This window comes from Bombus affinis, chromosome 13 (assembly GCF_024516045.1).
Source record: "Bombus affinis isolate iyBomAffi1 chromosome 13, iyBomAffi1.2, whole genome shotgun sequence".
NCBI classification, from domain to species: Eukaryota; Metazoa; Arthropoda; class Insecta; order Hymenoptera; family Apidae; genus Bombus; species Bombus affinis.
In genome coordinates, this window is record NC_066356.1 from 8,568,286 (window position 1) to 9,647,455 (window position 1,079,170).

The following is a 1,079,170-nucleotide window of genomic DNA, read 5'->3' on the forward strand; positions in this document are numbered from 1 at the left end:
ATAAATATATGATTAAATATAGAGACCGTAAACCAAGTTTATTTGTAGACATTGAGGTCGAAATTAATGGTTTTCATATTGTTGCAAAATTAAAGATTCATAATATAATATTACACAGAAAAAATATAAAGATCGTCATTATTCATTGATTTGCTATTTTACACATAAAGAATATAATTTATTAAAATTACCAGTCATTTGCAAAAATAAAGAAACTTGGCACAGAAAAAAAGAAACAAAGGAAGAACATTGCAAAATGATGTCTCTCAGTGGCGTGTATAAAACGTTTTCTGTTCCTCGAGGAATGAGCATTCTCTAACACCATTAGCTCACCAGAGATGTTTATGTACCCATTCCTCGTGGCACATGGCTGCTCCAATTTTCCAAAAGTTACGGTTTTCAGCGATCGTGGAATTCAACGTTGAAGGGCATTACTGATACAGAAGGAGTTGCTGATAAGGATCACGCAGGCCTAAGAATAGCGGTACTTTCTTTTTGCTCCACTGACATCGCTCAACCCGGCCAGCTCCTGAATTTTGATTTTGTTTTGGTTCGGCGCAAATCCGTACGTTTCAAGCTTCTCGATCAAAACAATCGCAGTTTCCTATTGCAAAAGAATCATCAAGCCGCGCAGAAGCCACGATTGTAGCGCAAATATTTGTGCAAGTTTATATTTTTACGAATAAAATTTGAAAAATGGGGCCTGGACAGAAATTTATTTTACTTATCCAATATCAGAACAGATACTACACTCTGGAAATTTCATATATTTTTGTATTGTGTGCATTTTTGCATCTTCAAGTTTCCGTACAAATTGCAAAAGGTAAAGAAAAATGTATAGTGCGGAATATTACAATTATTTTAAGAATTTCCTTGGAGAGTTTACGCTTATCTATATTTTTTTCTTGCAATAGAAAGAAATTACGAAACTAAATAATTTATTTGAGATTGAAAATCTTGCGACAAGCAGAGTTGATCAGTCCAGCTTTTCAGTCAAGAGACTAATTTGCATGTAAAAAGACAAACCTAGACATTTTGGTTGTACACGTCAATTTTTGAACTATAAAAGTACGATGATTTTTTAGTTTTATTCGTTTAGAATTTGAAGGGAACCGCGTGTTCTTAGCCCTATCGTGGTTGTGGATGTTCGAGCTAACGAATGACCCTATAATAAAATTCAAATTTGATGAGCCCGCTCTTTGATTCGACAAAATGAAAGCTTCGGCGAGTCGTAAAAAGTTGTTGGCCTTACTCGGCGCACGGGCATGTTCAAAACCTTCTCCGTACGAATTGTAGCTAATATCGATATGAATATGAAATATTCAAGGCCATGGCTCTGAAGGTGACCACAAGATACAACACGAAATTTCTTCTAACTTATATCGATCCTAATTTCCTAATTTTCCTTCGAAAAATAGAAAAACGTAACTCCTAAAATCGATAAATTGTCGATAACGAGAAACGATCATCCAAATCTTTTGCAACTAGTAAATGCAAAATGGGAGGAAATAATAATATAATACTCGTCTTTCGCTGGTAAAGCGTTTCAAGGTGCGGGGTATTGTGATTTTTCGAGGGACATGAAAGTTTAAAAGAGCAAAATACCGAAATAAAACACCGTAACATTTCATGGAGTTCCCTGAGACGTTGGGTTCCGCTATCGCGCGGAAAGGGAATAAAAAATAACGGGAAATTCCGGGACAATGACGGGACCGAAGTTTAGGCGAAGAACCCAGATGAGAAGTACGATCGGTTACGTGCGTATGCTAATTCTTTACCGGCAAATCACTGGATCGATTTTGTTTTGCTGACCTGGATCTGTGAATCATGATGTCTTGGCCGACTGACAACTGATATGTCTATGAAAAAGCCTGCGTTATAGAAGAGAAGTCATTTACAGGAAAGTATTAGAAAGAGATTTTTATTCGGTTACGACTGACGTTTTTAGGAGCCAAAGTGACTAATTTCACTTTTTATAAGTTTTATAAGTTTTTATATAGTATCATTATTTAGAAAGATGGTTGGTGTTTGACTTCTTAAAAAACCAACGACATACTTTTACACGATTATCTGTTGTAAAACTATGATAAAACTATGAAATTAAAAAAATTATAATGTTTATGTTAATGGATCGACATATCGTTATGTTAAATTTATGCAGTTGATCAATGTGACTTGTAGAGTAGCGTAGTTGATACTAATTAATTCTTCAACTATAGACATTCGTGTTTTTGTCGTTAGCTCAGAGGTACGATCTTTCTGATCACCAGTTAATTATATTTATTAAATTATTACATCGTGACAATTTATCTAATCGCCCTGTGGAATTTCAGGAACAGTTACAGTACCCAAAATTCCAAAGTTTCTTCGCAAACTAAAATTTTGCGGCTTTTAAAATTAGATTCGAGTAATAAAATAAAAATTCGGATTTCTTTAACAATAAAAGACAAATGCGTGTACTCGAGAATGAATAATTTCATAGCCAGTCGCTCGAATAAAACGATCATAAGCTAAAAATTTGACGACGTATCAGATTTTCTCGAAAATTCAGCAAGAATTGATATGATTGTGTTATCAACGCGAAAATTCGTCGTGTACACGGATAATATCAAATTTCTAATCGAACCTTCTAGCCTTCGTGACATTGTTTGAATACGAATGACGCTCTTTTAAACCAGAGATACCGAGAACAATCGCAATTCGAACACGTAAGTGATCCATACTGAGGAAACGTGCGTCGCTGTATAAACACACGGGTCGTGAAGAAAGAGAAATGGCAGGAGAAAAGCCTGGGAAGGGGCAGCCGAAGCAGGTGGTGGGGAACTCGCAAAGGTGATTCACGTGTTTCCTTTTACATCTGATATTTAAATGCGACATGCACCGTTAAAATCGTCTACCCCTAAATAAGTAAACTAGAACCGACTGTCAGCTTTCTGTCCGATTTCACGCGAACGTTAATCATTAGAAACTTTTCGAACATCCGCTGGGAAACGGGACAACTCGCAAAGTGAAACAGAAAGTGTACGTCGATGTCTAAATATGCTACATCGTGAAAGTAATCGTACGCTTGTTATTAAGATCGTTTCAATAAGTGTAGAATTATTAATTTCTACTTTTTTCTTTTTTATTTTTCTTTTAAGATGACAGCAAGAATGAATAAGAGATTTTTTGAAGAATAATTATCTATTTTCTTGACTGTTTCTTGCGAGATAATTAAAACAAATAACAGGGATTTTGAAACGAACGAAATTCAAATTAAGAAATTCTATCTGAAGGTAGTCATTTCTTTGAAATAGAAATGACTAACGATTAATGTTTATTTTTTCGGAATAATCTGAACGACACAGATTTTGCAAAGAAGGCGCGTGAAAAATAAAGAAAGACAGAAGGAGAAATTGTAGAAAATTCATTTATGCAGATTGACGTAAATCGATGTAAATTAATGGATTTTCTAGAATTTCTCGTTCTTGTGTAGCGATGAATGACTAATTGATGTAATTACACTGTGGTAAATTACAATAAATGTATCAAATACATTGTGATAAATATAAAAGCAGGAAGAATTTACGTTACAATGTAAGGGATGATTCTTTGACTTCAACTGACTGACGAATGATATTTAAATTCAATCTCGATAAATGCTAGTTCCTGAAGCAAACGAAATTTCTTGCTACGTCAACAAGTAGCAATGAAAAAAGAGAAATGGCGAAATGTTGAGGAGAGAAGGATGGAGAAAGGTGAGATTGAAACAGAAGGGGCAAAAGGTGATCCACGTGTTTCGCAGATTTTTCTCCGCCATCGACTTTCAAATCTGCCCACTCGATGCGCCGTAGAATTTCGTCAAGACTTCGATTAGAATGCGAAACGGGACGTGCCTCAGTTTTATGGTTGTTTCCGCGTGATTTCGAGGAACGCGTCAACTTTCCAAATTCGTTTACCAGGAACCACGGAAAGTCCCCGATCGAATTACGAAACACGATCCATTCAATAATGCGTCGATTCAATAATGCACTCTGTTTGTTTTTTTCCTCCTTTCTTGATGTTGCAATCTTTGGAAAGTTGTACGATTAAAGGATCGATTATATCGGAATATCGAATAACATAAAAGGGAATGGTAAGAAAAATTGGAAAACAAGAATAACAAAATTATCTTGCCTTGCGTAAAAACGAAGCTATTCGATTGTGCAAAAAATTCAATTACGTAAAAAGCGCGCATCGTAATTACTTTAATCATGGATAATCGACGATCTAACATAATTAAGATGTATATTGTTGTTTCATCCATGGAGATGGATTTTAATTTGAACGAAGTTGCCGATCAAAATGAAAAATTCCAGGCTTTCAATCATTCGTGACACTCGATATTGTGGGGTTACAAACACCTGAAGAAACAGAAGATTATTTGCAGAAGGAAACTGACACCGAACGATCGGCGATCCTGTTATTTGCTGACAGTAGCAGAGGTAAAAAAAAAAATGCATTCCTCGAATTAGGACTTGGAATTGTACACATCTAGTCATCGAACGGTTTCTACAAGTCATCGTTTAACATTCCATACCCTTGCACTTGTATGTGTTAACCTATTAACCAGGTTGTCCCTTAATTGGAAAAGTATAATAGGGTTCAAAAAAGGTTAATAGACACATAGATAAATCAGGTCCTTCAGCTTTCTGAGACTCTAAGAATGGATCCGGATGTAATTAAAATATATAGTTAATACTGGCATATTTGCAACATTATTTTCACAAGTAATAATTATATTTTCTAAAGGACAAAAGATTTGAAGCGATGGGTATACAAGTTACTTCGTTCATTTACGAAGGACGATATAACAAAATAATACATACGAAAAGTATTTGTAAAAAATGTTACAATATATATTATTTAATTAGAGCAAAGTATCATAAATTTCGCACCATTTGTTAATACCTTTATACGAGGATAAAAATTTGGTATCACGTGCGAAAGGGGAATGTAGAATCTGGCAAAAATACATTTTATTGAGAAATAAAGATATGTGCAGTACCTACTGTGCGTAGTAGGTTGATCTTATACAACCTAATACGTATCTAAAAACGGAAAAGTAAGAATAAGAGTAAGAACGGAAGAATAGTCATCGGTAGATGACAAAATGATTAAAATCAATTGGTCAATTTAGAACAGATCGAAATAAAAGGAAACGGAGAAGATAACAATGAAGGATAGGAAAAGGCAACGAATAATGGATACGAGAACTATAATGGTATGCGGGATTCGGTTAAATAAAATTCAGAATCCTTCCTTCTAAGGGCGAGGTTACCGTGACAGTCTTATCGTTGTTCGCATTGTCGTCAACTAAGCTAGGTGGGGGTCCACGCGATAGCGCAGGAAGTGAAAATGTTATTCAAATTTATGGAAAACTCGTAGCCGATGCAATTTATGGTTGCCTATATCGCGGTGGAATCAGGGAAAATCTATAAACAATAAACGAATCGGAAGTCTCGGGGACGCGCTACAACTTCGCCGCCTCTTCGTTTCGTATCAATTATTTATGAATTTTCCAACGATAAGGAGAACATTGATTCTTCTCATAAAAGCATCACACATAGAACAATAAACGAGTTGAAGTCTCGGGGACGCGCTGCAACATCGTCTCCTCTTCGTTTCGTATCAATTATTTATGAATTTTCCAACGATAAGGAGAACATTGATTCTTCTCATAAAAGCATCACGCGCAGAACAATAAACGAATTGCAAGTCTCGGGGACGCGCTGCAACATCGTCGCCTCTTCGTTTTGTATCAATTATTTATGAATTTTCCAATGATAAGGGGAACATTGATGCTTCTCATGAAAGCATCACGTACAGAACTTTTCCCGCTACTTTTTCTTTCTATACTCGTGTACCTTCCCTCTCGATAAAGTCTTAAGACGGTACAAAGTGAATATCAAATATTCATAGTTCGCGATACAATCAATTCGAGACATCGTGTTGGGCGAAAATTATAATTATGTAAAGATTGTTTACGTCGAATGTCTATGTCTGGCTGGTTACAGTCAATCAAAAAAATAAATTAATTTTTGTATCGTTACTCGAGGACGAAATCAATGAATTGAAAACAGAATATGTAATTAGTAATTAGCTATAATAAATGGTTTTATCCTTGCATTAAATCAATGTTAATAAAATGTACACTATCAACAAAACTATTATTTGCCATTAATCGATATATGATTATCACTCGTCTTCATATTAAACACTAATAATATGTCCTGATTAATCTTAATATTATTAAATATTGAAATTTTGTTGTTGTTCACCTGGAGAATATATCGGGCGAATTATATCTTCGTTTAGGTAATTTGTATATCATCGATTATTCTCGACTTCTTATATCGAATTCATTCATCAAATTATCTCCTCCGTATCTCGTCCAGTGCCTCAACATTATGCAACAACGAAGAAGACCGATTCCTCCTTTCGATTGACTCTCCGATCACGCTCGATCGCTACCGTTTTTCTTCCTACTGCGCATCGTAATGGCCAAGTAACTTCTTTCCGTAACTCGCATTCCGTTACAAAGTTACTCCGTGTTGCGTGGAAGTGGAAGTGGCTCCAACCTGTCATCCTGTCGATTAGTCGATTGGCCAATCTGTGGTACATCGCATATACGACTATCTTTCTACATCCAGCGCAATTCTTATTTCTATACAACGCTCCTCTGTAGCTTCTAGTATCGTATCACTAATCACTAGAGAATCGATAGAAATTATGATTTCTCTTAAATAGATCGACGATGATTCGAAATAAATTTCAATTAAATTTTGAATGCATAATTATCTTTCTGTGCCCACAATAATTTCCAAGCAATCTGACGCACTTAATAATAATAAATATATAGATCCTCTTAGATAATTGGTAAATTATAAGGCGCAACATTTCAATCGAATTTTGAATTTTGAATAATCATTGGCGTGTCTTGTACGCGATATTTTTCAGGTGGAACGAAGCTCTTTTTTCATCACTAATCTTAGAAAATCAATAAATTGATGAATTTCATTGCGTAATCGATAGGCGATGACTGAAACATTTCGACAGAAATTTTCCTTGGCCTACAAAGTTGACAAATTTTATCTTAGATGACACGTTGTCATAGGTCGTCGGATAGTTTATTAGACTTGCTGATCCTTTCGGCTTGATTATGATTTAACACGTGTTTTTGATAATTTATACTAAATTGCGCCATGCCCTTAAAATGATGACAGGGTTAGATTGTCATAGGTCAGATGACGGCTGATTATACTTGCTAATTGTGTTTTTCGTCATGCTCGCTTCACCTTGCGACGAATCGTCAATATAGTTGTCTTCGGTACACGTGGATGTCTTCGAGCTTTTCGATTACTCAGGTATACGATCGTAAAACTTTGTTGCATCAGATCGATGCGAAAGGAAGCGTCGGCTTCCTTTGCTCGTGCCACCTTGCGCGTCAACAGACATTCAGGTGGAATTGCTTCACTTTTTTTCCCGTTGCAAAACCAAAAATAGAAATCATTTTACATAGAAAATTCATTTTCGTTACCACGAAATAAATATTTTGTGTCGTCATCAATTACACTTGTTAATTAAAATCACTTATTAACTGTACTCGTTACACTGATATTATATTACACAGATTATATTTAACAATTATTTCCCAACAAAATGCTCTTTTTATCAGATTCTATATATCTCATCATTTTATCAAATTTTTATAATCATATGAAATACCATGTGTATATTAATATACATAATTAATTACTACTAATGTTATGAGTATGTCGAGTAAGCTTTGAAATACTCCTACGAGCCTGTGTATTATAACATATCGTTTCCCCCAAATCTCTTTGATAAATTTTTCATAATGCATAGCTCTGAAAGACTGCATAATTTCCAAAAAAATTCCCAAGGAAGAGATTTAAGACTAATGTATTTTAGAGCAGACTAAATTTGACGTCTGCGAGACACGACATGACCATGACCTCGAGGATCGCCCATCACGCTCCCCGAGATCCCCGTTTTGTGTACCAACAGCCAGAGATCGAGACGGATCGAGCAACTCGTATGGATCACGATTCGAATGCATTATGTAATTGACGGCTTCCGTTTTCTTCCTCCATCATGGCTGGCCTGTCTTTGTTTTACTCGGCTCATCGCGTACATTTTTGAAAAGCAAAATAGCAGTGGGTGGTCAGCTGCTTCTGCCTTGAGAATTAAGGTTCACGCGTCTAGGATGGAGGAGGCGGAATCGTATTTGAATACGCTTTGAATCCGCTATTGGCCGTGAATGTTTCCTAGACTATTGGCAATTCGTCGATTTAAAGAGACCATAGAGAAAGGATCCATCGATCGCATGAATGCTCAACTTGCCTTTTAAAATGCCGTTTCGATGTCAGCTGATCGCTGATGTGGTTTTTTTCCACGTCCAGGCCAGTATCTAATAAAAATGGAACCATCAGAGCGACGAAGATAACCAATCAGTAATTTTTCATAATATTTTAGATTCCAATCTATCACGATGATTAGACGACATTTTTATTATTAATAATAATAATAATAATAATTCATTTACCCAGCGGAGCCTTGAAAATGAAAACCTTTTTCAAATGCAATGTACTGATAAACATACATACTGAAACCCGAAAAACCACAAATATGTTAATTTTTACAGTTTCATAGATCCTTGAGGATGCGTTGTTGTGGACTTCTAAAATTGGATGAAACAAAAGTAAAACAAGGATAGTAACAAAATAGATCAAAGGCAAAGAATAAGACGCACGTGGAATCACTGTTGGTACAGTTACTTGACCCGATACGTTTATATGAATCATTTGTGAAATTAGCGAATTTTTACGAAATATTAGCTGAAATAATTTTACTACAACTTGTAATTTCTTGTTTGACAGTGGATGTTGCCAAGTATTTCAAATACGAATTAAGGACCGGGAAAGCGGTATACGTTTAACAAAAGATTAATTTGATTAAACGATAGGGTTCTTCTGCTTTAAAATTTTTAACAAAATTCAACAATATTCGTCGCTACATTTTGAATTAATCCTCGATCATCAGACGAGAGGAAATCGCCGGAAGATGGGATGGGATCGTCAAAGAGATCTTCGAAATCAAGGTCGCAACGATACCCATCGAAAAGTAAATTTAACCACGATTGAATATTTTTATCGGCTCGCCTCTTGAAATTCTAATATGTCTCTAGGCTTTTAATCCTCTTAGTTCTCTTTCTCCCTCTTTGGATGCTTCAATAATTCAACAGCTGGCTCGAATCTTTCGCCGTTATTCCGCTCGCTAATCATCTTTCGAAGGCCGAACAATCGTCGGAAGAGTGTCAATCTCGAAGAAATTATTTCTAAGGTAAGAAAAGCAATATAGAATTGGTTTTTCCGGCTTCTATGGATATGAAGAATTTCCTGGTTGTTACTAAAACATAGACGTTGCGCCAGAACCGATACAGCATCGGAAAAAAGTGATTGAAAGCTAGGTGAACTCGGTTTAGAAGTGCTAGACGCTTGATCGTCGAGGTCATGGTCACGCGCCGGCTCATGAAAGCTGATGGACGTGACTAAAAATTATTTTCCAGTCATTGAATCGCTTTACCGGAACGAAAATCTTTGTCCACGCTCGAAATATGTTACCATTTCATCCATGATACTTCTGGTGCCTGCTTAACCGCTTATCTTACGATTCTTTGATAGCTAGTTAGTCCTTTCGAGACTAATGAAACAATACGTCTTAAAATAATTCTTGAGAAGATCGATAAATTGTTTTAATTCTTCTTATGTCACTGAGATTATTGGGTATACGATTATATGATAAATGGTGTTAAATATTATGCTTTAAATATTACATTTGACCTATTTTTTCAAACTGCTGTAAATCAGTCCAGGTTAACATATAGTCGTCACTATCGACGCTGTATACGAAAAATTCCTTTCGAGAGAGTAAAACGAGTCTTATCTATTTGCTATCGTAACGTTGTGTCAACTGCAAAATATGAGAACATTACGTATAATGTGTATTTTACTTACTTACTGAAGAATCGAAGAATTAAGCTTTTCTTACAAGCAGTCATTCCTAAAAATTCATTGATCGATCGTTCTATTAATCGGTCTTCTAATAATAATCCAGACTCAATTATAGAATATGACTTTATCAAGTTTGAACTATAATCAGCGATACGAATGTTGAATGCCATCTGTTAAAATACAAATGAAGTACACATCAACTCGAGCAGTCAATCGAAAGTGTCATTTTTCTTCCAAGATCACTATGCAAGTACTATTCGATTTTTTAAATTATAGTCGACGATAGATAGCGCAATATCGATTCATCGAAAACTTGATATGAAAGTGGCACTGCTATCGGTAGAAGCAAAAGTGTCCTATTACGCGACGTCAAGTACACGTGTAACTCCCTTGTAATCTTCTCAACTTTTTGTGTCAGCAGACGTCAAAGACGTAGCAGAAACGCTATCTATCATAAATGCACCGTCATTAACGGTTATCGGAATGTAGTCATGCGTATTTTCGGACAGGAAACCACAATATGGTTTCGTAATCAGCAATCGTTGACTTTTTGAACGCAACGCGAATATTTTCAATTCTTTTAATTCTTTCATAAGGAATGCGAAATTTTATGGCTCCGATTATTCATATTTCGACTATTCGATTATTTAGAGAAGTTCTGTCCGCTTCCGGATACGTGGAACTTCAAAAATCATATAACGATATTCAAAGTTGAGTCAACGGTAGTAAATTGTTTGAAAAGTTGTTCTACTTTTTTTCTTGATGACAAAATGACAAATTTTATATATTGTATATAGTAATCGACATGTTCTTAGTGATCTTTGAAAAAATTGGTCTTTGTAAAAAATATATTTAGAATATTATAACACTCGCTCCAACTGTAGCTACTGTCGTGTTCTAAAAAATTAAGCTTTCTTTCTTCAGAAGATATCGTAAGGGAATAAACGAGCTTGTAACTATAAAGAAAAAGGAATGATTTTATTATAATACAGAATGTTTAAAAAAACTATGGAAATTCTATTATAAACTAATACGATGAGAAAACATCTTTTGTGATGAATTTCGTTTCTGCTTAAAATGTCAATAAACCTAATTAGAATAGCAACTTCGTCTTTTAAACATAACTCGTACTTATTACGATGATCCAGACGATTGAGACGACGCGACGTTCCATTTATGGAGTTGTTTTTATCATTGTAAGGATATCAAAATGTATAAGGACTTCGATTGTTGCCCAGAAAGCTGCCGAATAGATGTCACTGGTTCGATTGCATACAATCTAACGCCGAGTATCTAATTTCCACATGTTTCGAGATAGCGACGGCAGGCTACGAAGAAAACTGCGCAGGACGGCGCGACTGTGAGAAAAAGGAGGGATGCTTCGAATATGGAGCTGTGGTGCAATTTCCCGTTTCCGTCGACCCTGTGGCGAGTTATCTACCTGCCGCCGCAAGAACGAAATCTGGTATGCATCGTATGTATACGATGACACACAGAACTCTGCTGCCTTACCTCTCTTGGAAAATATCCAGGGAAGTAATCGATTATTCAATTAAATATTTTCTTCTTATCCCACGGAATAAAATTTCTTTTTTTTAAATAGTATATAGTAATTCGGTAAACTCTTTGAAAACAAATTTATGTTTGTGATTCGATGTAACATAAAAATGCCAAGGAATATTTCAAACGAATAAATAAAGGGGAGTGACGAATCTCTGATGGGAAAATCTGGTGCAACCAAGAAAATTCAAAATAAAAATCGGAGGTTTTCTGTGATTTCACTCGTGTAATGGTATACTCCATAAAAAGAAATAAACGAAGACTTCTGTACGTATTTAACAATCTTCCTATGTGTTCACTAGTTTTTAAGATACTTAGTAAAGTAAGTTTTTTAACCCTCATTTTGAAGGCTGTTGTATCAGACGATATCTTTCCATAAGGTGTTTAAAATAAGAATAAATAACCGAAGCAGTTAAACAGTAATAAAATCGATACTTACCTAAGCATTCTAATCATAAACATAACTAAATTACATAGCACGCTTCAAGAAACTCATTACAAATTTCTATAAACACTATGATTAAAATTAACAATCATGTAATAACTTATAAATAGACGAAAAAAAAAAGAATGGAATCTAAATAGACAATTATTTTATCTACTAAATATTCCAATAAACATTCTATTTTGGACATTTCGCGTCTTGTTGCGTATTACATGTATTCTATACATTTGCACATCTTCAAATTTACCATCGACGCGTAAAAATCAGTAGTCTACTTATGAATCAGAATGTATCCATTTGAAATAGATAGAGAAGCGATCGAGGGTGTGTTACACTTACAAGGAAGTGCTCGAATCCCGAGAAGAAGAGAAATTGCTACAAATGACGAGTCTGTCGATCGAGTAAAAAGCGAAATCCCTATGAACAGGATGGAAAGAGGCGACGCGCCGGCCACTCGGACTTAGGCTAGCTGCGTAGAAAGACGTGTCTTGATAAGTAGACGACCGGGAATCGCCTTGAGGGAAAAAAGAGGATGCGGGTCGACTTGCTGAAAGCCTCGCGGCCGAGCCGATTTCCCGTTTCCATCGATCCCGATTCGTCGCGACGCTTGCGAATCGGCGTTCAGCCTTTTCCGTTGAATTATGTTGATAGCATTCATTCTCGAGCATCATCGCCGGCTTGCAACCGAGTGGAAAAACAAGTGCCATCGAGGGGGGCATCTAGACGCAACAAAAGCAAAGCAAGATATGCGAGGAATAAATAAGAGATCGAGATACCCTATAAACAATATGGATAAACCATGGCCCTTTGCAATCCTACAATCTTTTCTTTTGGTTTGTTAATTGATACGTTCACTGGTATTATAACAAAGTAGCATGTGACTATTCGTCCTTTCATTCCTATTTTGCAACGAATGATCTGACGGTAATACGCGATAATTAATTAGAATATTTTCTGCAAGCATGAGCTTCTGAGGCTTCGACGATGACATTTAGTGACACACTGAAGAAAACCAATCCAGTGTAGTGTAGTAAGGCTCCCTTATCCGAATAGAAATAATCCGAATAAAAGAAAATAAATTAATTTAATTAATTTATTGGAATATGAAAGTTGATGAAGGAAATGAACGAAAGTAGAGGTACAGTATCGATAGAGACATTCAATTAGAATGAAACAATCTGAAATGCGTAGAACGTCGCAACAAATATCGATCAAACGACACCTAGGCAACGAATACTGCTGAGGAGAGTTTTTTGTATGTCGAGGAGTCATGTTGAAATACACTTACGTGAAAACTTTCGTTTAAGAAACTAAGTACTTACGTCGGATCTTTGCTTCTGTATCGTGAGTACTAAGTTCATAAGGACGTGGCAAAATGCAGGAAGAGTGCGATATTCAAGTCACTTTGGAGAAGAAACTATCGGTTGAAACCAGGCTCGACGCTGTAGCAAGTAGTACCAATTTGTCTGAAACAGAAATTAAAAAATCGGTTAGAATCTATTCTCGTAATCACTTCGTTGGTAATATTACTTTAATTCAACGCACAGGAGAAAGTGACAAGTTGACGTGATAAAAGGAGAGGTTAACTCTCAAACATTATACCGCGAAATACAGTGGCTTGGAAAAATATATAAAATGTATAAAAATTGTATGCATGCATTATGCGTATTGTACGAAACATTTTTATAATAGTAAAGTCTGAAACCAATTTGAAGATGTATGTAGAAGTTACGAAACATTTGTTGCCATACAGCATGAATAACAGTTATTATATAATTAGCGCTAAAGACTACCTCACTACATATTGTCGTTTATTAATATAGCAAGCAACTGAACGTTCGAACATCTGGATCATCATCGCGAAGCGTATGCTTCCAATAAATATCTTCTAACTTTTATAAACACTTTTCAGATCCGTTACAAATTTGACGAATACAATCAGGATAATAGCGCCTCGTTACAGCGCTAACGAGTTTTCAAAATGTTTTATATAATATACACTTAAAAAGTTTCCAAGAGTGTCCAAATTTTTTGTGAGTCACTGTATCTCGTCCGTGGTTGCGTAGCGATTAATTACGAACCTAAATGAATGACACGTTTAGCAAATGAGCAGCACGATTCGTTAATATTCTTTAAATTTTTACCTGCACCACTACGATTCTCAGTTAGTCATATAAAGCTAAAAGCAGTTTATCTTCCAATTTAATTGTAAGAATATCGCGTTGTTTCATACTTCAGAAAATCAAATTACCAATTTTTTCAAAGATACCAGAAGATTCGTCCGTGGACTTCGAAGTTCTATCCACCTCGTCATCCGACGTTCTCACAAAAATTACCTTAGAATCGTTGAAAAGCGAAAGCACATCAGACGACCAAGCGAATAAATCAACCCTCGAATCTATACCGGAAGTCGATAACGAGGACGACTCCAATTGGCTGTCGTATTTCGATTGTAACGCGATCTTCGATGTAACCTGTGAAAATCTGTCTTATTACAATTCGACGAAAGCTGAAAAAGACAGCGACAGCGACATGGATGACACTTTGACTTTTGACGATGCTGAAGAAGGTGAATCTATGACTCTGGACGAAAACGATAGTTGTTGCACCAAGTCTTATCGCCAGCGATCGTTTGAAGATGTTTGTGAAAAGAAGCTTGACAGACTTGACCAAATGACGGATAATAACCATCCCACTGTTGTCTCCGATAAAATTTCTTTGATCGAGATAAATCGCGAACGAAATATTTGCAAGGAGACTGATCAAGATATTGCGAACAAAAATGATAAAAATGGAAATAATATCGACGGTGATTTAGAAGATCAAACGATCGATGATCGAACTAAGGAAGCAAATATAGAAATGGAAGAGTATGAAAAACGTATGGAAAATCAGAAACATGATTTTGTTCATATCAGTAACGAAGAACTGATCGAAGAATCGAACAAGACGTCAGACGGTTCACATTTTTTAAGCGACTGGGATGATGAAGACGAAAGAAATCTGGTTTATTCTTCGCCTAATGTGAATATTTCTGCTTATTTTAAATTTAGAGATAGCATGAAAGAACCTAAATTTGAAGCAACTTTGGAACAACCGACTTCCATATTTTCGAATAAAGGAAATAAAGAGCCACTGCTTTTGGAAGAAATTGTCGGAGAATCTACCGAAAACGATAAAAAGGCGACAACGAATGAAATAGAAGATCAATCTACAAAAGAACCAAAATCGGTAGAAGATTTGGTAAAAAATTTTACGGAAGATGTACGTTCAAGTCAAGGTCAGGGAATGAAGTTCGTAGAATTGGGTTCTCCGGAAGAATATTTAGAAAAATTGGCAGAGATTACGGAAGCAGATTGTCCAAAATCCGAGGAAGAAGTTCAGGAAAAGTTAAAAAAGATCGCCGAGGGGAAAGCAAAGATAGAAAATCAGAAAAACGAGGCTTTGAAGGATCTGTCTGTTGAATTTAACGAGATCGAGAAGCTTGTTGCAGAAACGAAATCTATCGAACAGTATAATAGCGAATCTGACGAAAGTCTAGACGAATCGAAGGAAGAGGATGGCATCGAGATGCCTTTGACGAAAGATCAAGTAGCTGAAAGTTTTAAGATGAAAAATACTCAAAAGGATATGGAAGACGAGGAGAAACGTCGTGCAGAATCGTTGCAAGAATGTCTGCAAGTTATTCCAAGAGACCCAGAAGAATTTATACAAGACGAAATTGAAGGGAAAGCGGAGGTAGAAAATAGAGGAAACGAGATCTTCAAGGATTTGGCGATGGAATTTAATGAGATTGGAAACCCTTTCGCGAGAGCAAACAATATTGAAAGTTTTAATAGTCAACCTAACAAAAATCCGAACGACGGTATCGAGATTTCTTTGATCGAAGAAGATCAAATAGCTGAAAGTTTTAAATTCAAAGATAACCAAAACGATGTGGAAAATGTGGCGGAACAGTGTAAAGGATTTTTAGATGAGTGTCTTCAAGGTATTCCCAGAGAAATAGGAGCTGAAGAATCTACTGAAGACAAAGGTACGTCTAAAATTGAAGAAAACGTAGGAAATATCGAGGGAAAAATTGAAGAAACTTTAGAAGATATTGTTGAAGAAAAACTTGTGGGAAATTTTAAAAATATTTCTAAAGAAAAAGTCGAACAAAAGTTTGAAGATGCTATGGAAGAAGAGACTATTAACAAAATTATTGAAGACAAAATTCCACAGAATCTGGAAAATATTGTTGAAGAAGAAAGTGTACAAAATGTTGAAAATATTACTGAGGAGAAGATTGAAACTGACGATGTTGTCGATAAATCAGGAACTTCGAAAGAAACTACTGCTGATACAAAATCAACGTCAGAAACGGCGATCAGAGGAATTGTCCAAGATATTATCGAAGACACAGAAGACTCAATTTTTTGGCAATTCTACAAACAACCGAAGAGAACGTACATAAAAGGAAAAGTTTACGATTTCGATCCCAAGAAACATGGTGTAAGGTACAGTTGCAAGAGCAATGTAATTTGTAAATGTACTTATATCGATGATTTTGCGATACGGCAATTTGATGTTTGGTGAAGTAAATGGTAATTGATCGCAGGATGACAGAGGAGTTTTTGAAGAAGCACTGCAAAATGAATAAACTGTACCAAACCCCTCATCTGAATGACGTACTCTATCTTCATTACAAAGGTTAATCATATACAAATAATTAAAAATTCCGACGTGAAAAAATGTTGAATTTTACGTCTCCACTTTATATACAAAAATTGCTATAAATGTGCAGTAAAAGGGCGCTTTATCGCGTGCTTCTCTAACAAAAATTATTAAAATTACTTTTATCGCATCATGCGTGTGTCAAAATTAATAAAATCTCTATAATGCAGAAATATATCCCTATATATAAAAGAAGAAATAAGAGAAGTCTAAATAAAGTTTTAAATATCTTCAAAAATTTTAATGTTTCTTTTACACCAGGAAGCTTTTTTCAGGTTTCTCATTCATCGAGAATCTGGAGAAATACACAGGCCTAAAATGTCTATGGCTGGAGAACAACGGTATCCGTGAGATCGCGAACCTGGAGAATCAGAGCGAGTTGAAGTGTCTTTATCTCCATAACAATTTGATCAATAAAATCGAGAATCTGGAATGGTTGACGAAGCTAGACACTTTGAACCTTTCGTACAACACTATACGAAGGATCGAGAATCTCGGTGATTCGAGTCGACGCTGGTATCCTTGATGACCTTGACCTTGACGTGCCTCTGCTTTCAGATAGCCTCAAGTTCCTGAATACTCTAAACCTGTCGCACAACTACTTACAAGATACCAATGACATTGAGCACCTCCGATTGCTGGATAGCCTCTCGGTACTGGATATTTCTCACAACAGGATAGATACCGACGAAGTCGTTAATGTGAGTCCGTTATGTTTCCTCAATCGTGTGGCTCTGGCGTCACTTCGACGGCTGCTTCAGGTGTTCATGGGACGCCAGTGATGTAATTTAATGTTTTACGAAAGTGGTCGCGCGTTTTGTAACACAAACGATCTCGAGTGGATTTTTTTTTCTTTCTTTTTTCTATATATCGGAGACACCTAGAGCAGATTGAGCAAGCAAACAGTAAACACATGGAATTTTATGACTGGTTACGTTTCGGGTGAGATTTATGAATAATGGGTTGAAGAATTTTTATCGAAAACATGAATTTAGAGTTTTTTTTAGATTTATGAGAATGAATTGTACAATTTTACACCTAGATTATGGGGACATGGAAAAATAAATGTCAAATTTTGTAATATATGTAAATTCCAGGAAAATTGATATCTGGGAACATTAATCGCGAATTTCTTTTTACATAGATTGTAGAAACATAGATCCGAAGGAAATAAATTGGAAGGCTTTCTTGTATAGATCTTGTCAAATTTCTTGTATGTATAAATTTTAAGAATTTAGCTACTTAGGGAAATAAGATATAAACTTGCTATGTAAATTTTAGAAATATCGTGCAACATAGATCTAAGAAAATAAATTGCTAATTTCTTTATTCAGATCCTAGGAGATATGAAAGAATTGCGCGTGGTATCTTTGATGGGCAACCCAATTCTAAAGAAGATCAAACTGTATCGCAAGACCATGATCTTGAAGTGTAAAAATCTCAAGTATCTAGATGACAGACCTGTATTCCCAAGAGATCGTGCCTGTGCAGAAGCTTGGTAAGTGACGATTAATTTGAACAATCATACTTGATAATGATATGTTTCTTTTAAATCGATCAGAGCTTTAAATTTAGAAATGATACAATTACTCGTACTATAATACTTTCTACGGAGGAATGAAAATATAGAGTCGATGTAGTGTAACAAGCTAACGAAACTGTTACGAAGACAGGATGCGAGGAGGACCCGAAGAAGAAGCAGCTGAGAGGAAACGCTGGATCGAGGCGGAGCAGAAGAAAATCAATGATAGCGTGCAAGGTGAGTAAAAATCGAAAGGTAGATGATGTATAGGACTTGTTTGGCTCCTGAACGAAACGGTCGCTCTCGATTTTTTCGAACTTTTTCATTTCTGCACGAAAGACGCTTTCCGAACCTTGAACACTCAGCCATCATCTTCGCGATCTTTCTTTTGAAGCTAACGACGTTTAAATATAATACATACTTGGACTTTACTAACAAAACTACATACTTTCAAGATACAATAGAAAAACTTTCCATTACTATAAAAGTAACATAACCATCGTAAATTTTAATCATGTATTTATGTAATGAAAATACAAAATCAACAAAAAGACGGAGATGATCGATTTAGCTTCTGAGGGGTTCGTCTGTAACCAATGACTTGTAAAATTAGTTTAATTGTGCAAAACGGTCAAGCACTTGATCGACGATTATAATATAATTTCATTAATTTTCTCTATTTTTCTGTTCTGTTAACTGATTTGGTAAACAAGTGGCCCAATTACATATCGCTCGACAAGATCGTATAAACTGTGATCTAGCGTAGTTGCAAACTTATCTAATCTGTTATCCATTGAATGTCTGTTTACTTGTGGACCTGCGCCCGCCCTCGAAAGCCCTGATAAACAAAAGGAAGCTGTACAAACCGGTCGGGACGTCCGAAAAGGAGGCGGAGGATAAGAAGAAGACGAAGGAGGACGAAGAAGTAGCCACGACCACGCTTGTCTGCACGAGCGACGAACTGGTAAGAACTAGTTTTGTCAAGGTCTGATACAGAATTCGTGCTTCGAATAATATCGGTCCCATCCACTATTTGATCATTCACCACGCGAAACCCCTTACGCCGGCTTGATCAACGTTCAAGCTCAACTTGGAGAAGAAGAAAAAGTCGGATGGTACCTCATCCTCCAACAGCTCGTCCGCGTCCTCGTCATCGGACGAAGAGGTGGAGAACGCCGAGGTGGAGGATGATGGAACTGCGCAAAAAGGAATCGAGAAAAGTGACGGAAGGAGGCCAATGGCGGAGGAAGGAAGAACAGCCTCCAGCGATCTTGGCAAGGAAATTTTGTTACCCTGGAAAACACAGGTACGTATACATTATATTATATATTAATAATAGTAAACTTCTGTCTTCTAACGTTCTACATTCATTGGCAATTTTTTATATTCTTGGATTGTATATTTTTTTGAAGGTCACGACACGTAAGGAGCCGAAACAGTTAGTAGAAGAGATTGAAGAAACGAAAGAATACGTGGCAGGAGACGCAGAACGGAAAAGGTTCGGGACGAAAATTTTGGACGATCAACGATGTAGCGACGATCTACCAGGTGGTTATTCTGTTGGAAGAGAACTGGCCCATTACGAGAAACTTGTCCTGGAGACGACCAACGAGACCGAAATTACTCCACCGTGCTGTAAGCAGGGGAAGAACGACGATAGTAAATTACACACCAATTCCGAATACGATTACCGCGACAAGAAACACTTGGTTGAAAGTCACAAAACGTTTCGAGGATGTTCTCCTTGCTTGAGCCCTTTCGATAGTATCAGTGAAATTTTACGAGTCACAAATCGTCATAAATTCTTACAAATCATGCTTGACATGTTCGAAATTGGTAAACAATGGATAAACCGCAAATTCATACCTATATGCTTTGTGTTTTTGTGTATTGCGTACATTCTATGCATTTTTGCGCTTCTTAATTTCCCATAAATACAGAGACATCCGAAGTTTACAAATTACCAATACAAACATATTTCCTTATGTAATCGCAATAAGTTACGTAGTAACAAAAGAAATGAAATTTTAAAAATCGTTCAATGGTTCTATTCAATGTAAAATTATAAAAGATGAATCTATAACCTACAATTTGTTAATTATCGATTCACTAATATTATTAATTACTAAGTTATTCTGCAACATAATCTTGGTGACTAATAGTAGATAATTGCTAACGTCCTATTCTCATTTTAGCTGAAGAAAAATCATTTAAGGATTCGTCGGTTTGTTGTAATATTTTGGACTGGTCGAATGGCAGAAACAAGAAAGAAGAGAATATCGTAAATAACATGAAGGATAAACCTCTGTGTAAAGATATCCTGGATAATTATCGTAGGAAAGACGAACCACATCCTTTAACTAGTCAACTGAGTAGCATCAGAGAAGACATGAAAGAGTTCTGCGCTGACGTGGATAAATTTATTGAAGACAATAAGATCGTTTTCAAAAATGGCGAAGTGAAAAGACTGTGGGGTGAGAAAGAGGAAATTAACGCTGGAATCAAATCTGATAAAGATAATGAAGAAAAAGGAAAGGATTCGTCGAATAAAGAAAAAGATTTTAAATGGTGGAACACGAAGGAGAGAAAGTTAAAAGTTAAGGAGATTTTGAAGAGTAGAGAAGAAGAAAGTAAAAGATCGAAGAACGTTAAGAAGATCGAAATTATCGAGGACGTGGCAGAAAAAATCTCTGAAGCTTCGAATAAAGAAGAAACTAAAGAAAATAAGGAAGTTTCATCTTCGCAAAGTGTTTACGATTTATTAAATCTAAAAACGTGTCCCACGATTCTATTGAGGAATGTAAAATCTTATCCTAAAAATGAAGATGCTTCTATGTTATGCGAATCTGCCAAGAAAGAAGGTAACGAAGATCGTTCCTCGGGTTTATTCAATTCTCTGTTCAACGAGCTGGAGTATAGAGATTCGAGCAATAAGCGTGAAAAAATGCCCAAGTCCATTGGTTCTCACGAATTGCTGACTTTAGAAGAAGCAGAGGAAGCTGTCGAAGAAACAGCACAGTCACCCAGTTGTACTGATATCATTCTTTCAGATCAAGAGAATTTTCAGAACAAATCTGTTCGTATAGAAATCACGGGAGCAGATCCTGTGAGTGCGACATTGCTCGATGACGACGAAGAATCAGAGAATGAATCTGTGAAGACTTTAATTAACAATTATGAAGAAATTAATGAGAAAGGAGATACAAGAACAAATATCGTAAAAGAAAATAATTCTGAATGTGTTTCTGATAGTTCAAGCGTTACTGGAGTGCAAAACAAAATGCAACAGCTAGATACCACGTTCGACGGTACTATAATATCTTCGAGCGTTGAAAAGTCTAGTCAATCTTCCAAATCGCATAAAAGATCGCGAGATTGCGAATATCTGGATGTAGTTAGCAAAAAATCCCATCTAATCGAAGAAGTGGATATTGAAAAAGACAGGGGCGATGGAAGAACGACTGGTGAAGTGTTTGAAAAGTGTAGACGGCATTTCATGAAAGAGGCAAAGAAGTTTGTACAAAAGGAATCACCTCTGATCAACCAGTGCATAGAAAGCTTGATAACAAATAGAAATTCAGAGGGAAATTGGAAGATACAGAGTAGTCAAGAGGATTTCTTAAGTTTTACAACTGCGAACTTAAACCCTGATTTTCGTTGTGGGAAAAGTTCGGTTAATTCGGAGGAGAAAATGATTTCTTCGCGTGAACAATCTCACGTGAAGCCGAAAAGCATTTCGAGCGTTCAAAATTTCGAAGATGATCGAGCAAGTAAGAAAAAATCAGATTCGTGTACTGATCGACGATCAGGTAAATGTTAATCCTCTGTCTTATAATTTCCATGCTATTTAACTTCTTATGTCCTGTGCCGCGTCAATTTTAGTCGATATTATAAAGCAAACAAAAATTAAAGTTATTAAATATAGTTATAGTTATATTAAATTATAAAGTAAAATATTTAAAAATCTCAAAACTAACTACATTTAAAAAACGATTTTATTTCAGAAATGGCATCGATTACCCAGCTTCTAAACCAATCTCATAGCTCCGAGAAGCATTCGTCAAATATATGTACTGGTCTCTACCAAGAATTTTGCAATCATTTGGATCAGATGAACAGTAAAAGGAAGCTTCTAATCGAGCCAGATTTTGTAAAAAATAGCAAGGTAATTGGCAACGAACAGACAGACGACCTTCTATCGTCAAGGGAGACCAAACAGTCGAAAGAAGAACAAACAAAACCATTGATCGAGGAGATTTCAGGAAATTCAACAAACGTAGACGAATTAGAAAAACTTGAAGAACTATCTGTTCATCTCGAAGATCTTGGAATGGACGCAGCGTTTAAGGATAAGATATTAAAGAGCATAAGTGCTCCAAAAACAGAGGAGCAGAGAAAAAGAGCAAAAATGTCGGCCGAGAAGTTGATGAAGACTTCCAGAGAAGCAATGGCAAAAGGAAAATCTTTGCTAGAACAGTCTTCCCCTGTCAGTAATCAGAAAACGGTTAGTAATGAAAACTAGTTTCAATTTTATATTCTTACCTTCGTTGATTTCTTTTCGCTTTGTTACAACAATTTGCATTTCTACATTAACGAGATAATATTAATTTTAGGATCTTGATCATAGTAGAAAATTTTTCATGAACCTGTTAGCAGAGGTTTTGGAGGAAAATAAGCATAAGGACGTTGATCCCACGAAGAGTATCGATGAAAAATCTGAATCAGGTTCAATCACCGAAACAGTTTCAGATATTTCGAAAAACACTGCCGTAAAAATAGAAGAAGCTGCAAGATTATCGTCGGTTGATAATAACAGGAGTCAGAGCAGTGAAATTCTTGATACAGGGAGAGGAAACGTCGGTAGAGCGAGGAAAAGTTTGGAAATGCAGATGGTTCAGGAAAACTGAAGGAAGATCGAAACTGAAACATACAAAGCTTCGAGAAAATGTTAATATTTAGAAAAAAGAAAATCTAAAAATAATTGACTTTTCATATACCATGAAAGAAGAAAAAAAATCGTAGACTCTGTAAGTTAAGTTGTACGACTGTATTTCTGTTACTTTGTATTCAAGTAAACGAATTATTACGTTCCAACTGTTCGAGCATCGAAAAAAAGCCACGAGTCAAAAAATCAGATTTCGATCCATCTCTAAAAAGAAAAAAGGAAATATGGTAAACGTTTCACGAGAAGAATAATCTAAATGATGGATAGCAAAGTTAGACGGACCTTCTACTACGTACACTTTATTTTTTTTTTTTGTCCACACTCACATCAATTATATAATAATAATAACGATGATGGCGGTGATCTGGTGAACCATAATTAATAGTAAGAATAATTAATCTGTAATTATGTGACAATCGGCTGCTTGCAAACGAAACAATAGTCTCCGACGTTCTTATGTTCTCGTCGTTCTCGAAGGCACCCGAATTTCAAACGAACATCCTGGCGCCCTCGCAAAGCTTGGCAAAAAGCTCGTGATACTTTTTTTATACGTTTATATAGGATGATATCGGAATGAAAATTTTTTCCTTCCGTCGCAAAATCGCGTCGAACCTTCCTCTTGTTCCTCTTGATTCATTTTTTTCCCATTTTGCCTTTTCCCTTGTATTACTCTTCTCAGACACATTTATCCGCTTTCACATCCCCACTGTTAGCATTTTGTATCTCGTTTATTTCTGTTCGACCATTCCCCTTTCCGTTCGCTTTACCTCGTAATATATGCTATACGACGTATTTTTTATTTCGCGTGCTCTTACAATTAAGGACTACCTTACTGTTCTGACTCACCGCAGGAAGTAAAGAAACGTACAGATACATTATGTTCCACTGTTTCTATAATTATTACAATAATAGATTTATAAATGTCCATTTTCCCCGTCTCAAACTCTCCCACTCATTCTACCACTTTCGTATCGATCATTTTCTCACACGACCAGACGAAATCAAACGTTCTCATACGTAATTCGTAAAATCTCTTCGTACCGTGTTTTCTTTTTTCGCTTTCACACACGCACGCATTCGGTTGTTCCCTAATTGTAAGTTATTTTTCTGAACTATACCGAGTGTCGAGGAAGTGGTTTTCGACGACCAGAGACCTGAAACAGAGATTTCACTTGAGAAAAAAAAAAACAGATCTATTTGAGTATCGACGAATATCGATTAAATAGAGATCGTAAAGATACAGATCAAATTTTATTTTATTTCTCTTTGGGAATCATCGAACGACTCTTCCTGGCCACGTTGTGTATACGTCTCTTTGGGTTTATATTTTTGCTTACTATCGTATTGTTATAGTGTAGGTTGCTGTTATTCCTGCCGCAGTTTAATTCATTATTTTAATGCATGACAGCCCTTACACGTTTACGGCTTACGTTACATTACAGAAAGAGAGTACCTTAACGTCTATACTTGTTTTTTTTTTGTTTAGTATTAAAGAGTTTTCTCGGGTTATTATTGAAAAAAGTTTTCGAGAAGCTCGCCGCTCTGAACTCTCTTTCTCTTCCCTTGAGAATTTTTCAATCCTCGTTTTTGCGATTCAGAAGCTTGATAACGGCGACTTCGTGAGAGAAAATGGGCGATCCACTTTTGTGTTTTCCTTTCTCTATGCTGTATATATTCAAAATCGAACAGCGCGATCGAATGAAAACGTAAATTGCGACGGACTCATCGCGTGGTCCGCCGAGAACACGACAGATACGACGAATTTGCAATCGCGTCGTGAAGAAACGAAGAACTCGTAACAAAAATCACCCTTGTCTGCATACATTCTTTTTCAATAAATTCTAGCATTTGAATTTCTGTTCGATACATCTGAATTTTCTTCAATAAAATTGTTAAATAAAATTTGTCGTAAATGTATCCGTAATTATTTCATAGAGCAATCGTGTTTGTTTAAAACATGAATTTGTGGGACAACAATAGAAGTTATTTTTACAACTATTAAATTTATGAAATTAATTTGAACATTCCTTGTGTACAATTAGTATGGTTGTTCTCTAGAACCAATTTTAATTTATTCAGTTTCATTTTTCATGATACTATTTCTACAATGTTGTAACCATTAATATATATCATTACATAAAGGGTAGCTTTTGCTACGAGTTTTCTAATCGAGTTTCGATAAAGGAACAGCTGGCGAACAAATTTCGAACTCCTCTCGTTCGAACGCTTATCAGTCTTCTTTGTATTCTAGTCCGAGAAAAATAACGTCGAACCCGTTGATTCTTCGCGTACTCTTGATCCCTAATTTCAGACGAGACTTCTTCGCGTGTCACTCCGTTTTTCATAATGTAAATATATAGTAGATAGATACGATATAGTGATATTTGAGATTAATTTGTACCATCGTTTGTAATACGATGAGTGAGATAAATTAAAAACGCGTTATAATAGTTGTTCTTTCCAAGCTGTCTAAGATATCTCTCGTAAGTATGACAGCAACACAACTTTCATTTTTCGCATGTTGTGTTATGATATCTTTATACCTTAACGCGATAAGGAACCAAGTACGACACGTTTTAAATCGTATTAAAGAACAACTTATCCTTTCGTTTTAACTGATTTAAAATGAATAGAAGAGAATTGTAAACTGACCAATTTCATAATCACGGTATATCGCTTCCAACTACTATAATTTAAACGGTTTGTACACTGTTCCAAGTGTAACGATCTTCCTCGCGACTTTCGTGAATGCTAATCGTCTTTACACTACAATCGTTACTTTTGTTTTCTCTTTAAAGAGGATTGTCATCGTGCGTTGGTGTCTTCGCGTCACTGCATGCGAAACGTTCAACGAAATGTTCCAGAAATAACGTTATCAAAATATAAATGCTCCGCGAAGATACGTAAGATGAACCGTTGCATCATGATTGATCACAAAACGCTAAGTATATTTGTAATCGTAAATCAAACGATGATTTAAGATATTTTGTACTGAAGATTAAGCCATTAAGAAATTCGACGATAATATTTGACGAAAGATTTCGAAGTAATACGAAAGGAAATTTTTTAATCAGGCTAACGCTACTGGTGGGCAAAATATTTGTTCATGACGATGATAGCGAATCGTATGAATTATACGTAATAATAGAGAATTGAAGAGTCTACGGTAGGAAGGCAGTTTTACTTTCCTGTAATTCCGAATAAACCAACAAAAATCGCTTAAAAATTTAGCAAACTATAAGGCAAATTATTTACTTTTATTCAAACAGCCCTAACTTGCTCTACTTTCCTTTCTGCAATTGTCTTCTTTTCGTTGCGAACGTTTCAATTGTTATCAGCAATATAATAACATTTGACAGAATGGATCGGCGCGATTGCAAATTCGATCGGCTATAGAAAAAGGAAAATTACGCCGTGCTACGTGTACGACTCGCGACGTGCCGAAGTAGATAAAAATCGTCAGATTCTCGAAAGGATATTTGTCTCAAGTGTTACGGAGAATCGGTAAAGAAAATCCGTCTCCAAGACAAATTTCATACGAAGCTTGTAAAATATTGTCAAGAGGAAGAGAAATCTGAAGAATCCCGATAAAACTGATGGCATCTCATTGTGCGAAGCAACCAATTTGTACATGGAAAAAATAAAGAAAAATAAAATAGTAAAAATCGTCGTACATTTACATATGTACGAAATATATATGTATATATGTGTATGTATATATATAAATATATATGCACATATATGCGAGTGTCTAAAGCTTGTAATAAATTAAGAAAGTAAATTCGAAGTGATCGAATTTTTCTTGTGCTTCCTATCTGTGTGTGTTTCAGCTATTTCTTTGGCCCTGTTCTTTCGTAATTCTCGTATATTCGTGAGCCCATGGTAAAATCTCGCATCGGAAACCGAAGTGAAAATGCGTAGTCGCTTGTTCTCCCGCGAGGGTCTCGAACGAAATTGTCATACAAAGTGTACTCGTCGTAGAATGTCTACAAAAGAGATACGAGAACAATTATTATGAAAAACGTTATCTTGTAAACAGTGTTAAAATCTTAAGATAAACAATGTAAGACTATTCGCAACAGTATCAATAGAAATGGATCTGACTAATAGGATGCGTAATGCTTGTTTCTTGGCCCGCCGATGGTTTTTATTTCTTTTTTTTCTTTTTTCATCCGTCTCGTCTTCAAATTTAATATTCTTCATCTCGCGTGGCTCAGGAGAGAATCTCGCGGGGCGAGGCTCTCGGATGAAGTAATAGAAAAAATCGATTCGGAGTTTGATATTAAATTTGACGACGATCCCATTTCGTCCGACCGTGTCCAGGGGGAAAAAGAATGAAACGAATCTTCGCTCAACGAGCACGCTAATTATCTCATAACTAATTCAAGGCGAAAATTCCAAAGCTTTTGCCCCTCTGCGACGGTCGGGGAATCACTTTTGCGACGCGCTACAATGAATTATAACAATCGATCGTTCATCGTGGGAGTGGCGTTTCTCGCTGGTGCACGTTCCTTGAGAAATTTCGCGATCGATTTCTCGAACACACTATGTACAGATCATCGAATGAATAGAATGCAACGTGAACATATGTGTACATGTGTATATTTAGTGTGTAGGTGTGTATATGCCAGCGGTATGCGTTTTGTATATTTGATGGATTATAGAGATGTTACGCTACGTTTTGCGTGTACACGCGGCATGGGAGGAGAAGAACGAAAAAAGAACGCAAAAGAGGAATCTTAACAGGAGTCTTTGATGACTTCAGTCTCGCATAGAAATCACGCCAGGTTCGCTCTCGATGTCGAATGCGGTTTTTGGTCGATTCGCGATTGTGATGTCTCTTTGGATTTCTACGCACAATTCTCTTTTCTCTATATTGAAAAAACTTCGAGGCGGTATACAGATACAGCTATGGCGATAGCTACGTGTACGAGAAACATTCATCAGGCAATATTCCTTAACTGCAGTTTCTGAATAAACACACTACGTCGCACGTTTTTTTATTTTTTTTTTTCTTCTAAACTTGATTAGCTACTTAATGGATAACGCCTCCGGAATGTTCGACTTTCAAAGAACCGTTTCAAGGACAGCCATCTTCCACCCACGAACTTTTCACCTTATACCGATTCTTGTCACACTCTGATACATGGATCTTTTGAGTTGCATCCATCCTCAAAAACACACAGATTTTTCCTACGAAAATCCTCTTCGTACAGCGAAGGTTCTTCCGTAGTCTCTTCATTCGCCTCTCCTTCTTCTTACATCTATGAAAACGATTCTTTCTTATGACGTATCGTATTGATGACGATGATTGACAGGGGCACCCACGAGGCTCGAAACGCGTTACAACAAGAACAAGGATCTCTCTGTCGAGTCCACGAAAAATCTACCTTAGTCGTTTTTTCTTTGTTGGCTGAAGAACAAGGTCTATTTTCCCCTACGTTCTTAAAGACGATAAAAACGCGGGAAACGCCGACTTCGTGCCTCGTGAAAACGTCGTTCACGAAGGATGATTACTCAAATGAGAGCTAGTCTAGCCGTCGATAATAATTTATTATTATTTTATTGTTGTTATTATCGTTATATAAAAAGTGATGAGAGAAATCCTTGTAACTATCTATCATTTAACAACGAAGACATCCTTCCTCTTAGTTATCTTTTTGTAAGTTTCTAGATCAATGTATATACCTTCCTTTTTGAATATATTTCCGGTTTTTTCCATTCACCTCTTGGCAAACTCACTTCCGTTTTCCATCAGCTGCCGCCATTTTTCTTTCCGCGTTCTTTGGCTATGTCCTGGCGTTTCGTTCACTTAAAACAGCGTATCACGCGTTATTTAAGTGTTCTTTTGTACATAATATACACGCACTATATATTATATTTATATATATCGTACTTTATATTCGCTCGTAATTCGAAAGAGGCAGTATTGCTAATGGCTTCTTATCGTCCATCGTAAAAGGATTTACTAAAATGAGTTCCACTAGTTTTTCCACCTCTTCCTTTTCCTTCGTTTCTCATCGTGTGTTTCGCCGCTTTTTCACGTTGAAATAGGACCCAAAAGTATTCGCCGGAGACTCTGATCGATCGAACGAACGAGAAATTAAAAGAAAAGAAAATAGGCGAGAAACGTCGAAGGAGAAAAATTATTTACGAGAGGTCGGGATGATGGCGAAGAAAAAGAAAACGAGCGGTAAAAAAATAACCAAAACGCCACGTTTCATTTTTTCCAAGTACTTTTATTCACCTTATTATGACTTCAGAAAAAAAATCTATTCCTTCACTTGTTTTCTCATGCTGTTGTTCCTGATGTCACAATCGATCCGATATATTATCACGTCTCCCCTATGCATTCGATTAACTAAACGATTCAAAACCAGCACACGCATCCTTGTCCACGGACAAGGAGACCTACCAACGGGAATAGTAAAGAAAAGAACGAAATGAATAACAAACTGCTCCACTTACACAAACCTCTGCGGTTTCTTTCATATTTTTTCCTTTCTCTAATTGGTTTATTCTTGCGTTTGTCGTTACTATGACTAGAGACTTAATAAATCGTTAATTTTGTATGACTACTCGTCGATAGTATATATATATATATATATTATATATATATAGCATAATGTGTGTATATATATATATATATAATAATAATATATATATTATATATATATTTTTTGTATTCGTACAAAGAATAAGAAACCATATTGCTTCAGTGGCTCGAGGCTTCGAAATACAAAAACGAGAAGCCTTCTCCGAGAGGCCACGGAATTACGAAATACAAAAAGCACAGATCTTGTGATTCCATTATTATTTTTTTTTTTTTTTCGTTTTATAACCCTTTTTCTTTTTAAATATTTAAGTACCCTTCTTCCTTCATTTTGAACACCGTTGCAATGCTCTACGCAGACAACTAAGGTATTTGTTCTTTTCAGAAGAAGAAAATATCTGTTTTTGTTTTAAAATTTCAAATGTCAAAACTATCGTAAAAATCGAAGGAAGAAGGCCTTCATTTCGTATTGGCGCGGAGGAAAGACTTTTTATGTTATATCTTGTTATTTTTTGCCTAATTGGTCGCTACAAGATATGGAGGCGTGTGACATAAGCGCGATTAGTCGAAAAGAGTGATATCAAAAAACCGATTATAAATGTCATCGTTTAGGAAAAGTATTTCTCGTTTATCTGTTTGTAACGCAATGGTAGAATAACGTCTTTAGAAACTCCTTAAAGACTTCTTGATAGCTCCTTTAACAGTTTTTTCTTCTTTTTTTTTTTTTAATCAGATTACATACTTGTTCTGTTAGGAAAACAATTGCTGGTTTTCGCGTTCCGGAAGCCACGCTTCCCTTACTGACTCACTCGGCCATTTTTCTTTAACAGTTGGTGATGCCAACAGGAACCGACAGTGGTTAAAATATATTCAAAGCAATTTGCATTAAACCACTAAGATCGCAATAAGTCGTACATGTTGTATAACGTCCTTGCTGATCACCAGAATATTAAATGCAAATAAGAATGCAATAAAATGTAGGAAAAAAAAAACAATGTTATATGGAAATAATGAATCCGATTAAAAACAAATGGATGTGACAGCGTGGTCACCGGAAAGCAATTGGACCGTAATCCTGCGGTACTGAACAAGTAGATTCATCGTTATCTTCTTAGATACTTATATATTAAATATTAATAATTATAAATTACAATCATTATTAATATTAATATTAAACATTATCATTAATATTATTACTTTAAATGCATACACAGTTTAAACACCTAGTTTCTTCGACAAAAACAGGACAGAGAATAGATGACAATGAAAGGAACACAACAGGTGACAGCGATTAAAAAAAAAAGATAGGAGAGGAGAAAGGGAGGAGACGATGGAGGGAAGAAAGTCGAAGAATAATAATTAAAAACACAATCGTACAAAGTGGTTGATGGAAACGATAAAAATCTTATCAGAAGAAACCGAAGAAGAGAAAAAACGAAAAGGACGGCGAGGGTGAGAGAGTTTGATTTTGCGGTCCGTAGCTTCGATCCGTGATTCTTTGGGTCCTATTTCAAAGGAACTTCTAGGACGACTGTTTCGTCGGAGAATACGTGTTTTCCTTGCACTTTCGAGGATTCTTCGGTTCTGGACCGACATAACAGAGAAAGGTGTAGGGTTCTGCTTTGATGAGAGTTAGAAGGAACTCTTCTCGGTCTCGCTGTTTTCTAACTGGAGAAACAGAGGATAGGCTATAAACTAAACGATTACACGTTACATTTAAATATTCTTTCTCTTCATACTTCATGCTGGTCCCTCGCGAGCGTGCATTAATAAATCCGCGGCGAGGCAAAGTACATTTTATTTTGTTCATTTTATTATCTCGCGTTGACGATCATTTTTTCGTTCAGCAGCATACCCTTTCATACGCGACAAACCAGATTTCGATGAAAGGTAAGCTGAAGAAACAACATAGAAATTACCGTAGAATTTTTAATCAGATTTTTATGCAGATTCTTGTTTTGATTCGCAACGGGCCGCGCCTTCGAGACCTTTCACTCATTCTTACTTCTGAACTCGTTCACTCTCTAACAATCTCCGTAACTCGAACATTCACTCAGTTCTTCAAACAAAAAGTGAAAAAAGAAAAAGACACAAGAACGTATATAAGATGGTCTCCATATAAGGTCTATACAAAATAAATAAGGATAAATCTATAAAAATTACAGATATTAATGCAAACTCGGCGATTATAGTCACAAGAAACGATGCAATCTTCGTGAATCATTTTTTTCCCATTTTCTTTAACTAGCCATCCCTTTTAAGGATAGGAAATCCACGACAAAGGAGAGTTGAAATTTGAAACGTAAAAAGAAAGAGGAGAAAACGGAAGAAAGAGAGAAAACATGATCAGAGATAGTGACTTATATGTCGAGGCTCGTGGATGACCCACTATGTACTTAATAGCAGATGCCTTTTGTTTGCGGTACTTCGCGTTTTGTGTGCAAATGTATGTATGTAGTTTTCTATGTACGTATTAATACACGTGCGTACGGTGTGCGTGTAGGTTGAATGCAATATGCGAGATTATCGTAATCTTGGTTGCTCGTCGACATACGTATATATATAATATATATATGTATATATAGTTTTGATGATCATGTTTGCTTTTGTGTCGTGCACGAGCGACCATACTTTTTTTTTCGTTCTTTTCACATCGTGTTCTCGCCTGGTACGACTTGCTTCGTGCGTGTCGAAAAGAAATGTAAAATCAACCGCCGGAGCAGCCATGTCGGCGCTTCATCGGCAGTGAACCACTTTTTTTTCTTTTTTTCTTATTCATAATAAAACGCTTCCAACAACGTAGACCTCTGGACGAGGGATGTTGTCTCGGAAATCGATTCTTATTTCAACCTTTGAATTTGGGAAGATCTTCGAGGAGACGCTATCAAGATATATAATCAACAGCACGTTCTCTTCGAAGGTTCGTCAAGTAGTCCTTGAGAAAGGGGAGGAGAAAAAGGAAGTAACGCGCACGACATCGGAGAGATATGGCTGTCAGCCTTGGTGCTTCTCTCCGTTCTGTCGTTCTTCCTTTCGCCACGCTTCTTTCTCAATTATCATCATCATTATCATCATCATCATCATCATTCGTACGTTAAAGTATATCGAATAAACGGTATACTCATATACTAGAAACGCTGATATTCACGAGTGATTTTATCCCCGACCTTGCCACGTCGCCAGGTTAAATCGACGACACGTCTCCGGTAGTCCTTTTTACCACCACAACCCAAAACGTTCTTAAATTCGCTGCCGCTACTGCCGCTATTGCCGTGGGTCTTTTTACTGCTGTTGTCTAGCGGATGTCCAAACTTTCTAATCAACGTCAACTCCGGTGAACTTGGGGAGTAATTCTCCTCCGTTGAGGACACAGACACGCCGACTTCGGTGGCTAAGTGATGATATTTAATGCTTATACTGTATGCTGATTTGCAGTTGGTTTTGTTGAGAAACGTCTTGGGATGAACCCCAAGTTAGTTCCAAATACGCAAAAACGAGTCCCATGAACCCGTCCCGACGGCCATACCATCTTCCGTAACACCAAGGCAAGAGACGCGATTATCATGACCCGCGAGAATTCCTGTAAAATAAAAATAGAATGTCTCAAAACATCCCACTTCTATAGATTCGATTCTTCTATGTAACATATGCTTACAACAATGCTTTATGATCTGCATTTGAAAGAGAAAAGGACTTTGGTCGAATAATTTGATATTATAAAATTACTAAATCTATCGTGAGTTTGCCTTACATGATATAAAATAATTCTAATTAGTGACATTTAGGCAAACAAGATAGGAACAACTAAAGAAGAATTAAATTAGAGAGAAGGGCTTAATATAAAATTTCTCTTCTCTTCTGAAGGCAATCTTGACAGTCTATAATGAGTACGTACCAGCTCGTTCCGCTTTCATAGAATCCCAAACATTGCAGTTGAAATCGTCGTAACCGGCCAGTAATAATCTACCGCTCTTGCTGAACGCTACACTGGTGATACCACAGATAATATTGTCGTGACTATACATCGCCAGTTCTTGATCTGCCCTAATGTCAAAAAGTCTGCACGTGGCGTCATCAGAACCCGTCGCGAAGGCGTATCCATTCGGGAAGAACTGAATATAATAAAATAATTCACATTAAGAACCATAGACTTTTTAAAATTTTCCTTTATAACAAAACTAGTTTTATAGAAATTTCTAGAAGAAAGAACTAATAGAAACTCCCAGCAGTTTCGCAACACTACAGGTAAGATAAATAAGATAAGATAAAATTAGCTAGAAAATTTAGCAGATTAAGCTCTTACCGTAACAGCATTTATGTCGCTCTCATGACCCGGGAAAGTTTGCTTACAAGATCCTTCACGAATGTCCCACAATTTTGCACTGGCATCACACGCACCAGATACGAATGTGCGCGTGTCTGGAGCCAAGGATAAGGACATTACATCGCCCGTGTGACCAATAAAGGAGGTACACTGTTGACCAGTTTCTATGTCCCACAGGGCACTAATTTAAAAACAATATAACATTGCGACGCAGTCGAAACATTTTTCTAGGTTACATAATTACCATTCAGAAGGAAGAAACCAAAAACTAGAAGGGAGGGGATGGATAGGATAGGATATATTTTTATTGCACGTTCACAATTCTCTTTATGATTTCGTTCTCAGGATATCTTCCTAAATAGAAGAAAGTAACACATTTTAATTCACGTGTGGTAGTATATTGTTATGCAGGTGATGCAAGTTAGGAACAGATCAATGGAATATCATAGAAAATGAAAATAAATGTTCCTTACCAAGTCATATCACCAGAACTAGTGACAATTTGACTGTCGTCATAAAATCGACAACAGGACAAATACCCAGTGTGACCTGGGAGTTCTCTGCTAACTCTTACATTGCCTTCTCTAGTTTTAAGACTATAGATGGAACAAATGTTATCCAGCCCACCGCAGGCCACGAAACTACCTGATGGTGCGTACGCGCAGGTCATTACCCACGAAGAGCGTAAAGGGATCGCGTGAACTTTGTTCGTGGTGTAGCTATCCCACACGATTAGTTTTCCATCCTGCGACGCTGATACTAAATTTCTGTCAATCAAATGGAACGACTGTAGTTTCTCTTTCATATTTAATTACCAGAAAAATTGATTGAAAATCGTTGTTCATACAGAATTATACCTCGAATCACTTCCCCAGTGCATCGCATAAATCTTGGCTAAGTGACCGCGAAGTGTGCGTCTTGTGCGCATCTGTATTCGGCCGATAGGCTCCATGCCCGACGTGGCCTGAACCAACGTCGTATCGCATGCTGCTTTCCTAGCATCCTGAAAAACAAATATAAATAACACATGAAACTTAATATAGCTATTATTTTACATACAACTTAGTGAAATAAAGTTTATACTTAAAACGCAGTTTGGAATGAACACGAATTAAAAATTTCACGTGAAAATATTTCGTTTTGACTGTATTGAAAGATCAGATGTCACAATCGGATGCGCCAAAAGGCTAATTTATGGCGTTCTATAAATTACATGTATTCCATAAACAAAATCGCTAACTCTTAAATAAATTTTAGAGTTCTAAACTCTCGAAACTGGTCTTCCCAAACGAGTGAAAAGAGGACAATGCATTTAACGACGGAAGACTAGACCGTATCCACAGCTCGGTTTAAGCATCCTAATTAACATTGTTTCGCGCTGACATAAGAAAATGACTATATGCAGCGTTCTCAGTACTGGAAGCTCACATCGAATTACTCTCGACTGTTCAATTAAGGGTCGACGAATAGTGAGAGAGTAGTCGCGATGTGTATAAATTATTGAAATACTGTTACGAGGGTATTTAAGAACGTACAGTCTATTTATTACGGGCGCTCGCCTGGCGATGCGTGTAATTTCACGCACGCACCGGAGAAGGGTGAAAGAGAGAAACAGGTGGCGAGAAGGAACAAGATAGAACGTGAGTAAGCGGGTAAGAGGAAAAGAGAGAAAGGCAGATCGAGCAAGAGAGAGAAGGAACGGTGGCGTATTGATCAGAGTGAAGCGACGGTTATGCCGCGCCCTACCACCACCACACGCTACACTACTACCACCTCTGACAATGAGTTTCACGTTTCCACCACCATACAAGTGGAGAATCCACCGATTGGCATCGACGAGTATTTTTCAAACGACAACTTTTAACTCAAGCCGATTCTTACACCGTGATCTAGGACGATCGATCACTCGATGCACTGGAAAATTATTTGTCTTTAAGAACAGATTTTTAAAGTTAGATTGGGGATGAAATTTTGAATGTAAATTAGTGATATGAGTGGGGAGTTTAGATTTCCTGTGGTTTGTTTTGAGGTAACTATTTTCTAATAGTGTTTTTATACTTTATGATGATATTCAATATTGATTCTGAAAAATTGGTAAACATTAATAACTGTTTTTACCCCCAAAATGCAGATATGGGGCTAAATAAATTGTATAAAGAAAAGGAACAAGACACGGAAGGGTAGTATTGTTTTAATAAACAATTGTGATTTTGTTTCAATCCCCTAGGGTCGAGTACAACAAAACCTAAAAAATTACTGGCTCGTTAGGGGAGAATAGGGGCCGATTGTTTAATGCCAAGTGCACTTCGAGCCGAGAGACGCCCTAGACTTTTTTTCTGTTAAGACAATACACCGCTGTTGCATGTAGAACTGTTGCTTTGTCCTCGATGTTTTAAAGATTGCCGGCAAACAAGGAGAACGTACAAAGTGCTACATGAATTTCAACTACGAACTATCCAATAGTAATCTAACTAGATCATTAGTGAATCAACGGAGGTCCATAATTGTGTAAAACGTTAAGTATTCCAGTTAAACGAAGGCTACCGCCCAATACTATCGCTAAGTCACTATCTCTTATGGTTTTCAGATAATTCATTGACAGGAAACAGTCGAGATATGAAATTCCACACCAAGTACGTGCGCTTAGTTAACATCATCAAACGAACCAGCTGTGGCCAGCAATACGAATTACATTCGTTATAATTATTTCATAGCAACTACCTAAATCTACAATTGTTCTCTCTAAGTATTTCATTTTACAGAATACCTACTACTATTCTACAGAGTAACAAGTAATTCACCCACGTTGAAAGCTGTAATTACTGGTGAATTACTTAGACAATTAACATTCCCTTTTGTTCCAGAAATTGACTTCACTTTCCACAATTACCTAGAAGAAATCTTTTTACACGACTTTACATTACACGTGAATGAAGCTAATTGTCGATGTTCAATGAAATACAGAATAACAAATGGACTTACTCGAATGGCATTTTTCAGCTTGTCAGCCTCCTGACGAAGGGTTTCAACTTCACTCATGATGCCTGTCTAATGATGCGATAAACGTGATTACCCGTTAAGGGTGGAAAAGGGTGTTTCTCGAGGAGGAGGCGGCGGAACACCTCCGACGAATATGATTCCTAAAATATGATTCTTTAGGAACGGATTAATCCTATTTCGTGCGCCTTCTCGCTCGAAGGTGGTTGGGGCCCAGTGTCACGCCGCCGACGTTTCTTTCGATGACCGATGAATATCGTCAAGTATACCACCACCAAGAACGGGACGTGTAGAAAGAAGAACTAGAAGACGATCGAATTTTCTCCTTAAAGGGGCTGCACCAGCCTTTTCCAGGCCTTCTCTCTGATCTGTTGCTGTCGCGGCTTCCGTTTCCGCCGCTACCACCAGAACCAGAGCCAGACCACCGCTGACTCTCCCGCCCCACGCGCCAGCTTCGACACCTCCTAGCGAGATCGTTGCCACCCCTGAAATCAGAGTCACACAAATTATTAGTAATAACTCTCTCCCAAGTTATTTCTTCCTTTAAAACTCAAGAACTTGACAGTAGGGATTTTTATAAATTTAATGAATTGAATATATTGCATCATGTTTATTACATGAAAAGGTAGTCAACCTAATGGTAGTTTCAAAATGAATTGCTCAACATATGGAATGGTTCATTTTTTGCAGAATTAGATGGATGGAAAATCTTACAAAATTTAACTTAAAATGACAGGATATAATATAATCATAGTTGAATAGAAGATATACTTTAAGTATATGAGAAATAGAAGATAGAATATATTCTAACTTGAGAATACATTTCTATAAACAGATTCTTCTATTAATTTTTACCTTTCACCACCAGAAAGGTTATGATATAGTATAATGGTTATTATATTTTTATTATTCTATTTTTAGCCAACCTGCCACATTCGTTGGCAGATTCGTGTCACGGTCAACATGTTTCTTTGTTTGTGCATTAATGGAGCGTCATTAATCTTCCATTGTTGGATGAAAAAGTATAGTGTTCTCAATATCAGCGAGAATCAACTCTTATTTTTCTAACTTCGATAGAAATTCCCACATCTTTTTTAACACTAGAAAAATAAAAAAATAAAAAAAACAGTTCGTGTAAAGAGTATGCGAGAACAGTGTTTTAGCGTGCTATTTATAGCTAACGAACCGATTACGTTCGAAGTAAAGTAACCTACGAACTTCTGGTAAATCTGTTTAATAATTCAAACTTCTCCCACGATGAGACCACCCTTAATACTCTAAACATATTTTCTCCAATTTTTCATCAACTTGTATTATACAACACTGTTCATTCAGTCTCACCCCCAGTCTCGCCAGTAACTTAATATTTTAAGCTACATTGAAATTTCGTGGCAACGAGCGTCCTTCACCTCCAAAAGGTCTCACAACCCGGGGAACCCGAGGGTTGTCGATCCAACGCAAGGTGTTCTCATTTTCCGGAACTGATGGAATCGTTCGGCGCATGATCAAACAGAAACGGAATATAATACTAAATGTCTTTCGAAAAAGAAAGAAAGAAAAAAAACCGAGTCTTATAAGAAGAAATAAGAAATCCTTTCACCCTCTAACAAACCTTTCAGAATATAATACCATATTCCGATAAATCGTAGAAACTATTCCATTAAAATTTCCTATTATAACCAATTCCTTCGAACGAATCTACTTTCAACTTTTAAATATTCACCAAATTCCTATAATATACGCGAAATTGGAGGAAAGAAACGCAGAAGGGCCACGACTTACCCGCTCCGTCCACCTTCCACTCCTGTCAGAGCGTCATGAATCTCGAGCAAACATAACCTCTCTGCGTGGAAGATTCGTGCAGAGGGCAAAGGGTGGTCTCTCTGAACCCGTGGTCTACCGCCAGATTGCGCCGTCGACGGAACGCCAGGAACTGTTAGGAGCCCAGCGTCCGAGTGAAAACCGGAAGAAAAAGCACTTTTCCTACTGAGAACCGGGCACACGCACGCACACGCACGAGAACCGGTCAAATGCGCGCATTGGTGGTGCTGGTTCTCTTTTCATGCCACGTTCACAGAACTGTGGTAGCGACGAATCGATGAACAGCCGTGGCTCGCCCCACTGTAGTCTGTCTCTTTCTCTCGTAAGCTTTCACCCTCTCCTTTTCTCCCTTCAACCTCTCCCTCTTCGTTATGTACGCTAGGTAAAGAGTACACACACGAACGCTGTGTGTCTTGCCGAATGATTTCAGAGAGAAGAAATGAAACGATACTCGAGACTCTAACGAATAAAAGCTGAAGGAGTTAAGATACGATGTAAACTGAACACAATCTTCGACACTGTTTCGAACCACACCCAGGGAGGACGTGGTTTCGAGAGAAGACCGCCTGGGCGGATGAAACGAGCAGAGGGAAGGGATAAGCGACGCTGGCGCCACGGCGCCCGCGTACCGGCTGACTACCGGCGTCGCCATGACGCCATTGTCGACCGTGTGACAGGTTGCCGTTGGCGGTAGCATGCTCGGAGGATCGTGTTAATCGCTGTTCAACACGATCTCAGACTTGGTATAATCGATTCAAACAGGGTGAGATTGGCGAACTGATTTTCTTGGGAAATATATACAGAATTGACGTTGCTAAATATTTGGTCATCTTGGTCTTCCAGGTAACCCTGGAACTATTTTAAGAAATACGCGTTCGCCAGTATATACATATTCAGGAAGTCATATAAGTCTGCTATCAGAGGATTCGCTGAATCGTAAGAAATCGTAAAGAAATTTTTTATTTATTTTGATTCTTCTATGATGCTGGTATTACAGAATTGTTGAGAATTAGAAAATAATTTAGAGTAGAGAGATCTTCGAAGATTTGTAAGGGAAGCCCCTTCGTATGTAGAGAGTTAAAAATTAGATAGCAGGCAATTTGATGTGTCGTCTTGAATTCGAAGCGTCATCGGCGATGCACGGCAAGTGCTACAAAATTCCATTAATCTTCAAGAGGCTGATATTACGCGTCGACTACTATCTACAAAACATACAACAACGTCTAAATAACTTATGTGAAACCAGAACACGTCTATGCAATTACAACGTTGCAACTGCGCTATGTGTACATAGCTATACGAGAGCCATTTTAATAATCTCCATGCAACTAGAACAAATATCGTGAGAATGTATAATTAATAACCCAGAATGCGTCTCGATTAAGTAAGTGTAGAAAAATCTCAAGTCCATCGATGTTCGACCTACATTCTGCTTAATCTGCCTTATCAAGGAAGAGGAGGCAGCCAACATTTTCATCTATACTCTATCTATAGTATTCGCGCGAATCGTCTGGCTTTGTCATTCTCCAGGCATTCAACTGGATGGAGGGGAGTGCTGGTAGACCTATCTAACAGAAGACTCTTCTATCATCGGGATCCCCAGGCCTTCCTACACGCGTTCCCGGATGCGCGAATGGGAGCAACAGTTGAACCACGCGGGTCAACGTCCAATACGATCTCTCCTTTTCTCTCTCTAACTCTCCCTCTTTTCTCTCCCCATCTGCTTTCGTCTCCGGCTGTATACAACAGCGTGGCTGCCAAGTACCTCACACCAAGTGTGTACTTCGAGCGAAGTCCCTGGCACGGCCCAACGGTCTTTAGAAAACGGCGAGAAAGAATGGGAGAAGCCACGAAAGGTCTAGGCGGGCGTGCAACGTGTGTCGACGATCGCCGTTGGAACGCTTGTTGGAATTGCACCTGCCAAGAGTTCGTTCCAACGAGTGCTCGTACACGCTTTGTTTCTAGCATAACCGTTCTGTGTTTGCTTATTCGTCGTGCTTCCACGTCCAAAATCATTTCTGCCAGCAAATTTCCACATAGACGAAATGTTTGTTTCATATAATACATTTGTTGTTCTCACTTATTCCTGCGAGAGTGAAATACAAAATGATTCTCTCGCTAGTAGCCTCGAAAGAAGTCGTTGATCGAACATTTGTTGCGACATCAAAGATGATACATATTGTCCGCGCCGTGTATGTGTGATCGATAGACTGCGGATTTTTATACATTTAAGAAAAATTTAGAAGTGTACAAACGCACAGAATGTACATAAAATATACAAAATCTAATTACCTATTATACTATTTGATAAGTAAAACAAATCTCTACTTAGTTTCTATTCTTTTACTTGCCTTTATAAAAATGGGAATTTGTATAAATATTCCCAATCTAGTGACTAATTTGAAATTATTTTTACTTTACATTTCGACTTTCAGTTCTCATATATGCACACTGCACACATACAGTGATTAGGTCAATGGTGGCTCCTCTTTTTGCGACCTCTAGAGAAAGAAACAGCCTGTATAAATTGTTAAGTATTTTGGAGAAGGTTGTAGAAGCGTGGAGAGTTTCGAATGGTTTTCTGTTACCATGGGGCTCGGCAAGTGAAAGCGACAAATACTTGAGGGTGCCATAAATTAAGCCCTTCCCGGTACTGCGGCTTACAGCAGAGGGTCGACTCTGTTTTGCAGCTATACAAAAAATGGGCATCCTTTGTAGAACCGCTGATTCTGACGAACATACAAAGTACAGTATAGTATAACATATTGCATGTAATTAGATTTATTATTTTGTTTATATTACGTTGTAAATATTAAAAGAGAACGAATTTGTCATTTGGAAAAATTCATTGCAGGCATACGGTTTAAGGATAGATATAAATTATATAACACCAAATTAATTCATTTAATTTTTATCCATTCTCGGTACATGTTAACCCATGAACATGAAACTTTTCCTAATAAAAGACATAAATAATCAAATAAGATGAAAAGAATAAATAATCAAAAGGATCACTCATAAAAAGGACAAACCAATATTGTTGCAGTATCTATTCTTGTTGCAGCATCTTGAATTTATTGATAGAAACTGATCGTTATAGCATTCATTCTAGCATACTTCATTATAGATATATTTCCTACAACATTTAATAATATTTTACATATGTAAGAATTTTTCATTGTATATTAAATCCTATGCGATATTTACTGCATCAAGAGAAAGAGTATTCTCTTCGTGAAGGAAAGTATTAAAAGAAAGTCTTTCTGTTGCGTAATTGAGAAATTGCAAGGAATGGTACAGTTACGTGTGAAATGTTACGATGAAACAGATACTAAGGATATTAATTACAAACTATTCTTAGATAAAGAGGCTTCGTTACCGCGGAACTGGCTGTGTCTACGGAATGATATTGTGGTATTACAGCTGATGACTGTAATTCACATCAGCACGACCTACTTTTCGACCGCGTAGAACCGGGGAGGATCAGCTTGCAGCCAGGCAGAAGTGGCTGGCTTTTAGTCACGTTAATAAACTTCTTATCAATTCACCAACGAGATCAGAAAAACAAAAGGCCGCGAATCCCTTCGAGTTCTCACGAACCTACCTATTACAAGAATAATTCGTTCCAACAAAATCACACCGATTTCTGCCGCGTAGTGTATACTACCTAAACGCGAGAAGTGAACAGAGAATTACTTTTCACGCGAGTCCTCAATTTTTGGCACGGCATCTCAGAATAGTACGTGCATAAAGAACACGTTGGTTTAAAATAAACCGTGACGCAAGCCGATCGATCTATCAATCAATCTGCAAACGGTATCGCAAAGAGAAACACTTGTTCGTTTTCTTTCGCCTAGCTTTTCCCCTTAAAAACTTCCAACAGGGGCGTACTATAATCGAACATAATTATTAAAACATTCGATTCTTACCCATCGACCATTGTTTAAGAGCATTCAACGAGCCATTGTTACGAACATACGTTTAGTAAAACTCGACTAGCAAGGAAGTAGTATCCTCGCTATTATCACCAAGTATTATACAGGAAAGAATAGAAGAAACGTTCGATTATCTACGGTTTACGAACAGTTCAGAACTACTTTAATATATCTAAATCTAGACTACGAGAATCACTTCTATGCACACATGCTGTTTTCCCAACTTTGTCGATCTCACCGTCGCATGAGAAGTGTAAAACGTGGATTGACTTTAATAAAAGAAATCACCCTTGAAACCAGCAGTCGTTCGTCCCCAGTACACCCAACCCCACAAAGACGAAGAAGGGATACCTGATGGAGGGGTTACGTGGTTCGATCGATGCCTTCTCTTAGGGAAAACATCGTCCCAAATTTATATGTGTGCGTAGATCTCTCTGTATGTAGCGAGAAAGTCTGTAAGAGATCGAGTGGATCGAGAATCCCTGCGGCTGAAACTCGACCACGGAACAACCAGCTATCCTAAATTCGTATATTTCTCGTAACTTACAGGCTATAGAGACGACTAAACATTAGCATTGTAGAGAAGAGAGGAGAGCATAGAAGGCCGACGAAACTCGAATGAGATGAAATGGGACGGAAGATACGTTGCGGACAAGCTACGGCAGGTGAATGACGTCAGAAGGCGTTCCGTGACGTCAGAAAGTAACCTGAATATGGGATTCTTCGAGTCAGGATTTTTCACTCGTTTCTAATCTTGATCTTTACTCTGGTTTAATTCAATTTTTCGTCAATTTGTTGTAGAACTTGTGTTTGACTTTCTCAGGAATACTGGTATATATGTGTATCTTTAGTTTTCTTTCAATTCAAACATGACCCTAAAAAATATAAAGAGCGTCAATTATCTGTTTTCTTTGTAGAAACCGATTCATTTCTGATGAAGTTGAATTGTATATTGTTCGAGGATTTAGTAGTTTATAAATTACTGAACTACAATCTAAGTAAACTAATAATATTTCAGAAATATGAATCATAATATCCATGTTTGTATCGAATACTTTCATGAATAATTAAACTTAACACGCAATGGTTATTTACATGCATACATTATAAAAGAAAAAAAAAAGAAATAATTATCTCTTATCTAGTATTAATTGACTTGTTTTTGAAGAAGTTGTATACATATTACTCTTGGGGATTTAATGGTACATACTTACACTTATACATACACTTAAAATTACAATAATTCTGGGTCAATATTAGATCGAAGTCCTGATAAACTGATAACATTAAAAAAAAAAAAAAAAAAAAAAACGAGGTACTTCTTTTGTGCTGAAATGAAAGACAGAACTTTCGACGATGCAAACGGTATCACAGAAATGTATATAAATACGTGTTAAGAAATTAAGCCGCAAACAGATCGTTTCGCTATTTTTACGGATCACAGTGACGTCAGAAGAAGAAGGGAGAGTAAAGCGGGCATTTGAATGTTTGGATTATCCAAGAATCCAGAAGGCTTGTGGACCAGTTCAAAGGAAACTGGACTGTTGTAAAGACAGCTACGTTTGCTTGTCCACCCTAATCTGGTTATTATCACTTAAAACTCATCTATCCTGAAAAAAATCTATTCGAATCTTATTCAAACCCTAATCTCACCTTTCACTAAACCTCTGACTAATTTACAGCGATGTGACCACGTTAATGATCTGTTACAGACACTCTCGAAAAGAAAGTTTCTTCAGAGAAATTTAATGATCGTCGAATTCCTGGAACTAACAAACTCTAGCTGGAGCTTTTAAAATCAGCAACCCTCCCTCTGATCGTTTTCCACTGACCCTCGTCCACTGAACGAACAGAAGAAGGAACAATTCATGGCGGACGAGGGGAACGCGTAACAGGACGTGACCCCGCAACGAACTCAGGTCGGAGGGGGTTGGAGGGTGCCAGGAAAGAAGGGAATTTGCTGGTAGTGTACGTCATTGGCATTACTTTCGCATTGACTAAGTACTCGGCGACCTACTAACCGTCCTGTGAAACGTGATCGTCATTAACCCCTTTGCCTCTATGAACGAGATATCTTACGTGCCTGTTTTTCAATATTTGTGACTGAATGCGGTTTCATATGAAAGAGATATATAATAGAATTTCTCTGTCAACATTATAACTTAGTCTATGTCAATATCGTTAACCCTTCTACACATGAACTAGATATCTCCAGCTGGTTTATAATATTTACAAATGGATATTGTTTTATGTAACAGAATAATGAAAGAAATTTTGTAACAACTTTTCTACACTTGCCGTCAAATAAATACTTTTACGCTATATAAAATTCTCTTTGAAGTATAATTGATGCAAGCGATATAGTGAAGTTGTGAGTTAAAACGTTAAACGGAATGAATTAAAACATTAAATCTTATACGTAAAAACACGTTAAACTTCAAGGAGCAAAAGTGGCTCAAACACTGATATGTAACATTTCTGAATATTAAGCGAAATAGTGAATTACAGTGTAAAATGTAATGTCCTTATCTCTACCGCATTGATAAACTAATATCTATTAATTGAAACAGACCTAATCGATGTTCTATCTCACTTACTTTTAAAATGTAATGGAGCAAATACATAAGTAACAAACATTCTTTAAGAGATAGATGACTGCAATTTTTCCCTCGTCAACTTATTTCTAGAACCTGTTTTCCATATTGCATGTTATACAGTCTTTTTTTAAATGCGCTGCATACAAAGAAACAATAGATTGTGAATTAACAAGTATGCCTATTCTAAACGAAAATCTCGAGTTCTTTTTCTCCCATTATATCAACTTTAACGTCTCGCCGATTTTATGACCTCGCTGTGTCTCTTCCACCAACCGTACTGCTAACCAACAAGCAAGCCACAGACCTGCTAGGTAGCATTACTGACGAGTCCATTAGCAGATCCTGGATGAAACGCACTCTCCCTTCCTTTCCTATCCCTCTCCCTCTTTCCTTCCTATTCCAACAGCGTCACCGAAATTGTTTTCAAACGAATAACATACTACATCTATATAGTATCATTAACCTTTACAGTCATTTCTGTTAATGAAAAAAACACGTAAGATATTTCGATAGATGAGCGAAAGAATTAGTAACTATTGAAAAAGATACACGCAGTATCAATAATATGTATTTACTGTATTATCTCGCTAAGGATTTTGGCTGACGCGCACGTTACGATAAGCGTTATTTTCCCCGCGTTTTAGATTGTTTGCCGTGCATTAACTTCGTGCGTAAAATGAAAATAAAATCCTTCGGAAAATTACAACGATTAAATTTGTCAGACACGTTTCCTTGGAACGAAACGTCACGCGTAGCTTATTGATCGTGATACAGTAATCGACGTCGATCGTAAATGTTTACATTTCTACGATTTCCGTGGTTATCTACCGGCTTGGTGAATCACTTGAACGTACATAATTTCTTCTCGATAGAGAGTGCAAGAGTCCGATAAAAGATATGATCGACGTCGTATCTCGCAACTGGAACGCTGTCAATTGAACCGAAGACACCACTTGTCTTCGAGACCCGCGACGACTTTATATTTCGAACCAATTAAAGACGATTAAGATAGCTCTGGTGCAGCAATTGGTCGGCCAATCGCGACGCAGTCTCCGTCTTTGCTCTGGCTTACGCGTCTCCTTTTTTTTCTTTCTCTTACTTCGTTAATATATGAGTCAACGCTAGGTTCAATCCAAAGCTTGTGCAGGGAAAATCAACAGTTTCCCTTCGAGTCTTCTCTCGCTCCCTCATTTCTCCTTTTCTCGCTCGAGAAATTACTCAGGCAATTAGACTCTGTTCTTTGTTCAAAGAGACAGACAACGTTAATTCGACCGATAAACTGATACCAGTCGACAGAAAGACACCAAACGAATTATCGCCTCGCTTTAGAAACAGAAGCAATTAGAAGAACGTCGCGAGGAATTCACGCGTTCGAAATTCCTGGCCTGGTATCGCTCCGTTTCCATACAGGACGTTATAGCAAAAGGGTAGCACGAAATTATTGGACAATAATTCAAGGTCTTCGATGCGTCCAGCGGATTGCATTTCCTTTGTCGTTCGTTTCTCTTACGTGACTCATTGCTCGAATGGAAATAACGTAATCTCTCTCTGAAAAGTATGGTAAGAAAAATAATAAAAGAGGAAAAAAGAAACGTTAAAGAAGAGAAAGAGGAACGCGACGATAACGAAGATATATTGCGTGTGATTCTGTTCGTTCGAGTCGCTTTTAAGATCGATCACCTTGAAAACGACTGCTAACGTAAATATCGCTTTCACGATTCTTAGAAACGCGACATGCTTCAAGGTTGGTCTCGAATTAAAAACAGGTGCCTGTAATTTCATTATCACTGGTTGTATAGTGGTTATTGTTCACGATGTACGTAAATTGCAACGTTTGAAACTAAATATAAAATCACAAGAATCATCCGGACGTCTAATGTTCAACCTCGAGCAATAATTAGAAAACGCACTGGATGATGAAAGTGTCATATTTTTGGAGAACACGTGTAGTCGACGAATAAAGACGGCGTCGTGTTATTTTTACCTCGTGGATTCACGTTTTTGCAAAAGTAACGCGTTCTAGATATACACTAAAGTAAATTATGTTTGTTTTCGTGAAAAACTCGTGCTCAAATGTTACGCAATATTCGGTTTACTGCTATTGTTATATCAAAAGATAACGCAAATACGCCTGCTTCGCAGTTAAATAAGTGTCAACAATGGCGTTTCACATTGACTAAATTTCGCGCCATCTTACCAATATTTCCTACACTGAATAGTAGATAATTATTTTATTATTTCCAATACCAAATCAAATTACCGATGAAAATACACGGACAGTTCACGAGTAATTATCATGTTTTTATAACAAAAAATTCATAAAATAAGGAAATATTCTATGGTAATACAATAGTTTAAATGTAAAAGCTAGTTTCATAACAAATACGACACATGCATTAATAGATAACGAAATACTGACGCTTGTACCGTGTGAATTAATGATTATTGATCCCCTATGTAAATTTGTGGTAATCTCAGATATCGTTAGTCAAGCAAAAGTTCTTACAGCAGTAATTTAGCTTGCGTAATCGTAGGCTGCTCGATGTTCAAGCTTTCGTTCTCGTTATACTTCTACGCCGTTGAAAATTCTCGAACGAGGAAAAAGCTTCGACTTAAGCAGGAAGAATCTCATTACAGCGGGAGCCGGCATTGACTCAGATGTCGAGAAGTTGTTAAATCAGGATTTACCGAAATTCCTCGCCAGTCAGCCAATGATATTCCCACTAACATTGAGATATCAGACGACCGAGCAGACGAGAGGAACGTAGTGGATGTTAAAATAACCGCGATGACGGAACAGGAAAATTTGACAGTGTAGCCTAGGCGGTCGCCATGTTGGCTATTCCGATCGAGTCGAAGGGCCACAATCAGGGCTGCATCGTTAGGATGCCATTATCGCTGCATAGAAATTGTAAAATTACAAACTATTACGAAAAAGAATGTTCGTTATTATACCTGGAGCTCCCTAACGGAGCCTACGGTTGCCTAAATTCCCGGCTCGATATATCGGCCTCTCGTATCCACGAACAGCTCCTCTCGCTCTCTCCCTCCTGCTGCGGCGGGCCTTCTTCCTAGCTTCGGCTTCTCACATCGATGACTATGCACTTTCCTTTTCACACCTCTCTGTCTCGAACCACGTCGAGAAACAGAGCGAACGCACTCTTAAGGCGATGAAGCCTCAACGACCGAGACGAGTCTGTGTTTCACTACGATTTACTGTCTCGCGACACAACCGCGACCGCCACTGCGTTTTAAGGTTAACCGTCACTGCTTGAACTCGAAGAACGGAACAGGCCACAGCTTGTACCGCGATTTGTTATGACTAGGCGAATGATACGACGTTCAGAGAGTTATTTTCATGAATAAAAACTGTACGAAGCGAGCGGAGCTGCTGTTCCTGCTACTGCTGCTTCAGGGCTCTGGCGGGCGGCAGGGCGGGGCTCCGTGCTTCGACTCTCGTAGACCCCGTATACCTCGAAGTCGCCGGTCCGCGAAAATACCCGAACGTCACGAGCGACCTCATCGGCCGTCTCCGCGCACCGCCATTTTCGAACGTGAAATACGACGATTGAGTATGTTTGGCGCCATCGACACGAAGTCACGTAAATTAAAGGAAATTGTAAGGAAAAAGAGTTTGGATCAATTTATTTGACAGATAGGATTTGTGGAAAATTATCATGTTATAGGTAGTGTGTTTTTTTTGGATCGGTATAGTGATTGGTATGAAAATTTGGATGGAGAGATTATTGGAGGGAGGCGTTCGATTAGGTGAGTTATGGTGTCCCTTAGATTTAGAAACGACAAACGTCGTTTGATTCGGTCATTTGATTTTGCGATGGAATTATTAGAACTTTGATTTGAATAAATAAGCATTTTGTTAGTGTCAATAGAAAATGAATGGTTTTATTATCTAGTATTTATATATATATTATGATATGTAACGTATTCTAGTATGTAGTCTACCAGCAATGTGATTAATATTTGTATAATTAGTCGTGAGTAATTCATCTAACAAGTAGCATTTTTCAATTTGAATTACATATGCAGCTTTGTTATATTAGAACTAAATGAAGTACAGACATTGATTGTGGTTCATATCAGTACGTGTTGATATATGCTTTGAATATTTATTCGCTTCGAATATCTTTTCGATTTTAATTTCGGATGAAGCTTTTATGTTAGAGCTACGTATGTACATATACAGGAGATACAGAGATTGACTATAGTTTATGCAAGTATATATATACGTATATATATATAATTTCGAATATCTGTTCACTAGGATAGTAAGAATTATGTCGATAAAACAGTCTAACAATGATATCGGCAGTTGGATTTCCAAGTTCGTGCGTTGAATCTTTTCTTTGATTCTGTATTTGTATTTATTGAATTTCATGTATTCAAGGCGTTATCTCACTACATGCATCATCAGTATTACAATTAATATTTGTTTTTCTAACTGTAATTTGTAACAGTTTCCTGGTTTTACCCTGTGATAATCTTTGATTTCTTCACGATGCTGCCTTTAAACGAAAGATGTCAAACTAGTCGACACTAAAATCATACTATCGATAGATGATATCGATATTCATCGAGTATTCTTAAATAGCGTTAGTTGAAAGACAAAACTGATTATGAGTTCGATTCTTAATATAAATGTTAACAAGTGTTTGTGCCAGGATAAGAAAGAAGAAGCTGGTTTGGTGGAATGGACATTGACGATGAGATCTTTGCCCAGAAGCTTGTTATCTCGACATTCTACACGTTGCTGTCCACTCATCGCTAAATTATCCAGAATTGTCATCATGATATGAAAAGGTAAGTGTTTCTCGTTGAGATATTTAAGTTACAACTATGTATTAGTTTGTTACAACGCGATGGTTCAGAACGATCTATAATTAACCTCGTGTTTGAATGTGAGCTGCATCAAAGCTTGCTGATGGTTAAACAGAAAGAGACAATGTGTGTAGTTATATCGACCGGTAAAGCGCACGAACTAAGATATGTACATAAAATGGACAATAAAATGGTCACGACAAACGTATATCTAGAAATGTTTAAATGAGAGACTATTACTGAATCTAAAAACTATGTATACAAATGATTATTGAAATGCTACACGATATAATATATACGAATAAAAATTAAATTTTTCGTTAGCATAATATATGGGAGTAATTATTAGGATTAGGAAGATACAGGTTGTTTCAGAAACATTATTACAAACATAAAAATATTGCTTTCGTAATTTTATAATCCTTCTTTTAGTATATTATTTATGAGTAATTATTAAGATTTAGTATGCAAGATGACTTAGAGAAATCGCTGTACAATATAACGTATAATATAATATAAATATAAAAATGGTGCTTCTGTAAGTATTACGAGTGTTCTTGTATAATCTTTTTCTTTAGCGTGATATTTGGGCGTAATTACTAGGGTTTAACATACAGAATCTCTTAGAAAAACTACTATACACACAAAAACCGTACTTTTCTTAATTGCTTTTCTCAATTTTTAAATGAAACAATCCAAAGACAAAACTTAGGGATTTATGAATGTATAGATAGAAGTAGAACTCTGTTTTCATTTAATAATAACGTTCATAAGTTTCTCAAGTGCTACGTAACTAGCGCAATAACCAAAGAAACAATTTGACCCGTTCTTTTGGAAGAATCCACATTATCCAGTGACATCCCTTCCTGAGTGTACATCTGACCGGATTCCAACAGAACGGGGACAATACGGTGGAGAAAGAGACGCAGGACCTTATCAATATTATCACTAGCTCGGCGAGGGGATATGATAGGGCGGTGTAATCGGGTGGTGAGTGACGTTGGTGGGGACAGCCCAACGACGCAGGCGCCGCGTACGACCCCCCTAACGTACCATCGTCGCCGGCGTCGTCTTCGTCGTCGTCGTCGTCGCCGTCGCCGAGAGAGACGTCGGCCCGTCGTGCCTCCTCGTGTTTTCAGTTCCGACCGAACGACGGCGACTAACGAAACTGCGGAAAATCCTTCCGTGAGGGAAGCTTTTACTCTTGTTTCGTTCTCCTTCCGGCGTTTTGCTCGGCACGCGGCCTCGAGATGCCTCTTCGCCGGTAGACGCACCGACTCAAAAGGTGGGAGCACGCGGGAAAGCAACAGTGTTTAGCGATACAAGCCCGTGGATACGGTGCCGGTTGTCGAAGGGAAGTTACTCTCGTTTGGAACGTTCCTTTAGTTAGAATACATCGGAGTACGCTGAGAGCACAGTGACGCAGGAGCTTCGATTTTGGACCTGCAAGGCGTGGTGGCCAGGAGAAGAATGTAGTTGTTCGAACACAGACATTCGTTTTGTACATTCGTTGGATTTTATACGTTCTGTGTAAATTATTGAAAACATGCGAGTTGCCTTGTACGAACAAAAGGAGTACATTAGAGAGAATCGATGAAACAAATAGTGGTTTCGGTGGGTAGTGTCAGTGGCCGTCGCCAACAGGTTACAAGAGCCGATGAGTATTTCGAGAAATATCGGGAGAAATCGTAAGAGGCACTCGTACGATCCGCCTGTTTATTGTTGCGGAGAATGAAGAAGAAGTATAAAAATAACTGTCCCTGAGTTCGAGCTGAAATGCACAACCGCCTGACCCCCACGAACCAAGTTATTCGATTTAGGGGAGTGTACTACGTTGCAACGTGTAATCGCGAGCAACGATCGTAGTGAATCAAAGTCGAGACCCGCGCTTTGGCATTTTCGTATTAAACGCAACTACAAATCCACCACGTGCCTTTCTCGTTGTCATTTCGACGGTTCGTTTCCCCTTCTCTTTACGATTAATCCTCGCTCCTTTCGCTTCTTTCCTAGACATACATATACACGTACAGCCATGATATCCGCGATTCTTTCGTTTCACCCGCTTCGCGTTTCCGCAACCATCGTGGAACAGGTGTCAGCGTTCGTGGAATTCGAGCATTCGTCAATGGCGTTCTACCACTGAACTCGTGGGATCGACGTCTATCGTCGTGGAGACGCACAGCACACCCAGAGAACATTTCCCGAGATACCCACTCAACAACACTTTGTGGAAATGTCCGCACAATGCGCTTCTTCGAGACGTCTACTGTTCATTCCTCCGGATGTAGAGAAGTTTGACTTCGAGCCGACGAGGTCGAAGCTTCTCCGAATTTTCAACGGAGAATCTGCCGCCGAGAAGGTGCGATCGTACGGGTCAACGTTGCTCAGACAGTTTTCCGATTTCTTCAGAGACAACCGAGTGTCGAGGTACTCGCGACACGTTGTCCTTTGGCTGTCTTAGAAAGCAATTCTAAATTAGCTAAACGAAACAACAAAGGAGAAACGAAGAAAAGTTTAGAAAAGAAAATTAATTAGGGAAAATTAGCGCGATTCGAGGAACCAAGGGAAAACGTGGATCATCGGTGAAGAAAAAGAGGGAATTTTCGTGCACAAACGCAGAACGAAATCGTCTTAGATCATTAACACGACGTTTTCCAGATTTCTGGTGCCCTGTTCTGGAATTCGTGGGAACACCATTCGTGTGGCGCGTGCTATATCAACTATAAATAGATGTTCTCTCGCGTGGATTGTACGTCTTGAGCCAGGGCAGACATCAGAGGTATATACAGCGGAACCTCGTGTCACGCACGTCGAGACGACATTTAGGCTCGACCTTCTCTTGTGTCCTTGGATCAACTGAGAGGATGAACCATATGTCACTTGCTACAGCCTGTTTCGATCTTTAGATACATCTAGGTAGACGAGTATTGGGTCCAAAAAGGAAGTCAAACGAAGACATCCAGCCTTCTCGTAAGGCGAACGTATCGACTCTGTCCACGCAGCTTCGTATGCGAATTTTGTACAACAACAACACCAAGAAACAACGATACTCTCGCGGAAGACGCAAAAGTAATTTAACGTAATAGAGGGGTGTTCCTCGAAGTAAAAGGCAAAGGCACACGCGTTACTGTTAAGTGCAACTGACATTATACTTTGTGGCCACTTTTCTTCGTTCACTATCTCCTCTCATTTTTTGTATCTACGTAAAGGAGTCTAGAAACAAAAAAAAAAAAAAAAGAAAAAAAAAGAAAAGAACATCAATTCGTCGTCCGACTAGCAACGAATCTTCTCCTTCGTTTTCTTCTCATTCTTTTCTCTAATCGTTCTTTAGGGGAAACAAAACAGGGTTTACACACTGGGAACGAATTGTGACGAACATCGCCGATATTAGCTGGTGCTTCTCTTTGTCATCGACGATCATTATGCTCAACTCGTGCTGTGCTTTTTTCTACCGTGCTTGTACGCATGCTGCGAGTGTTTTTTCAGTGCTGTAGTGTTACACGTTAATTATTAAAAGCAGGCTTAACGAGCCTTCGATCGAACGCCAAACGTCTCGTCGGCCCAGGTACCTGGGAATATTCCTGCGATGCCTGTTAGACGAGGTCACGTGGCGCCCAGGACAACGATCATCGAAACTATCATCAGGAAGTTCGATACTCACGGTGAGCCTGGGTAACATCATACGAGACAAAAACACTCGAATCAATCAATGTTAATGAATTCTTTTGAAGTAATTTGTATTTCCTGTAATAATTTCTGCAATTCGACATGAAAGATTGGAAAATATTTACATTCGTCGATCGACATATTTCGATAAATTAGAAACACTATTTCGACTCGTGATTAATTTTATATTATATTCCAAAGCAGTATTATTTTTTTATTATTTTTGAAGCAATTTCATTCATTTTAATTGAGATATCTGAAGTTCTGTCTTCGTTGACGTTGAAAATACAATCGCTTATTCTTTATCGCGAATTTTAGCAGGGACGCAATTATACAAAATCATAAGCCTCGAATAATTTATCACGTGCCATTTATATCTCGGTTAGACGTCGATACCGAGCAATTGCACAGTGGAAAATTTTCATTAAAATTAGATAACCAATTTCACGGTTTGTCATTTGTTTTCATTATCATTCGTCGTATCGATCAGATCGAAAGAGAGGAAAAAAAAAGAAACTAAAACGAGGATGTTGGAATAACGAGCGTGATAAAAAAATAAAGATCAATTTCCAACATTTGCCTTGAATAAGTACGCTTCTCCTTCGTAATATTCGTGGTCGTATAAAGTTTAATGAAAGTTTTTTAAGAGGCGCGCAACTTCCCTTCTCGGGGAAGATTAAAATAAAGTTAACAGCTCGAGGGTTGTCGTTCTAGCTGGCTAGATATAATCGAAGTTTTTAGAACTGTTCCACCTGATATGGAACGAGTAGGCATCGAGCCAGAACTCCGTTTTCAATATTATTTAAAACATCTCGGCGGAAGGCGAGGTTTTATGGAAGGGGATAGAATAGGGGATGGAATCGGTTAAATGGAGGAAAGGGGTAGTTCTGTTTCACACTAGGACAATGCATGTCACTGGCAATATCACTCGAGGTATGCCTAAAGTCCTTGCAAGGGAAGGCAAAGCTAGAGGAAACCGACAGGTTTTTCAGATGTGCGATTGATCGCGGTAAAACGAACTAGAGCGCGTATTTTCTTTCGTCTTCTCGTTGTTTACTCGTACTACCTTGCTGAAAGATTAGCTGTCTCAGAAGTCTTTATTAGAATTCCAGAATTTTATCTAGAGATCTTTATAAACTTCACCTTATCATAAGATAATGGCTTCCTAAAGTTTAATGCAGAATAAATTGTTCGTCTGTTCGTTTTCTCCTTGAAAAGTTCTATTAAATTTTATTTAGAATGCAATATGGAGTTCTAGCCTATTAATATTAATAAATCCCATTTTAGTATCGCAGACGATATACACAATTATCTTGATTGTACTTTAATGCCGATAATTTTATACTGATTACACTTTATGATCAGTCACTGCCTGTTTTATTGTTTAATATCTTTTAGTCTTCCTAACACGCATATAAAATGAATTATCTTCTAGTTGTTTTCCTTTAAAACATACCGTTGAATTTCGCGTCAGTAACGTGGAAGGTATAAGTAATTTTCTTCACGATCGGTCGTTGATATACGACCGAACACTAAACGTGCTTTCATAGCTGAGCTTGTGCGGATTAAGTGCTCGAAAGAGTCTTTAATCCTTTGCACAAAGGATCTGGCAGGCTTGCGCCGAACGATGCGGCTTTCAGCAAAATATTTTCTTCCTTCTGTCAAAAAGTGCGAAATAAATAAAAATCCATTTATTTAATTCTGAAAAAATTCAATACGCTTAATTTGTATCTTTTTTCTACATATTTTTATGGAAACATATAACCGTAAGAAAATTTCACCTACATTTTATTAGAAAAGTGGGATACGTGCAAATACTTTTTAGAATCGCTATATAGGAAATATTGAAAGTATAATACTCGTTATAAGGTTCAGTAAGTGAAACAAATCTCTGCTTAGATATTTTAATTCTATTTTACAAAATATGAATTTATTTACCTAAACATCCACCGTTTTTATCTCTTTCTACCGTTGCCTTTTTTATATCACGTTCGTTCCCCATCTTTACCGAGGAGATTTGATAAGAATTCAGATAGCAAAGTAAGTCGATGAGGTCGTGGTATCATCGCTTGTTAACAAAAGCAGCGGCTGTCGTACGGAAGGGCGGGCGGTAATAGGCATTAACGCGATAAATTCTTGGGAAACCTCTGTAACGCCAATTTATATAATAAAAAATATGTATGCCAGCCCCTTCAGGGTGGGCTTTTGTCCCAGTGGCATTGCTGCCCGTCAAGCCTTGGCTTCTAATCTGACGTCCTCTCTATAGTATGTACATCCAACCGCGTTTCGCTCATTTTTCCTCCTTTCACCCTATCTCCGCGCTCCTTATTCACCAACAAGCCATCTTTTCGATACTCTTCAACTGTCTTCTTGTATCGTAATCGAATACGACAACGGAGGACAATATATATCTTACACGCAAACACCGACAGATCGTAGAGTAGTAGCCCTTGAAAACGTTAAATAATTCCTAACCACGATGACTGCGCGATCGATGAAGCATCTATAACGCACAGGACTTCCTTAGACCAATAACGATCCACCTACGGATTTTTCTTCTCCACGCGTTAATATCTCCTAACTTTGAAAATATTAGGTTGTTGGAAAAATTCAAAGTTCTATTGATGATGAATATATTCTGTATTACATATGACGAGATTAGGAGAGAATCGCTTGTCATGAATTTTAGCTAAATATTTAAATATGTTTAGGATAACTGTTTCTAATTCAACATACTAAAATTAATTTGTTAGGAAAGTTTCGTTTTTGAACGAGATATCGGATGCTAGTTAGAATATTCAGTATAATTATAATAATTATTTCTTTTTATTTTTACTCAATTTTTGCAATAATAAAAAATTGAATAGTCGTATAAATATTATATTAACGGTTTAATCACTACTTGAACAAACTTTAGCTTGTTGTTAAAAGAATAGTTTTCTGAAAAAGTAGAGTTACATGACAGATAACCATGCAAAGAAACGAACCACGTATTATTTAACAAAATGTAAAGTCTTTTGTAACTCTAATCACGGTTTTCCTAAATTAAAGGTTTTATCGTTTGTTCTTCTTCATCATTCTTCTTCTAAGCCTCTAATTTTTGTCAGGAAATATTTCACTCCGTAATAGGAATTTCCATCTAATCCCTGTGTAAGTTTAAGATAATATATCGTTCAATAATAAAACCTCATGGTTTCACGGAAAGCAGAAAGTTCAAACGGTCACGAGATCCCATTAAAACACGTTCATTGTCAACAAATGATATACCGATATTCACAGATATACTTAATTCGGTAAATTACTATTACGAATAATCGTGTCATCAATCATGTTCAGTTGTTTATCCATGTCAAGGTCAGGCTGTTTGTCAAGCACACCCTGGATTCTGTACACGCGTGTACGATTAGGTCGAAAATGTGACACTAGGAACCTGGCACGGTTCGTTTTCGTGTATGAAACTATTAAAAGCCGACAATTAGGGCTGTGGCTGGGTTTAAATTGTACTTTAGGGTGGAATGCCGATACCGTCGTTCTTGCTTATAAATTTCATCCTTATCTTGAAATCATTTTATTTTCTTTACCCTATAATGACGATCCAACGGTTGACAAAATTGTCACGAGAAAAACGGAGAAGGGGAGGAAGCTTTATATGTATCGCAACCACAAACATCATTTTATTTATACGGAAACGGAGTATGAATTTTATGAGCCGTGTTTATTGGAGCTGTCTTAAACAACGAGCCTAAATTGCCGAATGAAATAAGCACGTAAAGATCATTGGAAGCGATAATTACATTTTTGTTGCTTTCTTTATTGTAATGTCACTTTATGGCTGGAAAGACATAAAGTAGCAAACATAAAATAGCTAGAAGTGGAAATAACACGTAAGGTAGATATATAAGAAACAAAGTATATACATATAGTTGACAAAGTTATATAGAAATCAAAGGTATAACTATTAAAGTCATATTATATTTGCTAAAAGAAAGGTTGGAAGTTTCATATTCGAAGGAGAAGAAATTTATTACTATAAAACTTTGACTACATATTTATAGCACATTTCTGAATAGTGATATGATTTTGTATCGGTTAGTGTTCTCTTGGTTTATTGAAATCATTGAAAAGTGGAGTTTCTCCTTGTTTATTTATTTATCAACAAAAGAGATTCGCTTGTAAAAAATGAAGAAGAGAAAGAAAATTATACAAGTATGAGATACTGAATGGTCTATAAAACAACAGTAAAGTGAACGCACAAGCTTGTTGCAACAACCCCTCCAATCCTGACTAGATATGATCTATGATCTCAAAAAGAACTGTCCAAGCTATGTGACATAAAAACGTGTTTTTTTTCTCCCTCTCTGAATTTTTGGGGAGGAGCGAAGGGAAAAGTAGGTCAGAGAGCTTTTCAAGGTCTGAATCTATTCGACCATGGTACGTCGCCTGCTCGATGAATCACCGATTCCATTGGAATTTATGAATTTGTACGCTTGTTGGCTTTTCCTCGTGATAATCCGCTTTTCGACTCCGTTAATCGCGAGAGGGAAACGCCAGCTAATGTCGACAAGCTGAGTCAGATTTCCACGAAATTCTTACCACTTTGGCGCCAAACGTCGACTCGAACTTTCAAACTAAATTTTTGGTGAATTCCAGCACTTGGTCGCGTGATGAAATAACCTTGCGGACGAAAGTAGTTCTCTTATTTCCTTTTCTTTGAAATCGATTTTACGTTCGTTCTGGCAAATGTTTAAATTAATACGGAGATTACAGACGAAGAATGTGTTATCAATTAATCGCATCTACCAAACTTGTCCTGTTATTTGACATTTGAAGTTAAATACATTACAGACGAAGAATGTGTTATCAATTAATCGCATCTACCAAACTTGTCCTGTTATTTGACATTTGAAGTTAAATACAAGGTTGTTCGAAAAGTTTGTAGCGTTTTTGTTACAAACATCTATTATATAATTAAAACTATCGAACAAATACTGTTTTCGTTTGGATGCAAATGAGAATGAAAGGAAAGTTTCAAGAATTTGTTAATTAAACAGTACCCAAAAAATTTTGAATCTTAAAAAAGAACTTTGTATTTTTGCTGCTGTAATAATTAGTCTTGAAGACAGCCACCAATTCCTAGTCGACTAACATTCGCATTAATAAACACCTACGCTTCTGAATATCAAATCTACTTCTTATAAACACAATTTAAACATTGGAGTCGCGTTGAATCGGCGTTTTAGTCTTTCACGACAAACAATTCGAACCTCCATGAAGAAGATAGCGGAAATTCCGGCTAGTCAACAACAGAATGCACGCGTTTCCGTGTTTCTTTCCTCTTCTTTTTATTTTTTCGCTGCTCTTTCCTGTCGTTTACGAGCGCCATACCTGTACATAATAACGAGAATACGTGTGCTGCCGCGCGATAAATTCGTGCAGAAACTTTGGGCTGTTGCCAGGATGGATATTTAAAATTCTCCGTGGTTCTCCACGAACCCTCAGCTTTTTTTCACTGCGATGGACGAAGGGAAGGCATCGCGGATGCTATGGACGTTAATGCACGGGTTCATCAAGTCGGTTGCCAATCCAACCGATTGCTATAATTACCATTGCGTCGAATGCATTATTCACGATTTGCTGTCGGGGCCGCGATTATGAATAATTTCACGTCATCGAGCGCCTTATCAGCGAATATGTCGTTGCCGGCAACTGTGTTCGTGTAACGCTTCTTGTGTGAAAATTCTTGTGTGAAATGCACCAGCCGAATACACGATTCGTTACTTAGCTTCAATTTACCGTTGCAATCGTATGCACTTTTAATTTCGTCGCAAGAATACCTTCGAGTTTTAGAACGATCCAATTCTCAAGCGTTAGGGCGTGGATGAAGGAACGTAGGGGCGCCAGGTTGGGCTAGATTATGTATGAGGGGTGAAATCTAAATTGGAGCAGAGACGATTGTGCTTAGATTCGATTGGCTGCGTTTCCACGCGTACTCTGGTATTGATAGATACGGAAATCATTAGACAGAGATTAATACAGGTGTTTGACAATGGAATTTAGGCAACTTGAAAATTGAGAAACACTTGAAACTGTGGAAGTATAGTTTAAGCGATGCCAATAACGAAACTGTTCCTTCTTTCGGTAAATATAAAGTTTATAGGGGGTAAAGGCAACCTTTAAAGTTAGTTAATTAATCACGATCGTGATGAAATCGCAATGTGAAAAAGAGGAACATCTAAATTAATCAATTTTAATATTTTCAATCTTCCAAGCGTATTTGATCATTGAATTTTTAAAGTGTATTTTCTTTACTTATTTCCCAATTATCAGAGCCGTTTCATGTAGCAAGAAGAATGTTTTCGTAATACTTAAAAAAATGTGGAAAGTATAAAGAAGAAGGACCTAAAAATAATTAAGGAACAAAGTAGCAACCTTTGCATTTTTCGTATACCCTCACGGTCGATCCTTTTTGGCTGGGTCTCGTTAACTTTTAACGAAATCCATACCCTTACTCAGTCGCCTATGCAAACAAAGGCACGCTCTAGTACATCTTGGGGCTAATTAAGCTCGTGGTTTCCGAGTAAATATTTTCATAAGACGGATCACTTAAAATTCTTTCTTAGCGAGTTAGGGCGGCAAACCGGAAGTTTCACGACATCACGGAGGATCCCGTAATCAGAACGTAAGAAGCCATCGTCGAAAATAAAACGAAGGCGAATCAGAAAGCGGGCCCAACAAATGTTCAAGAAAATTTCATCAATTTTAGTTAAATGTCGAAAGTATTTTCTCGTAAATTCATACTAATTATTGTATTGATATTTAGATAAATAATTTTCATGCTTGGTGGTACGGAGTTCTAATTTAATATGGTTTTCATAATTAGCGACGCAGAGCATGTGAACATGCATCAAATATATTGGAAATGGAACATAAAATGTCATAAAGAAATCGAATAACTGTTATTGCATCTCTCGATTCTTTAATGATAGATAATTCATTAATAGATAATATATAGAATAATGTATAATAATAAATAATGATATATGATGCATAATATATAACAATTGACAATAATATAGCCATATTATAGTAATATCATATTAGGAGGCACGAGTGTATTAATCATTCACAAACTTGAACTCAAAATACGCACGAAAGCTATTTTCAGTCACGTGAATTATATATGTATGCGCATAAGGATTGCCTAGCGTAGTTTTCCTAATAGAAAAGTCATCGTCTCAACCTCGATACCTTTTTGAGTTGAGTTGATTGTCATTTGCTTGGGAACGAATCCCTCGACACACGGTTCGAACGCCACGAACAATTCCATTTGCAATTGCAAGGCGACCCGATACTCGTGAAATAAGTGAAAATAAACTCGAACATTGTTCCCAGTTAACCCATTTGCGTACTAAGTTCTTCCGACTGGTCCCAAATATTGCCAATATGATGGTAATAGTCGTGTCTCGTTAAAGTGGCAATGAAATTTCAAAATGTTTTATACGACACGTAGAATATACACATAAAAGTTATCTATGGAAAGCGTTAAAACATATGAGATTCTTGGACGAGTTCTTGGCTCTTCATGAGAACCAAATAATGACGTATTACTACGTGATGGATGGATTATTTGTTTCTCAGGATGTTTCGTGGGAAGGAAAGCAGAGATCATTAGCATTGCGATGTTTCTTCTCGTCGACACGATTCGCGAATTTTCGATCTGTAACACGTTCCGATTCGTTCGCGAGACGATTCCTAGAAATTGATGCGATGCCATATATCTGAAGAGGTTATTTTTCATCGTCGATGTTGATCGAATCGTACATGAATCGAACACGAATCGAATGGTCTGCAATTTTCGCGGAAATCTTAATTCGTTCGTGTCGCGTGCAAAACACGCGTCTACTACGCGTGGCATCTGTGATTTAACGTAGACCACATGTGTCGCTGAAATATCTTTCGAAATTGAGTACTGGCCTAGGCACCATTCAAATTAGTGTTATAAATACGTGTGATATTTCGCTGGAAGGGGATCGTTTCGGACATTCCTACATTACTCGGAAAATTGTTTATAGCTCTTGGAATATTCGCGTCGTCTGGGTTAGTTTTTCGCGACAGATCGTTAACACTTGCTCAATGGCGCATTCTATTAATAGCCTTGCGAGCTTTGTCTTAAAACGCCTTTCGTATTATCTTTTCGATTACGAAAACAAAGAGAAGAGCTTGGTTTGACTAATTGATGTGTCTTGCAATTTTCAGTTCAAGCGATTCTCCAATGTCTGTGAAAATAATTTTAACGGTTTACCGAATGATTTTGCAGTCTTATGAAAATCTTCTTAAAATATCTTCCATATTATCCCCGTAATTTAGTAAAGAGAAAAAAGAAACAGGTATAGCTATAACCAATTATTGTTTCGTAACTTCTTGTACAAGTCTTTTTAGCACGCTTACGGTAACGATCTTAACGATTTCCTGAATTGTATTTACGTTAAATTCCACTGATCCTTTCGTAGCCTCATAAAGATTTTCTTAAGATGTCTCCTGCTTTTCTTAGGCTTATGGGGATCTTAAGACAGCTTTCATATTATTCTTCCGATTTAAAGAAGCTAAAAGGAAGGAGAAGAAGGAGATGCCAGTTTAGTCAGTCGGTGTCTTGTATTTTCAGTGCAAGCCTTTCTAGAACGCTTATGGAAATAATTACCACGGCTGGTGCAAGCGACGCGCAATTTTCGCCCCTAGGGAGTTCTTTGAGCGTCCAGCTGTGCGGTTTATTGTTTTTCATTTGCTCGATGCTGTGCAGTCGATTCGCGGGTTCTTTGAAGATATCTCCCTTCATTTTCACGACTCACTCGTCGGTGTATCTGCAACGTCGCGTTCAAATAGTCGTTTAATTGCGTCGTTTTAACCAAAATTAAACGTAGACCGTGATTTCATACAGGATATCATTCAACAATCGCCGATATGATTGCTTTTCTTAATGCGAGAATTTGCCATCGAAGAATAATACCTTCGAATTCGATAGCGCGAATCCACGCGATGAAAATAAACCATGATCGAGCTTGAAATTTCCCAGAGACCTTCATTCGATTATGGCCCAGTATCGAGGAGCCTGAGAATTCAATAATTTCCACTAAAATCTAATCCGATTTTCAAGGTATGGAAATCTATCTTCCGTGTATAATCCGCGTGTTATCCTAGAAACGAGATACCAATCTAATTTTCTTCCGACTCGAAATATTCATCAGCCACGCTGGTTAAACTTTTAAACGACTACTGCGAGCAGCGAAATAACTCGTAAAAATTGATAAATGCAATATTATCGTTAAACATAGGTATAGTGATTTAGATATTGTTTTATCGAGGCATGAAAATTGTTTCAGGATAATAGATACTTTATAGAAGCTTGCAACAAATTGCAAAATTTCTATAATTTAGAAAATAAATTATTTGAAATTCTTTTTAACAACTACGATGTTAGGAAACGCACACAAGAGTTCGCGATTTAAATTATCCGAGAAAGAGATTGCAAATGAAACGTTGTACTGGCCCAACGTTGATTCCTGATACTTGAAAAACATGCAACGTAGCACTGTGTTGTTGCTTATCAAACGTAGATATTCCTTCTTTTTATAGTATTTCCTTGCACATTTCAATATAAGAATTTCTTAGTTAGTTTTCTTAGTTTTCATGTGTACATGCAATCTGTCTTTTTTCCCCGTTAATCTTATAATCGATATTTGTATACCTATACGATAACATTGAATAGATAAATTTTGATAACCTACCCCTCAAGGAATCAAACGCGATCATTTTTAGACTTGGCAGATCTCTTCATCCGATGCCCCTAATAAGATTGATGGTTTCGAGAGTAGCTGTCGGTTTCATCCACCATGACGCAGTCCCTCGAAATATTCCAATGCGTTGAGTTACGGACCGCAAAATCTTAGATTGTCGTTCTTTCGCGGAACTTCTATTTTCTTCGGCGACACGAGGCGCAAGTGCGTTCTTGGCACGGAAGGCCTGCTGCATACTTCACCGGAATCCCCGGTGGACATCGGTTTAAAGAAACCGTGCAGAAACGATGACTAACGTCGCCAGGAGGGCCGCGAGAGCAATGAAGAAAGCAGCGCGGGAGGAAAGTTACCAAATCCTCATTCACCTCCTCGACGACGATTCCAATCTCATAATTCAATGACTCGTTCCACTTTCCTGATTTCCAAGCGGTGTATACCCATGCGTTACGCGCGCCCTGGCTAACGTAAACAAAATATCGACGCAGATTTTCCGCTTGGTCGTGCGATATTTGTTCTGTAGCAAATCGTATATTTAAGGCCCCATCGCTCTTACAAGCTTCCTTCGACCTTGTTTCTCGCCGCAAAAACCATTGAGACATATTTCAGCTTGAAAAGATTTACAACAAGTTAAGGAGACAGTCGTTTCATACGAGTGAGGTAAAATTATTGGTGAAATTTGACAAGTTACCAGCTTGTAGCATTTGTAACATTTTGGCGAAACGTTATAAAATCATAAAGCTCGATGTAAATTCAACGTAACGAAAAGATTTATAACGAATTGGGAATAAGGACGTTTTACATAATTAAACTAACGTTATTAGTTACCGGCATTAATATACATTTTAATCAGACTTTAGAATTGCTACAATTATAAAATTCAACCTGTAAGCTGTACCGACGACGAGTCATTAATAAACGAAAACAGTGGTTGATGCGTTTGTAAACAACTTGCATAAACGTTTACGTACACCCTACTAACATTATTAATTAGTAAATTAACGTTACAAGGGTTCGTTCCCAAACTTTCGTCCTTCTCACACGCTTCGACCTTATTTTGCAAACGCAATTTTCATTAAAACACTTTTGAGCACCGAAAGATCGAAACCAGGTTGGGAAACGCGAAGAAAGCTTTAAATAAAAATCTCGCAGGGATCATGTTGAGATATACACACTCTCAAAATTAGCCTGGGACTACAAACACGTCAACCTTGCTGCAACGACGTTGTAATTCAACTTCCCTGGTTCTAGCACAATATCGACAGGTTGGAGGCGCTCTTCCGCCTTTTTTCGCTTTCCTCTTTCTTATCCTCCGCGCTCTGTTGTGGCCGAAGAGAAAACCTGTTCGACCTGGGTCACAGACGGATCACGGGCCAGTTCTATGTTTATATATAGGATGTTTAAATCGAACCGCGTGAGCGGATTTAACTTTAACGCGACGACAAGGTCGCTCCAGCTTGTCACAACATTTGCTTGTGGGCTAGCGTGACTACATCGTATTTTCGGGTTTTCGGCTATAAGACGAATCGGCCGACTCGGCTTTATCGTTCAAGGACGGTTCAGTGAGATAAATCGAGAATCATCGCGGAGTGTATCGATGCAGTGGATCGGCCATATGCAAACTGTAATCCGTTCTGTTGAATGCAGCCACGAATTAACAGACGATCAACGGGGGCGATCCTGGATTCTCTTGGAAGTTTGCTTTGTTAGCTTGTTACGTATCGCTACCGAAGAAAGCTGCGCGTCTTTTCCAGTTCTTCGTCAACTTTCGCTGATGCATAGCGATTCGTGAAAGTGTCGGAATGGATTACTTAACCTTCACTCTTTCTGAATGCTTTGTGTGGTTTGTATGAGATATTCTGGAATTTTGTTACGAGTTTCCTGAGATATAAAGTATCGTGACTGGTATTGGTAAAATTTCAAAGGAATTCTAAAATGTATAGCAATTCATTAGATTTTGTATTGTGTACTGTGGTGAGTCATGGATATTACAATTGTACAGAATGATTCACATAACTTGTTCACCTCGTAAGGTATGCGTTTTATAAAGGAAAAAATGCTTTCTAGAGAAATTACACGTTATGATTCTTTTTCGTAAACAACTTATTCGTTTACGAGATATGAAGTTGTAAATTTTTTTTAATGAAATTCATAAAAGATTATCGTGATAAATATTCAAATATTTTCATGGATCATTACGCACATGATAGACTGCATAAAAAGAACATTCAACGATAAATTGTTGCGATACTTCAAGTAATATATCTCGATTGAAATGTATTAATTTGTTAAAAGGAAGTAACACGTTTAAAAGGGCGATAAATAATAATCGATTTAATAATAAATAATGTAACGTGGAGGGACATTAAAGGCGACCCCATGGAGATAAGAATAACGCTGCTTTTCTATCCATAAATACGAAACATTGATTTATAGTTGTCAGATTGGATAATTTAACATGCGTCATATGGCGTTTACCGCAACTCTAAATCCTCGTATTGTCGTGGCGGAAACAAAACTCGCAGTAAGTTCCAATTCCGTATATTTATAACCGACCGAGTGGCTATGTAAACGTGAAATGTCGTTTGTTACGATAGAATTGGTACACGGTGCCAGTTTCTGCTCTCCGATTTTATAGAAATTTCGCTAGAAATTAAGATAGCGTTCCTTAAGAACATTCTTTTGGGAAAATCGTATTTATGCTTCGCGCCATAACTTCAATAGGGAAGATTGAAAGGAAATTTTAAGATATCTGCACAATGATATTCCTTTGAAACTTTTTTACATTGACATTAATTCTTAAATCGTAGATGAACGATTGAGAATCGATGTTTCACGTTCGATTTTGGCATGCTTTCAACATTCACGATGATTGCGTCCTTTCATAAAAATTCATAATTTTTCACTGTTACTTTCTCTGCGTAAAGCAAATAGTTTTTAACCCAAAAGTATTCGTTTAACACTTTTTTCAGATTTAATTTCTTTTCTAGTTTACATTATAGCGGAAGACTTAAGAATCGATTCGTCAGAAATATTCTACAATCTCATCGATAAGCATCCCTTCTAAATCTTCTCCAATTTAAGTTCGTCCTTTTTACTTGTAAATTGTGGAACACCCCGTAACGATTGACACAACTTTTACGTAATCTGATAAACTTTCAGAATTCGCATATAGCTGTATCATTTTCAGAAACTCTCGATTAACACTTTCACTTATCACTTACTCCACGAACTTTATCTTGAAAACGATCGCAAGCATTTGTCCCCGGTTCTTGAAAACGGATGTATATCTATGCTCATGGAACAGAAGAAATCGAGGACCGTGATCAGTTTAGCGACTCGAAAAGATAAGAGAGCCGAGGCGGTCAGTATTTTGGAACAAACGGATAGCAAAGTAGTTCTCGCGGCTAAGTGACATCCTTGGCAAAGGGCCCAGCCCTGCGAGCCTGTCTCCGATGCGAACTCGGCAAGATCTATTTCTAGTTCGGCCGATAAACTCGCCACAGCGAATGAGATTCGTAAAAAGAACCCACGCGTCTCGTTTGTCCCTAGTCTATCCACGATTCGTACTTGTTTTCTCGTAGGGTTTCACGCCGCCTAATCGCGCGGTTAGATTGTACGGCCTTCTAAAACGATTCCGTTTGAAAATTCCTTTGATCGTGTCGTGATACATTCCCGGATAGCCCTGAGTCACCGGAAGTGCAAACCCACTGAAAATGATCGTGAATCCTCGCTACCGTTGCCACAAACCGAGAATTAATGAATACAATTTGCGGAATTTGATTATTTTAATATCGTACAGTTGTGAAATTCGAGAATCTTCGGCTACTGAAAGATTTGAAAACTTAAAGATCTAAAAATTCTATGCTTCTATAGTTTTCCTAAGATCCAAAACTTCAAAAGCTCAAAAGTTTCAAAGTTTGGAAATTTGAAAATTTCAAAGTTTCAAATTCGAAACTTTTAAACGTTTAGAATTAAAAAATTCCATCGTTGCATCGGAATATTAGACAGGAGATAGATAGACCAGATAGAAGACCAGAATACTGATTGTTACGATGATCGTGCAACGTCAAAAATGGAAAAAATTCTCTCTCGCGATTGCCATTGATTGATTTTTGCCTTGATTTCCTAACAAATATAAAAGCACCAAAAAATGATCGACGATTAATCTTTGTGGTCGAGCTATGCTTTGTTGCTAGTCTGATTGCGGACGGTATAGTGAAAAGGAGTATTAATCATGGTTAAACTACTGTACGCGAAGCTGCCACTTCCAACACCGCTCACTATTAGCCAGTAATTACTATCGATCAATCAGAATCACAGAACGAAGCGATATTGATTCACTAGTAAAAGAAAACTGCAAATATCGTTGTGTTAACGTTCTAATTATTTCTACGAATATGTTTGTTAAACATTTCGATGAAGTTATCTCGTGCGGAAATTAACGAGATTTTCTGATATGATAAATGAATTGAAAGTCGGATAATCGAATGCAAAGACATTTATAAACATTGTCACGTTTATACATCGAATCAGCATCATACGTGACAAATATTTAATGACAGACGAAGGACGCTTTAAGCCACGCTATTAATTAACAAATAATAGTAAAACAGCTTTTATTCGCTGCTCTCTTAGATAATCAATTCTTACGCGAGTTTTCGTAATTGCTAGCACTTTAGTCGAATTATTATGCTACGAATTTATTACCTGAGGAACGGTAGTAGCGGAGGCTGTACGAGAAAATGAAAATGAAACGGATGAATTTATATGTTAACGGGATGGGCTAAATCACTTCTTTGACACCATGGAACCAGAGTTTTAATCTTGCCTCGTATTACAAAATACGCGGTTGTTTCGCTTTGGGAAACTGCAAAATTTAACGCGCGTTATATCATACATGTTCCCTTTAAACCGTACGCGCTCGCTTTAAATTCCGAGCTACACGTTAAACAAATAAAATAACACTTGTAAATATGGAAAATTTTTCATATTTTCGATATCCGGGTCGTTGATATTAGTGAAAGCGATATTACAAAGATTTTTCTCATTTTTGATAGTTCTTTGGTAGTCCACTTAATTTCCTACTTTAAATTCTCCACTATTAAATAAATAACAGCAATAGAAAATATACATCGCTCTCCAATCGTTTAATGCCTACAACAGCATTATCACAAGAAATGTTTATCCTAGCCGAAATATTCTTCTTCGATTCTTCCACTCAATTTCTCGCGACATTTTATCCCTCTGTCCGAAACATTCAAACATACCCGTCGTTTGCTCCAACTTGTATCTATCGATTTCACAAGTTTTCTCTACCTTTTGATCCGCCTGTCCGATTCTACGAGCCATTTGCTCCTAAATAGCACGGCATTTATCCATTGCACGTGCGTCAACGCGATTCGATTCATAAGCCGACGTTGGATCACGTGCGCCGCGTTGCATCCGGAACCGATGATTTCGCCCGTCGATGTTTAAACAGGCTGTCGATGGTCACGTAATATTCGTGATAATTTCATCCGGCACATTCCCCCTGGCGTTGGTCAACAATGCCACGGGCCGCGCGTTCCTGCGCATTTTCAATTTTCCTTCATTAAACGCGACTGTCCTTCGCAGAATGCTTAAGCATCGAACGGGGACGAGACGAGGGTGAACCGATGGTAGCCGTGGCACGCGGTGCAATTCGACCGTTCTCGAGGCTGACATTTCTCTTGGATTCTGGTACGACGTCTGGTACTCTTGCGACGCACTTGAAAATCGTCGCCTTCGAATTCACGCGCCCTCGAGTCTACCCCGCCACGGGAAATTTCGACCATCGTTAGGAACCGCCATTGTACCGTGAGGGGTTGCTACACCCTAAATTCAACTCCGTCCCCCTTATTTTCGCTGTGGAATTTTCTGTCTCCTTTTTCATCCTTATAAGACAAATTTCTTTGTGTTTATTGGGATTACGCGGATCATTGTTATTTATCATGATATATAACACATAGGGTGGAACGTGTAATAACCTGAAGAAACGATGTTTCAAATGAAAGTTGGCGAGATTAGTTCTTTTGCAGGATTTTTAGAGGACGTGTTATTGTCAAGGTCAAAATCGTTTTTTAAAATGGAACTGTATTATGTATTTCTTTCTGCACGTTTAGATTTTTTGGAACATTCTGCGTGAAAAAGTATTCACGTACTACAATTTTTAAGGAAATCAACAATTCGTGAGATAATTTAAATTGAAAAGTGAGATGCTTCGTATAAAAATCTGCAATATGTCACGAATTATTGATTTTGTTGACATTGCACCTGTACGCATTGTTGGACAGAATGTTCCGAGGAATCGATCTATTAAAGAGAACAACGGAAGTTTCGTGTAAAAAATATCTAACCCGAACTCATAGAAGCAAGCAGTTGCTTTCTCAGAATTTAGCATTAACCGTGTACTTGCGTAATAAAATTGAGAAATTGACAAACTTTGATATTGATCAATTTGCTTTCTCAAATAAATGTTAATATGATCGACATCTTCTATTATTATAAATTACAAGTTCATTTTTTATTAACATACCTCAAAACTTCGGCGAATTAACTTTCATCTCATTCCGCTGCAACGGTTAAGCGTGAACATCTTCCTCGGCGTCTTCGATTTAATAACCAGCTATAATGGAACAAACGGAGTACAGATCAAAAGAACACACACAGACAGGAATTCTGAAATTGCGAAATTGCGAAGCTTCATGTACCCATTGCGACCTTCGTCCTAAATCCGGCATCAGTCTTAGAGTGTACACCATAAAATATTTTCGTACCAACCATTAAGTTTGTCTGCTGCGGATGTCGTAAGCCTCGGTTAATTCGCCTCGTTTCTAACTCAGCCATACTTTTTGGACGTTTTTCGAGTATACCTCAAAGGGGATCTTCTCGAGTAAATTTGCACGTGCAATGCTAAATCTGGCACTTGCGGCCTCTCACGCTCGCTTTCACATCTTTCGTCTGCAATACGATTTATCAAAAAATATATACATATCGTTCACAAAGAATGTTCAAAAATCTATTACAATCGTTGACAAAAATGATAACGAGGGGTTAAAATATTTTTATCAATGTCAAATTTTTAAACATCCAGTTGATCGTGCCGTCTAATCTTTAAATCTAAAGAGATGAAATTGTTCTTCAATTTTTTCACGAAGATTTTAATGTTCATTGGAGTCATGGGAATCACTATAGTTTACCGAGATGTACTATGAATCGATACTTATTTTTAGGAAAATAAGCTTGAAAGGTGCTACCGCTCGATACAGTGGCAGTCTCTTCTTCTCTCTTTGCGCGAGTCTCCAGTTCGTTGAACATTCAAGGGTTGAAAACATTTGGTAAATTTACTTCTTTAATAGTTCTCGTCAAATTTGTTTCCGTTTCCATGCACGGATATCGCGCGCGATCGCCAAAAGCCTGTACTTCGACTGTTTCGAATAACGTACAGCGCTTGTAAATACTTTGGATCGCCGGAATGTTAAGGGATGCGAAACAATCAGGGACGTCGACAGGGAATAAAGCGCGGACGTTACTTCGTGAACAAAAAACCGACTGCACATTGCACGTCGTATCGATCTGTATACTCGTATTGCTCTTTTCTTGCCCTGCTTTGCAAATTCTATTCGAACTGCTGTCTCTTTATTAAGCCATCGAGGATTAAATAATGAAATAACGCGGCAAAATTACGCGAGGTTATCAAAAATTGTAGGTAACACAGTTCTAGGTACAGTAAAATGCTACGAGAAGCATTCAGTAATCCTCTTACTTTAATTCATTTTTAATTTTATGATTCTAGAAGTTCCTGAACTACACAATGACTCGATCACGAAATTTTGATTTTTTACGAAATTGTTTAGAATGATAGAAATAAGATAAATTTCAAGGACTGAAAAAGCTGTCAATTATGTGAATGATTTAGATAACATCGTCGGAGGAAAAGTGCGAAAATACAATATGGCATTTCGTAAAAATTAAATGCTATTGCGTAGTATATGATATGATTCTAGTGGCAATTAACGTGTTCATCGATCAAATAAAAGAAGAATAATATGAAGAACCTGTATCTTCGAAAAGGATATTTTCCTTTCGATAAAACTTTTACTAAGCTCCCTACGATTAAAACGTAAAATCGCGACGCATTTCGAAAGCACCCATGATAATAACTTACTCCGTTCCGTTCTTACATGTTTATGGTTTCCTTTCAACGAAAATCGCTGAATTTTCCGACGTTCTCCTACGCGATTCCCTCCTACTGCGCCTCTTAATTTTGAAGAATCGGTGACCTATAAATACATGTACATATATTCAGAATCATTCGTTCCCGTTAGCCTGTCTATCTCTTCTCCCAGTTCTTAACAAGAAAAGTTAATTTCGGACATACTCGGAAGACATGCCAACCACGCACTCTAATGAGCCGATGAAACTTCACTGTGACCGAGGCTCTCTCGTTGTTTTCCCATTCCAACAATCTTGAATTTATTTTAAAGTACTATGTATTCCTCCCACTATCATGTCTTAACAAATATTTGATATTTTCGACACAAAAGCGTGGTACGCGTTTCTAAGAAACTATCTCGATGCCACGTGTATTCATTCCACTCCAAAATTAATATATTTTCGTCCTCTGTTTCCATATATTACATTTGTAATGATGTTAATACTATTAACATATTAGATTGAGTAATACATTGATTCACGTTAAAAAAAAAGTACATCAAATGTTACTGCCTCTGTGTAAAGTCTGTCTAATTAAAGAGTAATTTATTTATCATATTTCTCTATGAATACACAGTGGCTACTGAAATTATCGGTATATATCTTTATTTTTCGAAGAAGCGCTTTTTTTTATCAGACTCTACACGTTTCATTTTTGTAGTATCACATCTTCTTAAGTATATGAAAGTAATACTAAATATACAAGTAATACTAAGTAATACAAACTGGTGAATTATATTTCAACCTTTCGGAAGATTATTTAATTTATATTATGAACTAAATTAAAAAAGAATAATGTTCTCACTGGATGCTGCCAATTGCTATTTTTATATACGTTACAATTCATAAAGTTGATTAACTTGAACTGTAAGCGAATCATTCATGGCCGGCTCCCAGTAAATTCAGTCAGACATCGACTAATTCGTAACATCTGTTAATTAATGTCTTTCTCTTGTTCTTTGCAGATCGAAGTTTTTTAGTGGCCAACGCTCAACAGGGACTATGTCACATAATATATTGCTCGGACGGTTTCTGCCGGCTGACGGGGTTTTCGAGGGCGGAAGTGATGCAGAGGCCAGCGATCTGCGACTTCCTTCATGGGCCAATGACGTCGCCCCATGCGGTCGCAGCCCTCCGCGACGCCCTTGCCGCCGGCGTCGAAAAACATTTCGAGATCCTTTACTACAGGAAAGACGGTGAGTCATCCCACTCATCAATTTGTTCATAATTAATTGCACCGTGGAACTTGATACCTTCTAGCATATCATCGTGCCATCGATGGAATGTATAATACAGTCCTCGATATCGACTTGGTCGTAATTTTTATTCATTTCTCAAAAGAATCGAAAGCTTTCTGATTTACTAGTTCCTTTGATGTCGCTACGAGACCTCGTTCTAAGGATGAATGCTTCTCGTTCTATTTACCAAAGCCATTTTTTATTTATCAGCTCAGCAAGGCAAATAATTCATGCGAATAATTTGATCACTGGCCTTGGAATTTATTCAACGTTACAGATTTTAGAGTATTCCAATGCAAAGAATAATTTTTATTTATGCTTTCACGATCTGAGCAATATTTAGCTCTGCGAGGAATGGAAATTCACCTTGGTATATGTTTTCTGAATTAATGATTAAGAAAGTTAAACAAGTGGAATTAAACGTCTTTATTCGGATAGTAGACGAAGAGTAAAGCAATTATTAGTTACAGTGGTTATAAATATTGATGTTACGATGATACGAGGAAATGAAGAAACGAGCAACGAATTCTTCCTCGAACACGAGCGTGAACGTTATAAGATTTCGTGGAGTGCGAGCCAGGAACTTAAGGTGCAAACTGGCAATATTTCCTCAAGTTGAAGCTTCGTAGAAAACGGGATACCGGACATCCTGAATTCCTATCCGGTGTGTCGACTAGTCCCGTCTTGGCAAACCCTATTAACTTCCTACGGACATTGTTTCTTGGATCTGTACTTTTGCCAAGTGTTCTATTAGAAACGTTCTAGCATTTTCTCGATTCTTCGTTACCCGAACGAATCGATACTTGCGCTGACCTATCGTGAAAAATCTGACGAAGAACAGAGAGCACAACTAGCTTTATAAATTCTCGACCTATAGCTGCTAAGAGAAGTTCATATGTTCATTGTATCCAACATCTGACCTGTTTCATTTCAGGTATAATTAATCCCTTGTATTTCTTAGAATTTCAAAGTTACTTTTTAGAAGATGGTAAAATATTATAGTCGATGGAAATTATTTTTTGAAATTATATACTGACTCACAAAAGTTGGCGATATTGAAATATTAATTCAATGATAGGTTCTGCGTGCTTTAACTTCGCGCTGAGCAGCTGTAAAGTTCCCTTTAAAGTACTTTGCGTCAATCCTGGAAACTTCTTGTTGTCAGTGCTATTAACCGCCTCCCCTACTGACTCACTTCGTAACAATCATTACCGCTATGCTATACCACGTTTTATAACCCATTTCTTCAGCTAACTTTATCAGTTCAATAATTCCTTTTACTAGAATGTATCTCGGACTGTATGTGCGCTGATCGAACACGAAATGCTACCGATTTACGTCGTCTAAATAATGATTAAGGACACTTGTCATTTGAAGTTTCCTTTTTTTCATCGATTACAGGAGACTTGGAATTTTTTCATGCGTTATGTTTGATAACTAAAATAATTAACTTGAAATTTACTTCCTTACCGAACATCTACAAAAAATTATTTTAGAAAAATACAAGAGATAAGTTTACTTTGGTATCTTTGTGCGGAGGATCTATACCACTTTTTCAGAATCTTGCACATACATTTATGTTTCTAAAAAAATTAAGCTTTAAATAATTTGATGACAAGACTATTTCCAATTGTTTTTAAGTGATAGCCTCTCATTCCTTTGAACGAGATTTTCAATGATTTTACTCGACGGCTTTATCGACAAGAAGTAATTTACATATTTGGCTGATGATCGTGAATTTCTGGACAGGAATCGTAGCACTGGCCTTTTCGCAGGTTGTAAGAACCGTTCCGTTATTTAGAGCGGGAAAATTGAATTTATTCGCGGGTGGATGGTTGGCTGGAACTCGATTTTGCCGTAGTGTCTGACCTTAGGCGCGGCGAGATCAATAGTCACTACTGTATAATTTATCATAGTCGTGGCACGAAGTCTGTTAGGCCATCCGAATGCTCATGGTTCGGTCCCCTCGGATTTGAGATTCGAACTTTCGTATGCTATGAACCTAACCGCATTATTCTCATTTAAAAAAATTGCTTTTTTCTAATTAGAAATATCCATGTTCCTTGTTTTCCATCTTGCAATGTGACAAGATTTATGCAACCGTCGTGTCATAGAAAATTTTCCAATTTAGTAAAGTGGACTCTGCTTCTTTCAACGGTATTTTTCAAATGGCGATTTATCATCCTTTCCAAAGCAAATTTGTACGTGAAACACATCTCTAAATTTATATTATAAATCTCATAAAAAAAGAACTATTCCTCTTATTTTGTATACACCAGTTGCTTTGCAGAAAGCTGTGCGAGATTATCAAATTTAAGACATAGAGCTGACTCTGTTCTTATATTAAAATTTCGAAATATCACTTAGTCCATACCAAGAATCCAATTTTGAAAAAAATTTTCTTCTCCCTGTATTTAAATATCCAAGTCCTCTGTATCCACATTTTTTGAATATCATTAGATCTGCACATGTAAGGTGAAATTTCTAATTTAGGAAAATAAACCTGATTCCGTGCTTTCTCGTCGATATTTTATGATATATCCCAGCTACCGTTCTATGATACCTGGCAAAGAACTGGCACGTGAAAGGTCTCGAATTTTTGCGATACAACAACGAGAAAGCAACGCGAAAATAGGATACACACGTAGCCTACGTACGACGTGGCACAAAGGGAAACGAAAGAAAGGTGCTAGCGTGAAAGAGCTGAAAGGCTGAAAGTAGTCTACTCCGACCACCTGCAGCCACCTCTGGATGGTCTATTATAGTACGTCATGTTTCCACTGAATCTGCAAGTTACACGTTATGGATTTCCACGTTTGATGAAACGAACACCCATTGTTCTCTCTTATTTCGCTCGATGGAAAATCGTCAGAAATATCGATCGCGGGTTATGAAAATCAATCGTTCGTTTACACAACCTCATCGGAAGATTATATTGACCGCCGCTCTTTGACTCTGTAATGAGGTGAACGATGATGTAATGATGATGTAGAAAGATGTAGATCTCTCTGACTGTGTTGCAGTGAAGAACATAGTTCAGCTAATTACTGTAACTTTTGTATATATCGTTTTATTACAACAAACAGACGTAACAGAAATATTTTGTATAAATAAAGCTGACACGAATAATTCCTTAATATATTAAGTATCGTCGAAGATGACTTAAAAAATGTCTTAATATCGCGAATGTCTTTTTCATTTATCTTTAACAAGAAACGTTCGTTGATTCAATTTAGCGCAATGTCTTTAACAATGAGATTTTTTAATACGTTTAGGCATACTTTGCACCAGATTTTGACAATAGCCGGAATGAGTTCCATCCTGTTGCTTTTTAATTCTCTTTCGTAATTGAAGAATCGATGTCGGTGGAGACTCATAAGAGTCTCTTACCTATTGTTTCAGAAACCCTCTACAGATTTCTCAATGGGATTGAGATTAATACTCTGCGCGTGCCATTTTGGTAGAGAGAATTTGTCTGTTCCGAGCCAATTCTCTGTACTTTCCGCTGTGTATCTAGGCTCTCGATCGTGTTAGAATATAGTCATGTCTCGAGGAAACAATAGATTTTCAACTATATCTGTGTCTATATCTATCTGTAAATTGTTCTACGAAATATCTTTACATGTGTATTGATTCGTTAATACATTCTGTTCGATGCAATGATACGATCTTAGTTATACAACACGCAACAACAGTGAATCGATGAATATTTTATTGACATTCACAATTTTAAAAAGTTATTTTAAATTACTTTCAATTATTAATACCGTTACTACATACATATTTATCTTTCTTTGCAACGCAATGCTAATAGCAGTAAACGTGCTTTATAACAAGCAATAAAAACGATGAAAGATGATTTATATTGGCGGCGTGGCCTTTTTTATGGGGCTGGAAAGCTGTATTCTGGTGGTGTGAATGAAAAGGTCAAGGGTTACGAGACCAGGAAGTTCCACTCGATCCGATTAAAGATGTTCCTTGGCTGTTTCCTTTTCATTGATGTGGCGGAAATTAATGGCCATCGAGATCGGGGGCTGAAATGTCAAACCTTTATTACGCGGTTTCATGACACGGGGAAGTCTTAAATTAAAGCTTCAAGTAGCGACACCGATTGACACTGACTTCTTGCACTGCATATGGCGTTTTATGCCAATAGAAACTAAACGAAGGTTAAAGCGTATTTCACGGAAGTACAACTGAATTTCCAAGCACTTCTCCTCTTAGTTTACTGTTAATTTGTTTATCGAGATATTTCAATGTATTACGAGATTGCTAAGAAACTTGGCAATTTTCAGCTACTTTCAAGAATTCAGTAATAATAATAATTCAAGAATCAGGAATTTAATAAAAATTATACTTTCATTAGAAAAATTTAAAGTTACAATTTAAAAATTATATTCATGTCTAGATATTATTATTTCCTTCGATATAAAGGAAGTCCGGGGTAATACAGCACGTGCAATGGTTCTCACTTTGTCTGTATTTGTTCCGGACTATCTGACTATTGTGGACGTTTCTGCGGAGTCTCTTCCGGTTCCAACTACTCCCATGGACATTGTTCATCTCAGACCAATGGCGAGGAATAATCTGCTATTCTGTAGGCTTCTCTCGAGCAACGCTATTCGAGGGAACATTATATACTATTATAATGCTGAGACTCGGAACAATTTCCACCCTTGGAAAAATAGTTTTATTATGGGATTTATCTTTGAGAAGGTTCCAGTAACGCAACAATTCGTATAGAAAAAAAAAAGAAAAAAATAATTGTTTCTTAGATCCCAGAAAAGGTTGTGAGATTGCTAGAGCTTCAGAAAAGATTAAAAAGTTATTCAAAAAGATATTTCAGGGTATGGAATTTTAGATGGTTGTAAGGCTTTAGACTAATAATACGTGTTATAAACGCTTAGCGAGCTAATAATTTGAAATGGAAGTTGTAAACGCAGAATAAGTTAACTAAACCTACAGACGGAAAGGGTTAGAGATGATCTAAGATTGGGTCACACGTTCTATCGTCCTATTAATAATCCAAAGATATCTCCACAGTGGAATTTCACGTAGTAGAAATAGTATTGAATTAATATGATGTTTTGTGTTCTCATTTTTCTTGTTTTCGAATTTTCGAAGTAGATAATTCAAATACCGATATGTATATAACACGATGCGAATAAATAATATAATTTTTTAGCAAAGCGCTTGAAGAACGAAGGAATTTTATAAGTAAACAATTCAAATGTAACGAATGAATTCTTGAATTTTAAGATGGAGAATTCATACACAAATATAGAACGAAATTTCATCAATTTATTGGGGAAGCGTTTGAGGGACGATGAAGCCTATAGACCGAATTCTAGGTGACCAAGATCTCGCACGTTCCACGAGACCAGCTAAGGAAGCTATCAAGGATCCTTTAATCAAACATAGGTATAATCACCCGCGTGCAGCCCATGCGGTGAGAGTAGTTTCAAAGTCGGTGTATGATCGATTAATTTTCCATACTCTCGGAATCCGTCAAGGTTGTAGAGCCAGGACACTCAAGGTCAGCCTAGGGAAACTTTACACTCACGCTAATGCATATAGTAGCCCTCCACGATATATCGTGTCGCATTTTCATATCGACAAGTTTGTAAATTTAAACTTCACCCTACGTGAAATTCAAAGCCATTCTAAGATTTCTGGTATGTTGTGATTCTTAGATTCACGAAATTCCACGATCTTCGAGGACACCTTTTACGTAATTGTAGGAAGATCTTCTTTCTTCCGATTGACATTCAAATTCGTTATGGAAATATTTTCTTGGAGATTTTCAATCGTTTTACAACAATAGAATTCTTCCCTGACATTAGTTTTTACCACCAAAATTCTTTTCTAACGTGCCTGTGTCATTTTCATAAAATAGAATTCTTTTTTTCTTCATTTAGTATTTTTTCCTAATATGTCCATTTTACTTCTCCATTATCTTCGAATTATCCTTTATCACTAAAATTCTTTCCTTTGATATTTTCATCTGTTTACTTTCCATTAGGGTGTTTTTCTTCGCCATTCTTGAATTCTCGAGAAAAACAATTCAGACTAAAAAGAGCTTTAATCTTCTTTCGATGGAACATCAACAAACATTGCCACGAGACTGTTAACCGGTGGTTTCTCTCCGAAGAAATCATCGACTGGATGAGTATCGATATCGTTGTTGATCGGCCCCCATCAGCAGATGTGGCTATTTCGCGAGAACCTCCTCGAGAGTGCTCTCTCGCGTTGTTACGCAACCGTGCAGAGCGTGAGGACGGTGTTTGAAGCGGCTAAGAATAGCAGTGCTTGTGTTCCACCCCTTCTCTTGTTCCTGAAACGCCCACCCTCCTCCTTCCATCGTTCGTACCCCCTTTTCGTGTGTCCCCACCAGGTATACAGCGTAGTCAATGACATCACGGAAAGGCGTTCAACCTCCCCCTTCCCTGCGCCATTGGCCCACACGGCGTCGGAACGTGACGTCATTACCGACGCTTCTCCTTTTCTCTCCTTTTCACCCTCCTTTCGAACCGTTTCGCCTTCGTTTCGTCTCAGCGTTTTTCCTATCAGTATTTTTATTTCACTGTAGCTACGAAAGGTATTGGCACAGATCCCCATTTTTTTTATTAGGTTTTATGCATTCCATTCTCGTAGCATCAAATTTTTATAGCGACACGAGAGTACTATTAAATGATTCAAATATACTTGGACAATCAGAAGAAGAATCTTTAAAGAGTTGGAGTTATCTCAAAAATATTTTTTAAGATTATGAACGCCTTTCGTTGTGAAGTGACTTTGACCTAGGATCTTGTTAAAATTACCAATCACGAATGTATTAGTATAAAGCCATCATAATACATAGTCAATGGAATTTGTATAATTTATGGCACGTGTAATTATTTGTATAATTTACAATAAATAATTATTAAATTATATATCGCGTGTGATGAGTCTACTGTAATTTTTAATACGGGTATGTAATAAGAATATTACCTGCGGGCAAAATTTTATTCGAACTCTCGTGCAACATTCTTTTGCTTTGTTACCTAAACACACGTGATGCAACAGTAAATTCGTGACGTCGTACTCAGGACAGTGACACTCCGAGCGTGTTGGCTTTGCCAAAGCGTTAAGCCTCGTCTCAGAACTGGACTGTCCCGCCAGCGTAGTCTGTCCTCCGAATTTCGAAAGCTTCGCTGGGGAACCGCGGCGCCAAGAGGCCACCTAAGGTACGGGCTTGCAGTCTCTGTAACGACAGCGCGCGGACATTAGCTTCGTGCTCGATCGTTCGTGATTCTCTCACGTTTCTTTCAAATCGTGCCCTCCGAGCGTGTTCTCATTCTGTGAATAACGTTCCGATATACTTTCGAGAACCTATGTCACTGTCTCATAACTCTACCAAGTCTAAAACGTTCAAACTGTCACATACTATCAAGTATAATAATAACAATTGAATATCACAATAATAAAATAAAATATCATTTAGCTAAAGTGAAATTTTTTATATAAGAAGAGTGCAAGTGTGGATTATTATCTAGCAATTGATTATTAAATTAATATACGTGAATGATTATAAAGGAAAAGATCGAAGAATCGTGGAAATATTATTGGTTGAAGGAATTAGTATCAGAATTGTACGAGAAACGAAACTTTTTGTTTTGTTGGTCTTGCACGTGGAAACTCCGATTTCATTGGAACGATATACGCGTGAAGTGGCGAGAGAAAGCAATGAGTTGCGACGTGGAGAGCCCGGAAGAACAGCGAGAATGGATCCCCATGAAATTGTAGGTTAATTTTACTTGCTCCCGTGATTCCTCGCTCCCTCTCTCTTGTTCTGGCACCAAGGCACCAAAGTTCCCTCATTAAGAACGCTATTAGTCTGTGGGAACGAGGGTAGATTTTCATCGCGAGAACCTGAAGCACCTATGATTACCAGAAGTTTTATGAATTTTCGGCTGACCGGGTAACTCGATTGTCGTTCGCTTCCTATAGTGTGATGCTTGTTTTTTTTTTCTTGCTTCTGTGAACACGAAAGTGTGAAATAGCGATGATCGCACGATTTAGTAATTCTATAAACGAAGTTAACCACGTCAATCGTATAAAATATTTCAAAGTGAAAATATTTACTTTCAAAAAATTACGAACTTGTTTATTCGTGTAGTTACTGGATTATTTTGTTTTTATTAAAATGCGGATATTAAGATTTTGTGCTAATTTTTATTGCTGGTGATTGAGTTTCAAATGCTAGATTATTTTATTTTTAATAGTAGTTCGTTACGAATGACTGAGTTTCGAGTGCTAGAAAATTACTTTATTTTTCGAACAACCTGAGAATATGAATTTTGTATAATTGTTTCTTACCAATGATTGGGTTTCAACTACTGGAAAATTACACTATTTTTATAATGATGCGGGAATGGAAATATTGTGCGATTGCGTATTGTAAGTCATTGAATCTGCAGTGCTAGGAATATATAAAAGAGTTGTGTGTTTCCGACTACGGTTGAGAGAAGAGTGCACAATACTGCACAACCACTCAAACTTCTGGTGGACGTGACTGAATGTGTACTGGGAATGTCCGCGTAGATTTCTTGAACTCAGTGAAAAAGACTAGGAGATAGAGGACAAGAGGATGTGTGAGTGTTACGATTTATTACGTATAAAAAAAGTACTTGATAATGAGTTAACTTAATGATATTATTTAAGTTTTATTGATATTGTTTGGTTTGAGTCCTCTTGCATTATGTTGTATCATACTGAGGTCTTATTTTTGTTTTGGTATGTTTTATATTTTAGAATTATCTTCCACTTATAAGTAAATATATGTTATGTAAATGTAGACGTCTATCTAAACACAGACTTATTTCATTTGCTAAGCATTATAACTAATTCTTTGCTTTGGATATTTTACACATTTTATATATTTCTTTATATATTTTTATTTGTTATATTATATACATTTTACATTTTTAACTTTCCCATAATCACATAGATATTCACGGTCTGACAATAAAATATTAGTCCATATATTCATAAGCATATCTGGCGATGGCGTTAGTCGCAGAATTTTTTACAACGGGAGTGGCGTCAAACCATTCCTAAAGTTATTTATTTGGGAAGCGTTTTCAGGATATCTCATAATGCGAAGAAGCCCGGCCAATTGTCACGTTCCGGTGAAACGCGTTCGAAACTGCTGAACACGACGACGCGACGGAAGGAAACAATTTATACGATAAAAGATCTGACAGTCGCGGAATATTTACGGAAAAGACAAATCGAACAACTTTTCGATCTTCGACGAGATTTAGAAAGATTTCTGAAGATGGTGGCGAGATTAGATGTTTAACCAGAAAAAAGTTTTATCTGTAAAGAAGATTCTGCTCGAAGAGAACGAGAAACGGAAAGGTCAGGTTCTTCTCGCAACAAAAGGGCGGTTTCTTTCGTGGAAGGGAAAGGTCGAATTCACGGCAGTCCGTTCGATACAATCCAATCTCTGTTATTCAAAGGGATAGGAAGAATCGTGAAGATAAGAAACATCGGCGGGCAAACGTCCACCTTTCACGATAGATAGACACGATAGCCCTTCGAGATTGTATGTTTCGCGTTTCAAGAACCTTGAATGTTTTACTTCGAATCTGATATATTTTGTAACCAACCTTGACTTCCCAGAGGCGCGTAATTTTACTTCGATTCTTGTTCCTCTCATAAACTTGAATTTTAAAGTAGACTAAGTGTTTCAAGGACTGGGTGCTTAACAGTCTTGTTATAAATAAGTTTTCGTTCAGATTTTTCTGTTTCATGGAAACAGTCAACATTTACTCTTCTTTCTTTCATTCGCGAACATTCATCGGAATTAGATCCTACAGACCTTCGAGTATACAACTTCGTTCCTTTCTCTTAAAATCGAATTTTAAACCAGATTTAGTAATCTTCCTATAATTTATCGTCCGTTAAGCTGGCCCTATTTCATGAAAAAGATCATTAGTAATCTTCCTTTCGTAAGATAATCTTACTAATTTTTCTATAATTTATCTTTGGTAGGTGTGCCTCTATTTCATGAAAAAAGATCCACATTTTCCCTGCCTTCTTTCATTTGAAATAAGAAACACCATTGTAACGAAGAATAAAGCGTCTTCATCGAAACTAGACCACGTAATCCTTCAAGATCAGCAAAGTCTTATTTAAGAAACCTTGGTGGACCTGTTCCTTGATGGAGATACGTTCCCAATTGTACCTTGACATCGCGAAAATAGCTGATTCTTGTTCGTCTTTCATGCTTGCCGATCAGCTCCGTCGGATTATAGTCGCGTGCGATTAGGGTCATCCAGAGTAAACCAGGTGAACGTCTCCCTTCCCGTTGCTCCTTTGTGGACGTTTGACATTTTCCTGGGCTGGTCACGTGGCCGTTTTTGGCAAGTATATCGGACGACGGGGTTTCGCGATTCGTAAGCCCGAAAGCACACTTCGGAAAGGGAGCGGACCTCACCAAGAGGGTAGAAGAAGGAAACAGAGGAATAAACGAGGAAGAAGGAGAGAGAGAAAGCGCATGCTATTTCTGTGCATTGCTTGGCCTGCAGCACACGTTGCCACGTCACAGGGGCATTGCACTCGGTGACGTCACGAGGGCACAGCGTCATCGACCAATTGGAGGGAGCCGTTAACCCATTAACCACTCGGCTATTCGTTCCACTGCGGTATCATGACCTCCTCACTATCCACCAATCGTTTTACTAGACATCCAGTACCTCATCGTGCGATAATTTCATAAACTCGTGTGTTTCGGTCTTACGTTATTACATACATCAATCGTTTTAATTGATAGCCAGAGCCTGGTGTAGTTAGTAGGTTGTTCGAGAAATTGATATCTTTCTTATCGATCTTATCAATTTGGTGCCTATCATGGTTTTGGATGAGGAGTGGACTTGGAAGAATCTTGGACCCAACCAACGAGGGAATCGTGGAAATATGGAGCATTTTTCGAATTTGTACTATTTAAATGGGTATAAATACAGGTAGTTACAGATTCAATTATAAATAATTACAAGTTCAGTTTTTAATGGTTACATCATGTCGAAGGGGTTACCAATGGTTGCCATTCGACTTGTCGGTAATGCCACCGGAGTGAATGGTGTGACTAACAGTGCTAGAATTAATTGAAGCATTTAAATTAGAGAAACAGTTGTGTGCAGTTCAAAATTCGCAGTCTACTCCAGATATCAAATTTTCATTAAACATAGGAGATATCCGAAGAATTTATGAGTATATTATCGCTAGACTGCGGCTATTTATACAAATTGATATTTCTGTAAATGGAAAAAGATCGAATCTGAATAAAAGATTTATTTTTCCTATTAGGCACTAGACCAACTAATTTACCGTGGATATTTTATATAGTTTTGTATATCATATATATTCTGTATACTTTTAAACACAGCCTACAACTGCGTATAACGATATATCATACTTTTTCACACTAACGATATATCGCACTTCAACGCTCTGAACGACATATCCAAGATTCAAGCAAACGATGATCCAGAACATTTTTCATAAACTGTCATGATCAAGTGGAAGTATTACTATATGATATCGTCAATTGTCAATTTGGTGGATGGTGCACAAGGTCATCGTGTAAGCATGAAGTAGTCGGATCAGGAAGGGCCATGTGTAAATTAGCCGAATTAGAGTGGACTAGGTGTATTTCTGGACGCTGGGCGCACCCCGAAGGGGATGCTTATTTATAGTGACCGCACGGTAGTACGTTGAAGCAATTTTAGAAATTCATTTGGCTATTTCTTCACTACCTCGCGTCATATATTATCGATGGCTATTTCATTTTTTCTTTCCATCCAAGTCCCCGCAAATTTGCCTCATCTTCCAACCAAATTATGTTTTGTTCTATGTTGTTACAAAATAATCAAGTTAATTTACACGTTCCAATTTCAAACGTATACTTTCTCGTCGTCCCGAGCATCGGAGAATTTCTTTCGGTTCGTCGGATTCGTTTTTTTCCTCGTGTAACGTGGACAGCAGCCTCTGCTGTTGTCGCGTGGTCTAAAAATATGTATAAAGACGGAACGACCTTCGAGATTCTGTCGAGTATCGCGATTTTGTCGAACAAATCGCGCAGCAAGAAGATTCGTGATCCGAGATGTCGGCTTATCTTCCTCCTCGATGTCCACGAACAAAATTCCATCTCTTGTACCTTTTATTTTTTTATCTTGTGTTGTCGTACAGTTGACAAAGTTGACAAGTAGTGTTTAAATTAGAATTTTCTACGCAGGAACTTTATTTTTCGTGTGCCTGCTTTGATGAAGCGCCATAGGATTCTAAACGTGTGAACATTAGAAGTATCAATACGAGTTTATTAGTGTCCGCTGATCCTGAAATAGACACGGACCATCGGACTCTTTCACTCTTTGGGGCGCAGTCATCATAAAACAGTTACACATTCAGCCACTGTTACGCTACTGTTCATCATAAAGCTTCGATATGCGAATTTATTACCAACTTCGTCACTTTAAAATTCTACGGTTGAACTAGCGAACCCGTGAAAATGACGGATTTCAGATTTTCTTTTTCAACAATTACTTAAAACATACGATTGATTTCTCTCAAAGTTAATATTGATTTTTACTTAATTCTAGATAAGATTATATAGACAAATTTATTTTCATTAATATAATTTGAATTGACCCACATATACGTATACAGAACATTTAAGTACATATTACAGATCGGTAAATTCAGTGCTAATATTTCTCCCAGTCATTCCAAGGTAAAATAGAAATTTAAGGTGCCTTCCAGTGTCTCCCCGTAATAATAACCATTTCTATAAAACCGAGGGTTTATCAAAAGCCAAGAGCTTTTAAAAAAATCGATCGACCAAGTGTTTTATCCAGCAGAGGGATTATTGGTTCTTTTTTCCAAGGGAAGACGATGCAGGCTCCGCTGAAAGAGCATCGTCTGTGTCTCTCCTATGCTTCGCCTCATTCTCTCGACAAGGACGTTGCGCTGAATGAATGCAGCGTGCGTTCACCCTTGTTGTTTGCGCATCCCTTTCTCATTTCTCAGCCCTATCCTTGCCTTTCCCTCTATTTTTTTGCCACTTCTTTTTATTCCTGCCTTCGTAGAAACAGGTCTCGACTCATCTACAGCGTACTTCTCCGTCTCGTCGTTGGTTTAAAAGCCGTGGAACCACGAGGACCTAACGAGACCCCCGGACTACTCGACCGAAACAAAGCAAGTGTTCTTAGCATTGGTCGCCTAACGGCACGTGATCCTTTAAACCGCATCTTGAATTTTCATGAAGAAAAATCGTTGGCACCCCGCCATTTATTCCGCGACTTCCTATGCGCGGACTCGACGGAAGTGACGAAGAGGAGCGTTCGTTTCACGGTAAGCCGTGAAAACGAACGTTTCACGCCGTCAAACGAAGCCTTTTCTCTCAACCATCTCTCTCTCTCTCTCCTCTCTCTCTCTCTCTCATTCTCTCACTCTCTCTTGTTTACACAGGCTGACGTTTCAATTAAGTCGGAGTACCACTGGAATTTTCACTGGTTACTTGTTCCCCTTTCGACTTCTTTTCAGGTTCAATTTCTGGAATCAAGAAGGCGAACAAACAGAGCTACTCTTATGGTTTCTTACTGTCTTTTTCGGTTTCTTATATTGTTTCCTTCTTTCTTCTTGTGAGAGCTTCTACGGATGATGTTGAATTTAATGGTACAATTTGTTTAACATTCAGTGAGTTGTTTCCTTCTTTTTTTGCTCCTGCTTTGAAGCGACCTGGAACTTGAGCAAGCAAAAAGTAATGAACTCGGAACAAAGCAAGTATCCTCGTCACCTCGTCACCTCGTGTAAGTACTTCGTTCATTATAATTAAAGTTGTCATTAAAGAAGTTCGTCCCTTCGTTTGTTTATAGCTTAACGAGGTGTATCCTTCAACCAGTTGATAGTTATTTATTTGTATCTTAGGTGGAATGAACGACGACTTTTCTGTTTGTGATTGCATTGAGAACTTAATGGAAGATAAAAATCTCCAAATTCTGTGTTTCAATCAAATACGGAAATCGAGTTAATTAGAGGATTTGAATCTTAATCATCGAATCAATGTTCTATTATCGAATAATTACGCTATAGTTTGTAATTGTTATGTTGAATCATTAGTCCGGAATTGTTATGTGTTCTGTGCAGGGCCTAAATAATTAATAGAAATTTCTATATTTGTACGATCAGCTTCAACTATTCAGTATTCCAATTTCATCTTGCATAATTAATTACGAAATTAAATAGAATTAATAAAATAATTTCAGAATGGAATAATTTCCAACATCATCGTAAACTATTATGCTTTCTCCAAGCGATGGAATATTTTTTGCACCTAATACATGTAACCAACTCCTATGAAGCATCTATTATTTTAGTACATCTCTTTCACCTTAACAAAACAACATTTAAGTCACTTTAGTGAAGTTTTTTCAAAAAGGTTGCATTGATTCAACTTCCACACATTATCTCTCGCTCTTCATTCAAACGTACTTAATTAAGCTACAAAAAAGAGAGCAAAGTGTCAGGAGATTTGGGGGGTTGTTCCTTTTCAGGGTGAATTTCTGACGACGTGAAAGTTTAACAGGCGGTAGTCAGTAACGCAAGCCGTATGAAAAATGGAGCGAGAAAATGTGAAAGGCGCAACCTGGCCCGCCGAGGGCTGTTTTACACAGTGTTTCTTCCTCGCATGCTCGCATTTCAGTTGGATCTGACAAGCCAGCTGTGCGTGACCCGTCTGCGTGCGTAATTCCACAGGGACAAAGGGGAAGCGAGAGGAAAAGTGTAACAGAGAAAGAAAGCCAGCAATGGATCGATAGGACAGCTTGCTGTGACGTTGCCGAAGAAACCACACGTATTGCACATATTAGCCGCTATCTAGGCACGAGGAGCGGTTTGGCCGAACCGAGAATGTCTCTCTAATTGATCGCTGAATTTTATCATCTACCACCTGTCATTAAACGTATTCCATTTTCTCTCTCGTTAAACATCCTGAATGTGTTATCCTGTTGGATTAGCCGTGTAATCGGCTGGAATACATATAGTGATACATGACGATATTTGAGTACTTAATGTATAATTTTGTGAGTATGAAATTGTGGATATATAATTTCTAGTTTTTAAAATTTCATTAACATTAAGTGGTAGACGATTATCACGTTTATTTTGCTAAAATTTGAAAGAGATTAAAAAATGTATCGGCGTATGTTTCGTGGAGGCCATGACCATAATTGATAAAATATAAATAGACGTCTTAAAGCAGTGCTACAAGTTCCCAGTACATAGGTATACCCTTACGAAAGATTTAATGAAAAGATCAAACAGTTCCATTGATACTGTTCCAACATTGCAACCGGTTATCGAGTCTTCCAGTCGCTGCCTCACAAGGGATTATGTAATACTTCCTCGCCTGCTGCGTAGACAAACCATTATTTCTTCGCCCTTTGGAACCATCTAAAAACTACCTAAAAGCGCAACCAACTCTTAAACATCCTACTCTCAACCTGTCCTACTTAAAATAATCTTTTTCTATTCATTCGTCGGTGGTCGTATCCATAATTCTTTTTTAAATCCATTCATCCCTTAGATTTTGAATATTCTACTTTCACCCTTTTAAACGTAAAAAAGTATTTCCATTCATCCATCAATAGTCAAAGAGATGCAGCGTTTACAATTTCTAAGAATCCAGCCAACTCTTAAACATTCTCCTTGCTTGCTTCCCTATTCGCTTGAAGAAATATTCCTTTATTCACCCATTAGTATACTGATATATTCATAAAGGTTGGTTCGATATATTCATAAAGATCGAAGAGACGCTTCATCCACAGAATTTCGAAACATCCAACCAATCCTTAAACTTCATTTTCATCCATTTAAAAAAGTATCAGCTCTATTTCGAACGATCTTTCTCTATTTATTTTTTCATCGATGGTCGAAGAAGCGTCTAGAATCAAACAAGTTGAAGCTCCATCCATAATTCATGTCGTTCTCGAGCAAGTGGCCGATCACGATTTCGCAATGGCGAATCCTCACGGTACTAGACTCATCATCGTTGACGTTCCACATCGATGACGTTCAACGACGAGGATCCAGGTGGCCTGTGGCACTCTTGGCACGCTTATCCGACCGATTACGCTCACGGCGTGCCAGGGTGTGTGTTTTCCATCTCGGCACACCGGCCGGTTGCGCAAGCAGGCCTGTCCGAATCGGCAATCCGAATGCCTGGCCACGCTCTTCTGGTCGACACACGGGACACACTTTCCTTTTGTCGAGCCCTTTTGGACCGAGTCCAACGTACCTTGACTCGTAAACACACGCTGGCTAATTAGTTGCGCTCGCAGAGCTCGCGACAAAAGCCACCAAGTCGCTCGTCGTAGTCGTAGTTAATCGTGTTCTCGTGGTTACGGGCTTCCGTGACCTTGACGCTGGCCACAAATGCCGCGAAGAAGCTTTTTACACTCGTTCGATATAGGATACTCGTTCTCGTGATTGGAAACCGACCGTGATTCGCGTTTCAACCGATAGTTTGCTGCTTAGATTGGAAATCTCATGCGGATTGCGTTTTTGGATTTGGATTTTGATTTTGTGAGGTACAGTGGCTCATGGAATACTTGATATCGTTTGACATGGAATTTGAATACTTGTAATTTTTGCGAATGTGTGTTACGTGTGTTATACAAAACGCCTGAAAGTTTCATTAGCGCTGTAACAAGACACGACTGGCATGATTATACGATTTGGTCTATTAATCTGAAAATGTACGTGCATAGAGGCTACAGGATACGTACAGCATGTATTTAATAAGAAATTAGCGTACTATAGTATGGTCAATAGCTATCTTAAACATAGTTGCGAGTGTTAAAAATGATCCTATTTATATTGACAGATAAAATACTTTGCGAAATATATGTATACTTGCACTAAATACCTTGCATCTTCTGTGTACATTTTCAGATTAGTTTCAAGCACCACTAAAATCATGATAATCGAATCTCATATATGGTGTTGATGATATTTCGAAATATTTCGTATGAGGTACATGAGATATTCGTGAAGCATTTCTACAAACGTGCGAATATTTTCGTGAACCACAGTGAAATGTATATGATATACGATATCCTTATTGCTTAAAACATTCTCGAAGGACAATTTGGTTTTCCAGGAAATCAGCCGAGTCCTATTTGTGCACGTTTGCATCCCCACCCCATCAAATTATAATAGTTTGCGACGCGAATCGAACGCGTGGGAGGTTATTCCGTTGTCGAAAATCGTGGCGTTAAGATGTATCACTCCGCGTAGCGCCTATTAACTGCGTAATACTTTCATCGTCATCCTTTCACCGCTCATACCCACGCTACTATTAACTCTGTTTAATCAACGTACGTTTTTCTTCAATAATTTATGAAATATTATTGTAATTTATAACTAGACCGTGGATTTCTATGCAAATTAGTATTTTTATGGACACAACTACGAAAGTAAATTCATTCGAGATGGAGATTCATTTGAGATATCAAAAATTATAACAAGTGTCCTACTTTGGATATTTTGCAAATATTTTTATGTGTCATATGCATTCTATGCGTTCTTGCATTTCCAAATTTCACATAAACGCATAAAAATCCGCAGCCTGTCTGTCTTTTATTTATCTTAAATTATTTTTCTCTTTATCGTTTCTCTGGTTATTATAATCATTATTACTACTATTGTCATCATCGTTACAGTTCCACTAAAATTTTGTAATAATTTCAGATTTCATAATATATTCACGAAAGGGTTTTACAAGAGTTCGAATATTTGTGAGCAAATGTCTCTCCAACAAATTTCTGGATTAACAGTCAAAAAGAAATTTCTTTTTGTTTCGAGATATTAGTTAAATGTGTTGCCTTTATCATCATGTACTTCATTCCCAACATTCGTTCCTAGTTACTGACGATCACTGTAGCCAAGTACTCCATTACAAGCTTCATTCATGTCCCTGAAGGAACACTTGTCCAACAGTCGCTGTGTTTCACGTTGATTCAGAAGTCTCTTTGCACAGTGCTGCTTCTCCAAGTTATGCTATCCGCACGTGACACGTGGTGCGATAATTCCTCGAGTCGTCACGAATCCGAATGGAACATTAACAAAGTGGTGCAATCGCGTTACCCCACTTTTACCAATGTTACGTGGCTTCTGCAAAAGAATTTTCGAATTACGACTATGTTAAGCTGTAACGTTGGTTGGGAGAAATACAGTGGCCCGCAAAAGTATTCCTGCATTTCCTGCACTATTCGATATCTTTTATGAATATATCACGTGTATTATATGAAACATTTTCAGATCTCATTAGTATTATAACGACGTTTACATATTGCAATGACAACTCTCGTGATTATACGTGGAATTTTTAACGATCCTGAAAACGTACACAGAAGTTACAAGATACAAGTACAAATATATGTATATTTTACAGAGATCGCAAAAATATTTAATCATAATGATCATCAGTTTATAGCTATTTTCCATAATACAGTGTTTTCGTAGCTTCTATGTATGTGCATCTTTAGATTGGTTTCAATTTGACCAATATAATCAGGACAGGACAGTCGTGTCTCATTATGAGCATACAATATACATCCCTTTATTGATTCTATAGTTTGATTCTCGGTATTGACATCTTTTCCTGTCAGAAAATATTTCAAGCATTTAAACAACCTATCAATTTCAAAACAGCTAATCATCCACAATATTAGTAAGTCTTAGCACTCGTTAGAACCGTCTTTAATAATTATTATTATAAATATGTTTAACTATGGCAACTACGTATTCGCACTAAATTTTTTACTAAATATAGGTATGCGGTAATATGTTGCAACTTCTGTATACATATATTTTCATATTGAGTTCAATTGTTTCCAACATGATCATCGCATAACAAAAATTTGTATATATGCGTGCATTAAAAGTCCCTATGGTAAGTGTACGAATACTTTTGTGAGCCACTGTATTTGGATAGAATCCAGACGCGATTTATTCGAAGATACAAGCTTTTATTGCCCGCTGGTTGCTTCGTGGGATCCTATGACTAACTTCAAACAACACACGAGACGTTTAACGGACTTGGATTCTAATAGACGTTCGCCGAAACGTCAAACGTGGATATTTATCGCGCCAGACACCCATGTTCCCATTTAACGTGACCGATAAAGAAGCATTTCAAAAAATTGTTGCTGGAAATCAATATTTGTTGTTCCAGCAGTTATCCCGCAATGTTTCTGCTTCTAATGGACTATCGTCGCAAGATGCATGCTTGGTATTAAAACGAGAATTGTGGTATCACAGAATATAGGGCAATTGTTGTTTTAGTTCCTCAATAATTCAACATTTCATTTACTACTGATCTCTCTTGTTATTACAGCGAAAGTTTATAGCAATGGGTAGATTACAGATCTTTATGAGTTTATGGGAGATTTAAAGGTGCAAACATGTACAAAATTGTACATAATATGCAAAAATATAAAAGATATTCAAGCTGTGGTACTTGCTGTAGGTTTTAACGAGTGAAATAAATTTTTACACGTACAGATCCTATTTCCTTAATTGTGGTAATGCAAATATGCTATTGCATAAACATACGCAATCTGGTAACGAGTTTTTGTACGTAGGAACGAGAAAACTTGAAAGATCGTTTGTTTCAAAGATAGACGTATTACGTGGGCGCGAGCTAATCGGATTAATCTTTGTTTGTCACAGGCACCAAATTTCTATGCAGCGAGGTGATAGCGCTAATAAGGAGCGAGGTGGACGACATCTGCTTGCAAATTATAAATTTCGAGGATTTGAGCTCGCAGCCACCTCCGCAGCCTGCAATTCCGCCCCCAAGCCAGACCAACAACAGGCTCGTCACACGCTGTAAGTTCCAATTTTTTTCTCCCTGCCCCCTCTCTCTTTTGCCCTTCTCTCCCTTCGCCGTTTCTCATTTTCTACTTTGAATCACTTGCTTCACGGAAACCTCCATAAATTTCATGTCCAATTTGTATTCACCTTGTTGCATTTACCGCTGTATATTTTTTTCGTACCCTGTTATAGAATAGTTGGCAAATTAACGCTTAAATAACTCATTATGAAGTTTGGTACTGTATCAGGTGGTTTAAATCGTACTTGGAAATGTATCCGTTTAACATGAGAAGTATCAGAGTGATCAAACTAAACGATTCTAATAATTTTTCGTAATAATTCTATAAATTTAGAATAACGCATTTTTGTGAATTTCGATGATTTTTATTTTTTGTTTTACTTGCTTTTAGTACTATTAGTAACACTGTTAATTTTATAGCATTGCTGTTAGTTCTAGTGTTAATTTGCAATGCATTAGGTTGTAGCATATGAAATGTTCGTTTCCTTCGGTTAAACGAAACACGATTCTGGTTTTCTTCAGAGTACGTTTAATTACACGTTAGCTACTAGTGACGCATACACTGCGTCGATTCAATTATCATACTTAGCTTACTTAGTTGCTATTGTATTTTTTTATTTCAGAGGAGAAAAGAAAGCAATGAGCCGTGTATTAACATAAATATTATTATTTAAGCCATATTTTAGATAATCAAAGTATTTTCATTAAAATTATGTCTGGCTTTAGACTAGTCGTAGAGACTGACTCGAATTTCTTACGAATTTATTGCACCGTTACAACGACAATATTGAAAAACATCCAGTCGTATTTCAAACAAAAAACACGTGAAATAAAAGAGCTTTAATTGACATTCAATTTGACGTTAATGACACTCGAAATCAATAGTAGTCTTTTTCATATAATCCAATGAAAAATCTGAGACCTTCAGACGAACATTTCATACGGAACAAACTAATAGAAAACGCAATGCGTTGAACAGATAAAAATACGTTCGATAGCGCTAAAAATGTCACACCCACGCCTCTGTTTGTCCTATTTAATTCCACAGACATTCTCTTTTTCTCGCATTGCCTTCGTTGTGCAACGTCGAGGACACTAGGTCACGTAGTTAAGTGTTAACACGGGGTGTGTCCGTAGGAGCGTACTTGGAGCGCACTGTGACCTTCCTTGCCACAGACTGATGTACGAAAGGTGCTTGTAAAAATTACCACCGAGTCGCTTCATTGTCCGACAGAATTCAACGCGCCGAATTCTTTTTCTTTGCAACGACTAATTAAATTTCGCAGAGCAAGTCTCGCGCTTCTCCTTGTTTCCCTTTACTCGATTGAAACGTTAATTTCATACGATCACCGGTTACGTCGTTTCACAAACATCAAACGAAGCAGTCTGTTACTTTGTGTCTACATACAAAGATAGGAATTTCTAGTTTGTCACTTATAAAATGTTAATAACAATATTAATTCAATGGTACAAGAATCTGTACTATATTTATTTTTCGTCTGCATTCGAGGTTTCGCTATCTCGACACTTCACGAAACATTCAAAGGTAGTTGAAGAATCTCGAAAACTTTAGGAGTTGTTTCTACACCTTAACAACGTCCTGAAATTGGAACTTATCATTCCATAATAGTTTACACGATCCAAACATCGTTACACAACTTTTGATTAAGCCAAGATTAAGAAGATTCGACTTCATGGTGGCTCAAGGGTGATTTCAGGATCTTGAATAATTTAAGATTGATTTTACGCCTGGAAGAGGACTTAAGAGTGTGATTTATTCAAAGATAGCTTTACAATTTTGGATTAGGATAAAAGTAGATTCCTCGACGGTAACATTTTTCATGATAAGGATGATTCGAGGATTTTGAATAGTTTAGAATCTTGATTTTATGCCTAGAGTTAAAATTGTGATTTATCATCCTATAGACGATCCAAAGGCAGTTTGTAATGTTAAATTAATCTAAAAGTAAAGTTCTCGAGTTTCTAATGATTTAAGGGTGGTTCTTGTGTCTTAAATTAATTTAGGAAAAGGACCTACGTTCTGGGTCATTTACCAATAGAATCTACGCCCTGTAAGCAGTCCTAGAATGATTTTAGAATCTACGAAAGTATAGTATTCGTAATAAGATAGCTTCCTTACTCGTATTATTCTTGAAAAATTATTCGGTTTATTTGCTAACATTGCTGAAATTTTAGTCACATCTTGGATCTGTGTATCTGCGTAAAGTAACGCGTAAAATTAGATTGTTTATTTAAGTCTTGTATCGCAAGCGAATACTTTGATGATGGAATTATGGAGATCAACTTTACGTGTATCTTCCTCTCTTCTTTGGATGATTAAAAGCACAGGTGGTTGAATGCCGAGGAAATACAAGTGTCTTAGCTTGCCAATTTTTTCCGAGAAAAAAGTGCGCTTCTCGAATGGAATCTCGAGTGCATCCTTCACTTAATTAAATCCAGTGAAATTAATTAAAATAATTATCTTTGTAGGAGGAAGGTTTAACGTTCAGCAATCTTGCGTCGATATTTTATACTTTTAATTCTATTTATTATTAAATTAGTACTTATCGATGAGAACTATTAATTTTTAAAATATATAATTAAATACGGACTCAACCGATAATAAACACATTACGTTCGATACTTAATCATCATTATTATAAAATCTAGATAAAATGGGATGAAACATTTACATTATATGATACATCACGTGATGAAAAGATCGTGAAAAATATAGGACGAAGAATTAAGAAATAAGTTCACTACTTACGAAATTAGAACTAATTAAACATTCTTGCCTTTAGAACTGTACTAAAAACCAAGTAACAGCAATTACATACTTAGCTTTCAAAGGCTTTTTACGTAGCTAATTGTCGCGCAAATTGCAACGCGTAAAGCAGCCAGAGCGCAATCATTACTAAATCAAGGCGTCATATGTGTCCCGTGGAAGTGTCATTTTAGCTTGTGTATTCAGCGCTCGATTGTTCGAATTCCAGAAACACGAGACAAGTGCTTGTTGCTGTAACTACCTGAAACCACCCAACGCTTCTATGTAATACTGTCCACCTAATAATTTGCACGTTCCGTATTAGTAATATCAGAAGCGATTTAAAACTTCCAATGTCAATCTAAAATCACATTGTATAAAATTACATTATACTATTAGATGATAACCAATTTCGCCACTCACATTATTAATTTTGGATTCGACTCACGAATTTTTCTATCTAATTCATTGGAAAATTTTTGTTCATAGCTCTGATATTTTGGTTATTTTGTGTATTTCTACATATTACGTACATTATACGCATTCTTGTGCTTTTAATTCTACGTAAATGCATAAAAATCTGCAGTCTACCCTGCAATTTCATTAAGAATCTTAGAATCGATTCAATCGTGCAAGAGGGTGCACAAGAGGCGAACGCAATTCCTTGGAATCGTTCAGTGGCCATTAAAATCACTGACAGGAGGCAACGAAGCCACAGAGAAAAGAGGAAACGCACGTTGGACGTTTGACACGGTGTCTTGCCAAAACGTTTCGTGCTATGTTCACATATAGTTTCCTGCGGCTTTTAAACTGGAGAATCATTATTTTCTGCTGCACCGATCGGTATAAGACAGCGTCGTCGACATTCAGGGCCGGCCCGTTGGCAACTGGGCCATGTAGCACACATTCTACCACCCGACGAAGATTATTACAATCGGAGATCGAGGTCAGATTTGCCCGCATAATGAATCGTGCAACGATACCCTGCGCCACTCGCGAATTGTTCTTTCACACGTCCTTCCGCGTGTCACGTTTCGATCGCACGAAACGTACGAAGGGCACCCGCCAATCTCAGTCGATTTTCTTAATCTCTTTATTTCTTTACTGCTGGATTTCTTTTTTCTTTATTTCTTTACCCATTTTACTTTTTCTCACAGACAGGGCAGCATCGTCTTATGAGAAAAGTTTGAAGTTTTCGATCGAGAGGCTCCTTCGAATAGTCCGCCGAATCGTAATTGATCCGCTGACTCTCCTTCTCTGCCTCCACTTTTGTTATCGTCTCTGACCATGCCAGGGTTTAAGTTTTAAGCGGTAAATTCCGAATAGGAAAGCTTGCGATTAAACGAGGCGCTACGAGTTTTGCGAATTTTTCTTATCAACCTTGCACCACTTTTTCCTTCATTTATATTTCAATTTCCTTTTTCCTGTTCTCACTCGTATTGATGATAGTTTCTTTCATATGAAAATCGAGGAACTCGATGAAGAAAAATGGTAAAAAATGGTAAAAAACGGTGTTTACCAAATAGACAAGACAATTATGGGGAACGATGTACAATAATATTTATCTACAAAATTTTCTTACGGATTTCTTACGTGTAGCAATACTTCTTTATTAGAATAGTCTATTTAATCTGCAGTTTTCTTATTTATCTAGCGTTGTTTAATTTTATTTATTTAGGGGTATGTTATAGACTTCCAAATCTTTATGAGTATCTATAAATATGTTCAGGAACATATAAATTTTCTTATCAGAATATAACTGTAGCCACAATTCCCTCAATTTAAAGATCCGTTCACTTACACCATGTTTCCTCCCTGAATGCCTCAAATACAACAGTCAGAGTAGTCTTTTCTGACCGAATATCCAAACTCTAAATAAGTTCAGCAGTAACCTGAAAAGCTTACAACTGCACAAGATTGATCCACAACCTTTGGAAATGAATATTTCTTATCAATCTTGCACTACCTTTCATCAACTTGTATTTCAATTTTCCTTTTCCCATATCCGTCATCAACGATAATTTCTTTTTTAATTTTTTAGCAGAAGAACGCTTGTAACAAGTAGAGTAAACCTGTGTGTCCAAATGGCATTACCGATTCTCCGGGCAATTTCAGTGCAATTCCGAGCACACGCGCATGTACACTAGGGTATAGGAGAGGGACACGCGAAGAGGAAGAGACGCGTGGTCACGTTTTATATCTGGAAGTGTTCGCGAAACTATTTTTAGGATGACGCCGCAGAACAGTCGCTGGACGTGTGTGGCGCGCCTAACAGTTAACCCTGACCCGGTAATAAATATTATACTCCCGTATAGGAAGCTATAGACACCCCACCTGCGGGTTGATAAATCCACCCTCAACCCCCACGGGCGAATCAGCTGATGGATACAACCCTGGGAATGAAATTGATTATTAAAATGGACGTGGAGCTGTCTGTGGACGATCGAGCCACGTTTATTTCACTTTTATAATACATATAACTCGTGAAAGTACTTGAACACTTGTCGAAAACTTTTATGAATATATCATATGTACTGTGTAAAATATCGTAGAATTTCGTCCAGTGAAACATTTCCATTATATCGATATACCACGATGGGACCATTTTTAACAAATATTGCACGTTTAAAATCGCCATTTATGACGTGTATTAATTTTATACTAGATATATATTTGCAATAGATATCTTGCAACTGCTATATAGGTTTTTCAATTGGTTTCAAATTTATATTAATTATCGTAATAATCATGTCTCGTTACAGTATTAATGGAACTTCGAAAATGTTTCATGCGAAACGTACAATATATACATAGCAGGTTTCTGTGATAAATGTCACAAATATCTATGCAAACCCTTTATCAGTAGTTCGTGCGTGTCATACAAAACATTTGAAATTTTCACTGTACCGTAATGAAACCCGACTGTCATGGTTATGTTGGTAAAGTACGAAGCAAATTTGAAAATCAACATAGAAGCTACAAAATATTCAGTGCGAGTCTACATAATGAAATTTCAAAATGTTTTCTATATGAACATGCATACAATAACGTAAAAGCATAGGAAAGTTTTCCATGGTAAATGTTAGAATATAGCCGCGAGCCACTCTATGTATTTCCGTGATATTTTACTTGAAGTTTCAACGAGAATCGAAAATTGTAATCATTGCCAAACAATTTTTAATTAAATCTGATCGTACTGCGAGCGCAAGCTTTAGCGTCGATAGAAACTGCTATCGTATTTATTTCTTGCCAACCGATTAATTTTCTGTCGATTTTTCATCGACTCGTTTCCTATTACACGACCTCTTTCGTTTTTCTTTTTCCTTTCATCTCTTTTTTAATGGTTCCAAGAATTTCTTTTACTCCCTTGGTAATAGGATGAAGGATGCATTTCATTTTTTATCCAACGCATGTAACATCTAAAGACACAAGGCTGATCGTTGTTATACGCTTTATAAGAAGGACAATTATGTGAAACGACCCAATCAATCTTCGAGTTTCTTTTTCTAACGAGCTGTTATTTCGAGGGACATCGTGTGAGAAAGAGGGATGCCTTTGTCGCTGTTTAATAACGATCGATGGCCCTGAGCATCGGAGAAAATTGCACCCATCGCTTCCAATCGCAAACACCTTCCGTTTCCATGCTCTTTCTTTTTTAATCTTCGTCCTCGACAAGAGCGATGATTCTTTTATCTTCGTGTAGGATTTTAAACGGATTCTTGCGTTTCCTAAATCATTTATATTGTTCAACTGCGAGGAAAGGTAGCGGCTGTCCAACGGCCAATTTTTGACAAACTCACATAAACTGTTATAACTCACTTCCTTCGCTATATTTTATTTGAAAGCAGAAACTACGCTGCAGTTGAAAAATCTTTGAACACTTATTATTTTTAGCAAAACTTCAGCATATGATTTAGGTTATGAATTTTAAATCACACCTGTACCTTGTAATATATTGGCGCTTTCTACGTTACTTAGTTTCCTTGTCGTATAAAGTGCCAATTTAAACTGTCTTAAAACTTTCGAGCGGGAAAGTTGATCTTTTATTATTACTTTATTTATTATTGATTTTTTTTTTTTACTAGAATTTTATACTTTATTGCATTGTCGTATCCTATCAAGATGAAAAATATTCACTATTTTGCTTTTGAAACGCACAAAGGGATCCATTTTACGGTTTGTTACAGTCACTATCTTTTTTCATGGTTTTACAAATACAATATATATAGCCTATAGGAGAATCTGAAAATTCGCAATACCTTTTTCAATAGAATTCTTCGATATTTCCTTTTGAATTTTGCTAGTACCTTTTCGTTCATGTGATCGAATGTAAAGCAGTTATTGTATTTCGGTACGTGAAGTTCAACGACTCGCGCTTGGCCCAAAATCAAAAAGCTTTACGATGATCATACAGAGGCTCGTAGAATTCGTGTGCCAACGATCCAATCGTGCATATAACGATAAATCGACAGTTTCGTACCATCTGGTCCTTCTATATGATTTCTATACAGTTAGCATACCTCGTAATAATTGATGATTATTGAACTGCAAGTGAATATTGATTAGGTGTTAACATTTATTCAGATATGTTATCGAATTTAGTAAAAAATGGTGTTCGATTATATCATAAGGTACAAGAAATTTGATTGCAAGTCAAATTAATCTTTTCCCATCGAATTATCCGCATTGAAAATATTTGTTTAGTCTCGAGAATCTCTACCACCACGCCACTTGTAAGAATTCGTATGTTTTATTCTATTTTTTAAATTTGTCGCTTACTTTCTCCAATTATTACTTTTCTCAGATTTTTCTCCTCAAACTACAATTTTTCTCATAGCGTCCAGCGTATTCAAAGCGTTAATTTTCCAAGCAAAGTCATTGTCCGTGCCCTCAGTGCTCTCAGGTGTCCGTGCAACGCGATTCATGATCCTATTTCCTCTCACTCCAGCGAAAGTTTGTTTAATCCAACCGGTGACTAACTTCGTTTACGCGTAACTCACTCAAACACCCGAGTTCGATGAGAAAAATATATTGCGGAAAGTAGCACGTACAGAACAACGTTGGAAAACTTTCTCTGATAATATTGTTCCGGTAGTATTATCTTCGTTATTATGCCAGTATTATGCTCACCGGTTTGTAAAATAATCATGAATTTAATGAAATACAAGAAAATTCTAAGTAAATTGTAAAGGTCTATGCAAATTTTAAATAGAAATTTGTTTCTATAACTGTTACGACGAGTGCTTCATTCTGTATATTTTATACATTTCTGTACATTACGCAATCTGTTACGTATTAATTCAAATAATGATTGTATTTGTAAAAATCATTAATTTTATTTCAAGCATATTCCTTCGACATTATTATTTATAACGATATATCTTTGACGCTCCTGAGATAGTTAGTTAGTAGTTGTAAAATTGATTAAAAATTGATGATAGATGTAATTTACGCAATTTAAAAAAAATATAAATTGCAATATTTCTCGGATTCTATACGAAAATAGCGTGTATTAGTGCGTCTTAAAAATTAAATTTCCCATGAATGCATAAACGTCTGCAATTTAACAATAACAAACTACTAACGGTTTGATGGAAATTCTTCATCGAAACGATATGGTAATACGTGATTTTTCGCAATATATATTTTCTTCGATGCATAGCTAGCAGTTTCTACTAACAATCACTAATAAGATTCAATGACGTTGACTCGAGCAGTCGACAGGGCAAGGGCGTCCTTTCGTGCTGGCCTCTCCAGGACCGGTGTCGTTGGTCCACCAAGGGTCAGGAATCGACCGAGAACCACGACCAACTTACCTCATCGACTTGCTGACGGGACCATCCTCGACGAGGACGCCTCTGAGAACTGGTGAGTTTTCCAACTTTCGTTTAATATTTCATCGAACTTCTGCACGTTGAATCGCGGACCAAGATAGGAAAGCAAATAAGTTTATCGTACTGCTTTCATTTAATTTATGATATGCGGTACAGTTTAGGGGGAATATTAATGACAAAGAAATGGAACTTACAAGACGCGAAAAGCGCGAAGAATTTATTTCTTATTATTGAAATATCGAAGATTTCTTTCCATTTTATCTTACATTTTTCAATTGATTGTTATAGCTGCGTCAACTGCAATAATGGGCTATCAGTGAAGTTGTTAATCAATTGAAATTATACGGGTTTTTTAATTCCTGGGAAAGGTTGGCCCGTTGTACAAACATCAGCAATCGTACTGTTTAATTAGAATTTGTCAAATTATCCTTCATAGATTTATTGCCAATCTATCTATACAAGCAGTTGTTTGTTTCATTGCGATCGATCCATATGAAATTGAGCAGATTTGCGAAACACGAATATCTTTCTCTATATTTTATATGTATGTTACATGATAGATCAATGTATCTTTCACGATAGTATCAAATTGGAAGTAAGCAAAGAAAATAGTAACAAAATTATATGGAAACCGGGCTCTCTTCGGTCACAATTTCTTCGCGTAATGAATAAAATCACGACCAGATAATTAACCTGCAACAAAAAGCTGCAGGGATTGATTATCACGCAACGAAATCGCCGTCTTGTATGAAATTTCGCGAAATTTCCCAGTCGAAAAAAGAATCTCGCGTGGAATTTCACTTGTATCGTACATAATTGGTCCAGAAAATGTCTTGATTCAGAAGTTGCTGGTGAGGTTGTTCGGTAGTTGGAGTTGCGCGAGCTGATTTGTCGTACTGCGGGTGTTGTGCAGAAGCCAATTAAGAAACTGACGAAGCTGACCTAACTAAGTACACTCGGCTCGTTAATGATACAATGTATTGTTCTCGCCAGTTTCGCAGCGTAGCCGACAATGAAGCTGGCATTCGGTTGGACCTTTGTGAACACCGAATGGCCGTTTCGATATCTCGTTAACCGGTGCCGCCCCGTGTTCTCTATTCCGATAATCGATCGTCGGACAATCCGGCAAAGAACCGAGCAATAGAAATCTCAATCGTTTTATGTAGCGTTTCGCTGAATTGAATTTTCAAACGTGTCAGATATGTTCCGTGGCGACGATAGCTTTCCATGGTTTCGCTCGAACGTTGATTAGAATTTCGTAGCTCGTGGTGCTTGATATTTGCGAGCGAATTTTGGGTCGAGTGCGATTCTGTTTTAATATTCGAATGTTCCACGTACCCTTCTGGGTTGATTAAATTTTTCATACGACACATATGGTTATGGAGAGTATCTAACATGAAAATCGAATGGGCAAAAATGGTACAGGATGGGAAGAGAAAAAAGAGAAGGGAACAGAATGACGAAAGAGGGAAAAGGGAGACGAAATAGATGGAAGAGGAAAACGGAATAGCACGAGGGATGAAAAGTTAAGAGAATAGAGAAGAAAGGATAGGAAGACAAGAGGAAAGGGCAAAATGAAGGAAAATGCATAAAATAAAAGAAAGGGACAATGATGGAAGCAGTATAGAAAAGAAGAGAGGGCAAGGAAAGGAAAGCAAGAGAATACAAATTTCCCTAAGGCTTTTACAAGCTATTGGAATTTCGCTATTAGAATTTCACCATCAAGAACGCTTATTATTAATCTTTAGTTTCAGTCTTTCATAAAGGAATATTTACATTCCATTTAATAATATAGATACCTATCAATTTTTAAATTTTACTTATTTACTATGAGCTCGGTTCTTCTATTTCTTTCGCTGAAACGACTTTTTCAGCCTGTGACAGGATTAATATACTGAATATTTTAATGACTCATTTAACCAATTAATTGGGGAATTGAATTTTATAAATCTCTCATGGGGTTAGATCGTAGTGTGCGTAAATAAATAAAAGCGACGGCGAGTATATACGTCAAACACAGTTAAATGATTAGGTGTTGATATTAAAAAAAATGGACCTCGTTTGAAAGATTCGTACACGATGCCACCATCAAGGTAGACACTTCTCGACGTATAGGATCTCGTTTGGCAGCGAGGGGGAAAACATAGTAATCTGGGATGATCGAAAGCAGACACGAGATCAAATATTGGTATCCGCCCGAGTAAACAGTAGTTCCGTGTGGTACCACTGAATTGATTAAGGGTTTCGTAAACAACCCTTATCGATATCTCTGCCGCACGAATGGCTCACGAATCGTGACGCGTATTTCTTTCAACGTGAACGCCGTCTATGCAACCTCTCATCCTTCCTTCTCATCGATGGACGCGATTCGTGACAAATCGTAAATATCGCGATTCTCTTTCGAACCTCGTAAATCTTTGTCATGATGACATATTTCCGCGTGACATTTATGAAATGATAGAACTTCTGTGAATAAGGACGAGTCGATATAAAAATGTTTTCCAAGTATTTGTTACTTATTAATTCATTGCTATAATACTACAATATTATGTAGCTTGATATTACTACTTTGACAATTCTGTAGCGTTGATCTCTTAATTGGTACTCGTCAAATTGTCGATGAATATTTTATAAATACTTAATCAACTAGGAATTCGTCCTACAACCAACATAAGAAATAAAACGCTGATGGTAAAAAGTACATATACGGTAAAATTTCGCTTATCCGAACTGGGACGTTTATTCGGTCCAGTGCCATCGCAATGCCCGATTAACCGAATATGTTCCTGAAATCCTACTATCTGATTGCAGGCCATGTGACGCTTATACGAATGAATGTTTTGGCCTTAGTGTTTACAAATTTCAGCTTAGCAACATTCAGTTATATGAAAATTAACTCCCATTGTAGGAATAAATAAACAACGAAGGAAGGGAGATGCTAGTGAACTCCTATTATCCGACTGATCCTATTATCCGACACGTCTTGTTCCTCGACCGTGTTGGATAAATGGAGTTTTACTGTACTACGTCGTGTGTAAAAAATATTTATACACCATCTTATCTATTATAGCGTTTACATGCTAATTAATTACATCCAAGGAAATTTCGTAACATTTTCATATAGCTACAGACACTTTGATACTATGCAAATGAGATCTAGAAAGCTTGGTAAACAATGTTCCATTGGAAAGTAAAAGTGCAAATACTTGTTATAACAGTTACATGTCTATCACCGCGTCAATTAAGTATTATTTCTTTCGAATTGTCACGTAGAAGCAAGCACAGCGTCGTCGATTTCTATAAGTAACATTAACTTCTCGATCGAAGAAATTGCCATTTCCCCGTGTAAAAGAAACAGAACGTTTCTTTTCAAGGAATCAAGATCAACTTACCATCGCCGTTTCTCTTTATATCCTTCTTTTGTGGCTTGCTTCCTTATCTTTCGTAATCGACGAACGATCGAACATCCTTAGCTAGAAGCAATTCCGGTCTTGGCAATTGTAGCACTACAATTGCTACCGCGCCAGCAATCTCTCGGCCGATCTTTTAACAGTTATCTTTCTCCATCGATTTTATCACCGAACGCTTCTTAAACTTTCCTCGTGCCTTTCGCTGCCTCGTTCGTCAATGCAAATTTTGCTTACGAAGCGCAGCACTCGGATTTCAGTATCAAGAGGATAAATCTGCTATCGATGAATTTAGCTTGATAAATACGTTTAAAAGTCGAACATTTTCGTGACAAGCTTCCCCGGCAAGTTTCGTGACTTTTACTCTACGGAAATTTAATACGATTTGCACGTTTGCTCGATACTGCCATAGAGTAATGTTGTTGATTAAATTGATTAAATTTTCGATATCCTTGGAAAAATTGCGCTCATTTTAGGATATTTAATCTTAGTGTAAAGTATTGGTTTGGAATGTTTTCCTCGTTAAATATCTTTAACGAGGATTGATATGTCTTGAAATATTATCAGCTCGATAATGACACACGTATATAGAAATTATAAGATATTTACTACTAACGTATATTTGACAAAGAATTTGTACTTTCGAGTTATCGCGGGGAGACGCGTCAACGGAAGTCGTAAATTCCCGTTACGATTGTAATAATCGACACCACGAATAGATCGATCCCCTGATTTCCCTTAAGATAATAGGGGTGGTTGTTGGAGTATAACACTGCGATTCACAGGATTATAAAATTTTTCCCACACTTTGTACAATCACACAAATTAATAACACCGTTGATTAAGATACAGGTGACGAAGAAAGGATTATTCGTAGATGAGAGAATCCATGTATATGTTGACTTTGATTGACTAGCGAGACACTTTGAGAACCGTCGGAACTCTCGGACCTGTAGACACTGTGAGAGCTGTAGTAACTCTCGGACTTGTAGGCACTGTGAGAGGTATAGAGACTCTAAAGTTCGTTTTGATGTGATTACGGAGGTAGGATCAGTATGGGTGTGCCCTTTGAACGAAAAACGCGGATTCGTTGCTTACATTTTTAGTTTGGAAAGTGATGGCAATAATCCCCGATGCCGATTGGTTATGACCAATGTTGGGAAGGAAGATAGGAGGAAGAACCCTCCTACCAACGTAGTTCATTGGCCACATTGTTTATGAGAAAAACCAGCTTTTCCGTTAGACAACTATTTTTCCCTGTCAGGTAACTACCTGCTTTCTTCGTGATTTGCAAGAACGTACAATAGACTTAAGTACTTTCTAAGAACCAGGATTATTTGGTTATTATTATTTGATTATTTGGTTCCTGCAGATTATTTGGTTATTATTATTTGATTATTTGGTTCCTGCAGGTTATTGAGGTTCCTTCTATTGGTGCTTGGGCCCTGTATCACCACTAAATAGCCATTTTAAGGAAAAAATATGTGTTATAGGTGGTTTAACTAGAAATCTCGAGGGTTCATTAATACAAGCAACAAGTATACTATAATTAATAAATACAATAAGCATTAGATCAGCATTACAATTTTGTATTAAATATTGTTACGCCGCGCAAGACATCTGTACTCCATCCCGCGCGGCTTGACAGCCAGCGGTCTACGTGCAGTCCTTCGAACCCTCAATAGGCCCAAGGACCCACCATAAATTTGAACGTATCAAAGTCAACATATACACGGATTCTCTCATCTACGAATAATCTTTTCTTCGTTACCTGTATCTTAATCAACGGTGTTATTAATTTGTGTGATTGTACAAAGTGTGGGAAATAAATTTTATAATCCTGTGAATCGCAGTGTTATACGTAACGGGAATTTAAGACTCCCGTTGACGCGTATTCTCGCGACCGCGTCTCCCCGCGATAGCTCGAATTTACAAGTATTTTGTTATTAAGTTATCTAGAAGTATTCGAATAATTCCGTGAGCAATTGTACTTAAATAATCAAACGAGAAACCGGGCGAGAATTGGCTGTCTTGCAGGAAAAGTTACACGCGTATTTCACAGCGTTGTAGCAGCAGAGTTACGTTTATCACTGGCCGCTTCTAGGGCAAGTGAAAGAAAAATATGTTTTCGACGGTATTTCCGATAAAAGGCAGCTGGCACGGTCGCAGTTTCTCGTCCAGTACGAATCGCCAAGACAGATGAGACTTATATTTCCGGAGAACTATCGCGGAAAGAATGTCACCAGAAACAGGAAATGCGTTGCACGCTATCGATTCGAGTGATTTTAATACTTTAATTGCTTGGAGAAACCAATTTCCACCAGAGTTACCATCAGATCGATATTCATTAACCTAATTCGCTGAAAAATCTTTGAATAAGATTTTTGTTTTTCCACTTTACGGATTAAGGAAATCTTCTCGTTGTTCGTGCAAATTTTTATAGCTTACTAGTTGCTTGAAATGAACCACTTTTTCCAACTCCGTGTTCTCAATTAGTTGAAAAATCTATACGCCGCAACGTGTAATATTTCCAGAGGATACATTATGATTTATTGCCTAAATAATTTTTAATTAGGTTGCATTTATGAGTACAAACAACGTTGTAAGTATAATGTGAATTCGATTCAGCTCAATTAAAATGAATAGCTTTAACCTAGAACCATTAACATCATTTTCCACGCAATGATTTTATTTCACGACAATTTGCGGTTTGCGAAAATCATTACGTTTATAAAATACATTGACAAATTCACGGAAGAATTTTCAAGTGGCGTGGATGCTATTACGAGCGAACATTTCGTAATTAAAACGTAATTTAAGTGATCGTGTTGTATTTTATACATTTTTATCTTTCAATTTCATACGAATATGTAAAAATCCTACGTATAAACTGTAATATTTAAATATTAGACTAGGTCACGCTGGAATGATGCATTGTCTTGCAATGTCTATGTAAGACTTAACGAAAGGATGACACTGGTAGTCGGAAGCTTAACACGCAAGAGGGTTGGTGCGACATAAACAATCCCCGGAACCGCGAGGCACGACGAACGACAGAGAATAATACGATCGCAGCTGCGACCTTGGAGTCAGACAGCAACTAACGGAGACAGCGTGCACGCTGTGGTGTTCTTCTCTTCAAGGTAAAACCAGGTGTACTGTTTCGACACGCAACCACCGAGCGGAAAACGATCAGAAAGTTGCGCGGCGACGATGACGGGTACCTTGAAAATTCCGACGAACCGTGGAAAAAAGATTCGATGGCAGCCAAGGGGGCACGCGATGGTAATTTCGCAACAGCGATAGGAATCTGTTGGAAAAGAAAAGAAAAAAGAAATTGTGAGCCGACAATCTCGAGCGGGCCGATTGTCGAGAATTTCGAGGCTGGTCGGCGTGTTTATGACGGGTATCCGCCAACGATGCAAACATTTGCAGATTGACATCTGCTATATCTGGATTTTTAAAATCTTTTTCTTCTTTTACTTTTTTGAAAGTTGGAAAAAGAGTAATTTTTTGAGGACGGAATGTGGTGGTTTTCTTTGGTTGTGATTTAGGTGATATGGTGGAACCTGGTAGACCTTTGATGCAAATGGTTAATAGCTGGGTAATTAGAAGGTTTGTTCCCCGCAGGGAATAGAGGTACGTCATGAAATCGGGATTATGCTGGAATCACGCGAGTCGATCTCGATTCAGCTTTACTAATTGTCAAGATTTCCTACGTTGGATGGTTGCTACGTACACTGAGAGATACAAATAACTACAAGACTTGAAGCAATGGACACTGCGAAAAAATAAGATTCTTGAAAGCTGAAATATATAAAATATTTAAAAATTCTCTACTTTACGCTCTTGTAACGATTAAACACCGAAGTGATCCACCAATGAAGCAACAATTGCTCCAAGTTAATCATCCAGTGTACAAAGTCTGCGGTGTGCGGTTCTATTAGTCTGAAGAGGGGAGGAGGTTCCAGAGAAAAGAAAGTTTAGTCGTAGCTAGCTCCTGATTAACGGTAAGAGCTTGATTACAGCTGCAACTTTACAGTGACAAAGAGAAATGTCCCGGTTTTACTGCGCGCTTCAAGGTGAGCCCCGTTGAACACGCAACGTCGCGTCGCACAGTGCGGCATTTGAACGAGGATTCAGGACAGAAATGAAAATTCGGAGGCCGCGTTCTCACGTTGCGTCGCAACGTTTACCTTCTCCCGCTCTTAACTTGGCAAAGGTAAACATATTGGAGGATGTTAACGCCGAGAGAAATCAAAGCGGCAGATGTTAACGTTGATAGGGTGCCAACATTGGAAAATGTTAAGTTGAGATTAATATCGGGGGGAGGTTAACGTTTGAGAGTGGTTTTTATCTGACATCCTTCACTCATGGATATGAGTCGTCTAAGAGAACTTCCTTCGCGCAAGAAAAGATGTTTGAAGAGGCAAATATTCCGGGGAAGTTAAGGTTGACAGGTAAACGTTAGGAGATAAACGTGGAAGTAAAAATTAGGGGAAGGTAAACGCTGGGGAGAGGTTGATATTAACGTTGGAGGGAGGTTAAATTTGGGGGCGGTAAAACGTGGGAGGTCGGCGAACGTTGTGTCGTGATGTGGGGGACTGAGAAACGATCAGGTGACTGCGACAAGACTATTCACAGGAGGAATAGAAACGCGTTTTAACTTCTCTCCCGCAGTGTTCAAATTTTGATTTAGTACGTCAGAGAATTTACTATCGCTCGTGTTATCATCTTGTAACGGGTGAACTTACGAAGAGATAAGTACTATATTTGCTTCTCGAGAATTAAATATTAATCGCGTACTTGTCTATTGAAATTAAGGAACTAACAAAAAGCAAAGTTGGTCAGCTTGACTGCTGAGAGGCACCTATTTATCTTCGTTCGAACATAGATATATCAAGCAATTAAATTTCTGTGGCATCGAAACATTTTCCTGTAAAGAAATGAAAATCCGTTCACGTCCAATTCGAGCTGAAAATGCTCCTCGAGGTCTGTTTGAAGAGCGCGCTTCTATGCGCCGGATCTTTCAACGATCGTGAAGAGATAGAGGCATCGCGTGAATAAATAGAGGCTGTGAATGAACCTGGTTGAATAAGAATGAAAAAAGAAGGCGCGAAGGAGATGAATGAAGGCGTTGGTTTGAGCCGGAAGATTTTATCTCGCAATAAGGAGCGTGCGTGACCATAATACGAGTCGAAAGCTGCATTAAACTCGTGGCAACGTCAAAGCATATCTAACTTACATGGTGGCCTCAAGGGACATACCTGGACCGGAAATTGAGCGCAACGCAACGAGATTAATACGTATTTTAAGATACTTCCCGCAATAGGCGATGTTTCTTCTTAAAAATAATGTCAGATAGGGGAGTTGATTTCAATACTGGGAAAATCAGTGAGGTAGCTCCGATCCATTAATCGATAAAATTAATTGGCAAAATTTATTTTCACTAATAGTATTCGTAAACTTTTTACTTTAAAGAAAGATCGTGCTTTGATCAAAATAATAATCGATTATTTCTTTCAGCAATCATTTTGAAGATAAAGATGTTTCAGGGAATCGTCATTGAAAGCATTATCTTTTCGATACTAATTGCACGCAGTTTGCTCTGAGAGTAGTTAATTCTAATTAATCGTTAATCGTACATTCGATTCCTTTTCACCCAGATTTTTGACAATATTCCTAACGAACAAATAAATAAACTTTCGAAGCACCTTTAGAAGTGGAATTTGCCGATGTGTCGCGAGTTTTGATATTTCGAAACAATGTCAGCAATACGAAATTGTTAATTTATAAACAGTTAAAATCCAACACTTAGGACGATGAAATAATTCCAATAGATAATGCTACTGGAAACAATTTAAGCGAAACGAAGCGTTGCCTTTTCAGTAGGAAAAGTAATTTAGCCTAACGAAAGCTACGAGTCTCAAATGGAGAGAACCGATAATTCAAAGTATATCCGTGCCAAAGTTGACTTTTAAACCCGGAGAAAGGCTCGAAGTTGAGAGGAGTTTCTTGTTTCAAGTCGGCGACATTGTTCCATGCTCGTTTCCCGTGAATTCCAGAAGATTCGGAGGAGAGAGGGGATTCGTAGAAATCTAGGTCTTACCTCGGTCGTTTCGGAAAGTTACGATGGTTTTCATAATTGGAGACGCTTAAACGAAGCTTTTTGGTGGGATCGTTTTCGAGTTTCGGCTATAACGAGGATGGCTAAATTGGAATTAGGTAAACAGTGAAGTATAACGGCATTTAATCATCGAATGGCGGGCTGAAGCTATTCATTGCGAAGTTACGGCTATGAGAAATGTTGTACTTAGTTGTAAGTAATGTTTTTGGCGAGGCAAGATCATTCGTATCACTAAACATTAATAACCGCTATAGTTCAAGATGGAAGCCACTTGCTGGCGAGTTCAAATGGCTGAGGACCAAGCATATCTCGCGTTTAATTTATTTTATTGTTGTGGAAGACCCAGTGGCAGCGAGATGCGGTAAAATCGTTCGAACGTCCAAAGTTTATGTACTTGGACCGTTAAAACGAGCGAATTGATAGAATTCTCGGAAAATAAGCATGTGAAATCACTGTCACGACCGCATAAATTATACTCTAGCTGTGACTCAATCTTTACTGTTGGATATTGTACATATTGTTCGTATACTTTACGTTGTTCTTACATAAAAATATTTAGACACTTCATAAAAATGACTTTACACACGTACGAATATTTAATCGCTGGTAATCGATTTTGACTTTTTCACATTTTGCATAAATACGCTGCTAACAGCTTTAAAATATTAAATGTTACAAATTTTTACTGCTTCCCTTCTCTTATGAATTCTAGTTATTGCTAGAATCTTCATTCTTTCTACATCCTTTCTACGATCGAGATTTTTCTACATACTTGCACTTTTATAATATCGCTGATCCTTAGAGATTCCTTTGCCAGGTGTTTGCGTTTCTCCTATTGTTGCAATCCTGTCTTAGAAAATTCCTTCGTTGCTGAAGTTGCCCGCCGTACTGGCCCATAATAGAATTGTTTTATTCGATGTAAGAATTTTTCCAAATTATATTTATACATTTTCCGAGAAAGCTATGCAGGCCACTTTACAGCACAAAGACTAATTCAGAGTTGCAAATATACCAACTGACGATTAATTACGCAGATAATTGAAAAATTAGTGTTGTATCAATTACTGCGTTGCACCGAATTACAGCAGATATCAGCGGATCATACGCACAAGGTCTCCGGATAACAAACGCGCAAGTGTAACTTGACGACGATGTGTGATATTTCAATTACAAGTTATCCTAAAATTCGAGAACAAGAACGACAATAATTTGCTGCTAAACGGAACGTGCTAGTTTCCTATCGAGCCGCATTATGGTTGTTTTCAGAGAGGCCTTCGCGTGTTCGCACGCACTCGTCGATTTCTAAACAGCAAAAGCGTTCCATTCGGTCTGCGATTAACAAGAAATTGCGAAAGAGTATTTGCTGGGTCAAAGCAATTTTATCGACTGAACACGATTCGTCGCGTACACAAGAGGAAAGTCTCGAAATACGAATTGAAAAAATCAACGAAACTTTAAGCAGCAGTAAAACGGGAGATGTAAAAGTAGGAGGTCGAGCTCTGTGACTTTTCTATCTCGCTTTTTTCGAATTGAAGAAAGAAAAAAGAAAGTAAAGTGGGAGAGAAAAAAAAGAACCGCATAATAAAATCCATTAGAGAATGTGAGAACAATTGAATCATTAATTATTCAAAACGCTGTTGAATTAGTGTCGAGGTTCGTAGTTTTGAATTCATAAAGAATTTGCGACTATTTGCAGGGAATAGGTGCGAAAACGCGAATCGCGTTTGAACGACGCACATGCAAATGTGATTTTGCGTTGGCCCTTGGGAGCTCTTTCAACGTATTAGCGTGCTAAAATAGGATGGATAGGGTGTGGCATGCGGAGACGTGAAAAACTTGTAATTCATTAGCCATTCTTCCCTGCAAATTGGCTGCGGCTGATTAAAAACGAATATTCAACGCACACTGCAGTGATCCACGAAATACGATTAAAGAACAGAGGGGAAAAGGAAGGAAGTTATATAACAGTACAATGTTTAACCTTCGAGCAAAATGTCTGTTCGATTTTCTTGAAAACTCGAGATTTATCCGGACACAGATGTTCGAAAATTGATAAGAATCATTGTGGATACTGGAAATCGGATTATTAAATAAAACACAGCGAATTGTTATTGAAGTTACACCATTTATCGCAGAAAATGTTTTTATCTTAATAATGTTTTCTTTATTTTTCTGTGTTATTTTATACGTCACTTAAATAACTAAATGGACGCATCATGTGCGTCAATAACTCAAATGTTATTACGTAAATGTAATAGTGTAAACACGTTGCTCAATAGGGTAAACGCGTATCGATCTCACGGTATGGACGATGATCCTCAATCGTGATTTCCTCGAATTAACAGTAAATTAACGGCGAATTAACGGTACAGAGTTTGTCAAACGGAGATGCACCTGCAACGCACTGTAATGAATCATATTGAAGCAGGAACCCATGCAAATATGTACACGACAGCAATTTACCACATTTTAGACATGTAAATTCCTTGAACCCACCCAACAATAGCGTGCAAACGCCGCAAGGTAAAGTTGTGCCGATGAAAAGAGAGCGCGGCCAGCTACGACTCGGGGTTGAAAGGGGAGAGGCGAAGAAAAAAAAGCGGTAGTCCATTATGTGGATCTATTTGTATTACGAAATCACTCTGTCAACACGGCGACCGAGGAATCGATGTCAGGGTTGCCTGGTCGCAGTAAACGTCGACAAAATTCACCGTGTTTTTAACGCGATTTCGATCGCGGCTCCGACGTGGCGAGGAAATTCAGTCCTTTGCATAAAGCAAGGGTATTGAGAACTTTGAAAGGATCAAAAGAATATGAAATGAAAGGAACGTTGCTACCATTCTTTCTGTCTAAAGAAATTTCCTTTTATCCGTTTATCGAATTTCATAAAGATTATGTATAATGTACATACAATATACTGATTATCGAAATTTATTGACTTATTGATTCATTAAGGCTCGACCAATGAAATAATATGTAACGTGTGCAAACAAAATAGCTGTATATGTTGTTTTGTCAAGGTAAAAGATATTATTAGAATAATGGATACCTCGTAGAAAATCATTACACCAGTCAGAGAGATGTATAAAAAGGATTTTCGCGATTCAAAAGAGGATAGTTTATTGTAATACAAAAAATACTTCAATTTCTTCAAATTTCGTAGAGTTACACGACCTAGAAGTAGAAGTAACGACGTGAAAGACATATTGCACAAATTTGTGAAATTTTCTTTGACAGCTGCAGCTTCGAAAAAATGAACTTCAATCGTATGAATTTGTTCAAAAAGTTCTATATCAATTTTAACGTCACGGGAATCTGGCTCTTCGTGGATTAATAAAAATCCATCACAAATGATCAATTTTCACAGAGTAACGACTCTGTAAAATAATTTAAGCAAACTCTTTCTCTCAAGTAATTCTCAAAATGTCCAAAAATTCATTCTACTTTGTTGAAGAGCATCCACATTCTTAGAACATAATTAAATAATTTATACAAAAACTCTTTTTGTCAAGATAGATACTGAAAGTGCACCGTTAAGTCAAAAAATCCGACGATCTCTTTGCGAAGGCATCCACATTCTTTAAACGGAATTAAGCAATTTCTGTAAACCCTTTTTACCAAGTAATTCGCAAAATACCCAGATCTGCGCCTTTACAGCTAAAACGTCTAACAAACGTTTGACAAAGTACATCTAGATTCTCTTCAGAATTTTTTATTTGCGTTAACACGTGGGTAGACGGTCGTGACACGGCGAACAGCTATTTCATTAAACGGAATTACACGTATCCTCTTCCCAACCCTCGATAAACAAAAAATGGCGGTGGCGAGACGGTGTGGCGCTGGTCTGTTACCCAGGAAAAGGAGGTTGATTTGTTTTCCTCTCTTGATATATGCAGGCGGACGGACGTTTCGTAGCAGGAAAAGGGAAAAGAGAACGAAAGACAGTTCCGAGTGGCGCGAGGGAAATTCTCATTACGCGTTCGAAACGGTTGGAAATGTTCCAAACGAAACTACCCTGAACTTGTCCCCGCTCTAACGACGCCGATACAGGCCACTATCCGTATCTCTTCTCTCCGAATGGAGGCTTGCAATTGCTAGCAGGAAATTTTTCCAGACATCGGACCAGCCTGGTCGATACACGTACACATACGCCCGGAATTTCCGACAAATTAAACAGTCTTTCATGATTTCCGGGTTAACGCGGCTACGCTGTTTCCTCCAGCTACCGTCTGTTTCTCATGGCCAATTATCGGAGACGTACCGCTGACGTTTCGCTGGTAAATGCCTCCATCCATTTCGACTTTGCGCGCTTGAAAAACGTGCTGCTTATTCTACACTGTTTTCGAAAGTTTCGACTTTGATGGTCAGACGTAAATTGGAAAGAGTTACCAGCAGTAGTGTATCAAGGTTGCTACGAAATTTCATTCCTTGAGACGTCAACGATGCAACCAAACAAAGATAACATTGAAAAAATATGATAAATGAAGTTCTCTTATTTTCTGGCTTCTCTATTGCTTAGTAGATGTATTCTAATGTGAGAAGGTTAAAGAATATAGATTTGCTTCTTGATTACAAGTCTTACAAAAAAGTAAGCGATCGATCTTTCACGATTCGTAAAAGATGAATAATATTAGCTCGATTGTTGTGTTAATTTAACTTAATTCGTATCAATCTGCACAGTTGGGGTTATTAATGTTATTTGAGTGTTCAATAGGATGAAGCGCGTATCTAATTCCAAAACTAAATGCAAGGATAATTTGCAATCTTAATTTAAATTATAATTCAGAAATTTAAAGAATTTGAAGATATAGAGCTTGTCAATAAAATTGTAGCTCTACCAGATTAAAGAACTACAAGCGTCAACATTATTACTGCGTATTGCCTTTTAAAACTCGATTTAACAGCGTTGTAGTACTTCGTTCGACGTAATTCCGATGATCGTGAAGTAATCATTCGAAGAAATCGTCGTTGTTTGACTTATACGTAAAGTCGAAATTAAAATGCATCCTGTCGAAACTAAGAAAATGTCCGTGTACGTTTGAACGTTATCGTAGCTCGGTTCCATTAAGAAGAACGAGGTCTTACTTCGATAATCGAAGTCGACGGCCACCAAGGGTGACGTGTGTGCCTCTTCCAATTCCGAAAATGACCGGTGGCGAAAGTGTTCCGCGATAAATTGTAGAAATCCTAAGATTATGGCAATGGTCGATACGGAACAGAGGTCAGACTTGGCGAGTGAAGTGTGTCAGTGTTAGGTCAGACGTTGCCAATCGATACGAAAACTGACGAACCGCAACGCGATACACAATGGGAAACTCCGTTACCCTTGTGCATGTGAGAACTATAACGTAAACGGACTGCACTTTGTTTTGTTAACCTCCAACTGCCGTGTCAGCTCATGCAACGCGTAAAATATACTGGTAGGCGTAAGTTTCCCCAGTTTGTGGATAGTTGAGCAAGTTGCAGGTGTTGGACACTTCCATGGAGGGATGGTCCTTGCCCGGAAATTTTCGAGTCCTTATCGCGTTGCAAACGAAGGAAAGTTTTGGTAGCTGTGACGATCCTACTGTGGAAGTTTCGATATTCTTATCTGCTTCTGGAAATTCTAATTCCTTTAATACTTTGAATGTTCAGTCGGTATATTTTATAGACAGTTTAAAATACCTCGAAGAAAATGGCTTATAGAATAATACTGAAATATTAGTAATAATAATACTAGAATGGAATAATAAAATTAATAATATGACAATAGAATGATAGAAATAATAATATAACACATATCAATACATATACAATAAGCGAATGCTTATACATTTTTCTGAAATTTAATGTTTTAAAAATTTACAACATGCATATAGTATGCAAAGATATATAAAGTATCCAAAATAGAGGGTCTGATGTAATATTTGGTAGATGAATCCAATTTCTTCGTAGATCTATTATTTAGTCATCCTGGAATATTTCCTATATAATTCTGTGACCTTAGTTCGTCAAATTTAACGCATGAAAGGTAGGGAAAGACGCGAAACGATATTTTCTTGTTCACGTTATCCTTATCCACCTGAAACATCTCTTTTAGTATTATCAGAAAGAACCGAGATATTCCAGGTGATAAAGTTAAGTGGATCACCCCGTATAACAGAAAATAGAACGTGTTAATTTCTAATTAGGAGAAATTTGACCATCTAATCCTTTAAATACGCGCATATTTTCGTAAATTCCACGAATTCCATGTGTCTGCATTCCGTCGACGATTATTGTTAAGAAAGGCGCATTACGGACGATATTAGCAAGCAAAGCAACGATCGTGGCTTCCAAAAAGTAGATTTCCAAAAAGTAGAAGGCCAGTCGAATGTTTGGTCTGGACATAGAGAGATATTAACGTCGTTTAAAAAAAGAAAATTTGGGCGCCGAGGAATACGTGGAATGCATTTTGTTCCAGCTCTATAGACGATTCCAGAATCGCATTTCCTTTTAATGGAACTTCTCGGAAATATGTAGATGTAGAAAATGCATAGGATGACGTCGGTATTTATAACCATGGATAAGAAAGCTGCTCGATTATTTCGATCATATTCCTCTCTTTTTACTAGAGTAATCCAAGGGTATAAAACGGGAATCGTTTTGTAACTCGATAGTTTGGTATTCGAAGGCTAGCAATTTCGAGGGACACTTCGGACTACCCCACTTCTCCTTTCTTTGATGAAAATCGAACTTTGAGAACTACGTGCGAAGAATTCACTGGGTGATATCACTTGTATCTACTTTGAAAGATATAGCTTGGGCGATACCTAAATTATTCTATTTCAAGTATCAAAGGAAATTTTGTTCACTTTGTTCGTGGAAATAAAATTTCCTTTCTCCTACGGTAGTCCACGAAAGTGTTTCGACACTTCTACTCTTATCGTATGAAATATTTTTAAATTTCTCTGGCATCGTTCTAGACACATTTTCAGATTGCTTTCCAGTATAATCATGATAGTGGTTTCTGATCACAGTACCAATAAAGTTTCAAAATGTTTTATATAATGTCTTCTACTGTAGATGTACAAATGCTCTCGCAAGCTACTGTATGTCTTTGATAATTGTTGCATCGGTTGAAGCGATAGGAAATATTCTTTTTGGAAAAAATATTTTTAGTATCTCTTAATGGTCGATCGAGTTCAACGTGCGCTATTCATCTAATGGAACTATCCTCTATATTTCGCAGCCCACTAACATGTGGTTCACCTACAATGATGGAATCTTGGGGTCCCGGGAGGACTGGCACACCCCCGCCTGCTCTTCCACCCCCGCCAACTGGGAGCAACAATGGTGGTGCAACGTCTGCAGCAACCGCAAACGTTGCACAGCCCAGCACAACCGCGCCGATTGCCAGTCCCGAGGGGGTCAGCGATGTAAGTAAAAAAAAAAATCCTTAGGAATACCCGCAAAAACCAAAAAAGAAACGCAGAGTTTCTTATTTGTAATTATCAAAGTCATTGCTTTTTTTCTATTTACGAGAATAACCGAGTTTTGTGCATGTACGTACATTAATATATGTGAGAATAAGATATTGCTGGAATGAGAGAATAACAACATCTAGGAAACGAAGTCAAAAGCACGACAGATTCCAAGGCACGTGTAAAAACGAATCGCTTGCCGCCTCATGCAACACGAAATGCAAGGTATAGCACCATGCAAAGGTCGGCCTAATAAGCGCATACCTTGGCAGGAAGGTCGCGAACGGTCCGGCTCCTTTAGATGAAGCTTTGTAGGTTTGAAGAACAGCCAGTAGTAGTAGTAGCAGATCCATATCTCTTTTAGCTGCGATAATTCACGTTTAAAGAGTGAAATCACTCTCCAGAATTCGTCCCCTTAAAACTAGCTCACAAACGGTTACATATGGAAAATAACTTTGTTAACGAAAATTAAATGCTTTTTAACACGTTAGAAGAAAATGGAGCGAACAAATAATTTTTAAAAATGTATAAAAAAAATCATGTCGGCCTAACATTCGCTTAAACCTGCATCTAACTCTCCGTCTAAACCTTCGCCCAAACTTCCATCTGAACCTTCACCTAAATCCTTATCCTGAGTCTGATTGAAGGGGTCCAGCTGAAGATGTCTGAGTGAAGGAGCCTCAACAATATTAACAAAAGTTTTTTCTATCTGTAACTGTTCCCGAGTTAGCTTTTAAGGGTCGGAACTTTGGACGGTTACTTCATCCCTTGAATTGGAGTTGCCGCAAATAAAAAATGATACGTATCTACTATTTTTGGCTGTTCTTCAAGTCTATAAAGTTTCATCGAAATTGCTGCCAGGCCATTCACGCCACCCCTTCCCCCACTCCTGTAAGTCATACAATTGGTGCGCGTGTAGTGTCATTCGAAGCATCAGGGACGAAACCACCCATCGCGCCTACTCCTTCCATCCATTTCAATTTCACAAGCATCCCCCGGATGGTCGGAGGTAATGGACGTTGGTCGCGCCATCGAACCGAGTTAACTGAATCACCGGAACATATCGGGAATATTGTCCATTCCCACGAGCATCCTCGAATTTTAGAGACTCGTCAACGACACTTCTTCCGCATTATTTTTACATCCCATCATCCTTAAATCGTCCCCTTAATTTAAGTATTCCAATTTTTCTTAACGCTTTGTTCCAAATGTTCATGAATTTCATAATTTAAGAGTAAACTACAGTTTTTGATGACACACAGTAGAAGAAAATCATGTAACGTGCATGGTTAAATCTAAACGCTTGATGATAAAACCTGCGATATTTTGTTTCATTTATGAATTGTAATTCAGTCTCTGAGCTTTCCAACTTTCAGTACGTTACTTTTGTACTTCATTACCCTTGCATCGCTTTCTCCTTCAATTTTTGTTAACGCTAGCTTACACTGATCGCGGTTACTTGTATTTTGTAATTGAAGACTAAGTTGCTACGTAGTATCGTAACTCTTGAACGATCCTTTTTCCCGATCGTTATTAAGTCGATCGAGTTTTATGCAAAAAAGCAAATTCCCAAGTAAAATAACGCTTAAAGTAACAGTTTCTTTTATGGTGAAGTGGAAGAACTCCATAATAATGAATTTTCTAGGAAAATGATATAATATGCATATCCATTTCTGATAAAACACAAGATATATTGTCTCGTAAGTGGATAAAAATCCAATCCCTGATTTCATCAACAACATTCCCTATGTATTACTCTTACATTTCGTTATTTTTACACCATCTTCTTCTCCATTCTTCGTTAACTTTATTTTAAGTCGATCGACATTTATACATTTCGTAATTTCAAACTAGATTCCTATGTCAAACAGTTTTCTCGGCAACAAACTACAAAAACTTCATGACGAAGGAATTTCTAGAAAAATATTATGATATTCATGTTTATATCCATCACAGGCAAAGCTCGCTGCATTTTATTTCGTATACAGATTGAAAGGATCCGCATCATTTATAACAATGTTCCGGCATCGCTTCCCTCAATATCTTCCGCCATCGTGAACGAGCCTTAGCCTTAAACCATGCCCTCAACCCCGAAGTGCCCTCAGCCCCAGCCCCTCGCCGAACCCTGGGTAAATTCAGCCTGATCGCGTGCACCCGCTTCAAAACACGTCCGGTATCGATCGTGTCGCAGGAGTGTACGCGATGCTAACGATATTCCAGCCGGCTGTCACGTGAAACGGAAGTCCGAGTCAAGGGTACATAGCTTGGACTCGGTAGTAGCTGCACAAGATTCAGACTTGCAATACAACGTTATTCGTATTTTCAGCTCTTGCAAGAGTACACAACATCATATGCAATAGTACAGCAAGATAGAGTTACTTGAGTCAGTTAATTAATTATCAGTTAAGTCGTTCGAGCCAAGTTCCGACATCTTAAAACTCAATTTCGGTTTCTGGCACAAATAAAGTCAAACTTGTCCAGTATGAAATATCATAGCATTTAACGTAATAACGGAATTATGTCCTTAAATGTGTTTAAATTATTAATTAATTATCTCCACTATGAAGACACTTAAGGAATATAATTTGTTTCATTAACTCAAAAGTTATAGACTTAGGACATTAAATATACAATTTTGTACGGACTGTTATTGGTATTTTCAGGTGTCCCAAAAATCCGGAATTTGGGAGGGGGCGAACTTTTCGTCGGCTGGAGGCGCCGAAGGACCTTCTCGAAGCGTGTCGCACGCAGCCAGTTTGGATGCGATCTCGAGGAGGGCGGTGAAACCGGAAACGACGAGGGCGCCGTGTCGCAGCCTCACCTGCAGCGTTTGTAAGTAACCACACGTCCGATTTCCTCCGGTTGCTCGTTCGCTCCTTCTGTTTTTCGTATTTTTTTTTTTTTTTATCGGTATTTCGTGGATTGCCTCTTGACGTATCAGCTCGAGCTTTTTCTGTGGAACGGCGGCTTCCTTTTCTCGACAGCCGATCAGAATATTTCTTTAGGTGTTGCATTCGCTCCATAGTGTTACCCTATCGTTCTGCGAACGGAAGAGAAGCGATACCGACTTTGCTTTCCAACCACGATCTCGATGCTCGTTGTAATATGGAACGAGTAGATCGTGCGACGAAAGTCTCGACGAATCGTCGAGAGCGTACAGTTATTCATGAAAATATTCGAACACTCACAGAATTCTTTTATGAATATATTATACGTGTTTTATATGAAACATTCTTGTATACGTATATGTCATCTTTCTTAATATACATGACGATGATGGACAGGGCTAAGTTCCCATGGATGCACGCAAGTGTAAATGCAGAATATTTACGTTCTGCATTGTAAGATTTATTATAACTATCATAATCGTATTGGTGAATTTTGAAATCAGTATAGAAGTTACAAGTTATTTCCTGCAAGTATATATTTCGCAGAGATCATGAAAGTATTTATCGATTATATTATTATAAGTAATTATCGATTATATTAATAGGTATACTACGGATATTTATGTCAATTCATATTTCTATGAATAATATTAAAGAAATAGAATCGCAGCTAATATTTATTTTACCCACTAGACATTATTAAAAATATCGTACCTCGAATATCGAACATATTTTCACGGATTATGTATTCGTTCTGTGTATTTAAAAATTTTGTTATTTCTCATAAATACAAAAATCCCGCAAAAATATTTATTGAGAGGCCTCAATATTCAATGGGATATGCAATATTCATGCTTAACAGTTATTATATATTTAAAATGACCACGTACGCTGTATACTTACTTTTTTATTAAATTGCGCGATAATGCAATAATAATCATCTTTTCAATAAGTATCTTGTAATTTCTATGTACTTTTTCAGATTGGTTTCAAATATTACCAATACGACCATGATAGTCTAATCTCATTACGGTGCTAATAAAATTTCAAAGTGTCTCATGCAACATATATAACACGAACATGAAAATTTTCTGTGATAAAAGTGTTCCGATACCTTCGTGAGCTACTGTCCATTATTTCGGCTCGTCTTTTCGCTTTGGCAACAGATCAAAGTTTCCACCGAGCCTGTCTATGGTTTAAACGCCTCGAATGCGGATGTACGCGTAGCTATTGCGGCGAAATTGCAATTAACGATGTAGAACATAATACTGCCGCATGCGATGTTTCGTGTCGCGAATGTTGACAGATAGTGGCCGCGCGTGTCTCTCCGTTTGCGAGCCGAAGCTTTCACGTGACGGAATTATCGCTCCCGTTCGTCACGATGCTTCCTTACAAGAATTTATAGTCCCTACATTATCCGTGCTTCATAATTGATTATGTCTGGACAAAATAATATTAAATGTGAAATTTCAAACCTTATGACATAAGTAGGCCATAAGTATTCATCCAATTAACACCACATTAACTTACAGGTAAATTGATTAACACACAGTATACACATGCAATGACTACAAAAATATAAACCAAAACCATATTTGCATATGGTTTTATTTGCCAATGATGCTTTTTTTATTCCTTTCTATGTTTCATTTTCATAATGTCAAATTTGTATTGTAAAAATTCCATTTTCATATGAAAGCGCTACTAAAGGATACAAAATTTAATACTTTCGATGCACGAATATAATTTTTGAAGCCATTATATGTTCATAAAATTAAAATCAAAAACACAGAAGTTACTCTTTATCGATATAGAAGAGGGTAACATTTCTATGAATTCGTAATTGTTATACAAGAACAACAAATTGATCGAGACATCATAATATGTTGAAAAACTCGAGCGTGGTAAATGGACAAATACTTATGCGACCGTAAGTCAATATTACAACGAGATATCCTAAAATTTAGCGGTAGAAGTTTTATAATCAATCGAAGTAGACAATGTTAAATAATATTATCAATACGTTCTCTATTATATACATAGTTTGCTTTAAATCACCCTTAAATTGTAATAAAAAACGAAAGAAAGGTTGGATTAACGCCACTTCGCTATCTGTCAACGATCGAGAAAAGCTCGGAAGTCGAAAGATCCGCGGCGGCCGAGTAGTGCCTCGGTAAAACGACGCGAGTTGGCGCCTGTTGACCGAGTGCAACCCCCTGTTACTACCCCCGGAGTGAAGATCGGAGGAAGAGCCGCGTGTTCGTCGTCGATCATTTCCCGTTTTTTCTCCAAATTTCCTCGCGCGTGGCCCTCCGTTTCCGGATCAGGCCATCGAAACTATAAGTAAAACCCTCGATTACGAAACAAAATAGGAAAACTGTAAAATCCAAAAGTCAAACCACAGTGAACGTATTTTAGTAGCGGGCCGAGGGAGCGAACACGTCACCCTCGAACGACGGCCAGCGACAGTCGATAATCTCACGGAAGGTAAAACAGGATGGTGCAGCCTGTCTGCTACCCCTTTGGTTTTTTCTTTTTAACCGACCGAGCGCCGGACGAGTTTGCACCCCTTTTACAACTTACCAAGCGCTTGCGGCTTTTTCTTTTTTTGGTCATGAGCTTTTTCCAGAGATAACGTAACCGTTGTCCGATTGAGCTTTCATAGGCCTATTTTTTATACTGCCTCCACCATCTATATACCATTCAATTACTCGTTTACATTCTCTCTGTTATATATATATATATATGTCTCGTATACCCGTGAAGCTCTCTCTTTCTCTAACAAACGCGTCATCTTCCTATCCTATCCTTCGTCCTGCTTCTTTCATCCTCTCCTGTCTCTCTGTGTCTTTCTTTTTCTTTCGTATCTTTCTGCCGTTACTACTTACAAGACGAGCACCGTAGCATCGCTCGGTCAGCCATTTTGTACTCCCGCGTCCCGGAATGTAGTCCACCCTCGTCTGGAACAAGCTTCTGTCTAACGTGAAAGTAATCATTCTCGCGGAGGATCACGCGCGTGGTTCCATGGAGACGCGTAAGTCTTTCGTTACGAGCTCCACCGAAACCGTACGAGTACGAAAAGTGGCGAGGCGTCGTCGTCGGTGGTCGAGGGTGAACCTGGAAATACTTTTGGTCCAGATAAATCCCTGTGTTGAGAACGGGACTGTTGGGAGAATCTATCGAGTACGCAAGGCTGACCGAAGCATGGGAGACGAAATTTGTTAGTTTAACGCTTACTTGTTCGCGATGGAGCAAGACAATTGGCTGAATTATTTTCTCTACACACGGCTTCATATCATCTCGTCTCTTCTCATTCGCTACAAAATATTCGTTTAATCTCTTTCGGGGGAGAGTTTCTCTAGATATTTATGGAAACGGTCTAGGAGAGCATATCCGAAAATAAACAACAAATCACCACGATATTCATTGTAAAAATCATCAACAGAATACGATACCCATACTTCCCTTGTCTTCTGTGTATATCTAAATTACATATATATATACTAATGTTATAAATAAATATACATAATATTTGAGCGTAGCAATTATCGCATTGCCATCTTTAAAAGTAATTACACGGTCTTTTACAAACATTTAAACGATCTTTTTTTCACAGGTATGCAGCTTCTAGTGCGAATTGACTAACCCGTTAACGAACACACTGTCTTAACGCTTTTAGATCGAGATATAGGCTCGGTTCTATCGTTGGTTGGTTTTTCCATCTTTTCTTTTTTCTTTTCTTACCTACACGATACATACGGTGGCTCATCGAAGCAGTCGAATAATTATCACGGAAGACTTTAATGCATGTATCGAGTGTTATATAAAACAGTTTGAAATTTCATTAGCATTGCAACGAGACACGACTATCGTTAATCGTATTGGTACGATTTGGAATCAAAGATGGTCCTTTTGAATATTGAGCTATATTATAATAATTATGAATAATTGACTGTGTAAATAGATCCGTGATCCCTACGAACTTATATACTTGCACTGTATATCTAACAGTTTTCATGTACATCCTCAGATTTGTTTCAAAGTTTACCGATATAATCATGATAATCGTGTCTCATTGCAGTACTAATGAAACTTGGAAATATTTCGTATAAAACGAATACTATCATGAGCCACTGTGAACTCTACATTGGCCATCATTTTCTTCTTTTAGTCCATATCTTGTATTGAACCATTTGTTGGAATCGTTATTTTTGTAAAATAGTCGTCGATTTTCGAAATTATCTCTGTGTGCATCCGTATCATCACGTATTTTTACATTTTACAATTAGATTTAGTGCGTGTGGTTGTAATTGGTGTTTGTAACAGACTTGCTCAGACGAAACATCGTGCATCGATCAGCGAGTTCAATTCACGCCATATTTCTTTCCTTCAGATCTCGCTCTCCTTCTCTCTCTCTCTCTCTCTCTCTCTCTCTCTCTCTCTCCCTCTGTGTATAGTTCGTTTCATTGACGTTCGAATCGATCGATTTCTCTATTATTTTTTCTTTTACTTTATTTTCTGCGCCTCGAAAGCTTTTATAAAACAGAAGAAATTGTATTGTGCACCGAAGTTTGGCAAATTAATCGCGCGAATATACGTTAGTACGCCAGATTTGTCACGTTATCAATAAGTTTACGAGACACGTTGGATAGTTTTGATTTAATCGAGCCTGTATTTCACACGTATAGTTTTGTAACGATATAATAGGATAATGAATACGAAGTAGAGCGAAATCAGTTGCAACGTCTGACGCGTGAATTTGTGTTTCTAGCAACTAAACATTCGAAAATCTTTCCTGGTGTTGCGTCCGAAAGTGACTTGCAAAAATGGCGGACCAAAGACCGGAAGTCGCCATCCCTCAGCCAAATAGGACCCGATTCCATCAAACACAAAGTGAGTAAATCATTTGATCACTCTCTTAATTTTTCAATTAACTTCTGAAGACCATGTTCAACTTTAGAAGAAAAAGAAGGCAATTGTAATAATTCCAAAAGACGATTTCAGATCGATTGACAATGTACTGAATTTTAAAACCTCTCCTCTGTGAAACGTAGGAAATATTTCTCTCTCTCTTTTCAGTCTTCAAATGATAGAAAACAATAATAAAAATTGCAAAATTCAAATAGAGTGAAATTTCACTCACGTTGGTCTTCAAGAGTTAAAAACCAATAACACTTTTGAAGTAAATACAAATATAGTTTTTTTTGGAAAATACAATTTTCAATCTCAACCCCCATATTTCGTGTTCCAGTTTTCCTTGCAGGACAATGGATCTGCGAAATACTTCCAAGGAGCCATGCACACGTCGAACATGGGGGAAAAGGTAGCCCAGGTAAGCCACGTTTCGCCGCAAATTCCTGTGGGTTTTCTATGTCTCTTGATCATCAGCTGGTCGCACGAGTCGAAAACCGATAAAACCATATAGGATATGACGGCTTATAGGAAAGTTGGATAAAAGTCAGCCTGAAGGTACTGCGAATTTATATGCGAACCGTAATCCTCGCCTTGGAACTTTGGCGAGAAGGGAACATTCTCGCGTGATACTTTCGACTTCAAATAGAGTCACGTCATCAAAGTTTCTCTCAGGATACGTTCTGATCTCAGGGACAAGCGGAATTTTCTTGGTCGTTTCTTTCTTCCATGTCCTTTGTCCAGGACTTTTTCATTCGGAACAGACACTAGCAGATAGGTACGTCCATTGTTTGCTGGCGAAACTTTTAATTCGTCAAAGGGAGGCTCGTTTTGTTTTACTCAGAATGAAAAGATTTCTTGCAAAGAACGAAGCTAGTAAATTTCTTTCTGACGCACCGTTTCAAACGGAGTAAATATCCCAGTTTTCTCGGAGCACGTTATGGACTTCGACTATAGACGACGAAAGTGAATTTAGCTTTTAATAAGATCGAAGTGAAGTTTCCGAGTACTTGATACACACCTCAGGCGTGAATTTTATATACAAAACCATCCTAGAGGTTTCATTTGTGTTAAAAATTACTTAATAAGTTGCAAAGAGACTTGATTAACAGAGAAAACATTCGGAAGACCATTCTAGTGTTATTCGATAGATATTTGTTTGTGAGTCACTGTCCTATTCTACTGTGGCCTCGTTTGATCGACATGCACCGTCTATTTCCCAGGCGACCGCATATTTGCCCGACATATTTCATCTTATTTCACTGAAAATAGGAGATCTCCAAGCTACTGTCTTATTTTTACCGTCCGACCGTCGGTGAACCTGTCTTTTTTTTTTAAATACCCACGTCAGTGGTATTAAAACATGTTTTAAGACAAGCCATGCTCTCTGCCTGACATAAATCGGTTTATTCTACTGATTCCATAGGAAACTGAAGCATTGATCCGTTTGCTCTTTAAATGAACAGAAGATGGAGAAGCTCTTCAACTTTGGGGACATTTTATCCGAGGACGATGATGTATAATGGAGGAAGAATAATATGTAGATTATATTTGCCAAGAAATTTCGTTCACAAAGGAAAAAGACGAATTTCGATCTAGGTCATTTGGAATTCTTGACGCGTTCTGCATTACTTCGTTAGTCATGTGGAAGAACTTGTAGCGTCGTTTATTTATTCACTCTTTTGCTCTCATGAATGTCTATGATGTGGAATAAATTTTGTTGATGGAAAGAATTTATTTTTTGAAATATAAATGTTAATATTTTTTGGTGTATATGAGTTATGTGTTATTTGAGAAAATTTATAGCAGGAGCATTTCTTGAGAAAAATGCTGACCTAGTATTACTATTTATAGTTTCTAGGTCTCGAAAGAAGCACGTAGTTGTTTCGAACGAAATTCTTAGCGTTGTTGCCAATCATGTGACAGAGTAATGCAGCGTTTACCATGACACCCCGTGGTAACACAGCCCTGGCTGGCGCCAATCGGTCTACGCCGCAGTCTTGGGGGCGGGAATCCCCCGCGCTGGATTTCCACAAAATAATGCCGATTTTATGCCACCGTAATTCTTTTTTCCTTCGATGGTTCGCAGAAAAACATTTTTGCAATAAACAAAATTTCTCGTAATTTCCTTTGTAATCTACCATGTGATAACAAATCTAATTTTAAAAAAGCTCTAGGTATACAATTGTTTCCGAGAAAATTCACACCACAAACAGGCTAGAAACACGAAAGTATTAAATAAAAACGGATATAAGTGTAAAGTAATAGAAATTTTGTAATTATATCTTATTATTTGAATACCAAAGAATAGGTATATTTTATAAAAGGGAGGGAAATATTTTGGCATCCAACGCCTACTAATTAAAATTCTGAACTATCTGTAAACACTGTTAGCGAAACCAGGTGATAAATACAGGCCTAGAAATCGATACCACATTACACGACAGGTTGCCGAATAATTTATAACTCTCTCGGATGACGAGAACAGTCCACGAGTTGACTCACACTCTGGGAACAAAGATCGGAGTTCTCATCGGCGATCAAGTGTCGACTTATACTTTGCACACTCTCGTCATTGCTTTCCTCGTCGGTCGAGGATGGATGGATAGAGAAGCCACTTGATCGGTCTCGCTTAAGGGACGCCGGCCTTTAAACAATTTCCCTGTTTGAAATAGCGACGATACCTTCGTCAACATGCTTATCGACCTGTATAGGGTCAAATGTTCTGAGCTCTTCAACTCGTGGCAAATGCAGTTAGCTCGACACGCGTGTCAAATTTGTTAAATTATGAAATATTCTCTGAAAATTTCTAGATAAAACTTTACGAAATAATTTTCTTCCATAGACATCCTAAGTTCGAAAAATTTGGGAGGGACGATGTATGTAAAATTTTAGATAATTTTGTGTTGAATACTTTTCTATGGTGTAATGGGATAGACACGTGTGGATGACGTGGTTAACATCAAGTTGAAATAAATATTAACGATATATTCTTTCTTCGATGCTTTCTTCATTTTTGAGGAATTTGAGAGAGTACTTTGTACTTTGATATATGCCAAAATTCAGACAATTTCGTGTCGAAGAATACTTCTTTTAATCGTATAATAGTCAGACACGTGTTAATATAAAGTTTCGCTAGTTTCCTTTTAACCGAGTTTCTGAAAGTGCATACACAGCTACCAGACAGTTGTTCGTAATCGATACATATGACCGCAGTTACGGTACTTTTACTGCTTAACGCGATATGATGGCGCGCTGCGGCTTAAAAAGGACAATTTATCACTGATAAAAGATCATAAGGATCTGGAGGAATAGTGGGTAATTTGAAAAATGTTCAACGTTATACTCCCAAGTAGAACAATTACTTATACATATATATATGATTACTCGAAGCTTCATCTTTTTAAAGTCACAGGAATGACTTAGTACTAAAGATGACAAATTTTCTACATATATCTATCAAACTCGGAACAAACACAATTATTCTACCCTTCCAATTAGAAAAATAAAAATCAAATAAAATTAAATACACCATATATGATTCTCTATTGTCTTTCCTCAAAAAATTAAAATCGTGTTCACGTCAGGGTGATGCTCCTTTTCCAAAGAATTCACGAATACAAATCCGCTGAAACAATTCCTGTTAACAACCTGCTATACGGTGACAAATTTTACTTATAAAACTCTATTCTTCTTTTTCTCAGTATGAAACTACGATCCTCGATAACCCAGCTGCATGGTAACAAGCTCCATATTAAAAGTTATATACTCTCCTTTTTTTCCAATACAAACATTTTCAAACTATACTTCAACGTTTCAAAAATACCTACAAAATTGCAGAAATATCTACAAGTTTCTGTAAGTGGCTTTTTATTCATTCGGTTAATTTTTTTGTAGTAGCAATTTGTGGTAGCAGTGGCCGATACACGGTGTACCTTGGTTCGTAAGTGCTTCATCCTATCAGGAATGTTCTATGTGCAGACGTAGCAACCAGCCCGAATTGCATTTGGACAGGCAGTGGTTTTTCCTCGCCCCGACGTTCAATCGACCAAGCTCATCATCGTAGCCAAAGCTATTTACATCGGGCGAACTCGAAGCCGCCAATATCGATAACCGATACTGCGCCTGTTTTCTCCAGTCTCGAACAGCGTTACGACGATGTCGCGGAAATTATTACGGTGAATTAAAGACACGCCTATTGTTGCCGCTTACAAAGATATCCGATCTTGGGAATCCCTTAATAACCGTAGAAATATTTCATTGTTCGTGCAAATCATTCGTTCCTGATCGAGAAATTCAATTGACGGTTTAGGAAACTAATCATTTTGTTCTGCGATTTAGATCGAACGTTTTGTAATTGGAAAGTTGAAAATGAGCATTGTGTTTATTATTACTATTATTATTATTATTGTGTTGTTAATATTTATGGTCTTTTATCACGTCATTCTTTTCGCTAAAAAATACAAATTTTTAAAATAAAAAATCAACCATTTTTTGCATATCTATTCTGAAAGGAGTGAAGCAATGTTTGTATAAAATTCGAGGTATTTTTATTATTCTGACGATAACATTTATGGTCGTATACCATTTGACTAGTTGAATTTATAGGAGATTTTCTTCCAGTAAGGTGTAGAATATTATGTTGTCGTTAATGAATTATATCTTGTCGATTGTTCGTCTAGGAATATTTCTGATAGGGTTTGTTATAAGAATTTTCTTGTAACTTTATCCCTGGAAATTGCTTTTTAATTCGTGTAAAAGAAAACTTAAATCTAAATATTTCATGAGGAAAGTTCTAGAATTCAGCTATTTTGAATAATTGAAGCATATAATGGGATAATCATGTTCCTTCATGAGAAGCCAACCTTAAAGAGTATGTGTTATCTCTGAACCGTAAATAATTCATCACGAAATTCAAAAGGTAGATTAATTAACAACTCAGAGGTATTACCACGTAATCACACCCTCTCTGAACAAAGATAATCTCGTTAAAAACAACACGCAATATTAAATACTTTCACGAGAACGAAAAGACGGATAAAAAAGATGACTAACAAGAAAGTAGTCCGTAAATTAGCGGAGGAAGAACAGTATGCTTATTTTGAATCAACAATAAGGTAGTAGAATGAGGCTTGTGTTAATCAGACAGAAGGAATCCCTTTAAAACAATCGAGCAACTGAACGGAACGAATTCTGTGCTGAAACCAGCACGTAATATAACAAAACTGCTTCCAAAAAGCCTGGGAACAGATTCCCGATAAAGAAGGGAAAAAAGTATAAAATATTTTCACTAGAATGACGCAGAGAATCTCGATAAAATAAAACTGCAGCAAAAAGGAAGAAGATAGAAAAAAGGTAAAAAGCGATAAAGAAACAAAACCAGGGAATCGCGAAGAGGAACATCATGGTACCAGTACATAGAAAGAGAGAGAAAGAAAGAGAGAGAGAGAGAGAGAGAGAGAGAGAGAAAGTGAGAAACGAAGACAGAAACCGAAATATACCTTACGCCAGTGGTTCTCAACCTTCTATACTCCACGTACCCCCTTGTGTAGATAGATGAACCTATAGCTATGGTGTAACAACAGCAACGAAACACGTACACATATACACTAGCAAACAAAAGACAGTTTGAATATAAGTAGCATAGAAAATATCGCAATCGTATAAAATAGTACTGTATTTGACAAGATTACTGAATATACTATCATCATATCGGCGTCATGATGAAAAATATCTAACACGAAAGTTACTAATATGTACGCATACACAAGTAAATTATACTTAGCAACTTTGAACTTCCTTGTGTTCGCTATTGTACTAATACCAAATTTTATATTCATGAATTACGCGTATTACAAGAAAACAAGAATACAATTCGAACAAGGCAACAACAATTTACCAAATCTTCTAAAATAAAACTTTTAATCTCTCACGATGTAGCCCTAAAAATTTGACCGCATCTCACGTTGAGAATCCCCATTCTGTACGATACGAGGGCAAAGGACAGGCAAGTCGACGACTAGCGAAGTGAAATAGAGAACACGAACCTTCTTGATCGAACAGAGACAGACAGAGTGAAAGAAAGAAAGAGAGAGAGAGAGAGCGCGAGATAAGGATGGTGTGGAAAGAGGGGCAAGGTAGAAAGGGGGTGGCTGGCAGAGGCTCGCCGATAGAAGGCGCTATTGTCAGTGGCGCAGTATCCCCCGTCCTGCCCGGCAGGTTACACCGTTCGCCACTCCGTCCACATCGCCCCTGAAGGATCACAGAGCACATGTAAACGGTGAATAAGACTGAAAAAGGCCGGGTGGCGCGTGAACGCGTGCTTCCATCACGAGAGGGTTCATCGCGGTTCGAGCACCAAGTGGCGCGCCTTTCATCGAACAAGGGAGAAAGAGGGTTGGTACATCGAGGGGAGGGTCGAGGAAAAACAGGAGGTGAAGTCACGCAGAAGTTTATCGAGTGCTGACCGGGAATCGTTATCCCGCTTTGATCGCATTGATCGATGACACTCGAAAGGAAACGCCGCGTCGCGTCATTACGTGCTTGTTCGTTGTCAACCTCTCGAAACCACATCATCAGGACGTGAAGAGCGTTCGTTTGTCGGGTACCGGCGATCGCTCTCCGTTCGGAACACGGTCGATTGGATGTCAGGTTGAGATAGGTCGCGGCTTGTCGCGATCATCGATCGATTTCAACGAAAAAGAAACCAGGGATGGGAGACAGTCACCTACAGGGCGAAGGATACGAACAATTATGACCGCGCGCGAATGTGAACCTACGTGATGATCGTGTTGTGAATGTGCACTCTATGTTTCTTGGATCGTTGAAAAGCTCGATTTTGTCACATGAGGAGATCGAGATTTTGTCAAGGGGAAATTTGGGGAAGACACCCTCCTTGAACGATGCGTGCTTCCTTTGAAGATTTTCAAAAGATTTTATCGAAAGAGTGACTTTTAGAGTCACGATGTTCAGATAATTGTTACATAATTAACCATGCATTAATTTTATAATTTCGATAGATGGCTAGATTCTCTCGTTTGGTCGAGATGAAATTAAAAAACGGAGAAAGTAAAGAATTTAGGATTACAATAATATGTAATTACGATAATTGTAGAAGTAGTTTTGTAGATTAAATGGTTTTCGATTTTTAGGTCGTTTGGTAGTTAGGAAATTTTGAACACTGATGATTGCGTTCCGTGACATATTCGTATTCCCACGTGTTTCGAGCGTTCGCGACGCGCGTTACGAACGCGTAACGAATCGCGTTGAATCGAGAACGGTGCTGACAAAATGGCGGTAATTTTCTATTACCTTGCCCTTTGAAAGAGAGTTTACCTAGCTATACAGAGTCGGAATAACGAAAACGAAGAACCGTGTTCCAAATTACGTTCTAGGGCAGGCATTGGCAATCAATAACCGTGGATAAAGTTATCAGTGACCGTACGTGATAACGTATTATCGACGCGGTCACGTTATTCATCAAATATCAAGGATTCCATTAACCTCTTCAAACTTAGTAGCTAAAATAAACAATCAGAGTGGTCGATGTTCAACCAATATAAAAATTCACGTTCAAGCTTTCAAACACGAAAAACCCAAACTACTTCAAAGTCTTCATTTAGCTACGATACAACAGCGAGACTTCTAATTTCCAATCTCATCGTCCAGTTACCTGGCAGCCTTGATCAAAGAAACCATCGATTTAAATTCGAGGAGGGTGTCCCATCTAAATCCCAATTTGCATCCTCGTGGACAGAATTTAAAATGGCCGCGCCCACATTAAGCGGAAGACGGAAATCTGGGACACGGAAGGGAAGGAGGAGTTGAATTAGATCTCGACTGATACGGTGCTAACGAGATTGCTTAGTAGGCTGTCGCGTTCGTTGGTTATTCCAGAAGGGAAGCTCTTTAAATACACGAGGAGACACGGTGTACCGTGCCAAATGCGTCCACGGAAGGTCCACTTTCCTTTCGCGAATAAAATCGATGGTCTCCATCGGATACGTGGGCCACCTGCCAAAATATATGCCGGAAAGGAGACACCTTGGTAACCGAAACCAAATGCAACGAGGGGTGGAGAAGCCGGAAGAATGTTTCCACGTTTCTTTTGTGTCCTATCCCGACCTACAACTGTCGCATTCAGATGGTCGAATAGTGGGACGGAATCTCTTATATAAGGAACTGCACCTGGATCGGTTAGCAAGGAGTCGACTTTGATAGTTCATCGCCGACAGTGACACGAAGTAGACGCTGTCAGTCAGTGGTCAGACCGAGCTCGCGCCTGTACCGAATTCAAAAGAGTTGTTCGAAGACGATACGCTTTCTGAACTCTGTTCGATGATTGGTTATTTGTTTATAATTTTTTGGGAATAATCTTCTTAAGTGGTATACAATACTTTTAAGTAGTATTTAACAATTATTGCGTTTTGTTCGTACGTATAGATTGTGAAAAGGGTTTGCAATCCTGTAAGGCAGGATCCCGATTCATTTTTTGGACCCGCATAACGTTAGATAGGAACCGCGGCATTCCGCAGGGTTTGCAGCATAGTGTGCGTCGCAACTATCGGCTATCAATATCCACAGGTTTAACGACGAATTCTAAGAGTCGTGGATGTTTAATTGTGGGCGGTGAATTCTAATAGGTGCGAATATTATAGTTTCGAAGTTCGGAGTTCGCAGGAACGCACGTGTAGCCGATGATACGACGTCATGGTGCTTCATGGCTCGTGTAGAGTGATAAGGATGCTGTGGAAGGATCTGGCTAGTAGAAGGATGAGGAAGATGACGAACCTTCTGGTAAGAGGACCGCGATTGACTGCAGAAGCGTCAGAGGGCGAGCCTCTTAAATTGTAATTTAATAATTTCTAACATATATGTTATCATATTACGTGTTGTTTCAATTGATATTATTAGTGCGAACAAAATATGCCATCCAGTAAAGAATCCATGTGTGACGATGAGAAAGAGAGAAAGAACCTCTTTGGGTTTATTTCGTGAAAAGTGATACTGCTGAAGGTGCCAAATGTTTGAAGTGTTCTGTAATTTTAAAATTAAGTCACCGATCGAGGAAAGAGGATTCGTGATGTATTTGAAAAGTAGGCATTGTTTAGATTTAAAGTCACACTCGCAAGCATCATCACCGAGAAGAAATTCTTGCAATGTACCGAAAACAGCATCCCAGATCCACCGCAGATCCTTGACAATTACGAGAACGTAATACCAAAAAAGAAAGGCCAAAACAATTGACAATTACTTCGTTAAAGAAAATTCCATGGAAAAAATGACATCTCGAATGATTGCTAAAAATGGTTTTCGATGTTCTTTGTAAATTTACGAACTTAAAATATTTGTTTCTGAGAAATGGTTTCATGCTTCAAACTTCTTCTAATACAATAAGATCGAGAATTATTACATTCTCAGATCCTGTACAGACTAATATGAAAAATAAATTGGCAAAACTTCGAGGAGAAAATCAAATGTTCTCATTAACATTCGACGAAGGTGCATCTCGAATGGAATCAGATATACTGAAACATAGATGTGCATTATAAAGAGGAACACTTTAACCTTGATTTAGATGGAATCCGCGGTTCACGCGCTACAGAGCATTGCGCCAACGTAGTTGAAGGATGTCTGAAGAGCTTTAATCTAGATATCGAAGATGAAATTATTGATACAACGACTGATACAGCAAATATGATGGGAAAATTTGTTAGACCGATGCTTTGCTATCAACAACTTTGTTACGTACAGGGCACGCCGTAATTGAGTAAATAAAATTTGTTTCCTTATTAAATATTGTCCCCTTAAATGTATAATATAAAATGTCTAACAACCAAATCCGTACTCCCACGGGATTGAAAATAACGCGGGATTGCAACCCCTAGTTGTAAATACCTGTACTTGCTATTGAGTTTTATAATATTTTGTAATACTTTTGTCTTTGTTGGATTACATTTTTATATGGAAATTTGTTCTCTGGTTTACAAGGTTCTGAAAGTGAATTGTCTTCTAAGATTCTGCTTCTGACGTAACTCTTAAAGATGTAACAGGGCACGTAGTAGAATGATATGTTCTTAGACAGGCTGAGTTATTACGGGCAGTACGAAATTGCATAAGGTTAGCGCAAGTTTTCGAAAAATCAATAAAACGCTGCATCTCTTGTGAAACGACTCGATCTAAGTCGGCCATAGTCATTTAAAACATTTATTTTTTTAGAACATTTATTATATGTCGCTAATTCTTAGTTTATCAACTTCAATGTCGAACAACCATCGTTTCTAGCAACGACACGCAGAGAAATGAACATCTTCGTCAATTTCTACTAATACACATTCTCACAGAATTCCCTCATCATTAATCATTTTTAATTTTAGAGCTTCTAAAGTGTTAATCATTAAGTTAATCGCAATTTGATTAAAAATTATTCTTTCCTTTTGCATGACCAACTCCTGAATTTTTTCTTAGTTAATCAAACCACTAAAGGTAAATCAACTTTTCTATCAGAAAGATAATTCACCCATCAATACCACTCATCGATTAATCAAATAAGTACATTAATCAATCTTTCTATTATTCACTCGATGAAAATTCATAAACAACCTTCTACAACTAAACAAATATAGGTACACATTCATTAATAATGAAATTCTCAATGAAACTCTACAAAATAGACAGTTTGATTCATTGATCGTCTATCGATCTTCACTACTAAAAGAAAATCTTAAAAGGATTCTCAACCCTGTCGATACGTGTATGTGCTCAGATTCTTACTTTCAGACACATTATCAATCTTCTATAATCCGAGCCACGAAGTAAAATCAGTCGTGAGATGAAGTAAATTCTTTTCAATTTTGAAATACTAGAACTACCACAATCTTGTCTTGCATCGTGGCAGTGAAATAAAACATCTAAAACATTTCATACAGTATATTGAAATAAACATTTTATTTGTAGTACTTATAATTTTTCTCCTCCTCATTTTTCATTCTATTAAAATATAATAGCAACTAAAATTTCCAATTCCTCTGGTTCTCAATTCTACTTGTAAATACTAATTAATATATTCACAGTTTTTATTGTTATAAACGAAACGCTTCTAATTTCTTCCTTTCATTTTCCAATGCATTGAAATATTACAGTGACTGATAGTTTCAGTTGCCCTACTTGCAAATTCTACTCATAATGAAAACTCTTAATCACAACTCGTCATTTTTCTCATACTGCATAATCTCAGAAATATAATACAAATGTCCTGTATCCCAAGACATTAATCAACGCCAGTATAGATTAATAAATGACTTCGTTATATGGGCCGGGCTATACGATGATTTAAACTACTAAAGAGTGTTCCCGCGTTTCTTGTCTCCACATGAAATAATTTCCCCGGTTTCACGAGGTAACCAACGAAGGTCATAGCCACGAAGTGATCAATGACAGGCGTCCTTGCGTCGCAGTCGTAACCACCTAGCTATACCTTCGCTTTACGTGCGATTGCAGTTGACTGCCAGGCGCCCGCCCACTCCCTCTAACACATACACATATACACATATACACACACACACGCTTATATCTGAGTAGAAGACTGGTACTAAGTGTTACATTATTTCTCAGCTTAAATCCCACTTTCATGTGGTAAGAGCCGCGCAGAATCGAGCGTATTCGAGGGTGGCCGCGTGCACCAAGAACGCGTGCAGTGACGCGCGCGTTGTCACCACCGAAACGCAATGTCGTCCGCGAAACTTCGACGCCAGGCGTCGGACACTGTTTAAAAAAGGCTGTCTGACTGAAAAACAGTCATAATTCATTTTTTATTAACTAATTTCTGTTTCTTTTTAAGTTTTTAAATTCTTAAGGATTCTTGATTAGAATATTAGCTACCTATAAAAATTATTTGTTTTTTAACGCGTTTATATAATAGAAATAAAAATATCATTCAACGGCGGGTGTTTCTTCTTTTGTAAATTACATTATCTAAAGTGAATTTCATGGTTTTTGTAGAGGAGAATATTATATTTAAATTTCACGATAAAAAGATTACCAAAATTTCATGACAATTTCGCGTAGAGAAATATAGTGAAAAACGGACAATTTTCAAATACATTCATTTAATTATTTTACTTACTATATAATTCTGTCTCTGTGAATTGTATACAATTATAGAATTATGTAAATCATGAAAGATAATAATTATAATAGCTTGAATAGTTAAGCTTTGGACCATGTTAACCTATATAGTGTTTCTGGACTTTTTCGCGGTCAGGCAGCTGTCTTAATAAACGATCCGTCTTCCGCATACTCGCCGCGGGAAATTCGATACGTGAACGCGCGTTCCAATCCCCTTTCCATACCATCGGTTCGATTATCAGCTGAATACTCTGTTACGTGACGCAGCGTTTGCTCGAACCGCGAGGAATTCCCTTATTGGAAATGGAATACACCAGGAATTTGATTTATTTCGATATTTAATGGAAAGTTTACGATTGCATTATTTAGCATGTAATGGGCGATGAGTCATGTTTGACTTGTTCTTGCTTGCTGTGGAACGAAGGAAGGATTTGCTTTTAATACGCAGCGTAAGTTCGAAGGAATCCCTTCATTGGAAATGAAACAGAACAAGCGTTTGGTTCGATTCGTTTACTAAAAAGACTGTGTCGTGTATGACGAATGTTCAGACATGTTTGAGGGAGTTTTTTACTGGAATAGATGAGGGACTTAATACTGATTGGATACCTAACATTGTTCAGTGTAGAACGAATTATAAATAACGAGGGATGACTAGTTTGAAGAATTTCTTCACTCGAAGCGGAGTAAAGAAAGAATTCCATATCAATTTAATAAGGTACGCTTGAAAGATTTCCTTATTAAAGAGAAATTTATTTTGTAATTGACAAAGAAGAACTGATCCTTGGGAGGATTACTCGGTATAGAACGCACAATAAGTCATGTTTGAGAGATTTCCTTACTGGAAGATATTGATATTTAACGAAGAAAACTTGATTGTTGAAAGAACTGTTTAGCTTAGAACGAACAATAAATTACATTTCCCTCGTTGGAAGAATTTCCTCGTTGCAGAGCAATTTTTAACAAAGAAGGGTTGATTGTTCAAAGGACCGTTCAATATAAAAAGAGTAATAAGCTATGGCTGAGGGATTTCCTAACGAAAAGTGACAAGGAAGAAGAATTGGACACATCGACTCGATATTTAAGGAAGAAAAATTGATCACCCAGGAATCGTTATTTAATATTGGCAGAACAATAACTTATGTTTGATGGTTCCTCTTATCTGAAAGAAACTTTTGACATTTATAGAGAAGAAGATAATTGTTCAAAGAATTGTTCAGTATAAAACGAATGATACATTGTTTGAAAGATTTCCATTCTTTCCAACCAAGGAATATTAATCGTTAGAAGAATCGTCCCTCATGTAAAAAGAATCTCAATTCGTAAACAACTTAATGACTCACGTAAGTGTTTAGTTTTAAGGGGGGACAGCCTCGTGGTTCGATATCGACGAGAGATCAATAAATACCCTGTAGTAAGCCGGGTTCTCCTCAAGTGTTCCGCACGATCACTGCTCAACTCGACAATAACCGAAGCCCAAAAAACCTCGCAGCGCACGATTGTTATCGGACTCATCGAGAATCGTGCGAATGTTTCGTGGAAGTAGTTCGTGTCACGGAATTACCAGGGGATATCGTTTAAACTTGTCAAGGAATTATCCACGCGATAAGACGTATAGCGACAGAACAAGAAGAATCAGTCAATTATCGAGGGAGTTTTATTCAGTCGAGTTAATGTTCACAGTATTCTAATATATCAATGGTTTGATCAAGAATTAAATATCAAAATCGTCGAGAAGCACGAAGAACTTAGCGTTCAAATAATATTCTAACGTTTCGCTCACCGATTGGATCACTTGGATCTTGAAACTACCACGAAAATGCACAATTAATTAGTTCGTTTAAGGATAAAAATCGTTTAAGGAAAAATAACCAAAAGTATAATTCTATACGATTTACAGAAAGAAATAAGAGTTTGAAAGATACATGGAAATACAGTACTTTGGATAAATTTTCAATATTCCTAGGAAATGTCGACTAATAATAAATAGTTCCATTGATTTATTCAAGAGCAGAGATAAAGATTCTGTGAGTTTTCACTTTGTTGTTTATATAAGAAGTGAAAGAAACTGGGGGCAAGAGTCTGATTTATCTGAAAGCCGCCTGAATGCTCTAAATGAGCGATGACGACGAAAGGGTGACTGACAGTGACCAGGAGTGGTCCCAAAAAGATCGGTGGGGGGACGATAGCGAAAGGGGTACCGAGGGCGAGGCTGCTGACTCTTGTGAACTGGCGCCTCACAGTGCGATGAGCGTGGGGGCTGGCAGGGTCGACTCCCCCAGCCCCCAAGACATCAGGCTCCTCCATGATCTCGTCGAGGACCTCACCAAGGAGCAGGAGGAGAAGATTAAGCCGCGTGCTGAACAGGTGAGCCACTCCATAACGAGAATCTGCGAATTTTCCATTGATAATTACAGATTTTATTAAGGAATAATTTTCGGCTCTTTTGATTGAGGATCGCGACGATATTGTTCTTTGCGATTTATGACCACAATCACTTTATCGTTAAATTAGAATGCTTAGATTTAAATTTAGAGATACTGCGCGTCTGTTTCATTATTAGACTTTGTGAATTCTCTATTGGAATTTACTGATTTAACTGACGAATCATTTTTTTCGGTTTGTCTCGCGAAAATATTGTCTTTGGATTTTATGACTAGGCTTTTTTAACGAGCAATTTCAAATACTGTCGTATTTTTCCAGTTTCGAAGGGTACATTTATTCAGACAAATATGCACACCGATTATAAATATGATATAAATTCCCAAATTGCTTATTCTAATTCGCTCTAGCTCATACCGTAACCTAATCCGAACCTAATCCTTACTTTCGTAATCCAATGAAAGAAGTTACGTGAGTAAACTGTAAATTAGAACAGATATGCATATCTAATACATATTTTAACAGCGTTGGTGTCTAGTTATATTCTGAAATCTCTTGATGCATCCAATTTCGCGTCAAACGCCGCTGCACCTCGAGAAGAAGCTCGTTAATTCCGTATCAAACTTGCTATTGAATATTCAGCGTGAAGGTGACGCGAAGGGACTTGTAAGTTTCTCCTTCTTGTTCTCTTGTCGCCGTAAATTTAAGATCCTTTTTTGCTCCGCCAGATCGTACGAGCGCTATGTCTTGTCACATGCAGCAGGCAAAGATTTATGGCGTACGTAGCGATGAGTTCAAGGCACTGCTATTGTCATTTACTTCTTTCTTCTTAATAACGGTAAAAGTGAATAAATTGTGTTAAATCGTGACGATACTTGTCTTAACAGGATTCCTAAAACTGATATTTTTACCAATGTCGGATTAAAACTTCTCAGGTATAGAATTAACACATTCAGCGAAGAAATTAAGGACAGAGAAGCCCCCTTATAGAAAAATGAGGAGGGCATTAAAATGAGATAAATTTACGTAAATATGAAATAAAAATTATTTTGTAACAAGTGCATTTTTAAAAGGCAACCTTTTCTTTATTTTTCTTAAGGTACACGAGTGAATTGCTCGTTATAGTCGTAGAATAAAATGTATTTTTATTGAATAGCGAGCCCCCCAAAATGTCAAAGACAGGGGCTATAACTCCCATAACCTGCCGCTGTTTTTTATTACAATATTTTACATCTAAGGACTGTGTATAGACTTTTGTGATCGACTGTACATGAAAGGTTTCTATGGCAAGTGTGCAAATATTTTCGTAAGCCACTCTGTGAGTATAGCTCCCGAACGATGGCTGACAGGAAAGGGGTAGAAATAATAACTCGTACGTTCGCATTGTACCTGAATTGGGTTAGCGTTTATCGATGTTTCTGGATTCACAGCCACCCTGGCAAGGTCAGCCACGGCTGGTCGACCCAGATCGCGTGATTTATGCGTTTCAACGACGTCGACGGGACCATTGATAGGGCAAGCACCGTTGCGTTGATTTAATTTAATTGGCAGCGCATAATTTGCAATGGAAATACACAACTGAATGCACTCAGCCAATCCGTACTGCGCAAGATTTGGCGGAAAAAATAAAGACCCGATGGCGTTGCTTCGTTTTGATTCGTTCAAGGGATGAGATGTGTCCTTACTCTTTCAGGATTTCGTGGAAATATCAAGTTAATGGAAGTACTCGGTTCCTTTTCATTCGTCTTCATAAAAGAAGAAGCCAGTATTCTTGCTGAACATTGAAAGATCGTTTCTTAAGAGAAGAAGCCTTGTAAAGCGAACAGGGAAGCTTCGTGCAATTCTTGTATTTGCATTTAATCCCTCTTGCAGTAAATCGTAATACGTAATATGGTAAAATATATGAAATATCTAGTTACTTAATCACTTCACAGACGAATTTATCGAAGCCGGAGAAGGGTAAAGTTACCTTTTAGTTTTCTACATTAAAGTTTATATCTCGAATTATTTTGTCGTATCTTGACATGCCTGAAGAAGCTATCGTACAATGTCATTGCATCTTGGATTCTGTCGGGATCAATAGGATGAATTAAATAAAAATTAAACTCACGCATATGTACCAGTAACCCTTGACTGGTTAAAGTGAAATTCCTTGAGAGGAAAGTATCGTACGAAACAATTTTATTCTATGCTTTGAAATTATTTTTCCACGCAGAAAATCGCTTGTATCGCCAGTTATATGAATTGTTCAGTAATAATTGGAATAATCGTTCCAACAAGTTGCCTGTTCGGGAAGTTCTACGAACAATTGACTGTTTCCATTATTATTTCAATATTCTGCAGGTGAGCACTGCCGTGATAGGCCTCTGCGTAGGCCTTGACGTTCCATATTATGGCTGTTAAACATTCATAACTGTACTACTATTCATCATTAATTTCATACATTTCTCTCTGGCTTCAAAAGTGAAACATAAAATTCACCTAGAAGATTCTATATACAAAATTCAGGACAATACTTTTCAAAAATGGATTGAGAAATACTACATTGCAATGACAAAAGTTTGCTCTTTCCAAGTTAATCAATTCCAAATTTCAGTACACGGATTAATAAATTCTTTCTGGTGAAAGGCAAAAATGAAAAGAAGTTTTCATACGTCGTAAGCAAACATCTGTAATATTATATATACCGACTCAGAAAAGGAGGAAAAGTTCCGACAGCAAAATTCTATCTCACACGCTACTGCAAACTTCGCACTGTTCGTCGGAACAATCTTTTCTTGTTTGTACAAGATAAAACTACCCATCAAATAGAACGAGTGTTTCTAAGTGAAAAAAGTTTCGCGCGTATTTCCCGCAGCTGTCATGGTATTACCAGCGAATTAAGCTGGCAGGACGAGTAGAAAGGAGATTTCACAGTGTGCTATGAATTACTCGGAGCGATCGAGTAATTCACCTTGTTAATTGAAAGGAAAATTTAATTAAGCTAGGGAATTTCCATTCGAGTAACCGGCACAAATGCAGTAGAAATAGCTGCAGCAGCCATTCACGGCAGATTTTAATCCCGGAGAACCGCGGGATTCGTGCAATTACTCTCTATCTCGTGCTCTACAACTGAATTGGATTAATCACTCCGATTACGAGACAGAAAATAGGTAATCGTTCGGTTAGTCTAATTTCTATGAAGATAGTCGCGTTTACAAGATACTTCCAACGGTTAAACTAGCTGGAAGATGGAGAGAATTGGGTCATGATTGTGTTAGTGGACAAACATCGAGTGATCACTAGTAAATACAAGATGGAGAACAGCGTGTAAAGTGTACTTTGACTTGTTACCTATTATCGATTTACAGAAAATTCTTCTCACAGAAGACGAAGGAAGAAAATATGTACGTGATGAAACGAAATTAAAAAATTCGAAAGCGATATAACGATGTGGAATATCGATGCAATTTTCTCGAATGCGAGAGCAAAGGGAAATAAGAGCAGGAAGAAGGCAAGAAAAATAATCAGATGATCGTGGAAGTTGGATAAAAGTTGAATATCAGGATAGGAGGATGTTGATTCGATTAAAAAGAGGAAAACGTAAATGCAAGTTGGCACGTAAATTCGACGCTGCGTCCAGGATACGCGCCGATTGTACGAAAGTCGGACAACGAGAGCGATTGCCGAGAATAATAGGAGCAATATTGAGTCATTAACTGGAGAACCTAGAAAGTAGAACTCGCAAGATTTATGGGTGGACGATATGATTTGGAAATGATTCTAGTTCCAAACGATCTAAGATTATCGGCTAAATTATCTATTGGAAACTGAAGATGTTTGTTAAATATTTTATGTCAGAAAGAACGCAGGAATTTTGAAAATTATCTAAATTGTTGATTTTCCAATTATTAAGCGTAGGTGAGAAAATTTGATTAAATCTCTGAAGATGTTTAAGTTACGCACTACTTAAAATTGTTAATCGTATGGAAATATTCCTTTAAGATTTCTGAAAAGATTATTGCAAAAAGGTGGTTTGTCTCTTTTATCTTGATCATTTCGTTAACAATACAAAAACGTGAAAAGGAAACTGGAAGTAAGTGAGTAATTCGTTTGATAAAGGATCTTCGTCGCAACGTTTCTTCCTAAAGTTTCCACTATCTTTTTACGACGGCAGTGGATAAACGAAGACGTGATCCGATGCAACTAATGAACACATTTTTACCAGATCCTGAAAAAGTTTGATGGTATAGGGAGCTTACTTAAATGTCCATAGCCAGAACGGATCGTTAATCAGAGGATAAAGCAAAAAGGGTAAGCGAAACAAAGAAAAGAGAAATTGTAGCTATTAAAAGGGTCGATCACGATAAAATGACACGTTTATAAATAAAAATGTCCAAATCTTCTTATGCGAACGAACGATCAACGGTGAAAAAGAAGCAGAAACTTATCCAAGCGAAAAATCTCGTAATACTGGGAAGGATATAGAGAAGTTTGGAACACAAAACGTCACAGAATCTTCACAGCCTTAAGCAACGTCTTGAATCAACACACCGTCTCGCTATATTTTTCAACCAAGACAAAAGTCCTCGTCCAATAAAAGCTGCACGAATCTCAAACTGCGACGATACGAAGTTTCAAAATGCATATCGCTGTGATCTCTCTAGGAGAATAAAAAAGACGAAAACAGAGGAAGGAAACAAATCTAGGCCAGGCTGCGTTCGAATGAAACTCCCGGTCGAAGGAAAAGCCATCCCTTAAGGGGAAAAAAGAAAAAAAAAGCCAGGCACACTGGAGAATCCGCAATCGAGTCTCGACGAAACGATCAGAAAGTTCGATTCTCGTTGGACTCGTTCTCCGAAGTTTCACTCGCATCAACCAGATTAAAAAATGGAGTTGCTCGTATTAACATCGTATCGGCCTGTTTTACGACTTTGAAACTTGCGCATTAAGGTTGCTACATTCCAATAAAAAAATTTATGGCTCAATAAACGAACGTATCGATGTCGTAACTGAGATAACTGAACGCATTCAGGAAGGAGAAAGTCAAGAAGAATCTTCAAGTTCTCTGCTTTGTAACGTCTCGGTCCAAATACAAAGAGTCTGCCAACTACGTCTCTCCGAAACCTGGAGACGTTTTAAAGTAAATGTAGGCCAGACCGAGTGGAAAAGTGGGCGAAGCAAGTGTCTCATAAAAAGAGGGAACCAATGAAGCAAAACATTAAAAGATGAAAGGCGAGACACGATTTCAAAGCCTTTATACTTATCAACCCCTACTCACTCACGACTGCCTACTTCTAAAGAACAACGACAAGGATACTTACCGAAGTAGCTTGAATCATCATATCGAAGGTCGATCACGAAAAAGAAGAGTGAGCTAAAGGAATACCCCAGAATGAGTAACACAGCGGGCAAAGCAAGTGTCCCGTAAAAAGAGCAAACCTATAGTAATAGTAAAAAGAAAGACATAACTATGAAACATTGCCTTCGTTAATTCCCGATCATTCGCTCCTCTTCGAAGCAACTATTGGAAAAACTCGTCAACGAGGAAGAGTTAGTAAATTACCCTGCCAGAGTACCATGATAAATTGTCATATCAAAGGCCGATCATCGAAGAGAGAATTGGCCGAAAGAAATATAGGGCAGAATCGGAATATTCTTCGAAGAAACCTTCGCTTGGAACGCGTGTACGAAACGAAACGAAGCGATACGAGGGAAAAAGTAGAGAAAGACGAAGCGCGTGACTGCACAATGTGCAGTGGAATGGCAGGCGTACGGTGTCGGTCGCGCAGAATCTCGGTCGGGGCGCACAGGCGCATACGCGGCGGAACGCTCGCGGCACTGCCACGAATCAATAAGCGTAAGCACAGGTGGTGGGTCGTCGTCGGTGGCTCGGCGGCGGTGGCGGCACGGCGCGCATCAGAAAACGACGCTGACGACGTTTCCACGGTCTCGCCTCCGGGACAGGAGAGAGCAGCGCACCATTAGACACACGCTGCAGCAGGGGCAGGCAGACGACGAGAACGAGAACGAGAGCGAAGAACGACCACGACAAACAGAAGGAACAGAAACAGGAAGTGATAGCGAATAGACAAAGTTGATATACAATGTACAAGAGAGAAAGACAAGAGTTAATATAGAAGAAGATTCGTCGTTCGTGTGCATGGTGTAACGAGTTCGTGGAGTTTCGATCGAACGTATCCGGAATCTCAGGTTTGGTGACGCGTGTGCACGGGAGAACGGACAGTCGGAATGTCGGCCACAGAAGGAGTCCAAACGACCTGGAGCCGTGGACGCACCCGCCGCAGCACGTCCTCCAACCTCCCTTAATCCGATACCTGGCTTTTAGTTCGCCTGGCTGTCGATGAGAGCCTGCTAGGCAAGATGAGATACCCTGCTGCGTGCAGCTGCGCCCGAGATCATCTCGACGTTCGTTGAAAGTATCTAATCCCTTGTTTATGGATAATCGTGCGTATTAGGAAAAAGAAAGGAGCGAATGATATATAGAAGACTCTTCTATGTTACGAGGCTGTGAAACAACGAGACCCTTTGAAGATACTTCTGGTCGACTGATTATCTTGGCGTCTACGCTCCTCTTGTTTATCGGTGACGATACACGCTCGCGAATATGGACTCGCTCGTAGGCAACGTTCCCGCGTCGTCCGTCCAGTCAGACAGTCGACAGCAGAGCAACATGCGAGATTAGCGCGGGGCTTGGCCTTGTCCGAGCAACTAGTCAATTCGCGTGGAGTTAACGACCAAGACGCGTCGTCCGGTGATCCTCGTGGTTCGACGTCTCTTTGGTGAAGCGGTGGGGAAATGCGAGTGACACGGGGTCAAAGGATGCACGAACGAGACAAGTTGACCATGACGATGATGTATGATACGATCGGTGCTTGTTCGAGTGTGTTGTGAGATCGGTGGGTTCGATTATTCTACGGATGACGGGACAGAGAACGACTCCAAGCTCGATCGTGTGAATTGGTGATCTTGGGGAGTACGACGAACATTTTCGATCACGCTTGACAGGTGGGGTGACGGAAAGAGAGCTTCATCAAGTTTTGCGAGGTAAATCGATCGTCGTCAGTGGTTCCGTGATATTCGTTAGCCTTGGACCAGAGCGTGGAACGGTCCGGAAACAAGGACACCGGGTGACTGATTTTTCCCTCATCGAGAAAGATTTTTTGACACTAACGTGGTATGTTAATCTCTCGTAACGATGGAATCTCGCGCATCCGTGAAAGATTCCTCAGTATTAGCTTGTGCCAAATCTATCGAAGGCCTCTACGTTCGTAGTGGGCCCGTGTTTCGCGTGCTGTGTCGACGAACATCACGCTGCTGTAGACTTTGAAAGCTCGCGTCTTCGATACGAGTATCTGCGTTTTGTTTCCACGATCCTCCGTTTCGGGGATCCACTTGATCGGAGAGAGTCTGCTTGTCTGGGTTTTGTCGTTCGACAAAGGGCAAGAGGAAGTGTCGAGAAAAAAAGTGAAGTCGAGAAAGATTAGGACGAGGAGGAAGAGAAAGAGGAAGAAGAAGAAGAAGAAGCTTCGTTGTTTTTTTTCAGCCTTTTTCTTCTTTTTACGGTATCGTCCTTGCGCACTGCGCAATATTTCCCTGAAAGACGAGAGCAAGCTGAAAACGGGGAGGAGTGGGGAGAAGGACGGTGATAGGAGTAGAGAAAGAGACGGACGAGGGGAAGGAGGTTGAATGCTGCAAGAGAACCGAAGAGAAAGAGAAGGATAGCGTAAGGCAGAAATTAATAAGAAAAACATATATAAAAAATACAAAAAAATATCGTGTTCGAGACTGACACTTGAGAAAGTCACTTTTTCCCAACTGAGACTGTCGTCGTGTTCCATCCATTATGTATTACTAATTGCTAATTATTAATTATCGCTAAACCACGTATCTCTCGAATCTCCAAGTTCGAACATCAGAGAAAAGAGAAAGAGAGTACGCAAGAAGCAGCGGATTAAGAGTTAAGTTTAAGTCAACGACCCTTTTACATTTTATATACCGACGTTTTAAGAAAAACAAAACAAAAAAAACGAACGAACGAAACAATAAATGACTCGTCGACCTGTCCAATGATCAGCGGGGCCCGAGACGACGATGCCAGGAACAGATACGATTTTTACCGTGCTACTGTAACTTGTATATGGCTGAGAGGCCCGTCGTAATTAATATTACCAGTTAATATTACCAGTAGATCAGCGTACTTCTTCGTTGATCGCTTACAATCATACGAGCCGACGTATATATATATTATATATATAGTAAATTAAAAATACAAAAAAAAAAGGTAAAAAAAATCGAAGTCACCGTGTGAAACGCGCACACTTCCGATTGATACGCACGACATTAACGCGCACGAATTTGAAGCACAAAGAATCGGAGGATCCACGTGTTCGTCGATTAACGTGGTTCCTTTGTTAAACGTATCGCATAGAAAATAGAAATATACGTGTATCAATTAGAAGAGAGAAGAAGAAAAGAAGATCGATCGAATTTTATCAGAGGTGAAAGTCGCCGCCGTACAGAAGCATTCAAGCAGAAGCAAAAAGGAAACTATGTGTCAGTATATTGTGTGTACCCAATTGTCTTTCAAAACGTCGAAGTATTAGCCTATATTAGAAGAAACACACCTTTTGTATTTGCTCCCAGAGAGGAGCCAAAGAAATCCGTGATCCGTTATACGATCAACGACGATAGATAAAAAAGGGAGAACTATAGAGAAAACAAAAAAAGCAAGCAAACGATCAGCTGATAGCAAAGGAGCCAAGAGCCCCAGTGTTGAAATAGGTCACCGTATACTTCGCCAAAATTCAGCTGTTCAAGGAAAAACTGTCGAAGTCCCAGCCTCCGGGATTGTCCTCGAGGGAAGAGCAGATAGCACTGAGATCGGTGAAAGGTCAATTGGAGGCGGCTGGTCGGCCGACCAATCGTCTGCCGCCACCGGTGGTGATAAGGAGGAAGCAGATTCCGCTGAGGTCCGTGTCAGCCAAACAGCAAGACTCGAGTGTCGCGGAGTCTAGCGTCTCTGACGAGGGTGCTCGATCTATCAAAGAAGAATCGATCGCCCTCGGCGACGCTAGAAATTTATCCGAGTGTTCACCGCGGGAGGCAAAACCTACGGACGACCAGTCGTGGACAGAGATCGAGAAGGCACGTGTCAATCAGGAAGCTCGACGAAAGTGGGGCTTCCTGGCAAAATCAACGTCCACCAACGGCACAGCGAGGGTATTCACGGAAGCTGGAACAACTTCGACCAGTTCCTCATCCTACGAGCGCGATTTGCAGGCTTTGTCTCGACGTCCAATTGAGAACATTTCGTTGGAACTAGCTAGAAAGGAGGCTGGAACTTCGGGAGGACGTTTCGCCAGTCGAATCAGCAACAGTACATCGTCAGACTTTCAAGAGGAGAGCGAGCTGTCGTCTGAAGAGAGGGACGCGTTGATAGAGGGAGTGAGAACTCCTCTGACTGTCTGTAGAAACAGATTGACGAAGTTTGGCGCGAGAAGGAGGATCGTAGTTGCTTCTTCTACGAGGGAGCATTTCGTAGCTGGTGACCGTTTATTGGGTCTACGAGAAAATACCTCGTCCAGTTCGTCGACTGTGAAATCACCAGCGGAGGATATCCACGTAAGCGACGAGCTTTCAGTGGAGAAGGAGACCCACGGTTTATCGTCCATTAAGCCGGCCTCCGCGCCTACCACTTTATCCCTCGGTAGGAAGATTACATCGTGGACGAAGGAGGGCAAGGATCTCTTGGTAAAGTCGGTATCCTCGGCAAACACGCTCGCCCCGACGACGATGACTTGCATCAAGTCCCCTCGAGCGATGTCGGAGCATCTCTTGGGGCAACTGGAAGTCCCGGTGACACCCGCGGTGCTTGGCGCGCTGCGTGTCAAAGGTGGATCATTGAAGGAAGGGGAAAGAAGCGAAAGGGTGACCGATGTGCCGCGACAGAGATGGAGCAGCGTCAGGGTCAAGGGTGGTAGTACGAAGAGTCTCTTACTGGAGAACGGAGGGCCGCAAACCAAGCCACTGAAGGGTGCTCTCACGGCAGAGGTATTCTTAGTAGTTGATTAAGATGTTTACCGCATTAATTAAGGCACACTTCTCTTTGCCTTCTTTTAAGTAGCTCGCACAATAGAGAGCACGTGGCCGGGAAAACTCTTTATAATACCAACGTCCTCGAAAATTACTCTTCATCTTTGTTTCCTGATTCTCTTTATGCCTCTCTTCGCAAAAAGAAAGGCTCTACTTTACTAGGGTAGTTATCGTTGCGATTATTCCGATTGCTAGAAGCTTTGAAGCTTTCTGATTTACGAAACGATGTATTCCGAATGCTACAATCGTCATTTGATGTATGACAGGATCAATAATGGGTCGTTGAAGTTTGTTATTTCGAGTTTACTCATTCTAGTTGTTTTTAGTTATTTCATGTGTGATAAGATAAATATCGGGAATAACGGAGCTTCAGAACGTTTTATATTTTTGATGGAGAAGTTGTGTGAAGATCGAGAACCGCGATTCAACATCAATCATTCAGATGAGATTTCCCGCTTTATCGCTGATCGCTACTGAAAACCGCATTGCGCGAAATGAATGTTCTGTACGATGCGTATACTCTAGGATTTGCTGCTTGTTTCAAAAGAGGCCATCATCAGGGATTAGCTCTTACATACGTAAAGTTCTTTCGTTCTAAGAATACTACTATGGCTGAATACCATTCTAGGTATTGCTAGGCTAAGTATCATTCAGCGAGAAGGTTTTGTATCAGTGGTTAAAACCTGTTTCAGTCTTGCTGGTACTTCAAAGGCACACGTACACATATAGTGTCGGAATTTGTTGGTAGAAGATATTCATTCAAGAATGTATTCACCGAACACAGCGAAGCGGCTTCAATCCGCTCGTATCTACCCACATGAATAAATAATACGATTATATCCTATTCATTTTTTTTGTAAAAAATATCCTCATCATATATTGATTAAAACTGTTGTTTTAATGTAAATTTCCAAAATTAATCAATATCTGAATGATAATTACTCGACGTATATATTCAAAATGCCGCTATGACCCGGATAATCTCGGCTAAAGTCTTCATCGAATTAATCAAGCGTTTCCAGGTTGTTGCTTATGAACTTTATGGACGATTGTCAGCCAGTAGTTCAATTCGCCGAAGCCCTCTGCCATTCAACGTGTCTAATCCTCTCAAAGTTGCTTACACTTACCCTTATGCAGCTTAAAACACTCTTGGAAAAGTTGGTCGTCTTCACTTTGGATTATTCGATCATTACAAATTCGATTTTCGTTTTGATATCAGAATAAAGCTATAATTAAGTATAAAGAACGCAATTGTGTATTGCATACGCGATAGATCAAAATATATTAACTACAGGGTTGATCAAAGCTCGATTATTACACAGACAATTGATCAACTTTCAATTCGTTTGGAAATTCGGATTTTCAATTCGTACAATATAGATTCAAGACAAACAGTAGATATTAACAGGAACTGTTTGCAGGAATTATAATATAATATAATTACTCGTCGATTTAATAATTTCGTGATTTAAAATTCGTTGTAAAATTTGCAATTAAAATTAATTTGGAAACTCTAGTTAGAATCTGTAAAGTCTGTGAATTATGTTTACGCAGCCAAATGGCAGAAAAGTTCAAAAAAATATTTTAATTGGCAGAAAGGAATTGTCTTTCCCTTTAGGCTTGAATCATTCCGTCAAAGGTCCAGCGTAACTTGAGACACGTTACTTTGGTATTGGCGATGACAGAGAAAGCTTTCAGTATTTATTAATTATTGAGTTGAAACGAATGGGACGATACGTCACGATGCTGTAGAAGTGCCATCGAACTCTATTAATTGGCCTCGATAATAAAACACAGTCTTGGTTCAACAGTTCGTTGCACGCGCGTTGTTTTCTCAGGAAACACCATTGACGACTTCATTCGGCACGTCGGTTATGGCGAAGAGGATAAACACGCGTTTCCATCGGCTGCGTAGCAATGGTCGTATCGTCCGGCTATTTTCAGAACTTGTGCATGCATTCTGCTGCAATACTAACCTACTCGAAAACGTTGGAACCTTTTCACCGACGATCCGGGAAAATCTTTAATTTTTTAATTTTTGCTACCACGCGACTCAACGTAATGCGCGTTGGGGTTGTCGAATCGAGGGAATAGAAATTCTTTCTTATATCATATATTGTCTCATATTCAATATACTTGTCAGTATATCATATACATACACATAGAAACTTGTGTTTAATAGCTTTGAAGATTCTTGTTGTTAGACATTGCTCAAGTCTTTTGTTTCACACGTGTCGATCTGGAAATCATGTCATACTAGTATGCGATATAACACTACTTTGTCTTTTGTCTCACATATGTCAATTTGAAAATTATATCATATTACGTGATATGATATTGTCTCAATCTTCTGTTTCACATGTGTCGATTTGGGAATAATCCTATTATGTGATGTGACGTGTTTCATATTAGTACATTGGCATATATATTTCAACGCTAAACATGGAAAGTAAAATAAATATTAAAACATATAGAAAGCTACACTTTTCTAGAAAGGAAATCTATAAAAATAGAAATTATCATAGGCCTATCCACAGCCTACCTACAGTTTCCTATGTTAAAATTTCTTTAATGCGTTTGGATCCTTCTACTATTAGAACTTTTATAAAAAGGCAAGAGACTAGAACAAGAGCCAATTCACAGACATTTATTCGCGCCATGGTTTGTCCAATTCACCGTATTCTAGAACCAAAGATAAAAAGAGATATCTATACACCAGAGTTTCCCTCCTTTTCTGACAATTTCTCGTGAAATTATCAAGAGAAAGCAGATCTTCGATCCATGCAGAAATGACAATAATCGCACTCTAGAGAGGGGGCAGAGTGGGTGGCAATTTAATTGAACGTCAAAGGCAGGGACGCGTGCTGAGAGGCGGCGAGATGGTTGAAATTAATTTATCCGATACGCTCTTTTCTATCCCGCGGGTCGCGTGACTCGCAACGAACGCGCGAATTAATATGTCTGAAAGCCATTATGACATCCGATCGAAGACAAAACGGAGGCGCGGCGACCGGCTTGTTTTCCTCCGCTTTGAAAATGAATGCTGCAAAATCCGATCCGCAGTCACGGATACAATTAAGCAGCTCCTTCAAGCCGCTGCCTCAAGGGTGTTCCGTTTTTTTAATTAATTCGGCCTCACGCTTACCTGCTTACCTAGAAATAACGAGGTCGTTTCCTTGAGTGTCGCCCGCGACTTTTCCCCGTCGATCGTTTTCTTCCTTTCTTCTCTTTCTCTTGTCATTTTCAATTTGGTTAACCGGTACTGGGCCAACCTACTGATATTCGATTAAACGCCACTTCTGAAAGCGGACGATTTGAAATTTCTCTGAAACTACCAGTGCTACGAAATTCTGGCCTGGAAGGCTGAAATATTTCTGGAATTACTGGACTAGTGATTAAGTGTTGATATTATTGATAACTAGATATAATATTTTTTTGCAAGCGATTAAAACGAGAGATATTTGGAAAATTATTATACGCGATTCTTTTATCTATATTTTAGAAAGATGACAAAAAATTTCTAAACCTGTACAGTTGCATATTTTTTCAGAGAAATTAAAAGTGAAAAAGTGAAGTTGATCAATTTGCATTCTGGAAGCTCGATTAATCTAAAAGTTTATCGGATTTTTCCCTTGTGGTCTCGTATATTTCGTAAAAATGACTGAAACTACAGGAGATAGTAATGTTCCGAATTCCACTTCATAAAAATTCACACGTTAATTCAAGCTTCATATGTGAAAGAGTTTTTAAAACATTTGTGAGATATCATGCGTGAATTGTTCAGCATTTTCGAAGCTTTACACGACGGAGGTACCCAAGTGAATTCCGTGAACTCGACGCCACGTTTTTAGGTTAACGATCCGAGAGGGTGATGGCATATCCAACGTGTTTCTGGAAAACCGAAATTACATTTATGTTACACATGGGACGTTTCTGTCTTTCATCTGAAGATGGTGTGTACGCACAGTGAGGCCATATCTACGAATTATTGTCTATGAATATGTAACTGTTTCACCAGTTATTTGCCAGTAATTGTGTTTTATAGCATCCCCCCTCTCTCTCTCTCTCTCGACTTTTTAGCATAAAATACCATGACTTTGTGAGTTGACGAACAACACGATCAATTTCTTAACTTAAAAAAAAACATTTTATCGAGATAAAGATTCTCGTAGGCGTTTGTATATTTTGTAGAATCTTTTGACTACAGACTAACGTGATGAATGGAGGATTTCGAAACTTCAATGAAATTTCAGGGGAACGAATTTCAAACAATGGATGATTTATTGGTTGGGAGATGAAGGGAATGGTAATAATTTTTACGGGAACTTGTACAAACGCGTCACACCGACCTCCTGTGAGCTTAGTCGTATGATTAACGACGTGACGCACGCGCGACGTAGAAGATTTTTTAGGCCAGGTCGTGGCTTATTCGATGTGCCTTGAGAAACGAACGCAACTCGTAAAGAAGTCACCGAGAAAGAATCGTTAATTTCGTTACTCGTTAATCGTTAATAATTAATTAACAATGACATGTAAACGCTTATATATACACGTTTGCATTCTGATAAGATATTGTTTCCATTGTTCTGACTATTCTTCATTAGACTAATTGTTTCACGACCAAGTTGTCGTGCGTGTGTCATCAAGATAACACAATAGATTATTTCAATTAAGTGGATTAAAGATTCAGATTGATGTTTCGATAAGGAACATCGTGTTTCGTGAAAGAAATTTCCTTCCATCGACGGGAATATTGTTTATTCCATTTACCGCTAAGATAAGTCGGAAATAGATTGTTCAGCGTGGTCATAAAATGTCAATGGAATACGTTCGTTATGACCTTTTGATAGTTCACGATCGATAGATTAGTTATTAATATGGTATATTAAAGAATTGGTTAATGACTCGCAACTGTAGTATATTTCTCACGCAATGTGAATTTATATGGAATTTCTGAAAAGTACCCAAAGTATATTATACTCATAAATGTCAAGACACTGGTCGATTTGTAATAATAGGTAATATCTGAATCTGACTCAAGTGTATAATTAATAATTAATTATTAATTTTTGTTGTGGGATCATCAGATCATATATTTAAATTATATATTAAAAGACATAATACATTTTACTTTTTAGTATGCATATTTACTGCATTCTACTATTCAAATATCTACTACTCATATATTACCGCTTCTATTAACGTTAGAAATCTTTCTATCAGTTTAAAAGAATCTTCTTAATCCAATTTACAACGTAGTTCGTAAATTAAAGAATCTCGAAAATTAAGAATTTGCAGAATAACAAAATAATCCCATGAAGTTCGACGATTACAGATGTCAATTTATCAGCACATATTACCTCTTGAAAGTCAATCCAATTGTATCACAATATCCTATTACACACAGCTATCATAATCACAATGACTGAAATTATTAAAGTTCGATTCATTCGATTCATTCAATCCTGTAATAAAAATACATTTTGTTAAAACAAACATCCAGATACTTTTGATTCTTAATATACATAAGAGAGTTCTTCTAAAAAGACACCAAATTTGTTAACCACTGATAAAATCGCAAAGATACTTTTCGAAAACCCTATTTATTTTTTTCAGTCTTCGTTTAAAGAGTAAACTTGTTGTGAAATATTCTAATAATATCGTCGAGCGGAAGATGATTTCCTTCTGTCACTGATGTCAGTACGATTTAAGCTCCGAATGATTTAACCGGTTTTTGTAGAATCCGTTCTATTTCTGATTTTTACGATGCGCCTCATTACAATCCGGGCCGGATGTGAGCGTGTTAAATTAACAGCTAGCGTCTCTCACTCTTCCGATATCGTGTTCCATGGCCGATCAACATGGCCAATCAATTTTGCAAGTGCTGATCCTTATCGCATCTTCGATTTCCTGTTCTGCCGATCTTTATCGCATCTTTGATTTCCTGTTGTGCCCAGTTTCTGAATACGTTCTCAGCGTTTTATTTTTACGTGCTCTGCCTTTCATCAACGGGTGGAAACTAGCCTCCGATAATTTTCCTCGTTGTTCGTCGATTCTACAATATTTATCAGATTACGTAATTCCAAAGTGCTCTTCGAGCCAGGCAAAGTCCATCTTGAATTTTATCGACGATCGATAAAAATTTTATAGCAAGAATGGAATTTGTGAGTATATCGAATGTTGTACGAATTTTATTTATTTACTCGAAATTAACCCCGTTCCTCACGATTTTTATCGAGCAATATTCCTTCAATACCTTACTACTTTATCAAATAAAAATTTCAAATCATTTGCCTTACAACATTTTTACTAGCTCCTTAAATAAATTTCATTTCTTGTAATTTATAACTTTCTTAGCCGTAGAATATTGCAACATTATACGTATAGAATTTGTATATGCTAATCTCCAATCCAGGGAAATTTGAAATTCCAATCAGAAATCAAACTCCGTTAGGAATACAATGTATCTCTATCAAATTATGATTGTAATTCTTATTACGAGTACAATTCCATGTTACAAGACGAGGAGGACTACTATTATCGATATCTGCAGTAATTTCTTTCATCCTGATAGATTTTTGATGAAAATAAATTTTCTATGGCAGCAGACGTTCTTTATTTTCTTTTAGTCTTGATTTTTATGCAATATGTAGTGATCTGAAATCTTTGCACGGTTATGTATTTAGTATGGAATTTATGCGATCGTAAAATGCAAAATAGCCGCAGTTATTGTGTCCTGTTATGATTATCGTGATTGGAATATTAGCGTGATGTAGATTAAGATTTTACATTTGAAAGGCAATATCGATTACGTAATAAAGGGGGTGGCAAGCCAAGCATAGCAATTAAGCGCGATTTAAATGCGAGTCATCGCTGTCACGCAATAGCAATATAACGCTGTAGCAACTGGGTTAAATTGTGTTTGTCACACGTGAAACATAAAAACGGTGCGAAATGTCCACCGGTAGTCGCTACGTTAACGCTCTGCATCGAACTGGAAGAATTTAAGTTGGATGACTTATGTTCCAACTGACATTTCACATTTTCCTCCTTGCTTTTTGGGGCAAATACTTTCTACGATTGTCGGCGAGAATATCGAATTTACGTCCATCATGACTTATGTCACACGAGAATAAAGAAGAACTTTGCAACTTTGCAACTTCGCATTTAAATGCCATCGTTCTAATCTTCTTTTCTTTTCTTCGTATCTTTTCGCCCTTTCTTTGAACTTCGTATATTTAGAAATGTCATTCAAAAACGAATTAATGTTATAAGACAGGATTATAAACTTTCCAGTTAATACGTCTAAGTGTATGTATTATAATACGTATGATGGAACAGGATTATAAATTTCCTGGTTAATAAGTATACATAATATGAGACATAATTATGAAATTTCTAGTTAATACGCATAATAAGTATACGTATTATCATACATATTAAATAGAAAATTTATAACCCTGTCTCATAACATAGTTTTAAATTGCTGTATCTAATTAACATCTCTTAATTAGTAGTTATAAATTATTAATTCATTAAGGACCAAAATAATGGTGAAATTATTAATAGAGAAGCTTGTGTATATGTATATTGTTTTATATTATACATTACACAAATTTAAGAGACAAATTTTTATCTTTTCAAATTAATCCATCTACAAACTAAATATATCAATCATCGTCACCCCGCCTGCTCCATAAAAAATCTATTATCTGTAAACATCTATTTATTTCTCCATTAAAGACTCTATTATTATCATTGTTTCATGGTGGAAATATCCAGGCAAAAGATAATTATCTTCAAACATCAGATCCGTTATACATCCAACGATCAAAGAGGAAACGAACACGAAAACACATAAAATCCGCGGCGTCGTTCCACGATCAAAAAACAACATTTCCCTTGAAAATCGTGAAACGATATAAAATAATCTGTCGTGGCAGCAATAACTGGCGTCGTATTGTCGGACAATAAAACCGTGGCGCACCCCACCCCGTCGTGACATTCAGTTTCGGTTTAAGCGATCAAGGCAGATGTTTTCTGAAAGCATCTCGTCGGTTCGTTCGGTTCCGCGACGCTCGAAAACGGGCCTTCTCGCCTCTTTAGTTTTGACGCGCGTACGCGAGCGTACGGCTGCGGACGTCGATTCCAAGCTCCGCCGAAATTAGATCTTCGCGCTGGAATTCTCCTCGATCGTTTCCTCTTCTTGTTCTCCGCGTTGCTGTTTCTTCGTTTCGTTCCAAACTTTCCATCAAATTTTTATCTCGCGAAGATTTCGTCCAACGAAGTTCAAGAAAGTCAATGTCTTCCTGCAGAAAATGCAAGAATCGTGTGATTGGTTATATGTTTACCATTTGTCCATGGATCTGGTTGAAAAACTTTACACGGTGGAGTTCCTCGAAAGTTAAAGTTCTCACGGGAAAAATTTCACAAGGAAAACTACCCGAAGAAAACGCAAAAATCGCGCGTTTACTATTTGTCGATAGATCTCGTGGAGAAGCTTCGTCAAAGTCAAACCTTTCACGAAGAGAGTTGCGCGATAAAACACAAACCCTGATTGAGTTCACTATTCGTCGATCAAAGAGAATCAAATTACCAAATTTGTGCGAGTGGTCCCAAAAGTCTTCGTTGAAGAGTCAAAGTTCGCGGGAAAAAGTTTTACCGAATTTGCGCGCGTGATTCCACAAGTCTTCGTTCAAAGGACAACGTTTTCAGGAAGAGAGTTTCGCAAAGAAAATATCAGAACAGTGGTCACGTTTAGTTTCTAGACCAACAATAAGGAGAATCAAATTATCAAACCGTGCGAATAATTCCAGGAAGTTTCACTGAATGGCCGAAGCAACTGATTCTCGTCTACAATCAAATATCTCGTCAACCACCACTAGAGAACTAGCAACTTTCTTCGAAAACTTACAAGCGTGCTTCGAATTGGCCACGTTTCCGAACACAGACTCAATTTCATCAACTTCCTGCCTCCTTTCTAGTAGAATATCCAACAGATTCTTTTGTCGAGCGAATTTGAAGCTTCCCTTTCTTTCAGCTTCCTATCGATCTTCTACGATTTCCTAAGTTCGAAAAAAGATCGTGTCTATCACCAGTCACAATCGAATCGAGATTCCATTGAACTTCCATCGAAGACTTCCCGGTGTTGCCTCCATTGGGGCTTTCGAGTCTTTTGTCCCGAAGATTCAGCAACGTTCGATATGGATCCGGCGACTTAAGAGGTTCCAGCCAGCCTAACCTAAACCGAGGTATTCGCCACCACCTCCCTGCGAACCTTTTTAACGATGAATGACGCGGCTTGTCATCTTCAGTCGAACAAGAAGATCCCTCGTCGTATATCGCGATAGGGTTTCGGCCTAATTGGATTCGACTTTACAAGTACTATGGAGATAAGCCAGGCGATCTTGTTGTATCGATGAACCGATCTCGGTTGGAAACGAATCGGTGGGGAAGGTCGATCGGTGAGCCGCACACCTCGGGCCAGACACTAACCAGATACCAAGCAGACACCGGAAGTGATGGTACCAAAGAGGATGATTATTTCTGAAAACTATGTTGTTAATTGAACGTGTTAGTTTTGATTTCTCGTACGGTTTGTTAATGACTATGTGTGACAGTTGTTGAAAAGTGAAAGAAGAGGAAAGGTGCCCGTGAAGAGCGTAAGAGTGGAAGAGTGTGGAACAGGTGGTTTCTTGCTTATTTTCACTTTCGAGTTTGAAATACGCCGAGTGCTTGAGTTGGCTGGCGCCGCGGTGAAACGCGAACTGTGAGAGCGCCAACTGAGAATGACTGTGGAATTTTTTATGAAATTCTCGGCAACCATGATGCGCTCGTACTTCGCGAAAGGCAAGAAGCAGAAGTTCGGATCGACCCTGTCGACCGTGTTCGACGTTCGTATCCAATTTTCGTTATTACTCGTGATACTAATCCTAGGCTAGTTCGTTAAGTAACTGTCTCGTATTTCTTCGATTTAACACGTCCCACTTTCTTCCTCTATTTCGTGTTTCCTCCTCGATTCTTTTGATAAAAATTCCAGAGGATTTTATGATTTCGTATCGTTAGTACGTAATCGATTATGTAATCAATTTTCATTAGTATTCTTCGTATTAATTATACTCTAACTTTTTAATCCTTTTTAATCTGGATTTTTAAATAAAGGTGTTGTATTTTTTGCTAAAATCTTACGAATTACCTCTTCTTCCTGCATTTTTACGTTAAAATCCGAAAAGAGTTCACCAGTCACCGAGATTCATTCTAAAATGGATTACCTTCGAAGGTAGTGATTTATGACGTTATAGAATTTCGCTCTCAATTCTCGTGACACGGCACGTTATATTGTCGTAGATGTAAATCAACGTGTCGTACGTCTGCATGCATTTGCACAACCACTAATGTGTAATCGACGTTCGTTTCCAATTTTTATCGTATTAATTCTAATCTAATTCGTAAGTAACAATATTCCGTTTCTGTAATAATTGAACAAATTTCTTCTTCCTCGGAAATTTTGCAAATTTTCTCTTTGAAAATTTAACAAATGCTCCATTTTTTACATTTAATAAATCCCTCTCTTCCTCGAAAATAAATTTGCAAAGATATAACATATTTCCGCCTCATAACGTTTAAAAAATTCCCCCTTCTGTCTTTCTCGTGAATTATTTTTATCAAAATTCAAAAACTTTTAAAAGTTAAGATTTATGCATTTCAAGACGGGTCAACCTGAAACACAGTACTTTCTGATATTGCAAAATTTGCTGTTCGATTGCCGTAACAAGACTTGTTACATTACCATCATAGGTACACGTGCATACAACCACTAATATGGGATACCACACTTCGAGATAGATGCACAAGCATTTGTGTATTCAAGCCGAAATACAGGGTGCGTTAAATCGACCACAGCCGCCATTCTTAGTGGTGGAGCTTTCATTAAACAGACCTGTTATTTACAACGTGAACAAACGTGCCCACTGGCAACCGGAGGGATTTTAACTTTCACACTCTGACAGCAGTTTCCTTTCCACAGAGGTTGCATTATATCCCAATACGAGAACGCAAGCTGTGCTCTGTCGTTGACGCGACCTGATTTCCAACTAACTCGACCACGTGTCGATAAAGGCTTGATGAACCTTCGTATCCCTTTTTCCAGAGATGTTTTATCACTATGTTATTATTTCTTTCCTCTTTTGGATTTTTCTTTACTTAACCGTGAAAAAACTGAAAACAAAATAGGAATAAAAGAGATACCTTTTTTAGGAACTTTTATTATTTTATTATTTGTTAATATTCCTTAATACTTTGTTAAATTATGGCTTCATGATTAGTATCGTTTGATTTTCCATAGTGACAACTCTTATCTGTATTTTTAATTCGATTTGAGCAGAATTTTAGAAACTTTTATTAACCACATCGGATTCATTGTTAATTGTTAATTATTTTGCTATTTATTGCGAATATATCAGTTCACGTTATCAATCGTTATACATCTATACCTTTTTTTCGAGTATTAGTAACAACAACTGAACAGATCAACTTTTGTAGATTTTTGGAATTGTTAGTTCTGAGAATTATGGAAAGTAAGGGAGAAGTTTGTTTTTAATTTTAGTTTCAGATTTTCATCTATTGATAAATTGATCAATTGATAGATACGATTGTTTCTGGTATAGCTATTCGCGAAGAATGTTCAGGTTGAATTCCTGGTGTAGCGAACGCTTTACAATTTTGGAAGAGTGTGCTCAAAGGGGATAGCCTCTGTATTTATTAGCGGAAAACAGGTCATTTCCGCATTACTTCTAGGAATGAAGTTGTACAGGAATTTGTCAGATGATCACATATTAGCAGCTCTCGCGACATTCCGTTCTCCCAACATCGAGCGAGGGCTAAATAAGATCCGACATACCAACGATGAATAATATAGCGAATTATTTCATAAACAAGAATGACGTTATAAAACACAATATTTATGATAAAAAAAACTTCAAAATCCATTTTCTCTAAAGTTGATTGAGAAATTTTGTCACCAAATTTTTTTGTTCATATTCGCATTACTTGAAAGTTTCATTAAATTGAAAGTGTTTGACATAAAAGTGTAATATTGCTGCAAAAATTGCCTGTCATTGGAAATTTGGTAAATAAATTGCTTTATAATCAAATTTATTTTAGATGACAGAATTTTCAACAGATCCTTTGCTAGGATTGAAAAATAGATTGGTTCCAACCCTTACACAATTCTTTTTCAGTTTATTGATAACTTTTGACAGAGAAAAAATGTTGTATAGCTTACATTAGGTTGTAGAGTCACTGAATATTTCAAGAATAAAAATACGACGAAATAAATGAATTATCAGACATTTAAAAGACAATCACGACTAAGATCAATTAATGTAAATTTCACTTAAAACAATTGTTCTCTTTCCTTTCAAAGAACAAAAGCGACAAAACTTCCTGATCAATCTAATATTTTCACTTAACCTTCCTGGAAGCGAAGTAAGATGAACTCTCGGTAGTATAGACCTTACAACTATAAATTCCAAGAAAGTTCTGTCAGTAGCTAAGAATCCTGTTAGACATGGCAGTGGAATTTAATTACTGTTGGGCGAGCTGCTACGCGAAACTGTTTGAACTTTTTCATTTGGCCGGTTCGTTAAACGCTGCTATGCAACTATTATATTCGGCAGTTAGCTTTCGGTGATTCCAGGTCACAGCGTGACCTAACCAACGCCACGTAACGTGCTCTTCTTCATCTCCGCTGCTCACGTTCAATAATTTCAAGTTATCTCCCCTAACTCTAATTGATTCGGATTTTCTCGATATGCATAATGCAGGCTATAAATATTCGAATATATATTATCATATTTATTAGACAATTCTAACAAATTTTACTATATTTAATATTGAACTACTTTACGTATGTGAGTTCACTATTTACTGTTTTATATATGTCTACTATTTTAGTATTTTAATATTTGGCGCTTACTATTTTAATATGTTAACGTTTAGCACTTTAATATGTTACATATGTCGTGAATAAAATAACTGATTTTTAATAAAATAACTGGGAAATAAAAACAGTGGGTGGCAATAAATTTATACTAAATATCAGTAAGGGTCCTAATATTTATGATCGGCAGTGTATATTCGTCGAGATGTCAATTGCGCTCTAATTACTAATTAAATTTATATATGAGAGAGATGTGACGTAATCTGAGTCGATTTGAATGTTAGGATTCATCTGCTGTATACAGATTCTTGGTAAGAGAACTTGTTGGACTTCTCCGTGTATCAGGCAGCATCTGGTGCACCATATGCTCTAATTACGAAGCTGTATGTCGAGCTGTCTGCTTCGCGTGGAATTTCACTGATTGCATTCGGAAATATGTGGCCTCTCTGAAAGCAAAGTGACGTTCTTGAAATTTTTGGGACGCTTAGTACCAAGAAAATCTTCCATTATTTCTACCGAATTCCAAAGATATAGTTATAAAGATTGATGTAATCTGTAATTTGCGTGCTACATAAATATTCAATCCTTCGTGCAAATAGGTTTTCAAGACGAAAATTTATTACTAGCGATGAAGAAAACCTTCGATTATTTTTGCAGAATTTCAAGGCAATAAAAGGGAAAATATATTTGGTTCCCTGAATTAGTTGTTTACTTTCGTGTTACCTAGATATTCGGCCCTTCGTGTATCGAAGTAGGGCAGCAAACCATGCCTAAATATAGTAATGAACTAAGGATCTATCGATTCGAAGCCAAGTTCGATTCCGGCGAAGTATAATAATCTTCTAAATTGCTCGCGAGCCTTGATCATCGAAACTTTGGCACGTTAGTCTCTGACCTAATTGATTGTACCAGCTGGAAGAAATCTTAACGAACACTCGCGGGATTCGTCCTTTCTCAGACGCTTTTTCTCCATCGAGAAATCAACGAGATGGTCGCTTTTAAGATAACGAATGGACGCGCGACCAATCTGGGAAACGGTCGTGAAACAAAGTCTGATTCTGATGGTTCTTATTCTTTTGTATCGCCTAATTCTTCGCTGAGAAAATCTCCGATAGGCGCTGAACGTTCTTCCGATAGTCCGAGCCACGATATATCTGAGTCATAAAATCAGCCACGAATTGAAATAGACACATTTCGAATGTTTGGACGAATCAACGAAACGATGCTAAGCCAATTCACAGGTGTAATAAACGGAGAAATTGATTCGGTAAAATAATAAATAATAGATTGATAAATATAAAGGTATAACACTTTGGTTAAGATTACAGTTAGGGTAGAGAGTATTTCCAATATCAGAGTCAATATATTTTTCATTGGATATTGAAATAAAGATTTGTGCTTCCATTACAATTTCGCTATCTAGCTTTTCAATTTATTGGAATAGTATTATAATTAATACTTTCAGTCCTGTTTATAGATGAGACAATCTTTTTCCTGTCAAAGCTCTACAAAATCTAAATACAATTTTAACCTAAAACTTCTATATAACATTTCAAAACGCCTAAAATTCAAAAGCATAAAAATTCAGTAACGGACGTAACAAAGTTTAGAGGGATATTTTATCGTAATTTTACTATAATTTTAGAAAACGAAATTTTATTCTATAAGGGCAATGAATAAACATCGTTACTAACACGGTGAAAAGTATCTAATACAAAGTTGCGAGTAGTCATATGCAAATTTCAATTTGAAACTTTCTTTTGACCACGACTATAAGGGACTCATCGTTTCAATTTACGGTAGCCCACATCGTATTTCAGGCAACACCATCCAATATTTATAGCTCTCGATACTATCTTCGAGATGCACGTCCCGAAAAACAGCTGCAATTTCGAGATGTAATTCCACTAAGAGAAGCTGATTGCACGAAAATTCGTTCCTTGGACGAAGTCCATGGGCGTTTCCTCGTTATTTCCTAGCCAGAAGCTTGTCCACGCATTAATTTGTGCCTCGTTAGAAATAACGAACATTCTTGAACGACCTAATGACGAAGGGTCATTGAAACGAGGCTGTCGGGTCACGACCTCGCACCCAGGCATCGCGCGTGTAGAATTATACACAGGTTCTAAAGAAACACATAGGCCGGTTCACCTGGCTAGAGCAGGTAGCATGAATAAAAGATAATCCATCCGGATTTACATTTTCCCAGGTCGTCCGTGACGAACGACGACTTTCCGCTTCTCTCTGTACCTCCTCTCCTCGTTTTTCATCCCTTCGCGCCATGCTTGGCCGACTCTAGACAGACCTCGCGACTCGTAATAAGAAATCAATGAAATGTCCTGTCCGCGACATAAAGATATTTAGGTCTTCAACTAAATCCAGACAACTTTCAGACAGTCCATGGTCGGTTATCGGCTTGAAACGTTTTGCTGAAACGTCGGGCTTCTGCTGGGAACGATCGTTTATTTATAATTCTGGACACCACCGTTAATCGATACAACAGTTTGACGTATTAATCGGACGATACGTGGATCGTTTAGAATTTGTTCGAATTAAAAGGTCGATTTTCTTGAAAGAGATCAATATTTGTATTTTAGAGAAATTATTAGATCAGGTTATAAAATTATATTTTAAAGTTATGCAATCCCTTTGGAACTTGTTAAATTTGTAACCTCGGGCTCGATCTTTAGCCGGTATATCAGTCTTACGTTAATACGTATTAATATACGGATTAATATCCGACAAGGCGCGGATCCTCCAGAATGTTTCCTAATTGAAACGTTTTCGATTATAAAATTTCATTAAAACTCGTTAGTTTTACGATCTTCGGTTCGAGTATTAACCGATTCTTGGTATTAATCAAACGGTACGTGAATCTTCTAGGTCTTTTTCTAATTAAAGCATCGACTTTTTTTATCGATGGCCTTCGAAAGAAATTACTGCAGCGATTAATACAGAAAGTATCGAATACTCGTTAAATTCTGTGCTCGTTAATCGTTACCGCAGTCTGTATCGCGAATCTCCGACAACTGTTTCTAATTAGAAACGTCGACGTTCCAAATCTATCCAGTGGTGTTGAAAATGAACTGCGTATCGTGCAAATTCTTAAGAGTTTCTTAAAGTTTCAAGAATCATGGGAATGGAAAGGAAGAATAAAATACGCGGACGTTTATTAACAATATCATCTACTGAAAACGTCATCTCGAGAAGCAGCAGAGCAGAGATTCACGTGGTGTTCGAGCAACAGATCCCTGATCGGCCAGGTAAACAGAGGGGCTACGGTGGCGTGTGGCGAATAGTCGACGAGGAAGTACAAACAAACGTGGTGGAATAAACGGTTGCGCCCGGCAGCATGGAAAAATAAATGGAACGGAGCGGAGCGCCATCAGCGCCATTAGACGAGCGGGAAACGAGCCGGAGAGGAAAGCGAGGCAACGGTTGATCATCAGCAGCCTGGTGATTAGTTCCGATTAGAAAGGTGCATGGTATGCCTGCGGAAGACTTGTTATTGGCCTAGCTGAGGTCGTGAAGACAGCCGCTATTAAGGTAATAAGGCTAACCCTGCTAAGGTTGGATACTTCGAAACGTGGCCGGCCTAGGGTGTGACGACGGGGTTGCCCTAACCAATACGCCTCCTCTACATACACGTACAAGAGTACTCTCTCTGTACGTACATGCACATACAACGTACATACATACTTGTGTACACGCTCACATTTACTTCTCACTCTCTCTCTCTCTCTCTCTTGCTCTCTCTTGCTCTCTTCGTCGTCCTCCCCTTCGCCAATCGAACGCCGCCACCCTTCGCGGTCCGCATTGCATCAGTGTGAGGCTAGCACTCGACTAGGACTCTTCCGGTTCTTCCTCTCCGCGTTGTAAACAACTGATATTCCGGTATTTGGGGCAACGTTCCGTCCAGTGGATCGATATCCCCGGTTCCTCGAGTCGTCGAGCTTTCACTGGGATCGACAGTCGTTTTACCGCCGCTTTTCCGACTCGGCTCAACTCGTGGAAGCGCTCGATAAAACGTGATGGTGACGAGGATCTCGAGGGCGTGATACCTATACGGAAGAACAGGAAGCACACGAACCAATCCAGAAAGGATTTCCCATATATATATCTTTTTTTTTGTTCTATAGCATGGAATAAAGAGGCTGGATATTTGTTTATTATATAAGGACACGCACACAGAAGCAATAGGAGGAAATGTGGATCATCGACGAGTGAATTTATTTACCTGTGGTTCGCGTAATAAGTTCCGCCGGTCGCTGGTGAAAGGGCACGTGTGCCAGGTGTGTGTCAGTGGGAAGCATAGTGTGTGCCAAGTGTTTACTTATGGTCGATCGGTGGCCGTGGTTTCGTTGTAGAACCTCCACAAAGGCCGGCTTAAATGGCAGAGAGTCCAATTAGCAACTCGAAACGCTACTGTGCCAGGCAGGTTAGCTGTCCTCCGCGTGTTCCATATCACGGTTCTTCTCATTCATCCCTTTTCTTTTTCTTTTTCGGCGATCAGAAACTTTCCCCGACGAACAGTAGCAGATGATCCCTTATCAGAACTTCGTTTCGTCTTCGCCGTAAATTTTCCACTCTTTCAATCGTTCGGTTTTATTAAAACGATTACTCTGCTGGCTGAATCAGATTTCGTCGGGATTTGAACTCAACTCAACGATAAACGACGCGAGTAATTGTCACCACTCCGAATCGTGGTCCGTACGAAAAGATCAATTAATACGATAGAATTCCTATTTTCTACGTTTTTTCTGACCATTCTTTCGAGAAACGCGTTACTAACGAGCGGGGCATTCGAAATTTTTCGTACGTGAACGCTCTCTGTTAATGGATTTCATGTCGAGAAACGAGGTTAAAACGCGGCGACGCTTAAATGAGTCGGACTGCGGGGTAGAAACAAATCTTCCTTTCCACTCTGTTGAATAAAAGGAAAATGATACGGCGCAAAGTGATAGAAAAGAGCGAGCGTGGGTGGTTTATTTTTCGCGTTTCTGACCGTATTGCTATTCGACAGAAAGGAAGGAAAGTTGAAAATATAGAACGAGACAAAGGTGTTTCTGATATTGTTCGCTCGGCCATTCAGCATGGAAAATAACGCGGTATTGAAACAAACACGGGACATTTTGTTTTTCTCAACTTCTATAAACATAGCAATAACATTGCCATGTCCTTCTCCATCGAATTTTTATCAATTATTTGATAAACCAACGATCGACGCCCGTTCTTCTTTTTCGAATCTGTTTTTCGGCGAAGATATTTTCATTTCAAAAACAAATTCGCGCAAAGTCTGCCGAAACATCGTAAATTAAGAAGAACCGATGTTAAAAACTAATAATAATAATCTCCGCACTTCCTTCTGACTTATAATAATAAAAATAATCGAACGATCGAGGAAAGAGGATCGAACAGAGATAAAAATGTATCAAGTTTTCGTCTTTCGTATTCCAGAGGAGAATTATTTTCTATTTCTTCTCCTACATCTTCAATTATTCTTGTTTTCTTAATTCAATAATTTCTAGAAATTAAATCTCCTCTATTGTTTAATATTCATATGAGTTATTTAATTAAGAAAACATCAAGAAACATAGGAATAACTTTTCAAGTGAAAATTAGGAGGTGAAAAACTCAGATCTACGAAAATTGACCGTTTCTTTTCATTAAGAAGAAAGTGAAGAAAAAGAGGAACGAATGATGTATATATTCTTCCCCAATATGTTAATATGTGCTCCAGGTGCTGTCCCTTGGAAACGATATCCTCCCAGAGTACAAATTACAGTCACCTAGGATCGGCAAGTGGACCATATTACACTATTCACCCTTCAAAGCGGTTTGGGATTGGGTGATATTGCTGCTCGTATTGTATACCGCTATATTTACACCGTACGTCGCCGCCTTCGTCCTGTCGGATCCGGATTACAACAGCAGGAAGAACAAAAAGTACAGTGACGATCCCATCGTCATCATAGACTTCATAGGTGAGACACGGAATCAATGATCGATATTGGACAAGTAAGGCTACGGTTACAATGAACGCGTACTCGATATGAATTGACATTCTGACGAACTCCATATGCCAAACTCCATTAATCAAATGTATATATAGATTTTTTATGAGTGTATGCATTGCAGTCTTTAGATGTTTCATTCGTCCGAATGCCAGTTCATTCGAATACGTATCCATTGTAGCCATGGTCTAACACAAGCCGGAATTCACGTTGTCTGACCAATAGAGTCCTATTTCACTGCGCGCCCAGAAAGTTCACAGCGTTTGTGTTATACTCAGAAAAGGTCAGAGTTTACGGAATACGTAGATGTTTTCCTAATAATCTCAAAGATAGAAACACTGCGAGAGTAGTAACTTTTGAACAGTATGGTAGAATTTATTACAACGAATGTGGTCGATTGTAAAACTTTGTTACAGCATTTGCTGTGTGTATATGCGTTTAGGAATAACTCGCTTCAGATCCACGGATTAGCAGCGAATAACGTTAGCATAATAAAAATAATATCAAATCTTTTCTAGTTAATTTATATACTAAATTTCATTTAATGAGTGTAAATTAATAAACCGCGATTATTATAGCATTTAAATTTTATGAATAAAAATTTCTCGTTGCAACACACATTCGTTCTAGCATATTCTACTATATTAATAGAAATATTATCATCGAAAGTTTGAGCAAAATAGTACGAAGTTCTATATCTTTCAACTTTTGCTTTGTTCCTTGTCCATTTACTTTCGAAGAATTTTTTTATCGACTCGAGATCAAACGATGAAATATTTACCATTGTTTCTTAAATCGAATTATTATTCTTGACAAAATGTTTGATGTTTCAGTCGACGTCACTTTCATAGTGGACATCATCATAAATTTTCGCACGACTTTCGTGAATAGCAACGATGAAGTGGTGTCCCATCCTGCAAAGATAGCCGTCCATTACCTGAAGGGTTGGTTCATCATCGACCTAGTGGCCGCCATACCCTTCGACCTTTTTCTCGTTGGCTCTCACACTGACGAGGTAAGTTTCGTCGCACGCTCCACGTTTTCTGAGAATCTTCTTTCCAGGCTGAATCTGATCATCGTCAAATCACTTCCTATCAATCGACCATCCCCCCTAAGAAATTTCATTAACCTCGTGATTTAAAAAATTCCAATTATATCGAAGTAATTGCACTTCTGTTTCAGAGAATTTCCCAATTACCTAAGACAAATTTTGATGAAACGTTTGACGATAATTATGTGGTAGCAGAATTAGAAAGAAAGAATGGTAATAAGATTCACAGAAAAACTCAGAAAATGATTCATTCGGATATTGTTTGACGTTGGAGCGTTCTCAAGATGTGAAACGTCGATTGAAATAAATTTTTCCAAACAAGAATGTTAAATTTTAAACAAAAGTGATTTGACGTTAAGATCAGGTTTTCGGCTGAAGTTTCTAGAATGTCGATGTTAGCTCGTAAATATGATTAGGATGACATGCCGAGCCCAAGTTAAGTGCCCATAGGTGTGTCTTACCGGATTGGTGCTTAGTTCGTTTTCCCTTTTTTCGACGTTTCTCGGTGTTGAATGATTTCTCTTTTTTCTTTGTCGAAAGTTAGTCGATTCGACGTATATTAAATGTGCACACAATGTACGTACCGGCAAACGAGAAGGAACATTAACGGATTCTCGTTGTCTGGAACGACTCCACACAAGTTTCACATATGGTACACGTACGTTATATAGATCAAACAATATCGAGAAAGAATCGAGAAAATAAAAAAAAGAAAAAGAAAAAAAGAAAGCAAGTTTGCTCGAACAGAAAAATATAAGTCTCAATCAAATTCGAATTCACTTGAATTTTGAAAGAGGGATACAAATTGGCATTCGCGTTTTAGCATGGAAATGCTTTTTTCCTTTTTTTGTAATATAAGAAAAATATAAAAAAAAGAAAAAGATAAATTTGTAATAATAGCATTTAATTGAATTTGTACCTGTACACACACGTATGCATACACACTTGATCTATACATGTGTAAGTAAGTTTAGTTCTCTCGCTGTGAAGATTTCTGCTCTGATTGTCGAAATGTTAGATTTTTATTGTCAGTTCCTTGTCAAGATTTCTCTTCTGTATTCTTTGTCCCGTGTCTTATTATTTTCTTTTATGTTCCACCGTTTAAGTTTTTCTCAATTCAATTTTTTATCGTTTTACGTTCGAACCGTTCTGTTCTGGTTTTCTCATGATTTCTCGTGTCTTTTCTTTGCCTCTCCTCCGTGACAGGATATTAGCATATGCCTATACGCAAGATAATCTTTCTTTTTTCATTTTGTTTCCCATGGTGCTCGTTAGAAAGAAAAAGAGGAAACGATTCAGAACGCAAAATCGAGCACGTTAAAAAAAAAGAGAAATATAGAAAATAATGATGCACCTGCGAGTAATCTATATGACCCCTTTCTTCCCTGTGTTTCTTGGTGGAGGAGCAAATGTAGGGCAGTGTAATTTTAATTGCGCGTGCAGGAGAGTTTATTTCACGAGCACTTTGCGTAAGTTGAAATCAATCTAGGAGAAAGTAGCGAGAGCTTTATGTCTCGGCAAAAATCGAATAAAATACGTCGAACGATTTTTCTTTTTCCAAGATCTTCGAAGAGAGAAAATGTGAATTTTTTTATGAATGTATCAATTAAATTAATTCCCATTGTCTCAGTAATTCTTTTCCAAAAAAATAGAAGGAAAGATCAAATGTAGTCCCTTTTTTCTGTTACTTTCCTACTCTGTTTTTTAACAGAAAAAAAAAAGAATAAAATACAACAAATTAAATCACGAAATCATAAACGAACGAATTTTAACCTCAGTTTAACGTTTCCGTAGCTCGGCTTGGACAAGGACGAGGTTAGTTGACACACATACACACAGAAAAATTACTCACAGGCTGACGTTTCTTTTCCCTTCTCTTTTGTTGTTTTCTTTAATACAAACGCAGGTTTCGATTTACACACGTTTTTTTTTTACACACTAATGATTAAAGATTCACCAAACGCAAATAAGAAACACGTCTGATATTTTTTCTTGCACAGAATTTTTTTCTATACAATCAAACCCATTTTGTTCTCGATGTTCCGCCATCGACTTCCACGATCTTAACGCGTACACGTGTGTGTCCATCTTGTACACGTACATACACACACGAACACACACACATATACATGTACATGAATCACGATCAATTTACACACAAGAACCATACAAGAAGAAAATTCGACCAACTGCAACCCCACGATTTATCAAGGAAGTTAGAGCGAAGTCGATCGACATTAAAGAAAGTAAAAAAAAGAAAGGAAATAAAAGGAAGGAAAAAAAGTTAAATTCATTTTTACCATAGCTTAAGTTAGTCATGTTAGACAGACAGACAGAGAGAGAAAGAGAGAATAATCGGTGATGAAATCTTGTTTCCAGATTTTTGGAAGCATTCGTTTGCCGCGGTATAATCGTAGAAAGAAAACGAGAAATGTCGATCGACTTGCTCCCGTCCTCTGCGGCGTGAAAAATTTCTCGACGATGAACCTTGAGGGAGCGTCTGCATGTTCACAGTAAAGTATTTTGCAATGAAAAAGCGATACTGTAAATAATAATAATAATAATAAGGATAACGATAATGATCAGTGATAATTATGTATTCACGTACGATCTCTTGGTAGGAGAATCGATTTGCATCAAAGTATAAAACCGTAGCTTTCAGAGGTACTTGTTTTTGTCACCTTTTTTTTTGAGCTTAGCATATCCTTACGAGTATACAAACATTTCTGTAAAATATATATATTTTTACCAATAGTATGAAGAATGAATGAAGCGCAAAAAAAGATGAAAGATATTTTCATAATCAATGTTTCATAAAAATTATTGTATTGTATATATATATATATACACTCACATATTATATATATATACACATAATATATCCTGATTAGGTAGTTAATAGTTTTAGATGAATTATTCCTAACAAATATTGATCCTACGTTACAACGTAAAACGGTCGATTTTTCATTTCTTTCACTTCATCCAATTCTTCTCTCGATCTTTTGTCGTTATTATTCCTTTTCTCACTTTCCCCTTTTTTCACATAGTATCGTAGAGACTTTGTCTGGGTATCAATACTTGTTGAGAATAATGCAAATAGTTAGAGAGTGTTTTCTGTAGTTAGTGGACCAACGAATTTTTCCCCTGTTTTTCCTCTTTTTTTTTTTTTACCAAAAATATCGATGGTCGATTTAATCGAAATAATTCAAACATCCATTCATCGATTGTGATCTGCCTCAATTGTGTTGTATACATATTGTGGCACGAATTAGATGATACTGTATATCGGAGCTATTCAAGCCTGATCAAAGATGAAATGAGATTAGAGAAATGGCTGGCTAACAAAAGGAATCAAGAGAGCTTGCTAAAAGAGCCTCGTTATTTTCGTACGTTTCTAATAACCTGCAGGGAACGTTTGTACGTTTTATCTCGTTTATATCTGTTGCATTTCAGCTTCTCTATTTTTCTGTTCTCTCTCTTTCTCTCTCTCCCTCTGTCTCTTTCTTTTTTTTTTTTTTTTTTTTTTGAGGATACAAGGTGCAGTTGCGGAAAACCTCAATTGTTAATTTCATAGTAATTAAAATACTCTGCGTTCGCGGATAAAATGTTTGTAATAATTCACAATATCGAGAAAAACTTTAGTCAAACTATAGTAAAGTGTATAGTAGAGTAAACAAATATTTAGTTAAAATATCAAATACCTAATCATATCGAAAATATTGAAAATGTGAAACTTCCAGCGTTTAATTACGGACGTCATATTCAGTATTATCTGTTCAATCTTCTTCTCTGAACTATTTGATGTATCATTGTCATGTATCATGTAAATTATCAAGTATTATATTAAGTACCATAATGAATTGTTTTAACTATTATTCTGTGACTGCACCTTTTAATTAAATTTGTGCTTCGGGGTTGCAGAATTATCCGTGCTTACTTACAAGTGTTTCGACCGTCCCCTAATGTAACGATGTAAAAGAAACAGTGTCGAAATAGAAATGATAGCTCGTAAAGAATAATCCCAAAGAAAATCGATCTCTCGCAGTCAAATCGATTGTTCCAAAATTCACTGATATCAATAAACGGCCACACGATACACATGGTTCAGAGTACTCTTGACAGTACTTTTACGTATAACCGTATAGTGATGTACATACAATGGTTCACGAAAGTATATGACGCTCTACCATACGATAGTAAACTTTTATATCTATACAAAGGACTTTGAAATTCTGTTACCACTATAACGAGGTACGGGTATCATGATTATATTGGTGCAACTTGAAATCAATCTGGAAATGTATAAAGAAGTTATAAAATGTTTATTGCAAATATATATCAATAAAAAATAGCTATGTTAAACGTATAATAAATGTTAAATATGGTGTCACTAAATGAAAATTGAAGTTTATTTATCTAACGAATAATTGACTGTCTAAGTACTTTTATGGTGTCTACAGAATATACACTTGCAAATATTTTCTAACTTCAATATACATTTCCAGGTTTGTTTCAAATTTTACCAATATGATTATGATAGTCCTGTCTCATTATATGTAATATTAATTATAGTACATTCATAAGGTTTCTGCAAGTGTTCGAACACTTTCGTGATGTGCTGAATAATTGTTCAGTTCTTCTAGGATACCAAAATATAACCAAATACATGCTCGTCTTCTGATCAAATCGTAACTGAGAATCGTGATTTACTACCCCTAGGCCATATAGCATAGTCTAAAAAGAAATATAAAATAAGAAATTAAAGATAGACGGTTTCTAAGGGAAAAAATCACACGTATACGGAATCACACACATATACATGAATAAAGTGATATATAATACATACACAAACGCATAGAAACACGCGAAAGACGCAGAGGATCACACAGTAACACAACGAACACACCCCGAAACCGAAAGATTTTTCAGCGGGATTTTGTAACGATCGTATGTAAGCTTTTGGCGTTTTTTCTCTCTGGATTATCCATTAATCAATTCTCTCTGTTGATCTCCTATTTTTACGTTGTCGAGCTTTTCTCTACCATTTTTATTAATTGCGCTTCTGTTGCAAGCTACATAAAGAAAGTCGTACAAGCCCGGCCTAATATGATAATTTTTGTGTGTATACGTATTATTACCATTTAAAGTAATTTCCTCATTCGATGTTCTTAACAAATCTGTTTTGTATTTTACGCTTTTAATACAAAAAAGACGAGAACTCATATTCCTTGTTGTATCATGTTTTATTATAATTGTACATCTGGATATTTTTTGTACACGATAAATGATCATGTGTGTTTTCTGTCGCTTGAACGCTTCGTCTTCTTTCTACTTACGTATAATATGCCTTGTATAACGATTACCGGGTTGCTAGGAGATATTTACACGGCAAGATGTAGAAATCTTTCCTTTCTCTTTGGCTGCTGGCTCTTGGTTGATCACCGTATATTCGAAGGTTCTTGTATTTAAATTTATTTCATCCAATATCATACACTCATCGAAGTATCAGTCTTTCAATAGTCAAATTTTTGTTAAATTGTTAATTACATTTTTTATTAAAGTATCAATTTCTTCACATCATCCAGGTTTAATTAACATTCAACTTGTCGATAAAGAAATCTTATTTTTATAAATTTATTTATTACAAGAAGATAGCATAAATAATTAGAAATTTCAAAGAAAATTTAAGAAAATAGTGTATATAATAATGGTCATTCTCTTATGCATTTGATCAATATGATTTCTAAGCGACCCACATGTGGATCATATCGTAAAGTTTCGTGGAAGCTTGTAATATTGGAGTCTAGAGGGAATTAAATCTATGAATTGACTATTCATCATGATATCGTATATTGACTTTAACGAATTCCCATATTAATAAATCTGTTTCACTTCTAATAACTACTAAATTAAAGTTAGAAATGGTATAAAACTCAAATTATCCGAATTATGATAGATTATCAAATCCTCAAATTAACAAAGGATTGTTGAAGCGTTAAAGTACTGAATTCTCAAGTTAACAGATCTATGAATGTTTAAAATGCCGAATCTAGAAATTATTGAATAACTAAACTTTTAAATAGCAAAGTTTTTAGAAATGCCACATTTTATTCAGGAATTGTCAATTGTTTAGATGACTCAAACAATCGTATCTTACTATAATCATAAACCTTCATACACTATCCAAGCCATTAGCCGTCTATCATTTAACGACTACAAACATACTATCGATCATTCAGGTATTTGATTACCCAACGTTATTCCAACAATTCAAGGTACTAATTATTCGACAATAGTTTATCTAGAAGTCAGCAAGCATCCACGACGTTGAAGTCGTTTCAGAAGTGAGATAAGATCGCGTTAGGCAATAAGATGGAACACGTTGTGTGTTCGAAGCTTCCACGATGCTTCCTTTGATGCACCGGTTCGCGTGTACATCGTAATAACATTTCTCGTATTATCAATCGTTGCTATCAAACGTCCTCGGATATTCTTGGTAATCCCGAGGCCGGATAAAAGACGGCCAACTTTTTCATCTCTGGCCGATATATCGCTTAGCTCGTCCCAAGCCATAAATCGCGACCGAGTCTTCAAAGCACCGTGGCCATCCAAGCAAAACCAGAGATAATAACGTTTTAAAAATATCGCGTTGCCATCCATCATTCTGTTTCCGTTCGACCAAAACTCTAGCGTGATTGTGGCACGAGCATGACGATTTTTCGATCGCTTGTAAAAGAAAGGAAAAAATGAGGAAATGGTTCGAAGGATGTACAGAATGATTTTTATTGTTTTTCTGGCTAAATTGTTTGAATATAATTTACAGGTGAAAATGTTAAAGAGATAGGTGGTATATAGTGAAAGTCTATTTACCTGAATTTTTGGAGAGACAAATATTTGTAAAGCATAGTTTGTGTAATACGAGTCTATTGATTGTACTTTGACGTTTTATGTAATCGAAGTATACTGATTCTACTGTTTAGGATATTTATGTCGTAATATTTGTATTTGTAAAATACTTGCAAATTATTAAAAATACTTGTACTTATTGTCAAAATATTTACGTTTATATGCTGGCTGCTGCATGAAGTCTGATATGACAATTTAAGCTTTAATAGTTAATTTTAAATCAATCACGACTATGCAATATATAGAAAATAAATATAATCAAACTTCCTATTATTCTATAATACAGAATACATTGCTATACGTGTACATGTTTCAAGCTACGATCGATATTTGCTTCTAACTTTGTAACATAATATTTGCAGTAAAAAAAAAACGTCATTTTGTTTTCACCTGTAGATTATGCTGATACAATTTGGCACCGATAATGCATATAATAAAAAGTTGGACTAAAAATATTCAAGATACCCTGTATAATTGCTTCAGAATACGAATTAATTTGTTTATTATTACATTCATTGAAATAGCGTAACTATCGCCGAGCAACCCGTGCAACCAAGTACCAAGTTCGAAATTACTCGTTAGTAAAATTATTTAGACGAATGGTTCAGTTTTGGTTGGAGCGTAGTCGACTTTTGCATGATAGAATCGTTAATGAATTATCGTTCGATCGAACGATCTTTTTTCTTCGATGCGGCTAATCGAATCTCGAACCAACGACAGGTAAGAAATTCCATCGAAGAGAAAGCATGAGTATTTACTGAGTCTGTGTTGAGCAGAATGTTTGTAACGATATATGATTGTGAATGCATAATGCTACTTACAACGATCCTTACGACTGACTGTTGGCGATGTTGAATCTTGATCGTGGAAAATGATCAATGATTCGCGATGTCGATCTCGATCGATCGAAATGTTTGGTACATACATTTGTATTGATTGACGCGTATAAGAGAGGGGAGAAAAAGTAAAACAATAATCACAGATTTCGTATAAATCATCTTTTATCGTCATTAATAATAAATAATGCAGGAAATACCCATAAGTGGGAAATTTTGTATTGTTACAGACAACTTGAATAATTTTTTCGAAATTGTGAATGTTTTCTATATGTAATAAAATATGTTCACTGATATTCACAATCTTTTAATAATAAAGTTCTAGATCATCGTATTTCTAAATTAAATATCTAATTTCAGTGCATTGAAAAGTGCTACATTAACTTCGCAAATTGTTAAATACTAATATTATTTAAATTACCAAATTTAAGTTATTTATTTAATTATCAAATATAAGTATTTAAATTATCAAATTTTCAAATGGACAAATCTATAAATTACCAAATTTCCATCGTATCGAATCCGCAAATTATTAAATTACTCCCTAAATTGCAAAGGGTGTTATCATAAATCTATGAATCGTTGATTAATCACAGTGTCGCCCATAAATGATCGAATTCCCAAATTAGCAAATCCATTAATTACTGAGTTTCCAATGTACCAAATTCCCAGATCAACAGATCTATAAATCACTGAACTTTCAAAGTATCGAATCCCCAAAGTATATTTACTCAAAATACAAAGAATAATCCAAATGGAATAAATGGAGAAGTTTGTCAGCTCTGAAAACTTTGATAGATTAGCTGTAATCATGCAAGATACTTCTCTTATGTTCATTTTCTACGTATCTCCTAACTTTCGGTCTGCTTCGCAACCATGGACGAGATATCTCGCCATACAATGTTGTTCATACGATGCCACGAAATATTCCACGAGTCTGTTTTTCTGTAATTACAACTTCCGCCTTAATAAAAAAAACATACGGAATATCTCGTCTGTGGTAGCGAAGCGGTTAATGGCCTATTAGTGATTTATACGAAACTGTAATTATTGTTTCAGTTATACTCTTCACTATAACATCGATAACATCCTTATAAAATGTATTCCATCGCTCCTTATTGTATTAGCCACGATGTGTTTCGAGTGGATATTACAATTAGTAAATACTACGCCTACCATTTTTGTTTCTTTTTGTCTCTATCATAAGAAGTTTACACATAAAGTGGTATTCAATTGAACGTAACTACTTCAATAGTAAAGGTTTACAAAGTTGAGGGTAACCATTTCTGTTGAAATTGTTTTGGGAATGCAATAGACGAGACTATCTGCTCGAAAGTCAATTGAAATTTCTGCAATTTCCTTTCTCTTCGCCTCTTTGACACATATAAAAATGCAGGTTCCAATTTCTTTTTGTCTAAATAAAAGATTAGATTGAAACGAAGAAAACTTTTTTTTCTTTATGTCACTCCTTTTTTCTTGTGAAGATTAAATATTCCTGAAAAATAAAAAGAGGATATTAAGTATTGCAAAGTTTCTGGCTGACCTAAAAGTGACCGACGTCTCGATCGATCGAACTCAAGGACGACAGTCGGCGTACTAGAGATTCCTCGTAAGAACTACGGTTAAACCCATAACTCAGACTGTCAAACTGACTTTGGCGTTGTTGCAACCAAGAGAAGACCGTTCGATAAAAACCTGATTACGTGGAATGCTTATTGTTAGTCTAGAACGTCTGTATATCCAGGCCAGATCAATTATTTATTACGTTTCTATCTAGCGTTACATTTTTTATCGGGTCACTGCATTCAACCAAGATAGTGTATCTAAAATATGAAATATGCAAGCAGACTACGAATGTTTTTATATTTATGATACATGGAAAATTTATGTATACAAGAATGTATAAAATATACATAATGGGCAAAATTATAGAAAATATTTGAGTTAAAACAGTTGTTATAAATTTAAGGCTGCAAAACATAATATACAAAAATATATAAAAAGGCCAAAATAAAATACTTATCGTGAAAATTAATAGCTATATAGGTGAAACAAGAACTTCAATTTCTTTACATTCGTAGAAATAAATTATATAAACATCCACAGGTTGGTTACGTATAATACTTAAAAAGAATGAAACAGATTTCTATTTATGTGCTATATTGTTCAGTGTTCTTCTTAGTCTATGCACAAAATTAATTTATTCACATGATTCCATTGCTTGTAGCGATACGAATTCGTTCTTCAAAAGTGCTATAGAATAAAAATAAAAATTTAATATCCAGCATTAAACGCAATCACGTTTGAAAGAATTGGGTGAAATTCCAAACGCAATCCTATTGAAACGTCCGTAATGAAATTATCATGAAATTAGTATTCTTCGTGGCTGATGTTCGACTGATGGCCAAAGTCAGTTCACTTTAGCTTCGACGGAAAACTCGAGCACAGAACCAAGAGTGTCGTACGGCCGAGCGTGAGATCGACAAAGTGTGACGTGTTCTTTACAGACGACCACCTTGATAGGACTATTGAAGACTGCTCGTCTTCTGCGACTCGTCAGAGTAGCCAGGAAAATCGACAGGTATAGCGAATATGGAGCTGCGGTTTTACTTCTTTTGATGGGCACCTTCGCTCTTAGTGCTCATTGGATGGCGTGTATATGGTGAGTTTCCCGTTAAAAAATTTGAGATATTAACCCTTAGATACATAGCGTTTCTACTTGATAATATGTCACAAATTTAAGAACGTTTTTAGATGTATTATTATATCTGAAGATTACAGAGGAGAAGACGATATATCGCTTTTTTTAGCTTTCACCAATCAATTATTTTTTTTATACCTTTTACAATTTTTTTCTAGATATAGTGCAATGTCATTTTATTATTTATGTCATATCAAAATACTTTTTTTATTCATGAAATGATATTAAAGTCAGAAGATTGACGTACGTATCACGTTTTTCTTTTCTTTTTAAGAGTTGAAGAAAAGAATTTGTGAAAGAAATTAATTTTGTAGCGAAGGAAATATTATTTCTAAATTTGTAATAGATTCAAATGGAGACAAAATGATAAAAGATAGAATCGTTCTGTTGAAGGTACGCCATAGGAAACGCGGAGAGACCAACGCTGAAGAGCAAAGTCGGTTGGCTCGATATTCTGGCCAACGACACACATCAATTTTATTTTCACAACAACACCGGAGGGCCGAGTATAAGGGTGAATAAACTCATCAAACCGTAACTTTTTAACGTCGTTTCGTGGTTAACCTAATATCACGCGAAACGACCCGAACGCTCGTTTATTATTCTAGAATCGAAAATAGTTCTTCATCAATCGTTTCGACTAAAGCTCTTACCTCTGTCCATTTTTAGAGCCGCTATATCACAGCACTATATTTCACCTTTAGTAGTTTGACATCAGTGGGCTTTGGAAACGTGGCTCCAAACACGGATGCCGAGAAGATATTTACTATAATCGTTATGCTAATCGGATGTAAGTATATATCAGAATGATGTAATCGTTCCAATTAATAATTAATGTATGTACGACGAATTAACTCGGCTATACTTTGTTCCAGCTTTGATGTATGCCAGTATCTTCGGTAACGTCTCAGCGATCATTCAGAGGCTTTACAGCGGTACAGCAAGATACCATACGCAAATGCTTCGAGTTCGAGAGTTCATCAAGTTCCATCAGATCCCTAATCCGCTTCGTCAACGGTTGGAAGAGTACTTTCAACATGCTTGGACGTACACGAATGGAATCGACATGAACAGCGTTCTAAAAGGATTCCCCGAGTGCCTTCAGGCGGACATCTGTCTTCATTTGAATAGAAATCTTTTAAACAACTGTAGAGCCTTCGAGGGTGCCAGTCCTGGTTGTTTAAGGTACATAAGCTAGATATCTTTTAAAACACTATTAATGTCTTAATTAATGTATTAATATTTTTTCACCAAGGGTATACATATAGCTAGATGTTTAACAAAATGAAAAAATTAATTAATTAATATTTTCTTCCTTTTTTAATTAGGGCGTTATCATTAAAATTTAAAACAACACACGCACCACCCGGTGATACGTTAGTTCATCGAGGAGACGTGTTAACGTCCCTGTACTTCATATCGCGCGGCAGCATAGAGATATTGAAGGGCGACGTTGTGATGGCAATCCTGGCCAAGGACGACATATTCGGGGAGAATCCTTGCATATATCCGACCGTCGGCAAAGCGTCTTGCAACGTGCGTGCGTTGACGTACTGTGATCTGCACAAGATACACAGGGACGATTTACTCGACGTTTTGGCTCTTTATCCAGAGTTCTCCAATCACTTTAGCCAGAATCTCGAGATAACTTTTAATCTGAGAGATGTACGTATTGTTTACATATCCTTTTATTCATAATTGGTAATGGATAAGGGAATTTTTCCTTTTAAAATGCTTTTTAGTTTAACTCGATATCCCTTAACTATCCTGAGATACTGTAATTTAAATGGAAGATTAATTTTTAATCCTTTATTATGTCCGTCTTTGTCGCAGCTCTTTCCTGACCTAATGCAAACTGCGCATGTGTGCGCTGGTCAGTGTCAAACGCCGATACAGCGTTTGTAATCGCTAATATTCCATTCTTCCTTATTCATTAATAATATGTAAAATACAAGAACAGAATTTTGTATTTACTTCATGCTTGTAAGAGTTAATGAAGTTTCGTGTTAATTTACAGGAGGAACAGGCTGGTGTCGATCCAATATCAGCAAGGTTTCCCGTCAGTACTCCAACGGACGTCGATGTCGACGCTAGGAGATTCGCTTTCCGTCCACCAAGATACCGTCGAGGACCCGGTGGTCCTGGCACCAATCTTATCCCTACTGGTCGACAAGACTCTTTACAGGGTGATCAGGAAGACTAGTAAGAATTTTTCAATCAAAACCACACAAACAAATAAATGCTTTCTCTCGCTCAAACTCATATATTTCTCCGTTGCTATCAAAAACAGCGACAAAGGGAGTGGTCATGGAATTCTGGAGTTCAGTACCGACAAAGCCGGCCAAGACGTGACACCATTGAACCTAGAGTTCGACGAGCCAAAGCAAAGAAGCTCCACATTGAACTCCATAACCGGTGAGAAAAATCGCGTGTATTCGGTCGATCGATTCACTTTTACTCCATTTTTTCTCCATCGGAGTGGAGTAATACTCTTTCTCTGTAACTCTCTCTCTTTCTCTTGTTTGCCTCTACTTACTGTCTGAGGAATGTTGTTCTCTGCACGATAAATAGAATATTCTTAATACATATTCGAGTAAGGACTTCTGTTACGATTTACTCGGTTTCGAACGTTTGCTATACATGTGGTCGTTGGAAGATCCTTATGATTCAGGAAAGTACTTTTGAATCATTGCTTCGCAAACACCTGCCACATCGATTATCGCTTATCATTTAAAAAGTATATTTTGAGAGATATAGATACTTCTCGGAACGTTGTATATATTTATTGAGAAGCTCAGCTTGCCCCTTTATTCCTTTATTTATCTTATATACTTATTACTCGTTACACGAGTTTGGACCGCTTAGAATCTCCGAAGAGAACCGATTTTGCCGGACCGGTTAACAACGTTATTGTGGAAAGGTAATTCCGAATCTTATATAGCAGAGTGCAGTAATCGCAGTTGCCTCCAACTATACAGTAGTCCTGGAGTGGAAGCGGTGGGATGTGAATTTTTCCTTTTTACTAACACTTGATTGGAAATTGTGCAATTTTCACCCACTTTTTTCACTTGCTTTAATCACGAATAGTAACTGTGTTGAGAGAAAGAAAATTCTGCTGAAAGAGCTTATTAGTATTTTCAAGATCTTTTCCTCTCATTTATCGTTAGTAAATTCATTCTTTTATTAGAAATTCTATGAAATTAATCTGTAAATATAAAAATTTTAAAGAAACCTTATGGATGCCGAATTGTTATAGATTGCGAATGTTTATGCAAAGTACAGTATCGAAACTTAAATAAAACGTACTTTTGATATTTTATATATCTTTACATTTGTAAGTACACATCCTTGTATATTCTCGTCGTAAGTATTCGCAGTCTAGCTATAAGATATTAAAGTAATAAATTTTTCGTACATCAATTTCACGTTGTATTAGATAAAATTTTGCTAATGAAAAATAGAAACTCTTGAAAATTACAAATCTGTCCCCCTTTCCACTTCACGATCGCCAAATTACAGTTTCAATCAGATTCATCTTGATTCAATTGCTACTAGTTCGTGTTTCATAAAGATCTTCATTCCACCATAGACACTTTGTTTCTAAGATCTCGTCTCTGTAGCATAGATCATTTTATCACGAGCTTTACTCGACCGACATATTTCCTCCTTTCTTTCTACCTTTCCCTCTTTTTCTGTCCGCTAAAACATCCCCTTAGCCCAATCGCTTTGATCAACATAGTATGATCTGTAATGTGATCTTGAAGTCTGTGAAATTATAATTTTGTAGATATTCATATCATATGTATACATAACAATTTTGTAACCATACAACATTTTTGTATATATTTTAGAGAATTCTCTTGGAATGGAAGTACTCGAAATATAGATTTTTAAGATTTCAAGATCGCCAGTATTATCTTTTTTCCTTCGTTTTACGAAGCGATATTTCTTTTATGATTAATATTTAAGGTAAATAGAATACGATGTGAAATCTAGATCAAAATAAAAAACAATTATCCTTTTCTTCGATATAAGAGATGAGCTTGACGAGGGAAAATTTTGTGAAATATTTTACCTTCAAATTGTTCTAAAATTATTTTCTAAGGTATTTTTACTTTAAACATTCTACAATTATACTCTAGAACATTTCTATATCAGAAAATTCTAAAATCTTAAAAGTCGTATTCTACAATATTTTTATTTAAAACATTTTAGTTTATTTTTATGATCAATCGAGCTCGTCTCATCACATCTCGATCTAAGCAAATCAGAGGCGTTTGGGTTAAGCGTGCAGCGTTTATAAGCTTTGCGTTTGCATTTGATTCCCGAGTTCGTTAACACCTTGAAACCTGGTTGTTCAGGCATGCTAACCCATCTCAAGCGCAGCATACCGGACCTACGTCAGCACAAGATCCATCTTCAACCACTGACGAGTCACGATTACCTTGCCAAGCAGAGTAAGTATCCATTTGGCGGAGTAGACTGGCCAAGTTTTTCTAAATCGTCGCAACGGAACAGACACACAATGTTTATCTCGCAATAATCAGCTGGCGATGAACCAATGCTGAAGAAACTGGGACAGAATTGCAATTAAGTCCCTGGAAAATAACATAATTTATACAAGAGTTGTCGACCTCTTTTTTTCTCTCGCTCTTTCTCAGTTTTTTTCTTTCTCTCTTCTTCTGTGGCTCTCTGCCTATCTGTCTCCTCCTTCTGGTTCCCTTCTTTTCTCTGGAGATAAGAGGCACTTTTAGAGATTAGGAAGGCTCGTGTCTGACTTCCCGGATCGTGGTACTGATACTTCTGTGCCTGGGTTTATCCAGTGACCACGCCGTTGACGAAACCAACACGGAGAAGCTCAGCCGCCGGTGAAAGCTGCCTCAGCCAAAACGCTGTGCATCCAACCTCGACGACATCCAGTCATTATACCACGCCATCGCCACCGCAACATCCACAATCTCATGGTGCGTGGAATTGTGTTTCCATGTTTCATTCCCCGTCGTTTGTGTATTGTATCACGATCGAATGTTGCCACCTTTGCTCGTGAATCATATGTGTTTGTCATGTACGTGAGGAGACTTTTTCGAAAATTGCTGAGAAATGAAAAATAGATATTGAAGAGGTCGCATAAAAAGGTGCCCCTTAAACAAAATCGAAATTTTATCTATGAATCTCGAAATATATAAATTTATCATCGAGACATTTACATCGCACCAATATATACGAACTTCTTACATATAAACGCAGATGACACTTTTACAAAATTCTTCAAAACGTAAGACAGACAAATATTTGAATTAAAAATTGAATTTAAAAAAGGTACCGAATTAGTAGGTACACGCCTAACATCAATTAAAACTATTTTAAGATGAAATACAATTCCAAAATAATATTCGAAAGAAATAACAGAACTAACTCAAACTATCGAACTAAATTTCTCAAGTTCTAGTTGAACAGATATTTTTATCCGATTATTTCTAATTCTAGGTGACTTTCAAAGTGGACCAGGCCGGCCTGTAGAAGAGATAAACGCGAGAATAGACCAACTATCGCGACAAGTGACCTCACTGGAGCATTCTATGGGTGAGGACATCAGATTGATTTTGAATCTGCTACAACAGACGCTCAATTCATCGAGGGAAAGTTCCAGCATCGAGATGATGCCTGGAACCACCTCGGCCGGGCTGTCGAAAAGTAGTAGAGCTCCGGCATTGGTCCAACGATCGGCCAGTGAACCGCAACCGCCAACAGGTCCGCCATCGAACAATGGAAATGGAAAGCTTCAGCCTAGCACGTCTCACAGTTTGTTTAGGTGAGTGTTCGCGATTCAATTTGGTAAATTAGAAATCCTATCGTTCGCACAGTAACATGGTAAAAAGATTGATGTCTAATTATTAAAGTTAGAGAATTTATACTACATATGCAAAGTGCCTCCAAACTTTGTCGGTATATTACTATTTAGAAAATGCTTGAAGTTTAGGTTCTTTATTCTTTATCAATGTCTTTATGAATATTTGATATCTCAAAACATACCCTATTTTTATCTTAAAATTTCAAGGAGTCGCTATCTTTTTCACATGTTACCGTATTGTTCTATTGTTCGTCACAGCAGATGTAACATGTGTCTTCTCTTTCTCTTTTCTATCTTTCTTTGAATTCAAATCGACGTGGTTGGAAACGTTCGAAGTCGCGGCATCGATTATCAGGACCGTAGATAAATTTTTCTCTCTTTAAACCATTATTCTCTCTCTCTCTCTCTCTTTCTCTCTCTCTCTCTTTCTATCTTCTCTCTTTCTTCTTTTTTTCAAGTAGAAACTGATTCTGTTTTTCCTAGGAAGTAATCGATATTTTTATTCTTGGAAAGCTTTCTTTCGAAATCCCTGGATCAGTTGCATTTGATTTCGACGTCTTTTATTTTGGAAAGGTTGGACAAGTTCCGAAGGTGACCATACTCTCTCATACTCTTCTTTGAAACCCTTTTTTTGCGAGCAGTGTCGCGCAAGTAGAACCGAGGCAGGAGTATCATAATTATATTAATACAAAACATCAAGATAGAAATAAAAATTTGCATAAAAGTAACGCTGCTAGTTTTCTGCATTTACGAAAATTGTTGCTAGTTGAAACTTGTCACGTTGTGACTTTAAATAATCTCATTTCCACTCTCTTTCTCCTTATCTTCAAACTAATCTTTACCCTTGTAATTTCGATAATTTTTTACTTTTTTTTATTTGTTTTTTAATATATTGTATCAAATAGAATGAATAATTGACATCGACATTTAAATCAAGAATCATTTTGAAATACTACTTAGAATGGTCTTTCTTTTCTCTCGATCATTAGTGCCTAGATCTTTCGTTAGGTTACATATTTCTGATCGATTTCTTTGTTTAACTTGCTGAGCCTATCTTTTTGTTTTCTATCCCCTTAATTAGAATATCGATCGAGCATTCTTTCATACGACGCGTGCGTAGAGGATTTTTATTTATTCTACGGCGTAGCACGTTTTCGAAGCTTGAAGGTGAACACGCGGGGTATGTCAAGCCATGTTTCCTCGATTCGTTTGCTCGTTAACGACATCAAATTAATCACGACACCATTGTCAATTTGTTTGAAGGAAAATTTCCAAGATCATCGTTTTAGATAGAGCTTTCCATTGTACTTTTCTCTCCACACGATAGAACAAACATTTAAATAATGCTTACAGTTAGTACTAAAATACACATTTCAAAAAATCATCAATTATACACCTAAATATTTTGTCAGTAGATATTTCCAAATTGGTCCATATATTGATCTTCAATATCAAACATTAATATTGGTAGCTTTTGTAAATGTGTATAAATTTTTGTAACAAGATACACACTTGGAAGATTTTAAAAAGATTTCATTACTGTTAAGATAGAAAGATATTCCCAAATTTGTCTCAAAATATTTTCTAAAATATTAAATTTTAATATCAAACACGAATGTTTGTAGTTTTATGTAAAGATGTCTAAAATTTTCCACGAAAAAAATTCTAGTTTTCAATTCGTCTATATTATAGTAATCCACACGACACTACCACTCTTTGTACACTTTAACAGAACTTGCCTTCATAGCAATTTAAAAATATCCCATCACGATGGACAGAGGTAAGAGATTCAATATGTAGCTGATTCCCGCGAGTATGAATCGCCACTACGTAGGGCATATGTTTTCATTAGTGCACAAGCATACGTATGTTTTGCTAGTTTCTATTTAGAAAAGTGCAGTACAGTCTCGATAGTCTCAAGATGTTCCAGTTAACAGGTTAAATTCAATCTTATCTTGAGAAAAATAAACTATAATCCTGGAAACGCGGTCAGTATCTTCGAGCCATTCGTCGTAAGGTGTCTTCGCAATAAAAAAGCAAAGGAATCCAAATCTGAATCACTCGTTTCTTCCCAGAACTATCGAGATTCTACCGTATACCTTTTAGCACTAAATTCAAGACTCGTGCTCCTTTTGAACACTAGCGTACCAAGGAACGAGGAGATGGAGCCGATCAATACAGACCACGTTCCGTAGAAATATAAATTAAATAATGTCGATGTCAGATTAATCGCGAATTTATGTGTAGGAGTCCCAATCAGGCAGACTTGCGACACTGTTCGGGACACTTAGAGGAATTAGAGGCCTAACCGAATCCCTTTGTACATAAATCACGTGCTTCAAGTATATTTCGCTGCTGCTCATAGCGGACGCCAGCGGCCGCTAGTAGATCTCGATTAAAACGAATTAATTCTTTCCTTAATTTCCATCTGCAGTAGACCTCCAACGAAGGAGCCAGCGTCAACGTCCTCGGGTACGTCACGATTGACAGTCACGTCGGATAGTTCCGCCCTGGCGACGGCCCTGCAGACAGCGTTGAGAACAGCACCCACAAGGTCACAGAGCCAACCCGTCGATCTAGCCGTGCCACCACCCACACAACAAGCACATCTGCCACACGGGTGGCATAGTCAACCTGCTGCATTTAGGAGAGGAGAGTTCAGGAGTGGGTAAGTTGACAAAAATTACATTTTTCTGTCGACTACAAGGTATTAATTACAAGGTATTAAGAGTGTTTGATATCGAATATTCTAAACAATTCTCTAATTCATTTCTAAATTCCATACACTGCTCCTTCTTTAATATTTTCTCGCCTTAATCTCGCAATTAATTCGTCAGGTACAGTTCGTTCAACAAGCGTTCAGAACCGGAAGGGGACGATCCGTGGAGCTGCGTAGTGTCCGTATCGGATCGAGGAAGCTCTCAACGTCCTCGAAGCAGCGAGTCTCGAAAAGAACCAACGAACCATCGTGGTTCCACCGATCTAGCAAGTAGTCAACGTTCAGATGGCAGGCAACTTACTCGAGAGGATGGCATAGGTCAAGCGTCGGGACAACGACAAGAGTCCTCGAGGCAAACGAGCGAAGACATCTCCTGGGAATTCACGATAAACGAGGCGCCGATCGCGAGATTAGAATCGTTGGATGAACTCGACCAGGATCACGGTAGTTAAGGCCAAGGTTTCCCCTTCCTTTTTGAAGTAATTGCAGCTCGCTTACGACTGAAACGCGACGCGTTGTTGAGCAATCGACAACATAATGATTCTAATGATTCATTCGGATGGCTGTGGACTCCTTCCGTTCCCTTTTGGAGGATCTAGAAAATGTGGCGCCAGGATAGAATACGCGTCCGCCGATCGATTTTCTCCTGGTGATTCCTTTTGGCTTTGATTTGTTAATTGGAGTTGGTTTCATGTACTTCTTTTATGAAGTAACTAGATCATTTTTGATACTGTGTCGTTGAGCTTGGCAATTTGTGATTCGTCAAACTCGATTTTTGACTAGTGTTAGTGAATAATTATAACACTCTGTTAGGTTGATGCATATGAAACTTTGTTTCGTTTAAGTTTGACTTTGACGGACTTGTGGAAATATATTTTATTTTAGTGTCAATTATCAAATATATTAAAAATGAAGATATTTGATATAGTTTAAGTGTATTTAGTGTTAAGAAGATTTGTAATAAAAAGTCGTAACCTCGTTATTGGTCATCATAAATGATCAGAATGTTCGTGTTATTCTTTCATGTGAGTTTTCATTTAGAAATAAATCTATTTTCAGATTTATAACAAGATTTTTAATGAAACGTTAATCGTTGGAAAAGTATACTGAACAAAGCACATGGAAATTATTTTCAACACATTTTTTCTATTAAATTATTTCAATTAAAAAGTACTTCATATGCACAAGCCTAAGAGTTTCTTCGTTCGTTCGATCACTTATTTTTCTACTTATATTAAATCTATGTGTTTAATATTTTAAGTAGAATCTTCACGTAAGGTAGCATTTTCAGTTTCTTTCAAGCTTTTATTATACACTGCGTTACTAATCGCGAGGCATTATTATGAATGATTAGTGACTTCAGTATTATAAGCAAAGCACTATATCTATTATTACACTTGATCATTTATATGTATATGTACATTCACTTCAAGGAAAAAAGATATTTTTGCTCGTTTCTTTTCTGATTAATATCACCTATTAAGAAAACGACACCTATTCAGACACAATTTTTGCAAAATTTTCGTTGGAAAGCGACTTATTTATATTCTCTAAATATTTTCTCCAACTAGTTTGCCCAGGTTACTACAACATTGTCGATAACTTTTCGAGCGTGGAATGATTAAGAGAAAATCGATTGGCAAGCGCACAGCAATATCGTCGTGGTACAAGAAGTTTTTAAGTTTGAAAGAGCGAAAAAACGAGAGGAAAGAGTGAGAATGGAAAGCACGAGCGGCGTTTCAGAAAGCTATACACGTACATACACAAAGACAGAAGTACACATACACAGGTACATATTACATAGACGCAATTATTCCGTGGTATCGACACATTTAATCCTACCGTTGGAACGTGAACTTGCCTTCGAGGTTTCTACCCCGTATTAACGCTACATTTCCTTTGAGCAATTTTTTAATCGTGTTAATCTATATACACATTCGCATCTACACACATACACAGATACACAAATTACTATGTATTCCCCTCTTGAAGCGATGCTTTTTTGTTTTGCACGTGGAAAGTTCTCTTTCGTTACTCGATAACATCGTGAAGAAGAATAAAAGAAACGAACAGCGAGGGGAATTAAAGAAGAATTAAAAGAAATAAAATGAAAGTACAAGATAACAGGCAGAAGATCGATGTTCATAAAATAAGACGAAAAATAATGTTTAAAGATATAAAAAAATAATTAAAGGAGAAATTACAATGTGCAGCTCGTGGAGAGAGAGAGAGAGAGAAAGTTTCTTAAATTTTCGGAGTCCTTCGCGTCACGATAAATACACGTAGCTAAGTTCAAAATTAAGATTAATATCGACTGAGAGCACCTTCTTTTTTTATTGCTTATAAGCGACGTTTAAAAAATAAGATTATACGAAGAAATTAGAAGAAAGCAGCGGGGGATGATAAAAATTGCGTTAAATAAAAAAAGGGAAACATTGTGTTGCGATCTTCGGGAAATATACGTGTTTAAGTTAAATAAAAGCAAGGGCATTGTCGGGGGCGAATTACAAAATGGCTGGACAACCCATGACGAACAATTAGATATTTCGAGAGTAATAAAAGAAATACAAAAGATAATTAAATAATTAAAATACAATTCTGAGTGCCACCTACGAAGTAAAACTGCAATGTCCTTTATACAGACAACCAAAAATAAATAAATAAATAAATAAATAAATAAATAAATAAATAAATGAAACGATTAAAGAGGGAAAAAATACACACGAAGCAAGCGAAAAAGAAAACGGGGAAATTAATACGGAGAGAATTTAGATAATGACTAATATTCTTACTATTATTATTATGATTATTATTACGGTTATTATTATTATTGTTATATTATTATTATATTATAATTATATTATTGATATTATTGCCATAAACGTAGGGATGAAAACGCAAGCGCGACGGGGGAAGAGGCGAGGAAAATATAGTAAAATATACCGACGGGTATAAAAATGGTAAAGCGACTAAAAAGAAAAAAGAGAGAAAAGAAAATGACAAAAAAAAGTCTAATGAATGAACAATTGCCTGCGCAATAACGGTATATAAATTATATATATATATATACCTACATGTTATACATACACGTGCGTGTGTACGTATATACACTGAGCAATTATGCGTGCGCCTATGTCTATGCGTACACACGTTGTAAAGAAATTTTTTACAAGATATCTCGAATTAATTAATGCTCCTAAGCGTACGTTGGTTTCTCTTCCTCTCTTTTCGTTCTCGACCTCCCGAGTTTACTTTTTTCACCCCCTCCGGCGATTTATCACGCAGTGATAAGGGTGAAAAGCGATGATCGATGATCCCCGATCATCCCCGTATAAATCGTTTTCCACGCTGATCGAACTCTGATCACGATTTTCTTCGATGTTATGTTGTTAACGAAGGTGTTATGGTTCGATTATCGAATTGGTATGACCGTTGACAATAATTGGAAACTGATCTCGAATTATTTAATCTGACGAAAAAATGAGTAATAAATTATATTTTTCCAGTCAGAATAAAGCATCGATCTAAAAAAACATAAATGAACATAAATGATCGAAATTACATATCACTTCGAGTGAGTATATTAAATATTGAATTTAATTCAAAACAATATTTGAATTAATTATCGAGGAACAAAAGGAAACACCATTGAAATTAAATGAAAGTAACTAAATTTGAAAATCGAAATTTTCAAAAGAAAGTACGCATATATTAAAATTGTAAGGAATGAATGTGATAGAAAGAATGGATTGCGAGAGGTAAATTCTGAATGCGTTTGGGGGAAAGGGGAGGCTCGATCGAGGATCATCGATCACAGATCTATTCGTTCTTTGCTCAGTATTTTAGGCTGTAAATGATACCGATACATTCGATGTAACGATTAAATGACTCGTAGTTACTTTGTAACGAGAGGAGCAGCGACGCAGCGCTAATGAGAAGCAGCTTTTTAATTACAAATAGCGATTATCTTTGATTATTATTACTACCAGTAGTACACGCAGCACACGTGGATTTTCGCACTTAGGTACACGGCGAAACGATACGGATTTATTGTTCTTTAAAAAGAAAATGCAAAAAAAAAGAGAGAGAAGCAACAGATGTTCGACAAATGGTCCAGAAAAAGGGCAACAGTGATCACTTCAGAAGGAAAAAAGCAACAGTTCTCGTTCGTTTCTTTTCTAATCAACATGTTTATACGAATTAATATACACAGATTTATTATAAAAATCCTATTTTTTGAAAAAGTATGGATATAATTGAATGTTTTCAATTCTAACAACGATCATTGATTATTTTTCAAGTATCACCGAATTTTTGCTATTTTGTCACACTAGATGGGAATTTTTCTGTTTAACTTTAAACGATTTCATTCGATCGAGTGATGGACGAAGAACGACGCTTAACAAAAATTTATCCAAGTGTGTTGAACGATGAATGCACAACGATAAGTAGAATTTTATTTCTAAGGATAACCAGCCTGTCAAACGTCGAAAGTGTCTACAAGAAAAAAATGCCTGTTCATTTTCAAATCGTTTATCAATGTATCTGTCCAAGAATGAAGAGAAAACAGTAAAAATTCTCTTATGTTTCTTAGATCCGATTTTTCTTTACCAGTCGTTTATAAAAGATGCGATCGTCGACGAAATTGATGTCGCTGAAAGAGTCGGATACCAAAAAAAAAAAAAAAAAAAAAAAAAGAAACGTCCATTGCATCATCTTTAAGAATATTCCGCGAAGATTTCGTTCAAATCGCCAGAATTCACACCATACCCTTTGGAACATCGAATTTTTGCGAAGATTTTTTAGAAATATCACGAGTGAATAGCAATAATTAAAATATTTCGACGATGAAATATATAAGAGACTCGTGCTGTATATCTTTCGAAGAAATTTTTTAATTATAATGATACAACGGTGAGAAAAATCATTCGTTTTTCTGATTGCAAGATGTCAACGCGTAAATTCGCTAGCAACTCAAACTCGTTTTCTACATTTTAGTATAACGAGAGTAAGTCGTGATATTTGGAAAAATACGGCTGTATTTGTTTAGAAAACGATCGACTCAATGATGCAAAACGCGATGATTCCCAATAGAGATCCGCTCTTTCTTTTCTGACCGCAAGAATATCAAAACCGAGAGAAGCAAAAGAAGAAGAATAGGGACGATACTTGCAACAGTGTTTCATCTTTCTTCTGGCAAATTTCCAACGCAAGTTTTTGCTTTGTACTTTTTAATTCAAGCCTTTTGAGAAGAAGCTTCCAAAGTCGAAATAAATTAATAAAAAAGGCACGAAAGTTTGCGTTAGAAATTTTACGAGGAATTATCAAACCTATCCAGGCTTGACTCGAAACTTCCCCAAATTTCAATTCGAATTGAAATTCTTCAAATTCCTTAAAATCCACCATGGAATTAAACAAGTTCCACGATGTTGATCCGAGATTAAAATTCGGACGACATCGAGTTCGTTTCTCATTGAGACCATCGTAATTCCCTTCATAGACGTTTGAACTTATCGTCACTTCGTCCTTCGTCAAACCTGTTTCCTTCAGACTGAGAACGATTTTTATCGAAGAATAAGAATTTTTGGACCAGCAGTCGTCGCACGAACGTCTTCGAGTTTCTCGATTGAAAACATTGAACATTTCCGTGACGACCATTAAATGCAGCTGAGTAAGACTCGATGCAGACGAATGAATTTTGTGTCGCAGTGCACTGCATTATATGGAGAAACATACGTGTATTTTATTACATATCATATCGTGAATTTTATTACATATAATTTGACTTGAAGATCCTGGTTATCATCCCCAGAAGTTATTTACTTATTTGTTAACACTTTGACCCTCCCTTTGACTATAAAATATTCTCCTATCTCGTCGTAACCACATTTATCTTCTAATTTTTCATAATACTCCAAAAAGAAGGGTAATAACAATTTGATAATAATTTGCCGTTAGTCGTACCTCTATAGTATTGCGTAGTCGGATTTTCCTCCTAACTTCTAGTACTCCTAATTTCTAATTTCTAATAAGAGAGTAAAATATCCTCAATGGAATGTTCGGAAACGCTACAACACACGCTTACGTGGTAAATAACAAGTTTTACAAGATCGCAAGACAAACTACGTATGCCTGCATCGAATCTTACGAAACCAACACACGCATATTATACACATAAGGACACGTACACAGAAAATCATCGATAATTATAATTCCATACGTGCGTATTATAAAAGTATGTTCGTTTTTTATCGAAGCTGCCTCTCGCTTTTGAATTCTACCGCGGCCGTACCGAGACAGGGAGAGAGAGAATAAATTAGGGGAGGGATAAAAGAGTCGAAACGTTCAGAGGGTCGTTGTTCGAGATAGATTTCGTGCCAGGACCGAGTTCCAGTTTGTCACGACGTCAGCTTGTGTAACGAGATTCCGTCAGGAGTGTTTCTCGACTCTAAAACGATTTCATTAATTCAATTGATTGAATCTTCTCGAGGGAAATTTTAGAGGTAGGTTACTCGAGGGTTGATTCTATTTATCGAAAGGATTTTTAAATAATTTTGGAGACTCGAGAGCGATTGTAAAGGTTGTTGAAAGTATTTAATAGATAAATGTGGAATTTAATTTTAATTTCGTGTGCAACATACGATTTTTATGATTCACTTGTACACTTAAATATAGAAATTCATGTAATTGATATACTTTAAAGATTCAAAGGACGATATTTAGGAACATGTAGCTGAATTCGCGAAAAGTTCTCTTAGTTTGCCGCGTTAAATGAAATTTCACTCTTAACGCAGGTCGCATGATTTAATATTATTGCTTGATTCCATTTCTGAAAGAACATTACGCATTCCTAAATATCAAAACGTTACATTTATGTGGATCCCTTATACTTTTCTGTAACAGGAAAATTACAAAGAAACATTCGTGGCTATTAAATAATTGGGAAATGTAAGACTACGACGTCAGAAATTGGCAATAATTCGTTAAACTATCCGTGCCAGGTTCGCAATAATTTAGTGATAAGTGTCCCCGATGGAACATCAAATGTGATAGTGCCGAAAAAGATTCTCTAGGACCTGCCGAGTAATTTGCAGTTTTATTGCGACAATTAAAAGATAAATTGATGAAAATGATCTCGAGAAGATAATTCGAGGAACACTCGTCGCGAATGCGTCATTCGTTTGTAAAGTGGATAAGAGAATCTTAAACGAGAGATAAAGTTAAGAGCAAGAGGAATGAAATTTGAGGAAAGATAAAAAGAAGGAGAAGAAAACAAGCGTGAGAGTGAGAGAGGGACGAAACGAAATCCTACATCCGCGGTAGATGAATTTACTCGCGTTTTTTCCCAGATTATGCAATTTAAGATTGTTCTGTATATATATACATATATACATATATATATGACATAATCTTGGATCGTATCGATTATAACAGTGAGCGCACTGATTTGTAAACACGTAACAAAGAGAGAAAAAGGATTTGTTCGTGTGGGAAGGGGAGAAAGTGCGTGTGAGTGAGATAGAGAGAAAGTTAAGCGCGAATGAAATACGATGAAAGTGGGAGGGAAAAAGACGAAAGAGAGTGTATGAGAGTGAGAAAGAAACGTGTGAGAGAGAAGACACAAAATTTTTGTACCACCCCCGTAAATCAATTCCTGCTCTTCACCGAGCACCCTCCGATTAAAATAAAATTACACGAGTGTCTTTATTCTTACCCCTCATCGACAAAGATTTCATGAATACAAAAATATATGGAGAATTATGGAGAGCAATCGCTTGAAAGAAAATATCGCCTCGAATTTTTTACAGCGTAGCTCAATAAAAATGTTCGCATTCAACAAAGTGTCTTGTCTATTTCATTCTATTTCTGAAAGAAAATATTCTGACGTTCTTTTGCTCTTTTTGATTTAGTCTCCTTTGGTTTAATTGTTTTTCTATAATTAATTCTGGTCGTGCGAAAGATCATTGGACGAAGATATCCCAAAACATTTTTCACATGGAATGAAGACGAAGAAATACGATAAATCGAGTGAAAATAAAATAGGAAATTTTGTATATTTCGAGTGCAAAACGTAGAAAGTAAATTGCACGAGTTTCGTGGTAAATTGAATGAGAAAATTACAGTGGCCTTGTTTTAATCCTCGTGTCTATTGCCATTTCTTTTCTTTTTTTCTTTTTTTAAGCACGTATCTTCTTCCATCACTTCATCGTTGCCATTTCCATTTTCCTCTCGTCGTTTGGCCTCTTTCCTTCTTGAATATTAATATTCTCGATCGTTCTGCGTTTAACCTTAGTCCTTTTCCTTTCAGGCAATTCTTCTTTCTCTTCGTCGTTTCTCATGCTGGCCCTTTGTTAGCAGTGCTATGTCATCTGTTTAGAACAGTGATCGTATCTCATTTTCTTCTTATTGCCTGCCCTCTGAACATTTCCTCTCTTTAAATCCATCGTATCCGTCTTGCCTCAAACTTTTATCTGACATATTCCCATCACCTTCACTCTTACTTTACGTTTCTTCGTAAATCTCATCGAGGATTCTTGTCCTCAGCGCCCCGCTGACTTTCATTATTCCTTTTATCCCATGGCCTTGCTCAACTTGCCTCTGTTTACTTTATCAATAGCCATAATTTTAATTTGTATCTTGCGTCAGACAAAATAAAGATGATTAGAGATTTTTGTCGAGTAAAAATTCAATAATCGAAAAATTCAGAAATAAAATTGATTGAGGAATGAAAGAGAAATTAGATTAAGAAGAAATTCGTTCGAATTATCTACTCCAATTTTCTGTATGACAGACAATTTTTAATAATCTGAAATAAACATAATCATTTCCAGTTTCTGATTAATAAAATTAACTATTTTATTTTACTTTTTAGTTGTTGGTCGTCGATTCAGATACACCGGTCAATCGTTCGATAGGAAACGATATTAAAATGATAAAATTTGATGAATAATATTTAATAAAATATCTCAGAAAGTTATCGAAAGAAATTATACGAAAAGGGTGACAGGTGATGCGAGCAGGAAGTGGCGGGGATGGCCACTGTTCCGGAAGCGACGAATTCCTCGTTGTGTGTGCATGTGTGAGCGCGTATTTAGATAAGTTTTCGTATATTGCATAAAAATATGTTTATTACATATTTTCACTATGCCGACACGTACTTTTGTGCCTCACTACCCACCTGCCACGTATTATCCTACGATTTTACCTCATTCTTACTGCACCAGGGGGTGAAAACCACCCTCGATGAAAGTTTCTTCGATTTTCGCGGCGAAAACGATATGAATGCAAGAGATGACGGTTCAAGGAACAAAAATAGACATTGAAGAAGAAGTTTACACAACCGAAGAACAGGTAGATGCTGAGAAATGCGATTTGCATATTATAAATTGAGAAGAAGACGATATTTAAAGAAAGGACAAATTCATACATATAAGGTGAGACAAATAAAGTGTTACAAGCCAGTTTCTAAGGAATTACTGCAGACACGTTGATTAATACGTTAATTAATAATAACACGTTTGTTAATATTACATTGAAATATCTTCGCGTTGTTTCAAACATTTAACAAAATTCTTTTTAACACAAGATGCGATTATTCCCTTTGTTTTTCGATGCTCTGTGATAAAGGCATTTGTTTAACTGTTTAACTGTGAAAACTAAAGAAACAGAATACTTTAAATAAATGAAATACTTTATTATTCAGTTTGATGTAAGAGTTGTTCGAATAACAAAGAATCAATTAATTTAAATAAACGTGAATATTAATATGGATAAAATATAACGTGAATAATGTAATTTACTCTATTTTAATATACGTACTATACTTGCTACATTTTGCAATGATAATATAAAACAAATTAATATAATATATCAATATGGTATAGTATAATTCCCTTTTCGTCCTCGTCACAGTCCTAGAACTACGTATTCCACTCTAAAGGAATTATCACTGCTGTCCTATTTAATTTGTTTGATAAAGCAAATCGATATTTGCAATGATTTCGAAGAAGATAATTTATTGCAACACTTTATTTACTTCATTCTGTGTGTATAGAATTGCTGTTCTATCGGTTTCAGGAGAATGAAATTAGGCAATGTGCGGAGAAAATCAAGCAAATGAAATTTATACGTGTATAGTTGCTTACATTTGTATACGGCTAGAATATATTAAAAGATCACGTGAGTAGTTTTTTAAAACGATCCAAGGAGTTTCCTCTTTCACGTCGTTTTACTATTGATTCGAACATCCGTAATAATTCGTAAATTTTCCTTTTTTCTTCGTTTCCATCGATGGATTATTGTTAATTTATTGTTATATCAATTAAAACGGAGGAAAAAGGAAGGAAAACAATTGGGCCGGAAACTATGTTGTTTCCAAAGTTTCAAACGGATAGGATGCTTATTTGAAAGTGGACTTACTGTTTGATCGCACAGTTTATAGAAAGAAAATTGTATAACAAACATGTAATTTGGTAGCGAGTGTGTTTGCAAGCTTACAATACTGGAGAAGCAAAGAACTTATTGTTAGATAATATAAATGTGAAACTTAAATCTTTGATTCTGTCGAATAAAAATTATAATTTTACACGAAATGCATATTGGTTGAGTGATAATACTGATTTCTGTTGAACTGACAGCATTGTCCTTTTTTTACATAAATTTTAATTAATATTCTAATAATTTACTTGATTATCGTTATTCTATAAGGATATCTTGTTACCTTTACTTTCCATAACCACTCCTCATTTTCCCAATAGATGGCAGAACGTGATTTGTCTGAAGCGCGTTTCAAAGCAAGGGCTTCGATTTTTGCCTTCGGACGAGGCATCTACTGCCATCTATCCATGAATACTTCAAGTTGCAGTTCCGCCTTTTCCTCATAGATGGCAGTACACGGTTTGTTCGACAAACGTTACAGAACAAGTAGCTGGACTTGTGTCTTCTTTGTGTTGCTGTTTCTGTTTCTGTTTCCATTTGTCTGCCTGCAAATAAATCAAATATTGAATTTCAAAAAAACGTGTTTCAGGAATGAAATTGTGAACTTTTGTGATCGTATATTCTTATTTGAAGTTTAAGATTTCTCCTTGTATCAATTCTATTAAGATTCCTTCTAAATTAAGCAAGTGTCAGATTATAAGACATCATAACCTCCAGTGTTTGTTTGACTTAATATGTCAAGTCTTATGGAATGTCTGAAGTAAGATTTTAAATAAAAAAAATTTATTTTATCGAAGAAGAATAAATTTTGTGAATATAATATAATTATGAATACGAAAAAGGTTATAACATTTGGAAAGATCAGTAAAGATTTATCTCGGGAACAAACGAAAAATACAGAATCTGTAAGTTCTGGATTTGGTACGTTTGGTAAAAAGTCATTGGAGACTAATATAACAAAAATGAATGAAATCAAACCAGAAGACGAAGAAGAATCTCAAAATTTGAAAGAGGTTATGGGCATAACTGGCTTTGGTAAAAAGGCCAAATCCTTTGACGTACAAGAAATGTTGGAGCATATTACAAAAACTATTAATACTAACAAAGCGATGTCTGAGAAAACAAAAGCTATCGATAAAGAGACTAAAATACAATTATTAGAGGAAGCTAAAAGTAGCGATGCTGCTGATAATGGAAATACTAATGATAGCAAGGATGAAGAGGATGATTTTATTGGTCCTCCGATACCTCATGGGCTTGAGAATTCAACATTGTCAGAACGATCTACAAAAGTAAAAGATAAAGACGACGACGATGATGAAAGCGATGAAGATGACAATGAATCTGATACTGAAGAAGAATTAATGTTGAAAGACAAAGTTCCATGTAGCCATGAAGTTATAATGACTCATGGAACAAAAGCAGTAACAGCTATTGCAGCAGATCCTTCTGGAGCAAGATTAGCTTCAGGTTCTATCGATTATGATGTTTGTTTCTGGGATTTTGCTGGTATGGATTCGTCTATGAGAAGTTTCAGAACGCTACAACCTTGTGAAAATCATCCAATTAAATGTCTACAATATTCAATGACTGGTGATGTTATATTAGTCATATCAGGTTCTGCACAAGCAAAAGTTTTGGACAGAGATGGTTTTGAAAAATGCGAAACTGTGAAAGGTGATCAATATATATCAGACATGGCACGTACAAAAGGTCATACAGCAGGATTAAACAGTGGTTGTTGGCATCCATTTACAAAGGAAGAATACCTTACTTGTTCACAAGATAGTACTTGTAGAATATGGATTTTATATAGACCACGTGCTCATAAACATTTAATAAAGTGTAGAGCACAAAATGGAGTTAAAACAATACCAACTACATGTAGCTATAGCAGAGAAGGTACTGTAGTTGCCTGTGGTTGTATAGATGGTTCTATACAGATGTGGGATCATAGAAAAAATTTTGTGAATCCATCGCTGATTCAAAGGAATGCACATGCACAGGGTAGTGAGATATCAAGCTTAAGTTTCTCTTATCTTGGACAAATGCTTGCAACCAGAAGTTGCGACGATACGTTGAAGCTTTGGGATTTGAGAGCATTTAAAACACCTGTCTTTGAAGCAAACAATTTATATTCCAGATATGATACGACTGATTGCATGTTTAATCCTGATGATTCAATTCTCATTACAGGAGAATCATTGAATAGGAATCAAAATACTGGTAGAATACTATTTTATGATACAAAAACCTTTGATCTAATTAATGAAATAAGCGTAACAAACTCGCATGTTATTAAAACATTATGGCATCCAAAACTAAATCAAATATTTGTTGGTTGTGGAAATGGAATAGTTAAAGTATATTACGATTCTAAGAAGAGCTTAAGAGGAGCTAAATTGTGCGTTGTAAAAACGCATTTGAAACAAAAACACATTGAAGTAATGTCAACCCAACAGATTATTACACCACATGCACTTCCATTGTTCAGACAGGACAGGCCTAAATCTGTTCGTAAACAAATGGAAAAAGATCGTTTGGATCCTGTTAAATCAAGAAGACCAGATTTACCAATTACTTCTGGGCAGGGTGGCAGAGTTGCATCTTCTGGTGGAACGCTTAGCTCTTATGTAATTCGAAATTTGGGACTTAGTAAGAGAATAGAAGACGACCAAGATCCTCGAGAGGCTATTTTGAAATATGCAAAAGTAGCAGAAGAGAATCCATACTGGATTGCCCCAGCGTATAAGAAAACTCAACCACAAACAATATTCCAGTCAGATGAGCAAGATGGAGCGTCAAGTGCGAAAAAGCAGAAGACTTGAAGACTGTACATTGCTCTTCAGACGTGTTTATATTATTGTATATAATATTCGATGAAAACCATCTATGTAAAGTATTAATAAATAGAATACATTACGTCTAAAACCAATCTTTAGCTTAATTAATCGATTTCCTGTGCTTAATTGTATGTTTGTATGCATGCAGTGTGTACTGAAATGTTTTGAAAAGCTTCTGCTTCCTTCATATTTAATCTACACAAATTATTTATTATTGAGCAACTATATTTCTTAATATAGTAAAGTAATTTGAACGATGTTTATCATCGTGGTGTTTGTATATTTTTTCGAAACTTTATTTAGTAATCTTATTCCTTAAGATACGATATCGTACATGCTTAATACAACGTACATGCAATTTAATAATACTTTACAACAATACTTTGTGAAAATTCAAATGAAAATGTTTTCCGTTTTACAAACACCATTCTTAATTCTTTTCGGTTTTCATTTATTTGAACATTTTTATTTAACGTTTATTTTTATTTAAACGCTTCAAATTCAGTTTTTGTTAATATATTCAATTTATAGTACTTCGTTCGTTTAGTGTGGAAAGGTATTTTTCGATTAAAAATTTAGTATTATGTTGCCGAGTTAGGAACTACCAATTATTTATATCATTAAATATACTTTTTGATCGCATTGTATACGAATTACGATCAAATAATCGATTTTTAAAGTGAGGACCCAAAAACCGATAATAAAAGAAGCGAATATTTACAATATTTAATTAATCAACTAGTCTTAGCTACTTTATAATCTACAAAAAATAGACAATCTCTACACTTTTCTTTATAATTATTACAAGAGAAGAAACATACACGATTTTTTCCATAAATACCTCTAATTATCGCAATATATTGCTACATTGTTTCAACGTGATTTTCCAATCATTGGATTTATTCATGTGTAAAGAATTTTGTCGAAGGAATTTATCATTATATTAATTTTTACACAACTAGAAATAATCTTTTTAAGCTCTTAGATGTAGCACTTAGTCGGTATGATACTGGCAGAAATAATATTTGAATTCTCTCCTCGTAGTATTTTTATAACTATTAATTTTTAATCATTATCTCTTACGTTCTTCTAATGCAGGCATCCACTCCTTTGTACGATTGAATTAATATTATTAGTAAAGGTTAAAGTAAAGGTTAAATTGCAAGTTACTAATATTAATAAATCTCCTTGCATAGCGGTAACAAATTTAACAATAAAAGGGATCAAATTCTACAAATAAATTTTATAAATCACCATTTGGTTATTTTATAACTTATTCTGCAAATATTTATTTTATTGCAGTATCGATCAAAATAATATCGTTTGTCCTTCAGTTGTTAGTTTTCATGGGGAAAAAAGACTATGTGACTAAAATCGCCTAGTCCTTGCGTAGCGTTAACAGGACGGGATTAGAGAGAAAACAAAATAAAACTAATCGAGGAGGACGATTTGAATTTAGGAAGTTGTTGTTGATTGGGAAGTGAGGGTGAGTCGAGAGGTCAGAGTTAATCGAGGAGTCGAAGAGTAGAGTAGTTAGCGTTGTCGAGTTGCCTGAGTTACTAGCGTTGACGAATTGCGTAAGTTGTTAGAGAGATTGAGTTGCTTGAGAGATAGAGAGATTGAGTTGCTTGAGAGATAGAGAGATTGAGTTGCTAGCGTTGTCCAGTTACGAGAGTGATCAAATTAGAGTAAGATTGTTACATTTAGTTCCAAATTAAACAATCATCGTTTTCTGTCTAATTAATATCTGTATAACTAATTTGTTATAAAGAAATTACAAATTATAAATAGTATCAGGAAAAATTTATACCTAAATTTCCACGATACTACATTACTATTGCGGAATATTATTCGATTATTCTACAATAAGTAACATAAACTTCTAGAAATTAGAAACAGTTGTAATTTATACCTGTTAATTCGGTATAAACTCAATTAAACCGCCTCCTATTATCCTAAATAAAATAACAAAAATAAGGGGATCGATCTATTCGTGCTGTCGATTATCTAATCGTAACAGGAATTTACGACTCCTGCTGATATGTTTCCTCGCGATCGCGTCTCTCCGCAAATGGTCGAATAAAAAATAGTTTTACGGAATTATTTTATTTACTGTCATTCCATTCTTACTCGTCTCTTTATTTTCTTTTAACTCTTTCTCTCAAATATCTCAACAAATATCTTGAAGTTTCAAGACATCTAAAACGCATGTAACTTCATTGCAGTTTTTCTATTAAAACCAACAACTAAATAACATTAGAGAGAGAAGAAAGAATATTTAGTATCCGTTTACGCATACGCATGCGTTTATCCAAATGAGACACTTTCGATTGCACTTCTAATTTACTAGTTTCTGACTACTCTCCACTATCCACTCTATAATTTCTGCTTCAATACATTCATATATTCCTCTAATATATTCATATAATATATTCATCTAATTATAATTATATACAGTTTGAAACTATGTTTTTAAATCCTCGAAATTCCTGAGGTGGTATATTTGCCTATGATGACTGTAGTTGCCGGGCGCAGATGTCGGCTGTTGGAGTATTGCTAATTATTCTTCCTATTGATGCGTGGAAGGAAAATAGGACTACGGACATCGGGAATCGAGCCCGGGTCCCGAACGTTCGAAAACTAAAGCGCTAACTATGCTACCCGTAGCTAGTTATCTAGTTAGTGTCAAGTGGTGGTATTTGTTGTCGTGTGCTACCACATTCCTAATCTTCTCAATACCAACTATAAAACGGTTGATGCGGAGCAGGCCTGGGTGGTTGTTGAAAACTTTGAGCGCTATAATGACTAGCGAAAGCTTGATGAGGATGTGCAGCGTGAGCATGAGACTGCTGTAGACTCGTTGGTGGACTCGGAAGTCCAACTCTTCCTCCGCTGGAAATCGGAAGATTCCACGTTGGCGAAGAGTTTCCCTGACTCGTTTGCTGCTGTTGTTGTTGCTGAACGGGAGACACCGAGCTAATCGGTAAGTCCGCCGAAGTTAATTGCTCGGATGCTGCATTTGAGTTTCCAGAATTTGGACCCATCATGGTGACCAAGGAGTTTGGTGTTGGTGGAAGTTGATGACCAGTGGTCTGTTGATACGTTGAAGAGGAAGCTGCAGCTACTGGAGACATTTGATGGCTCATGTGAGTGCTGCTGGTTGACGATGTTGCTGGTAACAGCGAGCTGGGGTAAGTTACTGATGCTGGAAGACCGTAAGCCGGTGTGGATCCGACAGATGAGGAAAGACGAGTTGAATCGGAAGTTAATTGGTGAGACATTGTGCTATGGTGAGAAGAATAGAGCTCTGGAACTAGATAAAGAAAAAGTTATTTGGCTAGAGCCTTCGTTGGTTTCTTGATTAGGGCGCGATTATACCTAAAATCTAAATTAAAGTGATTTGAAGAACAAGAACTAAGATATTTCAAAGAAAATATAAATTCTGTATATATTATACATTTACATATCATAAATATGAATTTATAGTATATTCTTGATTTAAATTCTATTAATTACACTATCCGAACTTTTCTGAGCTCGAGTAGTGTTTTTGTAGTAAGCCATACTCCATACCTCCGTACTACATCTGCGCATCATTAGATTCCTAATGAACCCGGCTGTACAGTATATATTACATAAGTTGCATATCATTAGATCCCTTATAAAGCACTTACCGTTTTTTTATCTTTCGCAAAATGGATTACCACTATATATTTACTACCATGTTCCCACTTTGCAAACCTAATCAAGTTACCGTTAAACATTAACAAGTTAGAATCTTTACGAAACGAATAGCGGAAATTGGAACAGTTAAGAGTGTCACTGTACTTATACACTTCGACCTACATTGCAATCTGTTTAGTTTACAAAAATATTTTAATATTTACATCATTTTAATATTAATTATAGATCAAGGAGCAACATTGATTTAAAAATGCCTGATCAGCGTTTCTACATCATCCCCCACCCAAAAAAACAATAACTAAATAAATCGTACTACCTTGACTCGACGAGAATGTGCTATCAGGTAAAGCTTGTCCATGAGAATGAGGATGCGGATGACCCGGTGGGACAGCAGTTGCAGCGTGTGGATGAGGCGCAGCAGGCGGATGTAAAACATAAGATGCTGCAGGATATGCGACTGAACTGACGTAACCACCAGAAGTTGAAGATAGTTGCTTCCTCAATCTGGCCCTTCTATTGCTGAACCAAACTTGAATTCTGGCTTCAGTTAATTTGGTCCTCTGAGCTAGTTCTTCTCTGGTATAAATGTCTGGATATTGGGTTCGTTCGAATGCCCGTTCTAGTTCGTCTAATTGATGAGCTGTGAAGGTCGTCCTGCTCCTTCGTTGTTTTCTTTTTAGAGGAATTCCTGGCTCGCTCTCACAATCAGACCCGGAACTCGTTTTACCTGGAAAATAAAATGTTTTGTATTGGTTTTGTGGCAACTTTTTATTCCACCATTGAAATTGACATTTTTTAGTTCTTGACTTGAATTTAGTATCTTTTATTTTCTGTGATTCATTTTTGTTGGGACAAAGTCAAATCAATCTTTGATAGTGTAGACCACCATTGGTGAATTTATTCCATCAGTGAAGACCTTAATATGCTTTTTGGATTTTTTGTTTTGGATTTTGAACTTTTAAATAATGAAGTCAATGAAAGGTAATGAAAAAACAATTGGTACTGTAGTATCGGGGAAATTTAGGTATAACATTTTCCTGATACTATTTATAATTTATTTACAATAAATAAACTAACAGATGTTAATTAAACAGAAAACAATGGTTGTTTAACTTGAACTAATTGCAACAATCTTATTTTACTTCAATCACTCTCGCAACTCGATAACGCTAACAACTCAATCTCTCAGCAACGCTAGCAACTCACGCAACTTCACAACGCTAACAACTCTACTCTTCGATTTCTCGACTAACTCTGACCTCTCGACTCACTCTCACTTCTCGATTCACACACTCTGATCTCTCGGTCAACATTCTTTGAACCCAAATCGCTCCTCTCTATTAGCGTTATTTTTTCCTCTCTTTAATCTCATCATGTCAACGCTCCGCAAGAATTAGGTGATCTTAGTCACATAGGCTTTTTTTCCTATGTAAACTAACAACTAAAGAACAGACGACACTGTTTTGATCGATCTCTAATCAGGCTTTTTTTACGATACTACATTCGGCCATGCCTGACAATCACATCTGCCTTCAGATATGCTCATCACCACTGCTCTCATTTACATTACTAATACCAACATTCCACCACTTCATGTAGTCGGCTGTAGTGGAAGTTGTACGTGGCCCTTCGTGTTCGCCTTCTCGTTGCACTATGTAGCGGTTATTCCACATGACTTTTACCACGCGGTACGGTCCAAGGAACTTCGAATGCAGCTTTAACCCAGGACCGCCCTGCGTTGCCAGTGAACGACTCTAATGCGTCTTCAACGTCTTTGAAACTCAATAGCGATCCAATACATGCCTTTCGATAATGTTCGTCACGGTCCGGGTACACCGCTCGCGTACCTCTTTTGTATTCTCTTACGTTTTTTCTATCATCTTCATCCTCACTTTCGTCGTTGCTCTCTTCTTCCTACAATGTATTGTTTCCTTCCAGCACTGCCTGTAGCCGTGCGTGTAATTCGGATCTTCTTCCCGTGATCTTTAACCCCAAGATAGCGAGGCGCGCTCTCAACTCCTTCGTCCTCAGTTTCTCGAGGTCTTAGTTTCCATTTTGATCGCGCTCAGCTCTCTGCCCGCTCCTTAGGTCTAGCTGGTTTGTTAATTCTTCACCGCACTTCGATCCCTTTGAAGTCGATTGACCAGCGTTACACGCTTGGTTCAGCCTGGCAATCAGCACTGACCTCGCAACAGATATAGGCAAATTCAAATGTGCGATCTTTATACTAACAACTGAAGGACAGAGGACACTGTTTTGACACTAATCAGGCTTTTTTTACAATGCTACAGTACTATTACATTTTTTATTGTTACCAACGGATAAATTTCAGTAGTAATTCATGTGGGAGACTATGAAAATGTAAATGTTAACAAACTACATATACGAAAATCACACACTTTATGAAATTGAGTATGAATAACAGGCTGCAAGTATGAGAATAAAGTAAGGGTCGCGTCTAATAATTATTAATTCCGCGTGCACGTGTCACCTGCTCAGCCACGTCTCTGCAGGTGAATGCACGTCCTGGTTTATGGTTTGTTTTGCCGAGCAAGAGTTCAAAAGGAACCGCACTCCATTCCCATTCTGCTGCTTGTTTCACACTCGATTTCACGATCGACTTGTTTGCCGTTATATTACTCTATTTTATTCTTTTTTACTTCACGATTGAAATACTCTTTCATTTTGTTCTTGCTGTAAGTTGCAGTGTATACTAACGTGTATACTCCATTTACTTATTTATTTACTCGAGATAAAAGAAAATAATGTTATCTACATTTCAGAATATTATTAGGTATATGGCATATATAATATGTGCAATTCACTTATTTATTTAAAAGAACAGAAAATTGTTATCCATACTTAAAAAAAAAAATTGTAGCAGCTAACTGATGATATTTTCATGTAAAATAATTCAGAATATGTAAAGTAATACAGCAAACATGTATTTAACATTTATATTTTAAAAAATTGTAGGAAATGTTAGTGGCGATCTTTTCATACAGATTAATTTACGCATTTAGTTCACACGCATTCAAGCAATACAACAAAAGTATTAATAGAATGTGTAAAGAAAGATGTTACGAAGTAACAATATCAAAAGTGTTAATAGAATGTGTTAAGAAAGTAATCAAAAGTGTTAATAGAATGTGTAAAAAAAGATGTTACGAACCTGGAATTACCATTATCGGAGAATTAAATAGACCGCAAGCACGAGCGAGTACAAGAAATATGATTTACTACAAGGACACCGAGCAACAGCAAGAAAAGTGACGAGTGATGACTGATGACTGATGACAGTAGAAAAACACGTTCCGAGATCCTTTCCCTTCGATCGTCGAACGAAGACTGATAACAAGGATACAAATATTAACCTCGACTAAACCAAATGATTCAACCTTCTTACGACTTAATGCGCTCCATTTGATGTTAATAAATTTTCACACTTTTCATGTCAATTATTTACTCGTTAATACAGTGAGATTATTATTTAACTTTTCATCGATCATTCAGATTCACTTATTTGTTCATTAATGTATATTAATTTAGGAAAAACACTGTGATTAAATACATCGTTTTGTATTACTATTGTTCAATGTCCATTTCATTACCTGGCATTTGCTTTCACTTTAATACGACTAATTTTTTACGAAATAAATTGTTCCGCAACAGATTGCCACAAAATGAATCTTTCTACCGCTGGTTGTGTCTTTCCAACAGAATTATTCTACCGCTTCACTCTACGATATTTGCAAGTGAATCGATCAGCTCCGAACATTTCCATTCACTCAACATTTACTGCAAATGCTACGAAACAGTTCGTGTAACGATTCCATTTCCACTTACAGTTTCACCCGGGAAGTTTTAGCAATAAGAAGTGTCTCCGCAAAGCGATTAGTTCTTATTGTCGATAAAACTGGACAAAACTTTTATAGCGGCACATGGGTAAATCATGTTGTTGGTTTGCCCCTGAGTATCAAGATCGTTAAGATACACGTAATGTAATAATGTCGTAAAATAAAATAATGTCGTAAAATAAAATAATGTCGCCGCTACGTGCAACCATCGAAAAAGACGAATTTGAATTTTCCAGTTCTCCCCGACCAGTATAAATAAACAGATGCGATCGCGAGCGAAACAGTATGTACCGAGTATCTAGGAATTAGTGACCAACATCTACGAGATTGTCCGAGCTATTGTCCGGTATCTAGTTATCGAGTTATCTGCGAGCGAACATACACTATCGTCGCGGATATATTGAACGAACGTCTTTTGACAGTATTTATATTTATATTTATTTAATATATTTCAAATATATTTGACGGGTTGCAACAGCAATCTCTTGCTCTCGTTATTCTATATCATCGATCCTTAACCAATTTTCTACACTTTCTTCCACCTTGTCGCCAACATTTGAAATCTTTGAAAATAGAACGTTTTTTGTTAAAATATAAGACTCGGTTTCAAAAATCTGTACATTGAAACTGGTGTGCCGCACGACAATGCATCGAAAACTTTTATTTTTCATAAAACATTTTATTTTTAAAAATACACGTATGATTTAATACAAGGAGCTACTTATCATTTCATGTCTGAAATAATATTTATTTAGCTCTGATCGAAACTGTTACCATTGGATTTTAAAAGATTGAAATATAAAACTTTTTGTACTACATTTTAATTTTTTTTTATCATTCACTTCACGATAATGTCCATCTTTCTCTCTTTTCCTTTGTCGTTCGTTAAGTCCCCAGCATTCTTGTGGTTGGTTAAAGAAACGAAGGTCCTCGGGTGCTCGGTTGGTCGGTCGCATTTTTAGATTATCGTAGATTCATCATCGCGGAGCCGCGAAAGCAGAGACGGATGACACGCTTGTAAAAAGGAACGAGGTTGTTTCTTCCGGCGAACGGGCCGGCGAAACGTCTTGAAATCGTCGACTGGCTTTACACAGGCCGCGACTAATCGGCCGACGACGCCTGACGCCGAGACGCCCCGCGTTCATGCCCATTCGACACGGACTCTATTCCCGGACGGACCGCTTCTTCCCCTTTACTACGTCGCGTCGTCTCGTTTCTGCTATTCCGCGGGCTTCCGTGTCATTCTACACTCTATTCGCCTCTTTCCTTTTTCATCTCGTTTTGTAATTCTTTTAGTTTTACTGATATCTTTGTAAAATGGAACGTGGTTTGATATAAAGAACTGTTACAAAATGATTATCGAGGCTTTTGGAATTTTTGATAATTTGTTGAGATTATGGGATTTTAGATTAGAAACATCTGTTGGGTACTACAATCAGAAACTATAAAGTACATGATAAGTATATTTTTATAGACTTTCTGACTGATATTAGCTGACGATTTTTTATTTTTATTAATTCTATGGTTAAACCTAGAACATTGCGAAAAGGAAGATAGAAGATGTTTTCAGAATCATGTTCTGAGAAAAATGTTTCTTACTAGAGATAATCGTACAAGTGCTGTAAGTAAGATATAAGAAAATAAGGGGAGTAAGTAATACAAAGAAGCGAAACAATCTTCGGACAGAAAATTCTTATAGTTCTTCTCGTCGAGTTCTTTGAAAAAGACGCTCATTGAGCAAGCAGTTTCATTTAAAAGTAGAAATCGGACGTTTCAAATTTGCAAAATCACGACAGAAATTACATATTTCATGGAGCTAAGCGGCCACGAGCGGCTAGTAATTACCAAACTTTCGAACCCTGCATTAACCCCAAGGGGGTTGAGAGATTGCTAGTTTGCTGTTCGGCACGATCTTGCTACGTGGACCAAAAGACGTCGACCAGTACACGACACGTGTTATTTTTCCTCTTTTACGAAATACATAGTGCAACTTTATGAAAGAAAAGAACAACGCAAATTCGGAAAGAAATTCTATTTTCTTAACTGAATATAAAAATAACAACAGGTGACATGAATGTTAAAATAAATTTCCATTGGCAAATATAAGAAGTATAATATAATAATAAGCATAATAAGCGTAATAGAATGTTGAGCTCGATCAATAAAAATCAACGTGTTTAAAGTTCGATTTTTATTGTTTTTATCGTCAACGGCAACGTGTTAAAGTTCGTTCCTGCAGGTAGATTAAAAAGAAAACCAAGAAACTGTATTTTCACAGTAGTTTGACAAGTACGAGACGTTCAATGGTCGGCGCCTTTTTAGGTTTCTCACCCCCTCCGTGGCAACACGTTGTTTTTGCCCTCCTCTTTTTGTTTTAAAAGGGCACCCGACCATCTCGAGCTGATCGACTTACAAATCTACGAGCAGTTTCTTCTCGTTTTGCTCTTTCATCTTTGCCGGCAAGCATTTCCGAATGACCCCACCGATGGACCACCGTCGGCTGTAAAACTTTCATTTGTCTTGTCGCTCGGATTCGAACTACCCTTCGAAGTCGTGAGAAATTTTTAACGATGATTGTTACATTTTATCCTTATGTATTTAAGGGTTGTACAAAATACATCTAATTTGTTCCAATTTGTTCCAACTTGTTCCAACTTGTTCCAACTTGTGGAAGCTTGGTGCATACTACGCGATTAACAAAGAGGAAATTAAAAATTCGGTACTTAAAAAAGAAGAATTTTATGCCCCACATTTATCTTCCACAAAAGACACCTCTTCCACCTTTTCCAACTCGATTGTCTCATTTTTTAAAGATATTTCGAAATTATCATTAAAAAACAAATAACTGTCTATTTTCATTATTAATACATAATTACGAATTGCAAAATCAATAATTATTCTATTATTCTAAATTGAGTCGATCTCATTGCAAACAGCGCATACTTTCATCTATAATAAAGGGCATGAAAAAGTGAAAATCAAGTTCTTCGTACCTCAAACCCTTTTTATTATCCACGTATAAAAACTTCTAATCTTTTACAGACTATTTATCTTGCCAGTTATAGTTCCAAATACTAATCGTTAATATTCCAATATCTGTATGTTTTCTAATTCATCGCTGACAACATGGTTGAGTAACCAAAGCGAAAGAAAGGATGAATATTTCAAGAATCGAGAGAATTTATCCAATGGTTTCGTGCATCAGATTCCAGTATCGAGCTATCGAACGTTTCGGACGTGCACGTGGGCATGTATAGGGCGGTGAGAAAATTACAGAGCCGCGTCAGAGCTACCGACTGTTCGCGTCGGCGAACGTTAACCGGTAATTTCAAAGATCGAGAAACGCGGGCCTGATTAATGGCGCGACCATTTAATTTATTCATTCACCGTTGCAAGGAAGAACCGGACCACGAATCCTTGGTGGTCTAACGCGGCCAGCTGATGGGGCGTGCCGATGCCGCGATCCATCTTCCTTTCGACTATGTATCGTATGTTCCACTTCGCGATCCTACTCGCTCGCGGCGATTATATCGCGTTTTGCGCTGTTTCCACTTTCTTTTCTGTCTATTTCTTTATTATTCTTTCCTTTCTCTTTAAATCTTCCACGTAGGTAAAAGAAAGATAAATTCTCGCGTGATCGCGGAAGTGTTTTGTTAACATCTTCTTTTTAACGTTTCCTTTTTTTTCCTTTTTCATCCAGAGAGTTAAATGTTCGAGTAACGTATCTAAGCGTGGATTGTAATTTGTCGCTTTGATAATTTTATTTTAGCATGTAAATGCTTGTGAATTCTTGGAACTTATCATAAGTGGATCGCGACAGTAAGAGCTTTAGATATTAGAACAAAGTTCAAGAAATTGAGGAAGTCAAAATCATAATTTCTCGTTTTGATCATCTTATTCTGCCGTCTAACTTGGGAATTGTTAAATACTTTTTTTGATTGCGCCATTTTGCAAATAGCTGAGCGTAAGTTGCAATAGTATTATGTATAAGGTGAGGTGATTATAACGTGTATGTATATTTAATAATGTAACGAGTGGATGAATTTGTAATAGTCAGTTGTATTAAAATTAGTATAAGTACAAGAGATACTGTACGACACTTATAATCGTCGGTTGCTCAATTATTTATTACCGATATTTATCGCCGATTATAATTACCGATTGCTATTATGCCGATCGAAGAAAGGATAATAATAATCTTCTGGGGAACACGTTAATATATTTATATCGACGGACGTTACCACAAGAAGTTAACCTTCTTATGTAACTCGGGCTAAAGATTACAAGAAACAGCAATAACAATCTGTCCCCATTTCATTTGCCTCTAGGCCTTGTGAACTAAAAAAATCGTTAGTATTCAGAGGCACAATATTATAGGTCTCTCGCAGATTCGAATTTTCCGATAACTTTTTCTACGCTCATGTGCTACAAAAGATTGACTGTCATTTTCCCTATAATGACTAAACCAATAAATTTCTTTCAAATTTTATAAACATATGAAACAAATGTTTATCTTATACTAGGATTATCTTAATAGCTTTCTTTCGTGATTTTTGTGGGTGCCATTATCTTAAAATACATTTTTCTTTCGCATTATTCTAATGGAAACAGAAAAGACGTATATTGACATTTGTGTGTACACAATTTGTATGTGTTTTTTCAATTTTGCTGCTTTGAATGAGTAACACAACATGAATTGTGTCAGCGTATGACTAGTGAGTCAGAATGCGAGATTTTCTTGTAAAACAAGCAATAACTTAAATAACATTAACAAATAATTACATAAAATCTACCCTGACCTCCCTGAAATATGACCAAAGATATGTAAACAACTTTCCACTTTTTGGTTCATGAGTATATAATAATTTTGTATTTCAAATGGGTTCTAAAGTGATGTTGGCGTCGCAATGCCTGCAAATGGGAATATCCCACTTGAAGATTCTTAGAATCTGGAACGTGAATCCTAACTGAAACACAAACCAGTTCTTCGCGAGATAATTTTTATAACTTTATTTCACAAAATCAGGTGTACACGCGATCGAGGTGAAACATAAAATGAAGGAAAACGGCACTACACGACCGCCAAGAAATTCTTTTTTTCAAATCTTCCGCTGATGATTAAAGAGCCTCGAGAGGAAAGTTTCAGCGTCGAGTGCGAATTAACTGCGAACTACTCGCTAAGCTCCACTTTTGATCCCCTTCGGTAATTGCCTGCGTGGTAATTTTCCCTCAGTTGGAATATTACGTTGCGCAGGAAGCTGTTACCTTAATGGTCGCTTTTATCGTGGACACGTTTCTTCTTTCTTGTTTCTTTTGCCCCTCCCGTCCCACCTTCGAAACGGCGAATTTTTCGTGCGCGATCGCAAAATCTGCCGTGGAAATGTTATAAGCCGATACACCAACGATAAAATTCTACGCACGCGAGTTGCCCCGGCTAACACCGCGTTCCACTTTGTCGACAAATTGCCTCTGCTACTGGGCGTTCCTCGAGATACCACCAGTTTTCGAGATAAAACTCGAACGAGCTGAGTGAATATTAAAATCAAGTAAATTCCACCCTTCAAACTGGGAAATAGGCAATATTTATGCTTCGAGATTATTGAAATTTTGCAAGATTCGAGGTTGCGATAGTTTCAATGTATCGTATATGGAAATGAATTTTTGATTAAATGTGAATGAATTTCAAATAATCTACAGGAGAAACTAAAGGTAACAGATTTCACCCCTCGAGGTGAAAATAGGCAACTTCGATTATACACGACAGTTTCAATTTTATGAAATTTAAGCTTGTATTATTTTTATATTTAAATAGAAATTATAACTATCTAAGTAAATATAAAACACTGGAGATAAATGTCAAAATAAGAAAAATGTGTAGTTCGGAAAGGAATATTCTGCCGAAGTGACTAAATGACACCGATTGGAAGTATTATAAAATTCGAGGGTGTTTCCAGGATATCTTGGATAAATACGAAGAATAATGTCCCTGTTATTCGCGAAGAAAATTAGGGAATGCAAAAAGGGCCCGGCCGATTCAATTTCGAGGGACCTCGCGTAACGAGGGCCCCGAGGACCAAATTATGAGTCGGTGTTGTTATAATCTAATTTTGCACGGTGGCGCTGTTACGGGAATATTTGCGAGAGGCTAATTCACTGATTCACCTGGATCATCAATCTTGGTCAGACTGGCTGGGAAGAGACACCGAGTGTCCGGTGTGCTCTCGATCAAAGGAGTTTTTGCCAAAGCGATTGGAAAGGAATACACCGTGTTTAATATGCAATTTTCCTTGTCAGTGATTATCAAAGAAATTATCCAGTTCAAGACTGGAATGTGGTGAAATTATAAAAACTTGTCGAACAACCGGTAGTATGAACAATTAATTCTACTAATAATATTTCGGGATTAAAAATTCTTTCTCGTACATTGTTTCCTGAATTCATTAAAAAATACTTCGATACCTCTCAGTACTAATTTTCAAAATATTTATTAGAATCAGAAGATGATTATCTCTAATCTTTTGATCAAAATATTAACCATATAATTTCAGATACGTATTGGGCCAGGGTAGTAATTATTTGTTAAAAAATTGCATATAATGATATTTATTGCGTCTTTTATAATTATATTTGAATTAAAGAAGAGCGCAATTTTGAATTAAGAATTAGAATCAGAATTCTAAATTAATTTTTAATACAAGTGTTTTCATCAGACAATCAATTTTTTCATTTTATATAGAAGGAAGCTTAATTGAAACTTACCGTCGCGGTCGCCAAGTTTAGTTTCATCTTCGGGATCACGACCCCGGAGTAGCCTTGAGATCGCTGAGACGCTTGGAGCGCTAGTTCGATCGCAAATTCCTTCTTTTATTAATCTGTCGCGTATCTCCCACGAGAATATTCCCGGATTATCGCGTTTATACTCTTCGATCCTACTCTCTACTTCTGGCGTGGCGACTCTAGGCTTGCTGCCGCCGATCACACCAGGCCTGATGCTTCCGGTTTCTTGATACCGGTTCAAAATCTTCGAAACACAACCATGAGATACCCTTAGCTGTCTATTTGAAAACACAAACAGCAAATTAACTGTTGAATTCATCATAATCGGGTTATCAATCTTGTTATACTTTGCTTTGTCAATCGGCGTTTCGTCAACATTGCAGTTCACTCCTCCACAGTTATTCTGAAAAGTTTGATAACTCGATCGTGTAAGTCTTACATTAGTTACAAATGAAATTTAGTAGAACTTTTTTGAAATATTTCTTCGGCAAGTGGCAAAGTTAAATATCTCAAAAAAGTCACGATAAGTTAGAACAGATGAAATATTTTTTTAAAAATAGAGAAGAGTAAACGTCTCAAGGAAAAATATCTTTTTAAGTCCCAAAAGAATAGTTTGATAACCCGATTGTGTAATTTATAATTGAAAAGGTTATTGATGTTTGCACCTCGAAATCACACAGGGTCTGACTCCAGCTGCAGCCATTTCCACGATTTTTAGTCGGATATGATTTGGTAACGGTCTGCCATTTATGAAGACACCACCGAGTTGATTAACGCGTCCTTGACCTGGTATCGATCCCAAATCTGCGAAAAAGAACACATGGAATTAAGAAAACGCTTTGAGAAATCCATACTAAACTATCGTTCATAATCTATCAAATGCAATTCTAAAAAACATTAGCTGCATTAAATAAATTAGAAAAATCACATCAATAGACTGTAAATTTGTACACGTCTATATAAAGTGTAAAACGCAAAGTTATACATAAAATATCATAAATAAAATAAATAATATAAAACGTTAAAAAATACGACATTATTCTATTCAAATTTTATTTCTTCGTCCTCGATTTACCAATGTTTCAAGTGTCTCATTAGTTTCTTTCCAAGATTTCATATTATCTCGATTTTCTTTCATCTTGGTTCCGCTCATTTCAAATTCAATCACACGTCGAGCATAGACATTTCTAACAAAAGAACTGTATTCTCTCTTTCTCTCTCTCTCTCTCTCTCCCTCTCTTATCATTTTAAGACTACCAACATTGTCTCCCGAGGCAGAAAGGATTCGCGGATCGAAGGTCGATTGCAAAATCGCGGAATTCTTTTGTGTTGTTCTTGCTCACGCGAACCGGCCGAGGGAACAGTTACTCGATGCAGAATAAAGAGAAACTCGGATCTATCGTTCCGCCTTCACCTCGACGCATTTCCTGTATGTTCCATCGGCAGGGGAAACAGGACGAAAGGGGAGACGCGATAGAAAAAAGAGAGGAAACCGACGAAGAAGGAGTTGCAATGGACTAGCGCAAGCAATCACATAAATAACGATAAGGCCAATGAATCTAAAGGGTTTACGACGCACAACACTGATAGCGTGTAATTTGTCCAGTTCACCGTAATCTATGTCGCGCGATCGCGATCGGAAACAACTGCTTGCATTGCGATTTCTTTTCGTCGCGACTTTCTGACGCGTACTCTCTAACGCGCTTCATTTCTCTGACAGTTGCCTTCGATCACTTGAGACAGTCTTATTAATAAGTTAAAGCGCAAATTGCATAAAACTAGAAATATAAACAATTATTTAATTGTTCGTATATTAATGGTATACTCTGTGATATTTACAACGGCAAGTGTAACAATAGGACAATGTTTAAATTGGTAAATTCGCAACTAATTTTCGGAGAAAAAGTTTAAATGTTTTCTATAGACGTACGTTATTGACGAAAAGCTTGGAATGGTTAAGTGTTTCAATAGAAGGCGAAAATTTAAATAAAAAATCAATTTAAAATGTTAGGGAACTCTTCGGTAAAAATTTTATCAAAATAGAAAATGTTCTCATTGATATTCGTAGTACTATTATCAAATTGATAATAAAATTAGGAGTTGATTCTATGTAGATGCGATTGAGGAAGTAATTCCAAACAGTTGTCTGACCGTGAAATCTAGATCTACTTACATCAGTCAGCGAATCTTGCGCTATATTTGAATAACTAGAGTTCTCACTGAATTAGATTGAATATTCTGGTCACTTAGATCAAAGTGTTAAGAAATACACCATACATGTGTGACTCACTTTTGTGACACAGTAACGAGAGGAAAAACGAGGTGGCCGACGATGGAAGATCGTCGATGCGAGACACGAAGAAAAACGAATTATCATTATTATTGTCGTTCGTTTAATATTCCCAGATCCACTCACTTGGTAATTATCTATCTATCTAACTACAGCAGGGAGCTGACATTGGAAAAAATCTTCACACGCTCGAGTAGACACTTCGATCGTAATTACATTTTTTTGTGCTGTTGACCACATTAGCAACCACACGATTTTTATCCTTTTCAATGGAAACTTCTTGTAATATCTACATATGTATTATGGGAAACATTTCTGATAAATCATGAAGGATTCTAAGGAATCAACGCACGTCTGCGACTTTAACGACTTTTACTCTTAATTCTGACTCTGCTTAATGAATGTAAAATTGATGATACCAGTCAATGTTTCGTAAGGTAATATTTTACTGCGAACCTCTGCAAAAGTCAATTTCCCTTTTCTGCGTTTTATTGAGCAAATTTTGTTTTAAAAAAAGCTCTGAAGAATGTTTTTTTTACCAAGACTATTCGAAACATTACACTAAAGATACTGATTCATCTTTATATAAATTTCGAAATACTACTACAGCATAAATATTATTAAATATTAATAAATTTGAGGGAAAACGTTGTAGAATTTTTTTGCATTAAAATATCAAAGAAGAGTCGGAAGACACGGTTCTACAGTAAAATATTCAGTTAGCAACTTCTGACGAAACTCGACTTTTATATATTTAAAGACAATTATGTTCCTGGTAAATTTTTGAAATAAGCTGAAACTTTGAAAACAACGATAAAGTGAATTAAATTTCAAACGAATTATTACCATAATTACGAACAAAATATCGGAACAATAGAATGAAAGGAAAAGCGCATAGAGAAATAGACGAGGGTCACCTGTAAAAGGAAGCGGTCCTTTATGGATAACGAAACTCCCGATTTTCTTCGCTTTCAATTTTTTCTAGCGCGTTAGAAATTCGTGAGTTTTTCGAGGGGATGGCGAGAAATCGCATACCTGATCCTTCCAAGCGGAAAACCCACGGAAAAAGTTAATTGTTAAACAATGTTTCTAATATCGTTGATTAGAAATTTCCCACGGTGTTAGCTAAATCGGGTTACTTACGGGGGAAGAAGAGGAACTGAACCAACGAATCGACGTTCACGTAACGAACCAACGAAGAAAAACGCGCCAAGCAACCGGAAAAAAGGCGAAACGACAGTTTTGATTGCGCAGAATTGGTTGCATAAGTCGAGTTATGCATCGAGCGTACTCGACAACCGAAAAACGATGGGGATGGAAAAAACTAGTGTTCTTAATTCTTGGGCTGATTAAATCGATTTTTCATAAGTGGATTTGTTAAATTGTTTTATAGATGAATTTCAATTATTATTTAAGTTCTTTTATTATACTTTATTATTTGTACTGGTGTCTTTATTTTATAAAATTCAATGGCCAAAGAAGTTATTCTGAAAAATATACGTTCTTGCTTAATAATCAGAGGATTCGTTTTACGAATGCATCGCAACTTTTTTCTTCTATAATTCTTGCGATTTGGGAAGAGTTGAGAAAGCTGATGTTTGCTAGTAGTTAGACAAATCGAAGCCATTGTTATTCAGTGAATTTTGTTAAATCCTTCTTTAGTTGAATTTCTATTATATTCATTTATGTTGCTGCTCGATAATAAGAGATTAATTTTATAACGTGTTGAAACAGACGATGTCAGGCTCAATTTAACGTTTGCTCTTGATTGCACTTAAAGAATGTAGAATAATGTCCAGGAAATTTTCTCCACTTTTCTATTTCAAGTAAAACGGAGTTTTTAGTGCAACGAAATTCTCCGAGTTCTCTCTTAAATTTCCCCGATCACAACTTGCAATTCCAAGTCTGATAGTCCACAAATCTCGCTAACGACTCCTCTAAACATTCCAACTGTTGTTCAGTTTCAATCTTGCTGTATTTGATTGATCGAAAATCTCTATGGCCACAAATTCTGTCCAGTTAAAATGTACTTATATTTTAAACATGGAAACAGAACCTTGGAAAAATGTCAGTCCAATATTTCTCGAAGAATAATTGATGTTGAAAAATGATCCACAAACTGTTTTATAATACGGTACATTTTATTTGAGTCCTGTGAAAAGAAATTTGCAATTTAGGTTATTTTCCATAGACGTTTTTGGATAGATCAATAGTTCTTTTGGAATTTTATAGAATTCATGAGTAAGAAAGATATCCAATACAACATTTTACTAAGGAAAATTGTAAATTGAGAAATGAATTTACAGATAGCTGGAAGACAATTATAAGTAACGATGAATGCTATATCGAATGAATGATATATAGAAATTTCAATTGAAACAATTGACTGTATTCCTTTCAGAGAATTTTTCGAACAATTCAACACTTTAGTTGAAAATAAGAAGAAAATTATGAATGACGAAGGAAGCTAGCCAAATTGGAATTTGATGCGTTTATGGGAAATTGACGAGTTGATTTATCAATTCACTCGTAACTTTATTGCCATTGAAATCGTTCTTGCAATTAATTTTCAATAAAGGAAGCAGGATTTCCGAGAAATATAAATTGCCAGGGAACACCGGCTTTTACTTCTCACGGCAGCCCGCGTGTTTCAACATTCTATAAAATAATAAACGATTACCGATGGGACGTACACGTAATTGCGAAAATGCATCCGCAACATTATTAATCTCCCAGGAATGTTTAATTACACGTTACGCGCCCGCTAAACGCTTCCATTTTGCATACAAGCCGCGGGAGTACGATTCGGTGACTAATCGTTGCATGCAATTAAACACCGTGCGTAATACCAGACAGTGACAAATGATCGGCTACTGTCCAAGCAAATGACAAACAAGAATGCGAAATTCACAAACAACCTCTTCATTTGCATCCTGATGGTACATATTGTATAATACTTTTCTTTCTCGGCGCGTTTGATTGCTTTGGGCGAATAGTTTATGCATTTGTAGAAAATTTAAGACGCAAAAATATACAGAATACGTCGTAATTTGCAGAGGATACGAAATATCCAAAGTATAGTATACACTATAATATTTAATAGAAAAATGTGAAAGGAATCTCTGCTTAGATTTCCGTATTTTAATTATATTCATAAAAGCATCAAATTGCGTAAACATCTGCAGTCCAGTTATAGTTAGTTACATAGAATTCTGTATATCGATTTCTATTTTATTACAGATTACATTTCTGTTCTTTGATTAATTACAATTAATTCGAGACTCTCGTGAGATTCGAGATTGGACGCCAGGATGGTCAAATGGAATGTCAACGGCGTGGAAAAGTATGAAAATTTACGAAGCTATAAACGAGAGACGGAAAGATTATTTTTGAAAGTTTCGAGGAGAACAGCTCGTGAAGTCCTCAGCATCGGCAATTTTCTGAGCACGAAGGCCAACAATGCCGGACAAGTTTGACAGTTACACGGTCCATTTTCGATTTCTCTACACAAGCAGCCAGGGGAAGAAATCTTCTGGTGAATCCTGAACGACTTTCTAATTACCTCATAGGTAACTGACATAAACTCGAGTCACAAACACGTACAAGTTTGTAATCGACATTCAAGACAAAATAAAAGTCAGTTTTTAAAAATAATTTCAGTTTTAGTAAGAAATAAAATACAATAAAATATACTGAAGCTATGAACTTCAATTAAATATTGAACGAATTATTAATTGTGATCTTTGAACAATTCTTTTTGTTCTCATTCCGAATGAATATTATGGTAGTAAGTTCATCTTCAAAGTGTAAAGCTAAAGCCTTAATGTACGAATAATGTACAAAGAATATTCAGGCTCAGGAAGAATTATTTTAACGAAAGAAAAAAATGGGTGAAGGCGCGCAAAATCGTAAAACGACAAGTATTTCGGAGCGACGGCAAATCCGTCAAAAGATATATTTCATTATTTATGGAGGTCATTAATGGTACTGTTCCGCTTTTCTTGAGTCAGGTAAAGTTATATATCAATGCTCGTTCAAAGTGTTACAGGACATCCGAGTCCGGAAGATCTCTTTTGTGAATGGTGACATTGTTATTTACAATGCATCTCGATTGCATAATATTAATCTAACTTTGAGACGATTTTGTACATCTCAACCTCTGCACGAATCTCTTAGAAATATTGTTAATATCTTCACTCGATCATCTTTTTAAGTTACATTTCACTAAATTTTTATAATTAACTCCAATCAAAGTATGCTTCGCTAGCATCCTTAATTTTCACTTCTAAGTACTTCTTTAACGCTGGAGATCCTTTTATAATACCTCAAGGGGAATAGACGAGAAACAATTTTGAGAAAATCGTTTATCTTCTTTTGAAAATCAAACATACACAAATAATGATATTTGTTAACGAAAATAATAATCCTCGATGATTCAAGAGTTGAGATGATAAGATTCTCTTTCCTAGCCTTAGAGCATTGAATACTCGCAGCCCATGCGGTTCGTATGTACGCCAGCGCTGACGATCGTTGTGGAAGGAGTACATTTTCGGTAGACTGAACTCTGTTGATCAAAAGCTAAATTTAGTAAATATAACACAAGTTAATAATTCAGTTATGTGTGAAAAATTTCAAAACAATTATCGATACATAATCCGATATCGCATTTTCTGCTTCCTCTTATTTCTTACACAAACAACACATTTTCTTCTTGATAATTACATGTGACTGTTTGCTTAACAGGTATGTTCGGTAAACAGACAACTGTTATAACGGGGCATTATTGGCATTTGTTCGCTGCCATTACTAAGGAATGCATTTATATTTATATATATAAACGTAATAGTATTACATCTGCGTAGGTGTTCGGAAAAATTGAAAAATACATACATGCGTCCTTAGTCCATGCCGGGCTCTTACAGAAAACACATGTATATGTCCTTAGTCCACACCGATAGATGTCGCCAGACGCCTATATGCGTTCATAGCACTCTAAGGGCTAATATTAAAGGAGGTTTTCGTATTCAATAACTACCTCCAAATTTATCTTACCCGAGTTTCAGAGGAAACTGTTGATGAACCTCTTACCTTGAAAAGGGTATCCAGTAAAACAAGGTCGCATCATTGAAAAGTTTGTCGTCACCGTCATCTCAGCGCGGTCGCGCCTCGAGCCCTCTCATGAAACCCAACAAAAATTTCTTGCACCACTGTTCCTGTCTACGCAGCAGCATTCACAAAAATTAAAAACTTTCTGCATCACACGACAATAGAACGAACACAGTGTATCTCACTGAATCTCCAGTTTTTGTCCAGAATTATCACTCAAAATCCAAGTTCGTACGTATCCTCACCATCTATCAGGGTCATCCAGACACTACTATAGTCGTTCCACGGTTGGGATAGAACCAGACAGATCGGTTCTCGGATCCTGACTAGTCTTCTCAACCACTCGCCACTGGGATAACTAACGGTTGGCCACTCCCATTCGGGTTTTCTTGAAGGTAGGCGATGGTGGGGTAACTTCGTGGCCACCAGTCGGCTGATCTCAGCTCGACACCGTGGAAAACGTGCTCGGGCCGCTTTCATATCTGTTTCTCAGCAGTCGTCGACCAATCCATGCTTTCACAGGCTTTACTGGTCACGCCTTTGAAAACACGCCCAGAAACGTAACAGTGAAAATCAACGGGGAAGGACTGTGGAAACCATGCTGTCTTTCAGATCGCTGCTCCTTTTTCAGATATCTCGTGGTGGGGGTAGATTCGATGAAATGACGGCGGTTTGAACAATGTTTGGCTGATGCCAGAGGGTAGACAGAGTTTCTGTACATTTCATAGCTGGATGATTGATGGTGGGTTTTAAGGGATGTGACATTTTGGGGATAGAGATAGGTTCCTTGAGATAGAGATGGAGCTGTGAACTTGAGTGGTAATGAAATCACTGAGTGGTAATTGGTGGAAAGTGAGAATGAAAATAATTGATCAGTCAGTGATAGGGAGTGGTTTGTGGAAATCGATAGATTCGACGATGACAGTTTGGAAAATGTTCGAGGGTGGTTTTGTAAAGTGATTTATACTTACATCGTTACGGGTAAAGGAGAAGTTTTTTTAGAATAAATGAAAACCTGTAGATCCTAATCCGGTAGATCCTAATCCTAAGTCAACATAGGAACTAGAGAGTTTCCATTTCAATTTGTAGCGGCACAGGAGTCAGAGGATAATGCTAATTGAGAGCGACTCATGTTGTTATTTTGCCTCGGAACATTGACACCGCCTTGATGCATGAAAAGTAACAATAAATAAATTCCGGGCAAAACAATATCGCCGCTACATGCAACCGTCGAACAAAGACGAATTTGAATTTTCCGACTCTCCCCCGACCAGTATAAATACGCGGACGCAAGAAAAGGAGTTACAGTCAATTGTCGATCAGGTATTAACAGTTATTAACGGGTATTATACGAGTTTCACGAGTTATACGAGTTATCGAGTAATCCGCGAACGATCATACACTGTCTTTGCGAATACGTTGTACAAGCGTCTCTCGACTGTATTTATATTTATTTAATTTATTCCAAATATATTTGACGGTTTGCAACAGCAATCTCTCGTTTCCATTTTATTAATCCTTCTCCACACTATCCACCACAATTTATAAAGGGTTGAAATTTCTATGGGAACCAATAACGAACTTCTGTGAAGACCATTTTTCTTCAGGTATGTTTTTGTAGGGGTGGATTCGTCGCGCGGAACAAGGGTTACGAACACTGGATTTTTATTGGACCAAAACGTAGAACGAGTTCTAACAGAATATATTAGGTTTCTCGTATCAAGAAGAATTCTTAAATACCGAGAAAGCACATATTTTCATAGACAAAAGTTTGGAATTCTATAGCGAAAATGAGTAGTAAGTCTAATAAACGAAGAAATTCCTACGAATTTCCTGTTCCTGGCCATGTGCGAGTTCACGGATGAGAGATTAGAAGGAAAAATTTCCGAAGTCGTCGCGAGAGCTGAGCAACCCAGTCGACCGCGAACAAGTTAAGCAAGCGACGAGCGCAAATAACGCGATTCGCTTTAAGTCGTTCTCTAACCGGGGGTGTCGAGTGTTAACGCATGATCAAAGATCAACGGCTACCAACTTTCGCTTTTTAGGCCCACCATTTTTTTTGCAACCGGCGAGGAAATGACGATGCTCCGCTCGAAACAGGACGTGACACCCGATGTTCACGGTAAGAAGTTTAATTGAATCAAAAAGTCTTTCCCCTTTTTTCTCTTTTCATCATCAGACGTATAAAACGAATTCAAAGTAAGTAAACATTTACAGACTTCAAGACGAAACAATAACGATTAAATGAAAGAAATGTCATTTCTTTATTATAAAAGACATTATCCGTTTCGATTGATACTTTTACGTGGTGATTAAACTAAATCAAAATCTTCAAAATGTGAAACCAAATATCTTCAATCATCTTCCATCTCCTTATCTCAACTGATAGTTCTTAATATTTCACGATAAAACAATAATTTTGTATATAATACAATAATTTTGTATAAAAGATATCCCACTTCGTAATTTGAAATTTTGTACTCCAATTAAACTGAGTCCTCAGGGAACTTAATCCTAATCATAACACTAACCCTAACTGTAAACCTAACCTGAATGTAAACATTTTAATATCACTATCAATCTCTTTGTTCAAAGTAATGATTCCAAACAAAAGGAATCAATAAAGTAGATAAGAAATAAAAATTAGAAAATGAGAGAAATAAAGCTTTTATATAGTGAAACATACGTCTTCTGCTGGTCAAAACTATTGTATTGTACTTAGACTACATTAAAATCCCTACACATTCAATCTAAACATCTTGAACTTACCCTAAAGAGACCTATCTTTAAGTCAAATGATGGTTAACGTTTCCTTCAATTATTTCAAAGCGTAGCGTCGATTCGTTCCGTGAAAAATGTCCAACATGGACACAGTAGACTTTCAGGGAAAATTCAGGAAAAAGAGTTCATTGTTCTAGGAGGGTAGAGGAGAGGAGAGTCTTGTCCGGTCGTTGATGTGCCATCAATGTTTATTATCGTCGGTGTTTGTGCACACCGTACGTTCCGGAGCGCGAGAATGACCAAACAGAAGGCACAGCGAGCGTATTGTGAGGGGGTGGAAAAGCGGAAGAAAACTAGCTGAGGACCACCCGGTGTGGCGTCCTGGCCAAAGTAATATGGCGTTACTTTTAACAGAGTTGCCTGTTCGACGGTATCCCGCGGCGAGGACAAAACAAAATCCCTAATGTCTTCATGCTACTCATCGCGAACCATCCTCCATCGGGGATGCAGAAGAAAGAGAAAGAAGAGAGAGAAACTCTCCTCTCAACAGCCCTTGTCCAGTGCGTTGCAGCCAGTTGGTAGCTGTTCGAGGATTACCGCACCGAGAGGAACGCTGAAGATGCTCATCCAAGGTTGCGACGAGATCGTCACGGTATCGTCGGAATATCGTTGATGGCCAGAGCGTGAAGAGAGGAGAATTCAACGGGGGATGGATGAAGATGTAATTGATTTACGGGGATGCCTCTGGGCCACTTTTGCGTGTTTGTTTTCGGATTGTCAGCGGTGACAAGAGGCGTCCTTTCGAACGCCTTCCACTGTTCACCAAATTTTCGAACGCCTTCCACTGTTCACCAAATTTTCGAACGCCTTCCACTGTTCACCAAATTTTCGGACGCCTTCCACTGTTCACCAAATTTTCGGACGCCTTCCACTGTTCACCAAATTTTCGAACGAGGTATGGAGATTAGAGGTAGGGTTGAACAGGGGTGAAAGACTAGAGATCGTTCACGACCATTTGCCCTTGTTCTAGGTGTTTTGGAGGTTGAGCAACTTTTGGAGCTTGAGGACCTCGTGGAACTTCTGCAGGTTGAGCAGTTTCTCAACTAATTATTGGAAATAACAGATGCTTCTTTATTATTATATGTTATATCTGCTTTCTTTATTATTAAAGTAATTCGTATTTCTATAAATGAACATATGGAAATGGTTCGTGAATTCGTGGTTGGGAAATAAAATTAAGAAGTCAATAAAAAGTGGAGTCGATGAATCTGGTTTCTGGCTCTGATCGACCCCCCTTAACCTTAGGCCACCAGCGAAAACACAGGACTTAGGGAGTCCAAATAAAAAGTCTCTCAAATCCTTCCAGTCCAAATCTCTGTCCTAGATCATCCCATGCTGGACACCTGTCACGCCTTCTTTCTCATTGTCAAATCCTTATCGGTCGTTATCATCGCGTATAGCATCGTCCGAAAAAACCTCTGGCACCAGTGTGTAACCGATCCTGACATAATATCGTGGGCAAAAAACAGGAGGTTCGGCTGACGTAAGTGTGAAACAGCGGTGCGAGAGATACGTATCTGGTCTCATGGCTCGCCATGAAAAGGGGGCGTAGTCAGGAACCAGCAAATAAATGCAAATTGCTTGAGACCTGCGATCCGCCCACCTGACAACGAACTCAACAGCCCCGGAACACCGTTACGCCGTAAATAATCCACCCCCTTCGAGCATCGAATCCCTTCCTCTTCGTGCATTCTCGCTGCTTTTCCTCTTCCTCTTCTCCTTCGCCCTTTCCTCATGCCTCTCTTCCACAACGCCGCCAATCATCGCAAAGGGCTCGATGTGTAAATAGGCCATCGTAAATATCTGGCAAGGCGGCATAGTGGATCCACATGAAGATGCGGTTCGATGCCGGAGGCCGTAAATCATCTTGGGTTTCCGAGGTACTTCCGTGGAATCTATGATGATCTAAGAAATTGCGGTTTCCGAGCTCTCAGTATTCGTGGTTTTCGAGGCTCTTTTTGTTTGAGTGACTCGATTCCGGCTAATATTGGCGATTGTTTGCAGTCGAGGCTTTGTAAAGTGAATAGAGGAGACGGAGGGGTAAAAAGAATTTGAGGACTAAGAGAGTTAATGTGTTTGAGGTTTTTGTAGAATTATAAATTAAGAAGAAAGAAGGTAGAGGTACAAAGCAAATACCTGAATTTTAGTGGAAAATTGGGGATGCAATATATAGAGCTATTTAAGGAATGGGATAAAATACCTGAGACGAGAAAAAGTGGGAGAAAAGTGAGAAAAAATTAAAATTATTCGAGGTGATGGAGTTTCACTGAATGTACTAGATATAGTGTGTAATTCTTTCAATTATTACTCAATTATGACGTGATAATCATTTAAGGGTAACCATAGATTATAAATACAGGTAAATACAACGTATAGATTGTAAATACAGGTAAAAATATGAATGTATGAATGAATGAACAATGAAAGGTATGAAGTTTTTAGGACCCTGACAGAATTCTTAACACTTAGCCAACTGAATAAGCAGATTTTCTCTCTGTAAAAAACATCGCTGCGTAACCGAACGGGAAGATCTCATTTTTTGACTTTCGCAACGCGTTTTCCTTTTTTCTTTTTTTGTTGTTGTTGTTATTATCAGTTATTGTTTACCTAGAATTGTTGTATATAATAAAATACACCAATTTAGTGGTGTTAAAATTAATTACAAGGTTACACTATCAGTTATAACTAAATAAAGTTATAATCGAACGATACCATACTGTAAAAAAATATTAAAATCCATTATGAATATTTAATTTCACGTTCAAGTCGTGTTATTTATCTTTAATCATCCTTAATTTTACCTACGTTTAATTAAATTTAATAAAAGTTTTTAATTTTACCTACATCCTTTATATTTTTAATGTATACTTTTAATTAGAATTTTTCTATAAACAATATATGAAATCGTTAAATAAAATCATTACCGCAAAATATAATTAACTACTTAAATAATAATAATTTAGACTTCTTTGTCTTCTAAGTAGTGAATATTACTTGGAAAAATGCGCGGTGGACAGCGTATAGGTTGGTTTGTCCGAGCGCGATGGAAACGTATAGCTCGCTGTGGCGCGCGCGGTTCGCTAAGTGTTAACTACAAATCCTAATCTATAATACAAGTACATCAGAACCTTATCTATCGTTTGAAGTTAAGATTCGCTAATTTTTGATGCAACAGATATTGTTAATATCCCTCGTGTTAGAAAATATAAACTAACTTTACCATTTGTAATTCAATAAAATTTGGAAAAGGTGATTTGAAAAATTTCAGGCAAATCCTATAGGTTGATATGAAAAAAAGAAGGAGGAGACGTAATTAAAGGAGTGATATAGAGTTATAGCCTGATGTCCGAAAGATAATCGAAGGAAGAATTGGCCAGGCAAAGGTGGCTGGTTCCTTTGACCAAGCTACTCTGGCCGCTATCGAAATTTTTCACGGAACACAATAAGATCGATCTCGACACGGAGGACCACGCAGCACCTTCCAAAGGGAGTTGATTTTTTGCCAGCAAATAACCCAACTGTCGAGGATTCTTTGTCGGTCCACAAGAATGGATTTCAATGCGATTTTGACGAGGATGTTGACAGATTCGCAACAGCAGAACCGGAGGGGTTCTAGACCGTATTGTCAAGATTCTGTCGATAGTCGATTCCTCTTGCGTAAAATATTCTAAGTTGTTTTCTAAGATTTTATACCTTTATGCATTCCATTGGATATTACATATAGATTACTGAATATTAATATTTTGGTACTAATGTCACGTCCCGCGGCCCGCGCGATCCGTAACGCGAAAGTAAAATTGGTAATTTCTTTCAAGTCGACAGTTGATCGAACGTTGGGGATCTTCCCAAACATTTTTCGACATTTTTCGACATTGTTTCATTTCCGACAGATATAAATAAATGTAGCGACTCAGAGAAGTCAGCATATTAATTACCGTTCGTCTATCGAATATTATTAATTAACCGAATAAGTACCATTAGAAAAGTTATTTATCATTTTGTCAACCGAAGAATTTTATATCCGTCAGTCTATCAGTCAATTATCAATATCGAAATCGAGTAAGATTTGAATAAATCATTACATATTGTTAATTTACTTTCGAGCAACTTTAATCCTCTCCCGTGCCAGTATTCCCGCACATAGCAGGTTAGCCGAAAGTGAAACTTATTGCCAATTACATTAAACGTCAGTTAACGTCAGGTAACTAAATAGAACGTAACAACTAACACATTGTTATACATTTGTCTTATCTCGTTCAATTCTTTATCGTTGAATGTTAAACTATTTTTTATTAAAATAATAAATTATTCGTTCATTAAAATAATAAGACGTAATAATTTGTTAAATGTTGTATATGGTTCACGATATAATTCGTAAAATCTCTGATTCTATTTTAGTAAAAATAAAAATTAACAAAATCTCTCGCATTGTATCTTTGTCGAAGTTATAAAAATTCAAATGTTAACCACTCCGAAGATTTGAGATTCTTGTATCAATCATTTCACTTAAAATAATATGAATTTTTATAGGTAATTATTATTCATAAACTAAAAGACTGTGTTTCTTATCAACCAAAAATTTGAAAACAATCGATCAGTCATATCAAAATGCGTTTTCCAATAACTTCTTTCTTCGGCAAGACAAATTCGACAACAAAGGCAAACAAGCTGATCGATAAATGAAAACAGTTTACCATTTCAAAAAAGGAGTAGAGGATGAAAAAGTCGTTTCTTTAAATCCGCGACAACTAGCGACAAGAGTCGTGCCAACATCACAGCAGCAGCCCTTCAATTTTTTGCATCTTCCAGTTCCCGTCACGATAAACTAAAAGCAACCCCGTCAGAGATGTTGACGAGTGGCCAGCGGGATATCCTATAAACCAGAAAACTTCCACCGAGTCCGAGCTGGAAAAGCTTCTGAACGTTTGAGCCAGAAGGCGAGTGTAGACCGCGTTAAAACTTCTTAGACACTTCTCGTCACGGACTGCCGTGTTCATCGTCTAGAAAATTATACAAATTTCTTTTTATCGCACAATGGCGTAACAAAAATGTTTCGAAAATATTTCAAAAGATATTTAATTTGCTTAACGCGTTGACTGCCACGCCTGTTTTCAGACAAATCTCCGTCAGGCCACGCGTGCAGCAGCACCAAGCTTAGAAAAGGAATGATATGGTACAGAAAACTTGGCGTTCAATTCCTTCTGGGAATTTCTGTCGTAAATGTTTTGACGGTTTACAAAATTACAACAAGGAAGAATATAAATATTAGAATATTTAGACAATTATTAATTGCAAAATTATTAGGGATATCTGAAAATACAAAAAATCTTTGTCTTCGACGGAGTCAGCATAATATGGCCGTTCGGAAAAATGATTCCGGAAGAAGCATTAGACGCGCATGCAAATAAAAGACGTCGAATGGACCGAACAAAGGCACAGAAGAATTTAAAGAAAACAACGACTTATTGGACAAATTGTCCCGACCGACCTCAGCTATGTATAGAATGCTTTAAAATTTTACATTCAAGATCATTTTTTAATAAACCATTTTTGTATTACATTTATCATAAAGTAGTAGTCAAATAAGCGACACCCGAATATGTGTTACGTGGCCTGAACAGAAACTTTGATAACGCCCGAATACAACTGGCAATCAACATATTATTGCCAGATTGCAAAATCCTTAAAGGTAGTAGCAAAGGTAGTAGTTAAAGGTAGTAGTAAAGTTTGATATGGTAGTAAAAATAATTCTATGGATTAGGAATTAGCCTTTTTCAATATCTTTTGAATATTTCCTGTATGATATTGTGTTTAACAAATTTTCTACCTTTAATTACTCAAGTAAATGAACCTTTTTGGAAAAATTCCATTGCCTATTATTTTATGACTCAGAATTTATATTTAATTTATATTGTACATATAAATTACGAAACAACCTTACATTTATGTCTTCATTTATGAATAATTTTAATTCCATCTGTATTTTTCCTGGTATATTACCAACGAAACAATCAACCCATTAGTCACCCAACTACTAGATACGATGGACCAGATCCGTGGATTAAAGAGAAAATACTCTTTAGATTAAATCTTTAGATCCTACTAGAACCAACAATATAAAACTATTATAAGCCATGTCATTGCATCACGCCAAATGAAGTTACTGAACATTCTCAACGAGAATTGATTGTAAATATTCTAATAAATAAAAGAAAAAATCTGTATTTTGACACTTCCTTTATCAACCGTCGAATATTTGATTCTCTGTAAATTTTCTCTGTAAATATACAGGGTGGTTGGTAACTGGTGATACAAGCGGGAAGGGGGTCGATTTTCTCGAAAACAAAGCCTCAAATGAAAAATTTTTATTCTATATTTCCGACTTCTTTTTTCGCGTAGAATCACCCCCTTTCCGCTTGTACCACCAGTTACCAACCACCCTGTATAAATAAATTCTACAATATATAATCTTGTCTATAATTTTTCTATAACCATTCCATAATTTTCTATTGTAGTCATAGGACGATTTGAATCGAGAGTGATTCATATTATTGTTTTGCCTCGGAGTATCAACGCCGTTTCGATATACGAGATATAAAATTAAACAAACTTTCCAGGAACCCACCCCCCCTCCCCGCCTTCCTGACCAGTATAAATGGACGAACATGCCGTCTATAACGATCATTACAACCTAGCATTGACCAAGCGATGATTACGACGTAATATACTAACTCTGTATTCTGTACTTAGAGCAATTTTTAATATACCTGACTATCACAAGTATTCACTCGTCTCGTCATTAAATAAATCAACACATTTGATATCCACCACATTATAATTCTTTTATAGTTTCATGCAAAATCGGATATTTAATTTGAAATTGAATACCTGTTACAAATTCTCAAATGTTCTAATATTCTTCGCACGTGATCCATAACACTTGTGCTCTAAATCCAACCTAATTGCTCTTTAATTTTTCATTCTTTTATTTGTAATCACTCGTCAATCAACCCCGCTGGGGGTAACCATCCACATGCTATATTTTTATTCTCTGAGCTATAATATCTTACCAAATGTCCTACTGGACAAATTGTAAAATTTAAATAAAATAATAAAAAAAAAGAAAGAAACTCGTCAATATCCATAACATTTCTACGCCTGTGGACTTGTAGAGATCCAGCTCACAGGATTGTGCAAGTCTATACGGAAGAAAAGAAGGAAGAAAAAAAGGAAGAAAGAAAGTCACTTCCTAAACTTCCTGCGGGTCGAGTTCCAGGTGTGATCGTAAATCTAACGCAACTCGAATCGGCTATTGTGCACAAATATTTCGTCATGAAGAAGGACGAAAGAAGGCATAATGGCTATACGAAGATGGCCATAAAGTCATCATTCCTGATATACGACTCCGGGAGTCACACTCTGATCATCCAGATTCGAGATCCAACGCCAGTTTTTAACGCATTATTACCGCGTTATTACGAACAGCTCGACCTCGACGACAATCGAGAGAACCGGCCGGCGATTTATGAAATTCCTCGTGCCCAACCCGCTTGCGAAACCTAGTTGAAAACTAGCGGCGCGTTAGAGTTACGACGTAAATATTCCTCGTTAAAATTGGACCTTCCGGATTAGATTTAATACTAGAGCCACGAGAAGAGTATGAAATTTTACTACCAGACGAATCAAATATAGAAGCACATATATTTTGTAAAAATGCATCGTTTCAAATTTGTAAAATTACTATGAAACATCAAAAATTGGTAAGTATAATTTTGGTATTTATTTCATTAGAAATCAAAAAAAGTATTTAATTAGTATTTGATTAAAAGTATTTTAGGAAGTATTTAATTTTTAAAAAATCAGAAAGATACGTTGAAATGTTTCTATTTTGAAATATCGAGAGGAATTTTATATAGTAGAAATCGACAATTTCGGGAAGCACCTTCGAAATTTGGGGCTAGAGCCACTGACGATTACGAGATAAAGTTTGTATCAAAGAGAAACAAATTATCATCCATATATTTTATAAAAATGTACTACTGTACGTGAATAATTTGTAATTTGACTACTAAGGACAGGAAAGAATAAAAGTAAAATAAAATTTGTACCTTTTGCATCAAGATTATAGAAAATAAAATAATTACAAAAATATTCCCTGGATTTTATTTCTTTTCAAGTTATTCGATGTTGATGTAATAAATAACAGGTGAATGTGGTCGTTATTGATCTCCAATAGAAGTTTCGAAATGCATCGATTTGCCGGATTATCTTCGCACCATCGATTCGGTGAAATCTTCTCACACTGTTTGCTATATAGCCCGAAAAATCTGGCCTTTCTTTCGGTTTCTGTAAACCCATAATCATTGTTCGTGCTAATTACAATTTCTACGATGAATTTCTTATTCACCAGCTTCTTTTTTCACTCGTGTATTTCCTTTCTCTTGTACCTACCTTACCAGACGAATATGCAAATCGAACACTAATATGCAAACACACGATAGCAAGCTGTCTTTCTATTTAATCAATAATTCATATGAATATTTGTAAATAATTATCTTGCGAATTATACACCTTCTTGAATTTCATTTAAAAAAAGGAACAAAGCTTCCTTATGGTTTACTTTCGACCGAAATTTTCAACACGAAATGATATTTCAACAAATATAGAAAAAAGGAGAAATTAAAATTTTCTAATTTCCGAGAAAAGAGACATTTATTTCAAACGAAGAACGGACATATTATCAGAAAATAGAAAATTTTCCAATAAATAACTCTTGATCGAAATCTTTGGCGCGAAAAATAATTCGATAAATAAGGAAAAACGAAAAATTGAATTTTCTAATTTCTAAGAAAAGAAAAACGTTCTTCACAGATAAGAAGATGCTCTGGTTTCGAGCACGTGACAGGCATCCTGTCAGGACTTTGTTGCCTTGAAATGGAACATTGTGTAGGTAGTAAAATTGCATCGCAAAGTCATAAGATAGTAAACTCATAAATATTTGTCATCATCGCTCATAATTCTCATTGTTGAAGGATGCTCGGCCTCTGAAAAAAGGGGCTAGCCCTTTTCAAGTCGAATGGAAAAATCTGACAGAAGGAAAATGGCCACAACGCGACTGAAACATCACGAAGAAAAAAAAATCATGGTACCTGATCTTCTTGTCTTTTTCTCGCCATTCCATTCTGACCTCTGTATCTTCTGGAAATTTACGATTCTAATTTTTTGCTCTCGTGCTTGGCTCTTGAAACGTGGCAGCTACTATAAGTTGTTCGAACCATTTTTGTACTTTGCAAATCCTTTCAGATCTTGTTTCAAAAGAGAAATTACATTGCCGTTAAAATCGCTTAACGTTTCAGGCTTCTGTATCTCTTCTTTCTTTTTCTAAAGAACCTTATATTCTTTAATTTAAATTACCATTAACTAACGATTCAATTTTCGTGCTATTACTTATAACTAGATTATTATCTCAACTGTCCGAGAAAGAAACCCACATTAAGCATAAATAAATATAAACATCATACAAATGTTACTCGTTGTGTTTTCATTGTACAGAATAAATAAAAATATTATCTCGCAATTATCCGTCTGAAAGGGTCATAAACATGTCTAGTAAATATATCACACGCAATGTTATTCCCATTTCTATCAATCAAGATTAGTGATTGCACAAATAATGTACCAACAGCCTGAAAACATACTCATCTCTATCAACAAAAGAATCCTATTTCCAAAAAGAAAAACACCTTACACTCTGTCAAACGTTATTAACGTTGCGAGATTTGTTCAGTTCCTGTATACAGCTTCGATCCTCGTTATCGACGCTCGTTAATCAGCAATTACCACGTCACTCCCGTTACACGCCGCTCTCTGTACGAGGATAATCGACCCCGATCGAGAATAGGACGAACACCATGAAAGGAAGAAGCAATTTTACTGCAAGGATCGGGATTGTCTTCCGGCTTCGATGAAGAAAATCCGCTTACCATCTTTGCCATTTTTCTTTCCATCGTTATCGAGGCTCGTCCAAACGATCGTTAAGCGAAACATCGAGGCTGCGTGAATCGGCTTCTTCGCTGGTTCAGATCGTAGGCGTCGCCACGGATCAATCTATCGATCTATTTTCCATGAAATTCATCCGGCAGAGAATTATCGTTTCGACCGAACCGTGAGAAAGATCCTTTCGATAAAGAGTTGCTAAGTGACTGCTAGTTTTTAGCCACAAGTTTTTGCAGCCGCGTTGTAGGTGTGATAAACGGCTCCGATACGGGTTTTTCTTCAAGTGGTAATTAATTTTTTCAAATATTCCTGAATTTCGAAATTTGCTATTATTTATTATCTTTCTTCGTATCTTATCTTTATTCGATTCAGTTCTCATTTACAAAATTCGTAAAAGCAATTTCCTTTTCTGACAGGGATTCTATAATATGAAAACTGTAACGATTTGAAACTGTATCAAAATCGCAAAATATATATGAACAAATTTTCTTTGGAAGACCATAGCTTCAATATTAAGTATCAGTTAATACGATACACAAAAAGAGTGTCACAATATTGGAAACATCTTATTCTTCGACAACTCATAGTGCCTAATAAATTCCTCTGCAAGTGACTCAAAGTTAAACGAAAGAAACCTGTGCTGCAACTTGTTCTCTCTAGAATATGTTAACTATTCTGATAAGTTCTCAGGAATCAAGAAATTCAACAGTACGTAAGACGTTAATTTCTCAACGAGAACGGTTTGATAAACGGCTCGCGTCGTCGAGGAAATATGTCGAAGAATCATATACGTGACGGATTCACCGGTGAACGTTGTAGAACAGGTTAATCGAAAATTAATATCGCGTAAAGTCCGGGACGGAAATGGCCACGGGCAGGCCTTCTCTGACGATTAAACATTATTATAGCGGATAACGTAGCAATTATCGTTTTTGTCGAAGCAGCGGATACTTTGTGACGTACCGTCGTAACGCGTATCCACGGTTGCCGCAATGAAACGTTTCTTGCCCGCCGGAGAAAACAGTGAATCGCGTCAAACCGTGCACCCCGAGACGCTCGTTTAATTAGATATCACCCCAGAGTGAGCAATAAGAAAAACAAGCGTTTATTCCAACGAATGAGCGTTGTATCCAGACTACGAATTTTCATGCATTAATATAGGGATTTGAAAGTGCAAAATTACACAAAATGCACATAATATGAAAAAATATAGAAAATTCATACCCAAGGTATTTATAATAACGATATAGATAATAAAACGATTTTATATCGAGTCCGTATTTTTTTAATTACATTCTTAAAAATATGAATTTGCTTATGGATATCCACTTTAATTATATATTGCTGGCAATGAGTGGAATGCATAGAATTTTCTAATCGCAGATGTTTACTGATTTTGTCGAATGGCAGATGCGGAATGATTACGTAAATTGATGGAAATCTAGAAGAATTATTGCGTAAACCGTGTTTAATGAGCTGCATTATTCTAGCTTTATGGAGTGTGGTACTTTATACGTTTCTTTGTTAGAAATACAGAGTGGAGAATTTGGCGTTGCTCTTGCCAATTTAATAATCTTTAAATAAGAGAAAATTGGGTTGTGGAGGATTACATCTAATCGGAGGTTTACAAATAATACTGGTTTCCTAATCTTGTAAAGTCCATGATTCAAAAATATAACGTAGAATTCACTCCAATATTTGAAATCGATTTCTATCAATTTTAAAATCTCGGAATTTTAACGCACCGATCCCTATATAATACAATTCCTAATCGCATTGGAAAAAAATGTCTAACTCTATGAAGTTCACGAATGTTGCGAGATTCGAAACTCTAATGGTCCGATTTGTACGAACCTGGAAACACCGTGAAATGATCAGCTGTGACCGCTGTATTCTGAAAATATCTCCAACTCCGATCTTATAAATTTCACGACAACATTAATTTTCCAAATAGCGATTACTATCTCTAACATTCCAAATTCTATAAATTTTTTATCATAAAAAGATCCCCAGACAAAGATTCCCAACACAAAAGCTAACACTCAATGGAACATTTCGTTCAACGTTTCTGAGAGAGGGAACTCTCCGAGTTCCTCCACCCTTATTCTAATCTTAACCCCTTTTAGTCACGCCTTTTTCCTTCTGTTCCCTCCAGAATAGTCGCGTTTCCATCCAAGTCGCTCGACGGTCTGTCAACGCGTTCATATGTTTTTTTCTCCTGTCTCGCTGACTCGAAATTCCATGGACGACGCGACTCGAGCCGCGTGGAACCGCGTCGAGGAAGTTCACGGACCACCTGCTGGCGTGGTGACTTTGATCCACATTCCCGCTGGACACTCGCTGACTCGGACGTTGAGTAATCGTGTGTTACGTCACCGGTCGCGAAATTACAGCCACGATCGATCTCGCTAATCGCCAGCAACACATCGACGCGGTCATCGAGCACGAGGATACGGTCATTAGTCGAAGGAATATGTAGGCAGTTGATGAAGTATTGGGATCTTTACAGGTGATGTAAGAGGCGATTAAAGGAAATTTCTGTCGACGATAGATCGATGGAAATGCTGATACTTTTGATGAGTTTATCTTCTGGGAAGATTAATGTGTATGTGTTGTGTGTGTGTGTGTTTTTAGAGAATTACTTTTATACTGTTCTGTTATTTTTGATAGTTTAGGATGGCTTGGAATAATCTTCATCAGATACACTTTTTAGTTGTTATGATACGCTTCAAGTATTATTTTGCACCAATAGAATAAATCAGTAGTTTTTTACGATTTTAATAGAGAACTAAATAAATCAAAATGTTATTTCTTTATTATATTCTGCTAAAATTATTTTGGGATTATAATTCGGAATAGTTAAGCTTCAACATTGTAAAGCTCTTAAATCGCTTCTATTATAGTAGAGGTACATATTGATTTTTCTCATTGAGAAAATAGAACGACAAACTGTGGCACGATATGGTCGATTAATTCAAACACTGTGATTTCTTGTACGCGACGTGTCTTCTCGTGTGTCGCCTTGCATGCGTCTCCTGCTAGGCGATAAAATTGCACCGCTTAACGACCGGCGTTGATGAAGTCGCCTAAGTGAAAAAATATGCAAACGACTTTTTTCCAGGCATCGTCGAAGCCGTAAGTATTCAAAAATAGTCGATGAATAGTGTCGTTCGCTGCTGGTCTCTTCAAAAGCACCGCGGATTTAATCGTACATTTTCAATGAAAGACAATTGAAGAAATCCTTTTTTTATGATACTTCGATTTCCGATTAATACAGAAAGAAGATACTGGTATTTTAGACAGTTTTTACAAATTACAAATATATATCAAAATTTGAAATCTGCACGTACATATACATATATATATACACGTGTGTGCATAAAGTCCAAGAAACCTAAAATCTTCAAATTTCACAAATGCAAAGAAGAAAAGAGTTGAGCGTAGAAAGGACCTGGTTCCTGTCCATATAATTAAACATATAATTAATTTTACATCCAAAGTCTTTCCTTCAACGATATTCGACATATAAAAATCGAAAAATTTATTTTACGTTATCGTATATAAAATGCGAAGAAAACATAAAATTCTTTTTAGCAACAAAATAAAAATTTGAAATTTATCTTACCGCACGAAATACCAGAAGTTCTTATTCTACGGTTGAGAGAAACGATAGAATCCTGATCATGCAATATTAACATGTATTACACAGTACATTTCGCACGAGGGAAGATCATCTTTCCTAATCCGCGGAACGCACATATCTGTCTTCCGTTTACACATCCTTTTAATAATTTGGCAAGAGAGGCGCACTTGTCGCTACGATTGCGGGCGCGCAATATTGCGCGTTTCAGCGTAACAACTCACAAGAACCTTGTCTGATCATTCACAGCGAACTATTCCAAAGCGTAAAGAAACTTGAAACTCCCGTACATCAGAAAGAAACTACCCCAATTGCGAAAGCTGAGTATAAAAGACACCTGATTTCTATCCAAAAGTAATTAGCCTTACATTCAAAGCTCAATTTGAAAATATTCCATCGAACGAATGCGAAACAAAGAATGTAACTGCGAGGAGTCGAGGAGCCAGCAGCCATTACGATCGGGAATGTGAAACACTGGGACGCTAACATATGACATCCGGATCACAATGACGCCTCCCATCGCGGAATGCCGTTCATCATGTCGGGTCTCACCGCGGGTTACCACGGTAGCCACGACTTCATTCAATAACGAGATCGAGGAATTCTTTTCAGGCCCGGCTAGTCTGCCCCGTCCAGATCTATCGGACCTTAATAAGATCAAGAAAACCGAAGCGAAGAAAGAGACGAACAGAGAAAAGGATAAAGATGGGAGATGTAATTTTGTACGCACATTGTCCAGCCAGACGATGAAGGCCTCCGTTCCTGTTCTTTTTTTTTTTTTATTCCTTCCTGCCGGCTAAACGACGCGGCTTCTGTTTTTTGGAATCGTCTCAGCCGATTCTGTGTCGAAGCAACCGAGAATTTTGTTGCTCTCCTTTGATTTCGATTGAAGTTCGGGGCATCGTACTTTACGGCTACCAAGATTTGAACTTTTAATATATAATCAGGTAATCTTCAAAATTTCAAATTTCAGATTTGGGAATATTCAAATTTAAACTATACGAAGAGTTAACCTATGGTTGGACGATCTGTTTCAAAATTTACTCTTTAAACTTTACGACAATCTCTTTAAACGTTATAAGAGTGAATGTTTTCAAGTTACCAAATTGTAGCGTTGAAAGGCAAGCTTTAACTAGCTTTAACCAGTCAGCCTCGTTATCTAATTCCCTTTTCCTCGTTTTCTTATTCAGGAAGAAGAAACTCTACAGAAAGCGATCATATGCATTCCTCTCCGAACCACCTAATCAGAAACTCTTCCTTCACCCACTGAATATCCCAAATTCCAATCTTCTCCAATCACCATCACCTCCAATCTCATCCATTTCCACTCCCGTCAAGCTGACCTCGCAAACGAATAATCCGACCGAACACAACCGTCATATCCGAAGCTGGGCTGGTTGTTTGCTCGTGGTAGAAGGCGTAAGACGGTAGCCCCGCGTGCGTTTCACCGTGACGGCCGCCATTGTCCGTTCGAGTCCACACGTGGAAGTCGAGAGCGACGGACGCTCGTGTTTTCCTCGCGGCACGTTGCGTGTACGCAAACACGCACGAGACCGACCAGGTGAAACGGGCGGCCGTTTTTCGCCTCTGGATGGAAGAGGAGGAACTGGTGTGTGCTTCGAGGCAGGCGGCCGTATGATAAATGCATCCGAGCCGGCCGACATGCAGCAAATGAGGGACGCGTTCGTTCGTTCATTCCTCGTATCGTGTCGTGTATACACGCGTGCACCGTTCGTGAACGCGTTAAAGGATCCGCCGACGGCCACGGAATTATAACGCTGCCTGCCTCTTAAGCCAGAAATCCATCTTATTTTCTTACACACCATCGACTGTCATCGGCTGCGATCATCGAACGCCGCGTATTTTTTTTTATCTCTCGACAGAGACTGCTCGTTATTGCCCGTTACTCATGTTACTTTGGATCGGTTAAACAGCTACTTGTTTAGCGACTCGTTGCAGGGTAATTGAAGGGTAGTCTGGTTCAAATTGAAGCAATACGACGGAGATAAGATGGATCACAGGGATCGAGGTAATTCGAAAATTGGGAATTGGATAGGTGGCTGGAAGATGAAGTGAGTATGTGAACTCCTTTCGTTCTTATAATTCTTAAATGTATGGTCTTTCCGGCGTAATAAAATATTTGGAAAGTGAGGATTTATGATGCAACGCTTCACAAACTCACGGAGAAATAATTTTTCTTTTATTTGAAAAATGGATTAGTTGTCAAATCGATCTTTCGAACTTTCCAATACGTACATAACGCACATACGTAACATACAGGGTGTGTCAGCTTTCTCTGGCCAAACGTTGTCAAATACATCCCATAGATCAAGATAAGAAAGGAATGCGACATGAACGTATGTCATTGAAAGCATTGTTAGAGAGTTAGAACAAAAAGACGGCATGTGAAATGGATGGTAACGAAGTTGCATCACTACGGTACAAATACGATACGGTAAGTATCTATTACTATTTATATTATCCGTGAGTATTCGTAGTCAGGAGGTATCATAATGCTTCTGCAACTTCAACGACAACGAGTAATAAACGAGAATTTCAAAAGGGTAATAAAATCAATTTTTCACCGCTGCCAAACTTATATTAACAGGAATGGTGAATATTCTGAAATGTGGTTGTAGTTGAAATTGTAGAAGTATTGTGATATTTTCTGACTGCCACTAGATGTAAATATTCCTGATCTATTCGTACTTTATACCATAGTGACACACCTTCGTTGTCGCTCATTTTGTATATCGCTTTTTGTTATAACTCTTTAGCAATGCTTCCAGTCACATGTTTATGATACTTTTTTCTTATATTGATCTATGAAATGTACTGACAGCCTATGGCAGGAAAAAACTGGAACATACTGTACGTACAGTATATGAACAAAGCACGATAATTAATTGCCAACTGGCACCACTGTATGTGCATCGCATGTTTAAGATCTTAAAATTTTGCAAGTATTGTTAGCGAGGTTAACCGAGGCTTCCGTGAACACTGGCTTAATGGAAAAACAATGTCTTTAGGCTGCGTATGATGTACAATGTAGTTCAATGAAGGTTCTACTTTTTGCTCAACAAGGAGAAAGAAACCTCGTTTTATTCTTGCTTCGTTACAAAAACAATTAATAATTCTGCTTAGCGTCCGAGTTGGACGTTTCTTCGTCACAGTTCTCGTTTTTCTTCAACGTTCAATTTCGAAATTGGAATGTTTTACGCTACTACCTCGTAGCTTGGTCCGTGCGAACAAAGACAGCGGAATCCCCTAGATAATTGCGAGCTGTGTCTAATTTGAATTATGTACCGCACGTTGTCACTTACTTTGCTCCACAGCTGCGATTCGAGATAATTCGGCCAGGAAGCCTTCAATCTCTCTCTCTGTCTCTCTACGTGCAAAACGTTCTCTTAAAATCTCTCGAAAATCACAAATCATCCCAATTTCATGTAAAAGAACGAGGCCCTAAAAGAAGAAACTTTGTCCTACATTTTCAACTTAATTTCACATCTAAAGTGAGATTAAGCCAATCAGATAAATTCAATAGAATTATATATATGGTTTATAAGTAGTTTAAGAATTTCTGTACAGTCATATTTTCATAGATACATTTACCAATTAAATATTATTGATTTATCTATTAAGCATTATGAACTACTGTACTTTGAATATTTTTCATATATTTTTGCATATCATGCGCATACATTTTTCTATCTTCAAATCTGCATATCATCACAATTGCATAAAAGTCCGCAGTCTATCGATAATAATCGTTCGAACTCGATTTTCTTCGAAATCAAACCTCCGTCGTAATTTTATTATTTTCCGTGTTCTTCCATCTTTCCAATTCCATCTTTCAAAATTACAAATCCACCCTATCGTATTTCGCAGCCCTGTTTCATTTCGGTTAAACATCGCAAGGATCAAGAACTTGACGCATTTTCCCAGTCTCTCGATCTCAACTACTACTGTACTAGTAACTAAATATAATTGCGGTATTTGATACATGCTTGAAGAATCCCTGGACGTTCCAAGATGCCGAATCGAGTCGCGAATTGGCAAGAAACGTTGTTTCCCCCGCGCAGAGAGAATGATCGAAGGTGGAAGTGACGAGCGAACGTGAAAGGGGGCCATAGGGAGAGGCGAGCACAGAGAGGGGTTGATTTTTCTCATTGGCCAGGGGCGTGGGACGGTGCGGTGCCGTGTACGAGCCAAGAACGAGCCGGCTTCTTCAAGTTTTTACCGGCGACCAGAGTGACTCAGCGGCTATTTCTCATTACCAGGCCGATATTTTTGTAAAATTGGATTTTCGTGTGAGAAAGCCCGCGACCCTGACTACCCCTCCTCCAACAAACCATCGTCCTCCTTCCTCAACGACCATCTTTGAACGTGTTTCCTTCTGTAGATCATCGTTTAACCGTCCGTTGAAATTCACCTGCGACTGATGTAACAGAATTCCTTTTCCTTTTCCCTCGTTCCGTTAATAGGTTTCAATGCTTCTTTTTGTTTCCCCGCCACTTGTGAAACAATTAGGAATTTTAAACTGAGCCACTTTAGCAATCTGTGCAGTTTCGATCCGTGAACTTTACTATTTTGTTGAAAGAGAAAACGAACAGGGGAGAAATTGAATTTACTATGGATGCGAAATAGACTATTAAATTATTTTAAAGTGCAACGAAATGAACCGAGATCGAAACTGACTGAAAGTAGCAAGAACACTGGAATTTTTCATATCTGCATGAGTACTGTTTAACAACTATCGATTACGTAACAAAACGTTTGGGGCCTCTATTTTCCTTTCCACCGTGTGCTATTACTTTCTTCCTGGACAAATCGATTTTCTTTAAATATTTAACTTTCTCTTCTATTATTATCTATCTTCCTTTTTTTCTTTTAATATTTCTAGTTTCCTCGTGTGTTTTTATAACAGGATGTAATTTTCTCTAAATTCTGTATAAACGCCTCGACATTGATAAAAATCTATCGATTCGTATTCGCGAAACAATTAAGTTCGAGAGAGAAATACCAACTTTTCTTCATTACCACTTCCTTTCTCTTCGATTACCGTTAACTATATCATAGAATATCATGTAGCAAAATTTGAAAAAATGTTAAGTACACTCTTTATGTACCTTAAAAGTAACTATCTGCAATTATTTTTAATAAACTACCAGAAGAAAACAGTCGAATAGTTTAAACAATCAAGAACTCGAAAATAATTATACTTTTTAGCCAAAATAATCAATTTTATCGATTTCATAATGCGAAGATGAGCCAGCTAATATTTGTAGCGTTAAATCCACTTGCTGAGAGCGAAATTTGATACTAATTTTTCTTCGCCACTTCCTTTTCCTTTTAATATTATCGACTATATGACAGAGGAGCGTGCCGCGAAATTTCGCGATGCAAATGGCTTGTAACTGACCCACCGCAGTGTCGGACCAATTTAAGGGATCATTTCCCGACTCGGCCATACTTCACATCAGACCGTTGCGACGAGAAGAGCGAGCCACGTGATGAATTGGGGGACCACACACGCTACACACGCTGCATGTGCATCCTCCGGCTGCAATTTCGGATCGGCTTCTTGATTCACTTTCGTGCGGAACTTCGATCCGCCGCGATGCTTTGCGCGCTTTTGCCCGACGATTCCCGCGAGTTTCGAGATTAATGAGCCTTCTGGCTTCCACGTCGAACGTTCTGGCATTAATATCGAGGCTAGACGTGGATAGAATTGCAAATGAACATTTCTTCCTCGAACCATCATTTCCTTCGATTAGTTTTAAACGTTGAACTATAATCGCCATTTACGTATCGCAAGATCCGTTCGAATAGCTTCCTCCGTTTCGAAATTACAGACGCGAGAATAGAAAAGATTTTTAGAAACGAGATCCAACTAACGAAGAATCTTATTCTTTAAGGTAATTTAACGTAATCTCTCAATTATTCTCCATTGCCCTCTCTAATTCCCAATCTTTTCTTATTTAGGACCACGATGTATGTAATTAATTATAGGAGAGAGATATGTTTTGTAAAATTTAGTATTATGGTGTTTCTTTGTAGTCTCTTGTCTTAATAGGTTAATTTTAAGATTAATGGAGTTTTTGATGCAAAATGTTAATAAAAATACGAGAGGATGACACGAAAGAGACAGGATCCAAGGCAGAGAGAGAAGACGAGGTAGGAGACAAGGAAAATCAGGCTGTCGCCGCCCGGGAGCTTAATCATGCGCGCCAATTAACGTGGCGATGATTAATTTTTGTAGCGTGGTTGCTCGTTCGACACCCTCGTGGGCCTGGCTCGTCCATGCTCGATTTATTGAAATTAGCCGCGGTTCGTACAGCCGGGCGTATCCTGCAATTGAAAATTCTACGTTGTCACGAATATGACGTAGTCACGTGGGCGTTTGATTCCAACTGATCAGCCTTAATTCGGGAAACTTGTTGCTCCTATGCTGGCTTCGTGCAACATGTAATCAACTTTCCCTCAAAGTATACTCGGAATTTCATACGTAATATAACACGACGATGTACCATGATGTTTTCAATTTTAGGAAAATTGATCATGAAAATAGAATACCTGAAATATCCTCAATAAAAAATATCACTAACGTATATTACATAAATATTACCTTCAATTTTTATTGAAACTTTTCATCCTCGTTTTGGATGACTAAGTTAAATTATAGACTTCCAAAATCATTTGTCATTTGATTCCATGCAACAAACATCTTTCATATTCTTACTCAATCACACCATTGAACGTAACGATAAATCGAATTATTGAACGATTTTATTGCAGCATGAACTTTGACAGATTATCAAGAACTTATAACAACTGTCCAAAATAATAAAAAATATACAAACAATGCTATTTTAATTCGATTCCGATAAATATAAAAAATCTAACTTTACTCAACTAACGTTTATACTCGAAGCATTGTGCATTCGTATTGCGTTCTAGTTTGTTCCACGTTTTTCCTCGAAGTAGTTCATGAAAATAAGATCAAAGAAAGTCAACCAGGAGTTCACGATCGACGACGCGACGCGACGTCCGGACTTCGGTTGACCGTGACGAAAAAACGACTAGATGTTCCGACCATCCAGCATTGTAACCATCGTCGGGTTGATTGCCCGTGCCAGACAATGATTCTAAGTAGAAACTGTAAATCGACAGCCATGTACACCGTGTTTCATAAGATCGACTAAAGGAATTGTCCTCGAACGTTGTCGATTAGACGGCTTTTTTACTACGTTGCACAGTTCGTGGGAATCGTGTCGATATCCGTTACCAGCTCCACTTTGTCCATTTTCTGGGAGTAACTATACTATCTCTTATACTTATTTGAACGCGCGCTACTGCATGAACTTACTTGTCCCGCCACAAGTTCATATAAAACGTAGTTCTACTGTGTTTAATTTTTCACGATTCGCAAATTTTTAATCGCACAGTCTGAAAATAATACGATACATTATACGCGTGACAGAAATTCTTTATCCCAAAGAATATCGAATTTTTCTCGCGTTTCAGAACTAAATTTTCCTAATCGCTAGAAGCGCGCTCGATCTTTTAACGAAGAACGCGAACCACGTGCAAACATTCCAACGCTAACGTCATCTCGCTCCTCGATGCATACCGATACAGCCCATTGAGTTCGCAGCGAGCGCGCCTATGCAACGCGCTGTCGAGGAATCCTCGGAGTCCTTGAAACGCGAAGAAACCGATAATTCTGCATAGCACGAGTCACACTCTCGACTCGAACGAGGAAAAAGCTTGATGAAACGCGTCTCTCGCTATTTCTCGGATAAATATCGCGTCAAAGTTAATCGCGTTATCTATTTTCCACAGCACCGCCCTCCGACGATTTATCGATTCATTTTATATCACGTGGCGTTATATCCTTGAAGGTAACAGGGTGTCTTAACTTTTTATCTTATTTCCTTTTTTTACTGGATCTTCTGATGAAATCGTATAATGATGGCGACTGTGAAGTAAATGCGAACGAGTCTCGATGATTAAGTTCAGCAAGCGATGGCGTATACAAGAATAGTGCTGGCGAACGACGTGACTGGAAATGACCAAGGTGGAAGTGATCCACGAGTCTCGTATCCGCGCCGACGGCATTTTACGTGCGAGCTCTCGGGCGGCGGAAACTGGTTGCGACTTTTGATCAGATCTTGCTAGTCATTGATTCCTTAATATGTTGGCGATTATATGAATTCTATATGTCTTATCTATAGCATCGGCATGCTGTTACTCTATTACGATATGTTGTAACATAATACACTAGCAATCAAAAGCTTGAAATTATCCCATGTTTCTTAGGAATTCAGAATTGAAGAGAAGTGGTATAGATACGAAGAAGGAAGTGAAAATCCCCAAACATTTTGACAGTAATGTAAGACATTAAATGTATCATGAATTATTAAAAAAATAACATTTTTCGATAGTTCTCTCGTTCAGTACTTTACATCATTACTGTCTCGTTAAAAATATTGGAAGTTTTACGACTCTAACTATTTAATTTAAACGTTTCGATTAATTTCAATATCATCGGTCTGATTGACCCTCATGGCACCACTGGTCATCGACCAATGGCCACCATATCAGTCAACCTTCCTACTCTATTAGTAGTTTAATGAACAACCCCTAGATGTCGCCTGGATCTACGAAAGTAAAAATTCATAAAGAAAGTATTACTACAACTACTCTTAAATTTGCTATGAATACCTAATTAACGATTTAATAGAGTAGATATGAAGGAAGATTTTCAGAAGCCTCGATGCAGAGGAATATTCTCGTCTGAAAGTCCTGAGAGGAACAAGCCACGTCCCCTACGAACGCAGCTTGTATAAACAAGAAATTCTATCACCTTGTGATCTCGATTTCATAGAGGACGTTTCGAATCGCCCTTACTTGCGGGGGTGAAGGCTGGAAGAAGTGGAGAAGGGCGAGCTAGGTTTCGCAGCTCTCGTCTTACAAACGAAGCCGACACCCACCTGTGTCCGGCTCTCTTTGCCTTTTCCCCTTCTTTTTTTCTTACCTGTCCCTGTTCCCCTTCTTCCTGTCACGTTTTACATTCTTTCCGACGCGCGTACACAGTTCCATATGCAGCTCAAAAACGGACTTGAAATGAAGTTAACTCTTGGTGGCTTACGCGGTACGCAGTATAGGACGCCTCGATTCTGGATCTAACGATTCATAAACTTTCTGACTACTATATCGATAATTAGCAACGGCTTTCCAAAGCGATAAAATAACTATAGGATGTTGAAAGATCAAGGAACACATAAATCTTCCACGGGAAGTAATATTCTTCTATATAAAAATTTTAAAAACTTAGAAATTAGTTGGAAATTAACAGAAAGGAACCGATTCAACCGTGATATGATTATGGAGTGCTTGAAAGCTCGCGTTACGGAATCCTTCCAAAGGAAGCAATAGTTCTCCGCGTGAGGCGAATCCTCCCATTAATCCGCAGCATTCCAAATTAAAATTCTAGCGATAAGAACTGCGCAAAATGAATATATAAGGAAAGAAAGAAGTAACAAGTAAAATAGTTAAAAATAATCATAGCGTACGCGTAACAGACATGTTGGGAACTTGGCAATATACCTGCGCGTGGAAACCACACACGAACGATTATGTATAATTTTCGCGAGTCATGTATCTGATTTCAACCACCGCGCGGAGAAACTTAATACAATCATCGTGTTCGTGTTCTACTCGACGGGACTGGAAGATTTTCCGGAATCAGGACACACTGAGGAAGAAGAGACGAGACGTTTCCCCCGACTACGAAGATTTCGTAGGATCCGTTGGTCGGGCAGTTACAGCGATATTGCTGGCGTTTTTGCGCGGTGCACCGGTGTTGCAGCAGAAGCATTAAGGCGAACGAACGTGCACACAGGTTAGCTTGGGCGTCCGGAGGCGAGATTACTGATTTTGTACGCCCCGGGGCATTCATTCCACTCTAATGTCTCGCTTCCTCGTCTGTTTACACTGGGAAGGCTTCTGTTGCTCCATCGCGACGGATGAAAGTGGAATAACGGAAGGAAAAAAGGAAACGCGTATTACACACGTGTTTGCCCGTTCGCCGAGCGCGCCGAGATGAAAACCGTCTTATTTCCTTATCTCTTATTTCCACGGAATGCGCGACACGTTCTCGCGTGTCATCCACGTTCCTCGTGTTTTTGCCATTCCCGCCACACGGCAAAATCGCGATCCTGGTATGCGTCGATCGAACACGATGGAATTAGAAAGAACGCTTTAATAAAAGATTCTTTAGAGAGAGAGAGGTTGTACGGTTGAAGTCCATTTACCTGAACTTGTGGGGCTCAAATAGTTCAGATATAATTGCGGTTTACCCATTCTCTCCAATAATCGTTTTTCGTTCACATAATAGGAACTCACGTTCAAGTAAGTGGATTCAATGGATGAAAGTTCAATTAATCGAGCATTCGCTAAAATTTCTTTTCAGTAAATGAAGCAATGAGTTAAATCAATCAATGAGGCAATTATCAAATCAACCAGAATTGATAGGGTTTTTTAATTAATTAAAATTAAAATTAAATTAAAATTTCTGTTTAAATTTAAATTTAAATTTGAAATTAAAATTAAAGTTTCTGTTTAAATTTAAATTTAAAATTGAAATTAAAATTAAATTAAAGTTTCTGTTTAAATTTAAATTTAGAATTAAAATTAAATTAAATTAAATCTAAATTTAAATCTAAATTTAAGTTTAGAATTAAAATTAAATTAAAATTTCTGTTTAAATTTAAATTTAAATTTGAAATTAAAATTAAAGTTTCTGTTTAAATTTAAATTTAAAATTGAAATTAAAATTAAATTAAAGTTTCTGTTTAAATTTAAATTTAAAATTGAAATTAAAATTAAAGTTTCTGTTTAAATTTAAATTTAAAATTGAAATTAAAATTAAATTAAAGTTTCTGTTTAAATTTAAATTTAAAATTGAAATTGAAATTAAAATTAAAGTTTCTATTTAAATTTAAATTTAAAATTGAAATTAAAATTAAATTAAAATTTCTGTTTAAATTTAAATTTAAATTTGAAATTAAAATTAAAGTTTCTGTTTAAATTTAAATTTAAGTTTAAAATTAAAATTAAATTAAAATTTCTGTTTAAATTTAAATTTAAATTTAAAATTAAAATTAAATTAAAATTTCTGTTTAAATTTAAATTTAAATTTAAAATTAAAATTAAATTTAAATTTCTGTTTAAATTTAAATTTAAAATTGAAATTAAAATTAAAGTTTCTGTTTAAATTTAAATTTAAATTTAAAATTAAAATTAAACTAAAATTCCTGTTTAGATTTAAATTTGAAATTAAAATTAAATTAAAAATTCAAAAACTGAAATTAAGAAGCGCCTGTTCCAAAAAAAGAACTTTTCAAAGGTAACGTCGTATTACGAATAATTGATCATTTTCATCTCAAACTTGCTGAACTTTATGACGAGCAATTTCTCCAAAGTAGATATTACGCCACTACTTTTATCCACATGAATTCAATCAACAAGTTTCAATCTAATACACCGCCATTAAAGAATTCAAACTAAAAAGTGTCTTTTCCAACAGACGTCACACCTTACCGAAAGGATTACTGTTTCTCAAAAAAACAGGAACAGAAGAAGAATCGAGTGAAAAAAGTCCCATCAAGGAACAAGCCAACAAAGTTAATCGATACTCGTATCTCGCGCGCGTCGATTGCACGTGTCAATCAAGCTCACGAGTTCTCGTTCGGCATTATGCACGAAAATGAGAGCGGCTCTCGGCGGGCGTTGAGCGCGAAGCCTCGTTGTACGGTAAAACTAATCAAGCTTCTGGAATTAGCTCGTCCACGAACAGCGAGGAGCGAAGAAAAAAAGAAGGAAGAAATAAAATAGGAGTAAAAAAGGAGACAACAACACCGTCGAAAGAATATGAAATTTTCCCCGGGGGCACAGCGGGTCGCCGCCTTAAAAAAAGGCAGGGGCCCACAATGCGCCCCAATTTTTATTCGAACCTCTCGTTGCTCGTTTCGCCGGCCTCTACAGACTTTGTTCCTTTTTGCTTTGGACGCGAGCGCTCTCGGAATTCTTCGCTCCATGAATGAACCCCGACTTCGGCATCATTAATTAAACTTTCGGGCTACCGGTCTAGCGGTACTCAACTCGTTTTTTCTCGCCGGTTGATCGTAATACGTAGCCGCCAGTACCTTGAATTCCTATTTTACAAAGATCCTAGGAACCCTCCGATCCTCATTGAATCTTCCAAACTTCCAAGTATTGTTATACGTACTATTATACTTAGCTTCAGACGGCTATTCACCTTCAAAGGTGAGAAATCTATTTAATTCTTAATTACCCTGGTATCAGAGATGATCATAGTAGTTTGAGGTAGATTCGAGTTCTGTTGTTTCTCTGGTCTTTCATTTTAACTCGTATATTCTGTGTTTTACGTGATAAAGGCCATTGAAAGTCTGTGATGGATCAACCACGTAGTTCAACGATACTAGTGGATAATTAATATTCGAATTATGAATATGGTCAGTCAACATATGTGGCTTCAAACGTATATTAGGAAAATAGAAGTATGAACTTCGAACTATCTCGTAGACAGTTTTGATCGCGTTAAATAAGTACAAACTATGGATCATTTACGATCCAATGATACCAATCAAGGTATGCAAAATAGCTTTTGTAACCACCACATATCACACGGTGATATTAACGTTAAAATATTTCAGGGTGACACGTAGGAGTAAAAATTTCATTAATATCTGCAAAGATAACCGGCCATTGCCAAGATTCGTCATCGAATAAATAGATGCGTTGTCCATACTCTTGCCCAACTACACCAAATTTTATACTGTAGTCTCAAATTTTAAACACCGTAAAGCCATTACTAGTCAATTATTCTCAAAGGTCTACCTCCTTTTTCTCGAAGCAGTTATCATACGATTTCTAGCTATACCGTTAGGAAACAATGAAAACGAAGAGTAGAACAAGAATATGGTCGACGAAGAATAGGATAAAAATAAGTATAAGAAGAGGAGCAGAAAGGAGGAGAAGTATCGGCGTCGGCTCGATCAAGCATCGATGACTGGACAAGTTACCGCGGATGGGTATCCTGGTAGGGCCGAGAAATGGCGGCTGAGGCGACAGCATCTCCCGCCCATCTTCTTTCCTACACGCCACTGCTGCACTGGGGAGACCGTCTCAGGGCAAATTAGGTAAAAACAAAAACATCTCACCCTCCGTCTCTCTGAAAAAGAGGAGAAGAAGAAGCGGCGGTGGAGGATCGGAAAAGGCGAGAGAAGAGGTGTTGCGGGGCCCTTCGAGCCTCATTGTATGCGATAATGGGCTTGCGGTAATTAAGTCTAAGTTTGACGTTCACCGACTGTGATCCAAGCGCGAAAATCTGGCAACTGGAGGATAGTCTTTGGATGTTCCGCGCTTCCGCTCTAGCACAGTCATCGAAGGTTATGAGAATTCGTCTCACACGCCTCTGGAAGATTCTCTTCCCCTGCGTTTCAAACTTTCCTTCGCTTTTTTCTGCCTCTTCCTTGTCCTTTTTGTGCAGAGGTGTTGATTGTTTTACGCGGAGAAAAGATCTTTTTTCAACTGGCTCTTTGATTTTTTCAAAGGGATGTACATAGTTGAATAGGGGACGATCGAAAGTGCGGATTTCTATGGAACTTAAAATTAAACTTTATTTAATTGGTGACTTGCTTCACGTAATTATCAGGCAACTTTTGTAGACTTCTTCGTTGCAACAAGATCTTCAATTTCTTCAGAAGAAATTAACCTAGTTGTTGCAAGTAACATAACGGAGAACATAGTTGTGCAATGGTTTTATATTAATTTTTCGAACTCTATTAATCACGTCTTCATGTTTCTTCCTCGTGAGTGTCTTCATAGTCGACTTTATTTCTACTGGATTCCAACAACCATTAATCTTCCATTATATAGCTCGACCTTGTAACACCACAATTTACTAAATAGCGATAATTATTAGACGGAATTTCGAATAAATCCTGGATCTTTCTTTTAATTTCGATGTATCAGGTTCTTGTTAATCGAACGGGCCATTCATTGCCGAATTCGTCTTCCTTCTCTTCCCCTCGCCGTGATTTCTTCGTATGTTAAATCCGGTAGCTGATTGCGATCCGACACGGAACGATCGTAACAGCCAGATAACTCTCCGTGCACGATCGCTAAACAAATGATCCTGATCTCGACGAGCGATGCTTTTAATTAACCAGCGCCACGATGACGTGAACCCGTTACCAAGGTAACGTTATCGTATTTGCCGTTCTACTCTTTTTCTTCGGTTTTTCTTTTAACTTCGATTAAATCGTCCTCCGCGGAATAGAACCGGTAATCACCGTTTCGATACATTGTTCTGAGAATGTTCTCTCTTCTCTTTTTGCGTTTCGACGGATCGCCAGTTTGCCACGTGAAATTCAGCGAAAACTTCTTCCTTCGTTCACGATACATCAGTCACGGGGCTCGCAGGAAATACAAACAATTGCGGTATCCAAAGGAATTCTATTCCCGCGTGTGACGAATCTAAAAGGTTTCGAGTTGAACTGTATCGTTAATTCTGGAATTTCTAGAATGATAAAAATGAGCAATTTTGTTTCGTGATTTTTCACTGGAATTTTGTAGATTTACAACGGTACGTTTTTTCGATGATTCTGAATGATTCCTCGTGAAATACGTGGAAGCAAGTATTATATTGTATTCTTTCTTGCATCTTGCATTTAGGTTTCTTACATATAAATTTTATACCGTGATTGTCGGCGGTTTTACTTTAAAATGTCTCAGAATTTACGATATATCTAAAAAATTAAAATGTAAATATCAAATAAAATTTCTAACATTGTTCCGAACGAAGATAATCGCACTCTTTGACGTTTCATTAAAGTCATAACAGCCATCAATCTGGAAGCAGTTAATGGCAGCAACTCCGAAAATGAAGCTACAATTATTCCTTTTACGTGCTCCAATAAAGTTCCCAATATTATTTATCTCGATCATCACTTGAGAATAAATTTTTAATAGGAGCAGTTTGTACAAAATTAGAAGTAATTTTTCTAGCCCCGATAGAACGATCCCCGAAGCGGTTAAATTGTCACAAACGCATCCTGGTGGAGTATCAACGCTGATGGTCGATCGAGAAAACAATGAAGACCGGTCGGCTCGTTCCCGAGGTGGGTTGATTAGTCATTATCTAGATAGGTGGTGCATCATCCTGATCTTCTGCCGTGTAACAGGTAGCCAGGCGAGATCGCGGCGGACGGCCATTGTTGTGGCCGGGAAAAACTCGAATCTACCGGGGAGGAATGGAAAAAAAGACCGAGAAAGACGGAGAGAAAAAGAGGTGGCGTGGAGAGTGGCGGAAAAAGAAGAAAAAGCATAAGGAGGCCGGAGAGCTCTCGTTTGAGGTAGCCGCCGGCTCATTCACGTTTCGAAATGAGATCGTCTCCTTTCTCTCTCGTACGATCGACCCTCTCTCTTCATTCTTCTCCGCTCTTCGTCTCTTTCTTTCCAATGTTTCTCCCCTTTTTTGCCCCCCCCCCTCTGTATCACGATCCTCCTTGTTGCATATTAGAATCCGTTCCAACGCCTTCCAACCTTGAATTGCGTCACGAAGTTACGAAGAAACGAACAGACTAGGGGAGGAATTGAAATCTCCAAGCAGCTCCTGAGAATCGATGGTAATGCTATTTCTGTCCGCTTGAAGGCTCGTTTGATTCGTATCGAACATTATACGAGAGTAATATAATTCCGTGGAATTTTTGAAGACACTTCGAAGGCTTCTTTCGATAGTTGTTTTTATTTCATCAAACATATATATTATTTATAATGACGTACGCGGAATCGTACAGAAGTTTCACTTTTTCTCGGTCAAGTTCTAACTGCTATATCCCTGAATAAATTCGAATCTTCTGGAACTTTTCAAATTAGATGTACGAAGTCTCTGAGTTATAGTAGAAGTTATAGTAGAAATTTTACATGAATCTGTTTTATGTTGTGTTATACTTATATGTAGGTTGGCATTTTGTTTGATTCAAGCATGCTTCTAAAAATATTTAAGAATCTTCAGTCTGAGAAATTGAAGCCAAACTGAAAATCGAACTTGAACTTTGCTGTAAATACAATTTGCTTCTCTATTGAATCACAACTATATTTCATACCATAATATTACAAATCAAGGGGCCGATGAACGCGAAGAGTGTAATCCAATCTCCGAAGATCCAAGTTAATAAATTTCTTCTCGAAGAAATTTAGCCTACAATACCTACACCATATAATGATATTAAAAATCCAATCTTGCTTCGATTCTTCAAAAAATATCGAGGACCATGGTTTACAAAATCGGTATAACATGAAAAAGAATGGAATCGATCGTTGACAGTGAGAGAACAAAGGCGAGGGAAGCGGTTGGTCCGAGCCGGTAGCGCGTGATGGCGTCATTTCCTTGTCAGGCGTTTCCGGTGCAAATTAATTTATCAACAGCGGGCCACTCCTGCATTTCGTTGGTCGCGGCTCGTCGTTCGGCTGGACCAGCCACGAAATTACGTTGGCTTTTTTGTTCGAGGCCATCCTTAAATTAGGAGCCAATTGGTCCGCGCGCGATCGGTGCCCCGCTGATACTCTCGCTGTTCCTCCGCCGAAGAAAATTGGATTTCGTGCCTCGGTGTCCGGTCTCGGGGACGAAATCGCGGTAAGATTGATGAGCATCGTCGCCATAGGAAGCTCTAAGGAAATTTTTTCGAATCGTGTCCGCGGGAGGGGCGGACGCGCGAGTCCTCCGCGCCGGCCACGCTTTCTTGCCTGCTTCCCGCCGCTTCTCGACGCTTTTGCTTTCGTCCCCCGATGAAAACGCATCTTCGTGCTTTGTGCGTTCTTTTTGTTTCCTTTGCCGACATTAGCTTCTCACACTCTTCCCTCTTTCTGTCTACTTGAGGCCGGTGCCGTCTCTACGTTTTACGGTTTTATGATTTTCGAAGATTTTTCTGCCACCTGGTATTAAGATTCAGCAATGCTACTATAAAATATGTAGAATATATATTCGGTATAATTGTCGTATTAATTAGAACGTATTGTAGTTATAGAATTATGGTTAGAAGGATAGACATCTTTCTTCATTATCGTTGTAGCATAAGTTTTTAGGTAATGCAATGACAAAGTTGACATTTGTAGGTTCATGGAGTTGCCCTGTTATGATGTAGGTCTCTTATCTTCAGGTTACCGATAATTATCAGTGTGAGTGACTGTACATTTACTTGGAAAGATACAGAATACCTTGTTCTTAATACTCATCCCTCATTTTATGGTAAAATTTCTTCTAAGACTTCTAGGTACTTCTTTTATACATTCGATGTTGTTGACATGTTTTGTGTCAATTTAGAAGAATACACTATTGACATATATTTTAATCAATACCTGAAATGTATAATATATTATACCAATCTTTCAAGAGAGTGAAATAAATATTGCTTCGTCGCTGATTCAGATACTCCAGTAGCGTTGTTAATAATTTCTTCGAGAGGTGCAGCAAAATATTTTGTCCACTCAACGAAGAAGAGGTAAAAGGATGAAACGGAGCGCGTATGCATCAGTCAAGGCTAGATCCAGGAGAAATGACTCAATTCGCTGGTTTTCGGTCTTGTACGGATGCGTTCCGCCATTTTCACGGATGCCATCGGGTGTAAAGACCGATTCCCGCGACTATAAATAAGCAAAAGCACGTGTCGACGTCGTCGCGATCCTCACCTATTATTAGTGGCAATTAATGAGATACGCTTTCCACGGGGAATGTATCCGTGGTAACGCGCGTTCGCCTCGCCTATCTCGCCGTGGAAACTTCCTACCATCCTAATTGCACCCGCTTATGCTCCCGTCAAAGTGTATTCTCGACGTCGCGCGTCGGTCTCTCGCCTCCGGTCACCTTTCGTTTTCTGTCACCTTTTCGAGCGAGCTATCATACAGAATTAGGTGACGAAGCAAATATCGCACATATATTTCAAAGATGACGTAACTGAAACAAGCTTTTCGAGAAAAGCGGAAAACCGTTTGAACTGCTTGACTTTGAATAAAGACGCGTATAATTTTTATTTCCGACTTAAAGATTTCTTTCTTTCTTTCCTTAAAAAGCAATTTGAAAAATGTGTAATTGTAAATCTTGTAATTTTAATTGTTCTTCGTCAACAAGGATTTGCCAAGATTCTGTTGCAACCTGCTACACTGTACGTTGTTTATTCTTTTAGCAAAATGCAATCGGAATCGTGGCTTGGTCGAAGAATGGATTTCTAACCATACTCGTTGCAAGAAGATTTGTTAAATCGCATAAGAACTCTGTTCGTTCCTAAACGTCAGCACGATATCCGGCAAAAGGGAAGGAAGGATAAATGATGTCTGAATGACACTCACGAAGAAGGTATTTCGTCTGAGCCAGGGAGAAGGGTAAACATTCGCAAAAATTTAGCAAACAGATTTTTAACCTGACATTAAGATTCAGATATACTATACAATATATACCAGTTGTTATTTGGTCCTGAATTCAAATTCAAGTGCCATGTTACGCTACTGCTTTAATCCTGTTGTTACAAAACACCCACATAAATATTAAACAAATGTATCGACAACGTTAATCAGATTATCTTGTAAGTTTAGCCAATAGTAACACATAATGCCAACAGTCCTCCTTTAATACAGTCCAGGCTGTACAACAAGAATTGTCTATTATTCGTGGTTAATCCCATAATCCCTTGTGTCTGTTATGTGACCGCCCATGGTGGTTGTGGCTGCTCATTAGTCTCATGGGAATAGTGAGAAAATCAGTTACCACAACGGAATTTTCTGTATTGTCCGTGTTTAGTTGTGTTATACCTACACCATTGAAAAATTACTGATACATATTATGCAGGCCTAATTTACAAGTTGTTCCACTGTAGAGCTGTCAAATTTGTCCCTAACCAGTCCCACCTAACACACAACTCCTTTTCCAAAATTTCTTTTGCCAATGAGTAATCGTCTTGTGACTTCTAGTCATTCCTACTTCTTGACTTCTTTCTATTCTATGCTTTCAAAAATCAGTTACTTCAGTTGTAACATAAAGTAGGAGAAGATTTATGATTTTATGACTTGTCATTTAATTTTTTATAAGGGAAAGTTTAATTGTTTAAGCGAAACTTATAAATGAGAAGATTCTATCTATACTGTAGTTTAGAATTTGATATTTGCTTTTTATTGTTTAAATTTTCTTTTTTCTTTTTTCTTTTTCTGGAAAGCTACATCCTAATGTGACACAGATATAATAAAATTTGCACTTTCTTCTTCACGTACTTGTACTTTACATCCTTAACGGTTAAAGGGAAACGAGTTTACTGGTCATCTAGAGGTATTTGTATATTGTACATACATATGAAGAGTACATTTTTATATCACCATACTGTTATTAGGAAATAAACTTTCAGTAGAATCATCCACAATCGATTATAGTCGGACAAAGGAAATAAAGTGCTCGCACCCCACAAAACACAGACAACTTCACCAGACTCGAAAAACTTATCGAGAAACAATCTGAGCAAATTAACAACTTGCTGTCACTTCTCACACTCTTCATGAACAAATTCATACGCACAGAAGCAAAATAAAACCAATGCGAATAGCTCTGTGGAACGCCAACCACGTACTTGTACTTTACATCCTTAACGGTTAAAGGGAAACGAGTTTACTGGTCATCTAGAGGTATTTGTATATTGTACATACATATGAAGAGTACATTTTTATATCACCATACTGTTATTAGGAAATAAACTTTCAGTAGAATCATCCACAATCGATTATAGTCGGACAAAGGAAATAAAATGCTCGCACCCCACAAAACACAGACAACTTCACCAGACTCGAAAAACTTATCGAGAAACAATCTGAGCAAATTAACAACTTGCTGTCACTTCTCACACTCTTCATGAACAAATTCATACGCACAGAAGCAAAATAAAACCAATGCGAATAGCTCTGTGGAACGCCAACGGACTAGCTCAGCACAAATTTGAACTAGAACTATTCTTAAAACAACAGCAAATCGATGTATTGCTCATATCCGAAACCCACTTCACAGAAAAAAACTACCTCAAAATACACGGCTACAACTTCTCACTCACTCACAACTCAACACGCCAGTGGAAAGGCACACGGCGGCACCGGAATCACCATCAAATCCAGCATTAAGCACTACGAGCTTCCATCATTCCAGAAAGACTACCTTCAAGTCACAAGCGTAGCAATAGAAGACCGGTATGGTACAATTGCTTGGTATGGTACACTCGATTGCTAAGGAGAACTTCGACAGCCTATTTGACGCCCTAGGTAATAGATTCATAGCTGGAGGAGACTATAACGCCAAACATATCCAATGGGGCAGCAGACTTGTCACAGCAAGAGGCAAAAACCTCTTGAAAAGCATAACCACTAACAATCTCAACTATCTCACCACATATGAACCCACATACTGGCCCACTGACACTAACAAAATCCCCGATTTATTCGACTTCTTCATAACCAAAAATATCTCGCCCAGATAGGTCCAAATCAACTCCTCGACTGAACTCTCTTCCGACCACTTCCCCGTAATAGCAACAGTCGGTTCAGCAATAATTTAGAACCTACCTAATTGCCTTATTCACAACCAACTCACCAACCGTTTTACCGTTTAACCAACCATTTAACCGTTCGACTTCTACCTCAATCTCACTAAAAACAAAGACAGATATCGAAACTGCCACAGAATACCTAAACACGAGCATAATAAACGCCATCCGCTCCTCAACACCTACTAAGACTTCTATCAGCAAACACGAATATCCCCATTACATATTAAACAAAATTACAGAAAAACGAAGACTAAGAAGAGTATGGCAAACCCATAGAACACCGGACGACAAACGCAAGCTAAACAACGCAACCAGGAAGTTAACCAAAATCATTAAAAAATTCAAAAACGACTGTTTCCAAAAGTACCTCGTCAATTTGTCCCCCAACCTACAGTCAAAGATGAAATACACAAGTCCAGAAGCAGATATAACACAAGAGTCAACAACCACCACAACCCACTAGTCACCCAACTACTGGACACGACGGACCAGATCCGCAGACTAAAAAGAAAATACCCTCTAGATTAAATCCTTAGTTTCTACTAGAACCAACAATATAAAACTATTATAATCCATGTCATTGTATCACGCCAAATTAAGTTACTGAAAATTCTCAACGAGAATTGATTATAAATATTCTAATAAATAAATAAAAAAAAAAAGAAACTTTCAAACCGTGTTCGCATACCCTTTCGAGGACTTGATCGGCACGCGCAGGCAAACTATCATAAATTTCCGTTCACGTGATTTTTGTCACGGCCAAAAAGAATGCCGGAGATTTACTAAGGTGATTTATATGTACTTACTATATGACATGACAAGGTTAAAAACATTTTCCGTAAGTATCGACACCTCTACACTCAGCAGAAGACACTAAGAAACTTTTGTGTCTAATATATTTTAAAATAAGGTTTATAAATCCTTAGAGTGCTATGCGCGCATATACGCGTCTAGCGAAAGCTATCGGTGTGGACTAAGGACACATATGCGTTTTCCGGCACAGTTTAGCGTAGGTTAGTTTTTCAGTGGACCCCCGACCATTCTGGCGCTTATAAGGAAGAAGGGTAACGGCATAGCGCCTGGCTTGCGAAAGTGATTGTTTCGACTTTGGACGAGTGAAGAAGATTTTAGAAATAGTTTTGTCGATGTTAACGAAGTCTAGGATTGTTTATAAACTAGGCAAGTTACGTTTTATTCAATTATTTTGTGTTATAAACTAATAATAGATTGGTTCTTGATTAGGATTCTACCAAACTACGAATGAGTCACGTAAAATGAGGTTATGAGCCTAATCTGGGGATCAGCCTAAATGGGGCTTTCTATAAATTTCATCCCATTTACTTTGATCTTCAAATAATCGTTGGAAATCATCTACAAACAAAATTTGGAAAAAAAAGGTTAATGATTAACTCCTTAACCACCGATGTATACGATTGCGATTAGGATTGGGATATTATTAGGAATCTTTTTACCAGAAATAAAGTAACAATGTAAATTATAAAGCGTCGGTACAATATGATACAGAATTCTTATGATGCAAAATCAAACAATATCAAGCATGTTGCGATTCGGAGATACACTTTCTACAGTCGTAAAATCGAGCTTCGCGTTGCTTTTACTCTACCGATATCCGAATAGAAAATGAGGTTGAATTTCGTGAAGCGTAAAATTAACCTACATTCAATTCAAAGCGAAAGCAACGTCGATCAGCCAGAGAATCGACATCAGACAACAACGATGACAAACTAAAAATTCTTTGAAGTGCGAACTCAACCGAACCGTGAAAACTCGAACTTGCTCCGATCGTCGAACGAAACCTCTGAACATTCCATGATTAAGGAGATACCAACGAACTGTGTCGAACTTGATTAATCTCGAAATTTCTCATGAACACCACTGCAGCCTCGGTTGGGTTTTGTCGTCATCCTACGCTGTAAGAACTATTCATTCTTTACGATCTGTATAACGATAAAAATGTTCGAAGGGTTAACCTTGCTGCAATCCTAGAATTTTTATATTTCAACTTCACTTTGGCAAACAAAAAAGATTTCTAATGCCTCAGAAGATATTTAACAAAACGTTGAGCCGAAAAATCACAAACACCAAAAACGATTCTCCTATATTTCGCTCAAGCTCGAGCTATCTTTTTTTTTTTTTTTTTTTTAAGAAAATACGATTGCGTCGAAAATGTCCGAAGAAATGTTAAGTTAACGTTGACTGCCACAAAAATTCTCTACATCTCGTCGTGAAAACCGCGATAAATTGGAATATGCAGCAACATTGAATTTTTGTAAAACACTGTTTTTTTGAAAATGAAATTTATCTTATTTCAATCGTCCTAAAAAATTGTGTAACGTGGGCCACCGATGACCACCGTGACAATGGACGCGTTGAAGGTGGAAAAGAAATGGTGTCGCTTCTTTGCCAGAATCGATTCACCGATTTCTCGCGGCTAAAATAAACCACGGATAAGAGTTATCGTGAAGTCATACACTGACATTTATTCCCCACCTCTCGAATCGATGGAGAGCCCCACCATGAGTCCTGGAACGCGCTTGCGAGCAAGTGTGGGCGTTACGGAGGCCGGCCAAACGAACCCCACCATCGGGGGCAGTGTACGACGTGTGTGTTTCGGATCCTTGGAAATGCACCTTTTGTTCAGACTATCAGCTTTCCTGGGAAGTCACTCGATCCCCCCTTTCTCTTTGAAAATTTCCCACAAAAATGTTTAAAAAGTCGCCGAAAAGTCTACCAATGAGAGCGCCGGGATTTAAGAGTTTCTTCTAAGGAGGATACTATACATCGCAGAAATTTATGTTTGTGTAAGGGATAATCGGTGCGTTTGGTGGTTGAGTTATCTCATTATTTCATTTATTTATTTTTCATAGAGACAGAAATGAGGGTTTAATATTTCACTTAATCGTGGGACGGCTGACCATTGAAGACTATCTACGTGAGTCGTTTCTCGTCTACTACGTTAACGCTATTACGTACGATTATGATGCAATTATGCATGGGTTTCTTCGTTATTAAGAAATATATTTCTAGCATTGTTGTTTAAATTGTTTTTAAATTTTTGCTGCATATTTATGCTTCGTAACTCGAGAAACTAGGAGAATTATAAATTTACGAAGGTTACGAAAAAGAATTATATATTTACGAAAGTTATGAAAATTATACTGTGTAATGATAGATGTAGAATTGTAGAACTCTGAAGAAGTCGTGGAAATTAAATTACCAAAAAATTGTGGATATCTTCAGAGTAGTAAAATAAACAAGCTATAATCAATAATGAGATCTACAAAATCAAATCTCATTATTAATATCACATCCTTTCTTTTCGAAACATCGGAATATATCAGGAATGTTACCAATACATTCCTCTGTTCTTTTAACGCTCCTACGTGAAATAATCGAACCATAGTCGAACGCGGCTCGATATTAAAGAAAATCTAATCAAAGAGGCTCTTCTCTAGTCAAATATTAACGTTTAATTTAATACGGTAAAAACGTGTCAGTTAATTTAACTATCAAAATTTCTTTCCCCTCTACCAACAAAATGTAGAAACAAGTTACTAACTATTTCTATAATTGTATCGAATAAAATGCATCACTTTCCACGGCAAATTATCATTCCACGATCGTGATCCGTTTATAGCACAGCAGAAAACTCTAAAAAACGATCACAGTTTCCACAACGCTGATTTTCCACGGTAAGGAAATAGTACGCGTCGTGCTCAGACGTCATTGAAGTCGAGATCAAACGCGACGTACGATCACGGCGCGCTCAAAGGCACGAAATACGACTTCCTCGTTTCATGCAGAGCGTGGTCCCTTCGAAACTACTACAGAAACCGAGGAACAGGAAGAGGAAAAGGGCCACGGTTCGCACGAATCTCATAGGGTAAAGAGTTACCGATTACTGTGTACGATGCGATAAATCTCGAAAATTTCCGTGTGGTTACGGCATCTTTATCGAATCGATAAATCAAAAGTTACTTTACAAACACTTTACAAACAGTTCGTGTTCCTTGAAACTTTCATCTTTCGAAACTGTATTCTCAACTTTTCTGTTTGTTTAGAGGGATGTAATGTGAAAATTGTTCTTTCTGTATCTTTTGAATAATTCAGAATATAATATAATTCTGTCTTTGAGGTATCGCTGTATCATATTTATATTTAGGAAGGTTACAGCCGCTGTAATTAAAACTAATCCATTTCTATTAACTTTTAATTTAATTTGTCAATAAAATTTTCACCAACTTTGATAAATATCTTCTGACATAAAAAAATTCTCCGAGTCTTTAATTATCTACCTCACCTATTTTCCTTTCTATCATATAATCTTCATTTTTTCAAAGAATTTGTCAAAAATTGCAATGTAAATTCTTTTCAAAGATGTTAGAACATCTTCTAGAATTTCGTACATACATAAATGTACTCTAAAACATCCTCGAAATTTATCTTTAAAATTTCACGGTCCAAAGAAGGAAACGGAGGTAAGAGTAAAATGAATGTAATCGCATCATCTCATAAATCTGTATCAAAAATTAACAGATATTGATACAAAAAAAAGGGAAAGCTCCTACGACGGTTTAAAAGCGTCGGACGGAAAATGGAGGGAGAGGAAGGCAAAAAAAGCGAAGGAAAACTTCTGTTAGAAGAGGGCGTGTGGCGAGACAAAGAGAAAGAAAAATGTCTCGGTCCTTTCAATTTCCTTCGCGTGTACATTATTACATGTTATAATTTACGAGGTCGTAGTTTAAAAACTAAATCAACAAAAGCTAAGTAAACAAGAGCGACAATCAACTTTCACGAGTTGATGAGTTTATGGGAGTACTCGATGGTGGCCGGCGTGTGGCCGTCGTCCGACCAGAGGAAATCGGTCGTGGATTTTACAATTTCGCTCTTTCATCGTCAAGGGACTCTCTTTTCCTCTCTTCGTCGAGGTCAAGATTTCTTGCATTTTTTGATTTATTGCACCGAAGATAAAAAAAACGACTAGCTGCATGAACTTCCAAGCACGCTTCTACTGTCAGACTTTTTTCTTCTTTTTTTATAAACAAAATTTAGTTGGATTATTCAGTAATTTAGTTAATAATTAGAAGGGGAAATTTAAGGAGCGTTAAAAATGCATAAAATAGAATAAAATTTTTAATTTTGAGTGGATATTTAAAGCTCTTAATATACGCGAAAATTCTATAAATTTTTATCTATCTTCCCTTAACAAAACCTTTAACAATCGAGTTGCTAATAATAAAATATTTAAAATGTTATAAACTCCAATTCGAGTGGATATTTCGAACGTTATAGACACTTGATTGGAAATTCTACGTTTAAAGGAAGCATCCATCCGCTGTCAGACTTTTATCTATTTTCCATTTTTATAAACAAAATCGATTTGATTGAATTTTTCAGTGATTAAGGAGATTGAAAACATTTGCGATGGGATAAAATTCAATTCGAGTGGATACTTAAAATATTACACACGCGTGGCTGGGAACTTATCGAAGAAGTCAATTTGCTTGCAGATGACAGGGAAGGGAGGGATGATAAAGCGCGAGAGAAATTGAGAAAAAGCAAAGCGAGAGAAGTTAAAAGCTGTGAGAACAAGAGGACGGACCCAAGACGTGTCCCGAAGGGCAGGCAATGGAACTTTACGATCGTATTTATGGCCAATTTTATAGCTAAATTCCGTGAAATGTCTATTGTCAGTCCTCGTCTTTTTGACTTCGAGGACAACGGTTCCAGAATGAGTATGAGCTTTCCAAAATGTGCTTTATGGGATGGTCCTTTTTGGAAGTCCTACGCTACGAAGTTTTCTTAAAAAATTACGTTAAATTGTTAACTTTTCGAATGTACTTAAACGTCTAACAATATCAAAAAATTTTACATAACATTTTAATCTCAACGTTTGCAGGTTTCCAATTATAAAATCCAACAAGAATTAATACCAAAAGTGAGATTTGTTATATAAGGAATAATCTATTTGCGAACAATGAGTGGTATTATTAAAATTATGGAATGAAAAGGATCCAACTTTCATTCCAATTTTAAAACTTGTTACGCCATGCGCGTAGTAAAATCGTTTAAGGATATCCATAAATGTCGATCACGTATCGAGCCAGGGAACGAATATTGCGGTGTTCTTGATGATACTAATTATAGGGGAAAAAGAACTTAACAGTAGCTACCGGTGTTTCGGCATCCTCTAAAACCGTCTTTCGTCTTTCTTTGAAGCGTGACACGGCAGCTTTCACAGCATCCGTTTTTAACTAGCCGAATAGATCGAATCCATGAACTCTATAATCATCTATTCGTATTTTTAATCGCCATCTTAATTATTAGCGAGCTTAGGACTTCTCTTATTTCAACTTGAACGAAGAGAGACAAAGAGAGATAAACAGAAATAAAATTATATTTTCCTCGAATATTTCATATTTCGTGTTCGTACGTATACACCCGAGAAACTGAATTGAGAACTCAACAAGTAGCGAAATTGATCACAATTTTGTTCTTTTTCAAAATCAACGATAAAACATCGTATAGTAAAAATCGTACCAGAAATTGATTTATCTTGAGATAAACGTCTTGTACGTATAACAATAGGGTAATATCGTAGTGGTTAGAAATCGATTCTTCGTCCGTCCTAGCCGGTAATAAAACCTGAAAATTTGCCTTTTCTTCCGGCTATAAGATACAGCTACCGTAAGGCCAATTTTTATGATAACCAATAGTTCCCGTGTACTAATAAAATTTACGAGACCTTGCGGTGTCCCTGGCTCTTTTACGGAAGTCGCTGCTGACCTACTCTCCGCTTCGTTATTCCATTCAATGAACCTTAACTCGCAGAGGGCGACTTTTACCCTACCTTGAGGCCAATTCGTGCTTGAAAATTTCTCCAGACCAATGTGGGTTACCGGGACAATAAAATCTTCGTCGTTTTACTGTTGTAAAAGCATCTTTAAGATTTTCTGAAGAGTTTTGATTTTTCTTTTGGAGGAAAGGCCGAGGACTGAAGAATAAGGAAATAAAATTAATTAGATCATACCGTAACTGATCTGTTATTATTCTACTGTAAAATAGCTGTTTATACAAAATACAGTTATTTGAATGAGAAATTGTAATTAGTGTTTGTTTAAGCGAACTCCTGCCGACTGAATCTACATGTCAGAATATTATACGAGTGAGAAATCAAAATGAACTGCCTGTCCATTGACAAACTCATGTAAAGAGAATCTTTTTGTAGCGTATTACAAAAATAAAAATAATTACATAAATCTTATGATATATTTCATTGAAACGTGCCTGAACATATGCGAAACATCTCAAGTCACTTGATCTATAATTTTCTCTACATACTAATCTTTTATCTCAAAAATTTTTCGAAATAGAAATACTTCTACCTTTCAAGTCTTCCACCACCAACCTAATAAAATCCCAAGTAATCACTTTCGTAATTTGCTATTGTCAATCAAAATCTCAAATACCTTTATGAACCTTAATATAAATATTTTATAATACCTTTAATAAGACTTATATAAGACTTTAATAAGATTATCAAATAAGTTAACAAATTTTTCCATTCTGATTTATCAGTGAAATTCGATATATCAAACTGAACTAGTCAGAATCTGTCAAAGCAATACGTCGCCGCTTTCACCGAAAATAAACACGAAAGAAGATCATCATCGGAGTGAAAAGAGGAAAAAAAGTAGGAAACAAGAAGAAGGAAGACTGGTCCGATTTGGTGCGCGGTTTTCTGGAGGCTCGGTATTGAAATTTGTCGCGGCGTTCACGGCTATCTTTCTCCTGTACAGCTGTTTAACCAGCTGTAACGCATCACACCTCCCCTTGTGGCGGTTTTGCGGCCTCGTGCCACTGCTGGCCACCATCTACGCGGCGGAATTTTTTCACAAAAGGCACGTGTGCATCGATAATACGATGGCTGTTGCGTGACCGCCGCTTCCGTTCGGTAACCGAATGGATTTTTACTCCCAACATGCCGGAGAAAGTTTGCGTTTCGTTTTAAAACTGTTGACGTACCTGGACGAGCGTTTCGAATCCCACAATTCCCGTCTTCCTGTAATTATTTTCCTGAGAATTAATTCCATGCCATTTCTAGTCTAAATACGTAAAAACGCTCTAATAAGAAAAACGAAAAACCTATAGAAGAAATATATACGTAGGTTTTTGTATCGTATCGTATGTTTGCATCATATTCACAACAAACTAATTGAAAGCTAATCTCTAATCTAATTGTTTCAATTGTTTGAAAATTATTTCTTTGCCATTTGTAATCCGAGTGAGCGCATGAAACGCTCTAATAGTGAAAATGAAAACCGTGCGAGTGAAAATATATCATATTCGCGAACCGATTGTGAAACAATCTCCGTCAAAATGTGCGAGTTGATATTGTATTATAAATGAAACTTGGATCAGTCAAATGAAACATCAGAAACATACTTCTTCAACCTCGCCTCCAGCATCTGAACTTCTAAAACGTTTCAAATACAAAAAAAAAATGGAGGCCCGGTGCCAATTTGACGCCCACAGAAACCAGCCGTATGGCCCACCAGCGTCCTTGAAAGATTCAGGTCACGATCAGTAGGCGTGAGAAAACGAGACAGGCAAGCAAGAATTTATGTGTTTGTAACCCGTGCGAACACTGGTAGCGATCGCAGCTTAACGTGAATTCATTTTCAGGCAGCTCGTCGTGGGACACCTCCATTGTGAGCTTTAGCTAACCGTAAAAGTGGAAAGCGTCTGGAAAAAAGATATTTGGCACAATTTCCAAAAATTTAGAGCCACTGGGTCTTTGGGGCAATTTGAAGGACAAACCTTCAAAGAGAAACTAAACTGGCAGGAGCTACTACACCATAGAAAAAGAGGAATTTTCACCGATGTTCATAGTGTTCTTAGTCTGTATAGAATAGAACGTGTTCGCACTCCTCCTCCTACAGTGCGGGAATGATTTACAGGGTTCCATTGGAAGTGACCGACTTCTGTTTGGCCACGCGACCCTCTTTCCGAGATGGTAAGAGAGATCGCCACCCCCTTAAGGCGTTTGACAAATAACCTCGACGAAGAGACTCGCCCACCCGTGGTCCACTCTCGCGACCCGATTGAGATGTTTTCAAAATGTTTGGGACTGTTTGACAAGGGGCGCGTGCCGTGTCGCGCACTTCTCTCTCAAGGTCCCCAAGACCACCCCCTACAGAGATTTCTCTGAGGTGAAATTTTCTTAATTATCTTTTCACAGGTGACAGATATGTAGTTTCGACAGTAAAAGACTTTCTCCTCGAGGCATTCAAATTTCTATATTTCTATTCCGATCGTTCCATGATTTTTTCATCTCTCTATTCTTTCAATCTTTTTATGCATACAGTATCGTGCAGTTAATCGATAAGATATTGATATTTTTATGTATATTGTTCTCGAAGTTCATTCTCCATCGTCTGTTTGATTAGAAAGACAAGTACAGACTGATTAGAAAGACAGAATATATTGTTGGGTACTCCAGGCGAATAAAACACTCAATCAAATTGACACGTTGATCTTTCCTTTCATAACGTGAGCCTGAATTGTTTTTAAGGTCTAGTTTTCATCATTCCCGTGATCAAAATGACTATAAATTATACACGTTGTTGAAACCCTTTTTACGAATACGTTATTTATTTTTATTATTTATACTGAACTATGTATCTCAAAGAACAAGCGAACAAAACATTCGATCCAAGAACCCCAACTCTTCTTTTTCTTACGCGTCTCCTTTTTAAGATTCGCTTTCTATCGTTTTCGTAGCTGAAAACACAATAGAAGCAGCATAAAGAAGAAACCATTTATCCCTGATAAAATAAGGAAAAACGAGGTGTCGAGAGGCAACTATTTCGCCTGACGATTGCGATCGTTGCTCGTAAATTAGAAAGTTATTAGGCGGGCAATTGGATGTCGATTAATTTCCCCAGACAAATGAACGTATATATACGCCTCGCACGACAACCGCATAACACAGCCTCCGCCTATGGGAACATCTATACGGGTGTCAGTTGCTCCGTGAAATTCTCCATCAATCTACAAAATTATCCGACATATGGCTGCTAGAGAAGCTGCTACCTTTTTTTTGTTACGCATCTCGCGCGAGAGGTGCCACTTCCGGTCTACTATTTGAATATTCATTGGAAGCATCTCTAAACAGGCACATTTAGATTTACAGCTATTTGTACGGGGAACGTTCCCAAACTTAATTCGAATTGACTTTTAATGGTTTCACACTGATCTGTTCTTTTACTAGATAGCTTGTGCTATCCTTGTTCTCTGTTTAAATGATCAAGTACTGACCGATGGTTTATCATAATATTACAGATGCATCACTTTCTTTCTATTTCATAAAATTAGTAAAGTCTAGATAGACGGAATAAGTACGATAAAAATATCAGGCGAATCTTTAGAATTCTCTTTCATAGCCACACGTATGTTCGAAGATAAAATTCGAGAACATGAGTTGATCGAAGGAGATCAAAAATGAAAAAATAATTTCGCGAACGAATCTGAAAATATCTAATATATCACGTGCAATTTGATACGTTTACGAGCATAATTAAAAAGAATGGAATCTAAGCAGAGATTCATCTCACCTACTAAATACCATACTCCATTTTCGATGTTACATCGTTTTCGTATTCGCTTGTATATTAAATATTTAAATTGTCCACAACTGCATAAAAATCCGCAGTCTAATTCTGACAAATAATTTACTGCAAATACTGCGTATATTTTTGCAATTCATACGTTTCCACACCATTAAAATTCCCATAAATGCATAAACGCCCGCACTTATGACAGACGTCGTGTGACGTGTGTGGCAAGGAAAACGACGAAAGAGGTCGAACCTACCTGAATAAGGCTTGAAAAAACGAAAGAAGGAAAAAGAAAACGCGTGATTACAACGCCCCTTGCTTATGGGCCACGGGGTGAACTCCGTAGAGGCGCCGGTTCAAAGTTCGTGGCATACGTATGAATTATGCATTCGGTGCACAGCCTGTGTGTAATCATCCGGTGCATCATTATCCCGAGAGTTTCTGTTACGATTCCATATGGCACGAGATCTCGCCGCGATCTCGCGGAACCGATCGAAAAAAAGCTACGGATAACACGAAGTGTACCGTGCAGGCTAATTTAGAGGATGAATCGTTATGATCTTGCGGGACTTTGGATCACGCTTGATCATTGGTTACGCGAAGTCCACGGTTTCAGTGTTCGAAGAAGTGATTTCTGTTTGTTAAACGGTTGATACGGGTGAAAGCAGATTGAGATTTTCAGTATGCAGTTACGTTACAATCGATGATAATTAACTCTCGAGTTAACAAAGGCTGGAGAAGAATTATAAATTATAACGACTGTGATATTAATTTAGTAAGACTGAATATTTTGTAGGATATAGAGAAACTTCGTTTCTTCCAAATTATTAATTATAGAATTAATAATAAAATAAAATAATAGAAAGAAGATATATTTTGGGACGTTTTGTAGAGAAGATATTACTGTAGTAAAATCTAAAATCAGTTTTACGAGGAAAGATTCGTTTATATTAATTTAATTAGTTGTAAGTCGTCGAGAGGCTGAAAGAGTTAAAACCCTTGGGAAGAAATTGATGGAATTTGTTTTCGAAGAAATAGGAAAATTGCGATATAGAGAAATATGTGGAAAGGATTGTATGACAATGTTCGACTGATACCTTTTCGATTTATTTTCAGTCTTTTATTTCTTCGTTTTGACGGCTCGATATTTTGACAAGATTTCCTCGTATCATAAGGACAACAATTATGCAAGGAAGAAAGTGTGAAAGTTTGCCGAAGAAGCCAGGATTTCTGGTGCGTTGCGGATGTTTATTCGACGAGAAAACTAGAGCAAGGCTCGAAAGGGAAAATGAAGAAACTTGGAAAGGTAAATTCTACGATTTGCTCCCTTTGAAAATATAGAATTTTATCTTTACTTTTATCCTGCTTTTAGGACTGTTATCTTTGAAAGAACGTAGAAGGATTCGTAAGAAAGAGGAATTAGTATTGCAACAGGAAGATGAACATAAAGAGGAACAGGTTAGATGGTTCGGAAATATCTTTATGCAAAATATCGCAATTTTTTTAATTTACTCGAAATAGGAAACCAGAGAAGATGAAACACATTTAGTAGAAAAATCGAAAAAAGATTACAGATTTACGAAGTGGTCGAAATTGAAGATACTTCGACAGAAGAAAGAAAATAAAAAATGGCAGGAATATTTGACACGACATAAAAATTGGATCTTTTGTGCAGCTTTGATTAAACTAAAGGTAAAACATCATCTAAACAATGGTAAAGAATTATATTTTAATTTTAATGTATTTTAGGTCTCCTTATCGCGTCAAGAATGGCAGCGTACTTGTCATTTGAAGGAAAGGGCAATTATTCGGAAAAATATCCATTTGGAAAATATTTTAAAGTATTCTACGATCGTTCGTGATATAATTATTAAAAAATACTTAGTAAAATTTCGCTTCTTTTCGCAGAATTAGATGGAAATATAAAATCGACGAAGCACTGTCATCCGATTCTATAATTTTCGACAAAGTTAGTCCTTCTTTGTTGAGAAATCATTTTCCCAAGATTTTCCACGACTTCCTACGTGTAATATAAAAATTGTTTTTGATCAAATACGATAGATAATGAAGCATGAACGAGAGAGAAAGAAACAATTAAGGCTTCGACAAGAAAGATTGATAAAAATCATCACGAAGATCGCTCAAGAGATGAACAATGGTATTCGTTTGTGGAAGAAGCCAAAAGACGTGTGTTTAAAGAAAACGAAATTGAAAGAGATTAGCAGGGGAAGTTTATCAGAAATCTTTTTCGAGGAGATTCAAGGGGAGGAATCTCTAATTGCGGAGAAAACTGTTCCGGAGGATAGTGAAACGGATCGCAAGGTCGAAGATTCAGAATTAAAACTTGAAGAAGATAAAAAAGATGTTGAAGCTAAAAAAGATGCTGAAGCTAAAAAAGAGGGACATCCTTCGGAAGATGAGGGAGATTTCGAAAAATTCGTAGTAAAAGAATCCAAATCATCGATAGAACAAGTATTCGAGCAAGATACTTGCTTCTTTGCAATTCCAAGCATCGTCACTTTCGATGTAAATATTCTAAACTTATTCTCAATTGATTTACTTCTTGAATTTTTATTCTAAATTAATTAACACGTAATATATTTAATCAGGACTTCGAGGCGAATAAAAAGTATTCTCGAAAAGTGATAGTCAGAAACAAAGCAGCAAAATGGGCGTATCTGCGATTCCATAAAGTGTATACAGAAGTGTGGGAGCCTGCAGTCATCGAGGTTCCCTAATGATTAATTTATGAATTTTATAACCGAAGTCAGAAAGAATGTATTCGATAAATATTTCGAACTTAGATCGACATTATGGACGCTGCAAGGGTGAAACCTGGCCTGGACGTGATAGTCAACGTAAAATTTTCACCAGTTCACGAGGAAGAAGTGACAGCAGAAATCTCATTTCTTACTCTGAGTCCTGATTATCCCGAAACTTTTCATGAATTTCGTGTTCCAGTTCGTTGCACCCCACAAACTGCTACACCTGTTTTGGAACCTACAGAAGTCAGGTAGAAATGCAAATAAAACCCAGGATTTGAGTACACATTCAATCAATGCAGTTCTAATTTGTATTGTATTTGTATTTGTATAAGTACGATGAATAGACTGCAGATATTTATACAATTTTGTATCATTATGAACACGTTTGAAAAAATAAATTGTAAATTTCGCTTCACTCGCTAAATATTACAAGTGCTCCACTTTGGATATTTTATACATTTTTGCATATTGTCAGCATTTTGTAGATTTAAAAAATTTTAAATTTCCCAAGAATGCACGAACATCCGCAGTTTATATTAACAGGTTCCCTTCAGCTCCGATTTGGAGATACGACAACGCAAAATTCAACGAGAGAACTCTAATTATTTCCAACGATGGTAGTAAATCCTTTTCCATTGTAATTGAAGAAAGAAACGATCGTGACCATTGTTTCTTATGGCATTTCGATCAGGCGGATATACAAAGCGTAAAATCGTCCATTTCGTGCTTCAGTCAGTCTAAACGTTTAGAATATTTAACACAGATCAGCAACATCTCTGTTAAATTATGTATACCTGTTTTTAGACAAAGAAGAGACTGAACAAACAAGCGTAGAGAATACGGATGACAACAAAGATGTCTCGGTTAATCAGAAATCTGGAAAAATGTATCAAATCGAAGTACCTCCAAAATTCAAGTGTCGTTTAAAAATCACTTTTCGACCAAGATACATAGGTCTTCACCACGAAGTGTTGGAAATTTGTTTTTTGACTAAAAATAGGACACTTGGAAAATTGGTTCGTAACTCACAATGCAATTTATACGAATAGTTGAAGACTAGAAAATACAAAAATTGTCTCGTTTTTCGAGTAGAGCGTTCCAATTTGGACAGAGGTGATTGGTTATCAGATCCACTTAGATCCACCGTGTATTGATCTAGGCATCGTAATGATCGATTCTGACGTTTGTCAACAATCTTTTACTATCGTTAATAATGGTAACCTTTTTATAATCAAACGTGACTACGATATTAATTAAAGTATCAGAGTACGATTGGTATTTTAGGACGTAACAGTGTGGAAGTTTTGACGAAGACTCCAAAAAATTTGGGAAATCAAGTGTCAGTTTATCCAAAGTCGACGATCGTACAATCTGAATCGTCCTCGAAAGTTAATGTGAGATTCATACCTGAATCCAGTATCATTGATACCTCTGCACGGTACAATGAATCATCTAATTTATAATAGAAATTAATTGAAATTTATTTTAATTAATATGTCACTCACACATTCGTTTTGTATTTTTAGATTCTACGACCCAATGTCCAGCATGTTAGAATTCCCCATTCAAGTACAAATTATGTCTCAAGGACCGAGGAAACCACCGCCATTAATACTGAAAGCTCTTGCTAGTTTAACTACGTGTAGTGGTCTGATATTAGGTCAGTTATTAATTTAAAAAACGAAGAAAGAAAAGAATAAAATGCTAAAGGATTAAATGCTAAAGGATTCAAATAGATAAATAAATCTTAAAATGCACTGACCAAATCAAAAATAGCGAAATAGAGCTTGAAATTAATAAAACCAAAGTCGATGGGAAAACAGTTTAAAATAAAAATAAAATATTAGCAATAAGAGCCTAAAACTATATTGTTTATTTTGCAGAACCACCGTATGTCGAGCTGGGATATGTCCACACACACGAATCTGTCTATACAGAATTAACACTAACGAACGAATCTTTATTAATTCAAGAATACGCCTTTGTCGATTTACCTCCATCTATGGAAATACATCCAAACCATGGTTTTGGTGCCGTTCTTCCTGGAGAAACTATCAAACTTCATCTGATTTATTCTGCATGCTTAACAGACATTCCTGGAAATGAGATTGGAGAAAATGGATTGACCGGTGAACGAAGGTTTAACAGTTCTTTCGGAAAACGTAGATTCATTTTGTTGTTACGTTCACAAAGATCAATGAATGATCTCTTTTATCAGCTTTCAAGTGCAAGTAGTTACTTTGGCAGAGCTCGCTGGGTGTAAAAGACAAACGATACTGAATAAACTGAAGAATGAAATAAACACGCGATCGACGGTTCCACGGAATCGTGGACTCCCACCGCCAGTGCCTATGAACCTTAAAACTCCCAAAGTAATACGTCGAATGACTGATCGGGACGAAGATAATCTCGAAGATCAATTAAGCAATGATTCTGTGATGAACGAGAAAGATCCAGATGGTAAAAGATTATTCTACAATGCTCAGATCAATTTATAAAAATTGATACAAGTAAACTGCGGATTTGTACGTATTTATTGGAAATTCGAAGGTTCAAGAATGCACAGATACCAAAAATAAAAAATCAAGCTTTGAAATAAATTTAAAACATCTTTGGTTTCATACTATACAAAAGTATATAGAGTAACTAAAGTATAATACTGGTTGTAATATTTATAGCGATAGTAGGTGAAACAATTCTCTACTTACGTTTCAGTTTTTTAATTATATTCATAAAAATATGAATTTGCATACAAATTCGCAGTCTAGTAGTAAGAAATCGTAATTTTTATGAACGAATATTAGACAAGAAAGAAGTCACGGATCCTACGATAAAAAAATCCTATCGTTTGGATAAAAGAAAGGAGAAGAACTCGATAGAAATTTATGTGTACATTATAGACACATTTTGCGAGCTGAGCGAGCAAATTATCGAATTTCCTCCGACCCCTTGTGGTTCGTTCTCAATGGTAAAGTAGATAAACAAGTGTCAAATAAATAAATAAATAAATAAAATAAAATACACTAACCAATCAATTTTTTATAATAAACGAAATTAGGCTTCGGTGCATCTGAGGGGCTTCAACGTGGCTTCCTATCCTCATTGCACCTGCGGAATTATAAAAAATCAACGTAAAGAGTTCACAGCTCGTTACCAATTTAAGAGTTCCTCCGATAGACTCAAGATTATGCCACAGTCTGGTGTTTTACAGAGTAATGAGTTTATTGCTGTAAATTTCATGTTCAAGCCAAGGTTACCGAAAAATATGATTTTCGAAAAGGATCTTGGATTGAAAATGAACGTCGACGAGCAGGAGACGAAGACTGAAAAAATCGACGAATCGGCAAAAGAAGGTATTTTTATTAACGTTGAAACGACCAGCCAATTTCGGATGCAATTTCCATGTCAAAAAATTAAAAAATATGATTTCTACGATATTTATAAGAAAATTCAATAATTTCCAACATTTCAAAAGTACAACTGTGCTAGTAATAAATATAAAATAGAAAAATTCGCAACGAAGAAAATAATTATACTCTTCTAAAAGCGAGAAGAAAAAAGAGGAAGAAAGAAGTGGAGGAGAAGAAGGTTCCTGAAGTTGATAAAGTAACTGGCGAAATCGGCTTGTTGGAAACTTTCGAACGTTGTATTTCCACGATTTTCGTGACATGCACGATCGATTTAGAAATGAAGGATGGTACGAAACGCGATGAATTACTTTTTGTGAAATTAATTTGCCCCATTAGTAGACCGGAAATCTTGGTGTTGAACGAGGATCGCGAAATTGCCTTTGGACCAACAGCGATCGGTACATCTTCCAGAAAATTTCTCTTCGTGAAAAATATTTCCAATCAGTAAGTACCAACATAAATAAAAAACGAACGATTTCTAAAATAAGAATTTTTCGTTCTTCTCTTTTAAACAATATTTTATATTAAAAGTTCGAATGTTAAATATCAGAAGAATAATAATTTTATAAATGTTCTAAGATATATATGAGAATATTTAAGAAAATGATTTCAAAATTTGATACTCGTTTCAATTAGAAACGTGAAGATAGACGTGAGTTTATTAGATCCGTTTGGACCATTTTTCGTGCCTCCTGGAAGGACGATCGAAACTGGCTCCATCTTGAAGCTTCCAGTTACGTATCAGCCGGAAGAAAATCACGAAGATGAAGTGAGCTATCTTTAAATTGAATTTAATCCCTTATTTGATCATGGGGAGGAAAAATTAAAAAGCATTGTAGGTAGGGATTCTAATAAAATCCGTTCGTGGCGCCTTGCTTTTGAAGAGAAATGTCCATCCGTTTCCTTCTATAGTTCGCGTATCTTTGACTTTGTACCTTCCTGGGCCAGGAATTTCCCATGATGGACCTGGCCTGATAAATTCAACGTTTATATTAAAAGGATAATTCTTCGTATTCTTTGGTTTCCTTGGAGATTTTGGGTCGTAATGGCCAGGTCCTGGTTCCTTTGGATCTTTGTAACATAACGCTAGATCTTTCAACATCGCTCTGGTACCTGACACCTTAGGAAATCTATCGAAAGATTTATTTTTTGATTATTATAAAAACTAGAATATTCATTTCAGGGGAATAGAAAATATCTCACATTGCATAAATGTAAATTTTGATAATAATACCTTGGACAGGTGGTCCAACGTCCCTTAAAATAATACGATTTATGCAACAATTTGTCCATTTCTGCCGGCAACGATCTAGGCCAGTCTCCACGATCCTCCAATTTCACAGTTGCAAAATAGCCCTTGATCGTGCTTTCATCCCTTGGCCCTGAAAACAAATCGATCGATGTAGAATATTTGAAACGCGTAACATCGATCTTGAATAACCTGTGAACAAATCGTAGGGTCCTTTTTTCCCAGTAACCTTCTTCAGGTAAGTTTCAAGAGATTTTGGATGTCTCACGTCGTACCTAAAAATACAAATAATTCGTCAGTTCTAAATTTTCGTGTTCATATCTTCGTGATAGATAGACTGCGGATGTTTATGGAAATTCTTATTTGTACGAACGAGAGAAATAGGGATTTGTTTCACTTGTTAAACATTAATGCACGAACTTTTCTTCGAATGTTTTATATCTTAAGCAGAATTTTGATATATTGGAATATTTTATATTTTTACAGAATTTTTATAAATTCAGGTACTGTATATTTTTTCCATGTTATATACAATTTTATAGAATTTCTGTACATTCTAACGTCTTATACGTATTTTCATAGAATTTTTATAAATTCTATAAATTTTCTCTTAATCTGCCCTATAAATGCATAAATATCCGCAGTTGACCAATCGCTATAAGCCTTCTTTCTGTTCCAAAAATTGAATAAAATTGGAAATTACGAACAAATTGCATGGCAGCGTCCAAGGTTTCATTAGAGTACGGAATCTAGGCCGCAAACCATCGTATTCAAAAGTTGGCACGCAAGACTGTCCCTCTCGTCTTCTTTTGTCCACGTAGTAATAAGGACACTTCCTTGTATACCCTGAAACAAACAATCAAGAGCGTTAGTAAGATTTATCGAGCTACTTATATCTATAAAGAAATAATTTCGAATCATTCGCCTGGCCCAGGAGTAGTCGATGGCCAAGCAGGTTGGAAAAGGGGAACAGTTCCAAATCCAACGTCTCTTTTAACAGCCTTGCAAGCTTCGTTCAGGATGATATCAGGCCACTGGGGTATTTCGTGGGTTCCTGGGCCACGTCCTGTCTTCATCAGGTATCTCTGTGTCGCATATTTTTCTACTCTTCCTCCCATTGTCCTCGAAAATTCCTCAGACTCCAACTCCTTCTTCCAGCTGGTTTTCATTTTGAAACAAATTTTCTCTATATTAATTGCGATATAATAAGAAAAGATTTAACTCTTGTACAGGTGACCAAAACGTTCGCGATTCTTGGGCAACCAGGGTATTTCATGCAGGAATTTTGGTACATCAGATACGTAGCGATAATTTTCTTACCTCCGCGAAATTTTCAATTTTCTCATTCTGCATCGTACCAAGTACGATTTTAAGCAATCTGAACGAGAAAATTACGTAAAACTGTACTATAATCTGATCATATAGAAATGGGAAAAGCTGTCGCGAGTGGTTAAACCCATATATCTGAACCTTTATCGTCCGAGGCTTTGTTACTTAAAATTTTGTGCATAAACTTTCATTTCAAAGACGTGAATTGTCGTAAAGAAATCTACAGTGGTTTAGTGGCATGTTTATGGCAAACCATACAAAGAGCTAACTATTAATAGCATTTAATGGAAATATACCTGATGCCAGCGGATTTGTTTTTAGGAATCAAAGGGTCGTACGATCCCACTGCTATTGATGACGTTGGGTCGTTTGTGTAGAATTTTGGGTGTAATCCAATGTGTACGTCGCGTTTTGATCCGGTGCCGAATGGCGCACCAGGCTTCTTCATGCGTGGAATTAGGCATTGGCATCGCCATTTACACGTGCATCGACAAATTTTAAACGACTGCGTTTTGGTTCCACAAGACATTTTTGGTTTTTTTTTATCGATCTCCCTCAATTGCTAATTTCCAAATTTTTAACATTGATCGTCTGTGATTACAATACGACTGCGGATACACTTATGCAATACGTATTTTCATCACTAACTTTTTTGTACCTAAGCTTTTTTTGTAATTAAAAAGATTTCTCTTACGTATTATAATGAGCGCTCTACTATAATGCTATAAACTGTATTTCGTACGTTATAATGAATATTATAACGAGTACCGTACTCTGTACAGTTTATATATTTTATATATTGTGTAGGAAATTTCCAACAAGTTAGCGATAACTATCTTTTTCTGATATCTTATCTCCTTTTCTTATTGATTGTCCTCGCCTAGGAAATATTTCTTTAATTACGTATTGCGATCTTGAGCAAAGGCTTTTAATCGGGTTAAAAAGGTTAATAAAGTAAAAACACAAATTTTGAACTCTTTCTGCGATTGGAACCAAGTTCGTACGATATCTATCGATCGATGAATTCCAGAATCTGTCGCGTTTTTCAACAGAAATTCGATTACGTTTCCATCGATATAAAATTTTTGTAAATTGACGAATCTACAGGCCACGTTAGGAACAAATAATGAAAGGAATTAATTTTCGCTAGAATCAAGAATATTTCGAAGTTTCCAGTTCCAGAACGAGAACGAGATGGAGCGTAAAACTTACGGGACGAGGAGTGGTGCCATCTTATGTCTTGAAACCTCGATTTCGGGTTGCTCGTTTCGAACTTACCGACGAGAAATCCATAGAACTGAGGATGTCTGTAAGTTTAAAACAACCATTGTAAATACTTTTCCATTCCTTACTCTATAAACCTTTAACACTGCACAAAATACGTATATGATGTATGAAGATATCTTCGTTAACTTACGCTGTTAATTATCAACGGCGGATAATTAGCGAAGCTCTGCCCGTATATCTTTGTTTGATAAAATAGTTGGTCGATCAATTTCCAAAGTTTCCTATTAGAAAAGAAAAAGTACAGAAGACCGGAGAATAAATTTGGTCAGGAACTTGATAAAGGGATAATAATCCAGCACTTAACATTTATCGAGTCTTCATTGTCAACAAGAATGATGTATTTTAACTTATGCGGCCTTTATTTTCCATTCAAACAACGATTACGAGCAATTAATTAACTGGATAATTTGATTCTCAACGAACAAATAACTAAATAAAGGATGGTGCAGTTTAATGCAGAAAGAGCAATCACCACAAATGTAATTGTAATTGGATGGTGAAAACGTATGAGCCTGTTGTTTCAAGATTAATTGGAGAAGCGACGCATGAGAGGCTTCTAATTACTCCTGGTAATGCCACCACGCGACGAATTAATTGCGATCCATTATCTTTCGTCCGTATTTTATCGATTACCATTTTCATACGAGGTACTAAACAATCAAGTTTCACGTAACTCCCAAATGATCCGTGCTCTCTCTATGATCCATTGTATCCTCGCTGGATATGCATACACGGGATATGTATAACGTTTGCAAATTTATTCAATCTACACGAAACTAATCGACGACCGTGTCAACAACACTAAACGATTTTGTTCCCTTCCGGCTTATGCCACGTGAGCCGGATGTTACGCGCAGGGGATCACGAATCTTTTTGAAACTTTGCTCGCTAAAGTCGTGGATAATTAAGAGAAATATCTGTATGATCAATATAATTTTTAAATATTCGTATTTCTATGCTGCACACTTTTCATGTGTTTAGATCGCAGAAGCAGTGTTTTAATTAAATTCCTACGAGTATCTGTTACGATAAAATACTTGAAAATACAGATTCCATATTTTATAAATAATTCTTCATACTACGTAAAATATTCTTTGGAAATTCATAGATTATTCCGGCGATTCTTTCCTCTCGAGTATTTGTTCATTCTCTCTAAACTTCGCAGGAATCTTCATATTTCAATAATTTAAGTAAAGCCAATTTTCCACGAATATTCAGACTTCGATTAAAAATCCAATCTCCATTTTGAAAATAATTCTTGGTATCGTCGGACGTTACGTTTCTTTCGAAACCCGTCTATCGTGCAGTGCCATCGATTCAATCCCATTCTTCTGCAAGATACAAGAAACATATAAGAAAACAGCTCACGGCTTACAATATTGTTCTCCTAATGGTGCACCATTGTCTGGTTAGAAAAATGCTATTCTAAATCAGGAAATCGTCGACTGCAGGCGAGTATCGGATTCGAAAGGACAAGAAATGGCGATAACTTTATCCGCGCCTTTCGTTACGACTTTCAATGGCTCTATCGTGGTCAAAGGATTATCTGTTATTTTGATACGGACGCGACGAGAAATGTAATTTCGTTGTCATCTCTAATATTACATTGCACGAGTACGAGGAAAACGTTGCTGGAATCAATGAAACGAGAAAACGAGTTCCGTGATCGTTCGACGAGTTTCACACCCTCTCTGAATAAGCGACAAAAATCACACTCTGCTGAATTACCCTGGACGTTCACCTCGTCAATTTTTTTCTTCGTTTGACAGCTACTATTCCAAAGGATTAAAGGGGAGGAATTTTTTTTAATTGAAACATACTTTTTCACGTTCTTTTCCCAAACGGTGACTATTTAATTTTCTGAGTGAAATAAAGTATCGTTAAAGGTGTTTCGATATATCGTAGATTATAGCTTCTGCTTGATGATTTCTTTTATTTTTCTGAATGGTAATCTTCGAGAGTATGAAATATTTAATTCTGATAATTGTTTGTATCGCGTTATCTTTCTCAGAAGAATGTAGAATGATTATCTTCTTTCCTCAATGAATTCTCCCTTCAAGAGCTTAACACGCCGACAGTAATTAATTCTTCCTTATCTCTGTAATACCTATTCTCAGCTCTGGAAATCAAGGATTACACAGAAACGAACGGCTGCAAATAAATTGGCATGATCCTCGAATACTGGCAATTACTAAACTGTTTCCGCCGTATCTACCTATTTAACTCTACGTTTTATTCCTTTAAACAAACCAAGCGGAGAATTTAATTGTTCCGGTTCGAAATTCGAGTCAACACGTTCCACGAAGATCGAACTCGTTAATGTCTATATAATCTCGCTACTCTGAATCCTTTTGTATTAGCTTGGATGACTTGCAATAAATGCTTTGAAGCCACCAACTAGCCCCAGATTCTAGCGAAACAATTTCCTGTTGCGGATACACGACTCATGTCAGATACTTGCAAACAAAGTTGCCTTTTAAGCATTGCCACGAACTCTTCAAAGGATGCTGAAGTTAAAATTGTACGGCGTAGGTGAAGTATAGAAAATTGGATCGCAAGAATCTTTGACAACCGACGCTGTGCCGTGGATGGAAAATGCCAAATCGTAGTTCCGCGAATTCGATAAATAAGTTTCTCAAAGAAATATTTAATACCTGGCGAGAAAAAGTCTCGTGCGTAATTACAATCACGAAAAGTAGACTATTTCTATACGATGAATCTTGAAAAACTCGTATCACGCGGTAAATCTACTTGATCAATTCGTTGAATAAATTTCCTAGAAAAATATCTGGCGGGGAATAAAAAAAGGTTTCATGCGCGCTTGCCATAGAAGGAATTTAAATGATTTCCATGTATACGATGGATTTTGAAAAAAAAATGTATTATAATGAACTGGCCTGATAAATTCGACGAATAAATTAGTTATTAATTTTTGGCAAAGGAAAAAGAAAAGTCTCGCGCATAATTGTGATCAAAGGAATTTTACATTATGCCTATGCGATGGATGTTGAAAAGATTTTTATTACACAATGAGGAACTTTTGAATACAGAACTCTTTAACAAATGATATATCATTAAGCTTCGTCTGGTTTCATTAACGTTGAGAAATTGTGCAGTTGTAAAATGGTGAACTTTTGGCCGAACAGATTTCCAAGCTTTTGTTACAACTGGTGTACGATTAAGCTTCGTGTCGTTTTACCAACGTTGAGAAATTGTATAATTTTCGAATGGTGAACTTTCGAATGAAAAGTACTCCGAAGCAAGACAAACCGTGTACATTAAACTTCGTGTCATTTTATTAACGTCGAAGGATTGTTATGACACCGTGTATTATTACCGTGTATTATACCTGTATAATGGCGAACTTTTCATCGAAGAGTTTCCTTAAGACGAGACATTAAGCCTCGTATTGTTTTACCGTAATATCGAGGACCTGTTTCATCAGATGCTTCCTTTGTGAAGTTTAAACATGATATTACAATTTGCACGGTTTCTTCGCGAAAATCCAAATCTCTTATCTTGCAGAAACTCTTCAGCTAAAATAACTAAATCAAGACATTTTCAGTTATCTCTCGTTGATATGCATAGCATAAATTTTCACGCGAATTCTACTATTGTAAATCACCAGAGAAATTTCATAATGACCTGTCCCAACAAGCTAATCATCTAACGTGTACAGATTAAATTCCAGTAACCAGGGACGACTAAATTCTTTTATCTTGTTCTATTTATCTTTATGTTTCTTATCTTTTTCGTACACACCGAAACGTAACGCTCTCTTCTTCCTTTTTCTCGCCATTTCCCTCGCTGTTCCAGCACTTCCGTCTCTTTACTCCGTCGTTCAAAATAGTTTGGCATAATTTAGACACGTAGCTCGATGCGATGATGTTTCTGAAAATTTAATAAAGCACTAATGGCCAAAGCAATTTACCAAAATCGTCAACTTCGTCGAATTAAAAATCGTTGTTCAACAGCATAATATATATTTCTTTATAGAATTTGTCATTTTTCTCTCTTGAATAATGTTACAATTATAATATTCTTTATTCATTATTCGTATGCTGTATTCACGATATATAAATCACAATTTATCAATTGGAATTCTGCGCGCGTGCTATCCGATTTCCAAAGGGCTTTGTTTCTCGAATGTTTCGCGATTCGCATAAATTATCCATCGCCACGCAAGTTATAAATATATATTTATGATAATAATATGAATTTATATAAATATCACTCAAATCCTCGCCGGCTGCTTAATGTTTAATCAACACGCTGTCGAATTTCATCGGATTGATTAATTGGTATCCCTTGTCATTTTATGTTCGAAAATATTGTAGATACAAAATACCGGGTCGTGTCCATTGATTTTCCGACTTTCGTTGATGGATGTGCTCGAAGGCGACATCCCACGCCCACGAGATAAATCTCCACAAAGATCCTCCATAAAGAGGAGGAAAGGAAAAGCTGAGAGTGGAAAATCGGCGAAGGCGGAGTTTGACGACAATCTGTTACCGAACGAGGAATTGGCGATATTCGGTGGAAACCTCAAACGATCCGAGGATCGGAGCAGTTTCTCCTTTTGGAATGTCGACGAGAACATGCAGTTACTGGTCCTCGAAAGGAAGACGGTATGATAAAAATCTCATACGATTTCAATTGGAAATCTCTCTTTTATGCTTTCCATGTAAAACTTTTTCTCCTGTTGCCCATGTTCTATGTGCGCTTGTTTTATTGAAAATTTACATAGACATGACTTCGACTTGCCAGCATTTTTCATGAGCGACAGATTTGACTTTTAAAGCATCAATCAATCAAAGTTTCGTATCTACCTTTTAAAGGTTTAATCCTTTCACGAAGAACGCAGAACGATAAATTTAGAAAATAATTGTTTCTGCATTTCCGAGATTCTCTGCGTCTCTGTAATCGGATACGGGAAATACGTACCTTATATCTCGTGGATGGAGCGCGCAGATTTGTCTTCCTTCAAATCCACTGAGATGCTATAGAATAGTGAGAGAATTCGTAGGAATCGTATTTTATTATACAAACAAAAAGTATCACCGTTTGCTCATTCTTATTCTCATTCACATTGTCGGGGTTTCGGAGGTTTTTAATTTTTTTTAATTTAATAAATAATAATTTTTAATTTTTTCAAAACAGCATTTATTCGATACGTTCTACAATATAACATCGAGATAGCTCGTAGAATGTCATTAATGATTGCAAGAATATCGCAAGAATGTTAATTATTATAACCGTGGAAAAAGAACAGCGACGACGTAATTCCAAATTGAAGGGATCGATTCGTTTGCGTATCTTCGAAGATTTCTACTTTTCTTGAAGTCCCCTGCTTTTAACGTCTAATTAAAATTAAATAAATCGATAAGTTCGATGTTTCTAATTACAAAGAGTCGAATAACGCTTCAAGAATTTGTCTCTCGCGTTACAGGTGGAATTCGGTGTACGATTTCAACCTGTTAGCGAGGGAAAGGATTCAGGCGCGAAAGAAAGCACGAAAGCAACGCCAAGAGTGAAGAAAAAGGCCAACGCGAAGAAAAATGCGGACAAGCAGAAAGAAACGAACTATTGCCACGTGGCGATAGTGAAGCTTACGCTGGGAAGCTCCACATTGCTCGATTTTATAATAGTATGTTCGATGAACTAAAAAGTTGCTCATTTTTTACTTCAACAGACGCGAGCTTTGAATCGAATAGTTTGAAGATCGCAGAAGCTGGCGTATTAATCGCCCGTATTCTCGTAGAAATTACTCGGAGAATTTATCGGTGCATTTTTCTACGCGGTTCCCTACTCGATTATCGATTGCTCGTTCTTCATATGTGCAAACGCATGATCACCTTCGATTACCCTTCAAATATTCACGAACATGTGCAGAATATTATGAATATCGTTGCTTGAGAGAAGATGAAAAATTCAAAAGTCATATAAATTGCATTCTGATCATTCTTTCACAGACATTTAAAAAATTCAGGAACGCTTCAAGGGACACCTTAAAGAATAATTCATACACTCTGTAAGAAGTAAGTAAGTAAGTTTCTCAGTGTTCTTGAATTTCCTAAGATATTACCTTTTTTTCAGTTCTTTGAAGTTCCATGATTTTATGAGTCTTCGTTGTCCCCTCAGCTTTCTTAACTTGTCACGTTTTTCAAGTGTTTGCAATTGCCTGTACGTTTCACTTTGCGCGTCCATTTTCCTACTTTTTCTCTCGTTTCACATCTACTACTTCCATTCTCTTCGCATTGCTGATTCCCCATTTCCCACTTTCATTTCCCTAGCTTGCCTAATTTTCTGTTTCTTCTCTTCCATTTCCACTGGCTCCTTCTATTTCTTTATTTCTCACTTTTTACTTTCCTTCGTTCTCTACGTACCCATTCGTAACTTGTCCTGTCCGTCCAATCCTAAAAACCTTTTGAAAGTTGCCAAACTCTTCTACTTCTCCAACTCTCATTCCTTCGCTTTAATCCTACATTTTACAATTGAAACAAGAATAATTCACAGTTCGAAGGATCATCGAAGATTTAAAAATATTATTTTTATTGGCAGTGCGCAACCCTTCGGCACAATAATTCGCAATGAAACCCCGTGTTAGATATATCTTGCACAGTTTATTCGAATATTTACATGCAAACGCAGGCGTAAAAAATCGATACAATTTTATGGACGTCCTCCTATAAAATTAAACACGAAGAAAAATCATTTACATACAATCGCACTTCCTATCTGATCCAGTAGTCCGGTGCATGACTCTGCAAGACAATTTTGTCAAGCTTTCCATGGATAAAATATAACACCGCGATGACATAGAGTCGCGTATGAATTATACTACCCGTTATTTCCATGTACACGACACGCTTTTCGCTCCAACAATGATTAACACGCACATATATATGCATATACAGAGACACATTCTTTTCAATTACATTCTGATCGCACAGATCCAAGCGAATCTATAATTAATTCGAGGAGAAGGTTGTCGATCAATAGGTATGTCATTAAGCTTCGCCACAGTTCATCGTCGTTAATTAGCTAATTAATTGAGTCTTCACATTCAGAGATCAAACTACAACGAAGTTTTTATAGTCTACGTAACGATGAATGCCTTGTACGCATGAAGTTTTCGCGAGTTCTTAATGCCGACAAGATGGAATGCAGAGTTTCCTAAAATTTCTTATGGTTTAACAACGACCGTCGAATAATTTCTAAAGCTCCCTTCTAACACACCGAAGCATAATTTTGAAAATTACGGTTTCTTCTCCGCGAGATGAACATTTGTCGGATCATTCCGTAAGTAATGTCGTTGATTAATTTATGCGCTGAAGTTACAATGTGCTGTTTTAACTTAAACACGTTTATTGGAGAAGATCGCAAAGAATACTAAATTAAAATGGAAGTTCGTTTTATCGCGATAACCTTTAGTCGTATGCAGCAGAAACAACGGTAGATTACTCAGAGAATTTGGAAGACCGGTGATTTAAAAGGGGAAATTTGTTTCGTCGTGACAAAAGATAAATTCATTTATTCCAAAAAATACTTTAAAGCGCGCAAATGCAACAGAGGATTAACTTTAATTCGGTTATATTAACTTCAGTTTTCCAGAAGACGAGTTGAAACGTCACTGAAAACAATTGACTATATTATAATATTATTATTGAAGTATGAAAACCGAGAAGGTCCCACGTCTCAGCGGATAAAAATTACATTACTTGTGGAATGACGTTATGCCTAAACGTATAATGAAAATTGTATTGTAGGAATCTTCGTATCCATTAGCTAGGATCTAGAATGACGAGGAATTAAAATGGCGAAAATTTCAATTTCTACATTATGATACAATTTGCTAAAGTATAATTTATAGATCAACCGCGATTAAATTACGTAGAGAATTCACGTACAGTACTTTACGGTTAATTAGCGATTCTTTTTCCCATTGGTCGAAAATCAGTGAAGATTTTCGGTCGATAGCTAATACACTTAAATCGAATCTACAATTATCGATGTAATACCGAGATTGTGTGAACATTTTTACAGCGCATCTGTATATATCTTTTAAATTACTCCGTATAGTATATTCTTTATGGAATTTTATGCGATTGCTGAGAAAATTCGAAGCCTCTGTGACGACATAGATTATTTGTATATATAAGTATATATGTTGCATAAGCATATATGTTCTAAACATATATGTTGTAAACATATATACTTATATATATATATATATACTTATAGATGTAACTATATAATAGACAAATCAAATTACATCGTCCTGATGAGCGATTTTCTGGAAAGAATTTACCCTGCGAACTTCACGAACCTGTTTAGTTCCTATCTGTTTCATTCGTAAACACGATAATTTAAAAACTAGCGTTCGACGCGAGCGGAAGTTCTTTTGATTAATTTGCGAATTTACTTGGAATATTAGAAATTTAACAAGCTTCGCTATACCACTTCTACCGCTTCACTATAACAATCCCAAACCAGAAATGTTCGTCTAAAGACAATTGAAACAGACAATCTTCTCTGACACGTTTATACAATTCATAAACGACTGAAAAATTCTATACATCCAATTAGTCAATAATACACGTAAACAGATATGAACGATGATGTTTATGCGATTTTTGCAAACATTTGTCCACTTCGCAACGAAAAACTTGCCAATCTACCTGTATAAAACTTTCAATTAAACCTCTCGACCGACAAGCAAACGGGAATTAATCAATATCCAATTTCGAGGCTTTCGTGTCCGAGGCTTGCCAATAGAATTTACGGAATTTCTGATACGAGCAACCTTTGCATCTAAAGAAATATATCGGCCATTTCTCAAAGAAAGATTCTGGTAAAAATTCAACGCGAAAGTCTCGACCATTTCGTTGAATAATTTTTTCAAAACGAATATCACGCGCGACGAATTCCTATCTAAACTCTCACACAGCAATTCTCAGCATCCGTACACTTGAGCAATGCGACGTTTCGCTAAGTAATCGCGAAAAAATCGCGGAATATGGTTTTGAAATTCGCGCATGAGTCTTTGAAAATAATAAACGTGAATAGCAACGTCTTCCTCGGTTAGGAACTATTGGAAAACACTTTATTTCTGCTGGATTTCTTCGTGGCCTGTTCTGTAGTGCTTCTTTGGTTGGGTTTACCTGTGGAAGAGCTGCCTCGACGTGGGCCGGGCACGGCGAAATAATCAAGCCCATCTGAAAGCAAATGGGACGCAGAGGGACGAGTATTAGAGAGAAAATCCGTTGCTCGTAGAATTTCGAAGTCTCTCGTGATCGTCCGATCAACAGAGCTCCGAAAAATTTGCTATGGTTCTTGTTAAGATTTACAGTCAAAGGATTATGGGTTCTCCCAGTGGAAAAGTATCGAATGGGACTTGATCGAGATTTTTTCTTTGGAATCTTGTCTCATCCTTGGGATTTTCGATGCAGCTAATACAATCGATGGATTATCAAGCATGGATTGTGAATTCTTCTAGCTTCGCTTTTGGAATCTTGGACGATTCGAGGAAATTTTCATGGAATTAAAATGTACGTGTATCGAAGATGGATTGTGGATTCTTGTAATGGAAAGATCGATGCAAATTTTTCATTTGCGTTTTTTAACGATCCTCGGAATTATTTATACCATTGGGATAAGAACTTGGTTAATTGTTATTTAGATACTGTGCATGAATTAAATTAGGAATTTCGACTAAACTATGAAAATCAACTGCATTAAGTTAGATGGCGATACGGAGATCACAAAGACTATATTAGTTTTGCTTTAAAAGGAACAAAATGAGGCCGAGTTTAGCAACGATCAGCTGAAAACAAGCTCGCATGCTGCAACCAAAATTTGAGAAATGGATTAAAGAAAAGAAAGCATAGGAAAGAACGTGAGATAATTTAGTTGATGAGAACGTCGATGAATCAGAATTGCTCGAGGAGTGGGAACAACGTCGGTTCATGAGAGACTTATGTAAACATCGTGGATCGATAAATTCTTCAGACCTTCTGCTAGAAATTTTGCTTCAAATTCTCGTACGTAATTACATCATAATTGATCAAACTTGTAAAAATTAAACAAAAATAAAGCTTTACGTATGTACAATAAAACTTTAAATCTGACTTTTATTAAATCTACTATTAAATCATTCACATGTTACAAATAATAATAAAAATACTGAAAAACATTTGTTCGTCGTAATAATGTAACACGTAATTTTTTTCAAATTTGTTTCCAACGTAACATTGGAAACAAAAGATTCGGATTATTAAATAAAGAAGACAGAACCGACGACATTCTTCCATCCCTTTCCAACCTTCTGCCTTAATTAAAGCGTCTAATAATCAGCGAGATGCATTTAAACATCGCGAAAACGTCGTTCATTGAACTGGTCGATTTACCTAGAAGGAATCGTGCTTCTAGCCAGAGTTTCATCGTAATTATACGATATTTCGGATGCTCGTGGACAACGATGTTTGCCAAGCTGTTTATCATGGACGTATCACGGCCGGACTACGGGATGGTTGTCGGTCGAGTTTCGATACTTTGAATCCCCGAACGAGTTTCGTGTCCACCTGAATCACGCGTTTAAAACAGATTGATATTTTCTTGCACGAATAGCGCGTAATGAAATTTTGCCTCAGGAATCCACTATAAAATGGAGCATTGTTCGTTAATCCCGGTTAAATCTGTAATTTCTTCATTTCTTTTTACCACAAGAAATCATTATTTGTTAGTTCCATTAGAAAAAAAAAATAATATGTTCGAGAGAAACGTAAAGATCGAATTTAGCTGTTTCTTCGTTTTTTACTGTTTGTTAGTTAACAAATAAAACAGGAAAGCTTCAAGAGAGAAGATTGAATTTAATTCTTCTGTACTTCTTATCAAAAGGAAATAGCCTTTGAATCCGTAATTTTCTTGCTGTTTATTAAAAGGAGTCATTACCTATTAGTTTCATTATTAGGAGTGGGTAAAGCATACCTTGTGGGGTGAACGTACATTTTTCCCTCGTTCCTCATAAGAGAGGAAATTAATTATCAGTTTCATAAGAAAGAGGAAACGCCAAAAGTGAAAATAAAAATCGAATTCTTTCTCTGTATCGTTCATCAAAGGAGACGATTATTTATTAATTTTACCTGAGAAAAAATTTCTTGCCTTTCGACAAAAAATTCTATTCCACGATTAGCATGGCTGATAAAATAATAAATTTGAATTTTCAACGTTTTGTAAACCGTGTGAACTAGTTGCTTAACGAATAAGAAAAATCAAAGTGATGTTAAGTACCAAGGACGTGTTTATCGTGCTTAATGACCGGAACGTGGAGAATGTCCGATCGCGTTACGACATGCGAAAAACCGGAACGACGATTTTGTTCAATCATGTACAAGCAATTCTCTCGGAAACCAATTCACTTGTGGGCGCCCTTCTAATTTCCCGAATTCGTAAATCTTCGGTTCAGGGTCGAACACGCGTAAAATTATTTTACGGTTCGCGCAAACCACGACTGTTCGGTGTTTCGCCAAAATTCACGAGCAGTTGGCCACTCGTATATTGAATTTTACAAGCTTATCGAAAGCAGTATGAAAGCACGATAGGTAACCAAGCTTCCCAAGTGAATAAAAATGATTAGATCGAATTATTGAATTTTGAAGGAGAAAGTTTGGCAATTCGAAGCTTCAAATATATTTGTAACTTTGCAGAAATGTACAGTGGCTAGCGGAAATATCCCAACATTTACGACAAACCTTGTGAATTTTATTATATTTATATACTTTATGCGTTATACGAAACTTTCAGAAATTTCAAGCTCCTATCATCGTTGTTACATTGGCAAAATAAAAAATCTGAGCTTTCCTTTCGTATCATTCGCTGGAACAAAAATGGCTTTGTTGCTAGTGTCGCTAATACTACCAAAAATATTTGTCTTCTTTTCCTGAAGCCTTTCTCTCATTAGGTTCTTACACGCACATTGCATTTTCATAGTATCACATTTTTTATATTATTTCAATTTTAATACACGTACTTGGGCCTAATTAATCAGCAAATACAATAACATGCAACTATTTTTCACAGCCACCGTACGTTTCTACAGTTTCAAATATGACATATTTGTGATTCTTCGGATTTCGATCGTGTTTTTAATAGTACGTCGTGCTTTATACATTTCGCGAACATTCCAGTTCACTTGCTCGAGGTAGACCTGAAACTGTCTTGGAATATTCACGAAGCGTTGGAACAAAATGCAACGGCCTACCAAAGACATTTTCGCAACTCTAAGAACCACAAGTCTGAAATCTAAAAAAAGTTTGAAATATCTTTGAATGTTCGAGTTGCCGGACTTTCGGGAGTAATTTTTTCTAATCGGCGTATCGATCAAGCGAAACATTTGGGTAGAAAAGTACAGACCATTCGCGGAACAGAATCACAGCCTGGCGACCAGGGTAAACGTCTTTCGAGCCTGGAATCACGCGATTAAGCGTAGATAGTTATAGTTTTCGAAAGGTCTACCGCTTCAGAGTATGATACATATTAATCCAAAACAATCTGAAATTTAACAGTGATGTTTAAACAGTGTTTTGTTTTTTCGAGCAAACCTGTCGCTTCTTCCACGTTACGTAAAAGAGCCGAAGAAAGAAAAGAAGAAAAGAACGCCGGAATGTGTGTGCGTCGCGTAGATTTGCATGGGACCTGCGTACCTGATACTGGTCGTCCTGGTCTGGCTGAGGCTTGGATGCCGTCTTACAGGTGCTCTGTATCCTCTTCTGGACCAACAGATACACCAGCCGCCGCAGGCCGCCGATAGGAAACTCTCTCTGAAGTGTTTTGACATAAATCCGTATACGATCGGATTTATACAACTGAAACACAATATGCTAAAAATGAAATATCCGGCAACTATTGTAGCATAATATAGTAACTGTAAAGTGGATGAACTTTATCCTATTAAGCGGGAAATACGAGTTAAGTCCATGATGTTTGGGTAATAGTATCGTTATGTGTTTAGACATGTAAAATTGGCCCGGAATTATTGTTGAAATCTGTCTTTACTATTTATTTTTAATTTTATAGTTATAGAAGTTTTATGATCAAATTTATTTAACAGATTAATACAATAACTGAATATACAATAAGCCGACAATTTAATGAGAATAAAAATCTGTGTGAAAAAATTGAGCGAACATTTATGCGTGCAAAGTTTCAATAGGATTTAGAGAATATATAAGTAGATTAGGACGCGTGAGGTCAGACAGTTTGACTGCGCGTGAAAGGATCATGTTTTATGGATGCGCTGGCTCTCAAAATTTAAATAAAATGAAATGAAATTATAATCGCGTTAAGTAATATTCTGATAAAATGGAATTTATTTCAAAATCCAGTTTTATTTTTATAACATATTCTTTCATTACTTACATTTTCCTATATTTCATATTTTTTTATTCCTCCCATCATCCGTTTCGATGGAAATCTGATTTTCACTATAGCGAGGTCCTCATAATAAATTGCTGCGACTATTAACAATTTTTAACCAAGTAAATAAATAAATAAATAACGATAAACGAACAACGAAGAGTTTAATTAGACAAGAATGCTTCTGCGTCAAAATTGACAAAATACAGACTCGTCCGATCGAATAACTTAAAAAGTGTAATTTGTCATCGCTAATATTACTTAGCGTTTAAAGCGCTTTTTTTTCGTAGTAACAATGGCAAGTGACGAAGAAGTGTGTCAGGAAATTATAGATCGTTACTTGATGTTAACGTAACAGGAGGGGTAATTTTCTCGCGGCATGGGTCGTTACACACGTGAATTATTATGTTAACGAAGAGTTATTACGTCAAGAACAACGATTGCATCTGGACAATGACTATTAATTAAACGGGACACATTGCCACTCAGAAACGAAAATTGACAATGAAGAATATTAGTTAAATTTTTGTATTATTTATTGCTCTCGCAATAACACTTGGAGCAACATGTGATATCGAATAGCAATCGAACGGTACTTTTCGTAATTAAATCAGCATTATTGCAGCTGAAAAGCTCGACATCGCTTGTTTGATGAAAAAACGAGCATGGAAATTTTAATGAAAAATGCGAATGTACGTTGGGGATTTAAAAAGTAATCTAACTAAAATCGTTGTTGTTGAAGTCTGTCTATGCTATTAATTGTCAGTTTTTCAATTATTGAAATTATGTGATTAAATAACAACTTGTTCAATTAATTAATGGAATAATATATTTTAAATTACTACGTACTAGGATTACAGGGGTGAAACGTGATAATCATTGGAGACATACAAATGAAACAAAAAGGCAGTGAAAAATATCTACTTGTAAATATAATACCCTAACAAGGATAAAACATAGAAAACTACATACATTATTTCTTAATTGCTTTCCATTGATAAGCTGTGAAAGTTAGAAGAGATTCCAAACTGTTTAGCGACGGTATACCTTTCTTTGTCTTCGTAACCCCTAGAGTGAAAGAAATATAATACCATTTCATCTTCTTCAAATATTTAATCTTGCTACGATCTTTCAATTTTTATATATTTTAATCTTCTTCCCATTTTACCAAATGACGAAGATTCATAAAGTTTTAAGAAGATATCCAATTGAAACCAGAAACCATGCGTACCGTTGGCCTTATTTAATATTTTATTTAAAACTCGCGAAAGATAGAAAAATATAATTGGTTCGAGAATAACCGAAAGAAGCAGAAGCAAATAAATCAGCAGCTTTATCGTATTCAAAGTTACTCGACTCCTAGCTATTTATATGTTTCTTAAAAGGTAAAATGAAAGAATCGTAGGAAATGCATTTAATCGCTCTTGAAACTTCTTCCCAGAACTGCCGCTTAGTCATTCAAGGGTTTAATCCACCTTCCGTCTGTGAAAATAGACGAGGAAGCGCAAACACTTCTATACGCGTCTCTAATCATCTGTGTTAATTCAACGACGAAATTAAACAAAGCAGGTTAAGAAGTTACTCGAGTGCAACGAGTAGAAGGGTCGGTAAGCTGTTTTCTTTAAAGGGCTAATTTAATGAATGCGAAAGACCAACGTACCGATGTCTAGTAAAGTGTATAGTCTTGTCCACATACCTGTTAAAATAAGCCATCAGCTGAAAAGCTGTGTTGAGGTGTTTGTACGTGCCAACTTTTATGCGTGGCAAATATCCGTAGGCGGTGAGCATGTTGTCTACGAGAATTGGACCCCAGCAAATGACAAACAGCACCACCACGGCGACCAACATTTTCACCACCTATCAACATAATTTTGTTATTTGAATGCGACAGGCCCCTTCTGTTTCAATCTTTTGACAATACAACAACTCGAATAATACGAAAGACTACAAGGTGAAAAATATGGTAAATAGACTGCTGATCTTGATATGGGAAATTTGAAAGTTCAACAATGCAAAGTATTTAGTGGATAAGACAAATCTACATTTATCTTTCATTTCTTAAATTATGTTCAGAAATGAATATAAATTCGCACAAATATCCGCGCTCCAATGACGAAGTTGATACACTGTCAGTCAATTCTATATTAAAATTACCATTTCATTTAATTTCCAGATTAAATACACATTTTATCATACTCTTGAATGTTTACAAAACATAAATAACATTAGAGAGAAAGAATGTGTGTCATAGAGACTTTCTCTCAGAATATCTCAAATGAAATAGTTGAGGAATAAACATGTCGATCTGCACTGTTTGTAGAACCAGGAAAGTAATAACTTTTGGGTAATTACTGTTTTATCCTGTCTCTCCTTTTTCTTCCTGTTCGATCGAGTCACGATTCGAAGCGAACTCGCTCTTTCAAAAGTTACCAGTTCGTCCTACATTCAGACCCTTTTAGCCGCCACTTAAGACAAACGCGGGTTACCTACTTTGGATGAATTTTATTCCTCCATCGAGGTAACTTCAACAATCGATACGGCTTCTTGCCAATTGTTTTCGACCATCTTACAATCTGGTGATCAAAATCTTACAAACTTAGCGTGAATTAATCGAAGTCGATCGAGGACAGAGAGAGTCACGTTCTCATTAAATTTAATCAAATTCTCCGTTTGCACACTTTTCTGTTCGCTCCTTTCGTTCATTCAAAATTAAATAGATCTAGCGAGTAGGGACTAAGAAAAATCCTGGTATTGTATTTTCGAGCTATCGCGGCTCGATGTCCATATGTCGTGTGTAACATGTAAAGTGGTGGTCTCCGTCGGCGGAGTATAACCGTTTTTATCCTGGACGTGCTTCAGTTCCTTCCGGTCTTGCCGATCTGGAGCATTCGGCTGATTCCATAACAAATATGTGTTTGTTATCTCGAGAGCGTGCGCGTCGTCCTCCTCGCCTAAATCTTCTAGTTCTTCTTGGAATCGTCTGTATTGTTCCCACGTGTCTTCGAGTAGTGTCTCATAGGCCGTTAAAGAGGCCTTCTTATTCGGTTGGTTGGATCGTTCATATTCATCGAGCCGTTTCGATAAGAGAGTAAATCGGCCGATTTGGAAGCTTCGTTTCCGATGCAAGGAGGTAATTTTATCCATGTTCTCCATTGGTATGGCGGATTGTAAAGATAATATACCGAACGAGCTTACCTTGTGGTTGTGAGTTTAAATGTTGCTCATCGCTAGTGTGTGTCTCGTACGATGTGTAAGATGTGTCCTTGCGGAAGTTGACCCTTTAGTTGTTGGCGTGAGGTCGCGTGGATGCTCAGCAAGAAAGGCGTTCCTACCCCTCGGCCACTCGGTTGGTTGTGTGATTGAAATTGTTGGACTGCTCTGAATTGATGATTGTCCAACTGCGGCGAGAGGCTGCGTGATTGTGTTCCTCGACCAGTAGGTTATGCTTCTTGGAAGGTGACGCTCCTGACGTCACTGGCTTCGCTGTAGTGATAACGCTTTCGCGGCTGGGTTCATGTATTCACGTGGCACTGTGTGGTCACTGGTAAGTGCACTTTTCACTTTTCACTGATTCGAAGGACCATGTATTTTCGAGCTATCGCGGGGAGACGCGGTCGTTAGAATACGCGTCAACGGGAGTCGTAAATTCCCGTTACGATTAGGATAATCGACACCACGAATAGTTCGATCCCCGTATTTCGATTAGGATAATAGTGGTGATTCAGTTAGTATAACACTGTGGTTCACAAAGTTAAAGTATATATATTTCCAACACTTTATACAAGTAGTAACGCCGTTGATTAAGATACAGATAATGAAGAGAAGGATTATTCTTAGATGAGAGAGTGATGGGAGCTGTCGGACTTGTGGGCACCGCGAGAGATGATGGAAACTCTTAGAGATGTAGGAACGGTGAGAGTTGTAGGAAATGCAGGAACTCTAGGCATCGTGAAAGCCGAAGAAATACTCTCAAGTTCGTTCTGATGTGATTACGGAGGAAAGCTCGGTATGGGCGTGCCCTTTGAACGAAGAACGCGGATTCGTTGTTCTCCCTATCATATAATTACCAGTTTTTCCTGTTATAAATACCAGCTTTCTCCGTAATCTTTAAGCACGCTCAATAGACCTAATGATTTAAGTACCACATATAAACCCAAAATACTTGCAGGATTCAAGATTCCTGCAAGCTAATGAGACTCGGTTTATGGTGGGCCTTAGATTTATTGAGGGTCTCTAACGACGCTTGGGCCTTTACGGTCAGACAATAGAAGACGTCGCGCGGGCCTCTTCACGCGACGTAACAGGTATTGTAATCCTTTTTGTGGCAACCTGTTAACAGGGATCTCTTGCACAAAAATCTGCTACACAGTAATATTGATGAATTGACAAATCGAAAATTATACACAGCAATTTCATGTCACATAGAACGATCGAATGACTGATAATCTGTACAGTTTAATTTCTTTTACTACCGTAATTACTGTTATGGGAAGGGATTTCATCGACAATGTTAATTTGATACCGCAGAAGAACGTGGGTTATTTTCTTATTAAACGCGGTTCGTAATAATTCGATAAAAGAAATTATCGAATTTCGAGAAACCAGGCGAAATGCGACGTCGTTAGCATGAACGGAACGTTTATTCCATTCCGATTTGGTCCGAAAGCGCTGCTTCAGATGCATAATAATTACCATTTGAATCAGAGTGTCAGCGGTTTGCATATGCAAATTGTCTTTTATGAAACGAATGGAGAATATCGGACTTTTATGAGCGAGACAAACTTCTTGAATGATAGTTTAATTTCGCGTCGTGACTCCATAAATCTTATGAATCGATTACTTTCGATTAAAGAACATTAACGACGTTACACAAATTACTTAAATAGTTTCTCGAAATTTCGAAAGAATGTTATTTTAAAACTCTCCTCGCGTTTTCTTGAAATCATCCTTTTTAACTCAAAGTCACAAGGAATAGATGGTTACATAAAGTACATATTCGATATTTCCGACATCCTAAAGAAATATTCTGACTCTTGTTTCGCATGAATCTTTCAACGGAAGAATACTTTTTCAGAAGAATTTGACGAACGTTTACTTAATATTCTATGAATTCCTATTTTCATTCTTCGGAATAATCTTATCAAGTTCTCTAGTCGAGTGAATCTCTTTACGAGTGGATGTTTCAAGCGGATAAATATACATAGATTGGATACGATATTCGACAACAAACGTTTCCATAAATCTGATGCTCAATTACAAATCCTACCTGTCTTATCGTTCGAGATTCCTCTTCGGTCTGGTCATCCTCTCTCTGGGTACGGCGAGTACTTCTTACGCTCTGCCTCTGTGTCATTGGTATGGATTCCATATCAACGTTTGTCGGATTCAATCTGCAACATTAGTGTAACATCGTAAATATAATATAATTATTGATGATTTATTTACAATAAATGGATTGTACAGATGTTGATTAAACAGAAGAACGATGGTTGTTCAGCGTGAATTAATCACAATATAACGGACTATAATTTAGACAACTCAATAGTTAATTTGTAACTCTCGTCACAACGGATCCAACGCTCTCTCTCTCTCTCACGCGGACCACACTCTCACGACAACGCTGGTGTCACGTAAAATAAAAAGAAATTTAAAAGAAAGAAGAAAACTTTATTTTTTCCTCGTTTATACATTTATAAGACACTTCTGAGCTCTAACCGTGACCGTTCGAGACTGAGGCTCTTACAATATTTTTACTTTCTTACTACCCTGTAGGCGTACCTGACCGTTGCTACGCTTCTAGAACATTTGGTGGAAGGACCGTTAGGACATAGATGAACCTTTAGACACTTCGGCGATATACATTGTCGCGAAGGCCGCCATGTGTAATGTTCAAGTATCGGCTGTCTGGAAAATATTTAGAAGTGGTCGCCTAAGGTGACGTCAGGGTAAAAGAGTTTGGGGTTACACTGGCAACGCTATCTCGACAACGCAACTCGCACTCTCTGATTTCTCGATTCACACTCTCTGGCTTCTCCACTGACACTGACTGTTCTAGCACCCCTTTGTCTTTTCTTAGGCCCACCACGCACGTGTTCCGCAAACACTCGTGGCCAGAGTCAAGCAGGCCTTTTCTACGAAACTATTCAATTGAAGGACCGACGACACATTGATGGACCCGACGACGCCTCGGCTCTCGCGACATTGTTTATGGTTTACCCGATATCTCTTAGGCCCTTTGATCCACGATACTACATTAGGGAAAGGAAAAAAGTTCGTGATTACAATACAAAGTGCGATATATTCCACTTCTATAAATTGTTCCTCGCAGAAAGCATCTTCTCCAGCGGAAAACATCTCCCTTTGCTAAATTTCTCCCTTTCACACGTTCGAGGCATCTTTTACTTGCAAACTATTTTATTTCACTCTTTTGCTAGTGCAATTCCTTTAACCACGATCTTCCTGGCGACACAAAGGTGCTTCGTAACCAGGGAAACGCAGATCGTGCGTGTCTCTACGACCGTTCCGGAACTCAGAATTACCATACCATTCAAGCGAGCCTCTAACGTCGAATCACGAGACCGATAAACCGACACGTATAAACGTAATTCTCCGATAGACACTAAGATACCAGACAGCGAATCGAATCGTGTCGTATCTGCAATAATCGCTGTACTGGAGAGACAATACGCATTCAAGGTATCTTTAAAGAGGATATCGCGAATTATAGTGGAAGCATTCGGTTAATGACTTTAACGTTAAGCGAACGATTAGCAGTCTCGCAGAAGTCATTGAAAGAAATTGCAGTGTGAAAGAGGAGAAAATACAAAGAGAAATTATTTATTTTCTGGTGTACTTTTTTCCTTGCAGAATTGCAAATTCCAGATATAATAAACAGGTTGACAGGCCAATAAACAGTTGGTAATTTATTGAAGTAGAATTCCGTTTATACGAATTACTTCTATTTATTTAAACTCTATTCATCGGAATGACATTTTCCGCAGCTCTCAATTCAAATAGAATTCTCCTTTTATACGAACTCCGTTTATTTGGATGAAATTTTAGTTGTACAGCGTGTGATTAAAATGAAATCCTGTAGACTGAGTCTACTTATTTGAAAGTAAATGTCTATTATGTTTTACAATGAAACTTACTAGATTTGTAATAACATTGTTTTCAATAAAACAAATTGCGTTGTCAAAAACGTAAAACAAAATTACCTTTTGGCGTGTTTCTAATGAGCTCGACGGATAAAAAACGACGAACAACAACGAATTTACAGCGTTTCAATCGATAAAAGAAATTGCGATCGAAAACTAGAACTGGCAATACAACATCGCAATAGGTTAAACGCTAGACCGAGCAATTTTGTGGAACGAAACAATAGAGTTACTTTACACTGCAGCTGAATTTTCAAAAGTGGAAACTTTCCAAAGAAATTTTTTCAATTTTTCTTGCGCTTGTTCGGATGTTTTATTTAATCGCGAAGCTATTTTCATAAAAATTCTCTGACTGACATAATTGAAAATGCTCTTTGACATTTTCTGAATCATTATTATATTCAGCTCTTTTTATAAAATTTTTAATCACATTGAAACTTTGTCGTGATAATTAAATCGTTTCATTACGGTCTGCTTTCGAATATTTCTGCTGCATATAATCAGAATTTTATATTCCATTGAGATAGACATATTAATTGAAATATGACTCACTTAACAATGGCTGCTTTCTTTGGGGCACGAGAAAAGATAAACGTTATTCGATGCAGAATTTTTGTCTCGAGGATATAGAACGAAGGGAAATTATCATGCGAATTATCTACGTGGAATAAATTTTGCCGAACATTTCATCGTTTTTACAACTCTGCATAATAAATAAACTATTTAGAAATTATCTCAAGAAAATGATATTTTAACCAGAGTATATTTAAACGCTGAATCAATAGAAAAATTCAGAGGTTGTCCGTACCTCTCATTGACATATATAATAAAAGAGCGAAGATTTCTTTTTCAATGTTGTTTTCTAAGGCGTAACAGTGGTGCGTCGATATTTCGGAATCAGAAAACTTTCACAATGTTACTCTGCAAAGTGTATTTGCTTTTCTATCGCGCAGAAAATATGCGACAACTGGCACTGACGTGTATACAAACTTACAGCTGCTTTTAGACATTCAACAGATAAATTGATACACGAAACGCATAAAACAGTATGCAGATGAGAAATAAAATGGGGAAAGTTATCACAGAGTCGATCAATTTTCTATAAATTTATACAAAATTATCATTTTCATTCGTACTCGCGTTCACGTTTGTTTCATATTGAATGTTCATCGATGTTCATAAAAAGAGATTGATAAAGAGTGACATGTATAAAATTTCAAGGTCGCATGAACATTAGTCAATCCATTCCGTCATATTTTTGTATAATTGTACAAATATTTCATTATATAAAAATGTAGATAAATATTTACAATTTTATTTTACGGTTCTGATTATACACGTTTCTACGTAGTTGATTTTTAAATGAAATAAATCAAAATACGAAGCTAAATACGAATAAATCAAAAAAAGCTGACTGTGGATTTTAATGCAAGCAAATAAACCTGACGAAAAACGAATGGAAAATAAATACGAGAAAAGTAGTCTGGACATATTTGTTAAAAAATTCTAACGTATTAATAAAGAGAGAATAAAGATAAAGACTCTCTAGGTTCCGGGATAAACCTAGCGAAGAATTACATACTGCACGAATCATAAAAAGTTACTAATTTACAAAGCTAAATATGAAACCGAGAAAGGAAAACTTATTTCGATCATGAATCGCTGAATGTGAAAGTGACAGTGAATATATAATAGAACACCACAGATTAGCATTACAAAGTCAGGAATCAATCGGAGATTTCAAATTTCGACGCGTTCCATTATGGAATATGTAATAAAAGTCAGCATCGATAACGGATCCTACTGTCAGCGAATATTACGTGAATCCTAATCGGTCATCTTTGGCGGAAACGAATCCATAGAAATGAAAATCTTAAAAACTATATTTCATAGGAAGGGATAAATTTTATTAAAATCTATCGCGTTGTTCTATCCTTCTTTCCTTCTTTTATCTCTTTTTCATCAATGTGAATAAAACGTTTGAATACCGAAATACACGACTATCGTGTTATATTGTTATAAAATGACATGCAATTGGACGATTCGATGGGACAAAAATATTATGATTTTTTAATCGAATAAATGGGAAATTTAGTTAGAAACTTACGTGCGACGGGATGTCAGATGATATCGACGTTTCATAACGCGCCAAATCTCCCAACAAATAGCCGTGTAACAATAGCCCATTACGGCCAGGGGTAACACCAGAACCAGGACCAACATGTAAACCTCGTGTGCACGCCATAAAAGTCCAAATTCTGAATCGCGTACGCACCAGTAAGCAATTACCCTCAGTCCAACCTCTTTGTGCGTCTGAAACAGAATTTTACATCGAGTTTTAGTCTTATCTGAACTTGTCGGGGGAACAAACAGTTTATATAGTAATCGGAGCTCACATAATAGGGGATTACCCATTTTCCCTATTACCTGATATACTTCGGTTCAGGTAATAGAAAATCACGTTTAGATAAGCGAAATCAAGCAGCAAAAATCCAGTCAATCGGGATGTTATGTCGCGCAAGGCATTTGCACTCCATCCCGCGCTGCTTGACAGCCAACGATCTACGTGCCGTTCTTCCGACCCTTAACAGGCCCAAGGACCCACCATAAACTTGAACCATGTATTTTCGAGCTATCGCGGGGAGACGCGGTCGCGAGAAAACGCGTCAACGGGAGTCGTAAATTCCCGTTACGATTGTAATAATCGACACCACGAATAGATCGATCCCCTTATTTCGGTTGGAATAGTAGGGGTGTTTGTTTTAGTATAACACTGCGATTAACAGGGTTATAAAATTTATATAGCCAACATTTAATACACCAATGAGTTACACCGTTGCGTATGATATAAAGGGCGTAGACGAGATTTTGAGATACGATACTCTGATAAATGAAGGCCCTCGTGTTGTAATAGAAGTGGCGATTGAACAGACTGACTCTTTGCTCTCGTGCGATTACGGAGGAAAGCTCGGTGTGGCTCGCTTTCTCCGTAATTCTTAAGAGCGCATGATAAACCCAAGGACCTTTCTAAAAATCAGCCGAAAACATTTCTTAACTAGAATCAACGATATAAATTATTATAAACCATATCATTGTACCACGCCAAATGAAGTTACTGAAAATTCTCAACGAGAATTGATTGTAGATATTCTAAAAAATAAAAAAAAAAAAAAAAAGAAACACATCTAGGATTAGAAAATCTTTCCGAGCAAACAGATTGACTTAAGCAATATGTTAGAACAATGAATGTAGAAGCTTAAGTTTATGGTGGGTTCTTGGGCCTATTGAGGGTCGGAAGGACGGCAGGTAGATCATTGGCTATCAAGCTGTGCGGGATGAAGTGCAGGTGTCTTGCGCGACATGACACGGGAATTAACTAAAACCTAATTTCTATAAATTGAGTTCTACTGTGAGTTCATCTTTATGAAATGTTCGTGGATAGCGTAACGAACAATTATCGAAGGTTTCAATATGATTTCCTTAACGAATTGCGAACTACGAACTGCGAATTGCGAACTACGAACTGCGAACTATTACCGACGAACGTTCTTCTACGTTATACGTCTAATACGAATATTTATTACTACAATTATTACCTAGGCTTGCGATTATTTCCGTCGTTCGATTAGAGCAGCATCGTACGTCTTGTGTCACGTACTGCGTCGCAGTGTCGACTGTCGAGAAACAGTTGTCGATAGACGCTCGTTAATCCGACCCTCGCCCCGAGGCGGTATTTACATTATTTTTGCAGAAAGATCGTTAGCCTGGTATGCGTCGCACGGCTACATATTATTTTCGTATGAAGCATGTGCTTGTAAATATCAGTAACATTAGTTCAATTATTCACGAATTAAAAATTAAGCAAGTAACATATTTGTAATTTTCTAATTTAACTTAATAAATTTTCAATGCATGTTCATCAAATAAATGTTTAAAAGATCTTGAAGAAAACGAAGCAGGTAAAAGAAAGTCTATAAAATGAAAAGTATGAAAAGAATAATTTTGCAAAATGAATTTATATTTAATGAGCGGCGAATAAATATTATACTTTATCGTCATAATATTGTAAACAATTTTCGCTACAAAAATTATTGAAATTCATAGCATATTAATTTGAAATATTCCTTTATCCTATATCCCAACTGTATGTCAAACCATAAACCTGAATACCACAGATTCCCTTCGCAGAAAGGAACACTTTATCGAACAGGTAGTCGCTCCATGGACTCGGTCTAGCAATCGCAAGCTATGTACATACTCGTAAACGTATTCCTCATTCCAATGCTTTACGGCATCGCATAAAGACATTTTATTAAACTATTCGAAATAGGTTTAGAAACGGCGATACAATTCTTCACGGTCGTATCGTACGCCATTTTATCGTCACACTTGCCCCATTTATTTTTACTAAACACATGCATCCAAGCGTTATCTCGTGTTCCATTAACTCTTTCGTTCTTTTGTTACCCATTTTCTTTTCATAGGGAAACACAAAAATTTCATTATATAGTACAGCATATCTGGCGTATTCGTATACACGTTATACACATAATATTTTTTAATAGACTGGTTGATGGAGCAGGGACGTTCTTTTTTAACATCTTATAATCTTATATCAAATATATATAATCAGATAGTCTGTAACTTGTAAAATTACTTATATAATTATTATTATATATATGTTAAATTTTGACAATGCAAAGTATGAAATGTAGTGACAAGAATCATCGAGAAATTCAAATGAATCAGTAGTGAGACCGTTTTTTAGAATGTTAGCGATAACTCGGGTGCAAGATATCGAAGAAATAGCACGAAGCATCTCTCGACTGAAGCTGACCGAACACGCGATTTCCCGCGATTTTCCATTTCTCTTATCGATCTTTCGAACTTCTAAAAAAAATTAGCCCTTTAATGCTCCGATGCACAAATGTTTCTCGCCTTGAAACTTGAAACGAACATGAAACGAACATCAGAGTCATCATTTTGTGAATAACGTTTCCTCAGGCTGCGATCATGCTGCAATCATGCTATGTCATACATATTTGCACGAGCCAGCAATTTCTGTAAATGGAGTATCGGGGATCGAAATTGCAAAAAAATCGCTATTTGCGATTTCTGTCTAGTTTTTTACTTTGATGAACTGCATGAAAGAGCTTGGATAAAAGGGACTGATAACTGACGCTGTGACGCTGGATTTTGCAAGAAGATTGAGCTTTCCATTTTCTCGATTTTCTGCGTTTAGATAGAATTTAGTCGAGGCACGATACGTGATCAAAATTTCAAAAGAAAGTTGACTGAAATCTCACAAGTAAGTTGATCGCGATACTTGCGATCAAATTTGTTGCAGGTACCAACTCGACAATTACGATAATTTTGTACCATGTCGAGGAACAAATTCGTCGAGATAATTTAGTGGACGTTTCTATTATAAATATTAATTATAATAAACCTGCAGACGTTTATGTAATTCCATATTCTCACAGATGTGTATGTTAGAGTTATCTGACAGAATATCTGATCTGGAATCTAAAATGAAAATTAATTCTCATATTAAATTTTATAACGAAGCTTCTTCGACCCTAATTTAATATGTTCCTGTATCCTGTATAAGCACCATATAGATCTGCATTTTTTAAAATCATCATAAAGGCAGAAACGCTCACAGTCTAATTACGAGCCCTGCAACTTGTTTCAATGTACTTATTTGCAAAGAACGGTAGTTGCTACGCAGTTAAAAAGTAGCTTAGTGCGTTCAGAACGAAGCTGTATGCGGAATGTTTGTACTGCGGAATGTTTGTACTGCAGTACTTAGTTATACCACTTAAAAAACTTAGGATTTCGCCATTGAACTAAAGATCTCTAATATAAAACAGTGAGCTCATCGCAAGTGACCACGAGCAACAATGTTAATTAAACCATACTCTTTAAAAAAAAAAAATAATTCTCACCTGTGTGAAGATCATAGGAATACCGAGAAGGAATGACACCACCCAAGTTGTAATTACTATTTTGCGTGCCTGACTTATTGTGCAAGTGTACTGCGCTCGCATTGGATGAACTATAGCGTAATATCTGTAACACAAGCAAAATTTTTAATTAATTTGGCGATGTCCTATAAACACAGCAGCGTGTGATAAAATAATAGTGGCTACGCGAGATTGCATAGTAGATAAACCCATGAAGTTACATGGACAAAATCAGAATGACGAAATATTATTTGAAAATATCCCAGGAATGATATCAGATCATTCGAATTCTTCGAATTAATATTTTAAAATGCGTAATTTTCATAGATCGATATTGAGGTAAATGGTGCTGCATAAATTGACCCATAAATATTGTAAAATTCGACCAATCGCGGGGAGACGCAATCGCGAGGAAACACGTCAACGGGAGTCGTAAATTACCGTTACGATTATAATGATCGACGCCGCGAGTAGATCCATCCCCTGATTTCCGTTAAGACAATAGGGGTGGTTGAATTAATATAACTCCGTGATTTGCAGTGTTATGATTATATTTTTCTCCAACAACTTCATTTAATCACACACAATAGTAACGTCGTTGAGTATGAAGATTGCCTGGATCTTGCTCAGATTCTGACTGCCAATCTGATAGAGGAAGGCGTGTCGTAGTCGATGTGGCGATTGATCAGATCCGACTTTGACTGAATCGAATCAACAGAATCAACCGAATGACCGAATGAGGAGACGTCGGACTGCTTGACTCCGACTGTCTGACTTGAGTGGGGCTTGAACTGACGACTGACTCGTACTGACTCGAACGACTGACTGTGAGAGCCGTAGGAACTCTCCGTCGGGGCTAGAGAACCTCTTTGTCGGAACCAGAACTCTGATGTTCGTTCTGATGTGATTACGAAGGAAAGCTCGGTATGGGGGGCGTGCCATTGGAACGAAGGAAGCTGATTCGTTGTTCATACTTTTCGTTAGGAAAGGTGAGGACAAGGATCCGCGCTACCCATTGGCTAAGACGTTAACGGTTGAAGTTGGGATATGGAAGCATTCTATCGGCATGACTCGTGGGAAAATCCAGACATTTCTAGTCTATAAATGCCTGGTTTTCCCTATCATGTAATTAACAGTTTTCTCGTTATAACTACCAGCTTTCTCCGTAATCTTTAAGCACGCTCAATAGACCTAATGACTTGTTTAAGTACCACATATAAACCCAAAATACTTGCAGGATTCAAGATTCCTGCAAGCTAATGAGACTCGGTCTCATGGTAATGGTGGGCCTTAGGTTTATTAAGGGTTTCTCTAACGACGCTTGGGCCTTGACGGTCAGACATTAAGGTACGTCGCGCGGACTTTTTCACGCGACGTAACAAATATAACATAAATTGCTGTTAACAATATTCAGATTGTTGAGGTGGCCGTGAGTGAGTTATAGTTGTAGTAGTTGGGCCTGGTCCGATTGATCATGATGGCGGCAAGCAGAACGGACATGTGCACGTCGCTCCGTAGGCATAACCGAAATATCTGGGTAAATTAAAGAACTCGGGCGGAAAAGTGCACGAAAGTGAAGTTTCTAGTGCTCCGGAATGAGTGGGAATACAAGAAATAGGGGAGCTCGCTGGTATAAAAGCGAGAGAAACGATTGAAAGTGCTGTGTGTGAAAAGTGAGGTTAGGGGCAGAGCGGAGGCCATCTTGGGTCGCGAGACCGAAGCGCCACCGTGCGGGCTACCTGGGTAACCAAGGAGTGGTGGAGAGCGCCCGCGTGGAGGGCCAGTCTAAACTCCCCGCGTCGAACAGTGATAGGGACACTGCGAGTTTTAGTATCCGGTCATCAGTCATACGACTGGCGACTTTACGACGACATCGGCAAGTTATTTAGGACACGAATCGCATACACGCGGAAGGATACAGTGGGAGCATACGACGACCGGCTACGTCGAAGGACATCCATTTCAGACATACATATATATGTCGGAGATGAAAGAATACTGGAACCTTCCCTTCGGAACTTTGGGAAGACGCCTAGTGTTGTAATTTAGATTTCACCATAGCCGAATTAAGAAACTGTTGTCATTCGATTCGACTGTACTTATTTGAGATTTATGATAGTGAGCTCGGGCTCGAGGCGACAACCAGTCGCCGAACGTAGTCGCGGTCAAGGGATGAACGTTTTGTCTAACAAAGGCATGAAGTAACTCTATAGCTCTCCTTAAAAGAAATACTTAGGACGGGGCACGACGGTAAGCATTTCAACGATTTCTGTCCCGTGGCTCGCCACACGCAGACTCTATTCTTTGAGTAAGATGATTACCAGATGTCGACGCGTCTCCACAGTACATGTTCAGCTAGCCCGAGGACCCGCTATAAATCTTAAGGTCTGTTTAACTAAAGTCCTTCAAACCGACAAACAGTCCTCGTCCCAACTACGAGAAAATAGGAGAAATCTATTTTTCTCACCAACGACGCTTCCTCTTCTCGAACTTTCTCTTAAGGGCGGCTAGCACCCTTCCCTAACCACCAACATGGAAATTGACCAATTAACAGTAACGCCAATTTCCCTCACTTTCCGAATGAAGGCTTTTCTCCACGAATCCGATGATTTCGTGCCCTTGGGCACACCCATCATAGTTTTCCTCGACAGCGTTACCGTGATGGAGAACCACCAACCAGAATGTAGAAAATATCGAAAATTCATGAAAATGCCGCTCGATGAAATCCTAATTAAATTACATATGTGTTCTTAACGAGATCATCATCCTGAAGGATCTTGGACTTATACTCGCACCCGTCTTATCGTTTGCGGAGCATTATGAGCATATTACATCGTTGGCTTGGCGAGCTCTTGGTCTCATTATAAGAATGTCCACGTGACGCATGTTATCTTCATTGAGAGGATTCAACGTGGATCCGTAGGTTCTCTTTCCCACAAAATTGGAAATTTCATTCTCATCTCTTGCCATAACTACGACCAGTTGCTAACGCCCTTCGGATTAATTCCTTGTAATACCTATTATCCCTGGGAGCAACGTAGATTCACAGCTGATGCCATATTCGTATATAAAACGGTAAAGCGTTACATTAGCTGCCCAGAGGTTCTTCAGTTTGTTAAGCTTACTACTCCATCCGGGATTTACGAGAGTTTCTCAATTTTCCACGCATCGTTATGCAGAACCAGTTACGCTCCTAGTAACTGCATTAATCGCGTTTACAAACATGCTAATATACTCGTCCACCGATTACACTCCTTTTGAGAAAGAACTTGAGAAAAATGTTTGAAACCCAGTGTGTAATTCACTGATACGTCCGCGCACTATTTCTGACTTGTTATCACTACCAATGACAATTATTTATTCATTTATATTATTAATCCACCGTGACCTCAAGATACCTACAGTCAAAGATGAAATACACAAGTCCAGAAGCAGATATAATACAAGAGTCAACAACCACCACAACCCATTAGTCACCCAACTACTAGACACGACGGACCAGATCCGCAGACTAAAAAGAAAATACCCTCTAGATTAAATCCTTAGTTTCTACTAGAACCAACAATATAAAACTATTATAATCCATGTCATTGTGTCACGCCAAATTAAGTTACTGAAAATTCTCAACGAGAATTGATTGTAAATATTCTAATAAATAAAAAAAAATTTATATTATTGTATATTTTTTTTACATAAATGTAGTATCCAAATGGGTCGTTCTATTCTCGCATGCAGCTTTCTGCTTCCCAATCAAAAACTCTGTCCACTCCGCACGCTCCACACGCTCTGCCCGCTCTCCACGCTCTACACGCTCTCCTCGCTCTACCCGCTCTGCTCGCTCTACCCGCTCTGCACACTCTCCACGCTCTCGTTCTTCGGAACAGGTATCCCGAAACCCCCGTGATCAAGGTCACGCAGCCTTTTCACTTAAAGGACCCAACGGTACATTATTTACAGTTCGGCCGATACCTTAGGCCTTCTGGCCCCGGTACTACATTCGGCCATCCTGCAATAACATCTGCCCTCAGATGTGGTCTTCAATTTCGCTATCGTCGGATGCGTCGTCTTCGCCGTTGAGGACCCAAAGCTTCATGAAGTCGGCGGTCGCCGACGTGTGCGTAGGCCCCTCATGCTCCCCTACTTTCTCCACCATGTATCGGTCATTCCACATTGTTCGCAATACCCGGTACGGACCTAAAAATTTTCCCCCGAATTTTAAACCTGGGCCAAATTGAGTTCTCTTAATGGCTACCAGATCTCCCCTTAGGTACTGCTTCGCACTCTTCCGTCTTTTGTCGAAATTCCTTTTGTTTTCTTCTTGCGTCGCAGCGATCTTCCTTTTCGCGTCCTCACGTAACTCACGACGCTGTTTTTCGAAATTCACGCCCCATTCTTCTTCGATTAATCTTCTGGTTACATATCCATCGGCCTGACTACACGTTGCGGCATCTAAAATCTTACGGACTTCAATGCCCTTCTTCTGTGCGCTTCTCAACCGTGCAATCAGCCCGTCCTCACACTCAGCCACATACACAGCACCCGGCAGTGAATTTCTACTCGGGGTATCCGCGTACTCCGAGTCCGTTGGTTTTATAATACCCTCGTCTGTCCACGCCTCCATCAAATCGTCCACTTCCTTTTTCTCAGACGGCGCCAGCCGTCGCGATCTTCGTACCACGGGTTTGTCGCTTTTCAACACGATTTTCGCGGTTATCCCGACATCCCGCGTCTTCTCTGGCTTATACCCCCTAATGATATCGCGGATCGCTTCATGGTAGTGAGGTTCTTGTACGTGCGCTAACTCTTGATGTACCTGCCGGTCACTCACTGCGTCTTCGAATTCATCTACCAGCGCCATTTTAATCTTCGCCCAGGACTTCATGCATCGTTCCTGGCGTACGAAAGCTTGAGCAGAGCCCGTGAGAAGCTTCCTCGCGAAAACCACCATGTGGATGTCCGACCAGCCACACACTTCCGCCATTTCCTCGAAATCTCTTATCCACTGAGTTAAATTCGGTAGGTCATCTCCGCTAAATTTCTTTAACGAGCCTTCCACGTCTTCAAACGTTAACCCTGTGCACTTACGCTCGTCTTGGCTTCGACGTCTTCCCCCTGGAGTCGCCCGAATTTGACTATTGAGATCGTGATTCCCTGGATCGTTGCCGTCTAACCGGTCCCCAATCACGCCCATCTCATCGTCATCGTCGTCCTCTAAATCATCGTCGTCGTCGTCGTCTTCTTCTCGTGCACCGTGTTCCCGCTCTAAACGTACCGCAGCCAGCAATCGCGCTACCAGCTCGCGCTTTCTACCCGTTAATCTCAGCCGTCGTTTTCTCAGCTCGTCTTTTAACTCAGGTATTCGCATCTGAGCCACCTGCTCGTCAGTCAAATCTGCTTCTCCTGCAATGTAGTTTCTCATCGTTCCGAAATATCCCTTTCACTTGTCACTTAGCGCTCTAGATCCCGGACGAGCCCCCAAAATTTATGTAGTATCCAAATGGGTCGTTCTATTCTCGCATGCAGCTTTCTGCTTCCCAATCAAAAACTCTGTCCACTCCGCACGCTCCACACGCTCTGCCCGCTCTCCACGCTCTACACGCTCTCCTCGCTCTACCCGCTCTGCTCGCTCTACCCGCTCTGCACGCTCTCCCTTTTCCCGTTCTTCGGAACAGGTATCCCGAAACCCCCGTGATCAAGGTCACGCAGCCTTTTCACTTAAAGGACCCAATGGTACATTATTTACAGTTCGGCCGATACCTTAGGCCTTCTGGCCCCGGTACTACATAAATGAATAAATAATAAGGATATAGAACGTGTAATTTGCTTACTGATGCACTATGTTGATGACCGGAATTCGACATATTTTTCAAGCACATTTTCATGAAGCGACAGACGATTATTGTCGACTGGACTACCTGCCGAGAGGCCTGCTATAATCTTTAACCCTGTGGATTTTGTAGGAACCACGTGCCAAAAAGAAAATGAGGAAAGTGACTACGTATAAGAAGAGGAGTCGATAGAACCACTCGAAAAATCACGACGAATGCTTTCTTTTATGGTTACGGTTATTCCTTGACACTCTTCCGCGTTTACCTTCGTTTTTTTTTTCATTCCCTGCTTTCTCCTCATTTTCTTCGCTCGACGCCTATACGATTAAATGAAAAGCTTCGCGACGATCGTTCCCCTCTCTTCCACATGGCGCAGCTACGAATACAAAGTGGTTCTATATTTCTAGCCTCTCTATCAGTCAACTCTCTTGCCCACGACGTACGGTGCAAACGAATTAAACAGAATCACGCTTGCGAAAGCTACGCTTTCTTCCGTCGCTCGATAGCAGCAGCGCGTTGTACAGAATAACGTCACTTTAGTGGGCGGAACAGTGACGTGATAGTTACGTACCGAATATAAACTTCAGCCTGTTTCGTTACGAAACAAACAGCTGTACCAATGTACAATATTTCATTGAAACTTTATGAAAACTCGAGACCGAATCTGGTCAGAGCTGGAGGAGGAATATACAGCGCAGATTCTGTACTTTATTTACATATACCAAGAAATCTACTTTGGCATGAAATGGACAGATAGATGGAAGCTTCGTGAAGTTTCCACGAGATGATGCGAATAGCGTCGATCATAATAATACAATAAAATGAAATTCTCAATCACGACGCAAGGTAGTACTGTGTTTAAGAAACTGTTTTGAATAGGAAATGTTCTATAAATAATGAATTAATTTTATAAAATATTATGATTTTATATAATAAGAAGAGATGAAATTGTGACGGGGACACCATGGACAACTAGTCTATATATGTGGCTCTTTTATGTTAAAGGTTTCGCACGAAATTAAGAGTATATTTCATGCTAGTCGGATAAAAATATGTTTGATACACTTTATTAATTTTGGAATTTGGAGAATTTTATTAATAATGGAATTTTCATATCAGAGATTATACATATATATGTATTACTCCATAATCAGAAATAAAATGGGCTTTTTACATAGCCAGCGCAAAATATATTAAATAGGAAGGTACCTAATAATGTACGTCATTGAACCAGCTACATATTAGTAGTAGAAATAATCTTATCAGTTTCATCACGCAATACACTGTAGATTAGATATTGGCAATTTCTTTGAAAGATCAAAGGGTGATTCATAATTATTTACTATGCTGTTTAACATGCAATCAAACTTTCTCATCAAAAGAGACACTGTATCGATCGACAAGTATAAAAGCTAAAAAGATTTGATAAATAAATGAAAGTATAGAGTTGTTTTATTTGCGAGAAAGTAATAAATTAATATTTTCTTTTACCTAAAAATTAGAGAAGTTGGGAAATTAAACTTCTGCCAAAGTTGATGGAAATTTCTCGCGAAACGAAACTTTTATTTCACAGCAGACGACACGAAAAGCTTATCCTTATACAGGATTAAACAGTTTTCCATTTTCCATGGTGTTCTAACGGAGAATGACAGAGGTTGTTTAAAGCTGGCGTAAAAATATGACGCGAATGCTTACTCCCACGATGATATTACTTGTGGAAAATAAATATGATGACTAGTATAAAAATGATTAGAGGCGAATTCGGTTTTAATATACACCGTCAGAGAATCCACCACCAGTGAGTGTTACATTTACAATTCCAAATAATCCAAAGAAAAATCAATATCTGCGCATCTGGTTTCCAATATGGATTACCATAAAAAATTCCTGCCATTCCATTTCGATGACAACCAGTTTTATATCCCAAATAATACAGATGCCTATCTATGTCCTTCTAATATTAAAATAAAATAATCTTTTAGAGTAAAATGAGAAAAGATTAAAATCGGAAACACGACCGGAACCCGAAGGACTACAAATTATGTAGTCTACGATGAACATCGTGTAAATCGAAAAATCGTACGTCCTAACACTTTCGACGAGGAAAATATCCAACCTCGAGGACAAAAGTCATCGACAACCCTATACAACGCTATCGCCTAACAGCATCTGTCATGACCATCTACAGAGTTCCTCAGCATCCCTTATATTACCTTCAGAAATATGGACGATTCCTAGGTTTTATCTGTTTCCTTTCCATACAAAGGGCGAGATAAACAATAAGAAGCAACCGTCGATAGGCTCAACGGTGTGGAAGAAAGACAGGCGACGATAAGGCGATTCAATTTCCCCTAGAATGAAATAAATTTTAAGCATGACTGCACGTTGGGAGAAAGCTGTTGGATTACGCGTATAGGTCTATCTTATTGGGTCTTTTATGGAAAGGGAACGTGAGCTGCGAGATGAAACACCGAGAGATCGTACACAATGTGTAAATGTTATCTATCAATTTTTTCTGTCTTTTCGAGGTGACGTTTATATGTAATTTACATATATCTCGAAGTTAGTATACACTTTTATAGGTGATTTTCTTACTGCATATTTTTTATCATATCGATTACAATCATTTACTTCGATAGAAGAATATTTGTAAGAAAACATTCAAGACTTCAAAAATATCTTTAACTCGAGAAATGCACTCGTTTAATGGTTCGTCTTTTCTAGCCTTGTAAGTGATTTATCTTGACAGAGCTATAGCAGTGAAACGTAATAAAAGTAATTCTACTATCGTGGCTGACCATGAACAATCTTTACTACTTCTACCGTGTAAGATCGTTTTTTTCAGTTTAAAACACGTAGACAAGCTACTGGCGGCGAATATGTATGTATTCAAGGTAACTTTACAAACACACCTTGAAGAACCTGTTAATTTATTGATTAACCATTTCTAGCGATTACGTGACTGATTTATCTTAAAAAATGTATTAGCAGTAAAACGTGCTGCGACTAATTAAATCTACTTTCGTCTCTGACTATGAATCACCACCGTTACTTCCACTCTATAAAATTCTTATTCCTTAATTATTTTTTATTCCTAATGTTGCGTACAAATCGGAGGAATATACTTCGAGAAAAATAAATTACGTCGCCATTTTCACCAATACGATTGTATTTGATTGTATTGGAATTAATGGATTCGCAATCCTGTTATTTTTCGCACAAACCATGTAAAACCAGGAAAAAGCTCTCACGGCTTCCATTTAATCCTACGTTTTCTAGTCGTCGGACGACGGATGATTTCGCTGTTACGAAGCTTGATAAAAGTTTAATAAGACACGCGGGTAACTTTTTCGCGAAAAAGAGAACAAAAGAGAAAAAGAATCGCAATCCCTAGTGGGCCGCAATCCGATCTGAAATGAAAGGGAGAATTTATGACTGCTCGCCTGCTAACTGTCTTCGAAGGGTGTTGAAAGAAAAGGGCGAAGCAAATTCCCTGCGAATTTCCGGATGACTCGTCGAAATCCTGTATTCTTCCGCATCGAGAAATCGGAAAAGGATAAGGGAGAGAATTTTAAGATGACTTCCATACCGATTAAAATTCAACGTATATACATATGTAAATTAAATGGTAATGAGAGCGTGTTAATAATCGTATGGAATTGTGGAAATCGTGTTTCGTAACGTAAGTGACAGAGATTATGCTCGGAGATTATTTTAATGTAAATCGAGCTGCGAAATGTTATTTCAAGCATTTATCGGGTTCTCTGAGGAAAACCCGGCGATTATTTAATATTTTAGTTGGATCTAATCCAGGGCGACGTGTTGGAATTGCTATTAACATCTGTCGCGAGGTTCGATCGTCAAAGTGAAATAACATGAACGTGTATTATTCTCCCAGAAGGAAGCTAAGTGCAGAATAATTTTATTATCTTATTTTTGGCAACGTTTTTCCCATTTTACAGTATTTTTACTGGCGAGTTGTGATAAACGAGTAACAGATAGTGATACAAAAACTCGACAAATACGTTTAATTTAATTTCTAAATAGAGCATTTAAATGACAATCTCTTGAAATGATTGACATCCACGATACACTGGCCACTTGCATAAATGAAAAAGTAGAGAAAGCTAACAACGTAACAAGCATCGCATTTTGTGACTTTTTCTTGAAATTTCTTTTCAATTTGTTTGTTGTGTTATCTTCTTACGAAAAATATACTTGAAAAAAGTAAAAAGGTCTTTACAGTTTCCTAAAAACCAAACATTAATCTTGTAGCTTAATATGTTACGCCATTAAGACAGTTGCAAAAAAGTGAAGTTGACCAGTTTTACATCGGACAGGTTCATATTTGTTTATCTTTATTTTCTTCTGGAACATATTACATAGGTACAAAGAAGGAACGATAAGGGAAGGGAAGGTCGAAAAAATATGAGTTTCCGATCGATTTATCTCGCGCAACATCCAATAAAGGAACCCACCTATGCATTTTTTTCATAATCTAGGATGCTTTATCACTTTTGTGTCGACCTTCTCCACTCGTCAAACTTTCTCCTCCTATCTCCATTGTAATCATTATCGATCATTATCCACGTTGAATCTATCAATCACAAAGTACAGCCTGGTTTGCGAAATTTAATATAATTCACGCGTATCGTTAATCGCAAGAGAGAAGAATTCTCAGAATGCGAGGGCACGAAGGTCAATACGGTTTCGCGATAAAATTACACCGTGGGATGGAACGAATTTGGCTGGTCCCTCGTGAAACGAATTTTTTCGTGTTTCATAGAAAGAAAACGTACTATTCACGGGAAGCTACAGCTGTACCTAAATAAATTGAATTTAAGAGAGCTCGTTTAAGTGCGTCAATTAAACGAAACTACGCTTCTCTAGCGCACGACGACGGAGCTGCGTTAAATAATTTCCCGACATTTAATCTCTGAACAGTCGGTACCCTTTAAGATTAAAGCGCCGTGAGTTTTTTGGCGCCTGAACATTTGAAAGTAGAACAGTAAGTTGCATGGTTTTGTTAAAAAATGTGTACGTCTATATTCTGTTTAGACGAAATATATTTATATATAATAATTATATACTTCATATATATAATATAATATAATAATTATATATTAATATAATCTAATTATTATATATTAATATAATAAATATTTAGACGAAATTTTCGCGATAATTATTTTGCTTCGTTCTGACGCGATAATCTATCGATTCTAAAAATTAGATCGTGAACGTTCACGCGCTTATAAGGAATTTAAAGTTGCAAAAATGCATAGAATGCAAAACTATATAAAATAGTTATAACACGCAGTGAACCAAATCTCTGCTTTAATTGTATTCACAGAAACATGAATATGCATGAACATCTATACTCTAATAATCACTATACACTATAAAATACACTACTGCAATTAACCTAAATCAAACCACGAGATTAGTAATGTTAAGAATTAAATTAACCATTATTATTCAAATTTATCTTCGAGATTGCAGTATTATTTGCATTTTCATGTCGAATACCGTTAATTCAATGTAGTGGTAAATTAGTATTCCAAATTAATAATTAGAGGAAAGACGTCGTTTACCATTTTTCAATTTTTATTTGAACACGCGACGCGGTTTAAAAAGACGTGCAGAAAATAGGAGGAAAATACAACGGAGCCAGGGCAGGTAATAATGTCAGGTTTACCTTTCTATCGACATTGCAGTTAACGTGACGACCGAGCAAATAGCCGAGACGCTCTGCATATAATGCACCGACTTGCATAGAAACAGGCCCATCGTCCACGTGTAGGAGAACAACTTGGCCACCTGCAACAAATCCAATCGCGTCTTGTCAGGTTGAATCGTTCCAGCACCCCTCGGAACTATATTTTCCATTTTATTACACACGTAAACTACGAACGCGGTTGAACCTCTCAGGAAATACGGAAATATATTCAAAATGAAAGCGTAACATTGAAATTTTATAGGGATTTATCGCAAGGATATGAATCCGCAAAAAAGAAGAAAAAGAAAATATTGAAGCATGAAATATAGAACGACAAAAAAATGAATTCGTAAAAGTGTTTGAGCGTAAAAATTAGATCGTAATGTACAGAGAAATAACAAAAGAATAAATCTGTGAGAAACATTTAAACGTAAAATAGAGGAGAATCACAAAAGATAAGTCTGTAAAAAAGATTTAAACGTAAAATACAGAGAAATTTACGCGACAACTGTCTTGATTTTTCCTTTCAGACGCAATTTAAAGTTTCTGAAGAGAGGTCGGAAAACAATACCGGCGCAAGAACAAAAATCATGCAGAACAATGAGCGTGTGTATTGAAACGGATGAAAAAGGGTCCAGGGTGAAATAAAAGAACTCGAGGGAAACATTTTCGTCCGTCGGACGAGGCGTAGTCGCTGTTCTTCGCAAAAACGTGTTTAATCAACCCCTTTCACAGGGTTTTCTTCTTTTACTCCAAGAAGATAGACTTTATTGAAGCACGCTCTTTGAAGCCGTTAATGAGCGTGAAACGCACCTCGCCAGAAGGAAATTCCTCGTTTTAGAACCAAAATGCGTGACGGTGGACTGGTCATTTAGAGACGTTCGCCAGTCTCGCAATTACGAAAACAGTGTTCGAAAATGAAAATTGTCCCTGAATAATTATGATGGACTATGATGAACTAGAAATGTACTATCATGGTGAATAACGAGCGGTAATTCTGTTTGAACTGTGCCATTGTGTTTCTTTCACTAATTAGAAAACGAAGAATTTTCTTTTCGTTGACGTATATACATATTAAGGAATTTTTTATTCCAACGACTATTTTAACAATTGGCGAATAATTTGGCCGTTACATAGACTCGATTTTTACCAATTATTTAATTAGAAACGTTCTTAAAAATCGAGGCTCTTATTTTTAATCTTCGCAGTATAAATATACGCTTATCAGTATTCGAGGTTATACTCTAAACAATCATTGATATTCTCTTCTTGAATCTCTAGAATTAATGTTCTCACATTCTTGGAAGACGAAAATTTCGAAGAAATGAATGTTCCTTAATCTTTTGCGTTAACTAATCTTTTCGCATTTTTCATGTTATTAATGTGTCAATCCTCGGGCTGGAAAAAATAAACTTGGAACACGAACGTGTCAGTAATTTTGTTAAAACTCCCAGAGTAGAATCGTCATTGAAATTTTATGGATTAAGAACAGCAGAGGTTTTTGGCGACTCGAATGACTCTTTGTAAAGTACGCGGTTAAAAAGTTCGTCCTTTCCTTGAACTATGCATTTTTCCATGTAATTTTCAATTTAACTCTTATTGCAAATTTCACGTTTCAATCATCGGTTCAATTTCAGCGCTAAATAGATGAGTCTCGCTTTTACTTCGTTCAACTGGGAAAATTCTAATTAGTGAGCCGGCGAATCGTGGCGAAGATAAGAAGCTGATCTTCAGTTAATTACGTATTCTTCGACGTAACTTTCGTTTTAACTAATTTACTAGAAATTTCACACTTGAGTCGTCGGTAGTCCCCAGCGCTGAAACACGTGAATCTCGTTTTTACTTCACTCAACTATGAAAAGCCCAAGCAGAGAACTGGCGAATCGCGACGGAGATAAGAAAACGCAAGAAGAAGCTGATCTCAATTGCTCCAGTTGAGCTGGCGCTTAGTGCCAAGTTGTAAAATGATCCAACATCAACCGGAATTCACGAGTTGAATTAACCGACTTATTATCTAAGACCTCCTTACACGGATCGAAAGAAGCTCGTCTAAATTTTAACAAGTCAAACGAAATGATTGGATCGATCGGTTCTGATCGCTCGTCGATGGGTGACTGTCGGAAAAGTCGCTAAGTTACTTCGAAGGGAGGAAACGAAAGGAAAGGAGATACCTTTAAGTCATTTGCGAAGAAAGGGGAATTGAGAACGAAGTTTCAATGAGAGCAATCAACTCGAACAGATTACAAGGTATTTTTGGCGTAGAATAGGAGGCGGTGGTTAAAAGCACGGTTGGAAATTTCCGGCACAGTTGCAGCAACTATTTCGAAGGAATAATTAAATGCTACATAACGACCGGAGATAAAAGAACTGGCTGTCCTGTGTTGAAAAAGCTCCATGTTGAATTATATCTGACCGAGTCACGAGATACACGAGTTGCTTCGTGTCTATGATATTCCGCATGATTTAATTATGAAGCATTCGCGCAGTAAATGCATCTCTTTGCAAAATTACGTATTTCTAAAAACTTGATTAAATTATACTCGGTCATAGAGCACATGGTTTTGATTAAACTCGTTCCCATTAGAAGTGTCTTTTTTTATTGAATCTAATCTCTGTCCATCCGGGATCATCCTGGGATCAACCAGCAATTTTCTTGTCACGAGTAATCGTATTACAGACCAGCTGCGTTCAATTACCACGGTCGACTAAACTTTACATTAACTGCATTAATTACAATGAGCGTTACTACGCGCTGTAGGAATGCCTGTGCAATTCTTCATCCAGCAATCATAGCTGATTCTCTTGTTTCTGCGAATTCCTCGGTCGAAACGATCCGCAAGTAAACTCGATCTTTTTCTCAATTCTCTTTCAGTTTGATACTGAAACGGATCCAGACATCTGCTTTCGACAACTCTCTTTTATTCACACGGTCGAATGTATTGGTCGAGTAGAGAGTGTTTTAACGGAGTTAGCGAAAGCGTTTCGGTTATAGGATTCCATCCGGAATAATTAAATAAACTTCACTTTCTATGTATCGTTTAAGGTTTCAATTTGATGGTTTTAAAATACCGATGGTTTTTAAATCGTGCGTATCTATGATTATTTAAAATTGTTTACTCCAGAATATTAAAAAAATTTTCTTTAACCATTTTTCTATTCTTTCCAATCTTTCTATTCTTCCAAATCTAGGGAACAGGATAAAATATGCGGACAAACGTTTTTCTCATCTAAGGTAAATAATATGAGTCGAGAAGTATTATAAGGGTGACAAAATAGGAATTATCATTACTATCGTTATTATTATTATTACGTTTACTTTATGACTAGCCATGACTAATGATTTCGTTAATAGTACAGATTTATTCATTCAACCTCTTAACTTACGATTTATGTTCGAGAATTTTGGGCCGAAACGTAAACAAGCCATTTGTACGACTTGTGTAATACGGTGACCCGTATTATGCCTGTAATATTTACGTTCGGCCTGATCATTTACCGTAATTGTATTTGATCATTGATTGATATTTGATCATTGTAATTGATCATATACCCGTAATTGTAGGTTAAGGGATTAACGCAAACAATTCCATTATTATTGTAGTATCGTGGACAAAAAGGCTTAAGAGATATCAGGTAAACCATAAACAATGTTGTGAGAGCCGAGGCGTCGTCGGTCCTTCAATCAAATAGTTTCGTAGAAAAGGCCTGCGTGACCCTGGCCACCAGTGTTTGCAGAATACGTGTGTTGTGGGCCTAATAAAAGGCAAAGGGATGCTCGAACGGTCAGTGTCAGTGAAGAAGTCAGAGAGTGCGAATCGAGAAGTCGGAAAGTGCGAGTTGCGTTGTCGAGATAGTGTTGCTAGCGTGTCGTGAGAGTGCGGTGAGAGTGAGAGCGTCGGATCCGTTGTGACGAGAGTTGCGAATTAACTATTGAGTTGTCTAAATTATAGTGCGTTATTGTGATTAGTTCGTGTTAAACAACCATCGTTCTACTGTTTAATCAACGTCTGTGCAATCCATTTATTCTAAATAAATCATCATCAATTAATATTTATTCCCGAGAGACTCTGCTGCGGATTTCTCTCGCAAGGTTCCATGATAGCTCAAGGTACCTGATTTGCATAATTTCGGAAGTAAATCATCCAGATGCTGTACAATTCAAAGGATCTAAAAGTCTTGGCATCTGATTACGATAAGATTCAAATCTCGAATCTACTGGAATTTAGGGGTCAGAAAATCTATGCTAACTAGATTCAGAAATTTACGTGATCCGCAGCGCTATAGGATCTGAAGAATCCAAAAAACCTCAGCTTCTGATCGCCGGATATAAGGATATACAGATTCAAGCTTCGAAAGCTTCGAGCTTTGGAAATCGAAAAATCTATACTCCCGACAAACCGATTTAAATAGAAAATGCAAAAGTTATTCAAGAGTATGCGCAAGGAAAGAAAGAAGCAGAAGAATGCAAAATCATTCTATTCCGTACGTGGCTCTGTTCTCGATATAATTGAATCAAAGAAAAGTGAGATGGTTTCCCACTCGGTTTAACAACAAGTCGCTTAGCCAGTCTGCCGAAATCTTTTTAACGAAGCATTCCTATATTAAATTTCTAATGTGCTCGACTAAACAGGAGCCGGTTTAAATCGAATTAGGTGTAGACCTTCGGTCCAGCAGAAGCTCGATGGAAACGAAGTTTTAGTATAGGAATTTCATTCGTGATTTCCGATCTCCTCGAATTTTCAATTCCGTCTCCGGCGTCGAACGATGGCGTATCGAACTACAAAGCTATGGCGAAGACTTTGCAACTTTTGCCATTGCGCAACCTACTAAATGTTTAATAAGACTTTAGACTTTATCGAGGCGTGTATAACGGAGCGAGTTGCAGGAAACATACCGGCACAGTTGCGCGTCGAATAACGAAATTATTCCTGCGCTTTTGAACGCGCGTACAACCCGTTTGAATGTTCTCTACGAATACACTTCTGATTGAAACCGAACCTGCTTCGATATGTTTGAGCGTAAGAGAATTATCAATGAAACGCGACTTTAAACGACACGCAGGACGGGCATACGAACGCATCTAAGAGAAACGGGCACGTTAAAAGCTTCGGCTTTAATGAAACTGAAAAAAAAAACGCGTAATGAGAAACGCTTTGTCGCGAATATTTGTCGCGGCAATTCTGGTTTATTACGAGCAAGTGGCGGTATTAGTAAAATTGTTATAGAATGGCGGACAGTTAGTACGTTGAAAGAATAATTGAGTTCTTGTGATTGGTATTATAAAAAGTACAACAGTGGTTAGAAAAATTATCGGCATACCATTGTACGGTAGAACTCCATTTATATCAAGTTCGCGTTCATATAAATGGATCCCACAAACAGAAATTCACTTAATCGAGCATTGATTAAGACTTCGTTCAAATAAATGCGGTTTTATTTACGTATCAGTTAATCAGCTGCAAATATATTAAATTTCTTCTAATAATACTTCCATATTCTACTTTATTTTTATTTTGCCAGAGAAATTAATAATCGAATTTACCCTTCAAATTTAAGAGACAACAAAATTAGTTCGAACAGTACTACAAAACACAATCCGGGCATATCTGGACTAATATTTTAAATACGACAGTGCAATAAATAAGCTTTCATGTATCGAAAATATTTTCCATCTCGTTATAAATTGCGCTTCGGCAGCGATACAAACATCCATCTGATGCACCGTGCCGATTTCACAAGCAGCCAGTTCAATCCAATAAAGTAATTTCACTACGAAATTCCGTGTCTGACGATGAAACATTTGCGATCATTCCCAGGACAGTTGCAACGACTGACATTTAATTTATCTCGTGCCCTGCATAGTCGAGAAACAATCAATAACGACTTTAATTAGAATGTTAGTGTCGCGATTCGTTTAAGAACGAGCCGAGACGCAACTGTTTTTATACTCGCTAAATTAATGCCATCTGATAATTGCTTAATCCGCTACCGATCATCCTGCTAACGCATTAAGAACGCTCGTTAATTTCATCCACTAAATATTTGGATTCAGTTTCCAACACGTGTCATGTCATTATCAACAGGAAGCATGAAATATTGTACGAGAGGTGATTATACACAGTATGGAAATTTTGTAGACGGTAAATCATAGTTCATTATAATGACAAATGAGTAAATGCATGGTGACTGCTATAAATTAATCCAATATCTTCGACACGATTAGAGGATTAAACGATTCTGTCGACTCTTTCTTTACGTACGACACTCTAAAGACTCTCGACACAATGATTCGTCAACATCCCACGTTATATCGTATGAAAAATCGTTTCCTTCGCCTTTTTCACTTTAGTACGTTCTGAACGCAAGCCAATCCCCTTCCAAGATCGAATACACTCAACTGGTGGCTTTTCTTGATAAATCTAGTTTCTTCCCTTTGTCGACTGTTTCTTTCGCAACCTTCGCTCCAGGTTAATACGCGCCATTGTATAAATAAAACAAAAATTGGGTGACCTTGTCTGTTAATTAAAAATATTTGCAATCAAGTAATCAATTTATATCATTAACAATGTTAATAACATTTTATCAAAGATGCGTGAATATAATGCAATGAGAACCGCATGCCAACCACCAGTTTTCAATCGATTTCATTCAATAAACACTGACCAGTTACAAAACAATTCAAAACGATACACTGCCGCTAACAAAATGTTAGGATATAAAATATATCTATTTAGTAGAAACTGGATGCTTTTCGCTGCTCTCGTTTTCTGTTTAATCATTTTACTGTAAATCTGTTATTTTATCCGCTTCGTATCTGCCTTATAATATCAAATAGATATAATTAGAATTTTCCAATAAATGTAACGAGTGAAGTATCGATAATACTTATGGCCACCGTTACACATCTGCATTGTAAATTATTCTAATACTCAATTAAGTTAATCTCACGCTCATTATTCCACGTCATTATTTCATCGCGTTGTTACCTCCGTCATTAAACGTACACGGGTTGGCTAACTCACAAGAGCTAGAGATCGATATATTCGCGATGGTATGCTATGCCTTTTGTATCCTTTAAACGGACGAGCTATCCTGTTGACTGTTGCGCAATCCTGCCTGCGTGGAGCACTCGTTCGTGTAAGCAGGTTCCAGGCGGAAGAATCGACGTACAATACGGACGTCCAGGTGAATAAATAAAGGTAATGCGAGACCATCGATCAGTCGGTGCAATCTTGCAAAGCTGTTACCGGCTGAAACTCGAGATTCCCGTCACGAAATGAAAATTACATTAGTTTGTTGTTGTATCGTACGTTGTAAGTGATTTATTGGTGCATTGTAGAAAACCTATGGCTGTAAAGTAAAATGAACGTGAAAGTGATGATAAAAGCTCGGTTTAGTGGGAAACTTATAGCCACGATTCCTTGTGAATTTATTCTACGAATCAAACATATCGAAATAGAATAAAATTCTTGAAGCCTCGTACGCTTCCCGTGTACATCGTGAAAACGAACAAAACTGAGATCGAGGGGAAAAGATTTTTATGGTTTTCATGCTTGATTAAGAGGAATAAAATTGTAAAATTGAGCGAGAATTCACTTGCGAACGAAGTAGGCGAGCGAAAACCACAATGAAACAAGCAGAACACTGGCCACCGCCTATTATTTATTAATTCATTAAATGGGTTCTACGTTCTATTAGATCGCAAAATGCAAACTTTGTTACCAACTGCTATCGCGTTAGGTGATAATTAATTATTCGAACGCTCTCCTTGCAGCTTGTTCATGAAACACACGAATCCTTTGTAACGATTGATTAACCCTGTTACGATCATCGAACTTTTATATTCCAATTCTGCTTTCGTTTATATATATATATATATATATATCTACATATACGTACGTAAATTTTATGAGTGTATGCATTGTAGTGTTCGGGCGTTTCATTTATCGGAAAATGCTGCTATCTGAATGGGCATCTGGTGTAATTCACGACCTATAATCGAAGTGAAACGAGGGAAGAGGGGAAAGTAGCGCACGCCATATGATAACTCGAACACGAAATGTGGTAGCAAAGTTGACGAGCAACTTCAAGTTTGTCGTGCAACTTTTTTAAAGCTAGCTGAACGAAGTTACGTAGGCGTTATGCTGACACGGGCATGACAAAGCAGCAGGAAGTGGCTAAAAACGGATCCTCGGTTCGTAAACAACTCTCAACTAATAATAATTTCTCTTCAGCTTCGTGTTATTCGCGGTTCTTCTTTCACGAACTTATAAACTCCCCCGAGAGTCCGATCGCATCAACCACGAATTATGAAGCTATAGGATCAGAGGAAAGTTCCAAAGTAGCTGAATCATTTTGACACTACGTATCGAGCCAAAATATAGAGCTTTTAGCTCGTTGACAAGCCAATGACACGCTGTGAAATATTTGTCAATTTTTTATACGACAGAAATTGAAGAATATTTTCATACTTTAATAACACTCTTTTGAAATCATTAATCTTGTAATGCTCACGTAATTCGTGTGTACGTGTGTGCGTGTGTGTGTGTTTTAATAATCATTTATTTAGCCAGGAAACGATTATACTTAAAATAAAAAATGTATTATTGGATGACGTTTAGATAAGATATATGTGAAAGGGGACTCAAAGGGTGATATCCAAAATTCTTAAAATACTCGAAGCAAGATCCAATTCTAGATTGTAGTAACATATATATATATTTATTTATCGCGTATTCTTCGTTTGCAGATAAAAATAAAAACAGGGCGAATTTTTGCTACAATCCGATGTATCCGAAAACTATGGCCAATTTTATATTTGCCCCTTTAAATTTAAGCCTTCTTTAAAATATCTAATAAAAAAGTTTTAATTCTGTTAGGTTATAATTTATAATTATCTCCGTTTTCTCCGATCGTAGAAAAAGAAAAAAAAACAAATTTATGTAACAGCCCTATATACGCTCTAAACTTATCGTCGTTTTTATACTTTTCCATAAATTTCACTCTTACCCCTATTGTCGTTTAATGTCCTCGCGAGATCGAAAATCCTTGATAAAGTTAGCAATAAAGACTGTTAGATATCCAGGCAACTAAAGCTTTACCAGATAAATGTCCAGAAGTGAGTATTGTGGTGTGCAATCGAGCGGCGAAAATGTTCGTGAGAATTTCGAGGAGACTGGCGTCAGGTTTCGCTCGGGAAAATCCGACGCGATAACATCGGAGTTTCACTCTGGCAATTCCCTTTAACGAAGTGACGAATTTCTTATGGAGAATGAGCTCACCGACGCCGGGGCACTCTGCAAATTGCAAATTGCCTTGGTTTGTTGCCCGTGAAATTGTCGCTTTCCCTTCGAAACGTCGCGCTCTAAACTACAAACACAAATTTTTGGATCCCCAGGAGATTACCACGAATGCCATGGAAATTTTTCCACTATTTCCCCATGATACGCGACATTCTTCCGCCGCGAGTTGTACTTCAGATTCAACTTCGTCACTTTATCTTCCTGAAGTGTCATGCTTGAATTATGCAAACTTCGCTACCGCCAGAGGGAGAAAAATCTGTTCCTATCTTTAAAACAATAGCAAAGAAAATCTTACGGGACCTCTTGTGAGAATTCAATTAATGAAACGTATTTCTACGATGTTAACGCAAAATATTGACAACTCGCAGAAAAGTAGCAAACACTAGAAGCTGCTGCAATTTCATGAAATAGCGGAACGGAACAACGTCGATGTAATTTCCTGCCACGCCAGTTTTATGTATTTTGTCCTGACGACGGTAGATTGAAATTAATAATTAATTTTTGCAAAAGATATTCTATTGTATTTTCGCACTTTTTTCCGGCAATGTCATCTACATCGATCGCATGAAAAATTGTTCGTACTAATGAAAATCGTAACCCGAATCACCGGTGACTACCAAGTGGGTCAACAAGTTAGGAAGCTTGAAGTTTCGTTCTACAATTTATATGTATCTATCCAATTTCCAGCGAAATACGTATAGTAAATATATATCTGTTCGAAGGAAGATAAACGAACGCCAATTGTTAATTCGAGCGTGATAAATACATCTTCTTTCGCTTTATCGACTTCGTCACCGAAATTTATCACGACGTGTGTCGTTCATACGCTGTCATTTTACATTTCGTCATTACGAATTCTGTCACAACAACTCGCGTATTTAACCGGAAATCAAAATATTAAAATATACCGTTTCTGTCGCGCTGTAATCGCTACAAAAATGAATAGGATAAATTAGAGATGAAAATTGGAAGGATTTAAAAGCCAGTTCCGATTTTTCGAGAAAAACATGCTGAAGGCAATATATGTTCTTTCACTTGTTATATTACATTTCCCCTTTATCCATCATCCATTTGACAACGATAACAAACAAGAGATAATAACATGAAAATGCGTAATTAATCCTGCCACGCTCGATGTTACGTATACGCTAGATTGTACCGTAACAAACAAATTATTAACTAAATACACGATAAATGTACAGTCAGTCGCAAAAGTTTGCGTAGATATTATCGAATTTGAAAAGCACTCTGTATATTTATCTTCATATCAAAATGCGTATATTTTACGCTAGTATATATAGAACAGGTATATATTATAAAATAATATTTATTCTCGGCACAAAATTTCTCTGAATTCGCTCGCTATATCAACGAATTTTCAGCAGGAATTCAAAAATTGCAGAAAAATTACACTTAATTCGTAAAACTTTTGGTACGAAATTATAGGAAAAATTACGAAATTTACAGGGTATTTGTTAACAGAAATGCCGAATTACATTATAAATATTCGTTCTTCTAATTATGATCCAAGTTTTGTCCACAGTATGTATACCACGTCATCCTCGCAGAAACATCAGAGAAACTATGATTCCATTATCGATAATTGATAAAAAGAAATATATCTCTGTAATATGGAGCCTAAAACGGGTTTGGTCCTAGAAAGGTACGCTTTTTGTATCGTTAAACTTTGTACACAGGGATCGGATAAGGGAAAAGAGTTTTCGCGACGACAATTTCGAGAAGCCGCTGCGACCCCATTTGCACCGCTTGTGACTGATACGATCAAGCTCTACTTTCACGGAGAACATCGTTAGGTTACCCTCGGACAATCAATATATCACCAATATTACAAGGTTCTCAACGAAAATATGATTTGTCAATAAATATTGATAACATCGCATCGATAACACATACTGATCCTTTTAGTCGAGAACCTTGATATATCAACGATATATATTGATAGTCTGAGGGTGCCCTTATGCTATTGACTAACTCGTCTGTGGTCACACTAAGAAAACCCTTCAAACGTTCTTAAAATATCTTAATGTAGTTCACAACGACGTAATTTCCCAACAATGTTTGCACTCTAAGGCTGAATGCACACGAGCGACGTTTTACCGCGCGAACCCGCTGCGGCCATATGTCTATCTTTGTTGTTCTTAATAGGAAAACAAAGAAAGACATATGGTAGCAGCGGGTTCGGGCGGTAAAATGTCGCTCGTGTGCATCCAGCCTTAAATGGAATTTTGTGTTTGACAAAACTATTCGCTCCTTTGAGAATTCTATTAAATTCTGTCAAATCTCCAGCTAATTGTAATTCGCTCACGATCGTCGCTCAAAAAGCAAATTTGTTGCTCCTTTCAAACGCCAGTACCTATATCGCTGGTATGTGCATACCACCATATACACCGATGTTATATTGTTGACGATGGAAAGCGTTCGCACGACGAGTTTACAACGAACACAATGTAAAATCGGTATCCATCAAACACGCGTGGCGTACGTATCGCCGCGTGAAAGAAGGCAAACGGTTGGTTGCAAATTTCTGCGTTAATTAGTTTCCATAGAAATTACATTCGGTAGAGGTAAGCGTTTCAGGAGAAACAGTAAAGCGATCATGTTCAGTGGGTAAATAAAGGGACAGCAAATTACACTCTGTCCACGGGATAACTATTAACCGAGAGAAAACAATTTTAATCCCGGCAGACTACCATCGAAAAATACGAACCAACCACACATGAATAAATCCGCACCTGTGATAATTTAACTGTGTTTCTACGTTCGGAATACTCGTCGTTGTATTTATAATCCATTGAGGAAGATACAGCGAAGTTTATAATAGCGTCAGAACGAATGGATTATAAGCAAACCTCGGTTAATGCGTAAAGTTGGATATATGAATATACAACATATCATACGCTATAATGGTTAAGCTGTTTGTGTAACAGGATTCCGCATATAGTCCATCGCTTTTAACTTGTTTCTTGTAAATTTGTAACTACTAAAAATGTTCATAACGAAGTTGAGATCAGTTGTAACTCTTCTCTTTGAAGCTAACTGTCAAATTCTTCAATTTAAGCAGCCATTGAAAACTTTTACTCACAGTTGATTCAATAGCGTGATACGCGCGAGCAAGATAACCAATAAATTAATGAATAAATCTAAATATTAATTAAATCGATCTCTCGTTAAATTAAAAATTTCAATTATAAAATACTGTTTAGAGTCTTGGTTTACCCTTTGTTGCGAGTAATAAAATACTATGTACCGATAACTCTAGATGTGACTGTATTAATCAATGCTGCTACTCGATGCTTTAATTTAGTATCTCTCTATACTGTGTATCATCGTTGCTGCTATACATCGTGAAACTCTCATCGTGATAACGTTACATGTGAAAAATCACGGACGCCAGAAGACCGATCGGCAGTGGCTAAGCTCTGTCATAAATCAGATGTTCGATAATGCTTCTCAGCTGACATTTATATCGAACGAGATAACAGACGACGCAGTGACCACACGTCGATCAGAAGAGTAAAAAATTCTTCTGAAAACTGAGTGCTCTCTGCACTTGACGCTTTCCATCAACATACATACGATGCTACTTACGCGATATATTATTCAAGAATCGTCGAGAACAACGATTCAATTGTTCTACGATTTATGCGAGTCAAGTTCCAGACTATTTCATATCTTGTTGCAAAGGAACATTTTAATACGTGTAAAATAAACATTATATTATATTACTTGAAATAAAAATTTGAAAGCCAGTTTCTATTTATTATGCTTCAGAGTAGAAGAAATATATTTTTAAATCTCTAAAAGAAAAATGGAAATAAAATCTATATGATATAATTAGTTGAATATGCGAATAAACATTTTCCCATTTATTCGCTATTACGTTCAACTCAAATATCTGCTTCGCGTTAATAAAATGTTTTACATTTCATTTCAGCTCATTTCATTAAAAAAAATGTTACTTTTAATATAAGTTAAAAGTCAACGCTTCCTTTTAAATTTCTTCTTCTAAAGTTTTCCCCGCGTGTGCCTTCTTTCATACCAGACACTGATCCTCATAAATTAGAACACATTTCACACGTACAGGCAACAGATAAAACCGGCTATAAAGGAACAATTTGCACGGTACTTTGACTAAAGAAACTTCAAGAGCAACTTGTCTAAATCTTAATACTATGCATATCACGGATGCACTTGTGCACGTGCCTGCATTCGCCATAGCTTACAAGAATCAGCTTAAACTAGTAATATTTTCAGAGAAAATAATGATGTGTATGTGTGTACGTGCATGCAAAAATGTATAGACCAACTTCTTTTCAAATAAATTTGATCGCACTATTGACAAGTTTACGTGCTCCTTTCGATATTTTCGAACTCGTATACGGTCGACAACTTTACGACAACTTCCCTTTTCTAACTTCATTCATATCAGATGGAAGAAATGTGAAAGGAAAAAATTAGAATTGCAAATGAAAATAAGAAATTTCATCGGAAATAACTCGAAATTAAGTTGGAAATAAAATAAAAGAGTATTGGAAATCAGAAAGAATAACTTTTCATATTTCTTTACGAACGACTGCATGAAAAGAACCATGGAATTTAATATTTGTTTCACAATCACGTCTGTCATCGTGTGTTCTCAAGAGAATGACGAAATCTGATTTACGAAAACCCAAGACGACATGTTATTAGACATCGTCGTACGTCGACGAAAGAATCCCAATGCTTTTTATGACGTAAACGATATTTGTTCTCCTTGACGCGCGTATTTTACTTTTACGTTTGGAGTCACCGTGAGACGTTTAACTAAAAGTTACGACAAATTTCAAAGTGCAATCTCTATGGGAAAAGAAGAACGACTCTGTTAAATGGCTGTATCAAATTTACAGTCGCCACGAGACGTTTAACTAAAATTTATGATAAATTTCAAAATGCAATCTCCGAAGGAAAGAAAAGTGGCTCTGTTAGATCGCTGTAAATCAAATTTTTAACCATGAAGCGCCGTGCTGCGGCCGGATATTTTTACGAATTTTTATGCTTCTATTTGTCAAACAAACAACACAACTTGTATTACGAGATTCGAGTGATGAATTTCCTTTTTCGTGCAAATTTCACGATTGTAACCAAACAATCCCCGAAGAAAACCAAAATGCCTCTGTTGAATGGATATATCAAATTTTTTATCATAAATCATCATGTTAGCAACCTTTTACATTTGTACGACCTTTCACAGAGTTATTTGTCAGGCATTCGCAACAAAATTTGCATTGCAACACTGAAAAGACATTTCTTTTCGTACAAACGAAACGTTTGTCTTATAGAAAGCGACAAATTAAAGCGATACCCGAACGATCAGTCGTTTGTCGGTTTAAAAGAGATTGTATTCAACATATATATGTATATATATGTGACAATAACATTTCGAAGACAAATTCTCGCGCAATAACCATTCGTCGCGCGGCTAATCCGATGTTAAGATTGCCTGTAAAATAGAAATCACCGGAGTAAGAATAAATCTCTGATGTAACAAAGATATTCGTCTCTTCTAATTTTAAGATGCCACACGGAAAAAGATTGGGGCATCGAGATTCTCGGGATTTAATAAAAATTCCACGAAACTGTAGTTCCTTGTTCTGTACATGCTCATTCCCTCGATCCTCGGACAAAGAGCCGAGCATGTACGTTATTTTTGCCCATCCTCTTTTAACGAAACCCTTTTTTCACGTCACACGATCGTCATCTCGAGAGCCGTTCTAAAAAGAAAGAAAAGATTAAGTATCTTTAAAAGAACTCTACACACTGTCAGATACAAATAGAAGATCTTCTTGTCTTAGTTAGAAAGCTTTAATAATTTTCACGTTTTCGGCATTTTATATTATTAGGATAAAACGAGAGATTTATCATAAAATGACTAGAAAATAAAAAGGCTGGAACGGATTCAACTTGTATGAAATATTATGAGATCTTTTAATGTTTTTGGTCGGCAATGTATTTTAGTAACGTGTATGTCTACGGCCTGGCTATGTTGGCCTAACAAAATATTCTTGCACCATGCCAATCCACTTTCTGGAATCGATTAGTTGCAAGCTGGAGTGCAAACGAGGATAGAATATCTCATCGGCGCCCTCGAGAATTTCTGGTGTCTCTATTCTTGGTACTCCGGTTACCCTTTTGACATCGATCTCCGTTTCACGTTTCGAAACTTTCTGATGGAATGCACCCACGAAAGGTTGGAGTACGTCCCATGAAAAGCATTCGTGAATTTTTGCCCCGCTGCGCATAACCTATCGACCTACGCTTCTAGTTTCGTAATTTTCTTTATGAATATAAAGATTCCTTAATCTGCTGTGTTTACGATGCGTGTTTTTTCTTTTCTTTTGTATCGAGTTTAAAACTTTCTAGGAAAAATAATTTTAACGTTGCTGTCAAGAAACAGATGCGTAGAAAAGTCGGTAGTTTCGAGAAATTAATGGAAAATTTGGAAAAATCGCGAATTTAATGAAAAAGTTGGGAATTTTGGAAAATTTGGTAGAAAGTTCGAAAAATATAGTTCGAAAAAAGCTCGTCGTTAAGGGGACTTCCGCGTGAATTGTCTGATGTTTCAAATTTGCAAAGACAGCGCGATAAGATTAGCAAAATCCAATTCCAGCGAACGATCACCGTGTAATTTCGCCACCTACTGCCTCCTAGCGATCTATTCCTGGCAAAAAAACAGCAATATCGAACACTCACTCTCTCCAGAGGGTCACGGGTCGTCGTATTCTCCATTTTCCTTTCGACAGAATACGAATGGACTGTTATCGAAGCATCCGCGGACTTTTCCACCAGATATCCCATGGGTTTCACCCCATAGAATGCTCTAAGAAACTTACATCGCTACTAAAAATGTACGACGTGACGTAACGTGTCACGACCAATGTTTTTCACGTTGTTGAAAAATTGCATCCAAAAATTTTGCAGCAATTGGAACTTCGTAACATTCAGTTTGAGGAAAGAGTATTTAATAAGAAAAGGTCAAAAAAGAGAGAAAACGAGTAATTTTGTAAATTATTTTATAATAATCGCTGATCCGTCAGATGTGCTCGAACGAGACGGATTTTATTCAAATTAATAATCATTAAATTTCCCAAGAATCTAACGTTTAATACCTGACAGAGATGAATATATTTTCCTGTCACTGAATTTACATTTTCTCGTTTCGATATTATTTCGTCGACGCCCTTCACAATGTCTACTGTCTCGTATAATATCCTCCACTGTTATCATTTTATTGGGCACAACGACTGTCACCGAGTTTAAAGATCCCCGGGGAATCCTCTGGAGGGTAACCATTTGCAATCAAACTTTATAACCTGATCCCAGAATCCAAAACTGCTATCGAATCGTATAAGGTATTCGAGTCTTGAAAACCTTGAGGATTCTCTGACAACAAAAGACCAAATCCTCTGCTGTTTCTCTTAAAATCGTCTCCTATAAAGATGAATAAAAATACCACAAATATCGCACCACTGACAGGACAGATAATCTCTTTCGTTTGTGACGATGCTTCTCATGTGAAGATCATTGGAGAAGAACATAACAAGTCACATTTTGCATATTATCAAAATTGTCTGTATTGAAATTTAGTTTTGAAGTTAAACGCGTGTTTTTTCATCGCTCTTGAAAATTTTCAAAATATTTCTCATCGTGATATTACAGCATCGAAGATATTAACCCTTTAACCTACGATTTACGTTCGAGAATTTACGTTTAGTCCGGTCATCTACTACGGGCTATGCCCGTAATATTTACGGGTTAAAGACTCACATCCTTGGACCTAATCTTCAAGGAGTTATCTCAATTTTTAACGATACATATTTAAATTGAATTCTAATTTTCAATCATATAAAAATTCCCCTAATTAGTCATAGAGTGAGTCAATCTCGATCTTCAAATCAGCGAGTCAACAAAAATGTACTTATCATATTTGTGCTTATCTTCGTATACAAAGTTTGGCGGATCGTTTGAATTTCCCGAAGCTTTGTCAAGGCTGAAGATTGCAACGTCTCGCTTTTCAAGCCCGTGAAAGCATCCATATATCAGAATCATCTGGCTCATATGGAACTACCCTTTTGTTGCACCAACGTAATGTCTTACTTTCGCTTCCCCTCGTCAGAGTGGAAAGAATATCCCGTAAAAGACTGCATATCCTCGTCGTAAAGCTTCTGCCACTAACAAGCGAAGAATCAAATACTTATACAGAAGCACTCGACAGAAATGTCGATAAAATCGAGAAATAATTTTCTTTACGTCGAAAATCCACCTTTTTCTTAGTGTCGCGTAAAAGTTGCATAATGTCCTTAATACAGGATCTCTGTTCAAGATTTTATAATAGCAATTTTTCTTCCACGAATTACGACCTTTCGATACACGAACGCTTAACATATATACTTCTGAATCAATTTCGTGCCTTCAAGACGTATATTCAATTTTGACTCTCACTGTATATGTGTTGCTTGCGTGCGTCCCAATTTCCAAATGTTTCCTACAGTATGCGATAAAACATATCGATAAAAGTTTTCTACGAGTATTCGAATACTTTCGTAAGCGGCTAAAAAATTATTTGGAATTCCTTTGGCATCGTATTTATCCCCCAAAATATTGCTGGCTAAAACAAGTAGACTTCAGTTTGATAAAGGCAGCATGGTAATGCGTGTAACCCGCAAGCACATATATGTCACGTACATAGTGTTGTATAACAATGCCACGCTAACAAACTGCAACATACGCATGCGTGTAGAGTTGAATGTATCTACGTCTTCGTAGTGGAACAATTGTCCAATAATTCATAACGTTGCATCTCGTGGCTCGGGTGCAGCACCATTCGCGTGAAAGTAAAAACACGACCACGAGAGAAAATATTCTCTTTCGATATTTTTCCCTCTCGACCGAAATATTTCACGTGGCAACGAATTATGAAGCGTAAACGGTGGTATGAATTTTATTTTCTATTTTTTACCACCTTGGTAACAGTCTCCTGCGGTATAAATTATATTTATTCGTTTCTCTTATTTAAATATAAATCCATTTTATAAAATCCTGGTATTTCTCCTTATTTCATAAACTCTCTTTTGCTCTCCTCTGTGCACTACCTGTAAGCTTTGTACGAGAGAAAGAAAATATTCAATTAGATAGTATCGAACGCGTGCACGCATTCACAGCTGCAATTTAATTTGAATTTACATATGTATTGCATAGTTTGATCTCAAGGTACACATCGCACAGTTTGATCTAAATCTACATATAGCACAGTTTGATTTGAATCCACGTATCAACGCATACAGTGGGTTGTCTGTACGACGAGAGTAAAACACTAACATTTTCGTTGCTTCCGATGGAGTTCGTATGCGTGACAGAAGATGTTCGTTAAAATTGCATTCGATAATCCAGTTTGATCTAACAATTTCACACCTCCTGTTACATGGACTGCATTTCTTCCCTTTAAAACAAACGTAGAGATTATGAAAAATTTTGAATAAAAATATCTCTCAAATTCTATTCCATTACCATTCTTAACGTTTCTATTCAATCGATCTTCCAAAAATCGATCATTTCATTACTAGTTTTCTGATAATTCAAGTTCTATCGTTCCCCAAATTCTATTGACCACTTTTAAATCCAAAGAAGAACAGGTACTAAAATTTCGTTTGTCTATTAAAATATACAATCGACCGGCCCAATGTTATAAATTGGAAAATTTCGAAGTTCGATTTCTATGGCAAATTTCCTTTGTACGAAGCACAGCGATATAAGGACCAAGGCGAAAGTTTCGTGGCGATATTCGATTCTCTAAGGAGCAAAACTCGAACGGTGGAAACGATTCGAGCTTGAACCGTCTCTTGTTTTCAATTTTTCTACGGGCAACTGATCTTTTCTCATTCGAACGTATGAGAAAAAATTTATACGGTTACGATCACGAGGATATTTTCGCGTTTAAAGAGCAATCTACGAGGTAAATTCCGCGTTGTTACCTGCGCTCGTAGAACATAAAGAAGGCACAGGTTCGATCTAAGTACACATTAAACATAGTCATAACCGATGTATTAAACCACAAGCTTTAATACAAAGCAAGGTTAACCGAGTTAGAATTCGACGCATCTACCGTGACTAATATTTACTCGACTCTTTAACAGATAATCGATTCTAAACCCACAGGTTAATTAACGTGAGAAATTAATGAATCCTAATGCAAGATATTGTATTACCAGCACGATACTGATAAGCTTGCAAGGATGAAATAGTAATTAACGGACAGATTTCCCAGGGGAAACTTCTAATGGGAAACATTCATTCGCAACGTTAAGTCGGATAGAAACATAGAAATGATTTTAATTCAGAGTTCTTTTGGAATAATTTCATTTTCCCTTTTTATGAGTCTTAGACTGCACGCGTCGAATTATAAAATATTTATTAGTATTAGCTGATTTGTTAAAAAATCGCGAAGAGATTATAACGCAAGATTAGATGGTTTATAATTATCGTTTAAATATTATAGATTGTTATATATTGAAATTTATAGAAATTTTCAGCGTTAACCCCCTTTCCAATCTGGAAATTTCTGTTGCCATCGATCGACGACTCTAATGTTTTCACATTTGTTTCTGTTGAGTTTTGTTTCTCGAAGAGGAAAAGATTTTTCCATTTTTTATCGGTCTGATACAGAAATTGAACTTTCATAATCATGGACGGGATAAACGCTAATCATACATTGAAAATAAATTGATCATTGATCGTATGTCCTAGCACTAAACTTGAGAATTTCTTAAGAAATAGAATTGATCGACTTAATCTCCGAATGTCTTGGTATCACGTTGGTAAATTCGAATAAAAATAAGTCCGAGAAAGATTCTTTCGCAAAAGATCTAAACGGTGGCGCAAAGCTTTAAAATACGTGAAGTTTCAGATCATAAAATTCGAAATATTCGAAGCAAGATTTGAAAGTACATTAAAACTCAGGATATACGAGTTAAAGTATGTTAAGAACTGGCAAGATTAAACCATAAACTGATCGCAAAATGTCACATCCATACGCAAGTTCGACTACTCGGAAAAACACCTGGAGAAACAAGAGAATAACCGAGCAAATACGACGAGGTTTCTCCTTAATGAATCCTCAAAGCGATTTGCCAAGAACACTCCTGGCTTGTACTGGATGATGTTTGGAAATTTCCAGCGTATACGTGCATCGCGCAAGTAGTATAACACGATGTAGTTCGGACGAAATGTGTCCGCAATTCCCTCTATGGTTTAATTACTTTCGCCGAAAATCAATCCTCTATTCGTGAAATATCTATTTAATATAATTCACGAAGATACTCGCTGTCTGGCCTTTTAATAAATCTTACAATGATATTTAAATAAGAACCGCTTGTTCCATTTGGACGCACGGAAGAGTTATAACTTTGCAGAGTGAAATCCCATAATCACATAAAATATGAAGTTTTTACTAGAGAAATTAAAATAAAGGTTATATTATATAAAATGTAATTTTATGTTAATATCAAATATAACGTTTAATGTTGAGTATTTATGGAAAACGGATCGTACATTCCCTTTCCATTTAAAAAAACACGAAGAAAACCGAAATGAATTTTTAAAATTACATTTTCATCATCTCGCGGCACATAAATTGAAACTTTCAAAAAGTTTTATATTACATTAGGAAATAATGTATTTAAAGGTTGCGCCTTCTCTGTTTCTTCTATATTCTTCTGTATCTAGAAAACGCATAAAGTCTTTATAAATGGGATATTTTGAGACAACAAAGAAATTAATTTTTCAAAGGTACTGAAAGTTGCGACTTCGCGAAAGGGAATGAGAGAGAGAGAGAGAGAGAGAGAGAGAAAGAGAGAGAGTTAAAGAGGACAAACCAAGGGGAGTTCTCGTCGCAAATTGCCATAATGATCGAGTAGAAAGTAGGACGAACATCCGTGTCGTTTCTCTGCTTGCGAACAACGAATCCACAAAACGACAAGTTCGGGGCGACTTGCCTTCTAGCATCGATTTCTCACGGAACAATGATACATACGATAAATTGCCGCGTATTTGTAAGTGACGATCAGTGAATAGCAAATGAATACAGAGACAGGAAGCAAATGAGAAGCATCCTTTGCAAAGGCGACTGTCCTTCATGAGAAACATTCGTTTCAAGATATATGTAACGATCGAGAAAAAGGATGTGACCAAGAAAGTCGGCCAAAGAAGATTTTGAACCTGATTACGAAACATAGTAATTTAATGCAATTGATAAATGTTAAAATAGAATTAATTTTAATAATTGCATTTATCAATTGGAGGTAATTACCTGAATAAAATTTTGATGATCTTCCATTTGATTCATTAATATAAGTGATTTAACAATTGATGGATATCAATTTTCAATTATTTATTAATTATAATTAATCACGAAAAGGAGATTTTGGATTTGATTTATTAACCTGATAATTTCATAATCGACGAATATTAACTTCCAATTATTCCGCAATAATTTTGAATTAAATTTTAACCTTTCAATTTTCCATGAGTGCATAAACATTCGTAACGGTAGAACCAAACGAAAAGAAATTAGTTAATTAATTATCTGTAGAATCGCAGGAAAGATCTAAAAGAGGATAAAGGAAAGGAAAAACGACCACGTTTGGTTATTTTCGTGAGAACTCACAGGGTTAATGCTACTTCATATACTTTTGCAGAGCAAACGAAGTTTCCATCAGACTTCCTTATATCTTTTATCAGGGAATTCTCAAAGGTCTGAGGTTCCAACAGGCAATTGAAAGTACTCTAAAACCACCGACAGATATATTAAAGTTTTCCCATTGAAGAAGTGTGATTTCTTTTTAAAAGAAATACATCCCCGTGCGGCTATTAAATTTATATTAACCTTCGAAAGAAACATTGCTAGAAATGTCGCCAATTTAAAATATATATTTACGTGGATTGTAAAATATGTACGATCGTATTGTATCTGCAGGCTGTTAAGAGCATCAACGAAAATAAACGTTAAATTTCCGACTACATTTGCTACTTCCTGCGGTATCGATCGTCTATTGCCTTTTTGCCTACTGTCAATACAACGATTGCCTCGTTTCACGTCACCTTTAACGTCACTCCTTTTTCCTAACTACCGGCCGGCTCGTTTCCTTTTCAAACGACAAAGATTCGTATAAAATGAAGAACGCGCGCCAGATATCGTTCTCTAGCGACTGTTTCGACTGTGCATCGAATTTATACTTTCAGATGATCCGATTGCTTCTTATTTGCCTGGAAACACAGGGGAGCATGGTGTCCAAACAAAAAGTAAAACAAAAATACATTTGGCATGACGAGTTTATCGATGAAAGAGAAACCATGCTGTTTCTTTTTTTTTTACAGAACAGTTCGTTATAGACATTACGTTTCGGGCGGAAAAATACTCACGGCGAAACATTTTAGCTGTTTGTATCAACGGAAAGTCGATCTACAAAAATAACGATTTTATTTTTGACGAAACGTAGCAAGCGATTTTTCACAGAGGAACAAAAAACTTCCGCAGAGTCGTGATTTTCAAACGCTTGTCACGATGCCAGCACCGTCTGCCAAGAGGACACCGAAAACTCTGTTCCGCGAGCAACATTTAGCTTTTTAATCCAACCAGGGAAAGCGATTTTCACATTTCATCGACAATGTACATGGTCGCATTTGAAAACCTTTGAAACACCGCCGGGTTCGATCGTCAGAGAAAGTATCCAAAACATTTCATCGAACAAAGCTGTTTTATACTATTCACATAACCGGCGCGAACAATTCCCGTAAACTTGAAAATTTCCTATCGACGACGCGGTTGCACGAGGAAAAATATTTTCCATAATTCCGCTTGAACGTGTTAAAAATTTACTCTTGTGAGATTATACTGCTGATTAAATTTTTGGAATCGCTACTAAATAAGAAAAGGAGCTGGGTCCTCTTAATTTTGATCCTCGGTCTACGTTTGACGCAATAAGGAGCACGAAACATATTTAAACAGTTTGACATGAGATAACTTGACCGAAATTGTTGAACATCTATACCTTACCAATACTAATTGAAAGTTAATGGGAGAAGAGCAAATTGAACAAACTATTTTAAATTGTGAACGCTATAGAAAGCAAATTACCTTACAAAACGAAGTGTTACGCTCTCTTTCCCTACGATGTATCAAGATAAATTCGAATAGAAAAATCCTATAATCACTCGAGATATAAAACTGAAATGAAAGAGCAATAATTGTTGCTTGGAAAAGTAAAATACAATAGATTGAATGAACCATAGATTCCCAAAGTATAGTTCGCGTTAAATGTTAGTGTGAGCTGAATTTACAGATTCGTTGGAAGAGTAAATGGCGAAAAATTATCATTTTTGAAAATGATTATTACTAACCTGCCAAAGATTTTCTAATACAAATATTACTATTATAAGCAAGTAGAAATTTTTAGCTTTCTTTGGTCGATCATTGAATTTTGAATAGTCTTCGAGGAAAATCACCGAATACAGGAAGTGCACTTTCGATCGATCAATAACAGAAGGCAGAACGAACGTATCTTTGTTCGATTTGGAACAACTGACCAATAATATCCTTGGAACTTGATACGGGCACGAATAACTTTCCCCAGGAGTCTCATTCTACTTGGGAACTCGATGAGTGAAAGAAAATCTTCCCTAATGTACGAGCTTTTCTTCCGGCAACACGAAGTTCCGCGCAGTTTTAATACCCGGTAATAATAAGAAAGGACAAGTATTCCAAGTTTGTGCAGGAAAATTACGGCTGAGAAACATGAGATTCGACTTCCCTTTCGAAATCATCCGAACAAAAGGGTACGAACGATTTCACGTGAAGAATGCACGCGTAGTTCTTGAAATAAGATAAAGGTGGATGCAGAGCCTGGTACAAAGACCAAACAGCAGAATTGAAAATCGATAATATGAGTAGGATGCGAAGCATGTAAGTAGTAAAGGCCCGTGTATGGTCAGCCATTCATTCGATAAACAGCCGCGCGTGGTTTCATTCATGAATATATGGAAGGAATTTAATTTCTAAGCTATATTTACAAAGTTATTTTGCCATGGAATGCTACTGTATTTGCAAAATTATTTTACTATGTAAATAAGTTTTCTACGTTACATCCACTTCGTTATAGTCTATATTTTTAATTTACTTTATTGTTTTGTATTATGGTGACGAGCATTTAACTAGGAATATTTTGCTTTCGAATTTATCACTGACATCATTACGATCATTATTAATGATATTTTCACGCACTGACATATCGACAGACGTATTGTAAACATTAATTGTTAATAAATATTCTAAATGAGTATTCGAAGATTTCTAAAAATAAAAGTACGAAACAATGTGCAAACGGGAAACCATCATTTTATAATAGATTATCAGATTAAAACGTACTACCTAACAGATTGACTGACATCGCTGGCACACGTACCTGTTGCTCCTAGTATATTCAGGTCACCATTAAACTAGACGAAACGTCGATAAAGTGTGTACCATAAAAATGAACAGGCATCACTAACAGCTGACGACGGTTTTGTCTAGAGCAGAATTTTAATAACATCGTTTATCATTGTCGATGAAATTCAGTACATCGATCTATTATGACAAATGGCTTTTTTTATAGGCAAAAATAACTAAAATTTCTCACCTTGTTTTTTTATACCGATTTGCAATTTTTACAAGTTTCGTGAATACTTTTCTGGAGACAGTTTTACCTTCTTTAAGGTATTTACGATAACTCATGGACAATCTCAAAATCTGAAAATCATGAAAACTGGGTCGAAAGTCTGTAACTCAGATAACACAAACATAAATAACACGTTGCGCGATTAAAAATCGTCGGGTTCCGATTGGAATTCAACTTCCAACGCCCCAATGTATTTCTACGTGATTACATCGCGGATGAATGAAAATTCCCATTAAATTCCCATATCGATACTTCGATTTCCAAGGGAGAAATATTTGTGCAACCATTGAATTTTATAAATTCATGTACTCACTTTGTTTATGCCAATTCGTATCTTTATCGATTTGGTTTCATAAAACAGTTCTCGACTCAACCCGCATTCGTTTCTCATTACGTTATTTCTAATTGATCTATGTCTATGTAATTTGCTCTAGTAAATATCTAAACTCAGATAAATCCGGATAATCCACTGTAAATAATTTCATAACGCACGATATCGGATATAACGCGTATTTTATAAAACATTACATGCTTCTCAAAGGTATCGTGGATACATATGATACGAATCTCAGTCATGCGTGGGCGGTAAAGACGCGTCTAAGTTCTGGGAATATTATTCAATTAGATGACGCATTCGCGCGTAGTATCGAACATACGTGACCTACGCGACATACGAGGCAAAATATCCCTATCGAAATGCGAGGAATCCTATTTTCGCTGGAATTCATGTTGTATTTTCCTGCTAATTTCGAGGCCAGCTACACTCCGAATAATATCACCAACTACGTAATATATAAGCTCTATTGTGTCAAGCAGGTGAAAAGCTGCATCACGCATCGATGCGCTTATTCTAACATGCATCATTGAGGGACTGGTTCAAGTAGAACAGAATTATTTATCTTCGGCGAAGAATTTGTAATTTGTTTGCTAACATTTCGTTCGTTTATGTTCTCAGGAAGGAATTCTTTGACGTTTTATCGTACCTAGACTACCGTATCACGAAAGCAATCCAATTCTATTGACAGAAATTACAGTCAATTTTCTGGCCCGAGCCAGAACTACGTTCGTGCGTAATAATATCTATGAAAAGTGGTTGCTCGAAACGGGGTTACAACCAGTTCCATGGATCGACTAAAATTACGTTTCAAATGAACCCATGCGCGTATAACTTACGCCTAGCCAAGCGCAAGTTTCCGAATCGTGGATTCTAAGAAAGATAAAAGCGGAGTTTCATCTTGATGTTAAAGTTAAAACATTATAAAGATTTAACATTTCTGTGAATTTAATGATTTCAGATTCTTCCCAATTCTAATATTTCCGACGAATTTCTAACAGCTAAGCGAAACGCGATGCAACGTTCACAGCCATAGCGAAAAGTTTTATTGGATCAAAAACTGATTCGACGAAAACTCTTTGACTTTAAATTTCCTCGACTTTTCTACAGAAATCGCCTTCTTATTGCTTACGCCTAAACTCCTGTGGTAAATTTCAGAATCAGGAATTCTGAGAAGAGCGAATGCTGGAGCAATAAAGTTGTAGCTTGTTATAAAAGTTGAACCACTATAATGATGAAATATTCAACGTTTCTACAGATACGAAATATTTCATACAGTCCCAAATTTAACTACTTCTGATGAATTCCCAACGACTAAGAAAAATGTTGCAAACCATTCCCAGTCATAAAAATTTTCATGAAAAGCTAAATTAAATAAAATATTGATCATTTCTGTGGATCCAACTATCTCAAACAACTAAGTAAAATATTATATAAACATACATAAATATCGATTCTTGTTAAATCCTCTTCGCCGAACTGCTAGAAACTGCTTTTGTCTTGGAACGTGCATTTTTCTACAGAGATCGCCATTCTATCGCACGAATGTCCTTTTGCCTTCGTTGCCAGCTAACGTTCAAGACATTATGTCTTCTCCACGAGGGAAATGGGAGCCAACTGAGGAAAAGGATACCCTTTCTACCGCGAATAACGAATAAATCAGTCGTCTGCCGCGTCGTTGCTTTTATTTCGCAACCAACTGTGTCCCTTCTTCTTCTTCCTCCTCGGCCAGTAACACGAGATTAATGTAAAATATAAAACCGACCTACGAACTCGGCCAACAATATCGCGATAGATAATAATGATTGAACGCGTTGCTTTCCATGGTTCAGCGTAACCAAGAAACGCACCTTCGAGCGATGAATTAATAACGAGCACACCGTAACCTGCTTAGTTCCTTCGACGTAAAATTCTATCTTTTTTTTTTTTTTTTTTTTTTTTTTTTACTTAAAAGTGCAAGGATAATGCAAAGGTAATTAGATTCGATTAACCCGTTAAGGATTAGCGGCCAGATAAATCGTGAAATTCATGGAAAATGTAGTTTACTCATGGTGAATTAACTTGCAGACTGTTTTGTAAATCTATAAAAGAATATTATATTTTAAATTTTCACGATAGCGATATGCCACGATATCGGTGGCTTCTTGGGAGCAACCGTGTTTGCACTTTACACTTTGCACTTTGCACTTGCATTTTGCACCAACGTTTTTCGTAGACATTACAGTCTACTTCCTCGGGGTAGACTAGTTTCAGGCTTTCCCTAAAGAAATAGACTGCAAAGTGCAAACACGGTTGCTCCCGAGAAACCAACATATAGTGATATCAATAATGCTACGAATAATTTAGCTTGTTCGAGGTTAGCGAAGATAGCGATAGAAATATTATCAAGCAAACCCTTGGAATTTTTATTCGTAACCGATGTTTTTATTCCATAGCGATGTTAAGAGAAGGAGTTAATGACGTACGCTAATTGTAAACGAGCAATAAATTGAGAACACATCGTTGTCGCGAAGGTGACGTTTAACTGTAAGGTTATTAACATAAAATCTTACAATCGACGCGATCGATCACTGTAATTTAGGGGAAAAAAATATGCATTGTAATGAACAATCCATTTCTTTCTAGATGTACGTAGACTAGTGGGAAAAAACACGGTACGCAGTAACATTATGCAAACTTAATTAATTCATACGCAATCGTAAAATCGATAATAAATTATACAATAATAGGAAGCTGATGATGATACAAAATGGCCATAAACCGAAGTCCACGTCGCGGAATAAATTATTAATATACACAGGGACGAACATGTGATTTACGTGATGTTTAGAAAGTAACGCAACGAGAGGAAACGTTTTTGACGGAAATGTCAAATAATCGACTTTAAGGAAAATACCGGAATCCCATTTCGGACAGTTTACATCCCACTTTTTTAATATATTTTCTTGATAAGGTCCTGAGAACACCGCGACTTCATTTCGAGCGATAAACAACGATCGAAGGAGTCAGCTATTAACATCTTCAAAGGCTCGTCTTCCATCCGGTGGATATTTCACGAGCAGCAGCAACAAACAAACATTACTTTCATTTCGAACACATAAATCAACGAGAGAGATTCTAATTTTCTACTCAAACAAAACTGATGATCAAATAAGAAAAGCAAGAGAGTTTATGATCTGCAGAGGTCAGCAAACGAATGGGTAGTTCTATTTAGTATTTTAGAGACCTATTTGTTGCACATTTTAGTGTTCGACTAAATTCAACAAATTCTATGCAATGAAATTTCGTTTGCAGTGTAATTGCAATAAAACCTGATTGCCGAATAATGACTATCGAAATAAATCATCGAATTACTTAAAGCAGCGGATGTTATAATACATTAAAACAAAATGTTAGCAAAGATCAGTATCTCGCTAAATTTTTCCAATCGTTCCAACTGTAACAAATAAAATGATGATAATGGAACAGAAAAATAATAATGAAACAGTACAAAATATACCATTTGTTCTTAATGGTATTAAAAATGTTTATATAGTTTCGAAGAAACATCTTTTCAAGCAATTTTTTTTAATCTTTCGCAAGAATCATCGGTATTTTTGTTAGGGAAGAGTGCGTCATTTTTCTGTTGAAAAAATACGTTTGAGAAATATTCGAACGAACTAAAACCTTCGTCTGGAGCATTAGTCGATTATCTTCAAACAACCAGATGAGAAAAGAACAGATTCTCCCTAAACAGGGAACGCTGCTACTCGATCTTCATCCAAAGGAGACAAGAAACATCAGCAAGAATATGTGCCTATCGTCTGTATTCCAAGATGGTATCATTGACACTAAGAGGCTCGAATTGAGCCGATAATAGATTAAATCACGTCCCCTTGGAACGAACGACCAAGAGAAATAAATCATACGAAAGACACTGTCAACGAAACGTCACTCAACCGTCGATTCAACTCGCTAACTCACCCGAATTAACACGTTGACTGCCACAATCAATCGTGAGCCACGTTATTAAACTTTTTAGGGTGATTAAAATAACATAAACTTCGTGGACTAAAAAACGTTCGACAATGTGAACGATTTAGGTACCATTGTCAGAAGAAAATATTTTTCTAAAATTAAATATTTACAATTAGAACGTGGATTGTTATGCAATTATGAAAAATATAAAGGTAGAAAAATGCACAGAAAGCGCGTGATATGCAAAAACATATAAAAGATCCAAAATACAGTACTCTTTACAATATTTAATACGTAAAAAAAAATTCTCCCTAGGTCATACTGTTTCAAATGTTTTCGTGAAATTGAGAATTTGCATAAAAATCCGTAGTATAACCGTGGCGTGGTATATTTCAATCTGCGGCTCCCACAGCGAAATATATAAAATTCGAGCGGTAGTTAACGCGTTAAACCGTGGCCATGTATAAAGCAATAAGATGGTTTTCAAAGGGCTGCTACTGCTTTTCGTAGTGACCCCTTCGACTCTTCCCGTGGCAACCCTATTCCCTTCACGAGCAAATAGAAGTATCGTCAAGGGATCATTTTTATCTCGCGGAAGGAAATTAGCAGAGTGCGTGAAAAACGAGCAAGGGTCGAATACGAGATCTGGCAAAATGTTTCTTTGGAAAATTACTTTCGAGATCTCGCGGCGGGGACAGATTAATCTACGTACTTTTGATGCTGAAATTTAACCGACAAAGGGGACGTTCTTCAAACGATGTCCCTTATAAGCGATCGTTCCAATTAAATCCACGTTGATATTCTTGGGTCCCTGTTAGTTAAAAATTCACCTGAAAGAGACGAGACATCAAGTAGCTCCCGAGATTATATAAATTACAATGATGAAAAACCATTAGGAATTTTCTATCTTAAAAAGTAGTTAATAATTAAACTACGGATGTTTATGCAGTTATGGAAAATTGAAATATAAATACGTGTGTAATATTCCAAAACACATAAAATATTCGAATGCACTAATCATTATAAAATTTGGGAAATGAAATACATCTCCATTTAGATTCTCTGTTTCTTTAGATAGCTTCTATTTCTTTAGCGTTTATAAAAAATATGCATACACATCGGTAGTTAATAAACTCTCTTGTAGACCACAATTTCTTTCATTATCGACTTACTTCATGAAAAATGAAAAATGTGTATTCTCTAAAGCAGTAGAGAAGGTACGACTAGTCACAGTTGACCAAGTTTGTTTCACGTCGGTTAAATTCTAAACGTATGAACTATCCAGTGCAATTAAACAAGAGTTGGCAAGAGATGAATAAAGTCGCTTAAGACAAAACGTAATTGAACCGAACGATGTAAAAGAAGAGCGAACCACCTTGCCGTGTATTCGGCATTGGGCTGTTTCTCGGATACGTAATTTTAGAACTTGGCACAATTCGATTTTATTTTCATTCAGGCCAGAACGTCGCGGCGCTTTCTTGACAGCGTGATCGTGCACCATCTCGTCCAGACAACGTGTCTCGATTTCTTCCACCTTCTCGATATGAAATTTTACCATCGGTCGCTATCGTCGATATTTCAAAAGCGTTTGCTCGAAAATTCTAAAGATACGAAGATTGGCCAATATTAGCGGAGATTTCGATGAAAGAACAGCAAATTCCCGTGTACCGTTCAAACAATCATAACGTCAGAAATAAAAGAGATAGAAACGCAATGGTCAAAGAGGTATTCTCTATTCCCGTTTCCTGTAATTTTCTTCTCGAGACCCAGTTTCCGGATGCAATCAACCTCGAAGAGGAGATAGAATAATTGGTATTCACACTCGACAAAAGCTGCACTGTCGAAAACTCGCTATTCGATAAACCGCATCGGAATGTTTGCAACGGAATTCGCGATGCTTCGACAAATCAAACCTACAATTACAATTAAAACAATCGAGCATGAACGGTTTACAGCGCAACGCTTTACATGATCGAAATAATCGAGCGCTAACGGTTTACATTGCATCGTGCCAATCGCCAACTTGCATGTAGATGTTCACCGTTCAACCGACTTAACTTAGTTACCCTTGTCCTGGAGAAATGCATTTTCCAAAGGGAAATTCATTCGTCGAAAGTTCGCAGAAATTGGACGATTCGCAAGGAAAGCCAGCGACGTCAACAATATTATGACTTTGACTTTTGTTCTTTTACCGCCAGTTGCATATCGTAACTCGCATCTTTCCAAAAGAAACTCCTTCAAATACCGAGTCTCAACAAGGGATGAAGAGGTTACAAAATCAATTTGACGCGATCCCAACGAAACTGTGTCGAAATCCAATGTAATTTTAAATATATTTGTTTGGAAATAAAACAAAGAGTTAGCGTTTCTCGATGACAAGTGTAACGCTTTGCACAATGCATATGTATATCAAGATCAATGTATCATAAAGGAAACTTGTGTAACGCGTGTGCTAAATGATAAATATCAGCAAGGACAGCCTGATAATTCCATGAATTAATGCACGTTTCAAATACGAACTAATAAACTACCGACCGCAATTCCACGTTTCGGGGAACCTCGATAAATATCTGTTCTAATATTCAGTCAGGGATTATCATGCGTTTACATTGCACATTCTGATTCTATTATCGAATTAAATTCTTCAAAATATAACAAAATCGTCGTTGATAAAATTGAACATTACTTGGTAACGTGTGACCGATCTGTAGATCGCAACTACCAGCAAAATCCTGTTTGCTATACAAACTGCTGTCTATCGTCTACTTGTTGAGCTAGGATTCTTGATACAATAAAATTACACGTTCTTAAGTTTTATAAAAATCCTCTTCCACTGTTTTGTGAGCTGTTGAATAAAAATTGCCAACTGAATATTCGATAAAGAAACTCACCTTTACGGGAATGCAGAAGAGTATGAGGAGGAGATCGGCTGTTGCCAAACCACCTAGGAAGACATTAGTCGGTGTGGATGGTAAAGGTCTGAGTCTCGGGCACAGCGTCGAACCGATGATGACGACATTTCCTGAAATAAAACCATTTATTGCACCGTTTCTGCAGTTTCTCATCAAAAGTATATGATTAACACGTCACCTCAAAGCTGAACAGCTTTCACCGAAAAACAGTGGCGAATCAACTAAACGCAGTTTAATACAAATACGTGTCTACTATTTTTCATCCCTTTAATTTGAGTTACCGCGGCTAAAAAATACCTATTTACTATTTTTAGCTGTTCTTTGTCCGCGATTTTTCCGCGAAAGGGACATTTTGCAGGAAGAAAGTACGCATTTTACACGTTTACGCAAAATTTATGTAAATATATTTGTACATCACTGTGCAAAATTGCAACGCACAAGTATTAAGATAAATTCTTTGAATGATATAACACGGCATACGTTTCTATCTAATAACTGTCACGTGGACAGCAGTGACAAAATAGGAAGTCGATGATAAAATTAATCATCGTGTCGCCGCATTGAACAACAATTTTTCTAGCTAAACCACGCAACCCCGTATCTACATACTAATGACGATAACGTTGCGAATGATTCAACAACTCTTTCAAATACTTGCAACTCTAAAACACTAGATCCATTTTGTAAACATATTGTTATTTCCACTTTTCTTGATATTTTATTTAATATCGCTATCTTTTTCACAATTTTCCTGTTTCCTTCTTTACGAGATACTTCGGAAGATGGTATTTGACTATTAGAAAGGAGAAGAATCGATTTTCTGGAGCCGACTTAACAGAGGATAAAGAAACAAGACCACGAGACGGTTTTTCCGCGAGACAAAGTGCCATCTTACTCACCGACTAATCCGAGGAAAAACGTGAGGGAATAGACGACGAGAACGGGTGCCAGTTCCTCCCAGTCGAAGTGACTGAACGACTCGTTGAGATCGTAATCGATAAAATCGGTGGTATTTGTCTGGTTCGACATGGCGGCGATTAACTTCTTGACAACGATACTAGAAAGGTTGCGTTCACTTGTCCACCGCTCATCAGCACGTTTTCCATCGTGCACGCTTTTAAGCACTTTGCTCAGTTGTACTGACGATTTGCAACAGTACTCTTTCTAACGAAATCCCTCGGGAATCCGCCCTTTTCGTGTCGAGAAATCTTCTGTCGCTCGATTTTCTTCACATGCTTCCCTCGTCAACGGTTTTAGACACTGCCGCGTTGATATATTGCCATAATCTTTGCCCTGGGGGAAGAAAACAATCGAATCAATCTTGGAATTGAATTAAACTCTAGACGAGAATCAACGTTCGTGTGACATTTCATTCGCGGTGTTTTTTTCGTTTAATCGTTTTATAGTATGGAACTTTGGTTATTAAGATTGGAACTATCGATGACTAAAATATAGAACTTGTAGAAAAGTTCAACAAACAGTGTAACAAGAAATAGGACAAATTTTATAATACAGTAACAAGTAGCTTTTATATGTTGTAAGTAGCTTTTTATATGTTGCACGAGAAATCATTAAAATCTCTAAGAATGACTATCTTTTTATACAGGGTTGTTGATAACTGGTGGTACAAGCGGAAAGGGGGTGATTCTACGCAAAAAAAGAAGTCGAAAATATAGAATAAAAATTTTTCGTTCGAGGCTTTGTTTTCGAGAAAATCGACTTTGAATTTTCGCTCGGTACGCGTGCACTTCATCGCGTCTCGTTATAACGAATCTCACTGTAGATCGTTGTCTCGATGGATATTATCGCAGTTTAGGTTTGTTTTTGCCGTAACGGAAAATTTGGAATACATAATGAAATAATACGAAGTAATCGTAAAGGTTACTATTACAAAAATTGCTGAAAATGTTGCCCATTCTGCCGAACACATATTTCTGCTCTTCTAATTAAATTTCTATGAACACTTTCTAATGTATTCGATTGTTTTAAAGTATGAAAGGCTACAATAAAGTGCACGCGTACCGAGCGATAATTCAAAGTCAATTTTCTCGAAAACAAAGCCTCAAACGAAAAATTTTTATTCTATATTTTCGACTTCTTTTTTCGCGTAGAATCACCCCCTTGTACCACCGGTACAACCGGTGTACCGCTTGTACCACCAGTTACCAGCCACCCTGTATATTTAATCTATATAGCGAGCTTCCATAGAGGACTTTTGTTTCATTGTTGGCTGCTTAATACTCGATCAAAGGATAATGGAAAAGCTGAATACTGGGTGACAGCAAAATTTTGTACATCAAGTTGTAGCATAATATGATGCTAAGTTATCTTGTAACTCAACGTTGACGTACATGATCGTTTTAGATTTCGAAAAATAAAAATAGTAAGACGATCGAGTAACCAGCGGTGAAGTTAGAAACTAACTGTTAAAACAACCTGCACAAACAAATAACTCGTTGGCTGAAAGGGTCTTTAACTGGTTGAACAGAAAGCTCTGAGCTCGGTTTAGAAGCTACGAATACCACAATTAGCAGTCTCTTTAAATACACAAACCACCCTGCAATTTCGTCCACATAATGGCCATTGTGTATATATTTCCAACATAAATTGCCTACATTATTCTCCACCGCGAGATTCCACTTGCAAGCAATGTCCACGTATATTCTTCGAGAATCAAAATATAACGCAAGATTAGAAGATATCGAACACATTCAACAGAATCACAACATGAAAATCATAGTGATATAAATCAAATTTCTGACAATTTAGATCTCCTCGAATTATTTAAATTTATAGAGGATTGTAGAGAATTGGCAGTTAGAAATTTGGTATTAGAAAATTGGTATTTAAGATAATAAATAAATTAATAAATACAACTAATGTCGTCAAGACTCTCGTACTAATAAATTCAGTAATCACAGTGTGTAATCGCTGATTAGATCGCTAATAGACATTCGATAGATACCCGTAGATACTTGTAGATACTCGTCGATAACTGATCGATAAATGCTAGATAACTGCTTCCTTACAATCACGTCCGTTTATTTATACTGGTCGGGGGAGAGTCGGAAAATTCAAATTCGTCTTCGTTCGTCGGTTGCACGTAGCGGCGACATTGCTTTGCCCAGAGTTTATTTACTATTACATCGTGTGTTTCCTAACGATATTGATACTCCGAGGCGAAACAACAACATGATTTGAATTGTCCTCTAGCTGATGTGCCGTTACAAATTCTTATAAGCAGACTGCGGATTTTTATAAATATTTTTGTAAACAGAAATAAGAATGTGGCACATACACAACGATGACTTCTTTCATCTATAGAAACCCTCGGCCTATTTATAAGTATTACCTCTTTAGCTTCGTAATTAATTAAATTAAAATCTAACTCTTTGTTATAATTGTTTTCGTGACTTGAAAAAATATTAGGTCGTCACAGAAATTTCTTTCGTTTTATAAGTAAGAAACTTTTGGGACAATTTAATATTCTTTCAAGTTCTACTAGTTCTATTGGAACAAAATGGATCATACATAATTCAATAAAATAATATAAAATAAAAAATGTTGTGCATCTATTGTTTCCTTGTAAAACGAAAGAAACTTGCACCAGCCTAATACAATGAATTTCTTGTAAGAATAATCGTAAAACACAATTTCGTGAAAAACAACAGTGAACTGACTTACTGACCATTATAAAAATTTCGATTCTGTCAAATCCTACATTTTCGCATTATTATTAAAATTCTGAATTACGAGGATAATTTGTAGGTATGAAAAGAGACTCGACTTTCGAACTTTCGCACACCATAATTTCGCAAGTTTCCTGGTGACTGCATCCGGTGTAAGCTTGTGTCAAAGATTCGAGAATGAAGGGAACGGAAGTGGTGAAAATATGGAACAGAACATCCTGTGTTTTCTCAGCTTCGATTTGGTTTAAAAGGAAAGAGACAGGCGCAACGATGCTCGGGAACTTGTTTTCGAGATTTCTAGCGCGATATTAAAGCGCGATTCGAGCTTTCGCTAAAACGGAACCGCTAAAATCGTAAAATGCATCGCGTTACACAGCCATGACCTCGTTCACGAAATTCATTAAATCCGATTGGCAATCGAAATTCGTCTCCGGCGTGGAAATTTTATCTCGACGCTGCGAAACTTCCTCTAGGCGGGTATTTAAACAGTTCCTTAAACATCTTATCGATATTTTAAAAAGTTCGCCCTCTTTATCCATGCGGCTGTCTACAAAATTCAAAGAAAATTTAGACTTTTGTTAAATTACACAGTAATTTTTGCCATTTAACGAATAGCTTTACAAATTAAAGATCTCCCCTCTAATTTCATCGAATACTTCATAAAAAGATACGAATCTTCCAGAAGCAACATCGGTCGACTTCATAAATCGAAAAGTAGAAAAGGATAAGTTTACTTCAAAATTTATTTGTGCTATTTTTTTATGGAAATAAGCCAGTTTGTTCTAGGCAATTGAACACTAATCGCGTACCTGTAGAACGAAGAAATGAGAAATTTATGAAGTATACGATTGAATAGGCCTTCTAAGGTGCTCATATATCAACTATATAAAACTCAACGAATTTTCTTAAGAACTCAATAAATTTCCTTAAAAAATTAACGACGGTAAAATATTTTGCGGCAAAATCTTTTGTTTATTATTATTTTATTATTTTATTTATTATTTTATTTTATTTTATTACTTTATTATTTTATGTATATTACTATTTACGGCACAACAAGGAGATTTAATTTCTGGTATGGAAGATCAAAGGCCGATGCAATTTCTCTAAATTTGTCTTCACAGCCGAGTATCTTATTTCATCCTTATCGCCATTAGCATTCATCTCGGATGCCTGTGGACGCGCATAAAATCCTTTCTTTTGTTTATAAAATCGAACAATCAACATTACGGAGTGACAATAAAGAAGTAGTCCACACATATTTCTTTCTGATCGATACACGAGGGAGGGAGTTTTCTTGTAAAGTCAGAACAATTAATTTGTCATTAGGCCACGGATTTTTCTGCACTTATGATAAAATCGTATATAAAAAAGTCTATGAACTACATAATTAGACAGCAGATTTTTATGCAAATTCATATTTCCGAGAAATAGGGCTCCGACAGAAAATTATATTACTTGCCATGTATCGTAGGGAATACTATACTTTCAATATTTCATATATTTTTCTATGGATTTCTGTGCTATCAAATTTTCTATAAATGCGTACAAATTCGCAGTCTATATACATATAACATAGTATAATATAATACAGTATAATATGGTATAGTATAGTATAAGTATATTCGTATTTTAGCCTATTACAAAGGAGCTTATTCATGTCGCACAACGTATCTCGTACATATATATAAACATTAACACACACCAATACGCTCAATATACCCACGTACACGCTTCATTGTACTAACTTCATTTTTATTATGATTCGATTAGCGTTAATTTTCTTATTTTTGTGATCCCTTGCACAAAGTGGAATATATTTCTTACTTCCTTTCCATTTCTAATATTTCACAATTCAGGATATCCTTTTCAATAATCTTTTTACGCATAATCTTGCTGATACCGGAGCTCACAGGCACGATATGATTTAATGTTTCCTTTCTTCTCAGATTGCATAGTTGAGAATCATCTGTGTCACTTATCTTAATTCTTTCCTTCTTTTCTTCCATTATTGAATTTATGTCTTCCTGCCAGTTGTAATTCAGCAATCGTCGAATCGAATATTTTTCTTTGTCTGGCCTAGTTAGACCCATAACACACTTATGTATTGAACAACATCTTCAACGAAGCAAGTGATCTTCCACCATCCTCTATGAATATTTTAACTTCCACTCTGTTCTATATATTTTTTTGTTCGACGAGGTATCTCCTCACGTTCATTTAATTCTAACGTCTCTGCATTCTTTATTCCTTCAAGTTTCTCCTTTATTAATGTATACCAGTTGTACTTCCTTGGGTTATTTTAGTTTCCACCCAGCTCGTTCAATTTTGTTAGGCACCTCCAAGGGAATCTATTCTCATCCATTTGACATATTTTCTCAGGAAATGTTTTGATATTTATGTCTCTGATCTTTATGTGATCTTTCTATTATTACACTTTCCAGCTTTATTCTGCCTGTTTCGAAACGTACCAGATAATTAGCAGTATCCACTGGGACATTTGGTAAATGTTCCAAACAACGTGTCTGCATCTTCTCGATCGTTGCAGCTTGCTCAATTCCCCAAATATCCATATAACATGCGTATAAATATAAAACTGTAGCTGCCACTATCATATACATAATGTACGAAAGTATATAAAACGTGCCACAAGTTGGCTCATAATTTTTAATAGACGAAACAAATTTACTATACAAGTTCCATTCCTTCGGCACTCTTCATAAAAATTTGAAATTACCTAAAAATCCGCAATCCATTCATAAGCGATCATAAACAATTATAAACGATTGATTTAGTACAGCTTCCAGTGCAATACAATTTATCAATCAACGACACGTTCGATTTAATCCCCTGTATGGGTGCAAGCATGTAACCACAGTGCACTCATGGTTTAATACGCATCGGAGAGAGCTTCAATTCATCGATTCACGATCTATCGAGGCATCGCATCGGCAAACTGACAAAGGGAAACGTGACGAAGGGTTGCCAGGGTAAGATGGTCCAGATCATTTTGAAGATGGATGATACGACGAATGTTGGCAGAGAGATTCGTTAACCTGTTAATAACTTGTACTAGGCCATTTCGCGATTGTTTGTGGATTTTGACATTTCGATGTGTTTATGATACTGAACTGGTAGTTGATAGGTCGTATAAATTAGTCATCATTTGTACTCTTACGTGTTCATCTGAACACGGCTAATGTTTATGAAACAGAATCATTCGATGGATTTACTAAATATTGTTACAAATACAGTACATTTCGAATAGTTTATATACACACGTGTGTTTGTATATTGTGTACGATTTTGCGCGTTTAAACGTCCCACGAGTGTATAAACATCCACAGTATGGTCATAAAGATACGAGGATGGAATTATTCAATTATTATTAATTATTTATTGTTTGTATTTTCGATTTCACGCGATAAAGACACGTGAGATACAGAATGCAAAGTACAATTAAACACTTTAAAATTAAACGACCTACCTCGCATGTGAAATCTCTATGATTCAAGGAGAGACCGATTCAAAGTTAATGTGAATCGAAAATACAGATAATAAAAACTGTAAGACACGATTCGAGTAGCTCATACTCTCGTAACAATAATCAACTATTCAATGGATACTTTTTTACGTAGTAGTATGCCACCTTTCATTTACCGCCAAAAGATTTATGGTGAAGATTCCTGCATCCCGAAATAAAACTCGATTGACCCCGTGACCGCGTGGCCGGAGGCAAACACTCGAGAGACGAGAGAGATCACATCGCTGCTCGGTATTGATAATGGCACGAAATGTAAATTTTAGATGAGGGGCTTTCTAAAATTTACAAAGAAATATTTACGAGTCATTTCAATGACATTACAAAACTGATTTAACACGAGATATGCCACTATTCGCGAAAGCAGCGGAACTTTCCACTTGCGGGTCACTTCAACTTCAGGGTCACGAAACGACTGCTGAACAAATGTGACATTTTTTTGAGTTGCGCAACTGTCGATACCAAACAACGATGTGAATTCCTCGCAGGTGGTGACTTTTCGCGGGAGAACTTGGAGGAAGCTCGTCTCGGATAAGTACAATTATTGCTGGAAATGGGAGAAAGCTTCGAAGTTAAAGCGAAAGCTCACTGCTGTCTTTAGTCGACTATCGATTCATCATGAAAAATTATTTTCTCTCGGGAAAGTTCGCCGTTATAAATCTAGAAGTAATGGGATTCTTTCCGCTAATGAATAAAATTCTCCCATCTTCCAATATAATAAAATTCGCTGCCTCCGATTAATTCTCCTCGATTCAAGGAGACTGTATCCGGAAAATTGTGGCTCAGTTACCACGAACAATAAAAAGATGTTCGATGGAATCTATAACAAATCAACGCGAAAGCGAAGCAAATGGAAAACGAAGACGAAGCGTTTTCTTAAATTGAAGCAAACGCCTCGATTCGTAAAAGAGCTCGCCTGGAGTGTACTAAATCCTATATAATGGCCTCTAGTAAATCCTGCATAAGTATTCTAGCTGTTCTATTGAGTCGATAATGAATTCCATACTTGAAAAACGGGATAACCGAAACCCGCTTTCCTGGAAATTAAGTTATGTAGACCAATTCGCGGCTTTTTCTTGCAGACAAATTTTCAACCATTTTACTGGTTAGAACTTTGTAAAAAAACATAAAGCGCGGACTATGTGAAGGTACTACGTGAACGAGTGTGAGATCTGAATTCAGTAAGAGTAAAAGGTAAATAAATAGACGCTTAGTAATGGTTTTCTCTCTTTTCTTTTCTTTTCTACACCTTTCTCCGTTTTTCCTTCCCTTACTTTCTTCTAAATTTTCTTTTCGTCGTACCGTCCTGTCGTTCCTTTTCCGATTGAAAACTTATAAACAATCTTTTCTTCAATTTCCTTTTTTCTTTTCCTTCTGACTTCTTCACTCTTACCTTTCCCCCCGCTCTTTTCCTTCCATATGTCTTTCTTCCTTTCTATCTTTCCTTTCCATTTCCTCCAATCATTGTTAACTTCCTGCCCCTTCATCCTGTCTCTCCCGTTTTTCCCATCGAGGAAAAATAATTTCACTTTTCTTGCACGTGCAGAGAAACGTACGAACACGTTTAATTGTTTTTCCGCTCTGCTGAAAAATAATAGAAACAAAAGAATCTGACCCCCAGATACAAAACTACAATGTAGTTGAACATCTCGCTATAGCAACCTCCACAACGATCCAATCCTAAGCTAATGTATTTTTCCTGTCTCACGTCGAGCAGACTGAATTAACTCCAAAATGAATGGAGTTTCGTGTTGGATATATATATACGCGCTCATATATACGAGTTGAATTGTGAATATATATCTACTTTATATTCACCAACTTCAAAACTAAGAACACTCGAATCACAACTGCGCTAAAATAGAAAGCACAGTGAGACGTACTTGAAATCGGGTTAATTGCACGGAAGAAGACTCTGATAAAATAAAATTCCTTTTTCTGTTACTTTCGACCATCATGAAAAGTAAAAAAATACCGTTTTTAGCGTAACGGAGTGGAAACGTCCTCGCGTTTATCACGTTCTTTGCCACGATGGTCACCGCTTTGTAAATTTGTTAAAATGACTAGTAAGATGCATTTGGTAAACTAATTTCATAAATTTTCAGCAATGTCAATGACTTAGATAACATAATGAAAAAAAATGTGCGAATAGAGTATATAAGTATTTTGCAAAAATGAAATATTATACAGTGAAATGTTGCGACCATATTATACGGTAAATGTTACGCAATGAAGGTATTATAATTCGGCTATCACGGCAAAATATATAAAATTCGCGTGGCAATCAACGTGTTAAACGTATCGAAACGTGAAATCCCCCTGATTACCTCTAAAATATAACGTTCGTTATCTTATCAGACTCTTTGGCTCGGTGCTGCATTGAATTAATTTCAGAACGAATCTACATTTGCATCGCCCAATTATGCAACGCGTATAATTTTAAACAGCGGTTTGTTTCGCTAAACGATTTTATAATCAAGTAGACGTTTAACTTGTTACTTTCTCAGTGAACGCAGAACTAACCATAAAAGAAGATTGACGAGTTTCCATAAAGAATCTTTAGCAGAGGGAACAGCTTCAATTAACAACGAGAGATTGAAAAATGTAAATTCCAGCCTGATCATATCGCCCATTGAATGAAATTAGAATTAGCGCTTGATGCGCGTGATTTACAAAACAAAGATAAAACAACCAACTTAGAAAAAACCATGGTACACGCACAGGAAGCTAGGCAGGGAGTTTGTCGTTGCGGTAAACCAGATTAAAGCTGACCGCTACAATTATAACTTAGCTGCTTCTCCCACACGCGCGGATGTTACAGACAATCAAAATGTAAATGTAATTTTGAAAATGAAGATATAGATCGTGCAATCTGGCGATGCGAGCTTAACGATTCTGAAGAATCAGAATCGACGAGAAACTTGCTAATAAAACTATTGGCTTATTACAAAATAAGGTCTCGTAAGACGAAATAGCAAAATTAGAGCATTTCTTTCCGCTAATGTAGTCGTTATACATTTGATTAGAAAATTTACGTCCAATTATTATTCCTATGTGCATATATAATCGCTCTCAACAGTTTAAAACGTGCTAAGTTTTCAAAAGGAACAACGCCTTCTTTAATCGCACAGATATCTTATTTATAGTATTGAAACTGTAATTAATCATAATTAGAAATGATTATTATCATTATCGTACTCTCATTTTTCAGAAAACTATGCGAAAAAGATTCATCCAAGAAGCAGAAAGTGCTTCAAAGCTTTGGACGAGAATAATAACGTCTCGTTAAAAAATATTTTAATAAAATATTATTGTCTAATTTTTCGATATATCCTCGTGTAAGCTGAAACAAAACTTCGTTGAGGTTTCAAATGCTCGGTGAGAAGAAAAAGTTTGCACAACATTTGCTTTCTTGCGCACCATGAACAACATGATAGAATGAATATGCATTCCAATGGGCGTTCCGCATTCTCTCTGTTAATGAATTTCGGAAGCTCGATTATACGATGCTTGTTGATCGCACGAACGATCCTCGGTGATTATCGGTGCATTAGATACACGATGCAGCGTTTAGTGCGTCGAAAACACCGTGGAAAGCAAAGAAAAAGGTCACCTTTGGGAGAGGAATAAATTTTCCTTCGGAAACTTTCGTTCTTTGGATCGCAAACTATCTCGAAGTCAATTTTCTCTATCGTTTCTCCGGCGAAATTCGACAAATTACGCGAGCTAGAATATGCAAGTGATATTTTTTCAAGGATGATACTACTAAATGATATCGTATCCTGAATTTTTATCTCGTATCGGAATTTCATCAAATTCGTCATCGGTTTCGCTATCCGAAACCGAAACCGAAAAATAAAAGGTGCTTGAGGAATAGTAATTGCATTCGATCAAATAGCGTGCATGTTGCGATCGAACACGAAAGCGATTTTCTTAATCTCGATTCGAATAATGGAGTTGGACGGCGACCTTCCTAATTGAACTTTCATTGATTCCCAGAGAAATGCACCTGCACTTACATGTAATGGATACAGTAGAATTTCAGGGTTTCATCAGACAAAAGAAAGTTTAATTAACGATGCACACGTTTGAAAGCTACAGGTCCTATTCTACTTAGAGGAATCAATAGATTGATATCTTTTACCAATTAGATTCTCCTGAAAAAATTGTGCATTTGTTTCTAAACATCTACATGTGAATTCGGTGAAGTGGCAGAGTTACAAGGACCGACTGCCATGATTTCTCAACTCTTCCAAATTGTGTCTATATATCAAAATGGATATCTACTTATCAACCGTATTAAAATTATATCAATGTTTAATGTCTGCAATAGTTTTCTTTTATCATCCAAAGAAGTCGATGAAATTTATGATAAAAATGATATTTTTGTTTCTGGCTATTATTTCCTCGCGTCGATTAAAATCATTTTTCATTTTCCTGTTTCGGATAATTAACATAATTCGTGGCAGGCGTTCAGGATAGAATATTGTGAGAAATATGTAACAGTTTAAGTAATACATAATAAAGACAACTGTATAAATATTAGGCTGTATTTTCTTGAAATATGAACAGACATATAAAATTCCGAATTCCTTAGTTTATAATCATCCGATCATTTTTTTATCCTAAAAGGCACCTAAAAATAACATCTCGAAATGTAGATCTGAATGAAAAATCGAATTCAAGAAACAATAGATTCCAAGAACAATCGCAGCCGTCTGTCCTTTTTCGTATAATTCGTTTCACTAATGGTCCATAATTTCCTGCACTAACCAAACTGCATTCATCTCGCATCTCGCTTTCCATTTACCACGAATGTCGCATCTTTTGCACGAGTTAGGTTCGTGTACTAACTCGTACAGCTGAAACTTCGAAGCGATAAATTGTACGAAAAGGATGTGACAGCGAGTTGGAGCAAAACAGAGGGAAAATATACGTAGACTTATGTCAGACACGGTTCAATCTCTGCCACGAACAATCACGAAAATGACACGCGATGGAACGACAGAGCTTGCGCCAAATTTCCGGCGTTCCGTTCGACGAGCCTTTCTATATGAACTGGTTGCAAAAAACGAAGCTCGTTAACCGCGCTAATTTTAGCCTGGTGATAAAGCCTGGTGAAGAAAAGGCATTCAGCTCGCATAATAGCAACTACAAACTTTGGCCATCGAATCAGGACTACCTCGTTTTCAACGTGTTTCGGTATTTTAGTAAAATTGAGAAACGCGAGGGACACGTTGAATAGAGAATTTTTTGAAGCATCAGGTCACCATCTATCATGAGTGTAACGACTAATCATGATTCAAGGTAGAAGAAAAAAGATTTCTATAATTTTTCCAAGCCATCAAACAACAATCAGTTTGATTATGCAATTATCAAATAATTATACACGTGAGACTTCTGTAAAAAAATTTTACGCGTTAATAAAAGGTAAATTAATGGAAAAAAATGAATGGGTGATTCGTCATATATAAAAATAATTATTACCAGAGAATATAAGTGGAAATAGCAGGTAATTATGCGAAAGAAACTATAATTTCAATGGACAACTGTCTTACATTAGTAAATCAAATAGAAACGATAATTGTGGTAGTTCGATATGCGTGGATCAGGTTAATTGAAAATTGGCACGCCATTTAAAAGGTATTAGAGATAATTTTATAACAATTCGGTTGGTGTGAAGTTTTACAGGATTTTCTCGCTTAAACGCTTAATCGACACATCGTGGTCCACGTGAAACTCACACGAATTTCGATTTAACTCTGAAACTTCCTCGTCGCTAAAACGAACAATTTTCGAATCGAATTCAACTTAATTGTCTTTCATTTAACGCGTGCCCAGTTTCATTCAGAGTTTCGAATTTAAGATAGCGAATGGCATAAAGAGTTCGATGTAGTAAACGGAACAGAGATAGACGCTAAGAATTCGTTGCGAGACTACTTTAACGATGGAAACGTCTCGTGGCGACGCGTTTACTTTTGACAGAAGTTAAATTGATTCGTTAATCACTTCGTTTTAATTCGATCTCGCCTCTTTCCCATCTTTTATGTATTTACGTTAATCAAAACATTATTAAATCAAGAACTGTAATCTTTCGTTTACTGTCATTAATTTTAACGACACATTAATCAATGTTAAACCAACTTTCCACATGCGCGTGCCAATTAAAATTTCGCTGGATTAAAAATTTTGATCGTCTGCACCCTTCGTGCATTGTCACTAACTTCAACCGTGGATTGTACTGTAAATTACACTCACAGATGCCTCTACTTTTTCTTTCTCTACGAGACTAAGTTACTTAAAATTTTGCTAAGAGTAAAAATGTTAACATCCCGTGCTACAAATATTTACTCCAATTAAACCTTAAATTAGACTGGGGATGAAACGTTCCAGAAATTCTCCTAAAAGTACAGCCCACTGCCAACATTTATTTTCCCAATTCTAAAAAAATTAAACTGTCTAAAAACTGCTTACAAATCATACCAGATCACCAGTACCTAAAATACGCGAAAATACGCTTAATATTGCACACAAGCGGAGACCGTCTGTCACTAGAAGATAGATGCAAAATGAAAAGAGAAAACGGCTGGTTTCTTCGTCCTGAAGATGCGCGTCGGTGTCGATAGTGGACGGGCTTCTTGCCAAGCGAGTGCGAATTTCTTGGCTTAGAAGCGAATTTTCGATGACAAGAGTAGCCTGTTGGCGTAATGACGCCTTTTTCGACCAGTTTGATCTCAGTGTCCGACAGCCTGTGACAAATTACGAATCGATCGACAGATATAGAGGAGCTAATGACGCTGGATCCGTCGGATGGAGCAATTCGTACGTACTTTCCATCGACCGTTATCTGACGATAGTTGCGTAATTATTATAACAATTTCTAAACAGCATTTGCTTACGTTATCGATAAGAGAATTGCGCAATCCGCACCATATTAAAATCGCGTTTCCAACTTTCCTTCGTTCGCAGGCCTCGCGATACACTACAACTAGTCTGCAGATATTTATGCAAATCCGTGTTTTTATGAATACAAATAAAGAAATGCGACCTCGGCAGAAATATGTTTTACGATTGTAAATAGCGCGACGATTACGAGGAATTTATGGGATTTATGAAAATATACTTAAAGGATCAATAGCGGTCTTCTAGACTAGAAACGCGTTCAATGCATGATGCATCTGCTTGATACTATATTGACATATTGATGTATGGTATGATATTGGTAGACCGCTGATGTTTATGTAATTTCATAGTTTTACACGCATCGCTAAAGATATAGATTCTAAATAAAAATTTATCTCATTTACTCAATATCGTAATAGACGAAATACTCTAAATGTCTTAAATATCTTTCGCACGATATATATGCGTTCTGTGCATTTTGATACCTTCAAACGTCGCATAAACGCGTAAAAATCCGCGGTCTAATTATAAGCAGCGAGGCGCGGATTTGTACGCGAGTTGATTTACAAAGAGCGCGATATTCGATTCCGAACGAAGGTGATCAACGTTAATGGAAAAGGGTTAATTAAACAGCACAGAATAGCAAGAGTTAACGCGTGTAGCGCTACTTCAAAGGCTACAGAAACGAAGTACGAGAGTAGTTTTCAGACGAACTTAATTTGTCCGGCCGTTTGACCGTTCCACGATCAACATCGCCTGAAACTTCCATAACGAAGCACAATTTATGCATCTACGCCATGTGTTGGCAATAAACCAGTATTTATAGGACATGGCAGGGCCAAGTCTTGCCGTAGACCGTACGCACGTAAATTTGCAACGGTGCTTTGCGAAATAACCGTGATAAAGTCAATCATAATATTCTTCAGGGAAAAAATCTCTAGCGTGTACGCTGCTCGAAATAATTGGAAGGTTGTTCTTCCGAATCCCCTCGTTGCGTCTGCATATTCTTTTAATGTTCCTCTTCAAATCAATTTTCATCAACGAATGATATATCGATACATCAATGGTATAGAATTTCTTCGCTTCTGTTTGCTCGATTAGTAGGGAATTTGTTTACAAAAGCCATTTTTGTTCAATAGGAACAGTGTATTTGGCGAACTGGATTCGTATAAACAGATTAAAGCGTTATTGGAATTTAAACTATTGCACAAGCTAAAAGTTTGCGATCATTCTATGCTCCATCAAGATGAGAAACTTACAAGGGACGAGAGTTCCGAAAATCTTGTTGAAAATCTGTGAAAATCCATTTTTGTCTATCGTCGAAATTTTACGGTACTTCTTCTTCGTATTCTTAATTTGTATTCTTATACATAGCTGTAAATGTAATTTGCTCGAAATGCTATTATTTGGTTACTGTAAATTGCAAATGAAACGCTCGATCTCCAAACCGAAAATAAATGACAAACATTTACGCGGAATAAATTAGAGATACGACGTGGAAGAAATAAATTACAAAAAAAAAGAGATATTTATTTCGATATAAATCTTTGAAGTTTGACAATATCGTGGAGGACAGGAGATATTCCGAAATTCCAGAATACTTCGTCAAGAAAAATGTTTGAATGTTCCCAGTTCGGCCTAGTTCTGATATTTAGCTAAAAGACGATCGCACAATGGTGGAAAATACGTGTTCTTCTGATTTATGATTGCCGGACCAGGTACCACACGTGTTCAACCTACACTTACTACGCTAGATTCTATTTACGAGCCTCTGATCGACACGTGCGATCTACCTTTATACCTATCGAGTTTGCCAATAGTAATCGCGGTAAAAACGTATTCGAGAGATTCAACGATCTACAAAAAGTTTCCTGCATCTTTCATGAGACCGATTCCACGCCTTTAACAACAATTAATGACATTTCCAGTTTTTCTATCGTCGACTTCTTTTTGTATTGTCGATCGAGGTTAAAGTTTCAATACGATGATTTATTCTTCCTTTCTCCATTAACTCACAGAACCATGATCTTTCCTAATTTAATCAAAAATTTCGAAATTTCCAATTTCCATGCTATAAAATCATCTTCGTAATCCATCTCATTGTTCGATATTCCTTCGAACCGCAAATTGGTTGTTGCAGAAGTACGATAAATTATTTATCTCGTTATAAATGCTTATAAATGCTTCGGATATTGAAAAACGTTTTATGAACACGAAAATGAAACGACGAAATAGAACGATCCAACTACATAATTACAGCTTTTTGGTCTAGTATACCGTTTTATTTCAAAACGACACTTTTTAATCGACAATTTTATCTGGATATTTCTCTTCGATTACCACGTTTAATGGCCAACTAGAAATAATATTCCTAGGAATATTGAGTTCCGTTATTTGACAGATATTCGCAATAAATGATTCTCTTCCACTTCAATCAGGTATGAAACAGAACATTCCGAGAAGCCTAGTACTTTGTTACCCGAACGCAATCGTCTAACTGTTTCGAACAGTTTCAAGTAGAATCGCGCAACTCGTTAAATAAAAGCTCGTTTCCATGTCTCGATTGACGAGGGAATTGCTCTTGACTCGTCACGGGAAGCGTCGTACGCTACAGACGATAAAGCGATGCTCTCGAGCGATATATTTGCATCGATTACCGAATAACGTGATTCCTATCGGGCAGCAGCGCATCATCAACACCGTGCACACGCAATAAAGCAGGCCGATTTCAAAGTCACGTCGGAGATTTATGAAAAACGAGAGTGGCAAAGCGTGGAAATTTATTTGCCGTCCTACGAGTAAAACGCTAGCAAATAATTTACGTCTCTGCAGAGAAGCTACGCCTAGCTCGCCATATGCATTATTTTCCCATTTATCACATATTCCACGTAACCACGGCCGTTTCCCAATATTCTCTGTACTGTCCGCGTTTACGTTTCCGTAGAGGGGAGACACAAACGAATTCTCAGTACTGCGGAAGACCCAATCAAACGAGGAAGAATCGGAGGGGATGAGATACGCGCGTATTATCGAAAACGCGTAGATCGAATGTCCGTCGAGATATGCACATCGACGACCACCAGGGAATTAATTATACGATTGTGTCATGTGTCCTTGATTTGTTACGTTACGAGTAACTTAATCTATTTTCCACGTTAACCATTGCCCAGTGGAGGTTGGATAATTGGCGACGAGCATCAAATACACACCCTATTTTAATTCGTTCTATGCAAATAAAGCTGAGAAACTATTATGATAGGGATTTGTTATCTTTTAACTTGCTTCTTTCTTTCTTGCTAATCTTTCTTGGGTCTGTACAAGTTGACATGAATTTTATATTTCGACGAATATTACGAGAAGACAGATAGTTGTTAGATATTTGGAAAATAATAAACGTAAAATAAAGATGCACGAGTCAAAGCTGATCGTGCCTTCGCCGTCGGAATTAACCGAAGTGAAACAAATCTGAAGAATCACCAAGAAATTACTAACTTCTTAAGCATTATTATCTTGCTTGGAATTCTAGGTAGCGAAGAATTTTTCCGTCAATTAGTGTAATAAATGTCTCATCGCCTATGTATAACGTATCGGAGACTCGGATCATTCGAGCAACTTTAAAGTTAATTAGGCGTGGCGGAAAATTTAAAAGTAAAAATATTTTATTCTTGAGAGGATTAAGCACGAAGATTAAGCAATAGAATACAGAAATTTAGCATGGGAATGAAACCTTTTGCAGACGTTCTTTCCCATGCATCAGCTAATTTAATTAATCTGCTATAATTTCGAAATATAATTAAAATGAAACGGAATTTCCACGATTTAATACAAATAGAATATAAAGTGGTTTGATAAAATAGCAATTTAATAAATGTGATCAAAATTTTAATCGATATTTGATAAGTTTTAAAACTCGATTGAAATTGGGACAGTTTTCACGATGAGTATTGGGAAAGAACGATCAATGGAACTTTATCGAATGAATCTGGTTCGTCTGGTAATCTCTCATTGTGGTTACGGTATTCCACGTGATTAGCTGGCAAAGACAACAAAGCTACGAAGTTCGTACAGGAAACAAAACTCCGAAACAATTTCAATCACGCTTCATCCGAAGCGAACAACAATCATGAGTTTGCCAAAGAGAAACAACAATTTGTAAATATAATCAGAATGCAAATCTAGCGTGCACTAAGTTCTTAGTGTTCGACGAATTAATTTCGATATTCCACAAACTTGCAGACAGCTATAATTTTCTAATGTCTCGTACGACTGATAAGAGATAACGAAAAAGATAGTTTATACAAGATTAAACTCTGAATTGTTGTAAACAGAGCAAGTATTCATATAAGGTATAGAAAACATGCATTTATAGATAAAAAAAAAAAAAGAAAAGGAGGAGAATATTAAAATAACAAGATACGAAAAATTATTCAAACATCGATATCTAGGAAATACAAAATAGTATTAATAGGACAATGATAGGATAGAAAACGTACTACAAATTCACTCACTATATAGGATGTACGAAACTTCGTACATCCTATATAATTTTTATTAGAATAAAACTGTACTAAATTTCACTGCAAGAATACTAAAGCCTCTTTTATTATTATTTTACATGTTAAGGAATAAATGTGTTATTATACATGATAGTACATGCTTTATTTAAACAAAAATAACATTATTGTAAGGTGTATGAAGATTCTTTTGTAACTGTAAGTAGATGAATATAGAACATGATGCAATACGACATATAACAAGTGATTAAGATATATTATAGCTTTATGCTATAAAACTGGGTCATCCTGACGCAAGGATTATGAAGTAAATAAAACTGTAGTAATAATACTTTAAGAGAACATAAAAGAAATATGATATAGTAGTAGTAAAATAATATATGTATCATATTTTCTCTCCCTTTTTGATATTATCTTAAAGTGAAAAGGAAATGTAATAATAATTTATACCGTGGTGATCGCTCAAGTGTACAGAGTTTGAATGTTTTCGTCTTTTATTCCTTTCCATCTTAATCTGGAACTTACTCGACTCCACTCCATCACGCTATTTTATTTACATTCGTATAATAATATACACAAGCGTGTATCCATCAAGCGTAACTCCAATGTCAAATACGCACAAAACCCGCCCTGTTTTTCTAAAGTTCTTATTCGCGAACCGTGCCTCGAGCATTATTACACCCTTGAAAAAAAAAAAATCTTTTCTCGGCGACCTCGAGCTTCTGAGAACGCCAGATGGCTAACGCGGTTTCATGAAATTTCTCTCGTTTAGTGGTGTGAAAATAAAACGAAATCTTCGAAAAAAAGAGAATACAACATACGTTTGACGTTAAAAACTCAGGGTGTTTCATTAACTAAATTTAACACACACGACTTCTAATTGGAGATAATTCGATAGAAATCTAATGATCCTAAAGATAATTATTATATACTTACTTTATAAATTACTCTTAAAGTGTCTCGGGCCACCGATATTGTACGAGCCACTAATTAATTAAAGCAGGAAATTTCTAGCTAGATACTAATAACACGTAATCGCGAAATAATCGGTTTGGCGGTTATATCGCGAAAATTCTCAGAAATCGAAAGTAACAGCGTATATCAAATTTCACGTGTTAACATCCCCTACAGCTATTAAAAGCTTTATCCTGACATCTTGACGTTAAAATGGTCGAAAAGCTTTCACGCCATAAAAGTCAATCCACAGATATCACACTATGTAAAAATCTTTCAAGCTGAAAAACTGCGAAATTATATAGACTACGTGGTAAACAGCCAATAATGGTTACCAATAAATTATCACTAAACTGACGTCGTTCTGTCAATTCGTATTTTTGAGGATGTAATTAAAAGAGGTAGATTCTCGTTAGAAAATGTTTTTACTTATCAAGTATTATAGAATGCACTATACGTTGAATATTTTCTATGTACAGTCTGTGCTACAATTCTACACATTCTATGTACAATTCTACACTTTCATATTTCCTACAAATGCGTAAAAAACCTAACCCCAATCTAATCATCAGTAACAAGTTATGATATGAACTTTAATAGTTAATGTTTAAATTAAATGCTGATTATTTAATATAATCAAAAATGGTTCGTTTACTTTAGAAAGTACCTTGGTAAAATAGCGGAGAAAATAACTAAACGACGCTTTGACATACTGCACAACGTTGTCTGCTGTCACAGCTTGAAATCACTTACTAAATTCTTGTCGTTTATCGTTCAAGAATCACGAAAGAAAGTTCGAAATTCAATGACAATCACGTCACGATGCTTCTTCACAGAGCGGTATCTATAAACTGAAAGCCGGACGAAACCACGCGAGTGCGACCACGAAACTACCCGCCAACCCGACTTACCCCGAACGAGAGCGAAAGCTTACGAACGCCGAACGAAGACAGCCGATGCTTTTCGTAACACTCGAACCAAGCCTCGTGTGATCTGAAATTAACAAAAGAGAAATGAACAAATAAAGAACATTAATATTCGAAAATAACGATTGTCTTTGCAATGATTCTTTAAATTATCGACCATCTAAATTCCAATTGTCATTGTAATGATGAAATTCGAAATCGTTTATTATCAACTGTTTTACTAAATGTATCTGATTATTACATGATATAAGATTTTATGAAATAAATAGTTAAAGAAACGATAATTTTAAAATTTTAGTAATGTTATATATAACATTATTAAGCTAAAAATATAAATAACCCTACAATGCTACTATGTTATCAAACTACCTCCGAACTTGATACGGTTTTGGAAATATATAATTTCGAAAAACAAATACTCTCACTCCTACTTCATTTTTACCTTCCTTCCCTAATATATCCTTTCCAAAATTCACCTCAAAGGAAAAATTCGTCAAAAAACATTGACAAGAAGGATTTATAATACAATAGCGGGATTCTAATCTTAATCATGCGTTCTTAAAAAAGCAAACTATTGTTGTAAGACTTCTCACCTCATTTTTTATCACAGCGCTAAACTTTTATTTGGCAATAAATTAGCAACACGTCTCTTTTGTTTTGAAATAAGATTGTTTTCTCTTTGGAAAGATTCAGATCGGTGACCAGAGTGGAAATGGTGCAAGTGATACAAATTTCGAGGGACATTTGAAATCAGAACAGATGGCGATAGGGAGTCCGCGGTTCTAAGTTCGTAGTGAAAAATGGCCGGCGCCAACGATTGTTTCAGCATCGGGAGTACGGTGGCCTGTAAAACCTGTTACAAGGAGGAGATCGAAGGCGAGGTGTTAGCATTCGATCCACAAACTAAAATGCTAATCCTAAGTATCCTTTTCTCATAAATTCGCTTAAAGTAACATTCTTCCCGTAAACTACATGTATGCAGCGCTCATCCGTCGCTCGTTTAACATTGCCGCAGTGTAAATAACTTTCGAGCTATCTATGATAGGTTTTGTGAATTTTAACGAACGACCACTGAGGTACGTTTCGTGTTTTCACACGGGAAACGTGCAATACCGCTTGTCAATTATTTGATCATCATCTAACCAACTACACGAAGTCAGGTTAGTTTCGTCATTCAATCAACCATGCTGGATTTTCCGTTGCTTTTTATTGCTCTGCTTATATGTTCTTTAACGTATTTTCACGTTTCACACGTAAACTTTCACTTTCATTTCTCTTCATGATTTAGGAATAAAAATATTTTTACTATTATGGGAAATGTTAGAAAACCATGCTTATAACCTGAGAATTTATTTTGTAGCCAGGTGACCTTATGATTGGAATATATTTATACTATGTTTGATTTTCACATTTTGTGGTAACAATAATTCCTTAACTGACGCTTACCAGAATGTCCGTCATCCAGTGGGTCACCATCATTAAACGATGTACACATAGTAAATTTATCCTTGGTATCAGAGGTCCAAGTAAAGCGGGAAGTTAGCCCTACCACTAGCGAGCCACCACAAAGCCTTAATTTACAAAAGCTGAACAGAAGAGTACGTAATCAAATTGAAGAGAAGAAAAAACTGGTAATGGCTCTGCAGGCCGGAGTATCTCCAGAGGGACAAAAACTCTTCAGTACTATATCAAAAACCATCCCAGAAATTACGTGGAATGGACCAAATATTGTTGTATTTGATAATGTCACAATCAGACCACCATATAAAGTTGACAATGTTCATGGAAACATAGAATCTGGAGCATATAAACACGTAAAGAAAGTGGTAAGTGATTTAAAAAAGTAGAATATGACAATTTGCTATAACCTGCATGGTTTTCAATCCTACAGGTTGAAAAACACATTAAAGATACGGAAGCGTCGCAACAGGCACAACAACAGCGGGAACAACAACAACAGCAACAGAAGCAAAAAGGAGGTGCGATGCAATAAAATTTCAAAAAGGCCCTATATCAGAAATAAAGCTACCATGCTTTCACAGAAGTTCCAGTCTTTGAGGAAAAGTAGGAAATGACGATAACGAGATACTAAGAAATTAAGAAAAAAAGTCACTGCAAAACTACTACATAAGCCTATCAAGAGAACCAGCATCACAGATTAAGTTCAAATTTATTTGAATGAAAACGCATTTCACAGGAATCAAATGTGAATTGATTATCGAAATTTTAAACGAGTATCAAATGTTTTGATAATATCGTATGAGCAGCATTTTCAAAATCAATAAAACACACCATACTAAACTTTTTAGTAAAGAGCATAATATTTGACGAAGAATGCTGTTTATTGTATCTAACAAGCTGCCATACAACTTTAGGTTCTGCTGGAATTACATGTGCTCTGATGCAGGTGTGTTTTAGTTTAGTTTAACATTGTTATAAAATACGTTTAATAGTTGTTTACAGATTATTGATGTACATGATGGTAGCATAATTCGGTTGCCATGTGAATATCAACTTTTTTAAAAATACAAATCGATCGACGTGGTATAATTTAAGTCCGTATGAAACGGTTCAATATATTTTTAACTACTACACCACAAGTGGAAAAGTAACAAACGATCAACGAAAATTTTCATACGCGAAACATCCGACTTCAATACTGATTCAAATTTTACGTTCACTCGCTGATTGTAATATCATTTCTTTTTAATCGTTCATTATAGTACTGTCGATCTCTTGTAATTTGTGAACAAACAAACGAAGAGAAAAAAAAACATGATCGTCGCAATTCGTTGCAATTCATCGCGCCTGCGTCGGCACGAGACGTATTCGATCGCGATGTGACATTGTAAACTGAAAATGGATATCCCCTTGCATAAAGCAAGCCATAAAATTGTTATTTAAATGAAGACATCAAGCTTGGTTTGTGCAAGGGCAACCTATACCTGTAACGATATATTTACAGGTAATTTCATTTGCAATGATAAAATATAGAACTCGTCTCGTGCCCTTTACCTTTTGAACGCGGAAAGACAGAAGAAAAGAAAGAAAGATGATAAAAATTAATTACATAAAAAGACACAAATAAATGTAATATAAATTCTATTATTAACGTTTTACATTTATTATTCCTTGATCGGAGATTTCTACCAAAGAGACATACTATCGTGCTATATTACGCTATGTTATCTGTACTAAACAAATTTTCTATAAAAATAATCTATTCTATATTCTTTATTCTACATTTTCGTCTAATTCCTGAATCGTTTCCGCAATGTTTGCATTTCGTATAATAGCACTCAAGTCGTGTGTTACACGAGCAATACGAGCAGCGGCTTTAAATTTAATAGCTACTCGTTGCTTCTCAGTTTTCTTTTTCCACTGAAATGGCGTTAAATTATGTATTAGTATTTTATTAAAGAAGCAGAAGATGCCTTTTTTTATCACCAAAATAAGATATAAATAATAAAGTTCTTCATTGTTTCAAAAGATGTAGAAACTGCAGGATACAATTTAATAATTCGAAAAGATTTGTATACCTTTCATAATACCAACTGTTGGTATTAATTCTCTATATATTTAATTTTATTTCCATATGTTTTTTGTATTTAATATTAGAACCATATTAATAAATTTAAAAAAGGCAACATATTTATCTGATAATCTTTATTAAATAAATCTGTTGTTAATCGAATAAAAAATTCACAATAATACTTTTGAAAATATATGTGGAATTGAAAAGTAACTAGATTTGATGCGCCACCTTTCTTGAAGCGAGAAAGAGAAAGGGAGAACATCGTGGTTGAGTGTTTTGAGTGAACGTTTTGAGTTTATTGCACTATACGCGTGTTCCGCGTGTAATTTTCTATTTTTCCTAATCAAATGAAATAAGGTAATTTTAATCGATTTTATTGAGAATTGATTGAAATTTGAATTTCATAAAACAATACCCAGGCCTATACACAGAAATTACGACTAATTTCGCTTTTGAGCGGGACATTATAACAAGCGAAATTTTGATAAAATCAACTGTAAATAAGCATAGCAAAGTGTTTTAAGTTCTATCAGAATTATTTATTGAACGCTACGGGTTTATAAAGGCCGATAATAATATTTAAATAATCTTAGTGTTCGATGCGGCAAGTGTTTATCCTAACCTATTTCCAAAGTTGACAAACCAGTGACTGGAATAAATTCTCTATCGAGCATTCTCGATCTTAATATTTAAAAAAAGATTAACAATAAAAGGGTACAAGATAAAATCAATGGGGAACACAAATTATTCTTCCATATGTGCAGTTTCTACAATCTCTTTAAAAACACGTTTCGTTTGTTTACTAGTGTGATAATATTTGTGTGTGCAGTTGTTTACTTACGTTTTCATCGCGAGATGGTAAGTTTGCAATGTACTCCTTTATTTCTTCCTTTTTAGGATCTGCTATAGCTAAAACAGATACACAACCATCTACTGTTCCTAAGACTATACTCTTACCATCATAAGTGCTATCGATAGCACTCAGTTCTGCTTGAACTCTGTAGTTTGCTATAATTTCACAGTCTGATGATCTATGAATGAAATAGGTGACAGAGGTTTGCATATTTTCTTCTTAATTTAATCTTTATCTATTTACCTAAATACACGTATAGTTTTTCTTCCACTATGGTAATAAAGAACATATTCATCAGTGCGGTTGAACATAGATATTACAGTGAAAACACCCTCTGCAACTTTTGGAATATATGTTTTTACAGTAGTTCCTTTTTTCAATTCTAGGAGCTCTAAACCACCTCTAAAATATCAAAATCATTAAAACTTCTTTTTGAAATTACTTTAAATGAGAATTACCTGCTAGGTGCGTATAAAGTATATTTCCCATCTCTGCTGATATTTCCACTCCATTTGGGAATCGTACGGATAATTTTCTTTTTATTTATGTCCAAAATGGTACCTTTGTCAGATCCAATGATTCCTATCCAGTGTGGTTTATTTGGCATTGGAGTGATACATGAAATATCCTATCAAAAAATTATAAATTATATAGAATTACTTATCCTATGTATAACAAAAATGAAATACTATTTTCTTTTTCTTTTTTTTTTTTTTTACATAATATTCTTACTTTGAACCCTGGTAATTTTATTGGAATTTTACTTATTAGCGCTCCAGTATTTGCATTGTAAATGATAACACAATCCCTGTTGCCTTTATCTGCTGCTGGAGCAATCAGAAAAGAATTGTCAGAAGTCATCACAACATTTCGAAATGATGTACCTGTGTGACTTCTGACCAAATATTCCAATGTAAACGTAGTCTTTCCATCTATTAATTATGATCAATTATTAATACCTTTAAGGACCCCTAAATATTCTATCAATTAACACTATACCGGGAATAGTTCTCATAAAAAGAGTAGCAGTGATTTTCATGCTTTCCACTCCTGCAGGATTTTTCGGCCTCGAAACGGCTATAAATTTAGACGAATTTTCGACCAATGTCAGCTGCCTCACATGCTGCTGTTCCTCTTTGAACAACACCTGTTCCGTAATTCTGTTCCATATTAGTATATTACCTGATTCTGTCGATACGATATATCTGAAATAAAGAAGCATGTCAGGTTTCATGGATTAGTCGTATAATATCATTGATTTGCCCGGAAAATTCGTAGCGAAATTTGAAATATCCTATTAAAATAATACAAACTATAGAAAAGTCTGTACTCTATATGTAAATAGTATGAGATACTATTATTTTTCTTTCTTTAATCGCTTTAATATCTTCGCCGTGTCTTTCGACTGAATTATTTTATTAAGTAATCTATGCATTGTTTGCGTCAAATCAGTTTTCCATCCTTTCTGACTATAAAACATTTTAAGCAAATGTTAACCATTAGAAAATGTTTAGTTCAAAGAACTAGAAAACATACGAAGACAGTTGAACTATGTATATGTAATTAATAAAGCTGTGGAATAAGATATCAATCAGAGATCGACAATTCTTGTCGAGGCGAATTGTTTTCATCGAGACACGTGATATCGTCTTATCGAAAAATATTTCCTTATCGAGAAACGAGGCCTTTGTTATTAACGAATTCCAGACATTCCTCTATGATTATTGCACTTAATCAGTTCGCGTGAAAGCGGCATTTATCTGAATTAAATGTCTTGCCGTTTAACAGAGATTTATTACGAGCCACCTTTTTCAATCTCATAAAATGCATCGCGGTATCGAACACATTAAATCCTTGCCAAAAACGCCACGAAATTTCTGAACAAGTAATATTAACAGTTATACCAACTTTCCATCGTGAGTTATGCAGGCGTGAGTGACAATTGCTCCCAAAGGACTGTCCGCCAATTTCGAGATCAGTCTTCCTGTTTGTAAGTCCCAAATTCCTACACAGTCTCTTGTCACCGTTACTGCTAAATTACATTCTTCTGCCAAGCTTTCAACGTAATTGAAAATACTATAAGTAAAAAGGAGATCGATCCATTCTGCGATCACGATAAAACGTTAATACCTTATCATATCAATCTGCAACTCGTGTCTGTCTATTACATGAACCTGCTCGAAGATATTATTTATGTTCCATACTTTCACGCTTCTGTCGATGCTCGATGTTACGACGCTGTTCCAATTTCCAATGGTCAGCGCTTCCAGTCGAATAATCCTCGCGAAATGAGCATCCAGGATCTTCACCAATTCAGCTGTTTCAAGATTCCACACGTATAAATTTTTTCTACGAAAATAATAGCTTTTGTTTCTTTTCTTTTTTCTTTTCTATTAACGCAGTCGTTTAATTCATAGTAAAACACACCTTACACCGGCGACGGCGTAATTCTTGTTGCCACTGACCATGATCGAATTCGAGCACATCATCTTCGTGCTGATGTTTCGAACTCCGTTGGGCAATATAAGGACGTATGCGTCGCTCTTACTTTCTAAGAACCACACGATGAAACCATTGGCACTTGTGGCTAGGAGCATCTCCTCTTCCCTGTCCAATTTCAATTGCAACAAGTATTCCACATCGTCGTTGAAAGCTCTGGGCATGTCGAAAACTTTCTCCCATTGAGAGGACGTTTCATCGCTGATGTATTTCGTGACTCGATAATCTCCTTTAGTTGTACAAGCGTATAAAACTTGTTTGTTATTGGTCATTACCATAACGCTGAAGTATAGACGTTAAAGAAGAGAGTTAAGGTTGATTGGAAGAGAATTAAAAGTGATTTAATCGATGATTCACCTATGGAAATTTAAGGGTTCCAGTGATATCTTTTTTCTGTAGGTATGCAAAAGCATATTGGTGTCTTCCATGTTTCCAGACCAGAATACTATTCTATAATCATCCAGATTCGTGTGTTCCACGCCTATTTAGAGAAGCATGTATTATTTCAGGTGTTTCCATTATTTCAAAGATGGCACATTATCATTGCACTCACATAAAATTGGCCATTTGTTAGAATCCTCCGGATTCGTGTGTGTATCTAGTAGATTTCCTCGTAAGTCGAATCTACACCAACCTAATTTACCATAGACGAAGAAGAACTGATTCATCAGATGTACTCCGCACACTGGTTCCTCATTTGGAAGAGGATTATCGATAATAACGAACTCGCTCGTCAGGGTATTTAACACGACGCTCTGTTAAAGAGAAACACTTGAAATTCTTTTGTATTTTGTGACAAAGTAACTATGCGCTATTGTACCATTGATATATCATGTAAAGAAAGAAATAAAATACCAAATAATCGATTTACTTACAACTAACAGCCCTTCCGCGAGAGAATTAAATATAGTGCTATAAATTGCACGTTTTAGATACTGTCGTACGCGAGAACATTATTATTAATAAGTTACTATTAAAAACATTAAAGTGCATCCCCTTTCAAAAGTCCATGATTTACATATTTACATGAAATATCGAATCCGTATTAAGAATAGAATGCGCCCTAGGACTAGAAATACAAGAAATTTTGACAATGAAGAATTGCACAATTACATTCCCAGTTTTTAATTCTCAACTTTTTTTTCACTTCGTTTCAGGAAGGGCAAATGGATACCTGATTATTAGTGGTAAACGCAGCTGCGTATCTATTATCAGGACTGAGAACTAGGTGTTGCATAATTCCCTCAACACCAGGATTTACATCCCTTGCCATGTCGCTGGTGCTCAGATCCCAGGTGATGAATCGATTGGATATCGAGACGACGTACCGGTAATCCGACGTTAGGCAAAAGTCAAACACGGCGAATTGATGGCCCTCCAGCGAATACTGAAAGGTTTACGAGATCAGGAGAACGTTTTCGTTTAATCGGCCGGGTTTGTTCATGTACTTTTAACGGTCCTCCAGGAGTATGTAGACAATGATAAACCGGAAGCAGGGCGCAATCCTTGGCGCCGTCGTTATCACACGCTCGAAGCAACATCTTCACGTTCACGTTCCCACCAATTTCTGGCAATAATCGACCTATTAGTTGAGGTGCGAGCATATCTGGATGGGATCCCAAAATTGCACCTCCTAATCTGAGCGCATCTGCAACCAGCATAAGTTCCCTGGAGCAGAAATTGACGCTTTTGATTGAAAATCGCTAAAAATCCAATTATTTTACTTCGATTTTTCAATTCACCTGACGATATTTTGATCGTCGATGAAATTACAGGCATCTTCGAAGTCCGAAAGCACTGCTTGCAACGGACAAGAGCTTAGTTTGGCATGCAGCCACTCGTAGTTGAACAGAACGTTCTCGAACAGATCGTTGAAACGTCGTGATCTGACCAAATGGAAAGGTAGTTCACCGAACTAAAATTGGAAATATATTACCTTTCGTAGAAAGCAATTGGAGACATCAACCTGTTATACCTTTCTGAGATTGTATCTAGTGATTGTCCCATCTTTCGAGTAAAATGCCAGAGGTTGTTCCGGTACTTTTCTATCTGCCACTCCTTCTTTGTCCGCCAAATTAAACCTATAAATTCACCTTAATTACGTTAAAGTGCAGAGAAATATTTTGCAAAGTGTTTGCCAGATAAGAATACTTAAAGAATACCTTCAAGGAGATGGATCTACCTGTGTCTCTGAATTTCAGTGTATTTAAACGGCTTGGGTCGCCCACCACCCCAAATGCCAAGATAGTAATCAGCGATCATGGAATGGAAATACATGGCCATGTTCATATTTTTGAAGTATCTTTCCTTAGCGGTGTCTCTAAATTGTCTGTGGTACCAATTAAGGACACTGACACCATCAGCTTCTCTTTCGCTCAAATAATTAGGCAAATCGTTTCGTATCCTGGTCCAGAGCAAAGGTGGAATTCTTCTGACTGGTGGTAAATGATACTGATAAACGTCATCTAACACCTTGTCGTCCAAGGAGATCAGATCTTCGAGCTCAGACTCTGATAAACCTGACTTTGCAGCAGTGATGTAAGCCAGCGCATGGAATACTAGAATTTTTCCATGCTGTTTCTCTATTCTTTCAAAAAGCATCATAATACTGTCCATCACTGTGCACGTTAAATGAGTATCCGCTGGTTTAGTGTAGCTTCTCCATCTGCAAATTTCTGCAAAGACCAGCTTTACGAAGATTGGTAAGGAGCACTTGGATATAGCGTTCGCCACGAGACGCCATTGATAGTTGTTCAAGTCTCTGTGAGCTGTTTTCATCCACATCCTGTGAAAATTAGAATGTATTCGAAATATCGCTTACATTTTCATAATTCCTCTTGCTACCTTATCACTTCCATAGCAAGATCCTCGCCAAGAGCGACGACTTCGATGAAGTTCTCCTCGGTGTCTATCATCCTTCGTAGTAATTGATAATCTCGAGAGATCACCGGGTTTGATTCTTCAGCCGCGCAAGATAGAATCATCTAAAAAGTCCTCGATAATGTTAGTCGAATACCAATTGATCTGTGGCCAGTGGACTACAGGTATTTATGCAAATTCATATTTTTATTGGCGCAATCAAAAAATGGAACCTACTTAAGTTCTTCCCACCCACCAGAATATCATAGTGTGTACTTTTATATATTTTTATCCATCGTCTGCATCCTATACAGTTTTATATTTTTTAATCTCGCACGAATGAATAAACGTAGTCAGTGTGGTACCTTGCAATTCAATGGAAGTCTGGTAGGCAACCAAGATAGCTTATTTCCTTGTACTCCGGTTAATTGATCGACGCTGTCCAGGAATAGTAAAATCGGCTGCTCAGTTGTAGCTAAAGTTAGTAGATACTTAAAGTAAGCAGTCAGCGGCACCAAATCGTCAGGAATTTCATCAAAGGGTAACATGAAGTTGTAGGAGATCTACGAGGAAATATCGCCATTACAATTATTTCGTCGCTTGATATACATATATAAAATATTACAATAAAACTTCATTCGTTATGAAATTTTTTATCATTTATAAACAATATTTTAGACAAGGAGACAAAATTTTAGTCATTTATCTAGACGTGAAATTTTGATATCTCAACAAGAAGTCATAAATGGTAAAAGAAATCAAGAAAGAACCTGTTTGTTCCTCGGTAGGTTCAGATGAATGAAATTTTACTGTTACGATCATTCAGCTACTTGCTTGTTGACAAATGGAAATCAGCGTGGGTGTCAGCGCACTGCTGTCTGGTGTAGTTCCAAGGAATCGAATTATGTTGATTGGTTTTCTACCAGTGAGCCACGCGCTGCTCGTCAATCCTGCGCTCTTTGCTAACAGAGACGTTTTCCCACACCCACCTTCTCCGTACAATACCAAAGGCTTGTCACTATCACCTAACATGTACTCTTTGATTCTCTCCAATGTATCTTCTCGGCCGTAAAATACCTGAAGAATTTTTTATTTAAATCATATTATTACCCTGCAAAAGTTTTTAGTAAATTTACCTTCACAGAGTTATTACAGGCGTGCAAATGTTGCAAAATTTCTGTTATGATCTGTCCCTGTGCTGAACTGTCTTCTTTTCTCATGGCACGATCCACAAGCTTCACTATGTTTCGATAGAAATGAGTTATAAAGTGTTGAAGATACTCGCTATGGGTTTCCGTGTCCAAACCTTCTCGACCAATCCATTCTACCGTGTACCTTTAAAGAAAATGCGAGGAAAATGAATTCAAAGACGTAATTACGCTTGAGAGATAAATACCTTTGCAGGTTTGTAGTTTCGATCTTGTCCGGAAGTCTTTCGTCCCTCAAATTCGCCAGCAACTTGGAAGCCTCGTTATCTAAGCTTCTGTTAGCGATGTCTAAGAATAAATTGGCTTTCCTTAAGTTTTGTAGGTTGATGTTGTTGATGTATCGTATGTACGCCAGGCAATGGTTTTTAGTATTTTTCACGTTCAAGATACCGTTGATCACTTCCCTTTCAGTCACTGTTTGGAAATAAAAATTCAACAATTTATTTAACCATTCGATGGTTAGATTTCTTCAAATTTATGAGGGATAACGTCACAGGCCAAACTGATCGCATAATTTCACTTTCGATAAACCTATCAGTCCCCCAATGTCCAGGTACATAGTTACTAACGTTCAACAAGAGAAGTTTTATTTTCATAAATTTATTTAAGAAGGTAGGATAAATAGTTGGAAATTTAAAAAGGATGAGAAGCGAAATAATGTTTATAATTGTTATTCTCCTACGCATTTTTATTTGTGGAATTAATCAGCAGGAATTCGAGCATTAAGAAGTTAGCGTAATCTATGCTTATGTTAGACCTACCTGACATAAAATAATTGTGCATGGTATCCTTGTCAAATTTCTCGGAATTGTACAAAGACTGTGCTCCTTTACGAAATAGCTTTTGCATTTTTACCATAGTGTCCCACCAAATCGCCTGGTCCTCTTGCTGCAGCTTTGGGATCCTCTGGATTATACAAATATTCATGTAATCTAACATTTCGCCACGTTGATTGAAGGTAACGAGAACATTCCATTACTTTGTTATTAAAATTTTTCAAGATAGACGATATCGGTTGCAAGATACTCGTAGGCGGAACTGCATTACTGTCCTTTTTGTACCATTTATCCAACAGACTGACGTCCATCCCTTGACCGTCCAATTCTGTCCTCAACATTTCCAATTCCGAACTGAGGACATACGTTGGAATGGGACGATAGCCATATTTCTGTCCCAGGAACACCTTGGAAGAATTTGAAAGATATGGTTCGCGCCATATGGTTCGAAAGTTAGGATTTATGGGATCGAATTAAACTCGAAAATTATATTCTACCACGAAGTTCGGGCCCATTGAAAGTCTCTGACAATTTTCTATTTCCCTCATACAGAGTTCCGTGGTCATATGATCGTCGGTGGCTTCGTCCCTTACACCCCATCTCATGTCAACCACCTGCAATCGAATTATTTAAATGATCCTCGTTTCTTTCTCTTGTACCAGGTTCCTCGGTTTAAATTTAGAACCTATCAGACTGTGGAAAAGTTTTGGCTGTGCGCGACAGGATTCGTGCCTGGTACGATAGAAATCAATTCCCTGTTCAAGGTCGACAGATTGCATTTATGTAACACAGATTTTGACACCCTTTAGTTATATCTATGACTATTCACGAGACACGGACCTTTCGAGCATATTATACAAAAAAGAAAATACTTTCGATCTTTCTAAATTATTGTATTTGATCCAGGCTATGTAAATCTTACAATTGTTTATTTACCTGAAACTCCAATCCATGCTTTTCTCTGCAATAATCCTTCAGCTTTGGATAACACTGCGCCATTAATGTGTTTCGCTCCATCGCCGTATCTGAATCGCAATGTTGCTTATATTAAGAGAAAAAGAAAAAAGACAGAAAATAGAAGATTTACGATTAAAGTATCTCAACGTACCGGTGAAAGTGGAGCTGGTAAATATTCTGACGATTTTTGAGCTAACAGGTGGTAGGGACTTCAAGGATCCCGCGAAGATCGAGTCAATAATAGTTTCGTCCATTTTTTTGTCTTTTTAATATTCTTCTTCTTTTTCAATTTACAAAAATCATTTCTTTCGTCATGCTTGAATCTCATCAGGTTCCCAGCAACATTGCAAGGGCACTGAGATCGTACCCAGGATTTCGTTGGCATTTATAGGCTGTGAGCATATATTCTTTCACCCCTAACATTTCTACGTACACTTCACCCCCTAGCCACGTAGACCAATCAACAAATCACGTTCTGTTTCTTTCTACGAATTTGAGTGCGCTTTTTCCCACTGAACACCTGAGAAATAATAATCAGAGAGGAACGTGCGATTAATTCGACGACTTTAATTAAAGTGAACGAGAGAAAACACTTAGGCGGTTGCCAGGGGTTGTTTGCACCGTTTAAAATGTTCAACGTTCCTCATTGATTTCAAGCAAACTATGCAGTTTACGTCCTACGGCTCTGAATAAGCTAATTCTTTACGTAAAACCATTTCCATGGATATTGTCCATCGATTGATTTGTTAAACAATTAAAAATAGCGATTTTCAAATATTCCAATATTTCCCTCTCAAAAAGTTAAGAACAGCGATTTAGAGTTCGACTTGCAGTTCCGCGCTTGCATTTTTAATGGAGCAGACTTTTCTTTCTATGAAATTAAAATTAGTGGTCTTGAACGAACGTCTTTTTAAGAAACTAAATACAGTAACGTTGAATGAAAATAAAACGTTCGAGTTGCAATTTTTCGCAGGTTTTCTAATGGACCAGAGTTAGCACAACTTTCCATTGAGCAATCAAAATGGCACCACCGGACCCAGTAACGCAAATGAATACGTACAAATCGTACGTAACCATGTTGGCGGATCCAGTTTCAAAGGACGAGTTAAAATTGAAGGCCGCTCAAGAACTGTCGGAGAATTTTGAGGTATCGATTCGCCCCTATACAGTCAAATTACATATCTTTTTTTTTTTTTTTTTTTTTTCTTTAAAAAAATCTCGTTCAACATCTTTTTATTCTTGGCCACGTTAAATTATTACAGGTGATCATGTGCTCCTCGCAATATAAAACATTTCTCGAGCATATGATCAAAATTTTCTTAAAGATACTCCAAGAGGGAGAACCACATTTTATATCAGAGTACAACATCCAACAAGTGAGAAAATTGATTTTGGAAATGATACACAGATTACCTAGCAACGAGTATCTACGCCCGTACGTAAAACAGATTTTGAGTTTGATGTCGAAGTTATTGGAAACCGACAACGAGGAGAACGTTTTGGTGTGTCTGAGGATCATTATCGAACTGCATAAACAGTACAAACCGACTTTTAATCCGGAAGTAAGTACCTTTCTTTAAGATAAAAAGTTTTCCTATCAAAATTTTATCAGAGAAATTTTCACAAGGTCTTTAATTTTCTCTTTTATAGATACAATATTTTTTGCAATTCGTGAAATCGGTGTATAGCGAGTTACCAAAGAACCTGCCAAAAATATTCGAGCCTCGACCACCCTTGAGGGTAAAGGATTTGTCAGAAATAAATATAGAAGCACTTTTAAAAGAAACCTTCACGATCACTGCTATACAAAGCGAAAAAAAGGCTGCGGATGGTACTGTCGTTACTGTAAGTGACCATCAGGCGTTTTACTATCCATTAAAACGAAATAGACTGTGGTAAATACCAGGTATAAATACCTTTATAGGAGATTTCATAAATTCAACACTCGAACGGCGGAGACTGGATTCATTCTGGCTCGTGCAAATATTTTGCCTTTATTGGTTACATATTAGTTTCCTAAGTTACGTTAATATCTTTGAAATTTTTGTGCCTCGGTCTTGCTTTGGTTTCAATAGAGAAAAAGCTTTCAGTGACCTAAGAAAATCTTTAGCATGGGATTAAGATAAGAAATCATGGATATTAATGACTATTCTTGCATATTTTCCTAAAATGTAAGGAATTTGCTAATGATAAAGAATACGACTCGTTTGAACATGGCCCAAGGGATGCTGGAGAATTAAATATATTTAATTATCACACGGAGGCCATAGAAGCCCTATTAGAGTCTTATGGGAGCTCTTCATTATCGCATAAAATAAAATAGTTTCGACAACAACGATTCAGCCTCCGCCAGTCGAAGTTTGAAGATACAAAAATGTATATAACACACAGAAATATATAAAATATCCAAAACGTAGTACTCGATATAACATTTAGTAGATAAAACAAATCTCTACTTAAATTTTTCAATTATATTGACAAAAGTATAAGTTTGTATGAACAGTCACGGTCTAATCCCAAAATTAACTGTTTTCTTCCAGTACAATCTAATTCCCAAGGCGGTATTGTCGCTCAAAGTGCTTCAAGAATTACCGATCATAGTCGTACTTATGAACCAATTGTACAAACAGAACGTGCACCAGGATGTATCTGATTTCATCCCTCTCGTGATAACGACCATAACTTTGCAACCGAGTCCTCAGCATCGAGCCTCTCCTGGATTCAACAAGGAAGTGTTCGTCGATTTCATGGGTGCTCAGATTAAAACACTGTCGTTCCTAGCGTACGTCATCAGAGTTTACCAAGACGTAGTGTCTCAACACAGCTCGATATTGGTGAAAGGAATCCTAGGTTTATTCACGTTGTGTCCAATGGAAGTGGCGCATCTACGAAAAGAATTAGTAATTGCATCGAGACACATATTGGCCACGGATCTTCGGAACAAATTTATACCACATATGGAGTGTTTTTTCGACGAAGATATATTTATTGGGCGAGGCTGGACCACCCACGAATCTCTCAGACCTCTTGCATACTCGACCCTTGCGGACTTGGTTCATCATGTCAGGTTATTGTTACCATTAAGTGACGTGTCCAGAGCTGTACATCTTTATAGCAAGAATTTATTGGACCAAAGTCTTCCCACGGCCGTCCAGATGGTATCTTGCAAGCTGCTGATGAACCTAGTAGACACAGTAAGGCAAAGATCCGATGCTGAGAACAGTACTCAAGGAAGAGAACTTCTTATGAGGATTCTCTTAGTGTTCGTATTAAAATTCAAGACAATAGCGAAGATCTATATACCAATTTTGCGTAACAAGGCCAAGCAAATGACACCTCCTGGTCTAGACATCAAGACAGAGGACGTTAAACCAGCTGTTCCTGATTTGAACGAGGAGAAGGAGACTGGAAAGTCGAAATTCGGGTTTCCTTCTTCTCAAGCTATGAGCTACAACGTCGCCGATTATAGAAACTTAGTGAAAAGTTTGGTGCATGGAGCAAAAGCTATCACAGCGAACTGTATCAACAGCAAGACGGGTGAAGTGACCCAGTCTAATCAGTTTCAGACGAAAGAGACATTGGTGTATATTAAATTGGTAAAATGGGCTCTGCCAGCACTGGATATTTACACGATAGGTCCTCCAACCATCGGAGCTGTCGCGCAACAAGGCAGGCCAGCCCAATCTCAAACAATTCGAACGAGAGAAGAGAAGGAAGTGTTAGAGCTTTTTGGAAACGTTTTTACTCAGATGAATCCACAAACATTCCAGGAAATATTCTCGACTTCGATCGACTACATGGTCGAGAGGATCTTCAAGAATTGCGCATTACAGATTATCGGAAGTGCCTTTCTGTCTAGTCCCACGATATCGTCTACATTCGCAACGATATTAGTCGAGTATTTATTAGAAAGAATGGGTGACATGGGATCCAACGTGGAAAGAAGCAATTTATACTTAAGACTTTTTAAATTAGTTTTTGGTAGCGTGTCGCTTTTCCCTGCTGAGAATGAACATATGTTGAGGCCACATCTGAATCAAATCGTCAATCGAGCCATAGAATTAGCCATGTCAGCGAAAGAACCTTACAACTATTTCCTTTTGTTGAGAGCTCTTTTCAGATCTATTGGCGGTGGTTCTCATGATCTCCTATATCAAGAATTCTTACCTTTGCTTCCTAATATGTTGGAAGGTTTGAACAGACTGCAGTCTGGCTTACATAGACAACATATGAAGGACTTGTTCGTTGAACTGTGTCTGACAGTCCCTGTGAGACTCAGTTCGCTTCTACCTTATTTACCGATGTTGATGGATCCTCTAGTTTCCGCGTTGAACGGAAGTTACTGTCTAGTCAGTCAAGGACTAAGAACTCTCGAATTATGCGTGGACAATCTTCAGCCTGATTTCTTGTACGAACACATACAACCTGTACGAGCTGACTTGATGCAAGCACTCTGGAGAACACTTCATAATCCTACTGACCAAGCTCACGTGGCTTTTCGAGTACTTGGCAAATTTGGTGGTGGAAACAGGAAGATGATGATAGAACCACAGAAACTCGAATACAACGATCGTGAGACTAATTCGCCAGCTATCGTCGTCTATTTCCAAGAACCCACAAAACCGATCGATTTCCCAGTGGAAAAAGTAATCGAGACCGCGTTCAACGCCTTGAAGTCTAACAACACGGATTCGTTTTATCGTAGACAGTGTTGGGAGGTGATCAGCTGCTACCTGGCTGCGTCACTGCGACTCGATGACACCAATGCTATTCTACATAAGCTGTTTATGCATCCCAGCTTCAAGGAAGGAAAAATTTCACATCAACGAGGACCGCACTATCAATGCCCAGACACTGTCGCGAGGAACGTTCAGCAGACAGCTCTGACAGGATTGTTTGTCGCTGCAGAAATTAAAGAATTAAGACATTCTGTATTAGGTACCGTGGTATCCATCGTCAGACACTACACTATGGTAGCCATAGCGCAGCAAGCTGGTCCATTTTGTTTAACTGGAAGACAAGTTCGTATGCAAGGTCAAGATCCTCTCGTTTTGATCGATGCTCTGGCTGTCATCATGGGCCACGAAGAGAAGGAATTATACAAATCAGGACATCTAGCTCTAGTTTTAATTCTCGAAACTGCGACCAACATTCTTGGCTCCAAAGAAAGAGCCTGCCAATTACCTTTAATGGAATACCTGGCGGAAAAGATGTGTTCTTTGTGTTATGAGCGAGCCTGGTACGCAAAATTAGGAGGTTGCATCGCTATAAAGTTTCTTTTCGAAAGAATGGCGACCAAGTGGGTGCTGAATCATCTATTTGTATTCCTGAAGGCTCTCATGTTCGTGATGATGGATCTAACGGAAGAAGTCTCGAACGGTGCGATAGACATGGCGAAGGCAAATTTGGAGAAGATGCTGAGAGTCTGCGTAAACCCTGGCATACAAGATGGTAACACAGAATTAATCGAGGCTCAAAATAAGAGTCTATACGAGGTTACCCATGAGCTAGTGAGACAGGTGACTTCACCACACACTTTAGTTCGAGAACAGGCCATGTCTTCTCTGCGATTGCTCGCTGAAATACAGAATAAAACAGTCACTGAAGTAATGGAACCACACAAAGAAGTTCTGGCAGACATGATCCCACCTAAGAAACATTTACTCAGACATCAACCAGCCAACGCACAGATTGGTTTAATAGATGGAAACACGTTTTGTACCACGCTGAATCCGCGTTTATTTACGATCGATTTAACGGAGCACGACGTGTTCTTCCAAGAACTTCTAGCGCTCAGCGAGGCAGAAGACGCTAATCTGAATAAACTACCTTGTTATAAGTCTGTCTCGAACCTTATACCACTTAGAAAATCAGCTCTGAGGGCACTAGCCGCCTGTCATTATATCGTAACCTGTCGCGAAAGAATTTTCGGCGTTTTGTACAAAGCTTTGGAAAAACCGAACGCAGAACTGCAAGAGGCGGCCTTCGAGTGCATGCAAAAGTTCATAGCCGGTTTCCAGATCGACATGCAATCCGTCCACGCCATTATGCGACCTATGCTGTTAACCTTAGGCGATCATAGAAACCTCAGTCTAAACTGCGTTAAAAGACTTTCGTATTTAACGCAATTGTTTCCAAGTACGTTCAGCACTGCTCTTTGTGAACAACTGTTACAGCACTTGAAGAAGCTTTTGGAAAATCTAATTCAGGCACACAAAGGTATATCCAAGTCTGGCGAAAACGAACAAAAAATAGCCACCATTATAGGAATCTTTCATGAAATTCCTGCAGCCACTCCGATATTTATCGACATTCTCTGCAGACTCGTCTTGCAGACGGAAAAATCCTTAATGGTCGAAGTGTCCAGCCCATTTCGTATTCCTCTGATGAAATTTTTGCTACGATATCCAACAGAAACGCTCAATTTATTTTTACACGACAACAATATCAAAGATCAACAGTGGAGTAGGTACTTGGAATTCCTTATCAAACAAAAAGATGGAAAACCATTCCGTGATGTGTTACACGGTAGCACGACCAGGTTAATTACCATGCTGCTTGCACATTCTCAAACCAATTCGAACTTGAGTCACAGTGAGAAGAGCGAGCTTCAGCACCAAGCTATAAAAATCATCGCTATCCTAATAAAATTCGACGAACAGTGGTTATCGACACAAAGTCAATTGGTAGGTGCATTGAAACAAATTTGGTGCAACGACGAATATCAAGCTTTGCACAAAAAAGTCGAGAGCGTGGAATATTGCCATTGGAAAGAACCGAAACTTATTGTAAAAATTTTATTACACTATTTTCGTCACCATCCTAACGACATCGATTTGCTATTTCAATTATTGCGAGCGACTTGCGACAGATTTATTCCTGATTTCCAATTCTTACGGGACTTCTTAGAACATACAGTGGCACAAGAATATACAGTTGAGTGGAAACGAAGCGCTTTCTTCAGGTTCGTTGATCATTTCCCTACGAACAATTTGTCCCAAGAACTAAAGGCTAATGTATTACAATTGATCGTAATTCCTTGTTTCGCTGTGAGTTTCGAACGAGGCGAAGGCACGAAACTAATCGGAGGTGCACCGATGCCGTATCAAGACAATCCAGAAAACGTAGTTTCCGTGTTCATCAGCAAGATCATCGACCCGGACAATCCATTCGGTTCAGCGGACTGCGTTCGAATCTCGTTACTCCAGTTTTCCTGTCTTCTGGTCGAACAAGCTTCTCAGCATATTCACGATGTCAGTAATAAGAGACAAGGTAATAAGTTGCGAAGGTTGATGACTTTCGCGTGGCCGTGTCTTTTGGGCAAGAACTGTGTCGATCCTACAACGAGGTATCATGGTCACCTACTTTTAAGCCATATAATAGCAAAGTTCGCCATTCATAAGAGGATAGTTCTCCAAGTATTTCACAGTCTCTTGAAAGCTCATGCACTGGATGCAAGAAACGTAGTGAGACAAGCATTAGAGATTCTAACTCCAGCAATGCCCGTCAGAATGGAAGATGGTAACACGATGCTGACGCACTGGACCAAGAAGATCATCGTAGAAGAAGGACATTCCATGCAACAACTGTTCCATATTCTTCAATTAGTAGTCAGACACTATAAAGTGTACTATCCTGTCAGGCATCATTTGGTGCAGCACATAGTGAATTCCATTCAGAGGCTAGGCTTTAGTCCAACCGCTACTATAGAGCATAGGAGATTAGCCGTTGAATTAGCAGAAGTGATCATAAAATGGGAATTGCATAGAATCAAAGACGAAGCGGAGAGCAACGAATCTGGTGGAAACAAGACGATGGTGAGTTCTGTGAAACGACCTATAAGTGAAGATCCGACTGGAACCAAACGTATGACCGCTCAGACAGCGACAGGAAGTACAACTGTCCCTGTTATTTTACCTAGAATGGAACCAGGCTCTACCAAACCTATAGAAAGAGCTCACGCAGACGCTATCTTGAATTTTTTGCTTCGACTGGCCTGTCAAGTGAACGACGTTACCACGATTCATGGCAATCCAGGCGAACAACTCTCTCGACGCTGCGTGGCTCTGTTAAAAATGGCGCTAAAGCCTGACGTCTGGCCACAATCCTGTGATCTTATGTTAGGTTGGTTGGATAAGGTTTTAGCTAGCGTGGACAGCACTCAGCCCAATTATGGTAATATTTCAACAGCTTTAGAGGTCCTCACGTTTTTACTAGGTGTCATGAAAAGGGAACAGATCCTGTCAAGTTTTAAATCATTGCAACGAGGCATAGGCGCATGTATAGCGAGCAGCAATACCAAAGTCATTCGTTTGGTTCATGGATTATTATCACGTTTGATGACCATCTTCCCTGCAGAACCGACTTCTTCCACGGTCGCTTCCAAATACGAGGAACTAGACACTTTGTACACTACTGTTGGCAAATTTATCGTTGATGGTTTGGCTACGTACGAGAAGAACACCACGGCTACTCCAAGCACGTTGTTCGGAACTTTGATGATGCTTAAGGCAGCTTGCACGAATAATCCGAGTTATATAGATAGATTGATAACTCCGTTCATGAGAGTTCTTCACAGAATGGCCAAGGATCATCTGCATTCCGCTCAAGCGGATGCCAATCCAGTTGGCAGCGAATTGTTAATATTAAGCTTGGACCTCGTGAAGAATCGTGTAGTGGTGATGGGCGTGGAAATGAGGAAAACGTTCATAGGCTCGATTCTAGTCGGCTTGATCGAGAAAACTCAAGACATAAAAGTAATGAAAGCAATCACGAAGATGCTCGAAGAGTGGATGAAGAATAAAAACCCTATCGCCATGAACCAGGCGCCCAGTCTGCGAGAGAAATCAATTTTACTGGTCAAGATGATGCAGTATGTAGAGAAACGTTTCCCTGATGATCTAGAATTAAACAGGCAATTCTTAGAGCTGGTTAATTATATTTATAGAGACGAAACTCTGAAATCCTCTGAACTAACGTCGAAATTAGAGCCTGCATTTTTATCCGGTTTAAGATGCGTTCAACCTCAGATACGAGCCAAGTTTTTCGAAGTGTTCGATGGCTCGATGAGAAGACGGCTTCATGATAGACTTCTGTATATCATTTGCAGCCAAAGCTGGGACGCGATTGGTCCTCACTATTGGATCAAACAGTGCATCGAATTGCTTCTTGTCACTGCTAATTCGACCACTCAGATTCAAATGTCGAATCAGGATACCTTGTTACCGAGTATAACTTCTGTGATAAACATGGCAGACAGCGAGGAGCACAAGAACTTCATAATATACAGCTCTATAAAAGAAGAACCTCAGGACATCTCTGAAACGGCTGATGTAAAAGACGAGATTCTGGATATGGATCTATCTAACATTGATTCTACGACTGTCCCAGAGGAAATCATCACTACCGGGAAAGCAACGTTGACGCAGTTGATCGCTAAACAGGGTGAATTTATAGAGTACGCCAAGAAGATCAGAACAGAGCAATTATTATTAGCTACGGCGCAACTTTGTCACATGGATACGAATTTGGCGGAACGTGTTTGGCTGGACACTTTCCCGAGGATTTGGAGTATTTTAGACGAACATCAGCAAAGCATCTTGACAGTTGAGATCGTGCCATTTATCTGTAGCGGCACCCACGTCATCCAGAAAGATTGTCATCCAAGTGCTATAGCCACGTTCGTCGAAGCAATTTCTCACTGTAATCCACCAGTGCCTTTGCGGCCAGCTTTAATGAAGTATCTGGGCAGATCTCACAATCTCTGGCACAGGATGACACTAAGTTTGGAACAAATGGCGTTCGACAATGGGAATAATCAATTCAAAATTAAGAGAGAGACAGATTGCTACGACTTTGAACCTGATAACAGTCCCCATTCTGAGATCCTGGATTCACTGTCTGATATGTATTCCTTGTTGTGTGAAGAAGATATGTGGTCGGGACTCTGGCAGAAACACGCTCATTATAAGGAAACTTTACAAGCCACTGCGTTAGAACAACAGGGATTTTTTGAGCAAGCACAGGGTGCTTATGACGTAGCGATGACAAAATTTAAGCAGGACTATGTGTCGACACCAGCACCGTTTAAAATACAAAGGGAAGCCATGCTTTGGGAACAGCACTGGATAAGATGTGCAAAGGAGTTGAACCAATGGGACCTGTTATTGGATTATGGAAGTAAGAAGGCGGAGAAGAATCCTTTTTTGATTCTTGAAAGTTCTTGGCGTATTCCTAATTGGGCTATGATGAAGGAGGCGCTTGCTCAAGTGGAACATAATTGTCCGAAAGAGATGGCTTGGAAGGTAAAATGTATTGGGTTGGCAACTAATTGGATTGGCATTACCACCTAGTGACAAAATCCGCAATCACTTAGTTGCCAACCCAAGACTTTTAATTCATTCCATCACACATTCAAACACGCGATAATATTTCTTAGTACGTACAGTAAAATGATTTTTGAAAAATTATATATTTGCAGGTGAATCTGTACCGAGGTTTCCTAGCGATATGTAACAGCGAGGATCAGCACCTAAACGCAGTGGAACGATACGTAGAACTAGCATCTGGTTTATGTATGCGTGAATGGCGTCGATTACCTCACATCGTGAGCCACGTCCATCTACCATTGCTACAAGCAGCTCAACAGATCATGGAGCTTCAAGAAGCGATGCAGATTCACCAAGGACTATTACACGGAAGAAGCACGTCGTTGCACGATATGAAGGCTATCGTGAAAACATGGCGAAATCGATTACCCGTAATAGCCGATGACTTGAGTCATTGGTCGGACATTTTCACCTGGCGTCAACATCATTATACGTTCATCTCGAGTCACTACGATTCGCAACAAGACCAAACGACCAATCACTCGATGCTTGGTGTCCACGCTTCCGTCCAGGCAATCATTCACTTTGGCAAGATAGCCAGGAAGCATAATCTATGTGGTGTGTGTTTGGATTCTTTGTCGAAGATCTATACGATACCCAGCGTACCTATCGTCGATTGCTTCCAGAAGATCAGGCAACAGGTGAAATGTTATCTACAGATGGCTTCGGTTAGTGGTAAAAACGAGTTGCAAGAAGGGTTAGAAGTCATTGAATCAACAAATCTGCGTTACTTCACTAAAGAGATGACTGCAGAATTCTATGCTTTGAAAGGCATGCTGTTGTCACAGATAGGTAGATCAGACGACGCGAACAAAGCCTTCTCAGCTGCAGTTCAATTGCACGATACATTAGTGAAAGCTTGGGCTTTATGGGGTGATTACTTGGAGCACATCTTCACGCGTGATGCACGCCAGATTTCTATTGGAATCTCGGCGATCACTTGCTTCCTTCACGCTTGCAGACACCAGAACGAATCCAAGTCCAGGAAATATTTGGCGAAGGTTCTATGGCTGCTCACTTACGACGACGATAAATCTTCTCTGATGGAAGCCGTAGAGAAATATGCTGTAGGTGTTCCTCCGATTCAGTGGTTACCTTGGATACCTCAGTTGCTGATGTGTTTGGTTAGACACGAAGGAAACGTGATTCTAAATTTACTGAGCCAAGTTGGGAGAATGTTCCCGCAAGCTGTGTATTTCTCCATTAGAACTTTGTACCTTACATTGAAGATTGAACAACGTGAGAGGTATAAGAGCGCGGAATTGGCTGCTGGAAAGAGTCAGGAAGGAGTGGAAGGTCGTGGAGCTGCGGGAAACGTGCAGCAACAAGGAGTACCTGAAACGGGACCAATTCGAGCCACGCCGCCCATGTGGAGGTGCTCGAAGATAATGCATATGCAGAGAGATATTCATCCTACTATTTTGTCTAGCTTAGAAGGCATCGTGGACCAAGTTAGTTATATAAATTATACTCTTTCTAAACTAGCTAGTCATAGTGTTAAAACAAATGAGAAATATGTATCAAGTGACTAATACCAAATTTTGATGATTCAGATGGTCTGGTTCCGAGAAACTTGGTACGAAGAAGTCCTAAGGCAGCTAAGACAAGGTCTAGCCAAGTGTTACGCGATAGCATTCGAAAATCGTGGGGCTGTGAGCGAAGCAACCATAACTCCACACACCTTGAACTTTGTGAAGAAGCTGGTCTCTACCTTTGGCATAGGAATTGGTGAGTTCCGACACTGAGTCTTTATAACTATCTAAACTCTAGAATCTGTTAAAGAAGGATTTTTCAAATCCCAGAAAATATATCCTCCTCTCAAAATGTGAACAACACGTTCGGCTCGGCGGCTTCAGAGTCTCTGGCACGCAGAGCTCAGGCTACCGTCCAAGATCCCGTTTTCCAGAAGATGAAGGGTCAATTCAAAAGCGACTTCGACTTCACCGTACCTGGAGCGAGATTACTGCATAACCTGATCAGCAAGCTGAAGAAGTGGATCAAGATTCTCGAAGGAAAGACGAAGCAATTACCAAAGTAAGTATCATTTTGTAGAAATCTGTATTAGGTTGTGTGATAAGTTTTTTCAATGTCATATTTTGTGGAATATTATAGAAAAATGAAAAATCATTCTTGTAAAAAATAGCAAATAAATTTATTGCACAACCTAATAAATTTCACCTCTGCTCCAAAATCTAAATCTATCAACTTAATATCAAACAGGTCCTTCTTAATCGAAGAGAAATGTCGATTTCTAAGTAACTTCAGCTTGAAAACTGCCGAAGTAGAACTACCAGGCGAATTTCTCTTACCTAAACACTCTCATTATTACGTAAGGATAGCAAGATTCATGCCAAGGGTCGAAGTTGTTCAACGACATAATACAGCAGCTAGAAGATTACGAATTCGCGGACATAATGGACGTTTGTATCCTTATTTAGTTGTCAATGATGCTGGATTGGGCGATGCAAGACGCGAAGAACGTGTCCTTCAATTATTGCGAATGTTAAATCACTACCTGGCTAAACAAAAAGAAACCTCAAGGAGGTTCTTGCACTTCACCGTTCCTCGCGTGGTCGCGGTTTCACCGCAAATGCGTCTGGTCGAAGATAATCCTGCTTCCGTTTCTTTGTTAGACATTTATAAACAAGGCTGTGCAAAATTAGGTATAGAACATGATGCGCCTATAGCTAGGTATTACGATAGATTGGCCACGGTACAAGCTAGAGGTGCACAAGCAAGTCATCAGGTGCTAAGGGACATACTGAAAGAAGTGCAGACAACGATGGTTGCCAAGACAATGCTCAGAGACTGGGCGGTGAAAACGTTTCCTGGCGCAACCGACTACTGGACCTTCAGAAAAATAGTAATATTACGCGTTCCAATCAATTGAAATTTAATTTTCCTATACTAAACAAGCACTATTGGATTGTTCCATGTACTAATTGATTCATTTCTTTTTTCATTTTTACAGTTCACTCTACAACTGTCTTTGACTTGTTTCGCGGAGTACGTGCTCCATCTGACAAGATTGAACCCGGATATGATGTACGTGCATCAGGATTCTGGTCTCATCAATATTGCTTACTTTAAGTTCGATGTTGATGATACCTCTGGCGAGCTAGATGCTAATAGACCAGTTCCCTTCCGATTGACACCAAATATTCTAGAATTCCTCACCAGTACAGGTCCGTGTAATTTATATTACTTTATTGTACTTATGAAGATTATAAAATATTTGAAGAATCATTTTTAATTAGGTGTATCTGGACCACTGACTGCGAGTGCAATTGCCACAGCTCGTTGCTTAGTACAACCATCTTTCAAAGTGCATACGATTCTTCGTGCAATTTTACGAGATGAAGTAATCGCGGATCATAATAAGAAACAAGAGGATGCTGAAAATTCATCGCAAGCTCCAACAGATATGAAAGGCGAGCTTCTGATAACGATGGTCACTCGAGCAGTGAACGCGATCGTTGGAAGACTGAACTCTTTGGCCAACTTCGATGGAACCGATAGTAAAGTCAGCACGTTGGTCGCTGCAGCCAATAGTCACGATAATTTATGCAGAATGGATCCGTCTTGGCACCCATGGTTGTAATCGAGTTTTCTTAAGATCTACTTGTGCTTCCAATGCGAACAAATATAGAGAAATTGATGGATGTGGGTGATTCTCATAATTTATGCAGAACTTGTATTATTGTTTGTACTAATTCAGTTTTCTATTGCGAGAAGCAGCTACAGTCATTGATATTCTCTATACTTTGGACATCTACTACATGTGTATCATTTTCTTCGTTTTTTCCCCTTTTTTTTTAAATTGCAATCGACTAGTTTCCATATAATTTTGGTCTCAAGACATACTGTACTAAGTTGTGTAAATATTACGCTGGAATGTATGGAATTATTTGTAAAGTATATGTTCGCGATTCGCTCGGAATGATCCGATTATTACAGTTTTACATTGACTTATTTCAATCAATTTATCTTCTTGTATTACACATGTTTATATCGTGTAAAAATTCTCAATTCGAGAATGTTCCATCTGTATCATTTACTGTACATACTACTTTTAAGTGTAATTTATAGTGATTTATCAAAAAGTGTTTATAAATCTAAAGAATGAGAAAGAAAAAGAGAGAAATAAATTATCTAAAATAACTACCTTTTCTCAATTCTGTGGTAAATTCTTTACAGCCCAGTATCTATCAATTGAAAAGAGGGAAAATATCAATAAAAGAGGGAAGTTTTTATTAAATTCATGTATTTAAAAATAATTATACAATTAATATCTCACTATCTCAAAATTATTTTGAGGGTTTCAAATTGATATTTCTTAGCATACATAAATCACGCGCAGTCGCTTTTCTGCCAACCGCTGTTTGAATATCATAAAATCTTAGCAGAATATCAGTCGTGAACAATTCGGGCAATGCTTTCAGAAGGCAAGGTACCTTAAACAAACCAACAAAAATAAAAATCTCATTTTTCATTCACTGTTATAAAATAAAAAAATAAACATATATGTATGAAAACTCACCAATGTTTGTGGCATTCCCTGCAACACGATACGTGTTCTATCTTTTCCACATTGTACCATCAGACGTAAAAATTGAAGTATAAAATGAGTTTGCTGAGATACTTCACCATCTCTGCCAGCTAGAAATGTGAATATCGTAAACAATGCATTTAACGCTGAGAGCAGAGGGTCCCTCAACACAACCGCTTTTTGACCATTAGTAGAACCCTGAGCTTGTGGACTTTGCGAACCGAACATAGGTTTAGAATCTCCTGTCTCATTTAATCTTAAAATTTTGTTTGCTGGCACGCCAAGAGCGTCAAGTTCATCTGCGTCTAGATCTCGACGGACTCGTTTTTTACTGTTCCCACGAGAAGGATTAGAATTGTTGTATTCTAACGTAGAAAATATACAGTACACGCATAATTTCGCTAACACTGAGGATTGTGGTTCTACAAGTTCTTCGCTCCTGGAAGGGATTTGTTTTAAATCAATAGAGTTATCAAACTATAAATGAACATTAAAAATTGTTGTGAATATTTAAGGTAAGTAAAATTTACTGTAAAGAGTTATATAAATATTGTGGAATGATATGGTTGATGAGATCTAATGTACAGTTCTCGATGTCGAGATGAAAAATGGCGAACGCTAAATCTACTGCTTGGTCCAACTCCTCTTGATAACGATATTTCAGCACTTCTTTTACGATATTCGTCACAAACCATAAGGAACCACCAGTATTTAACAAAGATTCCAAAGATTGTGTCGCCTGGATATTTATCCATCCTCGCTGATTTATATTCCCCCACACAGTTTCTAATTGCTCCAATATAGGTTGCCTTGATATAATACTAACAAAAACGCACATATAAAGATGTAACATAAAATAGAAAATATAAAAATAAAAGCAACAACAATTAAAAAACTTTAAGACGATACCTATGAGACATTGAAAGCACCTTCGTTTTCGATTGTGTAGGGGGATGAACATCATATTGCATTTTACGAATGATTTGTGACATCAAACTCGATCTAAAATACAAATTTTAATTTTAACAATCTTAAATATCCATAAAAATGTCTCATATTTGTACTAACCGCTCCTTAAGATTTTCCTGCATTTCATCTCCAGGAAGTGGGGTTAAGAAATGTTGTACCATGTTCAGAGGTTTCAAGAGTGCATCTTGATGAGTAATACTCATATATGCACAAAGCCAAGCTGCTGCACAAACTGGTAAACAACAAGCAGTTGCACGCAAACCATCTAGAGCTCTTTTAACATCACTAGCTCCAAGGACGTCGCTCTCCCACGCACAGAGAAGCTCTTTCACAGCCCCCATAGCTGATTGACACGAGATATGCCACTTTATATTACTAGATATCAAATCCGTTTCTGGAGAATTGATTTGCGCTAACAACGCATCCACCTTTGCAGGATCGATATTCTGCAACATTTTTTGGGGCGACTTTGGTTGGTTTCGTTCGGGCATACACTCACGTACCCACTGTTCAAAAAAGGAGTCTCCTTCTCCTTCCTCTAAAACAGCCTGGAAAAATATAATGTATTAATTTATGGTAAAGTGAGTAATAAAGTCTGTAATATGTAGCATAATATGTAAGTATAATATATATACTATGTAACAATCAAAACTTACATCAGATCCATAAGTTTGCACTATAGAACACAACATAAGGAACGATATATCGAACAACATCGCTCTAGTTGCTGCAGTCTTTGGTGGAACAGATTCGCTGATTTGCTTGCTGCATTCATTGAACTTAATTAATTTGGTAACAAAAGTTTTCAGCTTTCCCTCCACTGTAGCTACCGCCAGCATCAATTCGAAGCTCTTTCCAGTCAAAACTTGGTATAACATACTAAGTAACGCTTCGTGAATCTTTGTATAATCTGCATTGAGAGTTTTCAAAATTCCAGATAAAGTTGGCTCCGCGCGTACAATTACTTTAGGAATGGAGGGCGTGGACGTAGACGATTCTAATTTCTGTAACGTCGCGGTAACGCCTTCCCTTCTGCTACTTAATTGTTTCGTTAGCTTTTCTGTGACTAAGTTGACTTTCTGCAGAGCATTTAACAAACATTCTATGCTGTTACAAGAACATGCAGTGTCCACTATGTCGAGAAGCGGAGTAAATTGGAGTAGTAATTCGAAGGCGTCTAGAATATCTTGTGAATATTCCAATTTATCGTCTCCATTTGTGTGCGCCACGTGTAATTCTTTCAAAATAAGGGGCACTTTCAGAAAAGTGAAAGCGCCCCACTGCGATTCTTTAAACGTGCTAGTAACATTGTGCAGACACATTAAACACGCACGAATTATCTCACAATACAGTCTTGCGTTTGTATAATTTTTAAGTCTTTGCACCATAAGCATTTGATTAACGAATACGGACGTCTCTGTGCTAGGGTTTAGCAACACCTGCACTGCAAACAAAGGTTGCAGGCAATGAGTTATAGATTCCATTTGTGACATTTCAGGAGATAGTGTGACACAGTCAACTTCTAAATTGCACAATTTTTTTAGAGATTCCTCTATTGGAACAGAAGACTTGAGACTACTAGTTTTTAACAGTGCTTCGATCTCTTGACACTTTTTTACAACCTCTATGTACAAATCTTTGTCGTCGTACTTAGCTAAATACATCATAGCACAAAGGAAATCAGAGCTAAGCATCTGTTTCAATATACTAGCTGGTTTGTCCATCAATTCTGTTGGTTGTGGCGTCAATGGATTGTTTTGTGGCATTTTTGTCAAAGTATGCAAATAACATTGTAACAACCAATGTACTATAGATAATACTGCAGCAGCCAAAAGGTCCTCCTCTGGTTTACCACGACAAGTTATTCCTACTTGAATAGACTCTAAAAATTCTAGAAGGCTTAAGATACAATGAGGCTTGTGAAGGGCATCGTATTTACTTATTCGTTGTAACACAGCCGCGTAGGAGACCAGCTGAAAATTTATACATGTAAATATTATTTTAAAAATATAATAACAAAATATTGATAAATGATATATACCTGAGAACTTAAAGAATGTTTCAAATACGAAAGTACTAATTGATTCGGCCCAAGTCCTACTAATGCCTGCTGTAATATACAGTCTGCTAAATTATATACATCTCCGCTAACACCTCTTGGTAAAATCTATAAATGATGAAATAAAAAATATTTCTGGAAAGTATAGATAATAAGTATTTAAGTAATTAACAGACTGCTTACAGTTTTTATATTAATACCCCATTGTAAATCACTCCAACGTTCCCTCCATGCACGTAGCAAAAGAGCTTTTAAACTACTAGTCTTACTAGTTACTTTAGTCTCCATGGCTGATGCTAGGAGGTTACACATAATTCCTCCTATTTCAACATCATCTGCAACGTTATTAGTTGTCTCTGTTGTCACAAAAATTACTTTTCATTTATTAAAATAGATATATACAAAATTATCTCAATGACTGAATGTATAACCTCAAAAACATAAAAACGTAATACATAAAAGTAATTTTTACTCGAGTAAAAGTAACTATCTAAATTATTTTACTTACCTCATTTCAGAAAATTTAATTCATTAATAAACTACCACAACTGACATATTTTCAATCCATTTTCAATCCACTTTCAGACTGCAATCCTTCTACGGCGTCCGTGATCAGCGCCATATTGTGTAGTTGTTAGAAATGACTCAGACGTGATTCGGCTTACATGAAAATAATCGATATTTGATATTTATACACTTTCATATATTTTTGTAGGTGTCAAATTATCTAGTATCCATAGACAACTTATTAAATTTACTTAGTAAAATTTTCCGTCCCTTCCAACAAAAAATACTTATGAAATATGCTTTCATTCGAGTACATCCCCTAACACGAACATCCCCCCCCCCTCACTTGTTGACTCACTTAAAATTGACAAATCTGTAAAAATCACTAACTACAATGCACGGTTATGTTTTACAATAATTACAAACATTAGGTTACACATACAAGTATTATTTGTCAGGATTTAAATCTTTGGAAGAATGGGAGTTTGTACAAGAAGAGCACTGGCATTTGATCCATTTTATGCATGGAAAGGATGGAATTTTGTAAACGTGATAGGACTTCTTATAGCAATTGGACTATTCTATTATGCTTACATTCACGTACGTGTATATTTCATAAGAAAGTTTAAAAAGATATTGAACACTGAATAGTAACTTTTTTATTATATAATATTTTACAGAAATCCTAATCCTAATAATGACGTGATCCTACATATACCTGATATTTTTACAACAAAAACACCTAAAACTGGTGATAAGTCATTATTCGCTTATGGCAAAGAGATGCTTTCTGCTTTAAATATTCCACTATCTATAATAATAAACAACGTATAAAATAGAAATAAGAAGATCAGAAGATTTGATTCTTTAGACTAAAACTTAGGTTTCAATAATTACTCAGGAAAATCCTTAAAATATTTTTTACAGATACCTGTCTATGCAAAAAGAAGTAAAACAATTATTTTCATTCCTTTTGTCTACTATAGGCAAAATTAATTTTCGATGACTGTTCTCTAATTCTGACAGATGACTTAACAATCTGCATTAAATGCGCCACGCATTTTGAGATAGCTAAATCGACCAGCCTGATGCAACATCAAAGACGACAGTATTATTGCTTCCACTTTTCACAATTTCTTGACATTATTATACAAGTACACGATTAACGTTCTGTCCTCAAGAAACAAATGTCTTACTTCCTTAAGTTCATTTATCCCAAGATGATATAAACAATAATAAATTCTAAGGTAAACATAAAAAGTGTTTGTGACATCATTACTTTTAAATTCATGAGGTTGACCAATAAATATGATAAATATTTTCCACCTCGTTTAACTTCCATTCACAAACATTCTAAACACTGAAGAGTCTGCATTTTTAGGTCTGTAAATACAATCTTCGAGCGAATTTCAAATTTCTCTCATCAAAATGTAATTTTCAATGTTCGAAATACGAGTGATACCGGTAATACGAATTTTGTCTCCACCTATCGCCTATCGCTAGTGAGAAGCTCCGTAACCAATCGCGTAGTCGTGCAGTTATAGGCCTTACGTGACGCACTTAATGCCACGCTGGCAGTTCAATTGACAATACCCGGCCGTAGATCGAGCATCTGCGGTATCCTCGAACAAAATAAACAATTCCTTGCGGTACAGGTGCACAGGAGTTGGTGTAAGATCGTACGAATTGCTCGGCATGCTCCAAGGAGCGTCGTGAGTGATCTAAGTGAAGCAAATGTTTGAGTAAAGGAGAGCAACCAGCTTCGAAAAACCGGTCTCTCTCGCTCTCTGGCTGCAGCAAGAGCCTCAGGGTGGGGCGAGGAGGCCACAAACGTCTGTCTGTCTGCGACGAGTGACAGACTCTTTTACTCCGTTAGTTGGCTGGTGCGCTTTATCGTGTTCGAGTGTAACCTCGGTGCAGTGCACAAACGGTGTTTTTCATGGGAATGTAGTGGCTGCGGTGCATTCTGTGCAATAAATACTACATACAGACACATACATACGTATACACGCAAGGTGTACGATAGCTTTGTGCCGTATAGTAATCGACAAGCGTTGTCGAGATGTCGTCGACGGATGCCACCTTGATGGATTTTCTCTTCCCACGGGAAGATGCGTTTTTAAAAGTCGACGTTAAAGACGAGCCTTTCATAGATCAGAGTTACGGCGACGACGCCATCGCGGTAAGTCTCCGATGCATGATTTTATCTCATTTTCATCATTTGGCTAGGTTTTTTCCTTAGAAGCCCGCTCGCTTTCAAACGGGTTCTTCTTTTGCTCAAAGGAAACCAGTTTCCTTTTACACGCGATCGTAACCACGATCGTAGGAATTCTTCGAAGGGATTTCGATGAACTGTATCTTCGGAGTATTTTTTGCCGAATGATCATACAGAGATAATCGTTCATCGACAGAAAAGACAAGCTGTATTAAATGACTGGTTTATTAACATCCCCTTTCCGTGTTTCTAGAATAGTTTATTCCACTCTATAATAGTTAAATACTCTGTAATAGTTCTTTATGTAATGAAAACCTTAATTCACGGAAATGGATACATCTCGTGGATTGGTTTCTGAAGGAAAATCCAAGATGTTTAATCACTAATTAACTAGAGAAGTTGAACTCTGGCGCGGCTGGTTATCGCGAATGCTAATACGTAGAATAATTCCCAAGGCTAGCGAAACCTTTTTAAACATCGACTCATGTTTTACGCAATGCTATCGGTGAATATTCAAAATATCGAGAAACCGGCACGCGCAACTGTTCACGTTTTGTTGTACAAACAGATGGGAGTATATCAAACGATAAACTTCTCAAAGACAATTTGTCTAGCCACAACTTAATCTTTCTATACTCTCTTTTTCGGCGAAATGCCAAAAAATGTGTTTACCATGAATACCGTTGTGCGAGAGGAGAAAAACTTGGACACGCTCGAAAAGCAATGGTATGCACGCTTCACCGCGATTTGTGCCACTTTCATCGCGTCTTCAATTCGCCGTTCAACTAACGAGACTACGGACTAACTATCCTTTGCTTTCATTACATTCAATTTTGCTCAACTAGCCACTAAGCGATCCGTACAGAGAGTTCAACCTCAAAGGACGACAATTCATATAATGGCACGAATGTTTACGGTAGCTGATGTAAGTTACGACCACGATTAACCAATAACTCCCGTTATTCGAGCGTTGCACACGTTCGTTCCTGTTAACATATGGAGTACGCGACCCACGTGTCAACGTGCATACGCACCTGTCGCAAGATAATTCCGGATCATCATTCTCCATCCTTTCCACTTAATGATAATTGTACTTAAAATACGCGTAACGAGATAGTATGTAACAATTAGAAGGATTATTAGAGCACGTGTAATCAGCGATCGAGTGATTTACCACATAAAAGAATCAAAATAACGATTCATCATTGGCTTTCCTTATTTGTTTCTCTTCTGAAGCTTTTCTAGGCTGGAAAGTTGCTCGATCTACAAATATAAAATACGTTTTTTTTCTGTTTTCATCGATTAATGAGAGAACGTACGTACTTGTCGTTATTACATAATCACGAGACTTTTTGTAACATATGGTATAGCCTAATGCACGTGCTGCTGCTGCAGCCGCCATATTGAAATGTCTGATACCTTCTCGATATTTAATTATGCATTCTATTTCTGCCTTACAACTCGATATAAAAACGATATTTCCTTGTGTACACAATGATTATTACGTTCGATAGATCAATTAATTCAGATGAACTTATAGAATATTTAACGTTAATTCCTTCCGCAACTGCGAGTATTTACGCAAATAGACTGTATTATGTTTTGAACTAATTTATAACGTTGCCAGAGACACAAATAAGTACTAAGTATCTTTATGCATTGAATCGGAACAAGAATGGGAACCTACTCGTCATGGCCAGCGACCTTCGAACGAGGAGTACCGTTACCTTACGGGACTTCTTGTGAATAGTCTAAAAAATTCTGGCCTCTCAATTTCGAATTAAACAATGAGACAGGAGCCACTTGCGGTATGCACAAGTGTTTCTACATTTGCGTAATTGGTTCACGTAATAACCTTACCAATTTGTGAATAAGAAGTAGTTTGTATAAACGCAAGGAAACATTTCTCGGATTTTTTCGGCTTTCGTCCAATTTTTACCTTGTTTTTTTTTTTTTTTTTATTTGGGACATAAAATCGAGATCCGCTAAATGTGAACAGGCAAGAAGGCGTCCCAGGGAAATTCAGATAAACAGAGGAACCTTTTGCGTTAGCTCACGCTTTATTTTTAAATTCTTTCAGAATGTATCACAAGATATATCCAGTATCGCGTACATTGTATAATATGTAGATCTTGTATGAAAATAATTTTGTATGACAATAAAGATCCTATCAATAAACACGTTAAGCAGTTTTTTTTTTCATATAAAATGTAGCTCGTGCACGAGGCAGAATCGGAGAATTTTCCCTTTTCTAAAATCCCGTTTCCCTTTCTATTTCCTTTTCAGTTACGATTCTAAAAGTCCACCAGCGGAATCCTAAAATTCAAGCGAACCAGTGTTCCACGCTACTCGACTATATTTACCATTCCTCATATGCTACTAGAAAACTAGGTTACCCGGCATTGGCCAAACGCTTGATTCGCGCGACAAGCGCCACGCGAACGGCCACTTTTCAAGCTTCGCTAAACCGATTAAGCTAACTTTCATCCAGACATCTAACAATAAGTGGAGCACGCATTAACAAAGTCTGTTATTTCCATCCTCAACGAGAACTTTAAGGTTCGACGCAGACGAGCGATACAACGCCGTGATTTCGCACGAGTAACGCCGTGCGAGATCGTGGACTTTTGCACATTTAGAGGAAACTTTAAAATGTACAAGATGCACATGGTTTGCAAAAATATACAAAACATCCAAAGCATAGTCCCTCTGTAATATTTAACGAACGAAGCAATTTTCTCCCATTTCTTTAACAAGAAAGTCGATTGCCTCACGACTTTGTCCTGGGAGCCGTAGAAGATCGAAACATACTACGCGATAAATTTCAATTTTTGCGAAATATTATACCGTATTTGCGCATTTTATCCTGATAGCGTTACGCAGATTATTCGCGCTGTTGAAAATTTGTCAGCCCATGGAGTCTTATTTTAATCATTCTAAAAACTCTAGCAGCATCAGCCATCGATCACAAATAGCATTCTAGGAATTAAACACTGGTAATTGTACCTGTAGAAACACAATTTCTGATATGGACCAACGATGGTCACGTTCTTATACGATTTTATACGACAGAGTTGTACGATTCGGTGCATTTACTTTTCTAATGCAATGCACATCGAATATACGGCGATCGCTATGATGTCACTTCGCTGGTATATGCCGGGTCTTATACTTCTAACGATGCAATAGACACCATCTATTCCGCTATTGAGAACACAAGGCTCTACGTAGATTATTAGACACGTGAATTGCTGCGATTTTACACGATCCGCATCGTGCAGTCTCTATACTCGCGTGCATTGCGTCATCGATAGACTGCGGGTTTTCACACATTCACAGGAAATTTGAAAGTGCAAAATTGCACAGGATGCGACTTTTTCGATTATATTCTCAAGAATATGAATTTGGGTAAAATTCTGCGGTTTAATCATTAACGTTGCAATACACACGAACGTGTCATTCAACTTTTGGAAATGCGACGATTGGCGCAATCCAGCGATACGGAATGCAATTCCACTATGGAATTCGATTACTGTGAATTATAGCCGTGTGTGTTACACAGCTAAAAAGTTAAATTTGCTGAATTGCGATGCGTCACCATGGCGAAACAGCAATGAATTTGTAGTGTATGGCTCGCTTACATCGAGCTTAAGAGCCGCCTCTGATCGTTTTATCGTGGGCAGATCCATCGGGTCAATAATCTGATCTAAATGGAACGCCATAGGCGTACAGACGAGCGCAGCTGCGATGCAACAAAGTAAAAGTACCATTAAAAACAAACTGTGAATGCATTCTTGGTTCTCTGCATGCAACATCAAATAAACTTTCGACGTTGAAAAACAAACGAAGGAGATTGGCCTGAATAAGTTATAATGTGCAGATTATACTTATATTTTATAGCGCGGAATATGACGTATAAAATCATAATTTATGCGGTATATTGAAATAAAAGTATATGTGTATTTTGCATCGTAATTTCTCTTCCTCGTTCTCCCAGTTTGAAGCAGTCATTGATATTTTCAGCTTCTTCTACTTACAAATAAAATAGCACGAGTCGCTACTTCGTTCTACCACGCATTCTACGACACACGACGCAGCTACGGATCATAAGACACGATACAATGTATGGTCTTGCCTCTCTTAAATACTTTGAATATAAGTACTACGTATTTCAAATAAGAAAGAAAACGAGCTTCGTTTATTTTACAAGATTTCACGGAGCAAAAGATCAGGATAACAATTCAGCCACGTATCTATAAAGTCCGAAAAGTATTTTCCTTGCAGCGATAATTGCAATAAAAAGAATCGCATTTTATCGTTAGAAAGCCTTCAGCAGACGTGCGGAGTATTCGGCACTGACAAACTGTGTAACTAATTTACGATCTCGCCTAACTTGCGCATCAAAATAATTTCCATTCTGTTCTCCGTTTGCTTTTCAAGGCGGAAGAATGGCCAACCAACCCGGACGACTTCCTGGACTCCATTTTCAAACTGGAGGATAATCAGTTCAATCTGATCGACAATGATCTGGACGCGATCCCGTCTTCATCGTCGGACAGCGGACTTTCAAGCGCGTTGAGTCTCTCCTGCGAGCAACAACTAAGCCCGCTTCTACCAATCGAGGAGGATCAACTAGAGATCAGCAACTCTGAAATGAGCAGTCCACAGGATGTCATGGATTTCGATTCTTTGGGCAGCCCTATTCAATCGATGGCCAGCGTGGACAGTCCTGTTAGGTCGGTGGTTAGTTCTAACATTGGATCACCTGCCACGGATGTCGCCGAGGAAATGGACGTGGAGCACACCCTCGTGGCTGTAGTGAACCCGACAAACACCTTGGCGGATGCTAACACGACCATTGTGACGGAGCAACCGGTTCTCGATTTAGGTAAGAGTAACGTGAAATTATTTTTAAGTCTGAGATATACTCAGCATTGGTTAGAGGATAATACATCTGCAGCCTGAGAAAACACACTGTGCTTCCATACTAGTACGATTACATGGGATACATAATGATATAATTGTATAAAATAATATTAACAAACAGCACACATCGTACATTGACTCATGCGTGAGTTACACGTGACCAAAGCCAGAAATCCTGTATCTGTTTTATACGAACGATAGGAATGTATTTCTTAATGAAAAAAATTATAAATAAATAAAAGAGAAATGGTCGTATTGTGCGCGCAAAGGAGGCACATAATTTCTGATTTTGGACATGCTTATCTCATGGATGAGTCAGTGGACCTCGAGTTCTATATGTGGATCGAGTGAACGTGAATGTATTTAAAATAAATCGTCAATCTTAAGATTAACGCAAAATAAGATGAACATTGTTTGCAATGATAAAAGGGAAGAAAATTGTGATTGTATGTACGAATACGGATCCAGAGCACCTAATACGTCATGCAACTACCTGGCAGAAGCTTGCTAAACTCTTAAATCAAAGTATCTCGAAAACAGTGAGCTCTGTTAGGATTTTGTGACATTGAACACGTACTACTACACCTGTGCTGTCGCAAACGCGATTTTCCCTCGTTCTCAGCATAAAAACACATTTTCTCTTCTTGTTCGTCCATTTGTGAAAGCTAAAGTCCAACAGATTCGAAACTGGCGCATGATTTGAACAGATGTTTGGACAGTTATCGGAATCAAACAAAGCGATAATATCTATTTGAAATTTACAAGCTCGATGAGATAGTGGCTCCAAAAAATATCTGATAACGTTCTGTTTCTAGGTGAAATAAGGTCACGTCGAAAATAACGAGAAATATAGCGAGAAATAAAACCCTTCGTTTCAGAAAAAGCACCGAAGCAACAACAAATTCACGTCGCATCTGCGGAAAGTAACACGATAAACGTCCGTAATATCACGTGCAATGGGAAACGGAATATCAGACAGTTGATACGCGTCACGCCAATGGGTTCTGGTAATCCAAGATCGATTCTACTGCCGGTGAGCCTGAAAGATATGAAGGAAGTACGAACTATCAAGATCATCAATGCCTCGCAAGCTAGGAATCTCAAAGGATTCAAGATCAACCAGGCTAATATCATTAATAAACCAGTTCAGGTATCTAACTTGAATCGTGGACAAAACTCGTCTACCTTCTAATTATAACTTTAGATTCTAGATCGTTATAAATTTTCTTCTTGAGAGAAATAAAAACAAAAGCTTGATCGACTTATAATTGGTAGAATCCGAATAGAACTTTTATAAACTTTCACTCTCAGACTTCAATTGCGTAATTATAGATAACTACATAAGAAGAATACAGGGGAAGAACACGATAAGCTACATTTATCATCCTTTACAGAGAATCAGTTTTAAGACCCAGCACGTCGTCGATTAATCTCATACTATAAAAATTATCCAATTTGATTTTGCATCTAAACATATATATTCGTCCATCTTCTTCGTAGCTGTAAAAATACTACTTATCATAATATTAAAATATCCTTTTAACAGCTGTATCACTGATTACTATAAAACTTTATCAACCTGAACCTGTGATTTTCATATGTTTACATTTCCTTTTTCTGCTTGATCCGCAGATGAACATCAAACAAGAAGATTCGAGCAGCGAGAAGGGTTGCAATTCGAGCGACGAGATCTCGGAGTCGGATTCTCCGTACCCGAGGCTAAAACTGAACGCCGAGGAGAAGCGTCTGCTCCAAAAAGAAGGAATCACGCTGCCTACTCATTATCCGCTGACGAAGCACGAAGAGCGCGAGCTCAAGAGGATCAGACGTAAGATTCGCAACAAGATCTCTGCGCAGGACTCGCGGAAGAGGAAAAAGGAGTACGTGGACGGATTGGAGGATCGCGTGAAGCAGTGTACCGAGGAGAACATGACGCTTCTGAAACGCATTAAGGCTCTACAGTCGCAGAATCAGAGCCTGGCCGGGCAACTAAAGAGGCTGCAGGCTCTGTTGCAAAAAGGCAACAAGAGCGCCCAGCCTGCCACTTGTCTGATGGTCTTGTTGCTCTCGTTGGCTCTTGTCGCCGTGCCGAATCTACGGCCACACTCCAATTCCAACAACGAACTCGCGCAAGAGCAGGAACAGCCAGAGAAAATGCCGCCGCTAGCGGGTAAGTTTCCTATATTTCCTTCATCTCTGACTAACGAAGAGTCGTATCGTGTCGTTATTCATACGAATTTCAAAGAATAGTGTTGCACGATGGACAAATTAAACGATTTGCATGGACAGATTTATTGAACGACGTTTTCATGAATTTTTGTATACTGTATTTTTACTTCACTTGTATATTGAACATTTTAATAAATGCAGCAGATATTTAATAACGAAAATATTGTGTAAAAATATCCTAATATTTGAGCAATTCCTAGTAATTAGGCGTGTCGATAATATTTTGTTATGGCTACTTGTACCAAGGTATTTTAAGTGGTTTGAAATCACTTTGGGAACATTTTCAAGATTTCTATTACTTTTACTCTGTCCATGAGAAAAATTCATAAAATTAGCCGCTCTCTTAAATTTAAATTGTGTAAAAATATCCTAATATTTGAGCAATTCCTAGTAATTAAGCGTGTCGATAATATTTTGTTATAGCTACTTGTACCAAGTTTGTTCAGATATTTTAAGTGGTTTTTAAATCATTTTGGGAACATTTTCAAGATTTCTATTACTTTTACTCTGTCCATGAGAAAAATTCATAAAATTAGCCGCTCTCTTAAATTTAGCTCTCTCGAATAAAACGACCCAATACCTTAAAAGGATCTTCAACGAAAAATCAATCGTGATTGTTTTTTTTTTAAATACATACCATACATGTCGATATATTTATCCTGATTCCAAGATCTTCCAAAATAATAACTGATCGAGTGCTTGGATATCATATAGATTAGAAAATTTCATGGATCTTGCGTTCGATCGATTCTACGCGCACTAGTTACCAGCTTTTATATCAAAAATAAACGTGAATGGTACCAGCATATTTGTTCGACCTTTTCGGACCGTTATATTAGCGGTTACACACAGATTGGATGGATTTGATAGCACGGGCCAGCTTGGAGAACATTGAACTCCATGAGATCGTGAAAGGCACAACCCTCTTAAATATTTGATTTTTTCCTTCGCGTTGCTTTCACGTGCTGCAGGTTTGTTGCATCTTGGCCTCGTACGGTCGACTGGCTTCTTACCGGCATGGAAAACGAAACGGCGAAGAAGAAGCTCATTCTCGTTTCTCTTCTCCCACATTCTATACTCTTCTGGCGATATCACGCTGTTTCAATGACGTCGAAAAATTCGTTCGAGAATAAAATCATTTCGCACGATTTATCTGAAAGTAGATTTGCAAATTTGTTTTCCAAAGACGCCTTTTATGTCTGTTTTAACAATGCCCTTGGCCAATGTTGCAAGCAAGGCTCATGACGAGCAAGCATTGATAATAATCGACTGACATTAATTTAAACGACGTAATTATCATAAATGATATTAATACCGATTCCTATTAATTAACAATTCGAGCACATAGAAGAAAGACGAAACGGCAAGCACGTACGAGCAAGAACTCATTATCATGAGATATTATTAAGTAACCTCAGATAATTGAATCATGTTAGGTGAATATATTTTACGTAATATCTAGTTTGTAATTATATTTGTTCGAAGCGTAAAGAGCATCTAAACAATTTTTTAAATTCTCTCTGTTTTCTTCTTTGATGCTACTGTTCTCTTTTTAATTCTTCTTTTAAATCGTTCGTTTGTGCTTGCCGATATTATTTGATTTGAATAATTCCCTCGACAAATTCATTTTTAAATTCAATTTTCAAATTCATTTTTAACGCGTGTTGCTGTATCGTCGTATGCTAGAACAGCAGAATACACTTGAAGTTACACCTCGAAAAAATAGGCAGACGATATATTATTATTATCAGCGGTATTTCAGATTACGAAACGAATTTACTTCGTATCCTTCGCTCTACGGCACACTGAAGCTATCGAGCTGATAAATTTTCGTTCGATAATCTCAAGTTCTTCTTCGAGATAATCTCGTTCTTATTCTTCTGAACAATTCGACGTCTCTTCGCTCAGGACCGTCTTACGCGATTCAAATTTTATAATAGTTATTAGTCTTGAGATTTGATTATCGCTCCTTCGATTTTTATAAAAGCTTCCCAAGTTATAATATTACTAGCTTGCTGCTAAAATTGTGAAAACTATGCGACAGAAATCTACAATCTACAACTTGCAACTTCATAAATCACTTGTATTATTACTTGTTAAATTATCATCTAAGGAAGTGTATAAAATCTTGGTCAGTTGACGAGTGCGTTTTTATCGGACATGTATGATAAATCTTGATAAAGTGACAAACACGATGATTTCGAAATCAATAGGTATGGTATCGATATTAACTGCGGAATGGTGAAACCAGAGCAGGAAATCGAGAAGTTGCTCAGCTACTTTCTAAACGAGGACGGGAAAGCTCGGATCCTTTCTCGATGCCTGAACTGCTGGTCGATCTTTCTTATTGAACTGTAATCTTCCTTTAACTACTTTCCCAACACGGCCGTTCACTCTATTGTTTTCGCTTCACATTCCATTATCTCGATTGTATCTTGGGTGTTACCTGACATTGTGTCATTTTTTCCTGTCAGATAAATTATAAAGTTCGAATAAACGAAATTCCTCTTTACGCGACTTTCGCCCGCGAATCGTTGGCGTAGTAACTCTTGATTTTTTACAGAGCATAACGAGAACCTTACGATGTCATTGACCTTCGTTAAAATTCAGAGACTAATACCTTAGGACCGTTCGCTCCTACGTGAAGTGATTCGTAACCAGTTGCTCGCTTTGATTACGAAACCAGACACAGACCGAGTTGTCTAATCATCATATTGAGGATGCAATGTTCATGGTTAACCGCGTCACAAGTTTTTATCTACTTAGCGCGAATGATAACGACAAGCTTACAAATACGATACTCGTAGTTTGAAGACAATTATGTAGAAAATCTCAAACGTGGAGTGGCGAAATTTTGGAAATTCTACTCGATCTATTTCGCCATATTTTCATTAAAATTGATCATCCTTATTTCTACACGATCGGTATCTAATTTCGCAGCTCTATTTCTATAATACTTATATTCGAACTAACATTTGTTTCAGGTCGTTCTCGAACGTTACTCTACACGAAACAGTTGATGGACGAGGAACTGCAACAATATAGCGAGGAGTTGCTGCAGGAGGTCGAGGGCCTTCTGGATCACGATTACAGCCCAACGATTCAGCCACCCCTCTACAAACGTGCTCGTATGGATACGGAACCACCGTCGAAATGCGTCTCGTCTTCCGATCACATCGGAGGGACGCTCTGCGGAAAACAGGATGTCACGATAAACCCGAACAGGAAGTACATTGAACCTCCGTTGGACGACGTTTGGCCCCCACCGAATCCAGGTGGACAGAAGAACGCCAAGGTGGTGGACAAGCTCGAGATGTTGACCAACGAGCTGAAGATTAACATCTCTGATTCGGAAGGCACGAGAACTGTTCTTGTAAAGGTGCCTCAGGAACAGTAGGAGGAGAGACAGTCTCGCTACACTATATTTTTCTATCATTTTTGTCGTGACCCTTTGCGATCCGATCTATATTTGATATGGTACTTCCTGGAGATCTTAGAGGAAAGAATCAGAGACCATGAAAAGAATGGACCACCGAAAATTCTTTGTGCGTTGTTCGAAACGATTAAAGGATTTATGAACGACTGAGACGTTAAAAACTCTTATGTCTTTAATAATAATAGGAGGCTAACGGTGAATGAAGCTGTGAATGAAAATTCCTATTTATTACCGATGATTATTGAAACTCTCGTAGGATCCTCAAAATTATTTTGAACCGTACATTCATTGTCTTCTAGTTAGCCGTATCAAACTCTCGCAAATGAGAAGTCGTGAAGGGCTCGATGCAGATTAAAGTGATCTTCTCCCAATGAGAGATGTATGTAAAGAAGAATAGAGAATTCAAGAGCTTGTTTCATACTTTTTAATTGCTTCCCTGCGTGAATATTCTCTATGGGTTAATAAGGATCCGCTCGACCAGCATGACCGAAGTAATCAGTCGGTATTTTTTAATAGTCACTCAGTTAGGAAAATTTAATTCGCGAGTCTATAGTTTTACGTTTTAAGGGTAGTTTTTCGAATTATTCTTCTAATTCTTCCTCCTATCCTCGCGTGTCTTTGATGTTAAGTCATCGAAGTCTCACCTGTAATACAACCGTGCTTTTTATTCATTGATATCTCGTGCGTAGATCATCATAAATTTCACTAATTGGATTTATTCTCATCGATCATTTCGCCAGTTACAGTCAACTGCACACCGTCATCCATCGTTTTTAGGTGATTTTTCAAGAGTTTTTATCGATTGAATGATATTTAAGATTTATCTATTTATAAGCAGAATCTATTATAAGACAGTTATTATTCATGTTGCCGATAGTAGGAGAGAAAGAAAGAGAAGTTTGTAAATAGTGATTATATTAATCGACGAAACGACACAAAAAGATATATTATTATTATTATTATTAAATATATATTATGAAAGATATATATTGTAGCTTTAACTTCACAAGATATGATTTATAACTTCGTATTACTGTACGAAAAAATGCTATTTGCGGAAGTATAGTAGATAAATTGTAAGTAACTCGTTGAGATAAACAATTTGTTTGTAATATTATACATATAAGTACAGATAAAAAGGGTGTAGCATGTATATTTCGATCCTATAAAGCGTGATAGATACGATTATTTGAAGAATAAGCTTCACCGTACACTTCTTGGGGGCTGGGGTATCGCAGTTAATAATTAATTTAATATTATATTATATGAGATGTTTACGAAATGCAAACCAGAGGTGCACTTGCTACGCGAACCGCAAATCGAACGTATTTAAATACGAAAACTGTGTGTTATCGACACCAGGTCAGAAGACTGTATTATAAGTTTAATCGTATCCCGATATATATATAAATATATATCTTGTTCTTTCTTCAAACTCTACGCATATTGTCCTCGTCCCGTTAAAAAAACAAAAGGATTAAATCCTCACGTTTCTTAATTAAGTTATTCGTGTTTATTTTATACGCGAAGCGACGTGCATATGAAATATAGATAAGCAGTGAATTGTACATAATAAATATACGAGAGTAACATTCGTTTTATAGTTCGTACTTACATTAATTTTCTCTTTATCTCCGATGAAATTGCTGGAAGAATGCAAGTATACACGTCGAACAATCAACGATGACATTCAAGAGGAAAATTCAGGCTCTTTCCTTCGTGATGTGGCGAGGTTTCACGTAACTTAAAAGTTCTATCGTTCTTCCAAAGAATTGTAATTGCATACACATATAGGGTGATAATCATCGACATCGATACCGAAGCACCGACCACGATTTTTATTTAGATAAGTTCAACGATACATTCCTACCAGTAATGTTCATTCAAAAATAGAACGATTCTATTTTTGCACGTATGTAAAAGGGTTAAAGGTATTACACTTTAAATTTCATTCAATATACGTGTAATGACATTAGAAAATAAAATGTTACATTCAGAACACTATTCTTCTTTATTTTCTTTTCTACCTCTGCAAAAAGTTTTTGAATATAAAAATCCCTTTCAGACTATCTTTATAAATGAATCTTTTAGAAAATAATTCGTATAAAGTAATCGCGTTAATTTTTTGAAAATTTATGATAAGAAGAAAAGATTAAAAATTCGCGCCATTTCATATATAGTTTATGGCCATCAGAGCGTCACGTCCAATATAATTTGTAGGAAGTATGGTCTTTAAAGTCTCTATTTTATGGCACTTTTTCCCGCCACAACCTATACCAAGTGAGATGTTTCAAAACTCAAAGAAATCTGTGACAGTTTAAGAAAATTTGTACTTGTCAAGTTTTTAACATAATTGTCAAGCAAAATGGAAGACGTAGCGAACTTGGCTGATATGTTGCCCACTTATTATACAAGATTATTTCCTTTTCACGATTATTATCGTTGGCTCAGCTATGGAAATGGTATTCTAATTATGTTAATGTTTCTGATATGTACTAACAATAATTTCTTGATTTCTGCTATTGTCAATCTGAATTAGTTTCAATCCATATCATTACTGAAATAATTATATCATTACAGTGAATGTATTTACCCATAGAGAATTCTCATTCACTCTCCAAGGTGATATCTATCTTCGTTTCCAATCGTTCAAAAGTGCAAAGGAGTTGGAGTATGAGATTAAAAGACTTCTTCCCTTTAAGATTGATATAGGCGCGGTATACAACCTCAGGTAGCTATGACAAAGTCAGTAGACGTTTAATCATTATTAAATATCCTCTTACTTTTTCTCCTTAGCCCAAAGGATCAACGCAAAGGAACAAATTTTCATCCTGTTGAAAGAGAACTGGTTTTTGACATAGATATGACTGACTATGATGATGTAAGAACATGTTGCAGCGGTGCAGATATCTGCTGCAAATGCTGGAAGTTTATGGCATTGGCTTGTAAAATTTTAGATAGTGCTTTGAGACGTAAGTATAATTAGCAAACTATTAAAAATATGTGTATGTTATCTATGCATCGAATTTCAGTGGATTTTGGATACAAACACATATTGTGGGTATTTTCTGGCAGAAGAGGTATCCATTGCTGGGTATGCGATCCCAGTGCACGCAGCCTGACTGCAACAGAACGTGGTGCAGTAGCAGAGTATTTGCAAATTGTAGAAGGTGGTGAATATATGAAGAAGAAAGTGAATTTACCTGGTGATAGAATACACCACTCCATCAAGTACGTTATTATTATATGAATTACACCCAACTTCAATTTCTTTTATATCATCATTTAAAGTAAAATTTTGTATAATATTAGACGTGCGCTGGAAATGATAGAAGCTGTTTTTGTTCCATTCTGTATAGAAGAACAAAATATATTAGGAACAGACGAAGGAATGGAAAAATTTCTGCAGATAATTTCCGATGATGAAGATAGACAAGAACTAAAAGCATTTTTTGGGCAATGCAGTTCCAGCAAGGACAGATGGGACTCATTTGTGAAATATGTTAAGAACAAGAAGACCACGGTATTTTATAATACTTATGAAACTTTAACGGGAATAGATAGAAATAATTTGATATCGAACGTGTAATTTTAGGGAGATAAAAAATGGTATCAATATCGTCATTTGATAGAAGAAGTAATGCTACAGTATGCTTATCCGAGATTAGATATAGCTGTGAGCAAAGGATTGAACCATCTTTTGAAATCTCCTTTTTGTGTTCACCCAAAAACTGGCAAAATTTGTATCCCATTCACCGTAAATGCAGTGGACAAATTCCAGTTAGACAAAGTTCCAACGCTTGCAACGTTGATCGAAGAAATAAACGAATTCGATGTGAAAGATAAGACTGAACAAGAAACGTACGACTTGAACGCGAAGAGAATAAAAGATTACAAGAAAACTAGTATTAATAAGTCATTACATATCTTTCAAGAATTTCTATGGAATCTAGAAAATGAAAGAAAAGTGCAGAGGCTCCAACAAAACGGTAAATATTCTTTTATGCTTAATATATAATCACATTTATATGTACATTCGCAAATTTTTATTTTTCAGACGTGAAGATGGAGTTTTAATTAGAATGTATTTGTACTTTTTTGTATGTATTTGTATTTTTATTTTTTAAATAAATTTATAAATAAAGTTTAAGAATAGTAATATGATTTTCGTGGTTTGATTCAATCATCGCATCAACCATTAAAAACATTAAAAAATCATTAAAACAAAAATAATAGTTTTTAAGTACAAAATTCATTCAAACTGTTCGTAGCGCTTAGCACGATGTTGCTTTTTAAGCAACAATAACAATACGCGCATTTTGTATTTTTTAATTTTGAATTCGAATAACATACCAATAGTTTCTAATGCCAAATCAGCAAAATATAACTATTTGGATATAAAATAAAAAAAGAGAGAATGCCTACAGGTGTAGTTTGCATAATAATCGGACATAGGTAAGGAAGGAAGCACAGATATGTACATATGTAGGTACATGTCATTCCTTGGTCTACGCTGAATCGATAACATTGGAAATGACGTTAAAATGGTAAGAGGATTCTAGAGCCTTCAAGTTCGAAACACTACTAAACCTGCATTGGGTGATACGTTTATTCTGTATCTGTTCTTTTATCGCATATAAAATATAATTCCTATATTCGTCCTATAATTCCTATATGCATCTTTTAATGCGCGTTTGTAAAATGTAAAAACAGCACGAAGCGTTTTAGGAAAAGATTCGATAATCTGAAATTTTCTAGAAATTTTCAAACTATTCGAATTATCAAAATATTATCTCGCTATTATGTTTTATTAATATATTTCTACTCATAAACCCTTATTATAAGTATTCGTCGTTTTATTATAATTAATCAATGTGAAATTTAATGCAATTTGAATTAAATTAGAAGTTAAACATTTATTTCGAGTACCGATATAAAAGAAAACGAATTAAAATCAATGATTAAAGTATACTTGATGACAATTCTTAGAATAATTGAAATATATCGCTATTTCTTTAAAAAGTTAATATGTATTACAAAAGTATTGGATTTATATAAATTTGATTAGGATTCACAATTATATTTTAAGTATAGAACGCGCAGGAGCGATGTTACATATAGTTTGAATGTAGAAAAGTTGCAAAATTCCTCTACACCCCTGAGAGAAGCAGTGGTACAGCATCTAACCCGGGCGATGATGTAAGCACAGTCTATCCTTCTCATCTCTACACACTCGGACATTTTCTTTCTTCCATTTCAACTTCTTCTACCCCTACCTCGAAACCTTCAAATGAATCCTGTACCTTATAACCAATTATAGCTGGCGAATATTCGTCACGATACAAATATTCCGGCCTTGTATATTTTCAAAGCCCAAAGAAACTTTTTAAAAACAGAGAAAAATGTCAAAGCCTGTTCCATTCAAATTTTCTACCTTCTATACTTGAAATCCTCAAGTTTGAATAAAAGAAAGAAATACTATAGAAGTAGCATGGAATATGTTTAAACCCTGGAAATAAAATTGTAAGCGAATAACGGATACGTAACATCCAAAAATATCAAACTTTAATTCACAGAGCGATTCATCGTTCAGGGATCCAGGGACAAAGACAAACGCTTCGGTGTCGCGCCCTATCGGTCGATCGTTCAAATATTCCGTAGATCATTACAAGTGCTTTTTCTTCGTCATACCAACGTTCATTCCCTCGTTTCTCTCTTCAATCCTTTCTTCCACGCACACAGGACGACATCGTGTTAAATATTCCTCTTCATTTTCATTATTTAATCGAATCGTGTTATTTCCTTCCTTTAAGATCGAAGAGTTCCTCGAAATTTATTCATTTTATCGTTGTTTTTTTCCCACCACGAATGGAACTTTCTGTCTCTGTTCGTTCACTTCGAAGTGGTGTTCGTTGCTTCTCTTCGTGGCTCTCCCTCTCTCACCTCAGCACGGTTCCCTGTTTGTGCTGTGTGAGGGGAACACAGAGGTAACAGGGACCGCGAGGACGAAGAGCAGTGCAGTCTCGAGCCTCGCGTCGATCGCGGAGGATTTGTCTGTTGCCTGGCTCTCTTCATGCTCGACTGCTTCTTTCCAGAGCAACGAACCGCCGGTAGGTGTGTGGTGCAGTGCCGATAATAAAACACATGAAAAGAATTTCTGCCAGAGTATGGGAACATTCTCGGGGGAGGTCGATCTATCGCGGGCAACGACAGCGTGGAACCGATGATAATAAAACGATAATATTCCTACCCTAAAGAACTCGGTCGATTTGAAAATCCCATTCGAAGAAGAATATTCGCGAGGGCATCTAACTCTGCTTTGGCATAAAAATTACGCGAATCAGAGTATCGTTCGCGAGGATAGGGTCGAGAAGTTGACGACACGGGAGCGCGATAACGATCGACTCTCCCCTGACTAGATAGAACGAATCGTCGAGACTCGGAGTCTCGTAAATGAGCGAGCAGAATCGTCATCGAGGGATCAGTCACGATTTGGGGATGTCGACGTGCGCGAGGTGGACTTTATGGCCGGCGAGAACGCGTTTTCGACGCTCTCCGACGAGTCTCGTGTGCTACCGGAAGTGTTGATGATGAACGAGCCGGATCCACGAGGTAGATCGAACTGGTGATTTCGACGAACTTCGGTGCTCCTTGAAAAGTGATTTCCGCTATCCTGCACTTCATGACATTTCGTTTCTTTTATTCCGCTTTCGTTTGCCTTCGATTCGTTGTTTCGTAAGAACAGTGAAAAAGATTCGTCGTTCCCTTTTTTCCCCCCAGAAGGCAGAAACGACTGGATATCGCGACATCGCTGATAATTGGATATTTTGGGAGACAGACCGGTGATCCGACAGGTGAGATATTTTAATAAATATCTACGTATTCGACGTTCCACGCGAGTTAATATTAACATACACTGCTGTATCGTAAGCTCTTCTTTTATTCTCTGTGCTATTCAATATCGACAGTTTTCTCGATATCTTGATAATTAATGCTCGAGGGACGTGAAATGAAATAAAAATATCGGTCCAAGTGATTAATGGAGCGGAAGCATAGCGAAACGTACATATATCGGATGATTAGTGAAAATAAATCGTTCATCGTTTACTCGATTCATTAACTGGATTCATTTAATGGATTTATTATGTCAGATGTATCTAATAACATCGAGATGCAAAGATAAAGTCCTGTTAAACGTCTCTTCGAGTTTTACGTTTTTAATCCTGGTGACACCAAGATGGCGCAATATCTCGTTGCGTGGAGAGACTACGAAGACCACGTTGGCGGATATTCAAGGGCGCAGAAGCCGTCTAGAACGAGTTCTCGTTGAAATTACTGTCAAGACGATAGAAAAATAACAACGAGACTAAAATTCGCTGGTTACGTCACCAACAACGCGTTATTCGTGGATTCGCGTTTTAAGTGGTTCTCCATTCTCAAGGTCGTCGAAAGCGAGCACGCACGTTTCACAATGATTTCGTCGGACGTTTATTTGTTATTTATCTCTTTCGTCCTATTTCTCTCGCGATAAATCAATTCCCGTAACATTGATTTTTCCATATGAAAAGAAGTTTCAAAATTCTTGCCCGATACATATCGTATCAAAGTTTACTTCACCCCCCCCCCCCCCGGTGGAATAGCGTTACGAAACGGTGAAAAATTCAGAATTTAAAAAATAAATACGCGTTTCTTCATCGGCAGGATTTCTTGGATTTCCGGTATCACACACCGAGAACGCGTACGTTCAGTTTTTCATAGGAATCAAAGGCCAATGACTACGCTGACCGTGTACGCTAACGCTGTGAAAGGTATATTATTTAATTCGTGAAAAAAGCCGGATAATCTGAACCTAGCCTGAAATTAGTTTGGTTCTCAAGAGTCTTAAATATCCTAATGGTCGCAGTTCGTTGCCTACGAGGCACAACGTTTCAAAAATCTACATCCGGCTGTAAGTCGGTGGTTCTGGTATTTCGTTGAAAACGCAGTCTCGTGTACAATCGCGATTTCGAGTTCGACGCCTAATATCGTTTCGGAATAACCGAGCGAGTGTGGATGCATTTGAAAAAAAATGGATGGCTAGAGGGGTGTAACGCGAGAGCGGCTGACAGCTGTGCGAACAGCGTGGAAGCAACCGTTTCCTTTCCCGAGCACGTTGCGGAGACACGCATGGAAAATGGAGGGGCACACAGCCAACGGCTGAATGGGTATAACGTGGACTTCATAGTCGGTTTAATGAAACGGCGTTATGCAACGCAACTACGCGAAAACGAGTACAAGGCTCGGGACGCTTGTTCATCCTCGTAGGTGGCACTGGTGACCAAATATGCAGGCGCCAAGGATCGTCCACGCTCACGCACCGAACGATTTTCATCCAGCATCTCGATAACCGACATGTATTAATTATATCGACCGCGACCGATACGCAGAAAAAACCCGATTGACTTGAATTATCGGTCTAAAAATATTTGTACGAGTTTGAGCAAAAGGTAGAAGTATTAAAAAGTTGTGGTTGGTTGAACTTTTTAAGAATAGGGTACGTAGGACTAGTTGTTTAATGTTAGCCTCGTTTGAATTGCTAATGATAGTGGATCTTAACCCGTTGATAGGAAAAGACGAGTCATGTAGTCATCTGGATTCTTTCTTTACTTATTTTCAGTCTTTTATCGTGTCGTATCACTTCCGTTACAAATAGACTATGTTTGTACCAGCGAAGATTAAAATAGAATTACTATGGGATTCGTTTGTCTTCGTAGACTTTTCATTTTAAGATTGATAGCAGCTTCCGGTTAACAAATGATGCGGGTTAAAGAGAGCCTTGACAACGATTCGATCATTTAATTACGTAGAAAATAAACTCGGTAACTTTATTTATTTAACACCAAGTTATACGTCGTTTCTGAAGAAAGTTTTTCAATCGTAAGTCATTCCTGCAAGCGATTTTGAAGCTCGTCTCTTTGATGAAAATTGCATAGAGTGCTGTTCGTATGACTATTGTTTTACTTGTAAATCTTGGGCTTTCGTAACAGTGTGAGCGCATACGTATTGTGACTACATCGGCCTTATGCGAGACAAGTCGCCGGTGACTTCAACGCCCGGTATGTCATGACGTGGGATCTGCTTCGACAGCCGTACTCCTTTTGCTATGCTCGCAATAAAATTAAATAAAATTCTCTATCTTTTGTCTCATCTATTGCCATTATTTGTATTAAATAAAAAACACTTTAAAATTTCATTAGCGACATATCAGATTGATAAAATTTGAAACAAATCAGGAAATGAAAATTCACATATACAGAAATTGCAAGACACTTACTGCAGACATATACAGGGTGGTTGGTAACTGGTGGTACAAGCGGAAAGGGGGTGATTCTACGCGAAAAAAGAAGTCGAAAATATAGAATAAACATTTTTCGTTTGAGGCTTTGTTTTCGAAAAAATCGACTTAGAAAGTGTTCATAGAAATTTAATTAGAAGAGCAGAAGTATGTGCGGCAGAATGGGCAACATTTTCAGCAATTTTTGTAATAATAAACTTTATAATTACTTCCTATTATTTCATTATGTATTCCTAATTTTCCGTTACGGCAAAAACAAAGTTAAACTGCGATAATATCCATCGAGACAACGATCTACAGTGAGATCCGTTATAACGAGACGCGATAAAGTGCACGCGTACCGAGCGAAAATTCAAAGTCGATTTTCTCGAAAACAAAGCCTCGAACGAAAAATGTTTATTCTATATTTTCGACTTCTTTTTTCGCGTAGAATCACCCCCTTTCCGCTTGTACCACCAGTTACCAATCAACCTGTATATCTATCTATAGGTGTACGACATATTAATAAATATTACAGATGATCTCACTGAATATTGAGTCTCTGTCCATATACAATGGACTGTTTAATTATCATTGTGATCTATGGGAAATAAAATCTCCCGTAATTTCTCTATAAATATTCACATCTGTTTGAAGCTTTACCAATCTAATGGCGATAGTCAGTTCCCGTTACGCTGCTAATGAAATTTCATAGAAAAGCGTGTACAAGCGGTCGATTACTTTCGCGAGTCGTTTAAGCAATTTTTCTGTTCCTCACGATCCTGTCTGTCGGTAACGGATTTTTCAAACGCGACCAACGAAAAGGTTGGAAGAAACGAATTTCCACGTGACGAAGAGAAAGTGAAAGGTAGAGTATGTTACGGCCCTGGGTTCCCAAGTGCATCAAATCGCGAGGCACGAGCCTGACTTTGCTGGTCGCGACGAGAAAAGGTGGAAAGAAGGTGGCAGAACCTCGCGGGATGTCGATCGACCAGCCTCGTAAAATCGCGCGGTTCGTGTCGTCGCGACGTCGCGTCATGTTCAATCGAAAAACATAAAGGGGTCGTGGTGCAGTGAAAATGGCGTCCGCGTGGAAGGGCTATGGTCAGGCACGGTGGTCCAGTGTGTTCGAGGTCGTTCCTGTTCCGTGCACCGGCCTCTCCTGTTGCTCGAAAAAGTGAACGTTGCGTTATGTTCGGCCACCTCCGCGAAACACCGTGTCGCTTTCTCGACACAGCTCTACTAACCAGCTCGAAAACGTTTTCCCTACATCAAAATCAAACCCTTCGACCCTTCGAATTTTTCTCCCATTTCTCCTCCCTTTTTTCTCTCTATGTCCTCCATATCACCACGCGGCAAGATGGAGACGAGTTTCTTGCGTCTGCGAATCTCACAAACCTTCAGGCGTGTCGCGTCACTTGATTTATGATTCCGTGGAACATCGACGAGAAGGTCTCGACGATATCTCATGGATCTTTGGAATGTGCGAATGGAGGACGATTTTTTTGGCATCGAGAACCTCGTTACGTAGTCTGTTTAGTGTACAGTTAGCGAATCAAAGTTTGTTTGGTCGTGAGTAGAGACGTTTAACCGGATAGAAGTACAAAGAACATCGAGTGGATGTATTAAGTAAGAAGATAGACCGGTCGTCGTGTGATTTTTCGTGTTTTGTTGCAAGTGTTCTCGCGCGAGAGACGTTTGCACGGTCGATCGTACTCATGGGAGTTCGACCCAGTTATTAATAAGACTTTCTCTTTTATTTTAGCCATGGACTGGCGGGGGATCGCACTGGCATTTTTATTGGTGAGTAAATGAAAAAGTCTTCTGATAATCTCAAGATACCCTAACAAGTATTTCGTATCGATTGCACAACCTTAATTCTTTAGATTCCTAAGCATACCCACGATGTTTATGCATTTGTATCCAGCACAGATGTATACAGATGTACAAGGATAAACATGGATACAAAAATTTGCATAATATCAAAAGCAAAGTATGTTTGTGTCACAACGTGTAGTAAATGAAACATACTTTTCAGCTTTAGTTTGTTTATCAGTATTAATCGTCATTAAGGGTTAATGTAAATGATCAAAGATACCCTTTGAATTACACGAAACGTATATACAAGTGTAACCAATGATGTAGTACGAAAATGTGAAACTTGGATACGTTTCTTCAGCGTGTGAAACAGCTGGACCGTCCAATTCGAAATGGCCTCTGAATTTCGATTTCAATTTCCATGGTAGACAACAAGTACGTGTATGATACTTTCTCTCGTATCATGCCGTACGAAAAACGAGCATGACTGGGGAGCGTAGTATGTTGGCCAGGAATGTGGGGAATTATGTAATCCTTTGTTGGTACAACGTGCCGCTAAACCGACTGTCAGGAAAACTGTGTCGAGACGGCTGCAATATTTTTTATGCCCCGCAATTTTTCACCTCGAAGTTAATTTAATGTGCGGCAATCCAGCGAAACGGCGCTATCATGTACCACCTCTTCGAGTCTCTTTAAATAATTTTACCTCGTTCACAGCTTTACATTCGACGGAAATTGGGATACAATTTTGAAAGATCGGATGTGAGATTCGGAAACAAATTTATCCTTCGGACCTTAACGCGTAATTAAACTGATATTATTCGCAGAATTTGTAGATTTGATACGTTTATGGGAAATTGAAAGATAAGATAAAAGTAAAATAAAAGACATGTAACGTATAAGAAAAGTACGGCGAAACAGATTGCTCACTCGGATCCCATTTTTTCGGCTCTGTTCGTAAAAATGTGAACTTGGAAAAATATCCTCGCTCTGACCATTAGCGAGATTTCAGTGATTAGTCAATGCAAGGATAATCTTTTCTATTGGTTGTGAAAGCTGTGTTGCATTAGTCCAATGATACGATAAATTTTCCTCTTTTTATGGAGCACGAATTTACTCAAACGAATCACTAGTATTTCGTATTGATTGCAATGATACAGTTTTTGTTTGAAACGTGTTTAACAAGCGTTACAAACTTTCCTGTTGCTCGAGCTATTCAGCGAAATGAAGGCTGCACAAGATAATTTCAGCAGATACTTGCTCTTTTTATGATAATCATAGTAAACATCCTGGCAAAATGAAGCGACGTTCTCTTGACAAAGAACTGTGGAATTGATGTCGTTAACTCATTCAAAGGTTGCAATCATGGCTCTGTGCAACGTTTAATAATCGACAAATAGCCTGGAATCTAGGAATTATACCGATTAGAACCTCAGGATTCTCAGAAGTGCACGTATAAAACTTACTAAACTTGCTAAAAAGGAAATCATATGACTATGCTGTAATGTTCCTTTATACATCTCAAGAAATCCTATATACCGTTTGATCCTTGCAGATGTCAATTTTTTAATTGCATATTAACTTTCCGAAATAAATTCTATCGTGTCATACTATTCTACTCTAACGAAGGACAAAGCCATTGTAAGTGTCTGGACTTGTAATTTTGTAAATTATAAATTTCGCAAATGTATGTGGTTTTATAAATCTTTGTAATCTTGTAAATTGCATTCGACCAAGAACCAATGTCTGTATACTTTTGATAATGTACGACTAAATAAAATAATGTCGACGTGCAAGTATAGTTCTATTTTTCCACTTGGAAATGGTCACCGATTTGAAAAGTGAACGTATAAACGTTCGCATAAAGAAAAACCTCGATCTTAGTAGAAATTGCAAGTTTGTGAGAAGAAAGCGTGTAGGTGATCGCGAAGAAATCATCGTGACACAGGAAACGCGAATTTCCAAGTGGATGCGTAAACTCGCACGACGTTCAACTGTTTGCGAGATCACGATAAACATTTGCATGCGTAGAAAAGAAGAACTTTGGATCGGGTTCGCACGAAAAAGTAGCAAAACTCTCGAGCAGATGCAAACGTTTACGGAACACTGAGCACACTCCACAAGAATACACTAAAATTTCTAACTGGCTGATCATTGCCAATGCGAACAAGTATAGCGTCAGCCAAATATGTGCACAACACGCAGAGCATAGATCTTAAGATATCCGAAAAGTCTGTCTGAAAGAAAAACGCCAAGAAAGTTTCAAGTTTAGCAGGAAGCAATAAAATGGAGGGAAAAGGAAGAAGAGAAAACCTACGGAGCGCGTTCCTGCGTAAAAATCACGCCATGCGGAGGCTGAATTTTCAAAGTTATTCGAACAACGCGATGCAAATATTTGCACGAATGTTCTGTGTGCGAGAGAAAGAGGTACGATCGCTAGAGAAACAGCCACGCCTACTTTTACTTGCTGTTCTTTTAAATATCGGCGCATGATCTCGGAGAGGTCCCTACAGCTCGTTTTCACAAACGTTTCACTGTGAAGTCGATAGGAGAACCGATACCGGAAGTGAGCCTCTAAACGCTCGCTTGCTAGCAGTTCACACGTACCAAGAAAGAGGAAGACCGAATGTGAACTTTCGGTACTGTTTAGAAAATAATTTATGCTCGTGTACTACTTAAAGCGGTTAGGAGGGGACCCTGTTCATTTTATAATACTATTTTACCGCGAACGAAAAGAATAATAAATTTTGCACCGCGTTATAAAGCTGACTAATTAAATAAAGTGGATTTAATTGAATTTAATATCCGCATAAAATTTGCCTGTAATTAAATAGACATATGGATGGATAATAAATAATAAAATTTATATAGATTCTATAAAATTTTATACCATAAGTATTATTATTCTGTTGCACATCGAAATTCATCGGAATAATTCCTTTACCATAGGAAATCCAAGTACGTAGGCTTCTAATTTAACGAACGTTGCTTCACTGAATGTATGACGAATAAACATACGCAATTTGTACTGAAGTAGGATGTATGCAAAACTCGTGTCAACGTTGTTCATAATAGAATTATTTTTACCATTTCTATCATTAAAAATAGAATTTATTTTTGTTCATTTTTATGTTTGTTTATAATACTTTTTGTAATAGTGCACGTGATTTCACATAATACAAAAACTAAGGATGCCAATGGACAATCAACCAGACTAATCGTCAGGATAAAGCAATTGGATTTCTCTGTTTATGGACACACGCTAGAGGGAACGTTATCGCACGAACGGTCAATAGAAAATCACGTTTGTTTTAGACCGAGAGAAAGTCGTCAGTGACGCGACCAAGTTTAGAACGAGGATTGCGTAAATGATTTTTCACTGATTTGTCGAATCCCGTCGTTCTACGTAACGTTGGTCGGACAAGGGCGTTCAGTTAGAAGCGAAACAAACTTCTAAATGAATCTAATCAAGAGATTCGAATGTCCAAATTCAGAATGATTATCTGGATGAGCGACAGCGACGTGTCAAAGAAGAGAGCGTGGGTGTTCCTTTTGAAATACGAAATTTCACGGAGAGCCTGCAATCTCTGGCTACACCCACGCAACATCGGCCACTTTCAAGCTTTTTTTTCTGCCACTCGCACGTCACCTTCAACAATGCTCATTTAGTATCTTAAATCTGACTTCGTTGGTCGTGTTTCGTAGCTTGCCGATTGTTTCGAAAATACTTCGTGCAATTGTACCGACAGAATTGACGCAATTAAGCAGAATTTACCTTTCGGCTAATGTATACCAGATAATTCCGCTTTGTCGACTTTATATAATTTCACGCGAATCTTTCAAACAGGCAAAGAATCTGCATAATTCTATATTTCTTATTATCAATTTACACGTTGAGAAATTTATTACCATAGATTGACTCTCTCTCTTCTATTTTTTCATTTGTATTTCCAAGGCAGAATTGGTATTTTCTTTCGAAAGACCTTCCAAACGTTGAAATTGTATAAGATAGCAGAGACGCTTCAATGAATGTCCAAGAATTTTCTCAGATTTGTTGAAAACCTACCACAGTGGCGCTAATAGCTATTCATTGTTTTCTCAATGGATTACAAATTACACGAAATTTAAATATGTTTTATATAACACGCTTGATAAGTCCGCAACAAAGTTCCTACAATTGTTCCGATACTTTCGTGAACGACTGTACGAACGAAAAATTACAGTACATTATACTCTTATATGAATCGTTTGTCCCCTGATGAGTTCAAATAAATATACGATCCTGCCTTATCTCGGAATATAGGAGTCTGCAGGAAAACCAGTCCTTTCGATAAAGATCGGAACGTATTTCAGCGAAAAGCGTGCAACGATGACGTCATTTGGATACTTATAGAGATACAACGATCGAGTAGAAGCGAATGAGTAATGTAACTTGCGTTATGCCAGCAGGATCGTACGTTGGGAGGCGTTCTCAAGGAGATCTCAACCTACGCTACATCTGCGACTACGTCGATCCGATTATCCATTGATTCACTCGATAACTTGCCTGCTTAGGGTCAATTAGAACGTATGATGATATTTTGTTGTCCTTTGATACGCGTTTCTTACAGGATCGAACGTTTCCATTAAGTGAGCGTTGAAAATGTTAGTTACAAAATCTCGGAGTGAACCGTCACGTCTAAGAACGATTATTTACCATTATTTAACATAAGAGCGAAGAGAAAGATTTGATGTCGTGTGCAATTGTGTACAATTATGCTGTAAAATTGTTCCCGACGCTCACGTGATATAGAATATTCGCTTGCTATTCAAAGGACAGGAGAAATCCTCCTTTTACCGTGAAACCAACATCCCAGGACTTCGAGTCCAAGAATAAACAGAAAATAAGACTCTGTTCTCTGGGTTCTCAATCCGGATTCCTCAAGAGTCGTAAAACAGCTTGCAAAGAGTTAGTACTGGCTGAGGGTACGTCGAGGTATAACAACAGTAGTGGCTCGGGAACTTGAATAATTAAAATAATTGGGAGTCTCGTACCGATGAATTTTAAATATACCTAGGAAATGATCGCAAGAATGATTGAAGACGCCTTGTAACGCCAAGACACCGCAAGTGTCAAGAAACGAGTTTGCCAGGAAAAAAATAAAACTTGCACGTTAATGCAGTCGAAATTCGCAAGAAAGAAAAATGTACCAGCGAAGAACCAAATTCTGCAAGAACATTCAATTCCGTTTTTCAAACCATGGAGCTACTAAATTGGATCATCGATCGCTGTAATTATTTTCAGACTAAGGTTTTTGCAACTAATTAGATATTAAGTTAGAGTTATTTCTAATGAGCTTACTGTGCCTTGTTAAACGCGTAATGGTCGTAAAGGTAAAAGGGGGACTTCTATGTACAGGCAAATTGAGATAAGGCTTGAGAGACACTGCTTTATGCAAATAATCGCAACGACCTTGAAATAACTTGCGCATTTCCATCATTTTTGTACGAAAGTCATACATGTACTTTGGAAGACGTTCATGTCGGTAAACTATAGTTACAATTATTATACTTTGTATTACCGCGAGGTTACACGGATCGTATTTCAAAGTCTCATCCTTGAAAGATAAACGTTCGCGTGGATATAGATCTGAGCTTTGTACGCCCATCGATCGACATCAGCCTCGAGGCGGATTTTTTTACGAAACTGCATTTCGCGCTGCATCCTCGCGATTATGTGTAATTGGATCAAACACGAACGTGAGTGTCTAACTGACGGCGTTGTATGAACGAGGCTTCTGCATGCGACTCCGCATATCCGTATATGGCACTCGCAGTTTTATTATCCGATAGAAACCATAGCAGAGTAACCTTCTCCACCATAACACGAGTTCTGTTCTCTGACACACCCTATCGCGAGACGAGTTGACACGAACATAATTGCGGGGTGTAAAAGATCGTGTTCGAAGATTAAGTACCTTACCTGTCAATTACATATGCATATTAGATTGACACGTATGAAACGTCGCTTCATTAAGGTTTAAATTTGGCGAGGTAATACTACTCGTTAAATCTTCTCCAATGGATAATTACCAAGAAATTAAGGAAGAAGAAATTTGCTGTAAATCGTGTTCCAAAGCACATTGACAGCCTTTCAAACCAATCTGCGTTTTTCATTTTCTAATTGAATTTCTGCAGAAATTTACAAAGTTTTAGCCGCCTCGAAGTTCTTCGGATCGCAGTAGGGAGCAAATGTCGCTAATATCGTCTGGTCCGTAGTATCGTCCAGCGGTAATATTTTAAAAGAAGAAGCATTGGCAGAAATCGGCAACGGGTCGAAGATGTGATCAAACATGTATGAAAGAAACATGTAATTTCATTTCGCATGTACGTTAGTATCTTTCCTAGAATTTACGACGCCTGTTTAAGCACATGCGAAATGGCCGCTGACTCGCTGAACCACTTTCATCGGCGCACACCGATAAGTACATTTAACAACGCCGATGTCGGTGTTTATTAGACAATTTCTCTAATGTCGTCTTCGTGTGGTATAACTTTCGACGTGAGAAACGTATCGCAAACTCTCACTTTCCATCCAAAGAACCAATTTGTATTTTATTTACTTCGTCTCTATATCCTAATATGGAATTCTAATGTAGATATATAATAGTACTATCGGTGGATCACTGCTCGAATAAAACCAGTTCAGGGTTACGTGGATCTGCCACGAAGGCATCAGACCATCGTCGGGTATACAAGAAGAAAAAGAGCTGGACGTAAGAGCTTACATCGACACGGTGCAACTTGGATCAACTCCGACAATTACACGCTCACCTAATCCATAGAGCAGTAGTTGTCCGAGTCTACTGCGTAATGTCGATACCTAAATCGGCATGGATTGGAAAATAAAAGTGTGTCGAGGGAGTAAGAGGTGTCTCGAGTGCCCTTGCCACGTTCACCGTCATCGCATCACGTCAGAGAACGTTTATTGCACTGTGGACAAGTTTTTGCACTTCTACTTCTTCCCTCTCTTTATTCTTTTTTTCCTTTTTATTATTGCAACCTTCGACTCTCGGAAGAATAACAAAATTTAGTCGGAGAAATTGGGTTTAAGAAGCCATCGGATATACTTGAATCTGTCCAGTCGCGACTAAAGAGAAGACAATTAAAATGAGACTACAGCAAGGAAGCAGAATGTAGAATAGATAAATTTGTTTCTTTGTGTTGCAAAAAGAGAGCATTGCTAAACAAGATGATCAATGTCTTGATCACCGTTATTGCATAAACATCTTGGGTCATCGGTTATACCAATTCTACTATAATGATCAGCTCTGCGAGCAATTTATCGTAACGATCAATTCTCTCGAAAGGCTTTTATTAAGGAATCAAGATTCTAAATTATCGTTGCGACAATTTTCAACAAACGTTTGCCCCTTCTTTAGTCGTCGATTATTAAAATTCATACATCGTTCGATATTGAACATCCAAGTTTCCCTTAAACTGTACACTTTTCTAAGCTATTATTCTTCGTAAAGTATTGGTCAAATTCGAAAGAATGAAACATGAATTATGGATGATGAATTGCATAAACACTGAATTATTCATGGATTGTTAATTATTGTTTAATCTTCTATAGAATGGTTTGACAACTCCCACGAATGATAAGACAGGGTGAAATATAATTATGATGCACGTAACTATGCAGACCTAATGTTTAGATACTGTTACGAGTTGCTATGTTTTATCGGATAGGGTAATTAGGAACGATCCAGACTTGCAACACGATGTTCGTCCTTTCCATTATCCAATTGGCCTTACCATATGCGTGCACGTATGGTCGCCTTTAGAGGTCTTATTTACAACCTTGCGCGACCAGCCAACAGCTCGGATTTTACTGCTCGAATTAACCATCGAGCTTCTTGTTCTTCTTATCGATCGTTTGCCGGGCTAAACAATTTTGATTACGATGCAATTTATTTCGAAGGACACGCTCGAGGAACGCTGATTATGAAATTTTCTGATATATGCCACGCTAGAGATCGCTTGCAAAAGTATTCGATCGTTTATGATTTTGAAGTTGTATTAGCACTTTGAATCAATGAGACTCAACCATCGTGATTATATCGACGAGACTTGAAACAAATTGAAAATGTACGTAGAAACTACAAGATATCTGGGGCAAGTATTATTATACACCTCGCAATTAAATATCATAATGATATTTAAACGATCGATTATTCGTATACGCTGTATACTAACTTTTTACAAAATATCCGGTTATTGCAATTAATTCGATGTAAAATTCAATGTTCCGAGTGGTTCTAATTCGTTGGCCAAGGACTGTGCGAGCACAGAGACCTTTCAAATTAAAATTCAGTACTAATAAAAAAGTTAATTGATGAGAAAAATGTAGCATTGTGCTGTGTCAGACTATCGGATGTGTTCAATTGGCACGTTTTCCACGGATCCTTGTGGCTAATAATCAAGTTTAATCGATGAGAAACGGACTCTCGTGTTTCCACGCGCCTCTGAAATCGCATGATTCATACACACTTCGAGCAATACCGGAGAGAGTCGAGCGAATCATGGTTTCAGCCTGACATTTTCGCAAGGATTTTTCAGTCGATGACGCGATCTTTGATCCGGGACTGGATTCTCGAATATGTCATTATTGAAACCTATCGATCCTTTCTTATGGCTGATCGTACGTGTCCTCAAAGCTTCTTATATCAGTCAGTGAACTTTTCCTTAATTCTTGCAATGATTATTTATCTGAATCTTGTCCTCGTTATTTGATAGGTGGATTGTCAGAAATGTTAGGAACTTTGGTAAATAAAAAAAGAACTACTGTTCGCCAAACAAAAGAGGAGATCTTATACTTCGATAAAAAGATGTTCAACGTTCCTCACGAATTTACATCACCTTATTCGTGCATTCCGATCTTTACGAAACATTTCTTTCGCGAGAAGAGAACCAACAGAACTGCTTCTGCAAAAATCTTTAAATCTTCGAACAACTTTATGCATTCTGTATATTTCTGTATCTTCAAAATTTCCCACAAATGCAAAAATATCTTCGGTCTAATCATCGCCGTCCCACGCTATCCCTTGTTCGTCTTATCTATAGGGACAAACGATTCTCTAAGGACGATCTAACGAGCATCGCTCTTCTTTTTTTCAGATCACAATAGCGAGGCACAGCACCACACAAGCGGCCCAAATACCCGAGCAGCTGCCTACATGTGAGTACATATACACACCTGTAGCGCTTTCTAATTGTCAGTGTGGCAGCGATAACTAATTAGACGGAGGGTCAATTAACCGAGAACCTCCTCTGGTCGACTTGGTGGTGGAATCGGTGGCCACCTGCCAGTGAATTGTCTCTCCCATGGAAAACGTTTCCTGTTGAATCAAACGATCAGATAAAAAAAAAAAAAAAGAAAAAAAATAGCTGGATGCTTTCCACGCGTGCGTACGCACTTTCTAAAGAGCACAATACGCGCCAGTCGACGATGACAATGATTCCAGGAACAATGACCGGTTTATGAACAGGTCTAATTAGTCTGGCAGGGAGCGGTCGTCGTCTTGATTGATCGAGATGTTCAATTAATTACGTTCGCGACTAATTACCGGCGAGCCGTTGGCGGAGAATAAGCGGACTAATTAGAGAGACGTTTTAATCTGCGCTTCGAAAAAGCATACCATCATTCGATATGATCGCGTGTAGTCAAGGATCATAGCAACGATTAGTGGCTCAATCGCTGCATCATCGCTGAAAGTCGATTTTGTCGTTTCTTGAATTTATAATTGCGTGTAATTATTTCTGATGGACTCGTAGCAGCCACTGTTAGATTCTATAAGGGCAAGTTGAAAATATCTTTATGGCATGTTTTCGCTTGTTGTGATATGGAAATGAACTCGAGAATACGTGTTTCCTTCATCTTCGTCCTGGCGACGTAAGACGCATAAAATGCGCGACGTTAATTAATTACCATTTAATTATATACATGTACGTTGTCAAATATGGTATTACGTGGAAAATGAATTACGGGTGGGCGAAAAATTCAGAAACGAGAACTTTTCTACTTTGCTATAGCTTGTAATTACTAATTACCTATTGGTAATTGACGATACATCGATAGCAACAGTTTGGCGATACAAGTTAATCGAGCTTCGAAGAATCTATCGATCGAAATCGCTGAGGCAGAGTAATAATCGAAAGAAAGGGAAAAGAATGGTCAAGAAGAGAGGCTTTCCAGACGAGCAACGACCTTCCTCGGAAGACATTGCTTTGGTGGAAGGTGAACGCAGTCGTGTGACCTACATTCTCATGTGGCGACCAGAGAAAGATCACGGAGAGAAGAGAAAGAGGCTGAGACGAGATATAAACGAGACGAAACGAGATGACGATTACAAACAGAGACGACCAGACGATTACAAACAGAGACAACCATACGATTTCCTCCTCAACATCGATGCGAATCGAAAGTCTTTGCGAACGACGGCCAAACACTTTCAGCCTTTTACCTTTTACCATCGAGTTCCGCCAGAATTTCACCGACTACCATATCGTGTCAATTTGGGGAAGAATCCTGCAAAGAATCTTCTCTCAGGGGCCAAACCGATCGATTTCTCCTTTTCTAAATTTTTCGTTCTTTCTGCAGTTTCATTATTTTCATAATTCAATTTATGACCCTTTTTATCATTCGAAATTTATTCACTGACTCTTACAATGAATACTAAATCTTAGATATTTTATATATTCTTGAATATATTGTGCATCCTATACACTTTTGCATCTTTAAATTTCCATTTTTCCATTCTATCAAAAATTATAATATTCGACACGTGTCTGTAGTTTGTACGAAGTTCGTATCGATATTCGAACAGCTGTAATGTCGATGTCAATTATGTAAAGGAATAGGAGGGTCGCCTGTGCATAAAAATGGCTGGATTTTTTCGCAACGTTCCAGTATTTTGCAATGGATCGTGTTTAAAATTCTGCATTAATCTCTGACGAAAACGTTGCATGACCTAGCTTCAGCCATGACTCACATTACACAGATAGCTTGTGACAGACTGTGAGATGATAAGATCGAAATTTGGAAATTGATTACACGCTTACGTGCAATAATATTATATTAATAATAGGCGTACAATAGATGATTTTACTTTTATTCGCTGCATGACACCATAGTTCCTCGACTATACGAAATCTACTCCTCGAATACGTAAATTTCTCCTGTCTGCGGCAGTGATTTATGAATGACTAGACAAAATATTTAGAAAAAAAGAAGAGGACTTTGAAAATCGATACGACAGAGTTGCGCGTTTTAATCTAATTTGACACGGCAAATTTTATATGTTTTTATTCAAACGACATAGTATATACACATATAAAAATTATTCATAGCGGTGATCAGGCGGTATGATCACGTAAGTATAGGCAATGTAAAAAGCGTATCTTAAAAAGTTTTAGCGAATTGAATGGAATTCCTCGGGTGTCGCGACAAGACGGGAAAAACCAGAGGAAAATTCAACCTAGTACACTTAGAAACCCACCGTAATGGATTTATGTAACGACTTCGATTACGTTGCCTCGAACGAACGATTAATGAGTCGAACCTCTTTTTACCAGCACGTCTGACGAATCGAAAGTGCCCCTCGCCACTGGCCTTTTACTTTTTATCGTTCGTTCCAGAGAACTGCGGAGAACGAGACGCATATCGAACGGCGAAACACGTACTGGTGGCGATTATTACTTTGACATTTCACAAACTACCGAGAATTGTATTATTATACATATATTTTTATATTTCTTTCGCAAACTATGCTCGTTAGATCTCGTTTCATATTATGAGATAGATTCGAAGATATATCACTCGCGATGATTAATGGGTAGCATGCACGCACAGGTCACATTCTGAAATCATTATAAATTGTAATATGATTTCTATATACTTTATTAAACAGCGCTTGCAATTAAACGATATTCAATGTTAGATAGTTAGAAACTTTTTCAAAGATGCCCTCCAGTCAAATTTCCGGCTGTTAACGAAGTAAAGCAACAACGATCTATACTACGCAGTGTTAGAGAGAAAAATGCGGACGCGATACAAGTACGCCAATTGTACACGATTCGGTTTCAGTTAAATCGAGAGTGTGGTTTCCGCGTCGCAGAGCATTGAGGGTACAGAAGCAAGCTCGAGGATTTCTCGAATACCTTGACTTTTATGGGGAAACGCGGTAAAAAGCGAGATCATCCCAAGTTCTATCCATAAATGTACAGCGTTCAGATCGGAGCACTCGTTTCGGTCGAAATGCTCTCTCTCTCGATAATTGAAGATGATCAGTTGTTTCCTTTTGAAACGTAATGTTGTTTCAATTTTAAACGAATATAGTTGCACGAATAATTAAAGCAATACATTCGATCCTCGCTAGCGTTATAATACTAAGACTCTATTCGGTTAAGCTTGTCGCGTCAGTACCAGCCGTGAAAGTGTTAATTACATTAGAGAATGACCTAAAGAAGAAATTATAGATTTATCTTGCAATTCTTCGCGAAGCGGAAAACGTCAATCTCTGCGCGACAAATGTCATTGTTCATCCGGACAGTGGACGGTTGTTTGCTCTTCCAAGAGAAACCGCGCCTCAGAGGAAAGTTGTTTTTCCCCCTAGCATAGGCTTTTGCATGCGGGCACGTTTCGTCTCTTGTCGTAAACGACTGTCGTTTGCGAGCTATTATCCTCAACGTAAAATATCCATTGTGCTACTCCCAATGAATGCTATGCTAATATTCTGAGATACGTGACACAACTTTATTTTCCTAAGCTGTAAAAATATAATTAAAGAATTCATGAATAATTTATGCACGAATGGACGATGAATGTACATAGGGAACGTGTTAATCTTCGTTTATACATGATAATGCTAATGCTGAGAATCGCGAAATTTCCCTAAGTCTTTCGTTTTCTTCGACCACGGCCTGAGAATCATTGATTTACTCGATTAACGAACGTATCGAGATTTCCTTTTGTACGTTCACTTTTCATTTCGCCCCTATCGCCCGTCCAAGGTAAACTCCAAGGCCGTGTCGATTCGCACGCGTTCATTGCGACTCGGTTAAAATCGCGACTTTCATAAAAGTGAATACGCAGAATAACTTTAAGTAGAATAATCGACAATTCGGAAGAAACTTTTTAGTTTCGAATCGATTAGTCCGAGGATATTTGTACAAATTCACATATTTTTACGAACGCAAATGGAATCTATTGAATTATCGAGTCGATCGACGAACGAGTCGTTCTAGAAATAAGTGCCAATAAAGATAACAGAGTCGTATGTTGATCAGTCCGAAGGCAATTACAGTTTTATCAAGGCAAAAAGTTAAATTAGTTATTCGTCCATCTAATTACACATCGATTAATCGAACGTCATGGTTTCTAATTTATTTTACATTAGCTCTGCGCGTGTAAGTAATCCGTACCACGGTGTTAACCATCTTCTACTTCTCAATCGAGACGCCATGAACTAGTTGTTAGTACAGCATTAGAAGATTTAAAATGACTCAGGGTATTTTTTAGAATATCCTACATCCATGTTTCTTGCGATCATCTTCTCCAGAGTGTAATGTATTCACTATTAAATTAAACGACGCGATCAGTCCTATCAGGCACATCGATTCCTATCGATGTGCACTAGCCAATTTCTCAGTCGACCTAGCAATTAGAACGTTCTTCGTGTACACAGTTCAATTAATATTCATTCCGACTATGTAAAATGTAAAGCTGTCGATTGGTTTCTAGAAAAATCCTGATGACGCGCACACCCACTTTGAAAGCTAACAATTACGGTCGATGACTTTATTCGAGATTCTTTATTCAAATGGAAACAGCGATATATCGATATTCTGTTAAGTAAATGCGAACCAACTTATTATGTAATATCTGCCTTGAAGAAGTAATAGCGCCGGAACGCCGTTATTTTTCGGACATCCTAGCACGAAAGGTCAGCAGTAAGTTCACAAAATATTCGCATTTCTGGCTTAATGTTTGTAATAATACACGCTAGTAACTGTACGTTTGGCGAATCTATAATTATGCGGCTCGACCTATGATCAAGTGGGTCGTAAATAGGAAACGAGAGGGGAGTTATAAATGATTCTGGTTAATGACGATTGCAGGATTATTAAGCGGTCAACGACGCTTCCTTCCTCGAGGTTCCGTTACTCCTGAATTTATTCCGAACGTTTCGCGTAACTTATCCTAACGAGATTCACCCGCGTGTTTTTTCTTCCACGCTGATATCGTATGATATCGGAACTCGTTTTCTATGCAACCAATGCGGTAGACTGTAATAACTTCCTCCCATTAAAATCGAATTCCTGAACGAATATGCATTACTATACATAGGCTCGCAAAAGTAATCAAGTGCCTCTAGACACATTATGAATATACGTATATTACGAAACCCGGCTATAGTGATTCTAATAGTGAAGAAATTGCAAAATATTTATAAGTCTCGATATTTACATTTAGTTGCGCATCTATTATTTTCTTATAAAATAAAAGCAACTTTTGGCACAACCTGATACTTTCGTAAGGCATCTATACTGTTGCAGTAGGAGTGCATGTTCAGACAGCTATAACGTAATTTGTAATCCAGTAGGAAAGCCATGATGGATGGATAGCGTTACTATACAATGTTGTTACACTTGAAATTTCAATCTACGTAGCACATGCTTCTTTATTTATTTAGAAAACAACGAAGTCGGGTAAATACAATTACGCGTTTTAATCCTATTCGATATTAATTGAGAACAGAAGATAAGTTACCGTTTATTGTGATTACAAATATTGGAATAATATCGGAACAAAGATCCCATGGAATAAAATTTCACCGATTATATATTTACGGATTAAAAATCCACCCTTTAAGTGCTACAAAAGAAAACGCAAGAGAGCTACAACATACTGTGGCGCGATTTAATTCTACGTGTAAAAAAAGAAACTCATAAACGTAAGCCACCTTCTACATTAACCATTGCCTACACGAGTCACGAGTTCCAAGTTTCTTCCCGATCATTATCTCCGTGAGCGTATTATACGATCGTTTGGCTGATTTTTACCTAGCGTGGAAATGTTGAATAATTTTAAAGCGGCGAAGAAAAAGTGGCTCGAGGTGAAAAAGCAGATCGGTTCGAATGGGTTTACTCGTAAAAAGAAGGCGATCGATTCGCGTCGACTGCCATAGTTCGCAGGAGGATGCAAGCTTCCGTACAAGGGACGCAATGGATCGTAACGATCGTGCGTGGATCAGCGCCGGTGGATCCTTTCGAGCTAGGCCATCGATCACGCGGCCGATCGCACGGAAGATCGCTTCTTAAGTGATTCATTGTTTTCTACTGAGTTTACTCGTGACTTATATTATAGCTTTACACTTGTCAGCCGACCTTCCTTGTTCAACTTGGACAAATAACGCTGTATGATAGGTAACGATGGGAAGAGAACACCTACGAGGGTCGAATTACGTCATCGTTGCTGCATAGTCGCGAGGAACTATGCGATGAACATCTTTTGTATAGTATCGTCAGGTTTTGTATATCCCAATCTCGATCTTATTTTGAAAAGCTTGAATACAAAGTTGAACGACGAGATTATGGATTTAATATGTTGACAAATTTTCTTAACAACGAAAAACACGACAGAATCGAAAATCCTGAAAGAACGAAACAGACTTAATGTACAGTGGCTCATAAGCAAAATGCTATTTGAACATCCAAAACAAAAATACACTGATCGTTGAAAATATTGGAATACAGCGTTGAATATATGTAAGATCGTCGGATTCTTAGAATCGAATTTTTACCTAGACCTAGATCTCAGGTAACATCGAACTAATTAACCGCCTCTACATCGATCTTCCATTAATCTCAAGCATCCTCGACTATTAAGCTCGTCGTCTGCAACCTACGCAAAGAATGGAACGCTGACCAACTAGGAAGTTATTAAAATGCCGTATTCAGCGGGCAAGAAACTGTAACAGTCGAGGTGGACAGTGATCGCGAGAGGCAAGAAAGGGCCTTGACAATGGCGGAGCGAAGAAGACAGCGGATACGGCGAATAGAAAAACCGCAAGCTAGCAGAAATATCAGAGGTCCAGGTATACCGTTTCTTTTCGTCTTGCGTATTTAAACACCGGTAACGGTATACACCTCGCGTTAGGATCCATGGACAATTCATCCGTGCCGTTTTCTTTGCTTCATCCGGACGTCGTTTGCGTAAGAATCAATTTGGCCGTGCCTAAGTCCGTTAGAAGCGTGCAAAGGTACACGCATGCTTGGCCACGTTGCTTGGCCGTTAACTTTGGATGCGCGTCGGCTTTTTCACCGCTTCCTCGATTCCCTGGCCCGATCGTGGAACGACGACGTCGAGAACGAGTTAATTAAAGTGCCAGCGGGAAAACGAGCGACCATGACGTGTAACACGAACACGATAAAACAGAAGTTGCATTGCGGATAAATTCCACAAGAATGTCTATAAAACTGTGCGAAAGAAGAATGGCTGGAATACTGGTGAAAATTAGAAATTGATTTCTTACTTCAGGGACGGAGGTTTTGGATGACACGCGTGTTTTGAGAAGAAAAACGAAGGACTTGTTTCGTCAATGGCTCCTGGAAAATGAACACAACGTCGATAATGAAACAAAAGTTCGATGACAGTGTAGATGAAAATTCGCGATTGGTTCCCTCTTTGAAAATTATTTAAGAATAAAGATTTTGAATAAAATAACGATGAAATATGTATTTTTAGAAAGAGAACAAAGAAACCGTTTCGTCCTTGAAGATCTCTCAAGAGTTAATACGATATGACATACGCTGCCACTTAAAATTGTTAGGATATCTTTTATCTTTAATAAACATGTATATAAACATTCATTATTTGATGTAGATTACGAGCTTAAAATTACAGGCATCTTTTTTTGTACAATTCTTCGTATTTTAGCCATCTTTCAATTTTAAAGCAAATACATTAATATTATACGACTTTTAATTAACACACCTTGGGTATCGTTTGTTACGCGTGTTTGTTCAGCTCGTGGCTAATTTATTCGCACATTAGTCTCACCTCGAACAAAAGGATTTTTTCGCGCGAAAACCGCCGAAGCGCGGAGGAGGACCTTGAGATCTCTCTCCGAGATGATTGGACGGAATCGACGGCATCCGTCGACGATTCACCGTGACTAGAAATAGTAATGACGTCGTTAATTAACCTAAGAAGGTGTTAAGGCTGGGATCGTCGGGTGATTCGAACTCGTGCTTCGTTATAGAGGAAATTGGAAGGCCAGGTGGATGAAGGATGTGGATGACGAACGACGATTTCCAGATATTACGCGCTTGTTACGAAGAAACGAGAATATCTCGTGTCAAGGGAAGGAGATTTAACTCCTTGTTAACTCGAGCCTTGAATCTTGCATCGGAATCGTTTTCTTTGAATGGGATTGGTGAGTCGGAGGAAGTCATCTCGAGCGAGGCATCTTTCAGAATGTGAATCTCTTCCTCCTCTTCTTTTCTTTTTTCTTTCCTCTGTTTTCTATGGAGGAATCTTGATAAGACATTTTGGAATAATATTTGAGAATTATGGGGGAAATGATGGTAAAAATAGTTTTGTTTATTTGTTCGATTTAGTGTCACTTTGTGACACTAAAACGGCGTGTCTTAATGGAAAATCGGAAGAAAAATAGTATTAGTATTTTATTTATTACGCGGATTATTGAAAATTACTTTGAAGAGACTAATGTTCCTTCGACACGAGCTACAATCTGAAGAACCGCAAGAGAAGTCAAAGGTCGTCGAAGAGTAATGTGCGAATTATGTTACCTCCTTCCCTACTGGCATTTTGGTCCTTGCGTCTTCTAACTGAATATACACATTATCTCAAGATACAATCTATAAATGAGTACATGATCATTAAGCGAATGAAAAAACGCAAGTTTTAGACGCGGAATTCGAATCTACTGTTGCGGTAAAGTAGAGTTATTTGATTCAATAGGATATTTGGGTCAAGCTACTATACGCGTATAAGTGGCCTTGTAATTTTCTAAATTTGCTTGTGAATAATCTTTATGTTTATCTGAAAACGTATCTGAAAACAGAGTATTTGATCCGGAAACAGCGAAATATGCTGTATACAAAATATACATAATATATTTTCCTTCTTTTTTATTATTGTATTATATTATACATTAATTATTATATTAAAGATTAACAGTGCCTGTTAGCGCCTGTTAGTGTCAAAATATACGAGTTTGATTATCCCATGCATAGTTTAAAATTAAATTTCAGGATGTCGAAGCTCGACTGACATAAACAATTCAACTACTTCGTTTCAAAGTCTACATAAGAGATCAATGATACCTGATTTATTGGACTGTCCGCACTGCAGGCGATGGAGTATCAAAGTTACGAGGTAAAGAAACTGTCGACAGCGAAGATAGCTCAATCAGTTCGAGTAGTTTAGCCCGGTCAACGAAAGACCAGGTCTGATCTCTGTGCCAGCCAATCCTGTGACTGATTCCTCTTCTTCCTGCAATTTATTATCATTATACACCTGTCCTGTTTAGGCCTACACCTCTATTATCTCATACATCTTGTCTCTCACTATTTTCTCTCAGCCAAAGTCCTATGGAGCATGTGCCACGATGATTCTTGCGTACTCTACGCTCTACTATGTTTAGTAATAAAAATATGGTACGTGCTGCAGGGTAAACGCAGTTTGTAGTTAGCGCAAGTATACATTATTTATTAACATACACGCAACCGCTGCCTACAGAGTGATCCATATCTTTCATCACTTTGAATATCTTTGTTACTTTTAGAAATACGAATATATTTCCTATTTAATCTCTTTCCTGTTTAATGCCAATTTACAACGTATCAGTTCGGTTGCAAAAACTAATCTCAAGCAAAATCTCGACTCTTCGCTAGTTAAAAAACCAATTTCAACGCAATGCTTATACTGCTGGGCGAGGGAAGGCAGGTAAACTCGACTGAAAAAAAGCGAAGGAAACACGAGAATCCTGAAATAGAAGATAAAAAAAACAACAGCGGCAGGATTCTCCAGACGGATACGAAGTTCGAATGGAGGATGCAACGAAGCATACCGAGGCAAGGCTGCGGGAATCAGCCAGACTGGAAAGAGCAGCAGGCGCTTTTAAAACGTTGAAGGAAGATAACGAGGGCCCGGCCAGGGCCGTACGATGGATCGATACACCGTTCGGGATAAGAATCGTTTGCGAGGAAGAAGCACGCGAGCAATCGGTGCCTTTGTGCGTGGAAAAGAATCCTGGAAAGATAAGGGGGGAGACGTTGCTCGAAAGAGTCGAAAGTGGGTCGAACGTTTTTCATCTTCGGTTGCCAGCCTGCTGGCTATTGTTGTTGCACGGTGCGCGGTTGTTGCGTATAGTTGTGGCAACAACCGCTGCTTATCCTTAATTAGAGGATATTACTCTCCCAACGATCTTACGATTCTATTGGAGTCGATCGACTCCATGGAAGCGAAATTTTCGTTGAATCAATAAAGAGTCTTAGGACAGTTGCAACAGTTGGTTGAAAACTGGACAAAGAAAGGACATCTTCGTTCGAAGGTACATACGATGAAATATTCTTTAACTTAATACCTTGTATGATAAACAAGTTAAAGTTGGTAATTGATGTATTATTAGTGATTGAGTAAATAAATTTCCTTACAAATAGTATACCCAAACTAATACCAATATCCAATTCAAACACCGTGATGTTTCTCTGATTAACGTGCAAGCAATGACCACAGGAATCACCTTTAACGGTCGTTGAACGATGATCTATGCCACGGTGTTTTCAGATTTTCGCAAGATCGATCGATACTTGGATAACCCATAACTGCATCCACGATTAAGACTTCTTTGAAACACGTGACTGTCGGATCCGTGTAAAACCAGATGACAGTCTATCGAGTCCTTTTGACCGCTTTTACATAGAACCAACAGGTCCATCTAAGAAGAAGAAGAATCTTGACCACGTGTATCTCGTATCATTAAAATCGCGAATGTTAACGGTTTCTTCTGCACATATGCTCGAAACTACTCATCGTTAATTATACACACCATTGACACCATTCTGCTATCGAGCAGATTTTCATTCTATCCGTTATTGTCAATGTTCTGTTACGTTCTGTTATCGCAATTCACTGTTTTTGAAAGTAAATTCGTCGTTTAAGATTTACGAATTTTAAGAATCCGATAAGCACATTCTTCGTTGATCTTCGCACTTCGATGCTGTATAAGTAAGCTTATGATTAAAAAGGAGTACTTTGATATAACGTAAATGAAGATGAAAAGATATTTCCTGTTTAATCGTAGGCAGACCTTAACGTTAGAAAATTAACGAGAAACTTCATATTATAAAACATTGAGAAAAAAAGAAATAAAGGATGATTTGACGTATTCGTAAAGAATTGGAAGAATACCGGTAATTCGAGTTTAAGACAGGTTTGATCGGTTATCGTAGTTATAAACGGATTTCGCGATAATGAAAAAATATTGGACAAGATGATGGCAGAGTCCGGATTTCGACGGATGTTCCCGGCAAAAACAACGACGATTCATAACGGTTCGCAGGTTCTGGTCTAAGCGCGATGACCGTGGCTACGCCCGTGGTGGTAGCCTCTTACGGTGGAGTTACGGTAATCTTCGTTACTATTCCGCACCTTGGTGCAACGAGTGGTTTCTTTCTGCGATCGTAAAGCTGCATCCACGCTTGCTATCGGCCCTCGCCAAACAAATTAGACCTCTTCTTACACGGAGATACTGGTGCAGAAGTAAAATACAGGAAAATATTCATGCGATAAAATATCCACCTAAGAGAGTAGTTGAGAGTAGTACGAGGGAAGTTCTGCGATTGGAAAATTCAGAAAAATTGGAAACTTGGCGAAAACGTAGTTGAAGCGCGACTATAGACGAAGAAAATCGTGCTTCAATTTCTAGAAGCGAAGAAAGTCGTGAATCGACTGTACGAAAACGCTTGGTTCGGCAAGTGTACACGAAGTTTAAAGCCTTCGCAACCGACGATCTTGGCTGCAGGTTTCGACGACAACCTGCCAATTTTCTTCAAGGCCAGCACGATTACTACTGCATACCGGCGGAATGGTTTCTAAGAAATCGTGGTTCCCTCGGTCGAGGATCGTTCGAATCGTGTACTCTATTCCGTGAACTAGCGATCCTGTATCGCGCCACTCTGTTCTATCCAATTTCTTTCGAATTTCCGTGGAAATCGTTTCCGCTTCTCGTTTGCTCGTAACACGGTGTACCGTATATATATGTTCTTTATATTACATGGCGCAGGGATCGTTTTTGCTCGAGTTTGACCGTTCAGTGCTTACGAGTATTACGAGCCATCATAGACCTAATGAATTAAACATGAGCATCTTTACGACCACCGAGAAATCAATTTAAATCTAAGCAAATAACTTCTGCCAAGTGGCTGTATGTAACTTTGTAACGAACCGATACGAAGTGGTTATCCAATTAAGTCACCTAATTATACCAAAGTATCGTCTAATCAGAGAGATTAATTCTTCTGCTTTTCTAATTCTTGACAAAAAGTGGACGTGAATGTGTTACTCGGATGACTGGTACTTTGGAGACAGCCATTCGGTAGTCCCTTCGTGGAAAACGAATAATCTAATCTAAGGAATAATCTCTGGCTATGAATATAATTCAGACACCAGACGATCCAGATCCTGCGGCAGGTTTTTCGATTCCAGTTACAGATATTTCAGTAAGTTCACGAATATCTTTAGGGACTGGTTCTGCTCGTTTTAAATACCGAACACGTTCGCGGCTTATGCAAGTAGAATAACAAACTCGACCTGGACACCCGTATATTTTGTATGGGGCCTCATCTCGGTCACGCTATCACTGGATTCCGTATGTTTATCTATTTATAGGAAATTTTGAAGATAACATGTTCAGGGTATTATTAATATATCGAAAAACGTAAAATAAATGACATGATACGTGTTATGATACGTATTCGGGGATGAAACAAATGCGGATAATGAACGTGAAAGAAGATTAATAAGATTCTAGATATTCTTATAATACCGAACAGTTGTCGTTTGAAAGACGAACGAGAGAGAAGAAAATGAGGTCGAAAGAACCAAAGATATTTGAACTGAAAAAGTGCCTCTGTTGCTTCGTTATGAATGTATTCATGAATCAAACAACGTTTGATGTTGGTAAATAATGTCGAGTGGATGCGATGGTTGGAAAAACACGCAAGTATAATGAAATACGGGATTGGTAGAGAGATGCATCGCAAACGAGACGGTATCGGGACAGCACGAAGACGACGTTCGAATGGTATTCGCAAGGTTAATTACGCGGAAAGCGACCGAGAGATTTATTAACTGTGCTTGATTATTCCGTGAAGTTGCCTTTCCAGCTGTTACGCCGCTCCACGGACGGATATTACGCGACCAAGTTACGAATAATTGCAACGATTATCTTCAGGGAGGAGCGTGGCAAAAGGAGAAGCTGCGACTTAACGGAAAACGGTGAGATCTAACCGGAAGAGCCGGCTCCTAATAAACATAGCATTCCGCGTGTACCAATTATGACACGCTGGTAATAGCGTCTTGGAATTTCTGTTTCCTTCTCAGAAATTTCATGCGTTTAGATGGAAAACGTAGAAAAACAGAAATTGTACTGAAAGCGATATTACGCGTAGATTAAAGATGCCCGTGCATTTACAGGAAGATTTACGTCAAACCTTCGGAAATTTCGTGTAATATTTGAACAAACTGAAAGCGTAGAAAATGAAAGTTGTATTTAAAATGTAATATTATTTGTGGACTACAGCTGTAGATTACTTGCAGACTATATGCGTAATACGTCAACATTATGCACATAATTTGACACGGTGTTGTAACAATGACCATCTAAAATCCTTCTAACGAGATTATTTAAGATGAAATCACAGCATGTTTCGAATAAAATATTAAATAAAAACGAGTAATCTGGCAATCTTAACGACAAAATTAGCAATTATCTTAGAAACATATACGATTAATAAGGGTAAAATGATGTTCCACGGTGAATTCATTATCAACAGACCATAGTAAAGGGCTCGATAAAGGATAATAAAATGGAAATTCCATTTTTATCTTGGAACTTGAAATTTATGTGGAAGTTCGATAACGAAAATTGAAGAATGAAAATCCACCCTTGCGGTCTTAGCTGAGGTATTTGCAATTTCCAGTCCCGCCAACACGTATGATCAAACCATTGTTTAACGTCTTCAGGCGGAACGACACGCATACTTGTATGCTTTGTGTGTTCAGAAAAATATATTCTCCGTTTCTATTGCTGCAACGATAAAGTTGCAAGACTCGAGAAGTTGTTGCTGGACAACAGCATCGAAGAACGACTACCCGTTTCGAATAAGTCAAAGATCGATCAAATTCTTTTAAATTATAAAGAATAATGTGCCGAAGAACGAAGTTTACGATCATCGAATCGAACGACTATAGCAAAGTCTGTTAATCGGTGAACATAACGTTGCTAGAGTTTCCGGTTGTTAGCGGGATCACGTTGCGGAGGATGCAGACGCGAGTCGCGTGCAATATGACAGTTATAACGCGAAAAGGAAGCCAATGGAAACGATTTTTACGAGTCTAACGGAATTTCCTCGCTAACTGCTCAAGAATGTGTCTACTGCTTTTTATTTTTAGCCAACTATCGCTACACATCACTGGCGCGTCATTTCTTTGAAAGAAGATAGGAATAATCTTTGAAAAGCAATAGAATTTGAAAATTGTTCGTTCGTAGTACGTATACGAAATATTGAAAAATGTATAACTTTCTGTATAGAAGGTATTTCAAGGAAGATACATTTAGAAATTTCCCCAAAAAGAACGCCATTAGTAGGTGACCAGCGGCGCGCGATATGCAAATTGCTCGCCTACTGGGCGCATCCTCTCCTAATTTCTTGGCAGACGTTCAAAATACCGTGGTTTCGTAATGCCGGAGACCGCAACGAGACGGTTCGCCGATTATGCAGATTCGCGCCTTACTGAATTTCGGCTCGTTAACCCGTTTCCTTCGCAATTATGCTCGTTGGTAAATCCAAAATCGCATTCGAAACTGCGCACTGAAGAAACGATTAGTTTGAAGTTTGAAAGAATTTTTGACACACATGTTGTGCTAATTCAACTGGAGATGTCTATATTGTTATTTATGAGAAATTCGAGACTGTAAGAATGCGTAGTAATTTTAAATAATTTAACGAATAGGACAAGCCGAAATACATATGTCGAAATAGAAAATATGAAGAACTTTTTAATAATTCGAGATTGCGAAAACGTTATGTGAATCATAGTCGTCCGTATAGGAATAAAGATATCTCAGTTATATAATATGTATTATGCTTGTGGGTATTTAGGTAATAACGTAAATGCGAATTGCAATTGCACGGGATAAATTGTGATATTAGAGGGGAATCTTTTCAAAAGAAATTACGCATTACAAAATGCTGGAAAATATTTAACCGAGCGAGATATCCAAAAGGTGGCTCGCTGGGACGCACAGTTATGCAACAGCTCTGCGACTTCCGTGCTTGAGATTTTAATGCACCGCGATGAACATGAGCGGAATAACATATCAACAACGTAATCAATCGTCGGCTGTACAACTTCCTGTCACCGCGATGAATTCACTTCGTTCCTCCTGGCCAGCCTGACACGATTAGACTGACAAAATTACTAACCTATAACTTATCAGCACCGATATATCGTTCTACTTAGTAGCGACAAGTTTGGTAACGAAGAAACAGAAACACAAATCAAGTTGTAAAAGAATATTTTGAAAATCACGAGTCAACTATTTGATAAAATTGTAAAATTCTGTAATGGTCTACAGTCTGTAATTTGTAATTTGTCGATTCATTCAGACATTTTTGAAATTCCAACTATTTGAAACACCTTGCACATATAAATAAATTTCAAAGGCTGAAGTACCAAGAGAGGTATGTAAAGAACGCGTTTCTCGTTCCCTTGTCACGCAACGCACCTTTATTCCAACGAAAGACGGAAAGAAGACGAGAGAAGAGCTCGGTACCGGAAACCGCATGATTCGCGTGTCGTTTGCAAATTGCCACTCCGTACACGCCTTTGTTTCACCTCGCGAGACCTCTAGGATGACTCAGATGTCGTAGAGGAAATGAAGTCGAGAGAAAGAGAAGGAAAAGAAGAGAAAGAAAGGGAAATCGAAGGGAGAACACGTGGTCGAGCGGTTTTTCTGCACGCTCATCCTGAGATTTACCTACGATGTGCTGTACGTGCAGGAAAGCAGGCCCTAAGGTCAAGTACCCTCTACTTCCGGCGTGACTTACACACCGAGCGCACGTGTCTCCGATTTAACATACGAACGACTCTCTCTCTCTCTCAGAGAAAAGGATTTTTGCATGTCTCTTTTTTATCTGCCTCGCAATTACATCTCGGTGTTCGTTTGAGAATTTTTATGAGATTTTTCCATTGGTGCTAGTCGATTACTATTCACCAGGTTTGTAAACAGCGTGAAAGAATACACGGCAAGCAACACTCGACGTACAATGGCTGATAAAAGTATTTGAAGATTCGTAGTCAATTCTTTTATGAATATATGTATATTGTATGTGTTATGAAGGATTGTGAAATTTTATTGGGATTTCGATGAGATACGAGTATCGTGACTACATTGGCAAAATTTTACTGCGTAGTCTGGATCTCTATGTTGTATGAAAAGATGAAGCTTCGATATCAGCTTTTAATAATCATGCATGTAATATACATATAGGAATTTTCCCTCAGAATGGTATAATTACATAAAGAAATTTGTGTACGATACGTTTCTATAACACAGAGATAAATTTTTCTCTGGTGGATTGTTTGGCTGGTTCTTTGATAATCTAGAATTACGACACTTTGTATAAGACCAAGAGGTATTGTAGTATTTAGGAGGGTCCCAGACACGTGAGACACCCTGTATGATCTTATCCAACAATGATCGAACGTGAAAATCAGATGCTTTGCCCGACGCGTTTCAATTAACGAAACAAGGAGGACGGTGATTAAGAAAGAAGTGATTAGCTCGGTCGCAGGGACATTTAAGGTTGACAACCCTTTCCCAGGCGTGCAATCGCGATGTCGTTCTCTTCGAAGATTATACAAACGTTTCCCGCCGGCAAACAGAGCCAATTAGTCGCACGCGAAAATCCACCGTTGCTCTCGTAACAGTCGGTTAGCTGAGTCAATAACAGTCACTATGTATATAGAGCGATCAGAAAGTCGAAGGAAGTATCAAACAGCGATCGAAAAAGCCGGTAAACGCGAGATTCCGAGAGGTCGTCGACCGAAAACCATCTTTGCTTCGCGCTTCCAAGTGATTTCTTTTTAGTTTTTCATCGTTGCTCCCCTGTGGCGGATCTAAGGAAAAGGACAATGGAAAAACGAGAGGATTCTGCACGCTCGGTTCATCGATTCTTTCCAGGAACGAAGAGATTCTTATTAAATTGCTGGCTCACGACTCGAGCCACTGTTCCGAGAAATATGCTCGTCGCTGCTCTTTTTTTCAACACGTTTTGAAGAAAGAAAGGAGGAAACCAGAGAGTCACTATTCGATATTGAACGTTTCGAAGAACGGAGGAGTTGAAATAGCGAATGACGCAAGTGTCAAGGATGAGGATTTTTTCGCGAAGAGAGAACGTGTATCTGCTAATTTTGATGCTTTATCACTTGATTGATTATCATAGGTGGTCTTCGGTGCTTGTTAATTTTTATAGGTTTAGAGAGTAAAAAATGAAATTTAATATATTTTATAATTTAATAGATAATTTAACGTGAATAAATAATTCTGGAATTCTGGAATTCTTATCGTAAATTTTATTTTTTAATACTAGTAACTTGTACAATTTTACTGTTATCTGTTATCAATCGTACAAGACGACTCGGATCGTCTATTATTGAAAATAATTTCGTTCTATCTTTTACCTTGTATCATTTCTTAGGTATAACTTGGCCCAGTAGTATGAAACACCCTGTAGAAAGTGTCAGGAAAAATTCTTCAACATAATTCCTTGACTTACTTAGTTATTTACTACTGTAATAGAGTTCTCGCGTGGACTCGCTATCTTTACGCTTACGTAACTTTGAATAGTACGCAAGTACACCGAACACAGTTAGGCTCCTATAATACTGATATCGAAAGCTAGAATCTTTGCAAAAGAGAAGTATAGGAAACGGATTTATGAAAATCTCAGAGTCCCTCGAGCAAATTGATGCCATTAAGTCTAATAGAATTTCATTAAATCGCCGATCTCTAATGGAAAAATTGGTCTCCTTATCTGGCATTTACCGGTCGCGTTTCCTTTCGATACTCGTCGTAGCTTGATCCTTTTATTGCTCGTCGATCAAGTCTGTTCACAGAGAGACGTTTCCTTTGGCGGATGCAACGAGTATTAAGAATTAAATTAGCCAAGATCTCATTGACTCTTTGGGTAAGAAAAAGATGCCGCGATGAGTCAAGTTCACGACTCTCTCATCATTGTTTCCCCATCGTCAAGACGATAATGCTAAACCAAAGATGATCATTGTCATTTCGTTCGCCTGGCTCCACGATGGTAATTCTCTAAACGTTAATCACTCGCGGATTAATCGCGCGATACTCTCGGTTTAAAGAGGGGAATTTATTTTTAAACGAGTTATTTCAATAACCAGCGTCACTGTGTTTTATAATAACGATGCTTTTAAAATGTCGCGTAATTTCTTCGCTTTTCACGCGTACGAATTCCGGGAAACGTGAATGTTATCCGTTTATGGAAAATTTCAAACGTTTAAAAGTGTTCGGCAATTAAAATGCGTTTATGCTCTTATCTTTTATGCATATGACTACTGGACGATTCAAGAACGTGGTTCATTCTAATTCATATTTTATGATAATTAGACTCCAAGTATTTGTGCGTATCCACGCTTGTAACAAGTACTTTATTTCAGATATTTGTAAATCTTCGATGAAGATCTATAGTCTAATGATAATTCTTTTTCGCATTAATGGGATAATGATTCGTTTAACAATTAGCTAAGTATAAAAGAGTTACTTCAGGGTGAACGCACTTAGACCTGTGTCTGATAGCAGGTCATAGAATATGTTGTTGATAAACCGCGAGATTTTCTTGGGCGAAGAAAGAAACGGTACGCTTTCCTCCTTTTCACGGCAAATCCCGTAAAAAACGGTGAACGAACTCTGCCTGCTACACGTGTAATAATATCACGATGATGTATAAAATACGATATCGATCCTCCTAGTTTATCAAGCAAATACTAATCACTGTTAATCTTTAAAAAATACAGTGCAAAGTTTGATAACTTCCTCCTATCTTAACTTCTCAGATTTACTTTCTATTATGAATATAAATGTAACGATTGTGAGCGGGAATATCGATATACGTACATCGATACCTCGTTAAACAATTACATAAACCACCTAATTAATGGGCAATTGATTATTACGCGAGTATCGTTGCCTAAAAAAGAACAGTAAATAATGTACACGCATAAGAAAAAGGAAACTCGAAAGGATTATATAGTTCAGTTTTTGTCACGCTATAATAACGATCGTTCAAGGAATGGGTGACTGTTGTTTTTAACCTGAATACGAGTCGAAAATTCATAAGAACTGGAGGTTATTAAACTCGAAGCTAGCGGCTCGCTGACCGAACAAACGTGGACCGAATTACCAATAACAAATTATCGTGCCAGACTCGTGGTATCAGACAGTCAGTGACCGAGTAGGAAGAGATCCTAATCGGACGATGTGACGCTTCGGTTGAACACGATTTGTTGCCGATGATAAAAGTGCGAACTGTTTGTAATTGATCGGCCAACAGCACCGTTATATCATTCATGCGATTTACAGTTAAACGTAGCAGAGAATTCTTTATGGAAAGTTGGCTAAAAGATTGACCGAGAAGAACCACACTGGAAATATGTAAGAACCGAAGTATCGGTCTTTACGGAGAGCTATCGATTTCTGAAAAACCACCAGTCTTGTAGCATTTATTTTTACTAGTATTTAATTTTACTGATAGATGCTTTTCGAAATTGCAAAAGGAAAAATTTGCGAATTCCATTGTCAAATTCGGGTCGATGTTACGGCACTCCACTTCTGGCTAATTCGAAACCAATTTCGTTCCTTTCACTCGCACAGCGCGCGTTAAAAAGTAGACCAAGAATTATCTAAACGTAGTGTCTAAGTATCTACCAAAAACAAGCGAAATACCAATGCTTTTGCAATTTTTCAGCAACCGCTGCGATAGCAAGCACCGTGCAGATCGAGTGTGCGAGCGAATCGATAATCGTCCACATTTCGACGGAGGGCAACACGGATTTCCATGGTCTGGTGTATCCGCGGGGGTTGTCGAAGAACAGCTCTTGCTTGCAAGAGTACAGAAGCCAACGCACCCCTATAACCTACAATCTGCCCCTCAGGTCTTGCAACACCATGCCCACCGAGCTGGTAAGTCAGCAAAATGAATACAGAAATTAATTCACAGCATCATTAAACCAATTAAGTTCCTCCTCGAAACAATTTTTCCATGTTAGAAGATTGTAAGTCAAATAAGCAATTATCATTTCTTAGGGGACTAACTAAAACAAAACTGTTTGAACTCATGAATGAATGGAATAATGAACCAATTACGTTCCTTTTTCAAACGATTTTTCAATCTTACAAGATTGTAAGTTAAATAAGCGATTATCATTTCTCGGAGGAATAAATAAAACGAAAATGTTTGAGCCAATGAATTAATGGAATAATGGACCAATTAATTTCCTTTTTGAAACAACTTTCCCATGTTAGAAGATTGTAAGTTAAATGAGCAATTGCCATCTCTCGAGAATGATTCAAACAAAATGATCGAAGAATGCGGTGCTCCACCATAGTATCCCGTAACCGACAAAAAGGCCTATGTCAAATCATCGTTACAGTGTTCCGTGCATCGAATTATGTTCTTTTCTCGTCCCAGTCAAAAACTCCGATGAGTTGACTAATCGTGACACGCGAAAGAACGCGACGCAAGTCTCTGGACGTGAAAGAAGATTACATAAGAGATCAGAGCAAAAGAAGTGGAATATGTCTACGGTATTCGAGCACGAGGAAGCTCGATCAACGATCACGATCGCTCATGCGACTCGACGTCCACGTACACTGTGCACCGGGTGAAAAAAAACTGCGGAGGCGTGAATGTACGCGCGACTACCCGACAAGAAGGGGAGCTTTCAGGCGAGAGATGAGCTTTAGCTAAAGGGGTTCGCACATGATCAATAATATTGACAACATATCGTAAATATAGATTCGCGATAATATCATCGATCCGACATCCCCAATTATTTTAGAATCAGTTGAAGCACTTGCCCGCGCAAACAGTAATACTGTCAATATTTACTTAAAAATTAACTGCCATACAATTCGATAGCTTTTAAAAGCGATAAAACTTTCTTCTCACTTGTTGAGGAAAAATTAATGTTCACCCTGTGCTATCTCTTCACTGGCAAAAGTTTCGAAGTTGAAGCGCAATGCTTTGTAAATGTCCGCATTTATTAATTAAAAATATTATACTTCGATCGCATACGATCAATACTATCGTCTATATCCCCACCACTTAACGTTATTGACGCTTGAATGGCGAAATATCCAAATTTTTATTAACGTTCAACTCCAATCCTTCGATGTGATCCACGTACGATCAGCTGTCGATACTTTGCGACATTTACAATATTATTGATCATGCGAAGAAGTGGACTTGGGAAGAATCGTGGCGTGTGGAAGGTGAGTGGCGGAAAAAAGAAAAAAGAAGGGAAGAAGGGAAATACAGAGTGGTAGAGAAGGGCTGGTTCGTGTAACGAGGGAATCGTGTGTCGAGGCGAGAGATCGCTTCCTCGCTATACCATAACTGGACCGTTATGTGACCGGACTTACGGCCTTCTTCTTACGAGCGTTGCAAGAGATACGTAGTATGCCAGCAGCAGACTAACGCTGTTACGCCTCATGTCAGCGATATACCGTGCGCATGCAAACGCGTGCTCTTGGTGTCCTTAACGGAACACTGGCTCCTTCCACCATTTGCTGATAATGAACTGGCCGATCACGATTTTCAATCCAACCAGAAGATATAAGACGCAAGATACATCTACCCACTCGCTGATTCTGACTTTTTTCGAGGTTTTTAACCGATGATTCTTTAGTTTGGTCCTCGAGTCTCTGAATTCTTAAATCCCAATCTCATTCTTGTCTTGATAAATAAAGAAATTTCTAGTGCACCGAGGGAAACTTAAATATGAAATTGAAGCAAGCAAGGTTTTACCGTAATTTCCTGAAGCCAAAGAAATTTTTAAACGATAGAAAAGCGACAAATAATTGTGTAGAGTACAGCTGGATTAAGGAGTACGCTGAGTTAAATCTTAGAGGAGCGAATTTCTTTGATCAGATATTATATAAAGGGGTCTTTACAGAACGCATAATGCACTAAAATGTGAGGTGAATTTTACCAAAAAGAAACACGTTTATAACACAGTCTCGACCAAACTATTTTGAACAGTTTCACTCTCCAGTACGCTACATGTACATCGTACATTTGCTTTCTGATGGGTTTGGTATGTTTAGCTTCATCAGTTAAAAGTAATTTGTTAAATATTCAGCGCAAGCTGGTATGAGAAAATTAGAATGTAGTTGAACGCGGAAAGAGACACGCTATAATTATCTCTTCCGTGTTCACCATTCCTGGGCGTTGCCCTGTCCAGAGACAATGGGTTCCATGCAAAATCGAGGAAAAGAAATTGACCGGTGCTCGATCGATTTACGAAATGCTTGATTCCTTAGGTTTTGCGAGCGTTGTGGTTCACCACGATACGAATCTATAGTGCTATTCGAGGGATATAAAATATTCATCGAACAGTGAAAAACCTCTCGCTCCTCGGTGCGGTCTAACATTTCACGGAACACTTGAAGCGTACTAATCGAATGTATTTACGAGATGTGATCGTAGCAAATGGCAGAACTAGTCTTTCCTTATCTGTACTCATCTTGAATCCTTTTGACTTCACAGTCGCTATTTATGCAGAGAATGATGCAAAACCTAATCCTAGTTCTTGGAAGAATTCTATGATGAATATCGATAATAGTACGAAACATTTATTTACTTTTAATTTTGCTGTGTGTTGGGCATCGTATGCTTTTAATTCAGAAAGGCTGAAATAGTTTTGCGAGTCATTTGAGTCGCTTTTCATCCAATTCTGTTTCTCTGTCAGTTAATAAATCTCTTCGATTCAACGAAAACGTAAAAGAGACATTGATACATATTGATTATACTTCGATAAAACAAGACCAAAATTGAAACACAGAAGAATTCTACATCAAGGTTAAACCCATGTATCCAGCACCATGGATCATCGGATAATAACTGCGAGGATTCTCGAGCGAATATAGCTTGGCATATTGATGATGAAAGCGCTTGGCGAAGATCGTAATCACGATCGATCTTTCGCATTTTTGGCGAAGAGAACTCTCGACAGCAGCTGATTAGTTTTGATTTATAAAGCCTGACTCTGGATAATTCAGTCTCTAAGAGAAATCTTTTTCATGAAAGAATCAGAGAGATTGGGCCAAATCGTGTCTTACTAGATAAATATCTTCTAAACAAGAATTCAGTAAAATAGACCGCCGTTCAAAAGTACCTGGACACCTAATTAAATTAAAAAGTTTTTAATTAAATTAAATTAAAAGTTTTTAATTTAATTAAATTAAAAATATTTTTAGTTTCCCTTTACGTCATAATAAAAAAACGTCTTTTTATTCTAAATCTTTTACCTCTTGCATTAATGGCGATTAAATAATTTGTTAAATCGCAAGCTGAGAATTAAGTGAATTCACGTATCCTTGACAATTTTTCAAACTTGACTTCCTCAAAGATATAAGACCTCCAGTAAAATTTTGTTATTGCTTATTTTCTTTGATGTCGTAGTATAGAATCTCTCTGGCTTCGCTTGTAGCATGAGCTCAGAACAACAAAGAGAAAGACTTTTATTTAATTGCAGTAATTTCGAAGAATCGAAATACTTGCGGACGATAGTGTACCTAAGGTATATTCTAAAAGCAGGTATGCTTGATTAAAGAGGACAAAGGTTCCGGTTAATAGTAATGTCTGTGCAGTGCACGAAGGTTTGCATAATTTAAGGGCCAGGATGCCGAAGGGAACAATTTGTCCCGTAAGAAGAATACGGCACGATCACCAAGAGCATCGAACAAGGTAAAACAGAGAGTCTTTGACCTCTCTGCTGATTCCTGGTGATCGTTGTGGGCGTTAAAGGGACTGTGGGCAGTTTCTCGACATCCTGGACGATAGTGATCCTCGTTCGCTCGCTTCCATGGATCGTAAAATAAACAGTTTTACGATACGCCGGTGCTTTTGCAAACTATTACGACCAACCATCGATATCCTATCTACTCCGCCGCTTAAAAGTACCCGAATACTTGCTTATTTTTCATAAAATGTAATTTAGTTACAAAATTACAAGTAGAAAGATTCAAGAGGATTTTATCGTTTATTAGCTTATTTTATGGCACGATAAAATTTATTTTTAAATATCGATATGCAATAAAAATATTGGTAACTCTGTAAATGTCAGGCATTATAGAGCTTCATTATTTAAGAAATTCATTATCGTCAGCACGATTTTATCCGAGGAAGTTGTCGTTAATATGTATTTTCTCAAAGTATCAAAGTACTAATTACTATTAATATATATATATAAATTCTAATTTAAAAGTACCAGAATTTCAGTTACCTTTGATTTTCGAGCAGAGATATACCTTTAATATCAAGGTGTGCTTAATGAAGTTAATGAAGATAAATATATTATTTCTTTTTCATTACGTTACATAATGGAGTGGACCAACACACAAAGAAAGAATCTTACTTGGAAGCGATTACGTAAGCAACGAATTCGTTGGCCCAGCTTGGCCATATTAGGTCGCCGTTTCGTTCCGTACCATTTCAATACTGCGTCCCGTTATCTTGCAAACACTTTGTTCCTGTAAAACCAACCTGTACATTTCTCTCTGTAAGTTACTGGAGGTTTGCTACACTTAGGATAAGCATAAATAGAATTATGGAATTATAAAATCGCACGTATCATAAGAAAATTTAAGTTATACTACGTTCTAAAAACGCCTATTGCGAACATGGTTTATACAAGTTTCTATTTAAAAGTTGCCAAGTGTCCCGTGACTTATGGACGGCAGTTAGAGGATTAACGTTGCATTTTCTATTTACGTGAAATTTCGCAAATAACCAAAGTCATATAGTCTATGAAAAAGTTACTTGCTTTATTCCGTTCAAATATTTGTTTCTGCCAACTCGGAGTCAAATTACGGAGAAGTATCAGAAAAGCTAATTTGCCTGGCCAATTTTGAGTAAAATCAAGAGGAACAGAGAGGCCAGAATCTTGCACTAGTCAATGTAACCGCGAGCGTTTCGTAAACCGATCCGTGGCAGGCTAAAACCGGCATCGGATGTTCGCACAAGCATGCAAATAACACCGTTGCCAGCTTGCGTTACTCATTAATGGCATCATATCTCTATTTGCACCGGCTTCCCTATTCCATTTATACATCTTACCGGAGCACGTACGACATTCTACAACCTCGCGGCTCGACAGAGCAACTAAATTATTCTTTTGCTGAATCAACCATCGTGAGAGAATTCATCAAGAAAAATCCGTGTTCCACTGTAAGAACATTTACCGTAATTCAGAAGATTCTATATAGACGATTAAAATATCGTTAAATTATCATTTCCTCGGATCGAAAATTTGTTATACTTTTTGTTATGCCATGTTTATGGAACTATGGTTTCTTTCTTTTTGTGAGAAATGAAATCACTTTAACCCATTTAGGGCGATTCTCGACTCACAATCCTTTTTGCTAAAAAAAATTCTATCACAGCAATGTATTTTTAACAACAACTTCTATTCTTTTTTTAATTTCCATCTTTTTTCAAAATTCTGCTTTTGACATTGTAATCCGAAAACTTGCCGTGCAGCGACCTTTTCTTTCGTCCGAATCCTACGATTTTGTCGGAAAGATTGAAATATTTACAGGGCTGTAATAAAGCACCATCTTCTTTTGAATCGCACAAATTCTCGTGTGCTACGTATTTTGATGTTAAAATTGCAATTCTTTCTGAAAAATATTTTTCAAAATAATATGCGAGTCCGTTTCCACGAGTCCGTTGACCATTCGAAAGTTCTCTCATGCATAATTCGATCTAGAAAGGAGAGTACAGTCTGGAAGGTAGCAAAAGGTCGCCATCATCCGTTTCTTTTTATGAACACGCAAAGGTCATCCTCTCTTTCGGCTACGTGTCCAGCAGGAGAGAGATCCTTAAAATGACTATGGCGAGTGGGACGATACCTTGTGGGCAGCTACAGTTGCCCACGCTACGCTCGTAAAAGTAAAAGTCTGCCGATCGATTCTTTTCTGTATATTTCCACGTATTTGCCTCTGTATTTGTCTTGTTTCGACACCAATCGCATCATTAGAATGCTGCACGCGTCTTAACTTCATTTTCGCGGGGTGAAAAGTATTTAACTAATGTACGTGGGATGTATGCAGGATGAAGAGAAAATATGCAACTGAGGAGAAATTTCCAAAATTCTATAAATTTACACACCTGATACACGTTGATTTAATATTCACTTTCACGTTTAATCTTCCACGATCTCTCTTTACCGACTGGAGTTCTGGTTTCGTAACAATTTGCATAAATCTTGTCATACAACGAGTATTTATGTTTCGGTCATTTTAGTCGATACGATTGAGACGGCAACGAGGAGAAGTTTCCAAAATTTGGCAAGTTTACGCATTTTGCGTAGACACGTGTATCACTTTCACGTTTGCAAAGATCTCTCTTCAATCATTGAATCTCTACCTTGGTTTGGCATCGATTTGCATAAACTTTGTCATGCAACGATTATTTTCACTTTTGCCATTCTGTTTGGTACCATCGAGGTTACGTTTAGCATTTTGTTAACATTAATCGCCTCATCCATATTCGTTGAAGAAGAGTATCTCGAAATCGCCAGAGGAACAATTTAAGTCGGTCAGTTGTCTTTCGAAATCGATTGCTTTCCCTGCACAAAAATGGACTTGTGCGTCTTAAACTTTCGACGACGTTACATAAACGTCTTCACTGAAATATTTTTTCATCTCGCGCTGGCTCCGCTGCACGACTTTCGATCGAACTTATACGCAGGAAATGAGCAGCTGGAATGCATCAGAATTTTGTGTCTCATTTCGTATACGAACTCGTTAAAATACTCGAACACTTGCAAATATCTTTTAGAAATTCCATTAGAACTGTTGCGAGATTCGATAATGTATCGTGATTATATTGGTATAGTTTGAATGTGAAAATATATAGATATAAAAATTGCAAGATACTTATTACGAGAATACTTAACATTTATTATATGTTTAATACGCTAATAACATTTCCTGCTGAACACTAACTTTTTACTGAATATACGCCTGCAATAAATATTCTGCTATTTCTATGTACATTTTCAGATTGGTTTAAAATTTGACAAATACAATCATGACAGTCATGCCCCATTACAGTGTTCATAATATTTCAAGACGTACGTTTACAGCGCATAGAATATAGACGTAAAAGTTTTCTATGGTAAGCGTTCAAGTGCTGTTGCGAGCCACTGCGTATTACACATGCAGTGGTTTCTTCGAATCTCTACATTAAGGTGGTTTCTTTGAACCTCTACTTTATCTTTCACTTTTTGCCAATTTTAACATCCTTAAGGGTGCAGAAGTATAGTTGAGAAGAAGCACGAGTAATTTTACGCCATGTCACGTAACGAAATTGCTCCGAATGAAATTTCACCAAGGGATAGACTGCAATTACATGCTTCACGCTCTCAAACTGAGCCAGACCGCACGGTAAAAACCGCATACTTGAAAAAAGCGAGAGGAAGCAAAGCTTGACATTACGCTCTAGTAAAGTCAAAAATCTCTCACGATTCGGAAAATCACTTACGTCCTTTTCTATAAAATCTTCGTGGATTAACTTTTTCACGCGAGTTCTCCATGGTGTATTTTTATCGTGCACAAGTACACAAGTACTTTAACGAAACTAATCGCGACACATATTGCGAAGAATTTCGCCTTCGTGTATGAAAACATCATTCACTTTGTCCTGTCGAGCGAACCTTTTTATAAATATTAATATCAGACAGGAACGAAAACTTTTGACTAAAAATGTCCAATTTTATTTGAACATCTTTCTTCCACGAGACTATTCTCAAATTTCCTACCAATAGGACGTTCTATGGAATTTTAAAATTTTATTTCCATTACTACAGCCATTAAACGGCAAGTGAAATAAATGTTTTCGTGCGCGCCGCTGACAAATCGACCGTGAATTAATCATTCATCACCCCGAATGTAATTGCCTATCAGTCTTGCTCTCTTGCAACGTAGCACCGCGATGAAAAACGTGTGCAAATGAAACTCTAAGAGACTCTAGGGACGTACGATCGAGTTCGCAAAAATACAACCTATACGTCATTGGATAAAACGACAAGGCGCTTAACAGGGGCAACAAAAGTGGTTTCGACAGCTGCAGTAAATTGTAAGATGGGTAGCTTCACCGGTATCCAGTTCTAAGTAGCCTGTTGCTACACGGCATCCTTGACGATGGCCTTGCGGATACATAGTCGCAACGAGTGTGTACGACGATATAGGGGCTCGTACACTGCGTACAGTTACCACTGTGTTACCATTAAATCGCCGGAAATTCGCATTCCGAGAATCATTGGCTGGTTAACGCCACGGACTCTCGTGCAATTCTTCATCCGTTTAATTGACACGTATAAATGCAAAACTGGTTCGTCGTGAGAGAAAAAAGAACTCTGTGGCATACGATGTGTTTCGTTTGCTAATATCAGCACTCAATTTCGCCTGGTGTCAGCCGCGTTCTAATGAAAGGTGAATTGAAATATGCGTTCGGGGCCAAAGAAAAGTATGCAGCACCAACAGTATGCAAGAGAAAATAACCGAAGATTTATGAGATGCAGCGAGAGCACGAGTAAAATTGAAATAGTTCTATGTTTCTTCTCGAACCTTTCTGTTAGTTTCTGTTTGCAACGAAGGTTGTCGAAGTCGCAAAAATAGAAAGGATTCGTCATTTCGTGTGTGCGATCACTCTCCTTCGAAAGAATTTTTTCCATTACGGAAGGATGAAAAGATCCGAGTTAACTTGTTGTACTGGGTGCGTCGACGATTTCGCTGAATCAGAAGGCAGAGTTTCCCAGACGTTCCTCGGGTAATCGTTGAGCAACATCGAGATAATGGTTTTTCATTTTCCTGTCGACGTTGCATTCGTTTAACGGAACCCATTTCCCGCTTGGCTATTCTTTGCCTCATCAATGTTCCGTATCACGCATTGTATGTAACTATATTGTGTTCGTTGAATCATTTTTGAGCCAATTGCTTTCTAAATAAATATTAAACACTTTTAAGTATATAAAATATATTACGCATAGATAATTATGATTTCAATAAAAGAAAGTAAATATGAATAAAAGACAATGTTGATATTATCACGAGCATCTGCACGTTCTCGGTAATTATAAAGTCCAAATTAACGAATGATTAGACCACGATCTTCTTCGTTCTATTGTTAGAAACGTATTTTGGAAATCGCATATAAGCGTATCTCGAGTATAGGAAATGATACAGATACCACCTGATTATTGAACGGATAGACGATGTCGAAGATGGATGTTTCATAGAAATAAATATAGTTTTATTTCTGGAACATTCTACCATTTCCAGGAAGAAGGATATCGTTAAATTCTTCGACTATCAGTTCCAAGTCTCGATCAGCTATTTCCTTCGCCACTGATAATTTCGAATGAAAAACAACCCGGTGAAGCCTGCTTTTATTGGAAAAGTTCAAGATAAATTCGTTTTCTACGTGGCAAGCGGCGCATCCTTCTGTAACCAACATTAACCGAGCAAATGTTGCCCTTGCTCGGTAGATAACACGGCTGAAGAGTATAATATCTTTCTAGTAGCTACATGTAACCACCGGTTACACAAAGAGGAATACACCATTGCCCTGCTCCAGGCCCAATTACATCGTAAAATCCGTAGCCCGCGGCTTATAAATTGCACGCGAGTTTTATACCACCAGTCTTTCTTGCTAAACGACAGTCCTCTCCTATTTCTTCGTCGATCTTGAGCCTTCAGGGTACAGCACCTCGAGAACGTCGCAAATTTGTCTATCAATCGACTTCCCGTTTTACGAGCGTCCTTAATCAGAGAAGATTTAATGCTCGAACAGTATTGTGAACTATGGAAATCTCCTTGGGACGCTATTGTTTGTTTAACGAAAGCTACAGAACTTTTTAAGTCTTTTTATCCTTTAGTAACGAAGATGTTTGCGATTATCCAGTCTGCAAAAGGTGCAAAGGATTTGCTGTGTCCAAATTCCAATAGTTTCTCATTCTTTCTCCAACCTTCCTTAATTCTGTCTTCTAACACAGAGAGTTTCTATTTTCTTGGTACGCAGCGAAGGTTACAGAGTTTGCAAGGAATGTAAAGAATTCGCTGTTTCGTCCGAGGGATGATCTTCTGGTGCATTGCGTGGTATTATCGTGAGAAAGATTGTATGTAGCTCGAGGTCCAAGGTGGACATCGCACGATTATGCGTAATTGCCAGGCATCTTCGGTACGTAAAAATTAATCGTCGACATTCACCTCTTCTTCTGAAACCTTTCGCCTCTTCTTTCCTTCCTTTGACACAGACGACAACTACTCTCTCGTCACTCCGACTTTCTACCGATGAATATCTCGATACTCGGACGATGTATTTCTATCTAACTGTTCGTCAGTCGTAACAACCGTTATATAACGTGTTATCAACAAATTCTTACAATTTCTTCCGTCTAAAATAATCCATTAAATATCGTGTTATAATGAGGCGAATTTGTATGCGCTTAAAATACGAGCCTTAAAATACAAGTGTGTAGACTCCGAAAGACAAATTCTGACGTCAACCTCGAACTTTGGAATAGCACAACGTAGGCGTAAAATTATTCATAATTCGTTAATTAGGAATCAGACTCCCATGTGAATCGGTGGTACCATTGACTTCAAGGTCAGTCGCCTGGCAACGCCGTGCAGTTAAGTGGTATAATGGCGGCCAGGCCGGATCGACAAAAAAACACCTGGGGAATTTTAATGCCGGGCAGAGCTTCTCTGTTACACCGTATTACCCTCCTAATAGAAACACCGTTACGTCACCCGTTATATTTTCTCGATGCCTTCGACACGCTCCTCCGGTTATCAGTTCGCTTTACAGCGAATAATCGACCGAAGAAAAAAAGAATGATCGCGAACGAACGACTTCTCGCGTTCATGATTGATCATTTCGATCGAGAGAAACGTTCGTGACACGTTCAACACAGGTCTCCGAGGATGAAACACCATGTTAGGGAACTTTTTCTTTCTCTGGCGGAAACAATGAGTTAATGCAAGACCTTTTGGGATGGGATGAGAACCTCTGGCAAGTGTATGCAGCGGCTGCAAGCCTTCTAGGGTCGAAGAAGAAGCTGCATATTTCTTGCCCACACAGTGGAGTGGATCAGATCGCCGGTGGTGGTAGGACGTTCGGTCAGAATGCTTCGTCAAATGGCCTATTGTTCGCAATTTCAAACCCTTTCGAGTTAAACTGGTACTCTGCTTGTTAACGCGTCCACTACCGACATCGAAACACGGCCCTTGTCGTAAAAATTATCCCAGTTGCGGTGCATTTCGAATAATAATGCACCGCGGTCCGCTTACGGCCTGAGAAGCTTGTCATGAAATATTCCTGCAGGTTGCGGTGAACTCCTGTTCGTGGGTTTTATAAAGAATCAAACAATACCGATCCACCTTCTGCTGATCGAATTTTCCATACAGAAACAAGATTAAGATCTTCCTAAGAAACAAATATAAATTACTATCCTCCATAAGACGAGTGAAATTTGCAGCTTTTTATAGTACCCGCATCCATATAAGCATGCCATAGGAAGAAAGAAGTTTTTGCAATTCTTCGAAACAATTAATTAATTACGAGTGAATGGAAAAAAGGCGTGCCCGTGAGAACCACTGACAAACACAGAGAAGAGTCGCTATGGTATTGAATCAAAGTACAGGTCCCCCAACCTCGTTGACCTCTGACTGAGGGCGAGCAGCCATATCTGCTGGCCAGTTTTTCAGACTGAGGACGCTCGGAACGCTGGCAAGGATACTGCACAACTTCGCCCAGAGACCGGTCTCTCATCGTCTCCTCTTTTGCTGAAGAGGCTCGCCATCTTTATTCCGCGTCAAGGAAGCCTTCTACTGTCTTCCCATCGAGTCTCTCTCGACGAGACGCCACAGCCTGATCCGCTGGACAATGCTGGCGCCGAGGTATCGACGACCCCGAACACCCGGAGGTCGTCGCACCACGATTATCTGGATAACCCTAAGCATCAACCAATTTCTCTGAAATGATCGGCGGTTCTATCTTCCGACCGTAACGACCAAGACTTTGCACAAGAATCATTTGCTTTAGGCTTTAGGCGAGTTTCTTAAGCTCTGGACATCTTTATTTGACGCGTTGACTGCCATGTGAGTTTTAGAAACTTCTTTTTCAGAGCCAAGGTAGATAGAAGATCAGGAAAGACAAACGTGATAAGTTCGTTCTTGTAAACTTTTCTGACTTTAAGTCGAGTCGACAAAATTGTAAAATGACGTTTGAATTTATCATTTCGAAGAACTGGTGAAAGAAACGCTGCAAATATGGAACTTAGCTTTCATTTATAGAAGAACTCGAAGACACGATTCAACGTTTGAATAGGAAATATTCTAAACTCGATCGTGCGACTCTTTATACGATTGTTCATAGAAAGTAACCAGTTGTACGATGGATCGACTTCCTGTGGACATTGAGCCACTGGATAATCACGAGGGAGGATTCCATCTAGATTTACGAGTCCTTCGTCGGACAGAATCGAACGTAAATCCCTGCCAACTCGATCACCAAGGTATATCTTAATCAACGTGTCGTTCGGCTGTCCTTCGTTGCGAGTTAGAAGGAGCTTATAATCAAGGGGATTCAATGATCTATTACAGCAATTTACGAATAGAAAAGAAAAACACGAACCTGTATATTGGTTCATTTTTTAAGGATTTCCGGTTGTCTGATTAAATATAATCTGCTGACACCGATTTTATAACAGGATGAGATTATAGGATTTGTTGAAGTTGAGGGAAGAATATATCATGGTAGATAATAAATGCCTTGCAATTTCCTTTCAAATTTTATCAATATAACCAGGATACTCGTGTCTCGTTATGACGTTAATAAAAATTAAAAATGTATCGTGTAATACATATAACGCGCTCGCCAAAGTATTTTATGATAGGTATTCAAATTACTTTGGTGGTGAAAATGGATTTAATTCTTCTACGATATAATTACAGACAAACGCGTACAAATTGCGCAACACAATGAACATTTGAGAATATCCAAGAGGAATTAAAGGCGCTATTAAATAGAAAGACAAACAGTGACGAGGTTTTTGTTACGTGCCTTTCAATTTTCCAGTATTTTCATGTGCAGCGAGACGGATGAAGCATTCGGTTAAAAAGTGAAGCAGTTGGACGCGTTCTAGAGCAAATTAAACGAGGCGTGTTCACGGTGGAGAGGAACAGAATCGTACGAGACAGGATATTAAAGAAAGAAAATGAAGGAGACTGGACGAACGAGAAGAAAGCAGGCCTAGCGACAACGTTGAAATCACTTCTCGACGTTCTGAAGTCATTAACTCGCTCTTCTACCAACAGAGAAAGAGAGAAAATTCTTCTCCACCTTGCCCTTATTTTCTTCGTTTTCTTCGTTAACCTGTCTCGTATTTACCCTTCACCTTCCGCGTTTTACACTCACGGTGCTTTCTTCTTAAAAAGAAGATGCTCGGTACGATCAGGTACAGCATCCGAAGGAAGAAGATCGCGGTACAAGATCGTATCTATCTCCCGGAAACTCTACTCGCGATTAATCTCACCGACAAGCCCGAGAACTTTCCTATGGTTGGATAATTATTCCAAGGATCCGGTTCCTTGATTCCAAGTTATAGTTTTTTCTTTACTCTTCTTAAACCATGCGAACGTACGCTAATCAGAAACTATTTCCTCTCTTGATCAGGATACTACAGCTTCCGCTAGATACCAAGGGAATTGGTATCAAAAAAGAAGAGAAAAGAAAATCAGGGGCAAGGGAATCTGGTTTCTCACTGCTTCATAGCAAACACTTCTATTTTTATAGATTTTACAGATAATACACGTAGACACTCGCACGTCTCAAATTTTTGTTCAACATATTTCACATTTTATAACAAAACTTTTTACTGAAAGCAAATATACATTTAGCCTTTAATTAATTGTGTCAAAAAACCAATGATTGTGATATCCTTACAAAACAACAGCTTCGTCATCAGAAACATTCGAGCGAGGAACGTCTATAATGAAAATTCCATAAAATCGGACGATTTTTATTCGATGATAAGTCTTTTTTATCGTATTTGTTTCACTATATTGTGAATTTCTCTTCTTCTAAATACTAAAATATACCGTTGTTTGTGAAGGCTCTCAAATGTTCTACCCTGCTATTCGATACGGAGAAACGAAAGGGGAAAAAAGGAATTGTTAGAAAGAAGCCGGTCCTCCGGATCGAAGGATACTTTAGTCGCCAGGGGGAGAACTCGATTTCTCAGAAAAGGCGAGGTCCAAGGCCATGAAGGGAGGTCAGAATAGCGATTGCTTTTTAAGCGAAATCCACCCACGACAGAATACCTGTTTTGGCCTGTCTCGCCTACACCAGCAAACATTTCGACTTTCACCTACTGATTAGAATTAATACTCTGCCGCCCAGGTGACAAGGATACAACCTTGTGCCCACAGATTCTGAAAATGACTCACCTCGCGGGAAAATATACTTTTACTTCTGAGAATCAACCGAAAAAGTTCGCTCTACCGGTCGAAAATAAATAAGAAAAATTCTTCGCGTGAAATTCAGTAATAAATTGGCAGGAATTTCATTGGATCGTTGAATACGGACTAATTCAGACTTTCCAATTTTTATTCCATGTTTTCCTTGATATAACAGCGTTTCACCGTCTAGTTGAACCGTTGGACACATGAATTTGATTCTTTCCAAATATTATAGGATTTTTAGTTTTTCAGAAATATTAGAAATTAGGGTTTCCAATGATTTCTGTCCTATATGATAAGCTTATTGATAGATAGATCTACTTACAATGGATTAAACAGGAAACGATGGTTATTTGAACTAAACTAAATACAGTAATGTGCTATAACTAAGACGACTAAATGAATAATTCACAACTTACAATGACTCGACAATTTTATACTTGATTCCTCACAACTCGACTCCTCACAACTCCATCCTCCACTCACGACTCTCACAACTCGACTCACAACTCGACTCACAACTCGACTCTCCACTTATGGCTCTTCTAACTCGACTGTTCACAACTCGACCCTTCAGGTAACGACCCGTCGGTAACGAAACTCAAGTAACGACTGGCCGTTAATTTTTATCCGCCTAACTGTTCGACTAAAGGACCGACAACACACGAATAGGCCACCCGGACCATTGAAGTTTCCAGACCCTTTTCACCTAAGAGCACTTGCACTTTTCTCGGGATACTGTTTATGGTTCATCCGATATTTCTTAGGCCATTTGTCCACGATACTACAATACGATAAAATATTTTGCAAGTTAATTAGATATGAAGGTGCCAGGCAAGCGAAATAGATAATCTTTATTGTTAAACGAGATAGCCTGCGTCAGAGGGACAGAGGCTAGTACGCGTTACGTAAGAAACGATAAAGAACCACGCGGATGATCTGGCCGTGTTTTCCAACACGCTTTTATGTCATTGCAGGTGTCACGTACGCAGCGCATTATGTTACTCTGCATTGTTACGCGTTCCACAGACACACTTCGAATTTCATTGACACACTTTTGGAAATTGCCGTTCGAGCTACGCGACTCGACGTAATCGATTAATTTCCTTTAGCTTCCTTCCAATTGAATTTTTCGCCATTTCAAATCTACATTGTTTCCTTCAACATCTAGTCTGTATTGTATCTAGCAATTGATTTACTCGATAGAAAAATGGTACGAGATCATTTTTCTTCTTCAGGATAAATACGAGAAACGACATGTAATTATCCGCAAGATTTTGTTTTGAATTTCCAAGCTTTTATGGCTACCTATAATGTCTATCTATCCTATGTATACACATCTATAAGAAAGGACTTAAATTACAAGTTCTGTTACTTGTACTACCATTTTTCCTTTAAGCCCCTCATTTACTCGTAACACGCGGAATTTCCCTCGGATGCAATGAGAAAAGAAAACTACAATTATTGGAGCTAAAGAAATGGATCGTGATATCGATGCACCAGTTTCCATCCTAGAGATCAACTCTGTTTCCGGTGCAGAGATTCCTCTTAACCTTATCATTATTTCAGGTTTAAAGAAACGAGTACTGCGAGATGCTTATCGCGGAAGAAATTATTTTTTCCATGATAAGTCCATAATTGTATGAGATCTGTTAAGAGATGGAATTATCGATAAAATATAACCAAAAATAAGGAATTGCAAACGAAATAACCGCATAATTTGTACGCGTGGGGAATACAAAAATTCTTGTCGTGTAAGCGGCATCCGTCGCTCGAAACTGCATGGTAAACATCCATCTTTTTCACATGTCGTCTATGAATGACTGTTTCTAATGCAACAAAGATCCACAGTCGGAATGAATAGCAAATATTGACAAAAGGAATTTTATCACGCATCCTACGTGGCTCCCTTCATCGTCCAACATGAATACGCAGCATGACATCATCGGCTACAGACTCGATAACGAATCTTTACGTATCTTCGTACGACTTCATGTATTTTACATACATTTTATTGGTTTAACAACCAAGGAATGCGGATTAGTAGGCATTAACAAAATCAGCATTTCCTTATCTCGAACGGCCCGCACTGACTTATTTGTCAGCCCAAAAATTTCGTATTTTCATGAACTTTGCCATATGGATGATAAATTTGTTGCTAGACAGATATTCCTCTCGTCTAGCAAATGCTGGACGAGTATACTCGACGCATTACGAATCTTTACGCATCTTCGTACGTCTTTATGTATGTTACATACATTTTATTGGTTTGGCAAGTAACGTAAACCGCGTCAGAATTATTTATAGCAGGTAACCATCTGACAGAATTGCAACTGTAGTTCTATTGACTTGATAGATGGGCGCATTCCCTCATCTCAACCCTCTCGATCCAACATTTTTTTCTATTCAGCTTCTATTCATCTTTCTTCAAGAAATTATTAACGCTAGAACAAATTCGATACTTTGTATCAGTATAAAAAATTGAGAGATCTTTTGAGTGAGATGTATACAAACCCACGAAAGTAGTGGAATATTTGTAGATACCTTTCCTGACACAAAATTTCATTAGGATGAATACATTAGCACTGCTATGAGATCTGACGATCACGATTATATTGGTACAGTTTGAAAAAGGTCTGAAAATATACACAAAAGTTAGAAGATATTTAGTGCAAATACATGTTTCATAGGGATTATAAAAAGTGTTTGTCAAATACCAATTATATCGATGATGGCTGTTCATGAACATCATCGTTTTTTGTACTTTTCAATATGGAGTTTATCAATGTGAAAGGCAAAAGACGTTGATGAAAGAGTGAAAGACAAGGCGTTTAATGATCACTACACGTCACTAACGATAAATCTTCTTAAATCGAAGAAGATGATGGGTTTGGTTGCAAAAGAAATATAAAAAAGAGGATACAAGACACTTAACGATTAATCGAGAAAGAGACGTAGTTACTCAAGCAATAAATCAAAGATCACGATCGGAGGATGTTGTCTGATTCGAATGATCAAAAATCAGCATAGTCCAAGGAAGCTAGCAAAGAGAGAAGAGTGAACAGGAAATGTTGGTGAGCGTTGAACGAACACAGTCAAGGGAATCCAGTCAGCTGGAGAGCAACGAAGATCGTGTTTACAAGGATTACAGTTCGTAGCGCGTGGCGTAAGACGTGGTGGAGTCGTAGACGCCGATGCAGCTGCAGCTGCAGTCGCAGCCTGAACTGACCGGACGTCGAACCCGAGAAATGCTCCAGCCTGCTAGATATATCGTAATAAGTAGACAAAGTAGCCCACGGGCAGGGCGAATCCCACAGAGGATGCGCTACTCGACCATTTGCATACGTCCGCAGATGAATCTCCGGATAATTCCCATTTTATCGATCTATCCTGGCCACTTGCGATTGCTTTTCCAACACCGGAGAGGACCCTTGAAAAAAGAACACGTGATTGTTATCAAGATGAAAGTGATATGATTAATGCGCGTTTGATACGTGTTATGGAATGTATCGACATAAATATTTTAAGGAAGAATTATTTAAGAAAGGTATAAATATTTGTGACTTGACGTCTTTCAGTTTTCAAGCAAATATATAACAAGTGTCCTAATACAGCCGAGCAGATTTTTGGCATGGTTACCACACGATTTTGAGTGTATTATATAGGTGTAATATTTTGTAAACCAGAACATTATTTATTGCAATATTTCTAAAAAAATTCGCAGGCCGGAAGAAACTACAAACAAGTAGTACTAGTTCTATGAAGGAAATATTAAAAAACTCGTTTCCATATAGCACCATGTGGAAATACTTCCTAAAACTATAATTCATTGCCATTAGGAAATCACTATCATAGATAGCCTAAGACTTCTCTACTGTACTATGTATTCAGTAACGATTATTCTCCATCGACAAGCATTTCGATGTGCTTAGTTAAGGATTTGTACAAAAATATTTCGCTTTTATCTGTCGAATCAAGCACAACCTTCGCGGGTTAAAATTCGCGTGCATCAGTCACACCCACGTGCATTCCAAAGATACTGAACAGCTTCCTGGTGGCTAATCGAAGGAACGAGCCACGGAAATAACAACTTCTCGTGGATGTTACGTAAATTCCGGCTAATAAGAATCTCCCGTGGGTTAGGGACGGAATTAATATCCGCCGTTGTGGGTGAATATAAATCTCTGACAAGAATCACGCTCCGGTGTTTACGTGTGCATGCTCGCGTGCATTCTCCTGGCATGCAATCTCGCCGTGTTGCTGCTGACTTTGCGCGAACCTCTTGACACCCTCGGAAAAGCGCATATCCCCATTCATAAGTAAGCAGACACTTGAAAAAAATTAAATTCACACGAACGATCATTAGGAACGATTAAAACGATTAATTCAAGAATTATTATCCCATTTGAAATTTTTGGCTATGTAAAACTTACATATTTAACGTTACAGTAATCTCATCAATTATGTACAACCAAAGTTTTTACATTCGCCACGTCCATCGATAACTCGTTTCTATCAAGCTCGATATTAATTTATATTACTAGAATTCCCTTATTACATTGATAGTTTTCGAAATGATTCTCCTCCATGATGATACTCCAAATTTCTTTGAATAAAATTTCGATTACAGTGTTATGAACACATTATTCTTTTTCAATCTTTGCAAGCAGTTTCCATCATCTTTTATCATATGCTTTTGATCGTCATTTTGTATGAATCCGACGTTTCGATCGGTCCAACTTCTTCCCTGATAATTTAAGGATACTTATTACCTTTTTCTTACGAGCATGTTCCAATATTTATAAAGCAGCCGCTTTACTCGGCGAGTTCCTTTAATCCCAGCGAAAGAAATTTGCCAGCTTGGCAGAGAATCAAATGGATAACGGAAACCGTGGAAGAACATTCGTGTTTTATACGCGTCATTAATATGCATCGGTTGCAACACAGTACACCGCATAGATTAAAGGGGGAAAGGCCAATTGTTAATCTTCAAACCGCCACTGGCTTCTTACATAAATTTTATCTTTTTTTACTGTAATCTTCACGACCATGAATACTTGCAACCTTCCTCTTTGTATTTTCTCTCGGTACGGCACCTATCAACCTGGCTGCTATAAAATTATTCTAATTGCAGGTATAGCACGCAATAAATATTGCTAGGGAGGTATTGAAACTACCGCAGGTGAGAAAGTCATAGGAACGTTAATAGTAATAATTAAGAGGCGGTGGTGATGAATCAGCTGATAGTTCGTTTGCATAAAACCCCTGGCTACCGGCGGCCCTTTCGTGCCAGGGGCCAAGAGGTATACGCATCTTGAACCTCTCGGTGTAATAAACATGCTATGCCTTCCCATAGCACCGATAACGAATTTTCTTATCGGGATCGCACCAACCATGACAGACAAGATAATGATGATAATCCTCGGTTACAACGTTTCACGTGATCAAAAATTCCTTGCGTTATACTTCTTTCAAATTATATAGTGAAACCTGTTATTAGTCACAAAGCCTGAGAAGATCGAAACATTTAAAAAATTTTAAAGTTTCCTGGACGAATAGCCTCGAGACTGACGAGGGAGTTTATCCAGACTTGAAATTAGTTTGAAAAAAATAGAAGGTTGGAAGAAAGTAGCGTACGATCTTCTAATAGCTGGGACGAATGCCATTTGTTTGAAAAATTTCATACTCATAGGCCGAGAAATGACCATGTTAATTACCATTACCGTTTACCAAATTACCATGTTAATCGCGACATAAAAGAATTAAAAAACGTTGAGTTATTTTATCATACTTGTGATAGACAGAGTCTTAAAATTATAATAATAATTAATATCAGTGTATGGGTATATCAGCCTATCACAAAGATTGATATTACGATAATTTAACATCTGAGCAATTTCCCGTACGAGAAACGTGTTCGTTGTTGGAAATTTAAAATACCAAGCAGCATTTTATCAAGCCTGCATATGAATGAACTAAATCATACTGATTCCGTGATTTCTTAAAGGATAATAACCCAGGAAGCAATCTGAGAATATCAGATATGCGTGTCTTCGAAACACCTCCGCGGTTTCACACGCAAAACGTCTTTTAGCATGCTCGGTTTCAGATTCTCGCGTTGGGTGGTCGATCACGCGGAAATAGACGTTTAATGATTCGCTTAAACTTTGACTTCGTGCAGCTAACAACAATTCCATTAATCTTTCTCTCCGATCGTCACGTTTTCTATGGAAATTATCATTTAAAATTCCAATCAAGATACAATTGCATTTCTAAATGCAAATAATTCAATGGAAAAATTCGTTTCTTGATTGTTTCTTTCCAAATGGGATGATCTTGGTCGTACAGTCTCTGACCATTGACTTGGAACCAAAAATCTTTGACGTATACGCATTATAGGTGATATAAAACATTTTGAAATTTCGGTAGCAGTATAATGAGCCCAACTCCCATGGCCATATCGGTAAAATGTGAAACCTATCTGAAAATATTATTTTTTATATATTATATATATTTTTATTTTCTTTATATTGTTGTTCTATATGTTATTAAAAATATTCAGATACTTTCCTCAGCCAATACGTGATCGCTTATAAATGTATCTATCTAGTAATAATTTGGACAGTCAGGAACAATTTATTAATATATATCCCAGTTAGAAAAGCGAAATTCTGTAAATGGTTATGCTACTCCATTGAAAGTAGTAGCATCCTCTCTCGCGTTATCCTTAACTAAAACACAATTTCCCGAGTGTCCGTCAGGGCAAATTGTAGGGAACTTATGGAGTTACATGAAGAAAAGGGATTGTAGTTGAGTGAACAGAAAGATCATCGAGGAAATCGATGCAATATCCGATAGATATACGTGACTGTGCAAGAAGGGAATGCCGTGGATGCCTTGCGGTCTGATAACTTCTCATCCAGCATCGCGACGATGGAACTCAACTCTTGTCATTCCTGTTGCCTCGTCACTTGGCCGAGGTCTTGTCTCGCGATAAACCAACGGTATACTAGGAGGATAGTTTTGAAGAATTTTTGAACCGTTAGAGCACGTAACGAGAGAACAATGCTTCATCTTCTATGCTAGAAGCGGAACGATGTATGATCGGTGCAACGGTACTTTATAATAAATTCTGACTTTGGGTCGATCTGTGCGTTTGGATTCGCGATACCACGGCTCTGCGTGTTTTACGATGGTCAAAGTGGGTGTTGCCAGCAAAGAAGACGGGTCTAACTAGGCTTCCTGTTGCCGTAAAATAGTTAACTTTGATGTTACCGAAGTACGGAAAATCTACACGAGGAGTTATCTATAACGCGAGTTTCCCTGAAGCGAAGAAATCTCGTAGCGGTTTCGAACGAAGCTTCCCATGAATAGCAGAATTCCTCTTGAACCTGTTTGTCATTCATCAAAGTATTGAATCTTCTCGAGATTCAACAAGCCAATAATTGAAATTTCTGTAATAATAAAATTAACAAATTATTCCTAGCTTTTCGATGAGTAACAAAATTTCAATCATTCCATTTACAACCTGTCACCTATCAAAATACTTGAATGTCTTCGAGATTCAGCAATACGTAAAACGATGCGAAAATGAGGGCAAATCTAATCTCATTTCCTATTACCATGAAATAGTTACCATTGGGGTCCATAAAGCGTAGAAGAAATAACCATATTACTGTTGAAGTTTCTCTAAGATGATAATGAATTCTCTGACCCTTCCACGAGTAGCAAAATTCCTTTCAACCTGTCGCCAATCAAAGTATCGGATATCGAGGAGATTGCGGAATAAGTAAAACGATGCCGAAATAATAGCACGAGACTCGTGCAAAATAATCTCTAACCCCGACTATTAGCATCAATTCTCGTGTACAGCACACGTTACACGTCCATCATGGGTGTTTGTGCAAAGGCATCGGCAGTCCGTGACCACGTTCGTTCCAAAGATCCTCTCGGCTTCTCCTTTGTTTCGTTCCTTTTCCTTTTCGTTTTCATCCATCTCCGGCCCTCCAGTATCCTTCTTCCGTCCCTATCTTCGCGGTATAAAGGCATGCACACGCAAGCAGACCCTTCTCTTCTCGCTTGTACGTGCTCGTGTATAAACGTGCGATTCCTCTAGCCTGGCAGGAGACTCGTCCGTGTAGGTGGGCTCCTCACATCGGCGACCTCGAAAACTTCAACATCCTCCTCCAGGATGTTCGCCAACCGCCTGAAACGAATTGTGAGGAGACTAAAGGCCACACCGAGTCATATATGTTAGGTTCTTTCGACAGACTTCTTTCGTCGGCCACTAATTGATGGCTCTTCCGTGATCCTTTCGTGAGAGAATGCCCGTATTCTACTCTTAACTCTTCACGCTTTACGTCCAGAGTAAATATTATCTTTGTACCTGCATCTGTTTGACTATTCACGAAAGAATCGGTAATTTCTTACGCACATAGAACAAAGTAGGGCTATTTGAATTAGAAGAATATTTGAGTCGAGTTAAGTAATTTTCCTAAGTTAAGTAATACGCTAAATTCGATTATGAACAATCTTTAGGCGACCTGCATATGAAAACAGGCTATTTGACTCGTTGTCAGTGACGCGATATACAGTGAAATAATAATATATCGTATACTTGCGTCAATAACTCGATGACCATTGCTTTTTCTACCAGAATATAAATTCGTACTCTTCAATAGCGTGTATATATTACTTCATTTCCGCGGGTTATTTTGTTGCTTATTTTATCCGCTTCGTCACAGGATTATTCGAATGATTTTCTCCTTTTGATACCTTTCTTTGATGGATATTCATTTATGCATGAATTATTATGGAATATTTTCTTACTTTTTCGTTATTCTGTTAAAGACTAGTGGTATCTCATAATATACGACAAGTTTTATTATTCAAACTTGGAGATTGAAATTAAGACTCAAGGAATTTTTAAATAGCCTTCAGGCAAGGATAACTATAAAAGAAATTTATGAAGGAAGAAATCTTCGATAAAATTACTAATAGAGATGAAGATCAATAGCGCTAAGCAGTTACGTAACGAGGATCGGGATTAATTGAAGATCGTTATGAGCTCATTCACGCAATAAGCAAGTAGATGTAACTACTCGACTATAGATACGTTGCATAAGCATTGACCTTCGATAATAAGCCTCACAATTTATGATAATAGGGATCTAAGCTTACATGGTGTTACACCATCGAACGACTGCGTTGATCTTCAACATTTTCCGCTGTATATGTATATATAATAAATATAAAAGGTATATGTACTTCCATAATTATAATCGATTATGTAATTATACTTGCCAAGAACCAATGAACTGAGACTTCGAAGAGTCTATTTACATTTAAGAAACCGCATCTACAAGCCGTAAAAAAGAAACACAGGAGAAAAACACTGAATTAAAGGTAACCGAGCATCAAGAATTTCCCATGCGGATAATACGAACAGAAGATCGCGGTTGAGGTGAATCATAGAAAAATGTACGTGAGGGAATACGAAATTGTAAAAATGCATCGCGTTCACCAGGGTGGTCTCCACCAGGAGAAGAAATACAATACTAAAAAACGATCTATCCGAGTCTTTTTACTTTCATCCGACTGAGTTAGATCCAACTAAGGATCGTGTGACAACACACGATGAGGCTGGCTTTAGGGTGTGGTGTACATGAATACCGCGAAGAAATCATGGTCATGACTGTAAATAGAGTACACGAAGGGGTCCAGGATCGGTTCTGTCCTGGCCATAAATGCGATACCCCTTCGTTGCTAGGTAGGTGTGAAACGTAAAGTCAGCGATCTGACGAGGCTCGGGCCGATGCACTGCAGATTGCGAGTATCCTTGCTGAGGTCGGACGCCGAGCTTCGTCGAAGGTCGTTGCCTGCTCGATATACACGGTGTACCTTGAGAATTTTCGCCCAGCCTCCGCACCGTACACGTTCACCTCTCTCCGTGGCACAGAAAGTGCTCAACCTCGCGGGGAAAGGCGGATATGGCAGTCCAAGTGTGTTTTTTGATGTCGTTGAAAGGATTCGTGCATATCGGGCCTTTGTCGCTTCGGTTTTCAGCGTAAAACGCAAGTTAGGTGATTTGGCAACTGGTCTTTGAAAGAATTTCCGTATTTTCTGTTTCTGTCACTCTATTTTGGGTTCCGTGCGAGTTAGAGGATCCAGAAATTGATCTCTGAAAGGATTCTTGCGTTTTATGTTTCGAACGCTTTGCTGTCTGGTTCAAAGTAGGTTGGATGATTTGGAACTGATCTTTAGGAATCTTTGAAAATATTTGTTCGGATGTGATTTGAAACGATTAGCGTATTTTTTTATTTCTGATACTGTATCTTCGAGATCTACGTTAATGGATCTAGAAATCGATCTTTGAAAGGAATCTTGTGTTCCCTGTTTCTTTCGCTTTGTTTCTGCGTTCGAGGCAAGGGAAATGATCTAGAAACTGATCTTAAGGAATGTTTGAAAAGGAATGTTTCCTGATGATTCCATCATTAGCTTATCGTATAAAATAAATACGCGATATTCGTATACAATTATACCATAAATACTCATTTTCCTTTCATTAAATAGAAAGTATTCTTCCATTATTAAAATCCATTAACATTTTAATCGACTGCTTTAGGAATTCAAGATAACTTCTTCGATTACCAATTCAGGTTTATGGAAACTGGAACATTTTATAAAATATAGTCCAGATGTTATCATAGATATTCGTTACCTATGATTATGAGAATTAATTGGATCCCTCGATTAAGTTTAATATTCTCCGCAAGATATGATCATCCTCTTTTTTTTCAACTAACTTAATCCGTTCTGTTGTCGTGATATCCGCACATTTTTATTACACTTTGTTAACGGTTTAATAATCCAGCGAGGAGAAGATAGGACGAGAAGAGGACAATTAATTCGAGGTGTGTTAATACGTTAATGACGATAATGATACCGCGTCGACAACGACAATCACGACTGCGAGTTGCTTGGAAGATCCTGTCAAGGTCGTGGTTCTTGATTTACAATGCGGCTCGGAAGCACGAGGTATCTCCTCGGCGGTGTAAACCACAATATACGTCATTCTTCCAGAATATTTTCTTCCACGATCAAATCTTCGTAATAACCTCGTAATAAATCCTCCTTGTTAATGTTCCAAGATGAGTCTGGAAAGCAACGAGACTGGTAAAGTAAAAATATTTCATAAATATTTCATATGTACGGCGAAGCACGAAAGTATTTAGACACTTGGCACAGAAAATTTTTGTGAATATGTTATGTCTATTATATACAAGATTTTAACGTTTCACTAACTCTGGAATGAAACATCATCGTGATTCTATCGATCAAATTTGAAACCAATCCAAACAAGCATATACAAGTTACGAAACAAAATTTACTTTAAACATATATTTATTAAAAAGTTAACGCATAGCATGAATAGCCATCGTAAATGTTTTAGACATACGTAAACTGGTATCTTGCAATTTTTATATATATTTGCAGACTTGTTTTAAATTGTACCAACATAATCATAACAGTCGAATCTTATAACAATGCCAATGAAATTTCAATATATATATATAATACACATAATATGTTCATGAAATTTACCTGTGAGTGTTCAAATACTCTTGTAAGGCTGTGTAGGCTGTTCCTTTTATTCCAAATCTTTCCTTTATCCTTTATAATCCGTCACTACTAGTAGCAATTTAATTTTCCACGTCGATTAACTCCTTTTGGCGCATTCATGCATGCTGGCTGCCGGATCATTACCATTAATGCAAACGATAATCGCCGCTAATGAGAGTAATTCGCAATCAAAGCTTCCTGCTACAACGACGGACAATAAGTGTAATCAAACGACCATGATGATCGTTCTTCGAGAACAGGGACAATTATCTGTGGGCGTTGTAGCTGCGATTACATGTTTGCTTAGCGGCCTCCTGTAGCCCAAGGATCAAACAAAAGAGGAACGAAGGAGCCTGAAGTTTAAAAAATTCCCAAAGCTTAAAAATAATCCCATCTTTTATGGATCGACACGATGTCAGAAACCGGCAACTTCACCAATGGAGACTTACACTCATAGTCCAGCCAGAAGTCTGTGTAAAATTTAAAGAAGGTGATGGAAACAAACGATAAAATGGTTAAAATTTTTCCGATCTTGAAACTAATATAATAACTGCCCTAATAAGACCCTTCGCATCGCAAGAACTGCTCGAGTACTTTCGTCAGCGAGTGTGAATCTTCAAATATGCTTCAACGAGAGCCTTTGAATGAAACGTGAATCAACCGAGAGAGTATCGAGAAAACTAATAAATAATCAATTTCACTTGGTCGGCGGTGCACGAAAGGGAAACGAGCTGGCCTGGCAAAGCGAAGTGGACGTGGCCGAGGGAAGAAATGACGGAGCCGCTCCTTTCTCGGCGGTATAAACGAACGAGACGAAGGAATCAGCGAAGAGAGAAGGCGAGCAGCGAGAATGGTCCGGTTTTTGCTAGCAGGGTGCAAGGACAGACGGATTGCTCACAGGACTGAAAGTCGTGGGGAACGTGATCAGCGTCACCGAAACGCTCGTAAACGAGAGAATTGCAACAGCCGGCACCGAAACCCGCCTATACGCACCGCGTTTTTGCCAAGCTTGTTTGAACAACTAACCAGACGATCATAGTATAATGGTACAGCGTAGAAACGGGGACACAGATAAACATCGCCATAATTCTACTTGATTTACTTCGTGTGTTTGTTGCCACAAAGGAGGCGCTTTGGTTCAAAGTGGTTTTGGCAAGTAGTTTAAGCTGGGATCAAAAGTGGATCAAGTCAGTTTGAAAGATTAGAGAACGTTGAAATTTACCAATGATAAATAGATTGTAAATGGTCTTACGTAAAAGTTTGGAGATGCAAGAGTGCATATAGAATACGTATAATAAGCAGAAACGTATAAAATATATGGGATTTCTAATTAGGTTTCCTTTTTTTAATAATATTCATAAAAACATGTATTTATATAATTATCTACACTCTAGCGACAATATTTAATTTAATTGGAACAATATTTAATTTGGAGTGGTTGGACAATGATCTTGGAAAGTAATTAAGGCTAGAAGTATAGGTAGACTAAGCTAGTTTGATGAGAAAAATTATACTCTTGGTAAAATCGAAGATTACCAAATTTGGAATGATATTCTATAGTTTAAGGATGATGGTATTCATAAAGCTGAATAATAAAAGATATTGTCGAAACTTTGTTATAGGACGACGGTGGTATCGAGTACTTCAACACTATAGTGGTGCAACCGCACCTGAAGTTGATCACGAACCAGGGCAGAGGTTTTCACGTGAGATGCCGATACCAAACACGAGACAAAGTAGTAACGAACGATCAAACCCACGTGGCCATGCTGCAGTCTCTACCGCTTCAGGTAACGATGCCATTTTCCTTTGAAATCCTACGATCAATGAGACGTGTTCATTCAATTATTGCTACAAGTCCTAAACCCGAGTTACATCAACGTCAAACATGATTACGGCATTCAGGATGAGCTTATTTTCTAATTTAGCGAAAGACGAGTCAGAAGAAGCTTTTTCTCTTCACCAAGCAAAAAAGTATCGAGCAATCGTGAAAGATCGGGAAACGTTGCGCAGATGAATAATAAATTGCGTTTTACGTCTCTCGACAGGCAACAGCTCCTATGCCAGGATGCACGATGAAGATCTTCAACGGAGATCCAACGAGGCATCAAGTGGCGGAAAACGTGAAGATCGGGGACCCTTTGACCTTGGTCATTAGCATCGACAAACAGGAAATGTTCGGGCTGAAGATCTCCGACTGCCTGGTGCGCGACGGCTTAGGATGGGGAGAGCAGAGACTCATAAATGACGAGGGGTAATTTTGTTTTACATATCTTTGGGAAATGTAAATGATAAATATAGCATTTAAGAGTATACGATATACATATGTTTCGATGATTCGAAATGCCTTTTTTAAAGAACTAACGTTCTGACGAATTACAACAACGTGAAACGATTATATACAATTTAGGTACATAGGATGTGAGAATGGTTAAATCGCGTGGGTTTCATCCTTCAGATGTTTAATTCATCAGAAAGATCGAATGTATAGATTCTTATGAGTATGCACTTCAGTCTTCAATAACTGTAGTTCTTTGTTATAAAATGACGAACTAAATCAACTTCCTTTGGATGCTGAACATTGAAAAGAAACGGTGACTAATATATCTTTGCCCAACGGTTCACATTTACCCATCGATGAATCAAACGAAACAAAAATTCTCTCTTCCATTTTACTTCGTTTTTCATATTTATTCCATCCGCGGAGACGTTTAATAATAGACAGGTTAGCGGACGTAAGAATAATTCTTCGACCGGTACAAATAAATTGTTCGCGTCAGAGCGTCGTATGAATTATTCAAGGGTCGGAATTCAGGGTATAAAGCGGGCCGGTTCACTGACTTCTTTTCATAAGCAAATCAGCTGATCCAACCAACAGGTTGCACGCACACTTTCCCTCTTGATTTGTTCGTGCAATTGCAGAATATTCCTAGTATTCGCCTTCTATTTTCTTATTGATCGATCTCGAAAGAACAGCCTCTGCGAAGATTATATAAGGAGAGAAAAGTATATGTTAGACATTTCTGATAGCAAATTATTCATATAATTTCAAAGTTCTGATGCAAGACCCGTTTTTCTGAGGTTTATTACCAGAAAACACTTTTCGATTTGATTCGTTCTTCTCGGCATAATGTTCCCTCCTTTTTAAGACTATAATATTCTCAGTTTAAACAATCAAATCCGCGATACTTGACAGACTAAGTTTATATAATCATCAGTTATTGTAATTAAAAGCATTTTCGGATTTAGCAAAAACTGTGTTGTTATTACAGTTGCCCAGTCGACGGTGAGATCATGGGACAATTCACGTATAACGAAGATAAGACGGAGGCAAGGGTGAACTTCCAGGCGCATAAATTCCCCTATACAGCCAGTGTCTACTATCAATGCAACGTCAGACTATGTGTAAAACACGGTGGAGGATGCAGCAACACGGTAATCAAAATTCTACCTTCCTTCTTCATAGAAATTCTCTTTCTCGTAGTTGTTGAAAGATCGTTTAGAAAGATTGGGAAGAACTACGTAATTATAACAAGTTGGGTAGGAAGAAGATCCTACGAAGAATCATTTGGAGAAAATCCAAAAGAAATCATCAATATTCCACTGTTGCAGCCACCGGCGTGTAATTTGGTATCCAGACGACGCAGGGACACTGCCGACGACAATACAGTGAAAGGTGTCGAAGGCCTGGACGGAGGAACGCCAGCTACCATCGAAGTTTATAGCGGACTATACGTGAACGAAGCCTCGGACGTTGGCTCCAAGTCAGACTTTACCGACGACGTCTTCAGAGAAAGGGTTAGTCGCATTGATATTCCTGTCCGTTACCATTTCCTGGTAAAATTCTGAAACATACGTAACTTTGTAGCTTTCGTTCGTAAGACGTGTAAGACGAAAATATAAATTATCAAGGAAAACACAGTGAAGCAATTTTTAATACATTAGACAGGATATTCAGAGGAATCTGCTAAAAAATTGAAATCAAAACGCGATAGATTCAATGAAACGCGTAATAGTACAAATGTTAGTTTGTAGAAAATTTAGAAGAAGTTTCCGAATATTTGACTTCGAATCGAAGAAGACAAACGTTTATACATTTTCTGATCCTGAGGGACTCGGCTTGTATAATTTGCAGACTATCGACGATCCCGACAACATCTGCATTTCGCAGAGGAGCTTCGCCATCGGCATCGCGATCGCGGGTCTGATCCTCATGCTGGTGGTAGTCGCGGCCATTCTAGCGCTGCTGGCCAAGAGACGACACAAGAGCATCTCGACGACGGGCTCGTCCATCTACAGCGGACCTTACACGAACACCGCATATAGTCACAGCAGCTAAGTTCATCCGAACCTCGATATCCTCGAACAAACGAGGTGATTCGAATGAAAGAATGAAAAACTTTAGCTATATGGTAGTGAAACGAGCGGCCAATCGATACTAATGTCGAGATGGAAATTTTTCCAATTATATCGGTTCTACGTCAGCCTCGGTGCATCGAGGTGTAGAGAATTTAGATGGATTAAACGAGATTTTGCTCAACTGCCGATGCTATTGTTGCTTCTTTGAAGAAATAGCTCAGAACCCTATAGGTCCGAACACGTGGTCGAATGTGCTCGATTAAGAGAGGGTGCACCACCTTAAAAATGTTTAAAAGTAAAAGTTTAACTCTAAGAATCTTCTTTGGATACTTACGATACAAAATGAAAACTCCAAATTTTTTCTTAATAATTTCCTCTCTAACTTCGTTTATGAATTTCGGAAAGGAATTTGGAAACTGCCTAAAACCTTCAAGAGAAGTACAGTAAGGTTCAATTTGTTCAAACTATTAGGGCGGTGTACCTCAAGAAATTCCTGTGTATTTTATTCAGATACGTTTCTTGCCATCCGTTTGATAACTCGTCCCAACAACTGCCCTCTCGAAATTTCCCCAATTGTAAAATTGTTCATAAGAAGCACGTGTTAGAACCTGAGCAGTTTTAGAGAAATCCTAGCCTAGCCAGAGACAACTTGAGACGAATCGACACGAAATCCTTAGGATTAACTTTAATATATACGTTATATTATTATTATTATTATTTTTATTATTATATTATATTATATTATATTATATTATATTATATTATATTATATACATATTGTATACTAGTCCGGTATACGCTGTCCTAGCTAACCTAGCAGCCGCACTAAAAACAGAAGGCGCACCATATGAATATTCTCTCTGTCTCCATTATCCTGGCAATTTAACTTAATCATCAGCGCAGAACGACTCACTCTAGCGTTTAAGGTGAAGTCGCCAGAGATACTTCTCAAGCGAATCAAACGCCCCAGTGATTTTTAACTACCGTCCTTCTTTTCCTCCTATCCCGATTTCCTAGCCAAGTATTGCATATTTCTTATCCGCATCTATGACGATTCTTTCTCAATATTTATAGCCACGGTCTTTTTATTCCTTCTTCTTTTTCCCAAATTTTGTGGCGAAGGGATAACCCCTGACTCCTGAAACTCGGTCACTTAAATTTTCAAATTCTAAGTTTGTTCCATCAGTTACCAATAGACTGTGGATTTTTATGCAAATTTATCTTTCGCTAAAAGAAATAAAAGCCAAGGAGAGAATTTTCATTTGCTAAATATTATGGATTAAGTGTTTTTACTTTCATGTAAAACGTATCGAGTCAAGGAGTAGTCCATTTATCTTACTTCTTTATAAGTACAATTAGAACTTCGTTTATATGGTCTTATCAATTATGAACAAGTAGTTCACCCATTTCTTCGCTTTCAAGCTCCTCATAAATGCATAAAGATCCACACTCTAGTTACCAGTTTGCTTCCTTTACAGAATCTTCGACTATGATCTTAACGAATATAATTTCCTCGTGACAAGCAATAAACAAATCACGAGCACTTAACCAGCTGCTGGCTAATCGATTACAGACAAGTTTCTGTGCATTCGAACGAATCGAGGCTGCTTCGAACGGGCAACTCGGCAAACTTGTATGGGATGCATCGGTTATTACGTGCTTCCGACTATGTGCTACGGTGTTTCGTGAGATTAAGTCCCGTTGCCGCGAGAACGAGGAGAAAAGAATCACGCTACATCGTCCTGTACACACCAAAGATTAAAAAGGTGTTAGAAGAAGGAGATACGCTATCGTTCATAAGTATCTGGATACTTTAGTCGATTCGTAGCAACAATATAAGAATTGCAACAAATTTCACAAACTGGCTAATAGCAAAGTAATAATTAGAGACGGCATTAGAAATTATTACAATATTTTTTCATTTACATTTGCGATATTTAAAATTATTTATATACTATCGATATTGGAGTATTAATTGTTCCAATATTTGGTAAACTTCTTTCACAGCTATCGAATCGTATGTGAATTACTCTGATTAAATAGTATGATGTTTATTAATCATGTAAAGAAAATATGCACAGCTAGAGCTATTTGGAAAGACATTTAATGCGTATCAACCTAACATAAAATTTATTTATCGTAATTTTATAATGAATCTTGTCAAATATAAGTAAATGTCCAGATACTTTTGAATGGTAGCGTATAAACCAGTGGAACGTCTCCTCGTGTCCATGACCACGGGACATCCGCATGAGCGTGGCAATAAACGAGTGCATAATCCATTATAACGCTTAAACGTAAACTAGTTTCCATTGAATCGAGGTGCTGCTCCGATAACGATACCCTCTTTTACGGGATACTTCCGACTGTTACCTAGACAATAAATAAGGATAAAATATCTATTAACGAATGACGTAATTTACGTTCAAATCGGAAGTACCTTGTATAATTGCTTCGTCTTTTCTTCGATTCTTTTACGACCAAAAGCTAATTGATGGACAAGCGTATCTCGTCGTAGAGAATCTAGTGACTCTTTGTGGAAGAAAAAGAATCGAAAAAGAAGCGAGGGTATGGCCGTTTTATTAGTCGCGTTCTTTTCTTCTTAGTTTTTAATTTGTGAGGAAAAAAAACAGAGTTACGCGGTCGCGTAAATGGGTCCAACGTGGTGGTGGGTACAGATCGTAAAATTTACATTTAAAGAGAACAGAGGGAAAGAAAAGAAAGAATGGACACGCAAACGTAACACTCGTAACCTATAAGCTATACGCAAGAAATTAAGAAAACGGACAGAAAAAAAAGTATAAAAATGTTAATTCGCTTTACATGGAACCGCTTGTTCCGACGATTGTCTCTGTACACCTACGATCGCTCATAAACTTCAGTTTGGTCAGGAACATCGTACAATAAGAATTTTTATCGTAAAATTATGTTAAACGACGGAAAGTGAAAATTTACTATCATATGAAAGTATAGCTAAAAGATTAAAGTATGGCTAGCCTCGTCTAGAATACCACGAATATGTAGCACGACAACCGACAAAAATTCATCCAAAAATACTGCGACCTACCTAAGCTGTATAAAATCTAAGAGATACGACGTTCTTACTTGCGAGATATTTAACGTTTATGAAAAAGTAATCGAAAATTCTTCGTCGCGATGTTTTACAAATGTGTTACAAAGTGCAATAATTTCGAGCGATCGGTAGTGTTAAAGAACGTCGTGGATCGAAAGCAATCGACGAATGGTATAACAAACGAGCGTTATCGTTTCGTCGTATTCGTGGCATTGGTTCATAGCGACATTGGGGATAAAAACTGCCTGTATAGAGTTCTTTTTGTAAGGATACGCGATTCTTCACTAGGTCCTGCAATGTTTCTCTGGACCCTTGTCCAAAACTTACAACGAACTTCTGTAAATAACGAAAACGTAATAAATCTTGTAACCATAAACGAACGTAGTTGATCAATACCACGGGGAAACATTCCGATTTCGCTAATAAAATTTATCCTGTCAGTTTTTTAGCGACTCATAGAGGGGAGTCACAACATTAGTCATAGGTGGAGGTAAAATATAATTTTACCGTGAAATTATGATACAGGGGATGATACCTTGCAATTGCAAAACGAATATCCTAACACAGACTTAAATGTAGAATTTATTATATTGTAAAGTAAACCTCAAGAAATATAACGATAACCTCTTCGATTCTTAAACATAATACTTCACTGAAACAATGACGAGATAAAGATCTATACTTGTATCCCTATCCTCTTTATCCTCTTGCGACACCTGCGACACTATTGGATGTAAAGAGAAAGAAAGGAAAAGTAATAGGACTATTAACGCGTCCCTTTAAGTAACAATCGACGAACACACCGATTCAAATTTCGCGTGCGATTATAATTAAATTTAATGAGAGCTGATGGTGCTCTAAAGAATATTAAAAATGGTATAACGAGCAAACACTGCGGTGATAAAAATTCTCTGAAAGAAAACTTTATTAGGGAGCAGAGAAAAGAAGCAAAGTAATAGTTTTCTTCTCCTTCCTATCGAGTGTTTATTTATGAAAATACTGCTTTCTCAAAACTATGAACTAATTATTATTCATACAGTTAAAATATTATTATTATAAAATATTTTATGAAGTATCTATGAGTATTCCACAATGCACCCAATTTGAAGAAATTATATCTTTAAATGTCAGTTATTAGAGTTTCAAATGTACCTTTTACTAATCAAATATGGCGTACTTTGTTGTCAGTTTAACGTATCTGCGCAATAGATAAATGACGCGATGCGCAAAGCACGTTCAAATAATAGGAATTATTGGAAAAAACGCGAAATGTCAATGTCATTATAGAAAATTCGCGAAAATGTCGATATTAAAATAAAAGCAAATAAAATCGAACAATTATCGAAATATGTTTCGTTAATTATCATAGTTTGATGTATGAAGCAAAAGTAAAAAAAGTAAAAAAGAAAATATTATACTATAAAAAATATTATAACAATGTAGGAAAATATTATCAAGAGAAATAAAGGGAAGTGAAAAGAAATAGAATTTCATTTCAATAATACGTGATGTGCCTCGATTGAGAATTAATAACCGTCTATTCACATCGAAAAACAATAAATCGCTATAAATTGTATTGGATTATGAGTTTAAAACAAAATGAAGATTCTTACCATTCTAAACCAATATTCTGATGTATGTTAAATTTTTCACATTTACAACGAGCTGCCGGCAGTTGCTTCCTCTTCCCAACCTGACGTCGCGTGAAATGAGGTGATTTCAAATCTTAGTTTCAAAATTCACCATCAGAGTGCGATTGCTTCAGGAACGTATCACGTTCTATCAGCGCCCGGATGCTATTCGAATTCTCCTGAAAATTTCCGTCTCTCTGTTTACATGGAAATATGACAAATCACTGTAAATTAATATACTGCGAACCATTTCTTTTTAATACTAGCTGTACCCAGAGTATAATTAGATATTTTCTTTTTAAACGACAACGATGAAAACACGAGAATTTTTGTCATCAGCCTCAAACATTCGAACAAACATAAGAATTGTCGTGATCTGTCCGCAATATGTTAATAACTGTTATTATATTAATATATATGTTAAATGTTGATAACAATTGATACAAATTTGGATTCTCATAATTTTGAAGCAATAACACGTCGTTGTATATTAAATTTTTGACGAACTCTGTAATTGCTTCCACCTTCCAATATGACACCGCGCGAAATGGTGTAATTTCAAATTTTAGTTCATATAGCTACCACAGAACGCAAATAACTCAATTACGTATTATGTTCTATTAGTACCCCGATACTGTTCTTTCTCCAAATTTATTTTTGTACAGAATTTTATAATTCGTTAAAAACTTGTTTCAAATATATATACCATTAACAGGACAATTACTTCTGACGATAATATTAATTGACTTGTTGAAAAACAGAATATGACGCTTATTCAATCCTTACTGCTGTAACCTTAACAAAAATATTAAATGTCATTCACCTGATGTAATATTTTATTCAAACTTTTATAAAACTGTTTCAATTATGAGAAACTGAATAAAGACTTCAGGGAACTCAAATATAATCTACTTGAAGAAATTTATTACTAAAAATAATGAAAAGTATACCAAAAACGAACTCGAGAAGCTACTTATTGGTAGTCGTCAAAAACCGTTGAAAGAAGTCAAATTTATTTAATGAAATGATAAAATTTTTTGTATGACTTGACAGGTAACGGAAATAAAACGAATATTAAATGATAGGAATGATTAAAAAATCTCGCAAAGTATCAAACGAGAGTGTCTTCTTTTTTATTGAATTATATATAATTCGTTTTTGGAAAATATGATATATATATGTATATAATATAACAAGAAATATAATTAGACTGACATGAGTTCTATCAAATTGTCCGGCTCTCTATGATGTTGTGCATCTTTGGGTTGGTAGTATAGCTCTTTTGTTTCCACCATACGATTCCTAATTTCATTCACCTTCTCGGTCACCTTCGTGATGCATATGCATACGAATTCTTCGATTCGTCGTAGATTTTCTTTTGTTTTTCCTCTTTTCTTCCCACACACACTCACTCACGTTTTTCTTCAATCATCTTTTCCCTATGTAACTCTTTGAGGACCAGCCTATATATATCCTACATATGCCTTTTACACATACATTTCTTTAAAATTATATACAAAATATGGAAACTCTTTTTCCACAAAATTAACGCAAATCATAAAATTTTCCATACAAAAAAGGACCAAACATTTCAAAGAAAGTTTACTCTCTCTGAGACTCAAAGAGTTAACATCATCTTGACACAGTGTTTAGCCCAATGTTATCAGTGAATACATTTGAATCATCTTCTTATTTCTTAATACATAAATATTAACATTCAACTTCTTCACAGGACAAGAAACGATCTGAAGATATCCTGTACAGAAATCTCAGTCCAAATGAAAACTCTAAATTATAATATTAAGCATAAAGGCACAGCCATCGTTTACTCTTGTTCCACGTGATATGTCGAACGTAAAAGAAACAATCAGGTGTGATCTGGAAAGAATACGAATACGCAAGTGTAGCTCGCCCGAACCTTGTTTGTAGCATTTATATTCGCAGTCAAGATCAATCGACATTTCAGATGTATTCACCATGGGACATCGCATTCCATACTCACTAATCGTGAAAAACGATCTTGCAAGATAACGATTTTTCTTTTTTGATGTGGGACATAGAGTTCACGCCAGCTAGCATCGAAAAAGATCAGCAACGAACGAATCGTCGTCTGCTCTTTATTCTGCGTCCCGCACAGTGTTCGATGAAGGAAACGATAAAGAACGATAAGAGAAAATCAAATCAAAGGATCGCCGATCTCCAATCTAACGCGCTATTTGCAGATGCGACGCACAAGAAGCGGTAGGATGAAGTTGCCAGAACTTCTTTGCGAGATTACAAAATGAAAAGCTAACTTGTGTGGCGTTTTAGCCGTAAAATTAATCAACTAATTTACTCTTCTTTTCTCAAAAATAGAAAGTTCCTATCGCTTCTCGTGGAGTACGGATAACAATTGAAAGAGTTCGATTACACTCCTCACATGGCGGAAAAACTTTAGCCGCGTGCCGGTATTTTATTGGGATCAGCTAATCGTGGCGCAGAAATTAATCAATTTTCAGGCACCCGGTTACACTTAAAGGCTAATGAGTCTTCGACGTGGCGACGCAATCAACGGAAGGTGATCAGGAAGATGCGAGGATCTCCAAACGAAAAAGCTTCGAAAAACTTTCATATGCTCATTCTTTCGTACTCATTCTCATTTTCAATTTGTTTGTTTTTTGTTTCATATTCTCTTCACCCTTCATCGTTCATCCTCTCCCACTCTCTCACACACGAATTCTTCATTTTATTCTTTTTCTTAATTCTTTCGCTATCGTCAATCTCCTTTTTTTTTATGTTGCATACAAAAATAGTAGGAAACGAACGTGAGGTTACAATGACTTTATCACCCGTTCTCTTCGTCGATCGTACATAGTTTTTAATATCCATTGAGCCCATCATCCGATAAACGAATGATTTCGTCGATTCTCTCGTTTCTTCTTCGTTCCTCTGTTTTTATCCTCTTGCATTTCTACAATAGCCCAGGCGAACTTACGAAATCACTTGTGAACAGTGCTCGATACACCTGCTGATCACATCTCTAGACTCTCAACTCTTTCTTCCACAACTTATAACACATATGTATATTAAATAAAGCAATTTATTATAAAATAAGAATGCACCGAAAGAAAACGTTCCTGCAGAACGTGTTAAGCGGAACGAATCACGAGCGTGGTGCTACAGCAGATGCATCGAGTATTCTGATAAAAGCGCATGCGAGCGAAATGAAAAATAAATAAATGTGACTATGCAATTACAATCATGACTTTGGTTCAGCTGCTCCGGTTGCACGACGTAAGCGCGACTGCCTGCAAATAACGCTCGACCATAAATTATATTATTATACACATTATGCACTTCTTTTCCTTTAATCGTATTCTCGCATCTTGTTCTCGTAATTGATTATAAAAATATCATAAAATTACGTAGACTGAATAACATTTGAAAATAATGAATTCCAATGTGGCGAATAAAATGGTGAACGTCACTTGCAAGCGGTTTCTCTCGATAATCGATATTATAATCCTGTTTCACATTTTTCCTTTCCTTCTTTTTGTTAATTATGTTTTAGAGAGATTCGTGAACTGTTTTTCTTTTTTTTTGTTGTTTTTTGTTATAGGTACAATTATCTTCATTAACCACTACGACGACTTTAGGTACGGTTAAACACTACTTTGTTGTGCGCCCATCTCTTTATAATTGAATCATTTGAATAGTTTTAATCCGTCTAATATTTATTCTGCTCAGGTCTCTCTCGTTTCCACTCTCACTTTCTCCCTCTTTTTTACTTTTTTTTTTCTTTCTGTTCTTTTTAAATCTAGAGATCTTTAGATAAATTTATCACGCTTTCTTATGAAGAAAGTAGTGCCTCTCTTTCGCGTCGCTTGGCATAGGGTAGATAAAAGGTCGCGGTGCGCGCATTTTTTTTCAATTAAATCACATAAAAAGATAGGCACACCCTTCACCTACGTCCTGAAGTACAATCACCGTAAGCGAAGCTTCTGGATGGATTCCACTTGGTATTTCTCATGCGGAGCAACGTACACGCCTTATTAAAAACTTAATAGAAATGATATTTGAAATATTGAACTTAGATTTAGCATTGTTATTGATAGTAGATCGATTAACTAAAAATGAATATTAATTGTGATATGAAGATCGTCTACGTTGATCCGCAGATGAATTTTTTCACAGACGGAGACATTATTAATTACGACGATCACGCGTCACCATCACCGCTGCCAAACTAATTACATATTACTTCTTCGTAGAATCGGGCGTGAAAAGTATATCTAATTACGTAGTTCGGATATCTATAGGATTCAGAAGCGTGCTGTGAAGCCTGGAAGACGAATCATAGTTACTGTGTGGAGCGTCTGTCGCGTTTTCATGTTCATTCCCCTCGCGAGGAAACCTTACAAAATAATACAGAATTGTCGTTAAACGTGCGCGTCTCGTATCGGCTAAAACCTTACATCAATTCCCTATTTACGGACGATCAACGGAAAAAGAGAAAGAATGACTTTCTTTTAAAGACGTATGTGAGACAGGTTCTTTTTCGTGACACTAAGCTGTGATGGTTTCGCGCTACTTAACTACTTGTGTCGAACTAGGTATATAGATCCATGTACTGAATACGTTTACATTTTCTCCTCGAGCGATACATTAACTTGTACTAAAGTAATCGTCAGAGATCAGAAGCGTTAGCGAATCTTAGAATGCAAGATATCAGGGAGACGATTATTATGCCAGAGGGAACCTTTCGAATATAAATCGCGTTTATCTCCCTGATGAAACATTTCGTTTACGCAATACTTATGTACAATAAATCACGTTGCAAGTATCATTAAATATTCGATGAAATTATGGTTACTCTCGTCTTCGAATGAAAAGAATTGAAAGCTTTCTTGGAAGAATTCACAACTCCATAAAAGGCCGATAACGTGAAAAATCTTTTCGATATAAAATTGAGGTAGCAAATAATTTCATTCCTATCCGCGAGTCACAACTGGCAGCAATATTTTTGTTCTGTTCTGTTCTGTTCTTCCTACTTCTTTCCCCTTCTCTTTTTTTTTACTTTTTCCTTTTTGTCTTTTTTTTTTTAAGATTAACGCAACTCTTTGGTGGCAGTACACAGAAGAATCAATGAGCAATGATCATTCCTGAAAGAACGTAGAGCCGATCCAGAGATTCTGACTGGACAGCGTTTGCGGTTGCTACTGTAAACGTACTCAGTAACGTGTATTATATAATACTCGTACATTAGTTTTATCGTTATTTATAATGAGGATTTCCTAGCCGGTCGAGACTGATCCGTAGACCGGGCCAGGCAATCCATGCGTATATATCTGTGTTCATTTTAAAAGTACCTTCTCTTAAAAGTAAATCTCACATTCATATAGTATCTGTAAAACCGCGATTAAAATATCTCCAGATATAATATAATATACTGTATATATAATATATAATAATTGTAATAGTTAAAATTCTGTTCAGTAACTCTGTTCGGTGTGTACCACTGGGTCTATCGTGCCCTACGCCAAAGAACAACGCACAGATTATCCTTCCTTTATGCACTCAATACATTTTCCTCTGCTTCATTTCTCTCCATTGAATATTCTGATAATTCAGATTTTTATTATATGATCGGTATGAACGAATTTCAATGTCTTCCTTTTCCTTCTTCTTTATTTTATGTTAGTTTCATCGGTCACCGCATTTTATCAAAAGAGATGTATAACATTTTCATTTTTATCTTAGGGGTGATTTTCAATCTTGTTTGTTCCTTTTTCGATTTTTGTAATAGGTGAATTTTTATATTCTAGTAGTGTGTGCTTTTTATATTTCTTTTCTCTTAAATATTTAATTAAAAGTATTATTAATATTAATAATAAGAATCATGTATGCATAGCGGTAAACCACGAGCTGCTCATTCGGTTTTTCTCAATTAGCCTGTAACGATATAATTGTCTTTTTCTTTACGTTCAGCACTGATCCTCTTCCAAAATTGGCCCGGGTACTTAATATTGTACCAGTTGGTTTCGGCGGGTGATTGTCACCTTCACAGTCCCTGAAATTAAAAGATTATTTCTGAGAGCAGCGCAGGCTTCCATTATCGATTCTCGTGATACAATGCCAGTGAATTGTTGTTGTGCAAATCAGGATTGCGTTAAACGAGTGTCGTTAATATATCATATACATATACATATATCAGCTGATCTAAAGCATACCTCCATGTATAGAGAAAATAGAGATCGCGCGATGAATTGCAAATGTATCGTATAACTGTAGCTAATATAAAACAAATATAAAGAAGAAATTTTAAAAACATGTCGCTTCTGAATCAAAAATTTACCACGATATGTTTGTTTAAATCTATGTATATAGTCCGAGAATGATTTAAGAAAAAAGAAATGAAATAAAACTTAGAAACTCGTTGTGCAACAAACGCAATATGTTTGCGTAAATAGATGAGCAAAAAGTAAATATTCCTACAGAAACCTGTGCGCGTGAGTGTGTAAGCGTACAGTGCTACAGTCATATATGCTCTGAAAATTGATGCTTCCTATTTTTTTCAACCTTGAAAAAGGTTCATATATAATATAATAATCTTCAGTGACTTGCGTATCAACAGGATACACTAAAATAGGAAGTATTTTCCAGGCACACTTTTCACACGAACAACAAATATCGACAAAGCGAAATCAACGCATGTGAAAAAGCACCTACGTTACAATGTAGATACCGTGTGTTCTTTTTGTAGTATTTTATACTGAAGTTCTGTACCTTATATCATATTGTCTTCCACAGGTTTCGCTTTTAAGGAGATACAAGAACGTGTCAAAAATTGTGTCACATTTCATTCTTCATAAGCGAAACAAAAGTAGAAAGTAACAGAACTTTCAAGCAACGTACCGAGCGAACATCTAACTAATTAATGGATAATATCGGTTCTTACCTTCTCTGATATCTTTCGGAACGTTAGACGAGAGCGACGGCATGGAAGGAGTCTGATAAAGATTGGGCCGCGCGCCTGTTGGTGGCAACGATGCTACTTTGGACCTAACGAGCAATTTGTGTTACCGCTTCCCTTTTTATTTTAACACATTTTCGATACTTTGAAGATATTAGAATAATATAATAATAAAATTAGTATACTACTTCTTCCTACATTTACAGGACACCAGTACAGCGACATTCTCTATGAATAATTGATTAACTCGTAATAAAATAATAAAGATTGATAAATTACCTCTGTTTACGAATTTTCTGATTTCTCCCATCAAACGAGGTTGGCGTACCAGCGCCTGAGGTGTTCGACGAATAAGAAGGCGGTCGGTACGGTCGTGGACAACCTTGAACAACAGGTGGTGATGGTACTGGTGCATACTGCAACCGTGGATTGGCTGGTACTGCGGGATGCATCAATCTCATATCTCCTATAATAATAAATAATCAATAAAGTAACGAAGAATACTCGATTATAATGTAACAGAAATTATACCTTGTACAATATGGACACCCTGATACATTGGCAGTGGGTAGCGTGGTTGGGGTTGTGCGCTTCTGTCCCCGCTCCCACTTCCGAACAGCTCGTGTGCTGGAGTCGGCGACCTGCTAGTTCTCTGAGAGTTACTTGGCGTTGAAGCTCGTACACCAGCAACAACCTAAGATGTCAATTGAACAATCTTCATCATTAAATTTTTCTGATTTCGTTCGATATAACTATCTCAAAAAACCCACAGGAACATTTTGTCTAAAAACGAGATTGGGAACCAGCGCAGGAGTCATATAAGTTCCAGGAGGTGCAGGTGACGTGCCATTGTGCCCGACTTGATGGCCAAATGTTCCATTGGATACCATCGTTGGTGGCGGATAGCTACCAGAGTTGACGTACATCAGTGGCATTCCAGGCATCTGTAAATTAATCGATTATAGGATTTATAGATTGATCTTAAGCTAACTGATAATATTTTTAAATTATATGTAATAATGGCTACCTGATTAGAAGTCGGAGTATTTGGTGGTGTTGGCACTCTGTACATGACAGGTGGTGGTTGAATCGTCGTTTGACCTGGCGGATAATACGTAGGTACCATATGAACTGATGGTTGATACGTGTAATCCCCTGGTGCTGGTGTTACAGCAGGCATTGAATTGTAAGGGACTGGATAACTACCCACGTAATTAGCTAAGATAGAAATAACATATTAAATAATTATCATATCGTAATTAAGAAGAATCTTGAAGAAGTTCACTTACAATTTGATTGGCTCGGAGGAGTCATAGTTTGTGCATTGAAAGAATAATTTGTCGTAAATCTCTGTTGTTGATGCAATGGCTGTCTATCACCTGGACCCTGACTGACTGAAAGTGGTGCACCAGGCGGAGGTACGAAGTACATCGTCTGTTGTGCCTACAGAAGAAGAAAACAAAAGCAAGGAATTAATATAAAGCTATATTAGAAAATATAATAAAGCCGTAAAATTAAATACCGGTACAGAATTGGGTGGTGGTTGCCAGTAATTCTGCGGCATCGTCTGCACATTTTGAACTGCTTGATTTGTAGATGGTTGCGGTTGTGGGTAAGAGTGCGGCGGCGTAGAATGGTTATCACCAGTCACGCGTTGATCGTAGATACTCATACCCATAAAATATCCGGACAATTCCGTTATCTCCGTTGTCTGCGACACTGGTCCTTGTTGCACAGGTACTGCATAATTCGCGTAAACCGAATTCTGATTAAATACATCACCCTGACCATTGTTTTGAACGTTCGCCTGATTTTGACTCGGATGAGGAGCCATCATCACAGTCTGTTGCCCCACAGAGGGTGGATAAACACCCTGATTATATGGTTCTGAGGTAGGTACGTAGGTCGTGTATGGTTGAGCTGTTTGGTTGTGATTGCAAATTTGCACTGTCGACGATGATTTGACTAGAGTTTGTTGCTGCTGCGGCTGTTGTTGTTGTTGTTGTTGTTGCGGTTGTTGCGGTTGTTGCAATGATCCTGGATTCTGTTGAGGTGGCGGTGTGAACGGTAAACTCGGTGATGTCGCCGAGTTCGTCACATGAGTCACTGCTGTTGTGTTACCACCGTTGTGTTGCTTATTAGTCTGCGATCTCTTTTTATTTTCGTTCTTTGTGTTATTTTGTGTTATTTTGGGTGGCTCGGATACTTCTATAGTCTTGCTGGGCGACATATTATTCCTTTCGTTTTCGGGCGGCAATGCAGCAGTATAAAATTTTGGTGGGTTCTCTGGATCGAAACGGTAAATCGAACCATCTGGATTGGTATACGGCTGATTCGTTTGCGGATTTATGATTATGCTACCCGGCGGTACACTTGATATACTGGTAACCGCCCACATCACCGTTTGATTATTCGATTCCGGAGAAGCGAGATCCTGACTAGATACTTGGGTATGACTGCAGGTCATGGTTGCCACAGGGGATGGCGAAGGAGACGGCGATATCGTGGCATCGCTGCGTTGGCTTTGCGATTTATAGCCGCTACTCGAAGGACTTAGTCGTGAACACATACTAGCACCTGAGTCTGCAACAGATTTAATCTCTAATTTATAGACATATTTCACGCCATAAAACTTATGCGTGTAGGGAAGGATTTAAAAAAGGATATATTCGTACAGAACTGAGCACGAACCTTGCTTCATAAGGCGAGCCCCAGCACTATGAGTGGATGTAACACTGTCCCCTCTAGAAAGCATTCCCCTGGTGTAACCACCGAAACTAAAGGACTTGGAAACAGATGGCCTCAATACGGAACCTCGACAGGATTCTCTTCCATCGAAAGATTCCCCTTTCAAGAGCTTCGTTTGTCTATTACATACGCAACACAGCCTTCTTGTTACATTAGATAAGTACAACACACAATAAAAACTATTATTACAGTATTTACCTCATCGTATGATCCGAAGGATGTAACAAACGATATCTCGCAGAAGCGTCAGAACTTTCTGAAGAAGACCAGTAAGGCCAGGAAGTAACTTCGCTACTTTCTCCACTGCTATCTTTAAATATTCTTCGTCTGGCACGTTCATACTCCTCCTCCCTTTCCTCGAAACTCTTACTCTGTCGGCAATAATCGCCAGATAATCTGTCAGGAGATTTAAAATTGAAATTGTCCTCGAACGAGCTAGAATCTCTCTTCAGAATACTTCTTCGCGGTTCTTCAGACAAAATCAGATCATCTCTGATGTGTTCCTTAAAACGAGTATTTGGAATTCGCATGTTTTTCGTTCTGGTAACTATCACGCTGGAACCAGACTGATCTACGTTATGTTCCATGCCAAAGTAGGCTGCCACGCGATGCACTAGCATTCTGTTGTAAGAGGACATGTTTGGAAACTTGTGACAGACTTTCTGCTTGTCCTTTGCGAATTCTATCAGATCTTTCTCGATTTTTAATAGCACCGTGCGATCCTTCTGGTTACGATTTATAGTTTCCGCGATGAAATGCTCCAGATCTATTCCAGTACTGTCCGTATACAATTCCGTACTACTATCTATGAAGAAAAGAAAGATTATTTCGCCTCAAGATCAAATAAATACTTGAAATAATAATAGCAGGACAGCTGCAATAAGGGATTGACTTTGCTTTCTTAATTTAAGTTTCTATATGGCGATTAGACTGCGGATTTTTGAAGATGTAAATATACAGAGTGCACCCAGTATACAAGAAATTATAATGTTTAGTACGTGTAACAAATCTTTCCTACATAGGCCCCATTTCTCTAGTTGTATTCATATAAATATCAATTTGCATAATCCGCACTCTAATAGTTACATTATATTAAAAATTGGAACACACGCACCTCGTGAGAGGCAAGGAGACGCGCTGTCAAAGCTACCCTGAGAGGAATTCTGATGCCTCAGCTTGTGCCGCGAGCTAGGTCTGCTCACGGACAAGGTATTGCCGCACTGCGTCGAACACTGGTTGTTGCAAATATTCAACGTGTTTGGTCTACGTTGTTCCATCTTCTGCTGATTGTTTTGCGCGTTTTGAGCCAGGTTGGTACTCTTTGGCGAGTGTTGCAACGCCTGCCCAGCCTTCGACGGAGACACAGGCGTCTGAAGCAAGCCGGGTCGGTCATTTTGATTGTTCTTTACGCAATTATTGCATTTTTGAATCACGTGCGAGCCTGTCATCTTGGAACGTTGGTTCTCCGACTTATTGCCGTTCGTTGGAGAGTTATTATTCTTTGGTGAGTGAATTTGGGAGGGACTAGATTGACCTGCGATCGAGATAAACTCTGTCTACCTTTACTGTAGTAACGATAAAGTCCTGTTAAAAGCTCAAATGAATGAATATTACCATTTCGTGACGGAGCTCGACAGGTAGGTGAAGTAGCTGTATTACGCATTTGCTTGGGGGATTGATTCGGGCAAAGATTACTGTTGAACATTGACTCGTTGTTATTAAGCTTCACGTTAGTGGAATTTGGCGACAGGTTGCCTACGAACTTCTTTTCACCGTCTACCGACTGAGGGCTATGTGGAGACGACGAACCGTTGTGTGGCTCCCTTGGGGGAGACGTCGACTCTCTCATAGCATGGCTCCTGACCAGCAACTTAACTTTCGTATTCGTCTAAAAAGGATTTTACGCTCGTTTTAACACGTATACTTCAGAAATAGAAACTAAAAACTGGGATCTTTTCATAGTGGGATCTTCAAACATATCAGACACGTACCCTGGTACGAAAGTTCTTGTTCTCTGAGTCTGATTTGTCAGGAGGACAGGAGGGCGAGCTGCGGTGGAGAGAATTCTGTGTAGGAGAAGAGCCGACATTCGGATTGGCATTCCCGTCTATCATATCCGACTCCGAGCTGTTCTGATATGATGTATTGGAGCCACTTATGACGAAGCCTTGCCTAGAGGATGGCAGTGAGGGCATTCCTCCTCGCACCACCACCGTGGGACTCTCAGGTCGGCTATGCGACCTGCTGCCTTTATGCACCACTATACTTGGTACTGAAACAACCAAAACGCAGTTCTGGCTACGTTCCTTCGACCTTGTTTATCAAAAAGACACCTAATCCCTGTAGATAAATTAAACGTTTCATTTAGCATCGGCTAAATCGTGTATCTTATCCAAAGTTGCTTCGTTCAGCGCGGTTTCGTACACCTCTATGTATTATATTGAAGTGCACTCGTTCACCGAGAGAAAACGGCAAGCAGACAAATTTCTTGGAAAGATTTGTCAGCCACGCGCGCGTGCTCTGTTGTCGAGTAAATCAGGATTTAGGAGGAAAAGCAATGAGGAGCAGAAAAATCGTGAGCCTGAATAACACTTACTCTCCAGGCGGGCCATGTGTTAAATGCGTCATGGGGTTACGGTGCAGGATTCTGCAACTGGTGGGTTCAAACAGGTGCAACTGGGTTAGTACGTGAATCTTTTGGGTGACGTGCAGCTCGTAGGGCTGATACAAGGAGCCAAGTCACTGCACGTCCACCTTCCAACATCGTACACTCTGTAAGCAAATACAACACAAAGGTAATGACTTATTAAAAAAAATTGGGATCCCCGTTATAATCGAGGACAAAATGGAAAGAAATAAGTATAATAAATAAGAAATTAATAAGTATTTTTATGGATTTACGAGTGATTTTCAGTTTAGTATGTTAATCAAATCTTGCTCACAAATTATCTATCACACTTTTGTGCATACAAGCGGTGTTACACGTGACAAAACTCAATCACTTTGAATTAAATAAGATTTTTATTAGAACAATACCTCCCAAAGATTAATGAACTAATTTTCGTGGATACACGAACTATCTCTTGTCTGGGAAACAGTGTGAAGCAAAATTAGCATGCGCAAGTACGGACTAACAATTAGAAACATCGTATTCTGGAGGTTCTATGTGCTAAAAGCGTATGTTCGTTGGAGTACATACGATTACTATTAAACGCGCGTACGTTCACAAATATCGTTGCTCACTGACAACAACTATGTTCTTTGATTTTGTTCAACCTGCACTTCGATTTATAAATCGTCTATCTCTGAATGGTAAAAGAAAAAAAACGATGTCAGTAAAGGGATGAATCAGCGATCTTTCTTTTTTGGTAGTAAAACCACAACCAACCTCCAGAGGCCAATCTCCATGACGATTAATTGACAAAGAGTAGGAATCATCGCGACAAAGTGACTCGAAAACACGGCTACATCTTCGTTCGAGACATCCTCTCTTTTTCTCTTCTCTCTTGACCAAACTCAACATTATTCACAGTCTTGAATCCAAGATAAACCCCGCACGATTCACTATCAGCTTATCGATCATCGTCGTCGAAATCTATTCTTCGCCTTGTACACCGATACCCTTTCACCTTTCACGATTCTTAATTTCTCTTTTTCAAAGCTTCGTGGTTACACTCGTAAAGCTCTAAAAAAAATTAATAGGAAAGATAAGGATTAAACTTTAGATCCGTCGAAGAACGGTGGAATTATTCGAATAAACTTGTGTTTCTTAAGGTGGTCGACGGTCGACGTGATAAGAATTCGGATAGGTCAGTTCCCGAGATTCTCGATAAGAGCAACGAAACGATGCGTAGAAACTTTTTCCAAAAATACCCAGACACATAAACATAAAATCGACCCGATATCACTGGCTTTTTTCTCGAAGTGGTGGCTCACGGTGCCAAATGAATTTTTCCAAACCAAATTAAGTAGCAAGGGTTAATGCGGGTTAATGATCAACTGGACGTCCAAGATCGATCAACTCGATCACTTGCGTAATCTGAATAGATCATCGAACGATTCTCTCGAGCGTTTAACTTTCATCGTGCTCTTCTCTCAACCTGTACCCTCGACACGTTAAAACTACCACTATGCGAACTAGGATTAAGAATATCCTACAGTTGCGGAATTAATTCTCGACATAGAAATGCAAAACGATCAGGACACTCGTAAACAAGTATCTCGAGATCGACCAACGAACAAGACCGCTCGATTTCCGTGCACAAGATCCATCGTAGATCGTGCCTCGCGACGACCTTCCACCCGCGATTCCCTCTCGTTTTTTTCGTACCGTAAACCGGACGCACACGTTGGCCGGGCTCCACGGCGTCTCGAAAATAGCAATACACTCTTTCTCTGTCGGCCTGTGATCCCTTCTTCGCCGCTATCTCGAGCACCAGTCGCGACAGACAACCACCGCGTCTCTTTCTTACGGTGATCCATGATCCCCCGCGAACTGAGCCACCAACACGGTCATCTTCCAGCAGGAAGAGGGTACAAACGTGGAAAGAAAAGCAAAGGGATGGAAGGGTCTGAGAAACTGTCGCTATCCAGTTGAGTCGAAAGAATGAATAGAGGGTTGACAAGAGGGAAAAGAAAGATAGACTACACACAGGAACACACGTAGAGGAGACCCGGACCAGCCACAATCTATCGTGTGCAACGGTACGTCGACACGAAACCGCTTTGCGCGAGAGACTGAGAGAGAAACGCGGCGCGGTCCCTCGAATCGCGGACTCGACGAGGAGAGCGATATCGAGAGCGCGCGAGACGGACTCTGCCAAGGGGAGGGACAGAGTAAGAGAGGTAGAGAGAACGATTCAGCCATCCAGAGAACGCTAGAGCTCGAAAGGGGATGGAAAGGGTAGAAAAAAAAAACGAATACAAGGGGAGAATTGAAAAATTCCCGACGAAGATGGGAAGGAAGGGGACATGAGAATGAAGAGCGAGGAGGAATGGTCTTGGGCAGAGCAGAGGAAGAGAGAACGAAGAGAGTCCGTGCGCCGGGCAAGTGCACGCGTGCGCGTATTTCGAGTGTACCGGGTGTCGAGTGAATCACTGTTTTACGGTGATTTTAATTATCCTACGCCGTACATTTTACGATGATATTATGATTTCTGGACCATTTCGCACAATAATTTGCCAACTAATAACGTTATCGAATTGACCAGTCATAGTTTAGAAGTTATACAGGCTTGTATTTTATAATTTTTAAAACTGTGGCCGAATAAAAATCAGTTCGTAAAATAATAGAAATCGAAATTCGTAGAATTCACGTGTAGAGTTTCATTCGTCTCGCTACCAAATTTGGTGCTGATACGCAAGCAAATTTATTAGCGTTAATGATTCGTAAGTTGTAACTTGTAAAATTCTATTAAGAGCAATATTCCAATCGCGCGAGAGAATCCTGATAATCCTAAGATCTTCCAGCCTATATTTTGGAAGTATTTCGTGTCAGCTCGAAGCTTTAAAATAGTACAGGAACATGATCTTGGTAGTGAGAGAGTAACACGTACAGAGACAACAGCTTCGTGAGAGAATCTGGGAAATTAAATTTGGAAAATTAATTTCTATACTGCTTCTATTTGATCTAGAGATTTCTGAAATAACAAGATCAGAGAAACGAAAACTTCCTATGAAAGTTGGACATTTCCTTGTTATTCCTCAACCATTCACAGAAGGTTTTCACAAACTGTTTCCGGATGCATTTTATGCAACTTGCAAACATTTACCTTTTAAGCTATAGAACGTTGATTTCGATAGAAATGATCGATGCGGTTACTGTTAATCGTTCCTGTATATGCACCGATCACACGATGGTAGAAAGTACTAGAAAGTTACAAATTGCCTTTGCAATACACACGCGAGCTTACTGATAGAGCCCAGATAGCCAATTTCATTGCAAACCTCAACTGCTTCCCTCTTCCTGTACTTTTCCGTTCGTGCCTTTTAACTCTGATCCGCTGAAAAGCTCCTCGTTGAAAAAGGACACTTTAAAGAGCTATCTGTACTCGTGGAATTTTCTTTTCTAAAATGATCTCGAGGATGCTTCTTCGATGCTGCCTATATATACTACTGGATAATTAAAATGGCAATTAAAAATAGAGAAAAATCGGAGAAACAGTTTATACAGAAACATCGATCGACCTCGGTTGTTCATCTAAAAGCCGTATTTCCATTTCCAGAAGTAAATTCATGCCTGATAATTGCAAGATATAGTAGGTGAGCTATAAAACTTTTACTACCCCATATTCGCAGGATCACGTTTCCGTGGAAACTATCATAATTTTCTAGACTATAATACGTGTCCCTGTGTGGATACGTGTGCACGTATGACTTGCTGCGAATGGTGTCTATGACCCATATAACACGCCCAAGCGTAACTAGGTCATGCACCTCTGTATCCCCTGGAATAATACAGGGTGTCCTCCTTTGAAGAAAGAACTGGGTCTCCGGTATCGGTTAAACGAAAGTAAAGAAACAAAAAGGGAAAAGAAGGTACAATACCGTCCATAAGTATTTCAGTACTCCTTGGTACACTCTCAATGTATTGCAAATATGTAAAACGTATTTGGAATGAAATTCTCTGATTAATTAATTTTGGCCTTGTACGTTATCTCAGGCAACCTACAAGTATACCTGCAATTAGCAGATGTTGATAAAAACGGTATTTATTAATAGGAAGAATGAAGCAATAATTGAAGATGAATGAAGACTGATCCTGCAGAGTCACCTGAGTTAAGTGATTTTAAATTGGGATCTTGGGCCAACTGAGACCAACTATCCACTAGTTTCTAAAAGTTTATATAAATTTCATGCGTTCGTTATTCGTCGCAAATAGACATTGAAGTTGAGTGATGCGGATACGTATATTTTTCTTCTCAGTTCCAATTTAGCAGACCATTGGGGCTCGATGCAAGAAGCAAAGAATCAAACGCTAGAAAAACGTTGTTCTATTAAAAAAAAAATTGAAAATATGACAAGGATATGAACGTTTTAATCGAATTGTACCAGCTGTTCAAATACTTATGGATGGTAATGTACGTTCCTTAGCTTCACAGGGTTACGTTGGAGCGAAGGTTAAAACATATTCTCGAGCTACTTTCAGGCTATTTGATGGCTTCCGGCACGCGACAGCCTAGGCTATTCCTCCCGATGACGCATCCTGAATCAGACCAAAGGACGTCGATGCCAGTTTATTCCGTGAGATGACGACAGAGGAGGGCTAAAAAGGCCAGAAGGTGCGTTTGGTTTACCGATCTCTTTCCCGTTGCATCCTCAAAAATGTATGCGTTGATCGATCTGAAAACGATACTTGGAAACGCCACAAAAGAGGAAGAAGATCAGTTTGCACAAATTAACCCTGCCACTATCGAAGGAACAAGCAGGGGTCGTTCGTTGAATATTTAACGGAGGTAAAAAATGCGAAACGAAAGTAGGTCGACTATTATCAGTGGAACAGAATTAATCGCGCTTCTATGCGCAAATTATTGGACCAGCACGAATGCTAATTAATCGATCATTCGAATTTCGGCTATAATACAGTCGTTGGTTCCAATATGAACGAAACTCTAAAGCCAAACTAATCATCTCCATCTTTCATTACATACATGGTTGATTCTCTGAGAGAAATGATTTAATAATAATAGTCACTAAATTTGCATAACGGTATGTCGGTGCAGAATTCTGTTTAAAAAATAGTATCATCACTTTCTTGTATCTTTCAACTTATGAAACTGTTCAATGTGGTTTCCGGATAATTCGTACAAGACTATGGTTAATACAGTTAGATAGGATGCGTCATCTGACCAACTATCTCTCTAACCACTGAAGCATCTGAAGATCGTAATGTACATACACACGTGTGATCGTTCTTGCGTAATCGTTAGAACGTTAATCAGAAAACGCGATTCCCATTCCGGAATGCAAAGTAGCAGAAAGCTTTAAAGCGTCCGAAATATGGCCTTGGATAAGAGAGAGTGTACGATCATTGTTAAAGGAAGAAAAATTTTCGCGCGCACGAGGAACCGCTCGTAAAACCCAATTCCAGGAAGTAACCTAATTCCTGCGGGAGGGATGACCCAGCCACGAGGAGGCAGCCGGAGTACGGTAGGATATTCTGCAGGAGGACGGGATATATGGGGGAGGTTAGAGGCCGCCAGGGGGGTACGTTCAGTTTAGCAATACGTGCCAGTCCGATGCACCCCTTGTTGCCATGGAAACGACCTACTCTCCCTGGACAGACGCATCGGCCACCCTCCGCGTGTTAAACATTCGAATAAGGATATCTCGCTGCTCTTTGAACCTCCCCTTTCCTGCTTCTGTCCTTTTTCGCCACAAAACTGCTCCTTCGTTAATAATCCATATCATTGCCCATTTGGGATACCGGAACTTTGGTTAAATAGTTTGACGATTCGGCAGTTTTACTTTGCAAGATCAATGATCGTAATTACCTCGCAATCAGTTATGGCTACTGTTCTACCAAAAAGATTATATCTTGCGAATTTTGCGCAACCGTTTATGTTATTGGTTTGACGATATTCTTTCAGATGGGTAGTCATTCTTCAGAGACTAATAGCGACACAGAAATTGAATTAACGCGTTCTATTTGTACCGCAGGTAAGGAGAAATCCATCGCACCATTTTATAAAACGTCAAGAAGTATTTTGGAAGTTTCGGAAGAACCAAACAGCAATATGTAAGAGTTGCGTAGAGGCAACGTTATCAGAAAACGTGTACAAAGTAAATTAGTGTTTTGTCAATGCACAAAACACGTGTTAGAATTGAGTTAGCATTGAGTCCACTATACGAATCAAAGGAACGAAAAGAATTTCTACGATTTGAGAAGAAAAACAAATTGTCATAGCGCTGTTAATGCGGAAATTTATAAAATATACAACCTACATAGAAGAAGCAACGAAAGGGATATTCTTGAAATGTGTCGAAGATATTCATTGGGGCAATTTCTTGCAACTCTGTTCGTAATCACAATGCCAGTTCAACAGAATTCAATAACGCAATTTCTTTAAAAAGATATTACGAATGAAGCGTTGGTAAATCTTTCGTGAGAAATATTATCAGACATTTTCCCAATATCGTCTCGCTCTTCTTAACTTTTCGCACAGTTTTTACAATAGCTTCTTATAGCGGTTTTTAAAATAAAAATATGCATAGGATTCTCGTGAACGATCTCCTTCATCGTTCGAGAGAAAGGCACAAAACTCGGAAGAATCTTCGATACTTCCGCATAAACAAGTTATTCCCTGGAAGTTCGAGAGAAGCTTCAGAGTCCGCGTAAATACACACGTGTCAGATTTTCCAGCATGCCGGAGGTCGGCTATCCTACGCGTGCACCGCTGCGACAGCCGATGATTCATATGGTGGAACTTCGTCAAAATTTGCCACCGTCGTTGGCAACAAGGATTTTTCATCGGATAGTAAATCACGAGTCAGCCCGGAACTTCGATTGAAGCGAGCGCTTCTTCTATAAATATCGGATCCCAGTCATCCCAGTGTCCACCGAGCTACGCTTCCGGTGTCATTTTGCATTTCTTGGAAGCTGTTAAAGTATCATCTAACTTGTTTCTGATAGAAAACCTTTTCAATCTTCAAGAGTAAAAATAAGGGATACAAATTTCCTCCGTCATGCAATTCGCCATTTTCTTCGTCTAATGAATACTTTGTCCGTTGCTCTTTAATCATCGCGAGACTCTGACAAATTTCTTTGACACGAAATTTTAACCAATACAGAGGAAGGCCGTAATATGTTTCTTTTCATGATACAGAAAAGATATGAAAATTAATGACAAAGAGACGAGAATCTTGAAAACTTTTGATTACACGGCATGCGCGTTTTACTCGCGAACCGTGAACGTTTTTGATCAATTCCTCGAGAAGAAAATCCCCCGCTTGTTTCGACTAGTTTTGACTAGAATTCATTTCGTACACCATCTATGAAAATATTTCGAGAAGATTTACGAACCAAGGAGAATTATAAATAAAGAGAACATCTCTTAACATCATACGGAAATATTTCCACTTTAAAAATATAATTACTTGTCATTATGAAACCGCTATAACAAATGCTCTGAAATCTATACACGTCACTATATGTATCTTTCGTATCTCATACCAGAAGTGCAGAAAATCTTGAGGATAAAAATCTAATTATTTTCTAAATTGTTCGTTTCAAATCCTTTATCGTTTCGTTACACTGTAGAGGTATACTAAGGTGTATAAAGCGATTAAGACTAAACGAGCTAGGATTGATCGAACGTGGTACTGGCAACGATCACGATAAAACTGATCTCCAATTCGAGTTCCGGCCACGATGCCTCGCAACCAGATGCAAAATTATCGATCGTTGCTCTTCCCGAATAGAGAGAAGTCCACGGCTGTTTCTCACATGATTTGTATCGAGGAAAAGCGAAAGCAGCTGGTGCTTGCGAACACGGAATAAATTTGTATCGCTGATTTCCTGCCACTGAATACACTAACGACCAACGTACGTACAATACTGAATCACTGTTTGCCAACTAAAAAGACAATGAAGAGTCACAGTTGGCGACGCTCGAACCTGTATTATTATTATTAGTTGTATATCCTACGGCATAAACCAACGCGTCCGATCATCTATTACGACATTAAAACGATCATTGACGTACGTGATATGTAATTTTGGCAATCTTACATATGCATACAGCACTATGCATAAGTCTTAGGTCACGTATCAAACGAAAATGTTTTGGTTTTATCAATTAATATAAAAATACTCGATGCTATCTTAAATCTGCTCTTACTTTTCAGAACGCGTTTGGTTCAATTCGAGATAATATCCCACGCGACTGAATAAAAATACATCCCACTATTTATTTCAGTAAAATCGTTTGCCTTTTCACAAAGTAACGTGAAATCGAACAGTAAAACCCAGAAATCAAGAACCACGATATAGACTTCCGGTACATCGCGAATTCCTAGAATCGTTGGAAGTTCTACGAAGATTCTCGGCGTTAAAGACTATGATATAAGAGTTTTCTATATAGAATTCGAGTCTCCTCTATTGCAGGATATAAATGAAAGACTGCTAAATATCAGACTTAGTTTCGAAAATAAACTGTTTAAATAAAACACTGTTAGTGTTTCATTTTTGACGAAATAACTTCTATAATTAATACTGGAACTACCACATCATCTTCTTTCACTCTTTTTTTTTTTTTACATTTACTAAAACCACGTAGCTTCTGAAAAAATTAATAATGGACTTTTTTATGTAATCGTGTACATTTATTTTCCCATCATATTACTCCAAGTATAATTGCGCATAACTGCATTAGCAATTGATTATTCCGATGTTGATATAGCTGAAATGCTCGTCGGTTTTCGATCGAATGCTGACAATTATCCTTAATTTTTCATAAATTGAAACACATTACGGATATTCTTAAATATACCTTCGTTTCTTTCGATAAGGAAATATTGGTACGCGTAAAGAACACGCCAAAAAAAGTGGATAAAGTGGAGCACGGAGCGAGAGGAAATTATGGGGAATCGGTTCACCGGATAAATTTTATTTAGGTCAACCCGTACAGTGGTCGACCCGGGTGCAGAGGGTTGTTGAACTCCATGACCTATATTCTAGCAAATAGGGCAGAGAATAAACGACGAAGATAGATCGAGCTCATCTGCCCCGTAAAAGTGTTTTCACACTTTTCCCTCGTCGAAGGAAAGCAAGACAGCTACGATTTTCCTCTAACTATCTCCCTCTCGCTTCTTCAACAATCGAGTCAGAGCGTGTTCTGCTGAAAGCTCGGCTGCTTGAACGCGGCATACTGAATTATTGATGCTGTTTGGAGCAACCTTGGGTAAAGATGTTGACGTCGGTAAATAGAAATAGAAAATCTTGCGAATTGTGGAGAATGTTGTTTACTCGTCGTAAAAATCAATGTCCTTTAGATTTCTTGAATATTATCGAGATACTCCGGGAAAACGACAAAGAACGTGGCAGATACGCAAATTACATATTTGCTGAGTTTTACTCTGCAAAACAAATTCTTTCTTCGAAGAAAGATTTATTCGATACTCGAAAGAGAAACATTGGACCTATTTTTATTTTACTATAGATTGGTTCCTAGAAGCTGCTGCCCGATACATCGAACAATAAGAAAAATATTAATCCTCTCTACAAATATATCTGTTAACCATTCGAAAGAAAGCAAAACTAGTAACGATTGAAATCTCGTTCCTTTTAGCGTTATAATTGAAAGATTCCAGAGATTCGCGAAGAAGAAACCCAAAGCAAAGATTGATCTCTCTAATAAAGATACAACGCAATCCAGTCTTTCTCCATAACGACGTTATAATGACTAAAACGGGCAGGATTAAGTATATTTTCGGCATCAATGAAAAAAGGGGAGAAGCAAGTGTTCTCAAGTTAATGGAGCAAAATACCGAAGACTAATCACATCGGGGGTCGGTCACTGAAAAGATAGATCCTCCTCGAGAAGAATACGGTAGACGAGCGGGCGCTCATCGTCTCGAGGAAGAGACGATAGAGGATCCAGGCACTCGTGAAAGACTCGTGAAAGCACGAGTGGCTTCCGTGTCAGTCGACCGCTATTTATAATGAAAATATTTTCACAACGACGATCATGCCCAAGCACTGGCCACGTATGTATCGACAGATATATATCTCGGCGCGCATTTAGCACCTACGTCCATCGATCTCTTCGCGTCTTTTTTCCCCTCTTCTCGGAGCTGACCAATGTCCACCGGATAAGCAATTACCATACGACGTTCAATTTTATTGCAAGCCATTTTCTACGCTAATACAAGCAGTATAAATTTCGAGGAATTACAATTCGGCGTATCCATGTCTAAGAGGAGATCAACTCGTGATGTTGATCGAAATTTAATCTATCCTCCAAATTTAGATTTTATCGGGTTTAGCTTAATCAGTCTGAATCAGAGTAAACGAGATTATCCGTTTAAGGCCTTTTTTACTCCGATAGCGTGATCTAAAAAAGAAGGACATAGGAAATTTGAATCTATAAAATTCTACTAGACGCTCTTTCGAAAGATTTAACTGAATCAAAGCTTGGAAATACCATACATGAACGTGGTCCCTCTCTCCTTATTCATTGACGAAGAATAGCGAAGAATAGCAGACAGGACAAGTTAGGAAAGCAACACGTGCCTCTAGTTGTCATAGGACATAAATTTACGGATGGACGACTGGGAAGAATGCACTGAAATTGAAAGCAGCTATAGGGAAGCGGTTTCGACTCATGCCGGATCAATACTGTTCGTATCCAGTTCCTTCTCTGTCGACGGTTGCATTTCACGTTCTTTTAACGTTTACCTTTGACTGGCTTGTATCAAAATACTCGCAGAACTTTTAGCGAAGAAGTCACGATAAAAATTTGAGCTCTCCTTTGACGAAGAAAACAATTTACGAAAGTAAATTTTCATGAAAATTTGTATTTAGACGATGAGACCTTAAATTTAAATTCATGATTTGTAGTTGAAAAAAGGATCCACTATACGGTCTATAAATGAAAAAGATTCACTGCAAGATTTCTTCTGTCAACACACAGACTAATTCGACGAAGGAGAATGTAAGAAACGAGGAAACGGAAGAGATGCACGAAGCACCCTGTTGATTCCGTTCAGCGGAGCTTCACAACAGTGTGGCAAACGTGAACTGTGTTTAACGAAGAGCCGCCAGCAAGTCGTATGTTCCCAACGAGAACTAGTCAATTTTGGCCGTGGTCCAGACCTACGTCAGGACAGTCTCTGACGCCAGCATCAATGAAAGAACGTGAAAGAGGAAGCGAGAGGGAGAGAAACTCGAGCGGTTGACAGGTTATATCTCTCTGTAGGCCTCTGGACCAAAAATAACGCGGGTGTTTTAACGCCGGAGCGATTTTCATCGAGAGAGACTCCTTGGCCATACGAACGAGATAGTCCTCATGCTATACGATCTAAGTACATCGTTCTTTTAGGATTGGATACGCTTGTTCCACCACTCCAGGTTCACGCCTTATGTCGACAAATTTTCACGCTTTCCTCGGCTCTCAAGTTTATGTCAATCTCTATATTATACCATCATCCTACGGTGATATACTATTTGTTTCTTTTCTGTTTTTTAGTGATACGGTTTCTAGCAGATAAAAGATAGCGTAAAACGTACGTGTATCCGTAAGAATAAATCGTTGAAAAAATGGTCGTTCCAATACAAAAATGAGTTTCATCAACCGGTTACTCGAACAACTACTAAGGGAGAATAATACTCTTACGGTACGTTTATATAGGAGATCGCGAAGGTTGTGCGTTCCAATGCTGCATTATTCAGGCGTTATAGAGCACTTAGATCGACTGAAGGTTCGCAGGTTCACGTGGAAGAAAGCAGATGTATCACGAGTGCACTCGACTCTGAGATAAAGCTGGCTTCACATCTGAAATTCTAAGATACCAAGGAAACAATTTAATTAACAGAACTAATAATATAATCGAAATAAATTACATGGAAAATTAATTAGCAACTGAACAATACTAAGAAATAATTTTATTAATTCAAGTTGACTCGAGGAAATTTCCAGTTTCAATTGTGAAAGAAGCTTCAGCTATAGCATCTAATCACTTGAGAAACTGACCGGTTGAAACGTTATGGACATGAATCGGTCAAGTTTCATTTATTCCTACGATATGCACAAAGACAACACAAATTGTCCTATGAAAAATTCAACAGACACGTGCGGCACACGGTCGTTGTATCTCGCGATCTAAAGGCTGAATACCATATTCACGGGTGAGTAAGAGACTTCTACAAATTCCCGGTCATTGCCCACGTATTTTCCAACGTTTATGGAATTTCCTTTCGTCATTATATATTTCTCATTAGAGAAACAGACAGAATATATAAAATTGATATATCCGGATCATTGGAATCAACGATTCAACCATTTTATATTAATCTTAATGATTTTCCCATTTGCAAATTTCCCAGGAATTTCCTTCGATTTTACACGGAGTACAACTCCATCAACTAATACTCGATCGAAAGTTTAATCTTCCAACAAGTCGTGCACGCAACCATAGAACATAAAACATGACGAATCCAGTGAACTGTAATTTATTATGCTACCATGACGTAAAAACATTCGAAACATAGAATGCCATTCGCCTTCTGTTCATTTTCCAAAACTTTTTACTGCGTCCTCACCCTCTTTCTCTTCTTCATCGACCCTGACATAGCAGAGCACTGACATTTTACGACAAAAATCTTATAAAATGTCAACCAACGGTCTTAGCCGATGTAATATCCATTTTAGGTACTGGTAGTATCAACTGAAAGAATAGACTATTGAAATTATGTATTCAAGAATTCTAAATTTGTCAAACGAAGAATAAGAATTTTCTACGGTGATTTAGAAATTAATTCAACTGCCTTCTAGGATATACAAGCGAATAAAGGACATTCAAACGATTCCAGAAAGTCGGATGAAAAATTAGGACAGTAGACCGTCCAGAATAAAGATTAAAATTGGAAATCACAGCTGTCTTTCTTAATTGAAAAATCAATTTAGCGTTTGTGTCCTCGTTAAAACGGTCATGCCACGGCGAGCAATCTCAACCAGTGAAAATGACTGCTTTTACCGAGGGAGAGATTAATGATGTAACGTGACCCTGTTCGCTTGTAGGATGACTCAGAATTCATACCCGGGGAACGATGTTCTTCGAAACAACGGCATAGTTGCGAGCTTCGTCCGGTTGCGGATACACGTGCGCACCTCACGTGATTTCATAAACTTACATAAAACTTGCATATTAACGACTTTGCACAACTTTCTTTCTAAAGTTGCATCTTTGTTGCGTCAATTCCAAGAAAGGAATAGCAACTGTTATGACTTATGTAAAATTGCTTCTCTTTGTATTGACAGGAGTTGTGAATGGATATTACATAAGACAAAAGTTCGTCGTGTGGAAACGTCATACAGTTCCTGGACATCGTGGGTGTAGAAGGATACCAAACTAACAGCTCATTAAGGGAATGGCTGTTAGATCTTTAGAGGAGCAATCTCGTTTCTTATAGAACTTTGACACGCTACCTTGCTCGAAGGCTACTGCAACTACTTTTTATCTACTCGACGAGTCTCTTATGTGTCCTGTCAGCTACTATCGAGCCATTATCAACGAGCACTGACTATTTCTATTTATGGTTCCTGTGGCAGAGCTATTTATAATTCTAAAAATAGATTTATCATTATATGTTATTTGGAAAAATTTCTCCTACTCTTGGTTTACATAAAATGCTTTTCAATATCATATTATGAATAGAAAATGATAGATAAATAGAATAAAAAGAAAATAATATTAATCCAATTTTTAGAAATTTTTTTCTATGAAACTCATTTTGATTTTGTCTCAACAAACCAGTCTAATCCTCGTTTGATAGACTTTCCTTTTTAAAAATTATTCACGTATAATAATCCAATAGCGTGAAATTGGAGGCAACATCGGAGGCCAAAGTATTCTTCTTTTTGCATTTCGTATGTTTTTACCACACATTTTAACTTCAATCAAAAAAGAAATACGACTTATTCCAGCTGCGTGTGAATCACCTTGTATATTGATAAAGTTTGGCTGTCAAACTCTGGAATATATAGAAAAAACCAATCGAGACAAAAGAGAGGCATCGATGGAGAAGACGGAGAAAGATCATCGATAATCAAAGATTCTAAGAGCTTGCGTCGATATTACGAATCATCGAGATAGGCCGAGTCCGACTGGTGAACTTGACCTTCACCTCGAGCGCGGCTACCTTCGATCGAACTTCCATGCTTGGTAGGCCGGGAATTCCCCGAAAGAAGGTTAATAGAACCTTCTTCAGTGGCACGTGTGTGATGCCACAATAAGATGGAGTGCGAGACCGAGGTTGCCGTGAGTAGCGTGACTGTGGTCGTCCGGTAGATTCGTTGAGGAGGAGCGATTCGCGTGCAGCCTGCCCGAAAATCGGCCCTCCTCTCCATCGATCCTCCCTTCGTCCCTGCTCGTAATTCGTCTTAACTCCAGGCACCGATCGATCCTGCTACAATTCGGCCCAATGGTGAAAGCATTCGGCGAATCCCGCGTGAGTCATCTCGTTTGTTCGTTTTCGCGATGACCTTGCTGGATAAACACCCATGCAATGCAACGCGGAGACTACTTATTGTTAGCCAGCTGGCAATAAGTGATTTTCATCGAAGTTTAATCCTCCATACCGATTATAACACGCGAACGTAAACTACTAAGTGACCAATGAAATAGGACGACTCATGCTCGTTCGCGGTATACGGGTATACGATACTATACATTATCGTGTATAATTCTTGTATATCGTGTAACAAACGACAACTTTGTAATTCAACAGCTCCCTACCTGAGATTGCTGTTATTAAATTTCTGGTATACACCTCTTAGTGTTCTAGGATATTCTAGGATTTTTATAGTCGTTTCTGTTTGTAAATATCCTAAACTTTGTGTATTACGATACAAGGTTTCTTTTGTTTCTGTCCTATTGCTAATTGTCTTTTCTCTTTGATCGTCTTGTTCCTATTGCCAGTGTGTTTCTTTTTCTCGAAGTGTTCTTTTATTACTGGAATTTTTTCTATCTAATGCTCTCTTGTGCACGTCTTTTTTATTATTGAAATTTCTTCTCTTTGTATTCTTAAGCCGCCTCTTGTTGTTGAAATTTCTCAAATTTTTGAAACGATCGTTGTTTCTTCCACAGAAATTCCTTTCAATGCACTTGTGACTTTTATTACGACAATTTCTTTTCTTTGCACTCTTGTATATTTTTTTATACCCCTACTATATCTTTTGTGGCTTGCACATACAGTTTTTCTTTTTTGCTGGAATCTTTTTGCTTTCAAAGTTGAAATCCTCTCTGATAAGATTGCGTAGAAAATTTCCTAAAGCTCAATCTCATAATGGAAAACTATACTCCAGCAACATATCGTCTAAGAGAAATCCAGAGGCACAACAGAATGGTGATAATCCATGAAGCGACTGAAACCGAAACGTTCGCAACGGTATCGATAATTGCTAGGAATAATTTAGAAGAAAGTAACCACCAGTGACTGATCACCGGTGATCAGATGATAGTTATTCATAGTAATTAATCGTCCAAGAGGTAGTTTATACTACATTTTAATAATATTAAGGAAATCAAAGAAAGTTTAGACAGATTCAAAGAATGCTGTGAACGTAATATTAATTAAAACATTTGACAAAATAGATTTCAAGCACATAGAAGTCTATGGAATTTAGAGTAGTATCAACGTACACCTTACTGCCTGACCAGTTTTGGACGCCACTACTTGAACGAGATCAATGCGTGACTAAGTGTCACACTGCATCAGGTTGACCTATGTCATTACAAAATTTGTATTGCCCAGGATGACAAGAAAGGTCGCTATTTTAGATTTAATAAAAACGAAAGCAGCGATCTGACTCATTCGCAATATACATTACGTAGGTATTCAATACCAGAAAGAACATTTAACGAATTGAAACTATCAGTTGGTCGATAAGTTACAAGAAAAGAAAAAGAATTATTCTCGTCGAGGTGCTACTCGACGATAATTACTTGTCGCATCGCCCCATCGATTTCGAATCCAATAAAGAGAACTCTACAAGGAGATATCACTTTTTCTCCGTGTTGAGTGGCCGCTTATAGACAAATAAATCGACTAATTAGTAGTCACTCGACCTAAAACAACGTTGTATCTGTAGTTGTTTAACGCATTATCACGAGATATTACACAGTTTGGCATGATGGAAAACGGAAAACCGTATAAATATCCCGAGGCTGCACGCAAGACGACGGAAAAAAGCCTTGTTTCTCTGGACGTGCTATGTGTTACAGGCTTTTCAAAAATAAACCTGCACCACGTGCAGCCTTGATCCTGTGCACGCAACAGTGCATACACATGTGACACGTAAGCGTAACATCGCCATACGCACATGCACTACTATCTACAGGATCGCATAGCATCGATGCATAATATTATCGGTCGATTTATGGGCAACCTTAATTAATTTATCATCCGATTTCTGATTTTCCAATTTACGGTCTTGTATCGTGCAATTCGTCCATCATAATCCATCTTCGGCTCTGTAAGTGGATGTATGCTATTATACGTGCATTGCAATGTTACTCATAGTGACATTATTTTAACATATATTAAAAACATTTCTCTTTTCAGAATTGCTATAACGAGTATAATCTTAACATAAAAAATTTTAACCGAATTAACAATGAATTAAAATTATAATATATATAGTAGTAATAGTATTATCAATCAACGGTAACGAACTTTGAAGAAGAAAGTTAAATGAGGGGTTTTTCTGCATACTGATAACAAACAGCACAGAATCCATAATTCCCGTGTGTCTATGACTCCACGATAGACATTGGAGGTAGGTTACCAGGGAACATGGAACTAAAGAGAAAGAGAGTAGCAAGGAGAGAGATAGAGAGGGAGAGAGAGTGAGAGGGGAGGCGGGGGTGAAGTCATAAAAGTAGGGCAGTAGTGCGGTAGAGCAATCAATAGAGGCCGGATCATGGTGGGGGATAGGGGGCATTAAGCCACCGTGGAATTTTGGCATTCCAGAGGAGGGAATATTTTGACTTTTAAATAGAATAAGGAACAATTTCCAACAACGTTATTTTATTTTGGTCAAATTTAGATTCCCTTGACATTTACTATCTTCCAGTTATCAAAAAACATCTATATACCTTCAGTATAAGAAGAAATCTCATAGATATTATTTTGAATGTCTGCATTTTTTTTTTTTAAAGAAGTGTAGTGATAAGAAATATTGTTTAAGAAAACGAATAAAATGCTTGACATCTAAGGGAAGTAGGGAATGCCAAACCACGTGTTATCTTCCCGCGAAAATGATCGAGTATCACGAATACATGATTAGGCGTATGTTTTAATGTAGCAGTGCCTCATTTATCGGTCTTAAATTGAAATATCCGTGAAATTGTATTAAATATCATAGTTAATAGCAATAATTTGAATAGAAGTGTTAATAAATCTTTATAATACATATTGCTTTGTTGAATTTATTTTTATATCGTGTCTTATCTCTTTTCTATGATTAGAAGATCGATGAGAAAATATCAAAGAACCTAATATCTGTCACTAAGTTAACAAACAAATGACTGACGATACATTGCATTCTCAATTTCGATTGTTTTTTTTTTCTATTGTTTGCAAAAGATACATTATAAGTTAATATTATAAATACTATACGTGTGATAATGCGTTGAATACCTGTCGATGATATGTGCCATTCGTAAAGACGATTCATAATATTATGTGTGATGTGTAAAGAGGTTATGATGCACGAAAGAACATCAAAATGAGGGATACATACAAGGTACTTCGATAACGAAGCACGACATGAAATTGTCAAACAATTTAATATATAACCGCAATATTTTTATTCTGAAATGTATACAAATTGATGGCATAATTCAGCGGAGACACCTAGTGGATTTTATAAAATGTTTCTCACCGATTAAGGTGTACGAAAATGATCGTGAAAAAATATTCTCTACCTAGGACGCGTCATATATTATCAATTGGCATACGATGAATGATGCGGAGCATTGATTAACGAATAAAGTGCTTACCTGGTTCTAAATATACGCACGACACAACTCCACCATTTCACCGATTTTTCACCGCACTCGATCGCGTATTGTTGTCCTTTGCTTTTTTTAAACGTGCACAGTTAGTTGGTAATGTAACGCTATCTATTCTTGCTTGTTCGTATTAAACGAAGCATTAGTGAAATGGCTGCACCCTCATCGTAGATGTCACTACAATGCATGGAAATATTTGAAATTTCTTGATGTAAATTAGCGCCATTCTGTAAAGATTTTGAAAATGAACTTCTTTTGCTCTTATGTACTTAATTCTGCCACAGCAATTATTGGATGATATTGAAACTGGAAGAAAGGCAAGATCTCATATGTCTTTATATCTCCTTTTCTCAACATCTGCAATTTCTTCTTCACCTAGCACAAAAAAAAAAGCTGAAATGATAATTTGTAAAGAACATAAGATTGTTTATTGGATATTAAGTTTTACAAATATTATCACACACTTGTTATGAATATTTCATTAGAGATGGCTGCCTTATATGTATTGTACAAATATAATAATTATATTTTATAATGGCTATATGTATATGTATATAAATACTTAATTATTTTATAAAGTAGCGGTGTTCTATCTATATACATACATCAGTGGCCTGTAGCTTCTTTTTTAGTCTCCGATTACCGCCGAACTTTCATACTAATCCTAACAAATTCATAAGACACTGATCGAAGAGAAGAATAGTGAACGACAATGAATAGAATGACATGTAATGATAATGACAATGATAGCAATGATCACAACGATATATCAATGGAAATGATTAAAACCAACCAGCCTCTAGCATCTTGCAATATTCATTTATCCTCAATATTTTCAGTATACATAAAAATCAATAAATAATAATTTTACATAGATAAATATATATTTTATATATATCTACTATACTTTTGTGGTAAAATATTTCTGCAGGCCTTTTTATAGGCCCGTTCCTTTCTTTTTAATTACAAAGAGCTAAATCGCCCTTTGAATCACGCAATAGTTACAAATTTTATATATATATCTAATATACAAGCGGTTCTTTTCTTATCGGTATAGCTCACATGTACTCACACAGTTCCATTGTGCCAATCTTAAAACATTTATAAAATATCTCCGATTTCGACATAAACGAAAAACATTCGAAAATTATTTAGAATTATTTTTGCTCTATTAAGCGTACAGCCACTTTGTTCGTAATATTTTCTCTATCCAAGAAAACTGTAATATTCGAGACAGGAGATGAGAATGAATCGAAATCGTGCATTGTAGCGAATACATATATCTTAATACTAGTTTGAATAACTCTCTAATCAGAGCTAAGCCGACGATAAAAGAAGTTCGCTTCGCGTTGCTCAAGATGAATGGTATACTTCCCGTCTAGCAGCAAATATTCGAGTAATATGTAATACTCTGGACGAGCCGATGATTTCTTTCGTATAATTCACGACTGGCATTGCATCACAAACAATAGAGTATCACATATTGCTTTGTACTATTTTCCATATTAGGCTTTGCCGCAACGGGAGTCTTGGTGCATTGTCCTTTACGCGTTGGACTTTTGTACAATTATGTTCAACTTTAAGAAAATACAAAAGTGCTTAAAAAGGTGGTATAGTATGGAATACTACATGAGAAATTACCTGATCGTATTTCTTCTTATATGTCTCAAGTTAGAATCATTACTTTTATCCTGCATCTCCCAAGGTCTCTCTTTTATTAATACTAAAGAGACCTGCGTATATATCGCAATAAAACATTGTAAAAAATTTATTACGTAGCAGATTCCTAACATTGGAAGGAAATATGTATTAACTATGTGTCTCGACGGATATGGTCAAAGAACTGCCGCTTTAATATCCTATGTGACAATCTGCCCGTCGTCATCGTTTCGAATATGACAGAGAAATTCGATTGTTTTCATTTCTTGCAAAGTACCTGCACTATTGCAAGTCATCAATAGCTGTGCTGTTGAAATCTATTCAAACGAAATAACATATAGTACTTACAAATAACAATTTCTAAACATTGGGTAAAAAATAGTTTGCAAAAACGACTCTAAAATTTAATTTAATTCTATTAATTAGACCGACTTACGTACCTTAACTGGACGTTAGAAACATAATGCTTATTTAAAAGTTAAACGAACTATCGAAATTTTAAATATATAAACACTATCGATACTATCGACATCTCGCTGAAAACGTATCGTGTAATCGATACATGAGATTCTTATGACAAGACGCGCGATATTCAAATTCTTAATTCTCGTATGCTATACAGCTTATTATAATACCCATACTCGATGTTCACTTGTAACCCTAAAATAATTTCTCAATGAGATCGTAATACTACATTGTTACTTTAAAAGTATACGCGTACGTTCTTCCGTAAATAGGAACAGAGTTCCTTATTAAGCTGCCAAAGCCACTGAGTATAGGTCAACATAATACAAAAATGTTTTAAGGCCATTACACAGTGTTCAAAAACGTTGAGATTTTGTATAAATGAAAAATATTTCAGCCTGTTAAATATAATTCGTCAAATTACAGGCAATGTTTAATACATTTTATAAATAATATAAAATTGGTGAAACTTCTTGATGACTTATTGTGTTTTAATCGACTAATACTAAAATAACTAACTTGAAAGTACCATACCGTATAAAACCTATTATCGAACATTGATAAAATGTTATGAAAAGCATTCTGATGGATAAAAAATAGAAAATATATTCCTACTGTCCGCCTTATGTGTAATGAACTATTAATTGTTCGATTAAGAGACTCACGTGATCTAGCCATCCTAAGCGTAAGTATGGCAGTCGACATTACTGATATATAAAACTCTCTCTTATGAGTATAAGTTACAAAATCATGGCAAAGAGCGCGTGAGTTTTTGAATGCAATACGAATTCTTTTGTTTTTCGCTTTTTTAGGCAAGATCGTTACTTTTTTTATGGTGCATATAAAAGATAATCGCGAAAGTAACCATCACTTTCTCGCGTATAAAAATTGAAAAAACATTCAAACCGTTTCTCTTCGCTGTGAATTCATTGAATTATTAATTTAACATAATCTATTCGCGTTGAAAGATCATCGATAAGAATCGAACTTACCATTCGTTCCATTTAGATTGACTTGCATACATCGTATGCACACCGTTAAAAGTCCGTAATAAAATGTTCAATTCTTTCATCAACACTTTCAAACCATACTACTCAACGTTCTTGCAAAATACAAATTCACTACAAGAATGTGGCAGTGTCAGAATACATTGGCAAGTATACTTTGCATTTTATCGTAAAAAGCAACGTTAGTACCAGAGGAAAAAGCAAATTGACTAGGAAAGAACTCGGTCTAGTCCAATATCACTGGGATTATAACTTTCAAATGAATTGTTTGAAAAATTCAATATCGAGGCCGTTCATCGGTCATCGATTATACACTGCCAATTATATTTTTTTTGCGTATAAACTTTGTCAAGAGTTTCGACGTGTAACATAATTGTTACGTCTATTTCTCAGGTACTAACATTGAGAATGTATCATTGCAGTCTATTGAATTGAGATGGCACAAGGTTTAGGAACCTTTTCTAGCACTCAAATTCAGATGCTGTTATGGCATTTAGGTCTTTCATAAGGCCTTCTAAATTAGCCATCTCTTGATTTAATTCTTCTGTGCTGTAAGAAGGCTGTAAAAAATAAAAACAAATAGTTCAGCATCTTATCTCATGATCGAATGTAATAAAAGTAGTTAAAATTCTTTTATCTTTTCTTTATAACACTATGATATAAAATTAAAAGATTACCTTTAACCGTTCAACTTCTTCCGAAGTGTGCACCGGATTCGAAACTGAGGCTAATCGATTCTTTGCTAACTGTGTAGAACTTTGTGGTTTCTTGTATGGACTTCCAGACATTGTAGGTCTTACTGTTACTTGAGAAACTAAAGAACACAACAAAAAATATCATAACACACATGCAAGATGACATAGGCTATAAAAACAATAAACGATGGGGCTCACCGCCGTGTTTTTGTTGGGCTGGTGTTGAAGGTGCAGACTGAGGTGGAGGTGCTGGCACACTAAAACTTTTCAAAGGATGTCCCTGCATCCTTTTACTACCGCTACCACCATCAACTCCACCACCTACACTTGATGGTTGATTATTATTGCTATAGTGTCCTGAAGCGTATTGAGTATTTCCACTATAGGACTGGCCACTTGTACCATATGATAATTGCTTTAAATACAAATAATTTATATGAAACAGGATTCTTTATTTAAGTGTTTATTACCAACTATATAAGAATCTTACTTGACTTTGCATTGGTTCATACGAAGTTGAAATATTACAAGAGTCTGGACTCGATTCCGGTGTTGGTTCTAAAGTAATGTGTGCTCGACTTAAACTGTATTGTGCTACAGTTCGAGGATAATTCTGTCTCACGGATGGCGTATCACTACACGACGTATGAATTGTTGGTTGTGACATGCTTGTATTTACGATCGGTGTGGCCGTCGCTATAGCTGTAACAAATTTAGTACTTTGTCATACAGCTTAAGAGATTATGTTTCATTAATATTATTGTATACAAATCAATATTATATACTATAGTCACAAAACATTACATCTCCTCGCTTAATTTTACTATTACTTACGTTGATGTAAAGATGCACTGTCAACGGGAAGTGTAATGAGTTTAGGTTTATGGCTTCCTCGACTATGTTGTCTACTCAGGGTTGAGCACTTCTCATCAGTGTTACCTAATGTTGAGTGAGTAAACATAAACCGAATACAAAAATCAGGAAAATGATAAACAAAATAGAATTTTCTTTCTAAAAAATCTTAACCGAGGTTCTAATGGCGAATAAAAAATCATTAAAACTACCTAATTATGTTAGAAATGGTATTAAATTTATTTGTATAACCATAATAAAATATATGAAGAGCTAAAAATTCAATGAAATGAATAAAATCTTGTAAGTATTGTGTTTGATGTGATGAAGTGTTTTGTTGAAAAATATTATCTTTAAAAACTTACCCATGTAACTTGGTACGTAAGTACGTTTATCCAATGAACTAGAATTTCCATGTACATTCTCTTGATTATAATCCTGGTTATTTGACCTAGGTAAGGTATTACTAGCAACACCACTAGTAGATGCCTCTCCATTTATTGAAGATTTCTCAAGAGCTTTCAATTCCATTTGATCATGATGAATCCACAAATCGGGTGGTTTAATGTTTGTTTTTTGATTTGTGTCTTTCATGTATCTACACATTACAGTTGTAATTTTTGTAAAAATAATGTCGTACAAAACATATTGTAAATATATATATAATACATACCCTTTCTTCCTATCAGGCGAATCTGGATTGCGCTTGCAACATATAACCACGATCACCACTGCTGTTCCAGTGATAAGAACAATAGAACAAGCCACAATAATGTAGATGAATATATTTGAAAGTCCACTTCCATCTGTAAATTAATTCCAATGTATAGCAGTTCTAACAGTAATGACGGTAATATTGATGATAGTGCAATCACAATGCAGTATTTACATTACCTCTCATCACTCAATTTACACTTTAAAGTACATGCTATGCTAAAAACAAAAAACTATAGAAGAATAATGTCTTACCTCGATCATGCAATTCATCATAGACATCCATACCACTGCCTAGCATAGAAATAAAAAAATATAGTAATAAGACACCGACATAACACATACGATATGAAGAGATAAAAAGATATAGTAGTCACCATAAATAGCACTATGTACGAAACACTGAACAAACTTTCGAAACTAAAAAAATCGTGTAGTGCATGATACTACATGCATATACACTTATAAGAATTAAATGCTTACTTTGAGGCGTCTTGAATGGAACAGTTGTAGAAAAAGGACCATATCCTTTTGAATTCCGTGCTTGGATTTTGAAGTAGTAGGTTGTACTTGGTTGGAGGCCCTTCACAATGCACTCAGTTTTATCTCCAACTACAGCTTCCAATAACCAATCACGATCCCATTTCGTATTATCAATTGAATAAAAAGTAATATATCCTGAGACAAATGTATGCATCATTATTATTATACACTTTATACTACTATTAAAAGTATTAATGAGTACCTGTAATTGGTCCATTTGGTTGTTTAGGAGGTTGCCAACGCACTAAAACTGAAGTTGGACGGTCTCCGATACTCTGAATCATCAGATCCCTGGGCGCGGAACTAGGTGCAGCTTCTTGAGTTTGATTCGTAACAACCATACTCCATAACGATTCTCGTTTTCCCTAAATAATTACTAAGTTATTTAAATACCCTTTTGTATAATTAGATATTCTTCGAAATAATAAATTATAAATACCTTAACAAGCTTGACTGCAAATTCATATATTGTATTGGGTTTTAAATCATTTATCATGCAATTAAGATCAGTTGCATTATGATATTTATAACGAGGGTTGCTGCTATGATGATGTGACGTATAACGTGCTACGTAATATCGATTATCCGTTACGAACTGTAATGTTATTATCTCTTTTTAATAAGGTTTCCTAATTTAGTATAGTATATTAATATAAACATTTACGTACTTGAGTTTTTGGCAAGGTTGTATCAGTCCAGTATAGTACGACTGTAGTGTCAGACAGAACAGCGGCTTTAAGACCAACAGGCGGTAGTAAAGGCACAGAAAATTCAGACACAGAACGTTCCGTAGTTCTCACGTTTGCATATGCTGGTTGACCATCGCCAGCATCATTCGTTGCTCTTAGTGATATAACATACTCAGTGATTGGTTCTAAATAGAAAAGAAAGATAATATAACATATCTAACACGTTTATGACTTCATGAAACTACAAATTTGACTATTCACCCAATTGATCTATGGTAAAAGACCGTTCTTTTCCATCAAGAAGTCGAACTTCAACATCAGGGACTCCCTTTCCCCATCCAAGTTTATATCCCTTTACTTTAATACTTTGATCTTTCGGTGGATTCCAAAAAACTTGTATATAATCAGACATTACTTTTGCTGTGAATATATAAACAAAAAATATGTTTATCATATATGAATTAAAGTTCACAGTAACATAAAAAGTTTTAAGAGCTTACTAACTTCTTAAGTTGCTGGGTGTATTTGGCACTCGGTTTTCATCAGATTCGGTTTCGTATGTTTCTATCTGTATCCATTCTGACCAAGGTCCAGTTCCATTAACGTTTAAGGCACATATACGAACTTGATAAACAACATGTTTTTCAAGTCCAGTGAGTACTCGTGAACGTTGATTTCCTTCAGTTGTTATAGTTACCGGCTGTGGACTGCGATCGTAACGACGATAACGAATTTTATAACCAGTGACAATTCCATTTTGTCCTTCGAGTGGCGGTTCCCATCTTATTATAATGCTCTAAAAACAAAAATACCAAAAAGCTATACAATGATATTCGAAAATTATTCAATGTTTTTATCTATGGAACTCTAAATATAATACGCACTGTAGGACTAACTGGTTCTACTGTAACATTGTGTGGTGGTTGAGTAGGTTGTGCACTATAAGTCCGAACTACGATATCTCTACTAAACACGCCAGGACCATTCTCGTTTACAGCCTGAACTTTAATACTATATTCCGTATAAGGCACGAGATCTACTAATTCGTGCATCGTACTAGTAGTTTCACGCGTTATGTCCTCATTGTCACCCTTTAAGTAAAATATTCAAAATTTAACATTTAATACATTATATTACGTAATTATTAACATCTTTTATTCAAAACAATATACCTCTACAAATGTAATTATGTATTTAGAAATTCTTCCATTGACTACTTGTGGCTTTTCCCAAGATAACGCAATGCTCACACTGCTTGTAGCATGTCCCTCTAAATTTAGTGGAGGTCCAGGGACATTGGCCTATTGTAATAATAAGTTTGTAATACTTTGGTCATGGAATAATACGTTTAATTTACTAGATATATTTGAAATTATAGACAGACCTCAGTAAGTGTGGTAACTTGTAATATTTCACTGGACATTCCGGACATCCCTCTTTCATTCACGGCGACTACTCGAAATTGATACGTCATACTTGGTTGTAAACCCTGTATTACTGCCTCTAATTTTTGTTGCCTATGAGTAACTCGTTCTCTGTAAGATTTTACTATTATATAGAAGACGCAAGTAAACACGAATCATAAGTACATTTATCAAGGAACTAATCGTCACCTTTGAGCACCTTCTTGTTTGTAATAAATATAGTAATTTAAAATCTCTCCATTTCTATTCTCGGGTTCTTGCCACCGTAAAGTTACGAATCTAGCAGTGACAATGACGTGACTTAAATTCCTTGGTGCTGACGGGACACTTCCTTCTATCGATTCCAAGCTGTCTGTGTCATCTACAAAATGGGATTTTGGGTCGTAAAGGGAATTAGGAAATTTAACAGATCCAGGCAGATCTGCAGGGTCATCAGAGGGACCAATGGAAAGCGGTGGATTGGGGGTAAATGCAGACATTGTGTGACCTAAAAGGGTACTTGGGTGCTGCCACGTTTTATTATACAATTGCCGATGCAATAGTAACTTTTTTTTAGGAACTGTCTTTGGGGTAGTTGATTTATGGGGATTTGCCTTTTCTGAATACATATGTTAGCATGCAACACAGTTAAAAAAGGAGGAAACACAAATGGAAAATAATTAAATTAAAATTTGTACAAAAAAAAAATAGAAATTAAATATAGTATATGTTATGCTCTCAAATAAATAAATAAAAACTAATAAATATATTAAATAAACGCAAAAATAAATTTTACTACAAAAAATTATTTAGATTGTACATATAGGAAATTGAATATAGATAATTTCAATTGCAGAACTCACTAGGCTGATTAATTGTTAAACGTGCTGCAGCTCGTACACTTCCAGCAGAATTTGTTCCTATGCATTGGAAAATTCCAGCATCTATCGGTAGTAGGCCGTTAATTCTAAGATTGTAACTAAAAAAGAAACATTTATTTCAATTTCTTATACTCTATGAATTATTTTGATCCATTTTCAGTGATAGTTAGTAAACATACCCATTCACAATTTGCCAGTATGCACTTAAGGTAATACGTTCGCCATTTTTGAGCCATGTAATTTTCGGTTCTGGCTTCCCATAAATTTCACATTCAAATTCTAAATCTTGATTTTCACTAGCTACCTTATCTTCTGGCTTTCTAATAAATCTTGGTGGAACTATATAGGTAATAAAACAATGATATAGCATCAAATAGTGTAAAATAAAATGAACATGTGGAAATACTGATAGTGAAACTAGAATACCTTGTACAATTAAATCAGCAGCTGCATCTAATGTTTCAACTTCATTTTCTGCACGACATTGATAAGAACCATCATCTATTTCTTGAACATTACTGATCACAAGACTGGAAGCAGCAACTCTACTGTACCTAAACAATTAAAAAAGAAGCTTAAAAATTCAACTTCTCCATCTTATGTACACCTTGACTGCATACCTAGATTGAAAAGATGATAAATCAATGGCAACACCATCTTTCAACCAAAGTATACTTGGTTTTGGGTAGCCATTGGCAGCACACTCAAGTGTGACTGTTGATTCTTCAATAGCTATTTGTTGTAATGGCTTAGCAATAAAGACTGGTGGAGTACTTTCTTGACCTATAGCAGCAGGTAACAAATTAATATCTGCTAGTTTATAGAGATCATGTTTAAAGATTTACACTAACCAATATCACTTGTTAGCAATCCTAATTGTGCTTTATTACTGGATCTTTGTTGTCCATAATTACTAGCATTACAGCTGTATGATCCAATATCTTGTATATTAACATCATCAATTTCTAATGCACCTGATGGCAAAATTGTCATTCTATCATCAGGCAGCAATGGATGTTCATCTTTGAACCATTGTATAGTCAATGAACTAGAAGATGTGAGAGGTGTACAACTTAAATATGCAATTTGTCCTGGATAAACCATAGTATCTTGAGGTTCTCTTTCAAATACTGGTGAACCTTTAAAACAACATTTTTTACATGATTTTGATTCACAATAACTTGAAAAGCTTATATTGGTCCTAAATACTAACTTGCAATTTTAATTGTGGCAGTTCGAGAAACAATAGCCCCAACATCATCTACAGAAGCTAAACATTGATAGCTTCCAGTCAATTCCAGACTACTGCCATAAACACTATTTATATACAAAGATCCATTAGCTAATTGAGATCTATAAAAAGAAAAAGGCATGATAAAAGAAAACCTTCATTTAAGAACAAAGTAATATCGTTTTAGACCTTAATACCCTTACCGGTAACTATCTCCAATAAAATTAATCGGTTGTCCATCGTCAGTTCTCCACTGTATACTGGGTTTTCCGAAATCACTTTTTGCTTCACAATCTAATCTAGCAGGACTTCCATGTTGAACCACTACATCTTGTGGCTCGATAGTAAAATACAATCCACCTGCATTAGCTGTTACAAGAAAATACTATTTTTAATTATAATTCTTAACGAATAAAATTAAGGATATAAATTTATTCTATCCTTTTCCTAAACTTTACCTAAATGCGCTACAAAAATTTTCTACAAAAATTGCTACAAAAATTTTGTAAAACGAAGTTTTAATGAGCATCTATCTTACCAACTAACAGAGGGATAAAGGATAACATTATAACCATAACATCATCAAGTCTCAATTGTGTTTGGTAAGTTATCTCATACGTGCGTAGGTGGATAAGTATCATAATGGTACATGTTGAAAAAATTATTAGAGGTTTAGGTATAAGAGGGGAGATACGAGTGTGTTGTAAAGTAACTGAAGAGAAGAGTGGGGATGAAGGGTCGGCAACCCTACGCAAGCACCCTTTAGCCCTTTAACGAGACACCCGAGCCGAGTGCCTAAATTCTTCTTTTTTTCCTTTCTTTTCTTTCTTTTGTGGGGCTTTGCGATCGCCCGATACCACGTATAGAACGACGACGCAGGACGATTCAACATCTTTTCTGAATAATTCTTTGTCAGAACACAGAAATAAGAAAAATCTGAAGGAGCCATTTTATGAGACGCGATGCGAATGATTTCCAGTGAATGCCTAGACCCTATTGTTTAATTCCAAGTAATCGATATGTTTACGGATTATTCCTTTTTACAGAACAAATAACAACGAACAAAAAGAATTCCTGAATAATCTCTTTATGAAGTTAAGAACGTGTAAATTCGTTGGCAGTTTATCGCGGCGTTTCAATTATTTGAAATATTGTTTAACAATGAGATATTTCGTATTAAACGGTTTTGTTTCTTTATCCACATTCATGCAGCAGACCTTAAAGATCGACACGGCCGAAGAATTCTAGTCAGCTCGTTAGAGTTCTCTCAAGAAATTCTTAAGGATCTTCTCTTTAAAAGAGTCGCATTATACGCAGATAATTGCGAAAATTTTCTCCGACCAATGATCTTTCGGTACAGGTAACTCATCTCTGGACTTTCTTATCAAGGAAAATGCGTTGAAAAAATATTAAGAAGCTCTATGAATGAAAATGTTACAAAACCCTTGTAGGCATATGGAAATAATTTTACTTAATACGCCGTTAATGTAATATTACTTCTATTTCATAATTCCAAGTATGGTCAGCTATCAATAACCCCAAGGAAAGGAGAATTCCTTATATTTATTCAAATTAATAATAGTTAGTGGTACAAAGCTAGATATTTGAAAGCAATCTTTCAATTCTTTTGGTTGTCCTAATAGTAGAAAGTAGCGATTTTTTATGTCAGAATTTCTGTAAATTATAAACAACGAATCTGATAATAACAGAGACTAAAAATAACAGTTATTCTCAGAATTTCATGAAAAATATCAAAAAGGTTTTTAACCATCTATAATGGTTATTCATAATCAAAATCATTTAAACTAAGATATGAATTCTTATACCATAACTTCTCTAATTTCGCTTATAATGGTTACGATCCCTAGTTAATAGTACACAAAATTGTCAAATATTTCTAATAGTGATCAATTCCGTATTTAGTAACATAACAAATATCAACATTATACAGTTACTTAAAAAATACTTAAAAAATAGTGAGTAACCATATCAATTTTGATAATAACTAGTTCAATCGATACTTCCATAAAATTGAGAAGCACTGTCGGTTATTGGGTTACAGTTTCACGCTCACGGTGGTCTGTCACCTTCCTGTGCAACCTTCGCGGAGGAACAAACACGTCTTCAGTGATCGACAGAAGTAATTTATATCTCTTTCATATTAAACTTCTTTCTTCGTTCAAATACTATTCGTCGCTTTTTCAATATCACGCGTCTAATGATAATTTCAATTTTTACCACCACGCTAATGTAGCAAACTTCACGTAGTCAAAAAAACCTATGGAATAGTATGAATTATTTCGTTGAATTGATCGGATCAATGCTTGCAGTTTTCGAACATAGTTCTTGAACTTTTGATATTTTTACGCTCCAAGATTAATCCCATTAATTCATAAGTGATAACATTAGGTTATTGGGGACCGTATCAATTATAGGTTATATTACTTACTTTTGGAATTTTTAATTTAATTTGATTATACTATTCTAATCATAAAAAATGTCAAATACAAAGTAAAATGAAATACTATGAATTTTAACGATTTACCATAAATTATAGTTATCTATAACTCAACGATACTACTTGAACATTAATCATTGCGAAAGTGTAAAGGTGGATGCTGAAAAGAGAAGTTTGATGAAATATAACATGTTACATATCAATCAATTCATTTAAAGTCATAGGTTACAAAAATACTAGAATTATTTTGCACAAAGTAATTATTATTCAAATATTTCGATTTTCGAACTTTTGATATTTTTGTATTTCTAGATTAATCCCATTAATCCCTATTGCGAAAGTATAAAAGTGGATGCTTCGAAGGGAATAAGAAAAAAAGAAGAAGAGAAAGGAAGGAACGTGCGAAATTTGGCGCCCGATAGCGCCACGACGGTGCATTCTCAAGGAAAATAAACCGTTCGCCGTCTGACTATTTGATTTATGAGCGCGGGCGACAACCTACCGCACGGCATACCGAAATAGATCAAGAGGAAAACCATTGCAATGCATGCGCGAGGTAAATCTGTCGCGGGAACAACCACTGCCCCTTATTTTCTATCAGACATCAGTTTATACATCTTGTTTAGTAGCATAACGGGAGCGAAAGAAATGCTAAGAATCAGACAGAAGAAGAGAGAGAAAGAAGGGAAACGAGAGTATCACGTACAATCTTACAAGTCGATGTTATCTCGAACAAGTTAGATGTATCGGATAATATCCTGAAAAAAAGGTTCACGTCATCCACGTAAGGATCATTTCGCATTGCCAACCATTTTATATTGTTTCATAGAACAATTATGACTGCGGGAGAATAACTTGAGAATGGTACTTTCCCCCTATATCCATAACCATACTGTATCTTTTAATTGAATTACCTGGTAAGAAATAATTTAACCTCGTTCTTTTTCTTGTCTTTTTTTCGATTCACAAATGCTTGAACGCATTCGTCACCTCTCATGAATTTCCGCGCGTCAATAAATCTCCTGAATTTTTTCACAGTGCAGATTAATTTGCGGAGCGAGTTCGTACGTCTGTAGAAGTTGGCAAGGGAAGGAGGGAGAATGTTGAAAAACGCGGTAAAAGTACTCGACATGTGACGAACAGACCGTGAAGGAAGGCAAGGTACATATACATCGCGTTACGACAAATCTACACAGTGACTCATAAATACTGATGAATCGGAAACGATGGGGAGAAAGATGTTGCGACCCTCCTACAGGGAAATCAATTAATCGTTTACAAAGTCGGGGTTGTCCGGTGACGTTAAGACGTATAGGTAAGCCACGGGAATCTAAGATTGATTTTTGTGAGTGATACATTTATTCCTCGAACCGGATTCTTCCATCTTTCTCTCTCGTATCTTCTTTGTACCGTGACTGTTACTTCCGTTCAAGGTGCTGTTCCACGAAACGTCAAAGAAGAATGAGAATCAAGGAAGCAATGTACTGCCTTGAAAGGATAACACACTCACATGCATACCTATACCTTAGTATAGCGGTAATAGAATTGCTACTGTATTACACGTTTGAACGAGTGTATTTTCTTTTCAAATCAAATAATCGAAACGAAGTAAATGATTAAAATTAATTATGAATTCTTTATCAAGATGAAAGAAAATATCTTAGGTAAATCACCCCATATATCAATATGCACGCATACATCGCGTGGGCGCTGACCATTAAGGTGTCGTTACGACATCAGTCGCAGAATACACACGTTTGTAAATACCACTTTACATGGATTACATTTGAACGCCTGTATATTGTACGATCCATTCCGTATTTGGGCTACCAGCGTTAGAGTGGATCTTCGTACACTGGACATACATCACGAACAAGTCCTTATATGCGAACATTGTATAAGAGAAAATGGAAAAACACAAGGAAAGATTTCCAATCCTTTTTTCACATTGGATCAATTAATATAGAGTTTCAGTTCATCGAACCGAAACTCGAGGGTTCACGACGCTAGTAAACTTCTGTTTGCATTGATCCATAATTGTTCTGCAGTTTACTGCACATCAGTATAATCGTATCTCGGGCAAAGTTAACTGGTTTATTTGAGGAACGCACCCTTTTAAGACCCCTTTCAGTGTTTGTATACTTCTCCACCATGACGAGCCGGAAATGGATCTTTATATCTAACTAGACGAACGTATGTAATGATCAAAGCAAACAAAAAGAATAATAAGGGGGATAATTCTGGCCATATTTTTATCATACGGTGCGATGGTAAAAAGAATAGGATGTTTAATTTTTTGAGTGGGTAGGTCTGCTGAGATAGATTAACATAGCGATGCTGAATGTTTAGCACATGCATTTCCTATCACGATAAAATCGTAAGGAGAGGCCTGCCGCATTGTTGGAATACTCCGCTGAAGTGTTTAAACACAAATGCTTCCAGCGGTGTAACCTCTTTAATGAATCTGTAATATAGAAGTCCGAAACTTTTATTTTCGCTTGTAGTGTACTATGCGGTAGAACAATGATCTCTGGCTCTGGCTTAAATTTCTTCCAATTCATTGTTACTTTTATCAAGGGATCTATACAGTTCTCGTAATTACGACAAGGGATGTGTCTCCATCCAGATCGTTGCAATCGGAAATACACCCCGAATCACCCCCTTATACTACCATCCTTCTCTACATCAATAATAGCCACCCGAAATGCAGTGCTTCTCAACTTTATCTTTTAAAACACTTACAAAATAAGCATTAATCGTTAGAAATACTTGTTCGCATACACACGATGATATCGTTCATACATTCGTTCGTCTTGATCGACATATAAAGTCTCGACTCTTAAATGGCTCGTTATTTAATTCGAACTTGCGCAGTGATAAATGATTTAATTAAACAACTACTTACATAATAATTCTACTTGATGAAAGTATGTTGCGCATAACAAAAACATAAACGATCTCTGTTTTGCAATTTGTAACGTTCTCTATATGCGCGGCTATGCGTGTATACGTAGGTAGATTTATAAGATTTAACAATCGTAGATTGAATTCGTAATTTTGTTACTCGTTTGACTAAAAAATTATATCAGTACCTTGCAGCTTGAAGTCTAGGCTATAAGTTTCAAGCATTTTCAAAGACATAATCTCTAATATTAAGAGATTAGCAAACAGAAAATCGCAGAATGGTTTCGTAAATATTTGCTTACTACTAGATTAGACGGGATGCAAACAGTGGTAACTGTAAAACGATACACAATGATGTTTCCCCGTTTCCATGCTCATCGATAAAACATCAGATAAGATATAATAAAATCACTTTGCACTTTTAGCTATAGAAATGAATGAAAAAGTGTTTTCATAATATATCTGCTAGTGACAACCTTATCCTCCACGGACAACTACATTTTCCCTTTCATACGTGTGAGTGTGCCAATGATTTAAATCAATTTCTAATAATAAGATATCTCAATGAAATTCACGATAAATACATTATTTCAGGTAAAAATAATATAAATTAACATACCTTCATAATAAGAACAAGTTAGACTTACCCAATACGATGAATGTCAACAAAGCCAACGGGATAGGAAGAATACGCGGCTCCATTGGGCCAGCGGGTGTCACAGACTCCGACGCGTACAAAAACCCAGTGTAGTTTCTTCACACGATTGCTGCACGAGCATACAATGTCCTGTTGAGCGAATACATGCCAATTTTTTTGACTCACCGTCGCGCATCAAACGACAGATTGAGTCTCGTATCCACAAACCTCATTTTTCCACAACACTATCGCGAATCCAACGGCAGAACATGGCTAAAAGACAACTACACACCTCCTCATTGTCTCGAGTCTACCGACGTTCTGACTAGCGCCGCCATTTCGTGGGCATCTCGCGATTACAGCGGCATCATTGAGACTTTACTGAATTAACAGGTGGTTTAAACAATCCTAAAAACTAGCTACGCTTTTTTATTATTTCTAGGGATGGAAAATCTATACGTCTATCTCTCTGTGGAAATGACTTTTAAATGTAATTTTAGTTCTTTCAAAACATTCATCGTTATTACATATTATACATCTCATTTATAATTTCCTATTTGTCACGTAAATGAAATATTAAGTAATACGAAAAATATTGTATACACTTATTTTGTATTATAATTGTGTTATAAAAATGATATTGCTGCGTGATTTTACAATTGTTTACAATAAACTATTAATATACCTTCATTTTAATTCTTATGCGAAAGGCACATGTGAAGGAGATTTAAAGATTGTAAAATTCCATTGTGTGTATCTAGAGATGACCATGTTTATGGTGGCGGTATCAAGCGTCCTTCTGATTTGAGGTTATGTTTCTGTTGTATTTAAAAGAAATACGTAAATAAACGTTCATGTAGTCGTCAAATGCATGTATTTTTACGATTTCATTGAGTTATTTTTGTAAGAAAGTTACGGTGAGTTATAAGGTTAAGAGAGAGATAGAAATTTATTTGTAATTCACGAATTTGTTAGTATTATATTTGTTACTATTCCAATTTGTCTGTAGTAAACTTATTATTTATATTATTTTTATGAAAACTACATTTAGGGCTAGTTTTTTCTAACGGTATAAACTTAAATGTTATTAAGGGAGGATTTTTCAATTGAGACAATCTAATTCTTATCATAGATATTTTAAAATCAACAAAATGTCAGGTGGCATGCTTTATGGAGGAGATGAAATTGGAGCCTTAGTATTTGACTTGGGTCATCATTCTTTAAGAGTTGGTTATGCTCAAGAAGATACCCCTAAAGCTGAAATTCCAGCAGTTATAGGTGTAGGAGAAGATGGCAATTGTACAGCAACAAAAACAGAACCAATGGATATTGATGATAAAAAGCCAGACAACAATATTACACAATCTGGGACCAAGTATTATATTGATACTACTATACTTCATGTTCCAAGAAAGAATATGGAAGTTGTAAGTTATATGAAGGATGGGATGATTGAGGATTGGGATCATTTTGAGAAGGTAATATAGAAATATAATATTCTGCAGTAAATTTCATTTTCATGTGTATAGAATATAGATATATCTGAGTATGTGTTTTAATAGGTTTTAGATTATACCTATTCCAAAGTAATTCAGTCAGATGCAGAATATCATCCAGTACTGTTTTCTGAATCTCCATGGAATGTACGCAGTAAAAGAGAAAAACTGACTGAATTAATGTTTGAGAAATATAATGTACCAGCCTATTTTCTTGTCAAAAATGCGGTTCTTGCTGCTTTTGCAAATGGTAGAGCAACTGGTATTGTAGTTGATAGTGGCGCAACACACACTTCTGCTGTACCAGTTCAAGACGGTTTTGTATTAACACAGGCAATAGTTAAATCTCCACTTGGAGGAGATTATATAAGTATGCAATGCAGACAATTTCTTCAGGTATAAATATGGTTGTAAATATTCTTTTATGATAGTGTAGAAGATGGATAACTGTATTTTCAAAATAATAACAGGACAATGACATTGACTTGTCCCCTTCTTACATGGTGGGTAGCAAAGAAGTGGTTAAAGATCACGAAAAACCAAGATGGGTAAAAAAGAAGGGATTACCTGAAGTTACTAAATCTTGGCATAATTATATGGTAAAAAAGCTTATACAGGACTTCCAAGCTACAGTGCTGCAAGTATCAGAAACTCCATATGATGAAAAAATTGTTTCTACAATTCCTGCAGTTCAATATGAATTTCCTGCTGGATATCATCAGGTAAAAATTAAGTAATATATAATTATCAAGAAAATTGAATAGTTATATATTTAATAAAACAATAAAATAAAATTTCAAGGATTTTGGAAGCGAAAGATTTCGTATACCAGAAGCACTTTTTGATCCCAGTATGGTACAAATGCGTGGTGGTATGGTTGGTAATACTATGTTAGGAGTAGGTCATATTGTTACAACTAGTGTAGGCATGTGTGATGTTGATGTAAGACCAGCACTTTATGGTAGTGTTGTTGTGACTGGTGGCAATTCATTCATTCAGGTATATATTAATAAAAAAATGTTAATTTCATATCAACAATTTTTCATAATTTTTAACATTCATATCATACAGGGCTTTCCGGAACGTTTAAACCGAGATCTTTCCATGAGAATTCCATCTAGTATGAGGTTGAAACTAATTAGCGTAAATGGTTGTGCTGAACGACGATTCGGAGCTTGGATCGGTGGATCAATTTTGGCTTCAATTGGAACTTTCCAACAAATGTGGATATCGAGCCAAGAATATGAAGAAAGCGGCAAAAGCCAAGTAGAACGAAAATGTCCTTAGATAGAAACATAAGTTATTTCTATATATCCTTTCTTAATAATATTATCAGTACTTGTACAAATATGTTTCTGATAAATGTGTTAAGTAAATAACTATAAATTGATATGTCTGACATAATTAAGTCTGGTATACAATCATGAAAGATTTGAATAATTTTTATAATATTCATTTAAGTGTATTCTAAATACTGACCTAAAACATGAATAAGTATATTTTACTTATGTTTATTACTGAAATCTGTAAAATGTGCAGTTAAACATGAAAATTTTATTCATTATTAATGCACCACATAGATGAAATAAAATGTTACAAAAAATGGTGTATAAAGAATTGTACTACGATTTTTATAAAAACTTGCAGTAAAAGGCTGTGTCTTTGAAATCTTCATGATTACTGTTGTTCCTTCACATATGTTTCCTTTTGAAATTCACTTTAATTCTAGGGACAACTCTCCCTCATAGAATACGACAGTAAAATATAGCTTTCTTTTTAAAGTTCCTCCTTCTTGTCATTATACTTAATATTCTATGGTAAAGATGTGCAAATAATGTATGATCCAAGTATATAACTTCAAAGGAGACTAGACATATTCATTAAATGACCGTTCCCGTATGGCTATATACTTCCTCTTATACGTTTTAGCAAAAAGTACTCCACAAAGCAAATATGTCATTATGCTTTTAATAATTTAGGGCAACAATTAAACGTGTTAAACATACAATGTTTCACTGTTTAAAAGTAGTTGTCCAGTAATGACGGAATGAGTCCTAAACATGGATAAAATCTAAATTGTGTGGAAACATAGTTTTTAAATGTGCAAATAATGTCATTTATTTAAAATGTGTTTATTATTATAAATCAAATATCTGAATAGATAGCTAAATACAATGAATATTAGAAATTATGTTTTCATAAATCAACTAGTTCTTAAATTTGTTGGACTTTATCCAATAAGTATTGTGAGATATGTTATATGTATTAGTTGTATTATGCTTATTATTATACCACAAATAATAATGATTTATACAAATTGGAATGATTTAAACATTGTTATGGAAATAGGGTTTGCATATTTCTAAAAATGAAGTAATCAACATTTCTTGTAAATAAAATATTTATTAGATCCTTCTTTTTATTGTTCGTAGCTCAACTTTACTAACAATTTCGCTTGCTATGTTAAAATCAGCAATTTGGATGTTCAATAGAAAGAATTTAGAGCTTTTTATTGAATTCATGTTAACAGATTACTGGAAAATAATTGAAGCTAATGTTTTTGAATACTTACAAAAATATGCATTGTATATAATTATTAATATTTAAAACTAAATTATTTGTTTTATAAATGTATTTTCCATATAAATAATATATATCCTTTCAGATACGCTAAAACCATTACCAAAGGATATCTTATTTCTATGTGTAATGCCTTATTATTTTTCTTTAGTTTACCTATTATCGAAATATTAATTACAAAGCATGAAGATTCAGATAATTTTACTATGAACTTTCCATTTGCTGCATCATATCCTATGGCTTTTTATAAATTTCCCTTGTATGAGGTACCATTACATTTCACTCGCATTACAAACATGATTTAATTGTAGTTACTGGTTTATAAATACAATTACATATATAGATTGCATATGCGTCTCAAATATTGGCAACAAGTATTTGTTGTTTGATCATGCTTGCAACTGATGGTCTAATTGCAACTGCTCTACTTCATACATGCGGACATTTTGCGGTACTTAGAAAAAATGTAAAACAACTCGATTCATACATCTATCGTGTATGTATTGTATTCTACTATATATATGTATATAATTGTAATATTATTTATTTTAAAATTATCCAATTATTGCAGATAACTAGTTTAAAGACTAATTCAAAACACATAAATGCAAATTTATACGAAATCAAAATTCAAATAATACATATAATCAAACATCATCAAGTAGTGCTTTGGTAAATAGATTTCATGTGCTTCCAAAAATTTTATTATTTCTTATTCATTTTAATATAATTCAGGTTTTGCGACAATATGGAAAAAAATTTCCATCTAATACTCTTTTTACAAGCAATGATTAGTAGTCTCCTAATTTGTTTCGTCGGATTTCAGGTTTCTGCAGTACGCATATTTATAGATTTAAAAATTGTAATAAATCATAAGCAACTTATTATATGTTATTTAATACATATTTTTGCATTACAGACGTTAATGGAACAGTCTAAAATGATTAAGTTTGCTTCTCATTTAATCGTGGCATTTTTTCAATTATTACTTTTCTGTTTTCCTGGAGACATGTTAATACGAGAGGTGGATGATATTATATAATTACATATGTATAAGAATAGATGTACTTAATTTTAAATGTAAAAGAGTTTCAGTATAAGCACAGCTGTATATTCCATACAATGGTCTCAATTAGCAACTTTTGTTAAAAATGAACTGTGTATGATCATTGCGCGTTCTCAAAGACCTAGTTATATTACAGCAGGAAAATTATACATAATGCATTTGGAAAATTTTACAGCGGTAAAAGTTTCATCACATATTTATCTAAAAAAATATGTAAAATTTTCGTTAGCATAATATTACCGAGATAATAACAATTATTTGACAATTTACATATATTTACAGATACTCAGTACTGCATTTTCATATTTTATGATGCTTCAGAGCTTCAATTCAGAATCTTAGTCTAGGAACTGGTTTGTATAGTTTTAATTTACTAATAATCAGTTGATGTATAAACATTAAATTACTAGATACTTAATAAATCGTATTCTTTACATGTATGCGCCCCATCCAAAGTACATTTGACAAAGATTATCTACATTAGTTGCTTCTAAAATCAACTGATTAGTTTGTCCCTCAACACTAAGATTTAAAGCAATATTCTCTAATTTTTTTCCATGATATCGAATTAAACCTTTGAGTCGTTGTTCTATATTCTTTATGTGTTCCACAGCCTAAAATTTCAATTTTGTATTTTATGTTCCATTTATATTAATAATTTATTACATTATTAATATATTATATTATGGCTTACTTTTTCATTTGTTTTCTCACCACCTTCACTAATATGATTCTTATTCCAGCTTACAAGTGGATCATATACAAACGGTGTTAATACACTTAATAATGTGCTACTTTGTTGTCGGAGAACTCTCATAGTTATTTCACAAGCGCGCCTAAACGGTCCCTCAATTTTTAATGGTCCCATAGCATCTACCATATTATGCGTTAAACGAAATGGTACACGTTCTGGCCATTCAAACAATTCTCCCTGATAATTGAAATATTTTTAAATTATTACAATACTTATTGTATATAAACTACTTAGTCATGTTTTGCCTTACTAGATATTAAAACAAAGAATAAATGTGAAGCATTTAAATTGTATTGAGGTTTTAATTTATGAATAAATCTCTTACATACCCTATTAAACAAACAATTAAAATCTACGTGTACACAATCTCCACATTTAGAATCAAATAATATATTTTCTCCATGACGATCTCCAAGGCCAAGAATATATCCTACCATAGACATTACTGCTGTAGTTCTAATATAGGCAGTACGTGCTTCATACCTATTATACATATATGTTTATTATTTTTTTACGTTTAAATAATATATGTTTACTTTATCTACAGAAATAATTGTGAAACGCACCACCCATATGGATCAGGAAATGTAAGACGAAACCAATCTCCGAGTACTGATGGATGACGCGGAAGAAGTTGTTGTAGAAACACCTTCTTTTTCTTCTCCAATGGATCTTTTAACGCTACAATGTAATGATCAAGTAAGAATTTTCGTACTTATCAACAATTTTTTTTACAATATAGTATTTCTACTTACAGCATAATATGCTTCTAAGTTCTCTATTCGAAATTGCAATACCTCTTTCTTTATACAAACTTATAATAATGGGTCTAAACCCAACTAAATTCGGTACCCATTCTACTAAACCGCATTCTTCATTCAGAGGTACAACGCTCTGTAATTTAAACTTACAATTAATTTAAACTTTGTAATTAAAATTTAAGCTTCTAACAGTACATTTAAAGTTATTATGTATTTACATATGTCCGTATATACAATCTTCTTTGTCGAGATTCTGGATCATTTTGAAGATATTTATTTACAATATCGTTGAATTCCATTAATCTGAAGTCTCTTCGTAAATCATCTTTTGGCTTACACATAAATAGATAATCTTTACCATCTGACCCTTTTAATGTAATACGCCGCGGTCTTTGAAGAGATGGCATAACAGCTACATTATCTTCTATTCCGGATATATGAATCCAATTTCTAAAATTTACAAAAGATTATAAACTTTTTATGATATACAGTGGTATAAGAAGAATGTCATACATACGAAGAAAATGCATTATAATTTTCTAACGACATGCCCTTAGACGGCAGATGCAGTTGCCTAAATTTGGTCGTTGGTATCATTATTGGACTAAATTCCTTGCTTGAAAGTAAACGGGGAAGATTCCGTGACAAGAGATTTACCGTAGTATTCATAACACCCTATTAAAGAATCATAAATGTATAAAAGTTTATATAAATTAGTATTTTAACTTACTTCTGGTATTGCTTTATTTGATAATTCAATTAATCGTTCCCATAATTTATGAAAATCTGTAATAAGTTTGGTCATTTCTGGCGTTTTAAGTTTAGGATGACTAAGAATTTCTTGGCAACGTCTTTGCCGTGCAGGATATGAAGACTGTAAAGAATATTCTATTAAAATTTTCTTTAATTATTAATAGGTAAAAAACTTACATTAATAACTGATGCCATCATCCATAAACTATGTTGGGGATAAGCATGAATTAGTTTTACTAATATGGTACAGATAGTCTTTTGCACCTCAAGAGAAGGATGACATATTCGTGATACAAGTTGGCTAAATGCAGTTAGCCACATGAATATTGGTAGTCTTTCATGATACACTTCTATATCATAGGGAAGAAATCATCATTTAGTTTTATTTTAATTCAATAGTTGAAATTATTACACTCACCCATAATTTTTGACATTTTTAATAATGCGTCTCGTCGAAATTTTTCTTGTTCCCCATCATTAAGACTGTCAGATCGTGATGTTGCACGCGAAGCGAAATCCAACCATATAGTCAACATTCTCGGCATAGACTGATGAATGTACTTGCAACCATATTGAAGTGACTTCCCATAGTAATTCATGGTATGCACTTGCAAATCTCTAAAAATATTGTTCATTACCTTACCCATTAGAAATAGTGTATTGTTTTGTACTTACCGTCCCCTTGAATCTTTCTCTTCATCAGACATTCTATCTATAACAGACTCATAGTACTGTGCACAAAACAGTAAACTTTTTTCCCATTCTCTCCAAACTTCAATAGCTTCTTTGTAATTTATAATATTAGCATCAGTATCTACATTAACTGTTTCATCATTATATTTCGCATATAAAAGTTTTGCCTACACAATAAATGAATATTGGTATTATTGGTTAAAAGTGGGATTTCCTATGTGCATACAACGCGTGCGGTTGCTTCATAATCCTAAACGCGAATCACACGATATCGCCATAAACACGAAAGCATGCTTCTTTATTGAGAGTTTAAGATTACGTCTTCAGATATAGATGCGTGCGTTGATTGGATGCACATAGGAAATTTTATATAAACAAACCTTTGCACATTGTTTCCTTTCTTCTAAAGATTCTCCTGCTGGCAAATTTTTGTAGTGCACAGCTGGATGAAAACAACTGGAGAAACAACGCTTTAGGGTTATAAAAGCGTCTTCTTGACAGCCCTTTTGCCAATATAATTGTGCTTGTTCTATATAAAGTTGTTGTGGAGGACAAGAATCACTAGCAGACAAAATATACATATATGCTTGTTGATGTAATCCACTCCTGAAAGAAAGGAGTAACAAAGCAAGATGATAAATATTATATATGTAGTTATAAATAATGACACTTACTTTCTTGCAATCTTTGCACTCTTAAGCCAAATCTTGCCAATTTCTTGTTTTAATACAGAATTTTCTTTGTTTTCAACTTCTCTCTGTAATTGAAGTGCCAAATCTAGTGTAGCTCTACGCATACTCAACACAAATTCTACTCCTCGTGAAGCGCGGACAAGTTGACCACGTTTTTCCCATTCTTCGAATATCATTGGTAATTTTCCTATATCAGTCAGCATAGTAGCAACTGCTTTATCAAATTCATTTAATATATGTAACCTATCCATCATAATAAGTACAGTAAAAAATAATTAGTTCAGTAAGACAATAAGATACAATAAACCGTTTTTTAGCATGAGATATAGTTTTAAATATTGATCTTACTTCATAATGTAAGAATAGCTTTGTTGATAAGCCCCTGGCCGTGACGCATCTTCTAACAATGATACCAGATTTTTTTTTAAGGATGATAAATCTGGTTTAATACCTTTTTTAAGATCCTCAAGTAATACATGTTTTATATTTTTTTGGGAAGTGTCATCAAATCTTATGAAATGAGCTAGTCTCCAAAACGGCTCGTGTTCAATCATTAATGGCTCTAACTCTGATCTGCTACTTAAGACTCCTTCAGTGATATGTTTTGCTGTAAAAGGTTGATCGAGACCAAGATAACACTGGATCATTCCTTGTAAATATGTATACTTCAAAGTTTTTTTCTGTGCCAATCTCTCATAACAGGTAGCAGCATCCTATATATTTCATGAACATTTCGAATATATGAATATATACTGATATTTAAATAAATAAATTTTATTATACCTGAAGTTGCCCATTGACTTCATGAGCTAAAACTAGTTGTTGAACTGTAGGAGTATGGTCCTGTGTAGCTAATATGCCAGATATACCATCTGGTTCATCCAGTTGTGCATATATTTTCTACATATACACAAAAAAGAAGATATAGCTAATAAACGGACTATTTTTAACCCTATATTGATACTTACAGCAAGTAATCCACCCTCCAATGCTTCTGATAATCCTTTATTAGAAGAAGCCATGTGTTGTTCTAAATACATTAGTGCTCTATGATATTCTTGAAATTGATAACATCCTTCCGCCACTACTAATGCATTTAATGTTTCACAAAAGTCTAGATTCAACATTAAAATACATATTCATTAATAATTATTATATTTTATTGTTAACAATTTAAATATAAAGAACTCACTCTTTAAAGCTTCATATTTGTGATTTCGAACCAATCGTTGTTCCCAAAGCCATCTTTGCAAATGATCTAATACTGAAAATATGATCTATTCGAAAATTATAAAAAAGATTATTAATTGAGCAGTAAAAATATCATTTTTTATATACATACCTGTGCACAACGTGTACGCCTAGTTTCTTCGGAAATTCTGGCATCATCTGCTTTTATTCTATGTCCATGTCTAAGGGGTCTATGACATGATAGTTCAGGATCAAGTGTAGGTTTTTTTCTAACATCGATAATTGTTAATATTTCCTCTCGTATTTTTGCGTGCTCTTGTGTAGTACTATTTGTTATTATATACGCTGATGAGTAAAATATAATGTATGTTTAGATTATAGTTAATAACTCATACTGCGAAAATAATATTAACAAAAATGCTTACCAACAACATGGGGCAAACAAAATGTTAATATTTTTATATCACGCTTGAGTGCTAATTTACATGCACGTAATACATTATTAAGAGATTCATCATGGATATTACTAAACATATTACAAAACCAATTATATGCCCAGTTTTCTACAGAGGAACCAGCTTCAGAACTATTTGAAAAAGAAGTTAATTGAATATAATGAATAATAATTCAATATTATAGCCCTTTTTTATTAAATATTTACCCATAAATAGGATGAGGAAACGTTTTGTCATCACTGATAGTTGCAATCTTATAATGTGAAGTTAAAAATGGGGTAATGATCTGTTTCATAGTCACTGGTAAACTATTCCATAGTTCGCTGTTTTTCCCTTGGGGCGAAATATCATATGTTCTTAAAATTTCCTAAAATTATTTACATTTGTAAAATACAAATGTATCTGTCATAGAGGAGGTCATAAGATAATGTATTACTTACTTGAATAGCAAGTGAGAAACAATCCATACTCTGACTACTTTTCTGCATTTGAAACGCCCGAACATGCTCAAAAAGTATGGCACAAGCAAATTCTTCATTCATATCAGAAATAAATTTACTGTCAACTAAAATGTAAAAGAAATTGATATAAAAACTAAATAAATAACAAATTAATGTACAATATACCTCTAGAAATAATTCTACGAGGGAGAAGACTTGGCTCAATAGCTCCTAATTCTCCTAAACATTCGCCATATAGTAGACGGATAGATTCATCTTTATGTTGACATCCGATTAATAATGTGTATAATAACTAAAAAGTTATTTATATTATAATAATTACTATATATCATTAACATATCTTTCATTTTAAGTAATAAACTCACATCAACAATCAATGGATGGATATTTGTTTCACTCAAAATCATTTCATTCAGTTGACTACGATTTTCAGCTAAAAATTTTTGTAAATACATCAAAGCTCTGATTATTACTTCGTCCGTTTCATGCGTAATTCGTTTAAGCCATAATTTTAAATTCTCTTCAAATCCTTTAGGCCTAAAATTTATACAAACGTTAATATAGTGAACTATTTAAATATTTAATATTTGGAAAAAAAATATATTTTATATACCTAGTTTGTAAAATTCGTGCTTTAATTATGCTTGAAATTTCAATAGGTACTTCAATATCATCTATAAAAAACAATTCTGCAATATGTTCTGGGCATTCTTCATTACATTTAGTAAGCAGGAACATTAGCATTGTAATTATTTTTTCTCGATACATATTTAATAACGATATTAATGAAACATATATCGTCGGTAACAATGGACCAAGTTCTTTAATAGCTATACTGAAAAATTAATACACAATTCATTATTCGTTATTTGCAAACATAATGATTTTTATTACATACTTATGAATAAATGCATTCCATGCATCACAAACAAGAGGTCTAAATCCTGGTCTTTTAAATCCTAGCGAAGTTCGTAGTGTCGCCAAAATCTTATACCTCAGCGGTGTCAAATATTGTGCACCCATATACTCCATTAGTGCAGCTAATGAAGCAAGTGCTGACTGCTGTGTATGTTCGTCCGATTTTAATCCAAGCTTTATATCAAAATTAACTAATATGCCATGTAAACGTAAATTCAAATAAGATTCCTGTAAATATTACACATGTATATTTGACTCTTTCTTGTAAAAAAACAATTAAAGATATGAACTTACAATTCCTTTATGTGTAACGTAATTTTTATCTGCATTACTATCGTAATCAGATATAATTTTTAATAATCCAACTATTTTCTTAGGAGACTCATGAAAGTTTAATATTAGTTCTTCAAATATGCCCTATTAATCACATTTATTGAAGTTATTAAAATTGAGTATTAATAATGTAGTCCAATTTGTGTATTATTTACATTACCATAAATGACTGTCTTGTTAAAAGTGATAAATTTGTCTGCGTAATTTTCGAAACTAATTTTAAACATTCCGTAGCAGTAGCAAGAGGCATATTCAGAAATGCATAACTGCAAATATACTAAACAAATATTTAAATTAAAGTGATAATTAACAACAACAAAATAAATACATTTCCTTATTAATATACATACAGGAAAATATTCTTTTAACATTTGTTTCTCATCCATACTGGTTAATTCAGCTATGTCATGCAAAAGAGTTCTTGCATTCGGCACATCAATAATAAAAGGAAGTAAAAAACAAACTGCATAATGTCCATCTTTGCATAGTAACTGACGTGATCCTTCGTATCCAATGCACTTTGCAACACGGTGTACAGATGTAGCCATATTGTAAGAATAATGTATAAAGTTATGAACTGCACATTGTATTATGAGCTAAAATAGAAAAATATACTATTGCCTGATAAAATGTAATTTTATACCTCTAATTTTAGAAAAATTTATATACCTTGAGAAAATCTTTTTTATATCTAATGTATAAAACTTTTGGAGAAATGTTTAAGAATTTAGCAATATCATGATATGCAGTAGTTGCAAAAGCTACTGCTGCTGAAGATGATGTTGAGTGCAATATAGTAATTAAAAATATATTCAAAATTTGCCTTTCAATTATAAATAATGGAACACTAAAATTGAAAATGGTTAGGAAATTATATGTATTAAACAAAATAAATATTTTTAAATATTTACTATACCATCCACAATTTCTTGCAGTAATAAGTAAAGTATCATGCAACGCATGGTTTGCATCCGTTAAAGCTTTCATAAGCGCTCGTACTATGGTATTTATAAGTGATCCAACAAATTCGTCTAAACAAACAGGTACATCATCTTCAATAGTCATAGTAAATTTTGACACGATGCCTATTTTATTCAGTAATAGTCTTTTTATTGCTGTAGTAATATTGAAACGGATTGCAGGATTTTCATCTTCTATATATAAAAACCACATTTTTGCTACTTTGTTATTGTTAAAGGACATAACGTGATTTGAAAAAGAAAGAATATTTTCAGAGATTTTCAAACGTACTGAAACAAAATTTGAAGATAATAAACTAAAATATGGACGGAGAAGATGATCGTATTCTTCCAAGATATAAGCATTAGAATTTATATTGTTTTCAGATATATCATTACAATATTTGCACTTTAATGTCCATGTTGTATTATCAGATCCTCTGTGAACAAAAATATTTTATCAAACATTTCATTGATTAATGAATAAATTATATAATAACAAATTACCTTTCGAAACTTCCACATTTTGACAAATAACAGCATATTTTACTCAATACAATTACAAGCATTTCATGAACTTTCTGTTCTTTTGAATGTAATGCAGGTTGAAGAACATATCTTGAAATACTTCCTAATTGTACTCCTTCACTCTTTAAAAGTAGTACACTATTCCTATCAATATTTACATGGTTTAACACATCTATTTCATTACTTTTATATTATAATATAATTATAATATAATATAAAACTGTTATATTATACATAAATTACTTACAATACTGCTCCTGCTGCTATCTCAGTTTGGTGACCTACTATACATGTATTTAATAGCTTTAATCGTTCCATTCCAGTACCATGTTCACATAAAGCTTCGAGACATTTTAACATTGTATCATTATCAAGAGATTTAGCAATTTCTTTTGCATGATTATTGAGTATATCCACAGGAATTTCAATATTTTGTATAAATGGTAATGTTAGTATTTTCTGAATTAAATCTTTATCTGATTCATTATGTGCTATCATATATATTAGACATTCAAAAATAATATCTTTTTGCTGATATAGCCCAGAATTTAGATTTTTTAATAATACCTTCAAAACATAATCTAACTCATGTGTATACAAATTTGTTGTTAACTGTAGTTCTTTCAACCATGATTGTAAAATATGTGAGGCTTTTAAGATATACATGGTTGTTTTAAACCTTTCCTTTTGTGTTGCAGTTATTAACTCCTTTTTTAATAAATTCCATGATTTACATATATTATTCACTGAAGCATTTGCACTAACTGTGTGTTTGATATCAATAAGTACACAGTGAATAAAAATTATAATAAAATCCTAAAATAATTTTTTCGCATTAAAATACTATAATAGTTTATGCATTGAATATACCATCACATAATTTTTATTATTACAAACCGGACAATATTCAAAATATGAAATAAATTTTTCTGTTTCGGAAAGACTACAAATCCTTGGTCTCATGATAAAATATTGCTGAATCTTGCTACACGCTACTTTTTTTATTTCTTCTACAGCATTAAGATTAGTATCTTGACCTAAACATGAATTTTTAATTTATAACATATTACAAAGAGAGAGCCAAAAATATTTATACATAATTAACTCACATTTTATTTCATTAACTGTAAAATCAATGATTTGAAAGCACAGTTCAATGCTGTTTGAAGATACTGATAAAGACTGAATAAGTTCAATAGATGCCCATAAAAATTTATTCAATTGATTCTCTGATACTTCATATAAGTTTAACCACGTAGGAAGTAACTTAATAATCTCAATAACATAGAGTATCAAATTTTCATGTTCCTTAAAATGTTTAACTCCAAATTATTGATATATATATATATATCTTAACTTACTATACAATATACTTGCCTGTTTACTAAGTAATGAAAATTTCATTAATTTTATACAAAGATTTAATGCTATAAATTTTACAATTGGAACAGATATCATCATTATATTTAATACTTTTTCAGAGAGTATTTTGTGATTCCAAACAGAAACCCCTGTCCTTTCTATAATCTGAAAAAATATAACAATCTTTATAACAATATAAAATACATTAATAAAAATTAAATAAAAATGTGTTACTTTAATTATAGATGTTTGCACTTGTGGTATATCATAGTATTTTATTGTAACAGGAAATGCTTGCAAATCCAAATTTTTTATAATATCTTTTTCTGTATGAAATTTGTTCAATACAATTGTATCTTCTTCTCTACTGATTTTGTAAAATTCTGATATTTCTAAAATTAATGATATTATTAGGTGTTGCATATATGATATCATTTTTAATATATACCTTGAAGAATGTTTATATATTCATTACTAATAGTTTCAAACATTGTAATATGATGTCTAGATAATATTCTAAGCATACAAGCTTGTATCTCTATGCTGTTGCTAAGAACTTCATTACTTAAAGGATTTCCAACTAGGTGAAACATAACACCAAACAACCAGGTGGTAAATGCTATAATTAAAGATATGTTACTTCACTGAGTTTCGTCAATGTATCCTCATTATTATTTATTAGTCATAATTGTTATACCAGTATATTGACATTTTAGCGTTTCATTTTGCATGCCATTGCTGAAAGGTGGAATTAAAACTGTTGTCAGAGTAGCTGAACTTTTAATTATTGACTCCAATAAAGAACAAAGCATTTGTTTGGCAGTTGCATTTTTTAAATCAGAAAATATTGCAATTATAGGACTATTAATGAATTTCCATACCGAATCTGCCACTGTCACATTACTAGAAAAATCATTTTCTCATTATTATCTAAAATAAAAAATTTTATATATTTTAAAAATGTTAACACAATACTTTACCTGGTACTAGTTTGAAGAATAATTGAGTTATCATGTACTTCCATATTATTAATCCGCGTTATTAATTTTCTTAGATTGTACGCAATGTATAAAAGTAAGTATTACATTATAACAAAATCAAATTATTATCAAACATTGCGTTAACCGGTAGACATTGCTCAAAACTGGTAAATATGTTCGTTTATTAAAGGCACGTTTTCAAGTAAAAATTTGGTGTTTTGATTCAGCGGTAAAATTAGACTTTTGAATTAGTATCGTTCGAATCGTTTTCATAAAAATTTGACTTTAGTGTTTATGCCAACCAAGTTTTAGGATTATGTGTTTTCATCAATATTCTGTTTTTGTCATAAAATATTAATTCCCTCTTAAAAAATATATACAACAGACTAATACCGATCCGAATTTATTATAGTGCTTTCTTCATGCTTCATTGTTATAAACATACTAATATTTGCATCGTTTAACCTAATAAACTGTTATTACACACATTCTTTCGTTACGTCCTTTAAAAATATATTAATTATAGTAAGTATAATATCTCATAATCATTAAATTTATGTCTTCTATAAAATAATAGTATATTTCATGTAACTTGACAGGTGTTAATAAAAGTATAATTTTAAGTTTAATAAAATCAGTCATGTGTTTTGTTTAAAATAAATAACATATTAAAACGAAGTGAAAACATTTATTATTAAAAAATGAGTGAAAGTGCACTAATTAATGATGTGCCTGAAAGTAATGGTGGATCAGAACAACCTGTTTACAATGGAGAAACTGAGGAACATACAAGTATATTTAGACTGATAAGCTATTCATTTAAAATAAAAGAATATTTCTTTATATTATTATTTAATTGTAACAATTTATTTGTTAGACAAATCACCTGGATGCGGAGAAGATAAAACACCTGATTCGATATGTGATAATGGAATTAAAAAAAATAATACAGCCTCTGCTGTTGCAAGTAATACTATCAATACAACTAATAGAGCTAAAAAGAGGAAGAAAGTTCCAAGAGATGCCACTGCCCCTAAGCAACCTTTAACTGGTTATTTCAGGTGTAATTCTTTTGAGTATTCTTTCAGTGTTCTTTTAGTGTTCTTTCAGTATTCAAAAATGTACAATAAAAATGAAAAATATATTTAATTATAACAGATTTTTAAATGATCGACGAGAGAAAGTAAGGGCTGAAAACCCTACTCTATCATTTGCTGAAATCACAAAACTCCTTGCTTCAGAATGGAGTACTCTACCTGCTGATCAAAAACAGCAATATTTAGATGCAGCAGAGCAGGATAAAGAACGATATAATCGTGAATTTAGTGATTATAAACAGACAGAAGCATACCGATTATTCAGCGAAAAACAATCTTCAGAAAAACAACAAGAAAATAAAAAGGAAAGAAATGGAACTGATATAAATTCAGAGCAAAATGTATGATATTTTTGTCTCAATTATCAACTGTCTCAATTTACCATATCAATTTTAACATTTAATCTTTTATTAGGATATTCAACAGGATAAAGATAATGACTTCACAGGTTTTGATATACCTATTTTTACAGAGGAATTTTTGGATCATAATAAAGGTACATGATAAATATTTTGATATTTACTCTTCATATACAAAATAATTAACTTAAAATCATCATAGATGTTTTAGAAGTATTATAAATAAATAGTAATTTTATTTACATAACTTTTATATGTGTAGCATGTGAAGCTGAGTTAAGACAATTAAGGAAAGCTACATCAGATTATGAAGCTCAGAATGCAGTGCTGCAACGACATGTAGACAGTTTGTATGCAGCTGTAAATCGTTTAGAATCTGAAACAAACCAACAACACACGACTAATCAAGCTTTACAGCGTCATTTGGATTCTCTTCGTTCACAATTAGCAAGTTGTTTTGCTTCAGTACCTCTACCAGGTTGAATTTGTATAATAATCTTCTCTACAGGATTTATTTTCCCATACATGTATTACTGTGTATTTTTTATTATTAGGGACGAACGAAGGGGCAACATTACAAAATATTGATAATTACGTTGAAAGACTTGAATCGTTACTGACTGGCAATGTCGAACAATCTTTGCGAAATGCTGTGCGTAACGCTGTATCTCGCCTTGAATTAATTGGATGACGATCGCCTCCCGGTAGTACAACTACTACATCAATAAAACACCATCGTTCAAGGCATTCGCATCGAAAATAAAAAAAGTGATTGTGTTCTTTTCTACATACTTCGTAAAATATAATTTCCTTTTTTAATTGCGTATACTCTATATTATTCATCTATATTATACATCTTGCGTATAGTTTAATAATAACGGTATATCCTTATATAACAATAATTTTCTTTCCAATATGATTTTAAAATTATGCCTTATTTTTTAAATAAATATAATTTATAAGGTATAATTGCATAGAGTTATGTATACAGATGCAATTATTCGTTTGTGTAATTTACATGTACCTAATCAATTCGTAGCATAATAAGAAAGTATCATTATGATACTCTCAGACATTTATTAATAAATTTTTTAAACTTATTAGTGATTTGTCATATTGCTTTTCATAAGATTTCGAAGCTGATTCCAGCAGTATCTGAAAGTGAATCAAAATTCGTGTATAGTTTGCATAATCAATTATTTTTCATGGTTTTCTTACCTAAAAGATGCCGCATTTGGGCGTCGATGGATTTCCAAATCATTTAAAGTATATTCAAGTTCTGGTGATAAAAATTGTACCATTTCAGTCGATATTGGTAAAATCGAACGTAAAAGTTCGAAAGTATTATGCTGATTTATTATTAGTGACTTTTTAACAGAACTAGATATTATATTATAGAACTTATCCCTGGAATTTTTAATTCTATAAATTATTGTTTAGAAGCAAATATTAAATTAGTGAAAAACAATACTTACTGTAAAGAATTATTCTCTTTGTAATATCTATTTCTAATAATATTATTTATAAAGTCAATAGTCTGTTGTTTATGTGGATGATGGTCATGAACTTTTACATAGCATCCAATAATATATGATGTACAAATTACAATAATGGATTCTACTATATGACATGCATAATTTATTTCATCTTTAAGCAGATTTTGTAAAAGTATCATTACCTGTATTAAAGATAATAAATGGTAATGGGTTTATAATTATATAAAAGATAAAATAATATATATAAATAATAATACATACTAAATAAAAATGTTTATGCATCATATTGTCATTCGAAACATTAAAAAAATTCGTCATCAAAATCTCAAATATCAAGCGTATATAATCTGCCTTTGCATCTTTAAAGCATTTTAGTAATGAATCAGATACTTTAAAAGTATTTGCATTAGTAGTTGGTATTATTAAAAATGGCATGTACTGATCAAAAAGATCTCGTATTAATACTTGAAGTGATATATCACTTTTAACATTAAGGGTTTCCATACCCAAAAGTATCATAGAAAACGTCTTCTTTCCCAAATTCTTTAAAAAATTATGTTCCACTGACAATATAGTTTTATTTAGTAATGTTCTGAATATGTTATTTGGTTGATTCTAAAAAGCAATTTAAGTTACTATAATGCACACATTCATTAATTACATAGAATAACTGCATATATTTACTTTAGAATATAACATAATGGAAGTACAGAGAATTAGTGTTCCAATGCACCTATATATCCATAAAGCCAATTCTGAATCTTTAGTTTCCTCCATAATAGGTAAAAGAATCCATTTTTCTAAATGATTGAAATACAATCTCCATTTTATATCGTACTGAATTCGTTCCTGTTCAGTCTAAAAAACATTAGTAATGAGCATCTCGAATTGCATTCTAATATATATATATATATATATATATGAATAATTGTATAAACATATTACTTTCAAAGTGCTTCTTTTCTTCATTGAATGCATTATAAACATTAAAATAGATTCATCGTTATTTTGAAATTCTTGAATATCATTAGATGTTTCAAAAATCTTTTGTATGTCTTCCAATTGTAATATATAATTTTGTAAAACTTTTATTTCATTCCTGTTTGTATCATGACCAATGATGGAACATTTTATCCATGCCTAAAATTCGAATATAATGCAAAAATTGTATTACTCAAATAATTTATTATTTAATAATCTTATTCACTAACTTGTATAATTATTGTATCAAAATTTTTTATTTCTTTCTTCAAATCTTGAATTGCTTGGTCTTGTTTAAGTATTAATGTCAAATAATGTCTTGTAATTCTGAAATGAGATTTTTATATAATATATTTTGATTATAATATAAATGTTCAATTCTATTACCTTATGTCTTTAACAATTACTGATGATGCAAAGTGCTGAAATAAAGTTGTAGCTGAATGCTTATACTTTTTTGCTGTTGCTGGATTTTTTAATGCTTCTAAAGTAAATAAAACAGCAAGTTTTGAAATATCTTCAAAGTGTACATTAGTAAGAGCAGGATCAAATACAAGTTGTCTAACTCTACTTGCAACATAACACCATAAAGCGTCCAGCATCTGTTCTACATCACCTACATATAAATGAATTAAAAAACAGATAACAAATTACAATTTTTATATGATGAAAAAATAGCGAACCTGTATTAGAAGTTTTAGCGAGGTAAATGCAGCTTTCGAAAACGTTAATTAACACTTTCATTAACGTTCCTACCATTTTATTTGAACATTCTAATAAATACCGATCTATCCATCCACTAAATAATAAATATTTTCCTAATCCAATGTTGGTGGATGACAAAATCGTACTAAATACATCAATGAAATTATTCATCATTATACGAGATATATCATCTTTGCGACAGCATATAATATTCACCTAAAAATTCAATTAAAATAACACAAAATACTAAGTCTACTGAGACCAAGTTATTATACTGTACCGTATTTATATATAAAGATGCTATATTTGCCAAGTTCAGTTTAAGATCATTATATAAAAGAAGAACAGCCAGTTTTCCTTTCCAAATTAAATTATGTTTTTTACCATTCTCATTATTATATTCTTTTGATAACGGTAAAAGATCTAACATTACTGAACACTGTAAAAAGTTAACTATAAATCTTTTGTCTATTTTCACGTACATAACTTTTGGAAGAGGATGACAATAATTGTATTCGAAACTTACAACATTTGTAGTATCAGCAGTAACAGCTAATGTTAAGAATAATGAAAGAAAATTATATAAGCCAGTTGTTGAAAATTCTTCAACTTTACCCTTGGAAAATTTAGAATAAATGCGACCTTTAATTTGATTCCAATGTTTTGTATCATTGTTATTATAATTTATACGTAAAAAGGATCCTACAACATGTAATTACGATAAAATTAATATATTTATTAATTCAATTAACTGATATAGAAACAAGACTTACCAAGTAAACGTAAGAACATTCCATAACTTGATTCCTTAATACATTCTATGTTACTAATTCTATCTTTTACTTGTTTGAGAAGATCCATAGTAGTTTTCCTAACAAAGAATTCTTTAAATTTGTGATAAAAAAATTATAAATACATAAAGCATTTACATACTTTTCAACCGACAATGTCCAAGGGCCAGATACTTGTAACAGAAATGGTTCGTCTAATCTTTTATGAAAGCAATCCCAAAGAAGAGAAATAATTGAAACTTGAGGGTGCCACCAATTAGTAACTATAGTATTTAATAAAGGTATCATAATGCATAACTCTTCATCAATTTCATCTCGTTCACCATCTTTTCCACCTTTAGAAATATATGTTTTCAAAATTCTTTCTACTTGCTCATAGTTAGGCCTGATCTTTAAAAAAAATAAATAAATAGTTAACTTTGTTTAATACAAGGAGATTTGAAAAATAAAAAGATTAAAATATAATTACCCTTGAACATTTAGATCCTAAGTATATTCCATCACTATTGTATCCATATAAAAGTGAAAGATGATGAACAATCCATAAGCAGAATAGCTCAGAATTTTTACAAAGTGTTAGAAAGTCTTTATTGTTATTAGATACATTTCTGTTCAATAATCTATTGATGCATTCATTAATATACTCCCAAAAAGACTATAAATATAAAAACAAGCAACATAAAAACAAATAAATATAAAACATCCATAAAAAATTATATATACAATACCTTTGATTTCATTCTATCAGATAAACTATCAATAAATATCTGAAGCATAAGCCATAATTCACGAATACAAGTACAATTATATGGAGTTTTCTGTTGTACTTGTGTCAAAGGCATCTAGAATGTATTGCAAAGAAAACACAGATTTAAAAGATATATTCAAATATTTAACCATAATATTTTATAAAAAAACAGTATACTTTTACCGTCTCAAATATTTTTAATGAAATATAAATTAGATCATTAATAATCATTGCTTGAACATTTTCAAATTCATCCAAATGGTTTTCAATTGAATACTGGCTATATATATCTTTTGTATACATTAATGAGATGAAGAACCACCTTAATTCAATGTGCATATGATACATATGATATTCTGGTTGTGTACACTATAATATGTGAAGCATAAAATTATAATATTAAATATCATTATATTTAAATACAATATTGTGTATATTATTGTTATCTACAAACCTGATTGCCTAATTTAGAGGGTGCATAATGGAATGTTGTATCAGGAATATTATGTATTCTTTCTAGGAAATGTTTTATTATAACGAATAATTCATTAAATTCTTCTTCAATATTTTCATTTATAACTTGCAATGATTGATAATTCCCTTTAATACTACAGATTTATATTCTTAGTATATATAACAAACAAACAAAAATAGCTTTAAAGAATAAATTATCTTACCTATTTAGATATATTCGAATATATAGAATAAATTCTGATATTATACATCTTACATAATAAAAATCTATATCATCTGCCTTCGAACTTAAAACTTGATTATGGGTCTCATGCCTACTGAGTATTTTTAATTGCATACTGTTGAAACATAAATGAGATATCAATAAGTATAATGAAATATTTTTATAATAAAATAGAACAATTCATGCAATCATACAAAAATGCTTCTTACTTCATGCATTTGTTAAAATGTTTTAGATCTAACAATGCTGTTGTAAAAGGCACAGTGTAGTTAAAAAGTTGTATATTCGTTTCTGATGAGAGACATTCATCTTGTGGATACAAAACTTTCTCCACTTCTCCTCGTGAGAATAAACCATTTTTATCTAATTCCCAATCATTAAGATTCACTTTTCCATTACAGTTGAAAGTTAAACAAAAATCCATGTGTACAGTGTTATTGAAAAAAGTATAAATTACTCAATGCAAATGTGTGCACAAATTGAAACACATATTTTTATATTTAAATCTGAGATCTAATACATAAAATATTGAGTTACATTAAGAATATTATGCACAACTTTTGCAAATTTTCTCTGTCAAATCTCAACCATGAGCAGACGCTTTTTCCTAAGTTTTGGCGGCATTTGTAACAGTGCCACCTAGATACAAATCATATGATAATGCGCGTAACTTTGAAGCAAATATTTGCAATGACCATTTTATAGTAAATTACAAATTTAAAAAACAATGTTAAACCTTCAGTCAAGGCTCGCAATAAATTGTATAAAGCTCTATTTCTCAAGCTTTCAAAGTAAGTGAATAATTTTTTACAAATGGTTCTTCAAATTTGCTAATTAATTCGAGTGTAATGTTTTGCAATTTTGAAAGTGCCTTTATTAATCGATTCCTTAACACAATTTTACGAGCCGCTTGAAGAAAAGGGAGAATTTTGTAATAGTGGAAAAATGGCTCTTCTTTCCGAGACGATGTTGGGATTGAATTTGGATACTGAGGAAAAAGATTTATTATAAAGAGTTCTTTTTTTAAGGTAAATAATTTATAATTAAGATATATGAGTACAGTTTGAGAAATCCTTAAAATTCTTTGCCTTCTCTCTTTAGTCTTTTTTTGTTCGAAGATACATTTTTCTGAGGTCATTATTAAATCTTTATAGTCATTCCAAGCTTGTTCTTGCTGTGTTTTAATTTCAACAATTTGAGTTTTACTAGCATTGGATGTTCCATAATTTACTTTCGGCTTATGATGATATTTCACTTGTTCATTTTCTCGATAGCGATTTTCTACTTTTACCAAAAATTCTTTCAGTTTTTGTGCTTTTTGCTCCATAGTTTGAGATAAAAATACACCCAACGGTCCTGACAAACAAATAGTTTACTTCTTATATATATTTTACATGTAAGCCTATATATATAAAATCTAACCCTTTAATTCATATTCGTTAAATAATTTTCGAATTTTCAAATTTAAAATACAGTTGACAGCGTGCAATGTGTAAAGGGGGAAATAACATTGTTTTAATAAAAGTTTTTCGGAACTTGTGAATTTCATAGTAGATTCTTTTAAATATTTCGGTTTATTTTTCTTTACGGAAATTGGTTTTGCTCCTTTGCAAAAAGTTGTGCTAATATTTTTCTGCTGTATTTTGCTTTTTATTTTTGCTTCGATGGTCCCCAATTTTTCTCTAATCATTCAAGAATGTTTTCAAATTATATTTATCTGTATTATTTTTTCTTTCTTAATTAGAAATTGTGTCTATAAGTATTCTCACCGTAAAAGACCTGGTCGAGTATAGGCATAGAAATTTATAATATGTGGACTTTTGCATAGATCAGATATGAATATTCGAATTTCAAAATTCATACTTATATATCTAAGAGGCCTATAAATAATCGCAATTATTGTAGGATTCTGCTTTGATTTTATGTGACCTAGAACATGAATAACACAATTTTATAATCTTAATTATTATTCTATGACATTCTATGTGTTATATAAGTAAATAGGTATACCCCACCCCAGCGAGGATAAACGTCGACACACGATCCTCCGTTAAATGGTATAATAGTGAAAGAAAAATCTTTCTCTGCGTGGGAATGTATTGGTATATTGTAGCAAACCCTTTAACAATGAATAATTAGATTCATGTAATATATTAAACAATGATCGAGGAAGTAACTTACGTTCGACCAAGTGGTACATGTCCAAAATTCACAATAGTAGGAAAGGAAAATTTGGTCGCCATTTCCGCGTAAATTTTTATTTGCGTTGTTTGATCATTGTAATAAAGTATTTTTAAAGTGTCATTATAATCTCTATTTTCATCAGGTATAAATAAAATATTCATTTTGAAAACAGATCCAGGATTGAGCCATGTTCTCTATACAATATGTACAATTTAATTTCATATGAAACATAAAAAATTAAAGAAAGAATTTCAATCCTTTTTATTCACCTGATAGATATCTTTAAACCTGAAATAATGAGTTTCCATTGGTAAAAATCGAATGGGACACGGTTTAACAAAAAAGTTCGTAATTTCTACCGTTTTCTCTTGAACTTTAAAATTTCCGAAATCAAAATTAAATTTCAATTTCGAGGGTACTACGCTTAATATGCCATTATTTGATTCCTCTCCAAATTTATGTATATTTTTTTTTTTAGTTTTATCTATACAGTATTGCGTTTGGTCAAATATATCCATATCCATTTCAGCGTAGAAAATTGGTATTATAATAATATTATTTGACCAGAGAAATCTGTTATGTGCAATGCAACAGGAAACAGCTGAAAGATAAGCATATATTAATTCGAGTAACTTACGGTAAATAATTTAATTTTCGCGCGAATGTGTCATTCACATTTCCATCTGTTTACAAAGCTTCTGATAATTTGACAGAACAAAGATAGAGTGCACTATGAGAAGATAGCTATAACTGTTTATATTTGAAGATAGAATTATTATGGATATTTTCGTAATTTTTTCATATACATGATACCGCTGTTTATTTGAAGAACAGTTGGTTCCACAATACGCTTATAATAAATTGTCGATTGCAAAAAAGGAAGTAACATCTCTAACGATACTTGTGAAGTATGACTCACACTACTATGTCAGTTTTTTACAGTTCTACAAATATGTTTTTATAAATACTTCCGTGTTTGTATAAACTGAAACAATTTACTATATATAATCATGAACGTACAAGAATTGCGTGATGGGGTATGTCTTTCTCTATTCCTTTAAATAAATGCATTTTGCTAAACAGTTCTCGAATAGATAAATTGCGAAGTTGGAGGTTATACTCATGTGTCAAACATCCGATTTGTTTCTAAATCTTTGCAATATAATAATTTTGTTAGCATTTTATTCCTCTACATTATCACGTAACTCAAACTTTAGGAACTTTAAGTTAGTATAAATTTATCGCATCATTGCATATTATAAAATTTTTGTATAGTAATTACTTTCTGGTTATTTCTTATTAAGCTTCTTAGTTTCACCTATTTGTATTATTTTTTAGAATGTAAGGGTACTGATATTATATTCTACGAGTATGATTAAAGATATAAAAATATATGATTTGAATATGTTTTGGAATAAAATATTGGTATCTTTGCAGTCTCCTTTGTTACAAGCTATATTTTTTGGAGATGTAGACGAAGTTCGAGCATTGTTATCAAGAAAGGAAGATCCAAATTGGCAGGATAGGGAACAAAGATCTCTTTTGCATGCAGCTGCATATAGGGGAGATCCAGCAATTGTAGAAGCACTTTTGTTAAATGGAGCTGTAGTAAATGCTAAAGATAAGAAATGGTTAACTCCTTTATATAGAGCTTGTTGCTCAGGGAATCCCAATGTAGTAGAAGTTTTGTTAAGCCATAAGGCAGATGTTAATATCAGGGATCGTAGTTGGCAAACTCCTTTACATGTAGCAGCAGCAAATAATGCGGTTCAATGTGTTGAGCTGATAGTGCCACATTTAATGAACATTAACGTAGCAGACAGGTTTGTATTTTCAATATTCCCTGATTAATTTATTTGAGTAGAAGTTAATCATGTACACTATAAACATTTACAGAGGTGGTAGAACAAGTTTGCATCATGCAGCTTACAATGGACATTTGGAAATGACAGAATATTTGGCTCAAATTGGTTGTGTAATAAATGCTTCTGATAGGCAAGATCGCAGGGCCTTACATTTTGCAGCATACATGGGTCATGATGGAATAGTGAGGGCACTTATAGCAAAAGGAGCAGATGTAGATGTTAAAGTAATATAAATTTTTTAACATTTTTCATTCTTGTTATTTATGTTATAAAATGTTATTTATATTTACTTGTATATTGTGAAGGATCGAGATTTGTATACTCCGTTACATGCAGCTGCAGCATCTGGCAATGTAGAATGCATGCATACATTAATTAAGTCTGGAGCAGATATTGAAGCAAAAAATGTGTATGGAAATACTCCTTTGCATATTGCATGTTTAAATGGTCATGCTGATGCAGTTACGGAATTAATTGCCAATGCAGCAAACGTTGGTGAGATGATCTTAAAATTTGTTGAAAAAATTTTTGTTTGCAATTTTTATAACAGATGATTCTTTTAATAGAAGCTGTAAATTATCGAGGACAAACGCCGTTACACGTTGCTGCTGCTAGCACTCATGGTGTTCACTGTTTAGAAGTACTTTTGAAAGCTGGTTTGAGAATAAATGTTCAGTCAGAAGATGGGCGTACACCTCTACATATGACTGCAATCCATGGTAGATTTACTCGATCAAAAAGCTTACTTGATGTTGGAGCATTGCCAGACACTAAAGATAAAAATGGAAATACCGCTTTACACGTCGCCGCTTGGTATATTACAATAACAATTTTATTTTATTCAATAATCTTTTTTCAATATTTATCTGAATCCCAACTCATGTAGGTTTGGTCATGAATGTTTAACAACAACTTTATTGGAGTATGGCGCATCCCCAGCAGCGCGCAATGCTGAACAGCGTACTGCATTGCACCTTAGTTGCTTGGCAGGTCATATCGAGGTAACGTGTTTATATATATAACTAATATACTAATATAACTAATATACTAACATTTATGTTAAATTAATTTTTTAATGATATTTACAGGTCTGTAGGAAATTATTACAAGTTGATAGCCGACGTATAGATTCAAGAGATATTCGTGGTAGAACACCATTACATTTAGCAGCATTCAAGGGATCTGTTGACTGTTTAGATTTATTGTTATCCAATGGAGCTAATTTTCGATTAACTGATAATTATAGCAGGTTAGCACTTCATCATGCTGCTAGTCAAGGTCATTATCTTTGTGTTTTTACTTTGGTTGGATTTGGAAGTGATTCTAATGCACAAGACGTAGACGGTGCAACTCCTTTGCATTTAGCTGCAGCATCAAATCCCAGAGATTCTGGTGCTCAGTAAGTATTAGATTATTTATGTGTAGTTTACTCTGTACAAGAATTTCTCTAAAAATTTAATTTATATTATCTCTACCTAGATGCGTACAGTATTTATTAAAGCACAAAGCAGATCCGCGTTTGTGCGATAAACGAGGCTTTACTGCTATTCATTACGCTGTAGCTGGAGGAAATCAGCCAGCTTTAGAAGCTTTATTAGAAGCTTGTCCACAAGGGAATCTAGCAGCGTCATCTAATTCTACAGGAAAGTCAGAACCTCCATTACCTGCATTAACACCCTTACATCTTGCTGTAAGTCTCAAGAAATTAATAGTTCAGTAACTGAAGATATAATTATTTACATTTATAGGCATACCATGGACATATTGAAATTTTAAGCTTACTACTACCATTATTTCCCAATACTAACATTAAAGAAGATACTGGTAAAACGCCACTGGATTTAGCTGCCTATAAAGGACACCAAACATGCGTTCAACTTTTATGCGTGTTTTATGGGGCTTGTGTATGGGTTCAAGATTCTATTACAAGGCGTACTCCAGTACATTGCGCAGCGGCAGCAGGTCATCTTAATTGTCTAGAACTTCTATTGGAGAATGCAGGAGATTCAAACGTAGTTAATTGTTACGATATTAAGCAGCGAACTCCTCTAACACTAGCAGTGGCAAATAGCAATCCAGAATGCGCCCAGTTACTTCTAAAATACAAAGCTGATTGTAATTTACTAGACATAAACAAGCATACACCATTATTTCGAGCAGTGGTTAAGGAACGTGATCATCAGTTAGTGGAGCTATTATTATCACACGGTGCACAAGTGGCGATACAAGATACAAATGGTAAAACGCCATTACATTTAGCTGCCGCATGTGGAAGGTTGGTTCCTTTTATCTAATTAAAAGATTTGCCAGTATTTTTATATACTCAAAATTTATTTTTTTCGTAGAGTAAAAGCATTGGCTTCTCTTGTCAAAGCTAATCCTGCTGCTGCCACTTTAAAAGATGATCAAGGATGTACAGTCCTTCATTGGGCCTGTTACAATGGAAATTCGAATTGTGTGGAATATCTGTTAGAACAAAATGTAATTGACTCATTAGAGGGTAGGTATTTTCTCGATGTTAGGTAAACGAGTATTCTTGGTTTTGAATCTAAATTATTTCGTTTTGTAAACAGGTAGTCCATTTTCGGCTGTTCATTGTGCAGTTTATCAGGGATCAGCACATTGTTTAGAATTATTAATAAATAAATTTGGGGGAAAGACTGTCGCTGCTCCGAGAGATGTTCCAGGTGGTCGGTTGCCTTTGCATATTGCAGCTAGTTCAGGATCTGTAGAATGTGCAAAACTGATTTTAAGTTCTGTTGGACCTGAATTAGCTGGGCTCGAAACTCCAGATTATTCAGGTCGAACGCCACTACTTTGTGCTGCTATTACGGGTCAATGTGCTGCTATTGGTATATTTTATTTAATTATATAAATATTGGTACTTATTTGGTGTTTCTTCTTCATGTTCATAATTTTTTCTATTGATAGAGTTATTGCTTGAATGGAAAGCTGATGTGCGTGCTGTTGATTGTAACAAAAACACAGCTCTTCACTTAGCTTGTCAAAGACGACATTCTGTTGCTGCTTCACTCTTACTAAATTTGATCAATTCACTTAATGCTAATGGTGAAAATACATCACAACAACAACAAAGCATTATTAACATGGCCAATAAACAGCGAAGAACACCATTACATCTAGCAGCAAGAAACGGCCTCGTAACGGTAAGGAAATGACTCATTGTATTTAAGTAATTGTTTTAGAATTGTAAGAACACTCATAGGAATTTATTTTCCACAGGTAACACGACGTCTGTTGCAATCGGGTGCAAGTGTCGTTGCTGTCGATGCAGAAGGACTCACACCTGCATTAGCTTGTGCTCCGAATCCGGCTGTAGCACGATGTTTAGCCACCATTCTTGCTGCACATGGTGCGTATATTAATGTTCTCAATTCTCAATTTTTAGTCCAGGATTTCTCATAAGTTATTAGTCAACCATTACCATAGGTCAAAATTGGGAAGCTGCACAACATTCACCGTCAATTCAACAAACATCAGAAGTATATTTAAATGGCAGAAGTGGCGATTCACAACACAGTTCAGATTCGGAGTTTTACTGACAGCAGGCATCACGCTTAGATCATCAAGCGTTTCAAAATTTAAACGTCGATTCAATACACGGAAATATTGATGCAGCAAGATTAATTTGGACAAGCTGTTGGTTGTTTTCAATTTTGACATAATGCTTCTATATGTAAGAGAGCCAATTTATCAGGTATGGGAAATCAGTGCTTAACAATCGTTCATCTGCAATTGTCAGCCTCTTAACAAGTAATAATGACAATACTCCCATTTTTACTATTAACATTTCGATAGAATTGCGAACTGCCAAGAGGAGTATGATAATATATATTTAAACAATGGGTAAGAGAGCAATAATATTAGGCTTAAAAGTTTATATTATTCAGTAAGTATAACTAGATATCTTATATTAATCCTAGGACGCCTAAGGTGTTAAAAGATGTAAAATCAGTCCAAAAGTGGGTCATTTTTTGTCTATATAAAAAAGGTGATATATCCTTTTATATATATAACCTAAATTTATATATATATATCCTGTTATATATATATATATATATATATATATATATATATAAATATGTGTGTGTGTATATATATATATAACAGGCGATAAATCCTGTTTTTCCTGTTTTATTCATTAAAAGACACACTTATTTACACTTTGAGCAAATGATCGAATTTAACTATTTTCAATAATACTTTTTGTTCTTTGAGACTATCTTGTTGCAACACATGACATTTTTATAATATTTTTTATAATATTTCGATTGTATGGTCTTCATATAAACTACGACTAAACCAGTTCAGATAACATGACATAATAATAAACACATGAGCTGTCACTGACATCGAAACACATATAACTACCTCTTAAGATTTATATGTAATTTATAATAGTGTTACATACAGCTTGAAAGTAAATTTTGTCACTGGTCAATTAGTTATATCACAAATACACTCAAGAGAAATTAGATTACTGGCCTCTTAGAAAAAATTTGTTGTAGGAAAACTTAAGGGTTAGAGTCTTGTGGACATTTTCTGACCCTCCCATAGGTGTCTTAGGATTAAGGGAATATACATACCTTTATTTTTGCTTCAATGTCATAATTGCATGCACATATATGCTCCTGACACTGTGGTCAACGCGTAAATGTGTCTGGTACAAAAAATGGTTTTTAGATGAAACATAGATATTCATATAATGAATTGCTGACGTAATTGATACCTCATTAAAAAAAAAGACACGATAATGCTTGCATTATCGATTTTATTGTAACGTAAGGATGCTCCATAGACTCGTAAATTTAATTCCTAAAATAAATTCCTAAGACCCGCCAGCTTACTGCTGTTACTTGCATATTTTTAATAATCAGCAATATTTATAATATAATAAAGCTTTCTATATTTTGCAATGTAATCAATTTTTCATCAATTAGAAAAAGTACAAATTGTATGAATAAAAAATGTCATAGTTTTTTAAATATGATCATGCTATCATGTTTGAAATTTAGTCAGCATAAAAGAGAAAGAAGTCTATATATTTTCGTTTACTTTACATTGAGTCAACACTGTACAGTGATTTAATTAATGTTGTCCATTGGAATTGTAATAGTCATTTTAATAGAGGATGTAGCAAGGCAGTTTTTATTATTTTACTTATTGAGACGAGTCTGAAGTGGACCATATAAAGGACATTAACCAATGAATGCATAGTCGATTAATTAACTGTATAAACATTTGCAGTTTATAAATTTATTATCTATAGAGAAGTAGATGAATTACTAGTGAAATGCTCTCTCTATCTTATGGAGGAAAGAATATTAGGTTATTGATATAAGATAAATATTGCACAGAATCTTTGCATTTATTATTTTTAATAAGTTTAACTAAGGTCTTCCATTTGTAGTACCTTTATTTAAACTGTGAAGCGATATATAAGTACATCAAGCAGATTCCGTTTCTCGAATTTTTCAGTTTGGAATTTTAAGATTAGGTACGTTATACAAGCGTTTGATGTTTTTTGTAGAAATATGTATATGTTTATAAAGAGAAATCAGCTCAACTAATAATTCAATTGCGTTCAATTGCATTTTATCATATAAAGCGCGAGCGTTTTTAATTAACAAAAAGAACTAGTACGAAAGTAATAAACAGTACCATATTAAAATGTCCTGTTGTAAATACAAAAAGCGGACTTACATTGCCTGACAAAATTTTTAATATAATAGTACAGATTAACAAAAAGAGAAGAGAAGTTTAGATATTTTCTTAGATATTTGTAGTAAAAGCCTAAACTGCCTAAACACATTGACACACGAAAATATGAAAGTAGAGCTTGTAAAAGATGATATAAGTAGTTACGGTGAAGCATCATTAATGATCCAAATGATTGATCGAGACCATGATTGAACTATCAATTAATGTAAGTCGAATGATTTCTTTTATGCGTACATCGATATATAGAGTGTCTCAGTATTCATGACACTGGTAATGTATTAAAATTTATATCGTAAAATATATATAATTTGAAGTTCATAATACTGAAACTTCAGAGATAAAAATATAAAAATTTAATTAATTTAATTTAAAAAGACGTAACAATTTCACTCTACATTTTCAGTTAATTTTTTCGTACATCAGTACCTTGCTGATTGTATCATGATTATTAAGACACCCTATATGTATGCTCTGTTAATTTTGTACTTAAGTATTCCCGTAATATTTGCATTTATCACTACCAATATTGTAACAAAAAATAGAGACGCGACAGATAATGCTGTGTCTATTTCGACCGATCAAAGAGTTTTCAAATCATATCGTGCACGGAATATGTATGTATTTTTATTGTATATATATATCGATTGCGATGATTGTTTAAACAGGTGAATGTCCAAGTGTGCGTGATACCACAGACGAGTACGTGTACTAATGCGTTGGTACGAAAATGTGGAAAACTTAGGGTGAAATAGTCAATCCAGTTTGTACGTCGTCTTTTGCGAGTCACGCAAAGATCAAATAATACGTTATTTTTCTCTTGAAAAATGTGAAAAATCATGTGCGTTGTACATATTGACAAATATTTTTTAATACATTAATCGGTATGTATATTATGAATTCTGGGAATTTCATACCGTAATATTATATTAAAATTGTGCTACAATTAAACGACTGTCTCTGATATCGTGCATTCTGTATTACGCGATCATTTGTAATCAATAAACGACATTATGTTTTATTTTTATACAATTTTCTTTTCATTTTGTAGATCCACGTCTTTTCTGTTTTCTCTGCAATATAAAAGTTCTGTTGTTATTTTTATGTTCAGAGATAGGATCACATTAGTTATTATTACGTTTCACGGATAAATCTATCGCACCGCACTGAGCCAAAAAGAACCTTTTTGCACGCGCTTACATACTAGGGGAAAAAGAAACAAAGAAAACAAAAGAAGTATCTGGAATTATCGATTGATTCTATTGATTGCCTCTAGAGCAATCTTTTAGTTACTTCCTTTTGTAACTAGCGCATCCGTATGTGGAGGGCGAGCATGAACTCACGTTGCTATCTTCAACAAGTTCAATACTTCAAACATCTTCAGCTTTATAAAAATCCATCTTATATATTATTGTTTCTTTCTTTTAATGCTTATAACCGTTTATTCTGTCATGTTCATCTAATCCAAAACATCACTTTTTGCCTCAATTCTTTGCAACAAACAACTAATCAATTAAACAGTAAATAAGAATTGCTTGAGAGATACATTTTTTATCATACAGATTTATTTCAGAAAAAGTAATTCAGTAATTAATAAATAATTTCATAGATTAAAGCATAGTTGTCCTTATCTTAATAATTTAATAGGATAAAACAAAGAATTTCTATTTACTTTTTTATTTTATTCTTATTTTTTATAAAGATGTACATCTTTCTGGTATCAAACAAATATATTAATATTAATATAGTAATTATCACAAGCGCTTAAAACTATCTTTCATTTACTTTTATAATAGAAAACAAGTGCCCTTTTATCGTCATTAAATATTGTTAAATATTCTTAACAAAATTACTTACATGACCGTTTTATTAATGTCATACAATATACTATTATAAGGCACAATTCTGTGTATGTATAGATATTATGATTTAATTGTATGTGTGTTTAAGCAAATTAAAGAAATAAGATGTCATGAGTCAATTTTTTATTATATTAGGTAAAATTGTTAGGTAAAATTCCATATTTTTCCATATATTTTGCAAAAGCAGGTGATAACTCTTTTATAGTAACTGCCATGTATTCAAACAAGGCTGCTATTATTTTATTCAATAGTTTTTGCAATTGTTCATCATTAATGGAAGATGTATCTAAATATCTAAAATTTTCTTTTATATAATTCCATACAAAATGAACTGCTTTATGTAAATACTCTGAATCAAATGAAGATTTTGTTATCAGAGCATGAGATATTTTAAATATTATAAGAAGAAAACATGAGGCATTCTTCATGTATCTTATATCATTTAAAATTTCAATAAATTGATCAACATCATATTTTATACTGTTCCCATTATTTAAAAATGCATCCTTTAATAAAGACAATAGCAAATCTTTTAACTGAGGCAATTTATCTTGAGCATTGCTATTCTCTTTGTTAAATGAATATTTATTTTCATTCTTGTCATGTGCAAATAATATGTCTACAAATTTCATTGGATCTAGTAAACTTATACCACAAATTATCAGTTCATGATTTTGCAAAGATATGGTAGGCATGTGAGTGGGAATGGCACCCAAATTATTTTCAAGTTGTAACTGTTGCTTGTTATTGATGTAACGTATAACTTCAGCATTTTCAAATATTTTATCTGTATTATTTGCAGCAGCATTCCGCTTCGCATGATTAAATTTTCTACGAAGATTTTTGGAACGTAAAGTGCTTCTATAGTTATCTAAAATGTTACCTTGTGTAGATTCAATTAAATCTGCTGCAAACTGCATATTTAGAACTGTGTTACCAAAGAACAAAATATGAGCTGTCAGAGATACTACATCTGAAAAATGAACTGTGCCATCTTCCCGATATCTATTATAGATACAGTATGCTTGATATCCTACACCAAAACCATTGATACCTAAATTACTTAATATTAATGTATTGTATGCAAATCTAGTTGCAGTGCCTATATTACTACCATTCTGAACAAGTTTAGTAATAGCAAAAGATCCACCTAAAGCTGCTATACCAATCGTACTGCCAGTTATACCTAACCATGAAGAAAATGCACCTCTATCCTCTAGTGGATTTATAGTTTCCTCATGAGAGCTTCTGTCTACTAAGTTTTGTATTGATCTACCCATTGTCCATGCACCAGTTACCCCAGAACATGCTGTTGCACCTGCAATTGTAACAACATTATTATAATTTTACTTATTTTGTTATTATGCAACAATTACTCCCAGAAGAATATATTGTATTGTTATATATATATAAATTGAAAAACACTTATGCATATGAATATAAAATACAACTTTATGTAACCTACCTAGCACAACTGGACCAATAGGTGTAAAAAGAGATGCAACTCCTAAAGCAACTCCAGTCACACCTATTACACTAGAAGCTGTATCTGCTATATTAAAAAAAGTATTTATAGGATTACATGCAGGTGAGTATACAATTTCTAACCATACTGTTGAATATTTTTCAGTAATTTCATAAGTTGTATTCGCTTGATAAAATCCATCCTTTGGAAGAACCATGGTACATGGTGGTAAAGTATTGTTTTCCTTGTAATCTGTCCAACTTTTATATACCCTGCCGTACATATCAATATACCAAATTTGTTGCTCTTTACATTGTGAATACTTTATCTTAAATATTGGTGTTGAACATATATTTATTTCATCTTCCTCTTTTAAAGTAAGATGAACTGAATTATTAACTGACGTATTTTTAGGACGGAATATTAAATTGAAAATTACTCCATAGTAAACTCCTTTTGTGTTTGATTTTTCTCCTGTCCTTGCTTTTATGTTTTCTTCTCCAAATTGAAGTATTTTGTTATATATAATATCTATAGTCTTTTCGGCTTTCTTCGAATAATAAAATGTTTCAACTAAATCATAGTTATTAGTTATTTTATCCTTATCATATAATACAACATCAGCCGTTTTATCTTCTGATGCAGGACCATAAATTGCAAACCCAATATTTTGTCTTAAATACTTATATTTATCTTCCTCATACAGTGTCCATTCCGCCAAAAGTTCATAATATTCTTGTTGCTGTATCTCAGCAATTTTCAACATTTCATCCTACAGAGAATTGAAAAAATGAAATAAATAATTCTTGTGCGCAAACAAAGATATTTAAGGAACTTATATTTTGTAATATATATTTTAATTTTATATTTTTCATTTTTAATGAAAATGACTGCGAGCATTATGTACATGTATATAATTGATATTTACCCAAACTGGATCCGTACTAGACATTGTACTCATTATAGGCGCAAAATTTTTTACAAGTACAAAATTACATAGATTTTACCTGCAACATATATTTTTAAATTACAATAAATTTTTAACTTCTCACATATTATTTTTTGATTTTGAAACAAACGAATTGGACAAAACATTAAAATCATTAATAAAATATTACAATAAAATGTAATGTGTGAATGTTTCTATTAATAATGCTTGAATGTTTTATTTTATAGCAACAAAGTAGATAAAATTCACTTACACATCAAAACTTTTGGTAATGCGTAATTCAATAGAATATGTAAATAAATTTTAAAACATAATAAACTTACTATCGATGTACTAACTGATACGAAGAAATAGGTGCCACGTCTTATATATCCTTGCATCGGTGCTTCCCCGTGTATAGAGCATGAGAATCCCAACCCTAAAATTCCCATAGTAAACTTTTACCATGTATTCAAATATACATATCTAGGTTAGCCAAATGAAAATTCACAAAATCCGTTGTACAACTCAGCTAGCCAACCTAAGAATTAAAATTTTGTTTGGACACTATGTATTATGTATATATTCTTTAGATATTAACTATTTTTCTTGTTATGCAATTAACATCCTTTATATAATATAAATATTATATATCGGCAAAAATATTATAAAATCTATTTATGTGCTTACTGTTCTCTCAGATTTACTAATAAACTGATAAACAGATAAACTGATTAATCCATTTTTAGTAATGTAACGAAATAGTTGAACAATCTGGTATTATATAATACAAAGCATTAAAAAATATTGCACATTTTCTGAATATGTGACTTACGTTGCAAATAACTAGAAAATATAAACTAAGAATATTTAACATCAGTATTATCAACAGGAAATTTAATAATGAAACTATTATATCAACATTGAATTATAGAAATAACGGATTATTTTACTAAATTTAATGCCCTTTACACAATTTTTATCCACGTAGTTCTGTTAATGTTTCAATCAATATTTAACAAATTTAAAAATCTTGCATTCTATACAATATCGTAAAAATTTAATGCGTAGTAACTATACATATATTATCTGTACATAAAAGAATTACTAATCAGATATTGAGAAATGTACCCTATAAAGACCTATTAATCTAAAAAAAAGGAACAAGTTATAAGTTATTTTTACTATGTAACAGTCGAATAGTTATTATATAATAAATGGGTATTTAATAATGTTGCGACTGTTGTCAATATTTACAATTATAAAGAACGATGTAATCTTATTGTCGTAACTCAAATAAAAAGAAACTATCCTTAATTTATTATAATATGCATTGAAAGTGCACATGTAAATAGTACATTTCTTCCCATTGCAATAATTGTAAGATTTAGAAATACAACAACATTTTTAAATGTATAATTTTTTATAATATATGTATAGGATGTAACATGACTATAGTAAGATATAATTAAGATTTTTTGTAAAATACATTACTTCTATGCAAAATGACGGAAGACCAAGCGCCCCTTGCGGGAATAAAGTAAAGATGAAATGATGGAAACATCAGAAATAGTTCTTTAGTCTGCTCTATAATACTTTTGACTTCTTTTACTTTTATCGTATCGCAACAGAAGAAAAAGTGCAATAACTTTATTATATAGTAGTGAAATTCATATTTACAACTATATAAAAGCTTGAAATCATAAAGAAACTCTGGAATCTTGAATTTCCGTGGTGGAGTCTGGTGTTTGTACTTGATCTCAGAACATTGTGCATGCGCGCCAACTAGCGACGAGAATCGACATTAGTTTTTCTGGCGAATCGATATTCTGCTCAAATATTGACTTCGCGATTGTGCGTGGTGTCACAAGCGAGTCGTGTAGTAGACGGCGATGCTCTTTTAAAAAGCGAGTTTCTTGCGAGTGATAAGTCAAGTGCTGTCGGCCGAAGAATAAATAATCGGAGTATCCTGGAGGCAGGAGATAAGGAGAATGCTGTTGGTGGCTAGCACTGTGTTTTTCGGGTTGACCCTCGGTCTCTCCCACGCGAGCATCTCAGCCCTCGAGTCGACACCGAGCTCCTTCAACAATCATGGAGGTGATTTCATTTCTCTTTTCTCGTGCCCTACATTCATCTTATTTCTTCAATTATCGTTCCTTGCTTAAAAAAATTGCTTATAACGAATTGTTTTTATTCCTATCATCGAGTCACGCATCGGTTTACGGTGTGTCGCTGATTGGAGTGATAAGCTCGCAGGTGCAATTGTTCTTTCGAGAGCACCTGCAGTCACCGAAACTGTTATGGCGAATTCATTGACTAGCCCCGATCGGTGTTGCGATACGTCTATGAAATTGTATACGATCAGTCGTGATGCTAAAAGAATAACACTTCAGCCAGATATACGGATTATATGTTACGATTCCACATATGACAGCATTAGTCACGCTTTGCGATAACAAAATAGATATGAATCAGATTGGACCCAGTCGCATCGGAAACTAGGACTTGATTAAAGTTAGACGGATGAAGTAACGTTTTACGGCGCTATCAGGCATAGGTTTTTATATAAATCTGGTATTATCTTCTTTTTAATGCATAATGATATTTTGACAGGATAAGGTCGATTATCGAACATTTATTTAGATCTAAAAAAGATAAGAAATTAATTTTGGTGTTTATGGTTAAATTTTAATTGGAATCTTAACAGTATTCGGAATTACATCTAGATATATCTCTCCATGTAAACTTAGAAAAAATTCTCGATGCTGTATAAATTATGATCTGCATTGCTCGAAAGTGGTTGCTGTAATGTTTTGTATTTTTCAACATATCTTTCGATATATTTTGTATCTCTTTGTATTTCTTTCTTACAGAATCTCATAAAATACTACAAATTATGTTTTACACATTTCAACGGTTATCTCTTCGTTTCACTACAAACGAAACTAATTCATTTTATGATGATAAGAAACTTTATGATGTTATTAAATAATTTTCGTGATGCAAAGTGCGATTTTGAAATGTACATATTGTAATAAAATGATTCTGGTAATATATTTTCTCGTCGATATTTCGTAAAATATCTTGCGTAACAACGCCAAGTATTTAATGAACTGTGTGCGACAGTGTTCTATAAAGCGACAGTGTTCAGTACACACGACCGGTCCTTTCATTTTCATGCTCGTCTTTTTATTTCTGCTAATTGTTCGACGTGTCTTGATTTGCAAATATGACTGTCTACATTGCAAGATAATTAAAAACAATCCTATTTATCTCCCGTTTATAAACATTATTGCTTAATTTCGAGCACAATAAAGTCTCGTTCCCCGTGTAATTGAATCAAAACATTTTTTGAAGCGCGGACGCCCATAAATCGACACAGACTTGTAATATTATGTATGTTCAATTGATAACGATGATTTTGATATAGATTATCAATCAATTTGCTTCAGAGAAGCTGTATGATAGGTATGATAGTAGAACGTATAATATAAGTATTTAATTGTAATATGTAACATATAATTATACATAGAGTGTTTGAAGAATGGGAATTTAAAGTTTTAAGGGCTTAGAGAATTCGTTAAGAAGAATAAATGTAAATTATTAATTATGATACAATGATGATGCTAAAAGAATAAGAATTCAAAATTTACCAAATGGAATAAAAAAATGTTTAATCAACGTGGAATATCAAATCAATTTTTTTCGCAGTACAGTGTAATTTGTACTGTTGGGTGTAAGAGGGCCTCAGTGGAAAAAGTTCTTCAGAGAAGTGTCTCTAAATGCTAGCAAGTTATGTAATTATTTTGTATATCTAGTAATGTTTCTTTAAAACAGTCTCTTTATGATTTTATTTGAGAAAAATGTAATCTTCCAAATAAAAAGGACAATCAAGTATATTTATCCAGGTTTTAGACACCAATTATCTATCTTACTTGCTACCTCCTTAGAGAGACTTAAATAAAACTTTGTTTCCCTTTTTATATAAAGCTTTTGATGTTTTATCCATTCATTTAAATACAATGCAATACCTACTTTCACGTATGTGAATCATAAATCGGTGTATACATACATTTTCAGTCATTTCTGTTTTGTTCCATATTGTCACGTTCGATATATGTATGTATATATCTTTTTTCTATTGATCGTTGTAATTTAATCACATTATTTATTATGGGCGAGGAAATTAAGCTGGCACAGATAGAGTAGCATTCTAAGTAAATGTAAAATTACATACATTATATAATACATAATTATATTGGCTGTTGTAATTGTTACAAGTACTACTACTGATTTTGAAGTATTTAATAATCGTTTAATATTTAGATGTCCAATAATTATGAAATATTTAATGATAATTTAATCTGGGATCTTTGTTGACTAAACATTTCTTATTTCCCTTGATCAGTATTATAAGACCTTTTCTTTAGATCGAGGTCCAATAGTAATTTGGTAAATATTGACACGTATAAATCGAGTAATTTGAACTTCAGAGGTACGATTTAAAACAAAGATAGGAGAATCGTTTGATTGGGAATGCATTTAACTGGGCTCTTAAAATATACCCATCGGATCGATTGGAGATGGTCACATATTCGGGAAACACAGAACGACCCTAATTTTAGCAATAAGACGTTATATGCTGTGAAACGGTATCAATACCAAACCTATATAAATATGATTCACATTGTGAATTATTTATTAATGTTCAAATTTAAAAAGCATTTTTCTTACATATCGCATATACAGGGTGGTTGGTAACTGGTGGTACAAGCGGAAAGGGGGTGATTCTACGCGAAAAAAGAAGTCGAAAATATAGAATAAAAATTTTTCGTTCGAGGCTTTGTTTTCGAGAAAATCGACTTTGAATTTTCGCTCGGTATGCGTGCACTTCATCGCGTCTCGTTATAACGAATCTCACTGTAGATCGTTTTCTTGATGGATATTATCGCAGTTTAGGTTTGTTTTTGCCGTAACGGAAAATTAGGAATACATAATGAAATAATACGAAGTAATCATAAAGTTTACTATTACAAAAATTGCTGAAAATGTTGCCCATTCTGCCGAACACATATTTCTGCTCTTCTAATTAAATTTCTATGAACACTTTCTAACGTATTCGATTGTTTTAAAGTATGAAAGTCTACAATAAAGTGCACGCGTACCGAGCGATAATTCAAAGTCGATTTTCTCGAAAACAAAGTCTCAAACGAAAAATTTTTATTCTATATTTTCGACTTCTTTTTTCGCGTAGAATCACCCCCTTTCCGCTTGTACCACCAGTTACCAACCACCCTGTATATTTCAGATGTGATACAGTTGGATCAAGTATTTCAGGAAAAGCGTAAAACTATTTGGAAGCTTACAAAGAAATTATTTGCTAGACATATAAAAAATATAAGGAAGTCAGTCTAAATATACGTGTTGTTCTCCCTCGTTTCGGTTTTACGTCAAAAGTTCATTTTCTTCAAAGTTGGTATAGGAGGGCGTGATTGGATCGAAAATCCGTTGAAGATCTTAGCGAGCTTAACTATATTAAATTTGGCCATCGTGAAAGCTTCTTGAATAATATTACCGTAGATTAAATAAGATTTATGCATTTCTTTTTCGATCTTTATCGGAATAACCGATAGACATTATGCTAGTCGAGCAAGTACACTGGAGTATGCTAGAATTAATATAATTGGTTGTGAAACCTCGTTTGTTGTAGCATGCCTTCGTTACAGCATACAATGAAATACGTGCATGTACTTAAGGGAAATCCGTTCCAGGTTAATGGTTTAAAACAAGCTTGCCATACAATATAAATAATATGAAAGTAATAAAAAGAGTATCATTAATTTATTTAAATCTTATCCGCTGTACACGTTAAATCACGAACAATTTTGTAAAAAACAGCAATCTCGAAATTTAAATCACTATGGGAAGAATTTATATGCTTTTTGTTTATATGAATATTGTAGTAGATATCTGTATAGATGAGATAAACCTCGTACGAGGTATCAAATTATTAACGAAAGAAGACATCTAGTAATAAAAAGCCTAAGCATTTTAACACTTATATGAAAGAGATAAATTACGATCGTTGTGGTATCGTTCTAATATACTCTACCGTACTATACTTCTCTGTTAGTTAGTTAAACGAATATGTTAAATTCAGCAGTTTATTAAATGAAAATTAAACAGTTACTTTCGAAAAGTGTAACGGATGAATATCAATTAAAATATTGTTTCTGTGGAACATATCGTATAAATTTTATCTAGATCCGCGGACTATGTATTTGCATCTGAAAGAGTAATTCTGGTCTGAGCGGCAAGGTGCGAAGTGTCAAACTTTCTAGAAAGCAGCAGTGAACGTAGTTTCGTTCAATTTAAGACTTTACCAGGCACTCACGTGAAATGTTAGCGATTTCGATGTAACTTTGCAAGTAGATGGAGAACCAAAAGATATTAGACTCATGTTTACGAAATATTTCACCAACAAACTTTACTTTGACTTTCTGTTAGTTCCGTACAAAGCGATAGCTTAATGGTATACTGACTACAATTTTCCACACTTTCGGCACTTCATCGTAATTTTCGCAACCTACTCCTCTGTCTTCCTAGAATTAAATTGATTTTAACGCTAATGAGAAAAGCTACGTAATAGTATCGCGCACGTTTAAGCTACTAAATATTTATTCGTTCGATATTTCAGCGATCCAGTATCCACAGTTAATGATTGTTATTAGGTTCCTAATATTTTTCAGTTCACTGTCTACTTACAAATAAATTTTTTGGAAATTTCACGACCTATTAGCTTTAGCTATGCGCGGTAAAAGTTTGAAGATAAAACTTTTTTAGAGTGGTGCTCCGACATTTCGTCGGCGCTGCTCTTAACTTTATCAAGGGTCCGATGCCACCTTGATACAAGGTGCTTTTACTAAATACCAGAAATTGCTTTGTACAATTATCACCCTCTCTAAGGTATTCATGCTTACCTTTCCATTGACTAACCACCAATCGCACGTTTATGGACAACAAACTAACTATAACACAGCCAATTATATTCAATAATGTAAATTCATCGCGAAAAACCATCGTACATGAAATGTTAGATTAATTGAATGTTGGCTTTTAATAGATTACTGTTAGCGAAATATTTTAGTGGATCGATATTACTCTGCGATAATTGGGATAAAAGAAATGCAACTTTTTCTTTCACCACCAAAGGTAATTCACCAAAGGTAAAGATGCTTAATGAAATTGAACTTGAACGATCTAGAATTATTTTTATTATCTTTATTCCGTTCATGTAAACTTAATCGCTATGCAGCGTTATAGAAAGTTGAAATTATTGGAATTTGGCATCGACTACGTTGAGATATTATCTCAAATTCGGTTACCCTCGAATACTTGAATAGTGAAAAGTACAAGAACTTGAAATATAAGAAAATTTCTATAGAAAAATTTCTACCTAAGAAAATTTTGCTAAATCTTAATGTCTTATTCCTGTATCCCCGGCTACATCATTGAATCTAAACGGGTCTGCGAGATTCCTGAAAAATTGTGCAGGCAAACTCTTAAATTCCATTTCCAGAGAAACGCAGTTTTCTATAAACAAATTTCGTCCCGCGTTTTTAATTTAATTCTACCTAACAATTGTTATTGAATAATCCTCGCTGTATGTAATCTACTTTTACATTGAATTACGAGAACAACTCTGAATGGAATTGTAACAACCACGAGAGATACCTTTGGCGGTGAATGCGTTAACCACTGCTTTTAGCTTGAAATAGTAATTCTCATCCGTTGTTCGCGGATCGGTGTTAACGTGAAACACTGATGCGTCGCAGTGGAACACCGATATGGGGCGGAATAACGGTCGGCAATTGTTGTTCTACGGTGGAAACGGTATCGAACTTATCGGTTGTCAATGGTATTCTCGACGCGATTCATTCGATCATTCTTTCATTCAATTTCATTGAAATAGACGCTCTTGTTCGTGCAATCGATAATACTAACGTAGGAAACTGAGTTTCTTTGTTTATTCTTTCGTGTTAATACGATGAGCTGCTTAAAGGGGAATAAGATGAAAAGTAATATTCGAAGAGGAAAATTACGGAGCACATTTTTGTCGAGTAAAAAAGTTGTTGTTTTGTCATTGTTAGTTGTTGGAAAGAGATTAATAAAAGTGTCCTTTTTCCGCAGTTCTTCGCTTTTAATGCTAGTGGCAGACTGCTTCATAAAGATATTTTAACTAACTTTCATAAGCTATAGGAAATAACTTAGAACCTACGAGATCTTTGTAATATGACGTGGAATAATAATCTAGATAGCATTACAAACAATTATACTTGTGAAAGAAATACAAGAAAAAATATCAAATGAATTTTTCGTTCCGTTTAAAAGTATCATCCTTTGGTTGAAACAATTATGCATGGAATTTTGAAGTATTTGACTTTTAGTAATTCACCAGCCCGACTTTTACCATGCAAATGGATATCGCGATTCCATCAAAGCCCGAAATCGAAAAATCGCCAAAGCTCGTTCGGTTTTTCGGACGATCGCGGTGAAACTATCTCTAAAAATAAAGAATTCAGGTTACATGTAGTTTAAATTCTCTGTGTAAAAGGCATTTACATATTCCGATCATCTCCAGCACTCTGACAGAACAAAAAGGAACGAAGGCCACAAGTGACAAACACGATAAGATATATTTCCCATCTCTTGCAGAAGAAGAGTTTTTAAATTCGATACGTTGTCGATTAACTCTACATTAAAATTATCTTTACATTTGACATTGGAATTCAATATATGTTTCGTCACTTTCTCAAATATTTAAAAGATATCAATGACAAGTTAAATTACCATAACAGCTAAATCAACATTGTTCGTTTTTTACAAAACAGCGGATTTACCGTTTATTTCCGAAGGACTTTCAATCTATAGATTATATTAAGATATATATGGACATATATTTCTTTCTCTTATCGACCATCAAATGACGTAAAAGTAAGAAAATCGATAAAAATAGATCTATCCATAGTGTGATTTTTATCATGTGATCTCACGTGAAGTAGTATTTAAACTACTATATTTAACGATCAACAACCACTATAAAATATGAGTATTTCAGATCAGAGGTTTATATGAACGAAAAAGTAAACAAACATTAGTTACCATTAATTAGTACACGAGGAATAATGGCCTAGTTGTTGTAAGCTCGGTAAATTATTAATCTCTTCCTGTTGGTTCTAATAAGGTAGGAATAATGAAGGCTCAAGTTTTCATGGTGCACGCACAATGATTTAAAATAATCGGCAAAGTTCTTTTTTAAATCAACGCGAAATTTTAATTAATGCATCTTGCATTGTTCGAGTTTCGAGATTCCTCGTTCTCTACCCTACGAAGCTTCCGGTCTATTTCTGTAAACCCTTATTTCTCTTTTGGACAAGCTCGTCGACAAAACAATTCCCGGGGATTAAATTGCGAAATTAAGCCACGACTTGTGATATTTTTAATTTGAAAAAAGAAGGGAAGCCTCGCTCGAATAACTAACGTTTAATATTTCTATCACGGCTTAATAATCGTGTATTATGAACATTAACGCGTAATTCTTTCTAGGATTAGTTTGACATAACCGTTGCAGCGCGGAGAAACGAGAAAATTATTTTTCAACAGAAATTTCCAACATGTGGAGCTTATAGTACTTTGAATAAGATTTATGATCAAATTATATGTTACTTACATAATATCTACGTTTCATGTAGAAGAAGGTGTCCTAATTCTTCCAGGAGCTTTTAAAGAACAATTCTTATTCGAAACGACGATTGTATATTTTGAGATTTTATTAGCACCGCAACGAGACGCTGTTGTCACGATTATATTGGTAAAGTTTCAAACGAATTTAAAAGCGTGTATAGAAATTACGAGATATTTACTGCGAAAATATATTCATTAAAAAATTAGTATACAGCATGAATCACCTTCTGAAACAGGTAACAAGTGGTCCCATCGAATATTCAAATCTATTAATATGGTGGGAAATTTGCTGTTTAATTACTTTCCTATTACGTTCCTATGCTTTAGACTCGTTTTAAACTTTACTAATACAATCAGGATAGTCAGGTCTGATTACGCTACTAATGAAATTTCAATACGTTTGATACAACATCTTATATTTGGTGTAATGTATTCATAACATTTTTACAAGTGTTCTTCAGATACTTTGAGCAACTGTATATCGGAGCTATGCTATTATTGTTTAGCTGCATCCGTGTTCGAACTACATATTTGTCTCTGCCCCCAGCTCCACGATTGGATTTGGACAGTCCTGAAAGTGGATACCATGGCCTGGTGAAGGAAAACGAAACTTTGGTCGAGGTCACGCCACAAATACGAGCTATAGGTGCCAAAGTCTGCTCCTTCCGTATAGCGAACAAGCACCATGGCGATGCACCCTTCGAGATTGTTTTGAAAGAGAAAGGAATGGCAGAGCTGAGGGCACTGAGAGTTCTGAACTGCGAGAAACGGCGTAACTACAAGTTCGATATCGAAGCTGTTGGCTGCAACGGATCGCTATCGGAAAAGTACGAACTGCATTGAATAAACTTGACATTTCGCAATCAGTGTAATTCGTTTTATCTTTTGCTCAAACTGATACGATGCGATACGTTCTATATATCTTTTATCTAGGTAGAGCAATGATACATATATATATAACGAATAGTTTAGTTTGATTAAATCCTTAAACGTAATGCGAAGCGACTTTTATGAATCGACTTTTTATTAATTTCCAAATTGCTACGCGATAACCAGCTATTTTGTAATTTCCAATATTGACGTTTCATTTCATATCACGATACGACCCGCTTTAATGATTTAATGTTTTTGGAAATGATCTTGCATAGAACTTCGTTAGTTTTCGCCTAGTTTTATACAGAGATAAATTTAATATATACTAAATACGTTTGCCCCAGCTTCCAGTATTTCTGAATTGGAACTGTTTCCTGTTGTTCTATTTTCTCATCTATCTCCACGGCGAGCTTCCGTTATATGTACGAGCCTTCGAAGCTACTCTTCTTATAAAGAGACTCGACCATACTCTTTATAATAGATTATCTAATCTTTGGATTTGATTACATCGATTTTGTTCGTAGATGTTCAACTCGAATCTTAAATTAGGTGTATATTTTATTATGTTTACTGATTATTTGAATTCTAATTACTCTCAACTATACAAATGCGTGGAGGTTGCCACTAAAGTATAGAGTATAATGACGTTTGAAGTTTGCCTTTACCTTAATTAACACTTTGACGGCCGCACATTTCGGCGTAGATCTTATTGCCAACTGCCGGTACTTCTCGCTCAGTTTAATAAAATAATTATACGAATTATCGTATAATTATGATACACTTTTGGAGAAGATCGCATCGAATCCATCATCATTACTGAATCTTTATCACATCATCTTAATTTATTTTGCACGCTTATGCATTATACGAATTCATTCATTTATTTTCTGATCGTACCATGCAGTTGTAAAAAGCGGGATTATAATCGTTTCCTGACTATTCACTTTCACTGGATCATTAGACTCACAAATTGCCGGTCTTTTCAGTGCATTTGTAAATCGTTTCGCTTCGATGGAAACACTATCAAATATAGGAATTATTTGTCTCACGCGTAAGTGCCGATTAAATTAAAAAAAAGAAGTTACGTAGACGGGACGGGGGCAGACAACAGATGGTAAAGCGAAATGACGTTTACGTAATAGCGGCGATCAAAGTGTTAAGAATAGAGATACCAGGAGTCCTAATTTAGGACGATTTCTTAAACATAAGAATATAAAAATATATTCAGCTAGTAACGCAGTAACAGATCGCATTGAGATAAAGTAGTTTATAGAAAGATAAACCTTGTTACACTATTTATCTATTTTTTACTTTGATGAAGATAAAGTTATAAATTACAAGATTCATTCTTTTTAATTATAGTTAGTATATAGTTAGTAATATTATGTATTATTATATTAAACATCATACAGTTATATTGTTAATATGTAATATTTAATCATATAACTACGTAACTAATCACATATAACAAGAAATATCTAAAAAAAACAACGTTGTTATTTTAGCGCTACGGTGCATATTACCGTGGTGGACGTGAACGAATATGCACCACAGTTTCTGCAACCGGCCTATGTCAGCACCGTGGATGAAGGTCGCCTATACGAAGAAGTTGTCCGCGTCGAAGCATCCGACAGAGATTGCACCCCGAAATTCGGTGATGTATGCAAGTATGAAATTTTGACAGCTGACCAACCATTCATCATCGACAATGAAGGAGCGATACGCAATACCGAGCCATTGGATTACGAGCGATCCCATAACTACATCTTGAGCGTGGTAGCGTATGACTGTGGTATGAAACAATCTGCACCTGCTATGGTCACCGTTAAAGTCAATCGTGTATGCGCCCCCGGTTGGAGAGGAATTCCAGAAAGGGTTGACTATGCCGCTGGCGTAGGTTCTCAACCGTTGCTTCCTTCCGCTAGACTGGATCTTTGCGACGCTCCCTGTATATTGCGTAATGTTCGAGCCACCTTAACTCTTGCTACGGACCATATAGGGAAAGGTTGTGACCGTGACACATATGGTGTACGCAGCCAACGTAAATTATGCGGCGCATCTCACGATAGCGTAGATTTATTGCCAAGTCCTGGGCCTACGACTTCCTGGACGGCATCTTTGTCTCGAGACGAAGGCAGGGAAGCGGATGAAATCTTTGAATTTGACGGCGTTGATTCTGCTGCCATTGTACCTAACGATGTGCTGGAGCATAGCCTGGCACAGAAATTCACGGTTGGAGTTTGGGTAAAACACCGACCTCGACCCAGACAAGACCCTCATGTTAAAGAACATATCTTGTGCGCTGCCGATGATCACAGTAAGTTTACGTTAACTGTTCTTAAAATATACATCGGATGAAATAGGCTTGTACCATTAAACGATCCATTGTTTGATTTGCAGAGATGAATAGACATCATTATGCCCTGTTTATTAGAAACTGCAGACTGATTTTGCTACTTAGACGTGATTTCTCAGAGGGTGATCCTAATATCTTCCGGCCTGCCGAGTGGCGTTGGAAACTTACTCAAGTGTGCGATGATAAGTGGCACCATTACGCCGTTCAAGTCGACTTCCCCCACGTGACCTTATTCGTTGATGGAGAGGAATGGCATACAGACGAGAAGAATCCGGAAGTGATCGACGACTGGCCGTTGCATCCTGCGAAAGGCGTTAACACAACTCTTGTTGTTGGTGCATGCTGGCAGGGTTCCGATAATAAGACGAAACATCATTTCCGTGGCTATCTGGCTGGACTGTCCGTGCTAGTTGGACGGAACGAGAAACCAGACGTATTGTCTTGCTTGCGTCGTTGCCAGGAAGGTATTCATGTGCCATCGATGGATCTGCTTCAACCTGGAACCCAATTGCTCACCAATTGCGATCTAACAGAGGTACGAATCGACGGAGATAATCGCACTAACGTTGAGACGCTTCTCCGTCGTATTGGTTATTCCAACTCCAGACGATTTCCTACCCCGGGTCGCCGTAATTTCCGTTTAGAAACAACGATCGTTTGCGAAGGTAGTGAAGACAATCCGCTCCCGGTACCAACTGTTCAATCGTACGTCACTGTTCTACCACCACCTCGTCCAGGTATAACTGTCAACGGGACCGGCTATGTGGCTAGGGAATACGGAGATTTTCGTCTAGGTGTACGCGTGTTCCCAGACATTCATGTCACTGCCGGTTCCGCTGCCAGATTGGATGCATGCGCAGTCAGTGTTTATCCAAGTCTTAATCCCGACCACGAAAGCTTAGGTTTACCTGGCGATGCTCTGCGTAGATTCCATTCTATCACTGCGCGTGTAGATCGCGATGGTGTTGTTCTCTCTGGCGCTGACACACCTTATAACTACGAACAATTGATACGTCTCATTATGTATACGAATCGCAAACCAGCTTACTATCTTGATCGTGTATTCAAACTGACTTGCTCCGAGCTCAGCGGTCGATTCGCTAGCAACGAATACGTGCAAACTCTCGCTGTCATTCATCCGAAAGAGAAAACTACCGCTCTTCCCCTTTCTACTCCTGATGATCCACCAATCGCCAGAATTCTAGAACCAGCACCTGGACACGTGCAACTGTCTCCTCATCACGCAGATTTGCCAGAAGAATATGCAACAGCCGCGCTTCGCGAAGGTAACAGAAGCATCGGGGGTGCAAGTGGTAATCACGCAGTTACGATTGTCGCTGCCGCTTGTATCTGTTTCTTACTCTTAATGGCGGTGGTTGGAGCAGCGAGAGTCAGGGGAGCCGCGAAGAGACGACCATCAGCCGGAGACGAGTTGGCTGCCGAAACTGAAATGGCCTGGGACGATTCTGCATTGGCTATTACCGTGAATCCAATGGAAAGGCTCACAGAACACGATTCTCATCAGCAGAGCCAGAGAGACGACGATGTCGATGACTCCGGAAGTTCAGACTCCGAAGATGGATCGTACAGAGATGACGATTTAGATAGTTCCGATTGCGAGAATGATTGTGAGCTGAGCAATGGCCGACATCGCCGACATAATTCACCTCATGATTTGGAATGGGATCATCGTGATGTTTAAACTACTATTTCTCTGCATTCACCATCCCCTTTCTTCATATGGTGATTAAGTGGAGTACTAACTCATATTGTTTGTCATTAATCCCTTCCAAAAAATCATTATTATTTCTTTTTTTATGACGCTTCGTAATGCATATAGAACGAACGTGATTCTATAACGAGGTCTGGTAAATTATAAACTATTCTAATATTTATCACTTGGAACTTTTCGAACTTGAATGCGTCTTTTAAAAGAACATATTGATATTTTCGATAATTAATCTGATATTCCTATGTATAAATACGAAAGCGTCGTATTATATCCGTCCCCATAGATGAAGACATATTGGTATCGTAAAATGTTAATACACACCAACTAGTTAGTACTCTCCTTAAAAGCCAGCAAAATTTGTAAGAGAGTGCGGGACGCTTTATCGAATAGTTAAACTCTTTCTGTCTACAACACGATTGATGTTGATAGATGAAAGATACACGTAAAAGATACTTAAGTTTACTGGGAAATTCTCGGTAAATATTGGAAATAATTAATTTATATTTGACTCTCATTACTGCTAATAATTATTATTATTATTAATATTATTATTATTACTGCTATTTTTATTATTACCATCATTATGTTTATTATCAGTAGTGGTAGGACGAGGGAACTTTTTTATACTCTTAATTATCTTCTCCTCCTTTTATTCTATTTTTATTCTATTCCACTATTACTTGTTATAAATATTTACTAACGCTAACTACTATATTATATATTGCTATTATATTCAATTATGATTTCCTTTGATACACAGGACAGCCCGATGACGTAATCTGACTGTTATCTAATTGAACATATTACTCTTCCTTATTTCTAACTTAACTCTTAACGCTCCGACTTTTAATTGCGAACATCGACCGGCAACTCCAACTTATTCTCATCATACTTCGACTCGCAAGTTTTTAAGTGTCAGATTTTAAATGCTACAATGACGTGTAAATAATACTATTAAAGTCATTCAAAACAATCTTTATTCATCTCAGAAGTAATATAATTTTGATTGCGATATTTATATTAATTATAATTGAGTAATGTGTGGAATTTTTTAAAACATTCGCATTACTTCCTTTTGCCGAACAAACAAGACACTTTTTCTTTTTTCCTTTTCGGCAACTGATTTATTATATGGAGTTTCCCATCTAAACGTTGTTCCTTATCTGTTCTGGAAGGTCTGCCATACACATTGTTGTTCCGGAAGTTACTTATGAGCTGACTTACTGATAATTTGACAACCTTATAGTGTGACAAAGCGCTTTCTCCTTTCCTTTCCTGAGAAATCTTGTAAGGTACATAAGCATTTATTACGCTTGTTTCTAGTCCCCAAAGGAACAATTTCCGCCACCGTTTCAACAATTTTCTCAGGAAACAATGTTGATGCATATTGATCGGCTTTATCTACACCATCCATATTACTCGTATAGTTTGCAATCACATTTTGTTTTGAAACTTCTTCAGTAATTATGACTCTTGACCCAAAGGTGTGATACGTGCTCGACATAGTGACAATTCGCTTGTCTTTCCAAGCAAGGAGTAACTAATTTGAATGGCGCATTGCAATTGTATTTGAATCGATAAATTTCGGATTAGAAATTCCTTGTGATATGTGTTTGCGATTTTATTATATTGTACCTGTTATGTGGCACTTAATTTGTAACAATTCCTCTGCCAGGACTAAACTTGTATGGTATCTATCTGTGTAAACGTGATATCCTGCATAGCTAGGATCGGAATGTAACAATTTGTTACACAGATGTAAAACTATTCTTGATGATATTGACAGATCTGGTTTTATAAGATCTTGCGATGTGAGTTTGCCATAGTATTGTAAAATGCCATAAACGTATGCGGATTTTGCTAGGACAAATATCCGTATTCCTCCTTTAGTAGATTATAAAACTAATCCTCCCCCTTAACTTTCACAACAGCTTCGCCTATAGAGACTTCTTTTCCGGGTACAAAATACTTTCGGAATTTCTCGTCCAAGTATTCCATGAAATTGTTTACTTTTTGAACTCTCGTTCTGATGTCTTGAGCTTTTGAAGCGTTCTCGTTCAAGTGTAACGCGCAAAAAATTTGCAAGAAACGCTTCCGGCTGAGGATCCGCTTATAGATGCGAAAATCAAAATCGTCATCGTCGCTATCTATATTTTCCTCACGAAGATAATTCATTTTTCTTCTCGACATAATTAATCATCGGCGGTGCCTGAGAGGCACGCTTGGAGCGTTAAGGGTTAAACTTTTTAACTCGATATTTGATCTCATAAGTATATATATATATATATATATCTATATATTTTTTCCATAACAATCGAGTCTTTCATATTCGACTAAACTAAGTATTTAAAAATCGTGGATGCCCAATTTATTATTAGCATGCTATCAATGAGGACAAACAATAAAAAAAATAATATATACATAGATATATATTTCTAATCGGTAGCACGTAAAATCGGGCTGAGCCTAAAGCCATCGTATGATACTTGCCCAATTTTCCACTTTATTTTTAAGTAAAAAAAAAGAAAAAAAAAAGGAAACAAAAACCTCTAATATAATTTGCACAATGTTCCTTCCTAATCAATTTACAAAAAGAAAAAAAGAAAACTCTTAGCTCTTAGTAAGGACATTGCCGCGCATCTTATGATAGTGCTTCACCATTAAGTACGGTATAATATCATATCCGTATACATGTGTGCGCATGCATATAGATTTGTATGCAATTTCATTGCGTATACAGACTGTATGAAGTACACGTGTATGTGCACGAGGAGAGAAAAAAAGAAAACATGTGTACTTGCATATACATACAGCGTCCGTTCATTATTCTGTGGTGAGGAGCGCCGTTCTCTACGGAAGAGGCAATTTATTCTTGGGGGAAAATAATGCGCAGCGATTCGACCAGCAAGGGTATCGTTTGTTATTTTTTTAAAGGATTATCGTGCAATCCTACTCGTTTCATAGGGAAACTGATTTTTATGTGCCTTTACGCGACTAGTATGTTGAATTCTACTCTATATTTTAATAGCGAACACTGGAACTGATTTCCTATCAGTATATCTCTCGCATGTTAGACGTATCTTGACGCTTGAGAACGTCTCGAAAGCAAACTGCTCTACTGTTGTTGTATTTTAAAACATTAACTGTTATAATGGCATATAGGTGTTAAGGGACAGATGCAAAGAAAAATATCGGCCATTCCTTGATGCACGATCCGTCGCGTTCATCAGAAAAAGAGAAGCATGTAACGAGGAACGTAATCGAGCGTTAAACGGAAGTATTCTGTATTCTGTTATTTGTAATAGCGAACGAGCACGGTTCGTTTGTCATTGAATGCATGCCACGTACGTGCAATGATCCGCAGGGTATTAATTATCGACGAATGATCTCGTAAATAACTGCGCATTGATACTCGCTACGAAGTAATGAAAGGATCTTGTGTATGTATTTGTGTATTTAGAATTATACCGACCGATCGAATACTTAGTACTGAAAGTTTGTGTACGGATATCTATATTCATAGAAACTATATGAACAATTTATTTTTCCAACGAGCATATCATATCATTTTTATAAGAGATTTGTCAGAAGTTTGAAAACTTTTCTTAAAAAGCTCCTACATAGCAACTCGCTATCGTGACGTTACTTGCCATAATCGCGACTTGTTTCTCTCATTTTTATTTTCCAACGAATTCCTTTTATTTTTAACCGTTTGTCTATTTGTTTGACACGTCTTGGATAAAGATACGCGTGTTATCTTTACGCGTTTGTTTCGTTTCAAAAACTCTGATCGAGGAAGAACAGAATGGCGCGTCGATTAAGTATTCAAAGTGATCGCGGAAGACATAAAAGAAGAAAGAGAAATGTAACAATGATCGACAGAAGCGAAACGGAGAAGAATGTAATATTGCTGCTGCTATTTATTTCATATGATTTTTTATCTTTTAAGAGCGTACATGCGACACACGTGTATGCGCACTTCGGATTTCCTGGCAAATTCCGCGTAAATAGACGAACCACCATGCCTCTCTCTATTCCAAATTTTAAATCTCTCATCTGATTTACAATCTCGGTTCGTAGTTGTCGGAACGCAATTATATTATTCTCAAGGATATCGATCTAAACGCATTTCACTTATGTACGGTGTAATACTCGGGGAAAAATAATTCTATTAGAAAAGAATGAACTTCCTCTCTTTATATGGGATTATACATTCTTTATATACACGAACACACACACGCTTGTCGGATATCATCAGATTTATCGTGAATCATAAAAAGAGAAAAAGAAAAAAATTTCGATTGACCGATTCCTTCTTCGATCGCACAACACAGCGCCCCACAGACCCTTTCTTCAGTCTTTTACACGGCATAAGTATAATAAAATCTGACAATTGCACAAACGAGTAAAAATGCTGGCTTTTGGAGCATTAGGAGCGCGAGAATTCGAATCGCGGTGCATTCTGTACCGGAAGTCGTTTTCGACCAAGGGTATCTGTCGACGACTGGAGTACAGAAAGGGAGCATTCTTTTGTTACCCGGTCTAACGAGCCATTTGGAGCAAGATGTAATACGTATGTGTATATCAGGAAGACTCGTTTTTCTCGGCTGCTAGCGAAGAGATTCGTAAGAGAGAACGACACCATTGCAAACCTAACTAGGCGTGTACACGACGCCTGCTCTAAAGATGTACTTAATTATATTAATTATATTATGGAGAGTAAGGGAAGAAAAAAGAGAAAAGAAAAGAATGGAACTACGCAAAACAAAAACCAACTAGATGATACTATTATATAATATATATTATACATAAAAATATATCTAAGCTGTTTGCAAATGATGATTTAAGAGATGAAAGGAAAAAGAGAGAAAAGAAAAATGAAAAACCAGAGGGAAGAAGGTATGAATTTGTAATGTACTATTGTATTTTGTAGGCAGCTAGTGTACGTATACATATGCACATGTATCCGTGTATGTATGTTTACGTATATAAATATACATACTCTTCGACATTTACACGTACCGTTCGCCTAAATAGTCTGCAGAATATTTTCAATTCAACATCGGTCCAAGGTGAAACAATTCAGGAGTATACTGTTCGCGATCGTATGAATCAAGTGTGACACTTTAAAAAGCCCGCGAATTTTTGTGTTCCTGAATAGCGAAACGCTTGATCCGAATTTGTTAGAGCACTTGGGCGCACGGCAGATAACACACGCTCTCGCCTCTAATTCGTATACAAACGTAAGTACTGTATACTCTCGATGGAAGAAGAAGGAAAAAAGGCAACAGAAATTGCGTGCATAGGTACGTGTCTATCACGTAATTGAAACACTTCAACGTTCAATAAAATACAGAGAAGGATAAAAAGAGATAAAGTAATACCAATCCTACGGTAACGTTGTAATGAATTAAATAATCAACTATACCGACTATATAGCTAGGCCGTAAGGGATGACACGTTACGGACCGACTAAATTCCCTCCCGTCGCAGATTGATTGTGTGTTAACTAATAAGGATAAGTAACGATATAGTACCGTTAAGGAATTTAATTATTAATACTGATACTATATGTACGCTAAGCACAGTTTCAAAGTCATTAAGTGACGTGAAGTACAGCTAAGGCGAGAAAGGATTGTAACACAAGTCTTAATTTAAACATGTGACACACTGAGTTACTCGGCGCGTCTGCACGCGACGCACAGAAACGTCAAATTACCTTGTTATCCTGCAACTGAGAATCGTTCGACAAGAGAATTATTAGCAATAGTATTGTACACAGAGAAACATACACATCTGCATACGTATGTATGTACACGTCATACACATTTACACCCAACATACATACATACATACATACATACATACATACATACATACATATATACATACACACGCACACACATAGTACATACAGAATACACACGCGCGGCCGCATATACACGCTGCACAGGCTAGGAAAATGAAATACTATCTATAACGACATATTATAAATAATATTAAGACGTCAACTGTATTTGTTTAATAAAGATGTACATTCGAAAAGTGGAGGGACTAACTTTACAGCCGATAGGATGTATTGGAATTTAGATACGTTGTATATTTGCTTTAGTAGTGTATATTAACTTTATTTCTCACATATTTTTATACTACTATGCTACAAATTTGATTAGATTTTATTTTGTTTTACAAAATCACGGAACGAAGCTTTCGGTGTAAAGTTATACATGTTGCAAAGTAATAATGATTGAAACCGACGATTAAAATCTATGTATAAAATACTTGAAGAATTTAATGTACTTTAATATGTCCTATAGGCTGAAAAATAGTTGATATTAATTTTTCCCTTCTTAATTTGTAGTAGATAAGAATGTTCATTTAATAGTATTTAGTAAATTGTCTTTTATTACATACGTTTAGTTTAAATAAGTTTATATACACAAAAATTAAAAAATCTAGTTTATATACATATCAAAAATCTTTACCTATTAAAGAAAATTAATCAAAATTAGTTTGTTAAATATAATTTGATATATGAACCCGTGACTATTTAAAAATCACTTGAGGAATACTTCTACTATATTCTTTGGGTTATTATAATTCATTTATTGAGTTATAAAACATCTTTATTTTGTATCATTTAAATCAAACATTTGATAAAATAAAAACATACTCTTTATAAATATCAGAATTCTTTATTTTAATATATGTATATATATATTAAATTAAAATCATTTTCAACATTAACAGCGTCGATTGTATATGTATACAAATGCTGTTACACTATGTCATTGTTTTTAATTTTCATTAAATAATTAACACATAATATCTTGCTCCATGCTCTTAATACATATCATATATTCACAATTAAATACGATAAACAAAGTGTAAATAAACTTTTTCGCGTCTATATAAATAATGGCGTACAACGAAATGTTTGCATGCCTTAAAAATCACATTATGTAATACTATCAAATTCTACTTTTAAAGTAATTCTATAATGTAATATTTGGAACTATTTGAAAAAAAAGATGGTTTTTATAACTTTTTAAAAGCGGAGATCATAACCAATTTACAGAAAATTTTCTCTTATCATTATCATTTTCATTATGGAAAATTTTATTAATATGTCGAAAATACTTTTTAGCATGAATACATCTGGGAACTCCAATATTTATTTATATTCTTTTGTGAATATTATAAAATGTTTATATTTAAGTTTCACTCTTACCCATGGTGTGAATTTATGCTGCTCCAGTTGAATATTTAAATATTTTTATTTATCGATGATATTTGATTCAAGCGGTAACGCAGCTTTTGTAAAATAATAGATTGTAACACCAGTCTTAACAATGCATAGTTTTACAATATTAAAGCCAATTTCATTACTGCACGATGAATGAATTAAGTAGTATTATTTATAAATAATATCTTATTAATTAGGCTTATGCACATTAAAAAAACATTAAAATATTCCACGGTTTTAATTAAATTTCATTAGATTTAACTAATGTCCATTTCGAACACAGCACTGTTATTTTGGAAAATGAAATATTAATAATTAAGTGAAATAGTGACTAAGGCAAGAGATAAATACCGACAAACTGATTTCAGACGTAAAATGAGTATGTATTATGTTAGTCTCTATCCGCCTGCTATGATTACCTTTACAATAAACAATATATATCGTTTTTCTCGTATCAAATGGGTGTCTCACGAAGAAATAATACTTCCAATATTTTTTACTTGATTTGTATTGCATAATGTATTTACTGCAAACAGCAGTTTTTATCTCAGTATCAGCAAACGATAATCGTTGTTTGTTCACCAGTATTGGGTGAAAATAATTTTATATTTTCTGCATTCCAATGTAACAGCGCACTTTGACATACGACATTCCATACATAAGGAATAAAGAACTCTTCTGGTTGTTCCTCTTCTACATACTTAAATTTTAGTTCTGGAAATTTCTATATAATGCACATATGACAAGTTAAATAATGCAATTGAGTAGAAACAACGTATATAATAGAAAATATATAAATAAAACCATCAATACTTATTGATTTAGATTAATTATTTAAATGGATAAAAGATAAAACATACCCTTAAACGGTCACGTGGCCATTCACTAGTACCTTGCTGAATCGTAGTTAATACCTGACTCACGCCAAGTTGTGACTGATCTTTTTGTTCCAATTTATAAGAAAAGAAATTTATGACCTGACGGATAAAATACAGTTATTTAATTTAAGAATTATAATATATATTTCTTATGTCTTATACTGGAACTTACAGAATCTATATTTTGCACAATGTCTTGAAATGCTGAATGCATCCTAAATGGTTGAAAAATATCTTTTTTATACAAAAGGGTGTATATTAAGTTCGGATTATGTGCGAGTCTATGAGTTAAACAACTATTTATGATTTCTAGTACCATTCGCAAAACTTCTTCAAGTATTGTTAAGTCTTGAATCTGAAATGAAATATGTTTAATATATACATTATTTAGCATAAATTATTTATTACAAATAACTGTAGGATCTTACCAAATCTGTATTTGCTGTTGTTCCATTAATTGTGATAGTAGTACTATCAGAAGAAATAGAAGGTTGCGTGCGTATTTTTGCTTCTAATCTAGCATGTTTCTTTGCAAGAGTTTCAAACAAACTTAGCAATCTTTGACTAACATAAGGATGTAAAGATGTGAACTGTGCTGACATATTTGCTAAAGCTGCTAAACAATTTGTGTGAAGATATTTATCCTGTAAAATATTAAAAATATATTATTGCTTAGCTTTGTATTAATTTTCTATTATATTTATATTTGCTTTTATACATGTATTTACCCTCATTTTGAACATGTTATATTGTATAGTTCTTATGACAACAAGAATTAAAAGACCTCCTAATGATATTTCACTTATTGATCTTTCTGTATACCAACCTACACCCCTAAGCATCTAAGAATTGATAATTATTATTATTAATTATTTATGATTTCATGTACTTTTGCATAGTTTTTCGAAATACTTACTATTTCATGTATCCTCTTGTTAAATGTTTCGTCTTCACTTAAAATTAGAAGGATAATAAGAGACATATAAATATGATGAGATGTATTGTTTGGAGCATGATATAATATCTGAAGTATTGGTATTACCTATACAAATATGTTAGTTAGAAATTCCATAATATATTTCAAGCTTATGACAACTTTAAATTAATAAATTAATAAGTTTATATTTACCAATAGCTGTATATCTGGTCTTCTCATGATGTCTTGTTTTATACTTGCATTCCTATGTAGCAACATGTATAATAATAATGTAACTTCATCTGTATTTGGTATCTTACATATAGTATTATACAATTTATTTAAATTAAACCTAAATGCGCATTTTGTTTGCATTGTGAAATATCCTTCTAAAAAATATATATAATTACGTCAGAATCAATTAGTAATAGAATATTGACATTTATCAATGACAGATTTTTTGTATCATTTAATATCTGAAAATTAATGTAGAAGTTCATTAAATTACTAGCCTTGCATATCAATAAATGTAAAAAGGGCATTCCTGTAAGGATTTTCAGTTGCAGTACAGTGATTTGTTAATACCAATAGGAGTAATAATGATTGACTAGCAAGAGGTGTTTCTGTGTCGCGTTTTCGTTCTTCTTCTTCAGAAGTACCATTACTTGTAACTTGTACGTTCTTTAAGCTACTACCCATGCCCATTGTAATTACATTCCATAATCCAGCTGAAATGTTCGATGTAAATATATTAATATTTGTTTTTGGCAAAAGAAGTATTTTATTCTAATACATAATGTATCGTATTATTAAACGTACCAGCTATACTAAAAACAATACTTCCTCCTGGTTGTTGTGTAAGTAAACCAGGAGGAGCATGTTCTTGCTGCACAAAATTATGCAATAAAGTACACACCATTGCTGGTGCATGTTCACTAGAATGTGAATGCATTGCTATTCTGTAGATGCAGCTGTATTCAGCTGCAGTTTGTGAAAACAATTGTACGGAAAGTAATACAAGTAAACAATTTATAGCTTCTAGATGAACCACATATGTGAACTCACTGTAAAAATGTTGTATGCAGTATATAATTTAATATAAATAATTTAATATAATATAAGTAATGAGGACATAATGTTAAATTAGTAGTATAGTGCAATATAAAAATATAATCTACTCACCACAGTGGTACATCTGTTACAATATCAATTAATGCTTCAAAAAGATCTTTTAATCTGTAAGATGAATTTGACGGTGTTGGCACTGGTAACTGTGGTGCTTCTATATGTTTTATCATTTCTTCTTCACCCACTGTTTCGATTAAATATTTCAATATACATCTCAATGCAAACAATGCATTATATGTTTGCCATGCTGATATGATTCTATAAAATATAATCAAGTATAACATGGGTAATAAAGTAATAAATTATTTTTATAATTCTAGTTATGAAATACGATAATAAAAATACCATACTTTTGATTTTGCATTGATGCCAGTAAATTACTAGCACGCATAAGAGCAACTTGTATCAGATTACCAAAATTGCCAGTACTTAAATTGTTAACAAGTAATTGCTGACATGAGGAGTCCAATCGAGAATCTAATTCTATTTGGTCATTCCTCGTAACAGGTGCTCTCATGTTGTAAGACAGAAAAGTGTTCCAAAATGGATCATTTGGAAGAATACTTTTTTTTCCACAAAACTTTTCTAAATAAACATTTTTAGATAGATCATCGTACCGACTTGGTGTTGTACCCATTGCCTTGCCTTAAATTGCTAAAAATAAAACACATATTTAATTTTCTCTACAAACATAGATTTAATAGATTAATATAACATATTTATTTATGAGATATTTTTTATTTTTATTTTAACATATCAGCAATCTGTTTTTGATAATTTCATATTATAGGTTAAATTTACTATATTTCTTGATAGATTGTATATAACTATAGTAAAGCTAACTCATAGAGAGCATCAGATCACACCAATAAAAGAAAACAAATTACAGAACAATTTCAGTCACATGAAAACACCGTATAACAACATACTTTGACAATCCACTGTCATAGAAATTGGAAAATTCAATAATAATTTCTAAATATGGGGTTTTGCTTCATATATTATCGCCTTTATGCTCCTATGTGTTTTCCGTGTCGAAATTATCATTAAATATATTTTTTGCAACACGTTTGCAGTTAATATGAATGCAATGAGTAATACGGAGAAATATAACCTCTTTACATGTCAACCGAGTATTTTACAAACATACATATAGATAAATCATCTTAGTTCAAATGAGCGCCACCTTCGTTATTCATTAAATATCATTTCAATTCGTTCAATTAGTTAAACTAATAATGACTTATAATTCATTTAATTTTATCGCGTAAAAGTGTAATCAAAAAATAAGAACACTAAAGTATGTATATATACTGCATATAACACATGGAAACAGGTTCCACATCATTAAGATGACGTATCAATATGCCGTAGCCTTAACATGATTACAACGATAATCGACTATTTGAATTTATTTTACTCGTGACGTACTTACAACAATTATATTAATGTTTATTTTATAAATACACACAATTTATTTTGACACAAACAATACGATACTTTATTATATAATTTTAACATTAAATGGAATCACTATAAAATAAAGAAGACTATTAAAAAGTAGACGTATTAGATTGAACAGAAAGTCATAATTGATACAGTTTCAACAACAAGTAAATTTTTATAAATCTTGTACGTATATAAATTACAATATTTACGTTTTCTTTAATGATTATTTTCAGAGTGAAATTTTGTCCACATTCCAACTTTACATTTTCACCATAAAATTGCCAAAATGAATCGCCATCATAAATTATTACAAACCGAAGAAATATATACAGAACTTATAGATTCAATAAAATCTGCTGTCAAAGGAATACAAGAGCAAGTTATTCCTATTAAACAATTTCTTGGTGATCACAGAAAAGAAATCATTAAACTTAGCAGGTTGGTTCGTAATTTTTTAAATTTTAAATTAAGAATAATTTTTATTTTAAACAGAGTTTAATCTGATGTCTGAAATAAATCGAAATGTAAAATAGTGATTTTTAATTATCTTTTAATTTATTTTATTCTTCTTTTATACAGGGTGTCTCGACTAACTTGATCATTCGAATAACTTCTAAACTATGCATTGTATGAAAAAATTTTTCGTTCAAAAGCTTAAAGATTTATTTCGTGTTGTGTCAAGTTGGAGATTCAATATCATCAAAGGTTTCCCTAAGACGCGGTGTTTACTTGGCAATCATTTATTAACCTACGACAGTACGATAACGAATAAAAATAGACGACTGTGATAAGGTAAAATCTATGGTATTGATAAACATAATCATATAAACACCGCTGTTGCACGGAAATATTTGATAGTATTGTATCGTCAACTTGATATTGTACAAAATAAATTTTCGAGAAATGAAGCGAAATTATTCTTTAACTATTAGATTCAAAATATAAATGCAGGGCGCAAAGTACTCCTCCGAACCATGCAACTTTTGTGTAAAAAATTTGTTCACACAACGCGTACTATAAAAGTTATCCCAGGTGATCGAGTTAGCTGAGACACCTTGGATACATGTAATAATATAAAAGACATAAAATTATAAATTCAAGAAAAACAAATAAACGCAAACACTAGAATATTTTTATTCGTAATACGGATATTGTTTTAATTTTCTAATAGAAATATAATACTTTTATTTACAAGTATAATAGTATAATATTATTATATTTTTATTGTTTTTTAATTATATATTCACTTTTCATTTTTGCAAGTAGAACGGAAAAATGGATGGACGACTCCTTAGAATTTGTACAACTGTTCTATGACAACACTTTCAAGGAACTCATAAGTATCGAACGAATATGCGAGGAATGTCTCGTACGTCTGAACACTAATTTATTAACAGCAACAAAAGGTCGTGCGCAACCACCGTCTTATTTATCTGCGAAAGAGATGAGGAAAGTTTATAAAATGTGTCGTGATGCATTCAACGAAACGAAGGAGAACGAATTATCCTGTCTCTGCACTTGGGAGAATAAACCTACATGGGATCTCGACGATACTCAAGATATCCTAATTAAACCAAAAGAAATGGCACTAACCGAATTCGACGAATATGACTTGAAGTTTATTCAAGAAATCGTTTATCTTCGAACGCGTATGTTCTCCTTACCAAAGAAACGAATTGATGTGTAGGTAAACTTTATAACCTTACAATGTTAATATTGACATTTCAGTGATTAGAAATATTTTAATCTTGATTCGTTAATTTCGTTAATGAGGACAAATAGATCTAACAGTTCCGATTGACACCTTACACACGTTTTTATAATTCGTAATGTAGTTTAACATTTTTTTAGGAAAAGCGGTCACGATATTCTTCGCGACACTGCCAATGGCAAACATCGAACGAGCATTCGATTATCGTTGAACACTGCAGACTTCCTCCAACTTCTTAAGCAGAGAGAGGTTCAGCAGGGGTTCTCTTACGAAGATGAATTATCCAAATTGAAGAGTTTGACATTCGTCGATGGAAAGTTCAAGACTAACGACACTTGGTTAAAGATTTTAGACGTTCAAGGAGTTCTGTATGGATCGTTGTGGCATTTAGCACTTTGCCCGCAAATTGAGAAAATTCTAACGAAACGTTTGGTACCAAAATTACGTTTAAATCCACGTGCCACTTTTGATTTTCTTTCGAAGATTACCAACTTTGCAAGTTTCGTACTATCGAGAACGGATTTAATAACTCTGTTGAAACACGAGAAAGATGCTATTTGGTTGAAGAGCTGGAAAAATCAGTTCATGGCGATAGACGGGAGGCACGTTGCTGCGACATTGATACAAGCTTTTTGGCGTGGTAGTTGGGTAAATATTATTTTTTTTTCTAATGATAAGCTTATATATGAAGCGCTGAATATCATGATCGTATAAGCAAATCTCTTTTATTTTTCATAAAGTAGCCTACTGCGTTTATTATCATAAACGTCTCGAGACAGAGAACAAAGTTATAACTTAATCAATCATGTCTCTAATAGGATAATATTCAAAATGCGTAGAAGGGAAACTTTTATTACGAGGGAAATTATTATCGAAAGGAATCTATTTCTAAAATAATTATAAACGAGATACTCATGTAGAAACCTATCTTACATAGTTACGCAGAAAGAAATGGCTCTCAGAGTGTCTTTACATAGCCGCGAGTCTCATGTGGTTCTTTTGGATCTCGTTAAAAGCGAAAAAAGAAATGCACCGTCGTTACCTCCGGAAAATGCTGGCCTCCTTGCAAACTACTCGAGACCTTACTCTAAAATTAAGCAACGAATTCGACTCTATAACCAAGCAGCCTCATGTAGTCTTACATCTACCATCCATCGGACATCCTAGACACTTACGCGAAGTATTCAATCCCAAGATGTTCACCATTTACCAGAACATTACGATCCTACGAATTTGTTTCGTACGCAATCCAAACGCTGAAGTGATCTATATTCTGCCCGTGAAGCCTACCGAAGATCTATTAACGATGTACAGCGACTTCATCGAGTCGATGTCACCCGACGAAGACGTTGCGAAACGAATTACTTTTATCGCTCTCTCACAAGCAGATTGTTTTAAGAATCTGCCTTTAAACGTCTCCAGGATCCTCCACTGTTCTCAAGAATCTATAAACGAGATTGAGAAGAAAATCGCTGGCAAATCGGCTTATTTCTTGCCTTACATTGTCGACGAGTGCGACATGAGATTGGCAGGTACTCTCAATGTTCCTCTACTGAGTCCCGATATGGAAATGCAACGAAAATTTCTAAACGCTTCTAACATGTCTGAAATGATCAACAGCTTTGGCCTTTCGCAGCTACCGTATAAAAGTAACATAACGGATTATGAAACACTCTGTTCGTCGTTGTCCGAGTTAATGGTACTTCATACTGAAATTAGTATGTGGTTGATCAAGTTGAATTACGGTACGGCCAGTAAACAGAGTGCAATTTTTCTAATTAATCATATTAGCGTGCCATTTATGCCGATATTGAGACGGGAACGAGAGAAACACGGCGATTATTGGATGGAGCAGCCAAGCTTGAGGGTTGAATTTCTTCAGAAAATGAGGGAACACGTACCGAAAATCATACCAAATGTGATTCGGTTGTCGAAGATGTATAGCACTTGGGTGATGTTCTACGCTCATATACAGAAATTTGGGTGTTTGCTGCAGGCTGTACCGCCGGAAAAGAGTCCCAAGACGATTATGGTTTCTTTGTTTGTTCCTGCGAAGGCGACTAAAAAGAAACCGAAATGGTTGGGGACTGCGGATAAGATAAATTTAGGTATTATATTTGACTTCGGACTTTTTATTTCATCATTTGGTTATGTAAGTGTTTATAAAACTGTACTGAAAGCTATTTTGGCGGGGAACCTTTTATTATTATATCTGCGATAGAAGCAGGTAACGAAGGGATGCTAATTAAATCTTCCAACTTAATACCGGAATTTCTCATTTTTATGCGCTGCTCTATTAAAAATCTATTTGTAATTTGTAAATTACGTATCTCAATGACAGAAGCCACACATTCGACGACTATTTACATGTTACCTCAAACTTCTTTGGATATCGACAAGATAAAACCGACGGTGAATAAGTTCGCTAGAGGTATGCAAGATAAGGGATATTTTGGTTACTTAGCCGTCGATTGCTATTGTTATTTGCGTAAGCAAGAGGAGATTCTGGTGGTATTATTATTGAACGTATTCCCTTATTACTCGTACTGCCAAAATTACATCGATTGGATGGAATTCGCGATCGGAGGATGCTATAAGTAAGTGAATAATAGCTTGTTAAATTTAAGAATGAAATATAGTAATGATAGGTATATGTATGATGTCTTTTTAATTATAAAATATTCTTTCTGAAGAGATTATAATTAAAAATTATCCTTTCATATGCATAAACAGTGATCGGGACGATGAATTTACGATCGATACTTCAATAGTGCCAGATGTGGAGAAAAGGAAATCACCTTTCTTATATATGGAAAATCCACCTCAATGGAATAACACTGCTGAAAGATACGCGATCGCAATTACTCAATTGCATCACAGTAAATTTCCAACTTATCGATGGCCAACCCTTAAAAATCTATTCGAAGAATGTGACGTATGTTTGCTCATTATCTTCTAAAAGTGAAACACTATTTGTACCTATTAATATAATTTATTAGAGTAAAATTTATGTAATATTTCATATTATAAAATATGAAATTCTTAGAAAATCGTACAAGCTGGATCATTGTCGAGGTAACTTCAGTCAATTGCGATTTATTTTATTTGCAGATTGCGTATGATAGAAAAAGACGTCAAGGATCTAGTATAATATTACACGATGGTGAAATTCGAAATTTCGGCAAGATGGTTGCTGTTAGTCCTTCTATGACCGCTACGTTAACAATGATACATCAAAATCTGACGAAATTGCATCGAATTCTGCAGAAATCGAAGACGAAGTCAGAAACGAATTTACCAGTCCTCATTGATTTCTTCTTAAAACTCTCTCTTGACTATAGGAATTTGGCTACTGACAAGTGTTTGTCACATTCTTAAATCATCGCATGTAGTAATATATAATACAATAACTTTCTAACGTGATATTTTATAATTTTCTGTTACATATCTGCATGTTTCTAAAATCAAACTTGCATTTATATCTGCTAAATAATTCGTAGATGGTAGATAATTGTCATCTTATCGATCGCATTGTAATATTTAAATTCTCATTAATTGCATCGTGCTTAACGCGAGTGAAATGCGAAAGTATTGGTTTTCAGTTTTGAAAAGTTGCCACATTCAGAAGCTATAATATAGAAATTAAATATATCAATGTAGAATTAAATATCACGTGTTAAGTTTTAATGCAGTTTGATGCATTATTTTCTCTAACTTCATGAGTTCACTGTTAAGCTATGATCCAATGTTATTCTTAGTTAAACAAGACCAAACGATACCTCCTTATGTCAACTTCATTATTGGTGGAGTGTCAGGGTAAAATATCAGTATATATTTCTTTTCTATTTAACAATTTCCAAAATCTGAACTTAATTAATCTTGCAAATTTATTTTATTTCAAACATAAACATTCTAATTGAAAGTTCATTTTATTTTGCATGTATTTCATAAACTTTTGAAACTAAGAATTAACCTAGGAATTTATTTAAATTTGAAGAAGTTTAGAGAAAATCTTGGAAATTGCTCGTCGTGTTTAAAAATTGTCTCTTATCCTATCTTTATGTAATATTGCGTGAAAGACAACGTTTCTACGACAACTACGTGATCATGCAGATGCATTGGCCAAACATGTACACATCCTTTGGATGCAACTAAGATACGAATGCAAATTTTAAAAAGTTCTTTGAGAGATACGATATGCAAAACTTTCCAACAACATGGAGTACGTGGATTCTATGTCGGTTGGACTCCGGCTATACTTCGACAATTAACATACACTACGGCAAGACTTGGTGTATATAATACGCTCTATGATTTGACCTCGTAAGAATATTTTCTTCTAAATTTAATTAAGTAGTATGTATCTATCAAGAACTTTACTTAGCGTCAATTTGACTTAACATTGAAATGGTATGAGCAGAAGTTAATAACGTGTGTTCAGATCATACGTTGGTCGTTTAAATTATCCTACAATGGTCACCATTGGAATGTTCTCTGGTATTTGTGGTGCGTTAGTTGGAACGCCGGCCGATTTAATTTATGTTCGTATGGTAGGTGATGCGCAATTACCACCTGGTGAGCATAAATTTTAACTATTTTTTATTCGTATATTAGTTAATTTAAGTATTACACGTCATTTTGCATAAAATGTATTCTAACTAGATATAAATATTTCATTTCATAAAGTTATTAATTGAATTGTTAACTTTGACAGAAGCACGACAAATATTTGATGTAATAATTTGGAATATTTTACTACAAAATCACGTACATTTTGATAGATTATCTAAGTCAAGTCAAAAAATGAACAACGGATATGCTGTTTTCCCCACAAAGATTAAAATTGCTGCGTCATAAACAACTAACTTTTATTTTTCCGTTTTCAATATTTTTAATATTTTCTGCATATTTGTTAATTATTAATATTTAACTATTTAACAAATTTTATATAAAAATTCTATCTTGGCAAAGAAATGATATTGCAGAAAAATCTCCTTATTATAGTAAAACGTTGGGAAGACATATAAATCAAAGGATAAATTTTCAGAGAAGCGGCGGAATTACAGACACGTTTTCCACGGGCTGTCGGACATTTGGAAAACAGAGGGTGTTCAGGGATTATGGAGGGGAGCTCTACCAACAATGACCAGAGGAATGATCGTGAATGGTGCACAGTTAGGAACCTATAGTAGAGCGAAAATGATGTGGAAAGATACAGGTGTATACAGGAACTTTAATAATCAACCCATTAAGGACCAAGCAGTGAAAAAGCATGAAGACTACAGGGAAGAACATAAATTAAATTTCATAGCTTTTATACAGAAGCAGTTTTAAAATTCAACATGTTGACAATCAAGTCCATGGTATCAAAATTATATTTTAATTTGGTTGTTTTTTTATATTCTTCAGGATTTTCAAAATATTCCCCGTTATGATATTAGAATATCGTAATAATTGTATCTTTTGGATTTTCAAGATCGACAGTGCTAAGATAGTTACCAACCAACAATTCTAAAACTATTCCACTATAAAGATTTCATCGTGTTTTTCCCCTGTAATTTTCATTTCATATACGATTATGAAGCGAATGGATTGCAGCTGTATTAACAACTACTTTAATCATATATGATATGAACAATAGGTTTATTCGAAGAAGGCATATTATTGTCATTCTGTTCAGCGATGTTATCTGGATTCGTGATGTCTGTGTTGTCAGTGCCTGTGGATGTAGCTAAAACTAGGTAATTGCCAGAATATTACTAAATTAATATACTTTTATCCGCAATTATTTCTCAAAGAATACAAACTTGGACCTTACCGTCGAAACCACCCGGGATCATCACTGCGATCGCTACCATAGTAAGAACCGAAGGAGTAACATCAATGTGGCGTGGATTTCTACCATACTACAGCAGAGCAGCTCCCAATGCTGTAATTACCATGGTGACACTTGATAAGTTAAGACAAATATATCGTATACTCTTTCTACCACCCATTGAGTGATATTTTTATAAAAGTTTCTTGCAAACAACAACAATAATAATAAAATCTTACACGATTTTATTTTATATATTCGTCATTTTTTTATAATAAATACTCGACTACGTTGTCATTTACAATGCAGAGAAAAAACGATAGATTTATGCAAATTGAATTCTTTCCTAGCAATATGCAGACTAATATTGCGAGCTTGAAGGTGACGCTATATTAGCATAAAATATTGCGGTGCATGCAAGAAAATATACTCTAGCATTATTTCTGAAAGTTTGTCTTATTACTAGAGAATTGTAAATAAGTAACTAAATGAATATAATTGTTTATTCATAAATATATCGATCTTGTCGTACATGCCACTTGAATATTCGTATACAATAAAAGGTTCATATACAATTAATACTCGTATACAATGCAATGCGGTACAATACAGTACGCAATTTAATATGTATACACATATATAAGAAAACAGTCATTAAAATATTTTCTGTACTTGCTATATATCTATGTTGCGTATCGTCTATACATTTTTGCAATTTGTTCATTAATGATAAACGTTAGTACTGTGTGTGGCCCTACTCTACAATATGTAGGCCAGAAACCTTTCCAAAGTGCCTTTATGCCTTCGGTTTTCGCTATCGACAATAACATCGCGATCATACCAGGTGGCTTTTCCACACCTTTCAAGTTTTGCAGTCTGAAAATTTACAGTCACAAAAATTCCTTTCAACTTGAAAATTGTCACTTTCTTTGCAACTATTTTATTATAATCGAAATAGGAACGATTGCATTGAGATTTTTCTCGAGATTTTTAAAATTTCTGCTAGGAACGCTATTAAGAAAATTAATATAGCGAATGTGAAAAGATCAATATCTAATTATTTTACCTTGTTTTAGTTATATCAAATGGCATAGAATTGAAGGTAGTAAGGAATCCAGATAACATTGACGCAGAGAAATGCAGACCAACACCCTCCGGTATATTCACTGTGAAATAAAACGTGTTTGATACTTCTATCGATATAAATTCTCCCGATATAGATAATATTTGAAGCTGATAAGTACATTTCGTGGATATTAAAAATTTTGCTTGACTGTAAGTTGCAAGTTGTGATACATTAACAACCACCGCTCGTCCCATCGTTGCTACACTGCCTCTCCAAAGAGTGGTGATTCCTTCTTCTCGAGAAATTCTTGTAAACGCGTTGAACACGTTTTTGTAATTCCTTCGTTGTTCTGCAGGAAATTGCATACATACAACATCAAGATCGATAAGAGGAAAAACTCGTTTCCCAATTATTGGGAACATTAATGATATAAGGATGAATGAAAGGGGAAAAAATTGATAGAAAAATAATATCGTACATCACGCAACTATAGAATGAAACGACGATAATAACCTTTCGGTAATCTGCCATCGGCCGTCATTCTTACGAGGGCGACTTCTGCTGGTGTACCAACAAAGGCTCCAATAGCTCCTGCTGTGGCTGCCATCAGTGACATTATACCAAAATTTGGTTTGCCCACGTACTTCTCTCTGGAAGTATTTCTCACGATTAAAGACATGTAAAGATAGAAGAAAAACATAGCTACCCGGCCGCAAATAAATTATTTTGCACTCACTTCCAATATTCATGTAATTGATTGTATATACCAAGTCTTACAGTGGTATAAGTCGCCTGTCGTACAAGACCAGCGCTAAGTCCGGAATAAAATTTCAAAATGCCCTCATTTTTGTATATGGAGGCGACGACCTTACCAACGGAAGTTTTCTCCTTTTGTATCTGAATTCGATTCTTTATTACATCCATAGGATGAACTACACATGTCGCCGCCATTCTAGCAAATTTTCGTAATAGCCGTAATAAGATTATATAAGACTATTATATGAAATAACTTTTAATCCATGATTATCAGATAAGAAAAATAACAAATATTAATCAGAAAATTTATTCATATTTTTTCTATGTATCATACACTTATGACCTAAGTTTGTGACGTAAGAAATGAGGTAAAATGTCGATAAAGAGTAATTGAATATTTGAAATTATACCAACATACCCCGAAAGGCCAGCATTTATGAAAGTAAATACTGGGGGTAAAGGCTCCTTCTTCTTCTCTTGTGGCTCTTTATCAGACATTTTCAACGTCCTTTCGATTTTCGTCTTATATTTCTCAAAAATACGTTGGCAGAATTCTTGAAGATGGTCGAAAAATTGGTAAAAATTGTGAAAATATATTTATAACGCATTAACCTAACATTTAACGTTAGAGTAACATGTACGATAATTTATCGCAAACGTGGGCCAGCGTCACTATAACAATATGACATTCGATTCCAACAGTTAGAAGTTAAAAGGGGAACTGTACAGGGCGTAAGAAAAGTATCTGGTTTGATGGGCATTTATTAAATAAATATACCACAAACTTGATCTTAACATTAAAATTCATCACGACTATATTTTCTAATTATATACAAAATAAACGAATAATCAGATATGAAATTTCGAAAGGGAAAGTTTGAATTTTCCCACCAACAATTCTACAGCGATTTCAAAGAGTTTGGACAGAAGCAAAATTAAGTATTAGAATTCTTGTTATATTGGTAAAACAGTGACAATTAACTATTTTTCTATTTTTTGTCATTACAAATAACGGATCTTATCTTCGGCGACAAATTTTTGGCATTTGCGGACCCTTTCTTTTCTTCCAGGTTTCTCAACGATCGTTTCTTCTCTCTTTTCAGGTTGTATTAAACCCATCTCTCGTTTACAGTCCTATCGGTGAAAATATCATATATTGAAATTTAAACATTTCCTACTAATTATCAAGATACAATTTTACATACCTGCACAACCTTAAGAATTGGATAAAGCGGCCTCACGCCTTTAGATTCATTTATAACTTCCTCCGCATAGTCAAGAACCTTCTGATTTTCTTTCTCAATAATTTTTGTCACGTCTGCAGCTTTTTCCTCCGCAATTTTGTCTTTTATTCTCTCCGCTATTTTTTCATTCTAAAAATGTATCAAGCATCGTTCAAATTAATGAAACCTGTCGATGAAAAATCACAGATAGCGGAGAACTCCAGGTTCAAATAAACGGAGTTCTACAATGATCTGAACGAGCTTACGAAAAATCATTTGTCTAGAAAGTGAAGTTACTAGATCGATGAAATAATCAACATCTTCTCACACTTACGATATACTTTTTTATTTCGTTCCCGTATTCCATCTTTTTATCCCAATTTTTCTTTCGTTCCTCGTCTCTGTATCTCTCGTCAGACTCGGCCCTCTTAAATCTTTGAATCGTCTCCCACGTTTTCAAATCTCTTTCCTCTTGAAGCTGCTTCGACTTTGTAGCTAACACCTCCAGTCGGAAACGTTGCACTTCCTCTCGCATTTGATCCTCGCGCTGTTTCCGTAATTTTTGTTTTTCCTGATATCGTTCCTCTTGCTCCTCCTGAGCTTTTTTCAATAGTTGCTCCTCCATATCTACCTTTCTCCTTATCGACTTCAAAACCACGCCGTACTTCTCAGCTGTTAAAATAATCAATCGTTTAATCGTGTAAATAATAAAATATACGCGTAAATTGGAATGAAATTGAAGTGCAGTTACCTATTACTTGAGATTTCTGCTCTCTTTCCTCCTCTTCCTTGCGTTTCACTGCTTTGTGAAGCTTTTGTATTCGCGTTTTAGCATTCCGATAAATTTCGTTTGCACGATCTTCGAATTCTTCTTCGCGTTTAAGCTCCAGATCGAATTGTTTCTTTTCCTCTATCGCGTCTTTAAAAAATTGCTTTAATTTTTGTTTCTTGTTTTGCAACTACGAACACATTTATATCGCATATACATTACGAAAAATAATTACCAAAGAAATATCGTATTAAATTATAAATATACATAAGTACAAGTCTTTTCTTTTAGCTATTAATTATTAAACATAAACTTATAAGGATTATTACATATTAATTATTAAAGACTGACTTGTTGCGCTTCAAATTCTTTAATATCTTGCAAGTATTTCTCCATATTTATTTGATCCTGTTTACCAGCTTCGAATATCTCTCTCTCCTTCGCTGCTTCGGCGTTCTTAGTTTCTTCGATTCTAACAACGTCGGGAAATTAAGTTACTCGGATAAAGAAAATGTTTTCTACCACGTATGTAAAGTCTCGTAAAATTTTACTGTTTCTTTAATTCGAAGGCATAATGCTTTCTTTTCTCCAACTGCTTTTCTGTTTTATGTTTCACTTCCTCTTCGTATTTTGCTAAATCCTCTTTCATTGAATTCACGTACGCTATTTCTTCCTCTTTATCTGCGTTCTTAAGAGTTTCCCGAAATTTCAGTTGAGCATCCAATTCTCTATAACACTAACGAAATAATAATTAACAATTTCAAATCTATCGTCAGTGGTGTGATATACTTCTCTGGCGAGAACTTAAAAAGAAAAAGGCAACTGGATGAAAATTGATATTTTTTACTCTGTAAATACCTCAGAAACGAGAAGACCTTGATTAATTCGTCTACACATTGGTTTCCTGTAAAGAATAAACCTTTTCGCTTGTTTTATTACTTCCTCTCTCTCTGCTGCCTTCTTTTCAGCAGCTTCTCTTACGAATCTTTCTCTTTCTTCCTCCTCACGCTTTTCTCTAGCTAAACGTTCCTCTCTTCTTCTACTCTTGATATTCTGTTACGACAGGAAACTATTTTTATAAAATCTTCCAGCCATTCTTTATAAATAATATCTTCTGGTATCGAATAATTTGATATTCGACAGATAATATCAAAGAAATAATTTATTTGACAAAAGTACCATATAAATTACTCTAGAATAAATATCTAATGGAAAAGATACCTCTTTGGTAGATGTTATTTTTTCTTCTTCCTTCTGTTCCTCCTTTTCAATTTCATTTAATTTTACATCTTCTGTTCTCTGTTCCTCCGCGAATAAACCAGCTTGATTAATTGAATTTGGCGAACTTCTTGGAGTTATTGTCTCCACAGTACTTTTTGATATCTAAATGTTTGAGTAAATTATCTTGTTACTCGAAGAATTAAATTGTACTGTTTAGTTGAACGAAAAGCTAAGAAGAAGAATAGACTGATAATAGGAAAATCACATACCTTAACACTTTTCATTGGTTTCATTTTATCCCGGTAACATAGAGTAGGTGTTGCAGCTTGAACTATTTGATTTTGAACCATAATTGTGATTTCTATAATATAATGTTAGTATTATTGCATAGTAATATAAATAAAACGACAAATGAATGAGATTGACGTAAGTTGCGCGGTTTCTTTCTTTACTGATATTGCGGATAACTTTAAACGGCGCAATCGTTGTCTTGGAAACTAAATTAGAACCAATCGATAGGATTTATGGATAGATAAAGTTAATAAAAGTCACATAATATCTTTCGTTATAGATAGAATTCTGAATGGAATGGAAAATATTTGAATGTTTCAAGTTAATAAAGTGGAACAATTGATTACATTGAAATTATACAATAATACAATATACAATATAAGAACAATAATAAATTCAATAGATATAATTGTATTTGCCTGCTAGTAAAATATTTGATATACAAGAATCACATTTTTACAATATTTTATGTTTAAAAGTTTACCATTTCATTATTATTTGCTTAAAATAATGAAAAGTAATAATCCAATAGCCTATAGATTTGTGTTTTATTATATCTATTAGGAATTAGAAGATAATATTCCTTTTACGGTAGAATGATTTTATTTAAATTTAAACGTACATATATGTGTATCAAAGTTTATGTTTCAAATTGGCTTTGCAATTTGAAACTGCTATATCGATTGTTACATCGGTAATGTAGTATACCATAAGCTAAGAACTGCAACGCACTCTAGTTTTTGAAAATGGAATATGTAAGTACATACATATGTATATGAACATGTAGTTGCGTCGCTTATTGATGATTAGTGTCAACGAACTTTTCGAGTTTATAAAGCAAATTACTGGGAACATTGAGAAAATAATTAATAATACCCGTTATTAATATAATTAATTGCTGCTATTGACTTCGAAGTAAGTAGATTATGATATACAAGTACATAAATATACATATTTATTTATATGTTTTTTAAACTTCATTTACTAGGTTATGCATATCGTATTTATACAAACATTACTTTCTCGCATTTATTAGTTATTCTTAATTATATTTAATATTATAGACTAGATATAAGGTGAGTTAATATTTGTTCTTGATGATTAGCTTCTAATATATCACTTAAAGTTAGTTTTTTCGTTCGATCATCAACCTAACATCATTTAAACTCACTAACTCTATGATTGGAAGAGTAAATAAAATTATATCAATTATTAAAAATGTATTTACATTATATGTAATAATTATATAAATAGCAGTAGTTGTGTTTCTTCTGAGTATATTTTTATTGTTGCATTTCAAATATGTAACGGAAACGTTCAATTGGCGCCAAAGCAGGAACGATATATGTACTTATCGATATGCATTCTGCTTGCGATTCTCGAAGTAAAGCGGTTAGTATAGTTCAGAGTAGTGAGCACTTTACGTTTATGACATATCGCGCGTATTTCTGTGAAAAAAATTAAAACGTTTATTCGTATTCATTGATTACTCAAACTATTATTGTGTATAATTTGATATATTGATTTACATAAAAACAAGAAAAAGAACAATATCATGGGTATGCGTTTATTTTGCGTTTAAAACGAGTCTCGAAATTTCTCATTTTACTCATTGTCACTAAGATTCGTTTTGGCTATTTGTAATTTGATTGTTATTGATTATCGTGGTATATTTCCTATACTTTTTTACAAATTTTGCAATTTCCAAGGTATAGGTAAATTTTTTATAATATTGTTAATAATATTATTCACGGGAATATTCATTTTTCAATAAAATCGAAGTAAAATTTGCTGAACATTCTTATACAATGTATGGATTAATTGTTTATTTCAGGGTACCATGCACATTTTCATTATAACTATTTGCTAATTAATAAATAATTAATTAATAATGAAATAATAGTCTAATTTTTTATTAGATTATTGTTGGTATATTTTATGTATTTTGTATTTTGCATAAAAAAGACATTCAAAAACTTTACAATCATCTATATTTCGACGAAATTATTTTACATATCTTACTTGAAATACATACATACAAATTCCGTTATAAATCGATTGATGTCATTTGTGCATCGGTAATAGTGGAAACGACACAGAAACCATAATCATCCATTATATACTGTATAAAATACTAAACACCATTTTCTTCGCTTCTTTACATATTCATTAATTTTCTTTATATTTTGCACACATTCAATAATCGATTAAATTTCAATTCAAATAATCAGATTTTATTTGACTAATGTTCAAACATTTTGTGTCTCAAGAGTTTGAAGAAACTGCCGCAAGATGGCCGCGGAGCGTGGTCGTGCACTTGTAATGACAACACGTGCTACAGCTGAGTGGCGGTCTCCTTCTCGGAAAAGTAAGTATAATCGTGTTTTAAGAGTGTTTGCCGTTTTCCTGTGCTTACCTGCCTTTCATCCATTGTTGTATCTGTCTCGTGCTCCGAATCGTGCCTCCAAGTTCCTCGGAATATGAATATACCCTGGAAATATTTCCTCATTTACTCGATGCTCGCACATGTGTGGACAATGATGCTCCTATAAATTGCAGATCGGTAAATAATCTTAATAGAGAATAATATTTATTAATAGCAGACAGTAATAATAAATGACGTACGATCGCTTGTGGGAAAACGATAGTAGTTAAGAATATAGATATTTTCGGTTAAAGTACCGCTTGAAATGGATCGTACTTTCCTTCCTTCACTAACCTAACCCTTTACACACATGTACATTTCGAAGCATCATTAAGTACATACACTATAACACGTAAAGTGTGTTTCAATACGGATAATATGGTAGATCGAAGAACATTATTTTAGTGCTGTATTTTAGTTTATGATTAATATTAAATGGCTAGTGAATATATTAATCGGAAATTGTTAACTTTGAGCTGGAACCAGGTGGAGGTGCGATTTGTTCGTATCGATTGTGATTTATGTGTCGATCGTGCGTATCGGAGCAGTGTGACATTGTTACATTTGATTAAACAGAGTGTATTGACTGTTCTTCTTTTGTTGTTCAATGATAACTATTTACTATATTTATACTATATCTGTATTTGAAGAATGTTGCTTTCTCGTGCGAAAATACGTTATTTATTTCGTATATTTTGTTCATTAATGTTAATACTGTGGTGGACTTATTATTATTATTAATTCCGTTTATATATGTAAAAGCATTGTGTTAAGAAAGGGTCAAAATATCGTATGTTAATGTCTTATATAAATAATAAAGTGGATTGCGAAAAATTATATAAGATAATTATAGATTATGATAATGATAGATAACGTATGATTGGAGTACATATCATATTACGCAATTTTGAAGTAATATTAACTTATCCAAAATATCGTAATATGTATATGATAATTATTAAGGGTTCTCAAACTGTTGAGAATCACCTTTGCAATTTCAATTTATTTAAACTGGGATTCCTATTTAAGAGAAATGAGCGCTGTAAATTTAAGAATATTAGTTAAGAGTATATTGGTATAGAAATAATATTTTTAGCAATATACGCGTATTGTAATATATTGTTGTCAATATTATATCACGAAGAATTTGCTATATTTACAATCTTAAAGAACTACGTCATTTCAGGTGAAGGCGAGTGGCGGGAAAGTAATGTTTTACTTTGACATCAGAGAGGGCTGTTAGAGTGAGTACACTATAAAGTTTTTCAATTCTTCATTGTTTTAATTCTATTTATCGTGATGTTTAAAATTCATTCGCATGACTGAATCTCAGTAGTATATTAATGTATGTATATTAACCAAAAATTATTTTCTCTATAGTATTGAATAATATTAAAATTTATGCAATGGCATCCGCATTAACAGGAGACGATATATTAATTAAAGTTAGCAATCAATAATTAATTGTTTTGTTCGATCGGAAAAAGTACTATATCTACAGATACAAAGTTGCTCCTATGAGTTTAATTACAGGAGAAGAATAATTAATCGGCGAGGGAGAGTGGGAAGAATTAATAAGTATGAAACTTTTCAATGAAATATATATTTATTAAAGATCTAGAATTTTCTTACATCTAGAGTAAATATCACAGGTACACGTTTCTCTATCACAAGATTCTCTACTCAGCTATTTTCTTGTGTTGATAAGTAATAATTATCGACGAGAATCAAAATTTCCAATTGATCGTTAAACACAAAAATTAATACAACAGGCTGAGTTAACACACACATAACAACGTTTTTAGCGCGAGAATGAATCTTTCTCAAGTCGATGTATACGCGAAATTGTGACGTAATCGACACGATGAAACATATATATAATCGACATGTCGAGTTGCCCGACTGTTCTCGCGCCAAAATGGACAAAATAAAAATATTCTCGATAAAAGTATGAAATAAACAATAGAAAATTCTAACTGTCAAGTAAATTAAAGCTCTAGCCGCTAACGCGGGCACGTCATTACGTTTCAATTAGTAAACGTACAAAATCTATCCGTAAGACGATATTACAAAAAGGAAGATATTTCGATAATCCTCCTACTTTTCGCCTCACTCCAAAGTGTCTTGAGCAAATAGAAAGTCTTAAGTCTATTTCTTTTCTTCGTCTTCGTCTTCTCGATCCTCGTTCCTTCAGGAATCTGTATTTGCACATATTACGGGAAATGATATGTTTCACCGTCGTTAATTTTAGAAGACAAGGATTCTACGAAGAGGAGCCGAAGTTTCCATTCCGTCACGACTTGCTTCGAAGGCGCGCGAATTATTCGCTCAAATCACAGACAAAATTGCAATACCGATAATGGTTTTTCGCATAATGGACTCCTCTTAAGATTCAGCCACGGTAATTTCGTTTCTCCGTGAGCGAGGGTCCGATTGCTTTCCATCGAGAACACGGTTAACCGAGTCTACGATGAGCTTTGCCCGTTGAGATCGTTCGTCCTCTTGTTTACCACGGTCTCCAGATCGGCTCGTTGGGTTTGGCAACCTGCAGAAGACCTTGATGATTCTGCGAGATGCCTTCGATGTCGATTCTAACTGGAGACGGTTGGCTGGAAGCCGGAGTGAGGGGCATCGAGTATTCGTCGGAGCTGAGCTCGCTGCTCGAAGACGGCGAAGATTGCGGCGCGGCCACGTGTATCGTTAGGGGGCCAGTTTTGTCCATGGAATTCAGCTTGTGACCCAAGTGGGTCATCAATTTGGTCCCCAAGGCAACGTCGACGCCCGGAGTGGCGGCCAGGCAGCGGCTAACCTCGTTGGCACAATGCGTATACCCGGCTCTGAATCGATCCGCGTCGATCACCGGATTCGCCGAAAGACGTTGTTGTCTTTGGAGCTTGTGAAGGTGACGCACAGTCAATTCCAGAATGTCGGCTTTTTCTAACTTGGCCACGTTCTCGCCGTCGCCGGCCAACGCTGTGACCATCAGGTCCTTCAGCTCGTCCAAGCACCGGTTGATTCGTGCTCGGCGTTTGCGTTCCAGCATAGGTTTCATCACCTGTAAATTGAAAGGAACGAACCATTATAGACGGTCGTTTGAAAAGGCGAATCTTTTAATTCGAATTGGAAGAATTACTCGTTTGGCTTGCAGTTACTCGACTCTAGTTTAACTGTATTCTAGTTCCAATGATATTCCAATAGAATAGAAAACTATTTGAGTAGATAGAACGGGCGTTGGACGAGAACCTAAGGACGCTTACCTTTCTGTATTGATAAGTCCTGGAGATCGGTTGCTCCTGTCCATCAACCATCATAATCTGTTCGTGCATCTGCATGATTGATTAATCCTTTCGTCGAGGGGTTGCTTCACACACCGATTAACTAACGTCGCACTGATTCGCTTATCGCGATATCACACTTCTTGTCCAACTAATTATTATCTCTGATGTCACACAACGAGTTTTTTTAGCAAATGATTATTCGGTCGATTCTACGGGAAAGGTATCGAAAAACTGGTATCTCCGACGCGTCTCCCGTTCGAACTTCGTGAACGATCACAGTGATTGTGGTGGCTGGTCGGGCGAGGCTGTAGTTTATATAGTCAAGGACCCATCGGCAGGGTGGGGCGAGGGGCTGCTGTCAGGGTCCCTAGTGGGAGACAGGCCTTCCGTGGGAACGGTCCGTAGAGGTTGGTTCCCAAGCAAGCACACCACCTGTAAGCGGCAGCTGCCAGACACGCGCCCACACCAAGCCATCGTCACCGTTTCTTTGTCCTCGTTGCACCTACCGTTCGAGCCCGTATTTCCTACCTCTTCTGATACTCCTCGGGTAGTCGTGCCACGGTATGCACGGCTTAACGTTCTCTTCTCTTTCTCTCCTAACTCCTTTCGGCTTGCTGTTTCACGAACGTGCGCTCATACGGAAGGACCCAGTATCCACGTCCTCTTCGTCTCTCCTGCAAGAGTAAACTATACAGCAAAAGAGAAAAAGAGAAAGAGAGCGAGACCCCTTCTCGTTCTACCTAGTCTTCCTCCTTTTTCCATTCTAGTGCCCCGAGGAGGGTATACAACTCGTGCTACGTCTTCTTATCGTAATCTCATCCTCGTCGTGCCCTCTCACCGCTCGATAGTTTTATCCTCGTCGAAGAGGAGCAGCCTGGAGGAGCGTGCTGGGCACAAGTCCGGCGTCCTCCCGATCGCAATCCCACTAGTTACACGTTACTGAATCACGGTACGTGCGTCTATGCTACCAAGTCACCGCGAAATCATAGCACCGTGGCCGGTCGCGCTCGCGCTCGCGCTCATCGTTTCCTCTCCGCCAATTGATCAATCATTTTCTGCTGCGTATTAACTTCGGTGTCGCGTGAGAGACACGCCGCGGATGCGGACACAAATGTTGCGCGATAAAACCCAGCGTTATGAAAAGGATGTGATGAATCGTTTATTACGAGTGTCGCGTGGGCGTAGCACAGAGTCTTCGTTGGCCGCCGACCGTATTACCAAATGCGACAATTAGCGCGGTCGTCTAGGCCTTCTTTAAGACCTATACCTTAATGATCGTTGCTCGAAGCGTACTTTTACATATACCATGATTATTTAGGTTCCTTTTGTCTCTGGAAGCGGTCGAACGTGTATTTTTAACGATGCGCACATTTACCTTCTGGTTTCTTCGATCGCTGACAATTTAACGCATCTTGTTCGTCATTCTTGTTGAAAATATGGTTTTAGATGGCTGATGATTTAATTTTGAATTTGTTCGAGAGAATCGTAAGGGTTGAATAATTTATGTTCGACGGTACTCTTATATTACGGTTTCTCGGTTGCTGAAAGAAGCTTACGATGTCATGTTTAATTTATATTCACTTATTTAGGAAACCGTAATCGTATTTTTCCTCGTGCAATCATTATTCGAAGAACACTTGCAAAGGAACGGTACTCTGGTTGTTTTTTCCCCGTTTTTCGTTTGCAGGAACCGCAAGCGCTGAAAATGTGTTTTTAACGATATGCTTACAAAGTCATTATCGTTTCTTGATATTAAACGCTTGACATAAAAGAGAATAAGAGCGATCAGTTTTGTTCTCGGTGCACGAATATTCTATCACGTTCGAACAAACCGAATTGTATAATGGAAAAGCGTAAGAAATTTATCTGTTTAAGCGAACATTCCATTCGTCGATCGAGACTACAGGAAATTTTCAACGACAAATGTTTTTGCGCGTTTATATAAATGATATTATGTCGACGAAATGATCTAATTTCTGCAGTCTAACGATTTTTTATTTACGCAGTATTTTTTAATCGATCGCTATCGACTATAAGCCCAAGGCTGTGTATATCGTTAGTTTCAGTATTCCATCGAACGATCACAGTTACAAAGTTCGTATCCTTTTCCGTAAGATTATTTGAAAATTATACAAATGAGTTACGAATGTGCGTGTCATTCTTCGATTCTCGGAACAATCTTTCGTTTATCGATCTCGAGAATTTCTCTGTCGGCGGTGCAATTACACGCGACGCCACGCTCGCAGAAGTGATTTTCATGCGTCAACGTATCTGCCTGCCTATGTATACGGCTCGATTTAAAGCCGCGCACGAACGAAAAGATTACAGATTTTCAGTTTGGCCAATTGATCGCCGTCGAAAATTGGTCGAAAGTAGCCCTCGGGAGGATTTGTTCGGGCCGAGGTTTAATTTCGCGAAGACGATCGTAAAATCGTCCTTCGCTTTGGATAGTCATCGTCCGGAATGAATAACTCGGCCTGCCTCACGTGTACATCCTGCCGCTTGCTGCAAGCACTTCCAGATACTAATTTCGTCCAGGCTTTTGCTGAATTATACACTTCGTACCCCCCTCCAATCTTTCTCTATCCTTCTCGGTTTGCGTGGCCATTCCTTCAATTATTCTTTTTTTCGCCTCTTTCTCCCATCTTTTGCCTCCTCGCCTCGGCTCTTTCTGCCAACTACCACGCTTATTTCTCCGCCAGTGGGGCACTTAAACATCGTTCGCACCGAATAATTACGCACGTTAGTTCCATCCTTCTTCTCCTGTCTCGGTTCTCCCTCGTCCGACCACCTTCTTCTTGCTACTGCGATTTTACGAGGCATCCTTCGTCTTCTTCTTCGTCTTCTTCTTGGTCTTCGTGTCCATACCTTCCTTGGCTTCCTCTCTTTTTCTTTTCTTCTTTTTTTCTCTTTCTTCGCTACTCCCTTCAGCCAGCCAATTGCACGTGTCCCTAACGACGCCGGCACCTCCGTAGAACTTACGCGATGCCGAGATAACGCGAAACTCCTCGCTCTCTTCTTTCTCTTATTCTTTGTTCCGCGGATGTCCAGCAGCCTTTTACCTGCTTCATTCCCTTGTCGCTCGCATCCGCGGATTCCAATTAGCTGCTGGTGCTCCGGGCAACGGTTAACGTTTTGCGGTATATACGTATATAAGTATGTAAGCAATGGACAGTTGCGTTTGAATTTCCATTTAAACGGAGAGTTTATATTTCGCCGAATACTCTGCGACGCGATTCTCACTTGGCGTAGTCCGAATTCACGATATCGAGGATTCTTTGTAATTGGAGCGTACCTGGCGAAGAATGGACTCGTTGGCTCGTCAAATTTTCTATGCACGATATTTTCATTCGAATGAAGCACGTAGAATGAGATACGATGTTGCGTTAATTTTCTTCGTAAACGTCAAGACAGATAAAAGATGACGAAGCTTTTTCCAGTCGTCGTAAAGAATTACAATAAATAATTCATAGCTGGTAATTAATGGTAATGAAATCATACTGATAGCCTGTCTTGTCCGTTGTAATACTAATCGCAAGAGTTGCATGTTGATAAATAATCTTTCAAAATTTGAAGCGATTTTTAACTCGCATAAATTACACCCGTATATTTATATCGTCTAATTATCCGCGAGAAAAATTAATCGATTTAAACAAGTCGACTGGACAACTAGCGAAGACGAATGCGCCGGTTAAATTGATCGAAACAAATTATCATTACTCGATGTGTCGCTACTACCTCGAATCTGTATAAAGTTACCCATCTCGTTTGTAAGATTGCGATTCATAATTTAACCACCCGGTAAATGAAATCTCCACGTGTAACAGTATACGTTGATTGGTTTCCCTGAGAGCGCAAAAAGTGATAATGAAAAATGTTGATTGAAGTCTTAGGGCTGTTTCATACCGATCATATTGCCGGTGTAATAAAGCAGCCAAGATTATGCGATTGAGCGCCAAAAGGCGGTAGCCGCCTATTGAAACCTAGTGGATTGTTCCGGTTAACGTTCGAGAAACGACAGTCGCACGGGATCGAGACGACACCGACGGATCGAAACGAACGAATGCGGCGCATTTCTCGCATTCCAAAACGGGGCTACCGTTATCGCAAGTGCAGTCGTTCCGACCTGAAGCGTGCGCGATCATTTGCCACTCTTTTCACTTTCTCGTTTCGTTTTTAAATTAATCGCGAGGATAAAAGTGAAAGAACTAAGTAACAGGCTCTCCCCCGTTCATTTTACATTTCGATGTATTCAGCACCTTTCGTTTTTCCTGTTTTTCATCGATGCAAAATTTCGAATAATTTCGTGAGAGATTAGCGAACGGTCGAAGTACGTTTTTTAATCGACGATTATTTTTAATGTCTCTGCTGCCACGAGGACGATTATACTTTGTAAAATGTAGCCTTATCGCCTCTGTATGTCTGTTAACGAATTTTTCGATTTACGTAATGCTCGCTTTTCGCTATCCAACCGAATAACGAAATGTCGTTTCTCTTATGTTTTTCGTACGCTTGAAAATGAATTTTCCAATCGACCTGAAACTGTTGGAATATTTATTAAAGAAAAAAAAAAAAAAAAAAAAGAATGAAAAAGTAAAATACGTCGAGCTATCGATCGTAGGATCGTACAACTATTGTTAATGATATCTGTCCCACGTGGATTATCGCGATCAACGACAACAGCGCATTAAAACGATGTCAATCGGTGGAACAAACTTAATACGGCCACGTGCCGACTCGATTTCAAGTCAGCTTCCTCTCACGTGCCGTTCATAGTTCATTGTTCGTTGTTTTTGCACGATCCGGGTGGGTAGAGAAGTTCCAACTGCGTCGGCGAATAATACAAAGTTAATTCAACGTCTCGATTAATCCACGTGGAGGATTACGCGCATTATACAATAGCTTTTAGACGATGACCGCACGTGCTGAACTCGTGTAGGTCTTACGTCAGTCATCCAACTACATATATACATATTAAGCGTAACAGAGTACGCAAGTGCAATCAATATATTCACGATGTAAGCTATCTTTTATGTCCGTATGTTTAATTTATCCTCGTAAGAATACATACGATCACTAGATTACGTTTTGCTAATATGAAGCGATCGCGACGTTTCGAATATTTCCATATACGTGCGATACTTTCGTCCAACTATAGATAAAATTGTCCATTTTTGACTTACATTCTTTTTATCCAAAACTATGGTGTTCTTTCTTTTTTTTTTTTTGGTTTAGAAAGCAAAGAAATAGAGAAACGCAGAAGATGCAGAGATACGAAGTGAATGGGAAAAGTCTAGAAAAATAGAATAGAGAAAGTATTAGAAAATGCCCATTTTTAGCTTGTATTTCTCAAAAAGAGGACTACTGATCCTGATTTATAAATAGGCACATTTAGAATATTTAATTTATATTATATTTACGTTTGCAAAAATTGAGTTAGTCGAATAAATGATAAGAAATTTGTTCGATCGATTTGTGATAAAAAGCAGGATATTCTTTTGCTTTATATATCATTGTCACGCATACAGAGTAAAACTTTCGAAGTAAAACGTATCGTTTCGGATCACGGAACACGTGCGACGTTAACAAGTTTTCTCACAGCCATGAAATTTCCCATGTTCCGTGTATACTCGCGGTTATCATTTATTCCGACGACGTGTAAGAGAAAGAGAGAGACTTATTAGCAAGTACATCAGCTGTTGCTGAACATATGTCGCCAGTCGCTTGGCTCGTGCCAACGAAATCGTGATCCCCTTCTTTTCTATCTCGAATATCAACCCCTGTGACATCGGTTCGCACGCGTCGATTTCCGGTTAGCTAATATCCGAGGGGTTTTCATAGGGGCTACCCCCACCGATAACAATTGTATACTTGTTACTGTTCCTTATGATAGTTTTTTTCCCCCTCGTGGTTCAATGTTACCTAATTCGATGTCGTTGATCGTCAAAGTATTATTTATTATTTAAATCGATGAAAATTGATGTTTATTAGAAAATTATGGCATCTTTTGCGTGCGTAAGTAAGTAACAGATGGCTGATATTTATGGAATTTCATATTTTCGACGAAGCTGAGGAAAATCCATAGTCGTATATTTTGAAGATTAATTAGGTATTTGTTCAAAGATTTTTCGGGTCTTCTGTATTTGCATGAGCAAAGAAAATGTACCTGGAACGTGTTTACTGTTAACGTTCCAGGTACATTTTCTTTGCTCATGCAAATACAGAAGACCCGAAAAATCTTTGCTCAAATTTTCTTTGCTCAAGTGTAGGAGAATTTATCCTTTGACTACCCAATGACTACCCAATGTCTGTGCGATCTGGTCGTTTCGTTACTGTTTCTCATTATATTGCCGGGTATTAACCTGGTGTCCAATAAGACCCGAAGACTGTGAGTTTGCAGATGAAAATTAATGGCTATACGTGAAGGTCCATCGTATGTTGTTAGAGTCTTAGGTTTGTATGTTATTCTTACAACTCGAGGAGTCATAAAGACTTAAAGTTCGAGGGGTTACTTTGTCCCATAAAAACCAGAGTTCTCTTTCTTGCGTTCAAAACGTGAATTCATTTGTCTCGAAGAAAATGGAATCGATATTTTTACCGTAGGGTGAAACAATGATCAAAATTCGTTCGTCAGCATCACTGGATGAAAGGAATTGTCGAAATTCTTTTGAGCGAAACATGCTCGTTTGCCGGGCTGTTCGTGTTTAGAAGAGGTAAAATTTGCATGCTGTGCCGTTAGCATCTTCTGACGCAAACACGCCGGACCTTCTGACCTACTGTTCGCTCCGAGTAACCACGAAGAACAACAAGAGGAGAAAAAAAGAAGGAGAAGTGAGAGCATTCTCACGGAATGTCGAGTTCACCTGGCGGCGTGTGCACACACCGTGTGCACTTCGCCCTATTTAAATGGCCTTTTCTGCCCTTCCTCTTTTTTAATTGAATGCTAGCTCGTGGCACGTGCTCGCAATACCCGCTCCCGACACACGTCATCACTTCCGTGTACGCACGGTGACCTCGCTCCGCTTCCGCAGGATCTTCCGGTAAAACCTGAATCGCCTAGCTTCCTCCGACCTTCCACCTCTTCGTCTTTTTTCCCCCATCAAAATAATACTAATCGCGCAACAGGATACCCCTTGTTTACTTGGAACTCGACATCCTTGAACAGCAAAGTTTCATTCTATTTTTTGGAAAATTTGTTCGTCTACGGTGTTTTTTTTTTTTTTTTTTTATAAAAGATATATACTTTGTTGTGAATTTAATAGGAATACAAAGAGAGTTTTATATTTAAATAATAAATTGCTAGACTCGGACAGGTACCAAGTAGAATCATTATTTTGTTTTTGTCAGACGAATGACGGGCAAGTGTTTGCGCTTTCAGTTTCAGGAATATTTCATAAGAAAATATGACGTGAAAATAAACGTAAAATAATATAAAGAACACGAATCGAATTGCCATTGTGCGAGAATGTGCGGACTGAATGTGATTTTAACGAGTTGTTTGAGGACTTCAGCACGTGCGTCGAGTCATCGCATAATAGCGAGGTAGAATTGCTTATTGATCGTATCAGACATCCGATGCTCGGCTGTTGAGAATTTTTGCGTGTCGTATCGTTACGCGTTTCATCCATTCAAGCTGATTTGCAAGCATCTGATCAACGTTTCTCGCCATGTCAGAGAAATTTTATGTCGAGAATATCGATTTCGAGCGATGAGTATCGATTCTTCGCAGAGAATCTTTAAATTAAATATTTCGAAACACAGAAAGGTCTCGTGCAAAAAATTGAAAAACCAGGCAGAAGATGATGTTGAGGGTGGACGAATACAAAAGATGTGCGTGAAAAATTCTACGGCGAAATCTGTACAAAAAATTAGAAAATTGTACGAAAGATAAGCTCGAATGTCTCGATACGACTATTATACAATGACTTGTATATACGAATTTTACGGTCAAATTTACACGAATAAATAATACCAACAAGTAAAAAAATATATTTAATGCATAAAGTGGAGCATTTCGATGGGCATTGCAAACGAGTCGGTGTCACGTTAGGAGTTAAAATCGATAGAGGCAGCGAACTGCTAGCTAACGTCTTGAAAGAAGGGGCACGAAGTGGCTCCGATAGGGCCCCAAAGGCGTCCATTGTGGGGTCTCATGCTGAAGATTGCGCACGTGCTCGGTTTTCCCACGCGTATAGCACGCAGCCGCCGGTCTGCGCTCAAGGGGCAGGACACCGAAGCTGAAAAGGAACGGGGCGCATTGTGTCGAGCACGGGCCTGAGACACTGGAAATTAAAGGCCTTCTCTCATCCTTCGTCTTTCTTCTTTCCACCCACGGGCAAACAATGACCAGTATAAATTGCTGGTAGTGTAGGAATAAAAAGAAACGATCTCCAGGCAGTTCCTTTTCGACCAGACTAAATTACTCCAAGGAAATCGCGTCTCGACTACTTTCTACCTGCAAATGTACCGTTTAACGCTATAAATCTATAATTCTGAATCTTTCATTTTAGGTTTATTATTTTCAAAGCACTAATGTATCACTGTTAAGTACTTTACAGTTTCGCTCGTCTAATACATAACTAACAGTAACAGTTATTTATTATTTTTATTTCATCAATGAGGCATAGAGTAATCCAGTTCTGTGATAGCGTCGAATACAAACAAGCAAGACTCGCAAAACCAGTCGAAATTGTTGTTATTTGGCTAGTTCAAATTGTCAAGAGTTTATTCACGTTCGAGATTGAGTATCTTTTAACTCGTACTGTTACCCGCGTATATCTCTTTCATCGAAGATACCTTTAGTTTGGATAATAGCAATTTTTAGTCGCTTTCTGACTCGGTGTTTGAAGCCAAAATCGCAACAATTGCGTCTAGTAACCATTTATACGGACGCACCGTGTGCGTCAGTGGGATATATCCTGTAGTTTATGCCATTACCGCTACGTGTTTCGTATAGCAAGATCTCTCGTGAGCCATTAAAAAGGAAGAATCAGGACTGGAAATCTGAGGAATCCTTTTTGGTTATTCGACGTGGCAAGCAGATTAGGATGGATTTTGCCGTTTAACGTTGATCGTGACGCAGCTTTCAGAAATGTAACCGAGGACCACCTACGCCGGATATGTCCGCAGGTATATTTGATAGACGCGGCCGTTCCTTATCCTGAAATTCCAGCAGAGCTGACTCACGGTTCTCATAATTTCTTTCGAAATTGAGACGAGAGACCCTTTAAGGAAGTCGTCGACGATGACCGAACGAAATTCGTATGCACATGTCGCGTTTCACGCTGCGTTACATGTGCGTTTCGTCCATTTAATTTCTTCGTAATTTGCGACGGCATTTATCGTTCTCTCGTGACTTCGATTGCTTGCAGACCGTGTTCCGAATGTAGTCCAACAGCAGCCATTATAAATTCCTTGCGTATAATTTCTTGCATAGTGACAATAACGCATTTTTCGATCGAGATCAATGTACAAACATGTCCACTTGGTTGAAAAATGAAAGAAGCGGAGGAAAATAAGAATCATAATTTTGCACAAATTGCGAAAGGTGAAATCTCAGCCCCGAATTTCTTATCAAGATATTCGCCATCGTTTCGTTATCAACGATAATTCTTTGAAATTTATCGTTTGTTAACCGAGCACGTTGTAATCTTCCTCTTCTGAAAATTAATCTTCCCAGTTTAAAATGAAATCTAAACTCTCGCGTGAAATTTGTAACAAATTCGTGGAACAAAATTTGAAGTTCGTCTCGTTTAGCGAATAATCGTGAGAATTTTATCGAATTTTTAAAAGCCGACACCGAGAAGAAACGTTAGATTTGAGCGTATACGCTCCGATTAAAAACATATCCTTTCGCCAGCTGAATCAACTCGCCGATAAAGTTAAAAACAGCTAATTAGATGAAATTTCCTTTCGTTATTGCACAATTTTCTTCGTTCACAGTTTAGTATTCGATCGCAACAACTCTCTCGATAAAGACGTGGTTATATCGAGAATTTAATTCGTCGCAGCAACGTTGGGAAAATTTTAAGCGTTACGTAGCTGCGATTATAACTGCGAATAAATATGGCAATTAAGAGTCCCTCGCATCTGAAATTGATTAACCGTAAATACGGTCTGACTCATCGAACGAAACCCAATTTCTCAGGTTTCCAGTTACACGTATACATCCCCCTACAGCCCTTCCTCCGCTTGGTATCACGAGACAGTACTTTGTCGACTTATTAACGAAGCGACAAGCGCGACAGCCACTTAAAAAGGCGTCGCCGAAACTCTCATGATTTCTTGTTAATCGAGCCGGAAGCTCTCGTTAAGGAGCACCGGTTAATTGCTACTGGCTCTGTCCATCGCACAAAAATATGTACCGTCCTCTCATCGATAGGGTTCGCTTCTTACAACATTATTTCTGCTTGTTCAAACGTCCCCATATATAATATACGCTGATATATTGGCTTGGCAACTAAATGCTTGTGAATTTTGTCATTAGGTGGTATTGATAAAATCCACAATCACTTAGTTGCTAATTCAATACAATCGGGAAGAAAAATTGGTGCACAGGTACCGGAGATTTAGTCCACAACGAAGTATTAGCTTGTCCGAAAAGATTCTTTCGTTTTATAAGGGAACGATAGATTTCTCTTGTTTTTTATTTGGTAGACTTTTTACAATCGATTCTCATTGAGAATTATAAGTAAATTATTTTGGCGTGGTACTATAATAGTATGTTTGATTCTAGTTGAATCTAATGGTTAAATCTACAGGGTACTGTCTTTTTAATCTGCGGATTTGATTCGTCGTGTCAAGTAATTAGGTAACTAATGAGTTTTGGTGGTGGGAACGATAGATGCGCAAGATTTTTTGCTTTATATTATTTTGTCGAATTACGTACGATCCATTTTATTTTGTTAAGATAAACGCGGCGACATCTCACAGATTTGGTTTCACGTTTGCGCGAAGGTGCACTGTTGTGAAAAACACGTTTGCGAAAGAAAGCTACTTTCCGGACGACCTAATAGAAATGGAATAAAAATGAGTCATAATTAAAAAACGTATATGGAAGTTACAAGACTCGGATGCTTCGATGATCCTTGCGAAGTGTATGCTTGCGATAAGTATCTTATAACGTCTATGTGTATTTCCAGATACGTTTGAAATTTCATCGATGCAATCACGATTGCAGCCGTGTCTCGTTAGAGTGCTGGCGAAATTTCTTCCCGCTAATTGAAATTAATATACTTTCATTTTCGTACAAACAAGTCGTATTTAACGAAAGCTTGTTGATACAACTATTTCCACTACCTGTCCACTTATCTTTGTCCCCAGCTGTATGCGTCTGTAGATGTGTACACATAAGCGTACACACGTACAACGTACGCGTACGAATGAATGGCGCTGCCGGGCGGAGAGGCACATCTCTCGTTTCTGGACTCAGAGATCTAACTACCACCTGCCTCATTTTCCCACGAGCTCCGAGAGAACCTCTCGAATACCGATGAGATAGACGAGGACGAACCTCGTGTAGGAACGAGCAACTCGAAGGACAGCGCAGTATACGAGGGAGGAAAGGGGGAGCTGGAGAGAGGGACGAAGAAAAACAGGGTCAGAGAGAAACAGGATTACCACGAGGGAGAGTTCCTCCGGTTGACGGAAGAAGAAGAAAGAGAAGAGGAAAGGGGTGGTAAAGAGGGGCAGGGACGAAGATTGCACGGTCAATTCTGCCGTGATTCTCGAATTTTTATATTTCCATCTCGTTCTCGTTTTGGCGAACGTGAAATATTTACTCCTCTTTGTGGAGACATTTAACGTAAAGCTGATCTGAGAAATAGCGACTAGCCATGCACAGTATTTTTCTCATATTTGGCATTGATTTGAGGTAGGTTTTAACGTTAGGAAAATATACAATCGGACCTAAAGTGATCGGAACAGTACCGTTAAAATCTCCGTTAGTTCGGTCAATAAATTTGGTTGCTGGTTCCTTGGTAATAGCCGGATCTTCGGCATTGTTACAACAGTTGTCCAACAGCATTCTTAGATTTTATGATCCTAATATTTTACGATGCCAAATAGCATAAGGTAGCGTTACTCGCGTCGTTATTGTTGAGTCCAGTCGACTTTATAACACCTCGCCATGATATAGTCAATAAGTGAGATGTTGATGCCAACTTTCAACTTCAACGCTTCGATGAGCTGTAGCTTCTGAAATCCGTAAACTTGGCGCGTTAATGAACGCGCCAAATAACAAGCAGGCAAACGAATTAAGTAATAAGTAGATAATAAATAAGTGAAATATGGGAAGTAAAGATGACATGATCTTGCAGAGAAAATGAAAGGGACGAAGGGTGAAAGAGACGGAGGATTACGTTGTAATGCGAGTTTCTCTGTACTGGTAAATACGAGGGAGAGACGAGTATAAGTGGTTATGGCGGTCCATTTAGTGTATGCCGGTGTATAGTGCGCGCACGCGCGAGCACGTGTGTGAAGGGCTGGGGGGAGGAGGATATGGAGAACCAAGAGGTCCTCCGAAGGCGGGCAGGTAGAACACGTGCTGGCACGAGGTGAGTCAGACTCGCGGGAATATCGAAACACGATCTCTCTCTCTCTCTCTCTCTCTCTCTCTCTCTCTCTCTCTCTCTCTCTCTCTCTCTCTCTCTCTCCCTCTCTCTCTCTTCTTCGCGCTGCTCCTTTGTCTTTGCGGATTTTTCTACAAGAAATCTCGTCTCGTGAAATACTTTCTGCGAGACACGCTCGATTCTTCTATTTTCTGCCCGTTTCATATCGTACGCATCGATGTTATCGCTATTTTGGTATAACAACCAATGCGATTGTCATAGTTAAATTTTTCAGGGTTATAACAATTACGTTGAGCGATTCAGACGCAGAACTGCGACGTATGAAGGACATACACAGATGCCAGCTATGCTTCAACGACTATTTTCCTATCTTCTTTTTCTGGTAATCGATTTTCCTCGAATATTCACGAGAGGCTTTCATACGGAATATTAAGAAATATTAGCTACAGTTGAGCGGCAGAAGGGTTTAGTATAAAAATGACAATTACAATGGCAATTACGAGAATAATTTTTGAGTTTACACTTACGTGTTATGTTTGATTTCTACACGATTGCGCTTGATAAAACTTTTACTCCCTAAAAGTATGTTGCATTTCTTTCAGAGCAACGGTTCGTTCGTAATTATCATTTTGAACCACGTTGCGTTTATCGGGTTTGCTTTCCTAATTTGGTACCGCATCAGTGTGTTGGTATTAATGTGCATCTGAGAAAGTAACGTACAACTTTTCGCGTGAGAAGACTCGGCAGATACATAATTGTCGGCTCGTTAAATGTCTGTATATAATTTATTGATAGCTGTTACGAATGTAAAACAAGCAGAGAGAGCAATAACAGTCGTAAATAACATATGTTATTTGTGCACGTGTGCACGAACTCAACTTTTGAGACTTACAATAGCATATTTAGCAAGACGATGGAAAAAGGCTAAAAGGCTTCAGAAGAAGGAAGACAGTTGTTCGATCTTTCTTCTAATAGTTTAAATTCGACTATAACGAATGTTAATTGGTAAACACTGATTAAACAATTTCTGCTTAAAATTTGTTCGTAATATCGTTTAATCGAAGCGGTGGTAACAACACGTACAGTTTTCATCGTAATAATATTTATTAATAGAATTAATCATCTCATTAATATGCACGTAACATCGTAAATTAGCACAAGCTTATTATTTATAGCATAAAATGGCACAAGTTAGTTAAATACAGTACGAGGCTTTTAAGTAATCTTAATATCGAAATAAAACAAGTTTACTTAAAATTCTAAATTATATTTCGTATAATAAAACGTACAAGTTTCATCTGTTTGTTTACGCGAATATGCACGTATGTAAATACAAAATTAGAGATTGATCGGTTCAATATGTCTAGTAATATAGCGAATATTCGTTAACACACTTTCTTCCTCGATTAATTAAAGTTTGTATCGAAATGCGATTCTGAAACAGTTCGTGTTTTCCAATTCTAGCATGTTCATCGGGTTTTCGTTTGCATGAAATCACCTTGTACGACATGAATGGCCAACAATTATGATGCTGCGTGTGTGTCACGTGTCTGGGTTGATGCCAGTAGCTGAACGGACTCGAGAAACGAGAGTTGAATTTAAGTTCATTGGAAATCGTTCGTACTGTCCTGGCTTGTAAGTAATTTGCCTAAAGTTGAGTTGATTTGTCAGTTAATTAAGATCGTTAGGTCATTTCGATTTTCCTTTACGACATAACGTCTCGTGCTCGATAATTTTTGTGTCGACGAGCTCACGAGAGGTTAACGCGTGTATTTATTCTTCCGAACGATAAAGTTGTTTCTGCCGTCTGTAATGTTCGTATAAATTGGTAGAAAATTACTCGCCTGATGATAAACATTAATTCTATATGCAATTGCTCCCCGCGTGCATGTTCCATGAACACGACATATTACGATTGCGTGTGAGATCGTTGAATCATATTCGAACGCATCGTCTATTCTTAGAATTATTTATCAATCCCGTTTACATATTACTCGGCATAATTTACAATACGATTAAATTTTCTCCACGTGCATTCTACATCCTACGATATCTTCTGCTTTTATTGTTACTGGACTGCGGATGCTTACGCAATTTATAAGAAATTTAAAGATGTAAAAATGCATAGAATGTTCTTTATAATTTTCAAATGGCAAAACAAATCTCTATTGAAATTTTAATTATTCGGTACTATTGGTAAAAGTATAGATTTGCGTAAAAGTCCGCAGACTAAGTAAATTGTATTACATTTCGACATGTGTCTATTTGATCTGTTTAGAGGGAAATTCTGGTTTGTTAAATATTTCTTTTCTTGCATGCATGAGAGACTCTGGCAACTGCACGTTTTATATCTTGTACACACGCGTATGGTTCGTTTTTACACGCTATCTATCGGTTGAAGATATCGTTTGGAAATAGCAAATGAATAATCTGAGTCATACAATTGAATTTCACGTTACGATTGATGCTTTCCAAATACTATGAAAGTTATGAAAAATACGAGATATCATCATGTTTACTAGACTTTCCCTCAACAGATAGTATCCGTTATCTATAATCTATTAGAATTGTTTCTGAAAAATAAGAAAATGGAAAATGGAAGAGTTCGTGGAACGAAAAGTAAAAAGGTAATACTTATAAAAACAAGATACTGTATTCTATTTGGTATTTTATTTAAAAAGCTTCATAATCCCATATATCTGTCCGGAAGTATGTACGTTTCATTTCCAGCTACGAACGTGACAATTTAATTCGAGCCAACATGATCTATAAACTCTGTAAACTACAGCCCAGTTTTTCTTAACTTTTCGTAGATCATTTAAGAAAAGATCACACGTGTCACACTGCTACACGCATCGATTGGAAAACACTGAACACGCGAGATGCAATATAACAGAAGACAATTAGGCAGAAACTACCGTTAGCGAACAGTTGCCGTTAACAAAACAATTTCATCAGAACGTTTACGCAAAATCGTATCTCCATTCTATCGGCTGGTTAACCGTTCGATAACGATAAAATAAGGCAATAAAGAGGTCGAAAAATGCTTTCAACAAGCTTTCCACCAGTTTTATTCGCGTAATCCTTTAATTAATGGCAGCGGTTAAGGGCATTAACGACTTCTTCGTAGCATCGGCCTCAATCACAAGCGTGTCAGGGTTAAATGGAATTTTCGCTTCGCCGCGAGTTCTTTAATTAGTTTTCGTGGAAACACCGATTCGCGTTTAAACGAGCAGATACGGAGAGGATGGGGCACAGAATCGTAAACAACCGATTTCCGGAGCGAGAAAGAAAACGCGCATGATCGGAGATCGAATCCCCGTTTCGTATTCTCGATATCGAGTTCTGTCTCCAAGGAAAAACCTCTCTAAGGGGATTTATAAACCGGCCACCTGACAGGAAGAAAGTGCCGATTATCGAAGCGGAGGCGATAATTGAATGAAACGAATGCGTATCTTATCGATGTTGCTCGGATAACTCGGCCAATTTTCTACCGAAATTAAAGCCACCACGCAGCTCTGTATACTCTACTTACGATTCTTATCAAGAGCCGTGCCGCTGGCTCCATTCTACACGGCACAATCCCGCCATAAGCGTCTGATTCGTACGAGACGTATAAATTGTTAAGATGCTCCGATTCGATCCTTTTCTGCTCGCCATTCCGCTTTCACATTCGCGTACTTGTTACACGTGCGATTTCTACTTCCTTCGGGCGGGAACATAGTTCGTTCTCTCAGGCCTGTTGAGTTTTTCTTTCTCTTTGTTTCTCGCTCTTTTTATTTCCGTCAAGAGGTTGTTCGTTTTGTAATAGTTTCAAACCAATCGGAATTGATTGACACGCGCAATAATGGAAGAAAAGCAATGGCTGGATTAACCATACTTCGTTTCCATACTAATGCCGATTTCTAAGGATGTTCTCACGTTTCGATAAAGTTGTCTCTCTTCAAGACCACTTTTTCTATCTGTGTGTTACGTATTCCTATCGATCTGCTACGATGTTTTGTAACAGGAGTTTCTATATTTTCAAGACGATACTCGGGATTTATTATCAGTATTTTACGTAGTTGATTAGAAAATAATATGACATCGAAGGTTAGAGATCTTTGGTTAGAGGAGGAGACAGCAGAGATGGTTAAACATATATGAGACGTCTAATTAAATTATTACAAAGAGCCAACAAATTTTCCTCCCGATTATGTTTCTGTTATTTCATCTTTCGTCTAAGGAGTGGCCAACCGCAATTTTAAAAAATGAAACGATGTACCAAGTTATCGTAAATTTGGATTAATTAGGCCTGCTGAGAATATACATCTTTTGTTTCGGTAATTTATTTCGAATAATAAACATCGTAGTTGCCGCGTGAATATCGAAGACGAAACGGTGTACATTATTTTCGTGAAAGTTGTAATCATATTTCTCATGCCCATGTTTAAACGAATCGGATTAATTATTGCTAATTACTTACAAAGTTCATTTATGGCCAGGTAATTGAGCATAATGAGAGGAAAATATCGTTTGTTGTGATAAAGAACGTAGGCAGAATAAAACTGGAGAGGTGACCGAGATACGAATAAATAATTAGCAATTAAGCATGCGATTAATGCTGAAGTGTGAGAGGATTCGTGAATCGCGAAGTAGAGTAACGTGTCCTTATTTGATTTGCTTCCGAAAACTTTATTTCTCGGTAAATTTAGAAATTGCGGAATTTGTAATGGGAAACGATTATTTATCACTACGTGATTTTCCGAGTTTTGTATCGGGTTGGCAACTAAGTGATTGCGGATTTTATCATTACCATCTAATGAGAAAATCCGCAATCACTTAGTTGCCAAACCAATACATTGTTTCTTTAATCTTTTGCGTTTGTTTTCGTCGATTTCACATTCGTTTGGTCGCATCCGGTCAAAACTTGCACCTGTAGCAGATCTCTTATCCGGTATACGCATTAATTACCTTTTACCTAACCGTGTAGCAAATAATTGATCGATGTCGTGCAAAGTAAAAGAAAGTTTTTTATCTTGGTTGTAGTTTATTAAAACGTCCGCTACTCTTCCGTACGTATTTCTCGAATGTTTCAATTTCGAATGTAGCTCAACCTTGACCTGGATTTTACACTTTTTAACTCATGAAATCTGCTTAATTTGGAAATGGAAGGAAGTTTGTCATGAAAGTAGCTTGTAATTATAATTATCTGCTTATGTAATCTCGTTCGACGAAATAAGTACAAGCAGATTTAATTAAGTATTAAAACTGATTAGCAGCTTGTTAAATGTACGTGCAAAACATACGCGTATACACAAGCAGAGTTCGAAACTAGTTTACGACGACATTTGTAAAAAGTAGCTTGTAAAAAACATACTTATTTGTATTTGATACAAAGATCCATCTATTTGATGATGGATACGTACGATACTTGAATAACATTTTTAACAATTTTTTTTATCGTTTTTCACTATTTTCCAATTCTCGATTCTCAAACATCATTTGTTCCCTGTTCCTCAATTTATAGAATTGATTGGTATACCCTTTAAACGTTCCAATTGCAAATTATCTACACTGTTTTGTTATAATTTATCTAATATAGAATTTAAAATCCATTTAAAACTAGACCAAATAAAAATAGAAGGTATAAAACATTCGGTTCAATTTAGATACGATCTTATTTAAATGACGAATAATAATTCAGCATAGAGCAGACTTTAAAGCGTCGACGATCCTAATTAAAATATATTACGAATATTAATCAAAATTGCCACGATTTTGCCCAAGTATAACCTCGTAAATAGCAGAGTATGATGTATAGTCTGTCATCAGAACCTCATGATCGGAGTTTACGTGTGACCGATTACAGAGTCACGTGGTACGTATGATTAATTACTTCGTTTACACCAGGAATAATTATTCTTCGTGCAATCGAGAACTTGCTTTGCGGTATGCGACGCGTTCCGCTTGTTGGCCTCACCGAACACTGTCGCGATGCATTCATTATCAGTGTATCAGCGTACTCACTCGTGTCTGGCACCGCGATACTGTAGTCTTCGATGAGTTCTGATCGATAAAGATCGATTTACTCGGTGAAATGTTTCCTCGATTATAGATAAACAAATTTTTCATAGATTTTTCATTTGTCATCTGTCGGATTTCGATCGCGTTACTAATTAAGAAGCTCTTCTTGTACTCGTTAAGTGAAGTCATTAAAATAATTACATAGTTTCTGGAAATCTACATCGGTGAAATGTCGTTCGTTTCTTGATTACTCAATCTTTGTAAATCGGTCTGCCTGGCACCGACAATGATACGAAACTGGACACGTTAAATATTACATAAATTTGAAGAAAAGATCCGCGGTTTAACGACAACTTGCAATAGAAATTGGTAAACGGTTTCTAGGTAATAATGAGAAGGATTTTTCAAAGTATTCGTAGGTTGAAAAGGATAATACGGTGGGAAGTTGCATAAAAGGACGATTATACGTCAGCTTCTCGGTACAACGAGGTTATTAATAGTCTGTCTTTTGTCGTGATAGCGCACGACGTGCTCCACATGGTGGCTTAGACGCGATTTCACGAGCGGCTCGGCACAAAGATACATTCATAATTCTTCGTTCGCCTCGTGTGAAACGTTCGGAAGGAAGAAACTCCGGTCGCTTCGTCTCGCTTCGAAACTCTGACGCATGTGTTATCGGCGCCTTTTAGATAGTCCCTTTCGAGGATCACAAAGCGTCCTTTCATTGCCTAATTAGGATGCTTTCGAAGCACTTATACGTGGCGAATGCCCCTCTTTGACACCGGTTCCCTGTCTATATTACTGTTTTCAGGCTGATTAACGGGTAGGGAAATGTGCGTTTTACGGTCGTTCAACTGCTTCCGTCCGTATTCACCGTGATCCTGTTACAAAAGGATACGATTAACGAATACGTGTTTCCGCTGAACGCGTGGAAATTCTTCTTTCAAGCCTCTAAAATAATCATGCGATCGGCTTTTCAGAAATACGGTACAACTTTGATTATTTGGTATCCCGCTGGGGCTAGCCATCCACGTGTTATCTAGCGATTAAGTTAGCAAAATTTACCAAATGTTCAGCTGGACAAAATTGTGAAATACAAATTAAATAGTAATAAAAAACAGCTAAAGAAATAAAATAGTCAAACTTGAAGATGGTATCTCGCTGAGGCTAGCCATCCACGTGTTATTTGGCTATTAAGTTAGCAAAATTTACCAAATGTCCAGCTGGACAAATTGTAAAGTACAAATTACATAATAAAAAAATTCTGATTAATCGAACTTTCATTAACATTTGCGGATATTTACGACAATTCATAGTTTTGCGAATATGATTTAAAGAATAGGACGCAGGTAGAGATATTTTATGTATACACGCTTTACGTATTTTACATAAATGTATAATCATAAAAATCAAATGTATAATCTCTCATCGTTATACACGAAATATGATCTTTTTTCGTGCGATAGAAGGTAATTATTTTAAGCTGTTCTACCAATATTTTGATATTTTAGCGAGAAAAAACTCGAATGAAGACGCAACGATTTCTAACATTCCCGACTCTCTGACATTGTAGATAAATTATTTTCGTTAGAATATTTTCGATGTTTATTAGAAAGCACGTCCCGTTACCACGAAAATGATTAACTGACATTGCCAAGAGTTGGTCCAGTCGAGATACAGGAAAGAAATACCGTTTCGTTTCGCCTAGTAGAGTCACACGAAACATCTTCATCGGTAGATACGTTGTACCATCGTGGAGTCTTGTATATCAAGAACGAATGGCATTAATCCGATAAAAAATGAAGCCATAAATGTGAATACATTTTTCGATCCAACGACCAGTTACTTACACTGAAATATTCGTCTTCAGTCGTAACTAAACTTGAGGCAAATAGAGCCATCAACGAGACTTCAATTTCGAATTTCCCCGGAGAGAATTCTTATTTTTGTAACAGTTCTTCGCTATATTGGAAATAATATTCCGTAGCGTCGACGTTGAAGAATTTTTTCCTGATTCTTTGATTACATTTCGAAGGATTCATTTTTTTAACAATTCTCACTAATTATCGCATCTTGTATAAAGTCATTATACTTGTTTTGATACTCGCGAACGGGGTTCGAACGTATTTTATTCTCGCGTCTGTTAATACTTTCTTCTTTGATTCGTAACACGAAGCCTTCAACCCCTGAAAAGAGAGACAGATAAAAGAAGGGACGGAATTTTCGTTGTATCGGGGTCAAGTTTAGAAAACGCGGAAACGGTTCGTTCATTGAATTTCGTGTCCAGCTCGTGCATTGCACGCTTCCACTGAAAGACTTCCCGAAGGGAGGGTGCTTTTAATTTCTATGGGTTCCGAGTTTTCTAACTGCCACCCTCGTGGTATGTATAGGGGTGAATTCTTCTGGTGCGTTTCAATGGGGCAGAAAGTGTGGGAACGTAGCCACGCAAGAAACGGACCGAGGAACACCCGTATGGGATCCTGTTACGTTTATGGGGGGCTCGTGCTAAGAAGCCGCATGTAGGTCGAACAAGGAAGCCACAATTTCAACGGAACGTATTACCACCAACCGGTGAATCGCGAAACATCAAATACGCATATCATAGAAATTATCAATTTTTATCGAAACTAGCAACTTTTATTCGTCGTCACATTCGGGACACAAAAGTCGTGTTTCTTTTCTATTTCTTTTGTTATGATATCGAATTTGAAAATACGTCTCCTGTATGTAGTTTGAAACGCTACGAATAAATTTTTATTGCAATCTGTAACAATAACAAAGTGCATTTAAATAGAATTTGGTATAAGAACTTTCTTTATTTCAAAATCTTAGGTCGGTTATTGCTAGCTTTGGAATTGGAAAAGAGCCAAGTTCGTGCCAAAAGATTCACGAAATGCTGTTTCTATTGTAAAGAAATTTATACGAGTATAGTCAACTAGAAGCATAAAGTTGTAGACTAAGAATACCAAAGATTTGAATAGTAGGAGTGTAAATGCTTGCCTCTATAAATTTTAATTACTGCAATTATATTTTTCCTCCCACAACAAACATTACTTCCATCCTTCGTCGTATAACAAAATTTGTCCACGTCCTTCGCTATTGCTTCGCCGAAACTATGACTATAACGGAAAATTCGTGTAATTGCGTTTGTCTGGTGATTCGGTGGTGCGAGAAAGTCTCTGTCGCATTTCAGGGGGTACGTGCAGGTAGAGGAATTAAAGCCAACATAGAAATGCACGAGTGGCAGGAACGGTACACCCGCCGCTCATTCAACAGGTAGCCGTCTAAACCCGTCAGGCATTTATTTACAACAACCCCTTGTGAAGTTGTAGATTGGAGGGGCAATTTATTGTCCCTGAAGGGTGGAATGATCGTTAGGGTCCCGGTGGAAAGAGGGATAATATTTTATCGGTATACGTGCATGTGCAAATCTCTGGAATTATCGACTTGTTACTCTTCCGATTCCTGTACACGTATTAGCATGTGTATGCCATATGTCACTGTGTATAAATATATGAAATATGGAAATGTGTTTCGTAAATTTCTTTCGTTTAATTTTTATCGCGATCAGAATTTGGAAATTTTTAATTATCTACAATAATTTCTAAGAAATAAATTCTAAGAAAAATGTCACGATTCGATCGAATTTATTTTTTTTTTTTTTTTTCAATGCGTTAATTCTACAATCTCTTCTTGAGAACTTGGAACAAAATTCGTATCTCTTCTGGTAATCTTTTAATTATAACATAGAATTTAGAAATATTTCTAAAGTAGAAAAATGTTTCTCGTCTCCCGAAAAATCCCATTTCCCTAATTATGTCATCGCTCTTGTGTACACAACTCTGCTCGTAAAAACGATTACTTTGCCCGGCCTCAGCGATCTCCTCTTACTTAATCAATGATCTGAATAATGACGCAAGCCCCGATACCTCTCGCGATTTCCTCGAGGTCTGCAGGATTTCGATCGCGATCATTATCGTTCCATTAAACAGCCAGAATCGCTCTCACGCGAGCATCGCGCACGTAGGGAACTATAATACAGGTGTAAGATGCCGTAATGCATTGCGGAGGAGCCGGGTACGTTGCACGTGGTCGACACGAGACCGGATCGTCAACCCTCGTCGCTCATTAATCTCGAATAAGCCTGAAAGCCATAAGTGGGGTGGAGAGACGTTGGGTCTCATCAACATGACGAAAAATCGACACGATCAGGAGAAGGCCAGGGTCCACGTCAGTTCGCGAGAGAGGCAGTTTAACACACCTAGTCGCGAATAAGTGTGCAAGGCGCGCATTTAGCGCCTGGAGGCTCTTTCACGATGCACGCTTATGCGAAGATATCGGCAGCTGGCCTGGAATCGTGAGAGACTCGGGCAGATGGCCTGCCCTGAAACTCCTCCACGGCGCTCGCGTGTACGTGCACACGACCACTAAGGATCCCTACACGCCTTCCTAAGGAAGGAACCACCGAGGATGTTTCCCACGGACTCCTGCAGCCTCTCATCTGCCGTATTACACACGAATGTGCCCTGGATTCTCTCCCTTCTTTCTTCTCTTTTTCTTTCTCTTTCCCCTTCCGACACCAGCTACCTTCGTTCCACCTAAGAATTCTCTGTCGTCGATATGTTAACGCGAGACCTGGGGGAAAGTTGCTACCCCTCGTCACTTAATTCCAATTTCCATCCGCGTGGATTAGTGGATTATTGGACGATTGTGTTGGAATTTATGGGACTTGTTTTAGAGTGTTTGACCTCGTTTACACCGGCGGGCGAAAGGAAGATCATAAAGTATCGCGTTGTAATTTCGTCGTATTTTTTAGGAAACGTACTTCTATTTTAAGAGAATAGGCGCAATGCGCATCCCGAAATAGACGATCGTCGCTAACATGGCAGAAGGTAGGCTTCTAGTGCAGAGTTATTAATACTCGTGCAAGTTTCTGTGTTAAATTTCCTTCTGATCGCAACTGTGAGTTATTTGTGGTTAATTGGGCGAGTTTTTTAGCGAATCGCGAGCTCGATGCCTGGCCAGCTTCGTACGTAAAAGTAGGTTGTCTCGAGTTTAAGATTTTATCAGCTTCGAGCTGTATAGGAAGCTGTTTTGATTTTTCCTGGATCACGTGGATAATTAAGGTTTTGGCGACGTTGCTGTACGTGACAATGTAAATTTCATATCTTAATTGCAGATGGATGACGAAGTATTTCGCGTCTTGTATTCTGTCGTCAGAGAAATTGACATGTTCCTGTGCATCAATTAAGAACGATAGTAGCTTATTAACAATTTGTTGCGTGATTTATTATAGGAACTTGTTTTCCATGCCGTTTAGATACTCACGCAGCAATTGATCCTGCAAATTACAAATCAGCTGAATGAACAATTTAAAAATTATAAAATTGCCAACATTAGTCGTGCAACAATTTGTCACTTGTCAATTTATTAATATTAATAATAATTATAACTGACATGTTAGAGCAATTAATACTACAATAATAATATCCATTATCAATAGTCAATCGTCAAATTACCATCATACTTACAGATATGCTTACTATCATACAAGGTTACTTATCGATATGGTAACCTGTGACTTTAAGTTGCAAAAATTTCGCTAATAATATCATAAACATAAAAGCTTCGTCAACAAAAAGACAAGCAGCTCGCAACTTGTTCCTCCTCGTTACGTTATTACCGCATGAAAAACGAAATTACACCTGGCCAAGCAATCACAATAATTACGATCATTAATTGCGACAACTACCGAATACCAATTCGATAACCTTAATCGCTGGTCATTGGTGGAACGTTGCTCGCTTGAATCTCTAATCTCGTCCGGTCGTTGTATAACCGCTGAAATAAAACGCGAAATGAAATAAATTCGCGAGGGTTGAACGTACCGAAATTAAATCGACGATCATCGATCAAAATGATCGTATTGGCAAATCCTAAGTGGCGTGGACGTTGCGCAATTCACCGATAGTACAGCCACGTTCAGATTAATTCAAGTTACATATTTGAATTCAAGTCGCTGGAGTTGGTGTAACATTCGAAAGAATGTTCAATGGGAAATGAAAGAGAAAAGTAGCAGCGTAACCGTGTAAAAAGTTAATCATAGCGATTGTAATCGCGTAAGAAAGATGTTAAGTGGCGAGCTGAAATTGAAATTAAAATGAATCAAAATTTTGAGAATTTTAATCGTGCTATAGATATTACAATTTAAAAAAAGAAGGATATCTTCCGGTTAGTTTGTTGACTAATCGGAACCAGACTCACGGGAAATTGGGCCGCGAGAAGTTCATCGAAACCTGTTGCATCGTCGCAACAGGAGTATGCTGCGGGCGTGTACTCGGCCACGCGTGAACACGTGTCGGTGCACACGCGTGGGCTCGTGCAGCCAGGAATCGCCATTAAGTGGGTGGCTAAGATTGGCTCTCGTTTACTTTCCCACTATCCTTCTTGCTCTCCTTCGTCGACAGACATTTTTTCTCTCTCTCACTCGAGCGTGCTCGCCGGTCGATCTGTCTTTCTCTTTTCCGGTATCAAATGCAAAACACAGCAGCAATTTTAACCCGTTAATCGAATCGTTCTTAACCACATGCTTCTGTAATTGTGGAATTGAAAGTTAATAAAAGCGATTAAATTCAATTAGATCGACTTTAGACTCGGTACGTGCACTTTCCATACAATTTATTTTTAATACAAGCAAAACAACGCGCGAAAAGACGGGGAATTTTTTTAATGAAGAAATTATTGTCGCGATATTGAATTTTCGGGAATAATCACGTGGCTGTTGCACTCGCAACCTGAAACCCAGATCTGCCCCGAGCAAGTAGACTGCTGCGTCTACGAAACGTTGGCGCGAAGTACAAGCGCAAGTACAAGCGCGATTATTCGTGAAAAACCGATGTCACGACGTGTTACCATCGCGTGACATCGCGAGATTGCCTGGTTAATATCTTACGATATTATGATATTTTATATCTTATGATATTATATCGATTTTATATTGATTTAAATTATTATATATTTATATATTGATTTAAACGATTGATATCATATTGATTTAATATCTTGTGATATTTTATTTATATAAAATATCGTGAAGTTTACAAGTAAATAAATAAATAAAATATAAAGGCTACATTTTAGTATTTCTACTCCGGACTAGTTCTAAAAATTGCTTTTTTAAACATGAATCTGTCCTAAGAATAAAGTAGGTTTAGCCATTAAGTGAGTGGCTAAGATTGGCTCTCGTTTACTTTCCTCTATCCTCCTTTTTCTCCTTCGCCGACAATCTCTCTCTTCCTTATTCAAGTATCTTCCTGTCTTCCTCTCGTTCAAGTGGGCGAGAAGATGCAAGGAGTGGTCGACGATTAAGAGAAACGACACGACAGCAAAAGAGACATGCAAGTGGATAGAGAAGTTGTAGGCTTCGCTCGGACGTGGCGTTTAAATGAATGACGTGCATATTTACTAAGGTTGTACCTAGTCGCTCCTGCGGTATTGGTACACGTTCATGGTTCTTCGCGAACGTCTGGTGTTCGCCTGCTAATTAATATAGAGATCGACTGGTTCCGATGATGTTTCGATGTTCGTATTTGTTGCGAGTTTGGAAGAATCTTGCAACTATCGCTACTTTTGATAAATTTCTCATGTTCAAGATCGATTACGAATTTTGAGTAAAGTTATTAACGTCGTGCGCTTTTTCTTTGACGTAAAGAAAATTTGGAACAACGTTCCTTTATGTAAATATTAATAATTGAACTGCGGACATTTATGCAAATTAATATTTTTATAAACGCTATTAAATAAATGGAACTTAAGCAAAAGTTTATTTGGCTCTTTATGCATTTCTGCACTTTATGTGCATTCTGTGCATTTCCGTATCCGTAAATTTCTCGCGCATAAGTAAAGATCCGCAGTCTAATAATAATTTAGTAACATATATATATACAAATTTTGTGTAAGCGTAGATTTTTATAATGCATTAACGTAAATCAATTTTTCTGGGGTAGAATGTAATTTAAGTAATTTCCATAATTTAAATACGTTCCATGGTAAAACTCATTAAATGTAAATAAGGAGAAATCGATCTGAAAATATGTTACTTCAAAAAATTGGTGGTAAAATATTGCATCGCGATGAAAGATTATTCATTCAGATTATCGCTGGTACATCAAAAAGAAAAAAAAGAAAAGAAAAGAAAAGAAAAGAAATTACGATAGGAAGTGAAACTCTATTTTCTCTTTTATGTCATTTCATTTGATTTGCGATATTTTCATGTATAATTTTCGGATCGATATACGTATATCTTCAAATTTCTTTTTTTATCAAAAGTTATCATTCGTTATTGTAATTAAACTGCGTTATTTACAGATCAGTAAATTAAGCTCTACGAGAAAAATTACATTTTGCTCGAAAGTTTTTAGAATCTACGTCGATTGAGTTTGAGCAAATTATTCTATTACAAAATTACAATAACATATACTTTTTTTATTTTAGTAGAAAACAATGGTGTGGTTTTAACGTGAACATCGTCTGCCATAGCGTTTTGTAAGTATCAATAAGTAAGAATGTCAAGTCTTTTAACAGACCTTGAGATATTATTCATACATCAGATCATTCTATCGTTTCATTGCTGCCTTCCATGAGTTAAGAAATAATATCCAGGGCGAGTAATATTATCGAGCAATACGATCTGTAAGCATTCAGCGATGTTAAAAACAGGTTGTAAGAAACTATAATATCGAACGTGTTGATATTTGATTAACTGGTCGCTTTCGACGATATCGAAGAATATAAAGGAAATGCGAGTGGACCAGTAGTGTCACGTACGTAGATTAAATCGATAATGGTACGTTTAAGTTGCAATAATTTTCTCGACTGTTTTCCGGGAACACTGTATCAATCCCATCGAATGTTTCCCTTGAATATTAATTAGACATTACGCAAGCACGTTCAATTCTCGATATTTTCTTATCTTTTCGATCTAAATGTCAAGTGGTATGCTCGTATAACGTAAGAAAATTCATTATATTAATTGTTAAATCGAATTTATATTTTACTCTCTTCGTCTCTCTGTGTCTCTTCAACCCGTAACGTAAATGGAATATTCGCGTAAATTGGACAAAATTCGATACTCGTCGATTTAGATTTATAAGGAATGAATTAATCAAGTAACGATAACGATTAAATTGTATTTCGTATCGGTGGCAAAGAAAAATTGCCCGTTTTAATTGCACGGCGACGAAACGCTTCTGAAAAGGAACTTTCTTTTCGTTCGCTTCGTTATTTCTTAGATCGTAGCCCTTATCTTCGTGTATGTAGTTCGATAAGTGGTTACAGCAATTAATGTGCTTTCCAAAAATAAAACACGGTACGTTCAACCAGGAAATTGCATTCTGTTCTCATTACTACAATTTACTGCTTTACACGAGAGACATCAGTGTATGACGCAAAGTTGTGATATAAGAACGAACACATGTTCGACAATCATTGATCACCTAACTTGTATCACATCGATTTCTTTCCTTATATTATTGCATATAATAGCACACAAGTGGACAATGGAACGGACGAAGGGACGTCCACAAAAAATCTGCAAATTATATCTCGTTTTGTGCACGAACAATTTGAAAAATACGATTAATCAACTTATTTAACCGATAACAATTTCACCATCAAGTTTTATATTGCTTATTATGATCCTTTATGTTGTTACAAAGGCAGGGTAATATTAGTTTACAAATTGAGTCTTGTTTTCTGCATGAACAATTTAAAGAATCGGCTATCGTTGATCAACTTATTTAACCGATACGAATTTCAGGATTGCTTTATACCGCATTTTGACGTTGTTACGAAGGAAAGTTAATATCAACTTACACATCGATAACGAGTATAAAATGTAACGTTAGGCGAATATTTCGTAGCTTCAATGTACAAGCTTCCCCGGTTTGTTACAAACTTTACCAATACGAACTAACGTTTCAAAATTATTTCCCCTAACGTACACGATAACTGGGTAAAAGAATTTTAAGTTTTTCTATCGAGAAGTTCATACGATGATAATTGATCAATTTTCACCGCTACCTATTATTTATTTTTCATTCCCATAACAGGAGCTCTCGTTCGTATTCAATTCGCCATAGCTCACGATAATCCAACATCAAGGGGAACTTCGTCCCAGCAAAAGTAATTGCACGGTACAAAGATTCCACGCCAAATGACATTATTTCGCCAATTTCTCCAAGATACGTCCTATTGTCACACCTGACGTGCCGCGATGACCCGTGGTGTACGTTGGCAGCATCGAACCACGTGGTGCGTAAACAAAAAAGCACTTAGCGAAGAGCGAGTACGGTGGCTGTTTTGAAAGGCGAGCCTGCCGTTGGAAAAAGCGCGGCAAAAGGACGCGCGTGCACGTGAGTGCACGTGGCCGTCCTTCGTTCTCCTCGCTGTGTGTAAAAGCGTAAAAGCCGGCGTGGCGGAGTATGGGGTGGCTCGTATAGAAGGGGAAGACGAGGAAGGGGAAGGGCGCGTTTACGGCGCATCCTTCGTCTTTTCTCGAGGCTCTCCCACAAGGTGACGCCGATGCCTCGAGACTGTGGGAATTCGGGACATGTGCGTGCCTACACACGCCGTGCTCGTGGTCCGCACACGAGGGGGAAATCTCGTGGTGTTTGGAAAGAGAAGAGTAACCGAGGGGAAAAAAGAAAGGGGGAAGACCGGACCTATGCTGTCCGCGGCACATCGGCCGCCATAAGGCAAGGAATCCATGGGAATATCGAGCATGTGCATCGGTCCGCTCGTGTGCTGCACGAGTTAGGGGTGGCCGGCCACCCTCCTTTCCTTTTCTTGCTTCTTTCTTCCTTTTTTTTTCTTTCTTCTTACGTTCTCCTTCCTTATATGGGATTCCGTGACCTGGTGCATTCAGGGATTTCTTAACCACGTGGCTGCATAGGGAATCAAAGTGGTGCGCGGGGTGGTTTGCCCTCGTGTTCCGCTCCCCTGTAGCTCGTGGTGGCCGCGTGTCGACTCGAGACTCGTTTCACCGATTACACCGCTGGCTTATCGATGCTCTTTATTTCGGACAGCTGCTCGTTTGCGCGCTAGTTGCGAGCGTGGTGATTTTCCCGCATTGTTTGCAGGCACTTTTTTCCTTCCCTTAACGCGTTCAGTGCCACGTGCGATCTGTATGCTACGTACAATCCACACGTCTGTGGATTATAGTATTTCATTTTTGACGTTATTGTATTACAATGGAAGCTACTGATTGTCCAATAGAATATTTTCCAGTTTATCGTTATTGGCGCTGTTTAAAACTTTGTAGCCGATGATGTACGTTTTATTAATCGTTTAAAAGTATTTAGATCGTACAGAGGATTAATTAGAATTTAGAACAAGCGTTGCTATCGCAAAATATATATTTTATTTGAAAGAAGTAAAAGTCCGGAACTGATCGAATCTGAAAATTACTTATGAAGTCTAATTAGATGAAAAATCGCCCACGTAATATTCCTCCCGTTCTTTAGCATAATTATTATTCTGTTACCATACAGACTACCGTCGGTGTTATTTTTAGAGCGTTAAATAGGACGTTGGCATTTGATCTTGAATCTCGGTCTAGCAGTTCGCAAATCTTCTCCATGTTCTGATTATCTTGGCGTGTTCTCGCGGGCCATTCGTTCTCGTTACTCGAGATACACGTAACGCTGGCGCGATTCCAAATGCCACATTTTCTCTCACTTGTCGTTTTTCCTTGGCTAAATATAATAGCGCGAGCACTTCTTATTGCAAGAACGCATGGGCGCCTCTGAACAACGCGTAACACTCGAATCAGAAGCGGAGGAATTTTGATCTGCCGCCAGAAAATTGACCTCCATCATCCTACCATTGAAATCGTTTCTACGAAGCGAAATCGCCATCCCTCGTTTATTATTATTTTCCCATGTACTATACAAACGATATATCGTGCGCGTAATGCGAATCGTTAGACGTTTCTCTCTACTTTCCGATATCGTAAAGACTCTTGAAAATGATAGTCAATTTCCTGTACTACCTCGCAAGAACTCCTATCGTTACATTTTATTGAAAATGGATTACATTATATCCAAGCACGTTGTTATACCGTTTGTGCGTCCACGTGATTTTACTTTTGCTTTTTTCATGAGTTCGTGCCAAGATCGCAAAGATCGTGAATCCACGTTGTATACGTACGTCGTAAAGTTTTAAAGATTTCTTCCGCGCGTTCAAAAGAAATCGATTTGTAGTTTCTTTGTCAGAGGAAATTTACAGAAGATCTCTTTCGAGCTGATCTTAATTCTCCTATTAGATCGTATCGATTCTAATTTCCTTGATATAGTTGTTTCATTTTAAAATAGAAGCATTTTTACGAGGCGATCGTATCCTTGACGTGTTAGGAGGAACGTAGTGTCTCTATTAGCAAGGGTATTTTTTATGACTATCCCAATTCTGCCCAGTCGTATTGATTTTTATCTTTTTCGTGGATATACACGTTTCATTCTAGAACGGTAGCATTTTTAAGAGCTAGTCGTACGCTTGACGCGTTAAAACGAAGCAGATGGTTTCCTTATCAGAGAAGAAATTTTCAGCAATCGTTGCCAGTTCTCCTATCCAGTCGTATTTTTTCTCCGCGAATGGAAACAATTACAAGCACTTCTACCAAGTTTCTCGTATTATTCCACTATATTCGATTCTTAAGGCGTTGATAACTCTCGGACGTGAGGCAACAGAACCATCTATTCCAACCGAAAGCAACAAATATCTCTTACGTTACAACTTAATAAACGGTTCGATCTTCTCAACCATGAAACACAATGCCACGCGATCGTTTCTCATCGAATTTCTTCGCCGTGCCTGACAAAACGAAAATCTCGCCCGACGTTCGTTTCTCGTTGCATCTCCTGCCTGCTGGTACCGAAGGATCGCGGCGGCCAACTTTTCATTATCCTCGAATCGACGTTTTGTAAGTGTGTTCCTATTAAACTAGAGCAGCGGATGGAGGATCGAGCCGTGATCGGTCGAGACTAACACTTATCGAGCGTTGCGCTTGTTTCCTTTCACGCGAAGTAATTGGCTGCACGAGGTCCCGATATTACGAGAGATGGCCAAGCTATAGAAGCAGAAGGATGTACGGTCATTAAGCAGGATACACTTTTTACGTTTCACTCGATACTCGTGGCCTTTCGTTACTCATCTGTGTAAGATGCTGGAGGAAGAAGGGGTTATCCGGTGTCCATTCACTGTGTTATCTCCGGCTCGACGAACGCCAGAGAACATCCAAGAACGATGGGACTTTTTTCGACGAGAATCGCCTTGCTTTTACCATCGTTGGATACTTCTGCTTCTCGTACACAGCACCTGACTGACTAGTAACATTAGCTCCGACAACTTTTCGGATTAAGTGGTCGCGCCGTTCACTGCTGCCTCCGGCTACCACGACGGAAGTAACCATTGACTTGGAAATCGTTCTTCGACGCAACAAATCACCAGCCTCGTAGCGCGCCGTTTTCTTTCTCGTTAAGGAAGTCTGTGGGAGTACTTACGACGTTCCTGGAAATATACCGATCGCTAGTTTTGTAACAGCTGTAAGACTTTTTGTCTTTCCACGTTGTCTTCTTTTTTCCTACCGTCGTCGTTCTGTTTATTTTAGATTAACGCTTTGCCGACCGGACACGCGAATTCTTACGTGCTTCGTGCGGTGTTCCGTTAGGTTGTCCGAAAAGTTTCTTTCGTTTTCTAAGGAAATAATAGAAATAATAATGTGTCTTGTTTTATATTAGTGTACGTGGAGCCTGGGGGGTGTCGGGCGAATTATAGACAAGCGGTTGAGGTACATGTGGCTAAAACAAAAGATTAGAGGCTACTTAATAATCATTGTGAATTGAGAATCCAGAGAGTGCGAATATTGAGATAGCGTTGCTAGCGTTGTCGAAAGAGTTGGATCCGTGGTGACAAATTAATTATCTAGTTGTCTTAATTATAATACGTTATAGTGATTAGTTCGCGCTAAACAACCATCGTTTCTTGTTTAATCAACATCTGTTTGATTCATTTATTATAATTAAACTAATTGTAGTAAAGATCCTACGTTAGTTTATTGAATTATGCAGGAACATAATAATGGAAATACCTAATTCAATAAAATAATATTAAACAGAAATTGTTGTTCATCTATTATCACTTTATGAAAGGAAAGAAACTTTTCGGACAACCTAATATAAAAATGGACGTACATCGAATGAAAATGTAAATCGGGACGAACTTTCCGACCGAACTTTTGAATCTTTTCAGTCGCTCGAGAAAGCTGTACGCTTGTCAGACCATTGGGTTCTCGAATTGTTAATTTAGTATTCCTACTATGTACGATAGAGCGAATTGTCAACGTTGAATTTTGTAGTCGAACCAAAAATCTTTCGATTTTTATCGTTACGTTATGTACTTGTTATGTTACGAGTGTGTGAACGCGATAAGTTTGAGACGATTTGTTTTCTCTTCCCTGAAAAGAGATCGTATTCGCTGAAATAGGAAAATGAAGACTAGTTTATACTTTCTGGTACTGCCGACGTGAATTTGCATTTTAATTTGGGTTGTGTCTTTCCTGGGATTTAATTATTGGCTGTCGGCCGTTTCCTTTATTTTATTCTCCATTTTATAGGACAACTATATAAAACCTACTTAAACAGTATGTCAATCAAATTTCAGATAGAAGGCTATAAAGGCAATTAAACAAGTTTATGAATTTCCTGGAAGATTAGAAAACGTTAACTAAGAATTTCTAAGAAAAGTGACCGGGTATTTGCGCAATTTCACTACGACGAAATGCCAGTATTTCGGACGCATTCCAGTCTCATTTAGAAAAATCTTGTCGCATCTGTGCAAGTCTTCGGATTCGTTGAAAGGAAAGTGGGATTGAAATAGACAAATTGGAGAAATTACAGGACCGCTGGTCAGACAATAAAACTGCAGGAAGTTTATCCTAACGACGTTGTCAAAGAAAGCGGGTCAGGCTCGAAGGTACTCGTAAACTCGATCAGTTTCTCTTTCGTTGGGCGGTGAATAATCGGACAGTGGAATGCATCGGAAACGTCGATAAACGATGACATCGGAACACGCAAGAAGTATTTATCGCGTAATTATTCGTTAGCGACTGTAAACGAGGTAGACGTTGCTCCAGGGTTTTTCTTTTCTCGATCGACGCTACCAAAAAGCCGCTCGACGAAGACGTTTTCGAAGCGTCTCGGGAATTATCTTGATGCAATAAATCGTCGCCTGTCACACAATTTTACATCGCAGCTACCGTATCTGCATGGGAGGTCCAGCAGATAAAATCGTTACGTTTTACATTATCTGAACGTTATCTGATCCCTGGAGCATATTAAACCAGAGAAAACGTGCGAATACATGATCGATTCGTATCATTCAAAAACAAAATGTTCAATTTTAAACCTTCCGGTGCAGGCTGCTTCGTTTTTCAATTTTCTTCGGCTGCGTTGGATAATAAATTTGTGTCGGCTGATATCTGATCGAACGTGTCTCTTAAAGTATGAATATGCTCGATCACGCTCTTTCAGGTCCACGCATTTGGTGTTTAATTTCAACTAGTTTTAGTCCTTAAGCTATTTTTTTACATTGTTTCAGGTTATTGCTATGCGATCTTGTATCTTTGTAAGCAACGAGCTATCTATGTTGAAATATTCCCATTAGCCGCGTAAGGAACATTGTATTCCAGGAATTATTAACCAACTAAAAAAGTAACTCCAAATCGTAGTCCATTTTGTATCTTCGATGGAAAGACGCCAGGAAATTTATTAATAATCGATCGAAGCAAAGTTTCCTCAAAGTCTAAAAAATATCCGAAGCCGAGAGGTTTAAATTACATTACACGCGATTTATTTGCAACGATACTCGCCATTTCTCAGTTTTACGTCAAGCGATTTATAACATAAAGATTCAGAAAGCAGAGAAAATCCCGTCGGATTTAAATGGAAAATTTCTGCGAAGTAAATCAGTACGAAAGGGGTAAAAATTCATGTATCAGCGTCTGTAATTAAAATTCACCCCTGTACGACATCTCGCGTGTAAGGTGTAGAGATTGTTTCACGATTTCGACCCACCAACCATAGTTTCCAGTTCTCAGTTATTAATTTCGCCGCGATATAAATCCCGCTTTGATTGATAGTTGCGTGACGTTTTATCCACCACGCTTTCAGTTCTCATTAGCTGTAAAAAGAACAACTGCGTTACCAGCCTGTCAAAGGTTTCACGTTGTCACGAAGTGTTGCTGTTCCCTCGTTCCCTGTAATTTCACCTATTTCCTATGCATGTTCGAATTTGCCAGCTTTTTCCTTTTCTTCGATGGTCCCTTCTGTCGCGATAGCTATCGGTGTTTCTTTGACTTCTGAAAACCAGAGATCGTTAGTAGATGATAAACCGCTTGGCGCAATGTTCTTTTCCCTCAACGTGCTCGCTTTATACAGTTTGACGATAAAGTCTTCCTTTCCAGCCGGTTAGGCGAACTGGCCAGACATTTTATTACCGAAGATACGGTCGTTTGATTAAAATGGCACATAACGAACGGTCCAAATTGTTTCCTACGTGTCACGCTAGCTGTTCGCTACTCCATAAATCGTCCTTTCACCAAAACGTAGTTAGTTTTGCTATTCGTCGAGTCACCGAGAGATTCAGGAATTGTGGGGCGTGAAATAATAAAATCGATCGATCGCTGCATGTTTGCTCGCGTTCTAGCTGTTAGACTGTCCGAAAAGTGTCTTTATTTTACAGACGCGTTTTTTGCAACGGTGCATTTTTATACAAACATGAAACGTAATCTATCCAACGTTGTGATCTTTATTTTGATAAAACAAAATGATATAAAACGGAAAATGTTGTGAAAGAAACTTTTCGGACGACCTAATACTTGTTGTTCTAGCTTCGTCTAATATCAATGTAATTAATCTAGAGACTCTGTCTTTTACATTTTCAATTATCGTTATGTGACATATGTATATTTCTATATATTTCATCTATATATTTTAATTTTTGTTTAATTTTCATTTAAAATGTTTCGTCGTATTTGCAGATATTTTATCTGCCGAAGTTATTTCAATTATTCGCGTTGTCGAAAATTTATCTCGTTTCGATCGCTTTAAAAAATTTAATAACGCGAGTCACCGATGACCACAGCGACAGTGAACGAGCTAATGATGGTCGTCGGCCGAGGAAACTGCTCCGTTGGCGGCCAAAGAAAAGGCAACACAAAGAAAAGGGCCACGTTCCGTACACGTTCCGTGCACACGCCTCGACCGAGCACCAAGATTACAATCGCGAGCAGAACGCGCCAAGGGGAACCTAGAAAGTCCGCTGGGGCAGATATTAGGTCGCCGCGCAAGTTTTGTCCTATACACAATACGATACATTCGTAAATTCGATTTACTTGCATTTTATCCAAAAGTTTCATTTCACAAGTCTATTTTACATATTTGTGATAACTTGAAAGTCTCCGACGTATGTACTAGGTTGTCCAAAAGTTTCTTTCGTTTCATAGGACGATAATAGATGAACAACGATTTTTGTTTTATATTATTTTATTTTATTATTAGGTGTGGTCGATTCCGTTCTATTTCTAATTCGATAAACTAATATTGTGCGTCTATTATTTCCTTATAAAACGAAAGAAACATTTCGGACAACCTAATGCTTACCGATGGCATCGCATATTCGTCGCTGTCTGACAACAGCATGTGCTTGTCAAGGGCTAAGATGGATCAAAGATTTTCGATAATTTGCTCCGTCAAAGTATCTACCTATCGAGTACGATATACGCGAAGACGAGCTAAAGACAGGAATGGCCGGCTAAGGAGACATACACATACAGATACGCATACACATAACCATAGTAGGTGGTCGATGACGAGGATAGGAAGAGTAATAGAGATGGAAAAAGCTAGGGTGTAAGCGGGTTACGGTGGAGCGTATAATACTCGAGCCGGCATGTCGTACACGTACACCTACACGACCTTCTTATAAATACGAGACAGTGCGTGGCGCACTTGAGAGAGAAGGTGCGTAAGTCCGCATCTGCCCGAGATTCTCACGCGCGACGCATCTGTCTCGGGTTCCCACGAGAACGGCCCTGGAGAAGCCCGTGGCCGGGAGCTGCAGTCGAGAAAGTTTCGTCCGCCGTGACCGGCCCGTCCACGTGGCCGAGGCGTGCTAAGATTCGCCACTGTCTTTCCTGTCGCTGTCTTCCCTGATCACTCCACGCACGGATTAGGGAACCAAGCGTATGTGGAATATCCTTGAATCGAGAGGATTTCGTTCTACCCCGACCACCGCCGCTCTTTTTTACGCACAAGCTTCTGATGATACGTTCCGGATCGCTCCTCTTCTTGCTTCTCGCGGCTTGATGGCCCTCTCGTTGCCTTCTATCGTTTAGGGTTTGGCAATCTCAGAGAGGAGGTTCAGATAGCGAAGAGTACGCAAGATCGTTTGCCGAGTAATATGTTTTTTTCACAGGCTAACGCATTCACCGCGTAGCCGAGCAGGAGGGACTCGTTCGGTGACGACATCGATACGCGTATCCACATCGTTCTTTCAAGAATATTCTTTAACAGTTCAACGTGTGTGCCATACGTTTTTTAACACTTTACCGACCGCTAGCGGTTAAACAGCACGTCCGATCGGCAGCTCGGGCGCCAGCTCTATTTCTGTTTAGACTCTTCAATACCATTCTTTTCGTTCATCGCGAACGAAATTGGTGTAAAACTGTGGGAGCTTACAAGGCAACGCAACTGACGCAACTGAGCAAGGTACCTTGGTATTAAATAATAAATTATTGCTCAAATAATAAGAAAGATTGTCGGTGACAAAAACCCATTAATCGGCTATCGGTCGGTAAAGTGTTAAGTAAACGGGTCACGGACATCGAACGCATTTAATTTTGAAACGAAAAATGGAATTGAACTGGGTAAGACAGAGGTTACAGCAAAGGGGTGGAAAGTTTAATAGAAGGGTGGTACGAGATCGGAGAAAATAAAGGGAAATAATTACCGATGGATATTTGTTTATTCACACTTGGAAGAAGTATTTATAGAAGAAATTAGGATTATTTACCAGATGAGTTTATAGTATTTTTCTTTATCTTTTGTTAAAGTTCGATTACAAACGAGATATTACAACCAGTCTTCTCCTAATTTGTTTGTAAAAGAATACGAAACGTAAGTAACGTTTGGTTAATAAGATCATGTTTATGTATCGTATTTCACGTTTATTTGTAATCGCGTTATCAGGAAAATAATAAGCTAGTAATTGAACCGTGTACAGCATTCCGAATGAACGTTATGTGGTCGAGATGACGATTCAAGTCTGTACTATTAAATCGAGGTAGAACACTGTACTTATCATTTTTAATTCTCGGTGAAATTGCAATTTCATTGCTATGGTATTGTCGTAACCTTTCGTTATAGTTTATATCCAGCATCGACCAAGCAGTATTGTACGTAAAATAATTCAATTGTCAGAATGGATCAGAGCAATGGTACTTTCACTCTTCGTTCCGATAAATTATCTTCTAATAGCCTATTGTTACTTCGATCGTGCTTCATACTGAAATTACTTCATTATTGCATCGGATGGTAAAAAAGTTTCTAAAAAGTTTACCTTTGGGTAATATGTTTCTATTAGTTCCGTTTAATTTTTTCCATTGCCGAGTACACGAGGGCGTAGTTGTTCTGAAAGGGAAAGTTAACGATTCCTATGCGTGGACGTGATATACGTATCATCGACGTCTTCATTTCTTTGAATTCTTTAATTTCTTCTACGTTGATACTCGACACATTTGTATAGATACGAATAATTTTGAAAGGACTGGAAACTACCAGAATACAAGAATTTTCATGCTGTTTCCCAGGTAATTTAGAAAATTAATTTCATACGTGTTCCAGGTATTCTACGTGTCCAATATTTTTTTAGGTCAGGTTTTTTAAATCTTCCCGACGACGGCCGCAGATAAACCTGGAAGATAAGTACATATTTAAATCAATATTTGTCTCCTATCTTTCTTCGTCGATAAAAATTCTCCGTGTCCCTCTTCTAGAAATACAGCGTTGCGTGAGAGCGTACGCAAGGGGCATGAATATCAAACATACCAGCAATCATGGGTCACGTTAACGTCGTATAAATTAGGAAACGAGAGAAGATAAAAGTAGTAGATTTTTTATTGTTTCCCCGGGGATGGTACAAACGTTTCTTATTCCAAATTAACCCGATACTATCCACTGTATCGTGCGTGTATCTGTTACATCGTATCCACATTTTCTTCGTTTAAATTTTAAATTGATCCAATGCAACGTTATAGAAACTTTAACCTACTATATTACCAAAGTTTCGATTATCAATATTTCGGGTGTTACATCATCTAGCAGAATTTCACATAATTTACATATGCAACTATACACGTAATGTAGAAATTTCGTACGTAATATACAGGGAGTAAAATAAAAAGGAAGAAGAAAAAAGTAGGAAAGAGAAAATAAAGGGAAGGCGTAAAAATTGTTTGAAATGATTTCGGTGGAATTACGGCGCCTTAGCATCCGAGTTACCAGCTCGTGAAAATCAGCCGGAGCCGCGTTTCGTTTCGCGGAGTATAATTTCGTGGAATATCCGGAACGATTTGTGATTTCGCAACGCGCAATTTATTCAGCTGTCACTACGCGTTACCGTTCCCGTTTTCTTCGTTCCGTCTGCTTAAGATCCCGGGGCTCCTTACGAGTTTTCGGCCGTTTTATGGCCGGCTACCGCGCTATTACGGTGTCTGGCCGAGCAGAAAGGGATCAGGTGGAGGCGCCATTACCTTCCTCCAGGGGTTGATTATTTTTACAACGTGCTCGTACGGCCAGTGCTTTTTACAGTTAACACATTGCTAGAGATAACTAACAGCGAGATAATCGAAGGTCAATGGTAATGCTGTTTTACACGCATCAAAGACGCATCCGATAAACGTTTTACCTTCTTTCGTATCGTAAGTTAAGCTGCATATTTTACATTTTTTATGGAAAACAGCTTTGCAGAGCTGTACTTGCTACATCGCAGGGTAAATGGTTATTGCTGGTTAATGGGACGTTAAAAGTATGCAGCTATAAGATTTTCATGGCTTATAGTGTACCGTCTGAGAGGAGTATAAAATGCTTATCTCTTCGACAATGTAGCAACAGGCCGTCAAATACAGCGCTGTATATCTTCGGTGTTACCGTAAGCGCAGCAATTACTAATATTTCTTTTCTATAAAAAGACGAAAGTATGTATCTTTTGCGTCTGATATCAGGCTCCTTTCGCACAGTCGAACCAATTTGATTTTTCAAAATTCGACGAGTTGTAAGGTATTAGTTGTCAGAATTAACAGATACCCTCGCATAACAGAAACAAAGTTTGCTAATAGCAATGATCAGAGGATCCACTGATTTGTGTCATCTTTGGTTTCGTTTTTGACGTTAATTACTTAATATTATTTAAATAAATTTCAATAAATTTCGCGTTATATCTTTACGTTATGGCAGATAATCTCTGTTATACAGTTCTGTTATAGTTGAATAGTTTAGGAATACGATGCTAGCGAGGGGGCACAAGGATGTCTGGAATCGTAGATTTAATTAGGAGCGTTCGTCCTTTTATTAAGAATGTGATTTTAACACGTGACTGGTTTATTTGATTCCTTCACCATGTCAGCTGTCTGTTCTTTTCGCGAGGAATGAACTCGCTTCTTTCAAGCTTTCTCTCCAGAGTCTATAGAAGTGATTTTCTTACGGCCTTTCGAAAAATACAACATGACAAGCTACATGTTTGCTACTTGTCGACGGACGTCACTTGAAAATAATTCTTTTTTTCTCGTGATTTGAATTCGTTAAAAGCATGCGGTACGTAGCGATGGAATATACATAGTTCGAGATATAAATTATTTTTTTACACCTGAAAATAAGATCAAAAAACGTGATCTTCCAACTAATTTCCAACCTAAAGCAACAGGTATTCTATGAACGTGATGTATTTTTGTAACAAAATTTACAAAGCGAGCGAACTAATTCCATCGCTTGAAATTATTTGTAAACGGCTTGTTATACGACCAACCATCAACCGCAGTGTACAATGTAATAATTGTACGTGCAGATTTTTATCATGCTGCGTTTTTATCGACATACGAAGATTGCCTTGAGTTTTATAAGTGTAGCGTGTAACATTTGACCCTGCAATTCGAAGGAGTAACGAGTACAAAACTGTTAAGGCACATGGGTTGAAAAGCCAGTAATTACCGTGATATTCTTCGTCCTCTACGTTTCGTATAATATAAAATATCGTAGCTTGAATCTGTAAAGATGGACGAATGCGGTAAAAGGATGACCAAACGTTGGTATATTCGCGTGTTAAGCGATTAAATAATATAAAACGAGACGAAGGTTTTATTAGGAATCGTTCTCATTACCAAAAAATCTTTATTAATCTCCCTTTGCTTATTATTAATTCTGAGAATACGTTTTCTTCGATATATCTTATTAATTCTCAGCGCAGAGAAAATGAAATTTCACCGAGAAATAAAATTATATCTTACGCTAATAACGTTCGTGTCTGACCGAGCAAAGAAGTAGATTCAACCGATCTTCCACTTTGAAGATTTCAGGCTCGGTATAAAATAATATTACATCGATTCTCTCGCCGGACGTTTTTAAATATTTCATTGATTTATTTTCGCATTTATTTCCATCGATTTGTCAATCATGAAACAAACGATCGATTGAGGGCTGCACGCGCACACGTGTACGCCCGATTGTTCGCTTCTTCATTCATAAAGTGAAAAGGCAACACGTTGGTGTTTTACTGAATAGAATTATGGCAGGCAAAGTGGTGCTTCGTGACTGAAAACGTTTCTTACTTCTTTTAAGTGGACGTTTCTCCGCTGGAATATTTAACGCGGAACGTGGCGTAAATTACTACGGTTCACGAATCCCGAAAGAAAGATCCTGGATCTTATCTCGTGAGGAAATATAATAGCCGTCCCTTTCAGAGCCTCCCGTCGCGATGCCGAGTTTTTCTCCGCTGTTAAAGCCCCACGAAATAGCCTGAATTAATTATGTGTGCACGAGCGAGAAATAAATTCACGTGTATGATCGATCAGATGAACCGTCTCTCTCGTATTTCCCTTCCGATTTCGTGTACAGTCCTCTGCTTCGTTTTTTCGAGATTTTATCCACACGTTGGATGTTGTTGAATATTAATAAATCACGAAACGAAATCGAAATTCTGATAGAGTTTTACCGTATGAATCGACTCGATTCAAACAGTCGATAGACTCGAGTTAATAGACTCAGTAGATGCAGTTCTACACTACTGAGAGAATCGGTTTAGATGTAATCGTAAATCGATCCACCGAATCAATTTTATTTGAATCAAGTTTTCATTAATCAGCTTAATTTTTCGATGGACTGCTATTACATGGATTTATTACATGGAATTTTATCGTGTCACAAACATAACAACTTTGCTCCTCAACTTTGCCTAATATTAGGTTGACAACTAAGTGATTGCGGGTTTTGTCAATACCACCTAATGACAAAATCCGCAACCACTTAGTTGCCAAGCCAATAAAATACGCAAGATCAAAGGTTTGATCAGCAGTTGGACTTCTCGCAAGGTGCAAAAGCGCGTTAATCAACAGCGTCGCGGCGTACGTATCGTTCGGTGGCCGCAAACGACTGTCTGCGATCCGAGTGGACCAATTACGAGGCCGTGCCTATCGACTCGATTCCAATCAACGAACGTATCGCAACGGTGCGCAGTTAATCGCGCGAAACTAGCGGGTTCGTACGAAAAACGGTAGGAGCGCGTTGTGGTAGTCGACTAGAATTCCACGGAGTCTTGGCCGCGCGACAAGAAAGCTGCCATATAAATCTAGGCTGGAACAGGCGCAAAAAGGTTGGCCGCTCGTGGCTGGTATCACTTTTATTCCACATTGCCTGGCGCGCTGTGAGACTAATCGGTGCTCGCGTCACGTGCCTAGCTCGTTTCTAGCCGTGCCGGACCGTACCGGCTTCTCTCTATGTCTTTTGCCAGTTTGCCGCTTCCGATCCTCGGTAGCTGTGATTTCTTGCCACTTTCCTAAAGGATGAATATGGCTAGCGATGGGAACAAGTATTTTACGAGCCGATTAGAACCTAACTGATAGCTTTCGAATACTAATGAGCCTGTAGTTGGATAGAAAGCAACTATGTTTTGAAGCGTTAATCGCGGATAATTCGTTTCTCAGAACAGTTTGGATTCCCGTCCCGTTTCATTGGCATAATCCGATTTTTATGCGTTTACGGAAAATTTAGAGATGTTGAAACGCATAGATTATGCAGAAGTATCGTTTTCTCGAACAAAGAGCGTGGCTATTGGTAGAGTCAAGTGTTTCGCGAGATGATTAGAATGTAACAGTTACTGCATACGATTAATCTCAATGTAGTATTTACATTTTATGTCGTCGCTAATTCTGACGTACGATTCATTGGACGATTTAGTGCTGGCAGTCACAGACAGATACGAAGTTGTACGATTATTCTATGAATAATATATGAACTCTGAAGTTCGATTCATAAATTATCTTTTTATAAGTATACATTATACGTAATATACAATATACAATATACATGTACATCGAACTCGATTCCGTAATTGATCGAATGCCACGAAATGAAATTAGTTTCCGATTAAATTCGTGAGAACATATCGAACTTAATTCATGAATGAAATATAGTGGAACCGAAGACGAGGTAAATACGTTGCTGCGACGTATTCGCGATAAGAATTGCGAGTCGTAAGAGCAGAATGAGATTTGCACCTGAACCGGACACTGCTTTTTCAGGTCTTTGTTCATTTTGCGTTGCGTAGCCAGGGTGGCTGTCAATCTGAAAAGTAAAAGGTGAAGGTAAACGGTGTGTTTCGAAAGTGACGATTTTGTAAGTAAGTAGTCGATGTCGATGATGATCTTTGCTACGTTCACTTCGTCATGGACTTCTTGCCGGAATTTCCTTTGGAAGGAAGTTGGTCACGGTCTTAGTTGAGACTTTGTTCTAAGGCTGTTTCATTTTCTAGCCTGTATTCTAACATCTATAACGATAAATTTATTTTCTAACACCTACAGCGATAAAGCAATAACGTTAATTTGTCGGGATATCTCTGCAGAGAAAAGTAAAATGTTTTTTTCACGCTGGAATAAAATTAATACGCACGATTGCGACACAAAGTCTAGCCGACTAGCTCTTAAATCATTTTGTTTTTGCTTTTCAGCCATTGTAATTACACCAACACACAAATTTGCATTCGCTCGGTCATGCAAATCATATTCCGCTATTTGTAATAATCGATAATCGGATATCTATGCGACATATTTTTATACGTATATTATATGATTCTTATACATTCTGGCGTGTGAAAATTTTCCACGAAACCGGTGAAAGGCTGGTAACTTAATAACCAATCAAATCACGAACGATAAATATTCTAAAAAATCCCGAGCTCCTTAAATAAAACGCTTCGCCTGATTCATGGAATTAATTATCCAAATAGACTATCCATATTTATCCATTTCTGAGAAATGTTCGGGTGCAAAGATCCATAGAGCGCGCATAATAAACAAAAACGTTTAGCATATCCAAGCCACATATATACATATTGTAGTATCGTGGACGAGGGGCCTGGGGGTGTCGTGCGGATTGTAAACAAGCGGTTGCTGAGTTGCGAATTATAAACAAACGGTTGCCGAGCATGTGCGTAGCGAGGCTAAGACAAAAGACAAGGGGCTGCTAGGGGACAATAAACGAATTAACAGCAGTATGAGTTGAGAAATCAGAGAGTGCGGATTGCGTTGTCGAGATAGTGTTGTTAGCGTTGTTAAGAGAGAGTTGAATTTGCATTGGCGAGGGTTGTTAATTAATTATCTAGCTGTTTTAATTATTATACGTAATTGTCTGCATATGCCCAATAGCAGCGGAGATATTTTCAATTGAATATTTAACCTTGAATATTGATAACTGTAATTGCATTGGATTTGACAGGGACCAGAGTCGACATAGCGCAAACCGATCGATGTGCGCTGTATTTGGCAGCAAATGCGGAGTATGACGCGCATCGAAACGTCGACGTATCTCCAATAGCAGCGGAGATACGTTCGACTGAATATTTAGCCTTGGATATAGAAAACTGTAATTCGATTAGATTTGTCAGGGGCCAGAGTGGACATTGCGCTGTAGTTCATGTTTAATAACCATTGTTTTCTGTTTAATTAACATCTGTTTAATCCATTCGTCATTAATAATCATAATAATTTACGATACTACATATATAATACTTTTGCCAATACTTAGAAAACGAATTTCTATGTAACCTACGAACTCTCTGGTTTCATCCGTAAAGATATAAAAATGCAGGAAATTCCTCAGCCATAAAATAGTTCTCTTTCCGATCGCTCGTATCGGTCGTCCATCGGTGCTTTCGCTTCATGAAATAAACAGTGTGTCGTTGGTAGTGGTGGCCTTTCAACGATCGTAATAGCGTCTCGATAGATGAACGTCATCAGGAAACCAGTTACGGGGGCAACCGGTAGAAACGCACGCGCGCCGTCTCAGCTCAGAAGGTGTGTTATACCTGACACGGCGAGAGCGAAGAGAGGCTATACAAACGGGCACACGTGACACGCGTGGCGTACACAGGCGCTTACACCGTGCGAGCACGTGTACGCTGGTATTTATACGGCGCTCTCTCGGGGCCGTGGGAATGAGCGGGTACCCGCGACCGTTCTGGCACGAGCGCCGCGACGAGCGTCGACTGGCGCGAAAGCGGACGCGGACAGGGACACACACAGCCCGATTACCGTTCCACGCGGCACGGAGCTAAGAACCAGCCGATCGAAACCACGCCGATATCCGCGACACGTGCTTTTCCTTCGCTCGTAAATCGCCCGGAGAAACGCTCGCTGAGAAAGTATCCCGAGAAAGGATCGAAAGAATCCGTTTCTTGTTACGTGTCGCGTTAATTTGTTTCCTTCGTAGTTGTCGGAGACGCGCTGTTGGGAGGTTTATGGGACGGCACCAGCTTGATTCGATGATTCGACGTTTGACGATAATCGCTGCTGTCGTTTGTCGGTTTCACGCAACAGCGCTATGTCCCAGACGATTTTAATGTATAGCTGTGGAATTCCATTCTGAATATCAACTATCGTCACTCTTTTAATAAGAAGATCGTCGTGATGTAGAGAAACTGTTTTATCGTATATTTTTTAATTATGTATGCATTAGAACTGTTACATAAGATAGCGTTTAGCAAGGAAATATCCGGTTAATGTTATTGTAACTATAGTTTGCTGGAAGAATGACGTGTCTAAGAAATCGCCGAGTTTACGATGCCTATGAAAGTTGATTTTCAAGCTTTTTACTACGGTGGGATTGTTGTGAGTGTTTAATAAAATTGCACTATTTAACAAGAAGAATGTTGCGATTCACGAAAATTGTTTCATCCCTCTTCCTCGCAGGGAGAATACACGTAAGCGATATTTTATTAGATATCCTCAAAGTACAATATCGATGAAATTATGCGGAAAAAAGAATTGTTTTTATCGTCCTAGTGGAATCCACGATATGTTGCACTAGGCAATCTGCTGATTCAATGGGGTTGCGTGTGTTGGGTACGTTAGCGCAACCTTTGATTATCGGTTTAGGATCACCGACAATTTTCAATATTTTTTACTTTTTCTAAAAGAAATTGAGAAACACGATCGATCTCTAATAACGAAATATAAATTAATTGCTAAGGTGCTAAGGTGTTAATTTATCTTTCATCCCTTTGCTCTTTCATCGCTACCTGTATTCTTCGTCAGAAGATGAGATGCCGGTATTCCAGAGATACCAGGGAAAGATATCAGCTCTATTGCCCGTACGAAATTATGTTTAATACTAATTCGTATAAAATGCATATAAAAGTCGTTCGATCTAGTAGACCAAACTGCGTTCATAATAATTTATAATTAACCATCACGTCCAGTTATGTCATTAAAAAAAAATCATACGCACACGTACAACCACCGATGATGAATATCATTGCAGAACCCAATCTTGAACGATTCTAACAAATATACATCGGCGTGACGATGGACATCGATTTCGGGAATTTACGAGACAGGTGTAGACACGTTGAAAAAAGACACGAATTACTGCAACAGCATATGACATCGTGCAGAGACACAGAGTATAATCAATTCGTAATAATCCAATTTCGTTATTTCGTAACCACCTTTTAATTTCGATTTCTTTTATGTCTGACCATTTGATGCATGTTCGGCAGCGGCAGGGGGGAAAACACCTTCGAACGATTGATCCGAATTACAGCAGATATTAACCGATCACGGTATTCCATCTCTCGAGCCGTGCAATCCACACGGTTTCACTCTGTAACAATTTCCGTACTGTTTCATTAAAGGACCGACAATTTTAGCCTCGTACTCTATACGACAAGGAGAACGATTTGCATGCGGGAGAGAAAGGAAAGTTCAATTTTTATAATTCGTACCTCCTCGTTTCCGTGCCGGGCAAAACATCCATTTTTGAGGTAACAACCTTATTTATTAATAGCGTTGCTCGATGGGAAATAACGCGCAAAGTGGCGGTCACGGTTAGCGCAGGTCGTGGAGAAAGTGTTAATGCAAGTGCGAATATTCCTTCAGTCAAACACACGCGTGTGAAATTTATTAAATTTTTGAAATTTATTCATCCATTCACGGGGAAAGATCATTGTACAGTGAAATTCATATGTTACGATAATATAGGACACTTTATGGTCTTGGTATTTCGTACAAGTTGTGATAATTGGAGCAATTGCCAAGGAGACGATTAATCGATCTGCTCGCAGGATTTTACACTGAAAGGAAAGGAAAAATTTGCGTCTAAGAATCTGTAAAAGAATTTGAGACTTTAGGACAGTTCGATGAGGATTAATTATAAATCAAGAATTACACGTTGTCTCCAACAATTCTCAAACGTAAAGTCAGTTGAAAAAGTGTTCGATAAATCGGACAGAAAATCCTCTTCTCCACTCTGAGAGCAGTTTATTTTCGCAAACCCTGAAGTCAAATTTATAATCGAAAAACAACGACAAATATGCCACACGACTAATAAACAAGAAAGATATTTGTTTCATGTTGTACCAATGTAATTGCGACAATCGTGTCTCATTGCGGTGCTAATTAAATTATTTTAATGAAACGTTTCCTTTAACACGCGTAATACGTTCGTAAAAGTTTCTATAAGTGTTGGAATACTTTTGAAAGAAACTGTACGTGTCTACCTAATTATAATCGAAACAGGAAGAAATTCGTGCCGAAGGTTTTTTCAGAGAATCAATAACCGGGTCAGTAGCGAATCGTTAAGGGTCGTTTCGCCTTGCATTGATAATTTTCAATCGAATATATAATTTTCCGTCGCGACAAAGATGTTCGATATATCGACGTACGCGCGTGACAGCTGCCTTATTCAGCAGAAGAATGCCGCCAAAAAAAAGAACGGCAAAACAATCAATTTTCAGGAATATTCGAAATTTCACGCGCGACCGACTTACGCGAGAGAGCATTTTTTCCCGTTTGTTCTTTTTCTCTTGTCTTTTAATATGCCGACGTTCCGATCTGCGGCGAACAACTAATTTCGCGCCCTGTACTCCGTAATCATGGCAATTACTCGGGAGAAAAAGGTTTTGTTGCGACACTGTCGATACTTTCCGATCGATTGCACTGCCTTCGATCGAAGGTCCGGTATCCGAAGAAGAAAGAAGAAAAAGACGAAAGAAGAGGACCGCCTCGGGTAGCTACGGATCGGCGATGCGAGCGTAATGAATTAATTTCGCCGATGGAAACGCCGTCGATTAAGCCGATCGACGAAAAGGAGTCTGTATAATTGATACATTTCGCGTGTCTGTCCTGTTTATCCTCTTTAAGCGTGTACAGGTTCTTTCATTATTGGTTGGCCTCGCTCGAACGAGGAAAAAATTTTGTGAGAAATATTTGAAGGGCATTGGGCCAGAAATTTGCCGACTCGTGGCTTTGAAATTGATAGGATAAAAGAAAGAATAAAAATGAAAAACGTGGCGAAATAACGCGGTGGATTGAGAAATTGGTTAGCCTGTGGTGTATAAAAGGAACATTCGGAGAAATAATATTACGCATATGCATCCACTGAAAATGGGATTAGAGCAGAAATTTGCCGACTCGTGGTTTCGAAATCGATTTGGCTAAAAATGTTTGGTAAGAAACGCAGCGAAGGAGAAATTGGCCGATCAGCGGTGTATAATAATATCGTACGTATAAATCATTCGCGTTATAGACAAGCGATTGAAAAATTGCTCCCGTTGATGGCATTTTATCGTTGATGAAACATACTGTATGCTTGGTATTTACAGTATAACGAAAATGTGGTGTGTCCAGTTTTGCTTGATGCCAGTGACATAATTGCCTTTAAGACCGTTTATCTTTCATTTTCGACTCTCACCGGTTTCTGCCGTATTAAATTCGAAATGCATTTCTCCTCGATGTAACATGCATGTGATATGAAGTAAATTAAATCGATATAATTCAGGTTCCTTTCTTTATTTTAGGATTGTTATAATTAAAGTGATACGATGGAAACGTATAACCATATAAAGTAATGTTTCTATCTTAATAAGAGTCGATACGAATTTTGTCACGGACACCTGCACGATTTTAGTAAATTGCGAAAATAAAAAGTCTATCACCTATGGTTTCGGCAGTGTAAAGTTAGGGCTGGTCCTAATGCAGAGTGATACGAAGGGTTGCCTACTCTCCAGGGATCAATCGAGAGATCTACCTAACCATTTTTTCAATTTTCCAACGTATGTCGTTTATTTTCTTCGTAATTTCGAGGTATTCAAATTTCCATAGCTACGTTCCATCTGATATTACGTTTATAAGATAACACAAGATGGCAATTTCTATATTTACTTATTTCCATTTACGCAATTAATTAATTAGTGCGTCTTTAAAATCACTATCGTCGATGTATTTCTTTTTAATTGTATTATATCCAACGAGCACTTGAAAATAAAAAGTAAGCTACTAAAAAGTTCTTTTTTGTTTCTTCCAGATACGATATTACTATGTGTTAATTGAGATTCACCGATAAGTTGCGCTGTTCTATTCTTTGACGTAACATTTGCGCTTTCGATCCCTCGTTCGGTCACTCGCGGTCTGCTGACCGTTAAATAAACATAAAATTGGATTAACCCTATCGGCGAATTATGCACCCCTGCTATTATTGTATTACCGTCTGATGCACGAGTATCAAGCATGCCGCAATCTTTTGTTAGTTTTCGGGGGTCGGTTACCCCCCAGCTCGTCACGGAAAATGATGTGAATTCATGCACCCCATGCACCTTGGTGGGCATGTGCTTGTCACATATGGGCAACACGTGTGCGTATTTTCAACAAACGAGTTTTCGTTTAATAGCTCGTATAAAATTTATTTTGTATATTCTATGTCTCAGCAGATTCGATATTTTTTTAAAATTAAGTTGCATAAAGATAATCTGACGTTAGTCCATTTTTTTTTAATTATTTAATTTGTACTTTACAATTTGTCCAGCTGGACAATTTGGTAAAGTTGGTGAACAATTGTGAACAATTTTTGTCGTGCCTTTTAAAATAATTCGTTTGAAATAACGTTAACTGGTGTGCAGTATTATAAAAATATAGTCTTCGATTTTAGCGTATTACGTGTCCTTCCTAAAATCGTTCGAAAAATAAGTTTTCTCGTAGCCTAAGAGGAACCGTTCAGTTCTGGAGATGTTACGTAATTCTGTTAAATACGCGTTAATAATATCAGTAAAATAGAAAGCAGAAATAAATGAAATAATCGTGATAGATTTGATATTTAGAGAAATTTTTATTCAGCAAGACGAGAGTCGTGAAAATGTCGAATTTCTTGATTACGTAAAAAACCTGTTCTACTTCATTCAGCGGATCCACAGGTGCGTACATTGATTAATTGCGTGAAAAAGGATAATTGAACGGGAGCGTACAAGATAAAAGGATTCTTTAATTAGCTTAAAAAAAGAAATCTGATTGTACGAATCTCTTAGAACCGTCAATTTCGTTGCTCTAACTAAATACGTGTAGTCTCTGACGACAAGTTTTTCTGATTGCGGTAGTGGTTTCTAGGAAATCGCCTATTTATTTCGTGAGAAACTAAACCCTAAAACTTCCATCAACTTCGGCAAGGGAAAGTTTTGTCCAAAAACTCCATAGAATTCTATACCATTTCCTGTCGAATTTTTCTCCCCAACGATGAATCCGAAATTCTTAAAGGATTTGTCGAATCTTTCCTCGGCAGAACGAAGGGCTGAAAAGACCCCCGAGGCTTTCTTAAACCAGTTTCAGGTATGAATAGACCCTTTCCAGTCTCCAAACCTTTGTTCGAAAATACAGCCGGTTATGAAGGGCTGACCAATTTCAAAGATCACAGGTGAATCGTTGAAACGATTGAATTTCGTCTAAAAGGGGAAACGTTTCTCGAAGTATCTTTTTACGAGATTGGTCGAAGGAGGCTTTCGTATTTTTAAGTAACGTTGCGCCATTTACATTTAATTTAGTCAGAAAATAGTTGAGAAACTTGATTCGATCAGAAGAAGTTGAAGATTCTCCAGGTATATAAAAGGTTAAGATCAAGACTTATCGCTAAGAACTTAATAATTAAAGGAAGGGAATGAATAACGAATCGGATGATTTCATGTTAGAAGTAAATTTATTTATACTCTTAATAAACTGGAAGACGGTAGGAAGTTTTGTCTGAACGACTATTAAAGCCAATATCACATCGTATACAATAACTAATCTAGTAGGTACAAATATCACAATTGCGATAAACTTTCTATCGCATTATTCAATGAATAAAAAGGTAGTACAAAAAGGAAAAAAAATAGAATATTTTTCTCTCCAACTGATCATCGAGCCAAAAAGTGTCATGAAACTTCACAATTTCATTCTTAGAGATCAGTTAAAAAACTAAATCTATTTATCACAGTTTCGATGTTATCTTATCTAAAGGCAGTCTGACGGCACGAGAGGTAGCCCCTTAAGGTCAAATATTCTCCCCAGCTCCATCTTGTAGACATCATCTTCGTCCGTTTTGATCCCCGGGAAGTTTTGATTATTTCTCGTTGAATCTTCGTGTCACTTGGACGGTACGACGGAGTATTCTCGCAGGTGGTTTCCAAAGGTCTCCAGGAATCCTCAACATCGACTTGGAAGATCGATTTTCGAGGGTTGTTCTGTCATGAGGTAGATGAACTTGATCGTACGCCGATGATGTGGTTTTTCACGCGACCTGCATCTCAGGTGTTTGATGTTGAGAGAAAGCGCGTTCCTTGTAGCACAGGTCACTGTCGGCCATGCTCAGGGTCGTCCAATAAAAGTCGCCAGCGTGGGTGTGCGCGAAATGAACGGGCACGTAGCACTGACCAGGTACAACCGGTACGACTGTCATCTGTCCGTCCAAGCAGACAGTGATGGCAGCTCCTTCCTCAGCGTCTTGAAGTTCCGCCAACAGTCGCCTCTCCAGTGCTTCGTTGGCATTATTCTGATTGTCCACCTCCTCGGTGAAGATCTCCACTTGTGGCACGGCCTTCTGGTCTTTGGCGTATTTCCCTCTGTTCGTCTTCTTCTTCAACAATCTCAAAATCGGCTTCAACACGCTTCTGACCCGTTTGCTGTTGGTGGCCGTGCTCTTGCCCGACATCTTCAGGTTGTAGAGATTATCGTTGAGCTCGTTCTCGTAGTCGAACACGTGGCTCATTGTGGCGGCGGCCATCTTGCTTCTCGTCCTTTGCTGATTCTCAACACTGAACCGGTTTTAAAGAGGAGCGCGTCCGTACGTCCGTGCGTGCACTCTCGAGACTCGGAATGAACCGTGCGGATCGGCGCGCAAATTGTACTTCGACTCGAACTTGGAATTCTCGAAAAAGCGTGTTCTTTACGAAGCTACTTCGAGAGAAAATCGAAGACAGATATACGTATGATGTTGGCTGTATGCGTGGTTTTCTCAGTTGCTTTGGAACGAAACGCTAGTGAGCGAATGATGCCTTAGACGAGCAACCCCGGACCTTATATAGGCCCCGTCGAGCAGCACGGGGTGACAGAGTGGGGAGGGCAGGTGCACTCTGGCTGTGGGAACTTGGAGAATTCGGAGCTTCCCACGTCAGGGTCCACGCCGACCATCTGCCGTTTCTTCTCCCTCCTCTGACACCCTCCGACACTAATCCAACCTACCACCCCGACCTGTGCATAGCCTCTTCACCTACCCCCGCGATCACCCCCGCTAGACCTTCGTCCTAGGTGGATCCTTCCTTTCCTTTTCGCTCTGCTCTCCGGTTTCCATCCCGAGAAGAGCAGAAGCCGCCGGGGTCCTTTTCGGCCCTTTTACTCATGCAGGATCAAAAGGGTGGATATTTTGCCCGTTTTCGGGGGAGGACCAGTTCGAACCTGTTCGCGACAGGTCTCCTCAACGTTCGAAACCAGACTAAGTATTGAGAGATGAGAAGCTGGCTAGTGGGATGACACAAGGGTAAGATACGCGTAGCTCGCTTCTCGTTTTGCTATATCGTCTTATTATTATCGTATATGAATTGTTCACAGGCCAATGTTAACTCTGCTTTTCGAAGTTTTATCAATTTTCCTCAGTTTTCTCTACTTTTTCTTCCGCGAAATTAACCTCTTCGTCAAGCGAGCAGCTCGTATCAGTCGCGTAGAGACTATGTCGACTAACTTTATAAATTAGAATACACACAGCACAGTTATAAACGCCACGTTCTTCATAATTAGAGAACCTAATTTTCTCATTTGTTACGCGAGCTCTATGCGAATTCAACCGCGCGGTTCTCTTTGGGGTTTCTAGCAGAAAGGGACCGAATTGATGGAAACGATTTCGATGATTGTTTACCCGTGGACCGAGGCTTAAGTGGAGCCATTTGCTGGAATTTCAATTGATTCGAAATGTACATACCTTTTTGGTATTTTTTTTTTTTTTACGAAGAAATTCTTTGGTTTGGAGAGGATGTGTCGATCTCGTTGGAAGATTTTTGCTCTCGAGATTCTTAATGTTGCTATTAATTTCGTTAATGGTACCATAAGGTTTTGTTACACCTATCTTAATGATGTTACATCACGCTGGGATTACCTGTAGAGACGATACGCCTTTTTAATCCCATTTTTTTCCTCGAGGTAGGAACAGCTCGTTTCTCTCGTTAACAGTCGTATCACGATTAAAGCTCCTTGAAAGATTCCAGCATTAACTTTCTTCGCTGCTCTGGATACACTGGTCTTAAAAGACGAAATCGAGTACATCACATAAGCATTCCCCTGTCGAATTATTATCTCCTTCTTACTTCATCGCTTTCAACTTTCCGCTTATTTTCAAGCTGTTATCGTGTCGGTGGAGATATCTCGTGCTTCTTGATGAATAAATAAAATTCACATGGCGTATTACAGCGCCGAATTTCCGGTAGAAATCTCCAATTCCTTCTCCGGAAGGAATTTAAATATTAATCAGAAAGAACGTTGTTGCTCTTTAAAATTCTTTTAACATGTTCCTTGTCGATTGAATTCTCATTATAACAAATACAAGAAGACTTTTCGTTCTTTAAAATCCTTACTCTCCAACAACGTATTCGCAGCATCGTTTCGCATCTTCCCGAACTATCATCGACTTTATCATATATCTAGCAATTTAAGCATAATACGAATCCGTGCATAATACGAATAAAATGCCCGAGATTCTTCTCAAAGTATACCGCTGCGTCTGTTCCTCGTCATTATCGATTTTCCATACGAACCGAATTAAAGGAATATAAAATATAGAAGGTTTGAACGTTGCTGCCTGCATCTTTTAAAGATAATCAAACTCTCTCGCGTTCTATTTTCGCGCGCAATATTTATGCCCGTCCGCGCAACGATTAATTCGTCCAATTAGATGAAACATTCGATAGGAAGGGAGTTGGATCGCGTTTACTCGGCGACGTTTAAATCAACAAGTTGGCGCAGAGGGCTGTAAGTTATAGTAATTAACGCGCGGCAATAATGTTCGTCGGCTTCCTCCATTACCCCAGCGTGCTCGAGAGATTTAGGGTCGAGCATCGAGCGTCTAGACGTAGTGAGATAGCATGGCACCCCTCAGAGTCGTTAACTACGCCTCGAGATTTGCTTTTTTGCCTCGACCAGATGAGAGCCGCGTTCCCCTTGTCTGCATCCCTGCAGCGAATCGTACACCCTCGTATACACCAGGCGTGTGTTGTGAGACTGGAATAAAAAGTACGTTTTTTTCCTCCAACCTCAGGATTCTTTTTGCTTCTCTTTTTCTTACCTAGTTCGCTGCCTCCCCTATGGATCTGTCGAATTAACAAGTTTTTCGGCAAGCAGCTTTTTTCCAACTACCTGTTCACCTTTACGAACTACCTGTTTCGTCAACCTGTTGACTCGAACGATTTTTTTAAGGGAACTAAACCTTTCGTTTCTTTCTGTTGGGAATTTATTCGTTTTTTAAATAATTCTTTCTTCGTCCCGTTGTTCGTGAAACATGAAATTATTTCCTTCTGTTTTCACCGTTGTGAAATTTATTTATTTCCAAAGTGATTTTTGTTGCAGAATTATTAGATTTTTTTTTCTTTGCTTTATTGCGTTGCTTGAAATGACACGAGTTCTAACGGCTAGTGTTTGCGGAAACAGCAATAACGTCGTTCGATATTTTCGCAATCTGGAAACTCGTGATATCACAGTGCAATGATATTAACACGTAGAATTTTCTATATTTCGCCATGAAAGTTGTAATAAATATTCGTTTCTGCAAAATATTATATTGTATTTACGTAGTTTCTTCTAACAATACCAGCCGAGTTATTTACATTGCCGAAAATTTATCTCATTCTAACAATGTACCTGCAACCTGTAACAGCGAACCTGCTAAAACAGCATTCACGTGGAGTGAAATTCCACCCATCGTTGCATTGCATTTAACGCGCTTATTAAAAGCTTATTAACATTCTGCATCGCAATTCTAAATATAAATATAACAATATAATATTTCCAACAAATGAATATTCAGAAATATTATCATCATCGATAGAATTATTTCTACGAACAAACCACCCCCTCGCTGTAATTCTACTATTGGGTTGGCAACTAAGTGATTGCGGATTTTGTCAACAACACTTAATGACAAAATCCGCAGTCACTTAGTTGCCAATAATAGCTGGTGTCTGATGGAAAATAGTAAAAATATGGTCCCTGGATATTTGGAAAATCTGACAAGCGAAGAACCGCACGAGCACAACGTTCTCCCTAAGGACCCTGTCCAGGTTGGAACGAGGGTTCCCGAAGGTCGTGGCAAATCCCGTAGGGCCCACCACGATGCACCGCTTCGTGGGGTACCGTCTGCTGCCCTCGTCGAGGACAGGTACATCAGGGGTATTTGTTTTCACTTTGCGCTCTGCAGCTACATTCCGAGGCAGGTGAAGCGAGCGTGCTCGTCAAACCTGCAGAGAGAGAGAGCACGTACCTGGCGGCAGGAAATGATTTTACTTTCATGAAGACAGCCGTGCTTTTGCTCTTCTCGAGCTATGTTCTTCGCAGTCAGTTTGTTTTCTTTTTTTTTTTTTTTTTTTTTTTTGTTTTGCTTTTTCTCTTGTTTGCGCGACCAGACATCTCTCGGTAAGTTCGTACACGAGAGGAGATTTTGCTTCGAGGCTCGATGAGAAAACAATTACAATCATAGTCCTGAGTAAGTCCTCTTTCATTCTGTGTAATTCCAAGGTGTTTCGTAGTTCGTGTGATGATAGTCGACCGCACGAAACCAAGTCATTTATTTTCATTATTTCGTCGTAAATGATTTTTCGAACGACTGAGATTCGTATATCGCGGTTCAATTTTTATCTGACCGTGTTTTACGATTTGTATAATTTCAAGGTGATTTGTTGTTGGTGTAAATTCTCTCTCTTGCATGTTATTTATTATTATTATTATTATTATTAGTTCCAGTATCTGGCCGTATAAAATTGTTCGTACGGCCGAGATTTATATTTATAAATCGAGACGAAATTGTTATCTGAACATGATTTTTCATTTCGTGTAATTTCAAACTGTTTTATTCTTCGCTTAAATTTCTCATTTGCATGAAACGCAGTTATCCAATTTCAGTATTGCGTCGTACATAATTTTTTGAACGACTCAGAAGAAGCGTACTTTCTAGATATATGTTGATTGTATTTTATTAGTACAACTGTGGCCGAAGTGTATCGTATTCTGTATAATTTCAAGGTGTTTCGCTCTTCGTTCCAATCCGTGATTTGCATAAAGCGAAGTTTTCAGTGTTATCTTCGGCATTTGGTCGTATACAATTCCCTGAACGATAAAGATACGTAAAGATACATTTCACGTGTGTTATGTTCCTACAAAAGTGTTTTATGATTGATCAAATATAACATACCAAGGTATTAATACCAAGATACCAAGATATAATCAATAAGTCTAATAGTCTTCTGTCATCCGAATTATCATCACGTGAATACGTAATCTAATTTAATAAGCATTTCGTTGTGTTTTTAATAGCAATATAAAATGTTAGCGATGTCTAAAAGTCACGTGCACGGTCTACAAATCTTTATCTCGTATCTACTGAAACACTTCAACACTAGAAAAATTACTTGGATCGTTTTGATTCGTCAACGAATTGAAACAAATGATTATTTTCTGTGAAACAGTATAATTATTTACAATTTTCTGTATTTCCTTTAAAATGATACATCGTTTCTCAGATATCACAAAAACACATTTAAAATAGAAAAATCAGGAGGAAGGAAACTCTGGTTCCTTCCCTTCCAATTTCCAACAGAATTTTTAATGAGACGACCTCGATAAGGTAATAACAGATAATTTAAGACCATCCTAATATATGGAAATATTTTACAAGTAAACTGTATAGGACGCGTAAATACCGAACAAACTGTGGAATTACGCTCTACTAATTCCCAACTAACGTTCTAATCGCGCGTCGGATATACGTTCCACGTTACGTTAAACCGATAATCGAATGTCACACTTAATCCTGAAAAATTGTTCGCCTCGCCAAGCCTTATCTCACCAAGATCTTTTATAGCTCTTTCAATCGAACCGACGTCTGTTAATGGCCGTAACACATTTTCTCGAATTTTCAAATTCTGCGTGGCGTTAAAAAAAAAAAAAAAAAAAAAGATCGAGGAAACGGCTAATTTCCCGCGGTCTGTTGCACGCGAGATGAGAAAACCGGTCGATACCTTAACAGATATAATGTTTCGTTAGGAAGAATTTGAAATGCCGCACGTCAACCAGCATCCGTCTGTCCGAGTCGTGTTTCGCGGTCCTTGAAAAATCCAGCCTTCGTCCTCGTTATTCCTTCGGATGGGCCTTATAACCGGTTCCTAATACGGTCGTCGAATCCTAATCAATTCGAGGCCGCCCCTTTCACTCTGATTTAGAATCACCAATTTAATTGCTCATACACGTACCTATGTGTACGTACACTCAGCCGCAAAAGTCTAAATGCAGCCCTTAAGTATAAAATATTATGGTAGGAACGTGTAGCTTTAAGAATTTCGCTGGCGAGATTTTTTTTTATTATTTAATTTGTAATTTATAATTTGTCCAGCTGGACATTTGCTAAATTTATATTATGAAATTTGTATAATTTATTAAATTTGCAATTAATATTAAATTTGTATAATTTGTATAACTTAATTGCTAAATAACATGTGGTTGGCTACCCTCAGCGGGATACCATCTTCAGGTTTGATTATTTTATTTCCTTAGTTATTTTTAATTATTATTTAAATGTACTTTACAATTTATCCAGCTGGACATTTAATAAATTTTTCAATTGCCAAATAACATGTGGTTGGCTACCCCCAGCGGGATACCATCTTCGAGTTTGACTATTTTATTTCTTTAGTTTTTTTTTTTATTAATATTTAATTTGTACTTTACAATTTGTTCAGCTGGTAAATGTTCATTTGGTAAATTTGTGTAACTTAATTGCTAAATAACATGTGGTTGGCTACGTCCAGCGGGATACCATCTTCGAGTTTGACTATTTTATTTCTTTAGTGAGGTCAGTGGAGTGTTTTCAATGATGAGATGTAAATTGCGTTACGATTTATTCATTTAGAATTTTACTAGGAAGGAAGAGATAAAAAGAATATAAAACACTGTGTTAGAAAAATTACATGCACCTATTATACCTACGCAAACATAATAGCTGGCATAAGCGTCGATAACGTGTTGCTGTCTTCTCGGTGTTTGGAATTTTTATCGTTTCTTCTAAAATTTAGAAATAAAAACTGTTCGATTGAAATTTGCAATTTCTGTTGCAATTTTGCTCCAAGACTTTTCCAAGTTAAACGTTTCAGTTTGACAATAATCGAATCGATACGTAAGTATAAGTAATTTCGGTTTCTTTGATAAGTCGGATATACTGATATAATATAGACTTTTCTGGCTGACTGTAGATCCGTGCAAACGTGCCACGGAAAAGCATGGTCGAACTGGTTTCCGATAAACTGAATTTTAACGATTAAAGGCAATGCGAGTTGACTCAGCCAGCAGTTTTCTTTTATCTCTGAATTAAATATTCGATGATTTATTAAAGCGCGATGAATTATTTAAGAGGTTTGTCTTTAATATTGAACGTTGGAAGGTCAACGATGACGGGTTTTATTAATAGTTTCTGGGAAGTTTGCATTATTCGTCCATAGCTTGCTACATAAAAATAATATTTTTAACTATGATGTACTCTATGGATATTATAAAAACCATATATATAAAACTTGTATAACATTTTCGTTAGGTTTCAAGAAATGAAAGATAAGAAGAATTGGTACAGAAAACTCTAAAACTTGTCCACTTGATATGTTGCAACTTTTATATTCCTCGGTCAATGATCTTTACCTTTTAAGTTACGTTTAAAGCTGCGTTAAAAAACAGCCGCGAAATGATTGTTTCAGGTAGACGGCACTCGAAGGTTGGTGATTTCCTCATCCACGATTTTTGTTCATTTAAATTTCTATTGAGATTGTCCAACTATTTCGTGGCTTCGAGTATTATTTAGAACGATTTCACGCTGACAAGCTCGTTACAAAAATTATATTCGCTACCAAAGCAGAACCATCGCCTTCACCCGAAGCGACAGAGCAATCAAAGAAACGCAACCTGAGAGAACGAAACGCAAACTAATCTATTGCTGCGTTTCGCCTTCAGCCATTATCTCGACAAGCGGCGTCGATGCATGCAGAACCGAGTGATTTCAAGCTTATTATTTAAAATGTCCGCGAAAACGTCCGCGAATAGATACAATCGGTATTCAACGAATGGCGTTTTAATCAAGATCGTGTCACTTCTCTCGCCTAATGCCACCAGCAATGTCAAAAAACGTTGGTCGGACCAAACGTTTTATCTGATCGGTATAGCGTTCTACCATGAACATTTGCATAATCTAATATCTCATGGCCTGGCTAAACCCTAGAACGGAACTATATTCGTCTGGAGCTGTCGTTTCCTTCTTCGAAAAGATCATCCTTCACGCCTCGATCCGCGCAACCAGATATCGCAGAGGATTGTTACAAAAAAAGTAACCAACTATTAAGATTTAGTTCTCTTTTTTCCGTAGGAAGAAGAATCTTTGACTTGTACGTCAGAAGCGTAACATTAGAACGAGCAGAATTAAGCAAATTTGTGAGCAGATGAAACAAGTTGTATTTTGTGGAAATTGCGGAAATGCATAAACAATTGGCGAAACAGTTTTTATCTTAGCAGTTGCTTTATCTAGTCCCACTCGATATTCTTTCATATCTAAATCAATAGATGTCGTAGAAAAGCCAGGATTGCATCCTGGAAATTGTTTCGAGCTATATCGTACACTTGAAAATTACAAAATACGACAATAGCGTGAATAAAACTGGTATCTAAGTGAATTTCTTTCTTCCTTTATTTATTTAAATTGTCTTATTTTTTAGTTAAATTTCAAATAAAACACTTAGAAGCGTTGGGAACTGCTGGTAACGAAATTGAAATAAAATTCCCACTGCAAAGGGTTAATTTCGATATAATTCGTTACATGGTATCTGGAAGTTTCATTTATCGCGTTGAATATGAAATACTCTCCGACTTATAGCTCTTTTGCTATTACAACTCACAAAGAACATGATTCAGAGGTAGAAAAATTCTTATAAAGTATCCGAAGTAAAATGCGACGATATTTGATATTTCGCATGCGTAACAAGCTTCCGTTCCATTTCGTTTAGCTGTATCGAGAAAAATACGAATTTGCATAAACATGCAGCGTCTAACCTGTCACCCATGCTGCGTTCAATCGAAAACGTAATTACAAATCTCAGAACCGTTCTTCGATCCCTTACGTCCGGTAACCCCATAAAACTGGGAATTTGCATAAACACCCGCAGTCCTAGTTATGACGGTAGCTCGGTGAGTTACATCACCGGTGAGCGCAACCGGTCGAATCAGAGTTTCAACCTCATCTCGATATCCGTCTTGGGGCGGAGGTAGGCCGATATCGCGCCTTTTCACGGGTTTTTCATTAGCATATAAATAATGGCCAAGCAAAGGGCAGATGAGTGGTGTTCTCGCGGTCTTTCGTGTAGCCTGTGCTCGTCGTGTAAAGGCAGAGAAGAAAGGGAAGCGAAGGCGAAGAAGACGACGAAGAAGCTCGGAGAAGTGGCTGGACTGAAACAGTAGTAGTGACCCCCGGGGCTGTGCAGCTCCAAACAAGAAGTCCCTTTTCTGACGTCACCGGCAGGTGCATCCAGAAGGCCATCCTTCTCTCCCCTTGGCCCAACCTCTCCTTCTCACCTTCGTCTCGTTCTCTCTCGTTCAGCCCCTTGGCTCAACCGGCCGTTGTCCTTCTCGCGCTCCACCGTGTAATCGTACTGATTTCATGATCGAGATACCAGGTTTCCCTCCACGGATTTGGTTACCTGCTTACATGACGCTCCCTGTTTACGTGTTTGTTTTACGGTGTAAAGAACGGACACTGGGCTCCTCTTGAGCCGCTCGACACGCGGCTTCGGATTAAAATAGTAGTCCGTGTACCGGTCTACCATTAGATCTGATTTTCCTTTTCGTTGAATTTGTATTTTCGGTTCCATCGGTTTATTTAGCGCACGAATCTGCACGACTTTTTGTTCCTCCAATGAAACGAGTTCTTGTCCTTTGGTTTTGTATTTTGGTTTCTCCTAGTTTGCTTAATGCTCGAACGTATGTGTTTTCCAAACGAATACATTGTTTTTCTGGTTTTTAACAGTGTTGTTTATTACGAACAGTCGCTGGCGATTATTATCTATACTTGTTGCTATATTTATTGGAATAATCATTACGGTGCATCGCAGGTTCTGATGATAAGAATACGATGAGAGAAGTAAAAGGAACGACGAGTGATGAGGCCAGGTATAATTGACCAAGGTCGTTGTAATCCCTTGAACCCGCACTCATCACATCTGTCTATTATGGTAAATTTGATTGGAAGATTGTTAAGTACCTGCTTGCTCGAATTTCTCCGCTGCATTCCTACCGAAATGATTCAAAATCTATCTTTTTCCTTAGCAAGTAAAATTCAACGAAGAAAATTGACCAATTGAAACGTGAAAGGAATAAAATGAAATCGTTTCAATGAAAATGTCTCATATCCAATATTTGCATTTAAACGCGTGGGCCTTTAATATTTGCGTTAGAATTTTCAAAGCATCGCTCTTAGGCGAAAGGTGCGTTACCAGTCGAATCATTTCGATGATCGACTAAGTAATAATCTCGAGGGTAAGGTCAGGTGGAATCTTAATGGGTTCATTAAATTTCGATGACTTTGTACTTCTGTACTTTTACCGCGTGGTAGAAATCAAATTTGTTTTTTTTTTATCTTTTTTTTCTTCAGAGCTGGAGCAGTAAGGCCCCGATCATGAAAGTCGTAATGATCTCTTACGAACGAACTACTTTTGATTATTATATACTACCAACAATGCAGCGCTTAATGATACACTTATTTGTAAAAATGCGTACCTACTCGTATTATTAGTAGACGTAATTCTATTTTATTATATTAAAAAAGAAACTCGTATATTTTTCAATCGCGATTATTATGGTGTAAAATTTAATTACAAGTCGGCGAATATTAATTTCTTTACGTATATCCCGGAACGCTATAATTTATGGTTTGTGTAAATTAAGTTTAGCTAAATATTTATCTCTCCCTTCCATATCTGTTGGTCTTCTTTCCAAGCAAATAACGTTCAACTTTTTACAACATACGCTTAAAAGCTCTGGCTTTCGGAGATTAAATAAAATTGTAACTTTCAGGAGTTCCTTGCTAGACACTTTATTGTTATTTGTTCGAAAGATGAAGATTCCGCTGCGTTCGGACCAAACGACTTAAATTCTTCACACGTTCCACTTTCCGTACATAATTTACCTTAGATATGATTCACTAAAGAATCGAAGTATGAAATGCCACATTTGTATCCACAGAATTTTATCGGAAAACAAACTCTGTTATCGAATTTCATGCGAATAATATTTACTCGCAGTTGCAGCGCCAAAATGACTGATTCGTTCGAAGCAAGTAGAGACGTATAGTTTTTGCGTGGTCGATTTAAAAAATATCTTGCGCTGCTGTTCGATCCACAGTGAATAAGAGAGCGATCCGATTAACCTGACATAATAATTTTACTCGTTAACGTAATAATTATACTCGTGTAAAATCTTTTCACTGATTTTATATAATCGGTTACGCGCGAGACTAAATTGAGAATCTGAGATAAAAATTTTGTCGTCCAAGTTCTCCTGCTGCAGAAACTCGCAAACTATGCAGATGTCCGAATTTTAAATCCTCAAAAACGTCCAGTTTTCCAGCCATCTTTGTTACTTCGATCGTACCGCAAATTCCTGAACACGACGTACAATTTTTCAGAAAATACGCACGTAATACTTGATATATTTTCGTGGCCAAATACACGACAGCGCGGCAAATGGATAAACTGGAATGGAAAAGAAGAAGAAGAAGAAGAAAAAGAAAAGACGACGAAGAAGAAGAAGAAGAAGAAGGGAAACGCAGCAGCACAAGTGGTACACGTCGTATCGATCAAAAAATTCGTCGTAATATCGTATCAGAAAGGGGAGCACGAAAAAACCAATGAAAGAAAACCGGAGACCTAAAGGGTAGGCAAAAAATGGTCCCCCGTTTTGCTCCGGGCGAAAAATAACCCGTAATACGGACTACCGTATTTCTTTTTTGTTTCTCGCTTCTACGACGCTGGTAATCGTTTTCGGCAGGTAGGCTACGGCCTTCTCAGATAGAGATCTTCGTAATTGGAATTTTATCTCTCTCCCCTTGACTTGGCCGCTGTAACGGGGTGAATTTATAGTAGCTCCACCATATTACGCTTTTTTCCTGCTTATTAAATATTTTTTTAAGGGTGCCGCTCTTTTGGTAGAAGTCTCGGTCATTAAGGCGGTTCCTTGCGCAATCCGACTGCGATTAGACGGATGGAGACTTCAACGCCTCGATCCTGTCCGCCATTGATCTTTCCGATCGCGAAACCGTGTCTTGATCGGACACTCAAATCAGAGTTTCCATTTTTACGATTTTTATTTTACGTTACGAGTATTTTTAAGATTTGATTCTTGCGGTTATCGTTATTATTAACAATTTTTTTTGTTACTATTATTTTATTTCAGCGATATTATTAACGATATTAATTTTTGCTTTACGAATGACCTAGTTTTATGACAGATTACCTCTTCAAAGTTTGTTATAGATTGGATAGTGGCAGGCGGTGAGAACGTTCGACTATCCTCAGGCACGTGCATTATCTGGTGAGTGACATAATCTTTCAAACGTCTACAATTTTTAGGATCTACAAGTTTCATACAATTTAACGAACTTAATTTGCAATTGCATTGACATACGATACAAAGTTGATCACATTATCGTGATAGCACGAAGGAAATTATTCTTCGTGTTTCTCACGACCATTCAAACTTCTAATTATTCGATGTGCCTAACTCGATCGTAGATATAATCGTACAACGCTACTCGTCGTCCAAGAACGACACAAGGATGAAACAAAAATTGGCGACCACTCTGAAGCTCGATAACAAAACAACTCGCGAACAAACTTTCTTGATCGATAAAGATCGAACGATTCCTCTAGTCACCCGCAGTTTTTCTTCGCGTCACTTTCCATATCCAAATCCTTCCTCTTTTATCGAACTCTGGCTGTCCAACGTAGAATTCTTTGTCCGCTGGACCTGTCCAGAGAATTTCCCAAGGCACAATAACAAGAACCGGCCATAGTGCTTGCCCAAACGGACCCTTTCTATCCCTTTGAAACTCTGGCAGCGGCACAGAGAAACAGGGGGATGTAATATTATTCAAAATCACGAAAATCTCCGATGGAATTTCGTTATTTTCCGAGCTATTCAGCCTCGTAGATGCATATCTTACACGCCATTGAATGGGCCACCGTACGGGGTAAGCGCGACGTTTTGTTCCCTTTCGAACCAGCTTCCTCCCCCGCGTACCGTTTCGTGGACGAAGAATCCAGGTAAAAAGGGTCAAAGCTGACACAAAGGGCACACGTGCATAGCTAGGTGTACATGTGGGCCCTTCTATTGGGCGCAATCGTGAAGGGGGAAATCGTGTTTCGATCGGGGTACGACGAATCGACTGGTTGAAAGAAGATTTCTTAGCTCGCCGACAAACGGTTTCACCGGACGAAGCAAGAAGAACGTTTGTAGCAGCGTCTTTCTCTGTCACGATATTACCTGCGTATCGTAGTTGGCTGTATGGGAAGTGGTGGAAAACTGCAAAGAAAAACTACCAAGAGTCGTGAATTTCAGCCTGGTTCAAGGGTTGCGCTTTCTTCTTGGATTTCTTCCTCTTTTCTGTCATCCAGAAAGACGCGATAAAGCCACGTAACCACGTGGTTCGTTGGCGCGAAGAAAATACGCTTTCCGCAGCTGCCGCCGACATGTGCAGCCTTTCCTCCTTCGTTTTGTGAAAAAGACCAGGTGCGATTACGCGACTCTTTGACTAAACGTGTCATACGGCTGCGATTGGAATATTTCATCAGCCTGATCGCAATATTCTTTCTTTATTTATTCCTGTTTGCCACTTGTCTATCTGATCCACTTGTCGCGTTGTTCTTGCGTCTAGAACGGTGATTCTTTTGTAGCGTCGTAACCCTTTCACAGGTGAACCCTTTCCCTTTGTGTCGCTGGCTGGTTTCCGCTAACCCTTTCGATCTTGCTTCAGGTAAAAGGGTTAAAGATTTGGGTTAGCAGATCGGTTCGAGCAGGTTAATCTTGTTAACGGTACGGCCAACGTAATATTAGGTTTGCTTGTGAAGTATGGTTTTATCATTTTTTTGTATCACGCCGAGAATATGAAAGAGGTGATTTATTTGACGTTTCTCAAATTTTATCGCCTTTTTATCGTCATATTCATGACTATGACACAAGAATTATTGCCTATAGTCCTATTGACCTTTGAAGTTTGTAGATTTTTTTAATCATACCCAATTTTAATATTATGTCTAATTAAAAAAAAAACATCTTTTCTGATTTTGTAACGTAACTATATGGACATCGATCAAAAATCCTTTACCTGTTCTTCGATTCATATCTGTTCGATTTATAAAATTAATTCCAGCCTCTAGTCGTCTCTGTATTCGATTAGATCGATATCACGCTTGTATGCTTCAATGAATTTGATTCGAAAAATCCGCACAGAAGAAAGAACTTTTAAGGACATGAAGGACCCTTCGAAGAAGTCGTAGGACCACGCTCTGCGTTCTGGCGCACGTGCATCGAAAAAACGGGGCCGTCGGTGCAGGTTCGAACCTGCACCAGGAAGAATACACTCGCTTCAAGTTGTTTCCTTTGAATGTCTCGACTTTACGCAATTCAGCGCGAAAGCTACCTTCCCCAAGCAACAAAATAGCCAGACGTGTTCGAACTTGCTCCAGTTTCTACGAGAGATCTTTCTTTTCTTGAAAAGACCGCCTCTGCTTCCTCTGGACCGTGTCTCTTCCCTTTTTGTTGGAATAACAGATACTATACGGAACACCATTATACAAATCATATTGAAAAGCTTTCCATCTGATCCGGGGAAAACTGATATCGCAGAACTACAAATACGAGAAATAGAAAGAGTTGTGGAACTTTTTAATGGATTCTATTTAAAAAATGGGCCGTGGAACTTTTTTGGAAAACGTTTTCAGGTTATAAGAATCAGTTAAAAAATTCTTCCAAATGTCCAAATTGGACAAGTTGAGAATGTAAAGAATTAAATAAAAAAAAAGAGAGAGAGAACGTTATAAGAATGTCCAGGTGGACAAATTGTAAAGTACAAATTAAATAATGATAATAATAGAAAAAGGTTATAAGTTCCGATGAGAACGGATGAAGAAAAATTCTTGGGAACAAGAGTTTTAATTCGAATAGATTTTGCAAAATACGAAGATACAAGTTTTTCTCGAAAAAGTTCTCGATTATCGCAACAAATATCGAATACGTTACTGAATAGAGAAAATTAATTGAAAGGAAATGTTATTTACGTATTATTTTTGACAGAAAAAAATGAAATTTATGTTATAATTTTCATACCTTTTATTAAATAAGGATATCACTAAAGCGATATTATATCGTTGAATAAAACTATCATCCAATAATTTGGTACCTTTATTTATAATTATATGTGCATTTTATTATATACATCTACTATATGTGTATGTTATGTGAGTATGTTTTATTTTGTTATAGGATAAAAGTGTTCCATGAGAATATTTTCTACAGAAGTTCTTAACGTAACGTTTCTTTCCATAAAAATTCCACGAGAACGAATGGATTTGTTAAATAGATAAGGTCAAACAAAGTTATTTTATGAACGACAGATAGGCTGTTTACCTCGTTCCTTGGTAAATTCCTTGACGTAACGTTGGTCTTTTGAAGATTAGTCGATAGAAATCTAATAAAATACGACGCACGTAATTAATTTGAATCTCTTTAAAATTCACAAGATATATCAAATTTGTCAATAAAATTTTCAGTGGAACGTGTAAATACGTATGAAGAATGAAAGATTCTACGTAGGGAACTCGTTAAGAGGGGGCTCGTTAATTAGAACGTAAAACGTATGCGTGGTAATAGGCCGATCGTAATTCCACGATGATTCCTTCCTTTTTTCCATCATAAAAAAACCATTCGAATCGTATTGGTCGCGTAACTCACCCTAAATTGCACACCTGGCAAAGGGTTAATGCGAATTGGCAAGTGGGTTAGTGGGTGAGCCATCTGAGAACTTAAATATTCGTTTTTATATTCCGGAACGGAGCAAGTTCGAACACGTTTCTCTGCCAGTAGGGGCAGTTAAAAAGTGAATTGTACGTCGATTGCAGGTTCGAACCTGCACGAAGAAAAGCAGGTCGTTTCGAGACGGGACTTTTTTCCTTTACACGATCTTCCGCATTCACACGCATTTATGCAGCGCGGAACAGAAACACGTTAGAACTTGCACGCAGCTATCTGCGTCACGGCTCTTATCGAGTTCGCCTATAGGAAATAGAATATTAGATAAGATTCGATGTACGTACTATTTTTGATTTTATTGATTATCGACGGTGACAAGTAAAAGTTTCTTTTTATTTAATTTCTACCTTGGAATTTGCCCAGCTGGACGTTTGCTAAATTTTTCTAACTTTATTGCTAAATAACACGTGGATGGCCATCCATCGGTTAAAAGTGTTTGCTCCTTTTCGAATTTTCTTACGTTCCATACCACTAGGTGTTATTTGTTGCTATAAAATAATAGGAGACAGTAAATAATTATCTAAGATGGAAATTCATATTTCTGAATTTCAATTATTTAATTATAAATACTCCAGTTGTGTTTAACGTGTGTTTCTATGTTCCTCAAGTAAAGGAACAAGAAAGGAGTAATAGGAGGCAGTAAATAACTATCTAAAATGGAAATTCATATTTCTGAATTACAATTATTTAATTATAAATACTCCAGTTGTGTTTAACGTGTGTTTCTATGTTCCTCAAGTAAAGGAATAAGAAAGGAATAATAGGAGGCAGTAAATAATTATCTAAAGTGGAAATTCATATTTCTGAATTTCAATTATTTAATTATAAATACTCCAGTTGTGTTTAACGTGTGTTTCTATGTTCCTCAAGTAAAGGAATAAGAAAGGAATAATAGGAGGCAGTAAATAACTATCTAAAGGGAAAATTCATATTTCTGAATTTCAATTATTTAATTATAAATACTCCAGTTGTGTTTAACGTGTGTTTCTATGTTCTTCAAGTAAAGGAATAAGAAAGGAATAATAGGAGGCAGTAAATAATTATCTAAAGTGGACATTCATATTTCTGAATTTCAATTATTTAATTATAAATACTCCAGTTGTGTTTAACGTGTGTTTCTATGTTCCTCAAGTAAAGGAATAATAGGAGGCAGTAAATAATTATCTAAAGTGGAAATTCATATTTCTGAATTTTAATTATTTAATTATAGATACTTCAGTTGTGTTTAACGTGTGTTTCTATGTTCCTCAAGTAAAGGAATAAGAAAGGAATAATAGGAGGCAGTAAATAATTATCTAAAGTGGAAATTCATATTTCTGAATTTCAATTATTTAATTATAAATACTCCAGTTGTGTTTAACGTGTGTTTCTATGTTCCTCAAGTAAAGGAATAATAGGAGGCAGTAAATAACTATCTAAAATGGAAATTCATATTTCTGAATTTCAATTATTTAATTATAAATACTCCAGTTGTGTTTAACGTGTGTTTCTATGTTCCTCAAGTAAAGGAATAATAGGAGGCAGTAAATAACTATCTAAAGTGGAAATTCATATTTCTGAATTTCAATTATTTAATTATAAATATTCCAGTTGTGTTTAACATGTGTTTCTATGTTCCTCAAGTAAAGGAATAAGAAAGGAATAATAGGAGGCAGTAAATAATTATCTAAAGTGGAAATTCATATTTCTGAATTTCAATTATTTAATTATAAATACTCCAGTTGTGTTTAACGTGTGTTTCTATGTTCCTCAAGTAAAGGAATAATAGGAGGCAGTAAATAACTATCTAAAATGGAAATTCATATTTCTGAATTTCAATTATTTAATTATAAATACTCCAGTTGTGTTTAACGTGTGTTTCTATGTTCCTCAAGTAAAGGAATAATAGGAGGCAGTAAATAACTATCTAAAGTGGAAATTCATATTTCTGAATTTCAATTATTTAATTATAAATATTCCAGTTGTGTTTAACATGTGTTTCTATGTTCCTCAAGTAAAGGAATAAGAAAGGAATAATAGGAGGCAGTAAATAATTATCTAAAGTGGACATTCATATTTCTGAATTTCAATTATTTAATTATAAATACTCCAGTTGTGTTTAACGTGCGTTTCTATGTTCCTCAAGTAAAGGAATAAGAAAGGAAAAAAAATCGCGTCGCTTTACGAATCTAAGATATGTCGTCTCTTAAGAAGCTGCGTGACAATCCAGTCACGTTTCCTTAACCGATCGGGAAAGGGCGATTTTTCGCGGTGGATTACGTCAAGCCAATACGTCTGAAGATAGCATTTCCAATCGATCTGCTTTCTTCCAATGTAACTTCCAACTTGTAGCATTTGACTCGCCACGAAACGGCACGATTTAGGCGAGAATAAGATACAGCGTGTTGAAATTCTTCCAAGACTGGACATAGATCACCCGTCTATGTGGACGGCTGTCATCCCAAGATATTCTACGACTGGAGGAAAGGATCCTGCCGGATGCAAGGGTCCTGCCGCACCGATTCAACGCAAAGTGTGACGTAGGTGTGGGAATTTCATGGAAAAGAAAAGGTTTCCAAGGGAGCGAATTCTAACTCGATCGCTCGATGCAGAGACACGTACCAAATGAATGGCGAATTTTCAATGCAACGTGTGAAACGGCCAAGAGTCTTAGTATTACGATTGATGATGTCTGTCAGGTTCTGACCGGTAGCCTACCTTTCAGAGACGATAGTCGGTTTATTTGTGACGGTTACGTCGTTTAATAATCGATGATACTGATAAAGTATTAATACGTAACGTTTTATTAAATACAAATTTATAGGTAAGAATAACTTGAAGCATTAACGTACACCACTCTATTCTCTTATATTGGGTTGGCAACTACGTGATTGCGGATTTTGTCATCAGGTGGTAATGACAAAATTAACAGGAATGAATTTCTTTTATTGCACGTTCATTCATTCAACACATACGCAATGCCTCGTGGTGTTTTCCTTTTGTCTTCTTCTCTTTCATTCCTCGTTCGCGACAGACACAGTCGGTGGTATTGGATCATTTCATGATTTTGGTATTCACGACGGACTTATGAAGCGATCAAACCTGTCCCTTAACAGCATAACGACCACATAATCGAATCAGCAAACAGGATCGTGTAAAGGGCAAATACAAACTCCATCTTATTATCAACAACTCTAACAATCCCTATTCTATCCAAATTTCATTGGCCGCATCAAAAATGTTCGAGATACGATAAACTCGGAAGTCAACATAAACTTGGTGGTGAAAACGAACCTAAAAATCCTAATACCAAACATCGGTCTGCACACGGGATCGAGAGTTTGGGCAAACGCGTTCGAGTTCCCCCGAAATCTTTTCCCGACGTCCTCGAAACGTTCACGATGGATCGTTAGATGACGAAACATCGAGCAGAAAGGCTGACAGAGGGAAAGACTCGGTCGTGCAAGCGGAGATCCGTTTCCATTTATCAGCTTCCCCATTATGCTCCTAAATAAACAGTCTCGCGAGTCTTGCACCTATGTAAACACACGGGCGGAACTGCCGATGGATCTAGCGATCCGAGATTCATTGGTGAACCCTATGAAGAAAAAAAAAGAGGTTCAAGGGGAGGGTTGTGAAAGGGACGAATAGGAAACGGAGAAAAGTGATTGTGACGGAGGGTGGGTGTTGCATTGAAGGTCGTAGAACCGTGAATCTGCCTCCAGAGCACGGATCCATTCTTAAAGGATTATCGTTATAAATTATACATTTCCCGTGTTGGGCACCCGGTGCATCCTGGCCGCCATATTGCTGGATGACCGGTAGCGGCTTAGAGATTTCTATCGTTGGATTAACGTGAACCGTGTCATCGCGGTATCCTGTCTATTCGATTTCGTCTCTGATGGAAAGAAAGGCGACTCGCGATCGACCCTTTTCGGTCCATACGTTTTTTTTTTTCTTTTTTCTTTCAGAGTGGCTATTCCATTTTTCGACCTCTCGTGGCCGGTCGCGAGGGTGGAACGCGCGTTTCCAGGGTGAAATACGATCCGCTGGCCGGCTGTTACGAATTTTTTTTCTCGCTGGATTTTAGGGTCGCGTTTTTAGGGGAGGTTTCCAAATCTCCTTTTTTTGCGGGTCTCGACGCGAGCGGTTGATTTCGTCGCCCAGATTTTTGTTAATCATATTAGGTTGTCCGGAAAGTTTCTTTCGTTCCATAAGACGATAATAGATGAACAACAATTTCCGTTTTGTATTATTTTATCGAATTAGGTGTGATCCATTTTTATTATCATGTTCGTGCATAATTCAATAAACTGATATAAAACAGAAAACATCGTGCGTCTATTATTTCCTTATAAAACGAAAGAAACATTTCGGACAACCTAATACGTACCTCGCTGCGAACGCCGATTTGTTCCTTTCTCGTCTTCATTTCTTATCTTGCCTTTATTGTGCGTTTGAATGTAGAAAATTTGGACGTTCGAAGCATCGATGATGTTTTATATTCCTCAAAGAGTATGATATAGAATAATGTGGTGGATGTTAAACGTGTTATTTCAAATGATGAATAAATCGGGACTTGATATAGTCAAGTAGTTGAATAGTTAGTATCGAGCATTCAGTAAGCATTACCTAGTATCCGTATATCGAGTGGCATTGAGCGAACGACGATTAACTCTGTATTCGATACTTAGAATAATTTTAAATACATTTGACTATATCAAGTACCGACTTATTTCATCATCTGAAATAACACGTTTAACATCCACCACAATAACACAGTGGTCAGTGTATATCATCATACGAAAGTTCATTTTCTAAGATGTAAATAAAATATATTCTCTGGTAGATTTTTTTTAAATTTTATCTCTGTGTGCTGTACTGATATCGCACGTTCTATTTGATTTAGAATTTGTTATCAAAATGGAAATAATGGAAACATATATCTATATATATACATTGTAGCTTTCAGATACGATCAATTATCTTAAATCCAAGTTGGTTTTCAGCCATAAACTTAAGATTTACTTAGGCGTATAAACAGACATCTAATCCTTGATAACAGCGCTTTTTCTATTTTTTATCGTAACGCAGTTCTCTTGCCACTTGCTCAAATCAGTTAAAGAAGAAATGTACAAGTTGAGAAACAGATATAATATACGAGCAAACAACCACCAAAAATCATTAATTACCCAACTACGGTTGACACGACGGATCAGATCCGCAGACTAAAAACACAATACCTTTTAGATTGAAGCATTAGATTCAACTGGAATCGAACATACTATAAACTAATATAATCCAAGTTACAGTACCACGCCAAAAGAATTTACTTATAATTCTCAACGAGAATTGATTGTAAATAGTCTACCAAATGAAATAAAAAGAAAGAACTTGCTCAAATTTCCTACCATACACGAAACTCTGTCGCTAATTTGCCTACCAATAAATTCAACAAAGATACGTACAGTTCTGTCTAAGAAAAATCACAATATGGAAATATCGAAAATTACAAAATCTAAAACTAACTAAACTGCGAACTTTTGGCCAGTAGCATACAAAACCCACTATCGATTTCAAAGAGCATCTATTCCTTGTATCGCGCGCATCATAGCAAATTCTCATCGTGTCCCCAAACTGAATCGATTGTACCGCGCCATTTATCGCGTATAATATAAACGATGGACGAAGTGTCGGGCCCACAGAACGCCCGACACGTCCCACAGTTCGATTCTTCCTTAACTTGGCTTATTTGAAATTTCCACCGCCTACGTGCATCCTCGGAGCATCTACACTTCTCTGCGATAATACGAAAGCCTGCAGCCGGCCATGGCCATTGACGATTCTACAAGCGAAACTTCCAGATAGGTCCATCGAGTCACAATGACTTTTCGCAAGATGAACGTAGTTTCCGCTAGATCTCTTTTTTTTTCGCTTTTCGATGGATAGAAGCGGACAATGTAAGCGCCAGAAGAAACTGTTTGATGGGTCTTTCTGGCCCCTCTGATCCTTTTCTCGAGCTGGAAGGGTCCTGTGGGCGGAGCGGTCTGCCAAGAAAAAGAGCTTGCTCGCCAAGGATCTCGGAGGTTCCTTGACCAGCGGGATAAGCAACGTTCAGAGGGGCTGAAATCGAACACGTGCAAGGGTGACTCAGAGAGCTGGTCAGACTGGGCCAGACGGGGCACCGTGATAGAGTACAGCAGGAAAGTGAAGGCCCTGTCGTAGATCCAAGCGAGAGATAGACGCTCTGATACTCGCAGAGATGCGCTCTTGTGTTTTCTACCAGATACTTCTCCACATGTTTTGGTTAACTGGGCGTTTTACCAAATGTTCAGCTGGACAAATTCTAAAGTACAAATTAAATAATAATAATAATAATAATAATATAAGAAAAATACTGAGCACAGCTACAATGCAGCGTACAATTGGTACACGTCTGATGCCTATTCTACGTGGTACTTTTTCGTCTCTTATACATCGACCTAAATGTGGATAGATTCGTTCGTTGAGATATTTGAAATTTCTCGTGCTTTTTAGCTTTCGAGCAAAGCTGTACCGCAGACGAGAAGAACAGAAGATACGTTGAGATAAGTTCAACTTTTGTTTGATGGAAGGACAGTTCACATGCGTCAACCTAATTATATTAGGTTGCTTGGAAAGTTCGTTCCGAGTTACATTTCCAACCTTTGTCCATCTTTCAGGCAACCGCAATATTCCGTCCTTACAGAAGCTGTCAGATTTTTCGAGAAACTTTTCCATACGATCTTTTACGTCGACCATATTCCTTAAAAATCGGAACGGACTTCCCAGGAAACCCAATAACGTTCTATTTTAACATGTTAATACGATTCAACCGTAACAACAAAAAGAAGAAACAGTGAAACAGCGCGGAAATATTCTTACTATTGTACCAACGCATAGAATTCTTAAAAATTGTCGTCACGAAATGAGATGACGCCGACGACGTACAATGCTGTTTTCTGCGAGTTGCTTCTTCTTCTTCCGCTTCTTCTTCTTCCGCCGTAAGGATTCCTCTGACGAATTTCCTTGTCGATTCCGCTTCTTTTCAACGCAACGAGCGGTATTCCGCGTCCATTAACGTTTCATAATACGCGATTATCCGAAAACCGATTTTCCCGGAGATAGTCGATCGTGGAAGCAGTGGAACAGCGTTACGTACCTGCAGGCTGAATTAAACGAGCCGACTGCGAGTTTTCCTTCGAGCGGAAATTCCTTTACTTCCTACGCACAGTCTGAGCGGGATAAAAAAAAAAAAGAAGAAAAGAAAGGAAAGAATAATCTCGTTGGATAAACGGCGGAAACAGAATTACGCAGGCCTCGATGACGTTGAAGCTATTGTGCAAGCTGAAATTGCTTATTCACGGCGAGCAGAAAAAGGCTCGTTCGAAGGATCGTGAAACGGAAGTGGATGATCGAGTGCCCTCGACCGCGTAATTTGTACATATTGATCAACGAACGCCGCATGAAAGAGAGTGGAACACTCGCTGAGAATTCCTCGACCAAATATTTACACGAATTTTGCACGCTTCCGCGAGATCTTGTAATTTCCGCAAATAATCCTGTGTGCTTTTAGACTTTGGGGATTTCTGACGCTTCGGGTATATTCGCGTGAAAGGTAGCGTAAGCAGAAAGTTAAAGTTGTATATTTGATAAATCGGAAGAGCTGAGAAATGACGCTGTAATTGTTTATTAACACTTTGACTGCCACGCTGAAACCACACGTTTCGCCGAGGACGTCACAGGAGTATTTTTATTATTCGAAGCATATAATGGCAAAATAATAATAAATTGACGATGTAAGACAACATTCTTCCCCGATCGACCGTTTATCTTATTGGTGGTCACCGGTGACCACCGTGGCGCCTTGGTAACAGTCGATAGCGACGTATTATAACAAGCCTTCGTTTATTTCAACAAACCATTAGCATTCGTTTTTTCGTCGCAAGCAAAACGTGCAGAATATATCGTTGGAACGTGTAGAAGATATTAGTAAACGGTATTTGCTCGTTCTGTATATAATAGCAAGGTACGTGCACACTTCTAACTTCAATTATACGATTATAAAGCAGCATTTACGATTACTTTCTAAGCTGTGTTTGTAATAATATTCGTAGATTAGCCCTCAAAGATATGGACGCAAACGCAGTGCACCGTTGGATGCAAGATTCGTTCTCATTGTTTTTTATCGATGTTCTAATAAAAATGTTTAATCGTTCAATGGGTCAGTTTTTATTTCAAAGTATCTTCTATTTATCGGTTATATTCCAAATGCCCTAACTGTCAATTGTCATACGATTTTGACAATTGTGGCCGGTCGTACATGACCAACGTGGCAGTCAAAGTGCTAAGATGCTATTTGTTAAAATTGACATCGAGATTTACGACGCTATTTAACGCTCTCGTGATTCTACGAATGCGGTTGTAAATTAGGAATTTTGCTCAAGGAACACGGTGACGTAAAAATAGTAAAAAGGGGGGCGACTAATTAGCGTGCACGCAAGATCGAGCGTTTTTGTTACATATTTTAAATTGATCACGAAAGAAACAAATGTCTGCTACAAAAAATATAATGGCGCTGGAGAAACAGTAAAAAACACGGATAATCAGAAACTAGAGTAAGCATTCTGGTTCCCAATTATCTATGGATCTTCCCGCAGTAACATGCTAGAAACGTTTTTTTACGATTCGTATAATGATACTTCTAATGTAGAAAACTTCTAATTTAAGTGGAAGAAACGTTCCCGCGCGAGATAAGAGGAACAGTGGCACCGACTCTCTTAAATCTACGATAATCATTAGGCTTGTTCGAAGCTAGAAACCTTTTATGATGGACCATGTTCCTTTTTTGTGTCCCTCTTCAGCGTTTGTAGCGTCGATGGGGCACTTGTTACGTTGGTAGATGCACGTGTTCTAATGGTGAGTTAGGGTTCCCAAGGTATACGTAGGGAGGGAAAAAAGACAAAAGTTAGCTGGTCTAGGAATAGGTTAGATTTCACGATCTCCCGCGCCACCCCAAATGATAGATGACCTGGATGATGATGAGTTACAATGCCACGAAATTGGATTCATGTTTTTCGATTTTAATAGAGATTTCTTTGAAAAAGAAAAACACAGTTAGGACGTAGTTCTTACTGTTAGTTTTTATTTTAACACTCTATATACAGGGTAGAATGCTTATCGAATGAAAGATTTTGATTTCGCGAGATTTTGACTTCAAACGAACCGTTCGTTGCTATTTTTCTACATTTTCTCTTGCAATGTCAGCCACGAGATCGAAGACTTGCAAAGTCTTCGTGAAGCTCTTTGTACAATTTAGAGGATTCTATTTCGATGATAAACTTGAGTGGACATACTTATTCCGATGCGAAGTAACAGCGTGTTATTTCATTTAAATCGCCAGCAATTTCTCCCGTACAGCAAAAACCTACACCCATTGACTCTAACCGAAGAAGCAGAGTATTTTCTATTTATTATATATTCTATCATTTAATTTGTACTTTACAATTTGTCCAGCTGAACATTCGGTAAATTTTTCTAACTTAATTGCTAAATATTAGGTTGGCAATTAAGCGACTGCGGATTTTGTCATTACCACCTAACGACAAACTCCGCAGTCGCTTAGTTGCCAACCCAATAACACGTGGATGGCTATCCCAGCAGGATACCATCTTCGAGTAAATCTATATAACTACATTTACGGTGAAATCTGCTCGTCCACGCCACTTGCGATCGTCAATCGTACGATCGGCACGACAGTAGCAGGAGAAAAAGGCGTCGCGATAAATAACGTTTAACAGCGACAAAAGGAAGGCCGAGAAAGACTGGACAATGTGGAAAGCAGCGAGTGATCTGTCGTCACGGAATATTAGGGCGGCGTTGATCTCGAAAGGGAGGTTGGCAGCGACAAAAGTGGCTCGCCGCCTCGTCTAAATGGCGACGTAAGAAGCCAAAGATAGTCAGAGAAAAGAAGACGAAGGCGGTGAGATATAAAGGGAGAGAAACTCGGCTGTCGTGTACAAGTAGAGAGCGACGAAGAAAAGAAAGGGAACGAGGCTCGAAATCGGCGTATCGGCCGATTTCAAAAGGAGAAACGTCCAAGGAAACGGACTGGTGTGTATAACGCAGCGGAACGGGTGGTCCCATTGGAGAAGTCGCGCTACACACAAGGGCTGGTGGCTTCTCTACAGCTTTGAAACGGTTCTGTTGGTCGGTGAATCGGCGTGGTTGATGGCCGCCGTGTTGCTCGTGTCCCGCGGAAATCGGCGTGACGCGATCGTCCTTTCGACGTCGCAGATTTTTTCCACCGCAGTTTTTATTCGGTCGTTCACGAACACCTTGATTCCGCGGACAATGGAATCCACGGGGAGATAAATCCTTGGAACCGAGCTTATACAGGGTGTCTCGGTATTCTTCCACAGCTTTTCGAAAATAAGAAGAAATGTTCAATATAGCGTCGTTAGCATATTCATAGACGTTTTCCTGGTTCTGCTGTTTCCATTCAATTTTAACATCCGACAAGGTTGGAAGGATAAATCGCGCGCGTTATTAACGATTTCTTCGTATGTCTTTGAAACTCAAAAAATTTGTTCGTAACGGGCGAATAGAATCTCGTTGAAAAGGATCCAAGCAATGCGACGGAGTTAAAGGGTTGTAATAAAATTAACGTTTTAATAAACAATTTATAAGGCGATAATTAAAGGCCCGTTCCATAGGAAAAAAATTTAAGACACCCTGTATATATAAAGGATACCGTGAAAAATCAAGAGAAGCAGCTGGCCTAGTAGCTTCTCGTACACTTATACACCGCGGAAAATAGCCGCGAAAATTTTGCTGCGACACCGTGTCTACCACGCCGTAGAGAATTATTTCGATCTAGAACCGTGTCTACTTAATTTCCTTATTCGATCTCTAGTGCACGCTCGTTCGAGGACGATCGGCAAGTACCAAGACGAATCGAGCCTTGTTACATCGTTACGGTTATATCGTGTCTCCGTAGGGGCTGAAATTTATCATTTTACCTTGTGTATACCGTATGGATTACCGAGGAAGAGGATGACGTTCATCCGAGAAGAGCAATTTTATTAGGTCGTCCGAAAAGTTTCTTTCGTTTTATGAGGAAATAATAGACGCACAACGCTTTTTATTTTATATTATTTTGTTCTATATTATTACTATATATAGGCTATATACTATATATATATATTACATTACTATGGTTCTATATTATATATTATTTTATTCTGTTGATAAATTTGGACTTGGTTTCACGATTGTATGAAGGTGCACTGTTGTAAAAAACACGTTTGCGAAAGAAAGACACTTTCCGGACAACCCAACAGGAACGGTTCAGGTTGATTGAATTCGACGTGGAATATTTCATTTTTTAACGCGAATTATGTTCCTCAAGTCGCTATCGTTTGTGATCGTTTCAGGGTTCTATTAGTTTCTACTGTCGTATGAATGTTTAGAGAGAAGATTAAAAAGAAAACACACCATTGACTTCACCAAAGAAATAAAATAGTCAAACTCGAAGTTGGTATCCCGTTGGGGCTAGCCATCCATCTGTTAGTTAGCAATTAAGTTAGAAAAATTTACCAAATGTCCAGCTGGATAGATTGTAAATTACAAATTAAATAATAATAATAAAAAAAATGAATTTTTTAGAAAACAAACAAATCAAGACAGATGTACTAATAGGTATCAATAATCGACAAGGAATAAATTTGTCCAAATGATAAAGTACACGAATAATACTAATTTGTTAAGAAATCTATTAGGTTGTGCGAAAAGTGTCTTTCTTTCGCAGGTATTTACAAATACCTTATATATTAGGAGATGCTGATAATTTTAAACCTGAACCATATTAAACCTGAATGATATTTTCTATTTGCACACTCAATTCTACAAACTATTCCTAATAAATTAGCAGGTGTAATTATATTATTTTTATCAATTTTGATTCTATATTTAATTCCTTTGATTAACTCAAATAACTTAAAAAATAATAAATTCTACTTCATTAATAAATTTTTATACTGATGATTTAGTAACATTTTTATTATATTAACTCGATTAGGAGGTCAAATAATCGAATATCCTCATATCAATTTAAATTTAATTTTTACCTTATTATATTTTATATATATAATTTTATCATTATATATAAGTAACATTTGAGGTTTAATTTAAAAAAAAATAAAGTTAATGAACTTGAATAAGTATATGGCTTGAAATCATATTATTCATTCAAACCTGAAACCTAATCTGTCGAACGTTGTAATCTTTGTTCTGATAGAACAAAACGGATCATACGTAATTCGATAAAATAATATAAAACGAAAAATATGCGTCCATTATTTCCTTATAAAACGAAAGAAGCTTTCCGGACAACCTGACATTTTGGAAAATATAAATAATATATCTAATGTATATAAATAATTGGGAAAATATGAAATATATTTGAAATCTGTGTTACTTAGCAATTTCCTTTCATCTTTCATTCTTCTTAACATCCCATTTTAGAAGGGAAGAAAGCTCTTTTAAATCCATTCGATGTATAAATTGATGGATTATCGAATCAACCTAAGCATCTAACTACAGGAAAAACTCGTATCAAAAGAACTCGGTAACCTCGTTGCCGAATTTAATGCTCGTGCCAACCATTGTGCAAATTCGTCGATGTTATTTTTTTTCCCCAGCCATGACACATCTCGTGTCACGCGTTTATCCATGCGTCAAAGTCCACACCTTCTCGCAAGAGCTGCGTAGACAGCGCTTAGAAATCGTATCGTTAAATATCTCCGGTGGCGCGTGAAGATTGCCGAGGTGGAACTCGTGTTTCCCAAATAGCCATTCTGTCAGCCGGTTTAGCCCCGTTTCAAACTGGCTATAATCGGCCCTTGATCTAGCCAACTCGTAGCGTAGATCCAAATCCAGGAGTAAGAGATCGTCTTTAAGGGGGTTAAGAAGCATCCCACGCATGGCCGATCTTTTATGCTCGAGTTCTTACACGGTTCTTTGGTATTTGGCAAAACGTGCAAAAGCTCTGGATCAAATGGTCGCCTGCGTCTCTGTGAAGATTTTCGTATAGAGCATTCTTAAGACGACTTAGAGTGGCTCGCTTATGATCCTCGTGCTTTGAATTACAAAATACTCTGACGGTGTATGTAAATTCGGTTGTGATTTATTCAATTCTTAAGCGCAATGGAGACGTAGAAGCTGAAGGAATAATGAAGATTTAGTGGTAGCTTGCTAGAGTTTAGATAATAAATTGTACGTTGGAGGAAAAATTATGTTGTACACCGAACGCAACGTATCGATCGAACGGAATAATATTTTACATCGAATAATAAATTGACGATGAAAAATTACGTTTTAAGCTGAATATGATGCGTGAGTTTTTGAATTATACCGAGGTGCTACTGGGACGATAACGGACATTCGTTTCTTACTATAAATTCGATATAAATTAGTTTTCCTTACTGCGCAATTGTACTACAAAAATTCGTAGAGGTATACGAATAATACAATGAATAAAACAGCTATAAATAGCTATAAATAACTATATTAAGTGATCATTACATTAAGTAGATTAATGACCGCGTGTATAGAAATAGTTCGTCCCCTTTTTTCTTTTTTATTATTCAATTTGTACTTTACAATTCGTCCAACTTAATTGCTAAATAACACGTGGATGGCTATGCTCAGCGGGATACCATCTTCGAGTAAGAAGATAATAAAAATTGACCATCTATAAGACAATTTTAAAAAAAAGATAGGCAAGTCTGTACATTTTTTAGACGCTGTCTGCACGATAAACGAATCATCCGCTGTATTTATAAAGTGCTTTCACCAGGAACAAGCAATATCGAGAGATATAGGGGGGTGAAAGGAGAGGATCGAACACCTGCACCCTCTCGTCGGACTTAGTTAGCTGTGATCCCGCGTGTGATCTTTTTTCTTGGTTGCCAGGGGCAGGTCTCCGCCCACGAGTCCGTGGGGACCCCATAGAAATCGCGCAGCGGTCCCAATTTACGGGCTCCGTGTCTTTTTTTTCTTTCTCCTTCTTCGTCTCTCCTTTCTCTTGTCTGCGCAACGCGGAAAGGACGAGGTTACCGTACGAAACTAATTTGACCGGTTCCAGGACGGGCATCAACCACCGGCCGGAAGTAGTTTTTCGAGCTTTCAGAGGTCGACGATGGTCCTGCAGCAGGTCCATAACCGCTACCAATTAGCCGTCCGCGCCGTTAAATGACGTGACTTTGCTCTATTCCTGTCATGATTTCCTAATTTCATCATCTATGTGGGTGGTACATCTGCTCACGAAACATCGTTTGAACGTTTATCGCTGAAAAGCGTTACGTATAAAGTGTATTGAAATTTCATTAACTTGGACGAGGCACGTCTTTTGTCGTCGTCGTATCCGCAACATTTCAAATCAATCGGAAAATTCGTACAGAGATATTTGTCGCTCAAATAATCCGATACATTGGCGAAACGTTTCTACGAACGCTTCATCGGGTCTGAATATTAATCCCTTAACCTATATCTACGGGCATAGCCCTTAGTACGATGTTCGGGCCAAACGTAAATATTACGGTCATAGTCCGTTGTAGATGATCGTTTTCGGCCCAAAATTCTCGAACGTAAATCGTAGGTTAAGGGATTAATAAAAGTAAAGGGAAGATCTTTTCCTACGAGATATAACTTTCTTCGTACGAATATATTCGATCAAAGCTTCATTTTCCAAGGCCACACTCAATAACGACGTTTTATTGAATATTTTAATTACATTTAATATTCTATAACTCGAAGATGGTATCCGACTGGGGGTAGCCATCCACATGTTATTTAGCAATTAAGTTAGAAAAAAGTGAAATGAAACAATAAAAAAAAAAAATACCTATATTCCATTTATCGTATTTAGTTACCCGTAGACGTGCCAATATTTTAAATGTAAGCGACAGAGCGTAGAAAAAGAAGCAGAGACAAAATTAAATGCACGCGTTCAATCGATTCGAACGCTATACTCGAGTACGTACACAGTTACGAACCAGACGAGCTGGTTTACTGGTTTGCTTCTATGAAAGAGCACGTCGACGACGCGCTATCTAAACTCCTCGACGAGATCACATGGCAACGTGTTTCGTTAACGTTCCTCCGCTGGTCGAATACTTCAATGCTCCTCTTACGTTTCGTCAAGGGTGAAATACGTTTTAGAGGGGCAAAAAGCAGCAGCGTGACGTTGTCCAGGTTAAAGTGGCGCGTTCACGCGTCTCTTGATTCGACGCACAACACTTTCTATCTAAATATAAGTGGGCCTCTGGTAAAGCGGAGCAGAGAATCTGCTTTCACTATCTTCGGCCGAGTGAGACATCGAGGTCCTTCCTGGCAAGGAGATTTTAACGCCCCAACACTTTTTATGGGCGAGATCACCTTGGGAGGTGAAGGGCGGCCTGTTTTCCAACTCAGAAAGGGCCGCGGCTTTATTGCGTGCACGCAGACGCCTTATAATGATACTCGACCGACGTTGCTCCTCCTCCACCAAAGCAATCGCTTCCAACGCATAGACTTCTGTCACCTTTCAAATTTCTCCAAGGAAAAAATCTTAGACGCTGAACAGCGCCGGAGAATGGGTCCCTTGACGACTGGATGCCTTCTAGGAATTTATATGAGTTTTAAATTGGAGGGCTGATGTGGTATTTTATCGATAGAGAATCATTTTAGGGAATATTTTTTTATACCACGAATCGCATTTGGATAGCGTAGAGAGCGATCATTGCACGAAAAATATAGGACGATGATGCAGAATATAGAAGGTTAATTTAAGTAACAATTTCTTTTAATTTAACCATACGAAATCGTAGTACTCGAAGGGTTTGAGATATCGACGATTGATTATTCATTGACAAAAAAAAGAAAAAATGAGAGAAGGACATGCATGAGACTATTAGGTTGTCCGAAAAGTTTCTTGTTTTATATTATTTTGTCGAATTACATCCGATCCATTTTGTTCTGTTGAGATGAACACCGAGACATTTCACAGACTTGGTTTCGCGTTTGTACGAAGGTGGTACACAAGGTGGTACACAAAAACACATTTGCGAAGGAAAGACACACACTCAAAATGAACGAATGCCGCATTAAAAAGGAAAGTCGAAAGTAGCCGATGGAAAATAAAAAATTCTGCCTGCTCAAATTCTGGAAAAAATTCAAAGTCGGTGAAACCGAAGGAAAGCGATCTCCAATCTGCAATTCCCGAACCCTGCACGCTTTAACGTTGCATCACTTTTTGCCAACGAAGAGCCACTCCCCGTTGACATTATCCACGATCGAAGAGACGCCTTTTTTCGGCATCGTCGCGTCAAAATGCCCGCGGCGGGCTATGCAAATAATCGAAGTCGTAGAGCGTGTGCAACCGAGGGCAAGCTCCATTTTAAGCGTATCTTTATTCGGCCAGTATTCTCCTACTTGACACCCTTGGCCTCCTTATTCCTCTTGCTTCGACGAATCTTTTACGATGCCACTTTTACAAAGCTGCATCCTCGCTCAAGCGAGAAACTTTTTCTCCATGAAAAGCCCAAGTTGCTGCATGTTCCTCAGCGTTTTTTCGCGAAGTTGCTGGTTCCTCTTGAATGGTTTTTAATCTTTCTTCGTCGTCTCTTGGTCGTTAAAAAAGTTGCTGCTACGTGTTTCTTCATGTTTCACGAAAAACTTGGTCGTCGTTCGATCTTTCTTTCGTGTTTCTTCAAGCTGCTTTCTCGTTAAAACAAGAAGAAGAAACTTTCCGTCGATGTTGTTTCTTGCCGAAGATTGTCCAGCCTTTCGATAAAAATCTGACGAGATGGATCTATCTTCTGGGCTAAATCGTTTTATTAAACCTAGTAAATTTTGGCGTACCTGGTAAATTACTAAATTACTCAACTAAATTACGTTTCACCAAATTTACTCCACCGTATCTTAGCGCTCGAACATAGCAAGTTACTAAATTACTCGCCGCTCGACTAAATCACCGACTCTCACGACTCGATTAGCACTTGCAACTGCGTGATTTACTAACTCGATAAAGTATAGATTCGTAGCTTGCAAGTACTCATTCCAAAGTTCGAAATCAACTGGCGAAGATCGAATACTTGGCAAATACCCCGAATCGACATTATACGTTACGAATAACGTTGAAACGCTGCAAGGTATATCTTGAACATTGGATTTGATTCGAATTTGTAAGTAGATACCGAGCTTGCTGCCATTACCGGTAATTATGCATTATGCGTTATCGAATGGGCAGATCGAGGTGTGGCAAGAGAAAGGTCGTTGTTAAGGGGCCGGCCTGTTTTCATTGGTGAAAAGGGCCAAGCTTCGATACTCGAGAACCACGGGAGAGGCTCGATGAGAATTATCGCGGATGATCGAGCCTAGGGGCGTCGAAAGTGACACCGCCGCCGGTCTGTTAGTAATCTGCTGATGAGACACCCTGCTTCTGCTTTCTTGTCATGGTCGTTTCGAGATTACAGGGCGGAAAAAACGGGGATTCGCAGTTAACGCCATTTTCATCTTGTTCGGCGTCTTTAGATCTTCTCTTGGCTTGTGCTTTCAGGTTGTTTGAGAGGGTTTGCCGCGGCTCAATTACGCTCCAGGATATCTATATTTGATTTTTTTATTATATGGGTATCCATTTCGTGGCCTTTTGTCATTAGATTCCAGTGGTCGATGAGGTTTGAAGAAGTTTGACGTTGTTTGACGTTAGCTGAGATTTCCGTCGATGTCAGACAATATTGAAGTTGTACTACGGATGTTTACGCGTCTGTGGAAAATTCAAGTATGCAAAATTCTACAGATACAATGTGCTCTGAAGGAAGCTCTGTTTTGCCAATACTTTATTCTTGTCAATCGTTGCTTCGCTGATGTCTTTTATGGACTGTAGTAACGTCAGATTTTATTCGTAATAGAATTTTCGTTTCAACTGCACGTTAGTTTCGATTTTTCTGACCGAAAATTGCCAATCAATTACAGATCGTGCATCCGTATTTTCTATCTGATTTAGTGTAGCGACGATGAACAATTAGTCGCTAGAAAAATAACCGCTATCTTCTTAATAGCCATTAGAAAAATCATAAAGCAAGAAATTAATTGCAAACCTGCTAGCATGAAATTTGCCTCTGCTAAGTACATAGGCACTGCTCGCTGCAATTACTGGCCAGCTTTGTTCTTTTCTACTTACGTCGTTTATCATTTCAACCGCTTAATTACTAATTACAGTCTCAAAAATATACTCCCACTTCGGATGGAACTGGTCGAAAGGAATTATCTTGGCAAGCTGAACACGAGCATCTTCCTCTCGGTACCACTTCTGCCATAGTCTTTTAAATTCCTTTCGATCTTGCTCTTTCTTTATATACCTCGAGCAATCATTTTCTCCTTGATTATGCGACACTCGATCTCCATACCTACTCCCTGCCATTTACATAACACGATCCTTAATTCCTTCACTCTGCCGTTTCTCGATAGGGAACGATGTACTTAACGCAACTTTCTGCTTCTAAACATTTTTCGCGGCCAACAAAGTACTAGATACGCATAGTGCAATCGCATTACGTATCGGCAATTTTCACGCAGACCAGACGCATAAAAGTAGCGTATTTCATCTTGAAAAGTATAAAGAGACGCGTGAAATTCTGAGTACGTTCTCTTCAGTGGACACGTTCTCTTGGCAACTGTAGTTGCGGCAAATGAAACGTTCGAAGATCGTAACGCTTATCTGTTTGGTAAATTCACAAAACGCTTCTGCCTCAAGGTGTTCTTCTACTGGCTTGGCAACTAAATGGTTGCGGATTTTGTTAACTTAGTCGCCAACTGTAACAAGAGTTGCCACGCTTATTCCATTTTCTCCTTTCCTTTCTCAGATTCTTAATTAAAATTCTTAAATTAAATTAAAATTGATAATTATTTATTGAAATTTGAAAGTACAATTGTACAGGATACGTATAACACGCGGAAATATAAAAGATATCCACTCGTTGTGATGTTTAGTGGAACGAGTCTCTGTTTGAGATCCGTTTGTTTAATTAAATCGATAAAAACGTGGAATCGCAATGTTCCGACGTGGTGTTTCGAGACGTCGAGTTTGGCCGCGGAATTTCGGTACAGCACAAAGGTTCCAAAGATTGCATATCGCTACAAAAACGCGAACGAGACTATTTGGAAAACTCCTGGTGGCAAAGAACTGGCGGCAGCTGCTTGCAGAAGCAATTGCTCTCGCGACAGATACACAATACAATCGTAAACAGCGTCAGACACGTTCTAAATAATAAAGTAGCAAGTTTCTGAGTGAAGAATCAAGGCGGCCGAGAAAGGAACGTATTGGGCAAACTTTGGTCAAGAGAACAGCGTGACGTTGGTAAGCTTTTTGCACCTCGTTCACCTTGTTGTAGTAATTTTTCCTGGAAAATGCTCGTGATGCTTGCAGGACAAGAACGACTGTTGTTAAATATTTTCGTCCACTGGCACATCTTTGTATCGAGGTGGTCAACCTATGGTGGACACCTGGGGAGAACGCGGGCGGTCTTCCAGTAGCTCGTTAGGTATCCTAACCTGGTATCCGAGCCATCCTCTTCGATTATGTCACGGTTGAAAGACACGGTTGGCAGTTTCACGCTGACAGATTCGAGATGTTTCGCAGCTATATCTTCAATCTCGCTTTTTGCAACACTTGTGTTACACGAAATATTTTGAAATTTCATTGATACCATGACCAGACACGATTATCGTAATTCTATTCATGAAATTCGAATTAGGTTCCAAGAAATGCGCGAAGGACGTACAAGAGATTTGTCACAAATCATCGGAATATTCGATTAATTCTCTTTCTATGAATTTCAATTTCTACTATATTATGCAAGTTACCAAACATAAATTTAGTATGTGGAAATTAATAGCAGAGATTTATAGCAAGTTCAGAATAGGAATATCAAGGACAAAAATGTCTGATTGTTAGCTGTCATTGATCGTCGGCATATTCGTACGATTTTTCTTTTTATAGGAATCAAGATTAAATAGCACGTCAATATTAAAATATAAATATTATAACGACGATATAAATATAATTATATAAATATCAATATTAAAATGTAAATAGCGCGTTGAAATTGGTCGATTTTGAAACACGCAACAGGTCTGATGATTCTTCTTCCACCATACGCATTCATCTTTCTAACGTAAGCTGGCAGCGCGCTGAACAATGCTCATCGGCAAATATTTTCGTCCCCGTGGACATCTCTGTGAAACTGACCACCTCGAGGCGCGCCATTCCGCAAATAGCCGAAGAATGGAACAAGTAGGTCCAAATAGATCGTTTGAAGCACGATCTGGACCATTCAGGTTCTCATCCTCAGATCGAAAGTGACCAATCCACGGCTTGCATTCTTTGCGTGCGTGTTCTTATGGTAAGAGCAGATGACTCGGTTGCAGCACCCTGTTCAGCTCTTGATTTCATTGTCAATTCACCTTCTTCTCCGATCTTCCCTATAAACTGGCATGTCAGCCTGTTTGTAGGTTGCTCCTAGGTGGGACCGATCACTTGTATCATTTGTACATGAGGGTTGCTGTCGACTTAGACTCACGGGGTTTGACGTCGATACCTTTGCACAAGGGAAATGGATCGTCTGACCTGATTGTGACAGCTTGGCACTTTTTACTTTGCGCGATTTATGATGTCCAAGTCAGGGAAGTCCTTTTCTTCGTCGCGTCTTTTTCCTTTGAGATTAAAACCAATACGATGTAGATCTTTGCCGTTAAATTTACTGGCTTCATGTTCTCCAAGTTATTGATTTGGTTGTCATCTATGGATCTCGTTTGATTCGAAAAGCTACGAGAAGATCGATCGACTGTCCATCCAGATGCTTTACAAAAGGATCCTTCGAAGTGTGGAATTTCGAGAAAACGTCTATGATAAATTACATTACACCGATTGTTTCTTATAGTCGTAGCATTAGAGACAATTAATGCGATTGACGAGCGTAAGACTTGTAAGGTTTGTTCGTAGTACAAAGCTTGCCTCGTTGATTTCTGACAGGAAAAAGCCATAAAGTATAAGCGTTAGATCAACGTTAGATAAGTATCGTAGGATCTTTACTGTAATTAGTTTGTTTATAATAAATGGATTTAACATGGTGGTTTAACGTGAACTAATCACAATAACGTATTATAATTAAGACAACTAGATAATTTGCAAGTCTCGTCACCACGGATCCAATGCTCTCTCTCACGCGGACCACACTCTGTCGACGACGCTATTCGCACTCTTTGACTTCTCAACTCACAATCTCTGACTTCTCAACTAACACTGACCATTAATTCTTCTTTGTCCCTTAACATCCCTTTGTCTTTTATCATAGTCACACCACGCACGTGGTGTTCCGCAACAGCTCGTGGCCAGGTTCACGCAAGCCTTTTCCGCCAAACTGTTCGATAGAAGGACCGACGATATATTGTTGTCGGGCCTGTCGGCACTTCGGCTTCCTCGCGACATTGTTTATAGTTTGCCCGATATCTTTTAGGCCTTTCGTCCACGATACTACAGTGTACAACCATAAAATTGATCGTTGATGTCTCTATTTAGGGGTGTCTTGAGTTAGAATGTTCCAAAACAGCGCTTTTTGTGATTTTTTTTAGAAGGGAAAGAAGGAAATGAAGTTAGTGAATTTTGAGGTATGGTTTTGTATATATTTAACGAATACAAAAAAATTTTTTTTTTAAATAAAGAAGAAAATTATAATAGATTTCTAAGCCTATTTCACGGGCGTCTTATCGCTGCAGTCTTCAATCGGCGGGAAAGATCCAGCTCGTAATTCTTGACAAAACAAAAAACCAAAAAAAGGATTAAATTATTATATATTTTTCTTCTAGGTGAACTAAACAACGAAAAATGAAAAAAATGTGAAATTAAAAATTTTGATGGGTTTAAAGAATGTGTGTTTTTTTTAAAATAAACTTTAAGGTGTTATAACAATTATTTAAATACCTTTGTTTAGTTCAGTCAGAAGAAAAATATATAGTAATTTAATCCTTTTCTAGTTTTAGAACATTCTAATTCAGGAAACCCCCTTAGTTAGTGTCTAAACGTAACAAATGTCCGTACCTATATTTTCCTACTATGGAAATAAAGTCATCCATCTACTGTCAGCCAGTCATTAAGTGGTTATCTGGAATCCTGAAATGTCCGGCTTCTAAGGAGGCATTTTAACAACGATCGCCGTAAGGAAATATGGACGTCAATGGAATATGGCGACACTCGACTAATTGGTTTTAAAGGAAGCATAACAGTCTTCGAGCAGCTGCAGCTCGCGTTACGAAAAGCCATTCAGGCGAACTTGATTTAATTATCGAATAATGAGATTTACTGCCTTTTGTAAATAACAGAAAGTCGTCGTTAGCGGTTCAATAAGTGAAACCAATGAGTCGCTTTTTTCCTTTTTCGACGTTAAGGAACAGGATACACCGAAGTTGCATACGAAGTATCTTCGCTTCGTTTCGGCCTTCGAGATTTATAGGTACCGTTTCTTCCTTATTTTCTTTATCTGTTTTACGTCCTGCAATTTAATTCGTTCATTTTTTTGCCTTGTAAATTTAATAGGATATTATTATTTTCTATAATTTCTTCTCTTTTCATACATTTCTTCTATCTTCTTCTTCGTACCTACTTCTATAACGATATATTTCGATCTTTCCCTTCTTCCTTTTTTACTTTCTTATCCGATTACTAGTTTGCAGTAGGTAGAAAGATTTAACGAATCGATTTATTCAAGAATCATTAGGCTGACACTTGCGTAGGTTCTTCTTCAATTTGTACAAAAGAGGGAACACCTCACTGACCTCACTAAACAAATAAAATAGTCAAACTCGAAGATGGATAGTCAAGTCCTCTGAGATCCTCTGAAATCCTCTGAGGGATCTTTAAATCCCCCGCAAACGCATGAAAGTTCATAATCCAATCCTTGCTAAACACCTTAAAAGTCGACCGACACTTGCCTCCACCAACCACCCCATAGGAATCCCAAAAGAGAAACCCTGGTAAACTATGGAGAAACTCGATTCTTCAACAAGTGGTTACTGGATCTCTCCTTAATTACGTGCAGCTGTTAAATCCCCAAAGGAGATGGAGGCAGCTTAGTGCAAGTAGCCCCAAGGGTAATTTATCTGGATGCTGCTAATCGATGTTTAACGCGGCAAGCGGATGAATGGCTGATTCCAGAGGAGAAATCCAGCCTGGGACGTAAATTCCAGCAGACGACAAAGAGACGTCAGAGGCCGTTGAGGGGCTGAAAAAATGAAAGAGATTTGACTGTGTCCTCCTCGTGCCCCGTTTACACCCCCGGAACGTTGGTAAACAGAAGTAGACAAGACGGGTCAGAATGCTACGGGTAACCATAACAACCACCGTGGCCTGCCACAATGGGGAGCATGCAGCACTGTTGGCCCATAGGCTCAATGGATTTTCCGCCAGATCGAGCAAACACAAGCAAACACAGGGGCGTCGTCGTTTCCTCTTCTTCTTTTCTCTCTTTCAAGTCGAAGGGAAACCGTCTTTCTCGGTTTCGTTCGTTCCATCGTCGTCGAGGACGAAGTCATTGTGCACGCTTATGAGAATCACTGACAACTATTTCGTTCGCGAACATGTGTACAGCTGGAAATCCATTTAACTGCCGATGGATAAAGAGCTGTGGGGACAAATGGCGAGTTAAACGAGCTCTTTTCTTATTTCCTTGCGCGCGCGCGTGTGTGTGTTTGTGTAAGGTTTTCTAGGTCATGGTAGGAGACTTGATTCGGGGGAAAGATGCTTTGTGTAATGATTTCGTGCGTGTGTTGGAAAATGATTGAGAAATCGATAAGGAAATGAGTGAAACGAAATTGAATAGATCGGAGTACTAGGGGGAAGGATATGAAAAGTAAAATTGGCTAGTATTGTTCTTTTCAGATACGCCATTAGCGTGAAATTCGGTCTTACGAGTGAATGGATAAACAGCATTGTTCCTACTATACTACAGTTGATTTCCGATTCTGAAATATTAAAGAGTTAGAGCTTATTAAATAACAAAATAGTGGCGTAAAGTTAACGCCAATTGTTAAGGATCAATTAAGGATTAAATCTGGAGATTCACTGGCAAGCTAAGCCGATCGAAGGAAATTTTTTTTTTTATTATTTAATTTGTATTTGACAATTTGTCCAGTTGGATATTTGGTAAATTTTCCTAACTTAATTGTTAAACAACATGTGGATGGCTACCTCCAGCAGGATACCATCTTCGAGTTTGACTATTTCATTTCTTAATTTTTTTTTTTTCTTATTATTTAATTTGTACTTCACAATTTGTCCAACTTAATTGATAAATAACATGTGGGTGGCTACCCTCAACGGGATACCATCTTCGAGTTTGACTATTTTATTTCTTTAGTTTTATTTTCTTATTATTTAATTTGTACTTCACAATTTGTCCAGCTGGACATTTGGTAGACTTTTCTAACTTAATTGTTAAATAACATGTGCAGGGCTACCCCAAGAAGGATACCATCCTCGAGTTTGACTATTTTAAAGGAAATTTTGTTCGTATTAACGTTTGCCTTCAAATCAAAGTTTCGTCCATCGTTCACAGCTAATGCGACTTATTTCACTTAAATCCAGCAGAAAAGCATCTGGACTCGCAACAAATCCATTAGCGCCCAGCGGGGCCTTAGAATCACTCGATAAAAAAGCTGGAATCATCGAGCGGAAAGGGCGAAGGGGGTCCACCTGTTGCGGCAACCCCGAGCCCCCTTCTTTCTAATCTGCCCTAAAAACACCGTAGATTCACGCATTAGCCCTGCTACCGCCGTTACACCTATCCACCGGCTCTTGGATCCCTTTTTCATTCCGGTAATATTACACGCGGTCACACCTGCGACCCTGTCGCGCACAACGGAAGCGGCTTCAGGAAAAAGATAGCGCAATCCTAAACAGAGGCGACCATTCTCGACCCACCACTCCGATTACTATAATTTTTTTCGTTAATCTTCCTTTTGTTACCTACCTCTGTCCCTCTACACGGTGTTTCAGAAAGTTGGTGTCAAATGTTAGAAGCATTTATCGAATGTCTAGCTGGACAAATTGTAAAGTACAAATTAAATAATAATAATAAAAAAAAAAGAAAATGTTAGGAGCAGTACTCACCCTTTGAGTTTCTCGTAAAGCGCGACTATTAAAACGAATGCTAATCAGAGATTCGTCTCATCTAGTGAGTTTCACAGCGAATGTTTGCATGTTACGAGTATTATATATGTTAATTACTTTAATTACTTTAAGAGAAATTCTACACCTTTTCTTTTCTCGAAGATGGTATCCTTCTGGGGGTAGTCATCCACATGTTATTTAACAATTAAGTTAGAAAAATTTACCAAATGTCCAGCTGGACATATTCTAAAGAACAAATTAAATAATAAAAAAAAAAAAAAAAACAAAAAGACTAAAGAAATAAAATAGTCAAACTCGAAGATGGTATTCCGCTGAAGATAGCCATCCATATATTATTTAGCAATAAAGTTAGAAAAATTTACCAAATGTCCAGCTGGACAAATTCTAAAGAACAAATTAAATAATAATAAAGAGAAGCCTTTTCTTTTGTATATCTGTGACCTAGAGACCGCTGTTACGAAGAGGATAGAATTTAGTGAGAAAATTGAAAATAAGGAGAGGTAAATATTATTGTGCTCTTGAATATAAACTGTGTTTTGGATTGCAAGGTCTAACAAACAAGAGAGCTATAAGTAGATTTTTATTGCTGTTTCTTGTAGCCTTCAGCTAGAACTACACATCAAAGTTGACCTTTTGGTAATGTCCCTTGCCATAAAAATATGAACATGCGCCCCATCATATTTTCTGTTGTATTGTAACACTGAAATTGCGAGGATGTGGATCAGTATACACTATTCCTGTACTTATTTCAATATATCTTTCATTGTAGCAACTTCAAATTTCCCATAAACGCATAAATGATATTTGCACTCGTTTTAACAAGGTTCTAAGACCCTTCTGCTTCTTTGGACGAGCACCGCACGACCTTGAATTTTGGCACCAACCTCCTCACACATCCTGTGCGTCTTTCTTTCTGTCCGTTCGCTTTCTTCGTTTTTTCTCCACCGTAAAAAGAACAATCATTTGGACGTCAGAACATCGTCGCAGAGCGAACGTTGCACAGTATAAGTGCCAGTGTTTTTTTGACAAAGAACTCAATGACGTTCGAGATGTCCTCTCAGCATCTCGCGCAAATCTGTAATCTCAGCATCCGGTTTCACGTTTCTCCACGAATACGACCGAGTTTCCATTGTCCTGGCGAACGAGGACTCGACAAATGACTCATGGGATCGCCCTGCAAGGTGTTTTGTTTTTTTTTATTATTATTTAATTTGTATTTTACAATTTGTCCAGCTGGACATTCGGTAAACCTGGAAGATGGTGTTGAGCAAACATGGAACGGTTACAGGTAAGGTTCCTTTTATTTGGAAGTAGTTTGCAATCAATTCTCATTGAGAATTATAAGTAAAGTTACAGGTAGTTACAAAAGAGAATTCTGCTTTAGGAAGACAGACAGAGATAGCGAGAAGGTATGTTAAAATTCGATTAAATTAAAAGCAGGATATTTCTTTTGGAATAATTTAACACAAAACATAGCACGATGAACATTGTTTATAAGTTAGAAGGTTTGTAAATTAGAAGACACAGCGTTCAAAGGCGTTTAGGGGAAATCAAACGCACGTGTATAGTAATTTATCAAATGTCCAGCTGGACAAATTGTAAAGTACGAATTAAATAATAATAATAAAAATAAGAAATGTGTACAGTATCACGATAGAACGTTCAATCAGGTTGAAAATCGAATCGAAGGTGATTCAAAGGGGGTAGTTGCGATTTTTCCAGGTTCAAATGATTGTCGCGAGTATGCAACGCGGTTTGAAATTCGAACGCAATCGGCCCGCCCGTAAATTCATCTAGAATATCCAGTTTCATCGTTAAAAACTTAAATTGGAAGAAACCTTTCCGTTCTCAAATTGCGATAGGCAGGTAAATATCACGTTACAGGGGTTATTAATCAGACGAAACCTCACATCGTAACCTCGTGAAACTCAACTCGCAATTTATCACATCGAATCCTTGTCTCTGCGTTTCCACGATCCGCCACGTTGAGGCCGCAACTTTTTATTAAAACGTGCGTTTCACTTTCAATTAAAAGTTACTCGGTATCGAGCAATATTTTTCTCAGTGTGGAATTTTCTTTTTTTTTTTTTCTGTTACTTCGAAAGGAATATTTTCTACGTTTATCTGATACAACGAGTGAGAAAATATGTTTATTTATTTTTATATATAAAGTACTGGACGATGTTCAGAGATACGAATCATATGGAATTTTAATTCTTTTATTTCTGTAACGAGGCAAGTGAACATTTATTAAAAATTATAGTTTCATAAAATGTTTCTTTACCTCTTCACGCTTTCTTGCAACTTTTGCGAAACCAGCTGTTCGTAAATCTGAGTAATTCCCTGCAAAGACAATAGAAAAAGCTATTTGCTGCGTTCGAATCTCAGGTGTGTATCGTCGAGTGGAGGTCTATGTTTCGTTCATTTGATGCAACGAGTGAGAAAATTTGTCTATTTATTTTTATGTATAAAGTACTAGTCGATGTTCTGATGGAATTTTAACTCCTTTGTTTCTATAACGATTTTGATTAAATTTATTAAAAATTATAGTTTCGTAAAATATTTCTTTACCTTTACACGCTTTCTTGCAACTTTTGCGAAACCAGCTGTTCATAAATCTGAGTAATTCCCTGCAAAGACAATGGAAAAAGCTATTTGCTGCGTTCGAATCTCAGGTGTATCACCAAGTGGAGGTCTATGTTTCGTTCATTTGATGCAACGAGTGAGAAAATTTGTCTATTTATTTTTATGTATAAAGTACTAGTCGATGTTCTGATGGAATTTTAACTCCTTTGTTTCTATAACGATTTTGATTAAATTTATTAAAAATTATAGTTTCGTAAAATGTTTCCTTACCTTTTCACGCTTCCTTGCAACTTTTGCGAAACCAGCTGTTCATAAATCTGAGTAATTCCCTGCAAAGACAATGGAAAAAGCTATTTGCTGCGTTCGAATCTCAGGTGTATCGCCAAGTGTAGGTCAGTTGAAAGAGAGGGATGATTTAATCTTTGGATTTCGGCTACAGCGATAGTTAGGCCAGCGCCGTTCTTTTTTTCCACAATTTTTTCCTCCTATCTCGCCTTTTCCCACAACGTCACGTGTTTGTGGCTGCACGTGATCGGTAGCTTTTTTCTCCATCCCCAGCGTTTTTTCCTCGCGTTTTTTTTCATCGTGAACGTGGCTGCAAGAGATTGTCTATTAATAGGCGCCAGCATGTTCCGTTCTCGATCTATGGATCTTCTTTTTTCCCTGAATTTTGGACACTGTCTGAGTAAAGAAGTATACGCACTTATGATATACTATGGTTCTAACAGGGATCAGTGACGAACAAGGTCGTGTTTTGTTACTTTACTTCCGGATTTTCGGGATTTTCGTTTTAACGAAAGATTCATCGATAAGTGAAAAATAATTTCGTAATTTTTTCCCAGTTTTTGATCACGATGAGGCAAACTTTTCTGCTTGTTATTTCCTCTGTCAAACGTATGATATACTTTGAAAACCTTCTGTTGTTAATGTTAACGTTAATGTTAATGTTAATGTAAAGTGTTATTCAAAGTTCAAGGTGTGTTCCTCTTACTGTTGGAGCCACCTGTTCATTAAAAAACTCCGCCACCTTTCCATCTTAATCTCCAAAATTCGAAATGACATCTCACATTAACTTTTGAGCGTAATAAGAATTTCTTAACGAGTTAATCGAGTATCAACTGAGATATATAGTTTGCCGGCTGATTAACTTTTTATCACGGTCAGTACGAACTTGCTATAATGGTATCGAGTTAGCGTATAATATTGGCCGTTTTAAGATGCAATTACAACGAAACACAATATCGAGTAGCGTTTCATGGCGTGAAACAGCGTAGCATGAAACAAAGTTTAATGCAATAATGATACCAGCCGGGTAACCTCGATAAAACGCAATTAGTTCCATCAGCTAATGACTATAGCCGTTTTTTTCACAATAATTTCGCACGGCTTGTAACAAGGAAGCACGAAATCTTCATCGTAATAAAAAAGAACGTGGATCTTGTTTCATCGGTATGTTTCATTCGATGGGATCGGGGTTATGCCAACGTTCTCTTTCTTATTTTCTCGCTGTTTGCTTTTACTCGTTCGCAATTCTCCATTGCCTGTATTCTCGTACGTATCGTGTATCAAAAATATAGAAATTCGATAAAATATCGATAAGAATCTGGCAAGTTACTTTGGCATTGACACTAGAACTACCGATAGTTAAACGAAGCTATTTCTACCAAAACCAGTGAAAATGACTGGTCTTTAAAAAATACCTAATAATAGAATATTTGTATATTTATTGATTTATTAGTTTCTTACAGAAGCAATTCCATGTTTTGTAGTACATTTTTGGTATTGTTAATCCATCTGGGTCCGTGATCCCTAAACGAGGGTTGACAAATTTATAAAATCGTAGAACCAGTCATTTTCACTGCTGTGGTATTTCTAGCGTTAGCATCTAGCGATCTAGCGATCGATCCGGAATTTTCCTGATAACCGATATCGTCATATCGAATGACGGTAGAAATTTGAAACACATGTGGGAAGTTGTAGAAAACGAGGAAACTGGTTAATTGGGCTTCGATAAACAGATTGCAGGACCCTTTTACACTTTGACAAGTACCAGTCATTTTCACTGGTGTTGGTATAAGTAGCCTTGATACAAAATTATTTTCGCTTTGAATACAAAAAAACAAAATAAAATTCATTATATTATTCTTTTAATTATCGTCGCGAAAGTCATTACATCATTGCGGAAAAAATATAACACGAAGTAGGAATTTTAAAATAAAATTGTAAAACCAGTCAATTTGATCGGTGTGGTAGTTCTAGTATTAAGAATACTTAGAAAACGTGAAACCTTTTAGTGGAAAACATTTTAGTATAAAAATTGACTGGATGCGTATATAATGTTTATAAAATTTAGGGAACAGAGTAATGAAAGTTAATTAATTATTTCACGCAGACATTGATTGAGGTATCTCTGAAATTGTCCAGACTTTTTGAAAGACCAGTGCAATCAAGAACTTAGGCTTCAATGTTGAGAATTGACAGAGAATTGACGTATTGGCGACAGCTGTTGTTGTATCGAGCGAATCATTGTTACGTGCCATAATCGTTAGAATTCTCTTTTATTCGCGTCTCGATCGTCCAGCAACTCGAACCTACATTTGTATAAGTATGAAATATTGAAAAAAGTTTATATTGAACTGCTAAAATACAACAAATATAGGCAACTGGGTTTGCTTAGGGAGAGGTACAATTGAATAAAATGTAAAGTGCAGGAAAATAGGAATTAAAAGAATAAGACTGAAAGCAAAGCAAAGAAAGCAAGTAGTTTTCAGTAGGCACGTACTACTGGCAATTACAAGGATTCAGTAGAAAAACTCGTAGATACTGCGACGTACGACAATAGCATTCTAATATCTCGCACAATCTTCCATTGTTTTCATACGAACACGCTCTAACAACGTCCTTAATAATCTCACTTTTCTATTGAAGCACGAAACAACGACTGTGAAGAAGAGTAAATTAAAAAATAGCAAAGAACGATAGGACACAAAGTCGACACCATGGATGGAAAAAGGGAAGTAAATTCTTTTTCCTTATTTACTAATTTCTGCTGTACAATTTGTCCAGCTGGGTATTTGCAGAATTTTTCTAACTTCATCGCCAAATAACACGTCCAGCTGGCTGCTGAAGCGAGGAAAACTCCCATAGAAAGAAGACTAAAAAGAAAACACCCTATAAAATAGTCAAACTCGAAGATGGTAACTCGCTGGGGGTAGCCATCCACGTGTTACTTAGCGATTAAGTTGGAAAAATTTATCAAATACCCATCTAGACAAATTATAAAGTAAATTAAATAATAAAAAGAAAAAAAAAAAGAAAATATAACACGTGGATGGCTACCCCTAGCGGGATACCATCTGAGACAAGTAAATTCTAATATTTTCGAAGCGAACGTTTCGTATGGTTTCTGGTAAACAGGAAGCACGAAATATCAGTGGCGAAAAGATTGGCGGGAGTCAGGCGATCGTGTTCCAACGAGACGAGTAGTCGGACGGTTAGGTGAGAGAAGCTACGATGAAAGAGGACCGGAAGTGGTCACTCGAGGCCAACGATAATTGGCCTGAGGGCAAGGCGCACTCTCGACACGCCAGTGTTCAGGCATGTGCGCAAAATTTCGACGTGGTCGAGGAAAAAAAGTGCTTCACGTCCGTAATGCGAGACACACGTGGTTGAAAGTTGAAACTGCTTCGGTTTCTCCCTTGCCCTGCCCCTTTCTCCTCGCCCTCCACAAATATACTACGCCAGACACTTGCGTCTCTTCGACCCCCTAACGACCCGAAACTGCTCTCGTTTTCCTTTTTCGTTCCACTCTTGCGCTGCAAACGAACCTTTCCGCCAGTTTTCGCTCTTTCCTGAAATATTTGCTCTCGGGCAAGAAAATAATTGGAATTTACGCGGTAATTTCTTTGGCCTACTTCGATTTCACTGTACTTCACTTCACTTCTTCGTATCTTCTTGTATTATTTTTATCCTGTGGATTTTCCACCCCTGTGAATTATATGGTATCAACGTACTTGTATTTTGTTTTTTATTATTTAATTTGTATTTTACAATTTGTCCAGCTGGACATTTGGTAAACGTAGTTGTACAATTAGAAAATAGAGAGCAGGTTTCTGAAAGAATGAAAGTACTCAAACAAACGAACGTGTATCAACGATCGAAATTCACCCTCAGTGGCATTTATTATGAGATACCCCGTGTATTATTAGCATACGTGTTTTTCTATGCACGTTTCACCAAATGTCTGTCGCAAGGTGGTAAACTAACACTCAAAGTATGTCGTATAGGTTCGTCTATATATTTGGAACAGTCGTCGAAAACATTTGGACGAAGAGTTTGAACGAAAGATCGTGTTACCAGCCAGTTTTTCGTTGTTGCCTTCTGATACGCGTTTAACAGTCATCGTGTTGGAAGCTTAGGAGGGTTGGCCCTTCCAAGCTTACCGTAATTAATGACAGCGTTAGGTGGGTGATGGTCGATGCCCCTGCTCGTCTTTTTTCGAACCTTCTTCCCTGTTCGATCGCTTTCAGCTTACAAAATTTCTTTACAAGCCTTTTTTTTCTTATTATTTAATTTGTATTTTACAATTTGTCCAGCTGGACATTCGGTAAATTTTTCTAACTTAATTGCTAAATCATTAGATTCATCTTCGAGTTTGTCTTTCTTTTATTTTATTTCTTTAGTCAGGTCAGTGAGGTATTTTCTCTGTAGTCTTCTTTTCTTTACACGTTAAAGCTAGAATTAATCTTTGAGAAATTAGAATTAATAAACAAATAAACGTACTACAAGGTTCAGTGAGTAGAGCGGATTTGGTTCAGAATTTCAGCTAAAAGTCAATGTATTTTATTCGTTAACTTTCTTTTTCATTTTTCATTCCTGCATGCACAATCCATGCAAAGATATTCCACAGACGATCCATTGTATAAAGTAGAAATAAACAATTTAGTTTCCGCGCAATTTATCAAGTTTCCTACGGTAGCCGAAGCAATTTATTAACCTTTTGTCCCGCTCATAAAGAAACGCTCTAAAATGATACTTGCTTTGTATAGTTTACCTTGATGCGAATGAAAAATGTTGAGAGTATGAAGGACGCCTAATAAAGACGATTTAAGAATGGTTCGTATCTTATAAAACAATGATTGATGAATCCATCTTTATTACAATTCTTTCTGCGTTATTTTTGTAAGTAGTACCTGTCAACGCGGATCATTAATGCTCGTTTTATGAATAACCGCGGCATGATTTGTAGCCGCTTGTATTGTAATTTCTGCAACAGAGTGCAGTGCACTTCCAATCACTTTTAGGATTTATTATAGGGGCGTACCCATCGGCTACAATCTGCAATTTCCTCCAACTCGTCGCTCGATTATGCAATGTTCATTATTTGAATTTTTATAAGGCAGGAAAGCTGCAATTTCGCTCCATTTTATCATTCATTTTTCCCCTAACTACTTGCATTACGAACGTACACATTCTACACAGATACCACATACGTATACCATATGAGCCATGCTTGTTCGATACGAAAATATTGGAACAAAAATTAGGACAATGTAAAATTGTTCTGCTGTTATACCGTTGCATAATATTCCATCACAACGTAGATCGATGAATAGTAAATTAAAAAATTCCAACGGTAAGAAGTGTACCATTGGAGGATATTCGAAAAATCTTTGAACGTGTTCAAAGTCCTGTGAATTAATTCCAATCCTATGGGACAAAAAGATAAAAATGTAACGTAAAAATATGTAAAGAGTCGAAGATAAATCGGTATAATAAAACTACTCTCATAGAAAGAAGACTAAAAGAAAGAAAACACCCCACTGATCTCAGTAAAGAAATAAAATAGTCAAATTCGAAGATGGTACCCCACTGGGGGTAGCCACCCACATATTATTTAACAATTAAGTTAGAAAAATTGATCCTGGACAAATTATAAAGTATAAATTAAATAATAAAGAAAAAACAAAAAACTAAAGAAATAAAATAGTCAAACACGAAGATAGTATCCCACTGGGGGTAGCCACCCACATATTATTTAACAATTAAGTTAGAAAAATTTACCAAATTCTAAAGTACAAACTAAATAATAATAATAATAAAAAAAGAAAATAATCAAACTGTGGTGACAACAGAAATTTCTAGATCTCTCGTCACGTTTTATTAAATCACTGGTCGCTAGAAACAAATATCCAAGCGCCCACAAAGCCAAAGTACCATCACCACTACCATTCGTAGAGAGCCAACAGAATCTTGCTCTCGAAGTAGTACTCGAAACGGCACTCGGGTGTCCATGAAGATAACCGGCATATTGCTTCAGCCTCTAAAGTGCACTCGAGCCTCTCCAAGACCTTGGTGCGCGAAGTTACAAATATTTCTATCATTCAGCCGCTTTATACAATAGCCAGTGACTAACAATAGGCCCTTAGACTCGTGAGTTTAGTGGCCCTTGGTCCTTGTATACTCTTCATAGTCGTACATTCCATCGTTTCCGATGCATTAAAATCTTGGAAACGTCGTTAAAGGTCTCGTAAGAATTTTTACGGTAGCAAGGTTACGCCTATGGCCCATTATCCACTTAGTATAGGTTTTCACGAGCCCTCCGTATATATGGGTGTGCCCTAAGTATCCCGACTAGTCTCGTTCTCTCTTCTTCATTTTCTATGGGGGTTTTTCTTTAGTTAGATTTACGATTCCTCGTGCACGTGTTCACAAAAGGATCAGAGACTCCACGGCTCGCCTCAAAAAGCGAGAGAAGGCCGTTTCAGCACGAGGGGCCGATTCTTCTCAATTTTTTTTTCTCTTCTATTTTTTTTCTTCCTCTCCACCTTTTTCTTGATGAATTGTCCGGGATACGTGGGAAGGTGAGTGTAAGGAAAAGGGCTTGCCTATGCTCGCCACGATTGTCACGGAATGCAAGAAAAATCGATACCTAAGTGGCGAGGGATCTCTTTGATCGGACGCAACGTTTCCTTCGATTGACAGCATCTTCCGACGTTAAGTGCCTTCGTATATCGTCGAACGCTCGGAAAGTTCGACGAAAACGGTGCTCTAGCGTCGTGATTCCTTTTCGCACATTTATTGGTTTTGGCACGTTCCAAGAAAGTATTCTTTCTTTTTTCTTTTTTTATTTGGGAGAATTTTACAATCAATTCTCATTGAGAATTATAAGTAAAGTATTCTGGTGCCATAACTTGAATAATACGTGTTTATCGTATGTTCGATTCTAGTTGAATCTAATGCTTAAATCTAAAGGGTAATGTCTTCTTAGCCCGCGGATCCGATGCGTCGTGTCAAGTAATTGAGTAACTACTGGGTTTTGGTGGTTGTTAATTCTTATGTTTTTACTGAATTTGCATATTTCTCCTTTAAAATTGTAGGTATCTCAAGGTCACGACTTGCTAACAAGCGACGAATAGATTCCGGTTCTTTATACAAATCCATGTTTTCACGAGTTTCGTTAAAAACCTGCGACCTAGATAGACAGCTGCCTCGTTTATTAAACATTGTACCCGGTACTGTATTTTCTTCCTTTTGTATATTTTTGCATATTATGTAAATTCTGATCATACTTTTTCATCAACGCATAAAAATCCTCCGTTTGGTGATCGATCTTGGGATGACAGCTATTTTCTTGAAGAAGCAATGTTCGATTCTTCTCCTTTTTCTGATCGGAAGTACTCGTTTCTATAATGACATGATATTATACGTTCCCGCTCAAAAATCTTACATTCTACACCTCTTATTTTTAAGGTGTATGAAACGTGATCGTCCGAACCAACCGGTTGTACTTCTATTATACTTGTAAAAAAGAAGAAAAAGACAGCGACGAATTTCTTTTGGTTCCAATTTTTGTTTCTTAAAATGTTTCCGAAATTTTCTACGAGGCTATCGATCCGTCGATCGATCTTCGTATAGTTGTGGTTCCGCTATACAATAAATATAAATCCGTAAGAAAGCGTAAATGGAAGAAGACTGAATAGCGCAATCAAAGATGGGAAATGGACTTTATCGAAACGGTGACGGAAACAAGTGAGGCGTATTCTGAACGGATCGACCCTCCTGGACGAATCCACCCTTCGAAGGGATTATTTATTCGAGTCAGAAGTGAAATTTTCAGCGAGGTTCCGCCTCCTTGCCGACTTTCCTTGCCTTTCAGCTGGCTTCCTCGCATAAAAGAAGGCGAAGTTTGACGTTCTGTAGTGACTTAATATATCTATTATCAGAGCCAATAAGCCATACGGGACACCTGGCCGCCGTGGTTCGATCCTTTTATTTCGAAAATATTTCCGTGGCCCCGAGCAAGAATAACATCTCGACGCGAAACTTTCGCCCCGTTAAACGTTCATCCTTTGAAATAATACAACACGTCCGTTCGGGTGGACGTTGCCTCGCGTGATCGAATCAATGGAAAGTCTTTAAGTTCGTTTTGCCGGGCTTAAACGGCGTCAAATAATACAATAATTGTCCCTTTTAAGAGTCAGAAAGGTACATTTTTAAGAAATTTGTCTTGCCGATGATATTGTTGCCGAAAATGGCTTGTTGAGACCCGAGTCAGTTTATCCTGGTCCCTGATTCCACCTGGATCCCATTGGCGTAGTGAATTTTCACGGTCTCTTCTAAATCGAAGCAGTCTTTCGAATCAGCAAATTTTTAAAAGCCAACAGAAAATTGTATCAAGGTTTGTTTCTCTTTCCATTTTTTTTTTTTTTTTTATTATTTAATTTGTACTTTACAATTTGTCCAGCTGGATATTTGGTAAATTTGTCTAATTTAATCGCTAAATAACATGTGGATGGCTATCCCCAGTGGGTTACCATCTTCGAGTTGTCTCTCAACTTTCACTTTATTCGTATTATGTTTTGTAATAACAACGAGCAGCATTATTAAGCAAAAATTGTTCCTCGCTTTTGATTTTATCTGTTACGTTTCTTTCTATCATTTGCGATACTTTTTATCTGTTTATCCAATAATTCGCTGTCGGTTGAAGCTAAAATTTGGTTATACAGAGGGCATACGCCACTGTTCGAAGGACGTTACAATGGAGATCCGCAGCCTAGACCACCTTTTGAAACGAATAAGTCGGAATAACTCGAAAATCGCTCCATAAATGCTGGGTTCCTCGACAATAGCAGGCTTTTTAGAAACTTGGATGCGTCGTGACTGACTAAAGGGACGTTCAAATGTATTCATCTGGCATCGCGAAAATGACACGAATGTCACTAGGAGCCAGAGTATTTTATCCTAAAACACGTCATCGTGTTGTCCTTTCTTTTCAGGTTGTTCGCTTGATTGCCAGATGATTTATGTCTCAAAAACGTAGCGTTTGTAATTATATACAGAACAGAATTTAAAGAAGATGCAACGTATCGTATAAAATTTTGTCTTTTTATTAAAAAACGTGTTTTTATCAGGTTCTACGTCTCATTTTCATAGCGTCAAATTTTTCTTCTAGACAAACTCGAACATGGTATCCCGCTGGGGGATCCACATGTTATTTAGCAATAAATAAATAAATAAAAATTTACCGAATTGTAAAGTACAAATTAAATAACAAAAGCAACATTTTTTTTTTCTTTTACCGAGAAGAAAGATTGTAATTTATAAAACAGTAATTTTCTTCCAGTTTTCAATCGTATGCTTGTTCAATAATTGTTCAACTTTTCTTTGCATTGGTAACTTGTTTCTTTTTCTTCTTTTTTTTATTATTTAATTTGTACTTTATAATTTGTTCAGCTGCACATTTGGTAGACTTTTCTAACTTTATTGCTAAATAACACGTGGATGATTACCCCCAGCAGGATACCATCTTCGAGTTTGACTATTTTATTTCTTTAGCGAGGTCACTGGGGTGGTTTCTTTTCAATCTTCTTCCTATGAGAGCGCTGGTAACTCGTATGGCTTGTAAAATTTCTTTAATAATATTAATCCAATCGTAAAAGGGGGTCCAGGTGGAAATTATTCCCTGAAAAAGCGTATTTTGTCTGGAATCTTCGTTTGTTCCATGAAAGAACTATTGGAAACGCAGGATCGGATATCTAATCCTCGGAACGCGAGGAACCGGCGCGTACCACCGAGCCCTGTTGGAAAAGGACCCGAATTCTACAGCGGCATCAAATATTTGACAATATTTTCAAAAGTTTCGAAAACGTAACCCAACACTACACCACTTTTGAGGCTAGATTAGGCCCCTGTAGACCAATGGAATTCTTTTATGCGGTGGCAAGATCCTCATGCTGCAAGATGAACAGAGAAAGACAGAATTCTTTAGGGTCGATCGTGATCCGATGATATCACGTTGCGCTTGCCGAGGGCCGCGCAACAGGTTAGATCCGCGAAAGATCATCGCGATAATCTAAATGGAAAATTGTATTGAATCAGCAGCAACATAATGAAAGCCTTCAGGTAGTTGGCTACCCGTATAATGACAGTTAATGCTCGTAATCTGAACCGTGGCAGCTATTTTTTTCGATCCTTCTAGAAACGGACCGAATGGAACGCTTATATTATTCCTCTTTTTCATCCCTTCGTCTCTCTCTTCTTCGCCGTCTGTCTTCTTCTTCTTCTTCTTCTTCCTCTCCTCTTTTTTTTTTTCGCTTTTTCAACTGCCCCTGTTCTCCTTTTTCGAGCGTTCTGTGCCACGATTGCGTGTCTTGTCATTTAATACCGCAATACCTTGGGCCCCCTTTTGTGGTCTGCGCTCGAATGTCGACCGATGAATCGCGAACACCTTTATTAATGACAGCGCTCGCTGTATTAATTTTATGTGCTCGTCGTGAACGTGTGACCAAAATGCCCGACCATTCGGATGTAAAACCGCTTTTCACTTTCTTTCCCTTTCTTTCTTTTCGCCTGATCGCTGATACTTTCCAGCCACACTTTGAACTACATTTTGATCAGATTAATATGATAATCAGCGTATTACTTTCTGGCTGGCAACGTCATCTTTTTTTGTTCTGATTGAAAGTTTGGAGATATTTCAGAGAGATCCTGCAGCGGCGATTATGTATAGACAGTTGAAGTTTATGTCGATCCAGCCACCTGGTACTTTACGTTTCTTCGATTCTTTAATTTAACTTTCTTCAGGTTTGTCAGCTTGTTTTATTATCTAGATGGGACGCGTAAATGTGTGTGTTTCTTTTTTTTTAAATATCACATGTGTAAAAGGAATATACCCGATGGAATATTTATAAATGCTTTCACTTATCAAAATTTCGTTCAGTGTTCGATATTTACGTGCTATTGCTCGGTGTTTGACGACTCTTATTTTCGCAACTACCATAACATAGGGCCGTAACATTATCCAATGGTAATGCGATCATTTTTCAGAAGTAAAGCCTTCTTTTTTCAGTAGAAATTAAGGAATTTGTTGTGCAAGTTTCGTTCGAACGCGTTGTCATGTCCAGCTGGACAAATTGTAAGGTATAAATTAAATAATAACAAAAAGAAAAACGTGTTATGGTTACGCATAGCGATCGTTCGTACGAAGGGCACGATGGATCTAGGGACACGATAGCCCTTTGGATGATCGCCATCTAGCGTTGAAGGGCCAAACCATGCACTTTAGGGAAGTTAAAAGGGCTAATAATAGATGGTGCGTGGTACTTAAAAAAAATTTGCATATAATGCAAAATAGCAGAAAGTGTAATTTAGCGACCACGTTAGACGTCTTTAATTTATGTCTGAAGAACATATGGAACAAATTCTGTGTACTAATTTATTATATAATTTGTATTTCATAATTTAGATTTTATAGTGAGAGTTATAATTTCGTTAGGTCTGTTTTACGATATGTTTCAGTGGAATATGTAATTTGTGCTTAAACATAGAAAATGTAAATTGTTGGAAGATAAATCAATGGCTCTTTACAATGATTAAAAATATTCGTTCTGTCTGAATTACGTAGAATAAAATATTCTTTAAATACATCATTTTTAGATTCAATCTTTTTTATTTTCACTTGTACAAGAATTTGTGAATTTAATACTACAAATATAGCATTTATAACATTCGTCCATTTTATTCTCAGATTCTTACGAAAGATAAATATCGTTATTCTAAAATAATTACTTTTCGATACAGTATCCTTTCGTTATGTTGTCTCCTACGCGTTAAAAACATTGGACTTCGTTTCTACCATTCTTCAATGATTCAAGCTTACAAATCGAAAGGTATTTTGAATTAAATACTACAAAGGAGTAAGGAGTGAATTGCAATGGTAAAAAATAGTTTTCCACACAATTTATTTATTGAATACAGTTACAATACATTACACCTTGAATAAAAAGCAAAAAGAATTGGAACATATATACTCGAAGATCGAACCAAAGAATGAAACACGAAAACACAACACAGCACATAATTAATGGTTAGTTAGTAATGATTACATAAAAAAGTATGAGTAAGCCTAAAAATTACGAATAAACGTGCACAAACCGTGAAAAAAAGAGACAAAAGAGGCAGAAGTACAAAACATACGAATACAAAATTTCTCGAACACGAAAAAAAAAAAAAAAAAATAGTAGAAAAAGAACAATTTCGACACACGAATTTCAATTTTACCGATCGATGGGCAGATCTCGATCGATTCTGCTTGGGTAAGTACAAATATCACAAGATATCGCTCGAGCTACAATTCCATTAATTCTATCCTAACTTAGAAAAATTATCATAATTTTAACTTTACGAATAATTATCACAGTTTCGGTTGTTATAGTTCTCTAAATAAAAGGATTATCTTTCTACAAGCTAATATTGCAATTTTCTGGAAGACGATGAAGGCAGTGAGATCACGTTGTTACAAGTTGCTGTAACAATTCCACGGTTTTCTTTAAACCACTTTCCATATCACAGTTCTTTCGTTTAGCTTACAAACTATCGCGGTTATCCCGATCGATCGCTAATATCACAGTTTCTTCGAAGCATAGTCTCTACGATTTATCACAGATCAGATATTTACGAATACAATATAAAACCTTCTGCGTAACGTATCACAATTTCTGAGATTATATTGAATATGCACTGGGCGGCCTGTGTGCTCGAATAAAATCGAGAGCTTACATCTACAACTATCTATCTTTATATGTAACTTTACTATCACAGTTTGACTCAGTCTAATAATATTTTCCAACTTGAAACATCCTTACAGCTATTATTGCAACATTTTTACTAACTTTACCTTACTAACTAAAACATTAATTCTTCTCTTAACGATCGTTAAAGCTAATACACATATCGATTAAAGCTGGTAACCAGGAGTTAAGTCAAGCGAATCTATAATCTTAACTTCTAGTGAAAGACATCGAAATATAAATGAAATTAAAGTGCAACTTAAATTCGCGTAATATAATGAAAGACCTTACTAATGGTAGATATCTATCGATCCTCGATCTGCATCGCCATCTTACAATCTTCTTGAAATTCTTCCGTCAAGTCGTCTTCTTCCTAACGGGACCCGAAGTGGCTCTTAACAGTTATACATTTTCATCGCCAGTTCCTTCAGCTCGTTTTCCAGGTTCTCGTTGCTCAGGTTGCGCAGCTCCTCGTCGACCAGCCGCATCCTGAACGCTGTCAGATCGATCTCGTTAACGCAATTCTGCCAGCCAATCTGCTCGTTTCCTCGAATGACCTCTCGACGAACCCTGCCGTATAATCCTCGAACGGCCGACAGAGCGTTCTTGATGGCGCGTCTGCCGAGCAGCCCACTGTCAATACGTCGATCAGTCATCGAACTGTTGGTTACTCTCGAAATTTGCCTCTTCATGGTGGCGCCGACACAGCAGAAAAACCGGTCGCGATTCCTGACGTTTCAGAACCAGACTGCTAACTCTCGGTGTTCTTGATCGACGGTCTTTGCGGTGTCTCGACTGTAGCCTGGTCGTGTACGTCAACGTAGATCTTCGTGTGTGTTGACTTTGGTTGTATATAGATATATAGATATATATATGTAGATGTGTATGTGTATATGTATGTATGTATGAGTACGGTATGAAGGCAATCCTCTTCTCTGTGAGTGAGAGAGGTAAAAGAAGAATGTAAAGCGAGGCGGAAATGAAATGATATGAACACGTGCATACGAATCTTTCTGGATATGATTCGCCTTTATCTCTAGAGATGTGCACGTTTTGAGTAGGTGTGATTGAGTGTGAGCTAGGATGAGGAGTGTTCCTCTTATATAGAAGGGCTGCGCATGCGCGTTCTTCGTGTCGAGGAGGGCAGAGGGTGGAGACAACGTCCTTTCGCAGAGGTACGTGCGTGGGTCCGGCTGCGCAGAAGGGCAGGTACCTTCCACCCCTTCGTTATTGTTTGTGTCGTCCACCCTTGTCGAAGAGGCGAGTAACCGCCGGTTATGTAATTTACATTTCACGCGATGCAAATGGGAATTTTTATGTGAGAATTTTGTTATTAGTCCGGCACTCATTGTTGTATAGTATTGTTTTGTCTTGCAGGGGTGGAATTATTATAAACTAGAAAGGACTAACTTCCTGGTGAAATTATCATATTTTGTCGTTTATCTTGTTATGTTAATTTTGGAATTACCAATTTTCCATTGTAATTTGTATCACGAAATCTGAAAATTACCATTATCACGCTTGACTTGGCCTTATCTAAATAACGTGTTTATACTGTTTCAATTTGAACGAACTGAAGTTAAAAATTTATAGAGAAAGGTATGTAAGTAGAAAACAAGGACAAAGCTCCTAGAAAACAGTCATGGAATATTTATAAAATTGTATAAAATATATTCCTACGTACAATTATAAACGTGCGTAAGATTCATAGAAAATATTTTGTATTTTTGATTTCTAGCATAATTTTATTTAGACAAATACCAGATAAAATTTAAAAAATATACAAACATAATTAATTAAAACATACAAATACTAGAGAAATTATATTTTCAAATATCCCTCTAAATGCGATATTCTTTGGTTGGCAATAGCGCGTCGCTTTGCGCATGCGCGAATTTAAGTTAGTAAAAATTTGTCGTGTTAGGAAAACGCGTGTCAGTTATCAGTGTTTACCCTGTTCATACGAAATCATTAAACTCTCGTCTTCTACAATCATCAAACTCTGCGAAAATAGTCGATCCACGAGAAACAGATAGAAATAAAGAAAACAGCAAAACGTCCTAGAAGAAAGACAAACAAATAAGTTTGACATTGGGAATTACTCGAAGGCATAGGTGGATTGTAACGAAGACAGCTTAAAAGAGTAAAAGAACGGCCAAGGAAAACAGAACAAGAAACGCAGGAGAACTGAGAAAGGTAAAAAGATAGAGGAGGGTGAACGATTAGCGAGGTGACGAACGAGAGCAAAAGAGAAAAGAAAGGACGGCCGTGGCGTACGCGCAGCACGAGCTGCGCACGGTACGCCAGAAAAACAAAAACCCGGCAATGAGAAGAAGCCGGGCTTAGTTAGCAGAGGAAAGTAAATCGATGGAGAGAAAAAAGGAAAAAAGAAAAGAAGCATTACGGAACCTGTGCAGGAAGATAGAACGACCCGAGCGATCATCGACAAAGAGAGACAATGGTCTAGAAGAAGACGGAAAGTAGGTGTTTTATCGTGGCATACGCTCTGCACGAGCTGCTCACCGTGTAACAGACAGAGAAGAAATTGTTAGGTAGAAAGAAATCAGACGAATAAGGACAGCGAACGAGGAAAAGGATAGAGATCGTTGAAGAAGCGTGGTAAGAATTCGTAGGAGCAAGATGGAATATTTCTGAGACGGAGAACGAAGAAAAAGGAGGAGAATATGGGTACTTGGTGGCGCACGCGCAGCACGAGCTGCGCACGGTACTATGGAAAAAGATGCAGACACGATAAAAGGAACAAGGAAAGCGGAAGGAGGATGGAAAGTATGCCGAAAGCCAAGAAGCCGGTAGAGGAAGTAGCGTCAACATAGAGGGAGCAAGAGAGAAAGGAGAGGGTGCTCGTTCCTGGCGTACGCGCAGCACGAGCTGCGCACGGTAGCACTTGGCGCATGCGCGGCACATGCCTGTACTCCGATCAGAGAAACGAGTGCGAGAGAAGCACGTGGTGAGATTGCACAGGAGGAGGAAGGAAGTTGCTTCGGCGTCAAGAAGCAACAAAGGACGGAGAACGTCGTGTGTTGAAGGTGAGTGAAAGAACTGGAATATTCTAAAGGACGAAGCGAGACGGATAGATGTAGTCGTTACATGGGGCACGTCCGTGCATCAAACTGTGAAGGAAAAAGATTCTCCACGGGAGGGAGAGAGAAACGTGTCGATTTGACGAAATGGTGGGGATAGAAGGATAACTTGTTGCACAGAAGGCCGTAATACTGCGAACTTAACCTTAGATCGAGAATGGAAAACGGAACGCGATTTCTGTTGCGGTTTATGTATTTGCTTTCATTGCGATACGTCCAGTAATTTCACGTGCACTGTATATCTTTCTTCTGTAATAATTCTGGTTATTGATGAAGCTATATACAGATAATCAGTTTTTATATAGTTTTCAATGATATTGAATTTGCGAGTAGGACAGGTTTATTGTTTCCTTGAAATTTGTTTAGGTCACAGCAGTTGAATAATGGAAACGTACAGTTTATTGGAACCACGGAACTTCGAAATTCCTCTAGAACGTATAGTAGGGATTTGAAGATAAAAATACAGCAAATAGGACAGGGCTTCTAAATTTCATGTTTTGAAAACATTTCAAAATTAGATGTTAGACACATTCTTTCTTATAAGTTTACACTTTATTAGAATTAGACTGTTTAACTGCAAACGTTTATGCATTTAGCTTAATAATATGATTTTTCAAAATTGAAAATATTATATTACTACGACAATAGAATTATTAATAATACGATTAAAAATATGTACAATTTATTTAGAATAATAGTATAATTATTCATTATTATACAAATATTATTATTATTGTACATGATTACAACTAATGTGGTCTATTTATTATTTATTTATTAGTAATAATACTATTATTTACTCGCTTACTTTTACTATATTGACCACCGCACAATCTTTACGCCTTTAAGAAAGATTATATCAAAGCGTTAGAGATGATTTAACCGTTGAAAGAGCGCGAGAAATTCGAACGTCGCGCTCATCTGCATTAAATGAACAGTCGTACGTGACGCATCTGCAAAGGGAGAAACGAGAGGATGAAAATGGCTGCAACCACGTAGAAAACGATCGATAAGAAGTGAAAATCTCCGTGAACGTGATTTACATTCCACGTAAATAGGAGGGCCCGGAGGGTTGCTCGCATTAAATGCGGCTGGCGCGAGAAAACGTCCGGCTAACGCTCCTATACACTCAAGGATGCCCGAGATAGTCCTTTTGTCTGCGTCGATCGTTTCTAACTAAATTGAGAGCTTCGGGTTACACCCGGTAACCAGAAGCTATTACCACGCTCCGATCAGATCTCGTATCTACGGAATAAGTTATAAGATGGGCCGATAGCGCGGATAATCCGATCGTTTAACTGGACCGTTTCGATCTATCGATCATTAACGCCTCGTCGATCTCCACCATCCATACGCGAATCCGTTTCCGAGGTATTTTAATCCCTGAACCTTCCGAGAACCATTTTCAGTTAACAGCCACTCGTCGCCCTCGAATTATACCGATATTTTCAACCTTTCATTTCGTTTGACGATTGATTAAAAAAGAAGAAGAAGAAGAAAAAAAGGAAAGTACACCGGATTGATTTTATCATTCCACGAGGAAAATTCTCTGCAACTTAATTTCATTTCATTTGTTGGAGTAATGTCTCAGTCTGGCTTTTTTTTTTTTTTTAGTGGTTCAAATTTAATGGGCAGATAAGACATTTTTTAAAATGGATTTTGGCGTATATTGGTGATCAATACAAAAACTTTTGATGCTAATTATAACGAAGAATCCGGTCGTGTATCGTGGATATGGCCATGTGATATGATCCTTGTTAGCGAGCTCCGAGTTTATAATGTTGAATCTTATGTACGTGGGTTGATACTTTAGTCGGACTTGTTTGGGGTGTTGTATGGAGGCTGTTGGTAATTTTGTTGATCTTGTTGAATAATAAGGATACAAAAATTGTGTTGAATTATGTTAATTCATAATTAGGTTTTATAGACTAAAATTACATAGTATCTCAACCTGTTTACTTAACCTGGGAATTCTAATTTTCAAACTATAAGCAAAGTTCAAAATCGTATTGCTTGTTCGTTTCAGTATGTTTATAACTTTTCAGATCTTTCGTTATTTATTATCACGATTTGTCTGCGTGGTATAAAGTTATTACAAAATTTCATTCACAGATTTCTCTTCGCTTAAAGTGCAACTACGTCTCACGCACATCTGTTGGATTATTTTTTTTCCCAAAGAACTCTTTTCGTGTTATATACTTATCAAATTACCAGCTCCACCCACCGAACTTTCCATTTTCATGCGCCACTTTGGTATACTTCACACTCTTACTTTGTCACCGATTGACTAAAATCACGCGATAAAGTATTTCATTAAATCGACGCTTCTTACAACGTGTTTTACAAGCTTTCACAATGTTGGTTAATTAATTATTTTTAATCTCGCCAAGGGGAGAATAAAAATCCCGTTAATACGCGTTTAAGGGGATATAACATCGTGTCAAGGTCTCGTAAGCGTGGCTAATTTGCTCTCAAGTATAATATCCATTTAAGGACGTCTTACTGTCGGATTTTCGACTATTTAAAGCATGAAATACGAAGGCACTTGTGTTGGACATCGCGAAATTCTTGAAAGTAGCCGCTTCCTCTAATGGGCAATCAGCTCGAGATGAATGGGACGAAGTTCGCGAGTGAATCGCTTGGAAAGTATGCGTACATCGCGAAGCAGAATCTCCGTATTTTATGGACTTGGAATAGGGAGACATGTAAATGTAACGTAGAGAAGTCGTGCAGCAAAGGATTCCACTAATGGTTGAATCAGTTTCAAGATGAATGGGACGCGAGGGATGGCAAAGGGGTGTACAAGGTCTTCTCCACTCGCGATATTTAGATTCCTGACCAACCGCACGCATCTGTCGGCCTTCCCCTGTCCGATATTTCCTCTCTTTCTTTCCCCCCTTTAATAGTCCAACGCACCTACGCGTTTATTTCAGTGCATGTGTACCAATGCATCTGGATGCATTCTGATGCTTTACACAATCCAAAATATTGTTGTCGACCCAATATAACCTGCTGTAACTTTATGCTCTGTAATTTTGAGTAGGAACAATTGAAAGAAATTTCATATTTCAGCTGTGAATTTATCATTGCCGTAGTTTTGGTACATATCGATTATAATTGTAATTTTACTTGTTTATGAGGAATTTTAACTGGTTGTGGTCTTTTCATTGATCAGTTCATATCATTGCGCAATCTATTACGGACTGACGCAGTCGATGAGGCACGAAATATCGTACGGCGGTAATCGATTTCCTTATTACATGTATCCGGCTATCCAGACGTCATCCGGCAGAAAATTGGAAATTCCGATGACGAACGCGTTTACGTCCGCCGTAATGCAATATGCTAATATTGGCCATAAAGTGAATATTTCGTATGAATCAGTATAATAACGCGATGGAATAGTACAGTGTTTCAGTAGAACCTTCTCTATTGGAACCAACCATCACTTTCTATCACTCTCTTCTGGTAATCGAATAACTTCATTTTCATATAAAACAAGATCATTTGCTTCTGTACTATCTTTCAAGAAGTTTAACAATTTCTTTCAATTTCTGTTCTCGTTTCTCAATTTCTCTCGCGTAAAACCTTCCTCAAATCTTCCATTATTATCAATAATCCGTTAATCTGTGCTAATTAAAATTCTACCGTAATATTCACGAATAATAAATGCCAACTATAAAACCTCTATCGTAATTAAATCCCAATTAAAAAATACGTATCGTAATTTCCCAATTAGAGCGCGTTAGCTCTGGACAAATCTGCTGACACTTTCTGACGGCAGTGTAAGCATTTCGGTATCTAGGCGATCGCTTAGGGTACACGTGGAAGCGCGTGCACGCGCACACAGCCACGCACCAGCACAGGGTAACGCGCGGGTGCGTTTTTCGAGGGTGTGTTGATCGGCTCGCTCGCTTGCCTGCCATCGGCCCCAACAGCGCCTGTATATCTCTTGGTGGCAGCTGGAGGTTTCGCGCGTGAGAACTCGGTGGCTCCGAGGTTCCCTGGTTTCTCGTCGCCACCTGTCCTCGTGCTGCTCTCTCGAGGCGACTGCCAACCCTCTTTCCTCGTCCTCCTTTTCCTTCTGCCTCTTCGCTCGCCTTCTCCTCCTCCTCCTCCTCCTCCTCCTCCTTCTCTTTCTTCTCCCCCTCCGCCTCACCCTTTGCAACCCTTCGCGAGGTAATCACGCCTCGCTATATAGGCACGAGGGGCGGAGACCGGAGAAAGTATCGGCATGTTTTGACGTTATGCTAATGCACAGCGCGTTATCTCGCTCCACGGTGCAACAGATTGTGCTACTGTGATCGTAAAACGTCGTTTCGCGTCCTGATGAGTATGCGGGATGAATGACGCCGAGGGTTTGTCGATTGCCAGTCGGTAATATTGATTAGGTGATCGAGAGAATACTCTCTTCGCAGTTTTGGTGACGATGGTAATTATCGATGTATGATGCTCCTTTTGCAAATTCCTTGTGGTAGATAGCAGAGGAGTTTTTGGACAGTTAGCTTGTTAACTTGGATTGTTTCTTAATCGAAGAGGCGTTTTTACGCAGCTTGAGTATGGTCTCCGAGACACTTTCGTAATGAGTTGGTGTTTGCTCGTGTGTCAACGATGAGACGAGAATTTTGTTCGTGTGTGGGAGAGAAAATTGTAGTTAATTATAGGTAACTTTTTATTTCGTGCTACAGTTGGAGAAAATGGGAATTTTATATTTATATCGCAAGATTATACGCGTTACGCTTCGTCTCGTTTCACTACAAAATTTCATAGTTTCTAATTTACATTATTTGAAGTCCTGTAGTATGGATATCGTTCAGCTAAATTGTACTAAAAAATCGTACTAAATCTTGATCTTGCTATCCAATTTATATTACTTTACACACGCGTATATCTTCCTTTCTATCATAGTCATTTACTATAACCTGGAGTGACGGAGAAGATTCAATTTCGTAGAACCAACAACAAAAGTCATAGAAGCAATTAGGAGAAAGAAAGAAATTTTGCTTTCAAAAAATATCATAGAAACTACTCCCAAAATTTTTCATCCGTACTAGAAGATTTTCCTAATTTATAGGACATTTCAACAAAAGTAAATACTTACTCTGACTCCAATTTTTATTTACACTTAACGTCATAAGAAAGTCCGGATATTATAAAATTCCTAAAATTTAGGAGAAAGAAAAAAAAATTCTCCAACTAGGAGAAAGAAACAAGTTTCCTGTACACGTTGAAAAAAGTATCACACGAACTCTCAAAATTTTTCATCCGTACTAGATTTTCCTAATTTATAGGATATTTCAATAAAAATAAATATCCACTCTGACTCCAATTTTTATTTACACTTGATATCATAAGAAAGTCCGGATATTATAAAATTCCCAAAAGCAATTAGGAGAAAGAAACAAGTTTCCTGTACACGTTGAAAAAAGTATCACACAAACTACTCTCAAAAGTAAAACCCTGTACACACCAGTTTCTTTCAAGCTTTTCTCCTGCTTTAGAAGATGAAACCAATTCCGTGGTGGACAATTGGAGACATTTGTCCGGATCGGCATGCATGTTTTCTCGAGTTTCACCCTGGGGTCCCGGGGCCGGGCGGGCTGAGGATCGTAAGCGTGCACGAAGCGTGGTGGTCGTGTGCGAGAAACGTGTGCGTCGTTTTTGGGCCCGTAAACCCCGTAGGTCCCCGTGCGCACCCTCCTCTCTTTCGTCGACTCTCCTTCCCAGGCCTCGTGGCTAGCACGCACCGCGACACACCGAACCAGCAGCGATCCGATCGAAAAAAAATTGGGCCTCATAACGGTCGAGACCGAGGCGCGTAGATGCTGTCAGGCAAGAGGAAGCTGCGTACTCGCGGTCAGCGTCGTTGAAACTGCCAACAAACGCAACCAGCGGAAAATTGTGCCGGCACGATGTGCTGTATCGTACAGTAATTTCGAGTCATGAGACCGTAAATTATCTGGCAATGGTGATAAGGTAAAGCTGCTGAAATAAATAAATATTGAGAGTATTAACACGTACATTGGCTCATGAAAGTATGTCTATATATAGTATGATTATATATTTTATAGATATAATTGAATCGAATATGAATATGATAGGACTGATCTTTAAGAGAAACATAAATATCGAAACGATATATATGGGTTGGCAACTAAGTGATTGCGGATTTTGTCAATACCACCTAATGACAAAATCCGCAATCACTTAGTTTCCAATAGGTTCAAAATGTTCCACGTTCCTCGTGCTGTACATGAAACAATTTGAAAGTGTGCGTGCGAGACCTCAGTTCGCATAATTAGCATATGTACAAATTATCAACGAATTAAAAAAGAAAAAATGGCATGAAATACTTTATGCAATATCTACCCGCAGTTTTTGCAACTTTCCCCTAATTTCTGGAATTTCTTTCTGGGATTCTGACACGTCATTGAGGTCAACGATAGTGGATTTAAGTGGATTTTAAAAAAAAGAGGAAAAAAAGCACGAAGAGGCGAGAGCGAGGCAACGGACCTCGTGGATCATTTCGGCAAAAGATATGGCCAAAAAAAAAAAAAAAAAAAAGGAAAAAAGAAATTAATGCCGTTTATTGTGAGCGGTACGGCTGTAATTAAGACACGACGAAGTTTTCGTGCAATGAATCGGCGCAATAAACGAGTTGCGAACGTGTGACACAGTTTCGCGATGGCGCGCGTTTTTATTCGAACCAAACGTTCGGTGTAACCTGTCCGCCTTCCTTGGGGGACCGTTGCCGCCGTTCAATCACACGCGTACCGCATACCACGTATTTATTCTTTAAAGCAGCGTCGAAACTTGAATTTTATCGTCGACTCGCAACCGACTCGACTCGCTACTATTAATATCCGTGTCTTATCGTGGGAAAGCGTACTTGGAGTGTTTTTAAAACGTTTCTCTCTTCATCTAAGGTTTCTTTTTTTCAATGAAGTGCAATTTAATTTCGTTGAATGAAAGATTCTTTATTAAAAGTCATTATATAAGTATCAAGATTGCACGATCTAAGTAATAAATCAGTGATTATTTACGATCAGGTCTTGGAATGAATATATAATCGTTATTATAGAGAGTTAACTGAATCAATTCAATATTTTAGACAGATTTATTTTAGACAATATTTTATATTGTTAAACAGATTTACATTTGTGTCTCTTTTGTTACATTGAGAGTATTAGATCTTTTAAATAAATTTATACTTCATCTATATTAGTCGGTGATAACAACTGAGCTTTTTAAAATGTTGCTTTCCTTATAAATAAAAAATAAGAGAGAGAGAGAATATTTTACATTTTTTATTAAAAGAATAAAACTCTCGATACCGTTAACACTTTGCAAACTTGAAACGCGAATTCATACTTCGTGTCTTACATACTTTATGCGGCGTCCTATAAAAATGTTAACTACTGTTGAATAAAACAGTAAAAACGACAATGTATGTTATAATATATGCTTTTACATTACATGCTTGAATAATACGAAACCAATATCAATATATTAGATATGATGTTGATCGCTCGGAAAGTTCGTTCGGATTTTTAAGGAATTTCGTCGACATAGAATATCATATCGAAATATGATTCGCTGAAATGCGTGAGAGATTCCGCAACGATGGAATATTCAAGTTGCGCGAAAGACGAAGAAAGATCGTGGAAGAAAATGGCACCTATGTAGTGGAAATGTAAATCTGAGCGAACTTTCCGAGCGATCGTTTCAATCTTTTCAAATCACGTCAAAAATATCAGGTTGCCCGAAGAGTTTCTTTCGTTTTATAAGAAAATAATAGACTAACAACAATTTCTGTTTCATACTATTTCATTGAATTATCATCCATTTCGTTCTATCTCTATTATTATGTTCCTGCATAATTCAATAAACTAATATAAAAGAAAAAACATTGTGCGTCTGCTATTTCCTCATAAAACGAAAGAAACTTTTCGGACAACCTAATACAGACTATATTTTAATTTTGTCTGAATTCGGTTCTCAAAAGCGTCAATACGTCTTCATGCGTCACGTAACGCAGCGCATTTCGATTTATATCGGGTTGGAAACTAAGTGATTGCGGGTTTTGTCATTAGCTGGTATTGGCAAAATCCGCAATCACTTAGTCGCCAACCCAATATAGCGTTCGTAGACACAGAATGTGCCGTGTTCGATAGACGAAATCGAAAAGGAAGCGTCAACGTCGGCCTTAAACGACCAACGTATCACTGGTAAGCGAGCGGGATGGTGCTTATATCAGACACGTTATATCAGACGCGTTGTATGTACATTGGATCGATAAGCATTCAGCGGCGAGAGAGCAAAGTCATTACTCCCGAGAAGATCGGGTCTTACTACTACTATTGTAGCGATGGAACTAAGTTTCCCTTCTCTATAAGCAAATATCATTCACGAGCTATAATAATTCGTCCATTCGGCTGTTGCATCCTCACAGGCTGGTTTCGAAACACAAATTTTGAAAATTCACTTGCAATACTAATAGAAATACTCATAATCTAATTATATGAGAGTTGAAGAGATGCTACTGTTTTATTGGATTCTTATAACAAATACAGAGTAAAATTCTAAAAATCTTAACGCGAATTATACTAATAGTTGAACCTCTCCATCAAATTTAGGAAAATTCTACAGAATTCCTAGACGAAGAAGAGAATTAATATCGTTTTAAGGAGAACAGCAAACTATTGAATTTCTCAAATAATCTTTACGAAACTTCTATTGAATTATAGATAATAAATTCTTATAATTTTTTAATAAGAACACAGCTCGCAGAGACACTATCGTTTCGTTGAAGTTTTCTACAAGATTTCAGAATGTTCTACGAAATAACCGGGAAGTTTAATATTTCATAGGCGGTAGAAAGGAAATTTTATAATTTCATTTTGATTTACAATTGCATACTTGTACGATACTTGATCCCATCGCTAACTACTACGTATTCCGCAGAAGTGGTACGGTCGAGATAGAGAAGAGGACACGTTCAGCGAGTATTCAACGGGCATCGCAACTCATGAGAAGCGACGTTATTCTCGTGGCGTGGCTTTGGCAGGAACACGCGATTCGTCAGGAGGGGAGACGTCTAACAAGTGACAGCTCGATACCACGGCCCGATATCCGCGTGTCGGTCGATCGTGCAGAGAAAAAGATCGTTTGCCAAGGACCGGTAGAACGAGCTCTTCTCCGGCTTCGATGCACACCACCACGTGTGCTTGCCTTGCCGCTCTTTTCTCTCCCTTGCCTCCACTTAATCGACTTAATCTCCCTTCGCTCATCGGCGAAAAAACTATGATATTTATGCTGTTAGAACGTTCCGCGGCAATCCGCGTGTCGTCGCTGCTTTAACGTTGTTGTATATTACTGGTGAAAAGTTTGAAGTCACTGTTGATGTTTGTTATTTATGAAAAAAGAAAAGAACGAATTAAAACGTAACAGAATTGTAAGTTTCTTATTTTTGACAAGTTTCTTAGAGATTTATTCACTTTGCTTCACGATCGTTTGCGTTTTATTTTCGAGCTGATCATAGAATCTTCCAATTAGAAATTATTTTAATACATCACGAGCTTCGTAGTATTTCCTCATAATTTATTTTTCACTGCTTTCGCAATTTTTGCCAATACGAAGATAGAAGATTGAAAGAACCGTTTCAAGAATAAAGTCATCGGGACATGTTTAAGAATGTTTTAGATAGCTATAAACTGATAATCGAATTGTAATTTCCATTATGTGGTTGCGACACTCGTTCGTATGTACATTTCCATTAGAAAATTCAAATTCTTTTCGCTTATCGCGTAAACCATGTGAAACTTTTGTGCGGTAGTATATGTAAGCACTTAAACTCGCTCACCGATGGACTCTCGCGATCTCGAGAAACGTCGATGAATCTCCAACGTGCAATTTACAGTTATTCAGCCGTGTCGCTACTTTTATTACGCTACCTGGCGGGTTTTCAATTTTGTTTGCCTTTCGTATACGACTTCTGCGCAACAACTTGAAAGGAAATAGTGAAATCGCGCGAAAACTGTTTGAAGCTAAAAATATTTTACTGCTTCGTTTACGTGGAAACGATTAAATCCACACTTCAGGTACAATAAAGCTATAGATCTTTTCTTCAAAGGAAGAATTCGATTTTTCCCTGCCTCGTATATTTTTTATTTTCACGCACCTTTCATTTTCATTGCTTTCGTATAAATTCTATACTTTGTAATTAACTGTCGGTAATTTAGGTGTTAAATGCACTTAAGTTCGAGTAGATTACGATAATATATGGATATTTACCGCAATACTTGCGACAATGCCGAACAAGCGACGACAGATGCGACAAATATTTTGCAACGTGCGTTTACGAACAACCGTCACGAAATCTACCGGTGTTGTTTTCGATGTAAATCAGCACCTGGCGTGCACGATTATCCGTCGTTAACGCGTTTTATATACCTGTGTTTTCCATTCCACAACAATTTTTCTAACTTTGTGTTATATGTTAAGCTGCGAAGATGAACGAGTTTTACATCTTTCACGCCTTTCCATAGGCAAATTATTTTTACGCTTTTCGCGACAATACGCTTCCCCAATTTCCTAGAATAATTATTAATGACTTCACAATACACGACGAAAACCGAGTGTTTTCCATACCACCACAATTTTTCTAATTTTGTGTTATATGTTAAGATGCGAAGATGAACGAGTTTTACATCTTTCACGCCTTTCCATAGGCAAATTATTTTTACGCTTTTCGCGACATTATGCTTCCCCAATTTCTTAGAATAATTATTGACAATACACCGCAACGAAGATCATGCGTTAATAATGAAAATAGACAATTTATAGAACCTGAGACGCGTTTATGTGACTGGAAGAATCGTTTTCGCACGTTCACCACTTTTTATCAGAATACGTCACGTACATTATACGCATTTGCTTTCTCGATTTCGTACTCGAACCATCTTGTTATTTGTTTCCAAGCATTTTATGGCCAATAATATTTTGACCGATGAAAGTGCTTACCGTCAATTAGCACGAAATATCACCTTAACGGTCACTATGGTATTCCTGTGTTACTTTCGTTTTATCTGTCAGTCTAATTAGTATTACAAATTGCCGTAATATTGGGATGGTTAATTGGCTGGTTGACGAAAATTTATCGCAGCCTTTGATGGTATTGTCATTGAGTGATTCTTGGGAATGTGGATTGTCTGGTGGCAGAGTTAAGGAGAAAGATCGAAGCTCGTGTTCTACCATTGGGATATAGATTTTTTATTTTGCTGTATAAATTTCTTAAATTACTCGTTAAGTTCGAACAAATTTTGATTTTCTGTTCGTCTTATAATTATACTTACAAATTTTGCCTACTTTTAGACATTTCGTGGTGGGGTGTCTTCTCAACACATTCGCTAATTAATTTAGAATTAATTTAAATTTGATTCCACGTTCGACAATAAAACTCAGACGATCGTCGCGTATAATAAACGTACGTTGCTCGAAAAGATATATTTTTAAAAAATACTACGTTGGACGCGTTTCCTCAGCCGCTTGCGATGCCAAGTTTAATTGTATTGGGTTGTCCGAAAAGTGTCTTTCTTTTACAGACACGTCTTTCACAACGACGCACCTTTGTACAAACACGAAACCTAATCTATCAAACGTTGTGATCTTTATTTTGATAGAACAAAATGAATCAAAATGTGTATCCATTATTTCCTTACAAGAGTAAAGAAACTTTTCGGACGACCTAATATTAAATAATTCTCTAGTATAAATACAATCTTACTCGACGAATCAATCATCGAGCCGAACTCCACGCAGCTTGTAATCTCAGAGAATTCGAATCGATTTCCGTACGAAATACGGCGTGACCAGTTTCACATTCGAAGCGGCAGATATCGCGTTAGAGAAGCGTGTGCTCGCTCGAAGCTCTAGGCGAACTGTGATTACAGCAACGAGGCATAATTTGTACGAGATACAAAAAATGCTCTTCCTCTGCCTGGCGGACATAATCGGGCCGGGTATCGCGCGTAAACGCCTTTGCCCGATTAAACGTGTATTCCTGAAACGTAGGCGTTAACCTGTTGCCTCGCTATAAATAGCCGCGAGAGAACGTTCGAACGTACTATTAAGTCGTTCAAACGATATCACCCTTCCTCCGTCTGCTCCTCCTCCTACTTTTTCTACTCGTTCTCGCAGCAACCCTTCCTTCATTCCATCGTCCGTGAATTCCGTGACGATTTAAGAAATCCGAGGCAACACGTCTGACTCGATTCTTACCGTCTCATTGGTAGGACAGCGCCGGATTTATTTATTTATTTCCTCTTCTGGGGGTTTGTCAAGTGACATTTTTCATACGTTCTATCGACGACAAATTAAGTCGTCTATATTAAAATTGTTAATTCTAATGAAAAATTCTAATTTCTTTATTATCCAAAAATAGGGATCCACGAAGAAGAATTCTTGTAGCAAGGGGTTAATCCTTCACTGTCGTGACCACGAACTAGGGTATAAATAAGAGCACACCTGGCTCGATTTTGCCATCTGAATTTATCTACGATCAGCATTGCGTCTGATTTAATTGAATCGTAAAGATTTTCTACCAGAGACCAGTTTAATTAACATTTCCTTTATGCGCAGACGGCTAGATGGCGACATTATCTCTACATCGAGCATCGAAATCTTCCAGTATATTCGTTCGCGACCAATTTTCTTTATCAAATCTTCGCGACGATCTCTTGAACACCCGTTCCGTTCTACCGATGTTACATAAGACGTTAACTGTACGATACGTACACGGTGTGCATCACTAAATGCATTGGCGCACCATTGCATTTATTATAGCATTTACATACTAATTAACAAGGTCCAAGTATATGAAATTTCGCATCATTTAATAACACAGTTGTATTACTACAAAAATTATTGGCACAGCATTGCTTTTAGTATATCATTTACATACTAATTAATTAAGCTCAAGTATATTAAATTTCGTATCATTTAGTAGCATTCGACTCGTACGACTACAAAAATTTGACGCTATCAAAATGTAACGTATATTGGCTTAAGTAATAAGGTCATTCACCTTCCCTTAAAAAACCATCTTAACCGCCACTTTGATTTTGATCTTAGTATAGTATCCGGACTGGAAAATAGAATCACACCATCTAAGGATTTCCAAGGTTTCTCAAGAGGAAAACGAGGTTCGTTTCTCACGGAAATACGACGTGGAAAATTTCGTTCCATCTGTCGATCTGTAACATCCTCAAGGATTTTGATGATATCTTTTTGAAAATTTGGCACCCTTCGCCCACCGTATGGCTCGGTCTGCGTGTATTGCATGAATTGCGTTAGGTTTGGGTTATTCTTTATTTATGTATTGTCATACAGAAAACGTAGCGTTAGCTTTGGTTCTGTACTTGTACTGCCACTCTGTATAATCACGGTCTTACGCGGATTTCAACAATTGAAAAATTCGTTGGGCAAAAGTGTTCACAAGAACCGTTCATTTCTGTGAAAAATGATCCTGATCTTTGCCCTGGATGTTATGCCCTATCCTTACTTTCATAGGAAATTTATATAAATAATTAAACAACCGATGCAACTAAATTTATCTGGTTTCTTTCTAGAAATTGTTGTATATCTTGTTATACAAAAATTGAAATACGTACATTTTGACGTTCTTCCAGAAATTTATTTAACATTCTACAAAATGCACGCACTAGTACACAGCGAGTGAACTTATTGCACAACCCAATATAACCTGATAAAGAAACGCCTCATTGAAAAATTATTATTACATATTTTACATATTACATTTCTTTTACATTTACGTATTTTGCATATTATTATTATTATTATTATAATTATTACATATTGAAAGATAAAGATACATGCCAATACCTTTTGTAGGCACCTGTAGTTCGTGACGGGACGCATCAGCTGTAACAGTGTGAAAGCGCAATTTGCCGGTGATTTTTTAAACAGCATGGTCCGGTGTTGTTCGTGCGAGTGTCGCCCTTATTGCTAATTTGTTTGCAGCCAGGATTATTCATCGGTCGTCGGTCGGACGCAGCTGGTTCGCCAGTCAATTAATTCGATTTATACATGTGCTAGCGTCGCATGCTTCTCGTCGGACAATTGTTAACACTAGAATTACCACACCAGTCAAATTGACTGGTTTTATAATTTTATTTTAAAATTCCTACTTCGTGTTATATTTTTTTCCACAATGATGTAATGACTTTCGCGACGATAACTAAGAGAATAATATAATGAATTTTATTTTGTTTTTTATGTATTCAAACTGAAAATAATTTTGTATCAAGGCTACTTATACCAACACCAGTGAAAATGACTGGTACCTGTCAAAGTGTAAAAGGGTCCTGCAATCTGTTTATCGAAGCCCAATTAACCAGTCTCCTCGTTTTCTACAACTTGCCACACGTTTTTCAAATTTTTACCGCGTATCATTCGAAATGACGATATCGGTTATCAGGAAAATTCCGGATCGATCGCTAGATTGCTAGATGCTAACGCTAGAAATACCACAGCAGTGAAAATGACTGGTTCTACGATTTTATAAATTTGTCAACCCTCGTTTAGGGATCTTGGACCCAGATGGATTAACAATACCAAAAATGTACTACATAACATGGAAGTGCTTCTGTAAGAAAGTAAGAAATCAATAAATATACAAATATTCTATTATTAGGTATTTTTTAAAGACCAGTCATTTTCTTTTAATGTCAGATATAATGTATTGTGTTGGCAACTAAGTGTTTGCGGATTTTGTCAATACCATCCAATGACAAAATCCGCAATCACTTAGTTGCCAATCCAATAGAATGTACTTGATTATTCTCTCAGCTTGGCCTAGCTCGACTTACCTTAGCTCGACCTGGTTTCACTTGGTTTGGCTTGGCTTTATTTAACTTGACCTGGACCTGAACCTGATCGGAAACTTCAACTGCGGTCAGGTTCACTTTTTTGGACGCCGCTGTCTTCTACCGAGGATCTTAATACGTTCCAACTTTCGCACGCCTAAAGAGCTCAACCTGACCCGTCGTTGTCACTCTTCAAGTCCGAAAATCCACCGCTTTCTATCGAACTTGTGGTTGCATTTTACACTTCGAACTGAAATTCTTCATAGTTGAGGTGTTGTGGCAAACACTGTTTGACAGGAATCAACAAACTAATGAATGAGCTAATCTTCAAGTAATTAGATTTTAGTGTACACACGATTTTTCCGAATTCTCTATCGACGTTTCGCAGAATTATCGTTCACGCTTGTTATTATTTATTTACAGATAATGATACGATCGAACAACAAGAACAGGATCGTTGCTTTATGGTCTTCTCATTCAGCAGATCGGATGTATCTTCGTTTCTTGAATTTCATACTAATAACGACACAATTTTTAACGAATGTAATTATTCTACAGGATACAATTCCTAACTAATGTTCTGTTTTCGTAGCTGTTAGAAATAGCTTTTACGTATTTCTAGATCGTTACGTGGATGAATGGAAAATTCCTATCGATTAATCATTGCCTTAGTAATTTGATTTTCTCAAATCAGGCTAAATGTTACGATATTATAGCAATTAATGTCGATGGCGATGTATATATATAGCAAGCATCTATTATATGTTTCAATTAATCATTCTGCTTACTTGAAAATTTCCATTTTTAGTTATACGTTATTATCTACGCTCATATCCCAGCTAAATTGAAGTTAGTCGAATTCGTGCGGACCTTCATTACTCACCTGCGATAACACGTTCGGATAATGTTTGTAGTGGAGAATTTCCGCGCGCTTAAAAGATGCAGAAGGCAAGGTAGAGAAAAAGAAACGAAGTTTAATCGCATGCTCGAATAACTTGTAATTATGTACAATGGGACGAATCTTTAATTAACACAAAGTATCGAGTTAATTGCTACGTAGTATCGAAAGTCGGTTATTATTAACGTCCATAAGAATTTGATACGTAGAATGTTCCCGGTAGCATACAGCCTTTTAATATTATAAATTTTATCTTCATGCCAGTTAAAACGTTATGCTTGTCTCGAATCGATTTACGTCATTTTCATCTGCAATTCTCTCCTTTTATTTCAAATTTCTCTTCTCTTCGCCTTTGTTGTTATTTCTTTAATAAAACGAACGAATGTTCATGTATATTTACAATTACAAATGAACAGAGCATACTCTTTATCAAATTCATCGTACTAATTAAATTTCCAATTAGTCTAACTCGTACGCGTTGTCTGTTATAATTAATCGAACGACATTAACAATCAATGGACCGCTGCTTAAACGATACGAATTTAAAACACGTGAAATTTTTAACCACAAATTTTTAATACACAGAGAAACTTTTATCGTTGCAATAAAAAGTCGGATACGTTATCGGTAACAAGGAACCCTTGTTTATTTTTTATAGTAAAAATGAAATAAAATACGAAAGGTTTATTATTCTCCATCAAACGTTTATTACTTTTAACATGGAAACAATTGCGACTGAATGAATTTTTTACTCGATTCTGGCGGCAAGTCGATTGTCAGAAACCGCACGAATACGTATCAATCTTATACGTTGGCAATTTTCGAGTATACAACGCGCGTCTCTGAATCGCTCGCGCCTTTCTTTCGTATTTCGCGAAATTACACCTCGGAATCATGAAAGTTGGGATACCGTACGGTACATAATTGAGATTGGGCTTGATTAATGAATCACTTCCCCGCCACAATGTTGCTACGTATTTCTGGCAAAGCAATAAAACGCGCAGGATGACGATCAATGGCCATTAATCGGCATGGTTCACCGTACAGCAATGCGATTTAAGCAGTTTTATAATTGCTTTGCGCAATGCTGGCTGCAAACCGATCGATCGTTTATTCTTTACGAGAACGTGTAATTTCTACGCGTTTCTTCCAGCTTCGATCCGTACGTGTCATATTGTCGATCGTACTCGTGATACATTCGAATTGGCCGCGAAATTTATTGCTAGCAACTATAGTTATTCAAACGGATAATTACATCGAAACGGTCTCGCGGCCACGCGTAATTACGGTTAATCGCGGATCATCTATTCCCTACAGAGTTACTTAGATTATTTCGCCTTAATTCTGTACAATTATATTTGTTTTTTCGCCATCGCTGAAACTCGTTGATGGCAGATTGGAAAAATTCTAATTGCACAGGCTAATTGTATGCACAGCATATTACCGGAACATCGAATAATTGCTATTGAACTATTTTATAATTAGCGCCGATATAGATTTTCGTTCTTCGGAAACGATTAGATAACGAAGCTTTTTAATACGCACGGTTCGCATAAATTCGCAAGCTTCGAGAGTAAGAGAATAAGAATTGGTTTGGGTATATCGATACATCGAATTTAGATGGGATAAGAGAAAAGAGCGATGGGCCTATGCGTAATAGTATGGTATGTTGATAACTGCTGGTGCATTTTAATTAATAAAATCTGATAATATCTTATATCATTGGAGAAAAAAGTGTATATGTGATTCAGGGTTAAATTAAGGATTTTAATTGAATTTTTTATTTCGACGCAATCGATTGCGAAGCGATAGCCTTACTTTGATAAATCTCCAGCGCTTAAGAATTTCACGTGCGCTGCAGCCATTCATTATTCAGCTTGATACACGTAAACAACTTCGATACATAGGCCAGCGCCAATTCTCCTACCAGTTTTAAACGAGATTGCTCAGAATCAGAAGTTATTAATCGATAATACAAGTAGATTCATACAAAGGACCTAAAGTACCTAATTATTCACGAATAAATCACGTCCTTTTTCACTTCCATTACCGTACTCTATTTTCCATATTTTATGCATTTCGTAGATTTTTGTATCGTTAATTTTCACAAAAATGCTCGCTGAAAATCCTCAACCGATACGCATTGTTCATTTTATCTCGTCACGATACGCGTGAAACCAGTCGGTCGCTAAATTAGTCATTAACAATTAATGGAAATCACAGCGGCCAAAGTAATTAGAGAGTCCGCGTGACATCGCGTCACGGTGATGCATCGATCAGTGAACGATGATGACCGATAATAACCCGTTGCTGGCGTCATTCCTTTCTCGTGAAATTCTTATCTAGCTCGGCTGACTCATTTGCAAATAATAACCACACGCGTAGGCACGCTCTTGTACATTCAAGTACACTCCTATTCGCAAGTATCTAGATACTTGTTTCATAGTAAACGTGACGAGTAATCTGAATACGTCAAAGAAAACTATTGTTCGATTAGAATTAGAAAGCACGTGAAAACGTATGTAGAAGTTGTATAATTTTTAGTGCGAATATACGCTTCGCTCATTCGTTAGAAAGGTACCATTTAATTAATAATTATTTTGGCACGTTTTGAAATTTTATCAGCACTATAGTAAATATTCAGTTTACTCAATTACCACCTAATGACAAAATTCGCAACTACATCCAACTACGTCTGATTGTATATTAATAAATCTTGAAAGAGTTCTGGTATACACATACGTTTCAGAGTAACTTGTACGCACTACTAGATGAAAATAATTCATCAATTTCCTCATATTCTTCTATACATAATTATTTACCATTTTGTATTAAATTTCCTATTGTAATTTTATAAAATTTCCACGCTAACATTCATCGTTGTCTTGAACTTCCAATTATGTCTACATCCAACTACATCTGATTGTATATCGATAAAGTTTGAAGGAATTCTGCAAATAATAGGAATTATTGCAAGTATACACGTGCGTTTCAGAGTAACTTGTACGCACTACTAGATGAAAATAATTCATCAATTTCCTCCTATTCTTCTATACATAATTCCTTACCATTTTGTATAAAATTTCCTATTGCAATTTCATAAAACTTCCACGCTAACGTTCATCGTTGTCTTGAACTTAACTCTCAGAAAACCCAAACTTACTTGGAAGCCCAATACTTGCAATCAGGATTCACTGAATCGAGTAAGGGAGAAGATACGTTGTATTGTTGGCAACGTATTGGTTGGCAACTAAATGATTGCGGATTTTGTCATTAGGTGGTATTGACAAAATCCGCAATCACTTAGTTGCCAACCTAATATATTGTAGTATCGTGGACGAGGGATCTGGAGGTGTCGGGCGAGTAATAAACAAGTTGAGCATGTGCGGGACTAAGACAAAAGACAAGGGTTTGCTAAGGGACGATAAACGAATTAACAGTCATTGTGAGTTGAGAAGTCATTGAGTGCGAATTAATTATCTAGTTGTCTTAATTATAATACGTTGCTATGATTAGTTCACGTTAAACAACCATCGTTTCCCGTTTAATCAACATCTGTTTAATATATTTATTATAAATAAACTAATTGTAGTAAAGGTCCTATAATTTAAACAGCAATAAAATATACACGTGCGTATTTATTTTCTTAAACGAAGAAAGACATACGCTACTGAAAAATATTGCGCTCGGTTGATAGAACGTTCGAATAATAAGACGTTCGGATGTTAGGATATTCGGACAATATGTGTCCGGATAAGAGCAGCTCTATCGTATTTCATATAAGAACATGGAACTTTTCTACGATAAATGTTGAAATATTTTCCGGAGCCAGTGTACGTATACGTATATTTCTAGCTGCGTGTCGCAATCTCGTTTTGTTGGACGATGTTTGAGGCGAGCGTAGCTGCTCGTCTACTTACAGGAGGCTTCGTTCACGCACGCCCACCGCGGCCGTGACCACGTGTTCCACACGCTTCGTCCACACGCTTCGTCCAACACGGTCGTACGCGTGCGTACGGGTGCGTGTGTGCGCGTCACGGCTCCGAGACTCGCGTCGCTCCGCACGGAGTCTCGCTCGAGTCACACCTGCTCCTTTTTCCCACGAGATCGCTTTGCCCCCCAGCCACCACTCCTTCCTCGGACGTCCTCGGCCACCCTTGGCTCCTTTCGCTCTCTGACAAGCATCGAGTCGGCCAGGGGCGGCGGAATTGACTCGTCCGTGCCGCCACACAGATTTCCTTCTTCTCTAATGTCCTCTCTCTTCGCCAGTCACGATCTTTCCACTAGTTTCATTAGCAGATCGCGAATTTTTCGCCATCTACGGGAAATTTAAAGACGCTTGGGTTATATCAGGCGAGGTGGAAGAAGAAACGAGGAAGGTCCGTTTTCCTGATTTTCCATTTCACGGCGGAAAACTGAGATCGCGCAATTGTCAGTGATCACCAGGTTGCGAATGTTCGTTCGTTTAAACTGCAGAATTGCATAAAATGCAGGCGATATGGAAAAATGTGTAGGTATCGAAAGTATAGTGATCTCTATAATATTCGAATTCTATGATAATTTGAATTTCTATAAAATACGAATTCGCGATCTATGAATTGTACATTCAGTTTCACGAAACGCGCAAGCTAAAAATTGAAACTCACAGTCGTTAAGTTGTTTTTGTCCGACGTACAGAAGAAAAGCTTGTTATTCGATGTAGCTTTCATCTGTTGAGAAACCTGAAGGCGCCGTGTGCTTCAGAATGCAGATAGATGCGCGAAAAAGGGGTCTCGTTAATTAACTTAATATATAAGCTGGTCCTCTGGTCGTTGTCGCTTTCGATCTCCCTTCCATTCGGTACACGCGGAGTATCAATGTCAGGCTGTTTTTCACAGCGTGAATATTGTGGGTCATTTGCATTAAGAATGCAAGATACGGCGGGTACAGCCTCATGCCGGTAATCGATCTGCGATTTTGTACCGCGATAAACGCCGCTCGAGATATGTCCATATCCCGCGCCTCGAATAAACGGGTCACATCCCAGCTCGTGTTATTTCTGGCCTAATAAAACGTCAATTATCGTATAATTCGAAAGAGAAGAGAGGAAGAGAGAGGGAGGGAGTATTCGCTTGATTTCTGAAGTTTCGACTAATTGAATAACGTAAAATTATATTACGAACGAGCGAAGGTCGATGTGAGAACAGAATTTTAAGCATATCGCGTTATTTTATCTTTATTTTTTTATCCACTTTCGAGATGTTACAATTTTTCAGCAAATAAAACATTCCTTTTTCTTTCAACAAACGATATAAGAATTTATTTTTCGGAAACAGGTTAGGCTGCAAGGTAGTTAAATTCAAGTGCACATTCGTGTAAAATATTTTCGCGATCGTTAAATTTAATAAAAAAGTGTTCACGGTCTAAAGAAACGTTTGACCCTAAAAGGGTCAACCAATTCGCCAGATCATTGATTACATAGAACTTTCTCACATCACTCGGTATCTGCTTTTCTCATCTTCCAACTTCGCCAATAATCGATACAAGTTTAAGAAACATCTCGGTATAGCTTGCAAGAAGAGAATTGCTTCGGTTTTGCTTATCGATTTGTGTATTAAACTTCTCGCGTCTTCCTGCGCGACTCTCCCTCTGAAGCTTCTTTATCTTCCTTTTTACCAGCGGGCTGTCAGTGATCGCGAATAAATTTCTATTGAACGGCGTAACATCGAAATCAATTTCGACAATGCCGCGATAACGTAACACGGTTGGTAATGTTCAATATTTTAGCTGAGTCACGATCGGCTGCAAGCGGTTCTCCATCCAGCAACGATGTTCTCTCGTACGCACCGACTGTTTTTTAATATTCGTACGGTACGCTGTTGGGAACTTAAAATCGTACAAATATTTGAACAACAACAAGAAAATTACATTAATTCTACAAAGTAATAATTTTATATAATATACACAGAGTGGAAATCGTATTCTTGAAAAGGCTTCACGTGAAAAAATAAAGCACGAGTATAAAATAACATCTTTCTCGTCTGATGTACAAATATTATAAGAATCACCGTGCGTCATGTGAAATTCCTGTAAACGTTCGTCAATGTTTACCATGCACACGCCCTCCAGACTCGCACTTGAAGCTCAACGCTTCTTCTTTTCCCTTTTTTATCTACCGCGTGTAGTCCCAACTTATCTACTGTTAAGTAAATTCACGTACGAAACGTAGATTCAGGGTGCGCACGACGTCGAGAGGACATTTTCTACCATTGCGATAAGAGGAGGACCGTTTTTCGTGGATACGCAGATATATCGAAGCGCGAAGTGGAAATCTGGTAATGAAAAGCTTTTTAAGCTGCTTGGGATCTTTTTAAAACACCTGCTCACCTAAGCACAATTTCTTCGCCTTTTTGTTTTTTTACAATTTAACTAAATAATTTTAAAAGAGAAACCGTAACAGTTTCGTGAAAAAAATTATCAAATTATATTATAGTTATATTATAACTGATAATTATTTTTTTATCGTTGGTATAACTTACATCGTTGGTCATTTTAATTTCCCGATCTTTTATAACCAGTCGTTTCTATTTATGCTAATTTTGATATCACGTAGATGGAGCGTAAATCCAAGCCCAGTACCGGATGTTCGAATAATAAATTCCTGATGGTCGCTAGCCTCGGCTTTAACCTTAATCATCGTCTTTTAATTACCGTCGTGAACATCGTCGTGCCGATCAAAATCGTCTTCTCCCGCGTCCATCTTTGAAATTTTAATTACAGCCCTCGCGTTATGATTAATCGAGAAACGCAGGGTGGCTTACGAGAGTTACGACGATCTGAAAATCCTGGTTACGACTTTGGCCGAGTTTCTGTCTTTAATTGCCACGATTAAAAGCTACTTAATGTAATAATAGTTTTCGGAAATATTTACTCGCGCACGTTTTTTCTCATCCTTTCGTTTTTACCAGAACGCTATCAATTTTTTTTCTTTTGACACGTTTTCTTTTTAGACAGCCAATCATCTTTTTCTTCCTATTTGGTTTCCAACAAATGTTCTACAGGTTAATTATAGCAGGGAAATTTTCTGGTCGTTCTATAATTTAAGGTTTAGAGTTTGCGTTGCGTAAGTGATTATCGAGTAATTAAAATGTTGTTAATGTCTGTGTTCCGGGGATTTGTTGCGAGTTGACGAGCGTCACGGTATCCTGGAACGATAAATCAGTTTAAGTAGCATCTATGTATGCTACACGTACTAGTTACGTAATAGAACAACCACTTTTACACTTTAATATTTTTCTAATGAATATTACACGCATAAATTCCAGAAATATTTCATCATTCTAAATAAAAATCCATATGAAAGTCACACGTTTGTATTCTTTCATTATTTATTTATAAGGCTGACGAACAATTTCCAATTTCTAAATTTTTTATTTTACATAAATGAAATATAAATACAAGAGAACATATTAGATTTTATACTATAAAAATATATATAAATACAGTATGTTAACTTTCCAAGATATTGATCAGACTATACCACCCTCGCTATACAAATCATATGCTGTGGTACAGATTGTTCGTGTTATTAGTTCCCATAATTTTTCTCCTAAACAATAAAAGAATAGGGTTTGCTGTATATAGAAAAAGGGAAGTTTTCATTGAAAAAATTGCAAAATGCACAAACATTTTTGCTCTTATGGAAAGAACATCATCCCCAATATGTAGTTTACTCTGAACCATTTATTTTTCTCCTATTTCCTTATCCTTGTTTTCTTATCGTTTAGAAAAGATACTCTGCAAACTAACAGCGTCAACATACTATACATTTTCTCGCTAAATACTCGTCAAGTATTAATTAACTACATCTACTACTATTACTATTGCTACTATCAACGAACTGGCTGCCGTATTAAGAAACATAAGAAACAATAAGTGGACAATGGTCAATTTTCAATGAAACCGAGCGTGAAGCACCGCGGACAGCGTCGATCGGTGGTCTGGAAGCGACGACCTTGGTCGGTCAGCCTGGAAACGTAAGTATACGTCCTTGGCTGAAAAATTTACGCCAACAATTAAACTACACCTTGAGCGCGGAGAACGCGTCCTGCACCTGATGCCCTTTTTTAAAAGGCCTCCTCTAGCCCTCGGTGTCCTTGACCTCTCCCCCCTTTCGTCCTTCCCTATATCCCCACGGCGGTTTCACAGCGAAAGAAATCAATGTAATTCACGCCCGCATTGCGTTAAAACGACCACTACCCACACCTGTGATCATCGAAACCGCCCATGAAAATCCCATGAAAATCTCATGTCGTCGCCGCTGTTCGCGTCAACCATCTTTTCTCAGCTTAATCATTTTTTAACATTTTTCAATCTGACTTTCAGTGGACGATGATACAAGTTTGTACGGCATCTTGTTACGGTCTATATCGTAGAGGAATTTTTTTAGAATTTTTAATCGAACAATTTTTCAAAGCGATTCTAATTTCAGTGAAATTAGTGCTTTTCAACTGGTTGTTATTTATGTGCATTATATATAACATGCGTTATTTATGTTATTTATATTGTAGTTTTATTGAGACCTTTGTTGCTCGATTTCTACTTTCGTATCATTCATTGTTTCACGAAATCTTTTCTACGAGCCTTATTTTCTGTCGATACTTAAATAATCATAATTTAATATCAGAAAGAAAATAGAAGAAACGTGCGTATGCTTGTTAGAAGATGAGTAAAACATACAGCACGGTGTGATCGTTTGTTTCTTTAGTCGATGCTTCTAGTTTCAAGCTTAAAGCTTCCACCTTAAAGCTTCAACATCGTACGATATCGGCCCTAAAATTCAATCTTTAAAGTCGAACAACTGCAAAGTTTCAAAGATTTCAACCACGTACGATATCAATGGCAATTTCTCAAGAAACTCAGTTTTGGAATATTCAACTTTCTATAATTTATATTTAGTGGGATAACGACTACTTGTAATTTTCATCGTTTCATCCACAAAATAAAATGAAAGGTTTTAAAGGAACAGGCCACTCTGGTTATTTACAACACAATGATACAGGCTGAGGGTTTAGGTTGCACAACAAAACTTCACAGACATCGACTTTACGCAGCGCTAATCTGAAAGCTTGTGTGATGGAATAAGTGACTCGATCGTTTACAGTCCCGTTTTAAAAGCATATCTCGCGACAAACTGCGAGACGCGGGTCTTTCAGTTGCAAACGAGCCGTTTATTGAAGAATCGCAGGTGCCTGTTAAAGATTTTCTTGTTTCCATCGCGACATGCTCGCCTCGACATGCATTTTTTTCCATCCTCGCATTTCAGGTGTCTTCAGCCTTCGGTGGAATGCGTATGATCGAAGTTGCAGGGATTAATTGCGTGCGTCGAGTCATTAAGCAATTATCAAGTAACAGGACATCGGCCTGGTAAATCCACGCCACGGTAATTTCCATCCGTTTCATCGTCGTTTTCCGTGTCTTATGAGATGAATTGACTTGTCTTGAATCGTAGGGAGTCGGTTCGACCGTAATTTCGTTCGATCGTTATTACCCTCTGAATTGTACGGCGAATAAATGAAGTTATAAGAATTAGGTAAAATAATGAAATTATGGCTTATACGATAAGATATAACTTTGTGTATATATATTTTTTAATCACAATAAACGGTACATGTAACAATGAAGTATGCGTTATATAAATAAGCAACGAGCACACATTATGGTAATACGGTTCGTTAACGAAGAGTTTCAAGAGTGTCTTGGATAATTTTCACACAAAATTCCTGGAAAGAAACATATTGCGGTGATACCGTACGATTACCATAAAAAAATGTGAGAGGGAAAAGAACAAGCACTTTGGGCATGGCGTGGACAAACTCGATGGATAAATTCGATAGACACATTCTTTGTACGATCAATTCTAACATCTGAATATAATATTTTAGTTAACAACTTAAAAATAAACCAGCTGAATTAACCGAGAAAAATTTGGAATTCAAGTTAACAACGATTGGGGCTAATTTAAATCAAAATTCTTTGAAAGTTGGCGAAGATACGGATGACAAGCGTGATTTTTCAGCTGAAATCCGATGGTGACTATTATAAATTGCAAGATCACGATTGTTTCAATGCGTCGAAAATTTCTATCTTTTCTTTTTTTTTTTTTTTTTTTGTCACTCGTCCGATAAAATTAATCGACGAGAATTTTATGCCGCGGCGGTATATTTTTTCGTCGGTTATTATCTTGAAAATTTGATCGGCTACCGAGTATCATCACCATTAACTTTGCGAAACAATCACGCATTTCATGGTTCGTGCGTTCACCCTTACGAGAGTGCGAGTCTCGTAATCGATTGAGAAACCGCCACGAATGCCATCTCAGGTGTTGTTTTTCCCACAAGTCATCGCACCTTTGAGAAACCATCCAATTCAGCCAGTGTCCCCGAAAAAACTGACACGTTCGTAATTCGCCAGAAGCTATTAGGGTTGTCGACCGCCATACTCCCCATCTCTCATCCACGAACTGGTTCACAGGAAACCTGTCATTTCCTAATAACTTTTTCAGTTGGCGATTATTAGGCCTTTAAGAAGTGTTTAAAGCACGTCGTTTTATCGTATCGCATTATTTTTTATTGGTTCCGATTAAAACCTAGAGATGCATGGAATAAGGAAAATAACTGGCTGGTTTATCGCGCGATATTATGCTGATATCATTCTGATCGCCGGCTTTATTATTATTATTATTATGTTTTATTATTAACGTAGCATATTAATTTATTACTTAATTTTAAAGCTACCGCGAGTTTCACTTTTGTCGGGATGTTTTTCATACAGAAAAATTCTTTTGCCATGGAAAGCTTCCATAACTTTGATCTTCAAGGAAGAATTCATTGTTTTTATTTGGTAAGAGCATTTAGTATATTCTTGTTGCGAGAAAGTTTCGTCATCGAAGGTTCTAATGTTTTAACTCATTTTATTTGAGTCTTAAGGTATATTCATTGCACGTAAGTCAAACAACAATTGTTTTCCGATTTCAGTTTATAAATTGCGAAGAAAATTTATTTTCCAAGAAATTTACATAATTCTAGTGGACTGTGATATAACAAAGAGCAGGGTAATTGAAATGTTTCCCAGATTTCTACAATCTCTGTGACTAATTTCACCATTCAATAAACTCGTTGATTACATGTTCAATTTAATTAGAAAAGTGCTTACGTAATCGGGATTCTAGTTGGTTAACGTACATTCTTTTCTCACAATCGACTCAGCCAGCGTACAATGAAATTTCTTTGAACGACACGTTCGCCATATGAAAAGAAAGAAAGAACAAGGAACGAAGTCGAAAGCAGGGAGCTGAATTGGAAAGTTTTACACACAAGCAGCCCATACATCAAAATATTTTTCTTCTTCCCATAAAAAAAAAGAACTTCATTCTTTTCTGTTGTAGCCGTCTTGGTATGGCAGAGCAAACATTCTGTTTTGCAAATCATTTTCGTTTGAATGCAGAACCGGGTGGCTTAATAACCACGTTTCACCAATGTGTTTTGATAACTTTATTTTGGCAACCGGTTAGTAGCAAAAATACAATGACACGTCATTTCGCGGGGATAGGTACATCGTTTGTTCTTCGATAATTTGTCCAACTAATTTTTCATTTATGGCCGAATGAAATTCTTATACGTCGATAGTCCCGTTTTCCATAGCTTTGCTCGATTCCACTAATTTTCTTGCTTTAATAATCTTCTTGTTTTCATGAAATCACGTGCTTGATGATTCGAATCTTTAATCGCCTTTAAGTAATCAAAGGCCACACGAGTCTCTAAGAAGCCAAGCTGATGCACTTTTTCTGAATTTCTCGGTTTCATTGTACAGGTACACGATTAATGTTCCATTCTCAAGAGAAAAATCACTTGCGCAAGTTCATTTATCACAAGAACACGGCGCAGATAATGGAAGGTCTTGTACCATACGTATGAATCAGTATTCGTATCCTCATTTTTCTCTACTGTTCAATTTAATGAACCTTCTGTCCAGCCTCTCATACGCTATCCTTACGAATCTGGTGAAAAAAATTTTCTCCGTTCCATGAACCCGTAAAACCACGTCTCCGTAAACTCGCTTAAAACACAAGCTGCGGCAACGTCTCGCCTTCAAAATAATCATTCTCCTCGCCTGTACCCCCTTCCAAAAAACTCTCACCCCGTTCGATGAAAAAGCAGCAAGCGTTCGAAGAAAACGCGGCAGACTTTTGTTGCGCGAAGCTCGAGAACCGAAGGCCCTAAAGTCCAAGAGGAAGAAGCGCTAAGAAGAAATTCGATTTCTTCGCGCACAGAACAAAACCAAAGAGAATACATACATACATACATACATACATACATACATACCGGTATAAGCGTTTCGAGTGGATGTACGTTGGAAGAAGTGGACCTCGCGGTCTCCTTACGGGGCCCCGTAGCTTACGGATCGATTTTACACGTGCAATACTTTTTGATTACTTTAGGAAGGGGGCCCGAGGTGGGGCCCCGGCGTGTCTCAGCGCCCTGGCTTTCCGTGGGCACGGAGGGGGCCCATCGACGGGGGGACTTTGCCCCCACAAGTGGCTCCCCGGTAGCGCCGTCGCGCACCTGCCGCTTATTCCCACGCCGGGACTCACGTTCGCCTCATCTTTCCTCTGTTCGTGTTTCCCGCTACCCCTCGACACCCCTTGGCCGCCTCTCTTTCTCTCTTCTTCAACTCCTCCTTCCCCCAACCTTTCTCTCTCTCTCTCTTCATCTTACTCTCTACTTATTTCCCTGTCTTTTTTTTCCATCTTGATTTTACTCTATTCCTCTCCTTTCTTCTGTTTCTTCTTGTTCTTACAGTGTACGACCCTCTCTCGTCAACGGCGGCACACGTGTGCACCACGGGCCCCTTCTACGAGGGCACGCTTATTTATTTTTAGATATTTTCGTACGGCCGCGAGATATACAACCCTGTACGCAAGCCACGAATTTCGAACGAGGTGCCGTTTCCCCCTACCCTTTGCACAGGCCACCATAATATTCCGGCGGTACGTGATCATGGGATTTGTCTGCGAGGGAATGCGAATTTGAAGAACCAACCCTACCGCGTTCCTTCGCCCATCTTCGGGCCAGTCGCGTTCTCTTTAACGCGGGAAAGTATTTAGTCGATGCACCTTGTTTCTCTGTTTGGTCTTACAGTTTTGTTTTAATCTCGTAATCTTTTTCACTTGATATAACGCCAACGAGATTGAAATATACAAATTCCAAGGTCAAGGTCCTGAGACTTTAGGGTTCAAGGATGGTTAGGCTCGGTAGAGGGGATATTTTGCTCGACGAGGAAGATTAAATTGGAGTTTAGGGAGAGACGATGGCAATTTTCTTTCTCAGAGATTTGCATAGACGTAGTTTTATTTGCCACGAGATGATAGGCGATCAATGGCGGAAGAATTTTCTTACGAAAGTTCCTATTTCGGACGATGGTTTAGTATACACTCTATTGAATTTTCTTTTCGGAATTCGTATTTGTCAGGCGATCTAATTTGCCACGTTCCAAAGTCACAGCGTGAACCAACAAAACGAAGAATCACGACACAGACAATCGACCCCGAAAGAACGATCGAATTATTCTCGACAGGAATTGTTACAATTACGCTTTCCGGTTTTGTATTATGCAGGTTATGCATATTATTCAGGTTGACGTGTTTTTGTAAGACACGTTGCACGGCGAAAAGAGAAGAAAGAGAATCGCAGGGAACACGCGAACATCGTGAGTGAAATAAAAGGACGCAGTCAGTAAAATGGATAAAGTGGAACGAGAAAACGGACACCTCGAGTCGAGGATGTCGTTCTGGTTAGGAATTCTGACGGGTTCTTTCGTCGAAGAAATCCAATACTCCGGCGACGTCTGGTCGTGGTCGAACGGTCGTTTTGTTTGACGTAGGCACCAATGCACTGATATTCGACCAGATTCCTTATGGATTACCTGTATCCATCTTCCAACAACGCAACACCGATCAGTTTTCTTTCTTACATGTTAAACACTGTGACAGGTACACGACTGTTAATACAAGCTTGTCGCAATTAAGAATGTTCAGCCTCTTTTACTTTACTTTCGGTCTTTCGTCATCTTCGAATCTTCTTGATAATCGTTAGTTGCTGTGTAGGTTGGAAATTTAGTTCTCTACCTATGAGAAAATCTTTCATCAACCTGGACAAGTAAACTCTCTGTACAGAATTGACATTGTCGGTATAGATATCGATCTTTATCACTGATTTTACTATTCTTCTTCGCAGCTGCAATCTTTCCACTCGACTTTATCGGAATTCTATAGAAAAATTCTACAAAACGTGCGAAGATATTTTACTGAATTATAAAGACAACAAATTAGATATCAATGGAATGGAATTCAAATTATTCGTCTTCTGGTTCAATCTCATCCAACGCTCTCTCTTCTTTATTGTATCTAGTTAAATAATCTTTTACGTTTATTTAATTTCTTCCAACTCTAAAGCAAATGCAATATCTGCCTGAAAACGTTTGAACGATCGAACCCATGAATCTCCAAATGCAAATACTTCCATCGACAAACACCTGCAGCTACCTAAATCTCCAACACGAACACCATTACTCACCCTCAGAAAATTAAATACAATACCTCGGTGGAAGAAATCGAATTTCCTGCAACGAACCAACGAAAACTCCGTAGGTATTTCACTATAGATCCGATCGGACACGCATCCACCCTCATTACCCTCCTACGAGCAGCCGAAAGAATCGTGTACGAGCGTTCTATTTAAGAATTCCATTGTCCACCCAGAGGGGTAGCGTGTTCCCGCCAGGAACGCGTCGAAATCGGTGTCAGGGTAGTGGAGGAATCCCGCATCACCGCTATTGTTGTTCGACAACCCCACGCGAGGGTTGCACGCCGGGACAAGTGGCATTGTGTGTTTTTTGGGGGGAGATGGGGAACATTGCACAGGTGCACAAGCCTGCGTAAAGTGCATAATGTGAATCGCTGAATGGAGGGATGGGAGTGTAAAAGGAGGGGAGACGAGGAGTTTCTGGACAAACAGGCCCCCTCCCTGTGCAGGAAAATTAGGAGCCTTTTTAGACCGAGGAAGAAAGAAGGGTGGCTGCCTGGTTTCCAGACGCTCGCGCATTTTCATCTGCGCCCTAAAATTGCCGATACGCGAGGGCAAAAAAAGGAGGACGAAAATCCTATCATACGGAGATTTTGTTCTTTTTTTTTTTTTACGAAATTCTTGAAAGGTCTGTCGAGGGTTTTGGTCGACTTTGCGTGTTTTTTTGGCGTCTAAGGAAATATTCGCTGGAAGAAATTGGGATTATTTTTAATTCGATTGGAAATTCGTAGATCTATTCGAAACTTATCGAGGTTAGAGGTATATTTGGGAAATGTTCCATTTTCCTAAAACAAGCAACATGTATATACGTAACTTGAGTTTTAAGCTTGACTATTTTATACAATTAGGCGTATTTATTCACGATAACAATATTTTGCTTAACTTCATATCCTAACCGTTTCTACCCTTTTATATAAAATCGTATCTATGTATAATCGCTGGATTTCAGAAATATGTTGCAGTTACGTTTCTAATAAACTGTTTCATAGGATATTTATTAAACATACGAGGTATATTTTAATAAGTAAAAGTAGCGCTTCGATACGACAAGCTAAAGAATATTTCATCGAATTCTTAAAACTATTAACCCGAAGAGATTTCCGGCGAAAAGGAACCGGAGCTGATCCTTTTTCATCCCTAACTTCCGATACAAAATTCTACGCTATATCGTAAGCTTGTATATTTGATATTGTATGTATTTAATATCACATAAGAGCAGGACCGTGTAATATCAACTTTCAAGTTGCACGAAGCTCACGCTTCGTCTCTAAACTCGCCGATTCTAATATCCTTCGAAAAGTATCGTGAGACGGTTCCTTCTTACGCAACTAGAGCCCTCGTGTTGAACAAAACCTCCAACGAAACGTAATCCCACTTTGACGTTCTTTTCTTATTTCTTATCTCGAGAAACTTCTAGAACGCGCTACAGAACCGTCTCATCCAACAAAATAAAATTCTACTGTGACATTCTTTTGCCATTTTCACTTCAATAGGTAATTTATCAGCAAAACTCGAACGTACCTTACAGCACCATCACATCCGACGAAACGTCGAAACAGTCTCGCGAATGCGATACCAGCTCGATCTCTCCTCCATTCTTTATTCCTTTCATAAAAAGCGTCCGAGAGGAACGTGGACGTTTTCACGAGACAAGGATTAAACTGTGTCTTCAATACCGGGGCAGATCCGGTCCCAAGGTTACCTCGTTCATGCGTAAGTGGCTGTGTCTCGAGTCGTCGAAGACAGAACCCGATAATCGGTACGGCTGCGAGGAAATTACATACCGGCGCGCGACTTGTAACAATGTATACGCTGTTCACTTGAACGGTTGATCACGATTATCGAGGTAAACACGTTGAGGCTAAAAGTGAAACGTCGTTTCACAAAGCCGATCCGTGCAGAACGACTAACCAAGATGCTCTTCTGGCATCTGCCCGCGAGCTGTGCGATGTTTTCACGCGATACGACAAGAACAGCCCTTTGCCTCTGTCCTTAGGCGTATGTCCATTTGCACGACAGGGTTATTCGAGTAATCCTAAATTTTCACGTTTGTTAATTTAATGTTGAACTTGGCGCGGAATAATCAGAATTCACGTTTGTCGAGAGACGCCGTTAGTCTTTGATATATTGGCTTGGCAACTAAGTGATTGCGGATTTTGTAATTACCACCTAATGACAAAATCCGCAATCACTTAGTTGCCAATTCAATACGAGCTATTTCATGTACAGATGGTGTAAGTCAGAAAAGTTGAGTATTGCACGATATGAGAGATAAATTGAAAATTCTGTAAGGAGTCGAGCGGACGATCCTCGCTTAATCAAGGCCACCGAGAAACTAATTAAATATACTTACGCGACACAGAACCAAGGGTAGGCTTTCGAGATATGCTCTGTTAAATCAAATGTTCAAAAGATCGACTCATACATCTTTTGCATTAGATTGTGGATTTCTATGAGCCATCGCTTAGCTCGAGTCCGATAACCCTATCTTGCCTTAAGACAGGTGTTCGTTTGAGAATCGCGAGTGACGAGTTATATTCGTTATCTTTCAGAAATTTTCTCTCGGATAGACAGTGAAGAATCATAAATTCTTTTGCGCCTATTTTCTCTAGTTTTCATTTCTAATAGTACGTTTCGTAATACATCGATGCCGGGCCGGCGAAGTCGCAAGGACCATGGCCATCGACCTTAATCCTTCCAACTAGCTAAACGTTCGTTGTTTTTGTCGCTGACTTACCAAAGAATAGCACAGGTTTTGAACGTATATAAAAAGGACACGTGCACGCGCGTGTGTATGTTAGAAAGACCTGTACTATACAACTCATGCACTTTGCAACATACGGGTACCTAATTTGGTATCCCTTGAAAGTGATTTATAAATGACATGCAAGCACGAACGATTGCTACGACAGGCACATACTGTCTGCACTATTTTACAATCTTCCATAGCACGAAACAACAATAACGTACTGACCGAAATTATCTCAACAAATATCCTAAACGTCAGACGAACTCCTGTTGTTGAAACTCCTGAGCTCTGATGTTAAGAGAAGAGTTAAAAAAAAAAAAAAAAATGAAAGAAAAGAAAGAGAGGGGGGAAGAGGAAGAGAAGGTGTACACATAAAGAACAGAGTGTCTTGGCACGGAATAGCAGTTTTATTTCCACGGGGCCAGTAAACTATTGTGATTGCTCGTAAAAGACGCGGAGCAATTGGAGCCTGACGGAAACGGGCCTTACTGCCGCCAGATCGCCATTGGTCGAGACGAAAGAAGAGTGGATCAGGCCCAGAGCTTCCACCACACCTTCGTGATAGTTGCTTAGACGCTATTGGTCGGCCACTTGGGTCCTTTCAGGGCCCCCCTTTGGTCCTCTCTTTATCCCCCTTTTTCTCCACACGTTGATACACGTTCTCCCACCACCACAAAGTGGTACCCCACACGCGGCACCTTGGGTGCCCCTTCTTTCTATCCCCGTGTCGTACTTACTTTTCTTTCCATTTGTTTGACTTTGAAACTGTTTGGCCGGGGCTTTGGCCTCGCCTCTGTGCCTCGTTTCGCACAGCCTTTCTCTTTCCGTGCGTTCATCATCATTATCCTGGTCGTCATTATTTTCGTGTCTACGCTCTCGACTCGCGGTGCCCCGGTAACGCGACCGTCGTTATTTTCACCGTAATTACCTCGTATATACCGTCGAAAAGGGGACCGTCGTACCCGTCTTCGGACTTTCGACGCGTCGATATTTTATTCCGGTCAATCGGTACGCGGCCCTTACCGACTCTTGCTCGTTGTATATGGAACGTGTAGCGCCCGATGAATTCCATCGTTCCATCTTCGCATCGCGGTTTACAACGCGTTCACCGGTCATCGAATTTGTTCTTATCTATGACAGGGTACAACTTAGATTATGACAACATCGATATGTGAACATTCTTTGATAATCGTATGTATTTTGATCGGAAAACTAGAGTCTCTTACTTTAGGGTCTCTTATTTTGGTAACAAACTGTCAACGATCGTTGGACAAACAGATAAGGACGTTATTAGATAAAGAAATGATGAAAGTCGTAAGAAACGTAGTTGGATGAAAATCGAACGTGCGTGTGGAGATTGCTGATAGCTGAATAATGCGACGAATATAATAAACAACAAGTTCTCGTAGCATTTTCGTAGCATTATAATGCGAAATTAATGGTCCTTCGCGATTGAGTCGGTTGTTCGTGATTAATGCTCGATAATTACACGTATCGTATAAAGTGACGTAGAAAAGACTTGGACCAGATAGACAGCTTATGACTTGTGCCATCCTTTAAATAAATACGTAGACGATAATAAATAGCGTTCGCTCGTTTGTTCTTCTATCTCCTTCTACGCAGCCTGGCTTTGCTATTAAATGTTAGTTAAAATTCCTTTGGATACAAATACTCGCACCATGTTAAATCATGTTGATCTAACATTGTCATTTTTATTAATATTATATGGTCGACTGAAGTTTTGAACGTTCAGAAAAACAAGCATTGAGAATTATTTGATGTATTCTTACGTTCGGCGAGTGTTCTCGCGCGTTTTAACAATTTTTATTGCTTTAAGGATATTGTTTTTATTTGATGATCATCCGTCTGGCTTAAATGTTATGTTAGTATTTGCTCGCTTCTTTGCATTAAGCGGATTGCTGGTGCTACGCAAATTCTTGCGTAAAGCTGCACGCGAGTCTCCACTGCTAATGGTACGTAACAGCCATAATTATGGTCCTATTATGAGACAGCTGAGAGTAAGCACGTTGAATAAATAAAAGAAAAGTAACTGATTTTACGTATGCCTGTGTGATATTTAATTCCAAACAAACGTAATTGAATTATGCTAAATATTTCACGATAATATTACATTTACAGGTAACTTTATTGAATACATTGCTACGATAATTATGTTACAATCCATTTGCGGAAGAATTATAAATATTAGGTTGTCCGGAATGTTTCTTTCGTTTTATAAGGAAATAACATTTTATATTAATCTATTGAATTATGCACCAACATAATAACCGAAGTATAACGAAATGGATGATACTTAATTCGATAGAATAATATAAAAGAGAAATTGTTGTTCATCTATCATCAGCTTATGAAACGAAAGAAACTTTTCGGACAATCTAATAGTAGAGTTAGGTTTAAAACATATATTTAACGTTGGAAAAAAGATTAAAATACGTTTAAAGTGGAAAGCGAAGCTGTAAGTGGAAAACACAAAACTCTTTATCACGTTGTAATTAATATTCATATCAAATTTCATTCCGCTCCTTTCACTTTGCCTTCCAGTGAAATTGAAACATAAATTTCGTGTTCAATTTACGGGCTACACACAATTAAATATAATCTGAAAGCCGAGCGAGAAAAATGACGCTCGTACAAATAAGATTACTCGTTAGGTTTCAAAAATAATTCATTTTACGTACATAGCTCTCGATCGAATTTCTGAATACTTTGCTTCGTTAACAAATACTCTCACGAATGATACTATCTGCTTCTTGCGATGCGTTTGTCGTTAGAAAAATCGAATATTTCGTATGTTAAACTCGAAAGATTATCATTTAAGCTTCTCATGGTATATATTCGAGTATGTTCGAAAAATTCCGAGTTTTGTAATAAGTGTTCGTTTGCTGAGTCATTGTGCGGCTATTGAAGTAAAAAAAGATGTATAAATCATGCAATAAAATACTTCCTATCGTTCTCCTATAATTTCATTCAATTCTACGTTTTATATTCTAAGCATATGTTAATCTTCATCCGATAAAATTTGTTATGGACCTGATTTCCGTATTCTTGAGGAGTGTGCACATCTGCAGAAGCCTTATTTGTGCCACGTAGGGTAAGTAATTATGGGTAAGATTCGACCCGAGGAGATGCCGCTCTCTCTCTGAAAGGATACTCTTTAATTTTTATTTCTTGGACCTGATACACATCCCAATTTAAAATTTTTTTCACTCGCCGTAAGAACAATGACACAGGATATCGTATTATTGCGTTTTGATCGTGTTTTATCAAACACGAACACAAATTATACGTTTTCTTTCATATTAAAGATTACCTGCAATTCGACAGCTCTGTAATATTTTTCTTTCGCTTAAAAATTTATTTTCGAATTTTTACTTGATTCGAGTATTTTTTATCGACTCAAGTAATTGCACTTAATCTTACGATGGTTCACGATATTTTCCATCTGACGATACTTTCGTGTGTCACTGTATTCTGCCACTTAACCCCTTAACCTACGATTTGATTCAATCATCTACCACGGGTTATGCCCGTAATATTTACGTTTGGCCCGATCATCGTACCACGGGCTATGCTCGTAGTTGTAGGTTAAGGGGTTAAAGATACGCGCGCATAAACAAATTTTCTGTTACAAATCTTACGCGTAGCGTGTAAATTTTTCAAAATATATGGCACCTCGCTCATAATTAATTGCTCGCAGTTGTATTCAAGAGCGCGGAAACATTTTTCTCACGTATCTTCCACAAGTATCCCGCACTCTATTCATTGTTCCATCCTATTTTACTTATGTGCATAATTAGAACGTCCAATTAGACGGTGTTGTGCCGCGTACGAAGCAAAGGCTACACGCTTTAACACTTTGCCGACCGCTATAATTAGCATTCTTAGGAATGCTATCAACGGGACGATCGGAGATTGGTTTTTAGCACTTGCTGAATTTCATCTGGCTTCATTGGAGAATTTAAAACGTTAAGAATGTTCGTTGAAGGAATACAACGGTGTAAAGAATAAAAATTCTGCGGGAAGTTGCTAAGGCACGTAACAGTTAATTGTCTTTCAAGATCCTAAAAGATATAAAAGAAATCGATGGCTGACAAAAGGTTTACTCGCGATACAAAAATTCGCACCGTATTCTACGCAAGCGTAACATTTGTATTGTTTTATATAATGCGCATATTATAACAATAATATTATTTAATTATCGTATATCGGAAAATATACGAGTTTGTTCGACGAATATCGAAATATCGTGTTACTGAAAGTTTAACAAATTTTATTTGGTCTTTTTTCGCAAAGAAAAAAAAAGAATCTGGTTCCCAAATACGAGTACGAGGCAGTGATTTCTAACCGACAATTCCACCATCGAACGTGGTACAATTTCCGAACACAGCCGCAACCTAAAACACTGTATTCAAGTGGGAATGAGCACGATAAATCTGGCGGTACCCGAAAATCATCCTTTCATTTCCTGTCCGAATGGAACAGGAAGACCTTCGAACAGACCTCGAAGGTAAAAATCCTGCTTGGCCTTTGATTACCGAAAACAATTTCACACTTTCGCCGCGGAAGAACGCCGCCTTTTGCCAGCACATCCTTCTCTTTCCAGTTGATCCTCGTTCGATTAGGCTGCCTGTTGCAAAAATCAAAGAAATCGAAACACTCGCTAAAGTCGCTTTCTCTGCCAGCAAAAATGAAGCGGAGGGCACGCAGCCTTATAAAAGTTCAACCCCCCAGCCGCAGGCGAAATCACGTTTCACTTATTTCGTTAACGCGTTGCTGGCAAATACAAATTTTACGATTTCGCGATATTTTTGAAAAATGTACCCGCGTCTGTGGAAGTGAAAATTGATTTATTGGGCTGGCAACTAAGCGATTGCTTAGTCATTATTGTCATCAGATGGTATTGGCAAAATCGATATCAACTCAATATCGTCGAGTTGCATTACATTCTAAGGCACACGCGGACAGATTTCGACGAGCGAATTTTGTAAAAGCGTGTGTGAGCAACGCCTTACACACCGCGCTCTCTGCCAATGAGTTTTTCATCAGCGGACGTATCGTAGTTGCACAATCTACAGATTCGAGACTGTTTTCTTTTCTGAAAAACCAAAAACCACTTCAAAGGACATCATTTTGGAACTTTGGACAACGTTCGAGAGATTGTAACCGAGCAATTTAAATCCAGCAATAAATTGCAGCACTGTTTCCAAGAATGGAGGCACCACCTCTGGCGGTGTATAGGGTGTACATTCTCGAGGGAACTTGTATCTTGAAGAGAAGAGCGTACGATTTTCGTTAAACGACGTACAAACGTTCCCACGGAACTTGAGTTCTATTCATTCTGACACACCTCGTATATTCTGTTTCTTCACCCGTCTTCGGTTTTTCTCTGTATCCCGTTGCAAATCGCCTTACAAATATAAATATCGATAGAAATACAATACATAGCACGCGATATAAAGATAAATTTCGGCCGCGTTTTTCGACAGAGGAATATGAAAATCGCCTACGGCCGATTGGTCCAACAACGTCTCTCACGCTGGCGAGGGAACAACCGGGATACGCGTTGCGCTCGGCTATTCCGCCAGAAGCAGCGGACAACAAGAAGAAGAAATGGGAATGAGAAGAGAGCTGAACGGCCGCGAGATATGACGGAAAGAACACTGTGGAAGGTGGGCAGCAGACGAAAAAATTAGCAGCAACAAGTTTCAAGCTGTGCAATAATTCCCGAGGCGCGTGTTACACAGCCTCCATGGTCCGTTGCTATTTTTTTCTTTTTCCAAAAATTTATGGGCGCAGCCACTCTCGCCCGCCGCGAGCTCAATTCGCACGAATAAAACGAGAAAAATAAGCGTTTGGTCCTCGGCCACTGGCGACGTACGTACGAGCATCGTTCTCTCCTTCTTTCCCTAGGATATGCAAAAAAGGAGACAGGATCGAATAAGTATGTAAGGATATTAAACGAAAGTGTTGGTGAATTTAGGGACTTGCGTTGCGCGCTCTATAGGAGACACCGCCAACAGAAGTTGCGCGCTTCTCTGCCAATGTTTTTCTGCTCTTGCTGTAATGTAGTTGTAGGGAAGCGCAGGGTTGCTTGTTGTACAGGGTTAACCGGTTGAGTATTTGCAGGTGCACGGATGAGATTGGAAGTCTGAAAGGATGATCGTGTTTCGAGGAATATTTTTTTTTTAGCTTGCTGGAATGTACTGGGTGAATCATTACCGGCTAAAGCGAAGAACATTAATCTCTCGTATTGGTTTATATTCGATAAGCTAGTGTCAGAAACTGTTGCTGATTTGCACGAATTTTTATATCCTCGTTATCCATGCAACGTATAAAGATGACACGCGAGAAGTATGATAAACCGAATTTTGTCCATCCTCTCGCTTTTATGCCACTCGATTACTCGAAAGAAACATTTAAATACGGGATGCATAGTTGAAGAAGGGAAGAGATACGAGGCGTGTCGAAATAGCTGACAAGTCTTAATTGATATCGACGTGGCGATTTTTTAATAAACATCCGTCCGTGATAAATATTTTATCGATATAATGGCGACAGTCGTGGCCCGTTATAATGCTAATGAAATTTCCAAATATTTCCCGTGGCCTCGTAATTAAATAATTAAATTGGCAAGCGAGACGATTCCAAACAGCTCTTTCTTATCTTTATTTGCGACAGAATTTGCGCGCGTTTAATCCACATTACCAAACCGTTTCATGTATCAAAAATATACGCGAAACACGTTATAGTACGTGTGTGGAATCGTTGTAACGCCTTCGTAAAAATAAAGATAACACAGTTTATCGTAAGAGAAACAGTGACGTGGTTCGATGAGCTCTTTTTTTTTCTTGCAAAATTACAGCATAAACGTCAACACGTAAACATAATCCCCGGTAGCCGTTTAGCAGAATTTATGGCGGCGCTTGAGAGGAAACGGTGCTTATGTCGAACGCGTTTTTAATGATCATGCGATAATGCCAAACTCGTTAATTTCGTATCGATAACAGAAAGATTTAAGACTAAACATAATTACTCCCGCGGCTCGTTTATTGTATCCACAGTCGTCTTTTATACCGACGCATAAATGTTTTGGGCTATTAACGAGCAGGAAGTTGGTAACCGGTGATATTTATCTGGTCGCGTTTCGTTCGTCTTTCGTGTCACGTTTAATGGCCTCGTTAAAAAGCTCCATTCACGGCGTTTTCAGTCGCGTGTAATGCAAATCGACGCGATTTATTTTAAAGCTGAAACTAACAGCACATCAAGGAACGCAAGACATTTTCATAGCGCTTTGTTTAATCAGTTTATATTGTCTCCGAATTAACTCGATAATGGACCATTAAATCGCTCGTGATATTATGTTCGAAATGAAATTTTCCCATCTTTGTCCTACATCGTACACATTTCATTTCTCATTCTTATTTCTTCTAATTCCAATTCTAAATTATATGCACAAGGTAACTCGCAGGACTTCGTTAGCGTACGTATAATTTCAAGTACAATATGTTACACATGGATCGATTTATCGTCTTCCTCAGATACGGAAGCGATAAACGATGATTTTACAATGACTGTGAATTGCGGAATCGTAGTTTGAAGAGAACAGATCACAGAATATTGGAATGTTATTTTTCAACCGGGAGTTAATTTACAGAATAAAAATACTTTTCATATATTTGAAATTATAAAATTGATTTCTCCGATCGATTAAAGAGAACAGTCGTTTACAGTTAAAATAAGAAAAGACAAGTTTTCGTAAGTGCGGTAGTTTCGAATATGAAAGTTCTCTCGTTACTTTATTATTGACTCTTTTGTTATTTCTTTGTTACAGGAGAATATCGAGCCGTCACGACTGCCGCTGAAAAAAGTGAGTAATTAACATTTTAATATCATGAATATTATGACCAGGTGGAATAATCAATACCCTAATCGATGAATTTCTAGAACACTAAATTTTTCATCAATTTTCTTTCAATGGTACACAGTATTTTCATCTGTATGTGTAACTTGGGAATATAAATTTCGCTTAACGCATATACACGTTCGTAAGATCGAAAAAGTTCAACATCTTCATATATTTTGGGATAAAAGAAACGCTATCTCGAGCAGTTTCATTGAAATTTTTCTTCTTGCTCTCGATCTGCCTATCGTCAGATCAGCAATTTTCTCGTCGATGATCGTATAGCTCCGGAAACACGTTTAAAACTGCCAGATATATATCACAAAATTTTCTCCTGCGATCCTCGATCTGCGAAAGGGAAAAAGATATTTAGATGATGTCCGTTATCAGCGAGTTATGGCGCGCGACGAAAATTGGCCGCACTTTGGCCGCATATAAAACAGGCAACGTGCACTTCCACTACCCATTAAATACGTGTAAGTGGAGAAATTAACGCGCGTTAAAATGATTTACACAACAACTAATTAGCCTCGCGCTGAAAATTCCAAGGATACGCACATCTCGTGATAGTTTCTTCGTGCTTAGACTGCGTTCTCACTGAAGCAACAGAAGGAGGATGTTCCATTGATTGTTGTTGCTGCATGTCTCAAATAATATTCGATAGATGTCGAATAGTTGGGAAAATAGTTGACAATCGATATATTTGGTTATAACTTTGCTTTTGGTTGAACGTTAAATGTATCAATTAACGAGGAAAAATTCGATTAGCTTCGATGGAAAGAATGTTATATTTTTGATCGAGAAAGACAGATAAAAAAATATTAGGTTTATAAGTAGTTTGTTTTATATTAGTTTATTGAATTATGCACGAATATAATAATAGAAATAGAACGAAATGGACGATACTTGATTCGATAAAATAATATAAAACAAAAATTGTTATTCATCTATTATCATCTTATGAAACGAAAGAAACTTTTCGGACGACCTAATAGATAAAGATTGATGGATATTCGTAGGAACTACATTTTATCTCATTTCACACATTTGTTTAGCAGGTACACGCACGTGTAATAAGAAATAGCTGCGAATCTAAACCATAAATTATAAGAGCTGATACATGTGTTACACTGTTTCATAATGTCTCTAATAAATGCAACAAGTACGTAATAGCCTAGTAAATAAATTCTCTGTAAATAAATATTCTATTACGTAAGTGTCTACTACCACGTACGTGGGCTAAGTAAATGTGATACTAAGCGTAAACGCGTATAAAAACTTGATTAACTATGTGAACCTAAGCTAAGCAATCTCTAAAGATAAGAATAAAGAATAATAAGATACAAGAGAATAATTGATAATAAACGATATCTTCTTATCTACAATAAAAAGGTATAATATAATACAAATTATTTCATTTTCTTCGTGTTCCATCTGTTTACAAACCACTTTCCCATAGTAAGAAAGTGACCAACTGCATCGCTTAAATTCACAAAAGTTGACAAAGATACTTTTCTCGAGACAATTGATCATCACTTACGAATCACCTAGCAAACATCAAAAAGTTTATTTATAACGAAAGTTATTCTTCGATTTGTATCACTTCGAGAGTAAACAGCAACGGTAACAGCAACGATGCCTTTTTACTGGCGATAAAAACGCGAAGAAATATGGAGAAACCGTCGAGTATAGCAACTTGTTCGACGGAACAGCAACGAAATCCGTTCGTCGTTGCCTCAGTGAGGACGCAGCCTTATCTTTCTCGTTTCAAAAGCTATTGCGATTCGAAGCACGTTTGCCTTTCTGTACCTGCAGGCACCGCGAAAGTTTCCAAATGGGAAAAATGAGAAAAAGGGTAAAAATAAGGTAAACGCGACACGTTGGCGGTCGTAATTCAGGAACAGGTTTCATTCTTCGCTGGAAGGTCTTTTGACGCGTAAATCCCTGACGTTTATAATTGCTTCACGGCTATAGTATATTTTATTGAAAGGTACGATGAATACAGTAAGTCGGCGTTATTAACGTTTGATACATGATATTGATTAAATGTTAATTCAATTAAGAATGTACGGTCGTTAAATCACACCTGAAAGAACCACACGATATATGGTTTCTGATCGATTGTTGGCACAGGATGCTTCAATTTAATTAAACCAATCTGTAAGTAAATTACGACGATTTTGCACCGGTATTATTTGAAGTTCGCGTGTGCTTAATTACCTCGTGGTCTAATTACCTGGTCGTTTAATTATCGCGTACATGTGGCTGATGAAAATGGTAGATTGAATTTTTAAAATTTATGTATTAATGGCCTGAAATTTGTGAAACGTACACCCGTCGCATATTCGATTTATCGTTATGTTGGTTTCAAGAGATACGATTGGGTGTACGTTAATCGACGTATAAATTCTACCACTCGTAATTTTCTTTAACGGGCCGTTTTAATGAAAACGTGTATTTGGCTTTATTTATTTAATACCGTGCGAGATCCACGAGAATCCACGAAATCAGCGAAGAAAATATTCAAAGATGAATCAGACGATGTTCGAATATCAAAATATTTGTTGAAATGAAAAAACGACAGTTATAGGATTCCCTTGGTAATAAAATGAATTTAACTCTCGTAGTACTTTACAGCGATTTTACAAAGAAAATTCTATTTCCTCATTAAAATAATATTAAGCGTCATTCTTTTACAGACGCGTCTTTTACAACGACGCATCTTTATACAAACACGAAACCTAATCCGTCGAACGTCGTGATCTTTAGTTCGATAGAAGAAAATGGATTATACGTAATTCGATAAAATAATATAAAACGAAAAATGTTGGGCGTCTATTATTTCCTCATAAAACGAAAGAAACTTTTCGGACGACCTAATACATCGAAGTACATAAAGAAATAACGTGTAGCAGAATTCGGAGATACAAATAGTCCAATTTCCTTCGGTATAATGTTAGCAATCGCGAATGAATTTCACAGGGGAATTGGCTTCGCTCAAGACGAAGTAGAATGAGACGGTCTGTGCAGACCTGCGATATCGATTTAGTCTGCCTTTCGCGGAACATCGTAGCAAACAAACATCTACCAGATGATTACGTATTAACCTACATGAATATGTAGAAATATAAAATCTTTAGACTTGATATTAATTTTCTGCAAGTAGATACGTTTCTTCTTAGATTTTAAAGACTGGAAACCCTTCTAATTAAATGGTTAAAATTTCAGGAATTGTTATCCTTAGAAAAGAATGTCTCGTTTGATTTAAAGGACGCGATAATTTGCAGAAATTTCAATTGATCTTTGCTTTCATTTGTTGACAATTTCAGCGACATTCCAAAGTTTAATTTAAGAGATACGACAACTCGAACAACACAATTCATTTTGATCTTCACTTTCTGAAAATGTTCAAAGAGTAACAGGACGTTGTCGACAGCGGGAGCATCTTGTTACCGAAACGTAAAGGCTTGAAATTTCTCGATATCGTAAATATTCTCGATCTTCAATTTTCGAGATTTTGTTCAGCTAATTCCATAAACGCGTAATCCTTTCTTGGGCCAATTTTACGGCTAATTATCGCGGTTGATAAATGCAGGATGTCGAATGAATGGTAAGATCGCGCAAAAACGGGCGTGTTACCGCGCTGCACGCTATTATCGGGCGCGTCGAGCGACGATCAAAAGGGATTACACAAAAGATTGCAAGAAGAGAGGCGCAATGTCGTAAACGCGCGTCACACGCGGGAGTAAACTTCCGACTGAGGTAATTTCCGGTCGCAACGCGCGCCGCCACCTTTTGTCAGGCGTGAGCGAGCTATGGAATTGCGATTGAAAAGCTCTCAAGGCCGCGGTTCGTTCACGTATACCCGATTACGCGTTCGAACGTTTTACGTAACACGCGTGCCTTTTTTATTCACGTCTATCACAATTCAATTAAATAATTCTGTGCATCTCTCGTAACAGAAATATCGTGGATGTTGTTAGATTATTTGAAAAATTCCCAGCAAGATTGTATGCTATAGTTACATATTAATACATAAATTACACATCCTAAGTACAGCAATTTTTTCCACTGAAATACGAATAATTCAATATCTATACTTTTTGTTTATTTTTCTTCGAAATGTAAAGTCTTTCTTTCTTATCGAAAAATAATATCTTTTTGTCGATTGGCATTAAAAAATAATTCTCTACAGCTGACGTCAAATATATTGGGTTGGCAATCAAGTGATTGCGGATTTTGTCGATACCATCTATTGACAAAATGTAAAGTCTTTCTTTCTTATCGAAAAATAATATCTTTTTGTCGATTGGCATTAAAAAATAATTCTCTATAGTTGACGTCAAATATATTGGTTGGCAACTAAGTGATTGCGAATTTTGTCATTAGGTGGTATTGATAAAATCCGCAATCATTTAGTTGCCAATCTAATACAATATACGGAATATGATAAGATCGACAGGCTGTTAGAAAGCTGCGTATTTTCCAGGTAACCCAATAATTCCAGTTACCAACAGTCAGTTACTGCTACGGCTAGAAGTTATATATGTAACGCTTGCTTCTAGGGGAAACTCGAGGGATGTTTCTCACCCTTGCTGTTTCCCTGTCACCCCGAATGTAAGTCACAGATCGGATGTTTTTAAAGCGAAATGTACCTGTCCATTTGCCTAGTTATGGACAAATAACTGCGCAAACATTCACGATCAAAATATCAAAATACCAGATAGTCACTAAACCGCGAAATTCTGTAAATCATAAAGAAACATTAATCTACAATTTTCTTTCGCTTAATCTACTCATTTGAACTATTTTATTATGAAATATATTATTCTATCAAGAGAAATGTTCACACTCGTACATTTCTGTATCCTGAAGTAATAATATTATAGTGACATTTGGCTTGTTATTCGTTAGATATCGTTTCTCGATATCTTTCGTCCCTTCGCACCGTATTTTTTTATTTTTCCCTAATTACGTTCCTCGATATTCACTTTTATACGACATACGTAGATTTAGTATGAATTTTATCGAGAGCTTCGGATAAAATTCGACGTTATCTAAAACAGCGGACAACATTTGCTTTCTGCGGAACACCGCGGAGAACGAATCAATATTCTCGTCGACGCTTAGTCCACCTTCGACCATGTTACCCTGCTATGGCGTCGCGACGCGTGCCGACTAAAAGCTACGAAAGCTCGTTAAGTTCTCGGAGACGTTCTTCCCTTAGGTCAGCCGCGTGTCTTCATACGATCCTGGTAAAACAACGAAGGTGGAAAGCTCTCCTAACTTTTGGGATGGGTAACACGGAGAAGCGGCGAGTCAACGAAAACTGCGACACCTTCGAAGGAAACGCGACTGTTCGTAAAAAAAAAAATTGGTCCAAGCTTTCGAGTAAATTCCTTTCGTATCGATCGACATTTTTCAGAAAATTTGCAAGCGTGGAGATTGCATTTGCCGATTTGTAGATTCAGGTGAAATATTATTGTCTTTTATAGGTTTCCCGGAAGAAAGAGGAAAAGTCGTCGAAGAGTTTAAGATGTATTGGAATAAAGGTTTATGATTCGAGTTTCATGTAACCGTGGAGGTTATTCGAATTGTTACTGGTGGATAGGGAAATTTGCATTAGCAAGCTTTTCCCAATGCTTCGTTTTCCGTCTAGTGTGAAGTATACTTTGTTGGGAAGGGGAATGTGTTGTTACGTATACAGCCTCAAAGCAGCAGAAACGCATATATTTAGCATGGTAATATGATCTTTTGGCATACAATGGACGAGTTACGTATTGTGAAAACACTTGTTTTAATTACGTGTTTCAATTTCCAATATAATTTAGCGAATAGCAAGTAACAAGTAAGCGCTTCGCAGAGAAATATTTATTTATATTTTTATGTATAAGTAATTTATGTAATGTATATGTATAAGCTACTCGATACGAACTTACAATAAAAGTATTGAAATCACGTGTTATTCCAATGGAAGCAAACAGAAGCTTCAAAAGTAGCGACTATCAGTAGATGCGTTTCCAGTAGCCTAACATATTTTATGATACCATAGCATATTATTTGGCTTATTTCCTCGTTTTTTAAAACTTTTCTTTATTCCAACACCAAAACCACACAATATTTTCCATTTTTACCCTACTACGTTAAAGACCAACATCATACATACACATATAAATATAGCACACAACTCTAATCATCTCACAGAAACGCTAACACAACTTTCACACCCTCGAGTCTCAACCAATCCAAATTATCTATCGCAACTTCACCCCACTCGGTTCCATCGACTCTCTACGAGTCTCACCGCGCACACTCATCGGTCGTGGGCGTTCCTCGCGTCGCCCAGGGTGCTTCCCACCCGAGCTATATCTAAAATTAACCCTGCGCAGCGTCGCGACGCCGGCAACCTCTCTCTGCGTTTTGTTCTCCTGCTCCAATTTCTCGCCGTAACGACGCTCGTTGCGACGCTCTGTAGGAGACGCCAAGGATCCTTTCGTCGACTGTTGTTCTCCTGGCCGTGGAGGACGTCGCAGCGCGGCCTCTGACAACGTTTATCTGCTTCTCGGCCCTCGTCCACAACGCGGAAAGCTTCCTGCAACGCGGAAAGCTCGATGGAAAGCTATCGCCTAGACAAAGCCACGCTAGCCTCCACGTTCAACGTGTTCCCCTGTTCCGATGGTACGTCAGACGACGTCTTCCGTTTGACGGGCAGCTTCGTCAGACGTTGTCGAGACTGACGTTTTCATCCGACGCGTTTATAGTCGCCGGATAAAGCGTCGCGAGCCTAGGGCGCCGCTAAGCTTTCTCAGGGGCGCTTTCTCCGTAGCGTGCTTCTTCCACAGCTTCTGACTAACATCCTAGGGTATATCCTAGGGGAATCGTCCGAGTTCTCGTCGTACGATGCTTACGTTCTTTTTATTGTTCGCCATATAAGTCGCGTGCAGCCCCAAGAATCTGTCAGCCTTGCTGTGTCGCTGTTCGAACAGTATCGATCGAGGGTTTTTTGTTTTGGCAATTTTTTCCAGTGTTCCGCTGCATATAGGGCTCTGCTAGGGAATCGGTGTGTTGCGGTGTTCTGTGTGGGTGGACGGTCGTGTCTCTTTTGGGAAATATTGATCTAACTTTGTTGCGATTGCGGCCTGGTTTATCGCGGATGCTGCGCGGTATTTCGAAACGCGATGCGGGCGGATTTTTTGCTCGCGGAGTTTATTGAAGTTCGTCTGAAAATAGGTTTTACCAGGTACGTGTTCGATTAATGAGATGCTGCCTGCTTTATGTATCGAGTGCTTGGAAGTGGAATTCAATTTTAATAAATTTGCGCCAGAATATGTAGAATTCTTAGGAATATATCGTTTGTTGCGTTTTATACTTTTCTATGAGATTACTCGATATTAATTTCGCGTTTCTACAGTTTAATTTACACAGTTGACTTTGAACGTTAGTGGAAAGAAGCTTTCGGAGGTTGGTTTCTTGCCAGACATCGATGAGTAGTTCGAACACCGATGGCTGTGTATGAAGTGACTGCTTCTACTTGGATCTTCTGTGATGTTTAAGTTTCTATTATTCAATTGCATCTTTAGGTTAAACAATTTCTTCTTTTTTGAATTATTTATCGCAGTAACATCTCTTCTTTCGTCTGCTTTCATTAAAATTACAAAATGAAATTTTATTAAAATATAATAATAAAATTATTTGTTATATTTAAGTATTAAATAAATTACATTTTAATATATTAATATACATAAATGGACTTGTAATTTTACTCACAGAACACATTTACTTTATTTTATAAGAAAAGTATTAGGTCTATGCATTTATCCATTTTTACCATATTACTTTAATTAAAATTATCTGTACATAAAATCTAAATTTAGTTACATGTTAGTATACCGCTATTAATATCGCCGTTACTAAACGAGTTAATAACACATCTAAAACTGTATCTCAAGGGTCCGTTACCAATCATCGTCTTTATTATAATTATCTAGACGAAGTATATTTACTTATAAGTTATATATGGAAAGTTCTATTAATAAAGTTGATTTCAAAAGTAAATCGCAACTCGCCAGCGTATATTCAATGTTAGTTCATCGTCACTTTTAATTATAGTTATCTATATAAGAAACTCTTTAATTACACATTCAACTGTTTTAATTACATATCTGAAGAGATCAGTTACATATCCTACATTATAATTCATGGATTAATTACCAATATCAATTCACGGTCATCTTTAATTATAATCACATATCTGTACGAAGAATAATGAAAAATCACAGATCTATAATCCAGCTATTAAATAATATCACAACCAAAGAACTTAGCTTCATATCCAAAGCCGTAAGTCGATGATTAATAAAGAATCTCACTTCACCAACCTTGATTTACGATCGTCTTTAATTATAACTACATATCTATACGACCTATAATTACAAATCACAAATCAATAATTCTACTATTAATAACATCATAACCAAAGAGGGTAGTTTCACCTGCACAGCCGTAAGTCAGTGATTAATAATCAATTTCACTTCAGCAATCTCGAATTACGATCGTCTTTAATTATAACTACATATCTATACGACCTATAATTACAAATCGCAGATCAATAATCCGACTATTAATAACATCATAACCAAAGAACTTAGCTTCATATCCAAAGCCATAAGTCGATGATTAATAATCAATCTCACTTCACCGGTCTCGATTTAACATCGTCTTTAATTATAGCTACATTTCTATACGAACTATAGTTACAAATCGCAGATCGATAATCCGATTATCAATAACATCATAACCAGACAGCTTAGTTTCATCTTCAAAGCTGTAAGTCAATGATTAATAATCAGTGTCACTTCAGCAACTCCTCCACCTAAACCCAGGCGCATTGGAGAAGAGCCAACTGACTCGCATCGAAGTCTGGTCTCCTGGCATAGCGTCGCGACGCCCGAGGACTGGCGCCACAAGACGTCGTCCAATACGTCGGCGTCGGCCAGCGTCGCGGCGCTGAATCCTCGAGCTTCATCGCGTTTCTGTTAGCCGGTTCGCGAATCTCGTTGTGACCGAGCCGCGACAAGCGGTGAGCGACAGGTGGGCAGCTCTCATCGGGATCATCGACACGTCGACCCTTTGCAAACGTCGACATGATGTTTCGATCGTCTACTGACCGACGTAATGTCTTTCAGCTTAGGAAATCGCGTTGTTCGAGGCGAAGGGTGCGAGCACACCTGTGCGACCACGACTACGCAGGTCGAGAGACGAGCTGGCGCCGCACCAGGCGCCCATCATGTGATGTCGGCATCCCGACGCTGCAACCCTTCTTCAGGAACGTGCACGAGAATATTTGAGCCCCTTAGCTTCTGGTTTTTTCCTCGTTTCTTAGAATTTTTCATTTGGAAGATTTTATTTTGCAAACGTTTTCACGTATTTCGACAGTCTTCTTGGTTCTTAGGATTTTTCATTTTGAAAATTTTATTTTGGGATTTTCTGTTTTTTTTGGGAGTCGGTAGATGAATTTTCGATTCGTGTGGTGTTAATTAAACCGCTGTTAGGTATAATATATCGTATCATATCTTCTCATTTCTTACGCATATTTCTAATTAAAATCTGTCAGCACAGATCGTACGTTTGTGTTTCGATTATTTTTCCAGAATTTTCTCTCGCTCGTTGTATATTTGTCAGTACGATTTTCTATAACGGTTTACTTCAAAGCAACTAAATTTACGATGAAATTAATCAGTAAAAATATTTTAATCGATATATTCACGAGGATTCTGTACGAACAACGATCAATTTTTAATGCGCTCCCTTTGTCGAAGTAACGTCATTGGCAGATAAATTGTAGCGGACTTGCGCAGCATTTCCAATCGAAGCCAACATTTTTGCCATTGGCGTCGCATGTAAGAATTTTTTACCAGGATCGTATGAAACATATAAAGGGAATGCTTAGAAAGTAGACACCAGAAAAATTGCTTTATCGTTCGAAGAAGCCTTATGAGTTCCTGCCTTTCTGCCGGAACAAAGGATAAAGAGGGAAGTAGTACAAGAACGTCATGGACAGACACAGTACTTCGGTCGACTTGTTCTATCGCTCGAATACGCGTATAACGTAACTAATTTATTTTTAATTATTTATTATAGTAATTTATCTAAATTTATGAGCAATGTATATCTAATGCGGTATTGGAATTAAACATCGTATATATGTGTTTAATAAAAACGTATATTATTAGGTTTACTATAATTATTATGTTTTAAATAACTATGCCATTAATATCAATTAGATACATCGAATTAACAACTACGTACTTTTCGTACGTTTATTAAAAACTTATGAGTCTTTCACCTCATTTATCGTCATTTTACGTCAATTATCTGTTACGTCACAAACTTCGCCATATAATCGAACCAACGCTAACGTTTTCAAATCAATTGTCATCCGAATTTCACCTAATAATCACAATTCAGTTCTTAATTGCTGCGTTGAGATAGAAACGATACAAATATGTTAATTGTCAAGATGTTATGGCTTTGAGGTAGTCCAAGAAGAAATAAGAATATCGATCCATAAGTTACAATTATCAGGTTGAAGAGAATTGGGAATTATTAATTTTGAGACACTTAACGCCGTGCGCAGCTCGAAATTAAAATCATGATAACGTTTGTAACGTTATATTTATAACGTTTAAGGACGTTCAGATCCTCGTAATAGCAGCTAACCTATATCATTTCCATAAATCATTTTTTTTTTTTTATTTATGAGGCAAATAATTATAATTAATCAAAGCTCTTCAATTTAATCACTGAACGCATATATCTGTGATGTAGGTCAGGTAGATGAAAGGAAGTTTAAAAAGTAAGTAGCACGGAAAAGCATAATTACGTAAGTAGGTAATTACACAATGAGCAAATGATTGCTATCAGTGTAGTAAAAAATATCTTATATGAAGGTTACTATATAATACAGGCGCAAATTGTTTTCACTTTAGCTGATCATTATTTTACTCAATAAGCTTCATGAATCTCTGCTATGATATTTTACATTAGTGTTCCTTGTTTAATTTCCCAAATCTCTACCCTATATTTAACACGCACAATCCAATATGACATTCCACATTCTACGTTACCTAACCTATACGACTAGATTATATTCCTTCTTTATATTCCTCACCCTCTATCCCATGCCACGTATCCTATTTTTATCGATAATTCCATTCTTGAAATTAGACGCAGGAAAACTACTCTGGAAATTGGCCACAAACATAATCCATAGTCCATAAAAAATCACACAACCCACAAACGAAATTCGAGAAATCAGAATCTCGGAAAATTGGCACTGCCCGCGAACGAGGTACACACACTCAGAAAATGAAATTCCATAGAAGAAATTTCCCACAAATTTATCATTCCTACTTTTGCAATATAATTATCATACAAGCATTTCTTTAAAACTATTCGAAATTAACAGTCGCGTATCTTACGACGTTTAATATAAAATTAGTCGTCTCGAACGTAAATGTAAAACACAGAATATATTAAATTATAGCTTGTTAGTGAATAATCGCCGTCGATAGTCTCTTCCCTAACCGGCGATATCATTCACAGTATCGAAAACAGGGTGTCGATCTGGGCGTGTCAAGCCGCCCTATCAGGAGAACACGTGGCAGTTATATCGGTCCTGGCTGCCAATAACAAAACGTAACGAAAGCCACGGTCGACACAAAGGAACAACGAACCACCACAGCTCTATGCATATTCACGAAACGAGGGTGGAAGAAGGATGGGCGAACGATACAGGTTGCAATCGTCCCCGCAGTGTATAGAAGCGTGGTCACGCATCCACGAACGCGTATTGGTTGTTTCGACAGGAAAGCGAGCATCCGAACGATTGTCCACCCCCTGCTGGGGGTGGCAGGGTCGTTCGTCAAGATATTTCCTCGACGAGGTTCTCGGTGGCGATTCCTTTTCGTTGGTAAGGAAAAAAGGGAGGAAAGCGAGACGATTTCGGAGAGCTTTCGGTAAGACGAAGCACCCAGGCGGTTGCTTGCGAGCAGCCCCCGTTATCAGGCTCGCAGAAAGGCAGCTGTGGTCGACGGCGCCGGCGCCTACTCGTGCGCGGCTACCGAAAAAGCGCGGGCGTCGCGACGCTCGATTCGGAGAACAGAACGCGTTGCGTGTTGCAAGAGGAGATTCTGTTGGCACGGTGGGGGATTTCAATGGAAATAGAAACAGCGTATTTTTAGGGCGACGCGGAGAAGCGCACACGCTGCGGCGAATATCTTACGGAGAGTTGAATTTGATTTAGTTCGTAATTATCACGCCAGTCTGATTATTATTCGGGAATAAATGGTTCGAATTAATGGTGGTTTCAATTTATCGTTACATTGTAATGCAACTACATTGTAATGTACATTGGGGGTAATTAGTATTAAAATAAAAGGTAACTAGACAATTTCAAACGTCGAATTTATTAAATAGTTGCGTATCGAATTACGTTTTAATACGTTAATTATTAATCCTAGCATTTAAAAAGAGGACTCTCGTAATAAAGTACATGGGTAAAGTTTAACAACATGAGAGTACAATTAGGGAGTTGTATAATATACAAACAAATGTTGTATGGAAATTATATATTAGTATATCATTGCTATGTAAATTGATGAGAAACAGATCCTGTTAAACTACGATGAACTCGTGCAATGTGCAAATAGATATTACACACATGTTACATCTCGGTACACATAGTGTAAAACGAATTTGGTTAGGTTTTATCCCTGAAAAAACTAAAATACCAGGCAAAAAAAAAAAAAAAGAAACAGGAGAAGGAGGATGAAAAATCTGCAAAATATATATATCATTGGACAGTAAGCGAGCAGGATTTGTTTTTTTATTTGAATGTCGGGCGCCGTGCCGGGTTAATCGACTTTTCAAGAGCAGGCGCAAAAAATTGCACGCGAGTCGGCTTCCAGGAGCTTAACAAACATAATGGGAGCCCAGAACGAGTTCTCAATTCGTGCAGAGCTCAGTTTCATTTTCTAATTATCCGCTCCATCCGTTTTACCCTTACATTTCTCTCTCTCTCTCTCTCTCTCTCTCTTTTACATGTAGCGATGGGATTAAGTTCGATACAAATACTTGCAAATCCGAATCAAGCCCAATGTCCAAGATTTGCTTCATCAGATTCGAATACAACTCATAATATTGGGTTAGCAACTAAGTGATTGCGGATTTTGTCATTAGGTGGCATTGATAAAATCCACAACCAATTAGTTGCCATCTTCTATCTATCGATTCCTTACATTTATTAGCTCCGCAAATTCGTTCATCATATCTTGGCGAAGTATTCACAGTCTTCACAAGCTGTTTTCCAACCTCGGAACGAACACTCGCAACTTTCGAAAATCTGCTTTCGAGCACGTCGACGCTGAACTATTGCATTGGCAACTAAGTGGTTGCGGATTTTGTCAATGCCACCTAATGACGAAATCCGCACTCACTTAGTTGCCAATCCAATAGATCGATCTTCTTACAAGCTTGTCGTTTCATTTCTCAAAGTATTCGTGCAGGGCCCGAGTCTGTTGCGTTGAAGATCGAATCTACTTGAAAGTAAACGATTCTTTCCTTCCAAATAACACAGACTTCTCGAATCCAGTGTTCGAGTTCGCTGCTTGCGCTACTACCAGTTACTTGCGCCCATCGCTATTTATATTAATTATCGCGTCTCTTATATTCTCGTATTCCTTCGACAGTGTATCTTCCTTGCTATTTGCTCGCCAGCGAGCCCTGCACCACGGGAACCTTATAATAAATACGAATTAAACGATATATTTCAAGGAACAATTAGCTTCGGGGAAGCGGGCCGTTTCGAAGCGACGAGGCAGTGATTGCTCGGTTCGTCCTCTCCTTTTTAGGGCCGGCAAGGAATTTATGTTGGCAACGTATCGACAGTAAAGGACATAATTGGAGGCAGTTTGCGCAGACCTCATCGCTAACTGACGCACGGTCTTCTGTAAGTATAGCCGCGTTCAATTATCGATGCACGATGATGTTCGTGTTATTCGCCGGTCTTCGAGGAGATGTCTCTTAGATAGCTGTCTGCTGCGTTTCTTCAGGGTTTCTCGTCCTGGTTCTGTCCTGTCTTTCGTAGATTGATGGAAATTTATTGTCGAGGAACGAACAGGCTAACTCAGATCTTCTCCTCTTTTAATTAGAAAATTTGTTTTAAGGTAGTCGTTGGGTAGAGCTCGAAATTAGCTTCCAAAGGTTAGTCTCAAATTTTGAGAAAAATTAATTTCGAGTATGAGAGACCCTTGCGTAAAATCTGCGGTCGATTTGTCGAGAAGCATCTTAACAGGATTTGAAACAAAGGATTGTCGTTTCGGGTAACTTCGCTAATCGATCTAATATTCTGTTCTCGAATTACGGTCATTCATGTGAACCATCGATTTTTTACAATAACTACAAATGACGTTGAATATTATTATTAATATTTTCACTGTATCGTAAATTGGTAAATTAAAAGACTAAATCCTACTCGTTTCGAATTCCTCTTCTATGATTAAATAATTTGAATAGTCAAATCGAAATTTTTACTAGCATCGAAGCTTTTCTATCTAATCTTTCTCCAAATAGTTTCGAAACTATCTCTCTTCTCATACCTGAATCATTATCCTTGCAAGAGTACGGAATTCTAGTCCAATTAATCGTCTTATCGAATATTTCGGTCACTTATCATGTTTTTATACGTCATCAGCAGGTGTTCTAAGCCAATAAATACTTACAACAATTCTCCATTTAACTATTCATTCCACTGTTATCCAATTCTCCTCTTACACAAAGCAGATAAATGGGTTGCCTGTTTCACCAAGAAATCGTAAACGCTTACAACAGTAGATACTTTTTAATATCGATATAATTTACGAAGCATTTGCTCGTTGATTCTTCCTTCAAATACTATTTGGTGTCCATGGTTCATCATCGTAACACAAGTTTTTAGTCTTCCAAAATAATGCTACTTATCACTTGTTTATCATTATCGTCGTTGCTACATGTCTCATACGGAGATCTTGTCAGCCACCAAAATGGCATAAAGTGAGGAAATCAGCAACAGACGACGTATCGTATAGCTTTCCTGTAGCCTTCTCATAAAGTAGCAGCGTATTAATACATTAATTAAATTAAAATTCGTAATTGGCATCTAAGTGATTGCGCACTTTGTCAATACCATCTAATGACACAATCCACCATCACTTAGTTGCCAATCCAATAGTTTCATCAGTGTTAAAGTGGTCACCACTTATAAGAAAACTCTACATCTGGTCTTTTTAGTTTTCTCAAGCACTGAAGCCATCGACAGCGTATAGGCAGTAGACTGGGACGAAGGCAGACCATAAACCAAATTATATTCCTACTTGTACTTACACTTCTGTATTAAAATATATTTTCTACTTTACAATTTATCCACGCGTTCCTCTGTTAACTACATCTAATAACCTCGACAATCAGAAATAACAGATAAACCGACGTATCTGAGCCGAAGCGTATAGAAGAACTAGATGCGAGTCTGACTAGAAAACGACGATTCTACTTTGCCAAAGGAGAACGATGCTCAATTTTACCAATGATGCAACCTTGGCAAGAGTCGCGATTATTCCGTGAACGACGAGTCGGACGTTTGGGACAGCACCAGGTCTGATTACGGCTCGTGTTATAACTATAAAATTGATATCGCTTGTAATTTCGAGTCGTTACAGTCGGCCAGCAGGAACGAGGATACTAGATTATTATAAGTTGCGTGATTACAGGCCTGAGGGCGCAAGTGTGCCGTTGTTGGCGATCGGCGCCATCACGAACGCCTTTACGAGCGTTAATGAGCCACATTGCATTCCCATTTTTTCACCCCTTCCTCGTTTCATTCTTCTCGTCTCCTCCTTCTTCCTTTCCCTCTCTTTCTATTTTTCCCCTTTCTCTTTTCTTCGTCTTGCGTTACTCCCTTGCAATGCCACAGGCTGCTTAGTCAGATGCCAGGCAGTGCTTAGATCATTTTGGAACTAGGTTACGCTGTCTAGAAAAGTAATCGGTGGCTGTCGAGATTTTCAGATTCGTTAATTGGCCAAAAAGATGGCCGGAATGCGTGGAACAGGCCGATTTACGCATTCAAATGAGGATGTAAGCGAGGTTTTTAGTTAGGCGCGTCGGCCCAGTCGCCATAAATTAGCGCCTCGAATGTCTTCTTCATTTTGGGTCCTGAGAAAAGGGTTTCGGAAGAGATACGCTCTCTTTGGTAGGCAATATTGAGCGGTTTAAATTGATTCCCCCTTTTTCCTCTATTTCCTTTGAGAAAGATCCACGTGTTTCTGAAAAACGCTATTTCAGCGTTCGTTAAGAGCAGATAACTTATCTTCTTTAACGTGATTCCGTAATTTACGTAACGAGAAACTCGGTGGGCAATGTAATTCTTTGAGAATATGTTATCGTTGCACGTGAATTTTTATATCGAGAAAGTGGTATTTTATAAACATGTTTATTCTCCGCGTATTAATGCTACCCTTGTACCCTGTCATTTTCTGTTATTTCTTCTTTAAATTATTCTCCTTATTGTTTAATCTCCTCTGTAAATTCGACGTTTATCGTGAAATATTTTATCCGAATTACTATAGAAAATTGTCTTTGGAACAGTCGATCGAATGGTTTATCAATTTCGATTATTTCGTCTCATAAAAGTTCCCTTTCTCCTGCATGAAATTCTCTTTATTCGTAGGATTATAGGAAAGTACGAAGGTCGATAGGAAGATAAAAATTTACGTAACGTGAAAGGAAAAGTATTTTGCATAAGGAACATTCAGCATAATACGTAGTACTGTAACGTAATATATAACAACACTGAAGTATAGCGAAATAAATTATAGTGTCACCGAAACGAGCAGTTTCGAAGCTTCGAAGAAAGAAAAAAAAGAAACGAATAAAAGGAATAGATAATTGCGAGCCTCTTGTTTGAGGTTTTAGCGTTAGCCGTATCATCATCGAGTTGTTTCCGCGGCATAAAAATTAGAACCCCGCCGTAAGCCCCTTGATACGTAACCAAACTGCATCGTAATTATTCCAACCACCGCTCACGTATCCTGCACCGCCATAAAAATCACCATCCACATTTCCATCTACACTCCATAATTCACAAAAAGAGAACGAAGGGGATTAAACGGGTGTTCTTTTCTTTAGACAGGTAGCCGCGGGTTATGTTTTAGAAATGAGTAGCAATAAAACAATAAATATAAAGCACCGGGGCATTTTCGGCATTTCTTAATTAAGCCTCCGCCTCGTTATTTCATATTCTTCCATCCTCTTATTTTTTTTTTTTTTTTTTTTACTTTTCTCTGCAATATCTGATTACCCTTTGCTTCCACTCCAATACTCTATTATCACCGTAATATAATACGATAACATGAAATGCAGCGGCGTGGTTCGCTATCGTTGTACATTAGCCGAGAGTGTTTTTAATAAATTAATTAAACCGTTCTCTCGAACGATATTAAGAAATCTCGATCGAACGAAAGAGAATATACGAACACGTGTTCGAGAATCGGAATAAAATGCCAAAGAGCAATTGGTACGAGAATCGATGAAAGAGCCTTCGGAGAGAAAAATGTCCATTACCTCGACCACCGCAGAAAGCAGCTCTTAAGAAAAACAAAAAGGGCGAAAAAGCCAAGAAGGGGAGAGAAATGAGGAGATATGAAAGGACACGGACGAAGCTTGGCAAAAAAAGGATTGAAAAAAAAGAGAGAAAAAAAAGAATCAAGGGTGACGAGTATCGGTAGGATGAAATTTCCCCTGTCCTACTGCCCCTCACCCTCCGTCCTTCGAGCATCGTGGCAGAAGGGACGAGAAGAAAGAGCAAAAAGCGGAGGCCGCGCGCCGTGCACACGCACGCACACGCCTCGTACGCGCGTGTTACAGGTGGCACGCGTGATACGCGCGCGCGTCCAGACGCGGGAAACTTTGCTCGCGATTCCTATCGAACTTGCATCCTTGCACGTGTTTTAATACGAGGAATTTCCTAGTTTTCTGTCCAAATAGTAGTCGAACTGGAGTAAGACAAAACAGATGGGAAAAACATGTCACATAAAGATCGATTATCGAGAAATTTGGCTGTTGCCAAATATTTTAACATGTCTGATAAGGATAGGAGATAAAGCGCCATAAATGATATCTACGTGATATAAACAATATATACCGTGAAGTATTTTTAATTTGGTTCCATAAAATGTATCGATATGTACACTATGTATGGCGGATATCATAATCGTTAACGCGATGTTCTCCAGATATCGTTATCGTTTCTCTTTTCTTCTCTCGAAACGCAATGCTGAACTTTTATGAAATTCGAGATTTATGCGATGAAATTACGAAGTTGGCTACCAAGTAACAAGCATCCAGTATCTCTTACCTCTCTTCGATCTTATATATCGTTTGACAAGCGTACGCGTTAAGTCAACGTCCTTCTCGATCTGTACCGACTCGCAAGAAACTCGCGAAAGCCTCAAGGATCTCGTTTAATTTCTTTCGTTTCCTACCGTCATTCACCGTGAACTCATATTCAAGTATTCCAGACCACACAAGCGAATACACAGCCATGTAGAACGTGCAACCAGTTTACCTTACCGAGCCTACTTCATCACGCGTTTTGCTCGTGAATGATGCATCACGGTACACAAAGAGCAGCAACATCATTTCGTGATGTATCACTTATGGTAAAGTCGTTTCGACTTCGCTTCATCGCTTACCATGCACCTGGTGATCAATGCATTAATAACCCTCTTTTCATCGAACTCATTTTATCCGACTACCGGCTTTGTAATACAGTGGCACATTGTAGTTAAAGCGCATTAATTCTCTGTGTTCGGAATAAGCGACTATGCCGTTGCTCTTGTAATTCTTCTTATTCTATTTCTCCGCACTTTCCAACAGGCAATCTCTTCTTTAGCAAATTTTAGCAACTTTAGATTGACCCATTAATATCGGTACATCGTAAAGCGCACTGTATTTTCAAAGTACGTGCTCTGAGCTTTAATTTTCACATTAGGCGCTTTATTATTTTACGTCTTGATCGTTTCGAGAGCGAATTTTCTCTTAATAGTGGAAGAAGATTTTAATAACAGAAAATTTTGACGACGTTATGTTGGTCCACCGATATTGGTACGTTGTTAAATGCGACGATTATTTGTTTACAATGACAGATTGTGGATCTTCAGGATGAGTGACGAAATGGTTTTCATATTACGTTCTTTTTATATCAACGTAGTTTGCTTTCTGCAATTTAATTTGGAATTTATTATTATTCACGTTGTTCCTAGGAGGAATATATTCAGGAAAGTAAATGATTTATTTTTATGAAGTGGAATCTTGACACTGTATGGAAATCGAAATTAAATTAACTATCGGTCTTTTCGTTTATCAAGAAACTATTATTTACTGCTTATTATTAATCTACTGTTATTAATATTCATAGACATAGAGGTGTGTTCTTGCAGTTGCATTAAAGAAGGGGAGAGGGAAATGTAGATTTTTTGGAACGACGTAATGTTATACTATGCGCACGAAGGAGATTGCACGGAAGATTGCTCTGAATATGTTCAGTGCAGGCACACGTGCTGATTTATATGCAAATCATACGTAGCCAATGAATCATTGGATTTTTTTTCAATTCGCCGACTTGTATTTATTAGCGCAGCTGAGAAAACACAATTTGAAAAACGTACCTTCTGAAAGAAATTTAACAGCTGTCTTACTACCAAGCTTTCAAATTTATTCCCAAGAAGAAAAACACGATAAATCAAAAAACCTGCCCTACTAACACAACGTTAAATACATACATAGAATATTGAAAGCAAACATTTTCAAGACTACATTTTAACAATATCTATCGAAATATAGCGTGCATTTCAAGTCGAGTGGATGCAAGAGGAACGACCATCTATCTACAAGTATTCTCATCAAACAGCAAAAACAAATATTACGTCCTGATCTGCCGAGACAAACACCAACCCCGAGTGACTAGAATCAGCCTAAAGCTGGAAAAACTCTCTGAAATACCATTCACGAGGTTGCCCAATCTCCCTCTATGTACCTCATCCACCCACTTATCACTCACAGCCTGTTTATCTTTCTCCAGGTTGCCCCTCGCCAACTCGACTCTGCCTCTTCTAATCTCCGCATATTTTCTCGTTCGCGAGGCACATCCGTTTCCCACAGGTTTTCCCCTTTCCTTTATCCACGGCTATCTCGCTTCCTGTGGCCAGCAGGGATACCGATGATTTTTAGCACCATTCCATTCGGTTCCTTTTTATCAGGCTGCTGCTGGCTGGCGTCGCGTCCGCGGTTAGAGGCCGCTGTTGCTCGCCTCCAATTTTTCCATTTCTTTGGCCATTCATTTCCCTGCTCTGTTTGGCCGGTTGGCTCGGCTTCTTTCCCTCCTTGATCGGGCCGGTTAGGTTCGTTCCTCTGCCGTGTCTTCCCCGGCCATTTCGTTCCCTCTTCCCCTCGGACCCGCGGCGAACCAGGCCCTCCACACTCTCTGACTGACTCTCGAGCGCACCTGCCGCCGGTTCCCACACTCGTTGCCCTCGCGCCGGACGTGACGTCATCGCGTAGCCCCCTCTTCAAGGAGGATCTGACGCGGGTCGGCAGCAGCGTGGTTCGGTGCCGATTTGCTGCCGCGTGTACACGCCGCAGCGATTCGATCGTGTCGATGATCGAGCTGTGCAGATAGCGCAGTGTGCAGAGGTCGCGCGCGACCACGGCACACGCACAGCCGCACGCACTACGGCACGCCGCGCGCTTCTTCTCTGGCGGCGCGCACGTTAATCGCCAATGACACCGTCATCGCGCGTGCACCGCGCGGTAGACGCGACCGCCGCCGCGCGGTGCCGTTTTTACGCCACCGCACACCGCGGCATGCGCTCGGGAAAAATCGAAACGATCATTGTTCGATGATACCACGAAAGCTTGGTGTATAGACGCGAACAAAATATTAGGTCGTCCGAAAAGTTTCTTTCGTTCTATAAGGATATAATGAACATTTTCTGTTTTGTATCATTTTATCGAATCACGTATGGTCCATTTTGTTCTATCAAGATAAAGATCAGAACGTTTGATAGATTAGGTTTCGTGTTTGTATAAAGGTGAATCGTTGTAAATGTCTGTAAAGGAAAGACACTTTCCGGATGACTTAATAGTTTGAAAATCGAATCGTTTGCAAGTTAGATCACTCGTTCGTCGTCTTGTTTTCCAATTCTTATCGAGTAACGTCGTAGTAGCTTAACACTGACCTCGCCAGTCCCGGCAAACGTTCGGTTCAAAATTCAATTTAAAATTTTAATTTCGTTCGCTATTCCTTTCGTTCGTCTAACTTTGTGTAAATTCTTATATCGACGAAAATTGAGAAATTAATTAGTCGGATAATGTAAGAATTTACATGGAGCTAGGTGAACAAAAGAAATAGCAAGAAATGTAGAATTTTATTTAGAATATTTTTTAAATCGCACGTTTCATGCGTTTTTCTATCTTTGTTCCGAATCTTCTGTGCGACGTAGCTATTCGTCGCGTTGGATACTTTTAGATTGGATATTTATTTATTTTTGTGTTTATTTATTTTTTATGGAGAAATGAAATGTTGGAAATTTGTAGTTGATTTGATTTTCATTATTTTGTCTGTTTTCATAGATTTGTTAATAGTGTACGTTACAGTAACAATTTCAACCTTATCCCACCGAGGAAACAAACGCTACGACATCAATAAAACCTGGTTTTCATCGCGACGTCGTAATAATTGAAAACATTTAATCAGAAAATAAGAAGTTGTGATTCTTTCATCAAATATTAATATCGAAAATCAAAGAAATCGCGCATACGTACTTCGCTTGGACACAGAACCGTCGATTATCGGTGTGAGACACGAAAAACACGCGCATAAATTCGCATAAATTATCACGTACACTCTGCCGCAAAAGTATCTCCTCCACCTCAATATTTCCTACCTAATATTTTATATTCTGATTTCAATTCTAAATTTAATGGAAATATGGATATTAGAAGATCCGTGAAAGAAGTTTCGCAATTTGAAAATTCTAAAATATGCAGAGAAGCTTGAAAATAACAAAGTTCGAAGATACGGATGTTAGAAGATTGAAAAGTGTTTGAAAGCTCGAGAATATCGACGTTGAACGATCGAAACGAGTTGAAAAATTGGAAAACCTTGCAATTAAACGAGACCTAATTTCCTAAAACGACCTTCCTTAGATGTAACAGTGTCCTATGGAAAAATGCACAGCAGGTGCATGGTGCGCGCATGTACTCGTCACTGGACGAGAGATCCAGCGAGAACAATCGGTTTGCCCTTTCGATCGAGATCGAGGGGAGATCAAGGTTGCGACGTCAATGGGAGCGCACCCGAGACTGATCCGAATATTCGTGGTATGTTTTTTGCGATCTGGCTGGCGCAATATCTCGGTTGACATGAATATGCATCCGGTAGCCGTTTCGAAAGACGATCGTGGTACGATTACTCCAAGAGATTAATTCCCCCAATTAATATCTTAACGCGGGTACTTGTTGCGATGGTTAATTAATGCTAAATTTAATAGCTTGATCGGTGGGTGGTCGCTAGCGTTACATGTATGTTGAATCAAAAATTAATTAACTCGTTTAGGTGCAAGTATTTCTTCAACTGCATAGAATAATTTTATTTTCTAAATTATTATAGAGAAATATTTTTTTATTTTACCTTGTTTGCAAAAATAGCTAAGAGTTTTATCTGGGAAAAATATATTCACCATTTGATTATTATAAATATTATAACATATTGGATGTGATTTCATACTGAAAATCCAGTGCAAAATGATCGATTATTATTGTTTATCGTTTAATCGCGATAATGTTCGTGTATTAAAAATTATTGCGAATAAAGTTTCGTTTGAAAAGTAAATCTATGCGATCTGCGATGATTCTTTCTTACGTTTAATCGGGTTAGTTTTGCATCCCATCGAAGATTGATTTCTTTTCTTCCTCTTTATCATACGAATAACGAAGAGGATAAAAGAAACCGGAGCAACTGGTTACACAGCACGATCAATAATAATTTTCTTCATCCTTCGTTATGATATTTCATTTTCTCTATCGATCTTTCATGCGGTTCTGCATCCATAGATCGTAGCATAGCGTGTATCATATCCGGGAAGTAAGTGCAACGACTCTTTCTTACATTGAATCAGGTTACTTTGTACCGCATCGCAGATTCATTTCGTTCCTTTCTCTTTATCATACGAACGACCATCGCTGCTTCTCTCGAGAAAATCCTCTTGTCGAATGACAAGAGCATTTATGCAGCTGCCATCGCATTTCGGATAGTCTCACAATTTTCATACAAGTCGATGTTACATAGAATTTGCTGTCGGGCTTAAAAAAATAAAAAGAAAAGACAATTTCGATCAAAATGGAAGAGATAGTTTTGCCCTTCGTTGTGCTGAATTTTCACAGAGAAAATCTCAAGAGTCAGGAGAGAGACAAATTTGGAGAAAAGAAGAATTTCAAGGAACGTCTTCAAGTATCTAGAAAGAAGAAACAGCGTGAGGAATTGGAGAAGAAGATAAAACGTTCCCCGTCTGAGGAAAAAGTCGAGATCTGAGGAAGAAAGGAAGAGACTAAAGGCCAAGAAGAAATAATCTCGAGAATTCGTATATTCGACGTTCAGCTTGCTGACATACGACAGGTCTGTCGATCTACGCCGATAATATTCGCATAATTCACGTTATCGTGATGAGTAATCGTATTATGAAAATAATTATTTAAATCGCTTATAACAAAACTACAACGTGATCCAGGTATCCTGTAACAGGATTTATAAAAACGGTCAGATCAAGCCATAAAACGTTCACACTTAAAACGAACGTAAAACGAACATAAACCGGACGTTTTCAAGATGCCGTGCGCTATCTGCATTAACCACGTAGCCAGACACTTTTTAGCGCTAACGTAGCCGCAAATTAATGCGGCACGGATGACCGTGCATTTTCAACGGTGGCCATGATTCCACCTTCCATCCTTCTCGCCTTAAGTGACATTTTATTTGCTCTTTATCCATTTCATCGGCACGAATTGATTTTACCCTTACGATCGATCGTGCCAGCGATCAATTTCTCCATCGATCGCCAGCATAGTGGATCTTTTGTGAATAAGACAGGCTTTCGCCTGTAATACCCCGTTGTTTCTTCTTTTTCCATCGTAAACGCGTACAGCAGACACGGAATATCGAGCAAAAAGGATCTGCAGCTTGTTCGACAGGGTGCAAATGCTTGATGTCACGACGAGACGTGCAATTAGATCACCGATAATTTGCAATTACCAGGATTTTTCTAAATGATCGATGATACAAGAGAGTATTGATCGATGGAAAACTTTAAGTTGATAACTTCATCGGCCAATAAATATGCGTATCCATGTGTTTTACTATGAATATCAGTTAAAAACACTTTCACCGCCACGCCGAAATCACACGTTTCGCTGAGAACGCCATGGGAGTATTTTTATTATTCAAAGCATATAATGGCGAAATAATAATAAATTGACGATGTAAGACAACATTCTTCCTCAATCGACCGTTTATCCTATTGGTGGTCACCGGTGACCACCGTGGCGCCTTGGTAACTCTCGATAGCGACATATTATAACAAGCCTTCGTTTATTTCAACAAACCATTAGCATTCGTTTTTTCGTCATAAGCAAAACGTGCAGAATATATCGTTGAAACGTGTAGAAGATATTAGTAAACGGTATTTGCTCGTTCTGTATATAATAGCAAGGTACGTGCACACTTCTAACTTCAATTATACGATTATAAAGCAGCATTTACGATTACTTTCTAAGCTGTGTTTGTGATAATATTCGTAGATTATCCCTCAAAGATATGGACGCAAACACAGTGCACCGTTAGATGCAAGATTCGTTCTCATTTTTTTTTATTGATGTTCTAATAAAAATGTTTAATCATTCAGTGGGGTACTTTTTATTTCAAAGTGTCTTCTATTTATCAGTTATATTCTAAATGCCATAACTCTCTATTTTCATACTATTTTTACAATTGTAAGAAGTTCAAGAAGATCACCAATGACCAACGTGGCAGTTAAAGTGTTAACGTACGGATATTCGTATTAAAACAAATAAATTTTAGTTTTATTTTTCAAACGTTTACAGTTATCGAATTTTTCTATAATACACAGTATAGTGGAAATCATCATCTGTTCCTTCTGTAAAAATTATCGCATGGTTCTAACGTCGATGAATATTTCCGAGGTATTTGAGCTGATCAATGGACGAGAAACTTGCGTCACATTCTGTATACATTTTTCGTTTATTACACAACCAAGTAGCTGAAAGATATCGAAGAATTTCGAAAGTAAGATTTCGTCAACGCGAAAATTGTATATTAACCTTTGCACTCCTGTGTCGAGTGTGACTCGACGTCAGTCTTTATCTCAGGAGCTGCTCTGTCGAGTTCCACACAGTACAACATTAGATGCAAGATTTCTCATTTTTTTTTTATTGATGTTCTAATAAAAATGTTCAATTGCTAATGGGACACCTTTTATTTCAAAGTGTCTTCTATTTATCGGTTATGTTCAAAATGCCCTAACTCTCAATTTTCATACAATTTTTACAATTATAAGAAGTTCAAACGCTCCGGTCACCAATGACCAACGTGGCAGACAAAGTGTTAATAATAATAACAGCTGGTTCTCGTTTGACGGAGACGCGTCTTTGTGGCTACGAGAAAATGCTACTGGTACGGTATTTTTTCCGAGATTGCAGTCAACATAGCGTGCAGGGATCTATCTCTTCCTTTTTTTATATTTCAATCAAAGAAACGACCAGATTGATTATCATTGAACGTACGTATCCACTGGTCGACCGATTATTAACTTTTTTCTAAATAATAATATTTGTTTCGACAAACTGTCCAACGTGCTGTGTGCTTTAATGTGTCTTACTTATTTTGTTGAAATTGAAAATACAACAATTGTGCCAGATAAGAGACAAAAGTAGTGGATCGTTTAAATTTTGAAAATGTTATCAACGTGTGATCATGAATAATTTAATGAACACGCCACACGCGTCAATAACAGCGAACGTATCAAACGGAAGTGGGATTAGAATTTCATCAGAAGTCATTAAGCATCTAGCGTGAAATGAAATTTGCGGAAACGCAATTGGAAAATAAAGTTATCGAAAGAATCGCGAGAATTACAGCTCGAGCGAGGAATCCCAAGACCACCCATCAAATCCTCGTAAACTAATTGCAAAGTTCCTCTAATCGCTAACGCGCTACCGATAATCATCGATTTCACGGGACAGCTAAGAACACGGCACGGATGGTTGGCATAGCGAGAAAATTGTATGGTAGAAAAATTAACGCTTGGTAATTGCTCGTCGCTGCATTTTTACCTTGCTTCATGTGCGTTCATTTTCATGTAAACGCTAGAGCAACGCTGTTCCTGGTAGTTGCCTTTAGGCCAATGTCGTCCAGATACCTGCACCTTAGGCGATTTTGTCTGCTTGGGTTAGCGTGCGAAAAGAGAAGATTCGAAGAGAAATTGTCAGTATAATCGCCAGTAAAATGTTTCTAAAGCCTTGAATCGTTATCTCGAATTTTATCATATTATAACGAATATTTTCTTTTATTTATGGGTTTAGAATCGCCTCAACGGCTAGGGTGATCAAAATCGCTAAGCTGAAAATTGTGATCGTTACTGATACAAAATGACGAGGATATAAATGGAAATAGCGCATATATTAAATTGAACTTAATGTATTAAATTGTTCAAAAAGTTTCTTTCGTTTTATGAGGAAATAATAGACGCAATAGAAATAATAGAATTTTTTCTTTTATATTATTTTGTCGAATATGTACGTACGATCCATTTTGTTCTGTTGAGATAAACATTTCACAGGCTTGGTTTCACGTTTGTATGAAGGTGCATTATCGTAAAAGACACGTTTGCGAAAGAAAGACACTTTTCGGACAACCTAATAGAAAATTCAATGAGAAGAAAATTTGAAAGTTATTATAGAGGAAAGATATTTTTATTTTTTAATATTTAATTTAGACTACATATTAAATTCATTTTGCGAATAAATTCTTGCTTGTTGGAATGAACAAGCGCGTAATTATCTCCGTAAGTACCATCCGATGATGTACCATTTTTATTAATTCATTCTTCAAATATTTTATTCAAATGACGCCCAGATCTGATAAATGGCACGTGTTTTACGCGATTTATGAAAATCAAGTATTCCCATTTATACGCACGCTACAGTTTCTGTGCCATTTTTCTCGGATGTAACATTTTTCATGCGATCTTCCGTAAATTAAACTAAAAATACACGCCAATATCGGTGCCATAATGATAACAGCCTGATAACCAGCTACTAATATTTCTATTATACGTCTTATTAATATTCCATATACGTTTATTACAGCAAATTACCTTTTCTTCCCGAATATGGCTGATAATGGTCGCAGATAGGATAAAATTTAATGGAAGATTCGGGCAAATCGTTTTCAACTTCGGAGAAACGTTCGATATGCGCCAATTTAGTAATATAATTTCCCTTTTCGTTCTTATCTCGCTTGTAAAACGGAAGAACGATACACAGAAACGAGAGTAGCCCCTTTTGCTCGTGAGCGAGGCTCGACCAACGATTGCCTTCAGCTCTACGGTTCCAGTCGCTAGGGATTTTGATAAATTGCATGGTTCTTCATTCTTCGTCATTTTTCAGAAATATTGGTGCTGGTTAATAATTACTACAGTCGGATGGATAATTTAGAAAGCTTTTTTAATCTGGAAATGTTATTGGGTTGGCAACTAAGTGATTGCGAACTTTGTCATTAGATGGTATTGCCAAAATTCGTAATCACTTAGTTGCCAACGCAATATTAACCGTTTGAGTCGCAAGCAGCTCTATCGTGCTGTTTAGATTTTGTGCTGAAAAGTCCCAGTTGTCGATTGTCAATTTTCTTTCTCAATAATTTTTATTGAAGAAAACTGTAAATATTTATAAACTAACAGTAGGCATATATAACGATACAGACGTATTTCATAAAAATAACAAATATTAAGACCCCTGCTACTCGAACGGTTAAAACGTGAAGAGTCTTTTTGTTTATTGAAACAAAGATAAGATCGAAGGATTGAAAGAAGTTTGAAGTACAAAACTGGAGGATAGGAACGAAGTTAACTGGCAAAGAGCAGCAGGAACGAACGAACTGCTTGAAGAAGGCAATCACGAGTTTCCATGACCATCGAACGGGCATCGATTTGTAAAGCTTTAATTAATCGGCCGACGAGGATTGCCGGTAGATCGATTATAATACTCGATTCGAAGAATAGAACCGGTTCCGTGGCTAATTATTGGCCACGAGAAACGTGGATTGTTTTTATGGCGTTGCCAAACATGCTGTGATAATTACAAGAAACAATACGCGACGGCGTAAATTTTAATTACAAAGAAAATAATCTCTCTAGTTTCTTCCTTCCAATCGTTTTCTTTCGTATCGTCGTCAAGCTATTTCTGTTACATCGCATTTTCTCATCACAAGTTCTCATCGCAAATTCTCAAATTGCTCCTGTTAGCTTGTGGCGCGTGGATCATCGACGGTGCGTGTTTGTGATTAACGAGCACTGATTATAAGCGTAGTTTAAGACAACAAGGATATTATTCTTCCCTATGCTATATCTGTTAGAATGATATTTTATCCTGAGAATGTTGGAACCAGCTTTTAAAGCGGGAACGATAAAAATGTCCATTTTACGGAATTTCAGCAACTCGAACATTTTTTTACCAACTCAGTGCTTTTATAAAGCGTCGATTGAGAATTCGTTTCTGTGGAAATCTATCGCGTGAATCGAAAATTATAGCAGTGTGTCTTCTTAAGTTGTATCGTATCAGGAAGGTTTAATACAATTGTACGATACAATTTCTAAAAATGGAAAGCGTTTCTTAAAACTCGTAACGAATAATAACTGTGAGAAAGCCGGAATGATCTGTAGAAAGTGGAAAGTTTTTCTTAAAACTCGAATATTTCCAAGAATGTTGAAAAAATAATGAATTTTTCATAAACTTCGCGTTAACGTGGAAATATCGTAGAATTCCAAAGGGTTGGGGAAGCCAACGATCTTTCTGGAAATTCGCAATTCGCCATCTCGAATTTAAATCACCAGTCGGACAGCCTCGACAGCGTTGTACGATTCTCCTGAAAACCTAAATCGCATAAATTATCTTGGAAATAAAAAATCTTGATAAAAATCTGCAAGAAAAAAATTCACGGGTTCTTTTTCGAATCTCTGGAAAACCGCAGACTCGGATTCGCACGTACGCACGACAACTCACGTGAAACGAGTGTTGTGAACATCGCATAACGAAGAGTATGGCGACGCCTGTTGAAAAGTAGTGCAGAAGGTCGTTGGAGGCCGTGATTTTCAGAATGACTGTGTGTGTCACGTGTCACGCAACACTGATCGTCGACGGCATACGTCATGTTAGACGGACCTCGTGATTCTAATCACGTAGCACGTGAGTAGAAATTGCTATCAGCTGGATGGGGACTTCCTCGTGGGGCTCTGACCGGTCATGCGACCACTTTAATAATTCACCATTTACCTCACGATTAAAAGCCACTTATTGCGTTCAGATCGTTTTAACAAACAGCCTTTCAAACTAGCGTAAACCTAACACTCCGATAAGATGTAACGATTTTTATGAAGCTTGGTAAAACTTTTCGTGTGTAACGTGATCTGTATAAAATCTAATCTTGCGTTTATGGTAATTATATTAACGAATCGTTTTATTAGAAAATAAACGAAACTTGCGTGCGACGCGAGAATCATCGACAAATAATAATAGGAAGCTTGAGCGAAATTCAATCAAATCGAAAGATATCCGAAAGAATCAAAGAGAAAAATGGTCTTTTACCTGTATTTTTGTTATTTTTATTTTTTTTCTTTTTTTTTCACAAAGAGTCGTTCGAATTCCTTAAAAGTCCATCAGTATGAGATATGTTCATCGACTGTAATCACCGTGAGATCCTGGCGCGATGTAAAGCGTGTAAAATTCAAGCTTCCTTGTCGTTCATGATGATCAATGATTATCCATAACCATAGTTCCCGCTGTATCAAGATGATCGTTTAAAGTACCGAGAGTACGACCGTTCTCATTAAAAACACCGTTCGATTTCAGCCAATAGCAAGGTTGCATACGTACATCAATCGTACACTCAGCTTGAAATATGTTCACACCAGTTGGCGAATTTCTCGATATCCACGAAGAAATCGTCCGCTTCCTGTGTAATTTATCCACCGAACTCTTTCTCGTCGTTGCGGTTCAACAAAAATTCAATATTAATATTTTTTAATTAATTTTCTCGCCGCGCTTCGAGCGTATCGTTCGCTCCAACACGCACGTTTCGTGCCAGGGCTAGCGACGGGATCAAGAAAATACGTTTTCATTGAATTGGCAACTAAGTGATTGCGCACTTTGTCATTAGATGGTATCGACAAAGTCCGCAATCAACCCAATATTAACCATCTGAGTCGCAAGGAAATGTTATTGGGTTGGCAACTAAGTGATTGCGGACTTTGCCATTAGATGGTATTGACAAAATCCGCAATCGCTTAGTTGCCAACCCAATATTAACCGTTTGAGTCGCAAGGAAATGTTACTGGGTTGGCAACTAAGTGATTGCGGATTTTGTCACTACCACCTAATGACAAAATCCGCAATCACTTAGTTGCCAAGCCAATACATATCGCACGTGTTACACGCGTGAATTTTCTTCGCGAGATTCCAATATGGATTCATAGCTGTAAATAGACCGTGCAGGCTGATGCATTTTTATGCAGCTGCGAGAAATTTGAAGCTGCAGAAAATGCGCATAATATGCATAAATAAATAAAATGTTCAAAGCAGAAAATTTGTTCTCTAGAGAACTTTCTCTATTTTTCAGAGTAATTTTACGCAGATACAAATTTGTCGCGTTTAAGTTCCAATCTACTCGAAACTATCGCTTCCCTTCTTTTTCTCGAGATACTTTCGTAGGCTTCGAATCTACTCGACTAACGTTCGAATTTCTAATTGAAAGGTATTTGAACTCATCGCTAATCCAGTCGTATTCTATAGCTGAGAGAAGACTATGAAACGATTGACAGCGACATGGACGTCACAAACTACGGATCACGCACAATTTGTTTACATCAACAGCTGTTCATCGCGAAAGAAACGGCCGTTCTTCAGCTTTCACTTGCATAATTATCCGCCACGTATCGAGAACGCTACTTTGCTTCAACATTTCGGGGCGTATCGGAGCTGCATTAATCGCCCTATTATTATTAATTCCGTGTAATTGACAGTATAGGCTTGTGTCGTGGCACAATTACAATAATTGAAAAGGATCACGATGACTGATCAGAGTGTACGGTAATAGTGACGATAATTATAGATGCGCAATGAAAATCGCAACTGCGAATTGGTGGTACAGAAATCGTAATCGATGCGGAGAAAGGGCAATTAAATGACTCTTTCAAGGGGAAAAAAAGGGAAAAAGATGGAACGGTTAGTGTTTCTTCCGACATGCTCGTCAGCCAGAAACGACACAGAGAAGATAAATTTGACACTTGGCTACGACAAGGTGGGATTATTTCAATTGACAAACTTTCCATATCTTCGAATTTAAAGTTGAATTTTGCACAGAATAGTCGAACTTGTCGCGTATTATGCAGTGCCATTACACTTCGATGTAACAAACAGATAATAAGAAAATATCGTGTACTTCAATCGTAGACAGAAGAAACATCAAAAACTAGAAAATAGTTGGAAGAGTCCTAAGGAACAAAATTGCTATTCTACGATACTAAAATCGATATTATACGAAGATCATAAAGAAAAGAGCGCACGTCACAATTTTCGTCTTTAGTAAACGAGTAACTTTCGTGGAATAAAAATTTTCTTACAATTTCACGTTCATAACCAATATGTGAAGTATCCAAGATTTAATAAAAATAAAGACCGTTTGTATATTATTACGAGCCCTAGCTCCTCGTCTGATAATTTCTTTCGATCGCTTCTTCTTCTTAAAGAAGAATTTTCTTCGTGTTTCTTCACAAACGCAAGCTTCTGCTCTTCTTCTGGTGTTCGCGTTATGTCAATTAGTAAACTGCTTAATTCATACTTCAACTATTTTTCCTCGTAACTGTATGGGCAAAAATAATGGAAAGTACTTTCAATAAATCGTAGTCATTTCTACAGCACGCGATAATTAAATAATTGGAATGTCATTCGAGAAAACGACGATTCACATGGACCCGTCTAGACACACTTTCTTCCTGAAAGTTGAAAAAAAAGATACATCTGCAACAGAATGCATTATTCAAATGTATATCACTTTCTTCAGCTACGGTTCTTCCTCGAACGGTTCGCTGTTCCAATGGTCGACAAGGTGGAGCACGTTTCTTCAAACTCGAAAAGCCACACATGAAAGGGTTAGGAGCCGCGATGGTCCCATCGACGATTCCTCGAAACGCGAACGCTACGAGTGTACAAAAATGCGCCAGGCTATAGGTATGCGCATCGTGTGGTCCTTCGGCTCATTGATATTCTCCGGGCGAGTCCCAGAAATTCGTGAGAACAATTCCGGGCCAGGCAAGCACTTGCAAAAGTAGGCGTTCGCATCGACCTTACAACGTGAACATCGTTTCTCGATCGTGTTACAGACGTGTTCTGGAGAAATCGAAATAGTCGAAATTTGTAGGAACACGAAGGAGTTTTAACGCTAGAACCGCGAACGTGTTCGTTTCCACTGTTCATGATTTTTCTCTCAATCGTTTCATTTTATTGGTATGTTACGCTGGCTGCAAGCAGAATCTGTACGCAATCGCATTTATTATTTCAATTGCACGTACTAATTAATTAGACCCGATTATAATAAATTTAACATCATTTAATGGTACTTTCGTACGATTATAAAAACTTGATTCTACGCGAATGAAATATAAAATCTGAAAGAAAGATAGTTTCGTTAGAAGATAAGGATACGTACTGTGTGTGTACGGTGTACAGCCACACTGATTCTCCTAAAACTAATTAAAAACTAATTGTTACATAAACTGTAAATTTACTAGCTATTACATAAACTGTAAATTTACAAAAACAACGATGCCGATCGAATTATTATTTCCTTCGATTGCAATTAATCGCCCCGCTCTTGCATCTTCCCTCCATAAGACGTCCATAAAACGTGTGTACAAATAGTTGCACGTTTTTTCCAGCCTGTGTACGTTTCGTGTCAGAACCATTGATAAACACAAAGTGACATCAAATTCATAAAATCGACAAAAGCATGTGCTTAGCATATGCTTCTACTGCGATCTTCGTATGAAAAACAACAAGCATGACTCTTCCTATACAAAAGATAATAATAAATTATACGCGTTAGCTGTGTATCAAATTACCTTCAAGAGATCATAGTCTACAAATATTCATTACCGTGGCTATTGAAAAAACTCGTTGGTCGTTTTACGACCGATTCATGGTTGTATTAATATTTATACGATCGCAAAGGTCAACAAGCAAAAACTACACCGCCATGGATCTCGAACGAAGACGAAGAGGCAGAGAAGGGCTCTGTCTTGTTCGATCGCGGAGACAAGGGAAAAAATTCGATCGAGAGAAGCTGGCGGAAAAAGAGAAGCCGTGGGCGTGTCGTGGATCTTAGAGAACGGCGCGATTAGCCGGTGATTTTTTGCCCGGCCGTTAAATCGAAAGCCAAACACTTCGAATACGTGTCTGTGGGAACGAACGTTCACCGTGCATAAACGCGTTTTCCGCGTCCGGCAAGAAACGTCGCGGCTTGATGAAGGCATCCCGTCTTTCAACTTCAGCTTCTGCGAATAAACCGGAGCAAATAGAAACACGGCGTCGAGTATTATTTAAAGAAAATATTTGACAAACGAAATTTTAAACAGTACGTCGCCTTGTTTCGAGCGTCTTGCTTGTTTTCGAGTAATTTTATTAATACAAATTTCCAACTGGTTTACTTACTCCAACTTGTTCGCACGTTCCTCTTATCTCATTCCAACGATGAATATTTTATTCGTTTCTTCTCGGAACACTCGCATATTTCATATTAAAGTATCACTTACTTTCGTTAAAACAATGGGCAAATTTTACTTCCAATTAATCGATCAATAAAAACTTGAAACTCTGTTATTTCTAATAAAGTAACTATATTTTAATCGAAGATGAAACACGTAAGCGTTTGGTTTCTGATGGTTGAAACGAGTTGGAAACGTAACACGGTGTCAACTGCGAGTGGTCTGTACCACAACAGACTATTCTACTTATGAAACGACGTACGTAAGAGAAATACCAGTTTGCTGTCTTTACTCATCGTAACAGTTATCTACGAGATTGTGCTGATGAATAAACATAATTCTTCGTATGTTATAACTGTATTAACACCTTTTTTCTTTTTATCTATTTATGTAACTTGTGCAATGATTACTAATAGACACATTACACGAGCCGTGTAACGTAATCTACAAATACAGTTTCTACCGAAAATTGTCCCACTCGTAAATCTCCAAATGTTAATCGAATATTTTTTAACGAATCTTTTACATACTTTGGAACAATGGAATTAAGTTCATGTGAAAGAAAGTATACTTTGCATGCGTTGGCTGGTACTTTATCGCATCTTCTCAAGGTAAAGGCGTATGATAACTGGATTTTATTGTTAGAAATGTCAGAAATTGTTCGTTGTTATACACTGCAAGCAAGTCAGAGAGTTTTCGATTTTTCATTTATCCACCGTGTTTCCACGTAGTATTGCACGTGTTCTTCCTGTGGCTGGACAATCAGCGGCTTCCTGTTTACGAGCGGTAAGTTCGACGACGCGATCTATACTTTCCTCTTTGACGTTTTTTCAAACACCGTGACTCATTCCTTCCTTCCTGGACATTGAAGAGATTTACACACGTTCAAGGACACGCGTAATGAAATTTTTGCCAGTCCATAGGTCGCGAACCGGTCCATTCACGAAAGGAAAATTACGTGGAGTCTGTTTTTGAAAATTAATCAGCGATAAAAAAAGATTTGGCATCGATGAGTGTAAAGTGTTTACGAAGCAGTTTTGTAATTTTAGGAGTTCCATGTTCACGTTATATTTACTTTCTTCAAGATCGGATTAAGTTCGATTTACTCAACAAAAATATATTTATATTATTTATATTTATTTATAGAAGCAGCATTGTTATTATATTCGTAATGATAAATTGTCCATCTTGTGCGTCATTTTCCATCTATCTGTCAGACGTTTGTTTCGTATAAATTATGTGTCTATACAATGTAGATCAATTACTGCATTTTCATGTAAACTCAATATTTTTCCAAACCTTCTTTCGATCAAAGAATTTATGATGCTATAATTCCCGACGGTAAACAGCGCTAAGAATTTTTTCCAAAGCATAGTTTTGCATCTCGTCAAGCAAATCTTGGATTTCCCAATTCATAATTTTCTTCATCCATAATCGACTGTAACTCCGATATTCTTGGAATCTTAGTGGCACGAACATTGTACATGGCGCGAAACTAATATTCACAAACAGAAAACTAAAACCAAGATCGCAGAATACTCAATGGGAAAGAAGTATGATCAAATTTCTCAACCTAATTCGCATTATTATTTTTTTCTCATCGAATGCTTATAGTTAATATAACATAACATAATAATTTATTATAATACAATATAACATGATGTACAATATACATAAATAATACATATAATAATAGCGTTCATAGCGTTAGAGTACCCGATATGAAAGAAGTTTGATACAATTTTTTAACCCAACAGTCAAATGATTTATTTGTTATTTATTTATTTTCCATTTAGCGAACGATTGTAAACGTTTGACTCTGTAACATTTCGCATGTTTCACGTACTTTCTAAATCGATAGATTCTGTTTGTCCTTCAGAAAATTACAAATCTTATTCTGGAATTTTTCTCGGAACTCCTAGACAGTCGTAAACATTCCATCGTTTAAATCGACCTTTCGATTCTCGAAATCCACTAAGCTGTAATTGTTCAACGACGTATAGTAATAATTATACCGCGTGTATAGTAATAATTACACGAAGCTACTTCGTCAGGCATATGATGCACTTCGGTTCGTAAAACTACGAGACAAATCTGAGCTCTGCATCTCGATGAATTTCACTAAATACAACTTGGTAAAATGATATAAAGAAATATCCGTTGACGTCAATCAATGGGAAAAAAGAAAGAATATTTTGCATTCGTGTTATTTATTCGAATGCATAAACTGGAAATGCAACGAATTTCGTATGTATAAGCGCTTGCACATAGTCACTGACTATCAGATTTTTCATCGCTGTTAAGGCCACCGTTTTAAGAAAATGCTACGCGATATGTTTCTTATTTGAACGGAAAAATATATTAAATGTCGATGAAACGCTTGGAAATGTTATATAAAGTAAGATGCAAATAAGAAATATGCGCAAGTACGTATCGTTGATCTACATTTTCGACTTACTTTTTCACCTCCATCTACACCGTGTCGGATAATTTCAGTGTAAGATCGTAAACGAAATATTAATCTACAAATGACTGTTCCTTTCTGATACTTGGATTCACGATTACACTGTATCGTTCCTACATGCATGATTTTTCGTTTCAGTTTCAGTGAAAAATACTGATTCCCTTTACTACCGCAATAAGATCAAGATGGAAGTGAGAATTTTCTGATCTCTTAAATTCCAGCGAAAATTCCCAGCTGCCTTTCCACCTCCTCGAACCGAATCGAAAACTTCAGTTCTACGAAAACGTGCCTCCTCCTGCTCTCCTCCCCCTCCCGAAAATCGATAAATCATTAAACGCATTGAAAGCATCGAGACTCCACTTGTAATTCACGGAACATCGATAGCTGGGTCCGTAGTGGCTCGTGGTACGTGCACCAGCCGTGCACGAACCTAACGCACCAACACCATCGAACATCAGAGCCAAAGTCGTCAGAATGAAAAGGAAGAAAAAGAAGAGTTGTGGCCGCGTGTAACGTGGATAAACGAGAGACGAGAAGAAGAAGACGAGGAAGGAGAATTAGGAAAAGAAGAAGATGGAAGGAGTCGAAAGCGGAAGGGAACGGCACCGCGAACGTCGATCGAAGGAGAAAAGGCAAGGAAAGGCGAGGCAGAGCTCGTGCCTCGTGGACAATGCCACCGTGGTGAGGCTATGGGAACCCGCGGTGTGAAGGCATGTGTTGTTTTCTCGAGGCCGTTGGAGGACGTGTCGCGGCTCGCATCGTCAATTTGCCTGACAAAAGGAAACCACCGTGGCGTGGACAGGATGCGTGACCAACCGGATTCTCGGCGATGCGTGCGCGTACGCTTGGAATCCAAACCGTATACACACCGTCGGCTGTCCGGTTTTTCTTTTCATCTGACTCGAGACAGCGTATATTCTAATCCTTCCACTCTTCAGGGGGACGCCTTATGAAATTCTTGGTCCGTGCACGGTTCACTCGACCGCCACCCTTGCTGACGGGATTACTCGCTTTGGATTCGGTGGCTTGAATTCTGTGTGTGCGGTCGCTTTGATATCTGGCGCCGATAAGCTTCCTTTAACCTTTCAGCAACGAATTTTTTCAGGACAGAGAAAGAGCAGTTTCGTGTATCGTACAGATACGTGGGTTTGTACGAGGCTGATGCATAATTAAATAACCGACCTTCTTAAGGGACTGCGCTGAACTGAACAGTTCCCAACGATGGTTTTCTAATAAATCAAATTTCTTAGACTGACAGAGTCTGTAGCACGTAATTGTATAGAGAACATTAAACACGAGAAGGCTAACCGTATTAAAGTTATATGATATTTTGAATTTTTATTTACATTTCCAATTTGGTTTCGCATTTGGTTCGTACAATTGTGGCAGTCGTGTCTCGTTACAGCGATTATGAAATTTCAAAATGTTTCGCATAACGCACACGATATATTCATCAGAAGATGTACAAATATTCAAATATGAAAATATTTGAATATCAATAATTTGGATTATGGGTTGAATCCTATTGGATTGGCAACCCAATATATATCCAGTGGTTGATGAAAATATTTGAATGTCAATATTTTGGATTTTGGGTTGAATCTATTGGATTGCCAACCCAATACATATACAGTGGCTGATGAAAATATTTGAATGTCAATATTTTGGATTTTGGGTTGAATTCTATTGGGTTACCAACCCAATATATATACAGTAACTGGTGAAAATATTTGAATATCAATATTTTGGATTTTGGATTGAATTCTATTGGGTTGGCAATCCAATACATATACAGTGGCTGGTGAAAATATTTGAATGTCAATATTTTGGATTTTGGGTTGAATTCTATTGGATTACCAACCCAATACATATACAGTGGTTAATGAAAATATTTGAATATTAATATTTTGGATTTTGGGTTGAATTCTATTGGGTTGGCAATCCAATACATATACAGTGGCTGGTGAAAATATTTGAATATCAATATTTTGAATTTTGGGTTGAATTCTATTGGGTTGGCAATCCAATACATGTACAGTGGCTGGTGAAAATATTTGAATGTCAATATTTTGGATTTTGGATTGAATTCTATTGGGTTGGCAACCCAATACATATACAGTGGTTAATGAAAATATTTGAATATTAATATTTTGGATTTTGGGTTGAATTCTATTGGGTTACCAACCCAATATATATACAGTAACTGGTGAAAATATTTGAATATCAATATTTTGGATTTTGGATTGAATTCTATTGGGTTGGCAATCCAATACATATACAGTGGCTGGTGAAAATATTTGAATATCAATATTTTGGATTTTGGGTTCAATTCTATTGGTTTGACAACTAAGTAATTTCAGATTTTGTCATTGAGGGTATTGACAAAATCCGCAATCACTTAGTTGCCAACCCAATAGAATATCATTGTCGTACAGTCATTCTCGACACATCTAAAAGTTAAGAGGTAGGCGAAAGTTAAAAAAGATGGTTGGTTTGCCGTTGTTTTGATCCATCTGAAATGAGCGACGATCGAGCAGGTGGAATATTAAAGCATTGAAAAACGAGCGATATGTGTTTACAAGTGGAAGCTTTTATATAACACTGAGAAATGAAATCGTTGATAAACCTTCTGTTCGTAAGAGAGAGCTTATTCATCGGCCATCTGTTTAATTATGCTGCATAAATCTTTGCCCGGATCATACCCGGAATCAGGTTCCGTGTTCTAACGTGCTGTATTACGATGAAAATTTTACGAGGCTCGCATATTAATTTTTTCCTTGATTTTATCGATTCTTTTAACCGCTTGAGTTATAGCTTCAGGCGTCGTGGAACTTTGTTATTACAAACGCTGAGTGATTGCCAATTATTCACTGTGTAATATTGCTTAGTACGTACTCGCAGCATTCTTGCACGGAAATTTCGATATTTTTAGTTAAATTTTTCGTGGCGTTTAAGTTTTCTCTGCAATATTATTTTCTATCTCTAATCGTTCAAAAAACACATAATTCCATACTTATGCGAAGCGTGTGCATATATTTGCATATATTTGAATTGTTACAACGTATGATGGAAATATATCTTTCTTTCAACTGTAGACAGAAAGATTTAATCTTTCGATTTTACACCGAGTGCTATTTCTTTTTTTTTATGTATTCTACCTCTGAATTTTTTCCTCTGTCTCGAGATATAAAATATATTCTTTTATTATTAGTACTATTATTAATTTATTTATTAATATTGTATAGTCAGCAACTGACGAATTCCCTGAATTCGCGTACTTACGTTTTGACATTTCCTCTTTACTAAGAAACATTGCAGATAAATTTTTCTGAAAATCAGTCCACCGATTTTCCATTATAATTCGATTAAATTTTCGAGCGATTTGAAAGACAACGAAGAGCGAGCTATTGTTTGGATAAATCCTAACGATCCATAATATAGTTCCATTTATTTTCTTATTTGCAATGTAACACGATGGGAGAAAATTGAAAAGGAACGCGAAGAAATACAAAGAAAATGACGCGCTAACAAAAATTCGAATAATACGTATTTGCGAAATAGTCGAGAGTTAACGAAATTTCTGTGGAACGTTGTACTTATAAAATCGTTTCTGCACAAGCCCAAGGATATTATCTGAAAGAGTTACAATATTAACCATAGAAAATTAGTCGCAAAACCTTCGTTTAACAGCTTGTATTCATAAAACCGAATGTTTATTATTACTTTTAATTTCAGTTGTAGGCCAGGAGGCCAGAACAATATCTTAAGAATAATCGGGCCATGTACCTCCCAAATTTTTATGGCGGTTAATAACCATATAATAATCACTTATTACTATGTAATAAGTCTCGAAACTTAAAAATTATCTTCTTTTACAGTTTGTCTTGCTCGAAAAAAAAAGAAAGAACAGCCGTGTACACATCGAAGCAACAGGCCTTCCCTTTAAATTATCTGTAACAACGGTGATTCACGATACGACAGTGAATATCGAGCAAATTGAAAGATGCGTGATTGCATGTCAATTATAACCTTCGTTTTATCTTGTATAATTATTAATTAAATTTCAATCTACTTTGGTAATTACGGCTGATAATACTTGATACAAGTAGTCCGTGGGAAAAGAGATCCGACGAAATATTTATATGCAAAGTAGGAAATATGCAAATAGATGTACAATTGAATCGATAAGATCGGAAATAGAGCAAATTAATTTCGAGTAATTTTTCGCCAAGGGACAAGAGAATATCCTTGGTTCGATTTAATGACGGCGATTTATGTTTGTCCGGATTATTATGACACGTCGCATCTTCTTTGAAAAGGTGAGACGACTTGAAAAATCTGCTTCTCAAGTTATCACTTTATAGTTGCTTACAACCATAAATTTATAGTAAAAAATGACACCTGGTGCTGTTTTACGAGAGTTACGTACGCCACGTGTTGATAAATGTGATTAACAAAGTAACGTGTTATTATTTTTAATAACTGTTCTTTCCAGTTTGTGGAAAAGTTATGTTTTCGAGTTGTGTCACTTTCCTAGCATACGTATATGGCTCATAAAAGTATCTCAACATTTATCATAGAAAATTATTACGTCTATATTGTGTGTATGTGTTATATTCGAACATCAAGAAATTTCATTATGGCGATTGTCCTGATTTTATTGATCAAATCTGAAGTCAACCTGAAAATTTATATAGCAATTACAGCATATTTATAGCAAATGTAAAAACGAACAGCTGAACGAAAATTGTAGCTAATTTATTAATGGATTAATCTCATTTGCATTTACATTTTCTGATCTCTGCTGAAAATATGTAGCTGTACTAAATATCCTCTAACTTTCAGATCTGTTTCAAACTAGACACCAATATAATCGTGTTTTATATGACACACGTGACGCGCATATTCATAAACGGTGTTTACCAGCGTCAAAGCATTTTCGTGGATCGGTGTGTGTGTATGTGAATTATTAAGTTGCCCGAAAAGATTCTTTCGTTTTATGAGGAAATAATAGACGCACAACGTTTTTCGTTTTATATTATTTTGTCGAATTACGTACGATCCATTTCGTTCTATTGATATAAACCTGGTTTCACGTTTGTATGAAGGTGCACTGTTGTAAAAAACACGTTTGCGAAAGAAAGGCACTTTCCGGACGACCTAATACATGAAAATGTAAGCTTCTTTGCTTATAAAAGATGATATTCTAACATCCGGCATAATTATGAATTATGTTATGAATAATTGAATATCAGTTATAAATGAAACATGATTGGGGTTAGGTTTAACATCCGGCATAATTATGAATTATATTATGAATAATTGAATGTCCGTTATAAATAAAACATGATCCTAAGAATGCATCGAAGATTAATTTTTCATATTTTCAGTAACACGTGCAGATATTACTTGATATTTAATGTCGTGGTAAACATTGTGCGTTATGCGTGTGAAGTTTCTAGGTGAATAATGAGGTTGGTAAGGAGAGAGAGAAAGAGAGAGAGAGAGAGAATCGTCAATGAAACGACAATGAGTCGACAGATTAACACTAGAACTACCGATAGTTAACACGAAGCTATTTCTACCAAAACCAGTGAAAATGACTGGTCTTTAAAAAATACCTAATAATAGAATATTTTTATATTTATTGATTTATTAGTTTCTTACAGAAGCAATTCCATGTTTTGTAGTACATTTTTGGTATTGTTAATTCATCTGGGTCCATGATCCCTAAACGAGGGTTGACAAATTTATAAAATCGTAGAATCAGTCATCTTCACTGCTGTGGTATTTCTAGCGTTATCATCTAGCGATCTAGCGATCGATCCGGAATTTTCCTGATAACCGATATCGTCATATCGAATGACACGCGGTAGAAACTTGAAACACGTGTGGGAAGTTGTAGAAAACGAGGAAACTGATTAATTGGGCTTCGATGAACAGATTGCAGGACCCTTTTACACTTTGACAAGTACCAGTCATTTTCACTGGTGTTGGTATAAGTAGCCTTGATACAAAATTATTTTCAGTTTGAATACATAAAAACAAAATAAAATTCATTATATTATTCTTTTAGTTATCGTTGCAAAAGTCATTACATCATTGTGGGAAAAGATGTAACATGAAGTAGGAATTTTAAAATAAAATTGTAAATCCAGTGAATTTGTCTGGTGTGGTAGTTCTAGTGTTAAGTATATGGAAATATTATGCACGACTATCAAGTACACATATTCTGACGTAATTTATTTTTCTAACACAGTTGACAGATTAGAATCAGATATTATTTAGTGAAATGTTATGTTTCAGTAAAAGGGAAACTTAAAGGTTTATTTTTATTCGATAGCCAAATAACAAAATAATTTTCAGGATAATTATTTACTTTTTCAAATTCGCTATTACAAAATTAAAGATTTACCTAAAACAACGAGATTTATTTACTATCTACATGGAATTTTAATGTCTAAGATCAATAATCGTTTAATATTAATGTTTCTTCGTAAAATTTTTCCACAAAACCTATCTACCACATCGAAATAGCAGATTATATTAAACAATGCCAACAAGGCAATTATTATTTACATAAACAAGCTCAATTTCGCTCGACAGAAAAAAAAAACATTATTCACCTCTTTTTTTTTTACCTGATAACTCCGAAACAAAAACGTCATGAGGTTAAGAATAATACTATGTACTTTTGGATTCTTTCGCAAATTACTATAATATACGCATACCGATACGAATTCAGGACAAATGGACGATCCGAAATCGACGGACGATGAGAAAAAAGAAATCGATTCCATCGATAACAGTAATAACTATTAATCAACGGCAATATAGTACCGCTAATTTATCCAACAGCGCGGAACAATATTAATAACGAAAACCACCGTGCAAACCGATCATTTTCCAACTGTGTATCCATTTTTTCTACCGTATAAGACTAAAAGACATCGAACATGAGTCAGCCCCGAGGGCAATTGCACGGTTTATTAAAACGAAAAGTTTATCGAATGGGCGTCTGTCGCTCCGAGGCTACAGTGTATGCAAATTTCGTTCGGAAATGTTATATTTTCAGTGGGATGTGGGCCGGGGCAACGTCGAAATTGTATAAGTGGCCGGTAGTGATGGGACTGATGCGATACGTATCGATGACAATCGAACAATTTGATACTTAACCCTGTCACGATCCACCAATTTTTACGCTTCGATCCTCATCTTATTTTCCATTTACATGTTACCATTTATTTTTGCACAATTTTTTTACGTATTTATACATTTATAGAAAGTTTGAAGATGCAAAAACTTTTTTTTTTTTAATTACAATGAAATATTCCAAATATATTACTCTCTGTATCGTCGACCAGGAAAAATAATTTTCCCCAACATTGCATTCTTTTAATGAAACTCTGATCCATGAAAGAAAGTTTATAAAACAAAAAGTATAAGACACCATAATTTTGCAAAATGGATCTACGTTTAACAAGAGCAATGAACAAATACACGTACAATACGTATCGCAGAATAGATGGCTATCGTCGGTGGAATAAAAAAGCTTTTACTACAAAAATGACCAAAGTTCCTGTTCGTCAATCTCAAACTTCTTTCCATTCGCCACCGTATACTCGTGAAAGTCTGAATTTGTATAAATGTCTGCAGTCCAGTTATAACTTGAGTATAAAAAGTTACACTCAGCGACAAAAGTAAGTTAGTCCATTAGCGTACAGAGTCTACAAAATGTATTGCACGTGTACGTATGTTCACAATTATATGAATTCACTGCAACATTTACAATTCCACGTCGTCTGACAGATCATTATCGATTCGCGTGGCTATAGAAATTGAATTCTACGAGGATAAAACGACGCTGGACGAAAGAGCGTTTTATCGGAAGCTAAGAGCATGTAGAAATGCTTCTCGTAGCTACTGTGAGTGATTTTGGTGAAAAGTATCATTCCCAACGCTACTCTTTCAGTTACTGGTTTCCGTTCACTTGGAATTACCGGTGAAACCCACGGGACAAAAATGAAGCGAGGAAACCCAAGGTGGCTCGATGCACCAAATATTTGGAATTTCGCGTTACGATCGATAAATACCGCCGCCGTTCCTTACGCAGATCGTTCGATATCGCTTGCAGCTTCCTTTTATCGCTGCTCCATTAGTTCCAGAAGCGAGAACGCTCGATTCAGATAACAAATTCGGCCAGGCTGGCGCTGTCGATGAATATCGTGCAGCTCCTCCTTCGGTATAAGCGGCAAAGTAGCCAGTTTACGGAAGTTCTTAACGACTGTATTCCAGCTCGTAAGAATGTTAACGATTTTTCGTTGATACGTACATATATACACGTACAGCTAATGGTGTGTTATTTTGCAAGCTTGTCAGCTGGTTTATAAGAGACGTTATTTTAGAGCGTGGCAAATGGCGCTGGTTCGTTTGAGACGCGTCGAATATCGCGGTCTAACAGGATGTAAGTAGCCCGTCGTTTGCAAATATCGCCTTTGCAATCGGACAATATTTTTTCATTTTTTCCAACGATTTCTCGTCCTTGCTTTTTACTATAAGGTACAACTATAAGGTTCCTCGGTTCTTTTTCCAACGTGTCGCCCTCTTCATGAGTGCATAGCTTGAAATGGCCCTTGCAATTTTTTTGAGATATTTCATGTTTCGCAGTTCGCAGAGATTTACAAAAGTCGATAAATAATAAATAATCTATTCGTACATCGATTCCAAAGTTATAAATACATTGGAATGTAAAATCTGACAAGCAGTATCTTTGCAACTTTCCATTGGAATTTTCGATTCTTCGTAATACAGCCGCATGTACCTGTGTAATAAAATCTAAGAAACCAAAAATTTGTTTCGTTGTTTAAGAAATAACGATTTCGTCAGCTCTGGCTGCCAAAAATCGTCTTTCGAAACTCTGGAGCCAGCCGAATCAACCATAGACACCGAACAACCGCCCAAGTCGTGGCATGCGTGCGTGAACCGCGGCACAAGCGTAGCACACGAGCAGCACACGCACAGCACGCAGCTTTTTCCCTCCCTCTAACCAACGCACATGCCCCCGCGTCCATCTCGATCAAAAGGAGACCCCGACGAAGGCAAACGGTCGAAGAGAAGAATGGGCCCGATTCAAGGCGGCTATACGACACACTTGTGAGGCTTTTCTGGCCCCTCGCCACGGGGTGGATAGTCGTGCAGGAGGGGAAATGGAAGGCCTGCGAGGCCCTTCGTCAGTTCTGGCCGTTTCAACACGGGAAGACTCCGATCGACCGGTTCCCACGAAACGGAGACACACCACCTGTGCGTCGGAATGAGGACGAACAACCCTCCGTGCAAACGAGCAATCGTCGAGGGGACGTGTCATGATTTTCGAGCCTAATTTCGGCGACGCACCCGGCTTACACCAGGGTGGGGGCGTTAAATCATTCGCTACGGGTTACAAGATTCGCCCCTTTACTTCTATTCAAGCTGTTGCACAGGGTTTCACGTGATTGGGACAATCGCGGAGAAAGAACGTTCTGTTTCCCTTCGATTTTTTCGCATTGTTGAAGGATAGGGTTTTTTATTTAGTTTAACTTAAAGCGTTTAGTATTCGTAATATTTATAATTAAGAACGTAATATGAATATTTGTAACGTATTTTTATTTTATGAATTACAAATGTTTCCAATTCTTTGAATTAATGTTTCTGCTCTACTACGGTTGAATAGAACTATTTTGTTACTCGACGAACTAGTTTTACTTAAAGCGTTTAATATTCGTAATATTTATATCTGAGAATATAATACGAATATTTGTAACGTATTTTTATTCTATGAATTACAAATGTTTCCAATTCTTTTAATTAATGTTTCTGCTCTACTATGGTGGAATAGAACTATTTTGTTACTCGACGAACTTGTGACAACGACAATATCCAAATCCACGCCATTCCATACTACCTGACAGCGAGCCATTAGGTTTTGACTTGACCTTTGCACGTGGCCCAACATTACACTTTCCCCATTACGTAGGGCGATCAGGATCCTCGCCTTGCCCCTCAACACCTACAAACGCAACATATAAAAACTGCAAGCCACATATAAAACCATGAGACTAGTCTTGAGGCTTGTGTACAGTTTGGCCGTGATTTGAACAACTATTTTAACTTCGCTACTTCATTGTAATATTATACTTAATCATTTTCGTGAATAAAAGTCTACAAAATTATAAAAGCACAGTCAAGTTAAATTATTGCTCAGCTAGTCCCTTTTTATCATTAATTTTACGTGACAAACTCTTCGTGGTCAGATTTTGCAATTCTCCAACCGGAAAACTGGTTGAAAATGATCTTCTAAATTGATAAAAAGGATTTCGATGTTTATGTAACCAATGATATTTATTATTGCAATACTTTTTGATATATACAATTTAGATTTATATCCTGGTGATTCAAAAAAAAAAAAAAAAAAAAAGATAGCAAGTGTTGCTTCTAATTACCAATCCATCGTTAATTTCTGCATACTGTTCCTGCAAAATCGACCAAAGTGTCGCTGCGTTTACGAGCTATAACGTACGTGTTATTTCTACTCCCTCAAACCGTGTCATCGTTTTCTGTCTACATCATCAAATTACAAATCGCTTGGATCTCCTCGAAGATACGTAAACTCGACTCAACCCCCGTATCGCTCATCGGAGAAAAGACATCCCTCAACAAATTAACCTTTTATCCATATACCCGGTGTTAACCGGCCTAAAGTCTGCGTTTGGCCGCGTGGATATTCTTTTAATGGGGAAACTAAGGAAGAAAACGTCGGGATAATTAAGACTCGAAACGCTAATGGACGAAAGAGGAGGAGTCGAAGGGGCAATTGGAAGCGGAAAGCGGCGGCGTGTTCTTTTTTTTTACAAAAGATGTGGCGCCGCGTGTTCGAGGAACGAGAAATATCGTTCGTCAGTTGAGAACGATCGCGCCTGCGGCTCAAGTGCTTCATCGGGCCAACGTTCAACCGGTAGCAGTTGTTAATTAGTCCGCTGCTCGTTTAGATTCACCGATCAGCCAGCGAATGAAATTAAAAAGAAAAAAGAGAAAAGAAAAAGGAGGATATTTCAAAAATCATCAGCCGACAGCGTGCAGCGTTTTATGAGCTTCTTTTTATCTATAAAGAGCCCCAAGGACAACTTGTTCCGCATAATCTGGCCAGTCGGTGGTATTATTCGCGATCCAGCTGATTCCAGCTGGAATTTCTCATCGTGATCAATTTGCAATTAATTAATCGTTCGATGGATCGATAAGCTTCGAGGGATGAGATTGGAAAAATGATTTGAAAAATGATAGAGATGATAGGAAGATGGATGAAGTTAATTGGTTACGCTAGCCGCTGCGGTAATTTGCTTTCCAGCTGGCTACGATAGCAGCTTGTACCATTTTTTTACCGTGTTATTTACGGAATTTTGTTATGATAATTTTATACGAACGTTATATACGAGTGATACAGATAATTAGGAGGATAGATAATTTAAATGCTAATTCTTTCTTGCGATCTTTGATTTATTTTTGTTAAATACGATGAAAGCTAGTTTTCTTGCCATTTTACGCGCCACGTAATGTGTTGACGCGTGGGATTTCTAGCAGATACACGTAATTTCAATACTAATTCCTCGTGCAAGGAAAGGCTGCAACTTGTGGCAGATCTCGATCGCTCGATTTTTTAATAATTCTCACCTTCTACGTTCACTTTCGTTAATTACATCGCACTATGCGAAGATTTCAGACGAAGACACGATAGATCACATCTTCCATCTTTTATAGAGAAACAATTATAAACTTCAGTATTTACATCGTTATCAACATTCTTATCATATCCATATCGTCGAAAACATCTTTTCATTTGATTCTGAATCTCACGTATTTCTTCTATATTCCTTCTAGCTTCAAAGATAAACACATATTGAAAACTATTCGAATATTCTTTGGTTTAATTAAATTTCTAATAGGCCCAACAGATTCCTTTTACTTCTTTCTGTTTCATGTTAAAATACCACTTAATTACTCGTAGGCTGACACTAAAATTAAAAAGTCAAGGAAATAGTAAGAAGATAGGTCTTCTTACCATCTAGGAATTTAGGCCGTGCTCGTCCTACGATAATCTTCTGTTATTAATTCTACGATAATCTTCGAATTCTGTGCATCTTGTTCGTATCTTTCAGTTTCCCCGCAAAATGCATAAAAATCCGCCTTCTAGTAACTAGGAGCGTTCTACTTCTACAAAAAGATCGTCGATCCCTGGCGCGATTTCGCAGTGACGATCGTCAAAAGCCAATGGTGGTTCGCGTGGAACCGTCGAGGAGGCAGCATCGAACACCACACCACGCCACGTTGTCGTACATGGCGAAAGAGTTAAAATTAAAGGTAGAAACACGCAGCCCCGGCAGGGGACCGTTGTACGAGTAACCTTTCAGTCAACATCGACGTTAATTCGAATCGTACGGTGTATACGCGAAGCAGGTGGCCCGATGAGGAGGAACCGGACCGAGGGAACGATGAGACGCGATTACCGCGAATATAACGGTACGCGGGCGCCGGTGATGGAGAAAAATGTGAACCGCGAAAATTGCAGCCCTCCGCGAAGCCCTCTTCGTCTCTCTCTTTCTCTCTATCTTTCTCTTCCACATTTTTTCTTCCTTTTCTTTTCCATTTTTTCTCTTTACTTGCCATTTTCTCTTCCCCATCTGTTTCTCTTTTCTTCTCTTTCTCTCCTTTCCATCTTTTTCTCCCTTCTTCCCCTTCTCTCTTTCTCGTCTTTTTCTTTTTACTTCCCTTTTTTGCTGATAATTTTTCGCCGTTGGTCGGCCGCGATGATTCGATAAGTCGTTCGGCGATTCGTTCTGCCACCCTGTCGCTGAGACATCCTGGCAGAGAGCAGGTGTAATTCCCGTAGCTGGGCCACGGGGCGCATAATTGAGTCGAGCTAAACAGGTCACGCGGTCATTTCGATGTTTATCGAAGCGAAGGGCCTCGCGTGATACCCGCTGTCCTTTCTTTCGCGTGTCTCGTCCTTTGCGGACTGTTAAATTCCGATTGAATGGAGAACGGTTTCGTCCCATTTCCAAACTGATCCTCTCGCACGAATCCTACAGATTCTTCTTACAGATCTTTCGCTATTGTCCGAGTTTTCTTTCACACAGTTGATCTTGCGGGCTGTGACAGAAAAATGTCGCTGGTTTCTGAAACGTGTCGAGGTACCTAATAGCCGTGAACTTTTAATCTTTTACTGTTGAAGTTTGGAAGTATGCACTGCTATAGCCACGATATGGAAATTTTTCTTAATTACCCAATATCTATAATTTTATCAAGATATCAGTAAGATGAATTTAATTCCATATACAAAATGTACCAAATGTGCGTCAATTGTTAAATCGAGTTAAATCGATCAGACACGACTGGAAATATTGGACTGGCAACTAAGCGATTGCGGATTTTGTCATTAGATGGTATTGACAAAATCCGCAATCACTTAGTTGCCAATCCAATAAACGAGTCGCTCGGCAGTCACAAGATAAATCAATTGCATAAATTAAAATACGTAGACGAATGATCGTTATAGACATCATCTTTACAAATTTCCCATGTCACTTGCAACTACGTCTTCTATCTTCTCGTGATAAATTCATTCACGAGAACGAGACTCTTTTTCGTAAGACGCGCAATGCTAATCATAGTAACTTCTTAAAAAGCGATCACACGGAAGCTGCGATCGATATGACTCGTGAGAGGATTGAATGTAGAAAAATGAATTTCCAGCAGATTCTAAACGGTTCTTCGAGCTTTGATAAAAGAGTTGGCGTGAATTAGCAAAAAGCAGGAATTCCACCCGCTACACGAATTGATGCAAACTTCAACATGCGCGTAAATTTTACGTAACCGCGACAGATTGCCGTTGGCAGATCGCGCGCGTGTTACGACGATTTAAAAGGAGGTTCCTTCGCTCTCTTTTCGTCTCGTGATTAATTGGTCTCGTGCGACTATGTCCCAGCCGCGTGTTCCCTTGCACGCGTCGTTGCGTAAGCGTTCGAGACAGTCTTACCACTCAATCTGAGGCTCAGGTGAAAGTCACTATAAGCATCGAGGTCTGGCATCGAACAAGTGATTTTTGACGACGTGGAAATCGGCCAGCTTCTGATAATTAAATCGAGGCACCGTCTGACAGCCATCGTGCCACGGAATTCGACCGGTTCTACGAATGAAAAATCTGCTCGTTGTGTCCGACTGCGGACGACTTCAAAGGAATCGTGGACCCGTCGTTCCGGGACATTTCAACTTTTATGTTCAAGTAACGTTATTCTTTGGAAATTTCGCGATTAAAATTAAAAAGGAAATGTAATTCTTTGGAAATTTCATGATTGAAATTGGAAAAAAGAAAGCAGGACGTTCTTTATCCTTCGTCTGTTTCTCCGTTTACGAAGCTTCACTTGTTGAAGACAAAAAAAAAGTCAATCTTTTAATTTTTCATATCCTTTTTACGTTATTTATCCTTCTTCCTTGAATTTAATTCCGATTAAGATCGAATTCTATAGAAACTTCTTTAAATGCCAATAATTTCCATCCACCGATTCAACGTCCTTTGTAGACTTTTTATTCGAAGAATGTTAATTATTGGTATTATCGTTTCAGTGTGTAGCAAGATTTCTTTTCACGCACGTCTGACGCGTCATAGTGTTCGTAAGAACCCAGTGTCGCATATGTGACATGAATAGTTTATCATTGTCTGATCGTACAAATAAATCAAGTCTACACTGAAGTACCTTAACGATAGCAAAGTATCACACATGTGTCTCATTATATAACATGTTTGTGTCTTCGATACATGTTGCGCATACAATTTTCCGACGCATTATCATAACAAATGATAAAACTCTAAAATATTAGAAACATTAGTGACCCAATGACATCAATCGAGAGTTAGAAATTCAATTGAGAGTTAATGTGGTGGATAAGTTTCCTTGTCATGTTAAACGTAGCTATTTGGCGTTGTGTATAATTAAACGGTCAAACACATTTGCTGCATTATCTCTTTGATATTTCGAAGAAAGCATTGATCGTGCCTGGAGTGAAATTATTTTTGCAAAGGGTGAATTGAACGCTGCAGGATATCAGGACATGTGACATGGCAAATTATTGCCTTTCATCGCTGAAACGGCAGACAAAAGGACAACTTTTTAACAACACGATGCTGTTATTCATACGACCGCCACTGTAAAAAAAAGTGGTTTTTTCGCAATGGAATTATTTAACATGGTCAGCATCGTGTCTTAATCCGAACGCCATCGACGAACCGTGGGGAATTCCAGCGAGAAGATTTTACGTTCAGGGAAAGCCACCTATAGGGAACACCGTAGAATTTAAAAACTAAACCCTAAAACCCGCGGATGTTCAGAACGAAACTCTAAATAAGTTAGCGGATAGTGTACCTAACAGATTCAATCGAAACATAGCAATCAAAAATAAAGGAAAATTCACTAAACGTTGAATGAAAGCGTAACAAAGTTAACGTCGAGTTTACATCTCCTGGCAGCCGAAAATACAAAAGAAACGAGAGAAATTTACATTTTCTGCAAACTTCAAAAGAAGACAATTTTTGTGCTTCAGTTTTACTGTACATTATATTGGGCTGGCGACTAAGTGATTGCGGATTTTGTCATTAGGTGGTGTTGAAAAATCCGCAATAACTTAGTTGCCAGCCAAATAATATGAAATTATACAAACGAGTCTGTCAACTTTTCTTTTCGTGTTGTAATTATAGTGTTTTACTGTACATTATATTGGGTTGGCAACTAAGTGATTGCGGATTTTGTCATTAGGTCACTTAGTTGCCAGCTCAATAATATGAAATTATACAAACGAGTCTGTCAACTTTTCTTTCCATGTTGTAATTATATTGCTGCAAAGATTGTCTCGACGTTTCATCGACAAATTTAAAAATAGGATCAAGTTTATAATTATCCGCGTCGATGTAGCGTAACTATATTACACGACACGCGTAATCCACTGACACGAGCTTTAAAAATTCTTCAAAGAGTAAACCCTTTAGCCTTCGTCAAAGCGATTCAACGGCGATCGCTTGCATCATCGGTGATTTAAATAATCGCGGCGAGAGATCTCATCGTTTGATCCTTTCCACGGACTTGCACGTTCGAATTAACATTTATCCATATGACGTGGATGGCGGACGTGAACCGAATAATCCTCGACTCACGAAGCCGCTCTCATTCGAACCGAAAGGTATCGCGTCCTGAAAATAAACATCCATTAACGGCGTGAAGAAGTAACAGCATCGGCCCTTTTTGCTTTCACAGGTGTTTGCTACGCGATTGTGGCGTTAACGCCAAGTCGATTAAAAGACCGCCTCCGTGGCCCTTGATGAGTAGGAAGAGAATCCGTTCGACTTAATGCCCGATTATTCACCGCGCAAACGAGTCGGAAACATCGATGCTGGCCATCTTCCCGGTCATTAATCCAATACGGTAATGAAGTTGGTGGAAAAAACGGACAGACGAAGAGGAGAAAAAAGTAGAGTATCCGAAGATGCTCACGAAAACGATCGTTTCATGACTCGTGCAATCGTGCACGTGTTTCTTCGTGGTTTTATCGCTGTCGTAATTTAATTACTTCATAGACGAAATTATCGAATATCCGCAATTTCCTTGGCAAAGTTTCGCATTTCTTATAACCAGACACGGTCAACGTTTACGCAAAAATTCCTATTCTTGTGAGCAGAGGTATAATGAAGTTTGAACAGTGCTTTGTTTCGTCTCTTAAATGCTATAATAATTAGACTACGAGGTTTTCGCGTTTGTAGGAAATTGTAGGAAAGTGTACCATTGCACGAAATACACGCAACTTGAAGAGACGTGTACAATATGTAAAGTATAGTGCTATTTATAGCGTTTGGTAGGTAGAAGAATTTCCTACCGAAATTTTACTGTTTTAATTATACGTTCGAAGATGTGAATTTGCATAAAATCCACAGTCTGATAGGAATTATTTTATTTTGCATGTTTTATGTGTACGTTTTTCAATATTATGCACGTCAGGCGTATTTCCTTCGAATTAATTTCTTGCAAATTATTTACAAGAACTCTATTAATAAATTTGGAATTATTTCTTATTCTATATTTCTGTTATTCTACTTATTATACTTATTCTGTTATATTTAAAAAAGATTGTACGTATAATAGAACGATATCCATATTACGACAAAATATATTCTTCCAATGAAGAAGCTATCGAAATTCATAACGAGATTCGTAAAAGTGAGAACTCGACGTGAGTCTGTCTGAACGTAAAAGTAATTACTATGCAGGAATCGTCTTAGTACCCGCATACCACAATAAACAGTATACCTTTATCTTTATATTTTTTCCGAAATAACCAGATTTTCCCGATTTATCCGTCAAGGTTCCAGTGCAAGCTGTTTCCCTACAAATCTCGTGACAAGTTCGAAGGCAACGGATTAAATCCGGACGCATAAATATTTGTCTGCTAGTTTGTAAACGACCGATGTAATGAAACGTTTCTGAATGTTCCTGTGTCGTCATGGTTTAATCCGTTCATAATTACCACCAGTTCTTCGCTGCAATATCGGACAGACTAATTTATGTAACTTTTTAACGACTCAACTCATCTGAGAAAATCACGAGGTTTTCAAGATTACTTTGGTTGACCAGGTACGTTTGTGCATATAAGAGTTGCTTATTAAATGGAAAAGTGATAAAAATGGATGAAATATCGCAGAAGCGTTTCAAAAGTGGTGTACACGGCTGAAACACGTTTTCCAGGAAAAGTAAAAAAATTATTCGCGAGCTTATAAAAATCTAATTTATTAGCAATAAGCACGCACTCTGAGAAGCATCGGACAAATATTATTTTTATAATCGAAGCTCGCGTTGACGAAGAAGATAAATTCATACGTCACAAAAATTGTTGCTCAAAATTCATTGAAAACTTTTCTTTTTCAAAATTATTCTTTTTATCTCCTCTGGCAGATAACAGATCTTATTCTGTAGAATAAAGTTATTTCGTTTCGACTGTTTGCAAAATATTATTAAATAAATCCGTGAATACCGTTGAATAATTCTAATTTCGAGGACTACGGTTTTCCGTGCTGTGTCGCGTTGACACGACCAAAGTTGACATTCGCAATGAACCGTGAAAAATCTAAAGCAACCGTAACGAATCCACTTAACCCGCTGTATCGTTCGACCTAACCCTTTCGACGTTCAGCTAGTCGATAACAATCGCACGCTTCCATCCAAGCATAGCCCGAGTGACCCATTTACCGTGACGCCTATAGGCGTTCACAGCACGCTCTGCACTTTTAGCGAACGAATTCTCCGCTGTAAAAAGTGCACGTCGACCGAAACTTCTCTGAATCGTTAACAGAGAAACTTGATCTAATATACGTGTGCCGAATGCCGACAGAATTAGAACAATAGTTTGATTAAATGAAATGAAGCGAGATTAAATCGATTTAAATTTAATTAAACGAACGCGAACGATGCGAATGCAAATGCTATGTGTTACGTGACAAATATTGTGAATTATTTATCAGATATGACATTGTTTCAATAAAAAGAGAATATACATGTTGCAACACGTGTGCCTTTGTTAGAATCAAGCAAACATTAACACGTTTGCATGATTAGTTAACGAATGGATCGTCAATTCTTATTCTCTCGAAGGAAACCACGCGGTCAGCTAATATTTTGTAAAGAAAAAAAAGACTAACTGTATAAAATAAATAAATGGTAGGATAAATCAGCAATTTGCAATAATTGGAACCAATTATTTATTGAAATAAACGAATAACAGAAGTGACTTTAAATAAACTATTAAATTATTAACTAAACCACGCGATCAGCTAATATTTTATAAAGAAAAAAAGACTAACTGTAAAAAAATAAATAAATGGTATGATAGATCAACAATTTGCAATAATTAGAACCAATTATTTATTGAAATAAAAGAATAACAGAAATGACTTTAAATAAACTATTTAAAGTAACTAAATTTAAATATAAACTTTTGCTATATATTTTGATATAAAAATGTGTAATAAAATGTGTTGTAAAATGAGCTTACTTTCAAATATGCGAGAAAAAAGGTACGCAGAAGCCTCGACGAGATATTAAATTTTATTATAACGACGTTTAATAGACGATTAGATAAATACGTTTTAATCCAACGAAGCTATCAAAAGTGGCGTAGAAACGTGTGAATGGAGAATTAGAAAACCGAGATGCAAATAATACGCAGTTAGCAAATAATACGACGCGTCTCGAGCAAGGTAACGCGTATTAACGTCGAGATTTTCGACAGTAGAATAGCAAACAGCGTCACAGACACGCGTCGCGAATTCGGTGGGGAGATGTTAGGAGCATGCACGAACAAAAGTCGAGCGACTTCCTGGAAAATTCTGATAGCCTAGAGAACGTTTACAAAAGAACATTTTCAACCGTGAGAATATTTACATATACATCGTCTAACGTACATGCATTCTACTATGTTTGCTATTTAAGTATCACCGCATGTATTAATATCGTATTTTTAACTGTTACCATTTTCGTGGTTTATAATTCAGTCTATAGAATTTTACAATTACGCGCAATCGTTAATAAACATTCTACGTAATTATTACTCACGTAACTACGATGAGTATAATTCTCGCTAAAGAATTTACTATCGATACGTCAGTACGTTAATCGCTAGACGCTTTTATGAAAAATAGCATACTAATTACCAAGTATCATACCTCTACTTATCGCATTAACAACGTCACCTATTCACGACACAAGCCAAGAACAAAAGGAATTAATCGATTAATCCGCGAGACGCTGTTTCCCAGACCCAACCATCCAAGCGTCCCTTTAACCCTTTTAACCTTTGCCCGCTTCCCACAAAACGATTTGCACACAATTACCGATTACCATACCACGACTCACCCAAACGCAATCTTACGAGCAACACCGTCTATTCGTAGCACCAAACTAATCTCCCAAGATCAGAAGAAATTAACCATCTTCAAAACACCATATATCAAACGCAACAACTCGAAAGTCACTCCGAAGGAACTCTACACCTTCCGCCTCGTCGTCCGCATAGATTCGGATTATGAAGGATCGAGCGCGATGTCAGTCTGGAGAATCTGCCCTATAAAGGGGAATCATAAGGAGGAAGAAAGCAAGAAGAATACAACGAAAAAAAAAAGTAGCGAGCGAAGCAAGGAAGAAAATAAGGAAAGGGGATCGTCGGTCGGTGTGTTGGGCAGGGTGCCGACCGAGATGTGGGCAACAATATGGCCCGTGCTCGGTACAATAGCCTCGTATTATGTGCACAACAAGCGGCAATGGGGCCACGCTAAGGTTACATTACCGGGCCAGGTTGGCTCCTCTTCTCTTACAAAGAGGACTCACGGCTCGGTGCACAATGCGACCATCCAAGTGCAAGAAAGATACGAGACTCCTCTCTCTGTGTTCCCACATAAAGAGCATTCGCGTGTATGTGTATTTGGCCAGCGTATCAGCATACGTATACACGTAACGTACACTGGTACAATGGTGTGCGCATGCACAAAGGCCACGCAGACGGTTGCGAACGCGTGTTCCTTGCACGTGGTGGGGACGTTCAGGGCTTCCTCAGGCCTGAGAATCTTCCCACGTTTCTCGTAGCACGAGCCAAGAGTGTACAAGCGAGGAATTTCGGAGGCGAGGCGGCTACCCATTCTGCGGTGAAAGAAGAAGAGAAAGAAAGGAAGAGAGAGAGAGAGAGAATCGTGAACCTTGCGTCGGGGGTTCGCCATTCGACGAGGATGGGCGAGTCGAACGACGCGCGATTTGAAGCGAGAACGAACGATCTACAAGCGCTTTCGGTGCGAGAATGAAGAAGAGGGAGACGAGGAACAGTGCGGAACCGTTTCGTATACCAGCACGTTCCGAATTAGCGTCGCTGAACTGCTGCCGATGGTGGTGCGCCGGGTCGCTGACTACTCTTCTTCTTCCACCTTCTCTGCCGTGATACCGTGTCTCGGCCTGATTGTCTCGGTACATAGTAACACCGAACGTTAGACCAGAAGAGGGAGAGCCGAGCGGATCGAAGACGCTCTGCTGCTTTTTCGGTAAACATGCTGTTCCGGCGTTCGATGCCTCCTCGTACGTGCACTGGCTTCGTTGGACGATATTGATTGCCCCTTTCAGGTAACTCACTTACTTAGGCTCCTCTCGCGCGCTCTCTTTCTATCGTGTTCGTCTTTTTTTATTTTTTTTTTTTTTTTTAATTCTTTCTCTTTTTAAATATTTTTGGATACTTTCGAATAGGTTCGGAGAAAGGTTTGAGCTACTGTTATAGTTTTCGAAATTTAAGGGATATTTAATTTTTGTATGGTTACTTATGAGAATCTTTGCACACTTTATGAAAGGGAAATATACCAACGATTTACACAAATGAATTGTGCAGTATTTATTTATTGGCAGACGAAGTAACAGTTTTGAATGATCGAATGTTAAACATTTTATTGTCCGATCATTCGAATTTAACATACGACAAGAACGTCTACGAAAACATGACAATACGTATTTTTAGCTATATGTACGCTGCGATATTAAATACTTAAACACAGATATAATAAAATACTTAATGCCTATACTAAAAAGATTTAAGCCTATTTGTTATATATACGTAATACGCGGGACTAAGGAGATTTGGATTTACTAGTTACGTAAGAGTCTTATCCTTACTTAAAGAATATACCTATCACATCACATAAATTTTACGACTTCAGAAAAATTCCTCTTCTATACTTCTACTCGAAGTAATCCCTTCGAAAAACGATATTAACATGTACCATCCACACATATACGATATTACAAAGTAGAGGATTAAATAATGTACAAATTGATTAATTTTTAATATTTCAAAAAAGTTCTTCCTAATTTTAGAGAAGTATACTCCTGGAAAATGGAAGAAAAACGAACCGATCCCTCGAAACATCTAAATTGGCATATCCCGTTAAAAATCGATATTAACATTGTACCAACTCGCACGATATTATAATATCATTCGTCTATTCGTCAATTTTTAATATTCCAACCTGTTCCCCGAGCTTTTATTCTTTACGTATATAGCTTCTGGCGATATAATTTCGAAAAGGTATATTGGTGTAAAATAAAAGGGAAACGAGCCGATCATTCGAAAGATCTAAATTAAAATAGCTCGTGGAAAAAAGGGAAGAATAAAAGCGCCTGGCGAAGAAGAGGCTTGAATCCGATCGGCCGTTGGCATAGTATCACATCACTGCAGGGTCGTTAATACGATTAATAATAACGCAAGCCAGTGTGTCTCGATGATACCGGCGTGCCATCGCGGATAACGCTCGTTTTGTTCAGCTTAACAGGCACACGGTCGCGTGGACGCGCGCGCGCGCGCGACCAGCCACCACATCCGGCTCGGACGACCAATCAGTGTAATTATCCTACCGGTCTCTCTGCTGCTACGCACTCATGGTAATGCCTCGTTTTCGACGTCGCGTCGGCAGCATTATATCAGTCGACCTGGAAAAAGAATCGCGTTTCATCGCGATCCGAACGTTTAAAACCCTTTCAGTGGAGATCTCTTAGACCGGGATCGTTCTGTCACGATGAAATTAATGACGACGCGTGCACCTGTTTCGCGATACCGCGTTTAACTGCAAATTGATGTATCTGCGCAGTTTTATTGTAAGATCCTTCCCGGTTTTCAAGCAAAGGAAGTGAATGTAAACTTTATTTTTGATACTAAAATTATTGGAGTGAAACAAACGAGCGATTCGTAATTTTTCGTAGAAATTTTTACGAATTTACGATCGCCTCGTCTTGGGAATTTTAATAATGTTGTTTGAAGATCGTCGGAAACGATAAGTATCTTTCTATTGGTTTCTTCCATTTTAATGCCACTTTATGATTAACCCGTTAACGCCCGCTGTATTCGAAAAAGTTCACTCGGTATATAGCATCGCGATAATTCCAGCCTTGAAATCGGCCTTTAATGGATAAATAAAGAATATTACGTAATTTTTCGTAGAAATTTTTACGAATTTACGATCGCACTATCCTGGGAATTTTATTAATATCGTTTAAAGATCGTAGGAAACAACAAGTATCTTTCTATTGGTTTCTTCCATTTTAATGCCATTTTATGATTAACCCGTTAACGCCCGCTGTATTCGAAAAAGTTCACCCGATATATAGCATCGCGATAATTCCAAGCTTGAAATGGGCCTCTGATGGATAAATAAAGAATATTTTTATTCTAATGGCTAAACGCGGAGAGAACCTGTTAGGCTCCAAGATATAGTCAAACGATTTGGTTTTATAGTTATGCTTTGTGTCAATGAAAAACACTAATATTACGGCGATGGAAAAATGGATGGAGAAACATACGTTCAGTTTTCGTGTCAAACAAATGGACTAAATTTTACAACTACTTCCTTATGAAAAATAGGAAATGCTTATCTAATGCTTAATAGAAACTTATCGTCTTCTTCTTCGCCTTTTTTATAATTTATATACCTTTTCATATATCTTACATTCTAGTTTTATCGATGTGTCAGTGCAAGCCAAAGCTGTTTCTTCACCACGAAATTAGTTGCAAATGTACGTACATCTTAGTTTCTTTGAAACGAGTTTTACATTATAGACGCTGTTGTCTAGAAGCGTTAATTTATGCAGACTTTGATTTATATCGAGCAATTAGAGATTTCTGTTAGTTTTTCTGTCTTCGTTTTAATATTAACGTTACATCGTCTGTACGTGTGTGACTAACGATGACGTTAGTCATTTTTTTTTTTTTTTTTTAGACATTTTTCACCATTAATTCATCGATCTTTTGTTACTTTATACTCTGTTAGGCGTTTGTTACGCAATATATTGGATCTTTTAAAGATTTTATTCCTCGTAGCAGCTTATGGCAGGTAGGCAATCGAAGTTTCCTTCTAAACATATATTCGATTCTTCTTCGTTGTCTGTAATGATATTTCTCCTCGTTATCGATGTATCATCTTCTTGGAACCAGCGAAACATTAAGCAAGCGCAAGATCGAGATATCGTAGTCGTCCGTAAAACGTTAAAATAAAATCGATCTTAAACTGGTTCGATTATAAGAATCACGAAACACGATTCGAAGAAAGCCGTCGTTTTGATAAATTTCATCGCGTGATTCACCTCGCGGTCCTACGTTTCTATTTTCAGATTTAAATTCATGCAAAGACGATTAGTCAGTCGATAACCGAGAATCCAAGTCGTAAAGTACCCCAATACTCTCGTTCCCTAAAAATTAACGCTCTTTCGGTCTCACTTTCAATTACGATTCCTCGAATTACTTTCCAGGAAAAATATTTTTCAAGAAACGATAGACAAATTACATATCACGACGTTTTATTAACATTAGCATATCAACGCCGCGATCAACAAAATATCAGACATTGCGCCAATCTAAAAGAGCCGTTACAGGCACCGATGTTTTATTTATAAAAAGCGAAATGAATCATCGACCCTCGATCAATAAGAACGTAGCAAGTACGTGCGCGTAATCGACGAATAGAAAAAGATTTTAAAATTAAATTTGCAACGATGATCGAGTGGGCCATTGATGCGGGCGCATTAATAATAAGTAGATGACACATCAGTACGCAGTTGACGAAATTATTTCAGCGTAACCGAGAAGTCCGGCACAATGCCAAAACGAACGCGAAAATATATTGTGGCGGCACCGGCACGATTGTATCGAACACTCGCGTGTCATAGATAATAGAGTGCAAGATAGGAGAGCTGAGACAGTGTTTCTTTATCTTTGGTTGCTCCTCTTGGTGCACAGAACGCGTACGATACCTGTGATATGTGTATTTCCATATTTATAGAACGCTATTCTACGATACAGTGATAAATCGTCTATCTTTTAATTCCCTGGCTGCCATTCGTCGTGGAAAAGATACGAAAGGTAATATACTTCTGAGTAATATTTTGATAATTCTTTGATATTTAACTCGCTCGATGAAGCTATTGATCGTGTACGTTTAACATCATCGAAGAGAATTTGTTAAGTTTATTTGTAATTTCGCTTGGAGGATAGGCGAATTTGTTTGGTGTCTATGTATTTTGTATTTGTGTAGTATGCGTGTATTAAGTACACGTATGTGTAAACTACGAGTTGCTATATTATCTGAAAAATGTGAGATACGTGAATACAAAGGTAAAACACTGGTTATTATGTAACTGAGAAATAATTTCGTTGAAGGTGTTTTAACCTTGCTAGTTAAAAGCAGATATTGCCATTTCTAGTCGGAGGAATCGAAAGATCGATATTTCGCTATGCAGGTTGCAACTTTCTCCGTAGCAACGATAATTTTACGCTTCGTGTTACTTTGTCAAAATTTTCTTTCGCTGTATTATCGTAGAAACGATAACGACGCTTATACAGATTAAAAATGTCTTATCTTCGATCTCGAACTTTGAAGTGGAACAACGACACAGTCGTGTCGGATGACGTTGTAGGGAAAAATTAATACGTTTATGCTATATTTGTTCGTTGCATTTGTTAAGTATAAACGCATTTTGTGAAAGCATAGAATCTTTTCACGTATCTTACTTCGTCAACTTTCTTTCGCCTATCGCATGATTCATCAAATCATGTCGAACCTGCCATTCTAATTTTTCAATTTAACGCACATATAGTATATCGTTCAACGTTGAAACAAGAATCCACGCGAAGAGAAAGAGAATGAAAAATACGAGCGCCAAGGGGTGAATTTCGGCTGTTTCGTATTTTCGAAACAAACTCTATCAGCAATCTCGTTTTGCAACAGAGACGTTTCTCTTGAAAACGACGCACTGTCGTACAACGACTCGTAAAACGAAGCCGATCGCCAGTTTAAAAGTCCATCTCGTCCAGGTGTAGGAAAAAACAGCAGCGAAATTCTTTAACGAACGACAAACAGACACGATCGTTGCGGCCGATCCATGGTTCCACAAGATCGGCTTTCGCAGTTTAGAGGTAAAGCCTCGTAAATACTCGGCCGGCCCACTCGGACCCGTGTTTGGCCTATCGGCTTCCAAAAGGGCTAAACACCTCGTTAAGTCCCGCAAGCGAAACCTGTCCAAGCGGCCTGCGCCAGGGACGGGCTGCTGCTGGTCATTAAGATCGCACGCTTAATTCGAAAAATCGGCTGCCGAGCTGCACGATCCTGGCAACCTGGAAACCGGTTACTCATACCACAACCACGGCGAATCCTTTTCTAATGCCGGTCAAACGTGTCCCAAGAAAGTGAACCGGTCTTCTGTGGATCATCGGTAGTGCAAACGGAGAACTTGGATTATCGCGCGTGCAATACACTTGGTGTTGTTTCTCGAGGGTTGTTTCCTAAGGGATGTTTAACGCGAGCTTGTCGCTCGTACGAAATTCGTGTTTGGTAGAGGGTAGTAGGGTCTTTGGTTACGTTTTTGTTTTGTTCATTATTATCGGTATTATTATAGATCGTTGCTGCTCATGAATTTATGGAGAATTTGAGGAGCAAAAATATTGCAGAATACATGTCGCATGAAGATTATTCATAAAAATATGATTGTTTATAAACGCGATAAGTTTAAGAGTTAACAAACGAATAAATTTGACGCTGACAGAATTAATGTTGCCTTTTACCGTGACAAGAACATGAGAAATTATGAATATTTACGCATGCTCGTATCTAAATATTCATACTTAAAATATTTATGAGCGTAACTAATGGAACAACACTTAAATAAAATATGTATTTCTTATGCACTGACGAACTCAAATACGTAATTCGATTGCACATTGATCTATATACAAGCAAATCTGAAAATGCGCGGCAGTTACGAGGTATTTAGCTCAACGTACGACGTACGTACTTCAACATCCAAATTTTCTACGATACTTTTGTTAAATTCGCCTAGATATAATTACGAAACCATTAATTTTCTAGGAAATTCTCTAACAAAGAAACAAAGGACACCCTGCCATGTGTACTCCTGTTCTCTACTAATCTTTCACTAAATAACTTACAACTTCTGCACGCATTTTCGGATCAGTTACAAACTTGACGAATGCAACCGAGTCGATCGTATCTCATTACGACATCAATGAAATTCGGAAAATATTTCGTATCGGTTGCACGATACGAACGTAAAGTTTCGCTATGATGAATATCGAAATAATTTCGCGAGCCAGTGTACCTCGTGCCAAATATTTTACTCAGCTGGTAACGAAGCTCGACCAGCACGAAAGAGGACGCGTAGCGATCACGCGACTATTTCAATTGTTCCACATCGAGTAGAATAGAAACTGGTCCAGCGCGGTGAGGCGCTCGATCGGCTCTCGGCTCCGCCAAGTCGTGATTCAGCGGCGCGGTCGGAAGCGGCGACTGCCAGGAGTGGTGGCGACACGCGCGTACACGTGCTCCGCGTCGGTGGTATTCCAGTGAATCAACAAGTGTCGTGGCTCTAGCCGCGCCGATGCACCGCGACAACGCGTCGCCCGGATTCCGATAAACCGGTCAAAGCGACCAGGCTGTCGTCCGCTTAGCTTCTCCGCGTCGCAAAAACTACCGTCCCAGAGAACTCGTTCCTTATCGAAAATTCGATGTCGAGCGCCTGGCATGCCGACAAGTGCCACGTACTACTACACCGCGTCTCACGAGACGTTGCTTTCCCAGCGTCGTAAGATCCACAGATCGCTAGATTAGATGGCAATGGGAATGACGTATCGCCAAGATCGTTTAATCATTTAATCGTCGAGATTAATGAGCGAAACTTTTTTCTTTGAAGAACAGAGAAAGAGAAGAGAATCAAAGAGAGTCGTCGTAAGATACGAAAAATAGGGACACGTTCTGGGATATTATTGGGTTGGCAACTAAGTAATTGCGGATTTTGTCAATACCACCTAATGGCAAAATCCGCAATAACTTAGTTGCCAATCCAATATATATACAGTGGTTGATGAAAATATTTGTATATCAATATTTTGGATTTTGGGTTGAATTCTATTGGGTTGGCAACCCAATACATATATAGTGACTGATGAAAATATTTGAATATCAATATTTTGGATTTTGGGTTGAATTCTATTGGATTGGCAACCCAATACATATATATTGGCTGATGAAAATATTTGAATGTAAATATTTTGGATTTTGGGTTGAATTCTATTGAGTTGTCAACCCAGTACATATACAGTGGCTGATGAAAATATTTGAATGTCAATATTTTGGATTTTGGGTTGAATTCTATTGGATTGCCAACCCAATACATATACAGTGGCTGATGAAAATATTTGAATGTCAATATTTTGGATTTTGGGTTGAATTCTATTGGGTTGCCAACCCAGTAAATATACAATGGCTGATGAAAATATTTGAATGTCAATATTTTGGATTTTGGGTTGAATTCTATTGGATTGGCAACCCAATACATATACAGTGACTGATGAAAATATTTGAATGTAAATATTTTGGATTTTGGGTTGAATTCTATTGGGTTGCCAACCCAGTACATATACAGTGGCTGATGAAAATATTTGAATGTCAATATTTTGGATTTTGGGTTGAATTCTATTGGGTTGGCAACCCAATACATATACAGTGACTGATGAAAATATTTGAATATCAATATTTTGAATTTTGGATTGAATTCTATTGGGTTGGCAACCCAATACATATATAATGACTGATGAAAATATTTGAATATCAATATTTTGGATTTTGGGTTGAATTCTATTGGGTTGCCAACCCAGTACATATACAATGGCTGATGAAAATATTTGAATGTCAATATTTTGGATTTTGGATTGAATTCTATTGGGTTGGCAATCCAATACATATACAGTGCCTGATGAAAATATTTGAATGTCAATATTTTGGATTTTGGGTTGAATTCTATTGGATTGCCAACCCAATATATATACAGTGGCTGGTGAAAATATTTGAATGTCAATATTTTGGATTTTGGGTTGAATTCTATTGGTTTGGGAAGTCCAATAATATGAAATTATACAAACCAGTCTGTCAACTTTTCTTTCCATGTAGTAATTATAGCGTTTTACTGTACATTATATGGGGTTGACAACTAAGTGATTGCGGATTTTGTCTATACTACCTAATGATAGAATCGGCAATCACTTAGTTGCCAGCCCAATAGTATAGGGACAGAAAAAGTTCAGAAATGTTAACACTGAAAAATATACGGTTTAAGCGGAAGATAAATTAAACGGAGAGTAGTATCGTTTGCGAGCATACGGATATTTTGATCGATTTCCAGCAACGATATTTGACCTTGGCCAAAGTGTACAAATTTATAGTTGGAACGCGATTTTGTACGTGTTTATGAGACGTTTAACGATACAAAAGCCGCGGGATATCGTGCTATGAGAGACAAATCTCTGCTAATAGATCGCATTTTTTTCGTTCTATAGAAATGTGTGTTTGCATGAATATTCATAGAGCAATTTGAATGTTAAACTCTGGAATACCTCGCATACCAGTAGAAACGTAACGCTTTATCAGTTTTGGAAATTGTTTAGAAAACAGTAGAGAAATGAAGGAATCCGAAGGAAAAGATTGTTAGTGAACCGACGAACAGTTAGTTTCACAGCTACAAATGACGATATTTTTATTGAACATTGATTTTTCAGAATTAATTTTATTCAAAATATTCTCTTAGACGTGAATGGAATTTACATTATAACTTGAGGAGTCAGTGGCTCTTGAGCTTCGTGCGTGAAACGTCTGGCTATGTTTTTTTGTACGGGTTGGATCGTAACCTTTGGAAGGCTGGTCGTTAACCCTTTTCCTACGATGCGCATAGTCGAAATTGTTTCGAGAAGGCATGTTATTGACATGTTATCGTGTCTTACGGATTCAACTGAATTTATGATATTTAATAAACTTCGTGACTAATTTATATCGCAGCTCCGAAAGAAAAAGCAGGCAAAACAAAACCAGAAGCGTTCAAGTTTTTAGCAAACACTTAACTTTTGCTAGTCTTTGTTGCGTTTCAAGCATTAATTATCAGAAACAGAAAAATAGGGATCGAAGAACAGCGTACAATTTACATTGCGATATGAATTTACTCGATCGGTCGTTTCTTTTATCCTACTTTGCAACGTCGATAATTGTATAACAATATTTAATTTATATTTAGTTATCAGCCAATAAAATCTAAGAAAGCCGTGTAATTCTTCTCCGAAATTGAAAATCTGCTCGTCCAAGTAACCCAGGAACGTCGCTTCCGTCACAGACTTTATCCAACGATAACAATTTAGTGAAAATAAAATTCATCCGCGATATTCATTAAAAACATCTTATTTAATCAAAGGATCTTCAAAGTAATAACAATAATAACGTATCTTTAGCGGTCATTCGCATAATACACGTAGCCATAAACAGCGGCGAAGGACATTATACCGGTGTTCCGAAAGAGGCGAACGATTACCGCGAGCCAACGTTGCACGAACGTGTAAATTAAAAAAAGGCGAATATTTCACGCGTTGCGGCGGAATATTTCTTGCGAGCCAAGCTATTTGACGAGTTAATTACCACATCGAGTGGCTGCCAAAGGAAATGGATTATTCGTTGAGCGATACACACCGAAGATATGACAATTTTTAATTAACCTCTGGCGAAAGCGTTTTCGTGAAAGTTACAAAAAAATCGCTCACATTTTTCTTCTTTTCGTTCGAGTTACGTATTTCTGGATATCACCGACTGTTTATTAAGAGGCCACCATCCCTTATCGATCGTGTTTGAGGCAAATGTTAAGGCTCGTCGATGTTCGTTTCGTGTAATGAATAATCAATCAATCAATCAACGCATTTCCCACGATAACAGTCTGACGTTGATTAACAAGTGTTTAAAGAAAAACAGAACGAAGAGATGGAAACGTGTAATGGCCTGTAACGTGTATTTCCACCGATGCATACAGGTGTATGACTCTTACATGACACGAAAAAACGGAGCACTATCAAAATCAGCAGATGGAGAGGGAAAATGTTTCGCGAGTTTCTTCACGGCCGTATGAAATTCAGGATATTTTATTCATGAACGACGATCTTAAAAATAAACCGGCTAGTTGAAAATTTAAAATGCTGAATGCTTGATTGCGTTGTGCTTCGCGAATATTCATTATCGCGGTATTTTTCAACGACTGTAAATGTTTTGAATAAAACTAAGAAGTAATTGAGTGAAAAGAGGCGAACTTACGGTTTTATTCATGTGCTCGTTTACCGCGAAGAAATAGCACAGCCAATAACAAATCTTACAAAATGTTTATCACCTTTTGTTACTTTCCAATCTGTGGAATTTCATGTAAAAAATTTCGCCAAGATCAAACTCATCTCTTTCGAGAAGTTTCTATCGATAACTTGGAGCGTTTACGGCTTTTCATATGCAAAACAAATTTGTTACTATTATACATTAATCTACTAGAAATATATCGACGCATAGATGGATTATTTCTAAAAAGAATGTAAAAATTCGTTCAAATTTGAGACAGCTTTCTTAAACAGCCTATCCTCTATGAATTAATGCGGATCAAATGTTAAACGCTTCTTCCACGTGGGCTGAAATTCTATCCAAAATCGCATCCGCGAGCGTATTCGTGCTCGCGCGATAGCATCACCAACAATATCGTTCTCGGCGGCGACGAGGAGCACAGAGGCTCGAACAAAAGCGACGAACAAGAGAAGCGGCCAGAAAAAGCAAGAAAAAGCAAGAAGAAGAAGAAGAAGACGAGGCGAGCAGTAGCGGAAGAGAAGAGCGAGAGAAAGAGAGGCTGCGGGAGAAAGAGCGGGAAGATTGGAGCGTATCGCGCGGGTCGTCCTCGTGCTGGTCGCGCGTCATGGCGTGTGCTCGCCGCTTCTTTTTTCCCCTGGTCTTGACTGCCCTGCGCCCCGTATCGACGCGGGGGCCAGGGGTAAGAGTAGTAGGAGAGAAGCAGAAGCAACGACAGAGCGGCAGCACATCGAAGAGATGCCCATTCTCCTCACCCCGAGCCAGAATACGTGCAGGTGTGCACGAAAAGGTCCTCTCCCGCGCGCTCTCTGGCACCAACGAAGGGGCCCCCCTGCGCCACTCGACCGTGCACACTCAAACACACGCACGGATATACCGCGACACACGTGTACACTCACTGAAATACATAGACGCGCACACAGAGCGCCGGGAGACGCGTGGAGGGAACCTGTGCCGGGCCCAACAGGCCCCCGATCTGTGGGAACTGTTCGGCCCGCGAGCTTCCCACGATACGCTCCGGCTGCTGGCTGCCTGTACACGGGCTGCAGGGTTCACTCGTGCGTCTCTCCCCCTTTCCGTTCCCTCTGTCCCCGTGGCCGACACCCTTTTCCCCGCCAAAAGCCCACAGATTGCACGGAAGGGGCACCGTGATGGGACAGTTGGTGGGAGGGATCGGTAGAGAGTATAAGTAACCGGTCGGTCCCCACCAGGGACTCAGAACCGTTGTGATCACGGCAGTGTAAGCTATTCTCGGCACTCCGAGAGAACGCATACACACACACACACGCACACCAGTCATACATAGTATCTTGTAACGCATATTTTGTGTGCGTCATCGAGTTACTCTTATCGAACTGTATATTTCTGTCAATCTATCAATTGGAACGTTTCGCGTTCCTGTCGAATTGTTTCTGAAGGGTGGGCTGGTTTGTGACAAGTGGCAAGTGAGGAAGAAACTCTTATCGTTCTGAGAACTATGGCACCGCATACCAGCTACACACCGGTCGGCGCTATGGAGTATGAAGAGCCAGTGTCGAGGACTTATCAGTACAGAAAGGTGATGAAGCCGATGCTGGAGAGGAAGAGGCGGGCCAGGATCAATCGTTGTCTCGATGAGCTAAAGGATCTGATGGTGACCGCTCTGCAGGCCGAGGGCGAGAACGTGGCGAAGCTGGAGAAGGCTGACATACTTGAACTCACTGTTCGTCACCTTCACACGCTCAGGGCTGCCAGAAGGCTCACTCTGACACCGGAGAACAGCTACGCGGACAGATTCAGAGAAGGATTTACCCAGTGCGCGCAGGAAGTGTCGTCGTTCCTGTCGACTCCTGTGGCAGCAGCCGTTCATCCAGCCGCCGGTGCACAGTTAATGAGACACCTTGGAGGATGTCTGCGACGACTCGAAGGACCAGCGTCGACGAACACCGCCACCACCACGGTGACCGCTGTCAGTAAAACGACACCCGCTGTCAGTCCAGCTGCCAGCGTGATGATCAACGTGCCACAGAACGTTTACACGCCGCCACAAAGTCCTGTCAGCGTGGTGAGTTCTTCGGGCGAGTCCACGGAATCTTCTAACGCTGTTTGGAGGCCGTGGTGATGGAAATATCCGAGAGGACGAAGTTTCATCGATAAAGACGCAGATCATCGAAGATTCTGAATTAACAATTCGATTTGATTTGTTCCTTCCTGGTGAAGAAACTCTGCCGATTGTGGGGCAGAGGCAGAGGCACAGCGAATGGGAGGAAAAACGACGAATCATTTGTCTTCCATATATCGAAAATTGTTACACCTCGTTTATGTTGATCGAGGGCGTTTCCGATTAATATTCGTAATATTAATGTTGCTTTGTTAAGTAATCGAATATCGTATCCGGCACCGTTTTCGAGAAGCTCTTTTTCTCTCTATTTCTTCTTTTTCTCTCATCTCACTGTATTGTAAATAGGTGACGAAGCTTTAAGTGACACGTCTGTGATAGGGTTCGATTTTGTACCTGATATATAAACTATATTCTCGTAAAGTAGAAGGATTATTATTATTATAGATTTTAATTTGTTATGTTTAAGAGACAAGATTTTCTTTAGACGTAACGATGTCCACGCGGTGTTTTTGTTAAAACCGATCGCACGTCGTGCAGGAATAAATAAACACATTGTTTCAATCTTAATCGTTGTTCTTTGTTCTTTCGTTTCATCGATCCTTTATCCTTGGTCCTTTAGTCTCCTCAATCTCATTATCATTTCATTACGTCAATGTGCACTGCTTGTTTCATTTATATTTATTAATTTCTGCATGAAAGAAGAGACAGAATGCTATGAAAACATACTGTTGATAAATAGAAAATATTTTGTATGATAATCAGTGGTAAAATATAATATAAATAAAAATAAACTAATAATCAATGGTATGTTTGGTTATTTTGTTAAAGTCGCAGTTCCTTTGTTATTTAACAATAACAGCTAGCAATTGTTACGCAGCTCTAATTCTTTAGAATTCATCGATCTATTCGAAGAAAGAATACGATTTTGCTCCATTTCATCCGAGTAACTTTTAATGTAAAAATTATTTGGAAAAGAAATTTTAGGCAAGAAAACTATAAGATTTCCATTGCAAGAATTTTGGAATTCTAAAACTGATGATCGAAAGAATTAGTCGTTAGAAAAATGCGCTGAATCGCAGGAGAAGTAACCTCGATAATCGAATATATGTTATTTTGAGGAAATTGTACGCGGTTACATTTTTATCCGACGAAATGACATTTCGTGTACATACTTTCGCGAGAAACTGACTTCGTTTTTAAGAAACCTGGCAAACAGAAATATATAAAAACTATGGACGTTATGTGTGAAAAAAAAAGAAGATTCAGGGACTAACCGAAATTTAATGGAATAATTTATCACCCAAAATTTAAATCGTCTCCATCAATCGCTGTGAGTTTCATCGGAAAGCCGGTCGATAGCTTCGTTTTAATTTATAATTTCGATGGAAAAATACAAGAGCGTGGTGTCGCCCACCAAAAAAGGAGTGTGCTTGAAAAAGAGAGCACAGGTTTGGGGAACAGAAATTATGTCACTTCCATGGGAAGCATCGACATTGGTAAAATGCCGAACAACACCTGTCGTTCGACGATTTCGATTCCAGACACAGGAATCTGATTAAAATTGAAAAAAGAGGCTGATTTTTCAAGAAACGATAATACCTGATCATATCTGAATAAAACTTCCAATTTTCCAATCCTTTTAACATTCGTCTGAATTTATGTATCCGGGGCATCGCGATTATTTTAAGAAATATGAAATATCAAAATAATTTAAAGAAAAATTAATTGCTTGTTCGAAGAAACTGACGTAATTTTATGAAAACAACTGATCTATGATAAGATGATAAAAACAACTGATCAAATAAGGTGGCATACGCTATCAGTAAAAAAATATTGAATCTTCCCCATTTCTACCCATTTTCAATCTCTTGCTCCTGTTCTGAATTTCGATAGATCGTTGACAAGAGAGTCTTCCAAGATTCCAAAATTCCAACCTGATTATTTCCTAGATTCTTATATTCCATTAAACGCACATTGATCTCGAACATTTCACTAACGATGTATATCATTTAGACGATCGCTTTTTCACGAATGTACTTTCTACGAATAATACCCAAACACGGTATTTCACTTGTCGAAAATAAATACCGTGTCGTAATAACTCTACTACTTACACGTACGACGTACGAATAATAAAACCGAGGCGTTCTTGCGTGCAATTAAAATTGTATCTCGTTTAAAACAAGGAAGTGTTCAGATAGTGTTTGACCGGTACCATATATTATGTATAACGTATCTTTCTTACCCGTGTTCTCGATCCATGTTGAATCAATTCGGGCGATTATTAAATGCAAGAAAGAAAGAAAAAGAAAATGAAAGAAAAAGAAAAAAAAGCAGCGCGATTCCGGTGATAACCTAATTTCGACGGATCACTGATTCGCTACTTTCACGACACGCGGACCCATCAATCGTCTCTTCTCTCGAGCATTTCGCGCGGATCGTTTCGCAACTTACTATACAGGGTGTCCTATAATTTTCGATCCTGTAATTTACGAGATCATCGAAAGGACGGCGATTCCTTCGCCAAAAAAGGAGCTCGTCGACGAGAAAGAAATCTTCGACCGCAGAAAGAACGAGACAGCGAGGCTTGTTCGCGTTTTCCAGCATCGTTACAAATCGTTGTTAATGCTGCTGCTGCTGATCCGTGTAGATGAGTGTAGATGAGTGAGAAAGATTACGCGCGAGAAGGTTAATCTTGAACGTTCTTCGTGTTATTAATGATAGCAATTTGAGACATATTCGGGGCTCCGTTGTATCTTTGATGAATCAGATAAATCCTCGCAGCATCTTTGCAGCAGGGTCTGTTCACAGCTTTTGCAACGGTCTTTGCAAATTATTCGATGGACAATTTCTTTGAAAGCAATCGAATTGCTGATTAAATTATTATTTTTTTTTTTTAATTTAGTTTTGCTATGAATTTGTTCGTTGTTTGTTATCTGTGCGGAAAATTTAATTCGATATGGTATCGTTACTATCGACAATTGGATATTGTCTTGATTAAAATATTTGTTGCTTAGGTTGCAGTCATGTTAAACAAGTTAAGAATCTTATTCAAAGGACTGTGAAATATCGTACTCCTGATGGTTTCAAGCAGAATCAGATAAGAAAACTTTCTTAACGTAATCCAAAATTTTACTTACATAATTATTTACGAAAGTATGAACCTTTGTCTATCCTCTTGTCTATCCGACAGACTGTACAGGACTCTACAAAATTCAATCTGTGAATAAATAAGCCACGAGATTAAACATTTACAACTGAGAATCTTCTATTCCATCTATGATTTATGATTACGTTCGCATAAACCGTGAACTAATCCCTTTAGCGATTCAGTGGAGGAAATCGCTAAAAGGTCGGACATTTCCTGACACATTCAAAAAACTCAATTGACAATTCAAAAAAACAAAATTAAAGAACACATACACAGCTGGCCTTTAATAATCAGTTACGTTTTTGTATACCAAACATACGTTTTACCAGCAATTCAAATCACTTTATGCCGCCAATTCGACACCCAGCGCGTCCCATTCCAATCACACGTGTCGAGTTCCGGATTCACTTTCAACGCGCGATCCATAACCATGCGATAAATTACAGATGTGCCAAATGGATCGAGATCGCCAGGTTCGATTCATGGCGGGCGATTAAAAACTGTAATAACGCGAGGACGCGCAGATGTTTTTTCACCGATGAAGGGGAAAAAAAAGATCGAGGCGTATAATTGCGATCGCGCCGAATTTCCAAAGCAATCATCGCAGCTTTATCCGTTAATAGCCATCGGCCGAGTCTCCACGCTGCCTCTACGCTGTCGGAATTTTCGTTTCTGTCTTCTGTTTTCTCTTATCGCGTTTTTCCGCGCAAATTCGAACGTTTCGCCTGGTTTACCCTTTTGATCGATGCAAGTTGTTCGGGATTTTGAGTGGCCATCTGTTTTATGGCCCAGACAGGCCTATTCCCTTCTTTGGAAAATTCCGAATTACCTGTCTTCCTCGAGCTGTAAACCTAATGACTCAAAGGTCAAGGAAAAACCCTCGTCGGAAAGGTACGATGGATGGACGAAATTTAACGGCTGGTAGGGAAAATCGGCAATGTGCTCGGTCAGTTCATCGGCAGATCGTCGTACAGTGCGGTTGAAATACTTCAAGTTCATCCACAGATCGTCGTACAGTGCGAGAGAAATACTTAAAGTTCATCCACGGATCGTCGTACAGTGTAAGTGAAATACATTTGATACATTAAACCTCCTCCACCTTGAGCGTTAAGTCATTCGAGTCAATCGACCAATGGGTTTGATCTGGCCGGTTGTTCTTAGAACAACGAACGAAAGAACGATAAAATATCTTTGCTTTGAGTCCAGCGAGAAAAGACATTAAGACTGAGACAATTTTTCGAATAAGCTTATGGTGGAGTTGTCTGAGCCAACGAGGAAATATTGCACGAAAACTAATAAAATAAACCATAAAATATTTAGCTTCGAGAAATAAACCGCTATCGACTTATGCTAATTACGGCTGAGATTATTTACGTTAATCTGGCTACTTTTTAACGAATAGCGATAGAAGTAGAGAAGAATAATCGCAAAGCTTTCAATGTGTTTCGTCGGGTAAATTCTCGCGTAGCTCGGAATCAATCCCTCGGTCGAGGCGTTCACTCGCAACGTCGACAGAATTAGTTGGACCGCAATAATCCTAAGGAACTGTTATAAAACGAGATCTTTTGATTTACCGTTAAATCTGGTAAGTGGCACAAAACAGCCTCGAGTCAAGAGGTTCCCTATTGTTATTGCTCCATCAGGTAAAATTTGGGGAAACGTAGGTTTTCCCATGTTTCCCGGAATTCCACCCACAAGCGACCACTGGTTGGGCAATTTCCACCGAGCAAGAGTTTTCTTTTGTAATACCAAACTTCACTCGATCTACGACTACAGATTAATCAATATCTCTGTATTGATTCTGCAACTTTAGAACAGTCAATATCTCTTACCAGGTTTTCACCCGTTAATTATTCATCTACTTCATTCATATCTACGCATCAGCGCAAGTAGCTTTTATATAAAGTTGTTGGAAGTACAGGGTGGTAGGTAATTGGTGGTACAAGCGGAAAGGGGGCGATTCTACGCGAAAAAAGAAGTCGAAAATATAGAATAAAAATTTTTCGTTTGAGGCTTTGTTTTCGAGAAAACCGACTTTGATTTTCGCTCGGTACGCGTGCACTTTATTGTAGCCTTTCATACTTTGAGACAATGGAATACGTTAGAAAGTGTTCATAGAAATTTAATTAGAAGAGCAGAAGCATGTGTTCGGCAGAATGGGCAACATTTTCAGCAATTTTTGTAATAATAAACTTTATGATTACTTCGTATTATTTCATTATGTATTCCTCATTTTCCGTTACGGCAAAAACAAACTTAAACTGCGATAATATCCATCGAGACAACGATGTACAGTGAGATCCGTTATAACGAGACGTGATAAAGTGCACGCGTACCGAGCGAAAATTCAAAGTCGATTTTCTCGAAAACAAAGCCTCAAACGAAAAATTTTTATTCTATATTTTCGACTTCTTTTTTCGTGTAGAAACACCCCTTTTCCGTTTGTACCACCAGTTACCAACCACCCTGTATATGTCGGAGATGAAAGAACATCGGGGCCTTTCTTTTGGAATTTTTGGGAAGATCCCCAATACTTTAATCTAGGCGTTTTAATACAGCTTAAATAATATGCTTAAATAATATGCTTAAATAACAAAACTTAAAAGGAGCTGTTTATGACTTAATCCGATTAAGTTTGCCAGAGATTTAAGACAGTAGGCTTGGGCTCAAAGTGGCACATCTAAACGGTCACGGGATGGACGTTTCTACCTAACGGAGGTATAGAGTAGTTGTATAGCTCTCCTTAAAACAATTGTTGACCTGAGGGGTACAGACAGGTACAGAGAAGGGTATATAAGTGCAGTTTCACTTGGACCGAGACCAGTAAGTTGACTGTTGTGTTGTAGTATGGACAAGTAAGTTTAGTGCAGTTCCACTTGGACCGAGGCCAGTAAATGGAGTTACAGGTGAATTGTGGACAAGTTCAATTTGACTTAAATTTTGGAAGAAATCGCATTTGCTATCCCGTTGACCGTGTATTCGTTATTGAACCTAAGATCATTGTCATTAGAATCTCGAAGTATCTAATCGCCACGGTTATTTGTCAAATTCTGTAATAATCATTAAATATCATCTATGTTGTATAATAACAATAGCTAATCCAAATGAAGATTCGTTACACGCCCCTAACCCCAACGATAACTCGACTATTAATCGGATTATTAATCAAGTGTTATACTGATAAAATCACCTCTATTATCCTAATCGAAACGGGGGATCAATCTATTCGTGGCGTCGATTGCCTAATCGCAACGAGAATTTACAACTCCCGTTGACGTTCCTCGTGATCGCGTCTCCCCGCGACTGGTCGAATAAACATAATGCGTATTATTTATTTCACTCTTCATCGCGCTTTTTGATAACAAAAATTTAATAGCAAAACGATATAGACCGCTTGAAAATCCTCTCGTAACAGAATTTGGCAAATTACAGAGCAATTACTACTTAGGTCGACTCGAATATTCCACTGGCTCAAATAACCCCACTTTGCCCTAATATACCTTGTTTTCCCTTCTCGTTTCCCTGCCCTGATTTTTATTTCTTCTTTTTCCATCTTGCTCTTATGATGGGCTCCGTTTCCGATCGATCGATAACGAGGGCCGAACACTGAGTGCAGAGGGAGCATGTCTCGATCGTATCATGGCTGCATTAAGCCTCAAGAGTTGTTTTAATTGACCGGTTCGCGCGTCGTTCGTCTTCGATAGGGAACTTGAAATCGATCGATTTCACTCGCAGATAATTCGATTATAAACCAGTTGGTGGTTGGCGATTTTTCTGCAATTTTTCTCAATATGGTGTAACGCTTGCCGAAAGAGAAAATGTAGCGATTGATTGAGTTGTTGCAATGTCTTATCCTCGCATCTTGCCGACACTTTCATGTCTGATAATACATTGTATATTAAAAATAATAACGAATTATTTGTACACCTACGTCTTCAATGGAATTATCCTTGTCTCTTCGAAAGCTTATACAGAGTAACGTACGTTTAATTGAAAATCAACAATTTTTTCAACATGTTTTTGCCACGTCCTCTAGTGAATTAATCCTTCCAACTTCTCAGAAAAATTCAAGTCCATTTTGAAGAGTGTGTCGATGCTCTTGATCATATGCAGTACATAGCTTCGTAATGGTCACACACATATACGGCGTCGAACATATTACTTTATCATGTCGTGTGCAGTATTCTCTGGTCCATAATGTTAACGTGGCCGTAGCAACGACACGAGAGAACAAGTTACCTGCATCAACAAGCCTCGAAAATAACCACGAAAGTAATCAAATACCATCGTATATCACTTCACCCTTATTATCCCTTATTATCGACGTTCGATAAAACCGAATGTACTTTGTCGCTCGAACGATAACTAGAAACGTTGATGTTTGTTTCAGGTAGCCGCTCAAGTCCGTCCGCAGAATGCTGACAGCTGCCATTTACATAATTTAAATAGGTAGGTGGGCACGTTGTGGGAAAATTGGTTAAACGGGCTGATAACGCGTACGTGAAAGTCTCAACGATATTTAAAAAGTTATAAGCGATTGCGACGTGAGATTCACGCGAATGATAAACTTTCTCGTCTGGATATAGCTCATTAAGCGATAGCGTATAAACGCGGCCGACGCATCGATAACAGTTTTTACGAGCTGCCATCCTTTAAGGAGAATCATAACGATGTCCCTTCGATGTGCACGAAAGCCGATCATTTATTAAACCGCTGGTTTGCATTCGACTTTGTATCGTATGTTCTATCGTGTGAAAATCGAGCACGATTTTTCGAGCACCGAGGAGCGAACACGAGCCGTGTCGTTCCGCGAAAGTTATTACGTCGCCGTGTCGTTTGCCACGGTATTATGATGAATTCCGTCCTCATTATCTGTCTCATTAAGCCTGTACCGCGCCTGCCGTTTGCCTGCCTTAAATAAAGTTCTTTCACCTTTATTTTTTCCTTTCTTAATTTTTTATTATTCGCGAGAAAGTCTCCGCCGATCGAAAATCGAGAAAGAAGCTTTTTAAATGTAATATCGCGTGCGTACGAAACATTTTCAAATTTCATTGGTAACGCGAAGCAGGATGTTCGTGATTAATATCGTCTGAGTCTGAAACCAATTCGAAAATGTATCTAGAAATGACAAGATATTTATCGCAAACGTACGTGTATTTAATAAGAAATTAGTATTAATCATCCTAAACGTATAATAAGCATTGTTAAGTTTGTTAATATAATGGATAATCGATCGTTTAAGTATTTTATGATCTATATGAAATATATACGTATTTGCAATTTCTATATATTTTGAAATCACGGAACGTCGAGTCTCGTAGCATTGTCAACATAATTTCAAAATGTTTCTTGTAATACACGTAAATTCGGAAAAGGTATCCACAAAAGTTGAAACGCATTCGTGAATCTATATTTAATATAGCATATTCGTTCGTGAAACCTGTAATTAAAAACCTAACCGGAAGTTGTCGACCTTCGCGGTGACGTATTGTCGATATATCTCGAGACACCATAAACGGTCGACGTTTAATAGGTTGGATATACCGCAAAAATGACGCGAGACAACAAAAGTGAGGGAATGATCGTTAATCCGATTCATCTTTGCGCGAATTATTCGCGTAATGCCAATCGCGTACCGATCGAACTAAAGCCAAACATGTTTCACCATAGATGTTACAGATTGTCCAGGATGGACGTAATCGCCTACAATCACCATCACGAGATCGCGAACGTCGAATACAGTATCGATGACGGTGACCCCGAGAGTCAGAACGAGGACGAAGACGAGGAAATTCCTTCGTACATCGACATCGACCAGCTGGTTCTACCCGTAGACCAGTTGTTCATGAACAATGGCGACAAAACTGGCAAGACACCACTCAGGAGAAGCTTATTCCCCAATGTGGCGCCGTACATCATGTTCCAGTCGTTCGACTGCATGGGACCAATAATGCCCTACGAAGTAACCAAATACCTGAAGTGGCATCTCAGCACGATCACACCACTAATCGTACGTCATACCTTGACCAACTCAGGTTTTCATCTGATGAAAATATGCCAGGAGTGGTGTGGAACTTGGGGCAAGCACATGAAGTCGTCGTGCTTCAAGGCACTGAAGGAGTCGCAGAAGATCAACCATTTCCCAGGCACCTTCCAGATCGGCCGAAAGGATTGCCTGTGGATAAATCTGAGCAGGATGATGCTGAAACACGAGGCGAAAGAGTTCGATTTCGTTCCAAGAACCTACGTGTTGCCGCGTGATCTCAGCTGTTTTCGCCAAGTGTGGAGGAAACTGGGCAGCAAGGAGAAATGGATCGTGAAACCACCGGCGTCCGCCAGAGGCACGGGAATAAAAGTGGTGAACCGCTGGTCCCAGATACCGAGGAAGCGCGCGGTAATCGTGCAACACTACTTGTCCAGACCAAAGCTCATCAGCGGGATGAAGTTCGATCTGCGTCTCTACGTTCTGGTCACGAGCTTCAACCCATTGAAGATTTACATCTATTCGGACGGGCTGGTCCGATTCGCCTCCGTTAAATACAACAACGACATAAGCTACCTCAACGACCGCTTCATGCACCTGACCAATTACAGTATCAACAAAAGCAACTCCACGTACACTGAGAAGTGGGCACTTAAGACGCTTTGGTCTTATCTAGAGCAGGAGCACGTAAACGTTTCCATGATATGGGCCAATGTGAAGGACATCGTCGTGAAGACGATGATAGCTGGTGAATCGAATATCACCCCTCTGACAAGGCTTAACACATCGTCTCGGTACTGTTGCTACGAGCTATTTGGATTTGATATTCTTTTGGACGAGAACTTGAAGCCTTGGTTGCTAGAAGTGAACATCTCGCCTTCGTTGAAGTCTTCCTCGGGATTAGACAGCGCTATCAAAGGACCATTGATTCAGTCTGTGTTCAACATAGTTGGCTATCAACTACCAAACTCTTTGCCGGCTAAAGAGGCCAAGAAACTAGCAGAGAGATATCAGTTAGACATAGTGTGCCAAGATCACAGGCTACATAAAACCGCGTTGAGCTACGATGAACGTGTTAAACAGTCTGCTTATTCGAGTCTGAGAAATCGAGAGGAATATTTGGAACCTATAATCAAAACTTTGACTCCGGATGATGTTAGACAGTTGATCGTGTACGAGGACGAGCTAACGCAATTGAATACGTTTGAAAAAATTTTTCCAACGGATACTAGCTACAAGTACCTGCAGTACTTTGACGTTCCAAGGTACTATAACCTGCTGTTCGATGCGTGGGAGACGAAATACGCGGAAAATAGGTTGGAAGGGATAATGAGATTGCAGAAACTCTGCCAGCAGAAATATCATTTGGAGCAGGCAACTGTCTGTTAGGTGACTATGTTTACTCCACGGGCCTAATCTGATGCTGTTCTCATCGCGATCGCGTTGACGAAACCGTCGCGATGAACCAGAAAAGCAAAAAAGGGAGGAAAAGAAATTGGAAAAATGCCGGAGCCCTTTCTCTTTCTTTTTTATATATACATATATATCTATATACATGTATACTGTATCGCCATCTTGTTGTACGCGAATGACCGATCTAGGGACGATATGTTACGAAATGTTCACGTCATGTGCCTATTTCACGGTTGTGCAATTTTTTTTTGATGTACGACATTGTTTGGCTTAATAAATCATTTTACAACGATGAAAATGTTTCAGCGAATTGTTTGGTTATTTCTATCCAGGATCTCCAGGATCAGGTTTTTGAATTTATGTCGGCGTAATTGGAAAAATACACAGATTTGTAAAATTCTTGTTTAACGTACTTTTATGATACTTTTTATTTGCAGATTCAGATACAGAAGTGTATTGATAACCCGTTAATACGATGTTTGTTGACACGTTCGGTTCTTATCGGATCTCTTCGTGAAATAATAACATTTATGAGTAAACTACGTTAATGAGTCAACGCTGCACAGTAACGGTGGGCAGTTTTCGAAAATTATGCTGATAAAAATATGTCTTAACATGTTGAGTTTTTATTAAACCTGTTTATGAAACAAAAGTGACAGTTAGGTTGGAATATTTAATTTTCAATTCGATAAAAAGATGGCTATAATCGTTGAGTTATGTTACTTGAAAATTACACTGACAGATGTCATTGTTCATTTAGGTGAACTTGTTATCAGTGTTACAGTAGAACAAAACGTGTCAATAAACAAAATTGTAATAGTTGAAAGTAAAAAGCTTATTAGAATTTGTTATCTAAATTCTCTATTTTTGTGAACTATATGTATGAAGTACATAGGTATGAAATAAACGAATTAAATTGTCAATTATTTCCAGCTGTCGTCGTTCTTTTGTATCATTGTAATTCTTCTTTTAATTCCTCGATAGTAAAATAAAAAAGATTGAGATTGATATCGATACAGTATGTGCTGATTCTCTAGATCGCTCCCTTAACTATACTTTCATCATATATTTCCTTTAAAACATATATATAAATAAATGAAGCCAAAAAACATACTTTGATACCTACTTATATTTGTAATGAAGCAAATAATTCGAATAAAAATTACAGAAATCGAAAATTAACGCGAATAAATTTCGCCCATCTCACGCCATTCAACGTCATTTTAAGCCATCAGCTATCGATCTCACGAACCATGTCCCAACTTCAAAACACACGATAATCCAAAAAGATAAACCCACAAACTTCACTCGTTTCACCCATCACTAACCTCTCACTTTCTCACTTTCGGTCAAACACTTTAAATTCCCAGTTACACCAACTCTGGCTTCCAACTCAATTCGATTCTAACGGGACCACCACGACCAGAAACAGAAAAATCACGAGGCAATCGAGGCGAGAAAGAAGCAATGACAATTCGATCGCAGCGAGACTCCAGTACGAGTACCTGTTCCGGTAAATTATCATCCACTTACAATTTCGAGGATGACGAAATGTATTCTTACGTGGACATCACCGAACGTCTGATGATGGCCAGACCGTTTCGTCGAACAATCGTCGATCCAGTCGGTTCTGGCGACAAAAACTTGTTGCTATCGATGCGTTGGAGCTTGTTCGCCCATGTACCGCCATTCATTATCTTTCATTCGAACGACACCGGCAAACTCCCTGATCAGATCACCAGACACCTACTTTGGTGGAAGACAAAGAGAAACACGCCAAAAATCCTGGCCGCCGTGGTTCGTAACTCTGGCTTCAAGACGACCAACAGGTCTACAGACAACTGGTGCGGCACTTGGTGCAGCACTTCCGCTTACACGAAACTAAGACGCACGAAGAACTTCTCCAAAGTGAATCATTTTCCCAGTTGCGACGAGTTAGGCGACAAAATACTACTCTGGAGAAACTTTCGTAGGATGAGGAAGAAGTTTGGCGCCAACAATTTTTACTACATGCCAATGACCTTCGTTCTACCTAGCGAGAGAGCCAATTTGAGGAAACTGATGGAGAAGAATGGCGGAATTTGGATCGTGAAGCCTCCGGATTCTTGCGCAGGCAGCGGAATAAAAATAGTTTCCAATTTCTGCGAGATTCCTACTTATCGATCTTACGTGGTTCAAAGATACATCTCCTCGCCCAGACTGATCGATGGTATTAAATTTGATATGAGATTGTACGTGTTGCTGACCAGCATCGATCCCCTTAGGATCTACGTTTATAACGAAGGTTTGGTTAGACTAGCTACCATCAAGTATGTTAATCACGTGGACACGCTGTCGGATAGGTTCATGCACCTAACGAACACCAGCGTGAACAAGGTTAATCCGAATTTCAAACCTAACGACGATCCAAACAAGTGCAAGGGTAACATGTGGTCGTTGAACTGTCTATGGAAGTATCTGGCGGCGATGGACGACGTGGACATTCTTCAAATCTGGACCAAGATCAAGGACATAGCTATTAAGACCGTAATCTCTGCGGAACCATCTTTACACAGAGCCTGGAAGAGAACTTCGATGACGGCTTATAATTTCTATCAGCTTTTCGGTTTCGATGTTTTATTGGATAGACAGTATCGACCTTGGCTGCTCGAAGTCAACGATTTCCCTTCCATGGAACCTGATACACCGTTGTGTAAGTTGGTCAAAGGACAATTGGCCGAGGATTACTTGAATCTGGTCGGTTTTCACGTGCCTGACCTATTGAATTGCAAGGAATTGAGGCTTCTTAGGCTGATTTACAGGAAAAACGCTATTTGTTACAATCGACAGTTGTACTCGAATATGCTGACACGGCAGGTTAGAAAGAAGCAGTATAATTTTATAAACAAGGCTACCAGGAAATATTATTTGAAATCGATCTTGAAACATCTTACGCCGGATGACGTCAGAGTTTTGATAAGACACGAGGATGAGATCGTGCAGACTGGTGGCTTCGAGAGAATCTTTCCTACGTGCGAGACGTACAAATACTTTCCTTTCTTCGAAGCAGTTAGATATTATAATTTGCTATTGGATGCCTGGGAGAACGAGTATACGCATAATCGATTTAGAGGTATCGAGAGACTGAGGAAACTTTGTAGGAAAAAATATCATTTGTCTTGAAGAAGGTACTGTCTCGTGATTATTTCGAAATGGCAGCGTTATTCTGAAATTTTGTTCGAGCAAAAGCATTTAAAGGGATGTTACACTTGGTGGTTTTTCGAGTAACTTGAAGCCAGTTCATTTTCCTCGTGGATTAAAATTAACAAGTATTTCCAGAATCAGATTTCAGTAATTTATTATCAAGCGCAATTTGTCCAAGTGAAATAAATTAATCGACTGATCGAACAACACATTGGCGATGAATGAATAATTTGAATGTAGTTGATATTGTAACAAAAAGGGGAACGACATTGTAGTATTTTGCAGCGATAAACATAATGCAATGCTTTATGGGCTTATTATGAATTTTACATTATTTTGTAAATAATTTACGAAGTGGAGCATTGGTATGAAACAATTTTTTCGACATTTTAACAAATTTACACAAGTTGTAACTTATCGTATCTAGAAACAAAAGATATATACAAATAATTAAAAAGCTGTTAGGAAATTAGTTTATTTGCTTTTCAGTTTGATCGACGGAGAATCATTTACAAATTGGTGCTATTTTTTTAATCGAAACTATTTTAACAATAAAATTTGATAACAAGAAACGTATCGCTACACAAATGTTAATATTCCGGAATATAACATAGTTTTAAAGTGTGCAATATTTTCTTGATTCGGTGTAATCGACTGAGGAATTGTAAAATATTAAAGTTTATTATACACATAAATGATTAGTTGTTTCAATGAAACGACACGCTAAATATATATAATTTTTATGTAAATATATAATCAACAAGTGATTCACTTTCTACCGATACTGTATGATATTATTAATTTAGTGTGTATTTTGAAACTATGACAAAGAATAATAATTGTACTTTGTAAGATGAATTAATTTTCTTTTTTGAGCCAACGGTATTCAATATTTCCTTAAATCGCACCAACAACAAAAATCAAAAAATTCACCGCGTAACAGAAAAAGATAAAAATATATAGAGAGAGCAAAAAAAAGAAATTCGTAGAAAATTAAAGATATAGTAGAGCGTGAAGAAACTTTCATCGATAAAAAACAAATACGATCTTAAAAAGCTATAAAAATAATCCGCTGTAAACTAATTGCTCATTCCGGAGAAATTAAGGTATCAACGTCGGCGGAAGATTGGCAGCAAAGATATGGGGTAGGTGGCTATAGTCGTTGGCGGGTAATTGGAACGAAGCAGACCTTCGAAGAGTTAAATAGTTTCACGGCTGTAACAGCGTCGGGTTTAATAAATCCGTACTAACAATTTAATGTCTCTATTGTGACCGCGACGGCCGACGATACCGGCAACTGAACTTGATTAGGTTAATACGAAAGGGGACCAGATTTCTTCGCTTCCGCCCTTTAAATTCAATTACCAGCCTGTGCTTCGTCAGTTAAAACATCGTATATCAGTTTTGTCCGGAGGAAGTACGATCCACGATCGGCCGACGAAATCAATTATCTCTAAAAGTCATTGTATCTAGTCCTTGGTACGGCTTTCGTTTATTTATACTTCGACATTGATTATAGAGTTCATTCGCCGATTACCTTTACCTTGCTTTCTTGCACGTGAAATCGACATATTCGCTTTTTCTTCTCAGAAGATCTTCACATCTTCGCATTTACAGCTCTCTGTAATATTCTTAGTAATATTCCTTTACAAGCAGGACAAATGAGTCCAATCAGCAGGAGTCCAGTTTATCAGACGTCGATTAAAATTTCGTTCCAATTGACGGACTTCTCTATCTACAGCGACTACGAAAACTCAAACGAAACCTTGCTTTATCGAGTTCTATACGTTTCGTTTTCAGAGTATCAGATTTTTGCAGCCACACGAAGATACCGTTAAATTATACGAAATTTAATACACTCGAATCTAATTTAATTAATTGGTATGTAATTGCCTATAATAGACACGATGATACGCCAATATATTTTATAGCCATTCCAGTACAAATAATTCAAAAAATAGGTCAATAGCTGAATCAACTTGTGAAACATTCGCATCCATCGCTACTTATTTGTTACATTACAGGCTTCACAGCCTGTGCACAGGACAATGTACATACATATGTACATGGTGTATTTTGATATGGGAGAACGAATTTCGTTTACGAAGGAAAAGAAAAGAGAACGGGCGTAGAGCGTGGCCTGTCAAATACGGCCAGCCAGTACACAGTCGTTTGAAGACAATGGGCTTCGCACAGTGCCACGACAGTCAATGAATTGATATCGTTATTGTAACAACATAATAGACATATTTTCTTATTGAGATTGCACTGTATGTGTAACGTGCGCGCCGCGTCGGTTCGCCTTTATGAATGCATTCATTCATGCGAGCCGTACGTATGTATTACGCAACTACTACAAACATCGCGTGTAAGGCTAAGGACCCCATCTTCGCTTCGATTCGAGATCGCTGAAAATTCGAACTATCTTATTATAATTACACGATGATTTCATGACCGAGAACGAAGAACCGAATATTTTATTTCTTTTTTCCTTTCTATACGAATGTCGAAATTTTAATTAGCGAAAGGAAGAAATTGAAATTTCATCGTTTTGTATGTAGAATAAACTTAAGAAAAATATATAATTCTGTTGAGAATTTTGGATCTTAATAGTCGAAATAATGGTATAGGAACGCTAAATTTATACTTAGAATTTATATTGGAATAGTTATATATTTATTCGATCAACGATTTCAAAGATATTCATCGATACAAACTTGCACGCGTTTCACTACTTTCTTCCATGTTAATTGACTGAACAGTTTACATTCCTTTGTTTTAGAGACACACACATACTTCCACACACTGATATTCACATACAAGTATCACTACTACACAGCTGACCTAATCCAGCATATAAAATTATACATATCTCAATAAATTATATTCCAATGTTTTATTTCTATTCCGTTTAAATTATATCTTTGTCTTTCGCTGTATTCGTCGCACATGTTAATGAAAACAGTCCCGACGCAGCAGAAAGTTTTCATTATCGTGATTAAAATCGAACGAACGTCACTTTATCATTATGTTTAATCGCTGAAAGACGTTCTGTGGGTCCATTAACGATCACGCTTTGTCACTTGTTCAAATTGACCCCACGAAAGCATCTAATGAGAGATAATTTCCTGGAAAAAGCACTGTCCAGAGTAATTCGTTGTGGAAATTACACGTGACTGGACGATAATAGCAAAGCAGAGTACATATTTAGATAATTCGACGGAATGAAACGACCGCTCGTTAGCTTTATACAAGCCCTTGTTACGATATTTACTGCTTACTCATGCTCCAAACTTAATCACACGTGCAGCAGCCAGTAGATCTTGGAAATTGATTTTCCACGAAAACCAAGCCTTAAACTTCAAACTCAGACGCAGACTCTTCGAAGGCTAAATGAAACAATTTTATCGTATACCCGTGACCCATTTTTGCACGATGAAAATCACCTTCCCCTCGCTTATGCGTACGATGTTTTCATGACCGTATGTATCTTTATCAAGGATAATTGCAATGTGCTCGATTTTTCACGGATTGATGAAATACTGACAGCGCTGCTCGTCTAGTGACATTAATATGAAAGAATGATCGCAATTAACGATGACTATCGTCGATACTCTATGTAGGTTACGTACAGTATTATAAATGGTGACGTATAAATGATACACGAAGAAGAAATATTACCTGTAAAGTTGAATTGTCGTTTTACAGGTAATATTTCTTCTTCGTGTATCATTTACGCGCCACCATTTATAATAGTAATACACACTGCAACCTCGTCGTATACGTACGGTCCTGTAATTGTACGCAAATCAGCTTTCACGTGTCACTTGCCGCGACTATTTAAGCCCAATACCGTAAATAATACCTCGAGGCTGATTCTGCAAGGTGTACGACCACTTAAGCACGACGTAACAGCGATAATCTACTTTCTTTTCTTTTCTTTTTTTTTTTTTTTATTTATTTATTTATTTAGAACCGCGTCCACCTTCGATGGTTATTTTATTCGTATTATTGGTGACTCTGCAGTCAGTTGCATACAAATGTACTTCATGAACTTATACAACGTTATATCAGATTAGGATCTTGCTGTTTGGTCATAAACATGTACAATATTTACGTTGCATTAGTCTACTTCTTGTCGATCGTAACAGATCTCGATCGTTCGAACTTCGTTATCGACATCGGTTAAATTAACGCGATTCCGATTAATTAACAAGTTTATCTGGTCGAAGCGGTCGGGGAAAGTGTCGTACCGTAGTTTCTACAGCAAACGACACACTTTTTTTTAACACAGTCGCCTGCACGCGCAGAATATTTATGCTTCCCAAAGAGGGAAGTATAGGATTAATCTTTTTTCTCTCTCGATATGCCAAAGTATTTTTAACGAATGGAGATCACAGGCAGTGATTAAGGAAGATGGTATTATACGGTGATATGAAATTTTGGTAGGGACGTAACGTGGTTAAAATAAGTTATTAACAGGTGCTGCAAAATGACGTTATAAAAATTTCACGTCATAGTTGGTGATTTAAAGAAAATTTTAAGATAGGAAATCGGGAACTTCTGCAATTAACGCGACGATTTATGCGGTATCGCGCCTTATATCATCTGTATATCATTATTAATTAAAAAAGTATAAGTAAGGAGTTTCCTTTGTGTCTAAGAATTTAGATTTTGTCATTGGTTGTGACGTTGATGTTTGTTTAATATATCCTGTGATATCAAGATATTGCCCGATTTTATGGCTTTCTTTCATGCTGAAAAACTCGGATTTCGTTGTGTCAGAGATCGGTGTGCTTTAAGTTTGCAGCATCTGTGATACAATGTGATTTAACGTTTTCAAATTTTAGTTTGAAACCTTCAGTTCGCACAGTGAATGAACCTTATATATCTTCGTAATAAAATTCGTAATAATTACATCTCTGTGAGAAGCTCGTTGGTTACTACAGAGAGTGGTCAGTTCTGTCTGATCGTAATCGTCTTTTCCTCCATACTCGTATTATAATTACTAGTTAATATGGTAAAATTAACTGGTTGATAGAATTTTAGTGTCATATTATATTTTGAACTTTGATTCTCCCAGTCATCGTCTCTAATTTATCGCATCTTTTATATCTATGTTATTTTTTCTTTCATTTTAAAATATTCATAGCTATCCCATTTATGATACAACGACTTAAAAAGTGTTTGTCAAAATTTCTTGGTATTACGATAACTTTAAAAGACTATTCGTTAGTCGGCACAAGGAATACGATAACTACAAGATCGGATCGTGTAATTCCAATATATTAAATAGAATTCTTATTAAAAACTTATTAACAAATTTTTGGAACAGCCTTTGGTACAACTGTTCACCATACGGTGGTTAATCGCTACATGGGAATCATTTAGCTATGGCTTACGTGTATACGTGTTGGAGCCAGCTGTAGATCGGCGTATCTCGATGCATTTCTCAGTAATTTTTCCAATCATCGCGTAGCGTCGGTACCACGATATTTCAGGCAAAGATAGATCGTATAACAAGTATATTGATTTTCAACGAGGTGTGTAACGAGTATATTGATTTCCAACGACTCCTGTGAAATCGATACACAGTCGAAGGTTTGCCACTTTGAATCTATGTATTCTATTATTCATCCATGTCAGAATATTTTTAGACGAGCTACAGAATCGAGAGTCGAGGCGATTAATCTTTGAAACAGCAGATTTATCTTGATATCTACAAGAGTACACAATTACATAATTTTACGTGGCACACGTATAAACCCAAGACATTAATTTACTCTGCAAGATTTATTCCATGTCCTACAAGTGATGTTAGATAAAGATATATGTTAGAGAATCGCTTGTTACGCGCGTATAGTTCATCGTACTGGACCTTTCATGTATTCCATATAATATTTTAATGTATTTGATAACACGGTAAGTTAATGACAAATTTTAATCCGAGATAATATTTATCGATTAGTTCATATCGTTTATTAAGAATTGTACTAAGAGCGTATTAAATTTAGATACACGGTTCATCGATGTATCTGTCGATTTTAATTTACTTTAATTTAATAGACTACGAAAATTTATGCAATTTTATATTATTACTAACGTTGCCTAACGATATCAAATTTACATAAACATTCGCTACATGGCAACTTTAAATTGTCCATAAATTCATCAACAGCCGTCGTCCACATTATCATATACTAGTCTTAGAATCAGTCAGGTATGAAGCAATTCTCGAAAACCCACGCGATAGCATCTAAAGAAATCCAAAGAGATGACACGATCCAAAGAGAAACGAGTAAAAAGAAGGCGCGGAGTTCGACGGCTTATGACCTCCAACCAAACAAAATATACCGCGCGCTTGAAATCTCCTCTTCTACCTGTACAACAAAACGCTGAAATAATTCGCCAAAAGCCACCAAGCGGCGCAACTACGACCTCTAAAGAAATCCGACGAAATAAAACGATGTGAAGAGGAACGATCAAAGAAAAGAAAAAAAAAGCAGCGGAATTCGGCGGCTTGCGGGGGCGTACTGGAGGCCGGGTAACGACTTAATAAACCGTTCGGCCGGGCAATGGGTTGGGTGTAGGCGCGCGGCTGGTCTCCGTCCGCGGAGAGGGGGCAGGGGCACGTGTACCGCGTGCGGTTGCGGCTGCAGCCGCAGCCGTAGCCGGGGTCGCGGTCGCGGCGATGCGGTGGCGAGTCGACTACGAAGTGGAGGGGGCTACGGTGCCGACGGTAGTCAGGTGCGTCGCGTGCCCCCTTCTCCCGGCACGTAGTTAGCTCGTGTTTTGTTTTGAGAAGGCTTAACAGCGTCCGTTCCCACGCTTCCGCACGCCGCCGCCACGGCCGACGATTTCGAATTCGTTGCGCGCCATGGATTTCGCGCTCGAACGTGCCGCCATCCCGCACCATCTAAGCGTATTATATATGTAAGTAAGTACTGTGCTGTTTGAGGTGTCGTGGACCCGGTGATCGCGCCGTCATCCTGGCCGTTTTCACGGCCGGCTCGTTCTTGTAGAAATTGCGTGGATAGGTGGTCGGTCGGAGCAGGTTGCGAGTAGCGATGGGATGAAAAGTTCGATACGTAGAGTGTCATTCGGTTTGAGGGACTCGATTGCCATTGACGAGAAGACATACTTTATTTTATAAAGTAACGTAAGTGAAGGTAAACAGACGTATTATCCAAGCCAGTTTCGAATTTCTCGTAATGATGCTCCTGTTTCGTAGAATCGTCTCCTATTTCGATATTTGAATGAGTGAAATCTGGCGAACGTAGTGGTTGAACTTTGAAACACGATGCCTCGCAATATGCTTGATCCCATCACTGAACGCGACGTTTAAATGACAATGTGGTTTGAAACGACGCGTTGAAATAGCTGATGAAGACGTCGAAGAGAGTCATCGTCGTTTCTTGGGTGACTTTGGAGACGTTCGAGCAAGGTGGGATTAAATCGCCAAGGTCATTTTCAGGTAATTGGGATGGTGATTGGCGACTCTGAGTTTCCTGGTGATGGCGTGAGATTGAGTTTCAAGGAAGTTGTATCTGTATGTGAGTATGACGTATTGATTTTCGATATGTATTTTAAATCAGCAATTTGGTTGCAGTTTTGCTGCAACTGTTCTCCTTAAGCAACGCGTCTAAAAAGTGATTGTTCGTTGCCTTTTTCTTTCGTCGTATAATAATATCAATTATTTTCTTGTAAAAATGAGTTGCCATAAATCAAGTTAATATTAAATCTACTGCCTTGAGAAAAGGCTGCGTGAGACGACTACAAGGTGAAACCTAAGCACTAACTTTTGCACTCGTGTGTACACGAGATTCGCGCGTGCACGCCGCGCTCGTGCGACACGGCACGCTCTCCCTTATAACAGAGCCTACGTTCTTTTACATACAGAGTGGGCCATTGTTTCAGCATTACAATAATCTATCTTCTGACTTTTTGCCTTCTTATTTCCCCTTCTTGTTTTTCTCCTTTGTTCTCCCGTTTCTTGCTTACTTCCCGCCCCTCACACATCCTTCGCGTTACTTTGCACCCCTACCCTTTTTCATTTCTTTGCACATATTCTCCTTTGTTCCCTCCTCCTTTTAGCGCAAGATTTCTATGTATTTTACCTTTTATCAGAATTACGTCATTTTTTAGACGTTTCATTTATTCCAACATTCTGTTGAATTGTTCTTTCTTCAAATTAAATATTCTCGAAGTTTCATTGTTAGTAGATTACATTTTTATTTAGAAGTATCATATAATCTTATCGAATATGTCCTGTTAAAAGATCATGTAAAGACACTACAAGAAGTATGAAAAGATTATTGAAACTTTACTATACATCGAGCTTCGTTTTCTTACCGATGAGCTAAAATATTAAAACCCAGGTTCCTTGACAAAATTGTACCGCGATATTCCATCGAAATCTCGCTTCATTTCTGTTCAAAATAAATCACATCATTCTTCCATTCCCAAAATCGATCAAACCGAAATTATTTTGTCTCCATTACTTTTCCATTTTCTAATTATTTTAAAAATTTGACTAGTTCGAAGAGATCGGATTAACAGGTGAAGTAAAGATTCGCAGGCTTTTTACATCCTTCGAGAACGTTACTCCTGCGTAATATTATACGCTATACGCTATACACAGCCGGGAGCCAAGAGTGTTCCAAAGAAACCGGACGTTGGTTCGAATCGCAATGGACTTCCCACATACTTTCACGCGGCGTACTCGCTCATAAACCGTCTCTCGTTTTCTCGGGCGGGACGGTGAATATTGTCACGCACCATATTCCCATGTATGCGGCACAACCTCTCTGGTGAAGAGCGGCGCGTGCATACGGCACGCGTGCTCCCTGGAAATCGACGGTAAACCGGATGCTCCATCAACTCCTATTAAAGCTCTGCAGTTTTATACTCGTTCTCGTGTAATCGTGCGCTGGAAATCCTGACAGATGCACGAATACAATTTCCATTCTACGTTATTTCTTTTTCTCTCATTCGCCTAAGTAGAACGTAAAATGTTTTCGTATATTGCGATCGTACACCGAAATACTTTCGTACAATCGCCGTAGGAAAAATTATTTCGCGTCAAGATGGTTCCTGCAGATTAACGCTGTAAAATAACATACAACGATAAAAAAAAAAAAAAATTAAAAATCCTGATGCGGATAGGACTGTACAGGACACATATTAAAATACTACAACATTTTTTACTGTCGTTTTTTTGTCTATATCTTTGTAGAAGAAGGCTACAGTCCGACCTAATTTCTAAACTCTGCTCATAAATCACATCAACAGATAAATTAGCATTTCTATTCAAGATAGAAGCATAAATCTACGTATGATCACAATTCACGGAAATTTAATTGCTGTAATGTATTGACCATCTGAATACTGGTTCCGAGGTAATAATTCACTCTGGACAAATTTATCCTATAGAATCGATTCACTCTCTCCCCTCCACATCCACCTTAAGCCACATTATACTCGTACCACGATTTTTCATTTAATCCGTGCACCTTCTTAAATCACGTTGCGGTTGATGAGAATTTAGTGTTCGAGGCGTTCTCTCGCAACAGAAGAATTCCTCACCCCCAACAACGTGGTAATCGACCAAGGTAATCTTTGTGAATCATCGCGTAGAATCTCGACGTTATGATTGTGTACGTACGTACACACGTGGAAGCAGCGTGTTGAAAATAGTGGCGGGTCGGCGCCAGGGGGTTCATGATGAGGTTTACATCTATTTCGAGGGCTAAAGAAGGAAGGAGGATGCACGCACCCCACGCTAGCCACCTGACGCACCCCGCTCGTGGGAACCGAAAAACCGTAGGAATCTTCTAACTTTCACGTTTATGTGTGCGGTAGCGTGCGTACATGGACAGGGTGCAGGGATGCGTTTAATGTCCTTTTCGTGTTTACAGAGCTTTATGGAATCTTATAGGCTTGTCACGGTACGTAGAATGGTTAAAAAAGGAAATCTTCCATGGCGGACGTTGAAAGGCAGAAACAAACAAGTTCGTTTTTAATCGCTTGTAATCATATTGCACAATTTTGATTATAAAAAGAGAAGTAAGAAAATTTGTATTGCTCCTAAAAGCGTCGATTAACTGATACCAAAGATGAAGTTAGAATGGAGCTTGTGTCAATCGTCGGAGAGGTTTTATTTCGTCTGTACATTTCGGCTATTCGCAGACACGTTTTTGCCGAGGAATCGTGGAGCTCCATCGTGGGGGAGCATTCCCACCAGACAACAATTAACATTCGGAGGAACATTTCGACCAAGCTCGCGTCCGTTTATTCTACGCGCTTTTTTTCCTCCTATGACGTCGTTGACCCGCTTTTTCAGTTATTAAAAAGATTTAATATTGGGATGCTACGGTCATGTTATCTTTTCAAGCAGACTAAACAAACATTTCACGGGGAAAAAAAGAAAGAAAAAGATAATTCAATAATAATATTTGTTCTTGGTAAATATTAAAAGTATAATGACATTGATTAAACCCGAGGCCAAGCAAAAATTCATGTTTCTTATAGAGGCATATCAGAATTTGAATTTTAAAATATTAAAACACCCACTAATTTTCGAACACTAAATATTAAATGCTAATGATATTCTAGAAAAATTAGAATTCTAACTCGATTAGGACTGATATTTAGCACGTTCAATTGAGGTCAATAATTTCAAGATACAGCGGGACACAATACGCAAAATTCCAAAAACGCAAATTTCTATCTACGTTCCATTTCACAATTTATATTCCTTGAAATACGAATTTTCCTAATCATTCGGAAGATTTCCCAAAATAGACGATAGAACCGACCTAACGTTCCATATAATCGACACTCCCTCACAGCACTTAAACATTCCAAAGCGATCACCAACCCACCAACTTCTTCTAAATGCTTCAAATTCTCACTCTGCCCACCCCGTCGCCCCTCCCCCCCAAAAAAACCACCGAAACAGACTCCGAATCCTAGCAACGCCATCGCTTCGTTTTACCCCCCAATCGAACCGTTCCACTCGTCCACGAAACGTCTCGAAACAATCTTTCCTTTCTCCTTCTCGAGTAAGGTAAAAAAGAGAAAGGGAAAAAAAACGGAAGAAAAAAGCGAACCTGTGATAAAGTTTCCCAAGAGGCCAATGACAACGACTCCCCACCCTCTTTGAGTAGCCTCGATTCGGTTGAGATTGGACGTCGAACAGAGAGAAAGAGAGAGAGAGAGAGAGAAGAATATGAGCTGAAGAGGAATAAAGAAGAATGGGCGGCGGCTATACACAGGAGAAATATCTATACATACATAAAAAAAAGAGGAAGAAAATAGGGGAGAAGGTCGGATGGCAGAGGCACGAGATCCTTCCCACGTCGACGAAACGTGCTGAAAGCGTGCTGCTCGCGTGGCCGTTAGAGCGGCACGTTGGGGAGGAAAGGAGAGGCACTGGTGCATCGAGCCGGAATCTTTCTCACGGGCGAGAAGGACGTCAGGTGCAGGACCTCCTTCAGGAAGTACAACGGTTCCTTACAAGGATTCGCGACTTCTGCCTTCCCACGCTCCTCCAGTTGTAACGGCCAGATTCGACTCTACTCTGCCACCCTAACCGTACACCGTTGCCTAGCATAGGGGAAACCCGAGAGCAAATACCTTTTCTTTCTTTTTAGTTTTCAATTTTCATTGTTGCACCGTGGATATGTATACATTTGTGGGAAATATGGATGTGCAAAAATGTACAGAATGCATATGACGTGTAACAGTGTGCATGGAATAGGTTCAAAGTACACGGCGTCAGCTTCAGCAGGTGGAACGTATTTCCATTTAGATTCTAGTTCTTTGCGCGTATTTATAACAGTGAAAATTTGCATAAGAAAGTATACATGATATATACTTATGACATGGATGAAAGTTAAGAAATTACTTGTGACGGAGATTTTCAGTTTTTAAATGGTCTACGAAATTATCTACGGTACAGTAGTTGTCGTGTTCATTTAAGATATAAGAAAATTAACTTTTCTTTTTGTCTTATCGATACCTTTCAATAGAATACAATTATTCTTATCATAGACCGACTCCTTTCTAATTAATAAATAAATTTAGGTGTAGCATCTGCTATATTATAAATGGCAACCTTTAATTCCGTATGAATTAAAATCAGCTAGTTGTTAATTGCGATCAGACTCTTAATAGATTTCGTACATGGTCCTTAAATCTGGAGAATTTACTGCATTTTTATCTTGTACAAACTTAGCATAAAGCAATATCTTTCATCTGTTTCTTCGTCTGTACTTTCAGTTCCTTTCTTTTTTTTCGTAACACGATTTCGGCTGATCGACGATTTCGATATGATCAAGGAAATGGGGGAAGAAATTATTATCATCCGCCGGTCGATGTTCTGTTCGTCAAGACCCATTAATTTTGCATATACAACTTCAGTAGTCGCGAACCGTCATTAATACGCGAAGACACTGATTTCACGGTGAATTTATGTTTACGGAAATTATATTCGAAATCAAAGGGACAAGCAGCCTTTCAGTGACACGTGGAACTTTTATTTTAGGGATGGCTGGCTCCCCTCCTCGTAATTTCCCTCGCTAGCGTGCAATTTATGTTACATTTCAAACTACTTTTTAAATTACAGAGAGACACGCGCGGTTTACGTTCTGCGCTATGTTAATGAAAAGGTCGATTTCGATTTATAATCCAGCTTTAAATTATTCCGCGACATGCTACTCTACAGATTTCATACTTTTAATAGCGGTATAATATATACGTTTGTTCACCTGTAATCGGAATTTAAATCGTTCCTGGTATTATTACCAAGTATCGTAACATGTTAATTATTTAAGAATTCGTAAAGAATTTCTAGAACATATCACCGAGGCAAATTTTTCACCAGACGAATGTCTCAGCTGATCGTTTTCAAAATATTCGAGAATGTCTTTCCCATTACCATTTATTTTATCACATTAATTTTATATCCTTTGACGTCTATTATACTCGTCTATTACTTCATAAATATACGTAAACATTGTGAATAACGATTTTTATCGTGGACTTCAAACTGTATGTAACGTCAATTCAAAAACTCAAGTCTCTATCTTTACACTGTTTCTCCATTACGCGTCCTCTATCGAGTGTCTCGCATAAGACTGGCGTATGTATTCTTACAGACTACTTTTCTCGAATAATTTATCTCGAGATATTAATTTCTCTGAAGATACGAGTTTCTCTGAACTTAATGATATCAATTCTAAATTGTAATAACAGTCCTAACGTAACAAGTGCTTCCATACTTGATACTCATCCATTTAGCATTAGAATCCATTAGAACAATTAGAGAAAGATGAATATTTTATTGGAAAGATTAAACAAGTGAATTAATAGCAGGGAAGTGTAACATAGGATAATTTAAAACAATCAGATGCGAAATAACGTTAGACAGACTTAATATCAGTACATGCTCCGCCTCAGACTCTTCAACTTTCTCTTACAAAATCTTTTCCTATCCACAGTTAATCATCTCGATATTAGAACTCCTAATGACTAAAAGGTGCTGAAAAATTGATCATCGTAGAGCCAGAAAATTTCCACGAAAACTTACGAATTGATTACTTTGACCACTCCGATGGTAGTTGAAGGTACTTCTGCTGCTTCTACGAAACGCTCTATGTACATTTTCATCGCAACAATCCTCGTACGCCGAGTAGCACAGGCGCGTAACTCGCATGAGAAGCAAGGGACGGTCAAAGAAGCACATAATAAGTCCTCGTATCCCCCGATATCGAAGAGCGAGAATGGAATCTCCAAAGAAATACGCCAACAATGAATCCGGTAGCATAATGGAGCGCAACGGTTGCGCCGTCAGCATCGCGATTCCATCGTCATGGGAAAAGTCGGTGTGGAAGGGAGAGATTTTGGCCGAATTCGAACACCTGGATTTTCCAGAAATGAAAGGGCCACGCGACTGTGGGCACGCAGATCACGCCTCAGTCAGCTCAGAGTCAAGTGGCTCGTTACCGGATCGTGGGAATCCGCCGAGACCTGGATCAGAAATTCGATTCACGAAGCCAGCAGGCGGATTTCAGATTCGTCCCACTTGTTATCCACGCGACCGCCACGCTCGCTACCGACTTGCTATACATCCGTTAACCTACGTCCAACGAGTAAACAGATGTGTCCATTAGCCGTTTACGGACCGCAAGCTACAAAATTGAAGAAGCTCGTACGCGTAACCGACTGCATGTTGGAATTGCACGAGAATACGTAGTTCGAACGTGGGATAGCGTTGCACATGGAAACAGCTGATTTTCAAGTAACGAAACGCGTGGTCAGTGACAGTTAAGTTAATTTTTACTCATTAGGCATGAACGTTATTTTATCATTGTTTAAGATCGAACGTATATTTTAATTGGTATTTAGGTTTTTGTATCTTTTATATTGCAAGCGTTTTGTGCTCTTTATCGTGTACCATCAGATTACAGAACGTATCTGCACGATATGAAAAATTAATGAAACACGTACGTTTTAATTAGTATACGTTTCTATGGTTTTTACATAAATTCCTTTTATCTTGTATTAAATTGTTTGAAGATTTTTCTGTAATGAAAGACGTGGATCCGTGTAAGTTGATATTCATCAACAACTGGGATAGTTCTCACTATTTACGTCAAAACATATGTTTTACTTAATATATATATTTTTTGTTCTTTTTTCATATTGCATACGATAGACGAGACGAAGAAGTACGTTGTAACATTAAAATGCATAACTCTGAATAATTTCACGATACGGATAAATTATCGTGATGTTATTTTTCCGCGGAATAAATTGTAATTTTCATATTCATATATTATTCATATATTTAATAACGAATGAGAAATATCCCACGGTCGCAAGAAAACCTAAACTGTTATAAATATAATTTTATATTTAATATAAAGTTTATATCAAACTAAATACTACGCAAAGCAATAAAAGAGGAATTATTCATGATTTATGGTGTAATAATTACACCATTAGAAAAATATCGTATAATAAATATAAAACGAAAGGTAAAAATATTTTTACAAATGTCCTACACAAATCCCAACAACTAAATTAAATATATATTAGATCGCTGTTAAAATAACTGTCCAAAGAAATGTGTTGCCATTTAAAAGAATATAATTTAACTCTCTTAATCCCAGAATTGCCTGTATACTTTAAACAAAATTCTTACTACGCAAACACGTACTCGTAGATTAATATAAATGCAAATTGTCGATATAAAGTAAGCGTGGGTGTATTTAAAAATTATACCAAGCGAACAGAATGTCAAAATTGAGTACATAATAACGTAACTAAGTAAGTATCTACTTAAATACGTTTGCAAAGCGAGGGGCCACACGGTGGCGTAATCAAAAGAAGATATCTGGAATGCCGGCACGTATTACCACGTGTCAGCCACGCTTCACGCGAGAAGCAAAACGGGTTTGCCGTGTAATCCACGTGGCGTTTCTGCAGCTCGTACATATCTCGTTTTCTCGTTTCTCGCTCGAGATACAGCCGTTTAGACGGTCTCTTTGAAAATCCTACCCTCGTTTTATTTAGAACAATTATTTATCATTATTTATAACATAGGCTACCATAACATAGTTGCCATTAAATATACTAAATATAATATTCACGTTTTCAATAGTATTTCTCTGTTTTTTAACACGCTATATACACTCAACTAGTATCGTTGGGTTATACGTTATTACAACGCTTTACATTAGATTTGAATTAGATTATTTAATTTTATTCGATTTCAGTCAATTTATATCCTATCTGATACTGCAATGACATAATAAAATGATATAATTCGTATTCGATAATAATATATTTTATATTATACATTTGCTCCTGTCATAGCGAGAGTAATATACATTACAAATTTAATACAAAAAGATACCCTCTCTTGATCGCAAATGGAAAATTGTATAATTGGCAACAAATTGAACAGCGCAGTTCAGTAGCCAGCCAAGGATCAAAGGTATACCGTGTCCGTTTTATTATAAATTCGATTTATTTCTTCGATTTATCAATCTCGCGAACCTATCCAAATAAGTAGCGGATAAATCGTAACTGGAATATTTCTGGAATTCGTGAAACACCACCGAACACGTTGTTGAAGTGCATCGAGCCAGTAGATCGAAAAATAAAAAATAATCTGTAGCTCGGATATTTTAAACTGCGACTATAAGTTGCACCGAGTGATGCTACAAAGTTGCTTGCCCACGTGTTTACTGTCGACAGTAAATAATTTCCTACGAGTGTGAAGCATATTCTTGCGCGTAAGCTACATTCGTAATTAGCAACACGTATTCCTTTATGGTATCTAACCACATTTTACGATCGAGTTATTACTTATGCTATAAATTACCACTTTCGATCCGCAATTAGTCATCCACCGCGTACTTTTATTACACGGTGTATTCTGCTACTATTACTAATTTCAAATAACTAGGAAGAAGGTTCTGTAATTCGTTAATTACTTGGGAATCGATGCAATAAATTATACTAAGTACCTATAATACTATAAAGCTTTTTCTGGCCACCGAGATTAATTTTCTTAGGTATATTATCATAATCTTTTTATTATTCCATAGAGTGAAATACGTACGTAAGTCATACCGTGAATAATTGTTCGGTATAATGTAAATGCAAATATTAGAAATATAAGCATTTTTACGTATGAATATATTTAAAGAATTTATGAAATCTAGCCTTAAAAAATCCAGTTGCAAAGTAGAAATTGTGTAACCAGTTATGCAAAATATGGAGGGTATAACAAATTACCTAAATTATTATCTACGCTATTTCATATAGCTCATATACATATACGTTTATAACGTACGTGTGGATGAATGTAACTAATATTTTGTAAGGCGATCTCAAAAAATTAATAAAGTACTTACCTATCTGTCTACCTAGATATCACTCAATTAAGATTATAATAAAAATACGATTACAGGGATAGAAATTGGCTAATCGATTATTCCAACTATCAACTCTATAGGTGTATATTATCCGAAAGAGTAAGTGCAACATCTCTGTTGCATCCGTTTTTCATAAATAACACGACGTGCATATATTATTCACAATTTCTCAACATACGCCCGTGTCACAGTATATCACTCCCACGCAGAAAACTTCATTTCTCAACGTCCTCAGTTACTGGAGCGTCTCCGATACATGTTAAAGACTTTCATCTCGTCGTCAAATCGATCCTCCTTTTGCTACACCCGACATACGGAACTCAGTCATCATCAGTTCATTACCACGATCCGGTCAAACGTCTCCAGACTTCTCGACGAATAGATCAGCAGAATATTTGTTACACGAGCCATGTGTCGACTACGCTTCCAGCGACTCGTAAATCAGCAACAACTCGTCAACATCACGTATACGTATTTAAAAATGATTTTCTTGAGGAAATTGCTCGAGGCCGCGACGATAATAAGAGAAACGTTTGTACTCGATCGATCCGCTTCCGAATTCTCTACTCGCGTCTTTTCTACTTACGTTTCTTTACGTTTACGGCTTCACGTTTCTACTACTTGTTTTTTTACAAGAAAATTAGTATTATTTCTCTGCAAAAATTGATTTCCGAAATCGTCTGTAAGCGTCGCATCTCGAGAAACTGCTTCGTTACATGAAAAGTTCCTCGACTTTGGGTCGTTTCGTTTCTAAATCGCAAGTTGCAAGAAAGAAGATTCTTTTAGATTAATAGGAACACTATGAAAATTGCTACATATTTCTAGTTTTTCTCGGTATATCCGTTTCACAAGACACATCCAGAGGACGCATCGATCAACCGCGTGAATTGAAAAGCAGAAAACGGTAATGACGTTGCGAGCGCAATTTTTCCAATTTACCTTCCTATCACTTACGTCATCTTCCAAATCGACTCACGGAAGCGATTTGTTCTTTAAAAATCGAACATTAATCGTATACTCGCTTAATGAAATAAAGAAATTGTTAGAAAGTAGAATTAATCAATGGTCTCTGGGAAGCTCACACGTAAAATTAATTTCACGTTATACTCATCCATTAGATCTCAACAACAAATAGCCATTTTTAAACAAAAATTAGCCATTTCTCGAACCGAGTCTCGGCTAAAAAGAACTTGAAAAACCTTGACACAGGCCATCTCTTAACTGGCAAAGTTCAGACGTAACAACTCCATAACGCCGCATATATCCGCGCGGATATTCTCGTCCCTCCGCACGCGACCTTATCAGCATCCATCTACCGCGCTGAGAGTCTGTTGACGCGTGTGTATAATAGCGGGAGGCAGAGATCAGAGTTGGCCTCGTGGGAACGAAGCGGCCGTCCGCGGTGAAGCGTTTCAGGAAGCTCTCGGTGTTCCGCTCCCGCGGTCACCAGGGCGTCCTTAACAGCTCCGTGCCTCCGTCCCGACGCCCCGGCGCGGCTCCTCTTCGAGCTCCAGTCGCCTCGACGACGCCCACGCTCCAATCGGCTTCCTCATCGACCGACACGGGGAAAATGGGAGCTGTCCTCCTCCGTACAAGTTCTCTTGTACTACGTGTTGCTAATGCTGCTCCGCTCGGACGGTTTCATACACGGAGCACGTTAATTAGCCACGTTCTACTCGTTGCTGATTGTATCGACCGCGCTTGCAACAGGGAAATGGCTAGATGTTGGTACCGTGTTCGCTTCTTCGCCAGGTTTTTGCGGAGGCCACGTTACACTTTGTCGCCGATGTTACTTCGGAAAGAACGTACGTTTTCTTCAGTTATAGTACGCGTTGCAAGCAGATCGGATTTCCAAGTTGTCCTCACTGAATGTTAATATTGATTTTCGAGTTAGCGATATCTGTATGTTTCTTCTAACGATTCTTCTTTTGTGGCGAACGTATCACAAGAGCGTTGACGAGTGTCGGTTCTTTGGATATTTTTGGAAATTCGTCGAAGCGCGATATTCGATAAACGATCGTTCGTTGTCGTCTTTTCATTCGTTCGTAGTTCGTCTAAATTGTCCAAGGAGCAACGGTGATATTCCGGTCTACATCCGTCGAACAGTTGATTCTTTGCTTCTTCGCGCGCGAGAGTAGATTCTCTTAAGGTTATAATTTAAAAGAGGAATTAGCAGAGAAGAATTTGTTCGATATTCGTAAAATTGTCGAAGCTACCTTCTCATCTCGCATTTCTTTCATGACTTTCATAAACCACATTCTACCAAACTGAGCATCCGGTAATGTCTACGCATAATAGGATGTACAATATATAAAGTATGCAAAATATATATTTTCTTGCGTATATGTGGAGAAATAAAAATGTTCAATGGGCTATCATTTTCTCCACGTGTACACATTTTGCTTAAGTAACGGGCAAAGAGTGATTCATTGTATTAATGTGCATTGATTCGTATGATTTATGCCTGCATGTCGACACGGCATATTCGCATGCAACATCTTTTGTACGTGCATCGCGTACAAAAACACAAGAACCACTGGACCAATGCTTGTAAAATGGTACGAGAGGAGTGATCTTCTTATAATTACCAGTGCACCGATGAACCGCATAAAATGTACAATTAAAGATAATGACATGCGTGTAACATGCTCGTTATGGCACGCATCGGAGAATTTGCAATTAAAAACTGAAGTCTTTAATCCCGAACTTTTAATAATACACACATTTTGCACTGAAAGCACGATTATTTACATATTTTCGATAATTATACCTTTAAATTATTATAAAATTGAAAAATTAGGAAACTTTCACGTTAAATGAAGGCTACACTTTTCCTTTACAGTTACGCCATTCAGCGAGAACATAATTCGAAACCTAATTTAACTCTTCTATTAACGCATTGTTGACGAGACACTTGAACCGACGTTTTTCATTTTATTCGATTTGATGCATCTCCCAAAAATATGCAGAAATCGGGGTAAAATTTATTTTACGATATACCGTCAACAATGTGTTTAATTATAACAGTTTACATTTACAAATATATATTTCGCTGTCAAAATCCAGCAACTATTACGTCAATAGCAATGGAAACAAATTTTCCTGAGTAGATAGGCCAGCTATGAACAATTTCCTACTATAAACTTTTTATTATAAATCAATTCTCTGACAAAACTTCCGGCTGCAAATTTTTGACACTACGTGAAATCGATCTAAATCGAACGCATTTCACTGCTTTTACTTTTTAATTATATCTCATCATAAATCTATCGAGCCATTCGTATCATACGTGACTCATAACATAAGATACCGAGGAAAGTAAAATGCGGTAAATGTAACCACTATCCTAGTATTTATAGCCAATAGTATACATCGCTGTTATATTAAGCCATCAATATCGAGATTACAATAAAACTAATAATTAATATTCGCCAATTAATATTTCAATCTGTTATCTATACGAGATGTCAATCGGAACAATAAAAAAAGCAATTACCTCCCATGCTTCAATCATCGCGTTTACACTCGCGTGCATGGCGAAGAAGAAGAAGAAGTTGGAGAAGACGAAGAAGAAGAAGAAGGAGGAGGAGGAGGAGGAGGAGGAGGAGGAGCGGCAGCAGCAGCGGAAGAAGAAGAAGAAAAGGAAAAAATAGAAAAAGAGAAAGGAGAAGATGAAGAAGATAAGGAAGATGAAGAAGATGAGGAAGAAGAAGAGAAGAAGCCAGGGGGCAACGAGAAGAAGCGACTCGCGCGAACCAACGTTACGAGCGTAACCTCGAATGTGTACCGGATGCATGGCGTATCGCAGAAGTTGATGTATGATCCTTTAGTGACGCGCACCTGCTCATTCGTGCTCTCGGTACTTTGACGGAAATCATGGAGGCTCTTCGCGATGCCAGGAGATCATTCAGGGAGCATTATGAAAAAAGACGGAAGAACAGGTCCGACATCGAAATTTATTTTCGTGCCCCCGCTGGTACTGGTTGCTTGTAATCGGTGGACGTCGTCATCGAGCAATAGATCTTTGTTAAGAAGCGTAACGATCATGAGAGAAAGTCACGAAATTAGCCGTGACCGGTAATCACTGAAATTACTCCGCTTTTTTCTTTCTCTTTCTCTTTTCCTTCGTGCGGGCTTCTCTCCTTTCCTTCGACCTATTCGTTCGCTCTTTATCGTTGGTTTCATAAGTTCACGGTTTCGGATTCACCAGACACGATCATTTCCCTGGTTAATTAGGATCATTGAAATCCGACTAATTAGCGAATTCCACTCGTATATTATTCGATGTTTGGATTATGACTGTGCCGCGGGTTTTTATGCAAATTCGTATGATCGTGAACATGACATTAAAACACGATGACTGGACAGATGAAGTTTATGATAAATCATGTTTCTCGCTGCTTATAAAACAGCAGCATTCAGCACTCAAAATGTATCAATAACCTTCGTTCGTTACATATAATATAATGTATTAATTAATAGTTATAGTTTTAGTAATAGTAATAGTAATTAATAGTATCAAGTAATAGTATAGTTATAGTAATTAAGTAATAGCTCTTGCAAGACGTCGTGAATTTGTTACCAATTTTCAGAAGGCTTATGTCTTTGAATATATAAAGTTATTCCCTTCTGTATCATATTACCGTTATCATATTAAACAAAACATTTCCTTTTAATTACCAACTAACGTGTAAGTTAGAAAATCAAATGAAACCAAAACGATCATCAACTACTTCACTTACTAAATATTAACCGAGTTATCACATTTTAGCAATGGAATTTTCAAGTAATAAATAACTTTTCGAAGAAAATTAACCCTCAAATAAACCCTCCCTAAATATCTAATTTTCAAAAGAAGGAGATCCCCATAAATCTGTTGCCTGTATGGCACTGGCAAATTGATCGGTTCCATGACAATAGGTTTGTAGAGGCGTGATTTTCGAAAAGAACGAATACGAGTGGCCACCTGTAACCGACTTTCCGTTTCGAAATTCCCACGATCCAGGTGAATACGTGGGCACGTTCAGGAGGATTCGTAGTCGATAAACGTTCATGCATATTTATGATTTAACATTGAAATTGGATTTGGCCAGGAGCACATGGCTTATATCCGCCTCGTTCTCGTTTCTTCCTGGTTCTAGCGCGTATACACCCGTGTTTCATTCATGAAATCCCTATGCAGCTAGTGACCCCGGCCCATTTCATCCCCGTAACCAATTCATCGTCGAACCACCCCTCCTGATTCATGATAATTTTATTCGTCGTTCATTCACGAGGGGTTCGGTAAACAGAAAGAAGTCAAACGCGGAAGGGAAGCTACATTAAATGTCTCTTCGCATGTCCGCAATAACGACGTGCTGTTAGTTGGAACGGTTAAATCTTCTTTTGATGTACGTAACTGACAGCTGTAATTATTTACGACACGAGGAAGGGGGAATAACAGTATATATGCTTCTTTCTTTCCTTTCTTTCTTTTTCTTTTTTTTTTTCTTTTTTCTTAACAGCTCCCTCCCTCTCTTGGAAATAAGAGTGCGAGCTTCAAGTGAAACGTGGATCAATTATTCCAACTTTTTCCATTGATTACTGTTTCCTTAAATCAATCATGCACGAATATGAGATATCGTTTCGAGGTAGGACTGAAATTGCAATTTGTCTTCAACTGCTTTTTAAGAAATTTACTTTAGGTTTGTTAAGCAACGTGTTTATTGGTCCTCGACACTTTGATGCAGTTTTTTGTATTGTAACGGTACGTTTAAGTGGACCATTTATTTCGATCCATACTACGTGATAACATTGGCACTTTGTGTAAAAAAGCATTAAAAATTTCTGAATTTCTAGTAATCCGGGTTTACATTAGCATTTAAATTTGCTTCCTATTAATTAAATAATTCGCTTTCTTTTTTCACGTATCATCTATCTTTCATCCTAGAAAGTTGTCAAAATATCGTTAAAATTCCATAAACTCGTACTTGACAAGCTTCGTCGTCTACTTTTCTATGCGTATAAATATAAAAAATTATATTAACCCACTTTCCCTTATTCTACTCTCAAATGTACCTTAAAAAGTGTACAAATCTGTCAAAAATTCCTTCCACAGTTTTTACGTGTCATCTTCAATCTGTCATCGAATGTTCCGCACGAAACGTAGAAATCTGGCGAAAAATTGACGGACCTATATTTGCCGATATCTTCGGGGTTTACGGTACCTTCTGGCCCCTGCCGAAGCAATGAATGACGAACGTGAAGCGAAATTCCTTCATTCATCGAAGCTGAAAAGGAATACGGCATTGAATTGCAGGCCTCGCTCGGTCCGTGACCAGGTCGTCCTTTTCGCGACTTGCCGGACCGGAAATTGAAACCTTGCGTGAGAATATGCACTCCTTTCCTGTTCGCTACTCATTGCGCAGCAATTTGGGATGGTTGTTCGCGGAAGTGCTTCCAATTCACGATCGCTTAAGTATCCTCGAATTCGCCGCCGTTTACAGGATAATGCATGGTTAACCGGCGCAATGACACTGCGAACAACGGCCTCTTGTAAAGAAGGATGGTCGAAAGGCACGTGTTATTTTTCGCAAGGAACAAAATATTCAAACTGAACGTTTGTCCTTCCATTTCTTCGAAATTCACGACAATCATATGGCGAATGTTTTTGATCAATGTCATTGGTATGAATTATTGCTTGTGGTATAGTAGAGTAAATGATGCTCGTATGATGAAAAGTACTAATTGCTATTATTTATTTCGCGTATATGTTTGCTTTATGTTTCCTTAAGAAATTATTTTACTGTTTTTCACATTGTTTAATATATTTCACCTAAATCATAAATCGTTTGTTTGTATCGTATTTTATACGATTATTTAAGAATTACAGTCATGAAATTGTAATAGATTTTTATAGGAAGCTTTTTACAGTGCTGTATGGTATGTATAAACAGAAAATTGTCACAAGATTGTCCTGCTTCTAAGATGATCGTGTCGCATTTACTGAAAAGACCTTGCCCAAACGGGGTCGTCCATTACATCGTGGACAATTTTGTGCCATCCAGTAATGACTTCCTTTGACGTTTTGAAAACGAGAAGCGGATAAAGGCCGGAAGAATGAAATAAAAACTGAAAAAAAACAGGTAGAACATAATGACAGGTATAAGCATATAAGTCCATAGACAAAAACATAATTACAGGCTAGGCAAAAAGAGGTGGATCATGAGTAATGATACTTTTGAACATGTTACTCATGCCGAATGTCTCTATACTTTTATCCTAAAATGTAAGGATACGGAATATTTATAATAATTTTGGCTGATAATTGGCCGGAAGATGAGTCGAATAAAAGTTAAAATGAATATCGAGCTAAAAAATGATTGAAAATCAATTTATACGGAAGGTAAATTTCGCTAGGCTTTCTACGTATTTTCTTAACAAATTTAATTCAACATTTTCGAAAGTTTCGGGCGACAAATCTCTTTGAATGTTCAATTTTTCTTCTTCCTTTCACGTTGCAACGATATTCTCGTATAGAATTATAAAAATATCACGATGAAAGTAACTAAGATTAATTAAGACATAAATAAATCCTCATTTGAGAACTTCACGTAAATTTTCAACTTCTTAAAAAATATGCTACATCAATCCCAAGTTTCACCATTTTATTCATTATCGTCGAGAGCTTCAAGAGAAGAATCTCTTTAAATACACGCTATCTTTCTTCTTCACCTTTTGGCCAAGGACTTGTTTATATCCTTGCAACAATATTCTCGTAATCGTAAAAATGTCACCAGTAGAAGAGCGAGCACGGAAGAAAGTACAGTTCCCGTTACAGTTGCCAATGTGTGATCCATTGTAAATCGTCGATGGACGTTTAAACGTAGCACCAAACAGCATTTCACCAGGTAAACCGAGCGCAGTATATCTGCCAACGTTCGATCGAAGCACTTACCTACAAACGAGCCCATAATTAAGCCATAAGACGCCGGCTGAATATAATTTGTTCGTACGAATCTACCGAAAGTAGGTATTCTCTGGTTCTGCAGGTCGGATTGAAGCTTCGTTAAAAACATTATGGTCGCTTTCCCTGCGTATCTTTATTTCGTCGTGTTTCACAGGACACGTTTATGCTGCGTAGTTACACGGAAATTTATTGCTTGTATTTTTATATACAAGTACGTTCTCTGGTAACGAACAGACGCGATCTGGTAACCCAGAGAGTCGCGTACACGTAATGTTTGTCCGAGGAACTTCTTGCCGGGCCGTGGTTAAACAAGCACATGCTGTACGTAAGTTAACAGTTCACCGGGTATCATGATTTTAAAGATAAATTTTTATGAGAACTCGCAGTATCGTTAATATTAAATCGGTGAAAAGTAAAATATAAGTTCTGTTTGAAAATGAAGTACGTATGGTAATAACAATAATTTATTTCTGTCTCCTTTGAAATTTAGGTCGATCTCCTTATAATATACTTATGATGTACTGTTAGGTTCTTTCGGTTCTGTGAAAAGTTATTCGGTAGAAAGTTGTTGCATTTTTATGAGCATTAAGAAGGACTACGGCATTTTTACTTATTTTTATAGACTACGCCTGTCTAAACTTCAGCTGGTCGCACCAATACCTGCCTCAAGGTCAATTGCTCTTCGACAATTAGTGAAATATATTTTCTGGTCACCCAGTAGATATGTAATAGTCAGATACATATGTATAAAAGCGCTGAGCAAGCGTGGAATTTCAACCATCAATAACCAAACTGTAGGGAATTTATAGCCGGCAGCCGCGTGAAAACCATATAGGATACGAGTAATTACGAAAGTAGTACAATACAGATCACACATCTGTTAAAGAGTAACGGAAGCAACATCAGTTATAACCCTTATGAGGCTGATACACCTACTTGTTAAGAAATTTCACTCGGTTCGAAAACCGTAATAAGATGATGAGAGAAAGAGAACATTTTATTTCCAATAAGCTCGCCTAACTACAATTTTTCAGTGTGTAATCAAAATACATAGCAGTTGATTTCGAAACGAGCCAGACAATTAATGAGCACCGATTTATTTCAAATCAGCGTTTATTTCATTTCTGCAAGGTTTCGATTGCTCGAATGTTAACAATCGTGCTGTTACATTAACAAGACCAGAACTACGATTCAATTTAGAATCTACTCTCTTGTTATTTTTTCTATTTGAATTTTACAAAACTCTGTCTACCATAAGTCGGAAATTAGGTATCCTTTTTTCACAGTGAAACTACTACCAACCCTCGCACAGTACATACGCGCCGACAACATCCTCCACTCGACACATTTAGGTTCAATGTCCTTGAAACATCGCTCAACAAATCATCAACCTCGCCCATTCTCAAAACCTACCGAAACCAGGTCAAATTTAAAACCATACCTGGCATGAACCCCAATCTTGCTTACCCAAAAGACAATAAATTTTACGCATCCCACTAGCCAGAATGCTGGCTACGATAGAAAAGCGGCGCACTAAATCGGAGCCTAGGAGGACGCGTGCTTGCCACGGTACGCACGCGCTTCCTCACACGCGAGCGATCGAAAAAGAGAAAGAAAATAAGGAGGAATCGGTTGGCTCACTCGGTCGATCGCGAGAGAAGAACATCGTCGTCGTTCGAAAGAGAGAGGGAGGGGGTAAGAGGGCCCCTGTCGGAGGCTACCGTGAGAACGAGGCAAGGCCTCATGTCCCAGACGGACCCATCGACCGGCACGGGGTCCGACAGACAAAGAGAGAAAGAGAGGAGCAGAGCAGCACGCGAGGCCAACAACGGGAGGAAAGACAACGACAGGTCGGGCCCCGGCCACAGGGCAACCGTTCAGGACCCGTGCTCACGACAGAGACAACGACAGGCGCGAGCCCCACACGCGACTCGCACACGTCCAGGGCTCGAGCCGCGAGCAAACCGCGTTTTTTTCTTACTGGACTATACACAGTGTCATAGAATATGTGGCGGATTATTTGAGCCACCAATAAATATATATTATAAATAAGCAGAAAAAGAATTATTCATATTCTACGTATGTCGTAGAACAATTCCAATTCAACATTTTTCCTATCGCAAACGCGTTAAGGTGCATGGCGAACAAGGAAACAAGAAACGATCTGGAGATGACAATGGTGAAACGAAATTGTTGGATGCACTGACAAATGCATCAACAGTAGCAGTTCTGTAACAAGTGGTTCAGAAATGCGAGCAACTTCTGAACATTCGCAAGTTGAAACAGTTTAAACCTTCGTATGGCTGTCCCACGCTAAAATGAATGGAGATAGATACGAGTCAAAGTATGTACAATCACCTTCGGATATTTGTAACTTCGTATTGACATATTCGTTTAGTGTTACTCGTGGTCGATGGCAAATAAACGAGGAAGAGTTTTAAAAAACTCTGTGTCATTTGGTTTAGCTTGTGGACTTTAGAGTGACACACATGGAATGTGCGGAAGATGAAGAGAAGAAGATTCTTCGACTGATTCATCGATGCTAATATTCTTCTAGGGTAAAATCAAATTGTTCGCAATTCGTAAAATAAGCGTCAAATGACCATTTTGTTCGCGAACCTTTTTCATCGTTTTGATGACTAGGGTTGATTCTATAAAACATACCCCACACACATATTGTGACACCCTGTATAGTGCCTACTCTCTCTCCCTCGTTCCTGGGCACACGCGACCTCGTCTTCGCCGCTCTCCTTCTCACCTCACGTCCTTTCGTCTCTTTGTTCATGCTCCTCTCCTTCTCGCTGGAATGATTGATGTTGCTCCTTCTGGCACGACGCCAACCCAGACTTGCGATTAATTGCTACCGGGCTGCGATGTCGCGGAACCGTTCTGGCTACCTCCAAGGGGAATTCTTTCCGCGGAATTTAACAGTTTTTTTTTCATTAGCCTGCTTGCGAGTTGGAGACCTGTGTATAAAATATGTACGCAAAGATACGAGACACGCTCGAGCGTAGGAATATTCATAACGTAAGGTGGGCTTATTTGAGTTAAAATAAGTAATTCACCTAGTATTCCCTTAAATTCTATTGCGAACAATTTTTAAGCGAAAAGTGGTTGACTCCTTTTTTGGTATATTGACGGTCCGATTCGCAATTTCTACGTGTTTCTATATCTGGAAATTAATAAAATCGCGGAGGAATTTGGAGGAATTTCGGAGGAAAAATTTGACCTTTTCACGAACATCAAAGGCATGTTAAACTTGAGGCAATTGAAATTTTGATAGATCTGTTTGTAGACTGAGGCAAAGAAACAGTAGCTACTGATCCGAGCTAAAGCCAGACCATTTTATTCATCTTGTACGCCACATGAGCTAGAGGACAATTCGAGTCATATTGTTGTTTTGCCTCGGAGTATCAACATCTTTAGGACATATATAATGCAATAATAAATAAACTCCGGGCAAAACAACGTAGCTGCTACGTGCAGTCTCAGTCTCGAGCGATTTTATTAGCGATCAATACCTGTGTATTGAGACTTGTAAAGACTGTTCTTTAGCGAATCAGTTAGTACGAGTTCTGTATTTATTAATTATTTAAAAATATATTTGACGGTTCCAACATCTCGTCATTTAAACCACTCGACCAACCATCCTCTACAATTTCAAAGTCTCGCCAATAAATCGAAGACTGAGAAAGATAATCGAACGGAAGTGAACAAAATGCATATTGCCAACGTTTTCTCACCTTACGCCAAAGTATCGCTGCACTTCTTCGACGTATTATGTTTCCAATCCAAACGTCAGACTCATTGAGCCCTTTTCACGCGAACACTTTCACCAGTCGGGCAACAGTAAGCCATTTTACAATTATTTACCGGAACGTCCATTCGTGCTTATACCAGACAGCAATTCCTGCCATTCACATGTTTCAAAATGATTTACCTACCACGCGTATCCCCCCGAGGTGGAAAGGGCATCCGGATTCGCGTATTATAAAGTCTCGTACGAGGTCTTGGCCCCGCAATCAGTTGTAATAAAACATTAAAAAAAAAAAGAAGGAAGAAGAGGGAAGAGAAGGAAAGAGAAGAAAAGAGGAAACCCGACTGCCACTTTTTACGTGCACGCGAGACTTCGCTCGTAAAATCGTTCGAGAGTTGGATCGGGGAGAAAGGAAACGAGCACCAATTTTTGCACCCATCCGTACTCGGGGAGTAAACTTTCGAAAGGTCCAAAGGACCAGCTCGAGCAACCAACGGCAGCGTCGAGTTTCGTTCATCTCATGCAGGAGATCTTGCCAAGAGAATTGAAGCGATCAACGATATAAGCGATGAAAAATAAAACATCATTTTTTCGATAAGAAAGGATATACATTCCAGTTTATAAATTCTTCGGCCATTGGTATTTTTCTTCAAATTTCAGAAAATATTTTCCACGAAACAGAGATCGTTAAATTGAACGGAGGGTGTCAGATTTTCGATAAAAGTCTACGGTGCATAAATCTTCTTTATTTTATTTTAATTCAACCCTAATCCGATCCTAGCAACTAAAATTTAACCAATTCAACAAACTTGGCTAATATTTAATATAAAACTTACTTATAATTCCCTATGAAGAATTAATTGTAAGAAACATAAAAAGAAAACATTAGAAAATTTTGAGAGCTTCGTAAGCTCCAAACGCGTAATGTGCTTCTTGTATTCGACGTTAAACCGCCCTATGACGAAATATCTGCAACCTCGCGATATGAAATAGAACGATATTTTACTATCAAGTCGATCTTAACGAAAAGCGTGCCTATAGAGCCTTATTTACATTTACAGCCTTAGTTACACGGAAAAGAATGATCGAAACAATTATCACGATAGAGAACAAAATGACAAATGGGAAGATTTCGGTTCCTATGTAAAACGCAAATTTATGACTTAATCTTGCCACGTGTTTGCTTTTTACAGAAATGAGACGAGAAAGGAAAGCGTCGAGTTAATTGAATTAATGCGACGCACATTCGTAACATTTATTTGCACACGTGCCTCCTTCAGCAATAACGTTGACGCCTTGCGAGCGATTACGAAACGCAAAGGTTTGCACATAACTCCTGTCACCGCGGGGAACAAAATTGACGGTGTAATTTCCATTGGAATTAAAATTCCTCTCAAGGCACATGCAATCGTGCAAATTAGTGAACAGACGTTTAACGTTCATGTCGATATATCAATGATAAGTATGATGAGGTGATCCGAATTTACTTTTTAGCGAATATTAACGACAGATAGGCTAATCGATAAGTGAAAATTGATGATTACGCACTTTGCATTGAGCTTTAATGTCCGCTGAATATCTAATGAATATTCATCTGACGATGAATTTGAATTTGAGTCGTATTTGAAAAGATTCGAATTTAGAGAAGTTCGAGTATTTGATTTTCAAAAGCTTGAGAAATTAACAAATTTTTAATTCACAATCTTCAGAATGTTTTGTTACTCAAGTAGATTATAGAAAAGATTATCACGAAAATGAATAGACGTTTACCCAGTGAGTGGTGAAAAATGAAACATATTTTTCTGTGAATGTTTTCCAAGAAAGGCCTATGCTCAAATTTAATAAAAAGATGCTTTGTAAGATAGGTAGATGTACAATGTTCATCTACGTACATATACGCATATTTATATATGTATATTTCCATGTGGTATTAAACATTTCAATCTTCACGCGCATTCCTAGAATCATATTTTAATTGAAGCTGATATTCTGTTGTAGACACTCGACCTTATCCTCTCTGTCTGCATTCATATTCACTAACTATTCATATCGAACTGTCATAAACTATAATACCACCGGCAGAGAAAATTGCTTCTTATGCGACACGTACATAAATTCTTAAAAATATATAGAAACTTGTAAAAATCTTTTACGAATAAATTATGAGCGCGATGCATGTTCAAAGCGATTTAAAATTTGACCGATATAACTATGGCCATTATGTCTAATAATGAACTAAAATATAAATAATAAAATAATAAAATGTAGTAATAAAACGTACAATATAAATCTAATAGTTTTCTATTAGATTTAAATGTCCAATTTAAATGTCTAAATGTCCAATTACTTTAGCGAGTCACTGTGAATTATTTAAATAATCATTTTTAAATTATCTCATTCAGATAATACTCAAGTTTGCTCCTAAATGGAAAAAAGCTATGTACAAATATCTTAGGCAACCACTGTGTTTCATTTCAATAAATATCTATCCTTTCTAAAACATCGTTTCTAAAATATCTTATTTAAACAACAGCCAAGTTTGCGCTTAAATTGAGACACATAAGACACATAGGGAATGTAAGAGACAAGCTCCCTTTGTATTCGCCGATTCACCGGTTCGTCAGCAAACGCACGCCTGTCAATACGAACACGTAACGTCTTTTATAAGAATGACTGACACTCTTGGTCTCTCTGTTGCTCTGCCAGCTCCATTGACGGCACCATGGCATCAAAGATCGGACACGGATCGCAAACATTCGCACGCTTCGACCGCGAGCCCGTACTTTCCGCTCGGTGATAACGGTCTGCGTGGTGGCACAAACGATAAACGCTCGCGATAACTGCGCCCACGATACCGCACGGGGCTTTTGATGCCCCGGTGACATCATTAATTATTGTTTTCCTTCCTGGTATTCCGCCATGTACGTCGGAAAGTCACACGAGAACTGTGAGAGCAGCCAGAAGATCGGCCCCGTTGTTTCGATTGATAGGAAATCTGGCGAAACTGTTACGCGTTAGTTCGACGCGTATAAAATATCGCTTTGCTGAAATCTATCGACATTTACGCGCCAATCTGATCGACTCTATCTTTTGTTTTATTATCCATACAAGTAATTAATATTCAATATCTTAAGAAATTATAAGGTAGAACTACTGGCTTTTATATTGTTGATAAAAGAGGTTTTACATAAATTCTGTGTATTTTGTAATTTAATGTTAAAATGGTTTAGATTAAAAGCATCAAGACATCGTTAGTATACAAGACTTTCATGTAATTTTCTTATAGGAGAATAAATTTGAATAAAATGGGTCACGGCAGCTACCTGGAAATCGAACATGAATTTGCAACACTTAAGGAAGGCTATAGACCATAGGAAGGTTCCTGTATAACGTTTAGACAATTTTCTTATTTTCATAAACGAAGAAATTGTAACAATTCTATTGAATAAATATTTTGATCGAAATATCGTCTTATCATTCGTTAAATACATCGTTAAATATTTAGCAAAAGAATGTTTACAACATACAGCTGAATATTTTTCTTTAAAAATTAATTAGTACATTTAAAAAGCAAAACACATGGAAGAAATATCTCGTATAAAATCGTATTTTTACCAAGATACATTTCCATCGTCTTTCGTCGGCTTCTCGATAATATCCGTGTTCACATTTCTTTCCATTCGACTCGTTAAATCCTGGGAATTGTTGCAAATGCTAATTGCGGTGCTTTCACCCCTGTAACGATGAATCCGTTCGTCTTAAATTACTTTTGTTGACACGAAACCTTTCTCGTTCGTGAACATTCGCATGCATAATGCAACGGACGAAAATGATTTCGTGAAGCGAATGTGCCGATATTTACATTGATTATCTTTTTTCAAGTATAATCTAAGGTGTGGGGAAAGGGGCAACGTTTAAGAAGAAAAGGCCCTTTTAACTTATTCTTTCAGATCGTTTCGATATTAGCGCACCTGTTTATTTACATTTCCAATTCGTGCTTTAATTAACCGGCCTTTTCTTAACGAACTAGCCGCGAGAAAAAGGGGAAAAGAAGGATTTATCCACGTGATTATCAAGTGCAAGAAATCGTCAAATTACGCTTGGCCAATAAAAAGCCTGCTATTCCAAATTTAATTTCACTTGACATTTAATATAAATAAATTTAATATAAAATAGTAAATAAAAAAATAATTGAATTTAATATAATTAACGAACTGTTCTTTTTATAAAAATCAAAATCTAAGAAAATTATATGAAAAATAAAAATACGTATGTATTTCTCAGATTTTAACAGAAACAAAATTAGGAAATTGTTAAAGAATAAAGAAGGTTACTAAACGAAACTCACTAGTCTGATAAACATATATTATTAATCGTTTATTAAAGCGATTACCAAAGTGGATCGCCAACAAATAATCAAACGTTTCGAAAAGCTGACACTTCCATAAAATTCTGACAAGTCGTCAACGCGCGAGCAAACTTTATCTTCTTTCCACTCTCTCGTTTAGGGCGAATCGCTCGAACGTTCCGTGTCGAAGGCAACGAGTGGACAGCTATATCTGCGTAATTCACGTGGCTACAGATATTTGGTCGAGTTGACAAGAGATAATGTTAATGGGGGATTCGTCTGGTGGTTTATCAAACTTTCAAGAGGCCGGCTCAAAAATCTATAAAAATTCGATAAACCAACCATGCTTCTGAGAAGCTTCATGCAGGTTTTTTACGAGTTCCGTCGAAGTATCACAGCTGTTTATATCGATTCTTCGTTTTAGCTCTTCTCTTCTCTTCCTATGAAATTTCAACGAGGTTTCCTATAGCAATGCCAATTTCTTTTCAAACCACTTTTAAGCATTCTTCTATCTATCTTAAGCATCGTAATATAATTACCATTTACATGTTACATAATTAACTTGCTCTTAACAAACTCGTTCGAATGTCATGAAATGTCAACGACTTAAAAACGGCGGAATCACGATGAAAGAAAAACTGGAACGTTATGTCACTGGTAAAAATTGATATCGAGCAGCTGAGACGTTGTGAATTATTATACATTTTCTCACACACTTTGTGTATCTCTTCTGTATGTAGCGAAGTAGTGTGAAAGGCGTTAATTAATGACAAAAATTGTGTTACGCTCGTATTCGGAATCGCAATGCGAATCTTAAAGAGGAATCCTTAAAGAACGATTCGGAGCACGTTGATTACATTCGGCAGCAGTTTATTTTGCAGTAATTGCTAAATAAAATAAAGTTTCTCAAACAGAGAATATAAAAAGGTGTCTCATTTTCATTTAATGGAAGTGTTCGAGACGTGTTCGAAACGATCTGTGGACACGTTCAGTAGCTTTAACTGCAGCTTACAATGTATTGAACATTTCTTATTAGCCCATGTAGGGATGCCAGCTTTCGGCTGTTCATTAACATTAATGGCGTTGTTTCGGCTAAAATATCTTTCTCTTGCTAAATAAAAATCATCTCTATACGCTTGATCCTGATCATTTAGATATCGATAATTTAATCCGCTCTACTCATTGAGTTTACTTTTCTCTTACAGCCGATGCAACGTTAATCTCGTTCGCTTTAGTGATTACATTAGTTCATCCTTACTTTCCTGCCTCGTCAGCTAACCTTTTCTATATTTAACATTTCTTTATTAACAGACGCGTGTTCCAAAGAAATTGTAATTTTCATTTCCTTCGCGATCTCGCAACTCGAGGAAATAATTATAATTATAGCGTTGATGAAGATTCGTTACCCTAACTAGTTATTAATTATACTAGAAATAGCACAATTTCCTTTCTCAATGTTCCTCTTAGGCGCAAAGTATTTTATCCGCAAGTATTCTACAGACCAGATTTTGCTATACGATAAAGGTAATTCCAGCAACATAATCTCCTGTACTATTTTATTTAAAACACAGTGAAGCGCGTGTTTCCCCTAAAAGATCAATAGCTCGCGAATAATTAGACTCATCGAAGAAAACTTTCGTCGATCTTCTGTCAACTGTATGAGGTGATTTGTTATACGTGTTGGTTGGTTTATTAAAGAGACGAGCGAGGAATTCGTAATTGCGTTATTTATATTAGAATCACTTTAAGTACAAGTACAGAGATGCCGGTCGTAGTCGTCGCTCGCTCGATGCTACTGTTCGCTACTACACGCTCGCTATTCGATCGTATGGCTCGCTATAATCATCGTGCTAGAGAGTATGTTCGTTTATTTGTATCGATCGGTGGTTCTACGAAAAGTTCAAATGTAAGTCTAGTCGAAGATTACAAATAACGATGATAATGTTTCGTCCAGAGTTTGTTTATCTTTGAACCAAACAAGCCAAAACAACGTTGGTATTCCAAGGCACAAGAATACGAGTCTCTTCAGATTCGCATCTTGCGTTGACTCATGTGCCGCTACAGACGTAATGACAATTTTCCTAATTGGTTCACGGATCGAAATAACCCTAACTGATCTACAGTCTGTTTCTTCTGCGCAATGCTTGGTTAAAGGCGCGCAACATCCACAGCGATGATCGAATCGAGATCCAAACAAGTTCCAAGAGCGTCGGGACGCCCATCGTGCGTCAAGGTGTAGGTGCAACACAATCAAAGCATTTAGAGCGACCTTCTGGCTGAGAAGTAGCTTCTGCAGAGGGTTCCAAGTTGGTGAGGGTAGCGGCTGCTTGAATGGCAGCGGAGAGTCAGTTTCTCTAGAGACAGCACGCGGTGCGTTCGCTTCTAGTGTCAGTGAATTTCACTCTCTATTTGTCAGGATTCAGTGTCACGTTTCTGACGTTCACGTGCGTGGAAAATGTCGATAAGGCTTCGAGTTTGAACAGTTTAATTACACTTAGGCATGTACCGCTGTTGTCCATGACGTTTGTTGCTTCGCAGGATTTATGATATTGGAAGTGTATTATAAATAAAAGGTAAGTCGATTGTCTTGTTAAAGATAAGAATGAAAGCGTCAATATTATTTGCACCGAGCGATTATTATATGTACTGTAATATTTTTTCATTTTTTCCTTTTTTGCTTTTGTTTCTTTTTCTTTTTTTAAATAGAATTTAAAGAATTTTGATCGCTACGTTTGGACTTGAAAATAAGGGTAGTTACTGTGAGACAGAGTGGTAGCTTTCGATCGCTAAAGCGACCAATTACGTGACAAGGTGTCTGTTACAAATTATCGATTTTATTAGAAAATATTTATCAATGTCAGAATTATAAATCTGCAATTTATAATCAACGTGTTACGACGACAATTTTACGTAATTGTTATTTCTATTTCGATAAAAGGGAATATTAATTTTTCCATGAAAACGTTCAGGTTTTTATTAATTGGAAAAATAAAATATCTAGAACTTGCCATTTAAGGAAAGTTAAAAAGTATAGGTATCAGCAAGATTATGTTTGTTTCTTGGACTTTCATTATTTGCTACGTGTTCATTAAATATTTATATTTCAAGATACATAAATTTCTTTGCCAATCAGGTGCGAAGTACTTGTGTTTGTCAAGTCTGAAGAGATAGAGCAGCTCGTGCAATGATGTCATACGAATACCCTCATCCGGTTTCCAAGACCTATCGATACAAAAAAGTGAGTAAGATAAATTAAAAGTGGAAGGGCGAGAACAATCTTTGTTTCACACCGCTCCAATACCACGACAAAACTTTCTATCTTCCGCTTCGTAGAACAATTAGAGATTTTATTCGTAAAAGAAGTTTAATAATTTATTTAACGTTAAATTTAAATAATTTATTTAACGTTATAGCGTCTTGGCATTCTAAACTTTCTTCGCTATTAAAGTTTAATTAATATTGTTCTTTTATTTAAATCAGATAACGAAACCTCTGTTGGAAAGAAAACGACGGGCGCGAATAAACAAATGCCTCGATGAGTTGAAAAACCTTATGATAGATACTTTGGAGGTACGTATCTATGATTTTCTTACATTTACTTTTATTTTGTTACTGTATTTACGAATGAAATTTACGTAGAGATACTCGATTAAAAAACTGTTTCGTTATAAACAATACTGCCAGAGCTTCCAAGAAGAACTCTCCCATTTTTCACAAAATACTGCAACTTTAAAGACTCTTTTTAACAACACGTCATATAACAATAACAAAACCTCCATTAACAAATGATGTTATAATTTGTAACTCGCAAAATTTCGTCTGTTTTACCACCAAATTGTCGATATCGCCTAAGAAAACCTAGCATAGGTGCTACTGAATGATAATCTATAAAATTTCATCAACAGCATGATTTGAGTTTCCTCAAAAGAAAAAAATATTATCATCAGGAGAAACTCACGTAGACTCGTACGTAATTACAATCAACAAGTTTCTACGATTTTGGAAAAAGTCTATAAATTCCACCGACTTCTTACTTTGACTAAAAATCTTCCTTCTAAAACAACTTACAACCTATCGACATCGTTTACGCGAACATTACACGGTATCGTGAAAAAGCCCCTGCTGATTTCTAGAAGCAATGGCAGAAATGTGATGTAAATATCAGTAAAACCATTGGACAGGCATTTGATCGGCTCTGGACGCGATACATTGGTCCAACGAGCACGTGCTATGCTTTTTTCCTCATCATCGTAGCGGGAGAAACCTTTGGAAGGAAGCCACGGTTTCTTGCTCGACTTACTGGCCGTGCTCGCGATACCACGTTTCCCCTCTGTAATTTCACGAGTCGCTCGCAGCAGGAAATGCATTCTCAAGCCGCAACTACGCGTGCAATCGATTTGGTGCTTAAATATTCCTAGACCGTGGGAACTGCTCGTTCGCTCGTTCGCCTCGCGGTGTCAAGTAAACACGCGACTTACTCGTAATTATGAAACCAGTAGTTAACGCTTCGACTGTGTTCATTACATTTAATACGTGGCGTAATTGCGATGTCTTCTAGCAGATAGCGGAACTTGCAGAGCTGACTATCGTCGATGAAGATGGAGAGATGCCATTGTATTAACCTGTTTCCTAGATAAGCGCCGTGTGAAATGATTAATCACCTTCTTTTTTTCTTTCCTATGAATAGTCATAGAGTGCTGCTCTCTCTCTCTCTCTCTCTCTCTCTCTCTCTCTCTTTTTCTTTCTCTGTCTATATATTACCGTGAAATTGTTGAATTCAATAGAGATTCTTCAGTTTGTTGTCCCCTTTTTAAGATGGTCAGAGGAAATCTGTTGTATGTAGAGCGTGGAGTTTTCTGCGAATTGGTATTTGGACGAGCAAACGAACGAACGAGAGCTAAGTAAGAATTTGTTTCCCATCGATAAGAAGAATGTCACCATCAAGAAAGTATTTTAATTCCTCTTCGATAGTATTTAAATACGGATAAACAATATTTTATTAGATTCTCGAAAGGTAAAAATTATTATATAAATTATAGAAGAAGAGAAGCTTATTTCATCGCAAAGTGGTCGAATTTCCAATAGTTTTCTATTTCAGGCTCTACTTTCAAACCTTCTCGAGAAATTTATTTTTTATCGTAGTGTTACACACACGAGCGATGAAGAACGTTGCGATTTAAAAATTGCTCTGTGATCCTTCTGTAACAGTAAATGATATACCTGAACAATATTTCATTACAAAGTCTTACAAACGGAAGAAAAGAATTTTTCCCACTATATTTTTCTCTATTCTCTCCGCTTCAAGTCGATTTCCTGGAAAGATTTGCCTTTCAGATGAAATGAAAAGCTACAAATTTAACGCTCTTGTGACAGTTGGTACGCAACGATTTTGTCTGAGATACGCCGAGAGTCCTGTTCGCTTCAGTTCATCCGATTTTCGTATGGAATCGACGCGACGTTAGAACCGCGACGATAAATTTATAGAAAAATAAAACGTCATTTTACGAAGTGGTAATACCGGTGCAACAAGTTTGCTTAAAAACCTGCGCAAACCTACAGATTGCAATTTTGTAAACGTATCAAGCTGTTATCGGAATCGTACGAAAACACAACATTCCTCTACATTGCCAACTTGATTACATTTTTATCGCGGATGAAAATTACTCGGCGTTTTACGCCGGTTCCAACAGAATCGCCCATGGAATAGCAAATATCGAGATCACGCCAAGGTTTAGCGATTTAATGATAGCTAATTATACGGTGGGGATACATCGACGCAGTTTCTACGCGAGACAGTCACTTTTTCAATTCAGGAGCACCTTATAAAACTTTCGTCCAATTAATTTCAGCATTTTTCGTTTTAGACGAAAAATAGTTAATCGCAAGGCTATTATAGTCTTTTTATAACGAAGCGATATGAACGTTCAAGTGCAGTAGCGTTTCATTCAGCGAAGATTATGTACGGCCGTAAGGCTGATAATTCGAAGCCATTCGAAACCGAAGAAGAATTAAATAAATAGATAGAATTAAATAAACCTTGGCATAGATGAAGAATATGAAGCTTCGAGAAAAAAGAAAAAAAAAGAAAAAGAAATTGAAACGATATAGTAACGAAGTTCGCATAAGGAAATATCGAAGTTGAAAATGAAAGAAGACATTCGTAATTTATAGAAATATAAATATGGTAATTTGTCGAATAAATTAAGACCGTCTACCTACGGTAAATAATTTCAAATGCGGCGGCAGTGTAGTTTCTGCCGTAGTCTTCCGCCATCTGTACAAGCATCCACTAACTTTCACATGGGTTCTCATCTTTACCATTATACGATATTCTCTGAAGGAGGGAATTTTTTGCGAAACTTCTTCTTATAAAACAATTGCATACTTGTGCCTCGCAAGCCTTTGTGATTTTGTAATCTTGATATAATCATTTAGCTTCAGAAGAAATCGCTTAATTCGCCGTATACGTATATAATCGCAGCATTTTCAAAAAGAATTTCTCACAGTTTTCCTCTTGCTTTCCAAATAAATTCACTTCGCGCAATCTCTTCGCGTAATTAGACTTCTTCCTTAAACATAGGACGACCAGGATCTGATTTATTCGTAAAGTTTATTTGTCGATTAACAGGAGCCGGTTACGATTTCATCTCCATCGGTGAGACGAAAGTTCAGAAGCTTATCGGTTTGTCATACTTGATATTAGTTAAAGATGATATCGCCAGGGCAATCAGATTCCTTCATCGTTCCAGCGAATCACGAAGCGTGAACTCTCCACGCTCAGACGCCTACGTTACGCCATTGAAATTCAAATTCGTCTCGGTTCTTCTGTCGGAATGATCGCGTTAAACAAATACACGTGGCTTTTTACATTCGATCGTGAGATAGCTGCCCGTTTCTGATAATGGATTATATCTTCGCTAGTCTATCAAAGGCTCCTCGGAGCGGCAAAAGTCTGGGAAAAGGCTGTGGAACTGGAATAACTTATAAAATGCCTCTAAACCAAGCGGTAGAGTTGAATGAAAATTCTTTCAAGTTTTCCATGCGTATCGAATGACAGCGGAGGAAAGAAAAACGAGCATTTGGTCAAATTATCGCATATAATTGAATCGAACGAACGATTTCTTCTCCCACTACGTTTTTATTTACTCGTCGAATAAAACTCTGTCCGGTTTTTATCTCTTTCTATCGAAAATTATTCATCGGCGAGAACGTAATTCGATGATTTACAATCCGCCTCGTGGGAACTTTCTTGTCGATCGTAAACCTTGTCATTAAATCTCTTGGAAGATAATCGCTTCGTTTAGCTTCCACGAGACACTGTTGATATATAAAGCGTTCGTTCTTCGAAATCAACGTGGTCCCACAATCGGAGCGTTTAAGGATCTCCTCTGTAATAATATCAGCACTTTTGGTAATCTCCTTTGGACGATGATGGATGATGATGGTTCGAATACCAAATGGAAGATTCATCATGGAAAGAACAGGTATATCGAATAATAAATGAGAAAGCAAAAATTACTGCTTCGATTTTCATTCACCGTGTTCACGGTACCGTTTCCTCTGCCTTGTTAATTCACTTCACATATCACTGATAAATTTCGAGCAAAATTCTCCCTGCTACCTGCGTAATTATATCTTACGGATACCTGAAATCTCGTACTAACTTTCAAATGTTTATTACTCTGGTCGTGATTTATTCCGAGCATCAACTCTTTTATTGAATATACTCGAAACGCGATTTCTATTTCGGATACTGCAAAACTGATCGTTTCTTTAATTTAATCAGTTTCGTAATTGTGCAGAGAAAGCCAGATGAAATTCCGCAGACTGGTCAATTTAATATCGTATATTATTTTATTAATTGATAAATTATTAGCGAAAATGATCGTGAAGTTCGTTTAATCAGATGTCAGTTAAAATTTCGCCCCGATAAACGCAATTCCACTGTATCGCACCTACTTCTATATTACCCAAACTTGACAAAAGTCGAATAAATTTTCACAGCGGTAAAATAAAAAGTATTAACTTACCAACTCTTAACTTGTCAATTTACCAAAAATTAACGCCATTAATTGATAAATTATAGCGAGAGGCGAGCCAAAAAACACAATTCGCAATTCAACTGGACGATCCTACCGTGTTGCAATATTCCCTTGATTTTTATCCTGTCGAATGAAATTGTAAGGTATCGCAAGGATATTGCACGTACATTATCCTATTATATGCGAGCTCTTAACTTGTAAATTTACCAAAAATTAACGCCGTTAATCGATAAATTATAGCGAGAGGCGAGCCAAAAAACACAATTCGCAATTCAACTGGACGATCCTACCGTGTTGCAACATTCCCTTGATTTTTATCCGGTCGAATGAAATTGTAAAATATCGAAACGAGAAGGATATTGCACGTACATTATCCTATTATATGCGAACCCTTAACTTGTCAATTTATTAATATCGTTAATTGGCGAATTACCTCTAAAGCCGATCCAACGGTTCGTTTAACCAGACGCTAATTAAAATTTCGTCCCAGTAAGTGGACTGTATCCACTGTATCGTATTTCTTCATAATCAAAAGAACGTTCATGAGCTTAGCTCGGCCGGTATACGGTTCAAACGGAACCTGAAAGGATTTATCGATTGCAGACGGAGGGGGAGGACATCAGCAAGTTGGAGAAAGCGGACATTCTGGAGCTGACGGTGCGCCATTTACAAAGGCTACAGGGCTCGCGATCTTCTGGATTGTCGGGCACGATTACGAAGAACGAAGAGGCATCGGCCGAAAGTCGATGGCTGTCCGGTTTCGGGCATTGCGCAGCTGAGGCGTACAGATTTCTCTCTGCGGTTCCAGGTGAAGGCGCGGAAAGGTTAGCGAGACACCTCGCAGCTGGCCTTCAAAAGAGCCGGCAAACGAATTCGACGGTAATTATCTCATCATCGATGATCGGAAGACAATAAGGCGAAAGTGGCCAGACCCGTGAACATCACCGGATAATTCATCGTTCTTCTCACCGAGATTGACACCATCGCGTGTCCTGTTTCAATTTTTTTTCCACGTGTGCGTGTTACTTTGCCTGCCGGTCAGATGAAATTGCACGATCGGCCAGCTTTGTAACTTGTCACTCTATGTAATTTCTCTGTGATTAAGCTTATTCCGAAAAATCGTGTCAGCTGTAACACGTTTATTTCGCTTCTTTTTCGCCTCAAATTTCGTCGATATATTCTTACACCATCTAAGTATCACAGACGTGTATACAGTTCCGTTCAAACGTAAGGAGCATAAAAAAATATGCTATCAATTCGATTTTCTGAAATTGAAATTACTTTCAATTATATTTTTAAAAATACATTTCGTTTGTTTGTATTGAGTTGGCAACTAAGAGATTACCAACTTGATATTACTAAAGTGATCAACTAAGTGCCATTATCACCTAATGACAAAATCCGCGATCACTCAGTTGCCAATCCAATAGATCGCATTTCATTCTTCGTCGCTGATCTCGTATATTTTGTTCGAGAAAAATATCTTGCGACATTCTTTCATAACTTCGTCAATTTTCTAGACGGAAAATTACTTATACTCTTTGCCGTACTTGCAATTTTGTAAACTAATTTATTACGTTGATTTTAATGTTTGCAACAGCTGAAAACGAGCATGTTAACCCAAACTTTGGCAAGTCTGGATCTCACTGCTGACATACTGGCACCTTTGATTACAAATTCCGCTAGGGAGAACGTCCAAGTAACGTCTTCCAATCAAAACGCAATGGCGTGCCGCGGAGTAATACGCGAAAGAATCGCCTTGAATATTTCACCTGAATGCGACAGCACGCTGACCTTGGAAAATAAGGAAAAATTGAATACGAGATGCCACTCTCACGCGAAAGACTTCACGGAGGAACGAGTGGCGAAGAGAGTCAAAACGGAAGTCAAAGTCGAAGACGACGAAGAAATTGACGTGGAACGCGTTGATGAAGCTGATCCTATGTGGCGGCCTTGGTAGTTTTAATAAAATTATACATTTACAGTTCTCTTAATTTATATTAAAGTTATGTAAATATAAAGTTGCAGGATGCGTCATTACTATAGCTTTAAAAGACGTTTGTTAAGTTTATATTTACACTAGTATTAGTACAGTTTTACTTAACTAACAATTTGCTGTTTAGGTTGTTGGAAAACCGGGAAATGACTTGGCTTTGTTTCAGTATGTGGTTGGCGTTAATAATTAGGTAGTTGGTCGAAAATCGTAAACAATTTTACGTTATCTTATTCTGATTGATCAATTTTATACGAATTTCATTACTTTCCATGTTTTCATATTGTGAGTGATACAGTTATACATATACAAAACTCTAGCGAATGTTAACAACATATTCCAAGCAGAGCCAAAATGAAAATTTACAATTTTGAGATTGTATATATTTTCGAACTATTTAATGCGTTTAAGAATTTATTTAGAGACTAAGGTATTTCTTGTGTTATCAAGGTAGCTTAACAAAGTAACTTAGCTTTTTACCGAGTAAAGATATTAATTATTCTATGTTGAATCTTGTTTGCTCGAGACATACTTCAATATTACTTCCTATTCATCTTTACTACATTATCTGTACTGTTACGTTGTTTACTAGTATGTCACGAATCTTTTATTACACTGATAAATTAATGTTAGTTTGTATAATTTATTTCTGATATTAATATATTAAAAATGTATTTAATGCGAAACATTGTATCGTTACGAATAATCGATCTCATTGTTTAGAATATAATTTGCAATGCACACGATAATGATTTATAGACGGATAAATTAATTTTCCTATTATTCAAGACTATCTTTTACATGAAACATTTACAAGGACATTAGAGAAATTGTATCCTAAATAAGGAAAATAATTAATTCCATACTATTTAAAGTGAAACGTAATAACGTTTATACGAGGAGAAAGTATTCTATCTGAAGAAAAAATGTCATATTTTTTAAAACATAATTTAAAAATATTTATAAGCATTACTATTTTTATTAATTCGTGAACGATAAAAAAATTTCTAATTTCTATTTTCTACCTTTTCGATCTGAGGGATACAACGTGCTTAAGACACGTACGTATGCACATTGTGATAAATAACATATAATTATGATGATTTTTTTTAATGTTTAAGAAAGTCTAAGGTAGAAATGTTTATGAAGTACACAGATTTATCAAAAAATAATTACCGTTATAATAATATCATTCTATTTAAGAAATAGGTAATATATTTATGTTTCCATTTATAGATAAGTCTTTTAATATCCTATTCATTAATTATCTGCTATTAGATACTCTTGTCTTTCAATTACGAGTAACGATTAATTAATATTTCGCAAGAAAATGTTTCAAGGCTGATGTGAACCTTTAAACAGAAATTTTAATGTACGATTGTGATAAATCTTTTTGGTACTTGGCTTTAATGTAATTAATATATCACATGTTAAATATTCCTACTCTTAGGTAATAACTATAACAGTACCTATGTTATTATGTAACAATAAAATGTCCATAAGAAATGGTCTTCCTACACGAAACGATAGGGGCAATAAATTAAAACAAAATCATCTTGTGAATAAAAGATATCAGAAATACATATTTATATAATCCTATCAAGCTTTTTGATTCATTTTGATCCAATTGTGCCCTTTAACGTTAAGAAATTCTACAAGTCCGAGAAAATTAAATTATAGTTCAAGATTCGATGAAAGTTTTTCATGCAACATTGAAAGTATTTTTTATTCGATGAAATAAATTTCGTAATAAACCATCATCGAAACCACGTGTCATTTTTGCTTCTACAAAATTCAACTCAAACGCATCGTATCATTGCCATTTACATCTACGATACTATATTAATTTGTTATCGTGTTCGTATAATATATATTTGAAGTATGATTACAACTAAATATAAAAAAAATATCTCTAATCTAGTTGTAAACGTCTAAGACTAATCGCGATCCATTTCCTTCAAAAACAGGAAAAACGGGATTTCTACGGTCAAGAGCAACAGCGTATTAATATCTATTACTGGACAGTACAGATCTGTGTGGGAAATCTTGCGGTTTTTAACGAAACCATCGTATCCTCTCGAGCTTCTATATAAAGCTACAAGTGACTGCAATCATCAACAGTTTCTAGCACAGAGGCGTTAGTCATTCGAGTCGTGACATTTTTCCTCTACTTTTTCTCTATTCGATCGTCCATAGTAATCGAAGTTCTCCACGAGTTTGACCATTTCTTTCCACAAGTTTGACCATTTCGTTAAATACTTTTTACGCGACAAATTCATAGAAAACGTATATCGGCTAAAGTGCGGCGCGTAAAATTGCCATTAGTTGCGTTTGTTTCGTTTTTCTCACCATTGTTTAATCCTAAAATTGCTAGTTAAAATGTCGACCGATAAATCCGGTATTTTGTATCTATTTGACCGACCTGCCGAACCAGTTTACGTACCTAAAGGCGAAGATAAAGTCGCCTTTGATATTCCAGCCGCTTATTTGGTAAGTACTACTTTTTATCGGATTATCCGTTATTTTTAAATTATCCAAACGATAAGTAATAATATCTCGTTCGCGTGATTGGCAAATATCCGATTGTCAGTTTGTTTCTGTGTCTTAAATAAGTCTCGTGACAACGATGTCACAATAATTATACATATGAATTTTATGGACTAGAAAAACGCGGTGAAATACCATCAAAATCAAATGGTTTCATTTCTATTCTTATAACGAAAGAATTGGTATAGATTTGAATGGTAATTCCTATCATCTTTCCTTGATACGTGCATTTCGAAAAATATTGCCACAGATAGCTTAAATTAGAAATAACTCATAGAATTTACTTTTCTTTTCATGATTTTGTTTCCAATCATCTACATAGCCGGACAGGTATCGTCCTGTTGCTACTCAAGTGTTCAATCGGTTCGGCGAGGATACGGATTCGAAAATTCAAGTGAAGCAGATTACTCTTCCCGATCTTACTATCCCGATGCAACTTGGACGTCAACAGCCATTTTCGCTGTTTATTCCAGCGCATCGAAGAATAGCTACCCGGTTAATTGACATTTTCATGGGTATGTTTCACTGTTTCACCGTTTCTTCATTTCTATAGTTTCTTATTTTTTTGCGTATAATTTTTCAAACGAAGCTCAAGAGTCGCGTATTTCCTTAATTATACTAGTAATTCTTCTTCACAATGAAATTTAAAGTGCGAAACTGTTTATTCGCTAAAACGAAATTGTAACTTTTGGGAAAATGACAACTGTCCGCGGAAAATTCGCAAATCGGTGCGTAAGGCCCAAAAGGAGAAAATATTCGTACGACGTGCGAAAGATCGCGCGTTTAAAGAAACAAAGTTCATCCAGTATAATTGACACTCGTTTAATTTCGATTGTTAATTAAACTGCAAAATTCTCATTTAGAATTTACAATTCGAAATTTACGTTCGAAATTCATTATCAGAGAAAATATTAGCCTAATGAAGATTACTTCCTAATATTGTCGATATTTGTTTCTATAATAGTTTTACACCTTACGTTGCAGGTATGCGGACGTACGACGACTTTCTGTCGGTTGCGGTTTATTGTCGAGACCATGTAAATCCAAACATGTTCATTTACGCGTTATCAGTGGCGATACTTCATCGTCCTGACACGAAGGATCTGCCAGTACCTCCATTGACCGAAGTATTTCCGGACAAGTACATGGACAGTTCAATATTTAGCCGGGCTAAAGAGGAAGCTAATCTGGTGCCCGAAGGTGCCAGGGTACGTGAAAGCAGACATGATTTTAACGAGCAGTTACAAATAACTGTTTGGACGTCAAAGTAAAATCGTCCTCATTTTTCGCACTTTCCTGACTTTTTTGAGAGTTTCCGTAACAGTAAATAAATCCAATGTTACTTACTTTTTTATTTTCTAACTCTAACTAAGTGTTTTTCTCACGTGTAGGTTCCAATCGAAATTCCAAGAGATTACACAGCATCGGATCTGGATGACGAGCATCGCGTCGCTTATTGGCGAGAAGATATCGGAATCAATCTTCATCATTGGCACTGGCACTTGGTATACCCGTTTGAGGGTGACATGCGCATTGTCAACAAGGATCGACGCGGAGAACTGTTTTACTACATGCACGAACAAATCATGGCGAGGTAAATGCATTCTTCTTTCCTTTTCATAAAACGTGTGAAGTCTCAATGGAGGTTTATTTAATCTCACATAAGCGTATTTAGGAATAAACGCTAGATAAAAACCTAAATGTATTTTTGAGTTCCTAGACTACAAGTTTACAAATATTGGTATCAGTGTTATGTTTAGACAAAAGGATCTTTTAATGTTTGATTTGCCTGCTATCGTTCCTATATCGAAAGATCATCGCAATTTTTTCCTCTTCTCAAGTTTCTCATTAATTTTGATCGTGTCGTTTAAAATGTCGGTTTCTAACGAGCTTATACAATTTAGAAGTTACGTGTGCACCTATGTGCAGTGTGGAAGATTAACAAGGAACGTTAGCTGCTTACAAAGGAATTACAAAGGATAGCGTGTTTTATTTCTCGCATTTAAAAAATCTAAAAGTAGCTACCATTTATTGTTAACTCAATGTTCTTATTCGTAATTTCAGCTTGTAACACTTCCGTTCATACCGACGTAGCGTTACATCCTCCAATTATATCTGACAATTGTAATGATGTAACCGATGCGATTGTATTTTTATGCATTCTCATAAAATGATTTATCGTTGGGAAGGTAAAACCTCAGTGTATCGAAGCTGCGAACATTGTCACTTAAAATAAAGACATTTCCAATGAGAAAATGTACATACTGTACGTATTGGGTTGGCAACTAAGTGAGTGCTAATTTTGTCATTAGGTGGTATTGACAAAATTCGCAATCACTTAGTTGCCAACCCAATATGAACCACGATATTGAATTTAATTTAAACTGATTAATATTCCATGCACGAGTATATTTTCGCATTTTACATGGTTGCACCGAATCATTTTTGTCCACGCCCTACTTTGTTTTTACTAAATTACTGCAAACAACGTTAGCAAGAAAGTACTTCGCGTTTCATGCTATCGTTTTTCGTTCTCTTTCATCTTTATTTCCTTTTGTATATTACAATAGATATAGTTTTATATCTGTGTGCAATCATATATCAAAAGAACGTAACTCAGATTTTCTCAACTTCTTGTCATCTCCATGAGCCGCTGTACCAGCAAAGTTGCTATGGTCCCTCAAATTTCATGCGTCAATCTTGCTCTTATCTCAGCGAACAAGAATTCGCAACGTTTCGAAAAGAAGCCTAACGCAAAATCGTAACACTGATTTGCCAATAAAGCTTGCTTCGTATTTGGTATGAAAACTGAAGGAATTTTTTAACGACAGAAAAAATTTAATCAGACCGGAAATGACCGAGTGAACGTAGAAGAGTTACATTCGTCATTGATAGATAATAAAAATACAACTTTTTCAGATACAATTGCGAACGCCTGTGCAATCGACTTGGACGAGTGAAGCGACTGCTGAATTGGCGCGAACCGATTCCGGAGGCTTATTTCCCAAAATTAGATTCTTTGGTTGCAAGCCGAACGTGGCCAGCTCGGCACAGCGGTGCTGTACTTCGTGACATCAATCGACAGGTTGATGAACTAGACTTCGACATCCAGGATCTGGAAAGGTGGCGCGATCGTATCTACGAAGCGATTCACACGGGATCTGTAGTTAATGCGAGGGGCGAAAGAATTCCATTGACCGAGAAAGATGGGATCAACGTGCTTGGAAACATCATGGAGGCTAGCGTTCTGTCTCCAAATCAGAACCTTTACGGCGATCTTCACAACTTTGGTCATGTCGCCATTTCTTACATCCATGATCCGGATCATCGGTATTTGGTAAGCACGTTTAGGCCAATAATTCTTTTCTCAACGACTATAATTTCTTGCTATAATTTCTTGTTAAATAAAATCACAGCTTGAGTTTCATAATATTTCCAATATTTTTATCACGTTGATTAAAATTATGCGAGCTAGCTCCTGTAGAGGAGGAATCGATGTGAGTGTTTTACTATCAGCAGAAAATTTATCGCAGGAATAAGATAAAGCGCAATAATTTTTGTATTGTATTGTATCGTCATACAGACAACCTTCCGTGGTTCATCTTCATTTCTCGTTTCTTCGTTCCTCGAGAGAGCAAACGCGTCAAGATTGCAGATTTGCATTGCCATTTTCTTTTCTCTTCTCTTCTTAGGAGACCTTCGGCGTTATGGGTGATTCGGCTACTGCTATGAGGGACCCCGTGTTTTACAGATGGCACGCCTTCGTTGACGACGTTTTCCAGGAACATAAAAACACATTGCCTCAATATACCGTGCAACAGGTATGAAATAATACTCATATTCATCGTATAATTAAAAACCATGACTTATTTCTTTTCGTTCGAACGAAGGCCAACTTATGTTCGCAACGATACATTCAATTTAGTTTTCCTTCTTTACAGTTGGACTTCCCAGGTGTGGAAATAGCGGATGTCAAAGTGATGACTGATCAACAACAGAATGTTCTCAACACGTTCTGGACCAAGAGCGATGTAGATTTGTCGCGTGGACTCGATTTCACTCCGCGTGGCGCGGTGCTCGCTAGATTCACTCACTTGAATCACGCTGACTTCACGTACAAGATTGTTGTTAATAATCGCAACAAGGGAACACTAAACGGCACTGTTCGCATCTTCATAGGTCCAAAGGAGGATGAGCGTGGTCTACCATTCACCTTCAGGCAGCAGAAGACTTTCATGATCGAAATGGACAAATTCACTACTATACGTACGTTGCTGTATATTGTTAACTATATTTTTATTCTGATTTTATCTGCTTCCAATTGAATATGCCACTCGCTAAATTCCTTCAAACTTTGCCTCAGTTTCGTCGATATCGGATGCAGGTTTTTGAAAATATTCTGCTAATCTTTATTCCAATTTGTTATAATCTTACAATCGAGATACGGTTCGTTATCTACGAATAACATAATTTTCCAATCTATTGTTGAAATGATACAATAACATTTCTTCGTACATTTGATCGCAGTCCGTCCCGGACAGAATATAATTGAACGCAAGTCAACGGAATCTTCTGTGACCATACCATTTGAACGAACTTTCCGCGATTTGAGCGAAAGGCCAGGAGGAGGTAGTACTTTGCAGCAGTTTAATTTCTGTGGATGCGGATGGCCGCATCACATGCTTGTACCAAAAGGCAGCAAGGAAGGTTTCCCCATGGAACTGTTCGTCATGGTGTCTGATTATAAGGATGACGCTGTGAGTACTGCTTGTCGTTATTTTATAAAGATAATTGAAAAAATGAAACGTCTAAGTAAATAGAAAATTGTTTTCCTCATGAAATATTATTACGAGTATAGTACCTTCGATATTTCGCATAGATACGCACATTACGCGCATTCCGTGCATTTTTGCATCTTCAAATTTCACACAGACGCGTGAAAATCTACCATCTAATCGCGATTCGTAAAATTCTACTGAAATTTTCAAGTTGCATAATTCTATATTGCATTCTATCGTTTATCCTTCTTGAGTGTGTATTTACAGAGACATAAGTTTGCAGAAGAATTCACAGTTTAATAAATTATCGTGCGAACAAACTATGGCATTAGAATTATAAGTAAGGAGAACAAAATTAATCGTAACTATAATCGTTTGTGTTGCTATAATCACGCAGGTCGAGCAAGATGAGCGAAGTAATTGCAAGGAAGCTGTGAGTTACTGTGGATTGAGAGACAAGAAGTATCCTGATGCACGTGCTATGGGATATCCATTCGATCGTCAACCACGTCCAGGCGTTGAAAATTTAGCTCAGTTCCTCACCGGAAACATGGCGGTAACTGAAGTAACAATTCGATTTTCCGACACGGTCGTACCTAGATCTAGATCCGGAAGTACAAGCAATAACTTAGCTTTTATGTAATCGTGCGCGTTTATGGATAGTAATTGTACCGTTCTGTTGATTATACCGATGGGAACGTAGAATGGCAATTGTTTAAAGGTTGAACTTTTTATTTTTTACTATTTTAGTTATACTTTTATATTATAAAACACCAAATGTAACGTGTAAGATGCAAAAATAAAAGGCAAAAAAAAAAGAAGAAGAATTTAAAAACACCTAGACACGTTTCTGTTGATTTTAATTACCTGTATCATATGTCATTAAAAAATAGTTATATTACATTCTGGAACTTGACACTCTGCTAACGCGTGCCATACGCAGTGAAGATAAAAGATACTATTAAACGAAACATATACTGGCTGGCAAAATTAAAAGATCAAAAAATTTTCAATAAAAGAATTATCGATCATTGTACTCTCATCATCTCGTAAAGAAAAATTGCACATTAATTTACTTGCGACTATTTTAAAACGTCAAAAGCTTTTACTTTCACCTTGGTAAATTAACTTTCGCAAATGCTTTTATACTAGCAAACTCGAAGTCCTAAAACCTTTACGATCTCGAAAATGGCACAAATTATGTACACGTGCCGAAGCTTGTAAATTTCAGTTACTGGTAGATTTTACGACTACGCTATACTTTCCAGGCAGGTATACTACGAGTAGGTAGACTAATTAACAACAATTCTTGCCTGAACTAAACCGTTCTGTGCTTCATCGAATAGTATAAATGCAGAGACTGGTCAAAACGAAGCGGAATAAATTCACTGTGAGTAAATGTTTTACAAAGATAATTGACAAACTGCAATTGTATGAAATTTTGTGTGAAATTTCGTACCAAATCGTATTCGGGGAACTTCTTACTTATGTTCCATATATTGTCATACCTTAAGAACAATATCTTGATCTTCGCGTTTCCTGGTTAATTTTTCCAACTATTTCCATGAAGTTTCAATTAAAGGGGGGGCTAAGGTTAATTCGTACAAAAATAAGGCATGTCTTTGTGAATTATTTGTGACGACACAATTAAAATCTCTTTATTAAAACCAATAGTACATTAAAGTATGACATTCGAAGAATATTGTATAAAATTTTCACAAAGAAATATTGAAAAATACGGCAATGGCAGCAATTATTCGAACGTGTCTCGGAAAAAAGGTAAAAGTGCGGTAACCCTGATAACTTGATGGAACACTTTGAAGGGAAAATTAGCCGCAAATTTTCGCAAAATCGTTCCAAAAAAGTGAAAAATTGAAATTTCGAAAAACCCTCCCAGCGTTACCTGGGGAAAACTGTTACCTAACGAATGAACTTTGATTTTTTGATCTCACATGATCCAGCACCAAGTTATCAGGGGTACCGCACTTTTACCTTTTTTCCGAGACACGTCCGAATAATTGCTGCCATTGCCGTATTTTTTAATATTTCTCCGTGAAAATTTTATACAATATTCTTCGAATGTCACACTTTAATGTACTATTGATTTTAATAAAGAGACGTTAACTGTGTCGTCACAAATAATTCACAAAGACATGCCTTATTTTTGTACGAATTAACCTTAGCCTACCCTTAAAAGGCAGAATTCTTTCTCACATTTTTCATATTACTAATTTAATTTAGCTATCGAATCCTAGAATAAAAAAATATACGACACGAGCGGTGTTCATCAACTATAGTTCACCAAAATTACAAAAGAAACAATAACTTCGGCGCTTACCTCATATAGCAAATGTTTTCTTAACCCTTAACTGCTCCCGTAGAGTCATGCAACGCGTCAGACATTACAGACATTGTCACAATCTCCAATTTGTACCAAGGCGTATGAGCTAACTATTATACATGGTCCGTATATTGAAATCAGAATTTTTTACTGAACAATCGCAGAGTTGTGATTCGAAATTTTGATACGAATAGAAAACGCATAGCAGACAGTTAATTTGCATTTCGCTGTACCAATTGAGATGTAATCTGAATCGTTTAGCGATGTTTGCTGAACGTGTGATTAGAGTTAGGCTGTCAGGCTTTAATGTGTACCGGCTCTGCAATTAACGATAATCCGATTAAGGCCAATTGGGTACGAGCGCTTGTTCTCGCTCCAATAAAGCTGATTACGAACAGTAGAATAAATAGTTACAGTCGTCAGCGGGAAACGCAAGTTTCGCGAACACCTTAAACTTAAAACGTACGGATTTGTTTTCCTCTGACGAAAAAATCGAGTCGCGTGGTTCGCAGTGTTGGAAAATTTAAAACTGGTGTTATCAATGTGGTTATTTTACTGGGCTGAATATAGAATGGATTTTCAAATGGATTTAGAATTGTACGAAGTGTTAGAGAAATTGAATCTAAGATCGGAATTAGATTTATAGTTTATTCATCGAGAAGAGCGAGAAACGTTCAATAAACATAGATTTTACAATCGATCCTTTCGATGCTATATTAAATCTTACTTCGTTGTAAAGCAGCACGATATTTAAATTCAACATCTGCTATTTAATTTTTGAAATTCTATATATTATAATATTGAAAACTTTATCGAACCTATTCCTATTTTCGCACGTGTCAGTATATTCGATAGGAAAAATCGATAAAATCATGTAAATACATTTAGTAAAAAAGAAGTGTATGAAGATTTGAAAGTATGCACTTCTTTACATACGTAAATAAAAGATTTCTTTCCAATTTTCACCGCTCTGTCGATAAAGAAATGATATTATCGGTGACGGATGATGATACCGATAACAGATAAAGAAGATTTTGTTCCATAATTAGACGATCGATGAACAACATCGTGCTAAGTATCAGTACGTAAATTTATTTGCAGAATTGCGACTATGTTTGTTAATAACATAATGGAATTGCTAATAACATAATAGTTCAGATATTGTATTTTCTACAATTTGATATTATAAATTTAGTTATGTATTTCATTTTTCAATGTAAATTAATATAATATTAATCTAATTTACGTAAACAGAAGATCAATCGTGGAACAGTTGTGATACGTATATTAACAAAATTAAATCATACGTTGAGAAGTGGAAAGCCTGCTGTCTTCAAAAATATTATTCACTTGTCTTAAAACTGTACGTCTCTACAACATAAAACTACAAGTTGAACTAGATATTTTGCCTTTAGAAACAATGGTTGGTAAAAATAGCTTTACTTATCAGAATTAAACCGCGCAAAAGATAAGGTTATATCATTCGAGAAAATAGCGCGTTCTTTAATTGTAACATCGGTAATTCATACGTGAAAGTGAAAATTAACTTTCGACTTATAAAACACGTGATTACGTACAATGTAATATAAAAGAAGATTGGAATAAAAGTGAAATTAACGATGATACATGATAATAAATAACGTATCAAACTCTGATATATACGATATGATCGTAAGATATAATCTTATGCAGTTTCATTGCACGCAAGATGTCACGTGAAATAGTAATTTGACAAAACACATTGCTAACTGGAATTGTTACTGCTAAAATTATTGGTGACAGTGATAGCAGTAAATCAAGAGTAAATCAATAAAAGCCACATTGTTTTCAAGCGCTTTCTATTATGCAAGTAAGTACATACTCTTCGTGTGTATCTTATTTTAATCTAATCTATTTAAAAGTCCACGTATGTAACACGCGCAAACCTCTTCAAACTTTTCATTTATGAACAAACGATTTCGTATATTTTACGATTGTTTCGACAATGCGTTCACGATACATCGTGAACGTAAATATAAGACTGCGAAAGATATTGTTAATATTTTTATTACTATTATTATTAGCATCTATTATTATTATTATTATTATATAGTACAGATACGACTCGTTATTTTATGCGAAAAATACGATAGAAGGAAAATATTGTACGACCGAGACAAAAGAGAACCTTTCTTTACTTCAAACTAAACAAAAAAATGCTATACGTATACATTGATACATTGCTGAACGATGAAGGGATCGAGAAGAAGAGGCTTTTTGGTTGCCTAAATGTAAAATAATAACACGATAACGATATTATAAGAACTGATGGCTCGATTAAGAGCTCTTGTAATCTTCGCATAGTATCTAAGTGGCATTTTGTTCGTAGAATATATAGGTATACGTATGTTTGTATTGGCAAAGTAAAGCGATCGTCATATCGCGACAGTGGTTTGACAAACTCATCGACTCGGGTTTACTATCATTAACCAATGACACTATACACAAATTTCCAACCGCATTACGATTATAGTTATTTTCCTAAATGGTAAAGTATCGTATGTTTTTCAAGACGCTGGTTCATCGGTAAGAGAACGTGAAATACAGGAAAATTGAATCAATTACACGACATAATACAAAAATAAAACTCATCTCTCTAAAATACAGTTTCTAATTGAAATTTCTCTCGTATCCCTACTATCCTCGTTTCCCTATCCATTAAGGATTAAACATTGTGCTTTGAAACATTCAAACATCGTATCATCAGGAGAATGTCTAAACTTATTACTGGGATATCTCCCCGTTCGTTGCATGTATCAGCGATACGAAGTAGCAATTAATAGCAGTCGCTAGATAAGCACCAGGCAATTAGTAATGACCGCAACACATTTCCCAACGTAACACCAAATATCGAAACATTACGGTCCCAGAAAGTTTACATCCTTTTCATCCGACGAACACATCGTCTGAGTTAACGAGAGAAAACTTCGGTGACTGAGGTATTTATAAACGTGATTCGTAGTGGGAGAACGAGTGGTAACGTAACATTGGCAAGTCAGGTAAAAGTGGAAAAGCAAAGAAAACAGAGTTAGTGGAGAATGCACATCGCTATCATTCGCGTGTTTATTACGATTTATTAACGACTGCCACGGAAGCATGTGCGATTGTATAACGAGTGAAATGAGCAGTAGCCGAATTAACGAGTCGGTCAACATTAGTTATGTACCTATATCGTGAAAACGACTCGGTACATTATGGTCTGTTTTGTGAGAGATTGAAAGTGCCATGACAGGAACTACGGATGTATTTGTGAGTATAAATGAATACACGTTTCTATTTGGTCGTTGGCTCTTGCTTTTTCACGTGAAATCGTTATTTTGCGGTTTGATTAGGTTATGTTATCGAGCACGAGGCTGCGCGCGAATACAAAGCGCGTGCGTGTATGCGTTTACATGCTATACACGGCGAGCATGTGAAATGTTACCGGTCGCCAACTTACACATCTGTTTTATAATTTATTATGCATCGCTATGTATAACCGTGTATTGCTAAGTATAATCTTGTGTTTCTATGTATAAACGTGCATTATTATGTACAACCAAGTATTACGATGCGTAGTGCATCATATCGCGTAATTGTTCCTTTCTTTTTTCTTTTTTAAATTCATTTGTTATTTCGCCAGTGATTCATTTTGTGGTGTATATACAACAGATTGTTATTCGAATGATTAATCGTATCAAAACTGTTATTGCGTATTTTCAACATCCCAGTAATAGACCGACCTGCTTTGATATAATGTAACCGAGTGTAGTACATTCGATACTAGGATTAAATTTCATTAGGCAAACAGAACGTAGACGATTTAAATGCGGCGTGTAATTAATTACGTGTACGTTTTCGTTCATTTAAATTTATCGAAGCTTTGGTTTTGTCGGAATATAATAATTGAAAAGAAAAGGAAAAAAACTCTTCCCAAAGTACGCATGACTGGAAACCCACAATGTAACTTTTTGCGCAAATCTAAATTAAACGAGAAAAAAAATTATCACTTTTTAAATAACTGGCGTTTTGCTACAGTTATATTAATAAGATACTCGAAATATGGCTAATACTTAAACCATTTTAACACATACGAATAAGTCCGCGCGTACTACGCGTATCCATAAAAGCTATGCCCATAAACATGACGCCCACAAAAGTTACGTTCATAAAAATTGCGTACACGCACCGTGATTATCACCCAAGTAATAAAAACGCAATTTTTAAACACTTGCAATCGAAACGATGTCAGACGTGCTCACGTCTGATTGAATTTTAATTACACGCGTACATGTGTGTAAGTACGTGAGTGAATTAGCTGATTCCATGAATCAGTTTTCTATTTCAGTTGCATTTGACACTTACCGCTTTGCGTCGTGAGCCTGAACGCAATCTTATTCGATATAATTGGAGCAAATGTACCAGGAATCGAGCAATACTGTACACATTCGCAGAAATTATAGATACGATGTAAGTGTACTCAGTGTACGGAGATGCAGATGCAAGGAGGGAAAATGATTTTTGCGAAGCGTTTCCTTACTGAGGAAATTTCAAACGAAAAAGTCTTACGACGCGTGACAGATCGTAGAGAATATGACAGTTTCAGTAGGAAACGTCGAAATAGAGCGAAAGTAAAGGGAAAAAGAATTGCCGCGATAAAGGAAGCTATACTTCAAGAAATTAAAGATAATTCAGATGCTGGATTATGATCGCAACGTAGCCGATGCAGCAACATGGAACAAAAATAACTAATAGTCGAAGCTGTGCAATTATTTTTGCTAATTTTAATTTTTATATTATAAGAAATATTTATCATATAATAGTTGGCATTCGATTGTTTTAACATTTTAATTATGATATTTTATAGATAGAATAAGCAAAAAATATTATTGTTCCTACGTTAGAATATTGAAAATTGATCCGTTACGTTTAATCATGTAACAAGGGGAATTAGAAGTGTTTATGTATTGAAATAATCTCGACTGTATGTAAAGGGGAAGTATCCAGTATGGTTGTGGCAATCGCGTAAATCGTACAAATCAATACGAGATAAGTAAATCGCAAGATTCATTGTAAAGATTTCTTACTGTTGTTCTCTTTTTGCGATAGATAATTACCAATGATCTTTCGTGCAGTTTTTAAATAATTATATGTGAACTGGATTCTACAAATTGAAATATTGAAAATCTATCGTGATTATATTATTGCGTGAAAGTACTTATTTCTGACAACATGTCCCAGCGTAGGATGGTAAGCATTTAATATGATTACATGATAAATATTTTTGAAATAAACAGCTAGAAATTAAATATCGCAGAATAACAAATCCTAAATTCCAATTCTACGAGAATATAAAAAAATAGCGTCTGTTTGAGATACCTATTTTCAGCGAATTTGAGTATTATTCTTTTATTTCCAAATAGAGATAGGAATCCATAGCTATTAGTATTTATTTCGAATCTACATTGTATCGAACGTTCTTCAAGATTTATGAAACTCTTGCAAGTATTATCAAAACTTCAAAGTTTTGATTCCTACGCCTCGATTTAAAGTTTTGGCAAATAATGAAATGTATTAACATATCTTGTCGATAATACCAAAGGACTGTCTGAACCTTCGAATATGATTCGATATTTAAAAGTCCCAATAATCTAAAATCTTTGACCTTGTGTTTTAATCGATCGTGATCATTTAAAGTTTTGAATCTTTCATCCTGATTTCAACTGTCACGACCCACTAAAACATAAAGTTCAAAGCATAAAACTGTTACGTCTTATAAATATCGAATCATATTCGAAGGTTCAAACGGTTCTTCGGTATTATCTATACGACATGTTCACATATTTCATTATTTACAAAAGATATTTAAGAAACATATAAAAACGGTTCAAATGATCATTGATTTGGAGGACGATCAGAGGAAATGATTTTAGGAGAAAGTTTTCAAAAGCATAAATAACCATTAGAAAACGTCAAGCAAAAACTCAAGTACGTCTTCTATCTATAATAAGGTCAACTAACATCAAGCATATTTTACTGCTGTTGATAGAAATACCATAAATTGTATTTGTATTAAGATAGGAGGAAGAAAATTTGTCAATTCCTTTGAAAGAATATATATAATAATTATAATAATATAATAATATAATATAATATTTATATAAAAATTATATATTAATATTAATATTTATATAAAAATAATATAATATAAAAATTATAATAATATAATAATTATATTAATATTATTAATATATTTTCTGTGGTTTGGAATCTATATTCGCTTAGAAGTTTGATTAGACTATCTAATTAGAAAAGAATTATGATTTCTATTCTTAATGAAGGTATCTGTTTTCCAGGTACCCAGGGGATTGCCTGAGGGCAGTGGTTTAAATCCTGTCGGTTTATCACAGCGAGAAAAAGCTCGTAGGCGGTACAACTCACAATGCCGGCAATGGTTAGCATGTATTTCCGGTTAGTTTTCACTCTTAATATTCCGTGAGGTATTTATCTGTAATTTTAATACGCAGAATGCAATTTCCTTTCCCCCTTCGAATTGATGTTTCATAGTGGTGTTCGTGAATTATTGTTCATTTCTAATGACTTACGTACTATCGCTTAAAGTTACATTTCTATTTCATCCTACATTATAATAAATTTAACATTTCGATTCTAATATTCATCGCACTGATTCTTTATTATATCATAAATCACGTGCGGACTTTTATATATTTATCAGAAACTTGAAAGCGAAAAAATGTACATTATTACACATTAATACACCTTGACTTATCGCAAGTCTCTAACAAATTTTACTTCGTGTACTATTTTACTTAATGCACATAATGTGTATGGATGAACGGATTAATAATAAAATAGTTAAGAAATGAAACTAGTGGAAAGCATTCGAGCTAACATCGCGAAGAGTCCAATTACTTATAGCCTGCGGTATGTATTTATTATAAATATATTAATAGTATATATTAAAAATATAAATTTGTATAAATATATACAATGTAATTATAAAACAGCCGCACTACAATTAACATATGCTATATATAGCATTACCTGTTTCTCATTTCAGCTACGCTAACCATGGTCATAGTCGGTACAGTCTACGGATGGACAACGACTTCACTTGTCCATCTAACATCTGGGACCACTGACATGCCGCTAACGTTAACACACGACGAATCTTCATGGATCGTTTCTGTGACAGTACTTGGTTCAATGTTCGGTTCACTTGTGGGTGCCCATTTGGCCGATCGCAGCGGTCGTAAATACTGCCTCCTTTTATGCTGCACAATTTTCACCTTAGGCTGGTTCATCATCTACATAACAACTTCCGTGCCAATGCTATACCTTGCTCGGGTGATTCTCGGTATAGGCGTTGGCATTGCCTACACGATAAATCCCATGTACGTGTCAGAAGTCGCCGACACCAGTATCAGAGGCGCCCTAGGTACTCTAATCGCAGTGAACGTATTTACTGGGTCATTGCTTACCTGCATCCTAGGACTCTGGTTGACGTATGAGTCACTCCTGGTAGTTCTTGTAATAATATCCTTTATATCCTTCTTGTCGAACACGTGTTATCCCGAAACTCCGTATTTCTTGATGAGAAAAGGTCGAAAGAAGCAAGCATTGAAGTCGATAATATATTACAAAGGCATGCTAGATCCTCACGAAATGAAAAGGGAACTACGTGCTCTACGACCACGAATCAGATGCAAATTACAACCGCAAGCCAAAAGCGATTTAACCTCACAATCCAGAAACAATTTGCCCCCACAATCCAGAAGCGATTCCCTCTCACAATCCACAAGCGATATCACCTTATCATCCAGAAGCTATTTCACCTCACAATCCGGAAGTGGATTTCCCTCACTATCCTTACGCGAAGTACAACCAGACCCCATATGGGAAGTAGTAGATACAGAACCCATGTCCGATTTACACTTACCATCCAGTAGCGATTCACACTCACCTTCCATATCCGTAATACACTCAGAAGTGTGCGAAGTACACCTGCAACGCACAGGTCAATTATGCTTACAACCGTCACACGACTCGTTCGAATTACCCCTACAACAATCGCGCCACTCACACGAGTTAAACCTACAACCCTCGCGCGAGTTTCACCCACAATCCACAAGCGAATTACATCTACCATCCACAAACGAAGTACACCCACCATTCACAAGCGAAGTACCTCCACCATCTACAAGCGAAATACAGCCAGGACCCAGAAGCGAAATACAACCAGAACCCACAAGCGAAATATACCCACGAACCAGAGGCGAATTACACTCACGATCCAGAGGCGATTTACCCTCACAATCCAGTGTGCATTTCCCCTCACCATGCAGAAACGAATTACGCAAACAATCCAGTGTGGATTCACGCGGTACGATCGGGTCCAATGAGTCATACGTAGATGTAACTAAACAAACCTGGTTAACTAAGCTGCGAGTAATACTACAAGGAAACAACAGGAAAGCTCTGTTTATCATGCTTGGCTTGATCATGGCACAGCAACTTAGCGGAAACTTCGTCACTATGCAGTATCTGGAGGTGTTGTTTAGCAAAACAACGATCGGTATTAAACCAAACGTAGCGACTATTATAGTTCTGGCTGTCGGCCTTATATCTGGCGGTTTATCCACCTTAACAGTGGAATCTCTTGGAAGAAGAACACTTTTGATTGTGTCTACGCTTGGGTCGTGTTTTACATTGATTATTCTAGCAACTTATCTTTTGTTAGTTCAACATAAGTTTGACGTTTCGCTCGTCTCTACTCTTCCCGTTATCGACCTAATTATATATCAAATAATGTATCAAATTGGTTTAGGTACTTTACCCAATGTTCTTCTATGCGAGTTATTTCCTACGGAACTAAAAGGCTTTGTTGGTGCTATCGTTGTGATTTTTGATGGCATAATTGGTTTTACCGTGTCGAAACTGTATCAAGTGATTACCGATAACGTAGGATCGTATTCGATTTACTTTATCTTCGCGACATCATGCTGTTTGGCATTTCTAATGGTGTTCATATGGGTACCGGAAACGAAAGGAAAAACATATCACGAGATTGAAGCGCTCCTAGTTGGTAAAAATTTGAATTCTTTGAATGAAAAAGTTAGACGCTATAAAATGGATCGTACATAAATGGATTCGTACATTTTGATTGGACAAATTGCACCGTACGTCTGTGACACGGTGTCCACTTACTTGGAATATTTTATTTCCCATTTCTATTAGTATAACGATAAAGATGTACAATTTAGTTACGTAGTGTTGTTCGTTTGTGCGTGTAATTTTAGAAATGTGTCTAACAAAGGCGATTGTCATTTACAAACATATGTATCGTATAAATTGACTTGCATTGAACTTAGAGGAATACATGTTCTCAAACTAAACTTTTTATCCATTTCATAACACGAACAATGTAACAATATCAATTTAACTCGAGATAATTGAACAACAGTTTGTAAAAGTAAGAAAAGTAATATATTAAAGAATGACATGGTGACATAATACTGACAAGAACAATTTTTTATACCTCAGATGCTATCTATGCTGCTATTTTTTTGCAATATGTAACATATGTATATCACATATACACATGTTAATATTGTTACGACAAACAGCAAGTATGCTGAAAAAGTCAGTATTTATGTTAAAAATAATGTAATATAATTAACATAACACATTGTTAATAAGTACTTATATTACATTGTGCTTGACGCGGATAAGCATATCTGTATACATATCGAATACATACGTGTAAGACACGTTCTTTTCGGCGATATATTATAGTTATTACTGAAAAATATTTGAATAGGTTAGTTCGAGTATTATAGTAATTACTCTACCATAACACAGTGATAAATATCTAGCCTTGTCTAGCAGAAATTCTATCAAACTGTCGAACGATATTTTCGGTAAATTACGGTTATAATAATAGTGTTCACTTCAGAAATTTATAATATTTCCCACTTTTAATATACGATAATTTACGCGAAAAATTAAATAGCGATAATTTTATAAAGCTTTGTCTATCAATAATTATGTATGTATTGTATATCTTTTAAACAAATATTTTATTAAAAAGCTACAAGAAAAATGGATTTACTATCTATAAATAAAATCACAAACAAGATTTTGAATGTTCTATTCCATTTAAGTTTTATTCCAGACGACTTTATTACAGACATTCCTAGTGGAAATTAATTAAAGGAGTCCGAATGAAGATGAGTCAACTGTAATACCAAATACTGCTAAGGTCTTAACCTTACGTCATGCTAAATGGATAATGTCGAGAACGATATTAAAATGGTAAGAAAACTACCGAGTTCACTGGGTAGAGTACTCTGAATAGGGACCCCCTACTCTTCCACGGTAACAACATCTCTCTTTTTCCCAAAATATTACTGATTTTGTATAAAAGAATTCGAACAAATTCTTTTTCCCATTCATTTGCAAAATATTAGTTCTTTGATCGTTATGGAAAACATACAACAAAAACAGCTGTAAGAAGGACCGAAGCGTAAATTTACAACTGAATGTAAAGTTCTAGTTAAACCAAAAACTAAATCACATTAATATTATAATTGTCTGTGAGATGGTAATTCGTATATGTATCGATATTTCAAACATTCACTATTATAAAAGCGCGACTAGACGTGACATTATATGGGGCTATTTCGCGTGTTCTGAAACACAGCTATTGAAAAATATCAGTGCTTTTAATGCTCTCTACAATTCATAACGTTGCGTCGCGACGATTGTAATTATCTGAAAGGATACTCGCTAAATTCCTACTATGTGATCGTTTGAATGTGCTCCGTTTTGCATACTTGGAATTTAATTGTGAAAATTTATAAATGGTTATACATTATTCCGATGGATTGCAACATTAAAAAATCTAAAGAATTAAAATAATAAATTAATTATCCTGATAATTAATCTAATACAATACCATCAATTCCTAACTATTAAGTCAATGATTTAAATGTATAATCACATGGCATGATCGCTCGCGCGTATTCCGGGTGCATGCGGGTAAACGTGCACTATATAGCTCTTTCAATTAGTAAGTCGCCCCAAGGACACGTCTGTTCTGGTGACAGCTAAATGTTTGCGCGGGATCGCGAGAGTTGTCGACGCGCCGGTGTCTTTCGAATCTGTTGAGGATTTAGTCCTGGATCTGCAGTACTGTCTAATTGGTACTTGAGTATTCGGACAGGGACCTGCAATTTCTCGTCCTCCGTAATTCTCTTCGACTATCACGGGGGTGGACGCCACTCGTTCAGTTGGGGCCGTGCATTCGTAATTCTGTTCAGCGATCCCTCCCCGGCAGGCCCATGGTTAAGTAGAGTCAGAACTCGACATTCTGGCCAATAGGTTGAATGCCGAGATTGGTGTGTAATGTTAAATAACCCATGGGCGGATTTCGCGCGTAGTCACCTCCTTGTGGTAAGATTTCGTAATTGGCATCGTTTTCCAAAAATTAATCAGTTGATTAATCTAATACCAAGCCAACAACTACGCTACAATCCGGTTTTTATCTCCAAAAGCCACTAAGAGAATTTTGCATGATCTAGATTGGACTGCACAGTGGGACACCGTGGAGCATCGTTGGATATCGTTGGACATCACGAAAATTTCAGTAGCAAACGTCGATACAGAGGGAAAGCAACGAGAAAAAAAATATTGCCGCGATAAAGGAAACTATGCTTCAAGAAATTAAAGATAATTCAAATGCTGAATTATAATTGCAATGTAGCCGATGTCGCAACATGGAACAAATCAACTAATAGTCGAAGCTGTGCAATTATATTTGCTCATTTTAATTTATCTATTATAAGAAATATATATCATATAGTAGTTGGTATTCGATTATTCTATCACTAAAATTAGGATATTTCCTAGACAGAATAAGTACAAAAATATTATTGTTTCTATGTCAGAATATTTAAAATGAATTCGTTACATTTAAACATGTAACAAGGAGAATTAGAAGTGTTTATGTATTGAAATAATGTCGACTGTATGTAAAGGGGAAGTAGTCCCAGAAGTACCCAGTATGGTTGTGGCAGTCGTGTAAATCGAACAGATAATTACGAAATCTGCAAATCGCGAGATTCAGTGTAAGGATTTCTTTCAATTGTTCTCTCTTTGCGATAGATAATTACCAATGACCTTTCGTGCAGTTTTTAAATAATTATGTTTGAACTGGGTTCTACGAATTGAATTATTGAAAATCTATCGTGATTATATTATTGCGTGAAAGTACTTATTTCTGGCAGCATGTCCCAGCGTTCGACGGTAAGCATTTAATATGATTATATGATAAATATTTTTGAAATAAAGGGCTAGAAATTAAATATCGCACAGTAACAAACCCTAAATTCTAATTCAACGAGAGTATAAAAAAAGCGTTCGTTTGAGATACGTATTTTCAGCGAATTCAACTGTTATTTTTTATTTCCAAATAGAGATACGAATCCATAGCAATTAGTATTAATTTCGAATCTACAATTGTATCGAAGGTTTTTCGAGATCTATGGATCTTGCAAACATTATCAAAACAGTTTTAATAATCGACACTTCGATTTAAAGTTTGGGCAAATAATGAAATGTATCGCCTGAACCTTCGAATATGATTCGATATTTAAAAGTCACAATAATCTTAAATCTTTGACCTTGTGTCTTAATCGATAGTGATCATTTAAAGTTTTAAATCTTTCACCCTGATTTAAACGGTCACGACCCATCAAAACATACAGTTCAAAGCATAAAACTGTTACGTCTTATAAATATCGAATCATATTCGAAGGTTCAAACGGTGCTTCGGTATTATCTATACGACATGTTCATATATTTCATTATTTACAAAAGATATTTAAGAAACATATAAAAACGGTTCAAATGATCATTGATTTGGAGGACGATCAGAGGAAATGATTTTAGGAGAAAGTTTTCAAAAGCATAAATAACCATTAGAAAACGTCAAGCAAAAACTCAAGTACGTCTTCTATCTATAATAAGGTCAACTAACATCAAGCATATTTTACTGCTGTTGATAGAAATACCATAAATTGTATTTGTATTAAGATAGGAGGAAGAAAATTTGTCAATTCCTTTGAAAGAATATTAATATTTAAATACTTATTAATATATTTTCCGTGGTTTGGAATTTATATTAGCTTAAAAGTTTGATTAGACTATCTAATTAGAAAAGAATTATGATTTCTATTCTTAACGAAGGTATCTGTTTTCCAGATTCGCAGGAGATCGTTTGAGAGCGAAAGTATATATTCTGCCCCATCATCGGTGGTAAGAGAATCTCCTATTCCCATCGACCCAGTATGGCGGCAATGCTTAGCAGCTGGTATTGGTTAGTTTTCACTTTTGATATTACGTCAAGTATTTATCTGTAATTTTAATACGCACAATGCAATTTCCTTTCTTCCCTCGAATTGATGTTTCACAGTGATGTTCCTGAATTATTTCTCACTTCTAATGACTTACGTACCATCGTGTAAAGTAGCACTGCTATTCTTCCCTTCATTACGATAAATTCAACATTTCGATTCTGATATTCATAGCACTGATTCCTTATTATATCATAAATCGACTGCTAACTTTTATATATTTATGAGAAATCTGAGAGCGATACAATGTACATTATTACACATTAATACACCTTGACTTATCGCAAGTCTCTAACAAATTTTACTTCGTGTACTATTTTACTTAATGCACATAATGTGTATGGATGAACGGATTAATAATAAAATAGTTAAGAAATGAAACTAGTGGAAAGCATTCGAGCTAACATCGCAAAGAGTCCAATTACTTATAGCCTGCGGTATGTATTTATTATAAATATATTAATAGTATATATTAAAAATATAAATTTGTATAAATATATACAATGTAATTATAAAACAGCCGCATTACAATTAACATATGCTATATATAGCATTACCTGTTTCTCATTTCAGCTACGCTAACCATGGTCATAGTCGGTACAGTCTACGGATGGACAAAGACTTCACTTGACCATCTAACATCTGGGACCACTGACATGCCGCTAACGTTAACACACGACGAATCTTCATGGATCGTTTCTTTGACAGTACCTGGTTCGATAATCGGTTCACTTGTGGGTGCCCTGTTGGCCGATCGCTGCGGTCGTAAATTTTGTCTCCTTTTATGCAGCACAATTTTCACCTTAGGCTGGTTCATCATCTACGTAGCAACTACGGTGTCAAGTCTATACCTTGCTCGGGTGATTCACGGTATAGGCGTTGGTATTGCCTACACGATAAATCCCATGTTCGTGTCAGAAATCGCCGACATCCACATCAGAGGCATACTAGGTTCTCTAATCTCAGTGAACGTATATGCCGGGTCGATGTTAACCTGCGTCCTAGGAGTCTGGCTGAAGTATGAGTCACTCCTGTTGGTTCTTGCAATAGGATCCTTTATATGCATCTTGCTGAACACATATTATCCTGAAACTCCATATTTCTTGGTGACAAAAGGTAAAATGAAGCAAGCAGACAAGTCGATAGCATATTACAAAGGCATCGTAGATCCCCAAATAGTGGATATCGAACTACGTACTCTACGCACACAAGCCAGATATGACTTTTACCCACAATCCAGTTACGCATTACAAGAACAATCCAGTAGTGATTTACAGTCAGAATCCGTGTTCAGAGTACACCCGCAACCCACAGGTGAAGTACGCTTACAACACTCGCGCGACACTCTCGAATTACCCCTACAACCCTCGCGCGAATTACACTCTCAATCCACAAGCGAAATACACCGGCCACCCATAATTGAAATACACCGGCCACCCACAAGCGAAATACACCGGCCATCCACAAGCGAAATACACCGACCATCCACAAGCGAAATACACCGGCCATCCACAAGCGAAATACACCGGCCACCCATAATTGAAATACACCGGCCACCCATAATTGAAATACACCGGCCACCCATAATTGAAATACACCGGCCATCCACAAGCGAAATACACCGGCCATCCACAAGCGAAATACACCGGCCATCCACAAGCGAAATACACCGGCCATCCACAAGCGAAATACACCAGCCATCCACAAGCGAAATACACCGGCCATCCACAAGCGAAATATACCGACCATCCACAAACGCAATACACCTAGAACACACAAGCGAAATGCACCGACAATCCACAAGCCAGGTACAGCCAGAACCCAGAAGCGAAATACAAGCACCATCCACAAGCCAAATACATCGACCATCTACAAGCGCAATACACCCCGAACCCACAAGCGAAATGCACCGACAATCCACAAGCCAGGTACAGCCAGAACCCAGAAGTGAAATACAAGCACTATCCACAAGCCAAATACATCGACCATCTACAAGCGCAATACACCCAGAACCCACAAGCGAAATACACCGACAATTCACAAGCCAGGCACAGCCAGCACCCACAAGCGAAATACAAGAACCATCCACAAGTCAAATACATCGACCATCTACAAGCCAAACGTACCGACCATACTTAAGTGAAGTGCACCGACCACCTACAAGCCAAATATACCGACCACCCAGTCACGAAACATTTCGATCATCCACAGGACAAATAGACGGACGATCCATACGCGAACTACTCCAATCAGCCACAAGCGAAACACACCTACCATTCACAAGCAAAATACGCCGATCATCCACAAGCGAAATACACCGACCACCCACAACCAAAATATGCCGATCATCCACGAGCGAAATACACTGGCCATCCACAAGCGAAATATACCGACCATCCACAAGCGCAATACACCTAGAACCCACAAGCGAGATGTACCGACAATCCACAAGCGAGGTACAGCCAGAACCCAGAAGCGAAATACAAGAACCATCCACAAGTCAAATACATCGACCATCTACAAGCCAAACACTCCGATCACCCTTAAGCGAAGCGCTCCGATCATCTACAAGCGAAATACACCCGGAAACCACAAGCGAAATGCACGCACCAACGAGAAGCGAATTGCACCAACCGTCCACAAGCGAATTACGCCAACCATCCACAAGCGAAATTCACCCAGATCCTACAAGCGAAATACACCCGGAACCCACAAGCGAAATACACGCACCAACGAGAAGCGAATTGCACCAACCGTCCACAAGCGAATTACGCCAACCATCCACAAGCGAAATTCACCCAGATCCTACAAGCGAAATACACCCGGAACCCACAAGCGAAATACACGCACCAACGAGAAGCGAATTGCACCAACCGTCCGCAAGCGAATTACGCCAACCATCCACAAGCGAAATTCACCCAGATCCTACAAGCGAAATACACCCGGAACCCACAAGCGAAATACACGCACCAACGAGAAGCGAATTGCACCAACCGTCTACAAGCGAATTACGCCAACCATCCACAAGCGAAATTCACCCAGATCCTACAAGCGAAATACACCCGGAACCCACAAGCGAAATACACGCACCAACGAGAAGCGAATTGCACCAACCGTCCACAAGCGAATTACGCCAACCATCCACAGGCCAAATTCACCCAGATCCTACAAGCGAAATACACCCGGAACCCACAAGCGAAATACACGCACCAACGAGAAGCGAATTGCACCAACCGTCCGCAAGCGAATTACGCCAACCATCCACAAGCGAAATTCACCCAGATCCTACAAGCGAAATACACACGGAACCCACAAGCGAAATACACGCACCAACGAGAAGCGAATTGCACCAACCGTCCGCAAGCGAATTACGCCAACCATCCACAAGCGAAATTCACCCAGATCCTACAAGCGAAATACACACGGAACCCACAAGCGAAATACACGCACCAACGAGAAGCGAATTGCACCAACCGTCCGCAAGCGAATTACGCCAACCATCCACAAGCGAAATTCACCCAGATCCTACAAGCGAAATACACCCGGAACCCACAAGCGAAATACACGCACCAACGAGAAGCGAATTGCACCAACCGTCCACAAGCGAATTACGCCAACCATCCACAAGCGAAATTCACCCAGATCCTACAAGCGAAATACACCCGGAACCCACAAGCGAAATACACGCACCAACGAGAAGCGAATTGCACCAACCGTCCACAAGCGAATTACGCCAACCATCCACAAGCGAAATTCACCCAGATCCTACAAGCGAAATACACCCACGAACGAGAAGCGAATTACACTTACGATCCACAAGCAATTTGACCACACAAGCCCCTGTACGTTCACGAGGATCGAAGGACATACATGAGGCAGATATGGATGAAAGTAAATATTCCTCTTTAACCAAGCTGGAATTAATACTACAACGAAGCAGCCGGAAAGCTTTGTTTATCATGCTTGGCTTGACTATGATACAACATCTTACCGAAAACCCCAAGGCTACGCAGTATCTGGAGACGTTGCTTAGCCAAAAAAGTAGCGTTATCCATCCATATGGAGCGACGTTGGTCCAGGTTATCTGCCTTATATCTGGCGCTTTTACCCTCTCAGCAGTGGAATTCGTTGGAAGAAGAAGACTTCTGCTTCTGTCTACGTCTGGGTCGTGTCTTACATTGCTGCTTCTAGAAATTTATCAATGGTTCGCTGAAAATAAGTATGTCGATCCCGACGTCTCTGTTCTTCCAGTTATCGGCTTAATTATAAATCAAATAGTGTTTCCAATTGGTTTAGGCACGATACCCAATGTTCTCCTATGCGAGTTATTTCCTACGAAAATAACGGGGGTTGTTGCTACCATCATTGTGATTTTCAATTGTATAATTGGTTTTATCATGCCGAAACTGTACAAAGTGTTTATCGATGATATAGGATTGGATTTGACTTACCATATCATCGTGCTATCATGCTTCTTTGCATTTATGCTGATAGAATTATGGTTGCCGGAAACAAAAGGAAAACCATTTCAGGAGATTGAAGCGCTTCTAGTTGGTAAAAGTTTGAATTCTTCGAGAGTAGTAGTTAGATTCGATGATGAAATGGATACTCATAATATATGACAGGAGAAATTGCATCGTACACCCGTGGCATGGTGTTTACTTACTCAGAATAGTTTATTTCTTATTTTTACTAGTATAACGATAAAGATCTACAATTTTATTACGATATGCAATTTTTGTAGTAACGTAGCTTTCTTCGTTTGTACGTGTAATTTTAGATATGTGTCTACTAAAGGTAATGGAGATTTACAAACATATGTATCGTATAAATTGACTTGCATTGAACTGAGAGGAATACATGTTCTCAATCTAAACTTTTTATCCATTTCATAACTCGACAATGCAACAATATCAATTAAGTCGAGATAATTGAACAACAGTTTGCAAAAGTAAGAAAAGTAATATATTAAAGAATGACAAGGTAACATAATACTGACAAGAACAATTTTTTATATCTCAGCTGCTATCTATACCGTTATTTTTTGTTTGCAATATATAACATATGTGTATCACATATACACATGTTAATATTGTTAAGGTAAACAACATGTATGTTGAAAAAGTCAGTATTTATGTTAAAAATAATGTAATATAATTAATATAACACATTGCTAATAAGTACATATGTTACAATGTGTTTGTCAATGATAAGCATATGTCTTTACATATATAAAAATATATGTGTAAGACATGGATTTTTCGGTGTTATATTATAATTATTACTGAAAAATATTTGAATATGTTAGTTCGAATATTATAGTAATTACTGTACCATAATACAGTAATAAATATCTAGCCTTGTCTAGCAGAAATTCTATCAAACTGTTGAATGTTATATTCGGTAAATTACGACTATAATAATAGTGTTCACTTCAGAAATTTATAATATTTCCTACTTTTAAAACACTATAATTATTAAATAGCGAAAATTTAAATATCGATAATTTTATAAAGCCGTGTCTATTAACAATTATGTATTTATTGCATATATTTAAAACAAATATTTTATTAAAAAGCTACAAGAAACATGGATTTACTATCTATATATAAAGGCACAAACAAGATTTTAAATGTTCTATTTTAAGTTTTATTCCAGACGACTTTATTACAGATACCCCTAGTGAAAATTAATTAAAGGAGTCCGAATGAAGATGAGTCAACTGTAATACCAAATACTGCTAACGTCCTAAACCTACGTCATGCTAAATCAGTAACGTCGAGAACAATATAAATATGGTGAGAAAACCACCAAGTTTACTGGGTAAAGCACTCTGAATAGCGACCTTCTCTTCCACGGTACCATCGCCCCTCCACTTTACCAATGTAATACTAATTTTGTATAAAAGAATTCGGACAAATTTTTTTTTCCCATTCATTTGCAAAATATTAGTTCTTTGATCGTTATGGAAAACATACAACAAAAACAGCTGTAAGAAGGACCGAAGCGTAAATTTACAACTGAATGTAAAGTTCTAGTTAAACCAAAAACTAAATCACATTAATATTATAATTGTCTGTGAGATGGTAATTCGTATATGTATCGATATTTCAAACATTCACTATTATAAAAGCGCGACTAGACATGACATTATATGGGGCTATTTCGCGTGTTCTGAAACACAGCTATTGAAAAATATCAGTGCTTTTAATGCTCTCTACAAGTCATAACGTTGCGTCGCGACGATTGTAATTATCTGAAAGGATACTCGCTAAATTCCTACTATGTGATCGTTTGAATGTGCTCCGTTTTGCATACTTGGAATTTAATTGTGAAAATTTATAAATGGTTATACATTATTCCGATGGATTGCAACATTAAAAAATCTAAAAAATTAAAATAATAAATTAATTATCCTGATAATTAATCTAATACAATACCATCAATTCCTAACTATTAAGTCAATGATTTAAATGTATAATCACATGGCATGATCGCTCGCGCGTATTCCGGGTGCATGCGGGTAAACGTGCACTATATAGCTCTTTCAATTAGTAAGTCGCCCCAAGGACACGTCTGTTCTGGTGACAGCTAAATGTTTGCGCGGGATCGCGAGAGTTGTCGACGCGCCGGTGTCTTTCGAATCTGTTGAGGATTTAGTCCTGGATCTGCAGTACTGTCTAATTGGTACTTGAGTATTCGGACAGGGACCTGCAATTTCTCGTCCTCCGTAATTCTCTTCGACTATCACGGGGGTGGACGCCACTCGTTCAGTTGGGGCCGTGCATTCGTAATTCTGTTCAGCGATCCCTCCCCGGCAGGCCCATGGTTAAGTAGAGTCAGAACTCGACATTCTGGCCAATAGGTTGAATGCCGAGATTGGTGTGTAATGTTAAATAACCCATGGGCGGATTTCGCGCGTAGTCACCTCCTTGTGGTAAGATTTCGTAATTGGCATCGTTTTCCAAAAATTAATCAGTTGATTAATCTAATACCAAGCCAACAACTACGCTACAATCCGGTTTTTATCTCCAAAAGCCACTAAGAGAATTTTGCATGATCTAGATTGGACTGCACAGTGGGACACCGTGGAGCATCGTTGGATATCGTTGGACATCACGAAAATTTCAGTAGCAAACGTCGATACAGAGGGAAAGCAACGAGAAAAAAAATATTGCCGCGATAAAGGAAACTATGCTTCAAGAAATTAAAGATAATTCAAATGCTGAATTATAATTGCAATGTAGCCGATGTCGCAACATGGAACAAATCAACTAATAGTCGAAGCTGTGCAATTATATTTGCTCATTTTAATTTATCTATTATAAGAAATATATATCATATAGTAGTTGGTATTCGATTATTCTATCACTAAAATTAGGATATTTCCTAGACAGAATAAGTACAAAAATATTATTGTTTCTATGTCAGAATATTTAAAATGAATTCGTTACATTTAAACATGTAACAAGGAGAATTAGAAGTGTTTATGTATTGAAATAATGTCGACTGTATGTAAAGGGGAAGTAGTCCCAGAAGTACCCAGTATGGTTGTGGCAGTCGTGTAAATCGAACAGATAATTACGAAATCTGCAAATCGCGAGATTCAGTGTAAGGATTTCTTTCAATTGTTCTCTCTTTGCGATAGATAATTACCAATGACCTTTCGTGCAGTTTTTAAATAATTATGTTTGAACTGGGTTCTACGAATTGAATTATTGAAAATCTATCGTGATTATATTATTGCGTGAAAGTACTTATTTCTGGCAGTATGCCCCAGCGTTCGACGGTAAGCATTTAATATGATTATATGATAAATATTTTTGAAATAAAGGGCTAGAAATTAAATATCGCACAGTAACAAACCCTAAATTCTAATTCAACGAGAGTATAAAAAAAGCGTTCGTTTGAGATACGTATTTTCAGCGAATTCAACTGTTATTTTTTATTTCCAAATAGAGATACGAATCCATAGCAATTAGTATTAATTTCGAATCTACAATTGTATCGAAGGTTTTTCGAGATCTATGGATCTTGCAAACATTATCAAAACAGTTTTAATAATCGACACTTCGATTTAAAGTTTGGGCAAATAATGAAATGTATCGCCTGAACCTTCGAATATGATTCGATATTTAAAAGTCACAATAATCTTAAATCTTTGACCTTGTGTCTTAATCGATAGTGATCATTTAAAATTTTGAATCTTTCACCCTGATTTAAACGGTCACGACCCATCAAAACATACAGTTCAAAGCATAAAACTGTTACGTCTTATAAATATCGAATCATATTCGAAGGTTCAAACGGTGCTTCGGTATTATCTATACGACATGTTCATATATTTCATTATTTACAAAAGATATTAGGAAACATATAAAAACGGTTCAAATGATCATTGATTTGGAGGACGATCAGAGGAAATGATTTTAGGAGAAAGTTTTCAAAAGCATAAATAACCATTAGAAAACGTCAAGCAAAAACTCCAGTACGTCTTCTATCTATAATAAGGTCAACTAACATCAAGCATATTTTACTGCTGTTGATAGAAATACCATAAATTGTATTTGTATTAAGATAGGAGGGAGAAAATTTGTCAATTCCTTTGAAAGAATATTAATATTTAAATAGTTATTAATATATTTTCCGTGGTTTGGAATTTATATTAGCTTAAAAGTTTGATTAGACTATCTAATTAGAAAAGAATTATGATTTCTATTCTTAACGAAGGTATCTGTTTTCCAGATTCGCAGGAGATCGTTTGAGAGCGAAAGTATATATTCTGCCCCATCATCGGTGGTAAGAGAATCTCCTATTCCCATCAACCCAGTATGGCGGCAATGCTTAGCAGCTGGTATTGGTTAGTTTTCACTTTTGATATTACGTCAAGTATTTATCTGTAATTTTAATGCGCAGAATGCAATTTCCTTTCGTCCATCGAATTGATGTTTCACAGTGATGTTCCTGAATTATTTCTCACTTCTAATGACTTACGTACCATCGTGTAAAGTAGCACTGCTATTCTTCCCTTCATTACGATAAATTCAACATTTCGATTCTGATATTCATAGCACTGATTCCTTATTATATCATAAATCGACTGCTAACTTTTATATATTTATGAGAAATCTGAGAGCGATACAATGTACATTATTACACATTAATACACCTTCACTAATCGCAAGTCTCTAACAAATTTTACTTCATGTATAATAGTATTTTACTTAATTGCACATAATGTGTATGGATTAACAGATTAATAATAAAATAGTTAAGAAATGAAATTACTAGTGGAAAACATTCGAGCTAACGTCGCGAAGAGTCCAATTACTTATAGCCTGCGGTATGTATTTATTATAAATATATTAATAGTATATATTAAAAATATAAATTTGCGTAAATATACGCAGTGTTATTATAAAACAAGCGCACCACAATTAAAGTATGCTATATATAGCATTACCTGTTTCTCATTCCAGCAACCCTAACCATGGTCGTAGTCGGTGCAATCAACGGATGGGCGAAGACTTCTCTTCACCAACTAATGTCTAACACCAGCGACGTGCCGCTAACGTTAACACACGACGAATCTTCATGGATCGTTTCTTTGACAGTACCTGGTTCGATAATCGGTTCACTTGTGGGTGCCCTGTTGGCCGATCGCTGCGGTCGTAAATTTTGTCTCCTTTTATGCAGCACAATTTTCACCTTAGGCTGGTTCATCATCTACGTAGCAACTACGGTGTCAAGTCTATACTTTGCTCGGGTGATTCACGGTATAGGCGTTGGTATTGCCTACACGATAAATCCCATGTTCGTGTCAGAAATCGCCGACATCCACATCAGAGGCGTACTAGGTTCTCTAATCTCAGTGAACGTATATGCCGGGTCGATGTTAACCTGCGTCCTAGGACTCTGGCTGACGTATGAGTCACTCCTGTTGGTTCTTGCAATAGGATCCTTTATATGCATCTTGCTGAACACATATTATCCTGAAACTCCATATTTCTTGGTGACAAAAGGTAAAATGAAGCAAGCAGACAAGTCGATAGCATATTACAAAGGCATCGTAGATCCCCAAATAGTGGATATCGAACTACGTACTCTACGCACACAAGCCAGATATGACTTTTACCCACAATCCAGTTACGCATTACAAGAAGAATCCAGTAGTGATGTACAGTCAGAATTCGTGTTCACAGTACACTCAGAATCCATAAGGGAAGAACACCCGCAATCCACAGGTGAAGTACGCTTACAACACTCGCGCGACACTCTCGAATTACCCCTACAACCCTCGCGCGAATTACACTCTCAATCCACAAGCGAAATACACCGGCCATCCACAAGCGAAATACACCGGACATCCACAAGCGAAACACACCTACCATTCACAAGCAAAATACGCCGATCATCCACAAGCGAAATACACCGACCACCCACAACCAAAATATGCCGATCATCCACGAGCGAAATACACCGGCCATCCACAAGCGAAATATACCGACCATCCACAAGCGCAATACACCTAGAACACACAAGCGAGATGTACCGACAATCCACAGGCCAGGTACAGCCAGAACCCAGAAGCGAAATACAAGAACCATCCACAAGTCAAATACATCGACCATCTACAAGCCAAACACTCCGATCATCCTTAAGCGAAACGCTCCGATCATCCACAAGCGAAATACACCCGGAACCCACAAGCGAAATACACGCACCAACGAGAAGCGAATTGCACCAACCGTCCACAAGCGAATTACGCCAACCATCCACAAGCGAAATTCACCCAGATCCTACAAGCGAAATACACCCGGAACCCACAAGCGAAATACACGCACCAACGAGAAGCGAATTACACTCACGATCCACAAGCAATTTGACCTCACAAGCCTCTGTACGTTCACGAGGATCGACGGACATACATGAGGCAGAACGAAGCAGCCGGATAGCTTTGATTATCATGCTTGGCTTGACTATGGTACAACATCTTACCGGAAACCCCAAGGCTACGCAGTATCTGGAGACGTTACTTAGCCAAAAAAGTATCGTTATCGATGCAAACGGAGCGACGGTGTTGGTCCAGGTTGTCTGCCTTATATCTGGCGCTTTTACCCTCTCAGTAGTGGAATTCGTTGGAAGAAGAAGACTTCTGCTTCTATCTACGATTGCGTCGTGTCTTACATTGATGATTGTAGCAATTTCTCGTTTGTTAGCTGAACATAAGTATGACGATTACGACCTCTCTATTGTTCCACTTATCGCCTTAATTATAAATCAAATAGTGTTTCCAATTGGTTTAGGCACGATACCCAATGTTCTCCTATGCGAGTTATTTCCTACGAAACTAACGGGGGTTGTTGCTGCCATCATTGTGATTTTCAATTGTATACTTGGTTTTATCACGCCGAAACTGTATCAAGTGATTACCGATAATATAGGATTGTATGCGAATTACCAAATCATCGTGGTATCATGCTTCTTGGCATCTATGATGGTAGGAATATATATACCAGAAACAAAAGGAAAAACATTTCAGGAGATTGAAGCGCTTCTAGTTGGTAAAAATTTGAATTCTTCGAGTGAAGAAGTTAGATCCGATGATGAAATGGATACTCATAGTATATGACAGGAGAAATTGCTTCGTACACCCGTGGCATGGTGTTTACTTACTCAGAATAGTTTATTTCTTATTTTTACTAGTATAACGATAAAGATCTACAATTTTATTACGATAAGCAATTTTTGTAGTAACGTAGCTTTCTTCATTTGTACGTGTAATTTTAGATATGTGTCTACTAAAGGTAATGGAGATTTACAAACATATGTATCGTATAAATTGACCTGCATTGAACTTAGAGGAATACATGTTCTCAAACTAAACTTTTCATCCATTTCATAACACGAACAATGTAACAATATCAATTTAACTCGAGATAATTGAACAACAGTTTGCAAAAGTAAGAAAAGTAATATATTAAAGAATGACATGGTGACATAATACTGACAAGAACAATTTTGTATACCTCAGCTGCTATCTATGCTGTTATTTTTTTGCAATATGTAATATATGTATATCACATATACACATGTTAATATTGTTACGACAAACAGCAAGTATGCTGAAAAAGTCAGTATTTATGTTAAAAATAATGTAATATAATTAACATAACACATTGCTAATAAGTACATATGTTACAATGTGTTTGTCAATGATAAGCATATGTGTTTACATATATAAAAATATATGTGTAAGACACGGCTTTTTCGGCGTTATATTACAATTATTACTGAAAAATATTTGAATATGTTGGTTCGAATATTATAGTAATTATTGTACCATAACGCAGTGATAAATATCTAGCCTTGTCTAGCAGAAATTCTATCGAACTGTCGAACGTCATTTTCGGTAAATTACAGCTATAATAATAGTGTTCACTTCAGAAATTTATAATATTTCCCACTTTTAATATACGATAATTTACGCGAAAAATTAAATAGCGATGATTTTATAAAGCTTTGTCTATTAACAATTATGTATTTATTGTATATCTTTTAAACAAATATTTTATTAAAATGCTACAAGAAAAATGGATTTACTATCTATATATAAAAGCGCAAACAAGATTTTAAATGTTCTATTTTAAGTATTATTCCAGACGAATTTATTACAGATACCCCTAGTGAAACTTTATTTAAAGGAGTCCGAATGAAGACGAGTCGATTGTCATACCAAATACTACCATGCCTAATTGGTAACGTCGAGAACGATATTAATATGGTAAGAAAACCAGCAAGTTCACTGGGTAAAGCAGTCTGAATAGCGACCTTCTCTTCTATGGTACCATCACCTCTCCACCTTACCCAAATATTACTAATTTTGTATAAGAGAATTCTGACAAATTTTTTTTTGCCATTTACTTGCAAAATATTAGCTCTTTGAGCATTATGGACAACAAACAACAAAAACAGTTTTAAAAATTACCAAAGCGGAAATTTAAAACTGAAAGTAAAGTTCTAGTTAAACCAAAAACTAAATCACATTAATATTATAATTCTCTGTGAGATGGTAATTCGTATATGTATCGATATTTCAAACATTCACTATCATAAAAGCGGGACTAGACGTGACATTATATGGGGCTCTTTCGCGTGTTCTGAAACACAGCTATCGAAAAATATCAGTGCTTTTAATGCTCTTTACCATTCATAACGTTGCGTCGCGACGATTATAATTAACTGAAAGGATACTCGCTAAATTTCCATTATGTGATCGTTTGAATGTGCCCCGTTTCATATATTTGGAGTTAAATTATGAAAATTTATAAATGGTTATACAATATTACGATGGATTGTAAAATTTAAAATCTAAAAAATCGTAATAATAAATTAATTATCCTGATAATTAATCTAATACAATACCATCCATTCCTAACTTTTATATCAATGATTTAAATGTATAATCACATGGCATGGTCGCTCGCGCTTATTCCGGGTGCATGCAGGTAAACGTGCACTGCATAGCTTTTTCAATTTGTAAGTCACCCTAAGAACACGTCTGGTCTGGTGACTGCTAGATGTTTGCGCAGGATCACAGGAGTTGTCGACACGCCGGTGATGCTTAATGGCTCTGATTTCCGAGAAACGCAAGAGGCAAACAAACGACTGTTATCGCACCAGGATACTATGGGGTTGGCAACTCAGTGATTGCGGATGTTATCATTAGAGGGTATTGACAAAATCCACAATCACTCAGATGCAACCACCAATCGCTCATAGCCATTGCATACAAGAGTAGGATGATTGTTTGCGTCATGAGCCTGAAAGCAATCTTACTCGATATAATTGGGGCAAGTACAGGAATCGAGCATCATTGTACACATTCGCAGAAATTATAGAAACGATGTAAGTGTACTCAGTGTACGGAGATGCAGATGCAAGGAGGGAAAATGATTTCTGCGAAGCGTTTCCCTACAGAGAAACTTACAAACGAAAAAATGCGTCGACGCGTGAGAGATCGTAGAAAATACGACAGTTTCAATAGGAAACGTCGAAATGGAGCGAAAACAAAGAGAAAAAGAATTGCCGCGATAAAGGAAGCTATACTTCAAGAAATTAAAGATAATTGAAATGCTGGATTATGATCGCAACGTAGCCGATGCAGCAACATGGAACAAAAATAACTAATAGTCGAAGCTGTGCAATTATTTTTGCTAATTTTAATTTTTATATTATAAGAAATATATATCATATAATAGTTGGCATTCGATTGTTCTAACATTTTAATTATGATATTTTATAGATAGAATAAGCAAAAAATATTATTGTTCCTACGTTAGAATATTGAAAATTGATCCGTTACGTTTAAACATGTAACAAGGGGAATTAGAAGTGTTTATGTATTGAAATAATGTCGACTGTATATAAAGGGGAAGTATCCAGTATGGTCGTGACAATCGCGTAAATCGTACAAATCAATACGAGATAAGTAAGTCGCGAGATTCATCGGAAGGATTCCTTACTGTTGTTCTTCTTTTGCGATAGATAATTACCAATGATCTTTCGTGCAGTTTTTAAATAATTATATGTGAACTGGGTTCTACGAATTGAATTATTGAAGATCTATCGTGATTATATTATTGCGTGAAAGTACTTATTTCTGGCAGCATGCCCCAGCGTTCGACGGTAAGCATTTAATATGATTATACAATAAATATTTTTGAAATAAACTGTTAGAAATTAAATATCGCAGCGTAACAAATTCTAATTGAACGAAAAAATAAAAAAGGGTCTGTTTGAGATACCTATTTCAGCGAATTTGATTATTATTCTTTTATTTCCAAATAAAGATACGAATCCATAGCAATTAGTATTAATTTCGAATCTACAATTGTATCGTACGTTCGTCAAGATTTATGAAACTCTTACAAGTGTTACCAAAACTTCAATGTTTTGATTCCAACTCCCCGATTTAATGTTTTGGCAAATAATGAAATGTATTAACATATCGTGTCGATAATACCAAAGTACCGTCTGAACCTTCGAATATGATTCGATATTTAGAAGTCACAATAATCTTAAATCATTGACCTTGTGTCTTAATCGATCGCGATCATTTAAAATTTTGAATCCTTCACCCTGGTTTAAACGGTCATGACCCACCAAAACATAAAGTTCAAAGCATAAAACTGTTACGTCTTATAAATATCGAATCATACCCAAAAATTCAAACGGTTCTTCGGTATTATTTATGTGACATGTTCATATATTTCATTATTTACAAAAGATATTTAAGAAACATATAAAAACCGTTCAAATGATCATTGATTTGGAGGACAATCGAAAGAAATGATTTTAGAAGAAAGTTTTCAAAAGTACAAATAACTATTAGCAAACGTCAAGCAAGAACTCCAGTACGTCTTCTATCTATAATAAGGTCAACTAACATCAAGCATATTTTACTGCTGTTGATAGAAATACCATAAATTGTATTTGTATTAAGATAGGAGGAAGAAAATTTGTCAATTCCTTTGAAAAAATATTAATATTTAAATACTTATTAATATATTTTCCGTGGTTTGGAATTTATATTCGCTTAAAAGTTTGATTAGACTATCTAATTAGAAAAGAATTATGATTTCTATTCTTGACGAATGTATCTGTTTTCCAGATTCGCAGGAGATCGTTTGAGAGCGAAAGTATATATTCTGCCCCATCATCGGTGGTAAGAGAATCTCCTATTCCCATCGACCCAGTATGGCGGCAATGCTTAGCAGCTGGTATTGGTTAGTTTTCACTTTTGATATTACGTCAAGTATTTATCTGTAATTTTAATGCGCAGAATGCAATTTCCTTTCGTCCCTCGAATTGATGTTTCACAGTGATGTTCCTGAATTATTTCTCACTTCTAATGACTTACGTACCATCGTGTAAAGTAGCACTGCTATTCTTCCCTTCATTACGGTAAATTCAACATTTCGATTCTGATATTCATAGCACTGATTCCTTATTATATCATAAATCGACTGCTAACTTTTATATATTTATGAGAAATCTGAGAGCGATACAATGTACATTATTACACATTAATACACCTTCACTAATCGCAAGTCTCTAACAAATTTTACTTCATGTATAATAGTATTTTACTTAATTGCACATAATGTGTATGGATTAACAGATTAATAATAAAATAGTTAAGAAATGAAATTACTAGTGGAAAACATTCGAGCTAACGTCGCGAAGAGTCCTAATTACTTATAGCCTGCGGTATGTATTTATTATAAATATATTAATAGTATATATTAAAAATATAAATTTGCGTAAATATACGCAGTGTTATTATAAAACAAGCGCACCACAATTAAAGTATGCTATATATAGCATTACCTGTTTCTCATTCCAGCAACCCTAACCATGGTCGTAGTCGGTGCAATCAACGGATGGGCGAAGACTTCTCTTCACCAACTAATGTCTAACACCAGCGACGTGCCGCTAACGTTAACACACGACGAATATTCATGGATCGTTTCTTTGACAGTACCTGGTTCGATAATCGGTTCACTTGTGGGTGCCCTGTTGGCCGATCACTGCGGTCGTAAATATTGCCTCCTTTTATGCTGCACAATTTTCACCTTAGGCTGGTTCATCATCTACGTAGCAACTACGGTGTCAAGTCTATACTTTGCTCGGGTGATTCACGGTATAGGCGTTGGTATTGCCTACACGATAAATCCCATGTTCGTGTCAGAAATCGCCGACATCCACATCAGAGGCGTACTAGGTTCTCTAATCTCAGTGAACGTATATGCCGGGTCGATGTTAACCTGCGTCCTAGGACTCTGGCTGACGTATGAGTCACTCCTGTTGGTTCTTGCAATAGGATCCTTTATATGCATCTTGCTGAACACATATTATCCTGAAACTCCATATTTCTTGGTGACAAAAGGTAAAATGAAGCAAGCAGACAAGTCGATAGCATATTACAAAGGCATCGTAGATCCCCAAATAGTGGATATCGAACTACGTACTCTACGCGCACAAGCCAGATATGACTTTTACCCACAATCCAGTTACGCATTACAAGAACAATCCAGTAGTGATTTACAGTCAGAATCCGTGATCATAGTACACTCAGAATTCATAAGGGAAGAACACCCGCAACCCACAGGGGAAGTACGCTTACAACACTCGCGCGACACTCTCGAATTACCCCTACAACCCTCGCGCGAATTACACTCTCAATCCACAAGCGAAATACACCGGCCATCCACGAGCGAAATACACCGGCCATCCACAAGCGAAATATACCGACCATCCACAAGCGCAATACACCTAGAACCCACAAGCGAGATGTACCGACAATCCACAAGCCAGGTACAGCCAGAACCCAGAAGCGAAATACAAGAACCATCCACAAGTCAAATACATCGACCATCTACAAGCCAAACGTACCGATCATCCTTAAGCGAAACGCTCCGATCATCCACAAGCGAAATACACCGGCCATCCATAAGCGAAATACACCGGCCATCCACAAGCGAAACACACCTACCTTTCACAAGCAAAATACGCCGATCATCCACAAGCGAAATACACCGACCACCCACAACCAAAATATACCGATCATCCACAAGCGAAATACACCGGCCATCCACAAGCGAAATACTCCGGCCATCCATAAGCGAAATATACCGACCATCCACAAGCGCAGTACATCTAGAACCCACAATCGAGATGTACCGACAATCCACAGGCCAGGTACAGCCAGAACCCAGAAGCGAAATACAAGAACCATCCACAAGTCAAATACATCGACCATCTACAAGCCAAACGTACCGATCATCCTTAAGCGAAACGCTCCGATCATCCTCAAGCGAAATACACCCGGAATCCACAAGCGAAATACACGCACCAACGAGAAGCGAATTACACTCACGATCCACAAGCAATTTGACCACACAAGCCTCTGTAGATTCACGAGGATCGACGGACATACATGAGGCAGATATGGATGAAAGTAAATATTCCTCTTTAACCAAGCTGGAATTAATACTACAACGAAGCAGCCGGAAAGCTTTGTTTATCATGCTTGGCTTGACTATGATAGAACATCTTACCGGAAACCCCAAGGCTACGCAGTATCTGGAGACGTTGCTTAGCCAAAAAAGTATCGTTATCCATCCATACGGAGCGACAGTGTTGGTCCAGGTTGTCTGCCTTATATCTGGCGCATTTACCCTCTCAGTAGTGGAATTCGTTGGAAGAAGAAGACTTCTGCTTCTGTCTACGACTGGGTCGTGTCTTTCATTGCTGATTCTAGAAATTTATCAACGGTTAGCTGAACATAAGTATGACGATTCCGACGTCTCTGATCTTCCAGTTATCGACTTAATTATAAATCAAATAGTGTTTCAAATTGGATTAGGCACGATACCCAATGTTCTCCTATGCGAGTTATTTCCTACGAAAATAACGGGGGTTGTTGCTGCCATCATTGTGATTTTCAATTGTATAATTGGTTTTATCATGCCGAAACTGTATAAAGTGATTACCGATGATATAGGATTGGATTTGAATTACCATATCATCGTGCTATCATGCTCCTTTGCATTTATGCTGGTAGAAATGTGGATGCCGGAAACAAAAGGAAAAACATTTCAGGAGATTGAAGCGCTTCTAGTTGGTAAAAATTTGAATTCTCCGAGAGTAGTAGTTAGATCCGATGATGAAATGGATACTCATAATATATGACAGGAGAAATTGCATCGTACACCCGTGGCATGGTGTTTACTTACTCAGAATAGTTTATTTCTTATTTTTACTAGTATAACGATAAAGATCTACAATTTTATTACTATATGCAATTTTTGTAGTAACGTAGCTTTCTTCGTTTGTACGTGTAATTTTAGATATGTGTCTACTAAAGGTAATGGAGATTTACAAACATATGTATCGTATAAATTGACTTGCATTGAACTGAGAGGAATACATGTTCTCAAACTAAACTTTTTATCCATTTCATAACTCGACAATGCAACAATATCAATTAACTCGCGATAATTGATAATTGAGTTTGTAAAAGTAAGAAAAGTAATATATTAAAGAATGACATGGTGACATAATACTGACAAGAACAATGTTTTATACCTCAGCTGCTATCTATGCTGTTATTTTTTTGCAATATGTAATATATGTATATCACATATACACATGTTAATATTGTTACGGCAAACAGCAAGTATGCTGAAAAAGTCAGTATTTATGTTAAAAATAATGTAATATAATTAACATAATACATTGTTAATAAGTACTTATATTACATTGTGCTTGACGCGGATAAGCATAACTGTATACATATCGAATACATATGTGTAAGACACGTTCTTTTCGGCGATATATTATAGTTATTACTGAAAAATATTTGAATAGGTTAGTTCGAGTATTATAGTAATTACTGTACCATAACACAGTGATAAATATCTAGTCTGTTCTAGCAGGAATTCTATCAAACTGTCGAACGATATTTTCGGTAAATAATGGCTATAATAATAGTGTTCACTTCAGAAATTTATAATATTTCCCACTTTTAATATACGATAATTTACGCGAAAAATTAAATAGCGATGATTTTATAAAGCTTTGTCTATTAACAATTATGTATTTATTGTATATCTTTTAAACAAATATTTTATTAAAATGCTACAAGAAAAATGGATTTACTATCTATATATAAAAGCGCAAACAAGATTTTAAATGTTCTATTTTAAGTTTTATTCCAGACGAATTTATTACAGATACCCCTAGTGAAACTTTATTTAAAGGAGTCCGAATGAAGACGAGTCGATTGTCATACCAAATACTACCATGCCTAATTGGTAACGTCGAGAACGATATTAACATGGTAAGAAAACCAGCAAGTTCACTGGGTAAAGCAGTCTGAATAGCGACCTTCTCTTCTATGGTACCATCACCTCTCCACCTTACCCAAATATTACTAATTTTGTATAAGAGAATTCTGACAAATTTTTTTTTGCCATTTACTTGCAAAATATTAGCTCTTTGAGCATTATGGACAACAAACAACAAAAACAGTTTTAAAAATTACCAAAGCGGAAATTTAAAACTGAAAGTAAAGTTCTAGTTAAACCAAAAACTAAATCACATTAATATTATAATTCTCTGTGAGATGGTAATTCGTATATGTATCGATATTTCAAACATTCACTATCATAAAAGCGGGACTAGACGTGACATTATATGGGGCTCTTTCGCGTGTTCTGAAACACAGCTATCGAAAAATATCAGTGCTTTTAATGCTCTTTACCATTCATAACGTTGCGTCGCGACGATTATAATTAACTGAAAGGATACTCGCTAAATTTCCATTATGTGATCGTTTGAATGTGCCCCGTTTCATATATTTGGAGTTAAATTATGAAAATTTATAAATGGTTATACAATATTACGATGGATTGTAAAATTTAAAATCTAAAAAATCGTAATAATAAATTAATTATCCTGATAATTAATCTAATACAATACCATCCATTCCTAACTTTTATATCAATGATTTAAATGTATAATCACATGGCATGGTCGCTCGCGCTTATTCCGGGTGCATGCAGGTAAACGTGCACTGCATAGCTTTTTCAATTTGTAAGTCACCCTAAGAACACGTCTGGTCTGGTGACTGCTAGATGTTTGCGCAGGATCACAGGAGTTGTCGACACGCCGGTGATGCTTAATGGCTCTGATTTCCGAGAAACGCAAGAGGCAAACAAACGACTGTTATCGCACCAGGATACTATGGGGTTGGCAACTCAGTGATTGCGGATGTTATCATTAGAGGGTATTGACAAAATCCACAATCACTCAGATGCAACCACCAATCGCTCATAGCCATTGCATACAAGAGTAGGATGATTGTTTGCGTCATGAGCCTGAAAGCAATCTTACTCGATATAATTGGGGCAAGTACAGGAATCGAGCATCATTGTACACATTCGCAGAAATTATAGAAACGATGTAAGTGTACTCAGTGTACGGAGATGCAGATGCAAGGAGGGAAAATGATTTCTGCGAAGCGTTTCCCTACAGAGAAACTTACAAACGAAAAAATGCGTCGACGCGTGAGAGATCGCAGAAAATACGACAGTTTCAATAGGAAACGTCGAAATGGAGCGAAAACAAAGAGAAAAAGAATTGCCGCGATAAAGGAAGCTATACTTCAAGAAATTAAAGATAATTGAAATGCTGGATTATGATCGCAACGTAGCCGATGCAGCAACATGGAACAAAAATAACTAATAGTCGAAGCTGTGCAATTATTTTTGCTAATTTTAATTTTTATATTATAAGAAATATATATCATATAATAGTTGGCATTCGATTGTTCTAACATTTTAATTATGATATTTTATAGATAGAATAAGCAAAAAATATTATTGTTCCTACGTTAGAATATTGAAAATTGATCCGTTACGTTTAAACATGTAACAAGGGGAATTAGAAGTGTTTATGTATTGAAATAATGTCGACTGTATATAAAGGGGAAGTATCCAGTATGGTCGTGACAATCGCGTAAATCGTACAAATCAATACGAGATAAGTAAGTCGCGAGATTCATCGGAAGGATTCCTTACTGTTGTTCTTCTTTTGCGATAGATAATTACCAATGATCTTTCGTGCAGTTTTTAAATAATTATATGTGAACTGGGTTCTACGAATTGAATTATTGAAGATCTATCGTGATTATATTATTGCGTGAAAGTACTTATTTCTGGCAGCATGCCCCAGCGTTCGACGGTAAGCATTTAATATGATTATACAATAAATATTTTTGAAATAAACTGTTAGAAATTAAATATCGCAGCGTAACAAATTCTAATTGAACGAAAAAATAAAAAAGGGTCTGTTTGAGATACCTATTTCAGCGAATTTGATTATTATTCTTTTATTTCCAAATAAAGATACGAGTCCATAGCAATTAGTATTAATTTCGAATCTACAATTGTATCGTACGTTCGTCAAGATTTATGAAACTCTTGCAAGTATTACCAAAACTTCAATGTTTTGATTCCAACTCCCCGATTTAATGTTTTGGCAAATAATGAAATGTATTAACATATCTTGTCGATAATACCAAAGGACTGTCTGAACCTTCGAATATGATTCGATATTTAAAAGTCCCAATAATCTAAAATCTTTGACCTTGTGTTTTAATCGATCGTGATCATTTAAAGTTTTGAATCTTTCATCCTGATTTCAACTGTCACGACCCACTAAAACATAAAGTTCAAAGCATAAAACTGTTACGTCTTATAAATATCGAATCATATTCGAAGGTTCAAACGGTTCTTCGGTATTATCTATACGACATGTTCACATATTTCATTATTTACAAAAGATATTTAAGAAACATATAAAAACCGTTCAAATGATCATTGATTTGGAGGACAATCGAAAGAAATGATTTTAGAAGAAAGTTTTCAAAAGTACAAGTAACTATTAGCAAACCTCAAGCAAGAACTCCAGTACGTCTTCTATCTATAATAAGGTCAACTAACATCAAGCATATTTTACTGCTGTTCATAGAAATACCATAAATTGTATTTGTATTAAGATAGGAGGAAGAAAATTTGTCAATTCCTTTGAAAAAATATTAATATTTAAATACTTATTAATATATTTTCCGTGGTTTGGAATTTATATTCGCTTAAAAGTTTGATTAGACTATCTAATTAGAAAAGAATTATGATTTCTATTCTTAACGAATGTATCTGTTTTCCAGGATCGCGAGAGATTGTCTGAGAGCGAAGGTATGTTTCCTGCCCCACATACGGTGGTAAGAGAATCTCGTAGTCGCTTCAATCCAGAATGGCGGCAATGCCTATCAATTAGTGTTGGTTAGTTTTCACTCTTGATATTACGTCAAGTATTTATCTGTAATTTTAGTACGCAGAATGCAATTTCCTTTCTTCCCTCGAATCGATGTTTCACAGTGGTGTTCCTGAATTATTTCTCACTTCTAATGACTTACATACCATCGTTTAAAGTTACATTTATACTTCATCCTACATTATAATAAATTTAACATCCTGATATTCTAATATTCATCGCAATGATGCTTTATTATATCATAAATCGTGTGCGGACTTTTATATATGTCAGAGATGAAGGAACACCAGAACCTTCCCTTTCGAATTTTGGGAAAATCCCGTAACATTGTAATCTAGATTCTACCATAGCTGTAATTAAACAATTGTAGTCATCCAACCCTATTGTAATTGTTCGAAACTTGTGATAGTGAGCTTGGGCTCGAGACGACAACCAGTCGCCGAACGTAGCCGCGGTTAAGTGATGAACGTTTTGTCTAACAAAGGCATGGAGTAATTCTATAACTCCGCTTAAAAGAAATAGTCGTAGCGGCACGTGACAGTAAATATTCCAATGGTTTCTGTCCCGTAGCTCGCCACACGTAGACTCTATCCTTCGGGTAAGATGATTGCCAGATGTCAACGCAGTTGTCTCCACATTATATGTTTAGTTAGCCTGAGGACCCGTTATAGATCTTAAGATTTAGTTAACTAAAGTCCTTCAAACAGACAAATAGTCTTTGTTCCAACTAGGAGAAGATAGGAGAAATCTATTTTTTTACGAACGACGCTTCCCGCTAGCAACTTTCGCTCAAGGGCTGCTGGCATCTTTTTCTAACCACCGATATGGAGATTGACCAATTTAACAGCAACGCCAATTTCCCTCACCTTCCGAACGAAGGCTTTCCTCGACGAATCCGAGGATCTCGTGTCCTTAGACACACCCCATATAGTTTTTCCTCAGTGGCATCATCGGGACGGAGAGTTATTCTCATGAGCGATCTAATCGACGAAAAGAGTAACGTCTTTACGATCAGTGAATATTTCACGTTTTGTTAACAAAGAATCACACTTGGACTTTGTGAGAACGTACATCTATCATCCCATTGACCGCGGATTCGTTATTGAACCTAGGATCATTGTCATTAGCTCCTCGAGTATCTAATTATCGCGATTACTTGTCAAATTCAGTCATAATCATATTTGCACTAGTAAATATCTACTCTATTGCATAACGATAACATCTAATCCAAACGGGGATTAGTTTCACGCCCCTAACTCTAACCCTAATCTTAACGCCAACCCAACATATATTTATAAGAAATCTGAAAGCGATAAAATGTACATTATTACACATTAATACATCTTGACTTATCGCAAGTCTCTAAAAATTTTACTTCATGTACTATTTTACTTAATTCACATAATGTGTATGGATTAACAGATCAGTAATAAAATAGTTAAGAAATAAACTACTAATGAAAAGCATTCGAGCTAACATCGCGAAGAGTCCGGTTACTTATAGCCTGCTGTATGTATTAATTATAAATATATTAATAGTATATATTAAAAATATAAATTTGCGTAAATAAACGCAGTGTCTTTATAAAACAACCGCACTACAATTATCATGTGCTATATATAGCATTACCTGTTTCTCATTCCAGCGTCGTTAACCATGTTGCTAGTCGGTACAGTCAACGGATGGACACTGGCTTCTGTTCGCAAGGAAATAGTCAAAGCCCGCAGAATACCGCTAAGGTTAATATACGACGAAAGTTCATGGATCGTTCCTTTGACAGGAATGATCGGTTCACTTGTGGCTGCCCAGTTGGCCGATTGCAGGGGTCGTAAATACTGCCTCCTCCTAACCAGCATAATGTTCACCTCAGGCTGGTTCATCATCTACGCCGAAATTGGCGGCCCAATGATATACCTTGCTTGGGTGATTCTCGGTATAGCCGTTGGTATTGCCCATACGATAAATCCAATGTACGTGTCAGAAATCGCCGACATCAACAACAGAGGCGCTCTAAGTACTATAATCACAGCGAACTTTTTCTTCGGGAAACTGCTAACCTGCGCCGTAGCACTCTGGCTGACGAACAAGCCACTCCTGTTGTTTCTTGTAACAGTATCCTTTATATCCATGTGCCTGAATACGTGTTTCCCCGAAACTCCGTATTTCTTGGCGGCAAAGGGTAAAAAGCAGCAAGCATGCAAGTCGATAGAATATTACAAAGGCATTGTAGATCCCCAAATAGTGAATGTCGAACTACGTGCTCTACGTGCACAAGCCAGATGCAAATCACACCTAGAATCCAGTTACGAATTAGAACAACAATCCAGAGGCGATTTACACTCACAATCCATACCCTCAATACCAACAGAAGTCATATCCGAAAAGCACCCGCAACCCACAGGTGAAGTACGCTTACAACACTCGCGCGACACACCCGAATTACCCCTACAACCCCAGCGCGAATTACGCTCTCAATCCACAAGCGAATTGCACCGACCACCTACAAGCCAAATATACCGAACACCCATATGCGACATACACCGATCACCCACAAACCAAATATACGGACGATCCGAACGCGAGTTAACCCGATGGGTCACAAACCAAATATACCGACCACCTACAAGCCGAATACACCTGCCACCCACAAGCCAAATACATCTATCATCCACAAGCGCAATACACCCAGAACCCACAAGCGAAATGCACCGACAATCCACAAGCCAGGTACAGCCAGAACCCAGAAGCGAAATACAAGCACCATCCACAAGCCAAATACATCGACCATCTACAAGCGCAATACACCCAGAACCCACAAGCGAAATGCACCGACAATCCACAAGCCAGGTACAGCCAGAACCCAGAAGCGAAATACAAGTACCATTCACAAGCCAAACACATCGACCATTTACAAGCGCAATACACCCAGAACCCACAAGCGAATTGCACCGACCACCTACAAGCCAAATATACCGAACACCCATATGCGACATACACCGATCACCCACAAACCAAATATACGGACGATCCGAACGCGAGTTAACCCGATGGGTCACAAACCAAATATACCGACCACCTACAAGCCGAATACACCTGCCACCCACAAGCCAAATACATCTATCATCCACAAGCGCAATACACCCAGAACCCACAAGCGAAATGCACCGACAATCCACAAGCCAGGTACAGCCAGAACCCAGAAGCGAAATACAAGCACCATCCACAAGCCAAATACATCGACCATCTACAAGCGCAATACACCCAGAACCCACAAGCGAAATGCACCGACAATCCACAAGCCAGGTACAGCCAGAACCCAGAAGTGAAATACAAGCACTATCCACAAGCCAAATACATCGACCATCTACAAGCGCAATACACCCAGAACCCACAAGCGAAATGCACCGACAAATCACAAGCCAGGCACAGCCAGCACCCACAAGCGAAATACAAGAACCATCCACAAGTCAAATACATCGACCATCTACAAGCCAAACGTACCGACCATCCTTAAGTGAAGTACACCGACCACCTACAAGCCAAATATACCGACCACCCAGTCACGAAACATTTCGATCATCCACAGGACAAATAGACGAACGATCCATACGCGAACTACTCCAATCAGCCACAAACGAAATATACCGACCATCCACAAGCCAAATACGACGATCACCCACAAGCCAAATACATCGACCATCTACAAGCGCAATACACCTAGAACCCACAAGCGAAATGCACCGACAATCCACAAGCCAGGTACTGCCAGAACCCAGAAGCGAAATACAAGTACCATCCACAAGCCAAATACATCGACCATCTACAAGCGCAATACACCCAGAATCCACAAGCGAAATGCACCGACAATCCACAAGCCAGGCACAGCCAGAACCCACAAGCGAAATACAAGCACCATCCACAAGCCAAATACATCGACCATCTACAAGCCAAACGCACCGACCATCCACAAGCGAAATACAACCAGAACCCAGAAGCGAAACACACTCGGAAGCCACAAGCGAAATACACACAAGCAATTTAATCACACAATCCTGTTTAACCAAGCTGAAATTAATACTACAACGAAGCAACCGGAAAGCTCTGTTTATCATGCTTGGCTTGATTATGGCACAACATCTTAGCGGAAACTTCATCACTGTGCAGGATCTGCAACTGGTTTTAAGAGAAGCAAAGGTCGTTAAAGATCTATACGGAGGGATGATTGCCATCCAGCTTATCAAGTTTCTATCTAACGGTTTAACCATGATTATGGTGGATTTGGTTGGAAGGAGAAAACTTTTGATTCTGTCTACGTTTGGGTCGACTCTTACACTGACTATTCGAGCAACTTATCTTTTGTTAGGTATGTTTAAGATTGACGTTTCCATCGTCTCTCTGCTTCCCGTTATCGACTTAATTATATATCAAGTACTGTTTCAAATTGGTTTAGGTACATTACCCTATGTTCTCCTATGCGAGTTATTTCCTACGAAACTAACGGGGTTTGTTGCTGCCATCATTGTGATTTTCGATTATATAATTGGCTTTTCCGTGTCGAAACTGCATCTAGAGATTCTCGATAAGATAGGGTTGTGCGGGACTTCCTACATCTTCGCGATAGCATGCAGTACGACATTTCTGATGGTGAGGCTATGGGTACCGGAAACGAAAGGAAGAACATATCAGCAGATTGAAGCGCTTCTAGATGGTAATAATTTGAATTCTTCGAGTGAAGAAGTTAGATCCGATGATGAAATGGATACTCATAGTATATGACAGGAGAAATTGCATCGTACACCCGTGGCACGGTGTTTACTTACTCGGAATAGTCTATTTCTCATTATTATTAGTGTAACGATAAAGATCTACAATTTTACCACGATATGCGATTTTTGTAGTAATGTAGTTTTCTTCGTTTATACGTGTAATTTTAGAAAAGTGTCTAACGAAAGTGATGGAGATTTACAAACATATGTATCGTATAAATTGACCTGCATTGAACTGAGAGGAACACATGTTCTCAAACTAATCTTTTTATCCATTTCATATCTCGACAATGCAACAATATCAATTAAGTCGAGATAATTGAACAACAGTTTGCAAAAGTAAGAAAAGTAATATATTAAAGAATGACAAGGTAACATAATACTGACAAGAACAATTTTTTATATCTCAGCTGCTATCTATACCGTTATTTTTTGTTTGCAATATATAACATATGTATATCACATATACACATGTTAATATTGTTAAGGTAAACAACATGTATGTTGAAAAAGTCAGTATTTATGTTAAAAATAATGTAATATAATTAATATAACACATTGCTAATAAGTACATATGTTACAATGTGTTTGTCAATGATAAGCATATGTGTTTACATATATAAAAATATATGTGTAAGACACGGCTTTTTCGGTGTTATATTATAATTATTACTGAAAAATATCTGAATATGTTAGTTCGAATATTATAGTAATTACTGTACCATAACAGAGTAATAAATATCTAGCCTTGTCTAGCAGAAATTCTATCAAACTGTTGAATGTTATATTCGGTAAATTACGACTATAATAATAGTGTTCACTTCAGAAATTTATAATATTTCCTACTTTTAAAACACTATAATTATTAAATAGCGAAAATTTAAATATCGATAATTTTATAAAGCCGTGTCTATTAACAATTATGTATTTATTGTATATCTTTTAAACAAATATCTTCTGTATTAAAAAGCTACAACAAACAAGGATTTACTATCTATATGTAAAAGCACAAACAAGATTTTAAATGTTCTATTTTATTTAAGTTTTATTCCAGACGAATTTATTACAGACACCCCTAGTGGAAATTAATTAAAGGAGTCCGAACGAAGACGAGTCAACTGTAATACCAAATAGTGCTAAGATCCTAAACCTACATCATGCTAAATCAGTAACGTCGAGAACAATATAAATATGGTAAGAAAACCACCAAGTTTACTGGGTAAAGCACTCTGAATAGCGACCTTCTCTTCCACGGTACCATCGCCCCTCCACTTTACCAATGTAATACTAATTTTGTATAAAAGAATTCGGACAAATTTTTTTTCCCATTCATTTGCAAAATATTAGTTCTTTGATCGTTATGGAAAACAAACAACAAAAACAGCTGTAAGAAGGACCGAAGCGTAAATTTACAACTGAATGTAAAACCAAAGACTAAACCAAAAACCAAATCTAGTTAAACCAAAAACTAAATCGCATTAATATTATAATTCTCTGTGAGATGGTAATTCGTATATGTATCGATATTTCAAACATACACTATTATAAAAACGCGACTAGATGTGACATTGTATGGGACTCTGTCGCGTGTTCTGAAACACAGCTATCGAAAAATATCAGTGCTTTTAATGTTCTCTACAATTAATAACGTTGCGTCGCGACGAATGTAATTATCTGAAAAGTGTACTCGCTACATTTCCATTATGTGATCGCTTGAATGTGCTACGTTTTATATACTTGGAATTTAATTGTGAAAATTTATAAATGGTTATACATTATTCCGATGGATTGCAACATTTAAAAATCTAAAAAATTAAAATAATAAATTAATTATCCTGATAATTAATCTAATACAATACCATCAATTCCTAACTTTTAAATCAATGATTTAAATATATGATCACATGGCATGGTCGCTAGCGCGTATTCCGGGTGCATGCAGGTAAACATGCACTGCATAGCTTTTTCAATTTGTAAGTCGCCCCAAGGACACGCCTGTTCTGGTGACTGCTCGATGTTTGCGCGGAATCGCAGGAGTTGTCGACGCGCCGGTGATGCTTTCGAATCTGTTGGGGATTCAGTTGTCGATCTGCAGTCCTGTCCGATTGGTACTTGGATACGCGGATAGGGACCTGCAATTTCACGTCCTCCGGAATTCTGTTCAACTGTCACGGGGGTGGACGCCATTCGTTCAGTTGGGGCCGTGCATTCGTAATTCTGTTCAGCGATCCCTCCCCGGCAGGCCCATGGTTAAGTAGAGTCAGAACTCGACATTCTGGCCAATAGGTTGAATGCCGAGATTGGTGTGTAATGTTAAATAACCCATGGGCGGATCTCGTGCATAGTCACCGCCTCGTGGTGAGATCTGGTAATTGGCATCGTTTTCCGAAAATTAATCAATTGATTAATCTAATACCAAGCCAAGTACTACGCTACAGTCCGGTTTATATCTCCAAAAGCCACTAAGAGAATTTTGCATGATCTAGATTGGACTGCACCGTGGGACATCGTTGGACATCGTTGGTCACCGTCGGACATCATTGCACATTATTGGACGTCGCGACAGTTTCATTAGGAAACGTTATATATATTGCAATATATAGAAATAGAGGGAAAGCAAAGAACAAATAGAATTACCGCGATAGAGGTAGATATGCTTCAAAAAATTAAAGATAATTCAAATGCTGGATTATGATGGCTATGTAGCCGATGTCGCAACATGGAACAAAAATAACTAATAGTCGAAGCTGTGCAATTATTTTTGTTTATTTTAATTTTTACATTATAAGAAATATTTATGATATAATAGTTGGCTTTCGAATGTTCTATCATTATAATTAGGATATTTCCTAGATAGAATAAGTACAAAAATATTATTGTTTCTATATCAGAATTTTTAAAATTAATTCGTTACATTTAAACATATAACAAGGAGAATAAGAAGTGTTTATGTATTGAAATAATATCGGCTGAATGTAAAGGGGAAGTATCCTTAGAAGTACCCAGTATGGTTGTAGCAGTCGTGTAAATGGTACAAATCAATACAAAATCCGTCAATCGTGAGATTCAGTGTAAGGACTTCTTACAATTGTTCTCTCTTTGCGATAGATAATTACCAATGATTTTTCGTGCAGTTTTTAAATAATTATGTGTGAACTGGGTTCTACGAATTGAATTATTGAAAATCTATCGTGATTATATTATTGCGTGAAAGTACTTATTTCTGGCAGCATATCCCAGCGTTCGACGGTAAGCATTTAATATGATTATACAATATATATTTTTGAAATAAACTGTTAGAAATTAAATATCGCAGCGTAACAAATCCTAATTGAACGAAAAAATAAAAAAGGGTCTGTTTGAGATACCTATTTCAGCGAATTTGATTATTATTCTTTTATTTCCAAATAAAGATACGAATCCATAGCAATTAGTATTAATTTCGAATCTACAATTGTATTGAACGTTCTTCAAGATTTATGAAACTCTTGTAAGTATTACCGAAACTTCAAAGTTTTGATTCCAACTCCCCGGTTTAATGTTTTGGCAAATACTGAAATGTATTAACATATCGTGTCAATAATACCAAAGTACCGTCTGAACCTTCGAATATGATTCGATATTTAGAAGTCACAATAATCTTAAATCTTTGACCTTGTGTCTTAATCGATCGTAATCATTTAAAATTTTGAATCTTTCACCCTGATTTCAACTGTCACGACCCATCAAAACATAGAGTTCAAAGCTTAAAACTGTTACGTCTCATAAATATCGAATCATACTCGATGGTTCAAACGGTTCTTCGGTGTTATCTATACGACATGTTCATATATTTCATTATTTACAAAAGATATTTAAAAAACATATAAAAACGGTTCAAATGATCATTGATTTGGAGGACAATCAGAGGAAATGATTTTAGGAGAAAGTTTTCAAAAGCATAAATAACCATTAGCAAACGTCAGTGAAGAACTCCAGTACGTTTGCTATCTATAATAAAGTCAAATAACATCAAGCATATTTTACTGCTGTTGATAGAAATACCATAAAGTGTATTTGTATTAAGATAGGAGGAAGAAAATTTGTCAATTCCTTTGAAAGAATATTAATATTTAAATACTTATTAATATATTTTCCGTGGTTTGGAATATATATTAGCTTAAAAGTTTGATTATCTAATTATTATCTAATTATTTAATCTAATTATTTATCTTAATTATTATCTAATTAGAAAAGAATTATGATTTCTATTCTTAACGAATGTATCTGTTTTCCAGGATCGCGAGAGATTGTCGGAGAGCGAAGGTATGTTTCCTGCCCCACATACGGTGGTAAGAGAATCTCGTAGTCGCTTCAATCCAGAATGGCGGCAATGCCTATCAATTAGTGTTGGTTAGTTTTCACTCTTGATATTACGTCAAGTATTTATCTGTAATTTTAGTACGCAGAATGCAATTTCCTTTCTTCCCTCGAATCGATGTTTCACAGTGGTGTTCCTGAATTATTTCTCACTTCTAATGACTTACATACCATCGTTTAAAGTTACATTTATACTTCATCCTACATTATAATAAATTTAACATCCTGATATTCTAATATTCATCGCAATGATGCTTTATTATATCATAAATCGTGTGCGGACTTTTATATATGTCGGAGATGAAGGAACACCAGAACCTTCCCTTTCGAATTTTGGGAAAATCCCGTAACATTGTAATCTAGATTCTACCATAGCTGTAATTAAACAATTGTAGTCATCCAACCCTATTGTAATTGTTCGAAACTTGTGATAGTGAGCTTGGGCTCGAGACGACAACCAGTCGCCGAACGTAGCCGCGGTTAAGTGATGAACGTTTTGTCTAACAAAGGCATGGAGTAATTCTATAACTCCGCTTAAAAGAAATAGTCGTAGCGGCACGTGACAGTAAATATTCCAATGGTTTCTGTCCCGTAGCTCGCCACACGTAGACTCTATCCTTCGGGTAAGATGATTGCCAGATGTCAACGCAGTTGTCTCCACATTATATGTTTAGTTAGCCTGAGGACCCGTTATAGATCTTAAGATTTAGTTAACTAAAGTCCTTCAAACAGACAAATAGTCTTTGTTCCAACTAGGAGAAGATAGGAGAAATCTATTTTTTTACGAACGACGCTTCCCGCTAGCAACTTTCGCTCAAGGGCTGCTGGCATCTTTTTCTAACCACCGATATGGAGATTGACCAATTTAACAGCAACGCCAATTTCCCTCACCTTCCGAACGAAGGCTTTCCTCGACGAATCCGAGGATCTCGTGTCCTTAGACACACCCCATATAGTTTTTCCTCAGTGGCATCATCGGGACGGAGAGTTATTCTCATGAGCGATCTAATCGACGAAAAGAGTAACGTCTTTACGATCAGTGAATATTTCACGTTTTGTTAACAAAGAATCACACTTGGACTTTGTGAGAACGTACATCTATCATCCCATTGACCGCGGATTCGTTATTGAACCTAGGATCATTGTCATTAGCTCCTCGAGTATCTAATTATCGCGATTACTTGTCAAATTCAGTCATAATCATATTTGCACTAGTAAATATCTACTCTATTGCATAACGATAACATCTAATCCAAACGGGGATTAGTTTCACGCCCCTAACTCTAACCCTAATCTTAACGCCAACCCAACATATATTTATAAGAAATCTGAAAGCGATAAAATGTACATTATTACACATTAATACATCTTGACTTATCGCAAGTCTCTAAAAATTTTACTTCATGTACTATTTTACTTAATTCACATAATGTGTATGGATTAACAGATCAGTAATAAAATAGTTAAGAAATAAACTACTAATGAAAAGCATTCGAGCTAACATCGCGAAGAGTCCGGTTACTTATAGCCTGCTGTATGTATTAATTATAAATATATTAATAGTATATATTAAAAATATAAATTTGCGTAAATAAACGCAGTGTCTTTATAAAACAACCGCACTACAATTATCATGTGCTATATATAGCATTACCTGTTTCTCATTCCAGCGTCGTTAACCATGTTGCTAGTCGGTACAGTCAACGGATGGACACTGGCTTCTGTTCGCAAGGAAATAGTCAAAGCCCGCAGAATACCGCTAAGGTTAATATACGACGAAAGTTCATGGATCGTTCCTTTGACAGGAATGATCGGTTCACTTGTGGCTGCCCAGTTGGCCGATTGCAGGGGTCGTAAATACTGCCTCTTTCTATCCAGCGTAATGTTCACCGCAGGCTGGTTCATCATCTACGCCGAAATTGGCGGCCCAATGGTATACCTTGCTTGGGTGTTTCTCGGTATAGCCGTTGGTATTGCAAATACGATAAATCCAATGTACGTGTCAGAAATCAACACCGACATCAAGAACAGAGGGTTTGTAAGTACTATGGTCTTAGGGAACGTAATCATCGGGGAACTGCTAACCTGCGCCGTAGTAATCTGGCTGACGAACAAGTTACTTCTGTTGATGCTTGTAACAGTATCCTTTATATCCCTGTGCCTGAATACGTGTTTCCCCGAAACTCCGTATTTCTTGGCGGCAAAAGGTAAAAAGCAGCAAGCATGCAAGTCGATGGAATATTACAAAGGCATCGTAGATCCCCACAGAGTGAATGTCGAACTACGTGCTCTACGTGCACAAGCCAGATACAATTCACGCCCACAATCCAGTTACGAATTAGAACAACAATCCAGAGGCGATTTACACTCACAATCCATACCCTCAATACACTCAGAAGTCATATCCGAAAAGCACCCGCAACCCACAGGTGAAGTACGCTTACAACACTCGCACGACTCACCCGAATTACCCCTACAACCCCCGCGCGAATTACGCTCTCAATCCACAAGCGAATTACACCGACCACCTACAAGCCAAATATACCGACAACCCATATGCGACATACTCCGATCACCCACAAACCAAATATACGGACGATCCGAACGCGAATTAACCCGATGGGTCACAAACCAAATATACCGACCACCTACAAGCCAAATATACCGACCACCCATATCCGACATACTCCGATCACCCACAAACCAAATATACGGACGATCCGAACGCGAGTTAACCCGATGGGTCACAAACCAAATATACCGACCACCTACAAGCCAAACGTACCGACCATCCTTAATTGAAGTGCACCGACCACCTACAAGCCAAATATACCGACCACCCAGACACGAAACATTTCGATCATCCACAGGACAAATAGACGGACGATCCGAACGCGAGTTAACCCGATGGGTCACAAACGAAATATACCGACCACCTACAAGCCGAATACACCTGCCACCCACAAGCCAAGTACATCTATCATCCACAAGCGCAATACACCCAGAACCCACAAGCGAAATGCACCGACAATCCACAAGCCAGGTACAGCCAGAACCCAGAAGCGAAATACAAGCACCATCCACAAGCCAAATACATCGACCATCTACAAGCGCAATACACCCAGAACCCACAAGCGAAATGCACCGACAATCCACAAGCCAGGCACAGCCAGAACCCACAAGCGAAATACAAGCACCATCCACAAGCCAAATACATCGACCATCTACAAGCCAAACGCACCGACCATCCACAAGCGAAATACAACCAGAACCCAGAAGCGAATTACACACAAGCAATTTAATCACACAATCCTGTTTAACCAAGCTGAAATTAATACTACAACGAAGCAACCGGAAAGCTCTGTTTATCATGCTTGGCTTGATTATGGCACATCATCTTAGCGGAAACTTCATCACTGTGCAGGATCTGCAACTGGTTTTAACAGAAGCAAAGGTCGTTAACGATCTATATGGAGGGATGATTGCCATCCAGCTTATCAAGTTTCTATCTATCGGTTTAACCATGATTATGGTAGATTTTGTTGGAAGGAGAAAACTTTTGATTCTGTCTACGTTTGGGTCGAGTCTTACATTGATTATTCGAGCAACTTATCTTTTGTTACGTATGTATAAGATTGACGTTTCCATCGTCCCTCTGCTTCCCGTTATCGACTTAATTATATATCAAGTAGTGTTTCAAATTGGTTTAGGTATATTACCCTATGTTCTCCTAGGCGAGTTATTTCCTACGAATCTAACGGGGTTTGCTGCTGCCATCATTGTGAGTTTCGATTATATAATTGGTTTTTCCGTGTCGAAAATGTATCCAGAGATTCTCGATAAGGTGGGGTTGTGCGAGACTTCCTACATCTTCTCGATAGCATGCAGTATTTCACTTCTGATGGTGTGCCTATGGGTACCGGAAACAAAAGGAAAAACATATCAGCAGATTGAAGCCCTTCTAGTTGGTGAAGATTTGAATTCTTTGAATGAAGAAGTTAGAACCGATGAAATGGATGTTCATAGATTATGACAGGAGAAATTGCACCGTACGTCTGTGGCACGGTGTCTACTTGCACGGAATATTTTATTTCTCATTTTTATTAGTATAACGATAAAGATCTACATTTTATCACGATATGCAATTTTTGTAGTATTTTTGTAGTAGTTTTCTTCGTTTGTTCGTGTAACTTTAGAAATGTGTCTAACAAAGATGATGGTCATTTACAAACATATGTATCGTATAAATTGACTTGCATTGAACTGAGAGGAATACATGTTCTCAAAGTAAACTTTTTATCCATTTCATAACTCGACAATGCAACAATATCAATTAACTCGAGATAATTGAACAACAGTTTGTAAAAGTAAGAAAAGTAATATATTAAAGAATGACAAGGTAACATAATACTGACAAGAACAATTTTTTATATCTCAGCTGCTATCTATACCGTTATTTTTTGTTTGCAATATATAACATATGTATATCACATATACACATGTTAATATTGTTAAGGTAAACAACATGTATGTTGAAAAAGTCAGTATTTATGTTAAAAATAATGTAATATAATTAACATAACACATTGCTAATAAGTACATATGTTACAATGTGTTTGTCAATGATAAGCATATGTGCTTACATATATAAAAATATATGTGTAAGACACGGCTTTTTCGGTGTTATATTAGAATTATTATTGAAAAATATTTGAATATGTTAGTTCGAATATTATAGTAATTACTGTACCATAACACAGTAATAAATATCTAGCCTTGTCTAGCAGAAATTCTATCGAACTGTCGAACGTCATTTTCGGTAAATTACAGCTATAATAATAGTGTTCACTTCAGAAATTTATAATATTTCCCACTTTTAATATACGATAATTATTACATAGCGAAAATTTAAATATCGATAATTTTATAAAGCTTTGTCTATTAACAATTATGTATTTATTGTATATCTTTTAAACAAATATCTTCTGTATTAAAAAGCTACAACAAACAAGGATTTACTATCTATATGTAAAAGCACAAACAAGATTTTAAATGTTCTATTTTATTTAAGTTTTATTCCAGACGAATTTATTACAGACACCCCTAGTGGAAATTAATTAAAGGAGTCCGAACGAAGACGAGTCAACTGTAATACCAAATAGTGCTAAGATCCTAAACCTACATCATGCTAAATCAGTAACGTCAAGAACAATATAAATATGGTAAGAAAACCACCAAGTTTACTGGGTAAAGCACTCTGAATAGCGACCTTCTCTTCCACGGTACCATCGCCCCTCCACTTTACCAATGTAATACTAATTTTGTATAAAAGAATTCGGACAAATTTTTTTTCCCATTCATTTGCAAAATATTAGTTCTTTGATCGTTATGGAAAACAAACAACAAAAACAGCTGTAAGAAGGACCGAAGCGTAAATTTACAACTGAATGTAAAGTTCTAGTTAAACCAAAAACTAAACTAAAGTTAAAAAAAAAAGTTCTAGTTAAACCTAAAAAAAAAAAAGTTCTAGTTAAAAAAAAAAAAAAGATGTGACATTGTATGGGACTCTGTCGCGTGTTCTGAAACGCAACTATCGAAAAATATCAGTGCTTTTAATGTTCTCTACAATTAATAACGTTGCGTCGCGACGAATGTAATTATCTGAAAAGTGTACTCGCTACATTTCCATTATGTGATCGTTTGAATGTTGCTACGTTTTATATACTTGGAATTTAATTGTGAAAATTTATAAATGGTTATACATTATTCCGATGGATTGCACCATTTAAAAATCTAAAAAATTAAAATAATAAATTAATTATCCTGATAATTAATCTAATACAATACCATCAATTCCTAACTTTTAAATCAATGATTTAAATATATGATCACATGGCATGGTCGCTCGCGCGTATTCCGGGTGCATACAGCTAAACGTGCACTGCATAGCTCATTCAATTAGTAAGTCGCTCTAAGAACACGTCTGTTCTGGTGACTGCTAGAAGTTTTCGCAGGATCGCGGGAGTTGTCGACGCGCTGGTGATGTTTTCGAATTTGTTGGGGATTCAGTCGTCGATCTGCAGTACTGTCTTATTGGTACTTGAGTATTCGGACAGGTACATGCAATTTCTTGTCCTCCGTAATTCTCTTCGACTGTCGCGGAGGTGGACGCCACTCTTTCAGTTAGGCCGTCCATTCATAATTCTGTTCAGCGGTCCCTCCCCGGCAGGCCCATGGTTAAGTAGAGTCAGAACTCGACATTCTCGCCAATAGGTTGAATGCCGAGATTGGTGTGTAGTGTTAAATAACCCATGGGCGGATCTCGTGCATAGTCACCGCCTCGTGGTGAGATCTGGTAATTGGCATCGTTTTCCGAAAATTAATCAATTGATTAATCTAATACCAAGCCAAGAACTACGCTACAGTCCGGTTTATATCTCCAAAAGCCACTAGGAGAATTTTGCATGATCTAGATTGGACTGCACAGTGGGACACCGTGGGACATCGTTGGACATCGTTGGTCACCGTCGGACATCATTGCACATTATTGGACGTCGCGACAGTTTCAGTAGGAAACGTTGAAATAGAGGGAAAGCAAAGAACAAATAGAATTACTGCGATAGAAGTAGATATGCTTCAAAAAATTAAAGATAATTCAAATGCTGGATTATGATGGCAATGTAGCCGATGTCGCAACATGGAACAAAAATAACTAATAGTCGAAGCTGTGCAATTATTTTTGTTTATTTTAATTTTTACATTATAAGAAATATTTATGATATAATAGTTGGCTTTCGAATGTTCTATCATTATAATTAGTATATTTCCTAGATAGAATAAGTACAAAAATATTATTGTTTCTATATCAGAATTTTTAAAATTAATTCGTTACATTTAAACATATAACAAGGAGAATAAGAAGTGTTTATGTATTGAAATAATGTCGGCTGAATGTAAAGGGGAAGTATCCTTAGAAGTACCCAGTATGGTTGTAGCAGTCGTGTAAATGATACAAATCAATACAAAATCCGTCAATCGTGAGATTCAGTGTAAGGACTTCTTACAATTGTTCTCTCTTTGTGATAGATCATTACCAATGATTTTTCGTGCAGTTTTTAAATAATTATATGTGAACTGGGTTCTACGAATTGAATTATTGAAAATCTATCGTGATTATATTATTGCGTGAAAGTACTTATTTCTGGCAGCATGTCCCAGCGTTCGACGGTAAGCATTTAATATGATTATACAATATATATTTTTGAAATAAACTGTTAGAAATTAAATATCGCAGCGTAACAAATCCTAATTGAACGAAAAAATAAAAAAGGGTCTGTTTGAGATACCTATTTCAGCGAATTTGATTATTATTCTTTTATTTCCAAATAAAGATACGAATCCATAGCAATTAGTATTAATTTCGAATTTACAATTGTATCGAACGTTCTTTAAGATTTATGAAACTCTTGCAAGTATTACCTAAACTTCAAAGTTTTGATTCCTACGCCTCGATTTAAAGTTTTGGCAAATAATGAAATGTATTAACATATCGTGTCGATAATACCAAATTATCCGTCTGATCCTTCGAATATGATTCGATATTTAAAAGTCACAATAATCTCAAATCTTTGACCTTGTGTCTTAATCGATCGTGAGCAGTTAAAATTTTGAATTTTTCACCCTGATATAAACTGTCACGACCCACCAAAACATAAAGTTCAAAGCATAAAACTGTTACGTCTTATAAATATCGAATCATATTCGGAGGTTCAAACAGTTCTTAGGTATTATCTATACGATATGTTAATATATGAGGTGGAATATGATGTTGTCCGTGATAATAGTAATTGCCGGCTGTAGATGTCGCTGCTGGGGTACTGCTGATTTTATTCCTAATTTACTTGCGTAGAAGAAAAATCGGACTCCGGTCGCCGGGATTCGAACCCGGGTTCCGAACGTTCCTATCCTAAGGCGCTAGGTACTGCGTGTTTATTATTAATTCCAGGTTTTTTACATATTTTTTTTACATGATTTTTTTTCCAGAGTAAACGCTGAATTCTAATTGTAGGGTGGTACAGGCAAAAGTACCGATACGCGCCGGTACGACGTAGCCATGCATTATTACATTCTTTTCTCTTTTTTTTTTTTTTGAGATTATTAATGTTAAATAAAATAAAATTAAGCCGCTGTTGCGCTGTGCTTATGTACGATATTTTAATTTATGTCCTGAAAGCCTGGACGCAAAAACAGGACAGTTCGCTAGCCTATAAGGGAGGGGCTGGGAGGGGATGGGCTGGGAGGGGTGGGGAGGGGTTGGGGAGGGGTGTTCTGTGGGATTAGTATAATATTTGTTTATCTATTTACATATTTACATATTTACATATTTACATATTTACACTTTTATTCGGTGAGCGTTGCCGTTCTGTGGCTCTTTATCTTGTTGTTTTTTGTTGTGGGTTCCGTATCCACCAATATTTTTTTGTGTTTTTTCTGTATTTGTCTTCTGTATCCTTTTGGGGGAGGGCCATGTTGTATCTCCACCTAGTGTCTGCCGTGCGGCCATCTAGGTTTTCCTCGTATTGAATAGATTTCATTCCTATTTTCCTTTGCATATGATAAATTATGGGTATGTTGTTTTGGTCTTGGAGATAGTTTCTTTCGTCTAGGTATAGGAAGGCTTCGGGGGGGGGGGGGGATGTAGCCTGTTAACAGAGTGTTTTTGAAGTATGCGTCGTTTGGGTATAAGCAGCCGAAGATTAGGCTGTTTTCTTTGATCTTCGCGGCTTGCGAGAAGTGATTTCTCGTTAGTTTTAGGATGTGACAGTCGATGCGGTGGATGTTGGCTAAGTCGTATATTTTTTTGTTTTTTATGTATTTTCTGTATCCGCTGTGTTCTGATCTGTAAATGCTCAGGCAAGCTCTGATGCATTTTCTTTCAAATATGCGAATTTTTTCCATTATTGACGCTGGTATGTTGTACCATATTGGGCAGCCGTAGGTTATAATGGGTCTTATTAGCGATTGGTAGCACATGATTTTTACTTTGCTATCGAGAATTCTGGAATAAAACAGCCTTTTTGTATTTCAAAAAGCTTTGCTGGCTTTGGAGAGTTGGATTTCGATGTGTTGCTTATAATTTAGTTTTTCATCTATGTTTATTCCTAGGTATTTTACGCAATTTTTGTGTGGTATGAGGTTCTCTTCGTTTGCTTTTTCTTTTAGGCGGAATTTCCTGACTTGTTCCCTTTCTGCTGAGCCGATTTTGCTTGTCATGGGTCTGAATAGTATGGTTTCGCATTTGCTTGCGTTAATTTTTAGTTTCCATGTATGATAGTAATCGCTGATTTTGTTAAAGAGTTCTTGCAGTTCTGTTCTTATCGTTTTGGTTTTGCGGCCTGTTACGTAGATGATTAGGTCATCCGCGAAGGCTATGGAGCGTTTGTGTGTGGATGTGTTGAGGTTAAAGAGGTTTAGTAAGTCGTTATTGTAGATGCTGAAGAGTAGCGGGGAATTTACTGTTCCTTGTTGCAGGCCGTTCTCTATGGAGAATTCTTTGCTTGAAGTGTGCGAGCCGTCGGTCATTATGAAAGTTTTGTTTGTTATCATGTTTGTTATCATGTTTGTTATAAATGAGTCCTGGGATCCAGACGGTGTCGAAGGCTTTTTCGATGTCTATTAGGCAGGCGGCTACTCGCTGATTTGCGTTAAGTGCCCAACAGATATCCGACGTAAGTTTATTTATTGCGTGGATTGTGGAGTGTTTGTGGCGGAATTGGTTTTCCGGGATTATCTTATTTTTTGAGCAGAAGGCTGCTAGGGGGTTGTTTGTGATCATTTCGTATACTTTGCTTATGTTGGGGAGGAGGCTTATGGGTCGTAGGTTTGCAGGTGATGAGCCGTCTTTATTTTTTTTTGTAATGGCTATGAGTTTGGCTTTTTTCCATTTTTTGGGGAAGTACGTGTTGTTTAGTGCATTATTAAACAGTACTGTGTAGTACCATTTTATTTTGTTTGGTAGGCGTTTGAGCGAGATGTTTGGGATGCCATCGAAGCCGGCGGATTTTTTGTTGTTTAGCGTGGAGAAGATTGTACTTAGTTGGTTGAAGTTTGTAAAGTAGTTTATTTCTGGGTCGGGCTGTTTGGGGTCGTCCGATGTGTTTTCGTTTGAGAATGTGCAGACTGTTTTGTTTAGCGCTATGTCTTGTTTTATTTTATTTTTTAGTATGTTTGTTTCGGCGATGATAATTCTGTTTAATTGTTCTCGGCCCATGTGTTCGTTTTGTGTGTGAGTTTTGGCGAAGTGGGTGCCGATAATGTCTAGTTTTTCCGTTGTTTTTGATATTATGAAGTTGCCCTCTGTGTCTTTGTTGGTGTTGTGTATCTCGATGCCTGCTTCTTCGATGAGGGAGGCTTTTTCTGGAGGCAGTTTGAGGGGCGGGATGGAGTTTTGTTCCTTTGGTCTGAAAATTTGATTTATCTGCGGGAACATGCTAGCAGAGTCTTTTTTGGAGATATTTTTTATTTTATTTGTCCAGTATTGATTTATAGAGTTTGCGAATTCTTGTTTTAGTTGTGATTTTATTTCGTGTAGCAGGTACTTTAGGAATTCTATGTCTTCTCTTTTGTCGTAAGAGTAGTTGAGTCTTAGGTTGTTTAATTTCGATAGTATGTAGCTTTTATCTCGTTGTAGATTTTTTATTTTATAGTTTATATATGGCTCGCAGGAGTCTTTTTTTTTAAATGTCGGTACGGATTCTTGTAGGGCGATTTGTATATGTTTTTCTATTTCGTCTATGAACGAGTCGATTTGTCTGTCTGTTAGGTTGACATTGTTGTAGATTTTTAGGTCGCAGTTCTGTTCGAGCAGGTTTTGGAACTTTTTCCAGTCTGTCTTTTTGTAGTTGTACCTGGGTGTTTCGGTCTGCGTTTCGAGTGTTAGGTAGTCGGATGTGTTTTTGCTTATCTGAAATACTATGGCGTTATGGTCGCTGTCGTAGTCTATGGTTTTGAGAGTGTTATTTGGTCGTAAGTTTTGGAATTTTATTCGGGCGTCTGCTAGGCATATGTCTAGGTAGGAGCGTCCTTTTGGGTAAGAGGGTAGCTCGGAGCCATAGAGGTTTGTTTTGTAGAAAATGCTTTTATTGTCTAGCCAGGTTCTGACGGAGTTTCCTCTCGTGTTGTTTATTTCGTTTTTCCAGCTGGTATGTTTGGCGTTAAGGTCACCGGCTATTATGTAGTAGTTTTCCTGTTTGTCGAGCTGTAAAAGTTGGAAGAGATTGTCGAATTCGTCGTTAAATTGTTTCTGGTTTCTGTAGGCTGCGTAGGCTGCGGAGATAAATAAGTTTTCCTTATTGTTTATTTTTATTTTTATGATCGTCGTCTCTAGGATTTTGAAGTTTGTTATTTTGTCGTTTTGTATTGTTTTGAACTTCAGGGGGTTTTTTATGAGGATTGCCGTTCCTCCTCCTTGGGTAGCGTTTGGTCTGTCGTGTCTTATTATAGAGTAGTTTTTGTATTGCACCTTATGTCTATAGTTCAGTTTGGTTTCTGAGATAAGTACTATGTCGGGGGTTTCTTTCTTAATTAGTGTTAGCAAGCTGTATCTTTTTTGGTTTGAGATTAGTGAGTTGGCGTTTATTGATATGATTTTCAGATGTTTAACTTTTATCTGGTTTATTTTCTGCTGTGATTGGTGGGCGGGTGTGTTTTGGCTAATCTTCGTCTATATTTTCGATGATGTTGAAGATGGAATCGATTCTTTCTTCATGCGTATTTAGTGCTTTTTTGATTTCGTTTAGTTGTGTTTGTTGGTCGCTTAGAGCTTTTAGGATGCTTTTTTTGAAGTCTTCAATGACATTTATTATGCTTATTTGGGGTGAGTCTATTGTTGGGTTAGGGTTTTGTTTGACTTGTGCCGCTATGTTTGTTACTTGCGGGCTTGTCTCGTTTATACTTGTTCTTTGTTTTACTATGTCCGCGAACTTTAGTTCGGGGACGTACTTACGGCTTATTTTGGCGATTCTTTCGATTTTTGTTGTTTTTGCTTTGGTGATTTTTTCATTAATCTTTTTCCGTAATTCGATGAGTTTTGGACATCCTTTGTATGATGCAGGATGTCCGTAGTTTTTGCAGTTTACGCAGTAGATTTTTTCTTTGCTTACTGCTGCTTCTTTTTTTATTTTGCACTCGCCTGGCCCGTGCGGTTCAGTGCATTTTACACAGCGATAGTTTAGGTTACAGTTTTGTGCTGTGTGGCCTATTCGCTGGCATTTGTAGCACTGCGTGATATCGTTTTTTTTAATTTTTTCCCAGGCTATTTTCAGATAGTTAAGTCTGTTTATTTTTAGAAGGTTCCCGATGTTGCTATCGGGGGAGACTTGGATTATATAGATTGGGAGCAATGTGTTGTTCTCCCTTGATTTTCTTGTTGTGAATCGCGTCACTTTGGTGAAGTTAACTTCTTCTATTTTCAGGGCTTTTAGGTCTTCTAGAATTTCCGCTTCTGTGTAGCTGTTTCCTAGCCCTTTTAGTAGATACGTGTGGGGTTTTTGCGATTTTGGGGTATATGTGAAATAGGCCGTGTTGGCTGCGGTCAGTATTTTTTTTGCGTTCGCGTGGTCATTTAGGTTTTGCAGATAAAGTACGTGCTTACCTGAGTGGATTCTTTTGATATGGAAGTTCTTGATTTTGAGGGACTTTTCCATGAGTGCTATTGTGTCTTTCGGGTCTTGTAACGTTATGTTGATGGGGGGTGGCCTGGCCCCTTTTGCTGATGTGGGGGGGTCTGCCTGGTCTTCAGCGGGGTGGCTGGGTGGCAGGCCCTTGTGCGTTTGGTTTTTCAGTACTGATGAAGGTTGTGGTGTTGTTTTTTTCGGTGGGGCGGCGGGGGGGGGGGGTGCTTGTCCGGGCGGTATAGCTTTTGCTTGTGGTTATTGGTGACGTGACCGGGGAAGTGGGCTGTCTGATTGCCTTTTCCCTTAATACGTCGTTTTTTTTTTTAATGTTATCGATAATGTTTTCATGCAGTTGCGGTGTGCAGGGGTCTTGGGCTTGGAGGGCATCGAATCTGTTTTTTAATGTGATAGTCATTGGTTGAGATTGTGGGCTTCTTCTTTGTTTCATATTTTCGTTTTTATCGTTGTGCTCTTCTTGTGAGTCGCTTTCTTCTCCTTTTAAATTTTCTAGTTTGGGGTTTATTCTGTTCCTGGTTACCAGGTTTGGAGGCGGATTGAGTTTCCGCGTCTTTTGTGTAGCAGTTCTTATGCTGCTATCTTTAATTATTTGTTGTTTTTCTATTTTTCTTTTGATTCCTTTTTTTTGACGAGCTTATGGCGGATTCCGCCTCCTTGGTTTCGAGTTCATTCCTTTCTTCTTCTATTTTTAAATTGATTCTAGAGTGGTTGATGTTATCACTATTTTTTTCACTGTTTAGCACTCTTTTTGTTTTTCCTTTTTTTTTTTTTTTTTTTTTTTTTTTTTTTTTTTTTTTTTTTGCTCTCTCACTGTCTACTGTGCACTGTATAGCTTGCCGCGCTCAGTGTTAGGGCCTACGCCTGTTTATCCCTTAGGGCCGAGAGGTCCGACCTGCTCGGAGGATTACGGTCAACTGAAGGCGCTAGATACTGCGCTGCCGTTGTCCGACACTAGTTAGTGTCGAGTGGTGGTATTTCGCTTGTCGAGTGCCGCCACAGTACCCCCTTACCAGTGATAACGTTAGAATCTTAGTGTAATAAAGCGTCAGCCGATTGTTGTCCAATTCGTCCGGATGTTGCGCGAAGTCTTCAATGTGGCGGTGGATACCTGTCAGTACAGTGCGGGGCGTTCTGCGTACGGTCGTAGGCCTCTGTTCCATTTTTTAGTATGACGTGCTGGTGGCGATGCCCATGAAATTTTGCGATGGCCACATCACTTCTGGCTTGGTCGATCATCGTTTCGTACTCAGTCACCTGCATGCGTGAGTCGAGGGGTCGAGTTTTGTTGAAGGAAGGGCCGTTCCGTGTTCGTCGTAGCGATAGGGTCCAGCTTGTCACCGGTCTAGATTCGCGATGATGGAAGTTCTCAGTAGTGCTATCACGGTCCCACCTCAGTTTTGCTGTCGATCACGTCGGGGTCACCAGTTTGAGGTGATATGCGTGATAGTTATATATTGGACGGGCGTGATAGTCGTAATTGCTGGGGCCTCGTCCGAAGTAATTTGTCACTAGGGGCTGTGTAGATGTCGCTGCCGGGGTATTGCTGATTTTTCCTCCGTTTTTTTGGTGCGTGGAAGTAAAATCGGACTCCGGTCGCCGGGATTCGAAGCCGGGTTCCGAACGTACGCAACCTAAGACGTTAACCACTGCGCTGAAATCGTCCGACAGTAGTTAGTGTCGAGTGGTGGTATTTAGCTTGTCGAGTGCCGCCACAACATCAAGCATGCTTTACTGTTGTTGACAGAAATACCATAAATTGTATTTATATTAAGATAAGAAAAAGAAAATTTCTCAATTTCTTTAAAAAAATATTAATATTTAAATACTTATTAATATCTTTTCCGTGGTTTGGAATTTATATTAGCTTAAAAGTTTGATTAGACTATCTAATTAGAAAAGAATTATGATTTCTATTCTTAACGAAGGTGTTTGTTTTCCAGGTTCCCAGGAGATTGCCTCAGGGCGGTGATATCAATCGTTTCAATTTACCGGAAGCAGAAGCTCTTGGGTCCCCCAGCTTAGAATGGCGGCATTGCTTAGCACCTATTACTGGTTAGTTTTCACTCTTGATATTACGTCAGGTATTTATCTGTAATTGTAATACGCAGAATGCAATTTCCCTTCCCTCCTCGAATTGATGTTACATCGTGGTGTTCGAGAATCATTTCTCAATTCTAATGACTTACGTACTATCGTTTAAAGTTGCATTTCTATTCCATCCTACATTATATTAAATTTAACAGTTTGATTTTGATATTCATCGCACTGATTCTTTATTATATCATTAATCGTGTGCGGACTTTTATATATTTATGAGTAATTTGGAAGCGGAAATATGTACATTATCATACATTAATACACCTAGACTTATCGCAAGTCTCTAACAAAGTTTACTTCATGTAGTATTTTACTTCATGTAGTATTTTACTTAATCGACATATAATGCGAATGGATTAACAGATTATTGATAATACAATAGTTAAGAAGTGAAACTAGTGGAAAGTATTCCAGCTAACATCGCGAAGAGTCCAATTACTTATAGCCTGCGGTATGTATTAATTATAAATATATTAATAGTATACAATAAGAATATAAATTTGTGAAAATGTACGCAGTGTTTTTATAAAACATCCGCACTACAATTATCATATGCTATATATAGCATTACCTGTTTCTCATTCCAGTTGTGCTAAACATGGTCATAGTCGGCACAATCAACGGATGGACAATGATTTCTCTTCATTATCTAATATCCGGGACCGGCGGCGTGCCGCTGACCTTAACATTCGACGAATCATCATGGATCGTTTCTTTGACAGTACTTGGTTCAATGATCGGTTCACTTCTGGGTGTCCAGCTGGTCGCCCGCAGCGGTTGTAGAAAGTGCCTCGTTTTATGTAACGCAATGTTCACCTTAGGCTGGTTCGTCATCTACACCACAGCTTCCCTGCCAATACTATACCTTGCTCGAGTGATTCTCGGTATAGGCTTTGGTATTGCCAACACGGCAAATCCCATATACATGTCAGCAATCGCCGAAATCAATATCAGTGGCATCCTAGATCTTGTAATCGCAATGGGCGCATCTGTCGGGACAATATTTTCATACATCCTAGGAATCTGGATGAAGTACAAGTTACTGCTGATGATTCTTGTAGTAATATCCTTTATAACCTTCGTATTGAACATGTGTATCTCCGCAACTCAATATTTCTCGCAGGCAACAGATGAAACGATGCGATCATGGAAGACGATGGAATATTACAGAGACATCCAAAATCCTCGCACACAGGAAATGGAACTACGTGCACAGACCAGATACGAATTACCATCACAATCCAGAAGCAATTTATCGTCACAATACAGAAGCGATTCACCCAGACAAACTACAAGCGAATTACACCAACCATCCACAAGCGAATTACGCCAACCATCTACAATAGAAATTCACCCAGAACCTACAAGCGAAATACACCCACGAACCAGAAGAGAATTACACCATCTAAATATACTCACTAAATTTACCTGGACAACCAAGCTGCGAGAAATACTACAACGAAGCAACAGGAAAGCTTTGTTTATCATGCTAGGCTTGATCATGGCACAACAACTTAGCGGAAACTTCATCACTATGCAGTATCTGCAAGTGTTGTTTGACACAACAACGATCGACATCGATGTACAAGAAGCTACGATATTCGTCCTGGGTGCCAACCTTATATCTGGCTGTTTATTCCACTTACAAGTGCCATCTCTTGGAAGAAGGATACTTTTGATTCTGTCTACGCTTGGGTCGTGTTTTACATTGATTATTCTAGCAACTTATCTTTTGTTAGTTGAACATAAGTTTGACGTTTCTACCGTCGCTACGCTTCCAGTATATGACTTAATGATATATCAAATAGTATTTCACATTGGTTTAGGCACGTTACCCAATGTTCTCCTATACGAGTTATTTCCTACGGAACTAATCGGCTTTGTTGGTACCATCATTGTGATTTTCGACGGTATAATTGGTTTTACCGTGTCGAAACTGTATCAAGTGATTATCGATAATGTAGGACCGTGTGCGATTTACTTTATCTTCGCGACATCATGCTTTTTGGCATTTCTAATGGTGCTCATATGGATACCGGAAACAAAAGGAAAAACATATAAGCAGATTGAAGCGCTTCTAGTTGGTGAAAATTTGAATTCTTCGAATGAAGAAGTTAGAACCGATGAAATGGATGTTCATAGATTCTGACAGGAGAAATTGCACCGTACGTCTGTGGCACGGTGTCTACTTGCACGGAATATTTTATTTCTCATTTTTATTAGTATAACGATAAAGATCTACAATTTTATCACGATATGCAATTTTTGTAGTATTTTTGTAGTAGATTTCTTCGTTTGTTCGTGTAACTTTAGAAATGTGTCTAACAAAGATGATGGTCATTTACAAACATATGTATCGTATAAATTGACTTGCATTGAACTGAGAGGAATACATGTTCTCAAAGTAAACTTTTTATCCATTTCATAACTCGACAATGCAACAATATCAATTAACTCGAGATAATTGAACAACAGTTTGTAAAAGTAAGAAAAGTAATATATTAAAGAATGACATGGTGACATAATACTGACAAGAATAGTTTTTTATACCTCAGCTGCTATCTATGCTGTTATTTTTTTGCAATATGTAACATATGTATATCACATATACACATGTTAATATTGTTACGATAAACAGCAAGTATGCTGAAAAAGTCAGTATTTATGTTAAAAATAATGTAATATAATTAACATAACACATTGCTAATAAGTACATATGTTACAATGTGTTTGTCAATGATAAGCATATGTGTTTACATATATAAAAATATATGTGTAAGACACGGCTTTTTCGGCGTTATATTACAATTATTACTGAAAAATATTTGAATATGTTGGTTCGAATATTATAGTAATTACTGTACCATAACGCAGTGATAAATATCTAGCCTTGTCTAGCAGAAATTCTATCGAACTGTCGAACGTCATTTTCGGTAAATTACAGCTATAATAATAGTGTTCACTTCAGAAATTTATAATATTTCCCACTTTTAATATACGATAATTATTACATAGCGAAAATTTAAATATCGATAATTTTATAAAGCTTTGTCTATTAACAATTATGTATTTATTGTATATCTTTTAAACAAATATCTTCTGTATTAAAAAGCTACAACAAACAAGGATTTACTATCTATATGTAAAAGCACAAACAAGATTTTAAATGTTCTATTTTATTTAAGTTTTATTCCAGACGAATTTATTACAGACACCCCTAGTGGAAATTAATTAAAGGAGTCCGAACGAAGACGAGTCAACTGTAATACAAAATACTGCTAAGATCCCAAACCTACGTCATGTAAATCGGTAACGTTGAGAACGATATTAAAATGGCAAGAAAGCCACCGAGTTCACTGGATAAAGTACTCTGACCAGCGACCTTCTCTTCAACGGTACCATCACCCCCCCCCCCCCCGCCATACCAAAAAATTACTAATTTTGTATAAGAGAATTCGGACAAATTTTTTTTTTGCCATTGATTTGCAAAATATTAGTTCTTTGATCTTTATGGAAAACAAACAACAAAAACAGCTGTAAGAAGGACCGAAGTGGAAATTTACAACTGAAAGTAAAGCTGTAGTTAAACCAAAAACTAAATCACATTAATATTATAATTCTCTGTGAGATGGTATCGATATTTCAAACATTCACTATAATAAGAGCGCGACTAGACGTGACATTATATGGGGCTCTTTCGCGTGATCTGAAACACAGCTATCGAAAAATATCAGTGCTTTTAATGCTCTCTACAATTCATGACGTTGCGTTGCGACGATTGTAATTATCTGAAAAAGATACTCGCTAAATTTCCATTATGTGATCGTTTGAATATGCTCCGTTTTATATACTTGGAGTTAAATTATGAAAATTTATAAATGGTTATACAATATTCTGATGGATTGCAAAATATAAAAATCTAAAAAATTAAAATAATAAATTAATTATTCTGATAATTAATCTAATACAATACCATCAATTCCTAACTTTTAAATCAATGATTTAAATATATGATCACATGGCATGGTCGCTCGCGCGTATTCCGGGTGCATGCAGCTAAATGTGCACTGCATAGCTCATTCAATTAGTAAGTCGCCCTAAGAACACGTCTGTGCTGGTGACTGCTAGAAGTTTTCGCAGGATCGCGGGAGTTGTCGACACGCCGGTGATGTTTTCGAATTTGTTGGGGATTCAGTCGTCGATCTGCAGTACTGTCTTATTGGTACTTGAGTATTCGGACAGGTACCTGCAATTTCTTGTCCTCCGTAATTCTCTTCGACTTTCGCGGAGATGGACGCCACTCTTTCAGTTAGGCCGTCCATTCATAATTCTGTTCAGCGATCCCTCCCCGGCAGGCCCATGGTTAAGTAGAGTCAGAACTCGACATTCTCGCCAATAGGTTGAATGTCGAGATCGATGTGCAGCGATAAAGAACTCATGGGCGGATCTCGTGCGTAGTCACCTTCACGTGGTGAGATCTGGTAATTGGTACCGTTTTCTAAAAATTAATCAATTGATCAGACTTTGGAAAAGGATACCAAGCTAAGAACTACGTCAATACAATCCATTTTGGATTACCGAAAGTCAGGGAGAGAATTTTGGATGATCTGCAATGGACAGCATCATGGGGCATCGTGAAACACCGTTGGTCCAATTTGAATCACCGAATGACATGAACATAATTTAGGATGATCTACTGCACCACAACGTGGGACACTGTTGGTCCAGTTTGGTACACGAAATGCCATGAAGATAATTTGCCGTGGGGCAGATTAGGATATCATAAGACAAACATAGGATGTCGTTGAACATTTTGGGGTATCATGCGATATCGAGTTACACTGTGGGACATCGAGGTGGACCATCTACTCGTTATCGATAAATTATTGAAGCGGTATCATCAATGTATTGTACTACGAGTGAATGGTGAATCAGATTAAGTATACTGGATAATATATAATTAATTATTGGATTGAGAATACAAAGATGAAAATAAGAAAGATTTAAAAATTCACATATTCTGTTTCAGATACATGAAATTGCAATGTTATTCACAACTGATTAAACGATTCAATTAATACTTATTACAGTACATTACTATACAGTGATTTATTATCTTGATAGTGTGCGATGTTTACTGAAGTATTGTAGTAAACTATATTTTATTTATAATTTCGTACAAGATTATAGTTTTAAATCAGACCAGTATTAAACTGAAATAGTAACGTCACATGTGACATGAAAATGGTAGAAAGAGGTCATGCGGCCCGCAAAATGTAAGAGTCCAACAAGCATTGAATATCGCGTCGATTCCTGTTCCTCATCTGTGGTAAAATTATTTTAAAATAGGGAAAGATGCGCCTCATAAAGAATTATACAATTTATCTACCTACACTACCTTATCTACTTAACCATTATTGTTAATTGTGCATGCATAATTAAATGCATGTGTAAATTAATTAAATATTAAAGTACTTATTAAGAAGGAATTAGCGCTTCTAGGAAGCAGTACTTTTTAGCAGTAAAGATACTCTATCTAAGCACACACCTGACTCACAAACGTTCCATCTACTTTCTATCCCATCAAATTTGAAAAACTCTACCTGATAGAACATTTAAATTAATTTCAATACTTCAATTAGAAACCCAATGGTGTTTTCGTAAGCCCTGCATAATACCTAAATATACGAACATACTAAAGGCACAGAGTGGCTTCATAAATCTTACCGATCAAGAATATAAAGATTCCCTTAAACCTAGCTATAAAAAATCTAAAGATTTCCTTATAAACCCTATCGATTAGAGATTTAGAGATTTCATGATACACTCTGAAAAGAAGAATAAATCAGTAGCTAGAAGGGCCAGCAAAATATAGTCATTATCCACTCGATATAATTCCGAGCAATAAACCGTGAGTGGACTACCTTTTCCTTTTCGCAACACTAATTTACTAAATTTATATATAGAATAGAAAATTCTCAAAATAAATACGCGAAGAATGCTCCGTACTATAGTTACAATACTACCAAATTAATCAAACGTCAATACTTTTAAATGTAATTTTAAATGAAGGCAAAATTGTAAAGGAAACAAGGAAAACTCTAATACGTATTATTCTGTCAGAAATTCTGAAGATTCATACTAAATATTGCAAAAGAAAATAGCCAGATCATAATTCGCAACTCTAATTCAAACTGTTATCGTTCTCTCGCGACACTAATAAATAAATCGCGTTTTGCCGAATGTAGTGGAAGCCAAACGTATTCTAGTGCAACCATTTAAGAGGTTGCTGATGAACGATCACATTTGTATAGGTCTTGTACTTGTATCGAGTGATCCAGGAACAGTCTTCGACAAATGCAGTCGAAGGGGTTTGGGCATTTTGTAAACGCAACTCTACTTAACAAACATCGAAATCGCGATGGAACAATATCACAACGCTATCTCTCAAACTGAATTCAATGAAAATTACAATTTATCGCTCTGATTTCCGAGAAACGCAAGAGGCAAACAAACGACTGTTATCGCAGCAGGATACTATTGGGTTGGCAACTAAGTGATTGCGGATGTCGTCATTAGAGGCTATTGACAAAATCCACAATCACTCAGATGCAACCCCCAATCGCTCATAGCCATTGCATACAAGAGTAGGATGATTCTTTGCGTCGTGAGCCTGAAAGCAATCTTATTCGATATAATTGGAGCAAGTGCAGGAATCGAGCAGTACTGTACACATTCGCAGAAATTATTGATACGATGTAAGTGTTCTCAGTGTACGAAGATGCAGATGCAAGGGGGGAAAATGATTTCTGCGAAGCGTTTTCCTACAGAGAAAGTTACAAACGAAAATATGTTTCGACGCGTGAGAGATCGTAGAGAATACGACAGTTTCAGTAGGAAACGTCGAAATAGGGGGAAAGCAATGAGAAAAAGAATTGCCGCGATAAAGGAAGCTATACTTCAAGAAATTAAAGATACTTCAAATGCTGGATTATGATAACAACGTAGCGGGTGTAGCAACATGAAACAAAAATAACAAATAGTCGAAGCTGTGAAATTATTTTTGCCCATCTTAATTTTTATATTATAAGAAATAAATATCATATAATCGTCGGTATTCGGTTATTCTAACATTTTAATTATGATATTTTATAGATAGAATAAGCAAAAAATATTATTGTTCCTACGTTAGAATATTGAAAATTGATTCGTTACGTTTAAACATGTAACAAGGGGAATTAGAAGTGTTTATGTATTGAAATAATGTCGACTGTATGTAAAGGGGAAGATTCCTTAGAAGTACCCAGTATGGTTGTGGCAGTCGTGTAAATGGTACAAATCAATACAAAATCCGTCAATCGCGAGATTCAGTGTAAGGATTTCTTACAATTATTCTCTCTTTGCGATAGATAATTACCAATGATCTTTCGTGCAGTTTTTAAATAATTATGTGTGAACTGGATTCTACGAATTGAATAATTGAAAATCTATCGTGATTATATTATTGCGTGAAAGTACCTATTTCTGGCAACATGTCCCAGCGTAGGACGGTAAGCATTTAATATGATTATACATTAAATATTTTTGAAATAAACCGTTAGAAATGAAATATCGCAGCGTAACAAATTCAAATTGAACAAGAATATAAAGAAAGGGTCTGTTTTAGATACACATTTCAGCGAATTTGAATACTTTTCTTTTATTTCCAAATGGAGATACAAATCCATAGCAATTAGTATTAATGTCGAACGTTCAATTGTATCGAACGTTCTTCAAGATTTATGAAACTCTTGCAAGTATTATCAAAACTTCAATGTTTTTATTCCAACTCCTCGATTTAATGTTTTGGCAAATAATGAAATGTATTAACATATCGTGTCGATAATACCAAAGTACCGTCTGAACCTTCGAATATGATTCGATATTTAAAAGTCACAATAATCTTAAATCTTTGACCTTGTGTCTTAATCGATAGTGATCATTTAAAGTTTTGAATCCTTCACCCAGATTTAAACGGTCACGACCCATCAAAACATACGGTTCTACAGCTTAAAACTGTTACGTCTTATAAATATCGAATCATACTCGATGGTTCAAACGGTTCTTCGATATTATCTATGCGACATGTTCATATATTTCATTATTTACAAAAGATATTTAAGAAACATATAAAAACGGTTCAAATGATCATTGATTTGGAGGACAATCAGAGGAAATGATTTTAGGAGAAAGTTTGCAAAAGCACAAATAACCATTAGCAAACGTCAGTGAAGAACTCAAGTACGGTTTCTATCTATAATAAAGTCAAATAACATCAAGCATATTTTACTGTTGTTGATAGAAATACCATAAAGTGTATTTGTATTAAGATAGGAGGAAGAAAATTTGTCAATTCCTTTGAAAGAATATTAATATTTAAATACTTATTAATATATTTTCCGTGGTTTGGAATTTATATTAGCTTAAAAGTTTGATTAGACTATCTAATTAGAAAAGAATTATGATTTCTATTCTTGACGAAGTTTGTTTTCCAGGTTTCCAGGAGATTGCCTCGGGGCGGTGATATCAATCGTTTCCATTTTTCACCGGAAGCGGAAGCTCTTAGGTCCCCCAGCTCAAAATGGCTGCACTGCCTAACAGCTTTTACTGGTTAGTTTTCACTCTTGATATTACGTCAGGTATTTATCTGTAATTGTAATACGCAGAATGCAATTTCCTTTCCCTCCTCGAATTAATGTTACATCGTGGTGTTCGTGAATCATTTCTCAATTCTAATGACTTACGTACTATCGTTTAAAGTTGCATTTCTATTCCATCCTACATTATATTAAATTTAACAGTTTGATTCTGATATTCATCGCACTGATTCTTTATTATATCACTAATCGTGTGCGGACTTTTATATATTTATGAGTAATCTGGAAGCGGAAAAATGTACATTATTATACATTAATACACTTAGACTTATCGCAAGTCTCTAACAATGTTTACTTCATGTAGTATTTTACTTCATGTAATATTTTACCTAATCTACATATGATGCGAATGGATTAACAGATTATTAATAATACAATAGTTAAGAAGTGAAACTAGTGGAAAGTATTCCAGCTAACATCGCGAAGAGTCCAATTACTTATAGCCTGCGGTATGTATTAATTATAAATATATTAATAATATACATTAAGAATATAAATTTGTGTAAATGTACGCAGTGTTTTTATAAAACATCCGCACTACAATTACCATATGCTATTTATAGCATTACCTGTTTCTCATTCCAGTTATGCTAAACATGATCATAGTCGGCACAATCAACGGATGGACAATGATTTCTCTTCATTATTTACTATCCGGGACCGGCGACGTGCCGCTGACCTTAACATTCGACGAATCATCATGGATCGTTTCTTTGACAGTACTTGGTTCAATGATCGGTTCACTTCTTGGTGCTCAGTTGGTCGTCCGCACCGGGTTTAAAACGTGCCTCGTTTTATGCAACACAATGTTCACCGTAGGCTGGTTCATCATCTACGTCACAACTTCCGTGCAAGTACTATACCTTGCTCGAGTGATTCTCGGCGTAGGCATTGGTATTGCCAACACGGTAAATCCCATGTACTTGTCAGGAAACTTCGACATCGGTATCAATGGCGTCGTAAGTTCCCTAGTCGGAATGAGCGCATCTACCGGGTCAATGTTAGCATACTCCCTGGGAATCTTGATGACGTACGAGTCACTGCTGCTGACTCTTGTAATAGTATCCTTTATAGCCGTCATGTCGAACACGTGTTTCTCCGTAATTGGATATTCCTCGGTGGCAACAGATCGAATGATGCAATCAAGGAGGTTAGAATATTACAAAGACATCGAAAGTCCTCACAGTGAGGAAATTGAACTACGTGCTCTACGCGGACAGACCAGAAACGAGTTACCCTCACGATCCAGAAGCAATTTACCGTTACAATCCAGAAGCAATTTATCGTCACAATCCAAAAGCGATTTGCTCTCACAAACTACAAGCCAATTACTCCAATCATCCACAAGCGAAATACAGCGAACACCTACAATCGAAATTCACCCAGAACCTACAAGCGAAATACACCCACGAATGAGAAGCGAATTACACCAACCGTCCACAAGCGAATTACGCCAACCATCCACAATCGAAATTCACCCAGAACCTACAAGCGAAATACACCTACGAACGAGAAGCGAATTACACCAACCGTCCACAAGCGAATTACGCCAACCATCCACAAGCGAAATTCACCCAGATCCTACAAGCGAAATACACCCACGAACGAGAAGCGAATTACACCAACCGTCCACAAGCGAATTACGCCAACCATCCACAAGCGATATTCACCCAGATCCTACAAGCGAAATACACCCACGAACGAGAAGCGAATTACACTTACGATCCAGAACCAATTTGACCACACAATCCTGTGTGGATTCACGAGGATCGACGGACATACATGATGCAGATATGGATGAAAGTAAATATACCTGTTTAACCAAGCTGGAATTAATACTACAACGAAGCAACCGGAAAGCTCTGTTTATCATGCTTGGCTTAATTGTGGCACAACATCTTAGCGGAAACTTCATCACTATGCAGTATATGCAAGTGATCTTTAGCAAAATAACGATGAACATCGAACCACAAGAAGCGACAATATGGGTCCTGTGTGTCAACCATATATCCAACGCTATAACCACCATAAAAGTGGAATCTCTTGAAAGAAGAGTATTTTTGGTTATGTCTACGCTTGGGTCGTGTTTTACATTGATCATTCTAGCAAATTATCTTATGTTACATGAATATAAGTCTGACGTTTCCACCGTCCCTACTTTTCCCGTTATCGACTTAATTATATATCAAATAATGTTTCAAATTGGTTTAGGCACGTTACCCAATGTTCTCCTATACGAGTTATTTCCTAGGAAACTAAAAGGCTTTGTTAGAGACATCATTGTGATTTTTGATGGAATAATTGGTTTTATCATGCCGAAACTGTATCAAGTGGTTACCGATAATGTAGGATTGTATGCGAATTACCATATCTTCGCGATATCATGCTTCTTGGCATTTCTAATGGTGCTCATATGGATACCGGAAACAAAAGGAAAAACATATCAGCAGATTGAAGCCCTTCTAGTTGGTAAAAATTTGAATTCTTCGAATGAAGAAGTTAGAACCAATGAAATGAATTCGTAGAATATGACAGGAGAAATTGCACCGTACGTCTGTGGCACGGTGTCTACTTGCACGGAATATTTTATTTCTCATTTTTATTAGTATAACGATAAAGACCTACAATTTTATCACGATATGCAATTTTTGTAGTATTTTTGTAGTAGTTTTCTTCGTTTGTTCGTGTAATTTTAGAAATGTGTTTAACAAAGGTGATGGTCATTTACAAACATATCTATCGTATAAATTGACTTGCATTGATCTTAGAGGAATGCATGTTCTCAAACTAAACTTTTTATCCATTTCATAACACGAACAATGTAAGAATATCAATTAACTAGAGATAATTGAACAACAGTTTGTAAAAGTAAGAAAAGTAATATATTAAAGAATGACAAGGTAACATAATACTGACAAGAAAAATTTTTTATACCTCAGCTGCTATTTATGCTGTTATTTTTTTGCAATATGTAACATATGTATATCACATATACACATGTTAATATTGTTACGACAAACAGCAAGTATGCTGAAAAAGTCAGTATTTATGTTAAAAATAATGTAATATAATTAACATAACACATTGCTAATAAGTACTTATATTACAATGTGTTTGTCAATGATAAGCATATGTGCTTACATATATAAATATATGTGTAAGACACGGCTTTTTCGGCGTTATATTACAATTATTACTGAAAAATATTTGAATATGTCAGTTCAAATATTATAGTAATTACTGTACCATAACACAGTGATAAATATCTAGCCTTGTCTAGCAGAAATTCTATCGAACTGTTGAATGTTATATTCAGTAAATTACGGCTATAATAATAATGTTCGCCTCAGAAATTTATAATATTTCCAACTTTTAAAACACGATAATTATTAAATAGCGAAAATTTAAATATCGATAATTTTATAAAGCTTTGTCTATTAACAATTATGTATTTATTGTATATCTTTTAAACAAATATATCTTCCTTATTAAAAAGTTACAAGAAACATGGATTTACTATCTATATATAAAGGCACAAACAAGATTTTAAATGTTCTGTTTTATTTAAGTTTTATTCCAGACGAATTTATTACAGATACCCCTAGTGAAAATTAATTAAAGGCATCCGAATGAAAACGAATCAACTGTAATACCAAATAGTGCTAAGATCCTAAACCTACATCATGCTAAATCGGTAACGTCGAGAACGATATTAAAATAGTAAGAAAGCCACCGAGTTCATCGGATAAAGTACTCTTACTAGCGACCTTCTCTTCCACGGTACCATCACCACCATACCGAGAAATTATTAATTTTGTATAAGAGAATTCGGACAAATTTTTTTGTGCCATTCATTTGAAAAATATTAGCTCTTTGAGCATTATGGACAACAAACAACAAAAACAGCTTCAAGAACGACCGAACCGAAAGCTTAAAACTGAAAGTAAAGATCGAGTTAAACCTAAAATTAAATTACATTTCTACAATAGTTCTCTATAAGATGGTAATTCGTAAATGTATTTATATTTCACACATTCACTATTATAAAAACGCGACTAGACGTGATATTCTACGGGGCTTCTCTATCACGTGTTCTGAAATACCGATGTTGAAAAATACTCACGCTCTCAACAATTAATAGCGATACGTCGCGATGATTGTAATTATCTGAAAAGGGTACTCGCTACGTTTCCATTATGTGATCTATTGAATGTGCTACGTTTTATATACTTGGAATTTAATTGTGAAAATTTATAAATGGTTATACAATATTCTGATGGATTGCAAAATTTAAAAATCTAAAAAATAATAAATTAATTATCCTGATAATTAATCTAATACAATACCATCAATTCCAAACTTTTAAATCAATGATTTGAATATATTATCAGATGACATGGTCGCTAGCGCATATCCCGGGTACATGCAGGTCAACGTGAACTGCATAGCGCATTCAATTCGTAAGTCGCCCCAAGAACACGTCTGTTCTGGTAACTGCTAGATGTTTGCGCGGGATTCCGGGAGTTGTCGCCGCGGCAGCGATGCTTTCAAATCTGTTGAGGATTCAGTCGTGGATCTGCAGTACTATCCGATTGGTATTTGAGTATTCGGACAGGAACCTGCAATTTCACGCCCTCCGTAATTCTCTTCGACTGTCACGGGGGTGGACGCCACTCGGTCAGTTGGGGCCGTGCATTCGTAATTCTATTCAGCGGTTCCTCCCCGGCAGGCCCATGGTTAAGTAGAGTCAGAACTCGACATTCTGGCCACTAGGTTCAATGTCGGGATTGATATGCAGTGATAAAGAACTCGTGGGCGAATCTCGTGCGTACTCACCTCCTCGTGGTGAGATCTCTTAATTGGTACCGCTGACTAAAAATTAATCAACGGATTAATCTTTGAAAAACAATACCAAGCCAAATACTACACTAATACAGTCCAGTTTGGATAACCGAATGTCACGAAGAGAATTTTGGATGATCTAGACTGGACTACAACGTATAACACCGTGGCTCACAGTGGGACATCGAGGTACACCGACTGTTCGTTATAGCTAAATAATCGAAGCGGTATCATCAATGTATTGTACTACGAGTGAATGGTGAATCAGATTAAGTATACTGGATAATATATAATTAATTATTGGTTTGAGAATACAAAAATGAAAATAAGAAAGATTTAAAAATTCACATATTCTGTTTCAGATACATGAAATTGCAATGTTATTCACAACTGATTAAACGATTCAATTAATACTTATTACAGTACATTACTATACAGTGATTTATTATCTTGATAGTGTGCGATGTTTACTGAAGTATTGTAGTAAACTATATTTTATTTATAATTTCGTACAAGATTATAGTTTTTGAATCAGACCAGTATTAAACTGAAATAGTAACGTCACATGTGACATGAAAATGGTAGAAAGAGGTCATGCGGCCCGCAAAATGTAAGAGTCCAACAAGCATTGAATATCGCGTCGATTCCTGTTCCTCATCTGTGGTAAAATTATTTTAAAATAGGGAAAGATGCGCCTCATAAAGAATTATACAATTTATCTACCTACACTACCTTATCTACTTAACCATTATTGTTAATTGTGCATGCATAATTAAATGCATGTGTAAATTAATTAAATATTAAAGTACTTATTAAGAAGGAATTAGCGCTTCTAGGAAGCAGTACTTTTTAGCAGTAAAGATACTCTATCTAAGCACACACCTGACTCACAAACGTTCCATCTACTTTCTATCCCATCAAATTTGAAAAACTCTACCTGATAGAACATTTAAATTAATTTCAATACTTCAATTAGAAACCCAATGGTGTTTTCGTAAGCCCTGCATAATACCTAAATATACGAACATACTAAAGGCACAGAGTGGCTTCATAAATCTTACCGATCAAGAATATAAAGATTCCCTTAAACCTAGCTATAAAAAATCTAAAGATTTCCTTATAAACCCTATCGATTAGAGATTTAGAGATTTCATGATACACTCTGAAAAGAAGAATAAATCAGTAGCTAGAAGGGCCAGCAAAATATAGTCATTATCCACTCGATATAATTCCGAGCAATAAACCGTGAGTGGACTACCTTTTCCTTTTCGCAACACTAATTTACTAAATTTATATATAGAATAGAAAATTCTCAAAATAAATACGCGAAGAATGCTCCGTACTATAGTTACAATACTACCAAATTAATCAAACGTCAATACTTTTAAATGTAATTTTAAATGAAGGCAAAATTGTAAAGGAAACAAGGAAAACTCTAATACGTATTATTCTGTCAGAAATTCTGAAGATTCATACTAAATATTGCAAAAGAAAATAGCCAGATCATAATTCGCAACTCTAATTCAAACTGTTATCGTTCTCTCGCGACACTAATAAATAAATCGCGTTTTGCCGAATGTAGTGGAAGCCAAACGTATTCTAGTGCAACCATTTAAGAGGTTGCTGATGAACGATCACATTTGTATAGGTCTTGTACTTGTATCGAGTGATCCAGGAACAGTCTTCGACAAATGCAGTCGAAGGGGTTTGGGCATTTTGTAAACGCAACTCTACTTAACAAACATCGAAATCGCGATGGAACAATATCACAACGCTATCTCTCAAACTGAATTCAATGAAAATTACAATTTATCGCTCTGATTTCCGAGAAACGCAAGAGGCAAACAAACGACTGTTATCGCAGCAGGATACTATTGGGTTGGCAACTAAGTGATTGCGGATGTCGTCATTAGAGGCTATTGACAAAATCCACAATCACTCAGATGCAACCCCCAATCGCTCATAGCCATTGCATACAAGAGTAGGATGATTCTTTGCGTCGTGAGCCTGAAAGCAATCTTATTCGATATAATTGGAGCAAGTGCAGGAATCGAGCAGTACTGTACACATTCGCAGAAATTATTGATACGATGTAAGTGTTCTCAGTGTACGAAGATGCAGATGCAAGGGGGGAAAATGATTTCTGCGAAGCGTTTTCCTACAGAGAAAGTTACAAACGAAAATATGTTTCGACGCGTGAGAGATCGTAGAGAATACGACAGTTTCAGTAGGAAACGTCGAAATAGGGGGAAAGCAATGAGAAAAAGAATTGCCGCGATAAAGGAAGCTATACTTCAAGAAATTAAAGATACTTCAAATGCTGGATTATGATAACAACGTAGCGGGTGTAGCAACATGAAACAAAAATAACAAATAGTCGAAGCTGTGAAATTATTTTTGCCCATCTTAATTTTTATATTATAAGAAATATATATCATATAATCGTCGGTATTCGGTTATTCTAACATTTTAATTATGATATTTTATAGATAGAATAAGCAAAAAATATTATTGTTCCTACGTTAGAATATTGAAAATTGATTCGTTACGTTTAAACATGTAACAAGGGGAATTAGAAGTGTTTATGTATTGAAATAATGTCGACTGTATGTAAAGGGGAAGTAGCTCCAGAAGTACCCAGTATGGTAGAGGCAGTCCTGTAAATCGCACAAATCAATGCGGAATCCTTAAATCGCGATATTCAGTGTAAAGATTTCTTACAGTTGTTCTTTTCTTGCGATAGATAACTACACATGATCTTACGTGCAGTTTTTAAATAATTATGTGTGAACTGGATTCTACAAATTGAATTATTGAAAATCTGTCGTGATTATATTATTGCGTGAAATTACTTATTTCTGGCAACATGTCCCTGCGTAGGACGGTAAGCATTTAATATGATTATACATTAAATATTTTTGAAATAAACCGTTAGAAATTAAATATCGCAGCGTAACAAATTCTAATTGAACAGGAATATAAAAAAAGCGTCTGTTTGAGATACCTATTTCAGCGAAATTGAGTATTATTCTTTTATTTCCAAATGGAGATACGAACCCATAGCAATTAGTATTAATGTCGAATCTACAATTGTATCGAAGGTTCTTCAAAATTTATAGGACCTGCAAATATTACCAAAACTTCAATGTTTTTATTCCAACTCCTCGATTTAATGTTTTGGCAACTAATGAAATGTATTAACATATCGTGTCGATAATACCAAAGTACCGTCTGAACCTTCGAATATGATTCGATATTTAGAAATCACAATAATCTTAAATCTTTGACCTTGTGTCTTAATCGATAGTGATCATTTACAGTTTTGAATCTTTCACCCTGATTTAAACGGTCACGGCCCATCAAAACATACGGTTCTACAGCTTAAAACTGTTACGTCTTATAAATATCGAATCATACTCGATGGTTCAAACGGTTCTTCGGTATTATCTATACGACATGTTCACATATTTAATTATTTACAAAAGATATTTAAGAAACATATAAAAACGGTTCAAATGATCATTGATTTGGAGGACGATCAGAGGAAATGATTTTAGAAGAAAGTTTTCAAAAGCACAAATAACCATTAGCAAACGTCAGGCAAAAACACAAGTACGTCTTCTATCTAGAATAAGGTCAAATAACATCAAGCGTATTTTACTGCTGTTGATAGAAATACCATAAATTGTATTTGTATTAAGATAGGAAAAAGAAAATTTGTCAATTCTTTTGAAAGAATATTAATATTTAAATACTTATTAATATATTTTCCGTGGTTTGGAATTTATATTCGCTTAAAAGTTTGACTAGACTATCTAATTAGAAAAGAATTATGATTTCTATTCTTAACAAAGGTATCTATTTTCCAGGTTCCTAGAAGATTGCCTGAGGGCGAAGAGTTAGAACCTGCCGGTTTATCTCCGCTAGAGCAATGTCCTACTTCCGTCATCTCACTAATCCGGCAATGGGTAGCATGTATTTCCGGTTAGTTTTTACTCTTGATATTATGTCAGGTATTTATCTGTAATTTTAGTACGCAGAATGCAATTTCCTTTCTTCCCTCGAATTGATGTTTCACAGTGGTGTTCCTGAATTATTTCTCACTTCTAATGACTTACGTACCATCGTGTAAAGTAGCACTTCTATTCCACCCTTCATTATGATAATCGCACTGATTCCTTATTATATCATAAATCGAGTGCTGACTTTTATATATTTATGAGAAATCTGAAAGCGATAAAATGAACATTATTACACATTAATACTCCTTGACTTATCGCAAGTCTAACAAATTTTACTTCATGTATAATAGTATTTTACTTAATGCACATAATGTGTATGGATTAACAAATTAATAATAAAATAGTTAAGAAATAAAACTGCTAGTGGAAAGCATTCGAGCTAACATCGTGAAGAGTCCAATTACTTATAGCCTGCGGTATGTATTTATTATAAATATATTAATAGTATATATTAAAAATATAAATTTGTATAAATATATACAATGTAATTATAAAACAGCCGCATTACAATTAACATATGCTATATATAGCATTACCTGTTTCTCATTTCAGCTACGCTAACCATGGTCATAGTCGGTACAGTCTACGGATGGACAACGACTTCACTTGACCATCTAACATCTGGGACCACTGACATGCCGCTAACGTTAACACAGGACGAATTTTCATGGATCGTTTCTGTGACAGTACTTGGTTCAATGTTCGGTTCACTTGCGGGTGCCCAGTTGGCCGATCGCCGTGGTCGTAAATACTGCCTCCTTTTATGCTGCACAATTTTCACCTTAGGCTGGTTCATCATCTACGTAACAACTTCCGTGACAATGCTATACCTTGCTCGGGTGATTCTCGGTATAGGCGTTGGTATTGCCTACACGATAAATCCCATGTACGTGTCAGAAGTCGCCAACATCAATATCAGAGGCGCCCTAGGTACTCTAATCGCAGTGAACGTATTTACTGGGTCATTGCTTACCTGCACCCTAGGAACCTGGCTGGAATACCGGCAGCTCCTGACGGTTCTTGTAACAATATCCTTTATATCCATCTTGCTGAACATGTGTTTCCCCGAAACTCCGTATTTCTTGCTGACAAAAGGCAAAAAGAAGAAAGCACGCAAGTCGATAGCATATTACAAAGACATAGTGGATCCTGAAAGAGTGAAATTCGAACTACGTGCTCTATGCGTAGAAATCAGATACGAATTACACCAACAATCCGGTGGCGATTTACCCCTACAATCAAGAAGCGATTTACCCTTTCAATCCGTACGCGGAGCATACTCAGACTCCTTTTGGGAAGTAGTAGACACAGAAGAAACGTCCGATTTACACTTACCATCCAGTAGCGATTCACCATCCATATCCGCAGTATATTCAGAAGTCGTATGCGAAGTACACCAGCGACCCACAAGTGAATTACGCCTACAACCCTCACGGGACTCGCGCCAATTACACTCTCAATCCACGAGCGAAATACACCAACCATCCACAAGCGAAATACACCGACCATTCACAAGCAAAATACGCCGATCATCCACAAGCGAAATACACCGACCACCCAAAAGCAAAATACACCGATCATCCACAAGCGAAATACACCGGCCATCCACAAGCGAAGTACATCGACCATCCACAAGCGAAGTACACCGACCACCCACAATCAAAATACACCGATCATCCACAAGCGAAATACACCAGCCATCCACAAGCGAAGTACACCGACCACCCACAATCAAAATACACCGATCATCCACAAGCGAAATACACCAGCCATCCACAAGCGAAGTACACCGACCATCCACAAGCGAAGTACACCGACCACCCACAAGCGAAATACACCGACCATCCACCAGCCAAATACAGCGACCATCTGCAAGCGCAATGCACCCAGAATCCACAAGCGAAATACGCCGACTATCCCCAAACGAAATAGAATCAGACCTCATACGTGTAATACGATCCAGTAGCGATTCACGCACACAATCCGATGTGGATTCACGCGAATCGTCTGACACAGATGAGACATACATGGATGAAACTGAACATACCTCTTTAAGCAAGCTGCGAATAATACTACATGGAAACCACAGGAAAGCTCTGTTTATCATGCTTGGCTTGATCATGGCACAGCAACTTAGCGGAAACTTCGTCACTACGCAGTATCTGCAGGTGCTGTTTAGCAAAACAACGATCGTTATCAACCCATACGAAGCGACGGTGTTGGTCCAGCTTGTCAGCCTTATATCTGGCACTTTAACCATCTTAACAGTGGAATTCATTGGAAGAAGAAAACTTTTGATTCTGTCTACGGGTGGGTCGTGTGTTACATTAAGTATTTTAGCAACTTATCTTTTGTTAGCTGAACATAAGTATGACGTTTCCGACGTCTCTTTTGTTCCAGTTATCGACTTAATTATAAATCAAGTAGTGTTTCAAATTGGTTTAGGCACGTTACCCAATGTTATCCTATGCGAGTTATTTCCTACGGAATTAAGAGGCTTTGTTGGTGCCATCATTGTAATTTTCGATAGCATAATTGGTTTTACCGTGTCGAAACTGTATCAAGTGATTACCGATAATGTAGGATCGTATGTGATTTACTTTATCTTCGCGACATCATGCTGTTTGGCATGTCTAATGCTGTTCATATGGGTACCGGAAACGAAAGGAAAAACATATCAGGAGATTGAAGCGCTTCTAGTTGGTAAAAATTTGAACTCTTTGAATGAAGAAGTTAGAACCGATGAAATGGATAATTAAAGATTCTGACAGGAGAAATTGCACCGTACATCCGTTGCACGGTGTCTACTTGGAATATTTTATTTCCCATTTTTATTAGTATAACGATAAAGATCTACAATTTTACCATGATATGCAATTTTTGTAGTAACGTAGTTTTCTTCGTTTGTTCGTGTAACTTTAGAAATGTGTCTAACAAAGGTGATGGTCATTTACAGACATATCTATCGTATAAATTGACTTGCATTGAACTTAGAGAAGTACATGTTCTCAAACTAAACTTTTTATCCATTTCATAACACGAACAATGTAAGAATATTAGTTAATTCGAGATAATTGAACAACCGTTTGTAAAAGTAAGAAAAGTAATATATTAAAGAATGACAAGGTAACATAATACTGACAAGAACAATTTTTTATATCTCAGGTGCTATCTATACCGTTATATTTTGTTTGCAATATATAACACAAGTATATCACATATACACATGTTAATATTGTCACAATAAACAGCAGGTAAGCCGAAAATGTCAATATTTATGCTGAAAATAACACAATATATTTAACATAACACATTGCTAATAAGTACTTATATTACAATGTGTTTGTCAATGATAAGCATATGTGTAAGATACGGCTTTTTCGGCGTTATATTATAGTTATTACTGAAAAATATTTGAATATGTTGGTTCGAATATTATAGTAATTACTGTACCATAACACAGTGGTATATATCTAGCCTTGTCTAGCAGAAATTCTATCGAACTGTCGAACGTCATTTTCGGTAAATTACGGCTATAATAATAGCGTTCACTTCAGAAATTTATAATATTTCCTACATTTAAAACACGATAATTATTAAATAACGAAAATTTAAATATCGATAATTTTATAAAGCTTTGTCTATTAACAATTATGTATTTATTGTATATCTTTGAAACAAATATTTTATTAAAAAGCGACAAGAAACATGGATTTACTATCTATATATAAAATCACAAACAAGATCTTAAATGTTCTATTTTATTTAATTTTTATTCCAGACGAAATTTATTACAGACACCCCTAGTGGAAATTAATTAAAGGAGTCCGAACGAAGACGAGTCAACTGTAATACCAAATAGTGCTAAGATCCTAAACCTACATCATGCTAAATCAGTAACGTCGAGAACAATATAAATATGGTAAGAAAACCACCAAGTTTACTGGGTAAAGCACTCTGAATAGCGACCTTCTCTTCCACGGTACAATCGCCCCTCCACTTTACCAATGTAATACTAATTTTGTATAAAAGAATTCGGACAAATTTTTTTTCCCATTCATTTGCAAAATATTAGTTCTTTGATCGTTATGGAAAACAAACAACAAAAACAGCTGTAAGAAGGACCGAAGCGTAAATTTACAACTGAATGTAAAGTTCTAGTTAAACCAAAAACTAAATCGCATTAATATTATAATTCTCTGTGAGATGGTAATTCGTATATGTATCGATATTTCAAACATTCACTATTATAAAAACGCGACTAGATGTGACATTGTATGGGACTCTGTCGCGTGTTCTGAAACACAGCTATCGAAAAATATCAGTGCTTTTAATGTTCTCTACAATTAATAACGTTGCGTCGCGACGAATGTAATTATCTGAAAAGGATACTCGCTAAATTTCCATTATGTGATCGTTTGAATATGCTCCGTTTTGCATTCTTGGAATTTAATTGTGATTATTTTTAAATGGTTATACAATATTACGATGGGTTGCAACATTTAAAAGTCGCCCCAAGAACACGTCTGTTCTGGTAACTGCTAGATGTTTGCGCGGGATTCCGGAAGTTGTCGCCGCGGCGGTGATGCTTTCGAATCTGTTGGGGATTCAGTCGTGGATCTGCAGTACTGTCCGATTGGTACTTGAGTATTCAGACAGGAACCTGCAATTTCACGTTCTCCGTAATTCTCTTCGACTGCCACGGAGGTGGACGCCACTCGTTCAGTTGAGGCCGTGCATTCGTAATTCTATTCAGCGGTTCCTTCCCGGCAGGCCCATGGTTAAGTAGAATCAGAACTCGTCATTCTGAGCAATAGGTTGAATGCCGAGATTGGTGTGTAATGTTAAATAACCCATGGGCGGATTTCGCGCGTAGTCACCTCCTTGTGGTAAGATTTGGTAATTGGCATCGTTTTCCAAAAATTAATCAGTTGATTAATCTGATACCAAGCCAATAACTACGCTACAATCCGGTTTATATCTCCAAAAGCCACTAAGAGAATTTTGCATGATCTAGACTTCACTGCACAGTGGGACACCGTGGGGCATCGTTGGACATCGTTGGACATCGCGAAAATTTCAGTAGTAAATGTCGATACAGAGGGAAAGCAACGAAAAAAAAAAATATTGCCGCGATAAAGGAAGCTATGCTTCAAGAAATTAAAGATAATTCAAATGCTGCATTATGATCGCAATATAGCCGATGTCGCAACATGGAACAAAAATAACTAATAGTCGAAGCTGTGCAATTATTTTTTCTCATTTTCATTTTTATATTATGAGCAATATTTATCATGTAATTGTTGGCACTCGATTGTTCTAAGATAGTATAAAAGATTGATATAGAAGATAGATATAGAAGATTGTTCTAGATAGAATAAGCAAAAAAATATTATTGTTCCTACGTCATAATATTGAAAATTGATTCGTTACATTTAAACATATAACAAGGAGAATCAGAAGTGTTTATGTATTGAAATAATGTCGACTGTATGTAAAGGGAAGTAGTTACAGAAGTACCCAGTATGGTTGTGGCTATCGTGTAAATCGAACAAATCAATACGAAATCAGTAAATCGCGATATTCAGTGTAAAGATTTCTTACAGTTGTTCTTTTCTTTCGATAGATAACTACACATGATCTTTCGTGCAGTTTTTAAAATAATTATGTGCGAACTGGATTCTACAAACTGAACTATAGAAAATCTATCGTGATTATATAATTGCGTGAAAGTACCTATTTTCTGGCAACATGTCCCATGCGTAGGACGGTAAGCTTTTAACATGATTATACAATAAATATATTTGAACTAAACTGTTAGAAATTAAATATCGCAGCATAACGAATTCTAATTGAACGAGAATATAAAAAATGGATCTGTTTGTGATACCTATTTCAGCGAATTCAACTGTTATTTTTTATTTCCAAGTAGAGATACGAATCCATAGAAATTAGTATTAATTTCGGATCTACAATTGTATCGAAGGTTTTTCAAGATCTATAGATCTTGCAAGCATTACCAAAACAGTTTTGATAATCGACGTCTCAATTTAAAGTTTTAGCAAATAATGAAATGTATTAACATATCGTGTCGATAATACCAAAGAACCGTCTGAACCTTCGAATATGATTCGATATTTAAAAATCAAAATAATGTTAAATTTTTGACCATGTGTTATAATCGATCGTGGGCATTTAAAATTTTGAATCTTTCACCCTGGTTTAAACGGTCATGACCCACCAAAACATAAAGTTCAAAGCATAAAACTGTTACGTCTTATAAATATCGAATCATACCCAAAGATTCAAACGGTTCTTCGGTATTATCTATCTGACATGTTCATATATTTCATTATTTACAAAAGATATTTAAGAAACATATAAAAACCGTCCAAATGATCATTGATTTGGAGGACAATCGAAAGGAATGATTTTAGAAGAAAGTTTTCAAAAGCACAAATAACCATTAGCAAACGTCAGGCAAGAACACAAGTACGTCTTCTATCTATAATAAGGTCACATAACATCAAGCATATTTTAATGCTGTTGATAGAAATATCATAAATTGCATTTCTATTAAGATAGGAAGAAGAAAATTTGTCAATTCCTTTGAAAAAATATTAATATTTAAATACTTATTAATATATTTTCCGTGGTTTGGAATTTATATTCGCTTAAAAGTTTGATTAGACTATCTAATTAGAAAAGAATTATAATTTCTATTCTTAACGAAGGTATCTGTTTTCCAGTTTCGCAGGAGATTGTCTGAAGGCGGAGGTTTATATCCTGTAGATTTATCACCACAAAGGAAAGCTCGTAGGCTCTTCAAACTTCGAATGCGGCAATGGCTAGCAAGTATTTTCGGTTAGTTTTCACTCTTGATGTTACGTCAGGTATTTATCTGTAATTTTAATACGCAGAATGCAATTTCCTTTCCCCTTTCGAATTGATGTTTCATAGTGGTGTTCGTGAATTATTGTTCATTTCTAATGACTTACGTACCATCGTTTAAAGTTACATTTATACTCCATCCTACATTATAATAAATTTAAGATTTCAATTCTGATATTCATCGCAATGATGCTTTATTATATCATAAATCGATTGCGGACTTTTATATATTTATGAGAAATCTAAAAGCGGAAAAATGTACATTATCATACATTGATACACCTAGACTTATCGCAACTCTCTAACAAAGTTTACTTCATGTAGTATTTTACTTCATGTACTATTTTTTTAATGCACATAATGTGTATGGATTAACAGCTTAATAATAAAATAGTTAAGTAATAGTTAAAATTACCTGTTTCTCATTCCAGTTATGCTAACCATGGTCATAGTTGGTTCAGTCAACGGATGGACGACAATTTCTCTTTTTTATTTAATATCCGGGATCGGCGGCGTGCCGCTGACCTTAACACTCGACGAATCATCATGGATCGTTTCTTTGACAGTACTTGGTTCAATGATCGGTTCACTTGTGGGTGCCCAGGTGGCCGTCCACAGCAGTCGTAAAAGCTGTCTCGTTTTATGTAACGCAATGTTCACCTTAGGCTGGTTCATCATCTACGTCACAACTTCCGTGCCAATGCTATACCTTGCTCGGGTGATTCTCGGTATAGGCGTTGGTATTGCCTACACGATAAATCCCATGTACGTGCCAGAAGTCGCCGACATCAACATCAGAGGCACTTTAAGTATTCTAAGCGTAGTGAACGTATCTATCGGGTCACTTCTAACCTGCACCCTAGGACTCTGGCTGATGTACGAGTCACTGCTGGAGGTTCTTGTAATAATATCCTTTATATCCTTCTTGTCGGTCGCGTATTTCCCCGAAAATCCGTATTTCTCGGTGGCAACATGGAAGTCGATAGAATATTACGAAAGCTTCGTAAATATTTACGAAGTAAAAATGCAACTACGTCGTCTACGTGCACAAAACAGATACGAATTACAACCACCATCCATAAATGAATTAAACCAGTCATCCATAAGCGATATATACGGACCATCCATAAGCGAAATATATCCAGAACCCACAAGCGAAATATTACACTCACAATCCAGTAGTGATCTACCCTCACAATCAAGTAGCGATTCACACTCACAATCCATATCCACGCTATACTCAGAAGACATATGCGAAGTACATCCGCAACCCACAGGTGAATTACTCCTACAACACTCACGCAACTCTCTCGAATTAACCCTACAGCCCTCGAAAGAATTAGACTCACAATCCACAAGCGAATTACACCGACCATCCACAAGTGAAATACACCGACTATCCACAAGTGATTTACGCACGCAATCCAATCTGGATTCACACGCATGGACTGATATAGATAAGATACACAGAGCTATAACTAAATATAACTGGACAACTAAGCTGCGAGCAATACTACAACGAAGCAACAGGAAAGCGTTGTTTATCATGCTTGGCTTGATCATGGCACAGCGATTTAGCGGAAACTTCATCACTATGCAGTATCTGCTAGTGCAGTTTGGCAAAACAACGATCGATATCGGAGCAAGCGCAGTAACGATTTTGGTCCTGGCTGTCGGCCATATATCTGGCACTATATCCACCTTAACAGTGAAATCTCTTGGAAGAAAAACACTTTTGATTCTGTCTACACTTGGGTCGTGTTTTACATTGGTTATTCTAGCAACTAATCTTTTGATAGTTCAAGATAAGTCTGACGTTTCTATCGTCGCCCCTCTTCCCGTTATCGACCTCATAATGTATCAAGTAATGTTTCAAATTGGTTTAGGTACGTTACCCAATGTTCTTCTATGCGAGTTATTTCCTACAGAACTAAAAGATTTTATTGGTGCCATCATTGTGGTTTTCGATGGTATAATTGGTTTTACCGTGTCGAAACTGTATCAAGTGATTATCGATAATGTAGGACCGTATGCGATTTACTTTATCTTCGCGACATCATGCTTTTTGGCATTTATGATGGTACTCATATGGATACCGGAAACAAAAGGAAAAACATATAAGCAGATTGAAGCGCTTCTAGTTGGTGAAAATTTGAATTCTTTGAATGAAGAAGTTAGAACCAATGAAATGGATTCGTAGAATATGACAGGAGAAATTGCACCGTATATCCGTGGCACGGTGTTTAATTACTCGGAATAGTCTATTTCTCATTTTTATTAGTGTAACGATAAAGATCTACAATTTTACACGATATGCAATTTTTGTAGTAACGTAGTTTTCTTCGTTTGTTCGTGTAACTTTAGAAATGTGTCTAACAAAGATGATGGTCATTTACAAACATATTTATCGTATAAATTGACTTGCATTGAACTTAGAGGAATACATGTTCTCAAACTAAACTTTTTATCCATTTCATAACACGAACAATGTAACAATATCAATTTAACTCGAGATAATTGGACAACAGTTTGCAAAAGTAAGAAGAGTAATATATTAAAGAATGACAAGCTGACATAATACTGACAAAAACAATTTTTTATACCTCAGCAGCTATCTATGCTGTTATTTTTTTGCAATATGTAACATATGTATATCACATATACACATGTTAATATTGTTACGATAAACAGCAAGTATGCTGAAAAAGTCAGTATTTATGTTAAAAATAATGTAATATAATTAACATAACACATTGCTAATAAGTACTTATATTACAATGTGTTTGTCAATCATAAGCATATGTGTTTACATATATAAATATATATGTGTAAGACACGGCATTTTCGGCGTTATATTATAGTTATTACTGAAAAATATTTGAATATGTTAGTTCAAATATTATAGTAATTATTGTACCATAACACAGTGATAAATATCTAGTCTGGTCTAGCAGGAATTCTATCAAACTGTCGAACGATATTTTCGGTAAATAATGGCTATAATAATAGTGTTCACTTCAGAAATTTATAATATTTCCCATTTTTAATAAACGATAATTATTACATAGTGAAAAATTAAATACCGATAATTTTATAAAGCATTGTCTATCAACAATTATGTATTTATTGTACACCATTTGAACAAATATCTTATTAAAAAGCTACAAGAAACATGGAGTTCCTATCTAGATATAAAATCACAAACAAGATTTTAAATGTTCTATTTTATTTAAGTTTTATTGTAGACGAATTTATTACAGACATCCGTAGTGGAAATTAATTAAAGGAGTCCGAACGAAGACGAGTCAACTGTAATACAAAATACTGCTAAGATCCCAAACCTACGTCATGTAAATCGGTAACGTCGAGAACGATATTAAAATGGTAAGAAAACCACCGAGTTCACTGGATAAAGTACTCTGACTAGCGACCTTCTTTTCCACGGGATCATCGCCACTCCTCTTTGTCAAGGTATTACTAATTTTGTATAAAAGAATTCGGGCAAATTTTTTTTTTTTTTGCCATTCATTTGCAAAATATTAGTTTTTTGATCGTTATGTAAAACAAACAACGAAAACAGCTGTAAGAAGGACCGAAGCGTGAATTTAAAACTGAAAGTAAAGGTCGAGTTAAACCAAAAACTAAATCACATTAATATTATAATTCTCTGTGAGATGGTATCGATATTTCAGACATTCACTATTATAACAGCGCGACTAGACGTGACATTATATGGGACTCTTTCATGTGTTCTGAAATACCGATATCGAAAAATATCAGTGTGTTTCACGCTCTTTACAAATTATAACGTTGCGCCGCGGCGAATGTAATTATCTCAAAAGGGTAACTCGCTACATTTCCATTATGTGATTGTTTGAATGTGCTCCGTTTTATATACTTGAAGTTAAATTATGAAAATTTATAAATGGTTATACAATATTACGATGGATTGTAAAATTTAAAAATCGTAATAATAAATTAATTATCCTGATAATTAATCTAATACAATACCATCCATTCCTAACTTTTATATCAATGATTAAATATATGATCATATGGCATGGTCGCTCGTGCTTATTCCGGGTGCATGCAGGTAAACGTGCATTGCATAGCTTTTTCAATTTGTAAGTCACCCTAAGAACACGTCTGTTCTGGTGACTGCCAGATGTTTGCGCAGGATCACAGGAGTTGTCGACACGCCGGTGATGCTTAATCGCTCTGATTTCCGAGAAACGCAAGAGGCAAACAAACGACTGTTATCGCAGCAGGATACTATTGGGTTGGCAACTAAGTGATTGCGGATGTCATCATTAGAGGCTATTGACAAAATCCACAATCACTCAGATGCAACCCCCAATCGCTCATAGCCATTGCATACAAGAGTAGGATGATTCTTTGCGTCGTGAGCCTGAAAGCAATCTTATTCGATATAATTGGAGCAAGTGCAGGAATCGAGCAGTACTGTACACATTCGCAGAAATTATTGATACGATGTAAGTGTTCTCAGTGTACGAAGATGCAGATGCAAGGAGGGAAAATGATTTCTGATAAGCGTTTCCCTACAGAGAAAGTTACAAACGAAAATATGTTTCGACGCGTGAGAGATCGTAGAGAATACGACAGTTTCAGTAGGAAACGTCGAAATAGGGGGAAAGCAATGAGAAAAAGAATTGCCACGATAAAGGAAGCTATACTTCAAGAAATTAAAGATACTTCAAATGCTGGATTATGATAACAACGTAGCGGGTGTAGCAACATGAAACAAAAATAACAAATAGTCGAAGCTGTGAAATTATTTTTGCCCATCTTAATTTTTATATTATAGGAAATATATATCATATAATCGTCGGTATTCGGTTATTCTAACACTTTAATTACGATATTTTATAGATAGAATAAGCAAAAAAATATTATTGTTCCTACGTTAGAATATTGAAAATTGATTCGTTACGTTTAAACATGTAACAAGGGGAATTAGAAGTGTTTATGTATTGAAATAATGTCGACTGTATGTAAAGGGGAAGTAGCCCCAGAAGTACCCAGTATGGTAGAGGCAGTCGTGTAAATCGAACAAAACAATACGAAACCCGTAAATCGCGAGATTCAGTGTAAAGATTTCTTGCAGTTGTTCTTTTTTTTTCGATCGATAACTACACATGATCTTTCGTGCAATTTTTAAATAATTATATGTGAACTGAATTCTACGAATTGAATTATTGAAAATCTATCGTGATTATATTATTTCGTGAAAGTACTTATTCCTGGCAGCATGTCCCAGCTTAGAATGGTAAGTATTTAATACGATTATATAATAAATATTTTTGAAATAAATATCGCAGAGTAACAAATCCTAAGTTCTAATTCAACGAGAATATAAAAAAATGCGTCTGTTTGAGATACCTATTTTCAGCGAATTTGAGTATTATTCTTTTATTTCCAAATAGAGATACGAATCCATAGCTATTAGTATTTATTTCGAATCTACAATTATATCGAACGTTCTTCAAGATTTATAGAACTTGCAAGTATTACCAAAACTTTAAAGTTTTGATTCCTACGCCTCGATTTAAAGTTTTGACAAATAGTGAAATGTATTAACATATCGTGTCGATAATACCAAATTGTCCGTTTGATACCGTCTGAACCTTTGAATATGATTCGATATTTAAAAGTCACAATAATCTTAAATCTTTGACCTTGTGTCTTAATCGATCGTGAGCATTTAAAATTTTGAATTTTTCAGCCTGACTTAAACTGTCACGACCCATCAAAACATACGGCTCTACAGCTTAAAACTGTTACGTCTTATAAATATCGAATCATACTCTATGCGACATGTTCATATATTTCATTATTTACAAAAGATATTTAAGAAACATATAAAAACGGTTCAAATGATCATTGATTTGGAGGACAATCAGAGGAAATGAGTTTAGGAGAAAGTTTGCAAAAGCACAAATAACCATTAGCAAACGTCAGTGAAGAACTCAAGTACGGTTTCTATCTATAATAAAGTCAAATAACATCAAGCATATTTTAATGCTGTTGATAGAAATACCATAAATTGTATTTCTATTAAGATAGGAAAAAGACAATTTTTTAATTCCTTCGAAAAAATATTTATATTTAAATACTTATTGCCACTAGGTTTACGGGACCCGTCAATTTCACGGATTTCAAACTTCGAAATGAATTATCTCAAAAATTTTAACCACTTTGCATCGTAAATTAATCATTTCGTCTAAAGGATTTATGTACACAATTATTTTTTCGTAAGCTTTCTAATTTTTTAAATCTGTATGTAGTATACCTATCTGTACGAAACCCGTCAAATTGACGGACCAACTGATTTCATAAACAAACCGTTTTTCAAAGACTGTGCAAAAGTTCAGTTATTGTAGACATTTCCCATTATTGTCTCCGCTTATTGTAAGTAGTTACAATAGGATAATTGAATTTGGACACAGTATTTTCTTTTTTTGATTAATCCTCCGTTTCTAGCAATTATGAGTAAATCCAAGAGATATAATAAGATATTGAACATAATTATCAACATCAATGAAGATTGTTCTGAGGATACCTCCGAAGAAGATCAATATGAAGTAGACCAAAGAGAAGCTGACAGTGAAAGTTCTGAATACACTGAAAGTGGAGAGATACAAGGATCTTCGGATAGTGAGGAGGAAAACTTTTTGAAAGTGTGTCGTAACAAGTAAAGGATACGTATTTTTTCTAGTTTTAACTTCGAAGATGAAAAGACGAGTATTCCAAGCACATCCCAAAATGTAATGGGTGGGGACATAGTGGATAAAACTGAAAGCAGACAGATCTAGGTGTAGGACGCCCGTTCGTATGATATTCAAGGATATCGCAGGACCTACTGGCTATGCTAAGAGAAATATTATGTCGGGTGGTGTAACTAGTGCTTTCAAATTGATAATTGACAGACACATAATGGAACACATAAAAGATTGCACTGAAACCGAGACGCATCGAGTTTTGAAAAAAACGAACAATCACAGTTTCTGAGTTACGTAGTTTTGTAAGAATTCTATATGCTCGGGACGCATATGAAGCGAGATCATTGAAAGCCTTCGAAAGATTACAAACGCAATAGATTCATTGCTGAAGGAGACTATAACGTCAAACATACCAACACCAACAATCTCAACTACCTCACCACATATGAACCCACATACTGGCCCACTGACACTAACAAAATACCTGATTTACTTGACTTCTTCATAACTAAAAATATCTCGCCAAGATATGTCCGAATCAACTCCTCGGCGGAACTCTCTTCTGACCATTCCCCCGTTATAGCATCAATTAGTTCAACAATTATCGAAAATCCACCTAATGGCTTTATTCATAACCAACTCACCAACTGGCAGCTCTTTAGAGAAGTCTTTAATCACTCAACTTCAGCCTTAATTTCCCTAAAAACAAATGAAGATATCGAAACAGCCACAGAATACTTAAACACGAGCATAATAAACGCTATCTGCTCCTCCACGCCTACTAAGACTTCTATCAGCAAACATGAATATCCCCATTACGTATTTAAAAAAATCGCAGAAAAACGTAGACTAAGAAGAGTATGGCAGACCCATAGAACACCGGATGACAAACGCAAACTAAACAACGCAACTAGGAAGTTAACCAAAATCATCAAAAACTATAAAAATGATTGTTTTCAAAAATATCTCGCCAATTTGCCCTCCACAGCTGACTCCAACTACTCACTATGGAAGGCTTCCAGGAAACTCACGCGCCCTACGAAAATAATCTCTCCAATCCGCAGTCCGCGAGGTGGATGGGCGTGTAGCCCTATAGAAAAAGCCAACCTGTTTGCTGACCACCTATCTAACGTATTTAAACCTCATTCCTCCAAAATTGCCGCGGATATTACGGAATACCTGCACTCTCCCTTCCAAATGTCTCCTCCTATTAAACCCTTCATTTCTATAGAAATTATAGAATTAATCCGTCGCCTAAATCCCAGGAAAGCATCGGGGCATGACCAAATATGCAATAAAGCAATCAAGGAACTCATCACATCAATTTTTAACGCAATTTTCGCCTTGAATACTATCCTAAGGCTTGGAAAATATCACTGATTACTCTCATCTCTAAACCCGGAAAACCAATATATGAAACTAACTCCTATCGCCCAATTAGTCTTCTACCTACTTTGACAAAACTATTCGAAAAGATGCTAACGAATCGATTCCTTTCACTCCTAGAGGATTTGAAAACATTGCCACATCATTAATTCGGTTTTCGGAAGCAACAATCTACAATAGAGTGAATCCATCGCATAACACACAATATCAGCCAAATCCTAGAAAAGAAAAAATATTGCTCAGCGGTATTCCTTGACATTCAACAGGCATTCGATAAAGTATGGCGTGAAGGGCTTCTATACAAACTTAAAAAAATCCTATCACACATCTACTACTCCATCCTAAAGTCCTATCTAACCAAAAGACAATTCATGGCTAAATACTTAGACGCCACAACCACAACATCCCCAATAGAAGCTGGCATACCTCAAGGTAGTGTCCTCGGACCCCTGTTGCTCTCCATCTATAATACATTGCTGATTTACCAATATCAACAGAGATAACTATAGCGTCATTTGCTGACGACACAGCGCTATTAGCTTCCCACGCAGACCCGATAATTGCTTCATCCAGTCTCCAACGATGTCTCGACTCTATGGAAAAGTGGTTTCATAAATGGGGCTTCAAAATTAATGAAAACAAATCCATATATGTAACCTTCACGCTACGAAAACAAACCTGCCCTCAGGTGACCATTAACAATATAACAATTCCTAACAAGGACTCAGTCAGATACCTGGACATGACTCTGGACAGGAGATTAACATGGAAACAACACATCACAGACAAATCTAAGCAACTCAGGGATAAACTTAAAAAATTCTACTGGCTCACTGGCCAACACTCCAACCTAATCACGCAGAACAAAATTACACTCTATAAGAGCATAATAAAACCTATCTTTACCTACGGAATCCAACTATGGAGAACAGCAAGTATTTCCAACATTGAAATACTTCAACGCTTCCAATCGAAAACGCTAAGATCCCTAATAAATGCACCCTGGTATGTTACCAACAAAGCAATACATCGTGACCTCAAGATACCCACAGTCAAAGAAGAAATATCAAAAGATAGCAATAGATATAGCAAAAGAGTCATCAAACATCGAAACCCCCTAATTACTAAATTACTTAACAAGTCAGACCAGATCCGCAGGCTAAAAAAACACTATCCGTTAGACCTAAGCACAAGATTCAACTAGATATTTATTAATAAGTATTAACTTATTATAAATAATTAGTCATGTCACTGCGCCACGCCAGAGAAAATTACTCAAAATTCTCAATGCAAGAATTGATTGTAAAATACTAGTAAATAAAAAAAAAAAAGAAAATATCCGAAATATAGAACAGATTTACAAGCAATAGCCAGACTTGTTACAAGCCATATGAAAACGTCTGATGACCAATTACTTCCAACGAAAGTCTGATTCAGGTTTACGCAATATATGTCGAATATGCCTCATATATTTGGCATTAGTTTTCGTTTGCAGTTGACGTCCAAACAAAATATATTTTGAATGGTTTACCTCATGTGGGGAAAGATGAAACTCTATGCTCAGGAGAAAGAAGGACAAGATGACTTTGTTTTCTTCAAATTTATATAAATCAGAAAACTGCACGCTTACTGTGTATAAAAGTGAGCCTAACGTAAAAGTCCTCCTTCTAAGCACCAAACATACAGGTATACAAATAGAAGACAATTATAAACGTGTTCCAGAAACCATTGCTTTTTATAATGAAACAAAGTTTGGTGTGGACGTCGTTGATCAGATGATACGCAAATATAATGTGAAAGTAGGGAGTTTCCGATGGCCCTTTCAAGTTTTTTTTCAATATTTTAGATTTGGCAGAGATAAACGCGTGGATACTACGTAAAGGGAGCACTGGATGAAAAATATCCAGAAAGAAGTTCATATTTTGTCAAAGATCAGACGCTTCATCTCTGCCACTTTCAACGTCCAAAGTGCGAAAAAGTTGCCAAGTGGCCTACTGCAAAAAAAAAATAGAGGCAATACAAAATTCAGTATATTTGTAAAAAATGTACTCAATAAATATGATTACCCTATAGCGTTAATGTTATTGCTATCCGTGATAATTAAAAAAAAGACTTTTTATTTATTAATAATTTATTTAAACGTGAAGCCTAATATTGTTCAATTCAGACTTAATTTGAATAAATCAATTTTTTAAAGAAAATACGCATTTTCGTTTACCCGTCAATTTGACGAGTCCTCGTAGAAATAGGTATATAAAAAAAGCCCGTAAACGTAGTGTTAATATCTGTTCCGCGGTATGGAATTTATGTTCGCTCAAAAGTTTAATTAGACTATCTGATTAGAAAAGAATTACGATTTCTATTCTTGACAAAGGTATCTGTTTTCCAGGATGCTACGAGATTGAATCAGGACGATGGTTTAAATCCTGTCGCTTTATCACCACGAAGGGAAGCTCCTTGTTGTTTCTCCCAATCACAATGGCGGCAATTCCTAGCATGTACTTCCGGTTAGTTTTCACTCTTGATGTTACGTCAGGTATTTATCTGTAATTTTAATACGCAGACTGCAATTTCCTTTCCTTCCTCGAATTGATGTTTCATAGTGGTGTTCGTGAATTATTTCTCGCTTCTAATGACTTACATACCATCGTTTAAAGTAGCATTTCTATTCCATCCTTCATTACGATAAATTTAACATTTCGATTCTGATATTCACCGCACTGATTCTTTATTTTATTCACTGATTATTCCATCATAAATCGAATGTGAACTTTTATATATTTAAGAGAAATCTGATAGCGAAAAAATGTACATTATTACACATTAATACACCTAGACTTATCGCAAGTCTCTAACAAATTTTACTTCGTGTACTATTTTACTTAATGCACATAATGCGAATGGATTAACAGATTAATAATAAAATAGTTAAGAAATAAAACTAGTGGAAAGCATTCCAGCTAACATCGCGAAGAGTCCAATTACTCATAGCCTGCGGTATGTATTAATTATAAATATATTAATAGCATATATTAAAAATATAAGTTTGCGTAAATATACGCAGTATTTTTATAAAATAACCGCACTACAATTACCATATGCTATATATAGCATTACCTGTTTCTCATTCCAGCAATGCTAACCATGGTCGTAGTCGGTACAATCAACGGATGGACAATGATTTTTCTTCATTATCTAATAGCCGAGACCGACGGCATGCCGCTAACGTTAACACACGACGAATATTCATTGATCGTTTATTTGACAGTATTTGGTTCAATAATCGGTTCACTTGCGGCTGCCCATTTGGCCGATCGCAACGGTCGTAAAAACTGCCTCCTTTTATGCAGCACAATATTCAGCATAGGCTGGTTCATCATCTACAGAACAACTTCCGTGCAAGACATATACCTTGCTCGGGTGATTCACGGTGTAGGCGTTGGTATTGCCCACACAATAAATCCCGTGTACGTGTCAGAAGTCGCCAACAGCAACATCAGAGGCGCCATAGGTACTGCAATTGCACTGAACGTTTTAAACGGGATAGTGCTAACCTGCGCCTTACATCTCTGTATGACGTACAAGTCACTCATTGCGGTTCTTGTAATAATATCCTTTATGTCCCTCTTCTCGAACACGTGTTTCCCCGAAACTCCGTATTTCTTGTTGGGAAAAGGTCGAATGCTGCAAGCATGCAGGTCGATAGCATATTACAAAGGCATCGTAGATCCTCGCATAATGGGAATCGAACTAGATTCTGTACGTGAACAAGTAGTACCCTCACAATCCAGAATCAATTTAGCCTCACAATCCAGAAGCGATTTACCCTCACAATCCAGAAGCGATTTACCCTCACAACCCAGAAGCGATTTACCCTCACAATCCAGAAGCGATTTACCCTCACAATCCAGAAGCGATTTACCCTCACAATCCAGAAGCGATATACCATCACAACCCATTAGCGATTCACACTTACAATCCATCTCCTCAGTACACTTAGAATCCATAAGCGATTCACACCAACCATTCACAAGCGAAACATACCTACCCTCCACGAGCGAAATACAGCGATCATCCATAGGCGAAACACACCGACCATCCACAAGCGAAATACAGCAATCATCCACAAGCGAAACGCACCGACCACCCACAAGCAAAACACACCGACCACCCACAAGCAAAGCACACCGACCATCCACACTCCAAATATACAGACGATCCATACGCAAAATACTCCGATCATCCACAGGCGAAACACAGCGATCATTCACAAGCGATACACTGCGATCATCCACAAGCGATACACAGCAATCATCCACAAGCGATACACAGCGATCATCCATAAGCGAAACACACCAACCACCCACAAGCGATACACAGCTATCATCCGCAAGCGAAACACACCGACCATCCATAAGCGATACACAGCTATCATCCGCAAGCGAAACACACCGACCATTCACAAGCGAAACACACCAACCACCCGCAAGCGAAACACACCGACCATCCACAAGCGAAACACACCGACCATCCTCAAACGAAACATGTCAACTATCCTCAAGCGAAACACAGCGATCATCCGCAAGCGAAACACACCGACCATCCACAAGCGAAATACACCAACCATCCACAAGCGAAATACACCAACCATCCACAAGCAAAATTCACCGATCATCCACAAGCAAAATACGCCGACCATCCACAAGCGAAACACACCGACCATCCTCAAACGAAACACGTCAACTATCCTCAAGCGAAACACAGCGATCATCCGCAAGCGAAATACACCGACCATCCACAAGCGAAACACGCCGACCATCCTCAAACGAAACATGTCAACTATCCTCAAGCGAAACACAGCGATCATCCGCAAGTGAAACACACCGACCATCCACAAGCGAAATACACCAACCATCCACAAGCGAAATACACCAACCATCCACAAGCAAAATTCACCGATCATCCACAAGCAAAATACGCCGACCATCCACAAGCGAAACACACCGACCATCCTCAAACGAAACACGTCAACTATCCTCAAGCGAAACACAGCGATCATCCGCAAGCGAAACACACCGATCATCCGCAAGCGAAACACACCGACCATCCACAAGCGAAACACGCCGACCATCCTCAAGCGAAATATACCCATCATCCATAAGCGAATCACAGCGATCAACCACACCCGAAACACGCCGATTATCCACACCCGAAACACGCCGATTATCCACACCCGAAACACGCCGACTATCCGCAAGCGAAACACGCCGACTATCCGCAAGCGAAACACACCGACCATCCGCAAGCGAAACACACCGACCATCCACAAGCGAAACACGCCGAGTATCCTCAAGGGAAACACACCCAGACCCCACATGCGAAATACACTCACGACCCGGATGCAATTTATGCATACAATCCAATGTGGATTCACGCGAATGGGCTTACATAGATGAGGTACGCATAGATTTGAATAAATATACCTGGTCAACCAAGCTGCGAGCAATACTAGAACCAAGCAACACAAAAGCTCTGTTTATCATGCTCGGCTTGACCATGGCACAACAACTTAGCGGAAATTTCATCACTATGCAGTATCTGCAGGTGTTATTTGGCAAAGCAGCGATCAACAGCAATGCATACAAAATTATGATTATATTCCACGTTTTATGCATTCTAGCTGGCGGTATCACTATCGTAACAGTGGAATATTATGGAAGAAGAATACTTATGATTCTGTCTACGCTTGGGACGTTTTGTGCATTGACTATTTTAGCAAATTACCTTTTCTTAGTTGAACATGAGCTTATCATTTCCATCGAGCCTATTCCCGTATTCATCTTACTATTATATCAAACAGCGTTTCAAATTGGTTTAGGTACGTTACCCAATGTTTTCCGATGCGAGTTATTTCCTACGGAACTAAGAGGCTTTGTTGGTGCCATCATTGTGATTTTCGATAATATAATTGGTTTTATCGTGTGGAAACTGTATCAAGTGATTACCGATAAAATAGGATTCTATGCGATTTACATGACCTTCGCGACATCATGCTGTTTGGCATTTCTGATGGTGTTCAAATGGTTACCGGAAACAAAAGGAAAACCATATTGCGAGATTAAAGCGCTACTAGTTGGTGAAACTTTGAATTCTTCGAATGAAGAAGTTAGAACCAATGAAATGGATTCGTAGAATGTGACAGGAGAAATTGCACCGTGCGTCTGTGGCACGGTGTCTACTTGCACGGAATATTTTATTTCTCATTTTTATTAGTATAACGATAAAGATCTACAATTTTATCACGATATGCAATTTTTGTAGTATTTTTGTAGTAGTTTTCTTCGTTGGTTCGTGTAATTTTAGAAATGTGTCTAACAAAGGTGATGGTCATTTACAAACATATCTATCGTATAAATTAAATTGCATTGAATTTAGAGGAATGCATGTTCTCAAACTAAACTTTTTATCCATTTCATAACACGAACAATGTAAGAATATCAATTAACTCTTGCTAACTGAAAAATAGTTTGCAAAAGTAAGAAAAGTAATATATTAAAGAATGACAAGGTGACATAATACGGACAAGAATAATTTTTAACATCTCCACTGTTATCTATGCTGTTATTTCTTGTTTGCAACATATAACATATGCTAATATTGTCACAATAAACAGCAGGTATGCCGAAAATGTCAGTATTTATGCTGAAAATAACACAATATAATTAACATAACACATTGCTAATAAGTACATCTATTACATTGTGCTTGACGCTGATAAGCATATATATATATATATATATATATATATATATATATATATATGTAAGACATGGTTTCTTCGGCGTTATATTATAGTTATTACTGAAAAATATTTGAATATGTCAGTTCGAATATTATAGTAATTACTGTACCATGGCATAACGATAAATACCTAGCTTTGTTTAGAAGGAATTCTATCGAAATGTTGAATGTTATTTTCAGTAAATACTGGCTACAATAATAGTGTTCACTTCAGAAATTTCTAATATTTCCTACTTTTAATATACGATAATTTACACGAAAATTTAAATATCGATAATTTTATAAAGCTTTGTCTATTAACAATTATGTATTTATTGTATATCTTTGAAACAAATATTTTATTAAAAAGCGACAAGAAACATGGAGTTCCTACCTATATATAAAATCACAAACAAGATTTTGAATGTTCTATTTCATTTAAGTTTTATTGTAGATGAATTTATTACAGACATCCGTAGTGGAAACTAATTAAAGAAGCCCGAATGAAGACGAGTCAACTGTAATTCCAAATACGGCTAATGTCCTAAACCTACGTCATGTGAAATCGGTAACGTCGAGAACGATATTAAAATGGTAAGAAAACCACCGACTTCACTGGATAAAGTACTCTGACTAGCGACCTTCTTTTCCACGGGACCATCGCCCCTCCTCTTTGCCAATATATTACTAATTTTGTATAAAAGAATTCGGACAAATTTTTTTTTTGCCATTCATTTGCAAAATATTAGTTTTTTGATCGTTATGTAAAACAAACAACGAAAACAGCTGTAAGAAGGACCGAAGCGTGAATTTAAAACTGAAAGTAAAGGTCGAGTTAAACCAAAAACTAAATCACATTAATATTATAATTCTCTGTGAGATGGTATCGATATTTCAGACATTCACTATTATAAAAGCGCGACTAGATGTGACATTATATGGGACTCTTTCATGTGTTCTGAAATACCGATATCGAAAAATATCAGTGTGTTTCACGCTCTTTACAAATTATAACGTTGCGCCGCGGCGAATGTAATTATCTCAAAAGGGTAACTCGCTACATTTCCATTATGTGATCGTTTGAATGTGCTCCGTTTTATATACTTGGAGTTAGATTATGAAAATTTATAAATAATTATACAATATTCTGATGGAGTATGAAATTTAAAAAAGAGATTTAAATAATAAATTAATTATCCTGATAATTAATCTAATACAATACCATCAATTCCTAACTTTTAAATCAACGATTGAAATATATGATCACATGGCATGGTCGCTCGCGCGTATTCGGGGTGCATGCAGGTAAACGTGCATTCCATAGCTTTTTCAATTTGTAAGTTGCGCCAAGGACACGCCTGTTCTGGTGATTGCTCGATGTTTGCGCGGGATCCCGGGAATTGTCGACGCGCCTGTGATGCTTTCGAATCTGTTAGGGATTCAGTCGTGGACTTGCAGTCCTGTCCGATTGGTACTTCAGTACTAGGCGATGGACCTGCAATTTCACGTCCTCCGTAATTCTCTTCGACTGTCACGGGAGTGGACGCCACTCCTTCAGTTGGAGCTGTGCATTCGTAATTCTGTTCAGCGATCCCTCCTCGGCAGGCCCATGGTTAAGTAAAGTCAGAACTCGACATTCTGGCCATTAGGTTGAATGTCGAGATCGATGTGCAGCAATAAAGAACTCATGGGCGAATCTCGTGCGTAGTCACCTCCGCGTGGTGAGATCTCTTAATTGGTACCGCTGCCCAAAAATTAATCAACGGATTAATCTTTGAAAAACAATATCAAGTCAAATACTACACTAATACAGTCCAGTTTGGATAACCGAATGTCACGAAGAGAATTTTGGATGATCTAGACTGGACTACAACGTATAACACCGTGGCTTACCGTGGGACATCGAGGTACACCGTCTGTTCGTTATCGCTAAATTATCGAAACAGTTTCATCGATAGATTGTATCACGAGTTTCTGATGGAAAATCAGATTGGATAATATATAATTAATTATTGGTTTGAGAATACAAAGATGAAAGTAGGAAAGATTTAAAAATTCACATATTTTGTTTCATATATATGAAATTGCAATTTTATTTAGAACTGATTAAGCGATTCATTTAATTCTTATTACAGTACATTACTATACAGTGATTTATTATCTTGATAGTGTGTGATGTTTACTGAAGTATTGTAGTAAACTATATTTTATTTATAATTTCGTACAAGATTATAGTTTTAATTCAGACCAGTATTAAACTGAAATAGTAACGTCACATGCGACACGAAAATGGTAGAAAGAGGTCATGCGGCCCGCAAAATGTGAGAGTCCAACAAGCATTGAATATCGCGTCTATTCCTGTACCCCGTCTGTGGTAAAATTATTTTAAGATAGGGAAAGATGCGTCTCATAAAATCTACTTTCACTACCTTATCTACTTAACCATTACTGTTAATTGTGCATGCATAATTAAATGCATGTGTAAATTAATTAAATATTAAAGTACTTATTAAGAAGGAATTGATGCTTCTAGGAAGCAGTACTTTTTAGCAGTAAAGATACTCTATCTAACCACACACCTGACTTACAAACGTTCCATCTAGTTCCTATCCCATCAAATTTGAAAAACTCTACCTGATAGAACATCTAATTTAATTTCAATACTTCAATTAGAAACCCAATGGTGTTTTCGTAAGCCCTGCATACGACATAAATATCCTGCATACGACATATTGAGTGGACTACCTTTTTTTTTCGCAACACTAATTTACTAAATTCATATATAGAATAGAAAATTCTTAGGATAAATACGCGAAGAGTGCTCCATACAATAGTTGTAATACTAATTAATTAACTAATGAAAATAAAAAAATAAAAATATTTTAAATAGTAATCTATGCAGTCATATTTCAGTATTCGCAACACTAATATCAAGACGTCCAATGCAGCCATTTGGGAGACTGCTGGTATAACTGCGTCAGATGATCCAGGAGCAGGAACGTGCTTCCACAATCCAGTGGAATAGAACTGGGCATTGGGCGTAATATGAGGGCGACACTGCTATAAAGAATGCAATCATTCATCGACGCAACTCTAACTAGAATATTTATTAAAACAATCGCGATGGAATACCGCAACGCTAATTTTTAAGGCAAAAATAAAATTAATATCCATATATGAAGATAAAATATTTTACTGTCTAGTTCAAGTTACAATATTATAAAATTAATCAAACGCTAATACTTTTAAATCTAATCTTTTAAAATCTAATTTTAAATGAAGGAAAAATTGTTAAGGAAACAAAGAAAACTCTAATACGTATTGCTCTGTCAGAAATTCTTAAAATTCATAATAAAAGTTGCAAAAGAAAATCGCGATATCATAATTCGCAACTCTAAATCAAACGCGATTATCATTTTATTGCAACTCTAATTCAAACCGTAATCATTCTCTCGCGACACTAATGAGAAAAACCGCGATTTGCCCAATGTGATGATAGACCGATATATACATCGGCCAAAAAAGAAAAAAAAGTACTACTACTACTACTACTACTATATATACTAAAATCGAGCATAGTGACAAAGTAGTAACGAGAATGACTTTCCATGCTCTGGATGACCCAGAGGATGCAGAGTCATTGATAGTTGCCCTCTTGAATGGCAGTTTGCCGGGCCTCTTCGGTTCATAGCCTCTTCTTTCTTCGGGCGCAATGCCCGCTGAAACTTAAATCTAGCTCGAGTCTTTCTAATCGCAAAATAAAAAATAACTTATAAAGGTGAAATAAAAGGATAAACCGCGGATGCTATTCCCCGTGCATCGTTGTCCGTTCGTAAGTGTGTGCTCGAGCAATAAACGTTCGTTTCGGAACCTACTCTGTACTCGCGACCACGACCGCGATATTCGAAAAATCGATAGGCAAGGCTCAAGACAAATGGTATGCTCCATTCGTGATGCCAGCTTCGCCGTCGATTTTTCAAATCAAATTTCCTGAAACAGGTTGGACACGCGAAATCGCACCTACCCGACCAGAGACTGTGCCAATCTGCCTGGCCCTACCTACTTATAATTAACATTCACACCAGAAAGTATGCTACCTATTCTACCTAGCCCTATATTTAAAAAATAGCAAAACAGACAACACACCAACACACTCACTCCACGGTTCTCACACGTAACCCGGGCGCAAGAGTCTACACTAGAAAGACGTCCAGGGACGCCTCCGACACCGGAGTTTGGCATACAACTTTCACACTCTAATGTACGTACCATTTTCCTGAAATCGACTGACGATGGCTAGCGATCATTGCGTAAAAATATTCTGTAAATTTCAACTTTAATTATCCAAGTATATTTAAATTTAAATTTTAATTAAATACACATAATTGTATGTAATCATGTACATGTATATCATCTAAAGAAATAATTTGACTAGAAAAGATCATCGTATTTTAATCAATGTAATTATCACTGCAGTTTAATACTGAGATTAGTATTATTACTATTTATAATCCACAATATCTATTTATTAACACTGTTATTTTCAATGGTAATTGGATTCATATTTCCGAATCCATAACTATTTCAACATTATAATAAATAGCAAAAACGACGCAATTCCACAGCCTAACCACATACACACTCAGTAGAAAATACGTCGTGCACGATACGCTAACGCAACGTCAGTCGCTGAAAAAATTGTTAAGCTTATAAACTACTCATCATGCCCATTGCCTTCATCCTACCCAAGACGCACCTGGGCACGTGAGTGAGATTCTGACAATGAACATGGAAGGGGTTAAACCTGAAAATCCTATGCTAAAAATATGATTATCCTATTTATTATATTTCGTATCTAACGAGCTAATATTCTTTGATTTTGCAATCTAATTTCACTTCAAATTTTAATAATTCTATGCTGTATTTTACTTTATTATTTTAATGAAAAATTAAACTATTATGCTAGAATGTATTTTACTTTATTATTTTAATGAAAAATTAAACTATTATGCTAGAATGAAGGAAATTAATGAAAAGTGTACATATTTATTAAACATAAATTAAGATTCAATGCAAATAATATTTATATCAATAAATAACAATGGACTCTAAGTGAACTCTATTACTCGAAATATCCTCAGGCGATATCTTTATCAAAACACATTTTTAAAAACACAAAGAAACGTTTAAAACCCGTTTTGATTCTGATATCAGCCTGTCGCGAAGTGTTTTCTTGCACGTGAAATTGGTAATATCCGTCATAACAGGCAGACAAAGTTATACTTTAACATATACTTCTTTATTTCATATTTTTACTGAAATTATACTGTGTATATTTAAATAATAAAACTGTTCCATACCATCGTTAAATAAAATATTAAAATAAATATTATTTATAATCTTCATCGGCATTACAATAACTTTAATCATAATTGAATTTCCGTATTAACGAAGTCCGAGGGTGTCAGACTTCTTCACTACAAAATACTTAAACAAAGTCATTTTGTCGTTTATTTCATCAATACTCATATATATATTTATATGGATATTTGGACTTTATAGATATATATAGTAATAATGAATATAATTTAATTTTATAAATAATTGTATTGAATATATTGTATAATTTTCAATGATATGTATATATATACTAATTATATCTAATAATATAATAATTATAAAATAATATATTAAAATGCGTTGTGCAAGAAAACCTATCCTGAATTAATAAATAAAATATAGACCAGAAAATGTTACTACTCACGGGTATAATAAATACCCGCGGTCACTATGCTCGTCAAAAATTCTACTTATACAACCAATCACTCGTGTTGATTCGGACCTTTCATCCTACGACATGATTGAGTGACCAGAGGAAGAAAAATGCATGCGACTCACCATTAAATGCGAAGAATTGTATCCTGAAGGAAGTCGTGATCAAACCGGAATCATCAATTCGGGATCGTCGATTTCGATGGAACAAGTGAAGGCTGGAAGAAACCTGTAACAAAGCGTAGAATATTATAATTTGTTTTTAAAGATGGTGTTGATTACTTGAAAAGTGTAAAATAATAAAAACGTGATTTTCATAAGATCGAGAAAGTCCGATATTGCCACGGTAAAAAATTGTGCGGGAAATGCAGCAAAATTCAACACATTTACCGTAAATATAAAAATCTTCTGTGTTTAATTATTTACAAATATATTTTGGAATATATAGGTTAAAACAATGAAATAATTCTTGTAATTCATTTATAACAAAGAAATTATTCGATGTATTCGATCTAGCAATGCGATTTGTATAATCTTCTTTAATTGCATCCTAAAACTTTCCTGTCTTGCATCTTGAAAATCTTCATACTCTCAAAAAAGTAAGGAAATTGTAAATTGTCCAATTATATATCATATATGTATCATGAAAAAAATAATTGTACACTAAATATCTTCAATGATTCAATGAAAAGACAATACAAACGTGATTGCTTTCATTAAAATGAATGAAATATTACCAAATCACCGGAAGCCATCAAATTAATCGAGAATCGCCATATTTTCGTCTATGTTATATTTCGTCGATATGTCGTTCTATATTTCGTTGCATATTTCGTCCATATTTCGAATTTATATTCCTTTCGTGCCAACCTATACAAAAGATAACAAATAATTTAATATAAATGCACAAAACTAGAATCAAATACATTAAAAAGAAATAACGATCGTATATGAAATCTAATTCAGACGCAAAAAGTACAAAGTATCGATAAGTAACAGTCAACGTACGATCAAGAGAAAAATAAAAAAAGAACCCAAAAGAATACTTGATTTTGTTACAATAATAAACGTATGTAATAAAACAAACCTGATGCCTCGTAGTAGCATATGAAGGTAACGGGATAGCAGTACAAATCTGTAATACGCAATTGACAGGATACGTATCAGAAACGTCAATTCGTGCATCTTCACGCAACAAGCTTCCACAATCGACTGCCCCGCAACCCGCAGTTTCGCCCATCAACTTTCGTACTGGGGTGGGGATGTTTCGACTGGCGGCAAATCGACCGCGTTTGAATCAACAATTGTTGGAAGTGTATCTATCTCCGAACGTATCGTTTTGCAGATAGAACGTCGAGCAAATACGTATATACATATGTACGTATATATCATACATTATTATACATACAGTAACTCATGAAAATATTTCAACGTTAATGGTGTAATTTTTGTATAAATATGTATGTATATTGATTAACGTTTTCGAGAAATATAGTTAAAAAATTCAATGGTACTTTATAATAAAATAAATACTTTTGTATTATGTTTATCTATATATATATACGTACATAAATATAATCAACTAAAATCATCTGGTCGCGCCATCTATGATGAACTACTGATACTTTTACTACTGGTTGGTGTTCACTGATTCGCTGCCAGATGGCTCCATTATATCCATAGGACCTTGCATTAATTACACGTATATAATTAATTAATTACAAAGTTAAAGTTTCTATTTAATTCTTAAATAATTGAAAACTTAGGCTTGTAAGGGAAATTTGATCTTTTAATTTCGTCATGAGGAAATTACTTCATTCTCTGCCGCTAGATGGTCATAGTATGTCCACGTTTCGATCAAATTTTTATTTTGTAAAAAAACTAATTAAAAAGATTAATTTGTGAACTTTTATAATCGCGTCCCTTAAATTAGACCTTCGGTTCTCTTCCCACTTTCCTTTTGACGCAGGAAATGTTTATATAAAGATTAACAAATTCTATATTACTCGATAGATGCAAATTCTCGCTCGAATTTCATTTTCCGTCGGCTAAGCTCGAAGCTTGCAACAAAATTAAACGCGAACATAGTTCGAAATATGTGCACCATCTTTCATACAGTTTTGCAAACGAATGCCCGTTTACTAAATTAATTATTAGCAGTAATTGCAAAACTACTACTATCACACACTAGCTATACGATAAATTTAACTAATCACAATTTCTCCTATACATACATATCTCCTATCAACATGATTATTATCGAACCGGTGGAAACCTAATGAAAAAACCTAACGAAATAGATTTACTCGACTAAATTTTAACATCCATACGCGATAGATCATCAAATTAAACCGCAAGTTCACCGGGAAGCTAAGATAAGCTACACTGTGCTAGATTTCCACCACTGTATGATAGATGAACTGTACGCTGATATCTTAATATTTAATATTTCCAACAATTCGATCATCAACTTATACCGAAATACGAAAATTCTACGATTCATCCAAAAATCTCTCTTCTATCGTGTCAAGTTGCACAGCGTTAAATAACTACGTGATAGATGGGTCGCATGTCGATAGTTCTTGTTGGCAAGGGAGTTGCATTAAACTGTGTGGGTCGATTTGTGTATACGTATAGTTGTGGGTCGCTTTTACAACTGCGAGGCTCGACGTGGAAAGCGCGTGCATAAGAGAGAACCCACAAGCGGACGCGACGAGAGTGAAAGAGGAAAAGAACGAAGCTCTGGCTTCGTTCTCGAGCAGAACCTTCAAGAGCTTGGCCCGCAGTTAATTGCCAGCATTTAATGAGCGCTCTTTGACGCGCCGCGCGAACCGCCGCTGTAACACTCGTAATGGCCGGTGCTTTTCTGACGACTCCGGCCTCTCTTTCTATCTTTTTCCTTTTCTCTCTGTTCGCGTGGTACAGATGTACCAGTTCTCTCTGAAGCTGCCAATGCGCGTTCCCTCTGCCTATACGCGGCTTGCCTGACTGGTAAATGAAAATGGCCACGTATTATCGAGCCACGCTCGTGTAATATACTTTAGTATAGGTTATTGCTGTAGGTGCATAGGTGGATACCCAGCCACCGACGAAAACCACTTTAACGATTGAGATATTAGCTGGCCAGGTTGCGCGAGAGGGAAGAGGATGACGAAACGAGCCGTTTCAACGATGTAGCCGGTCGTGGCTGATAGTTTTGTTGAATCATTTGCTCTGTCAGAACCGTTTGCCAGCGCTTTTTGGTCATGTTACGTGTGGTTCATTGACTGCATCTATTGAATATACGCGTTAGATCTTGAGACACATGAGTTTCTACTGGCCTTTCGTAGGTCACCGTATCATAGGTAGAGGCAATAGTCTTTACGGATGAATGAAAATATTTTTTCACTTATTGCACGTTGCATCAATTTCTTATTAAGACTGGGTAATCCTTAAAGCCATTCGGTGGAATTACTACGAATAGTATACAGATATTATGAATCCAAAGTAGCTATTCATCGGTGCATTACGAGTCATTGCTGTATGATAACGGTAAAATACATCTATATTAGTGTGAATACGTCGTTCAATTTCTGACAGCGCAATTGGAATAAAATGATTTGCATAATTCTTGATATCCACTTGCAGATGGTTCTTTGTTAGAATTTATTAGTACCGATTAACTTGTAATTTGTAGTTTGTAAAATTTGACTCGTAACATTGCTTCAATTGTATGGGATTTACCGATGGTTTGTCGCTATCCCCAGAGAGTTTCAGTTTTTCACTAAAATATTTGGAATCTCACTTTGAAGGGACACATGGTAGACGAGGCCTGCTGCTCGTGGAAATATTCCCGGAGGACGACGATTCACCTAATTGTCATCCATTCACCCCTTTTCTCGCGCCGGGGCGCGGCTCACTCGTCTCCCGTTTCTTGGGACCGAAGCTCAAAAAGCGACAGAACCAGCACTATTACTTATGCATTGACGTATTTTGACAAGTCTCTCGGTGTCACACAGTGGAGACAGTTTACCCTCCTACTGACGCGACTATAGTTGGGAACAATTTGCTCGCGAGAACCTGGTGGGCGTGATCTCGATGACGATTAATTTTACGAGGAGCAGGACTTTTTCACAAACTCTCTTCGATGAACCGTTTGCACCGTATTTCGTACGCATTCAAACGTTTTAGTCAAATATTTTTGGAAAAGATTCTACGTAGGTACAGGCTACTAAAGGATTTGAAGCGCTGAATTTGTGGATTACGAATGGAAAATAAATGTAAATTAAAAGCAGAAGAAATAGAAGTGTACAACTGACGTTTCTACTGCAATCGTTTACGACTTAATTACGTTTTCTATCGAAAGAGAATTTCTCTAGTTTAAGGAAAATACGATAGAATAGAGCTTACATCGAAAGCTTACTCCATATTCGTTAGTTATTCTGCTTACTCGGTATAAAATTAAAGTTTAGACGAAATTACAAGATATTGAACGCGTAATAGGCAAACGAATTTTTATATAAATATATGTACGCGTCTACTAACGACATTCCATTGGAAATGTAGTTCTTTGTAGTCGTCCCATTTTACACGAATTTCCAAGATATAGATGCCAGACAGTTTCTTGAGAACTTCCGGTGAATCATTCCCGATAGACCGATTGATCATTTTACCTATAGACACCTGGAAACCTCTGACCAGGTTAGATCTACGCGCAGATTCAAGACTGTCTTTGAAAATCACTCTTGGGACCAGGCGTTCGAAATTGAATGATCTCTGTTCGCTGATGATGGAACTTGCTCCTGAGAGTTTCGTTCTCGCTGCTTGCCATTCGACTAAATTGTCTTTTTGTCTCGATATCGACTGTTCCGAGAATCCCCTATAATAGTATTATTCGTAGCTTCCCGAAAGTTCCAAATTATTTTGTACGTGTAGAGTTTGATTTAAAATTGAATAAAAATATATATTTACACCTCCGGCCATTAGTATGTACGTATTAGGAAACCTGAAATCGTATTAGGTTGTCCGAAAAATGTCTTTCTTTTACAGACCCGTCTTTTATAACGATGCATCCTTATACGAACACGAAACCTAATCTGTCGAACGTTGTGATCTTTATTTTGATAGAACAAAATGGATCATACGTAATTATAATACGACAATATAGTATAAAACGGAAAATGTTGTGCATTCATTATTTCTTTATAAAACAAAAGAAACTTTAATATTAATAAACGTTGAACACTCTGCGCTGCTATCGTTTTCTAATTATTTAATTACAAACCAGTTGCTTCATTCTCACAGCGCCTTATAACGTCAAATTTATTAGACTTTTCCGACAAATATAACGATTAAGCGTCGCGACACTTATGGCCTGCAAGTATATTTGCATCATCATGCGTAACCTAGTAACACGAGAGAAATTGACGCGTAATATGATTTAAGGGAGCAATGTGAACATTCGGCAGCTCTCCTCGACAAATCCATTAAACGAGAAACACAGGGATACATTGAAAAGGACAAAAGCGAGGGATAGTGCCGAACCAATTAATTTATAGGACAGATGCAGCCACGGTTTCACTTTAATCAGAGCCGAGACTGAAGGAGGCTCGTGTACAGGCATTTTACGTGAAATTTATGTACCCTCTCGAAGAAGCGAAGAACGAAGCGCGGAGTCCACGATCGGACACGCTGTTGCACACGGCTGCTCGTCATTAGAGGGATAATGCATATCTTAATGATTACGAAACGAAACACTGACACGATGCCTGGGTACGTAAGTGCACCGGTGAATGGCGACGAGACCTGGCGACTCAGCCCATCCACAATCTTGCAACCGTCCCACGCTCCTGCAATCAGCTCCCCATAAACTACAATCACGACACGTGCTATCCCTGCGGTGGATCCTGCGCTCCCTGTAAACAGGCGATAGCTGCGAAGGATTAAATCCTCCGGAAGATGAATTCAAAACGCTCGCGGATCACGGTTTAACCGTCCAGCCGGTATACCGACGCTGTACCATGCAATTAATAGTGATTCCGCTATACTGTTACTGTGTATGTATAACGTATAGTCTGCGGATAACGTGATAATAGGTGCACGTGGATCGAAGATGATGTGTTAAAGCGATTTTGTTTTGATTACTGCTTAGCTTGTTCCGCGTGTTTTTATCGACAGTTGATTCTTACCGCGTGAGTTAATTAATTGCGATGCGTTGACGAAGAATTGGATTTTTTTTTTTTTTTTCAAAGATTTATTTCTAGCGTTTGGAGTACATTATTTTGTAATTATAAACTACCGGTATATACAGCTTGGTTATTAGAATGATTAATAATAATAAGTTAAAAGTGTACGTGTCTACATACTTAGTTCGATGATGCGTTAAAATAATGTGCTTTCTTTTGGTTGCTGTTTAGCTTGTTTTACGTATTCTGACTGTTAGTTGATTTTTACGTGCTGTTTCAATTAATTGCGCTAAATCGTGGTATCTAGAATTGAATTCTCTCGCAGACTTGCTTCAAATGTACTTAAAGTATTTTATTTTATTATTATAAATTACTACCGGAGCTGAATTGAGCAGATCCATGATCAGTTCTATAAAATGTTATATTTATTAAACAATCATAAATACTTTTGTAATTTGCTACAGCGGTTTCAGAGTTTCTGCTTGTTATCAGGATTCTTTCGTGTGTTTTTCTTGTTGTTCCATGTTTACGCGTCTCGGATTACAGTCGGTATTAACAGTGCACTATCGACAATAAGTATTAACGAGGACAAGAAGAAAATAAAGCTGCAATGGCAATGCACAGGGTTCGTGTCTTAACGCAGCTGTAAGCCCTATTGTGTTGGATTATAACGCTCGTCCAGACGATTCCAGCTTGTTTTTCGGCTAATCTCAAAGGTGATTACACGCGAATCAGAGAAGATTCCTTTGTCGCAGCGGGGAATCAGCTCGAAATGCCTAACGCCCGAAGAAAGGATGAAGAAGATTGATCATTGACGTATTAAAATATGTCACGTGATCTCTTGAAATTTTTACTAGCCTTTGTATCATATAAAAAGTATTTGAAGAGACTGAAAGAATTTATACCTTTGGTTACTTTTTACATCTGCTACGAATGTAATTAATCGAAGCTATTACGTTTGAAGATGACAAAAGAAGAACGTGATGGGATTGGAAATATTCTCTGTTTCTTAGAAGAAAGTAATTCTGTAGTTCAAAACCCTTTTAACCGGTCCCATATTGGCAACAAAATCTTACAAAAATAAATATAAATGCTTTAGTACCTAATGTTACCTATTTAAATATTTCTGTAGATTATTCTGTGTAACATTTGATTTACTAAAAGTTTGGCAAGTAAGAACAGGTTTATGCACCGATTTAGCCTGTTTACATGTTTAGCGTAAACGCAGCACGAACGTTTGCCACGATTCGTGTTGTTCTATTTGCCGAAAGGAAAACAAATCAAATCGAAATCTATATATCCAAGGAAAGAAAATAATTTGTCGCTCCGTCTAAATGGAAATATTCCCTTAAAGCATGGAAAATAAGTTGCGTTTGTTAGGCGCGACACGAAGATGCACCATCGATCCCTAAGGTTTCGCGATTCAATTAAACGCACCATCACTCGTCAAATACAATTCATTTTAATTAACGACGCGAATCGAATCACAAGCACAGCAACGACTATGACGTGTGCGAAATAGATTCCTCTGAACTTTACACGATCCCATTGGTCGAATCACGCGATGCAGCTTCTACCAGGGTTACCGAGTTTCGCGATCAACGTTCTGATTTTGATAAACAGGGTGGCTATCACTACGAAAACGAACAAAACTTTCCAACGAAGATCAAATCCGCCGAATGAAAGAAGAAGAGAAAATAAGAAATAAAATGAAAATGAAAATAAGAAATAAAGTTGGATTATCCATACGTCCTATGAAAATTCTCCCTCGTTATCTATAGGTAGATATATTTTGTTCCTTATTTCACTAACTCTTGCACCCTAACATAGTATTATTCGAATGATATTCTCGTTCCTCGTATCCTTTCTCGCTGATCCTAAACTACCCAATAATCCCTCGTTCTTTCCTCGCCGCTTATCGCATTAGAGTCTAAAGCTGTCTCGCAATGCACCCCAAATTTGATCATTCGAAGATGAAATTTCAAGATCTAGAAGCTTAACTGATTCGTGTAACCCTGTGTTTTAGCACATTATGGAGAAACGATCGCGTTCGATCAAACGTCATTACATTTAGCTACCGATCCTACCTCCACCGGTCGGACATCGAAGGAGCGTGAAGGTACGCGTGGAGAGCAAGCCGAAGAGGCCTGCGCTCGCGAAGGAAAGGAGAAAGTCGGGCGGAGTCATGGAAGAGACCACCTCCACCTTCAGGAGGTCACCTTCGAGGTGACCAATGCATCGCTCGACTAGAGCCATCAAGGTGCTCTTGGACCCAGACGTTCCCACCTCGACAGGGCCCCTGAACGAAGGCGGAGCCTTCTTTGCCCTCGGTGTTACCTCGGCCTTTCTTTTCCTTTCTTTTATTCTCAGCCTCCTTTGCCGCCAGCCTCCGCACGAATCGGCAGCCGAACAGTTCGAGCCGAGACCCCGAAGCAAACAGGTCTCACGATCGTTTTACTCGCATCCGGGAAAACAGATCCATTTCCGTCATCCTCGACAAGACATATCGTTTCGCGACCAGGTTACTCCAATTCCTTTTTCCGTAGCTCGTCTTTTTTCCTGCCGTATCTTTATTGCAAGTTTCGTTCAAGTTGCGTGTGAAGTGATTGCAAGGGACAGTTGAAAAAGAATAGAAAGGAGAAACGGTATTTCGGTTACGTTTATTGATAACGTCTGGCGTTTTGTGGTGGCTTGGTGATCCAAGGACGACTGAAGACGACGACGATTAGCTAGATGGCAGTCAGTACTCTGAACATGGCACCCTATTTCACTGGATATCCTTTTCAAGGTACGTGTGTTTGTTCGATGAGATGATCTCGCGTGTATATTAATATTAGCACCATGGTCGACTACGGCAGACAATTTGTATCGAAGAAATTGGAACAAGTAGAACGTGCAAAGGTAGATAACGCGGGAGATTAAATTACTTTAGCAACGATTGTTCAAACAGACATACTGTGAATATATTACAGTTTTATGCAAAACTATGAGTTCGTCGTTTTAACTGCACTGATAGTTCTAGTGTTAAAGAACGGTTTACAGGTTTTGTGTTGGAGCAATACGATAGTCTGGATAGAAATGTGTTTTAAAATCGTGCATAACTGAGATTTTGTTCCGAGTATTTCGTTCTTCGTATCGATTAATTAATTAATTGATCGTTCTCACGTCACCATTGTCTCTATGGAATTGGCCTATGCGTTATTTCTTGGCCTTCTCAAAAGAATCTCAACATGGTGTTACATATAATCTATAATATCAATGATTATTCATTAAGTGTTATTTTAAAGAGATATTAGTATTCTTTCTTGTATAAATTTATTAATTTATTTGAAACAAATTGATAGAAGCATTCGTATTGTGTACATTATGGGACGCCGTTTTCTATTGGATACCGTCGCTAAACACGAGCCACTGAAGATTGTCCGGCGTCAAGGAAAACAGAAGGAATTCTCCTCGTTAGAATTACATAAACTCGTCGTATTTACGATATACTTATTAAAATTAAATTACGATATTTATTATTCAATTCCATGTTACAACTTGACGTATTGAACATATAAGAAGGATTAATATATCCAATTTCCTATGTTCTAAATGCATCTTTAATCTTAAGAAACTTGCTTTTTCATGGTTAAAGTTTACTTTAGAAGAGTTTGATATAAAATTAAAAATTCCAATGTCTATTCGTAAATTTATAAAAAGTTTCATAAATATTATTTACGAAGATTAAGTACAAATTATTTTGTTTGCTGTTTTACATAGGTATTTGTAATTATTCGCGTCGAGAATATTTATTATAGGTATTTTGTATCGATTAGCTATCTCTTTTTTTATCATAAGTTGTCTATCATTAATTGTACACCTATTGGAAGAAGAATCGGTACAAAGGTTCGCGTGTACAATACAAAAAGATGGAACATTGTGTCGTGAAATTTGTCAGCGACGAAACTTTGAATTTTTTTCAAAACGTAAGTTGTTGAATGTAACGTAAAAAAATATATGAATGAGTGCATTTAAAAAATCGGAAGTATCAAAATTTGACGAAAGAGAGCCGTCGCTTACCGTTATATTCGACACCATTCATCATGTTCAGCGCGTACGTATCTCGGATGGCCCGATGCGTAAAAACTTAATTTATGTGATAACATAATAACGGTAGGGAGGGATATCAAAAACACTTTATCACATAATGCATGAATTATGATTTCGCGTAATATCTGGCTTAATATTTTATAAATTTTAGACTAAATAACTTGCTCGATTTAATTTGGAATTATTCTTATACCCGTTGAACAATTTCGTGAAACTATTCCGTCGTTAATATCGTTGAGTTTGTAATTTTACTTCATATTAAAGTTTATAAAATTATAGTCTTCGATAATAGGTAGATGTATCCAATCTTTTCAATTACATTCATGTTCACCTAACGTTTTTCTACGTTGTCCGCAGGAACATTTTCAAGTATCACCTTGTTGAAATTATTATTCTCAGATCTTAAACTTCCATAGTAAACGCTTATTTCGATTCTCCTCTCAAATTGTCATTACTTCCTCATCTTCGATTAAAAATAACTCGCATATGAATCAATTAATTCTCAAATTCTAACGTTTGAAGAAACTTAATAATAAATGGAACCATAGTCGAAATATCGTTTGGAGAGCGATTGTCCCTGCAAACCGATGCAAATGAAGATTGCAGAAACAATATGCATCGAAACGAAGCTAAAGTTGACGTTTCGCATACCGACATATATCGACGTCGGTCTCCTCTTCGAGGCTGCTTCTCAAAGGGCAGATGGAACTTTTACAGCCGATGTTAATGGTTTTACGATGCGCTTCGAGTGAATTATTCCCCGCCCGTTAAACGCTTTTGCCTTTTTTTTTTCCCTTCCGCGCCTCGAGTGACCTTCTTCGGACGCATTTCATCTTCGTGTTACGCAAACCGTTTAATTCGGCCCCGCGAAAGCGTGAATTAATTCGGGCCAGCGAAGTTTCGACCATTACCGATTCCCATCAGAAACGATGAAAGGTTTCGAATAAACGCGCGTGAAACAGGCGCACGCGCGTTTACGACTTTAATTCGCGGCCTCCGTTACACAGGGTTGCTCAATTATCATTACGAGAAACAGAAAATTCTTGTATCTATTTTATTTTTATTTTAATGAGCATGGCTGACTGAATTTGGGTCATTCTGAGGTGATTACGGCCAATTTTTTACGTTTGACGATCGTTTCTTACAATGTTGAACGCTTTCTTCAAAGAAACGTGAGACTTTAATCTTATCGTTATAACGAAATCTACTGTTACATATTTGATAAAAAATTGTAATAAAATGTCTTTTATCGAGTAAGTTGCCTGGAATTCATCAACGAGTACGTAGTAATCGTATTTCATAGAATATACTTTCGTTATCTCGATTTTTTAAACAATTAATACAACGCCCCTAAATGAATAAATAGAAGAAAAAGGAATACAGGTGTATTTGATTGTTCGGTTCTGTGGATCGTTATACATTTATGAGAGAAAGTGAAAAAATTTTCAGACTGCACGTAATATGTAAAGTATATATCAATTTGTATAACGCGGTCTAGCTATTATTTTCAATTCCGAGGTCGACGACACGGTAAAAGCAATGTATTACATTTTATTGAGTGATGAGAAACCGAATCTTTAATTAAAAATATCCGGAACACGTTACTTTATATTTTTTTACAACATACTTTTCATTCCATCCAGAGTAACCTCAGAATGAAATATACAACACGATAAATCTTTATCTTACATACCAAACCTTATACAACGTGCTCTGACACATTCTTCAACACATAACTCAACCAGACTTTCTCCAGATCTTGCACAGACTGATCGTATTGTATCTTTAAATCCACGTCTATGAAAAATTATACTTTATCATTTAAATCGTTGCTACAAAAATCGCACAAGTTATTTGCTTCTTCGGAAAATTCGTAGCATTTTCGGTAGACGTTGTCATGCGATGGGATTTCTAAAGTCTATCGAATATCGTGCAAATAGCGAAATAATTAAAGCGTGGATTAAACGCGGCGATTAAACAGCAATACCTAAAATTTAACAGGAAGAGTTAATAAAAAAGCTTCTTCACCGAACAAACAAAGTCAAACCTCTATATCGACGAAGAAATATCAATTAAATTCCACTCTATTAAATTCATTCCTATATCATCGTGTGCTTGAGTTAATTAATTTACTGGTTGCAGAAAATTCGTCCAAGATCAGAGGAATATTTGGTATTACAAACATTTGCAAACAAAGAACATAAAAATTCTCAATTTAACTTTAAACGAACCCGACGATCGTTAGATTTTAACTTTACCTATCTCTTTAAATTTAAAAAATAAATTGCATATTATTTCCTACGATGTTTAAAAAATCTGCCTGTCTAATTGTAACTTTTCAGTTTATGAAGAACCCTGCAACGGTACCTGTATCCGGAATAAGTTTCCACGAGTGTTGGAATAACCGTGTGATCGTTTCCACTTTCGTACAGGTCATAAGAAAAAATACATCGCCCTCGCCAGAATAAGCACGAAATACACGCAGACCCATCGCGTTCGGGGTTAAACATGGTGCGTTCGGCGCCTTTTCTCGGTGAACGCGTATGCTACGTCTGGAAAGAAGTTCGGCTGTGAGGCAGGCCACGCTCGTGGGCGTCGGAACGTGAAAGAGTTAAAGTACGTAGCCAGAGCCGTGGGTACCTAATGTCTGATATCGGATAGGCCGCGGGCGACGGCACGTTGATTGAAGCCTTCGCAACTCGGAACTCACACCGAACGTTAAGTACATGCATCCTCTTGGTACATGCGGATACTCCCACTCAGGTACACGGCCACCTCTTCCTCCTCTTCTTCTGGGCTCTCAAATCGTTTCCCCTTGGCTTTTCATCGGGGCCGCCAGGCGAGCAGGCAACCAGCGATCGAGACACGTTCCCGTCCCGATTGTTTGCGCAATTCGTCATTTATCATGCGGTTACGAATGCTATTCGAAACGAACGGAATTGGTCATTGATTCTTGATCAACCGAGCTCGGAATGGTTAACGAGCGGTTTGTTTTGCCGGGTTTGGCCGCTCTGAAAAATCGCCCGGAACGCGCCGCGTTATGGATTTTAGGTTCGTTAGCTTCGTTAAAGTGCTGGCTCCGGCTGTTCTTATTGATTCGCTGTGATTTATTCCTCGTAGAGGAACGTTCGATGAGCTGGCACGTGAATTTTAGTTGCTTCATTCTTCGCTGGACTTTTCATTTTAATTTGATCGTTGTATTTCTAGATCGTCGTGGTTCTGTATATGTATGCACGTTCGTGTTTCTTGATCGACTTCCTTGTTCTGGTTCCTAGGGGTCAGTATCTTTTTTATAGATACGACAGCTGTTTTGTAAAATAATAAATATGTTAGGATACACGATCGTTATTATATCTTCATACGTAATTCTAAGATTTTCAATACAGCTATAGAAAGCCGCAAATAACGTAGAACATATAACAATGATTCTTTATCGTAGATGAGTGTTACATATCATTTTTCAATTGTTTCTTACGTATCTACATTTTTGTCGCGCTCTTCACAGCCTTGAAGTATTTGTCCCTTTGCTTTCGATCGTTTGAAGTTATCGAATAGAAATTGAATCTTTCCTTACTCGTGTTATGAATGTTACTAATAAGAGCAATCTAAAAATACTGTTAGAGAACGAATTAGAGGAGAAATAAATGTGTGAAATGTAGGATAACGAATTCAGCAGATACAATAAATATGCCAGAGCAATGGGGGAATAGTATTCTTCTTATGGATTGCCAATCTAAGCTTCAACTTTATAGTAAAGTAACGTTTAATAACATCGAAAAGAAAAATTCACGTTATTGATGATAGAAGGCGTAGTCTACTTCGTGCACGCGAGATTTGATAAATTAAGTATACTTTATGGCCACTGCTAGTCAAATGATATCGAACAAATACCAACACCATTGAAACTCGATAGCCTTAGGGTAAATTTTAATCATGCGAGTTGCGTCGAGCGAATTCAAATCGGGGAAGCCCCTATCGCTTCATATCGGCACGATCATGGATATTAGCGTGATCGCCCACAATCAATTACCTGTTATCAATAATTCATGCTGGAAATTATTTTCTCCATCATTCCGAACAGATCGGTCCCTTTTATCTTTTCTACAGGGTGGTCTTAGCTCCGCGGCCAGATACAAAGTTCTCAAACATGTTAATGAGCGTCACACGTTTCTTGCTCCAGATCTAGATTATACTTCAGCAAGTAGTTTCCATCAGAAGATCGAAATACGTTGAAAAACAAAGATAGAGAAGTTGTTCGTTACAAGATATAGAAAGATATACTATCCTGTTTACGATAATCCTATGACGCTAGTATCACATACGTTTAACATCTGCCATCTTCGTAATACTACGCAACTTATGGCCATACTTTGAAAGATATGGTACTACTATTGTAGAAGAGAGGTCGCTTATTTTATAATAAAAATTAATTGACACGAATGTTTCTTAATTACCCATTACATATTAACATTCACAAATCTAATCATCCTAAGCTGAAAAGATCCCAAAGCTAATCTGATTGCAATTTCATTATCTAAAAAGGAGTCTTCTTGAAACCCAACAGAGTCAACAATTTAAATTCTCTTTGACCCTCGATATTAACCCACAGACATATTCCTCTCTTCCTTATTTCTACCAATTACCACTCACCATCAACGAAGATCCACCTTGCTTCCTTCCCACTAGCCGACATGTATACGCGGTGTTCTACTACTTGTAAAACGTTACTACTTCTTTTATTACCTCTACTATCCCTTTACTACCCTATTACTATTATACGAAGATTTTCTACGTGTCCTCCAGTGTCCACATACAGTGAATATGCGTGTCCACCATATGGTCGATACCTTCGAATCGCAAGACCGCGTGCTCCTTCATCAATTTCTGGCTACGTTCCAACTACGTATATCCCTGACCTTTTTAAACCTCCTCGCATAATTCGTCCACGAAAAAAGTATACTACATCCCCGCAAAAAAGATCGAGGGATTAAAAATTCGAAGATCGAGAAGACTTCCGACGAGACTAAAAAATTCCCAAGAATTAGGTTCATCGAAACTTCCTCCTCTGTGTAACGAGTATCAGATAGTAGCTTCCTTTAAATCCTCTCAACCACCGTGTATGTAGCGGATCACTGATCGCGAGTTATTCGAGTAGTCGGTGCGCAACAAAGTTGCACTTACCATACCGGTGCGCAACAAAGTTGCACTTACCATACCAGTGCGCAACTTGTAACCGTGTTTCGCAATGGAGGACACATCGACCGGGTTATGCAGAAAATTTCACGTATTGTCGCGCCAGCGAAGTCCACGGGGACCCTGAAGAAGTGGCCACCCCGTGACCAGGTCCTTTCGCTCAGAGCCCGTTTTGGATCCCGCGCGACTCTCCTCGCGCGTACTGAGAGGAACGTGGGGCAAAGACGAAGACCGTGAAAAGAGAAAGAGCGAGTGAGATCGAGTCGGCGGCGGCGGTCGGCGCCTTTTGATCTTGCCTGTAATCCCGTCGGGCCCCGCGGCCTGACTGACGTCATGAGAGGTGTCCGAGGGCCGTGCGTACGCGACGATCCGCCTAAGAGCGCGGTGTGTGCGTTGCACGCGCTTGTGGATATGTCCTTACGCGCCTTACGGGCCATCGGGATCCCACCATGTAGGAGGGAGGGGGATGTAAATCTCGCGGACTTGATGAATGACGAAACGGGACTACTTTGGCGGCACCAGAAAACGGCCGATGGAGACGATGGTGGGGTACATCTTTTTGAGTTATGCCGTGGTAATTAGCAGAAGTTTTCGTAGCAGGTGTTACGAAGGATTCGTGTAACGACAGGCCCATTACTACGATGATTATCAATTTTTAGCGAGTCGTTAGCCTCCACTATCTCTTTTTCTCTCGCTCTCTCTTCCGCTGATTGCCTATCTCTTCGGCATTCGAATTGCGGGCGGTTTCTTTATTTAGGACATTAATTGGGTCTTCTGCGTTCCTTTTCGATTACACGTGCAGTTTCTGCGCGTCGTTGTAACGTAACCCTTGCAGTTGGTGTTTTTCTAGGTGGCAGATAAAATTTCTTTTTTATCGATTGTTGATCTAATTTGCTGGATTGATCTACGCTCTTGGTATGGTCAAATATCCCACAACGAATACTCACATACAGAACAAATTCGCTACGTGTGATGAAAATACAAAAGATAATCCTGTTTCTGCCTCGATAAAATTCCAAGTCTAATTTAGTGAAAGATACCTGCATGTTCTCGTTGATTGCGAAAACAGAAAATCTGAAGCGGAATAAAGATCACTTTTATTGGCTCGTTAGCTGTGTTACCTATTTTTTAGAAATTACACCAACCGAAATAGGGGTACGTCGATGTACGCGGAGCAAACACCACCAGTTTCGAACCGTCGACTTGGTCATTCGCAATCTTGTTCCTGAAATTGGAGGGCTGGATAGCGATAAAGTGTCAGCGGATGCGAGAGCATAGAGTTCAATGTTTCGTCTAGCATTACTCTAAGAAATGAGACGTCATATACGAGAAGACTTACGAGAGCTCTCTCGCGAGAACACCCCCTCGAGCAACGTGTTTGAAACAATGGTTCTTTATCGCATCCAATTACCTGTGCGCGTCGTAAAGTTTATATCGCGGGTAGCACACCGTGCACTCTTGCGGTTCAGCGATATTTTTTTTTATTTCGATGCAAATTTACAGCGAATATACAAATTGACGGGGTCGCGATAGAAATTAATTAAGTGTTACAGAAACCTAAATCATCTACACGCGCTGATAATTTTATCTTTGAGTGCGGTAATCGATGGAGGATCCTCGGTTCGATAATTTTGAATCCGTGAGATATTCGAAACGAGATATCTGCCTGTTACTATCGTACGATGTTGAACGTTTTATTCTTTTCAGAATATCAGACAAAATAGGTATTTACCTATTGCTTGTTTTAGAGCTGCTTTGATTTGTATATTACGAAGACAATGGGCAAAGAATACACAGAGAACACATTATTCTGTCCTTTTAATAATTTGAAAAATATCGCTTGTCCTAATGTTAACACGTTGAAGACATTAAAATGTTGCTTGTTTTAATATTAATATTAATTGATTTTTATAAAACTTGACGAATCTAGGGCATCTTTTATCGATATTATATTCCGTAGACATAATATTTGCGTATAGTGCATGCAAAACCATACACATAGTGTATGAGGTACACGTTACTCTTCTCTTGCTTAGTCATGGATTTCTGTCTTACGTGCAGTTCTTTCTTCGCCAAGTTTCACGATGCGCTTAATAAAAGGGCCGACAATAGCATCTCTTTCGGAGTTCCTCCTTCGGAGACTTTTTCAAAGGGTTGCCGCTCCTTCCTACTTACTTTTTCGCTTACATTTTGCTGTCCTCTTGTTTCACTTCGTTATTATAATTAGGTTCGTTAAAGTGGTCTCTAATTGCAGGTAATTAGCATTTGAGTGGCATTTCGCGTGACACCGAAATTTCTGGACAACTTTTATAAAACCGAAAAATGTTCACTTTACGCCAGCGAAGATTTAAGCTTTCGTATTGCACCGACTCTCTCTTTGAGATTGATTTAAAAGTATTTTTGCATGAAATTGCACGCGTGTTTCGACGTTTTATCGTTGTTGCTATTGTTGCACAATTTAAACATTTTGTCATCATCGTCGCGTAAGTAATATTAGAATGTCAACTAAAATAGATGTTTCTATTATTCACAGTACTTTGGATTTTCTTGATCTCGATGAAAATTGCATGTTTCAGAAGAAAATTCCATAGAATTTGCTTTGGTAGCAGCGTTTAAAAATGCTATACACAAGTTGATTAAAAGACTTTCAGGAGACCAGGTCAACGCTACAAAATTAGAACGTTCAAAAGCAGTTCAAGATGTTTCGTATCTGCAAATGTGTTGCGCAATAGGAATTTCTTAAAATTGTGCTGAGCTCGTGAAAAACCTAATTTAGGATCAACTAACGTGTTTCATTCCCATTGCATACTTAATTTATCGCATGTTAACCCTTTCATCTGTAATGAACCTTCTGCGACAGAGTACGCTTGTATAAACATCTTTCTATTCCCGGTGCACAAACAAATTTTATGTTAAATCGAAACGCGAAGGAAATATTCAGTAACGCGATACTAGTATCAAATGGTTACGTACATCCTCGGTTTGTAACAAGCGGTTCGTTTGAACGCCATATATGGTTTCATAGTCGTGACAGGGTTAACACGTGTTCCATGCACGCTAGTTCTCACGCCAAGTATCAATGCAAGTATATTACACATTTCCATCATTCCTTTTTCCAGGACAAGGCCGTGTGAATCAACTCGGAGGTGTTTTCATCAATGGACGTCCACTGCCGAATCACATCCGCTTAAAAATCGTGGAAATGGCGGCAGCCGGTGTAAGACCATGCGTGATCTCCAGACAATTGAGAGTTTCGCATGGTTGCGTGTCGAAGATCTTGAATCGATATCAGGAAACAGGATCGATAAGGCCAGGTGTGATCGGCGGTAGCAAACCACGAGTCGCGACACCGGAAGTCGAGGCGAGAATCGAGGATATGAAGAGACAGAATCCTGGGATATTCACCTGGGAGATCCGCGAGAAATTGATAAAGGTCTGTTGATAATGTCTTTACGCTATCGATCGCTCTGTGCAAAAATGTTCTATGGTTTATAAGACAATGTTTTCATAATTACGCGTCATGCTTGTCAATCTTAATTAAACGACGTCATTCCTCTTTTGAAGGAAGGTAATTCTGACGAATTACCTTAAGGATTATTTATTAGAGACAGTTGATCGAAATAAGCTACTATGTTTCAAATAAATCGGAATGTTGCTCGTTTATCAGGGGAAAATAATTAATTATAATTTCCTATTTCGGTCTGGTGATTAAGAATTAGCACAAGAGTCGCTGTAGTAAGTAGATTGCTTGAATAGAATCCGATCGAACATTTTGTCATTCAAACGCTTTACCACAATTCTAGCTGTACAGTGATACAAAATATAAAACGAAAGTCGACGTGTACTTTATTTATACAATTTCAAATATATCACGTTTCTCGTCGTATATCATCCACTGCTGAAAGATTTCACAGTTAATTCTTGGAGAATATTCAAAGCCATTATACGGTCGTACATTGGGTTAAATATTCAGAATACACGATGGAGGACGTAAAAGGGAAGAAAATGAAGTTTGATTAATTTCCATTAGTATACTAACTGGTCCAACGTGGTTCTGCCAGCAGGATGGTATCTGTGACAAAGCGTCAGCACCGTCAGTTTCCAGTATCTCGAGACTTCTTCGTGGCCCCACGAATCAGACTCGTCCTGGAGATGATCCTCGAAGAAATCATTCCATTGACGGAATACTCGGTGAGACCATTTCTTTCTTTAAGATCATCGTCGTGCAATTCGATATTTAAAAAAGAAAAATCACCTGAACATGGAAATCGACAGAGATGTACGACGCGTGTAAAATTTGCGAACATTGTCGCTGTTTTAACATCGCGTAAACAATTAGGCCAGCGTAAATGAAACGCTCGAGGTAATCGACCGATAAACGTAATTACAGCGTGCGGCTGCGTTAATTGAGTTAAGGTACCGTAGCGATAAATACCGCGTACATTTTGTACCGGCTGAAAAAAGCTGTAGTTCGTGGTATTACAACGCTCTTTGTAACAAATTACGTTATCTCAATGGCGAGAAAAATTTCATCTCCTTCGGCTCCTTTTTTAATATTTTCAGAATTTATTTCTTCTTGAAATTATATATAGAAGCAATTTATGGTTTATAGTTAGCGTATCAGGCTTAATCCTCGTGTATCTACAACACTCGTACTAAGAAGTATAGGACTAATTAAAAATTTCTTCTGTTAGATCGTTGATCAGAGACTTATAGAGTTTATTTTTTTCAATTAATGAGTTAATATTATCCTGACGATATAACGATCATCTCTTTTCATGATCTATTACTACAGTAAAAGATACTCGGATCCCATATAAAATAACTCTGAAAGATATTACTAATTATAGATCATCCGTATTGGCACGAAAGGCCATTACAATTATCCCCGAGAATATACGTATCTTTGTATTCAAACAACCATAATGAATCGTATACGAGCAGTCGATCGCCTATTGAAACTTCTTGTGTCTTTCTGTTACTGTATCCACCTTCTACCGTATTTGTCTGCATACACACAGCTTCAATTTGCTGTAGATATGACGATAACACTTTTCGACAATTCGCAACGTAGAGACCACACGATCATACGGAAAATATAATCAAAGGAAATTTTGCCTATGAACAAAGAAAGAAGTATATAACAGAGAAAAGGTATATTCGAAGAAAGGGGCACAATTTGGCAAATTTTGTTTAAAAAAAGCTACAACGTGGCGGAAGGACAGCTCGATTAAAGATCAAGTAGAAGCAAATAAAATTTTGATAAATGCACGCGTCAGAAGCAAAGAAGGTAGAGTGTAAAATAGAGAAAGAATATTAAAAAAAAACAAAAGTAGCAGAATTTGACAAACATTGTTCACAAAAAATATCGACGGAGATATAAAAATATCTGCGAAAGTAAAACTCGACCGCCCTTCTCTTCCACAAAATCAGCAACGTTTCTTTAAATAAATCTATTCATCGGCAGACTTTTGCTGGCTCGAAGGACTGAATAGTTTCGAGGGCAAGAGGAGATTAACGGGAATATAGGTCCGGCCGGCGGACGTAAAGGGAGTTCCTTTCTTTTTTATTTATTGGTGGCGGTGAAGCTCGCGAAGAAATATTAGGCGTCCCGTGGTGCGTAGATGTGTCGAGTTTATTACCTTGTCGGGAAGATTTAGTTTTGATTAGATGTACGCCGGGGAATTGCAGCCCGATGTAAGAACGGCTGGATGGCCTACCTGTTGATCGGTTTGCACCGCGCCGCGCACAAATCTTCATTTCGTCCTCGGTCAAATTACGTTGTACCGGCTGGCTCGAGAATCCGGAATGCGTTATAAGGCGTTTTCTAAGTGAAATGTTGCATGATTTAGTAAAGTTTGTATTCCCACGATCATATCCTCCGTAGAAGAAAATAGCACTGCTATACCAGCGAGCTACAATTGCACTTCCTTCTCAGGCAATAATCTCTCTGCGTATACTTAATCACGTGAATCGATTCTTCTCATTTTACTACGGATATAAACGGCGTTGCTTGGGAAATGTTTGAGAAAATTAGTTTGCTGCGGCTAATGATCGTCTTAAGTAAAATTTTTTCTTCTTTTCAGGGTAGAGGAAAGAGTTGGAAGGGTGTATTTTAGCTTACAATATCCTTTCTCTTATTTTTGTACGGAATGACTTTTATACTTTTTCTCTCCGTATTTTGGTAACACTTGCGAATTTATTTGAAAACAAGTAATAAAAATTAATGTTGTAAAGCGTTGAACGGGCTCACTTAAAAAGCAACCTTGCAATGGCTTCGTGATTCCAGTTATTCTTCTTGTTTTCGAGATAAGAAATTCGACGAGATTTTTCATTGGAACGAGTTTAGCTATTGGTAGTGTTAGAACGAGAGATAATTAAAAAAATGAAATGATACACTTTGAAGTTGGATTTTTTAACAGGTTTTCTTTAACATTTAAAATAAGGCTTTAATAAATGATAGAATTCATCGGAATTCGTTTATTCGTATATTACAGGCTTACATCGATATTACGAAGCATAAAAATGTAATTAATTAACCGCTATGGCGGATGATACGATATAAAATTGAAATAAAAGACCGGAGTATCGTACCCATCGCCATGTTGACGTGTAGTCGACGTAATGTCAGGAAGGATAAAGAATCTCTTTGAATACTCTCCCCATTGGATGTAAAATCTTTATGGATCTTTTCATTCCTGCATTCACACGACGTAAGGGCAATGAAGTCTTTTGAAACATTCAATCGCGGTTGTGGGTTTTTCGGAGATTTGTATAGAAAGAAAAATAGATATACATTTAGAAATGAAAGATAATAAGAAGTAACGTTACGTAAGTTAGGATTTTAACGCTGCTGGCTGTGATAAATGAAAGGAATTAAAATTATTCTATCAGATTACACTCTTCTATACGCGTACTTGTGACGCGTTAAATTTGCAAGAATTAGAAGCCCTGTAAATTACGATAATAATTTTCTACCAATGAAATATCTCCTCGTAACTAATTTTCTAATTTTCTTCTAATAAATGAGCTTCCCTTAACTGAAACGAACAACGTCGAATTTAGAGTCACTGCGGCATAAATAACTTTTTTATCAAAGTCAGAAAAATTTAAAACGTCTGCCTTGATACATCGATACCGATTAACTTTATCTTTTTATACCCACTTTTACGCCCACCCAAGGCCCTAATTTTTGACTTGCTCTCTATTCCTATGTTGATATATGAAATTATAAGTGCTATTATAAAGTAGCAATAATATCTACCCCGTTTAATTCCACGTAGCCGGTTCGTTCGGACACTTGGCCGAGCATTCTCATCCTCGTTAAAAATTAAACGGCCAGTTAGTACAAAACGGAAAGCTAGAAAGCAGCACGAAGGCAAAAAATAGTGGGCAGAAGAAGAGGTAGAAGGTCGGTGAGAGCCAGAGCAGAGAAAGAGAGGACACGGAGAGGAAAAGGTAGAGCGTGTACACACGCGGCGTGTGGTCTCTCGTGCTCCGTATCCGGCTGCCTCTAATCTTACAAACCGCCAACACCAGAGCGAGCCTGCCGTTTTCTTCGAGGAACAACAGGGTCCGACTCTATTGATTTAGATGTTCCGCTGATCTAAAGTGGTAGTCAAGCGAAACTGTCAGGGATAATGATAATAACTGTCTGCTTCCCCCGACAGTAATTGTTTACACGGTTTTGGACGATTAACCCTTTGCGGTTCTCTGTTTGACTTTATACTGTCGATATTCATCATGCCCTTTGTAATGTAACGAGTTTCGTCGAGTTCGACGAATTTTCGTCACGTTTAACGAAACGCGAATAAGATTTGATAACGTACGTTGATTCCAGATAGGAGAATTTTTGCAAATCTCGCGAGACGATAATTTCTGAATTTCGTTTAGTGAAGGATTCACTTTCGCTCATCTTTTTGATTTAGGTCCGGGCTATGGACTTGGTCGCTTATTTTTTCTTTACTCTACGTTCACAAATTTTTCAAATATACAACTTTGACGTTGTACATGTAACGAGTCCGACTATTAGATTATTTTATTGTTTCATTTATTATTACGTTGATTGCTGTACGTTGGGAGGAAACATCGAGAAGAAGCCAAAAAGCATCTTTTTCTCACGAGAAGAATTTAAAGCTGAAGAAGTAATATCCCGCACGACATCGTAGAAAGAGTTACACGATTTTATTCAAAGAAGTGTATTCAAAGTGTAGCTTCGATTTTCGTGCGAGAAACGTTCGTCGTTGCGTTAAACGAGTGAAAAAGTCATGCAGTTTAAGTAAACAACGAACGATCAAGATATTTTTCGTTATTTGTTGAAAGAAACCACGGCATAAGCGAGCGTTGACTGGCCGTGGAAAGCGTGAAGGCTTCGAGAAGTGGTTAGATGTTCTGCTCAAACCGTCACGAGGATTTACGGCTGCGGCGAGGTCTTTAATCTCGAAGAAACCGCCGTGCACTTCGCGGCGTTCAACTTCATGAATTCGAGAGCTGACGTTCGCGCAGGTGCTATTGATTTAGACGTTCGTTCCCGTCGATCGATCGACTTAATTCAAGAATCGACGCATAAATTGCCGTGTCTGAGTCGAAAGGGAAAGAAAATGTAAAAAAAACTTTTGCACCGACGCGAACGAAACTCTGATCACGATTTAATTCGCCTATCACTTTAACGAAATGCAGAAAAAATATTCTTTCGTATAATTTTTTTAAACATTAATTTCCAAAGGTTCGCAAACTCCGATCACAACTTAAACGTGCGCGTCTAATAATCAAACTTGAGACACATAGCTTCGTTAGTTTAGGGGACTGGAGCATGAAAGTTTCTAAGGAATATTTCGAAGGAAGGTCTTTCTTTTGACAGACATTTTTAAAATCGAACAATTATAAGAGTCAAAAGTCTTCAGTGAGCTTTCAAAGGTTCGCAAACTCCGATCACAACTTAAACGTGCGCGTCTAATAATCAAACTTGAGACACATAGCTTCGTTAGTTTAGGGGACTGGAGCATGAAAGTTTCTAAGGAATATTTCGAAGGAAGGTCTTTCTTTTGACAGACATTTTTAAAATCGAACAATTATAAGAGTCAAAAAGCTTTGGAAGAGCGATTTTATTTACTCCGTGTAGATGCGCGCAGCCTCTTAACTCTTTCCAATACAAGAGACCGAAGAAGGTTTTAATTCTACGAAAAATAGTTATATAACTACTCTTTGTTATTTAAGCGATGCATTCGATCTTCTCGAAAATTAAAAAAACGACGTATTTGGTATTTTTTAAGAAAATACTTATGGAGAGTACGTTGCTGGATTGCGATAGTTTCGATGTATTGCCACGATAATCTAAAGGAAATTGGACAAAAATGAGCAATTCCAATCGCTCTGTTACAAAGTGCAGTATCATTAGTCATGAATAACTGACATTAATAGATATACAGCGTCTCGTACGCTTCAGCATTTGGAATGTAATTACAGAACAATTGGTAACGATTAGAAAGGGTGGATCGTAGCTGGTGGCAAATACAATTGGGAACAGAGTGATTCTGTGTGAAAAAATAAGTCGGAAATATGCAATAAAATTCTTTCGTACGACGCTTCGTTTCTGAGCAAATCGAGTTTGAAAATTTGCCAAGTATACTTAAACCTGGCTAAGTACCAAGACTAGGCACGAGAAAACAATCGGCAGGGCGTTATTATTCGTGCGAAAATAAGTCGTAAATGTAAAATAAGATTTTTCGTTCAAGGCCTCATTTTCAAGCCTCGTATTCCACGCTTTTTACTTATTTTCACGTATAGTTCAACTCCTGTCGATTACTCTTGTTCAGTTCGGAACTAGCCAGTTTTACGTCTACTTGTCACATCTTGGAACTCGTTTTTCTCGGAAACGGGGCGTCGTGCGAACAAATTTTACCGTATACTTCCTTATTTCGTCTCGTGGAATAGCTCCCTATCCAATCGTGCCACTTTTTACACCTACCACTCTGCATTTCTCTTTATCTGACACCTATTGTCTCAATGTATTGAGTAGGCAACTAAGTGATTGCGGGTTTTCTCATTACCACCTAATGACAAAGACCGCAATCACTTAGTTGCCAACCCAATACATCGTCCACGCTATTCCAGCAAAAATCGACAAGAATCCACTGAGCCTCCGCGATTGTTAAATGTAATCAAACTTGCGTTTACAACGCGTTCACGCTGACGGCAGAACCGTTCGTCTCGCAACAATTGCAAGATAGAGATTAGAAACAATACCAGCGATACTCGAAAGGGTTAAACGAAAGGCTGCAGAGAACGAAAGGCAGAAACGTTAGAAGAGGCGCGCAATTACGTTGTCGTAAAACTCGACGTCGATTGGAGAGACGAAAGAGTTTCCGGTACGGAGCCTCGCGAGGGCAGACGAAAGGAAGTATCTCGTGGACGTTGGACAGGCTTTCGTTTAGCTCGGGTGGGACGGGACATGTCAAAGAACTTAATTTCTTCGCGGCGGACCCTAATTTCTCCGGTGTTTTAGTTTAGTATAGGTTCGGCTGGCACGGCTGTAATCAGGAGGGTCTTAATGGTGGGTTGCCGAGTCCGGCGTGTGAACTGTGGGCGTGAACGACTCGCTTCCTATCTTCGGTATCTGACGTGCAGCACGTGCTGGACTGGGAGACCTTCTTGCCGCTATTAAGAAGCGTGCTCCGTAACATCTCGCCGGGATCTCTTGGACCTTTAGCGTCGATTCCTTTCGTCGATAAGAGCGCGGCTTCGTCCGCCGCGTTCCTTGGAATTTTCAATCCCTTCTCTTTCGCGTGCCAAGCAGTAGAAAACGCCGCTTTTCATAATTAATTTCATCACGCCTGCGTATACGTATCCTGATTGAGAGAAATCTTTCGATCGTTCGTGATAACGCAAACGACCTTTTCCTTCTATTTCCTCATTCGCTGATTGGTTAAAAATAGGAGATTCGTTCTTTTTAGTATCTTTATGCCGTTGGATACCAGGAATGATCTTTTCTAAGATAATTTGATATTGCGCAAAGTGTTTATCGCAATGGTCGGTGACAAGATTTTTCTTACGATTGTAGGTTGAAAAATAGATCGAGGGTAATAATTCGGCCCTGTGTAGGGCTTCGTCGAAGTTATTGGAGGAAAGATTCTTTACATATCGTTCGAGCTTACATTACGCGTCTAGCTGACATGATCGGAATCATAGTTTTGTATAATGTACTGTGGTCATTGAAAATTGACTTCCTACTCCGATTCAGGCGCAACCCTACGCTGATACAATTGCAGTTTTAAAAGTATTTGTTCAACTAAGTTACGACAAACGGGAGGAAAATAGTTTGATACGAAGGAAAGATTGAGATTATTTTTCTATTGTTAATTAATATTTTTATTTTACATTCTGACTTTAGGAGGCAGCAGTGGCGACGACTCGGACACAGAGAGCGAGCCAGGAATCGCCTTGAAGAGGAAGCAACGTAGAAGCAGGACCACGTTCACTGGTGAACAACTGGAGCAACTTGAAGCAGCCTTCCATCGAACACAGTATCCCGACGTGTATACCAGAGAAGAGTTGGCACAAAAGTACGTGGAATTTTTATCTTTCTGTATAAATGTTAGTTTGTATTCTTATTGGTTTGTACAAAATCCAACCACCGATTCAAATTGTTAATTGTTAAACGAGCAGAATCGTGGTAGTTTCTAAGCGAAACAATCACCTCAGAATCTCTTTCTCGGTTTCGTTACAGAACAAATTTGACCGAAGCACGCGTGCAGGTATGGTTCAGTAACAGACGAGCCAGACTTCGCAAGCAGTTGAACAGCCAACAGCTGAACGCCTTCAACACAATGAGCTTGCAATCGTTTCAAACTCAACATTACGGTAGCAGTGCCGAAAGTTATCAGAGCTATGGCCAAGCATCGGTAGCTGCAGCCGCAGCAACCACGGCTGGTTATCCTCAACATTACAACTATAGCGAGAACTACTACGCTGCTCAGCAACAATGGCCAAGACCGACTGCCGAGAATTACGGGTGAGTTACCATTTATCAAAGACTTTTATTAAACAAGACGATAAAACATAGGAGGCAGTGCGCGATAAATGTTAGAACCGATAGAATTTGATAGAATTCATTGCCTGTCTGAAACACGAAATACAAAGTTGAACGAGATACTAAACAGAGGCGATGATTTTAACGTTGAAGATTTTCTAAACTATCGTTTGCTCGGAGAACTTTCGTTTTCCAAGTTCTACCATCCTGTTACGCTTCGATGCTTCTTTTTAAACGTATTTTCCCTTCTCTCTTCTCGTGAGAATTCCGCAAAACGAGCAGATCTATTTTTGACAACTGTGTCTCGTTTCCATTACCAAGTTTTCCATTTGTAATTCCGCGCGCTACGAACATAATCGTAAGTGGGAAAAATATTAATTCGGTGGAGCTTAAAAGTCAGAGAAGGACCCCCCACGAGGTCCACTGTCGAAGCAAAGTGCACGTTGTCGGGGTAGAGATACATTATCCCGGGCGTTTAAAGCGGGCGAGCCTTACGGAGGGGAAAGCTTTAGTAGAAAAAAGGAAAGAAATGCGGGAGATACTCGGTGAGGAGAAAGAGCGAAGGTAGCCTGTGCTCACAGGGTGTTTCGAACAATTAATTCAGCCATTGTGGCGTAATAACAGGTTGGCGAAATGCTCGCCTGCTGCAGCGTGCTGTTACACGCCGAGTGCAGAGGCCAATTCGCTGCAGCGCAGACCGCAAACGACGAAAGTCCCTAGGAGAAAGACGAACGAAACGGTGAACCGGAGAGCGTAGCGAGAAATTGAAAGCGGAATCTGAGAATCTGAAGCTGGAGAAAAGGAAGAGGAAGGATTAAATCCGCGACAACCTTTTTACTATACGTGCGTGCACGTCATGTGCAATCTATTGGTTGAAAATTTGACACTTATTCGACAAGAGAAGTTGGCCTTTTAACGAACAAGTATCGAATCAAATGTTTGAAATCGGTATGTAATTATACAGCGAGAAGATTAGATTTCATCGATGGATTGATCGTTGACAAAATACAGATTCATCTCTATAGTCTTTTCAAATTTCCCTATCTTTTTCCCTATCTTTCTTCCTCTTTATACGGTTTCCAGCGTTTAGTCATCATTTCATAAGAATCTGCGTAATATTATAGTTCTTAAACTGGAATATTTTATCATATATTGAAAAATGGAAATATACCAGATAAGATAGTTCAATGAAAGTATCAGCTGTCTGATAAGACGAAATATTACGATGCCCATGGTGTATTAAAGTAGCAATCCCTCGAAGCACCCAACATTAACAATACAAATCGATGAACAACGATTACTATTTGCAAATTTAAAATGCAAACGCGACGGTACACGATTCGCTCGATGTCTATCGAAGCTACCAAAGACAGGGAATAACAGCGAACTACGCTACTCTCCGATTTGCTTTGAAAGTCATGAATATTAAAGACGATCCGAAACTCTGGACCAGCGTAACGTACCACGCGAATAGCTAAAAACAGACGACGAAGAAATGACGAGCGTCGAACTGTTTCGAACCGTACGAATCTCTGGGCGATGGAATCCCTGAAGAGGAGAATCGGCCGAACGAGCGGGGAAAAGCAAAGAAAATAACGAGAAAGCAAGGCGCGATGGATGAAACAGGTGAGACGAAAGACTCCCCGAGGAGGAAAAGAGAAGAATGAGAAGAAGGCAGACGAGGGAGAGAAAGAGAGTTGTTGGCTCGGCACGGCGAAGCAGCCGGGACCCCACCGACACGTTTTCTGTGTGGTCCTCAATTATGTTGCTTCTTCGGCCCCCGTAATGAAACGCTACCGGCTAATAATCCAACGCGGGTCTTGATCTTCGCCGATGATCCAGCTTTAACCGGGGGACTTCGTGGCCTCTGCTTCACCCCGGAAGCGGTTCGACCTCGACTGCCACGATTTTCGGGTCTGCCTCTACGAAATTCCACCGACACCGTCGACATTACCGCGGACCATTTTTCATTCGTTTTATCGGCCTCGTGGTAGCCGCGCGATCGCGGAAATCACATCGAGCAGAAGATTACGCCACGCGATTCGATTCAGCTGAATATCATCGTCGTTTGAATTTCGCGGCGCGCCGCTTTCAAGGTGCACGCGTTTTATGGATATCCATTTGCGTTTATACAGGCGATAATCATCGTGCCAGCCGTTCTCTTCGTTGTTATTAAAAACGAACGCCAAGCATCGGAAATATAATGAAGTAGCGTTTTGCCTTTGGTTAATTGACTTTGCCGGAGAAGGACAGCAGGCATTTTATGCGACAGTAGCACGTATGCGTCGTTCCGATGAAATTTCACAGGGAATTGGGATGTTTGAGGAGCAAAACGACGCCGAAGCACGAGAGGAATATTAATGGTTCAAAATATAGGAAGCTTTGGAGCGGCCAAAACAAAGGAAATTATATTAAACGCTAACGCGATCGTTAGAGCAGTCAAGGATATTTCCAATTTCGAGTTTTATATTTTGAAATTTGTTTTCGCTGGATATTGCACCTATATCGTTGCTGAGTCGTTCCAAATTACTTTGGAGATCTCTAGTCATGTTCTGTCTCTGGTGTAAAAACGTCAAGGAATAATTACCTTTCCTCTTTTGATACAAATAGGTGAAAATTTATTTCTCCTAAATATTTATTATCTCGCTACACGCCAATGATCTAATTATAGGAAGACTGCAGTTATAACAAGATTATACTTGAAACAAACAGCGTAAAGTAAGTGGAATTCACTGTTCTCGTTAAAGCGACACCATCGACTTCTCTCGCTATCTGCGATCGAACAAGAGAAACCTACGCTCGCATAAAGATATTCGAAGTTGGTTTAATCAAGCACCGGTAAGATATCTCTCCGGTAAAGAATGCTCGTGTAAAGGAAATGTCAGGATGTTTCATGGAACGTGCAAAAATTTCAAACCAGCCCATCTGTAAACGCCTTTTGCCAAACGAATTCTCCAGCCGCTCGCCTCTGCCTTAATTTCAGCGAGCGTCGATTATAAATTATTCGTTGCAGCTAAAGTTCGCTGGAATTCATTAACAATTCCATGGAGCTGAATATGATTTGTAGCGTTGGTTGGCTAGAGGAAAATAGATTCGTAGAGCACACGGGGACGGTCGATAAATCGTGCAGCTTCCGCTGTACCGTTTCCTAGAAGGAATTAAGGTGCAAGGACGAGAGAGGACGAGAAAGGGAGGACGAGAATACGACGAAGGAAAAAGACGCGCGGATAAAGGAAGAAGAAAGGAGAGAGAGGAATTAAATGGTTCCAGCATCGGCACGCTTTAGGGTCCTTAACCGTGCTGCTGTGCCGAAACGGTCAAAAGGGCCGCTACTCCGTTTTGAAATCGGTTGTTGGCAGCCTCGACACGCCCTAAACGATTCGTACTCGTACGTGTGCGAGCGTGAAGCTCGCTGCCTTGCCCCGGTATCGGTTTGCAAACGAGCAGCGAGCTTTGATTGCACGGCGAAACGAGGGAGAAGTTGGCCGGCGGTTACTTTGAGACTCGCGAGAAACGAAAAGAGAATTTCATCGGGAGGTTATACGCAGGCGAAACTGCCCCGCAGTTTTAATACTTTGATACGGTCGCGCCTGCGCTCGCCAGGAACGCCGCGTCGTCGACCTGCTTTACATTCAGCGTAACATGCGTATGAATTTCGCTGCCTTCTGCGTTCCCCGTCTCTCGCGATCATCTCATCCGCGGATACTCACGATGCACGTAGATCTGCGCTTTATCGGCCGCGATTCTTTTAATACGCCACCGATGACTCTCTAAGATTGGACGAGAGATTCTTTCTTTTCGTCGTATCGATCGGAGTGTTAGGTAATCAGGAGATGCTGCGAAGGATGCTTTCGTTTTCAGGGCAAATTGGAATGCTCCAGGTTTAGAGAAATTAAACGCGTACAGATAATCCTTCCGTAATATAAACTACGCATAGTTGGGGCAGCTAACATGTTCCGTTCGCTTCTCCTTCGAACCGTAGATGTAAAATCGGATCATAGGTGGTCCTATTACGTTTCTTAATTAATCTCGTAGAAAACGTGGTACTTATCGGAGAAACGAAAAATTGGTTTATACGCTCGTGCGAGATAACGATTGGAAATACGCAGGAAATGTCTGTGAAAGATGCAGAATCGCAGAAAGTAGATTGACGATTGTAACGTCTAGGATTCTTCGATTGAAACTTCATCGAGCAAGTTTCACAAAATGAAATTCTGGTTTGCAGAGATATTTAAAGGAAACAATAAATTCTTCGCTATCGATCGCTGAAATCGAACATTTATTCGTATAGAAACTTCTTTTACACAACGACCTGTCGTTTTAATTACCAAGATCGATATTATGTCAGGAATCAAACAAATTTGTATCGCTATGTAGTTAGTTACACTTCCCTTTATTTTTTCCTTCAAGAGTAGCTGATGATCGCACCAGAGAAGTTTATTATATGACGTACATAATACCAGGGTACAAGTTGATTACACGTATACCTAACATAAACGATTTTTCAACTAAATAACTTCAGCAGCGCTACACTCACGCAGTCGCACATAAATTTCCCTTCTCTGATGTAACAGAAGTCGGAGACTGTAATTACGACGATTAACTCTGCCTCTCCTTATCCTTGAACAAACCCGAGAAAACATCCATTGCAGAGCTCCGTTTCTTTTTTCGTTGCAGATTGTTCAACGCCTCTCACTACGGTAGCAGCAATCTGGCCTCTAATCTCACTACCAGCAATTTGAATCTAGGTAGCCTGAGCGGAAGTGTCAGCCCTACAGCGTCCAATATGAGCGCGTGCATGGTCCAGGGTGCGTCTTCAGGGGTGCCAACCCCGGCAGGGATAAACCATCACGTAACACCCCACAGCCCCAGCGAAGCGAAGAGCGGCTACCCTTATCTGGGTGGAATCGAGTCGCAGGTCTGTGGCAGAGTTCACTGAACCGTGGTAAACAGTTAAAATGGCACGAGATAGTGCCAGAGAAAAACGAGAATCCAGTAACCGAATTCTTTTTCCTATCTAACTCCTTTCGAGAAGATTACACTAAATTCTAGAAGAACGTAAAAGTTCTAGAAAATTATTCTTTCGCCAAGATCTTACATTTTCGAATTTACCATAAAAAATATGTAACGTCATAGGAAATATATAACGTTACAGTGGAGGTTAAAATGAAAGGGTTAAATCGACGAAATTTACGAAAGGCGACTTTTAACACGTAAAGTGATATAGGTATTATGTTTGTACATTGTTTCACGGGGGAAACCGAAATGCTCTCTTTGGAGACCTTAAATTATAATCCTAAATCCTGCCACGATGCAAATATGTATATAGTATAACGTTGCTGTAAGCATCTATTGTTTTTATTTTTCTTTTTCTATTTGTAGACACGAAATGTATATATAGTATCTGTTGAATCTTAAGATATCTTAATTCGTTTTAGCTGTTTCAAGTTATCGTTTCCTTCGAGAGAACATTTGTAAAATGTTACACGAAAAGGAGTATCTTTAAGTGCGCATATTTATTCGGTAATGACGCGAATAATTGACGTTAACGTTTATTTCGATCTTACAGACGATGAAACCTAATTTTCAACTGTTTTTGTTGTTAAAAGAAATTATGCCTGAAAATTACATTCTGAAAGATGTTTTATAGTAAACGTTTAAATATTTAAATATAATAACAACCTATATAAAAGTACTAACAACCGTGTGTCTTAACTTGTCGTTTGCGAAATATTACAACGTAGTTGTTCGACGAACAAGTTACTAAGAAGTCATAAAGTTTGTTGCTAATTCTTATTATTATCGCCGATAAGGTACACGTACTACTCATTATCCTGTACAGTTGAATTCACTCTTCATCCTTCGTTGTTTCGCAATATCCATCCAATCAACATTTTGAGACTCAACAAATCTTTAATAAAGGCACGTCATTCTAAATAATTTAACGCGACGCTAATTTGAATAATGATTCGCTATGATTTGCAATAATTTAGTCGAAGATCGACAGAAAATTTACCAACTGTTGGAATTAAAATTATTTTTCGAATATTCCGGCTAAAATTCACGATTTTTCGTTCACTCGTTCGCGAGTGAAAATTACACTTTCGTTACCTTAATCTGAAACTTAGGAACTGATAATCCTTGTAAATAGATCGTTTGATATTTACCGTAGTGATATACGATACAATAGTACAGTGTTAATGGAATAAAATAAGATTTAAAGATATAAATATATCGGTACGCGTGATTTTCAATTCACACAGCTCCATAAGGAATTATTAATTGTACTTACCGTCTCAAATAGAAGTAGCATTTGTCCGAATTCAACGTCCCGTCGTTCAACAGAGATTCGAGTAAATATACACTTTTGAACAAACGATATTCTTTCAGTTTCGCTAAGTACACGAGAGAAATGAAAACGCTGCGAATTTTCTATAAATCCAATATTTTGTAACATTTATTAATTAGTCTTGATAAAGAACGAAGTGCCTCGTTGTAATTCAATGCCTTGTAATTGCCTTTCTTCACCTAGTGAATTAGAACGTGATCGAAGATCGTCGAGGAATTTGATAGACAAATTTGTACATACACGTTATATACCTAGCCACGTATTTAATAAGAATCGAACATTAAAAGTATAATATTAATCACGAAGGCGATACCACGGCTTCGTCGATTGGATGATTTAATTGGCCAGTTAATTGCGGTTGTTGTGTACAAAGACGACTTTATTCGATGCACATAATATTCTTGTAATTCATTACGTATAATTACCGATGTATAATTCATTGTTGCGGAATAAAAGAACATTTAAAATGATCATGCAATTGTTGATCCTCTTTATTCACTTTCTTCGTTTCATCGACAATGAGATGTTAATTGCGAGAGAAATATATTATATTGGTAAAATGGTAAGTTCGATGTTATCGAAGAGAAACAATGTACCTGACATTCGTAAATGTTTACGTTACATGTCATAAAACAATCAGAGAAATAACTATCACAAACTGCGTGACTACTCGCTATCTTGGATCAACGACGGCTGTGCTGACTTCACTCGTGCAGATTTGCGATTGTAAATTAAAAATGATTTAGCAGGGAAACGCGCAGAAGATCTGTAAGTCTATTTTTCTGAGAAAGCTCCAACAATATAAAAGTACTAACGAAATAACGGTAGATATAAATCAATACTAGAACTAACGTTTACCTAGATATACTAACTCATTTAAATAGAAGCGATTACGATATCATACGATATCAGGTACATTGGTATATCGTGTATTCCTAATTGTCAAAAAGAAAAACGCGATAGCGAACAATGTCGGTAAAAATTTACTCAGCAAACGTTTCAGCGTAATTACTTGGAAAACGGCGCGATACGACCCACGTCGGAAACGTGAAACAATGGTGAAACAATAGAGGGAAAAAGGAGACGCGAGAAAAGTCATGGCAAGGAAGGCAAGCATCGATAAAAATTAGTATGTGCACAGGCGTATCGTTCCAGGTCGAAAGTCACAAGGGCTGAGGGAATAGTTCTGGTACGATACCTTTTGTACGAAGAAGGGAAAAAGCGGGAAGGCCGACCACCTACTTCGATGGCACAATGGGCCACAAATGCGTGGCGACAGCAGCAACAGATATACGGCAGGCTGATTGCTCGTTGTCGCCGAACGTCCGATCGTCGGTTCGCCTTCTGAAATCTCCCATTGCCGAAAGCCAGTGTCTCTGGTACGCAGAGTTGATCAGGGCTGGGCTGGCCGACCGAATCGGCACGAATCGGGAGCAGACCGTTTTAATGTAATTTAATGGCCGCGCCTACGCGATGCCAAACGAAGCCGAGCAATAGGATGAGGACGGAGAACAGGATGTTTCGCGGCTTCCAATTTTCTGTCAGCTTTAAAGTACTTGTGCGGGAACAGGCTTAAAATGTTTGAGCGAGAAGCGTACATCGTTTTAAAAGACTATATTAATATCATTAGCAGGTTCGAAGCATGAAATTATAATTTCCATAAGGCTCGGTTACTACTTCGAACAAACAGAGATATTTGAAGTTAGACAGAATTGCTGGAACAATGTGTACTATATCGTCTATAACTAAGGCGTCAGAAATACGACTCTTAGGCGAATATACAAATAAATGGACAGAAATTTCCATTCTTGAATTCTCACGGTCGATTTAGAACGAGCCTTTGCCGACGAGAATTCCCCCTCCGCCCCTGACCTACCTTATTATAGCCACCAGGATACCAAAGAATCTTGGAGCAACAGATTGGCCAACAGAACGTCGAACAGGATTGCCAATGGGGGTGAGAACGGAGGGATACAAAGGGGCCGCCGGCTAAGCAACCCCATGGCACACCCAAAGGGGATGGAGTATGGGGCGGGAACCATTCAATAGCGAATCACGACCCGAATGAAAAGCGATATGTGGGGTCTGAGAAAGCTGAAATTCGAATTCGTGAGCGTGTACAAGTTTTAGAATATTGACAGATCTTAATATTTTTTAATAAAACCATTTTTCTACGTTTAACAACGACACGTTGATCCTTCGATTAATGAATTCTCGTGAAATAGTTCGACACAGTATAATTAGGTATCAAGGTAGCAAGTTTTAAATACGAAATATTCATGATACGATATATAATCGTATGAGTTGACTTATTTTTTCCTCTTTTCATTGAAACAGATACAAAGAATTATGAACAAAATAAACGAAAGGTTGCATTTCCTCTTTGATCTTTTTTCACAATAGCAGTTTTCCGGCACGAGTTCTTGGAAGGGTCGTAATTTTCATAAGAAGCGTTACTTATTTCTCGACAGTGAGTTTTTCGTCGTAGTAACCAGGACAGATGTATCGGTAACGGCAAAGCTGATAGGTGTGACGACCTCCCAAGTTTAAGCCGCACCCTCACGAGAGAAAACTAGGGGCGGCGTTATCGTCATTCCTCCGTGTACGCGATTGCATTCCTTCCATGATTTCCATTTTGTCGCAATACTTTCTACGATATTACGGAAATTGTATAAATTCAATTTATTAATTTTCGCAAATTCTTATTTTTATTTAATAGCGTCTTAAATATGGCTACGGTTGAAATCAATTAAAGAATTGAAAATCGATAGTTTCGTAAGGCAATTCATTAATTTTAATTTCTCTAGAGAAATTATAATAATTTTTGCTTGAGCGTTTTGGTAGACAGAAAACAAGTTAAATGCATAAAATGAAACTCTACGAAATTGCATGTAATTAAGCTCGCCATTAGCTGATCGTATTGTAATCGATGCTTAAGTAGAACGTTGATTATAAATTATTATATGTATAATTAACAATGCTATACAGAGAGATCCTTGCTCCAAAATGTTATTTACGTAATACAATTATTGTACGATTTTAAAATTCAGGTATACTACTCGATATTACAGTACCATACGATATAACACAGTCACGTACATGAAAGCGGAATAAAAAACACATAATGTGGATTAAAAGAGTAATATACATACATAATATAGGCATATTACAGATAATTACATCTGCTATATTTCAGTAAAACGTATCTGCATTTGCATAATTCAGCTGTTTTAAAAACGAATCGAATCTGATTATCGTATAATAAACGGCAAGTTCACCTATTTACAAGTAAATAATATTAAAATATGCGCGTACGGAACATCGTATCGAGAATAAATTACTTGCAATATTTAACAAATTTTTCTTCACCGAGAACTTTATAGGAAATTTAAGTTGATTCGTAGCAGAACTGGAACTAAGTTAAACAACACTGCATAAAATCTTTTATTTTAGGAAAGTTGCGATTTCCTATAATTTCATTCTTCGATCGATCTATTTATAAACGTTGATACTATCAGAATTTCGACTCATAAACAGAACGTCAAGTATACGGATAAATCGCCACGCCTAGCCCATTCTTTGCGCTACTACACACGAGACATATTTACGACGTTGTTGATTCGAAATAACGTTTCACTAATTTTTAAAATAGTAGATAATGGTAGATACCTAAGTACCTCGAAGAATAACATAGCACGAAAATGCATTAACCGTACAAGAATATCGTTTCAGTCGGACAAAAAGATAAGTAGTGGTAGAGCGGAAAATTAGTCGGACGATAAACCTGACAAAATTCGTATCCACGATACCATTAACTTCCCCCAAATTTATCCCAATTTTTGACATCTGCCTCTAATATCCCTGTTTCTAACCACATCTTGTTATCGTTAAAGAACCACGCAATGCGTGAAAAACAAGACCTGCCTTATGACAATAATCGCCGAATCGTCCGTAACAGGAAAATTCCTCCAAAAATGAAGAGAAAAGGAAAAATCTCAACTACTACGTAAGCTAGTACGTAAACGTACAAATACTTTGACGAACCAGTGTACCTTTAATTCGATGTCGATGGCGGTATCACGAGGATCGTGCACGAGCGTCACGAAGCGGTGTCCCCTTGGAAGAGGGAAAAGGGGCAGGGCACAAATCATCGTCGGCTTAAGCAGACGTGGAAGCGGGCATAAAACGGGCAGAGCGAAAAACACACAAAACCAGTTCACGCGGACACCATGGCTGCTCCCCTTAATGGCAATGCGGCTCCCCATGCAACCCATACTGGATCCTCCAGGCCGACCAATAGGGTGGGACGCGATACTTCGAACAATGGCACGCTCGAATAGATTAATCAAACTTAACTGAGCCAATGAAAGCCGTGCAAATCTCGCGTGGGGGATGCATAGTTCGCAGTGGTACGCGCTTGCCCGTTACAACGTGGCCGGGACAACGCGAATGAGAGTGAATCTTTCGAGCATTGCATTATGGGGAATCATGGGGGGAGAGGCTATGGGAACGTGTGGTGTTGCGAATTTAACGACGCTTAACGATGTCGCGTCGACCGTTCGATCATCGGATGCCTAGGATCGTTCGTGGCTCGCATGGACCATGAGTTTCTTTCGAAAGGGATGCGAGAATTAGGGTCGTGTGCGTTGTACTTACATTTTGGGTGGTTGGAACAGTTTGTTCGAATTCTTCATTGCGAGGAAATTGTATTGTTAACGAAAGAAAAGAGTAGTAAAGTTACAGACGTAAAGTCACTGTGAGGAACACTGAAATTCAGTAAATTGTAATATTAATTGTATGAAGATACATTTTCTGAAAATTGTTCTTCAGGATTACGTCGTAATTATTTCTTCTTTCACTTACGATTGCTCTTCATCAACCTGCTAACTCACCCATCGCATCATTTAATCGTTCATTCGCATCGTTGAAATATCATTGCAGAGGCTTTTTCATTTTACAATCCAAAACGACTGCTTTTAACGAGTGTCTTTTATATTTTTCTCAAACACAGCTTCGTCTTTGTTTAGGTTTATTTTCAAACATTAATTAGAACACTCCTGGTAGTATTTCTGATTAATAATTCAAACAAATTCGAAAAAACTCAGAACTGCTATACCTAGGAACGACGCAGAAAGCCTGCGAAACTGAAAACCTCAAAGATCCCGAAGCAGCACTTCCAAACAACAAAAAAAGACTCGGCAAGGCTATCCGATGCTGAAAAATCGTCGGTAAGCAGAGCGAAAAGAGGAAAACACGGCCGAGCCGGACAATAGAGCCGACGGTGAACAGCGGAAGAAGAATCGATTCAGGAAAATCGAACGCTGATCATTGGTGATCGGCATGAAGTGGCGGCTAGAACAACCACGTTGGTCTACGGGGGTCCTGGTTAGGGCAGCCGGTACCTACATGCGCGGATCCACTGGCAAAAGATGCACAAACGCGGCGTGATGCGCGTCTAATCAGCGCAGCGTAGCCAGCTGCCGTGCGGGCTGGCACGAAGCTTCGGTTCATTCATCAGGACCCTGGTTACAGGCTGCAACACCACCCGAAAAATCCCTTTTCTTTCCATCCGTTTTCCCCCGTGTTCTCTCTCTCCCTTTCTTCCTCGTCCCTGCGTTCTACGTTGAAACGCGCGAGGAAAACGCTGCACCGCAGCGTGTCCGTAGTTTGTTGTTTGTTGATAAGGCGAAGCTTGAAAATGTTTGCCATCACCAGCGATACAATTTGCTGTAGTCGTGTTCGTCTCGATTTCGAATTGCTCTTGAGGAAAAGTGGTAAAGTAAGCATCTAAGCTTCGAGTAGCAAAATTTCTGAATACAAAGAAGAGAAGAAGAGGTATTGTACCTTCTCTTCGTCCTTCTTTTCGTCGCGAGACAAAGCTAAGAACTGTGAGATCGTTCGCAAAAACCTCTGAATCAGAACTAGCGACAAGGAGCAAAATTGACCGTTTATCATTTCATTTCATCCACGTTTTGGCACACGAGGGACGCGTTAAGTGGCAAAAAGATCGCGTGTTTGGTTCAGTTTCAGCTAGAGAAAGCATCAGAAACGAGGAAGCGATTCGAAGTAAAGAAAGTGTTAGAACATAGAGTATTTACAAAACGATAATGAGATATTGACTTTGCGGTGGAAGTTAATACTTACTTGAGTATAGTACAGCGACTAAAAAGATCGTAAAGCAAGGAGAAATCTTCCCCACGATTTGCATTTATCGTGTATAAGGAAATGACACGAGTATTCTGGTCGCTCATGATGTTCAATAATGACAGCTGACGGCCAATTTCTATTTCTACTTCGCTAACGAAGATAAAAGAAATAAATACTGTATCATTTGCTGACAATATGCGTAGAAGAGCTTGATAAAAAGCTTGCCCACCGTCGTAATAACCATCGTGGCTAATCTAATTTCACGTGAAGATTCGATCAGCACCACATAATTGGCCTAATCAAATTCTCCGCCGGCGGTAGTACCGACGAAAAGCACAAAGGCAACGCCGCCATAAGTAAGCATGTCATCGCGCGTTATGAACTTTTAGTTCTGCCCAAAACACTTTCCGGTCCCCTCGTCTTTCCGCACAACGCGTCGGCCATTTTGCTCGCTTGTCGGAACCAAGCTAGTCCCTTCTTTCGCGATTCTTCAACGACACGTTCGACGGTTCAATTTAACATACATTCAATACCATTACCTTAATAATCGAAAACTACAAACGAGAAATACGATAATTTATAGATAAATGGTCTTCTAGAAGAGCAATTTTAAAATTCATTATGTCGACGATTAATTCCAGCACCTATGAACGATCATATTATTTGATTACGCTTATTTCTGTTTAATTAAATATGTATTTTTGTCATCCTCGTCGCGTTAGTCATACAACGAAGTTATTAAATTAAAATAATTTTAAAACTATTCTACCACTCGTAGTCGCCCATACTTTTCACTAATATAAAACTCTTCCATCTGTTGCTTCTTAAGAGGAAAGACTAAAAGAGATGGTCGTAAGAAGATAACACGAACGATGATATTAATATTTATATTAATAATATGAGAAATTATTTATACCGTAATTCTCGTTTGAATCGTCTGAAATTTGCCAATTATTCGATAGATTTTACACCGAATGGCTTTTCATCGACTTAATATCGATTTTTATGCGAGCAGCATACTACAAAGGAAAAAGAAGAAGAAAAAAGGAAATGGTGTTTCAAGGGATCGCGGTTTCGCGGCAAGCGGCGGCTACGTTTAGGCGCGGTGCCGCACAAAATCGTAATATCCTGAGTGGCGTTTAGTGAGCCATGAAAAGCTTTATCTGTATCCTGGCTGGCTCACGAAACTTAATTAAACGGTGCGGTTACGTTCGCCGAAGGAATTCTTTTGATGCTACGATTCCCATTATCGAGCAATATCCGTTAACACTTACCGACTTTATTACATACACCCGATGAATTCGTAAAATGGACTGCCGAACGGAATTATTAGTCTCTTTATTAAGCCCTGAAATCACAGTCAAATAAACCGACCGATCTAACCGAGGATTAACGATTTCCTTAAAATTTGGCGTTAAATTGTTAACTTTACGACCGCCTTTATTTTTGTAAAACGCTATGCTTTTCAATCGTCTATGATACGTCGCATTGTCCTTCGCGTGTATTTGACAAAATTGCGAAATCCACGCCACCATATTTCGTCCTCATTTTTCCTCGTTTTCGCGCTCGTGCAATTGCACGTACATATAACAAATTGATAATGAAACGAAGTCCTGATCTTCTTGAGCGATTGAACGAAATTTTCAAATCGCGAATTACACGTTATCAGTGTTAATGAATCGTTTTGCACAGCGATAACGAGTTTCGTATTACATGTAATTAATTAAATCGTCTTATGGGATTTAACATTGCAAAATTGTAAAAACATTGAACTTCAAATTCGCTGCTTCAGAAGGTGGAAACGCTAGACAATAGGGAACAGTTTGGAAACATTATAACCGAACTTTCACAAAGCTGCACTCAAAACAACTTCATTTTCGAGTTTTTAAAAGTCAGCCTGCCAAGTTTTGCAAACTTCTTCCAGTGGATGCGCAAATCCACTTAAGCCAGATTTCCGCGCGATCGCATTGAGCATGTGAAATCCTCTGGAAAATATTGTCGCGCTCGTGGATTTGCCTCTGGCCGTGAGGATTTCGACGCGGGAAGGTCGAAAGAATCGAAAGATCCCCGGCCCGACGAAAGAAACCCGAGGATGAAAATCTGAAGAAGCATGTGAAAACATCGAATGGGCGGGGCAAGCTTAAGCGCGCTGGACCAGCGCCTTCGGGATTACAACCCCTTTGAGGAAGGATCTCTCTATCGCGTCCATGCTTTTTTCGCTAGAAATTCACAGAGATTATCTGTGATTCCTGTCAAAATTGTATGTACTGACGTGACAGAGGTTGCTATCGTACAAAGGTAATACGTATCGGTTTTGAGTCCTCGTTTTGAAGGTGGTTGGACAGGTTTGAGAGAATCAGATTAGAGGGTAAGTTAGGAGATATTTAAAAAACAATGATGTGTCTATTAAGAGGCAGAAAAGATGCTGTTCGAAAATTAGAATAGATACCTTTGTGCGATTATGTCCGTTTGTATTAATTCTTTTGATACGTCGGTTCCTTCATTACGTTTCGTTAACTCGTTTAAGTACTTTCTTGTATTTATTTTTTACTATTAAATTACTCGTAACTGGTTCGTTAAGATACGACTCTCAAATTTTCATTTGGGAAAGTTGTAAGCAATATATTATAATTCTTAAAATGAAGATTATAACGAATAAATTGAAAATTGAAGTAGCAGAAACTGTACAATCATATTTGAATTTGCTTTCGATATTAATATCGCCAATGATAATTCTTTCTTTTAATATCTGTTGCTATTTTCGAAAGATTAATAGCGCTAGATCGAGGAACAATTTCAACTGCTTAAAAAGCAGTAAGCTCTGCTTCCATCTTTGTACTGTATGTTCTCTCGTTAGATATTCTATTGTACTTTCCCACTGGAATTTGAAATTCTGCCAATGCGTTTACTTTTCTTTGGCTATGGAACGTGTTAATAATGAATAGGTAATACATATACTAAAAACCAAAAAGATGTGACAAGTCAAGGACGCTGTTCGACCGGTCGCATTCAAGAAACTACGAGTTGTAACCTAGCGAAATTTGCGTATGCATTAGTTTGACAGATCAATGTAATAGACACATGAATGACACTTCTGTAACGTATTCTTTGCCTCTCTTTATGCGGCAATATTTCCTTTTCGTCCTCCTTTTCAACATTTTTTCTTTCTGAATAATATCTTCCAAGAAAAATTTCCTCCATAAATTTGTTCGTCCTTTTTCTTAACTATACGGTTCTTTATAACGTAATATATTCCTCCTTCGTTCTAAAGCTTTATTCTTCTTTGTGTAATATTATCTGCGATCTTCGCGTTATTGCTTCGATCATCTTTTTTTCCTTTATGTACTTACGCGTCACTTTGCCTTCACTTTTAAAATTCTATCTTTCGTTTTATAAATGTAAATTAACCGCTCTCTTCTTACATAAAATTCAGTATTTTCTTACGAACCAGTAGCATAGTTTATTTTTAGTCTGTCAGTCGCAAAGGGTATTCCATTTACAATTATTTCCCTATCGCCTTGTACTCTCGCTTAGTCATCTACACGTACATCCATCCACTCACACGCGAACGATCTTCTTTTACTGCGCCATATCTGCTGTCTATCATTCAACTCCCAACTATTAGGTATATATGTCTATCTTTATGGACATGGATGTGGAAATGCCATCATTATTTTTCCTTTTCAAGCAGGCCACTCCCTCGACCATCTTCTCGTGATACAGCGAGTCCACGATGCTCGTTCGATATAATTAAAATACGAATGAGAATCCATTCTTTTTAAAATGTATTAATCTTCTAAGGCTTCTCGTTATATCACACTGTCTTCTATCCAATGCACACAGACAGAAGCCTCGTTCTGCCTGCTCTCTTTAGTTCTACGGCGTGGAAAAAGAAAATTCACGGTAACTACCCCAGAAAATCAGCAGAACCTCTCGGAATCGAATTTCAGTGCGAAAGCAGCAAGAGACCCGTGAAAACATAACAATCTGTAACTTAACCGTGAAAGTCCTTCGACGCCGGTCGGTTCATCTTCTTCGTCACCCTGCTTCAACCTTGATCTACACGGCTGGTAGAAAATATGATTTAACCGTGCAGTACGAGGGTTGAACAAGCGATTCGACCGAGTCACGGCCATGCTTTTCAACCCCCAAACGTTCGAAACTCGCTGAAAGCTGGAGCCGGTCGATTGGCGTACCGCGAACTAGCTAAGAGATAGACGAACGTATACGCGTGGCAGAAAAAGAGGCTGCATGGTTGAATATGCGAGGAAAAAATGCGTGGAAGGGTCTGTGGATAAACGCGGACACGGTTACATCGGCCGTTTGTTGCTTTAGTTAAGCTAGTTAAGACGGTCCGCCGAGATTAGTCTCGTTTGGTTACCACGTTGATATAGACGTGGACACGGGAATTCGACGTTCTTCGTTAACTTAGTCAGGCAAATCAATCGGTTTGATTCGCCTGTTTTTACGGCTTTCTTTTTCCACCGGATAAACGAGCCGTTTGTCGCCAACCGATGATGTTTATTGGCTTCCTCACGGTGCAAGGATTTATCTACTGTCGCGTAATTACGTAGTGGTTACGTGTTTCCATGGGACAGTAAGTATAGCTTTCGGAGATGATAGCTTCCATGAGGCTATAAGAGTGGCAGGGAAAATGTTTTAACTGTCTTATGCACGTGAAAACGAAATTTTAATTTGAGGAGTATCTTCGACTCATCTGCGTTTCCGAACATAGTTTTCTACGTCACATCTGTTCACCCAAGTGTTTCTTCGTCCCTTTATTTTCTCCGCTTGAATCGATACGGTTGTGCTTATCGCGCGAACAATATAGCATTTTCTAAACGCGATTGTAGCGTTACAACTTTTACAGCTGTGATTAAACCGAGTGAAATCAGCGAAACAAGTACCGTGGTTTTTCGCGAGGTTAATCACCAGCCTCGGTGCGTCGAAGAGCCGAGACCGAGGATTTCTAGATAGCAAATTTCTAGAACGGCTTTAGATAGCAAATAAACAACGGTTTAAAAAGTCAGCAGCCACGGACCTAACGGTTAACGGGGTTAGTGTCAGCTTCGCGGCTTATCCAACGGCTAAGGCGAGGCTAAGTCTCGAGGCGAGAGAACGCATTATCTTACTGGGGGGTCCTCTGCTCAGCGACCAAGCCACCACGATGATCTCTTCTTCGTGGTTAAGCCGTAGCCACGGGTCGCTCGTACAATCTACCGCTGTTCCGCAAACGTCTTTTTTCACTTGTCTTCTCGCCTCCGCTCGGATGTCACCTTGATTTTCCGCGTAAACGGATACCCCTTCCCGAGTCCAACAAAATATTTCTCCACGGCTGCACTCTGAACCGGCAGCAAGCGATTTTAGGATTTTTCGCTAGGCTTGCAGCGTGAAACGTTATGGATAGGTTAATGATAATTTGCTTGAGTAGGATTCTCAGGAGTGAAGAAGCGACACAGGATGGGTGAAATTATAAATGCTAGAGAAAATTGTCTCGAGATTGCAGATAGGTCTATCATTGCGAATGTGTGTGCAGAGTTAGGCGAAGAGCTAGTTGTTGCAGTACTTTCCTCTGGTATTTGTTCCTTCGCGTAGAAATTAAACTGTACATCACGAACTTACTCGAAGAGATTAGTCTTCGGTATGTAGGTTTCCATCGGCATAAACATTCTTCTGTTATTTTATTATTGGAATAAACGAAGAATCGGTAGCCTCTGAGGAGGCGAAAGGAACGAAAGAAAATTAAAGATACACCACTCGACGCAGTGACCAAATAATTAAAGCGAACAACATATAAAATTGAATATACTACTGTTTGGTACGTTTCTGACATTTACCAGGTAGACTGAAGCGATCTTTATCTATTGGTAAAAACACGATTATGGCTGTTATTTTAGGATGGATTTATGCTTTCGTGTTCGAAGTATGTTTGTAGAGAAAACAAGGAAACCAGCCCTCTTAAACTAAGCTATTTCTACCGCAGGTGGATTGTATACAGGTGTTTCAAACATCCGAATAACACGAAAAAGGGAAAAGATTCTCCTTCGACGGAATTTTAAGATTAAAGTCGTAAGACAAACGTACGAGACACGAAAATTTCTATATTTGATCCTAAACAACGACGAAGTACTCGAAAACATCGGGCTGATCGCATAATCGCGAGCAACGCACGAAGCAATCAATTGGAGCCGTCAAAGGGATCTCCCAAAACGCGATCCCACTCGATGGCACGTACAGAAAAGCATCGAACTCCCCAGAGTCCTCGTGGACGATCCTCGCAAGACTTCTATGTCATCGCTGAGACTTTGGTGCTGTGGTGTGTCGTTCGATAAAACCGTCCTCGATCATCCTTTCGCGTCTCGAACGTGTGGAGAACTCCCAGAAGGCAGTGGAGGGTGGATAGGTTCGGGAGCGTTCCTCGATTTTCTCGGTTCTATGGATTCGTAACGGACATCTTGAGCAGCTGGTAGGGTCAACCTGGAGAAATCACGATGCAGTCGTGGTCTCTGGCGACACGGAGGTAGCACGAAGGTGCTACGAGGATAGGAGGACAGAGCGGGACAGGAGGATACGGCAAATAATGTGTAAATGGGAGGAAGTCGCGGGCAAGTTACACCGGGCCGAATCCAATCCGCGTTCACGGAGCAAGCGGACTGTGACGAAACAGCAGACTCGCCTCGGCATCGAAGGATCCTTTTTAGCTTTTTCCACGGTCCGCAATCAAAGAACGCGCGACTTGGCTCGTGTACATAAAGGATCTCTGCCTGGAACCTCCCCGCTTCCGCCGGGGAAAAATATGGCAGGCACGAGACTGCGCGGTGAACGTTTCCTTTTTCTTCCCTCTTCGGGAAAGTCAACTCGATGGGATTTATTTAATCCGGTGTGAGTAATGCGGATAGCGTTGGCGTTTGATCGAATTGCTTTCGACGAAAGTACGACGGCTCGAAGGCAACTTACGGTAGGTTCGAGATACGATTCATTGATTTAAGTATAGTTGTGTAGGTGTTGCGAACACTTACGTGGTTCAGTCGTTGGGAAAAAGGGCTCGTGATGATTCGTAAATAAATTGCTAAGTTATATAGAGCGGTCAAATTTTTCTGGACAGGCTAGGAAAACGTAAGATGTGAGCGAAAAGTAAAATACGCGAGTAAAAGTAAAATATGCAAGGTTTCGTCATAAATCGAAATATTGTACGAGACTTTCTTTTTCCGTGTTAGGAGAATATTAACCACCGGTTATACAGAAACACACTCATAAAATCCTCGCATTTGGATTTAAAATTATTCGCTAAAGAGATTCCTATGCTGGAAAAAATATCGAATATAAATGGAAAAGGAGAGTATTTTTATGAGACCAGGTTAAACGATAGCATAAAAAGACGTATTTCCACGTGGTCGACGAGAAATATGTTAACTCGGAACCGATAAACGCACGGTCCAAAGACGTGGCAAGAACGCCACCCTAAGAGGCATCAAAGTCACCGAGCACGAGTTCGCCAGGACCGGACAGGCTGGTTGCCCGTTTCCAGCTAACGCGTCGAAGGCTAGACGACCTCCATTCGTGTCTCAGTTCGCACAACTCATCTCTAACGCGTTTCTTCTCGAGACATTAAAGTCACGAACGAACACGGAACGGAACAGAACGGCTAAAGAGGCCAGGCTCTCGTCTGGTCTGCTTCAGCCCTCAGCCAAGGGAACAGCGGATCTCCAACGTAGCTCGAGAGCAAGAGGAGAGTGAACTATGACAAAGACAAGGACGATGTTGGCAGAGGAGGATGCAGAAGGCGCAGAGAGGAAACGAAGGAAGATGGTAGAAGAAAGTTCTCGACGAGCCTGAGGCCTCGCAATTTTTCAGTGGGATTTATTAGAGCATCATTCTAAGGCTTTACGACCCACCTGGCCCGAGCGGTCGTCCCCTTCCACCTTGCCTCTTCCATCGTGCTCCATCTTCCTCGACAACTCTCGTTTCGCGTTCTCAGCCAGCCGTTTCGAGAGAGAAAGAGGATGAGGAAGGGTTCACGGCGCGGAGGGCAGCTCAGCTAATTATTTTATTCTCACGCCGGACCGTCAGAGTGCGCGTGCCTTTCATTAGACTTCCTCCGGCCATTCGACGCACCCTCCTCTCCGACAACGATCGTTTAGTGGATTACTTCGTTTCGGTGCATACGACACCCTTTCGATTGCCTTCGGCCGCCTCGATTTCCACCTCACAGATTCTTCAGACGATGCCGCTGCTTCTCCCTTTTCTCGCTCGCTATCGATCACCGTTTTTATACTTCTGAATTCTTTCATGGCGTTTATTTGCAAGATGGTACCTAAGGTAGGTATCTCCGCATCCTTTTCAATCCTCCGATGACGTGTTCATTTCCGAGTTGCAGAACAAAGTAAGAGTTTGTCTGTCTTCCTTGAAAAACTAGACAATTCTACTTTCTCTTTGATCAAGAATTGCGCGTATGTATAGAAGAAACGCCTAGGACTCGATAACAGAAAAAACTAATAGGCAGTTTCGTTACATTTTTTAATAAAATACATCTAAAGATATTAGCGTCATAATTATGTATAATAACTACGAAACGTTTCGATCGAGTTTGAAACTAATATTTGATCGGTAAAAATAAACCTATACAGCGATGATCAATGAAAAAGGAATAGAGAAATTTGTAGTAATTTTTAAGAACGTCAAAATGTTTTATTAGATTCGTTTCTATCATAGTCCCGTGTAATTTTCAACCACAACGTAACTGTACCAAAGTTCATTGGCTGAGGGAGAAAGAACAACCGCAGATTGAGTAGGAAGAAAAAATAAGAAGCGTACTACGGTGGTCAAAGTGTATGCAAAGCTTCACCGCAGCTCAAACATATCGCCATACCGACGTTTACATTCGTCGTTAGTAAATCTTTGCAAGTAATTTTAAATCCTTTTACTTTGCCTCGCGCGAGTGAATAATTCCGTGGTTATTTGCTTAATAGCTGTCACATACTTATCGCTTAAATTGCAAATTATTTTCAGGTGAATATTAACTCGTTCTTTTCTTCAGTTTTTTCCGAGACAAGCTTTCTTCCTACGAATCGTGCAATAAATTAGTGATACGATACGAAGGTATTAAAGACGCAGATTTTTCTGCAGTTCTACGCAACTTCTTTGACATATTGTAATATCATTCTATTACATATTACTACATTCATTAGAGATTAGTAGATTCTTAGTAGATTCTTCTACATTAGTAGATTCTTCACGAGAAAATAAGTCGATAATGCTCAAAATATCCACGTACGTGTGTTGCTTCGCTTTTTAGAAAAATAACTTTGAAAATCTATCGGGTACGTACGCTTAGATCGAAACATTTTTACGCAAAATGTTATATATTTCTTTTCATGAGTTTAGAGTCGCGTCATCGCCCAAGATCATTAGCGACTATTGACCGAATTAAAAAACATTACAGTTAAGCGTGTGCGAGCAGAAAATTCTAATAATAATCTTGCAGATAGCTGGGATTGTCTTTGATGTTTCTTGCCTGGTTATATTTCTTACATTCCAGGATGATACGATTGATAGTTACGTATCACATATTTCACATAGTCTGTGAGCTTGGCGTTGACGGGGAACTATGGCGTTTTTCTTATTTATGAAACATATTGGATTCAATTTCTTACCAAAAAAAAAAAGAAATAATATCTTTCTAGTATCATCCTAGACAAATGGTCCAGAGAAAGCGTGAACTCCTTCCCTAATTGAAAACCGAACGAGGTAGTCGTCAGTGTGAATAGCGATGGAAACATCGTACCGCGTTCCATCTTCAGTCTTCGACCGTAGGTCTCTTAAAAGCGTGGTCGTTCCTCGTTAGACTTCCAAATGGCCGAAATATCTTCCTGATTGCCTTATTGACCGGATGAATGAGTCCTTTGCATAACTTTGGAACTGGGACACCGTCAGAAGTCGACCACCCGGTATTTAGCCGTCGTTTGAAAAAAGAGCTGTTTCTCAATGTTTCTGGGACGCGAGGACGCAGCCAGAAATTATGCAAAATCCCCTGTTTGCTGTGCTTCGCGCATTGTCCGCGCGCTCTCGTAAATTATTGGTATCTTGTCTTTCGAAAAACGCGTAACCACGAACAGGTATTCACCGGTACGCGCCGTTGAGAATAGGAAGATTCATAGGCAGCTGTTTTGAAGCTCCTTAGAACGAACGAGACAACGATCGGGATAAGATTTTGAGTATAGACTCGAGCCTTTTTATTTGCTCGATTTTTTCAAGGTGCCTGTCGTGAAAGACTTTTCTCGTTATTTGTTTAAGAATAACGTGGAATTTCGAAAGTCGAAATAGTCGTTATGCTAATAACAAGTAAATGGTTATATTTGAGAGAATATCGTAGAAACGTATTAGAATTAATTAACTTTTGAAATTCTTCGTCCAAGGTACTCGTAAGTACCTGCACAGTTACTTTACTCGACAAATTTTGTTACTTATAATTCGTATAAAATGCAACATCCCAGATGCGTTTTGTTCAGTACAAAGTTAATTGCCCCGGTATTCCCGTTTTCTGCTTTATGTTTTATGTCATTCGAGAATTTACAGAAATTCGCAAATTTACAGGAATTTGTCGATTGACGTTTCCTTCAAGATCACACACACACACACAGACACAATATTTACGAAGAAGTCCTCGACAATTCCCAAGAACGAAGCTCTTGCGCGCATATGCCAGCTCGATTCCGTTCCCAAAAAGGCGTTTTTAGAGGAGAAACGGTCGTAAGCTATAATCCGTGGCGTCACATAATTTACATAAAATTAGCCGATAAGTTCTCGCTAGCAAGGTGGCCGTATCCCAGACGCGCCGGCACCTTTGAAGGAATTAGTCTTATTGGGCACAAAATTGGAACAGAGGACCCCCTGACCTCGTGCACGGGGCGTATGGCCCATAAGGCCCCATAAGCTCCACCACCAAGCCATAACGCTCGACCGGACCTTGCGTTGCGTATAACGAGCTGAATTATGTTCGCAACACCGCTTGCTTCTGCAACATTTTCACGTTGCATAGTTCGCGACTATGCATCGCCAATAAGCCCCCACACGTAGGCCGTGCTTCCCCTTTTTCACCTTTGTCCCGAGTCTTCGCTTTTCTCTCCGCTTCTTTTCTTTGTTCCCTCTCTGTGTTTTCATCACTCGAGAATATCCAAAACAATTTCCAACGATCGCTGGTTATCGTAACATTAACGTATCGCCATATTCTCCAAATATTATTCAATATAGATATTGATATTAATTATAAAATCATTATTAAAATTGATATTAATATAAAGTTAATATTAAATATAAAATTACTATTGTTTGGTCATTTTCCTGGTTCTATCTGTCTGTCTGGAACAAGTAAACGTACCTAACCCCTTAACCTACAACTACGGGCATAGCCCGTAGGTAGATGATCGAACCAAACGTAAATTCTCGAACGTAAATCGTAGGTTAAGGGGATAATGTAAAGATTATGCTACAATAGATCGAAACACGGCGAATTTAATAAATCGTAACATGATAAATATAGTTCAGAAACGTTAAATGCGATGTGATACTTGTGCTACTAGGTTTTCGAAAATACTCCGAACGGCTGAAAAATATTCCTAACATTTGATTTTAACGTTATTCGTCAATGAATGGATACGCGCAAGAAGACCATACATAGCTTACTCTTTGTGATCGGAGAATATGTAGAAACGAGAGTGCTTTACGCGACACCTTTTGCAATAATATAAGCAGACATGCGACCGTGGTGGTGAAGGTCGAAACGGTGTTCAAAGTGACTCGTTCCTCTCGCGGTAGCCATGTCCCGAACGTAAATTCGCGATACTCGATACGTATTGGAGCTGCGTGGAGTAAGATATGTGACGACCCTTGGCATCATGCGCATTCTCTATTTGCAAGATGGATTCTTCGGTCGTTCGGGCGAAACCACCCGCGAACACCACAAGTCTTTCAAGATTAACGTTTGATTGCCTTTCCCTTCGACGATAGAAATATGAGTTATATGTCAGGCGGAGAAATGGTGACGTCACATTCGCGAATTCCTCGTATAAAAATAGAATAATCTTTTGGATTTACGCGACACTTTTGCCTCGGTGCTATGTTCCGTTGATTCGTTCCTTTCTCCATGAAACTATCGTCCCCTCGTTAAAACCTCATCGCTCTTTTGTTATTTATTTTCTTAATTCGTATTTGACGTTCTATAACAGATCTCAAGAAGAACATGTTCAGAGAAAGGGAATATTCTGTTATTTCTTATTATCTTATCATTATTAGGAATTAGGATAATGCAAATTATTACGCGACCAATTTGTCTAGATTTTGTCACTTGCCAAATACGTCCAAACGCTGGCTTAGATATTCGCTTTTGATTCAACGAGTTCAACTATTTTTGCCAATGGATCGATAGTGAAATACGCGGATGAGACGATATCTAGAAATAATTCCCACGTTGCGAGTTATAATTTATAACAGAATACATTAATTACATCGAGAAAATCGATAGGAATAAATAATTCTTAATATCTTATCCACGAGGTAAAGACCTGAAACATTTACGTGAGAATCGAATAAATTTCATTTCACGTTCCCATATTATTTAGTAGCTTGAAATAAAAAAAAGGGAAACATTAAAAAATTTATTTTGCTAATTAAAGTTTTTCCCATCTGAGACGAAGATAGGCTTTGCATGGTTGGACGACGTTAAATTATCATTCTAGTGTTACCAACAACGAAGTTCTGTTCAATTGGCAAACGACGTATGCGCGAGCGAGCAGCGACCAAAGCGAGAGGCGCAAAAGGTTGTAAAAAGAGTTAGAAAAGGAAACGGTAATCCGGCATATCGGCGTACACGCGTGGCTATAAAGGTACTTCGGTAATGGACTCCAGCCGGCCGACAAAGGGTTTTATTTAAATAACTCGAGGCAGGCGAAACGGCCTATTCGAAAATCCGGGGACGCGCGAGTAATATTGCACCCTCTTATTATTGCTCTTGTCGTCAGGGACTTGTCGTAATGGTTCGACGAAGTTACGTTCGTGCGTATATCGACACACACTTCCTTCGTTACCATATGATTTTTTAGTATGTCTATTACATTTAGCTACTCACCGTTGTTAACATCGTGTCGGACGTTAAATATTGAAATATTACGCTTTATCCATAACCAGAGATCTAAACAATTGGAATTAGAGTCGCGATTGAAACCAACCTTCGTTAGAAACATAGTTCGTCCTTGTTAAATCGAAAATACGATGCATATCTTATATAGGGTAGGTATGATACGATATTACAAGACGAGGAGCTGATACCAGAACGATTAGAGCGGTGAAAATAATTTGTAACTTTTCATAGGATTTTGTAAATATTTGTGAATATTTTTCACGTATCTTCGATTTCTATCTTTTTGTCAGTTTCGGGAAATCTTATCCGACTCGTAATTCGGAAATTAAGGAATGTGAATGAGAACGTGTTATAAAGAACACGTTGAAAAGTGTAGCTGAATACATATAGATATATTTCTAAGGTTGTTCGTTGCGAAGATCGGCGGCTCGAAGCCAGCAGCCGCTAAACGGTCGCATTAAAAATTCTAATGGTGCCGTACACGCATCACGCGTTTCTCACCTGGTTTAACATAACAACGAGGCTAGTTCTCGTGGTCGTTGTGCCGCAGGACAGCGAAGAAATCCCTCCGTTCTCCTATTTTCGTCCAACGAGCACGGTCATGGAAACAATGTGTGTTGGAAATCGGTGTGGCCCTCGCCACAGGCGTCTTTGACAAGCAGACTGATGTCGGCGTATCACTCATCAAGATTTATCGAGACTTAGACTAATTGCCGCTTTTAATAGAAATTCGTGCGGCCTTACAGAGGGTCTACTTAGCGGTTCGACCCTTCCACGATGCCTTTCTTAGTTTTCTTTTTCCTTCGTCTTTCTTTTTTCTTCCTTTTTTTCTTTTCACTGTGTTCCAAGTCAAACCGACCGATGATGGTGAGAAAAAAGCTGATTCAACGAACGATTATCACGGATAACGCGGGGGGAATTACGTGAAAAATTGGCCGGCGCATCATTTAAGAACGATGCTTCTTGTTTAGCGGCACTCCGAGCTCTATTCTAACATTTCATCTCGCTTCTTGGTCGGTCGTTATCCACCGCGAATTCTCTCACTCTCGCAACATAATGTAATAATATATAATATGTAGCGTAAATGCAACATCATGGAAAAATGTAAATAAAGTAATTTATGTATCGGTTTGTCAAGGTACGAGAGGCTTACGTATGAAAGTAATAAGTTCTTTCTAATGGAAGTCATTACACGCAAAAGGTACGATCATTGCACGAGGGAAGAGACACAGACAGAGATTTTAGAGATTTTAAAAAATGACATTAGATATCGTTGATCGTAATATGCAAGAAATGCTACGATGTTTTCAAATTTTATAGAATTGTAGCACAGATACCTTTTCATTGCCGCGATATTTCAAAAACAGAATTCGATCATGTAAATTGACTAAAAAAAATTGCAAATAAATTAGTGAGCTAAGAAATACGTGCTCAGTGTGTTTAATAGATGATATTTGACAGATTTCTCAGTACGATAATCGCGTAAGATATTTTCAAGAAATTAATTTTTTTCTGTGTAAACTTAATTTAACGATCATTAACAAAGTCCATTAACTCCAATGAAAACGTTACTTTCTAATGATCAACCTTGAAGACGTTATAACCCAGTATACAGCCTTCGACTTGTGTTTGAGATTTCATAATAAGCACAATAAGTCTTTTCATAAGGTTCACGAGACTTACTTTTCCTTTTAATCTTTATCTTTTTGTTCGTATTTCACAGAATGGAAAGAAACTTATGTTACAGTTCATTGAAAAATAATATTGAGATTTAAAAGTTACCACTTTCCTAAACGATATAGCAGTCCTGTTTTGTCGAATTAATTGACCAATTATATTTGGCCACAGTCCTCGTCGTACATCCAAATTTCACAGTTCGAACAATCCTCTATGAATAATTCCATAGAATCGTTCAATATTATTGAATTATGATGTACATACATACATACCATATAAATACTTTTCCGACTTCTTCATTTCATCAGATTTGATCTATCGCTCGTAAATGTCTGAACGCTTTAGTCGATTTGTAACGATAACACATAACGTTTGATGTATAAGAGAAAAAATAGAGCGAAACGACCTGTGGCAATTAATAACGCTACATAGTTGCGAAATATGTTATGTTTATGTATCTCCGCGAGGGAAAACACGCGAGAGGGATAGACCTCGCGCAACTTCGAGTCACAGCTCCTTTCAGAAGATCGTAAGGATCAGTTGCCAAATTTTACCATCCACAAATTGGAGAAGATTAAATTAGATTAATTAAAGATTAATTAATTAATTAAAGATTAATTAAGATAAGACGTCGGATAACCAGCAATAAACCACTCGATATCGCTAACAGGAGCAAAACTCTAACACTCTCATCGCGTGAGACATCGAGAACCAAGACAAATCGACGAGTCCGTAGACAAACCTCGTATACTCTACGTGTAAATAAAAGCCAATTTTCACCTTGTATCATCCACAACCGAGACTCAGCACCTTAAACGATACTCAACGACCAGTTCTAAATCCCAACACTACCAAGAGAAACGAAATTCTACTACTCCCAAGAACGCACGTGACAAATCAACAACAGAGCATCGATCCAGCAAATCCTTAAAGTAAAAAACAAACAGTCCGTAATGCAGATAGTATCAGGATCGCAGGTCCATCAGCAGGATAAACTGGTCTATCCATTTCGATACCTGTGCCATTTAACGCGAGGAAAAAGCTGTCCATTGTGAAATTACCGAAACCGTAGACGATGCATCGGATGCGAGAAAGAGGTGTTGCGAACTCTTATTAGTTCCGCGTAGTTTCCACGCTACGTAGACAAAACGAGACCCGATATTTCCAGTGTCGGGGGCGCACTAGTATTGTCTAGGAATCGGTAAATTCGGCGTGAACTGCGGCCAAGTGCCGGTAGTCGAAGAACGGAAGGATCTATGCCTCTTATTTGCGCTAGTAGGAGAAAGTCCTTACATCGATCAGAGACTGCAAGGTCACGCGGGACCAAAGAGTGGAGCAAACCTACCGATTTCGTTGGATCGATAGTCCGTTTTCCAGCGTTCTCTATTGTCACCGCTGACAAGCTTCCTTACAGCCTCTTGTACTACCTTCCTGTAGCTTCTTCGTGTTCGAGACGCTCCCTTTCAACCGAGAAACGAAATTGTCCAGTCATTTTTATTCCTACCGTGGCGTGGGTCCTCCTTTTTGCTATTTACGAAACGTGTGCGGTCCTCCGACCGGTCATTTTTGATATTTCTCTAGCTAGTCAGAACGGTTGTTTTGAAATGATCATGTATAGATGACGAGGCAGATCTCGGACATTGACGAGAAGTATCTTTGATAAGAAGTCGTAAGGATACATCACGGTAATAATTGCGAACAAAATTTCTCAGGGTCTCCCTGCGACACATCTTGCGCTCTCAAAGGGACTGCACATTATCCATTTCCATAAAACAATTATCACGAGTCATCATGGTAACTGCATCGTAAATCTCGAGAAAGTTCGGTGTCGGACGACAACTACGATGTTTCACGAGCATTTACGTACAAAATGTCCTTCGGTTGATACAACGCCGCCCTAAAAGACGAGGACATTACGTGCATTTGCTCATTGCGCAGGACCTCCCGCCGTCCGTCCGTTTCGCTACCGTACGGAAAGATTTACAGACAAGGCGACCTTACTCGCAAGAAAAGACCTTCATAAAAATTTATAGCAGTCCATCATGCGTTCATTATGATTTTACTTGCAGACAGTGGAGGCCGTAAATATTCGCTGTTTTCAGACATCCGGATCTCCTTAGAACGCAATCGAACACAACGAGGTCCAAATTGAAATTCGTCCGCCGATACCTACGGCTTTTATTCGAAGATACACGAATGCTACGGTATCATCTCCTGTGAATACCGTGGACAATTGGAAAAATAGAGCTTCTTTTGAAAAGAGATTTCAAACAGAGATTTGGCAAGTTGGAGAAATGACTCGTTCGAGTGGATCAGAATATCGCGTTTGAAGAAGAAGTAGAACTTTCTCTGCCTTAAAATATGGATAACTTTGAGACTTTAATCATCGATGAATTGCTCGTTTTCAATCTTGGTACGGCTCTCACCTTTTAGGAAATTATTAGTGACAAACTCTGTGATAGACTCAATGTAAAAATTCGAAGAGTCACGCGATTGCAAATAATCGTACATTGGCATTTCGTTGATGGAATATATGTCCCATAACCGCTGAATGGAATATCGATTTGGAAGAAGCTTCAGACGAAGCCTTGGCTACTGCGATTAAATTAAAATAACGCTAGTATCTGCATATACGGTAGCTGTTCCTCCTTTTATTTATTTCAAAGTAACACCTACATACCTGTATAATGGCAAAGTTGAAAGCCAATAGCAAAAATCTACTTTTAAAATGAATCGTGACATTCGCATATTAACTGTACGTAGCTATAGACGTAATAAGCAAATAACGGAGGAGGAAATTTATGTCAAATCTTGTTAAATGTTAAAATACAATCTCGTAATTCCAAGCTTGCATTCTATCAAACTCCTTCTCTCTCTCTCTCTCTCCCCCACTCCCCCCTCTCTCCCCCACTCCCTCTCTCTCTTTCTCTCTCTCTCTCTCTCTCTCTCTCTCTCTCTCTGCAGATAATCAAGCACCCTAAAACCACATTCAAACGCACCCTAAAGTCTGCCCAAGTAAATCACCAACATATTTCATTGCATCAACTACTACTTATCTACACCTCTTCGTTCGCGATGCCCATTCAGAATACCAATATCGCTCCCTGTAGAAGCGGACCACCTCTGTACCACGAAAACGCTATCAACTGCCCGTGGAGCTTGGAAAAGGAGAAAAAAGTAAACCCCTGGTGAACATCCAGTGAACGTCGAAGAGCGGCTCCGTAGGCGTTTCCGCTTCAAAGAACGCCCACTGGAAAGCGGCGGTTTGCCAACCAAGTAACAGGGCGTAAACCATCTGGATAGGACCCCACTGGAACCCCGTTAGTCCCAACGAGTCGACAGTCCCCCTTTTTCCGGAGCAGTCGTGGCGAAAAGAGAAAGAGACAGCCATCCATTGCTCTCGCTGAGCCAGTTGGAGGGACACGAGGGGACCAGCGGCCCAACTGACACGTTATTGCAGCGGTACCCCTTGCAACGAGAGCCACGCGTGCTACCTGCTTGTTCCTTTTCTTCCTTGGCGTGCTGCTCCGCCACGATTCACCCTATCAAGCCAGTTTTTCCATCCATTTTCCTTCCATTCTTATTTTCCTTCCTTTCTTCCCAGTCGTCGGCGTCTCGTCTGGCGCTTGCCAGCTTCGTTCCCCCTTTCATCTTGGCGCGCGTGCCCTGCCCCCATCGCCCCGAGACGCCGATGTGCCCCGTCTGTCCTTGTCGTTCTCTACCTCCGCCGTTTTCGTTCAAGCAGTCGTTTTGTCCAAGCAGTCGTTTTGCCTCGGGCCAACGGTGCCGGCCGCGTGCTTCTGCCTGTCTGCTAACCGTATAGTTTCGCGTTTAGTGAAAACAGACAGTCGTGTGGTCCACCGTGAGATCGGAAACAAGTGGGTGACGCGAGTAACCAAGACGTGCGACAGACCTGGAGGGCTGCGAGGAATTCCTACGTTGGTGGAAGGATGGACGTTACCAGCGGAATGAGACCCATCTTCGGAGGATACCCGTTTCAAGGTTAGTACCGTTGCGCCAGTCCTTCCCAAGTCTTTCCTTCCACCGATCCACTTCATTTTTTATCAGCTTCTCGGTTACATTACTCAAATAGACGATTAAGTCTCAAGAGATAAATTACGTCCGTTCATTGGTTACAAGAAGACGACAGAAACGATAGAAAATTCTAGGATTAATTTAGATATAACGTTTGCAACGTTGTCACTTTCACCTAGCTTTCCATCTGTGGGTCGATCAATGTGGCTTTGTGTATCAGATAATGTGAGCTTTAGTGAAATGTCTCTTAAATATCGTAAGAGGTTTCACGTTGTTTTTATGGAACAAGACAGGTTGTAATTGACGACAGACCGAATGGAATTGAATTTAACGTATGCAACGAATAAAATTGAAATTTGCATGACACATGGTATCGTCTCGTCAGGAACTGACAAATACCTTGAATTTCCATCGAATGTTCCTTAGTAGTATGTTTAGAATCATTTTATTATCGTCGCTTTTTTCTGCTTTCCTATCCATAGATTTGATCAATGTGGCTTCCTGTGTAAAATTGGACAATTTGAGCGTGTTTCGTTTGAATATTCCTTAAGGATCGTAGCAAATTTCGGGGTTTTTTTGCCATAAGAAAGATCGTATTAGACACGAGGCTAAATGGAATTCGAACTTCGTTGTTTGGATTCCACGTGGTATTGTTTCGTCAGGAACCGATGGATACCTTGAATTTTCACCGAGTGTTCCTTGAACGAATGTTTGTAATTATTTCTTGAAACAGGGGAGTTGAATAGAATTGGAAATTAACGTATGTGTATGTGAAACTTTAATATCACGTGGTTGATATCTTCGAGGAAATGGAACCTTCAATCATCCTTTAGTGTTTTCCCAAGAATAGACGTAATATTATGTTTCATAAAATATTATGTTTTTTTTTCTTTGCTATGACACATCGAAATTGAAGTTTGACGAATGTAATTAATAGAGTTGGAGTTCGAATGTCACGTGTTATATCTTTTTCTAAAGGACCGATAAAAATTGTAAACTCTCACTGGAATACGCTATAATCGTTGAAATATCGATAAATGTCATAGTGGACCCTTTCTTTCAATATATGTTCTTAGAAAAAAAAAAAATTGCTCGTAGAATTTGATGGTTAATTAGCATTTGCGTCGTATATACATTTTTTTTATTATCCCTCGTATGAAAATCTCGAAAGAAACAGCCATTCGTCTGTATAATATAAATGCCTGCAAGATTCAAGAAATGATCGATCTTGCAACGTGACACGGAAAAATTTATAGAGTTTAAAAATCATTCGTTGCCTGACAACTGTTTATTAGTCAGCGTATAGCTACTTACCTATAGTATAAAGAAGTTTCAAAGGAAACTATCGAAACGACGCAAGCACTTTTTACGATCCTGTTAAATCAAGACGTCTGAATGGTAAAAGAGCAATAAAGGTAATTGGAAGAATTTAGGTAGAAAATCCGGAATGTCCTCCTTACAAAACACAGCCTAAACGAATTGTTTTTAAAGTTGTTTCTTTTTCCGTGCTATAAATCACGCAAAAATTCCTATACCATGGAAATCTGATTTTGGTTTTTTTGTAAAAGTAATTAAAAAGGAAATATGATCGTAACCGTGTGTATAAAGATTAATTTGGATGGCCAAAGTTCTACTACACGTATTGTTAAATTTGCCGAGCAAATATTAGGTCATCCTATAAGTTCGTTCCGTTACTTTATTCGTAGAAATACGTTGTTGTTTATTTATACGTACGGTTATTGATCGTTTCTCGTATAGATTTGTCAAGAGAAAATATTTGTTCTTTGATATAAACAGATGGGGAAAAATCAGAATACCTGTTTCGACAGTGAAAAAGGTGAAAGGAATTTATGTGACATTTGCATGACACGTGCAACAATATATATAAAGAGTAGGCCTAGTCACGCGTAACTTCTTTTATTCAATCAGAGAACGTACAAGATACTTTCGGATCATTATGCAGTCGTAATTCTGATAAATTCATTCTGCCTGTTGTAGTTACGCGAACAGATCGCAACTTGATGTGGCTACAATGATTGCCTTACCCTGGTTGCTTGATAAATATTCAATATTCGATCTCGCTGAACTCTTAATTAGCATTTGTATTATATCATTACAGGAAGACGTCACGAGATAGAATTTTAATTAATCGTATCATTAGAATTCTTATCCCATAGCCGCTGTGTAATACGCACGTCGAAAATATTAAATACACTAATTAAGTTTCGAAGAATATTTTATCGCGATTAAAGAACGCGAGAAATCAAGCCTGTCGTTTGAAAAGATTTGTTCTTAAAATTGAGAATATTTCTGGTTACAGGAGCAGTTCGAAAATCAACGCGTAAATACGAAGAATAATAGGATTTATATTTCGAGTGGCAAAGATAGCGAAAATTTTTAACAGAAATTATCCGTCTACGTTTTAATCATCGATGATATTTTCTAATTCTACTTAAATTATAAAAATGAATATTTAAATTACGAGTCCATTGAAATCACGATGAAAACTTAAATTCTGAAGCTAATTGAAAGATTCCACGCCTCCCGCCGTTCCAAACCATCCATCACGATTTAAAACCGCTACTACCGAAACATCATTTATTCTTCGAATGAACCACATCACCGACACTCGCGTAATTGACATGCAAGTCCTCTGCTCTAGGAACTGACCGATTTCCCAACAACACTGACTCCGTACCAACAATATTTTACCAGCAGTCTTTTTCACCGCTCGTACATATACGAATAGAATAAACTCGCCAGCGTCGGGTATTAGAAAACCATCTTTTGCGCAATCTCTTGCACAAGCTGCCAACTTTCATACCGTGACATAAGACACAAGAGACACACAGAAGAGCACCATTATCTGCTTCCTTTTTCCACAACTTCCTCATCTTTTGTCTCTCCCTGATCTTTATACAGCCATTGTTTCACTAAGATTTTCTCTTGTTTTTTGTTAAACCGGTGCATATTAAATTACGTTCCCTTAAATAATTTCTTCAGAACATCGTATATTCCTTTATAATGTTACATATTCGTTGGAAATAAATTTTATATAATTCCTCGCGGATATGTAGAGACGTTACCAGAAAGAAGAAGAAATCTCTTTACTAATTTTGCGAAAATATGTAGAAAATACTAAACTAAGATATCTATTCTTATAGTGTATATAAGTATAGTCTTCATATAGTATTCTCTTATAGAGATGTTTATAGATTTATATTAAAAGCTGCTTCTCGGAGAAATCTTGTATTTTTGTATCTCTCGCGAGAGAC

General features: G+C 37.3%; 47 protein-coding genes and 10 long non-coding RNA genes across 157 annotated transcripts; 33 read left to right on the forward strand and 24 right to left on the reverse strand.

Annotated features, from left to right (window-relative positions):
- The first annotated feature begins 13,014 nt into the window (after positions 1-13,014).
- Positions 13,015-17,993, forward strand: LOC126922962 (uncharacterized protein PF3D7_1120600-like). The gene is made up of 5 exons (XM_050735938.1): positions 13,015-13,549; positions 14,326-16,556; positions 16,658-16,749; positions 17,049-17,270; positions 17,332-17,993. Exons 1-5 carry the CDS (start codon positions 13,436-13,438, stop codon positions 17,553-17,555), a joined length of 2,883 nt encoding a protein of 960 aa, XP_050591895.1. The 5' UTR covers positions 13,015-13,435; the 3' UTR covers positions 17,556-17,993.
- Positions 17,994-18,171: 178 nt separating this feature from the next.
- Positions 18,172-24,470, forward strand: LOC126923677 (dynein axonemal assembly factor 1 homolog). The gene is made up of 8 exons (XM_050737371.1): positions 18,172-18,271; positions 18,447-18,532; positions 19,132-19,259; positions 19,380-19,601; positions 19,708-19,930; positions 20,491-22,104; positions 22,300-22,799; positions 22,909-24,470. The coding sequence occupies exons 1-8, from the start codon at positions 18,192-18,194 to the stop codon at positions 23,200-23,202; spliced, it is 3,147 nt and encodes a 1,048-aa protein (XP_050593328.1). The 5' UTR covers positions 18,172-18,191; the 3' UTR covers positions 23,203-24,470.
- A 6,027-nt stretch (positions 24,471-30,497) lies between these two features.
- On the reverse strand, positions 30,498-48,932 carry LOC126922933 (guanine nucleotide-binding protein G(I)/G(S)/G(T) subunit beta-1). 4 transcript variants are annotated; one of them, XM_050735905.1, is made up of 7 exons: positions 48,423-48,932; positions 37,100-37,599; positions 34,965-35,120; positions 34,591-34,884; positions 34,097-34,298; positions 33,689-33,905; positions 30,498-33,373 (listed from the first exon to the last, which is right to left on the reverse strand). In XM_050735905.1, exons 3-7 carry the CDS (start codon positions 35,000-35,002, stop codon positions 33,267-33,269), a joined length of 858 nt encoding a protein of 285 aa, XP_050591862.1. In that variant the 5' UTR covers positions 35,003-35,120; positions 37,100-37,599; positions 48,423-48,932; the 3' UTR covers positions 30,498-33,266. The 4 variants fall into 4 exon arrangements, with proteins under 4 accessions (XP_050591862.1, XP_050591859.1, XP_050591861.1 ...); XM_050735902.1 differs by having other exon boundaries at positions 34,975-35,120; positions 48,423-48,931; XM_050735904.1 differs by lacking the exon at positions 48,423-48,932 and adding an exon at positions 47,974-48,124 and having other exon boundaries at positions 34,975-35,120.
- Positions 48,933-51,381: 2,449 nt separating this feature from the next.
- On the forward strand, positions 51,382-194,759 carry LOC126923488 (potassium voltage-gated channel subfamily H member 6). 11 transcript variants are annotated; one of them, XM_050736967.1, is made up of 25 exons: positions 51,382-53,965; positions 72,958-73,188; positions 93,010-93,168; positions 101,633-101,807; positions 118,518-118,704; positions 121,413-121,581; positions 124,056-124,124; positions 126,409-126,530; positions 126,889-126,969; positions 169,829-170,072; positions 170,936-171,117; positions 172,948-172,968; positions 181,403-181,557; positions 181,990-182,110; positions 182,266-182,386; positions 182,472-182,781; positions 182,925-183,261; positions 183,614-183,798; positions 183,887-184,011; positions 185,958-186,053; positions 186,420-186,560; positions 187,084-187,408; positions 187,961-188,038; positions 189,882-190,115; positions 190,285-194,759. In XM_050736967.1, the coding sequence occupies exons 1-25, from the start codon at positions 53,890-53,892 to the stop codon at positions 190,616-190,618; spliced, it is 4,278 nt and encodes a 1,425-aa protein (XP_050592924.1). In that variant the 5' UTR covers positions 51,382-53,889; the 3' UTR covers positions 190,619-194,759. The 11 variants fall into 11 exon arrangements, with proteins under 11 accessions (XP_050592924.1, XP_050592925.1, XP_050592933.1 ...); XM_050736968.1 differs by having other exon boundaries at positions 189,885-190,115; XM_050736970.1 differs by having other exon boundaries at positions 51,383-53,965; positions 101,657-101,807.
- Positions 194,760-201,072: 6,313 nt separating this feature from the next.
- LOC126923490 (gastrulation defective protein 1 homolog) lies at positions 201,073-203,538 on the forward strand. The gene has a single exon (XM_050736978.1). The coding sequence runs from the start codon at positions 201,431-201,433 to the stop codon at positions 203,429-203,431; it is 2,001 nt and encodes a 666-aa protein (XP_050592935.1). The 5' UTR covers positions 201,073-201,430; the 3' UTR covers positions 203,432-203,538.
- A 1,648-nt stretch (positions 203,539-205,186) lies between these two features.
- Positions 205,187-225,720, reverse strand: LOC126923491 (protein gooseberry-like). Its single transcript, XM_050736979.1, has 6 exons — positions 225,406-225,720; positions 225,143-225,271; positions 218,430-218,568; positions 217,747-218,042; positions 207,447-207,857; positions 205,187-206,759 (listed from the first exon to the last, which is right to left on the reverse strand). Exons 2-6 carry the CDS (start codon positions 225,201-225,203, stop codon positions 206,179-206,181), a joined length of 1,488 nt encoding a protein of 495 aa, XP_050592936.1. The 5' UTR covers positions 225,204-225,271; positions 225,406-225,720; the 3' UTR covers positions 205,187-206,178.
- Positions 225,721-279,650: 53,930 nt separating this feature from the next.
- LOC126923570 (lymphocyte expansion molecule-like) lies at positions 279,651-282,390 on the reverse strand. The gene is made up of 5 exons (XM_050737154.1): positions 281,933-282,390; positions 281,015-281,465; positions 280,500-280,582; positions 280,293-280,440; positions 279,651-280,188 (listed from the first exon to the last, which is right to left on the reverse strand). Exons 2-5 carry the CDS (start codon positions 281,041-281,043, stop codon positions 279,882-279,884), a joined length of 567 nt encoding a protein of 188 aa, XP_050593111.1. The 5' UTR covers positions 281,044-281,465; positions 281,933-282,390; the 3' UTR covers positions 279,651-279,881.
- A 97-nt stretch (positions 282,391-282,487) lies between these two features.
- Positions 282,488-287,354, forward strand: LOC126923577 (uncharacterized). Its single transcript, XR_007713225.1, has 3 exons — positions 282,488-282,581; positions 282,787-282,945; positions 287,261-287,354. It is a non-coding gene; the product is annotated as an uncharacterized LOC126923577 (long non-coding RNA).
- Positions 287,355-289,526: 2,172 nt separating this feature from the next.
- Positions 289,527-373,757, reverse strand: LOC126923561 (QRFP-like peptide receptor). Of its 7 annotated transcripts, XM_050737137.1 has the most exons (12): positions 373,550-373,720; positions 354,181-354,574; positions 353,261-353,391; positions 320,989-321,110; positions 309,445-309,568; positions 305,604-305,809; positions 301,606-301,729; positions 298,036-298,196; positions 295,628-295,789; positions 295,338-295,389; positions 293,333-293,506; positions 291,997-292,141 (listed from the first exon to the last, which is right to left on the reverse strand). In XM_050737137.1, the coding sequence occupies exons 2-11, from the start codon at positions 354,308-354,310 to the stop codon at positions 293,423-293,425; spliced, it is 1,296 nt and encodes a 431-aa protein (XP_050593094.1). In that variant the 5' UTR covers positions 354,311-354,574; positions 373,550-373,720; the 3' UTR covers positions 291,997-292,141; positions 293,333-293,422. The 7 variants fall into 7 exon arrangements, with proteins under 7 accessions (XP_050593093.1, XP_050593092.1, XP_050593097.1 ...); XM_050737136.1 differs by lacking the exon at positions 293,333-293,506 and having other exon boundaries at positions 289,527-292,141; positions 373,636-373,757; XM_050737135.1 differs by lacking the exon at positions 293,333-293,506 and having other exon boundaries at positions 289,527-292,141.
- On the forward strand, positions 367,071-374,224 carry LOC126923575 (uncharacterized). Its single transcript, XR_007713223.1, has 2 exons — positions 367,071-367,333; positions 373,719-374,224. It is a non-coding gene; the product is annotated as an uncharacterized LOC126923575 (long non-coding RNA).
- Positions 374,225-374,556: 332 nt separating this feature from the next.
- On the forward strand, positions 374,557-376,913 carry LOC126923569 (protein LSM12-like). Its single transcript, XM_050737153.1, has 4 exons — positions 374,557-374,729; positions 375,258-375,634; positions 375,700-375,787; positions 375,851-376,913. The coding sequence occupies exons 1-4, from the start codon at positions 374,609-374,611 to the stop codon at positions 375,874-375,876; spliced, it is 612 nt and encodes a 203-aa protein (XP_050593110.1). The 5' UTR covers positions 374,557-374,608; the 3' UTR covers positions 375,877-376,913.
- On the reverse strand, positions 376,909-386,969 carry LOC126923545 (NACHT and WD repeat domain-containing protein 2). Its single transcript, XM_050737085.1, has 26 exons — positions 386,647-386,969; positions 386,475-386,563; positions 386,036-386,152; positions 385,742-385,945; positions 385,524-385,668; positions 384,951-385,176; positions 384,691-384,889; positions 384,389-384,631; positions 383,920-384,117; positions 383,540-383,679; positions 382,878-383,480; positions 382,671-382,776; positions 382,438-382,610; positions 382,144-382,363; positions 381,870-382,082; positions 381,249-381,450; positions 381,053-381,176; positions 380,624-380,977; positions 380,327-380,545; positions 380,105-380,251; positions 379,196-379,401; positions 378,929-379,128; positions 378,655-378,824; positions 378,440-378,598; positions 378,185-378,374; positions 376,909-377,189 (listed from the first exon to the last, which is right to left on the reverse strand). The coding sequence occupies exons 1-26, from the start codon at positions 386,747-386,749 to the stop codon at positions 377,043-377,045; spliced, it is 5,097 nt and encodes a 1,698-aa protein (XP_050593042.1). The 5' UTR covers positions 386,750-386,969; the 3' UTR covers positions 376,909-377,042.
- LOC126923543 (transformation/transcription domain-associated protein) lies at positions 377,573-401,058 on the forward strand. The gene is made up of 11 exons (XM_050737082.1): positions 377,573-378,201; positions 387,469-387,642; positions 387,758-388,057; positions 388,146-388,340; positions 389,036-396,799; positions 396,976-398,334; positions 398,437-398,611; positions 398,686-398,917; positions 399,104-399,746; positions 399,855-400,068; positions 400,141-401,058. Exons 2-11 carry the CDS (start codon positions 387,517-387,519, stop codon positions 400,482-400,484), a joined length of 11,352 nt encoding a protein of 3,783 aa, XP_050593039.1. The 5' UTR covers positions 377,573-378,201; positions 387,469-387,516; the 3' UTR covers positions 400,485-401,058.
- Positions 401,059-401,130: 72 nt separating this feature from the next.
- On the reverse strand, positions 401,131-405,139 carry LOC126923551 (mediator of RNA polymerase II transcription subunit 24). 2 transcript variants are annotated; one of them, XM_050737108.1, is made up of 9 exons: positions 404,969-405,138; positions 404,644-404,795; positions 404,443-404,568; positions 403,058-404,374; positions 402,501-402,949; positions 402,342-402,434; positions 401,963-402,253; positions 401,424-401,871; positions 401,131-401,337 (listed from the first exon to the last, which is right to left on the reverse strand). In XM_050737108.1, the coding sequence occupies exons 2-9, from the start codon at positions 404,770-404,772 to the stop codon at positions 401,191-401,193; spliced, it is 3,000 nt and encodes a 999-aa protein (XP_050593065.1). In that variant the 5' UTR covers positions 404,773-404,795; positions 404,969-405,138; the 3' UTR covers positions 401,131-401,190. The 2 variants fall into 2 exon arrangements, with proteins under 2 accessions (XP_050593065.1, XP_050593066.1); XM_050737109.1 differs by lacking the exon at positions 401,963-402,253 and having other exon boundaries at positions 404,969-405,139.
- Positions 405,140-406,521: 1,382 nt separating this feature from the next.
- On the forward strand, positions 406,522-419,777 carry LOC126923556 (uncharacterized). Its single transcript, XM_050737120.1, has 5 exons — positions 406,522-407,149; positions 411,623-412,070; positions 412,987-413,258; positions 413,741-414,278; positions 417,322-419,777. Exons 1-5 carry the CDS (start codon positions 407,030-407,032, stop codon positions 417,732-417,734), a joined length of 1,791 nt encoding a protein of 596 aa, XP_050593077.1. The 5' UTR covers positions 406,522-407,029; the 3' UTR covers positions 417,735-419,777.
- Positions 419,778-420,005: 228 nt separating this feature from the next.
- LOC126923563 (DNA primase small subunit) lies at positions 420,006-421,937 on the forward strand. The gene is made up of 7 exons (XM_050737145.1): positions 420,006-420,235; positions 420,354-420,504; positions 420,570-420,745; positions 420,806-421,004; positions 421,086-421,296; positions 421,369-421,762; positions 421,831-421,937. Exons 1-7 carry the CDS (start codon positions 420,139-420,141, stop codon positions 421,848-421,850), a joined length of 1,248 nt encoding a protein of 415 aa, XP_050593102.1. The 5' UTR covers positions 420,006-420,138; the 3' UTR covers positions 421,851-421,937.
- A 1,827-nt stretch (positions 421,938-423,764) lies between these two features.
- LOC126923564 (cuticlin-3) lies at positions 423,765-492,469 on the forward strand. Its single transcript, XM_050737146.1, has 9 exons — positions 423,765-424,627; positions 428,852-428,889; positions 438,064-438,124; positions 458,254-458,468; positions 486,284-486,451; positions 486,710-486,915; positions 487,934-488,096; positions 488,274-488,459; positions 488,797-492,469. Exons 2-9 carry the CDS (start codon positions 428,854-428,856, stop codon positions 488,998-489,000), a joined length of 1,239 nt encoding a protein of 412 aa, XP_050593103.1. The 5' UTR covers positions 423,765-424,627; positions 428,852-428,853; the 3' UTR covers positions 489,001-492,469.
- Positions 476,713-478,025, reverse strand: LOC126923578 (uncharacterized). The gene is made up of 2 exons (XR_007713226.1): positions 477,473-478,025; positions 476,713-477,369 (listed from the first exon to the last, which is right to left on the reverse strand). It is a non-coding gene; the product is annotated as an uncharacterized LOC126923578 (long non-coding RNA).
- Positions 492,470-494,833: 2,364 nt separating the features above from the next.
- Positions 494,834-524,296, reverse strand: LOC126923547 (R3H domain-containing protein 2-like). Of its 12 annotated transcripts, none has more exons than XR_007713220.1 (17): positions 509,196-509,848; positions 506,813-507,109; positions 506,021-506,196; positions 505,416-505,696; positions 505,039-505,312; positions 504,539-504,958; positions 503,623-504,229; positions 503,368-503,564; positions 502,199-503,277; positions 501,966-502,119; positions 501,704-501,894; positions 501,447-501,620; positions 501,208-501,370; positions 500,956-501,142; positions 500,662-500,765; positions 500,433-500,519; positions 494,834-499,773 (listed from the first exon to the last, which is right to left on the reverse strand). XR_007713220.1 is itself a non-coding variant. In XM_050737099.1 (17 exons), the coding sequence occupies exons 3-16, from the start codon at positions 506,034-506,036 to the stop codon at positions 500,491-500,493; spliced, it is 3,876 nt and encodes a 1,291-aa protein (XP_050593056.1). In that variant the 5' UTR covers positions 506,037-506,196; positions 506,813-507,109; positions 509,196-509,847; the 3' UTR covers positions 494,834-499,773; position 500,490. The 12 variants fall into 12 exon arrangements, 11 of the variants coding, with proteins under 11 accessions (XP_050593056.1, XP_050593050.1, XP_050593059.1 ...); XM_050737099.1 differs by having other exon boundaries at positions 500,490-500,519; positions 509,196-509,847; XM_050737093.1 differs by lacking the exon at positions 500,433-500,519 and having other exon boundaries at positions 509,196-509,845.
- A 266-nt stretch (positions 524,297-524,562) lies between these two features.
- LOC126923546 (neogenin) lies at positions 524,563-540,790 on the reverse strand. 8 transcript variants are annotated; one of them, XR_007713219.1, is made up of 27 exons: positions 540,306-540,788; positions 534,500-534,665; positions 534,279-534,418; positions 533,917-534,204; positions 533,686-533,848; positions 533,492-533,619; positions 533,245-533,404; positions 533,048-533,163; positions 532,395-532,803; positions 532,166-532,316; positions 531,954-532,082; positions 531,666-531,872; positions 531,286-531,577; positions 531,043-531,201; positions 530,761-530,966; positions 530,532-530,687; positions 530,295-530,457; positions 530,033-530,227; positions 529,805-529,843; positions 529,509-529,641; positions 529,201-529,433; positions 528,818-528,922; positions 528,474-528,685; positions 528,182-528,398; positions 527,966-528,102; positions 527,274-527,848; positions 524,563-526,133 (listed from the first exon to the last, which is right to left on the reverse strand). XR_007713219.1 is itself a non-coding variant. In XM_050737089.1 (27 exons), the coding sequence occupies exons 2-27, from the start codon at positions 540,358-540,360 to the stop codon at positions 527,750-527,752; spliced, it is 4,458 nt and encodes a 1,485-aa protein (XP_050593046.1). In that variant the 5' UTR covers positions 540,361-540,425; positions 540,524-540,788; the 3' UTR covers positions 524,563-527,749. The 8 variants fall into 8 exon arrangements, 6 of the variants coding, with proteins under 6 accessions (XP_050593046.1, XP_050593045.1, XP_050593044.1 ...); XR_007713218.1 differs by having other exon boundaries at positions 526,257-527,848; XM_050737089.1 differs by having other exon boundaries at positions 524,563-527,848; positions 540,306-540,425; positions 540,524-540,788.
- LOC126923576 (uncharacterized) lies at positions 536,605-537,738 on the forward strand. Its single transcript, XR_007713224.1, has 3 exons — positions 536,605-536,978; positions 537,067-537,310; positions 537,381-537,738. It is a non-coding gene; the product is annotated as an uncharacterized LOC126923576 (long non-coding RNA).
- Positions 540,791-541,044: 254 nt separating the features above from the next.
- LOC126923562 (actin-like protein 6B) lies at positions 541,045-543,459 on the forward strand. Of its 2 annotated transcripts, none has more exons than XM_050737143.1 (6): positions 541,045-541,212; positions 541,428-541,773; positions 541,858-542,187; positions 542,262-542,513; positions 542,593-542,790; positions 542,863-543,459. In XM_050737143.1, exons 2-6 carry the CDS (start codon positions 541,447-541,449, stop codon positions 543,076-543,078), a joined length of 1,323 nt encoding a protein of 440 aa, XP_050593100.1. In that variant the 5' UTR covers positions 541,045-541,212; positions 541,428-541,446; the 3' UTR covers positions 543,079-543,459. The 2 variants fall into 2 exon arrangements, with proteins under 2 accessions (XP_050593100.1, XP_050593101.1); XM_050737144.1 differs by having other exon boundaries at positions 541,089-541,104.
- Positions 543,460-543,598: 139 nt separating this feature from the next.
- Positions 543,599-546,659, forward strand: LOC126923573 (odorant receptor 13a-like). The gene is made up of 8 exons (XM_050737157.1): positions 543,599-544,141; positions 544,224-544,376; positions 544,457-544,637; positions 544,715-545,043; positions 545,107-545,206; positions 545,291-545,395; positions 545,459-545,614; positions 545,720-546,659. Exons 1-8 carry the CDS (start codon positions 543,966-543,968, stop codon positions 545,777-545,779), a joined length of 1,260 nt encoding a protein of 419 aa, XP_050593114.1. The 5' UTR covers positions 543,599-543,965; the 3' UTR covers positions 545,780-546,659.
- Positions 545,253-556,443, reverse strand: LOC126923544 (serine/threonine-protein kinase atr). Of its 3 annotated transcripts, XR_007713217.1 has the most exons (40): positions 556,278-556,443; positions 555,995-556,200; positions 555,746-555,916; positions 555,532-555,689; positions 555,313-555,462; positions 555,045-555,243; positions 554,833-554,972; positions 554,183-554,751; positions 553,915-554,079; positions 553,365-553,847; positions 553,118-553,295; positions 552,799-553,044; positions 552,609-552,725; positions 552,410-552,532; positions 552,096-552,343; positions 551,811-552,032; positions 551,563-551,734; positions 551,363-551,489; positions 551,177-551,301; positions 550,943-551,103; positions 550,707-550,867; positions 550,433-550,626; positions 550,283-550,367; positions 550,059-550,204; positions 549,874-549,990; positions 549,439-549,803; positions 549,073-549,333; positions 548,779-549,004; positions 548,381-548,565; positions 548,124-548,323; positions 547,883-548,055; positions 547,683-547,826; positions 547,470-547,627; positions 547,171-547,402; positions 546,947-547,085; positions 546,758-546,872; positions 546,521-546,674; positions 546,132-546,368; positions 545,718-546,051; positions 545,253-545,638 (listed from the first exon to the last, which is right to left on the reverse strand). XR_007713217.1 is itself a non-coding variant. In XM_050737083.1 (39 exons), the coding sequence occupies exons 1-39, from the start codon at positions 556,319-556,321 to the stop codon at positions 545,869-545,871; spliced, it is 7,479 nt and encodes a 2,492-aa protein (XP_050593040.1). In that variant the 5' UTR covers positions 556,322-556,443; the 3' UTR covers positions 545,253-545,868. The 3 variants fall into 3 exon arrangements, 2 of the variants coding, with proteins under 2 accessions (XP_050593040.1, XP_050593041.1); XM_050737083.1 differs by having other exon boundaries at positions 545,253-546,051; XM_050737084.1 differs by lacking the exons at positions 555,532-555,689; positions 555,995-556,200; positions 556,278-556,443 and having other exon boundaries at positions 545,253-546,051; positions 555,746-555,881.
- A 95-nt stretch (positions 556,444-556,538) lies between these two features.
- LOC126923565 (high mobility group protein 20A-like) lies at positions 556,539-558,833 on the forward strand. The gene is made up of 7 exons (XM_050737147.1): positions 556,539-556,802; positions 556,877-557,069; positions 557,155-557,338; positions 557,436-557,715; positions 557,789-557,870; positions 557,996-558,211; positions 558,288-558,833. Exons 2-7 carry the CDS (start codon positions 556,979-556,981, stop codon positions 558,422-558,424), a joined length of 990 nt encoding a protein of 329 aa, XP_050593104.1. The 5' UTR covers positions 556,539-556,802; positions 556,877-556,978; the 3' UTR covers positions 558,425-558,833.
- On the reverse strand, positions 558,531-564,381 carry LOC126923549 (protein MMS22-like). Of its 2 annotated transcripts, XM_050737106.1 has the most exons (19): positions 563,361-564,381; positions 563,132-563,266; positions 562,909-563,062; positions 562,638-562,823; positions 562,435-562,548; positions 562,176-562,361; positions 561,849-562,096; positions 561,689-561,786; positions 561,442-561,617; positions 561,196-561,354; positions 560,894-561,131; positions 560,598-560,826; positions 560,441-560,537; positions 560,175-560,369; positions 559,914-560,087; positions 559,491-559,844; positions 559,209-559,411; positions 558,952-559,140; positions 558,531-558,888 (listed from the first exon to the last, which is right to left on the reverse strand). In XM_050737106.1, exons 1-19 carry the CDS (start codon positions 563,573-563,575, stop codon positions 558,834-558,836), a joined length of 3,405 nt encoding a protein of 1,134 aa, XP_050593063.1. In that variant the 5' UTR covers positions 563,576-564,381; the 3' UTR covers positions 558,531-558,833. The 2 variants fall into 2 exon arrangements, with proteins under 2 accessions (XP_050593063.1, XP_050593062.1); XM_050737105.1 differs by having other exon boundaries at positions 561,196-561,617.
- A 7-nt stretch (positions 564,382-564,388) lies between these two features.
- Positions 564,389-565,949, reverse strand: LOC126923566 (cilia- and flagella-associated protein 221-like). Of its 2 annotated transcripts, none has more exons than XM_050737149.1 (5): positions 565,605-565,949; positions 565,333-565,529; positions 565,167-565,270; positions 564,921-565,080; positions 564,389-564,507 (listed from the first exon to the last, which is right to left on the reverse strand). In XM_050737149.1, the coding sequence occupies exons 1-5, from the start codon at positions 565,857-565,859 to the stop codon at positions 564,411-564,413; spliced, it is 813 nt and encodes a 270-aa protein (XP_050593106.1). In that variant the 5' UTR covers positions 565,860-565,949; the 3' UTR covers positions 564,389-564,410. The 2 variants fall into 2 exon arrangements, with proteins under 2 accessions (XP_050593106.1, XP_050593105.1); XM_050737148.1 differs by having other exon boundaries at positions 564,389-564,833.
- A 128-nt stretch (positions 565,950-566,077) lies between these two features.
- On the forward strand, positions 566,078-573,971 carry LOC126923550 (serine/threonine-protein phosphatase 6 regulatory ankyrin repeat subunit A-like). 2 transcript variants are annotated; one of them, XR_007713221.1, is made up of 15 exons: positions 566,078-566,372; positions 566,773-567,158; positions 567,232-567,424; positions 567,506-567,695; positions 567,767-568,013; positions 568,087-568,201; positions 568,289-568,599; positions 568,680-568,890; positions 568,949-569,475; positions 569,546-569,700; positions 569,774-570,052; positions 570,132-570,367; positions 570,444-570,573; positions 570,651-570,918; positions 571,020-573,971. XR_007713221.1 is itself a non-coding variant. In XM_050737107.1 (14 exons), the coding sequence occupies exons 1-14, from the start codon at positions 566,346-566,348 to the stop codon at positions 570,761-570,763; spliced, it is 3,120 nt and encodes a 1,039-aa protein (XP_050593064.1). In that variant the 5' UTR covers positions 566,078-566,345; the 3' UTR covers positions 570,764-573,971. The 2 variants fall into 2 exon arrangements, 1 of the variants encoding a protein (XP_050593064.1); XM_050737107.1 differs by having other exon boundaries at positions 570,651-573,971.
- Positions 573,972-574,600: 629 nt separating this feature from the next.
- Positions 574,601-578,977, reverse strand: LOC126923555 (uncharacterized). 5 transcript variants are annotated; one of them, XM_050737117.1, is made up of 5 exons: positions 578,875-578,977; positions 577,539-577,735; positions 577,195-577,273; positions 576,267-577,038; positions 574,601-576,119 (listed from the first exon to the last, which is right to left on the reverse strand). In XM_050737117.1, exons 3-5 carry the CDS (start codon positions 577,225-577,227, stop codon positions 574,933-574,935), a joined length of 1,992 nt encoding a protein of 663 aa, XP_050593074.1. In that variant the 5' UTR covers positions 577,228-577,273; positions 577,539-577,735; positions 578,875-578,977; the 3' UTR covers positions 574,601-574,932. The 5 variants fall into 5 exon arrangements, with proteins under 5 accessions (XP_050593074.1, XP_050593071.1, XP_050593076.1 ...); XM_050737114.1 differs by lacking the exon at positions 578,875-578,977 and adding an exon at positions 578,689-578,817; XM_050737119.1 differs by lacking the exon at positions 578,875-578,977 and adding an exon at positions 578,689-578,817 and having other exon boundaries at positions 577,469-577,735.
- Positions 578,978-579,142: 165 nt separating this feature from the next.
- On the forward strand, positions 579,143-597,944 carry LOC126923553 (calsyntenin-1). The gene is made up of 5 exons (XM_050737113.1): positions 579,143-579,291; positions 587,486-587,765; positions 589,317-590,128; positions 590,212-593,930; positions 593,962-597,944. The coding sequence occupies exons 1-4, from the start codon at positions 579,186-579,188 to the stop codon at positions 591,867-591,869; spliced, it is 2,856 nt and encodes a 951-aa protein (XP_050593070.1). The 5' UTR covers positions 579,143-579,185; the 3' UTR covers positions 591,870-593,930; positions 593,962-597,944.
- A 630-nt stretch (positions 597,945-598,574) lies between these two features.
- Positions 598,575-603,320, reverse strand: LOC126923572 (dymeclin). The gene is made up of 12 exons (XM_050737156.1): positions 602,997-603,320; positions 602,418-602,721; positions 602,122-602,325; positions 601,759-602,003; positions 601,452-601,667; positions 601,153-601,328; positions 600,940-601,065; positions 600,752-600,865; positions 600,452-600,667; positions 600,196-600,378; positions 600,006-600,122; positions 598,575-599,869 (listed from the first exon to the last, which is right to left on the reverse strand). Exons 2-12 carry the CDS (start codon positions 602,702-602,704, stop codon positions 599,699-599,701), a joined length of 2,055 nt encoding a protein of 684 aa, XP_050593113.1. The 5' UTR covers positions 602,705-602,721; positions 602,997-603,320; the 3' UTR covers positions 598,575-599,698.
- A 208-nt stretch (positions 603,321-603,528) lies between these two features.
- On the forward strand, positions 603,529-609,149 carry LOC126923552 (IQ motif-containing protein H-like). Of its 3 annotated transcripts, XM_050737110.1 has the most exons (8): positions 603,529-603,680; positions 603,750-603,954; positions 604,783-605,199; positions 605,368-605,875; positions 606,165-607,335; positions 607,569-607,824; positions 607,961-608,162; positions 608,339-609,149. In XM_050737110.1, the coding sequence occupies exons 2-8, from the start codon at positions 603,803-603,805 to the stop codon at positions 608,603-608,605; spliced, it is 2,973 nt and encodes a 990-aa protein (XP_050593067.1). In that variant the 5' UTR covers positions 603,529-603,680; positions 603,750-603,802; the 3' UTR covers positions 608,606-609,149. The 3 variants fall into 3 exon arrangements, with proteins under 3 accessions (XP_050593067.1, XP_050593068.1, XP_050593069.1); XM_050737111.1 differs by lacking the exons at positions 603,529-603,680; positions 603,750-603,954 and adding an exon at positions 604,082-604,308; XM_050737112.1 differs by lacking the exons at positions 603,529-603,680; positions 603,750-603,954 and adding an exon at positions 604,415-604,581.
- On the forward strand, positions 608,946-612,850 carry LOC126923678 (mitochondrial 2-oxoglutarate/malate carrier protein-like). The gene is made up of 6 exons (XM_050737372.1): positions 608,946-609,043; positions 609,332-609,550; positions 609,669-609,802; positions 610,275-610,445; positions 610,869-610,968; positions 611,026-612,850. Exons 1-6 carry the CDS (start codon positions 608,946-608,948, stop codon positions 611,228-611,230), a joined length of 927 nt encoding a protein of 308 aa, XP_050593329.1. The 3' UTR covers positions 611,231-612,850.
- On the reverse strand, positions 611,726-613,362 carry LOC126923679 (mitochondrial 2-oxoglutarate/malate carrier protein-like). Its single transcript, XM_050737373.1, has 6 exons — positions 613,283-613,362; positions 612,845-613,060; positions 612,622-612,758; positions 612,287-612,457; positions 612,109-612,208; positions 611,726-611,918 (listed from the first exon to the last, which is right to left on the reverse strand). The coding sequence occupies exons 1-6, from the start codon at positions 613,360-613,362 to the stop codon at positions 611,726-611,728; spliced, it is 897 nt and encodes a 298-aa protein (XP_050593330.1).
- Positions 613,363-613,681: 319 nt separating this feature from the next.
- On the reverse strand, positions 613,682-616,565 carry LOC126923560 (trichohyalin-like). Its single transcript, XM_050737134.1, has 9 exons — positions 616,347-616,565; positions 616,078-616,239; positions 615,715-615,909; positions 615,408-615,592; positions 615,208-615,328; positions 614,839-615,046; positions 614,422-614,759; positions 614,070-614,237; positions 613,682-613,998 (listed from the first exon to the last, which is right to left on the reverse strand). The coding sequence occupies exons 1-9, from the start codon at positions 616,425-616,427 to the stop codon at positions 613,867-613,869; spliced, it is 1,590 nt and encodes a 529-aa protein (XP_050593091.1). The 5' UTR covers positions 616,428-616,565; the 3' UTR covers positions 613,682-613,866.
- A 702-nt stretch (positions 616,566-617,267) lies between these two features.
- LOC126923558 (tubulin monoglutamylase TTLL4-like) lies at positions 617,268-856,716 on the forward strand. 11 transcript variants are annotated; one of them, XM_050737127.1, is made up of 8 exons: positions 617,268-617,283; positions 618,639-618,736; positions 619,980-620,037; positions 636,105-636,275; positions 686,564-686,631; positions 775,111-775,146; positions 852,785-852,843; positions 854,065-856,716. In XM_050737127.1, the coding sequence occupies exon 8, from the start codon at positions 854,084-854,086 to the stop codon at positions 855,764-855,766; it is 1,683 nt and encodes a 560-aa protein (XP_050593084.1). In that variant the 5' UTR covers positions 617,268-617,283; positions 618,639-618,736; positions 619,980-620,037; positions 636,105-636,275; positions 686,564-686,631; positions 775,111-775,146; positions 852,785-852,843; positions 854,065-854,083; the 3' UTR covers positions 855,767-856,716. The 11 variants fall into 11 exon arrangements, with proteins under 11 accessions (XP_050593084.1, XP_050593079.1, XP_050593086.1 ...); XM_050737122.1 differs by lacking the exon at positions 636,105-636,275; XM_050737129.1 differs by lacking the exon at positions 636,105-636,275 and having other exon boundaries at positions 686,574-686,631.
- Positions 620,381-623,060, reverse strand: LOC126923567 (enhancer of split m7 protein-like). Its single transcript, XM_050737151.1, has 3 exons — positions 622,812-623,060; positions 622,051-622,745; positions 620,381-621,848 (listed from the first exon to the last, which is right to left on the reverse strand). Exons 2-3 carry the CDS (start codon positions 622,123-622,125, stop codon positions 621,300-621,302), a joined length of 624 nt encoding a protein of 207 aa, XP_050593108.1. The 5' UTR covers positions 622,126-622,745; positions 622,812-623,060; the 3' UTR covers positions 620,381-621,299.
- On the reverse strand, positions 674,054-674,786 carry LOC126923571 (uncharacterized). Its single transcript, XM_050737155.1, has one exon. The coding sequence runs from the start codon at positions 674,543-674,545 to the stop codon at positions 674,054-674,056; it is 492 nt and encodes a 163-aa protein (XP_050593112.1). The 5' UTR covers positions 674,546-674,786.
- Positions 842,373-845,810, forward strand: LOC126923568 (enhancer of split mbeta protein-like). Its single transcript, XM_050737152.1, has one exon. It carries the CDS (start codon positions 844,620-844,622, stop codon positions 845,241-845,243), a length of 624 nt encoding a protein of 207 aa, XP_050593109.1. The 5' UTR covers positions 842,373-844,619; the 3' UTR covers positions 845,244-845,810.
- Positions 856,717-856,826: 110 nt separating the features above from the next.
- On the forward strand, positions 856,827-859,831 carry LOC126923557 (tubulin monoglutamylase TTLL4-like). The gene has a single exon (XM_050737121.1). The coding sequence runs from the start codon at positions 857,258-857,260 to the stop codon at positions 858,950-858,952; it is 1,695 nt and encodes a 564-aa protein (XP_050593078.1). The 5' UTR covers positions 856,827-857,257; the 3' UTR covers positions 858,953-859,831.
- Positions 859,832-893,930: 34,099 nt separating this feature from the next.
- Positions 893,931-903,609, forward strand: LOC126923624 (enhancer of split mgamma protein-like). Its single transcript, XM_050737297.1, has 5 exons — positions 893,931-894,548; positions 895,109-895,213; positions 895,456-895,545; positions 900,621-900,896; positions 901,618-903,609. The coding sequence occupies exons 2-5, from the start codon at positions 895,160-895,162 to the stop codon at positions 901,975-901,977; spliced, it is 780 nt and encodes a 259-aa protein (XP_050593254.1). The 5' UTR covers positions 893,931-894,548; positions 895,109-895,159; the 3' UTR covers positions 901,978-903,609.
- Positions 903,610-904,097: 488 nt separating this feature from the next.
- On the forward strand, positions 904,098-910,176 carry LOC126923618 (phenoloxidase 1-like). Its single transcript, XM_050737288.1, has 9 exons — positions 904,098-904,500; positions 904,880-905,072; positions 905,542-905,765; positions 905,949-906,151; positions 907,477-907,894; positions 908,250-908,378; positions 908,499-908,823; positions 909,085-909,314; positions 909,733-910,176. The coding sequence occupies exons 1-9, from the start codon at positions 904,390-904,392 to the stop codon at positions 909,976-909,978; spliced, it is 2,079 nt and encodes a 692-aa protein (XP_050593245.1). The 5' UTR covers positions 904,098-904,389; the 3' UTR covers positions 909,979-910,176.
- A 4,492-nt stretch (positions 910,177-914,668) lies between these two features.
- LOC126923617 (facilitated trehalose transporter Tret1-like) lies at positions 914,669-921,853 on the forward strand. Its single transcript, XM_050737286.1, has 4 exons — positions 914,669-914,964; positions 916,043-916,164; positions 918,051-918,165; positions 918,776-921,853. The coding sequence occupies exons 2-4, from the start codon at positions 916,111-916,113 to the stop codon at positions 920,857-920,859; spliced, it is 2,253 nt and encodes a 750-aa protein (XP_050593243.1). The 5' UTR covers positions 914,669-914,964; positions 916,043-916,110; the 3' UTR covers positions 920,860-921,853.
- LOC126923615 (facilitated trehalose transporter Tret1-like) lies at positions 917,539-961,274 on the forward strand. Of its 27 annotated transcripts, none has more exons than XM_050737263.1 (9): positions 922,918-923,169; positions 923,298-924,021; positions 924,979-925,027; positions 947,975-948,040; positions 949,678-950,879; positions 951,216-951,335; positions 951,456-951,791; positions 951,912-952,226; positions 960,612-961,274. In XM_050737263.1, the coding sequence occupies exons 2-9, from the start codon at positions 924,004-924,006 to the stop codon at positions 961,188-961,190; spliced, it is 2,685 nt and encodes an 894-aa protein (XP_050593220.1). In that variant the 5' UTR covers positions 922,918-923,169; positions 923,298-924,003; the 3' UTR covers positions 961,191-961,274. The 27 variants fall into 27 exon arrangements, with proteins under 27 accessions (XP_050593231.1, XP_050593232.1, XP_050593220.1 ...); XM_050737262.1 differs by having other exon boundaries at positions 922,919-923,169; positions 951,912-952,482; positions 960,868-961,273; XM_050737264.1 differs by lacking the exon at positions 960,612-961,274 and adding an exon at positions 952,483-953,057 and having other exon boundaries at positions 922,921-923,169; positions 951,912-952,395.
- On the reverse strand, positions 918,941-935,153 carry LOC126923630 (uncharacterized). The gene is made up of 3 exons (XR_007713249.1): positions 935,031-935,153; positions 925,933-926,124; positions 918,941-919,004 (listed from the first exon to the last, which is right to left on the reverse strand). It is a non-coding gene; the product is annotated as an uncharacterized LOC126923630 (long non-coding RNA).
- LOC126923623 (facilitated trehalose transporter Tret1-like) lies at positions 926,903-943,990 on the forward strand. Its single transcript, XM_050737296.1, has 2 exons — positions 926,903-927,058; positions 942,894-943,990. The coding sequence occupies exons 1-2, from the start codon at positions 926,915-926,917 to the stop codon at positions 943,884-943,886; spliced, it is 1,137 nt and encodes a 378-aa protein (XP_050593253.1). The 5' UTR covers positions 926,903-926,914; the 3' UTR covers positions 943,887-943,990.
- Positions 928,806-944,194, forward strand: LOC126923625 (facilitated trehalose transporter Tret1-like). The gene is made up of 2 exons (XM_050737298.1): positions 928,806-929,927; positions 944,062-944,194. Exon 1 carries the CDS (start codon positions 929,012-929,014, stop codon positions 929,750-929,752), a length of 741 nt encoding a protein of 246 aa, XP_050593255.1. The 5' UTR covers positions 928,806-929,011; the 3' UTR covers positions 929,753-929,927; positions 944,062-944,194.
- On the reverse strand, positions 935,407-960,047 carry LOC126923626 (uncharacterized). Its single transcript, XR_007713244.1, has 3 exons — positions 959,926-960,047; positions 942,420-942,570; positions 935,407-935,514 (listed from the first exon to the last, which is right to left on the reverse strand). It is a non-coding gene; the product is annotated as an uncharacterized LOC126923626 (long non-coding RNA).
- On the forward strand, positions 939,521-1,011,811 carry LOC126923614 (facilitated trehalose transporter Tret1-like). Of its 10 annotated transcripts, XM_050737247.1 has the most exons (5): positions 939,521-939,818; positions 940,804-940,852; positions 957,125-957,190; positions 958,828-959,386; positions 1,008,222-1,011,811. In XM_050737247.1, the coding sequence occupies exons 1-5, from the start codon at positions 939,801-939,803 to the stop codon at positions 1,010,713-1,010,715; spliced, it is 3,186 nt and encodes a 1,061-aa protein (XP_050593204.1). In that variant the 5' UTR covers positions 939,521-939,800; the 3' UTR covers positions 1,010,716-1,011,811. The 10 variants fall into 10 exon arrangements, with proteins under 10 accessions (XP_050593204.1, XP_050593205.1, XP_050593213.1 ...); XM_050737248.1 differs by lacking the exons at positions 939,521-939,818; positions 940,804-940,852 and adding an exon at positions 955,776-956,047 and having other exon boundaries at positions 957,076-957,190; XM_050737253.1 differs by lacking the exons at positions 939,521-939,818; positions 940,804-940,852; positions 957,125-957,190; positions 958,828-959,386 and adding exons at positions 988,098-988,368; positions 989,354-989,468; positions 990,059-992,760 and having other exon boundaries at positions 1,011,200-1,011,811.
- On the forward strand, positions 946,673-974,099 carry LOC126923621 (facilitated trehalose transporter Tret1-2 homolog). Of its 2 annotated transcripts, none has more exons than XM_050737295.1 (3): positions 946,673-946,940; positions 971,790-971,901; positions 972,534-974,099. In XM_050737295.1, exons 1-3 carry the CDS (start codon positions 946,923-946,925, stop codon positions 974,093-974,095), a joined length of 1,692 nt encoding a protein of 563 aa, XP_050593252.1. In that variant the 5' UTR covers positions 946,673-946,922; the 3' UTR covers positions 974,096-974,099. The 2 variants fall into 2 exon arrangements, with proteins under 2 accessions (XP_050593252.1, XP_050593251.1); XM_050737294.1 differs by lacking the exon at positions 946,673-946,940 and adding an exon at positions 964,148-964,384.
- On the forward strand, positions 972,255-993,219 carry LOC126923619 (facilitated trehalose transporter Tret1-like). Of its 2 annotated transcripts, XM_050737289.1 has the most exons (4): positions 979,272-979,496; positions 980,481-980,595; positions 981,228-983,542; positions 992,633-993,219. In XM_050737289.1, exons 1-3 carry the CDS (start codon positions 979,479-979,481, stop codon positions 983,165-983,167), a joined length of 2,073 nt encoding a protein of 690 aa, XP_050593246.1. In that variant the 5' UTR covers positions 979,272-979,478; the 3' UTR covers positions 983,168-983,542; positions 992,633-993,219. The 2 variants fall into 2 exon arrangements, with proteins under 2 accessions (XP_050593247.1, XP_050593246.1); XM_050737290.1 differs by lacking the exons at positions 979,272-979,496; positions 980,481-980,595 and adding an exon at positions 972,255-972,397.
- Positions 974,131-983,392, reverse strand: LOC126923629 (uncharacterized). The gene is made up of 2 exons (XR_007713248.1): positions 983,264-983,392; positions 974,131-974,184 (listed from the first exon to the last, which is right to left on the reverse strand). It is a non-coding gene; the product is annotated as an uncharacterized LOC126923629 (long non-coding RNA).
- On the reverse strand, positions 980,506-981,336 carry LOC126923631 (uncharacterized). Its single transcript, XR_007713250.1, has 3 exons — positions 981,212-981,336; positions 980,734-980,864; positions 980,506-980,632 (listed from the first exon to the last, which is right to left on the reverse strand). It is a non-coding gene; the product is annotated as an uncharacterized LOC126923631 (long non-coding RNA).
- On the reverse strand, positions 984,412-990,184 carry LOC126923628 (uncharacterized). 2 transcript variants are annotated; one of them, XR_007713247.1, is made up of 4 exons: positions 990,043-990,184; positions 989,607-989,711; positions 988,542-989,505; positions 984,412-985,514 (listed from the first exon to the last, which is right to left on the reverse strand). It is a non-coding gene; the product is annotated as an uncharacterized LOC126923628 (long non-coding RNA). The 2 variants fall into 2 exon arrangements; XR_007713246.1 differs by having other exon boundaries at positions 988,542-989,711.
- On the forward strand, positions 995,062-1,011,811 carry LOC126923620 (uncharacterized). 3 transcript variants are annotated; one of them, XM_050737293.1, is made up of 4 exons: positions 995,062-995,276; positions 996,256-996,370; positions 996,829-998,283; positions 1,011,773-1,011,811. In XM_050737293.1, the coding sequence occupies exons 1-4, from the start codon at positions 995,265-995,267 to the stop codon at positions 1,011,790-1,011,792; spliced, it is 1,602 nt and encodes a 533-aa protein (XP_050593250.1). In that variant the 5' UTR covers positions 995,062-995,264; the 3' UTR covers positions 1,011,793-1,011,811. The 3 variants fall into 3 exon arrangements, with proteins under 3 accessions (XP_050593250.1, XP_050593249.1, XP_050593248.1); XM_050737292.1 differs by lacking the exon at positions 1,011,773-1,011,811 and adding an exon at positions 999,658-1,000,391; XM_050737291.1 differs by lacking the exon at positions 1,011,773-1,011,811 and having other exon boundaries at positions 996,829-1,000,391.
- LOC126923627 (uncharacterized) lies at positions 999,467-1,017,460 on the reverse strand. Its single transcript, XR_007713245.1, has 4 exons — positions 1,017,383-1,017,460; positions 1,017,202-1,017,304; positions 1,011,698-1,013,047; positions 999,467-999,582 (listed from the first exon to the last, which is right to left on the reverse strand). It is a non-coding gene; the product is annotated as an uncharacterized LOC126923627 (long non-coding RNA).
- Positions 1,017,461-1,025,972: 8,512 nt separating this feature from the next.
- On the forward strand, positions 1,025,973-1,049,609 carry LOC126923766 (protein gooseberry-like). Its single transcript, XM_050737543.1, has 7 exons — positions 1,025,973-1,026,027; positions 1,035,644-1,035,957; positions 1,036,586-1,036,715; positions 1,039,808-1,039,810; positions 1,043,914-1,044,085; positions 1,044,250-1,044,534; positions 1,049,230-1,049,609. Exons 1-7 carry the CDS (start codon positions 1,025,973-1,025,975, stop codon positions 1,049,489-1,049,491), a joined length of 1,221 nt encoding a protein of 406 aa, XP_050593500.1. The 3' UTR covers positions 1,049,492-1,049,609.
- Positions 1,049,610-1,079,170: the final 29,561 nt, after the last annotated feature.

Coding starts and splice junctions, on each gene's coding strand:
- LOC126923567 (XM_050737151.1), bottom strand. CDS start 622,125: ATGCAGATGCACGAACAGATTATGATGGTTGATGGACAGGAGCAACCG. Junction 621,849..622,050: donor GGACTTATCAATACAGAAAG/GTAAGCGTCCTT, acceptor TTCAATTTACAG/GTGATGAAACCTATGCTGGA.
- LOC126923560 (XM_050737134.1), bottom strand. CDS start 616,427: ATGGTTCAAAATCAAATAGTTCAAGCTGCAACACCTACTCTATGTTAC. Junction 616,240..616,346: donor AACCAATGAAAAGTGTTAAG/GTATGTGATTTT, acceptor TCAAACATTTAG/ATATCAAAAAGTACTGTGGA. Junction 614,760..614,838: donor GCAGAAATCTCAAGTAATAG/GTAACTGCACTT, acceptor TTATTTTAACAG/CTGAGAAGTACGGCGTGGTT.
- LOC126923620 (XM_050737291.1), top strand. Junction 996,371..996,828: donor ATGGCTAGCAAGTATTTTCG/GTTAGTTTTCAC, acceptor TTCTCATTCCAG/TTATGCTAACCATGGTCATA.
- LOC126923679 (XM_050737373.1), bottom strand. CDS start 613,362: ATGTCTGATAAAGAGCCACAAGAGAAGAAGAAGGAGCCTTTACCCCCA. Junction 613,061..613,282: donor ATAAATGCTGGCCTTTCGGG/GTATGTTGGTAT, acceptor AAAATTTGCTAG/AATGGCGGCGACATGTGTAG. Junction 612,759..612,844: donor CAATTACATGAATATTGGAA/GTGAGTGCAAAA, acceptor AAATACTTCCAG/AGAGAAGTACGTGGGCAAAC.
- LOC126923555 (XM_050737117.1), bottom strand. CDS start 577,227: ATGAGTACAATGTCTAGTACGGATCCAGTTTGG. Junction 577,039..577,194: donor CTAGTACGGATCCAGTTTGG/GTAAATATCAAT, acceptor AATTCTCTGTAG/GATGAAATGTTGAAAATTGC. Junction 576,120..576,266: donor TATTGGTCCAGTTGTGCTAG/GTAGGTTACATA, acceptor TTACAATTGCAG/GTGCAACAGCATGTTCTGGG.
- LOC126923547 (XM_050737093.1), bottom strand. Junction 501,143..501,207: donor GGGTGTCCATATTGTACAAG/GTATAATTTCTG, acceptor TTATTATTATAG/GAGATATGAGATTGATGCAT. Junction 499,774..500,661: donor TCCGAAAGATATCAGAGAAG/GTAAGAACCGAT, acceptor TTTTAATTTCAG/GGACTGTGAAGGTGACAATC.
- LOC126923564 (XM_050737146.1), top strand. CDS start 428,854: ATGGACTGGCGGGGGATCGCACTGGCATTTTTATTG. Junction 488,097..488,273: donor GTGGAGGATGCAGCAACACG/GTAATCAAAATT, acceptor CCACTGTTGCAG/CCACCGGCGTGTAATTTGGT. Junction 488,460..488,796: donor ACGACGTCTTCAGAGAAAGG/GTTAGTCGCATT, acceptor TATAATTTGCAG/ACTATCGACGATCCCGACAA.
- LOC126923571 (XM_050737155.1), bottom strand. CDS start 674,545: ATGGCCGCCGCCACAATGAGCCACGTGTTCGACTACGAGAACGAGCTC.
- LOC126923615 (XM_050737257.1), top strand. Junction 925,028..947,974: donor TATATATTCTGCCCCATCAT/CGGTGGTAAGAG, acceptor CTGCCCCACATA/CGGTGGTAAGAGAATCTCGT. Junction 950,880..951,215: donor ACCGACAATCCACAAGCCAG/GTACAGCCAGAA, acceptor TCCACAAGCCAG/GTACAGCCAGAACCCAGAAG.
- LOC126923550 (XM_050737107.1), top strand. CDS start 566,346: ATGAACGTACAAGAATTGCGTGATGGG. Junction 570,053..570,131: donor GGGTCAATGTGCTGCTATTG/GTATATTTTATT, acceptor TTCTATTGATAG/AGTTATTGCTTGAATGGAAA. Junction 570,368..570,443: donor CAAGAAACGGCCTCGTAACG/GTAAGGAAATGA, acceptor TATTTTCCACAG/GTAACACGACGTCTGTTGCA.
- LOC126923491 (XM_050736979.1), bottom strand. CDS start 225,203: ATGACGGTGACGACAAACTTTTCAATGATGCGACCTTGTTTTACTGGA. Junction 207,858..217,746: donor TAAACTTGGCGACCGCGACG/GTAAGTTTCAAT, acceptor TTTATTTTCCAG/GTAAAACGAGTTCCGGGTCT. Junction 206,760..207,446: donor CACATTCTCGTCGAGTCAAG/GTAGTACGATTT, acceptor TTCTTTATCTAG/TTCCAGAGCTCTATTCTTCT.
- LOC126923568 (XM_050737152.1), top strand. CDS start 844,620: ATGGCACCGCATACCAGCTACACACCGGTCGGCGCTATGGAGTATGAA.
- LOC126923558 (XM_050737127.1), top strand. CDS start 854,084: ATGGACGTAATCGCCTACAATCACCATCACGAGATCGCGAACGTCGAA.
- LOC126923545 (XM_050737085.1), bottom strand. CDS start 386,749: ATGGACGAAACTATTATTGACTCGATCTTCGCGGGATCCTTGAAGTCC. Junction 386,564..386,646: donor TACCAGCTCCACTTTCACCG/GTACGTTGAGAT, acceptor ATTGCGATTCAG/ATACGGCGATGGAGCGAAAC. Junction 378,599..378,654: donor ACTTTATACGCACCTAGCAG/GTAATTCTCATT, acceptor TTGATATTTTAG/AGGTGGTTTAGAGCTCCTAG.
- LOC126923488 (XM_050736967.1), top strand. CDS start 53,890: ATGCCTGTTAGACGAGGTCACGTGGCGCCCAGGACAACGATCATCGAA. Junction 124,125..126,408: donor AGTCGATAATCTCACGGAAG/GTAAAACAGGAT, acceptor TTGTGTTTCTAG/CAACTAAACATTCGAAAATC. Junction 184,012..185,957: donor CACATTGAACTCCATAACCG/GTGAGAAAAATC, acceptor CTGGTTGTTCAG/GCATGCTAACCCATCTCAAG.
- LOC126923570 (XM_050737154.1), bottom strand. CDS start 281,043: ATGAAACCTTGGACGCTGCCATGCAATTT. Junction 280,583..281,014: donor TGGACGCTGCCATGCAATTT/GTTCGTAATTTC, acceptor TTGTATTTTTAG/GTACGACGTGAGACATCCAA. Junction 280,189..280,292: donor CGTTGGACCACCTGTCCAAG/GTATTATTATCA, acceptor ATCTTTCGATAG/ATTTCCTAAGGTGTCAGGTA.
- LOC126923677 (XM_050737371.1), top strand. CDS start 18,192: ATGATCTTGAAGTGTAAAAATCTCAAGTATCTAGATGACAGACCTGTA. Junction 18,533..19,131: donor AATCAATGATAGCGTGCAAG/GTGAGTAAAAAT, acceptor CGCCCTCGAAAG/CCCTGATAAACAAAAGGAAG. Junction 19,260..19,379: donor TCTGCACGAGCGACGAACTG/GTAAGAACTAGT, acceptor TCAACGTTCAAG/CTCAACTTGGAGAAGAAGAA.
- LOC126923766 (XM_050737543.1), top strand. CDS start 1,025,973: ATGGCAGTCAGTACTCTGAACATGGCACCCTATTTCACTGGATATCCT. Junction 1,026,028..1,035,643: donor CACTGGATATCCTTTTCAAG/GTACGTGTGTTT, acceptor TCCTTTTTCCAG/GACAAGGCCGTGTGAATCAA. Junction 1,035,958..1,036,585: donor TCCGCGAGAAATTGATAAAG/GTCTGTTGATAA, acceptor TGGTTCTGCCAG/CAGGATGGTATCTGTGACAA.
- LOC126923561 (XM_050737136.1), bottom strand. CDS start 354,310: ATGTCGAACCAGACAAATACCACCGATTTTATCGATTACGATCTCAAC. Junction 301,730..305,603: donor CATCTGACATCCCGTCGCAC/GTAAGTTTCTAA, acceptor CTAATGTTGCAG/ATTGAATCCGACAAACGTTG. Junction 295,790..298,035: donor CTGATGGCTTATTTTAACAG/GTATGTGGACAA, acceptor ATTGTGTTTCAG/TTGTATAAATCCGATCGTAT.
- LOC126923553 (XM_050737113.1), top strand. CDS start 579,186: ATGCTGTTGGTGGCTAGCACTGTGTTTTTCGGGTTGACCCTCGGTCTC. Junction 579,292..587,485: donor CTCCTTCAACAATCATGGAG/GTGATTTCATTT, acceptor CTCTGCCCCCAG/CTCCACGATTGGATTTGGAC. Junction 590,129..590,211: donor GTGCGCTGCCGATGATCACA/GTAAGTTTACGT, acceptor TTTGATTTGCAG/AGATGAATAGACATCATTAT.
- LOC126923552 (XM_050737110.1), top strand. CDS start 603,803: ATGAATCGCCATCATAAATTATTACAAACCGAAGAAATATATACAGAA. Junction 603,955..604,782: donor GAAATCATTAAACTTAGCAG/GTTGGTTCGTAA, acceptor TTTTGCAAGTAG/AACGGAAAAATGGATGGACG. Junction 605,200..605,367: donor CCAAAGAAACGAATTGATGT/GTAGGTAAACTT, acceptor ACATTTTTTTAG/GAAAAGCGGTCACGATATTC.
- LOC126923614 (XM_050737245.1), top strand. Junction 1,007,031..1,007,656: donor ATTCCTAGCATGTACTTCCG/GTTAGTTTTCAC, acceptor TTCTCATTCCAG/CAATGCTAACCATGGTCGTA.
- LOC126922933 (XM_050735902.1), bottom strand. CDS start 37,156: ATGAGTGAAGTTGAAACCCTTCGTCAGGAGGCTGACAAGCTGAAAAAT. Junction 34,299..34,590: donor AGTTCTGGTGATATGACTTG/GTAAGGAACATT, acceptor TTTTTAAATTAG/TGCCCTGTGGGACATAGAAA. Junction 33,906..34,096: donor GCGACATAAATGCTGTTACG/GTAAGAGCTTAA, acceptor TATTATATTCAG/TTCTTCCCGAATGGATACGC.
- LOC126923572 (XM_050737156.1), bottom strand. CDS start 602,704: ATGGGTACAACACCAAGTCGGTACGATGATCTATCTAAAAATGTTTAT. Junction 602,326..602,417: donor GCATCAATGCAAAATCAAAA/GTATGGTATTTT, acceptor TATATTTTATAG/AATCATATCAGCATGGCAAA. Junction 600,668..600,751: donor ATAACATGTTCAAAATGAGG/GTAAATACATGT, acceptor AATATTTTACAG/GATAAATATCTTCACACAAA.
- LOC126923678 (XM_050737372.1), top strand. CDS start 608,946: ATGAGTTCACTGTTAAGCTATGATCCAATGTTATTCTTAGTTAAACAA. Junction 609,551..609,668: donor ACGCTCTATGATTTGACCTC/GTAAGAATATTT, acceptor ACGTGTGTTCAG/ATCATACGTTGGTCGTTTAA. Junction 609,803..610,274: donor TGATGCGCAATTACCACCTG/GTGAGCATAAAT, acceptor ATAAATTTTCAG/AGAAGCGGCGGAATTACAGA.
- LOC126923543 (XM_050737082.1), top strand. CDS start 387,517: ATGGCACCACCGGACCCAGTAACGCAAATGAATACGTACAAATCGTAC. Junction 387,643..387,757: donor AACTGTCGGAGAATTTTGAG/GTATCGATTCGC, acceptor AAATTATTACAG/GTGATCATGTGCTCCTCGCA. Junction 400,069..400,140: donor AGAATTCCTCACCAGTACAG/GTCCGTGTAATT, acceptor ATTTTTAATTAG/GTGTATCTGGACCACTGACT.
- LOC126923546 (XM_050737089.1), bottom strand. CDS start 540,360: ATGGAGCCGCGTATTCTTCCTATCCCGTTGGCTTTGTTGACATTCATC. Junction 534,666..540,305: donor GTTGACATTCATCGTATTGG/GTAAGTCTAACT, acceptor TTCTTGTAACAG/CTAATGCAGGTGGATTGTAT. Junction 528,923..529,200: donor TTACGTACCAAGTTACATGG/GTAAGTTTTTAA, acceptor ACTCAACATTAG/GTAACACTGATGAGAAGTGC.
- LOC126923549 (XM_050737105.1), bottom strand. CDS start 563,575: ATGGATTTTTGTTTAACTTTCAACTGTAATGGAAAAGTGAATCTTAAT. Junction 563,267..563,360: donor CATTTTAACAAATGCATGAA/GTAAGAAGCATT, acceptor ATGTTTCAACAG/TATGCAATTAAAAATACTCA. Junction 559,141..559,208: donor AAAGAGAATAATTCTTTACA/GTAAGTATTGTT, acceptor TAAAAATTCCAG/GGATAAGTTCTATAATATAA.
- LOC126923566 (XM_050737148.1), bottom strand. CDS start 565,859: ATGGATATGGATATATTTGACCAAACGCAATACTGTATAGATAAAACT. Junction 565,530..565,604: donor GGTTTAAAGATATCTATCAG/GTGAATAAAAAG, acceptor CATATTGTATAG/AGAACATGGCTCAATCCTGG. Junction 565,271..565,332: donor CATGTACCACTTGGTCGAAC/GTAAGTTACTTC, acceptor TCATTGTTAAAG/GGTTTGCTACAATATACCAA.
- LOC126923556 (XM_050737120.1), top strand. CDS start 407,030: ATGTCGTCGACGGATGCCACCTTGATGGATTTTCTCTTCCCACGGGAA. Junction 412,071..412,986: donor GCAACCGGTTCTCGATTTAG/GTAAGAGTAACG, acceptor CCTTCGTTTCAG/AAAAAGCACCGAAGCAACAA. Junction 413,259..413,740: donor TCATTAATAAACCAGTTCAG/GTATCTAACTTG, acceptor CTTGATCCGCAG/ATGAACATCAAACAAGAAGA.
- LOC126923569 (XM_050737153.1), top strand. CDS start 374,609: ATGGCCGGCGCCAACGATTGTTTCAGCATCGGGAGTACGGTGGCCTGT. Junction 374,730..375,257: donor AACTAAAATGCTAATCCTAA/GTATCCTTTTCT, acceptor GACGCTTACCAG/AATGTCCGTCATCCAGTGGG. Junction 375,635..375,699: donor ATAAACACGTAAAGAAAGTG/GTAAGTGATTTA, acceptor TCAATCCTACAG/GTTGAAAAACACATTAAAGA.
- LOC126923617 (XM_050737286.1), top strand. CDS start 916,111: ATGTACCAGGAATCGAGCAATACTGTACACATTCGCAGAAATTATAGA. Junction 916,165..918,050: donor GCAGAAATTATAGATACGAT/GTAAGTGTACTC, acceptor TCTGTTTTCCAG/GTACCCAGGGGATTGCCTGA. Junction 918,166..918,775: donor ATGGTTAGCATGTATTTCCG/GTTAGTTTTCAC, acceptor TTCTCATTTCAG/CTACGCTAACCATGGTCATA.
- LOC126923557 (XM_050737121.1), top strand. CDS start 857,258: ATGACAATTCGATCGCAGCGAGACTCCAGTACGAGTACCTGTTCCGGT.
- LOC126923563 (XM_050737145.1), top strand. CDS start 420,139: ATGGAAGACGTAGCGAACTTGGCTGATATGTTGCCCACTTATTATACA. Junction 420,505..420,569: donor GGCGCGGTATACAACCTCAG/GTAGCTATGACA, acceptor TTTTCTCCTTAG/CCCAAAGGATCAACGCAAAG. Junction 421,297..421,368: donor TTAAGAACAAGAAGACCACG/GTATTTTATAAT, acceptor GTGTAATTTTAG/GGAGATAAAAAATGGTATCA.
- LOC126923623 (XM_050737296.1), top strand. CDS start 926,915: ATGCACCGACAATCCACAAGCCAGGTACAGCCAGAACCCAGAAGCGAA. Junction 927,059..942,893: donor ACCGACAATCCACAAGCCAG/GTACAGCCAGAA, acceptor TCCACAGGCCAG/GTACAGCCAGAACCCAGAAG.
- LOC126923619 (XM_050737289.1), top strand. Junction 980,596..981,227: donor CTGCCTAACAGCTTTTACTG/GTTAGTTTTCAC, acceptor TTCTCATTCCAG/TTATGCTAAACATGATCATA.
- LOC126923562 (XM_050737143.1), top strand. CDS start 541,447: ATGTCAGGTGGCATGCTTTATGGAGGAGATGAAATTGGAGCCTTAGTA. Junction 541,774..541,857: donor ATTGGGATCATTTTGAGAAG/GTAATATAGAAA, acceptor GTGTTTTAATAG/GTTTTAGATTATACCTATTC. Junction 542,791..542,862: donor GTGGCAATTCATTCATTCAG/GTATATATTAAT, acceptor CATATCATACAG/GGCTTTCCGGAACGTTTAAA.
- LOC126923551 (XM_050737108.1), bottom strand. CDS start 404,772: ATGTGTAACCTCCTAGCATCAGCCATGGAGACTAAAGTAACTAGTAAG. Junction 404,569..404,643: donor GGGGTATTAATATAAAAACT/GTAAGCAGTCTG, acceptor CATCATTTATAG/ATTTTACCAAGAGGTGTTAG. Junction 401,872..401,962: donor TATTTATATAACTCTTTACA/GTAAATTTTACT, acceptor AATCCCTTCCAG/GAGCGAAGAACTTGTAGAAC.
- LOC126923490 (XM_050736978.1), top strand. CDS start 201,431: ATGAATACGAAAAAGGTTATAACATTTGGAAAGATCAGTAAAGATTTA.
- LOC126923624 (XM_050737297.1), top strand. CDS start 895,160: ATGATGTCATACGAATACCCTCATCCGGTTTCCAAGACCTATCGATAC. Junction 895,546..900,620: donor TTATGATAGATACTTTGGAG/GTACGTATCTAT, acceptor TATCGATTGCAG/ACGGAGGGGGAGGACATCAG. Junction 900,897..901,617: donor GCCGGCAAACGAATTCGACG/GTAATTATCTCA, acceptor TGTTTGCAACAG/CTGAAAACGAGCATGTTAAC.
- LOC126923618 (XM_050737288.1), top strand. CDS start 904,390: ATGTCGACCGATAAATCCGGTATTTTGTATCTATTTGACCGACCTGCC. Junction 907,895..908,249: donor ATCCGGATCATCGGTATTTG/GTAAGCACGTTT, acceptor TTCTCTTCTTAG/GAGACCTTCGGCGTTATGGG. Junction 908,379..908,498: donor CTCAATATACCGTGCAACAG/GTATGAAATAAT, acceptor CCTTCTTTACAG/TTGGACTTCCCAGGTGTGGA.
- LOC126922962 (XM_050735938.1), top strand. CDS start 13,436: ATGCAGGAAGAGTGCGATATTCAAGTCACTTTGGAGAAGAAACTATCG. Junction 13,550..14,325: donor AAACAGAAATTAAAAAATCG/GTTAGAATCTAT, acceptor ATTTTTTCAAAG/ATACCAGAAGATTCGTCCGT. Junction 16,557..16,657: donor CCCAAGAAACATGGTGTAAG/GTACAGTTGCAA, acceptor AATTGATCGCAG/GATGACAGAGGAGTTTTTGA.
- LOC126923544 (XM_050737083.1), bottom strand. CDS start 556,321: ATGGAAGTACATGATAACTCAATTATTCTTCAAACTAGTACCAG. Junction 550,368..550,432: donor GGCGTACACGTTGTGCACAG/GTATGTATATAA, acceptor ATTTTCGAATAG/ATCATATTTTCAGTATTAGA. Junction 549,991..550,058: donor TGGAGGGTGGATTACTTGCT/GTAAGTATCAAT, acceptor GTGTATATGTAG/AAAATATATGCACAACTGGA.
- LOC126923621 (XM_050737295.1), top strand. Junction 971,902..972,533: donor TTGCTTAGCACCTATTACTG/GTTAGTTTTCAC, acceptor TTCTCATTCCAG/TTGTGCTAAACATGGTCATA.
- LOC126923573 (XM_050737157.1), top strand. CDS start 543,966: ATGAATATTAGAAATTATGTTTTCATAAATCAACTAGTTCTTAAATTT. Junction 545,044..545,106: donor CATCATCAAGTAGTGCTTTG/GTAAATAGATTT, acceptor AATATAATTCAG/GTTTTGCGACAATATGGAAA. Junction 545,615..545,719: donor ATTTGGAAAATTTTACAGCG/GTAAAAGTTTCA, acceptor ATATATTTACAG/ATACTCAGTACTGCATTTTC.
- LOC126923625 (XM_050737298.1), top strand. CDS start 929,012: ATGGATGAAAGTAAATATTCCTCTTTAACCAAGCTGGAATTAATACTA.
- LOC126923565 (XM_050737147.1), top strand. CDS start 556,979: ATGAGTGAAAGTGCACTAATTAATGATGTGCCTGAAAGTAATGGTGGA. Junction 557,339..557,435: donor CCTTTAACTGGTTATTTCAG/GTGTAATTCTTT, acceptor TAATTATAACAG/ATTTTTAAATGATCGACGAG. Junction 557,716..557,788: donor ATATAAATTCAGAGCAAAAT/GTATGATATTTT, acceptor ATCTTTTATTAG/GATATTCAACAGGATAAAGA.